The sequence below is a fragment of the Pelodiscus sinensis genome, chromosome Z, assembly GCF_052426305.1.
Source record: "Pelodiscus sinensis isolate ZL-2025 chromosome Z, ASM5242630v1, whole genome shotgun sequence".
NCBI lineage: Eukaryota > Metazoa > Chordata > Testudines > Trionychidae > Pelodiscus > Pelodiscus sinensis.
The window spans coordinates 15772171-16865486 of record NC_143085.1 but is presented as its reverse complement, the minus strand read 5'-3'; the positions used below and the strand labels follow the sequence as shown (position 1 = coordinate 16865486).

At 43.9% G+C, this 1093316-nt stretch overlaps 7 protein-coding genes, 1 long non-coding RNA gene and 1 pseudogene across 48 annotated transcripts; 4 read left to right on the top strand and 5 right to left on the bottom strand.

Annotated features, from left to right (window-relative positions):
* Window positions 1-11903: 11903 nt before the first annotated feature.
* On the bottom strand, window positions 11904-67762 carry DGCR8 (DGCR8 microprocessor complex subunit). 6 transcript variants are annotated; one of them, XM_075898346.2, is made up of 15 exons: window positions 67609-67754; window positions 58088-58159; window positions 55887-56895; window positions 55195-55354; window positions 49658-49800; window positions 44586-44868; window positions 39982-40179; window positions 30152-30253; window positions 28837-28935; window positions 26589-26671; window positions 22749-22849; window positions 22258-22364; window positions 21885-22012; window positions 21064-21177; window positions 11904-15842 (listed from the first exon to the last, which is right to left on the bottom strand). In XM_075898346.2, exons 3-15 carry the CDS (start codon window positions 56607-56609, stop codon window positions 15759-15761), a joined length of 2325 nt encoding a protein of 774 aa, XP_075754461.1. In that variant the 5' UTR covers window positions 56610-56895; window positions 58088-58159; window positions 67609-67754; the 3' UTR covers window positions 11904-15758. The 6 variants fall into 6 exon arrangements, with proteins under 6 accessions (XP_075754461.1, XP_006134677.2, XP_075754458.1 ...); XM_006134615.5 differs by having other exon boundaries at window positions 65237-67747; XM_075898343.2 differs by adding an exon at window positions 65237-65311 and having other exon boundaries at window positions 55887-58159; window positions 67609-67747.
* Window positions 67763-107351: 39589 nt separating this feature from the next.
* TANGO2 (transport and golgi organization 2 homolog) lies at window positions 107352-189425 on the bottom strand. Of its 8 annotated transcripts, XM_075898339.2 has the most exons (11): window positions 189131-189230; window positions 176089-176240; window positions 173488-173607; window positions 159634-159722; window positions 156619-156738; window positions 151239-151353; window positions 123873-123943; window positions 119307-119460; window positions 116970-117074; window positions 111046-111111; window positions 107352-110898 (listed from the first exon to the last, which is right to left on the bottom strand). In XM_075898339.2, the coding sequence occupies exons 3-10, from the start codon at window positions 173541-173543 to the stop codon at window positions 111069-111071; spliced, it is 753 nt and encodes a 250-aa protein (XP_075754454.1). In that variant the 5' UTR covers window positions 173544-173607; window positions 176089-176240; window positions 189131-189230; the 3' UTR covers window positions 107352-110898; window positions 111046-111068. The 8 variants fall into 8 exon arrangements, with proteins under 8 accessions (XP_075754454.1, XP_075754451.1, XP_075754450.1 ...); XM_075898336.2 differs by lacking the exons at window positions 111046-111111; window positions 189131-189230 and adding an exon at window positions 189278-189425; XM_075898335.2 differs by lacking the exon at window positions 111046-111111.
* Window positions 189426-201101: 11676 nt separating this feature from the next.
* ARVCF (ARVCF delta catenin family member) lies at window positions 201102-804676 on the top strand. 11 transcript variants are annotated; one of them, XM_089775246.1, is made up of 23 exons: window positions 201102-201188; window positions 201597-201761; window positions 249925-249996; window positions 315694-315746; window positions 438234-438321; window positions 519916-520016; window positions 520650-520795; window positions 633263-633421; window positions 655189-655793; window positions 670522-671021; window positions 695831-696014; window positions 724113-724230; window positions 726491-726662; window positions 734591-734662; window positions 773595-773722; window positions 776477-776627; window positions 777872-778064; window positions 780257-780368; window positions 782143-782233; window positions 783199-783252; window positions 791572-791663; window positions 794524-794637; window positions 798754-804676. In XM_089775246.1, the coding sequence occupies exons 7-22, from the start codon at window positions 520793-520795 to the stop codon at window positions 794623-794625; spliced, it is 2736 nt and encodes a 911-aa protein (XP_089631372.1). In that variant the 5' UTR covers window positions 201102-201188; window positions 201597-201761; window positions 249925-249996; window positions 315694-315746; window positions 438234-438321; window positions 519916-520016; window positions 520650-520792; the 3' UTR covers window positions 794626-794637; window positions 798754-804676. The 11 variants fall into 11 exon arrangements, with proteins under 11 accessions (XP_089631372.1, XP_089631371.1, XP_089631373.1 ...); XM_089775245.1 differs by adding an exon at window positions 202205-202254 and having other exon boundaries at window positions 201117-201761; XM_089775247.1 differs by lacking the exon at window positions 315694-315746 and adding an exon at window positions 202205-202254 and having other exon boundaries at window positions 201117-201761.
* Window positions 394112-395444, top strand: LOC149520692 (18S ribosomal RNA; annotated as a pseudogene).
* LOC142818491 (uncharacterized) lies at window positions 743342-776661 on the bottom strand. The gene is made up of 3 exons (XR_012895981.2): window positions 776523-776661; window positions 753276-753381; window positions 743342-743878 (listed from the first exon to the last, which is right to left on the bottom strand). It is a non-coding gene; the product is annotated as an uncharacterized LOC142818491 (long non-coding RNA).
* Window positions 804677-805566: 890 nt separating the features above from the next.
* On the bottom strand, window positions 805567-853154 carry COMT (catechol-O-methyltransferase). Of its 4 annotated transcripts, XM_075898331.2 has the most exons (6): window positions 853019-853154; window positions 851869-851970; window positions 826427-826709; window positions 821701-821894; window positions 819162-819293; window positions 805567-816250 (listed from the first exon to the last, which is right to left on the bottom strand). In XM_075898331.2, exons 2-6 carry the CDS (start codon window positions 851869-851871, stop codon window positions 816071-816073), a joined length of 792 nt encoding a protein of 263 aa, XP_075754446.2. In that variant the 5' UTR covers window positions 851872-851970; window positions 853019-853154; the 3' UTR covers window positions 805567-816070. The 4 variants fall into 4 exon arrangements, with proteins under 4 accessions (XP_075754446.2, XP_075754449.2, XP_075754448.2 ...); XM_075898334.2 differs by lacking the exons at window positions 851869-851970; window positions 853019-853154 and adding an exon at window positions 826973-826993; XM_075898333.2 differs by lacking the exons at window positions 851869-851970; window positions 853019-853154 and adding an exon at window positions 843066-843224 and having other exon boundaries at window positions 805568-816250.
* TXNRD2 (thioredoxin reductase 2) lies at window positions 853145-928982 on the top strand. Of its 2 annotated transcripts, none has more exons than XM_075898330.2 (17): window positions 853145-853284; window positions 854568-854633; window positions 855163-855219; window positions 856031-856175; window positions 856892-856966; window positions 858135-858213; window positions 859639-859701; window positions 863436-863506; window positions 879684-879703; window positions 880091-880182; window positions 884447-884621; window positions 904308-904444; window positions 913491-913586; window positions 913800-913892; window positions 917652-917723; window positions 920709-920806; window positions 925118-928982. In XM_075898330.2, the coding sequence occupies exons 1-17, from the start codon at window positions 853209-853211 to the stop codon at window positions 925239-925241; spliced, it is 1539 nt and encodes a 512-aa protein (XP_075754445.2). In that variant the 5' UTR covers window positions 853145-853208; the 3' UTR covers window positions 925242-928982. The 2 variants fall into 2 exon arrangements, with proteins under 2 accessions (XP_075754445.2, XP_075754444.2); XM_075898329.2 differs by lacking the exon at window positions 853145-853284 and adding an exon at window positions 853306-853456.
* Window positions 928983-981780: 52798 nt separating this feature from the next.
* GNB1L (G protein subunit beta 1 like) lies at window positions 981781-1050502 on the top strand. Of its 6 annotated transcripts, none has more exons than XM_075898306.2 (9): window positions 981804-981907; window positions 1011887-1012001; window positions 1023522-1023659; window positions 1023918-1024043; window positions 1027238-1027400; window positions 1029569-1029643; window positions 1034927-1035025; window positions 1039438-1039653; window positions 1049777-1050502. In XM_075898306.2, exons 3-9 carry the CDS (start codon window positions 1023544-1023546, stop codon window positions 1050041-1050043), a joined length of 1062 nt encoding a protein of 353 aa, XP_075754421.1. In that variant the 5' UTR covers window positions 981804-981907; window positions 1011887-1012001; window positions 1023522-1023543; the 3' UTR covers window positions 1050044-1050502. The 6 variants fall into 6 exon arrangements, with proteins under 6 accessions (XP_075754420.1, XP_075754419.1, XP_075754425.1 ...); XM_075898307.2 differs by having other exon boundaries at window positions 981823-981955; XM_075898305.2 differs by lacking the exon at window positions 1011887-1012001 and having other exon boundaries at window positions 981781-981907.
* Window positions 1050503-1064895: 14393 nt separating this feature from the next.
* Window positions 1064896-1090536, bottom strand: TBX1 (T-box transcription factor 1). Of its 10 annotated transcripts, none has more exons than XM_075898298.2 (9): window positions 1090092-1090536; window positions 1084289-1084411; window positions 1082295-1082655; window positions 1076901-1077002; window positions 1074098-1074269; window positions 1072922-1073077; window positions 1070060-1070127; window positions 1069707-1069807; window positions 1064896-1067198 (listed from the first exon to the last, which is right to left on the bottom strand). In XM_075898298.2, exons 1-9 carry the CDS (start codon window positions 1090114-1090116, stop codon window positions 1066789-1066791), a joined length of 1518 nt encoding a protein of 505 aa, XP_075754413.1. In that variant the 5' UTR covers window positions 1090117-1090536; the 3' UTR covers window positions 1064896-1066788. The 10 variants fall into 10 exon arrangements, with proteins under 10 accessions (XP_075754413.1, XP_075754411.1, XP_075754416.1 ...); XM_075898296.2 differs by having other exon boundaries at window positions 1082295-1082706; window positions 1090092-1090532; XM_075898301.2 differs by lacking the exon at window positions 1090092-1090536 and adding an exon at window positions 1089156-1089394.
* Between the last annotated feature and the right edge of the window lie 2780 nt (window positions 1090537-1093316).

Genomic DNA, 1093316 nt, shown 5'->3' with positions numbered 1-1093316 from the left:
TTCTGTACCTAATGGCTGGAAAATAGCTAATGTGACACCAATATTTAAAAAAGGCTCTAGAGGTGATCCTGGCAATTATAGACCAGTAAGTCTGACCAGGCAAATTAGTTGAAACTCTAGTAAAGAATAGAATTGTCAGACACAGAAATGAACAAAATTTTTTGGGGAAGAGTCAACATGGTTTCTGTAAAAGGAAAGTATGCCTTAATAATCTATTAGGCTATGTCTAGACTTTAGGCGTCTTTCAGAAGAACCTTTTTTCAGAAGAAATCTTCTAAAAAAACTACTTCTGAAAGAGAGCATCCACACACAAAGGTGCATTGAAAAAGCAATCTGCTTTTTCAAAAAATAGTGTCCACACTGATCAGAGGGGTTAGCTGGTTAGTCTGGATCTGCAAAAGTGACAAGGAGTCCTGTGGCATCTTATAGATTGACATATATGCTCCAATACATCTGTTAGTCTATAAGGTGCCACAGGAGTCGTTGTTGCTTGTCCACACTGAATGGATGCTATCTCGCATTTAAGCTGTGATTACTATGGACTACCAGGGCACCTGTGCTTTTTCATCTTCTTTCAAAACTTTCCTGTCCACACACGCCTTTTGCCAAGAAAGCTCTTTCAGAAAAAGGCTTCTCCCTCGTAGAAAGAGGATTACCAACCTCTGAAAAAGTCCCTCTGTTCTTTCAATTTACTTTCGGAAGAACATGATTGCAGTGTGGACATAACTTAGGTTTTGTTGGCAAAATGGCCATTTTTTCCAACAAAATTCTGTAGCAGAGACATACCCTTATAATTCTTTGAGGGAGTCAACAAGAATGTGGACAAGGTGGATTGAGTGGATGTAGTCTTAGATTTTCAGAAAGCCTTTGACAAAGTTGAGTAAGTTGTCATGGGATAAGAGGAAAGGCCTGTTCATGGATTGATAACTGGTTAAAAGACAGGAAACAGAGGGTAGGAGAACTAATCAGAATTCAGAGTGGAGAGAAGTAACTAGTGGGGGTCCCCCAAGGGTCTGTATTGGGACTAATCCTATACAACTTATTTATAAATGCTCTGGAGAAAAGGGTAAGCAGTGAGGTGGCAAAATTTGCAGATGATACCAAAATGGTCAAGAGAGTTAAGAACAAAGCGGACTCCAAAGAGCTTCAAAAGGATCTCATAAAACTAGGTGATTGGACAACAAAATGGCAAATGAATTTGTGTTGATAAATGCAAAGTACCGTAATGCACATTGTTGAAAAATAATCTCAATCAGTGTTCCCTCTTAGTTGTGCACCTGTGCGGCCGTGAACTAAAAAATGTTGTGTAGCAGCACTCCTCACTTATCTTCCTGGTGGAACAGAAGGTGGGTGGTGGCAGAGGCCTGATGGGTTCCTGGCAGTAGGTGGCTGCGCTTTTTCTTTGCCTGGAGCCGAGGGCATTTGAGGAGAGGCTGTTCCGGTGCAACTGCCGCTTTACTCCAGCTGGATTGGGGGGTCACCCGCAGTGTTATTTTTTGTATGGGACCGCAGTACTAAAAATAGTACTGTAAGTGACCTCTGTTCCAATCCTGGCAGGCAGTCACACATGACTGGGGCCAGGGATGCAGTGGAGGCCAGGGCTGCAGGAGCTTCTGCGGTCAAGACTGCAGTATTAAAAATAGCATTGCAGTCCCTGCTTCAGCCCCCACAAAATGCCTTCCACATTGAAGGTGGAAAGTTAGGGAAGGGGTAGGGAGGAGAACTGAGGGGGAAGGTGGACGAGGAGAGGAAGGGGTTTGTGCTGAGGGACGTGGGGGCCTGGGCAGGAGAGGAAAGGGGCAGGCACCATGGGGCAGGGTGGAGCAGACACAAATGCTCGGGGGGGGGGGCAAAAGGAGACAATGAGGAGGAGGGTGGAGGGGAGGGAAGGTGTCAGGGAAAGGGGAAGGGACGGGACAGGGTGATGCTAGGAGAGAAAAGGGGAGGGACAATGGGGGCAAGAGGGAAGAAGAGAAGAGGGGAGGAGTGAGTGCCAGGGGAAGAGGGATGGACATGAGGAAGTTAGGGGCATGAGGGGAACAGGAACAAAGGCAGTGAGGGGGTGGGCACCAGGTGGAAGGAGGGCAGGGGAAGACACCAGGAAGTGGAAGGTGCAGGTGCCAAAGGATTGTGGGGGAGGGACAGGCACCAGAGGAGAGAGGCAGGGCAGGTGGGTAGAGAGACGTGTTAAGAGAGAGGCACAACAAGATTATTAGAATGGGACTAGAGGGGTGGGCACAGAGAGAAGAGAAGGGTGGGTGCAGGGGTCAAGGAGGATGGGGAGGCGGCGGGGCTGATGGGAGTGAAAAGGGCAGGAGCCAGGTCAGCAAAGTAGGGTGAGGGATGGAGGGAAGCAGCAAGCATCAGGGGAGCAAATAAGAGTGAGGGCAGGGTGGGAGACATGGCAGCAGAGGGGAAAGGGAGAGGTGTATAAAGGTATTTATTAATAACACAGTGGCACGCATCTGAACAAGTGCACATGAACTCAATACGGTGCACAAAATAAAACGTACTCCACTCACAAGTGAAAAATCTTAGAGGGAACACCGATCCCAACTACACATACAATCTGATGGGGACTAAATTTAGCTACAACTACTCAAGAGTGCGATCTTGGAGTTTTTGTGGATAGTTCTCTGAAAACATCCACTCAAGCTATGTCTGTCTATACTCGCGGCTTCTTGCGCAAGTAATATGCAAATGAGGCTAAGCGTGGAATAGTGCTGAGCCTCATTTGCATACCTAATGAGTCACCATTTTTTTTCAGAAGAGGCTCTTCCTGAAAAGTAATAGGTGTAATGGCATTGCACAAGAGGGTTTTTCTTGCGCAAGAAGGGGCAGTGTAGACGCTCCTTGCTCAAGAGCCTCTTCTGAAAAAAATGGTGGCTCATTAGGTATGCAAATGAGGCTCAGCGATATTCCATGCTTAGCTTCATTTGCATATTACTTGCGCAAGAAGCTGCGTGTGTAGACATAGCCTCAGTGTGCAATGGCAGTCAAAAAAGCAAATAGAGCATTAGGAATCATTAAAAAGGTGATAGAGAATAAGACAGAAAATATCTTATAGCCTCTCTATAAAACCATGATACACCCAGTTCTTGAATATTGCGTACAGAAGTGGTTACCTCAGCTCAAAAAAGATATATTGGGTTTGGAAAAGGTTCAGAAAAGGTCAACAAAAATAATTAGAGGTTTGGAATGGGTGCCATCTGAAGGTAAAAGGTACTTCAAGTGCTTGCTCGTGTCCATTGCAATCAGGTATGCACACTGTGCATGGAGTCTAGAGCTTTTTTCCTTAGCAGTTGGGCCAGCCAGGAAGCCCGCTGGAGTGGTGCTGCTCTATTGGCACATATATACCCCTGCTGGCCCCTCACCCCTCAGTTCCTTCTTACTACCCATGACAGTAGCTGGAGTGCTGACTATGCTGGTAGTCCTTACCCTAGTCCAGTATATAGTTCTTGTCTCTTGAGTGATTCAATATTTAGTTTTACTGGTTAGCCTAGGTAATGTTATTAGTTCTGTAGATAAGGGAGGCTTCTCCCTTCTGGCCTCTCCCCAGCTGGGGAGGAGATACCAAGGCCACAGGGGTTCAAGCTCTGTGTGAAGTGCTTGAAACCTATGCCCTTCGATGATCCGCATGACTCTTGCTTGAAGTGTCTGGAAGAGGCCCATCGTACAGACAACTGTAACATCTGCAAGAATTTCAAGCTGAGGACTAAGTGTGAGAGACTCTAGATTCAAGCTTATCCTCATGGAGTCCGCCTTGCAGCCACTGGCACCGGAGCAGGCACCATCAGTGTACCGTACACCGATCTGGGTGCAGGAAGCCTCGGCGGCACCTGTCAGGCACCTGACCACCTCCTTGAAGTCTTTGAGACACAGATTGCAGACCCCAGCACTGAGGGAGAGCAAAGGACCCCAGAGGCAGGTCCCCAGAAAGGCAGGGCCACAAAGGTGCGCCCTAAGGACAGGCACTCTGCCTCGAAGGCGCTCCGGGATGTCCCGGTACCACCAAGGTGACAGCAGCCCTACCCAAATCTAAGAAGGCCAAGAAGCTCAATCTCCTGGGGCAAAAGACCTATGCCACCGGAGGTCTACAACTCTGCATCGCCAATCAGCAGGTGATGCTGGGCAGATATGCCTATGGTACCTGCGTGACCATAGACAGATTTAGAGACTCTCTCTCCCAGGACTCACAGCAAGAGTTTGGTGCCAAAACAGAGGAGGGAAGAACAGTGGCACAAACAGCGCTGCAGGCAGCCCTGGATGCTGTGGACTCAGTGGCCCAAACAATGGTCACAGCCATAGTGATGAGAAGGAGCAAGTGGCTGCAAGTGTTGGGCATCCCTCCTGAAGTCCAGTACACGTTACAGGACCTTCGCTTTGAAGAATCGGGCCTATTTTCAGACCAAACCGACTCTGAGCTGCACAGTCTTAAGGAGTCTAGGGCTACTTTAAAGTCTGTGGGGATCCATTACCCTGGCTCCACAGACCAGGCCTCTCAACCCCAGGCCGATTGCTAGTGTGTGTGTTTGGCGTGGACCAGGGAAGGAGAAGAGACCATAACAAAACCTGGAATTACTCCAATAGGAGGAGGCAGAGCGGTTCAAGATTGGACTCAGACAAAGGCTCTGTCCACTACTTAGCAAGCAGCCTAAACCCTCGTTTTGAGGGTACACTCAAGGATAGCTTTGCAGTCTCCTCCATCACCCCCTTTTGGTTGCCATCTGTCCCTTTTCTACTGCTCCTGGTCCCAGATAACATCTGACCAACGGGTTCTAGACCTAGTAGGGAAGAGTTGTGTCATTCCCTTCCTTTCCATCCCTTCTTCCCACCCCTCCTCTCCGTCCCTCTTCAGAGACCTCTCTCATGAGAGTCTGCTAAGACAGGAAGTGTCTGCACTCTTGCAGCTGGGGACAGTCAAGCACATTCCCAAAGGGTTGAAAGGCAGGGATTTCCTATTCCCGATACTTCCTTATCCCCAAGGAAAAGGGGGACTACATCCTATTTTAGACCTAAGGGAACTGAACTCATTTGTAAAGAAAAAAAAGTTCAGGCTGGTCACCCTAGCAGAGTGTGTCTTAAACTGTGTTCTGCAGCACACCAGTATGCTGTGAGGCAGTTGGAGGTGTGCCACAAAGAACAACAGGTTTCAAAATGACCACCCTTAAAGGAACAGGCAACTTTTTTTTTGTTCAATAACTTTTCCCGAACATTTTTTTTCCCCCCCTCAACAAAAAAATCCTTGGTGTCCCTTATAAAAAAAATTGTCTGGTGTTCCTCAGTCTTAAACAGTTTAAGACTTAAGAAACACTGCCCTAGTGTCTATTATCCCTTCCCTGTAGAAAGAAGACTGGTATGTTGCCCTTGACCTGAAAAATGCGTATTTCCACATTTCAGTGATCCCCGCCCACAAAAGCTCTGTCAAGTTTACAGTAGGTCGGGATCACTTCCAGTTTGTAGTCCTACCATTTGGCCTCTCTGCAGTCCCAACGGTTTTTATTAAATGCATGGCTGCAGTGGTGGCTTTCTTGAGAAGGCACAGGATGCAGGTCTTTCCTTACCTGGACGATTGGCTGATAAGAGGGTCATCCCAAGAACAAGTGATAGACCACTGTGCAGTGACAAGGAGGCTGTTTTCCAATCTAGAACTCCTCATACACAAGAAGTCCACATGCAACCCCACACTGATAATAGAGTTTGTGGGGTCTTACCTGAACTCTGTTGTCAAAACCAGGCTCCTGACCATGAATGCGATGATCACGGACCTCCAGAGATCCCCTATAACTATAGCATGGACACATTTGAAGCTGCTGGGCTACATGGCAGCTTGCACCTACATGGTGAGGTACACCAGACTGAAGCTCCCACCCCTGTAGAGGTGGTTGTTGAGTGTCCACAAGCCAACATGAGTACCCCGGTGGTCACATTACCAGAGCTGGCGCTTCACGCCCTGGACAGGTGATGGCAGGAAGATAGTCTGTGTGGGGTTCCCATTTACCAAACAGAGCTCATCGGTGCAGCTGTTCACAGATGCATGAGACACAGGATTGGGAGGGGGGGCCTCATACAGGGGACCCTCACGACTCAAGGTATGTAGTCCCCCTGGCAGAGTTCCCTTCACATAAGTGTCAAAGAGCTTAGGGCGGTCAGGTTGGTGTGCCAGGTCTTCCTTCCCCAAATGCATCCTACAGATTAGTTTTGGTGCTGACAGACAACACGACTACCACCATGTAAATCAACAAACAGGGTGCAGGTCTTTCCTCTCCCCTCTGCAAGGAAGCCCCAAGCTGTGGGAGTTGTGCATCACCTGGAACATCCACCTACAGGTGACCTACCATCCAGGGACCAGCAATGTTCTGGCGGACAAACTCAGTCAGTCCTTTCAGGCCCAGGAGTGGTCCATCAGAATAGATGTCATAATGGAAGTCTTCCAGAAGTGATGTTATCCCCCATCTGGACCTATTCACCACAAGAAGGAATGCCCAATGCCAAAGCTATTGCTCATTCATGGGCCAGGGTCTCAGGGAGATGTGCTAAATATTCAGTGGCCTCAGAGCTACTGTATGCATTTCTCCCATTTTTGCTGATTTAGGAGGTCCTCATCTGAATCAGGAGATTTGGGACCGCAACAATCTTGGTGGTGCCAACATGGCCCCACCAACACTGGTTCACTACCATTAGACCTGGCAATGAAAGACCCAGTGACACTTGATCACCCAGGATTTGGGGGAAGGGAGGCTATACCACCCAAATCTGGCAGCCCTCCACCTAACAGCATGGAACCTGTGTGATTGATGGGCGTAGAACAACTTTGCTTAGAAATACAGAAGGTGCTGCTGGAGAGTAGAAAATCTACCAGGGCACAGCATGGAGCCACGTGGAGGCGTTTTGCCATATAGACAGAGCAGAGGATAGACCTGACAGGCCCCTTTATTTTGGATTATCTCCTGCACCTCAAACTTCAGTGCCTCCCTACATCTTCCCTGAAGGTGCATTTAGCAGCAATTGCAGCCTTTCACCCTGGGGAGGGTCAAAAGACTGTTCGCCAATACAATGGTGAAGCACTTCATGAATTGTAGGGAAGGGTGAGGAGAAGATTGTTTCCCTATGGATGCCCTCCTGTGCCACCTAGGGATCTCAACTTAGTTTTAACAGGTCTCATGAGGGCCCCTTTTGAATTCTCCATGTATTCTTGATTGTAATCACTGCAGTGAGGAGGGTCTCAGAATGGAGGGCCCTCACTTTGGAACCCCCATACAGTTTTCCTCCCGAAGGTGATCCCATTTTCATGTCCCAAGACATGTACCTGCCAGTTTTCTTCCTAAAACTCCATGCCTCACCTAGGGAGCAGGTCCTACACTGCCTGGACATTAGAAGGGCCCTAGAGTTTTATATGAAAAGGATGAGAGAGTTCCATAAATCCCCACAACTCTTTAATAGCTGAAGGGCTCACCAGTATCAGCCAAACGCCTATCTTCCTGGATCACCTCCTGCATCAATGAGTGCTATGACAGTGCAGGTAGGCACATGCAGCAGCCACGGCATTTGTTGCACAGGTGCCTATACTTGACATCTGTAGGGTGGCAATGTGGTCCTCCATACACACTTTCTAAGAGCACTAGGGCAGTCTTTAGGAGGGCTGTGCTGCAGTCAGTTGTGAACTAAGTCAGTTGTGAACTAAGTAAGCTCCAACCCCACCTCCTAGGGTACTGCTAGGGAGTCACCCAATTGGAATGGACATGAACAAGCACTCGAAGAAAAAAAACAGTTACGTACCTTGTAACTGTTGTTCAAGATGTGTTGCTCATGTGCATTCCAAATCCTGCCCACTACCCTTTGTCAGAGGACTCCGTCAAAAAGGAACTGAGAGGGTGGAGGGCTAGTAGGGGTATATATGTGCCAATATAGCAGCACCCTGGCTGGCCCAACAGATACTGCTAAGGAAAAAAAGCTCTGGAATCCGTGCACGCAGCACATGCACATACCTGACTGGAATGGGTATGAGCAATACCTTGTAATTGTTTTTCTTCAAGATGTAAGTAACTGGGTTACTTACATCTTGAAGGAAACGGGGCTGGGATAGAAAAATCGTAACAGCTATAAAGCTAGTAAATAAGGAAGTTATACCCTTGTTCCCATAAGAACTAGGAATTACCAAATGGAATAGGTAACATATTTAAAACAAACAAAAGGAAATTTTTCTTCAAGCAGCACACCACCTGTGTAACTCCGTGCCAAAGGATGTTATGAAGACCAGGACTTTTACAGGGTTGAAAAAAGAACTAGATAAATTCATGGAGGTTAGGTCCATCAATGCCTATTAGCCAGAATGGGTAGAGGTTATGTCCCTGGTGCCCGGTTTTCAGGGTCTGGAAATGGACGACAGGAGAGTGATCACTTGATTACCTGTTCTGTATACTCCCTCTGGGACATCTGGCATTGGCTATTGTTGGAAGACAGGATACTGGGCTAGATGGACCTTTAGTTTGACCCAGTAGGGCTGTTCTTATGTTCTAAAGTACCCAAACAATGTCCAGTAAATCTTCTGGTAGAATATAAAAGGAGAGGATACGTTTTTAGCTAATATGGAACTTCTCCATTAAAAGTAATGGAGAAAAACAACCTTCCCTGATTTGGGATTGAGAAAATCAGTTACCTACTTTTCATAACTGTTCTCAGAGAGATGTTGCTCACATCCATTCTGATATAGGTATGTGTACATTTCCACAATCGTGCACTTGTATTAGTCTCAACAGGCCCTACACCAGGGATGAAGAAATCTTTTTTAGGTTGAGGGCCACAGAAAAATCATTTGGGGGGCACATACAATTGAGAAGCCAAAAGAACACCCCAAACCATCACTGATATGGGTCCCAACTGAGAAGGAAAGACACTCCCCAATTTGCCCTCTCACACCGGAGCCTAGGGGAACCTGGGCTATTAGATTGTGTGCGCTTCAGCCCCACAGGGAATGGTGGAAGGGCTGGAGCACTAAGGGCTCCTTAAAACTGGGAAGAAGCCCGAAACCTTGTGGGCCAGAGCCAGACAAGCTAAGGGCCATATCCAGTCCCCAGGCCTTTGATTCCTCACCTCTGCCCTATACCCTCTCACTTCCTTCTTTTCAGCAACTCCAACAGGAGGGCAGGTAATGGAATGGACATGAGTAACATCTCTTAGCAGTTACAAAAGATCAATACCATTCTCAATGATGCAAGCTGCATCCCTGGAAGTAGTCTCAGAATTTAGTCGTGCATCTTGCAATTCTGGTCTACTGCTCTCTTACACCTGCAGTGTAAGTGTCACAGCTTGCTGGATAAATGCATAACGAGATGGGCATGGATGGACAGTCAGGTGGCTGTTCAGCAGATATTTAGAACAGGCACTTGAGCCAGGAAAGTCATCACCAAGGCTTGCACCCTGGTCAAGTGGGCAGTTACAACTGATGGCGGAGGCACCTTGCCAGATCATAGCAGAAACCAACACAGTTAGTGATCCCTGATGAAATTCTCTGGGCAGACACTGGAAGATCTTTTAGCCTGTCTCTTACTGTAATGAACAACTGTGTTAACTTATGGCATAAGTTGGTCCTTTCGATGTAAAAGTCTAGAACTTTGAATATTCTGAGACTGCAATTTGTGCTCCTCATTCCAAAACATTGTAAATTGGAAGAAGACATCTAAATATATATCCAGGCTTGTATGAAACTACCTCGGGTAGGAAAGAGATATACAGTTCCACCTTATCCTTTTAGAACACTGTAGCAGGTGACTGTGAGGTGGATGTCAATCTCACAACCTCTATGGGCAAATGTTACTGTCCCCTAGAAAGAAACCTTACAAACGGAAGCCAAAGACTCAAAAGGGGAGACTGGTGAGTCACAATTCAGATCCCGAGGAGAGACAAAGTGTGAATAAAATCACTGTAGACCAGTGGTTCTCAAACTTTTTATCCCATGGCCTACCTGGCTCAAAGCAAATCTTTCTGCAGACCACCAGTTAGTAATGAAAACATGCTATTAATTACATAATTACACCCATATTTTTAGTGCTGCAGTTGGATGGCTTAATTTAACCAGCAAGAAAGGAAATATTTAAATTAAACAGTTTAAGCACTTTAACTTTTTCATTTTAGTTTATCAAACTTTGTTTTAAAATATTAATATATATTCAACACAAAAAAACACCAAACCACACTGATGTCCAGCCCAACCTGGGAGCGTGGAAGACGGGGGGACTGAAGTTCAGGGCTTCCCATAGGCCAGATTTGCTCTTCTGGGGTCCCAGGATTAGTGCATATTGTGGACCCCCCAGACTTTGGGGTTGGGACAAAAATGCAGGTTCAGCGTGCAGGACACTGCTGCCAGCAAGAGTGAGGGGGTCCAGGATCTGGGCTGTAAGTGGGGTGTAGGAGAGTGTGATAGTGTGAGGTCTGGATGGAAGGTAGGGTGTGGGAGCAGGCTGGGAGTGAATGGGCGGGGAGACAAGAGCAAGGGAAGGTTCAGTGTTTGGCCAGGAGGGAGGGTGCAGGAGCAAGATGGAGGTAGGATGTTTGGCCACCGGGGGAAGTTGCAAGAGAGCTGGGGGTAGGGTATCTGCCCGGGGGAGAAGCAGGAACAGGTGGGGGAAAAGGATGCAGGAGTGGGCTGGGGTGCAGGGTCTTGCCAGGGGTGAGAGAGAGGTGGCCGGGAGTGCAAGGTCTGGGCATGAAGGGGTAGAGGAACTTACTTACCTTCATGCACCATGTCGCTCCAGGCACAGTATCCCACTGGCTGAATTTGGGCCAATGAGAGCAGTGGGGAAACCCTTCTGACACTGCACCCATGCACTGCAGTTTCCCCCAGGTGGGGGAGAGAGTGTGCTTCTTCCTTACAAGCCAGAACGTGCAGGGAGGCTCTGCGGCTGTTGCTCCATCCTCATGGTGGAGGGAGAGGCTGGAGCAACAGTGCAGGCTCCCAACTGTGAGGCAAAGAAAAAGGGGCTGAGCTCAAGCCGTGGACCACCTGGAAGGTGACCACAGACCACAGTTTGAGAAACACTGCTGTACTTATAAAAGACTTTCATTTTGTGGACTTGAAACGTAGATGGTAGGCCAAAGCTAAGAAGTGTTAAACTGCTGTCCACTTGCAATGCTACGGGAAGATGCTCCAACCGTCACAAGTGACAAAAGGGACGGGAGAGGATATATATGGCCAGCAGCACCTAACATGCTAATCCAGGAACATGACACTCATAAGAACAGCCATGCTGGGTCAGACCAATGGTCCATCTAGCAGTTTCCCTGTCTGCCAACAATAGCCAATGCTGCGTGGAGCCCAGCTGGTGTTTCAAAGGGATAGTGCTGCACAGCTGAGCCGGGGATCAGCTGTGTGCCATTGCCCCTTTGAACAGCGCAGGATCATCTGTGCAGCACTGATGCTTTGAAGTACCCCCTTTCCCGCCTCTATCTGATGGGGGGAGGGGAGGGAAGTTCAAACTAGTCATTCTCTATCTGATAAGCATTTACTTATCAGATAACTGACTAGTCCTTAACATCCCTAATCTTTACACAGTATTCAAGATATGGGCATACCATGATCAGAGGGCACTACTGCTGATCCTATGGATACTGCTAAGACAAAAATCTCTTCACAACAGTGTGTGGGGCACACACATACCTATAACAGAATTTACATGAAAAAGCACTGGACCATAATGTGCTTAGCTAAAGCATTTTTGTTTTTATAAAGAGAGACTAGTTTGACTATGCAAATTTAACTCAACAAGTTACACCTGCTAAGAAAAATGGTAAGATGTACTGATATTTGCATAGCAAACCTAGACAGTTTTTTTCAAAAGACCAGGTGGAAGACAGCTCAGAGAGTTCCCACTCAAAACAGATAATTGTAATCCAAAAAATAAACATTTTTATAATGTAATATCAAACTTTATTGCTTAAAACTAATTGTCTGAAAAAATACACATGTAGTATTCAAAGACCAAAACACAAAGCCTTATATGATTGTGTAGAGAAAAGAAAAGCAAAGCAGAGGCTCAGTGAAAATGAGGCTTTATAGTTGTAACAATTTATCACTGGCATCAAGCAACTGCACTCAATACAATTCATACAGCAACCATTGTTATCTACTTGGGCACATAAGAATGCATTCATTATTCTCTTCTCAAATATACATCAGAATACTGTTCACTTTTTATTTTGTTGAGAATGGCATTAATTCTTGCACTTTGATATTTAATCTAAAATTCTTCCTACAGGAAGTTTGACAAGGCAATTACTTTCGTGAACTTTGCCCCAGAACCAAAATATAGTGCATGTGTAGGATGTAATCAAGCTTTTAAAAGAATACACAGATGTTACAAGTGTGCATTGTATGTAAAGTCTAACAGTGTTATAGAAAAGTGGGTGTTTACATACAACACCAAGAGGAGTATTTCTTTTTGCATAAAAGCCATTTTAAGCATCTGAGAGAACCCAACTACTTTATCTCTTGTTTAATAAATATTTAAAGCTGAATGACTTGTGTTTAAATAGGTAGCATCTGACTATTTCACTGGAAGTCAGAGTCATTTTTCATTCAGTACCATAAAGATTTGAATGCACGCTAATTTAAGCCTTAAAGTCAATACACCACACTTCTGTCAAGAAGCACATAATATGCAAAGCAATATAGGTCTAAGTCCTCAAGGATGGAACAGTTCTTATTAATACACTGCATCCCCAATAAAAATACCCACCTTTCCTAGGATAAGGGGGAGGATAAGAAACAAAGTGACAAAAGCAGTAGTTTTGCTTTTTGTATTCATACAATCAAGATCTAAACCTTTACAGCTGATTTCCTAAAAAACACACAAGAGTTACAAGACAAATTTAGGATACATCTTGAATCACACCTTAGTGTCCATGCAGAAGCTGAAATTAATGCAATGACCTATCCTCTATCACAGCAGCTCGTGCTTATGTGCAAATGCAAGACTGTTACACTCCAAACAATAGTAAACATTAAAACACAAGAATACTTCACAATGACAATAAACAGCAGTTAAGTTGTTTTTTTCCAGCAGTTATTGCGCTTTATTTTCTGGACAACTCTCCAGTTAAAGGCTGCAGCAAGGTCTAATACCATCCTTTTTTAGAATGCATATGTATGAGGCTTTGGTTCACAATGAAATATCTAGATGTTTTATTTAAGGGCAATGGTCACCTTACAATTCAGATAGTGGCAGACTGAGGTAAGACTAAAGCAAAATGCTGAATACAGCAATCCTCTTAGAACACAATAAAAGCAAATTCCTATAATGAGGCATCTATGGATAATCTGCAGGTGGCCTGCAAAATATTGACATTCTGATTTTGGACAAAGATCCACGGGGTGATTTGTCTTTTACAGTACTGTACAAGGACAGATTTTTCTGCTAGAAAACACAAACAGAAATAACACCTACTTAACACAATAATATATTTAGGCAATGAAGATATAAGACCTGCCTTCATCAAAATCAGAGGGAAGCAACCACTACTGCTTGTAAGTACTGTGCCAATGTTACACATCTTTCAAAAAGAAAGTTAAAACTGTACTAAAAGAAAATAAGGAGAGGCAGTACTTTTTAAGATAGGTCACTTTAAAACAATGGTTTAGGCATCATCCTTCACCTATCCTTATCTTGTACTGAAAAGAGGATTACAATTCACAGAACTGAAAACTAAATATGACGATGAAGATTGGGTAAGTTATGTAAACAAACCTAACCCTAAGACCTCTGAGCGTATCACTTATAACATAATGCAAATACAGGAACAGAAGATGAGACTGATCTAGAAGAAGAACTCAAATTACAGAATCTTAGCTTGGGATAAAAAAAGTTTTCCAATGTCCAAAATAGCAGATCTGATATGAAAAGGTGCACAAATCAGTCATACTGGAGTGTACGATACTCAGATTTCAAGACAGACAACAACTATCCAGACAAGTACCAGACCTGCAGCATTTATAAAGGATTAAGAACTGTATCCCTCTGTCCTTCTATAGCAGTACTAATACCAACTCTTGGATAAGTCACTGGACTCCTATCACCAAACTGATTTCTTCCTAACCTTCCCCCACACCAGTTCTTTTAAGCACAAAATAATTTTCCATTCTAATTTGAAAAATTTATTGCAATAGCCAATAAAGTACAAACCTTAAATACAGGGGGAAAGCAGTGCTTTCACTACAAGCACCAAAATATTTCTTCTGTACATAACCAATTAAAGCCTCAGCAGATACAGTTAAGTACTGCCAGTTTTCTAAGATTGCATTTCAAAAATGTTTGCATATTCAGGTTCTTTTTCATCTTCATCAGTACACTCTATTAAGATCTTATTCTAGCTTTTTTCCTATGTTGTATCCCAAATCTATGTTCTAATTTCTATTGCAGAAGTTATTCTTCGAATGCTAAAAAACTTAAGTAAAAAGCCAGTAACAATTAAAAAAAAAGATAGCTGCAAACAGTTAACTTAGCATTCCAAAGTCCAGGCCATAGGAGAAATTATTTTGCAAAATCTTCTTTAAACAAGTTATCTAAGATTTAACTAAACAAATAAAATGTGGCCTGACACAAAACAAATTAAAATTACTATATTACAGGGAATAAGGGTGGAGCTTCCATAAACAATGCACTGGCAAAATATTTTCAAAATACCCATCAACTGTCTAAAGTTATATTTCTCCTTCAAGCACTTGGGAAGATAGTCTCCTAAGTGGCAACAATTTATATCAAACTGTAGTGGCTCCCAACCTTTTTTTCCTGCCACAGTACATCTTGAGCTCCAGGGACCCTTCACACTGCCCCCAGCCAAGCAGGTGCAGGACAGAAAGGAAAGGGGAGGGAAGGAGACGACTGAACTCTGACTGGTTGCTTCTCTCCAGGAGTGAGGCAGGCTGCCAATCAGAAAGTAGCTTTCCATTCCTTGTTCTCGCATATAATTTTTCAAAAAATTCTGCAGCACACCAGAAAATTCCATGCACTTCAGGCCTCACACCATACTGGTTGGGAAACACTGAAATAGTGGGCCAAATATTCTCCCTTCCAATTAGTTTGTAAACAATCACAACTTTTCCTTTAAAATAAAGCCCAACAATTTGGGATATCCAACTTGTTGTTCTTAACACTACCAGGTATACTTGTTCTTTTCAAGTTAAAAAATAAAAAAAAATAAAACCAACTTAGCCTGGCAGTACAAAAAATAAAAACAGCATTACTGGCCTAATCCTATGGCATCAGGAAAATTGCTCATCACTTTTTCATGTATTTGTCAAAGTGTCTTATCAGTGCATATTATTATGTGCTGAAATGCAACAAAACTTTTCACAAAAATAATTTTAGGCATGTTCATACAAGAGTGTGTATATATAAAAAATTATATATAATATATGAGCTTCAACCTGTACATAGATTTTCTGAATTTGTTCCTTAAACACATCCATTCAAGACAACATGGATGACTTTCAAGGAAAAAGTGCTTGCTTAGATTTATCCTGTGTGAACATGCCTATCTTCTGTGCATTTGCCCAAGTAGAGATCTTTATGATCTTTTAAACATACATATTTCAGGAGGTAAAAAAAAGTAATATTGCCCTGACGATGCAAAAGAACAATGCATAACTGAAGCAGCTGGGATTCTAAAGTTATCTTGCATTCTGCAGCAAACAGATTCTTAAATATTTGTTGAAAATGTATTTTTTCCATTTGTTATTGCTCCCCACTCATTAAGTTTTCTGGTCACACATCAACGGTACACAGAGGTTCACTACCAGGCTGAGCTGATTCTACTATGGTCATCTTCGGTTTCTTTCGAGTTTCCTCCTTTGAAGAAAAATTTTAAAAAATGTAAAGTTAAAACAAGGATTAACCTCCTCCCCTCCCCCAAACAAACACCTGAGCAAAGAACTGGTTCTAGTAACAAAAAAAATATGTTTGACTTACTCAATTATGAAAATGACTATTTTAGCTCATTATGAAAAAAATCTGGTAGTTACAGTAGTGTCTCATTAAAAGGAATAAGTTCTATTCTTGAGGATCTCTGTGCCAAAAAAATAAAAAGTCTGCATACAATATTGCAAAATTCTGTATATTTTATCAATGAAGAAATGGAAGGCTTCAGCATGGCAAGGAGCATGCGCCACTGGATGCACAGAGGTGGACGATCATCCTGCAGGACTCCTCTGGACAGGAACTCAAAAGTGAGCGGCACACATCCCAATAGCCAGATGTGCCCCAGAAGCACCCTAATGCCTTGCCCCACTAGTCACACTAAGATAGCTAACAAGAGGGACATAGTCTTGCATACATGCCCTAGCTCAATCCAGACAGGGGCAGGCAGGCTCAGCCCAGAAGAACCCAAGTGTGGAGGGGCTTAATGTGAGGCAATCTGGGTGCAAAGGAGAGACTGGTTGTGGAGGGTGTAGGTGTAATGGGACTACACAGGGGCGACCAGGTGAAGAGGTTGAGGTTCAGCAGAGGGAAAAGGGCAGGTGTAGCCAACTTGGGTGAGGAGGCAAAGGGGCTTGTCAGGTCAGTGCAGATGTGTGTGTGGGTGGAGCTTATCAGGGTGGGGGTTTCAATACAAAGTGCAGTCTGGCTGCAAGAATAGGGACACAGTGGGGAGGGGGGAGAGATAAAGGCTCCTGGGAGACTGATTCTGGATGTGCAGATGCAGAAGGGATAGGGAAACAGCTCCCATTACAGTGACCCCCATGCTCTCTACAGATGAGGAACAACAGGGGCAGGAAGATGGGTGTGGAGCTTCGTGCAGTCGGGAGATTTCTGGAGGTGGGTTTGACCTGGAAAGTCCCATCCTCCCCACAGCCCAGCTGAGATAAGCAGCTCAGCACAGGGTAATATCACCTACAAGGGCAACCCCAGCCTCCCCTACCTCCATCCCCAAAGTGATTCACCTCCCTGCTCACTGTTCTGGAAGCCCAAAACAATCTGACAGAGGGAAGCAAAGAAATCCACAGGGAATATGAATTTTGCATGTGCACAGTGGTGCAGAATTATCCAAGCAGTAAAATTCCATTTAAGTATCTGGCCTTCACTAAAACAAAAGCAACCAAAAAAACAACAACAAATGATCCTGTAGCACTAACCAAAAAAATATAGACAATATCATGAGCTTTCCTGAGTACAACCCACTTCTTCAGATCACAAATATGGAACAAGGGATTCAGGAGTACAAATATACAGCAGAAAAAAAAAAGAGAGGGAACAACACCTGTCAAAGTGTCCATGCTAAATTAAGCTAATATAGTAGGCTGCAAGTGCCTGATAACTTAGCTTTTGATGTCATTTGGGTGTTGAACGGCCCATCAAAGAAATGTCTTTGTTCAATCCTTGGGTGAATATGTCAAACTTGCCTATGAAGGACAGTACTTTTCTTCTATATATTTGTACCCCTGGATCCCTTGCTCCATTCATCTGAAGAAGTGGGTTGTGCCCATGAAAGCTCATGATACAATCTATATATATTTTGTTTATCTCTAAGCCCTCGTCTACATTAGATAGTTATTTTGACATAACTGTCCTTATTAGACAATCTTTCTATTTAAGCCATCACCGTTCTTGTCGGTCTGTCACGAGATTTTCAACTTCCCTCAACTGCGCATGCGCCAGCTGTCCACCAGCTCCTGCAGGCATGTGCATGCGTGCTCTGCCGCCTGGCTTCCGCGACAAGAAAGGCTGCCTCCGCAGGCTCCGGCACATGCCCCCCTACTGGCCTCCATGCTGGCATCTCTGGGACCCCACCCCCCACCTCTGATACATGGGTCCACCTGCCTCCGTGCCAGCAGCTCCAGGTCCCGGCCGCCCTGAAGCCCACCGACCGGCTCCCCCCCTCCCCCCCTTGGCAGGTCATCCCTATCAGCTCTGGCTCCCAGCCGCCCCCCCCCTCCCCCAACAGGCCGCCACCACCAACTCAGGCTCCCCCCCCCAGCTACATGGCTGCAAACCAGCAGGCCGCCCCTGCCAGCTCAGGCTCCTGCCCCCCTCCCCCCCACAGGCCACCAACCAGCTCCTGTCCCGGGCCACATCTCCTCCCACCCGTCAGGTCGCTGATGCGTTCCTGCCAGCTCCGACTCCCAGCAGCCTACCTCCCCTGTTGCCAGGCCACATCCCAGCCCCCCCCTTGGTTCTCAGCCCCCCAGCAGCCCACCTCCCCCCTTGTTAGCCACGTGCCACACAGCAGCCTTTGTTGAAGCCATAGCCAACCCCAGCACTCCCTCCCACGGCTGCCAGCACTCCTGACTGGGGACAAAAAAAAAGGCACCAGCCTGGACTGGTGCAGAGATCCTGGACCTCATCAAGGTCGTGGGGGTGAGGAGACCAACCTCCAGGATCTTTGCAGCAGAAGGAGGAATGCCAACATCTACAGCCTAATGGCTGTCAGCCTGGTGGCAAAAGGATACATGCGGACCCTCGACGAGGTCCACATGAAAAAACAAAAAACCAAACAACCCCAGCAGGTCTATACTAAGGCCAGGGAGCAAAGTTCATATTCTGGGGTGGCTCCTCACACCTGATGCTTCTATGAGCACCTGGATGCCATCCTGGGAGAGGGGTTGGTCACCTCTGTGCCCCTCCACCATCATCGAACTCTAGCCAGGACACACCTGGCATCAGCCACCACAAGGGCAGGATTGGAGAAGGATAATGATGTGGAAAAGGAGCAGCAGATTCTCATCAGGGAGTTGGTTCCCCCGCACAGGAGGTCTCCCAGGGCTTGAACAATCCCAGGGAAAGCACTTCAGGTGAGTTCCATCACTTTTCCTATTCACTCAGAGGCAAGTGGCAGGCTGCGAGAGGGGCTTGCATGATCCTCACTCAGCCTTTTTGGCCTGAGTGTTGCACAAGAGCCTGTGCACATGGGTGCATATGGAGCACCAGATTGGAGCGCTCAGCTCCATGATGTTCTCTCAGAAACTCCTCACTCCTTCTCACAAGGTTCCTGCACAGGCATGCCTTACTCTGGCCTCCATGGTGGGACATGAGAAGCCACTACTAAGGAGGTTGGGGTCACGGAAACACAGCAGTACCACATATGGCACATGATCATGCCTGCACTCAGGGAGCATCCACTCCCTGTCAAGTGCAGCAATGCAGAGGAAACCAATCCTGTGCATGGGAAGCTGCTAGAGGAAGGAAGAGGAGGGGACCCCAGTAGCACTCCCTGGCAAGCAGCCTCTGCTACTTACACACACCCCTCCCGCCTCCAGCAGGCAGGGTTACAAATCCTTTCCCCGTGCGACATTGCCAGACCTGGCACATGCGTGGCACAGAAAGAGGCTGAGCCGTCCTGTCCCCTCCTCCTGCCTGCAGGCTCCTGGCCTGGCCAGCACAGTCACATAGAATCATAGAACTAGGAAGGACTTCAAGAAATCATCGAGGGCAGTTCCCTGCCCTCACGGCAGGACCAAGCACTGTCTAGACCACCCCGACAAATGTCTGTCTAACCTGCTCTTAAATATCTCCTGTAATAGAGATTCCACAACTCCCCTGGGCATTTTCTCTGTGTTTAACTACCCTGACTGTTAGGAAGTTTTGTTGTGGAGCACACAGGTGGCCACCACCAGGTAAGGGAAAGTTTCGCACAGAGGTCCAGGCGGATGAGGAGACTCTGAAACCTCCACTTTAGACAGCCAAAGGTGCACTCCCACTATGCAGCACCTGCTGAGCCTGGTCCTGAAGCTCTCATTAGCAGAGTCCAGGCTGCCCATGCAGAGTTCCACCAGCCAGGGGACCAAAGGGTAGGCTACACTGCCCAGGATGCACATGGGCCTGTCCACAACTCTGATGGTATGGAAGGGGAAAGAAGAGCCAGACATGCGTCCTATGGAACAGGTCTGAGGTCCAGAAGTTGTGACTGTCATGTGCCTTCCCCAATCAGCTGATGTTAATGTCCATGAACTGTCCCTTGTGATCCACCAGGGCCTGCAGCACCATCGAAAAAAACCCTTCTAGTTTATGTAGTCAGAGGCCCGGTGGTCAGGGTCCAATATGTGGAGGTGTGCCCCATCTCTGCTCCCCTTGCAGTCGGGGAAGCCCATAATGAGGTTAATGTTCCCCAGAATGATTACCCTTCACAGAAAGATGAGGTGACTGCCCACAGGAGCACAACCCTACCCCAAAGAGAGGTAGCTGTCTGGTGTGGCAAGCTTCTACAGTGTGATAGCAATGTGCTTCTGCAGGGGATGGCAGGTTGCAGACAGGTGTCCTGTTGAGCCCCTTGCAGAGCTCCAAGAACGTAGCCTTCCGCATGAGGAAGTTCTGGAGTCACTGCTGGTTATTCCATCACTGCAGGATGATGCAATCTCAGTCGGGACTGGTCTCCCTCTGCCAAAATGGTGTTGAATGGTCTGCAAGGGATTGAGGATCATTTCCTGCAGCAGGAGTGCCAGAGTAAAGAGGTCCTCTGGTCCAGGCTGGCAGTTGTCCTGAAGCAGCACATGGGCAGTGTGGATGAACTGTGCCACCAGGTACAGCATGAGGCCCATGACCCTGGCACTGCTTTGCAGCAGCTCCAGCTCCATTTTGGAAGTGCTATGGTATCCACACGGGCAATCAGAGCACGTGGTGTGAGTTTAGTGTCCCACAAGGGGATAAGCAGTGGAGGGCTTCCAGGGACTTTAAATCTGATGCAGGCTCTTAGCAGATTGGACACACTATTTCAAAATAGTTATTTTGGGAGTTATTTCAAAATAATTCATTTTGAAACACTTACTCTGGTCATCTGAAGTGGGCTGTGCCCACAAAAGCTCATGATACCATCTACATGTTTTGTCAAGCTATAAAGTGCTACCAGATCATTTGATGTTTTTTCCTTGCGTAGGCATGCCCTAAAACATTACAGGACCATTTGTTGTTTTTAGTTTTTTTAGTTACAAATTAATATGGCTACCCTCTGAGATTTTGAAACATGTATTGCCTTCACTAAGGTACTGTAACAAATTCAGAATCCTAAAAATAATGTGTGTGTTTTGGTCCTACAAGACAATTTCAAACATGTATTTTTAAGTCTGGAGTATGCACTCACCCTTTCTTGGGCCAGCTTTTTCATTTCTTCCTGTAACTTGTTCAGGATGTGCAGATTTGGCTTGTTCTTTTTGGCATACTGCTGAAGTTCTATCACACTTTTATCAGAGGTTTCCTGCATAATGTTACCATTAGTAGCAGCAGAAAAAGAGGTTACTCAAAATCACCCTCTTGTATTTTTAAAATAGTCATACCTCACAGGTTTAAACAAAGTTTTCTTTTTTTCCTTTTTGTGAAAAGGAACATGAAACATGTCAACTGTGTATTATATGCTAAAATTTGGTTATATCATTTCAGTCTACAGTAAACAAGTGAGCTTGAGAAAATGTTGCATCTCTAAGGCTATGTCTAGACTGCAGAGCTTTTCTGGGATACCAGAGATCTCAGAAAAGCTCTGCCGCATCCAAGGAACGCATCCCCCTTTCCAAAAAAAAACAAAACAAAACAAAAAAAAAAAAACCACGTGTTGGAAAAGGGGACTCGTTTTTTCGGCATCCCTGTAAACCTCATTCTACGAGGAAGAAGGGATGTTCCAAAAGAGGGTTTTTTCCTGAAATTTTGGAAAAGCCTCTTTTGGAAGTAATGGGAAAAAGATACGCGAGTGCTGATCTTCTGACTATTAATTAAGAAAGCAAAATATCTTTGAGGGTTACTCATCAACACAGGTAAGTAACATGCAGTGAATAAGAGTATTAAGGTTAGAAAATTATGCCAAGAAAAGGAAGAGAATGAGTAGTTTGTGGTTTTTAACTGATCAGTATCACAACAGAAAAAGCAATTTTTATAGGGTGGGTTACAAAGCAATCACAAAACCATGTTTACCTGTTTGACCATCTTGCTATTCTCTCTACCATACATACGCAATAAAGAGCCCCAGTTTTTCACATGTGGGTGCAGAAGCTGTAGGATCTTCTGAGAAGCTAGCTGTTTCCCAACTCTCTTGTTTTTACCTGTACAAATAATAAGAGACAAACACCACACTAAAACATAATATAGATGTTTTAAGTACATGTATACCTAATGGGATCAATGAACTATTATATTCTTAATACTCCCCATGATTCATACAGTAAAAAATAGAATAAGCATGACAAAATACTCGCACAAAACACTAGGTAAGTGTTGAGGAGGGAAGGAAAAAAGGAAAGATGATTTGTAAGCAAGCATAAGAAGTAAAACCAAGAACAGTACTTACACCAGCCTCGCACTGTGTGCTTGCCACAAGTCATGACATATTCACTCTTCTGATTTTTACCAGGAATCACTTCAAACTTGATAGATGTGTCACCCATTCCATGGTTTCTTAAGCACAAAAACTCTTATTGTAAGGTTAATCCAGTAAATTGCATAGAAAGACCAACTGAACTGAACAGTGTAAGGTTAACATAGTTGAACCTGGACTTAGCAAGCTAATAGTCATTTTCTAGTCCAGTAAGAGGATTTTACAGCTTTGGAAAAAAAAAAAATCAACATTACTGCCTCTCAAGTGACAAAGCAGACAGAGTAAGTAGCCGGCCACACTGATTCACAAGTGGTAGAAAGGTGTTTGCTGGTGTCACAATAGGAGCAGATGGGGAAGAAAGGAACAGAGGTGGTACTTATATTCTTCCCAACTTTAGTGCATCTAACAAAATACAGAATGTGCCCTTCAATAATGTTTTTAGCATGATTATGATGAGATCCTACCTTTTAAGGCACTCATGGAGAATCTGATAAGGAGACAACAATCCAGCTTTACTGGTCAGTTCATATACCCGTGAGTCCTCAATACTGATATGGTTAAAATACTACAAAAGAATCGAGAGATGTTTTTCAGCTACCAGTAAAACAAGCACAATAATGGAATTGTCCTATTGCTCAATTTCTTCTATATTTACATTTGAAAACATTACGTTTCATATTTTTTAACACAGAACATCTACACGAGACTGACATCATAATTTTTGTAGAGGCCCTATTTTAGCAAGCAAAACTAGAGACCATTTCCTTTACACTCCAATACAGAACGAGAAATATTTCTTTTTCTTCTATGTATACTGTCCTTATTCTTTTAGTTCTTCTATTTCCAGACAATAAAATGTAATTCCCAGTTCCATTTATTGGAATGTCATACATAATGAAAACATGGTTACCCAATGCAATGAAACTCTCAAACTATGATTTAATGCTTTTATATTACATTTGAAAAAAAATCATTGGACTGTCTCCTATAGTAAAATAAAAACTGGTCTTGTCTCAGTTTCTTTTTCCAGGTAATCTGTTCTGTATGGCTGCGTCTACACTGGCACCTTCTTTGGAAGGGGCATGCTAATTTTGAATTTGGGAATAGGGAAATCCACGGGGGATTTAAATAAACATGACCGCCGCTTTTTCCCGGCTTGGGGAAAAGCCGGAAAAAAGCGTCTAGACTGGCGCGATCCTCCGGAATAAAGCCCTTTTCCGGAGGATCTCTTATTCCTACTTCGAAGTAGGAATAAGAGATCCTCCGGAAAAGGGCTTTATTCCGGAGGATCGCGCCAGTCTACACGCTTTTTTCCGGCTTTTCCCCAAGACGGAAAAAAAGCGGCGGTCATGTTTATTTAAATCCCGCGGGGGATATTTAAATCTCCCGCGGATTTCCCTATTCCCAAGTTCAACATTAGCATGCCCCTTCCGAAGAAGGTAGCCTATGTGTTTTTTAGGACAAAAACAAAGTGGTCAGTGATAACTGTTCTTTAATTTCTTCTCATGATTTACTGTGTAGCTATTGAAAGAACTCAATTAGGCAAAGAGTATTTTCACTATTTTAAAATTCAGATACGTCAATCAAATAGTCCTGATGTTATTCCCCCATGCCATCTAATACTTTCTGAAATTTAGGATTTGTAGTAGAAAGTTTCAGCTTGCGGATTAAGATTTACTAGCCTCTTACAGTGAAGTGCTACTATCCACTTTCTACTGTATGAACAACTCTAGAGAATACAAGCTCAGCGAACTCCAGCAAAGTGTTCCTTCTAGTGTGAATTATGCTCTTTTTATTTAAAGTAAGTAAGTATCTGTCTCTGATTTCAAGACACACATTTTTATGGATATTTTAAAATAATGGGCTCACACCCACAAGGAATGATATAGGAGGGCAGACCACGAGAGTGACGCCCAAACATGTACAAACAAGGCCAAACATGCCTTGTGTACTCTGCATGTTCCTCACTCTGGCGGTCCATGGAGAACAGGATCTTTATGTTTTCAGCTATCTCTATAGAAGTTTGGGGTGTTCTTCGCAATGCAGAGCCTGGAGGCCCTGCATAAACAACTTTAAAACAAAGAAGAGTGAAAATAGGATCAAGCTCAGGGACTGGAACCACCAGCAAGCGAGGAACATGCAGAGTACACAAGGCATGCCAACAGTGTCTAATGAGGTAATGGAGAATGAAGTGGCTAGATAGTTTAATCAAGTGCCAGGAGATCCAGAAAACAGAGGAAAAAAGGTAGGTGAAGTAAAAACAAATATACCAGAGGAAATGAAGAAGATCAAAATTAGACTGTGATCAAAGGTCAATCACATTAGATGATATTAAATATTTAAATATCAATTTGTTGCATGCAATTGTTGTAGTTGCCACAAACACGTTATACAATCATAGCTGAAAATGAGTCACATGACAAACAATAGTCTACACTGAAAGAGTTCGAAAATTTCTGGGCTTATTAACCCACAAGATGATGCTTCCAATGCACACACTGGTTAAAATATCCAAGGTCTGAATAGTGATGTACATCTAAGATTGTATTAAAAAGGTTTTGTGTACATTTTTATTTATGACATGGTTTACACTTCTATGAGCTAAGCTTAAACTACATGCACAGGGCTAATCAGGAGAGTTGAGACAAAACAGGCTTAGCAACTGAAGTTTGGTCTCTTTCTGAAGCCTCTACACATTTCCCCAATGTGCTTTTCAGCAAATCTAGAAACGTGAAAATCAGTAACTATCATTTCACAAATAATCAAGAATACAAGGAAAAAAGACCTCATCCTTATTAAGACACTCACACTCAAAATTAGTCTAATACTGACATGGTAAACAATCTAGAGGTGGTGGGGGGGAACCTAGGACCACATACAGGTACCATCTATTTGATAATATAAGGAAAAGCACAAATACTGACACAGTTTCTTCCTGAAAACATGACAGACTCTGCTTCAGTAATTAGGACAGTCTTTTATAATACTGAAGGAGGAAAAAAACAAGTAGTACAACCAAAACAAAATAACGTTTCATGTTTAGGGCTGGAAAAATCCATTTCTCCATGACAAAATCCCAATTTGAGACTTAGCAGAATGTAAGTTTCCATTGACAGACTCCCAAATGTTAAATGAATTGAAATGGATTCATTGTTGTCTTATGAAGTCAAACTAATGGCTTCAATTTGTCTTTTTGCTATTGCTTCACTTTGCTCAAAGCCACTGAGTGAAATTAACCCACACTCTGATTAAATTTCATGTCTGCCATTCAGAGGCTTGTATATCCAGTAAAACTGTTAAGACTGTTAGCTTTATGAAGTTTCTGAGCAGCATCATAAACAACACTAAAGAAAGCACTATAAGTTACCCATAGGTAAGGAAAGCCCACAACATTGGGTTGAGAGGTAAGGGAGGTGAAACAACAAAAAAAACAGACTAATTTCGCATTAATCAGGAGACTAATCAGAGGAATAAAGCTGTCAACTTTATCCTTTCAGCAACTGAAACAGATTTGGGAGAGGCTTCAAAATTTATGAGAACTGTTATAAAAGATTACAGATCCCTTTTCTCCTCACCAATAGACAATACTATGGTAGAAATCCCAGCAGCCAAGGCTTGGAGCAATCTGCATTTCCCACAAGAGTACTGATACTGGATCTTGCCACAGAATTCTTCATTCTCCTTGGCTACATCTAGACTGGCATGATTTTCCGGAAATGCTTTTAACGGAAAAGTTTTCCGTTAAAAGCATTTGTGGAAAAGAGCATCTAGATTGGCACAGATGCTTTTCCGCAAAAGCACTTTTTGCGGAAAAGCGTCCGTGCCAATCTAGACGCGCTTTTCTGCAAAAAAGTCCCGATTGCCATTTTCGCGAGCGGTGCTTTTTTGTGCAAAACAAATCTGAGCTATCTACACTGGCCCTTTTGCGCAAAAGCTTTGCACAAAAGGACTTTTGCCCGAATGGGAGCAACATAGTATTTCCGCAAGAAGCACTGATTTCTTACGTGAGATCGTCAGTGTTCTTGCGGAAATTCAAGCAGCCAGTGTAGACAGCTGGAAAGTTTTTCCGCAAAAGCAGCTGCTTTTGCGGAAAAACTTGCCAGTCTAGGCACAGCCCTTTAGTATAACTTTTTCATTATAAGATTGTTACTATTAATGTCAACCCTTTAAAAAAAATCTTCCATCTGAATGGGAGACTGGTTACTATCACTATGTAGCTACCATTCACAAACCCTCTGACTTTAGGCATCTAATGCTTTTTAAATTAAGATCATTTTACAACAGTAAATCAAGTTAATTTATACCTCAAGTTCTTCACTGTCTTTGGGCTTTTCCTCAGAGGTCTGTTTAACAAAGTCAGGAATGAGGATTTCCAGTGTAGCTCGAGCTGTGGGAAATGATTTAGTGTCTTGGTTACACTTACTGTATTCAAAGATTATACAAAGGCATGTTTATGAAAAGGAAACATCATTTCTAAAAGAGGGGTAGCTGTGTTAGTCTGAATCTGCAAGAACAACGGGAAGTCCTGTGGCATCTTATAGATTAACAGATTTATTGGAGCATAAGCTTTCGTGGGCAAAGACCCACATCATCATATGCATGTAGTGGAAATTCCAGAGGCAGGAATCAAAGTGGTAGCATGCCCACATTGGGGAGTGTGAAGGACATCAGGACTGGAGTGAGAGAATGTACATCAAGGCCCCGGCCACCTTCCACAGGACTGGGAAAAGGAGCACTACCCAGTCCGTTTTCTTCCCCACTGCTGCATACCCAGCCTCTATGTAGTATACAATTTATTAATTTATAAGTAGTACAGAGTCTAAGCACTGAATGTTATTTAAGAAAATATATTTAAGCTTACTGAGTTAACATTACAAGACTTATCACTATTAAGCTATATCTTAACTAACAAATAATTGTTTTGGGCAAAAACCTGAGTCACAAGAGAGATTAAGTCAAATTTTCAAAAATGCTCAAATTCCATTTTCAAAAGTTACACAGAAGCTCAAGTCACTAGAACTAAGGCCAGGTCTACACTCAGAAGTTGTCTCAACATAGCAATATTGGTTAGAAGTGTGATGCTTTTATGCTTGCTATGCCAGAAAAAGCCTGAGCGCACATGAAATTATACCAGCCAAAAGAAGAAAAAAAAAGTGCTTTTGGCAAGAGTAGTTTATTTCGTTTGCCAAACCAGCTTAAGCTGTCTCAGCAAAAAACATATTTTGCTGGTATACCTGCATATGCATTAAGAAAATTGTGTTGGTATAGCTCTAAAGTTGGCAATGGTTAAAGTGTAGCCAAGCCCTTAGTTTCCTAAATCACTTATTCATTTTTCAAAATATTTATCTTGTTTTTGTTCTGAACCCTGAAGCCAGATTCTGAAAGCAGCAGCAGGCCTCTAAAACATTCAAATATAGCAGGGGTGGGAAATAATTTTTTGCCAGGGACCACTTCAAAAAATGTTTGAAGTGGCGCTGGACCACTCCGGAAGGGGAGAGGCTTCAGACAGAAGAGGCAGGGCCAGGACCAGGATGCTTCTGGGCTTGCCCATCCACAGACCACTAAGCACCCATGCCCCTGGGTGGTGGAAGGAGACTTCCAGTGCTCCCCCACTGCCAGGCCAATCAGGGCCTGGAGGCAGGGGAGCAAGCGAAGCCTCCTCCCAACCTGCCAGGAGCGTACGGCACTTCTAAGTGTCTCACGTTCCTCACAGGGCAGGGGTAGGTAGGAGGAATCTTCGTGAGCTCCTCCTGTCCCCAGGCAAATCAGGGCTTGAGGGCGGGGGAGCGTGCAAAGTCTCCTCCCGCCTTGCCTGGAGTGTGTGGCACTTCAAAGTGCCGCATGCTCCTGGCAGGGTGGGATGAAACTTTGCGCGCTTCTCCTGCCCCCAGACCCAAACTGGCTTGGGGGCAGAGGAGCAGCAGGGCCTGTGCAGACCAGATGCGGCCCACGGAGGCCCTTTTGCCCACCCTTGAAATATAGGGATGAATACAAAATTCTAAAGGTATCTAAGCCCCACTCATGCAGAACTTAGCCCCACTTATTACAGAACAGACTCAACATCTTAAACAACTGAAAGCAACTAAAGAGCAAATGGTAGCCTTTGGAAATTGGAACAGTGAGTTATGCTAGGTTATGCTACCCAAGCAAGAATAAAATGACCAGAGAATTTTACAGAAGACCAAGAATTGGGTAATTATATTTTACCTTTCACCCTCTCTAGTCTAGATATTAAAACTCATGAAAACATATCTTTTCTAGAAAGAGAATTACTTCATATCTGCTAATTAAAGATACAAGATCAGTATTATGTTAAGTGTCTGAAACTTCTCCAGTGTTTCTATATCCTGCAGTACATTGCTTGAGACAGGATTCACAGTAAATTTAAGTCCCTAGATTAACTGTTAACCATTTTCAACAAAAATGTACACGAATACATCTCACTTGAGTATTGAAAAAGAAATTTAATCTTACTCATTGCTACACCAAACATCTCCTAGCCAGAGGTACAAGCAGACAAGCATAGGATTTCAATGGAAGTATATATATTACCAGCTTTATTCTTGGCGAGTTTTTTACTGCTTGCAGTTCCTGCCCCGTAAGTCACTCCATCAATAATCACTGAGGCTCCAAAAGGCTCACTTGGGTTCTCTTAAAATGGTGGACAAAAATGGTTTTCAAAATTCTAATCTTTTTAGCACAAACAAACATGAAAAAAAGACATACCCTAAAATAAAATCATCAAGAATATGAGAATGCTCTATACTTGTAGATTTGTTCTCTCCTTCAAGGTCTTGAAAATAATGGTTCTATAAAAATTACTGCTCACCTGTTTATATATAAACATATGCATCTTTTCTCAGAAAGGAAATCTCAAACACGAAATCATTGTCATCACATGTACTTGTTCAGAATTAAAGTATACTATGACGGTGGTAGTAAATTATGAGCACTTTGTTTAGAATTTGTCAACATTCAGGTTTTAAATTCCATATATTTTGGAGTGACTTTCATAGAGTTTTAACATGAAAAGTAATCATTTTAAAGTGAAACAGTATCATAGTGCTTTCTGAAGAATTAGAACTCTGAAACTATAAATGTAAAGTAACAATTTTTATTTGTTACCTAGAAGCTGAATATCAGATCTTAACATTTTAACATCTGATGTTGAAATACAAAATACAAACCTAATAGGATTAACTCTATGTATGAGAGAAGAAAGGGGTCTTATTTCAACAAACATGATCTAAATGGCTTGTTTATAGGCCCACCATAATGGAAGGGCATGGAATTCTCTCTCCAATAATACATGTGATGAAACGGATTAAAGTAGTGACAAGGAAGCTTTATGCCTTTGGTGAGGCTGACTGGATTGTGGCTGGATGAAGCAAGGAAATCTAGCAACTATCCATAGTGAAAAGGTAGATGGTTCTGGTATAAAAATTGTGAACTGCTAATTATGAATAAATTAATTATCTGACAAGGGCAACTGAAAATTAACTCATTCAATGACAACCCTAAGGATGGATCCTAAGGATATTTCCTCCCCTGGATCTTTGTCCATCTTGGAGACTCTCACATGGTAGATAAACTACATCAGTTTTCATTTCAGAGTATTTTTCCAGCTCAAAGATTTAAATAACACTGCTTCTGTACTGCATGCACACACACCCAGATAAGGGAGCAGTAAAAAAGAAAATTATGCTACTTTTGTTGTAAACACTAGAATTTGGCTTACAGTATAACTCTAAAGATGCTTACCAGGAAAGTCTCCATTTCTTGCTGCTTTTCAAAATCCCCAAGCATTCAAATAATTATCAGTGAACAAAAAGTATTGTGCTCAAGTTAGAATTCATTACAAACTTACCACATTCAAAAAAATTGTAAACAGGGCGGACCTTTAGGACTCGTTGCATATATTCATGCAGTATGCAAACTTCAGACTTCCCATTGGGATTAATAACAAACTCTGGGAAAATAAAGACATTTCATTTAAGTAATTCCTGTCCCTTGAAAAACTGTCTAAAAACCTCAAAATTGCAAACCACTGACATAAAAGTGTCCTGCTCACAATCATTTATTCAAATGCATGAATCTCAATATTATTATAAATGCAGATTACTCAAACATGAATCACTAAAAGTCCAGAGTCCATTTTAAGGGCCTTTAAAACAATTACTATGAAAATAAATTTCTGAATAAATTCAGTCAAGATTGATAAATACATTATTCTAATGAATCTATTAAATATTCACTATGCTGCAGACACTGATGTTTCCTGATATCCAAGCATGGAACCACAGAAATACAGGGCTGGGAGGAACCATGAGAAATCAAGTTCATCCCTCTGTATTGTGGCAGTGTCAAGTAAACTTAGACCACTTTTTAAAGGTATTTGCCCAATTTATTTTTAAAAACTTTCAATGATGGAGACTCCACTACCTCCCTTAGAAACCTATTCCATAACTTAAGGATGTTAAGGACTAGTCAACTATCTGATAAGCAAATGCTGAACTAAACAGTCAGTCAACTAGCTGATCTCCCCCTCCCACCCCCACTGCCTCTATCACAGAGTTGCAAAGGGGCGGAGGGGAGAGAGGTACTTCAAAGCAGCAGCACAGCACAGTTGAGCAAGGGCTCAGCTGTGTGGCATTTCAAAGGGGCAGCCACCACACAGCTGATCCACAGGCTCAAATGTGCAGCGGCTATCCCTTTGAAATGCCATCTCCACGTTTCAAAGGGGCAGCGGTATGGAGCCCGGGGTCAGCTGGGGACTCCCCAACTGACTCAAGATTCTAGGGAAATGCCATGTGGAGCATGCGATCAGCTGGGGACACACCAGCACTGCCCTTTTGAAATGCCGAGTCGGTGATCCCCAGCTCAGCTATGCGGCACTGCCCCTTTAAAACGCAGCGTAGAATGGAGCCCGGGGTCAGCGGGGGATTCTGAGTCCCCCACTGACCGTGGGCTCCATGGCTTTGAAGTGCATAAAAGCCCCCACTGAGGACTCTTGTACATTTCAAAGCAGGCATGCCAAGTGCAGCCCAGAACTTCCTGCTGGCCTCAGGCTGCAGGTGGAGTTCTGCATTTCTCCTTTGAAATGTACAAGACCCCCAGCTCTTGAGTACAATGTTGGAGTAGTCAATGGAAATTCCACTGGCTAGTCAACTAGTCAATTAACTACAATTTAACACCCTTAGCTTAACTAGACTTACAGTTAGGAAAGATCTTCCTAATATCGAACTTAAATCTCCCTTGCTGCAGTCCATTAGATCTTGTCGTGCCCTCAGTGAACCTGGGGAACAACTGATCACTATCCTCTTTATAACAACAGCCCTTAATACACTGGGGGACTTACGTCACCCGTCAGTGTTCTCTTTTTCAAACTAAACATGCATTTTTCAAACCTCTCTTCACAGGTCAGATTTTATAAACTTTTTATCATTTATGTTGCTCTCCTCTGGACTTCTTCCAATTGTGGTGCCCATAACTGGACACAGAACTCGAGCTGAGGCCTGACCAGTGCAGAGTGCAATAGGACAATTACTTCTTGTGTCTTCTATACAAAAGTTCTGTTATTACATCCCAAAATCGTAACATTCTTTTTCATACTTTATCACAGTGACAACTCATTCAGCTTGCAGTCCACTATAACCCTCTGATTCTTTTCAGCAGTTCTATCACCTACAGTTATATACCCCATTTTGTAGTTGTGCATTTGATTTTTCCTTTTTATCAAACTCAAACACCTCAAACCACTAGCAAAAAAGTTACTAACCTATTTTATCTGCTATAGGAAATGTATGTATGAATCCATTCTTTACCCTGCTGAATGTAGGCTTCAAATCCAACTAACAAAAGTGAAAACCATATACCCTATCCCCCAAAGTGTGCCTGCAAGAAGGCTGAACTTCTCATGGGAAGAAGCAAAATATTTCTCCGCAATGGAAACAGCTGTTTGTTGGACATAAAAGAAAAAATACACTATCCATGAACTATCCTAGAAAGGGAGACCACAGTTAAATTTAATTAAAAAGGGACTTTTGTTCCTTATGCATCCCCTGAAACAAAGGACTTCTTCATTTATCCCACTGAAGCAAACAGCTTTAGTGTCACCACCAGGAAAGGACTGTTTGCTTAATCATTCTGGAGTAGAGAAACTGCACTTTACTACAAAACAATGTCAGTATTACATTACATAAAAATGTAGAAGGAATTAAGACAACCATTTACTGAAAAAGTCTGATCAATAAAGAAATTGTTAACATGATAAGCGTGTTGCCTTGATATTTTTGGGGGATGTGAAGCCTGCCAAATGTTGAGATGCTGGATTATTCACCCCCACAATGGCTAAGGATTCTGCAGCCAATCAAATTAGAATTTAGAAGGACTGGCCCCAACTCTTAAAGGGATATGCAAGTTAAACTTTGGGTTTTTTTGTTTTGTTTTTTTAAATCAAGTTTCCCATGTTTTGTAGGGTTTTTTTTAAACAAGTTGTCTGTGCTCCCTTGCTGATGTTTGTAATTTTTTTTCCAGAAAAGTTGAAAATAGGTGGACCCAAAAGCAATATACATATATACTCATTGTAGTCCTCCCACTCTGCTCTCAGGGCAGAGACCTGCCTTATGCCTCTTCAGTTTCAGTTTTGCAGCTGCAATTACTAGTAAACACTGCCTTGGACCAAGGAGGCAAAATGAGTGCTTAGAGAGAATTGGGCAGGGCAGGGGAGATCTTGTGGACTGGCCAACTTCCATATCCAACTACTTCCTTCTGTGGGATCTTTTTAAGCCCCTTTCTTGGGCAGTTCCACAGTCTCGGGGAGACATGGAGAGGAAAGAAAGGCTGCCTAAACACTCACTGTGAATACTGATGCTAACCACTATAATGGTGCCTCCCCAAAGATTATAGGATCTTCCACAACTCCTTGAGGGACAGCAGAGTCTAAAAACAGTGCTTAATATCAAAGGGCAAATCTTCTATGTCCTGCTGCACTTTAGGAGCAATGCCCAAATTCTGCAGCCAGGAAGGTCTTCTCATGGTCCTAGACAAGACCATATCTGTGGCTGAAGTATCTTGGACATCCCACGGACAGCAATGAAGTTTTAGTCACCAAACAGCCTTCAGTGACAAATGCCTGAAATTCTGCTCAAGGCTTCAGATAGCTGGTCTGCAAAAGTAAGACATGGCCATCCCATTCACAAAGCTGTATTTTAACAGCAATGCTTGCTGGTTAGCAATTTGCAAGGAAAAGGAGATGCAAATCTTCCTGTCCATCAATCTATTTGTTTAAGAGTCCTTTTTCTTGGGAGTGGACTTAAGCCAGTCTTGTTCACCAGGGCTTTGACCAGTGACTCTAGGCCCAGAAGGGAGTGAAAAAGCCCAAATTCCTGTATCAGAAAACAGTAATGCTTCTTCATGAGCTTTATCATAGATGATATTGAAGCTAACACATGCTCTAGAACAGTGGTTCTCAAACTTTTTGGGCTCCAGAGCCCTTTACACGCATAAAAATGTATGCGGAGCCCCAGAGGGGTGTGTTAATTGCCTCAGTTCAAGGTGATTCTCAATTGTGCTTTTGAAGGCTTTTCAGTTTGTCAACCTCACGGAGCCCCTGGAGATGTCTCATGGAGCCCTGGGGAAGGCAACTCTCTCAGGGGCAGCCTACCGTCGGATATTGGTTAGCATTTTACTTCCCCTAACCCCTGCCTGGGCCTGAGGTGGACCAACAGTCAATGCCACAGACCTGGTTAGTGCTCTCGCCTTTGAGAGAGATGAGGAGTGGGCCTCCACTACCCATGGTTACCATGGGTGCTACAGCATGGCCAAGGCTCCCATCCCAAAAATGGGAAAAGCATTGATCCTGGTAACCACATGACTTCACAAACAGCCTCTGAATGCCAAAGTCTTAGGTTTCAGGGGGATAAAGATGGGACAAGTCCTGCATATGCAAGCAATTGGTCTGATCAGTCCGTAGCTCAGAATGAGGAGAAAGATGGCACTGATGGTGGAAATGGTACCAAAGGCATCAAACATGCCTCCACTGTTTCCAGCACTGGAAGTGATATTGACTCTGAAGTGGCCATGTCAAAGTAAACCAATAGTGCCAAATTACAGGGCAGTGATAGCTACTAGAGTAACATTGGCAGCACTAGTTATAAGAGACATTAATGATGCCTGGAAGATCATTTGTACCAAGCCCAGCACCAGCCCCACTTCCACTCACCGTAAAAGGGAAACATCAGTGTACAATGTTGACAGACTCAGAGGTTCAGCTGCATGCCCAAGCAACAGGGATATTAAAGCCACAGCCCTGATAAAATTGATGTAGGTTGGAACAAAAGTAGAAAAGATCCTTTGCTGACTGAGACACTACTACAAACAACTAATGCTTGCAACATTACTGGTACCAGATGCAACAGATGCCCTGGGGCTGAAAACTGTCAATGATATGGGGTCTCTGATTTTGTATAATACCAAGGTATGATTGATGAGACCTACTATAATTCATGCAGCATAGCCACCCTGTGCCAATCTGTGCCTCATTTGGAATAAGGAGATGAACTCCAACACATCCTGGAGCTGCCTCAGTCAGTCTTATGCAACCTTGCAACATGGAACGACTTCTCCATCTCTTTATAAAGGCGTCAGCTTCGCCTGGGCATAGCAAGCATTACGTGTAGGAATTGATGTTGGGAGACCACATCCCACACACATGATAAACAACGTTTAACCCCCATTGAAGGCATCACCAGGGAAATATTTAAACTACCATTCATACTAAATCAAACATCATGGTATATTAACTATACGCAATAAGAAAAGTCATTACAACTTAGGGACTGTGAAATGAAGGTCTGGCTCCAGCCATAGATGGTAAGAAGGAACTCTTTCCTCTACAGATATTTACAGGATGAACCTCTGAAATCTGACACTCTGGTCTGACAACCTCTGTGGTCCAGCAGGACCAAGATCTTGCTGGATCAGAGAGCTCAGTTGAGAATAAGGGTCAGGAGCCCTGTGGGGGAAGGTCGCCAGTTTGTCCCCCATTTTGATTTTTCCCTTTAAAGACTGTGGTCAGCCTCCCTGTCACCATGCCCTGCTTGGAAAAGTGTGGTCACCTGACCCTAAGCTGCCTGACAACAAGGGGGCATTATAAAGGGTGTTCACCCACTCCTCAGAGCTCTCTGTATGCACTTGCTCTCTGTGCAACTCTGTGGTGTTGGAGCAACAGCCTATTTGTAGGGTCCTTCAGGCAGCAGCAATAGGCTGTATGGTTTGATAGACCACCAAAGGCAGGAGTCTGGCTGCTGCCATTTCAGAGACTGGAAGTCTCCCAACAGAAAGTGTATCTGGGACAGTCATCTGTGGTGAAGCAATCCTGTGTCCCACACCTGTAGCAGTTGCTGATGCAGAGGTTATTCATTTTCAGTTAGAGTGACAGCAGTAAGGCCAGGTAGCTGGATCTCTCTCCCATCATTCATCTTTCAGTCTGCACACACTACATGCAGGACACGAAAGAAAGAAGAGAAAAGACCCTTTACCCGCCCGATCCTTCACATCCTTTTCTCCATCCCAAGACAGCCATCTACCTTCATCCTCAAACACCAAGTGGTATGTCCTCCTATTATTTGTATTGTGCCCAGGTTTGTTTATTTGCATTGTAGGTTCTGGCTTCATGGCATTGTTTTGTTATGAAACCTGGATTTTGTGTTTATTTTTTTACGTCAGTGTTATTGTTTCAGCCATTTTGTGTCGCACTTGACTAAATCCTGGTGACAGAAATACAGCAAGGGTGGAGCATCTGTGCTCACACTAACAAGATCAAGTCCTTGTCTAACAGCCCCTGCATGGGCTCATAACTGGAGTGCAGCCCAGGCCAGGATCACAGGGAGCATAGCCCCAGCCTGGGCTAATGGCAGTAAGGCCGGCACTCCAGAGCAAGGCTGACTGCCAGGAGTGAAGCCTTGATTTGCCTTGGTCTGGCAAACTCGCTGCTTCAGGACTGCTCAGGTCCCAAGGTTTCTGGACGAGGGAGGTCCAATCTGTTGGGAAAAATCTCTGGCTCCATGTTGCACATGCACATACCTAAGGGAAATACATAGCTGTATCTACTCAAAGAAGAAAAGTGTACACCATATTAAGTAGGGATGTTTGCATTTAATCATGTACACTCCGTGCAGCTTCATCGGGGCTCTGCATCACTCTGCACCAGGCAGTCCAAGCTGGTGCTCCAGTGCTGTGCTGCCAATCCCCCTTTCCCCAACATGGTTGGAGCCCCAGTATCAGCTTTCCATTGTGGGGTGCGCAGATCCAGGTAAGAACCCCTATCCCCCTCATGCCCAGACCACAAAGCCCCATCGCCCTCACACACATTCACCTCCCACCAAGACCCTGTATCTACAGCCTGCTCCTGCACCATCCCTTCCTGCCCAGATCTTGCACCTAACTTTGAGGATATGTGCAAGGCATCCAGAAGAGAATTGACAAGCCTCCCACAGCTTGGAAACAGTGCCAATTAGGGTTACTGAGCACAACAAGAATGGAATCTTCTGCTCTTTCTGGAGCACAATGACTCCTCTTTTGACTATGAGATCTGCAACTATGACGACCACAGAGGATAGGAGCCACTTGTTGCCAATGAATGATACCAACTTGGGGAACAGAGTGCCTCCCCAACATGGGCCACTGGCACCAGGGGTCAAAGTGCTGAAGATGACCATCACTGGCTTGCCCATAGAACATACTGGGCCAAGAACTGGTGCTTGTGACCAGTGTTCCCTCTAAGTTGCACAGCAGCATAGCTTCAGAGGTGATTAATCATCTCCACTCGGTCAAACTCAGACTCCATGAGGCTGTGCTGCCCTGCACCTTAGCAAGAACACCGCTTGTGACCTCTCCTGGCTTGGATAGCCTGATGCTTCAGGCCTAGAGATCAGCTGCAGGCCCTCATGGCAGCAGGTCAGAGACTGGACTGGACCCGTCTTGGGGCAGAAGTCAGCAGAAGCTCCACCAATTGGGTGCCCGATGGGGATCACTGACTACCTCATCTTTAGATCTGGTCAGGGAGCATCTGCTCTTAGCCTTATTTTTTGGAGGTGCACTGAGAGATGTGAGACCATTGCCTCACAGACAGCTGAGACCTGCACACCGAGCCCAGAGGTACCAAGTGTCTCTAAAAGAGTCCTTCCTTAGCACTGGAGCACTGCATACTGAGCAAGGGGATCTTGGAGCCAGGTCTACTGTTCTAGGATCTGTCGGAAGCTGCAGTGCTGCCTCCATACACAAAACTCAGAGGTACTGTTCTCTGTCCTAAGGGTCCTGGGACAAAACTTTATAAAATCTTACAAATACTCCTTACAGTGATCCTCTCTGAGACACTTCAATAAAAAAGTGTGCAAGTCACTTCTGAGAACGAACCTGCTACAGTCCAAATACGGCTTAAAGCCCAGGAACCCAGGCATATCTTGCTGATGTAGAAGCACAGGGGAAAGGGAGAATAGCCCTCCCACAGGAATCTCATGAAAAAAACACTTAGGCTAACCATAAACTACTAGTAAATTTAACTATACACACAAAGTGATACTGAAAAGCACATGCTGGATGAATCAAGTGCACACATAAATTTCAGCTAGCTGTCCCTGGTGATAAAAAGGAACTGGGAGGTGACAGGTTGGCAGGACCATGAAGGTGCAACTCCACAGATACGGCTAAGGGAAAAAATCTTCCAGGTGTCATGCTCCCAAAGTGTGCACACCTGATTGGAATTGACATGAACAAGAACTATTCTTTAGAACTTTCTGCTCAGTGTAACACAAATGTAAACTGCAAAATAAATCAGTACACCATCGTAACATAAGACCATTATAAACCTACAGAAGTGGAAAAAATGAATGATTGAGCAAAAAAGATCAAGATCTTAATGATGAATTACAATTATCCAGGGTTTGACCAATTATAGAAAACCCTACTCGCGAGACAAAAAAGGGACTCGCCACCCCCACCGCATGACCCCCACCACACAGGTGTGCGCCACCCAGAGAATGAGATGACCAAGACAGAACGTTTGCTTCTGTGACAGGGCAGGGCCGCTCCGCAGCAGCGAGGGCAACCCGCCCCGTACTTCACCAGCACCAACCTCCGTGTTGCACGGGGAGTGCAGAGTTTGACAATGGTCTGCGCCGCTTGCTCCTGTGCGGCCACCCAGCTGAGCAGAGTGCAGGGAGGCCGAGTCCTGGAACAGGAGCTGGAAGCAGGGGAGAGGCCACACACGGGCTTAGGGCAGAGCCAGAGTGCGCATGCGTCCCTGATGACAGGGGGAGAGGCACCAGAGCAAGAGAACGCCACATTCAAAAGGGGAACAGAGGAGAGCAGAAGAGAGGAGGGAGGAGAAGGAGGAGAGCAACGGAGGGAGAGGGGAGAACAGAGGAGTGAGCTAGAAGATGGTGGCGGGCAGAGGAGTGAAGGGTGAGAGCAGAGGAGAGTGGAGAGAGACGGGAGTCAGAGGAGGGAGACGAGGAGTGGAGCAGAGAGCAGAGTGTGGGGGCAGAGAACCTGAAAGGAGAAGCGGAGGTAGGAAGCAGCTCAGGACGGGACTCTTTAGTGTCTCCCCTCTGGGCCGCTTCCTACCTCCGCTTCTCCTATCACGTCCTCTGCCCCCATGCTCTACTCCACTCCCCGTCTCCCTCCTGCCTTCTGACCTCCTCTGACTCCCGTCCCCCTCCGCTCTCACCCTTCACTCCTCCGCCCACTGCCATCTTCTAGCTCACTCCTCTGTTCTCCCCTCTCCCTCCTTTACTCTCCTACATCTCCTCTCTCCTCTGCCTTCCTCCACTGCTCTCCTTTTGAACGCGGCACTCTTGCACCGGCGCCTCTCCCCGATGTCAGGGACACACACACACACACACTCACTCACTCTAGCCCTGCCTTATGCCCGAATGCGGCCCCGGCCTCGGTTTCAGCTCACATCTCAGGACTCAGCCCCCCTGCACGCCGTTCAGCTGGGCGGCTGCATGGAAACAATCAGTGCAGACCCGTTAGAACACCGTGCTGCCTGTGCAGCACATGGGTCAGCACCGTTGAAGTGCGGGGCGGCTCCGCCCTGTCACAGCTCGCCAGCTGCCAAAATCTACTCGCCATGGGCGAGTGGATTCGTTGAGCCCTGCATATATCTGTAGCTAGTGATTTTTAAACTTGCTTAAAAAAATCCCTGTCAGTAACTAACACTTTTTTCTTGACCACAGAACCAAGAACCAAGCCTATAAACTTCCAGTGCTTCCTCAAATCATGGGATGATTTAGAAAATCACTTTATATAATTTTTTTAGTCACATTTTAATGCTAAATCCAGGGATGTGAAAATAAATGGTAAACTGATGAGCAGGGCTCGACAAATAATGTAATCTACTGGCCTGTGGCAAGTAGATTACAACCTGGAAGAGCCAGCGCAGAGCGATCTGCCGCTTGGTGAGCCCTGCAGATGAGCCTGGGCTCACTGGCTAATATTCAGTTACATGCAGGCTCCCAGTACACACAGGGAGCTGGCTAAAAAACGTAGGGAGCCACCTGCCACCCCATGCTGCCTGACTGCCACTCCGCGTGTAACCATGTAATAACTGAAGTTCACTTACACACATTTTAACATCCCTAACTGGAACATGACAAATTTCAAAGATTCTAATTCCAACTAGATTAAGCTTACCTTTCTTTGTAGGTGCATCTTGCACAGACAAGGTAATGAGTTTCTGATTGGCTGGCAATATAGGCCGCTCAGACTCTGCCTGCTTCCGCTTCATTTCACGGTTGAACTGTCGTCTCTCAGCCCAGGTTCTGAATTTTTTTACGGTAACTTGTTCAAAATCAAAACGCTTTTCAAGATAGTGCCTAAAATCCTCAAGATCTATGAAAAATAATCAAATTCAGTTATTCCTATACTTCTCCATGTGGATTCTCAAGGGTAAGGTAATTATATGCAGTTTGTACAGTTACTCATTCTTGTAATATTACACATGCAACTGTTGTACCTTTGCCTAAAAGACTGACCTCCCATTTTGCCCAACACTTTTTTTTTTAATATTTTCAATGTCAGTGCAGTTTTGTTGGTTCCCAAGGCATTACAAATATCAAAATAATTTCTGGACTTGTCCCTACTTAAAATCAATTTTAAAATGTAAAAACAATTTTCAGCTCAGTCTTAAGAAAAAAATAAAAAGTTCTACAAAATCCTCACCCTTGAATAGGCAGGAGTGATTACGCAGGCCTTAAATAAAGGAAGGTGTATTTACCTCAGTAGTAAGCAAAGCCCTTCACACAGCAAGAACAAGAGAAGGCAATCTAAACATTGACAAACAGTAGCATGAAACATTAGGCATGTAAGCAACTAGTCGATAAGCAAAAGCTTACTGGATAGTTGACTAGTCCCCTCAACTAGTTGCTTCTCCCACCCTTATTGTCTATCAGAGGCAGCAAGGCGGGGGAGGGGGAGAGCAGAAGCCAGTTCCCCCCCAGCACCATCTCCGCTGTGGGCAGGGAAGTAGCAGGTACCAGGCACGAGCTAGGAATCAGACACACCTCTGATTTTTACGTGGATTAAGAGCCTGTCCACTCTTAATACATTTAAAAACCAGAGTCGCAGTGCGGTTAGTTCCTAGGCCAGGAAAATCAATTGATTAGTTGATAAAACTAAATTTAACATCCGTATGAAACCTCATTCAAGTTAAGACCCCAGTCTCCAATGTCACAGCTGCAAGAAACTTTACTGGGCGGTAACCTCAGGAAAACATGTTTCAAAGTGTGGCAACTATAAAGGAAAGAACAAAAAACCCACAAGTTCTCTCCCCTTATCCATCATTCACTTTTCCACTTACAATGACAAAAGAAACATCCCATAGATTCTGGGAGCAGGTCCTAACCTGAAACTTGGTCATCAGCGTCCCCAGGAGTGGGCATCTGTGTTAAGCATTTTAACTTGAACCCATCTACAGGCTGAGTCTCTTTCTAGTCCAGCACCCTTGGGACTTCACCAATGCTAACCAGAGAATTTGTTGGATAATGGAAGGTCAATATTGTCTAGCAGCATTACCAACACTAACACTGCTTACTGAGCTCTTACTTAGCTCTAACTTACTTCTAAATGTCTTGTAACAGCACAGAACACAGAGCCAGGACTGGTGGCTGTGAACAAACTTTATGGCACCATGGGAAAGTTGGCCACACCCACAACAAGTGAACATCTTACTAAAATCATGCTAGGTCATGAATGTTGCCAGACCACAGGTTCAACCTGTGATTTGTTAAGTTTGGAAATTGTTTTCTCTTTCTCTCTCATAAGGCATTTAAAGTTAGCAATGGATACACCTATATTCACTTAAAATCTCTTAGTAATTAAATAAGCTTGTTTTATTATTTAAATCAAAGCTAATCAAGTATTGTCAACTATGTGAGAAACTATTTACGGTAGCAAATATATTGTACATTGATCCCTTTACAGGGGAAACAAACGTAAAATAACTATCCAGCAGGCAGGTGGATAGTGCAGAACACGTTTTTTAGGGAAACTCCTGGACTGGTTGTATATTAGATTAACCCTGCAACTAGAAACCAAGGCTGCTGGAAGCCAAAGTGTGGCAAGTGATTTTTAACAGGCTGCTGAGGTCAGAATTGCTGGACCAGGACTGAGGCTATATAGAGAAACTCAGAATGTAAACCTGAATGCTACTGACTGTTTGTGACGCACATGGGTTGTGAGCTACAGCAGCAAAGCACTGACACACATCCCAAATTGCAGGGCTTGGATGACAGCCCTTCATAGGTCTGGACTATACTCACAATGTCATAAGATGTAGTTTGGTTTACTGCTCTATTTTCATCTGAACTACATGGATTAGCTCAAAAGGAGACTGGTAGGAAGAACCAGCAGAAAAACAAAATAAGAACAAAAATATAACAATACCTCCAGAGACTATCAATGATCATTAAGGGAAAGGAAGGGGAGTAGATTATTAATTGGGAAATGCTCACTACTCTGAGTCTTGCCAGATTAACAGGATTTATTTTGCCCAGGGCAGAATCTAGGGACACTAAACCCTTTCTTAAAAAGAGGAAGCAGAACTAGAAGAAGGACTGAGAGAAATGCAAAGATGCTGCAATTCATAATACCACTATCACCTACCTCATTCATAGCATTTTTCATCAGTACATAACTTTACAAAAGAAGTCAGTATCATTATCCTCCATTTTACACAGGTGACTTGACTTGCCCAAGGTTACTAATGCCCTGAGCCCCAGTCCAGTGTTTTAACCATTGGGCTGAGTGCACCTTATAACTGTAAAAGCAAGCATTATTTTATTCTCAGATGATGCCCTGGATGTTTTTAAAGAGACAGCCACCACATTCATCCATAATCTCTGTAATACTACAGCACAGAGTTCTCTCTACAGTTCAACTTCTTTTGTCTGTCAGCTGGGCAGTCACTTAATTTAGCACAAACTAGGTTATGTACTTACCAGGAAGCATCAATAAATTGGCAACTCACTCAAAGATCATCAGAATAGTTAACACTGAAAATAAAAACTAAACCACAAGCATCTCTTAAAAGACTTTGCACTATACACATGACTATACCATGCAACAATCTGGAAGCGTAGGCCAGCACAGACTATGGCCGTTTCTTCATTAAACAAGAAATCACACAGAATACTTTTCTCTGGTGCCCCATAATGCGCTCTGGCTGACTAATAGTTTCTGGATATAATTTAAGGTATTCATTTTAATATATAAACATGAAACTGTTTAAGATCTGGTTACTTAGGACATGGGCCCTCTTGCTGCATCTGAAACAGCATCCCAGGCAATTAGTGGAAACAATAGAGCTCCTATTCTCTCAAGATATATTTCCAAAGGGAATAGTTAGAAAGCTCCTAGCAGGGCATTTTCTAATGAAGAATTCCAAATATGCATTTCCTGCTTACTCTGTCAGAACATGAATTATTAGCTTTCTAGTAACACTGAACAATGCATATTTCATTTCTTGCCTTTTAGAGGTGAGGCAAGACTCCTGGATTATATACAAAGGATAATAAAGGTTATTGCAGTTGGAAGTATCTACTATTCTATGATGATTTATATGGTCAATCTATTTAATCTTTACACATAGTAAGTCTTATATGTTAAAATTTTAAAGATGATGTAGATGATCAGTAGCCTATGAACTATAGCAATATTTCTGAGAAACAGAGATATATATTATTAACCAATCACAGTAAGTCACTGACAGGGCTCATAATGAGGCTTAATTAGACGTCTGACCGGGACAGGGTTCATACCTGTCTTCATAGTTTTTGTACAAATTTAGTCTATATCAGTTATGGGTGTAATTTTCTGTTTCATTAAAAACATTGTTAAAGTAATACAAGCACTAGTGGGCTGCAATTACACTCATATAGCTTATTCCCTTCAACATATATATCAGTAGTCCCCAACCTTTTGGGGCTGCCGGGCACCTGGGGGGCGTGGGGAGCCACTCATGCTGGGCCGCACACACACCACACTCCTGGCGCTGCTCCTGTGCCGCACGCCATGGGGCAGGGCCGCCCATACGCCGCGTGCCGAACAGTCAATGCGCTGCATGCCTAGGGCCGGCGTCGCTCCTGTGCAATATACACAGGGGTGGGGATGCGCATACGCTGCGCACCCAGGGGCCAGCACCAACCGCACACCCGGGGGTGGGGCCAGCTCCGATCACTCTGTGGGCGCACAAATGGTCCGGCGGGCACCGTAGCGCCCACAGGCACCGCTTTGAGGACCACTGAATATATAAGCTACGCTAGTTTAACTGCATGCTGTGTCTCAGCTATACTGGTTTGCAACCTTTTTTTACTTAAACCAGCACAGAAAATGTGTGCAAACAATTCCTCGTATGGGCATCATACTTTACAAAAGAAAGACCCAAGTAGCAGTAGTTTTTATTTATTTTGTAAAAAGTCTTTTAGTTGGTCCCTAAATGCACAAAATACAAATTCACAATACTATATCCCGATAATTCTCAAATTTCTATAGCTAAAAGATCCTTGAATGTTGACTTTCCGCAATCCTCAAAAATACTCCACAGTTATATACCTTCACATACCATGGATCAAACTACTTTACAGAAGTGGGGATGTATTCCCCCCTCTCCTATTTTGCAGATAAGGAAGTGAAAGAGAAATGTGAAGACTTTCAAGGTCACGAAATGAATCAAGAGAAAAAAATATAATATTGGAATCTTGACTGTCAATCCCCTCCTCTAACATGCTTTTAGCACTTACCTACAGATTCATCTTTACATACTTCAACTTTGGCCTTAACTTGTCCTAAGGCTCCTGGTGCTGCATCACACCCTGAAGGTTCTCTCTCTTCTAAAGGTCCAGAATCAGCAGCAGTGGAGTCTGGTTCCTCTGTTTGGCATTCCAGATCCAAAGACTTGTCTATGTGTTTTATTGGTGATACTTCCCCATTTGGGGTGATGTCATTGTTTTGTTCCCTTTCCTCATTGTCCTTCATTTTCTTGTAATGCAGACAGGGAATGCTACTCAAAGGAGGATCATGTTTCTGTAAGTACAATTATACAAGCATGTATAAATTCAGAGACAATAAAACTACAAAAAGATTAATCTAGTCAGTTTCAAGATGTATTCGAAATAGTTGTGATACTAGAAATCTACAGGAGCTTTCAGGGGGTAGCCGAGTTTGTTTTTTCCCCCCCTATAAAAGACTAACAAACAAAAAAAAACCAACCAAACCAAACCGGTCTGGTAGCACTTTATAGACTGCTTTTGTGGGCACAGCCCACTTCTTCAGATGACCCAAGTTATGAATTGGGGACATGAAAACTCGAAATACATATCTGAGTTTTCATATCTGTCAAAGTCAGACAGGACTCACAGATTTGGCAGACTGCTCTGTTTATTTCAGCAAAGCTTTGCTAAAATGCATGGAGAAAATGTGAGTGCCATACAAGGTTCAAACCTCTTGATTTATACAGTCAAAAGAAAGCCAAAATTAACAGGATTATAAGGGGAGCAAAACTTCACATAATTAGTGTGAGGCTACTCAAGTACTCTTCATTTCCACATCAAGCACACAGCAATCTCCTGTCCAATTGCTTGGTTAGCTTAATTGTTTCTTCCTAACACCTAATGTTCCTTTTCCTATTAACTCTTGCTAGCACTTTGTAATCTGCATTCCTACAAACAACATTAACATACTTTTCTTCTTCCTGTTCAGAGACAAACAGTATTCCTTCAATTTATTCAATTATTGCAGCATAATTTATCTTTCTCTTATAGTATAATTCTTTCTACTTTCACATATCCCCAACTCATAATTCTGGTCATCTGTAGAGGTGGGCTGTGCCCACGAAAGCTCATGATACCATCTACATGTTTTGTTAGTCTATAAAGTGCTACCAGACCATTTGTTTTTTCCTAGAAATCTACAGTAACCCTCTTCATGAATCCCCCTGACATTTCTAAAGACTCATTTTCTTATTTTTAAGTGCACCTCTCCCCACTGCTGCTCTATACAGAAAGCAAGTCAATAAAAAGAGTAACTAAGGGAAAGGAGAAACAACAATAAAACAGACTAAAAAATGCTATAAATGAACAGTTGCAGGCAGTGTTATGATTGTGTCAGTTCCAGAATATTAGACCAGTGAAGTACCATCTGAAATTCAGTGTTGATAAAAAGCAAAGTAATTTACACTGGAAAACAATCTCAGCTATACATATAAAATTATCGGTCTAAATTAGTTGTTACCACTCAAGAAAAAGATGTTGGAAGTCATTGTGGATATTTCTCTGAAAACATTCAAGGTCCAGTGGCACTCGGGAAAAAAACCAACAATTTTGGGAATTAACAACAAAGAGAGCTATAAGAACACAGAAAATACCATACTGCCTTTATAAAGTCATGGCACATTCCAGATCTTGAGTACTTAGTACAGATATGACCATCCCATCTCAAAAAAAGATATATTGGAGGAGGGAAAGGAACAAAAAAGGGAAACAAAAATGATTAGGGATAAAGAACAGCTTCCATATGGAGGAAAGATAAATAAGACAAGGACTTTTCAGCATGGAAAAGAGACAAGGAGAAATATAATAGAGGTCTATAAAGTTATGACAGGTATGGAGGAGTTAAAGAAGCAAGTGTTAACTACGCCTCCTAGTAACACAAGAACTGGTGTCACCAAATGAAATTAATATAGCAGATTTTAAACAAAGAAGAAGAAATATTTTTCAGAGAAAGCACAGTTAACCTATGCAAACTCTGTCAGAGGATACTGTGAAGGCCAAGATTATAACAGTGTTCAAAAGGAATTGGATAATTTCATGAAGGACAGGTCCATCAATGGCTAATAGACAGGATGGGCAGGGATGCAACACAATGTCCTGAAGTATCCCTAGTCTCTGGTGCCAAAAGCTAGGAATAAGCGATGGAGTATGAATCACTTGTGGATTACCTGCTTTGTTCATTCCCTAAAGTGCCTAGCATTGGCCACTGTCAGAAGACAGATACTAGGCTAGATGGATGATTGGCATGACCCAGTGTGGCTGTTATTATGTTCTTATTGGATAAACTTCTATTGGAGCAAGACTTGTCTCTCTCACCAACGGAAGTTGATCCAATAATACATAGTACTTCATTCAGACTAAAACAGATAAGAAAGTTTCTTATAACTTTCAATACAAGAAAGTAATTCTCTTTAGGCTCCTAAACTTCTCATCCCCACAGCACCTTAGGTGTTAAAAAATAACTAGGGGGCTATGCCCCCTGCTTGCTATGCTCGCCAATCCCACTGTACACAGGGACTAGGCAACCTGGGCTCTCCCCCAGCCACTAAAGAGAGCTGGGTTGCAGCCACACCAACATGGGCCCCTGCTCCCTACCCCATGAGCCAGGACCCCTTCTCCCTCCCCCTACAAACCCTCCCTTCTCCGGGCTGCGGAATGCACTAGGCCCCGGTCGGGGAGATGAAGGGGTGCCTGCCAGCCCCATGTGAGACGAGGTGAGGCCAGGATGGTAAGGAATGGTGTCCCTAGCCTCTGTTTGTCAGAGGGTGGAGATGGATGGCGGGAAAGAGATCGCCTGATCATTACTTGCTCGGTTCACTCCCTCTGGGGCATCTGGCACTGGGCTGGATGGACCTTTGGTCTGACCCAGTATGGCCTCTCTTATATGTAGGTAGTACTGTGTGCATACAGTGCTCTGGGGGATTGCAGACTGCTGAGGTGGGGAAAGCAGCAGCAGAGGCGTTCACTGTCCTGACCTCCCCACCATGTGGTCCTGCATATGCTGCTCACTGTCCAGCCCTGCCTTCAGAGCCCAGAGCCGCCCGCTGGGAGCAGAAGGTAAGGAGCAGACAGGTAGGTGCAGCAACTCCCCCAGGCAGCTCAGGGGTGCTCTGGCAGCCATAAGTGCAGCTGCTGGGAACAGGGTGAGTCTCCATGGAGGCAGCTGGACTGCAGGCAGTCAGGCACCATGCTCTGGCTCCCCAAAACCCTGGCAGCGGGGGAGCCCCCCTCAAGAACCCATATCTGGCATTTAAGCCTAGCTGGGAGCCCCCACTTCTAGCACCTGCCCCTAGGCTGCTGTCCTAAGCACCATACCCTCTCCCCCTGCTCCTGGGCTGTCACAGCTGTGATGTTGAGTCTGCCAGCTACTATTCTATGTTTCTTGACATTGAAAGCCCTATGGGATGGGGTGGAGGAAGGAAAGGGGAGTAGGGACTTGGTTTAAAATAGTAATCCTAAGTGGTGAGGGTGAGCAGTGAGGTCGGGCTCAAGCTGGGAGAGGGAGGAGGCAGGCAGGATGCAGAGTAACATGGTGACATCACTCTGTCGTCTCACAGGAAGTTTTTTGTTTAATATATAGAGATACAACAGGTATAACTATTTTTTCCCCACTATTCCATCTCCAGATGAAAGCTCCAATTTTAAAATAATTTAGGCTGAAAAGTCAAAGTTTTGTTAAATTACAAATATAAATAAAATAAATATAAATAAATATATACACACACATACAAAACTCAACCGATATGCTTTCAGATAATACAGTGAATGTTTAAATTTGAACTCAAAGCAAATTCAAGTTTTGCAGACTCCTATTATAATTAGTGGGAGTTCTGCTGAAGATCATAGATAACACGTCTGCCTGAAATTCCATGAACAAGCCATAATTTAAATCAGCGATGGGTAACCAAAGCTAGCGAATGGGGCACATAAAAGGCCTTCTGTCTCAGTGCACCACAAGATTGTAATCAAAACAGTACCCCAGGATAGGGCAGTTTTGCTAAGTGCACTTGTGTACCTAGAATTTGCGGAGTATGCCAACTGAACCATAGCAGTGCTCTGATTGGATGCAGAGGGAGCACACAATTCTCGGTCAATGTCGTGTGCAATCAGTTTTACGAGCATGTCACTTGAGTAAGACTGTCCTATGCCAACAGAAACCTGGAGAATATGGCCATCATGCACATGAGCAGGGCTCGACAATTAGTGTAATCTACTCACCCATAGTGAGTAGATAAGCTGGCACAGCCATGCAGCGTGGTCTGCACACGTGCAGCATGCCGAACTGGGCAGCTGGCAAGTGGGGCACACCACCGCTTGGCGAGCCCTGCACATGAGCAACAGTAAACAAAATATATCATGGGCCACAAATAGAACATCAGTGAGCCACACGCAGCTTATGCAACAGAGGTTGCCCATCACTGATTTAAACTATAATTAGACCCTCTAAATAGAATGAACACTTAAAATTTAGATTAACCTCTGCAGTGTTATGAAATAATTTTATAGTGTTGTGATAGAATAAGGGAAGCAGAAAATAAGGGAAGCAGAAAATAAGACTGACTATATTTTCATGTGTTAACCAGCAGGCTAGAGCTTGCAAAGCAAGAGTGAGCAGCTTCAAGGACTGTCACCAGTGGCTGGAAGGAATTGGGCAAGTGGGTTGGTAGTGGCATATGACCACCATAGTAGCACTACTCCAGGGGACTCCAAATCTAATTCAACAGGTACTGCTAAGGAAAATTTTCTGATGATCATGAATATGGCCCTCTAACACATCTATCAAGTCAACATGAGCTAGTACTTGAAAAAGAAGAAACTGTTTTTGTAATGTGTTAGAATACAGAAAAGTTTGTTTTTCAAACAGTTGTTCCCATCTGGTCAAATCCCTTTAAATATAATCTGAAAGGTTTGAAAACTTCCCCAATGTATAATTCCAAAACTGTTTTGGCCAATTATTAAAAAAAACCAAACCAAACCAAAAACCACATGAATGATACCTAATAAATGAATTATTTAAAAGTATAATTAGCATCTTAGAGTCCTACCCTTATGCTTCCAGTTCCCAAGAAATAAGGTCTGGACCAGGTAACAACTCTGGATTCTCTGTGCAGATATACAGGAATGCCTGAGTTATGGAATGTCATGATCCATCCATCAGGCAATGGTTCCGTAGGAGGACGGCCACGACCTTTATGAGAGGAAACAAACAAACTCATGCACAATTTTTAAGCTAATTTCTGATTCTATATCCTAAGAACTTTCTTCACCTGAAACTTCATTACAAAAACTAAGAAATGCTATGGGTACCTCCATGGATATTATCCCATTATGTTTACATCTAAAAAATATGAATGGGATATATTTGTACATTGTGTTAGGTAGAAACCACTAATTTGGAAATATCTATGGATTATCTCCCCAGATTTATATAAAAACTGTATTACTATACTTTTTCTAATACAAATTAAATAATTTTAATTCATTAGTTCAGTACTATTTCCCTTTTATTTATAGTGGTAAGCCAGTATGCAGTCTATGAAGCCCTAAAATAAAACCAATATAACTTGTGGAAAACCATGAAATATTCTCTTTTAAGAGTTTTATTAGACAATCTTTCTATAAAGCAGCCACTGTTCTTGTCTGTCTGTCATGGGATTTTCAACTTACTGGTCCTGTGCACGTGCCAACACAGCCTGGCTCAGTGCAGCGCCGCATGGAGAGAGGAGTAGAGACAGTGGGAGGTGAGCCCACAGAACATAGGGAGAGGGGAGGGAAAGGGGAAGGAGGGAACTGAGCCATCAGAGCATGGGGAGAGAAGATGGAGGGGGCTGAGCCCACAGAGCACCAGGGTGGAAGCAGTGCTGCCCCCGAGCCAGGATGGACAGCTTTTTCCCACTGCCCCGACTGCTGGGTGGGCAGTTTTTACCTTGCAGTTTTTACTAGTGAAAACACACTACATTTAAGACCAAAAAGACAAATATTTTATATATATAAAAAATCTTTTAAAAAAGACAATCTGTCCAAAAGCACACCAAAAGACTAAAAATAAAGCTTTCAGCTAGCAATTTAGGAGAAGTACGTGCCTATCCATCTTTCTCCTAAATTGGTAGCTGAAAACTTTATTTTTAGTCTTTTGGAAAGATTGTCTTTTTTTTTAAAGTTTTTAAATATATATATATATATTCCCCCCTCCCCTCACTGAAGAGATCTGCTCATTCACACTCACTCATGTGAAAGGGTAGACTTCAGAAAGCCATTGTCCCAAGCAGCAAGCATATACCAAAGGCACAGCACAAGTCAAGGTTTTCCAGCTCATTCCTACTGCAAGGCATCACATATCTAATACAATATTTACTCAGCTATGAAGTATGGACTTCATATTTCTCTCACACACAGATACATACACCACTGCCTTACCAGTAGGTTCTGGCTTTTTCTCATCCAGCCTCTCTCCTACAACACTGCAATCACTAAGCTGTTTTGCTTCAACCTTCCTGAGCATTATGCTTTACACAGTACTCCCTCACTTAACTTCCCTCCTCTCACACCCTCATGTCTTTCAATCCAACAAAACTATCTCCCGCTTCTCTTCACCCCACCACTTCAACACTGAGTGCCAACTCTACATCCTCACCATCTTGTTTGTTACACTGTTGTTTTCCTGTATCTTGCGTGTTCTTTTATGTTGTAAGCCCATGGTCAACAACCCGTCAATCATGATCGGGAGGGCTCAACCAGTCGATCGTGAGGTTTCGAGGCCCCCATAATTCCCCCTACCCCCAAGAAGCCCCACTACCTACCTCCAAAAATGGAGGTAGTGCCAGCTTCTCGCGGGTGGAGGGAAGTCCGGCAGCTGTGCACCACTTACGGGGTTTCCGGAAGTGCGCTGCCTGCTCCCCTCCTCCAGGTCTATGGTGCGCTGGGAGGAGGTAGGAGTCCCGGAGGAAGATGCGTGCTAGGGCTGGGGGGGGGGGGGAAAGGGAGGCGCACACCGGGCTCCCCTCCTCTGCAGGGGAGGAGGTAGGAGTCCAGGGGGAAGTACGCGCTGGGGGAGGAGGAGTTCTGGGGGGGGGGAAGCGTGTGCCGGGTGTCTCCTCCTCTGTGGGGGAGGAGGAGTTCTGGGGGGAAGCGCGTGCCAGGGCTCCCTTCCTCTGTGGGGGAGGAGGTAGGAGTCCGGGTGGAAGTACGCACTAAGGCTTCCATCCTGAAGTGGGGAGGCATGCACCGGGGCTCCCCTCCTCAGTGGGGGAGGAGATAGGAGTCCCGGGGGAAGCGTGCGCCAAGGTTTTCCTCCTTTGTGGGGGAGGGAGGAGGAGAAGAAAGGTGCATGCCAAGGATTCTCTGCCCCAGCCAACACCCTGCCCCCTGTTCCCACTAGCACTCTGCTCCCACTGGCATCCTGGCCCTGGCCCTGGCCCCTGCCAGCACCCTATCCCCTCCCCGCCACCCTGTCCCTTGCCTCCACTGACACCCTGTCCTCTGGAATGCAGAAAGTTTGTGTGTTTGACATAGTATTTTATTTAAAAATGAAGCCTGGCCAACAAACCCCTAATTGGGGCTAAGCCCTCATCTGCCCACAGCATCATAACACTACTGCACTCCCCCTTCCCACAGACCCTTGATCTGAGCCTATCATACACTGGAACCCCCTGCCCTGAGCCCCTCACATACCTTAACCCAAAGTCCTGCACCCTCATATCCACAAGCCTGTGGTTTGCTTAGTACCCTAACCCTACATCTGACCCCAATACTGCATGGCCTGAAGCTCCCTCCCCGACGCAGCTTCCCCTTCTCCTCCACCTCCTGCATCCAGATTTCCTCTCAGAGCTTGCACACCTCTCACCCCTTCCCACACCCAAATCCCTAATTCCCACCCCAGAGCGTACACATCCAGCCTCAACCCAGGGAGGGTACGGCTAGACTGCAGAAGTTTTTCAGAATTCCAGAGATATCCCAGAAAAACTCTTCTGCATCCAGGGATGCATTTGTTCTTCTGCTTTTTTCAGTGGAAGAGCAGACATGCTCTTTCAGTAACCCCTATATTCCTCATGGAAAGAGGAATAAGGGGGCTTCCAAAAGAAAGGATTTTTCTGACATTTGGTCCAAGACCAAATGTTGGAAAAACTTCTTCCTACAGAAGAATTGGGGGGAAAAAAGCAGCAGTATAAGGGTTGGGGATAGCAAGTGATGGAGAGGAGGAGAATAGAGAGGAAGGGGCGGGGCTGTACATCTTGGCTTGTTCTGTCATTTAAAAAGTGATCTTGGGTGTAAAAAGGTTGCAAAACATTCCTTCTTAATTGTTTATACATCACCCAATATTTCACTAGCATGCTATCACGGTATTGCACCCATCCCGAACTTCCACATCTAGGTGAAAGAAGGCAGGTGGTCATTTTAGCCATGACTGAGCCTAAAATAAGTAGGCAAAAAAACCTGAAATTTTAATACCAATAGATTTTCTGGACAACTATTCCTTTTCTTAAATGGTTATTTCTATAGCTAACCAAACAGTATTAGGAATCTCACCTACAGTCAAGACACAACCCAAACATGATTTCATCCCACAATCTTTCATACTTAGCTACCTATTTATAAAGGTGACAGCTCCAAACAACATTAGGGACAAAATTCTTATGCTCACTTTTAAGGTAGTATGGTCTTACTCCTTCCTACCTGAAAAGCCACAGAATAAACTATGCTAGCTGACGGTTAGAGATACTGCTTTGTGGGATTCTCTTTTTTATAAACAAAGAGAAAAAATGTATTCCTCAATACTAGACTGAGTTTAAATTCAAGTTATGCTATTTTCACTTGGATTCCTCTGTATTAGTTCTGATTTTAATACTTTGCAATGTTTGCATAAGGACTGCTACATAAGTGTAAGCAACTGATTTTTCCAAGAGTTCTTCATACATGAAATATTCCCTGTAAAATAAAACAACTTCAACAACAACAACATTAAAGTGATTGTTGCAAAAGAACATTCCTTTTTGGCCATATCATGATATTAAAGATAGAAGAAAAAGATTAGATTACATAGTTCATCCACTTGCTAATGCAGAAGCATTTCCTGTATTTCTCGTGGCACTCTGTACCTCAGAATACACCCCTGAACTCCCCTATTCATCACTGTCATGACATGTTTTATACAGAAGCGTGCCTCACGAGGTATCATTTTAAAACTCTTGATGGGCTGAATATTAATATCCTGTTGGATTGTATGTGACGTTATGTGACGTTATTGAATTTTGCTATGTGTGTTACCAAAATATGTTGTAAGGTTGGGAATTCCCACAAGCAGCCTTTCAGGTACAACAGTGGAGTTCCCAAATATGCTGAGGGCTCATTAAAGGGAATCCACACTCCCAACAACCATCTCAGATTTCTCAGAGAGCACATAGATAATGAAAAATATTTGACCAACATGTCTGGAAAACAATGTCTTTGAATTGAGGGCAAGAGTCCTGAGCTGGAAGGCAGTTCTAGCCTGTGAACTGAAGATCTGTGATATCTTTGTATTAGGGATGTCAGCGACTAGTTGAGTAGACAAATACAGGAGGCCCCTGATTTGCGACTGCCTGAGTTTCCAACCCCCCGTACTTACAACTATTTTTGTAAATGCAGAAGGGGCCAGAAACACTTGACTTATGTCCTTGGCCCACATTTATGATGGAGCCCAGCACCTTTCGTCAACGAGGGTTCGAGTTACGATGTCCCCGACTCATGACGCTTCCCAATTAGCCTAGGCTTATCAGGTAACTGAGTCACCACTACTTGACTACTCACTTCTGCCCCTTCCTTGCTGCCTTTGTATCCGAGGCAGCAAATGGGGGGGGAGGGGAGAGCAGGAGTCTGTGCCTGAAGATGGCAAGGGAGGCACAGACACAGCAATCTGGGACCCCACATGAGCTGGAACTGCTGAGTCCCAGCTTGTGCCAGGTCTCAGACCTAACACAGCTGCAGCTCTGCCTTTGCACCCAGCTCCTACTGCATTTAAACTGCAAAGCCGCAATGGGGCCTCTTATTGACTAGTCATGTATTCTATACTAATTGTATCAAGTACGTGATTAGTCATTTATCTGGTGCTTAACATCCTTACTTTGTATCATCTATCAGAGTGAGATACTACTTGATTAAAATCCTATTTATAGAACTCTGATTACCTAAGAATTAAAAGAAAATTTACAAACAGCTTTGATCTGTATGATTATTACTTATCACTTTCAATCTCTGTAGTAAATATTTTTAATCTAAAAATAAGCTGAGGTTTGTAGCTTGCCAACAAAATCACAGTGAGGGGGCCCAGGTGAGCGAGACGGAGGGCGCGGCAGTCCAGTCCAGGTTTCACCTATAGAACCATGTCGCATCTCTATAAATCCATAAAATAAAATTTCACATTACAGAGAAGGATTGAACACAAAAATACTATGAAATCTAGAAATGTAGTGGCCATATTCTATGAAGCAAGGCCTTTCAATAGCAAGAACCATATCAGTCTGCCTTTAAGTTCCCACATTGAATTACCTACAATTCTACATAAATGCACTACAGAAAAATAGAGGTTTACTGAAATGTAACTTACTTTTAAGTACAGTTTTTATTTTGGTCATCATTGGCTGCACACTTGTCTCTCCATCAGATGGATGGTCACTCTCTCCTCCATATTTCTCATCTATTCTTCTCTTTTTGGGAGCTCGAAGGCCCTCTTCCAGCAGAGCATCCACATCATTATCAAAATCATCCTGAAAGAGACATGGTCAGATACCATCCTTCTATAGCTACCACTGTCCCTTGCTCTGTCAAGAAAAGTTATACATGATTTATACATAGTTTGACTATGGAATTAGATGAAAGATTCCCCAATGCCATGGAAGAGAGACTGAAAAACAAGGAGGTCAGTTTTTGTAAGTGGTCGCTGGATCAAGAACTGGTATTTCATGATAGTCTGAAAAAAACTGAATGACACCTACATACACAGGCAGCCCATAAAGAGTCTATTAAAATGTAGTACATCATAACAGAGATAAATTCAGCACCTTCTAAAGTCTTCTGTTGTATCATATTTTTATCATAAATAAACATTATTATAATTAATAAAAGAATAATTACATTCAATGTACTAAAGTTGTTTAAAATTGATAGAATTTTCTTCTGTTTAAGAATTTTAATAATTGTGTGTGTTTTGTCTTCAGGACTGCAAGCTCTTAAATGTTGTCTTTGTCACACATCTTTGCACAAAATTGTATAATCTCTTAGTAAAAATTATTTACATACCTCATAAGAGTAATTCAAGGTTTCTTCGTCCACTTTATCTCTTTGAACGATTGCTTTAGACGTGAACCCTCCTCCTTCTTCATCAATTTCCATCAAATTGTCAGTAAAATCTTCTAACTCATCCAGAACAGCATATTCCACTCTCTTTTCCTGATCAATATCATTGTCATCATCCTTCTTGTCATCATTTTCACCCCCTACACCTACAGCTTTACCATTACTACCACCAAAAGGACAAACATACAAATCACCATTGACATTATTAATACTAAAATCTGTATCTGGCTTATAAACTTGCTCAGCTCCAGTGTACAAAACTTTTCTGTCTTTGCTTTTGCAGCTTTCTGTAAAGCTAACACTAATTTTTACATCTTTAAGTAACTTAAGATCAGGGATGAACTTTCGAACTGAAGGTGCATGACGAGCAGTTCTTGGGCTTTGGTCACTATTATTAGGATCTATTATAAGACGAGTTTTGTAGCAAGCAGATCCCTTTGTTAGAAGCTGTGTTCTGCAGACAGCGTGCGTGTCCCCAGCAGGGGTATCTGACTGTCCATCACCACCAGAGCCAACGTCCATTACCTCTGCGTCACTGGACGTTTGCAGGGGAGGTGGTGGAGGCTGTTCATTAGGCGGCAGAGGTGGGGGACAAGTATGGTTCTCCACATTCATTTCTCTTGCAGGTTCTTTGGGAAGGGGAGGTACATTTTCAATTTTCTCCATATTTAAACTGTAAAACTACTGTTTTAAAAAAACAAGGCTTTAAGTAAACTTATATAAGCTATATCCTAACATGCAGAAGTCCATCAAGATAGGTTTATCATGTTCTATTCAATATGCAACACTGATGATTCAGTTAAGCTGACTACATTGTTCTTTTCATTAATGTAGACAGCTTTCAGAATCACTGTCTCAATTATTGGAAATCACAATGCATTCAGCTTAATAGCTGAAGATTAAGTAGAGTGCATCTTCATTGGATAAGCAGGTCTCCTTTTCTTCTTTCAACCTACAAAAAGAAAAAGGTATTTGTCACAGAAGAGCTTGAAAGCCAACTGTCCCATTCATCAGCACTGAAAATGGAATTCCTTCCCAAACTCTTAATTAAAAGGCTATTTACACTTGTATTTAACTTCCAAGTGGTTGTAATGCTCTTTTTACCAGAATTAACTGTTTCCATTGCTTCATTGTTTGTGCACAAAAATCCAATTGGTAACCACTGCTGTGTGACTTGCAGTGCAAAGCACTGATTTTTAAATGGGTAAGATAAAAACAGATGGTTTGACTATTAAGTATCATAGCAGAGTGCTACCTATATAATCAAAAGACAATTAGTTTGCAATACTAAAACAGTCAAATGTTAAGCCTTCATTATTTGACCATATTCTTAAACAGTATACAGGTTGAAACTCTTAATCAGGATTCTCTGGTCTGGTAATATCCTCCAGGATGTTGCAGGACCAGAAAGCCCCAGTAAAAGGCCAGCAGCAAAGATCCCTGCCAAGTTGGCAGGGCAATTGGCTGCCCATAGTGAGCAGGGCCACCCAGCACATGGCAGCAGGCTGCCCAGCAGCATTGGCTGACCTGGCTGCCCAGAAGGTCCCTGAGCTCCAAGGCAGTGCACGGGGCTGTCCTGTGGGTCCCAGAGCTCCAAGGCGGCAATGGCTGCCCACTGGAGTCAGCAAGGCAGAGGCCAGCAGGAGATAGGAAGCCAGGCAGGAGGACAGCAGCCAGGCTGGGGGGCCAGTAGCAGGGGTCCAAAATGACCTTCCCCAGTCCTGCAAAACCTCTCATCTGGGACCAGTCAGGTCCCATGCGTGCCAGACCAGGGAGGTCCAACCTTTAATTGATTATTTTCTTCAGTGTTCAACTATCTGCAATATTTTTAAGACTAGCTTATCAGAAATTAGTATCTCTGGATACTTTAACACAGAAAATTTGATCTACTAAAAGGTCAAGAGTAGAGCTTTCCTATGTAGGGATACAAGCAGCTGTGTGATCTTATATCCGTGACTATTACAAGTCTCTTGAATTCCTCAGGCATGGCAGATATTTAAAACCTAAATCCACGGTACTAAACTGAAGTCTTGTAACCACTGCTATTAATTTTAAACTACTACTAGGCAAAGTTAACTGACAAACATTTAATTACTATGTAACTGAACATTGTTACAGCAAATAGGTTCTTAATACCATCTTACTTGTTTTTGTATATAACGTGGGGAGAGGGGAGATTAATTTTATTTCAGTTGTCTGTGCAGGGCCACAAGTACCTAGGGAAGAAGAGAGGCTCTTTTATGGTCATTTCTTACCTGCTAATCTGGTTTCTCCCAATCCCTTTGTGCCAGCCCTATAGTGCGTGTAATACCGACTACCAGCAGGAAATAAAGTAATGTTACTCTCCCACCCGTGAGAGTCAGCTGGCTGAGTCTGCTCTGTTCAAAATCTTCCCAGGCAGTAGTGAAATTATACCCACATATTTCAGAAACCTTAGTCAAGAGTACCACCACACAACATATGAAAAAACCGAGGCAAGATGTCTGGGTTGCCGGAGGCGGACTTAGAAAAAACAATTATAATTCTCTAATGTATCTCTAAGCCAGATCAGGCTATGTGAATTTCAACTGCATACAAGCTACAAAACAGATAGGGCAGTAATTAAAGCATTCAAAATGTAATGGGTTACAACATGCTAGGCCTAAACACGTAGCGGTAGATAGAACACAAAAAAAAAAAAAAGATTGAAGCTTTTCTTGGTCAAAAAGAACAGTTTTGAATGCAAAGTAACTGTGAAATGCATAGCACAGGGGTGGCCAACCTGCAGCTCGTCTCCCCGAAAAGTGCAGCTCAGGAAGCCGCTCCTGTGTCCCCTCAAAATGACACCTCTCCACACACACACACCCTGTGCTCACCAGGGTGGTGATACAAAATGGTGCACAAAATGGCAGCCATTGACAGGCTCCTGATATGGCCAAAACCACCTAAGCTGTTTCTTAAAGGGGAAGCCTCTTTTTTGGGGGTGGGCTCAACAATTCTGGTGCAGCTCTTTGCATTTTTTCTGCCGCTGTTTTGGCTCTCTTTGTTAAATGGTTTGGCCACCCCGGTATAGCACTAGACAGATGTGCCAAGCAACTAAACAACAAAAAACAAGATTTGAATATTAAAAATCAACTGTTATAACCTAATTAGGAAGGATCAAATAACGGGAGAAGTGAAAGAGTAAAAAAAAAAAAAATTAACCTGTTTCCAAGTCACTGGCAACTTGAAAAAAAGCAACTGAATCTTTATTCAACATCTGAACGCTTAATTACATAATGGGATATTCAATTGAGTTGGCTACTGACTGCCAAATCAAACTAGGAAACAAGAGGTGCCCCACTTTATGATTAAGAAAAAAGCTGTGATCATCACGGACTTCAATCTGAATGACTTACTGAAAGTTTTATGCTTCCAGTACTAAAACATCCACCGCTTCTTGCGGCTTCTTTTACCTGCAAAGGACGAAACGGAGCCAATGGGAGCTGCGAGGCTCTGTGTTCGCGGCACCAGTAAACAAACAAACAGGAGCAGCCAGTTAATGTGTTTCTGAAAGTGATTTTGTGGAACACTTTCAGAAACACTGTTCTAGATGACAACCTCTTAACTCAAGAAACATTGTATCCAAGATACAGGAATTTTATAAAAGATCTCATCTTCACAAAGAGAAGCTGAGAACAAAACTAAAAATTAGTGATCAACTACAGTACAAATGTGATCATGATCACATTTATTATATGTAACCAATGCAAATCCAAACCAGTAATATAGATAGCTGATGCTTTAAAAATATCCAGTTTCACAAAACTGAAAATGAGCCAAAACAATCGGAAGAAAGAATTTAAACAGAAAAGGTTAATTCCGAACTGTTTAAGAACATTTTATTAAATGTCCAAACAGCCATAATCCCACAAGTGAGACAGAAAGCAGCATGGTTAAAAATCCAACTTGGCTACTAAATACATATACATACAAATATGAACAAATAGAAGAAAGGAGAAGCTGAGTGTAATTAACATACATCAGAAGGTAGGGGTTGCAGAAAACTTAACTGAAAGCAAAGAACATAAGCAGAAATCTATGGACATCAGAATTAGAGAGGAGTTATTTGTTTTGTTTAGTCATAAAGAAACAAAAAGAATCCTAACACTGGTACTGGTCCATAACTAGATGGAAATGCAGAGATGGCAAATATGTTCAACAAATATCTGTTACGTTTTGGAAAAGGACAGCTACTGCAGATACAATTTCTTTTTAAAATCAGAGGTAGTTTCCAATAAGAATGTGATAGTATAACTGTTTAAATGGTTACCATAAGGGCTATATGCCAGCAGCTAGCTCTCAGGAGATAAGGGCCAGGAGCTGACAAACTTGACTCCTGGCATACATCAACTCCCAGGGAGCTGGCTGCCACCCCATGCTGCTGCCTCTATCAGCTGGAACTGGGACAGCAGGTGGGAGCTGACTCATGTTGCGAGCTGACTCTTAAGCTGGCTCCTAGCCCTGTTCCTAGAGAGCGGTCTCCCAAAAAGCCAGGCGCCACCTATGCAGGAAAGCTTATATTGCAGAGCTCACAGCATGTAACCACTAAGATTTTGAATGGTTACACAGTTACTTAACTTCTTTTTAACCTCCCTAGTTTTCAGTGGAGTCTTGCAAGAACTGGTTCTTTGCCCAGCAATCAGAAAGATTGGAGAAGTAGTAAATAATGAAGATGATCTAGAGTGCTCTAGATCAGTGTTTCTCAGCCAGTGGTATGAGTATCCTTTGGGGGTACTGGAGAGAAATCTGGGGAGGAGGGGAGTTATGTCAACACTGTTGAAATTTGGGAGAAAATGGAATGTTTAAGTCTTACAGTGTTTTATTATTTTTGTACTTTTTACACCTAAAAATTTCAGCGCCTGCCCAGCTACAATTAAGCTGTTTAAACAAACGAGTTGCAATGACAGAAAAAAAAATTGTGGGCCTGAAAACTGGAGGTACTTTTTATTTATTTAATTTATTTATTTATTTATTTATTTATTTATTTATATATATATATATATATATATATATATATATATATATATATATATATATATATATATATATATATATATATATATATATATATATATATATAAAAAAAAACTTACCTCCAGTTTTTATTTTATTTTATTTACAGTTAGTGGATTTTGTGGACCTCCTTAGGCTCTACAGTAGGGACAAAATGACGGGTTCCATGTGCAGGACAGAACTGCCAGCAAGTGGGATAAGGAGAGAGGTGCACGATCTGGCCAGAAGATGGAGTGCAGGAGGGGGTGAGAAGGGTGCGAGGTCTGGGTGGATTGTGGAGTGCAGAAGCAGGCTGGGAGTACGGTGTCTGGCCAGGAGGCAAGGCATAGGAGCAAGGGAGGGTGTGGGGGTCTTGACAGGAGGTGAGGGAGGGAGGATTGGGGTATAGGGGTCTGGGCATGAAGAGAGGCACTTACCTGGCTTCGCACCCCTGCTGCTCCCACTGGCAGTGCCTTCTCATGCAAGCTGAACGCCCAGCTCTCGGCCAGCTCCCCAGGCTGCAGGCAGGCCAGCCAAGCAGTGGCACTATAGGCCTCCAGGACCTCAGACACGTAGCTGGCACAGGCCAGCGTGTCCCCCTGGTGCAGGCAGAGGCCTTGCTCAGGCTACAGCAGATTCGCCAGTAGCAAGCTGTAGAGCTCATCCACCAGCTTGAAGCTGCCACTTCAAAAGGCCTCCTCAGCCATCTGCAGCATCTCAGTGCAGGGCCCATGTTCACCTCTACACTGCCCACTCCACTCACCAGCAGTTCCTATGCACAGAGATGCAGAAGCAGTTCCACCAGATTTTACCTTAGAGCTGCCTGCCCCCAGCAGCAGTGGCCATTTTACCAACAAGTGGCCTGGAGTAGGAGGCAGCAATGTGACCTGAACAGGGGTGGCAGAAGTCCAATGGGGGCAGGAAAGGGGCCATGCGGCTCACGGTGGTGGGAAAGTCAGTGGCAGAGTGGCCAGAAAATGCACGGCACCAAAAGCTAATCTAGCTCCCCGCCATCAAAACTCCAATGGAGCCACTTACACTATATGTGGGGGAGGAGGCTGTTGAGCCACACATAAAGCAAAGCAGTGCATGGAATCATTTCTTGGTTGCTTCTTCCCCACAAGTAGTGAAATGTCCAGCAGGGCTTTCCATGACATATGGTCGGCGTGGATCTGTCAGTGAGGCTCGCGTGCCAGAACTTGCCAACCCCTACTTTAGATGTATAAACTAGGGATCTAACACAGTAGTCAATTAACCAATAAGCAAAAGTTTGATTGTTATTGACTACATGCATTTAAATACAGAGCTGCAGTGGGGGCTGCAGCTCTGCATTTAAAATGTAGTAGGAGCCATCCCTACAAATTGAGTAGTTGATAAAAATTCTGCTGTCTACTCAATTAATAAATTAACCTCATTTTAACATCTCTAGTATATACATGGTAATATAGAGTAAGAGGTGGGAGGTATTTGGCACTCATTTGACGATGACTGGAATACTATGTTCAGTTCTAGAGATCACAATTTAAGAAGAATGTTGATGAATTGGAAAGGACTTTCAGAAAAGGAACACAAGAACAATTATAGGATTGGAAAACATGACTTAAGAGTTGAGACTACAATTTAGTCATGGGTATGTTTAGTAAGAGTCATGGAGAGATCATGGTAATAAACAAATATTCTTGGCCTGATCTGTCCATAGTTTTTACTTTAAATAACCCTAACTAAATATCAGGGTGGATAATCAATTTAATAAAAAATAAAAATTGGATATTATTTAAATCAATGTTTTATTTAAACTGTTTTTATTTTTAAAATCAATAAAATACTAAATTTCTCATTTAAAAATAGTTGTCAAACATCACAAACGTGCTACACCTATGCTTACAGCTTCATAATAATGAATTAATGGCTTTAGTCTGACTAGGTCTTGCTTCCAGTAAGTTCTGGGCTTTCAATTTCTAAGTCTTGCCCACATGCTCAGGGTTCAGCTGATCGCCATATTTGGGGTCGGGAAGGAATTTTCCTCCAGGGTAGATTGGTAGAGGCCCTGGAGGTTTTTTGCCTTCCTCTGTAGCATAGGGCATGGGTCATTAGCAGGAGGATTCTCTGCATCTTGGGGTCTTTGAACCATCGTTTCAATGACTTCAATATCTGAGATATAGGTGAGAGGATTATTCTAGCAGCAGGTGGGTGAGATTCTGTGGCCTGAATTGTGCAGGGGGTCAGACTAGATGATCAAAACGGTCCATTCTGACCTTAAAGTCTATGAGTCTCTCAGCAGACTACAGTAACATGCAAAGACAGACATAGGATGGACAGAATTATTTTTGTTCTGTGTTTAGGTGGTGTTGGTCCTGGACCAAGCAAAAGCAGAGGAGTTACTAAACAAATTGTCTTAAGACAGAGACACAATACATAGGAAATTATGAAGGCAGTATAAAAAGGAACAGTGGAATGGACTGGTAAGAAAAAGGGAATACATTATTCACCACACAGAGCTTCTATATTTCCCTACACTTTTGCCAAAGAAAAACTGTCATGGGTTCTGGGTATAAGAGACCCTATCTGGGAATATTTTGAAGAAATTCATTCTCTGGATAAAAAGGGAAAACTATTTAATGGAAGAAAATGACATAGATATGCTTGAAAAATTATGCAGATCCAGTGGTTAGTAGCTTACAATAATTCACTTTGCAATACATCATTCTTCAAGACTCTCTGCAGATGGTATTTTGCAGGGGCTGTTCCTACCCGCTTTATGCCCCCTGTGTTCTAAAGGGATGATTTGGAGGGCCCTTTTCTAAAAACAGAAACAAATGGAACTTGAATCAAGAGGGCCAACATGTTAAGCACACTAGATCCACAAATGCTATTATGAAAACCAGACCCTCAAGACATGCCCTCTGTTGTTAAAGCCAAATGCAGCAACTCACCAGTGATTGCAATTTCACTATTAAAATACTCCAAAAAGGAACAGCTTACTAATAATCTAAGTAATTGAATACTTAAGATATTAATTTCTATGTTAGGGAAAGGTTTTCATTTGTCATCAGAGATGAGCATAAATCATCAGGGAATCTAACTCCTAAGCCGTATGACCAACGTGACCATACTAACAAACTGTTTATGTAAATCTGACTAACATTCTCCTTTTGGAAAACTTTAGAATGATGAATACCGTTGAAAAGATGTTAAGTGGGAATTAAGCACACTCAGAACAACAAAATTGAAGGAACTTCTGATAAACTGGAAGGAATACAGACATAGGTCATTGTCTAATTGATCTATAAGACACTTAACTCCATCAAATAGACCATCTGAAAGGAGAGCATGGAAAGGAGTTTACTTTCACCACATTCTAATGCTGGGCTATTAAACTTTGGAAGCCCCAGGGGCCACAATGATACTTCACAGCACATGCCAAGAGCCGCAATTTAAGTGTGGTTGCACATGCATGCAAATATATATGCAAATAGCTTCCTTCACACGGACAGCCATGAATACAAAGATTAAGGCTAAACTATATAACATGCAGGCCCCATTTAAGTCAGTTCTGCTGATATTAATAAAATGCAAAATCTATCCGATTTCCACCCACGACAGCACTTTTAATGAGCAATGACAGTCCAGGAATTTAACTACTAAAATGCATATCAACAGAACACCATTATATTGACTACTTTTTTGTTTTGGCTCAACATGTGGGCCGCATGTTGAGCCCCGTGTAAACCCCAACCACAACACAGGCCACAAACAAACAGACTGCATATGGCCCACGAGCCACTTGTTGAGTACTCCTGTTCTAATGGGAAAAATGTTCTTGGCAACTATAAAGAATACCAAAAAGCAGCACTGAATCACACAACATACCCATTCTAATTTTCTGAGCGTAGTCTTTGAAGGAGACAGGTTTTTACTTCAAGATAAACCTGATGAAGTAGCCATGACATATGAAAATATCTAGTATCCAGCAATGTGACACAGCTAAAAACGTAAAAGTCTTCAAAAAATTAAGTTCCTTAGTAGAAGTTATACATTCCTTCACTAAGGCACTCAGAAGGATGAATGGTTCTGAAGAAATCTGAGCCCTTCCTAAGGCTAGTCATAACCAGGATTTCCCTGCTCATGGCTTTCTGGAGCCAGTGGATATTTTAGAACAGACAAGAAAGGCCACTTGCATAATCAATGCAGTTTACAAGTCCACCCCCTCCCCCCCCCCAACAAACAAACCACCCGAATCGAAACTCTGCAGACTAATCCCTTCAAAAAGAATCTCACACTCAGGCTCATCTATCTTCACGTCATCAGCATCTGCCACGTCCGCATGACAACACTGCCTTCAGGAAAGTTCTTTTCTGCTTACAAAACAAAAAAGATTCAGTTTTGAAGAAAAAGAGCTAAATTAACCATCACCACAAAATCAGAACTGAGCTTCTAAAGAAGGCCCCATAAATCACCACCACACAACAGTTCACCTTCCTCCATGTCACCAGTCTTTGCACAGAGAAACATGTTCTGAAAAGGTAGAAAATCTCGAGGCCATCAAGATGCCCAAATAAAAGAACAAACAGAGATACAACCATGATTATCTCCACATGAGAAAGAAAACATATATGCAATACAGATAAGGCAAAAACAATGCAGATAAATACAAGGAGCGCTGGTGCAGCCAGCTAATAATCACCATTTTGTCCAATAAAGATTGCATCCCTCACCATGGGTATCATGGTAGGTTAGAGTAGAGTACCATAATAGTACTCATTGTTGAGACCATCTGGAAAAATTAGCACCGAACAGCACCTTAATTAAACCCCACTCAAGGAGTGAAATAGCTGCTCCATTTACAGCATGACCAATTTGTTAATGCAATTTCTATGGCTTTGCTCACAGTGGTGAGGAGGGAAGAGGCAGTATGGGACCATTTGCAGTTCCGCAGAGTACAGGGAATAAGGAAGGTTTCCATTCCCCCACAACTAAGTATCAGTTTCCTAAACATAACAAAGGAAGAGGGAACAAGCAAATGGTAAGACAGCTTTAAAGGCAATTCTGGGCCAAGAAAACATCACATTAGAGTGAAATGTCTACCTCTTAATATAGCACTCATGTGAATATAAAGTAGAAACGCTTTTTATGAAAAACAGTGAACAAAAATTCACCAAAGACTAAAAAATAAGTCCTAAGTTCTTTGGCAGGCTAGACATCTCCCACCTGCTGGAGATAGAAAAGAAATTGAAAATGTTCAAGCCAGCCACCCCTTTGTGAGTGGGAAATGACAGCACACAGCATTGCCTGATTCCTGTCTTCATCTGATGGTAGGAGGCCTTGTGCAAAAGGGAATTATTGAAAAAACATTAAATAGATATATTTATATTCGGGCAAGAGGCTGGCTGGAGGAGCTGTTATTACATTAGGAGGTTATTAGGTACAGAATCCTTATTTCCCTGTTAGGAAGGAATGATCAGCTGGGTGAAGGGAAAGCCCATTATTGCTCACATACATGAATCAGGGAGAGAATTTTCACTGTTTAAAGCAGCAAAGAGAAGGATTGGGGGGAAGCTTCTCCATTCCTCTGGTGTTTCCCTGGGATTGTGAGGGGACACGAATCCCTATTACTGCAATTACTTCTAGGGTAGTCAGATAAGGATAATTGCAGAAGAGACAGAGGGAGAATTAGGAGTAAAACACCTCACTGCTCTGGGAACCTAGCAAATGAAAATCCACCTCATTAATTCACATTAGGGAGGGAAGAAATGCAGAGAAGGCCCTTCCTCATTACACTGAAGCAGAAGAGAGAAAAAAAAAGCAAGAGAAAATCATTCCTGTTATCCCAAACTGAAGGAAAGGCTCAGGAGAAGGATATGAAGGACCCCTCACCCCCATTGTGACACAAAAAGGGTGCAGGATACAGGAAAGCAGGATGTGCAGGCTTCTCGTTACCACAACGGGAATGAGGGAAACAAAAGGGAGGAGGGGGAGGAGTTTTCCTTACACGGCAGAGGCTGAGCCTGTGAATTAGGCAAAAAGAATACGAAGAGGGATGCTTCCCTCCTCCATCTCCATGTGAGTGCAATTCCTCTCCGTTCCCATTACACAGAGGAAGGGGACGCGCGCAGACAGGATGTGCAAGGGGAAACAGTCCCCATTATCTCAGTGTAAGCATGCGCTAGGAGGAGGGTTCCTCTGCATTACCGGGAGGGGGGCCAGTGCAATGCCTGGGGCGGGGGACGGACTCTTTCCCAGCAACCCACTAGCGGGGCAGTAGAAGATGCAGGGAGAAATTCTCCATGTTGCCGACGGGCGGGGAAATCTCCCTATTCGGCCGCGCGGGGAGGGAAGGGGGGCAGCAGAGAGAATTCTCCATCTCTGGGGAGGCTCGTCGCCATTACGCTGGGGGAGGCCTGGCGCCTCATTACCTACGCCGAGACTCGGGGGGAGGGGGTGCGGCACGACTCGAGAGGAGCAGGAAGGTGGGGACCTCCCCAGACCCCGGTGGATCGGACACTGACGTGCGGGGGAGGCAGAGCAATGTGCCCCGGAGCTGGGGGGAGGGAAGAAATCCTCCTATTACCCCCCGGGGGCGGCTTCACGCACGCGGCTGGGCCGCAGGCTCCCCCCGCCTTCGTCGCTGGGGGTCAGCGGGTTAAGCACCCACCTGCGCCATTCCGGGTGTGCCCGCCGCTCCTCTCTCCCGGGCCAGGGGAGTGCCTCGGCCGCCGCCGCCTCCTCACAGGAGCCGCCTCCCCCGCCTAACCGCCACCATCTTGAATCGCCTGCTCCAAGTGCCTCCCGTTCGCGTGGGTGGGGCGTTCCGCTCCTTGAACCAATAGTGCTGGCACTTCCATGTGCCAATCACTCCCTGTCTCGCGTTCTATTGGCTATTTCTCGGGCATGTCAGTTCGTTCAACGACTAGAAACCTTCGTAGGCGACGCCCTGCTTCAGTGGCCAATGGCAGAAGGGCGGAGGCGGGAGTTAGGAAGGGCGGAAAAGGGACTCGCTAGTCTAGACCCAAGAATGGCCGGAGGGGGGGGGGGGGAGGGGAGGGGAGGCTTCTTTAATGGCTCGAGGAGAATGAGCGCAGGAGGCCCTAGGCCCCTGGCAGGGGGTGGGGGTGTTTGTCATGTGTGTTGCGAAGGCAACCATCACCATGGTATCCCAGCACCGTCAAGGCCCCAGAGAAATCCGAATGGTCTCACCCACTAGGCAGAGCAACAAGAACTAGCTCAGGCGAATTGGGTGCTTTATTGCCAGCATATGGGGAGCCAGACAATTCACCACAGAGTGGCCTCTGGCTTACGCCTCAAGCCAGCTATGCCCAGACATATGCGTAAGGCTAAGATTATCATTGGTATTTTTAGTAAAATTTCAAGGATGGGTTATGGACAATAACAATTCACAACCTGCAGCCTTTTCATGACTTTGACTATAGAAATGCTCCCAGGGGTGAAAGGAACTTACATTTTGTGACAGGTACTATCCTGTCACAACCTGATTCCCTGCCAGCTCTTTAAATAGCTCTCTTCTGGTTTCGCAGCAGTTCAGCCAGTTCTTTCCCGAACTGTGCTCCAAGCCACAGCCCCTTCCTTTCACCTCTGCTGCTGACAAACTTAGTGGCATGTAAGGCCTTGTGGTGGTGGTGGTGCTGCTGCTGCTTTGGAGAGCATCTCCACACCAAGGTGGTGGGGAGAAAGGGGGGGCAGGAACGGCAGGAACTGACAGCTAGCCCCTGAATTGCGGGGTAGGGAGGGCAGACTACTACAGCCACTTGCTTCTCCAAGGCCCCAAGGACTACTACTTTGAACACCTCCAGCATAGCCCCGGGACTGCTGCTGCTCTGGCAGTCCCAAAGGCAGCAGCCATGGCCACTACTCAGGCAACATTCGGCACATCTGCCGCAGATCTGGCCCAGCCATGTCCACAGCAATAGTCTCTGTGAAGCACTCAGTAATGGGCCCAGGGTGACTGGCTCCAGGATCTGTCCAAATATCTAGCCTCCAGCAGCAGGCCCTGGGGTCTGCCACTCCAGCAGCTGCTCAGCATATGGCCCTGCAGATGCTCACGCAGTAGCAGCCTCAGAGTCAGCCACCCTGCAGTCACCACTTGGGCCAGCTGTCCCAGTACTGCCTGAACAGTGACCAGTGTGGTTGGGCCCAGGGACTGACCACCCAATCAGTCGATGATGCAGCTGGCCCAGGGTGCCATATAAGTGGCTAGCCCCATGGCTGCTGCAGCAGCAGCAAGTGGCCCTGAAGTCAGCCACACCAACCACTACAGCTGCAAAAGCGATGAAGGTTGTGGAAAGTCATGGAATCCATTACTTTGGCAACCTCCATGACAACTGCAGCCTTATGTGAGCTACTATACACTGGATTATTAAATCTTCACAGGTCTGAAATTGATAGTCACCCAAATTACAATGTACTAGACCAGATAGCAGATGCTGGAAGGCTTTATCTTCTTTCAACTGGATACTGTATAGTTGTTTGTACATACAGACCTCTGCCCTGGAAATAGCCTGTGAGCTTAGTAGCCGCATATTCAAAAACTCTCTCTCAGTTAGGGTTACCAGATGGTTTAACCAAAAATACCGAATCCTCCCCCCCCCCCCCACCACTCAAAAAAAAAAAAAAAAAAACACTGGGAAAAAATTCTGTTGAGGAAAATAAATTTAAAAAATCAGCATGGCCCCTTTAAGAAGAGGCTTTTTTGCCGTCAGCCATTTTATATTTCTTTCCAGTCACAAGATAAGCCCCTGCAGAACTAGGTGGGGGGAGGGAGGAGAGTTGCTGAGTATGTCATGGGGTTGCCAGGTGTCCGGTATTTTCGCCTCCTGGCAGGGAAAAAAAATAGAAAATACCAGACATTTTACATGTCTGATATTTTCTGAATTTTTTTTACTGGACAGGAGGCGAAAATACCAGATTGGCAACTCTACTCTCAACCTATGTTAGCTAGCCTCTGTGCTGGTATCCTTCACTAACACTTCCACACCTAAGCAAATAGGTCTACTTTTAAGAGATCATGTGACAGGTCTAAATCACAACTCCAGAGCTCCCTCACACACAAAGAGGATAAAATGCTCCCACAAGAGATTTCTCCTTCTCCTGAAATCAGTCCACTGATTCACTTGCTTGTGTTGATGCAGTATTTACTTGTGTTACCTATTTATACTAGATTATAAAATTCTCTAGTCTGGGACTTTGTCCTACTTTATACTTCTGAGATTTATTTCAATCATCTGCTTTCTATATTTTATAATTAAAAATAGGCTTGACTCAATCGACATACAAACTAGCTTACATGAATGCAAGTTTACCCTCCCCCAGTTCTTCTGTCTATTTTACTTACAACTTTAATTATTAAAATTATAAATTTCCTATGGCAAGGACTCCTTCATGCTGTGTTTGAAAAACACATTGTTCATTGGGGCCTTCAGGTACTATTACAATAACAATAGTAAGATGCCATACACACTCATTTTATGTAAATAACACAATGAACACCCATTTTATGGTTCTTCCTCTATTACTCTAAAATTAGATTTTAAAATCAATATCTCACTGTTGCTCATAACCAGATACCACATTTCAATAATTTTACCTTGATGTGCAATGTAGGGCTCAGTTCTGTGATTTGTTTCCAGGTCAGTAATTTTACATATGCCTGTCATGATGAAACATAATTTCATAATTGTGCATTAGAAAGTCATTGTTCCATAATGCAGCCTTATGATGCAATGACATTTCATACGCCTTACTAGTGATTTTAGGACCCGTGAACATGTCAGGCTATTTTATCAGTCATGGGATAGTCCTGAAGTTCCTAGAAATACTGTTGAGTGATAATCCTCATTAACATTTCCTTTAGTGGGGGTTTCCACAGGACATTATCTGACTGGACTAAATCATGTCTAATCATGTTGTGACATTTATATTAACAGTGTCATAGTGATAATAGTGATACCTTACAATGCAGTATAGCAACATGGTGCAATATCTTCACATGTCAAAATATACACAGCCACACAATTACATTATATGGAGTTCAAAAGTTATTTCAGTATACTTTGTAGTGTTGTATATTTACCCGCGTATGGATGTCAGGATAAAAATCAAGTAAACTGTGGAAATAGTAGGAAGGCAGCATTGCTATAATTTGCCTTCTTTCTGACCCAATGATTACTGGTTCTTGTCCATATACAACAGTTCAATGAATGCTGACTTGTGATATCAGCACTTGAGCAGCATTAGGTAGGTGCATAGAACTGTCCTGAAGGCCCTTTTTTCATTTTTCCATTTCTTTTTCAAAAATAAACCACAAAAATAAAACAAACATAACACATCAAATAAGGAACATACTTAATTCTCTATAGACTGGCTTCTGTGGAGTTTTAGGATAACTGGATAGCCTGTTGTCAATGTCCCTTTACGCAGGAGCAAGGTTAGATTTTAAAGGATCAGAAAGAAGAGGGAGGAGGGAGAGAAAAGAAAGGTTTTAATGTGCTGATTTCCACTCTCAGCCTGGATATTGGGATCAATCCGATATGATAGGGAAGTTACTGAAATTGAGTTCCTTATCTTTGCAGGCCATCTTTAAAACTGAAGGAAATTTCCAGTCTGTTAATTCATCATTTGTTATTTTAGTGTGGCTTATAAATGATGGTTTTATCACAGACTGAAGCAAGTTGAAAATATATATTTAACACCCACATTTAGAGAAATATCTATTGCTTTGTAAGACAGTAGTTCATATTTTGACTATTTCAGCCCCAACAGTCCCCCCACACAAAACAAAACAAAACAAAACAGGTAGTTGCCTATTAATCATAGCGTTTATGCTGACATGAGCATTTGTAATGAATTATCTATACCCTCCTGTTAATAATCCACATCACAGTGCCAATTTATTCACTGTCAGAAGTGAAAGTTCCGGTCTTTTGCTGGGTATATGAGAAAATACAAATGCCATGGTTATTTGTATCAGAATGATTGCATGACATCCCAATTATATTCATCAAGCAACAATGCAGAAGAGTTAAAGTTGCAGAGAAATATCAGTTAAGTCTTTGCAACTTTTGATGAATGGCACTTTCTAGCTACTTAGTAACTATTTTTCTTTTCAAATCTAACAATAAGATAATGCATTTTTATGGGTCTAGACTAGAATTCTGACAAATACTGAATTGTACAGAATAAAGAGAATTCTCACATCATAAATATTGAATTGTACAGAATAAGTTCTTACTACAAGAATTAGCAGTCACCACATTAACTTAACAGGCAGCAACATGAAGACAACAAGATGGTTTATTAGCTAGACCAGACTAACACTGCTGCATCTCTATCACTATTTAACAGGCAGCAGGTTGAAAGTCCACAGAAGGAAGTATTTCTTCATTCAACACACAGTTAACCTGTGGAACTGTTTGCCAGATTAAAAAAAAGGAGCATAAGTTCCTCAATGGCTATTAGCCAGGAAGGGAAGGAATGGTATCCCTAGCCAATTGACAGAACCTGGGAATGGGCAATAGGTGATGGATACCTGATGATTACCTATTTTGTTCATTTCTTCTGGTGAACCTGTTGGAAGTCAGGCCACTGTTGGGAGTCAGGATACTGGGCTTTCGTCTCACTCAGTATGACCATTCTTATGTTCTGACATCTGTACTTGGGAGGCTAGAACTTCCTGAATTCTAATCCCAGATCTGGCTCTTTCCGTTGTCTTAGACAAATAATTTAACTTCTGACTCACAGAAAAGTAACACAGTAATTACCTCACAATGATGTTGTAAAAATTAATATTTGCACAGTGGCCTGAAAATGAAAATCATTTTTTAAATGCTAAGTATTTTATATATGCTAGCATTTGACATTGCTCTTCGGCAGGTTGTAATACCATGCTTTTGTGTAGAAAATTTGCTATGGGCTGATATGTAAGGGAGACTGAGACCGAGGGAAAATATATTGCTAAAATTTTGTAATTTTCAAGTTTTTTCTTTTAAAATGATAAACCATAGAATCATAGAACTGGAAGAGACCTCAGAAGGTCAACAAGTCCAGCCCCCTGCTCTAGGCAGGACCAATTCCAACTAAATCAACCCGGCTAGGGCTTTGTCAAGCCGAGACTTAAACACCTCTAGGGATGGAGACTCCACTACTTCCCTAGGTAACCCATTCCAGTGCTTCACCACCCTCCTAGGCTGTGTCTAGACTCAGGGTTTTTTTCGAAAAAAGTAGCCTTTTTTCGAAAAAACTTCACCTGCATCTAGACTGCAGCTGCGTTCTTTTGAAATTAAATCGAAAGAACGCGGCTTTTCTTTCGACGGCGGTAAACCTAATTTCACGAGGAAGAACACCTTTTTTTGAAAGTGCTCTTTCGAAAAAAGGCATTATTGAATGCAAACAGGGGATTTTCGAAAGAGAGCATCCAGACTGCCTGGGTGCTTTCTTTCGAAAAAGCGGCTTGCTTTTTCGAAAGTTCCGCTTGCAGTCTAGATGCTCTTTTTCGAAAGAGGCTTGCAGTCTAGACATAGCCCTAGTGAAATAGTTTTTCCTAATATCCAATCTGGACCTCTCCCACCACAACTTGAGACCATTGCTCCTTGTTCTACCATCTGTCACTACTGAGAACAGCCTCTCTCCATCTTCTTTGGAACCTCCCTTCAGGAAGTTGAAGGCTGCTATCAAATCCCCCCTTACTCTTCGCTTCGGCAGACTAAACAGACCCAAGTCCCTCAGCCTCTCCTCATAAGTCATATGCTCCAGCCCCCTAATCATTTTGGTTGCCCTCCTTTGGTTTACCATAAGGAAAAACAGCAGATCAAATATGTTTAGTATGTTTGTTGGCACTCCAGTAGTTAAAAAATAACTTAGAAAAAACAAATATGGCAGGTGACTGGTATTATATACTTTATTCATAAGAACTTTGCAATATATAGCATTTTATAGAAGGATCACAATGTCTTTTTCAAACACTAAGCCTCACAAAAGTCTGTGAAGGACATAAGTATCTTCCATATTACAGGAAATAAAAAAAGGAGATATATGTAAATTAAGTGATTTGTGCACGAACACACTGCAAATCACTGTCAGAGCCAAGAAAAGAACTAAGGATTTCTGATTCCAATCCATCTCTCTAATCAACTGATTAATTACCTCTACTCCCTACCACAGAGTCCCATTCCACAGGAAAGGGAGGAGAGAGCAGGGAACATGAATTATATTGAGTTTATTGAACTCTATTATATTGAGTTTAAAGAATTCTTGTTCACTTTACAGTACTCTATTTTGTCCTGTGTTTTCTAAATCTATGTTTATTGAGTTTCTGGAACATTCATCCTGACTAGATTAATGAGGGAAAACTAAGTATTCTATACCATATACAAAAGGCGTAACATCCACCATGACATGTAATGGAACTAAGTGTTGTACAGTAATAAACAAGCACTCAACAGTGGCCACGTGTACAAGGCAAACTAGGCTTGTATATTATGTGGACAACAATCTTTTAAAAAACAGCCTTCATACTATACTCAAAATGGCTATGGCAAAGGAGTAATAAATTAACCTGATTTCAGCAACCTCTTATTCTCTTTGTTAAAGTTCCTGTCCCCATAATAGTGCGAAGATGTGTGGCGGGGCAATAAATCTTGTGCCATCATGCAATGCCCTCGAGCAGTGAACACCCACCTCCATAGGGAATGAGAAGCCTCCTATATTCTTGATTAATATAACTTTTTTCTCTTTCTGACTTTCTATAGATTTTATTTCCACAGTTGTACTTTTAATTACACTAAAATTTTTAAGTCTGTCTTCCTTTAGTAAAAAAAAAATGAATGGTTATTGGACCTTAAAACAAGAAAACACACAGTTTTGATTCTAACTACAGCAAAACAGAAGAAAATGCCCATGTTGTGTTTTCATTTCATTAGGAAACTAGAGGCAAAAAATTGTTCCACTAACCTGGTTCAGAACAGGACCCACATTAGCCTGCAACATGAAAAGTAGAGATGTGAGAGTTTAATTGGTCAACCTAAAATCTTAAATCTGCCCTCAAAATCTAAAATACAATCATAGAACCTTAAAAATATAGGCCTGGAAAAGACCTCAGTAGGTCATCTGTCCAGTGAGTCCTCTGCATTCAGGCAGGAGTAAGTATTTTGTAGACCAGGGCCAGGGATGGGCAAAATAAGGCCTTCAGGCAGGATCCAGCCTACCACTGTCCCATGGCCCTGTGGGAGCCTTACCCAGGCTCCCTGCCTTCCCTGCCTCCACACACTGCTCAAAGCCTAGGGTTGCCAGGTGTCCAGTATTGACCTGGACAGCCTGGTATTTTCACTTCTTGTCCGGTAAGAAATTCAGAGAATACCTAAAATGTCCAGTATTTTCTGAATTTTTCCCTGGCCAGAAGGCGAAAATGCTGGGCACTTGGCAACCCTACAAACACTCAGTGCCCGGCCTCCCCCCGGCTCCCAACACCTCGACCCCAGTCCCCATGCTTACCTACTTCCCTAAGGCTGCCCGCCCAAAATAGCTACTGGCCAAAAGACCTAGGGGAAGCAATGCTTTCCCTGGGTCTTAGTGCTCTCCCCTGTTCCTATCCCCTGCACTCACTCTTAAAGGGGATATGCTGTTTCAATGCTGGGTTGTTGTTGTTTTTTTTGCTTAAGTCCTTGGGGTCCTTCCCCCCCCCCCTCGACAACATTGGTCTCCCTCCCTTTTTTTCCCCCTTCAACAGAATTTTTTCCTGGTTTTTTTTTTGGGGGGGGGGGAAGGGTGTTCGGTATTTTTGATTTAAGCATCTGGCAAGCCTACTCAAAGCACCAGGGACCATGTGCTCTTTGCGTTGCAAGTGTCTAAGGGGCACAGACTTCACACGCTGCTTCAACTCCCAGCCCAATCTTGCAGCTCCCTTTGGCCATAAGTGGAGTCAATGTGTGTAGGGCCCCCCACTAGGGGTGCACAGCATAGATAGAGCAGGTGGCCCCCACAACTGGCCACTTTGAGCAGCATGCACAGCCTGTATCTGGTCCCACCTACCCCTCCTTCATCCGCAATCCTTTGCTTCCTCTCTTGTACCGAAGCATTGTTACAGGCTGGGGACAGACTGGCTAAGTAGCAGTTCTGCAGAAAAGGACCCAGGTATTACAGTAGATGAGAAGCTGGATATGAGTCAACAGTGTGGCCTTGTAACCAAGAAGGCTAATGACATATTAGGGTGCATTAGGCAGAGCATTTCCAGAAGATCTAGAGAAGTGATTATTCCCATTTATTCAGCACTGGTGAGGCCACATTTGGAGAACTGTGTCCAGTTCTGGACCCCCAACTGTAGAAAGGATGTGGACGTCTTGAAGAAGGTCCAGCAGAGGGCAACCAAAATGATAAGGGGATGGAACACATGACCTACAAGGAGAGGCTGAGGGATTTGGGCTTATTTAATCTGCAAAAGAGAAGAGTGAGAGGTGATTCAACTTTCTGAAGGGAGGTTCCAAAGAGGATGGAGAGAGGCTGTTCTCAGTAGTGACAGATGGCAGAACAAGGAGCAATGGTCTCAAGTTGTGGTGGGAGAGGTCCAGGTTGGATATTAGGAAAAACTATTTCATTAGGAGGGTGGTGAAGCTCTGGAATGGGTTACCTATGGAGGTGGTGGAATCTCCATCCCTAGAGATTTTAAGTCCCGGCTTGGCAAAGTCCTAGTTAGGGTTGGTCCTGCTTTGGGGAGGGGGTTGGACTCGATGAGTTCCAGAGGTCTCTTCCAGCCCTAGGAATTTATGATTCTGTCCCTGCCACAGGTCACAACCCAAACATTCTGAACTCCTGCTCCTGCACCCATGCCCCTGGTCACAGCCCTTTCTAAGACTCTGTATTCCCTCCTACACCCATATCTCCTGTTTGTCGGCTCAGCGCAGTAGTCTGGACACACGGGTGTCAACATCAAAGGCATTTATCGACCACCCAGGTATGCCTCATCCCAGGAAGGATACCTGGGTGGTGGACAAATGCCTTTGATGTCGACACCTGCACGTCCAGACTATCGTGCTGAGCTGACAAACAGCTGATTGGCTTAGCGCAGCAGCCATGTAAATTTAAATGAAGCAGCAATTATTTAAATCACTGCTTCATTTTCCTATGCCTGGTGGCCTAATCTACATGCCTCTGATGACAGAGGCATGTAGTCTAGACGTACCCTAAATGATGTTCACTCTTCTTGCAACAGTATTACACTGTTGACCCCTATTTAGGTGGTCCACTTTAACTCCCACACAAGGGTGACACCTGTAGGTACATGCCCTTCCTATACAGCATGGATAAGAGGGGTAAGGAGCTGGTCATCAGCCAGTATAGCCAGAGCCTCTGGGCAGTCTGGGGATATGCAGGCTTGAGGTGGTCTGAGATCTGCAGCAAGAGTTAGGGTTACCAGGTGGCTTAAAAAATAATACCGGACACACTTGATCTCAGATGAGGGGGGAGGGGACCGGCCGGGAGGAGAGCGGGGCTGGCCAGGAGGAGGGGAGTTGGGGAGAAACCAGATGGTGGGAAACAGGGCTTGCCGGGGGGGGGGGGGGAGTGTTGGGGGCAGCAGATCTGGCTGTAGGAGATCGGGGGGACCAGCTGGTGGGAAGCAGGGCTGGCGGGGGGAGGGGTCAGGGGAAGCAGGGCTGGCCGGGGGAGATCAGTGAGGGGGGACTGGACGGCAGGAAGCAGGGCTGGCCAGGGGGGACAGAGAAGGCAGCGGGGCTGGCCAGGGGTGATGTGGGGGAACCTCTGGCAGGAAGCAGGGCTAACCAGCAGAGGGTTGGGGGAGTGGAGCTGGCTGGGGGAAGTTCTGTGGGGGGGGGGGAGAACCAGCCAGCGGGAAGCGGGGCTGGTCGGGGAGATCGGGGCAGGGGGAGAACTGGCTGGCGGGGAGCGGGGTTGGCCAGGAGGGGTTGGGGGAAGCGGGGCTGGCCAGTGGGGAGGGGGAATCGGCCAGCAGGGACTGACCTGGGCACATGCAGATCCCAGGTGCTGCCCATCCCGTTCACAGTCCCGGCAGAGCACATGGGCGAATCCAGCCCCGGGATCCCATCCCACCCGGGCCCCACCTCTCCTCCCCCTTCCCCCGCCCTCGCATAATTGCGTATTGCCTGGCTGGTAGACACACTCGCGCAGTGTGAGTGTGTTTACCAGCCAGGCAGTTCGCAACTACGTATTGACACTCCTAATAATAATAAAACTTACCTAATTAGAAAATACCGGACATTTTATATGTCCGGTATTTTCTCAATTTGTTTCCCAGACAGAACCCTCAAATACCAGACTGTCCAGTTCAAAACCAGACACCTGACAACCCTAGCAAGGGTCCAGCCCTCAACATTCACCAGCAGCAGCAGGAGAAGCAGAACAATATGGCCCCACACTCACTCTGCTTTCCTGACTACACCACCCCTGCACTCGCCAGTAGGAAACAAAGCGACATATCTAGGGGAGCAGAGCTAACTGGATCTTCATTACTCTGCTTCCTCCACGGCTGCTCATGAGTGCGGAGGACCTGGCCCTGCTGCTGGTGCTGGATCCCTGGCCCTCCTAGCTCCCTGGGCCTCATTGATTGTGGGAAGAGGTGGGGAAGAAGGGGAGAAGGTGAAGCAGGGGTAGGGATAGGTGGGCCTGAGGCAGAAGAGGGTTAATCCCAATCCTTCCCCAGGCTAGGGGAAGGGTCACATGACCCTTTGTATAACCCCTGGGTCCTTTTCTGCAGTGTTTCTATCTAGGAAGTCAAATCCCATATTATATATGTGCAACTGATTATTTCTTTCTGACTATAGTATTTTGCTTTTGTCCTTACTGAAATTCATCTTGTTTAATTCAGGCCATTTCTTCAGTTTGTCAAGGTCATTTTCAATTTTAATCCTACCCTCCAAAGCACTTGCAACCCTTCCCTACCTTACTATCACCCACGAACTTTGTGAGTATATTCTCTAGAGCATTAAGCAAGTCATTTATGAAAATACTGAATAGAATTGGACCCAAGACAGACCTTGTGGGAATTCCATGGGTGGTGGGTGAACTGCTAGCTTGAGGATGTCAGCTCCACAACTCCAACACTTCCACCTGAGCCCCTCCTCCTTTGTGGCCACTGGCCCCATCTCAGACTAGCACCACTGCCCCAGAGTGCCAGAAAGCCAGGTAGCATGGCCTCAGCCTTTTCAGCCCCAGAGTGTCAGGCAGCGTTATCCCACCCTTCCTGATACAGGAGTACCAGGGCAGGGGGAGGAAGTGACAGAGGGTCTCCAGTCCCAGAGCTGGAAACTGGGCAGGAACTGGGAATGGAGTGTGGGAGGGCCACATCTGGCTGACTGGGGAGGCTTAACCTCCCCCTGTCTGATACCCACCATCCATGATGACCTTATGCAGTACACCCTTCTAGCCCAATTGTGCAATGTCTTTATACACAGTAAAGCTAAGCAATTATGAAATACAGGCAGTCCCCGACTTACGCGGATCTGACTTATGTTGGATCCGCACTTACGAACGGGGCTTTTCTCGCCCCGGAGGACATGGACTGTGGGACCTCGCGGTCCCACCGCCCATGTACTCCAGGGCAAGAAAAGCTGCTCCGCGTCTCCCTGGTCTGCAGACCAGGAAGACGCGGAGCAAAGCTGCAGAGGGGCTCGGGCAGTGGGGCGCTTCTGCCTGAACAGCTGTCAATGTCCATGACATCATCACAGGCTACCTCGGTTCCCCGTGATGTCATCATTGGGCACCCAGGCCAGTAGCGCCCTTGGCAGCTGCCTAGCTAGCCTAGACTCACGGGTCGCCCCTGATGGCGCCATGTGCTGCCCCTCATCTACAGCATTGAGCCCACCGCTATTAGTGGCCACAGTTTATTGACCAATGGGATCTGCAGGAGTGGTGTCTGCAGGCAAGGTCAGCATGTGGAGATCCCCTGCTCTGTGTCTCTCAGGGGCTGCAGGAACATGCTGGCCACTTCCAGGAGCAGCAGTTACCAGAGGAATAATTACTCCAGCCATCACAATTTAGACTCCCTCCATAACCTTCTCTCTGTGTGTGACAGCATACAGAAATGGGAGAAAGAGGGACACCCAGACGTCAGTCCATCCCCCCCCACACATACATACACACCCTGCACAGCAAGCAGGAGACTCCAAGAGGGGCAGCTCCAAGGCAGCAGGCAGGAGCAACATGACAGTGGGTGGAGGGGCAACTGAAGCAATCAGCACTTGCTGCTTCCTGGCCAAACCAGCCACGATCACCTGTCAGAGACTTCAAGATCTACCATTAGATCCTGATCTACTGGTTGGTGACCACTACCTTAGACAAGTGTTTTCAGTTCTAGGTCACAAGGTCAACTAAGGAGAAAATGCAAGTTGTTGCCATCTCCTTGCTTTACGAGGACCTTCTTGAAATGTGTCAGGTGGGGTCAGTTCACTTTCCAGTGAAAAAGAATCATTTACCATAAAAAAAAAAAAAAACACTAGAGCTGGAAGTCTCAGAAGAGAAGCCAAAGATTAAGTGGGCTGTGGAGAGGGAGCTCTCTTTCTGATCTCTTGAGGTTATAGTTGCCAACCCTCCAGGATTGTCTTGGGGCCTCAAGAAATTAAAGATTAATTTTTAATTAAAGACTGTCATATAATGAAACCTCTAGGAATATAACCAATCAAAAATGGCAACTAATGCTCCAGTTCAGGAGACCCTGGAGTAAAGCTTATACCATTGTACTTGTAATAGACAGTAAATAGAGGACTGCATTCTCCACTACTTACAATCTGTTACCTTTTACAAGCAATAAATTCACATGAAAATTATGTTTATAGACATCCAGAAGCTAAATTCAGAATGTCTCAAAACCCCAGATGCTTAACCACCTATGCCCTGACCCTACCAACTGCTCAGTGCTCATCCATATATACAGAGCAGCTTGCTTTCCAGATCAGGGTTTAAGGATGTAACAGTAGGAAATTTAATTAAGTTAGCACAAGCAAAACTCAGATTCTAAAGCTACAGGGCTCATCATATGCAGGGCACAAGAATGGTGGGTAGAAACAAATCACTTTATAACATCCACCCACAATTCAATATAACACTGAATTTGAAAAAAAATCAAGGCAATAACGACTCCAGATTATTCCATCTTTGAATTTTCTTACCCACAATACATATGACGATTAACCCTAAAAATTCAGGAGTTTCAGGTTTGCTAATAAAGTTGGCAAGACTGCATTTTATCAGACTGAGAATTAGGTGGAGCTGGTGCCTTTTTCATATTTATAGTAGTATACTGTCAGTGTGCAACAGCACAACCCTATCTGAATGTAGTGAGCCCATGTATGGCAAGACTGATTTTGCTCAATCCAGACTGTATAGTGAACATGCAGTATTCTCTATTTATGTAAAATTTCTTGTTTTATTAAACTATAATTATTTTCAACAAATCACTTTGATTTCTTACTTTAACTTTTCAAACCCATTTTAAATACTGAATTGATATGAGATGTATAAAACCATTAAAAAAGGTTTTGTATATGGTGACATGTACTCTGTGTACATTTTACAAAATCATTCTTCTGTGACAAAGGTGGGGAACCTTTTTGGGGTTGGGAGCCATTGACCCACAGAAAAATCAGTTGGGGGGCCGCACACAAGCAGGAAGCACCGTGAGACGTCCCTGACAGAGAAAGAGAAGGACACTCCCCACATTAACCTCACACACCAGAGCCAAGGGGAGCCAGGCTAGTAGATTTTGTGTGCTCCAGTCCTGTGGGTGAGTGGTAGGGGGGCTGGAGCAACCCAATGCTGAGCCTCAGGGGCCTGATCCAGGGAAGCTGGGGGCCACATTGGGCTCCCAGCCCTGCGATTCCCCATCCCTGTTCTCTGAGGTTAAAAGGAACATAGGCCAGCTCTGCCAGTGTTAATGGTGTAGTACTGCCAAAGCCCTTTGAGTTATCTCAATTTACACTAGCAGCAAATCCAGCCTGATATTTAAAAACAAAGACTCAATTGTATTATTGAATTGTAAAGGATTTTTAAATGTCTAGCTTTTTATCATTTTGTACTATGTAATGACTAAGTTACACTTCAGTGAGCTGAAAGAGACAAGTCAGTTCCAAGATATTTTCTAGTTAGATTCTTTTTGTTTGTTTGTTTGTTTGGTTGGTTCTTGTGCCCAGTACAATGCTGCAATAGCAGCAGGGGAATATTCCATCCTCTGCTGCAAGCCTGGCATAGGGTCTGTGTTCCTGAGACCCTAGGTGGCCAGGTCTAGCTGCTCTAATCAAAAATTCATTGACATCATCAAGAGTCTATCTGTTGGCATCAGACCGGGTTTCAGGACAACCTTAACTGGCACCACCATAATAGATAGATTGCTTAGGTGTATTTTGGATAATATTTAAATATAGTGCAAGCCAATAGTATCTGGCTTCCTAAAAGCAGAGAATGGGAATGAGAATAATGTTGGTCCAGTTGTAATCCTTCAGCCAAGTGCAGGGCTCAATTCTCTAGGGGTTCAATATCTAGGGGTTCCTCTCCATCCATCAAACACAGAACTGGCTCAAGTCCTCCACCCAATAACCAGGGAAACTGAATTCATATATCACTCTTGGGCATCTCTGAGAGGCAATGCTTCTCTACTCTCAAGCACAGAGTCTGAGCATATAAAAGAAACTTGTAATAAAAGGGGTTGGGGGAGTAACATGGCATTAATTTGGGAAAACACCACAGAGTTCATAAACAAAACCATGAGTAAGAGTCCCAGTCCAACTAGGTTGGGCAATTCCTTTTTCTCTCAGATTGTTAAATCCAGCAATATAAATGTTCCCTTCACATGTCCAGCCCTTCTCTGCACCCCACTCACAATCGCTGCCCTTGGTCAGGGAAGACCAGGGTTCAGATGTATATCCACAGAGTTCACCTCCCATCCTGAGTGTGGGGAGGTAAAGAAGCATCTTATTCAACCCACTGGTCACTTTCCATCTGCCTGCTTCATCTGCTCGCTGCTCTCTGCTGCTGCCTTGCTGGCCATTCATCTCACCTTTCCATTTCTGCCCAGCTAGCCACTCATTATGCCTCTCCATCACCGCTCTGCTAGCTGCTCATCACGCCACCACCAGTCACCTGGTTGCTCATCACATCTCTTCAACACCGACCTGTTGGCTGTCAGGCAGCATCCATTGCCATCATTTCTTGGCTGAAACTTCTGCCCATAAGTCTCAAATGATTTCAGCTTGCAGTGATTTCAATTCTTACCAAGCAGTGTAGAAAAAAACACAACTCCAATACAATTAACAAAGGAAGAGAGGCATCTAAAGCTGCCTATTTAGCTCTCTTCTTTGAATAGTGGGGTTACCAGGTCAAATTAATCCAAGCAGGGGAAACCATATATAGCCTCCAGACCAGAATAACCTTCCATCACCCTTTTTCCTCTATAGAGCCCTGAAAAGTTAGGCCTTTGCATTTGCAAGATTCTTTCTATTAACTGAGCCATTTCATATGGTATGGCATTACTTTTCTGTGTTCCCACAAAATTACAAATATTGGTAACCATATTTTAGCTATCCTTGCATTTAATATGGACATAGTTGGCACTGGGTCACAAATTAAGTTGATTACTATGAGCAAAATACCATTCTATCTGCTGAATAGCTAATGTATCTAAGCAAAATGGGAATAAAATATATTTATGTAGACACATGCAGGGTTTCTCTCCCATTCCAGCAAGCTGTAATGGAAGCATTCCTTCAGAGCCTGCTGAAACACCTCTAGAAAGCTTTGTGGGAAAATACAAGTTTTTGTCCTGGGTGGTTTTTTTGCTTCATAAGCCAACAAAAGTATGTTTGAGTGGCACTCACAGGTTCTGGGAGAATGGAATAGAATATAGAATCTTACATCATCCAAAAGGCTCCAGAGTGAATCTTGGCCAGTCTTTCTATTGGTACAATTAAGGCTTGAGGGGAGGAAGTGAGAAATCTTCCTACAGGGATGTCAAAGAATCCTATCAAAACTAAATTCTAGCCTTCAGACATCCAGTACTGGTATTATAGGCAAACTACTTATACTGACATGAGACACTATGGGAGCACTCTCTCAAACCAATCACATTTTTTTTAAACTGGAAAACTTAAAAATAAAATCCATGTCCTAGGAGGAAATCATAAACCCATTGAAATAATGACAAAACTCCCACCGAATCTAATAGGGTAGGGACGGGTGGGTGGCGGAGTGGCACTGTATGTGAAAGATAATGTAGAATCAAATTAAATAAAAATATTAAGTGAATCAACATGTTCAATAGAATTGCTATGGATAGTAACTCCATGTTTCAATAATAAGAAATTAGCAGTAGGGATATATTACCGACCACCTGACCAGGACAGCGATACTGACATTGAAATGCTGAGGGAGATTAGAGAGGCTCCCATTTTTTCTCAATGGCTTAAATGAAATTTAAATGACTGCTTCTTGGAGTAGCTGGTGCAGGATCCCACAAGGGGAGAGGCAATTCTCGATTTAGTCCTGAGTGGAGCGCAGGATCAGGTCCAGGAAATAACCGTTACAGGACTGTTTGGGAATAGTGACCATAATATAACAACATTCAACATTCCTGTGGTGAGAAGAACACCTCAGCAGTCCAGCACTCTGGCATTTAATTTCAAAAAGGGGAATTACACAAAAATGAGGAGGTTAGTTAAACAGAAATTAAAAGGCACAGTGACTAGAGCCAAATCCCTGAAAGCTGCATGGAAACTTTTTAAAGACACCATAATAGAGGCCCAACTTAAATGTATACCCCAAATTAAAAAACATAGCAAGAGACCTAAAAAAGAGTCACCGTGGCTTAACCACCATGTAAAAGAAGCAGTGAGGGACAAAAAGGTATCTTTTAAGAAGTGGAAGTCCAATCCTAGTAAGGTAAATAGAAAGGAACATAAACACTTACAAATCAAGTGTAAAAATGTAATAAGCAAAAAAAGATTGTGAGGAACAGCTAGCCAAAAACTCAAAAAGAAGTAAAAAAAATGTTTTTTAAGTACATTAGAAGCAGGAAGCTGGCTAAAAAAATCTGTGGGTCCCCTAGATGATCGAGCTATAAAAGGAGCAATCAAGGACAATAAAGCCATTGCGGAGAAACTAAATGATTTCTTTGCTTCAGTCTTCATGGCTGAGGACGTTGGGGAGATTCCCAAATCTGCACCGTCCTTTGTGGGTGATGAATCTGAGGAACTGTCCCTGATTGAAGTATCATTAGAGGAGGTTTTAGAACAAATAGAAAAACTTAATGTTAACAAATCTCCGGGACCGGATGGCATTCATCTAAGGGTTCTAAAAGAATTCAAATGGGAAATTGCTGAACTATTATCTATGGTTTGTAACCTAACCCTGAAATTGGCTTCCATACCTAATGACTGGAAAGTATTTAAAAAGGGCTCTAGAGGCGATCTGGGCAATTACAGACCAGAAAGTCTAACTTCAGTACAGGGCTAATTTGGCTACGACAAATCAGTAAAGAGATCTTGGAGTTATCGTGGACAGTTCTCTGAAAACTTCCACACAGTGTGCAGCGGCAGTCAAAAAGGCAAATAGGATGCTAGGAATTATTAAGAAAGGGATAGAAAATAAGACACAGAATATCTTACTGCCCCTGTATAAAACTATGGTACGCCCACATCTTGAATACTGTGTATAGATGTGGTCTCCTCACCTCAAAAAAGATATTTTGGCCTTGGAAAGGGTTCAGAAAAGGGCAACTAAAATGATTAGGGGTTTGGAACAGGTCCCATATGAGGAGAGGTTAAAGCGACTGGGACTTTTCAGTTTAGAAAAGAGGAGACTGAGGGGGGATATGATAGAGGTATATAAAATCATGAGTGGTGTGGAGAGGGCCGATAAAGAAAAGTTATTTATTAGTTCCCTAAATAGAGGACACCAAATGAAATTAATGGGGAGCAGGTTTAAAACTAATAAAAGAAAGTTCTTCTTCACACAGCGTGTAGTCAGCCTTTGGAACTCCTTGCCAGAGGAGGCTGTGAAGGCTAGGACTATAATAGAGTTTAAAGAGAAGCTAGATAATTTCATGGAGGTTAAGTCCATAAAAGGCTATTAGCCAGGGGATAAACTGGTGTCCTTAGCCTCTGTTTGTCAGAGGCTGGAGAGGGATGGCAGGAGACAAATCGCTTGATCATTGTCTTCGGTCCACCCTCTCTGGGGCACCTGGTGCTGGCCACTGTCGGCAGACAGGATACTGGGCTAGATGGACCTTTGGTCTGACCCAGTACGGCCGTTCTTATGTTTTTATGACTTCATCCCCAGTGTCCTCGGTGCATAATATCACGTGTCAGAGAAACAAACATTCAATAGCTAGAAACTGCTTGTATATTCTGTAGGAGGGGCACAAGAAGTCAAAGCTGTTAGGGAAGGAGATGGGGAGAGCAAATGTATGTAGCAAATATAGCAAATGATTGTGTTTTATAATTGAAGTCCCAAATACCTTGAAAGGTCAATATTCTTCTGCAAAAATAACGTAAACACGACTGCCATCCTTATCTGGCCTCCACAAATAACCATCTCTGTCAGCCGTGGGACATCCATATCTCATGGCAAGAGATGAGCATGACCATGGAGTCTCCTTGACAAGTCAGTCCTCTCATGTCAAAAGAAGTTGTCTGATTCCTCTGATTATCTTTTCTAGCAGATCCATTCTTAGTCTCTGTGCTACACAGGAATTACTAGTGCTGCATGTGGCACTCCCTCTGATTTCAAAATTTAGGGCTACTAGGGCTGTCTTGCTGTGGAGCTATGCTGTGCACAGAAGCTCTGATGATCTAATCAAAAGTGGACCCTATTTTTTGTTGGGATATTTCAGTGTTTATAAGGGTCCAGGAAGGCTCACAACATTGGCAACGGTCTGGCCAGGCCTGCAAATTTTTCGTAGCTAAATTAAAGGCCTATTTCTCTCTTTGCATGAGGGCTATTTTTTCCCTCCTAGCTGTCCATAGAAGAGATAAGCAAGGCCTGTTTTCTCTTTCCTTGCTGCTGACAAGATAGATAGGGGAAATGTTACACTAAACTGCAACTTGATAAATGCACCCATTGTTAACGGTGTCTCACTGTAGCCACTGCCTGTTCTCACTTGTGGTATTATCAGGGCTACAGCTCATTTCCCCTCCCTCTAAGCTGCTGATTAAGCCTGTATGTAATGCAGAAAAGTGCTGATCTAACTGAAAATCCTGCAAACAGTAAACAGGAGCAGGTATAATAATATTCATCACCTGCCTATTAATATTCATTGTATAGAAGTTAACATTACTAAATAAAGGTTTACAGAACGTAGTGATAGACATGAATTTACATACTAAAATGTATAAAGGAATGTAACTGTTACCAAATCTTGGCCACTCAGAATGTTGTGTTGGGGCTCTGAGGTAAATGTGTGTGGGCAATAAAGAGGCCCATTTACTCCATCCACTCCTGAGTCTTGTGCTCCTCCTTCCAATATTTCTCATTGGAAAACATCCAACCTGTAACATGATGGACTTTAATGCTTATGCAATTTCAGCAAATTGAATTCAAATCCCAACACCTCAGATTACTATGCATTCAAAGATATTTGGAGAAAGAAAGGTAGTTCTGTGGCTACCATACTGGAACACAGTTCTGGAGATGTGATTTCTTGGCTCTGCCATGTACTTCTTCTGGGACCTAAGGCAAGTCATAAAAAACATAAAAGATGGGAAATACAAACTAGATCTTGTCTAACTTGACACAGTTCTTTGACTGATAAAGGTAATAGTGTAGATGCAATGGATCTGTGTAAGGCATTTGACTTGGTACTGCACAACTACATCAACATCACACATATTAAAAAACTGGCTAACTGATAGGGTCTCAAAAAATAAATGGCAGATCATCATTACGTAGCTGTGTTTCTAATGGGGTACCACACAGATCAGTTCTTAGCCCAAAACTATGTGATATTTTTATAAAATGACTTGGGAGAAAACAAAATAATCACTTAATAAAGTTTACAAATGGCAAAAATGAAGAGAGTGCTGTGATGGCGCGTTGGGGGTCCCCCATCTCCTGCACCTCGAAATGGCACAAGAAGACTGCACCAGCTGGTGGAATAGAGGAAGTTTATTGCCTCTCCAGGATACAGCACAGCACAGATGTAATCTGGTCACAGAGCTGGGCTAGGATGCCTCAGGCCCCCTTGAGATGGGGGGGACTGGGCCCCTAAACTCCAGCCCCTTTCCCTAGGATGTCTCCTCCATGCTCCCAGACAGCAACTAACCAACCATCTTCCAACCTTGCCCCCCAGCCAGGGCAGCATTCCACCTTCCTTTGTTCCTCTCCATGGGGGGTGTCTGGCCATACGGGTTGAGAGATCCCTTTGCATAGTGACTCCTCCTGTTTTGCTGGGTCGTGGTACCCCTGGCAGCCAGTGGGGGTTACCCCAGAGCCAGCAGCATAGAAACCAGCCAGGTACCCCCACTACGTCACAAGTGCATAAACAATATAACTTAAAATATGGCAAAATGTAAAGTCAGACATCTAGGGACATAGAATGTAGGCCACATATGTAGGATGGGGAAGCTTATCCTGTGAAGTAGGGACTCTGAAAAGAATTTGGACACCCTAGTGGAGAGGCAACTGAACATGAGCTCCCAGTCTCATCTGCTGGCAAAAAAAAAAAAAAAAACAAAACAAAAACAAAAAAACAACAATCCTTAGATGTATAAATGGGGAATATCAAATAGGAAGGGAGACTGCATTACCTTTGCATTTGCAATTGGTGCAACTCTTACTAGAACACTGGATCCGGTTCTGGTGAAACCGCAATTCAAAAAGGTTAATGAAAAATTGAGGGTTCAGGAAAGAGACATGAGAACAATTAAAGGGTTGAAAAACATGCTGTACAGTGGGAGACCTGAGGAGATCAATCCATTTAGCTTATCAAAGAGAAGGTTATGGGGTGATTTGACCACAGTTTAGAATAGTAAGGAGAAAACATAGGCTAGTGAGTGGGCTGTATGAGTGGCCCTCCATCTGAGGACCACAAAACTGTCATAATCATGATGGTCTCCCAGGATAGGGTAGTTTTGCTAACTATGCTTGCATAATTAGAATTTCCAAGGTGTGCCAATTGAACCATACTGTACTTTGACTGGATGCAGAGGCAGCACATGGCTCTCACAATGTTGTATGCAATTAGCATGCACCTCATTTTACATGCTTTTGCTCTAAGTGTGTGTCATTTCTGTAATACCGCTAGGAAAACTGTGGCTGAACAACAGTAGCATCTGCCAACCCTGTACATGGGCAACAGAAAACTAAATATCTCATGGGCTACACATAGTACCACGATGGGCCACGTGAAGCCCTCAGGCTGCAGGTTTAGAAGGACCTATATGGTAAACAAATATTTGATAGATGGCTTTTTAGTCTGGTGCACAAAAGTATAACAGGAACCAAGCATTAGAAGTTGAAGCCAGAAAAAATTCAGACTAGAAAAAAAAAGTCATTTTTTAACTAAGAGTAATTAGCCACGACTTACTAAGGGTTGTGATAGATTCTCCTTCATTGGAAAGCTATAAATCAAGATTGGATGTTTTTCTATAAGACTCACTGTATTTCAAGCACTGCTATTGGACTTAAAACCGGAATTAATTCAAGAACATCTTATGCCCAAGTATTTTAAGTCAAACTAAATGGTTACCAGTCCCTTTTTGGCCTTAAAAATCTATGAATTATATCTAACAGCTATTCAGTGGCTTTTAAATTGGTCGTCTTGATTCAGTTCCTTAACGATGCCCAAATCATACAAAAGTCCCGTCAATTATTGGAGACTCTACTCAGATCATTAAAGCTGCCAGTCAGAATACACACTGCACTAAAGAGGTGTCAGCCAGAGCGGGGATCCCTGCAAGTTAAGAATAAGCCTATGGTGGTGCTGTTGTATAGCAACTAAGGTTGTCCTTATTTGTACTTGATTTATAGATATAAAAAATAGACTAATTTCCAGTGCTGCAAATCCAGCAACCCTTAAATACACTATATTCACCTATGGGAATAAAAGTGAAGTATTTAAACTATTTCCAAGAGTGAAAGTATACCAGTCTTAATGACACTTTGCGTTATATAGTTCCTTTCATCTCAACAGATCAAAGCATTTTTCAAAAGTGGACAAATATTATCTCCACTTATGCAGATGGATAATTCAAGCAGAAAGGACAATAATTCTTCTCACCCTGTGAGTGGCTGCTCCATTTCTTAACAATCTGACATAAGCAGTTTTTTTCAATGTACAAGACCTAATAATTAAAAACTAAATGTTTCTCAGAAGCTGGAGCTATTCTATTCCATTAATAACCGCATATCAATATCTTATCTCTGGAAATCCACAGCCAAGTCTGCACTACAAACTTTGCCAGCATAGGTAGGCTAGTCAGTGGCATATGGAGGGGTAATTCCCTGATTCATACATATGCCAGCAAAAGCTCTCAGGTACAAATTGCACTGATACTGGTACAGGTGTTTTTTGCTAGTGGGAAGTGGAAAAAGCTATATCAGCAAAAAGGCAATGCAAAAATTGTAGTTGGCAGATGTCCTACTCTGGCAAGAGAAGATTTACAAGCAGGCTGGAGGGAGCCTGTGCAAACCCAGCCAATTAAGGGTAGGCAGCTTGCTGGGGCCATATAAGGAGCAGCTCAGCCAAGCAGAGGGCTAGGACTGGTTTCCAGTGAAGGCACAGCTCCTTGGAGAGACCAATGGTAGGCAGGCTCAGGGAAGCTGGAGAGAAGCTCCAGCCTGATATCTCCCAGGGCAGCTGTGGGCCTTGATACAAGGGCAGAGAAAGTGTAAGAAACAGGAACAGTCAAGGGGAGAGAGAGAGGGCAGGACATGGCTCAGGACTCAGGGTAGTGAGTCCTCATCCCCCATCTTGCACCACACCTAGTCACCATGGAGTGTGGCCTTTACAGAATGCAGTGTGTCCCTAGGACAAGGGGCTAGATTTTGGGGCTACAGCTGGCCACTACAGCTGGCTACTCATTCCTACAGAATAAGGACTAAGTGAGGACTGCTGATATTCCCCCAGAAGGAGGGAGAACAAAGTGATGGGCACTGACGGAGAGCAGGGTCCTAAAGTGGACAATGCAGATCAAGGGAATGATGCAGGTCCAGAGCCAAAGAGTAGAGAGCAGAGCAACAATGGGCAAGACACCAATCAGGAGCACTTTGGCAATATAGCACAGGCACTCCCTAACCTACGAATACCCCATTTATGAACAGCTGCACATACAAACAAAAGCTCGCCTGCAGCTTCAGGAGAGCAAGCAAGAGGAACAAGTGATAGCGAGCAGTGCAAATACGGACCTGAGGACTTCAGAGGAGCAGGGAGTGGTTGTGCAGCCAGCGGCTGGAGAGAAGAGACACTGTGAAGGGGAAGCTGCCTCTTCTCTCCAGCCACCGGTTGCTTGGCCACCTCTCCTCCTCCGGAGTCCTCTGGCCTGTGCTCGTGCTACTCACAACCTCCTAGTGAGTGGGGGCTGGGTGCAGCCTATGAGGAGAGGGGACAGCTGGGGGATGGGGTTGGTCACAGGAACCAGTTCAGAGGCCATGGGGCAGGATGGTGGGTCCCAGGAGATACCCAGAAGTCTTTTTCAGAATCTCCACCTACCTCCTCATTCTCCTCATATTAAACATGTCTTTCCTCAAGCACCAGCATGCAAAGTTAAATTAAAAATTTCTTCTATTTTCATTGAAAATATTGAATATTTTCGCTACACTATGGGTTAAATAGGCTCTTCTGGACTAGTTTGTGAACCTAATTACCATTTATAACATTGTTTCTATGTGAAACTATGTTCCGGGTTCCAAACAACTGACTTACAAACAAACTTTTTTTAACAGACTCCTTTCATAAATTGTGGACTTCCTGTATACTGGTATAGATATAGTAGTAAAGGTGGTAGGAAGGTCTACTAGTGTAAACCTGGTTACCGTTGAATGGTGACCAGAAGAAAAATGTGCAGTTTCTTGGCAAATTTAAAAGTCCATTCTTTTTATTACTGTTACTTTAAACTTTTGTTTTGTGATGGCATGAGTCAGGCTCCAAGTAGGCTGCACCATTAGTTTTTTATGAAAAAAAAATCACTGGATTAACTTTAGAAGTTTGTGTTTTATTTTGTTTTCACTGCCTCTCAAACTCTACATTTTTTCAGAATGACGAAAACCAAAATGATTGACAGCACATTTAGTGAATCAGTGTAGTGGGAAACTACTTAATTTAAATACATATAAAAAAGGAGACACTAATCTTGACCCATGCATTGTTCCAGTTATGCACTGAGCATGGTATCTAGTGACTGCACTTACTCAGTTTGGTTGCCGCATTACAAATATGCCTGGGAAAGAATCCTTTACACAGCAGACACTTAACATACTTGCCTTACATCATTCAGATTCAACCTCTTTTTCTTTTCCTTCGTCTAATAGATGAGATTCTCCGTATCACTATTGGAGGCTAAGGATCCATCTACTTTGTACAGAAACACTTAATTTGCAGACTATCTACAAGATGCAGGCAGCAAAGCCAAAGTGCCGTTCCCAACAGAATATGTGTGTGTAGACACAGTGCTAGGAACATCCATAACCTCAATGCACATGGATATTCATCATCAGTCCCAGCCTCAAACTACAGCATCCCTTTGTGGTCCCTCCTCCTTTCCCTATTCTGATACTGGAAAGGGCAACAAAGAACACCAGCTGTGAGCTTTTCTGGGATCCTAAGTAGTCACTTTTGTTGTGTGTAGCTAAAATCATTTTAATGACCAGGGTTCACATTTGTACAAGTAAAAAGTCTGCTCCATCAGAAGAGAGGGAAAGGGACAAGAGGAAGTGGAGACATTCATGAGCAAGTGCAAAATCATAACTGAATCCTAAAGGGATTTGCAGTAGTGAAGAGAATTTCATCGGATGAATGAGGAAGAGTCTATTAAGGTAGTGCTTTCTTTTGAAAAGGTTTTAAAGAAATCATTAGGCAATGAAGTACAGGAAGGACATGGGCAGCCCTCGGTGGAGAAAGAACAGGTTAAGAACTATTTAGAAAAGCTAGACATACACAAATCCATGGGTTCAGATTTAGTGCATCCGAGGGCATGGAAGGAGTTGGCAAATGTCATTGCAGAGCCTTTGGCCATTATCTTTGAAAACTCATGGAGATAAGGAGAGATCCCGGATGATTGGAAAAAGGCAAATGTAGTGCCCATCTTCAAAAAAGGGAAGAAGGACAATCCAGGAAACTACAGACTAGTCAACCTTACCTCAGTCCCTGGAAAAATCATGGAGGGGAATCCTCAAGGAATTTTGAAGCACTTGGAAGAGGGGAAAGTGATCAGGAATAGTCAACATGGATTCACCAAGGACAAGTCATGCCTAACCAATCTGATTAGCTACTGTGATGAGGTAACTGGCTCTGTCGACATGAGGAAGTCAGTGGATGTGATATACCTTGACTTTAGCAAAGCTTTTGATACAGTCTCCCACAATATTCTTGCCAGCAAGTTAAGGAAAAATGGATTGGATAAATGGACTGTAAGGTGGACAGAAAGCTGGCTAGATTGTTGGGTCAAATAGGGAGTGATCAATGGCTCGATTATCTGGTTGGCAGTCAGTTTCAAGTGGAATGCCCCAAGGATTGATTCTAGGTCCGATTTTGTTCAACATCTTCATTAATTACCTGAATGAGGGGATGGATTGCACCCTTAGCAAGTTTGCAGAAGACTCTAAACTAGGGAGAGACGTAGATATGTTGGAGGGCAGGGATAGGGTCCAGAGTGACCTAGACAGACTAGAGGATTGGATCAAAAGAAATCTGATGAGGTTCAACAAGGACAAGTGCAGAGTCCTGCACTTGGGACAGAAGAATTCCAAGAATTGTTACAGGCTGAGGACCGACTGGCTAGGTAGCAGTTCCACAGAAAAGGACCTGGGGATTACAGTGGATGAGAAACTGGATATGAGTCAACAGTGTGCCCTTTTAGCCAAGAAAGCTAATGGCATATTGGGGTTCATTAGTAGGAGTATTACCAGAAGAACAGGAAAGTGATTATTCCCCTTTATTTGGCACTGGTGAGACCGCAATGGGACTATTGCGTCCAGTTCTGGGACCCCTACTACAGAAAGGATGTGGATGCACTGGAGAGGGTTCAGAGGAGGGCAACCAAAATGATTAGGGGGCTGGCGCACATGACCTATGAGGAGAGGCTGAGGGATTTGGGCTCATTTAGTCTGCAGAAGAGAAGAGTGAGGGGGGATTTGATAGCAGCCTTCAACTTCCTGAAGGGAGGTTCCAAAGAGGATGGAGAGAGGCTGTTCTCAGTAGTGATGGATGGCAGAACAAGGAGCAATGGTCTCAAGTTACTGTGGGGGAGGTCTAGGTTGGACATTAGGAAAAACTATTTCACTAGGAGGGTGGTGAAACACTGGAATGGGTTAGCTAGGGAGGTAGTGGAATCTCCATCTCTAGAGGTTTTAAGTCTCGACTTGACAAAGCCCTGGCTGGGTTGATTTAGTTGGGGTTGGTCCTGCCTTGGGCAGGAGGCTGGACTTGATGACCTTCTGAGGTCCCTTACATCCCTAGGATCTATGATTCTATGATTCAAGGAAGTTTGTACAAGGAATAACAACTTGAAGAATATTAATAGCTTAGGCCTGCCCTTGTCTTCAATAGTGCCTGCCTTTCCTTCCTGCACGTTAAAAAAATATCTTCAGAAGTTAGTGGTCTGAAGTGAGGTCTTCTGGGTCTCAGTCCCATTTCCAATAGACTGTGGTCACATCAAGAACTATCTCTTGCTTGTTCATAGATTTAGCAGGAATTCAGTGGGTCCATGGGCACTAAATGATCCTCTAATTGTTAGAGACATTCCCCAAGGCTGGTATTTGAATCACCAATGGACAAGTGTAGAGAAGCTTCCACTGCTGTGGCTGTCTGTGCTGCACCTGTTTTTGTGGACAGAGGACCTTGATCTCCAAGGGTATGTCTACACTGCAGTGTTATTTCGAAATATTGTGTCTACACACAAAATGCATTTTGAAATAGCGTGTCCATACTGAGTGGTTGCTGAATCGCATTTAAGGCCGGTCAGAACCAGGTCCGGCAGGGCATCAGGTCAAGAGTGTGTTTGTGTGGCTGCTGCCTGAGGCTATCTGAGGCTTGTGCTTAAATGGCCACCCCTCCACACACATCCTTCGGGCAGCAGGTTTTCAGGTTTCCCTGCTTGCTTGCCTACCTCAATGAGGGACAGAAAAGCATTTTGTCTCTGCGTGCTCTGCTTGCTCTCACTCGGGACATCACAGCACTCTCCAACATGGAGACAGAGCTGCCCCCGGGAATTCTGGTGCTTCTTTTGGACGCGTTGCTGCGAGCCTGGCTGCACTTTCTGCAGGCTGCCATCCGGGAGGTCCATCAGGGGGCTGTCAGTATCCAGGAGGCCCTGCAGGAGAACGTCTACCCTGAGGAGCACTAAGAGCCTCCCTGGTCTGCCTCACTTGGGGCTTGTGCCTCATTCCTCCCTCACGTCCTTCCACTAACCCCTCCTTAACCGCCCTTCATGATGTTCAATAAAATACATGTTTTTTCATAAACACGAACTGTTTTTATTTAACAAAACTGGGGGGAGGGGTTAAAACTCTGGTGAGACTGGGAAAGGAGGTGGGAGAAGGGAGGGAGTGGAAAATGGGAAACCTGGGAGGAGGGAGCTGGAAGGGAGAAGCAAGGGGAAGAAGGGAGAGGGGAAGCTCAGGGCTCAGGGGTGGGGATATCGCCGGGCCAGCTGTCTCCCTGCACCACGGATGCAGGGGCTTCGGCGTCCCCGGGGGGATGGGGAGGGGATGGAGGGTGAGAAGGGTGTACAGGGAAAAGCAGGAAGGGGAGAAGGAGTGAGAGGAGGAGCGGTAGCTGGGGAGGCAGCAGGTGCTGGAGCTGCTGGAGGAAGCACGCTCTGCTCCAGGGTCTGCAGGTGTTGGAAGATGGCACGGCCCTGGGTAAGCTGCTCCCACTTGAGCTCCAGGTCTTCTTGCACCCAGTTGTGGAGGGTGCAGTGCAGGGCTCGCAGTGCCCCCAGGTACTGCTATTGGTATGCCTGCACTGCTCAGTTGGTTCTGCGGAGCCCTCGGGTGCAGGAGCATGTCCCGGGCGGGGTGGTGCACTCTGCACGTGCAGCTGGTAAAGCTGTGGAGAAACAAGAGAAGTGGTCAGTTATATCTGGGGACACAGTGGGTGAAGCCCAGCCCCCCTCTGCGAGGTGAGGATGACCATTCCCTGCACCATCAGAGCCGATGTGCTTGCACACAGGCCATGTTCAGAATGTCCTGCTATCCCCAGGTATGGGAGCTGCCCCGAGACAGCACCCATGCCCCTGTGCTGTGTATAGGGTGGGTGAGGTGGGGGGGGGGGAGATGTCCCCTGCCTCTGTGTAGAGGGGGCTTGTGGGGGGAGGGCGTCCTGCTGTGTCTCACCCTGGGATCAGGAGCATGTCATGTCTCTTCACACATGCGTGTAGCTAACAGGCCAAGGCCCCAGTGTGGCAGCCAACTGGGGCCACATGCCCACGGGTGGCATCACACATGCTTGCAGGTGTACAGGTTGCCACGTGATCCATGGTCAGCAAGGCCCACATGCATGGTCCCTGGTCTCCTTCCCGACCCCCCAGTAGGGACAGTGATGGCACTCACATGTTGCTGCCTGCCTGGATGACAATGGTGATGGCTCTGCTGGGACGGCTCAGGGGTCCTGGCTGCTCAGCACGCTCCCTCCAGGCTCCTGTGGCTCCATGCGCTCCTCCTCCATGCCCTGGTCAGGGCCCTCTGCTCCAGGATTGATGAACCCTGTGCTGGCACAGATCTTCCCACCCCCCAGGATGCGGTCTATGGCATCAAAATAGGGGCAGGTGTCTGTCCCTGTTTAGGATCTGCCTTCCTATGGCCCTTGCATAAGCCTGCTGAAGCTCCTTAATTTTCATGCGCACTTGCTCCTGGGTGTGGCCTTTGGTGGCCAGGCTGTCAGCCATCTGTCTGTAGATGGCTGTGTTCCTCCATCTAGTGCAGAGATCATGGACGTTGGAGGCATCTCCCCAAACCTCAATCAGGTCCATTATGTCCGCACTGGACCAGGAAGGTGCCTGCCTTCTCCGGCCCCAGCAGGCTCCTGGGAGCTGGGGGACTGGGTCCGGGGAGCAGTGGAGGGCTGGCTGGCATTGGCTGCCTGGCTCATGGTGGGGCCACTGGGTCAGGTGCAGCAACTGCTGGCTTTGTGCTGGCAGGCATGGAGCTGGCACAGGCACTGTGGAGAGAGTCTACCCCTTTAAGGGCTCCAGGGCTGGAGGAAAGGAGAGGAAGTTTTCCTAGTTGTGCCCAGAGTAGCCAGCAGGGTACTCTGGGAAGGGCTGGAGGCCCCCTATTTCGAAATAAGTATCTACACAGCACTTACTTTGAATTAGCTATTTCGAATTTGGCGTTATTCCTCATAGAATGAGGTTTACCAAATTCGAAATAAGCGCTCCATTATTTCGATTTACTTTCGAAATAGCGGTTTGGCTGTGCAGATGCTAGGAAAGTTATTTTGAAATAACTTTGCTGTGTAGACATACCCCAAGCCTATGAATCCATCACCTTTCACAAGCTTGCTTTTTTTCCCCTCCTTCTGTTATCATAGTAACTTACTGCTTCTGGGTCACTCCAAATCTTGCTTCTCTATGTTTTCCTCTGTATTCCCAGGACAGGCTCTCTCACTATAGCAACTAGAAAAATAATGCTGTGATAGAATCTGTCCATGAACTTGGTACCATATGCAAAAACTTGAAAAAACAGACTGCATAGAAACAAAATTTTAGAAGTGTTTGTTGAAACGGTGTGCAAGCCCTGTGCTGATCAAACATCTGATATGTAGAAGCTGTTACTTGTGGTTCCCAGAGTAAAACTTAATGCACGTAAACTACAAAAAATTACTGGTTAGACAGCAGACTTTGAAATACCCTCCCCATGTATTTCTAATCAATCTTATTGGGCAACATCCAAATCTAGTTAACTGGAGTCTTTACATTGCCTTGATAGCAGTCAGATCAAGTCCTATATTGCTCACCTCTTTTGCATGTGTGACAGGGTCAGATCAGATAGCAATAGAAGAATATTTAAATATATGAACCCTAGATTAAGGAGGTCTTCTGGTCCTTGGGTAGATGGGCAGGGGCTGGGCTAGAACCAGCAGGAGCTTTCCAGAAGCAGTCTGGACTATCAGGCCAGTGAGAATACCTGATGCTACTTAGGAGCCTTCCAGAGCCAAGGGAATCAGGCTAATCAGACCACATGGGGACAATCAAGGACCAGTTGAGACTGGCTTAAAAGGGTTCCTCTTCTGTTAGTTTGGGGGTGTGCAAGGAGAAAGGAAGGAGCTAAAGTGCTGAGAGTTAGAAGAGACTGGGTGAGAGCTGAGACAGTCAGGCAGAGTGCAGTGGAGGAGTAGGATAAGCTGCTCAGGAACCAGAGGAAAGGTAATAGGAGGGATCATTTGGGGAAATGGCCCACGGACTTAGTTGCTAGATGGGAAGTAGAACAAATCCCATCTGTGCCACTGCCTTAGAGTCCCTGGGCCAGAACCTGGAGTAGTGGGAGGGCCAGGTTCCCCCATGCTTCCCCCAAAACTACAGAATCTGCCCCTGGATAGGGAGACTAGTATTATAGAGGGGTTTACCCCCATATTATGCACTAGTCTGTGATGAGTATGGCTCAGAAGGCTGGGTCATCTGATGGGACGCAGTAAGCCTCCAAGGCTGAACACTATCTGCCAGAAGCACAGGACCCATAGGCACAGCCAGAACTCTGCCACACATGGTATAAAAATAATATAGTCTTAAGAGAGTTTACCTCCTGTCACAGCCCATTCCCTATTTAAGTAGTCCACAAAGTATGACAATTACTTTTAGAGTGATTAAATATAGAGTAAGGGAAACAAATCCTGACCCCTCCCACATAGGTACAGAGCAGGATTCCCAGTAAGCTGAGTGCTTGGGCGGCCACCCAGAAGAGATTCAAATGCCACCCTGCTGATTAACAGAGGACCCATGGCTAACATATGTTTCTACTGGTGGTGCACATCTGCACATGCCTTGATGCACATAATTTATTGTGCACATGGATGGAAAAAATTAGAGAACATTGTGCAGAGGAGTTGACCTGCACTGAAGCTGGTGTGGAGCAGAGCAGGAAGATATTAATTCAAATCAACTTATTCAACAAAATGGTCAGAAGTCTCCCAAGAGAAGCTTCTAATGTTACTCCAGCATTTCTGTTGCTGCTGCTGGAAGCTGCTTGCAAATGCACTAAAAAAATGTAAAAAGGAGCAAAATGCCCTATCATTTAGCTGTATAAACCTATTGGGGTTCAACAATGCCAACCGTCTAGGGCAGGGCTATTTGGCATGTGGCCCGCAGCCTGTTTGGGTTTATACGGGGCTCAACAGATGGCCTGCGGGTGGGATCCTTTGAACACAGCCTCCACAGGGAACACGCTCCACAGGAGCAAGACGTCTTCTATGTGGGGTGAGCACTGAAAGATTCAAGCGGACGGACTGGCTGGAACAGATGTGCACAGGGTGTCAGCATTTCTAGCCCTCAGGGAGAAGGTGCTGAGAGCTTTGGGGCATTTGGGAAGTCCTGGCTGCTTAGCCTTGTGGGCAGAGTCTGAGAGATGCTGACAGGCTCACACTGGCCACGTTTGGATCCAGCACTGCGGCTTAAGTCTTAATCTTTGTATTCATGCCCATCAGTGTGAAAATCTATTTGCATATATATGCAACCACACTTAAGTTGCAGCCCTTGGCATGTGTTGTGAGTATCATTGCAGCCCCCAGGGCTTCCAAAGTTGAGTAGCCCTAGTCTAGGATCTGGGTGGCTTGGAAAAGTCTCAGGTATGTGAGGACAAGTTGCAGAAGTAAATATTGGTAATAGTGTGTGAAGTGTAAGTCCTCTGTTTCTTAAATACTTTCATCATGGCTAATTATAGTACATGTTGGGCTTAAGTTTACAAACATAAAGCTAGAATAATGGTTTTAAATAAGACCATGGCAAGTTCAACATACCTCTAGAATTCTTATACCTCATAAAATGTAAAAGTATTGATGAATCATTTTTAAGGGACTATATTTGGCATCAATGAAAAATATTACAACTGTGTTCTAAGCATCCCTTCCATCTCCCTTAAGTGTCAGCTGGCACTAGAGTCATCTCAAGATCAAAAAAAGTTTCTCCAAAGAATGTTGTCTTGCTAAAAAAAGAGACTAGATTGCTGCAATACTTTTGTAATAAAACTAAAACAATATAAAAAACTCCCAAAGCATTCCTAAAATCTTGTTTGATATTCTGAAAGAGCAATGGTCTGCTTCTGGGAAGCATGCACAAAGTCACTTACGGGATAATGTCTTTTCCTGAAGGACACCGTGGAAGGAAGAACTATTAGGATACAGGCAGTCCCCGAGTTACGCGGATCTGACTTATGTCAGATCCGCAGTTACAGACGGGGCCCGTCTCCCTGCTCTCCAGCAGACCAGGGAGAGGAAGCAAAGCCGCGGAACACGCGGGCAGCGGACAGCCCAGACACGTCTGGGCTGTCCGCTGCCCGCGTGTTCCGCGGCTTTGCTCCCTGTCCCCCTGGTCTGCAGACCAGGGAGACGGGGAGCAAAGAAGAGCAAAGCCGCGGAGCCCGAGGGCAGCAGGACAGCCACGGCGCGTCTGGGCTGTCCCGCTGCCCCCGTGCTCTGCGGCTTTGCTCTGGACGCCTGTGGTACAGCAGCTGGGGCGCTGCTGGTTGGTCCCGTTGCGCCGCTCTGGGCGCTACTGGACCAACCCAGCAGCACCCCAGCTGCTCTGCCCCAGGCGTCCTGATTCAGCCTCTGCTGGTCAGTTTCAGCAGCGGCTGAATCAGGACGCCTGGGGCAGAGCAGCTTGGGTGCTGCTGGGTTGGTCCAGTAGCGCCGAGGAGCGGCGGCGCTATTGGGCCAACCCAGCAGCACCCCAGCTGCTCTGCCCCAGGCATCCCCAAGTCAGCCGCTTCTGAAACTGACCAGTGGCTGACTACAGGAAGCCTCTGCCCCAGGCTTCCCGGAATCAGCCTCTGATCAGTTTCAGCAGCAGCAGACTTGGGGATGCCTGGGGTTCTTAAGTTGAATCTGTATGTAAGTCAGAACTGGCGTCCAGATTCAGCCGCTGTTGAAACTGATCAGTTTCAGCAACGGCTGAATCTGGATGCCAGTTCCGACTTACATACAGATTCAACTTAAGAACAAACCTACAGTCCCTATCTTGTACGTAACCCAAGGACTGCCTGTACTGTAAAAAGTTCTATAGTCATTGAAAAGATGCAAGTTTTTCCTAAATGCCAGAGGTAAGATAAAGGGGTCAAGTTTACTTGTGCCTTGACTCTAGGACAACCACCCAATCACTACCCCACTGATGCACAGTTATTAATAATTCCAATTTACAGAGATTTTAAGAAGCACAAATTTCTACATGAGACCCTTTACTGTAGAACAGACAATGCTCTCAATTACTCTACATTATAGCACTGTACCACCAGCAAAGTCACCGTAAGTGTGGATGGTAATACAGATACTCCAGTCTATTATCTAATTTATCTGAATGAACCAAAGCAGAAGCAATCAATGCATGTTTATTATCTGATCAAGTACTAGCCAAGAGTTGGCTCACTGCCTATAAAGACCTTATCAGTTAAAAAGCATTTCCTGTTACAAGAGAATGCTTGTAAGATACATTTTATGCTAAGACATGTTGCCTTTTCACATGTCACAAACAGCAAGCATATATGTTTTTATTGAATACGCTGAGATTCAGGAAAACAGGCCTAATCAGGAAGCAAGTTAACCATATGTTAAACTTTATGTATGTGCTTAAATCCCACTGACTTGAGTGGGAGTTAACAAACCTGAGCATAAGCTTCAAGTTAAATGTGCTTAAATGCTCACTCAGTGTAGTTTAACTATGTGCTTTCTGGAATCACAACTGTATGGAGTAAAAGTTTGTACCATAGCTGGTTCTTTGCAGTAAATAGTTAAGGAGCATTAAATATAATAGTAACTTCCAGAGTATGGCTATTTCAACTCTAAAAAAATGTGAAAATAGTAACAAGTTCAAATCACATACCTGCACAATCATTTTTGCTTAAATAGACAATATATGGTCTTTGGATACCATATTGGTGAACATACTATAAAAGACAAATCAAAGTAGGGACAGATCTTCATATGCATTTTTACAATGCTTAAACCGCAATTAGGCTCTGGACACTGCAGTAATATAAACATTATTTAAAAATTAATAGTGATTTTTGTAGGTACAGAGACATAGGCTATGTCTAGACTACAAGCCTCTTTCGAAAAAGCCTCTTTTGAAAAAGAGCATCTAGACTGCAACCAGGCAGTCTGAATGCTCTCTTTCGAAAAACCACTGTTTGCATTTACATAGCACCTTTTTTTGAAAGAGCACTTTCAAAAAAAAGTGTTATTCCTAGTAAAACAAGGTTTTCCGCAGTCAAAAAAATTGCCACATTCTTTCAATTTACTTTTGAAAGAATACGGCAGCAGTCTTGGTGCAGGGGAAGTTTTTTCGAAAAAACCCTGTAGTCTAGGACTACAACCATGAAGCAAGAAGTAAATAAAAATAAATCAGATTTTGTATTACTGTTATTAGAAAAATAGCTTAATTTTGCTACTGAAGATATTTGAGATGGGAGTAATCTGGTGGAAACCATAGGAGAATGACAACATTAGCAGTAACATTTTGAATATATGAGTTGGGTGAAGGGTTGATATATTCAGAAGGAGGCCAAGGGAGTTATGCACCCAATTCCCTTTGACTTTCAGGCCTCTCTGAAAAATCCATCTGAGATAGAGAGGAAATTCTCTTTCTCATCTACTCCATTAAACTTACTCCCACCTATGATAGCCAAAATCAGTTTCTTTTGATGTAGTAGTTGTGCTTCTTTATTCACCATCATTCCCATACTTTACAGCACATGTTTTTTCTATGCATTACATAAATCTTACCTAGCTCTAGGAATCTTTTTGGCATAACTGCTACAGAGTTCCAACATCATTGAAAATGAAAATGGCATTAATATTATGTCCCATTCTAGATGCAAACTAGTTAATGTTATCATTTCCTGTCAATGACAATAGTCTTGTAAATTTACTGTAAACTAAGCATCATTAGTTAAATCATACTGTGATTAGCAGCTGTTTAAAGATATTACTAAGTGCCAACAAATATCCCTTTTCTAGTGCAGCTACTTTAGAATTACTCTCCATCTGGTTTCTTGTCATGTGATCAATGCATTTACACTTGAACTTCTGCAGCATTCTTAGAATGTTGTTCAACATAATGAACAATGAATCTTCATTATATTTGTTCTTTTTATGCAGAATCAACTGTATTTTCTTCTGGTTCATTCCTCAGGCTTTTGAGCTATTCTTTAGGAGAGCACTCATATTCTGTCCCATTTATCATGCCACTACAGACATGTCAAACCCTTTATGTGAACCACAAAGGGAAATTGGTTTATACTATTTTATATGGTCTCCCATTCTTAAGTTTCAAGTTCTCTTCTACACTGCAACTGTTACTTTTTCTAGTTTGCTGTAAACTGTTTTTCCAGTATTCATACACCATAACTTCATGGCTAGTCCTTTAATCTTCATCTATAAAGAAAGGAGGATATCTTAGCACTCTAATCACGTCTTGCTTTTTTCATTGTTTCTAAAGCTCTTCTCCAGGCAGGAGGCAGGATATACCAGATGGATAGTATCTCTGTGTAACTATATTCAATTTTATCTCTTTGCTCTCCTTGTTAAACTTAAATAATACAGTATGATTTACACAAATGAGCCGTGTAGTTCTCAGTTTGTTCTTCTGCTTCCTCTTCAGTTGATTATAATACAGATAGGGCTCTCACCAAGTCTAGAGCCTTTCATATGCCCTCAAAATTCATCAACAGCATGTCTCTGTGGAAAATGTAGCAGACAAAAAATTACCCAGTGCTCTGTTACTTGAATCTGAATGATGTGGAACTAATTTCGAGGAGTTAATATTCTATATAAATAAGGGTCTTTGTTAAACCAGAGGCACAATATTTATTATTTACATTGCTTGGCTAAATTTCAAGTTTAAAATGCTTAATTAACTTTTTATTCCCTAGATATTTCAAGGACTCGTTTTGAGACATTAGTAAATATTTTGTGCCATTGTAAATGAGAACTTAAGTTTCTTTGAGATATTGTCTCAATATTTGGTTATTGATGCATTTCACTTGCATGATAAATAATTTAAAAAAACCACACACCCTGGATTTTACACTCAGATATCTAGAATACAATCCAGATCTGACCCAGCATTCCTTTATGGTTGGGACTGGGTAGGGAGAGTTAGTGACACCTTAGATCAGTTAATAAGGTGGGTCTCAAAAATGCTTTAGAAGTTACCTGAGTGGCTTGATAATTGGTCAAATAATGCTTCTTGATTGCATATTAATCATGGGTTTATGTGGGAACTCTGTCTCTCCTTTAGCATGCCACCAAATTGAACAAAATTAGGATTCTATTGTAACAGTTGAGAGAAATGTAGCCGTGTTAGTATGGGGTAGCTGAAGCAAAATGCAGGACAATGTAGCACTTTAAAGACTAACAAGATGGTTTATTAGATGATGAGCTTTCGTGGGCCAGACCCACTTCCTCAGATCAAATAGTGGAAGAAAATAGTCACAACCATATATACCAAAGGATACAATTTAAAAAATGAACACATATGAAAAGGACAAATCACATTTCAGAACAGGAGGGGGATGCAAGGGGGGGGGGAAGGAAGGAAGGTAAGTGTCTGTGAATTGATGATATTAGAGGTAGGGAGAGTGGGATGTCTGTGAGCTAATGGAATTAGAGGTGATAATTGGGGAAGCTATCTTGGTAATGGGTAAGATAGTTTGAGTATTTGTTTATTCCTTCTCGGAGAGTGTCGAATTTTAACATGAATGACAGTTCAGAGGATTCCCTTTCAAGCGCAGATGTAAAAGGTTTTTGTAGCAGAATGCAGGTGGTTAAGTCATTGAGACAAGATCACAAAGAAAAAACAGTTTCTTGCCATTTTAACCAGAAAGGACACTCTCTCAATGACTTAACCACCTGCATTCTGCTACAAAGACCTTTTACATCTGCACTAGACGATGGATCGTGTGGTGTGTTCTACAGAACGTGGTGTGCTCTACAGAAAACCCACCGACTCATACAGTTACCTACATTCATCCAGCTCCCATCCAGAACACACCACGCGATCCATCGTCTATAGCCAAGCCCTTCGATACAACCACATGTGCTCTAATCCCACTGACAGAGACCAGAAGCTTCAGGATCTCTACCAAGCATTTATAAATCTCAACTACCCACCCAGAGAAATAAAAAAGCAAATTGAAAGAGCCAGACGAATACCTAGAAACCATCTACTTCAAGACAGACCCAAGAAAACCAACAATAGAACACCACTTGTCATCACCTACAACCCCCAACTTAAACCTGTCCAACACATTATCAATAAACTACAGCCTATATTGGAACAGGATACCATACTCCAAGAGGCTCTGGGAGACAGACCCATAGTCTCCTATAGACAACCACCTAACCTCAAGATGATTCTTACCAACCACCACAGGACATACCACACTAATACCAACCCTGGTACCTTCCCTTGCAACAAACCCCGTTGCCAGCTTTGTCCACATATTCATTCTGCTAATACCATTATTGGACCTAACCAAGTGAGTTATAAGATCAAGAACACATATTCCTGCGCATCCAGAAATATAATCTATGCTATCATGTGCCAAAAGTGTCCGTCTGCTATGTACATTGGACAAACATCTCAGACACTTCGCCAAAGGATTAATGCCCACAAAACAGATATCAGACAAGATCACAAAGAGAAAACAGTTTCTTGCCATTTTAACCAGAAAGGACACTCTCTCAATGACTTGACCACCTGCATTCTGCTACAAAGACCTTTTACATCTGCACTTGAAAGGGAATCCTCTGAACTGTCATTCATGTTAAAATTCGACACTTGCCAACAAGGACTTAACAAACATTTGAACTATCTCACCCATTACCAAGACAGTTTCCCCAATTATCACCTCTAATACCATTAACTCACAAACATCCCACTCTCCCTACCTCTAATATCATCAATTCACAGACACTTACCTTCCTTCCTCCCCCCCCCCCCCGCATCCCCTCCTGTTCTGCAATGTGATTTGTCCTTTTCATATTTGTTCATTTTTTTTAATTGTATCCTTTGGTATATATGGTTGTGACTACTTTCTTCCACTATTTGATCTGAGGAAGTGGGTCTGGCCCACGAAAGCTCATCATCTAATAAACCATCTTGTTAGTCTTTAAAGTGCTACATTGTCCTGCATTTTGCTTCAACTACCCCAGACTAACACGGCTACATTTCTACCACAGGTAGAGAAAAGGAATTGATGAATGCATGGAGTTGTCCTTCCCTTTATGCTCTTAGATGTGAGGCACAAAAGACAGTTAGGGTAAAAGTGGGGATTCTAAGAGACAGTGCTGGACCAAAAAAAAATAAAAAATCCAAACTCAAGTCCATGGGTTGACAGCAAACCAACAGGAAAATACAAAAGCAAGCACTTCTGACTTCCCTACATATCTATACAAGGCATAGTAATTATGTTCCCAATGCCTCCTTAAAGAATTTAAGAAGAACCAGAGGTTGTGACAGGCAGGGAGATAAACATGGGTTGTTAGAGTCTTCACATTTTCCACCTGGTCTTGCTGTGCATAGAGTACCAATAGTTAAAGCTTCTGAGAACAGTCAGCTGCTTAGAAGAAAGATATTGGCAAAAAGTGTGGCACAGGGCTAGTATGAATTCTGAGAAATCCACTCAGTTAATTACTCTTGTAATCTGTTCATTTACTCAAACAATATGCATTTCTGCTCTATTTCCAAGAGAATTTGTGCATTTTGAGTACTTATTCCCACAATCCACAGAGAAATGTATTGAAAAAAGTATGCCTATGCAGTCAAACATCAGCATGTGACCACAACTTTCCCCCTATTCTTTCATGCTAAAGTGAACCTACTAGTCATTCTGTGAGGCCAACGCCAAGCAGTTTTGAAAAAGCCATTCTAAGAAGAAAAAAACCTTGTTGGAAACTGATGTAATTCTACACATATCTTTTATTTCTACTCCCTATAAAATTACTGAGTGTTTCTTTATTCTAACCCATCATGTGCACACAGTACAAAACACACAGTTATTAGGCTGGCAAAGATTTGGTCACCAATTTATTCGGACTTTGCATACAGATATACAAATGACAACATTTAAAAAAAGCTTAAAAAGGGAAAAAATGGACTCAAGAAGCATAAATAGTATTTAAAAATTCTAATCATCACAGTGGAAGAAAACTGGAAGGAGAAAGCTTCGGTAACCCTAAGACTTTAAATAAATACCCCACACAGATTAATTTCACAGCAGGAAACCTAAAAGCATGTCATCCAATAATCTGATTTGTAGTTTTACATTTATAGTCTCTTTAAAATATCTTATAAAATAAAATGTGTTCTCTGTCAATTTGGTCTTGTCATTTGGTTACAGTTGACTTTTCCAGTGATTGAAAACAACTAAAATTAGCACTCCTCAATGAACACAAACTTATGCAGTTAATAATACCTGAACATTTCTGTGCTTGAGCACTGTTGCTGATATTAATGCAGCTCTGTGAATAGGGGGCCTGATCCTGTTTCCACCAAAGCCAAGGGCAAAATTTCCATAAAAATTCAAGAAGAATAAGGAAGGATCACTGTATTAACCTAGCAGAGGAACTCTGAATATCTTGTGGAGTTCTCCTAAAGCAATGTGTGATTTTTTTGGTTTCAACTCTCCCCAATTAGAAGTTGGATAAACTGAATACAAAACCCAGATGTCAAGAGACTGATTTAAATTACAGGTAAGGGAGTTAAGATTTTTGAATCCAATCTCTGACACTAACAATCTGTCTCTGGGTAGGGAGATAATTTCCCTATCAATAAACCTTAAATAAATACATTTATAATTTCCCTATCAATAAACCTCAAAGTGGGCTAATACTTTACTTTAATACTCACCGACCTCAAAGGACTGTTTTGAAGACTGGTATTGGTAAAATATTTTGAGGATGAAAAGCAATTGCAAGTATTTCCACTTTCCATGTAGGTAACAAGTTTAAATGTATATCAAATTTTGGCCATTCATACTTTGGTAGTGTTTCTGACATAGATAAACAGATGGTGAATGATCAGTTACATACATACTTGCCAGTTATCAATCTCATATTTTGAAAATAGTATTTTAGTACTATGTTGAACAAAGCCTAGAGGTTCAAGGCTCAACCAAAATGGAGAGGACTAAATCAGAATTCTTGAACATTAGGAATAAAAACGGACTGTTATTGAATATTCGAACGAGACATTTTTAACTATTAATTTTAAATTATAAAGTAATTGCGTGTATTACTGATTATGGACTTTTTTGCTTGTGTTTATATTCACTATGTTTGCAAGTACAGCAGATTACTTTGTAGTTTATATGTATATTAAAACACATGTCCTCCAAAAGGTTTTAATTTAATTGAGAATAAATAGTTACGTAAAGAAATAGTAAACTCCCCCCATAGCTCAAGAGAAGAAAAATCTATTAGTTTCTCCTCCCACTTACCCCAAAATGAAGTTCACTGCCAACAATCTAAGTGCATGACACACAAACAGGTATAATTGCAGAAACAGTGTGGTACTTAAAATTCATCAGAAGGTGCACTTACTTATTACAGTGTGGCCCTGATCAAGCAAAGCACTGAAACACATGCTCAGCCAAGCACATCAGAGCTGATCTGGCATTGTTAGAAATATTTAAACAGTCAAAACTTATCTAAAATAATTACAAGAGGGATTAATATGATTATTGTTTGTATAGTCTTTATTCTGGAATTAACCATTTGCAGTTCTATTGTAACCCCAGTAAGAATTACGGTTTCCAGTCATACACACACTGCACCCTAAAAGGCCGCCATTTCCGCTAAGCATTTCAATACTAAATATAGGCTCTGAGTAGAGAAAACGGCTGAATCTCTCCATGGACAATTCAGGAAATACTGTTACAGTTGCAATCTTTTCCACAGTTCTCTGAATCTATAGTTCTCTGAACATCACACTCAATTAATAAATGAGTCAAGGTTTGGCATTTGGAGTAAGTTAAATTGCAATTAAAGTGGTAGCAAAAATAATCTAGGATTTTAAAATACTTTGACATTAGCAAGAGATTCTCTCTATCATGCATCATTGATATTGGCTTATGGAAAGAAAACATGGATTTAAATAACCAACTTCATAATTTACAGCTAAAAGGAACATGGAAAGTTTTTTAACACCTGATTTCCCACCACTATCATACTGCAATAATGTCACCATATAACCAATAACTGCTTTCACTCCCAGCTTTTAACACATTATTACCAGTACAGAAATAAAGCTAATACCAAAACTTACAAAAAGTGTAAGTATAAATTCATATAGATCACTTTCTGTTTGCAAACATATCCTACTAGTTATCAATCTAGAAGTAGAAAAGAGGCCTACATTGCTGGTTAGACTGTATGTCAACAAATAATGTGCCACCAAACAGAGCAGCTGATTCCTTCCCATCAGAGGGATCCCATGACACTCTATGATGCTTTAATCTCTCCTGAGCAAGAGATTACAGATCACAGAGCCAAACTTCAGTTTCATTCCCTCATCAGAAGCAGGTACTGGGTACAAATGAGAATGATTTAGCTTGTATCATCTGTTTACTCAACACAGTACTGTTTTAGGGAAAATAGACTTGTGAAGAATAACAGCCCTTTTCCCTATGCAGAACACTGCTCCACTGTATATTTCTGAAAAAAAATATTATAATTACACTGAAACAACCAATGTTGCAAACATAACTTACATCCATCAATGCCCAAAAAACCTTATAAGCATATGTTGAAAAGACAGACATTTTCTAAAACTATTTTGGCCTAAAAATCAATAGATATGTTTTGTTTTATAGAATTGTATTTTTTTTATGATTTACATCACCACCATTCCTGGGGATCATTTCCAGAAGTCATATTACATAGTTGGGCCAATTCACAAAGTGACTAAAAATCAACTATGAACAAATGTATCTGACTAGTTTGTCTTTGTTCAAATTGAGTGAAGTACAAAAAGTTATCATTATTCATTCTAAAGGTTTAAGTTAGATTCTGAAAATCTCTGAACTTTAATAATATAGGACTTTAAGTTCCAAGGTACTGCATGTCTTTAGCTCTGACTGAAATAAAAAGAGAGTTGAGGTATTTAGCACCGTGTAAGAAGCACTCAATACCTTGAATATCTATCCCCTGCATATTAGCAATTTAGTTTAAAAATTGTGTCCAGAAAATAAACTGTGTCCCTTATATTTAAAACAAATATTTGTACAAGAAGCAATGCTTTTTAATCCAACCAAAATGTTACTTTCTTTCCTTAGTTTTGTGCAAAAGGTTTTGGTAGTTGCTGGCGTATGCTATGGATTTAATAAGCTTTTTCTTGCCATTTCTGGGTTTTGGAGGCTGGTACAAAGCCTTCAGTGGAGTTTAATGGCTTGTTCTTGTGTTTTTTTTTTATCACGATCCATTCAAATGGAAAGTTGTTAAGTCTGCAGTTTGAACTGATAGGTGCTTGTTTTCCATTTGTTGATATCTGCATTGAGCATGGTGCGCTCTGTGAAAGTAACACGTCCTTCTGCATCAATGAGAAGGACTGTGTTAGTCCTGAAAGAAAACAAGGGAAGAAGACATTTTAAACTTCATTTTTGCCTAATTATTTGCACAATACTATTTTACTAATTTAGACTAAAGTAGCATCACAGAAAAATAGGTCTAAAAAAACACCAATAAAATCAGATTCGAAGGACTCACTTGAATTCCCCTCCCCCGCTGCATTACACTGAATGAAACTCTGTACTATCTTGCTTCATGGCTGCACTTAAAGGAAAAACCACACAAAGGTTCAGGCTGACGGATAAGAAGAACAATAAATAGCAGAGAAACTAACAATAAGCTTTTTAATTGCTGAATATATTAAAGTCAGTTCTAGCCTGGAAATGAATTTTACCTGACAGCATTTAGTTAGCATGAATATTATCAGACACACATCCTTGTTGATTTATATTAACTCATGTCTGCATTCTTCCCTTTGATACAAAATGCTAATAAAAATCTCCTCAGCTTTGCAGCCCAGAATATACAAATTACCACCTGAGGACACAGATGCAAGGTCATACAAGAACTTCACATTTACTCTCCCTAAGGGTATATTATCTTGAAGAGCAATTTCTAAACACTGAGATGCAAGTCCCCTCACAGATTGATACAAAACTGCTAAAAGTAACTCCACTGACTTTAGTGCAACTACTTCTGATTTACACTGAAAAAAAATAAGGCTTTGTGAGGTGTGAGAACTTGTTGTCCTCTCTAGCTATGGTTTTAGTTCTAATTAGCCCAGCTGTAAATCACAGATGTTCAGAAATATCGATGTACTTGTTATTTGTCCCTTATTTCAAATCCAAATTGACCTCAGTTTTACATTAATTGTATTGTCACACAGCAATTTAGTCTACTGGCTCACTTAAAGGACTGGCAGTCCACAATTCTCAGTTCCATCCCTAATGCTACTACTAATTCTGTCGCATTGGTCAAAGCACTTCTGCTCACCCATCTGCGAAATGGGTACATTTACTTGAGTGGGATGAGGCCAAATATTTATAAAGAGCATAGAAATTACTGGATGAGAAGACATGTGCAGTATTATTTATAACTGAAGTTCTAAACAAAGAAACAGCAAAGGTAAAAACATAGTCTAGACTAGTTCTGCTTAGATGTTTACTATACTCTTCCTACGCTGTCTTATACTGGGGATTTATTCCACTTTGACTCCCAGAATCAGAACCCTTCATAGTGAATGGATGACTCCCTATGTTCTGTCCTAATGCCAGTGATGTGTTGAGATACTGTAATGGTCATGCACTACATCAGCAGCAACTTCTCAACATATGTGAACAATAGTTCCACCAATGATGAAAATGCCTCTCATATATTCATGCCAGATAATCTGAGTGTTTGGGATAAAAGCCAGAAAATGTTATTGGACTTATGTTGTCTTATATTCAGAGTTGGAAATACTAGACCTGGCATGGTGAATCAAGGCTTGGTCTACACTGGGAGTTTATGTTGAACTTAACCATGTTAGGTTGAATTTCTAAACAATGAGTCCACACCACCAACCCCATTCCGTTGACTTTAAGGGCTCTTAAATTTGACCTTGCATGGTCAACGTTACGGTAGTGCCATGAGCTGGCTCTCCTTTCCCAAATCACCAGCCTGGCCATGCCCACACTATAACCCCAGAGTACCTACTATAGGTGTTCTGGGGGGCAGAGTGTTGTTGCTCCCAGTGCTTGCCCTCCCTGAGTTCCTGGCTGGGGAGAAGGGAACCACCTCCTCTCCTCCCCTACTGCTCCGATAGATGTGCTGTGCGCACACTCTCCTTTCCTCTTTTTCCCTTCGTGGTGCTCCAGGGAGGCTGGGACATGCTTGGTGCGCTGCCCCACTTCTCCACCCCTCCCCTGGTGCTCTGGAGAGACTGGGAGCACTTGGCACTCTGCTCTGCCTCCTCCCCTCCCAATGGGGGCAGGGCCTCAGCAAAGGGGGGAGGCTGTAGTTGGGCTGGGAGCCTGCCTTCTTCAGTCTCAGCTGCATCAACCGCCCATGCATAGTGCAGATGCAGTGCTGTGAAAGTAGAGTTGTTGGCCTCCAGGAGGTGTCCCACAGTGCCCTGCTGTGACTACTCCAATAAGGACATTCAACTTTATTGCTCTCCAGGTAAGAGGAAAAGCCCTGGGAAAATCTGAATTTTATTTCCTGTGTGCCCAGTGTGATGAGCAGACCTGAGAGCAGGTGACACATCTCAGCACAATACACCTGAACATGAATGCCCAGGGCCACAGACAAGCACCAGCATGGAGCATGCAGGACAATCTGGTCCTCACTTTTGTGTGGGGAGAAGAATCTGTTCTTTCAGAACTACGAACCAGCAAAAGAAATGCAGATATCTATGCCAAGATCACAAAAGGCATGGAGGAGAAAGGATGCACCAGGGATGTCCAGCAGTGCCATGTGAAATTAAAGGAGCTGAGGAAGTCATACCAGAAGACAAAGGAGGTGAACAGATGCTCGAGATCAGTGCTACTCAATGGTGCATCACACTCAGTCGACAGTAGCTATTTTACTGGGGATGCATAACTTTGAACTTCATCAAATTCTTATGCACAGTGGGGATGTTCCCCTTTGACTTAACAAAATCAGGTGCTAAAAAGTAGACCTTAATAAATTCAACCTTATCTTGTAGTGTAGACTTGGCTTAAAGTGACTAATATATTAAGAATAGCTCAAAACTATGTCTAAATATTTAGTTAACGAATGTACAATGACATTACTTCTTTCCTTAAAATTGGTGAAATACAACCAGTGAAACACAAAACCCAAGTATCTCCCTTCATGTATTTCTTTAGAACTTCAGTACCAGTACATAAATAAATGCTACTTCATGTATTTTATTACATATGAAAGCTATGCTCTGCATTTTGCTACACCTTCTCAGTGAGTTCTCTCCAAATCTCTTTAAAGGTTCCAATGTTATACTTTAAATCCCCTAGCAAAATGAGGACCAACCATTTCATTTATTACTTCTCATTTATTTATCCACTAAGGGTACATCTACACAGCAGGAAATACTGACAGTTATTCCAAAATAACATAGTGCATGTCTGTACTACAAGTCTTTATTTCAAATGTGTCAAGCTGGCGGACTTCTCACTCCAACTCCTTCATTTAATGAGTAGTAAGGAAAGTAAAAGGAAGAGTTCGTCCTTTGACTTTCTGCTATGTAGAGAGCTGAGTTAAGCTATTTAACTTCCGCTACACAATTGACGAAGCTGAAGTTGCGTAGCTTAATTTGACTTTAGCCCTGCTGTGTAGACATACCCTAAGACAGCTATAACTGATGGAGCCAGTGATTGGGTAGCCAGTTTATTTTCCCTGGTAGACCCATAGCTAAGGAATTCTCTGCGGCCAGAAATAAGCTGAGCCATAACCATGCCAGCTTCAGGTTAGAGTGCCAGATACATATTATGCAAGCCTTTTCATTACAATAACTGATTCACAACATTTATTGCTTTCTTTTTGGGAGAGAAAGTGCATATACCTCACTTAGGAAAGTGAGCACAATTAGGAGAAGGATTCCATTGATCATAATAATTCTTAATCTGTGAACACGGCTTCTAGTTATTACAGATATCTCACCACAATAAATCTATAATTTAGAGCATTTGTCTGTGTCTATTCAAGAACTCCTCCTAAAGGGTAAGAACTAGCACCACCAAATTTGGCATACAGCTTCCTCTTATCCTAACTTAGGGAACATCTACACTTGCTCCCTAGTTCGAGCAAGGGATGCAAATGTAGGTGACTGAAATTGCCAATGAAGCGCGGGGGATTTAAATCTCCCGCGCTTCATTAGCATGATCTCACCGGCGCATTACTCCGCTCAACAGCTGATTCGAACCAGGAAGTGTGCGCTGGGACGTGTTAGTTTGAACCAAACCCCTTGATTCAAACTAATATTACTCCTCAAAAATGAGTAATGTTAGTTTGAACCAAGGCGTTTGGTTCGAACTAATGTGTCCCAGTGCACACTTCCTGGTTCGAATCAACTGTTCAGCGGAGTAACGCACCGGCGAGATCATGCTAATGAAGTGCAGGAGATTTAAATCCCTGCTTCATTAGCAATTTCGGTCGCATACATTTGCATTCCTAACTCGAACTAGGGAGCAAGTATAGACGTACCCTTAGAAGAACGTAAGAGTTTGGTTGTGCCAGGAAAATGGGATGTACCTGGAATGGAATGGATTCTCAAAGTGATACATAGAAGTGACAGAATGACGAGGGAGGTGAAAGGGACTAGCTGGGGGGTGCCTCTCCTCTGGGACTGCCCCAACCCCAAACCTCCCATCCTCTGGTGCACTTTGGAGAAATTGGGCAGGGGGAGCTGAAGCTACGCCTCCCAAATTTGTGCAGGGACAGTGCTGGCTGCTCCCCTTAGTCACTGTCAGAGAGCAAGGGAAAGTCCACAGTTTCTTGCATTCCTGGATCTGGCTGGGCAGATAAGAGTTTATAGGAATGAAGAAAAATACACTGAGGAAATTCTCATTTTTTAAAAATTACTGACAAAAATTAAATGGAAACATTTTAACAATCCCTTTTTAAAGAAATCTGAAATAAAAATTACCTTCATAAAAATAAAACTGTATTTTCTCCACTTAAGTAGAAGAGACAAAAAGGTTTGCATCCTTCCATGCAAGGCTGTTTACTTCATGTTTGGAATCAAAACTTGAAGCAGGTCAGTATAATGTACTAATACTTTCTAAGGTGTAATATAACTCATCACTTGCTAGCAGATCTGTCACTTTGCTCATATGCTGGCTCATGGAGGTGAACAGAGGAGCAGCAGACCAAACTGAGATAAACAGAGCTGGGAGAAATCTTTCTGTTCAGTAGTTTATGTGCCCAAAAATACAGTTCTGTGTTTACTGCAATTACTTGCAAAAAAAAAAATGGTAAAAATACCCAAAAACAAAAATGATTTTTTTTGGTTAAATGATTTATTTAAATAATTTCACTATTAGGTCAATCTGAAATGAGTCTCCCCAATATTTCTTGGTATGGCCACAAAGTTGAAAAAAGAAAATCAAATATTCACTCAGATCTAGTGATAAGTCCAGCTGAATGGCTACGAAGCAAAACTGAATGATCATTGTCAGATTCCTTTACAGCTAACTATAAAAATATAAAATGTTTAATGCAGAAGAAAACTGAATAACCCTAAATCAGTTTCCCTTTATAGTCGGTCACATTCAGGTGCCAAAAAGGCAAATTAAAAAGTTAAAATAAAGGTACAATAAGGGAATATGTGAAAATACAAAGGAAAAAGGAAGGATGAAAAAAGTAAGGAAAAACTAAAATTGAGCTCCAAATTTAAAAAAATGTCAGAATGTGGTTACACATGACAGCAACAGGTGTCCTAGATAGCAACAGACTCCCTAGTGATAGAATAGTACCTCCTTCTCCCTGCTATGTTCAACAATAGGATTGGCAAAAATACTCCAGCGTATTCTAGACATGGACCCAAAGACTGGATTTGGTAACCTTTAGGAGATTTTAAGTTTTATCTGGTTTCTCTAAGGACTAATGAGAAGAGGAGGAAAGAGGCAAATGAGATGCTGATGCATGCGAAATTTTGCTGTAGGCTGCAATGTCAAGTATAGAATTTTCATGTACTTAGAAGTAATTGTGGAAGTAAATTGTTTATATGTGCACACTTGTGCCAAGAGGGCCAGTGTGATTTTTTGATCTAATGAACTTTTATGGGGCGAATACAATAAACATTCTGAAACTGGCATTCTGAATAGGAAGAGGTGAATAGTAAGAACAGCATTTCTGAAAGGGTTAAACTACTTAACTTTAAAGAAGTTACAATTATTAGTAAGTGTCTGACAAATTGTAAAACAGGTAATGATGGACAAAGCAAAGTCTAAGATACAAAACTAGAGAATAAAAAAAGATCACAACAGAAGATATTTTACTGAATTACCAGTAACTAATACCAAGGCATGAATTTACTAAACAAACCAGCTTTATGGCCTAGAATGATTTTTGGCAGCATTTGACTTCAGACAGACAACTATTGTATCACGATATGTATTTTACCTTGAAGTATTTATTTTTACCTTGTTCCATAGCCTGGGCAACGAACACAAACAGCAGCATATTTGTTCAGTATAGGCAGTACATACTCCTTTCCTTGATCCTCTATTGCAGGGTCTGGTAGTTGACTGAAAAATAAATACCTCTTTTACTTGCCCAGTATTAATCCAAAACAAACCTACCTACACTTTCTAACTATAATCATCACACAGCTGGTTAATGATAAAGGCAAAATGTCAAAATAAATGTTATTTTTAAAAGAAATATGGAAATAAGGGACCAAAGACAAAAAGGTTTGTCAGTTGTGTCTAAGAGAAAATTTAAGGACTTGCACTTTCATTTTATCAGCTTCTTATTTATTAAATATTTTAATGATGTTTTAACAGTCTTTTTTCCTTTCATTGCTATTACTTTCTTTCTGTATTTATGTAGTGTCTCCTGAAATAAAAGAACACCTTTATTGTCACGTAACTTAAAATACAAAGTATAAGAACAAATATTGTTCAAGATGGACTCATGGGAATAACTTGTTTTAGACAGAATCTTGTCTGCAATCTTCAAGAACCACATGGTTTAGCTGGAAAATTATACTGCACAATGCTTAATAAATGTCCAAAGTAAACAAGTTTGCCATGTATAGCACTGATGTAATTGTTGGCAGCACAAAATGATCTTGTGTTAGGTGGCAAAAAAATTAGAAATTGATGGATACCATCATCATTGAATCTGGAAGGTATTTAGAAGGAGAACTTCACGGTGAAGTGCAATAACTGACTAATCCAACAGAGATCTGGAAAGACAAATTTTAAAAATACTATTTCCTCCCCCCTTTGCCCGTATGTGGTCCTTTGCCTCTTTCATTCCCATTACTATTCAAGTTTCTGCCTCCTACCATAAGCCAACTTGTGCCAGTTTCTATCAAAATAAGACAAAACTCAGCAGCCATTTAGGCACTTGGGGCACCAAAGATGAGGGTAGAAAGATACTAACTCATTTGGTCCTCTTTTCTAGAGTTTTTCCTGCTGCACAAAGAGATGATGCAGTTTGAAGATAAAGTTTAGTTACACCTATTAATTACTGAAGCACATTGTTCCGGATTGTACTATTTTCCCCCCCCAAAAAATGAGCCTAAACAGATTGTGTACACAAGTGGGAAGAAAAAAGGGAGGTGTTTAGAGGACACCATGCCTGCTACAAACAGGGAAATAGATCCTGAATTGGGTTAGTTCTGGGAATTAAATCTCGCCCAAAAAGCCTATTAGTCAGCTCACAGAACTAATGTTTATGAAGTGCCAAATATTTCATATGAAAGATATCTTTAATTCTTAAATCCCATACACTACTTTGAAAAAATCTCAGCCATTTATTTTCAAGTTTTGAACTTTGAAGTTACTTTTAATATCCTCCCCTTTTGCTACCAAAGTTATACTCATAGGTGTCTATTAGCACAATTGCAACATCTTAGATTCACGTGCATTTGAGTTGTGCAGTACCCCATGCCTGGCTGTCTTTCTGCTAAATAAATAGCAAAGCACAGCAACTTTTTTGACGCACAGTGTTTTTTTATTAGTACTGTAACGTCAAATGAATAGTAAAAAGGGAACTTAAAAATAGTGGAACGAGTGCACAAATTAACACTCATAAGTTCCGTTTTTAAAGCCCTAATCGTGTAATGAGAAATTTTTCACTTCTTTTGAAGCTTTAAAAATACCATGTAAATACAACTTATTTTCTTTTTAACCACATTAAGCTGACAAGCGGCAGAGAAATTTAAGTTTGTATTTAACAAAATGCACATGCTAGTCAAGTGGAGGTAAGGAGTTTGTGCAGGATAACTGCAATTGTCCTCTTGAAGAGCTGGGTCTAGTATTTTATGCAAACTCATATACTGTAGGCCAATCAGGTACATTTACCACGTTTGTCATGAGAAGCAACCAAAAAGTGCCACTACTAATTCCTGACCTGAGCCACCCAAATCTATAGTTGAGCTAGGGCACTGTCTGAGGTCAGAAATTATGGAAAGTATGTTTAAGTTTATTGTGACCTAGCCATTTAATATCTTGCATGCTCTGCTCCTATCCTGGCAGGAATAATCTTTAAGGAGTAAGGTACTGGTAAGTCAAACACAGGTTGACAACAATGCCACTTTTGCATTGATAATGTACGTCTGTACCTGCCTTACCCCTCACCCCAAAATTGATTAGGAGAGAATGGAAATATATTATTTTACCTTTACCTTCCAATTTCTTGGCTTTGGTTAATATAAGCTGAAGCTTTATCATTAGCTTAACACAGCTTTTGTAACTGAGTTTTAAAATGTTTGCACTTCATATTAAATAAAGTGTAAGTTACTTTCTTACGGGTCTTGATTATTCAGCACTTTAATGAGCTCCTGCACCAGATCTTCATTGGCAAGGTCCTGACTTTGCTTGATCACTTCTGTGAAAAGCTGCTTTCCATATTGAAGTTTCTTCCATGGGGTATCCAACAGACAATTACTCAATCCGTAGATTCCTGGATGAATGAATGAATGAATAAATACATACATTTAAAAAAATAACATTGGGGCAGGTAAGAAAATGTTTCTATTAAGCATTTCTATTGAGTGAAAAAGTAAACATATATGCAACACAGCCAAAAAATATAAAATTGCCTCATCCTTCATGGTCTGAAGGAGAAAATAAATCAAGCCTTGTCAGCAAAATGCATCATAAATCTTTTGTTATCTTTTCTCAGGAAAATGTGCTTATTTTTAGCATTTATTCCATTCCCTCCTGCCCACATCCCCATGTCTGCCTCCAAAACAGTAAAAGGCATTAACTTGTGGCAAAGGTAGTATTCTAATAAAGAAATCAGTTAGGGTACAGTCTCATTTCCAAACTCTTCATAAAATGCCAATTTCTCTTTGTTTTGGAACAAAAATTTTAGCCTATCAGTTTTACTAAAAATAAGCTATGGATCATCACACTAAGGGGACTCAATATTAACTGAATCACAGGTTTTTGCCACAGCTATTAATAAACTGTAGATTGAGTTGTTAAATCAGGTGTAATTTCAATAAAAGTTTTTTTCAGGGAGAAGACATTGTATTGAAAGTATTAGTACACTACAGTGTTTCCCAATTTTATTTGGCCACTGTGACGTAGTGGGGGTACCTGGCTGGTTTCTATGCTGCTGGCTCTGGGGTAACCCCCACTGGCTGCCAGGGGTACCACGACCCAGCAAAACAGGATGAGTCACTATGCAAACCAGTATGGCCAGACACCCACCCATGGAGAGGAACAAAGGAAGGTGGAATGCTGCCCTGGCTGGGGGGCAGAGCTGGAAGAGAGGTGGTTAGTTGCTGTCTGTGAGCATGGAGGAGACAGCCTAGGGAGAGGGGCTGGAGGTTAGGGGCCCAGTCTCCCCCCAACTCAAGGGGGCCTGAGGCATCCTAGCCCAGCTCTGGGACCAGATTACATCTGTGCTGTATCCTGGAGAGGCAATAAACTTCCTCTATTCCACCGGCTGGTGCGGTCTGTTTGTGCCATTTCGGGGTGCAGGAGACGGGGGACCCCCAACGCGCCGTCACAGCCACGAAACCCTTTTAAACTTGAAAGAATTTTGCAGAACCCCTAATAACAGTCTTATCTATAGAGTTGAAAAAGTAGATCATACCATTGCTCCCACTCTCTGGCTAAGCTGGAGTTACACAGAGACACTTACCATGGCAAACACAAATGAAAATTGTTTTCAATAAAATACATACATGCTTAAATATTAATTATGATTTTTTAAATCATAAAATGTTATTGTAACGGAATTTTCTTGCGGAACCCTTATTTTTACTTTGTGGAACCCCGGGGTTCCGCGGAACATCATTTGGGAAACTCTGGTATACTATATAATCTGAAACTGAAAAAAAACCCTTTTAATTGTGACACTGCAGTTACTTCACAAAAATAAAACCAATAATACTTTCAGTTTGGAACTCGATCAAATAAATGGTACAAGGAATCATTAACTAGAGGTTATATGATAAATGTTTCAGATTTTAAAGTCTCATGCATTCACAGAACAATCCCTATGGATCACTTCCAGCTGCTTTCTCTCTATATAGCTACTAGCATATTTTCAGAACAGAAACTTAGAAAGGATTTTCTGGTGATTTACAATCATCACATACAGATTTCATCAGTTTTTATCTCATTTAAATGATCCCCTAGCTAATCTTTATTATTAGATAAGCTATAAAACATATGTCCTGCTACTATGCAGGAGATTGGAATCCTGCTAGCACACATTAGAGCACAGTTATGTATTCCACATGAAGTGATTTTATTTGTTTCTCAGTTTTATTCTACTCCATATCTGCAATTACTATAAACCTTTGGTTTGGTAATTTATGGAATGGTATCTTTAGAATTACTGAATACATTTTTCAATCTAGTCTCCAGTTAATTCATTTTTCTCTCCCATATGACTTTTGAATAATACCACGCATTGATGACAGCAAGAATGTCTCTCTTCAGTGGAACTCTACATTTCCTGGCAACAATCCAAGAGCATAAGCACTGGCTTAACAACGTAAAGGTCTTCCAAAACTCAGCTTTCTCTTAGGAGGCCAGATCTTCAGGGAATGAACACTTTGTTTATATGTGGAAATCAGGACTCTGCAAACACCTGGGTTTTGTAGTGCAGTTTTGTTAAGAAAATGCTGCATGAATGAAGTTGCTAGTTTTTCAGAAAAATATTAAGGCATACAAAAGACACTATTAAAAATGTGTAGTCCACACTATTGTTACTAGCAGTTTACCCCATATTCGAAAGCTGTTTATCAAAGTAATGGAGGGGATTAAATATACCCACTTTACCCATGCTAACATCCTGGGTTGCTTTTGTTCAGTCCATTAACTTTTCACTTTAAACAGGTGCCACTAACACTCGAACTTTCATTTGGAAGAGCGTGCCAGAGATTGATAAAGAAGAGTTACACAGAATGCAGCAAAAACAGTCACTGGAGACCATGCCTATCACCTCCACATTGCACATAACATTCACATTATTCAGGATTAACAATGCTCTCCACAAAAAGCACCCTACCTGAGAATTTTATTATGATCAGTGATTAAATTTAGTGCTGCTGAAAGGCAGTGGTTTGACGCATAGCAAATGCAGGTGCTGCAGAAGCTTTTCCTAAATCCTAGCCTGCAATTGTTTTGTTAATCAGGTTTTGGGCTCCTCTTGAGCAGAGCATGCCAAACATTCTGAGCTGTATCAAACCAGATTGTGGTCATGCAGTGGGAAAGATTTATGGGGCACCAAATTTATTTGTTCAAATCTTAGTTTAAAATATTTTGGAATTATCAGTCTTTCTGTTGCTGTTCAAGAACATGCAGCAGCTGTTTTGAAGGAGTTATATTATAATTCCCATTTTAAATATTTTCTTATTGGCAATATTTTAATTTTTAACCATTAGCCTCAGGAAAGGCAAAAAAAGATGCCATCAATATTAAACAAAAACAAGAGCAAAGTTCTTACAATCTACATTTGTAATGTTTGCTTGTGCAAGGATGAGTACATGTTCTGTGAGCACACCTAAGAATTCAACTAAAAATGTTATCTATTACATAACTGTTGTGCCATTGCCCAAGATGCAAAAAAGAACAAATGTGAGAATTGGCAATTACATAATTAATTTTGAAGGTGCTAAAATAAGAGTGGAATTTTTTCAAAACTGTTAACTTAGTATTTGAATTAACTGTGTTTTATAGTCCTAGTCATGATCTAGGGCAGTGTTTCTTAAACTTTTTGAGACCACGGAACACCAAACAATAGTATTTTTTTATGTGAACACCTATGAACATTTTCTTAAAAAAAAAAAAAAATAAATAAAATAATCGTCACACAAAAAAAGACAAAGTCAAAAACAAACAAGTAACAAAAACAAAGAAGTAGTCGTGGCACACCTGAGAGTTGTTTTGGAACACCAATGTTCCACGGAACATAGTTTAAGAAACACTGATATAGGGCCACATTGTGCAAGGTGCTGTACAAAAACAACAAAAAATCCCTACCCCAAATAGCTTACAATCTAATTATAAAACAGACAACAAATGGACAAAGACAGGCCAACTGGAAAGTATAAAAAAAACGGAGACAATATTGTTCAGCGTGATATGTGGAGATCTCAGTACACCAGCATCTGAATCATTGCCATTTTTTTGGTAGACATGGCACAGAAGGTATTTAGAGGATAATACTTTAGTGGATATTTATGCAGCACTCGTTCCTCTCAAATATAAGTATCAGCTTGTTAGAAATTTAATAATTGGGCAATGCAGGCTAGCATCATAGGTCAATTGGAGGTGTGAGCCAACATTTTAATAGTGAAACGAGGAGTCCTGTGGCATGTTACAAACTGAAGAAGTGAGTTTTGCCTACTAAAGCTCATGATACCATACATACGTATTTGTTAGTCTCTAAGGAATCACAGACTACTAGTTTTTAAAATTACAAACTACCATGGCCACCCCTCTGTGAATTTTGATAGTGAGTGATGACAGCTGATGTCAGTAAGAGAAACTCTCCTTCCAGAGGGAGTTTTAACATTGATTTCTATAAGAAGTCAATGCAGAGTGCTTTTGAAAAATGTCACCCATGGATACACAGATCCTGGTTCTGCAACAGGGCTCCACCTGCATAGAGATAACTATAGGACTAGGCCACAGCACAAACTTTTTCTTAACTAATGCTCCACTTACAAAATTTCACAAAAAGGATTTAAAATAAAAATTTCAAAAACAGAACGTATCATATAATTCAATTACTTAGATACATATTCACATATTTTCACTCTTGGTAACTAGAAGCTTAAAGTAAACACACAGTTCACTTTTTTAAAAAAAGGCAACAATAATATTTACAACTTTATAAAATAAACCCACCAGCATTTAGGAAGATAGGTTCTGGTTCTCCTTTGTTTCCATAGTAGCAAATTACATCTCCCTTGGTGGTGCTAAAAAAATAAAAATAAAAAAATAAAACTTTTGTCCTTGCAAAATCACAGCTCATCTCTTCGATTAAGTTCTAATTTCCTACAAACTTCAACACAGAAAGACATTTTCCATATTACTACTATGTGGTCTACAGCCCAAAAGTAAGTTGACTAGTTAGTCACCCTCCCTCCCTTTATAGTTACACAAAAAATACGTACACCAATTTCACTTTTAAATGTCACCAATAAGCTAATAAAATTTTCAAAATATTGCACAGGATGCTTAGCAATTTGACTTAATTGAGCAAAGTGTATCTTCTAAATCAATTGTTCTTAACTAGAGATATGTGTTCCCCTGAGGTTTATAGAGCTCTTCCACTAGGTACATCAAATCAGACACTTGTTAGTTTTAAAAAAGGTTACATAAAAACACTAGCAAACAGGGATGTTAAATTTAGATTAATTAGCTAATTGAATAGTTGATGGGGGGCTCTACCTTTGAACTGTAGGAAGAGCCCTACCAGGCTCTTCCTACAGTTTAAAATCAGAAGTCCTGCAGGAAGCACAGAACTTCCTTGAAATGTACAAGAGCCCCAGTGGGGATCTTGTACATTTCAAAAGAAAACCCACAGGGAGCATGGGACCAGCGGGGGACCCTTTGGCCCCATGTTCCCTGTGGCACCTGAGCCTCTGAAATGTACGAGAGCCCTGCAGCTTTTGTACATTTCAAAAGCAGAATCACAGCATAAAGTGTGCAAGCAGACACTGCTTCAGTCCTTGCTTGTGCCATTTCTGCTGCGCCTCTACCTGCCCTGCCCTGCATGAAGCTGGTGCTGGGGGGGGGGAACTGGTTTTTAAGATGACTCCCCCGAACACCGGCTCCTGCTCTGCTCCACTTGCCTCTCTGACAAAGGCAGCAAGGGTGGGGGAACGACTAGTTGCATCACTAGTCGACTATCTGATAAGCTTCTGCTTACTGGACAGCTGACTGACTAATCCCTTACACTCCTACTAGCAAAGTCACCACAAACCAAAATTTCATAGAGACACTGACTTATTTATAAGTACAGGTAGGACCTCCCTGGTCCAGCACGCTCAGGATCTGAGCTGTCTCAAACCAGGGAATTTGCCAGACAAGGGGAGGTCAGTGCTCTCCTGTTGGCTGCTCTGGTCCTGGGTGCCTTTCCCTTGGGCTCCCTGCCCTGCTGTTGGCTGAAGCAGGGCTGACCTGGCATGGGCTCCCCATCCCGCTCCTCCAAAGTCTCCTGGAGTTCCCAGACAGGATAGCCTGGCTGCTGCCAGCTGCACTACCACACAGTATTCCCCAGGGTTCCTGGGCTGGGGCCACCAGTCCCACTGCCGAGATCCCCCAACCACACCACACTGCTGTTAGAGCCAGCCCTGCTGCTGCTGGGTCCTCTCTGGGGGGTTTTCAGCCGGGGACGCGTGCTCCTGCCAGCCCTGCTTCAGCCATGGTTTCCGTGGCTGGGGCGGCCCTATCCAGTCCCATTGCCATCAGGGGTTCCCAGCCGAGGCTGCTGTTGGCTCTCCTGCTGTTGGCGTGGGGCAGGGTATATGTCTCTGGCTGGGGTGCCTGCCATTGGAAGTCCTATTGTAGTTGGGGTTCCCCAGCTGGGGCTGGGATTCCCCAGCCACCTAGCCCAGCTGATGCCAGGGATTCCTTGACCGGGGCAGGAGCTCCGCGGGCTGCTGCCTGGTCCAGCCACTGCAGGCCTAGCCAAGGATACCCAGCCCAACATTCTCTCAGCTGGCTTCCATTCCCACCTCTGGAGCTCTTTGGTTCAGCAACATCTGTGGCCCTGCTGAACCACGGATGTTGCCAGATCAGAGAGTCACAGGTATGGAAAGTTCAACCTGTATAATATTTATATTCCAACTGATTGTTATAATTATACAGTAAAAATGAAACAGTAAGTATGTCAGTGTCTGTATTACATTTTATTAGGAATACTTCTATATTTTTATGTCTGATTTTTTAAGCAACTAATTTTTAATAGAGGTGAAACTTAGGGTAACCAATACAAATCAGATACCTGGAAAGACCAAGAGTCTGGAAAGGTTGAGAACCATTGTTCTATATAAAGAAAGATTCCATTACTTGATAAGTGTTTTATTTTCTGACTGCCAGATTTCGAAAGAATAATCCGTTGAGGCGAACAACAGCATTTTTCTATAATATCATTTAAATCTCAAATTTGTTTTAGAAAACAGTTCAATGTGGGCCATTTGACAAGTTATTTTTATATCCTCATTAGAAATATGATGGGACATAATATTGCCTCAAAAGAGAAATCCAGGTACAGGCTGCTTTCAATGAACTGTAGCTATTGCCTGTGTGAACTCTAAATATTTCTAGTGTCACTGGATGCACAATTGAGTAGACCCACTTTGAAATACTATCCATATTAGAACTCTTTTCCAGAGCAGTCCTACAACATAGCTAACAACTATTTTACTTGGGAGAGGTGAAATCAGCAGATTTATATAGAATTCAGATCTGCCTGAAAAATCTAAGTTTTTAAATAGCCTAGCAGACATTGGCAGCATGTCAAATTCAAGTCAAGTGAAAAAAAAAATCAAGCAAGTTATCAATTCTCAAGATTTTTATCTAAGAAGGAAGGAAAGAAAAAAAGAGCACAAGCTGCTAGTAGATGGCTCACTGTCAGGATCCTCTGTTCCCTTCTACTGACATGTAACGGCAATTCCTCAAACTACTATCAGTTTATTGGCCTGGACACAGCTATGAGATGATATCAAGCTGTACAGTATTTCACTTCAGTGATTTACTTCTTATTAACACAAAAACAGGCTTTACTCTAGTCACCAGAAAATAAATCACAACTGTAGTCGAGGCTTTATTATCTACAAGCCTCAGAAACATTACCCCCCATGACAGATTCTCTTTCTGGATTAAAAACTTTAAGCAAAATTGAATATTGTATATGAGAGATGCAGTATAGTAAGCACAGCAGATAAACTATTGCCAGTTTCTTGATTTTCCATAAGGTGAAAAGAAAGACACCAATAGATACTTGTTTGTATTGAGCAATTGGATAAAATCTCCTGAACAACAAAAAAAGTGTATGGAAAGTTAAACTGCCTGTGCATAATCAGCAGCTGATACAAGAACCCTAACAACAACTGAAATGGTTCTTTTGTATAGCTATTAATATTTTTCTCAAGACTGCTCCATCTAGCTGTTCCAACCCCCTAATAATCTGTTTCTCTTTGCTGAACCCCTCCAAAGCCAAGACATCTTCCTTGATATGAGGCAATCACATCTGCATGCAATATTTAGTATTTCATGGATTTCTATAGAGGCAATAAGATATTCTCTGTCTTACTCTCTTTCCTTTCTCTAATCCTTTCTGAAGGATTCCTAACAGTATTTGCTTTTTTGACTGCATTGAGTGGATGTTTTCAGAGAATTATCCACAATGAAGCTAAGATCTCTCTTGAGTGGTAATAGCTAATTTAGTTGCCATCATTTCATTTTTGATTCTCTTACTGTGTTTAACTTATAGTCTACATTTAAGTTGAGCCTCTATTATGATTTTTTTTAAAGTTTCCACGCAGCTTGCAGGGATTTTACTTTTGGCATTATACCTTTTAATTTCTGTTTAACTAACCTTTTCATTTTTGTGTAGTTTTTCCCATCACAGAGATGTTAAATTTAATAATATGATGGCCATTATTTTCAAGCAGTCGATGTCACCTGGAAAATCCCTCAATGTTGAGTTGCAGGATCTTTATTCCAGAACCTACCTGATGTGTTACTTGGCCCTGAAGAGGAGAGTGACTTGAACTGTTGCTCTGAAGACCCGGAGACCATTGATCAATGTTCGGTCACCAGTTTGATGGCATTAGTCATGATTTCTCACTTAACAGAATAGGTTGTGTGAAAGCTTCAATATTCCTCCTCCAGCCAGCACACCCAAACATGCCAATCTCAGCCCTATATCTTGGACTTTAATAGTCATCAAACTATGTGGGGCTACAAAGTAAATGAAGCCAAATGGTGAAGATCTTATGGACTTGATAGCTGCAGAGGACCTGCAACTGGTTTCCAATGTAAAATAACAAGCAACTTTCCACTCTGTTCACTGGCAAAATAATTGCAACCAGACTCATTGCTTCCAAAAATCAAAGAATGACCATGCTTTGTGCATCCCACAAAACACTTCCCAATTTCTTCAACCACCATCACAACATCTCCTATGTTAGCATCAAAAATCTCCAGGATTCTGTCAAAACAAATCTCAGGATTGAATCTGGCCAAATTGCTATAGAGAAATCATCAAAAAAGTGACCTTCTGCCGTAACACTGTGACATGACCCCACTCTGACCAGTCTCAGAATGAAGATGGGTTGCACACTAACCTTCCACAACTCTCTGAAGAAGGTAGAAGATGAAGACAAGGATCAACCTGGTTCAGGAACTGGCAAGTGCAAGCTAGGTAGTGGCGGTATTACGGATATATGCGATGGTCCTTGTGTACTCTGTAGCCAAGTATTGTGCACTGGCATGGACCAGAAGTAGCCCTATCTGACTCTCTGATGTCCAATTGAACACTGTAATACAGTGTATCATTGGAACCTCAAGCCAATCCCAAAATCATGGCTGCCAGTGCTGTCATACACTGCTCTCCCATCCATTCACTGTAATGCTGCAACCATTCAGAAAATCCACAAGATTATGGAAAATCCACATCTTCCCATCCATTGGGACATTAATAGCATTCCTCACCATCACTTGAAATCACGTAAGCCACTTTTGGACCCATGCATTTAACCGTCAACAAAACAACTATAACCCTGATGAAGCTTGAAAAGTGAAAATTAATTCAGAAGACGTCACAAACTCCTTATGAAAAGACTCACGGAAGATTCCTGGCTTTGATCTCCCTTGAAGTTCATGTGCAATCCTATATCATAAGTCAGTGGTCTCCAACCTTTTTACACCCAAGATCACTTTTTAAATGTCAGGGCAAGCCAAGATCTACTCCATTCCTTCCCTGAGTCCCCATCCCTTCCTTGAGGCCCCACCCTCTTCATTCCCCTCCTCACCATCATTTGCTGTCCCTAGCCTTTACTCACTGTCATTGGGTTGATACAGGAGATGTGGGCTCTGGGGTGGGAATGAGGGATTTGGGTGTGGGAAGAGGTGAGAGGTGCAAGCTCTGGGAGGGAATCTAGGTGCAGAAGGAAATGGAGACGGGGATGCTGCTCAGAGAGGAGGCTCCAGGCTGGAGCGTGTTGGGGTCAGGTGGACGGTTGGTGTGCTGAGCAAGCTGCAGACTTGTGGATATCAGGGGGCAGGAATTTGAGTTGGTGGTATACGAGGAGCTCAGGGCAGGGGGTGCAGGTATATGATGGGCTCAGGGTTGGGAAGTGGGGGGTTGTAGGAGTATTCTGATACTGCAGCCAGATGGGGGATTGGCTCCAACAGAGGTTTGTTGACCTGGCTTCATTTTTAAATAAAATATTAATGTTCAACGCAAAACGTTTCAACATTATCTTTAAATATGGGAGCCTGTTTTAGGTGAGAAGCCATGGACTCACAGAAAAATCAGGGACCATACAAGTGAGATGCAAAAAACAACCCCTACAAAAAAACCTCACTCCCCTCACTGCTGTGGCCCCAACTGAGACACCTCACTCCCCTGGCACTCCAGCCCCATGGTGGGGAGGGGTAGGTAGGACTGAGGTTCAAGGCCTCAGGCCAGATTAACTCTTCTGGGGTTCCAGGGTTAGTGGATTTTGTGTGTCCCCTGAGGAGTTCAGTTTGTGGACAGAGCTGCCAGTGAGTGGGATAGGGATGGGGGTGATCTGGATGGGAAGTAGGGTACCAGAGCAAGCTGGGGGTAGGTGTCTGGCCAGGAAAGAAGGGGAAAGAGGTAGGGTGCTGGTGGTGGTCTGGCTAGGGGGTTAGGATAGTGTGCTGGTTGCGTCTGTCCAGGGAGCAGAGAGCTGATGGGGGTCTGGCCAGGAGGCAGGGTGCTGGTGGGGGGTTGCCGACAGGGGGCAGAGGCAGGGTGCTGGATGTTGTCTGGACGGGAGGAGGGGGGGCTTGGCCGGTACCTGGGGGTCTCCAGGGATGAGTATCTCTCGGGCAGGATCTACATGCAGTGCTGGAAGAAATGCACACAAAGCTCCTTTAAGAAATTCTAGCCACTCTGGATCCTATGCCACCATCTTAACTCCTCTCATCACCGTGCCTACAGAATTATCTCCCTGCATTTTAGAAACAGAATTGTCTTAAGTAACAGCTTCTTTAAATGTAGCCAACCTCAATATTGTCTCAGCTAGAGATTTTCTTTTTAATATATGGATATCATTAAGTGACAAAGTTCTGGGCATTTAAATTACAATTCTAAAAATAAACATTCAAGTTCTGCTGACAAAACCATAGAGTCAAGAATTCCCTCTCCACTTCTATTTACTGACAGACAAATAACATTTATTTTTCTGACAGCAAAGTGTTATGGGAAATTACTTTCAATATAACAAGGCTTTTCTGGATTTGAACTCTAGGAAAGTTAATTAAAATTGAATTCAATACTGTGTTGAACATTATTGGCATGATAGTACCCAGCACCCTGTAGCTTCTGGGTGCTACTGTTATATAAATATTAAATTCATGTTAATAATTTATTATTAATTTTTCAAGTCCTAACATATTACCTGATAAATTACTTTGTTTTCTGTTACAAATTACTTCAACACTGCCAGCAACTTAGAAACTTCTATACTATCAAGAGTTTCAAAGCATTCATAAATGGTTTTATCCAACTAACACTGACACATGAAAAATGAGAATTCCTTTACTATAGTGATGGTCCCAATATAAAATAGCTACCTGCCTCCCATGACAACCATTGCCAGATCTCATCTGGAACAATTTATATAGCATGACATTGAAGAGTCTAGACCAACAACATTAATTTGGTGTACATAGGGACTGCTTTACAAAGAAAATCTTTAAGAACTAAAGATGTTCAGCCTAAAACCATGCAAGAAAAGAGACTTACGTTTTACAAACACCTGAACGGAATTAGACCCCATAAATGGCCAGTCAGGAATCAGTTCAGAAACAAGAGATGAAATTGTCCTAAAGTGAAATTCAAATTAGATACCAAAAAGGGCTTGTATAACCACAGGAAGACACTAAGTAACGTACACAGTGATATGCAACAGTGGAGGTCAATAGTGTCACATTTCAATCTAGACTATATGCTGCATCTAGTTAATGCTTTTCGGTATTTGTGAAAAGAAGGCATTTTTAAACAGGCAGAGAATGAATTATATTATTAGTCAGCTATGATTCTCCACATGTTTCTCTTTCTCAATTAGCCATTATGCAAGTAGTAAGAAGCTGCACTTAGTATCACTGTGTACCAAAGTGTTTGAAGGATTTTGCAAAAGGAAAACGTCAGTTACATTTTGTGCTGCCTTTGAATCAGTGTTTCTCAAACTTTCTGGCCTGTGGTCCACTACACTCAATGTAGACCAGGCCTACTCAACATGTGGCCCATGGGCCACATGCGGCTCACAGCCTATTTGTTTGCAGCCCATAGTGTAGTTTAGGTTTATGCAGGGCTCAACATGTGGTCCATGGGTGGGATCCTTTGAATGTGGTCTCCACTGGGAACACGCTCCACAACAGCGAGGCATTGTGGGAAGTGTTGGCTACTAGCCTTGTGGACAGAGTCTGAGAGGTGCTGACTGGTTTACACTGGCCATGTTTGGGTCCAGCACTGTGGCTTAATCTTTGTATTCATGCCCTCCAGTGTGAAATAAGCTATTTGCATATATATTTGCATGTATATGCAACCACACTTAAGTTGTGGCTCTTGGCATGTGCTGCAAGTATCATTGTGGCCCCAGGAGCTTCCAAAGTTGAGTAGCACTGATGTAGACCTTTGTGCCCCACCAGCCAACCTTCCATGATGATAAAATGGGTGCAGGAGTGGATGGGAGTGCAGGGTCTGGCTAGGAAGTAGGGTGCAGGCATGGGGTGGGAGTTGGGGGGATATAGGTGGGAGGTAGGGGTGCAGGAGCAGGCTGGGGGTGCATGATAGGGATGGAGTGCAGGATCTGGGCATGAAGGGATGGAGGCACTTATCTGGCTCCATGCCACTTGCTGCTCTCATTGGCCATGAATCCAACCAATAGGAACAACAGAGAAAGTCTTCAGGCAAGCAATTTCTTACGCTGCCATCTCCCAGCCAGAGGAAGGAGGAGCAGCAGCTCATGAAGGAGCTTCCTCTCCCTACAAGCTTGATGCAGCTCATGAAGCTTGCCCCCAACCCTGTAGTGGTAAGCCACAATGGTACTCCAACTTTGCAGAGGGGATGGACACAGAGCTGGAGCACCAGCACAGGGTCCAATTGATATATAGGCCACCTACTTTCCCAACTCAAGCCAATGATGGAATTGAGAATAGAACTCAAGAGTTCCCAAATCCTAGTTTACAGTTCAGGTAAGTCTAAAATGACTTAAAAAGATCAAGTAAACGGACACCTTGCAGATGACCATCTCCCAAAGTGGAACACAGGCAGGAGAAATCACCTGAGTTAACAGCAATTTGGTTTACTTAGGAAGAGGCTAGACAAAGCATTTTCAATTTTAACCTCTGGGACTTGCTCTTATGTTGGTTTGGCAGAGACGGAGTTTTCTGACCTTCAATCATGCTATCAGAGGTGATCTCCCCGACCCAATCTTCTTTTGGAAGTATAATGGGAGCATAGGCACTGACTGTGTGGGTGCTCTGAAGCTAGAGCACCCACAAGGATAATTACTGTTTAGCACTCATTGGAAGCCTTGTGGGTCAGTCCCTTCTTTACCTTCTCCATTGCCTCCAGCCCACTGTCTGCCCTGGCAATGACCCTTCTCCCACCCTCTCAGTTACTCCAACCTACACAATCAACTGTTGTGTGGCATGCAGGAGGTATTGGGGGAGGAGAAGCGGGGGCAGTAACAGGCAGAGTGGGAGCTTGGGGGAAGAGCTGGAGTGGAGATGGGCCTTGCATAGAGTGGGGCAGGTGTCAAAAACTTCCTGGGAATAGAATTAGACAGACCTTACGGATGAGTGTGTCTAATTTGGGCTACCTTGGAAGGATTTCAGACTGGCATTTTAGAAGAAATAAATATGACTTAATATGATCTACAGCCCAATTTTTTGGTTTTATTTCCCCCCAAAAAACAGACTTTTCCCATGCATTAGTGACAATGTACTGTGAGGGGCATACATGATCCATATTGGCTATCTTAACTCATTACAATTATGGCTGCAAATTCAGTCAAGTTATTTAAAAATGTAGTGTCTTCACTGAGGAACATTAAGGAAGTTTACAATTTCCTTTTTCCTTACGTGGAATGCCTGTACTATGACTCTTTGGTTAAACTGTAATAAAGACGATAAAGTAATGAAGGTAGTGAACAACAGACATGATGAAAAAGCCTTCTATTTATATATAAAAAAGCCAATTTTCTACTTACCCTTCAATACCTCCGATACATGTAAATTATATTTCTGGATGCGCAGGAATATGTGTTCTTGATCTTATTGCCAGCTTTGTCCACGTATTCACTTTGCTGATACCATTATTGGACCTAACCAAGTGAGTTATAAGATCAAGAACACATATTCCTGCGCATTCAGAAATATAATTTATTCTATCATGTGCCAAAAGTGTCCGTCTGCTATGTACATTGGACAAACGTCTCAGACACTTCGCCAAAGGATCAATGCCCACAAAACAGATATTAGACAGGATCACAAAGAAAAAACAGTTTCTTGCCATTTCAACCAGAAATGACATTGTGTCAACAACTTAATTACCTGCATCCTGCTTCAAAAACCTTTTAAAACTGCACTTGAAAGGGAATCCTCTGAACTGTTATTCATGCTGAAATTCGACACTTTACGCAGGGGTCTCAACAAAGACTCTAGTTATCTTACCCATTACAAAGATAGCTTCCCCAATTATCACCTCTAATATCATTAGCTCACCGACATTTATTCCCCCTCCCCGCCCGCATCCCCCTTCTGTTCTGAAATTTGATTTGTCCTTTTCATATGTGTTCCTTTTTTTTTTTTAATTGTATCCTTTGGTATATATGGTTGTGACTATTTTCTTCCACTATTTGATCTGAAGAAGTGGGTCTGGCCCACGAAAGCTCATCATCTAATAAACCATCTTGTTAGTCTTTAAAGTGCTACGTAGTCCTGTATTTTGCTCCATTAATGGAGATAATTAAGAGTAGAGGCTAGATCAACATCTATCAGAGATAATATAGACAGCGCTTGGTCCAGTGCATTAGTCCTTTCCAATTCTAGTATTCTGTGATTCTATATTGCTTGGCCTTTTCCAGTGACCAATGTGCCTAGCTGACGTGATGTTGTAGGTGAGCTTCCAATCCTATTTAAGAAGCATCCATGGTGACCGTAACTAACAGCTGCAGTTGTTGAAAAAGGATTCCCTTGCAGATGTTGTGGAGAGTCCACCAAGTTGTAGAGGTCTTTATTTTGGAGGGCATAGCAAGCTGTTTGTTTATATGGTGGATGTGTGGTCTACATACAGTGAGTAACCAGGCCTGCAGTGATCTCATATTGAAGGTGCATGTATGGTACCACAAAGGTGGCTGCTGCTATGTGTCCCAGAAGTTGAAGGCAGTGCTGTGCTGTGATGCACAGGCTGGCCTGAACTAGTGATATGAGGTCCATGATGATGGCAAACCTTTGTTTTGGTAGGGAAGCTATTCTGAAGTCCAAATGTACCCCTATAAACTCTAGGCTCTGAGTAGGAGTAAGTGTGCATTTTTGAAAGCTTATTTGGAGACTCAATTTGTTGAATAAAGCACTGGTGCTCGTGAATACCTGTTCCATGCTGCGCATTGTGAGACCCTTTAATAGACAGTCATCTAGGTATGGAAAGAGGGTAACCCCCATCTTCTGTAGACATGCTGCCACTTAAATGACTACCTTGGAAAAGACCCAGAGGGCTGCTGAGAGTCCAAAAGGCAGCACTCTAATGAAAGTGCAGACATGTAAGGAGGAGCATCCACAGGGACACTTCTCAAAGAAGAAAATCAAGTTACCTGGGCAAGTATCTGAAGCCACAATATTCACTTTTCTAATTCAGAGAACATTTCTGCCAGCACACTTGTTTACAACAATACTTGCAAAAACAAACATACACCCCCAACCTCTAAATAGTCAAAGCAGATGTTGTTTAAAAAAATAGACACAGGAACTTCTGAAGCATTTTTTCAGGATCTAACCAGTGATGAATATCTATTTTCTTCTCCTATTACTAGCTCCTCTGATCAATTGATAGGATAGTTTGTATATAAGCCTGGTAGGCTCTGTGACAGCCTTTCTGGCTTCAAGTAGGAGAGTGATGGGCTCCCAGATGAATTTGTTCTGGTAGAATTCAGTCTGTTTTCTGGGGTGGCTATTGTTTTACGGCTTCTCTGAAGCATTTGATTATATAAAGCGAGTAGCATATCTGATTGCATAAAGCAGGGCTACTCAACATGCAGCCCATGGGCTGCATGTGTCCCACGGCATATTTGTGTGCGGCCTGCAGTGTGCTTTGGGTTTACGCAGGGCTCAACACGTGGCCCATGGGTGGGATCCTTTGAACATTGCCTCTACTGGGAATATGCTCCACAAGATCAAGGCATCTCTCAGGAGGGGTGAGCATTGAAAGATACAAGCGGACAGGCTAACTGGAACAGATGGGTACAGGGTGTGGGTGTTTCTACCCTGAGGTAGGAGGTACTGGGAGTACCAGGATATTGTGAGAAGTACTGGCTGCTAGCCTTGTGGGCAGAGTCTGAGAGGTGCTGACTGGCTTACACTGGCCATGTTTGGATCCGGCACTGTGGCTTTATCTTTGTATTCAAGTCTGTCAGTGTGAAAGAAGCTACTTGCATGTATATAAAACCACACTTAAGTTGCAGCCCTCGGCATATGCTATGAATATCATAGTGGCCTGGGGCGCTTCCAAAGTTAAGTAGCACCAGTGTAAAGTCTTCTGTGCTAAGAAGCTTGGACTGCAGCAGACGGAGGCTGCTTCATGGCAGCACCCTCACCTTCTCCTTCCCCTCAACAGCCTCTGTCAGCAGGGAGCTCGGACCCCCCTATGAACAGGGACAGCTGCCTCTGTATCAGAGGCAGCAGCATGGGGTGGTAGGCAGCAGGTTCATAAGAGGAGCTGGCTCCCATTACGGATCTGCTCCCACCTGACACCCTGCGCTGCTGCTTCTGATAGAGAGGCAGCAGTGTGGGGTGGCAGGGATCTCCGTGGGAGTGGGGACGGATTGTACTGGCTGCTGCTCCCACCCTCTGGGACTATAGAATAGTCAACTAAACACTAAGAATTCATGTGGTTAGTTGATTATTCAATTAACAGATAGCTAACACCCCTACTTACCCACCAGACCTTAGTTTGGCATGCAACTGTAATATAAAGCTGACACGGAAGTGCTGGAAGGTTACTAATCACTACAGGCAGTCCCCGACTTACGCGGATCCGACTTATGTCGGATCCGCACTTACGAACGGAGCTTTCTCGCCCCGGAAGTCGGGGCGAGAAAGCCCCGTTCGTAAGCTGCTCCGGTGCCCCTGGTCTGCTGGAGACCGTCTCCAGCAGACCAGGGGCACCGGGCGGGTTCCCGCACTTCTGAGGCTTTGCCAGAGCAAAGCCTCAGAAGCGCGGGAACCGCTGCTGCTGCCCCTTGAGACCCGGTGCCTGTGGTCTGCTGGGGACGGTCCCCAGCAGACCACAGGCACCCAGACTGGAGCGGCAGCAGCGGCGGTTCCCCGCACCTCTGAGGCTTTGCTCTGGCAAAGCCTCAGAGGCGCAGGAGCCCCCCCCCGCGGCTGCGGCTTCAGTCAGGGTGCCTGTGGTCTGCTGGGGACCGTCCCCAGCAGACCACAGGCACTCAGACTGGAGCGGCAGCAGCGGCGGTTCCCCGCGCCTCTGAGGCTTTGCTCTGGCAAAGCCTCAGAGGCGCAGGACCCCCCCCGCGGCTGCGGCTTCAGTCAGGGTGCCTGTGGTCTGCTGGGGACCGTCCCCAGCAGACCACAGGCACCCAGACTGGAGCGGCAACAGCGGCAGTTCCTCGCGCCTCTGAGGCTTTGCTCTGGCAAAGCCTCAGAGGCGCGGGACCCCCCGCGGCTGCGGCTTCAGTCCGGGTGCCTGTGGTCTGCTGGGGACCGTCCCCAGCAGACCACAGGCACCCAGACTGAAGCCGCAGCCGTGGCGGGGTCCCTCGCCTCTGAGGCTTTGCCAGAGCAAAGCCTCAGAGGCGCGGCACCCCGCTGCCGCTGCGGCTCTGCTCCCCGTGTCCCTGGTCTGCTGGGGGGGGGGGGGGGCACAGCTAGTGTGCTCCCCCCCCCCCCAGCAGACCAGGCTTTTGTTTTGGACTCTGGGGCAGAGCAGCTGGGGCGCTGCAGATTGGTCCTGCAGCGCCGCCCGTGGGCACTACTGGACCAACCCGGCAGCACCCCAGCTGCTCTGCCCCAGGTCCTGATTCAGCCGCTGCTGGTCAGTTTCAGCAGCGGCTGAATCAGGACGTCTGGGGCAGAGCAGATGGGGTGCTGCTGGGTTGGTCCAGTAGCACCCCAGCTGCTCTGCCCCAGGCGTCCCCAAGTCAGCTTCTGCTGAAACTGACCAGCGCTGACTACAGGAAGCCCCAGGCAGAGTTGCTCTGCCCCGGGATTCCTGGAATCAGCTGCTGATCAGTTTCAGCAGCAGCTGACTTGGGGACGCCTGGAGTTCTTAAGTTGATTCTGTATGTAAGTCAGAACTGGCGGTCAGTTTCAGCAGTGTCTGAATCTGGACGCCAGTTCCGACTTACATACAGATTCAACTTAAGAACAAACCTACAGTCCCTATCTTGTACGTAACCCGGGGACTGCCTGTATTTCATGACTCAATACAGTATTTCACTTCTGACTTTGTCCACTGTCTCTAGTTAATAGATATTTCCTCTTAAGTTGTTTAGAAAATGGAATACTATAATACACAGGGCTTCCCCGCTATAAGTTGCCCCTGTATACATCCATTTTGCACTAAAGTTGTTGACACTTGTAGGAACTGATGTGTTATAAGTTCTTCTATTCCCCACTCTTAAGTTGTGCAAAAAAAAAAAATCAATCCTAATTGCACAAATGGAAGTCAGCTGCAGAAAAAAAAATTCCCCACTTTAAGTTATTTCGATACAAGTCCAAGTTTTTTGGAATGTATTTCGGACTTTCAGCGAGGATGGCCTATACCATCTAGTTTAGCTCTCATGCCACTTACTTGATGTTTTATGAAAAAGCTGTTATTACTTAGAGTGTTGGTATTTCATAACTAACTAAAATGTCTGGCAAAAAAAATCAAATACGAATAAAACCACCAAAACCAAACATATAAACATTTCTTACGTACAGAAAAAAGTCATCCAGGATACAGTTAAGAGCAGTGACTCCCCACAAGACAAATCAGAGGACTAGAACTCTAAAGACATCACTCAATTACGAGCAGAACCTCAGTAGTATTCTGATCACAATTATTTTTTCCAAAATGTTCTTTCTGCGATAGTTCATTGCATCACCAAAAAGAATAAATTTCTGCAGCCTGTATTTGTTCCTTCTGAGTTTTCCTACCATCAGCATATGCATGGGCAGTTGTTACATGTCAGTGATGTCAATTTTTGGCAGCAAAAACACATTGTGCATTAACCAATAAGAAACCCAAGCCAAGAATTTTTAACCAAAATTACTATTATAAGCAGAACAAACACAATGTACTGTCACCCTTTCCATGTAGTAGTATTCCTGAACTAGTATTCCCAGCCTCGCACTAGGAGGGTCTGTGCATCAATGGAAGCACAAATTGTTATTGCAGACTGTTAGATGAATTTTTAAAAGATAAGTGATAGGAGTGCCATAGCCTGTATTAATACTAGAATTAAAGAATTTCTCATCTAAAGAAATTGCCATGTAGCCAAGAAAATATGGAAACAAATGTATTTTCTTTTTATTTATTTTGCTATTTTCTATGAAAAGTGACTTTCAAATTTGACAGATGAAGCAATGAAATAAATGAATTTGAGTATGCATATCCCATCATTCATTTTCGTAAGTTTTCTTCTGGCTATTGAGTATATCTGGTTTTTGTATAAGTATCAATTCCTTACAAACTGCTAGACACAGGAGAACATAGTAGTAATTAATTATTAATTATTATTATTATTATTATTATTATTATAAAAACTCCTTCAAGTCAGCTGGAGAAGTGTAGCATTCATGCCTTGAAGGCAACATTAATCAATGTGGTGCTCAATAAAACGACAGAATCACTTGGACTATTTTACAACTCCTCGGAGATTTTCTTTTATTGGCTACTGGATTATTACACTTTTTAGACTGTAAATATTTCACGGGCCAAGAGAATAAGGCAAAATTAATTAGTACAGATTAGTACATTATGATGTGTAGTATCATAGTAAGTAGATAAGAAGTGTAGGTATGCTATCTTTAAAGTCACCAATAATTTGAATGGCTATATTATTATTGTATAAACACAATATATATTTTCAGATTGCCAAATATATAAACTGTAGTAGAAGGGCTTTCAGGAAAAAAAAAGGTTGGAATGATTCATATCCCCAAAGGTCTGAATTTGAAAAGAAACTAAATTTTAAGGGAAGGGGATGAAAATGAGAAAATAATCCTTAAACACAGCATTAAGATAAGCATTATCATAAATGAGACCTCCTGCTAAATAAGAAGTCACTACTCCTTTCCTTTACTGATGGCTTTTTGTGTGAAAAGAATATTAATATCTACCATCTGCTTTGAGATTCTTGTGACTGAGTAATGCAGTAATAAGTTTCCCAGGAGTTTAACAAAAAAAGATGAGGAATTCATACAAACCACAAGGTCACTAATTCAAGACATCTGTGCCTTATTGTTTCTACATTCCACATTTTCCAAGGCATGCATTTTCTATTACACATACCTCATCCATAAAGCTGCTGCTACAGCATTATATGCGGAATTATTTTGTCAAATAAAATAAGATTGAGGTTTTCCAAGAGAGTTCTTAAATGGAGATGCTACAAAAGTTTTAGTTCAACGTGCCAGTCAGCTACTCTTTCTACTCTCATTTGGTTCTGACAGTTCTTTTCCTACTGTTTACAGTGACTCTGTTCTGGAACCCAACGGCAAAAGGCAAGATGAAATATCATTGCAAGACTGATCATGAAAATAGTACAGAAATGCCGGACAGGGCTTCTGCAGAGCAAGATGACTCATACTACCTCCCTTTTCTCTACTAGCTCCACAATATCAGTATCCATTGTGCGAGGTAAGTGATAAGCTGCAATAAAAATTAGGGATGCAATACTGTAGTCAATTAAATGCTTAACCAGTTAGTGGGTGCTTAGCATTTAACGGTATCAGCTACGCGCAACCCCTCCATGGCTCTACAAGTAAATTTTTTGTGGGCAGGGTCCTAACATCAACCACAGCTGCAGCTCTGCATTGGGATGCAATTTAGGAGCTGGTACACAGGAAGGCTTGCACTGGGTCCCAGTATCAACCGCTGCAGCAGCTCTGCAATTTTTGTCAATTACACAATTAACAAATTACACTCTTCTTCACATCCCTAATTAAAATTATTGCAACTTCAAAATGTAAGGCAGCCCCATTTCTTATGACTTTCAGATTTGATGGTAGCAAAAAACAAACAAAAACAGACCACCACAACCTTCCACAAAACATACTCTAGTTTAGATTCCCTTCTTTCTTTCTTAAATGTGAGCAATAACAAATATTCTAGAAATCAAATAATAAAGTGGCATATGGCTGCATAGCAACCCAAAGCTATTATGATGGCAAGGCCGCCATGCCTCCCTCCTGGGGTAGCCAGGGAGAGCATCTGGCCTGCTCGCCTGCTGGGCTCTAACTGAGCTCTCTGTACCTGCTCTTATAGTCCCAGCCCCACCCTTCCACTTCCTGGGGGTGGGCTGGGTGGCTCTGGCCCCGCCCACCAATGGGCCTTATGGAGGGCTTTCTCTTCTGGGTCAGCAGGAGGCCATACTGACTCACCACACTTAGGTTATTCATACATTATTCAAATACTAGTGTGAAACTGGCAGCAGAATCACTGAGTAATGATTTATGCACTCTGAATATATGACCATACTTTCTCTATCATCTTATTTGTTGGTAATGTATGTATTATAGAGTATAAAAATGCTAAGTATTTTTCTAAACAAAAGTTCTGAATTGAAAGGAAGCATTCTGATTACCTCAAGCTTTCTAAAGAAATAGATTAATCTATGTGAACTACACAATTCAGCTGAAATTTCTGTTCATTTTAAACTGCCAAGTTCATCTCTTATCTTTACACAGAAAATATATGTGCATGTCAGCGCTGTTCCCCACTCTGGCACTCTGAGTGCAAAAGGAGGGGCCCACAAATACTTCAAATATACCTCATCATTACAGGCACTGGTTACAAAAACTTCCCCCAGAACTGCAATACACAGATTTTTGGGGGGCAGGGGTCGCTGCCACCATCAAGTGATTTTTATCCCTAAAACTGGGAGCAAATACTTAAACCGACCCCCAGAATACCCCAAGCTCTTCTGCCACAAGAAAGCTTGAAAAAATAAAACAGAAAAACAAGCTGTAGTCTCTAGTGGCTGACCTCTCAGTCTAAGGCACGCAGATGCACACCGACAGACCTTCCAGGACACAAAATCAAATCACCACCTTAAAAAAGTGATACTTGATAAAGCATTAAAATTAAAACACAGAGAAAATCTCTGGGAACAATGCTTAGATGATAAATGGGGAGGGGAGTCAAATCCATACAGAACCAAACCAAACCACAAAATAAAGAAAACTAAACTAAATAAAGAAAAGTGATTATGACTAGATTCACTTTTTTCCCTTTACTACTTCCAAATCTTGGTTCAGTCCACTTCCATGCCCCAAATACCCTGGAGGCATGGTAGTCCTGCTTGGGTTTAAATCATTCTGTCTCTCTCAACTCCTATTTTTTCTCTCCCACACAAAGAAAGCAGGCAAAGAATCTTATACAATTCAAATTTTAGCACTATATGCCCCCTGGTTCTTCTGGCTACCTTTAGTCACCAGGTGCTGGTCAGCATTCCTCCTCCATTACAGATCTGTACACGGTTCTTGACTATCCCTGAAATCCTCGCATGAAGCATATGTTCTTGACAACTATGCTGCAGGCAGCCATGCATTCAAGCAATTGCAGACAGTTGTGAGCTATAACCTGTAGATTGCCCTGCAGTTTTTGTATCATTGAATCTGTCTTGTGGAAGAAACACAGTTGCTGTTGCTGCATCTAACTGAGCTCCTATGAGTGGGAATGAGTGTAGATTTGTTTTTGTTGATTTTCAGGGCAAGGTATTAGAAATGATGGTTATAAAGGTGCTCCATTGGAAGTCCTATAGGGAAAGTCTTTGAGGAGGCAATTGTCCAGGTACAGGCAAAATAATGACTTTCTTTCTGAGATGAGCAGTAACAACTTCCAGAAGCTTGGAAATGACTTTGGAAGCTATAAAGAGGTCAAAAGTTAATACTCTGTACTAGTAGTGATTGTGACCTAGGACAAACCAGAGAAAATGTCTGTGAAATATCTGTCAGTTTTATAATCATGTGAAAAAATGCATCTTGCAAGTTGAGGGATGAAAATCAGTCCCCCTGCTCCAGTATTGGAATAATGGTTGATAGATTCAAAATTGTGACCCTTTAAAAAAAATATTGTTCAGAGCTCTGCGATCAAGAATAAGGCGCCATCCCTCATTTTTCTTCTTTGTGAGAAAATAGTGGGAATATTAGGCAAGTACAGGTTCTATAGTTTAGAGATGGAGGAGATGATGTACCATCTGGAGGAGCAATTGTTCATGAGACTGGTTCCTGAAGAATGATGGGATGGACAGGAGGTGGTTGGATAGAGGATAGTGATATAAAGGAGATGAGGTACCCAAATCTAATAATTTGCAATTTATCTGAAGTGATGGCAGCGGCAGCAGCATCATCAGAGCTCACCGAACCACAGCGAGCCCCACTTGCCAGCCGCGCTGTCCAGCGATCTGCGCATGCACTGATTGTTCTGCACATGCGCAGATCGCCCGAACCCGGCTCTTCCAGGTTGCAATCTACTTGTCACAGGCGAGTAGACTGCATTATTTGTCAAGCCCTGATCATCATCATCATCAATCATGGGCACAACGCCCGTTGGTGTCCGATGCCTCCCTCACTATTTCTTTCCATCTTTCCCTGTCCAGTGTGGAGTAGCTTAGTTTCTGTACACTAGCTCCACATCAATCTACTGTATCATCTACTCATTCTCTGTGGGGTCTGCCTCTCCTATTTGGACCATCCATTATGCCGAATACCAAGGTCTTAACTTTTCGCTTGTTCATTCTTCAAATATGCTCGAATAGCTGTTACTTCCATTGTATAAACTTGTGCAGTAGGTTCTACTTTGGCTGTATCCTCCTATATAATTCCTCGCTGGTAATCTTCTGTATCTATCCTATTCTCAGGATCTTTCTAAAACAACTCTCGAACGCCAATATCCTTCTCTTCGAATCTTTCGTTATCACCCATGTCTCACATCCGTAAAACATGCTGCTAAATACACACGTTTTCAAGACACTCAGCTTCGTTCCTAACCTAATCGCTTATATCCCTAATGGAGATAAGTTCTGTATAAGGCTAAAGCAATGCTTTAAAGTGGCCACTAAACAGCAGGTATACAACATAGTTCTGAAGGGAACATCTGGACTCGCGGTTTGGTGACTGACATGGTAAAGGGCCTACCAGGGTACGATCCTGCAAGTGAAAAGAGTGGGAGGGAAGGGAGAATGAATCCATTCATGCTGGCCAGACAGAGTGGCAGCTCAGTTAACTTCCTTCCTGTGTGTCTGCCACAGCCCACTTCATGGGAGAGTTCTTTCCCATGTGTCAGGAGCTTGTGGGCAGGACAGAAGAAGGAGGGTGTGCCAGAAGCTAAATCCACAGTAGCAGCAGAGGGAGCAACTAATAGCCTCCCTTCCTCCAGGTTGCCATGTGAGATATTAGTCATCTCCGAAACACACAGATTGATAGGGAGCTGATATTGACTGAATGTGGTCAGAAACTGGGGCTTTATGCTGCAATGATTCCAGACCACTTGCTGCTGGCTTGGCATGGGAAGGTGACCTACAATGAAGGACAGAATAAGTCTGGTCTCCTCAGAAAACTTGTAAGAAGGATCAAAGAGCTCCTCTATGAGAGCTTCATGGAGCTATGCAGTGAGAATTCCTTCTCCATCTCCAGACATTTTAAACTGTTTCAGGGCGCCCGCACTGTGTAGGCACAGAGTATGCTACACAACACACCCAACTGCCTTAACACAGCTGTAGCAAGAAAAAAATTGTGAACTCACCAGAATTGTACTCCCTGGCATCACTGCTTGACTGGGAAACATCCTGAGGGAAGGGATTGCCTCCAAAGTGAAGAAAAGTTCTTGGCTCTCACAGATTGCTGGCTGGCCATTCTCCTTGTCTTCCTCCTCCTGCTGCTCTACCACCTCATTATCTTCCACATTCTGCCCTGAGTTTCTTGGGGAGACTCTACAGTCTGGATTGGAAAACTAGTTGGGTACCCCCTAGAATTGCATGCAGCAGGTCGTAGAAGCAGTATGTTTGTAGCAATGCACCAGACTGTCTGTCTGCCTCTTTTGTCTTGCGTTAGGAGTGCCTCAGATCCTTTATTTTAACTCAACAATACTAGACATCCCTTTGGCCATTAGGCAGTTTGTGATCTTTGCGATTGGCACTTCTTTTGCGGTTTCGTAGTTCAGATAGAATGGAATCCTCTCCCCATGCCTCAATGTCCAAGATGTCCTGTATACTCCATGCTGGCGTGCTTTTGGCCCCAGAAACTGGAACTCGTGGCCACATACGCTGCTCAGGTGTTCTGCCTGCTCTGATATGTGCTCACAATGCTGGTCACACAGGAAATGAAATTAAAACTTTCCCAGGACTTTTCTTGTTCACCAGGAGAGCAGAAGAGGCACAAATTCTGGCCAAAGCAGGGCACTGTGGCATGCTTCCCAGAGGCGAAGAATGTCAACTTCTGCAACACAGCATCTACTCTACTGTAAATTCAACCAGGCAAGATTGAAAACTTTGTTACTCTTTGTGAAAAGCAAGAGTACTGAAATCGACCTTAAGGTCCATGGAAAAGTCTTGGTAGTGTGGACACAATGTTTAGAAAAATCGATCTTAAGCAGCTAAATTTGATCTAAACTCCTAGTATAGACCATGCCTCAAAGTGGCACCTGATCCTCTCAGAACAACAAATGTAGACATAACATTACCCTTTCTAAAATCCATAGGTTCTATGCATGCCTATCACCTATCATGTGGTCCACCTCATCCAGTGTACTAAATGCTCCAAGTACAACTATGTAGGTGAAACAAGACAATCATTGTGCTCTTGAAGAAATTTATATTAAAAAAAAAAATCGAAGAGATTACTTTTTATCTGACTGCTCAGTCCTCACCCTCAAAGAAAATCTGTATAACACCTTCAAAAACAAGCCTGGGAGCTTAAATTCATAACTTTGCTAAACAATACAAATCATGGACTGAACAGACACATTGGATTAATGGCTGATTACAACTATTTATAATACAGTAACCCACTACCACTGCCTTTCTTCCCTGCTTTCTCCTATGACTGGAATGGTGCTAACTGGTAATGTCACCTTGAATGGCCCTTGCAGTATGAAAAGTCTATTATTCATTCAGCTCTGTCTGGAAGTACCATTCAGAAGACTGTTATTGAAGTCTGTAATGTGAGAGTCCTTCTATTCTTGGGGTAAACTAGCAACAAATTTACTAATGCCAGCTATTCTGGTTGAAAGCTAGCCAGAGGTGAGGCAGGGTGGAGGAAGAAAGAGGTCAACAACTCTAAATACAATAGGGCTAAATGAAGCAATTCATAGTAAAGAGTGGAGAAATCCCAGTGTGGGATAATAAACTTTGCAAAGTAGAGTGCACTAATGGTAAGAGAAGGAACACCCCCTACAATCATCCAACTTAGTTTCTGTGTTGGGCTGGTTAGTGTGTGTTCAAAGAACAATCTATGCATTATCTCAGCCAAAACAAATCAATTCACTGGTTTCAGCTTCAGTCAATAGCAAACAAAAAGTCTACCTTTGGATTTACAGTTTCCCTAATTTGCTAATTAACAAAGTCCTCCTCTAAACCAATCAACATAGCTGGCACCAAATAATAGTTGGAATGGGGGAATAGTTGGAATGGCTTTATACTTGTCAAAAACTGATGAAGATACTGAGTCTCCCTTTTTTTAATTAATTAAATAAATCAAATAAGATGCTTATTAGAGTTCATCTGAAGACACCAGCAGACCTTAAAAACACTGTTTCCTTTAACTCCATCAGAGCCTTCACCTGTTCCCGGGAGCAACGCTGTGTGAGACTGGGTTAGTGTTTATGCACATCTCAGAAATGATCACTTTCTCTTTCTGCTATTGCAGTTCTTAGAGCCAGGTCATTTATCCCTAAGCAGGAGCAGCAAGTACTGAGAGACTGTTAGTATCTTCACAGCTGGAGTAAGTCTGCCTTGATAAAACATGCTTCTCCTTTTAAAACTTCAATCAGCTAGTTCCATTTTCCCCTCCCCATTGACAGCATTTTCTAAAATGGAAATAAATAGCCTGGCAAGAGGCTATGGTATTGTGCACCTAAGCATCTTTCAAGTGTTTCCTAGGCCTAAAAAAAGGCAGGGTGTAAAAAGTGAGTGAGGGTTACTGGATTATGACCAATAGAGGTCAGTTCATTAGAGGAAACAAATATAGTGATGTCACATTTGTTGACACAATTCTGGAAAGGTATACCAGGAAAGTACAGCTCGCACAGCCCTACTAACCTGTCCCATTCATCACCTACCTAACTGAAATGCATCCCAGGATACTCAAGGAGCTGATAGAGGAGGTATCTGAGCCTTTAGCTATGATTTTTGAAAAATCATGGCAGACAGGGGAGATTCCAGAAGACTGGAAAAGGGCAAATATTGTGCCCATCTATAAAAAGGGGAATAAGAACAACCCAGGAAACTACAGACCGGTCAGTTTAACTGTCCCAGGGAAAATAATGGAGCAGGTAATTAAGGAAATCATATGCAAACACTTGGAAGGTAATAAAGTGATAGGGAATAGCCAGCATGGGTTTGTGAAGAACAAGTCATGCCAAACTAATCTGATAGATTTCTTTGATAGGATAACGAGCCTTGTGGATAAGGGAGAAGCGGTGGATGTCATATACCTAAACTTTAATAATGCATTTGATACGGTCTCGCATGATATTCTTATTGATAAACTAGGCAAATATAACTTAGATAGGGCCACGATAAGGTGGGTGCATAATTGGCTGGATAACCGTAGTCAGAGAGTTGTTGTTAACGGTGCTAAATCCTGCTGGAAAGGGATAACAAGTGGAGTTCCTCAAGGGTCTGTTTTGGGACCCGTACTGTTCAATATCTTCATCAATGATGTAGATATTGGGATAGAGAGTACGCTTATTAAGTTTGCAGATGATACCAAACTGGGTGGGGTTGCACCTTCTTTGGAGGATAGGGACATAATTCAAAATGACCTTAGCAAGTTAGAGAAATGGTCAGAGGTAAACAGGATGAGGTTTAATAAAGAGAAATGCAAAGTGCTCCACTTAGGAAGGAACAATCAGTTCCATACATACAAGATGGGAAGCGACTGTCTAGGAAGGAGCATGGCGGAAAGGGATATAGGGGTCATAGTGGACCACAAGTTGAATATGAGTCAACAGTGTGATGCTGTTGCAAAAAAAGCAAATATGATTTTAGGTTGTATCAACAGGTGTGTTGTAAGCAAAACTCGTGAAGTCATTCTGCCGCTCTACTCTGCACTAGTTAGGCCTCAGCTGGAGTACTGTGTCCAGTTCTGGGCGCCACATTTCAAGAAAGATGTGGAGAAATTGGAAAGGGTACAGAGAAGAGCGACAAGAATGATTAAAGGTTTAGAGAACATGACCTATGAAGCCAGGCTTCATGAACTGGGCTTGTTTAGTTTGGAAAAAAGAAGATTAAGGGGGGACATGATAGCGGTTTTCAAATATCTAAAAGGGTGTCACAAGGAGGAAGGAGAAAATTTGTTCCTCTCGGTTACTGAGGACAGGACAAGGAATAATGGGCTTAAAGTGCAGCAGGGGAGGTTTAGATTGGACATTAGGAAAAAATTCCTAACTGTCAGGGTGGTCAAATATTGGAATAAATTGCCAAGGGAGGTGGTGGAATCTCCCTCTCTGGAGATATTTGAGAACAGGTTAGATAGACATCTGTCAGGGATGGTGTAGACGGAGCTTGGTCCTGCCTTGAGGGCGGGGGGCTAGACTCGATGACCTCTCGAGGTCCCTTCCAGTCCTATTATTCTATGATTCTATAACTGGAGGGCTGAAAGAGTGTGCATGCGTGTCTTGCGACCTCTGCCTTGCATTGGGATAGCGGGATAGGAGCTTCTGCCCAGCAGGGTGGGAGATCTTGGGGCTTCAGTCTTTTTCAAATATGACGACATTAGTGCAAACTAACAATCTTTTAATTCACACCTGCTGCACCACATAGGGGAGATGCAGCATGCAACATGAGTACACACTGCTAATTATTCACCACAGAACTCTGAGCTGCAGGGCAATGTAGACAAAATCTTAGCATCTAATCACTGTCTTTTGCATTTTGTGGTTTTCCCTACTTATCTCATGTACTTGATACTGCCAGATTCCATCAAATATAGACCTTGCTGAGTGAATCAAGTATCCTGGTTCTGAACGCTGTTCCCTAACATTCCAAGTGCTCCTCTCACACTGATTACCTTCTTCTGGGTTCTTATTTGGTTTCAGTGCTAACATTCTTAAATCTGATCTCTGAGCTAAGTTACTGCAGCTCACTAATCAGATCTTTGTATTAAGATCCAGTGCCTGTCGGTATATTGATTACAATTGTGGTGTCAGGACAATGTGTGTATTTTCCTGGGTCTTTTATAGCTTATTTAAAAACTTAACATGATTCTAGAAAGGTACAGTATGAAAGTCAGGAGGCTAGCCGTACTTGTTCATATTAAATTGGCATGGAGAGGCTATTAACGGAATTTTTGTACTCGTCCAGAAGTCTGACAGTCAAAAAAAAAAAAATGTATCACAAAACAAGGATGGAAGAATTTTAGAGATATTTCAATGAAAAGATTTCTTTAAAGAACATTAATAGAAATGTAGCCGTGTTAGTCTGGTGTAGCTGAAGCAAAATGCAGGACTATGTAGCACTTTAAAGACTAACAAGATGGTTTATTAGATGATGAGCTTTCGTGGGCCAGACCCACTTCTTCAGATCAAATAGTGGAAGAAAATAGTCACAACCATATATACCAAAGGATACAATTAAAGAAAATGAACACATATGAAAAAGGACACATTTCAGAACAGAAAGGGGATGCGGAGGGGGAGGAGAGGGGAAGGAAGGAAGGAAGGTAAGTATCTGTGAGTTAATGATATTAGAGGTGGGGAAAGTTAGATGTCTGTGAGCTAATGGTATTAGAGGTGATAATTGGGGAAGCTATCTTGGTAATGGGTAAGATGGGTTTTCTGTAGAGAAAACCTACTGACTCATACAGTTACCTACATGCTTCCAGCTCCCATCCAGAACACACCATACGATCTATCGTCTATAGCCAAACCCTTCGATACAACCGCATCTGCTCTAATCCCACTGACAGAGACCAGAAGCTTCAGGATCTCTACCAAGCATTTATAAATCTCAACTACCCACCCGGAGAAATAAAAAAGCAAATTGAAAGAGCCAGACGAATACCTAGAAACCATCTACTTCAAGACAGTCCCAAGAAAACCAACAATAGAACACCACTTGTCATCACCTACAACCCCCAACTTAAAACTATCCAACACATTATCAATAAACTACAGCCTATACTGGAACAGGATACCATACTCCAAGAGGCTCTGGGAGACAGACCCATTGTCTCCTATAGACAACCACCTAACCTCAAGATGATTCTTACCAACAACCACAGGACATACCATACTAATACCAACACCTGCAACAAACCCCGTTGCCAGCTTTGTCCGCATATTCATTCTGCTGATACCATTATTGGACCTAACCAAGTGAGTTATAAGATCAAGAACACATATTCCTGCGTATCCAGAAATATAATTTATGCTATCATGTGCCGAAAGTGTCTGTCTGTTATGTACACTGGACAAACGTCTCGGACACTTCGCCAAAGGATTAATGCCCACAAAACAGATATCAGACAAGATCACAAAGAAAAAACTATTTCTTGCCATTTCAACCAGAAAGGACACTGTCTCAACGACTTCACCACCTGCGTTCTTCTACAAAGACCTTTTACATCTGCACTTGAAAGGGAATCCTCTGAACTGTCATTCATGTTAAAATTTGACACTCTCCGGGGGGGGAGGATTGAACAAAGACCCCATCTATCTTACCCATTACCAGGATGGCTTCCCCAATTATCACCTCTAATACCATTAGCTTACAGACATCTAACTTTCCCCACCTCTAATATCATTAACTCACAGATACTTACCTTCCTTCCTTCCCCCCCACCTCCCCCGCATCCCCCTTCTGTTCTGAAATGCGATTTGTCCTTTTCATATGTGTTCATTTTCTTTAATTGTATCCTTTGGTATATATGGTGCGACTATTTTCTTTCACTACTTGATCTGAGAAAGTGGGTCTGGCCCACGAAAGCTCATCATCTAATAAACCATCTTGTTAGTCTTTAAAGTGCTACATAGTCCTGCATTTTGCTTTAAAGAACATGTAACTAAAGTTACTCCCTTCCTTCAAACAAGACACCTAATCTTTAAAAAGAAAATGTGGATATTATAGATTTTTCAAGAAAAAGATGTGAGAGATGCACTGCAAAAATCACTTGATAACACAGTCCCCTGGTTTTTGGCAGAAACAAATACAAAATTCTAGAAAGAAATGGAGTAATATTCAGAACTTTGAATATATATGCCTGTTAATAAAAGCACAAGAACTATAGCTTTCACCTGTGGCAACTCACAGTTCTGTGATAGTTTAGTATTAATAATAGTATGAAGTTAACTGCTTTCTTCCCTCCCTCGTCATCTTTTAATCTGTAAAGTGTTATAGGACTCACTTCAAGTCGGCTGCTATTAAATTAAATCCATTGTAAAGGTGTCCTTCTGATGAAACTTTCTTCAAGTAAGAGAAGCTGTCCAGATCTGTTGTCAAGAAATTTGTTACAAGTGCACCTAAAAGGAAGAGAAAGGAATAATAGTTAGAATGACTTGCTTATGGAAAGTAATAGAGAGGTAGCCATGTTAGTCTGATCTTGCTAAAATAAAAGGAAAAACTATGTAGCACTTTAAAGACTAACAAGATGGTTTCATAGGTGACGAGCTTTCGTGAGCCAGACCCACTTCCTCAGATCATACTCTGGAAGAGAATTGGCATGACAATAAATACCAAAAGAAAACAATGAAAAAAGTGAACACATTATAAAACTGACATATCAGATTTAGTGCAGAAGGTAGGGTGAAGGGGAGGGAATAGCTATTTGAGTTAATGAATGGCTAATCAGCAGTGATAAGTGGGAAGCTATCTTTGTAATGGTTAAGATAATTAGCATCTTTGTGAAGGCCCATTTGTAAAGTGTTAAATTTGAGCATGAAAGAAAGTTCTGACATTTCCCTGTGTGATCTGGTGTTAAATTCTCTTTGAAGTAAGATGCATGTAGTAAGGTCATTAAGACTATGTCCAGGTAGGCTGAAATGAAAAGCAACTGGTTTTTCCTTGTGAAGAGGTCTGATGTCTGATTTGTGGGCATGAATTCTTTGGTGAAGTGTCTGAGAAGTCTGTCCAATATTCATAGCAGAAGAATACTGTTGGCACATGATGGCATACATTATATTTCTGGATGAACAGGAATGTGTGTTCTTGATCATATAACTGACACGGTTAGGTCCAGTGATGGTGAGGATAGCTAATCTGGCAACTTCTGTCAAAGGAGGAGATAAAAGGTTTAGGATTCCTATAACTGATGAGAGGCAAAATATGGAAATTAGGGTTTTACACAGTGCACAGATTAAAGCAATATAGCAATGGTGACACTTATTTTCACTCTGAGGAACAACTCCCAATTCTTGCTCAACAACTCTGAATTTATGATAGCACAGCTTCTGTATTAGATCATCTTTCCCTTTATCACTCTACTCAGCCTTTAAATGTAATTTATCTTACATGTTCCTTTATAGTTCTGACTAGGTATACAACTAATGTGGATGGTTAATTTGATCTATTTAATGTCATACTTTTCCACCACACAGCCTTATGACACTGAGTTTGTAAGCAGATGAATTTTTTACTCTAAAAATATGAGAAAAATTCTCCTAAAAGAGAAAAATGCCCAATTTTCCATTTCATGTTATGTTCTGCTCACAAAAGTGTGCTAGGAATGCATCAATCTAAAAAACAGAACTCATCCAGAAGAAGTTTCAAGTAAGAGCTTGTTACATATTCAAAATGCTTCTACATATACTTCTCCATGTAGGAACTAACAATATGGCCAAGAATGACCTTAAGCAGGTCACAGCAGATTATGTAGCACTGGGAAGAAGCATCAAGGAATCTGAACCACAAGTGGTATTCTCGTCTGTCCTTCCGGTTGAAGGAAAAGGTCTGGGTAGGGATCGTCAAATTGAGGAAGTACATGTGTGGTTGTGCAGGTGGTGTCGGAAAGAGGGCTTTTATTTCTTCGATCATGAGACTCTGTTCCAGGCACAAAGATTGCTAGGAAGGGATGGGATCCACCTATCAAGAGAGGAAAGGGCATCTTCACAGGCAAGGTTTGCAAACCTAGTGAGGAGGGCTTTAAACTAGGTTCTTTGGGGGATGGTGACCAAAGCCCTGAGGTAAGTGAGGAAGTCGGATACCAGGAAGAAACACAAGGAGGAACGAGTAACAAAGGAGATCCCCTGACTCAAATGGAGAAGGTAGGGTGATCAACTGGTTATCTAAGGTGTATGTAAAACAAATGCGAGAAGCCTGGGAAACAAACAGGAAGAATTAGAAGGCCTAGCCCAGTCAAAGAACTATGATTTGACAGGAATAACGGAGACTTGGTGGGATGACACGCATGACTGGAGCACTGTCATGGAAGGGTATAAACTGTTCAGGAAGAACAGGCGGGGGAGAAAAGGAGGAGTTGCACTTTGAGTAAGAGCTCCAGTATATAGAGGATGAAAAGCCTGTTGAGAGTCTTTGAGTTAAGTTTAGAGGTGGAAGCAACAGGGGTGATGTTGTGGTTGGTGTCAGCTATAGACCACCGGATCAGGTGGATGAGATAGATGTGGCTTTCTTCAGACAACTGAGAGAAGCTTCCAGATCACAAGCCCTGGTTCTCATGGGGGACTTTAATCACCCTGACATCGGTTGGGAGACCAATACAGCAATACACAGGCAATCCAGGAAGTTTTTGGAGAATGTTGGGGATAGCTTCTTGGTACAAGTGCTGAAGAAACCGACCAGGGGCCATGCGCAGCTTAATCTGCTGCTTACAAACAGGGAGGAACTAGTAGGGGAAGTAGAGGTGGGTGACAACTTGGGAAGCAGTGATCATGAGATGGTAGATTTCAGGATCCTGACCAAAGGAAGAAAGGAGAGTAGCAAAATACAAACCCTGAACTTCCTAGGATGCTTACATTAAGGGGAAAGGAATCCAGGAAAGCTCGCAGTATTTTAAAGAAGCCTTATTAAAGGCACAAGAAGAAACCATCCTGATGCACAGCAAGAAAAGCAAATATGATAGGCGACCAGATTGGCTTACTGTGGAAATCCTTGGTGAGCTTAAACACAAAAAGGAAGCTTACAAGAAGTAGAAACTTGGACAGATGGCTAGGAAGGAGTATAAATATATTGCTCGAGAATGCAGGGGAGTTATCAGGAAGGCGAAAGTGCAATTGGAATTGCAGCTAGCAAGAGATGTGAAGGGTAACAAGAAACATTTCTACAGGCATGTTAGCAATAAGAGGGAGATCAGAGAGGGTTTGGGGCCCTTACTGGATAAGGGAGGTAACCTAGTGACAGATGATGTAGGAAAAGCTGAAGTACTCAATGCTTTCTTTGCCTCTGTCTTCACAAACAAGCTCCCAGACAAATGCACTAGATAAGGCAGTAGGGGAAGGAGGTGGACAGCCTTTGCTGAGGAAAGAACAAGTTAAGAAATATTCAGAAAAGCTAGACATACAAAAATCCATGGGTCCGGATTTAATGCATCTTGAGGGTACTGAAGGAGTTGGCAAAAGCCATTGCTAGTCTTGACTTTGGCCATTATCTTTGAAAACTTGTGGAGAGTGGGAGAGATCCCAGATGATTGGCAAAACTAAAATATAGTGTCCATCTTTAAAAAAGGGAAGAAGGACAATCTAGGGAACTACAGACCAGTTAGCCTTACCTCAGTCCCTGGAGAATCATGGAGGGGAATCCTCAAGGAATACATTTTGAGGCACTTGGAAGAGGGAAAAGTGATCAGGAATAGTCAACACGGATTCACGAAGTGCAAGTCATGCCTGACCAATCTGATTAGCTTCTATGATGAGGTAATTGGCTCTGTGGATATGGGAAATTCAGTGGATGTGATATACCTTGACTTCAGCAAAACTTTTGATATGGTCTCCTACAATATTCTTGCCAGCAAGTTAAGGGAATATGGATTGCATAAAAAGACTGAGATGGACAGAAAGCTGGCTAGACTGTTGGGCCCAACGGGTAGTGATCAATGGCTCAATGTCACGTTGGTGGTTGATTTCAAGTGGAGTACCCCAAAGATCAGTTCTAGGGCCAGTTTTGTTCAACATTTTTATTAATAACCTAGATGAGGGGATGGATTACGCCCTCAGCAAGTTTGCAGATGACACTAAGCTAGGGGGCGAGGTAGACATGCTGGAAGGCAGGGACAGAGTCCAGAGTGACTTAGACTAAAGGATTGGGCCAAAAGAAATCTGATGAAGTTCAACAAGGACAAGTGTAGAATCCTGCACTTGGGACGGAAGAATCCCAAGCATTGTTACAGACAGGGGACCGAATGGCTAAGTAGCAGTTCTGCAGAAAAGCACCTGGGGATTACAGCAGATGAGAAGCTACAGATGAGTGAACAGTGTGCCCTTGTAGCCAAGAAGGTTAATGGCATATTAGGGTGCATTAGGAGGAGCATTGCCAGCAGATCTAGAGAAGTGATTACTCCCCTTTATTCGGCTCTGGTGAGGCTACATCTAGGAGTATTGTGTTCAGTTCTGGGGCCCCCACTATAGAAAGAATATGAATGCATTGGAGAGGGTACAGGAGAGGGCAACCAAAATGATTAGGGGGCTGGAGCGCATAACTTATGAGGGAAGACTGAGAGATTTGGATTTGTTTAGTCTGCAGAAGAGAAAAGTAAGGGGGGATTTGATAGCAGCCTTCAACTTCCTGAAGAGAGGTTCCAAAGAGGATGGAGAAAGGCTGTTCACAGTAGTGGTGGATGGCAGAACAAGGAGCAATGGTCTCAAGTTACAGTGGGAGAGGTCTAGGTTGGACATTAGGAAAAACTATTTCACTAGGAGGGTGGTGAAGCACTGGAATGGGTTACCTAGGGAGGTGGTAGAATCTCCATCCCTGGAGGTTTTTTAGTCTCGGCTTGACAGGGTCCTGGCTGGGTTGATTTTGTTGGGATTGGTCCTGCCTTGGGCAGGGGCCTGGACTTGAGGACCTCCTGAGGTCTTTTCCAGCTCTATGACTCTAAAACTCTTCAGAGGAGGCGGAGGAGGAGGACAGGGTGTAAAAAACAAGTCTCATTAATAGGTGTTAGTACCACTTAATGGGATGAGAAAAGGGGGTTAAGAGACTTAGTTAAGATTGTAACAATCATCTTCTTATATATTTTAGAAATGTGCATCTGTGTATCTGCCCATTCATCTATTTGATCAAGAACTCCTAAAGGGCAAAAGTTAGAACCACCAAATTTGATAGGCAGCTTTCTCTTATCAGAACTTAAAAGCACCATAAATGGAAAGGGAGGGGTTTGGCAGCAGGGAATTATACTACAGAATGACCACAGAAGGATAGCAAGGGGCCAGAGATGGGGACCTGGGCAGCTGTAACCCCACTGAGCTAGCAGGCGACAGGAATAAAGAGAGAGACAATTATCTATTATATATATATTGCAGAGTTTGTCTGCATGTCCGTCTCTGTCTGTCTGTCCCTCAGCTGTCTGAACCCCAGCTCCTGCTGTGCCTGCTGCAGCAGCCATGGAGAGGTGCTTCTTACCTAGACATAAGTGCTGTGGTGAGAGAGGGCTGAGGTTGTCCTCTCCCTGGGGGAGCCTGTATCCTGAACCCCTTACCTGCAACCTCACCTCAGAACAATGATTTAAGTGAGGAAAAACAAAATTTATTTCAGTTAAGACCACAAGCAGTGCCGAGTAAATTGTCTAGTTCCATTGTATAGTCTTCATACTCTATTTGCTCATTGCAACTCCATACCTCTTCCCCTTGCATTTTTATCAGTCTTTGGCTGCATGTAGTTTGTCAAGGCAGCCAGCTTGCCTTTCTTACTGATTCCAAGCCATGTCCCACCTTCTTTTCCTTCCTCCATATCCAAACCTAGAGCAAATAGTGACATAAGCAGAAATGAGACCAATTCAGTACTTCGCTGCAATTTCATCTAATCACAGTTCCTTAATAAAATTGAGTTTAGCTAGGCTGAATAGGTACCTAGGAGTCCCAAGTTTTTTTTTTTTTTTTTTTTTTTTTTGAAAAGTAAAAATGCAATGAGTTAAAATTAAATCAGCATTTTGCAATTGTGCAATATTCACCATTTAATAACTCAAAGTGATTATAGGAAAAGTCACTAAATTAACCTAAACTAAGCTTTAAAATTTTAAATTGTTAAAAAGGAATATAACTGGATTATGAACTAAAATATTTGTTCATTCAAAAGCAAATCTCAGGGAAGGATTAACTGTTTCTGTGTTGAATATTTCTGGACGATACAACAACAACAACATTTCTCAGAGATGTAGTTTACTGAATGCAATATTGATTCTGGTTATTATGACTCTGCTAAATTAAAAATGCCATTCTTTCAGAATATAATAGGAAAGTTCTCTCCTTTACTGTTTCAAGTAAAAAGTCACCAACTTGCACTGAACTCTTTTGCTTTTGACATATTCAAACATTTTGTTTCCACTTTTTTTGCTGTTCCATATTTTCTGTTTCATCATGACACTCATTTGTCATGAGCTTCTAACTTCATCATCTTCACATCAGATATTACTAGTTATTTGGAGCAATAGGGTTTCAATCCTCAGTAAAAAGCTAATTCATTTTTCCGGTATCCAAGTTAATTTCAGTATTTAACGGGGCCATATCTATGAGTGGAAACTCAGGTGGGACATGATGGACACTACTAACTTATAACATGCTAGCTTCAGATAATGTAGTGCGAGGAGTGGCTAACCAGTAAAGTCCACACTGACCTAATCTGCTTGGTTAGAGGTTGGGAAGAAACTGCTCCAACAGCTGTACAGAAAGAAGAGGTCTATGCTGGGAGGACAGCTCTCTATCAGAATGGTCGATCTGACCAGGTTTCCATTTCTGTGTGGAAAGGCTCTCTCTGTGTGCAGATTTCCAACCCCCATGTATGTGCAGTAGACTGCTCTCTGCAGGAGAGGAGTGTCAGGCCACGTGTGTGTGTCTGTCACTGTTCAGTCTCCATCCTGGCTTGGTGTTGAGGGGTGGCCCTGTGGTTCGTATGTGAGCCCATCCCTCATTCACTCTGAAATGGTGATTCCGGTCAGACAAGACTGGGTCTAGCTCCCCACTCTGGCTCCCTCACTCTCAATGTTAGCAGATATGGAGAAGCCTGCCACAGCATCATGTGACAAAAGTACACAGAGAAAGGGCCTTGACAACCTGCCCCCTCCCCTACGTCTTGGGCCCTTATGGGTCTGGATTCAGGTCTCCATCTGCTGAGATGGGAATGCGTATGGGGTGACTCAGAAAATGAGAAGGCAGAGCTGCTAGTATGTAACTTTCTGAAGCACTACAGCAAATTCTGTCTTAGATTTCAGGTGCTGGAGAGACTCACTCGATTGCTACCCCCCAACTCAGGTCCAGGTGAGCCTGGATACTAACTTGGTGGGCTGTACCCCACCCATGGCTATGCCATTGGTATGTAATAGGTCTCGATGTTGAAACTGCACACAAGGTACTACTGCCACTCTCCATTCAAATTGTAAGAGTAAAAAGTGAATATCTGCCATCGCAGCTATGACAGACAATACCTGTAAGCATGGTACAACAGTACAGAATAAGCACAGTTTTAAGTGTCAAGAATGATCATCAATATTAAGTGACAACAGTTAAGAAAGCGTTTCATATATTTACTTTTTTGCCTCTTTTCATCTGAAACTGAATTATTAATTCAAACAGTGTACTCAAAGAGATAAAGATCATTCCTTGCATGGATCTGCCTCATATAAAACCAGGGGAGGAGAAGGTATACATTCAGAGCAAGACCTAAAAATGAATGTTATTGTCTATTCCACTTTGCTCCAGACTAATATTTAGATGTTGAAATCATAACATTAACTGAGTGTTTTGTTCCTCCCCCTGGCCATGGTGTAACAAGGGAGACAGCATCCAAAGTGTCTGGCAGGAATTTTGGAACATCAGCCAGAATTTCTGAAAGCAAGAAAGCTGCAGTGCAGTGGGAGTAATTTATCCTCACAGACCTCCCTGCCAATGACAACACCATATAACATCAATTAAAATTCTTTGCAGAGTCAGACTGTTCTGTTTAAACAATGTTCTGACTATTTGAGTCTCACATTTATTTCAGGAAATACGAAGATGATGTCACATTGCAATTGTATTTAAAGATTGATTTTTTTTTTAAATAGAAAATCTGTCAACTATACTGGGGGTCGGCAGCATAAGATGATTTTCAGAGGCATGTGCAATGAACAGGCTCCCCCTCCCCCACAAGACTGGAGCTAGCGCTGGCTTCCTACGGGAAAGGGGAAGTCCAGAGGCTCTGCGCCAGATCCACTATACATTGCTTGAACTGTGTCTTTTAGAGAACATATGATGAAGAGAAGAACATTCAAGAAATGTTTTTAGTCAACTAAAAGCAACAGCTCAGTGGACTTTTAAATAAAATGTGACTGAGTTTTCACAGCTGTTTTACAAATTGTTATTAAAGTATCCATTGCATAGATTTGCTTTGGCTTTGAATCACTCTATCCCACCTTAAGGTTTACAAACAATCCATTACAGTTTTTAAGAAGTTACAGTACAAATTATACTAGACAGCAACACAACTATGGCCCCTTCCTCTTTAAAGCCCTTAAACTAGTTTTCAATCATTATAAGAGAGAACAGGCTCTCATAACCTTCAAATGTTCTTGTATTTCTAACAATGCTTTTGTAGATTTGCAAACCAAAGTATCTGGGAAGATAAATTCAAGACAAAAACTGCATTAAAATTTTACTTACCACTAAGAATCTCGTTGCTACTATCCCAAAAGTCTGCTGCTTTTGATGGTCTGTGGTAAAATTCATCTCTATTAGCTGCTAGGATAAGCCTGCAGTATAAAAGAAAAACTATGAATTTCAGATCAAGTACATAAGACTTGTAAATTTTGTCAGTCTCAACAAAAAAGGTGTACATTTTACAGCTAGAAGGTAGCATTTAAATATATAACCAAGACACTATCCTATTTTTGCCTGAAGTCTGCTGCTTCATTCACTACACCTTCCAGCTTCTGCAATAAATGAGGAAGAGGTCTCACAGACAACACTTCAATTATGGCACAAATCTAATGAATCCCTAGAGCAAGTCCACCTTGTACACTTAATGAGGCAGGTGGGGAAAAGAATATATGGTTGTGTAATTAACAACTGTACATAATTCACAACGTGCTAAATTAAGGTTATATAGGCAAGCTCTTTACAGAGAGCGCAACTTTAGAGAGAACTTGACTTTGCAACTTTAATCATGTTGTTTTAATGTAATTTGTAATATATTATATATAAAATTCATTTAAAGATAGAATGAAGAAAATCACCTCTGTTATCTATGCATCTTTAAATATCCAGGGCATAGATGGGATTGTTCTATTTTAGACCCACCCCCACAGTGAAAACTGAGCATTAAGATCATTTGTCCAAGTCTTAATTTAGCGGCATGTGCTATCTTTCATAGATAAAGGGAAGCAAAAGAAAGTGCCAGTTAGAAAATGCTGCAAAAGGGCAGAGCTTGAGTTTCCTAGGAATAGCATAAGAAAACATTTTAATCCTTAGTGAGATTTGGCTACTGCAGCAAAAACTCCAGGAAGCCCATGGAGGCTGCATAATCAAAGGCTAGTAGGAGGTTAAGAAATACAATATGTAATTGACAAACACTGACAGATGAAAATCTCTGTTTAAATTTGATAATGAGCTCTTCTCATTCTGCTAGATAACACACTGCTATGTTGTGCTTGCAAAAATGTGTTGCACTTCTAGACATATCGTCTAAACCTAAATTATACAAGTTTAGAGGGTCATACAAATACTGTATTAAACCATGCTGAGTGTTACTAGGGGCTAATAAGAAGTTATAAAGATAAAGTTACATGCATTGTCTTCTGTTTTAGGATTTATGTAATTATAATTAGTCTTTGGAGACTTAACAGGCAAGCTCATGTGCATTTAAAATATGTCTGGTCATACAAGAGACACATGCAGCAGGGTTATTCTTTTTTAATTTAGGCATTGTGGGAACACAAACCAGCTTTTTTAAGATTTAAAACATAACTTCGCAACACAATTAAACCAATGTGCTCACATAGGATATGTCTAAACTACATCCCTTTTTCAACAAAGGGATGTAAATTAGACATATCGAAATTGCAAATGAAGCCAGGATTTGAATTTCCCACCCTTCATTTGCATAAAGATGCTTTTTAAAAAAACCTGCGGTCAAGACGGGGATCTTTTGACAGAAATGCCCCGTTAGAAAGATCCTGTAACCCTCAAAAAATGAGGGTTCTCATACCCACAGGATCATCCCATACTTCCATTTCATTCCTGTACTAATGGTGAAGGTCTGGAAACAAAATAAGAGTTTGGGCTTATGTGTCTGTGCAACCACATCTTTTCTGACAAAAGCCATTAATATTTGTGAATGTTTAAAACCTTTGGCAGTCGGCATAGGAAGCTCAACCTATTGTCTTAATGCAACAACAAGCGTATGTCGTATACAAAAAATAATATAAAAGGACTTCCCATTTACATATATAATGTGTAATAGAAGATACTTAAGAGTCTTTGCTTATTAAAAAAGAAAAGTCCCTTCTTCACTGAAAGCTCTAAGTGTTAAATAATCTCAGGTTTTTTTTAAAAGCAACAAGTGGCCCTGTAACACCTTAGAAACTAACCAAAATATATAGAATCATGAGCTTTTGTGAGTAAAACCCACTTCATCAGATCAACTGGAGTGGAAATAGCAGAAACCAAGATTAATTAGATAGACAGACAGACAGACAGAAAACAGCAGAACAAACACCTAAAATTCGTAGGACTCTGTCACATTATTGGATTCTAAAGATCACTGTTGCACCTATTGGGGGGGGTTGCCCCCAAAAGTCTGTACAAAGGGGGACACGTGAGGTGTCACATGAAAGCTTATGTTCTACTGATTCTACATATGCTATTAATGTACTTGTATAATATCAATGTGGAGTTATAAATATGTACTCTGTGTTGATGCTGGAAAATTCTCTGAGGCAGAACAATGTGCCAGGAATGTTTGTTCAATGGCTATGCTAATTAGCGAGGCTCCAGGGACAATAAATCTCTAGGTGCCAAAGACACACCTAAGGAATGAATCTGGATGCCTGCAGACCAGCCAGAATAATGATTGCTGGCTTGGGACACAAAGTCCCTGGGCCATGTGACCCACTTCAGCTTGGAAGAGACCAGGGATGGATATAAAATGCCATGTGGCAGATTCCATTTTGTCTTGAATTCAGCTTTTGATCCCCAGATGCAGCCTTGCAGGGAGCAATGAGCCAGGAAGAACCGTGTACACATCCTGACATAGAATGTAAACCAGAGACTTTTAAGATAGCAGCTGTAACATCTCTAAGAGCCTGCATTGAGAACTTGGTGATTTGATACATGTAATGTATTCTCCTTAGCAACCTTACTCTCATGCTTTTCTTTCTTTTATTAATAAACCTTTTGATTTTAGATTCTAAGTATTGGCTCAGCGTGATCTTGTGGGTAAGATCCAGAGTGTAAATTGACTGGGACCTGTGGCTGGTTTCTTGGGACCAAAAGAACCCATTCGGGGTAGGTGAGATTGGGTTCTAAAACCTCTCACTTGTGTGTTAGGCCCAGGGCTCACTGGGGCATAGGAAGAGCTTGGGTGTCAGTGGGGTTTTGCTCGAGGCTTCTGACTGGCCAGATTGGTAGCTGAAGCGCTCGGTGTGACTGGTTTGTGGCCTATTTGGGAAGGTCTCTGGTCTGGGGCTGTAAGGAGCCCCGAGTTTGAGCAATTCACCCTGAGTGGATGCCCTGAGCTGTGTACAGACCCAGCCCGGTCCGGTCCGTCAGAGACTCATGTTAACAAGGCTAATTAAGTAGGCTGGATGTGTCCCACACATAGCTTTTGATATGGAAATGCAGATGTTAATGGCAGGAAAAATTATTAAATGTAACTTCACAATGTTTTGACCCACCAACCAAAAAACCCACCAACACAAGCTTCCAACACTAAGCGGACATAAAAAAAAATTGCTTTTTTCATTATTTAAAAAAAAAGAAAAGAAAAGAATGAGCAGGGAGAAGCCCAATAAATTTAATGTGAAAAATTAAACAAAAAGTAGCAAATCTTAAGTATTTTCAGTATGATCTCAGATACAAGTTGCTTTTCAAACCGATTATTTTTCATGTATTTGTTCATTATAAAGTAATTTCAGTGATCCACAAGAGCCCTTTATTTTGAAAGCAATTAATTCAATTGTTTTCAAAATAGGAAACAATGGGAATAGGGAATAATGACTACTAATATTTGTAAAATATTATCTAAGCATTTATCTAAGCCAGTTTTATGGTCAGTATTATAGATTTAATGTCAATTACCATTTGGTTTGCCAACAATATTATCTCATTTCTCACAAACCTAGAAAATGAAAATTATTCCTACTTCTGCTCCTCTCTTTCCAACCAAATCAGAAATAGTCTCTTGGCAGATCATTGGCACCATGAAGGTTAAATGCATTTTCTTTTGGTTAAAAATTTTATTTACTCAACTTATTTTAGCATTGTTTTGGTCTCATAAGCAAAACTACAGGAAAAAATCTTGAAATGAACACACAGCAAAGGAGAGAGGGAGAGAAAGACAGACTCTGTAATTACCATTTTTGGGGAGAGGGGGCCATTATAAAGAGGTGGACACTTTGGAGAAAATCCAGTAGAGGGCGATGAAAATTATTAGGGGGCTGGAGCACATGACTTATGAGGAGAGGCTGAAGGATTTGGGCTTGTTTAGTCTGCGGAAGAGAAGAGTGAAGGGGGATTTGATAGCAGCCTTTAACTAACTGAAAGAGGGTGCCAAAGATGACGGAGAGAAGCTGTTCTCAGTGGTGACAGATGACACAATGAGGAACAAGTTACAGTGGGGGAGGTCTAGATTGGATATTAGGAAAAAACTATTTTAGTAGGAGGATGGTGAAGTACTGGAATGGGTTACCTAGGGAGGAGGCAGAATCTCCATCCCTAGAGATTTTTAAGTCCTGGCTGTAGCCAGACAGGAACCCCCCTGTAACATCCTTTTTTGCTTGCCTGAAGCATACAGGGCACATAGAGCAGAAGGCCCAGGCTGCTGTGACCATGAATGGCTCCAAACAGAGATACGCCAATTGCTGACCAAGAGGCTGACAAGAAGTGCCCTTGATTTAACCCATATTAATACGAACACACAGCCATCCGCGGGGGGAGGAATCTCCCGCCCAGCAAAAAAAAAAAAAATGTCTAGTACTCATAATTTAGTTCTCTCTCTTGCAAGTGTAAATTAACTTGAAACTTGCTTGTAAGAACTGGTGCCACAAAACGGACCAGTAGAATTTGGCCTCTTAGATAAGAAAGAGGATACGGGCCCCTAGGGATATAAAGATGGGTCCAGCAGCACATTTACTCTGAGCGTCAATCTACCATCTATCTGCTGGTCGGGTTTGGTGTTTGATCTCCCGAGGTTCCAAGGGGACGCCCACCTCGTATTCGTCTGTCCTAGAAATTGAGAGACCGGCCCTGGCCTGATACACTGGAGTCGAGAGGCACAGAAAGGAGTAAAAATTGTACCTGGATGTGGTCCTTTGTCTTAAGTGTACACATAGACTTAGAGCTCTTTAAAAATTAAGCTGTCACTTGGTACCATTATTTCTATTTTTTATCTTTATTTTCTTTGTAACTATTTTTTTTAAATCTGTATTTGCTAGCAGTTAAGAAAGAGAGCAATAGCCATTGTAACCATATTCTTTTATAAAGTCTTTTTAATAAACCTGTAACTATTTAAGTTTTTAACCTGACTCCTTCAGTTGCTGTAACAGAACCAAGCACAATTTAAAAGAACTTCAGCCAGTCATAAGGAACAGATATAGGAAGAGCTTGGGCATTTGGATGTGTGTCACCCTCAGGTGACAGATCCGTTGGGGCATCTCTCAGTCTTTCCTAGGCTGCCCGCTGCGAAGGGATTTTGCATCCTATCAGCTAAAATCTGAGGTGTAATACAGCTCTTCCTATAAAGGGGCATCTGTTGGCCTGCTGGCTACCCTCTGCGACGGGACCCTGGTCCTAGCAGTAAATACACGGACGTTAAACCTTTTCTCGAACACACACACACACACACACACACACACACACACTGCCCTGACCGTCGGCTGACACCGGCTTAAGGATGGTTTATTTGGAGTTGGTCCTGCTTTGGGCAGGCGGTTGGACTCAATTACTTCCTGAGGTCTCTTCCGACCCTATAATTCTATGATTCTCTTTCATAAAAAAAGTCAATGGGAAACAAAGTTTCATTTTAATATTAAAATACATTGAGCACTTGCACAACCAACAGGTACCATTCTGAAAAGATCTTTTTTTCTGAAAATGTAGAACAGATTCAGAAATGACTTATAACGAGAAGATGTGTGTAACTAGCAATCAGTAATTCTAAGTAAATGGGATTATACAGAACATGGAATTATGAGTTATTTGCTAGAATCATAGAAGGTTCCCACTGGGGCAATATTAATTACACTTTCTGGTGAAACGGAAGTCTTTGGTAAGAAGATTGTATAGCTCATTCCAGCAAAAACGCAAATGTTGTGCATGGAATGCACAAGAGTGCTCTTACCCACTGTGATGGCTGGGAGGGGTACTTACTACCCTTTTTTAAACATCCCAGCATTCAGAAACCAAACAGTTAAACTTTCAACAGTGGGTAACCAGGAAGTGTTAGCAAGGAGCCAAGAGAACTAATGGGAGGAAAGTGTTGAAATTTGAATTGAAAGGGTCACTGCTGCAGTTCTTTTGTGTGAGTTCAAAGCAGGAGCTGGAGGGAAAAGATTAATTGAACCAGGCAGGACTACCCAGGCCTAGAAAAGCAATACCAATGCCTAGAAATGGACTGGACCTTGAAGCCAGGGGTATGTAAGCAATAGGGAATGTTTAGTCAGACACAATCAGATTATTTTCTTTATTTTATAGTTTTAACTTCCTCTGTGTTAAATCCATGTGCCCCTCCATACAATGTAACCAAAGACGAATCCCAAAGAAGCAACTCTCTGTGCTTTAATCTGTTTTTTCTCTGTACAACACCTAGCAAACAAGTATTCCTTACCAAGTATATCTTTTTGTTTTGTAGAAAAAAAATCACAATTTTTAAGACTATGCTGTAATTCTTGTATCCTGGAAGGTAACGGGAGGTCTGTGTACGCATGCCCAAGAATGAAAGGTCAGCTATCAGAGATTACAGTTTGTTTTTTTTAAGATCTCTTGCATGATTCTTGCATGATTTGTATAGACAAATTGCCCTGGAACTTTTGCTGATGAAGAAGAGAAATCCTAGTAAAACCAGTATAGCTAGGAAGGGCTGCAACACTTGTAACAACACTGCTTCTGTCTCCTCTGCCTGTAACCAGACAGATCACCTAACCACAAATGCCTTTACCCAAATCCTGGTGTCCTGCAGAGACTGTGGCTCACATTTACCACTTACAGAAATCTAGGCAGGGGTGACCATACAATGTGAAAGGTTCCTGCTGGTGGAACTTCTCAAGAAGCAGATGGGACAGCTACAGAAGGTGACTAGGCTGAGGCACATCCATGCCTAGAGATATCGGGTACTCGAAAAATGACTGGACTAGTCACTTCCCCCACATGTTGCTGCCTCTATCAGAGACAGACAGCAAGTGGGGAAGGGGAAGCAGGAGCTGGTGTTAGGGAGAGCTGGACGGTTCCCTCCAGCACTGTCTCCACAGGTGGGGAGGAGAGCAAGAGAGGTAGGGAGGGGGCTGGGGTGCAGGTCAGAAGCTGTAAGGGGGACTGGGCAGGATCTGGGAATTAGCTGTCCTGGCTCACATCCAGTCCCAGATAATACATTTAAAAAGCAGAGGTGCAGTAACAGCCCCAGGGCCAGGACCTAACCCCACTACAGCTCTGCAGTTGTCTCCCTTATTGACTAATCAAGAAATCAATGGAAATTCCATCCACTACTCAATTAGTTGATTAAATGCAGTTTACCATTCCTAGCTGTGCCCATGAGGAATTCCTTGAGAATATTCATTTGGAGGCTTGTAAGGCTGAGGAAACTACCCAGCTTCAAAGAACTGCCAGCACTGGAGGGATACCAGCTAATTCGAGTTGGGGCTTTAAATCGGAATCCCGTTTCACTGCCACGTGTAGACGCGGGCAGTTACTTCGGGCTGGTCAATTTCTAAAGTGGCGACCGGCCGGGAACATTCAAATCAAGCGCAAGATATTTAAATCCCGGGCTTGATTTGCAATTCCTGTCGCCCTCATTCGCCTCCCTAGATCGATCTAGGGGGCTAGTGTAGATGTACCCTGAGAGATCTGTAGCAAATGGACAATTAAATGTAGGGTAGTGGTGGTAGAAGACTCTCTTCTGAGGGGAATGAAAGCACCCATCTGTTGCCCTGACATGACATCCCTGGAGGTATGTTGCCTGCTAGAGGCTTGTATTTTCTTCACTCAGCGTGCAGTCAACCTGTGAAACTCCTTGCCAGAGGATGTGGTAAAGGCTAGGACTTTAAGATGGTTCAAAAGAGAGCTGGATGGATTCATGGAGGTTAGGTCCAGCAATGGCTATTAGCCAGGATAGGTAGGAATGGTATCCGTAGCCTCTGTTACTCCAGGGGCGGGTGACAGGGGAGGGATCACGTGAGGATTACCTGTTGTGTCCCCTCCTTCTGGAGCATCTGGTATTGGCCATGGTCAGCAGACAGGATACTAGGCTGCATGGACCATTGGTCTGACCCAGTATGCATATGTTCTTTCTTCTCTTAATGCCACTGAACTGCCATGGTAATTCTTTGACTTTAGCATTGTATATTTTATCTGCTCTAGATACTTTTTCTCTAAAAACTTAGAATTCTTATAATTTTTCTTAGATGTAAATGAACAATCTTATATACATTCATAAAAATACATTATTTATATATCTAACTTTCAAAACTAAACTGGAAACTGATTTCTTATTGACCAGCTAGCTTCAAAAATTCAAAACATAAAAGCCAGGTTTGCTTGTTGGGTAGAAATGCAATTTAAAATGAAATCTCTTAAGACTTACCAAAACATTATTTTAAATCAACATTTATAATAAAAACTCTTAGTTTAATTGAAACACTACAGGACTATTGCTAAAATTAAAACATGTTCATTTTGGCTTCTGTGACAGTAATTATACAAAAAAGAAGCAATTTAAACGACCCTTATGACAAAGTAAATTATATAATTTCTTAAAATAGGTAAATATTTCAACTGTGTTAAGATTATGTAACATTTCAGCGTGGTGGCAGAGATGAAAATATGACAAATCATTCCATTAAAGCACTTTCCTGTGATATAGTTCGTTTCCATAAAAAAGATTATGTGATTATAGCTTTGAAACCTGAAACCTGTGCTATTTATTAAGACATGCATAGGGTAGTTAGATAAAATGTAATGCCAGCACACCATTTTTTATTATAGTCCAGGTAGCCATTTCCTAGCATATAATGCAGTGCTTTACACGATTACACTAAAAGAACAAAGTAGCTTGGATATAAAAAGATTGCAGACAAAGAAGAGGCATAGAAGAGATCATGTCCTTCATGGCAGATCAGCAAGTTCTGAGCACAAAACAGAGCAGAGATCAAACAGTGTGTGACAAAGATCCACATTAGGCTCTGTGCTTAATGTAGTGCTAAGGAAAGCTGTCAGCAAACAGATCCATAAATGAAGTTATTAGAATGTAAAATTCTCCCAAGAGTAATAGTGAATACATAGGTGATTACTTTTATTTTCCCCCAAGGATATTCTGTTCCCACTCCACTCTTCCTTCAGAGTCCTGCCCACATTCCACCCTCTCTCAAGCTATTGCCCCACCTCTTCCTATCTCTGCTCTGCTCCTTCCCAGAGGCCCCTGCCCAACCCCTCCTCGCTGTTCTCTACCCTCCCCGAGCTCCTCCCTGAGCCATCAAAAAGCTGACTGAGGCACCACCAAACAACTATGGCTGGTGGATGCTGGGCACTCAACATTTTACCCTCATGAGAGCTCCACCAATTCAGCACACACAGCATTAGCACCTATTACTTGAGAATGAGAACTGCATATCATTTCCCCCCATAGCCAGAGTAAGGCTATTAACAGGTCAATCCAACAGGTCTGCTCAGCCTTTTATTTCTATTAAACCAGATGCAGTACATCTTTTAAACTAGAGATAAAAAGTGTCCCCCAAAAGATCAGCATATGGGTCCAAACACAACAACATGGTGGGCCTGGCTGGGTCTGTGACTAATTCACCAAATGTTAGGAAGGAAATCTTGACAGTACACTTTTTCAGAGAACAGAAAAATAGCTTTCTTAAATAATTTTTTTAAACATGGCAAGAACTAATGTGCATTTGAGATAAGTGAAAGTTCTGGTCATTTAACATTCCAGATACTGTAATCTTTTGATATGATCCATTGAGGAGATCCATTTCAAACAGTCCTCCAACAAAGTGCTAAAATTTCCACTGCGAGTATTTTTATAAGTGATCCAAACAGAAACATAGCCATGTGTTCTAGAACAGATAAGATTATTGTTAACTACTGCAGCATGCTAGAGACAAATTAAAATTTCAGTGGGCAGAGATTACAAACCCCAGTTTTCATAGGTTAAGATTTGTCATCTGAAATGCTTAGAACAATCGAAAGATTCATGCATATCATACTTTTTGAATGTATCTACTCATGCGCATCAGTGAAGAAGGAGGAGAGAAAAGGGACAACTGCTACAGTGCCCAGCAATTAAAAATGGCCTACGATTTGCAGCCACTGCCCTGGGTCCTTTAAATTACCACCATGCAGAGTCCCATGCAGCACACGCCCAGCAGCACTGAGGGCTACCTGGGGTAAGCGCATCATGCTCTGGGTAGTGCTGAGGCTGCCTTGGGGAAGTTAGCTCAAGTCCCGCTCCTTCCGCTGGAGGCTCTGCCCCCTGAGGCAGGGGTATGTGCCCTATCCCCAACCATGCCCAAAGGTCTGACAAATCTGCTGGCCTCGCTGTATCTATTATGCAGTTTCCGAAGATGTTGTAATCAAAAGCATCTAAACAAAATATTACATGATCCTCTTGGAAGAATCCTGACAAGTCCTCATAGATCTTTTTCAGCATTTGAATAGTCTAGCAATAAAAGACAGAGGTCAAAAAAAGTGAGGAGATCAAGCATTTACACCAAGCATTTACACTAAATTACTTCAGGATGAGAAAAGTATTTTTACATGTAATGTCTGCACTAGACACAATATGGCAAGTTATGGTCAGAACATAAGCCTGACCTTGGCTGCTTATGCCATTTATTTTGCAATTTGAGTTTAAAAAAAAAGTTTTCTCCTTTAAATTGCTTTTAAAATGTATTTATTGCTTGAAAATGGTGCAAGATCAGCAAGCACACAGAAAGAAGTCCTGTGTTAATACATAAAAACAGGCAACACCATTACAATTTCAATATTATACCCCACCATGCCTGCACATCACTTCTATCACCTGAACAAATATGGACAAACTCCAGAATACCCTCTGGCTAGCTAATGATTTGATCCTGATTATAAGTTGAAAAAGAAAACATATTTTGAGCTACCATCCTCTCTCTGAAACTAAAAAGCCGTGAATCGCAAAAAAAAAAAAAAAAAAAAAAAAAAAAATTGTGCTCCCTTTCTGACTGTACAAATCATTACTGCTATCAATTATATTAATGTACAGAAAAAGTGATTTGGCATAGAAAATAAGTTATAAAAAGTGCATTTTATTTCATTCAGAACACAGAAGAAAAGGAAAATTATTTGTTTGCAAGAGAATGACATTGGCAAGGAGTATTTTGATTTCAGCTTTTAAAAAAGTATTAAGACAATATAAAGAATAAAAAAGACAAGTTAAGCCTTTTAATTGATCTAATGCTGTTGTTTTACCAAAAAAATGTAAACATACAACCACTACAAAAAGGATGTTTTGGAGCTATGGTCATTTTCTTTACAACACAAAAAGGGAAGAGAAATTAATACAAGTCTAAGATTATTTGTCCAGTATTTGACTCTACAGACAGTAAATAGTTCCATATAGGTCAGAGGTGGGCAAAATATGGCACGCAGTCTGGATCCCGGCCGGCCAAGCCACTGGATCCAGCCTGTTGTTGTATTTAAAAGTGCTGCATGGGATCTTTTCAGGGGAAAAAGGCAAAATGCCACATTTATTGGTAATACACACACACAGCAATCACCACTTGCCATATGCATATGATATATCACACACACACACACACACACACACACACACACACACACACACACACACACACACACACACACACACACACACACACACCATCTTGTTGTTACCAATAGTTGCTCTCCCTAACTGCACTGGCCAGGTGAGTTAGGTGGAGGAGGGGTAGAGCCGGGCTTCTGCCCATCTGGATCAGTGCTCCCATGTTGACAAGACGAAAACCCAGTGTCCCTCTGCAAGATGTCTTAGATTTATAGTGTCTTCCCTCTCCTGCAGGCCTCTACCAGTTAGTCATCACATGCATATGCATGGTCTGTGAGAGTCATTATATGCAGTTAAGCATCTGTGGCACCTTCTTTTGGGTGCTGCCACATTCTCCCTCAAAGGGGGTGCTTCCAAAAGCAGGCATTTGCAACTGACTCCCAAGGTGTCCATATGTCTGGTCTTCTTTCAATGAGCCCGCTTCACAGGTTCCATTGTTCTTGGATCTGACTTCCACCCCTCTCCAACCTTTGCAGGTGACCAGAGGTGCTTGTCTTTCATACCTTATCCATTCACACCTCATTCACTCAACGGGACAATCAATTGAGTAAAAGGGGGTACAAAGTCTACAAGGTTTCTATGTAAAAAGACTTAATACAAAGTTTCTATATAAAAGGACTTAATACAAAGCTAAAGACATATTACAATGCTAAAAGGACTTCTTACAAAGTTAAAGTAAAAATTTCAATGAGAAAATGATTAATACAGAGATTAATGAGATGCAGCTACACTTGGGAGCTTCAGCCAGCCTCCTTGCCTGCACCAGCCACACATCATACTCAGAGCAGCCCTCTGAATGCTGTGAGCCCAGAGGGACTGAGGAAAGGCTTTACGTGCTGCCTCTTATCCCCAGCATATTCTCGCAGTTACCATTGGCCAGAACCCTTCCCCGTCCATGGTCACAGTGTTCAGAGCTACACAGGGTGCCTGCAGCCCATGCAGGGTCATAGAAGGCAGGACCCTGGCTGAGAAACCTGCTGGGCTGCTGGCCAGGAGCCAGCCAAGAGCCTCCCAGCCAGAATCTACCTCTGGTACCCCAGGCCCTCTCTTCTCCAACACTCTGCCCCCCTTCCCAGACCCTGCACCCCCCTCCTACACTCTAGGTCACAATCCCATCTCAGGCCCTGCGCTCCCCCTCGCACTCCTCCTCCAAGTCAGAATCCTCTTCTGCACCCATACCTCCTCCTGGAGCCCGCACCCCTCTCCTACACCAGTGATGTAAAATCATGTTTATTGGCTAATCAGTTAAACATATTGTTTAACCAATTAACCAGTTAAAGGGGGGAACCATCGGGGCAACACGCTCACCCACCACTGGGCTGGAGTCACCCCTCTCAGCTGTAGGCAGAAGCTGCACCCACCAGGAAAGAGCAGTCGCTGACTGAAGGCAGAAACTGCTCCAGTGTCCCAGCTGTGTCTGGGATGCCAGAGCAGCCCCTGCTTTCAGCAGGTCTGGCACTCTACAGCCTGATCAGAGCAGTCCCTGTCTGCAACAGGTCTACTGTGGGGTTGCAGCAGCCCCCTGCCCATAGCAACTGGGGAACTGCTTCAGCCCCTACTGGTTAACCTAAACTGATAAGCCTCACTCTCAATGAGTGAGGTTTACCAATTAACCAATTTAACATTAATATCTTTATGTTGCACCCCAGTCTCCTGCCCCCAAGTCACAATTCCCTCCTTCACCCAAACCCCTTCCTATACCCTGAACCATTACCCCAGCTACCTTCTGCACCCAATCTCCATCCCAGACTCCGCACCTCCTCTATTAATATTATGGAAGAGTGCAGCTCTTGACCACTTATGGAGACCTTCCTCCCCCAATCAGAAATTACTGCCCACCTCGATACAGGTTTTTGTGTTCTAAGAACTGATATGCACAATTTAGTGTTCAGTGGAACCAACACAGTATGCATCAATAAAACAGAAATACAGTAGTAGTGAGATGTGGTGGCCATGTGGTTCAGGTATTCAGCTAAAATTCTAGACTTTTAGAGGTTATAGGCTGGAGTCTTACTCAACCGTCTGCAGTTCACTCAACTGCAAATGGATACCTGATCCACTGGGTTATAAATTCAAATGTGGTATTTCTAAATTCCATTGGCTCAGATCAGACTGATGTTTTTCACTTAAGAGAAATATAAACACCAAGGAGTAAAGGCATTATGCCAGCACAAATTGAAGCACTAGTCTCAGATTTGATACTGGGCATTATTCCCCAGGGTTAGAGTAAAAGAAATACACTTTTCTTTACAATCTTAGTTTGATACTTTAACTACAATTATGCTTACCTGTATGCATTTTTTGATACTGGACGAGGATCAAACTTCAAGAAAAGGATGCACATAGGTAATGGTTGATGAAGTCTTTCTTCTTCCAAAAGGGTTAATGCAAGATCATACTGCAACAGCCTGTGAACAAAATAGATGCAATGAAGGATGATATTGCATTGCAATTTCAAGAAGCACAACCTTTCATCCATTCGGGAATTTGTCAGTAACAGAATTCTATGTTGAAATAAAGAGGATTTCAATGGTATGTTTGTCTTAATAGATGGTTTGCCCTCACAACTGTCGTTTCATGTGTTTCTTAAACAGAAGTTCAATTCAAAGCTTTGGCAAAGAAATAAGTGACAGGAGAATATTGATATACTCTAAGAGCTGTACGTAGAGCACTATGTTTCCAGCCAAAGCAGGGAAGACAAAGGATTTATGTCAAAATTTTCTACTCATTTTCAGGACAGTGCAATAATGATGCTCTTTAGACTGCACCAACAAATCTGGCAAGTCATTCTTGTCAAGGTTTTTTCTTTAAAAAGCAAATGTAGAGAAGCATGCCCATGTTGTATATGATAAGGTTTTTGTTCAGAAACTAAAAACTTTCTATTTTTTTTTTTACAGAGCTACCCATTAAAAACTGGGGAGGAAAGAGGTGATCTAAATAAAAAGGAGGGCATATCAGTGGAAACTGAGTATATATTTAATAGAGTAGGAACAGACTGTTTCCAGCATTTCCAGTAACTTTACCATTCTGCCCATGTTTAGAAGCATGACAAATATTCTTTACAGGCCAGAGTCTCATAAGAACTTTCAAATATTTTCTGCATTGCCCCCTTGGAAACCTGTCTGGTAATAAAACTAGACCATGACCATGCATCTGACGAAGTGGGTCTTTGCCCACGAAAGCTTATGCTCCTACACTTCAGTTAGTCTATAAGGTGCCACAGGACTCCTCGTCGCTTTTGCAGATTCAGACTAACACGGCTACCCCTCTGATACTTTCCTGGCATGAAAATTTTCAGATTACAGAGACAGTACTTAAAAAAAAAAATTCAAACTCTGTAACAATTCTGAATGATTAATTTATTTTGCCCCGATAAGCAGCGACTGAAGATTGTTGTACTAAAAATAAAATTTAAAGATTTTACAAATGCAAGAATGTGGTTGAAGAAATAATTACTTTCATTTCCTGATACACATGTCAATTTTAAATTCAGTCTTATTTTATAGCACATTGTTAACATCACTACTGATTTTCCATGTTTTAAATTTCAAAAGAAGCCATATTTTTCCACATCAATTCACACTATTTCATTTTTACCATCAAAAGCAGAGCTATGAGCACACCTTTTACAGATATTTAAATTACAGAGATATATGTGAGTAGAGATATCTACAGGCTTGAATTTGGCTGGTTGAATCTTCTGGAATGTTGATTTTTTTTTAAACTTGATTTCTCAAGGACATGCATTTAACAGGGCTGGGCAAAATATGGCCCGAACCAGATATGGCCTGCACACCCACAGTTTGGCTCCTGGTGCATCTACATTTGTCCTGCTACCACTCTCTTGCTAGATGCTGAACAGGGAGCTTTGTTTTCATGACGTGTGCTCTTCCTGGGAAGAAGCCCTGAGAAGGGAGTCTGCTGTTTCCCTGCAGCAGTGCCTCCAAACAGCGGCCTCCCAGTTCCATTGTGGCAGTGCAGCCAACAGGAGCAGCAAGGCAAGGACCTGTCCACCAGCAATGTAAAGATAACCCAGCAGCAACTGGGATTGCCCTAGGCCATCTTCTACTCCAGAGATGGGGAACCTCTAGGCTCAGGGCTTCCCACCCCCTCCCGCCCCCCGCCAGTAGTGGGGAGCCCGCAATGGCACTCTAGTCGCCCATCCACAAGGATGGAGCACACAAATTCTACTAGTTTGGATCTCACAAGTGAGCAAGGGTAATGTGAGGAGTGTCTTTCCCCTTCTCAGTCAGGAGCCACATCAGCGAGGGTTTGAAGGTTTTGTTTTTTATTTTTTCCTTCTCGTTTGTGTGTGAAGTATATGTGGCTCCACCTAACTTTTCTGTGGGTCAGCAGCCCACAAAAGGTTCCCCACTTCGCTGTACTCTACCACACACATCCCAACCTCCCACCCTGACTCCAGCACCTTACACCCCCCAGCTCCCTGCCCTGAACCTCCCAGACAATTTTTGTTGTACTGTCGAATAGCAACCCTACCCCCTTGTGCCTGAGCACCCTTCCCAAGGGGAGGGGATTGTATAGTTATCAGTATTGTTTTTAAAGCATTTTACTACTCTTTAGTAGCAGTTAATACACATTTTTATGACAATCAAGACGTTACAGCACACAGCTTTTTCTGAAGAGCTGGGGGAAGCGGAGTTAGTGGAAAAGGCTGCCGATTGACTCAAGATTAACCTAGTTCATGAGAGAATTTTTTACAAACATAACTTTCAAAATAAAACTCCGGTCATCTGAAGAAGTGGGCTGTGCTCATGAAAGCTCATGATACCATCTACATGTTTTGTTAATCTGTAAAGTGCTACCAGACCATTTGTTTTTTAAGTTTCTCAAAATACAGTGTCACCTAAACCTAATGGTGCCTTACTTACCAACTTGTGTCCTCACATCACAATCCAGTTTCAGAAGAGTGGAAGCTGCAACTAGTACAGAGGCAGTCAGGCTACAGCAAAGAGGAACTGGTATCTTGTGTCTAAGAATCAAATATTTTATTGGCTGAAGGAAGTGAAAGTCTGGTTGTTTACTGTGGAACAAAAGAGAATGAGGGCAAAAGGTTTAAGCAGAAGTTTTTTTTAAAAAGCTAGATATTTACATGGTCTGATATTGTAAAGAAAATATGGGGGAGAACCCAATTATCCTATTTTGTACGTTTAAATGAATACAAAGAGGTTTATCTATATGTGACAGTTACAGCTTTCTACAAATGTTTTTAAGATTAATAGGAAGAATCTTGTGAACAATAACTATGACATCAAGAGGACTACAGTAATTCCTCATTTAACACGTGCCCGCTTAACACATTTTTGCAATAGCACGATTTTTTTTTAAGGGAACGTTTTTTGAATTACATGACCATCCCCGGAATAACACAATTTCCCAAGCTGGCCTGTTGCTGGCGGCTGTGTGGGGCTTCCCCTGCCGTCCTGCAAAGCAACAGAGGGTTTGCCACTCGCCGCGCTGTTCCCTGCTGACTCCCCCTCACTGGATGCAGTGCGGGTCCCGGCAGACCCGTCACAGGGGCATACTCCCAACCCAATCCCCCTCCCCTCTCCTCCCTTTCCCTTCCCCAGAACCAAACACCTCCCCTCCCTGCTGTAACTCAGTCCCCTTTCTCCCCCAACCTTATGTCCCAGTCCCAGCAGACAGCACTGCTTGAAACGCAACCCCCACCTTTTCCATTATTTTCAATGGGAAAATTGACCCCGCATAACACGTTTTCACTTAACACGATCATTTTCTGAATCATATCTATAGTGTTAAATGAGGAATTACTGTACTTACTTGCTTAAAACATCAAGTTTACTAAAACCCACAAATGTACACACTTTTTTTCAAAGGGCTTTTTAAAAATATATAAACAATACCATAGGGATGTGAATGGTTAACTGCTAAGACTCATCCTTAACAGGTGAAGCTCACCACTTACGGTTAACTGGTGAGGGCTGGAGTAGCTCCCTACCTGCCCCACAGGCAGAGGGCTGCTCCAGTCGACCCACCACGGGCTGGGAGGCACTCCAACGCATCCTGTCAGGAGCGGGTCCCCTCCCACTCCCCTTTTAATCAATTAACTGGTTAAACATAACATTTAATCAATCAACCAATTTAATGAGATTTTTATCACTAATCAAAACAGATAGGAAATTTAAGTTGATTTAAAAAATGAACTTTCCAATGTAACATTCTATCTTACAATGGTCTTCAGTGCAGGTGGCTTATTGCACATATTGCAATATGCATATCATCAAGTACCACTAAAGATCAGTTACTATCTAAGCTGAACATCTGTAATTTCAAAATAGTCTAATATTATGAATAGAACCTAAACATTTTTAGATAGAAAGTTACCCATTTAGACAATTGGATCCCAATGTGATCACAAACAGGGAATGCAATAGCATTGCTTCCTGATGTCACTCACTACACATTTCACTTACTGTAATACTTAAAAATTCATGTTGCTTTAGACAAATATTTTTCATAAATTATTTGGATTCTCATGTATTAAATAATTGTATTTTCCAGTTCATTTTTGTATGATATCTTCTGAAAGCGAAAAGTCAAGCTGTACCTTGGAAATGGGGCACAGAGGGAAGAGAATGCTTCTAGAGAACAAAGATGGATAGTTTTTCTGAGCTCTTGATTGTAGCAGCATGTTTTGAGGACTATTACATTAGGTTGCTTCACTACTCTAGACACTTATTTTAGCAGACTCAATATGAAGGAATATTTTATTTATTTCAGAGAATATTTAGCTATAAACAGAACAGAAAATTCTGCAGATAGAAGAATTTTTCTTAAATGTACAGAAAAAAATCTAAACCAATATGCTCATTAACTTTAATACTAGAAAGCTTCTTCCAAAGCCCCTAAAGGCTCAACATCCTCTCTCAAGTAGCCATACAGAGATACAATGTCAACTGGCCATTCAACTGGTTAAACAGCTTTTAGGGCAAGAATGGGCAATAATTTTTAATAGGGGGCCACTCCAAGAATTTAGTAATTTGTCAAGAGACACACTCTTTGATATTAATGGAGATGGTGTGAGGTCTGGAATGGCCTAAGGATGTAATAGTATAGTTGATTAACAGATAAGCAAAAACTTTATAGGTTAATGCTAGAGAGACTACACGTTCCCCCTTCCCCCACCAGTAAATTTTTTAGCAGGCTGGCCAGCAGCCTGGCTCAGTCTCAGACCTACCCTGGGGTCTCAGACCTACCCCTGCTGTAGCTCTGCATTTAAAATGTATTAGGAGCCAGGCAGGCAGGCAGCCCGGCTTAGTCCTGGTTTCCACAAGGTCTGGGACCTGCCCCCACTTCAGCTCTGCATTTAAAGTGTATTAGGAGCTAGGCAGGCACACACTCCAGATCAGTTCTAGTTTGTGCCAGGTCCAGGAGCACACACACCTCCCCCTACCCACGCTGCTGCCTCTGTATCTGCACGGTTACCCATGGATTAAGGATGTTAAATTGTGTTTAATCAGTTAATCGAGTAGCTGATGGACTTTTCATCGAGTACTCCAGTGTTTCTCAACCAGTGGTACGTGTACCCTTAGGAGTACTTGAGCGAAGTCTGGCGGGGGACGGGGATACCATCAACACAACTGAAATTTGGAGAAAACTGAGTTTCTGTTTTAAGTTTTACAGCGCTTTATTATTTTTATACTTTTTACACCCAGAAATTTCATCACCCAGCTGGCTACAATTAAGTTGTTTAAATAAATGTGTTGCAATGGTAGAAAAAAAGTTTGTGTCTGAAAACTGTTGGTACTGGGGGTACTTACAATTTTTTTTTAGAAAAGGGGTACTTTATACCAAAAAAAAAGGTTGAGAAATACTGGACTACTCAATCAGTTGATAAGAAGGGAAACTGCAGAGCTGCTGCGTGGTTAGCTCCTGGCTCCAAGAATTAATCCTGCTGAGGCTTTGCCTTTTAAATGTAGTAAGAGCCAAGTGGCTCTTACTACATTTAAAAAGCAGATCTGCAGTGGGGACTGGGCGCAAGCCTAGTCTCAACTGTCCTGGCTCGCACCCAGTCCCCCATTGTGCCTTTGCCTTTTAAATGTATTTAGAGCTTGGCAGCTCTTACTACATTTAAAAAGCAGAGGCAGAGCATATGGTACCGTGCACGAGCCAGGATAGCTGAGTCCTGGCACACACCCAGTCCCCCACTGTGCTTCTCCATTCCCTGCCCCTTTCCCCCACAGAGATGGTGCTGGAGGGCACCAGTTTTTAAGCCCCCCCTTGCTGCCTCTGAGGAGAGTAGGAGAAGCAACTAGTCAAATAGTAACTTGACTACTTAGGCTTATCAGGTAGTCAACTACTAGACTCATTTGCTAGAGGAGTTTCTGGAGCAATCAAGAATGGGGGGGGGAGGACTCAGGAAAGAATCCCCCACAAGTTGCAGTAGAGCCATTACTGAAATGCTACCGCCATCATTTGCACTGCAAGAGGCTCTGCTCTTCCCTAATTTAGGTAATGATAAGCAGGTTTGCATGGGCCTGAATCTGCTTGCTAGATCACTATCTAAACATGTGATGAGCCCAGATACACATTTACATTCCTAGTATCTACTAAGACAGGAGATTGCTAATACCCGTTTGGAATGGAGATGAGACACAGATAATACTAATTTCAGCAGATGACACAGGTTGGGCCTCCTCAACTATAAGCATTTTGGGGATGAGTTGTGCTGCTGATTTTCATAGCTTCTAGTAAGTTTTGGATGTTACATATGAAATAAAGGCAGGCTATTAATGAAATTAAGAAACTTGTTCCCTGTAAGTAAGGAGGGGCTTGTCTAAGTTACAGGGCCATTTTTTTTTTTTTTTTAATATCGGGAAAGCAAACCTTCCTTCTGCAAAATGGGAACTGACGAGCTCTTAGAATTAAGCCTAGAATTTTTTTTTTTTATGTAAGAAAGATTTTTTACTGACTGGGTTACTGTTTTGTATTTTTCCTTGCTGTCCATTTCTGTAACTGACTATGCATGGTCAAAGATCTATCAGAGATGGCATTAGAAATCAGCAGCTATCCGCTCTCTGTCTTTATTACTACATTATCATCCTCAGACTGGCCTAATCTTTTCCTCCAGCAATAGGACCAGAACAGGAAAACAGTCAGATCCCAAAGCAAGCACTACAAATCATAAGACCATCAAGAAGCACATCTCAGTTTCATGCAAAACAAACCAACATGAAGCTGATGCCTAACTGCAGCCCAAAATAATTTTCTAGCTTGTGGGGAGACTTAATGGGAAAAGGTTAATCAAAATAAAGACACCACAATGAGGCTAACTTATTCTCTTCTAATAAAAATTCTAAGTATGTGAGCTGTTCAATATGTTTAATATGACAAGGCCCATTATTGCTAGAAAAATGAACGAATGTTAAAAAAACTGAGATGGTTCTTCAAGGTTTTCTGTGTAAAGAAAGAGGGAATGAGTATATTTGGCTCTAATCACACTCTTTAACAAGCAAAATAAAGCTATCGAGGTTAAAGTGACTGCAAAAGCCTTCTATTGCCACAATAGATTTTTTCTTCCATTGAATGTGGTTATTACTAATAAGAAAAAAACTGCTAGCTTGAAACAAGAGTTGCAAATATTCCGCAATTAAATGTTCTGCTTCTAAATACACTGCTGATTCTGAAAGTGCCACTAGAGTGACAACGCAAGTAACTGGCATTCTTATGTTAATCATTATTCTTGGTCTGACATTCAAAAATATGCTATCAGGGGTCTGTTAAAATGCATGATCTGGTGTCTGCTTAGGAAGTACATGTACATGGGGGGGATGACTATTAAGATAATTCATACTTAATATATTCTCTTTTAATTTGGTGGAGAACTGTTTGGCTGATTAGAAACAATTAGCTCATAAATCTGATGTAAACCCATCTTGCTCTGAAGAACTTTCAAAAAACATTTCTGAAATGTGAGTCTGTTATATATTTTGTTTTGGAAATTATCATAAATAACATCTGTCAGTTACCACTGCAGTATCAACCACTTACACAACTGATCTGAAACAGTTATTTATGCTTCCTACTCATGCACAGCTAAAGCTCAGTCACTAGATTCTGATAGCTTTATGTCCCACAACAATCTATTATATATTTGAGAGTTTGTGAGAGTGTCTGCCAGTCCATTTGTTCAAGAACTTCTTCTAAATGTTAAGAGTTCGAACATCAAATTCAATATACAGCATCTTATTATTTAAAGTAACATAATGGTTTGGTTGTGCCAGGAAAATGGGATGTGCCCAGAATGAAACTCTCTCTCATAAAACCATACAGGAAAAAAAAGACAGCATCAGTAGGCAGTGGAAGGGACTGATTGGGGGTGCATTCCTCCCTAAGTGCAGGACTGCCCTAGCCCTGAGCCTCCCACCCCTCTGTCATCGTTTAGAGAGGGAGAAGACTGAAGCTTCTCCCCCACCTGATTCATACAGGAACATTGCTGGCTGTTTCCCTTAGTAAGGGAGTGAGGAGGGGTACTTTTTGACAGTTTGCTGAATTTCTCACTCTGGTTGAGGAGTGCAGGGGGCAGGCAAACCTGGGATTTCCCAAGTCAGGAGATATTCACAGTCCCCTGGCTATGCCTGCTGGAGCTGCAGGGCCCATGGAGAGGTGCATCTCGCCTGGCCCCAAGCTCCTATAGTGAGATTGGGCTAGGGCAGATCTCTCTTAAGTTCCCTCTACTTTTTCCACATATGTGGAATAAATGTTATGTGCACCAACGCACACACAAATGCACTCCACCAATAGAAACACATGCTGCTGGCTATAAGCACTCTACTAATCGGTTTAGCAGCATTTGAACTTCTCCTAAATGGTCACTCAAGTGCTCATCTTACTGAGCAGGGAACACTGCTCCTGCATACTGAACCTCTCATTCCCTACCCCAACCCAGTCCAATGATTTAAATGAAGAAATATAAAAATTGAGATTAAAACCCAAGTAATGCCAAATAGGGATGTAAAAGCCCATTGAACCAGCTAATTGGTTCGATATCATGTTTAACTAGTTAACCACTTAAACAGGGGCAGGTGAGGGGGTTGGTTTCACTTTCACCAGTTAACTGTAGCTGGTAAGCATCACCCAGTAAAGGTGATACTATCGGTATCATTCAAATCTGTCCAAGGGAGGCAGCAGTACCACCAAGAGATCAACCAACAGAGATGGGGCTCTACCATCTTGTCCGCCAGCAAAACAGTAAATAGCCCCCTTGCCTCATATTCATCTCCTGCCCAAACCTTTGGCCACTGCACCAGTCAAGGATGATTCCCCACTCTGGAATGATAAATGCAGAAGTGGGGGCCTGCAAAAGAACCCCAAAACCTTCTCTCTCCAGGCTTTGGTATAAAACTTCCCCCCCAAAATCCTAAAAACCTAGATTTTGGGGCTCGAAACCCACTGCCACCACCCAAGTAATTGTAAGAAAAACCAGGGAAGAGATCACTTGGGAATCCCAGCAATAAATTAAAACCAGGACACAAAAATTAACCAATACCAGTTTAATAAAAAAAGAAAGAATTTTTATTATCACCATAATACTCCTGTTACAAGCATAATAACTAGAAGGAAAAATCACTAATAAATATACTCATGAGGGACTCCCATGGGCCAAAAACTTAGTTACAAAGGAAAGGAAACCCCATTTTTAAATGTACAGACATCAGATTCCCATTCCCAAACCATAAAACAATAAAAGCTAATGGATTTATCTAAACTTTACCCTATTTACAGATGGTGAAGAGTCTTTTCTTGGAGACATGTTGTCTGTCTCCCTCAATATCTGGAGAGTCAACTGGCTAGGGACAAAGAAGGGAAAAACCAAAAATTCCTTTGTCTCAGTTTGAAATCCCTATCTGCATTTCTATTGGCTGACTGCTACCTGGCTAGGTACAGTTAACCCCTTAATCTCCAGGCTGCTGCCCAACCCTCATGGTCATGACAGCACCACTGAGGTGGGGGGAGAGAACAGGTCCCAGGCTCTCTGAGGGGAGAAAGAACCAGCCCTGGACTGGCTGGGGGAGAAAGAATAGGCCCTGGGACTCAGGATCTGAGTGGGAGGTAGGGTGCAGGGTCTGGAAGGTAGTTCAGCAGCAGGAAAGGGTGTGGGGTAGGCGTACGAGAAGGAGTCTGGGGGAGGGAAGGGTTGGGGGAGTAATGCAGAAAATGTCAAAGGGTGAGAATGCAGCCAAAAGCTGGCTGGGGAGGGAGGCAAAGAAGTGCAGCTTCTGCAAAGTAAAATTGTATCCCTCTCACATCTTCCTTCTGCTCCAGCCTCACTCCCTTCAGCCCCATGATCGCCCCAGTCCAATCCCCTATATTGCCCCATGCCCCTCAGTGCAACCCCTACCCCCTCCCATACAGCTCCTTCATCCTCCTTCACGCCCCCCCTCCTGCTCACACATCCCTATGCCCACAGCACACTCACTGGCAGGACAGCAGCACTGGGACTCACAGCTTCTGAGAGCAGCACTGGGGCAAGAAGGGTGAGGGGGCAAAGTCTTGTTGCCTGACCCAGTGCTTTGCCTGCAAGCAGCACCTCTGGGGCGGGGCAGAGAGAGCCAGGCCAGGTGCGATGGAGAGCTGGGGAAGGGGCTCCCTGAACTCTCAGAGCCTGGCCAGGTGCAGCAGGGCATTGGGAAGATGACTCTCCAACCCAGCACACAGCCAGCAGGGAATAGCACAGGGTAGCCCCAGTGCACGATATATGCCAGCTATCCAGTGACCTCCCAGGGCAGGAGGCAAGAGTGAGGATGCACATGTGTATTTGCACACATGCCTCTTCCCTCCTCCCAGCCAATAAGTTAACAAAGAGGGGCAGTTACCCGGATGGCTGCCCCTCTTTGATCCAGCCCAGCTTAGCATGATGCAACCCCATGGGCTGCAGCTTTTGGGATAAACAGGGGGTAGCCACCCGGGCTGAAACAGGAGTAGCCACTCAGGCTGAAAGCCCATCGAGGCTGTGCCACTTTCCAGCAGGGCTGGAACAAAGAGGGGCAGCCACCTGGCTGCCAGCGATTGACCCCTAGGGGATTCGCAATTGACTGGTTGGTGACCACTGTTTTAAAGGCATCAAATAAATGGAAAAGAAAATATTTATTCCCTATTCTTTCATTTATAATTGAGGTTGTTAGAAATTTGATTTTAATTGGACTCTGCATGATCAGCTCCTTTAAGGTAATAATTTGATCCAAAAAGTTATTGACTGATGATGAGGCTCATGGATCACCTCTGAACTATACTTAGTTCGAGTACTAAGCCAAAAAGAGATTGGTCAATCTTCACTGAAATAATGTTGACACCTGTTCAGTAGTTTAAAATGTTAAAGGTAAACAATGTGACTACATCTACACGGCATGGTTTTGCGCAAATACTTTTAACACAAGAGTTCTTGCGTTAAAGTATTTGCACAAGAGAGTATCTACACTGGCATGTGCCTTTGCTCAAGAGATTTGCTTTTGCGCAAAAGCATCCGTGCCAGTGTAGACGCTCTCTTGCGCAAGAAAGCTCCGATGGCCATTTTAGCCATAGGGCTTTCTTGTGCAAGACAGCTTATCCCTGAGCGGGAACGACAAAGTATTTGTGAAAGAAGCACTGATTTCCTACATTAGAACGTCAGTGTTCTTGCACAAGTACTCATGGCTAGTGTAGATAAGTGGCAAGATTTTGAGCAAAAGCAAGTGCTATTGCGCAAAATCTTGCCAATGTAGACACAGCCTGTGAGTCAGTCAATGGATGATGAACCACTTCACACACAATTATGTTTCAACTTGTAGTAAATTGAGGGCCTTTAACATAAAATCAGCAGTTCTGAAATCTAATGAACAAGACTTTGGCTCAGTGAAACTGCAAGCAGAAAAGAAGCTTGGCTAAAGAGAAATAGTATAAGCCAGGTCAAGCATAAAGTATGCCAAGAGATACCAGACACAGGTACCAGACACAGGCTGAAAGCACATTCCAGAGGGTACATTAACAGAACGCCTCACTGAGAAACATCTTGGTACCAATCACCTCCCTGCAAATAACGTACATACCAACCTAGATTTAGGACCAGGTCGAAGTTCACAGCATGATGGATAGTAAGTAACCGCCACTTCTGTGAGGTAAGGGAAAATAAACAGGTAACAGAGGGTGGCAACCTGATATCAGGAGTGATGTGTAACTTGTTTAAACCTGTATGTAAAAGTGCACCCCAAAGGGTGATCATTGGTTGACTGTGGGAGGGGACACTGGAAATCCAGGACCCCTACTGGGTGTCAGTCTATTGCCTTGGCTTACATAAGGTGCAGTGGTGCATCAGCAAGTTTGTTCACTGACAACTATTAAGCTGCATCTAGACTGGCATGATTTTGCGGAAATACTTTTAACGGAAAAATTTTTCCGTTAAAAGTATTTCCGCAAAAGCACGACTAGATTGGCATGGATGCTTTTGCACAAAAGCATCCGTGGCCAGTCTAGACGTGATTTTGCGCAAGAAAGCCCCAATCGCCATTTTAGCCATCGGGGCTTTTTTGCGCAAAATAGTTCTTCCCTGTCTACACTGGCCCTCTTGCACAAGAAGGCTTTTTCCCAAGCAGGAGCGTGAAAGTAGTTGCGCAAGAAGCACTAATTTTGTACATTACAAAGACAGTGCTCTTGTGCAAATTCAAGCAGCCAGTGTAGACAGCTGGCAAGTTTTTGCGCAAAAGCAGCCACTTTTGTGCAAAATCTTGCCAGTCTAGATGCACCCAAGGTGTATGTCACTTGGCAATAAACCTGCCTGAGTGATTTTGATCTTTATATGATTTGTGGTCTCTGGGGGCTCTGTAGGGAGTCTGTCATTTTAACTAATGGGCTGTGTCTAGACTGGCCAGTTTTTCCGGAAAATCAGCTGCTTTTCTGGAAAAACTTGCCAGCTGTCTACACTGGCCACATGAATTTCCGCAAAAGCACTAACTTCCTATTGTAATAAATCAGTGCTTTTTGCAGAAATACTATGCTGCTCCCATTCGGGCAAAAGTCCCAATCGGGGCTTTTTTGCGCAAAAGCACATCTAGATTGGCCACGGACGCTTTTCCGCAAAAAGTGCTTTTGTGGAAAAGCGTCCATTCCAATCTAGACGCTCTTTTCCGAAAATGCTTTTAACAAAAAACTTTTCCGTTAAAAGGATTTCCGAAAAATCACACCAGTCTAGACGTAGCTATGGAGTATGGTTAACGCACTAGATGGGGAGCAAATGCATGCATGCACACAGCCAAAAGTTTATCATCACTGACGGAGTAGAGGACCTATCAGGAACCATCAGGATGACCCTGAATCCTGACTGATGATACAGATCATTATACTATCATTTACTTAGGTATTATTATACTCTTTTACTCTAAGACCACAGAATGGTAGTTCAAAACAATAACAATGCCAATAAAAACCTGCAGGGTGCAATGTTTATAGAATTTACACTTCCTTTCTGTGAAGGCTGCTGCTTCTTTGTACACATACTCAAATATGTCACAAAATATCAAAACGTACCATCACACAGGTTTTATCCATCACCAAAAGTATCAATAAACTTCCACTAAAATATCAGATCAACTCTGAAAAACATAAGTGCAGAAAACAATCCAAAGAACAAATCAACGGTGGAACTTACAAAGATTTCAGTAACTGTGGGTCAGGTGAAAGTAAAATGACTATTCTACACTGTTATTCTTCTGAAGGGCAATGTTTCTTTCTGTAAAGCCTCCTAAACATTAGTTATTTGCTTTCACTTTGCATGATGTGAAACTGAGTGTCACTAAAATACAGCAACAGTGAGACCTTGTGCCACAAGTTAATGAGATACACAAATAATCACCCCCTACCTCCAAGGCACAAAGAGAAAATAAACAACACAATCCCAGAGCAATACCGCCTATGATTGTGTTCAAACATAATTTAAGTAGGTAGTTATATGCCCAGAAAGTGTAAAGCCACATCTATAGTTACACAGACGTTCAAATTAAGATATGCAGCTCCAGCTACGGTAATTGCATAGCTGGAGTCAATGTACCTTAATTCGAACTTTAGCACCAGATAAAGGCATCAGATAGAGGCAGCAAGAGAAGGGTACTTCAAAGAGGCAGTGCTGCACAGCTGATTCCAAGCTCTGTGCAGCACCACCCCTTAAGAGGCCGTGCCACATGCAGCCGTGATCAGCTGTGCGACATTGCCCCTTTGAAATGCCACAGCAGTGTTTCAAAGCAGCAGCATTGATTGGAGTCCGGGGTCAGCTGATCCAGCTGATCCCAGGCTCCAATCAACACTGCTGCTTGGAAATACTGCACAGAGACTGGGGTCAGCAGGAGCTCTTGAGCATTTCAAAGAGGAAGCACAGCATGGAGCCTGCTGGAACTCTTGTACATTTCAAAGGTGAAAAGGACTAGTCGAGTAGTCAACTAGTAAATTATTTGCTAGTTAATATCCCTACTCCACAGCAGGAGGGCAACAGGAGCAAATGCTCCTGTCTACTTCCCTTACTCCTCACAATTTGAGGAGTGCTGACATTTGAGGGGCACCCTCAGGCTACGTCTAGACTGGCATGATTTTACGCAAATGCTTTTAACGGAAAAGTTTTCCGTTAAAAGCATTTGTGGAAAAGAGCATCTAGATTGGCCCATACACTTTTCCACAAAAGCACTTTTTGCGGAAAAGCATCCTGCCAATCTAGACGCGTTTTCCCACAAAAAAGCCCCGATCACCATTTTCACCATCGGGGCTTTTTTGCGCAAAACAAATCTGAACTGTCTACACTGGCCCTTTTGCACAAAAGCTGTGCGCAAAAGGACTTTTGCCCAAATGGGAGCAGTATAGTATTTCCGCAAGAAGCACTAATTTCAGACAGTAGGAAGTCAGTGTTCTTGCGGAAATTCAAGCAGCCAGTGTAGACAGCTGGCAAGTTTTTCCACAAAAGCAGTTGCTTTTGTGGAAAAACTTGCCAGTCTAGACACAGCCTCAGGGTTTGATTTAGCGTGTCTTTACTAGACCCACTAAATCAAACACCAGAATACTGACTGTTGCAGTGCTGATCTCTGCATAAATACATGGCCTAAGATGTTCATTCAATAATCTTAGTAATGTCAACCCTAAGTATTCAAAAGTTATGTCAGCCCCAAAAAGTCACACTAGGTTAAATATGGCGAGGAGTCCTGTGGCACCTTATAGACTAACTGAAGTGTAGAAACATAAGCTTTCATCGGCAAAGACCCACTTCATCGGATGCATGTGACGGTTAAATATGGGATTTAAAAATAGATACTTTTATTTGCTTTCTGGTGCTTAAGTCATTAAAATTCACTGGAGTCCAGCCTTCCCTACACTTACAAGCTTCTTTAAATCTCATGTTTATCTGTATGGGCTCCACATTGTTTTGGCCCTTTGGCACCTTAAATACTAACAGTTTTATTTGGGCATAAGCGTTCATGCTTTCTACCCATGAAAGCTTATGCCCAAATACGCTTGCTAAACTTACTTTTTTTTCCAACAAGAAGCTGATCAGGTGACCACCTGACTCCCGTAGCCAGGGCGTTATGAATCACATAATCAAATGGGGCCACTCTGCAAGGTAGGGAACAGGGTCTCAGCCCCACGTGCGGCCGGGGAAGCGGAACGGAAGCACGGCGCGGACTCACACCTCCGCCCAGGGCAAGACGGCGGTGGAGCCTGGAATGACTCTACCTCGCCCAAGACGCTACCCGCAAACCCAACCGTCTTTTCTGGGCAGGACCCGGCCCAGCGCCCCTCTGGGCACGGAGACACCCGGTATCCCAGCCACGGGGGGCGCTGCGGGGGCTGGGAGCCAGGCTCCTTCCCCTCGACTCCGTAGGCTGACCCGCACGACGGGCCCCTCACAGCCTGACAGCGAGGCGCTGGAGCGCTCACACTCACCCGGCACCAGCGCGCTACGCCGCCGCTTCCTCGGGCTATTACGCTTCCAGGGACAAGCTACGCCTCAACAACAGACACGCCCATTGGCTTCTTAGCCCCCGCCCACTACGCAGGCTATTGGAGCATAAGTAGCTCTGTTTTCCCGACCTCTCATTGGCTGGCTCCGGTGTCGTTCAAGGAGGGTTGCTCCGGCTCTTCTCTTTGATCTTGCCCCTCCCCACGTTTGGTGCGGCTCTTCCGATCTTGGCGCTCTCCTCCCTACACGAATCTCAGCTCCGCTTGCCTCCACTCGCCCCTTCCCCTCCCCCGACGGCTCTCGCCCCTGTAGCAGTTCCCGCCTCTCAGGCCCCCTAGGCCTTTGTGATGGACCCCGCATAGGGGTTACTTAGGGGTGATGCGCGCTGCTGGCCGCCCTAGCGCAACAACCATGGTCATGTGCCCTCCGGTGTGGCGCGCTGTGGGCTATATTGTCCATTGCATGACACCCCCTCTACTCTGCCTCAGCGTCCAGAGATGGCTCTAAAGGCATCCCAGGGCTCTAGGCACCTGCCAAACTGGCTCCTGTGGCTAGAGTTGCCTACTTCCGTTGCATGCATTCCTCGAGATTTCATCCAATGACAATTGTTAATTAAATATCAAGCTTTAGTTATTGGAGAGTCCCTCCTAGGGATGTGAATGACTAGTTGACTATCCAATAAGGAAATGCGTATCGGATAGTAGAGTTGACAAGTTGTTCCGCCCTTCCCCCCCTGCCGCCTCCATCTTGCTGCCTCTTATCAGAAAGAGGCAGCAAGGGAGGGGATAAAGGAGGGGATACTTCAAAGTGGCAGCGCTAGGTGGACCCTGGGGCAAGACCCTGGGCTCCATGCATGCTACCATTTTGAAACACCGGATGCTGCCCAGCACCAGCTGGGGAGTCCCCAGGCTGCATGCGGTGTTTCAAAGTGGCAGTGCTCAGGGTCAGCAAGAGTCCCTGGGCTCCATGTGCTGCCACTACCTCTTTGAAATGCTGTGGGGAGCAAATTGCATTGACTCTTCAATTAGTTAATTACTCAAAATTTAGCATCCCCACCCCTTCCCAAGTCCTACATCTGCTTCTACACACTCCCTGAGGTCAGAATCCTCTCCTGCACTCCTCCCAGATTTTGCAACCCCTCCTGCATCACAATTCTGGAGGGTTGGCAACCATATCAGTGGCATTTGGCCAGGGTGGCAGTGGTCCAGCTAGTGAAGTCTCACCTTCCAGAAAGGCTCCTTGAATCTCCCAGTCACATTTGAGGAGCTTACTGTGAGTTGGGTCCAGAGCAGGACCCTCAGTTTATCCCAGGATAGGGAAAAACAGAGGGGCGCTTTGTTCTCAGTTATTGGATCAAACGCAGCATGGCCAGCACTGACATCAATCCTTTGATGATTCTACCAGGAACTGCCCATTTAAAGATGGGTGGAATTAAATCAACCCTCCTCCTGCCCAGACTAAAATAGTAACTCAAGGAATTTCCCATGCATGTCTTTAAAACAAAACTTTAAACTCTTAGGTTCTATCTGCTTTTCTTGGGAGATAATGGCAGTAGCATGGCTTTAGTGGAGCCTCAGCTGTAAATTCAAACTGCCTTCTGGTAGAACCTCCAGGGAAAAGTAGTAATAGAAATACTTATTGCCCTGTCTAAGGGTGCATCTACAGTGCACCCATAGATCAAAATAAGCTATGCAATTTGAGTTATGCAATTGCATAGCTTATTTCAAGTCCATTTTGAAATAGCTTATTTAGAAATTTGGCGCTGTCTACACAGCACTTATTTAAAAATAAATCACTATTCTGAAATGTGCCTTACTACTCATGGAATGAGGTTTACAGGGATACCTGAATAGTGAGGCTGTCATACTTCGAAATAGCGGGCATGCTCAAAAGATGTGGAATAGCTATTTTGGGATACCTCCAGTATCCTGAAATAACACTGCAGTCCAGACATAGCCTAAGGGTTAACATCCCATGAAGATAAATAAAGCCCAATATATAGAAGATATGAACATAATTCTTTAATATGAAGAACTATGAAAACAAAAAAGTGCTTCCAAAACAGTAAGAGCTATCATGCTAACATACCTAAGAGTTTAAAGCAGGATCCCATTGGAAACTGTGTAAGCTCTCCCACATCTAAAGGACTCTCCCCCAGAGTATGGGGTGGATCTACTGAACCATGGAGACCAATTACATTGGACAAATAAAGAGAACAACATGGGCAAGTGCAAAGATCAAAGGGCTGAAACAAGAAAACCAGAAGGTAACACTGAGGAGAGAGCCCCACACAGTGCCCACTGCTCCCTGACAATTAAAGCAGGATGCTGTGCTGATATCCACAGTAAAACTTAAATGTGCTTAAATGCAGAGAAGAATAGATTCCAGTTTTGACTTTTTGTTTAATGGAAGGCAAACAAAAGTCTATTAATCTGCATGACTCTGCAACTAATTAGTTAATTGTACAGTTTCTGAAATCAAGGAGAAGTGTAGCTATGTAATAGTATAGCTGATTAACCAATTAACCGATAAGCTAAAGCTTATAGACTACATGCATTTCACCACCCCCGCCAAAACATTTTTTAGCTGGCTGTCCAGCAGCCCTACTTAGTCCTGGCTTGTTCGGGTCCAGGACCTACCTGCACTTCAGCTCTGCATTCAAAGTGTATTAGGAGCCAGGAAGCCTGGCTCTGTTCCGACTTGCACAGGAACCAGAAGCTCAGACTCTCCCCAAATAGTGGCTGCTGCCTCTATATCAGAGGTAGCTAGTCTGTGAGGGGAGCTGTACTTTGTGAACCAGCTCCCACCTGACACCCCAAACTGCTGCCTTTGATACAGAGGCAGTAGCGCAGAGTGGCAAGCAGCTCCTCTGGAGTGAGGCCCTATCTCTGGGGATTATAGAATAAACGTCAAGTAACCGATAAGAATTCATGAAGTTAATCAACTATTCAATTAAGCTATATTTAACATCCCTAGAGAGGAGAGAGTACACAGTGACTGATAGCAGTTACACAATAATGTGCTGCATTAAAGCCAAAAATTGTTTAGAAATATCAGTTGCATTCCACTGGGATTTATTTAACACATTTATAGAAGATCTAGCAGATCATTCTGACATTAAGCAGAAGAAATCTCTACTGGGATGAAATAACTTAGAAAATTTTTTAGAATTGTTGATAAGAGTACAGTATCATGAAATTTCATAAGCTATCACTCCAGAGACCAACTATATTGGTTGTTTACCAGAGGTGAATATGTAACAAAGGACAAATAAAATATCCTGAGATACTTTAAGGTGGCCTTTTAAGACACGAGTTTTCTTAATAAGGATAGTATCTTGAATAGGTTTCAATATAATTTGAACAAATTGTTCAATGGAAACTTGATATTTTATCTTTGTGACAGTTTGGTCATATTTTTCTGGTTTAGCATTTTGATGTGGTATCACTTCCCATTATAAGACTGCTTTTGTAAAATGCTCGTAAGGTCTTTTAGTTAAGGAATCTAGGGCAGCTGTTCTTTCTTGCTGAAAGTATTTAGCCAAATTAGAAATGCTTCTTTGCTTGATACCTATTCAAACCCCCAGATGTTAAGGCACTGCATATCTCCAATAAAAGATTCATCCCTGGAGAAGGGGAAAGGGGACACTTTCTATGGGTTTGAGACCATAGATTACTGTGTTGGTTTTCCCTGGTAAAGAAGTGACATATTTGGCAGTTTTCTATACATCTGAGAAATTTCATCAGTTTTACTGTGACATTTGTTTAATTAAGGAAGTTTCCCAAAAGCTGACAATTAAGGGTTAGCTAGATTAAGTGGGCCTATTGCCCATTTAATCCCCTGCTTCTACTTCCTGTGCCTACTGTATTTTTTTTTCCCCCTCAAAAGTTCTAATTGCTGTTATATCCAGGCCCAGCCTTAGGGCAAAGTGAGTAAGATAATTCCTTTGGGCCCTGTACTTGCAGGGCCCCACGCTGCCCAGTGCCCACCCACCAGGCTGCATACGTGCTATCCTGGCTGGGAACTACCCTGCCACATAGTGTAACCACCTACAGCATGCCGGCTTAGGCCACACAAACTCTTTGTCTGAGCCTGATTATGTCCTTTCGTTAATTCCCATGTTTTGAGGAACTGCGTGTAGCTTTTATTACTAACCAAATTACATTAATCCATTTTCAAGTGAACATAGATCACATTGGTTTTGTGTGCATTTAGTGAAAGAAGTGGTTAGAGATTAGTGATGTAAGAGTTTAATTGGTTAACTCATAGACTTTAAGGTCAGAAGGGACCATTATGATCATCTAGTCTGACCCCCTGCACAGTGCAGGCCACAGAATCTCACCCACCCCTCTTAGAATAATCCTCTCACCTATGTCTCAGATATTGAAGCCTTCAAATACTTGGAAGGCCCCAAGAAGCAGAGAATCCTCCAGCTGTGATCTGTGCCGCATGCTACAGAGGAAGGCAAAAAACCTCCAGGGTCTCTGCCAATCTACCCTGGAGGAAAATTCCTTCCTGACCCCAAATATGGCGATCAGCTAAACCCTGAGCATGTGGGCAAGACTCACCAGCCAGACACCCAGAAAGTTCTCTACAGTAACTCCATTGACCTATTTCCCACTGATAATGAATGGTCAATTAGTTACCAAGATCATGTTCTCAAACCATCCCCTTATCATAGAACTGGAAGAGACATCAGAAGGTCATCAAGTCCAGCCCCTGCTCAAGGCAGGACCAATCCAATCTAAATCAACCCGGCCAGGGCTTTGTCAAGCCAGGACTTAAACACCTCTAGGGATGGAGACTCCACTATTTCCCTAGCTAACCCATTCCAGTGCTTCACCACCCTCCTAGTGAAATAGTTTTTCCTAATATCCAACCTGGACCTCTCCCACCATAACTTGAGACCATTGCTTCTTGTTCTGCCATCTGTCACTACTGAGAACAGCCTCTCTCCATCCTCTTTGGAACCTCCCTTCAGGAAGTTGAAGGCTGCTATCATATCCCCCCCTCACTCTTCGCTTCTCCAGACTAAACAGACCCAACTCCAATGCGTCCACATCCTTTTGGTAGTGGGGGGGCCCAGAACTGGACACAATACTCCAGATATGGCCTCACCAATGCCGAATAAAGGGGAATAATGACATCTCTGGATCTGCTGGCAATGCTCCTCTTAATGCAACCTAATATGCCATTAGCCTTCTTAGCTACAAGGGCACACTGTTGACTCATATCCAGCTTCTCATCCACTGTAACCCCCCAGGTCCTTTTCTGCAGAACTACTATTTAACCGGTTGGTCCCCAGCTTGTAACTATGCTTGGGATTCTTCCATCCCAAGTGCAGGACTCTACACGTGTCCTTGTTGAACCTCATCAGATTTCTTGTGGCCCAATCCTCCAATTTGTCTAAGTCACTCTGGACCCTATCTCTGCCCTTAAGCGTATCTACCTCTCCCCCCAGCTTAGTGTCATCCGCAAACTTGCTGAGGGTGCAATCCATCCCCTCATCCAGATCATTAATAAAGATATTGAACAAAACCGGTCCTAGAACCGAACCTTGGGGCACTCCACTAGAAACCGACCGCCATCCTGACATCGAGCCATTGATCACTACCCGCTGGGCCCGGCCTTCTAGCCATCTTTCTATCCATCTTACCGTCCATTTATCCAATCCATATTCCCTTAACTTGCTGGCAAGAATATTGTGTGAGACCTTATCAAAAGCCTTGCTAAAGTCAAGGTATATAACATCCACTGACTTCCCCATGTCCACCAATCCAGTTACCTCATCATAGAAGCTAATCAGATTGGTCAGGCACGACTTGCCCTTTGTGAATCCATGCTGACTATTCCTAATCACTTTCCTCTCATCTAAGTGCCTTAAAATGGATTCCTTAAGGATCCCTTCCATGATTTTTCCAGGAACCGAGGTAAGACTGACCGGCCTATAGTTCCCTGGATCATCTTTCTTCCCTTTTTTAAAGATAGGCACTACATTTGCCTTTTTCCAATCATCTGGGATTTCTCCCAATCTCCACGACTTTTCAAAGATAATAGCCAAAGGCTCCTCAATGACATTTGCCAACTCCCTCAGTACCCTCGGGTGCACTAAGTCTGGACCCATGGATTTATGTACGTTTAGCTTTTCTAAATAGTTCCTAACCTATTCTTTACCCACCACGGGCTGTCCATCTTCATCCCATCTTGCGTCACTTAGCGCAGAAGTCCAGGAGCCGACCTTGTCTGTGAATACAGAGGCAAAGAAAGCATTGAGTACTTCAGCTTTCCCCACATTATCTGTCACTAGGTTACCTCCTTCATCCATTAGGGGCTGCACACCCTCTCTGATCACCTTCTTCTTGTTAACATGCCTGTAGAAACCTTTCTTGTTATCCTTCACATCCTTAGCCAGTCGCAATTCCATTTGCGCTTTCGCCTTCCTGATAAACCCCCAGCATTCTCGAGCTATACCTTTAAACTCCTCCCTGGTCATTTGTCCAAGTTTCCACTTTTTGTAAGCTTCCTTTTTGTGCTTAAGTTCACCAAGGATTTCCCCTGTAAGCCAATCCAGTCTCCTACCATGTTTGCCTCTCTTGCTACGCGTCGGGATGGTTTCTTTCTGTGCCTTCAATAAGGCTTTGTTAAAATACTGCCAGCTGGCCTGGACTCCTTTCCCCTTCATGTTAGCATCCCATGGTATTCTGCCCATCAGATCTGAGGGAGTCAAAATCTGCTTTTCTGAAGTCCAAGGTGTGTATTTTACTACTCTCTTTTCTTCCTTTGGTCAGGATCCTGAAATCTACCATTTCATGATCACTGCTTCCCAGGTTGTCACCCACCTCTGCTTCCCCTATTAGTTCCTCCCTGTTTGTGAGCAGAAGGTCAAGCTGCGCACGGCCCCTGGTCGGATCCTTCAGCACTTATGTCAAGAAGTTATCCCCAACATTCTCCAAAAACTTCCTGGATTGCCTGTGTACTGCCATATTGGTTTCCCAACAGATGTCAGGGTGATTAAAGTCCCCCACGAGAACCAGGGCCTTCGATCTGGCTGCTTCGCTCAGTTGTCCAAAGAAAACCTCATCTACCTCATCCACCTGATTCGGTGGCCTATAGCAGACACCAACCACAACATCACTGCTGTTGTTTGCTCCTTTAAACTTAACCCATAGACTCTCAACAGGTTTTTCTCCCTCTTTATACTGGAGTTCAGAGCAATCATAGTGCTCTCTTACATATAGCGCAACTCCTCCTCCTTTTCTCCCCTGCCTGTTCTTCCTGAACAGTCTATACCCTTCCATGACAGCACTCCCACCAAGTCTCTGTTATCCCAATTAAGTCATATTTCTTGGACTGGGCCAGGGCCTCCAGTTCTTCCTGTTTGTTGCCCAGGCTTCTTGCATTAGTGTACAAACACTTCAGGTAACCAGTTGATTGCCCTATCTTCTCCATTTGAGACAGGGGTCCTCCTTTCTTGCTCCTTCCTCTCTGCATTTCTTCCCGGTATCCGACTTTCCCTCTCCCCTCAGGGTTTTGGTCACCGTCCCCCGACGAACCTAGTTTAAAGCCCTCCTCACTAGGTTTGCAAGCCTACCCGCGATTAACTAGTAAGAATTAGCTTATTGGTTAACCTTACTGGTTAAACTCACAGCCACTGCTGGCAGCCTGTGGGTCTGGCAGCTGCTGGGAAGTCGTGGGGCCAGTGGACACTGGGAACTTACAGGGCTGGCATGCACTGGGAGGCCTTGGTTCCAGCAGCCAATCTTGTGGGTCCAGTGGTGCCAGCAGCTCACAGGTCCAGCAGTGCCAGCAGCCTGCAGGTCCAGTAGCTGCTGGGAGCCTGTAGGGCTGGCAGTCACCAGGAACCTGCAGCACTTGCAGCCCACAGAACATTTAACCATGTAACCAATTTAATTTCAAACAGTTATATGGTAATTTTTTTAAAATTTTTACATCCCTACTAGAGATGTTGCAGCAAGAGTCCATAGGCTACTAGTAGTCTGTGGAGCACTTCCTTATTGTTTTTAGAGAAATGAATGATCATATGGTAGTACTGGGTGGTCCTGCATATTTCCAGATGATGCATTAAATTAAAAGAGCTAAAAGAATACCGTACATTTTCATAATTTTACAGTAACTAGCTATATGAAAAATTATGTCCACAGGGAATGTTATAGAATCATGAATCTGAGGGGAAATGTATTGCACAACTGTGATTTAGAGAAGTGTCCGTTTATGAGGCTTCTGCTGAGTAAGTCACTTGATATTAATGGTTTGGTTAGCTAGATCCTACAAGCATTTGAAACATCAGTCCTAATGAAGCTAAGGGAAACTCTACGCAGATTTCTATCACATTTCTATCACTATTCTACGCAGATGTCTTTCACAGAATGAGGTCCATTATTTATTACAAATTTTATCCATCGGTAAAGTTATAATTACACTGTTGTCTCTCACTGAGGTTTTATCAATAAGTCTGAGATTTTCAGAGCTGATTAGTGATTTGGGGTACCTCCATTTTGGACTGTCCAATTTGACAGGAGGAAAAAGCGTCCAATTTAGAAGGGGTGTCAGTTCGGGCACCCAAAATCTGAAAGCATAAAAAATCATGTCAGTTTGAAATTCTAGGTCTAAGGGATAAATTTGAAGAGATAGGACTAACTTATTTTGAAGCTATAAATTTTGAAGTGTAGGTATATTCCAGGGCTACGTCTACACTGGCCCCTTTTCCGGAAGGGGCATGTTAATTTCAGCTATCGTAGTAGGGAAATCTGCGGGGGATTTAAATATCCCCAGCGGCATTTAAATAAAAATGTCCGCCGCTTTTTTCCGGCGTTTAGAAAAGCCGGAAAAGAGCGTCTAGACTGGCCCCGATCCTCCGGAAAAAGCGCCCTTTTCCGGAGGCTCTTATTCCTACTTCAAAGTAGGAATAAGAGCCTCCGGAAAAGGGCGCTTTTTCCGGAGGATCGGGGCCAGTCTAGATGCTCTTTTCCGGCTTTTTTAAAAGCCGGAAAAAAGCGGCGGACATTTTTATTTAAATGCCGCTGGGGATATTTAAATCCCCCGCGGATTTCCCTATGACGACTCGTGAAATTTACATGCCCCTTCCGGAAAAGGGGCCAGTGTAGACGTAGCCCAGGTGTTTAGAAGCACATGTTCTTGTACTTTCATATATGGATGCAAATTTCCAACAAATGCAAATTAAAAAGCTCTGTTTCAACACTTCTGAAAAATTAGCTTGGGATAGAAACACTTGGGGAGAATAAGGAGATCTGGTTTTGATTTCTGACTGACAGAGATTCCTATTGGATTCGGGAAAGATATTCCACAAAATGCTTTTACTAGTATGTACTGCCTTTCACACAGAGATCACATATTGAAAAAGGCAAAACTCATGGGCTGTGTCTAGACTGGCAAGATTTTCTGGAAAATCAGCCACTTTTCCGGAAAAACTTGCCATCTGTCTACACTGGCCGCTTGATTTTCCGCAAAAGCAATGATGATCTACTGTGCAAAATCAGCCGCTTTTCCGGAAAAGCTTTGCCGCTCCCGTTTGGGCAAAAGTCCTTTTTCCAAAAAAGTGTTGTGCAAAAGGGCCAGTGTAGACAGCTAGCTAAGGCTTTACGGAAAAAGCAGAATAAACGGAAAAAAGCGGTTTGGACACCTGGAGACCCCGTAGGAGCCCCGGTCTTCCTGGTAACCCGAGCTCTTAAAAGAACTTGCAGGCTGCTGATCGCACGTGGCAGGAGTGTGCCTCAGACCTGCGACCTGAGGTCTGTCACGGCGCCCCTGCCCTGCCCAGCAGCCATCTGAGCCAGCCATGGCAGCTCCGGGTGCTGAGCCACCTGCACCCCCAGCGCAAGAGACCCCCAGGGGCCACAAAAGACGGGCTCCCTCCTGGACCCCCAGGGAGCTGGAGACCCTCCTTGACCTCTGGCAGGAGGAGGAGGGCCTCCACAATACCCGGTCCTGGCGCCGCAAAGCCAATATCTTCGGCCGAATGGCCGAGGCGCTGGCCCAGCGTGGACACCCTGCCCGGAACATTGACCAAGTCTGGGCGAAGGTCAAGGAGCTGCGGCTCGAGTACGTGTGGGCCAGCGAGGGTAGGGGGGCAGGACCAGACACCTGCTCCCACTATGACCGGCTGCACTCCATACTGGGCCAGCCAGCCCCGCAAGGCCCACATGTGCAGGTGGACACCTGCCAGCGCCCCCCCGTCATCCGAATCACCGAGGCGGGGGAAGAAGAGGAAAGCAGCGCTTCAGGGGAGGAGACCAGCGTTGCCACCCAGCAGGACCCATCCAGCAGCTCCTCTGAGGCCGGGGAAGGATCCACCGGTGAGTCTTTGCAGTTCGCACTCACAAGGGCGGAGGGCGGGGGGGGGGGGGAGCCAGGCGTCTGGAGGAGGGAGGGGCAGAGCATGTCACTCAGGCCACTTGAGTTGCATGCTGTGTAGCATTAGGCAGCAAGCAGCACGTGCAACCACGTGCAGCCTGGTGACGGAGCGGCACGTGACCGTGGCAGGCAGCTGCAGGACACGCCTGGGACCCTGCTGCTCACACACATTCAGCGGGACCAGGGGGAAGGGTGGATGCCAGCTGGAACTGGCCAGGGCCCCAGGGACTCAACCCAGAGCCCGAACCTCTGCAAGGGTCCAGAACGGAGAACAGCACACTGTCCCATGCCTGGCTGTGAGGCACAGCCAGCTGCTCTTGGGTAAATCGCAGCATCACAGCCCTGTGACTGTGGCCCCCACTGAGCCCCTCACCTGCTCCCGGTGCCTTGGCTGGCTCCCCAAGGTAAATCCCCACTGTGGCCACACATGTCCCTGGGCTACGGGGGTTGTGTGAGGGATAGTGGGAGGGAGAAAGGGGGGAAGCGCTCGGCCACCCTTAGGGCCACCCTGAGTTTTGCTGCAAGGATGGGACACCCCCCCCCCAGTCACTCTTCTGGTTCCGTTCAGGAGATATCCCACACGATGGGGATCTGAGAGTCCAGACCACCTCTGCCAGATGTGCTCCCAGGCATTGTGTGGGGATGCATCTCACTCCCTGTCAAACATCAGTGATTAGCCCAAAGCTTCACAGTCTCCACCGGCAGGGAGTTCCACAGGTTAACACAACACACGCGCCCTTCCGCCCTCCACAGGGCCAGGACACAGACCGGTGGTTACAATATATGGAGGAGGACCCTACTCCAGTGGCAGTCCTCCTTGCAAACATACAACACGGGGGGAAGCGGGTGAACCGCGTGGGCCCAAGCCACACAACTGTGGGATCACCTGGGCTCAGGGGTGGAGGGCATGAGGTGTGGGGACAGTGGCCGGCCTGCCTGCCTGACCCATCCTTTCTTCTCTTCCCTGCAGCGGGACCAAGCACAAGCCGGGGACCCTCCAGTCTGACAGCAGCGGCACCCCCAGCTGCCCACCAGTGCCATGTAAAACCACTTGCCTTGCACAACTAATCCTGTATCTTGGTACTCAAATCTTCCACTGAAATCAGTACAGATTGGAGATATCTGAATGCAAGAGCAGGCTCCCATTTGTTTTGCAGTTTGGACTTCTGGGCTAAAAGTGCTTGCTATCCAGATTTCCTGTTTCTTTCACAGTTTATTATATATGTTTTAGAATGTGCAAAGTGTAAATCTGTGATGCTTCAGAAGGATTATTAATTATATGTTTTGTTTTGATTTTTTGTTAATCATCATAGTATTTCAAGCGATTAAACAAATTAAAAGCATTCAATCATAATGTATTCCCAAACGGAATGGGACTAGGGAACTTTTTTCATTCCTAGAAGGGAGGTTAATTCCACTCTGACGGACACTTATGCTGTCCAATGCCAAACTTCGCTGTCAGCCAGCCGACAGACTTGAGGAACTTCACCAATGAGATGGTCGTTGCTGGGTTTAATAAAACAAAGATGCCCAATAGGAAAAATCATGGCCAGTGAGAAGTGCGTCGTTTTGTTTGCTGACTGCAGACGGACAGCTGCGAACGAGGGGGCACAGAGCAGCAGCAGCAGCAGCAGCAGGACCGTTTTTTAGGTTTGGAGCACAATTCAGCTCTTTTCCACCCTTCCCCCTCCTGCCCCTCTCACAGACACACTAGCCAGCCATGCTGTCCTTAGAGGACGGAGGGGAAACCTGAATTCCTATTTCCATCACTCAGCATTTTTACCGCCCCCTCCCTAATTTTACTGACGGGAAGGGATTAACACCCCCACTCTATAAAACAGTTGGAGGGATGAATACATTGCAGCACACGTTAACTTACAAAACCAACTGAATCTCTGGTGGACATCTTACAGAGAGTCTTTTTGAAAGGGCGTTGAGAAATTAAGCATTATTCAAACTTTATAGGTGACTATTTAAACGTAATTCTTAAGGGGAAGTGTACAAAAACCTCTTTAAAGAGACATTATTTCTTAGTTTCTTTTTTTGGGATGGGGGTAGAGTTTTGAAGAGGACTATTAAGCAAGGTTGTTTCTCTGTGAGATATGAAGAGCGCCAGACCCTGGATGTGGGAGTGGACGACCATATAGGAAGATCACGGCAGCAAGTTTGTTTTTTTTAAAAGAAGGAATCCTAAGTGTTTTTAAAAGAAAAGCAACAAAAAAGGTAAATGTAAAACAAGAGTTAAAGGCTCCTTCCATTCTTCCCCTTTGGATAAAGATGTTTTAGATGCCCTTTGCAAATGAAGAGGGAAGAAGGAAGGGGGTGGATTAAGTCTGAGTGTGATGCATCTACTATGTTGCCTTGGAGGATAAGAAGGGAATTTAATCTGTATCCGACGTACTCATTGTGATCTCTGGAGAGGAATTTTTGAGTTGGGAGGTGGAAAGAAATGCAACCTGAATCGAATGCACCTACACCGTTTTTTCTGGGGTCGGGGAATGAATGGGTAGCAGGCAGTGGGCATCTAGAGGTGTTTTTTGCTTCTGGAAAATGGAAAGGGAGAGAGGAAGAGGTCTGATTGCTCTACTGCCGATCAATTGCTGAGTGTTTTATTTAAGAGGGTTTGTTTGTTTTTTGGTACACCGCTTCCTGGTGATCCCGTGAAGCTAGAAGAGGCAAAGAAAATAAGCTGAGGACAGATATAGAAGACGACATGGTGAGCTGATCATTAGGGGAGAAGGGACTGGACTATTTTGTAAAGCAGATCTTGGAGATTAAGTGAATTTAGAATGACTTTGCATCACGGTTGCAGAGTAGCTTTGTTTGCTTAAGGCTGCAGTTGAGGCTTGAAGTGATATGTATTTTTTTGTCCTGTGATGTGTGGTGGGGGACCTGACCTACGTTAATGGCTAAAATTACAAATAGCCACCACACACACATGCATACCGTAAATAAACCAACACTGCGTGTGTTAATTCTGTAAAACGATGGGCAGTTCTTGTGGAGGGAAGTCGTTGCTCAGGTTATTTGTGGCGTGCATAGAGATGAGACCCCTGCTTTGTAGCAAAGAGCACGCAGAACTAACCTTTGTAGTTTAAATTGTAAAAAGATTAAATCCTCTTTCAATCTTATCATCCCAAGGAAGTACTTTTAGTATGCATTTTTCTCTGCTGCATTACTTTACATGGTTATAAACTAATATTTCCAAAACTTGAGCAACTCTTTAAAATGTTCAGATCAAGCATATAATGGCAGAGCCCCTCTCTTTCTATATAGTAGTAGATGGATTCGTCTAAAATATTTTTCAGTTTTTATAATGTACTCTCTTGTGCCTAGTTTTGGTGAACTCCAGTTTTTGTTCTTAGCAGGTTCAATTTTTTTTTGCAAATCTTGTAATTTCATATTCCAATTATATTAATCTTATTAACATTGACTGTGTGACAGCCTTGAATTGGTGGATAAATATTTTTCCTTAGAGAGGATTTTTATGGTTAAATGTGGCAAAATATGGACAGTGGCTGATTGTATCTTCCTCTGGTTACAATGCTGCAATCTGTACCTATCTCATCTTCTAGATTTAAAGCTGTACCTTACAAACTGCAGAAATTCTGTATTGTCAGGAATGGATCCTGACATTGTACTGTCCCTAAAAATGTTAGAAGAAACTAGAATAAGGAAAAATGCAGTTTCATGTTGAGTCTGCTTTGGAACAAATTAGGATTGTTATATTAAACTAGCACTGCATATGCATGCTGTCTGAAGGAATTGGAATACTAATAATAATTCATAGTTTATACAAGAAAACAACTTGTGAGCTATATTATGATCGCAGTAATGCAAGATATTTAGATGGATGTTTGTTATATTTATTTTAAGCAACATCTCTGTAAATGGTTGTCTGAAATATTTAAATTATATGCCCCATTAGGCAAATGGGTTCTCCCCTCCCTCTCCCCCCAGCCTGGCTAGAGGAATGTGTTTGGTGGGCATGGTTTAGAGGAACAATACAGTTTGACTGTTAGTTATGTCCCCATGTTTTGTCTAATGATGCTTAGGCTTTGCTTTATTAGACATTAGTTGTTATCCATGCAAAGTTGTCTTTGCTGATTTGCTATTATTATTACATGGTTTCTCTGAACATAAATAACTTAAAGCAGTGGATTTAACCATAGATTTTACCTAATATTATTTAGAAATAACTGATGAAAAACTGTTTCCCATTGCTTGTTGTTTTCCTCTGTTCCTTCAAAATCCCTCCAGTGGAATTTGATTTCAGTAATTATTATTGGAAGAACCAATACATTAGCAAAATGCAGTTATTTACAGGATATACAGTTTGTAAGTAGTGCATTGGGAGAGAGTAGAATACTTCCTTTTAGTTGTACTTTATATTTTGTACAGTCTATAATGAAGACTGACATTTTAACCTACAAGTTCATGTGCATAAATATTACGTTGTATAGATTTAAGCATCTATGTCATATTTTATGTAATGCAATAAACACTATTTCTGCATTTCTGGTAGATTTAAATTTGCATCTGAAGCTATATACTATCAGAAAACATGCCAGAACTGTTATAGTACTACATTTATAATTTGCTGCTTTTAATATTTTATTGTGTGGATATAAATCATTGACACAAATGCTGTAAACAAATGCCTTAATTGCTAAGAGTGAGACTACATTTAGCTTACCCCTTTCCAATTTAAGGGAAAAATGATAGCATGTTGTAATGCATGGCATTAGTAATAACTATCAGTGTAATCTCCAAATAGAAGTTCTGATCAGATATTGCTTCCCTGCAACTTAGATCTTCATAGAAGAATAAGGACTATATTCTGTTACATTAGTGTAAGTTGGATTCAGTGATTACTCTGGGTTTACACCAATCTTATTGAAAGTAAAATCTAACTCATCTTTATTCTAAAATCCTTGCAGTTCAGAAGAGTTAGTGATCACAGAATATTTATCTTCCTAATTCAAAACACTTAAGACACATGCAACAAGACAAACATTGCATTTTTTCCAGAATATGAGGTAGAAATATGATATTGCTATAACATTTAAAAACAAGAGAAAAAGACATCCTGAGCTATTCTTCTGTTAAGTGACAGATTAGGTATAGGTTATATATGACATGTAATCAATAAGTAAATCTAAGATTTTGGCATGGGTAATTTTAGTAAAAGTAAGGGAGAGGACATGAACAATAACCAATAAATCAGCTAAGCCATAGCCCTGCTGCATGTGGCTGACAAAGAGAACCCTGCTTCCCAGGACTGAAGTTGCAGAAGCTATGTAAAATCGTGGTCTCTGTGACCAACTCATAGCCTTATCATAGCCAAACATGTATCTTTGGAAAGCAGTGGAACTTGACCTGCTTATTAACATTTTCCTGACCTATCCCCATCAATTTGAAAGAAGCCAAAATAAGTCTGAAAAACAGTGGCATGTGCATTTCATTTTCTATTAGCTCTTTCCACTTCATAAGAACATAAGAGCAGCCATACTGGGTGATACCAAAGGTCCATCTAGCCCAGTATCCTGTCTGCCGTCAGAGGCCCAATACCAGATGCCCCAGAAGGAGGGATCACAACAGGTAATATTTCCTAAAAACCGAAACCAAACAATCCACAAAACCCCTTAGAGTTCCGTTATACCAGGGTTTTGGGACTCCAGTGCCTGTCGCCTAGCTCAGGACGAATGTATGTGAAGTATCTCATGAGATTGAGATATGTTTATTTCTCTGCAATGTTTTAAGACTAGGCAGCAAAATATAGTAAGTTCTAATTTTTTGACGGGGTGGCTGCCAGCCTTTCATAACTCAGATTTTCACAAAGTGGCTTTTTGGTGTCCAACAGACAGTTTATGAACAGAATCTATTGTCCTTCATTGCTTTATAGACATAATAAGTGAAACAAAGTATCTTTCATATAGTTTGGATTACATTTGTTGACTATCATTGTTTCACTAAAGTTTTCTCTTTAACCCACAAATATGCATGTCTCTACCAGTTCTTAAAGGTTAGCCCTAAAGAAAACATGGGGAAAATGGTGGAAGAAGAGACAAGGAAATCCTGGGGAAAATGAATGAGGGCCCTTAAATTATTTTTATCTATTATAAAGGGCCCTTTGGTTTTCTTAATCTAGTTATTGAATTCTTACTCCTGCTAAAAACAGAGTACATCTTCTTGTAAGTTTTGTCATTACTGGGAGTATGACTGTTGATATTATGACTGGTCAGCAGTGCTTTTTTTTTTAACCAAAAAATAAAAAAAGTGCCAGTACTCCAGGGGAAAAGTTGTTAAGCCCTCCCCCCAAAAGCTGGGGTGGAGCTAGCATTGCCCTTTGATGAGATGTGGCCCCTTTAAGAAACACGGTCCAGCCAACTGTGGAACATTTGCGTACGGCGGTGCCTGTACGTTCCGTTCTTTCCAGCTAAGCTCTGACTGGAGATTCCAGAACTGCGTTTGGAGTTCCCAGTACTGCGTACCAGGCAGTACTGTCACAAAAAAAGCGCTGGTGGTCAGTCTATGACAATTAGTCTAACTACTGAAGGCACTGTCACCTCTCTATGTATTAAGGAAAGTTTTTCCTGCGAGATGACAGAGTGATATTATCATGTCACTCTATGTCACCCGCCCCCCAGCTTAAACAAAGTCCCTAGAAGGGGAAGAGGTAGCTATGGCTCAGGGCTCTCCTCCCTCCGTTCCTCTGAAGGAGGACTAGGGGCTGGAGGGAGGGGCCTGTGACCCTGCAGGAGCCAGTGAGGAAATGCTCCCTCTGGCTGCTCGGGCCACCACCTACCTCAAGCTCCAGCCTGGTAGCCTCCTTGATCCCCCCCAAGATTAGCGTGCCAATGCTGGCTTCTTGTGGGGGAGTGGAGAGAGAAGAAAACCCCAACGCTCCACACTGGAGGTGGCTTGCTGAATAGTGTGCACTGTTGGATGGCCTTTGACAAGATCCTCGGGGTTTTCTCATCTTCCTGCTCCCCGACAGGAAACCTGCACTGGCATGCTAATCTTGCGGGAGAGGTGGGGTTCCAGGCTGGAGCTCCAGGCAAGTGGTGGCCCCAGTGTGCCTAGCCTGAGCTACTGGTGGTGGCAGTTCCCTGCTACACCCCAGAATGTTTGGGCTCCCAGCGCAGTGAAGAGCTGCTGCTGCGGTCCCTGCTACTCCTTGGCTCAGACCTGGCCCTCCTACAGTGTCTGGAGAGAGTCTGAGAGGCCAGGGGGCAGGCTAGTGCAACTCCTCTCTGGTGGTCTTGTGAAATGAGAAGTAGGTCCCACCCTATCTGATGGACAAGTGTAGCAGTCTCAGAGATCCATAGCAGGGGCACCATTTCAGATGGGGGGGGAGGGGGCAACCTGTGTATGCAGTGCTGGGGGAGGAGAGAGTGAGAGGATGGGGTGGAGGAGACTGAAGACTGCAACTTCAACAGTATCATTGAGCATGCTCAGTACAAGCCAAGCAGCAAATGGGGGAGAACAACCCCATCTGCTCTTCCGCTCACCCATCTCACATTACCTCTTTCCAAGGGCTATTAAGGCCCTGGAAAACTTTAGGCTTTTTTTTTTTTCCACAGATAATTTAGCATTATCTGACAGGAACACTGTATCTAATTCTTATATACAAGAAAGAAAATTAAATTCAACACTGAATTCCATCTGACATTGTGTTGCCTAATCACCCAGTTTGGAGAGATTCCTTTGTAACTCTTATTGCAGTCAGCTTTGGACTTAACTTTTCAGTAATTTTGTGTCATCTGCAAATTTCGCCACTTCACAGTTTGCCCCTTTTTCAATAATATTTATGAGAAGTTTAAGAGCAGTGGCTCACATGCAGATCTTTTTTCCCTATTTTTGAAATGGACTATCCAGAAATGTTTTCACAATGATCTAACAATACTTTAATTACATGAATAAGAACATAAAAACGGCCATACTGGGTCAGACCAAAGGTCCATCTAGCCCAGGTTCCTGTCTATCAACAGTGGCCAATGCCAGATGCCCCAGAGGAGTGAACACAACAGGTAACAGATAATCATTTTGTTATCTTAATCACTCTACATCCCTCTCCTTATAAACAAACTCCCTTCTCCAAAGAGAAAGCTGAGAGCAGCATGTATCTGTTGCAGTTGAGAACTGCCACTAGAGCTAAGACATGGACTTTAAGCAGACCTTAAGTCTGAAATGGAGGAGTTCAAAATTTAGGCCCGTAGCCCTCCCATAAATGACACTGTTGACATTCCATAGACTGCATTGGCATGCAGAAATTGGGAATCTTTCACTACTGCTGGACTGGTTTTGAGGTTAAATGAATCCAGTCTCCAGTATCTACTCTATATTTCAGAGAGTTTGTGCATCTGTCTGTGTCCATCTGTGAGTCCATTGTCCAAGAACTCCTCAATGGTAAGAACTAGGACCATCACTTCCTCTTATCAAACCTTAAAGCAAGATCAGGGTTTGGTTGTGCCAAGACAATGGCATGTATGTGGAGTGTGATTGTTTTGCATCAAACGGAAAGGGAGGCCTGTGACAGTGGGAGAGTTATATTCACAGGGGAGCAGTAAGCACAGGGGACTGTTATACTCACAGATGACCAAAGGTGCAGTACGCATCCCAGCTATGGGGAGCAGCTGCTGTCTAGCAGCATGGCCCCTGTCACCCTGGGCTACTCCTGGGGAGAAGCCACCTACCATGCTATGCAGTGCCTGCTGCCCTGGGCTAGCCCTGGGGAGAAGCCAGCAGGCAGTCTGTGTACCTCGTGGGCCATGTTGGCTTCGCTGGCTCCCAGCTGCACTAGTCTCCTTCCACTCTGGGTTTCTGGATTCATTGGCTCCCTGCCCCAGGAGACTGCTGGCAGCCCATGGGAGTTCAACTGTTATCTGGAACCAGTAAGTATCAGCTAATCAGTTAACTAGTTAAATGTTTATATCCCTAATAGCTAGTGATGATAATACTTTATCTTGTACAGCATTCAACGTACAGGCTGCCCCCAACTTGCGATGTGATTGGCTCCGGGGATAGCGTCGCAAGTCGGGGGTGTCATAACTCAAGCCCGGATTTACGACAGGTGTCGTAAGCCATCGTACATGCGAGGCCGAGGACATAAGTCAGGGGATTTTGGCCCCTTCCGCACTTATGGAAAAGGTTGTAAGTGTTGGGGGTCGTAAATCAGGCCGTTGTAAAGCGGGGGCCTTCTGTAATCAATAATCCTCAAGATAAAATTGTAGTGGCAAGAAGACCACATCAGTGAGGACTTCTTTTGGTTTAAGTGACTGGTTTGTGTGTTCGGTGTCTTCAATTCAAATCTACTTATCCCTTTGTCTTTTATCTATGAAGCAATGTGGTGGCCATTTTATAAGGTATTAAGATTCATTTAGAACACATGGAGAAGATGACAGTTCTCATTTATTTATCCATTTTATATTGTACTGGAAGACCATTTTGTGATGTTGGAAAATGTGCAGTGTTATGGCTCACATCAAATATGACGGCATCCTTAGACACTTATTATTCCATAAGGTACTTGAAAGTACTGTTTTAAATCTTCTTTGTTGCCATTTTTTCTAAATATTGTTTTCTTGCATCTTGTGTACATGCTTTTTTTATTTCGGAAGCTTCTACAATGTTTCCATGAGCTGTGGTGTGGAATATGCCAATGCACCACTGATCTACTAGGTTCTTATTTGTAGGTCAGTGACAAATTGAGATTTTGCTGTTTAAGCGGTATCATCTCTTTGCTGGTTCAGTGCTTACATGGCATTTCAAGTTGGCTAAGGATTAAAAGAACACTGTTGAAGAATCTTTCACAATTTTACTTGTACACTTTTTGCTGTGCTAAGACCTTGGAAGCTTGAAATCTGAAGCCTTTCCAACCAACTCTTGTCCTCCTCCAGAACAGTAATTTTCTTGCATTTTATTTAAAAATACTGAAGTATTTAGCGGAAGAAAAACTAATAAAGAATTACATTGCAAGAGTGAACATTATAGCCTGGGTTAAGAAGAGAAATCAACTACATCATTTTTGGCTCAGGGGAATTTTGACATTATAATAAAACTCAAGTTCTTTATTTTGTCTCTCTCCTCCTCCTTTTAGAACTGTGCACTTATTCGAGGTGAGAGGGTTTGGGTAGAATTCTCTTTCTCTTCACGGAATCAGATCTGGAATCATAGGCGGCGAGTTATATGGGCTCGTGGTGCCCATGCTCCAGCAATATTCAGAGCCAGGGGCCCTGCTCCACCAATATTTGGAGCTGGGTCTCTTCCCTGGCCCTGCCTGGATCAGCCCCGGCCCCAACCTGCCGGCCCCCCATGCGTGTCCTCCCCCCCCCCCGGCCCTGCTGTGCACAGCTTTCAGTCCGGCTTCCCCTTGCTGGCACGCGCTGCCGGCTGCTGCCATGCGCGGGATTTACAGGTGAGCAGGGAGACGTCCAGGCGTGATGTGATGTCACGGCCCGGGACTTGAAAACTGCTTGGCGTGGCGTTGCACCGCGTGGCCTAGCTCCGGGTTTAGAGTCCGGGGACTTCTGGGGCCCGACTGCAGACTCCAGCCCTGCACAGTAGAAGGCAGAAGGTAAGGTAAGGGGAAAGGTAAGGGGAGAGGGAGGGAGAGGGGGATGAAGGAGCTTGTGCAGAGGGGGAGGGGGAAAATAGGGGAAGGAGTGGGAGTGGAAGGGGCTTGTGTGGAGGGGGAGGGGAAAATAGGGGAAGGGCAGGAAGAGGAAGGGGCTCGTGTGGAGGGGAGGGGGAATGGGGAAGGAGTGGGAGAGGAAGGGGCTTGTGCAGAGGGGGAGGAGGAAGAAAGGGGAAGGCACCAAGGGACAGCGTGGAGGAGAGACAAATGCCAGGGGGCCAAGTGCTGACAATGAAGAAAAGGGCAGGAGGGAAGGTGTCAGTGGGAGGGGGACAGGGTGATGCTGGGAGAGGAGAGGGAAAGGGCACTGGAGGTTAGAGGGGAAGGGGAGGTGCTGGGAGAAGGCTTGAAAGAAGGGGGTGGGCATGAGAAAGGTGGGGATGGAGCAAGTCATGTGTGAGGGCACGGGCATGAGGGGAATGGGGCAGAGAGTGGTGAGGGGGTGGGCATCAGGGAAAAAGAGGGCAAAGGGGGCAGGGGCAGTAAGGGAAGAGGGAGGCACCAGGAGAGTGCAGGGGTAAGGGAAGGTGCAGGTGCCAGAAGATTCTGGGGATGAAGCAGAAGGGCAGACACCTGCAGGGGAGGGACCAGCACCAGAGGACAGAGGGAGGGCTGGTGTGTAGAGGGAGGTGTTAGGAGAGGGGACGAGGAGGGGTAGCTCACATGATCACAGTGGGAGTGGGCATGGGGACAGAGAAGGGCTGGTGGAGGGGGGCAGGTCACAGGAGGGCTGAGGGCAGTGAGAAGGGCAGGAGTCAGGACAGCAGAGGAGAGGGAGAAGTTGGGGGGCAGCAGGCACCAGGAGAGCTGATGGAGCAAGGGGAGGAGACATGGCAACAGAGAGAAAAGGTAAAGGTTTATAAAATATTTATTAATAACTTGGGTACCACAGTGGCACATCCAAACAAGCCACATGAATTCAGTACTGTTGTGCAACACAAAATTCATTCTGCTCATGGGAGGAAACTCTTAGGCTATGTCTACACTGGTGGCATCTTAACGCAAGAATATCTTGCACAAGAACACGTCTACACTGCCATTTGCAAGCTGTGCTGTTGCACAAAAGCAGTGTGGACACTCTCTTGCACAAGAAAACTCCGATGGCCATTTTAGCCATTGGGGTTTCTTGCATAAGAAATCCCTGCTGAGCAGCCACACTGCCCTTTTGCGCAAGAGAGCTTATACCTGTTAGAAAAGAGTGTTGCTCTTGCGTAAGACACCCTCTCTTACCACGCCGTACTGTAAATTTCCTTGTGCAAGAGCAGGTGGGAAGTGTGGATACTCTGTGGGTTCTTGCGCAAGAACGGCTGTACTTGCACAAGAAGCCATGAGTGTAGACATAGCCTTAGAGGGAACACCTCCCCCAGCCTCTCTGCCCCCAAGTTAATGTCACAGACATTGGGTTAATGCAATTGCAGGATAGTTGCATGAGAGGGGTTTGGTGGGGGCCAAACTAATCCCTGTTGGTAGGAGGATGGTAGGAAAAGTCCTTACAGAAGGGTCACATGACACCTTTTACTTCTGATCATGTGTCCATCTTGCCCCGAGCGTGTTACCTCCAGAGGCCTGGTTAATGGGGGCTAGAGGGTGTGGCTAACGGGGGTCAGGGATGTGTCTAATGGGGGTCGGGGCGTGGTTAACAGGGATTAGGGGGTGTGGCTAATGAGGCACCACCAAAAATTATACAAACCTGCTGCCCCTGTCTGGAACATATCTCTAGCAATCGTCTAGTGCAATCCCCTGCACTCATGGCAGGACTAAGTATTTTTTAGACCAGCCTGACAAGTGCTTGTCTAGCCTGCTCTTAAAAATCTCTAGTGATGGAGATTCCACGACCTCATGTATTTACATTCTTTTCAATGGATTTCCAAGATCGTTATTCTCAGCTGGACACTTAATCAAGTGTTACTCAAATCACAGTTCCATTGAATTCATCTGGACTCCACACAGTTGTGGTGTTCTCCTGGGGGAAAACACTTTGCAGGATCAAGGCTTACACTTCATTTTGCACCTTATGGTGATGAGGAACAGATTTTTTTGTAAACTTATTTCTGAGAGCATAGAAAATGAACTTTGGAGCTTACCAAAGAGAAAAGGGAGTACAGTCCATGTCCCAAGGTCGCTTAAAATCTAGAAACAATTGGCACGGAAGGAATGTTATTACATTACATTCTTTATGTTAATATGTAATTTAAATGCTATTTGTAATCTTTTGGCAGTAAGTTTGAGGAATATTTTCAAAGTTCCCCATAATTCTCTTCCCAGAGGAGACTATTCAGTGAAGAAATTCAGTGTGAAGAGAGGTGTCTGAAAGATGAACTCAGGAAGGTTCTTCAAAGCATAGGGTTAGGGTTCTCTGTTGTTCCATGCATAGGATTAGAAATTCTCTGTTAGTACAAATTGAGAGGCCTGTTCTCTTGGAATTAAATTATTTAAATTATTTAAATAAAATTATTTACAGTTGCCATCAAGTTCTGAGTGGCAGCGGTATGCAGCATAATGACAAGGTCCTAGGTGACCATAGACTTGGTGCAGAACTGTAATTTGTTGTCTTTGTGTACTTTCTTAGATCTTGTTTTGGGAATCTAATATAAGTGCACACTTGATTGTTTTGACAGTGTTCAGATCTCTGAATATTTATACTCGAAATGTTTAAAATCTTGACCATGCTTTAAAAATTTTATTTAAGGAGACTTCTCAATTGGAGTCATTTTGAATTGTCTAATTGGAAATGTGTTACGCTCTGGAAATACTGCCAGTTCAGGAAGATACATTTTAAATCAGTCCAGACTGGAGTTAGTTGAATTGGGATTTTTTTAAAATAAATACACAATATAAAAAATTATCCTTGCAAAAAACAGCCCCAGATTAAGTATGGGTAACAGATATAGTGTAGATGTTTCTTAGTTTCTAGAAATTCATCTGATTTGATATATTCAAATATAAATAAGTACTTTGTATTTACTAAATAGCTCCAAAGAAGATATTTCTTTATAGGAAAAATATATCACTTATCACTGTAATGATATCTTTGCTTAATTTATCTATTTTTTCCCCAGTGTTAAACAAGTTAGTGAAACCAAAGCCACTCTAGCCAGGGATTTAATAGTCTGTTAATCAATTGTTATGGCCGCGTAATTTCTGCACATGACTTGGAAGCATATCAGCCTAATTCCTCCAAGGGCTTTTTCCATTCCAATACACAATTTTTCCTTAATGTGTGTTATGCATTGAGAAAGTGTCACCTTTATTTTTTACAATTAAGTCCTTGATCATTGATTTATTTTGATTATAGACAATAATATAAGTGCTCATCTAGGTAGCCATAGCAATCCTGCGAGTAATAGATGTTACTACTGTGTGATTTAATTAAACAACAGAGTCCACCATTATTTTTAAATTCTTAATAAACTACATTTTAGTAGGAAAAGTTGGAGATGCCAAAATATACAAACTCTTGGCGGCCTTACTCTAAAGCTGGCTAATAAAATGTAGGATATCTTGGGGTTTGAGAGTCACAGTATGAAGCTGGCACTTAAGTGCATTTCTGTTTGTACTTGAAAAACGTTCACTTGGATCACTAGTAACTATGGGTAAAGCCCACCTCTAAGACGAACAAAACGAATACTCTAGTAGCATTTTAAAGACGTCATCTGAAGATGTGAGTCGTGCCCACAAAAGCTCATTGTGGCAGGGTTACGGGTGCGAGCGACTCTCCTCTTCTCCTCCGGGAGCAGGGGGCTCCGCGAACCCACCACCTTGAGCTCAGTCAGTAAATCCCTAAGCAGGGTCTATCTGCGGTGGGACCGGTGGGTGCGATCGCCCCTCTGCCCTAGTCGGTAAAGGGGGTTCAGTGGACCCTCCACCACGTCACCCCTAGCGGGAGCTAGAGGCTTAGCCCGTCAGCGGGACTCAGCGTCTTTGCCCCCTTTCCATCTCTTCAATGGGCGGTTGCGTGTCTGTAGGGTTGGGGTGCGACCACCGTCCCCCCCACTGCCCTTGTTGTGGGGGATTAGGTCGATTGGGGTGCTCTCGTGCAGGGGATTTTGGAGGAGTGGTGACCCGGGCCCTCCCTCTTCTCCGGGTCCCAGCCCGGGGCCCTAAGTGGAGTACGGTGCCAGTGGGCCTCCCTCCACGGCAGGCAGGGCTGCAGCCCTAAACTCGCCTGCCCACGGGCACCAGAAGTGCCCTGCCCAGAGCTCCTTCCACTCCTCGCCTTCTGGCTCCCACAGCGGGATGCCCGCTGGGTCACTCACCCCGCCGGAGATGCTGGGTTTGCCCAACCAGGATCCGGGGACTGATGGAGCCGTCCTTCTTCTTCGCCCGGGGGGCGGGAGGCTTGGTACTGCTGGAAGCCAGTGTTGCCACCTCTCCCCTTCCTCCCTTCCGGCGTCCCGCGGCCACTTCTTAAGGCGCCCAGGGAGTGACATCAGGGGGTTTGCTCCACCCCACCAGGCCTTCCCCTCTAATCTCTCCCCAGTGCGCATTCGGGGCTCCGCCCCTGAGTGCATGTTGCCCCATGCCGCCGGGATACTTTCCCGCGCGTCGGGTCAGGCCCCGCCTCTCCCGCTGTGGGCTTTCCCTGGCTCCCCCGCGCCTCTGCTCTGGCCGGTCGGGACCAGCCCCACCGCTTCCTGCTGCGGCACCTGTTACCTCGCCCGGGGGGTTAACCCTCCCGCCAGGGCCAGTGCAGACCCCACTGGGTCCGTCACACTCATGATACCATCTACATGTTTTGTTAGTCTTTAAGTTGCTACTAGAGTACTTTTTGTTTTTTAAGTTTTTCTATTTACAGACTAACTTGGCTATACCTCTGAAGCTCTGAGATTAATTTATTCAATTCTTTTTGGTTATTTTGTGCATTTGACAACACTGTCAGTTTCATTTGAAAATGTAGCTTCTTGTGATGGGCACTAGCATGACAATATCACTCATGTGCTGACCTGGGAGCCTATGTACATGTTTCTGTAGGAGAGCATTTACGAGTACTAGCAAAGCTGAACCAGAATGTTGAGAGGCATTAGGCTGGAGTACGACAAAAGGAAAATAGTCCCAAGCACTTTCAACAGAACCTTGAATATCAGCTGATATACAGAATCCTCCGCCCCTCCCCCAAATGTTTTATTAGGGGGAATTAAAAAATAATGGGTTAAGTGGTGGAAAACTGGAAAATTGAAGTTTAAAAATGTAACTTGACAGTGTCCCTTTAGAACAGGGGTGGGCAAGAGGCTGCCAGTGGGCCAGATACAGCCCACCAAGCCACCAGATCTGGCCCACGGTTGTTTTGCTGGGATCCTTAAGCATAGTGCAGCGGCAGCCACATGAAATGTAACTGCTTTATTCTGGGAGTGAGGAGGGAGGCTTTGTGCTCTATTCTGTCCCTCAGCAAAATCACTCAGCTCCCATTGGTCAGTTTCCAACTTCATTGGCAGTGGAAGCCAATAAAGCCTCCTCCTGCCCTGCTCCCACCCCACTCCTTCACTCTGCGGGAGCAGAGCCACATAAAGCAGCTTGCAACTGCAGTCTTCAGGTTCCTGTAGGTCTGCTGCCTGGCAGCTACCTAGGTAAATGCCTCCCAGCCAGAGACAGATGGGGCTCTTGTACCTTTCAAAAGTGAAATGCAGAAGTTCTTATCGACTAATCGTTGGACTATTAACTAATAGCTTCTAAAACGATTAACCATGTAAGCGATTAAAATTTAAATCAGTTCCATGGTTAAATGAACTATGTGGGACCGTGAAATTTAACATCCCTATTTGGGACCAGAGTGACACTGAATCGTGTCACTACTACACAACAGTTCTCATTTGATACACATAACAGATTCAGGTCAGTTGCAAAATCCCTGGGTGCAGGATGTTTAAGTATACAGGCAGTCCCTGACTTACGCGGATCCGACTTATGTCGGATCCGCACTTACGAACGGGGCTCTCTCGCCCCGGAGCTCGCAGGCAGCGGACCGCCACCTCGACCTCCAGGGCGAGAAAAGCTGCTCCCGGTGCCCCGGGTCTGCTGGGGACCGTCTCCAGCAGACCAGGGGCACCGGGAGCAGAGCCGCAGCCGCGGCGGGTTCCGCGCCAGAACAAAGCCTCAGAGGCGCAGCACCCCACCGCTGCGGCTTTGCTCCCCGTGTCCCTGGTCTGCTGCGGGGGGGGGGGGGGGGCGAAACTAGTGTGCCCCCCCCCCCCAGCAGACCAGGCTTTTGTTGTGGACCCTGGGGCAGAGCAGCTGGGGTGCTGCCAGTTGGTCCCGCAGCGCTGGTCTGGGCACTACTGGACCAACCCAGCAGCACCCAGCTACTCTGCCTCAGGCGTCCCCAAGTCAGCCGCTGCTGAAACTGACCAGCGCTGACTACAGGAAGCCCGAGGCACAGTTGCTCTGCCTGGGGCTTCCTGGAATCAGCCGCTGATCAGTTTCAGCAGCAGCTGACTCGGGGACTTGGGGTTCTTAAGTTGAATCTGTATGTAAGTCAGAACTGGCGGTCAGTTTCAGCAGCAGCTGAATCTGGACGCCAGTTCCGACTTACATACAGATTCAACTTAAGAACAAACGTACAGTCCCTATCTTGTACGTAACCCGGGGACTGCCTGTATGTTTCTTACACTTAAGAACAGATCATTTATCTCTATTAAACTTTTCTGTAGTTCTTATTCTGTCACTTGAATTAGCAAATAGTAATCTGGTACAATATATAGTGTGGATATTTTGATTTAGAAGTAAACCCTATTAAAAAATCCCTAATAAATACCCATCTAGTGTACTTGACAAAGCTGTAAGGCAAAAACATGATGCAAGAAAGTTTTATTCGTGCTAATTTGCAAAACAGCTATAAACCATGATGAACTTGAGGTGCTCCTAAGGTTTCAAAAGCAAAATTATATTGTATGCAGGACCCAAATTTAAAAGTTTCCCAGTAAATTTAAGACATAATCTCTTTTTGTCTATGAATACAAATTATATTTAACTTTATTTGATCTCTATAATGTCATGTACAGTGTCAAACATGAATTCTGACTTAGAGTGGCAATGTTCAGTTTTCTTGTGCTGCAGGCTGGATCATACCATGCTGGTATAACTACTCCACAAATTGTTAGTCTAGCTTTCATTAATTCAGTGTGACAATAAAAGTAGTGAGTTATTGATGGCAGTTGAAGTGACACCATTATGACTGTAATCAATAACCCGCCTGCACAGAATAATAACTACCACCAGGAACATATTTTGTATTGATTCAGAAATCTATACCTCCTTCAGTTCCTCCCACACTTTACTTCCTTCATTTATACAACGAATTCTCTACTTTTGAGAAGCCATTTTATAGTTAAATACTAAGATATGATGGCATATCCAGATGTAAAACAGTCCTAACTAAGCTTGAAACCTTGGTAAAATTTTCTGATCAACAGAAATAATTCACATTCCAGCTTCCACTTCAAATTAAAATTTGCGCACTCTCCCTTCTCTATAACTTCACTGTTCACCTTTTTTCTTCTTCTTTTTCTTCTGAGTTTCTCATTAAATGAGGAAGTTTTCATACGAGGACACTATTTTAAAATATCATTGCTCTCTCAGGGCTTGTCTTCACTACCGGTGGAATCAATGCTGCAGCAATCGATCCACCGGAAGTCGATTTATTGAGTCTAATAAAGAACTACTAAATCAACTGCCAGTTGCTCTCCCATTGACTTCAACACTCCAGTGGAACAAAAAAGAGTAAAGGTAGTTGACAGGTGAAACTCTCCCATTAATCCAGCATGGTATGGACCCCACATAAATAGATTTAAGCTGTGTTGAGTTGAGTTACGCTACTAATGCATTTCAAAGAGGCAGACCGTGGACTCTATGTGGCACTGCCACTTTGAAATGTCATATGCAGCCCCCAGCTGGCCCCAGGCTGCATGCAGCATTTCAAAGCAGCAGCGCCATGTGGAGCACAGCATCTGGCCCCAGGCTCCACACGGAGCTGCTGTTTTGAAGCACCCCCTCTATTGCCCCCCCCTTTGCTGCCTCTTTCTGACTGAAATGTTGGCGTATCCAGATGTAAAACACTCGTAACTAAGCTTGAAACCTTGGTTAGATTTTCTGATCAACAGGAGTAACTCATATTCCAGCTTCCACTTGGAGGCGACTAGTAGATTAGTGTCAACTGTCCAATATGCATTTGGTTATTGGATAGTTGACTAGTCGTTCACATCCCTAATTTACGTATCTGGAGTGATGTAGATTAGATCAACTGTGGGAATTAGTTTAGACAAAGCCTATACAGGTCAGATTAACCTTGTGTGAAGCCTGGTCAGATTGCATCCCCATTCCTCCCTGAGTCCCCACCACCTGCTCTGCCCAGGCCTTGCCACCACTCCATCTCTTCTTGAGGACATGCTTGCCACTTGCAGGGGGCGGAGATGAGCGAGTGGAGGTTCCCGTGGAAAGGAGAAGACTATAGGTGGGGGGGCAGGGCCCTTTCTGATTGTAGTCCCAGAACTATTGCAAGCCAAAAAAAATCTACTTATAGGCTGTGTCTAAACTGGCATGATTTTCCGGAAATGCTTTTAACGGAAAAGTTTTCCGTTAAAAGCATTTTCAGAACAGAGCGACTAGATTGGCATGGACGCTTTTCCGCAAAAGCACTTTTTGCGGAAAAGCGTCCATGGCCAATCTAGACGCACTTTTGCGCAAAAAATCCCCGATCGCCATTTTCGCGATTGGGGCTTTTTTGCGCAAAACAAATCTCAGCAAAAACAAATCTCAGCAAAAGTTTTGTGCAAAAGGGACTTTTGCCCGAACGGGAGCAGCATAGTATTTCCGCAAAAAGCACTGATTTCTTACAGTAGGAAGTCAGTGCTTTTGCGGAAATTCAAGAGGCCAGTGTGGACAGCTGGCAAGTTTTTCCGGAAAAGCAGCTGATTTTCCGGAAAAACTGGGAAGTCTAGACACAGCCATATTGTTAATAAGGACTTTGCACCAGAAACATCTACAGTCTGCTTCAAATGATCACCAATTAAGTTCAAGACCTTCTTGTTTGACTATGTTCTATTCAGAAGTAGTTACTGCAAAGCTATTCCAGTCATCTCAACTGACACAAAAAAGCATTGAGCTGTGTTTTAAGATATCTGGTTGATAAGTCCTTCATAGGTCCTTCCTGTGTAATCACTCTGAGGAATAGCATGTCATGTGAACTAGATTGGACATTTAGACTGGACCTCCCCCCAAGGTCCCTATCTCTTTCTTCTTTCCCATAGAATTATTGAATGTGAAAGGAGAAAGTAAGTAGCTGTTGGACTCAGGGACGGATCCTGACCTAAGAAATTTGGTCTATAAGGTTTCTGAAAGTATGTGATGAGAATTTCAGTTAACTTAGGCATCAGTTGTGTTTTATATATTTTTGTAAACATTACTGACTTTTATGCCTCATTATTTGTGTTCACTGAAAATCTCTCTTTGTAATTAAACTTGTTATTATTTTATCTAATCCATTGTGTTTAAATGTAAGTATTGGGGAAACTACATGTGGGGTAGCAAGTTGAATACATATTATTTCTGTTAAAGAAATAATGGACTTAATACAACCTGTATGTCCAGGAGAGAGCTGGGAAGTAAAAGACATAAATTTTTGAGGTTGTGTTAGTGTAGGAGTGGGCAAGATACCTCTCATGGGCATATCCTCAGCTCTGGAAACAACCAGCCAATAGGAACTGACACCAGCCAATCTCTCAGTTCCTACTGGCTGGAAACAATTTTTCCTATTGTTTTCAGCCAATAGGAGCTGAGAGATTGGCCTTGGCAGTGCAAGCCTCTCCCCACTTCTGGAGCTGAGATCCACATCAAAGAAGCGGCCTGCAGTTTTAAGCTGTCTGGGGCTGCAGCAGGCAGAAAGCCCAGCCTTCGTTGGGGAGGAGGTACTGCAGGGCTCCTGGTCAGCACCTCCCAGCTAGAGCCTGCCTCTGGCACCCCTGCTCCTTCCGCACCCCAGTTTCCTTCCCCAGGTCACCATCCAAACCCTCTGTACCCCTCGCCCCAGGTCACAGCTCCCTCCCAGACCCCCCTCTTATATCCCTCCCCCAGGCCAGAATCCTTTCCTGCACCCATCCCTCCTCCCAGACCCTGCACCCCAATCCCCTGACCCAGGTCACAGCCCCTTTCTTCACCTAAACTCCTTCCCAGAACTCACACCATCTCCTGCATCCCAGTCCCTTACACTGTGCACCCGTCTTCACCATCCTAATCACTGCAACTCCTCAAGGGTATGTCTACACAGCAAAGCTATTTTGAAATAACAGCCCTTATTTCAAAATAACTTTCCTAGCCTCTACACAGCCAAAGCGCTATTTCAAAATAAATTCGAAATAGCAGAGCACTATTTCGAATTTGGTAAACCTCATTCTATGACGAATAGCGCCAAATTCGAAATAGCTATTTTGAAATAAGCGCTGTGTAGACATTTATTTCAAAATAGGGGGCCTCCAGCCTTCCCAGGGTGCCTTGGTGGCCACTCCAGCCTCAACCAAGAACAGTCCACTCCCTCCCCCATCCCTGGAGCCCTTAAAGGAGTTGACTCTGGCCACAGTGCCTGTGCCGGCTCCAAGCGTGCCAGCCCAGAGCCAGCAGTCACTGCCCCTGACCCAGTGGCCCCAAAACGTGAGCCAGCAAGCCACTGGCAGCCAGCCCTCCACCGCTCCCCAGGAGCAGTCTGCCAGCTCCCAGGAGCCTGCCAAGGTCCAGAGAAAGCAGGTGCCTTCCTGCTCCAGGGTGGAGATCATGGATTTCATTCAGGTTTGGGGGGGGGATGCCTCCAACTTCCATAATCTCCACACTAGGTGGAGGAACACGTCTATCGAGGGCAGGATAGCTGCCAGCCTGGCCACCAAAGGCCAAATGTGAACCCAGGAGCAGGTTTGCATGACAATCAAGTTGGTCCAGTGAGACTTCCAATCCTGAGTCCTGAGCTTCTCCTTCCCCTTGCTTCCCCCTTCCAGCTCCCTCCTTCCACATTTTCCCCTCCCTTCTCCCAGCCTCTCTTCTTCCCTCTCCCACCTCCTTTCCCCAGTCTCACAGAGTTTCATTCCCTCCCTTCCAGTTTTGTTAAATAAAGAGAGTTAGTGTTCATGAAAATACGTGTATTTTATTGACATCAGGAAGGGGGTTTAGGGAGGGTTAAGTGGAAAGACGTGAGGGAGGAATGAGGCACAAACCCCCAGTGGGCCAGACCAAGGAGGCTCTTAGTGCTCCTCAGGGTGGAAGCTCTCCCGTAGGGCCTCCTGGATACTGACTGCCCCCCCCAATGGACCTCCCAGATGGCAGCCTGCAGAAAGTGCAGCCAGGCTTGCAGCAATGTGTCCAAGAGAAGCACCAGAGTGCCCAGAGCAGCTCTGGCTCCATGTTGCAGAGTGCTGTGGTGTCCTGAGTGAGGGCAATCAGAGCACGCAGAGACAAAATGCTTTGCTGTCCCTTATCAAGGTAGACAAGCAAGCAGGGAAACCTGAGAACTGGCTGTCCGAGGAGAGTCCCTTTAAGCACAGACATCAGTTAGCCTCTGGCAGCTGCCCCACACAGTAAGTCCTGACTTGGTGCCCTGCCGGAACTGGTTCCGGCCAGCCTTAAATGTGATTCAGAGACCACTCAATGTGGATGCGAAATGCATTTTGTGTGTAGACATGTTATTTCGAAATAGCTATTTAATAGTTATTTGAAATAACTATTTCAAAATAAAAGTGGCAAGGAGTCCTGTGGCACCTTATAGACTAACTGCAGTGTAGGAGCATAAGCTTTCGTAGGCAAAGACGCACTTCGTCAGATGCATGTAGTGGAAATATCCAGAGGCAGGTATAAATATGCAGGCCAGAATCAGGCTGGAGATAACGAGGTGGATCCAATCAAGGAGGATGAGGCCCACTTCTAGTAGCTGATCTGGAGGTGTGAATTCCAAGAGAGTAGAAGCTGCTTTTGTAGTTAGCAAGCCATTCACAGTCTTTGTTTAATCCAGAGTTGATTGTGTCAAACTCGAAGATAAATTGTAGCTCAGCAATTTCTCTTTGAAGTCTAGTGATAGAAATGTAGCCGTGTTAGTCTTGGGTAGTTGAAGCAAAATGCAGGACAATGTAGCACTTTAAAGACTAACAAGATGGTTTATTAGATGATGAGCTTTCGTGGGCCAGACCTACTTCCTCAGATCAAATAGTGGAAGAAAGTAGTCACAACCATATATACCAAAGGATACAATTAAAAAAAATTAACAAATATGAAAAGGACAAATCACATTGCAGAACAGAAAGGGGATGCGGGGGGGGGAGGGGGGAAGGGGGAGGAAGGAAGGTAAGTGTCTGTGAATTGCTGATATTAAAGGTAGGGAGAGTGGGATGTTTGTGAGTTAATGGTATTACAGGTGATAATTGGGGAAACTGTCTTGGTAATGGGTGAGAAAGTTCAAAGTCTTGTTAAGTCCTTGTTGGCAAGTGTCAAATTTTAACATGAATGACAGTTCAGAGGATTCCCTTTCAAGTGTAGATGTAAAAGGTCTTTGTAGCAGAATGCAAGTGGCTAAGTCATTTAGAGAGTGTCCTTTCTGGTTAAAGTGGCAAGAAACTGTTTTCTCTTTGTGATCTTGTCTGATATCTGTTTTGTGGGCATTAATCCTTTGGCGAAGTGTCTGAGATGTTTGTCCAATGTACATAGCAGACGGACACTTTCGGCACATGATAGCATAGATTATATTTCTGGATGCGCAGGAATATGTGTTCTTGATCTTATAACTCACTTGGTTAGGTCCAATAATGGTATCAGCAGAATGAATATGTGGACAAAGCTGGCAACGGGGTTTGTTGCAAGGGAAGGTACCAGGGTTGGTATTAGTGTGGTATGTCCTGTGGTGGTTGGTAAGAATCATCTTGAGGTTAGGTGGTTGTCTATAGGAGACTATGGGTCTGTCTCCCAGAGCCTCTTTGAGTATGGTATCCTGTTCCAATATAGGCTGTAGTTTATTGATAATGTGTTGGACAGGTTTAAGTTGGGGGTTGTAGGTGATGACAAGTGGTGTTCTATTGTTGGTTTTCTTGGGTCTGTCTTGAAGTAGATGGTTTCTAGGTATTCGTCTGGCTCTTTCAATTTGCTTTTTTATTTCTCTGGGTGGGTAGTTGAGATTTATAAATGCTTGGTAGAGATCCTGAAGCTTCTGGTCTCTGTCAGTGGGGTTAGAGCAGATGCGGTTGTATCGAAGGGCTTGGCTATAGACGATGGATCGTGTGGTGTATTCTGGATGGGAGCTGGATGCATGTAGGTAACTGTATGAGTCGGTGGGTTTTCTGTAGAGAGTGGTGTCTAATTTTCCATTGTTGATTTGTACGGTGGTGTCCAGGAAGTCTGGTCCTGAAGTCTTTGAAGTCTGGTCCTGAAGTTTTTTTGCTGCAGGATGGCTACCTTTAGATCTGCAATTGTGTGTCCAGGGAGATTGAAGTGTTCCCCTACAGGTTTTTGTATGTTGCCATTCCTAATATCAGATTTGTGTCCATTGATTCTTTTACGTAGGGACTGTCCAGTTTGGCCGATGTATATAGATATTTCGAAATAACACTGTAGTGTAGACATATCCCAATAGAAAAGTGAGGCCTTTGAGCACTTTCTAAAATCTAGGAGTGGTCTCCCGCCAAAAATTATTGTCCACTTCTGTGTTTGTGTCACCCTGAAGCATAGCCAATGCTAGTGAGAGACAGAGTGTAACTCAAGGGATACCTAGACTTTAGTAAGGCGTTTGATACGGTCTCGCATGATATTCTTATTAATAAACTAGGTAAATACAACTTAGATGGGGCTACTGTAAGATGGGTGCATAACTGGCTGGATAACCATACTCAGAGAGTAGTTATTAATGGTTCACAATCCTGCTGGAAAGGCATAACAAGTGGGGTTCCGCAGGTCTCTGTTTTGGGACCGGCTCTGTTCAATATCTTCATCAATGAGTTAGATATTGGTATAGAAAGTGCGCTTATTAAGTTTGCAGATGATACCAAGCTGGGAGAGGTTGCAACTAATCTGGAGGATAGGGTCATAATTCAAAATGACCTAGACAAATTGGAGAAATGGTCTGAGGTAAATAGGATGAAATTTAATAAAGACAAATGCAAAGTTCTCCACTTAGGAAGTAACAATCATTTTCATACATACAGAATGGGAAGCGACTGTCCGGGAAGGAGTACGGCAGAAAGGGATGTAACGGTTATAGTGGACCACAAGTTGAATATGAGTCAGCAGTGTGATGCTGTTGCAAAGAAAACAAACATGATTCTGGGATGCATTAACAGGTGTGTTGTGAACAAGACACGAGAAGTCATTCTTCCACTCTACTCTATGCTGGTTAGGCCTCAGTTGGAATACTGTGTTCAGTTCTGGGCACCGCATTTCAAGAGAGATGTGGAGAAATTGGAGAGGGTCCAGAGAAGAGCAATGAGAATGATTAAAGGTCTAGAGAACATGACCTATGAGGGAAGGCTGATGGAATTGGGTTTGTTTAGTTTAGAAAAGAGAAGACTGAGGGGGGACATAATAGCCATTTTCAGGTATCTAAAAGGGTGTCATAAGGAAGAGGGAGAAAACTTGTTCATCTTGGCCTCTGGGGATAGAACAAGAAGCAATGGGCTTAAACTGCAGCAAGGGAGGTTTAGGTTGGACATTAGGAAAAAGTTCCTAACTGTCAGGGTAGTCAAGCACTGGAATAAATTGCCCAGGGATGCTGTGGAATCTCCATCTGTGGAGATATTTAAGAGTAGGTTAGATAAATGTCTATCCAGGGGTGGTCTAGACAGTATTTGGTCCTGCTGGGAGGGCAGGGGACTGGACTCGATGACCTCTCGAGGTCCCTTCCAGTTTAGTATTCTATGATTTTAAGTGTGGCTGGCAGGCTGCAGCTGCACATAACCACTCAGGGTGTGTCTTACATGTTAGAAGACTGTTTTTGTGCAGCCCAGGTGGGGACTCCTTTAGCAGGATTCCAGGGCCAGGGTGGCACATCTGCTCATTTGTTTTGATTGTACCCTCGTGTCACACTCACTAGCATGTGGGAATATATTTTCGGTTCTTATCTTGCCCTGTGAGAAAGGAAGATACATTCTTGGAAAAAACCTTTGCCATGTTAGCCTTTCCTACTGATCTTTCACTCTGACATGTTTCATGGGTGATAAATGTACTTTTCAACCTTTACAAAATGCTTGTTGTATTGATGATTATTGCATTCTCTATCCATGCAACTCTGCCTGACCAAAGAAACAACCTGAACATTTAACTTGACACAAGAAGGTGTTCATCAGAGTTTCAGAGAAGAGAGCGATTATATTGGTGCTACTGAATTTCAGAAAGATTGACATTTACATGGCCGTTGATGTCTTATCACAGAATTGTAGTTTGTTACATCATTAAGTATGAAGGATTTATAAGCCTGCTCAAGGACATTGTAATATAGGTGGTGAAAGTAATGTGCCAGAAAGTATTATTATTATGGTTTTTTAAAAAAAGTAATGGTTTTGAAAATTGGAAATCAACATAAACACAAAGTAATATTGACCCTTGTGGTCTAAAAGCATAACCTGTGAATTCATTTATTGCTAAACAAATAGCAGCATTCAGCTGAACAGAAAGAAGCTCAGAATTCTCTTTTCCATGAGATGTTTCCTGATTAGATTGAAAAGATTTACTACCTTCTAAAATGAGAAGGCCTGTTCTCATCTCTATACATCTATTTTCAATTCTACTGAGATTGACTGAGGAGACAGCAAACTGATAAAGGCATTTCCTTAGCGGTTGTACCTTCCAGCTAATGAGATGTTCAATTCTGAGAACTGTTACAAGTTTTACAGCCTATACTTAATGTTGAACAAGCAGAATGTAATCCATTGTGTTCAGACAGTTCAATATTATGTTGAAGGAAGATCTGTGGTGACTGGGCAACAAAATGGCAGATTAAATTCAGCGCTAATAAATGAAAAATAATGCTGTTTGGAAAAATATAATCCCATCTATACACACAAAATGATGGGATATAGGTTAGTTGTTACCACTCAAAAATGATCTTGGAGTCATTGTGGATCCTTCTCTGAAAACATCTATTCAATGTGCAGTACCAGTAAAAGAAGTTAACAGAATGTTAGGAACCATTAGGAAGGGGAAAGATAATAAGACAGAAAATATCTTAATGCCATTATTAAGTCCATGGTACATCCACACCTTGAATACTGTAGGTAGTGATGATTGTGCTCTCTCAAAAGAGATATATTAGAATTGGAAAATATACAGAGAAAGGCAAAAAAAAATTAAGAATATAGAACAGCTGCCATATAAGGAGAGACAAAAAGACTAGGAGTATTCAGCTTGGAAAAGAGACAACTAAGGGGGAATGTGATAGAAGTCTATAATATTGTGACTGGTATAGAGAAAGTAAATAAGGAACTGTTATTTACCCCTTCGCCATAACATAGGGACCAAGAATCATGCAATTATAGGCAGCAGGTTTAAGCCAAATAAAAGGAAGCACCACTTCACTCAACAGACTTTCAACCTGTAGAACTCATTGCCGGAGGATGTTGTGAAGGCCAAAACTATAACTGGATTGAGAAAAGAATTAGATAAATGTATGGAAGGCAGATCCATCAGTGATTATTACCCAAGATGGTCAGGGATGCAATCCCATGCTCTGGGTGTCACTAAACCTCTGACTGCCAGAAGGTGGAGTGGGGTGACAGGATGGATCACTTGATAATTGTCCTGTTTATTTACTCTGTAACATCTATCACTTGCCACTGTCAGAAGATAGGATACTGAGTACATGGACCATTAGTATGACCCAGTATAGTGTAGTCAATTAACTCATTAACTGATAAGCAAAAGCCTATTTGGTAAATGCTATAGACAACACGCATTCCCCTCCTTTCCCCTCCTTTCCCCTCCTCCCCCCACCAGTACATTTTTTAGCAGGCTGGCCAATAGCCCAGCTCAGTGCGGGGACCTATTCCCACTTCAGCTCTGCATTTAAAGTGTATTAGGAGCCAGGCAGATAGGCAGCCTGGCTCAGTTCCAACTCGTGCTGGGTCTAGGAACTCTGATACAGAGGCAGCAGTGTGGAATGGCAGAGGGTTCCTCGAGAATAGGGCTGGAGCGCACTGGCTGCCGGCCCCACCACTGGGGACTATAGAATAGTTGAGTAACCAATAAGAATTCATGAGGTTAATCAACTGTTCAATTAACCAGTATTTAACATCTCTAACCCAGTATGGCTATTTTAATGTTCTAATAGCTTAATTCAGAATAAAAGAAAAAGAGCCTTTTAGTGACTGATCTAAAGAAGATCATTGCTCTGCTAGGACCTAAAAATCTCCAATCAACTTTATTCACAGGCTTTCCAGAAGTTCCAGCATTAGGATATGACCCTTAAAATGGTGAAGTTTTGGTAAATCTTTCTTATTGAGATCTGAGGTATTTTAAAAGAATTAAATTAGTAACAATATTTTTCAGAAAGTCCATTGGTACATTAACTTTATAAATATCTGCCAAATTCCCTCAGAGTTTGGCTAAAAGGAGCATTTTGCAGACTGGCAGACTACATTTACTTTATTTTTTTCTTAGGTCCTCTAGCACTCTAACATGGTAATGTCACATTAGCCATGGAACCTCAAGGGAACTTGAAGGCAATACATTTGGTTTTTTTCCCCCTCTGCATGTTAGTTTTTACTTACATGTGCAGTTTTGCACAGTGAAAAATATAAAGGCATTTTTAAGCTGGTTTATTTTGGGTCACTGAGTATATTTGTAGACATTCCAAAAAATCCATTTGAGAGTTTCTTAAAGCTGTGGAGAGCCTCTAAATACCATTTCCATTTATTCTAAAGAAAGCTGCATGCCTAAATCCAGGCTCCACTTAAGACTGTACCATTTGAAAATTTTGAAATCTGAACCTGTCCAGAACTGTCTAGTTGATTAAATTGCCCATAGTTAAACAGATTAATTTAGAAATAAGGATAAACATAATTTCAAACAGTTCCTTTTCAGATTAAGCAGGCTGCTTTTATTTCCCTCTCTTTAGGAGAGCAGTGTTTCTGCTAAATACAGCAAGCAGTATGTGTGTCAGGTCCCATTCTGCTAGAAGCCTTACCTCATCTTAGTACACTAAGCTTGGTTTCTCTTTTTTCCTGGTTTATTTCTATTTTATTTTATAACCTAAAGTTTTCCTTCCAGTCTTCTTGACTGAAGTTAAAAAGTCAGTTCTTCATGGTTTGGGTCTCTCAAGGGTGATTAAATGTTGTCTGAGCAGCAGTTGAAAGTTTCATGGTTAAAATGTTTTATAGTTTGTGAAGGACACAGCCACGGCAGGAAGCAAAATCAACAAAATCTCCTCTAGGGAACCAAGAATATATATTCCGAGGCTTCCATGTTCTATATATTATCTCATAAGAACATAAGAACAGCCATCCTGAGTCAGACCAAAGATCCATCTAGCCCAGTATTGCCATTGATGGACCTAATCTCCATTAATCACTTTTTTGAACCCTGTTAAAGTTCTAGCCTTCACCACATCCTCTTGCAAGGAGTTCTACAGGTTGACTGTGTGCTGAATGAAGAAAAACTTCCTTTTGTTTGTTTTAAACCTGCTGGCTATTAAATTCATTTGGTGACCCCTAGTTCTTATATTGTGGGAATAAGTAAATAACTTTTCCTTATTCACTTTTTCCACACCAGTCATGATTTTATAGACCTCTATGATATCTCCCCTTAGTCTTCTCTTTTCTAAGATGAAAAGTCCCAGTCTTTTTAATCTCTCTTTATGTGGGACCTGTTCCAAACCCCTAATAATTTTTGTTGCCCTTTTCTGAACATTTTTCAATGCCAATATATCTTTGAGGCAAAGCGACCACATCTGTATGCAGTATTCAAGATATGGTCATACCATGGTTTTATATAGTGGCAATAAGATATTCTCTGTCTTATTCTCTATTGCTTTTTTAATGATTCCTAACATTCTGTTTGCTTTTTTGACTGCCACTACATATTGAGTGGATGTTTTCAGAGAACGATCCGCAATGAATCCAAGATCTCTGTCTTGAGTAGATCTCAACTCATGTGTTAGTCCATGGAAGCTGAGCCTATTACACCTTTTGTTAACTTCAGTGGGGAAGCTTGCTGTGTTATCTGTAGAAAGTACAGAATTCACAGTTGATATAGGTATTCCAATTGAGTCATGCATTTGCTCTTTTCAGATTTTGCTATTACTATAGACTGCAGGATCTTTGAGGCAGATTTGAGAAGTTTATACACTCTCTGGTAGGATTGCATGATCCAGTCCAATTCATACTGTAATCTACAAAGCTTTTCTGCTCTTTGAGGCTATGAGTACACTGCACAGTTATTTTGGAATAAGCTATTCCAGAATAGTAATTCTGAAATAGCTTATTTAGAAATAGCACGTCTACACTGCAGGAAAGCCTCAAAATTAGTCTGAGGTGGGCTTCCCTAATGTAGACGTGCTATCTCAATTTAGAGCTCCAGGAGGAATAACTTAGAATGGCCCTGGTGAGGGGCTATTTCGAAATAGCAGAAGAGGAGCGTCTACACGTGCCTTATTTCAAAATAGCTATTTCGGAATAGGTGTTATTCTTCATAGAATTGGGTTTACAGAAGTCAGATTAAGCTATCCGTTATTTCGAAATTATTGCTAATGGAATTGCTGTGTAGACACTCGCATTATTATTTTGGAACAACGACCATTATTTCAAAATAACTTTGCTGAGTAGACACTACAGGCAGTCCTCGACTTACGCGGATCCGACTTATGTCGGATCCGCACTTACGAACGGGGCTTTTCTCGCCCCGGAGCTTACGGGCGGCGGGTCGCCAGCCCGTGTCCTCCGGGGCGAGAAAAGCTTCTCCGAGTCTCCCTGGTCTGCTGGGGGGGTCCAGCAAAGCCGCTGGAACCCCCAGCAGACCAGGGACACCCGAGCAAAGCCGCCGCCTGGGCGGCTTTGCTCCTGTCCCCCTGGTCTGCTGTGGGGGGTCCAGTGGCTTTGCTGGACCCCCCCCAGCAGACCAGGGGGACAGGAGCAAAGCCACACGGGCAGCGGGGTCCCTCCGCCTGTGCGGCTTTGTTCGGGTCTCCCTGGTGTGCTGGGGGGGGAGGGGCACAGCTAGTGCGCCCCCCGGCCCCAGCAGACCAGGCTTTTGTTGCAGGACGCCTCAGGTAGAGCAGCTGGGGTGCTGCCGGGTTGGTCCTGTGGGAACCTACCTGGCAGCGCCCCAGATGTTCTGTCCCAGGCTCCAGATTCAGCAGCTGTTGAAACTGATCAGGCTGATTCCAGGAAGCTGGGGGCAGAGCAACTCTGCCTCCAGCTTCCTGTAGTCAGCCCCTGGTCAGTTTCAGTGGCAGCAGCTGAATCTGGAGTCAGTTCCGACTTACATACAGATTCAACTTAAGAACAAACCTATAGTCCCTATGGGTACGTCTACACTACAGCGCTAGTTCGAACTAACTTAGTTCGAATTAGTTAATTCGAACTAAGCTAGTTCGAACTAGCGCATCTAGAACTAAAAACTAGTTCGAACTAGCGTTTTGCTAGTTCGAACTAGCGCGTCCACACTGATTGGACGCAGGGGGGCATTTAAGGGCAGCTGAAACCGGTTCTGGCAGGGCATCAGGTCAGCAGTTGCTTTGTGTGGCTGCTGTCTGAGGCTATCTGAGGCTCGTGCTTAAAGGGACCCCCCCTGGACAGCCGGTTCTCAGCTTTTCCTGCTTGCTTGCCAACCTCGCCGAGGGACAGCAAAGCGTTGGTCTCTGTGCCCGTCTGTGTCGGTGCTTCCCTTCGGGGGGGACTGCCGCAGGTGGCAACATGGAGCCACGGCTCGCCCTGCACCTTCTGGTGCACGTTCTGGACTTGCTGCTGCAAGCCTGCCACCAATGGCTCGAGGCTGCCTGGCACCACCTGGGGAATGTCAGCCCCCTGCCTCTCCGCCTGGCCGCCCTGGGGGCCGTGGAGGAGCCCGTCTGGACACCAGCAGCGACTGGTGGGACCGCATCGTCCTGGAGCGCTGGGACGACCGACAGTGGACCCAGAACTTTAGGATGAGGAGGGACACCTTCCTGGAGCTCTGCGAGTGGCTCGCCCCTGCCCTGCAAAGAAGGGACACTCGCATGAGGCCCGCCATCCCCCTCCAGAAGCGGGTGGCCATCGCCCTCTGGAAGCTCTCCACGCCGGACAGCTACCGATCCGTCGGGAACCAGTTCGGCGTGGGGAGATCCACTGTCGGAGCAGTGCTCATGCAGGTACGGCGCTCGTCGGCCACCGAGCCGGGGGGGAGGGAGGCTGCGAGGAGGGGATGGGCCGCCCCAGGGACAAAGGGGGGGGCGGGAGGAGGCGAAGGCGCCCCGCACCGGAGGGGTCGGGCTGTCCCGGCTGTACTACACGCCGCCAGGGGGGTTGCTTCCGGGAGTGGGGCGCGGGGCACTGCCAGGGCACGCACGCTCCCAGCCACCCAGGCGCCCCACTGATTGACGCTTTGCTGTGTCTCTCTCCGCAGGTGGTCAAGGCCATCAACTGGGTGCTGCTCCGCAGGGTGGTCCGCCTCGCCGACCCGGACGCCGTCATCCGGGGATTCGGCGCCCTCGGCTTCCCCAACTGCGGGGGGGCCATCGACGGGACGCACATCCCCATCCGTGCCCCGGAACACCAGGCGTCCCGGTACGTCAACAGAAAAGGGTACTTCTCCGTCATCCTGCAGGCCGTGTGTGACCACCGGGGACAGTTCACGGACATCAATGTGGGCTGGTCCGGCAAAGCACACGACGCACGGGTGTACCGGAACTCCTCCGTGTGCCAGCGGCTGCAGGACGGGACCTTCTTCCCCAACCGCCACATCAGGGTCGGGGACGTGGACATGCCCGTCTGCCTGGTGGGGGATGCCGCCTACCCACTGCAGCCCTGGCTCATGAAGCCCTACACGGGGCACCTCAATCCCTCCCGCCAGGCCTTCAATAACAGGCTGAGCAGGGCCCGCATCGTGGTGGAGGGGGCCTTCGGGCGACTGAAAGCCCGCTTTCGATGCCTCCTCACCCGTCTGGACCTGGCCGAGCACAACATCCCTCCCGTGGTGGCGGCATGTTGTGTGCTCCACAATTTGTGTGAGCGGAAGGGGGAGGCTTTCTTGCCAGCCTGGATGGCTGAGGCTGACCGCATGGCTGGACACTACGGTCAGCCCCGCACCGCCGCCGTCCGGGAAGCCCAGCGGGGGGCCATCCGGATCCGGGAAGCCCTGCGGGAGAGCTTCCAGGTGGAGGAGGAGGAGGACTGACCTCTCCCTGCATGCCCCACCGGGGCCTTCTTCCACCCTACCCCCCCCTTCCCCTTTCCCCTCCCTATCTACTGTACAATAAAGACACCTGTTTTTCAAACAAAAACGTCTGTTTATTTCAGAGAACTGGGGTGGGGGAGGGAGGAATGAAGGTGGGAGAAGGGAGGGGGAAACCTGGGACGAGGGAGCTGGAAGGGGAGGGGAGGGAAGGGAGGAAGGGAAAGGAAAGCTCAGGAGTGGGAATCTGGGTGCCTCTCCCGTCTCGCCACACTGCGGGTCCGGGGGCGTCGGTGGGGAATGGTTGTGGAGGGGGGGGCAGAGAGGACAGGGGGTGTGGAGGAAGCAGGAGTGGAAGCAGGAGCGGAAGCAGGAGGAGCAGGGGGAGCAAGAGGGGGAGCAAGAGGGGGAGCAGGGGGAGCAAGAGGGGGAGCAGGGGGAGCAAGAGGGGGAGCAGGGGGAGGAGGAAATGGAAAGCGGTCTAGCAGGCTCTGGAGGTGGCCTCGCAGGGCACGGCCCTGCTCCTCCAGGGCCTCCAGACTCCTCTGGCGCAGCCTGAGGTCCTCCTGGACCCAGTGGTCCTGGAGACGGAGCTGTCGGTCCAGGAACCGGAGATGCCGCCTCTGGTAGTCCTCCTGGTTCCTGGCTGTCCTGCTTGCCCGGGCGCGGGCGGCTGCTGCAGGCGGTGTGGTGCGCCCTGCAGGCCCCGGTGCTGCAGCTGTGGTGCAAGAAGACCAGCGGTCAATTACCCCAGGGGCCCAGGTGTGTGAAATCCAGCTCCCCTCTGCAAGGCCAGGGCCCCTGCAGGATCCCCAGCTGCTGCTCCGTGGTGGGCAAGGCCCAGGCGCATGGTCCCGGGGCTCCCTCTCGCCCCAGCCCCCCGTACACATAAGGGGAACACGAGGGTACTCACAGGTGGACACCTCCCCGGCCTCTGATGATGCAGGCGAGCGGCTCTGTGGGGTGCCTCGGGGGTCCCGGGTCCTGGGAAGGCTGGCGGCAGGCTCCTGGCTCTCAGAGCCCTCTTCCTCCTCCTCGGTGTCCAGAAGCGGTCCCTCTGCCCCGGGGTCAATCACGTCCCGGGGGGCAGGGACGGCATGAGGCCCCAGGATGCGGTCCAGGGCATGGAAGTGGGGGCAGGCCTCCGGTCAGCCCCTGGCAGGCAGGCCCGGGAGTAGGACTGCCGCAAGTCTTTAATCTTGCAGCGCACCTGCTCCCGGCTGCACTGGTGGCCCCTGGCGGCCAGGCTGGCAGCCATGCGTCCGTAGACGGCCGCGTTCCGGTGGCTAGTGCGGAGATCGTGGACATTTGAGGCTTCCCCCCAAACCTCGATGAGGTCCACGATCTCCGCACTTGACCAGGCGGGCGCCCGCCTTTTGCGCCCCCGGGCAGGCTCCCGGGAGCCGCCAGGCTGGTCGTGGGGAGCAGTGGAGGGCTGGGAGCCCTCGGATGGCTGGCTCATCCTGTGGCAGGTGCAGGCTGTGCAGGCACGGGTGCTTGCAGCCTTGCAACTGGCACAAAGTGAGTAGCCAGCCCGTGGCCCTTTAAGGGCTCCGGGGCCGGGAGGGGGGCAATAGAGTTTCCCTGGTGTTGGCCAGAGTGGCCACCAGTGAAACCTGGGAAGCCTTAGCCTCCCACTAGTTCGAACTAAAGGGCTACACAGCCCTTAGTTCGAACTAGCTAGTTCGAACTAGGCGTTAGTCCTCGTAAAATGAGGTTTACCTAGTTCGAACTAAGCGCTCCGTTAGTTCGAATTAAGTTCGAACTAACGGAGCGCTAGTGTAGTGCCTAGGAAAGTTAGTTCGAACTAACGTCCGTTAGTTCGAACTAACTTTCTAGTGTAGACATACCCTATCTTGTACGTAACCCGGGGACTGCCTGTACTGTGAGTGATGACTGACCTCCTCTGTTTTAACTATTTTAAATGTATTATATCACATCTACCATACAGCAACAAGTGGGTATTCTTATCCATAATTAGTGGGAGAGTTCAGAACTATTAGTTCTGGAATGGTGGTGAAATATGATTATAAAAAATAGTGGTACTTTTCTTAGTGGTACTTTTCCACCCATGAAGTGCAAAAATAAAACTGAGGCAGAGCTGCAGTGGGGTTAACCCTGCTGCGGCTCCCGTGCTTATCACCTAAATTTAACATCCCTAGTTCTCGGTGCAGTTTTTTAGTGAATATACTCATTACTTCCCAATGAATGCAGTTCTAGAAGATTGTAAGAGCTTACACTGCTAGATTAAGTGTTGTTTTCCATCATTTTTCTTTCATTAATGGTGTTAAGCATTGTTACTTATTCAGCAAGTTAAAATTACATTCCTACTTTTATTGCTGCTGTACTTCTAGTTTTGGCCTGGTTCCTAAGAAATCCGTACCTTTTGGGAGCTGCAGTTTGGCAGACTGCACTTTTCTAACAAGGTTATAAATGATTACTAGAAGGCTTGTTTGCCTGTAGTGCTGTTTGACTTGCTTAGTGTCACACATCAGAGCAGAACAATGGATGTCCAACAACATGTTTGAAAAATTCCCCATATAATTTTAACACCAGAGACTTTGTGAACAAAGGGCATGCAGCAGGATGTAGCAGTGTAATTCACATACTGTTTATTTTGTAAAACAGAATCACACTAGACGGTTCCAATAGACGTGGAACGGTGCTTTGATTGTGCCATATCAGGGGTAGGCAATACATGGTCCATGGGCCAGACATGGTTCACTGCAGCTATCCCCTGGCAGGCTGCCGGCACTTTATTTATCTGTGCATCCTCAGGTATGGCTGCTTGCAACTCCTGTTGGCCACAGATCGACATTCCCGGACAACGAGAGCTGCAGGATGTGCAGTGTCAGTCCACACCATTTTCCACAGCTCCCGTTGGCCGAGAATGGTGATCCACAGCCAATGGGTTTTTAAGGGGCTGTACTTGTGGATACACAGGTAAATAAAGTGCCAGCAGCCTGCTAGGGACTAACTGGTGAACTGTGCCAGAACTGGTAGTACCATTTGGCCTGGGCGGCTTTGCTTGTTTGCCCGGGAGCAAACTAAGACAAAAGGGCAGCAGGAGGGAGCAGTGAAAACTCAGTGAAGGAGAGACCTAGCGCACATTTACATTACAGGCTAAGCCTGAATGCAATATGTTCACTTTCTTACCACCTGCTTTTGAGAAGTCAAAGGTCTGTGTCCTCACTACAGGGAAGAATTGAATGTTGTCCAAAATAGCACATCCTCATTAGGGAGCCTGCCGTCGACTCAGAAAGTGATGCACTGTGGGTAGCTTTGCAATCTGGGCTATACTTCTGGTGCCCACTGGGTCCAAAACTCTGCAGTGTGTGGTTAGAGGAGCTCATGTTGACAGCATCCCACAAAGCACTCGTCTAGTCCCTCCTCCGTTGTGTGACATAAAGAGGAAGCGGTGTGCCTGTGTAGATGCCAGAGCACCGCAAGCATGGAGCCCAGTTAGTATGAAAACATAGTCATGCTCATGTGTGTTGTGGTGCATTTCATGGTACTTTGCTTCAAGAGCATACATATGGTGCTCCACCAGGAAGAGAACAAGTACAGAGCTCAGCATGGCAGGGAGGTCCTACTCAGGCAAGATCTGGTGCTCATGCTAGCGCACCCACCCATTCTTCATACTTCTCCTTTCTAAAATTAGCAACCCCTTCAGATAAAAGTAAATCAGGGCCAGCTGCCTTCTGAGCACTCCACTTGTGGTTCAGTACTGCCAATTCTTCCCTTCTTTGAGGCTTTTACTTAGAGTCCACAGGTAAGTTAAACATTCCCTTGTAGTACCATTACTGAGTCCTTGCATATTATACACTCCGGCTTCAACCCAAGTTCCTTAATTTTCTCCCTTTAGGTATGGAGTTCCTAGGCCTTCTTTCAAGAGCTAGTTCTCTCCCAGATCAGAGTGTCTCAAGGCTTCAGCTGACTGGTGCTCAGCCCTCAAGTTTCAAGGCCCTTTAGCCCTTCTCCAATTCATACTCTCTCAGGGTATGTCTACACTAGCCCCCTAGTTTGAACCAGGGTGGCTAATGTAGGCATTCAAACTTGCAAATGAAGCCCGGAATTTAAATATCCCAGGCTTCATTTGCATGTTCCCGGGCGGATACCATTTTTAAATCCCCTTAGTTCGAACTGACTGCCTCATTGCAGGAGGAGTAACAGTTAATCCGAACTAAAGACTTAGTTCGGATTAATTTCTGACTGTTCGAACAAAGGGGATTTAAAAATGGCACCCGCCCAGGAACATGCAAATGAAGCTGTCTTTGCCCCTGACCCAAAAAAGGTTTCCCATCCGTTTTAAAATAATGCCAGAATTCTGCTTTGACCTCCAGATTGAACTGCTCAGCAGGTGAAGCCTGAATTGCTAATAGAAATGATACTTTCGGAGGAAATTGTAGCCCAAGGTTGGGTTTGTACAGATTCAACACATTTTTCTGACTACCAGCCCGCACCAGTGTGACTTCTGGAACACAGTGATCTTATTATACCACTTTCATTTTGTGACAAATATATTTTCTCTGTATATGCTTAGCTTGCCAGTATGTTTCTTCCATTTGTAATGGGATTTTTCCTTTGTTCTCCTTTTGCTAAACATGATGTGGGACTAAATGCCACTTACTTGTCAGAGCTGATATACACAAAGCATCCTGTTTAGTAATTACATCAGATAAACCTGCATTCAATGACTTCCTGCAGTTATTGAATGTTGCTATATTAAGACACAATGTTGCCCTGTAATTAGAAAATTTACAAGGGAAGGTAGATGCACCCTGAGACACTCAAATGCTATATGGTAGCCAAATTCTGATTGGCCTATGAGAAAGGAGAAAACAGATATGTGGCTTCATTATATTCTGTTTTCTAGCAAAGCCAGGATTGGATCTTGTATTGCATTGTGTAAATTGTCTTGTTTGCTATTGCTAGTCCTTTTGAAAGATGTTTATTAGTTGTTCTCTACAACTGTTGATTTTGTGTTTTATTCAGTGTATGTACATCTATAAATCTGAGCTTTGTCATTCACAGCCATATTTTTTTCAATTGATGCCTTGGACCCCATGTTATTTAAGCAATTAGAAATAGCTATATTGGTCTAGATTCTGATACCAGTTACAGAATTAATTTCTGTAATGATACCCTGCTGTAAATCTAAAGTTACTGAGGGAATAATTCAATCTGGTCAATAGTAAATATACCATAGATTAATGTCTCAGTGAGGTAGCTGTGTTAGAATGTATCTGCAAAAACAACAAGGAGTCCTGTGGCACTTGGGGGCATTTCTACACTGGAAGTAACTTCCCTTATTTCAAAACAACAAGCAGAGAATCCCCACACAGTTTAAAATAAACAAAAGGAAGGTTTTCTTTATACAGCACACTATCAGCCTGTGGAACTCCTTGCCAGAGGAAGTTGTGAAGACCAGGACTTTAACAGGATTCAAGAAAGAACTAGATAAATTCATGGGGGTTAGGCCCATCAATAGTTATTAGCCAAAATTGGTAGGAATGGTGTCCCTAGCCTCTCTTTATCAGGGGCTGGAAATGGATGAAAGGAGAGGGATCACTTGATGATTACCTATTGGCTATGTCTACACTGGCAGCTTCTTGCGCAAGAGATGTGCAAAAACTCTTCCAGAAGACAGCGTCAACACTGGCATGTGCTTTGCGCAAGAGATGTGCTTTTGCGCAAGAGCATCCTTGACAGTGTAGATGCTCTCTTGCTCAAGAAAGCTCCGATGGCAACTTTAACCACAGGGCAAGAAATTCATGTTGCCTGTCTACACTGGCCTCTTGCGCAAGAACAGTTGGCTTATTCCTGAGGGCTTATTCCTGAGCAAGAGCATCAGAGTTCTGGTGCAAGAAGCCCTGATTTCATACATTAGAACTTCAGTTTACTTGCGCAAGAACACGCAGCCAGAGTAGACAGGCAGCAAGTTTTTGCGCAAGAGCAGCCGCTTTTGCGCAAGATCGCGCCAGTGTAGACACAGCCATTCTGTTCACTCCCTCTGGGACATCTGGCATTGGCCACTGTTGGAAGACAAACCATTGGGCTCAATGGACCTTTGGTCTGACCCAGTTTGGCTGTTCTTATGTATTACGAAGCCTGGTATTTCGAAATAAGGGCTGGTTATTTTGAAATAATACCTCCTTTTTCCTTGGGAAATAAGTTTATTTCAAAATAGTTATTTCAGGAGTTATTTCAAAATAACTTATTTAAAAATAATCGTGTAGTATACACATAGCCATAGAGACTAATAGATGTATTAGGGAATAAACTTTCATGAATAAAACCCTCTTCATCAAATGAATTAGAGTTAAGTTAAATTACACATACATTCATACATACATACATGTAAGGAGAACAAAAGAAAGAGGGTACTTGTGTAAATGAGACTAATCAAATCTGTGTGGAAGTGGCTCATTCACAGCAATTGATATAGAAATACAGATATCAAGAGAGGGAAAACTGCCTTTGTAATGTATTAACCAGTTAAGATCCTTATTTAATCCTAAATTGATAGTATTGAATTTGCAAATTAATTCCAGTTCATCTGACTCTCTTTGTAATCAGATTTTACATTATTTTGTGAAAGGATTTCTACTTTTAAATCCATTATTGAATGTCCAAGGAGGTTAAAGTGTTCCTCTACACTAGGTTTATGTGTGTTACATTGCTGATGGCTGGTTTGTGCCCATTTATCCTTTGGCATACATAGGGACAGTCTGGTTTGGCCAATATACATGTGTGTCAACATCCTGGCTCAGGCCCCTTTCCCTGGGACACATTCTGGTCCACAAATCAATTGGCGACCTTCTCTGCTGAAGTTACCCATGCCTTTTATTGTCAGCTTCCCACCAGATTCTATTTACAAAGCTTTTTAGATTACAGCCAACTCAGCCAGCCAACCAGCCCCTCCGTCTGCCTGGGGAGCATGCTCAGCCACATCCTGGTTCCTTGTGCCTCTCCTCCTGACTCTTTTCACTTCCTCTCTGGCTGCCTTATATAACTCTCTGGCTAATACGGCCCACAACTGCTTCCATTAGCCCTTCAGGCCTGGTCTTGCTCATCTGGGTCTAATTAACCTTTTCAGCCAGGCTGTAGTGGCAGAGCTCTGGCTTAGCAGCAGTCTGTCACACATGTCAGAGGAGCATTGCTGGCACTTGATGGCACATGGCACATTATGAGACCCTGCTGGTGTGGCTTAGGTGGTTAGGTTGCTTATATAGATATGTGGAGAGAGTTGACAGTGAAGTTTGTTGCAGAGATAGGTTCCTGGGTAAGTGTCCCTGTGATGTGTTGTGTGGCTGCTGGCGAGTATTTATCTCAGGTAGGCGAGGATTGGCTTATCTCCAAGTGTTTGTGAGAGTGAAACATCATTTTCTAGGATCGGTTTTAGATTGTCAGTGATATGGTGGAAGCGTTTTAGCTAGGGACTGTATGTGATAACCAGTGGTGTTCTGTTATTTTCCTTTTTGGGCCTGTCCTGAAGTAGGTGACTTCTGGGTACTTGTTGGGCTCTGTCTGTCTGTTTCTTCACTTCCCCAAGTGGGTATTTAAGTCTTAAGAAAGCTTAATAAATATCTTATAGGTGTTTGTCTCGGTCTATTGGATTGGAACAAATGTGGTTGTATCTTAGGGCTTAGCTGTAGACAATAGATCATGTGATGTGTCCTGGATGGAAGCAAAAGACATGTAGGTAAGAATAGCAATTGGTAGGTTTCCTAGATAGGTTGATACCAGTCTTGTATAAAATAGAGAGAAGGTGGAGGGATTTTTTTTTGTTAGCTGTATAGTGATTCAGAGCGCCAAGACTTTATTTATTTGGTCTGCCATTAGTGTAGGGAACTGGACTAGATGACCTCTTGAATCCCCTTTCAGTTCTAGTCTGTGGTTTGAATTAGGCGTGTTAAAATGTATTTAATCAAGTAAATGTGTAACAGTTGAAAATTTTAGCAGTGACATGGTTACACGGGGAAGGGGGTAGGCTTTTAAGCTGGATCCCTGCATGCATTGGCTCCCACCTGCTCCTCCACCCTGGTGCTGCTGCCTCTGATACAGAGGCCTCAACTTGCCGCACAAAAGCCTGGGAGCTTTTGTGCAACCATGAAGGTTAACTGATAAGCCCAGGCTCATCGGCTAACCATGTACATGGTTAAACATTCACCTCCCTAGCTGGAATGCATAGTGTTGCTTTAAAATTAAGGTTTTTCTATGTGTTCAATGCCAACATATGTAAAAACTACCTAGGTATAACTGTCTCTGCCATCGCACCCCTCTTTCCATTTGATATGAAACATTCGCATTCCATGCACATCCGATTATCCTGGCACAACCAAACTCACTTTGCTTTAAGTTATGATAAGAAGCATCAGCATACCAAATCTACATACCTTACTTTTAGAAGTTCTTGAGCAAAATGAACTCACAGACAGTGGTCAGACAGACAGATACACATTTCTAAAATATATAGAAAGATTATGCTATTCAGGGATGAAGAATGTGTAGATCAATATCTTACAAGGTCGCAGTAAAATCCATCCTCTTTTCTATTTAGCAATAGCCAATTAGCCCGTCATAAGACAGGATTTTCAGGTCTCTCCTCCACATTGGTCTTCTCTTCTGAGCCTCCGGTCTCTCGCTCCATCTCTCTTTCTCTCTCTCCTCCTCCTACTGCCTCTCCCTCTCTCTCTCTCAGCTCTCTTCCGCCCTCTGCCTCTCTCTCCGTCTCTCTCTTTCTCTTCTCCGCCTCCTGCCCCTCAGGTTCTCTCTGCTCTCCTCTGTCTCCATTGGAGATGCATGCTCATCCAGGCCCCGCCCTCTGGGCGTGTATGTCATCACCCTGCTTCCCTTTGCGGCACTCAGCTGACTTCTGCATTACTCAGCCGGGCTGCCATGAAGGAGCAAGCGGCACAAATGGCCTCTCTCTCTCTTCTCCTCCTACTGCCTCGCCCTCTCTCTCTCAGCTCTCGTCCACCTCCTGCCTCTCTCTCCATCTCTCTCTTTTTCTTCTCCCCCTCCCGTCTCTCACTCTATGTTTCTCTTCTCCTACTCCTGCTGTGTCTCTCTCACTCTCTCTCACTGTCCTCCGCCTACTCCGTACTCCTCTCTGTCTCCTCCGTGTCTGCTCTGCTTTCCTCCTTTTGAATCCGGCACCCTTTCCTGACATCAGAGACGCACGTTCGTCCAGGCCCTACCCCCTGGCTGTTTCCTCTGGGTGGCACTGCTTCCTCCCACCATGGCACTCGGCTGACTTCTGCGCCACTCAGCCAGGCTGCCACGGGGGAGCAAGCGGCGCAAGCGGCTGTTTGGGCCCCGCGCTCCCCATAGAATCATAGAATACTAGGACTGGAAGGGACCCCGAGAGGTCATCGAGTCCAGTCCCCTGCCCTCACGGCAGGACCAAACACTGTCTAGACCACCCCTGGATAGACATTTATCTAACCTACTCTTAAATATCTCCAGAGATGGGGATTCCACAATCTCCCTGGGCAATTTATTCCAGTGCTTGACTAGGAAAAAGTTCCTAACTGTCAGGGTAATGTCCAACCTAAACCTCCCTTGCTGCAGTTTAAACCCATTTGCTTCTTGTTCTATCCTCACAGGCCAACATGAACAAGTTTTCTCCCTCCTCATTATGACACCCTTTTAGATTCCTGAAAACAGCTATCATGTCCCCCCTCAATCTTCTCTTTTCTAAACTAAACAAACCCAATTCTTTCAGCCTTCCTCCATAGGTCATGTTCTCTAGACCTTTAATCATTCTTGTTGCTCTTTTCTGGACCTTCTCCAATTTCTCCACATCCTTCTTGAAATGCAGTGCCCAGAACTGAACACAATACCCCAATTGATATCTAACCAGCGCAGAGTGGAGCAGAAGAATGACTTCTTGTGTCTTGTTCACAACACACCTGTTAATGCATCCCAGAATCATGTTTGCTTTTTTTGCAACAGCATCACACAGCTGACTCATAGTCAGCTTGTGGTCCACTATAATCCCTAGATCCTTTTCTGCCGTACTCCTTCCTAGACAGTCGCTTCCCATTCTGTATGTGTGAAACTGATTGTTCCTTCCTAAGTGGAGCACTTTGCATTTGTCTTTATTAAACTTCATCCTGTTTACCTGTGACCATTTCTCCAATTTGTCCAGATCTTTTTGAATTATGACCCTATCCCCCATGAGCAGTCGCAACCCCTCCCAGCTTGCTATCATCTGCAAACTTAATAAGCATAGTTTCTATGCCAATACAGGCAGTCCCCGGGTTACGTACAAGATAGGGACTGTAGGTTTGTTCTTAAGTTGAATCTGTATGTAAGTCGGAACTGGCGTCCAGATTCAGCCGCTGCTGAAACTGACTGCCAGTTCTGACTTACATACAGAATCAACTTAAGAACCCCAGGCGTCCCCAAGTCAGCTGCTGCTGAAACTGATCAGCAGCTGATTCCAGGAAGCCCGGGGCAGAGCAACTCTGCCTGGGGCTTCCTGTAGTCAGCGCTGGTCAGTTTCAGCAGCGGCTAAATCAGGACGCCTGAGGTAGAGCAGCTGGGGTGCTGCTGGGTTGCTCCAGTAGCGCCTGTGCTGCCCCGCTGCCCGAGCCCCTCCGTGGCTTTGCTCCGCGTCTTCCTGGTCTGCAGACCAGGGAGACGCGGAGAAAGCCCCAGAGTACACGGGTGGCAGGACCGCGAGGTCCCGCAGTCCGTGTACTCCCGGGCAGCCCCGTTCGTAACTGCGGATCCGACATAAGTCGGATCCGTGTAAGTCGGGGACTGCCTGTACTGAGTTCCTACTAATTTTGAATAATTATTCAAATCCTGTAGAGAGGCTTTGGATGACTCCCTCCCAATCCTACCCAAACAAATGCATTTCTAATTAAGAATATAAGAACAAGCCATACTGGGTCACACCAAAAGTCTATCTAACCCAGTGTCCTGTCTTCTGACAGTGGCCAATGCCAGGTGCCGTGCCCCAGAGGGAATGAACAGAACAGGTAACCCTGAGGTAGTCCTTCCTTGTCACCCATTCCCAGCCTCTGACAGAGTTAGGGACACCATTCCTACCCACCCTTCCTTACCGCTGCCTTTTCCTCAGTTCCTCTCAAAACAGGTTTAAGTGCTAGGTAATTACTACCTAGCAAGCAAACATCTGCACACATACAACTATTAAGGAAGCGTAGGGGCTCACGGTCAAACTTGCTCTCAATTGCGAGGATTCGTATCCAGGCACTGCTGCAGGACCAAGGACCTCTGCTCCTGGCATTATGCACAGGGGCAGGGAAATTCCCCAGTCAATGGTGCCGCGAGGAGAATGGACAGGGGCAAGGCAGACCTGTGCGGAAGGGTGGAGGGGGAGCGGGCAGACTCAGATGCAGTAAGCGCCGGCGAGAGCTGGAGACGCGGGCAGGGCGGAGAGACAGAGCTGGTGTCCCTGTGCTCAAAGCGCGGGGGAGGAAGCGGAGGGGGGGGGTGTTAAAAACGCTTCTTCGCCAGCAGCAGCAGCTGGTCCCAGCAACTTGGCTCGCGGGGCAGGAGGCTGCTGCCCTTGTCCAGGCTGCCTCGCGCTCTCGGGGCGCTGGTCCCCGGGCCTTACACGTGGCAGACGCGCCCCTCGCTCCGGGCGGGACTCTGCGGGGGGCCGGCCGTGCTGTTGCTCCCGGCGCGCCTCGCACGAGAGGGAGCAGGCGGGCAACTGCTGCCGGCCGGTGGGCTGCCCGCGGCGCGGACCCAGGAGCGGAGGCGGCCGCGGCGGCTCCGCTTGTTGCAGTGCTCTGGGCAGGGCTGCCCCCGGGAAAAGGGCTGGAAGCCCGGCTCTGAGGTCGCTGCTTCAGCTCCCCCCCCACCCCCCCCGGCAGAGGCGCCCCCACCTGGCGGAGCTGGGAGGAGCCCAGAGCCGGGCTGCTGGGTCCTGGTGACAGCCCCGCTGCTGCAGCTTTTCTTGTCGGGGAGTACACGGGCGGCGGGACCGCGCGGTCCCGCAGTCCATGTTCGTAACTGCGGATCCGACGTAAGTCGGATCCGCGTAAGTCGGGGACTGCCTGTATCTAAATCGTTGATGAAGATACTGAACAGAGCTGGTCCCAAAATAGAGACCTGAAGAACCTTACTAGTTATACCTTTCCAGCAGGATTGTGAACCATTACTAACTACTCTCTGAGTACGGTTATCCAGCCAGTTATGCACCCGCCTTATGGTAGCCCCATCTAAGTTGTGTTTGCCTAGTATTGATAAGAATATCATGCGAGACCGTATCAAATGCCTTACTAAAGTCTAGGTATACCACATCCACCACTTCTCTCTTATCCACAAGACTTGTTATCCTATCTATGGGGGGGCTCCCCCCTGACTTGGGGTTGCCACCCCCATCTGGGGCCTAATTCGGCCCGCCTGGGCCTAGCCCTCAAAGTCCGATGCCCCTCTCTCAGGGGAAATACGGCCCACTGACCTAGTTCCAAAGTACAATGCCCCTCTTAGGGGAAATACGGCCTCCTGGCCTAGTCCTCCGGATGCCGGCTCTGCAGCCTAGTCCTCTGGCTGAACTTCCCACTCGCCGGGGTTCTGGGCAGGAGGGGTAGGGGGGCCCGGGCCCACCCTCTCCACCGGGCCCTGACCCAGGGCCCTGTCAGTGGCAGATGGCTCCCACCACTGGCTCGGGGGGGGCTCCTCCCCGCAACGCCCCGAGGCCTCAGGGGCTTCTACAGGTCCCTGCCCTGGGTTGCTTCCTACCCCCTGCCCCCGGCCGGCAGCGGTCCCACCTGTTGGCGTTGGTCGGGTGGCTGTAGCGGCACTTCACCAGTCAGTGTCTGGGTTGGCAGTGTCCGGCTCGGTGCCTGGGTCCCGGGGTGTTGGCCGGCAGCTCCTTTGTTGGGGTCGGGCCCGGCTTGGGCCTGGCAGCGGCGTGTTCAGCCATCCCGTCGACTCCCTCCTCGGCAGTTGGGTGCTCCCTCCCCCTCTAGCCATAGTCTGCCCCTTCTGAGCAGGCCAGCAGCCTTTTATACCTATGCTCCCCTTGGAGCATGCACAATAGGGCTGTGTGGGTGGAGCCCTCTCTGCCCCCGGCACCAGGTGGTTTCCTTGGGCTTGAGTGCGGGGCGTGGCTGCCCCCCCTCCCCCGCCCGTCACACTATCAAAGAAAGCTATCAGATTGGTTTGATATAATTTATTCTTTACAAATCCATGCTGGCTGTTCCCTATCACCTTGCCACCTTCCAAGTGTTTACAGATGATTTCCTTAATTGCTTGCTCCATTATCTTCCCTGGCACAGAAGTTAAACTAACTGGTCTGTAGTTTCCTGGGTTGTTCTTATATCCCTTTTTATGAATGGAAATGGGCACTGCCCTTTTCCAGTCTTATGGAATCTCTCCTGTCTCCCATGATTTTCCAAAGATGATAACTAGAGGCTCAGATATCTCCTCTATCCGTTCTTTGAGTATTCTAGGATGTATTTCATCAGGCCCTGGTGACTTGCAGACATCTAATCTTTCTAGGTGATTTTTAACTTGTACTTTTTTTATTTTATCTTCTAAACCTACCCCCTTCCCACTAACATTCACTATGTTAGGCATTCCTTCAGACTTCTTGGTGAAGACCGAAACAAAGAAGTCATGAAGCATCTCTGCCATTTCCAAGTTTCCTGTTACTGTTTCTCCCTCTTCACTGACCAGTGGGCCTACCCTGTCCTTGGTCTTTCTCTTGCTTCGTATGTATTTATAAAAAGTTTTCTTGTTTCCCTTTATTCCCGTAGCTAGTTTGAGCTCATTTTGTGCCTTTGCCTTTCTAATCTTGCCCCTGCATTCCTGTGTTGTTTGCCTATATTCATCCTTTGTAATTTGTCCTACTTTCCATTTTTTTATATGACTCCTTTTTAATTTTTAGATCATGCAAGATCTCATGGTTAAGCCAAGGTGGTTTTTTTGCCATATTTTCTATCTTTCCGACGCAGCAGAATAGCTTGCATTTGGGCCCTTAACAATGTCCTTTTGAAAAACTGCCAACTCTCCTCAATTGTTTTTCCCCTCAGTCTTGATTCCCATGGGATCTTACCTATTAGCTCGCTGAGCTTACCAAAATCCACCTTCCCAAAATCCATTGTCTCTATTTTGCTGTTCTCCCTTCTACCGTTCCTTAGAATTGTGAACTCTGTGATTTCACGATCACTTTCACCCAAGCTGCCTTCCACTTTAAAATTCTCAACCAGTTCCTCCTTATTTGTTAGGATCAAATCTAGAACAGCTTCCCCCCGGTAGCTTTTTCTACCTTCTGAAATAAAAAGTTGTCTCCAATGCAGTCCAAGAACTTATTGGATAGACTGTGTCCCGCTGTGTTATTTTCCCAACATATATCTGGATAGTTGAAGTCCCCCATCACCACCAAATCTTTGGCTTTGGATGATATTGTTAGTTGTTTAAAAAAAGCCTCATCCACTTCTTCCACCTGGGTTGATGGCCTGTAGTAGACTCCTAGCATGACATCACCCTTGTTTTTAACCCCTTTTAGCCTAACCCAGAGACTCTCAACACTTCCGTCTCCTATGTCCATCTCCACCTCACTCCAAATGTGTTCATTTTTAATATATAAGGCAACACCTCCTCCTTTTTTCCCCGTCTATCCTTCCTGAGCAAGCTGTACTCTTCCATCCAAACATTCCAATCATGTGTATTATCCCACCAAGTTTCTGTGATACCGACAATGTCATAATTGTCCTTATTTATTAGCACTTCCAGTTCTTCCTGCTTATTACCTATACTTCTTGCATTTGTATATAGGCATCTAAGATACTGATTTGACCTTGCCTCCCAGTTTTGCCCTGACCTTCCTTTCTCTCTGCCATTATAGCCCACGCTCCCTCCCATTTGCAACCCATCTCCCAGGTCTCCATGTTCTCCACTTACCTGTGGGCTTTGCTTACCTGTCCCCGTCGAACCTAGTTTAAAGCCCTCCTCACTAGGTTAACCAGTCTGTTTCCAGATAGGGTCTTTCCCCTTCTCGAAAGGTGAACATGGCCATCTCTGCCCAGCAGTCCTTCCTGGAATAGCATCCTGTGGTCGAGGAAGCCAAAGCCCTTCTGGCGACACCATTCTCGCAGCCAGGCATTCACTCTCCAGGATGCACCTGTCTCTGCCCGGGCCCCTACATTCAACAGGAAGGATCGAAGAGAATACCACCTGCGCTCCAAACTCCTTCACCCGTACTCCCAGAACCCTGTAGTCACTCTTGATCCACTCAGTGTCACACCTTGCAGTATCATTTGTGCCCACATGGATGAGTAGCATGGGGTAGTAGTCAGAAGGCCGGATAATCCTCGACAATGCTTCCGTAACATCTTGGATACGGGCCCCCAGCAGACAGCACCTCCCGAGATGAAATGTCAGGGCGACAGATGGGCGCCTCTGTCCCCCTCAGAAGAGAGTCTCCGACCACCACTACCCTACGTTTCCTATTTGCAGTGGTGGCAACAGACCTCTCAGCCTTGGGGGTGTGAGGCTTCTCCTCCTCTGTTGAAGCCGGCTGCTGCAGGGCCATGTGCTTCTGTGAATTCTGAGAGCCCAAGGGAGGAGGCTGAAGGCTTCTCACCCTGCTTCCCCTCCAGAAGCTCCTATTGGCCATTTCTGACCAATAGCAGCTGCTTGTTTGCAGGACAGGCAACATGTGAAGTGCCCATCCCCCAGACTTAAAGCCTCTGTAGCTGCTGTGAGTAGTACAGGAGTGTGGAAGGCAGGGATCCTTGTTAAGTAACCTGCTGGGCTGCTGGCTTGGAGCCATCCAAATAAGGTCTCCCAGCCAGAACTTGCCCCTGGCATTCCAGCCCTTCCCTTCCCCTACATTCTGCCTCCTCCTGCATCCTTACCCCATGTAACCCAACCCCCCGCCTGCACCCCTGTTGCAGCCCCCATACATCTTCCCAGACACTGCACCCACACCTACTCCCCTCCTCAGGTCACAACCCCCTCTCAAGCTCTGCACCCTGATAGTGATCCCTGGTCACAGCCCAAATCCCTGCACCCTTTCCTGCACTCCTGCCCCAGGTCACAACCCCCTCCCAGACTCTGAACCCAAATCTGCTATCCCTGGTCACAGCCCAAATCACTGCACTTCCTCCGGCATTCCTGCCCCAGGTTAGAATCCCCTTTCAGACCATGCATGCCCTTCTGCACTCCTGCTCCAGATTATGACCCCCTTCTAGGCCCTGTACTTCAGGGGTGGGCAAAGCAGCCTTTGCAACCTGGAACTGACCCGCCAAGCCCTTTGATCTGACCCATATCTGCTCTGCCGCTCCCCTCCCCCAGGCCAATCGAGACCTGGGCATAGGGAGTGCACGAAGTCTCCTCCTACTGTCAGGCGTGCATGGCATCATAGGGAATCGTCAGCTGTGCAAAACATCTGTGCAAAACATCTGTGCATGCCTGACAGGGAAGGATTGGAGAGCAAAGACTTCATGCTTCCTACACCAATCAGGACTTCCTGGCTCCACCTCTTCTGCCTGAGACCCTGCCTCTTCTGGAGCAGCCTGCAACCACTTCCAAAATTCATGAAGTGGTCCCCCTTCAAAAATTATTGCCCATCCCTCATGTAAACTACCACTGTGTGTTGTGGTTTTTTTCACCTGGTACATTTTCCAGTCTCACTTGCAGAAAGATTGACTTATCCTCTCTCCTGTGGTAAATTATCCTTAATGGGTTGGTTTAACTAATACAATTAAACAAGATTTTTTCTGAATATTAATTCCAGCAGAACTGAATAATCATAGAAATGTAATACTGGCAGGGACCTTGATAGGTCATTTACTGCAATCCCATGTACTGAGGGCAGGACTAGGTATTCTCTACAATATCTGTGACAGCTGTCCATGCAACCACTAGCACTTATAGGAGAAATGCCAATGTTGTATAATTGTGTATTCAAAGTTATTTATTTGTTTCTAATACATACCAGTTTTAGCATGCGTTGAAAGGAACTGGGTTTTGGTTTTTAAGAAGTCATGATTAGTGTTCCTGTGTCAGTAATAATGACTGAACAGGCCACGATAAGTTGTCACTTATTTCAGTCACAGTCCTACCATTCTCTAATATATAAATAATAAAAGGAATAGGAGGAGTATCTGCTATACTGTATCTTGCTGTCATATTTTTAAGGCATGGTGATTTTTTAAAATTTGTTGTAAAGAGGTTTCAGCAGAAGCCTACTGAGTTGTCTAGCAGCATCTGAACCAAATGGGAAATACCTTCCCATTTGCATCGTCATAAGCATCGTCGTAAGCAGTAACTCTGAAGATCACTGAAAGTTATATCATGGCAACTTTACTCTCTGGGTACAACACTGCATTTTTAAAAACCATTTTAGAGTTAGAAGCTGTATGTTGAAACGCAGCTTCATACAATATTAGTTCCTTTATTGATAGTTTTTGGAACAATGATCTCTCTGCCTCTTGTGTCTTTCAGGGACAGCCACATGCTTATTAAGTTCTGTTTTGTGAACAAGGGAAGAAAGTTGTCAAATTGGCCAAAAGACTGGTAAGAGCTGTCTCAGTTTTCAAAGAATATGAGGATTTTTTCTTTTTTGTTGTTAACACAAATTTTCACAGCTGTGGAACCTAGAATGCAAAACTGCTGCTTCCCTCACTTTCCTACTCCTTATTGTTCCAGCCTGTATGACAGTTGTCATTCTTTGCCTCTCCAGAAAAGCAGCAAAAGCCTAAATTATTTTTTTGGAAATAATCTTTAATGGCCTGTCAGTCAAACAACAAGATCATTGAATTGAGTATATTGGTAAATTTAAGATATGCAAGAGCTTGAATCAATTTACTTGGCACAGCAAAAATACTATGGGAAAACAAATGTCAACCTAATAAAAATATTGGTTAATTAACAGGCTATTGTAACAGTAATAAAAAACCCTTTAAACTTTATAAGTGGATCTTTAAAAATGTTTTTTGCTGGCATCCCACTACTAAATAAGATGAAATGGTTTCCTCCCTATTCAAGACTGTGGGGGTTTGCCCTGTTCCCCCTCCTTTCCATCCCTTCTTGCCCCCAAGACACAGTCCCCCTTTCTCCGTGTCGGTGTGCTTACAGCCACGGAAGTGCGGGGAGGGGGGTCCGGGCCCATCCTCTCTCCCGGACCCCAGCCCAGGGCCCTAAGGACAGAGTCACAAGGACCTGTCCCACCGGAGGGGAAATGACCCACAACCCACCGGTGCGCCGGCTCCTTGCCCTGCCCTGGGATACTTCCACCCCGCCTTCATCAGTCTCGGATACCTACGCTCCCCTCCTCTCCACCCTTGCCCTCTCTCCACTCCTCTCCCCCCTCTGGCTCCTCCGTTCCTCCATTTAAACTCCCCCACGGCCGCTGCGGGGACGCCTGACGTCACCGCTATAGGCCAACGTCAACCCCTGTGGTCCCGCCCCCCCCCCGCCACCCGCTGGCAGTTCCCTTGCGGTTCCCTTTTCTCCGCCGCTCAGCTGCACCGCCGCCGCGCTACACTGCGCGCATTCTACTACCGAGCCCCGCACCGCCCCCATTAGTGACAGAGCGATCGCGGGGTCAGTGCGGGGTGGGCCCGCTTCTCTGGGGTATGCGGGTACCGCCCCGCCACAAAGACTATAATCTTAATTGTCCTCAACAAACTTCAGATCTATTTCCATTCGTAATGTTACTGGCTATGTGTGACTGTGTCCTCACGAGGCCAGCTAGAAGAGATATTTAGCTCTAGTGGTAGAAATTTATGATTTTGAAGTAAAAGGGTCAACCTTTAATAATTGCTGTGCAGGTTTTTGTATTTTCCTACACTACATGGATTTACACAGGCATTATGATGTCAATTATCTACTCAGGTATGGTTTCTTGTTGTACTTAGTCCCCTCACTACTTATCTAGTGTTCAATGTAGAGTTCTCACTAGAATAGTTGAAGGCCAAATATTTCTCCTTGATTACTTTAATTTTGGGGAACCATTCCTGGGGTTGCTAAACCTACCCTGCTTCAAGATGGAAGTTTTCTGACACTAGGTAAAGACATTGACAGCATTTCTTCTAGATGTTTAGTAGTTGTTAAGTGTTGTGGCTCGCATTGTGTCCCTGGCACATCGGGTGGCTCATACCTGGGCCCCAAGGCTTCAAGCCCTGCGAGGAGTGCCAGAGACCAATGCCTGGCAGAGACCCTCACGCAACCTGCCTTAAGTGCCTTGTAGAGGCCCATTTGTCCCAGGCTTGTAAGATCCGCAAGGCCTTCAAGCCTCACAGCAAGTGGGAAAGGGAGTTTTGTTTGAAAATTGTCCTCATGGAGGTGGCTTTATGCCCGGCATCAGCATCCAATTCAGCACTGGCAACCCACGCGCACTGGCTTTGGTGCAGGAGGCTCCCAGCCAATTGCGCACTTCCCTTACCCCCTCCCTCATACCAGCAGTGACACAGGCCTCAGCACCGGAGTCAGCACAGGTCCCTCAGGCAGCACCAACTAGGGCTCTGGGACCTGCAACCACCGACCCTTCTCCATTGGGAGCACCACCACTGCTACCAGCTATGTTCCCACCTCCTCCTCAGCACTGGGGAAAACTGGAGTTGATGGCCCAGTACACTCCAACCAGGTTGACCTCGGAATATTCGATAGATTCCAAGGCTGAAGTGATCTGGTCATCCTGGGGCTCATGGTCTTGATCCAGGCACTGTTCCTATGCCTGCCATCGTTCATGGCACCACAGCACCTCGATGGACCACCAGAGGCAGTAGCAGCAGCCATGGCCTGAGCCTACCTGGTACTGGTGTTACAGCAGCTCTAGCCACTACAGATGCAGGCCCTAACTCAGTGGCCTTTCTGGCAAACCTCTGAGCCTACCACCAGAGTCAGGGTGCAGGCTCCTCTAGACCAGAGTCGATCTTCTCAGAGCCAAAGGCTCCTCCCTCAGCAACCCCACTGATGTGCTCCCCGACATCGGGTCAGTTTCTTCCCTCAGGCCAGGCTTGTCCCGGGCCCCCCATTGCTCAGCCCTCTACCATGGCCTATTCTGTGGCCTCAAAGGCCCCCCTCACAAGCCCATTATCCAGAGGCAGTGGGCATGAAAGGACCCTCGTCCTCACTGGATGAGGTACTGAGTAACCCTTTCCCTTCCATGCCATTCATGGACTTGAGGTCCCATGAGGAACTCTTTCGCTGCCTGGCCCAGAGTCTGGGAGTCTAGGCAGAGAGTGTGTTGGAGGATTTGGACATTACGGTCGACATCTTGCAGCCTGACACCCTTACCAGAGAGGCCTTACCAATCAATAAGACTGTGACCAAAATCACAAAGACACTCTGGCAAACCCCAGCCTTTATCCAGCCAACAGATAAGAAAGTTGAGCGGAGGTATCCCACCCACTTCCGGGGTCCCTAGTTGTTCAGGCAGAGAACCAGAGGGAGTGGCAGGGCCAGCTTGGTGCTACCCTTAAGATCAGGGACACCAAGAAAATGGATACCCGGGCCACCTTAAAATCCCTGAGGATCCATACACCAATTACCCAATAGCATTCCCTGCCCCAATTTCTCCCACCATAGAGGCCAGGCCTATCCCACAAGCCCTCAGGGCCTCGCCAAGGGTTTTGAAGGTACTCCCGAGGACAGCCTACCAGACTCACCTCTCCTGTTCAGGGACTGCCTATTCCCTTTCTGCGGGGCCTGGGAATCCATTACCTCAAGCTGTTGGGTCCTGGAAATGGTAGGAAGTGGGTATGTAATCCCCTTCCTTTCAACCCCTCCCTCCCCTCTGTTGCTCTCTTATAAGCATCTCCTCCAGGAAGAGGTACAGCAGCTCCTGTCCCTAGGGGTGGCCGAAGCAGTTCCCCAGGGGTTCTTAGGTAGGGGGTTCTACTCCTGCTACTTCTGGGTTCTCAAGGCCAAAGGAGGATTCTGACTCATCCTGGCCTTCAGGGAACTCAAAGCCTTCATCGCCAAAGCCAAATTCAAGATGGTGACACTGACTTCTATCATTCCCTCCCTAAGTCCCAGAGGCTGGTACACTGCCCTTGATCTAAAAGATGCCTATTTCCATATTTCTGTTGCACCACATGATAGACCACATGATAGAGCTGGGGCTACTTCTGAATGTGCCACATAGACCCAGGTCCCTGCCTAGGTTATAGAGTTTGTGCGGGCCCACCTGGACTCAATGTCAGCCACAGCCTGCCTCCCTAATGATCAAAGTGGCTGTCTAGGGCATGCAGGCATTCCCAGTGACCACAGCCAGATCCTGCACACACCTCCTGGGATGGACAGCCACATGCACCTAGCTTTGCATATATCCACTACAGATGTAGCTCACATGGGCTCACAACCTGTCCCTCCAGTCTTGGGACAGAGAGGTGATGGTTCCCCCTGACTTCCTGTGCTCTCTGGACTGGTGGACCTAGGAGGAGGTGGTCTGCGCTGGAGCCCCGTTCTCCAGGCCTCTGGAGACTCTCTGGTGAGTGACGGACGTGTCCGACACTGGTTCATGAGCTCACCTCAGAGACATGTGGACCCAAGGTATGTGGTCGAGGGACGAACTCTCCTTGTATATCAATTTCAGGGAGCTGTGGAAATCTGCCTCTCCTGTGTGGCTTTTCTCCCTTATCTCAGGGCCAGAACGGTTCTCATTTTTTCCGACAATACGTTGTTGATCTCTTTCACCAACAGGCCCGCTCCCCTCCCTTGTGTCAGGAAGCCCTTCAGCTCTGGGAGCTATGCATCGGAGCAGATATTCACCCCATTGCCTCTTATCTCCCGGGGTCCCAGAACACTCTGGTGGATCAGCTGAGCAGGTCCTTCTCCAGCCACAACTGGTGTCTCAGAGGGGATGTGGTCCTCCGAGTTGTCTGCAGGAGGGGGTTTCCTCTTCTGGGCCTGTTTGTCACCCAGAAAAACAGGAAGCGCCCAAAGTTCTGCTCCTTCATGGGGCCAGGTTGGGGGTCACTGGAAGATGCGCTCATTGCTCCCTGGGCCAAGCGTCTACGATATGCATTCCCGCCTTTCCGGCTGGTTCACAAGATGCTCCTGTGGGTTCAGAAATTCAGGGTCTCCCTGATCTTCATTGCACTGGCATGGCCCAGGCAGCACTGGTTCACATCCTTCCTGAGCCTGTCCTGCAAGAGACTGATCGTCCTCCCGCTGGACCCGGACCTCATCAAACAGGACTTGGGCAGGCTTCGCCATCTGAACCAGTGATCCCTGCACTTCATGGCATGGAAGCTCCATGGCTGACAGTGGCAGAGCTGCAGTGCTTGGAGCAAGTTTAGGAGGCCCTGCTGGGAAGCAGGAAACCTTCCACTTGGGCCACTTACCTGGCCAAGTGGAAGCGCTTCTCTATCTGGGCTATCCAGAAGGGGTATCTCCCATGGATGCCCAGGTTCTGCTGGTCCTGGACTATCTTCTGGATCTTAAGCTACAGGGGATATCCTCCTCCTCAGTGAGGGTACACCTGGCAGCCATCTCCACTTTCCACCTGGGCTTCTGGGGTAAGGCCCTCTTTGCAGATCCCCAAGTATACAGGTTTCTGAAAGGATTGGACAGACTTTATCCTCATGTCCGTCAGCCCATCCCTCAGTGGGACCTCAACCTGATCCTGTCTAAACTCATGGAGCCTCCCTTCGAGCCCCTGGTGATATGCTCACTGCTGCACCTTTCTTGTAAGGTGTCTTTCTTGGTGGCTGTCATGTCAGCCAGGGGTGTGTCTGAGCTGAGGGCCTTTACCTCCGACCCCATATACGGTTTTCTTCAAGGATAAGGTCAGGTTATGCCCCCGCCCCCAACACCTTTCTTCCGAAGGTGATGTCTCACTTTCCTGTCTCTCAACATATTTTTTTCCCAGTTTTTTATCCCAAGTCCCATGCTTCGGTAAGGAACAGGCATTACACACTTTAGATGTTAGGAGAGCCTTTTATTTGGAAAGAACAAAGGCCTTCGGTAAGTCCCCACAGCTTTTTGTAGCAATTGCAGAGAAGCTGAAGGGGCAGCCAGTCTCTGTGCAGAGGATCTCCTCATGGATTATGTCCTGTATCAGGGAGTGTTAAGTGCTGGCAGGGGTGCCAGCCCCTCCCCTCACGGCCCACTCCACTAGGGCCCAGGGCTCCTCCACGGCCTTTGTGTCTCAGGTCCCTATTTTGGACATCTGCAGGGCTGCCATATGGTCTTTGATCCACACCTTTGCCAAACACTTTAGGCCTTGGGCAGGGCTGTCCTCCATTCAGAGGAAGGTTAGAACTTCAACCCCACCTCCTAGGGTTTCGAGCAGTCACTTGAAGAAAAAATGGTGACTTATCTGTGTAACTTTTGTTCTTCGAGATGTGTTCCTCATGTCCATTCCAAATCCCGTCCATCTCCCCTTCTTCAGAGAAGTCTGGTAAGAAGGAACTGACAGGGTGGAAGCAGCACAAAAGTGTTAGTGTTCCCTCTAAGATTTTCCATCCACGAGCATAGTGAGTTTTGTCTTATGCACCAATATTAAGGTCATGTGCGCTTGTTTGGATGTGTCCACCGTTGCACCTACTAGTTACTACAAATATCAACATTATAGGCAGCACTTTTACCCACGTATCTTTATTATTATGGCTGGCCCTAAGTGCCAATGTACTTGTCTTTGTCCCACAACCTACTTATTGACTATCCCTGGACTATGTGATTTGTTACCACACACACCACCGGAGACCTTACAGTCATTCTGAAGGAAATGGCTGCTTCCTAAGAAATGAGCCTGTAAATAATGAATTGTGATGGTTGCAGCAGATACAAGAACAATCCCATTTAAATGGTTTAACTTTACAAAATGTAATTAAGATCAGATAGCTGAAACATGGAAAGAAAAAATGGAACTAAAATACAGACATTATCACAGCCCAGGCCAAAAGAGATCTCAGCTGGAAAAAAACTAACAACCTTGGTCCAAGCTTAAATATAAAAATGAATAGCAGTTTAGAAATATAAACAACTTAAATGAGTCATTTGTTCATAACGTGCAGTTTACACACATGCCCCCCCTAAAGCTCTTTGAAAGTATAAAATAATTTTAAAAACAAAAAAGTTCAAAACTTTAGCTAGTAATAGGTAAACCAAGAAAGTTTAAAATATTTAGTCTCTCATAATAAATATAGCAAGGGACCTCAAATTTTTTAAAAAATTATATTTATAAAATAAATCAACTTTTTAAAAATTCCACTAAAAATCCATTCAAATATTTTATTCGGGGTTGCAAAACTGACTACTCTTTGTCTTGACAGTGAACATCTACTGACAGCCTTCACTTCGTTAGTTAACCCTTCAAGTGTCCTGATGCTTTCACAAAGTTTGACTTTTTTTTTACATTATGATTAATATTAATCATAAAATAAGTGAAAATAAAAAGAGAAACCCAAAATAAACACTCTGTATCCCTTTGTCAATAATAAACTAAAACAATAAAACAATAAAATTATCAATAGAATAAAAATTTTAAAATAATAGGTAGTCCTATAAAATATAAAAAATAATACTTAAAATTTTTTAAAAGCTGAAAAAAGGCCACCGGTTGGGTGGTCTAAAAATAAAAACCAAACTAGCGCACACAGAGGCACACACAAAATCAATATAAACCAATAAAGCCCAACTATTAAACTCCTATTCAAAATAGGGATGTGAATGGTTAACATCACTCTTACTGGGTAATGCTTACACACTTACAGGCAAACAGCGGGATGCTCCAGCTCTGTGGGGCCTGGCATGCCACAGGCAAGGACACTCCAGCCTGGCGGGATCAGCCCCCATCCCAGCTGGGGTCCCTAAGCAGCCTCTGCCTGCCATGTGACCTCTGGCTCTGGTTGAGGCCACCAGTGAAGAAGCTGCTGCCCACCATGCGGCCCACAGCTCCAGTACTGGGGAAGGACTGAAGCTAGGGCTAGGGCCACATGGTGGCTGCCTTGCTGCTCTTGGGGTGGTGCAGCAACCGGCCATACATCCCCGCCCCAGAACAGTCACTGGGTGGCTCTTCTGAGGAGGTGGATGGGAGGCAAATTTTTGGTGCACACCTGCATAGGCACACACCTTAGACTGAACTCTAGTGGCAATCCCTTGAGCCTCCTACAACAGGTTTGTGATCCCCCCCCCATCTCCTTTTGGGTCGGGACCCCTCAGTTACAACACAATGAAATTTCAGGTTTAAACAGCTGAATATATAACATTTATCAATTTTCAAATCTTATGGCTGTGAAATTAGCCATAATGGACTGTGAATTTGGTAGGGCACTATTCATGGTCCCCTAGAGAGCTAAGAAGCAGTGATAGTAAATCCCACTCCAGTTTATCCTTCTTGGGCATTTCCTCCCTGGCATAGTAGTCCTCCTGGCTCGTGCCCTGTGGTGTCCCAGATCAACCACTCTGTCCCTCCCAAGTCTGAAGCATATTTTGGCTGCTTCAGTCTGCAAGGGCCTGCTTGCTGGAGTCCTCTACTGTGGAGTACCAGACCTTTCCTCCATGCTCCCATTCTCCCCAACATCACTTCCTACTTATGAAACAGTCAGCACCCACCAGTGTTCCCTGTAAGATTTTCCATTGGAGAGTAGAGTAAGTTTTGTCTTGTGCACCAATATTGAGGTCATGTGCACCGTGGTACCTACCAGTTATTAACAAATATCTTTTAGATATTTTTAAATGTTATGGAAGAAAGAATACTAAAACAAAGGATAATTAACAAGATGCATGACTATAAATAATATGAAATCAAATAAATAAAATTAATATTGCAAAATTTGGTGTCTTTATATGCAAAAGTATATATATAGTCTCGTTTGTTGTTGAAACAAAAAATTAAACATTTTGTTTTGACACAAGAAGTTACTTCATTTTCTTTATTTAGGAGACCACTAATCATGGTTACTGGAATAAGACCCATAGTCACTAGCTGACATTTCCAGGCTAGATGATGGGGCAGTTACTTGTAGCTGGTCATCCTAATGTACCTTTTCTCTTCTGCCTTTACAGTTCTTCTAGTGTTCAAAGATAGTATCAAGGTTTGCATCTCCACCACTTGAAATGTGAAATTTGACCCTCATTAGCGTATCCAGGTGATATTTCAATCTATTTCATAATTTAATTTTGATATTATTCATAAAGCTAAAGCCACACTCACAGTCACCATAGGAAGCTTGAAATGTTGCACATCTATTCACCAGTTATGAAACTACATTGTATATCGATCTGCATTCTGTAGAGTGAAAGTCACCATTTCATGGAAATTTGTCATCATCTTTGCTTCATGTTTCTTTGTGTGACGGGGCTAGCCTGCCCCGCACTGAGCAGGAGGGAGGGGAGCCTGCCTATTGGGTAGAATATGCCCCTCCCCCACAGACCTACCGGGCATGCTTGCAGTGCAGCCTCACTATAAAAGGCTGCCGGGCTGTTCAGTTGGGGTGGACTGCCGGGAAGGAAGGAGCTCCAGCCCCAGCTGCAGGGCTGCAGCCGGACCTGCTGCCAGAACCCGAGCCGGAGGGACCGCCCATATTGGCCCCAATGCCAACTCCGGAGGGCCGCCCGCCCCGCTGCAGTGGACATCCCCTGCGCTGCGGCCCAGAGACGGGACCAGCTGCTGTTGCCGCCACCGCCAGCCCAGAATCGCCAGGTGGGACCTCCGTCGGCCACAAGGCTGGGGTAGGAAGCAACCCAGGGCAAGGGGCACGGAAAACCCCAGGGGGCTCAGCGTGTTTCGAGGAGGACCCCCGCTGAGCCGGTGGTGGGAACCACCCACCACTATTAGGGCCCTGGGTTGGGGTCCGGTGGAGGGGGAGGGCCTGGACCCCCCTACCCCAACCCCTCAGGGCGTGGACTAGGCCTCAGGGATGCGGATGCTGGACTAGGCCTCGGCCTGCTGTGACTGCGGACTAGGCCTCAGGGCCTGTTGGGGCTACCAAGCCTCAGGGTCTGCGAGTTGGGTGGGCCTTGCTTTAATCTCAGGGAGGAGAGGACGGGGCGGAGGGGACCCTGCCACACTCTGCAATTATGTATTTGTAGCCATTGTACTGGTTCACAATGAAGTCCTTCTCCTCCTCCTCCATGGTGTTTTGGGCTGATGAATTCAATTGACTAAGGTCCAAAATTTTTCTGTGTTTGTCAACTAACTTGCTGATGTTTTCAGTGCCAAATTCATACCTGATTTGATTTGATGAAAGTGAGGCAAAGTCAAAAGCTGCCCATTCATTCACTCATTCTCTGGAATCCTCCTATTCATATGATCACCCAGTAGAGCAGTAGTTCTGAAAATGCAGTATGTGGACCACTAGTGGTCCGTGGCTGCCTCCCAGGTGGTCCGCAGCTCTAGCTAATCCCCCTGAATCCCGTGCAGAAGGGAGCCCACTATCAATCTAGCCTTGTGTCCGTCAAGCCCTGATCCCACCAGACCAGCTCAAAAGAGATAGAGAGCAGAACTATGCTGCGTTCCTTGCCTCCCTCTTCCACCTCAGCTAGGGGAATGGCAGCATAATCAAGGGCTTTCCCAGTGGTGGGGCAGGAGAGAGTGTGAAGAAAGCTCAGATTGGGGACAGCAGCATAATTAAGGGCTTTCCCTGCAGGGGTTGTCAAGAAAGCCCCAGTCCTGGGACAGCAGTATAATTAAGGGTTTTCCCCATGGGAGGGGGGAGAGAATGTGAAGAAAGCTCAAACCTGGGACAGCAGCATAATCAAGGGCTTTCTCTGCAGGGGGAGGGGAGGGAGTGTGAAGAGAGAGCAGAACAAGGGGCTTTAGGCTGTGTTTCTCACCTCCTTCCCACTCAGATTGCTGTGAGCTTTTCCTGCCACTCCCATTGGCTGGAGTTGCAGCCAGTGAGATCAGTGGGAGACCATACTGGGACCCATGAGGGCGCAGAGCCAAGTAAGTAGCTCCTCCTATGCCCAGACCCTGCACCCCAATTCCCCTCACTCCCAAACCTCCCCCCCCAAGACTCTACACCCAGTTTGCTCCTACAGCAGGGCTGGGCAAAGATAATCTGTGGGCCAGTCCGCCTTGTGAGAGTTGGCCCCCTGCCTGTCCTGGCCTCACTCAGGAAAGCCAGCTGCCCGGCCACATGCGTGTTTATGTTTCTGAACATGGAGAGCCTGGAGGGAGGGGAGACAGGCTTCTCATGCTGCCCCTGCCCTCAATAGCTCCCATTGGCCAGTTTCAGCCAGTAGCAGCTGCCTGTTTGCAGCACAGTCATCATGGAACGCTCCCCTCCTTCCTCATCCCGCTTATCCCTCCCCCCCTACAGCAATCAGTTCAAATAATCAGGTACAGATCCTGGAAGGCAGAGACCCTTGCTAAGGAACCTTTTGGACTGCTGGTTGGGAGCCAGGTAAGGTCTCTCAGCCAGAGTAAACCTCTCCCTCCCCCAAACCTCTGCCCCCCTACCTCATGTAATTCAAACCTTCTGCACCCCCTGCTCCAGCCCCCATAGACATTCCCAGACATTGCATCTCCTCGTATGCCCCACCTCATATCACAACTGCCTCCCAGGCCAGGAGACTCCCCTACACCATGATGAAGGGAGCAAAGCCATGGTGTGGTGAAGAGCTGGCATGGGCCACCAGGCCTCCAGCTGCACAGTGGCCCAGAGAAACAGCAGAGGCCAGAGGACCCCTGTGTACGCCACAGAGCAGAGCAAATGCCTGGGAAGGCGGTGAGCTGGCGTGGATCACCGGGCCCCTGCTACACCGCAATCCGGAGGAACCACAGACTTCCCTGGATGTCTCAAACACCCGGCAAACCACTGAGAAGTGGCCAGTGGACTTAGATCCCCCTGACGCCGTGGGAAACCTACGTGACTGTCAGGGACGCGCCGAGGGGGGGAGAGGGAAGTGGCCCAGGGGACTACATGGATGTAGACATGCCCGGATCAGTGTGTTTCGGGCTGGAGCCCCCATTGATCCAGTAGCAGTAGCCTGCTGCTTCTAGGGCCCTGAGCTGGGGCACAGTGGAGTGGGTGGGCCTGGGCCCCCACTGCCACCCACCATTTCCCCCTCTCCGCCATTGCCTGCGAGCTGCCTGCAACCCTCCTGAGCAAGGAGACTTCATGTATGTATTAGGCCTTGATAAACTGCTGGGCCCTACAAACTGTTGTCCTGGGGCTTGATTAACTTTTGGGGCTTCTAAGCTGTTTGCTGGCTGCCCTGCCCCACCCTGACCAAAGGTTGGGCTTATAAAGTGCTTTGCCTGTCGTCCTGCCTTGACCAAGGGCTGGGCTTATAGATGGTTTTCCAGCGGCCCCTGCCCTGAACTAGGGTCAGGCCTGCCCCACCATAGACTTGGTGGCCCACCCTGAACTAAGGCCGGGCCTCTGCCTCTCATTTGCTGGCCTGCCCCAAGCCCAGGCCACCTTTGTTATGGTACTTTTGTCACCCTGCCCTGAGGGAAGAGTGGGGACCCGGGACTGGTTATTTGCTGTGTTACCCCCCAGAGACTGATCCGGGTGTAGTGGGTTGGAGTGGCCACCCACTGACCCCAAAGGGAAGGCGCCCCTCCCAGAGCTGACCAACTTACACCCTCCCTCCTGGCCAGAAATGCTACCTCCAGTCTTCTCCTGCACCTTCTGTTGCTTTTGCATCCTCTCCCCAGCAAGACACCTACCTGCACCTGTATCCACCATTGCTCTTGCATCCTCCCTCTTGACCACACACTGCACTCTCCCTTGCTCTTGCTCCCTCTTCCATGGCCAGACACCCTACTCTCAGCCTGCTTTTGTACTCTACCTCCCACCCAGACCTCGCACCCTGCACCCCACCTCCTACCCCTGATCCTGCACCCTGATCTCTATCCCACTCACTGGCAGCCTTGTCCTGCACACTGAACCTCTCATTTTTTTCCTCACCCTAGTGCCTAAGGAGTTACATAAAATCTATTAACTCTGGAATCCCAGAGAAATAAATCTGGCCTATGGGAAGCCCTGGACCTTCCTTCACCCTGTGGGGCTAGAGCACCAGAGGAACGAGGTGTCTCAGTTGGGGGCCACATCAATGAGAGTTGGGAGGTTTTTTGCTTCTCATTTGTGTAGTCCCAACTGTTTTTTCTGTGGATCAGTGACCCCTGGCCCAAAAAAAGATTCCCCACCCCTGCCATAAATAAAGAAAATATTGAAACCTTTTGTGTTGGACATAGATTCATATTTTACGTTATTTAAAATGAAGTTCGATAAACTATCACAAGCAAGTTGAAATGCTTAATCTGTTTAATAATTTAAATTAAACCATCCGCCCTATCTGCAGCACTAGCAAAATAGCTTGGGCTTAATTATGTAATTAACAGTGAGTTTCCATTAGCAGCTGGTGAGCCATGGAAAGGTTTGCATTGAGCGAGGCAGTCCACAGGCCAAAAAGTTTGAGAACCACTACAGTAGGGATGTGAAACTTAAAATAGGTTCAGTGATGAATTGTTTGTCTGTTGTGCTTGATGCAATTAGATTTTTCTGACTGTTGCTCCCAGAGACTGTTTCTCCAAAATACTGCCCTCTCATCTTGTGGATCTAGGCCCTTGCTAACTGCAACTTTAGTTGTTGCTAAAGGGCTCTTCAGAAAGTATTTGGTCACTTCTGCTAATTCATGTAATACATCATTTACTACATTAAAGTGATATGTAATTAGTGTTAGAGAGCTTAAACAGGCAGTACTTTGGTATTGGGTTGTTATTATCTGAGACTTCCTGTTCAAAATATTTAAGAAGGGTCTTGTATTGACGCATCAAAGTACTTTCAGCAAAATGTCTAGATAGCCACCTTATTTCACTTAGAGATTTCTCCTGTTTCTTTGTCAGCTTCCCAAAATAAAGAATATAATTAACATAGGCTATGTCTACTCCACAGGGTTTTTGCACAAAACCAGCCATTTTTGCACAAAAACCCACAGAGCGTCCACACCTCAAACACATTTTTGCGCAAGAAAATCTACAGTCAATCAACAGAACAGAGGGCATTTTGTGGTGCAGGCATACCTCCTTCTATGAGGCATAACTCCTTTTTGCACAAGAGTTCTTGTAGCAAAAGGTGTCTGTGGATGCTCAACAGGAGTTTCTTGCGCAATGTAACCGAGTCTCTCTTTGGGGGCCACCGGGCACCCCCCCAGTCCGAGGGTCCTTGCCCTAGTATGCCCGGCGCCTCCCGTTCCCGGTCTCTATCCTGCCGTCTCCCCAGACGCGGGCCCCACTGCCAGTCCTCCCGAGGCCGGCGGCCTCACTGTCCTTGGCTTGGCTCGGGTCCAGGGTCCTTCCCGGTCCGTCCCCCGGCCGTCCCTTCCCCGGTGGGGCTTGGCTCCGTCCTGCTCCTCACCGCTCCGGTCGTCCCCGCTGAGTAGTCGGCCTCCGCTGCTGGGCTCCACGCCGCTCCCGGTGGGGTCCTGCTCGTGCCCTGCGGAGGAGGCTGAGAGCAGAATCCTCCCTGCTCTGCCCAAGCCTCCCCCCCACCTGTTCCTTCCTCCCCCTTTTTGAATTCCCCGCTCGGCGTCTGGCCGGCCCCCGCCCTTCCGAGCACCGTCCCTGCGCTCCTGGGTCCTAGCGCTGGCCGGGTTCCGGCCGTGCCGTCCTGCGCCTGCCCGCCGGTCACGCAGGGTTCCCCTCGCACTGCCGGCTCCGGTGCGCAGCGCTGGGTTCCTGTCCCCAGCTGACCTTCCCCGCGAGGCACGGGGCCACGGTCCCCGTGGCTGGGAGTGGGGGGGTAAGTTCCCCTGTCAACGCAAAAAGAGACTATCACCAAAAGCACAGGTGCTCTGATGGCCATTCTGTGAATGGCCATCAGAACTTTCTTGTGCAAGAGGGTCCATGCAGTATGGATGCTCTCTGACGCAAAAGCACCATGATTTTGTGATGTGCTTTTGAGGTGTGGACACACTTTTGCGCAAGAAATTTTTGAGGAAGATCTCTTCCGGAAAAAGCATCTTGTGCAAAAATCTTGCAGTGTAGACAAAGCTATACAGTTTTACAGTAGTAGCAATATTAACCTAGTTAATGCACACAGCCTCACCCAGAAGCAGCTGGGCAGCCATCATATGGCCTTGGCCCCAGCTCCTGCCCAGGGAACAGCAGAGAACTTCAGTCTCAGTCCTCACTCCCCCACCACCAGCAGTTTACCTTTCACTGGTAGGATGGTGAGTGCAGGGCCAAACCAGATTAAGAGCAAATTTAGGATGAACTTCAACCATTTCTATAAGAGAATTTCAGTAGAAAATCCCATTTTTAAAAACATTCAGTTGCAAATACTGAGGTAGTTTCTTCTATTCGGATATGTGGCAGTTTTAGGGTACACTATATTCTTGAGTTAAAAAAAAAAAATTCTGACAGTTTCATATTGATGATTTGCTTTCCTGGTGAACATGCTGCCTTTAAATGTTGTTCATACTGCTTACGCAAATAGTTAATTATGTTCAGAATTTAACTGAGAGTATTTATCACTTGTATAAACATAAGGCACCATATTTTTCCTTTAATGTTTTATTAGAAGTGGTTACTCATCTGTAATTTCTGGTACGTCCCTAGACAGTATACACATATACTTGCAACATACCAAACCCACTTTCTGATACTATACTTTTCCTGAGCTGACAGTGATCAGTTTACCTACATAAAGTTTCATTGTCAGTTTCTGTTAACATCCAAGAACTCTTTGATATATTGCCTTGAATATACTGACTTAAGTGTGGGAATTTGTTCATAAGGACTGAAGGCTCACATGTCAAGGGAGTAATAGTGGTCCTGTTGTCCTTCTATCTACTCGATATGAATATAAAAAGAAATGGGACATGTTGACAAGTCTTCAGCAATGTGGGCCAGGTTTTTAGCAAGTATAAACCATAGAAATGAGTGGTGGTACACTCATCACTTAAAGACCTGACCTCATGCCTTCTATTATATAGCCTATCAGAATCTCAGCAGGGACAGACTAACTGAATCTATTTTTAAAAATCCCAAACTTTAGCATCATTCCTTTCTTGATGGATATACTGATTGTCAGCCATCTCATTGATTTCAAGCAGTTCCACTGCAGAATGCAAACTGCTCTAAGGGAAAAGGGAGTAAAAAAGTGTCTTGCCAAATTCAATTCAGAAAGTAATTTTTCTGAGCACCTCCTCAGATTTCATTTGGAGATTTAGGGGCTTCTAACCCCAAGGTATAGAATGAAATCTGTCAATAATATCTCAGAGTAAATGGAAGAATGAAAAAAAAGCATTTAAAATTATAATTCCCTCTACAGTCCCTACCCTATGGAATCTGTAGACATAATTGTTCTAGTCTTGTAAAATGTGGAGGATCTATGCCCATAAGTAGACTGGATCACAAGCACACCCAGAAAGTTATAGGGAGTGTTACTGAACTGTGAAAATATAACAAAGTCATCATTACAAATGTCTTATTTCATTGGCTTAAAGGACTCTGCTACAGTCAGGCACATTTCTCATGTCAAGGTAGGTCAACATTTTGCTTGTCTATATGACCAGGGCTCGACAAATCGCTGCTTCTACTCGCCCCTGGTGAGTAGATTTCAGCTGGGCGCCCCGTTCTCCAGCAGCGCGGGCATGCACAGTGCAGGGCTGGCGAGTAGATTTTGCCACTGTTTGTCAAGCCCTGTATATGACCTTATATCAGAAGGTTTCAGCTTCTGAATTTAGTACATTGTATTATTCATATTTTACACTTGGAAAAACTGAGTCTCAAGGAGGCTGAGTGAGTTGTCTAAGGTCACCTTGGCAGCCTATAGAAAACCTAGGAACAGAGGCCAGTTTTCAGGTTCTGTGCTAGTGGGACAGCTACACCCGTGACCTGGCTCCGGCTCCAGCTCCAGCTCCAGCACATAGGGCAGTGGCTCATTGGCACTGGAACTGGAGTGTCCCAGGCATACAGGGCAGCTGCCTGCTATGCAGCCCCACCGGCTGGGCACTGGAGCTGGAACTCAGGCTGCGGTGAAGCTGCCCAGGCACAAAGCTGAGCAACTGCCAGAGCTGGAACTGGGACTGTGGTGAGGCTGCCCCAGTAGGGACAGTGTGAGCCTCACTGGGACCCTGGCTCCAGCTGCGGCATCCAGGGCAGCCGCTTGCCACACAGCCCTGCCGGCTGGGCTATGTGGATGCCTGAGGAGCTGGAACCCACCATGCCACTCACTTTCCAGCAGGCCCAGCATGCAAGTGAGTGTTGCTGTGTGGCTTTGCGACAGAGGTGGGTGGGCATAGAATTTTCTGTGTATGGCTGCGTAGGTGCGCACCTTAGAAGGAACTATGGCACCCACTCTCTTTCCTGCCCGCGGAAAAAGATTTGAAGGGACATGCTCTCTAAACCCCAATAGGGATTACACAGTGAATACTAATGGCTAAATTCTGCAGCCCCAGACATCACTACTCACATCCTCAGGGGTTTAGGAGAGTGCTTCAAGTCCACTTAATATATCTCTGTGCTCAAATTAAAAGGAGGAATTCGACTTTAACCATAGAGCTTGTATTTTCTAAAACTGCATATTATTTCAGTTCTGCAATCTTTCAGTCCAGTATGAAAACAATAATTTCATATGGCCTAACCTCATTCTTGCAGACAGTTATTTTCCAAAAGTGCACTTTTCAGCAGGCAAGAATATATTGACTATATATAATAACTTCCATTAAATATTTAAGACGGAAAGTTGCCATTATAAGTAACAGTTGCATAGCAGTCTCCTGCCAGTGTTCATCCTGGAATGATCTTTGGAAGAATAGTCATTGCTACTTCCTTAGAAGTTGAAAATATATAGATCTGTCAGATGCAATAAAAATTTAAGCTGAACTGGGTAAAGAAGAATTTATTTATTACCTTTCTAAGTCTTTTATGTGTTGCTTAGCTGCTTGTAACCAAAGCTAGTCTTTGCTTTGATGATTCAAAACTATCATCTGAATTATGGTAAATGTGTTTGATATCAAACACTTGACCTTCAATCTGGGAGTTTTAAAGTCCAAATTCTCTTTTCAGATATATGAGTATCACTCCTGTTGATTTCACTGAATGCATGCTATACTCAGTGAAGCAAAATTGGGACCATAACTGTGGTTTCAGTGATCACTTTGTATGGCTCATAAAAGCAACCCTAGACTTTTCTGGTAAATACATAATAGACTGGTTCTCACACCATGTATTCTAATCAGTTGATAATATAAAACATTTTTCCAAAATTTGGAGGAAAAAACTTCTTTCAGATAAACTGGTTTATATGGACAAACATACTTATAAAAATTTACTATGAAAAACTCATGTTCAAAGGATACCAGAATACCTAAAGTCAGTTAATTAGTTCTTTTATCTCCTCTTTCATTAATTTATGGCCATGCATTTTGGCTTTCATCACTGCCACCTTTTTCTGATGACCCAGGAAGTGGGAGTTAGTCTTCCAGAATTGATAGATTCTTCTAGACTATGCAATCTCTAATTAATTTACTAAATAAATTGAGCTGATCATCTCAGTTTCTGAAAATTCTCCTTGATTTATAAGTCTGTTCTGGAAGACTTGGAACAAAACCTTGACATGTCAGATTGGGTTTCAACAACTTAATTTCACAGGTGTAATTTCTAAAGATAGTTTCTTGGTTTATAAATGTTTGCACTACAGTAATTCTTCATGTAAAACGGTAGATACGTTTCAGAAAATGATTGTGCTAAGTGAAAACGTGTTATGTGGGGTCAATTTTCCCATTGAAAATAATGAAAAAGGTGGGGGTTGCGTTTGCACTCATGGCTCCAGCCTGCACTTGTTAGCAGCTGGGACTGGGACATAAGGTTGCGGGAGAAAGAGGACTGAGTTATAGCAGGGAGGGGAGGTGTTTGGCTGTGGGGAAGGACAGGGGAGGGGGCTTGCAGCCAGTGGCTGAGTTTCCCCAGCTGGCTGGTCACTGGCAGCTGCGCAGGGCTTCCCCTGCCTCTTTGCAAAGCGGCCGAGGTTCGCCACTCACCGTGCTGTTCCCCAGCGACCGTCCTTGCCAGACGCAAGGAGGCAGGGGGAAGCCCCGCACAGTTGCCGGCAACCAGTCAGCTGGGAAAACCCAGCCGCCGCTGCAAGCTGGGAGTGAGACATCCGGCCAGAGAGGGTCACTGGGGAATGGCTCAGCGAGCGGCGAACCTCTGCCACTTTGCAGGGAATCAGGGGAAGTCCCGCGCAGCTGCTGGCGACTGGCTGGCTGGTCGTGGAAATCATGTCCTTGCGGGGACGGTCTTGTTGTTCAAAAAATGTTCCCTAAAAAAAAAAACATGCTATAGTGAAAACATGTTTGGCGGGCACATGTTAAGTGAGGAATTACTGTATTCAAGAAATTGGAGCCAGGTACAGGCAGTCCCCGGGTTACGTACAAGATAGGGACTGTAGGTTTGTTCTTAAGTTGAATCTGTATGTAAGTCGGAACTGGCGTCCAGATTCAGCCGCTGCTGAAACTGACCGCCAGTTCTGACTTACATACAGATTCAACTTAAGAACCCCAAGCTTCCCCAAGTCAGCTGCTGCTGAAACTGATGAGCGCTGATTCCAGGAAGCCTGGGGCAGAGCAACTCTGCCTTGGGCTTCCTGTAGTCAGCGCTGGTCAGTTTCAGCAGCAGCTGATTTGGGGACGCCTGGGGCAGAGCAACTGGGGTGCTGCTGGGTTGCTCCAGTAGCACCCCTCGGCGCTACTGGACCAACCCAGCAGTACCCCAGCTGCTCTGCCCCAGGTGTCCTGATTCAGCCACTGCTGAAACTGACCAGCAGCGGCTGAATCAGGACCTGGGGCAGAGCAGCTGGGATGCTGCCGGGTTGGTCCAGTAGTGCCCAGAGCGGGTGCTGCAGGATCAATCCGCAGCGCCCCAGCTGCTCTGCTCCAGGGTCCAAAACAAAAGCCTGGTCTGCTGGGGGGGGGGGGGGGCACACTATCCGCCCCCCCCCCCAGCAGACCAGGGACACGGGGAGCAGAGCAGCAGCGGCAGCGGGGTGCCGCGCCTCTGAGGCTTTGCTCTGGCAAAGTCTCAGAGGCGCGGGACCCCTCCCCCCCGCGGCTGCGGCTTCAGTCCCGGTGCCTGTGATCTGCTGGGGACCATCCCCAGCAGACCACAGGCACCGGGACCCAAGCGGCAGCAGCGGGCAGGTTCCCGCGCTTCTGAGACTTTGCTCTGGCAAAGCCTCAGAAGCGCGGGAACCCGCCCGGTGCCCCTGGTCTGCTGGAGACGGTCTCCAGCAGACCAGGGGCACCGCAGCAGCTTACGAACGGGGCTTTCTCGCCCCGGAGCTCGCAGGTAGCAATCCGCTACCTCGACCTCCGGGGCGAGAAAGCCCCATTCGTAAGTGCGGATCCGACATAAGTCGGATCCGCGTAAGTCGGGGACTGCCTGTATTTTTAAAGGGAACTTCTTTCCTTGAATCTATATCATGAGTATAAATGAGCAGCTGCTTTTCTTGTACACCTGCCGGAAACTTTTAATCAAGTCAGAAGGTAGCTTTTCTACCTACATGATTATATTCTTGCTGTGATTGTACAAGTGTTCAGAATTTCCTTCTCAATCTAGATTCTGCCTCCAGTATCATTTATGCAATTCTCAGGGCTTGACAAATTGCGGCGAGAGCAACTCGCCAGCCCCGCACTGTGCATGTGCCAGACCGGCACTGTGCATGCACGCAGCGCCGGTGAATGGGGCGCTCAGAGTGACTGGCTGAAATCTACTCACCACGGGTGAGTAGAATCAGCGGTTTGTCGAGCCGTTGCAATTCTAGTGCTTTCTGCGAAAGCTGATTGGATATAAATGTGGGCAGAGTTTGGACAATAGTTCTCTTCCTACAATAAGTGATGGTCTCATTTGGGTCAGGCTGTTTATACAAAGGGAGTACCATAAAGTTGAGAGTATAGTGCGCACTTTTTTTCCCTTTTTTTAACATCAAAGTTGGGGTGCGCATTATCCATAAGTTTTTTTTTTTCAAAGTTTTCATTTGGTAGTTGTGTGGCACTTAATGAATCGCTGGATACCAGAGGTTAAGTTGATTTTTATTAGCATCGACAAGCAACTATATACACCGTTTCAAAAAGGTAAGTTAAACAAATGAAATCAACACTGCAGAGCAAACAAGCAAATACCGTATGTTAATTGACCTTCTACTCATCTTCAAAGCCCTTGAATTCACATTTGTTAGAATCTTCCTCGAACAAACGAGCATCTTCATCTAGGTAATACAAATCATTGTCATCTTCACATACCAGTAATTCACCCTTAGATGATTCATCGTCGCTTGGATCCATCCACAGCGCATCCTCCTCGCTGCCATCCATAGCATTAGAGATGCTGCATTTCAGAAACCCCTTCCTTATGATAGCGGGATCAAGTTCAACCCAGACATCTGCTATTCATTGGGTAACATCTTGCAGCGTTGGTGTATGCATACGTTCACCTGCAGTAAATGTATGTTCACCTTCAACAACCAGGTGTTCCATTTCCTGCGTAGTGCATCTTTCATTGGTTTGTTAACTGTCACATCAAGTGGCTGCAGCATTTTGGTCATTCCACCAGGAATAATTGCCAAGTCTGTTTTGTCCTGCTGAAGCCTTTTCTTGATGGATGGCATACAACGACACCAAAATGCATCCATCCAAAACTATTAGAGATCGCTTTCTCATAAGTCCACCAGGCCGCTTCACCCAAACCATCAGTAGCCAATCAAGCATTTAAAGCTTCATCGATCCAGCCTTTAGGGTGAACACGCACATGAACGGTGTTCGGGAATATAACATTCTTTGGCATTGTCTTGCGCTTGAACACAATATAAGGAGGCAGCTTTGTTCCATCAGCCATGCAAGCAAGCATTACAGTAAACCTAGACTTTTCATGGCCTGTGGTAGCAATGGAGACGGTCTTGGCACCTTTCACTTCAAGTGTTCTGTTGTAGGGATTATCGAAATTTTAATGGTGTATGATCTGCATTACCAATTAAAGAAAGGCCGTAGCAGTGCTGCTTGTGTAGTTTTATGATAAACTTTTGGAACTGTAGTAGCTTGGTGTCTGAGTCCATCGGTAGCTTCTGTGCGATAGTTGTTCGTCGTCGGACCGATAGGCTATGGCGATTCATGAACTGATTGCCCCAGCCATGCGAAGCTTTAAACCCAGCTCTGTTAGCGCACGTTTTGGCAATGGTCAAAGCCTTCATTCTAACCTCCATAATGCTAACACCACCGCCTTGCTGTCTACGCTCAGCAATCCATTCAACCAGCTTGGCCTCCAACTCAGGATATGCAGCGCTTTTACCTCACTCAGCCATCTTCATCCGAGGCAGCGCTTGCAGGCGCTCTTTCTGCTGGCTCCAAAGCTGAAAGTTAGACTCTGCTATGCCATCAAATTCTCAGCTGGCAGCTCTGTTGCCATGAGCCTCAGCATAGCTAACAATTTTAAGTTTTTCAGCGACAACTCATGGCATCCCAAAGAGAGCATGGAAACTCTGCACACTGTTTGCTCATGTGCTCACTTGGCAATACAAACAGACAAGACAAGACAAAACAAAATACAGCAAGACAAAATATGGCAAAGTCGGGGTGCGCATTATAGATAGGAGCTCAGGTTATGCCAGAATTCTCATGTTTAAAAGGTAGGTGCACATTATGCATAGGTGCGCATTATAGTTGAGATTTTACGGTAGAATGAAGTCTAAAATGGCCAAGCTCATTGACAAGGTGGTGGAGGAGGGCAAAGGGGGCAGTTGTAGAGGTGGTGGTAGCCAGGAACAGTAGAGGTGGTGGTAGCCAGGAACCTTTCCTCCCAACGCGGGACCTTTTTAAATTGCCTGGAAAGACTGCAGGGCTCCTATGTGAATACTCCTGAGTTCTGGTGCCCTCTGTGAGCTACAGAGTGGCTTTGTTGGGTTAACCTATGAGGCTTCATGCACCCTGCCAGACAGTGTCAAGGCAGGATCGGCTCTGGGTGGCTGGAGGTGAGTCAGATCACCAGCTCCCAGCTACATTGAGGGAACTGGAGGGAGAGCCAGTCCATTGCAACTTTGCATCTAGGAGTGAAACTTCCTGCATCTATGTGAGTTACTGGGGAGGAGAGGGGAGCCAAAATGGGAACAGAGTGGGGACAGGAGATAGTCAGGCTGGGAAGAGAAGGAGAGAGCCGAGCTCCAGGATTAGAGCCAGTCTCCACACATAGAGCCAGTCATGGGACTTCAGTGAGCAGCGGGGCAGAGAATCAGGCTAGGATGGGATGGGCTGGGATGGGAAGAGAAAAGAGGGGAGCAGAGATAGGCAGGGACAGCTGGGGGGAAGGAGCTGAGCGGAGGGGTGACAAAGGAAGAAAGAGAGAAAGAAAGAGGAAGGAAGGAGTAAGACAACAGTGCTAATTAAATCAGAATGGATACAGCTTATCAATTTAGGCATGAATGGCCATATTTTAAAAGGAAATTCAGTTTGGCCTCCATTTCAAATTGTTGCATATACAAGTGATTATATATGCAGAATTTTGTGCCACGAATGTAGTTTGTTGGGGTTCTTTCAGCTGTAGGCTTAAGGAATGGATCAAATAGCTTGACTGCCTTTCAGTGTATTTATTCACGTCTTGGAAATTCATATTTACTCCTGAGAAGAGTTTTTACAGAGAAGTGAAAGATGGTCCTGGGAGTACAGCAGTGTGTGTTGGACCTTCCTACTCCAGCACCCTTTGGTCCTGAGTAGACCAGAACCAGGGAGTTTGCCAGACCAGGAGAGATCAGTTATGCCCTGCTGGCTGCCCCACTACCAGGCTCCTCTCCCTGGGGCTCCCCTGTCTGGGGCTCCCTGCTCTGCTGCCTACCCATTGTCACCAGAGTTCCCTTGGGTTCCTGGACAGAGCTTCTGCCGGCCTTGCTGCTGCCAGGGATTCCCTGGAGTTCCTCTGCTGGGACCACGCAGTTGCTTCCAGCCTCATTCAGCCCTTAATGGCCCCCCCTACCACCAGGAGTTTCCTGGAGTTCCATGGCTGAGGCTCCCCGGTTGTTGCCTCACACCGCTGCTGCCAGGGAGTTCCCTGGGTTCTCCACTAAAGCTCCTCTGACACCAAGCTTATACCAGCCTTAGGTAGTTGGAATATGCAGTTGGATAAACTCCCAAGTGAAAGAGCTGAAAGTTAGGATCCTTGGGGTTGGTAGATGTAAAATGATGCACAGAAACAGACAGTAGGATTCTAGTGAAACTGGGGAAGTGAAGCTTCTCTAGATTCAACTCTAGGGGATGTGGTTGCTACTCCTATTCTTTCTAGGGAACCCATGGACTGTTCTGTCCTGGGGCCCAGAATTGCTGTCAGTGGGCCTGAAAATGGTTGCCTGTTTGAAAGTCCGAGGAATATGCCCTGGCCTGCTTATGATTTAAGGAAGTTTATTCAAGAGACTGGAAATGGGCTACAGAAATAGAATTTCGCTGTAGAGTTACTATTAGTAACTGACTGTGGAATGGGCTGGGTGGTATCAGAAACAAATTCTGAAGCAGATCTGGCTGCTGACTGTGGTGGTAGTGACTAAAAATGAATAACTAGCATCATGTAATACAAATGTATGGCTTTGTTTGTTAGGGTTGCCTGTATCTGATGATATTGTAAAGTTACTGTTACATCCTGCTTCAAAGTTAGAATGCTGCTTTCCACATTTTAGACTAGATTATCTCACTCTGCTGAATGCTATATGGAGTAGCGTGAAATCGCATTAACCCCATTGGCGCTCCAGGGAAATAAAGGGAGCACATCCAGAATATTCTCCGAGAACAAAATGCAGCATTAGTCCCTTCTTCCTGATGTTTCTGTAGAATTTAGTGCCGTTTGTAGTGGTGTTGTTATTTTGTTGGTCCCAGGATATTAGAGACGAGGTAAATGAGGTAATATTTTTTTATTGGTCCAACTTCTCTCAGTATAAGAGACTAGGGTTACCAGGTAGCTTCAGAAAAAATACCGGACACACTTGATCGGGGGATGGGGGAGGAAGGGACAAGCTAGGAGGGGAGCGGGGCTGGCCGGAAGGAGTGTGTATGTGTGTGGGGGGGTGTCGGGAAGCAGGGGTGGCGGGGGGGGGGTGGCCGGAAGGAAGCAGGTTTGGTCGGGGGGAGCGGGGCTGGTCGGGAGGGGTTGGAGGGAGCGGGAGGTGGGGGGAGAGAATTGGCTGGTGGGGAGTGGGACCGACCCGGGCACATGCAGATCCCAAGGCACTGCCTGTCCTGCGCATGGTCCTGGTGAAGCATGAGCGAGTTCAGCTACGGCTCCACAACGCGCTTGAATAGCACTCAGGAGTATGGACAGGGCTTCTCCTCCCCCCTAAGGCGTCACTCCTACATCAGACACAAGCAGAGGCTCCCAGCACCAATTGTGCCCCACCTCCCAGTCACTCCTCCCCAGATGGAAAACCAGAAAATACTGGACATTGCACAAGTCCGTTATTTTCTGAATTTTTTTACCGGACAGAGGGTCCAAAAATTGCGCAGTTCGGTCGAATACCAGACACCTGGCAGCCCTATAAGGATATATTTACACTAGCCCCCTAGTTCGAACTAGGGAGGCTAATGTAGGCATTTGAAGTTGCAAATGAAGCCTGGGATTTAAGTATCCCGGGCTTTATTTGCATCTTCCTGCCTAGGCGCCATTTTTAAATCCCCTTAGTCCGAACTAAGTGCCCATGGCTACACCTCATTCCAGGAGGAGTAACAATTAATTCGAACTAAGGACTTAGTTCAGATTAACTTCTGACTGCTGTGTGCAGTCAGTTCGAACTAAGAGGATTTAAAAATGGCGCCCACCCGGGAACATTCAAATGAAGCCTGGGATATTTAAATCCTGGGCTTCATTTGCAAGTTCGAATGCCTACATTAGCCTCCCTAGTTCAAACTAGGGGGCTAGTGTAGTCATACCCTAAGAGACAAGCTTTTGAGCCACACAGAGCTTTCTTCAGGTCTGGGTTCAATGCTAGGTAGACTTGAACAATCATTGTAATTTTAGGAATATTGTTAGGGTTGCCAGGTGTCCGGCATTGTACTGGTCAGTCCAGTTTTTGGGCCCTCTGTCTGGTAAAAAAAAATCAGAAAATACCGGACATGGGAAATGTCTGGTATTTTCTGATTTTTCCAGCTGCGCACCGGACGGAAGCCTAGCAGGGGTGGAGGGAGCAGCTGGGAGTCTCAGCTGGGAGGTGGGGCCGTGATTGCCACTGGGAGCCCTTGGTCAGTTGAGTGTGAGGAGGAGGGGAAGCCTCCTCCTCGCTTGTGCGTTGCTGGGAGCCTGCGTGGGACAGGCAGCAAGTGCCCAGGTCAGTCCCGCTTCCCGCCGGGCAATTTACTCACCCCCCCCCTTCCCGGCCACCCGGTTCTCCCTCACTTCCCCTCCTGATCTTCCCCAGCCAACACCCCTGCACCGCCTGCCAGCTGTGCTTCCCACCCCCCCCTTCCTCCCGGCCAGCGCCGTGGCCCCTGATCCCTCCAACTCTGCTTCCCGCTGACCCGTTCCTCTTCCTGATCTCCCCCCGCCAGCTCTGCTTTCCACTCCCCCTTCCTCCTGGCCGCCTTCGTGGCTCCCGATCTCCCCCCAGTTGTGCTTCCTGCCCCCTTCCTCCCGGCCACCCTCACAGCCCCTGATTTCCCCCAGCTGTGCTTCCTGCCCTCCCTTACTCCCGGCCAGCCCCGCCCCCTCCCGGCCTGTCCCCCCTCCCCCGATATCCCATGGCCAGCCCCATTCCGTCTGACTCCCACCCCCACGACCAGCCCTGCTTCCTGTTGGCCCTCCCCCTCTCCCCGGCCAGCCCCATTGCCTCCCCCTTAGCTGTTTCCAGGCCCCCCCCCTTCCTGGCCAGCACTGCTCCCTTCCTGGCCAGTCCTTCCTCCCGCTCCTCCTCCCCCCATGAAGCATGTCTGGTTTTTTTGGTAACCCGTAGCAGTAACCCCTTTTTGCTCAAGAACTTTGGCCTTCTCCCTCCTGCTTTTCTTTTCCTTCAACAAAATTTTTTCCCGGTGGTTTTATGTGTGTGTGTGGGGGGGGAGGAGGGGGCGGTATTTTTGTTTCAGCCATCTGGCAACCCTAAGCTTTGTGTGTGTGAGAGAAGATTTCTGCTTTGCCAATCTTCCACACACACATTTTACACTAGCACTAGGCTGGTATTGTTCTCCTACTTATTTGGGGAAACCTTAATTGGCATACTCATTAGGTTAAAATAATCTTCATTCTGTTATTCCTTCAGTATTAACTTAAGAAAATTAAACTGTGGTCTGTGTTTGGTTAGTGGATGTTTATTATTATTATTACTAATTTAAATCTAGTGCTTCCTCTTTTTAAAAGGTAGTTATAAACAAAGGGAATTTATAGTTGTTAGTGGGCTGGGAACCAGAGAACCAGGTCTTTGAGGCCCCCTGCTAGAAGCCATCAAGTCCTATCACACCCTGTCCTAAAAAGGAACAGTGGAAGTGAGTCCTCCAGGCATCCTGGTGAGGCTGCTTGGGATGCAGCCAATCAGAGAAGGGCTGCAGCAGGCAGCTCACCTCGGCTCTCATAAAAGGAGCTGCCTGCAGTGCAGAGCAAAGGTCAGTTGCTGCCTTGAGCCAGAGGAATGAACGTGATGCTCTTGGGCTGAAAGACTTGCAGGACATCAAAATGGAGTAGTTGCTGGCTAGGACAGGGCTGAATGGAGTAGTTGCTGGCTAGGACAGGGCTGAATGGAGTAGTTGCTGGCTAGGACAGGGCTGGGCAAAATACGGCCCAGGGGTTGGATCTGGCCCACCAACCCACCAGATCCGGCCTGCAGACCACCCTGCCAGGACCTTCTGCCATGCAGCTGTGCAGTTTAAAGCTCACTCTGTGCATTTCTCTGCTCTGCAGGGAGGGGGCAGCTTCTTGCGATGTTCCCACCCCCAGCCTAATCCTCAGCTCCTAGTGGCCAGAAACAACTGGCCAATAGGAATTGACCCCAGCCAGTCTCTCAGTTCCTATTGACTGGAAACAACCAGCCAATAAGATCAGAGACATTGGCCTGGAGGATGAGACCAGTCTCTTCCCCATCCTGGAGCTGAAAGCAATGTGGGGTTTGAAGCTTGCAGTTTTAAGTGATTTAGGTCTGCAGCAATTAAAGTGCTACATGCTGTAACTAAGGATGGGGAAATCTCATGGCTAAATTGGTTAGCCCAATAGTTGGGACTTTCCCTAACTCCTTTCCTGCATTCCATTATAACCACTGTTTTAACTATTGTAATTGTTGTAATCATTTTCTGCATAACCTTGTGTATTGTGAAATGCCTAGTTAATGTAGCTATCTCTTCTGTGCACATTCAATATACAGCACTAGGAAAGGATCCCAGCCAATTCCTTGATCCTGAACCCCCTAATCAGACCATTGGGCACTTTTAGATTCCCCCAAGGTGGGCAAAAGGTGCTGGCATCACCACCATCTTGTATCCTGGGACGTGGTGCGTTGTATCAGGGGGTGGAATGTAGCCAGACATGACCCTCCCCCCCGTAACATCCATCTTTGCTTGCTTGGAAGCATGCAGGGCACACAGAGCAACAAAACAGCATGGTCGTTGAAAGCCTTGAACAGGAGGCACAGATATGCTAGCTCACCCAGTGACCCTGGACAACTGTAAGCAGAGATAAGAGGGTGGTCGAACTAATCGCTGACCAAGAGGCTGCCGAGGAGTGCACTTGACTTAACCCATATTGATACGATCACACACTCGTCTGGGGGGGGGGGAGAGGAATCTCCCGCCCAGCAAAGAATGTTCGGTACTCATAATTTAGCTCTCTCGCTCTCTCTCTTACAAGTGTAAATTATTTGAAACTCCCTTGTAAGAACTGGCGCCACAAAACGGACCAGTACAATATGGCATCTTAGATAAGAAAGGGGATACAGGCCCCTAAGGGTATAAAGATGGGTCCAGCAGCACACTCACTCTGAGCGTCAATCTGCCATCTACCTGCTGGCCGGGTTAGGTATTTGACCTCCCGAGGTTCCATGGGGACGCCCACCTCGTATTCGTCTTTCCGAGGAATTGAGGGACCGACCCTGGCCTGACCCGCTGTAGTCGAGAGGCACAGAAGGGGGTAAAAAACCTGTATGTGTCCTTTGTTTAAGTATATACATAGTGTTAGAGCTCTTTAAAGATTAAGCTGTCACTTGGTTCCATTATTTTCTATCCTCCTTTTTTTCCTTTGTAACCATTTTAAGATCTATATTTGCTAGCAGTTAAGAAATAGAGCAATAGCCATTGTAACCACATGCTTTATAAGCCTTTTTAATAAACCTGTAACTGGTTAAGTTTTAACCTGACTCCTTCAGTTGCTGTAACAGAACCAAGCACCAATTTAAAAGAACTTCAGCCGGTCATAAGGGACAGATATAGGAAGAGCTGGGACATTTGGATCGTGTCACTTCCAGAGGACAGATCCATTGGGGCATCTCTCAGTCTTCCCTAGGCTGCCCGCTGTGAAGGGATCTTGTATTTTAGCAGTTAAAATCTGAGATGTAATAAGCTCTTCCTATAAACTCTGGGGCGTCTGTCAGCCTTTTGGCTGCCCGCTGCGACGGGACCCAGGTCCTAGTGGTAAAGACACGGACGTTAAACTTCTCGGGGCGCCCTTCAGCCTCCTAGGCGGCCCACTGCGACGAGACCTTGCATCTCAGCAGTTGAAGACTTGGGTGTGACACACACTGCCCTGACCATCGGCTGACAAGTAGCCAGCCTGGATCCTCCATCTGGCCACAGGCAGAATAGCCAAGGATCTAGGAGGCAACACATTTCATTTGAAGTCTGAGTAGTGGAAAGGAGCTTACAGCCCCAAAGATGGGGCTGATGACCTCAAGGAAGGTCAGGTTTTTGTTGGACTGGATTTCCCCAGAAGTGGTTTGTTTTGTGTTTCATATACAGATTGGATGTGACTCAAGCTCAAGAGCTGAGTCACTGAAAACGCATCTGAAATGAAACCTACCAGCAGAGGGCCCAGCGAAAAAGCAGAGTAAAGGCATGCACTCAGCCAGCGGGAAGTGCTCGTGAGAGGCAAGTGGCCACGCATTTAAGACTTCATCATGTAACAACACAGTTATTCCAATATGTGTAGAATCCTAATGTAACAAGCTTCAGGTTTCAACCAAGTTAGTGAATGGATTTTGGTTTGGCTTTTGTTTTTCATTGACTATATTAGTTACAAAAATAATTGACAAATGTGTCCTGGAAATCATGGACAGGTGCCTTTCAAACTTCTGTCCCAGAGCTCAGTACAACTCAGTCAAGTACAGCTACTTCAGTCTTGGATTTTACTGGGCAGAAATGACCACTTCTGAGATGTGGCAGAGACTTCCCAGGCACTAATTTGATACCTAAAGATGGATTTTGGCTGCATTTCTTGCGCCAGTCCTTGGACCAGAAGGAGTGAAAGGCTGGGAGACTATGGTAGTTTTGTTTCACATAGTGAGCAAGGGTGCCTTTTTCTCAGTGTACACTACAGGCAGTCCCCGAGTTACGCGGATCCGACTTATGTCGGATCCGCAGTTACGAATGGGGCTTTTCTCGCCCCAGAGGACGGGAGTGGCGGGACGCCCAGATGCGCCGTGGTCCGCTGCCCCCGTCCTCCGGAGCGAGAAAAGCAGCTCCCCGTCTCCCTGGTCTGCAGGGAGACGGGGAGCAAAGCCTTGGAGCACACCCGCAGCGGGACAGCCTGGGCGCGCTTGAGCTGTCCTGCTGCGGGTGTGCTCCAAGGCTTTGCTCCCCGTCTCCCGAGCAGCAGACCAGGGAGACGGGGAGCAAAACCGCGGAGCACGCCCGCAGGGGGACAGCCCAAGCATGCCCGGGCTGTCCCACTGCGGGCGTGCTCCAAGGCTTTGCTCTCCGTCTCCCTGCAGACCAGGGAGATGGGGAGCAAAGCCTCGGAGCACGCCCGCAGTGGGACAGCCGTGGTGCGCCTGGACTGTCCTGCTGCCCGCGTGCTCTGCGGCTTTGCTCAGCGTCTCCCAGATCAGCAGACCAGGGAGACAGAGCAAAGCTGTGGAGGACTTGGGCGGTCCCGCCACCCCCGTCTCCCTGGTCTGCTGTGGGGGGGGGTGCAGCTAGTGTGCCCCCCCCAGCAGACCAGGCTTTTCTTGCCTACCCCTGGGGTAGACTCATAGACTCATAGACTTTAAGGTCAGAAGGGACCATTATGATCATCTAGTCTGACCCCCTGCACAGTGCAGGCCACAGAATCTCGCCCACCCCTCTTAGAATAATCCTCTCACCTATGTCTCAGATATTGAAGCCTTCCAATACTTTGAAGGCCCCAACATGCAGAGAGTCCTTCAGCTGTGATCTGTGCCCAATGCTACAGAGGAAGGCGAAAAACCTCCAGGGCCTCTGCCAATCTACCCTGGAGGAAAATTCCTTCCTGACCCCAAATATGGCGATCAGCTAAACCCTGAGCATGGGGGCAAGACTCACCAGCCAGACACCCAGAAAGTTCCCTATAGCAACTCCTATCATCCCTCCATTGACCTATTTCCAACTGGTAATGAATGGTCAATTAGTTACCAAGATCATGTTATTTCATCCAACCATCCCCTTATCATAGAATCAGAACTGGAAGAGACCCCAGAAGGCCGTCAAGTCCAGCCCTCCGCTCCAGGCAGGACCAATCCCATCTAAATCAACCCGGCCAGGGCTTTGTCAAGCCGAGACTTAAACACCTCTAGGCATGGAGACTCCACTACTTCCCTAGGTAACCCATTCCAATGCTTCACTACCCTCCTAGTAAAATAGTTTTTCCTAATATCCAATCTGGACCTCTCCCACCACAACTTGAGACCATTGCTCCTTGTTCTGCCATCTGTCACTACTGAGAACAGCCTCTCTCCATCCTCTTTGGAACCTCCCTTCAGGAAGTTGAAGGCTGCTATCAAGTCCCCCCTCACTCTTCGCTTCTGCAGACTAAACAGACCCAAGTCCCTCAGCCTCTCCTCGTAGGTCATATGCTCCAGCCCCCTAATCATTTTGGTTGCCCTCCGCTGGACCCTCTCCAATGCGTCCGCATCCTTTTTGTAGTGGGGGGCCCAGAACTGGACACAGTACTCCAGATGTGGCCTCACCAAAGCCGAATAAAGGGGAATAATGACATCTCTGGATCTGCTAGCAATGCTCCTCTTAATGCAGCCTAATATGCCATTAGCCTTCTTGGCTACAAGGGCACACTGTTGACTCATATCGAGCTTCTCATCCACTGTAACCCCCAGGTCCTTTTCTGCAGAACTACTACTTAACAGGTTGGTCCCCAGCCTGTAACTATGCTTGGGATTCTTCCGTCCCAAGTGCAGGACTCTACACTTAGTGCAGGACTCTACAGCACCGCTCCGGACCAACCCGGCAGCACCCCAGCTGCTCTGCCCCAGGCGTCCTGATTCAGCCGCTGCTGGTCAGTTTCAGCAGCGGCTGAATCAGGACGCCTGGGGCAGAGAAGCTGGGGTGCTGTTGGGTTGGTCCAGTAGCGCCCAGAGCGGTGCTACTGGAGCAACCCAGCAGCACCCCAACTGCTCTGCCCCAGGCATCCCCAAGTCAGCCGCTGCTGAAACGGACCAGCGGCTGACTACAGGAAGCCCGAGGCAGAGTTGCTCTGCCCCAGGCTTCCTGGAATCAGCCGCTTATCAGTTTCAGCAGCAGCTGACTTGGGGACGCATGGGTTTCTTAAGTTGAATCTGTATGTAAGTCAGAACTGGTGTCCAGATTCAGCCGCGGTTGAAACTGATCAGTTTTAGCAGCGGCTGACGCCAGTTCCGACTGACATACAGATTCAACTTAGGGACTGTAGGTTTGTTCTTATCTTGTACGTAACCCGGGGACTTCCTGTATTTTAAAAAAGCTGAAAAACATTCACTTCTCCCATCCCCCACGCTCTTGCAGAAATAGTTGTCCTTTCTACTGAGAAACTCTTTAAATCTCTTGATATGGAACAGCCTCCTATGTACTTACATTTTTATAACCTAGGCACTTTACACTTTAATTATTTTAAAATAAAAGCTGCCCTTTAGCTCAAGTCTCTGTTTGTCATACACTCTAATAAATCATTGATAATGTCTACTGTCACCCTTCTAATCCATCACCTCCACCCCAGCATATTCTCAAATGCATAGGAAAAAAGTCGGCTTGTATGTAGTCTTGAAATCTGCAGTGCCTCATTATCATCTTAATAATCAATCTAATCTATTTACTGAAAAATTAGCTTGATGAAAAGCAGCTCTCTTGTCATTCTCAAGAGTTTTTAGGTCTTCCTGAGAGCAGGAAGCAACCTTGAATAGCCACAGTCTTCACTAAGGGAAGAATTTATGAACTGATCTAAAAACTCATGTTTATTTAGTGGGTGCATGAAGGGTGGTTCTTTCCTTCTTGGAAGCAGGGATGGGGGAAGGCTGGATTTTAACAATTGCTAAGGTACAGCTTTCATTCTCAAATGACAATTTGTGTCTTGAGAAGCTGGAAAAAATCTATAAAGAATCAGTTTAAGGTATACATTCTCTTACTTTCTGAGATGGGGGTTGTAGAGGAGGGCAGCATGTAGGCTAGAATAGTTTCAACCCCAATTAATGCATGCTTATTTTACAGCAGTATATTTTTCAGAAATCTAATTTTATAGACATTTATCATAGAGGCTAAATATTCACCAATCTACTTGCATAGTATCTGGCTTCTGAAAGTTAAAAGTTGCCCAATATGTGGCTAAAATGCTGGTGCCTCCTATTTAGGTTTCCATAGTAGGGTAGGAGGAATGAAAAAATAATTTCATTTTCTCTTCTGGTTTTCATGAAATTACTGTGATTCATTTTGCTGTTTGAGACTGCAGTGTTAAAAATACATGGAATATATTTGGTGCAAACCGACTGACCATGGTTTATGAATGTGAAGCAGAAAAAACAGGATTAAATGAAAGCTTAGAACACACAGTAATGGAAAAAACAGGGGGAAACCCACAGTGAAGTCTGGAGGATAGCCTCTCTAGCTTTGGAAGTAAGGGTATGTCTACACTACCACCCTAGTTCGAACTAGGGTGGTTAATGTAGTCATACGAACTTGCAAATGAAGCCCAGGATTTGAATTTCCCGGGCTCTATTTGCATGTTGCCGGGCGCCGCCATTTTATGCCCGTGGCTACACAAGGCAAGAACTAGATAGTTCGGACTAGGCTTCCTATTCTGAACTATCTAGTTCGTGCCGCGTGTAGCAGATACCCACAGAAAAAATACAGACTTGGGTGGGAGTTGTACCTGATCAAGACATTCAAGATTTGTTTCTGTTTAGGCATTCAAACTTAGTCAGCCTAGTTTTGGGAAGTTGCAGTTACTTTGGTAGCATGCTAATTAATTTTTCACAAAAACATTAGTCATTAATTGACTAGCACTGAGAATCCAGATCTGGAAGTACATAACCTTTCCATAAGTAGACTTTCTCTGACTGTGTCTGTATGCCAGTTAGTGTAGGACAAATTCTTCTTTGTTTTACTATTTCAGATCAGGAGGAACTTCACAGATTTATTGAATTTGCTCCAGAATTAAACCAGTGTAAATAAGAGCATATTGTTGCCCAGTAAATTCTCTGTTCACATAAACTGCTTCATTGATTTGTCTTTGTCTTTTGCAGGTTGATTTTTCACCCCTCTAATTACAGAGTCTGTAGATTTATGAAATTGCTGCATAAGACCTGCAGCATATAGGCACTTCTTTCACCAGAACTATGTGCAAAGCCTGTTTAGAGGAGGCTAGCTGCTCCGGGGCCTGTGGGATGTTCCTTCTCTTCTACTCAAAGCTATACCGTGGAGACTCTTTTCTGGCAACATAAATGACTGTGCCATACACTTACTGTGTCTAAGAAAATGTTTTTAGTACAGATTGAACCTCTCTAGTCCAGCACCTTTGGGACATGATTGGGGTTGAACCAGAGAATTTGCTGAACTATGGGAGATCAGTGTTGTCTGGTAGCATTGCCAACACTTCTACTGCTTACTTGGCTCTTAGAAGACATTTAGGGGTAAATTAGAGCTAAATAGCAGCACACAACACTGAAAGCTAGGACTGTTAGCTGTAAACAAACTTTATGGCTCTGTGGGAAATTTGGCCACACTCATGATAGATGGACATCCAGCTAACTAAAATCATGCCAGACCACGGATGTTGCGGGACCAGATAGTGCTGGATTAGAGAGGTTTAACATATACAATAAGTAAATGGATTTAAGAAAAGCAGGGTGAATAAAATCCATATTGGAATAAGATAGGAAGAGATTAATAAACTGTCAAGGAGAAAGTGCCTGAAATAGCTTTCCCCTATACCACCTGGCCAGAATATTATGCCTTAAGGGGATGAAATGACTAAATATCTATTGGCTGAGCAGCAGAGGTTAGTAGGAAATAGTTTTCCTGTCTTGTAAAACTTAGATTGTTCAGTTATTTCCCCCACCCTCCTCATTCTGTATGGGGCAAAACAAAGAGTTCTTGACTCATCCATCCTATATTTGTGCCATAATCACTGGGCTTTCAGTTATTCTGGACTGGATCTGTTTCAATTCCTGGCCTGACTTTCTCTGAGATTCTATAAGATGAGAACCACAGGCACAGATATAATGGAGAGAAAGCTTGAACTGTACTTTCTTACCTTACTAGCCAATTAGCCCATCATAAGACGGGATTTTCAGGTCTCTCCTCCATGTTGGTCTTCTCTCCTGAGCCTCTGGTCTCTCTCTCTCTCTCCTTCTCCTCCTCCTATTGCCCCCCCCCTCTTTCTCTCACCTCTCCTCTGCCCCCTGCCTCTCTCTCTCTTTCTCTTCTCCTCCCCCTCTTGCTTCTCACTTGGGGGACCACGGCGGGCTCCTCACTCCCCGTGCTGTATGGGGAGCACAGAGCCCAAACGGTTGCTTGCGCCACTTGCTCCCACGCAGAGGCCTGGCTGAGAAGCACAGAAGTCGGCTGAGCACCACGACGGGAGGCACCAGTGACGTTCACGGCCAGAGGGCGGGGCCTGGAGCCACTATCATGCCGCACATCACCACTCCACCCTACTTCCCCTCCTGCTGTGGCACTCGGCTGACTTCTGCACTGCTCAGCCAGGCTGCCCAGAGGGAACAGCCAGCATTTCAGGCAACAGTGCTGCCAAGAGGGAACAGCCGGCATTTCAGCCTTACAGAGTCACAGACATTGGACTACTATACATATGATGGTGTTGGTGAGTTTGGCCTCCACAAAGCATGAGGACTGTTTTTAAAACAGATGGGAAAAGGAGCCTGCTCTGAGAAAGTCAAAGCTAGATTAATACTCATATGTTTTATTTCTTGTTCTCTCACCGCCTATGACACTAAGCACCCCTAGATTCACACACTGTCTACTGTATTAATCTTTATACTAGGGATATTAGATTTTGTGGGTTTTTTAGTAATCATGTAACCACAACAATTTTTAATAGATACACCATTAGTAAAATGGCCCCCAGGGGCCTGGCAATCAGTGTGCTCCCACGTCCAGGCCCCTTTCCTGGGGAGCCCCTGCCACTCCACACTGCTGCTTCTCTATCAGATGCAGCAGTGCGGGGTGGTAGGCAGAGCCAGTCCACAAGGGGAGCCGGTTTCAGCTCTGCCATCCTATAGAGCAGCCTCTCTTCACATGAGGAGGACCACGGTCTGCAGTAGCCTCCCCTACTCCTCCATGGGTCCAGGAGTGGATATAGGGCAGAGCGAGTGGGGCGGCCACTCAGGGCCCTCTGCTTCAAGAAGCCCCGCACATGCGCGTGGCGCCACCGCACATGCACCATGTCAAAGGGAGGCCCCACAAAAATTTGCTGCCCTGGGCCCCGCAAAATCGTCATCTGCCCCTGCGTGGGTCATTGCCTCTGTTAGAAAGGCAGCAGCGTGAGGGGAAGGAGGTGGCCCCACAGGATCCAGTGCTCATGGGGAGCCGGCTTTTAAGTTGGCTCCCCCTGAACACTGGCTCCTGCCTGTCCCCCATGATGCTGCCTCTGAGAGTTAGCAGAGGAGGGGGAGGCAGCACACACGTGGAGCCAGCATAAGGGCGCCAGCTCCTGCCTACCTCTCTCTTGCTGCCCCTGATACAGAAGCAGCAATGGTGTGTGTCTTACATGTAGTGGTTTGGATTAACCAATAAACTCAGGCTCATTGGTTAATTGTTTACATTTCCTATATGCTAACTTCCCTACTTTGTATACAATATGCCTTGTGAGGTAGCATTTGAAAACTAATAACTCATTGATCATTAATATTCTGCCATAGTGATGGCATACATAGTAATCCATACATGATGGATGTTAAAAGTTACAAATATATGCTGAAATTACCTCCTGAAGTGTATGTAAACTAGCTGTTCTATTGAGAAGGTGGGTGAGGCTATATCTGTTATTGGACCTATGTCTTTTGATAATAGAGACAAATTTTGATCTTACACAGAGCTTTTCATCATGAATGGGAAACATACTGAGTGTCACAACTAAATGAGGTATAAAAGATTGTTTACCCTAATAGTTAACAAATATTTCAAGGGACTGTTCAAGGTGAAGAGGCTGGTTAACATCTATGTGGTTGAAACTAGACAATCACTACACATTCAATGAATTCACATAGAAAAATAAGAAAAGATAAAAACATCATGTTAGTTGTGGGTGAACATTTTCCACAAAGTGATCATTTTAGATGTGATCTGGCAGCTCTCCTCTTCAAAGGAAACCTGCATAACACTTTAAAAAATGTGTCTGGGAGCTTAAATTCATATCTTTATTGGACACTAAAAATCATGGACTGCATAGAGAGTGGATTTATGGCTATTTACAACACTCTATAATCTAATAAACCCTATCACCCCTTCCCCACCATGACTGAAGGGGTGTTAATAGGCCATTTCACCTTGAATGAAAACAAGTTCCAGAGGGGTAACCATGTTTTCTGTTTCACCAAAAAACAAACAAGGAGTCCTGTTTATTTATTCATTTATTTGGGCATACGCTTTTGTGGACTGGAGACCACTTCATCAGATGTGTTTTCATTAATAGAAAATGATATGCACAAATATTCTCTCAAACACTTCAGTCCAAGCATATTACTTTAGATAAAACAATAAAACATGTTTATTAACTATAGAAAATAAATGTTAAGTGATTACAAGTAATGAGATATAAAATTCAGAATTGGTTACAAATAAATAAGGCCTCCCCCTTCCTCTCCACAGTGTTGTTGAGGGGACAACATGCTGCAGCCACCTCAGGGATGTTGTGCTCCCCCATGTCCAGGCAGATCAGCAAGCACTTGAACTGTGCTTTGATGTAGTTGAAGGCACACTCGGCCTGGATCCTGGTCCTGTTCAGGCGGGTATTAAATTCATCCCTGCTGGGGTCCAGGTGTCCAGTATAAGGCTTCATAAGCCACTGCATCAGGGGGGTAAACTGCTTCCCCCACAATGCACAATGGCATCTGCATGTCCCCAACTGCTAGTTCATGGCAGGGAAAGAATGTGCCCACCTCCAGCTTCCAATATAGGCTAGAGTTCCGAAACACACAGGCATCGTGTGCTCTGCCTGACCACCTGACAAAAATGTCTGTGAAGTGTCAACAGTGGTCAACCAGGGCCGGCAGCACCCAGGGAGAGGGACCAGGAAGGCAGCTGGCACGAAGTGCGGCAAAAACTGCAGCATGTACGTGTGGGGCCATCGCATGCCCAGCAGCAGCTCTGGCTTCATGGCACCAAGAGAAAAGTTGTGGCATCCACAAAAGCAGGGCAACCATAGCAGGCACTGTGAGAGCTTTGCTGTCCCTTGAAGAGACAGGCAAGCACGCAGCAGAAGCAGAGAAACGGCTGTCCAGGAGGGTCCCTTGAAGCACATATCTTTGCAAAGCTCCGGCACCAGCACTTGGAAGCAACTGATGATCTAACGACCTGGCTGAAGTGGTTCTGGGTGGCTTTTTATGTGAGAGAGCATTCAATGAGTCTGGACTCTCTCTTTCGCAAAAGCACTTTTGATGCACTTTTATGTGTGGATGCGCTCTTTCAGAAGAAGTTATTTCTGAAGATCTCTTAAAAAAAAAAAACTTCTTTTGAAAGAAGCTTGTAGTCTAGACATAGCCCGAGTAAATAATTTACCTCTCAGTGATGCATACCCACAGTTTCTCAACAGAAGAATGCCTACTATTACTACCTTTCTTGCTGCAAAAGAATGGCCACTTAAGGGATAGTCCAACAGATTTTAGTTGACCCCTTATTGATGTCAAGAATTTATTTGTGCTGACTCCCCAGTTATGGAGTCATATCTTAGGATAAAATGATCTAATATCATAGGATAAAATCTTTTAACTTTACATACAAAGTTGCCGCACATTTTATCAGGACAGTATTGCTCAGGAAATGATGAATTTTCAAATGATGTCTTATAAGGTATGCTTTGTACAAAATTTATCACAGCCTCATAAAAGTGAAAATCATAGAGATAAAGTCTGTCACACTGCCACGCATACTACATTACCAACGAGTTCCCTCTTCAAGTATCTTGTGTTCTCATCTTTCTCTGCTTAAAATTCAAATGCCTATTCTTTCTTTACTCTTTCAAAGATTTGCATAACTGCTGTGCCTATATCTGAGCCTTCTTTTTCCCTTACTTCTCCCTTTGACTCTCCATTTTCATGGCTTGGTTCACAGTTGCAGGCTTCCTACCTTTGATCTTTTGTGCCCTCTATTCTTCCTCTCTTGCATGGCCTTGTACTTAAAACAGATAAATAAATAATCAGATCTTACAAATGTCATTCATAATATAACAACCCAACATATCTTTATATCCTCATTGCTCAAATAATTTTAGTTCTCTTAATTTCTTATGTTTAATTTATGGTTCTAGATTTGGTGCACAGAGGAACAGGAGTATTGCTCTTGTATAAAGGTAGTTAGCCCAGCTTTCCTCTCCTTAACCAGCAAACAGGTCATTTGGGATGGGGAACCGGATATATGCCCCAGTTTTGCTTTCTGCAGTCTTTTTTTATCTGAATTAAGCAAAACAACTCCTCCTCCAACCTTTACATCAACCAGTCATAATCTGGCTCTCAGATCATAAGATGTTTTGGGCAGGATTTTTCATTTTACATTTGTAAAGTTCCATGAATGCATCTGGCACTAAATATTTAAAAATACTGTTATTATTAATCAAAATGGTTGGATTTCCTGGTTATGGAAATTTCTGTTAGTGGTCAAGAATCACATTCATAATATGACTGTTGTGTAGTTCTTTTTATTATAGAGTGAAATGTTAAAAACAACCCAAAATATCTAATAAGCTTCCCTTTTTATCAATTGCAGTGACTGAAAGTGACTTTGTCCCCTTGTGGCTTATTCCCCCTCTCCTCCATTGTGAAGATTAAAGTATTATCCCCCTGCTAGTTGCTCTCTGTATGCTATATAATTTCCTATGTTACTTTTCAGGAAGATCTTTTTAATTTCAAAGCTGGCTTTTGTTCTACAGCAACTGCCTTTTTTTTCTCCTTCAGCAGCAAATAAATGTTTAAATCTCTCCTTTCAGTGACATCTATGGGAAGTATTATGTGGAGAGGATTCACTGGTTGAAGTAATATGTGCAGAAAATCTGTGTTAAGAGTTAATAGTTGCCTCAGATAAAGAAGACGTCTGCTCTGTCTCACAGGCCACATCTATATTTACCATGCTGGAGATTGATCTTCTGGTGTTCGATTTAGCAGGCCTAGTCCCTGGTCAGTGTTGGTACTCCTTAATTCTCGAGGAATAAGGGAATTCAATGGAAGCATTTGCTCCCATTAGCCTCCCATTGTGAAGACAGCACCAAGCTTACCTTAAAGTATGTTGACTTTGTTATATTCCTTAAACTGACCTTCCAGGCCTAGTACAGAGCTGGCCTCATAAAAGAAGGCAAAAGATTCCTTAGCTCCACACTGGGGTGTTGGGTGAGTCCTGACGGGAAGAGCATTGCATGACATCATAATAGTGAATATGAGCATGATGTATTGACATGCTGGTATTATATACTATTTGTACTAATAGCACAGCAACCTAAGCAGTTTAAAAATAAATGTTTACTGTCTCCTGTTAATCTGTCAAGTCTGTATTTTGTGATAGATAAAGGTCTAGTGTAACTTGCATGCTGTAAGTATGGCTTTAGTTGAACTATTGCTTTTCAAAATATTTCCACTTACCTCTGAAGCTATAATGATAGCATTCATTACATTTGAATGTAATTGCCATACTTTGCATTTTATTCAGGTAATGGGATTTAAGCAAAGAATTCATCTTACCTATAGCTTTCCTGCCTGTAGAACGTGCTGTCTTAGGTTCCCCCATTCCCCTTTGTTTATTTGGTAACATTTAATCAGTAGTGTCACTCACTATGAAATCAATCCATTGATGCCACATGGTATACTTAGGAAAGGACTGAATTTTAAAATATTTGTGAATTACTAAATAGAAATATGATGTGTGTGATGGGAAGACCATCTTTTATTCAAAGCTATATAGGTTTCTGGATAATGCAACAGACACAATTTGTAGTTTTTAACATTGTGGTACATTTAATCCTCTTGCATATGTGGGACCTTTGCCAAATCATCATCTCCTTGTTCCATTTCCCAATCTGTAAAGTGAGAAAAATACTTAGGTCCATGTCACAGGTTTTAGAGGATGCATTAAGTGCTAATAACTAACAAGCATTTATTCCACATAACAAAATAGTATGTGTCCTGATAGAATATGTCCTGGTAGAATCCACTGTGTCGGAAAGATAGAAAATATGGCAAAAGACTGCCTTAGCTTAACCACGAGAACTTACAAAATCTAAAAATAAAAAAGGAGTCATATAAAAAATGGAAAGTAGGACAAATTACAAAGGATGAATATAGGCAAACAACACAGGAATGGAGGGGAAAGATTAGAAAGGCAAAGGCACAAAATGAGCTCAAACTAGCTACGGGAATAAAGGAAAACAAAAAGACTTTTTATAAATACTTTAGAAGCAAGAGGAAGACTAAGGACAGTGCAGGCCCACTGGTCAGTGAGGAGGGAGAAACAGTAACAGGAAACTTGGAAATGGCAGAGATGCTTGATGACTTCTTTGTTTCGGTCTTCACTGAGAAGTTTGAAGGAATGCCTAACATAGTGAATGCTAGTGGGAAGGGGGTAGGTTTAGAAGATACAATAAACAAAGAACAAGTTAAAAAGCACCCAGAAAAGTTAGATGCCTGCAAGTCACCAGGGCCTGATGAAACGCATCCTAGAATATTCAAGGAGCTGGTAGAGGAAGTATCTGAGCCTCTAGCTACCATCTTTGGAAAATCATGGGAGACAGGAGAGATTCCAGAAGACTGGAAAAGGGCAAATATAGTGCCCATTTATAAAAAGAGAAATAAGAACAACCCTGGAAACTACAGACCAGTTAATTTAACTTCTGTGCCAGGGAAGATAATGGAGCAAATAATTAAGGAAATCATCTGTAAACACTCGGAAGGTGGCAAGGTGATAGGGAACAGCCAGCATGGATTTGTAAAGTATAAATCATGTCAAACCAATCTGATAGCTTTCTTTGATAGGATAACGAGTCTTGTGGATAAGGGAGAAGCGATGAATGTGGTATACATAGACTTTAGTAAGGCGTTTGATATGGTATTGCATGATATTCTTATCAATAAACTAGGCAAATACAACTTAGATGGGGCTGCTATAAGATGGGTGCATAACTGGCTGGATAACCATACTCAGAGAGTAGTTATTAATGGTTCATAATCCTGCAGGAAAGGTATAACAAGTGGGATTCCGCAGGGGTCGGTTTTGGGACCAGCTCTGTTCAATATCTTCATCAACGATTTAGATATTGGCATAGAAAGTATGCTTATTAAGTTTGCAGATGATACCAAGATAGGAGGAGTTGCGACTAATCTGAAGGATAGGGTCATAATTCAAAGTGATCTGGACAAATTGGAGAAATGGTCACAGGTAAACAGGATGAAGTTTAATAAAGACAAATGCAAAGTGCTCCACTTAGGAAGGAACAATCAGTTTCACACATACAGAATGGGAAGCGACTGTCTAGGAAGGAGTACAGCAGAAAGGGATCTAAGGATTATAGTGGACCACAAGTTGAATATGAATCAGCAGTGTGATGCTGTTGCAAAAAAAGCAAACATGATTCTGGAATGCATTAACAAGTATGTTGTGCGCAAGAATGTGCACATTCTTCCCCTCTACTCTGCGCTAGTTAGGCCTCAGTTGGAGTATTGTGTCCAGTTCTGGGCACTGCATTTCAAGAAAGATGTGGAGAAATTGGAGAGGGTCCAGAGAAGAGCAACAAGAATGATTAAAAGTCTAGAGAACATGACCTATGGAGGAAGGCTGAAAGAATTGGGTTTGTTTAGTTTAGAAAAGAGAAGATTGAGGGGGGACAAGATAGCAGTTTTCAGGCATCTAAAAGGGTGTCATGAGGAGGAGGGAGAAAACTTGTTCATCTTGGCCTCTGAGGATAGAACAGGAAGCAATGGGCTTAAACTGCAGCAAGGGAGGTTTAGGTTGGACATTAGGAAAAAGTTCCTAACTGTCAGGGTAGTCAAGCACTGGAATAAATTGCCCAGGTAGGTTGTGGAATCTCTATCTCTGGAGATATTTAAGAGTAGGTTAGATAAATGTCTATCAGGGATGGTCTAGACAGTATTTGGTCCTGCCATGAGGGCAGGGGACTGGACTTGATGACCTCTCGAGGTCCCTTCTAGTCCTAGTATTCTATGATTCTACAATTCTGTGAATATGCATGAACTACCATTTTGTCTTTCCTAAAGTCATACTTAAAAGACTTGGGAAGAAGTTTCTTAAAAATTTAACAGAAGCAACACACATGTAATTGCAGTGCCAAGAATTACATGTATCAGGTTGATGCACGGTGGGTAACATTTTCAATGTCAGTTTAAGTCCCATTTTCAAAATTGACTTTTGCACTTAGGCTCAAATCAGTTATGCTTCTTTTGCAAATGCTATCCTGTATGTCCCTATTGCTGTGAACACAATGTATTTGTATGCCCTCGGAAGGACAATATCACACTCAGCTTATAGTAGCCTTTGCTCAGTTGTGTAGATTTGGTTCTTGAAGGTGGTAGTAGAATGCCCAAGAGTCTACATAGCCGAACAGAAACACATCTCAGAATCCTAAGTCAAACATATGCCTTTCTGGGATTTCAGATTTTTATTATAGCTTTATTACTGCAAGCAAAATAAAGGAGTCTAGTAAAGTATTTGGCCACATTCATTTCCTTAAGCCCTGCAATGGGCCAGGAGCTGCTCCAGTCCCTACCAGTTCACCTGAACTGGTAAGCAACACAAGAACATAAGAGCAGCCATACTGGGCCTGACCAAAGGCCCATCTAGCTCAGTATCCTGTCTTCTAACTGTGGCAGGTGCCAGATGCCCCAGAGGGAGTGAACAGAACACATAATCATCACATAATCCCTCTGCTGCCATCCATTTCCATCCTCTCACAAACAGAGGCTAGGGACACCATTCCCACCCATCCTGGCTAATAGCCATTGATGGACCTAACCTCCATAAATTTGTCTAGTTCTTTTTTGAAACCCTGTTAAAGTCCTGGTCTTTACAGCCTCTTCTGGAAAGGAGTTCCACAGGTTGACTGTGCGCTGCATGAAGAAAAACTTCTTTTTGTTTGTTTTAAACCTGCTACCAATTAATTTCATTTAGTGACCCCTAGTTCTTATGTTATGGGAATAAGTAATAATTTTTATTATTCACTATTTTCACCCCAGTGATGATTTTATAGACCTTTATCATATCCCCTCTTAGTCTCCTGTTTTCTAAGCTGAAAAGTCCCAGTCTTTTTAATTTCTCTCTATCTGGGACTCATTCCAAAACACTAATAATTTTTTTTGCCATTTTATGGACCTTTTCCAAAGCCAATATATCTTTTTTGAGATGAGGCGACCACATCTGTAAGCAATATTCAAGATGTGGGCATACCATGGTTTTATATAGAGAAAATACGTTATTTTCTGCCTTATTTTCCATCCCTCTTTTAATGATTCCTAACAGTCTGTTTGCTTTTTTTGACTGCCACTGCACGCTGTTTTCAGAGAACTATCCACAGTGACTTCAAGATCTCTCTCGAGTAGTTGTAGCTAAATTAGTCCCAATCATACTGTATAGTTGCAATTATGTTTTCCAATGTGCATTACTTTACATTTATCAACATTAAATTTCATTTGCTATTTTGTTGCCCAATCACTTAGCTTGGTGAGATTTTTTGAAGCTCTTCACAGTCTGCTTTCGTCTTACCTATCTTAAGCAGTTTAGTGTCATCTGCAAATTTTGCCACCTTACTGTTTACCCCTTTCTCCAGATCATTTATAAATAGATTGAATAGGATTGGTCCCAGGACAGACCCTTGGGGGACGTCACTAGGTTACCTCTCTCCATTCTGAAAACTTACCATTTGTTCCTACCCTTTGTTTCCTGTCTTTTAATCAGTTGTCAATCTACGAAAATACCTTTTCTCTTATCCCATGACAGCTAGCTTTACATACAGCTTGCAAGGTTTTTACTTTAGTCACTGTACCTTTTAATTTTTGTTTAACTAACCTCATTTTTGTGTCGTTCCCCTTTCTGAAATTAAATGCCACAGTGTTGGGCTGCTGAATTGTTTTTCCCATCACAAGGATGTTAAATTTTATTACATTATGGTTGCTATTGCCATGCAGTCCAGTTATATTTACCTTTTGGATCAGAGACTAGGACTAAATCAAGAACAGCCTCTCCCCTTGTGGGTTCCAGAACCAGCTGCTCCAAGAAGCAGTCATTTAAGGTATCAAGACATTTTATCTCTGCATCCCATCCTGAGGTGATGTGCTCCCAGTCAATATGGGGACAGTTGAAATTCCCCTACTATTACTGAATTTTTTTGATAGCTTCTTTAATCTCCTTTATCATTTCATAGTCACTATCACTGTCCTGGTCAGGTGGTCAATAATATATCCCTACTGCTATATTTTTATTAGTACAGCATGGAATTTGGTTCATTTAACATTTTTTTCTTCATTCAATTCTACATTTTCTTTCACATACAATGCCACTCTCCCACCAACAGGACCTGTTCTGTTCTTCTGATATATTTTTTCCCTGGTATGACTGTGTCCCATTGATTGTTCTCATTCCACCAAGTTTCTCTGATGGCTATTATATCAATATTCTCCTTAAATATGAGGCATTCTAGTTACCCATCTCATTATTTAGACTTCTAGTGTTTCTGTATAAGCATTTGAAAAATTTGTCTCTATTTATCTGGTTGCCATTTCCTGATGTGTTAGACTCTTTTTCTTTTGATTGTTTCTCATCTGATCTTATCCATACTTTATCATCTTCCATCCATTCCATTAAGGGTCAGGTTTACCCATTAACTACTTAACCACTCACATCCTTAGCCTTGATACCTAGGCTAGCTGCTCTCCCCCACCTCCTGTTTGTCTGGGGGAAGCCGCCTTGGGGTGGACAGGGCCGAACTGCCCAGCCTTGGGGTGGTCAGTGGAACCAGTACGTGGAGGGTGTTGCTCCCTCCCCCATTTAGCATTGTTTGGAGCAATGGGGCCACTTACAGTCTGGTGGCTGGCAGTGTTGAGCCCTGTCTCCATCTGGCCACTCTCTTGCTGGTGTGGCCACTCCTCTGTGGTCACTTTGCAATATAGGTGTCTATGGATCAGCCCCCTCTCTTTCCATGTTATGGAAAACAGTCCCATTCCAGGCACATCCCATTTTCCTGGCACAGCCAAACCCTGACTTTGCTTTAAGTTAGGCTAAGAGAAATCTGCATACCACATTTAATAGTCCTAGCTCTTATAGTTTAAAGCAGTGATCTCCAACGTTTTTAAGATCTTCAATTTAAGTGCAGCATAAGATCTACCTCAAACCCAAACACCCTTGCCCCACTTCCTTCCCCCACTTTTCTAAGGCCCTGTCCCTGCTCCACCCCTTCTCCAAGGCCTCCCCCTGCTCACTCCATCCCCCTTCCTCCCCAAATCTCATTACTTTCACCAGGCTGGGGTAGGAGGTTGGGCCAGTAGAGGCTGTGGGGTAAGTAATAGAACCCTTAAGAAGAAGAATCTAATATTTACTAAGGGTATGTCTAGAGTACATGCCTCTGTCACCAGAGGCATGTATATTAGGCTACCCAGCATAGGAAAATGAAGCGGCGATTTAAATAATCGCCACGACATTTAAATTTAAATGGCTGCCACACTGAGCCGATCAGCTGTTTGTCGGCTCAGTGTGGTAGTCTGGATGCTCTGTGGTCAACATCAAAGGCATTTGTCGACCTCCCCAGTAAATCTCATCCCATGAGGCATACCTCTGCCCACAGTTAGCCTGCCTCCTCCCTTTTACTCCACCCCTTCCCCAGTACTCCAGCAGGGTGGGAGCCACGCGGCTTCCTCCCTCACTGTGCGGGTGGTGGAGGTGCACGCCCTTTCTCCTCATGGGGATGAGGATGGACCCAGGAGGCCTCTTCCCTTGCAGTGGGAGAGCCAGAGCTGCATGCCTGCCCCTCTTGCAACCAGAGGGAGAAAGCCAGGTCTGCTGCGGCCTCTGCCTGACCCAACCCGGCAGTGGCTGGAGGGAGACGAACCAACCCCAACCCCCTGGCAGCTGAGGGGGAGCCGGGACTGGCAGCCAGGGGTAGTGAGCCAGTGCAGGCCAGCGCTGCCACACCTTGGCCTGGCCTCTCCTGTGGCCTGGGGGAGAGACAGGGCTGCCTACCCCCCCCCCAAAGAGGGGTGTTGGTGAGCATAGAGAGCAGGGGGTGCAGCTAGAGTTACTAGGTGTCCAGTATTCAACTGGACAGTCCATTTTTTTGTTCCCTCTGTCCATTAAAAAGATTCAGAAAATATTGGATATGTGCAATGTCCGGTATTTTCTGCTCTTCTGGCTGGGCCCCCGACAGAAGTCTGGTGGGGGCAGGGGTAGTGGCTGAGGAGCTGGGGCCGCGAACGGCGCTGGGAGCCCTCAGCTCAGTTGGTTGTGTGCGGAGCTTATTGGGGGCAGAGGGGAGTGGCTGGGGAGGCATAGTTGTGGTAGGGTTTTGTTTGTTTGTTTTGCTCAACAAATTTTTAGCACGTGTGTTTGGTATTTTTTGGGAAATGATCTGGCAACCCTAGGTGCAGCCCCCTAGACATTTTTTCTTACCTTTTTAATTTTTAGTATGTTTTTATGTATTGAGTTTAAAATTGGCAGATGGAATGTTTAAAACTGTATGGCTGAGCTTTGAAGTGTCTGCTTTCTCCTATGTCTTTGATGTATTCTATATGTCTAAGTAAGACTTACTGCCAAAAGCAATGAAAAGGAAATTAAAAGGATGCTCAAGATAACCATTGAAAAAAATTCCCTTACCTGGCAGAGGTTTTGAAAATGTATCCAGTCAATGGTGATTTTCTGCAAGGATGGCCTCTAGGCTTCATGTTCTTGACAGTTTTTGAATATCTGGCATGTAGGACTTTTCTTCTGTTGTTGGAGAACTGCAGAGCTTCTCTTTCTCTCACATGGAAGGTAACAGGAAAACAGATGTAAACTCGCAAATCCTTCTGCTGTCTTATGTCCTTGGCTGTTGGAAATATTGTTTGTTGATTTATATTTTTATAAATCAGTTTATAAATTGATTGAAGTCCTGCAATTATATTTATTTTTGAGATGGATTGCTTTTGTTTCCTTTAGTAGAAGGTCTTCAGCTATAAATCATGTAAGTATGCCTTTTAAATGTTTCCTGGGCATGAGGTTTGTCCTAGCATTCTATGTGCCTCTGTTTCAAAGTCAGTGCCTGGAGGTAGTGCCTGTGAGGTCAAATTAGCTGCAGAAAGCCTCTTGGCCCTCCTTAATGGGGTAATAGCACAATTGCATGGATTTCCCTAGCTTTTTATTCAGAAATATCCTCCAATGTGTTTCTTAAAAGCCTCAAACTTGATCTACATTCCTTTGGGCTTGGGGGACAAGTTATTTTAGTCATTTTGTTAAGAGGACATCTCTAAATTGTGAAATAAGGGGATTAAGTGTAGGATCATTTCCAATCCTTGCCATGATGCTGTTCACAAGTCATGACAAGCCTTAAAAATGCAGGGGGGAACCCTTCCAAAGAACTCACATCAATACCAGTGTTGCTCCTGTTCCTGGGAGAAAGTGGGGAAGTGAGTTAGGTCCTGCATCTTCCCAGCCTTTCAGAGAAAGGAAATGGTGGCTGGTGGAGTGCTAAGCCCGAAGCTTTGCTTTCTGGATTTTTGCTGACTGTTGCTTCTTTTCTCTGAAGGAAAGGAGCATGTTAGAAGCATGGACCTTTGTTTCCTTTCTGTTAGGCAAAATAAAGTAACAAAAGAAAACTTAGTGGCATTAGAAGACCCAATTCTTTTCTTGTGCTCCATGTATCAATCAAGCCATTATTTTCTAGTCTGTTTATTTCCCAAAGCAAAGGATTGAAAACTAATTATTTCACTAGGCAGAAGCAAGGATAGACAGGTCATGTCATGAAATAATTGTTTCTTTTCCAAGAGCATAAAGAGGATGGAGTTGTACCTGCTTATACTAGCTCTGAATTTTGCCCTCAATGTGTCTAAATTTTCCAGAGGATAAGGTAACCCTACTTGACGTCATTTGGTAACTCAAATTGCTATGTCTTTAGGGCTTCATTTAATCTTTGTTTCTCCTATTCACTAGATTTACAAACTAAGGGTCAAATTCTGTCAGAAGTGCATGTTCAACTCCCAAGGCTTTTGGTGCATCTGAAAGCAGAGTTGGTTTTAAGGTTTAGAAAACAAGATACATGGAAATGAAGGAAAGGACATATCACAAATAAAATTACTTATCTTACAGATGGGTGAACAGAAACACAGAATTATTTGAGGGTGTGTGCAAGATCAGTAGTAGAACAGTGCAGAACTTTTGAGGTTCTGGAATAAACTCCCAGTATGTGTTTATGCTCTTATGTGAAATAATACACATATTAGGGCCCAACTCTGAAAACATGCAAATGAATAATTTTATAGTACATATTTGAATAGTCCTATTGAAAGCATGAAAGTACTCATACGAATAAAGTTATGGGCATCTTTTCACAATCAGGCCTCCCAGTTATAATCTGACCTCTCAGGACAAAAATTAATTAAAAAAGTCATATTTGAAAGAGTCTAGCCTCTGGGATTGTTAAAGAAGCACACTTCACAGGTAATTGAAGATACCTTTCTAGAGTTATATATTTGTCTCTTGTCTCTGGAAGGTAAGTCACTGTCGGCATTCTAATACATTAACCTGGTACGTATTTATATGGAATGCTGAATAATACAGATCAGAAAATTATGGGTCCTATTTCTGCGCTGGGATGCAGTTCTCATTGAAATCAAGGATCCTCCTCAGAAAACTGAACTTTTCCTTTATCACTTTGGGAACTCATGTGTACATTATTATAGGAGGGAATTAATTATTTTCACCCAAATTTACAAAAGGGAACACTGAGGCACAGAATCATTAATAACTTGCTATATAAAATGGAACCTCGCCTCTGATTAGAATTCGGAAGTTCCTGTCTTAGCCCTATGCATAGACCCTAATTCTTTCTTAGAAACAGTTGGAGGACTTCAAAATCAAAGAATTACTTCCAGGAAACTCCCACATCTATTCACAGAGGCCAATATTCACTGGTATTCATTGAAGTAAAGATATTTGTAGAAGCTTCGAGCCTAAATACCTTTTATAGAATTATAGAACTGGAAAAAACCTCGAGCAGTCATCAAGTCTAGTCCCCTGCCCTCATGATAGCAGCAAGCACCACGTAGGTCAGTGGTTCTTAGCCTCTTTGGCTTAACCAATAAACCAAAATTACCCCTCTTAAAATGGCAATAGACAGAAAGAAAATTACCGTTAATCATTTTTATTATATTTTGTTTTCTCATACATTATGTTGAATAAAATTGAACCCCTGTTGTATTTTAAATTTATTGCCCCTGAAATATGCCAAATTACCCCTCGAGGAGTAATTACCCCCAGGTAGGGTTGCCAGGTGTCCGGTATTGTACCGTACAGTCCAGTATTGCACACTCTGTCCAGTAAAAAAATCAGAAAATACCGGACATGTGAAATGTCCGATATTTTCTGATTTTTCCTGCTGAGCACCGGACAGAAACCTGGCGTGGAGTCCCAGCTGGGAGACGGAGCCGCGATTGCTGCCAGGAGCCCTCAGTCGGTTGAGTGTGAGGAGGAGGGGAAGCCTCCTGCGTCACTGGGAGCCTATGCGGGACAGGCAGCAAGTGCCTGCCCAGGTCAGTCCTGCTCCATGCCGGCCAATTTGCTCACCCCCCACCGGCCAGCTGGTTCTCTCCCAGTTCCCCTCCTGATCTTCCCTGGCCAGCCCCCCGGCACCGGCCCCCAGCTCTGCTTCCTGCAGGCCCGTTCCTCTTCCTGATCTCCCCTGGTCAGCGCCACTGCACCCCACTTACCTCCCTGCTCTGCTTCCTGGTGGCCCGTTCCTCTTCCTGATCTCCCCCGGCCAGCGCTGCTGCATGCCCCCCCCGCCAGCTCTGCTTCCTGTCCCCCCTTACTCCCGGCCAGCCCTGCCCCCTCCCGGCCAGTCCCTCCTCCCCTGATATCCTGTGGCCAGCCCCGTTCTGCCCGACACCTCCCCCCCGACCAGCCCTGCTTCCTGTTGGCCCCCCCATCTTCCCCGGCCAGCCCTGTCCCCTCCCCGTTAGCTGTTTCCAGGCCCCCCCTTCCCGGCCAACACTGCTCCCTTCCTGGCTGGTTCTCCCTCCCCCCCTTCTGCCTCCTCCACCCCATGAAGTGTGTCCATTTTTTTTTTAAATAATGACTACCTGGTAACCCCTAGCAGTGATCCAGGTTTTTTGAGTCTTTTTTTTTTCTTCCTCAACAACTTTGGTCCCCCCCCCCCTTTTTTTCCTTCAACAAAATTTTTTCCAGGTGTTTTTTTTGGGGGGGGGGGAGGCAGTGTTTGGTATTTATGTTTCAGCCATCTGGCAATCCTAACCTCAGGTTAAGAACCACTGAGCTAGATCATCCCTGATAGATGTTATCTAACCTGCTGTTAAATGTCTCCAATGATGGAGTTTCCACAACCTCCCTAAGCTTATTCCAATGCTTACATTTTTCCTAATGTCCAACTTAAACTTCCCTTGCTGCAATTTAAGACCATTGTTTCTTGTTTTATCCTCAGATGTTAAGGAGAATATTTTTTCAGCCTTTTCCTTGTGACACCCTTTTGGGTAATGGAAAACTGCTATTATGTCTCTTCTAAGTCTTCTCTTTTCCAAACTAAACTAACCTAATTCTTTCAATCTTCCCACATAGGTCATGTTTTCTAGACTTTTAATTATTCTTGTTGCTCTTCTCTGGACCTTCTCCAGTGTCTCTATGTCTTTCCTGAAATGTGGGGCCCAGACCCAGACACAATATTCCAGATGAGGCCTAATCAGTTCAGGGTAGAGCAGAAGAATTATTTCTCGTTTCCTTCTTACAACACTCTTGCTAATACATCCTAGGATGATGTTTGCTTTTTTTCTACGGTGTCACACTGTTGACTCATAGTTAGCTTGTGGTCCACTATGATCTATAAATCCCTTTTTGCAATACTTCTTCCTAAACAGTCCTTTCCCATTTTTTATGTATGAAACTGATTGTTTCTTCCTTAGTACTTTGCATTTGTCCCTGTTGAATTTCATCCTATTTCCCTCACACCATTTTTCCAAAAGCTTCAAAGTGGTAGCCAAGTTAATCTGTAACTGGAAAACTTGAAAAACAACTAATTGTCTAACAGCACCTTTAAGACTAACAAAACATACCCACGAAAGCTCATGATACTTTCTACATGTTTTGTTAGGCTTGTAGACTATTCGTTGTTTTTCAAGTTTTACCATTTTTCCTGTTTGTCCAGTTTATTTTAAATTATAATCCTATTTCCAAAGTACTTGCAACCTCTCCCAGCTTGGTATCATCAGCAAATTTTATAAATGTACTGTTTATGCCATTATCTAAATTGTTGTTGAAGATATTGAACAGAAACAGTTTCAGAACTGATCCCTTCAAAACCCCATTCATTGCGCCCTTCCAACATTACTGAACTATTAATAACTACTCTCTGGGAATGGTTATCTAACTAGTTATGCACCCATTTTATAGTAGTTCCATCAATTTTGTATTTTGTTTCTCCAGTTTATTAATGAGAAGGTCATGCAAGACTGTATCAGCTGTTTCACTAAAGTCTAGGTATACCACATCTGCTTCCCCCTTATCCACAAGACTTCTTACCCTATCAAAGAAAGCTATCAGATTGTTTTGACACGATTTGTTCTTTACAAATCCATAACTGTTACTTATCATCTTATTATCTTCTACATGATTGAAAATGGATTATTTAATTATTTGCTCCATTATCATTCCTGGCACAAAAATTAATCTGACTGGTGTGTAGTTTCCTGGCTTGACTTTATTTCCCTTTTTCTAGATGTGCACTATATTTATTCTTTTCCTGTCTTCTGAAATCTCTTCTTTTTTTCCATGATTTTCAAAGATAATAGCTAATTACTTTGTGGATCTAAACTTCAGTCCATTCCTCTAAAAATCAGACTTTTATTTTAAATACTTTCTCTTAGCGGGGCTGGTGAAAATAAAATGCTACCTTACCTGCCTACCTCACCAGTTAACGTAAAGTGTTATGTAGACTCTGGCAAATCGAAGAGGGAGGAATGTCCCTTTCATGAGCTCTTTAGAAATTCCGTTCCGAAGGACTCATAAAATTAGCAAAGACAAGAAGGATCTTCCTACATCTTCAGAAGTAGCATAATAAATTATCTTCAGTCCGACCCATTTCTGAAGAATGATGAAGAGATTTGGTATGCGAAGGTAGAGAGAGCAGGACCAGATTTTTATGGACCGAGATAGTTCCATTGCTAAGACTGAAGAGCTTCTACCTGCTATTCTCCCATCACTATATTAAACCAATTTAGTAGGGAAAGGAGGAAATGATCTTGTTACACCACAAGGAGCTTCCTATTCAGAACATGCTCTGATGTTAATAGGTGTAAAAGTAATGATGACCAAAATCAGATGATTGTAAAAATAAGCCTGTTATCAGTACTCCTGTGTGACAGAGTAACCTTTGTTACAATTATCGTCCTTTGTTATTGTATAGTCAACTATACAATATTCTTGCCAGCAAGTTAAGGAAATATGGATTGGATAAATGGACTGTAAGGTGGATAGAAAGCTGGCTAGATTGTTGGGCCCAACGGGTAGTGATCAATGGTTTGATATCTGGTTGGCTGTTAGTTTCAAGTGGAGTGCCCCAAGGATTGGTTCCAGGGCTGGTTTTATTCAACATCTTCATTAATGACCTGTATGAGGGGATGGATTGCATCCATAGCAAGTTTGCGGATGACACTAAGATGGAGGAGAGGTAGATACATTGGAGGGCAGGGATAGGGTCCAGAGTGAGCTGGACAGATTAGAGGATTGGGCCAAAAGAAATCTGATGAGATTCAAAAGGACAAGTGCAGAGTCCTGCACTTGGGACGGAAGAATCCAAAGCATTGTTACAGGCTGTGGACCAACTGGCTAGGTAACAGTTCACAGAAAAGGACTTTGGGATTACAGTAGATGAGAAGCTCTAATTACAAGTGCTTCTAATACAGAGGCAGCAGAGTAGGGGGATGCAAGGCTCCCTAAGAGTGGAGCCAGAAGTGCACTGGCTGCCAGCCCCACCCCTGAGGACTATCAAATAGTTGTGTAACCGACAATACTTTGTGCGGTTACACAACTACTCAATTATCTGATATTTAACAGTAATTCCTAGATACAGTAATTCCTCATTTAACACATGCCCGCTTAACACGTTTTTGTGATAGCACAATTTTTTTTTTTAGGGAATGTTTTTTGAGTTACATGACTGTCCCTGGAATAACACGATTTCCCCAGCCAACCTGTTGCCAACAGTAGCGCGGGGCTTCTCCCACTTCCCTGCAAAGCGGCGGAGGGTTCGCTGCTTGCCGCGCCGTTCCCCGCTGACTCCCCCTTGCTGGACACCTTATCCCCTCTCCTCCACCCCCGCTTGCAGGCCGGCTGCTGGGTTTCCCCAGCCGGCCCGTCGCCGGCAGCTGTGCGAGGCTTCCTCTGCCTCCCTGCAAAGTGGTGGAAGGTTTGCCGCTTGCCGCGCCGTTCCCCGGCAATCCTCCAGCACCCCCACCAGACACAGTGCGGGTCCTGGCAGACCCGTCACAGGGGCATACTCCCAACCCAATCCCCCTCCCCTCTCCTCCTCTTCACTTCCCCAGAACCAAACACCTCCCCTCCCTTCTGTAACTCAGTCCCCTTTCTCCCCCGACCTTATGTCCGACACTACTGCTTGAAACGCAACCCCCACCTTTTCCATTATTTTCAATGGGAAAATTGACCCCGCATAACACGTTTTCACTTAACACGATCATTTTCTGAAACATATCTATAGTGTTAAATGAGGAATTACTGTACAATGGGAGATGAAGGCATGTGGCCTTTTTAGTGTGACAGTATTTATTCTGAACATTTAGAATTCCTTGCAAATGTATATAAGGAGAGGTAATTCTAATTCTTTCTCTGTGATCAGCAAACTCAAATAGCTAAGGAGGTTTGTGTTCAGACTTCTCCACTCACCTAAAAGTATTAATCTTTGGGTTGAGCATTAGACAGATGCAATCTCACCCACCAAACCATTTGCTGAGAGAGCCTGAAAAAAAAGATGAGGGGCTGAATACTGAGGCGAACAGAGTGGAATCAGTGGAGTTAATTTGCATGTGCATTGATATGAAGGATGAGCTTTTGACCCTTAGGCTAGAGTTTTTGCGCAAAACCTCGTGGAGTGTCCACACCTCAAGTGCGTTTTTGCGCAAGTAAAAAAAAAAGAACAGCGGGGTCTTTTTTGGTGTAGGTAATTCTCATGCTACAGGGAATAACTCGTTTTTGCGAAATAGTTCTTTTGCAAAAAGGTGTGTGTGGATGGGCAAGAGGGGTTTTTTGCTCAAGAAAAGGGAAGAGGAAAAAGCACAGGTGCCCTGGTGGCCATTCTGTCCATAGCAATCACAGCATACCTGTGACAGAGCATCCAGACAGTCTTTGCTTTTTCGATGCGCTTTTGCAGTGTGGATGCTTTCTTGTACGAGACATTTTTGCGGAAGATCTCTTCCGCAAAAATCTTCTTGCGCAAGAAGCCTGTAGTCTAGACATAGCCTTACTGTGGAATGCCCTTCTCAGCCTTAACCATAGCAGGACCACAGACATGTTTGGAATGTCAGTCCTTGCTAATAATACCTCTTATAGGTCCTTGGTTGTACAATGATTATGAGGGGAAAAAATCTGGTCTGCATATTTTGGTTTTACCCCACAGGTTGTTCTTTTAAGTTTATTTTTCTTGCTATTAATACTTTAACTACAGAAACCCACAAAAATGTACTATTGCCTTATAAATTAATTCAAACATGCTTATCAATGTTTGTACACTTGTAAGGTACAGTGGCCTTGGACTCTTTTGTTTGGAAGAACAATGAAACTAATGTACTGATTTCACTGAGTGGTAAAAGGCAGATACGTTGTCTCAAGAAGAATGACTTCTGCTAAGATCATTATGATCTTTTGATAACCTATTCAACATAAACCTTTGCTCTCACTGGTCATATAAGTAGAAATAAAATCTCAACATATTAGGCATAGTTTTTGAGTGGTGTATCCCAGCACCAAACATACCCTATGGTCATAATCACTTCACCAGGATAAAAAGAAAATCTATTATAAGTATAGCCTGGTAGTGCAGTTACATATACTCTTCAGAGTTCTTTGTTAGTGATCTTAGGAAGAAATACTGAGCTTTGTATTGCAAACTTGGTATCTGAGTAGTAGGAACTGTGCACAAAGCAAAAATGCTGGCTTTCTTCTGCCTAAGTCTCTAAAGGTATGTCTACACTACAGCACTAATTCGAACTAACTTAATTCGAACTAGTTCGAATTAGCGTTTTGCCAGTTCAAACTAGCATGTCCACATTGAGTGGACCCTGAACCGAGGTTAGGGATGGCCAGAAGCAGTGCCGGCAGGGCATCAGATTAGGACTTAGAGCGTGAAGCTGCTGTCTCACGCTAGCCGAGGGCTGTGGTTAAAGGGACCCGACCCCCACCCCGGACAGACAATTCTCAGGGGTTCCCCGTTCGCTTGTCTAACTCGATGAGGAACAGCAAAGCAGTCCTGGCTTGGAGTGCCCTGAATGCCCACACTCGGCACATCACAGCACTCGGCCATCAGCCCGGCTGCACTTGCCGCAGGCTTCCATCCGGGAGGGGGTCAGTTGGGGGGCTGCAGGAGAGCTTCCACCCCGAGGAGCCCGCAGAGCCACCCCAGTCCTCCCCATCGGGGGCTCGTACCCCATTCCTCCCTCACCTCCTTCCACTTACCCTTCCCTAGCCCCCCTTCCTGATGTACAAAATAAAGGTCACGTGTGTTCATAAATAGAAACTCTCTTTATTGAACAAAACTGGGGAAGACTGGGAAAAAGAGGTAGGAGAGGGGAAGAGAGAGAGTGGGAGAGGGGAGAGCAACTAAAATGATCAGGGGTTTGGAACAGGTCCCATATGAAGAGAGGCTAAAGAGACTGGGACTTTTCAGTTTAGAAAAGAGGAGACTGAGGGGGGATATGATAGAGGTCTATAAAAGCATGAGTGGAGTGGGGAGGGTGCATAAAGAAAAGTTCTTCATTAGTTCCCACAATAGAAGGACTAGAGGACACCAAATGAAACGATGGGTAGCAGGCTTCAAACTAATAACAGAAAGTTCTTCTTCACAAAGAAAATAGTAAACCTGTGGAACTCCTTGCTGCAGGAGGCTGTGAAGGCTAGAACTATAACAAAGCTTAAAGAGAAATTAGGATATGTCTACACTACCCCGCTAGTTCGAACGAGCACGGGTAATGTAGTCATCTGCACTTGCAAATGAAGCCCGGGATTTGAATTTCCTGGGCTTCATTTGCATGAAGCCGGCCGGCGCCATTTTTAAATGCCAGCTAGTTCGGACTCCAGCTACACGCGGCACGGAGTCCGAACTAGCCGGCATTTAAAAATGGCGCCGGACGGCTTCATGCAAATGAAGCCCGGGAAATTCAAATCCTGGGCTTCATTTGCAAGTGCGGATGACTACATTACTCGTGCTAGTTCGAACTAGCGGGGTAGTGTATACATACCCTTAGATAAATTCATGGAGGCTGGGTCCATGGAGTGGTATTAGCCAGGGGATAGAAATGGTGTCCCTGGCCTCTGTTTTGGAAGGCTGGAGATGGATGGCACGAGACAAATATCTTGGTCATTGTCTTCGGTCCATCCCCTCTGGGGTAACTGTTGTTGGCCGCTGTCGGCAGAGAGGCTACTGGGCTAGATGGACCTTTGGTCTGATCCAGTATGGCCGTTCTAAGCTCAGGGTCAGGGGTCTCACTGGACCACCTTGATTTTCATGCACAGCTGCTCCTGGGTGGCCAGGCTGGCAGCTATCCTGCCCTAGATGGCCACTTTCCTGTGCCTAGTGCGGAGGTCGTGGATGAGGTCCACGATCTCCGCACTAGACCAGGCGGGCGCCCGCCTCTTGCAGCCCCGGGCAGGCTCCTGGGAGCCGCCAGCCTGGTCCTGGGAAAAGGCGGAGGGCTGGGTGGCAGCGGGTGGCTGGTTCATGCCGTGCCAGGTGCAGGGTCTGCTGGCTGGGTTCTGGCAGGCTTGCACCTGGCATGGGCACCGTAGCCAGCCCGTGCCCCTTTAAGGGCTCCAGGGCCGGGAGGGGGGCAGAAAAATTTCCCTGGTGGTGCCCAGAGTGGCCACCAGGGAAAGCTGGGAAGGGTAGCCTCTCACTAGTTCGAATTAAGTGGCTACACAGCCCTTAATTCGAACTACTTAATTCGAACTAGGCGTTAGTCCTCGTGGAATGAGGTTTACCTAGTTCGAATTAAGCGCTCCGCTAGTTGGAATTAAGTTTGAACTAGCGGTTTGCCTGTGTAACGCCTACCAAAGTTCATTCGAACAAACGTCTGTTAGTTCGAATTAACTTTGTAGTGTAGACATACCCTAATTGGAGTTGATTGCTGAAGCAGAGAGTTTCTTTCTAGAACTCTGGTATTGGCAAAGGGCTAAGATCCCTAAAAAGAAGGATTGTCTTCTATTTTTGACCACCACTGTTCCAGAACTGGCATAAAGAAAACCAGAGCTCAGCATATATCCAAACTCTTTGTGATTGATTTCTCTTTTACTAGGAAGCCCTCAGATCTTCTATCATTCGTCAGAGGGGCACCCATACTTAATTCTTACAAAGACTGAGTAATTGGGGCTATTGTGGACAAAATGATTAACGCTAGGGAAGAAGGGTGAGATTGAAATGTACTTTCACATCCCAGCCAAGGTGAGAAGCTACAGCACAATGCCTTTGTGGCCGTGAATCTCCATTGAAATAATTTATTTCAGATTCACAATGATGTATTTAAGAACGGGATCTGGTACAAATTCTTTATTCACTTATGCCAGCTATGTGTGAGTCTCCACTGTGTCTTATGGTCACAAAACATATGTAAGTATAAAGGGGATATCAAAGGCCACCAACCTCATTTGGTAGCATTTTATAGCTTCTTTACTTATGTTTAATTAGTTTTGCATTGTGTCCATACTCACTGGTGATACATGTAGTGAACTGCTGAGCAGCAGTTAGTCCTTGTTGCCGAAATTAGCCTATTTAGTTTTATGCAATCTGGAGTTTGATGAGAATCAGTGAGTGAATGAATGTATTTAAATTAACTGCTGACTCTCCGATTTACTGTCAAATTTAGTAGTTTGGCCAACGGGTTATTTCTATCAGTAACATCGGTCTGGGAAATACAGATAATGAGCTCCCAAGGCTTGTGCCTATGATTGTTCCTCTTCTCTGTAGAGCTTCCAGCAATATGTTCTCCTTTCACTGAGGCAGTAGCAGTTTGCAAGTGTTTTTAACTGAATGGGGTAGAGAGACTATTGGTTTTCAATAGGCTAAGTGTTAGAATAGCTCCTTTTAGCTTCTCTGTTTGGCTATTGGCAGACTTCATCATGTGAAAATGGGGGATGTGGGAAAGAGGACTGTAAAGGGTTCTAACTGCTTACTGCTTCTTTACCAAGGATGGTATTCTTCATTTTCTTCACATACTTTGTATTTTGGATATATGTAGCATATTTAACTTGTAAGTTCCTTTTTCTATTTGTGGATTAAATTAACTTTGTCATAAAGATTGTAAGTCATCTTTGTAGGTGGAATACTGGAAGATCAGGCTTTTTTGCTGTAGTGTAGGAAAAAGAGAGGAGAATCTCCCCTTCTTGAAAAAGTGGGATCTTCAGAAGCAAATGATATTTAATCTATTAACTGGCTAGTTAAGTTTGTAAATTCATCACTTTCCTGTGTGCAGAGGTCCTCACATCAAAGCTCCAAAGAGAAAGATGGGCTACAGCAAGGTCAGTGCATAGATGCAGATGGTGCATTGTCTGTGTGTTTGGGTTCTCCTAGGAAAGTTGGTTTTGAAGTTAGAACCTTCTGCAGTACCGTAAATGTAGTCAGACTGTGCACTGAGTAAATTGCAAAGGGTGTTTGTGACGGGATGCAGGAGCCCCCCAGTAGCGGGACAGAGGAGGGACCCCCCTGGGGGGCGGAGACGGTGCGGGGCCGGGCTTCCCCCGAGGGGAAAAGGAAAGCATACCAGGAGTGGAGACTCTGGGCGGGACGGGCTGATGCACGACAGGGAGCGAGGGGAACGGCAGAGGGCGCTCAGTGGACGGGGTCAAAGGGAGGACGCTGGCGCAGGCGCATGGGCAAGGGCCGGCCATACAAGGCCACAGTGACCCACTCAAGGAGGCGGGAGACATCCTGAGGGGGCGGAGCCAGGAGGGGGCGGGCTGGCAAGTCAAAAGGGCACAGCTGGAACAGGGAGGGACGGCGTGCATGGGAGAGGGAGCCGCCGTGATCAAGGTGGGGGCAGGAGTTGCGGCCTGGAAATAAAGATGCCAAGAGGTAAGGACCCTTTTTGGCGGGGGAGCAGTGAAGAAGAAACCCAGGGTGGGCAGACGGACTGCTGCTTGCGGGCTGGCGAGTTTTGGCAGGTAGCCCCGCCTGTAGAACAGAGAGGGAGTCTCTCCGTTCTTAGGGCCCTGGGTTGGGACCTGGAGAGAGGGCGGGCCCAGGTCCCCTCATAAACCCACCCCGAGTTTGGGGAGCAGAGACTGGAGTTGGGCATCTAGGAGTGCCCTTGCATGGCCAATAAAGGAGGAACAGGAGAGTGAAAGGGAGGGGCAAATCCCCATATCCATGGGGGTCGATCTCTTATAATGTGTCTTGGAGTTTTCCTTGTTTGTTGTCCCCTCACAGAGCCTTAATTACTTGGATTTACAGCAAATGAATTTATTATTCATCCAGTTGTAAAATTAACATCTTAAAAAAAGGAGAAGAGACTTTGCTTTTGTTGGGGAAATTTTTTACAGTGGAAACATGGGCTGGCAGAAATTTTCCATCAAAACAATTTTTCTATAGAACTGGGCTTTTGACTAAGGGTACATCTACATTTCATGGCTATTTTGTGATACTGGAGGTGTCCCAAAATAGCTATCCAGTATTTACACAAGTCACCCTTTATTTCAAACTATTTTTTGAAATAATGGGCATGCTATTTTGCCATCCTGGTAAACCTCGTTGCATGAGGAATAAGGGATGGTTTGAAATAGCATGTTATTTCCAAATTTAGCGCTGTGAAGATCCACCAAATTTCATAAGGAGCTATTTCGAAATAGATTTGAGATATTATACACAATTTGTGTAGCGCAAATTGCATATCTTATTTTGAGTTTAGGGTGCTTTGTAGACACACCCAAATTCAAGTTTTTTATTAATCATCTGCTTTACTTGGAGAACGTAGACATTTTAATGAAAAAATTGAACATCAGAAAACTGAAAAGTTTGTGACTGCAAACTTTAAATATTCAGTTAGGCAATGCTGCTGTTGGGCTTTTTGGAACTTGTAGTAATGTTACCTCCTACCCCATTCTCCTCAATTGGCTAGGTTCCTTGGACAGATTGTAAATTGGGTGATGTCACAGGAAGATATAATCAGGACTGTGAGAACTAGCACTTATGATCTGTTCAAATATAACCTCTAGCATGAAAAATCACTCCCAGCTGAATTATATGAGTGTTTTTAACTAGCCACTCCTGAATTATATTGCAGAGGGATACCTCCATCTCAAATGGAGATTTCCAAGCACTCAACGCTGTTTTAAATGGGAGTTAAATGCTGCTATTCTGATTTAATAATGGGTTTGAAACTCAGCTGGGTCTGGTGTACGCCTACAAATTGCAAGGCCATTGAGAATTAAGTCCCTTAGGTGTATTCCCAGCCACATCAGTACTTTAATGATTAAATTAAGTTGGGTGACCCTGCTTTTTTAGTTGAATTGTTACACCTGCTCACAGGTTTGCTCATCTAAAGTACCAGTGCCTTCCTGGGAGGTATTGAACACTCCCTGTTCCGTTGAAAACAGGAAGTGGTTGGGCATGTTGTACAATCAATGTTATATTCCTAAGTCTGCCTTCATTTACACGTATGCAATCCCTTTGAAGATAATTAATTTTGATGGCCTTGGCTACCTGCATGAACACGGCCCCAGCTGTGGAGTTCCCCATGCAGAACTGATTCCCGACGGAGCGGTAGCTGTCCAGCATGATGATCTTCTGCGGGGCGATGGCCATGCACTTCTGCAGGGGGATGAAAGGTCTCATGCGGGTGTCCTGTTGCTTGAGGACAGGGGCGAGCCACTCGCAGAGCTACAGGAATGTGACTTTGTGCATGAGGAGGTTGTGCAGCCACTGCTGATCATTCCATCCCTGCAGGTCACCAGTCTGAGCTCATCTCCTTCTGCCATAAGCAGCATTATATAGCGTCCAGGGGATTGAGGGGCGTGCATATCAGCAGGAGCATGAAGACCTGGATGAGCAGGGCCTGTGGCCCACACTGGCATTTGTCCTTCTCATCCTCGTTCTGCTGGCACAACATGTGGGCAGTCTGGAAGTACTGCACCATGAGGTGCAGCACGGGTCCCATGAGCCTGGCACTGCTTTGCAGCAGCTCTGGCTTCATGGTGTCAGTGCTGTGGCGTCCGCGCGGGCAACCAGAGCACAAGATGGCATATGCCCACAGTGTTGCTTTTCTGTCCCACAGTGGGGGAGGCAGTGGAGGAATGGCTTGCGAGACACAGCCATAGAGGGGAGCCCCTGTAAGCACACTTTGCAGCTTGCCAAACGAAACAGCCACAGGGAGTATCCGCCCTTTTTGTGCCCTCCCCGGAGTATTTCCAACGGCTCTAAGTCCGAGGCAGGCTCCATTCAATGTTCACGTGATATGTCGGACTAATTTGGATTAATTTTGAGGTTTCCCCATAATGAGGACACACTTGTTCAAATTTGTTAAATGGAGAGTTATTAAGTCAAACTTAGTAATTTTGAAATAGTTTTCTAGTGTAGACATGGCCATAAAGAGTTTGTATATGGCTGAGCACATACTTAGTTAAGATTGATCATTCAGCCCTTATTCAGGAGTCTAGTTCCCAGAATGACTGCTGGATCAGTCTATAAAGTAGCTGAAATGAAATGCCCATGCTGCAGTACAGGCAGGCAAAACCCATTCACTAGCAGGAAGAATCATTGTTCTCATATAGGGCCTCCTACTGAATGCCTTTCCTAATGGGAATTCTATACAGAAGACATACAGAATTGAGTGCATAGCTTGGAACGTAAAATAAGAAGTTCACTGCACAATGCCTTCTTCAGGAGCCTGGGGAGCAGATGAATTAGGAAGGTGCTATCTGAAAATGTAAGACTCGCTAGAATGTTATATAAGGTGCTTTTTTTAAACAAAAAGTATTTTAATCCTAAAATCCTTGAAATGAGCACATTAAACATCACTTTTGTACACCACACATAGATTTGTTTTGCTCTTGCACTGGCAAATTAGACTTGTTTTGGTCCAAAGCCAAATAATATATGAGGCAATTTCATGCCTCATGAATTATAGAAGAGAATGTTTGGTATATAAAGCTTGTGTCTTCAACTTGTTGGTTCCCCTCCCATTTCTTTTAATCCCTTTGGGGATTTAGTTTGAACCATCTTCCATAGCCTGAACAGTTTCTAAAAGCTGGGAGATTGCTCCAGTGGAATGAAAGGAATTTCAAATATGATCCCTTTCCTTTGTGATGGAATTTCTTTTTGCTAATTTCAGATGGTGACAAAATATGCTTTGATCTTAGCATAATGGTCATCTCTATCCAAAAAACACTTTCTGAACTTGGGCTCAAAGGACACAAAAGGCAATTAATTTAAAAAATATTTTCTGGGACTTTATATGAACTTTTTGAAAGTTAAGATGTTTCCATACTAAAATACATCTTCCTCCTTCACTTTAGTATGCTGACAAATAGGATAAGGCACAGAAGTGAGTCTGCTAACCTTACATTTTTTAAACAAAATAAACAAATCAGTTTGTGAATGGAGAGGGAGGAACAAGGAATTTCACTTTCCAAACAGCTGTGCTTAAGATGTCTGTATCGTGGGCAAGTTTTGGTTAAATCTGTACCAGTTTGGGGTCTGATCCTATAACTTTGATTTATGCAGGTAAACCCAGTGATTTCAGGGGGATGTTTAGATAAGGGCTACTTAACTAAGGATTGGCACAAACAGTTTTTTGACTGAAGTCCCTTAAGATTCGAAAGGACTTTTAAAAACTGCATTAACATCTCATCTGTGATAAATTTAAAATAATCAGGTGAATGGGGCTGGATGAACATATATCAGAAACGCCATATGCAATGGAGACAGTTATCTGCCCCTACCAGACTTTGGTTTGCCCCTACCATCTTTTCATAATTTCCCTTTCTTTTACTTTTGTGTCCTCTCTGACTTTGAAGGATATAATCACCTCTAATGTTCTGTAGGCTGACACAATTTTGGTCCTTCCTGCTGAAAATTTTTTTCTGAAATGATACTGCAGTGTATGCAAGGGTGAATCCAAACATACAGTATTTCTGTAAAATCTCTGGGACTCTTCAGTTAGATGGTATATAAATGTGCATCATATACATAATTTTTTCAGAAATTTTTTTATACAATTTTTATACAGGGAGAAATACCTAAATTTATCCTCAGTGTCACTCATAGTAAAACTTTGATACACATAATGTAGTTACATGGCATAATGCTTGATCACTTTGCTTAATTTTGTTAAGGAACAGAGGTTCAAATTTTGCTTTCTATATTGGTATGAATAGTCCCATTGAAATTGGTAGGGCTACTATTGGTATGAGCAAAGGGAATAGAATTTGCTCCACACTTTTTTTTTGAAAAACCCTGAATTATATGAAAACGCTTAAGATATAAACATGTTAAAATGTTTATGAGGTTTTTTCCTCTTTCCATTCCTCAATATAGGATGGTAAAGTGTGAAAATGTTGCCTTAGTTATTCATGTACTTACTGTGCAGAGCTTAGCAGTTCAGTTTTATTTCAGTTTGAGCCTTTTACCATGGCAACACATTTCCCATGTTGCAAAAATGGGGCCCAGTCCCGCTTGTCTTGTAGTCTAGGAAAGTACTGCTGTTTGTTTCAATGGGATAAATATCAGGTCTGTGTTCTCTGACAAAATGGTACAAAATTAAATATAAAAGAAAGTAGAGCAATGATCAATGCAAAATAAAACCAGAGGGCAGTCACTCCAGATGTATTAAGCAATCAGGATAAAATTGCCAACATCTAACATACAAGCAGGAGAATCAGAAAGAAAAAAGGCTTCCAAAATACAGTAACAACCTTTAGCACATGTCTACATTGCATCTGGAAGTGAGTTTTTTCTTCTAAAATGGCATGAAATCAGCATTGTTTGTTTAGAGTACTGATAGCATTTTTGCTCACTGTTTTGAGTACTAATAGAATTTTTTTCAGTGTTTAAATTGGTTTTCTTTGCTTCTTGAGTTCTTGGGATTTTTTAAGCTGACGAAGCTAGAAACAGACAAAATGTGCATTTTTCTTTTATGTGCCATTTGAGTAATAGTAACTGAGTAATAGCATGAAGCTCCTCTTCATGCTAGTGAACTACAATATACTTGTGTTTACAATGTGGTGAAATATATCTGAATCTTTGTTAATGATTTTCCAGTGTGGCTCAGTAGATACTGATTATTTTTTGACCTGTCATTACAGAGTTCTCAATCAGATGTCACATGGAACTAGTGTCAATTTAGAAATCTGATAAGGTAAGACCTTATTTACCAAAGCAAATAACTTCATTCTTTGGTATTGGTAAAGTGTAATATAACAGAAAATCCTGACAAGAGGACCTGAAAAAAAAACGCATAATAAATGTTGCAGCATAAGCAGACCTCATTTTGGATCTGTTTATATATAGCAAAGTGTTGGTTCAGGATATATGTTCAATACAGACCACAGGCTAGATGGGATGCCCTCACACTCTCCTTGTGATGTAAATGATTGGCACTGATACAAAGCTTTGTGTCCATTGAGTCATTTCTGCGATAGTTTTCCCATGCTGGATTGTAAAGCTCCAGAGGAAGTACACAGCAGAAAACTTTCAAAGACATAAAAATAGCCATTTTTAAACTCCCTCATGTTTTCAGACAGTTGATATTTGTCAGTTGTGCTAGCAGCTTTCAGCCTTGTATAATTTCAATGAGCCTTTCTTGGACAGAAGCAGGTTCTTGATTGCTTTAGCAAGTGGTTCTTTTTCATTCTTATTATTTTGCAGATTCTGATGTTGATGCTTTAGCAAGTGGCTCTTTTTAATTATTATTATTGTTTCCTCTTTAATAGCTGAATCTTTCATCAGATTAGCAGTTACAAGATGAGCTGTATTTTTTATTTCATCCTTTTCTGGAAAGTACAATGGGATCTGAAAAAGCAAGATTCCAGTATGAAGTGTAAGATTCTTATTATGCTTGCACTTTATTAGGGCTGTCAGTTGATGTGATTAACACCTGTGATTAACGCAGGGCAGGATTTACATGTTAATTTTTAACGCGTTAATCTCAGGTGTTAATGCTGTGCTGCCCCTTTGAAGTACAGGGGCGGCCTTTCCAAGGGGCAGCGTTGCACAGAGCCAGGGTCAACTGGGGACTCCAGCTGATCCTAGAGCGCTGTGGTGCTGCCCGTTTGAAAAGCTGCCACTGTGTTTCAAAGAGGGAGCACACGTGATTAATCATGATTAATGTTTTTAACCGTGTGACAACCCTACTCTTTACAAACTTCATCCATTGGTGAAATGCAGCCACCTCTGGAGTGGAATGCTGCTTAAAGCACAGCCTCTTACCATAGGACAAGTTAGGACATGAAGTAAGGCAGAACTCTTCTTCCCAGGAGTGAAGTTGGATCTCTGACCATGAGTGCTTATGACATATTTGAAAGTGTGTTGTCTCATGCTTGCATGTACTGACTGAAAGGGAAGAGTCACCTCTATTGAATACCTTATACCCAGGGCTGCCAACTAGGTGGGAGAAAGGGGGCAGCTGTCTTCGCGCCTGGCGATTTTTAAAAGAGTCCAGGACTCCCAGCCACTGACACTGCTACCATGATAGTAGTCAGAGTCTCAGGCCCTTTACATTACTGCCGGAGCCCTAGGAGGTGCAGACCAGGCAGCACTGAAGGGAGACTAGCCCCCAGTCCTGCCTCTTCCACCTAAGCTCTGCCCTTTCTGGAGGCTCGGAGCTGCCACCAGGTCCTCCACCTTGCCCAGGTGCCTAGCAGTTCTGTCCACAGTCCTGTCTACACCATTACCTACAGGCTTTTCTTGGAAGGCCTGAGGGAGGCTGACACCTAAAGAAGAGGTCTGTGAAAGCTTGAAAGTGTGTCTCTTTCACCAGCAGAAGCTGGTCTAATTAAAGATATTAACTCACTTATTTGTCTCTCTGGGTATGTCTACACTACCACCCTAGTTCGAACTAGGATGGTAATGTAGGCAACCGGAGTTCCAAATGAAGCCCGGGATTTGAATTTCCTGGGCTTCATTTGCATCTTGTCAGGCGCCGCCATTTTTAAATGTCCGCTAGTGCGGACTCCGTGCCACACGGCTACACAGAAAAGTCTGTGTTGTATGCGGTGTACCGTAGTCAAAAAGTTTGAGAACCACTGCCTTAAGACCAACACAGATACAAAACTACATAACATTATTTAGATTGTGGGATCTGATGAGATCTGTGGTCTAAGGTGCAGTGGCTGCAGGGCATATGTGCATTAGCTGAACATCAAGACAAATTGCTTTTAGTTTATTGATTTTCCATTTCCCTATTTGAAAATAGCTTATTTAATAGCAAGAAATTTCAAAATGTTTTACTTTATATACTCTAACAAACAAGACTCTTACCAAGTCAAATCTGACTTTGATGCACTGCTGTGGGTTTTTTAATGTTTAGCTCCTATCCCTTTATTGCTTTATGAAAATATTCATTATGACTGGATGGCTGATCTTCAGACAGTATTCTCTGTATGCTTTCCAGTTGTATCAAGCAATCCATACATACCCTAAAGGAATATTTAAACTAAGCAGGGAGTAGTACAGCAGCTATTCAGTCTTCTGCAGCATTAGAGGCGGCAAGGATTCTGTTAGCAAGGCTTTGAACAGTTCAATAGATGCAATAGTTCAGTAAGAGATTGAAAAGTGATTGTCTTCATGTCTCCTCATGATGATCCATCTATCTGAAGCATTGAATTATCTTTATTGCTTTTATTGAATTATCCTAGGCTAATGTGAGTCTGGCTCGCTTTTGTTGCCCTTAAGTACTGTGGCTTTTAGGTATTTAGATTAGGATGGCGTCTGCCATTCATAGCTAGACACAGTTGGAGAGCTTCTATAATGGAAGGTAGAAATGGTATTTGAATTATGATTCACTGAGTAGACTGCTATCTTATAGCTCCTAGCTTCTAGCTCTCCTGTTTGGAATATGCATGTTCACAGGCTTTCATTTTCCTGGGGTCACTGCTGTATCCTCACTTATGTTTTTTCCATTCTTTATAACAGTCTTTATTCTGCCCCTTTATCTCCATGTATTTTTCTAATTTCAGGTTTTTATTATTTTTATTCTTTCTCCAGACCTCTCCTCAATTTTCTCACCTCCAGTTTCCTCATCTGTTTTTCCCATTTTGCATAACCTTTTTTTAAAAACTTCCAGTGCATGGGTGGCAGGTATCAGATGCAAGGGGAGGCAAAGCCTCTCCAAACAGCCAGGTGTACCCTCACACACACACACTCTGCTCCCAGTCGCTTTCCTGCTTCCAGTTCTCCCATGGCTGGCTGCCTAGTCTCTGTAGTTCTCTGGGGTTGGAAAGGTGGGGCTGCCACACTGCCCAGCAGGGCTGGGAAGGCAGGGGCCTGTGCTCTGGGGTGTACAGAAAGGGCAGGGCAGGAAATGGGAGCTAGATTTCCCAAGCTAGAGGTTCACCCACTCATGCTCCAATGACTGTTATTCCCCAAAGTCCCTTGGCAGTGTAGTCCGGAGTTTAATTGTCCTTATAGTTAGAGAAAACTTTCCTAGCATCTAACTTAAATCTCCCCTGTTGCAGATTCAGTTCTCAAGGATTTTTTTTTTACGTTTTTTTTTCTCTCTCCACCTCTCTCCCTCTGCAACACCCACCTCCCCCCACTATGGGGAAAGGACTGTGGAGTTTATTTTCTGTTTTACTATATGCTAACCAATGATGAAAAGAGCTCAACAATCATCAAATTAAAGCCCTGGGTATGGACCTAAATCTATGGACTGCTGAGAGCCTTGATAGCAAGCAAATCTGTCAGGAAGCATAGGACCCACTGAGTTTTCATAGGAGCTGTGTCACAACATCTTTGTTAGCCTCTAAGGCCATTGTCACCAACCGGTCGATCGCGATCAACTGGTTGATTGCGAGGGCTCAACCAATTGATCATGAGGCATTCGGGGCCCCCCCATTTTTCCCCACCCCCCGAGAAGCCCCACTATCTACCTCCAGCGAAAATGAAGGTAGTGCCAGCTTCCTGCGGGGTGGACGGAAGTCCTGCAGCTGTGCACCATTTCTGGGGGCTCTGGAAGTGCACTGACTGTTCCCCTCCCTCAGGTCTGCAGCATGCCGGAACTTGCAGGGAGGAGAGGGGGGTCCCCAGAGGAGGTGTGCACCGGGGCTTCCCTCCTCTGTGGGAAGGGGAGTTGGCCCTGAAGGAGGCACACGCGGGGGCTTTCCCGTGTGGGGGAGTCCTGGGGGCTTCCCTGCCCCATGGGAGGGGGAAGTTGGCCCTACAGGAGGTACGCGTGGGGGCTTCCCTGCACCGCAGGAAGGGGAATTGGCCCCGGAGGATGAGTGTTGGGGGCTTCCCTCCTCTGCGGGGGGCAGGGGGAAGTCCTGAGAGGAGGCTGGTGCAGGGGACTCCCTGCCCTCACTGGCACCCTGTCCCCTGTTGCAGAACCTTGTCCCTTCCCCCCAGCACTCTGTCCCCTCTTTCCTGTTCCCCACTGGCACTCTGTCCCCTGCTGCAGAACCCTGCCCCAGCACCCACTAGCACTCTTCTCCAGTACCATGTCTCCTTCTCCCACCAACACAGTTGGGCCACATTACTGAGGCTTGAGGGGGGTTTTAGGAGGATTTTTTTTTAACCTCCCTTGTGTAGCCCCAACTGACTTTTCTGTGGATCAGTGATCCCCTGATTCAAAACAGGTTCCCTGCCCTTCTCAGAAATAAAGACAATGGAGAAACTTTTAGTGTTTGACTTAGTATTTTATTTAAAAATGAGGCCTGGACAACAAACCCCCAATTTGGGCCAAGCCCCCATCTGACTGCAGCATAATAACACTCCTGCACCCCCAGACCCTAGATCTGAGCCTCTCATACACTGGAACCCCCTGCCCAGAGCCCCTCACATACCCCAACCCGAATTCCTGCACCCTCACAGCCACAAGCCTGTGGCTTACTTAGTACCACAACCCTCCATCTGACCCCAACACTCCCCAGCCTGGAGCTCCCTCCCCAAGCCAGCATCCCCTTCTCCACCTCCTCCTGCATCCAAATTTCCTCCCAGAGCTTGCACCTCTTACCCCTTACCACACCCAAATCCCTCATTCCCACCCCAGAGCCCACACATCCTGTCTCAACCAAGTGAGGGTACGGCTAGACTGGAGTTTTTCCAGGATTCCAGAGATATCCTGGAAAAACTCTTCCGCGTCCAGGGATGCATTTGTTCTGCTTTTTTTAATGGAAGAGCAAACATCCTCTTTCAGTAACTCCTATATTCCTCGTTCCACGAGGAATAAGGGGGATTCGAAAAGATGGGGTTTTTCTAACGTTTGGTCCAGTCTAGACAGGCCAAATGTTGGGAAAACCTCTTCCTACATAAGAATTGGGGAAAAAAGTGGCAGTGTAGAGTGTATAAGGGCTGGGGATAGCAAGTAAGGGAGAGGAGAATAGAGAGGGCGGGGCTTCCAGGAAGGGGTGGAGTCTTGGGTGAAGGATTGGGCGGTAGATCTTTGCTTGTTCTGGGATTTAAAAAGTGATCTTAGGTGTAAAAAGGTTGGAGACCACTGCTCTAAGGTGCCACAGGACTATTTGTTCTTTTCAGTGTATTAAGCTACCATGATTGAGCTGACTCAACTGAAACACATCCTATTGGCCATCAGGACAGGGTCCAAGAAAGCTCTCTTACACTTCCAAACTTTTCTGCAACATTCCTGCCTGGCAAGCTGTGAACTAGCTTTGGAATCTACCTGGGAGGAAGTAGATTGCCTGTGCTTTCAGCATGTTAAATTTTACCCTGATAGCTATAAAATCAGCCTTCATTTAAAACTAGTTCTGCTTATGAATTGGTTAGGCAATGTCTGGTGGCTGAAGTATAACATGAAGTGTTAAAAGGTCAGATTCTATTCCTGGCTCTGCCACTGCCTTGTCCTATGACTTTGTACAATTCATTTAATCTCTGTGTGACTGTTTTTTCTCATATATTTAAAAATGGTGGGGGGATGCTTTCTTTAACTACTTTATTAAAAGAAATGTGTGTTAATGTTTGTAGACTGTTTAAGATGTAGGGCCCTCTAGAAATTTTAAATATATAGTTTTCATATTTTAACTTGCTTCATATAAAATATTAAGCTTGTTGAAGTTACTGAATTCAGTCTGAAAATAGTGTATTTTGTCAGCCTAATAGCAAAATATATTCTCCTAGCCTAACCTGTGGTTTTACTTTTCATTGTTGTTGTTTTGTTGCTATTATGCACACCCTGCACCCAGTAATCTTATATATCAAAGGGTATGTCTACACTGCCACCCTAGTGCGGATCAGCCAGTAAACTAAGGATTATTCATGACACCTGGGTTATACAGTGCCTATGCTGTTACCAGAGGCAGGGTTAGGCACCTTGCATTATGTGCTATTAAACCTCCATAATAATGTATTATAATCTTTAACATACTCTCAGTACATCTATATGGAGAGTCTTCACTTGGTCTTAAATTGATACCAAAGTTTCATTTTTAACAAGCAGCATATCCAAGCATGAGATGAGACTGGAGATTGAAACTGTCCTAAACCCACAACGAAACTTCTGGTTGGCATTTAAAAGAAAATCTTCATATCTAACACAAATTACTACAGGTTTTGATAACACAACAGAACCTTGAATAATTCACACTAACAAAGGTGAGAATTAGTAAATGAACTGAGGGCCATTGAGAGTTAATAAGTTAACTGAACTATAAAATAATCAAGGACATTGCATCATAAAATGTACTTCAGTTTCCTTATTTTAACAAATATCGTTTAGTTTTCATTATTTCTTCTTCTACTGGTATAATAGGATATTTAGTACATGTAAAGAAATCTTACTGAAACTGTTCTATTCGATTTTTGCTAAAAATGGGGCAAGTCTGCCAGATGACTGGTGAGAATGATTGGGTTTTGTATATTTAATGAGAACTGCTGAGGTGCTGCTGTAGTGTATTTTGTGTTAGTACTTCAGTCTCAGTGATTCTTCTCTGGATTTGAACAAAATCACCATTAATATTCATGGAAGTTAAAGCATATGTATTTGCCAAAGAAAGTGAGAACTGAAGGGACACAAGACTAGACTCAAGAACAGCAACAGTCAGAGAGAAAGGCCTTTTGTTCCATGTGTGAGGCTCTGCCCAGTCTGGGAATTGTACATGCACATCCAGAGGTAGATTGTGTCTTAAAGGTTCCTTTTTATCAATTGCATCAAGATGAACGTAACTTAGCTTTAAGCATGCCTCCCCCAGGTTTCTTAATGGCTCTTGCCCCAGTTCTGCCCTCAATCACACAGGTAAAGTTCCTTTTGATAATGGTGCCTGTGTAACTGACAGGTAGTAGCTCTAGTGAGAGCTGCCTTTAAGTTAATTTTAAGCAGGCAACTGCAACTAGCTTTCTAATTAAATAACCAACAATCAGTCAGATAAGTGAAGATTACAGAAGAACCTCGAGGGTGCACACCCCTTGAAAATTGGATGCAATGCCTTCTATTGGAGTCAAAACACTATTAAAAAACATAACAACATACCATCTTCCACTCACTCTTGACTGTATCACCTGTATCTTGCACTGTGCTTGTGGAATTGAGGCAGTCTTATACACACTTAATGCTGTAGCATCAATGACAAGGAGACTTACCAACGTAGATGTGGATGGTAATGACAGTTGAGCCAAGTGGGCCAAATTAATTGCTAATGTAAGCTGCAGCCAGAATTAATCACAGCTGTAATACTATTGAATTTAATATATTTAAACCCAGGACAAATTTGCCTCAGTGTTGATAAATGGGAGGCCTGAGTTAAGGACTGACGCCATAGGCAATGGTTGAAGGAGGGTATTTGGTAGGCGCAGGTCTAACAGTATTAAGAAAATTAGATAGAGGCCAAAAGCTTAGTTAATAAGGCAGGTAGGGGTGTGAACCAGAGGTAGTAATTAAAGGTTTTAAGATATGTGCAGTTAAATTTCATAAGTGAACTTAATTGTTTCACTGGCTAATTAAGGAGTTTAGCACATAATGTGGCATACATAACTGAACAGGACAGTTGGTAGCAATGCCATATTTAAAGTTGCTTGATACTTTCCCTTAAGATTTTTGTGGCATTTTTAGAAGAAATGCCAAAACCTCCATTTTTTTCATCAGGCTTTTGAAATGCAGCAGGAACCAAACCTGTGGTGCTAGAGATATGCCTTGTCCCAGGATATTCTCAGCTTTTGCTAGTTATAAACTATAGTTAGGAGTTGGGTGTGAAACCTTATGAAGGGATAGAGATAGATGTGGTCTAGCCCTTCAGTAAACATAACTATAAGCATAACTCCTCACAGAAGACAAAAGGAATGTTAATAGTGGTGTGTAGTGTGTGAATAATGGGTGCATTCAGTCTGTGTGGAAGGCAGAACAAAGAGAAACTGAGAACAGATGGGAGAGGGCAAACACACTTCTACAGGAATAGCTGAAAGCAGGCTGACTAGAAAAAAATTGAGATTTTTGTTTCCGGGATACAGGCTTAAAAAGGGTGCTTTAGTGATGTGAGCAAAAGATGCTGTTTCCTTCTGTTTGATTCTTTCTGTGTTCAGACACAGGACTTTGTACATTCTTCATAAATAAACAAAATTGCATCAAAGAAAATACCAGACTCCATCAATTTCTGTTTACAACTGGAAGGAACATCCCTGGGGGTCTGAACTTTGACTAATCACACATGTCAAAAGAAGAAAACTAATAGTCACAATTTCCTCCATCTTCTAGTTGCAATTTGGCAATATGTCAGAATAACTGAGCTCAGACATTCTAAAGAACCAGGCCACCACAGCAGCACATAGACACTGGGACTCTTGGAACAGCTGGCCTGGACCATACCCTGGTCTCTGTCAGTAGCCTGTAGGAAAGCTTTATCTGGGTCAGGCGGAGGGAGAGGAAAGAGCTCAACCACCTCAACCATCCTTGGGACCATGGTGCCAGCAACCCACCCATACTTTCAGAATACCTGTTCGCTGCTCATGTCTGCTAACATAGTCTTACAGTGCTCAAACAGTGTTGTCGTATGGGTATGTCTAAACTATGGGGTTTTTTTTAAGAGGATATGCAAATTCCACAGGTGTATTTGCATGTCTTCTTCCGATCTCACTTTTGAAAAAACCGCGTAAACCTCACTTTTTAAGGAAGAGTGGCTTTTTTGAAAAAGGGTTTTTTCCCCAAATAAAACGCGTCCAGACTGCTTTCATTTTTGAAAGATCCTCTTTCGAAAGTGAGATGGGAAGAAGATATCCTCTTTGCATAGCCTCTTTCAAAAATAGAACGTAGTCTAGGCATGGCCATTGTAAGTACAGGCTTCTAGCCATGCTGGTAAATCATGATAGTGGTTTGCTTACATTTGTTTTACTCCTCCCCTTTTTTACCTGTTTTCATTGAAAATAAAAATACCTAGGAGATTGCATATCAATAGCTGTTTTCTTTTAATATAGAGTTAGGTTGCAAAGTCATTAACTGGAAGGTTAGGAAATGCACAGGCAGCTGTAAATGTCTGGCAACTTTAACTCTGTCTCCTTGTGCATATGATAATATTTAATTACATTATTTGATAGATTCTATGGTCAGAAGGGATCACTGTGATCATCTAATGCGGTCTCATGCTATTTTCTCCTTTGGCTCCCGCTTCATTCATTTTCTAGACACATAAGGTAACATAGGGTCCATCTACATAGCACCCTAAACTCAAAACTTGTGCTATGCAAATTGCGAATCTTATTTTGAATCTATTTCAGAATAGCTTATTTTTAAATTTGGTGCATCTACACAGTGCCAAATTTGGAAATAACGCGCTATTTCAAACCATTCCTTATTCCTCATGCAACAAGGTTGACTGGGATAGTGCAATAGAGTGCTCGTTATTTTGAAAAATATTTAAAAATAATGGGTGGCTTGTATAGATGTGAGGTAATTATTTCAGGACACCTTCAGTATCCTAAAATAGTTGTACCGTGTAGACGTACCCTTAGAATTAAGAGTAAATGAGTCATAGTAGTTCTGCCATTTCCTAACTTTATAGTGCATAACTTTGCAATGTAAGTGACTTTATCTTGACTGTTTTTGTATGTACTCAGATATATCATTTTAGAACTCTCCCATAATAATTTAAGATTTTTATGGATATATGGTTGGTAATGGTACAGACTGTAATTAGGTACAAACAATTAAGCTAGTTGATGTCTGATATTCAATTAATGATTTTCATTAAGACAGCAGCATGGTTTCATTTTTTTTTTAATTTGGAATTTCACACTATTGTAATTTACCTAACTGACCATTTATTTATGAATTTACCTGTTATGCTCAGGTTTGTATTAATGGTTTTTGCAAATAAGGCAAGCATAAAATATTCAGGCACAGTTTGATTTTTTTTTTAAAGTTGGGTCCATAAATTGTAAGGACTGAATTGACTGCTAGTGTTAGAATAACTAATTTTTTACACCCTGCACTTATGGTCACAAACAAATGTAGACAGGGAGTATTTTTTAAAATTCATATAAGAAGATATAGAAGATTAAATTTAATTTGCAATTTAGTTGGGATTATTTTAACATGCCTAAAGTGCAGAAAGAAATTAAAAGTCATAGTGGTTCAGAAGTCTGTTAAAGATACCATTTGCCTTTTTATTACTAATAAATATCTGATGTCCATTGAAGATATAATCCTTGGTCTACTATTACTGGGCAAGTCCAACCCAAGAATGCCTGTGTAATTCCATATTCTACATTGCCACTTGCCCTATGTGTTTATATTGTCTAAATTATTAAATGATACCATTTGTTATCTCAGGGTGTAAATTAAATTTTTAATCTAATTTATCTTTTATATTTAAAATCTGAGGCTCCAAAAATAAATGAGTTTTAGGTTTCTCAGCATTTCATGAGCAAGGGGATAGCAAAAAGTGTGATCTATGCCCTGTTCAGGAGAGGAATGTCAAAGGCTAATGCAGTTGTACTCACTTGAAGGAAACTGTTCCCATTTTGCTAAGCAGTAGTAATTTGATAAAGTATGAAGAGAAAAGGGGATTTGGTTTTGGGTGGAGCTTAATTGAAAATTATTAAATTCTGTTTGGCATGTTTGAGGCTTTTTGGGGCAGAATGCCCAGTAAACTTGAGGCTGAAAGCATCTTATTTTGATTAAGTGATCTGTGTTTTTGGTTAGCTGGGTAGAATAATTAATTATATCTAGCCAGGCATAAGTATGCTATTGGAAATTCCAATTGAAATCTTTCAGCTGATTTCTGTGGATAAGTAGGTTTTGAGACCATGCAATGAATTTACTGGGCTACTGTTTGGTCGGAAGCCAGGAGAGGTTAGTGGTAATGAGCAGTAACCAGATGAAGGAGTGGATGGAATTTCCAGGAGAGTGTTAGTCACAGCGGCAGATTTAGGGCAGGGTGAGCGGGGCAGCTGCCCTGGGCCCCGTGCATGCGCTGTAGCGCCATGGTGCATGCGCCGTGTCAAAGGGGGGGCCCCACAAAATTTCGCTGCCCTGAGCCCCGCGGCACTCTCATCCGCCCCTGGCTAGTCATGTGCTAGACAAGCCACTTCTATTCCTTTACAGAGGAAGCAACTCCCTGCAAGGACTGGAGCTACTATAAACTCACCCAGTGTTGGGGTAGTTGTATGCCATTATTTGACCATTATTACCTTGCCATAGGCTTATTACCCTCTGGAACCAGTATTTAAACCATGCAAAAATGGTAGCTGCTTACACTGGCTTAGTGTGGATGAGGATATCTTGTTGATACTCATTGTGTATGATTTGCTAAGAGGTCTAGATAAGCACTAGAGCAGTGTTTCCCAATCTATGTGTTGGGACCCAAGTATGGGTCACCATTACATTTCAAAAGGGTCGCCATGTGTCTCTCCAGGTGGCTCTGCCCCCCCCCCCTTCAATTTTTGAATTGCCTTGGGTCACCAGTTCTTCCTGAATTGTCAAAATGGGTCACCATCTGGAAAAGGTTGGGAACTGCTGCACTAGAGGGAAGAAGGTGTTTGGGGTGGAAGTGGTTTTGCTGGAGAAGAGGGAATGGATTAAGACTACACATCGTCCTGAGAATTTTCTTGAAATTTTTGTAGAGCTCATCAAATCTTGAAAGCTAAGCTAAAACTAAAAATTACACGTACTTTTCTGTAGTGTACGTAAAGTGGTATAAGAAATTCTAGTTTGTCAATTAATACAAAGTGTAATAAGGCATTTACACAAATACAAGAAATGACTGTATTGTAAGTAATAGTATGAAGACAGCATAGTTAGAATTGACATTTCAATCTTACCATTGAGGAACAAGTTGATATTACCTCTCCTGTCTTTTCTGTCATTGTATTACCTGATGTTTGAGGCCTTGGTTCAGCAAAGTGTGTATCCAACTTTCAGTACAAGATTTAGTCTCTAAAATTTGAATGATATTTAAGCACATACTTGCATGCTTTGCTGTATCTGGGCCAGAGTATTTCATTTCTCAATCTAAAAGTTAATTTAATACATTGACATTATTCATACATCCATAATTATAGCACAAGATACTCTTAAAATACACGGAAAAGAAGCACGTTGTTTTTGGTTCCAAAGTAAGGACATTAGAATAGATACTAGGAGGTGAAATATCATTATTTCTTCATAAATTCTACTTTAGAGTAGATAATATGGAAACAAAGCAACTATATTTTTGCCAAACCATGTAATCTTTTATGCATGTTTAAAAAGCTACACATTTTGAATAAATATTTTATTTCATAATATAGAGACGAGTATAAATGCCCATAAGTAAGCCCAAATTTTAATATGTTGAGTCAAATATCTTCTGTTGCATCAGTGCAGTTCGAGGTTGCATTTGGAGACAGAAAATAAAATCTTAAAGTCAGTGAAACATCTCCATTTTGCTTTAAAAAGTAAAATGTATAATTATTTGATACCAAATATTACTGAGAGTTGTAACATTCACTACTCCACTGCCAAAAGCACTGAAAGATTCTCACAAAACTCTGCAAGCTGTTATTCTTTGCGGTTGCATACTCTTACTATAAATAATTGCATGTTTGATGCGCACCATGACTAGAAAGAGAACAAAATAGTACCAATAGAACAAAAATGTTTAATATGTTTACAATTTTGGCTTGATAGTTGACAGCCAACATAAATTGGAATTGTTAAACAATGCTTATAAAAAAATATCAGTGCTGTAAAGATAGTTCTTAGTTTTTTTATTTGTACAAAAGAAGATAGTGTCTACACTCCAAACCAGTGTTTCTTAAACTTTTTAAGGAACTTTTGAGGAACACCAAACAATTTTTTTATGGTCGAGCAAGAAAAAACAGCCCCCAGGGAAAATTTGTTGAGCAAAAAACAAAAAATATTACACTTTAGAGCCTACATGTCCATCCAATCCTTCTTGTTTAGGCAATTGTTTAGGCCATGCTTACATTATGAGGAAAAGTTTGATTTTTTTTTAGCACTCAGTTTTGTAAAGTCAAAGATAGATGTCCCCACTATGCACAAGAATTTTACATAGTTTAAAGTAGTGCATCCTCAGTAGGGTGGCTACTGTCAACTCTGAAAGCCATGCATTATGGGTTACTATCCCAAATTGCTGGCATCCCTTTGCATTCTGTGTTATGCCCCCAATGCATGCTGGGATCAAAACTGCAGTGGGTGGTTCTGAATACATGTCATCAGTGTCCCATAATGCACTGATGTCCTCCCTTCTCCTGCTTGAGTGCAACAGCAAACAGTCTTTTTGCACCCTCTTTTCCATTGGTTATCCGAACAGACACCATAGTAGCATAGGCATATATGGATTCCATTGCGTGTCAAAGCATTATCATAATGATATTAACCATTGTGAACCTAATGCTGGAATATGTCCAGAGTATATCCAGGGTACACAGGAATGAGGATGAATCTTGGAAGGCCATGAAGAAACTCTTCTGCAAAGCACTTGAGTTGAGCAAGTGGCAAATACTGCTAGCATTTGATCCTCTGGATACTAGTGAAATTCTCATTCTGGTGCTGTCAGACAAGCACAGACTGATGTAACCACATAATTATGCAGGCCTGGGATGATAAGCAGTGGCTGCAAAACTTCCGTATGTGTACGGCCACTGTCATTGAAGTTTATGAATTGCTTTCCTCTGCCCTGAAGTGTAGGAATACCAAAATGAGACCTGCTCTAACAGTGGAGAAACTCACACTCGGTCTGGACCTGCCCCTATGAGAGACAGGGGCTGGCTTTCAGCACCCCACCGTTAAAAACGTTCCAGTGATACTGGTGTTAAACCAAACTGGGGAATGGGTGGTTCAGACCATGGCCCACCTCAAGCCCATGCATAGCTAAACCCCTGCTCTTCCAGACATTTTTGTCTGCCTAAAAAATCAAGGTCAGTTTTTTTAGCAATAATGACACGATACTACGAGTCTCAGTCAAAAATGCAAAAAAAAAAAAAAAAAAAAAAAAAGGGGTGGGGTGGGGTGGGCGTGGGGAGGAGGCAAAAAGATGAAGCTAAGGAAAATGAAAGTTTGTCATCTTATTTTAAAAATCCTGAAGTATTGAACAGGGGGCATTAATGAAAAAGTCTGGGCAAGAAAACTTCTCAATTATCTGATTACTTGCTGAGTTGTAGGGATACCACAACAACTGCAAAAATTGAGGAAGTGGACACTAAAGTGGCAATGGAACTACAAAACATTGGTAATTTTGTGGAAGGAAGGTAAGAAACCTCTCTGAAAGACATTCTATTATGGCCAAAATCTATTTTACTGGATAGGATAGAATATTTCTTAGTAAATAAATCAAAAAACATAGGTAATATGGAAAATTGAGGAAAAAGAATAAGACTGGAAGACAAAAGCAGTTTAGAGGTCTTCATGAGTTCTGTTTTCTGAGGACGAAGAAAAAATGGGACCACAGAAATGAGAAATTGGTGGATTTTTTTCGAAACCATCAAGGCAGTCTACTGTTAAGTTTGCAAATTATTCCCTGACCATAAGAAAGGAAAACAAATATTTGTCGACTCTAATTGGAAAAATGTAGCAAGAGATATTGCTGATCATGAAACCTCTAAAGCTCATATTAATGCTATGTATAAGTTTATTCAAAGAGGTAGATTATCTAGAAGAATTGATTCTGCATTATCGGCTCAGTTTGAGGAGTGTTCTTGTTGGAGGAAAGTGCTCAGATATGTTGTTGTCACAGTGAAAATGCTGTTTTGTTTGGGACTACCTCTAAGAGGATAGTATGAGTCTTCAGTGTCAAATCAAAGAGGTGATTTTTTAACTTGCCTTTTCAAGTGGTCTGTTAAATAATTAAGACTACAAAAACAATCCAAGGTATCTTGCTTTATTTTAATTTAATTCTTTTTATAATATAGAAGGAGGATGAAGAAACAACAATGAAACCCGGAAGGGACAGGAAGAGTGAATGTTTTTTCTTGGCTGGCTCCCTAGGGGGCTCCGTCAAAAAAAAAAAATGAAGCTGAGCACAGGCCCCACTAACTATAAATCAGACACTATCTGAACACTAAAACCTCTCTATTGTTGCAAGTACATGGGGGGGAAAAAAGGTTACTAGAAATAGAATCTGGTAACTGTAACTCTTCAAATGGTCTGGTAGCACTTTATAGACTAACAAAACATGTAGATGGTATCATGAGCTTTCGTGGGAACAGCCCACTTCTTCAGATGACCTTTTTAACTCCAGTCATCTGAAGAAGTGGGCTGTGCCCACGAAACATATACCATATAATACCATATATATACATCTATATGTTTTGTTAGTCTATAAAGTGCTACCAGGCCATTTGTTGTTTTTTTTCTGTAACCGACTATCTCTACCCCCTGAAGCTCCTGTAGCTCTTCAAGGTTTCTCATAGTTTCTTTATACACAAGTCTTCCCACTAGGGTTGCCAGGTGTCTGGTTTTTGCCTGGATAGTCAGTTATTTCTGGCCCCTCTCCGGTAAAAAAAACCCAGAAAATACTGGACATATAAATGTCGGGTATTTTCTGTTGGACAGAAGGTCAGCGGGGACATTCTTCCCCTGCCATGTCTGACGGAAATGAGGAGCATGGGGATTTGTAAAGGCGCAGCGACCTTTTTTTGTTCTCCCGTGTTTATTTGGGTTTTTTGCTCAACCAAGTTTTCCTGCCATGTTCAGGATTTTTGGCAAGTCTACTCCCCACTTTATGCACTGCAGTGAAGCCTAGTTCTAGCAAATTAACAAAGTTTAATAACTGTGGATAGTTAACCCCCACATACACATTTCCTGGATATTTAGTTGGCAACAAATGCTGAGGGATATGTTAAACTTGCAAGAAAGGATAGAATTGGAAAATAACACCCTATGCCTGTCCAGAGGGGAAGTTTTTCAATGGAACATTGCAAAACTATGCAGTTTCCAGGTGAAGAAATTTTACTTGTGAGAGTGTAACTTCTGGGCCGTCCAATTTAGATTGTTCTTACCTTTTCTGCAACAAGTTCTCCCTCAGGCTACGTCTACACTATGAATTTTCTGGGCAAAAAATATGCAAATGAGGGACTCGTTTGCATGAGTCATGATCTCTGCATATATTCTGCTGACCTATTTTTGCACTGGGGTTTTTGCACAAAAACAAACAGTGTGGACGTTCTCTTTTTGCGCAAAACCCCCTTTTTCCACAAGATCGGTATACAGGCAGTCCCCGGGTTACATGGATCCGACTTACATCGGATCCCTACTTACAAACGGGGTGAGGCAACCCCGCACTAGCTGCTTCCCCCCAGCAGACCAGGGAGATGCGAAGCTAGCGCCCACCCCCAGCAGACCAGGGAGACGCAGAGCGGCTTTTCTCAGCAGACACCTCAGCTTGAGAATAAAGGACTGAGGGAAGTGAGGTGTGGGAGAATAAAACTGAGCTCTGGAGAAATGTTTGGCTAGAGTTTCCCCTACAATATGTACCAGTTCTGACTTACATACAAATTCAACTTAAGAACAAACCTACAGTCCCTATCTTGTACGTAACCCGGGGACTGCCTGTACCTACATTTTGGGGCATAAAGATCTTGCAGAAAAAGGGGGTTTTTCGCAAAAAGAAAATCTCCACACTGCTTGTTTTTGCGCAAAAACCCCAGCGCAAAAATGGATTGGCAGGAAATATGCAAATAAGATCACGACACATGGAAATGGGTCCCTCATTTGCATATTTTTTTTGCTAAGAAAACTTGTAGTGTAGATGTATCCTCAGTGTGCTTTTTCAAGTTTCATACATGCTTTACTGAAATTAAAAGCAGGAAAACCTAAACAAACCCCCAAGGAGGCTGCCTCACAGAATATACTATTTATTGCCAAACAGGAGCTATTTTCTTGTTTGTCTCTTGGAACTTCCTTAATTGATTCAGTCCTAGGAAGTATGAGAATGATGTAGCATAATCCAGGTTACCAAATAGGTAACACATCTATGAAGGCCCATTGTATTTGAAATATAGTGAGGTCAGAAACCATATGAAATAACATAGCAGATGATACCAAACTGCTTAAGATAGTTAAGACCAAAGCAGTCAGTGAAGAGCTTCAAAAAGATCTTGCCAAACTAAGTGATTGGACAACAAAATGGCAAATGAAATTTAATGTTCATGAATGTAAAATAATGCACATTGGAAAACATAATCCCAACTATATATACAAAAATATGATGAGGACTAATTTGGCTACAACTACTCAAGAGAGAGATCTTGGAGTCATTGTGCATAGTTCTCTGAAAACATCCATCCAGTGTGCAGTGGCAGTGAAAAAAGCAAATAGAATGTTAGGAGTCATTAAAAAAGGATAGAGAATAAGACAGAAAATATCTTATTGCCTCTAAATATAAAACCACGGTATGCCCACATCTTGAATGCTGCCTACAGATGTGGGTGCCTCATCTTTTAAAAAAAAAAAAAAAAAAAAAAAAGATATTTTGGCATTGGAAAAGGTTCAGAAAAGGGCAACAAAAATGAAACAGGTCCCATATGAAGAGAGATTAAAAAGACTTGGACTTTTCACCTTAGAAAAGAGGAGACTAAGGGGGGGATACGATAGAGGTCTATAACATCATGACTGATGTGGAAAAAGGGAATAAGGAAAAGTTATTTATTTATTCCCACAATATAAGAACTAGAGGTCACCAAATGAATAGGCAGCAGGTTTCAAACAAACAAAAGGAAGTTTTTGTACACTTAGGGCACAGTCAACCTGTGGAACTCCTTGCCAGAGGATGTGGTGAAGACTAGAACTTTAACAGGGGTCAAAAAAGAGCTAGATAGATTCATGGAGGTTAGGTCCATCAATAGCTATCACCCAGGATGGGTAGGAAAGGTGTCCCTAGCCTCTGTTTCTCTGGAAGTGAGAGACGGGAGGGATCACATGAGGATTACCTGTTGTGATCCCTCCCTCTGGGGCATCTGATATTGGTCAGCAGACAGGATACTGGGCTTAGATGGACATTTGATCTGACCCAGGATGGACATTCTTATGTTCTTAGCCCTTCTAAACTAATTTGAAACCTTGAATTGCGTTCATATTCCATAGTAATATCTATAAAATCCACATTCATTCAGGGTCTTACACAGAAAATCTGTATTATGGAATAATGATGTTGCAGTAGTTTCAGTAAATTTCCAAATCTGGCCGAGCCTAGAGTACATTCAGATCAGAGGGAAAAGACATAGACCGAGGTCTTTAAGATCTGAAAATAGTTACTTTGAGACAGGATGGGTGAGGTAAAACCTTTTATTGGACCAACCTGTATCGGTGAAAAAGTGTTTACTTTGTAAGTTTGAATCATAGTTGAAAGTAGTAAGTGTTCACATATTTAGTATTGAATAGCTTTGTAATTACCATGCAGCTGCTGCTAGTGCATAATACAGTACTTTATCTGGGAAGGAAAACATGGAGTAAGTTTTCAGCTACTATAGGGATGAGAACTATGAGACCTGGGCCACGTCTATACTTTCTGATGGATCAATGCTCCACAGGTCGATTTTCTGGCATTTACTGGTTCTAGTATACACTTACTTGTAAGTTGAATGCTGAGGGCATCTCCAGCCGACACTTGTACTTTTTGTGAAGGGAAGCGAAAGGGAGTGTTTGCTCCTCTCTGCCTCCTGCTGCGTGGATGCCTCCAACCTTGGCTTAAGGTGAGCTGACTCCAGCTACATATTCTACATAGCTGGAGTAGTGTACTTTAAGTTGATCTTTCAGGTCTAGAGTAGACCTGGCTCTGAAGAAGGAAGGAGCAACTTCTAAAGTTCATTAATTCACTGTTTAATTGCATAAAATAGATATACTATAAAACTGTTTTCTGTGGTATTCTGATAGAAAAACCTGAAGAAAAGATCCGTGTAAACTAAAAAGCCGGTCTCTTTTTTACCAATAGAAGTTAGTCTAATAAAAGATATTTCCTTACCACCTTGTCTCTCTGAAATATTGGAACCAACATAGCTACAACAATACTACAAACAAATACCCTGTGGGTTTTTTTCAGTAATGTATTTTGGACAAAATGTTTTACATGACTAAGCAAAACTATTAAGATGATCTATCATAAGGGATAAAGTCAAAGGTCTGAAATGTTACCGACCTTCCTATTCTTAGTCTAACTGCAAGATATACTGTGCAACATAATAAAAATAGAGTTGCCAGATGTCAGGTTTTGAACTGGACAGTCCAGTACTTGAGCTTTCTGTTCGGGAAACAAATTGAGAAAATATAAATGAGAAAATAGAAATGTCTGGTATTTTCTAAATAGGGTGTAATGTAGATTGTGATGTAATTTCATTTTTGTCTGGTATTTTTGTCAAAGCCATCTGGCAACCCTAAAAAAGGAAGTTTGCCTTGCAGTGATTAATATCATAGGGTATGTCTACACTACCCCGCTAGTTCGAACTAGCGGGGTAATGTAGGCATACCGCACTTGCAAATGAAGCCCGGGATTTGAATTTCCCGGGCTTCATTTGCATAAGCGGGGAGCCGCCATTTTTAAATCCCCGCTGCTTCGAACCCCGTGCAGCGTGGCTACACGGGGCTCGAACTAGGTAGTTCGGACTAGGTTCCTATTCCGAACTACCGGTACACCTCATTTCACGAGGAGTAACGGTAGTTCGGAATAGGCACCTAGTCCGAACTACCTAGTTCGAGCCCCGGGTAGCCGCGCTGCACGGGGTTTGAAGCAGCGGGGATTTAAAAATGGCGGCTCCCCGCTTATGCAAATGAAGCCCAGGAAATTCAAATCCCAGGCTTCATTTGCAAGTGCGGTATGCCTACATTACCCTCCTAGTTCGAACTAGGAGGGTAGTGTAGACATACCCATATGGATCTATTTGTATCAGAGCAAGTTCTAATTTGTCTTTGTCTAAGAAATCTATTTGTAAAGATTGCAAAATTATAGTCCACGATTATCTGTCAAATCTCTTGGGAGACAAATCTTAGTGATAATGTTAAGTCTTTCAGAAAGTAGTCTCCTTGTTTAATTGTGAAGATTTGAACTACGTTGTGTATGAAAGATACACAAGAAACATATTTGACAATGTATGGAGCTCTGCACCATATATTTAGAGAAAAGTATATTAATATTTTCCCCAATTTTGTAAAATGTTTCATGTCAAACATACCTAAATATAGACAGCCTGTCATTCTTACATATCTGTGTATTCGTTTCTATGCTTTTTGGTCAAATGCTATGACAAGAACACCAGAATTACAAAGGAAAGTAGGGTTTGGCTCATGTAATTGAGATTTTTATCATAAAAACAATAAAACTGGGGGGGACGACAACTTATTCATAATATTATTAAATTATTTAAACTGTGTGAATGTTCACCCATTAGCTCCCATCACACTCATCGTGCAAACTAAGCCATTAGTTAGAACAGTACGCTTCTCAAATAAAGACCCATTGGTCTCATTTTACAGGTCCATATTTCTTCCTTAACTCCTATTCATTTGTAATTCATTTTGGCCAGGTTCTTTAGTATACCAATCACTTTTCCAAGAATACCAGAGTAGTCTCTTCTTTTTCACAGATTAAAGCTAATCGCTATCTGGGGCTCTGTTTAAACTGTGTTAGAAAAATCTGAATGCATTATCAATTGGAAGACTAAGGATATGTCTGCACTACAGTGTTATTTCGAAATATCTTATTTCGAAATAACGCGTACACACAAAATGCATTTTGAAAATAGCTTTTTGCTATTTCGCAATAGCACTTCCACACTAAGTGGACGCTGAATCGCGTTTAAGGCTGTTTGGAACCAGGTGCGACAGGGCATCAGGTCAGGAGTGTCTTTGTACGGCTGCTGCCTGAGTCTTGTGCTTAAAGGGACACTCCCCTAACCACCGGGCAGCAGGTTCTCTGGTGTCCCTGCTTGCTTGCCTACCTTGATGAGGGACAGAAAAGCATTTTGTCTGTGTGCTCTGGTTGCCCTCACTCGGGACACTACAGCACTCTGCAGCATGGAGCCAGACCTGCCCCTGGGCACTCTGGTGCTTCTCGTGGATGCGTTGCTGCGAGCCTGGCTGCACTTTCTGCAGGCTGCCATCCAGGAAGGCCATTCGGGGGGCTGTCAGTATCCAGGAGGCCCTGCGGGAGAGCTTCCACCTTGACGAGCACTAAGAGCCTCCCTAGTCTGCTTCACTGGGGGCTTGTGCCTCATTCCTCCCTCACATCCTTCCACTAACCCCTCTCTAACCCCCTCTTCCTGATGTAAAATAAAATACATGTATTTTCATGAACACTAACTCTTTATTTAACAAAACTGGGGGGGAGGGGAGAGATGAACCTCTGGTGAGACTGGGGAAAGGAGGTGGGAGAGGGAAGAAGAGAGGGGGAAACCTGGGAGGGGGGAGCTGGAAGGGGGAAGCAAGGGGATGGGAAGCTAAGAGCTCAGGGTTGGGGGTCTTACCGGACCAACTTGATTTTCATGCAAACTTGCTCCTGGGTTCACATGTGGCCTTTGCTGGCCAGGCTGGCAGCTATCCTACCATAGATGGATGCATTCCTCCGTCTAGTGTGGAGATCATGGATCTTATTCAGGTTTGTGGGGGGAGTGATGCCCCCAACGTCCATAATCTACACCTTGGAACAGGAAGGTGCCCGCCTTCTCTGGGCCCTGGCAGGCTCCTGGGAGCTGGCAGACTGCTCCTGGGGAGCGGTGGAGGTCTGGCTGCCAGTGACTTGCTGGCTCATGTTTTGGGACCACTGGGCCAGGGGCCGTGGCCAGGGGCTGTGACTGCTGGCTCTGGGCTGGCAGGCTTGGAGCCGGCACAGGCACTGTGGCCAGAGTCAACCCCTTTAAGGGCTCTGGGGAGGGTGGAGGGAGAGGAGTGTTTTTGGTTGAGACTGGAGTGCCCACCAGGGCACCCTGGGAAGGCTGGAGGCCTCCTATTTTGAAAGTGTCTACACAGCACTTATTTTGAAATAGCTATTTCGGATTTGGCATTATTCCTCGTGGAATGAGGTTTACCAAATTCAAAATAAGTGCGCTCCTATTTCAAATTAATTTCGCAATAGCGGTTTGGCTGTGTAGATGCTAGTAAAGTTATTTCGAAATAACTGCTGTGTAGACATACCCTGAGAGAGTTGGTAGGTGAGATCCCGTAGGAAACTAGTTGAAAGGAAAAAATTGGTGATAAGAGTTGGGGATTTTATAAAGAGACATTAATAGGGTCACAGGAACAATTATCTCAATGAGTTTCTCTGCACCGCCGGGGACGGGGGAAGGAGTCGGGCCCGGAGGAGGCATGCAGTGGCTTCCTTCTCGGGGGAGGGGGGGGAGGAGGATCCTGGAAGAAGGCAGATGCAGGGGACTCTCTGCCTCCACTGGCACTCTGCCCCCTGTCCCCAGACCCCACTCCCCAGCCTCAGAACTTTGTTCCCACTCCCCTGTCCCCAGCCACAGAACTCAGTCCCCACACCCCTGTCCATAGCCACAGAACTCTGTCCCCACTCCTGTTCCCACACTCCGAACTCTGTCCCCACTCCTGTTCCCACACCCCGAACTCTGTCCCCACTCACCGAACTGTCCCCACTCCCCTGTCCCCAGCTACAGAACTCTGTTCCCACTCCCCTGTCCACAGCCACAGAACTCTGTCCCCACTCCTGTTCCCACACCCCGAACTCTGTCTCCACTCACCGAATGCTGTCCCCAGTTCCCTGTCCCCAGCTACAGAACTCTGTCCCTATTCCCGTCCCCACTCCCCAAATTCTGTCCCCACTGGCACCCTGTCCCCTGCTGTAGAACCCTGTCCTCTGCCCTCCCAGTACCCTGTTCCCTCTCCCCTGCCTCCAGCCGCAGAACTCTGTCCCCACAAAATATATAATTATAAATGCTTAATTTTATATTTAAATAGCATGAATAAAAAACAGACCATTTATTTCATAATTATAAACACGTTATTTTAATTTTATATATTGCAGAATTTAAAAATAAACTGTTTATCAGAGTGTGTAAGTAAGGGCTGGGGACAGCAAGTGATGGACAGGAGGAGAATAGAGAGGGCGGGGCTTCAATAAAGAGTGGGGCTTCAATAAAGGGGCGAGGCGGTAGATCTTCACTTGTTCTGAGATTTAAAAAGTAATCTTGGGTGTAAAAAGGTTGGAGACCACTGTCCTAGAATACTTAAGAAACTAGCTGAAGAGATGTCTGAGCCGCTAGTCTTTAGATTATCTTTGAGAACTCAGAATGGATGGGAAAGATCCCAGACATCTAGAAAAGGGCAAATATAGTATCTAGCTATAAAAAGGGGAAGGGGGAGGGAGAGAGGACAACCCAATACATAGATGCTTAAATTCAGTGGATAGAAGCATAATGGAGCAAATAATCAGTTTGTAAATACTTAGGACATAATAAGGTGAGAAGAAATGGTCAACATGGATTTGTGAAGAACAACTCATATCAAACCAATCTAACCTTTTCTGACAGAGTAACAAAACTTATGGATACAATGAAAGCAGCAAGCGTGATATATTTAGACTTTAGTAAGGCATTTCGTACTATTTTAGATCACTTTCTCATAAACAACTGGAAAATGTAGCCTACATGAACCTACTAAAAAGTGTGTGCACAAATGCAAGTTTTATTCAGAGTAGTTATCAATAGTTCACAGTCAAGATGGAAGTATATCCTCAGTGGAGACCTGAAGGGGTCTATCCTCTGTCTGTTGAATAATGGCATAGAGCCGCATTTCTCAAACTTTGGGTCCCGACCTCCTGGTGGGTCGCGAGCAACTTAGAGGGGTGTTGCGGTATTACAAAGTTTGAGAACCCCTGGCATAGAGAGTATACTTAAGATGTTTATGGACAATACCAAGATGGAAAGGGTAGCATGTGCTTAGGAGGACAAGATTAGAATTCGAAATGGTCTTAATCTGGAGAAATGGTCTGAAATGAATAGGATTAAATTCAATAAGGACAAATGCAAAGTACTACGCTTAAGAAGGACTAATCAATTGTATAAAATACAAAGTGGGAAATGACTGCCTAGGAAAGAGTTCTGCAAAAAAAGATCTGAGGGTTTTAGTGAATCATGCACTAAATATGGGCCAACTGTGTAATACTGTTGCTAAAATAAAAGTGAACACAAGACACAGGAAGTAATTCTTCCACTCTACTCAGTAATGATAACTGGAATACTGTGTTCAGTTCTGGGCACCCCACTTAAAGATTTGGACAAATTGGAGAAAGTCCAGAGAAAAGCAACAACAATGATGAAAAGACATAAGATATGAAGAATGATTGAAAAGGGTGGAGGTTGGTTAATCTGGAGAAGAGAAGAGAAGAGAAGAGAAGAGAAGAGAAGAGAAGAGAAGAGAAGAGAAGAGAAGACCTCAGACAGTAGGACTACATCTATACTACAAGGTTTTTGCGCAAAAGCCCTTGGAGCGTCTATACCTGAAGCATACTTTTGCACAAGTAAATCAACAGTAAAATGGCAGAACAGAGGGCTTTTTGTGGTGTAGGTAAACCTCCTTCTATGAGGCATAACTCCTTTTTGCGCTACAGCTATAGCACAAAAGGCATGTATGGATGCTCTGCAGGGGTTTCTTGCACAAATAGAGCTGATCTGAAAAAGCACAGGTGCTCTGATGGTCATTCTGTGAATAGCCATGAAAGCTTTCTTGTGCAAGAGATTCCATGCAGTGTGGACACTCTTGCGCAAAAGCGCATCACAAAAGTGATGCACTTTGAGGTGTGGACACGCTTTTGTGCAAAAAGTTTTTGCGCAAGAACTCTTCCTCAAAAGACTTCTTGCACAAAACTTCAGGGCTGTGTCTACACTGGCATGAATTTCCGGAACTGCTTAAAACGGAATACTATTCCATTTTCAGTTTTTCTGGAAAAGGAGCGTCTACATTGGCAGGCTGCTTTTCCGGAAAAGCCCTTTTTCCGGAAAAGCGTCTGTGGCCAATGTAGACGTGCTTTTCCGGAAAAGAGCCCCGATCGCTATTTTCGCGATCAGGGCTTTTTTCCAGAAAAGACTACTGGGCTGTCTACACTGGCCCTTTTCCGGAACAATGTTCCGGAATAAGGACTTATGCCCGAGCGGGAGCAGAATAGTTTTTCCGGAATAACGGCTGATTTTGTACAGTAGAGCGTCATTGCTTTTCCGGAAATTCAAGGGCCAGTGTAGACAGCTCACAGCTTATTCCGGAAAAGCGGCTGATTTTCCGGAATAAGTGGCCCAGTGTAGACACAGCCCAGCAGTGTAGATGTAGCCTAGGCATGGTAAAGTCTTCAAGTATGTAAAAGATTGTTATAAAGTGAAGGATTATCAAATTATTTTTTTTAACACTGAGGACACTGTCAAGGGGTGCCTTTCCCATCCACCAGGGAGACTGGTAAGAGGCCTTCTGTGGCCCCTCAAACTCAGAGGAGGGTGGCCTAACAATCTGTACACTTCCCCCTGTGTTCAGGGCAATATGGTCTAGTGCAGTGTTTCCCAAATGGGGTTTTGTGGAACCCTGGGGTTCCACAAAGTGAAAATAAGGGTTCTGTGAGAAAACTCATGACAAGAACATTTTATGATTAAAAATAATAATTAAGAATTTATTAATTTTATTGAAAACAATTTTCATTTGTTTGTGCCACGGCAAATGTCCCTGTGCAATGCCATCTAAGCCAAAGAGTGGGGACAATGATGCCACTACTCAGCGCTGTGCACACAGTCAGTCAGTGGTGTAATTGCCTGTTATATATCATAGATAAGACTGTTATTAGGGATTCCGCAAAATTCTTTCGAGTTTAAAAGGGTTCCATGACCAAATAAAATTGGGAAACACTGGCCTAGCAGCCACAGAGTCAACAAACTTCTCTTTGGGGCCCAGGAGCTAAAGGGTGTATATAATTTCCCTTCCTTCAGGGTTAGCATGGCTTAGTGGCCAAAGAGCCAATATACAGAACTGACTCACAGCTAGAGGTTCTATACAATTCCTCTGCAGCCAGGGTAGCACAGCCTAGTGGCCAAAGAGGTAAAACTGTTCTCCTGTGGCCAGGGTAGCATGGCCTAGTGGTCACAGACTCAATACCATTCCCCCGCAGTTAGGGAAGCATGGCTTAGTGGCTGGCCACAGAATCAATACACCGAAGACAAAGCTTCCAGCATGAGATAAGTGAGAAGGGGTAGTGGGATCCAGGCCTTCCCTCTCCACTGGGTCCTAGCTCATGGCCCTGTTGGCAGCGGAGTGGTCTGCTGCTAGTCTGGCAAGGAATCCCACCGCAACACGCTGAAATCTCAGGGAGCAATTCCCCACACTGGGCTACCTCATACCTGTACATTCACTGATCAGAGGGCTTTCCCCACTGTCCTCGCAGCCTGGCTGCTGCTGATTGATCCAGCTATGTTTTCTCCTCTGCAGCTCCTGGTGTAACTCCTTCCCCTGCAGCAATCTGCCCTGGCTGAGCATCTCTGCAGGCCTTTATCACCAGCCTTCAGCTGGAGCATGCCCAGCAGGGCTATGGGGTGTTGCCTCCTCAGTCAGGTGAGCCAGATTAACCCTTTTGGGCCTACTGCAGAGTTGATACACCCTGTCACAGAGGGTGCGTCTAGACTGGCATGATTTTGCACAAAAGCGACCACTTTGGCGCAAAAACATGCCACCTGTCTACACTGGCCGCAAGTATTTGCGCAAGAACACTGACTTTGTAATGTACAAAATCTGTGGTTCTTGCGTAAATACTCTGACGCTCCCACTCAGGGATAAGCCCTCTTGCGAGTATTCTTGCGCAAAAGGGCCAGTGCAGACAGCCACGTTAATTTCTTGCGTAAGAAAGCCCGATGGCTAAAATGGCCATCGGAGCTTTCTTGCACAAGAGAGTGTCTACACTGGCACGGATGCTTTTGCGCAAAAGCAAATCTTTTGCACAAAGGCACATACCAGTGTAGTTGCTCTCTTGTGCAAATACTTTTAACGGAAAAACTTTTCTGTTAAAAGTATTGGTGCAAAATCATGCCAGTCTAGACGTAGCCAGACAGTAAAGGGCGTAAATTGCAACAAGGGAGAGTTGGGTGAAACATTAGAAAAACTTCCTAGGTTTCAGAGTAGTTAAGCACTGGAACAAATTACCTGTGGAGGTTATGGAATCTCTCTTGTTGGATGTTTTTAATAACAGGTTAGACAAACACCTGTCAGGGTTTATGTAATACTGTTTTGCCTCAGACAAGAGGACTAGACAAGATGACTTAATCAGGTCTCTTCCAGGGTCCGACATTTCCATGATTCTATGCATGTGTAAATAGCCTTAAGAGATGGCTTTGTGAAAGAGAAACACCTATGGCAAGGGACATTTTCTTAATTTTTGGACTTTGCTGGAGGAAGCCAAAAAAAGCTGGAGGGTAGTTGGCAAAGCTGAATTCAGGGAAATTATTCTGTATTATACTGAACTCTCGTTGCTGCTGTTAGCTTCTCTCAGAGCTGGAATGTGGCATCCAACCAACATGGTGCTGATGCTAGAATTACAGGGAAAACATCTAGAGTGGCTGTTTACTGCAGTTTCAGCTGTAGCTGTGTTATCAGTGGTAACTACAGTGATTCTAGAATTCTCTTTCACTGACACAGAGCAGTGAAGGCTATGCAGGGTGAGCCAATTGCTTCTGAGCTGTTGACCTGTACTTGCTTGTTTTCTTTTGAATGTTTTGTTTTGGTTGTTTTTCAGCAAAAGAACCACATCCGCCTATTGGCAAGTTCAAGCTGCTCTTTGAAAAGGAGTGTTATAAAATAATCTGCTGTGCTAGGAACACAGCAAAGAGGTTTATGAAATACTAGGATTTAATACCCACTGCTGTTCTTTCAATTCCAGTACTTGGATTTGTTCCCTCTCAAACAGGAGATGGATGTCATGTAGGCCCAACACCCTTAGGAAGCATGAATAAATATTTGGTTAAAAAAAACCCCAAAACCAAACACAATACAAATAATGAATCCTGTAGGGTTTGTATTATATTTATTTTTACAGCACCCACATGTGTGCTAGGCATATTAGGGAAAATAAAATTATTAGCACTAGTTCCTCTTTTTCTTTTTCTTTTTCTTTTTTTTAGCTTCCAGTACAGAGAAATCATTTTATTACTTGCCAGATTATCTTATATGAGGGGGAAAATCTAGGAATAATGCTTGTGTTGTACGATGAAAAGCTAGATCGTTGTTTTGAGATGGGGTGGGGTTTGGAGAGAAGTGTATTGCTTTGAAATTAATACTTTTCACCAGTATCCTTAAGATACTTAGACAATCACGTTCTTTTCAGGAAAGCTTCTTTCAGAAACATTTAGGAGCCAAATCATGGGCCACTAAAGCCAATGAGAATTTTGCCATTGACTTTAAAGAGATTAGGCTATCATGGGGGTTCTCCAGCTGGGAGTCCTGATCCCTCAGGAGGACATGAGGTTACTACATATGAGCTACGTCTACACTGTGGAGTGTCCATACTACAAAATTCACAGAGTGTCCACACTACAAGCACGTTTTTGTGGAAGAAAAAGTACAGTAGATTGTGAGAAGGCAGAGCTTTTTGTGCAAGAGTTATTTCTCTTTCTATGAGGAATAAGCCTTTTTGTGTAAGAGCTTTTGCGCAAAAAGGCATGTGTGGATGGACAATAGGGGTTTCTTGTGCAAGAAACCCCTATCAGAAAAAGCACAGGTGCTCTGATAGCCATTCTGTGAATGGCCATGAGAGTTTTCTTGCCCAAGAGCATCCATGGCAATGCAGATGCTCTCTTGTAGGGTTGCCAGATGGTCTCCCAAAAAATACTGAACACACGGGCTAAAAACTTTTGTCAAACAAAAACAAACAAACAAAAAGATCACACTTGTCGGGCATACAAAAAGAAACCCTGCACCGCCTGGCTTCAGCACGCAACCACAGGAGGCGCCACCAGGCTTCCGTCCAGTATCCAGCCAGAAAAACAGAAAATACCAGACATTACACATGTCCGGTACTTTCTGAATTTTTTTTACCAGACAGAGGGCGCAAAACCGCAAGTGATCCACCCCCTCTTGCCCATTCCCAGCATCTGGCAAACAGAAACCAGGGATGCTTCACTGCTTGACTTTGCAGTATAAAGGGGTGTCTGTCAAAGCACCCTCGGATGAAGTGGAAGATTGAGGAGGACTCACAGGGGGAGGTTGTGAGGAGGCACGTGGGGGAGGGGGTGGAGGGCTCAGAGGAGCAGTTGTGGAGTCTCTGAGGGGGGAGTTATGGGAGGAAGGGGGGCTCGCAGGAGCTGCCTGCCCAGGGCGAGGACCTGGCACCTGTACGTGCCGTGTGTCTCTGACCTCGCATGGTGTTCCGGGCACAGCTGCCGGGTCTGTGCGCAGGACGGGTCCAGCGCCTGGCCAATCCAGAGCTCTTCTGCTTCAGGGACCTGAGCGGCGGGTCCGTTTCTCGCGCTGGAGGCAGGGCCCAGTGATGTCGCAGGGCTGGAGCAGCCACTGGCCGCAGCCGGAGTCCAACAGGCCGAGCCCCCGGCAGGCACTCCCTCTAGTTTCTAGCAGAAGCCGGGAATCCCAGCACTCCCCCTACCCCAGCCTGGCTTTTGCACGCGACCATAGGCTCCCAGCGCCAATTGGGGCCCTGCCTCCCAGTCACTCCCCCACCCCTCCCAGGCTTCTGTCTGGTGTCCAGCTGAAAATTCAGAAAATACGAGACATTGCACATGTCTGGCATTTTCTGAATTTTTTTACCGTGCAGAGAGCTCAAATACCAGACTGTCCAGTAGAAAACCAGACACCCAGCAACCCTGCTCTCTTGCGCAAAAGCACATGGCAGTGTGGACGCACTCTTGCGCAAGAACTTTTTGTGGAAGATCTCTTCCTCAAAAAGTTCTTATGAAAGAAGCCTGCAGTGTAGACGTAGCTATGAAGAGGGACTGTGAGCTGTAAACCTGCATGCCAAGCCCCACATTGCTGCTAACATTTGTAGAAGTGTAAAATACATTGTTTTTAATTTATAAGGCAGGGGGTTGCAATCAGTGGCTTGCTATGTGAAAGGGGTTACCAAGTACAGAAATTTGAGAACCACTGTGCTATGGCATAATTGGCATAATTCCATTGAAAGAAATCTCTTTTTCCAGTATAGTATAAGACATGAAATCGTTTACAAGTTGAACCTCTCTATTCCAACACACTGGAAACTGGAGAATTTTCTGGACCATGGAAGATCAATATTATCTATCAGCATTACCAACACTAATACTGGTTACAGAGCTCATTTAGGGGTAAATTAAAAACTGCATAGAACAGTGAGAGCCAGAACTGGTGGCTAGAAATAAACTCTGTGGGAGTATGGGAAAGTTGGCCACAACCATGTTTACTTTGGGAATAAAGGCAGACAATGTGTGATAGAAGTCTTAAATACAAAGCAGGGCCAGGAAATTGCTTTTCTTTTATGCTTGCCTGCTGCCTACATCAGTGGTTTTCAAATTTTTATTTTGGTGACTGAGTTGCAGAAAACTATTGATGCCTGTGACCCAACAGAGCTGGGGATGAGGGGTTTGAAGTGCGGGAGCAGGGAGTCAGTGGAGGCAGAGGGTTGAGGTTGCAGGGGTTAGGGCTGCGGGATGAGGCTGGGAATGAGGGGCTCAGCATGTGGAAGGGGAGTCTGGGCTGGGAGAAGGGATTTAGGTGATGGAGGGGTTAGAGCTCTGGACTGGGGGGCTCTGGCTCTGGGGTGGGGTCCAGGATGAGGGGCTTGGAGTACAGGATGGGGCTCTGGATTTGGTGGTGCTCAGAGCTAGGGCAGAGGCTTGGGGCATGGGCTTAATTCCAGTGGTTCCCAAATAGCAGCACAAGCAGGGGGGCCAATGCAGGCCTTCAATGCTCTAAAGCCCTATTTCAGGGCATAATGAAGTATGTTGGCATACTGAGTGGCACAGAGTAGAAAGCAGTTTTCTGGCTTTCAACCTTGAGCACAGTTAAAGAAGGTTCCTTCCCAATCAAAAACTTGCTCCCTCCTTCTATCAGTACCATTGTACAAGTGGTTCAGAGTCTGCTGCTTGAGCCTCAGAGGTTCATCTCTTTGGGGAATATCAAACAGTGTATCCAATCTGAATGATTGCAACAATTCTAGGTCCTGTATTATGTAAACTGTAGCTTCATATCAAAGAACTGCCATCTGACTAAACAATTGCACATGGCTAAAATGTGCATGTGGATAGAGGTGGGGAAATACCTCCATCTTGGAGCATTTTTCTATGAGTATAAATTCCGATACACTCAGTTTGGCTACTTATAAGGTCTAGGGATATATTTGTAGTTTAGTATACAGTCATCTGTGCCACTCCTGTGATCTCTGTGCACCATGCTGAAAAGTTATCCCACCAATCCTCTTTTTACAGAAGCTGGAGAAAGTGATAAGAGAAGAGGCTATTCTGGATTTGGCTCTAATAAACAAAAATAAACTAGTAGGTTATCTGAAGATGAAGGGGAGGGGCAGATTGGGAGAAAGTGATCAAGAAATAATAAAAGTTCACTATTCTAAGGAATAGTCAAAGGGGAAAACAGCAGAATGGAAGCTACGTCTACACTGTAGTCTTCTTCTGGAAAAGCTTATGCAAATGAAGCACGGAGTGAAATATCACCGGTCTTCATTTGCATAATTTAATTAGAAGCCGTTTTTGCGCAAGAGGCTTTTGCTCAAAAGCCTCTTGAAAAAAAAGACTGCTAATTAATTATGCAAATGAAGTGTGGCGATATTCCACTCTGCGCTTCATTTGCATAAGCTTTTCCAGAAGAAGGCTACAGTTTAGATGTAGCTACAGACAGTGGAATTCAAGAAGGCAAATTTGAAAACCCATAGGATCGGTAGGTAGGATCCCATGGAAAGTTTAAGGGGCAAAAAAGTTGTGTATATTTTTAGAGAGATATTATTAAGGGCTTAAAAACCAACTGTACCCAAGCCCAGGAAGGATAAGTAATATGCTAAGAGGCCACGCTTACTTAACCAGGAGATCATCAACAACCTGAAACTCTCTCTCACTCAAATAGAAAGGGGGTGGGGACATACAAAAAGTGAAAACTAGGTCAAATTATGAAGGATTAATATTAAAAAACAATATAAATATGTAAAGACAAAATTAGAATGACCAAAGCCCACTTCTTCAGATGATCGGAATGTTGTGGGCTGTGCCCACAAAAGCTCATGATACTATCTACATAGTTCCTTAGTCTTTAAAGTGCTACCAGACTATTTGTTGTTTTTCAAATTTTTCCTGTTTCAGACTAACTCAGCTACCCCTCTGAAGCTTTTGAACATGCAAGATTAAACAAGTTAGGGCCATAAAGGATAATAAGAAAGCATTTTATAAATACAGATTTGAGGCTAAAATAAGAAAAGTTAGAGGTCTTCAAGTTGGTAGGGCCTGATGAAATACCTCCTAGAATATTTAAGGAATGGGCTGAAAAGACCTTTAAGCCATTAGCAAATATGATTGAGAACTTGTGCAGGATGGAAGAGATCCCAGAGGACTAGAAAATGCAAACACAATATCGATCTATAAAAAGGGGGATAAAGACAACCCAGGGAATTATAGACCAGCCAATTTAGCTTCAGTACCCAGAAAAATAATCTAGTACATAATCAAGCAATCAATTTGTAAGCACCTAGAAGAAAATGAAGTGATAAGTAAAAGTCAGGGTGGATTTGCCAAGAATAAACAATGTCCAAACAACCAAATATTCTTCTTTGACATGTTAACAAATTTTGTTGATAAGAGAAAAAGAGTAGATGTCCTACATCTCAACTTTTAGAAAGGCTTTTGATACTGTCTCACATGATCTTCTCTTAAACTAACAAGAAAATATTGCTTGGACAAGCCTATCATAATTTAGGTAAAAAACTGCATGGAAAAGTGTAGTTGGCAGTAGGTATTTATGGTTTACAAGCTGGAAGGACATACCAAGTGGGGCAGACTAGGGCAGAGTAATACCTGTCAGAAATGGTCCAAATAATAATTATTCCTTCTTTCATACAGGGGACTTGATTTGACCTGTGGAGGTCCTTTCTAGTCCTACATTTCCATGATTTCTCTTACTCAGGAGACACTAGTTCTGGACTGCTGTCATGCCTATATAATAAATTAACTTAAAATTCAAATGAGGGAAGCAGTCTGTCGAGAAAAATGTAAGATTTCTTTTGGTACTATTTTAAAATTTAAAATTGAAGGCACATTAAATGTTGGAAAATGACTGGCATTAATGCCAGCATTTTTCCAAAGAAATTACTGTATAAAATTTTTATTTTGAACCTAAACTCATTTACCTGCTGGACCAAAATAAATTTGGCATCTTTCCCAAATCTGATAAATAACAGATTTTTAAAGAGTCATGATTTTTTTTATTTAGACACTTTGTATCCACTTGGCAAACAACACGTTTTATTTAACAGCCAAAAAAAAATCATCCAGGTCTTTACTAGAGTAGAGAGAGCATAATATGAATTAAGTGTTCTTTATTAATGAGCTTGCTCTTAAATAGCATCTCTAATTTAGGGAGGTCAAATTTTTTCAAAAATGGGGAAATCTGATAATTCAGTGCTGGTGATAATTAATGTTCTACGAAGTTGATGGTACTCTACCTATTGAACAACAAAAAAGGAAGCAAAGAAGAGAGGGAATCTTTGGCTATTAAGAACTAGTTGTAACACAAGAGGATAAAAACAGACAACATTGTATAGAGACATTGTGAATGTCCACATCTAGCCAGAAATCTGAATAGGATAACAGTGATATTTAGATGGCAAGATGGACCACTTTCCTATAGTAAAGAGTAGCTACACCTCGGAGCAGGTTTCGTATCTTCAGTGGCTGTGATCATTCTATATACAGGGCTTGATTCCAGACTGTGGTTCCTTGTGGTGAGAAGTAAGCACAAAGCCCGGTTCAGTGAGTTAAGTCAAACAGATATCTCACTCTGTCAGCAGGCCTGCTGGTCAGCTCACAGTGAATTACCAGGCAGCGGGGTAGGTAGTCATCCTATGGTGCTGTAGCCATCTGGGAGAGTGGGGTGTAGAAATGGTACTTCTTATGCTCCCCCTTGAGAAGGAGAATCCTTCCTTGGGTTCCAGTGTTCATGAGTCTGTAAGGCTTTTGGAACCCATTCATGTTGTATAATATGTACATCTCATGTAATATATTGCAGAGTAATATAATATTTTTAGTACTGACAGAATAATCATGAAATGTGCAATTTTTGCAGCATAACTATAGAAAATACCCTAAAGCCAAATTTTATATGAACATTTGTGAGAATGAATCTGTGAGACTTGCATGTCAAGGACTGAACACGTACAAAATTGTTCTGATGAACAGAAATTACCTTCTGAAGTAATGTGAACTTGGGATAACTTTTTACTGTTTTTGGCATGAAGAGGAAATGGTTCATTTCTGCTCTTTTAACAGATGCTGCCTTTGAATTGTAAAAGGAAAGGAACAAAAAAAGACAATGATTTCCAGTAAAGCCCAATTTGTTAAAAGGAACAATTAAGCTTTGAGATAAATGATTTAGCTTTTAAAATAGTGAGAGTAAAAGAATTAAACTCTATTCATAATCACAGCCTGGAGGGTAGCTTTTGGGTTTCCTTAAAATAAAGCATTGTACATTCAAAAAATCTATTTCATGATTGTATTCTGTATCTCTTAAACTGTATATTTGTAGTGACAGCTATTTTGCATCCATTTTAGGGCAGGTTATCCTATTTGAAGCAGTGGGAGAAATTTCTTCTCCTGAGAAGTTAAGCACGTTGCTATAGCTACTGAGCTTGTGGCTCTAGTAGAATTTTTTTACCAATTTCCTAATGTAATTGTTAAATAAGGCTATTATTACCTGTAATCTTCTGATGCTGAGACTGCATGGAATCTATACTTTTTTTCTTCCTGCTAACATAGGAAAATATGCATCTATTCCACCAATATGTGAATATATAGGCATCAAATGTAAAGAGTAGATGCACAGCAAATATTTATTCTTAATCTGTGTTTGAGAGAACTCTTTTGATTTTCTGCTTGTTTTTGTTTAGTGACAAAACTCTATTCTAGGCTTCAAGATAATAAACTAAAATAAATGGTGTTGTAAAATGTGGCATCTATATGCACCTTATGTAGAAATTGGGCACTTGAAAATAACCTGTTCTGTCACATATAAATGTCTGTACTGCAACTAAAATAGATGTACTAGTAAAAGGGTCACTACCAAACATTAATGCATATTTTATGTACACATTTAAAATGGTCCTGTGCATTTTGAAAACAAGTCACTAGTCTACTGATCCTCTCATAATTTAGAAAAATTTCTCACCCTTAATTTTTGCTTTTAGCAATTTCCACATTTTTTCTCGAGTCTCCATCTGCAGTGGTCTCAATGATGTGCCTTCTGCAGTAGACTCCTAGCTATGTTAGCAAATCCCTATTTCCTACAAGACCTTGCTGATGTAGGTTGTGATTGTGAAACCCTTGTTCATTATGGAAAGAACCTTATTCATGCAAATAGTTCTGCTGATTTAGGAAATACTGATTGAACTATGAAGCTGTCATCTAAATGTGTGTTCATGGGAAGGTGGTTTGATTTAAATCCAAGCGATGTAAATCATTTCTTTGAATCATGATTTAAATAACCAAAATAATCATTGATTTAAATCATTACCAAAACAGCTAAGTGCTTAGAGTGCACTTAATTTTGGTAAGTCCCATTGAACTCACCGGCACTTATGTTTTCTGAGAAAACAAGAAGGGTGCCTGTAGACTGGCAAGATTTTGTGCAAAAGCAGGGGCTTTTGCGCAAAAACTTGCCAGCTGTCTACATTGGCCGCTTGAATTTGCGCAAGAGCACTGACGTTCTAATGTAAGAATTCAGTACTTCTTGTGCAAATACTTTGACGTTCCCGCTCAGGGATAAGCCCTCTTGCGCAAGAATACTTGCACAAGAGGGCCAGTGTAGACAGGCACCTTAATTTTTTGCTCAAGAAAGCCCGATGGCTAAAATGGTCATCGGAGCTTTCTTGCGCAAAAGCGTGTCTATACTGGGCACAGATGCTTTTGCGCAAAAGCACTTTTTGCACAAAAGCATCCGTGCCAATCTAGATGCTCTTTTGCGGAAATACTTTTAATGGAAAAACTTTTCCGTTAAAAGTATTTCTGCAAAATCATGCCAGTCTAGACGCAGCCGAATAGAAAAGAGTTCCCTTGGAAAAGCTGAGTTGTGCTGGTATAAAATAGGGAATAGCCTGTAATGGTCTGTGGCCATTATGATCTGTGGCCATGATATTCCAAAATAAGGGCATGTATTATGTACTATAAAATGGGAAAATGACACTCAGTGGCAACTGGCAAGTCTAGATTTCTCTTACTGCAGCTTTCTGTACTGTATACTTGTGTAGAGCCACTGCATAGAGATGAAAATTCCAGAGGGAAAATGCTTCTCACCCTACTTTAACAAGTACCCTGTCATCACTGGAAACAGAAATTTTGACAGGTAGGTCAAGGGGCTCAACTTCTCTCTCAGCTCTTATTTTCAAGCTGAAAACCTTCACCCATCATTCCACTTTTGGAGATTATCTTTACAATTTCCAGTAGGCGTGGTGTGATGTAAACAATAGACAAGTGAATTGTGGAGCTTTGGCCTACACCATCCATTTTATGTCCCTCCCTCCATTCCCCATACCTCTTCAGGCCCATGTATAGCTCTGCATATGTCAAATACTGGAATTTCTGATTAGAGGTTGTGACTGGGTGTACCATCCCCACACAAGCAGGGATTAGCCAGACTTCCCTGGCTGGAGGAGCTATGCCCCTGTAGTCCTGCTAGGCGTACTCAGACTGCAGTCCTGGTACAAAAGCCTGGGGAGATCCTCAGTCTGGGCTGGCGGCTGGAGAGAAGGACCTCTGTTTGGAGCTCCTCAGCAGCAGCAGCAGCAGCAGCAGCAGCAGCAGCCGCCACATGAGCTGAAAGTGGCAGAGGCCCTGTCAACGGCAGGAACGCAACCCCAGCAGATTCCCAGGGATACCTTACCCCCGAAGAGCCAGAGGACCATTCTGCCACTCACAGGGCCCTGGGTCAGGACCTAGTGGAGTAGGGTGGGCCCGGGTCTCCCTACCAGAGTACAGCTTCCCCTGCCCCCCATGAGCATTCAGCTCTTCCTTAAAGGGCCTGCTCTGACTTGAGTTTACTGACTCTGGCCATTGTGCGATCCAGCCCTGCCTTTGATTTTAGTTTATGGGCTCTGGCTGCCAGACTATGCAGCCCCTAACTACAGGTGTTTTACAGATCATGCAGAGTGGGTCACGGACACAGACAGCCCAGGGACACGGGATCCTATCCCCTGGGACAGAGAACAGAGGACTGCCCCGCAACAGAGCTGTAAAAATTGCCTGTGATCTGGCACAGTGTGCTATTGCCGTTTGGGGACAGGTCCTTTGGGGAAGTTAGCACCCACTTGGGAAAGTGGAGCCAGGCTGTGCCTTAGAAGCAGTAATTTATATTCAGGAATCCACCCTGAAGGCTTCTGTGAATCAGGGTGCCAGGGGGAACCCGGAAGCAGCCCGGGCAGCCAACCTAGGGCCGGTTCCAGGTCCTTTAGGGAACAGGTCAGGGGATCCATGTGGCTCCAGCCCAGTCTTCAGGGCCCGGCTGGTGTCCTGGATGATCTTTGGGGCCTAGTAGTGGTCTCAGCGTCCCTGGCCAGTCTTCTAGGCCCAACAGCAGCCCTGGCAGCCCAACCCAGTCCTCCCTTTGAGAGAAGTGCCATGATTTTCCAAAGATGATAGCTAAAGGCTCAGATACCTCTTCTATCAGCTCCTTGAGTGTTCTAGGAGGCATTTCATCAGGCTTGCAGACATCTAACTTTTCTACATGATTTTTAACTTTTTCTTTTTTTATTTTATCTTGTAAACCTACCCCATTCCCACTAGTATTCACTATTAGGCATTCCTTCATCATCAGACTTCTTGGTGAAGACCGAAACAAATAAGTCATTAAGCACTTCACTTTGGGTAAAGCCATAAGAGTCCTTGTTTTAAAAAAGTGGGGGAGGAGCCTAACATCAAGGCCCCAATCTCCCCAACATTACGGGCTGACATAATAGCCACTAGAATGGCTGCCTTTTGTAGGTAAACAAGGCAAGGAGCAGGTAACCATTAGTTTCAACACTACTGTCTGGTGCACACTGTCAGATCTGAGGAGACACTTGGTTCTGTTTATTGTTGTCAGTCTTGGACTTGATTCCAAAGCTCCCTGCTCCATTTGGGGATGCTGCTCATTGTAGGATTGGGGTTCACTCTACCAATGGGTCTAATAAATATTTATAAAACCAAAATGTTTTTTCTTTTGTCACACAAACTTGTCTTCATAACTTTTTGTTGGCTTTTCTTATAAATGGATTAGTGTCTCTTTTCCATGTTAATTCTCCTTCCTCATCCATACAAATTTAGTATTAATTCAGAATGTACTTTTCTAGTTATTTAATTACTATAGCTTTTCTCGGTCTCACAAATATGATTACTCTACAATTTCTTACACATCTGCAACACTAAACACAATTATTTTGCAATTTCTAAAATGTAAACAGTTCTACTTATGTGTATGCCTGCTAAACATTGTTAGAACACACTCTTAAAATCTACAGCTGGCTTCTGTCCGGTCTAAATATGCCTTTGCTTCCAACATATGTGGAAGTAAAGGCATATTTGGGAGTCAACTGAAGTGAAACATCCATAGAAATACTACTTGATGACAAAAAGATGACTCACCTTCTATAGTAACTGTAGGGTTACCAGATGGGTTTCAAAAAAATAGTGGACACACTTAATCAAAGGCTGGGAGGGGGTCAGGAGGAGCAGAGCAGGCCAGGGGAGATCATGGAGGAGGGAAGGAACCGGCCGGCGGGAAGCAGGGCTGGTCGGGTGAAGTGGGGCTAGCCTGGGGAGATCGGGTGGGGTGGGGACAGGCTGGCGGGGAGCAGGACTGGTCGGGGGAAGTAGGGCTAGCCTGGGGAGATTGGGTGGGGTGGGGACAGGCTGGTGGGGAGCAGGGCAGGTCAAGAGGAATGGGACTGGCCAATTGTACCCCGTCTCCCAGCCACTCCCCCCACCCGCACCCCTGCCAGGCTTCCGTCCAGCGCCTAGCTTGAAAAACAGAAAATACTGGACATTGAACATGTCCGGTATTTTCTTGATTTTTTTTTACCGGACAGAAAGTGCAAAAGCCGGACTGTCCGGAAGAATATCAGACACCTGGCAACCTTAGGGGGAGATCGGGGAGGGGGGAAGGAACCGGCCAGTGGGAAGCAGGGCTGGCAGGAAGGGGGTTGGGGGGAACGGAGCTGACCAGGGAAGATTGGAGGAAGGAACCAGCTGGCAGGAAGCAGGGCTGGCTGGGAGGGGATCGTGGGGGAGCAGGACTGGCTAGGGAGGAACTGGCAGGTGGGGAGCAGGGCTGACCTGGGCGCATGCAGATTCCAGGGTGCTACTCGTCCCACTCATGGTCCCAGTGGGGCGCATGAGCGAGTCCGACCCCAGGGATTCCATCCTGCCCCGCCCCCTCCTCTCTACTGCATAGTTGCATACTGCCTGGCTGGTAGACAACCAGCCAGGCAGTATGCAACTACATACTGATACTACTGATAATAATAAAACTTACTTAATTAGAAAATACTGGACATTTATATGTCTGGTATTTTCTTAATTTGTTTCCCAAACAGAAAGCTCAAATACTGGACTGTCCAGTTCAAAATCTGGCAATCCTAAATAACTGTTGTGCTTTGAGTTATGTGTCCCTGTGGGTGCAGCACTACCTGTCCTCCTTGATCTCTGCTTAGGACTGTATTTTGTTGGGCATTGAGATAGAGAAGGAACTGTGTAGCCTTATCTACCCTCAGGGTGTGTCTAGACTACATGCTTCCTTCGACGGAGGCATGTAGATTAGCCAGATCGGAAGAGGGAAATGAAGCCGCGATTAAAATAATCGCGGCTTCATTTAAATTTAAATGGCTGCCCCGATCTGCCGATCAGCTGTTTGTCGGCAGATCGGGGGAGTCTGGACGCGATGCCCCGACAAAGAAGCCTTTCTTCATCGACACAGGTAAGCCTCGTGAAACCAGGTTTACCTGTGTCGATGAAGAAAGGCTTCTTTGTCGGGGCATCGCGTCCAGACTCCCCCGATCTGCTGACAAACAGCTGATCGGCAGATCGGGGCAGCCATTTAAATTTAAATGAAGCCGCGATTATTTTAATCGCGGCTTCATTTCCCTCTTCCGATGTGGCTAATCTACATGCCTCCGTCGAAGGAGGCATGGAGTCTGGACACAGCCTCAGTGTGCAGCAAAAGGTTGCATAGAGCTCATGCATGGGCTAAATGGGTTCTCCTAACAGAAAATCTACACTCAAGGGCTTGAGAGGTGCATATGCAATTAAAATGCAGCACTCTTAGGGACGTGTATCTCAAAGAGTCAATTCTGCAATTCCTTGCATTTTTGTTGCAGCCTTAATAGCTTCTGACTATTAATATGCTTTAACACTATTCTGTTAGAACAAAACTGAGAAATAATGATGCTATAGTGATGTATACAATCTCTGGGATGAACAAATGACTTTATATCCTACTGGTCTGTTAGGTATCTACTGATTTGCAATAGCCAAAATACGTTTCTGCTAAACAGATGTTCTGGTAGAACAATAGCATTCCTGACTTCTGTCTGCAGCATTTGATTTGAAGTCAATAATCATTCAGATTATAAAAGGGTTTGCAAGCTAATCTTGGTGTGCCATAAAATACTAGATTACCAGTTTGGTCACAGATGAATATTGTAATTTAAAATACATGCACAGGTTTCCTCCCTGTACATGTGCAAACATCACATATTTTTACAGCCTATACAGAGGGAAAATAAGTCTACTTATGTGTGGGTTATACTTACATTATATAGAAGTGTTTACACCCATGTTCACTTGAGTCATACAAGCTACTTCCTATTACATTTCTGGTTAGATTAGTATTGAGAGATTCAGTTATGATCATTTTGATAGATTATATTCCCAATACCTTTAAAAATAATTTGGACATTGTCATTTCTGAATAATAATAATTCCTGATAATTTTCTGAATGACTGTGACCCTTAACCTGGAAATTCTTGGCTTTAAGAAATTCTGAGCTTTAATCATTGCTTCTGAATAGTTTTAACTACAGGGTTTAAGTACCATCTAAAACAGAAATGTATTAAATACATTACAGTCATACTTTGTGAGCTCCTGTTACATTGTCTGGAGTAGCTCACAACTGGAAGTGCCTACCCAAGAAAGCAGGGACAACGGGGATAGCTGGAGCACCGCAACTCTGGTGATGACAATGGGAGCCCAGGGTCAAGTTCTCTCTCCTTCTCTCCCCCTTCCCCATTTAACCTCATTTTTTAAGGAGTAAGATTATTGCAAAAGAAGGTGTTTCTTTCAAAATAACCACATCTATACGGCATTTTTTATCTCGAAATAGGGTATTTTGAAATAGCGGCCGGATGCTTGGCTGTATTTGCATTCCTCTCTCAGAAAAGGAATGCAATGTAGACATACCCTCAGGTAGGCCAGGTTCAGGAACTCCTTCCCTCCTCCCAACCAGTCCCTAACTTGGAAGCAGTAGCTATCTAGTTGTCAGCCCCAGGAGAGTAAGCACCATGGTAGTAAGGTTGGCATTAGGGTCCTAAGTCTGCTCTGATAAGCAGGGCTCGACAAATAATGTAATCTACTCGCCTAGGGCGAGTAGATTACACCCCGGAAGAGCCGGTGCAGAGCGATCTGCACATGCACAGAATGATCTGCAGATGCGCAGAGCGCAGAACCGCGCGGCTGGCGGGCAGGGCTCGCTGCCGCTTGGCGAGCCCTGCTGATAAGTGTAATTGACAAATATTGCTTTCTACATTGCCGCCCTTCTGTACTGCTGCTGATGTGCTGCATGTCTTCATGGCACCCTGCCAACAGCCACTGCTCTACTCTCTGTCCTCACACCTGTGTGGCAGTATATGTACTTGGAAGGGAAGCATAAATGACTAAAGATACAAAGAAGGGGACCTGCTCAAATATGAGAACCACTGATCTGTACTAACACACAAGAGATTTGACCTGGTCTGCCAGCTTCATATCCCTTCCTTACCTACTTTAATTTCCTATCATTAGTAAAGAACCTGCATCAAATTGTGGTCGCTGGGTACTGCTAGGTTATAGGTAACTACTACAGTAATACAGAATAAAGCTAATCATTTTATGCTGAATGCAAATTATTCTTGCCAGCAAGTTGAGGATGTATGGATTGGATAAATGGACTGTAAGGTGGATAAAAAGCTGGCTAGATTGGTGGGCTCAATGGGTGGTGATCAACGGCTCGATGTGCAGTTGGTGGTAGGTTTCAAGCGGAGTGACCCAAAATTCAGTTGTAGGACCAGTTTTGTTCAACATCTTTATTAATGACCTGAATGAGGGGATGGATTGCACCCTGAGGAAGTTTGCAGATGACACTTAGCTAGGGGAAGAGGTAGACATGTTGGAGGATAGGGATAGGGTCCAGAGTGACCTACACAAATTGGAGGATTGGGCCAAAGGAAATCTGATGAGGTTCAACAAGGACAAGTGCAGAGTTCTGCACTTGGGACGGAAGAATCCCAAGCACGTTACAGGCTGGGGACTGACTGGCTAAGTAACAGTTCTACAGAAAAGAACTTGGGGATTACAGTTGATGAGAAGCTGGATATGAGTCAACAGTGTGCCCTTGTAGCCAAGAAGGAGGAGCATTTGCAGCAGGTCTAGAGAAGTTGTTATTCCCCTTTATTCGGCACTTGTGAGCCACACCAGGAGTATTGCATCCAGTTCTCCCTCCACCCCACCCCCACTATAAGAAGGATGTGGGCATTGGAGAGGGTCCAGTGGAGCACAACCAAAATGATTAGGGGGCTGCAGCACATGACCTATGTGGAGAGGCTGATGGATTTGGGCATATTTAGTCTGCAGTAGAGAAGAGTGAGGGGGGATTTGATAGCAGCTTTCAGCTTCTTGAAGGGAGGTTCCAAAGAGGATGGAAAGAGGCTGTTCACAGTAGTGATGGATGGCAGAACAAGGAGCAATGGTCTCAAGTTACAGCGGGGGAAGTCTAGGTTGGATATTAGGAAAAACTATTTCCCTAGGAGGGTGGTGAAGCACTCAAATGGGTTATGTAGAGAGGTGGTGGAATCTCCATCCATAGAGGTTTTTAAGACAAAGCCCTAACTGGTGTGAGTTAGTTGGGATTGGTCCTGCTTTGGGCAGGGGGCTGGACTTGATGCCTCCTGAGGTTTCTTCCAGCCCTTTTATTCTGTGAAATTCATAGGCACCACTTTTCTTGTGGCTCTTGATCTTTTTAACATGCAAACAGTATTTGTAATCAATCCTCTATAGTTATAATGTAGCTACCATTGTGTGAAATGTAGAAAAGGATGACTAGTACCATTGCACAGTAGGTTTGGGCAGAATGTGAAGTGTTTTCTAAACCCTATCTAGCATATACAAGAAAATAGATGGATATTAAAGCATGAGATGAAAGGAGGAAATGTTGGTTGTATATTCAAGATCTCTATCTGTAGGCCTGTCCATTTTACTGTTCCTAATCACGTTTATACAAGTACTGCATAGAGAGAGAAATGTGGCCCCAAATGCAGGAAAGTCCCAGGCTAAAACTTTATCCCACAATCAATAAGCAGGTAAACCAAGTCCTAACCAATGATCAGTGGGTTGTAATCTCTTGGAAAAACCCTATTTAACAATACAGTGCCTGCATTTTTTCATGTACTGGCATATGTTATCTATTTACTTTTGGATTATCTGGAATGAAAGTAGTTCTTCTTCGAGTGGCCCCGTGGGTGCTCCACTCCAGGTGTTGGGTCCCGTCCCGGCACCGCGAATCGGAGAGCTATCAGAGCCGTGGTCCGCCGGACCGCGCATGCGTGGCTGCCCGAGGCGGCGTTCGCGCCTTTGAAGTGTTGTGCGCAGTCCAGCTTGCTCAGTTCCTCTCAACCGCCCTCAGTCGTGGATGAGAGCTCCTGCTTGTCAGTTTCATTTCGCAATGGCTTTTTCAAAGAAGCCTTCACATTTGTAAATAGTTCAGAGCCTGATTAGTTATTTAGTTCTTGTTGGTTTCTAGTTAAAAAAAAAGAAAAAAGAAGAGAAAACAGAAGAAGAAAGAAGGAAAGTTTTCCTCAGACTAAAGAGGGGAAACGGACTGGATCTCACAGCCAGTAAGGAGATAAGCGGAGGAGAGACTACTCAAATTCTCCCTCCTCCTTAATCCACTATGATGGGATCCCCCGGTTTTAAAAAATGCTCCGTCTGCCGGGACCCTATGCCGGTATCAGACGCTCATGATTCTTGTGTGAGGTGCTTGGGTGAGATGCATGTCCCCCAGAAATGCACTCACTGCAGCAAGTTAACGGCAAGGGCTCGTAAGGACTGAGATTTGCGCCTCAAGCTCATTCTTTATGGCAAGGCGCTGGAGTCTGATGCTGTACCTGCCTCTGGCATAGCAGCTCAGAAACGGCGGGCGACGTCTCCCGGGATGACTGTTGGTAAAAAATCTAAACCATCCCCAGCGCAATCCCTCCCTGCCACCACCAAAGTGAAATGCCCTGACAAATCATCAGGGGTACCTGCCCCAGGGCACCAACGGGCTCCTAGGGCGAGGAGATCGCCCGAGCCAGGACTGCACGGGACAGCGGCACCGGCTCCGGCAACAGTGCAGAAGCTGGCATCAGCGGGAGCACGCAAGCCGGCACCGCCAACGGCTGCGCTAGCGGCACCGGCAGAGGCGCCTTTGAACCCCCCAGTGCCGAGCCAGCAAACGCCCCAAGCCGCACCGCAGGCATGCTCTGATATGCCGGCACCAGGCTTATCCTCGGTACCGTCAACGCTGCCCCCATGTGGCTCTCCATCGGCACCGCAGCCAGGTTCAGCCCCTAGCTTTCCACCAGCAGTTGAAATTGACAAGGCTTCTTTGCCTTGTCAAGCTGCAGGGAAAGAAATCTACAGGGCTTTGTCACCATTGCCTACCTTCTCCCCGAGACCGTCTCCTTCTCCACCCAGATATTGACGGCACCGGGACTATAGCCTCTCGCCTTCTTACCAGCTACTTAAAAGACCCTCACGGGGGGACACAGTTTATATAGAATCAAGACGCTCCCTATCGTGTTCTCGCTCCCCTAGGAGGTCACCAAGGCGCAGATCACCGAGACGGTCACCATGTCGAGTCTACTACATCCGCAGTTCAAGATCTTCTAGATATTCTTCGCCAGTGCGGTCAGACCACTGCTATGGCTGCTACTGCAGGGATGATTATGACCGCCCCCGCCCTGGCCATGCTACCCTATCCTATAGAGGCTCTTCATGTACTTGTCCATTACCCAATGAGCACTTACCTGACCATCCACAACAATTGTTTTCTTCGCCTCCATCAGAAAACTTAACCATCCATCAAGATCATTCGGAACCAGAAGAGGGCCAATTGTCCGATACAGAAGATCCTCAACCACACGTTCCCCCAGCCGACTGTTCCTCCTCTTCCCCAGATGAGGCAATGATTCCAGAAGATGCCTCTCCCTTGGATGACCTGAAACAGTTCCAGGATCTGTTCAAGAGAGTCGCGAACACACAGGAGATACAATTAATGGATGTACCAGTAAAGAAACATCATCTTTTAAAAAATCTACGGCAACAACAGTGGGCAAAGATCGCCCTCCCTATTGATGAGGCCATTATGGAACTGGCAGACGAAATATGGCAGACCCCTACATCGGCTCCCCCAACTAGTAAGAGAGTTCATAGAAAATACTTTGTACCTGCTAAAGGACTAGATTTCCTTTTCAACCATCCTCAACCCAATTCCCTTGTTGTTGATGCGGTACAACGTAGAGCTAACGCTCCCCAATATAAAAATACATTCCAAGACAAGGATAATAAAAAATTAGACCTTTTTGGAAGAAAGGTTTACTCCTCGGCTACGTTATTGTTATGAATCGCAAACTATATGGCCCACGTCTCTCATCACAATTTTGATAATTACTTGAAATTTACAGAGCTACTACAATATCTCCCTGATGCCAAGAAACCCTTGCTAAAGGCCATTGTCCAAGAGGGATATATAGCCTGTAATACTACTTTACAGATGTCCATGGATGTGGCCGACACGGCTGCATGGGCCACGGCTACGGGGGTCGCAATGAGACGGTCTTCCTAGTTATCATCTGCAGGAGCCCCACAGGAGCTTCAAAATAAAGTTGAAGACCTACCCTTTGATAAGCAAAAGCTCTTCGCTAGTAACACCGATGAGGTTCTCCATTCTGGCAAAGACTCCCGTACCACTCTGCGTACCTTGGGAATGTACACACTTCCCTATAAGCATAAGCGCTACTATCCTTACCAATGAAGGTACGATTATGCGTTCAATAAAAATCAATCACGTACCCAAGACAATCAGCGTTTCCGACAGCGTCCTCAACGTAAGAGATCTCAACCGAACCATTCGTCCAGTCAACCTGTTCAAAAGCAGCAGATTTGACTTTTCTGTCGAGGATGCAAGCACGACTCCCATGTTCAACGTACCACAAAATTCCTTACATCTGTTTCACCATCGCTTAAAACAGTACCATCTTCACTGGTCCAATATCACCACGGACAAGTGGGTACTGGAAGTGGTACAATCTGGTCTCTCCATCCCCTTTCTATCCATTCCCCCTACTACCCCTCCTACCCCGTCACTTTTCAGGGACCCCTCTCACGAGCATTTGCTGAAGCAAGAAGTTCAGCACCTTCTGAATATCGGCGCAATAGAGAGGGTACCAAGTCAGTTTCGGGGGAAAGGATTTTATTCCCGGTACTTCCTTACCCCGAAGAAGACAGGAGGATGGATACCCATTTTGGACCTACGCAGGTTAAACCACTATCTCAGGAAACACCGTTTCAAGATGGTCACCCTAAATGCCATCATCCCATCATTGAACAAGGGGGACTGGTTTGCAGTCCTCGACCTGCAGGACACCTACTTCCACATAGCAATCCCTGTAGCACACAGGCGTTTTCTTCGTTTCCAGCTAGGCCGAGAACATTTCCAATACAGAGTACTACTCTTCAGTTTGGCATGCGCACCCAGAGTTTTCACGAAAACCTTAGCGGTAGTGGCTGCCCACTTGCGCAGACTGGGAGTGACAATTTTCCCATACTTGGACGATTGCCTCATAAGAGGCCTAACGTATTCAGAGGCCGAACACATGGTGACAACAGCCTCTCAGGTCTTTCACTCTCTGGGTCTCCTCATAAATATGCAGAAATCCTCACCAGTACCGACACAAGATCTGATTTTCATAGGGGCAAGGCTCGACTCGAAAACAGCGCGCGCTTACCTGCCGAACGTTTCGCCGCCATTCAAGATCTTGTTCACACATTGACACATGCCCCAACGATTCCAGTCAGAGTGTCGTTACAACTACTAGGACACATGGCTGCCTCGACAACTGTTGTCCAAAACGCAAGGTTACATTTTCGCTGCCTCCAACACTGGCTGGCTACTGTATATACTCCAGTAAGAGACAGCATTCACAGGGTGGTGGTGATACCACCACATGTACGACAATCCCTGCAATGGTGGACCAAGCTGACCAATCTTACGGCAGGCATTCCCTTTCACTGTCCACAACCGTCGAAGCAAATAACAACGGATGTGTCCCTTACTGGCTGGGGAGCGCATATGGACGACATGACGGTTCAAGGTCACTGGTCTACGCAGGAGATGCTCTTACACATCAACATTCTTGAGTTAAGAGCAGTGCGTCACGCATGTCACCATTTTCAGTCCCATATAAGGAATATGACCATCAGAATCCTTACGGACAATATTGCCACCATGTACTACGTGAACAGACAGGGAGGAGCTCGATCCCGATCCCTCTGTATAGAGGCGATGCGCTTGTGGAAATGGTGTATCCGTATCAATACCACCCTGACAGCCACCTTCTTGCCAGGCATCCAGAATACTGTCGCAGACTCACTCAGCAGGCTGTTTCCCCACGACCACGAATGGGAACTTCGCACGGACATTCTGCATTATATTTTCACCCAATGGGGGTTTCCTCAATAGACCTGTTTGCTTCGGCGGTCAATGGCAAGTGCCCCAGTTATTTCTCCACGGCAGGGATCGGACGTCATTCCTTAGGAGATGCTCTTCTTCGCAATTGGGGAACGTCATTGCTATATGCTTTTCCCCCGATTGTACTAGTTCCCAAAATCCTGGAAAAGATCATTATGGAAAGGGCTCAAGTAATCCTCATAGCTCCAGCTTGGCCATGGCAGCCTTGGTATTCAATACTCCAGCGGATGTCCATCAGGACACCGTACACCCTTCCTCTGCTTCCAAACCTCTTGACTCAGGACAACGGCTCCCTTTGTCATCCGAAACCCGAGACCTTACACCTCACAGTGTGGATGCTCGCTGGTTCAACCCGGTCGAACGCTCTTGCTCACAGAGAGTCAAACAAGTATTAGTACACAGCAGAAAAGAGTCTACTCGAAGGACCTACCTCGCCAAGTGGACCAGATTTGAAGCGTGGTGTGGCAGTGATGTCAGGAACGCTCATGTGACAAGAATTTCCCAGATACTTGATTATATTTTGCACCTCCACGACACAGGTCTTGCAATAGCCTCGCTGCGAGTGCATCTAGCAGCAATTAGTGCTTTTCATCAGGGTCAGGATGGGTTTTCTGTATTTGCTCATCCCATCACAAGGAGGTTCCTAAAAGGACTTACAAACCTCAACCCACCACGGCGGCCACCACCACCTTCCTAGGATTTAGACTTTGTTCTGGATTCCCTGACACGCCCCCCCTTTGAAACCTTAGCTACTATACCATTACAGCTTCTTACCACAAAATTGCTTTTTCTGCTTGCCATTACATCAACCCGCAGAGTGAGCGAAATAGCTGCGTTCATGTCACCTCCTTACACAATTTTTACTAAGGAGTCGGTGACTTTGAGATGTCATCCAGCCTTTGTTCCAAAAGTTTGTTCAGATTTCCACATAAACGAGCCGGTTGTTCTTCCCTGTTTCTATCCCAAGCCTCATGCTTCAAGGGAAGACGCAGTGCTGCACACGCTCGATGTGAGGAGGGCATTAGCTTTTTATATCGAAAGAACCCGGCACTTTAGGAAATCGGACCGTCTAATAGTGTCATTAGCTGATTGAACCAAGGGACAACCCATCATATCCCAACGAATTGCGAGATTAATAGTGTCGTGTATTACAACCTGCTACTCCATACGTAACAAACCTGTTGTATGTTCTCCTAAGGCCCATTCTACGAGAGCAGTAGCCACAACTACAGCTTTTCTTAGAGGTGTTCCATTCCGAGATATTTGTCAAGCAGCAACATGGTCCTCTCATTCTACCTTTATGAGGCATTATGCCGTAGTAAACCAATTTGCTGCTGATTCCTCTGTGGCTATGGCAGTTCTTTCGCATAATCAAAAACATTAATTCCGGAACGCTCAAGTGTTCCAGTACTGCTCTGAAGTCACCTGGAGTGGAGCACCCACGGGGCCACTCGAAGAAGAAGAAGAAGTTACTCACCCTGTGAAGTAACGATTGTTCTTCGAGATGTGCCCCGTGGGTGCTCCACGACCCGCCCTTCCTCCCCGCTCCGGAAATTTTTTATTCTTCTCATTTCAGGGAGCGGCTGAGAGGAATTGAGCAAACTGGACCATGCACAGCACTTCAAACGCGCGAACGCCGCCTCAAGCAGCCACGCATGCGCGGTCCGGCGGACCACGGCTCTGATAGCTCTCCGATTCACGGCACCGGGATGGGACCCGACACCTGGAGTGGAGCACCCAGGGGGCACATCTCGAAGAACAATCATTACTTCACAGGGTGAGTAACTTCTTCTTCTGTAAATGTAAGATTAGCATTTTAGATTTATTTATTTTACTTTTCAGTGTTAGCATTTCTCAAACTTTTCCTTCTGTCTTTTTTGGTCTTGGTCTTGCTAACGCAGTCTCCATATTCAGAAACTTACTCCTATGCGGCATCTCCTAAAATTAACATGCATGGGTTCTCTCTTGTTTAGTTTTTCAATTGTTTTGTGATTTTCCTATATTTACAATAGACCTTGAAATGAGTAATGTACTATATGTTCTATCCAAATAAGCATGGAGCTTGATATTAATATGGCTTTTATTTGTTGCCTTTTTCATGCATAATTATAATAATCAGTGATAGTAGTCTTCAGTAGTAACTCTCATAGCCTCAGAAACAAATCAAAACTATTCAGCTTAGTGCAATAATTTTTCACTTTGTCAAAAGAATATATTCTTGCTACAGAGCCAGTCAATAATCCCAGGACAGGCTGGGGAGTGATATCCATTCCTCAAAAGCAGGTTTCCTGCAGGAGTGGGTTAGATGCAGAAGGGAGTATCATTTGGTCAAGGGATGTAGGAGTAGGAAAGGCTTGTGGCACAGGATTCCTGAAAGGGGCAAGAAACAGCCATGATGTTTTTTTCACTTGTCTGAAGAAGGGAAACAAGGGTTGAAAATGAGTCTCTCTCATGGAGTGAGATTTTTGGATGCTGTCATACTGTATATCTCCTTTTTTCATCTCAATATACCCTGGCTCTTGCCTATGAGGATCTCACTAGACTGTCTTCTCTCTGCCATCTATAAATCATTAATGACTTATGATAGAGCATCCTTTTATAGGCACTGGAGGCTTGGTTATAATTTAGATCACAACTGCAATATGCATCATTGGCTGCATTTTCCATTGTCATTTAGATTATATGTCTTCCTTGCATTTCCTCCTGGGGATGAGAACTGTGAGCTGACAGTCTTGAAGTCAAGGTTGTAAATGCTCTTTCATGAATGGTTTAGTTTATAAATACAGCATATTTCTCATTAATTACTCTCCTCCAGAGGCTTCAGAATTTGTAGTTCCAACTGTACTTTCAGATTGTTCAGCTCTCCATGACTCTCTGCTGGTCTTTCTTTGGTAATCTCCTTGTGGCATGGTTTGGGAGGGAATTTCATTGCCCTTTGTGTGGGACCTTGCACACAAACTCTGATCCACTAATTGATTGTGCCTGCCATGAAGGGTAGTTGAAGAGTTGAGATGCATTTCAATGATTGTCCTGGACAAGCAGGAACTGTAACCTGGGTCAGGACCAAAATAAAATCTGATTTGTTTTATTAGGAAATGTTAGAAACAGAAACAAATAAAGACACTGTAGATATAAAGCTCCATTCACATGCACAAATGCAATGAAAACACGGCTAGATTGAATTGTTAACAGAAACATTTATTTATATTATGGTAGCAATTAAAGAGCTGGGCTGACTATCCAGGCGCTTTATAGACCGTGTTGACGATGAAGATGTCAAACAGGATGTGTGGGTGAGAGGGCTACAAGAAACAGTGCACCACAATAAAAGGTAGGCTGAGTACAATACCTGAGTATGTGAGGAAGTAGAGCCATCCCTAGAGGAGGAGCAGAGAGAGGCATTCTACTCTGAAGCTCTGGTGCTCCCTCTAGGATAGGACATATCCCTTTATCCTTTAGTAAAGACTGGCCCACAGATTTGGCCTAGAGAAAGAATGTAAATTAGCTGTGAAGTTTAATAAAGAATAAAGAATGCCTACAGGCTGAGCTATCTGTTGCATAAATACTTACTGCCAAATAAAAACACTGCTGAGGCATATATATTTAGCCTACAGCTACCATGCCGCACCAGCTGAAATCATCATAAAGAACAAATGTTTTTTTTACACAGGGCTGAGTTAATGGTGATGTTTAATTTATGTTCAAATCCTTCAGCCTCTAAATTTCGTTTTTCATTACAGTACTTCTTAAACAGACTTAATAAGAGCCTCAATTCCCATGATTACCTCTTCAGAGATGTCACAGTATATCCCAGCTGCAGAGGAAGTTCTGCACAACATTAATTATGCACTAAAAGCATAATGAAAGCACTTGACATTTTCCCTAGATCCATATCATATTGTTTTACTGTGTTTTGTTTGCATTACCTCTATTGATTGAAGAACTATAGCATGATAACTTGGTTCCAGAGTAAGCTTTAGGTACCACATGGAAGCTTCTTCCTACCACCCATAAGGGCTAAAATTCCTCTGTCATTTAGTAGTCGCTAAGGGTATGTTTACACTACAGCGCTAATTCGAACTAAGCTAATTCGAATTAGCGCATCTAGACTTAAAAACTAGTTCGAATTAGCGTTTTGCTAATTCGAACTAGCATGTCCACACAGAGTGGACCCTGAACAGAGGTTAAGGATAGCCGGAAGCAGTGCTGGCAGGGCATCAGATGAGGACTTAGAGCGTGGAGCTGCTGTCTCAGGCTAGCCGAGGGCTGTTCTTAAAGGGACCCAACCCCCACCCCGGACAGACAGTTCTCAGGGTTCCCCGCTTGCAAAGCAGTCCTGGCTTGGAGTGCCCTGAGTGCCCACACGTGGAACATCATAGCACTCGGCCATCACCCCGGCTGCACTTGCCACAGGCTGCCATCCGGGGGGAGGGGATAATCGGGGGACTGCAGGAGACCTTCCACCCTGAGAAGCCCGCAGAGCCAGCCCAGTACTCCCCATCGGGGGCGCGTACCCCATTCCTCCCTCACCTCCTTCCACTTACCCTTCCCTAGACCCCCTTCCCGATGTACAAAATAAAGAAAACGTGTGTTCAAAAATAGAATCTCTCTTTATTGAACAAAACTGGGGGAGACTGGGAAAAAGAGGTGGGAGAGGGGAAGAGAGAGGCTGGGAGAGGGGAGAGCAACTAAAATGATCAGGGGTTTGGAACAGGTCCCCTATGAAGAGAGGCTAAAGAGACTGGGACTTTTCAGCTTAGAGAAGAGGAGATGGAGGGGGGGATATGATAGAGGTCTATAAAAGCAAGAGTGGTGTGGAAAGGGTGCATAAAGAAAAGTTCTCTATTAGTTCCCATAATAGAAGGACTAGAGGACACCAAAGGAAAGGAATGGGTAGCAGGCTTCAAACTAGAAACAGAAAGTTCTTCTTTACAAAGCAAAGAGTCAACCTGTGGAACTCCTTGCTGCAGGAGGCTGTGCAGGCTAGAACTAGAACAGAGTTTAAAGAGAAGTTAGATGAAGTCATGGGGGTTGGGTCCATGGAGTGGTATTAGCCAGGGGGGAGGAGTGGTGTCCCTGCCCAAAGTTTGTGGAAGGCTGGAGATGGATGGCACGAGACAAATGGCTTGGTCACTGTCTTTGGTCCATCCCCTCCTGGGTATCTAGGGTTGGCTGCTGTCGGCATACAGGCTATTGGACTTGATGGACCTTTGGTCTGACCCAGTACGGCAATTCTAAGCTCAGGGCTCAGGGTCGGGGGGTCTCAGTGGACCACCCTGATTTTCATGCAAACCTGCTCCTGGGTGGCCAGGCTGGAAGCTCTCCTGCCCTAGACGGCCACTTTCCTGTGCCTAGTGCAGAGTTCGTGGACGAGGTCCACGATGTCTGCACTAGACCAGGTGGGTGCCCGCCTCTTGCGGTCCTGGCCAGGCTCCCGAGAGCCACCAGCCTGGTCCCGGGAAGAGGCGGAGGGCTGGGGGGCATCGGGTGGCTGGCTCATGGCGTGCCAGGTGTAGGGTCTGCTGGCTGGGTGCTGGCAGGCTTGCACCTGGCACGGGCACCGTAGCCAGCCCGTGCCCCTTTAAGGGCTCCGGGGCCGGGAGGGGGACATATGAGTTTCCCTGGTGGTGCCCAGAGTGGCTACCAGGGAAAGCTGGGGAGGCCTAGCCTCCCACTAGTTCGAATTAAGGGGCTACACAGCCCTTAATTCGAATTAGTAAGTTCGAACTAGGCTTAGTCCTCGTGGAATGAGGTTTACCTAGTTCGAACTAAGCGCTCCGCTAGTTCGAATTAAGTTTGAACTAGCGGAGCGCTAGTGTAGCACCTATGAAAGTTAATTCGAACTAACGTCTGTTAGTTCGAATTAACTTTGTAGTGTAGACATACCCTAGAACAGTGTTTCTCAAACTTTTGGGCTCATAGCCCACCCTGCTCAATGCAGACCTTTCCACAGCTCTCTAGCCAGCCACCCATTATGATAAAATTGGTGTGGGGTATGGCTGGGAGGTTGAGTGAAGGAGCAGGGTGGGTATCTGCAAAGGAGTGTGCTAGAGTAGGGTGGAGGTATGTGGGGTCTCGGAGGGAGAGAGGGTTCAGGAGCAGGATGCAGGGTCTTGGCAGGAAGGGGGTGTGAGTGTGGGGATTGGCGGTGCGTGGAGCACTTACCTGGCTCTGTGTCTCTGCTGCTCCCACTGGCCATAATTCTGAGCAGTGGGAGCAGTGGGGAAAGCCTCCAGGTGAGCAGTTTCCTGCATTGCCATTCACAGCCTCCTTATCATCCTTATCTACTTCCTTAGCTGGTAGCATAGACGCAATGTATTCCTTATCCTTTGTTAAATTCATTAATCACTGTTTGCATTTTATTATTGAGGGTCCTGTTTATACTACAAATGCAACTAGCTCCCAATATAGTTAAGTAACCGGTTCCATTTTATAGTCTACATAGGAACAAAGCATTAGGATAGTTAATTACTTCACATTTCTTTCACCTTTCTTCAAAGTTCTTCACTACATCAATTACTTCATTTGTGCAGGCTTTTGTAAGATAGATATTATCAACGTTTTGCAAAGAAAAAACTGAAGTACAGAAAAAAAAATCCAAGTCACAAGAGAAACCAAGGCAAAACTGGTAACTACACTTACATATTTTGACACAACTCTCCATCCACCCTCTTCTGTGACTCAAAGGACTTTAGCTGTAGGTAGTGACAAAACATTTTTGAAAAGGATGAAGTGTCTCTATAACCACAACCGCACAGATTTGAACTTGGATCTTTGGAGGCTAGTATAGGAACTGCACCAGCTTGAACTACAAAGCCAGCTGGCTCTTAGCTTAGGCTGTAGAGCCCCCTTGTTCTTATCTCTTGTGGTAAGTGGTCTAAGTGCCACTATGTTGGGCAGTGAACCGTACTAGAGGAGTGTGGGATACATATGCAGTAACAGGAAAAACTTAAAAAACAATGAACGTTAGTAGCACGTTAGACACTAACAAAACAATGGAGATGGTATCATAAATTTTTGTGGGCAAAACCCACTTCTGCAGTAACAGTCATGATTAAACTTTCCAGTCTATTTATACAGTAGTTGCTATTCTAATGTCAAGGCAGATGGAACCATAAATAATGAGGAAAGGAAGCTGGTCTCTACCAACTGCATTGTAACAAATGTTTCTGAGAAAGAAGCATGGAACTGTTGACAACTCCCAGCTCATCTTAAGGGATAAGATCATTGGTGGAATGTTGTTAGTTCTATGCAAGCGTTAAATAAACAAGTCATGGGACGGAGCCAGAAAGATTTTCTAGGTTTCCCTTGGGTAGTTCTGGGAGAAGTGCCTTCTTTCGTGGGAGCAGTTTGGCAAGGAATATGTTGTCTCTCCAGAAATACTTCCAAAGTGCATATTGTACTTTCAGTTTTGTAAACAGATTTCATGTCAAGTTAATTTAAAAAAAAAATCAATATATTAGTTAAAAGGCTGTTGGAGATGTCTTCCTCCTGAATCTGTTATTTAAGTATCGTAAGCTGCTGCTGTAATAAGATAAGTTGCTTTGGAATGAAAAGCTTTATGCAAACCAAGGCTTGGAATTAATAATGCTGAGAGGTTTTATCTCATTATTCCTCTTATGATTTTTTTTAAATGAAAGGTCTCTTGAGTTCAGTTCCTTACTTCCTCTGCTTGGATGAGCACCGGAGTAAAGAGGTTTGTGTTAGTGCCAACATGGAACAAGAGAGTACAAGGATGTATGCAGACTTTCTCACATTGGGGCATACAGTTTCACACATGGCTCTGAAACTCCCTATAAAAGCAAATTCTTGCTTAGGTGGGCAGGCACTCAGAGTGATGGAAGTGTCCCCTTCCTGGTCAGCTGTGGAGACTAAAAGGAGATGTTCTCATTGTGAGGGATCACTGAGGCATAATTTGATCGGCTGGTGAGGTGCAGAGAGTGAGGGGATGTAAAAAGAAGATGTGCAATGAAAAAGAAACTAAGGGTACGTCTAGACTACATGCCTCTGACGACAGAGGCATGTAGATTAGGGTACCGGACATAGTAAAATGAAGCGGCGATTTAAATAATCGCCGCTTCATTTAAATTTACATGGCTGCCGCGCTGAGCCGACAAACAGCTGTTTGTCAGCTCAGCGCGATAGTCTGGACGCTCCCCTGCCGACATCAAAGGTATTTGTCGACCACCCAGGTATGCCTCCTGGGATGAGGCATACCTGGGTGGTCAACAAATACCTTTGATGTCGGCAGGGGAGCATCTAGACTATGGCGCTGAGCCGACAAACAGCTGATCAGCTGTTTGTCGGCTCAGCGCGGCAGCCATGTAAATTTAAATGAAGCGGTGATTATTTAAATCGCTGCTTCATTTTACTATGTCCGGTACCCTAATCTACATGCCTCTGTCGCCAGAGGCATGTAGTCTAGACGTACCCTTGGTCACAGTCTTTCAGCCTTCACACACGTGTACAGTCTCATTAAAGACTGTGTGAAATTCTCTGAAATGCTGAGCAATTAAATGAATTGATTTTAGTAGGAATTGTAGCTGCTCAGTATATGTCAGGATTTCAGAGTTCTTCTTAACCAATGGTTGATCATGAGGATTTGGCCTCAAAACTTTGTACAAGAATAAGAGCTGCAAGTCTGGGCCCCTACTACAAATGATCTGTAGGTTTTGTCCCAGGACCATGTTCCTCTCTGGTCACATAATAGATGCATCTTTGTGTTAGTATTCTGGAAACATCTAGGTCATCCTGGTAAGTTTGTGTTTAGGTGGATGGTTTGATGTTGTGTGTACACAGGCTATTTAGTTCACTGCTAATATAGGACGAATGTGGACTAGAGGAGTTCTGTTCACACATAGGAGAACCCAAGTTCCTCAGAACTGGAAGAGAGGTAAAGAATAAAACCCAGCACAAATATCTTTGCTAAATAGTATTCAGATTTAATTGTGTTCAGCCTCAAACTGTATATATCACTGTTCAGTGCAATGTGGCTGTAAAATGGTATATTTCTGATAACATATTTTTACCACCACTATGTAAGTGACTGTGCAAGTTCAGGGAAACAAAGAATCAGGTTGTGAAACGCTAAGGTCTAAGATCCTGTAAAGAGCTTTAAATCTCTGTACAAAAGCTGGTTAAAAACAATAAGTTAACACACTGCAAATGGATACTAAAAGAATAATGACTATTATTATAGTACTCAGAGAACACTTGTTGAAAATATTTTGAATAGATTTTGGGCTTTTAACTTAAAATCCTAGGTCTCAGGATAGAGTGAAAGAATATATGCAAAATGCTGACAGTCTATTCTCTGTCTGATAAACAACTTGATTTTTTTCAGGGAGTGGGGAAATAAAAAATGGTGGGAGAACCCTATAAAAATAATGTGGAAAACGTATACTAAAAACTATGCTTGAAGACACTACCTAAGTGTAAGGCAGAAGAGTTGAGAACAAATTCCTAATCAATTACTGATCTGACACCCACTGCATGTGTTGCAGGGTTGAATTTGCATACCTTTTTTGGTGTGAAGGAAGTATAGATGCCTAATGCCATATATTTGAGCCACAATTTATAGGAATACGTTCATTGACACATTACAGAATCATAAGAAATATGAAATTGAGCAATAATCCTAATTTATCACTAATAATTTAAGCATGGGCTTCTGTTTGAGCCATTGTTCTGGCCTTGCTTTAATTCTCATATAAAAAATAGATTAAAAAAGAAAATATCCAGAATTTGGAGGATTACTGTTGTCCCAGGCTTTGTGCAGAACATCTGCCTGTACTGGCATTGTAGAGATTGTAAAAATCCAGTTGCTACTTTTACATTCAATCACATCATTAAGAAGTTGTCAGGATCCTGAACCCCATTCTGCTACAGGCTCCTGATTGCCGCCTGTCTAGCCAACATCCTTGGATACCTAATATAAAAAAAAGTCAACCTGCCCCCAGCTGGCAGAGGGTGCTGTTTGAGCAGCAGGTCATTGGCCATTGGTTGCTTCCTCGACAGCCTTTTCTTTCTGCCTTTGCATAACCTTGCCTTTTACTCCCTGTCTGTTTCATTTGGTCTGCTTCATTGTCACCTGACCGTGTTTTGTTCCCACCCAGTCTTGCTTCCTTAGACTAGTGTCCCAGCCCCTTGGTTTGGATTTCCTGGCTACTGATCCCTGGGATAATTCTGATCCTTTCCCCAAACTGTCTCCGATACTGAATGACCTCCTGGCTACCTCACCACCTGCACATATCTGACCACTGTTGTGGACTACCTCTAGTCTTTGGTGGCCATCAGGCATTAACGGAAGGTATTTTCAATAATTATATTCTCATATATAAAAACATGCATGTTTAGAACATAAGGGGGCCAAATTCTGGCTCTCATACTCTGGGTTTAGAACAGCGTAGCTCCTTTGCAAGTAGCTATTTGCAGTTAACACCAGTATATGTGTGGCAGCTACTTGCATTTGGCCCAATGGGTTTTTTTTTTTCTAATACTCAGGCAAAAGCAAAGCAAGTGTAGGAACCAAATCCTTATTCTCTTTTATTTCAATAGAATAACTTAGGTGAATAGAAGGAGCAGGATATATAATTCCCAATTAGAAATATAGTGCTTAAAAATATTCTTCTTATATCAGCTTTATGATGCAGTGAGCATATTGGACCAATTAGTTCCTAATCCGAACTAGCTGTACTCCTCGTGGAATGAGGAGTACAGCTAGTTCGGATTAGGCTTCCTAATCTGAACTAGCTACTCCGTGCCGCGTGTAGCCGCGTGGCACGGGGTTCGAACTGCCGGCATTTAAAAATGGCGCCGGCCGGCTTCATGCAAATGAAGCCCGGGAAATTCAAATCCCGGGCTTCATTTGCAAGTGCTGTATGCCTACATTACCCTCCTAGTTCGAATTAGGAGGGTAGTGTAGACATACCCACTGTCGCTGCTGCGCCTCTGCCTTTTAAATGTAGTAAGAGCCACCCATTACATTTAAAAGGCAGAGGTGTAGCAGAGAAGCCAGACTGAGTGGTGACTCAAGAGGCAGCAAGAGAGGGGGAAGCAACTAGTTGAGCAGTGACTTGATTAGTTGCTTACATCCCTGCTACATAAGGTTTGTGTCCATAATCTGATCTTGGCCAAACACTTGGGATAGCTCTGTGAAGTTCGACATTATGAAGGACAGAATAACTTATCTGCAATAATTTGGTATACTGGTTTGTACACTGCAAAGTGGGGAAATGCAGAAAACAAGAATTAGACCATATTTTACCTTCCATAGAATATTTCAAGGATCAGTTTGGTTTTGCATTCTACAATGTCTGAACTGTCCACTTTTGAACCTCAGGTAACTGAGCCATTTGGTGATCAAAGGAAAAATTGAAAAGGAAGGCTGATACTTATAGTAATAGAAATGTAGGTCTGAGAGGGACATCAAGAGATCTCCAAGTCCAGCATGCTGTGATGAGGCAAACCAAATAAACCCAGACCTTCTCTGAAAGATGGTTTGACAAGGATTCCACAGCCTCTCTTAGGGTATGTCTACACTACCACCCTAGTTCGTCCGGTAAGGTGCAAATGAAGCCCGGGATATTAAATCCCGGGCTTCATTTGCAACTTCAGTTGCCTACATTAACTAGGCAACCGAACTAGGGTGGTAGTGTAGACATACCCTTAGAGACCTGTTCTTAGAGACCAGAACTTAACTACTTTTACAATATAGCGTTTTTCCTAATAACTCTCCCTGGCTGCATATTATGCTCATTACTTCTTGTTCTATCCTTAAAAGACATTGAGACCAATTAATCACTATCATCCCTTTACTAGCCCTTAACATATATGTGAAGACTGCTATCAGGTCCTGCCTTGATTTTCTTTTCTCAAAAATAAACGTGCCCTGATTTTCTAAGCTTATGTCATAAGCCAGGTTTTCTCAACCTCTGCCATTTTTTGCTCTCCTCTGGACTCTCTCCATTTTGTCACACTTGAGGCCTGCCCCAGGATCGATTAGGGGACAGGACGCTGCCTGACTGTGGCCTTCTTCACCCCAGGTCTAGCACATGGAGAAAGCCACCTGCGTATGGTCTGTTCTGGGAGCAGCCAGGCAGCTACCATCAGCTTCCCCAGAACCGGAACTTTGGCCAGGGTGGGGTGAGTTGCTTGCTCTGGAGCTGTCCCATGCAGACCACCATGCAGCCTGCCCTGGCCCAAAACTAGACATGATATTCCAGCTGTGACCTCGTGTCATAAATAGGAGCTGACTTATCTGATGAGTGAGGAAAGGGATAAGCAATTGGAGATGCATCTAGGGAGGAGGTTGGGGCAGTCACCCAATAAAAATGCAGATAGGAATTTCAAACTGGGATAGAGGGTTTTTTTCTCTCTCTTCTTTGTTTGAGATCAGAGCAGTTTTTCCCAGGTATTGAGAGAGATGGGAGACACTTTTTAAGAACGGACTTCTTGAAATGTGTAAGTAGGGAAAAGTTTAGATAGTCTGTCAGGGTTTATTGTTTCCTTTGTTTGGGGGTTTGGAAATCATGTCTGAGCTGGCTAATTGTTTTTCTCTTTTGTATCTAGTCCAGGGACTTTCCCTGATACAGTCCAGGGACTTTACAGTCCAGGATTACAGTCCAGGGACTTTCCCTGAGTCTATGTCACTTCATGGCTATTTACCACCTAGTCAGTTTACAGTGCTTGCAACAGTAGTTTTGTTTTGATAATAAAAGAGTTTTCCTTTTGTTTTGATCAACTGGTATTGGTTGATTGTTGCGTACTTAGGGTTACATACCTAGTTACCCAGGCAGAGTCCATTGTTCTCTGTAGATTCCCTCTGTTTGTTTTCCCAGCTTCAAACAAAAGGGAGGTCGGGACAGGGAGGAGAGCTTTGCCTTAGGGAGGGGATTCCCAAGATATCTCTTCCCTGGAAAAGGGTTTATTTTATATTTTTTTAAGTACACTTGGCTGGTGGCAGTGAATTTTTATTTATCTTTTTTCTTGGATCTCAGGGAGACTGAGACCAGACTAGCTTGTCTCTCTGAGTGTCTGAGACAGAGTTTACTCTGCTAGCCAGCTCCCCATCTCTGTACGCGGAATGTCAGCTTGAGGGATTGAGCCGTGACACCTTATCAAGGCAGAGCAGAGGGGGCAGTTACCTCCCATGCGATACATACAACACTACTGTTAATATGGCTCTGAATTATATTACCCTTTCCCACAGTTGCAGCTTATCGTCAGACTTTTTCACAACTGCACTGTGGAATGAAGAGAAAAGACAGCTAACACCACTTTCAGTTGGCTGGCTGTGTGAAGGAATTACCTGGTTACTTACAGGTGTAGGTCATTTGGTGTTTTGTACCTGATAATTTAGAAGAAAAATGCATCCACTACTTCTAAATCAGCAGGGGAATATGAAGGTCTGTATTGCTGGAGTCAGGAATTTGCATAAGACTCTTGCCAGGGAATTAAACTCCTAGACTCAGTGGGAGGCATACTACAGAAATAGTAGGAAAGGAAACTTGAAAAGATGTGGGATATTTTTTCTTTAATGTTAAGTGTAGGTTCATATAACCTCAATTCTATGATTCATCATTTTTAAGGCAATAGACCAAATTTGTGAGGGTGGAAGTTAATTTGAATGAAGCTAAAGCAGACAACCCGTGGAGAGATTTTATTGAGTGCCTTTGGGTTAAGTCTGAAGACTAACATCTGTACTGTGACTTGTTGGGTGATGCCCAAAGAAGGCTTATTTGATCCAGCCATTCTGCTTTATATAGTTATTGTTTTGCTGTCCCTGAAAGTGTGCAATGATAGGGACCTTAGAGAACAGATAAATTCATAATTCAAGCCCCAAAGAGTTCACAGGCATGACTCAATTAAGGATAGTAACATAAGAATTAGAGAGGGTAAGGACAGTGAAAATAAAATTTAATTCTTTTTAAAAATAAAGATTTATCCATGACTGAACCAGAGCCAACATAGATTTGTTAACAACTAGGGACATGAAAGTTTAATCAGTAACTGATAGATGCCTGAGCAACTCCTTTCTGGTGTGGGCATGGAGTTGCTCCAGCCCCACAGGCGGCCACCAAAGACAGGGGCTACTTTCGTCCAGAGCAGCTTCTGCTTGTGGTGGGCCCAGGTGCCCCACAAGCAGGGGCTGCTCCAGCAGGGATTGGGAGCCGGCAGCAGCCCCAGTGCGGAGTGCGGGGTGGGAGGCTGATTCTACTGGGCTGGAGTGATCCTCAACCTGGATCTGGCTCAGTTGATTAACCAGTTAAACATTAGTTTAACCTAATGTTTAATCAGTTAACTGATTGACTAGGATTTTACATCCCTATTAAGAACAAATCATGCCAACCCAAACTAGCTTTTCTTTTTTTTTTTTGACAGGCCTAGTCTAATCACTCTCAGCCATACCAGATTACAATACCCTCTTCAGTAGTCTGATTTGTCTTGTTGAAACAAAAGGCAGGACTATGTAGCACTTTAAAGACTAACAAGATGGTGTATTATGTGATGAGCTTTCATGGGTCAGACCCACTTCCTCAGATCAATTTATAGAGGCAGCAAAGGGGGTGGGGGAATATCCACTAGTCAACTAATCAAAATACTATCCAATAAGCAAATGCTTATCAGATAGTCGACTAGTCTTTTACATCCTTAATGCATACCTCTGCTGAGAACTGCTATCCTAGTGGATAGGGGGAAGTGGTAGATATGAAACATCTTGATTTGAATAGGGCTTTCAACACAGCCCCACAAGACATTCTCATAAGCAAGCAAGGGAAATATGGTCCAGATGTTACTGCTATATGATCTGGACCACGTTCCCTTAGTGTGCTTATGAGAATGTCAAATGGGGCTGTGTTGAAACTTAAGTGATTGAAAGACTATAATGAAAGAGTAGTTATCAATGGTTTACTATCAGACTTGGAGGATAGTGTCCCACAGGGGTCTTTTCTGGTTCAGTACTAGTCAACATTTTCATTACTGACTTAAATAATGAATTGGAAACTATACTTATAAAAGCTGTAGATGACATCAAGATGGGATATGTTCTGTGCACTTTGGAGGACAGGATTAGAATTCAAAACTGAAAAATTAGGGTGTGAAATCAAACAGATGAAATTCAGTAAAGAAAAGGGGAAAGTCATACATTTGGAAAGGAAAATCAAATGTACAATTACAAAATAAGGAATAACTGTCTACAAAGCAGTACTGTTGAAAAGGATGTGAGGGCTAGAGTGGGTCTCAAATTAAATATGAATCAACAATATCATGCAATTGAGAAAAAGGCTAATTTAATTATGAGGCGGGGCAGTCAAATATGCACATCACAGGCCAAATCTGGATCACCAAAAGCTTTTTATTTATGTATTATTATCGTTGTTGTTTTAAAAATTATTATTATTATTATCAGGGCTCGACAAACTATTCAATTACTTGCCTATGACGAGTGGATTTCAGCCGGTCGCCCCGTTCACCAGCAGCGCGTACATACATGATGCGGGTCTTGTGCATGCGCAGTGCAGGGCTGCTGAACAGATTTCGCCGCTGTTTGTCAAGCCCTGATTATTATCATCATCTTTGGAGTCTGTATCTTGACTATACCTTAACCAAGAAGTTTGGAGCATGACAAAAAATAATAATTACCCCTGTTCTGAGATATATTAACAGCAGTGTTGTTATATGTGTCCCATAGGAGATCTCCATCCTGCTCTTCTCTGCACTGGTGGTGTTACAGCTGGAATATTATGTCCAGCTTTGGTCATTATACTTTAGTAAATTTGTAGACAAATTGGAGAAATAATCCAAAGGAAAGCAATGGATGAATGATATAGAAAACCTGAACCATGAAGAAAAGTTTAGACACTGAGGGTATGTCTACACTACAAAGTTAATTCGAACTAATAGCCGTTAGTTCGAATTAACTTTAATAGCGGCTATACATACAAACCGCTAGTTTGAATTTAAATCGAACTAGCGGAGCGCTTAATTCAAACTAGGTAAACCTTATTCTATGAGGAGTAACGCCTAGTTTGAATTAAGTAGTTTGAATTAAGGGCTGTGCAGCCACTTAATTCGAACTAGTTGGAGGCTAGCCCTTCCCAGGTTGCCCTGATGGCTATTCTGGGCCAAACGAGGGAACTCTTCTGCCCCTCTCCCAGCCCCGGAGCCCTTAAAGGGGCACGGTTTGGCTACAGTGCTTGTGCCAGTTGCAAGCCTGCCAGCACTCAGCCAGCAGACGCTGCACCTGGCACGGGATGAGCCTGCCACCCGCTGCCACCCAGCCCTCTGCCTCTTCCCAGGACCAGGCTGGCAGCTCCCAGGAGCCTGCCCGGGGCCGCAAGAGGCAGGTGCCTGCCTGGTCTAGTGCGGAGATCGTGGACCTCATCGAGGTTTGGGGGGAGGCCTCCAGTGTCCACAATCTCCGCACTAGACACAGAAATGCAGCTATCTAGGTTAGGATAGCTGCCAGCCTGGCCACGAAAGGCCACATGCGAACCCAGGAGCAGGTTTGCATGAAAATCAAGTTGGTCTAGAGAGACCCCTGACTCTGAGCCCTGAGTTTAGAACATAAGAACGGCCGTACTGGGTCAGACCAAAGGTCCATCTAGCCCAGTAGCCTGTCTGCCAACAGCAGCCAGCACCAGGTACCCCGGAGGGGATGGACCGAAGACAATGAGTAAGCGATTTGTCTCGTGCCATCCATCTCCAGTCTTCCACAAAGAGAGGCCAGGGACACCATTCCTACTCCCTGGCGAACAGCACTCCATGGACCCAACCTCCATGAATTTACCTAACTTCTCTTTAAACTCTGTTATAGTTCTAGCCTTCACAGCCTCCTGTGGCAAGGAGTTCCACAGGTTGACTATGAGCTGTGTGAAGAGGAACTTTCTTTTATTAGTTGTAAGCCTGCCACCCATTAATTTCATCTGGTGTCCTCTAGTCCTTCTATTATGGGAACTAACGAAGAACTTTTCTTTATTCACCCTCTCTGCACAACTCATGATTTTATATACCTCTATCATATCCTCTCTCAGTCTCCTCTTTTCTAAGCTGAAAAGTCCCAGTCGCTTTAACCTCTCTTCATATGGGACCTGTTCCAAACCCCTAATCATTTTAGTTGTCCTTTTCTGAACCTTTTCCAAGGCCAAAATATCTTTTTTGAGGTGAGGAGACCACATCTGTACACAGTACTGAAGATATGGTGTACCATAGTTTTATACTTCCCCTCCTCCTTCTTCCTCTGGCTTCCTCCTCCCAGGTTTTCCCCTCCCCTCTTCTCCTCTCCCACCTCCTTTTCCCAGTCTCCCCAGAGGTTAATCCCCCCCTTCCCAGTTTTGTTAAATAAAGAGAGTTTCTATTTTTGAACACACGTGTCCTTTATTTTTTATATCAGGAAGGGGGGCTAGGGAAGGGTAAGTGGAAGAGGTGAGGGAAGAATGGGGCAGACTGGGGTGGCTCCGCAGGCTTCTCTGGTGGAATCTCTCCTGCAGGGCCTCCTGGATCCTGACAGCCCCCTGATTGACCCCCCCCCCCCGCATGGCAGCCTGCAGCAAGTGCAGCTGGGCTGATGGCCGAGTGCTGTGATGGGCCGAGTGTGGGCACTCACGGCACTCCAAGCCAGGACTGCTTTGCTGTCCCTCATCCAGTTAGACAAGCAAGCGGGGAACCCTGAGAACTGTCTGTCCGGGGTGGGGGTCAGGTCCCTTTAAGCACAGCCCTCGGCTAGCCTGAGGCTGCAGCTTCACTCTCTAAGTCCTAACCTGATGCCCTGCCAGCACTGGTTCCAGCCAGCCTTAACTTCGGTTCAGGGTCCACTCAATGTGGACATGCTATTTCGAATTAGCAAAATGCTAATTCGAATTAGTTTTTAGTTCTAGATGCACTAATTCGAATTAGCTTATTTCAAATTAACTAATTCGAATTAAGTTAGTTTGAATTAGTTTGAATTAGTGCTGTAGTGTAGACATACCCTTGGGGATATAACAAAGTGGACAGTAATCAAAATTGTTCTCTATATTCCTTCTAAGAGGGCTAAAAAGTAATGGATTTACTTTGCAGCAAGGTAAACTTAGGCTGAATATAAAGAAAAACTTGGCAACTATAAAGGTGGGTGAGCTCTGGTACAAACTTCCAAGGGAGGTTGTGGAATCCCTATAATTTGAAGTTTTTTTAAGAGCTGGTGAGACAAACACTTATTGTCTAGTATACTAGGTCTTGCCTCTATAGGGTTTGGACAAGATGATCTCTCAAGGTCTCTTCCAGCCAAATATTTCAGAGGTTTAAATTCATGTCAGCATGTTGATCAATGATAGACAGTCCCTTGTTTCCTAAGATTAAAGATTTTTGCAGTGAGCATATTGCCTGGCTTGTTTGTTAATTATTTATGTTTTGATCAGGAACCCACTATGATGGGTAAAATGAAGAGCATTCTCTCCCCACAGAACTCAGTCTAGTAAAGATTAGATGTGATGACAGTTGCTGTTTGTCCTGTGTGTATGCACACCTAAAATGATAAATCAACACTTGTCGTATTGAATACACAGTACAAAATATTAATATTTCTGTTCTGCTGTCTTTGATGAAAGTGTCAATATACAATGGGAAATAGCAGAAGCTAGTCCAAAATACAGGGCATGTTTATTTTACCTGACTTCAGCTTTGAAAATGTCTGGTTTTCTAAAATGTAGCACAGACTTCAGTCAAAACTGCGCTCACTAACCAAATCCCAGTGCACACATTGTGCAGAATATCTAACTTGGAGTAGATAGAAAGGTGGAAATGCTTTGCTCCTTTTTTTCTCATATCTTCAGTATTGTGCAAGGGATGGAAGTGGGGAGGGATTCAGTGGCAGCAGTTGCTGGCTCCAGGACTTCACCGTCATTGCAGATTTTTTTTTTAGTGAGTAATTCCGCTCTACATCCTGCTTTGAAATCCCACTGGTACCAGGTCAGCAGTGTTTTGACTCCTGAATATAGAAACCATCAGGTTTGCTTGGAATTGAATATTTTAAGCCCAACTGGAAAGAAGCATAAGAGAAGCTTGGTGTAGTTTACTATACCCAGTACTGTTTGTGGTGCAAAAGGAAAAAAAATCAGAAGGTCACTTATATTTGTTTATGGAAAGGTAGCTAGGACCCATAGGGCATGCAGTATATAGTGTAGTATATCTGACTGTGATAGAGGTGAGTGGTAACTTTCATAGTTCTATAAAAGGAGAGGAAAAGATACTTTCCTGGACTGGTCATTCAGCTGTTGACTGATCAGTCCAACCCTTTAAAAAATCATGCTTTATGCGGAAATGAGGTGAGTAATTTCTTTTATTAGTTATAGACGCTTATGAGTGAGGAGACTGCAGTACATGTGGGTAGATTACTATGAGAAGTGTTCATCCTTTATATTACAATGTTGGTTGCAGTGTGATTAGATGGTACACTGTGTTCTAGGCTTTTTGGAATCAATTGTGAGCCAGATTAATAGGAACCTTGAGTACTTTTATTGGATTTGGGTGGATAGGGGACTGGGAAAAAAGGCTAGGATACAGCTGCAATTTGAATAGCTTTTTTCTCAGACTCTTTTTGCTATTATTTTTCTGGAAAGTTGGTGCATGTATGTATTTATGTCAGTTTATGAAAGCACAGCGATAATGTTGTTTTGTTGTCCCATTTCTGGGCTACAGTGTGCTGCAAGTGCAATCATGCCAGTATATTTAATGTTGAGGAAAGGAGCTGGAGGGAGGTGCCTCATATCACTGAATCGCCCACATCCTTCCTGCTGAATCAAAGAGCAGCACTGCCAGATTTCACAGGGAGTTCTATCTATTTCTCAACCAAGAGGTGCCCACTGTGATTTGAAACCTCCGAAGCAAATGTTTTAGGATGGAACATGAAAAGGAACAAAGAACAAATTCTTCAGTGGTCTCGATTTCATGGCTCAGTGACAAGTATAACACCCTGCACAATTTTATATTGGAAATTCAAAACTAGTTATTAGTAATATGTATGCTACTCTAAAACACCCTTCTCAGTGATAATAATGGAAAATTCTAAATTTTTGGCAATAAAAAATTTCTGCCTCCTTGCTATACTTCATTTCTTTGTGTATTTCATTCACTCTTCACCGTAAAATATAATTTCACTGCTTGTCCAGATGGTTTCTTGTAGCTTAATTTGTGTTAGGGTTGATTTTGCAGGCTTCCATTCACTTCTTCTTTCAATAGAGGTTTGTGGCTTTGTAATAAAGCCAGTTGTTCCATGCAAAGCTGAGCTCATCAGCAGGATTTAATACTCTAAATGGAGGAGACCTCTAATGAGAGCGGAGAAGCAGTATTGTAATACAGTTGGCCTATATGACTAATCAGTTAGATAAAGAATTCAGACTGCAGAATACCAGAGCCTTCATGCCTGATTGATAACAGCAGCCAAATGACTTACTGCCCTTACGGTTAGCATCCACCACGCTGTTAAAGAGATTTCCTGTACTGTACAATAGATTTGTCCTATTGTGCACAATGCCAGTTCTTGTAGCACATTATATCGACATCAGAAACAAAGGAGGTCAAACTGGATAGTTCCCTTTATTTATTCACAAATGTCATGACTGAGGAATGTGAACCAATGCCTGTTATGTTCCTCTCCTCCCACATCCAGAAGAAGTCAGTCCATGTGTCTGAATTTATCACAGCATGAAAAATTTAATGTCTTATCCCTAAAGACTTGGATCAGGGAGTTTGTTTCATTTTCTTTCAGTAAATCTCCCAGAGCAGAGGTGAGGCTAACTTCTCTAAAATGTGGCTGATACTATAGTGCTGGTGATAAGAATAGAATTGCATTAATTACATAAAATCTCTAATAATGAAACAGTGGGAAAAGAAATAGTTTGCTTGGTTTAAATTGAATTGAATTTATTTTACCTTATGGTTTAAGCGGTAAATGGTTCTTAGAGAATCATATTGATTTTTGTATCTAGTAAATTGAATCTATTGTATCATGCAGAAACACGTAGTTGTGTTGAGGAAAAGGAAGAGCAAGGTGGGGGCAGGGGGGAGAGATAGTGACTTCCGGGCATTTTTTGCTGTGAATGAAAAGATAAAAGTTCTTTCCTTGCAGAATCTGAGAACCAATTGTAAGCATTCTGAAGTTTACTGCACTCACGGTTCTGCAGGAAGTAACAAGAGAGAGGATATGCAGGAATTTTGAAGGACAGGTCTTTACTAGACATGTAAGGAAGGCTTAAGGTACACAACTTCAGCTACATAAATAACGTAGCTGGAGTTGACGTACCTTAAGCCGAGCTTGGTGCCATCTCCACAGTGGGCGATCCATGGGACCAAATGTTCCCATTGACTTCTCTTACTCCTCATGAATTGAAAAGTATCAGTGCCAGCTGGGGATGCTGTGAGTGTTTGATTTAGTGGGTCCTTACTAGAGCTGCTAAATCAAATGCCAGAAGTTCTATCTCTGGTGTTGTAAATATAGACGTGGCCTACCACTGTAGGTGTGGTGTGTGTTATGTGAACTGTGTCATCATATATCTAAGTCATAGGAGGATGTGACAAAATAATGACTTTCTTAATATTTGTAGCACTATTTCCTCCATTTATGAGATTTTACCATTGTTGCTAGTACATTCTCCAAAGCAGGTGGAAGATGGCTTCTGCTGATCGGATGCTTTGTCTACTAACATGAAGCATTCTTGGAACAGAATTCCATTGACAAAGAGAACTTTGTCCCTGCTCACTTCATTTAGTTATGGCACAGTCTAGGCTCATGAAATAGAGCAGCAATTTGAGTATCTGGAACTTGCCATTAGGCTCTTTGGGTTGTGGGAAGGGAATTTGACACTGATGAAGATGAGGAACCAACTGTGTGCAGTGGCTAAAGTCTAGGCACCTTTGGGAAAAGTTGCCTTACCTCTGTTCCCATCAAAGTTATAATAGACAGTCAGTTGTCAATGACAATCAGAGTCCATTTTTTTTATCTCAGTGGCACCCTGAATTTGTTCTTTATCTTCATGTAACAGTAAGCCAAACATAAAAGACCTATTTAATAACTACCATTTGGATAGTGTAGGATACCACTCAAATTGGTATGAGTAATTTAAAATATACCAGACTGCATATTTTAGTTTGTAATATAAATGTTCTGGATTCATATAAATCATAGACTAACAAGACTGGAAGGGACCTCAAGAGGTCATCAAGTCCAGTCCCCTGCACTCACTGCAGGACCAAGCACCATCTGGACCATCCCTGACAGGTATTTGTCTAATATACTCTTAAATATCTCCAATGTTGGAGATTCCACAACCTCCCTAAGCAACTTATTCCACTGTTTAAACACCTTGACAGTTAAGAAGTTTTTCTTAAGCTTCAACCTCTAAACCTCCATGCTGCAATTTAAGCCCATTGCTTCTTCTCCTATTATCAGAGGCTAAGGAGAATAATTTTTCTCCCTCTACCTTGTAACACCTTTCTAAGTACTTGAAAACTGCTGTCAAGTCCCCTGTCAGTCTTGTTTTGTTGCTCTTCTCTGGACCTTCTTCAGTTTGTCCACATCTTTCCTGAAATGCAGAGCCCAGGCCTAGATAAATGATTCTAGTTGAGACTTAGTCAGTGCAGAGTAGAGTGGAAATGTATCAGCATTACTTAAAGTTCCTGAGAGCCCAGATAGTTAAGACTCTTGATTTGCTATTTTGATATTAAGTACTTCTACTGATTCGGTTAAAAAGAAAGACTTGAATTGATGAACCTGCCTTGTGCTGTATCTCCCAACAGATACCAAATAAAGATGTCATGAATCTGGCACAAACCAGGATGCTATAATGTTCCCTAGACTACAGCACTCACTGCTTTGTGGAGATATTTCTTCTTACCTTTGTAAAAGGATCCTAGATTCATAGCTTAGGGGTATGGCTAGACTGGGGGAGGGGTGAGGGGTTTCCAGAGGTATCCCCAAAATCTCTGCTGCATCCAGGGAATGCATTTGCTCTTCCGCTTTTTTTTTGCAAAAGAGCAAACACGCTCTTTTGGAAGCCCCTGTATTACTTGTTCTATAAGGAAGTAGGGGGCTTCCAAAAGAGGGTTTTTTTCCAACATTTGGTCCAATCTAGATGGGCCAAATGTCAGAAAAGCCTCTTCCAAGAAAAGTATTGGAAAAAAGCTGCGCAAAATGCAGAGCGCATTTTACATAGTTTTTTCCGACAAACAGATGTAGTTTAGACGTACCCTGAATGGGCCAAGGGATACACTGGATACATGATAATTATGAAGGTGGAGTTTTGTGCCATTTTGCCCAATCTGTTTCATACTTAATTTCTTACATTTTTTGCAGATCAGGCATGTCTTACAGACAGATCAGAATGGTAAATTAGTTTAGGCCTCTGTGATTGAGTTGTCCCACTGGAACTATGGATCAAAACAATTGATATTTAGCCTCTTTAAAGTTCAGAGATGTCTGAACTGCTGGCTTAGTGACTCTTTTGACTGCAGCATTCTGAACAGATTGAGAGAGAGAAATGCAAATGGCAGCTCAGTTTAGCCTTGGTAGGATGTGACATTCCCCGCTACTTGCACCTCATAGCAACTTTTTATACAGTCTGCACAGATTCATGCTTTTTGTTCAATGGGTGGACTGAAGATGTTATTCTATGAAGATGTAAAATCCTATTTGGAAGGAACCATACAGATAAGTCCCCAGGGAACTCCTGAAATAATGTTATAAAAATAGAAATACCAGAAACAACACTAGGCAATATTGAAGTTGTGAGGAGAAAAAACTGCTGTGGGTAATGTAGTGGGTAGAACTCATACAGATTTACAGTTGTTATAGCAAACTCAGAATCATAACTTTCAAATGCTGGAGCAGTGTCCAACCAACAGAAAAAGAGCTGTGTTCCTATTATGCCTCAATAAATATTGTCTTGGCACTTTGGGTTTCTATAGTGCGTCTCACCACAGGAAATCTTTTTAAAAAGTAAAAAAACAACAAATGGTCTGGTAGCACTTTATAGACTAACAAAACATGTAGATGGTATTGTGGCCACGAAAGCTCACGATACCATCTACATGTTTTGTTAGTCTATAAAGTGCTACCAGACCATTTGTTGTTTTTTAAGTTTATCCTTTACAGACTAACTTGTCTACCCCCTGAAGCTTTTTAAAAAGTGTTAGTTCTGGGGGAAAGAACTTTACATATCTCAAAGTCAGATCCTCCTGGCCAGTGCACACACAGCTTCAGATACACTCAGCTTTTTTATATGAATATAAATAGAAAACATTGGTAGAAGCATTCACCATTCTGTATGGCTACGACTACACTGCAGACTTCTTGCGCAAGAACCATTTTGGAGCGGAAGGGGGAGGCCTTCTTCCCGGTGTGGATGGCAGCTGAGGGCCAGGTGTTTGAGCAGCCCCGCACAGCTGCCAGCCGTCAGGTGCACCACAATAAGGTGCGCATCCGGGAGGCCCTGAAGGACATGTTCTCCCATGCCCCACAATAGAGTCTCTTCTGTCTCCCATTTACATCTCCCTCCCATCCCCAACCTTCCCTCTCCACCTTCCCCTCACTTCCCAATAAACAAAACTGTTTTTTTGTTCCAACAAAAGTAAACTTTTATTTTTATTTACAATAGGGAAAAATGGTGGGCAGTTGCAGGGGGCTCTGAACTGGGAGGGAGAGGAGAAAGAGGCTCTGAACTGGGGCGGGGAGCTATTGCTGGGAAGGGCGGTTCCTGCCAGTGCCTCTGTGGGTGCGGAGGCCTCGGCGTCCTTCAGGCCAGGGTGGGGCAGGCAGCATGTGGATGTCGGCAGGATGGGGTGCAGCAGGTGGGGGCATGGCAACAGCAGCTGGAGGGGAGGCAGGAGGGGCGGCATGGCAGGGAGGGCGGGAGGATGCGGTAAGGCCATGACGTAGTGCATGGCATGACCGATGTGCGTCGTCAGGGTGGTAATTGCGTTGCACCTCTGGAGGAACTGCCCCCACCTCAATGCAGTTATTCCAGGTCAGCCTTGATCTTTCTGCTGACCGCTGCCTCCATCCTTTTGACAGCCTGGATGTACCGCCGGAGGAGCTGGTCCCTCTGCCTGGCCCCCTGGGTGCCTGGATGGTTGGTGGTGCTGCCGCCACAGGGCTGGAGGGTCCCGCGCTCCTGGGTGGTCCTGCTGAAGAGAACACAAAAAATGATAAGGCGGTCAGGCAGCCCTGCCCACACTGTCCCTGAGCTCCAGGCAACACCACATAACTGTGGCTTGGGCCCAATCTGTGTGTGTACTGTGTGTGTATTCGCATAAAGGACTCCCTGGAGTAAAGTGATCCTCCATGTATTGTAACCCTTGGGAGGCATCACTGTGAATGAAGACCCCTTGTCTGTCTCCTGGCCAGTTGGCATGTGGTGTGTCAACCTGTGGAACTCCTTGCCAGGGGAGACTGTGAAGGCTAGAACTATAAAAGAGTAAAAAAAGAGCTCGATACATTAACGGAGGTGAGGTCCATAATAGGCTATTAGCTAGGGCAGTGGTCCCCAATGTAGTGCCCGTGGGCGCCATGGCGCCCGCTGGGGCATTTATATGCACACAGCTAGTGACCAGGGCCGGCCTGAGCCATTCTTGTGCCCTGGCCGCCCGGCGCATGCACAGTGCCACCCCCGGGCACACAGCAGCCCCAAAAGGTTGGGGACCACTGAGCTAGGGGGTAAGGAATGGTGTCCATGGCCTCTGTTTGTCAAAGGCAGGAGATGGATGGCAGGAGACAAATCACTTGATCATTGTCTTCGGCCCTGGCACTTGCCCCTGTTGCCAGACAGGCTATTGGGCTAGATGGACCTTTAGTCTAACCTAGTATGGCTATTCTTATGTTCTTATGTGTGTCTGCATTGCACTGTGCACACTTCCCCCCCGACGTAGAGCACATGGCTTTGACTCTTGTCACTGTCTATGAGCAACACACCATTGATGCTGTAGTCATGTTTGTGTACACATCCCCACATTGCACAGGAGCAAGTGTGGCAGACGAGGTCTGGGTTCTCGGGCCACTGTCAATTGATGTCCTCAGAGACGGAGCCAGGGTGACTGGGGAATGTACCGTCCTTGCATCAAAACTTAAGTGGCCATAGGCCCAGGCTGGCCACTTCCCCGCTCCCCCTCCCTCTAGCCCTCACACAAGAAGCCCAGGGAAGTGTGTGGCTGCAGTGAGGGGCTTCCCTCGGGGGCAGCCTAGGGGCAGGGAGCAGCCAAGAGGCTCCGTGGGGGCGTGCTCACAGGACTGGCTCGCTGCAGTTTTCCCAGGAGCAGCTGCTGTGTGGCACGGCCAGGCATAGCTGTGTGCTGTCTGTGTTCGGCACCCTTCGGGAGGTGTGGGGTCTGGCCTGAGCTCTTGGGGCCTTGGCTGCTTCCAGCCGGCATCTCCTCTCCCCCGCAGGCAGGACATTTGTGAGCAGCAGGGTCCCAGACATGCCCTGGAGCTGCCTGCCGTGTCCATGTGCTGCACAGTCAGGCTGCACAAACTGCCTGAGAGATGCTCCCTCCTCCTCCCCCTGGGCACCTGGCTCCCCCGCCCTTGCAAGTGAGAAGTGCAACACTCACCAGAGGATTCATCGCTGGCATCAGATGAAGCCTGGGAGACATCCTGCCTGCTAAGCACTGGCTCCAGGTGCAGGGTGATGGTGCTGTTGCAGTCGTCACCTTGATCCCCGGACCCAGACCCAGACCCAGTGGGCAGGTCACCCTCCTCCTCTGTGTCAGGTGGCCTGGTTATTGGGGGGTGCAGGCCGGTGTCTACTGCCGGCGAGGTTCCTGGGACTGCTGTCTTGCCGACGATGGCGTGGAGGCAGTTGTAGTGGGGGCAGGTATCGGCTCCTGCGCCCTCGCCCTTAGTGGTCTGGACATTGCCCAGGCGCAGCTCCTTGACCTTGGCCCAGACCAGTTCAAGTGTCTGGGCCGGATGTCCCTGGTCCAAGAGCACCTGGGCCATGCAGCTGAAAATGTCCGCGTTGCGGCGATGGGCAAGGGATCGTGAAGGGCTTCCTCCTCTACCCACAGGTCCAACAGGGCCTCAACCTCAGTCCGGGTCCAGCAAGGGGAACGTCGCTTCGTGCCCCTTGGGCCAGCTGGGAGCCCTGGGGTGGCTGCTGTGAGGAGGGTGCAGGCTCATGGGGTGCCTATGAAGCAGATATCTGGGCTCCTGGGTGCAGCAGGGCAAATCCACATGGTGGAGCTGCTGGCTGTGTTGCTGCCACCGCGCGGTGTCTGCAGCAGGTCCGGATTAAGTGGGGTGCTAGCCAGGCAGCTGCCTGGGGTGCCAACCTCTCGGGGACGCCTGATGGTAGCTGTAAAGGGCACAGTGTGCTGGGGGGTGGACGTGCACATGCGCCGTGCGCCTGGGGTGGAGCTGCGCATGCATTGCGCATCCGCTGCCCAGGGCGCAGGAATGGCTTGAGCCGGCTCTGGTCTGCAGACTGCGTGTGACTTTAAGTGGGGGAGGTCCGGCAACCAGGAAGTAACAAGCTGTGAGTGCAGGTACGGAGTGTCCAAGAGGCCACTTGGGTTTTTTCTTGGGAGGCCAGTTCTTGTGCAAAAACTCTTGGCTGCCTGTCCACACTGCCCTCTTGCGCAAGAACGCTTGCGCAAGAAGGCTTCTTCCTGATACGGAGTGTCAGAGCTCTCGCACAAGAAGCCCGTGTTTTCTGACGCTGAACTGTACATTTACTTGTGCAAGAACACACGTGCAGTGTAGTCGCTCAGCAAGTTTTTGCACAAGAACAGCCATTCTTGCGCAAGAAGCCTGCAATGTAGATGCAGCCTATCTATAATGTTTATAAAGCAGAGTGCGGGTTCTTCTTACACTCTGTTTAATCTCATTGCGCATAAACCTGAAGCAGTTCCACTCAGGTTTATTGGGCTGCTCAGTGGAGCTACTTCAAGGCAGTAGTCGATAAATCTATAAAATGTTTTATAGTGCAGTGACTCTTCTGTCCTAACCTGCTTTTACTGTTCTGCCTGCTCCCACTGCAGTGTGAAAATTATAGAGCAAGCCAGCCATTCAGATTGGCAGGAGCCCTGTGGCTGAGTACAGAATTAGATAATAGAAAATATTGCTTTACTTGTCTAGCAGAGTGAGAAATATGAACCTTAAGGAACAATTCCAATGTTTAATTAAAAATATTAGAAACACAGTCTCTGCCTCTTTCATGCTCATCTAAGGTGCATCTACACTGTTCTCTAGCCTCGAAATAAGCTATGCAATTTGCACTATGCAAATTGTGCTGTTTATTTTGAGGTAATTTCAAAATAACATATTCTACACAGCGCCAAATTTCAAAATAAAGCACTATTCTGAAACCTTTGTGGAACAAGGGTTACAGGGATGCCAGAATAGTGTGGCCGATATTTCAAAATCTATTTCAAAATAATAGGCTACTTTAAAGATGCAGAATAGCTATTTTGTGATACTTCTGGTATTGTAAAATAGCTCTGCAGTGTAGATGTAGACCTAGTGACTACCTTGATAGTCGTATAAGCTAGAAAAAGAATCTTTGGTGGCTGTTTAGGGATACATGTCTCCTGATATTTTCTTATACTCTCACATGGTTTGTCATTTCTGTTGCATATTCTCTTGTGTGCTCCTTAATAATATGGAGATATACCTGTCTTGGGATATGTCTACACTACCCTCCTAATTCGAACTAGGAGGGTAATGTAGGCATACCGCACTTGCAAATGAAGCCCGGGATTTGAATTTCCCAGGCTTCATTTGCATAAGCCGGGTGCCGCCATTTTTAAATTCTGGCTAGTTCGAACCCCGTACTGCGCGGCTACACGCGGCACGGAGTAGCTAGTTCGGATTAGGCTTCCTAATCCGAACTAGCTGTATTCCTCATTCCACGAGGAGTACAGCTAGTTCGGATTAGAAGCCTAATCTGAACTAGCTACTCCGTGCCGCGTGTAGCCGCGCGGCACAGGGTTCGAACTAGCCGGAATTTAAAAATGGCGGCGCCCGGCTTATGCAAATGAAGCCCGGGAAATTCAAATCCCGGGCTTCATTTGCAAGTGCGGTATATCTACATTACCCCACTAGTTCGAACTAGCGGGGTAGTGTAGACATACCCTTGTAGAACAGGTAGGGACCTTCAGAGGTCATTGAGTCCAGTCACCTGCCTTCACACCATCCCTGACAGATTTGCCCCAGATCCCTAAATGGCCCCCTCAAGGGCTGAATTCACAACCGTGGGTTTAGCAGGCCAATGCTCAGGCTAATGCTCAAACCACTGAGCTATCCCTCCCCCCACAAAGATCACACCTTTGTGGGAGTTGAATTGAAATACAACAATACAGGGGCTATGTCTACACTGGCAGCTTCTTGCGCAAGGAAGGCCGTTGTCGTTGCCTGCTTAAAAACTTACTTGCTGTCTACTCTGCACGCGCGTTCTTGCGCAAGTACATTTGCAGTATAGCGTTGTAAAACAGGGCTTCTTCCGGAAGAGTGATAGAAATGTAGCCGTGGTTTTTTTCCCCCCCTTTTCCTTTTCCTTTCAGAAGAGTTATTCCTCTCCCCACGAGGAATAAACCCTCTTGCCAAAGAGCTCTTCCACAAGAGGGCAGTGTAGACAAGCAACATGAATTTCTTGTGGAAGAAGCCCCTATGGTTAAAATGGCCGTCAGAGCTTTCTTGCGCAAGAGAGCATCCACACTGCCATGGATGCTCTTGCGCAAAAGCACATCTCTTGTGCAAAAGCACATGCCAGTGTAGACACGCTCTTGTAGAAGCCTTTTTGCACAAGAACTCTTCCGCAAAACAGTTCTTGTGCAAGAAGATGCCAGTGTAGATGTAGCCTTAGGGTATTTCTGTATAGTTGTTGTAGACTTCAGCCACAACTCACTTTTTGTTAATTCTCCAAAGAAAAGTGTTTAGTGCTAAACATTAGTGTTCTTTTATGAATGTACAAGTTATTACTGGCCGTTTTTGGTGTTTGATCCTGCCATGAGTTCAGGGGACTGGACTTAATGACCTCTTGATGTTCCTTCCAAGTTCCAGGATTCATCTATCTATCTATCTATCTATCTATCTATCTATCTATCTATCTATCTATCTATCTATCTATCTATCTATCTATCTATCTATCTATCTATCTATCTATCTATCTATCTATCTTCCTTCCTTCCTTCCTTCCTTCCTTCCTTCCTTCCTTCCTTCCTTCCTTCCTCCCTCTGCCCCAATAAAGCTCTTCCATGTTCTGTCCTACAGAGGGGCATCCTAAAATATTGCAGAAATCTGCCTGCAGAGGGTGCTTTCAATTCAGTGTGTATGACATGTCTACACAGTCCTTCCCCATGCCATATATTACTGCAGCTCTACAGCTAATGGAAACAACAAATGGTCTGGTAGCACTTTATAGACTAAAAAAACACGGTGGTACCATGAGTTTACATGGGCACAGCCCACTTCTTCAGAGGACCGTGGGCCAAAGCGAAAGCATTTGCCAAGAATGTTTTCATTAATCATGAACAAAAGTCAGAGGTTCGAAGACGATCAGATACCGTCGTAGTTCCAACCATAAACGATGCCGACTCGCGATCCGGCGGCGTTATTCCCATGACCCGCCGGGCAGCTTACAGGAAACCAAAGTCTTTGGGTTCCGGGGGGAGTATGATTGCAAAGCTGAAACTTAAAGGAATTGGCACAAGGGCACCACGAGGAATGGAGCCTATGGCTTAATTTGACTCAGCACGGGAAACCTTACCCAGTCTGGACACGGAAAGGATTGACAGATTGATAGCTCTTTCTCGATTCTGTGGGTGGTGGTGAATGGCTATTCTTAGTTGGTGGAGCGATTTGTCTGGTTAATTCTGATAACGAATGAGACTCCAACTTTTTAGAGGGACAAGTGGCGTTCAGCCACCCGAGATTGAGCAATAACAGGTCTGTGATGTCCTTAGATGTCCGGGGCTGCACGCGCGCTACACTGACTGGCTCAGCGTGTGTCTACCCTACGCCGACAGGTGCGGGTAACCCGTTGAACCCCATTCGTGATAGGGATCGGGGATTGCAATTATTCCCCATGAACGAGGAATTCCCAGTAAGTGCGGGTCATAAGCTCGCGTTGATTAAGTCCCTGCCCTTTGTACACACTGCCCGTCACTACTACCGATTGGATGGTTTAGTGAGGTCCTTGGATCGGCCCTGCCGGGGTCGGTCGCGGCCCTGGTGGAGTGCCAAGAAGACGGTTGAACTTGACTATCTAGCGGAAGTAAGTCGTAACAAGGTTTCCATAGGTGAACCTGCGGAAGGATCATTAACAGGGTTGCACATGGCCGGCTCGGGCCCCCAACGGCGGCGCAACCACTCCACCCCCCTCAGAGGGAGCACCGATGCCTCGGACGTCTCCTGTGCGCAGGATGGGAACCCAGCGGTGGGCTCCCAGGCATGGGAAGGGCTGGGCACCCTCTGCCCCCTCCACGCTCTACTCTGTCCAGCACCCCAGGCGGCCGGGGTCAGGCGGGGCGAGGCCAACAGACAGGAGGCTGGGGTCTCTGCCTATGCTGCTGGTCTGCTGCCGGGCCGCCCGGGTGCCTCCCCCCACCTTTCGCAGGCTCAGGTTCAAGAACCCTGTCCTCGGCTACCCCCTGAAGCAGCTAATGAAACATAAGTCATTAGCTCACAGGAAGGCCTGGAATTTCCCAAGAAATTCCTTGAGATAAAGACTCTAAGACAACTAAATGGGCTATTGTCAAGGGTTGACATACCCAAAAGCTTCTGGATCAGTCACGTTAAATGACTAGTGGTGGTCACCACAAAAATAAATTTAAGATGGATTGAAAGAGCTTTTATTTGTCATATTCCAGTGTTTTCTGTGCTCTTTGCAGATCTAGTTTCATTTGTGTTCTGTAAGATTAATCGTTTCTCAGGTACACTAATATTAATAAGTAATCCTTCATTCATGGTTATATGGAACAGCTGAAGTTGGAGAGAGCTCTCTGCAATGACAGCTGTGCATAAAACAGCTATCCTACCAAACTGTAAGAGATAAAATAATAATCCACACAGTCAGATGTTCTGAAGCTACAGAGAAAGACAACAGGATTTGAATACAGTTGATTCACCTATTAGAGGAACCTGAATATAAATAGCAGATTCAGAAAACCAACCAACTGGTATGTCAATTAAATCTTTGTAGTAAATGAATAATTTAGCTTTAGGCTTTTGATGCTGTTTCTATAGCAGTAGTTTATTCATCAGTAGACAATTCCGATAATTAAATAATATGTGGTACTTTAGTCTTCAAGCACTGTGAAACATTCATGCAGCAGCTCTTGCAAAATAAGTAAATATTCTATTATCCCCATTTTAGAGACAGAGGAAAAGAGACTTGCTCAAGACCACCGAGCAAGCCTTGGTTTATAGCTAGGACTGGCTCCCAACCTATGCTCAGACCACTAGGTAACACTGCCTCTCCCGAACCTCTTAGAAAATGTGACTATTTACCATAGGAATAGGGATGCAATAATGTAGTCGATTAACAAAAATCAAAAGCTTATCGTTGAATGCTCTATTTCCCTCTCCCCCCAGTCGGCCAGTAAATTTTTTAGCAGGCTAGCCAGCAGCCTGGCTCAGTCCGGACTTATGCCAGCCCCCCCGCCCAACAGCAGCTCTGCATTTCAAGTGTTTTAGGAGTCAGGCATGCATGCAGCACAGCTAAGTTCTGGCTCAACCTGGGTCTGGGAGCTCAGCTCTTCCCCCAGTAGGTGCTATGGCCACACTGGGCTGTATCAGAGGCAGCAGCACGGGGCAACAGGCAGATGGTCTGCAAGGGGAGCTGTTTTTTTAACTGGCTCCCCTCACAGACGAGCTCCCTCCTGGCACCCCACGCTGCTGCTTCTGATACAGAGGCTGCAGTGGGATTTGGCAGTGGGCTCCTTGGGAGTGGGGCTGGACCTCTGGGGACTATTGAATATTCAAGTAACTAATAAGAATTCATGATATGTAACATCCCTACATAGGAAGTGGTGCTTTATTTTATGTTTTTTTATTTTGGTCAGCTTACTTTAAAGAAATGGGCATGGAGGCTTGAAATTTTGATTACTTTTAGTAGACAACCCTGGAAAACATTATGTTTATTTGCAGTAGAAGCTTGGAGTCCCAGGTATGGGCAGAACTACACTTACGCTTTTGGAAAGAGATACGGATAGCGCAGGGGTGGGCAAAAGCCTCTCAGTGGACCTAGCACGTTGCCTTTCCCACCCCTCTCCCACTCCAGCTGCTTCTATTTAAAGGGCTCGTGCCTTCCCCGCATCTGTCCAGCATTGGCTGTGGGGAACACAAGGGCCCTTTAAATAGAAACAGCTGGAAGGGATCGCACTTCTCTAGCAACATGCTAGAGAGGAGAGGGAGCTGCAAGCCCTTTCAGCTGTTCCTATTTAAAGGGCTCTCCTGTTCCCTGTGGCTGCTAAGCAACGCTGCCTGGCAGGCTCAGGACAGGCATCAGTCCTTTAAATAGAAGCACTTAGAAGGGCTTGCAGCTCCTTGCTTATGTTTAAAGGGCTCGCATGTTGGGTAGCTGCATAGAAACTGGATTGTCATTTGTGGGTAATTGAAGGAAGCAATTGTCTTGCTCTGTCCAGCACTGGTGAGGCCTGAGGGGGCGTATTGTGTCCAATTCTGGGCACCACACTTGAGGAAAAATTTAGATACATTGGAGAATCCAGAGGAAAGCAACAACATTTACAAAAGGTTTAGAACCCTGACCTTTGAGGAAAGGTTAAAAACCTAGACATGCTCATTCTTGAGAAAAGAAGACTGAGGAAGGACCGATAACTGTCTTCAGATATGTTTAGCACTTATAAAAAGGATGATTATCAGCTGGTCTCCATGTACACTGGTGGTAGAACAAGAAGTATTGAGCTTAAGTTGCAGCAAGGGAGACTGAAGTCAGATATTAGGAAATCCTTTCTAGCTATGAGGGTGGTATTTAAGGCTTTGGAACAAGCTTCAAAGAGAGGTTGTGGAATTCCCATCACTAGAGGTTTTTAAGAATTGGCTGAACACATACATGGCAGAGGTAGTCTATGTTGACTTGGTCTTGCCTCAGTGAAGAAAATTGGACTGGGTGATTTATTGAGGTCCTTTCCAGCCTTACATTTCTGTGATCCACTATGATTCCATGATTCAAAGGAATTTGGGAATATTAATGGGAGCTAGTAGCTCCGCATGGGCCTGTAAGTAGCTGGCCTATAAGGCTGTAAGCAGCCTCTCCTTTCCCACCTGCCTCCGTTTAATCAGTTAACTGGTTAAAGTTAGCATTTAATCAGTTAAGAGATTTTACATCCCTAGCAGAATTACAGCAGGGTTGGATTTATTCTAGGCCATGCAGTTTTAAAATATAATCATGTGGGTACTTCACCACATCCACAAACATTGAGCCTAATGCAGCAGCCTGTATTGACATGAACAGTTCTGCTGATTCTAATGGAATTAGCTGGATGAGTAAGGGTTGCAGGATTACATCCCACATTTTGTCATGATTTGAAGACATATTTGTTTATTCATGTGGTTCATTTTTGTAATCAATATCGACAGAATTTCTTTTTTATTTTTAGCACCTTTCCATTACAAAGGGTTGTGCATCACTCTAGAGAATGAGCATCCCAGCTAGAAGCTATAGACCTGGACAACATATTCACCATTAAATTTTTCTTAGCGAAGCTCAAGAGAGAATAATAAAGGAATATGAATGTCCAAGGGCCAAATATGGTGCATGAGATTTTATAAATGCATGTACTAAATGAATGTGTGTGACTAACATTTAAAATGGTATCTTATTGTTCACATGGCTTTTGCAAAAGAGGAAAAGTTTAGCAAAATGCTCTCTTTCTCCCTCTGACTTTTAAAGTTTGCTTATGCTGAGAAGAGATTATAAACAGGCACATGCTTACCCATCAGAGGAGCTTCTATGCCTACTAACCTGCAGAACCAACACAGCTATGGTGGAAACAGGAGCTAGAGTCTACAGTTATGCCTGGTGAATTTTTGTTACTGATGGGTATTACAAATCAAAGACCACACGGTCTAAAATCCCAAGATTAATTTCTAGGGTTCAAATTAGAACATCAGTTTATTTGTAAAATGAACAAATTTAATCTGGAATCACTGCAGTCTTGTTTAGATAATTGGAAAAAAGCACCTGTTTCACTAGCTTGGTTTGATTTATCTTAACACCACTGAAAACTCCTCTTAACACCATTGTACAACATTTAACATCTTTAGCTTGATTTTCAGTGGTTAAGTTATATCCTAGACATTGATGTTAAGTGAGGTTTTAGTTGGGTTAAGCTAGTTAAGTTGAGTTAACTCTATTTAAAATAAACACATTCCATATTTTTCTATTTTAGACAAATGCAGACAGAACCTCTTGGTGGCATATCTAGAATCCCTTTTTCAAAACAGAACTGTAAGGTTCTGTCTTTGAATGCAAATCATAAAATGATTGTATGGCCTAAGGCATGTTGCATTTCCCTGTTCTCCTTCTCCTTCTGATGCTATAATTGAAAGGGGGAAGTAGTGACCTTTTTTTTCCTCCTCTGCCATTCGTTTTTAGGTACACATATGACATGAAAATACTGTGTAATTGTTTCCTGCTGCCATTATGTCAATCAGATTTTTTGTCTGTATGGTTGACACCATTAAAAATTTAACTTTACTCATGTTAATTTGAAATACCTTGATTATTTCCTGTTCTAAGTAGAAAGAAATACTGTGGTATCTGTGAGACTGTTTTTGACTTCTTAGTTGCAAACATGATCCATGTTACACACAATATCTGACTTCCTTATGTAATTCAAAATAGTGTGCTATTTTTCACTAACCATACATACACTGTGTGGTAATTCCATGGTAACTTGAATTATGGATTCGGCATTCCCTCCAGAGATTAGTGAAATTGTGTGGTCTCCACGTTACACTTTTAGATACAGTAGAGCAAGAAACTATCTGATACTGTACTGGATAATGTTATATTGAGTTATGTTGTTATGTTCCATTGTTCCAATAAACAAGATGTTTATGGCATGCCTCCCACAGCTCTCCAGTTCGTATTGTTTCTGCAGCCTGATTTATTTGTTTATAGACAAGAAATATAATCTTATTTCAGAACAGAATCCAATTATTTGAGAATTGTATAAAATAACATATGAATTAGGGATTATAGTTGAATTTCAAGATATTCAGATATGGGGAGCCTTGATTCTTATTCAGTCTTTAAATTGCACATGATAGCAATATCACTGTAAACTGAAATACACCAGTTAGTGTGTATATATATGCACATATGTTTATCTGATATGGTTACTCCAAAATTATATTGTTTATAACCATTTTATTCAGATTCACTTTCTGATCGTTCAGGCAATGCATGCTGCAAAATTGGCTACCACTTAAAATTGTCTCCATTCATGCACATAGTAAATTGTGCATGAGTGAGAAATCACAATTGCATGGGCTGATCTGTGCCATTAATCAGGAGTTCGAATTTTAATGCAAATTTTGCAGATATCCTTGTATCTGTATTTATCAGTTCCTTTGACATTTTCCCCATGTTTAATAATACTTAGTGCCAAAATGGAGTTTTTTATTAATAAATCTCAAGTGTCCAAAAAGAAGGAAAATAGTTCTCATTTTACATGTGGAATAATTTGCCCATGTCACATAGCAGATCAGAACAGATCCTATATCCTTTGGCCTGCAGCCAGCAGGCCCACTGATGACAGGATAGGGGAGGAGACAAAAGCAGCAGTTATCACATGGCCCTTTAAATCTGAGGCCTGGGGTGCAGCGCAGTATCACAAAGGGCTAGCTGCCTCATCCCTTTTTCTCTGGCCCCACCGCTTCCAAGAACACAGAACCAGGCTGCCTCACTTCACCTACGGCCCATGCAGGATGTTGGTTCCTCTGCCTGTAGCCCAATACTCTATCATCTACTGAACTATATGACCTCCATTATGTTTATAGTCCCTGCCTTAGGAATCCTCTGCATATCAATATGCATTTTCATTACAAAACTTAGGCTACGTCTACACTGTAGCCTTCTTCTGGAAAAGCTTATGCAACTGAAGCACGGAGAGGAATATTGCCGCTCTTCATTTGCATAATTAATTAGCAGACACTTTTGCACAAGAGGCTTTTGCCTCATTTTTTCAGGAAGAACGGCTCTAGCGCAAGGGGGGGGGTTGTGCAAAAAGGAGCCATCTACACAACTCCTTTGTGCACAAAAGCCTCTAGTGCAAAAGTGTCTTCTAATTAATTATGCAAATGAAGTGTGGCGATATTCCTCTTCACGCTTTATTTGCATAAGCTTTTCCAGAAGAAGGCTACAGTGTAGATCTAGCCTTAGGGATCATACTATTAATTGAGACACAATGTGATGCAGGGTTGCAACATGGAAGTGAAGATGATAAAATCATTTTAGTTCCAGCTTTTCTATAGCTATGACCTTGAGGTGCGTCATCTAACCTTTCTCTGTGTCTGCTTCCGTTATAAAATGTGGGTGATAGGTTTTACCTTTGTAAAATATATTGAGATATTTGGATGGAAAATTCTGTGAATGCAAAATGTTTTATTATATATATAATTTTAATTTTCATGTGTGAAGTTCTCCCTCATAGATAGAATGATAAATATCCTTCCACATTGGAGTGTGCCTTATGTGCCATATTGCATGATATTGTGAGTTAAGTATTTTAAACTTGCCTTGTAGCATCTGCTTCTCTGATAACAACCTAAGTGGTGGGGCCGGGAGGGGGAGAGGACTTTAGCAAAGAATTCAGTGAGTTAATTATCCTCTTGAGTTGTCAGTTTGGAAAGCTAGAAAAATGCCAGTTGTCTTTACAAGATATGTTTGCTTTTTTGCCCAGGAGAGAAATGACTGATGATAGACTTATGAAGTGGTGACATACATTATTTTTATCCTACATTTGTATTTCACATTTTCAATTAAATAAAAGTAGAATTGTAAGTGCTCTAAACCATTGTGCTGAAGTCTGCTCTACAAAAACATTTTCTCTGCTCTTGTAATCACTTGCATTTTGTTGGGGGCAGGAGACTCAGGCATTTAATAACTAATGCTACAGGTTGGACCTTCCGGTCAGGCACCCTTGGGACTTGACTGGTCCTGAAGGAGAAAGTTTCCTGGACCAAGGGAGGTCAATTCTGCCCCGCTGCTGATGGACTCTGGGCTCTCTCAGGGTCTGTTAGCAGGCCTGGACCAGCTCCCCCTCTGTCTGCCAGGCTCACCTTGCTCCCAGGAAGCTGTCCTTCTAGCTCTGAGGCCAGACCTGGGGTCAGTGGGGTTCTGCTGCCCCGGACCACAGATATTGGCCAGAGAGTTCTGGACCAAAGTGGTTCAACCGGTACTCTAATTGCAGGCCCATCTGCGGGAATTTTGGTGAGGGGATGCTTTTTTTGTAAATGAGGACCGCAATATTTTTTAATATAAAGGAGTTCAAAATAGTCATGCCAATGAGTGTACATAAGAAAGGTTAATGAAAAATTTGATTGGAAATAGCGATTGGTAAAGTGATTTTTTTAAAACATACTAAAAATTTATACAGCAATAAAGTTTTATAGAAATTACCTTCTAGGATCATGGCAGGCAGCGTGGCTGCCATGCCCACCCCCTCAGCCACCTTTGCCTGCTTGGTGAGGCCAGTGCCAGGACAGTGTGGGCTGGGCTTCCAGCCAGTGGCCAGGCCTGGGCCGCTCCTTCCAGGTGGAGGTGCCTGCCCAGGAGCGGCGCTAGATGAGCTGCTGGCAACTGGTGCCCTAGGCGAAACTCACGATCAGCGCCCCCTCCTCCAAAGCCCTCAGTGGCCATTTATCTTGGCACCCTAGGCGACCACCTAGTTCGCCTGTATTGACAGACTGCCACTGTGCCTGCCCACCCACCCATTCCTCCCTGCCACCAGCCCCGCCCAGCCATCCCTTCAAAACACAGGGCTCTCCCATCCCCCTAACATAGTGGTTCTCAAACTTTTAGACCATGGCTCACCTCAGTGCGAACCTTTCCGTGGACCACCAGTTGCTAATGGAAACCTGCCATTAATTACATGATTATGTAGGGCTGGGGGATCTTTTTGGGGCCACTGACCCACAGAAAAATCAGTTGGGGAACACACAAGTAAGAATTAAAAAAATCCTCCAAAAACCCCCAACCTTCACTGATGTAGCCCCCAGCTGAGACACTTACTCCTCTGGTGCTCCAGCCCAACCAGGGGAAAGGGAGGGACAGGGAGGATTGAGGTTCAGGGCTTCCCCTAGGCCAGACTTATTCTTCTGGGGTTCTAGGGTTAGTGAGTTTTATGGACCCGCCGGGCTCTGGATTTTGGACAGATATGGGGGGGTTCAGTGTGCGGGACAGGGCTGCCAGCGAGAAGTAAGGGTGTGAGGTCTGGATGGGAGAAAGGGTGTAGGAGCAGTCTGGGTGTAGGGTGCCTGGCCAGGGGAAGGGGACAAGAGCAAGGGAAAGTGCAGTATGTGACCAGGAGGTAGGGTGCAGGAGCAATGATAGGTTCAGAAGCAGGCTGGGGGTAAGGTATCTGGCCAGGGGAGAGGGAGCAAGAGCAAGGGAGGGTGCAGTGTGTGGCCAGGAAGGAGGGTGCAGAAGCAAGAGAGGGCTCAGGAGCAGGCTCTTTTGCAAAAAGGTGTGTGTGGAGTGGGAAGAGGGAGTACTTTCAGAAGAAGAGGGAAAGAGGAAAAAGCACAGGTGCCCTGGTGGTCATTCCATCTAGTGCAGTCATAGCTTACATGTGAGAAAGTGTTCAGTCAGTCTGGACAATCTCTTTTGAAAAAGCAGATCACTTTTTCGGTGCACTTTTGCAGTGTGGATGCTCTCTTTCGGAATAAGTTTTTTCTGAAGATCTCTTCTGAAAAAAGCTTCTTTCAAAAGAAGCTTGTAGTCTAGACATAGCCTAATAGGGCTACCCTTCTGACATAGTACATTCAGAAACTGACAAGATATACCTACGGTTGGCAAATGTGGGTTAAGTGTCTTCATGACCATGTAAATGGCTCTTTCACAGGTTTGATGTTCTGCTAATAGCTCTGGCAGGCTTTTTTACTTTTAAGTTCCTCTCCAGAGGAAGCAGAGGACACAGAACAGGGATAGGAAGAGCAGATGGATTTTAAGACCCAGTGGTACTTCAAATTTTTGGGTGCAGAATGCAGCTGCCTATTCTGTGTATGAATAAGGATGGCTCTTGGTGGGGTGCCGGTACATATTCTTAGCCAAAGCCATGAGGTACGAGCACTTAGCCTAGGTCTGGCCCCATCAATAGCCACCAAGAGCTGAAACCTAAAGAAGACATGTAGGACTGGTAAAATCATATAATCCATGATTTCTGTGACTAAATTGTATCCTTACTTTAAGTATGATGTGGATACCAGCTGTAAGGGAATTTGTGTCATAGTTCTCAATTACAGAAAATATAGTGGAAATCCTCATACATGCTCAAAAGACACTACCAAAACTCACAGAATTTTATCCAAATTTTGTTGAATCATCACATCTTTTTATTTATAGAGCCATCTGATAACAACTTGTTTTCAAGGGAGAAAGTCTTTGGCTTGTTTTCCTCATTTCTTCTAGGCACAGTGGAAAGTCCATTTTCCCTCCCATTGGTCCTATGGAGAAGGATGAGAATTGAGGATGAGAGATTATAGCAGTTTACTTTATTCTTATGATGGGTAAATATCAGTACTGTGGTCTTATGTGGGCAGACCAATAAACTGCAGCCTTGCAAAATTCTGTGAGTCCACTTGCTTAAGGTGGTTTAGATTTTTTTTTTGACAGGCAAGTAAAATATCATTAGTTTTTGCATTACCATCAGTCATCATGGGAAAGTGCAGCAGAGGTATAGATTTTGTGCCTCGGGTGGTAAAGTTTCATGTCAGTTTTGCAGGACTGTTATGTCCTCATAGTATACATTTTATTTTCTATATTTTAAACTTGTAAAGGGCCTGGAGCCTGTGACATCATCTTGGCTGTACATCAAAATTAATATTCATTATTTCACTGTTTTCAAAGCTATTTGTGTGAGGATATTTTCCTCATTTTAATCAGCTTTTTTCTGTATGGTTTGAGATTCCAGTCCAATGTCTCTGGACTCATCATTCCTTCATGGCAGATCACTTGTGACGTCACAAAAAACCCGACAGTAACAGGGAGGCAGAGTAAAAAAGAACTTGAACCTGCACATTAATAGTTTGATGGGGTCTTCTAATGATGAAGTTGCTAGAGATATTGTAAACCTGGTTGCACAGTTCCACCATGGTTGTGAAACTATACACTATTACTTTATAATTGCTTAGCTGTTTAGGGTAAATAGGTGTTCATTCAGCTTAGAAGAACAGATGTGCAGCCATATACTGTATCTTAAATCTGAAGGTTATAAATACTTAAGATGCAAATCAGATCTATGCAGCAGAATTATTGCTTCCATACTTTCGACAGTTAGACCTATTCATCACTTTTATTGCACTTGAGGCTTATTAAAAGGACAATGTCAGTGCTGCCAGAACTAAAATTAGATCTGTCACTTCTGTTTCTAGTTTGTGGGCACTCATGTCGCACTGCCATCCACTCTACCTGCTGCATTCTTGTGAGTAAGGAGTGGGTTTGAAATGTGATGAGCAGTGCTCTTGAACAGCCAGGCTCTTGTAAGTCTCAATAGTCTGCTTACCTCTGAGATCAGAGCAGACAGATCTATGGTGCAGAATGATGTGCCCACAATTTCAAACAAATCCCATGCCTTGTTTGTTATTTCTATCTGTGTTTTAAATTTTCATTTTATTAGCGCAACAAAAAGAAAAAGTTATTAGCATGTGTTCATCATAGAAAATATTGAACCAGCAGGTTCATTAATTTAAGTAATTAAGTAAATTACCTCAATATGGATGAATATATACAATCTTCAAGCAGTGCTAATGTGCATTTGATCAGACAATCTTTAGCTCCATGAATATTAATCCTGCAAGCATCATGACCAGAGTCAGGGACTATGGTGACAAATATGGTATAAATGCTTAGATGAAATATAGGCAGTCCCAGACTTACGCGGATCCGACTTATGTCGGATCCGCACTTACGAACGGGGCTCTCGCCCCAGAGCTCACGGGCGGCGGGTCGCCACCCATGTCCTCCGGGGCGAGAAAAGCTTCTCCCGGTCTCCCTGGTCTGCTGGGGGGGTCCAGCAAAGCCGCTGGACCCCCCCCCAGCAGACCAGGGACACCCGAGCAAAGCCGTGCAGGCGGCGGGAGTCCTGCTGCCTGGGCGGCTTTGCTTGTTTGCCCCGGAGCAAAGCCGCCCAGGCGGCAGCTTTGCTCGGGTGTTCCTGGTCTGCTGGGGGGGTCCAGTGGCTTTGCTGGACCCCCAGCAGACCAGGGGGACAGGAGCAAAGCCGCCCAGGCGGCGGGAGTCCCGCTGCCTAGGCGGCTTTGCTCCGGGGCAAACGAGCCTGCAGGGAGACAGGGAGCAAAGCCTTGGAGCATACCCGCAGTGGGACAGCCCAGGTGCGCTTGGGCTGTCCCGCTGCGGGCGTGCTCCGCGGCTTTGCTCCTGTCCCCCTGGTCTGCTGGGGGGGGGGTGCAGCTAGTGCCCCCCCCAGCAGACCAGGCTTTTCTTGCCTACCCCTGGGGTAGAGTAGCTGGGGGCTGCCGGGTTGGTCCCGCAGCGCCACTCTGGACCAACCCGGCAGCACCCCAGCTGCTCTGCCCCAGGCGTCCTGATTCAGCCGCTGCTGGTCAGTTTCAGCAGCGGCTGAATCAGGACGCCTGGGGCAGAGCAGCTGGGGTGCTGCTGGGTTGCTCCAGTAGCGCCGAGGAGCCGCGCTACTGGACCAACCCAGCAGCACCCCAGCTGCTCTGCCCCAGGCGTCCCCAAGTCAGCCGCTGCTGAAACTAACCAGCGGCTGACTACAGGAAGCCCGAGGCAGAGTTGCTCTGCCCCAGGCTTCCTGGAATCAGCCGCTGATCAGTTTCAGCAGCAGCTGACTTGGGGACGCTTGGGGTTCTTAAGTTGAATATGTATGTAAGTCAGAACTGGTGTCCAGATTCAGCCGCGGTTGAAACTGATCAGTTTCAGCAGCGGCTGACGCCAGTTCCGACTTACATACAAATTCAACTTAAGAACAAACCTACAGTCCCTATCTTGTACGTAACCCGGGGACTGCCTGTAGTTAAGACAGACAGCTGGCAGGGACCGTTGCCATCTCTGTATGTGTGCATTAAAATGTGTACTGTTTCCTGACCCTAGGTCAAGAGTGGACAAAAGGGCCTCCGTGGACCAAATCTGGCCCGCCAAGTGGGTTGATCTGGCCCATGGAAGCCCTGCCACGCTCCTGCCCCCAGGCTAATTAGAGCCTGGGGATGGGGAGAAGCACACAAAGTTTCCTCTGCCCTGCCAGGAGTATGTGGCACTTTCAAGTGCCCCACGCTTCTGGCAGGGTGGAAGGAGACTTCATGCGCTTCCCTGCCCCCAAGCCTTGATTGGCTTGGGGGTGGAGGGAGCACACAAAGTTTCCTCCACCCTACCCCCTACCCTGCACAGGGTGGGAGGAGGCTTTGCACGCTCCCTCACCCCCAGGACAATTAAGGCTTCGGGGTGGGAGGAGCGCGCAATGTTTCCTCCGCCCTGGACCCACCCTGCAAGGAGTGCGTGGCACTTAGAAGCGCTGTGTGCTCCTGGCAGGGTGGGAGGAAGTTTTGCGTGCTCCTCTGCCCACAGGCCCTGACTGCAGCAAAGGGGCCCACCACCCCAGACCAATTATGGTCTCTGGGTGGGGAAGCCTGGAAGCATACTGGCCCTGACCCTTTGAGGCCCCGTCCCTTCTGGTGCGGCCAGGGGCCCCCTCAAAAGAATTTTAAATGGCCCCCAGCAAAAAAATATTGCCCACCCTTGCCCTAGGTCCTACTCTAGAATGCTCTTCTATTGCTCTTGTCATGGGTAGAGAGGAGATGATATGGACAGAGAATGTTTTTTGTCAGGGATCATGGGGTCAGATATTTACACCAGTAGTGAATTTAAGCCAGTTAGTCTGTATGGGCATGTCTACACTACAGCGCTAATTCGAACTAACTTAGTTCGAATTAGTTAATTTGAACTAAGCTAATTCGAATTAGTGCAGATAGACTTAAAAACTAGTTTGAATTAGCATTCTGCTAATTCGAACTAGCATATCCACACAGAGTGGACCCTGAACAGAGGTTAAGGATGGCCGGAAGCAGTGCTGGCAGGGCATCAGGTTAGGACTTAGAGCGTGGAGCTGCTGTCTCAGGCTAGCCGAGGGCTGTTCTTAAAGGGACCCAACCCCCACCCCGGACAGATAGTTCTCAGGGTTCCCCGCTTGCAAAGCAGTCCTGGCTTGGAGTGCCCTGAGTGCCCACACTGGGCACATCACAGCACTCGGCCATCACCCCGACTGCACTTGCTGCAGGCTGCCATCCGGGGGGAGGGGATAATCGGGGGGCTGCAGGAGAACTTCCACCCCGAGAAGCCCGCAGAGCCAGCCCAGTCCTCCCCATCGGGGGCGCGTACCCCATTCCTCCCTCACCTCCTTCCACTTACCCTTCCCTAGCCCCCCTTCCTGATGTACAAAATAAAGAAAACATTTGTTCAAAAATAGAATTTCTCTTTATTGAACAAAACTGGGGGAGACTGGGAAAAAGAGGTGGGAGAGAGACGCTGGGAGAGGGGAGGGCAACTAAAATGATCAGGGGGTTGGAACAGGTCCCATATGAAGAGAGGCTAAAGAGAATGGGACTTTTCAGCTTAGAGAAAAGGAGACGGAGGGGGGATATGATAGAGGTCAATAAAAGCAAGAGTGGTGTGGAGAGGGTGCATAAAGAAAAGTTCTCCATTAGTTCCCATAATAGAAGGACTAGAGGACACCAAAGGAAAGGAATGGGTAGCAGGCTTCAAACTAGTAACAGAAAGTTGTTCTTCACAAAGCAAAGAGTCAACCTGTGGAACTCCTTGCTGCAGGAGGCTGTGAAGGCTAGAACTAGAACAGAGTTTAAAGAGAAGTGAGATCAAGTTATGGAGGTTGGGTCCATGGAGTGGTATTAGCCAGGGGGTAGAAATGGTGTCCCTGCCCAAAGTTTGTGGAAGGCTGGAGATGGATGGCACGAGACAAATGGCTTGGTCACTGTCTTTGATCCATCCCCTCCAGGGTACAGACAGACAGGCTACTGGACTAGATGGACCTTTGGTCTGACCCAGTACGGCCATTCTAAGCTCAGGGCTCATGGTCGGGGGTCTCAGTGGACCACCTTAATTTTCATGCACACTTGCTCCTGGGTGGCCAGCCTGGGAGCTATTCTGCCCTAGACGGCCACTTTCCTGTGCCTAGTGCGGAGTTCATGGACGAGGTCCAGGATGTCTGCACTAGACCAGGCGGGTGCCCGCCTCTTGCGGTCCTGGCCAGGCTCCCGAGAGCTGCCAGCCTGGTCCCGGGAAGAGGCGGAGGGCTGGGGGGCATCGGGTGGCTGGCTCATTGCGTGCCAGGTGCAGGGTCTGCTGGCTGGGTGCTGGCAGGCTTATACCTGGCACGGGCACCGTAACCAGCCCATGCCCCTTTAAGGGCTCCGGGGCCGGGAGGGGGGGCATAAGAGTTTCCCTGGTGGTGCCCAAAGTGGCCACCAGGGCAAGCTGGGGAGGGCTAGCCTCCCACTAGTTCGAATTAAGGGGCTACACAGCCCTTAATTCGAACTAGTAAGTTCGAACTAGGCTTAGTCCTCATGCAATGAGGTTTACCTAGTTCGAACTAAGCGCTCCGCTAGTTCGAATTAAGTTCGAACTAGCGAAGCACTAGTGTAGCACCTATTAAAGTTAATTCGAACTAATGTCCGTTAGTTCGAATTAACTTTGTGGTGTTAGACATACCCTATGATATTTGATAAATGTACTTTTGCAAATGATGTAATATTATTTTGTCATTTAAAATTTAGTTTAAAAATGTGTGCTCCAAAATGTATCTTTCTTGGTTGACTTGACAAGTAAACTTAGACTTTGCTTGCTTGCTGGGCCCAAACCATGGTAAGTTAAAGCTCAGAATGAATCTACTAGCATATACATAGGAAAGTTATTGATGTAAATTTACCAATCAGAAGCTTGCTTCCATATAGATTCTGAATTAGTTGGAATTGGTCCTGCGTAGAGCAGGGGGCTGGACTTGATGACCTTCTGAGGTCTCTTCCAGCTCTATGGTTCTATGATTCTATGAATTTTGGTTGTGCTAAATTTACCTTGATTTTCCCCCCTTTCAGCATGCAATGTCTTCCATGAGATGTCATTCCAGTTTCAAGAACACACATATAAGAAGGGGGGTCTGATTTTGAATGTCTAATTGGAGATATCCACATGAACTGATTTTTCAGAAGTGCTGAGCATCCACAAGTGTGACTGAGATCAGTGGTCCTTGCAAGAGCTCAACTCCTCTGAAAATTGGGCTGAATTTTCATTTAAATCTGTGCACCCAAAATAAGAGATTACTTTGAAAAAGTGGTCCTAAATATCTAGCCATTCACATTAATATTTAAGTATTTGTGGCAATCATAGATTAGGGAGAATTGGAAATGGTTAACCTTTAGCCTTCCTAGATTGTAGAATGAGTGCTGCTCACTTCACTTGGGCAAGTATTCATTTTTCAGTCTCTGGTCCTGCTTGTATAATTCAGATAAACAGGATTTTTGTTTGTTTAAGAGCAATTAGCAGGAAATGTACAGAATTCTATGTGATAATTATTATTAACCCATGCAGCTTCTTGAAAACAAACATATACCTATCTGTTTTTTTACATTAAGTTAGCACTGCAGAAACTGGCCCATCATTAGAAATATGATCATTAGATAACTGTAGCAATTACAAGGAAGTATGTGCAACATTAACACTGTCCCTGTTTAGTTCTCTGCCTCCTCAAGTGCCATACATTATCCTTCATCCACAGGCCAAATTCTCATTGATATAATGGAAATGTTCCTAATAAGTATAGGCTGAGATTTTTTTTCAAAACTGTACTTTGAATACCTGATCTATAGTGAAATGAATTATTTTCTTGCCCCCTAGGCATCTTTGAAGAATTCATTTTCTTTAGCTACAAAGGGTGTAGCTTTTTCTAAGAATTATCTTCTAGTTGATCTTTCTTATGCAGTCACCTCTTTCCATTCCCTATCAGAGTTGTTTAGTAAGATGGCATCAGCTGCATCTTGTTATAACCCTTCTCTTTGCTTTCCCTGCTTGGGTATTCTATCCTTGCTATGGTCTCTATAGTAGCTGAATCAGGTACCAAAGTGTTGTCCTCAGAAGATCTCTAGTTTCAATTACTTATTTCAAACCTTGTTATACTCTTTCTAGGCAAGTTCTTGTAATAGCCACATGACAGAAACACATTCAAATGGATAAATACAATGATTCAGGCTCTTACTGACTTTATTTTTATCTTAGTTCCAAGGCATACATTGCCAATTCTCACTTGGCATTGCTGCTTCTGTTGACAGAGTGAAAGCATGAATCCCTTAAGCTTGTTCCTTGCTAGTTTTGCTGTGTTCCACCCACTCATAAGATGAAGTTGTATCAGCAAGTTTCATGTGCTAGGCTTTCTGGCATGTTCTACACTTTTCAGTATTAGCATCTGGATATTTACTTGAATTCTAGATTAGTCTTTCAAATAACTTTTTGATCTCTTGTTCATGCCTCTGGTATTACTAAAATGCAGTGGTAGGGACAGACCTAAAAGTGCTATAATTGCTAATTTTCCTGTGATCTGTGATTTGATAGTTAAATGAGAATTGGCAAGTATTCTAATAACTCTGTATTTTTAGTCTTTTAGTCTGGGTCACATTCTTATCTGATACGTTTTGTCAAGTTAGCTGACAGATTTTCCTTCTAATTTTGTAAAAAAGAAATCAATAAACCTTTGAAATTAACAAGGTTAATTGCTGGCAGCATAGTTCTAAGATTATGTTTTTTTAATTTATTCTCCCATAGCTGGCCCACTTGATGAATACAAAATCTTATGAAAATAGTACAAAAATATCTGTATGAAGACTAATAAATTTCCTATATCTGTAAAGGTAAACTAGATAATGAATATCAGATAACATTTGCCATCAAGAGAAAGGAAGTAATATGGTGCAATAGGGCACTGTACTGGGAATCAGGAGGAATGTTTTTTATTTCAGCTTTACTGTTGACTTGCAGTATTAGCATCAGCCAAACCCTGGGCGATATCTCTTTAACAAATCTTCAGCTTATAAAATTCACTAGATAATAGAGATAGAATAATGACCTGCTTTTCACTCTTTGATTATAGTGTACCCAAAATGTGTGCTTTGCTTATTTCAAGTTACAGGCCAAGTGGATTAGTTGTGTTTCTCTAATTTAATTTTAGTGTGAGTTTCCATTGAGTTTTATTATGGAATGAAATACAATGTGTAGATGAGATAATTTAGCAAATGTCATTGCTTAAGTTTGTTTCAAGGTATTCAGATTCCTATTTCTGTACACATATGGTACAGATAATAATACTGCTTTGACCTTTTAAATAAATGGTTAGCACTCATTTTGTTGTGTAACCCAACAGATGTGCTTAATTCTATAGCTACTGAATTCTGAAACCTGGAAAAAAAAATTTCAGTAGATAATACATTCTCACAGTTCAATCAAAATATTTTCAGTGATCCAGTATTGTATTGTAAAAGTATTTCGAAATAATGGGTGGCTTGTCTAGAGGCAGGATAGCTATTTTGGGATACTGCCAGTATCCTGAAATAGCCATGTAGTGTAGACGTGCCCTTATTCTTTCTATTATATTCCTTTCTGTTATATTCCTTTCTCCTTCCCTTTGTCTCGTCTGTTTAGAAAATAATGGGAAGGTAGGGAATATCTCTGTACTATGTTTTTGTACAATGTACAGCAGTGATGGGCAATGAAGACTAGTGAGTGGGCTGCATGGGCCGTCCTTCTCAGTGGGATGCAAAATAGAAAGTGTAGGGTAGCCTGTGGACCATTGGGGTTACGCCTTCAGCATGTACAACCCCTCTCTGCTCCCTTCTCCCAAGCCTCTTGTGCACTGGGGCACTTGAACCCAGACTTACCCATTCCTGCCCCTCCCTCTCAGCACTTTCAGAGTGCTGTGAATAGCCTGATTCATGTTCCGTCCCCGCTTCTCCACCTCTCTCCTAGAGCTAAAATGCCACAAATCAGCCTATTCGCAGGGCTCCGTAAGTGCTGGGAGGGAAGGAGAGGAGTAGGTAAGAGTGGAGCTACAGTGTCTCAGCACAAGGTGTAGGGGAAAGGGATATATAGAGGGGTGCATGGGCTATAGATGGAACCACAGTGGGCCATATGGGGCTCCAGGTTGCCCATCAGTTATGTTTAGTGTGTGTGGGGGGGAAGGCTAAGTTAATTGGTGCTGTTAGGTACTACTGTAACATTAATTAATACTGTTGTAATATAGCTTATATTGTAGGCTGTATTGTTATTTAGTCTTAATGCAACTTTGAAACAGAATAGAGTTCCTAAGGTAAGGCAGGGTTTTTTAATTTAACTCAGAAAACGCTGTTAATTATCAAATATTTTGTTTCCCCACCCCACAATATGATAGGAATCCTTTTTTCCTTTGATTTTGTAAACAACAACAACAACAACAAAAAAGCTTGATTGATTGATTGATATGCATTTTAAGCAAGAAGTAAAATATCTGGTGGCTGCCTTTTGTTCATAGTTGAGACTTTGCCATCTTAATTGCTAAGCTGGTAGATGTTAGCCACTGGCAGCCAGTATAGCATAATTAAAATTCTAGAAGGATATCAGATAAACACAGAAACATCTGACAGTGTTGACTGGAAAGTGCTTCTGGTTATTGTAATTATTGTAATGAAATTGTTTCTACATTGTATGGTTTTATAGCAGCTGATCTGTGTTGTAGGAATACAATAAGGAATGAATTGGAAATTACAGGGGTTTGTTTTGTTTTTTTTGTAAATTAAAATTGTTGCAAAGATTTCCTTTTTAAACTTTACTACTGAAAAATCCAAATTGCTTAGAGAAGCCTATCTCTAAAAAGAGCTTTCCGAAGCATTCTCCTATTTTTTGTGTTGTATCTATGCATTTCAGAAATGTGCATCTGTCTGTTTGTCCATCTGTGACTCTGTTTTGTTCAAGAATTCCTCCTAAATGGTAAGTGCTAGGACCACCACATTTGTCATGTAGCTTCCTCTTATCCTAACTTAAAACAAGGCCAGGGTTTGGTTGTGCCAAGAAAATGGAAGTTCTGGAAATGGGGCTGTTTTCCATAACATGGAGAGGAGGGATGCAGTACTGAGTGTGGCTACTATGGGCAGTGAGCCTACAGGTGAGAGCTGTACCACAGAGACTACTGGGGCAGCTGTACCACCAAGAAAGTGGCCAGTAGTGCTGAGGTCTGTCATGCCTGCCGCCAGTCTGGTTAAGTAGCCCTGCTGCCCTAAACCCTTTCCCCCCTACCCTCCCCGACCTTGGCCACAGCGCGTCCAGGCTGAGGACTGGGGGGTGACAGAAGATCCCTGGTGGCCAGAAGGGCTGGGGGGGGGGGGGCATGACAGAAGGCTCTAGACAGCTGGGAGGGAGATTGTTGGGTGGGGAAGAAGAAATGGCCCCCCACTATCAAGGTTGAAGGAGAAAGGCTCTGCTGGATGAGACCCCTTGTCCTGAGCCCCTCCTCACCTTCCCAATCCTCATTCTTGCACTCTCCCATGTCCTCAGCCTCTTGCCCTGTCCCTCCCACATCCCCAAGGCCCTGCCCTGACTCCTGCATCCCTCACACTGCGAGACCCTTGCCTTCAATGACTCAGATAAGTCTTCTAGTTACTTATACAGTAAATCTTTCAAAGCAATTATTTGCATACAGGCTGAAGCGGCCCTAGACTAGCTGCCAGAAACTGGCACCCTAGGTGAACCATGCAATCAGTGGCTCTCTCTCTCCCTCCCCTCCTCCCCCCCGGCGCAGCAGGGGAAGCTGGCCAGCGCTTGCCTTCTCCGGGTCCGACCCCTCCTGCGGGGGAGGTGTTGGACCTGGAGAAGGCAAGTGCTGTCCAGCTTCCCCTGCTGCGGTGGACGGGGCGGGGGCGGGAGGGGAATCAGCAGGCTCTCTGGAGAAGGCATACGCCAGCTGGCTTCCCCTGCTGAGGCTGATTGCCCCGCCCCTGGCAAGGGAAGCCGACAGGTGTTTGGCTTCTCTGGCGCCAACTCCCCCTCTGCAGCAGGGGAAGCTGGCGCTCCCCCCCCCCCAGGTGTGGGGAACGCGTGCTCCCGGTCACAGTGTTCCTCACAGGTAAGGCATTTCCAGGAGGGAGAAATGAAAGTGTAGCAGCAGAGTCCAGGAATTTGGCGCCCCATCAACTTGGCGCCCTAGGTGGCTGCCTAGTTCGCCTATAGGCACGGGCCGCCCCTGCATACAGGTTTTATCTCCCTAGTCTGGTGCCCTCAGGGCCTGACCTGTCCCAAAGGAGGGAGTTTGCAGAACCAGGTAGATCAATTCTGCCCCTCTGCTGATGGACTCCAGGCTCTCTTGGGGTCCACTGCAGACCAGGCAAAGCTCCCTTCCCTGCAGCAGGACTCTCCTACCCCCTGCTGCTGGGCTTCCAACTACATGGCCAGCCCCGATATTACCGGAGCTTCTGCTGCCCCAGGGCTGCCTGGGTTGCTGGAGCTGCCTCTGCCCCAGGGCCACTGGGGCTCCTTTGCTCTGGGGCTGCCTAGGAGTTCAGAAAGAGTCCTGAACCAGAGAGCTTCAATCTGTAGTTGTGATACAAATATATTAAAATTCCCTTTTTCTCTATGAAAAAATCTTACTATATCTCATCAAAACATTTTGAAATATCTCCCATGGTTTCATCTGGTTGCCAGCTGCTTTAAATTACAGTGAATTGAAGTGCTAATTGCAAGAAATTCATATACAATGCTGGGCAGAATTCACTTCTGGAATTAGAACCTGGCCTCCAGCAGTGAACGTTGAACATGGCCATCCACTCTAAAACTTAACAACTTATTTCTTCGCTGTTCACTCCCTCCTTTGTCCTCTTCTGACATTTTTATTTGGTTTCTTCCTTTCTAGTTTTCACTCCTCATTCCCTATCTATTCTGCAGTTGGGATGGCTAAAGTGCATATCAGTAACCCAGATTTAGGGAGCCAGGCTCTGAAGCTACTTCCCTCCCCTAAACCTCATTTGACTGAAGAACTGAGTAGGGATGGAATTAGAAGCCTTTTGTTCACCAGGGGATCAACTGGCCAAGCAGAAGAGCAGAATTTTTCTACTGGGAGTGAATGAATATTCCTGGGGTAATTTAGAAGCTGTGCAGTTCTCCCAGTGAATTTAAAACAATGTTTTTAAAGTAGTATTTGATCCTCAGCAGAAGCTTTTCAAATTTAGTTTGATCATATAAAGCAACTCTATTTCTTTCATATATGAGAGAACATTTTGTGTATATATCTTGAAGGTCAAAATATACTGCTCATAAAAGTTACTAAAGTTATTATTCTTTTAATAAAGGATTGGCTGTTTTGCAGAGCACCATGAATCTACTACATCACTTGTTATTTCTGTTGTACTAAGTTAAAATAATTTTTATATTGAAATGTAAATTTATGACCCTACTATTCTATTTGTGTTGAGATCTGAGTAAGCTGTTTTAAACTATGAAGTTTTGTTAAAAAGAGAAAAGAATTAGTAAGCTGTTAAAATAAGAAAAAAATTACAGTACTTATACTCAGCTCTTCACAAGTGGTAAATTCATCTTCTTGATTGATGAACTGTTCATGACAAAACCTTATGTAATGCATTCTGTTAAAGAGGAATGATTTTCAGTGCTGCTTGTTCTTGGCAAGTATAATTTTTAATTTGTTTGGATGTTACTTATTAAAACTTCTACGTGGTACTGTTTCTATAACAACTGTTTGACATATGAGTAGTTAATTTCAGATAAAAAAAATGTGATTAGGAATCGATGTGCTTATACAAGTGTAACCCCCCTTTTCCTCCTCGGGTTACTGGGGAGCAGGTCACACTCACAGGTGAGCCTGGGCGCCTGACGTTTTAACCCAAAAGAGATCCTGATCACCCCAGTGGTGATGGTGGTTAGTTGGGGAAAGCTCTATGCACCCCCTTGCTGCAGTCCCTTGCTTGTAATGAATGTAGAATGGCAGTTCCTCCACCTGGCTGGCCTTGTACACACTCACTGGTGTGCCTTGAGAGCCTCCAGAAACATACTCATTCCAACATAAATCTGGATCTAATTCCAGAACAGCTACAAATCATATACATCTAATAGAATACTTTAAAATAAACAATCTTTACTTAACTTAAATAAACAGGGATTAACAGATTTAGCAATGAACATAAGAACAGCCGTACTGGGTCAGACCAAAGGTCCATCTAGCCCAGTAGCCTGTCTGCCAACAGTGGCCAGCACCAAGGTGCCCCAGAGAGGGTGGACCGAAGACAATGATCAAGCGATTTGTCTCCTGCCATCCTTCTCCAGCCTCTGACAAACAGAGACCAGGGACACCATTTCTATCCCCTGACTAATAGCCTTTTATGGACCTAACCTCCATGAAATTATCTAGCTTCTCTTTAAACTCTGTTATAGTCCTAGCCTTCACAGCCTCCTCTGGCAAGGAGTTCCACAGGTTGACTACATGCTGTGTGAAGAACTTTCTTTTATTAGTTTTAAACCTGCTACCCATTAATTTCATTTGGTGTCCTCTAGTTCTTCTATTATGGAAACTAATAAATAACTTTTCTTTATCCGCCCTCTCCACATCACTCATGATTTTATATACCTCTATCATATCCCCCCTGAGTCTCCTCTTTTCTAAACTGAAAAATCCCACTCGCTTTAACCTCTCTACATATGGGACCCATTCCAAACCCCTGATCATTTTAGTTGCCCTTTTCTGAACCCTTTCCAAGGCCAAAATATCTTTTTTGAGGTGAGGAGACCACATCTGTACACAGTATTCAAGATGTGGGCGTACCATAGTTTTATACAGGGGCAGTAAGATATTCTGTGTCTTATTTTCTATCCCTTTCTTAATAGTTCCTAGTATCCTATTTGCCTTTTTGACCGCCGCTGCACACTGTGTGGAAGTTTTCAGAGAACTGTCCACGATAACTCCAAGATCTCTTTCCTGATTTGTCGTAGCCAAATTAACCCCCTTCATACTGTAAGTATAGTTGGGATTATTTTTCCCGGTGTGCATTACTTTACACTTATCCACATTAAATTTCATTTGCCATTTTGTAAATGAATAGCATTAACAAAACATAACAATAATTGAAGCTCATATAGCTAATATCTGTACAACAGTGACCTCCCCCCAGAGTGTGCACACCCCTGGACTCACAGTCCAGATGTTTGCTTTGGCACACTGATGTTGCAGCTGTAGTGGAGATTCTGTCCAGGCTAGACAGCAGCTCTGTCTCAGGCAGCACTTTCTCAACAAGGCCCAAAACTTACTGCCTCGTGCTGTGCCTATTGGAAGCAGCCTGCTAAATCCCCGTTCCAAGAGGCATCTAGTCCTGATCTGTAGCTGCATCCAACAGCCCCTGGACTGGATCAATCTCCTTGGCAGCAACCTGGCTCCTCTTGGGTTCCAAACTCCAAGGCAGAGTCCCAGACTGCTAGGCCTCTCTTCTCCATGCACATGGAGAGACAGTCATCTCCCCCACAAGAGTCCTGCCTTCCTGTTTTTCCCAAGGGCTCATAGGAATTGTAGTCTGGATTGCAGCACACAGGATCTTTCCAGGGAAAAAAACAGAGGCCCCTTTAGTAAGGGAACTACACAAGCATAGCCTTAATAGTTCCCTGAATGAACCTAAACTTTCCCCATTACAACCTCTCACAAAGGCCTTGATGTCTTCCACATAGTTGTCCATTACACATTAGTTCTTCTTGAGGGCTTGATGTTTGCTGAGCATGGTAGCTATGGTCTAGAACAGGGGTGTCCAAACTTTTTTCAAAGAGGGCCAGATTTTATGAAGTGAACATGCGTGAGGGCCGACCATTTTGCCTGACATTCTTTGAACCATTAAAATTAAACGCAAATTAACTATTTTATGCAAAGTTTATTGCAAACGGCATACTTTTCATTTCATCACATGGATGACAAATCTAAACAGGTGTTAAATCACTCTGCCTTTCATATCTGAAGGCCAGATGAAAAAAAAATCCAGGAAGCTGAAATATATGTCAGGAACATTGTAAAGTACATTACATATTATTGGTAATAAAGGTTGTCTGTCAACTTTTAAGTTCAAAAAATATGAACAGGAACATAACACCAAGTATACATGTTGTGTCCAAATATATTTATAACTGATTTAGACCAACTGACATTAACTGAGATTTTACAATGTATTCATCTCAATACATATGGATTCGTTGGGGGCCATAAAAGATAGATATTGCCAAATTACCTGTGGGGCCATATTAAACCGGAACACGGGCCGCAATTGGCCCGCGGGCCGGACTTTGGACATGCCTGGTCTAGAAGAAAGTCTACTGAGTTCTGCAGTGGACTCTTCAAAGGTAGGATGGGGGTGAGGTACAGATTTATTACCATATGGAGGGGAGGCCTATGGTTATTGGAGTAGAAAAGCTGGTTGAAGGAGGGGATCTTGGCTTGCTGGAGGGAGTTCCTTCAGAGAGGGAGGGAATGTGATGGATCTCCATGTTCTTCCAAACCAAGATACAAACTTTTTAAAGTTATCTCAGAGAACTATGAGTGCCCTACTTGCCTTGGAGCAGTCTCCATGGGAATTTTCATGCTGTGGTGAGAGCTGGGTTTGCGATGGAACAGAGACAGAAACTCACATGTAACAAGGTGGGAGGGTAAAGAGCCATTTTCCCCTTGTCTTTTAAAACAGGGGTATTCCCATAACACAGGGGTGGAAAACCTTTTTTGGGTTGGGGACCACTGTCCCACAGAAAAATCAGTCACAGGCCGCACACAAATGAGAAGCCACCCCTCCCCCCAGCCTAAAACAAGCCCTCACTGATGTGGTCCCCAACTGAGAAGGAGAAAGATGATCCCCACATTCCCATTGCACACCAGAGCCAGAAGGTCCCAGGCTAGTGGATTTATGTGCTTCAGCCCCACAAAGGGTTGCCAGGTGTCCGGTATTTGCACTCTCTGTCCGGTAAAAAAAATCAGAAAATACCGGACATGTGCAATGTCCAGTATTTTCTGATTTTTCCAGCTGCACACCAGACGGTTGCGCACCATGATTGCCGCTGGGCTCCCTCAGTCGGTTGAGTGTGAGGAGGAGGGGAAGCCTCCTCCTTGCTCGTGCGTCGCCGGGAGCCTGCGCGGGACAGGCAGCAAGTGCCCAGGTCAGTCCTGCTCTTTGCCGGCCAATTTGCTGCCCCCCTTCCCAGCCAGCCGGTTCTACCTCACTTCCCCTCCTGATCTTCCTCGGCCAGGCTCCCTGTCCCCCCACCATCTCCGCTTCCCGCTGGCCTGTTCCTCTTCCTGATCTCCCCGGCCAGCGCCTCTGCACCCCCCAGCTCTGCTTCCCGCCCCCCCTTCCCGCCGGCCACCCTTGCGGCCCCCAATTGCCCCCAGCTGTGTTTCCCATCCCCCCCTTACTCCTTTCCAGCCCTACCCCCTCCCAGCCGGTCCCCCCTCCCCGATATCCTGCGGCCAGCCCCTTTCCGCCTGACCCCCATCCCCTCATCATGACCAGACCTGCTTCCCGTTGGCCCCCCCATCTCCTCTGGCCAGCCCCGTTCCCTCCCCTGTTAGCTGTTTCCAGGCCCCCCCCTTCCCAGCCATCATCACTCCCTTCTTGGCCGCTCCATCCCCCAAATGAAGCGTGTCCGTTTTTTGGGGTTTTTTTTTAAATGACTATCTGGTAACCCCTAGCATTGATCCAGGTTCTTGGAGTTGCCCCCCCCCCCTTTTTTTCCTTCACCAACATTTTTTTCCGGTGTTTTTGTGGGGGGGGGAGGGTTTGGTATTTTTGTTTCAGTCATCTGGCAACCCTAGCCCCACAGTGGGACAGCGGGAGAAGTGGGAGGGGCTGGCACCAGGGCAGGCTCCCTAATGCTGGGGGGCCTTGAGCCGCAGGTATCTGATTCAGACAAGTCGGGGCTACGTTTGGCCCCTGGGCTTGAGGTTCTGTGCTCCTGCCACAACACTTCTGCGAATATAAACCTGAAAGGGGCAGAATGAAGTGTGGGGGATGGGGCAGACTCACCTTTGGACATCTGAATTGAGCTGTGTGGCATAACAGTGGAGCCCCTTTAACTGCCTTAATGAGGGATGGGTGAGTGGACCAAATCTGAGCAACAATATGACCCAGGACACTAGGATGCAATACCATTCACTCAGACTTGGATTGGCCACAACTCTGTTATAATAGAGGGATGGCCAGGCTTGATGTGCAAGAGTAGAGTTACTTCCTGGTGCACAGGGTTGCAGTGCCACTCAGATTTAGCCCATTTTGATTGCTTGCCCCCTTGACTTTTGAAGTCCCTCCAGTGCCTTTGGATGCTTAATTACACAGATCTAGTATCCAAAAGCCACACAACAGTGTAAGTTCCCTTTGTGGGCTAAACACTGTTGGCTGACATCCCCTGCTCAAGTTGGCCTACTTCTGAGCTAGGCAGGAATTCAGAATGTTGCTCAGACTGAGAAACTCCTATTTACACATCTTTATTCAAAGAGGAAGAAGAATATATGGAAGCTGCTGATGTTCAGTGTTGTTGGCCTGAATTTGCTAATTAGTTATTAGAGGCCCTATTATACAGTTCTTACTTAAGCAAAACTCTTATTGAAATAGTAACAGGTCCACAAAAATAATTTCTCAGTTAGCTATATAATCAACTAATTGCAGCCAGAACTTTGTTCACTACTTAAGAACTTCATTGACACTAAATTACAGAACTACCAGAGCTGGATCATCACTTTCAGAATTAAAATTTCAATATAATTTAAAAGGGAGTGAAAAGCAATCCTTGCTTAAAACGTAATGCATTTGTGATATTCCTCTACTATTATGTGTGTTTAGAAGGGTCTGTCTGGCTATGCCATGGAGAATTATTCTTCTGGATTAGGGTGTATTTACAGAGCATCACGTAAATTAAATGAAACTTAATATTAGCATATAGTATAATAAAACTTATTTTAAAATTTTGTCTACAAGGTTTCATTTTAATTTAATTGGACCTTGTGCATATTAGGTTGCAAAACTTAAATTACATTTTCTTTAAAATTATATTTAAGTATAGTTTAATTGCTTCCTTCAAGGTTTATTTGACAGTCTTGTTTACATAGTTCTGTTTTTCTATATAATTATTTGAACTTGGTTATTAAAACATTATGTGTGTCCAGTGCACATTATGCACGAAACATCTATTTACTTTTCCATTTCTAGATGTCTTTTGTTTATAATCAGTAACTTTTACAACAATATCAGACTTCAGCTGTTTCTTCATAGAAAGATTATTGTATATTAGCATCAGATAGTTTGAAATGTATAGTTTATGGTTACTCAGGGGATTTTGCAAACCTTACAGTTGTGTAAATTGCTAATCCGTATGGCATATTGGAAAACTAATCTCAGAAATGCTGCCTTTTAAATATATAAATATCCCAAAATTGTCAGTTGCAGAGTAGTTTTCCATTCCATATTCGGAAGAGGTTGCCCTGATCTAACTCACATATAGTTTGATACCTTAATTTACAAATGCACAGAAATTTTGACAGTTTCTTTAATGCCTAAGATTAGTTTAAATTTACTTGCTGGTGTCATATTAAGTTAATGTGAAATGTTGCTTTGTGTTAGCTTTTTGTAGTTACAGATTTTTAAAATTTTCCTTGAGGGTAGAAACATGGTAAATTAAAAATTACTGTTTCAGCAAATTACTGTCTGAATCTACAATGGGAAATAGGTGCATTTAGTTTTCCAACCTTAATTTAGACAGCATTTCCTTAATAAATGACTTACATCACTGCCATCTTGTAATGACTTGGGTGACATTTTATAGGCTGCTGTGCATTTTATGTCTTGACATTTTAGAAAGCCATAGTTCTTGTTTATGGCATATATGCGTACTGATGTGCTTTTGTTCTCTTCTTATGTAATATTTATATACAATTTGCTGGTAATAGCAGCTCTCACCCTTAACATCTATTTTGAAAGATGCAGATATTTATCCAGCAGGCACTTTTAACTGATGAATGAACCATTATTAAGGCTTTCTGTAATTTTCTAGAAATTTTGCTACTGATTTCTTTCTAACCTTTGCTCAGGTTTATATCTGTTATTCATTTGATTTGTGATGGTCTTCTCTGTGGTAACTCACCAATATACATTATAATTAACAGTGAGAAAGAGTTTTCAAGGGAGTTCAAAACCATAATTTGCACAAAATATCTTTTTAAAAATTAATTCTTAATAATTAAACAAGTATTAGCAATTCAGATAGCTAGCTTGGAGTCTGTGTCTTCTGGATGAAAGGCATTATACAAATATATGAAGTTTTACAATTTATAATATGTATAGCATAGTATGTATAGTTTCTATCTGTTGCAACTTGTGTTTAGTATACAGTACTAATTTGAGAGATCTAGCTCACTGCTACCATTTTGTATGTTCCTGCAGCAGAGTCCGCACACCCACATATTTGACTGTATGAGATTCCTTATGGTGTTTGTTCTTGTTTTATTGATACTTTTATATAAAAGCCAGCGTATACTTTTAGTTAAAATGACATGGATTTATGGAATACAATGACAAGAATTCTGCCAACAAGTGTGGGAGTTAAAACAAGAGAAAGCTTAGAAAAATCAGCAAGGGTATGTCTACACTACCCCGCTAGTTCGAACTAGAGGGGTAATGTATGCATACCGAACTTGCTAATGAAGCCCGGGATTTGAATTTCCCGGGCTTCATTAGCATAAAGCCGCCGCCGCCATTTTTAAAAGCCGGCTAGTGCGAACCCCGTGCCGCGCAGCTACACGCGGCACTGGCTAGATAGTTCGAACTAGCTAGCCATTCCGAACTATCTGTACGCCTCGTGGAACGGATGAACGTGGAACAAGGAACGTGAAACGAGGCGTACAGATAGTTCGGAATGGCTAGCTAGTTCGAACTATCTAGCCCGTGCTGCATGTAGCCGCGCGGCACAGGGTTCGCACTAGCCGGCTTTTAAAAATGGCGGCGCCGGCTTTATGCTAACGAAGCCCAGGAAATTCAAATCCCGGGCTTCATTAGCAAGTTCGGTATGCATACATTACCACCCGAGTTCGAACTAGCGGGGTAGTGTAGACATACCCCAAGAGATTCTCTCTGTTTATCCCTTTGGGCATGTCTACACTGCATGCTTATTTCAGAATAAGCTATTTGGGAGGAAATACTCTGAAATAGCTTATTTCAAAATAGAACTTCTACATAGCAAATGCCAATCGAAATGGCACTGACCTATTTCAAAATAGCGTCTCCACACTCATTGGACAATGAATCACATTTATGACCACCCAAAAGCACTTCAGGAAGGACAACAGGACAACTCTCTCTTCTTGGAGCAACTGCCTGGGGCTATCTGAGGCTCATACTTAAAGGGACCCTCCCTCCATACAGCTGTGTCTCAGGCTCTTCTCCTTTGTCTACTTCATTGAGGGACAGCAAAGCCTTTTCTTTGCCTTCTGTGATTGCTCTTGCAGGCACCTCAGCATTCCTGCCATAGAGCCAGAGATGCTTCCCAGCAGTTGATGGCTCTTATACGTTTTTGTGGACCTCCTGCTGCAGTTTCTGAGGGCTGCCTTCTTGGCCCTGCAGGAACAGGACCCCGAGCTCCTTGTGGGGCAATTCCTCACTCCTCTCCTCCTCACCCCTCTCCGGGCGCTGCTTATGCAGCTTGATCCCACCCGCCCTCCCCTGCACATTGTGCACCGCCACTTCTGGACACGAGCCCCAACTGTTGGGACCAGATTGTCCCGGAGTGGTGGGACGACCAGCAGTGGCTCCAGAATTTCCGTATGTGGAAGGACACCTTTCTGGAGCTGTGCAAGTGGCTCGCCCCTGCTCTCAGGCGACAGGACACCCAGATGCGACCCATCATCTCCCTCCAAAAGCGCATTGCCATTGCCATCTGGAAGCTCACCATGCCAGACAGCTACCGATCTGTTGGGGACCAGTTCAGCGTGGGGAGATCGACCGTCAGGGCCATGTCATGCAGGTGTGTTGCTCTCAGCCTATTGTCCCAGGAGGGTGGTGAACTGAACTATTGAATGGAGTTTCCTACACAAGGGGGTGGGGGTACGGTGGAAGCCCCCTCCCCAAGAGATTGTTCAGTCCAATCTTCACAAAGCCCGGGTGATGAATGAGCAAGTTGGTGTTGCTCCTGGTGTGTTTGGTGGGGGGAGGGGAACAGGGAAATTGGCCTCGGGGGACTCTCAAGGGCCCTGGCAACTCTGTGAATCTCTGTTTGTTTGTCTCCTTCTGCAGGTGATGAGGGCCATCAACACCATCCTGCACAGAGTCATCAACCTGGACAATGTGGACATCATAGCCAGATTTGCCGCCCTGGGCTTCCTCAACTGCAGGGGGGCTATTGACAGCACTCATATCCCCATCCAGGCCCTTGACCACCGGGCATCTGAATACATTAACCGGAAGGGGTACTTTTTGTTAGTCCTGTAGGCCCTTGTTGACCGCCAGTGCCGATTCCTGGACATCCGCATCAGATGATCAGGGATGGTGCACAACAGACATGTCTTTTGAAACTCCAGCCTCTTCCAGAAGCCACACGCCGGCACTTTGTTCCCTGACCAGACCATCAGGGTCAGGGACATGCTATGCCTATCTGTATTATAGGGGATGCAGCCTACCCTTTTCTCCCCTGGCTCATGAAGCCCTACATGGGACACCTTGACCCCACTAAGGAATGTTTTAACACCAGGCTCAGCAGGGCCCGTATTGTTGTTGCGGGTGCCTTCAGGCATCCCAAAGGGAGGTTCCATTGCCTCCTCACCCTGCTGGACCTCAGTGAACAGAACGTCCCCCAGGTGGTGGCTGCATGTTGTGTCCTTCACAATATTTGTGAAAGCAACGGGGAAACATTCCTACCAGGGTGGGGAGCAGAGGCTGACCAGCTTGGCAGGGCCTTTGAGCAGCCGCTAAGGGGGCTATCCAGCAAGCCCATGAGGGGGCTATCCTCATATACATGAGGCCTGAGAGTTTCACTCAAGGACCCCAGTGACACTCTCCTGAGCCTCCCCACAAGGGGCTTGTGCATTTCCTCTCTTTGCCTTTCCTCCCACACCCCTGCTTTCCCCTGCCCTCCCTTCCCCCCTCTTCCTTTCCTCCCCTGCTCAGACAATAAGGTACACTTTTGGTTTGGAAACAATAAACTCTGTTTTTTTTTATTGGGGCAGATGTAACTGGGGAGGGACTGGGGAAAGAAGTGGAAAGGGAAAGAGGGGGAGGAGAGGCTCAGGGCAGGATCTGGGAGTGGTGTCTGCATCGAATGGCCCCACCACCTCATGTGCGGAGACCTTGGAGGCCACAGGGGAGGGCTAGGAGGAGAAGCCAGAGGGGCAGGAGCCGTGGTGGGAGCAGGCACCAGGCAATTGAAGACCATGCAGATGGATCAGCCCTGCTGCATCAGCCTCTCCAGGCATCACAGTGCAGCTGGAGGTCCTTGTCCAGTCTCCGGTCCTGCCAGTCCAAGGACTGCTGCAGGGCTTGTAAGCCAGTGATATGCACACTCCGGAGGTCCTCAGCTCCCCGGCACCAGCGGGTCATGCAGGATCGGGAGGATGGCGCAGGAGGTGTCAACCGCTCCCCTCTCGCAGCTGGTTCAGCTGTGGAGAACAAAGAGATGGGCAGTAATTCTGGGAGACATTGTGCATGGAGCCTGGCCCCCATTCCTGAGCTAAGACCAAAAGCCCACAGGTCAGATGAAGGCAATGTGCTTCGAGCAAGGCCATCTGTGGCCAAAACAATGGGTCCCTTTCCTGAAGGGACACAGATGTCTTAGCGGGGAGTCTCACTATCCCCATGTCCCTGGGACAAGCAGGCCTGGGAAGGTGCTGGCCATACCGGGAACCTGCAGGCAGGAGAGGGATCACGGGGCAGATGGGCTTCTCTCTGTACCGTGCATATGCTGGGTCCAGCAGTGATGGTATCCCAGAGTACAAGGACTTGTAACTCTGTCCTCTGGAGGAGAGGGGGGCAAGGAGTGTGTGTGTTGGGTGAGTGGCAGATGCTCCTGTGCCTCGCTGTACTGTCCCTGTGAGCAGATGCTTCCCCAAGTGTGCGGGCATGCCCGTGTGCCGTGTGCTGCACTGCTTTGTGTGTGTGTGTGTCTTCATGTCCCCAGCCTCCTTCTAGTAGTGCCTTGTGGTGGGAGGGTGGAGAGTGTCCCACCCTGGTGTTGGGAGCAAGGCAGGACTCCCCCGACACCCTGTGCGCCAGAGCACAAGGGTCCTCTATTGCTGCTTCCTGGGGCTGTGCTCCCTGGACCAGTGCTCCATGTGCTCCCACATGCACAAGCTGCTGCGTGATCCCCCAGCCAGGAAGGCTGAGTGAGGAGCATATAGCAGCCCCTCGCTGCTCGCCACCTCCACCCGTGTGTGTCTAGGAAAAGTAATGGCACTCACCTGAGGGGCCTTCCCTGGCTTCAGATGATGCCCAGTAGACATCCTGGGATGGGGGTTCTGGCTCCAGGCCAAGCATGACCTCCTGGCTGGCAGGCAGTGAACTGGTGCTGGCCTCATCTAGCTCCTCTTCTTCTTCATTGGGTCTGCCCCTGGAAAGGCGACAACAGGAGTCTCCAGCCCTGTGTCCACAATGAAGGGGCAGAAGGGATATCGTGGAGCTGTGTGTAATATGGGCAATCCTGCGGTGCTGCCCTGAAACAAGAGCTGCGCTCCCTGGCCTTGGCATAGGTTTGCCTAAGTTCTTTAACTTTCTTGCACACCTGCTCCTGTGGCCTTTGGTGACCAGGCTATCGGCCATCTGGCCTTAGACATCCACATTCCTGCATCTGCTGCAAAGATCCTGGAGGTTTGCCTCTTCTCCTCAGACCTCAGTGAGGTCCAGGATCTCTGCACCAGACCAGGAAGGCATATGCCTCTTCTTTCCCCGGGCAGGGTCCTGGGAGTTGGCTGTTGGTTCCCTTGCAGCCGTGGAGGGCTCAGTGGGAGCAATGGGGTCATTCATGGTGACAGAAAGCACTGGTCTGACAGTTTCTGTGTGGCTCGGGGTTGCCAGGGCTTGCTGTGTGCCACATACTGTTTCCCATGAGGCTGCAACTTTAAGGGCTGCTGGGGAGGGGAAGCTATAGAGTACTGATGAGTGTGGACTGAGTGGCCAGCAGGGCACCTGTGGGATTTCCTGGAGGCCACTTATTTTGAAATAACTCCAGCTTCCCTGTCGGCACATGCCCTATTCCGAAATAGCTGTTTCGGAATAGGCGGACTCCTTGTACAATGAGGGTTACAGAATCTGGAGTAAGACGCCCGTTATTTTGAAATTATTTCAAAATAACAGGCTTGCTGTGTAGACTCTCACAACATGATTTTGGACTAACAAGCCGTTATTCCGAAATAACACTGCTGTGTAGATGTGTTCTTTGTGTCCTTGCTAAAAGGAAAGAAAAAGTCACAACAGACACAAAATAATATGTTGTACCGTGGACACTTGAAGTAATTGTCCCCTGTTTAGCTCAGCTCAAAGTCTCTATTCTAGATGCTTTACCATTTGAAGACTAGAGCTGATTACAATTAATACCGAGAGAACAGAAATAAAAGGTTAAATTGGGCTCTGGTGCAAATAGGCTTGGTTCTTTTTCTCATATCAGTTTTATACTAGTGTAAATGACCAAAGAATTGGTCTACTGAGGTTGATTCTAGATTGCCGATGTGATGAGAGGATTGCTGTTCTGTTGGTAATTTTAGTATAACAGCGTAAGTTATATGAACCAAATTCTCTATTCTCATCTTTGCATTACAGGGTAGTATGCCTGTGAGGGACAGGTGTTTGATGCCACTGTATTTTAGGCCTTTCCATCCTGTTTTCATTTGTCAAAATCTATGATGATTCTCATAGGTAAATTGATAGACATTTGGAGATGACCACAGCACCTTAGAATGTTGGACAACTATGTGAGAGAGATACGGCCCATGTGGGTAAAAAACCAATCATGTCATTCAACTTGGATTCATACTGTTTGAATTTTTCAGTCGTTCAAAGATACTTCATGTAGATGGTGTTCAACTTCTTTTCAGTTTTGGTGGGAGACCATATTTTACTCCCACAAGTCAGAAAGCTGACCCTTGGTATATTATCCTCAGCTTTGTCTCAAGGAGGAAGGGAGTACTTAATATATTATATGGACTTGGGAGGCAATTGAATGTGTTCAGGGTGATGCGAAAGAAGACACATCTGGAGAAGGAAACAAGCATGGACAGAGTTGTAGGAGGAGCTGAATGTAGAGGTCTAGGCTTGGACAGAGTTATGCGTTCAAGGTGACAAGAAATTCTTAATGGATACATGTTTATTGTCCCATTCTTTTTTAGCAATTCAAGGCATTATGATCATCTGGTAGTTTCTTCTGTCTGAAAATATTTATTTGCATTTGTTGTCACATGGATGGTTTTAGTGTCACTAATTTCTTTTGATTTTTTAATACTGTAGATATTTGTGGTTGAGAGAATGTAAAAAGCGTAAGGATCTTTTAAGAGTGTGACTGAGATAATTAGTTATGAGTGAGACAGAACAAACAATTAGAAAAGCCATTAAAGGTTTTTTTCCACCTTTCTCATCTGAATGCTGTAAGATATTTAATGTTATCAGAGATTTTAAGTTTAGGGTTAGAATGGAGTAGCATTTTAATAATGAAGTACAGATTGTGTTTTATTAAATGTTATGTTGTGCTCTGAGCTGAGGTATGTGTGTGTGTGTGTGTGTGTGTGTGTCTCTCTCTCTCTCTCTCTCTCTCTCTCTCTCTGCCTTTGTTTGTTTGTGTGCACTCTCCCTAGGCCATGTTATTGAAATGGACCACAGCCAAGAACTGAAAAAGGGACTCAGTGCTATAATAAAGAGCATCAACAAGCTCTAGGCTTGCAGTGACTCTGGACTTGATTTTTCCCTTCTCATTACAGCACTGTAAATCACAAGGAACTCCTCTGCAGCCAGTGGTGTCACCGCTGTGTAAATGCGGGAGAATCAGGTCTTCTGTTGACTCAGACCTTCTGTAGTTCTGTAGTTATAACTAGCTACATTTTAGGTCTAGTGGATGGCAAATGAGGAAATGTCTTCCTCAAAAGAGGCCATTTGCTGATGCATCCAGCATAAAAGAATGAGGGTGTGACTACATTGCACCATTATTTTGAGATAATTAGCGTTATTTTGAAATAATAGTGCAAGGGTCTATACAGCCATTTGGTTATTTTGAAATAATTTTAAATTAACAGATGGTTTATACCAAAATCTGTAAACCTCATTCTACGAGGAATAATACCTATTCCGAAATAGCTATTTCGAAATAAATTATGTGTGGATGCTCCACTGCTGCTCTTTCGAAATAGCCCCTCAGCACAACCCTTCCAAATTATTCCTCCTCCGTGCTTCCTGGGGCTCTAAATCGAGATAGCATGTCTCCATTAGGGAAGCCTAAAAATTAGTCCAAGGCAGGCTTCCCTGCAGTGTAGACGTGCTATTTTGAAATAAGCTTTTTTGCAATAACTATTCCAGAACAGGTTATTTTGAAATAAGTGTGCAGTGTAGACATACCCTGAGGGCCCCTGCAATTAGCCTAAGTATGGTTTGATTTTTAAACTGCCAGACTGGAGTCCTGGCAGCTGATGTTCTCTGTTTGTCCACAGGTTGAGTTCTGCACATACAATGGCAGTATGGCCTTCCCACTGCTTCCTCTGTCCATGTGTCTGATTCTGATCTGTGATAAAGTATACTCCCCATATGGATGTTGTTCTGGAAGACATATGGGGCCATACAAAAATTCCTCAACTATCTGGAGGTTTTGCAGGGCAACTGTGTCTCTTCTCATCATGAACCCAAGCTTTTCTCTGACTTAAGATATTCTTGCTTTTCCTCTTCCTCCTTTAGAGCCTGATCCAGTTCCCACTAAAGTGAATGCCATATTAGGGTGGAGTGAATATTTTATCAGCTAAGTTGTTATTCAGCAGAGGCTCTCTGGAGTAAGGAGAGGGGAAGTAACTAAGTGATGGAGAACAGAACATAAAGTAATGTGAGACTGAAATCTAATCAGGCTTCTCTCAAAATTGATTCCAGCATCAGAGAGCTCAATCTCATTGGAAGTGGAAATTACACTGAGACTTTTGAAAGAGCATTCTAGGAAAGGAGGCAATTGGATTGCTGTTCATCTTATACAACCAGGGAACTGAGATCATTTATTCGTTTAGTTTCCAGTATATGTCATTATATTTTACTTTTCAGTTCTTATAAACCTCCTCTTTTCTGCTTATGTATGGTAACTCTCCCAAAAATAGGATGGGAAGCAGGGAGTTAGCAATATCTGCTTTGGATATCATTACTGTTGCTACATTGCAACCCCATTCCTCATTACTGTCCTAATAATATAATTATTGTTACTTTGGATCTAAAACAATTAAGAGAAGTTGGGCATAAGTGGTTTAGTGGTAAAGGATATTTGGATACTGGCTTTGCCTGTAAAACCTGTCTTTACTATATCAAACTATCAGATTAATAAACCTATATATTTATGCTTAAAGAAACCTTAGCAGACTTAAATGCTTTGTCTTTTAAAAAATTCAAAACATAGCAGACTTTGTAAATTTGATGATGACTAGAAGTTTTTCTTTCTACCTTGGGTACTGTTATGTCCCCTCTTCCCCACGTTGCCATAGCCTCTGAATGTCTCACAGCCTTTAATGTATGTAGTGACTGAACACATCTGTAAAATAGTGACGTGCTGTTATCACTGGGTATCACCAAGGAGTCCTTAGACCAGGGCTACTCAACATGCAGCCCGTGGGCCACATGCGGCCCATTTGTGGTCCATGCTACGGTTTGGGTTTACATGGGAATCAACACGCAGCCCGAGGGTGGGATCCTTTGAACATCACCTCCACTGGGAACGTGTTCCACAACGGCAAGTCAATATAATGGTCTTCTGTTAATATGCATTTTAGTAGTTACATTCCTGGACTGTCATTGCTCATTAAAAGTGCTGTCATGTGGGTGGAAATTAGGTAGATATTGCATTTTATTAATATCAGCAGAATTGACTTAAATGAGGCCTGCCTGTTGGGTAGTCTTACCATAATCTTTGTATTCATGCCCATTAGTGTGAAAGAAGCTATTTGCATATATATGGAAGCACACTTAAGTTGCGGCCCTCAGGATATGCTGTATCATTATGGCTCCTGGGTCTTCCGAAGTTGCGTGGCCCTGGCTTAGACTATAGGCTCAGCAGGTGCAGAACAACAGTTGAATGTGCCTTTGGTTATCGGAAGGATCAGTGACATTGTTTATTTATAAGGCTGGACATATAAGGATAGCAGTAATTATTGCTGTGTGCTGTGTTCTGCATAATATCTCTGAAGCAAAGGAGAAAAAGTTTCTGCAGAGGTGTTTCTGTCTCTGAACTAGAACAACAAGATATTAGAAGAGCTCAGTGAGGAGATATGCTGTTCAGTAAGGCTTCAAAAGACAGTTTTAGTAGTAAGCCAGAGCAGTGTACATTACAGTAGTGTGCTGTACCTGGCCTTGCTCTACTGCAATCTGGTATAAATCTTCTTGTGATTGCTGTGTATGTAGGAATATAACACTGTCAATGCACATATAAATATTGTTTGTGAATGAAGATATGTGTGACTGTAACATGGTGCCACTCATGACCATGGAGCCTCCTGCTGGTCACTCTGGGGAATTAGCTCTGCTCAGGATTGGAGTGGGTTGTTGTTGTTGGATATATATATATATATATATATTGTTAATGGCTTTGCCACCTTTTATTAGTACCTGCATCCTCCTAGACTGCAGTGCCCTTCCCTCCAGGTACTGTCCCACAGGGCCTTCATGCTCTGGGATCCACCCTCTCAGGGAATCCCCAACGCTCTCTGGCCTCAGTGACCCTACTACCAGTCGTCACCTGGCCCCTTACTTCAGGGGCAAACCGGAGTCTGACAGGGCCACTCAACATAGGCAAGGGGGTGTGGACATACTGACTTTGCCTGCCTTGGCTGTCTCCCAGCAACCCTAGTATCCCTCCAGTCCCTGTCACTGGGCCTTAGCCTGGGACTACTTAGGCTGGAGGTCCCCTGGCTTGCGCTGACTTTCCCCAGCACTGCTCTGTCTATGGTACCCTAGCAGGCAACTAGGTCCTTCTTCCTCCAGGGCTAGAGTGAAAGTCTGCTCAGTCTTGCCAGCCATCTCTTTTATACAGCCTTCCTGGCTTCTGATTGGCTCCCACCAGGCCTCTCATGATTGTCCCCTAGCAACAGCCCTTTCCCAGGAATATTTTAACCCTTCTTTATCAAGAGCAGGGTACAGTGACATAGTGCAGTAACAGGTAATCAGTTGTTGTCAGACCTGCTCAGCACCAGTCAGGATATATTGTGAACCAATAAAGATGAATTTTGTTTAAAAAAGTAGAATTTTATTCTATAATATGAAGTAGGCAGTTTAACAAATAATTTTAAAACATAATAAAATGTATTAATTAATTTACGAAGAGGAAAAAACTTAATTGGGGTACACCCACACCAACCTGGCTTTCACAGGTTAATATATGAAGCTGTAATTGTCTTAAATTTCCCCCTGGATGCAGTAGTAATGTTAACGCCCTGACTCCAATGTCATTTGGAGTGTTAAGGAGGATATGGGGAGGTCCCGATATTGAGTCCTCTATAGGCGGAAGATGGAAGCGAGTTTGGGATTGTTTAATCTGCAGGTTTGCCAGAGTCTGCAGCATCTCTGCTGTCTGAAGTGTGAGCATGTCCTGCTCCATATCCCTCTGTTTTTCCTGAGTCTATCCTCTTTCCATTCTGCTCTTCTCCAGGTTATCTGCAAGGGTGATTCCTCAGGCCCTGTGCTCATTCTCAGATGCAGCACTGGCTTACAAGATCTCTTGTAACATTTCATCCCAAGTCATCTTTTTTTCTTCTCCTCATCTGGCTCCGGTATTCAGTGTGTGTGGAGGGCACTGTGAAAGCTGCAAAGGCAGCTACTGCAGATACAGCACACAAAGGTACCTTTGTCAGTGTATTGACAACAAAAATAAAAACTTAAGATGATGAATTCACTCCTCTGGTGCCCCAAAAGTTGTAAACATTACAATCTCACTTCTTGGGATTGATTCAACATGGCGCCCATCACAGGACCTGCCCTTGTGAGTATAGCCCTCCAGGGGGTGGGGAAATGACGTGGCAATAATTCTGTTACATTTTAGTTATATAGGGCAATAGAACTGAGTACTGGCACTATTCTCCACATATGGTGGTGTTTTTATCTGATACCTCAATCCCGAGGGATAAAAGGCAAAAAGAGCATAGCTGCTGCTGGCATTCTGACACTACCCAGCCCATACACTGCTAGCCTGCGTATGGCAGTGGTGCCTGCTTATGGAATTACTGAGTGGTTTGGAAAAGCGGCCTACTGTGGCTGAAGGAAGAAGGTAGCCCTCCCCAGAAACCTTTGGTAGGTTTCAAGTTAGTGGAGGAGGTCTAGGTTCAATATTAGGAACAACTAGTTCCCTAGGAGGGTGGTGAAGTACTGGAATGGGTTACCTAGGGAGGTGGTGGAATCTCCATCCCTAGAGGATTTTAAGTCTCGGCTTCACAAAGCCCTGGCTGGGTTGATTTATTTGGGGTTGATTCTGCTTTGGGCAGAGCGCTGCACTCAGTGACCTCCTGAGGTCTCTTCCCAGCCCGAGGATTCTACGAATGTTTCATTGAGATCTCTATGGAGTATTGATGTGACCTCCCAGAGCGCATAAACAGACTGCTGTGTATGGCTCCTGCTGCCTAACTCCAGAGAGGAATGAAAATCAGATAGCAGCTTTACTTCTCTTGCTTGCTCCACTACCTCTTCTGTCACGAGTAAAAATTAACAAATCAAAACATGTGTCCTGCAGCTTTGTGGTGCCATCCCTGTAATTTCAAAGTAAACTACATACTTAGCAGTGGTTTCTTCCCCTCCATCAGACTCACCAGTGCTAAACAAGTGGGAATGGCTGGACTGTGTTTGGTTAAAAAATAGGTCCTGGCATGCTGCAAGGCTGAAACTCATGTTTGCCTGCCCCTGATACTCCTCCACCTCTTCCTTGTCCACCTCCTCCTTTTTGCAGTTCATAGTAGTGGCCTATGACTTGGACTCCTTTGAAGTATCTATGGTGCTTTGGAGGTGATAATGGGGTCTCTCCTGAGGATGGTTTGCAGTTCTTTGTAAAAGTGGCAAATGTGCACCTTTGCACCGGATCCATTGTTGGCTTCCTGTTATAGCTCCTTTTGCCTGTTTCAGTTCCTTTGCTTTCACACAGCTTTGCTACTGGTTCCTGGTATAGCAATTCTTCATTCCCCAAACAATCTGCTCATAGATGTTCACCAATGGCAGCCTGTCAATACAGGCGAACTAGGCGGTTGTCTAGGGCACCAAGATAAACAGCCGTTGAGGGCTTTGGAGGCGGGGGCACCGATCGCACGTTTCGCCTAGGGTACCAGTTACCGGCAGCTCATCTAGAGACGCTCCTGATGTTCACATTGCTACATCTGGTTCTGAGTTGTGCTTACCCAGCCTCTCCTTGGGTCCAGGACATCCAATATCTCCTGCCTACTTCAGGCAGGCACACATTTGGAACTTGTAGCCAGCATGGTTATATAGATGGCTTTAAGCAACAGTGGAGAGCTGTTATGTGTGCTCACCAAGCAAGGCAATCAAGAAAAAGATTTTCAAAAATGTGTGGGGCCTTCAAGAGGATCTACCTGACTCCTGGGCAGCAGAGTTCACAGCAGTGACCAGAGCAGTCAGAGTGGGGCATTGTGGGACAGTTGCTGGAAGCCAGTAATGGTCGACATAAGTAATCAGTATCAATGCTCTCACTATTGACTAACCAAACTACATTCACTGTGACTATATGCTGCTGCAGGAGATGGTTTTATTAAATCAGCATAGTTGCTTTGCATCAGTCTAACTACACAGTGTAACCAGTCCTTAATCTACGTGACTACCAGTGTTTCCTGCAAACTGAGTGTTTGGGTGGCCAGCCAGGAGAGATTCAGGTGCTTCCCAGCTGATTAGCAGAGTGGCCACAGCTACCCATAGCCAGCAGCATGTGTTTTAGTGGTGGTACACATTTGCACATGAGTTGGTGCATATAACAAAATTTATTCATTCTGCCCATGAATAGAAAAAATTCGAGGGACCACTGGAAACTGAACTGCAACTTCAGATTGCAGCCAGGGTGTAAAGCTAAAAAGGCAGCTATAGAGTGAAACTGTAGGGAGCATGAAGCAAAACTGTAGGGAGCATATATGTGTATCTAGTGGAAAGAACAGGCATTAAAATTAAGGAATGACAGAAGGAGAGTTTAGGACAGGCCTGAGCAAAATATGGCCCAAAGACCAGATCTGACCCCCCACGCTACCAGATCCGACCCATGGACACAGTGAGGAGCCTCAGGCAAGCATCTTGCTTTATCTCCCCACGTGCTGCTGAGGAAAAGCAGCTACTCAGGGTCCTGTTTGAACAACTGAACAGCTGCCTGGGGGAGGAGGGGAGAGGCTTCACTTGCTGCCCCTGCACCCAGCACTATCCCATTAGCCAGAAAAAAAGGGCATGAAGTCTTTCCCCCAACCCCTAAGCCTAGAGAGAAACACCAGCTCCACTGTCCCCAGGTCTCGGTTGGCCTAGGGACAGGGAAGTGGCCAGGCAGCTGAGGGTTGAATCAACTGGCTTGGTGGGCTGGCTCCAGCTCACAGAGGCACTCTTTCCCACCCCTAGGGCAAAGGATTTGGGTGCAGGAGGGCCTGTGAGGTCTGGGAAGGAGTTTGGGTGAAGGAGGCAGTTGTGACCTGGGGCAGTTGTGACTTGGGCTCGCAGGCCAGATCTGGGGCATGGGATTGAGGTGCAAGGGTTTGAGTTGTGATCTAGGGTGGGGGATTGGGATGCAGGGTTTTTGATTGTGACCTAAGGCAGGAGAGGGTGGTGACCTGGGGCATGGGATTGAGGTGCAAGGATTGGGAGGGAGTATTTGCTTGGGAGGGGGTATGTGCTCAGGAGGGGGCAGAGGATGTGGTTTATGTGGGCTAGGGGGGAGAAGTGGGGTGAGGGTAGAGGTCTGGGGGAAGAATAAGCTGGGGTTCCAGAAGCAGGCTCTGGCTGGGAGATTTACCTGTGAGACAAGTGGCTAGCTGCCCAGTTCCTTGCTCAGGCAGGAGCCTGCCCTGCCTCCGCATAGGCTGCAAGGCCATGAGCTCTGTGAATTCGATCCTGAGGGAAGGGGAAGTGGTACTTTGCGTGCTTCCTGTTCTTGAAACAAGCAGCTTCCATTGGCCAGAAACCAGCCAATGGGATTGTGCTGGGGGCAGCCATGAAGCGCCACTCCTCACTCCCCACACCCCTCCGGGCTCACAGTTTGTGGAACACAAACAGCCCCACAGCCGCTTTTCTGAGCAAAGGGTGGGGGTGGGGCAAGCAGGGGAGTCTGCTGAGATTCCCTGCTGTGTCTGCAGGCTGGATCCCGCGGCCTGGTGGGCTGGATCCAGCCTGCGGATGGTGTTTTGCCCAGGCCTGGCTTAAGAGTCTGCAGAGACTCTGATGGATCTCTTGGAGCTTGTTGGGGGAATAGACTTTTGAGGCAGAATTCCCTCCTGTACCTCTCCTGTCCTCCTTCATCATTCAGATGTAAAGATTCACATCTGTGCATGAAAACAAGTGGGAATCAACGAGGCTGAAAATTGAAAGGTTTTTACTACATAAATTTCATTTGTTATGTAAACATAGTTGTTCTCTCTCCTGGCATAGAATAAGAAATCTTTTTTTTCTCTGACAGATACAGTTATCATCAGATATTCCCTGGGCTTAATACCAAGAGAGAATTTTTCTTCTAAAGCAACTAAAAGAAGAGGACAATATAAAAGGTACTGTATTTCTGCAGTTCATTACCCATCTATTCTCCTTGTGTAATTTTCTGCTTTGATACCATATTAGGGTTTTAATTCATTAAGCCTTTTTTTACATTAAAGATTATTTCTCTTTTTCGATCCTTTGTAAAATTCATTCGTTCTTGCTCTACTAAAGATCCAAAACCTGTTACTAGAGAAGCACTGTAAAAGAGGTGAGAAAGAGAGAAGGGGAAGTTGTAGTCAAGGTGAGAATACAAGGTTGTGTAAGACAAACAAAATAGACTGTGATTTTAATATTTGGTCTCTGTAGTAATGGACCCATGGGTAATGATGAAATTCAAGCCCTAGGCAAGACCATTCCTTATCAGCTTGTTCTTCTTTGATACCACCCGATTTAGTTTTTACTGTGTCCATCTCATCTCATTCTCAGTTTCTTAACTCTCTGCACTGAAACTCCCCGTTTACCTTCTGTTTATCCTACTAGTGTCATAATATGTCCTATGTGACCTCCTCCTGCAGTCATGATTCCAGGAGATGGAATACACAGTCTCTTAAGCAAGATAGTCTTTTCACAGAGCCCTGGTCTACATTAGGGAGTTATTTTGAAATAACTTCCCTTATTTTGAAATAACAAGCCGAGCTTCCATACTCCTGCTATCCACAAGGAATACTGCTTATTTTAAAATAATTATTTTGAAATAACAGGAACGTGGACAGTCCATTTCTGCTATTTCAAAATAACTGCTCCCCAGAGACATTCAAAGTTACTCCCCAGTGCTTCCTGGGGCCCTAAGTTGAGGTACCATGTCCACATTAAGGGAGCCTACCTTAGACTAATTTTGAAGCTTCCCATAATGTGGACATGCTATTTCAAATAAGTTATTTTGAAATAATTTCGTAGTATAGACATGCCAGAAATGTCACCCTGTGTCTAAACTTGCATGGGTGAAGCCACCTAAAACTGTGGTCACAGATCTCCAAACTGTTGCTGAGTCAATTCCAAAATGAATGTTTGAAATCAAGTTCCTGCTCTGATTAGTGATAGAATTGATGCAAAATAAAATAAAATAAAAAAAAACACATGCTTTGTTCTACAGACTAATTAGAATAGGAGCACTAACATTCTCAGCTTCCTGTATGTTTTTAATCTGGGTGTTCATGCTTCATAAATTCCATTATTCAGCAACAACAGTACATCAAATATTAAAATAATTTCTGATTGTTTTCCTAAAATATCATTCCATTCTATACACTGCTTTCCCTGTCTCTGTCTAGATGAATTAAAGCCTTAGCCAAGCATTCTTCTAAAAATAACTTGACTGTGAAATAGCTCTCCTAGTTCTCTAAATTACCAAGTTACATATCACTTTCCTGATTTTACTTCTTTACCCTTGAATTTGATGATTATTTTTGTTAAACATTGTCTATGGTTTGTGTGTCAAAGTGGGAGGTGTATGTAATTCATGTTAAAGTTTTTGTAGGAAGGATTCTGAAGAATTTATTTTGCACTTAGTGCTTGAATATTCTTTGCTACTTACCTCTATTACTTATATAAACTGAATAAAAATGAATTATAAGATATGTTTATTACAGCTAAAAACCTATTTAAACAGCTCAGGTTTTTAGTGTAAATAGTGGAGAGAATTATTATTAAACATTTGATGTGGTGAGACAGTAAAAGCAAAATGTAATTATTTTCCTGCTTCTTAGCATAAGCATTAACAGAATAGTTATTAAAAAGGGATGGTTAAATCCAAAGCTAGTTTCTGGGGCAGATCTTACATAATCATCCAGAAGCTAAATATATCTAATGCTATCAGTTAGGCAATAGTTGAAGGAAAATATCTTACTGATGGGGAGCTTCAGCTACGAAAATCATTGGGAGTTAGTCAGAGGGCGCTGAGAATGTGATATACAACTAATGTAGCTCTGGAAGGAAAAAGGTCACTGTATGACAACATTCGCCTTAAAGGAAATAATTGGCATTCTCAAATGGTTAAGTGGAGTAATGCTCTAATCCAACCTGCCTTTGAAAATTTACATTGGGATCTGAACTTTGCATTTCAGCCCAATGTTTAATTAATGTTAGAGGAATCTTCTCTATCCTCATCAGTCAGTCTCTCTTCTGCTTCTCCTTACTGGGGAAACCAGGTAGCCCCTAGATCTGCACTCTGACTTTTGCAGAGTTGGTGATTGCTGTTCTGCAGGAGAAGCAAAGAATCCCACCAGGATAACACTTTGTTTTCAGTAAAAGAAGGGAATCTCTTGTAACTGAAGTAAGAAGTGGGTCAGTGTATAAATCAAAAGGTATAAATAGTTGGGGTCCAATATGTATATTAACATGGCATTTGCAAGGAGTCAGCTGTCTTCTAAACTAGCCAAACAGCAATGCTTCCGACCCCAACCATAACTTTCTGCTGCCAGGGGGGAGGTGTTGAGTATTTTTGGTTAAACCATCTGGCAACCCTACTTGTTAACAGAAGTTTTTGTTGTTATAGTTATACCCTGTTATATTTCTCTTACAGTTGGGAACACAGTTTGCATTCTGCTTGCTTTTCCAACTTTGGTATGAAAATGGATCTGATTGCTATAGGTTGCAAGTTTGCGGTATCACATCAGGGCCAAGCCTGCTTGCTCAACTGATAAGGCAGAGCCATGATTTGTGAATACAGGCAGTCCCCGAGTTACGCGGATCCGACTTATGTCGGATCCGCAGTTACGAACGGGGCACTTCCTCTCTCTGGTCTCGAGCAGACCAGGGAGAGGAAGCAAAGCGGCGGCGGAACGCGCGGCCAGCTGACAGCCCAGACGCGTCTGGGCTGTCAGCTGGCCGCGCACTCCGCTCTGCTCCCCCCCCCCCCGTCTGCAGACCAGGGGGAGGGGGAGCAGAGCAGAGCAGAGCGGCGGAACGCGCAGCCAGCTGACAGCCCAGACGCGTCTGGGCTGTCAGCTGGCCGCGCGTTCTGCCGCTCTGCTCTGCTCCGCTCTGCTCTGCTCCCCCTCCCCCTGGTCTGCAGACCAGGGGGAGGGGGAGCAGAGCGGAGCACGCGGCCAGCTGACAGCCCAGACGCGTCTGGGCTGTCAGCTGGCCGCGAGTTCCGCCGCTCTGCTGTGCTCCGCTCTGCTCCCCCTCCCCCTGATCTGCAGGGGGGGGGCAGAGCGGAGCACGCGGCCAGCTGACAGCCCAGATGCGTCTGGGCTGTCAGCTGGCCGCGCGTTCTGCCGCTCTGCTCTGCTCCGCTCTGCTCCCCCTCCCCCTGGTCTGCAAACCATGGGGGGGGGGGCAGAGCGGAGCGCGCGGCCAGCTGACAGCCCAGACGCGCGTTCTGCCTTTCTGCTCTACTCTGCTCCCCCTCCCCCTGGTCTGCAGACCTGGGGGACGGGGAGCAGAGCAGAGCAAAGCCGCGGAGCCCGAGGGCAGCAGGATAGCCACGCGCGTCTGGGCTGTCCCGCTGCCCGCGTGTTCCGCCGCTTTGCTCCCCGTCCCCCTGGTCTGCAGACCAGGGGGACGGGGAGCAAAGCAGAGCAAAGCCACGGAGCCCGAGGGCAGCAGGATAGCCACGGCGCGTCTGGGCTGTCCCGCTGCCCCCGTGCTCCGCGGCTTTGCTCCGGACGCCTGTGGTACAGCAGCTGGGGCGCTGCCGGATGGTCCCGTAGCGCCGCTCTGGGTGCCACTGGACCAACCCAGCAGCACCCCAGCTGCTCTGCCCCAGGTGTCCCCTAGTCAACAGCTGCTGAAAATGACCAGTGGCTGACTACAGGAAGCCCCTGCCCCGGGCTTCCTGGAATCAGCCGCTGATCAGTTTCAGCAGCAGCTGACTTGGGGATGCCTGGGGTTCTTAAGTTGAATCTGTATGTAAGTCAGAACTGGTGTCCAGATTCAGCCACTGTTGAAACTGATCAGTTTCAGCAGCGGCTGAATCTGGACGCCTGTTCCGACTTACATACAGATTCAACTTAAGAACAAACCTACAGTCCCTATCTTGTACGTAACCCGGGGACTGCCTGTACACACATTTTTCATAGTGCTTGCTAGGTTTAAACACTACAGATGCCTTGGGACCTAATTGTCAGAGCTGCTGAGCACACACTGCTCCATTTGAAGTCATCCCTGAGTCATAGGCCTGGTCTCTGCAACTGCTTTGTATGAAACCGGCTAGGACTCTGATGTAGCATGTCTCCCCTCCAAGTTTTAGGCAGACACTTGTCATGTTAAATTTCAGTCCAAATGCAGAAAGTTTGGCACAGCTAGAAGTTCTTAAAAAAGAATCTGAAAACAAAAGTGTCAAGCAATGCTAACATTAGGAACTGCCTATATAATAAAAAGTATTTCTGGCAAAGTGTCTGACTGTAATATTGTAAGTGTAAGCACTGTCTGCATTAGTGAAAGATGCGTGGAAGTTCAGGGTATTTTTTCAGGGCATTTATTTGGGCCAGTGTCAGCCGAAATGGTCAGGGCAGTGTGTGTGTGTGTGTGTTACACCCAAGTCTTCAACTGCTGAGACGCAAAGTCTCGTTGCAGTGGGCAGCCTAGGAGGCTGGAGGGCGCCCCGAAAAATAGTTTAACATCTGTGACTTTACTGCTAGGACCGGGGTCCCGTCGCAGAGGGCAGCCAACAGGCTCTCAGACGTGTGTGTGTGTGCTATACACCCGAGACTTCAACTGCTGAGACCGGGGTCCCTTGCAGTGGGCAACCTGGTGGAGGTTGACGGGCGCCCCAATAAGTTTATAGGGAGAGCTTATAACACCTCAGATTTTAGCTGCTAGAATCCAAGATTCCTTCGCAGCGGGCAGCCTTAGGGAAAGACTGAGAAGTGCCCCAATGGATCTGCCACCGGAGAGTGACACAATCCAAAATGCCCAAGCTCTCCCTATACCTGTCCCTTTGACCAGCTGAAGTTCTTTTGTTTGTGTTCGGTTCGGGTACAGCAGCACGGGTTCAAGTCAGAAGCTTGACACTCACTGGCTTATTATAGGAGAAAGAAAGAGAAAATAAAATAAAAGAAACTTGATTCAATATATATATATTTTATAAGTGAATGAGGGCATCCCACTTATTCCCAAAGTTTATAGCTAAATCACCTTACCAAAGGCAGTTTACAATAGGAATGAAGCAGTTTGCCTTAAGAAACTATAATAAAGTAACTAAACTTATAACAGAGACACAATTAAAGTGTACACATAAAGAAAACACATTGCAGGTACAATTCTCACCCCTGTGTTCCAGACTTGGCGTGGCCAGCGTCTTTCTCTCAATCCCTCGGGAAGAAGTAGGGCGAGGTTGGGCGTCCCACGGACCTCGGGAGACAATCAATACCTGCCAGCAGGTGTAGGTGATTGGAGCTCAAATGGGGTGGGCAACTAAACCCTCTTTATACCCCATGGGTCACATGGGCTTCTTCCTGATCTCAAGTGGCCAATTAGGAAAAATGGCTTTGAATGCCAAGTTTCCCATGAAGGGTGCAAAGCATAATTCACACCTGGGAAGATGCAGACAATGGGCACCTCTGGTATGTGATGGGCGAAGATTCCTCTCCTGAGACAGTGCAGGCGTGTCAATTACTGATACTAGCCATCACGGCGACGGGAGGCCTCCCAGTCGTCAGCTAGCCCATTTACTGTCTGGTTTCTGTTTATGGTAGAGTCAGGGACAGGCACCACACCTGCGTTCCCAGGGCATGAAAGGATGACTGCCTTTCTCTTGCTCTCTGAGGGGGGAAAAACAAGATGGGGTTCATGGAAAAACAAGATGGGGTTTGTGTCTGGCTACAGCCAGTACCAATCTGTGGAATCACTATGGCTCTTTGACTTGTCCAATTGTATGAACAAAGCATAATATATTATTCTTTGATGGCTAAATTCTGCTGTTGGTGCAACACTAATGTCAGTGCATCAGTACGTAGAGGAGACGTGGTCCTGTGTTTGGAAGACCGAGTACTAAGATCTGTGCTTCCAGAAGTAAAGATGTTAAATTGTAGTTAACTGACTAGTTGAGTAGTCAATGGAATTTTAATAGGCACTTCCGCATTCCTCCTTGGAAATGTACAAAAGCCCCATGCAGAATTCTACATGCAGCCTAGGTCCAGTGGGAAGTTGCACTGACTCTAGGATGCACACAGGTGCCTGCTTTGAAATACACAAAGAGTCACCAGCATGGGGCTTTTGTGCATTTCAAAGCCATGGAACCTGGGGTCATCAGGAGACTCTGAGTCTCCATGCTGCACTACATGCCAAAGTGGTGTTCAAAGGGGCAGCACTGTGGAGCCCTTTCCCATCTGTTCCCGGGCTTTGCGTGGCATTTCAGCAGAACCCAGGATTAGCTGGGGAGTCCCCAGCTGACCCTGGGCTTCACAGCACTTCAGTATTTTAAAGGGGCAGCGCTTCATAGTTGAGCCGTGGATCAGCTATGCTGCAGCTGCCCCTTTGAAATGCTGCCTTGAGGTTTCAAAGCAGCAGCGCGGCAAAGCTGATCCCCAGCTCAGCTGTGTGGCACTGCCACTTTGAATTACCCCTTCTTCCTCCCGCCTTTGCTGCCTCTGGAATCAACTAGTCAACTAACTATCCTATAAGCATTTGCTTATCAGATAGCTGACTAATCCTTAACATCCTTATCCAGAAGCCACCAATACCTTGTTCTACAGAGCACGGGAGTTAATTGTCGGGGTTCACGACACTGTTTCTGCCTCTCAGACAGACAGCTACACTCGGGACCAGGATGTTGTAGTTATCTGTAACAAAGACTATTTTATTGATAGTGTTAATAAGACATTTATGTGTCAGAATCCATCATATAAAACGATGAGTTTCTGAAATTGTGATAAAAATGTATCAGTTTTCCCTGCTTTTGATTGCTTATGCATGAATAGGCTGATTATTTGAGTTGTCTAGTGAGCTGAGTACATTTGCATCTTGCACATATTCATTAGTTTCCAAATATATATTTGCCTTGTGAAACTAAAAAGCTGCAGTATTGTCCCAGAGAGAACTGGATTGTATTTTAAATTTCCATGGCTAAATTGAGATGTGGGCTAAACAGATGCATCTCTATTGACTGAAGCAGAGCTGCCCTCTGCTTTCCCCAACTCTGAATTTGTCCCATAAGATTATAGAAGACAAGTGAAGCACTGATCTGTATGGATATGTCTAGACTACATGCCTCTGCCAACAGAGGCATGTAAATTAGACTACCTGACATAGTCAACGAAGTGGGGATTTAAATATCCCCCACCTAATTACAATAAAAATGGCTGCCGCGCTGTGCCGGCTTAGCTGATCGTCGGCGCAGCGTGGCAGTCAAGATGCAGATTGTTCGACAGGGAACGCCTTCATTGACCGCTCCTGTAAACCTCGTTTCAAGAGGCATAAGGGACAAAGGTGTTCTCTGTCGACCGATCCGCGTCTTGACTGCCGCGCTGTGCCGACGATCAGCTGAACTGGCACAGCACAGTGGCCATTTATATTTTAATGAAGTGGGGGATATTTAAATCCCCGCTTCATTGACTGTGTTGGGTAGTCTAATTTACATGCCTCTGTTGGCAGAGGCATGTAGTCTAGACATACCCTAAGTGTCTACCCAAAGCTGGGAATTACACCTCCAACTCCAGTGCAGATGTATCTTTAGAATGAGACAGACTCTTCCTGGATAGAATTAGGGCTGGTGGGTCTCATTCTGGTTCCACTCTATCTTTATTCTGATGTAACAAACTTCAGTGTCATTTGTCCAGTTTAAAATAACCATGGAGCCGATAGCCTCACTGGGCCAATAGGCAAGGCGGGGAAGGAGGGCGGCTTTGTGCTCCTGGAATGGCTGGGACCTCAGGCAGAAGGGGCAGGATAGGGCTAGGCAGCCCTCAGTGCAACCCTCAGTTCTGCCTCATTGGTGGCGGCGGTGATGGCAAGAGCTCTGAGTCCTTTTGCATCATTGGGCCCCAGGGCAGCTGTCCCCTTTGACTCCCTTGCCAGAAGGCCTGATAACATGAGATCTGAATTTGTCCCTATTTCTCAATGAGTCAGAAGCTGCCATATGGCAGAGTTTTTTCAGATCCCTTGAAGAGGTGGTGAAGAAGCCACACATCCCCTAGGAAAATGGGGAAGAGATTAAAAAACAAGGTAGACATTTAGTGAAACAGAAAAAGGGATATATATTTTCCTCTGTGCACAAAGAGCTGTTAGAGAAGCATGTTTTGAACTCTGCAGGACAATTTTTCTTGCAATACAAATTTGGTCACAAGGGAGAAATACCATGGTGGATATTTATTTGATTCATACTTGTAAAAAAATGTCCACTTTGATGCATATGTTTGCATTACTTCCATAAGCATTAGTGAGAGTTGTCCTCATAAATCCACTGAGAACAGAGCACTAGAACTCCAAAACATTTATTGTTAGTCAAGAATGTATGTACACAGTTTTATTGGAACTAGCCTTTCTTTCGCTGTAATCTACAGATCTCATTTAGCTACATGCAGCTCTGCACTTCTACAACATAATAGAAATAAATCTCTCAATAGCCTGAAATCAAATTAGGTCTGTGTTTATCTACAGGTTAAAATACCCAACCACTCTGCCTCCCTTGAATGTAAATAATTTTACTGATAAACAAATCTAAACTGTGCGCTTTGGATCTGAGATTAAGTAGCTTTGTGTTTTTATCTCGGTGGTACTATTTATAGACTCAATTAACTCCTCATCATTGGGATAAGTCATTTGACACATCTGTTGCTGAGCTCAGACACACACTTCTCTGTAGGGTCACAGTTTGATTTCTTCCTCTCATCTCAAAATAACCACTTTATAACTAATATCTATTACCTTAAGCACTTGCCCATCGACATTATTATTTGTACTCTTCGTATTCTATGAAACTGTCCTTCGTAACTGAATGGATTCCCTGGTTCCTGTCACTTGCCATATTCTTTTTTTTGCCATCTTGACCACATTTTCCATGAAAAGATGAGGCTGCCAGCTTGCCATATTCTGCTGTAATGTTTTTGTAGCAGTATTTTGCTGCAGAAAGGGTCTCCTTTGCGTTTGACTGTTGAGATTACTCCCTATTTGCCTAGTCTCTTGATGTTAAATTTTTTAAAATGGTTATTAACTATAAATGTATGGAGTCTGGCAATTCACAACTTATAGTCAACTGCAGACCATGATGACAGAAATGTTAGTATAGCATTTCTCCTTGGAATTGACAGTCTTGTAATACAACCAAGTCTTAAAGTCAAGACAAATGGATAACGCTGGTTTATGTTTTTAATTGTTTATACAGTCCTATGATTTTATCAGAATATTTATTTCTAAATTTAATCCCATCTTACTCGAATTGTAAAAAGCAATTTGACCACAAGCACACAATATTAATGAATCCATGGTATCAACATTTCTTAAAGTGCATGAAGCGTGACAAACGCAAGTGAGAGAAATGTAACATGAACTAAAGGCTGTGTTACTGCAGACCCCATTATCTTTTCTCAAGTGACTAACCCTTACAGCAAGAGTAAGTCAGCTGATTTTGATGGGATTGCTTCTGTAAAGGTTGCAGAACAAGGTCCCATTCTATCAGAGAAGATCATCTGTGTAAATGGTATATTTGAATTTAATATAACATTTTCCAGAATTAATATTCCTTTCATTGCTTTTGTTTTATATAATTTTTTAAGGAGAATGTTCTAGTGAAACAATAGCGCGGTAGTTTAATTTGTCTCTGTTAGGTGCATATACCATTTTGAGCCATCATGGAAGGTGACACATGATGCCTTGCACTTCTACACAAAAGACCAAAGCGCCATTTTCTGGCCGATCATTGGACCTCAGAAGACTACAGGCTACAACTGACCAATATTCCCTCTAATATTTTCCATCCATGTGCAGATTTTTTCCATCTATAGGTGGAATAAATTTTCTATGTGCACCATGGCATATGTTAATGTGCACGACAAGTAGAAATTAAATAGAGGTAAATCAGCTGGACAGCACTGGGATTTCTCCTGAGCAGCTGCCTTAGTGCACAGCTTACAGGGAACACTGCCACTGACTCCCTTAACACTGATGGGCCTCTCTAGACATTCTTTATCAATACCGATGACCACCATCGTAGTGCAGACATTCCATTTCTCTTAGAAACATTGAAATCTCTACTCCTCGATACCAGCATTGCGGTAATGAACATTTCTTGGTCTCCTGAATTCCCAGTGGTATAGAGATACTCACTATCGGCCCCCTTATCTGCTCCACGTCTATCAGATGAAGAAGAAGAGGGCAATGTTGATCACATATCTTCTCTCCATGCAAAACTCCCTATGGGAATGTTAAGGGATCAGTCATCTAGATATATGTGCAGAACTACACTATTGACATGACAAGCAATGTCCACACACTTGCATAGACAACTTTGAGCACCCCCCGCCCCCCATGGCCTTTGCACCACCTCAGTGAACATATCAGGACTAAGGGGCAGCCTATAGATGCTAGTTCTCTAGGACCTTGAGAATCTCACATATGGATAGAGGAAAACAATATCCCTCAGCTTCCCTCTCTAGCCCCCTTATCCTTCAGAGGAGACTTTTGAGAACAGGAAGCAAGATGGATAAATAAATTACTCCAGCAACAACCTTTCATCATCCTCTCCAGAGTGAATCTGTTATATTTCCTCCACCAACTAAGGTAGATGGAGGAGTCTGGGTGTCTGGCTGATGAGTCTTGCCCACATGCTCAGGGTTTAGCTGATCGCCATATTTGGGGTCGGGAAGGAATTTTCCTCCAGGGTAGATTGGCAGAGGCCCTGGAGGTTTTTCGCCTTCCTCTGTAGCATGGGGTACAGATCACAGCTGGGGGATTCTCTGCATCTTGGGGTTTTCAAAGTATTTGAAGGCTTCAATATCTGAGATATAGATGAGAGGATTATTCTAGGAGGGGTGGGTGAGATTTTGTGGCCTGCACTGTGCAGGGGGTCAGACTAGATGATCATAATGGTCCTTACTGACCTTAAAGTCTTTGAGTCTATGAGATGACTTCAGACAATTTCAAGACCTTACCAAGAGCATGGTAGACTCACTTCAGGTCCCATATGAAGAAGTAAAGCAGTTGCAACACAAGCTGCTAGACATCCCTCCATACATCCTCATGATCTCGTAGTGCACTAGACCCATCCAAAATCATCTCCCAAACACCTGCCATGTTACCACCAACATGCAAAAGGGCAGATAAAAATATTATGTCATCTTTCAAGACATAGACTTTCTTTTTTCCTATCCATTATCAAATTCCCTTGTGGTAGAAGCTATATGTGAATGTGGCAGGTAGTAGCCTGCTAAATAAACACCCTGTTACAAGGATTTGAAAAAAGTGGTTCTGTTCAGGAGGAAGGATAGCTCAGTGGTTTGAGCATTGGCCTGCTAAACCTAGGGTTGTGAGTTCAATCCTTGCAGAGACCATTTGGGGCAAAAATTTGTCAGGGATGTTACTTGGTCCTGCTGTGAAGGCAGGGGACTGGACTCAATGATCTTTCAAGGTCACTTCCAGTTCTAGGAGATAGGCAATCTCCATTAATTTACAGGCAGTCCCTGGGTTACGTACAAGATAGGGACTGTAGGTTTGTTCTTAAGTTGAATCTGCATGTAAGTCGGAACTGGCGTCCAGATTCAGCTGCTGCCAAAACTGACTGCCAGTTCTGACTTACATACAGAATCAACTTAAGAACCCCAAGCGTCCCCAAGTCAGCTGCTGCTGAGGCTTTGCTCTGGCAAAGACGGTCTCCAGCAGACCAGGGGCACTGGAGCAGCTTACGAACGGGGCTTTCTCGCCCCGGAGATCGCAGGTAGCAATCCGCTACCTCGACCTCCGGGGCGAGAAAACCCCGTTTGTAAGTGCGGATCCGACGTTAGTCGGATCCGCGTACGTTAGTCAGATCCGCGTAAGTCGGGGACTGCCTGTATTTAATTTGAAATTGTACATATTGAAATTGTACATATCAGGAATCCTGCAGTTTGTAATTGTGAATTATCATATCTTGATGGCTAAATGTAACTATCTCAATTATGCAAAACACAGTGACTTCATTGTACATATCCCAAATGATCAACAAGAGCCATTTCAAACCATCAGTGCTGAGAGCCAGCTTCTGGCAAGGACAGTGCAGACTTCATTAGATGATGTGGATACAGCTGCCTGCTCCTTATCAACTCTGGCAGTAATGAGAAAAGCTTCAAAGATTCACCTTTTGGGCCTCCAAAGAGAAGTCTAAATGACTGGGGAGGACCTTCCAGTTGAAGGAGCCAAACTCTTTGCAGAGAAAATAGATGGTTCACTGCACCCATTAAAAGATTTGAGTCATGTTGCATTCACTGAGGAGCCACATCACTGCACAGAAAAGAAAATTCAGTGCATTTTAGGCATCCAAAAAAATCCCAATCTGTCCAGTTTCCTTCACCCTAGAGAGGCTACAAAACCCAGCAGAAAAGACAATGGGTATAAAGAAAGGACACTGCCTTGTTCTTTTTTTGACAAAAGGGGGAAAAGATTACATCATAATAACAAAAGAACGGCCATACTAGGTCAGACCAAAGGTCCATCTAGCGCAGTATCCTGTCTGTTGAAAGTGGCCAATACCAGATGCCCCAGAAGGAGGGATCACAACAGGAATCCTCACATGATCCCTCCCCTGTCACCCACTTCCAGAGAAACAAAGGCCAGGAATAGCATTCCTACCCATCCTGGCTAATAGCCATTGATTGACCTAACCTCTATGAATCTATCTAGCTCTTGTTTGAACCCTGTTAAAGATCTAGCCTTCACCGCATCCTCTGGCAAAGAGTTCCAAAGGTTGACTGTACACATTCATACAAATGTGTCCTGGAAATCCTCTTCAATAATTATTCAATCCACTTTACCTCCCTCCAACTTCCCCTTCCCTTTTCAGGGACCCGTCTCACAAGTGCCTGTAACATCAGGAAATAAATCCTCTTCTAAACCGTGATGCTATACTACTAATTCTCACTCAGCAAAGAGGGAAGGGTTTCTGCTCCAAATATTTCCTCATACCAACAATGGAAGATGGAGATCCATTTTGGATTTGGGATCACTAAGCAAATATGAGAAGGCATACAGATTCAAGATACATGAGCAGCAATAATTTCATTGCTGGACCAAGGACACTGATTCTTGGCTCTTGACCTACAAAATGCCTAATTTTATATTGTGATTCAGCCATCCTACAGGAGATTCCTGAGATTCACACTAGGTTAAGACCATTTTCAATACAGAGTGCTTCCATTTGGCCTACTATGTGCTTCCAGCATGTTCTCAAAGGTCCTATCTCTGGTAAAATAGGTCCGATCTTTATAAATTAGTAATCATAATATATACATTTTTAGATGACTTCCTACTCAAGGCATGATCTTTCGATGATGCCCAACAGCCACACAAAAGACACCAACTGGACACTCAAAAATTATCTGACTCCACTGCAACATATGAAATTCTCAAGAGCTTATCTAGATGCAGTGAAGGACAAAGTCTTTTTCCCACCTCGCAGGTCCAGTACCCAACCCATGTCAATCAACACAATCAGATCAGTCCCCAGGTCTCGGGCAGAAATTGTCTGTAACTACTGGGGCACGTGGCAACTCATGCCATTGTAATAAATCACGCATAGCTCCCCATGCGTTACCTTAAGGCATAACTCGAGACACCAGACAAATTGAAGAATCACTGGTAATGTCCTTGACAGTCAAAGACTCCCTCAGATGGTGACAGATCTTCAGAATATCTGTGCAGGAGTCCTCTTTGCTCAGCCATCTCCAGTGTTGATACAGACAACCAGATCCACTGATGGGCTGGGGAAGGGACATTTAGGAGTAAACTAAAGCTAAATAACAGCACAAAACACTGAGATCAGGACTGGTGGCTGTAAATAAACTTTATGGGACCACAGGAAACTTGGCCACACCCATGATAAATGGACATCCAGCTAACTGAAATCATGTCGGACCATGGATGTTGCCAGTCTACAGATGTTCAACCTATGTTAGAGCTGAGCGGATCTAATACTTATTTTTTCTTTTTATATAGGAACTAGATCCAGTGCTCTTGTTAGTTACTTGCTTCGATACCTCCCCAAAACTAGAGTTTTCAAGTGCCTTAGTAGCCCTTGGAAAGAGGTAATGGGGGAGCTATACATGGTCACCTCCTCTCCTCCCCCCATTTACTGGTTGCCTTGTACTGAGAAGAGAGTTGAGTGAAGCATTTTCCAATGGCGCACACTGAAAGGTTTTGTAAACACCAATTACAAAAAAATAATAAAGGAACCTAAAATGGTTAATGTGGAGTATGATGGAAATATCTGTTTTACTATAAATAGTATGTACATCTTTGTTTACCTGTGAGATAGTATCCTGCCTGACTCTATAAATAAATCAAAGGATGCTGGAAAGAGGAAAATAATAGGAGACCAAACAATGGCACAGATAAGGTATTGTCCATAGGTCCATAGGTTTTTGGGAGAAACAATGTCTAATCTGTCAATTGGGGAGTACCCTGACCTGGCTCCATCTTGATAGGAAAAGTGTATTTTTCCCAGGCCAAATGTAGGATAAAAGAAATATTAAAACCTTTGAAGATGCTAGCCCAAGCAGAAAGTGGGGAGGTTTGAGCAGGTGTTTTGCAGAAGCTGGGTAGGAGTGTTTGGCAGAGAAAGACACAAAGTGTAGCAAGATACAGGGATGAATGGGATATTATAAAGGACCAGTGGAACAATACCTACAATATGTCACGTAATCAGTTCTGAGCCTCTAAATGCCAGAAATAATTTATCAAAGTTGAGAAAATTCAGAGACCAGCCTAATTGATTAAAGGTTGACAAGAGATTGGAAAAACATGAATATCAATATATTTTATATCATGAGCAGAAGGAGAAAGTTGGAATGTACTCTAACTATCCATAAGTATATAAATAGAAGGGATCAAATGGGCGAGAGGGGGGAAATGGTGCTATGGTACTCTTCCCAACTCTACTCACAAAATTAATCCCACCTATCTGAATTGCCAGAATGACGGTGTATTCACAGTAGAATGTTCAGATGTTCAGAATATGATGAATACCTATGTTCTCTGTTCCTCCTCAAATATGGCAATGGGGTCTGCTGTTACCTTATGCTTAGCTCCTTAACTGAAAGAAAAAAAAGGTGTTATCTCCTAAATGCCCCCAAAATAAACAAGTTTCAGCAAAGTGGGCAGATCTATTATCCCCTCTCCTCCCTCTTACATGAGGAATGAATTCGTTAATAATTCTGACATTTAAGCTGTCATCACAGAGTATGTGAAACTGCGTTAACACCTCAATGAGATGAATGTGGCAGATCACACCTCTCTGAGCTACTGTTACAGGGTCTTTGCAGATTTTCTCACACAGCTCTGCACTGATGACTCTTCATATTTCTCAAATTTTCTTTGTAAAACTTACAGATGAATATATTGTCTTTATGAGTTTTCATGAAAGTTGAGACTCTGGAAAACACAATCTGATCTTCAACCAGGAGCTGGTAGGATGCATCAGCTCAAGCAGAGTCTTACATAAAATCCTGTGTAAATATTAACAAAATATATAAATTGTCATCCCAAGAATATAAATATGTCATGATCTACACTTTATATTAATCCAGCTATTTTGATTAGGGCTATTTCGTTTCTGTTTAACTGAAATAGTTATGCTGATATAGTTCTTAATGTCACTCAATGGTAAAAAGGTGTCTTATATTCTTACATTAATATATTTTGTTTCCCTGCCTGTATAGGAACAAGCTATACAAGCATAAGGATTTCTGTACTGGTAGAACTAGCGAGATTATGCTGCTACTTGTGTGATTAAACATATGCATCTTTTATGTATAGACATTTATGTATAGACTTGTACTTGTAGCCTTAAAATGGATTAGTTACATTGCATGATAGAAAATTTAGTTTGAAAAACAAGGAAAAGAAATCCTAACTGTGAATGTCATTTGATTGTGGAATAATTTCCCAAGGGAAGTAGTAAAATTTCTGAGGCTAGTGTCTTTTAAAATATATTATGTACAGGACAATCCTGTATTGGCAGGATTGGACTAAGTGATGTTCAATAATTGTTCTTAATTTCCATATTGCAGTTCATCAGAAGATTGATTTACACGGTGCCGTTTTCATCCAGTGACCTCAAATGCTTTTATAAATGTGAATTTCTATATTCTGAAGAAGGTGTCAGTAAGCTAATTACTTTTTGGACAAACTGATAAGCAGGTTGAGTAATTTAGTGAAAAACTTCATAGCCTGTATCTGGGGAGCGCAGTTGGGACACCTGGGGTTTGCTGTGTTCCATCAGGGAGCGGGGTTGGTACATGTGGACTTGCCCTGCACCAGTGCTCCAGCCGCATGGTGGGATCAGTGGCTTGCCCCGCTCCCCCTACCCAGTGGGTGCCCCAGCCAGGAGCAGAGTTGGGATGCAGGAGCTTTGAAGCCTTTGATCCCATGCCCTTGGGCACTAGACATGTGGAGCAGGGCAGGCCCCAACTCTGCTCCCTTGGCCCAGCTGGAGCACCGGGTAGAGAAACACAAGTCCCCGCATGCCAATGGGAGCAGAGCTAGGGCTGGGGTGGAAGGTGGACCTAGATGATAAGTGCAACCCATGGCTATGCCCCTGGGTTGAAGTGGGGATAAAACCCAAGAATTGTGGTTTCCAGATTCCTGCTTTTACCCCTAGACAGGCCCCATTTGTGTAAGTGCAAGCATGTTTGTGTGTTACAGTAATTCTGATTTTCTAGCCATTGCAGCTTTTCATTAGTTAATATGTGATTTTTCTGCCTTTAATTGAGAGGATTATTAGGGAAAATAATTTTAAAATTCACTGGGAAACCAGTTATGTTTCACACATGACTATTAAATTGCCACTGACGGAATTAATGAAAGCTCCTTTGAGCCTTCTGACTGTAGAAATCTCAAGTGTCTTGCATTGAAATGTGTATGTGTGTGTGCGTGCATGCGCGTTTGTGCTGGCAATAATGAAACTGGTGAGCTGCAAGATTTGTTGGCTTATCCATGCAACACAAGCTGTAAAAGTACAGAGTTCCTACCCAAGGAAGTGTCTGCTTAGTCTTCCTGTTTGCACTTCCACTGCCCTTGTTCCTTTCCTGGTTGAAGCCTTATTGCACAGACTGCTTCTATCCCCAGTAACAAAGAATCCTTTTTGTTTCTTTTGACACCAACACAGTATGTCAGACGGTGCCTATGAAAGAGCTATACTGAAATAGCTTTCTTTGTGAATTTCTCATTGCTATTCATGGGTGGGGATCGTTGCTTAAGGGTCAAATTAGAACTCAGTCAACCAGAGTGGCGACAGTGTGTGGAGCCAGCCTCCAGCTAGATTCCCCTTCTTAAGTTCTGAAAAACTGTTTACTTGGAGTTCATCACATACATTATATATTTGTTTTGCAAAATGTTCTTTTCATATGCACAGACTGAATTCTGCTTAGTTTTTTCTTCATGTCATTAACATTGAAAGCTCACCTTTTGCCCCATCTCCTTACTTTCATCTTTGTCTGAATCACAGAACATTTGTGTCCTTTCTGATGAGCTGGTTGATCATTAGTATTGAACCTCCATCATTTTAAGAAAAACTTTGAGTGAGATGGGTTTTTTGTTACTTTCACTGGGATTATATTGTCGTAAACTTGTAACCTTTGACCCAAAGGCGTTCTGGCCGTTAACACACCTATACACAAAATTTTATAAAAGGCAGATTACAGATTCTTTGAACTACATGTAGGTTGTTAACTCTAAAGATCTGCCTTCGTTCAGGTTCCCTGTAGAACTGAGTTCAAGTGGTTATTTTAAACTAATTAAAGTAGTTTGTGGTTGCAAGCTGTAGTACAGTCTGTATCAAAAACCTGACTATCATCAATGGATGTTATGTTGGTCTTACATTTCCAACATGGGTGCCTTAAATAAGTGGCCTGCTGTATTTGATTTTCTGTTGGTGCCGAGAATCCACCACCCTCTGGGAACTGAATTTGGAGGTGGGCTATTCAGCACTTACGAAAATTGGGTAACTTAAGTGCCTAAATGTGACTTTTAGTGCCTGAAATTAGGCCCATGTTTTGAACACTCAGGCCATAATGTCAAGTTGTATATCTGTCTGAATCTGACCTGAGATCCAAAATTTTCAGTCCATGTAGGACATTAGCACTCATTTTCTCCAGTAATAAGTACTTCCATTGGTAACATGTTGGCCAATCTGATTTTTTTAAGTCTCACAGAATTGGCTTCTATAAATGTGGTTTCTCTTTTTCTTCTGAGTTATGTAGAAAATTCTCTCTCTATATATACTTAAATTGTGATGCTCATACCACATGGAAAGGAAGACATATGGAATGACCATATTTAGAAGGAGGCTCTTGAAGCACTACCGACTCAATAACTAACTTTTTATCTCCTTCCTTTCTGTTGTAGCTCATTCTGCTTGAGACTGCTGTCCTGCTTTCTCTACACTTTTCTAGTCTTAGTTGGTGGTGTTACAGCATCTTTAACATTCAGACCCTAATACTCTACTAGGTGTGTATTGCTTGGTTTTCATTGCATGATTTCTAATGTTGCATGAAAGATAGCATTCACTCTGATGCTGCTTGTATACTCTGGCAACTTTTAGTGAGTAGACTGTGAATCAATAGATTTTTGTCATCTCAGTTTTTGTTGTTTTTTCTCCTCTTCAGACGCATGTAGCTACTGTACCCCTACATACCTGTACATCTCACATTCTGTCTTGCTTTCTCTTGTTTGCCACTAGCAGGATGCTTCTTGTTACTCCCCACAGCAGTATTCCCTCTTAATAGGGCTTCTTTGCTTAGATGCAAACTTGGTTGTGAGAGTAGCAGTGAACTATCAGAAGGGATATGGGGCACAGCACATTGTTACTCATGAGATGAGTTGGCTATGCAGGCATCCTTTCCTCAGAAAGATCTGACACATCTCTGCCACCAACTGGCCTCGAGACTGACACTGCTGTTGTGTAATTCAGCTTGCTCAAATAGCCACTGTGTTTCATTCAGTGAAACAGTGCAGGAGGAATAACTGCACATCCGGTAGCTGCATTATTTAAGGCTGAGACCTTGGAAGTAGTGTAAGGGAGTTAGGTGCCTCCTCTGAATTTCAGTTAGATCATGTCTCTATTGTGGCTGGAAGTGAGCCTCTTATGTGGGGTGACAGACTCATGCAAGGAGGGCTCAAGCTAGTGCTAAAACCATCAGTGTGGTCATTGCAGCTTGGGCAGCAGCTGCCTGCCCAACCTCCTGGGTCTGAGTTTGGTTGCTTAGCTCACCTTTTTGCTGGAGTTGCAATGTCTAGGATTGCCAGGTGTCTGGTATTCAACCGGACAGTCTGGTGTTTGGGCCCTCTGTCCGGTAAAAAAAATTAGAAAATACTGGACATGTGCAATGTCCGGTATTTTCTAGTTTTTCGGCTGGCGCTCGATGGAAGCCTGGCCGGGGGTGGGGGGGGGAGTGGCTGGAAGGTGGGGCGCGATTGGCACTGGGAACCTCTGGTTGCATCTGACATAGCAGGAGTGATGCCCTGGGGAGGAGGAGAAGCCCTGCCCGTGCTCCTGAGCATGTGCCCGGGTCAGTCCTGCTCCCCGCTGGCCAATTCTCTCCTCCCCTGCTCTCCACCCCGGCCAGCCCTGCTCCCCGCGGACCCTTCCCAGCCAGCCCTGCTTCCTGTTGGCTGGTTCTCCTCCTCCCAGTCTCCCTCGGCCAGTCCCACTCTCCCCGACCTCCCTCCGATCTCCCCCAGCCAGCTCCACTGCCCCTGACCCCCCCGACCATCCCTACTTCCCGCCAGCTGCCTCCCCGCCCCGATCTCCCCTGGCCAGTCCTGCTGCCCCCGCCCCCACCCCCACTCCTCACCAGCCCTACTTCCCATCCCCCCCTGCTTCCAGCCAGCCCTGTTCTCTTCCGGCTAGTCCCTCCCCGCCCCTTCCATCAAGTGTGTCCGGTACTTTTTCTGAAGCTACCTGGTAACCCCAGCAATGTCCACACTGTTTGTTTTTTGCTTGTTTTGTTTTACTTTGTTTTGTTTTGGATTTTTTTGGCATGCTAATTTGTGATCTGCTAGCACAAAAGTCTACCTAGAGCTGGGGGACTGGCTGGCTCCCATACAGGCCTACTGATCAGGGAATGGCAACAAAAAGGACAGTTTTCCTAGGGCCTGGCAGTTCAAAGGAGCCCAGGATTCTGGCCACTACTGCAGTAATGGCTGGAGCCCTGGGCTCTTTAAATTGCTCTGGCATGCCATGGGCTGGAGTGGGGAGAGTGTACCATGCTCTGGGCAGCTCTGAAGGCCGGCTGCCCTTGGCCCCACCCGTAACCCCATCCTCTGTGCAGAGCCACCACCTCCCCTTGGTCAGGGGCACATGAAGGCTTTTGGTTCCACTGCTGCCAGCTGCACTTTAGATGCACTCTGCTTAGAGATCAGTGCCTAGATCCCTCACCTCTTTTGAAAGCCCCAGACAATATCTTCTCCACCCATACCTATTCTCCCAGTAGTTTAGAGTGCATGGTTCAGTGAACAGTTAGGGCTTAACTCACAATGCAGAGATAGGTACACAAAAGAGAGACAATACGGAAGACTCTCTGAACAAATCCTGAACAAACTGAGGCTATGTCTATGCTGCAGGCTTCTTTCAGAAGAAGCATTTCTCAGAAGAGTTCTTCTGCAAAAACTTATTCCGAGAGAGCGCGTCCACACACACAAACGCGCATAAAAAAAGTGATGTGCTTTTTCGAAAGAGAGCGATCAGACTGATTGGACTCTCTCTCGCATAAAAGGCCACCCGGAACCACTTTAGGCAGGGCTTTAGGTCACCAGTTGCTTCCAAGTGCTGGTGCCGGAGCCTTTCAGAAACTCAAAAACCAGAGAGCTGGAAGAGACCTGAGGAGGTCATCGGTCCAGCCCTCTGCCCAAGGCAGGACCAATCCCAACTAAATCAACCCAGCCAGGGCTTTGTCAAGCCGAGACTTCAACACCTCTAGGGATGGAGATTCCATCACCTCCGTAGGTAACCCATTCCAGTGCTTCACCACCCTCCTAGTGTTTAAAGGGACACCTCTGGACAGCTGTTTCTCTCCTTTGGCTGCGTGCTTGCCTACCATTGGAGGGACAGCAAAGCTCTCGCAGTGCCTGGTGTGGTTGCCCTGCTTTTGTCGGTGCCACAGCTTTTTCCCTTGTACCATGGAGCCAGAGCTGCCCCATGGCATGCAATGTCCCCACATGGCTATGCTACAGTTTCTGCAGCACTTTGTACCAGCTGCCTTCCTGGTCCTGCATGAGCTCGACACCGAACTCATTCTGGGGACCTCTCCCTGGGTGCAGGAGCTACACTCTGGCAACAGCAACCCACTGTGGAGAGGCGTTTTTGGAGGCTCAACATGAGTCCGGACTGGTGGGACCGGCTGGTCACGGAGTGGTGGGACGACCAGCAGTGGCTCCAAAACTTCTGCATGCGGGACGCCACCTTTTTGGAGCTATGTGTCTAGCTCACTCCCGCCCTCCAGGGTATGTCTACACTACCCCGCTAGTTCGAACTAGCGGGGTAATGTAGGCATACCGCACTTGCTAATGAAGCCCGGGATTTGAATTTCCCGGGCTTCATTAGCATAAGCGGGGAGCCGCCATTTTTAAATCCCCGCTGCTTCGAACCCCGTGTAGCGCGGCTACACGGGGCTCGAACTAGGTAGTTCGGACTAGGGTGCCTATTCCGAACTACCGGTACACCTCGGTTCGAAGCAGCGGGAATTTAAAAATGGCGGCTCCCCGCTTATGCTAATGAAGCCCGGGAAATTCAAATCCCGGGCTTCATTAGCAAGTGCGGTATGCCTACATTACCCTCCTAGTTCGAACTAGGAGGGTAGTGTAGACATACCCCCAGAGATGTGACATCCACCTGCAGCCCGCCACCCCCTTGGAGAAGCAGGTCGCAATTGCCTTCTGGAAGCTCACCACCCCCGACAGCTACTGGTCAGTGGGCAACCAGTTCGGCATGGGGAAGTCTACCATCGGGGCCCTCCTCATAGAGGTAAAGCACTCTGGGGCTGCACTCCCTGCACAGGTGTGGGGCGGGGAGTCATGGAAAAGGGAGACCCTAGGGAAATGGGGGTTGGGAGGTGTGGTGGGTGGAGTGGGGGTAAGCCCCATTCCTGGGGGATTGTGCTGTCCTGCCCTCACACAGCTGCTGGGGGGGGTGGCCTATTAGGGGGTGGCTCCTGGGGCGTTTGGGGGAGGAGAGGGGATGAGAAGGGTGTGGGCACCTCCCAAGGGCTCAGGCACTCCTTCTCTCAGTCTCTGTTTTGTGTGTTCGTTCGTCTCCTTCTTCAGGTTGTAAGGGCCATCAACTTGATCCTGCTGCAGAGGGTCGTCCGCCTGGGGGATCTAGATCTGATTGGGGCCAGATTTGCTACCCTGGGTTCCCGAACTCTGCTGGAGCCAGAGATGGGACCCACATCCCAATCCAAACACAAGAACATTGAGCGGCCCTGTATATTAATAGGAAGGACTATTTCTTGATGGTGCTGCAGGCCCTGGCTGACCACTGTGGACACTTCATGGACATTTTTGTTGGGTGGTCGGGGCAGGGCACACAATATCTTTAGAAACTCGAGCCTCTACGGCAAGCTAGAAGTGGGCACATTCTTCCCCCTTTGTGACGTGCAGATGCCATTGGAGATGTGCAGATGCCACTGTGCATCGGGGGGGAGGGCATGACCAACCCCCTCCTGCCATGGCTTATGAAACTCTATACCCGCCACCTGGAGCCCAGCAGGGACCAATTTAATGCCCGCCTGAACTGGGCCCAGATCCAGCGGGAGTGTGCCTTCGGCCGCCTCAAGGCGCGTTTCAGGTGGCTGCCGACCTGCCTCAACGTGGGGGAGCACAACATCCCCAAGGTGGTTGTGGTATGTTGTGTCCTCCTCAACATTGTGGAGATGAAGAGGGAGGCCTTCCTCCGGAGGTGGGGGCAGACATCTGCGTGAGGGGTGAACCTTCCAGCAGCCACGAACAGTTGCTATCCGACAGGCCCATCAGGCCGGGGTGCACATCCAGGAGGCCCTGAGGGAGAGGTTCTCTCAAGGACCTCTCCAGGGCGTCCCCAATAGGCGCCTCTGGCTTGCTGCCCCATCCCTTTCCCAATGCAACCTCTCCCTTTACCCTTTCTCTGATCTCTCAATAAAAACACCTGTTTGGTTTCCAACAAAATGAAATCTGTATTTATCTTTAAATAAAAAAAGGTGGGCAGGGGGAGGGGAGCTTATAACCTGGAGGGTGGGGGCTCATAACCTAGAGGGAGGGCTCAGAGTGGCATGGGGGGGTGGCTAGATGTGCCACTTCGGATGCGGGGACCTCATCGAAGTGGGGGTTGGGTGGGTCTGGGGATCACAGAGATGGGCAGGAGGAGTGTCTGGAGTGGAGTCAGGGATGGCCCAAGAGGCAGGGAGATGGGGCATAGGCATCACGTGGGGAAGGAGCAGCGGCATTGCATGGGGGTGAAGGGGAGGGGGAATGAGCATAGCTGGGGGGGCGGAGGGAGGTCATCAGGTGGGTATGCCATCATTTCTCTCATGACGGCACACATGTTATCACACCGCTGCATGAGCTGATCCAGTGCGTGGTTCCACCACTCAGCGTCCTGGCGGATCTTCTGCACCACGGTCTGCTGCATGTTGTGCAGAACCCTGCCACATGAGGTCTTTTTGAACTATGGGTGGCATGGCTCGCTCCTCAGTCCTGGCTGGTCCGGCTGTGGCGAACACAAAGAGGGAGAAGCAGTCAGTTATCCGTGAGGCCATGTCCTCTTCTGTGAGTAGCGACCAGCAGTCCTCAAGCCAGAGGGGGGGGGAATGTCCTGAGAACAGTGGGCCATGCCTCACAGGGGCCCCTAGGTTCTAGGAAAGTGCTGCTCACTTTCCCCCTCCCACCTGTCCCATGGACAAGCAGGCAAGAGAAGTGTCCGGCCACAGTGGGACCCCATGGGCGGCAGAGGAGCTGGGAGCAGCCTGGCCCTCCCTAGGATCCACACACACAGATGCGCCTCGCACGGGCAGGCATGCCCATGTGCTGTGTGTGGCACTCTGAGCGTGTCTGGGGTCATGACTGTGCCCTTGTGGCGAGTTTCCTTTCAGCTGTGGCAGGTGCTGAGAGAGCCACCCACACCTCCACCCTGGGGCCAGATGTATGTGTAGCCTCCCCTTAGCCTGGCAGCAGGATCCCACCTGTGCTCAGGGGCTGCCTACTGAGTCTGTGTGGCGCACACTATCGCTCCACGTGGTTCCATGTGCACATACTGCAGCATGATGTCCAGCCTGAGCAGCCCGAGCGATGCTTGCCCCCCCCCACCCTCTGCACCTGCCTCCCCCTGCCCTATGTGTGTGATAAACTGAGAGCACTCACCTGCAGATCCCTCCCCGGCATCAGACAAGGCCTGGGAGACGTCCTGGCTGACAGGCCCTGGTCCTCCTCCTCCTCCGCTGTGACCTCCGACTGGGCAACAATGGGGGTCTAGAGGCCAGAGTCCAGCATCACGGGTGGGGAAAATGTTCCCCCCCCCCCCAGGATCTGGTGCAGCTCCTGGTAATAGGGGCAGGTGTGGGATTCTGTCCCTAAGTGTGAGCTGTGCTCTCTGGCCCTGATATATCCCTGGCAGAGCTCCATAACCTTACTCCGGACCTATTGATGTCTTCACTCCGCCAGGGATGTGACCTTGTACTCAAAAATAGCAGTGTTGCGCCGCTTTGAGTGGAGATCCTGCAATGTCTCTTCCTTACCCCACAGCTTGAGAAAGGACAAGATCTCCGCTTTGGACTGTGAGGGTGTCCTCTTCTTGGTCCCCTGGGTGGGTTCTGGGACCCCTAGGGCTGCTCCCTGTGAGGGCCAGGAAGGTTCTGGGGGGCTTGTGGCTCCTCCATGGGTGGCAAGGCCTGTGGGAGGGAGAGCTGCACGATGAGGTGCTGCTCTTAGGCTGGCTTCCTGTCACAAGGCTTATCCAGAGTCCCTGAAGTTTTAAGAGGGGCCTTTTTCGGAAAAAGGCTTCTTCCTCGTAGAAAGAGGATTACCAACGCCGGAAAAACCACTGTGTTCTTTCAATTTACTTTTGAAAGAATGTGATTGCAGTGTGGATGTAACTCAGGTTTTGTTGGAAAAAATGGCCTTTTTCTCGACAAAACTCTATAGTGTAGACATATAGCCATAGAGACCTGCACACTGGCACTATGACTCTTCATACAACAGAATTCTTAGGGATACATCTCCCTTTTACAGAAGACTAGCAAAACTTTTGCATTCCATCAGTTCCAAAAGGCACATTCCTTGAACAGGGCATGAATTGGATATATGTAGTGTATGGCTCTTTTGCTAGTCCTTTTGTACAGGGCGGAATTTTACCCTTAGGGTATGTCTAGACTACACGCTTACGTCGACATAGAGCGTCTAGACTACATCCAGTTCTGTCGACAAAGCAAGCTGCTTTGTCAACATAACAGTGTGGACGCAAAGGACAGTGTAGCTGCAATAATGCCTTCTATCGACAGAACTCTGTCGATAAAAGGCGTTATTCCTCGTAGAATGAGGTTTACATATGTCGACAAAACTGCCGAGTTTTGTCGACGATATGTCGACATAACTCAAAGGCAGTGTGGACGCAGGTATAGTTTTGTCGACAAAAGTCCACTTTTGTCGACAAAACCCTGTAGTCTAGACACAGCCTTAGTGTTCACTTAAACTGGTTTTGCTTACATTGACCCATATGAGGCAGTTTGGTGCATGATTATAAATATGAGCAGTCAGGAAAGACAGATCCGTTTACTGCAGGTCTGTATTCTATCTCTAATACAACATAACAGGATATTTAGAATCACATAGGTAGGGGAAAACAGATTTGCTTTTGTCAGCATAGCCTTTGACACTGTGAAGTTGTTTGCTGTGTTTAGAGTATGTCTCTAGAATTGCAGCATAAAGAATAATCTTTACCTGGCTGGTATAGTTTAAGTGTTTTTCATTTATTTATAGGGTTTGCAGCATACTTGAATTTATTTACAAATGGTAGCAAATTGCAAGTGGCAGGCTGTGTAACTAACTTCATGAGTCAGTACTTTTCCCCACTAGTCTAGACTGCTGATAGTGTAAATTGCTGAAACACTAGGTAAATAATTGGAAATGGAATCAACAGCAAGCAAGTATTTATCTACTAATAAATCATTTGAAATTCATAAGTCTGTCTTTGTCCACCCATTCTTAAAAGGCATTTAGTGGTTCTGCTGCTGCTTCTGTGTAGCAATCAAGATTTTTATGATCACTAATTGTACATTTATTTTCTGCCTGGGTTTTTCTCTGTACACAAAGAAAAGAAACACAGTATTTATTGTTGCAAAGAGGCTAGTGTATTATTTCCTGCATGAAGTCGTAAAAGGTTGTCTAGAGATTGATATTATTTGTATCATATCATTTTTGTAGAGGGAGGGAGGTTCTCAGTTGTGTGGCATCAGCAGCCACCTACATTTATTCAAGGATTTTATGAAGGGGAATCTTTGTCACTTGCATGGCTACATCTATACTGTGATCCTCTTGCGGAAGAGAAAATGCAAATGGAACACTCATTTGCATATGTTGCTCTCGCATTTGCATTTGCTCTTTGGATCCCTTTTGCCCAAGAGGTTTTTGCGTAAAAAGGAGCCAGCTACACAGCTTTTTTTTGCTCAAAAACCTCTTGCGCAAAAGGGATCCGAAAAGGAAATGCAAATGCGAGCATGATATATGCAAATGAGCAGGGCTTGCCAAGTGGTGGTGAGCCCTGCTTGCCAACTGCACGGTTCTGCAAGCTGCGCATGTGCAGATCGCGCTCCACATGCACAGATCGTGCGGCGCTGGCTGTGCCTGCTTGTAATCTACTCACCATGGGCGAGTAGATTACATGATTTGTCGAGCCCTGCAAATGAGCACCACTTGCATTTTCTTTTCCGCAAGAAGATCGCAGTATAGACGTAGCCATGTTCTCGGAGCATGGGTTGAAAAGTATACACAGCTCACAGATAATCCCTGTCTTTTTCCTTTTATATTAATGACACTGCTGCTTAAAGTCATCAGTTGGAGAGAGGAAGGACTATTCTCACCTCTCAGACTTTAACTTTCTAGCTATTCCTTAAAACAGACACTGTGAATTGTTAGCATTTTTTATTTATACTGTTAGGAGAAAGTAGATTTGTAATTTGTTTAAAGTAGTTAATACAGTAAACTTCCGATAATCCAGCACCTTTAGGCCCAGGGGGTGCCGGATTATCAGATATGCCGGACTATCAGAAGGGGGGGCTATAAGGGGTCTGGAGTGCGGTGGGAGGGGTGCCACCCCAGATCCCTCATAGCCCCCCCTTACGATAGTCAGGCTCTGCCCCAGGAGTCCCTGATTCAGCCGCTGCTGGTCAGTTTCAGCAGCAGCTGAATCGGGGATGCCTGCAATAGAGCAGCTGGGGTGCTGCCAGGTTGGTCCCGCAGCGCCGAGGGGCAGCGCTACGGCACCAACCCAGCAGCACTCCAGCTGCTCTTGGGGAACCTGGGACAGAGGAGCTGGGGTACTGCCCGGTTGGTCCCGTAGGGCTGCCCCTCGGGGCTGCGGGACCAACCTGGCAGGACCCCAGCTGCTCTGCCCCAGGAGTCCCCAAGTCTGCCGCTGCTGAAACAGATCAGCGGCTGATTCCAGGAAGCCCGGGGCAGAGCAGCTCTGTTTCAGCAGCGGCTGAATCGGGGATCCCTGGGGCAGAGCAGCTGGGGTCCTGCTGGGTTGGTCCCGCAGCGTTGCCCTTTGGCACTGCGGGACCAACCTGGCAGCACTCCAGTTGCTCTGCCCCAGGCGTCCCCAAGAGCAGCTGGGGTGGTGCCGGGTTGGTCCCGCAGCCCCGAGGGGCGACGTTACCAGACCGACCCAGCAGCACGCCAGCTGCTCTGCTTCCCCGATTCAGCTGCGGGTCAGTTTCAGCAGCAGCTGAATGGGGGAAGCCTGTCCGGCTTCCCCAGCACTTCCAGGTTCCTGATGGTGCCGGACCATCAGGAGTCCCAGAGCATTGGATGCCGAACTAATGGAGTTTTACTGTACATCATTTTGGTATTCTCTCCTTCATACCACTCCCAACTAATTTGACTTTTGTAGGCTATGGAAGCATCTTGTAGGAGTATTTCCAGTGTGCCACAAAGAGAATAGAAACAGATTATGAGTAATACATTCTCTGTGTTGGAAAAAGCTTTCTAAGCTCAGGCCAAGAGAGTTGTTTGCTGATTACTTAAAGCCTAAAATGTAAAATTTTCAGTTATATCTTTCTGATCTGGGACCCAATTATTTTTGTTTTCTGGAAGTTATTACTTTTCTGAATCCCTACATTTTGAATAAGCTTTAATTCACAATAGGTTCATCTGTTAGATCTTGCATTTACCATGCTTCTTCTTAGAGGAGAAACAGTACGTTTTCCCATATTGAGTTTTCCATAGGAACTGAGCTTCAACCTGCTCTCAATCTGAGGCATTCACAGGAACATTTCGAGAGTTGACATTAGGACTTCAACCCACCACATGCATTTTCTTCCTGCTAAATCACATATGGCAGTAGATCTCTATTTATAGTCTGCAGACCATTGTACCAGTCAGTCCAGGAACCACTTCCAAGAGGTCTAAAGAACTGTGTACGTAGGGTGGTAGGTGGCAGTTTTCATGCAGCATTTTTTTTCTTCATACAGATGTTTTAACCAACTTCAGGACTCTTAAGATTTACAGAGGATTTATGGATCAATACATTTTTAAGAAGCCTGTCCACCCCTGTGGTTTCTCTGTCAGGTATAGGGGAAAGGAATAGTTTTCTGCTTTCTGTATATGGCACGCCTTAATGCGCTTCAGTTCATACCCTGCCGTATTAATGCAGACTTTGAATCTTTTTATACTACTTGGTTCCGCCTGGATTTAAATATCCCGCGCTTGATTTGCATGTTCCTGGCCGGTCGCCATTTTAGAAATTGACTAGCCCGAAGTAACTGCCTGCATCTACACGCGGCAGTGAAACGGGATTCCGATTTAAAGCCCTAACTCGAATTAGCTGGTATTCCTCCTGCAATGAGGTTTACCAGCTAATTCGAATTGGGGGCTTTAAAGTGGAATCACGTTTCATTGCCACGTGTAGATGCGGGCAGTTACTTCAGGCTAGTCAATTTCTAAAATGACGACCGGCCAGGAACATGCAAATCAAGCGCGGAATATTTAAATCCAGGGCTTGATTTGCAATTTCGGTCACCCTCATTAGCCTCCCTAGATCGATCTAGGGGGCTAGTGTAGAAGTATCCTAAGAGTTAACGATATGTTGCAGGACCACAAGAGCACATGGTGGGGTTTTTTGTAGATAGAAAACAAAAGGAACTACTGGCCTATAGCTAGAGCGGTTAATTGCACCCACAGAATCACATATAAGTGGGATAACGCCCTTTGAAAGGACATGTTAAGAATTTGTAAGTACTTTAGCTCCTGACAAGACAAAAATTGTCTTGAATTGTGGCTGAATTGTGGAGAAAGCAGAGAATATTCCCTTGTGAGCACTTGAGTTGCAGATTTTGTAAGTGGTTTACTCATTATCGTTTAGTTTCAGGAAAGAGACTGAATTGAAACAATCATGTGTCTTTGCAGAATGGTCAGAATTCTTATGTGAAACCATTTAAACTCTACTTAACCTTAAACATTTGCAATAGGGGAAGGAGGGGGACAGCCCAAAGTGGGGAAAAGAACAAGTTAGGAACTATTTAGAAAAGCTAGACATATACATATCCATAGGTCCGGATTTAATGCATCCGAGGGTACTGAGGGAATTGGCAAATGTAATTGCGGAGTCTTTGGCCATTATCTTTGAAAAGTCATGAGATCGGGAGAGGTCCAGGATGATTGGAGGAAGGCAAATGTAGTGCCCATCTTTAAAAAAGGAAGTACAATCCAGGTAACTACAGACCAGTCAACCTTACCTCAGTCCCTGGAAAAATCATGGAGGAGATCCTCAAGGAATCCATTCTGAGGCACTTGGAAGAGGGGAAAGTGATCAGGAACAGTCAACATGGATTCATGAAGGGCAAGTCATGCCTGACCAATCTGATTAGCTTTTATGATGAGATAACTCTCTGTGGATATGGGAAAGTCAGTGGATCTGATATATCTTGACTTTAGCAACAGTTTTGATACGGTCTCCTAAAATATTCTTGCCAGCAAGTTAAGGGAGTATGGATTGGATAAATGGACTGTAAGATGGACAGAAAGCTGGCTAGACTGTCGGGCCCAACGGGTAGTGATCAATGGCTAGATATCAGGTTGGCAGTCAGTTTCTAGCGGAGTACCCCAAGGATCTGTTCTAGGACTGGTTTTGTTCAACATTTTTATTAATGACCTGGAAGAGGGGATGGATTGCACCCTCAACAAGTTTGCAGATGACACTAAGCTAGGGGGAGAGGTAAATATACTGGAGGGCAGGGATAGGGTCCAGAGTGACCTAGATAGATTAAAGGACTGGGCCAAAAGAAATCTGTTGAGGTTCAACAAGGACAAGTGTAAATTTCAAGCATTGTTACAGGCTGGGGACCGACTAGCTAAGTAGCAGTTCTGCAGAAAAAGACCTGGGGATTACAGTGGATGAGAAGATGGATATGAGTCGACAGTGTGATGCATGAAGAGCCATATTCTTGTAGCCAAGAAGCCTAATGCCATATTAAGGTGCATTAGGAGAAGCATTGCCAGCAGATCTAGAGAAGTGATTATTCCCCTTCATTCTGCTCTGGTGAGGCCACACCTAGAGTATTGTGACCAGTTCTGGGCCCCCTACTATAGAAAGGATGTGGATGCAATGGAGAGAGTTCAGCGGAGGGTGACCAAAATGATTAGGGGGCTGGAGCGTATGACCTATGAGGAGAGACTGAGGGATTTGGGTTTGTTTAGTTTGGAGAAGAGAAGAGTGAGGAGGGATTTGGTAGCAGCCTTCAACTTCCTGAAGGGAGATTCCAAAGAGGATGGAGAGAGGTTGTTTAAAGTAGTGAGGGATGGCAGAACAAGATGCAATGGTCTCATGTTACAGTGGGGGAGGTCTAGGTTGGAAATTAGGAAAAACTATTCCACTAGAAGGCTGGTGAAGCTGGAATGGGTTATCTACGGAGATGGTGGAATCTCCATCCCTAGAGGTTTTAAGTCTCAGCTTGACAAAGCCCTGGCTGGGTTGATTTAGTTGGGATTGGTCCTGCCTTGGGCAAAGGGCTGGATTTGATGGCCTCCTGAGGTCTCTTCCAGCTCTAGGATTCTATGATTCTAAGGTCAGTGTGGAAGTTGAGCTTCATGCATCACACACCTGCTGAGAGTGCTTACTATGGAGATCATCTTAAAATGACGTAGTTGATGCAGAGATATCTCAAAAGAAACCTGAATGATTTGCTGGCTCTTCCAACATATAGAGACTTATACCTTTTACATGGAAAATGTCCTTTTGTTTTTCCCCATTTACATTAGTAGGAAGCAGCTGCATGTCTGACTGCTATTTGTGAAAGTTTTCATTGGTTGTCATGCATGCATATACTCTGGTATGGAAATACATTCTAAGAAAATATGCTGAAATCATGGCTTAAAGAAACTTCATCTGTAGTTGTGCAACTTAGATTTAAAAAGCATGTTCTGTATTATAATTTGCTATTCCTTCCTCATATAGCATGTACATATTTTTGTCCAAATTCACAGGGATCCTTCCACTGTTCTTTTTAAAGAATCCTTCAAAACGTGTGCCCAATGAGTGACATTGTTAGGACAAATGCATACAGCCAATAAGAGTGTAGCATTTTTTGTCAAGACGCATGGAGCTTCTCTGTTGAAAGCCTTAATTGTTATCATCCCTGCTATCAGTCAGAGATGGCAGATAAATAGTTACAAAGAATATGTTCTTTCAGCAAATAAAGGAAAGTAACATCATCTTTATATTCTTTTAACAATAACATTATTGTGTGCACAATGAAATTAGTTTTGCAAGAGACACAAAAATCTCTTGTGAGACAGAAATTTTAAGAGAAAGATCAAAGGAATTAAATAATCTATCTAAGGGGACCACTTTTTAAAACAGGGAAGCCTTGGAATAATTATTTTTAATTTAAAATAAAATCAGTGGATGGAGATGAAGTCTTTTCAAAGAGCAATTGAAATTTGCATAGTAGAGTGAATGCTATTTAGTAGAGTAATTAATATGTACTTTTTATTCTTAACCTTTCACCTGTATCTTCCTGCCCCTTTACCTAACCCTTTCCATTTGCCCTGGTCAGTTAACAGGCAGGAACATTTGAGAACAATCATGGATGACTATGATGTCAGGTCTGCTGCCAGCATTTTGGCATCTGTTAAAGAGCAAGAGGCTCGTTTCGAGCGGCTCACCCGTGCACTTGAAGAAGAGCGACGCAATGTCTCCTTGCAGCTTGAACGTGCTAATCAGCCCTCAGAACGAATGAGCATGTGCAACATTGGCAATGGTCAGCCACTAGCAACTGCGTGGCAGCAACTTGTCCTGCAGGTAACAGCCTGCTTATCTCACCTGTCACTACAGTTCACACACCCCAGAATTTCCCATTCCAGAAAGTACAGAGCCTCCTCCCATTTTTGTGTCATCAACATTTCATTCCATAGTATGTATTATGAAACAGAAAATCACTGAACTCAGCATATTTGTTTGATTGACTGAGGTGGGTGTCAAGAATTATAGCATCTAGGATAAAACATTACACTCATCTCTTTTTACCCCAATGATTATTCCTAACACTGTGTCCGTGCTCCAGTGTGGTGCTCATTGTTCTTTTAAAAGCAGGACCAAATGATGATGTCTTAATCAAGTAAAATTTCCTTTTGATGTGAACTAGAGTTTGATAGAACAGGGACTGGGTCAAAATGGTGGATTGCCTCTGTTAAGGACACCAGCCTGTCCTTTAGTAAGAGTTTCATAATATAGCACACAAAATGTTCATTCAAGTGAAGGACTTTGTTCTCAAGTTACAAGCTCTGGTCTGTATGTGTGTCTTTTCATAGTTCCCAGCCATAGTTTTGTCTCCTGCTCTTCCTTAACTCTTTCAATGTGAAATGACAAACTAGTTGTATTTCTGATTCTTTAAACTAGCAAATTAATTGGAAGCCTGAGCGAAATAATGCAGCGGCAACAGTAGTATTGAGAAGGCTCTGGACCACAATGAAACCCTGATCCTCTAGAGACTTCAGCATATACAAGGGATGTTAAAGACTAGTCGACTATCTGATAATCCTTATTGGATAGTCAATCAACTGGTCGATTCCCCTCCCTTTCTGTCTTTATGAAATAGAGGCAGCAAAGGGCAGGGAGAGGAGGTACTTGAAAGTGGCTGCTCTACACAGCTGATCCCCTCATTTCTGCAGAACCCAGGATGAGGTGGGCAGTCCCCAGCTGATCCTGGGTTCTGGGGAAATGGAACCTGGGATCAGCTGGGGAGACCGCAGCTGACCCCAGGCTACATGCGTTCAATGCTGCACATCTGATCCTAGGATCAGCTGTGTGGCTCTGCATATGGAGTCTGGGGTCAGCTGAGAATTCCCCACCTGATCCCAGGTTTTGCGGAAATGCCATGCTGGAGCTCGGAATCAGTTGGGGACTCTTGTGCATTTCAAAGCTGGTACCTGCATGCAACCCAGAGTCAGCAGGACTTCCCGGTGGCCCTGGGCTGCACATGGAGTTCTGCATCCCTCCTTTGAAATATACAAGAGCCCGAGCAGGGGCTCCTGTACATTTCAAAAGATGAATGCGGCAGTGCCTATCGACTAGTCAAGTAGTCAATGGAAATTCCATCGACTAATTGATTAGTCAGTTAACCACTAATTAACATCCTTAGCGTGTACCTCATTCATACCAGACTCTTGCATCAATTGATACATATGGATAATGTTCATGTAATGTCAAAACAGCTTTATGCGAATACATTTTTGGTGGGCAGTATTTCATGGAATCTGTCAGAGTCAGAGAGTTCTATCTGTGTCTTCTGTTGCTTACAAACTCAGTGTGTAGATATGGAGAAATTGTAGTTTGTGAAAGTCAGCTAGACAAAAAATGGCTGTCACATTATTCCATGTAGTCAACTGTTTATTATCCTTGACATCTGTTTTCAATTAGGACATGCAGCTGCAAAGAACTGACTGTTGTCACTTGGGCAAAAGGAGTAACTCCATTAACTGTTAGTAGTTGTAAGTTGTTATCCTGATGATTAGCCACTAGAGGGAGTGCTGCATAAATTTTAAAAGGCTGGTTCACCTGTACCTTTGCTTTTTCTGAGTGACTTTGTGAAAGGCGACAGATTAACAGGTGGAGAATCAAGTTCTTTATTCACGTATCAGGTACAGTATGAGCTTTCCTGCACTGCCTTGCTTTAAAACCCAATCAATGTCTGTTCAAATCAATAGAAGGATTAATGTAACCAGACACTAAATTGTCCTTCTTCTGGAAGGCACTGCGTGCATAAGTGAAACCAGAGTGCAGTCTACATGTGTATTCAGTCCTTCACCTTTTGGGGGGGATAGACATAAAATACTTCACTTGTAAATCACTGGTGTTTAGCTTTTTGAGGTACCTTGTATAGAAAAAATGCTACTGTCTCTGAAATAACTTTAATTAGCTAAATGTGCACAATTAGTAATTCGTAATACTGTGTGGTTAACATTTATGTAAAATACATGAAAACAGTGAAGGGCAAATTAATCCCTGAAACACTGATCTAAATGGAGTTTAAACCAAGAGTGAAATTTGACCCTACCACCACATACAGAATATTTAAAGATTGCAAATGCAGTAGCTTTACATTTATGGTGCTTTCCATCATGAAGGGCACATCCACCATGTACAGACTATATGCTGCTGAATGGCTGTAGTTCATTGGGGGGTGATGAATCTCTGTGCAATACACAATCTAAAAAAAGATGTATTAGAACTGGAAATGGTTGAGAGAAGGGCAACAAAAATGAGTAAGATATGAAACATCTTTCATGTGAGGAAAGGTTAAAAAGACTGGGATTACAGTATTCAGCTTGAAATAAAGACAACTAAGGGGGGCATATTAGAAGTCTGTACAGTCATGAATGGTGTGCAGAAAGTGAATAAGGACATGTTAGTCACCCCTTCTCATAACAGAAGAACCAAGAGTCACCCAAAACACTAAGGGAATGTCTACACTTGCACCCTAGTTTGAACTAGGGATACAAATGTAGGCATCTGAAATAGTCAATGAAGCAGGGATTTAAATATCCTGCGCTTCATTAGCATGATCTCGCAGGCGCGTTACTCCGATCAACAGCTGTTTTGAAAGCGAAAGTGCTCACCGGGACACATTAGTTTGAACCAAACCCCTTGGTTCGAACTAACATTATTCCTTGGCATGCACTTTCACTTTCGAAACAGCTGTTGATCGGAGTAACGCGCCGGCGAGATCATGCTAATGAAGCGTGGGATATTAAAATCCCCACTTCATTGACTATTTCAAATGCCTACATTTGCATCCCTAGTTCGAACTAGGGTGCAAGTGTAGACATACCCTAATAGACTGATGGCTTAAGTAGGATTGTCAACTCTCCTGGACTGGATTGACAAGATGCTATTGCCACAAATAGTGTCTGATTTGTCCAGCTGGAAGAGTTAACAACCCTGGGCATAAAACAATCATAAGAAAATACTTCTCCACTCGACACAGTAGTAAACTTATGGAACTCGCTGCCAGGGAATGTAGTGAAAGCCAAAAAAGTAACTGGGTTCAAAACAGAATTAGATACATTCATGGAGAATAGGTCTATATGCATATTAGACAAAATGGAAATGAACAGCACCCTATGTTGTGGGTGTCCCTAAACCTCTGCCAAAAGCTGCAACTGGATGACAGAGGAGTGATCAATTCATAAATTACTCTGTTCAGTTCATTCCCTCTGAAGTATCTGGAACTAGCCACAGTTGGAAGACTAGATACTGAGCAAGATGGACCTTTGGATTGATCCAGTATGGCCATTCTTATGTTAATATAATATAACTTAACATTGCGGCTAAAACTGATTTTTTCCATTTGAAGCTACAATGGAAATTATATACAAAATCTAATTATTGCAATAAATGAGGATTAACACTCTTGTTCTTATGAAAAATGCCATATACAGCTGCTCCCCGAGTTACGACCACCTCCACTTACGTCCATCCGCATTTACGACCAAAGCAGTCATAAATTCGGATCCGAGTTATGAATGGCAATCCTCGCTTATGAACAGCACCGTCGCCATGTAACTCTATGGGATCCGAGTTATGGACCAAGTATTGGTCCGTAACTTGTTCGTAACTCAGGGAGCGGCTGTAATCTGTAATGACCCTTGTGCCCAGGGCTTCTGTTTTACATCATGTCTGACAGTTGGGATGGAAACTGGCCAAGAAACTTGCAAAGTGAAGTATTTGTAAGCAAAGCTTTTCTGTATGCCTGAGCAGCATCTCTTTCTGTTTTTCCTTGTAGTAATGTACTCCAAAGCTTTTCCCAGATAGCATTCTTAGCTTAATTTTTTTTCTTTTTCTTTTTTTTTTCAAACAAAGATTTTATTAGAAAAGGGAGGAGGACAGAAGCAATGTGCCAGAATTGTAACAGTTTCTTGAAGTCCTTTAAAGACCAAACTCAAGGACTTATGCAAATGTTGTTTCTAATTCATTCTTGATATTTTGTCAGCTGCACTCTTTTTATTTTTACACCAACCTTACACTCCTTCATTACCTCAACAGCATCTCCTTGTTCTAGGCTACAAGCAACTCAGCTAGCCATTTTCACTAAATGGAAAGAAAAATAATCTTATGTCATTCTGTCTGCTCAGTCTGGGCTGGGAGCACACAAATAGCAAAAGCAAATTGTACTCCATTTGTCGGTGTTTGCTGCATATGCTTCAGGCATTATTTAGCAGCGTGCATCATCTCTTAACCAGCACCAGGAAATGTCAAATGGGCATATGATGTCACAGATGCATTCTAATGGCAAAAAGATTTTTACTTGCATGCAGCTATTTCAATGTGGGGTGATTGGGTGGGAGGGGGACTGAAAGCTTTTAAAAATGTTTTGATGTACAGGGAAGTCATTTCACCACCTCTTCCATTATAAACATTGAAGAAACGGTTTGTTCACATAGTAATTGGAAATATCTGGAATGATGCTTGAAGAGTTTTTGTCTGCAGGTCTGAATCCTAACTGCTTAAATATTAACACCATGCTATACCCCTCCCCCCCACATGAGAGCTGATAAACACATGTAACTGTCCATTGACTTCAATGAATTTTACCTGAGAAAAAGCTAAGGGGGGTAATTGTGCTTGGCTTGCACAGTCCTTTATTAGAGGCAGCATGCCTGCCAAAGCTCCTGGGTGTGCAGAGGCTGTTTGCTTGCCTCCACTTTCTTTGGTTGGGGGATAATTGACTTGACTAACTCCGTATGGACAGACAGCTCCAAGAGGTTCCTGGAGACAGGAGTAACAAGTTCCATGTGGTTGTGTGGCATTTTAGAGACTAGCAACAATGTATAGGGTCATGGGTTTTCATGGGGAAAACCCACTTCTTTGTGTGAGTGGAAGTGTCAATAACAGAAACCAAGATATATGTAACTGCAAAAGAAGTACCTATTAACTGTAGGACTCATGGTAATGAGGCTAATAAATTGGGTTGGATGTGTCCCATTTGCAGTTTTTGATGTGAAAATGTGGATGTTAAAGGAAGGGGAAATTGGCTTTGTAATGCACCAACCAATTAATGTCTTTATTCAAGCTGAGGGTAACAATGTCAAACTTGTAGATGAATTCTATGTTCTGCAGTCTCTCTCTGTAATTGGTTAGTGAAATTCCTTTGTAGAAGGACAGCTACTTTTAAACCCATGACTGAGTGACCAGGAAGGTTAAAATGTTTTCCTACAGGTTCGTGTGTATTACCATTTCTGATGTCTGGTTTGTATCCATTTATCCATTGTTATAGAGATTGTTCAGCGTGGTCAGTATACATGGTGGAGGGGCTTTGCTGGGACTTGATGAGCCCCTGATGTCATGGCTTATGTGGTTAGGTCCTGGGATGGTGTTGCTTATATGGATATGTGGACAGAATTAGCAACAGGGTTTGTTGCAGGGGTAGGTTCTTGGGTGAATATATCTGAAGTAGTGTGTGGCTGCTCGGGAGTATTTGCTTCTGGGAGGGGGCTGTCTGTAGGTGAGGACTGGCCTGTCTCCTAGGGCCTGTGAGAGTGAGGGATTGTTTTCAAGGATAGGTTGTGAATTGACAATGATGTACTGGTGGGGTTTCTGCTGGAGGCTGTAAGTGGTGACCAGTGGTGTTTTGTTATTTTCCATGTTTGATGTGTCTTGAAGTAGTTGACTTCTGGGTACTTGTCTGGCTCTGTCAATCTGTGTCCTCATTTCTCCAGGTGGGTGTTTAAGTTTCAAGAATGTCTGATTAAGATCTTGTAGGTATTTGTCAGTGGGATTGGAGCAAATCCAATTGTATCTTAGGGGTTGGTTGTAAATAGTGGATCTTGTGATGTGTCCTGGATGGAAGCTAGAGGCATATAGGTAAGAATCGGGGACACTACATTTCCTGTAAAAGGTGGTGTTTATGCGACCATCATTTATTTGTACCGTAGTGTCAAGGAAGTGGATCTCTTATGTGAACTGTCCAGGTTGAGGTTGAAAGTGGAGTAGAAATTGTTGACTCTTCAAGGGTCTCCTTCCTGTGGGTCCATATGATGATAATGTCATCAATGTAGCGTAAGTAGGGAAAGGATATTAGAGGACAAGAGCTGGGGATATATTTGAGGTCAGCTACAAAAATGTTGCAATATTATGGGACTATGTGGGTATCTATAGCAGTGCCATTGACTTGAAGGTATAAACTGTACCCAAATTAGAAATAGTTTTGTGTGAGGACAAAGTCACATAGCTTAGCCACCTGATGTGCTCTGGCATCATCAGGGATAGTGCTCCTGACAGCTTGTAGTCCTTCCTCGTGTGGAAAGTTGGTGTAAAGAGTTGCAACGTCTGTGGTGGCCAGGATGGTGTTTTCTGGAAGACTACTGATGCTCTGTAGTTTCCTCAAGAAGTCAGAGGTGTTTCAAAGATTGCTAGGAGTGCTGGTAGCATAGGGTCTGAGGAGAGAGTAAACGTAGTTTCAGAGCAAATACTTTCGTAGTCACAGAACAAACACTTAAATAGTACCTTTTGGAGCTGGGATACAGTTTTTGTGAGACTAGCATGCAGCAGTTTATAAGCATTTCATACAATTTAAACACTAAATGTAAATCTAATCCCTATTTTAACAATACTAACACAGAGATCACCAGACTGGTTTCCAGCTATGCTTTTGTCATTGTTCCGTCAGGCTTACAGGGTTTGCTATGAACTGTCACCTGGTCTGCCAGCATCACAGCCACCCTTGAAAATGGCATAGGAAACTTCTCTTGCCCTACAGCATGCTCATAATGTGTAAAGTTTATGTGCACATTAGTCTTATGCCATATCCACACTGTAAGATAAGGTCAAATGTATTAAAGTCAGTTTTTTAGCACTCAGTTTTGTAAAGTTGAAGGTGCATGTCCCCACTGTGTGCAAGAATTCTACATAGTTCAAAGTAGCGCGTCCCCAGCAGGATGACTACTGTAGATGTTGAGAATGATGCGCTGTGGTAGCTATCCCACAGTTCCTGCACCCCTTTGCATTCTGGGGTTCTCTTAGTTCACACTGGGACCAAACAATGCAGTGGGTGGTTCTGAGTATATGCCATCAGCATCCTGTAATGCTCCCTTCCCCGCTATCCCCTTCCAGCAATGGCAAACAGTCTCTTCGCACACATTTCCCCCCCTGGTTATCCACAGAGATGCTATAGCAGCTTAAGCATGGATCCCATTGTAGATCCCATTGAGCATCAAAGCATTATGGCAATCATATTAATGATAGGGAGCCTTATGCTGAAGTATATCCAGAGCATATCCGGGGTCAGCCAGAATGAGGAAGAATCTTGGGAGCCATGAACATATTCTCTTGCAAAACACTTGAGTTGAGCAACTAACAAATGCTGCCAGCATCACAGTGGAACACTGGCCCACACTGACTCTTTAAGGATAAAACCCAGCCCTGGAAGAGGGCTGAGAGCATAGCTCACAACTGAGGCAATACTAGCTAATAGGGCCTAGCTGAGGGAGTATAAATCAAGACTCCTGGAGGGAAGGAGACAGATACAGACTCACTCTTTCTCTGGCTGGGAAGCCGGTGGGACCTACCTGTTAGGGAAGCTAGAGGCTTCCTGACTTAGAACAGGGCTGGGAATAGGCAGACAGGGTGGGGGAAGCTCTGCCAAGGCTGCCTGGCCTGAAGCAAGGCCTGAGGATACTAAGGGACACTACTAGGATGGCAGAAGGCAGCAGTTGGCCATTTCAGTTTGCCACTGAGGTAAAGAGCTAGGTGAAGACTGGCAATGGGTCACTGAGGGAAGGTAGATAAAGGGGTCGGGCACCACCTTGATAGGGCAGTACCCAGAAGTGGAGAAAATAGGTAACTGTGGATGAGATACCAGCCAGAAGGGGCCATTCCAGCACCAAAAAGCTAATTCCCAGAGTGTCCAGCAGGAGAGGCCTGTGGCAGTGGGTCCCACCTGGTTGCAGGGACAATCAGCAGTGGCTGCAAAACTTTCACATATGTAAGGTCATTTTCACAGAAGTTTGTGAATTGCTCTCCCTGACCCTGAAGCACAAAAAAAAGATCCACTTTGACAGTGGAGAAGTGTGTGGCATTTGCCCTGTGGAAGCTTGCAATTCCAGAAAGCTACTGGTCGACTGGGAATCAATTCGGAGTGGGGAAATCTACGGTGGAGGCTGTTGTGTTCCAAGTAGCCAAGGCAAACAATACTCTTCTGCTACAGAGGACAGTGATTCTGGGAAATGTGGAGGACTTTGACCCACTGGGGTTCCCTAACAGCGGCAGGGGAATAGATGGAATGCTGTGGTACCAGATCCCCTTGCCCAAGCATATATAAATCACAAGGGGTACTTCTGAATGGTGCTGCAGGGACTGGTCGATCACAAGGGCCTTTTCACTGCCATCACCATGAGATGATCTGGATAGATGCATGACATGCCCAACTTTAGGAACTCTTGCCTCATCTGCAAGTTGCAAGCTGGAACTTTTTCCTAGATCAGAAAATTATCATCAGAGATATTGAAATGTCAATAGTAATCCTTGGTGACCCAGCTTACCCTTTGCTCCTGTGGCTCATGAAGCTATCCACAAGTAGCCTGGACTGCAGTAAAGAGCAGTTCAACTAGAGGCAGAGCAAGTGCAGAATGGCAATAGAATGTGCTTTTGGGCATTTAAAAGGAAGGTGTCACGTTACTGGATTTTAAGGGGAGCAGCTAAGATCACTGCTGCATCCATGGGGGGGGAGAGGTTTGCCCTAAAAGTGTATACAAAAAGGGCCATATGAGGTGTCAAACGAAAGCTTATGCTCTACTGATTCTGTATATTCTACTCATGTACTTGTATAATGTCTGTATGTGGAGTTACAATTATGTACTCTGTGTTGATGTTGGAAGATTCTCTGTCTGAAGCAGAGCAATGTGCAAGGAAAGCTCAGCCTATGGCTATGCTAATTAGCAAGTAGACAATGAAAATCCAGGTTCCAGTACACATCTCAGGAATGTGACTGACACCTAAGGGCTACCGGCATGGAACACAGGGATAGGCCACTGAGCAGATGACCTGCTGTAGCCAAGAAGATGCCAGGAGAGGTATATAAGTGCCATTTGGCACCCTCCATTTTGGTCTTCAGCTCAACTCTTGATCCCAGAAGCAGCATTGCAGGGAACCACAAGCCAGAAAGAACTGTGGACCCATCCTGACATAGGATGTACACCAGAGACTTTTAAGCTAGCAGTTATAACATCTCTGCTAAGAGCCTGCATCAAGAACTGGGTGATTTGATGTACGTAATGTATTCTCCTTTAACAACCTACTCTCATGCTTTTCTTCCTTTTAGTAATAAACCTTTAGATTGTAGATTCTAAAGGATTGTCTCAGTGTGATCTTGTGGGTGAGATCCAGAGTGTAAATTGACCTGGGAACTGTGGCTGCTTTCTTGGAACCAGAGAACCCGTTCAGGGTAGGTGAGATTGGGTCCTAAAACCCCTCACCTGTGTGTTAGGCCTGGGGCTGTTTGGGGCACGGAGAGAGCTGGGGTGTCAGAGTGCTTTCGCTCGTGAGGTTTCTGGCTGGCCAGGTAGGCAGCTGAAGTGCTCTGTGTGACTGGTTTGTGGCATATTTGGGAAGGGCCTCCAGTCAGGGGCTGTAAGGAGCCGTGAATTTGAGCAATTCACCCTGAGCGGACGCCCTCAGCTGTGCCCAGACCCGGCCCGGACTGTCACAGAAGGTTTTGTAGTTTACTCACTAGGTGAGATCTCAGCAAAAGCAATATTCCCGTTGTGGTGGAAGCATGTTGTGTGCTCCATAACATTTGTGACCATAAAGAGGGAAGTTATATGGCAGGGTGAGGGGCTCAAGTCATAGCACCTCGCCAGTAAGTATCAGCAGCCAGACACCAGGGCAATAAGTAGAGCAGAGTGAGGGGCACTGCAAATCAAGGAGACTTTAAAGAACAGCTTTATGAATGGCCAGACAGCAATTTGAGAGTCATGCATGTTGCTGCTAATGAGGTGCCCCTGCATTAAGTGTGCTTTCCTATAAGTACCCCCACCCATGCAGCACAAGGGACAAAGAGACTGTTGTTTAGAAATCATGTGTTTTTATTTAGCGAACACAGCAGGGATAGAAAAGGAGTTCAAGGTGAGAGCTTTAGTGGGCGGAACACAACTGTGAGAAGGACAGCCTTTTACTTCAGGATGCACCCTAGGGGTTGAGTGTGAGGCTACCCTTGCCCCTCTCTCTTTCCCACCATGGTGCAACAGGAGGCTGTGGTGAGGTCTGCAATAGCTGAAGGGGGTGCCTGTGCAGTGCTTGACCTGGAAGGCCACCATGCAGTTCATCACATCTGCCATGATCTTCAAGATTCTCTCCTGGTTCTTTACTTCCAGCTCCCTGAATGTGCTCCTTTTCTCATGCCTTGCTCGCATCTCCAGCAGCAGCGTATTCCTCCACTCACTTAATCACGCTCTGTCCAAGTGGGCAGATTGCATGTGCTCTTGAACATGTCATCCCTATTATGCTTTTGCCTGCGGATATGTGCCAGCTAGACAACTGGCGGGATTAGTAGAGTGTGCAGTGTGATCACTGCTATACCCACTGTAATGAAAAATGAAGGGCAGACTATACAGAAGATACACTGTTGATTATAAAACCTAATCTTTTAGCATAAAAGGAAGGTCTTTCTAAAGGCAAAAGGGATGTGTAATGTACAAAGCCACAGTTATGCTTTTGAGCGCCCACTATGCAACAGATACATTACAGTGATATTAGAGGGGCAGCTGGGCTCAGTTTGATAGCAGACATGGTAAGGGACAGGCCAGGACTTGAGCCTGTGGGGAGGGACATAGAGGCTCTGGACATGGCAGCAAAGTAGGACAATTCAGGGCAGGAGATCATGCAGTGCTCATATTTTCAGCACCCCGTTTGCTGGGAGAGTGCCAATTTCCCTTCCCATAGCAGCATGTAGGCAAGAGGGGCTAGGAGGTCTGGGCATGGCAGCAGGACAGGGACTTAAGTCATGCTTCACTGGGGGTTGAGCAATCAGAGGTTTATTGCAGAGACATCAGCTAATAGCTTTCACTACTTTGTCCAGATTGCCATGTGCAATATCAATCTTCTCTGAATCTCACAGAGTGACAGAGAGCAGATGCTGACTGAATGTGGCCAGAAATCTGGACCTTATGGTGCAATGACACCAGACCACTTCCTGCTGGCTTGGTGTAGAAAGGTATCCTACTGTGGAGGACAGAATAAGGCAGGCCTCACCTGAAACCTTGTGAGCAGGATTAAAAAGTTGCTCTATGAGAGCTTTATGGAGCTGTGTAGGGGGGAAGGATAGCTCAGTGGTTTGAGCATTGGCCTGCTAAAGCCAGGGTTGTGAGTTCAATCCTTGCAGAAGCTATTTAGGGATTTGGGCCAAAAATTTGTTAGGGATGGTACTTGGTCCTGCTGTGAAGGCAGGGGACTGGACTTGATGACCTTTCAAGGTAGTTCTAGGAGGTAGGCAATCTCCATTCATTTATTATTTATGTATTGCTCTGTCTCCAGGCACATGAACAAGCTGTTCCAGGGATTTCCCTCCCCCCCCACTGTGTATGCATAGTAGCCGCTACAGATCACACCCTTAATCCACTTTTAACAAGATACAAAATGTGAACTCACCAGAAGAGGCCTCCCTGAGATCAGTGCCTGAGTCTGAGATGTCCTGCGAGGTGGGGATCGTCTCCAAAGTTTATAAAAATGTTCTTGGCTCTCTGTGACATCAGTTGCCCCACTTGCCTGCTGGCCATTCTCCTCCTCTATGCTGTCCTCCACACTGCTGCCCAAGGCTGCTAGAAGAGTGTCTTGGGAGGAATTCATGGACTGGTTAGGGAAGCTGGTCATGTCCCCATTTCCCCTCCAGGGTCGCATGCAGCCACTCATAAAAACAGCATGTTTGTGGTGATGCTCCAGATCTTTGTTTGTCTCCTTTGTCTTCTGGAATGAGTGCCTCAGCAACTTTATTTTCACTCAGCACTGCTGGGCATCCTTGGCGTATCCTTTCTCCTCCATGACCGTTGCAATCTTGGCATAGATTGCGTGCAGGAGGGTGGGGGGACCTCAAGCCTGGGGGCTGGATGTGGCCCCTGGCTTGCCTGGATCTGGCCCCACGGAATTCCAGGGGATTCCACGGTATACTTTCAGAAACACTGGTTTAGAGAATCAACCTAATGCTGCTAAATTCTACCTAAACTCCTAGTGTAGACCAGGCCTTATCATATTAATTACTGAAACCACACCACCTCTCGCTACATTCAGGTCAGCGTATTCTTGTATAGATTTGGGAACTAGAAGCTATGTGGCTGTCCCTAGCTATATGTTACTGAAACTGCAATTCTGGTCCACTCAAATGAGCAGAGCCAGCTCTTCAGGCATCCTTCTGTTAGCTTTCTACATGTTGCTTGTGGAAAACAAGAATGTAAAAGGGTAACTCTGAAGTTTGATGTCCCAACCTGTCAGAGTACTGGCAGCACAGATGGATTTGACCATTTTATCCTTTGACAAATGCTGGCACAGTGCAATAACCTTTTAAGTGTGGCATTTGTGAATAGTGCGTATCTTGTTTCTTTCACAAACGTTAAAGACTCTACTGATGTGATTTTTTTATAAACTTGATAAAGCTTAATACCCTTCATGTGTGAGGAATTTTATTTAATCTGCCTGCTTCTATTTCACTTTGCTTCAAATTTAACTTCAACTTAGTTCTTATTGTGAGGAGTTGGATGATGTAAACAAAAGATACAAAAGTGCACATGTAGGGCCTTTACTGTAGCACCCTGAACTACAAAGAGTAGCAATATTGTCATTGAATCTTGGCTAACCATTCAAAACACACACTTTTTAATATTCAAGAACATTACTTTTAATAAAAACAGCTCACACATGTGAAACTTATTACCATAAAAGGCCAGATCCTTCACTTGTGTGAATTGGCATTAACTTCAACGAAACTATGTCATTTCACATCAGCTGAAGACCTGACTAAAAATGTGCACATTCAAAGGCTCCTGCCCCTATCAATAAACTCACGTTCATGTTAATGCTTCATTACAAAAATTAAACAGCACCATTTTCAAAGATTAGCTTTTCCCAGTGAATACATCACAACAATACTTTGATCTTTCCAATATTTTTTCCAGTGATCTTGCAGTGCTTTACTAAGATTTCAAAGTATTTTCCTGCTCATACAAAGCAGGCAAATATCCCTGTTTTACAGATTGGAAAAGAAAGACACAAAAAGTAAGGGTACGTCTAGACTACATGCCTCTGTTGTCAGAGGCATGTAGATTAGGCTACCAGGAATAGGAAAATGAGGTACATCCTGGGATGAGGTATACCTGGGTGGTCGACAAATGCCTTTGATGTCGACACCCGCGCGTCCAGACTACCGCGCTGAGCCGACAAACAGCTGATCAGCTGTTTGTTGGCTCAGCACGGCAGCCATGTAAATTTAAATGAAGCGGCGATTATTTAAATCGCCGCTTCATTTTCCTATGCCTGGTAGCCTAATCTACATGCCTCTGGTGACAGAGGCATGTAGTCTAGACGTACCCTATGTGATTTACCCAAGGTTTTAGAGAGAGTCTGTGGCATAATTTATAGTAGATCCCAGATTTTTTTAATCCTGAGCTTTGCCCACAAGACTGTCCCACTTGCCCTTCAAATTAATAGTTTTAAAATGGAGTCTGAAAAGACTTAAAATTGACAAAATAACCTACTGAATTAAACTGTTCCCTACATTTCATGGCTTTGACTTTGACTTCCCATTCTTTTAACTTTTATTTTATGAATTTTCTACAAATAGATCTTAGAATTTTCTTTAATGGTTGGCTAAAGAGCCACGTAGCTTATGCCCGAAATGGAAGTTTCATATGTGTACATATTCCAAATCTAGATTTACTAAACCTGGTATTAAAAGAAACGTGGGCATCAATTTACCCTGAGGCACATCTTGACTTAGTTTGTTAATGTTGTCACCCGTTTGAATTCTTGCTGTTTAAACTAATAATGTTATTATTGTGGCTCTCTGGATCTCTGCTGTACTTTATGAAGCACTATTTCATGGGAAATAATAGTTCCCTTAGGGAAGGAAAGCTGGATTTAGTGTTGTGTGCAGAACATGGAATTGGCAAACATTGTTAAGGAGTGACAATTGATTGAACAGTGGTTATGAGGGAGCTTGTGGTGATTCTATCCCTATTCCTCCCAGCATGTGTATTGTTGTGAGGAGGAGTCTTAGGAGTCCTAGAATTGGAAACTATAAATACAATTAGTACATTGATTTTGATTTCAATGGCTGTTTTTCCAAAGTGGAGTGGAACAGTAAGTCTAAAACTGCAATTGTTTCTAAATCCAAAATACCTATATTGGTTTTTCACATTTTGATCTGATAAGGTTAAACTGTTTTTTGGCTTATGTATTAGTTCAGAAGCTCCACCACTTCAAAAATGTATTTCATATTGGATTTGCTGTGTGAATCTTTCTATTACTAAGAAAATAATCCTTGTGTACCATTTTGAAAGAGTCTCTCTAATGCTGGGATGCAGTCACATTGTACTTACGTCACTACTTAACTCTCACATCTGATTTTATTCTTGCTTTTGTTCATTTAAGTGCCAGACCCTGCTCTTAGGCCAGTGATGAACATCTATGAGACTGTCTTGCAAAATCAGCACTGCTGAGCAGTTGTGTAAATGCATTAGCCAACATTGAATGCTGAGACATTTGAGGGAAGGATCAAGCCTCTTGTTTGTATCTTTTGTTATACAACACAGAATAAGTTTCTCTCTACACTGCACCGTAGTTCGAAATATGCAATTTGAGCTACACAAATTGCGTATCTTATTTTGAAATAACCTGTTGTTCCAAAACATCCCTTATTCCTCGTGGAATGAGGTTTACAGCAACATTGGAATAGCAACCCCGAATTAATGGGCTTGCTGTTAAGATACGGGATGGCTGTTTTGGGCTACTGTGGTATCCTGAAATAGCGTTGCTGTGTAGATGTAGCCACATCACTTAGTGAATGAAGAATTTTTCTACAGTAGGATTTGTAATTATCTTGTTTGTGAAGGGTTATTAGAGATTCACTGAGGCTGGGTCTGCACAGTTTCCATACAGATTTACCAATTGAATGTAGGACTCCATGAATTGATGGACTCATTGCCAAACATGACATAACGGTGCTCTATCTGCTGAAGGCATGCTGCTCCACCTCTGCAGAGGCACTGACTTTCTGAGTTTCTGGGAGGTGGCATGGTCCACACTGGCTCTGTCATAGCTCCGCTCCCTCTCTACTCGTTTTCTCAACATCCTACTCTGCCTTTTCCCACCCCTGCTTCACCGCATCCCACCCCTTTCTGCCTTTGCTGCTCCTCCTTTCCTCCTCTGGACTCTGTTGAACAGCTGATCACTAGCAGGCATGAAGGCCTGGGCGGAAGGAGGGAGGAACTGATTGATAGAGTTCAGCACCCACAGTTTTTTTCCTGGAGTGTTCTAGCCTTGAAGCACCCAAAAAATTGGCCCCTTTGGTGGTCTGCCTCTTTCTATGATTTGGCCCACCAGCCAAGATCACTTCAAAAGTCTTTCCCTTTTCTGGGGTAGCCCACAAACAAAAAAGCAAAGGGAATTAATGCAAAGAAATGGAATTAATAAGAGATTCAGGTAATGACTTCCTCTCAGGTGTGTTAGGATCTGGCCCTTCCTTCCTTCAGGAAGGCTTCAGACAATGGTTGTCTGGTGGCCCTTTCTCAGATGCGGAGGGGTTGAATGTCTGTTCGCTTCCCTTGCCTGCCCCAGAGTATGTGTGTGCCTTGCAGGTGTAGTGGGATGGAGCTCGCTGAGCCCCGAGCAGCTCCATAACCCCTTGTTGCTCAGTGTGGGGTTTGTATACATTGTCACAGGCTCTGATCTGTTTTTTGTTTTACTGAAATGTTTAATTTAGTACTCACCTGAGTGTGGAAGAAATTTTACTGGTGTAAAAGAGCTTTCAATTGGTATAATTCCATCCACTTTTGGAGAATTGTATTGCTTTAACAATTCCAAACTGGGATAGGTAAAGCAGTACAAAAGCGATGTGCCGTTCAGGTTATTTTTTATAAATAAAATAAAATAAAATAAAATAAAATAAAATAAAATAAATAAGATTTCCACATTTTCAACTGACAATGCCTTTAGTACAAGGATCTTTTGTTATTGCCATTTTTAATAGACTTGTCTTTTTAATTAACATGGTACTACATAGTAGTAAAACAGGTGGCAGACTCTTGCCACCCTAGCATTGTGCCTTAGAACCAGAAAGAACATTTTAAATAAATTTCTCCAGCATAGGCATAACAGCATATCCTGTGTTGTTCTAAAATCAGAAAATAAGCTCTGGTGTTTGCCCTTTTTTTAAAAGAACTTAACCAAGGCATTAGGGAGATGGTGGAGGTGGGGGAGGTTAAGGGGAACATGAGGGAGGAAAGACTTGAGAGATCCCCCAAGCTAGATGCTTTTATCAAGACAACTTGAAAGCCCAGATCAAAATGTTATTAATCAACCTAGTTAAAAGTAACCTCTAATCAGTCTTTTTCCACTGTGCAAACATGGTTCCGGCTGCTCAAGCAAAACCAATCTGCGGAGAAAAGATACAGACTGTTTTATGTTTAAGAGTCTGATCATATATTTTTCTGGAGCCAGCTGAAACAGAAGAGAAATTTTAAGTAAGTAAGTGTGTGTGTGTGTCGGGGGGGGGGGGGGGGGGGGGGGGGGGGGGGGGCGGTGTTTATGTAAGGAACTTTGCTGTCTGTTGTATTTTGTGTCAGTAATCCAGTGCCAGCATTTTTCTGTTCCACATTAATATTACAGTGCCTTTGTGGTGGAGTGTTGGAACAAAAGCTCTTGCCAAAAGAGACATTCCTTTTGGGGAAGTGAGGTTCAAGCACAAGATCAACTCAAAAGTATAGCAGAATACACAGTAAGAATGCAGAGCTACAAATAGAAATTAGTGCAAATCTTTCTGGGGGAAAAAGCTACCACTTAAATCAGTAGTGTTACACCTGTTTAACATCAAGTCCATTGTTTTGCTGACCCAAATAGCATATAGGATACTCAATAGAGTTAGTAAGCCATTGGATCACTTTTTTGCTCTTTGCTTTCAAATTACAGAGATTAATCAGTTTCTCTGATAAAAGCAACAAAACCTATCTCCTAAGATTCTCTGCCCTGAACAACAGGGCTACGTCTACACTGGCATGATTTTCCGAAAATGCTTTTAACAGAAAAGCACTTTTTGCGGAAAAGCATCCGTGGCCAATCTAGACGTGGCCAATCTAGACGTGGTCAATCTAGACGTGCTTTTTTGTGGAAAACACTACCATGCTGTCTACACTGGCCCTTTCAGGCAAAAGTCTTTCGGAAAAAGACTTTTGCCCGAACAGGAGCAGTATAGTATTTCCGGAAAAGCACTGATGATTTTACATTAGATCGTCAGTGTTTTTCCAGAAATTCAAGCGGCCAGTGTAGACAGCTGGCAAGTTTTCCTGGAAAATCAGATGATTTTCCGGAAAAACTTTGCCAGTGTAGACACAGCCCAGTAGTATAGGCTAGTAGAATTGAAGTGCTGAAATTTAGGGGTCAGCTAAATTTGATATTGTAAGTGATAGATGCATTAGAAATGCATATATATTTACAGCTTACCACAGCAGTGGGAAAATATATAGCCTGATATAAAATGAGACTTTGCTTGAGTACTTGGAGTATTGTCTTCTCTTTCCATTTCACTGCTCAGCACCCATGCAGGTCCCCTTTTTGCCAGGTATGTCATTTCATTTTGTTGAGCTACTGTCTACAGAGCCCCTTGGCTCTAGGGAAGTTTATACTTTTCTTTCCGTGGGACTAAAATATTTGTGCTCATATTAAGGGATTCACTCACACACACACACACACACACACACACACACACACACACACACACACACACACACATTGCAATTGATGCTGCAACCTTTTGGTTGTGCCAGGGAGACTGAGCTCCCTCCCCCTTCCTATCCCTTGGGGAGAATGACAGCATGCTGTCTAGAGGCTTTTCCCGCTGCAAGAGGGTGCGAAGCCAGTTAAGCATCCCTTTCATGCCCAGACTCTGCACCCAAATTCCCTATCTCACTCCTTTCCCTTCGCTAAGACCCCACACCTCCAGTTTGCTCGGACACTCTCCCTTGTTCCTGCACCCTCCCTGCTGGCCAGACACCCTCCTTCCTGGCCAGACACTCTCCCTGCACCCTTCCTTCTGCACCCATTCTACACCCTCCCTTCTGGCCAGACACCTTACCTCCTAGCCAGAGACTCTACTCCCAGCCTGCCTCTGTACCCTACATCGCACCCAGATCTCGCAACCTTTCCCCCTTCTGCACCCCATCCCTCTTCCACCCATTGGCAGCCCTGTCCCACACAATGAACCCCTCTTTTCCTCCCCATCCCAGAGCCTAAAGGGGTCCATAAAATCCACTAACTCTGGAACCCCAGAAAAGTAAATCTGTCCTATGGGAAGCCCTGAACTAGGAATGTTAGGGAATAGTCGACTATCCGATAAGCAAAACAGTATTATTTACTTGCTTTCCCCACTCCTTGCTGCCTCTGTGTAGTTAAGGCATTCAGCACCTTGCAGGAGCAACTCATTAGGATCAAGTGCATTACCTACTGAGAATTATGGACATCAGAGTGCAAGCAATTATGGACATTGAGTCAAGTCACTGTATGAACTTTTACTAGTAAGTTTCTTCTGCAGAATGAATTTTAAACTGAAAAGTTAATAACGAAATTGCTGAGAGTTTGGTCGTTGTCTTTTTCGGGAAGGGGAATGATGATTTTTATTCTCCTATGATAATTTAGTTTTGCAACAATTGCGTCTGTGTTTAAGAACATATTCTTATCTTGATTCACCACATTTTAGTCGGGTTCTATTAACAGTGTAAAAAAGTCACCTTCTGTTACACTCCTTTGCTATGGTGAAATAAGTTGGTGTTATCCATAGTCACCAATCAGCATCTACCTCGCATTCACATTTGTGTGGCTTCTTTTTACTCTTCATCCCTTAAGTATGTACTCTGCAACTTTATATGGTAACTATTAAATTCCAAAGTGCTGTTCATTGTTTGTCGGAATGAGAGCAGCTGTCTCTATGTGAACAATTATAGCTCTTCAAAACTATGACCATATTTTCCTTACACTTTTTGAGAATAATTTTGCAGTTTCATTTGGTAGAACTAGGAAAATTTTGAAATTTCTGTTCGTAAATTTCATGTGGGGATTTTGTTGTTGCCGAAACACTTAAAAATGAGCCTAATATTACTCAAATACTCAAATTATTGGCATAGAAAGGGAATGATAGTAGCTGCAAATGCTTAGCTCAAAGTTGCACACAACTTGGAGAACACTTTAAATTTTTGCAAAAAATACCTAAACCTTCATATTTCTAGAATTTCCATTTCTATTGCCAAAATTTTACATAGCTCTGCTAACAATACAATGTTTCTTGGTAGGTCATCTATATTGAGACACTTCAAAGCTGAATTTTATACATAATACCAACCTTGTAGAACCAAGACCCAAGAAAACTGAGGCTGTATCTACACTGGCGCGATCTTGCACAAAAGCGGCCGCTCTTGCGCAAAAACTTGCTGCCTGCCTACAGTGGCTGCGTGTTCTTGCGCAAGTAAACTAATGTTGTAATGTATGAAATCAGGGCTTCTTGCACCAGAACTCTGATACTCCAGCTCAGGAATAAGCCCTTTTGCACAACTGTTCTTGTGCAAGAGGCCAGTGTAGACAGGCAACATGAATTTTTTGCGCAAGAAAGCCCTATGCTTAAAATGGCCACCAGAGCTTTCTTGCGCATGAGAGAGTCTACACTGGTAATGATGCTCTTATGCAAAAGCACATCTCTTGCACAAAAGCACATGCCAGTGTAGACGCCCTCTTGCGCAACTACTTTAACGCAAGAACTCTTGCGCTAAAGAGTTTTTACGCAAGATCATGCCAGTGTAGACAGAAGGCATTTTGCACTTTAAAAATGGATTTTTTTTCACTATTTGTGCTACTAGTTTAGTTTTTCAGTTTAGTTTAATTTTTCAATTTCTTTCAGTGTGGACCATGAAAATAACTAGCCACTTTGGGAGAGGGATATTAGTGTTTGTTATTTTAGTTTTGTTCTTGTTGTGCTTTTTTTGGGGGGGGGGGGTCATTTCCACTTTCTGGTTCTCGTGCGTAGTTCTACAAAGTTCAGGATGGGATGCTGACTGGGAAGGGTTTAAATCCTGACAATAACTTGTTTGCATTGGCTCTAAATGTGTTATTAATTTGTGTTCTGATCATGTAGTTTCAACTGAGCAGGCAGAGGTCCCCATGGGGTGTGTCATTGAAGCTGAGGGGCCAATTCACCTGCAGGATCAAAATTGTGTTTTATAGAGACAATAAACAAACAAACCCTCACATTTAGAATCCAAAAGATCAGTCTTTTTTTTAAATCAACAAGAAGAAGCACCCCCCCCCCCCATGACTGCAAAACCAAACCCTCCTGTCGCAGGTCCTGTTGAGTACCCCCTCTTGGCCACTCACTAGATTGCTGGGGATGGGGCAGGTTCAGCTGTGTTAAGCCCTTAGACTCTGAAGGAAATCCAGGCACTGCTGCTATCTCAGGGCCTTTCCCTGTCCGCAGATCTTCCCTATGGCAGATAGTCCAGCTAGCTGTGACCACATAGCCCCCTGCCCAACCCTTAAAACCAGGACTGACCCTGAGACTTCCTTTGTCGCTTAAATGCTTCCTCTCCTAGAATGCCAGCAGGGGTGTGTGTTGTGGATACACAGGACAGCTCCAGGTGATAAGACACACTGACACTTTGCCCAGGGTTCTAACAGCACAATGAAATATACAGATTTGTATAAAAATTGTCATCTCTGCTGCACTCACTACTCCACACCACTCTTTGTGCTGGGATTAGAATTGTCTGGGCATGAAGTTGACAACTTTCCCAACTAGATACCATTTGTAGCAATAGTGGGGCTATTCCAGAGTGTTCCTATTATAGTACATAGCTGTCCTTGTTTTGTGACAGCTGGACTCCTTCAGGCCGGAGTTTGTCCTTTTAGACCTTGACTCTTTTTTCCCCTTCCTGAATCCTGCCCGAAAACTTCCTTTGTGTCTCTGAATCTTCCTCCTCCCATCTAGGGTTGCCAGATAGTTTCACAAACAATACCGAACATGGTGGGGAAAAAAATTGGTCGAGGAAAAAAAAAAGAGAGAACCCACCAGACACAGCAGGGGGAGGGGGAAAAGTGTCCCCGCCAGCCTTTTGTCCGAGAAACACAGAAAATATCGGTATTTTCTCGGTTTGTTTTTAACCGAACAGAAGATGCAATTGCCGGACTGTCCAGTTGAAAACCTCACACCTGGTAACCTTAACCCCATGCAGGGAAGGGGTGGGGAGGCTTTCCTTTCCTTCCCCTCTTGCAAGGGATTCCCCCCCCCCCCCCCCCCCCGCCTTTCCCTCGGGTCCCGCATACCTCCTTAACTGTTAAGGAGGCATTGCAGCCAGTGTAGGGCTAAATAGGGCTACAAGACACTGCTCCTTGCTGCAGCCAGCCTATTGCAGGGAAGGTGTTCTGGGGCTTGCCCAGATGTGGCCACCCCTTCCTCCCTAATTATACCCCATTCAGGGAAGAGGTTGGTGGTGATTCTCTTCCTTCCCACTCCTGTGAGGTATCCCCCGCCCCCACCTTCCCTCCAGTCCTGCATGCCTCCTTAACTGGTAAGGCTCCAGACTGCCAGAGGCTAGCCGGCCTATTCAGGTAAGGTGTGGGGGCAGGGGAGAGGAAGGGGAGATGCTGTCCCTGCTGTGGCTTCCCCTTCCTTCCAAAAGGTGCCCCTTGCAGAGAAGGGGCTCAGGGGCTTCCCTTCCCTCCCACTCTGGGAATGGATCTCCTCTCCTCTCCTCCCACACACCTGCTCATGGCAAAAGGAGTTTTGCTGGCAGCCTTTGTAGCCGCTTGAGCCTGGGAAGGAACTGCAGCCTCTTTCACTGCCAAGGAGGCTGGGGGAAGTTTTTAAAGTGGTCCCAGGGACACCCCGCCCTCTCTCCTCCCCGCCAGACACAGCAGGAAAAAAATGTCTCCACCGTCTTCCCTTTGAGAAAAACAGAAAATACCAGACATTTTGCATGTCCGATATTTTTTTGTTTGTTTTTTTCCCGGAAAGAAGACTCAATTACCGGACTTTCCGGGCAAAAACCAGCCACCTGGCAACCCTATTCCCGTCCTTTTTAAAGATTAAAATCACCATTTTGGTGTCTTGATTTTGCTGCTAGTGATTTTCCACTCCTTCTCCCTTCAGTATATATGCTGGAATGGGAAAAGTGGAAAAAGTATCTTCTGGCTTCAGCTAACTCATTGTCATTCAAGTGTTTCCACCTAGATAGGCAGCCGTTAAATTCTAACAACTCACTGTTGTCCCTTGTCTGGCAAACGCACAATACAGCCCTGTTAATCAGTGATGATGAATTCCACTTTTATAAAGAGGCATTCAGGGATATAGCAATTTTTATAGTAACTACTTCATAATATTAGCCAGAATACTTAGCTTGTAGAGCAGTCACATCTCCCTTTTTATTATATTCTGCTGTTTTGAAAGCTAAAATTGAGCTATATTGTAGAAGGAGTTTGTAAATTAAATTGACTGTTACAATAGACATTGCTGCATTCCTGAATCTGATACAAGTCTGGGTTATTTTACTAAAAGTGACATCATGGTTATGGATCAGATATCATTCTGTTGGTAGGCCAGGTCTACACTGCAGGCCTATATCAGTTTAACTGTGTTGCTCAGGATGTTTAAAATCTACACTTCTGAGTGACTGACCTAACCCCCAGTGTAGGCAGTGCTGTGTCTACAGAACAACTACTGCATCTCAGAGAGGTGGAATAACTATACCAATAAGAGAAACTCTTCCATCAGAGTGATGGTGTCTTCACTAAAGTACTGCAGCAGCCCAGCTGTACAAGTATAACCGCCCAATTGTAGCACTTTATGTGAAGACAAGCCCTTTCTATCACTGTTGCAAGGCTGGAATAATTCACTGATATCAGCGGACTTACACTACTGGGTTGTGTCTAGACTGGCCAGTTTTTCCGGAAATCAGCCGCTTTTCTGGAAAAACTTGCCAGCTGTCTACACTGGCCGCTTGATTTTCCACAAAAGCACTGACGATCTACTGTGTGAAATCAGCTGCTTTTCTGGAAAAGCTTTGCTGCTCCCATTCAGGCAAAAGTCCTTTTTGCGAAAAACTGTTGCGCAAAAGGGCCAGTGTAGACAGCTAGCTAACGCTTTTGCGCAAAAGCAGGCTAAACGGAAAAAAGTGGTTTGGATGCCAGGAGACCCCGTAAGAGCCCCGGACTTCCTGGTAACCTGAGATCTTAAAGCAGTTGTAAGCTGCTGAGCACACGTGGCAGGAGTGTGCCTCAGACCTCCGACCTGAGGTCTGCCACGGCGCCCCTGCCCTGCCCAGCAGCCATCTGAGCCAGCCATGGCAGCTCCGGGTGCTGAGCCACCTGCACCCCCAGCACAGGAGGCCCCCAGGGACCGGAAACGACGGGGCCCCTTGTGGTCCCCCAGGGAGCTGGAGACCCTCCTGGATCTCTGGCAGGAGGAGGAGGGCCTCCATGACACTAGGTCCTGGCGCCGCAATGCCGACATCTACGACCGCATGGCCCAGGCGCTAGCCCAGCACGGACATCCAGCACCAGAACCTCGAATAGGTCCGGGCTAAGGTCAAGGAGCTGCACCTGGGTTACGTGCGGGCCAGCGAGGGCAGGGGTGCAGGACCAGACACCTGCCCCCACTACGACCGGCTGCATGCCATCCTTGGCCAGCCAGCCCCACAAGCCCTGAACGTGCCTGTAGACACCTGCTTGCGCCCCCCCCATCACCTGGACCACCGAGGCGAGGGAAGGAGACAGCAGTGTGTCGGAGGAGGAGACCAGCATCGCCACCCAGCAGGCCCCCTCCAGCAGCCCCTCTGAGGCTGGGGAAGGATCCACCGGTGAGTCTTGCACTTTGCACTCACAAGGGCGAGAGGCAGGGCGGGGGAGGGAGGTGAGCCAGGCGCCCGGAGGAGGGAGGGGGAAAGCATGTCACGCAGGCCACTTGAGCTGTACGGGCTGTGTAGCATTAGGCAGCAAGCAGCACGTGCAACCACGTGCAGCCTGGTGACGGAGCGGCACGTGGCCACGGCAGGCAGCTCCAGGGCACACCTGGGACCGTGCTGCTCCCACACATGCGGCGGGACCGGGGGGAAGGGTGGATGCCAGCTGGAACCGGCCAGGGCCCCAGGGACTCAGCCCAGAGCCCGCACCTCCGCCAAGGGTGCAGCACGGAGAACGGCACGCTGTCCCATGCCTGGCTGTGAGGCACAGCCAGCTGCTATTGGGTACACCGCAGCGTTACGGTCCTGTGACCGTGGACCCCCACTGAACCCCTCGCCTGCTCCCGGTGCCTTGGCTGGCTCCCCGAGGGAAGTCCCCACTGCGGTCACACATGTCCCTGGGCTACGTGTGTGAGGGATAGTGCGAGAGCGAAGGGGGGGGAAGCGCTCGGGCCACACTTAGGGCCGCCTGAGTTTTGCTGCAAGGATGGGACCCTCCCCCCCCCCACTCTTCTGGTTCTGTCCAGGAGATATCCCACGCGATGGGGATCTGAGAGCCCAGACCACCTCTGCCAGATGTGCTCCCAGGCACTATGTGAGGATTCATCTCGCTCCCTGTCAAACACCAGTGATTATCCCAAAGCCTCACAGTCTCCACCAGCAGGGAGTTCCACAGGGTAACGCAACTCAAGCGCCTTCCTGCCCTCCATGGGGCCAGAACACAGACTGATGGTTACAATACATGGAGGAGGACCCTACTTCAGGGGCGGTTCTCCTTGCAAACATACAACACGGGGGTAGGAGGGGAACCGAGTGGGCCCAAGCCACACAACTGTGGGGTCACCTGGGCTCAGGGGTGGAGGGCATCAGGGGTGGGGACAGTGGCCGGCCTGCCTGACTGACCCATCCTTTCTTCTCTTCCCTGCAGCGGGACCAAGCACAAGCCAGGGACCCTCCAGTCCGGCAGCAGCGGCATCCCCAGCTGCCGAACCACGCAGGCATAGGCTCCGCCACCGGGACCAGCTCCTTCACTGGCATGTGCAGGCCGTTGAGCGAATCGAGGCTTCGATTCGCAAGCGCGTCGAGGGGGACCTGCAGTGGCGCTAGGAGGCCTGGGCTGCCATCCAGGCCCAGTGCACGTGCATGGCTGACTCTGTCGCCACCCTCACTGTGCACATAGCGCATGCCATACATTATGGCATGGCCTTACCCCATTCCTCCGCCATCCCTCCCCTAGCACTGCCCATGCCCCCTCCTAGTCCTGCAATGCCCCCTCCTCCAATGCCCCCTCCTGCCTCTGCAATGCCTCCTCCTGCCGCCCCTGCAATGCCCCCTCCTCCAATGCCCCCTCCTGCCCCTGCAATGCCCCCTTCTCCTGCCGCCCCTGAAATGCCCCCTCCTTCAATGCTCCTCCTGCCCCTGAAATGCCCCCTCCTCCTGTCCACCTCCCCGTGCAGCCTGCCCCAATGCGGCCTGCCTTGCATGTGCAGGTCTGCCCCCGCAGGAGCGCTCGCAGGGGCCACCCCTCCCAGGAGTAGCTCCTCCCCCTCCCCGTCCCAGTTGAAGGTCTCCTCCTCCTCCTCCCCCTCCCCCTTGTAAATAAAAATAGACAATTTTTCAGTTGAAAACAAAACTGTGTTGGTTATTGTGTTACTCGAGGTAACTGTAATAAATGATTTGAGATTGCAATTAGCCAACTAAATTTAAGAGGATTACAAAATGCGGACACCAAATTCTGTATCTATCACCGGTCATCCTTTTAAATGGTCATTAGTTTGTGGTGCATAAATAAATACTGACACTTTTAAGTAAAATTTAAACCACAACTATATTAACATAGATAACAAACAAGCAAGAAAGGTTAAAAGACGCACACAAAAGAATATGTAACATAGTCTAGACGCAGGGATGATTGTAGTGTTGCTGGCAACCTCAATCCTTTGGTCCTTCCGGGCCTTGGGAGAGGAACAGCCAGGAGAGCCCTCAAAGACGACTGGAATCGGATACGCTGACTTGAGCCTTCCGCACGAACCACGAATCCTCTTCCTGTTCTTCGGGACAGATCGGATAGGCGATGGTGGCCTAAACCCTAGCCTAACCTAAAAAGAAAAACCCTAACTACGTCCGACATACCCGACGAACATTCATGATGATGGCCGATGTGCTTGGAACCGACGCTTTACAATTGGGAAGAGGTAAGGGGAGGGGGGAAGGAGAGGGGACGGGAAGGAGTCGTATGGGGAGACCCAGGCGACCCTACTATGGGGCTTGTGCAAATATGTCCATCAGGGCCTCTCTGATACGCACCCCTCCTGGCGCGCCTGGCTGACGGCAGCTATGTGGGGCTGTTCGAACGTCTGTGCCTCGTCTGCCATCCATGCAGGGAGGAAGGCCTCCCCACTCCGCTCCACAAAGTTATGGAGCACGCAGCACGCAGCCAGTACCTCCGTTGCATTCCGCTCACCCATCTCGAGACGGGTGAGCAAACAATGGAAGCGGGCTTTTAAGCGTCCGAAGGCGAGCTCCACCTGATTTCGGGCCTGGTTGAGGAGGTCGTTGAACCGGGCCCGGTTCTGTTCCAGCTGCCCTGTGTAGGGCAACATTAGCCAGGGCAGCAGGGGGTAGGCCACATCCCCGATAACGCAGATGGGCATAGGCACATCCCCGACAGTCAACTCCTGCCGGAGGAAGTAGGTGCCCGCCTCCAGCCTGCGAAACAGTCCGGAGTTGCGGAGGATGCGGGCATCGTGTGCCCTGCCGGACTAGCCCCCGTAGATATCTAGGAAGTGGCCCCGGTGGTCCACGAGGGCCTGGAGAACAATCGAGCAGTACCCCTTCTGTTCATGAAATGGGCTGCTCGATGCTTTGGGGCCCAGACGGGGATGTGGGTTGCGTTCAGGGCTCCCCCGCAGTTGGGGAACCCGAGGGCAGCGAAGCTGGCCAGCGTAGTGTCCACGTCATGCAGGCGGATGACTCTCGGTAGCAGGACATCATTGATGGCGTGGACGACCTGCAGAAGGGTGCAGAGAAACACAAGGGAGCACATCACATAATGCAGGGGTGAGTGTGCGCTCCCTTGGCCCTCCTCCCGTGAGTCCCTCTGTCCTCATGCACACACACACACACCAGGGCCCCCTTGCCCCATGCCTCCCCCCCCTCCCCCCAGCAGGCCTGTGCAAGGAAGGGATGGCCCAAACCCTTGGGTGACCCTGCCTGGAGTCTTGGCTGCCCCTGGGCATGGAGTCAGCACCCTCCCCACACCCTACTACTCCTGGGACTTACCTCCATCATGACGACACTGATGGTGGATCTTCCCACACCGAATTGCTGTGCCACCGAGCGGTAGCTGTCCGGGGTGGCCAGCTTCCATAGTGCGATTGCGACCCTCTTGTCGACAGGCATGGGTGCACGCAGCCGGGTGGTGGCTCTCTGGAGCACAGGGGTGAGCCAGGCGCACAGCTCCAGGAACGTCCGCTTTCGCATGTGGAAATTCCGGAGCCATTGCTGGTCGTCCCATTGCCCGAGGACCAGCCGGTCCCACCAGTCCGTACTGGTGTCCAATCTCCAGAGTGGCTTCTCCACCCTGGGGTGCTGATGCCACAGGGTTGCCATGGCCTCCCTGGTGAGGGAGTTGAAAGCGATCTCTGCCTCCTGGTCCTGAAAGACAAGGGCACCGGCCTGGAGCACCAGCTGCAGGCACTCGAAAATGGCCAACGGGCCAGAGCAGGCACATGGCCACCCATGGCTCCATGGCAGACAGAGCAGGGCACAAAAAAGCATAATCAGGAAAAAGCAGTAGGGGGCAAAAGGGTGGTGTCCCCAAAAGTCAGAGGGCAACCACAAAACCTGCTATGGCTGCCAGTCCCTGCCAGAGGTCCTAACGCACGGAGCAGGAGACAAATGACTGTCCGGTGAGACCCCTTTAAGCACGTGTCTGAACGGAGCTCCTGCCCCCGGAAAGGTCTGGTGGCCTTTTGCCCTCTTCAAAATGGTTCCGGGGTTCTGCTTTTGCGCAAAAGCACGCCACCAATCTAGACGCGCTTTTCCGCAAAAGCGCATCGTTATAACGATAACTCCGGGACCAATCTAGACGCTCTTTTCCAGAAAACCTTTTCCATTAAAAGTATTTCCGGAAAATCATGCCAGTCGTAGACGTAGCCCTGGTGTAACTCAGAGCAGAATGGCCAAAGAGAGCCATCTGCAGCTTGAGGCTGAGTACCAAGTGTAATTACAGCTTTTATTTTAAAATAAATATCTCAGTTTATACATTGTAAAAAGTTTGTCCTTTTTAGACTGCCAAATTGCTGGGTTGAACAAAATATTCTTTTAACTATAGCTGTGGAGATGGAAAATGCTACATAATGTTGCTGAAGTGCTTTTAGGAACAAGATTTAAACAGAGATGTATCTTTAGCCATGACTGACATAATAATGTTTTAGGCCACTATTGTTAAAGGTAGGATTTGAATTTCCATTAATTGTTCTTTTTCTTTGCTAATCTATTTTCATGTGTGAGTATCTCAAGTACATGAAATTTGCCCAGGGCTAAAACTTCAAACACAAGACCTTTACAAGACCCTAACTCTCCTTTGAAAAGAAAATGTAGAAGTTGTTTCAAATGGTTCATTTTTAATTTGCCATTACCGTTCAAAAGCAGGTTTTGTTTTTTCATAAAAAGTAATTAAACTAAATCAGAATCAAGTAACATACTTAACTGCTTTTGGCATTTTGAAAATGAGCAAACCAAACCAACCACCTTCTCCCAATAAAACTAAAAAATTTTGACAAATTAAATGTCTGTAGAAAGACCTGTCCCCTGAATGGTGTCTCACGCAAATATATTCTGCTATATGCTCCCAAAACAACATGCAAGAAAATCATCCAGAAGCTATTTCTGTATGATCAGTTGATTTTGACATGTACTGTACTGCTCTTTGGATGTTTTTGGAGTAATTACTAGGTGTTTAGTAAATAATTTCTTTGTTCTCTTTATACTGAATAAGATTTGAGAGGGTAGAGAACATGTCCCATTACAGTAATATTTGCTACTTGGAGAAGGTGCTTATAACAGTGCATGCAATTTTTCAATAATATTTGGAAATAATGGAAAACATCATGGAGAGCTGGGCCCTGGCACATAATCCTGAACATATTTGAGATGAATGGCACTTTTCTACACCAGGGTGGCTTCCACAGAAGTTGAACTGTTTTATTTAATTAACTAAAAGAGGGGTCTCTTTTGTTCATGCTAGTGAGATGCATTCTTTCTTTTACCAAACTCTAATTTAATATGTTCCATGTTCTGTGGGAGACACTTCTTTCTAATTTTTATATTACAACTGATGTTAGTTAAGAGGCCCTAGTTACTAACCACCTTGCCAATATTTGGCAATCCTAGCTGTTTTCTAATGGATTGGCCAGTTGCCAGAAATATAATTTATCCTTCTGGGGTTTATTTTACATGTGACCAAAGGTTTGCATGATTATCACAATACACTGGGATATTTGATGTTAGACTTTCTATGGCAGTTAAAGATGCATCAGTGTTCCTATTTGTGCAATTTAAGCAATAGCAGATAAAAACCGTTGTAAGTACAGCAGATGTCTGCCCATCAACAGATGTGGAAGAGAGGGTCCCAGAGTAAAGGGATTGTTTACAACAATCTTGTCTATATATGTTCTCTGTCTAGGTCAGGGGGATGGGGAATCTCAGACCCAGGGGCTGGATGCGGCCCCCAGCTTGCCTGGATCCAGCCACCAAGGTTCAGGACCCCCAGCATTGGGCAGCCCACGCTGGTGCTCCAGCACCATCCCCCTCCCTTCCACTGTGGCACAATCTACTATGTTAGACCTTCCTAAGCTCTGGTGTATGAGGAGAATGTGGGAAGTGTCTTTTTCCTTCTCGGTCAGGGACCACATCAGTGAAGGGTTTTTTCTTCTCACTTGTGTGAGGCCCCCAACTGATTTTTCAGTGGGTCACTGGCCCCGGACCCAAAAAAGGTCCTCTACCTCTGGACTACATACACTAAGTGGCTATTGAAGGGGGCATATTGCAAAGTTGCTTTGCAGTTGGGGTGGCCATGTGTTTTCCTTCTGGGGGAGACGATTTTTTGCTGATTTTGGTTTTTTTGCATTTCAAAGGTGATAACCTATTGATAACACTGGCTGAAAGCATTTCCTAGAATTGAAGAACTTAAAAAACAACAAATAGTCTAGTGGCTCCATAAAGACTAACCCTGAAGAAGTGAGTTTTGCCCACAAAAGCTCATGATACCATCTACCTATTTTGGTAGTCTTTAAGGTGCTACTAGACTATTCGTTGTTTTTTAAGTTTTTCCTGTTAACAGACTAAGTTGGCTACCCCTCTGAAGCTCTAGAATTGAAGGTAAGATGTGTGAGAAACTGTGGGGTAAGCAAGTTTGTTGTATGCAACTGTGTGCTCCAATCATGCAAAATATTAATGTGTGACTTTTTTGTTTGATTCTCTGGTACCTGGCTCCAGGGTCTGTTGGTGGCTGTCTGGATTTCCCACAGTCACTCTAATTTGAGGCCTGGTAACCAGCAGCGTAGTTAACAGTTCATCCCTAATTACCATTGTTCAAGCCACTGGCTGCTAGAGTGAATTTATTTATTGCATGGGTTGTTTGCTGCAGGAAGCTTGTATGAAAGAGGAAAAAATAGCCTCAACCCATTGGCTAGTCCCTGAGAGCAATGTTGGTTATTTAGTACTGGAGGCAGGGCTTAGCTGGCTGACTCAAACCCCATTGATTGCTTACATCTGAAGGGCAGGGTTTCAGAATGCCTGTTAAATGTCCTTCTGTTCCCCTGCTGTGGGTCAGCAAGTAATCAAGTGATCACACTGGCTAAGTAGGTTTCCAAAGAAAGAGCCTTTTCCAGAGACGTAATGTGCTTTTGAGATGTATATTTTTCTCTTGCTGTATCTTGCAAGATGCAGAAAGAGGGATTAGATCCTAGTCCTGGGAGGCATGGGAATTACTTTTCCTTTCCCAACATCTCGCTAAACAAGACTTTTTTCAATTGAACATGATAAATATGAACTATAAGCACAGCTAACAGTCATTGCTAAAATAATGTACCACAAAGTGCATATTATTGTATTTTTACAGTCATGTATGTGTATTATGGAAGTGCTTGGTAGCAACGTCCATGTGTGGCTAACATGACAAAAATAGATTTTAATTAATTGTAAATCCCAGTTTTCCTGTGGTGGGAATTTAAGAGGGAAGGAGACTGTGATGAAAAATGAATGATCTTCCTTTTGTGTTACTGCAGGAGTCCTGTCTAGTCTGTTTTCACGGTCCAGGTCCAAAGTGAGGGAATGGCAAACAAGCAGTTTTCCTACTCGGGATTATAAAATGTTGAGATTTCCCCCTCCTCGTTCATAATAAAATCAGGTTAGCTGCTCTTCAGGTTTAGGAGTGTTCTACTGGGAAATTATTTCTGAGGCTATTAGAGAGCCCGTTAACTTTAACAATTGGCGTCCTGTCTGGAAACTTGTATTTATTCTTCTTACAAGGAGCCTTCTGCAATAAGTGGGGGAAGGGTATGGGAAGGGAAAATAGACTTCCCCCAGTTGGTGGGAGTTTTGAATGGGTAACTCTTTCTGTTGTCTCCAGTTAGATTATAACCATTTCTCGGTTTCCTGGGTTTGTGTGAGTCCTTCACACAGCAGCAAAACAACGAGGGAAAAAATTAAAAATAAATAAATAAAAACGTCGGGGAGGGGCGTAGCACCTCACACAACTTGTAACGTTAAAAAAACTGACTGGGAGAAGGAAGTCTGCCTTTTCTGGGAGGCTGTGGCACTTGAAAGAATAGCATGCAGGATCCCAGCATAAAACGGGAATTCTCTTCCTCTTTCCCTTGAGCTGCGGTGTTTTACGCCAGCTCCAGTTTGTGTGTCAGACTGCTGCTTACTGGGTGTGGCTAGTGCTGTTTTATTGGCGCTTCCAGCTGTGACTGTCTGTCAGTTTCCGCCCCCAAAGAGGACCGGGTTTTCAGAGTCCGGGAGCTGCGTTAGGAGGAGTACGAGCAGCAGCAGCAGCAGCACAACCACGCGGAGGTCAGGTTTGCTTTCTCCAGGGGATTGGGAGAAATATAGACCATCTGAAGAAGTCCCTTCTTTACTATTCTCGCTAGTTTTTCTTCAGAGCAACTTTTGATTGTGGTTTCTTTTCTCTGAATCAGTTCTCTGTGTAGGTAATCTGCAGAGAAGCTCTCAAACTGCAGATTACAAAGGGGGTGAGTGTGAGAGGAGAGGAGAGGGTATTCACTCAGAAAATAGGCTCTGAAGGCAAGTGAACCGGATTGCCACGCCAAAGGTCTGGGTGCACAAAGAGCTTGCCATAATCCAGAGTCTTTCCCTGATAGGGACTATAAAACTGCCACCTTTCATGAATGCCCGCAGAATTCAAACAGGTTAGTGCAAAACTTGCATTGCTTGCTTCCTGTTCCCCCGTGTCCTTTATACATGTCTTGCATTTATTTATGCATGTCTTTTTGGTGGCTTTTTAGTGTTAGGCTGGGAGGGACGAAAGGAGACAGAGGTTTTGTTTTTTAAAGCAGTGGGCTAAAGGAGAAATCTAAGCTTTTCAAACAGACTATTCGAGAGAGATTGTACTGTTGTCTCTTGTGTTAACTATTTAATGTCCCCCCCCTCCCAGCAAGCTATTATGTACTTTGACCTTCAATAATGTTCAATAAATCCAAGGCACTCTTTGGCACTGAATAGCTAGATATTGGTTATTTATTTCAAAAATAAAACAACCGTGTGCCACTGTTGAATACTGAGTGGAGAATAAATCTTTTTTTGTGCGGTTTGTCTTTAATTTTGATATTGCGTGTACCAGAAGATAATGTTTAAAACAAGAGTGAAGTTGGTTTAAAGAAATGCTTCTTGCCCATAATGTTACAAAACGTTGTGTTCTGTGGAAAAACCTCAACCTTCTATTTTTCCTTGGTGTGGTGTTGTGTATTACAGAATAAAGCTTTTGAAAGTTAAATATAAATAAACCACATGTAGATTTCTGCCCCTTGGAATAAGGGGAGCAAAGACACTCTTGTGCATTAATACCAGCTAGCATGTTGAAGGTGGTGGTGTTTCAGCTTGCTTTCATTATCTCAGCTGGAAGTTGTCCATGTGTCTTAGTAACACAGTTGAATCAGATTTCTCCCAGAATATTAAAAAAGTCACACGCACACCCCCTCCCCCCTGGCTTTGTGGGAATCCTCGAATGATTACTGATATGCAGATGGTGGTAGCAGCCACCAACCTTTCTGGTAGAGATGGTAGGATTCCTGTCATGTTTAGGTGTTTGCTTGTCCTTGTCTTGTTTGACTGTGGTAGCACCCAGAAGGTGCACTGCTGCCCTGTATCCCTGCCAAAACTGATTGCTCCTTCACACCCCCTCCTTGATCTTCTACATGGCCCTCCCTGCACTTTCTCCTCTCATTGGCACTAATCACCTATGGTTGTATTCCACCTGTGGACTTTTTAAGGAGGCAGGCATAGCACTTTACATTTTTTAATCTGTTTGACTTTGCAACTGTTGTGACAGTTGAATGATGTGATTGGTTGTTGATATACACAACATTAGCAACAGAAACCTGTCTCCTTGGATATTTTTAAATTGGGAGAAAAAGCAGGAGGTCAGGAGTAGAATGCTAATTCCAAAAAAGGCATATCTGAGATGACCAGACTTGTATGCTTCTGGGTAGGCAGAAAGGGAAACTGTACAGAGAACTGAATGGAATATTACCCATAACTGCATCAGTAGTGCATGTCAGTTACGTTCTTCATACAAATCTGTTTTTCACTGTCAAAATAATAATTTAGTATGACGGCCTCAATTTTAGATGAGCTCCTGCATGTTTTTAATAAATCGGTTTTATTTCTGTATGGAACCTGGATGTGGTAGATTGAGGTAACTTATAAGTGATACTGTAGTTGGGTATTAGAGGGCTCTTTATTTTAAGAATAGTGGTGTTACTTGAACTGTGTCAAAGTAACTTATTGTGCAGTTGTAGAGAGCACAAAGTGAAATTGGTTTTCCTTTATTATTCTTAAATAAAACTGGCCTTTTATCACTAAATCTCATCTGCGAAACAAATACAGGTGAACTGTTAAGATGTGCTGTAGAACAATCTAAAATAATTAGAATAGAGAGAAGGTAAGATGAGGCATCTATGAAGTGGCAAGAATAGACTAGCTGTTTCTATGTAAAAATGTACTGAAGTAACATGAGGCATCCTTTTTACTGTAATTGTTATCTAGTAAGTAGATTTCAGAAAGAGCACCAAATCTCAACTAGGGTTCAGGCTGTAGTCTTGTATATTTGAGAGTTATTCATCATATACACTGGTGTAACTAAGATCAGAACTAGGCCCTAATTGCTTGAAGTAAACTAATAGTTTTCTGAAGAAGTGGGCTGTGCCCATGAAAGCTCATGATACCATCTACATGTTTTGTTAGTCTTCAAGGTGCTACTAGGCTATTTGTTGTTTAAGTTTTTCCTGTTACAGACTATCTTGGCTACCCCTCTGAAATAATAGTTTTTGGTTTATTTTGAAACTACATGGTTGCACTTGGCTTGCATTTCCACTGGCTGAATATTAATTCTAACTTTTCACGCAAATATTCACCCAGCAATATGACAAATTTTTAACAGAATGGCTGAAATCCTACCAAAAAAATCATGGTTCTTAAATCCATGGTTAAAGGAATCAGCACTCATCCTCCGTCAGCCTCTTGCTTCAATGAAGTGATATCCGTTGTTTCCAGATTTGGAGCAACAGCAGCCTTAGTCACAGTGGAACAATGTCAGATGAAAAATATATTGGGGGTGGGTTCCTTTTCCAGTCTTGAGTATAGAAAGAAGAAATCCAGAGCTTCCAGGTAAAATACATCACAATTACTAGCACTCCTTTTTTCAGCTTCTGCAGATGTCCATGGAGTTGTCCTCTTGTCACTGTTTACAGTTGACTTGGTCAGTCCTCATCAATATTTGTGTCTTGTAATGAACTCTTTACAAGGAATATGGAGTATGAAATTGGTAAAGTTTAGATCTAGTTTTCAAAGCCTCAAGGTTTTGTGAGTGTTTGAGTGTAGGGCTTAGTTTTCGTCTCTACAATGATATGAATTCAAGCTTGGATTTGAAATCTAGTATGCGTTGTTGCTTTAGGGCTATCATTGATTCCAAATATTGGATCACACACTAACTTTAGGCAAATATCAAAGTCCACAATTCCCTGTAGTATAATTATTCTATCTGCTGTATTTATCCTCAGTAGAGGAAGAGGCAGCAGCAGAGGGCAAGTCTACATTATAGCAAAAAGAGGTCTAGCGGTCATAGTGGAGCTAAATCTGAGTCATGAGTATAAACTATAGACACAAATACAAACATCATTCTGAGATTAGAAGTAATTCTTTTGCTTTATTTAATGCTGACTAGGCCTCAACTGGACCATTGTGACCAGTGCTGAGCACGATATTTCAGGAGAGAGATGGACAAATTACAGAGGGTCCAGAGAAGAGCAATACAAATGAATAAAGGTCTAGAAAACATAACCTATGCAGGAAGACTGAAAGAACTGGGTTTGATTAACCTGCAAAAAAGAAGAGTGAAGAGGACACCATAAGAGTTTTCGAGTACCTAAAAGGTTGTTATAAGGAGAAGGAAGGAAAAATAGTTCTTAATCTCTGATGATAGAACAAGAAGCAATGGGCTTAAATTGCAGCAAGGGAGGTTTAGGTTGGACATTAGGAAAAACATCCTGCCTGTCCGGGTGGTGAAACACTGAAATAAATTGCCTGGGGTGGTAGTGGTGGTGGAATCTACATCATTGGAGATATTTAAGAGCAAGTTAGACAAACACTTGCCAGGGTTGTCTAGAATAGATCAATGTTGGTCAAAGTGTTCTGTGTGGCTTTCGGTGTTTTGTTTACCTTAAGAATCTGTAGCCAAGGAGCTTCATCGCTACAATTGGCTCCAGTTCGCCATTTCCAGCCTAGAGGAGCTGCAGGAAGCAGCAAACCGGAGCCCAGTGTGGGCTGCAAGGCTCTGTGGCTACAGCCCTTTTAGGTAAATTAAGTGGCACAGGCCTGCTAGCAGCTTTCCCAAAGCGGGTCTGTGGGACATTTTGAGAAATATTGGTCTAGATGGAGCTTGTTCCTGCTCTTGAAATAACCTCTTGGGAGTCCTCCCAGTCATATGATTTCTGCACTACATCAGCACAGCTGTAGCACATATGTTGAAGCTGTGTTATGCCAACGGGAGACTAACTCCCACCAGCATAGCACCAATCTGGATATTGGTTAGGTTGATGTAACTTGCTTTGTTCAGAGGGCTTTCTTACTCTGTTTCTGTCTTACTTTCACACTCCTGAGTGCTGTAAGTTACCAGCCCTTAGTTTCTTCTCCCATAATACCATTCAAATCTATGTCTTGCCTTTTCTTCTTACCTTAGCAAATAGGCTTTCTGCTGATTGCTGTTAACACAGGCATTATTCACATCAAACTGTCCAATTTCAGAAGCCAATGACTCTGATGAATTATATTAGAGCAGAATGTTGTTCTGATGATATCTAGTGCCCCTTCTTGGGTAAAGTTCTGAAGTAGATTGAGACCCTTTAGGCCCAGGGTGGGCAATAACTTTTGCCCAGGGGCCACTTAAAAAATGTTTGAAGTAGCCCTGGGCCACCCCAGAAGGGGCGGGGCCTAAACAGGAAGGAGTTTATGTCATGGAAGAGGCTTGGCATGCTCCCTCACTCCCAGGCCAATCAGTGAGGGAGGGCGAGGGAGCGCGGGGCGAGGGAGCACCAGAAGACTCTCCCCTGACCTGCGAGCTGTGAAGTGCTGTGGCCTCCTTGAAAGGCTGAAGCAGGGCGAAGTCTTTTCTTCTAGGCTTACCAGTGTAGCTCTTATGCTGATGGAATGCCACAGCTGGTGGCATTGGTGAGTGAGCTACTTTAAATAGGCCATTGATGTTCACCAACTACAACCACCATGTAACCATAGATATTCTGAGCAGCATCATATAATGCAGTGGTTACTATCTGGTGGCCTGTTGGCATAGTGATGTGGATCTGTACCAGTAGCATGGAGTTTGAAAGAAAATGTTACTGGAGACATGGAATGAGTTATATTATTTTGTTTTTAAACTCACTGTAAATGTCCCTCTGACTAAATTGTGTTATGGTATGAGTTGGCCAGTGTCGGCAAAGCTAGAAAGGGAGATTGAATTTCTAACATAGATCCGTATCTGGGGTAGCGTGCACATATTTTAAAACCTAGTTTGCTCCTGTTTACATTGAATGCTCCCGCTTTTCTGGGTGTAACATCCCAAAGTAGATGGTCACTGAAATTATTTTCAGTATCTGAGGTATTTAGTTATACATGGCTTGCTGAGGTTAATTTTTATTCAGGTAAAACCTTGGGACTTGGGCTATCACAAATGCTGGATCTGCTGCTAGCAGTGAATGTTGGCTTTAAATTGTATTAACTTGTGGAGAAAAGGATAGGAATATACCAACAAGGTCCTGTAAAAAGCTCCTAGGTGCTGCATGGGTTGTTAGAAGAAGGTGCTTTTATAAATAAAATTGTGTGCATTAAGGGTTTTCTACATGCATTCTATCATGTACAGTTGATAGGCATTATGGACTTTGCTATCCAAAAAAAATCGAAGGCATGTCCCTTATATATTAATGCCATTTCATAACAGCAAAAGGTTAAGAAAAAGCATTTCAATGTGATTGCTGCACTTACAGGATGCCACTTAACCCTCTGCCTCACAGCTCACAAGCTTTACTTTTGTTTTAGGACTGTCACGAAAATAAAAATGAAGTTCTTTTTGTGCTGTAAAACTTTTTCTAGTAAAGAAATACGGAATATTGGGATCATTGTAAAAAAAAAAAGTTGCTGGTGTCAACACCATCAGAACTTGAAAGTATATGAAGGTTAGTATTTGAAATAACCTGTGCATTCATATATTTAAGGGCTTCACTTTTATATAATATTTTTGATATTGCTTTCAGTGGAAACAAGGTCAGGTCAACTATGTGAAAATAGTTATGGCACATATGAAATATCTCCACACATAAGTGCTAAATAATTCCTGGGCAGCAAAGGAGGCATTTCTCAGACCACTGAAGATTTTAAGATTAGTTCTCAGTAACTTTTTGTGGCTTGCTATGTCTTTCCTCAGACATGCTAGTTTAATTTCTTCCTTGAACACTTGTAAAATTCTGGAACTGTGTGCAAGGAAAATTATTGTGACTGACCTGCTGCTTCATTTGAAGTATGTTGTAACATTTATTGAGAGCATGTCACAGTGATATATTGCATTTATATTGCTTCTCTTGTTCCAAGATTTATGAAAGTACCTAAACTGAATTATGGGATAGTGGTTGCAACTTTTGCAGTAAAGAGAGAAAGTAACTTCTTATTATAGCTTGACTTTTTAATACCCTCTCCCACTTTGAAATAAACTACACTGGAATTTTGCAGAGCTTGTTTATTTCAGAATAGGTTTTTGAGTGCAGAAGATGGAGGGCCCGCAAGATACCTTAAAAACCTTGCCTCTATAGGCTCTGCTTAAAAAAACTCCCCCAAGTCACAGATACACTGATTTTTGAGGGGCATAGCTGCCACCACCAAGTGAAATAACAGAAAACCCCCTTCTTCCTGAACTTAAGAAAGCACTTCCAGAAGGGTACCCCCAAACTCCTTTACCATAAGAGAGCTTGAAAAACAAACTGCAGTCTCTGGCAGCTGACCTCTTCATCTGAGGCACGCGCACACACACCCATACACACCCCTCCTGTTTCTTTCCAGGACACAAGAATCAAATCATTGCTTAAGAAAAGGTGATTTTATTAACAAAATGATAAAGCATACTTGGTTGCTAGGTGCAACTGAGTAAAATAAATTAAAACACAGAGAACATTTATGAAACAAAAAACAGGACTATGTAACACTTTAAAAACTAACAAGATGGTTTATTATGTGATGAGCTTTCACGGGCCAGATCCACTTCCTCAGATCAAATAGTGGAAGAAAATTGGCATGACCATATATATCAAAGGGATATAATAAATAAAAGTGAACACGTATGTGAAAAGGACAAATCAAATTTCAGAACTGAGGGGGGGAAGGTCTGGGAGCTAATGATATTAGAGGTGATAATTGGGGAGGCTATCTTTGTAATGGGTAAGATAATTAGCATCTTTGAGACCTCAGTGTAAAGTGTCAAATTTAAGTGTGAATGACAGTTCAGAGGATTTCTGGGTATGCAGAGGCCTTGGAAGAAAAGCCTATTCTCACTTACAGACAACTCCCCAACCTGGAACACATTCTTTTCAGTAACCATGCTATACAACCATCTCATAAGCATCCAGGAACCCAGCCCTGCAATCAGCTGCAGTGCCAACTCTTTGTAAGTATTAGTGGGCAAAGTTAAAGTTCTACAAGTGCAATAATAGTGACTAAAAAACATAGCTATGGGAACTGGCTGTGTCCTTTAGCTGTGCATGCCCAGACTTTGTAATTTATAGAATTTTTTTGAAAGTGTAATTTTTGAGGGGTCAAGAAGAGTTAATTGAAACATACTTTCAACCGTAACTTTTTTTTTTTTTAACAGATTTGTGTGTGTGTGTGTATAGGAAAGTTTTATACAGGGATTATTTTACCCACTGATAAAATGCTGTTACCCCTGATATGGAAAGTGGCAGCTATTTAACTGAGTACAGTGGTTCAAGAAAGTTAAGAATGTCTCTTCCCCCCCCCCCCCCCCCCCAGCTCAATAGCAGAGAGATTGGCTGGATTAGTAGCAACAAAGCCAAGCTCCTAAAAAGGCTTGGGCTCATGAGCTCTTATTTGCCCCTAAAGTGCTGGATCTCTTCTATTTACCTCTGAAATGGGTACAAATGTATCAAGGGGAGGGATTTTCTTCTTTCTTTGGCTGGCTGTCTCTCATGCTTCCTCTTTCCCAATGTAAAGTTTTCCTAGAGGCTCTTTTGACTTGTGCCTCAGCTATCCCTCTCAGTATCTTGAACTGTGGCTTTGACTGGTCAGCTGTTTGGGGCGAGGGGTCGAGAGGTTTTGTTTGTTTGTTTGTTTTTTTCCATTTGGGCCAAACTGGCAGAGGTTTAGTGCATTTTTTCCTTCTTTCTCACAGTGTTGAGGAGGTATACTTAGACAATGGAGTAGGAATAGAAAGTCTAACATCAGGAGATAATATAGGAGTATTTAGTTAGTTAGTTAGTTGCAATTTGAGGCCGGTATCGTGCGCAGATAAATGCTAAAAGGGCTAAGTCCCAAGGATAAAGGAGCCCTGGGGTTTCACTACAGGGCCAAGATACACCAACGACAAGTGGGGTCTTGACATTTAGGCAGACCTAGAGTCCCCTAGATACTTCCTTCTCCCCTTGGAGGAAAGCAAGGGGGTTCAGAAGTAAGCTGAGATTAGTCCTATGGGGTATGTCTACACTACAAAGTTAATTCGAACTAACAGATGTTAGTTTGAATTAACTTTGATAGGCGCTACACTAGTGCTCTGCTAGTTCAAACTTAATTCGAACTAGCGGAGCACTTAATTCGAACTAGGTAAACCTCATTCTACGAGGACTAAGCCTAGTTCGAATTAGCTAGTTCGAATTAAGGGCTGTGTAGCCACTTAATTCAAACTAGTGGGAGGCTAGCCCTCCCCAGCTTTCCCTGGTGGCCACTCTGGCCAACACCAGGCAAACTCTACTGCCCCCCTCCCGGCCCCGGAGCCCTTAAAGGGCCACGGGCTGGCTACACTGTTCGTGCCAGTTGCAAGCCTGCCAGCACCCAGCCAGCAGAGCCTGCACCTGCCACGGCATGAGCCAGCCACCCGATGCCACCCAGCCCTCCACTGCTTCCCAGGACCAGCCTGGCAGCTCCCAGGAGCCTGCCCGGGGACGCAAGAGGCAGGCGCCCGCTTGGTCAAGTGCGGAGATCGTGGACCTCATCCAGGTTTGGGGGGGGAAGCCTCCAATGTCTACGATCTCCGCACTAGCCACAGGAACGCGGCCGTCTATGGCCGCATGGCTGCCAGCCGGGAGCACAGCCGGGAGCACAGCCGGGAGCAGGTCTGCTGCAAAATTAAGGACTTGTGGCAGTCCTACTCCCGGGCCTGCTAGCCAGGGGCCGACCTGGAGGCATGCCCCCACTTCGAGGCTCTGGACCGCATCCTCGGGGCTCACACCGTCCATGCCCCCCGGGTGGTGATTGACCCTGGGGCAGAGGGACCACTCCCGGACACGGAGGAGGAGGAGCCAGAGGACGCCAGGAGCCTGCCAGGAGCCTGCCCAGGACCCCCGAGGCACCCCACTGAGCACGTCTCCTGTGTCGTCCGAGGCTGGGGAGGCCTCCACCTGTGAGTACCATCATGCTCCCCTTATGTGTACGGGGGGGGGGGCGGGAGGGGAGAGGGAGCCCAGGGACCGTGCGCCTGGGCCTTGCCCACCACGGAGCAGCAGCTGGGTGTCATGCAGGGGCCCTGGCCTTGCAGAGGGGGGCTGGGTTTCACCCACCTGGGCCCAGGGAGAATTGACCACTGCTCTTGTTTCACCACAGCCCCAGCACCTGGGACTGCAGGGTGCACCACCCCGCCAGCAACAACCGCCTGGGCCAGCAGGAGAGCCAGGAATCAGGAGGACTACCAGCGGTGGCACCTCTGGTTCCTGGAGCTGCTGCTCCGCAATCAGGACCACTGGGTCCAGGAGGACCTTCGGCTGCGTCAGCTGAGTTTGGAAGTGCTGGAGGAGCAGAGCCGTGCCCTCAGAGGCCACCTCCAGACCCTGGTCGACAGGTTCCTGCCTCCTCCTGCTCCAGCTCCTGCAGCTGCCCTAGCTCTCGCTCCTCCTCCCACCCCCCCTGCCCCTGCTCCCCCTGCCCCTGCTCCCCCTCCTGCTCTCCCTCCTGCTTCCTCCCCCCCATCCCTCCTGCCCCACCCTCCACACCCGCTCCCCCCTGAGGTCCCCGCACCCACAGTGTTGCGAGACAGGAGAGCCAGCTGGACCCCCAAGCCTGAGCTTTCCCTTCTCTTCCTCCCCTTCCACCCCTTTCCAGCTCCCCCCTCCCAGGTTTCCCCCTCCCCTCTCCTACTCTCACTCCTCCCACCCCAGTTATGTACAATAAAAAGAGATTTTGTTTGCCAAAACAGGTGACTTTATTTTACATTACTTAGGAGGGGCGGTTAGGAAGGGGAAGGGGGGGAGGGTGGAAGAAGGCCCCAGTGAGGCATGCAGGGAGAGTTCAGTCCTCCTCCTCCACCTGGAAGCTCTCCTGCAGGGCTTCCCGGATCCAGACGGCCCCCCGCTGGGCTTCCTGGACAGCGACGGTGCGGGGCTGAGCGTACTTGCCAGCCATGCGGTCAGCCTCAGCCATCCGGGCTGGCAGGAAAGCTTCCCCCTTTCGCTCACACAAATTGGGTAGCACAGAACATGCTGCCACCACGGGAGGGATGTTGTGCTCGGTGAGGTCGAGGCGGGTGAGGAGGCACCTAAATCGGGCTTTCAGTCGCCCGAAGGCCCCCTCAATCACGATGCGGGCCCTGGTCAGCCTCTCATTGAAGGACTGGAGGGAAGGGTTGAGGTGCCCCGTGTATGGCTTCATGAGCCAGGGCTGTAGGGGGTAGGCCGCATCCCCCACCAGGCAGACGGGCATGTCCACGTCCCCAACCCTGATGTGGTGGTCGGGGAAGAAGGTCCTGGCCTGCAGCCTCTGGCACACGGAGGAGTTCCGGTACACCCGTGCGTCGTGTGTCTTGCTGGACCAGCCCACATTAATGTCCGTGAACTGTCCCCAGTAGTCACACACGGCCTGCAGGATCACGAAGAAGTACCCCTTGCAGTTCACATACTGGGAAGCCTGGTGTTCTGGGGCACGGATGGGGAAGTGCGTCCCGTCGATTGCCCCCCCCCCCCCCCCCCCCCCCCCCCCCCCCCCCCCCCCCCCCCCCCCCCCCCCCCCCCCCCCGCAGTTGGGGAAGCAGAGGGCGCCAAACCCCCGGATGACGGCGTCCGGGTCGGCGAGGTGGACCACCCTGCAGAGCAGCACCCGGTTGATGGCCTTGACCACCTGCGGAGAGACACAGCAAAGCACAAATCAGTGGGGCACCCGGGTGGCTGGGAGTGTTCGTGCCCTGGCAATGCCCCGTGCCCCACTCCCGGAAACAACCCCCCCCCCCCGGGCGGCATGTAGTACGGCCAGGAGAGACCGGCCCCTCTGATGCGGGGCACTTTTGCTTCCTACCCCTGTTTTCCCTGGGGCGGCCCATCCCCTCCTTGCAGCCTCCCGTTGCCCCCGGTCCAGTGGCCGGTGAGTGCCATACCTGCATGAGCTCTGCTCCGACGGTGGATCTCCCCACGCCGAACTGGTTCCCGACGGATCGGTAGCTGTCCGGCGTGGAGAGCTTTAACAGAGCGATGGCCACACGCTTCTGGAGGGGGATGGCGGGCCTCATGCAAGTGTCCCTTCTGCGCAGAGCAGGGGCGAGCCACTCGCAGAGCTCCAGGAAGGTGTCCCTCTTCATTCTGAAGTTCTGGGTCCACTGTTGGTCTCCCCAGCTCTCCAGGATGATGCGGTCCCACCAGTCGCTGCTGGGCACCCGGGCGCCACCGCATCTGCACCATGGCCCCCAGAGTGGCCCGGCGGAGAGGCAGGGAGCTGACGTGCACCAGATGGTGCACGACAGCATCCACCCATAGCTGGCAGGCTTGCAGCAGCAAGACCAGATACTGCACCAGAAAGTGCAGGGGGAGCTCTAGCTCCATGTTGCCACCTGTGGCGGCGTCCCCAAAGGGAAGCACTGACACACATGGGCGCAGAGAAAAATGCTTTGCTGTCCCTCAGCAAGGTAGGCAAGCAAGCGGAAAAGCTGAGAACCGGCTGTCCGGGGGGGTCCCTTTAAGCATGAGCCTCAGGCAGCAGCCACACAAAGCAACTACTGACCTGATGCCCTGCCAGAACCGGTTTCAGCTGCCCTTAAATGCGCCCCTGCATCCAATCAGTGTGGACGCGCTAGTTCGAATTAGCAAAACACTAATTTGAACTAGTTTTTAAGTCTAGTTGCACTAGTTCGAATTAGCTAATTCGAACTAAGTTAGTTCGAATTAGTGCTGTAGTGTAGGCATACCCATGGACCAGCTGAAGGGGCTTTATCCTGAAGTGTTAGCTATATCAGTGATTTGCAACCTTTTTTATACTGTGGACTGGCAAATTCACAGATTTTTGGCGGACTGGTAACATTTTATTTGCATATTCGTTATGCAAACAATGACTAGTCAAATAAAATGTTACTGGTCCAACAAAGTGCAGGCACCTAGAGCTGCCGCAGACAGCTGGCTTCAGCTCTCGCAGTTGCCATATGGTGGGCAGCTGCTGCAGCTGAAGCCAGCTGTTTGCGGCAGCTCTGGAGAAAAAGGCTGCTGTACACCCTGGCCCCCTGAACCACCCTAATGCCAGCCCTAACTCGTAGAGCCTTCCCCTCCACTACCCCTCCAAGTGCCAGCCAATGACTCCAGAGTCCCCTGCACCCAACTGCCCTAGTGCCAGCCTTCTGGTCTCAGAGTCCCCCACTGACAGCCTCCCATCCCCAGTGTCGCAGCGCCAGCCACTCCACCTCTTAGAGTTCCCCATCCCTAGAGTTCTCCAGTATTAGCCCCGTCCCTGAAGCTCCCAGTGCCTGTCTCTCTCCCCTCACCTAGCCCTGCGCTGACTCCCAGCTGGCAAGTGAACAGTGCTGCCTGGGTCATGGCTGCTCTAAGGCTGCTATGCCAGGTTCCACAGAGCCCTCCTGCTGCACAACGAATCGCTGTTCCATGTCTGGGTGGAGATCCCGCCCCTGCTTGATGCTGGTTGGCTGAGAGGCGGGGCAGAACATACCTCTCCCAACAGCTGCAATGAGAGGGTCGGCGGTGGGTGGTTTACCCCAGTCTCGACTCTGAGCCGCCTGGTCCAGCAGCCAGCGGTTCGCAGTCCAGTACTAACTGGTCTGCCGACCGGTGGTTAGGAACCACCAGTCTATATGGTGGGAGTTCTGTCACTCCCATCCTGAACAGACAAATGTCTAATGTGGAAGCGGGTGAACAGCATGTGTGTCCCTTCCAATTGTTAAGATAATAAAGTTGTGACCTGTTGCTCTGCTCTACCCCTGTGTCAGTCTGTCATTTGTCTGTGTGTCCTGATATGTGCCACCAATGGACACTGAAATTGTTACCACAATGTAATTATACCTGCAAGAGTTTAATCAGCACTTGAAGGCTAAACCTTCTGTTCTTATGAAGGCCTTGAAATCTTTCATATCTCTATGTGGCTTTTCTTCCTAATTTCATTCAAAAGAGGTGCCTGCAGCAGCACTGGGTGCTCATAACACCAGATCAAGACAATTGTTAATTATCTTTGGTGATATTTTCTGCCCATTTGATGATGACTGGTCCACCGTTGCCTACAATGGGAAATTGAAACGCCTGAGATTTTTCTTTTGCTAACTCTAAGCATTTTCCCTTCCCTTTGGCATTGGGGAAAATAAATGTAACAAACATTTACAAGTGAACCTGGAGAATATTTGGGCTCCAGAACTGTCCTCTTTGAAGCCTGCCTCCTGAGGCAAAATCACTCAGTTTCCCCTATAATTGTATTCAGTACAGTTTTCAGAGTTGTTTCAGCGGTGGCTTTTGACAGTCCTGAGATGTAGGAGGCATTCCAGAAGACCTCAAAAATCACCCAAAATCCCAAAGTAAAACAGGAATTTCACAGGCTTGTTTTAAATGACTAAGTGTGTGCTGTATGTGTATTTTGAGGAATGTAGACTGACGTACGTGAAAACTCAGATTCTAGGCCACTGTGTGGGGTTCCTCTGGACGTGTAGTAATGTACAAGAGATGAGAATCAGGCATATCCTATAAATGACCCTTGAAATGGGAAACAAGGTTGTAATTCATTGGGGATTTCGTATGAGACAGAACAGCTCAGTTAGTTTATGCAAGGACAGAACCCTGAGATGCAAATAAACTTCTCATGCATACTCAGGATTATTCTGATATTCAAAATACAAACCTTAAAAAAATTAGCAAATTTTGAATTTTTAGCCATTTCAATTTTTTCTTGATGTTACTGCCAAGGGAATGTATAGTTGACAGCATCAAGACCTTGTCACTTTCAGGCACAGTATGTGGGCTTTAGCTGGCTTGTTTTCTGATGCACTTAAAGAAGTAAATCATAAGTACATACAAAGATTAGAGCTTTGCAGACTTGAATGAAACAGAGTTATGCATTTAAAGAGCTTAGTAAAGGCTATTGATAGTATGTTAAATGTTTTTAAGTAGCTGCAGAGAATTTTATAGGGAAGTTGGTATAAAGCTATATGCTGTGGTTCACACTGTATTGAGTTACATCTATTCTGTGTATTAAACAATAGATGGGTGAGGGTGAAACACATTGAATCTATGCAGAAGAAAGTATGTGCATTTGTTTATAAACTGGTTATACAGGTGGATGTTTTTATTACCCCCTTTGTGCACTATTCCCCATTAGCAAAGCCTGTTCTAATTACATATATTTAAATGGTGGCTTAGTTTCAGGGGGTTAGAAGTTCGCCTCTATAAATTGAGTCCTGTATAGGTTCTCCTTTCCTCCCTCCCCTCTCCCTTGGGTAGGGAGAATTTATTCTAAACTTGCAAAATCCTCTTGGGAGATTTCCTACCAACATTCCTAGCAACATTTAGGCTTAGTTTTACTTTCCATGGCTTATCAGAGAGTTTAGATTCCCCAAGAAATGCAGTTTGACTTCTACTTCTACATTATTTTCTTGCCCTCCTGAAAATGCTCCTTTCATATTTAAGAAGATAACTACCAGTTGGACCTCCCTGGTCTAGCATTCTTGGAGTGACTGGTCCCAAACATGGGAAATTGTCTTACTAGGGGAGGTTAATTCTGGCCCTTGTGCTACCAGCCCTTCCAGCCTGACTCTGCTTCTGTCCCAGCTACCAGCCTCCCTGCCAGCTCCTCCCTTGCCACCAGCTCAGCTATGCTCATGGCTACAGCAGGGCTGCTGGCCCCGTTGCTTCCAGACTAGCAGGCAGGGCTGTTGGCTGCTACTGGAGTCTGCGGCCCCGTCGGGCACACACCCCCAGTGGAGCTCGCTGGAGTTTGCTGCTGCACTGGCCCCCCTGCCACTAGCCCAGCCGAACTTCCACTGCAGGGCTCCTAACACTGATACCAACATAGACTTCTACTACTAATGCCTGTGTTAGACACTGAAGGCTGTGTCTACATTGGCAAGATGTGTCTACACTGGCCGCGAGTTTTTTGCGCAAGAACACTGACATTCTACTGTATGAAATCAGTGCTGCTTGCACAAATACTCTGACACTCTCACTCAGGGATAAGCCCTCTTGCGCAAGAGGCCAGTGTAGACAGGTAACATCCATTTCTTGCGCAAGAAAGCCCTATGGCTAAAATGGCCATCGGAGCTTCCTTGTGCAAGAGAGCGTCTAGACTAGCACGGATGCTTTTGCGCAAAAGCAAATCTTTTGTGCAAAGGCACATGCCAGTATAGACGCTCTCTTACTCAAATACTCTAACGCAAAAACTCTTGCGTTTAGAGTATTTGTGCTAAATCTTGCCAGTCTAGACGTAGCCTGATTGAACAAGTTATGTGAATAGTCCCATTGAAGTCAATGGAACTACCTATAAATTTAAGTTAAACTGTGTGGTTTAAAGTACCTTTCTGAATTTTCATGTGTGCTTTTTGTCTTAACCTTTCCTTCTAACAGGGCCATTCCCCCATTACTGTACAAACTTTAATTAGGGGAAGAACACTTTACATAACTTTGTTTAGCTTATGCTATATATTATTGGCCTGAATTCCAGATGTGCTCAGCACTTGTGAAAATCTTGCTATATTTTTTGGGACACCAGTAATGCCCATTTTGGTGATTTCTCCTCTTCCTCCATCCATTCTAAATCTGTTACGAATCATAGATGTAGTTTTCATCAGCCTTTCTTCTGTGCACAGCTTCTTTTACAGATTATATGTTAATATGCTGCTTGCATAAATGATATTTTTAATAACAGCAACAGTAACACTTACTATTTCTTCCTCCTTTTCTAGTATTTTAAATATCGACTCATAACTAAATCTAGTAGAAGTATATGGCAGCTATAAGTAGTACTTCTGGGTTTGCAGAAATAAAAAATGAAAATATTGCTACTGATTATAGAATTTTACTCTAATGTCCATAAATTAATTCACATTCTTGCCTGGTGTCTTTTGGCACCTAAAACTTCTCCTCTCACAACAGTATTTTACAGTGAATTTTTGATAGCTAGCATTAGTGAATTGTATTTCACTGCTTCTCTGTAATAAAGCAAAATTTTGGTTTATACATTATAATTTCAAAAACAATTCAGCTTTATCAGTTCATTTTAGTGTTGATTGTTTTGTGTGCTATTATAGTTTAGCTGTTTCTTTTGAGTTAATAATATTTAAAATTGCTGGAAGACTGCCAAAGAAATTCTTTACCCTGTACTTCCTTATCACCTTTTTCTTTTATTGCTACCAGTTGTTATGAAATACAGTCATAAATCAGTATTGGAGAAGAAAGGGCCTTCGTATCGCATGAGCCCTGAACACTCCTGAAAGAGAGATGATTGGACTTCATGGGTGAGATATTCTGCTCTATTGGGTGTTTCAGTTTTCTCATTCACTGCTCTTCATGTTTTTGTATCTGGTAAAAGAATGTGAACTGCAGATATAAGCTCCTCCAGAAATGATAGTTATTAGATAATATACTGCATCTTATCAGCAGAAATATAGATCATCTCTACATTAATAGATAGCATAATGGCAGTATTTAAAATTATCCTCCCCAAACTTGTAAATGCAGCCAATATGACTATAAATAAAGCCACTATCCTCTTAAGTCTGAAATCCCTCCTTGATATCTTCAGAAGATTTTGCATGATTTATGTGCTGTACAGATCTTTGCAGAATGAGTTTGAAGTGGGGCCAATGATGAGAAATTCTAACGAAAGGTTGGAGATAGGGAAGGTGAAAGATCAATCCTCAAATTATGTAAAGAAGTTGGCATGTTTTTTAATTAAACTGGTTTCAATGCTATTGTCATCTACTAATAACAGTATATTGATTATGAAACTAAGCTCATTAATAGCTTCCTGGATGCATTTCAGAAGAGATCACACTTAAAAGGTTTATGTTAGAAGTCTTTTCCTGTTTTCTAGCTCTGACTGGGTAGTTGGTGGATATTTAATAAAGTAGACTGGCTCTTTCTTACAGATGATTCTTGTTGTTTAAAGCGCTTCAGAAGAAACTTGAGGATCACAATAATGCAAGTGTATAAGAACCTGAAAAGAATTACTACTTAGTGATGGATATTAAAATATCCACAGAAGAACAATAAAATATTTTCTGTCACCAAGATGGTAAGAGACTAGATTGAGAAGAGATTATAAGATTATTATAAATAAAGTTCAGATTAATATTAGTAAATCTATGCAGTAAGAAGAACACAACTTCATTTGATATTTGTCCTTAGTGGTTTCATTTTATCTAGATCATTTGTCCCTTTTTCCTCACCAAATTCTGTTGAATTTCCTGGGGCTAAACTGTGTCTAGGTCAAGGCTACACATTTATCTTGTGTTTTATGATGTGATCATATCACATCCCATTTCTCTGCTCTTTCCTGTTCAACTTTTCATCAGTCAGTGACAGTCCTGACACCAGCTAGTGGCATGAGGATTGCCAGGTGTCTGGTATTGAACCAAACAATCCAGCATTTGAGCTTTCTGTTAGGGGAAACAAACTTAGAAAATATAAATATCTGGTATTTTCTAAATAAGATGTAATGTAGATTGTGTTGTGATGTCAAGCGTGTCCAGTATTTTTGTTGAAACCATCTGGCAACCCTTCGTGGCATAGCAATACCAGCACTTGCCTGCAGCTGGTATTGCTGCATACAGTTGGCAGCTTTTAAGCATGGTACCCTGCTTCTGAGGAACAATATGCTTTTTAGCAGACTATTTCTTGAGGGGAGAAACATTTGTAAATACATAAAGACCAGCCATCAATCACTTTTTGTAACAGGAAATAGCAGAAAGGCTTTCCTTGGCTGGCAGACAAATATGAAGAAAATAAAAATAAAGAGTAGAGTAAGGAGCAAGGAATTTCTAATTCTGTTTCTTAAGAATTATCAGGAGTGACCTTCATATTGCACAGCATTCATTGTTAGTATCATTATCTGAAGAAGTGGGCTGTGCCCACGGAAGCTCATGACCCCATCTACATGTTTTGTTAGTCTTTAAAGTGCTACCAGACAATTTGTTGTTTTTTAATTTTATGTATTTTTTTTACTTGTTGTTTTTTCATCAACTCACTAAAAGCATTAGCATGGTAGAGGGAATAGTATATTTACATATATTCCCTCCTGAAGACATTATGAAGGTTTTAATCTGCTGGAACTGAAGTGGCATTTTTGTTGTGTTTGTAAGAAGAGACTTTCTGGAATGCAGGCAACTAAATAAGGGCCAGGTTTTCAGAAAAGCTTTATTGGCTCCCAATGTGATGCTTAATCAGATTTTTTCAAAAGAAAATCCTGCCATTTATTTTGATGCCAAAATAAGTGAGTTCTTCTGAAAAAGATGGGTCTGAGTTGCTTATAATCTGGTGCAACATGCTTTTGATCTCTACTGTGTAGCTCCCCCCTTCCCCTTTTTAACTGAGGCTCAGCAGCCAATTTTTTTTTTTTTTTTTTTTTTTTGCAGTGGAGGAGGGCTTGAAGGTTATTGCTTGGGATGTAATTCTTCCCTTTATTTTTTTTCTGTAGCAAATGTGACTTTTAAAAAACTCTCTAGATAAATAATGTCAACACAAAATTTAAGACCTTCATAAAATAAAATCTTTCTGCTTTGTTGTATGTAGCAGAGGCATAACACATATTGTATAAAACTTCCAGAATCAGGCTCCAGACCAAATATTTTCTAGAAAAAGAAACACTGATAAAATCAACATTTGCTATGTAATATAGGAAGACTTGAGTCCACAGTGGCTCCAATGTGTATAATAAATATTATATACTTGAATGTGTGGGTGTGTTTCTAAAATTACTGCTTTTCAAGTTTTCTTGTGTCCAAAGACACTTGGCTTAAGAGCATTTGTGGATACTATTTTGGCAGCTGGAACCACAACATTGTTTACAAAAGACTCTGTTTCTTCCACCTCCCTTCCCACCCCTTCCTGTTTTGAAAATAGAATGTTTGAGGGAATTTTATTCCTCCCTGAGATATATTTGAAATCTGAGGGTTATTTTTTTATTTAAAAGAAAAGTAGACATGGACAGGGTTACTTTCGGCCATAAATTATAGATCATTTAAACTTCTGAGAGTCTTACTGATTTCAAGTAGCATTAGGGACTGAGAAGTGACATTAAAATATTATATTCAATGTTTTTTTTGTTCCTCGGTGGCTTCCCAAACTTTTTGTAGAACACCAAATAGAAATATATTTTCTTTGTAACTTGGTACTCTAGTAACCAAAATTAAATTTTCTGATTTTGTATGTGTGGTGGAGGGATGGGGGTATTTTTTTCAGTGTATTGTAAACAGCAGCAACATTTTTTGGAATTAGGTTAGTGGGTCGTTTTGTAGTGCATGTGTGTGGGGGGGAGGAGGTCTCATTTTTGGAAGTTAGGTGTTAATGAATGTAATGCAGCAGGCTCTCTCATATGCTATACGATGATAATAGCGAAAATATAGGCTGTTCTATATCTGTTGTACAATTCCACTAACTGCATTTGAGTTTCCCCCAAGGATTAAAATGGCCCATGAACTTTCAGTACACTGACTGATATGGCTGAGATGCACAGTGGGGTAAGATGCTCTACTGTGTGCAGTATAGTGCAAGCTAACGGAGGCTGACTGTTGCTGGGCAAAGTAATGTTAAACAAGTATTTATTCTAGAAAATGTCAGTCAAACCAATTCTCTCTGTATGGTTTAAGTTCTAGCAGCAACCATACAAAACAGTGGGTTAGTTTCAGAAATTCACTTTTTAGTTGAAGAGGAGCATTCTACAAGGCTCTATACTTTGTTTTGAACATATCAATGCATCTATGCTATAAGAGCATTTGTACTCAGCTTTATTTTTATTGACAGTCACTCATGTCTCAGTGAGTTAGTCTAAAAGTACTGTAGTGGGGCCACATTCAGCTGTGAGAGATGTGCAATTCTATTGAAATTAAAAAGCTTCAGACCAAGCACATGCTGTGTGATAATTGTTATGTTTTGATCAGTATGGTTCTCTGTCAGTTTTCTTAATGGGAAAATAACTCTTATAAAATGTTCCATATGATGTATTTCTGGGACACAGGAGTCCATAATGGGCAGTTTTCATCTACTGAGGAAAGATGATGATGTGGTTAGGAGATTTTTAGGTTAAAACTAGCAATGTGATAATGTAAACTGTTAAACAAAAAACCTGTTTATAAGACAGCTCCCTGCAAGCACCAGCTCTTGCTTGCCCCCTGGCCACCCAGTGATACAGAGGCCTCCAGGCAGCAGTTACACGTTTACATAAATACATGCATTTTAACAACACTTGTTCTTCTACATCTGTCTCTATGCATCTTTTTGCCTCTTGTGTTTATACTTGGATTGGAAGCTCTTGGGGGCAGAGACCATCTTTTGAGTCTGTGTATGTACATCACAAAATGGTACTGCAGTAACTATGAGAGAGTTTGTATGCATCTGTCTCTGTTCAAGAACTTCTCCTAAATGGTAAGACCACCAAATTCAATATACAGCTGCTTCTTATAACTTGAAGCAAGGTAAAGGTTTGGCTGTGCCAAGAAAATGGGATGTGCCTGAAATGAGATTGCGTCTCAGAAAACCATACAGAACAGAGACAATCACCAGGCAGATGAAAGGGGCTGACTGACCTCACCCACCTAGTTCAGAATTGCCTGAGCCTCCCACCCACTACTAGGATTGCCAGATAGTTTCACAAAAAAATACCGAACATAGCAGGAAAAAAATTGGTTGGGGGGGAGAGAGGAAAGAAGAAGAGAACCCACCAGACACAGCAGGGGGAGGGGGGAAAAGTGTCTCCGTCAGCCTTCTGTCCAAGAAAATATCAGTATTTTCTGTTCTGTTTTTGTTTTTTTTAACTGGACAGAAGATGCAATTGCCGGACTGTCCAGGTGAAAACCACACACCTGGCAACATTAACCCTATGCAGGGAAGGGGTGGGGGGCTTCCCTTCTCTCCCCCTCTTGCAAGGGATTCCTCCCCTTCTCCACAGCCTTTCCGTCAGGTCCCGCATATCTCCTTAACTGCTAAGGAGGAATCGCGGCCAGTGTAGGGCTACAAGATACTGCTCTTTGCTGCAGCCAGCGTATTGCAGGGAAGGTGTTCTGGGGCTTGCCCAGATGTGGCCACCCCTTCCTTCCTAAATGCACCCCATGCAGGGAAAGGTCTGTGGGTGATTCTCTTCCTTCCCACTCCTGTGAGGTATCCCCCGCCGCCGCCTTCCCTCCAGTCCTGCATGCCTCCTTAACTTGTAAGTCTCCAGACTGCCAGAGGCTAGCCGGCCTATTCAGGTAAGGTGTGGGGGCAGGGGAGAGGAAGGGGAGATGCTGTCCCTGCTGTGGCTTCCCCTTCCTTCCAAAAGGTGCCCCTTGCAGAGAAGGGGCTCAGGGGTTTCACTTCCCTCCCACTCTGGGAATGGATCTCCTCTCCTCTCCTCCCACACACCTGCTCATGGCAAAAGGAGTTTTGCTGGCAGCCTTTGTAGCTGCTTGAGCCTGGGAAGGAGCTGCAGCCTCTTTCACTGCCACTTGGCTGAAATGCCTCAGGACTGCAGCACGTGGAGCTTCTCCCTCCCACCAGATCTCCTGCACCTCCCCCACGTGTAGAAGAACCAGAAGAATCTGGCCTTGCTGCAGGGGAGGCTGGGGGAAGTTTTTAAAGTGGTCCCAGGGACACCCCGCCCTCCCTCCTCCCCGCCAGATGCAGCAGGAGAAAAATGTCCCCACTGGCCTTCTGTCCGAGAAACAGAATACCGGACATTTTGCATGTCCAGTATTTTCCGTTTTTTTTTACTGGACAGAAGATGCAATTACCGAACTGTCCAGGCAAAAACCGGACACCTGGCAACCCTACCCACTACTTGTAATTTAGGGCATGTCGCAGGTGTAAGCTGAAGTTCCTCCCTCCCCCTCTGCTCTGATTTATATAAGAACATTGCTGGCTGTTCCACTTTCTCAGGGAGCAAGGGAAAAATGCACAGTTGCTGCATTCCTCACTCTAGTTAGGGAGTACTGAGGGCAGATGATGAACCTGGGCCTGCCCATGATGGGGGATATGCACCCCTCTTCCAGCTCTTGTGATATCTGGAGCTGGGGTAGTTCTCTGGCACGCAGTGGGAGCTAGCCTCTCCACCTGGCCAGATACCCCACTCCCAGCTTGCTTCTGCACCTACCTCCCACCCAGACCTTGCAACCTTTCCGCCTTCTGTACCCACCTCCCTCCCAGATCCTGCATCCCTATCCCTATCCCACTCAATGCAGCCCTGCTGCACATTGAACCCCTCATTTTCATCCCTACCCCAGAGCCTTGAGGGGTCCATAAAATTCACTAACTCTGGCACCCCAAAAAATAAATCTGGCCTATGGGAAACCCTGAACCTCAGTTCTCCCCATCCCTTTCCCTCACTCTGTGAGGCTGGAGGGCCAGAGGTATTTTTTTGCTTCTCACGTGCATGGTTCCCCACTGATATTTTTTTTTCCTGTGGGTCAGTGGCCTCCAACCCAAAAAAGGTTCCCCACCTCTACCATAAATAATATACACATTGAAACCTTTTGTATTGGGTATTAATTAATATTTTAAAATGAAGTTTGATAAACTAACGTGAGCAAGTTAAAACATTTAATATGTTAAATTTAAATTAAACTATTCTTCCTAGCAGCAGCTGGTTCAGAAAATATGGTCACTGTACCCAGCCTGCCCCTCCAACGCTCATGCACAAAGATCCGTGAATAAGTTCAATCGTGGCACGCCACTTTTGAAAGGCTACTGACCCCTTATTTTTAAAAGAAGAAAAACATTTTTTTTGAGTTAAGGATTCGAGCAATACTGGGTAAATCTTACAGTAATAAATATTTCTTAAATACCAGCTTAAAGTAGGGATGTAAAATCTCAGTTAATTAGTTAACCTGTTAGGTGTTAGGTCAACGTAATGTTTAACTGGTTAACCAATTTAAGCAGGATTTGGGCAGGAGTTCCCACAGGGTTCCCACTCCCAGGCCTCACAGAACAGCCCCTCTGTAACAGGCTCCTAGATTTGCCACAGACCAGATCTACTCCAGATGAGAGCAGCCTCCGTCAGTGGCAGGTCCCCTACAGACCTGAAGCAGCCCTCTACCCACAATAGGCAGGGAGCTGCTCCAGATCCCATTGGTTACCAGTTACTCTGTTAAATTTTCACATCGCTAGCTCAAAGACCTACCTGGACACTTCTCTTTGTTATAACTAATGCTACATAAATAAGGACCAAACAAATATACTATGCAATTCATAATAGTTAACTTCTAGCCAGAAAGATTTTGGGTCCAATTCTGATGTGATTTTTGTGCTAGTTTACCTTTTCCTTCAGAAAGACATTCTGTTGATTTATGCTCATAGACGTAGATTCTAATTACACGTCTTTGGGCTAACGGATACAAATATCATCGTCACCTGTTCTGGAATGTAGTGGAGGGATGAAACGGGATTACAAGTTTTGCTGATAAATCAATGTGTTGGAAAATGAAGAGTTAAGAATATACATGTGAGATTACAAAGCTGAATTCTCAATTTTGGGTATGTGGTCTCTTGAGAGAGAATGCCATTCAGCATCATTGAACAGAGTTATTTAATTCTTAATTTTAATTGACATATCCCAGAGTGCAGTCTTCCCTTATGAATTCTTGGTGGTCATTTGTACTTACAGTACAAGTTGACAAGTGTTTTTTGTTCTTGTTGTTTAGTTTCAAAACTACTCTCAAACACATGGGTGACTGTGTGATTCAGGCATTTATATTTGCCTACCCACTTGAATTGAAATTCCAGTAATCGTTAATTTCTTTTTGACTTCAAAGTCTTTCTAACAACTTACAAGTATGTAGACTTATTTAAGGAAAGATTTATTTGAATTTCATTGGAAGCTGGTTATCTCTTGGGATTTTCAGCTTGCTTTAGCCTAAATTAATGAAAGCTCTTCGCTGCTGCAGCTGGTGGCTGTGATTCTATCATATGGACTTCTTAGTCTCAAGCTCTAATGGCAAGTGTATAATGTGGGAGATTTAAACAATAGACTATTTAAATAGATTTTTTTTTGGCTGTAAAAGTGGGTTGGGAGCCCAGCACGCTGCAGTGGGGCTGCTTAGCTAAGTTGCTCAGCATGCCCCAGCTGGGCTGCCTGAAGGGGCTGTGGAAGCCCGGTGCATTACAGCAGAGCTGCCTGGAGGAGCCAGGATTGGTGCGCTGCAAAGGGGCTACTCAGCTAAGTTGCCTGGAGTGCCTTGGCTGGGCTGGGCTGGGCTGGTGGGCTGGGAGCGTGACACACTGCGAGCTGGATTGCCCAGCATAGCAGGAAAGAGTGGAGGAGTAGGCAACAGTGGGGCCTGTGGCTGGGCTAGTGCTTGAGAAGTTGGTAGCAGGGAGGCCAGATGTTACCACCTCTGTTCTGGCAAAATCCCTCATCTAGGAGTGGTTAGGCCCCAAGGGTGCCAGACCAGGGAGGTCCAACATGTACTAGATCTGAACTCTAGTTATCCAACTTGGAGTTTGACCAGAATTTTAAATCTGAACACTTTAGACATTTGAGACACTCCAGAACTGAATTCTGTTGACTCAGGCTAGCTTCCAGTTCTATTTTCATAATACCGGAATACTCCAGCATTTAAAATGGTTTCTCAAACTAGCAGCCCCATATTACAGTATTTTATTAATAGGAAAGGGCTACTATGCAGAGCTTTGACTAATAGATTCTTAAAGCGCTCTCAAAGCTTTGCGCACCACTACACTTTGTATAATGGATTTGTGTTGTATCATCAGTGTTTTTGTTTAGACACGTATGCTACTAGGCATGTGGCTTGCTAAGGGAGATATGTAGCTTTAAGAACAGTAATGGGAGAGTTCCTAAGACTGTAACCTCTTCAGTTAAATTCCCTCACCCACTGCTTCCAGAAAGATGGATCAATGGTAACATGAGTAGACTAAATAGGAAATGACAGCTAGAGGTCATGACCTAGTGAACTCCAGTTAGCATTACGTGATTTTTTTTCTCACATGCATGAATAGAAGTGGAATCTGTGGTTTTTAAAATTGGTGAGTGGTTTTAAATAGAGTAGTATTGTGTTACTTGAAAGATTAACAAAGGTATGGCATCGTGAGCTTTCTCGGGTAAAACCCACTTCGGTAGATGAGTTGGAGTGGTTTTAAATAGTTTATTTTGGTGTATTATTTGGTAGAGAAATATTGATCAAGAAACAGAACAAAGTGGCATGCTTCTCGGCTGGCTACCCATTTCATAAAACATGTACTCCTTATGGCTAATCTTAACAGATTCTCTCAGTGAATTTTCTCATGGCAAAAATTGAAGCTGTTTTTCAGACAGGTGTGGTAGCACAATAAGGTGTATTAGTCCCACTGTCAATTGTTCAATGAAAGCAAAAAGAGGAAAGGAAACTCGGGGATAGGGCAGAGGCTATGTATCGGATTACATTATGTATGAATAAGAGCGGTATAAGACAAAACTAATTTCTATTATCCTAGCTGATGGAGCAGCTGAAACAGTGAACCAGTGCCATTAAATGCAGAGTGGCAAGTGATTGATTTTAAAGGTGATTGGTAGTGCAATGTTGAATATGGTCCATTGCCTATTCTTTCTATTGACAACCTAAAGCTTAAATCGCTAGTTGCGTTTATGTATGGGTTGTACCTACAATTTGATGGCCACAAGGGATAAATATAACTTGTCTATTTATTACCTTACTCTCCCTCTTCAGTTTGTAACCTACTTTGGTATCAGATAAATGACTTTATTTTTGAGTCTGAAGGTGGTGTGTTTAAAAACTGGTTTGTTAATTGTTTGGTTAGTTTTTTTTTTAATGTTTATCATGGTACAGAATGCTTAGGAAGGGTGGTGCTTTATAAACAATTAAAGTTCATGCATGCTTGTTTTGCATAGCTTCAAAGCACATTTTCTGTTTCTTAGGTTCTAGAATAAGCAGGTATCACAAATTCTGTTTTTAAGTTTCTATTCTTCATTGATTTCCATCTTACTCATACTGATATGAAACCTTATGGCTTCAGAACCTACATATATTACCTAATAGTAACACACTTTAAGTCACAGAGAGGTAGTTAGTCTGTAACTAAAAAAGTTAGTCTGTAACTCTAAAAAACCTTAAACAGTGGTCCTGTATCACCTTAGGGTACATCTACTCAGCAACATTATTTTAAAATAACTTAGTCTGCATCTACACCAGCAGTCAGTTAGTTATTTAGAAATAATGTTGAAATACTGTCAAGCTGAAGGACTTGTTACTCTGACTCATGTAACCCTCGTACAAGGAGTGAGGGCGGTTGGAGGAAGAGTGCTCTATTTTGAAATAAGTGCTGTGAAGATGCTCGCTATTTCGAAATAAGCTATGCAATTGATGTAACTTGAAATAAGCTACTCAGATTGAGCTAAGCCCTGCTGTGTAGATGCATTCTTAGACTAACCAAAAATATAGACAGTATCATGAGCTTTCGTGGGCAGAGACAAATATGGAGCAAGAGGCACAGCAGTTGAATTACGAAGCAGAAAAAGGGAGGGCGGAGGAGAAAAAAACCTATCCATTTAAATGTCCATGCTTAATGAGGCTGCTAGAGTGGGCTGCAAGTGTCCGATACTTAGCTTTCGATGTCATTTGCGTGTTGACGATAACAGCCCATCCAGTTCGTGTCTCTGCTCAAGCTGTGCGCGAGTATCAAATTTGCATATGAAAGCCAGTTCTGCAGATTCTGTGATTCCTGATGGTAAATGTTGCATCTGAGCCTTAAAGTCATGTATAGTGAAGTCAGAGGATGTATCTCTGTGCATTTTTTTTTTTCTGGGAGAAAAGGGTGTCATTCCCACCTCCGGAGTTATAATAAGCGAATCGCCTGGAAGACCATTGTTATGATATGCAGCTTAGTGTTCAAACAGTATCTATTGTTCACGGTCAACATGGGTTTTAGATCAATGGTGGCTTGCTGGCTAGTTGTGCTGCATTCCTTTGTTTTGTGTGTTTCTGCATTGCCACATGCTCCAATAAATTTTAATGGCTTACACTTATTTTTAGTCTGTTGGTAGAGCGTTTTGGGGTTTGGATATTTTCTGTTGGGAAAGCTACATTTTGTGCTGCCCAGATGACAAAAACCCAGAGTAAAAGAGAAACTGTCCAGCCTCCTATGTTGTACAGTGCAGATACAGCACTTGATCGCTAAAGGGATATCCTGTTGTATGCACTTGTGAATCTAGGAGGAAACCTGTCTGAAGTGTGTGTGTGTGTCATCAAGGTGAAATCCACTACTTGAACTCAAATTAGGACATAAAGGTAGCTGCATTAGGGCATGAAGTGAAATTCCCCCTCAGCGCAGTGTTCAGTGTGCTAGTAAGAATGTATATTCTGTAACCACATTACAAAAGTCAGTCCACACATGGACAGTATATGGCAGTGATGGCAGTCATTGGGTTAGAGTGAGGGCTCTAAATAGGGGTCCGGATGTGTGAGGGGGCTCCAGAGGAAGGGATGTTAAAATGTGGGTAACTGTAACCACTGAGCTTTCCAATGGTTACATGCACCTGTAGCATGGAAGTAGTTGGCTCTCCAGATGCAGCAGGAGCCTGAATATAACCATTAACGGTAATTGATAAACCCAGGCTTATCAGTTAACCATTAAAACAGTCCTACTTTTATATCCCTGCTCCAGGCTGGGGCAGGTGGTTGTGGTGCAGGATGAGGTGAGGGCTTTGGCTGGGGGTGTGGACTCTGGAGTGGGGCTAGAGATAAGGTTTTTGGGGTGCAGGAGGAGCCTGTGGTGTGAGGCTGAGGGATTTGGAATACAGGAGGGGGCTGTGGGTTGAGGCAAGTGTCTGGAGTTGTGGAAAGGAGAGGGCTTGGGTATGCTGAAGGATAAAGGGTTTGGGGTGCAAGGAGAGCTCCAAGGAGGAACTATGAGCTTTGGGGTGGGGCTGGGGGTGAGGGGTTTGGGAGGGCTCAGGCTAGGGTGGGGAGTTGGGGCTTGGGCTTACCTGGGCAGCGGTGCTAAGACAGGCTGCCTGATACCTGCTTGTCCTAGGGCACTGCACCCAGGAAGTGGCTAGCAGCGGGTTTGACTCCGGAGGAGGAGGGGGGGGGGGCGGAGAGGGAATGAAGCTTTGCGGCAAGTCACGTGCTCTGCTATTGCCTGCAAACACCTCTCCCCTAGCTCTAATTGGCCGGAAACTGGCCAATGGGGTATGGAGCTGGTGCTCAAAGTGGGGGCAACATGCAGAGTCCTATGGACTCCTGCCTAGTGGCAGAACTGCTGCTGGCCCTAGCACAAGGTTGCTGTGGTCATGGCAGCTCTGTGCTGGAGCTGGTGGGCAGAGGTGCCTCTCCCTTAGCTGCAGCCTGTTTGTGGGAGAGGCAGCTCTCCCTGCTGCAGCCATAAGGCCTTTATGCAAGCCTTAATAGCTAGTGTGGGGGGGATTAAAAGGAAGCTGTGCCCCTTGGAGGGATCTTAGCTTGTGATGGCTCAAACACTAGCCTGTTATGACACACAAAGTAGAAGAAAAAAACCCAAAATAAAAAAACCCACAAAAACCCAAACGTCACTGATGTGGTCCCCGGCTGAGACACCTCACTCCCTTTGTGGTCCAGCTTCACAGGGGCAGGGAATGAGGGGAGACGGAAGAGAGGACAGAAGTTCAGAGCTTCCCGCAGGCTAGAAACTCTTCTAGGGTCCTAGGGTAATAGATTTTGTGGGTTCCCCACCAGGCTCTGGGTTGGGGCCAAAAAATAGGAGTTAAGTATGTGGGAGGAAGCTGATTGGGAGGCGGGAGGAATTCTAGGTCTTAGTTCGAGACTGTGCATGTGATAGGAGTGGGGATTGGGGCTGGGGGGCTCTTACCTGGTGCTTTGCACCCTGCTGCTCCCATTGACCATGATTCTGGCCAATGGGAGCATCAGGGAAAGCCTCCAGGTCAGCGATTTCCTGCATTTTTGTTCTTTCCTGCCTTTCCCCAGTCAGGAGGGAAGGGCAAGCAGCAATATATGGAGCCACTTGATTCCCCCCCCCATGAGCTGGATCTGATCTATGAGGCTGAGGGCTCCCTTATCCACAGTGGTGAAGCTAGGGCTGGCTCTCCAGCTTTTGCATAGGATGCAGGGCTGTAGCACCAGCACAAGCTTCCCGCTGTAGGGGGACTGAGTCCCAAGCTCGCAGCCAACCTACAAGACTGCCATAGTCTGCAGACTACACTTGGAGAACCACTGTACTGTACTATACAGATACAAATACAAATAACTGGAAGGCAATGCAGAACTGCTCCTCTGCTTAACTGCCATGCATCAAAGGAGAAAGAATTGCATTGGGACCCACCTACGACTGCTTTTGGGAACGGGAGCGTCTTTCAGTTGCGTGCTTTTTGATGATTCTATGGCTACTTCAGAGATGGATTTTAAAGCTTCACAACAATGACAGTTTTTAGCAACATGAGTGTGTCAACAGGGACATATCTCTAATAGGTAGTGTAAACGCTGTTTATCAGCGTTTTTACCAACAAAATACTTCCACCCACATCGAGGGGGCGTGTGTTATTAGCAGGATCACTGTCCTGCTGATGAGATATTTATCCTGCCACGTGCTATGACAAAACTGGTCTTTCGGAGTGACAATATTTGTTGTTCAGTTGGCAGTGTAGACAAAGCTTAAGAGGTGTTGAACACTTGATAACTTCTGCTGTAGTCACAGGAATTTTTGAGTACAGCACTTCCTGGGATCAGGTTCCTCAATCTACCCCCTCCCTCTTTTTTTCTGGGAAGGATAAAATTCCAAGAAACATAGGGAATCACTTGAAAGCAGCCTTTTCCTGAGGCTGGGTGGGGAAAGGTCAGTTCACTTCCGTCTCCCCCACCAAATTACCTTAGCTTTGTTTGTTGTAATATAGCTGCACTTTCTGTTCCTGGGAGGAACCCTTGACCCCAGCTACAGGAGACACTGCGCTTCTGATATTTCTGGTCTGACTTGAAGCAGGAAATACCATAGCTCTTAGCCTTGAGAGTAGACTCTGTTTAGGCCTAATCTCAAGGCCTAAGGTCCCAATCCTGTACCATTATTATTGATGGGAGTTTTACCATTGATTGCAGTTGGAATAGGATTGGATCTTTGTTTTGATGAAATGTGCATGAGTAAACAAACCTTTGGGTGTTAACCTAGGGTGACTGAAATTCACCTTCACTGAACATGATGTATTTATATTAGCTTATTTGCTGGGCCAAGTTTCACTGTTTGGACTGATAAAGAAATGTTGGTCATAGTGTCTGTAAGATCACTACACCGAGGGCACATCTAGACTTGCTTTCACTTTTGAAAGAAGGTATGCAATTTTGTTTTTTGAAAGAACCTCTTTTGAAAAAGCGATCAGAAGACTATATGCAAATTTATGCCAGATTTGCATACCTTCTTTCGAAAGTGAAAACAAGTCTAGACGTGCCCGGAGTTAAAATGGAATTGCTTTTTTGGGGGAAGGAAGAGGTCAAATCCCAGACTTTTTTAAAACTGCAAATTGTTGCCATTGCAAGAATGATTTCTCCCACACCCTCTTTCACACATATGCAATCCAATGGATTTCAGTACTTGTCTGAGAGAGTCTCTAAAAAGACAATATAAATTTACAGCAAAAGTAGATATCTTTGTTATGTATATTGTACAAGAAGCTCTAAATGAGTAATTAATCTGAAGAAAAGAATCAATTGCGGAGGTAAATTATTGCTTAAAAGATGTGATAAGTAGTTACTGGCAATGCTCCCTCATTTTTTCCATCCATCAGCTGAGTGGCATTTAAATCTCTGAGTGGCCACATAAGTACACAGTTTACAGGGAATGCTGGTCACCAGTAACTTTTTATTTTATTCATGTATCGAAATTATTTGGGTACTACAGAAAGGGAAAGTTCATACAGCCATATCCATATATTGGAAGAACAATATTGTGGGTTTTTAAAAATATCTATCTATCTATCTATCTATCTATCTATCTATCTATCTATCTATCTATCTATCTATCTATCTATCTATCTATCTATCTATCTATCTATCTATCTATCTATCTATCACTTTTCTGCCACATCTCAATAAAAGTCCAGTCCACTGTATTTCTTGAGTGGGTGGGATTTTTCAGAAGTGTTTAAAGGAACCGAAAATTAACGGGTGCCTAATCCCCTAAGGTACTTCTGGAAATGTCAGCCTGACTCTGTGTATAACCTTCAAATACTGGCAAGCATCTTCTCCAGCACTAGAGACAGGAGAAGTAGCCGCCTTGCTAAGAGGTTCATCCTCTCTTGAACTCTGTGCTGTTGTAGCAGGTGGAGACACTATGGGTTGCTCCAGGAATATGCGAAGGGAAGATAGGAAGGGTGGCAACCATGTGACTGGCTCTTTTCTCTGGCTCTGTCTTAGTGGTGATGGAATAGCTTTGAGCCTTCCCCTGTGGTGGTTAAAGGCAGGGTGTGCTGAAGCCTTTGGAGAACTGCTCCCTTGTTTGTTTTCTGGCCATTGAAGCAGATAGCTATCTGGTACCACCTTAGAAACAAGTACAGAAAGTGGGTAGGATGGCTATGGTAAATCCTCTCTCCACTTTGGTGTTGCATCTCGCGGTAGCTGCTTTACAGTGTTCTGCGCAGAATGTCGCTGCTTAAATAGCTTGCCTAGGAATAGATGTTACCATTCGCTGGCATGGTAGATCAAGGTTCTATATTTTCTTCTGGCTTCCTTGCTTTTGTGTCTGGTGCAGTCAGCACACAGCTTGGCACAGCTGACTGTGTCTGTAACCAGAAGAGACTAGGATAGCAGGGTTGGGGCAGGTAAGCATTCAGGTACTTTTGAAGAACTATATTAATCCTTCCACAGTACATACATGTATTACGCTGTATCTGCCTTTAACTAGGGAGATTAGTGTTTTATGTTCCTTGAGACCTTAAAATCCATTCATTTAAACCAGGCAACCAACCCTCAGCATGTATTAGTTGGAACATGTTGAATGAAGATTGCATATGAAACCTATTGAATGTTTCCATGGTTGATGATGAGAAGGCCAGTGGCTGGATTGGTGTGAAATATGTTAGAGCACAATAAAACTCTAAAACTTAAATCTAAATGAGGAAACAGGTTTTTCATGAATTGATTGCGGACATTAACTTGTTGTAATCTGATAAGTTATTTGTATGTTGTAGAAATGGATGAAGTTAATTGTGGATGCTCAGAGGTGTGACACAGTTGCGCTCTCTAAATATTTTGCCAAATATTAGTTCTAGAAGCTTATGGTAGCAATGCCCAACTGTGATTCTAGCCCAGGAAGAGGTGGGGACTAAACAGGAATATTGGCCTCCCCTACAATGCATAATAAAAAGAGGAACCTCTTAAGCTGCTTGGGGACCCTAATTTAGTGTGCTGATACCTAGGGAGAGCTCTGTTTGTTACTCTGCAATTGGAATGACACATGTACCAGGGTCTTGCTACATGGACATGATTTTGCAGGTCTGGGGTCATGAATGATGCATAATTTTCTCTCCTCCCTCTTCCCCCCGGAGCATATAAACTTAATTAGACAAGTCACACAGTGCAAAGAGCTGGGAAATATGTAATCATTATTGATGAAGAGAAAGGCCTACGTATAGCTAAGTTTTGAGAGGATATTTGAAAGAAAAGATGTAGCTTTTATGTACTCTGGATCACACATGTACCTACACTAACTTTAAAAAGGCATTAAGATATTTTTGCTTACTTGATAGACCATGAAAGGTACTTGAGAGCTGTGATCTATGGCAACTCTGACAAATTTATTTTGTTCAAAATAAGTAGCAGAATGCTAGATATAATAATGCTATCCTGTGCAAAAAGGAAAAAAGTGAATATGACCTTGACATTATATGGAGGACAACCTCTGTAATTAACAGACACTGGAAGAATGTAATTGTAGGATGACAGTCTGAATATTGGTAGTTTTTTTATTGATATTCTGCCAAAAAGCACATAGAATTTGTTGGAAAGAGGGGGAAATGTTTTAAACATCAAATTTCACATCTCTAAACTCTGAAGCAATCAAAGGTTCCTCAACCAAGTGAAAATCAACTTGATTTTCAACATAGGACTATGTCATTGTTTTCTGCTTCAGAGAGGTGGCTGTGTTAGTCTGTTTCAGCAAGAACAACAAGGAGTCTGGTGGCACATCAGACTAACACACTTATTAGGGTATTAAGGTTAAGAATCTCCTTATTGCCAAAGTTAGCTTTAAGCACTGATCCTCTATCTGAAATGTATTTTTGTGTAAGTGTAAAAATCTTTTCAAGTCTTCGCTACTTGCCTTTAATCATACTTTTTTGTGAGTTGGGTGTCTTGGATTTGGACAGCAGTATTGTGAAATCAGTAGGCATCTAGTAGATGAACTGCACTAAAATGTTCTTTTTATCTGCATCTGCTGGCATCTTGAAAGCAAACAGAAAACTTCTGTCTTTCTGTTTGCTGATTATTTTGTGTCACAATAAGGATGTCATATGGGGAGAAGTCCTAAGTAACAGTCACTGGTATTACTCTTGCATCTATAGTCACTGCAGGTCTGAATGCAGATGGATGCTATTCTAAGAGTCCTTGCTCATGTTTTCTCTCTTGTGTGGCAAGTGGAAAGACTCTAAAGTAAAGAAGATTCTGATTTATATGTCTTAAAAAATGTAAATACTCGGAGCTTTCTCCTGACAACTAGTTGGAGAGGAGGGAGAGACTTCAGGAGCAAACTATATTTACATACAGACACCTACTCTGTCTACGTATCTGTCAGACAGGAGCTGTGTGATTCCAAGTGATTAACTATTTTTGGATTACAAATCACACTTGAACTGAATGTAAGGGTTGTGAAATGTTATCAATGTTGTCGTCTTTGTGTGAATAAAGGGGAGCAGAACTGTGCTTGTCACCCTCAGCTGAAAAGGCCTTGTTAAGCCAACAATTTGAATGCCAGACTTGTGAAAGTAAGAGGAATGGAAGCTGAAATCCCAGCCAGGGGTCAACTCTCCCTAAGGCTACACCTAGACTACACACCTTTTTCAAAAAAGCCTCTTTCGAAAAAGAGCATCTAGATCGCAGTAAGCGGATCGAAAAAGCGATCTGCTTTTTTTTGAAAAAGAGCATCCAGACTGCCTGGATTCTCTGTCAAAAAAAGGGCACCTGGAAGCACTTCTGCCAGGGCACGGGGGCAGCCTTTACTTCCAGGTCCTGCAGCATGTTGTTTGCAGAGACACGTGCTTAAAGGGATCCTCCTGGACAGCCGTTCCTCTGCTCCTGCAGCTGGCTTGCCTACCTCCTAGAGGGACAGCAAAGCTTCTGCAGTGCTTGCTTTGAGTGCCCTGCTTTCTGAGACACCACAGCATTTTTTTTCCTGCTTGGTTTTTGTGCTTTGAATTGTGTTTTTTTTTTTTTTTTTTTTTGCCATGGAGCCGGAGCTGCCCCGGGGCAGGCGATGACCCCACTCTGTAGTGCTTCAAGCTCTTCTGTAACTCCATGAGACCTTCATGGTAGTCATGCCAGGTCTGGATTCAGCCCCTCGTTCGGGCTGCGGCAACGCTGTTCTTACCACCGACAAGTTCAGACTGGTGGGACCGGTTTGTCATGGAGCGGTGGGACGACCAGGCTTGGTTCCAAAACTTCAAGATGCGGAAGGCCACCTTCCAGGAGCTGTGTACCTGGCTTGCTTCTGCCCTGTAACGACAGGACACACATCTGTGCCCTGCCATCCCCCGGAGAAGAGGGTGGCTATTTCCCTCTGGAAACTAGCCACTTCCGACAGCTACCATTCAGTGGGACTCCAGTTTGGTGTGGGGAGATCTACTGTTGGCACCATGTTGATGGAGGTAAGTCCCTCTGGGGGGGACAGGCCATGCGGGGTAGGGGGAGTCTTACAGGAAGGGGGGGCAATGGAGTGGGAGTGGAGGAGGGATCCTGGCTTCACCCTGTCCTACTGCTGGGAGGGGCCACCTGGGGAGGCCCCTGGTGTCTTGGGGGAGGGAAAAGGGGGTACTTTCCAAGGACTCCGGCAACCCCTCTAACTTCCTATTCTGTGTGTCTGTATGTGTCTGTTTCTGCAGGTGGTGAGGGCATCAACTCAGAGCTGTTGAACAGGATTGTCCGCCTGGAGACCTGGACACCATCATGGCTGGCTTTGCTGGGCTGGGATTCCCGAACTGTGGAGGAGCGGTTGATGGAACTCTCATCCCTATCCGTGCACTGCCCCATCGAGCAGCCCAGTACATCAACAGAAAAGGGTACTTCTCCATGGTGCTGCAGGCCCTGGTTGACACTATGGACAATTCACTGACATTTGTGGGGGGTGGTCGGGCTGGGCACATGATACCCAGATCTTCAGAAATTCCTACCTTTACCACAGCCTGGAACATTCTTCCCATGGCGAAACTTTGCTGTTGGGGACATGGAGGTACCAGCCTGCATTGTGGCTGATGCAGCGTCCCCCTCATGCCCTGGCTTATGAAGCTGTACACTGGGCATCTGAACGTGAGCAGGGAACAATTTAATGTGCATCTGACCCAAGTAAGCTGGCAGGTTGAATGCACCTTTGGCTGGCTGAAGGAAAGGTTTAGGTGCCTGCTCACTTACCTCGACACAGGGAATGCAATATCCCTGAGGTGGTGGCTGCATGTTGCGTGCTTCATGACCTGGTGGAGAGCAAAGGGGAGGCCTTCCTCCCAGGGTGGAGGACACGGGCTGATGTCTAGGGGAGGCGATTCGAGCAGCCCCGGACAGCTGCCATCTGCCAAGCCCATCAGGTGGGGTTCGTATCCGGGAGGCCCTGCATGAAAGATTCTCAGCAGGAGCCCAATGACTCTCCCCAGGGCCTCCCTAAAGGGGCCTGTAGCCTGGCCCACTCTCCCCCCCCAAACCTTTCCTCCCTCAACCCATCCCTGCCCCAGTCTCCGGACAGTTACATATATATCAGGTTTATGTCAAAAACATTATTTATAATCAAACAATGTGCAAAGAATTAACTTTTTGTAACAAAATAAAACTGAAAATGTTTTCAAAAATAAACTTTTATGTTAAACTAGCAAAGTCTTTTTAACTGGGGAGGAGGGGGGATGTAAACCTGGAGGAGAGAGAGAAGGAGGGCAGTTTAGGGCTGAGGGTGTTGCCTGGCTGGGTCTGCGGATAGCAGTGGGTTGGGAGGGGGGATTGAGAGGGGGCAGCAGCTGAGGGGGAGGACAAGGAGGCAGGGAGTGTGGGAGAAGAAGGGCGGGGAGCCAGAGCGGGCTGGAGCAGATTGAGCAGGAGGAGTAGCAATGGAGGCAGGACCTGGGACACCCATGGCCTCATGGATACTCCCACACATTGCTGTCTACTTCTGGAGGAACTCCTCCAGCAAGTGGTTGTGCCACCGAGCCTCTTCCTGTGTCCTTTCTGCCATGCTCTTCTCCATCCATTCGAGGGCCTCAACATGCCTCCGCGTGAGGTCATTGTTGACCTGCCAGTGCCTGCAACGTCTGTGGGTCCGAGTGGGTGGTGGCATGGGTATCACATGGTGGTCTGATCCAGCAGGTCTGGCTGTGGAGGAGAAGAGGGAGAAGTAATCAGTTTTATGAATGCACACACTGTCCCTGCTTGTGATCAGTAAGTTATTGGAAAAGGGATGGCAATGTTCTCACTGCAAGCCCACGTCTGGCCTGGCCAGCAGCCCCAGCCTCACAGGTGCCCTAAGGTGGCTAGGGCAACGTTTCCCCCCACATCCACAATGGACATTCAGCCCAGGGAAGTGTCCAGCCACAGTGGGTCACAAGACGTAGGACAGGGGCCTGGAGCAGCTTCGGTCTCCCAGGGCCCACACCCATCGCCTACCTGTGGCAGTGCTGTCTATGGGAGCGATTGTAGTGTCACTTGTGCATACATGCCCGAGTGCTAGGTGACACTTGGGGTGGTTGGTGTGTGTGTGTGTGTGTGTGTGTGTGCTCCCTTGTGACCAGCCTACTTCCTGCAGTTCCTGGCGGGGGGAGGACAGCCCTCACTGGGGTCAGACATGTGTGGGGCCCTCCCCGAGCTGTGAGCATGTGCCCATGTATGCCCTGGGAATTAACATGCTTGCACATGCACAGATAGGTGCAAGCTGTCCCGGAAGAGCATGACATTTGAAGACTGGCCCACATCACTTGTGCTCCCACCTCCCCCATTCTGCGTGTGTGACCCTTACCGCACTCACCTGATGTTCCCTCACCAGCATCAGAGGATGCCTCTGAGGCCTCCTGGATCTGGGGGACCGGCTTCAGGGACAGGGTGACCAGAGTCCGGTTGGGATCGTCCTCCCCCTTTTCATCCTGAAGCTGCTGCTCTGGGTTGTCCTCAGCCACCTCCTGGCATCACTGGATCGGTGTCTGCAACCTGAGCTGCACAGGAATCGGGGCAGAGAGGGGCTCCCCATCACCCAGGATTTTGTCCAGCTCCTGGAAGTATGCACAGTGGTGAGGCACTTCCCCTGAGGTGGAGCTGTGCTCGCAGGCCCTGGCATAGCCCTGCCTCAATTCTTTTACCTTGGCCCGCATCTGGTCCAAGGTTCTGGGGTGGTGTCCTTTTTTGGCCAGCCCCTTGGCTGTGCGGGCATAAATGTCTGTATTCTGGCGACAGCAATGCAGAGCCCGGAGCGATTCCTCCTCTCCCCCTAGTTCCAAAAGGGTCAGGATCTCTGGCCCTGACCAGGGTGGATCTTGCCTCTTCGTGCCCCTGGATTGCTCGTGGGATGGCTCCCTGGAAGGTCCTTGATGGGGACTCAGGTATTGAGCTTGTGCCATGCTGAATTATCAGAGAGGCAGGGAGAGCCGTGTGGTCAGTGGCTTCCTCTGGCTGCCTTCCTGCCACAGTGGCTGCCCAGGGTGCCTGTGCCTTTAAGATATGACTACAGACAGGAACAATAGAGGTTTTCCCTGCAGATGGAGTATCCACCAGGGCTTTTCCCTGGAGGTCTGTTTTTTCAGAACCCGCCATTCCTGCGTCCACACACACCTTTTTTCGACAGATCTCTGTTGAAAAAGGCATTCTTCCTCATAAAACTAGGTTTATCACTATCAACAAAACCGCCGTGTTCTTTTGATTTACTATCAAAAGAATGCGGCAGCAGTCTGGCTGCCAGTGAAGTTGTTTCGAAAAAAAGGCAACTTTTTTTTGAAAAAATGGTAGTCTAGACCCACCCTAAGGGTCCCCAGTCTGGTATAAACCATTTCTCTCACTCTTCAAAGATGGAGCTAAATAGGTTCTGTGATGGGGCAGCTGCACCTCATTGGCATACAAGGAATTAAAGCAATCCTTGGGAAAGTTTGTGGGAGGAAGCCAATAAGGAAATGGTTTATAGATTCAGTCAACTAGGGACAGGTTTATTGGAGGCAGCCAATTAGTGCCAGCTTGAGGCATATCAGAAAGGGGTTGCAGAACAAAGCAGGGGAGTTATTCCCTGAAGTTTAAGGAGGGAGGTTTGGCTGCACTGAAGGAGGAAAAGACAGCACCATGGACAGAGCAATGCAGTGGTGAGCAGAAGCAAGGGACTACTTACAAGGGTCCCTGACAAGAAGACTGAGAAGTTGCTAGGGCTGTGGAGAAATGTCCCAGTAAATCAGACAGTGGGGGTTGAAGATGACACAGCATATGGCTGCTTGCTAGAGGGTTCCCTTGCCCTTCAATCCCAGTTGCCACTGAAAGGAATGGCTAGAGTATAGATTGCAGTTTGTTACTGAGGTAGGTGGGTGGCCTTCTTCCCTGGGTGGGAGGTAGAACTTGATGTGGTTGCACCTTCTAAAGCCTAGATACTCACCGATTAGGGACAACCACTGAGACTGAGCTTTGGTGAGGGTGCAGAGAGGGGCACAGTAAAGGAACATTTGGCTGTAGAATTCTAGGACATGAGGCAGAAGATATTGTTCCACGCACTCTGGGCTTGGCATCCTTCTCACAATTCTATGTTGAGAGAAAATGCCGTAAGTAGGATTCATAATGAATATAAGGTGGCTTCCCTCCTTTTGTTAAAAGTTTATTTTCTGCACTCAGACTCTGTTGCATGCGAGTGGGGAAGCGTTGCCTCTGAGGCGCCCATGGGTGGAATGTAATTTTCTCAGGTTACTGGGTGGAGGCTTGAGCTGGTTTGTATTGTTGAAAAATAATTCCTAGATATTGAACCTGGCCTTGGTTGCTACCAGCTCCACCTGGCTGAGGGGTTACAAAAACAAAGCTTGTGCTGTTTTTAAGGTGACGGCCTACGCCTCCTTTGAACATGCCAACAAAAATGCTCAAGTCTTAAGCATTGCCTGTCCTAGAGAATCCTATATTACTTCCTAAATTTAGGTGGTTTTGAAAACTACCCAGGTTATCTTACTATTCAGTATCTGCTAGAGACTGATACTTGTTTATTATGGGTGATTTGGAACAAAAATACTCTTTGGGGTTTTTCCCAAAAAAAATTTCTCTTCTCTTTTTCATATGGTTCTGTGTCATAGATGTAACCTGGAACTGACCTAAACATAGCTTGCTTCATCACTGGCTCTACTTATCATCTATGTATCTTGGTCTTTCTTATGTTTAGGTGACACATGATTATATCTGTAGACTGACTCAAAAACATCAGAAGAGGATATAGGACAGGAAGAGGGATAGGATACCAGTACAGGAAAGCACTTAAGCATTTGCTTGAGGCTCACTGATTGGGGCCTGATTTATACAGGAAAAACACACAGGAAGTACACTCCCGGGACTTCTCCTGGGGGATGGTTCTTCCTTCTATATGTAACAAAGATGATAGATTCAACAGGCATATAGATTCAATATAAGTATCAGAACAAAAAAAAAAGGATGAAAAAGTTGTACAAGGCAGTCTTACTCTTCTTAAGATTCAGCTTCTTGTCCTTATAAGTTGACATCCCTACTATAATTGAGTACACCATTAATCTTATTGAGCATTTCACCGTGAGCACTGGATCCCCAGAGCCACCTGCTCTCCCCTTCAGCCCTGCTGCCTCTGATGTAGGCAGCAGCATGGGGAGGTGGGCGGGCAGGTGGAAGTCAGTACACACAGGAAGTCAGCTTTCAAGCTAGCTCCCTGCTGTCTGTACTGAGGGGGCAGAGGAGGGTGCCGCGGATAGCCCAGGCTTGCCACAGACAAAGGCTGCTCCGTAGGATGCTGGCACAGCTTCTGTTTGTGGGGAGCTTGAGGCCCCCTTCTCCCCCCAAGACAGAGGCTGATGCTACCCTATGCTGCTATCCCTGTATCAGAGGCAGCACAACAAGGTGGTAGGCGGGATCTGGTTTGCACCAGGAGGCAGTTCAAAAACTGGCTTACCTCGTGCAGTGGCTCCCACCCGTCACCCCTCACTGCTGTCTCTAATACAGAAGCAGCAGTGTAAGGTGGCAGGGGATTCTCTGGCTGTAGGGCTGGGACCACACTGGCTGCTGGTCCCACCCCTGGGGACTGTCTAATAGTCATGTAACTGATTATAATTACATGTGATACAATTATGTGCGAATACAATTAATCTATATAGCCTTATGCAGTGTGCTGTACCAAAGGTTGCTGAGGCAACTGAGGGAAGCTTCCAGATTGCAGGCCCTGGTTCTCGTGGGGGACTTTAATCACCCTGACATCTGTTGGGAAACTAATACAGCAGTACACAGGCAATCCAGGAAGTTTTTGGAGAATGTTGGGGATAACTTCTTGACACAAGTGCTGAAGGATCTGACCAGGGGCCGTGCGCAGCTTGATCTTCTGCTCACAAACAGGGAGGAACTAATAGGGGAAGTAGAGGTGGGTGACAACCTGGGAAGCAGTGATCATGAGATGGTAGATTTCAGGATTCTGACCAAAGGAAGAAAAGAGAGTAGTAAAATACACACCTTGGACTTCAAAAAAGCAGATTTTGACTCCCTCAGAGACCTGATGGGCAGAATCCCCTGGGATTCTAACATGAAGGGGAAAGGAGTCCAGGACAGCTGGCAGTATTTTAAAGAAGCCTTATTGAAGGCACAGAAAGAAACCATCCCGCTGTGTAGCAAGAGAGACAAACATGGTAGGAGACCGGATTGCCTTACAGGGGAAATCCTTGGTGAACTTAAGCACAAAAAGGAAGCTTACAAAAAATGGAAACTTAGACAAATGACCAGGGAGGAGTTTAAATGTATAGCTCGAGAATGCGGGGGGGTTATCAGGAAAGTGAAAGCGCAAATGGGATTGTGACTGGCTAAGGATGTGAAGGATAACAAGAAAGGTTTCTACAGGCATGTTAACAAGAAGAAGGTGATCAAAGAGGGTGTGCGGCCCCTACTGGATGAAGGATGTAACCTAGTGACAGATGATGTGGGGAAAGCTGAAGTACTCAATGCTTTCTTTGCCTCTGTCTTCACGGACAAGGTTGGCTCCTGGACTAATGTGCTAAGTGATGCAAGATGGGATGAAGATGGACAGCCCGTGGTGGGTAAAGAACAGGTTAGGAACTATTTAGAAAAGCTAAACATACACAAATCTGTGGGTCCGGACTTAATGCATCCGAGGGTACTGAGGGAGTTGGCAAATGTCATGGAGGAGCTTTTGGCCATTATCTTTGAAAAGTCATGGAGATCGGGAGAAATCCCAGATGATTGGAAAAAAGCAAATGTAGCGCCCATCTTCAAAAAAGGGAAGAAGGATGATCCAGGGAACTATAGGCCAGTCAGTCTTACCTTGGTTCCTGGAAAAATCATGGAAGGGATCCTTAAGGAATCCATTTTGAGGCACTTGGAAGAGAGGAAAGTGATTAGGAATAGTCAGCATGGATTCACGAAGGGAAAGTTGTGCCTCGCCATTCTGATTAGCTTCTGGCTCTGTGGACGTGGGAAAGTCAGTGCATGTGATATACCTTGACTTTAGCAAGGCTTTTGATACTCATAGACTTTAAGGTCAGAAGGGACCATTATGATCATAAAATCTGACCCCCTGCACAGTGCAGGCCACAGAATCTCACCCACCCTCTCCTAGAATAATCCTCTCACCTATATCTCAGATATTGAAGCCTTCAAATACTTTGAAGACCCCAACATGCAGAGAATCCTCCAGCTGTGATCTGTACCCCATGCTACAGAGGAAGGTGAAAAACCTCCAGGGCCTCTGCCAATCTACCCTGGAGGAAAATTCCTTCCTGACCCCAAATATGGCGATCAGCTAAACCCTGAGCATGTGGGCAAGACTCACCAGCCAGACACTCAGAAAGTTCCCTATAGTAACTCCTATCCTCCCTCCATTGTCTTATTTACCACTGATAATGAATGGTCAATTAGTTACCAAGATCATGTTATCTCATCAAACCATCCCCTTCATAAACCCATCCCTTGAAGTCAGATAGATCATTTGCCCCCACTACTTCCCTTGGAAGGCCGTTCCAGAACCTCACTCCTCTAATGGTTAGAAACCTTCGTCTAATCTCAAGTCTAAACTTCCTACTAGCCAGCTTATATCCATTTGTTATGGAGGAGAGGCTGAGGGACTTGTGTCTGTTTAGTCTGCAGAAGTGAAGAGTGAGGGGGGGATTTGATAGCAGCCTTCTACTTCCTGAAGGGAGGTTCCAAAGAGGATAGAAAGAGGCTGTTCTCAGTAGGGACAGATAGCAGAACAAGGAGCAATGGTCTCAAGTTGTGGTCGGAGAAGACGAGGTTGGATATTAGGAAAAACTATTTCACTAGGAGGGTGGTAAAGCACTGGAATGGGTTACCTAGGGAAGTAGTGGAGTCTCCATCGCTAGTGGTGTTTAAGTCTCGGCTTGACAAAGCCTTGGCCGGATTGATTTAGTTGGGATTGGTCCTGCCTAGAGCAGGGGGCTGGACTTGATGACCTTCTGAGGTCTCTTCCAGCTCTATGGTTCTATGATTCTATGATTATTGAATCTCCTGGAATACTGAACCATGGAGATTTTTTTGAAACGGTAAACTTGCCTTTCCCTTGTGGATAAAGCAGAAGGAAGCTCAATGGATCAGCTTTGAAGAAGAAACATAAGACACATCCTATCCACTTCTAAGGTATTGGTAGCTATCGTAGTTCTAATTAAAAAGACCATAAATAGAGACTATTTACAATTTCTACTGGGTTTTTTTTTTAAATTTTTGATTAGGGAAATCTGATTTGAATTAATTGATGTGAAATTGTGGTTAAGGCATGGTTCTATAATTCTCTTGATCCACTTACAAATTAACTTTGCAGTTTCTCTAGCAGAGTTGAATTGTTTTGCTTTAGCTTCTCTCCCTTGAGAATCTGAAAAAAGGGTTCTATGCTCTAATTTCTTACATAGTTCGAGATAAGGGATTAAATCTACAAATGATCCACTAAGATTATATAAAAGGAAAGTGTGTGTGTCACTCTGTGGAAAATGACAGGGAAATCCATTGCTGAATTGGGGAAAATTCAGGTGGCATATTTTCTGGTTATGATTTTTATGGGCATGTGAAATTATTTTCTAGTTACACAGAGGAAGAAAAGCCACTGTAAACAGCATATTAGACTTTCTGGAAAGAAGTGCAAAATGAAATACGTAGATATCTTTCCCATACCATACCACTTTTTTATTTGTCTATTCAGATAAGACCACATGCTTGATAGGATTTTTGCTTTCCTCCTTATCAGCTAGTTTAATCAGAGAGAGAGACTTTTCCTCCTTTCTTGAATGTGGAAAACTCTATCATTGAATCTCTGGCTCACAGTTTTTTTTTTCCTTTTGTTGACTTGGAAGGGAACATTCTGCCTTTCACAATGGAAAGAACGTATTCATTTTAGAGTTGCTTAAGGTTTTTCTGGTTTAAAATTGAATAATTACTTATTCCTATGGGGAGTGTTGGGGAGATTTTCAGAGCTGAGGCAGTAGATTTGGACTAAGAAGTAATTTTATTTTTGAAGTGACAGTGAAACAAGGAGAGATGAAACTTTGATTTTTCTATTTAGGGGGTCTTTTAGCCTAAATGTAGAAATTCTGGCATTAGGAGTCTAATTTAAACCCACAAAAGCGATGGCAGCACAGCGTTGTGGGGTTTTCTTGTTGTTTTTTTTTAATCTGAATTCCAGTTTGTGTTCTTAGAGCTACAGCCTTTAAAAGCCCCTTCACCCCACACACAATGAAAATCTACTTCTATCATATGTAAGACATTTCAGATCTACAAGATTGCTGAAGGGACCACTTTTTTTGAAAGGGATTATAGTCGATCTGTTCATCAAAATGCAAATATTTTGCATAAGGCCTTAATGGCTCTAGCCATCCATCATGCTGAGCCCATTTTGCCCCTTAAAAGACTCTATTTCATGGACCATCAACCCAATAGACTCTCATGGGCCCCTTTTTTGAGCCATTAGTTTCTATCAGGTCAGTAGGAGGTACCTTTGATATGGGGGTCAATACGAGTTCAGATAAAAAAAACCTTCACAGATCTCTAATCTGTGTGAAATGATATAGCTCAGTCTTTATTCAGTTTTTTTAAAATCACTGAATTGTACTATCCAACACTGAAATTGAGTCAGAATTGTTATGGTGTTACAGAACCCAGATTTTGTTGTGCTTCTAATGTTCTTTTTTTTTAAATTTGTTGGTGTCCCTGTGTTAGACTGGTGTGCTAGATCTTCCTGTCTCCTTTCTGAAGCAATGGAAGGGACATGACTGTAATACATTATGTGGTAATGCAGACAGAGCTATGATGGCAAAATATGGAGGCCTACAATGGAGGAAGAAAAACCCAGGCTATGTCTTTCTGACATAATGAGAACTATCCTTGTCAATTCCTCTAAGTGTAATTTACGACTGGTACTATGTTGGTCTCTGTTTTTCTTAGATCTCCTCAAAGTTTTTCAACCATGTTTTCATTCATTCCTAGAATTAGCATTGAGTATGAAATTTACCAAATGTGGGCACTTGTTGTAAGTCGAGGAGAAGGACATGACATTTATATTTTACCCATTACTGTGTCCTCACTTGTGTGTAACTTCTCATTTCTCTCCTCCCGCAACCACTTAAAACACAATATGAAATGCTGAATTGCAATAAATCTGGCCTGCTGTAAAGGTAACACTAGCCCTTGAGCAACATGTTTTAGCACTGAAAAGTGCCAGTATAAACAATAGTTCAGGGTGAGGCCTTTTATCACTGGGGGAGAGTTCTCCCCAGCAATAAAGCGTGATTACCGTGCCCATGTGACAGTACTGCAGTAGTAGAGGTGCTGCAGCTATGCTGTGATGTGGGCAGTATAAATACATTCTTGTTCATCCCTCTTTGAGTGTTAGAATTGGAGACACGGCAGCGTACTGTACCCCTGTGGTTTGAGCAGGATGGAAGGGAGCTTGAACATCCAAAATGTACTAAGGGAGGTCCTTTACTCTCTCCATGAGCAGGGAGCTACCTCGATTTTATAATGTGCATAAGCAATTTGTGCATGTACTTTTGTTTCACAAAGACAACAAGTGTATTGCACTGCAACTGGTCCCAAAGTTCCAACTCTGCTATTTGGTGAATAGAGTGCTTGAGGGGCATTTGTGTAGAGGAAGTTGTTGTATAGTAATTGCAGAACAAACATAGTTTGATAGTTCAGCAGCAAGGTTGTGCGCTTGCCAGCTTATAATTGTGGTATGTGGATCCTGCTGATGTTTCCAGAGCCATTTGGAATGACAACAAATTATTTAGCCAAGTGTAGGAAAATCATTGTTGGAAAAATGCTCCCCATGAAATTTCTAGCATTTAAAGGGACAGAAAGAACCCTTTGTCCTTTTTTAAAATGTGACAGATGCTGTTCAAGTGAAGAAATGTTCTCGCTTGTTACTGGAACTATGCAAGCTTGCTATTCTTGTGGGTCTGAGTACTCCCAACTTCACTTTGATGTAGGCAGAGGTAGTAAGCCAGCTGTTATAACAAGACCTCTTACCTACACTGAAGTTCTTGGAATATGGCTGCTGGCAATATTGCCATGCACTGTTTTTCTTCTTTCTCTCATTCTTGGAATAGTTACCAACTACACTGAGACCCTTCTGAGCCAAAGAGCTTTTAGTTGGTGTTTTCTAATGGAGGAATCTGACAGTGATGCTCTTGGATAATGGATCTTGTTTTTCTCTATTTAAAACATTATTTTAAAAAATACACACTACACCAGCATTCAAGATCCTCTGTGTACTGAGGATCAGCACATGTTCTGTGCACCAGTTAAAGGACTGAAGTGGGGCTTAGCCTTCATCAGGTTTATGTGCTGCTTATCTGCATGGGGAAGTATTGCTTCAGTTGATTGATTCTGTTGCAGTTATTTATTGATTTGCCCATCAGTTTTGTTTCTCTGTGCCAACTCTGCATGATGTACACCCTCTGACTAACTTCATGAGAAATAAAAATGAGGTAACTTACTGTAGCAGAAAAGGTGTCACCCTAAAGTCTGGAAAATCGACTCAACGTTTACCCTCTCTGCAAAGTTCTAGTTCCCATAACTAAATGATGTTGTTGAATCAAATGACAAGAAGATAGAAATGTAAAACAGAAATCTATATTCAACACTGCTCCTTCCAAGGTACTTGGGAGTTGTGCACTTGTGGGAATTGTTTGCAAGACCAACTGTAACAAGCAGACTCTGCTTTTCTATCTTGCAGGAGAGGCTGCAGGGGTTCCTCCTCCTCTCCGTATTTAAAATGGAACTTTTCTGTCAAGTGAACCAGCAGCAGGAAGGGCCAGGTTCAATATCAAGGGCAGGAGTGTGCAATAATTTTTGCTGGGGGGGGGGGCGGGGGAGGAGGGGAGCCGAATGCTTCTGGGCTTCCCTACCCCCAGCCTAATTAGGGTCTGGGGGTGGGGGAGCCTCTTTGCCTCCCCTTCCCACTAGGCACCCATGCCCTGGCAGGGTCGGAAGAGGCTTCGCACACTCCCCCACCCCTAGGCCCTGATTGGCCTGGGGGTGGGAGAAGCACACAAAGCCTCTTCCTGCCTTACCCCTGCCCTGCGAGGAGCATGCGGCATTTCAAAGTGTCACACACTGCTTGCAGGGCGGGAGGAGATGTCACCTGCTACCCTGCTCTCAAATCCTGATTGGCTTGGAGAGGGGGGAGGAGCTGTGTGACGCTTCCCTTGCCCTGCTCCTGCCCTGTATGCATGTACAGCACTTTGAAGTGCCGTGCGCTCCTTGCAGGGTGGGGGGAGGGCGTAAGAAACTTTGCACAGTTTCCCCATCTCCAGGCCAATCAGGACTTTGGGATGGGGGAGTGCGTGACATCTCCTCACGCCCTATGAGCAGTGCACGGCGCTTCAAAGCTCTGCATGCTGCTCACAGGGCAGGAGGAAGCTTCATGTGCTCTGCCGCCTCCAGGCCCTAATTGCCCTGGGGGGCAGAGGAGTGGTAGGGCCTCCGTGGGCAGGATCAACCTGCTTGGTGGGCCAGATCCAGTTTGCGGAGGTCCTTTTGCCCATCCCTGATCTAGGGGTAACTCTCCATCCATCCAACATAGAATTGGCTTGAGCCCCCACTCAGAAAACTGGGACATTCATACGTTGCCCCAAGGTGCCTCTGAAAAGCAATGCTTCTCCACTCAAACACAGAATCTGACTATAGAAAAGAGACTTTTTTTAAAATAAAAGGTAGGGAAATAACTTGGCGTTTATTTAAGAAAACGACACAGAGTTTATAAACATGAACCATGAGTAAAAGTCCCACACTGATTAGGTTGGACAACATCCTGGTCCTCTCAGGTTCTTCACTCCAGCAATGTAAATGTCTCCTTCATATGCCCAACACTTCTCTGCATGCCACAGAGTTCACCTCCCATTCTGGATCGGGGGTGGTAAAGTGGCATCTTACTCTGCTGGTCACTCGCCATCTGCCTGCTCCCTGCAGGAGCAGCTAATGGGGAGTTCTGAGAGGGAGTTCTCCAGATGAAGGAGGAGTGGAGTAACTGATTGTCTGTAGTGTGTGTGTCTGTGCTTGGGGCATACTTGCTGGTTGCCTGAAAGATACTGTGTGCTGAGCTTGTTTTTGTCTCTTTGTTTGGAGAATCCATGTATTGAGCTGTTTGTTTAAAAGACCTTGTGCTGAGGCCAGCAGTTGGAAACTGTAGACTTGTTAACTAGAATTTGAAATCTAGAACCCTCTGTGAATTGGTCAAACCTAAACCACGGAGCAGGGTTATTAGGAAGGCTAGGACTATATAAATCCTGCTAGTAAGTGACCAGAGAACTTAGCAAACAGAGCAGCTAACAGGGAATTTCGTGAGAGTCTTTAGAGGGGGTAAACAGTGAGGTGGCAAAATTTGCAGACTATACTAAATTGTTCAAGATAGTTAAGAATGAAGCAGACGGCCAAGTGCCTTAACAGGATCTCACAAAACTAGGTGATTGGGCCACAAAATGGCAAATTAAATTTAATACTGATAAATGCAAAGTAACAAAGATTGGAAAAAATAATCCCAACTACACATACAATATGATGGGGACTAATTTAATTATAACCACTCGAGATCTTGAAATCATCGTGGATAGTTCTTTGAAACATCCACTCAGTGTGCAGTGGCAATCAAAAAAGCAAATAGAATGTTGGGAATCATTAAAAAAAGGATAGAGAATAAGACCGATAATATATTATTGCCTCTATATAAATCCACGGTGTGCCCAGATCTTGAATACTGCATACAGATGTGGTTGCCTCATCTTCAAAAAAGATATATTGGCATTGGAAAAGGTTCAGAAAAAGGGAACAAAAATGATTAGGGGTTTTGAACGGGTCCCATAGGAAGAGAGATTAAAAAGACTTGGACTTTTCAGCTTAGAAAAGAGGAGACTTAAGGGGAGATACGACAGAGGTCTATAAAATCATGACAAGTATGGAGAAAGTGAATAAGGAAAAGTTACTTGTTCCCATAAGTTGGGGTCATTTGATGAAATTAATAGGTAGCAGGTTTAAAACAAACAGAAGGAAGTTTTTCTTCATGCAGCGCACCGTCAGCCTGTGGAACTCTTGCCAGAGGATGTTGTGAAGATCAGGACTTTAACAAGGTTCATAAAAGAGCTAGATAAATTCATGGTGGTTAGGTCCATCAATGGCTAATAGCCAGGAGGGGTAGGAATGGTGTCCCTAGCCTCTGTTTGTCAGTGGCTGGAAATGGATGACAAGAGACCTTGATGATTAACTGATTCTGTTCACTCCCTCTGTGGCATCTGGTATTGGACATGGATAGAAGATAGGATACTAGGCTAGATGGATCTTTGATCTCGCCAAGTATGGCTGTTTCTATGTTCTTATGCTGCTACCTGGGTGGCCGTTTGTTTCACCTCTCTACCACTGCCCCATTTGCGGCTCATCACCCTGTTGGCTCCTAGTCATGGACGACTTTCTGACTTCTGACCATCAGTCTGGATGATTTCAGCACCCAATGATTTGAATTCTCAAACACAAGAAAAGAGGCACCTAATGATGCTTATTCAAAGAACAGAGCTAAACAGGTCAAACCAGTTCAGGCAGGGGAGGCCATATAGCCTCCTGACCAAAATAACCTTCCCTCACCCCTCTGTGTCACAGTGCTCTGAAGGTTGAGCCCCTGCATTAGCAAGATTCTTTCTGCTAACTCTAAGCTCTTTCATTTGGAACAATTTAGCACAGTCCTAATTTTCTGTATTCCCACAATTATATACATTGGTAATGATATTTTAGCTATCTCTGCATTTAATACATACATTGTTGGTGTTTGGTCACAAATTAAGTTGATTACAGTGAGCAGTATACCACTTCATATGCTGAATATCTTACAAATCTAAGCAAAGCGGGGGAGAACTGTATTTCCATAGACATTCCCTGGGTTTCTCTTCCATTCTGTTAAGCTACTATAGAAGCATTCCTTCAGATCCTGCTTATAAACAGAATAAAATGAAGGAAAAGGAAGGGGCGATTATTTCTCTCCTTCTTGTGGAGGGAAGTAAATGGATGAGGTTTCAGATTCACTTGTAGATCAAATGCTCTTGGATGTTTTGCAAACCAAACTTAGAGCAGGGTAAGTGCCAGGCAGATTGTCAGTCTATGACAGTAGTTTTCAACCTTTGGTCATGTATGGACCCTAAAAAATGGAGGTTTTGTCTACAAAACTTATGTTGACACTAGAAGTCAACAAAACAGAAATTGCCAGTGGGTGTTCACACTTGCTTCTTCTGTTGACAGATCATGTCTACACTGGGGGCACCATCATCAACAGTGTGAGTAAGGCATAGTGGGTATGTCACATTCTCTCACATTTCTCCCGCAGACTCTCCAGCTGCCATGAGCAGCATCATGAGTAGCTCTGCGAATTCTCTGTGCCAGAGAATGTCAAAAGCAGCACATCAGTTTCTCTCCCCCAACCTTCTTGATTCCCTGCATTCTGCTTGTTGCTGTGTTCTTAGTGCAGGGCAGAACTGGAGCATTCCGATGATTTGCTTTTTGTTCCCCAACGGGAGCAGCACACTCAGCTGTCAGATACTTCCTGGAGCTTTGAAAGGGAGAGGGGTGCATGCCTGCAGGGCAGCAGAGATCAAAACACATAGCAGAGGGATCAGGGTAGGCATTGTGTTATACTAGTAACTAGAGGAAGCCAGACTATTCATTGTTTTTAAAGTTTTTCCAGCTAAAGACTCACTCTGCTACCTCTCTGAAGGTAGAGGAAGCCAGTTCTGTCAACAAAACAGAGTATATTATGGCTCTTTGTGGACAATAAAGGGAGGGGAAAAGGGGAAAAAAAGACTTCCATCACTACAAAACTGGATGTTTTTCCCGACAAAAGTCACATTACAGTGTGTACACTCTGACTGTGTTGTCGCCAAAAGGCAATTTTGAGTGATAACACTTGGTGGTATAGGCAAGGTTGCATGTGCAGACCACTTTGGAAATATTAGACAGTCTGTATGGACTAGGGATGTAAGAGACTAGTCAGCTATCCTATATGCAGAAACTTATTAGATAGTCGACTTGTGATGTGACTAGTTACTTCCTCCCTCCTCCCCCAGCCACCTTGCTGCCTCTGTCAGAGAGAGGCAGCAAGTTGGACGTGGGGGAGCAGGAGCCAGTGTTGGGAGGAGCTGGCTTGAAAGTCAGTTCTCCCCAGCATCATCTCTGCAGGGGCAGGGGAGGTAGAGGCACAGTGTAAATTGCGCGAGCAGGGACTGGAGCAGTCTCCACTTGCGCCCTTCTGCTGAGATTCTGCTTCTGAAATGTACAAGAGCCCCCAACAGGACTCTCGTACATTTCAAACACTGAGGCACTATAAGGAACTCAGGGCCAGCAGGTGAGTCCCCACGGGCCCTGCGCTCATTGTGGGGCTTCCTTTTGAAATGTACAAGAACCCCGCAAGGGATCTGCTTTTGAAAGGTGGAGGCGTCCTTATAAACTAATGGAATAGTCGATGGAATAGTCGATGGAAATCCCATCGACTATTTAATTAGTTAATCTAAATTTAACATCTCTGCTGTGAACCCACAGGACTCTGTGCATGGAATATTGAAAACCACTGGTTTCCATGTTGCCAGCAATGATGACAATGATTCACCAAATGAATACATGAAAGTGGTGATTGATAAATCAAAATGCCTGTGGAAAACTGCAGCAATGCGCATATAGTAGGCACAAAATATTCACAAAACTTTCAGAGTGAGTGCAATTGTCCGTCACATGTCAAATTATGTAAAGTAAACATCTATTAAATCAATCTTGTTCTCAAGCAGCATTTTTTTTTTGCCTATCTCTAAATTTCTGTTGCCAACGAAAATATTTTTTGCCAGTTTGTTTATGGTGAAATTCCCATTTACTGATTTTTTTGTTTAAATATTCTTCCAAACTTGCTTATCAGATAAGTGTGTATTTTGGTCAGACTTCACTCTTGCAACCATCCAAAAGCCAGAGGACTCTGTAGGGAGGTTGGGAGACAGGGGCCATACTTAAAAGTTAGGCATATATGAAAACAGGATTTTACAGACCCTGCTGAGGGTGTGCTGTGAGAAGTAAAATTTGTGTGCGAGGCCTTTGGTATAAGCAGTATGCCTCATGTATGTTGCTGTTTTATTTTTCAAATAGCTGTGCTGTCATGTTGTTGGAAGTTTTGATTTGAAATCTTCCATCTGAATTAGAGTAGGATATTAGAGAGTATTATATGCATTTATTTTTAGATTGTTGACTCAACAAGATCAGAATTGGCTGTTTCTCACATACACTGAATTGCCGATTTTTGTACTTTAGGTGTGTATCACGGTAGATAGGAATGTTTTTCTTCAAAACACAAACTGTGTTGTAGTTGTTAGAGCACCTCAGTGCTGAGTTCCATCAAATCTCTATATTACCTGGCATGTTATACCGGTGTACTACAAATCAGAGGCAGACGCTGAGGGTGCCCCAAAAGCTAGGTCAAGCCATGGTGTATCCTAAAAACAATTTGGACATGTAGATAAATGAAAAGATATTTTACGAGGACTGACAGAAAGGGGAAGGTTATGAATAATCTTGGTGAAGAAGCTTAACTGTTGTAAATCAAGGTAAAACAAGAGTGGTGCCTAGTGGTACCCATAGGGACTCTCTGCAAGCAGTTCTCCAGCAATCTTCCCTGTGTTGATGTTGCTGGGAAATCTCAGGATGGCTTGTTTGTTTTTTGTTTTCCTCCATTATCTCCCTCTCCTCTGAGCAAAGGTTTTTCCTAGGTCAGTCTTTCATAGTGATCTTTGTCTCCGCCCCTATTGGCCAGGGGAAAGGTATATGCTTGTGTGTCCATCCCGCAGGGTCACGAATCAGAGTGGAAGGAGTTAAATGCAGTTACCAATTGACCATAGTAGCATTGAGCTTGGACTTCTGCTCATGCACGGTTCATTAAAATGAGCAGATGCTAAAAATCTAAAGATCATCTTTTAATACAGTAACATGGATAAGTTAAAGCAAAATGCAGGACAATATAGCACTTTAAAGACTAACAAGATGGTTTATTAGATGATGAGCTTTCGTGGGCCAGACCCACTTCCTCAGATCAAATAGTGGAAGAAAGTAGTCACAACCATATATACCAAAGGATAGAATTTAAAAAAATGAACAAATATTGTCCTGCATTTTGCTTCAACTACCCCAGACTAACACGGCTACATTTCTATCACTATGGATAAGTTAGTTGCTTGTACATTGTGTGACTATTTAATGTGATCAGCTTTGGGGGTGCAGGCCTCAAGGGCACCTGAATGAGTTAGTCTCTAAAACAGCCTTACTTGAGAAATGTAGGATTATTTGAATGAAAACTTCTCTAACCTGTAAATCTGTTAACTCTGTAGCAAATGTAGTAAATATATCAAACTCATTGCCTCTCTCGTACATAGACGATAAAAGAGGTGCATACAGGTTTAGGCAATCTTCAGTGTCAGTGTCTCTGCTTGTCAAATTTGTACCACTTTCTATCAATTTCATGCCTAGCACTGGCATGACACATACCCAACAGAGAGGGATTGAATACTTGCCTGAAAATGCCTGGTCCAAGTTGATTTGTTTTCCAGTAAAGATACTGAAAAATATCTGACAGGTGCACTGTGCTTGTTGCAAACTGAGAGCTTACCTTATATGAACTCCTTTTACTATTATGAAATGGATGGCAGATTTTTTAAAAAAACTACTAGTATGGTAGGAAGCTACATTTTCCCCATGTAGTTTCAATCATTTTCTCAGTGTTTGTATGTATTGATTTAGTTTTGAAATGTGGTCTCAATATTAGGTTTTTTTTGAGCCCACATAAACTTCACTGATTGATTGTTTGAAGTTGATTAGCTAGAGTGTTGCTCATGGATAATGGAATGTCAGCTTAATGCATATTGTAATGCTCTTGGCTAGGGTTGAATGGAAGTTACTCAACTGAGAATTTCCCAATAACACAAGAGCCTGAAAGTTTGCATTATGAAGTGTGTGGTTTGGAATAAGGAGGCTTTACTGAAACACAACAAAAAAGACAAAATTGTAAGAAGAAAAAGCTTTGTTTTTACACACATGTAATTTGGAAGCTTGGAGTACTTATCGCCTAATGACTATCAGAGCATCTTTTTGGAATCACTGTGGTAGATAACTTTATTCTTATCTTGCACTAATATTCACACATTCAACACACAAAACTAGCAGTAAAGCAGTGTATTTTTCTGCAGTGGACAAGCTGCCTCCATGCAGAAGTTTCACTGCTGCTCTAGCATACTGCCCCTTGTCCCAAAAAGTGATGTGCTAAATTTCTGTTGAGCAAATGATCAAGAGGCAGGCAGTGGTAGAGATTAAAAAAAATGCCTTCAAAGGAATCTTGTACCTTGTTCCATTGCTAGAAATGTATGGGAAAACGAGCAGCAAACATATCAATTTGGCAAGCCAAAATAATACTTGTTATGGAAGCAGGATGTCAATGCACAACCAGGGAAGAGGGCACTTTCATGAGGAGCAGGAATGGGATTTAAGCACAGTGAGCACACATTGGTATATCTCTTTCTAACCTGAGGGTGGGGGTTGTAAATCAACAATCTGGGAGTCCATAAAATCTCTTGCTAAATCAGTCCTCTTCAGCACGGACAACTGATGACTACTTGAATAAATTCTGATTTAATCATCTTGGTGGAAGGTCATTTCAGCCAAATCTAGGAACTTATTAATTTTTGGAGAGGTTTTCTATTACATGCCACAGTACCTTTACTTCATACATAGCTACTGATGCTTAGATTAATTCCACTTTTTCAGAGCTTTCATTTTTAAGGTAGCTGTAGTTGTGTCCCTTGGGATATTGACAGAGGAAAAAGTATAGTTAGAGCCCTAGTAGATGATTTGGATACTGCTGTGCTCTACTGTACAGCAGTGCTGCTGCCATTACATGTGTTAGAAGTTAAGTAAGGTACTATGGCAACATGAGTATTTAAGCTAGTGCAGGGGTGGCCAACCCATTTAACAAAGAGAGCCGAAACAGCGGCGGAAAAAATGCGAAGAACCGCACCAGTATTGTTGAGCACAATAAAAAACAAGGAAAGCCCCAACCCAGAATTGTTGAGCACAAAAAAAGAAAGAAACTTTAAAAAACTTTCCCTTTAAGAAACAAGCTTAGGCTTTTTGGCCATATCAGGCTCCTGTCGATGGTCGCCATCTTGGGTGCCATTTTGAATTGACGCCCCGGTGAGCACAGGAAAGCCAGGGGTGAGAGGGAGCTATTGGGGAAGGCACAGGAGCGGCTTCACGAGCCGCACCTTTGGGGGAGAAGAGCCACATGCAGCCGCGGGTTGGCCAGCCCTGAGCTGGTGCATGTTCGAGCAGTGTACAGATTAATGGTGATATGTTAGAGCTACAGGCTCCAGAGAGCCAATGGCTCTCGAGTTTCTAGCTGGAACATGTCTGACCTGTCTCCCTAGGGCAGGGGTGGGCAATAATTTTTTCTGGGGAGGTCACTCCAAAAGTTGGTAAGTGGTTGAAGGCCGCACTCTTCTATGATATTGATGGAGGAGATGCGGGGTCTGGGATGGAGGTTGGGTGCAAAAGGGAGCTTGGGGTAAGGGACTGGGGTAGGGTTGCCAGGTGTCTGGTATTGACCCGTATTTTACCTGTCTGGTAAAAAAAAAAAAATCAGAAAATACCAGACACCTGAAATGTCCGGTATTTTCTGATTCTCTCTGCCCCCCCCCCCCCCCCCCCTGCCAGCCAGGAGGCGAAAATCCCGGGTTCCACAGGGGAGTTGTTCAACCTGGAGCAGGAAGACAAGATGGCAGACGGCCGCCGGCAGCCTGTGAGGGCCAAAAAGCCTCAAAGGGATTTCTTAACGGGGCCATGCTGTTTTTTAAAAAATCTTTTATTTTATTTATTCTTATTTGCTTAATTCTCTGGGTCTTTTTTTTTTCTCTGCTCAACCATTTTGGTCCCACCGCCCCTTTTTTCTCAACGGAATTTTTTCCCCGGTGTTTTTTTTTTTTGGAAGGGGGGTGTTTGGTATTTTTGCTTAAACCATCTGACAACCCTAATTGGGGTGCAGGAGGGAGACTGGCGTCTGGGAGGGAGTTTGGGTGAAGGAGGCGATTGTGACCTAGGGCAGGGGACTGGAATGCAGGGGTTTGGGATGTGAACTAGGGTAGGAGGGGATTGGGGTGCCAGATCTAGGAGGAGGTATGGTGTAAGAGGAGGATAGAGGGTATGGGTATATTGAGTGGGGTGGGCAGAGGGTTGGGGTAAAAAGGGCTGTGGGGCTAGAAACAGGCTGTGGACAGGAGACTTACTTGTCTGCTGCCAAACCAGCCTGCCTGCCTGCAGAGCTAAGGCTTGCAGAGGTTAAAAAGTTACCTAGCCAGCCAGCCTGCCTGCCTGCTTGCCTGGCCATGTGCTTCATTGAATAACTGAGCCGAGGACAGGGGGCATGATTCTTCTTGCCTCCTGTTATTCAAACAAGCAGCTCCCACTGCTTGGTTTCTGTCCAGAAACCAGCCAATGGGATTGTGCTGGGAGTGGGGCGTCTCTCTCCCGCCCCCCCCCCCCCCCCAATCAGTTTTAAAATAGAAACAGAGCCTTGCAGCCGAGTTTCTGCACGGGGCTGCAGAATAAAGCAGGTGAGACTGCCTGGGGATCTCTGCTGCCTCCACAGGTCGGATCGAGGAACTTGGGGGCCGGGTTTGGCCCACGGGCTGTATTTTGCCCAAGTGTGTCCTAGGATATTAGTGAAATGACTTAAGCAGGTAGGACTGTCAGACTTTTCATAGGAAGTGAGAGAGAGGCTGTTCATTCATTCTTATTTGCTTATAATTTTGTTACATCACTTAAAATGTTTTCTTCTGTAGCCAAAATATTAACTCCCTTCATTAGACCTTTTTCCATGCCATTCTTTTTGTTACGGGCTATTGATATTTGTAAGACTTGATCCTATGCTCAGGGTAAATGCCCTAAGTAAATGAAGATCTAGGATCATGATTCTCAGGAAGATGGAATAGGCTTTAAAGGGAAATTGAATGAATGACGAAAGACTTTGTTTCTGCCCTGTATGTTTCCATGTGCTTTCATGTGGCCATGATGAAGATTATCTGATGAAAATGTTTTCAGTGCCTAGTTGGTTGGTTTCTTGCTTGCTATGAGCTAGCAGCCTAAAAATGTTTTTCCTGGAGTGGACATTGCTTCTTTGCTAGGCCAAGTAAGAGGAGCTGTTTATTTGCCTCTTCAGGACCACGTTCCTCCACAGCTAAAATCTGGAAACTAGGTACTAATCACAGCAGCAGCATGCAGTTTTTGTTGTGAATTTAAAAAACATGCAGAACTTGCTGTAGAGCTAAAATGCAGCTGAGAGAAGGAACCAGTAGTAGGATTAGGATTAGTGTTCCAAGGGAGCATTGTTTTCACTAACTGATGAATTTATGTCCATTCTGCACAGCAGGGGTACCAAAGATTTCTGTTCAAAACCTGGCTTCAGTCTCTTTGCTCATAGGTTAAGGTCACTGTGAGATTTCAAAGGTTTAGGGTGGCGAAGGAAGGTGGTCAGTAATGAAGTACATACCTATTGTTCTGTGCAATAATGATGATGAGTTGTTGAAAAGAGCATCCAATACAGCCTGAATGTTTGGGTTTTGCACCTATGAAGGGAAAAACTATCCCTGAAACTGTGTGTGTGTATCCCCAAGGACAGGGTTCAACCTTATTATTAGGGGTAGAGGAGGGATTGCTAACATTGTACTTATGTATAAAAGAATCAGTTTCCATTTTACCAGTCCTCTAAGCTCAAAATGCATAGTTGTTGGCTTTGCCTGTGTCCTGGTTTCATAGCTGCACTTGTCAAAGTATGTGAGAAGGAGATGTTTGAATTAAGACATAAAATCAACAGGTTCCAGCCCTGTTAGTTTTTAACTTAAACATTTCTACTATTTTTTTCCCCAAAGGCAGTCAAACTGTGTTAGAAACAACAGAGCCAACTAAAACACAGTGAATAATTCAACCATTGCCTGAAGTAATAGTGGGGAGAAAGGAAAACCCATTTAATAAATCAATGTGAGCAAAAAGTTAAGTGTTTTTTTGTTTTTTAAAGAATGTTCATCTGCCCTCTTTATGAACCAGCTGAATTTCATTTTTGCAGTTTATTGTTCTTTTCTCTAATCTGGGTTCTGCTTATGCTTCTGGCATCTTCCTAGACGCACCTGCTGGCTTCCTATCCTCTGTCTTCAAGACAGAAGATTTGCCCACAAACCAAGCAGATTCTTTAGGGAAACCTCAAGCTATTTGGTTAAAGGAGGTGGGAAGTGGGCTTCATTAAAAGCTGCCCAGGATTCCCTCTTTCCATGCAGTTGTTTTTTGTTAGCAGTGCTTTCATTATCAATTCCAGGATGAACATTCTCATGTCTCTCTTCACATTGTTCATGCTGTTCCCCACTGCCAGGCTGTGAATTGGTGACTGCTGGGCTGCAACATGCTGTTAGGCCATGCCCATGCTGGCTGTTCCGAGACCGGAGTTGGGGTATACCTCAGGCTTGTGGTGGGTGGTTGCGGCAGCTGAAGCCCGCTGTTCTCGGTGGCTCAGAGGCAGGGAAACACCCTGGCTGCCATACACCTATGGCCTCTGTGAGAAGGGGAGGGGAGTACAGGCTAGTGATTAGACCAGGGACAGATAAGAACATAAGAATGGCCATACTGGGTCAGGCCAAAGGTCCATCTAGCCCAGTACCCTGTCTGCTGACAGTGGCCAGCACCAGGTGCCCCAGAGAGGGTGGACCGAAGACAATGATCAAGCAGTTTGTCTCCTGCCATCCCTCTCCAGCCTCTGACAAACAGAGGCCAGGGACACCATTTTATCCCCTGGCTAATAGCCTTTTATGGACCTAACCTCCATGAAATTATCTAGCTTCTCTTTAAACTCTATTATAGTCCTAGCCTTCACAGCCTCCTCTGGCAAGGAGTTCCACAGGTTGACTACACGCTGTGTAATGGGTGCCTGGGTTCTACCTGAGCCTGGCCAGACCCCTGCTGCCTGCTAGCCCTCAGCATGCGGGGTGGCACCAGCAAGGCAGAACCCAGCTCTGAGCAAGTCGGGGTGGGTATGTGTGTGCATGCGCGCGTGTGCATGAAGCAGAATTTGACCAGTTATGATGTAAACATCAAAGAAATGTGTGGAAAAACAATGCAGTAGCAGAAACCCATTATATAAAGTGTGAGTACATTTAATTTATACTTTTATTAATCATCATGTTTATTGTTTATTGTTTGGTTCATACTGATATATAAACCAGGAAGCCACTAGGGAAGTTGTCTCAGCTACAACAGACTGTGCTTACCTCTGTTCCAGGCCTCGTCTTGCTTTGCATTCTCCTAGATTCCAGCTTCTGACCCTGGTTTGTCTCCAGATATCCTATTTGCCTGGTGTCTGATCCAGATTCCCTGAGTCAGCTTAGCTCCAGCTCTGCTACTGATCTCCTGACTGCTATCTGGTAACTATAGGTATGTCTACACTAGCGACCCTAGTTCGAACTAGGGTGGCTAATGTAGTCATTCGAACTTGGAAATGAAGTCCGGGAGTAAAATATCCCGGGCTTTATTTGCATGTTCCTGGGTGCCACCATTTTTAAATGCCTGGTAGTTCAAACCCCCTGCCCGCGGCTACACGAGGCACGGGCTAGGTAGTTCGAATTAAAGCTCTTCATTCAAACTACCGTTACTCCTCAGGATATTTTCATCTTGGGCTTCATTTGCAAGTTCAAATGACTACATTAGCCACCCTAGTTTGAACTAGAGTGGCTAGTGTAGACATACCCTGACTTACTCACAGGCTGCCAGGGGCCTGGCCCTGACAGTGTGACCTGGTTTTGAGATTAGGGTTGCCAGTTTTGGATGGACACATTTCTGAGGTATCATCACATGCTGTAATCTCTGTAAGGTGAATCTTGTTTTCCTGGAGATTGCAGAACAATTGTGGAGATTTGACAACCCTAGCTGAGGTGCTGTCTCCAGCTCTGCTTTCTCTTTCCCTCAAATGCTTGCGAAAGATAGAGGTAATCTTTAGAGACTGATGGCCAGTTGGGTTCTAGGGATACCAGGCAATGCTAGAACAAGGAGGACTCCACACCCTGTTAATAGAGGGCTGAAGAATTTACTCAGACTGAAACCTCTCTCTTTGTTTTTACCAGTACAGTATAGAATGTGGTGGTAGTGTATTGCATTCTCTCAATCACTGAAACATCCTACTTGCTAAGGGTGCTGCAGTCTTCAAAGTGCCTTTGTTGGGCAAATAGGTAGAGCCAGTCCTGGAACCTTTTAGGGCATGATTTTAGTCATACGTTCCGAACAGCAAAAAATAGAATAAACAGAGAGTGAAGGGCTGATGGTAACTACAGCACAAAACTTCTCTCCCTCAGAGATGCTACAGTCTTCCAGAAGTGTATATTGGATCATTGTGTGTCTAATGCACCCATGCTCAGAGGTAAAGAAATGCAATGGGGTTTAACCAAAAGTGTGAGGTGCATACTAAGTCTGAATTTAGAGTATTAGTAGTACTCTTCAGCTTTGTGAAGTAGGCTATCGTTGCTGGAACACAAGCCAGTTCAGGTACATAGCTGGGAGAGAGATGCCTCTTTAGGTGGAATTTCACACGTGTCTCAGATCAAAGATCTGAATGCAAAATATTGTACTTGGGGATGTCCTACCGATATGTGACTCTTAGAAAAGGAGGAGCAGGGCTTTAAGTCCATAAAGTCTTGACAAGATTGTATTCATCCATATGTAGTGTTTTCAGTTGTAACCGTAATAGTCATATTAATTTGTAACACTGGAACAGGGATCTTCTAGCACATCAGTAAATGGCCATGCAATGTGACAGAGCTGCGTAAATAACTTTTTCCCTTCATAGTTTTCTAATGGGTGTTGCAGTCCATAAAATAGTCCTGCTACTCCCATATACTTGGTCAATGAGCTCTGCGTCCTTTTTCAGATGAGATGCAGCGTTTCATGGCATTTTACATCCTACTCACTGACATAAAAAGCATATAATAAACTTGCATATTGGCCAGGGTGAATGGGGAGTGGGGAATAAATGGTGTTTAGTTTGAGAGTCATGTCTCAAATTGTTGCAGTCCCCTCTCAGATGCATGTGTAGTTCTTTTTATTTTCTGAATTTCAGAAAACACAGGCTATTGGGCATAGTGTTAAAACAGAAGAAAGCATAAGTTCTATTGTAGTGGTATATATCCTTTGGTATACAGGCAGTCCCCGGGTTACATGGATCCGACTTACATCGGATCCCTACTTACAAATGGGGTGACGCAACCGCGCACTAGCTGCTTCCCCCAGCAGACCAGGGAGATGCGAAGCTAGCGCCCCCCCCTTCTCCCAGCAGACTAGGGAGACGCGGAGCGGCTTTTCTCAGCAGACACCTCAGCTTGAGAATAAAGGACTGAGGGAAGTGAGGTGTGGGAGAATAAAACTGAGCTCTGGAGAAATGTTTGGCTAGAGTTTCACCTACAATATGTACCAGTTCCGACTTACATACAAATTCAACTTAAGAACAAACCTACAGCCCCTATGTTGTACGTAACCCGGGGGTCTGCCTGTATATGATTGTGACAATTTTCTTCCACTATTTGATCTGAGGAAGTGGGTCTGGCCCACGAAAGCTCATCACATATTAAACCAACTTGTTAGTCTTTAAAGTGCTACACAGTCCTGTTTTTTGTTTAAGTTGTATTGGTAACTATACTAAATTTTACTTGATTTTTTTTTTTTTATTATAGAAGGCCTCATGCTTTAGTGGAACCATAATTTTATTTGAAATAGAGTATAATCCATATAATCAGTTAGAGATGAAACTACTGCATATGGATAAGTGTTTTTAAGATATAAAGTCCATATCCTGTGTATAATCTACTAATTGCTCCTGTCTACTGAGAAAATCAAAGCTAGTATTACTAGCCAAACAAAGGTTCCCCCCCCCCACACACACACATTTATTTCAGATACTCTGATAATCTGTTTTTAATCTTCAAAATTAGTTAGGCATTTTGTATCCAGTTACACAGCAGGGTGAAATGGAAGCCTTGGGAGGCCATATGCGTGAATGAAACAGTGACCATGACATGGACCATGACATGGACCATGACCTCCTTTCTTGTGAGGTGCTGAGCACTTGGCCACTTCCACTGAAAAAAGTGAGCACTTGACACTTTTTCAGAGTCAAGCATAGAAAGTGCATTGTGTATAGAGTTTGTGCACTACATGAATTGCACAGTGAAGCTTCCTTTTTCAGTGTGTTTGCATTTTTAAAGTCAGTCTTGAGTTGAAACCTTAGGAGCTAGAATGCAATTAAACTTTTTATTTAATAATTTTAGGGCCTTTCATTGATTTTTATAATTCATCTTGTTTATATCTTGTAAATGACTTGATTTGTTTTTTTTCCAGTATGAATATGCCTCTGAACATGAACTTTGCCAGAAACTTGCGTTCTGTAAACATTTGACTTAAAAATCATGAGAGTTTTAAAACTTTGGGAAACCACAACTAACTCTGTGGCACTTGAGAGATTAACCCAGGAAAGCTCATGTGAGATATATATTTATAAATTTGTCTTTCAGGTGTCACAGGACTACTCTTTGTTTTTAAAGTTACCAACTAACAAGGCTACCCCTAGGAAACTTAAAAAAAAATTGGGATCTTCTGATTTGCTTTCAGGTTGCTGAATGTTTAGAGTTTATTTCCTAACTTCTTGTTTCCTTTCATCACAAGGACTGCGAACATTTTTTAAAAACGGAAGTTGAATTTCATGTAATCACTTGTCACCAGAGGCTGACGCTTAAAAAAAAAAAAACCCCAAACAAATATTGCATGACTTGTGATAGCATTACCACAGCTTGCAGCTTTGCACCTCTAAGTGGGACTTTCCTTTCAGCTTAGGCAGTTTGACAGGTTAGTGAGATCATCTTTGCTTAGTTATACTGGGAATTTTTGCTTTTTAGTTCCTGACTTCTCACTCACTGTATCAGTTGAAGATAGAAATACAGATCCCTTGAAACAACACTGTCATGCTGTTGCATATAATTGATTAGCAAGGAGTGCAGTGTGGTTACGAAGTCTACACTACTGTTCATGGAGACAAGACCGGGTCTGTCCATCTGCCTTACCTTCCTCTCTTAGGAGCCACTCATGTATAAATGTAGTTCATAGGAAGATGCTTTAAAGTTCATTTCTCCAAGAAAAGTTAGACAGAATTTTAATATATCCTTTTAAAACTCCATCTGTTTTCACTGATCAAGTTAATCTTATTTCCCAAGTTACCGTACCACTGGCAAATGTATTCTCAAATCTGTGACCAGGACAAGCAAATAAATTGTAATATTTTTTTCTGCCTTGTGTATTTAGGAGGCTATGGCAGGGTCACTTAAGAGCTTGGAAAAGCTGGTGAAATGAAGCTGTTTGGTTTTCCCATAATGCCGGTATTCTTTGGTTTGCATTTACAAAATATTTTAAAAATTATTCCAAAATATCCGTCTTCCCTAAATCATCCTCTTCTATAGGGAAAAATTCTCCGGATGGGTAACTGCGCTGAGAAACTCAAATCTCCTAAAAATCCTTAAATATCATCTGTGTCAGGAAGCAGTTCCTATTACACCAAGGGAATGTGCTATGGGCCATCAGATTGCCCTCTATGTGGTATATCTTGATCAAAGGATCTCATCTTGTATATAGGGAAGGAGCCTCATTTATCTCTGCTTACACCATCTCTTGAGCTTCAGGGGATAGCCGAGTTAGATACCATCTACGTGTTTTGTTAGTCTATAAAGTGCTACCAGACCATTTGTTGTTTTTTTACCATCTCTTGGGGAAGAGATACAGATATTCATCTTTATCTCCAGGATAGTCAGACCATAAGTGGAAGGCTAATATGCTGTGGGATAATGAAATGCAAAGTAGCTGCTCCCTGATTCTTTCCACCCCATCCATCTTGCTTCTAGGACTCTTAAAGCTCCAACTATTCACTGATCATGCAGATGGGCTCCTATAGCCTGAGGGGAGTGGGAAATGTTTCTTAAGCTGTTCCCTTCAGTGGGCAGAATTGGTCAGTTTGTGATGCTTCTACTTCTGCACCACCTAGGAAAGATGAGGAAATGTCCCGTTATCTGTAAATGAATCTGACTGAACATCTCATTTGTATTGGAAAGAATGACATTCTTTTTGGCTGTATCTGGTTAGGTAAACAATCTTTATTAGTTGGTAAAGACAATAAGTAAAAATTTTCAAAGCACTTGATTGACACTTGTTGTCTCCTAAGTCAATGTGACTCAAGCATCTAAATCTTTTAGGCACTTCTTGAGTGTTTTATCCAATAAAATTCTGGATGAAATGTTAAACCAAAAAATTGAGTTAGTAAAACTTAAAGTTTAAAGAACAGCTTATATGTAACCAATTAGTACATAAATTAGCATCATTTATTAATACATTAAAATGTTTAAATCCTTCCCTACTGAGCAGCCAGATGGCTCTTTATTATAGACAACTGACTGTAGTAGGGAATTACTATAATTGTGACTGGTGTAAGGCTATTTTGTGTCTAACACTGACGCAACTTCATTGGTTAGAACTGAGCACCATAACATAAGGTTATGTTGAGACAGCTGGTATTCTAGGTGGAACCCCTCATTTCTCCTCTGAAGTCTAAACCATTTTTGTTAAAGTTTCTATGCTTCTGAAAGTATATTTGTGCTAACATAGCTGAGAAAGTGGTCTGAATGCATTTTAGAGAGAGCTTGCTGCATCTCAGGGATAGTCTGTCAACACATGGTGCTTGTAAAGAGAATGGTGACAAGGTACAGTCAAAACCCATTTGGCTGCATGATTCACAGACTGCCCTCACATCCTGTTACACATCCTGTTAAACTTGCCTTCACTAGTGTGCCAGATGGCAAGACCAGTGCTCTGGTGGCCATACAGCTGCAAAGGGTGAACTCTTGGAGCGAACCAAATCTAAGTCCACAAATAGACCATTGGTGAGCTAGGGTTTCTAAAAATGGTAGCAGATACTTAGTAATAGATCAGAGGGATAGCCGTGTTAGTCTGAATCTGCAAAAGCGGGGAGGAGTCCTGTGGCACCTTATAGACTAACTGAAGTGTAGGAGCATAAGCTTTCGTGGGCAAAGACCCACTTCGTCAGATGCATGTAGTGGAAATTTCCAGAGGCAGGTATAAATATGCAGGCCAGAATCAGGCTGGAGATGACGAGTTGGATCCAACCAGGGAGGATGAGGCCCACTTCTAGTAGCTGATCTGGAGGTGTGAATTCCAAGAGAGGAGAAGCTGCTTTTGTAGTTAGCAAGCCATTCACAGTCTTTGTTTAATCCAGAGTTGATTGTGTCAGACTCGAAGATGAACTGTAGCTCAGCAGTTTCTCTGTGAGGTCTGGTCCTGACGTTTTTTTGCTGCAGGATGGCTACCTTTAGATCTGCAATTGTGTGTCCAGGAAGATTGAAGTGTTCCCCCTACAGGTTTTTGTATGTTGCCATTCCTAATAGGCAACATACAAAATTAAGAATGGCAACACTACATGCATCTGACGAAGTGGGTCTTTGCCCACGAAAGCTTATGCTCCAACACTTCAGTTAGTCTATAAGGTGCCACAGGACTCCTCACCGCTTTAGTAATAGATGTGCATATAAAGTACATTATCAGAATTTGAAAGAGGCAAGAAGTGTGCTCAGGGCCGGATTAAGGCATGGGTTAGCCGGGCAGCTGCCTGGGGCGCCAACCTATGGGCGGGGCACCTGATGGCAGCTGGCAGCTATAAGCTTATATCAGGTGCCGCACGCCCAGCACCTGGATCGCGGGCTGCAGCAGCTCCCATCAGTCACCGGGCAGTGGCCGGCCAGGGTGGAGGCCACGTTAACCCCCGCAGTGCCGGCCAGCAGCATCCTTCCCCCAAATGGCCACTGGGCCCTGCACAGCCAGGCTCAGCCCCGGGCGGCCCCGGGCTGTGTGCCAGCGGCGATAGCCGGGCTGGGCTGGGCCGGACATGTGCATCCTGCCGGCGCCAGCTCCGTGCGCCCTCTGTCACAGCCCGGGGGGCGGGGCCGCACATGTGCCCTCCCCCAACCTGGGGCATAATTAACTTGTCTGCCCGGAATGCCGGAATGGCTTGGTCCGGCCCTGAGTGTGCTGTATTTTGTAACTTCACTTCTGTGCGTGAGCTACGCTCGCTTGACTGAGAGCGTTCTTTAATCTGCTGTTCTTCATACGCCAGCTGCATTTCTCTCCTTCATGCCAGAAGTTGAGCTTTAACCTATGGGAGTGGATACAGTAGCTTTACTTTGGAGACCTCAAAAGGGATTTTTATTTCTGAGAGAAAGGATTCTCAAATATATGAATGTACTATTAGAAATTTAAAAAAACCCCACATTTATTCATAACATGACAATTCTATGAACTGCAGGTGTTTTAATCTCATAGAATTGTCTTCTCACTACATAGAAACAAGAATTTTGGGGATGTGAATGTTTTTTTTTAATATTCTGCTCTACCCTTGTGAAGAGCTACTGATGCTTTTGTTCATCGGAAACATTGCTCTTTTCCAAGCAAGCAGAAAACCAGAACTCCGATAAATTGGATGAATCTAGCCTTTATGCCACTGATGGGCAACTTAGACTAGTGGATGTGCTGTGTTAGTAGTCCTCCAGCACAGTGGGCTGCAAGATTGTGGGACAAGGTAGCTTTGCTAACCGCTCTTGCATCTGTAGAATTTGCAGGGCATGACGGTTGAATCATAGAAGCACTTTGGATGCAGAGACAGTGCATGCCTCTCAAGGTCATTGTCATGTGTAATTAGCATGCACCTCACTTCCCGTGCCTTTGCGTTAGCTGCTTATCACTTTAATAATATCAGTAGGGAATAAACCCTATGTGGATGGAAACCAGCGGAATCTGGGAACCCTGCACATGGGCAATAGTAAACAAAATGTATCGATGCCACCAAACCCCTATGGGCTACATCTTGCCCACCACTGCTTTGTGGGCTCGTCTCCTATTATTTTGACGTAACAAAAGAACGCCAGTATTTTAAGAATTGATAAGTGATTTGGCTTTAGTGTGGGGCTTGTGGGAGACGGGGGCCCTGACCCAGAGAAAAATCAGATCGGGGGAGAGGGGGGTAAGAAGCAAAAAAATAAGAACAAAAATAAACCCTTGCTGACGTGGCCTCTACCAAGGAGAAAGACACTGTTCACATTACCCTCGCTCACCAGAACCTGTGGGGCCCAGGTTAGTACAGGCAGTCCCCGGGTTACATGGATCCAACTTACATCGGATCCCTACTTACAAACGGGGTGAGGCAACCCCGCACTAGCTGCTTCCCCTCAGCAGACCAGGGAGACACAAAGCTAGCGCCCCCATTTTTTGTGTCCCTATTTAGTGCCATCCAGTATTCAACACAACTTCCTTTAGAATGAGCAACAAATATGGTAAAGTGAAAAGAAGTCAAATACAGCAATACTATCTATGATGATGGATTGTTTCTACTCCCTCCAGTCTACTGAGTATGTAGCTTGGTCCCATATTTAGATTGAAAGGTGATGGGAATAAAAACTTTAAGGCACGTCTACACTGTCCAGTCTTGCACAAGAACATATGCAAATGAGGTGCAGTGATGAATATTGCCATGCCTCATTTGCATACTTAATGAGATGCCATTTTTGTGTAAAAAACCCCCTCTTGCGCAAGAGCCATTCTGCCTGAAAATAAGTGGCAGAATAGCTCTTGCGCTAGAGGGTTTTTTTGAGCAAGAAGGAGCATTTTAGATGGCTCCCTTCTTGCGCAAAAGCCTGTTGTGCAAAATGGCCTCTCATTTCATATGTTCTTGCGCAAGATTGGGCAGTGTAGACATAGCCAAGCAATAATGTGAATTTTATTGATTAGTTCTAATAGATTTCTGTGAAAAGGGAAGAAGGAACTTTTCATGCTGCCGTACTGGTCAAAGAGCTGGTTTTTCAGAGTTTCTAATAGAGGCTGAACACTTCAGACATGCACTGAAGAGATGGATGCTGGGCAACAAATGCTGAGGTAAGATGGGCAATAAAGAAACAAAGAGAACACTTTTAAGATATCTAAGGAGATAATTACCATTAATAATTACTGCTGAAATGGAAGCTTATGTGTTCTGATTTTAAGAAAATCAACAGACTATCAAGGACAATGGGTCCCTGCAGAGGAAAGAATGCTTATGAACACTACAAATGATAACAGCCTGGGCTGTAGAAAAGCAGCAGAAAGCATATGAAGAGGAAAGGACGAGATACTGCAGGGCTATGTGACCCCGCCCTGAATGGCCCTGTTGTTTCAACCTGTGGCCATTTAAAGACCACAGGATTTCATATTCTCATCACTAATCAATCACAATTCCCTTTGCATGGTGTTAATGGGAGTTTTATTTGTAACTTCCCCACAAACTTAATCTTTCAGATTTGAGACGATCAGAACAATTTTGTGTTTAATGAGAGCATTAACTGATGTGCAACGTGTGTAGGAATTTCTGAAATGTTCTAAATTACCAGTTTCAGAGTTCTACATTTTAATCTCCTTTTTCTGTGTCCCTGTCCAAAACTTGCTTCCTGAAAATAATTTAATTTCCAGAAAGCCTGAAAGATTTTTATGTGATTAAGATGCAGGACTGTGAGTGGGAAGATAAACCCTTTTTTTCTATTCCAGGCTCTGACAGTCTAATTTTTGGTATTTTGAGTAAGTAGTAAGGAGCTGACATTAGACTCTGATGAGTTAGCACATTAGCTACACTCAGCCTAAACTTGTCTAGATTAGGAAAGAGGTTACGTTCTTTGAGACTTGAGTAGATCACTTGGCAATCAGTGCCTGAGTTTAGTCATAGAACATAGATAAAACTACTTAGCAAGAGTGTTGAGGTTTCACTTGTCAGTGTTTTATTATAAGCCCTGATGTCCTAGCAAGGTACGTAGTATAAAATTGTAAAATACTATTATTGAAGAGGACAGAGAAATATTGTCCGTTGCATAGTATGAATGAAAATAGGGCCCTTGTTCGGACTGGGACATATCTTGCAGTGTATTAAAGCTGTTCTCTCCACTTTTTACCAGGGTCGTTCTGTCAATATTCTCCAGATGTGTATCCTTATGGTCTGTCCAAATGTGGTTTTCCTTGTGTGCTGTTAATAGCTTTTTGTGATGGCTTCCAGCAGGATCTCTGCTGAATGTTTTCACCTCCTTGTTTCAAATTTCCTATCTTCCCTCTGCCTTTTCAATTATTTGCTCTCCAGCTCTCCTAAAACATTCCAGTTAGTCATTTGGGGAAGAAATCTCACTCCCACTCCATTTCCAAGAGAAAGGGAAAGGGACAACAAAGCAAATTATAGTAGATGGAGAATAGGAGAAACATGGAAGTTTCATAGCTGTAGCAGTGTCTGAGAAATGTGAATCCTTTAGCAAAGAGTACTGCTCACCACAATTCTCTCTTTCTCATTCCTTAACATTAGGCACACCTATCCACAAAAGGCTAAGTGGGTTAATGTAAACGTCTTAGTTAAGTAAAAAAAAAAAAAAAAAATTAGTGAGACAGAAGTCTTTATGCACATCCCAAATCTGTCATTTGATTTGATGGGAGCAAAGCAGACATATTTGCCCATACTTTGACTGACATGAATCATCTCTGCCATTCCCTCACATTGCTGAGTATCAAATGATGTAAGTTCATAGCACTTTTCGACTTCCTCATAAAAGTGCATGTGCACTTTAGAAGTGAAACCACACACACCTCTGAAACATGCAATACAACAGGGTTATTGCTCAGAATATTTTAGTGTTATAATTCATGTGTAGTAGATAGCAGCATGGAACTAACATGAATGTGATAAAATCAGAACTTCATTTTTCCCCTTATTGTGTGGGCAATACAAGCAGAATGTTACCCAATTCTGTTTTTACGCCTCCAAGATAAACTATATTGTGTTCTTCTGTCTTCTTAAAATATTTGAATTGGAATGTGAGTTCTTACATCAAATATGTGTCTTGTGGACATCCTGAAATATTATTATTATTATTATTATTATTTATTAAGAGGTATAAAAGTTCAGGAAAGAAATTTTTAAAAGCTTTCACCTATGTGAAACAAAAAACAGGACTGTGTAGCACTTTAAAGACTAACAAGATGGTTTAATAGGTGATGAGCTTTCATTGGCCGGAAAGTGGGTCTGGCCCACGAAAGCTCATCACCTACTAAACCATCTTGTTAGTCTTTAAAGTGCTACACAGTCCTGTTTTTTGTTTCAGCTACACCAGACTCACACGGCTGCATTTCTATCACTATTCACCTATGTGGTGTTCTTTTAAAGATGCCTTTGTTTTTCCTTTTTTCCCTGGCAGGCACACTTGGGTCTTCTTTCACTTGTATTGGTGTAATAATGTCTTTGCTTTCAGTGGAGTTAATAATTGAATGACCTTGATTTACATCAGTATAAGGCAAAGCCAAGCAAGGCCTCATCTTGAGTCTTATTCTGCATGGACTATAGCACTATTTATGCTGCTTAGACAAATTAAAATGTTGAATTTTTTTTGTTTTAGGTAACTCATGTAAAGATGGGCCAGAGTCAGAGTAATTTGGAACGAGGTCCAGATTTTCTCATAGTTAAGAGAGCTTTAAAACAGGAATTCGGTAAAATATTCACAGTTGAACATAGATCAGTTCAGGTTCCACAACAGACTTTTTGGGGTCCCCAGAGGGGAGTTGGAAGCATGTTCCAATATCTGTAATACAGGAAATAGGACTTGGGATAGTTGGGTTCTTTTCCATCTCACTCTGGACAAGTTGTCTTTCACATTGCACTCTCTCCATATTCCCATTACAGAATGGAAGGCAATGATGTATTTACACCCACCTGTGAGGTGCTTTTAAGATCTAGAGCTGTAAAGCTCTATATAAAAGATGATCTTGGTAGCTTGGGCTGTCATCCAAGATTGAACATTGTAGTCTAAGATCTTCTACCTCCCAGACCCCTACTCATTTGCCATTTAATCTTTTAATAAACACCAGAAGACAAGTTCAGCCCTTCTGTGAATTTACTTCATTGAAAGCAATCCCAATGGGCAAAATTCATCTCTGCCCGCCAGTGCTAAATCTGAACTATCTGATCAAATAAAAACCAAGATAATTCCTTCACTGCTACTTTAAGCAGACTGAGGTATTTTGATTTAAAATACTAAAACAATATAAAAATAACACAACACACATTAAACAGATTAACTGGCTAACTGTTAGGTTTCAACTGTTTACAATTACATTTTATCAAGTGAGTGTGTTTCCCGTAGAGCCCGGCAAGGATTTGTTCTTGGCTGGATGGTATTTTTTTTTTTAATGAGCTAGAAGAAAACAAAACAATCACTGAATTGGGTTATAAATAAGGGTTGGAAAACCTCAGGCCTGGGGGCTAGAGGTCGCCCTGGCTTGCCTGGGTTTGGTCCCCAAGGCTCACGGGTCCCCCCCCCCAGCATTGGGGAGTCCGGACTGGCATTACAGCCCCCTCACTGCCCTACCACAAGGCTGGAGCATACAGAATCTGCTAGGCTGCTCCCCACTCCTATCCCAAAGCTCTGGCTGGCGAGGGGAATTTGGGGAGTGTCTTTCTTCTTCTTAGTCAGGGGCCACATCTATGAGGGGTGTGTTTTTTGTTGTGTTTTTGCTTTTCACTTGTGTGCAGTCTCCAACTGATTTTTCTGTGGATGACTGGCCCCTGATCCAAAAAGGTTCCCCACCCATGTTGTAAATAATAAAGAGCACAGATCCCTAATAGAGATCTGGGTTGTTTAGTAAACTGAGTACAAGCAATCAACTGTGCAGTTTAATATGGATAAATATAAATGTATCCCTCTTGGAACAAAGACTATAGGTCAGGCGTGGGCAAAATACGGCCTGAATTTAGCCTACGAAGGCAGTGGGGAGCCCCAGGCAAGCCCCTCAGCTTGCCCTGCAGCCCGTGTGCTATGCAGAAACATGGCTGCCGGGCTCCCTTTCTGTTTTAAAACTGGAGGGGAGGAGGGAATTTTTTGGAGCCACCCCAGCATATTCCCATTAGCTGGTTTCTAGGAGAAACCATCCAATGGGAGCTGCTTGATAGATTAACAGGCATCTTTGAAATTTCCCCCCACCTCCGGTCCCCCTCCATTCAATTATTCATGATGCACATGGCTGGGCAGGCAAGCAGGGAAAAATGTTAAGCTCTGCAGGCAGACAGGCTAGTTTGGTAGCTGGCAAGTAAGAATCTTGGCCATAGCCTGCTTCTGGCACTCTTTCCTGCTACAACTCTCTGCCCCTTCACCAACTCAACATTCCCAAACCCTCTGTCCCTCTTCTTACACCCCTATCCCCTCCAAGATCTGGCACCCCAATCTCCTGCCCCAGATCACAATCCCCTCCTACCCTAGGTCACATTCCAAATCTCTGCACTCTAGTCCCCTGCCCTCGGTCACAACCTCCTGCTTCCAACTCCCTCCCAGACTCCAGTTTCCCTCCTGTACCCCTTACCCCAAGCTCCCTTCTTCACTCAACCTCCATTCCAGACCCCGCATCTCCTCCATCAATGTCATGGAACAGTGAGGCCCTTCACCACTTTCCAAAATCTTAGCGTGGCCCTACCCCCCCATCAAAAATTATTGCCCACCCTTGCTGTAGGGTGTAGGCCATACTTGCAGGATGGCATCTCTCCCAGGAAGCAGTGACTGAAAAAGATTCCAAGGTCATGGTGGATAATCAGCTGAATATGAACTCTCCCCCTGTGATTCTATTCCCAAAAGAACTAATGTACTCCTGGGATGCATGAACGGGGGAATCTCAAGTAGGAGATGGTTTTACCTTTGTATTTGACACTGGTGTAACTGCTGCTGGAATACACTGTGTCCAGGTCTGGGGCCCACAATTCAGGAAAGATGTTGGCAAATTGGAAAAGGTTTACAGAAGAGCCATAAGAATGATTAAAGGATTAGAAAACAAGGCTTATAGTGATAGACACAAAGGGTGTGTCTAGACTACAGGGTTTTGTCGACAAAAGTGGACTTTTGTCGACAAAACTATACCTGCGTCCACACTGCCTTTGAGTTATGTTGACATAATGTTGACAAAACTCAGCAGTTTTGTTGACGTATGTAAACCTCACTCTATGAGGAATAACACCTTTTGTTGACAGAGTTCTGTCGATAGAAGGCATTATTGCATCTACACTGTCCTTTGCGTCCACACTGCTATGTTGACAAAGTGGCTTGTTTTGTCAACAGAACTGGATGTAGTCTAGACGCTCTTTGTCGACAGAAGCTTTGTCGACAGTATCTGTCGACAAAACTTCTGTCAACAAAACCCTGTAGTCTAGACATACCCAAAGAGCTCAGTGTAGGTAGCTTAATAAAGAGGAGGTTAAGGGGTGATTTGATTATAATCTACAAGAACCTACACACTGTGTTCCCTCCAACTTTTTTCATCTGTGATTGGAATAAATTTTGTTATACACGGTGAAGCTCATATGGATGCGCACCCCGAGTAGAAAAACATGCTGTTGCTCTGCTAATCAGCTTGGCAGCACTTAAATTTATTTGGGCGGCCACCCAGAAGACATGGCTAACTGGGAAGACTGCCTACATGGGGAACAAACATTTAATAATGTTTTCCTCAATCTAGTAGAGAAGGTACAACATGATTCAAGGCTAGAAATTGAAGCTATTTAGGCTGGAAATGGGGTGTAGATTTGTCAAGTGGAAGTGGTTAAGCACTAGAACAATTTACCAAGGGTCATGGTGGATTTTCCATCATGGACAATTTTGAAACAAGCTTGGATGTTTCTCAGAAGGGTTATTGTCTTTGAATGATCGACTGTGGGGAAGTTATCTGGCTCTGATACAGGAGACTAGATGATCACAATGGTCCCTTCTGACCTTGGAATCTATGGTGTGTGAGGTCTTTTTAGAACACAGCTACCTGAAGTAGTGTGCCAAAACAGCAACTGGATTACAAAATTTATAGGCTCAGAGGATTGGCAGTATTTTTTCATTTATATGTGCTGCATTGTGTAAAATCTCCTTAGAGTCTAACAATATTTTTCTGTGTTTCTTATTTTTTTCTTTCTCCTCCTTCCCACTACTGTCATGTCTTTCCCTGAAATGTATTGTTGTGTATAAAATCCAGAGACATTGCTCAGTTGGGCTGTTGCAGCTCCCTTGTCATAACTTTCTTCCACCTTGTCGATAAATCCTACTGCTAAATAAATGTCCCTGTTGCTCTTTGCAGGTAACGATCCACATTGTCTCAGGTGTTCAATAAAATTTTGAGTAAATTGTTTGGCAGTTTCACATAGTAAACATGGAGAATTAAATAAACTTCATTGCTTTTTGATGTTTTAGTTCATTACTAACTTAGGAAACATTTATTTCTTAAGCGGAAAGAGGAGAAAGTTAAACCATTTTTCTTTGGAATTATTGGTGATAGTCCATGTGTGTGTTACCTGAGTATTGTGCAGGTAGGTGGTTTATTCTTTTATTCAGTACGCTCATCAGATTTTGGATGACCCCATACTTAAGAATTGCTGAGCGAGGAAGGATATTATACAGATGCTTTACAAACAGTATGTAGTGAAGGAGTTGAGGTTTTTTATTTTTCCTTGCAAATATATACCAGATTGCAAGTTCCCAGTAAGTGAGCCATTCTCACTTCTAGGTAGAGCTTCAGCTGTTGTATTGTGACTGGAGATGAGTTTGTTGTACAGTCACTGAAGGCAGCAGTGGTTCTTGCGCTGCTAGTATAGCATCTCAGGCTAGTACAGTGGTCCCAAACCTTTTTAAGCATGAGATCACTTTTTGAATTTAAGTGCAATCCATGATCAACCTCAAACCAAAACAACCTTGCCCCGCCTCCTTCTGGCCTCTTCTCCGAGGCTGTGCCCTTGCTCCCTCCATCCTCCCTCTTCCATCCTCATTCATTTTTAAAAGGCAGGGTTTGGGGGTGCAGGAGGGGTTCAGGACTGGGGCCAGAGTTTGGAATGCTGGCTCCACCTGGGCACCACTTACCACAGGTGGCTTCTGGATGGTGGTGCAGGTGGTTAAGACAGGCTCACCTCTACCCTGGCCCTGCACCACTCCCCAAAGCAGCCGGAAAACGCTCCATTCCTGCCCTTCTCTGCTCTGTGGAGATGGACTACAAGGTGGAGGGAGGGGCACCTTGACATCAGCTCCCCCCCTTCCTTTTCTTCCTGTGTCCTGCACAGCAAGCAGGAGGCTCCCAGGAGTGAGGGGCACCTCCAAGGCAGTGGGAAGGAGCAGTAGGGCAATGCTGAAGGGCAGATGAAGTACTGGCACTTGATAGTCTCCTGGCCAAACCTCTGAGGATCACCTGTAAAAGGTTCCAAGATCTACCAGTAGATCCTGATCTACTGGTTAGTGACCACTGGTCTAGTACATGTGCTAATAGTGAAAGTGCCCAAGTCAGTGGGCATTAAATCATATGTTAAACTTGCCAACAAATCTACAGCTGTCTTCCTAGCTTATATAAATGGAAATGAAGCATAGAAAGGTGAAATGAATTTCATCTTTGTGCTAAGAAATCATGAGGGCTGTAGTCTTCATCGAGTAAGGAAAGCCTAATTGCAGTCCCCAGTGATCTCTTAGTAGTTATTTTGTGCTCATTCCCCAGTGGAGCTTCTTCAGTATTTCTTAGTTACAATAGAAGCCCTAATGCTCAGGGCAGCAGCTGTCAGTGCATCTGTTTTGTTTGGATATTTGTGCAATACGGAGAATTCCAAAACCACCAGAGGTCAAAGTGGAATAAAAAAGTGGAATTCTTCTCATGCACACTTGATTGGTGACTGCTGCTCCCTTTCCTCCTGTTGTAGTCCTGGGATATAAACTAGAAGCCACAGAGAGGGGTACTGCAATGTAGGCACCCACACAGACAACTACAAAAAAAATTAGACTGCAAAGAGAATATGGAACCTCTTCCTAATGGGGAGGTTTGTTAGGCACTTGGTTGCTTGCAGGAGGGTGGTGAAAATCAACTCGCTTGGGACATTTGTAGACAGACTAAAGCCCTGAACAGTATTGCAGGGAACAACCCTGCTATGGCAGGATGATGCATAAGGAAATCTAAAGAGGTTTCTGCAGTTTGTGACTTCCCTCATCTAAACCCATGCTTTATGTGCTTATTAGCTGGTTGTTTCTACTTCTCTTAAGGTGCTCTGCTCACCATTAGAACCATGTCTGGGGATTAGCTCTGCCAGTCGCCTCCCATTCTCTGGTTTCTCTCTCTCAGGACTCAGCTGCTACTACTGCATGGCAAGGACCTCTAGCAAAGTCACTATAGTTCTCCCCTTCTGGAAGGTTCATATGTGTCCTCTCTCTTGGGACTCAGCATCCCAGACAGTTTTCCCTTTCACTGTCCTGTATTGGCACTACTTCCCTAGTGGCAAGTGGTAGAACCCAGATCTGCCCTCTACATTGGATTCCAGCCTTGGAGCCTTACAACAAGCAGTGATAGTCAGCCTAAGTCCTAAGCCTTACTTATATATCCCTAGGCTCCTTCCAACCTTACCTCCTCTCACCCAGAGGGGATCCTCAGCTCCTTCTCTGCTCCCACCTACTATGCTTTATACAAGTCCCTTCTATTCCTGTCCAGCGAAGCTTCATCTCTGATTATCCTTGCTTACTGACTCTCTTTCAGGTGCAGCCTAAACAGTTTACTGGCCTTCCTTAACTCCTCCATGCCTCATGTGGGATGGACAACTTTTCACATTACCGAATTTGATAAGAAGGAAAATTAGTTAGCCAAGATAATCTTAATATTGTGATCATTAGGCTTCAGAGTTATCAAAGGGGGCACCTTAATGAGGCATCACACTGTTAAAAATCTGATTCTTATTAAAAAATCCCTGTCAAACATAGAAAATGCACCATGGTCGCCACCAGTGTTCCCTCTAAGCTGCGCAGTAGCACAGCTTCACAGGTGACAAATCAGCCCCGACAAGTCAGTCAGCTCCATGCACTGAGCCCTGAGCCTCTGACTGGGTGGGGCTGATGTATCACCTGTGAAGGTGTGCTGCCATGCAGCTTAGAGGAAATACTGGTTGTTGTTTAAAAAGCCGCATTCTTATTTTGGAGGAATATTTTCAATAGTACAAATGGATTTTGGGTGCTGAAATCTTAAGTGTGCTTTTTCTTCCTTTTTTTTACGTCAAAGGTGAGAAATTTTGCAGCATATCTGCTGACACAATGTCTGTGGTAAATAGTATTCCACATACAGAAGTAAGCCATGCTAAAAAATGATTAGGAAGATACTCTTAGGTGCACATGTACAGCTAAGAGCTGATTTTTGCCACCCTTTGGCCTGCTGTTAGTGGTATATCATCTGCATCCTGTGTGGTGGTGACTACTTCGAACTCTCGTAGTTGTCACCCTGAACTGCAGTAGGCTTATATAGAATTTCAAAATGTTCAACACTTTTCAGTATTTGTTCCTAAACTAGCTAGGAATTACAGGTTAAATTCCTGTGTTTAAGATCTTTCAGGCTACGTTATCAGCTATTATAGAACATCCAGTCTAATGTGCATAGATTTAGCTAAACCTGTCTAACTGCCAGACTTTCCTTTGTCTGCCACTTTTTTTTTTGATACACACAATAGCATATCTGAAGAAGACTTGAGGAAATAATCCATCACCTCAGCTTCACCCCACATCTGCCTCTCCTCTCACATGTTGCCCTCCCTTTCCTTTTAATTCTGCTTAACGAATCATCTCAGGAAGCCCACCCAACTAACGCAAGATTTACTGGCATGACATTACCAGCTCTGCTTATTTGTGCTTCTGTTTCCCCCACCCTGTGTTTATCTCCCCATCTGTCTCTGTCTTGTCTTGTATTTAGACTGTAAGTTCTTTAGGGACAGGGACCAATTTTTTTGTTTAGTTTGAACAGTATCTAGTGTAGGCAAGGGTAAGACTCCTAGGCATCATGGTAAATTAAATAATGTTGGTCAAAAAGCCCCTTCAAGAACAATAGCCACCAGTAATGAAAATCACTGATGTTGATTCTCCAGACTTTAGTCTTGGAAATATTGTAGACATGATTATATAATGGATGGATGGCACACTTTCTAGAGATGCAAATGGATTCAAGAGACAGCAGAAACTAGCTGCATTTGGAGGGTTTTCTTTTAATAGGTTTAACAAAGGTGAAATATTTGTGACCCTGAATGTGGTACATAACCCATTAATGTGGGCAGTTGCTAATGGATTCATTCTTTGAAGTTAAAAAAGCAGTGTTACCTGAGATGTAAAGTGAAGCTGTCACATGAAGTCCAGTCCAAGAAGTTAAATGTCTAGCCTCTATAAGAGTTTTAAACTGGTGTCTCTGTGTTAAACAGGAGGGAAGGAAAGTTGCCTTGACAAACCTGTGTTGTACACTATATGTACTCACTCACCTGGCTTTCATAATTTAAACAATCATTTGTTCTCCAGCCATTTGATATTATGGATTCCCCAGTCTTCTAATTATTTTTTCTTAGGTTGTTGTATCTTTCTGCTCTCAAAACATGTAGGAAATCCAGAATGCTAATTGGATGATGTGGAATGGTTGTTATTTGTCTTTACTGAGCATTCCACCAGGAGGCAAATTTCAAAACAGGAAAGAGAAACTTTGCTTGCACTTGAAATGCAGCTACTTAATTCACTCACCATCTCTCTTCCCATAACTCCTGCATGTAGAACATTTACTTCAAAAATACTAATCAAATCCTGGTTTACATCGGTTGAAAGGCACCCTTTTGCATCACTCCATTCCCACTTACACCTTTCAAACTTAAAGTTGCACTTCAATGGAGCAACTATGGCACTCTGCTCTGACGTGCCTTCTCTGTGTAAGGGAAATGGATAGCCATAGCTATTCCAGAATACACTGAAGGGTAAGCAAATTAGTTAATCTGGATTAAAATTGTTCTTATTTCACAATATATGTCCATGTGGGGAAAGTAGGGGAGTTTATTGTGAAAAAGCCATTCTGGTATATTTCAGCTGTCACTATTTTCCTATGTAGGTAGCTGGAAATGAGGGACCTGTAAAGGAAACATCTGATAATCCCATACTATAAAAGAAAAAGATCAATTGGGAAGATTTCCCGAGGGATTCTTTTGGTATGTTTGTAACCTGCAAGAAGCAGCTACTATAATATAGTGACTGGTTTTACGTCTAGGGAGAGTTTATTATTTCTACATACTTTTCCAAGTGCCTGGAAGTTAGTAAGTGCAGTAAATCTAAATCAGGCAGTTTGGTTCTGATGACTACATAATCTGCAGATATATAGATTGTAAATTTAACTGCCATTTTCCCTTTCCCCCCAGTTCCTAATTCTTTTCCCCCTTTTCTTCTCTGTACTCTTATTTTGACATCTGAAATACTGTAGTTTCTGGTGGACCACTTCAGCCATTCTATCTGAATTAACTTCAGAGTGACAGGTGCTGAAATAGCTCATATTGAAACGTGTTGTGAATTCTGTCATTAAAGTTGAACTTTGTTGCATCCATGAAATTAACTGATGGGTTTCAATCATTCGAAGTGTAATGTCCTCCAAGGACTGTTTTCTCCTGAATGTGGGTTGCATGCTATGTAAGATATTTATTATAGTTCATGGAACCTCTGTCAGATCAATCATTTCTGAATATGTGGTGTCTTCTGAAGTCAACACATGTAAGGAGAACTGCTGGTAGGATATTTATACTCAAAGGGTAAGCAGATGCAAGGGATTATTTAACACTTCTGACCCAGACTGTTATAAATTTTGGGGTAGGAAAGGGAAGTTGTTCTCTTGCATAATGGTTATGTTGTGTGGCGCACACAGCAATAAAATTTGCTTTTATTATCTGATCTGCCACGTGTTCTCCACTTGAAAATACTTCTCAGAACAAATGGGTTTTTTTTACTATAGCCATTGAGTTCCCAGATACTGTGCTGAATATGAAAAAATGCCACAAGACTGGTCTCTGCCCGCAGTCTCTGCAGCTATATTTTACACCAGTTTTTTTTTTTGTTTTATTAAAAAACAGGGGAATCCTGGGAAAAGAGAGAAGCCCTAACAGCTGTTTATCAGTATATTTGATTTTTTGGGAGACTGACCACTTATGACTTCTGAATTGGCACCAAATATATTCCTAAGCATGCCTCTGTCAACATGCAGGTTAACCCAGAGCCCACTGAAATCAGAAGAAAGAGACCCATTGATTTCAGGTCCCTGAGTAGAAAATAACTGGTACCTTCGCTGACCTTTAGATACATAAGGATTACTAAGGCATATATTGATGAGGCATTGTGGGCATCACGGTTACTGTTCAGCCCTTCATCAAACATTTATAGAGTCTGTGCCTATGGTCAACATACCCAAAAGTCAGACATTCATCAGTCTGTTCCCGAGTCTCTCGTTTTAGCTAGTGTCTGAAAGAAGTATCCTCCTAAATGATACATGAGAGGATTTTAATCATTTGAAAGGGCAGAAAGTCTGACTTGAAGAGCAGCCACTCATAGGTTTGCGAGAGATTTACCAGCTCTCCAAAAGATGAAGTGCCGTACCCAGTTCCAATAGGGCATGCTGCAAGCCTTTCAAAAACTTTCTTCCCAGTGAAAAGAGAGCTTGTCACCTTGTTAGCTGCATTATTAGACACTGCATTGTGATAAAATTCAAAGGTCTCCTTTTCTGTGTGCCCAGCATCAAATGAAAATGTCTGCCATGCAGATAGCATACTCTGTCTCCAGTGTGCAACCCACACGAGGAGCAAACATTGCTTTTGTCACAACTAGCTTGAATATTTTTTACTTTTTTAAAAATCCCAGTTCACATGATGTGTGAGAGGGAACAGCACAATTAGTGAAGAACTTAGATTAAAAATGTGTAATAAGTGTCTCCCTATCTCCCTTCATTTCTTGTAGCACGATCTACTGCAGTTTTCTCAGCAGGAGAGCTAATTTTGGGCACATTACAAACCTTCACAGATTAATAAATAGATTTATTTTTGGAGCACTCTCATCTCATTGACTATAGCAGAAAGCCTTTTTGGAAAATCACAGATCTGCTGTGCTACCAATATGCTCCTCTGGTTTACATTTCTTTCTGTCCAGGTCGTAAAAGGTGGATGGCAGAGCTACTCTCGTGGTATGTGTGGTTGTAATCCTGTGCAAATGTTGGTAAAGAGAAAGTTTTTAACTTTCATGATAAACTGTAGTTTGAGTGTTCAGGGCAGAATGGAGGGATTTACAGTGCAAAGAGTTTGAATCTGTGTGCAGTGGTTTTAAACGGAACTTGTTCTAGGTTTTTGAAGGGCTATATACAGCTTCCCTGTAGACATCTGTAACCAGCATGTGGCTTGAATAAGCCCTTACAGGATGCTTAGGTGACCCAAAATGCCATAAGCCTCTTGGTCTGCAAGCTCTAGGACAAATGAGGTCTTAGCTCCAGGTAATTTTATGTAAACATTGGCAAAAGAGGATGGGGAGGGAAAGGAGTATCAGACTAGATATGCCACACAGGACATGGAATGCCTCAAAACTCCTCAAGATTGGGTTGTAGTCAGAGTGAATGGGACCACTGAACTTGTGATTCATGTGATATCCACTTTCACCAGCGTGTCCATATTTGTTACTAAGCAGCGAACAGAAGCTGATACTTAGTGACCCCATGCTGTTGAAAAGTTATATAGGGTTTTTATTAGGGATGTTAAATCTTGTGTAATCAGCTAATTGAGTAGTTGATGGAATTTTCATCGATAAACTGGAAAACTGCAGAGCCGCAGTGGGCTCCCAGTGTGGCCCTAGGATCTAACCTGGCCGCAGTACTGGCCCCAGGATCTAACCTTGCTGTGGCTCTGCCTTTTAAATGTATTAACAGCCACCTGGCTCTTACTACATTTAAAAGGCAGAGGCACAGCAGGAGACTGGGTACGAGTTGGGAATCAGCTGTCCTTGCTTGCTCCCTGCTTCAGACCCTGTGCCTCTGCCCCTCCTAAAAGACGGTGTGGGGGGAACTAGCTTTTAAGCTAGTTCCCCCCTGCTCTGGCACCTGCTCCCGCCTGCTGCCTCTGATAGAGGTAGTGGGGAAGGGAGAAAGCAACTAGTCGAGTATGCATTTGACTGCCCAATAAGCATATGCATATCAGGTAGTTGACTACTCAACTAGCCAATTACATCCCTAGTTTTTATTAAAAGGATCTGTTTTTCTGACCTAAGCCAATTAACCTGGTTCAATAAATGTCTCTAACAATTACTTACAATACGTATCCTGAGATTAATTTACTATTAGGTATTGTAAAGCTACACTAATGAGCTTCCAGAAGGTGCGGGTGCAGTGGTCTAACATCTGGTCTCTGGGCCTAACCAGCTTGCTTTCAATAGTGTGTTGTTACAGTGGCAATGTGGTCATCAAACCTCAAAATATGGCATGCTTATTTAGCTAGGGTAAAATTTCTATCTCAGAAATACTGACTTAAAAAAATATCTGAAAAGAAGCCAGCTTTCTGTCATGTGTGGCTACTTCTGAGCTCTAGGCACTGCAACTTACGTCTACCACTCAGAGTGGTAATTATAGTTGTCTGCCATGTTTCTGAATTGGGCTAAATGGACCCTGCCCAGGTGAGGAACAGCTGAAATTAGAGATCTAGACTAAATTAACAGCTGTGTGCAGGGGTATAGAACCATTTTTGGGCCACTGACCACAGAAAAATCAGTTGAGGGTCATGCACAAGTGAAGTGCTACCCCTTTCCTGAAAAAACCCTCACTGACCTGGCCTCTGGGTGGGGGTGGAGAGAGACACTCACCACCTCTTTCTTGAGCTCCTACCTCACAGCAGGGTGGGGGTGGGGAGGGGAGAGTGAAGTTCAGTTTACCCCCAGGGTCAGACTAACTCTCCTGGGGACCCAGGGCTAGCAGATTTTGGGGAACCCTCCTAGGCTCTGAGTTGGACCAAAACGAGGGATTCAGTGTGCTGGAGGTGGCTGCCAGGGAGCAGGACGGATGTGCAGAGCCTAGACAGCAGATAGGGAGCAAACTGGGTGATTGGGATGCACACCTGGCACAGATCCCAAGAGGAACACAAGGCTCTATGCCACCCTGCAATTGCAGGCACTGTCCCCCTACTGCTCCCACTGACTGCCATTAGGGAGCCACAGGAGTGGAGCTTACAAGCAAGTGCAGGGACAGCTTCCCTGCCCTGCTGTTTTCTCCAGCTGGTAGAGAGGGGGATGTCAGTCCCAAGGGCCACTACCTCCCCCCTGCCAGGCAGATCCTATAAGCTGGACACAGCCACAGCTTGCCTTGATTCAGCTGGATGAGGTTTGGGGTTCCCCCTCTGCAGTGGGGAGCTGGCACTGGCACTCCAGCCTCACGGGGACGGGCACAGAGATGCTGAGAGTCAAAATTAAACTGTTCTCCCTAGCTGCAACTGGTTCAGAAAGGTTGCCAACTCTTGGTCTAATACATAGTCACATAGAACAGGCTGGGGGATGGGATGGTTCAATATCGAAGCCTCTGATCTAGAAGTTCATTCTAGAAAAGGTCCTATGCACAGGGATGAGAGTATACACTTCCTGTGCTAGCACAGTGTTTCCAAAAGTGAAGAGATTTCTTTGCTCTATGCTCCATGCTCCCACCACACCATGAGCTGATGCATACAGATCAATGAAGGAAAACTCCTATATCAGTAAATGAAAAGTCATAGATCCTGCCAGCTGACATTATTTGTGTGATTGGGAAAAAAAGACTCTGTGAATGAAACCAGTAGCACTGGAAAATGATCTCACTATATATGCTAGTGCCAGGTGCACTGTCAGAATCCAAAAATATTCCTCCTACACTGCAGCCTGATGAAAGGGAGTGGGAGTGAGAGTGAGAGGATACATTGGATTTAAAGCTTAACTGGATAGTGGTAGGAACAGCTACTATAAATAGATTTTTTTATAAGGGATCTAAAGATATGTATTTGGAAAGAAGCTCTCTATTGTGATATAACCTTACCTTCTAGAAAAGGATGGTTCCAACCCAGTCTCTTCCTTGCACCCTTAAAATACTCTGCCTCCTCAACAGAGGTGGTACTTGTATCTGAAGGAAGAGTATAGGTCAATTTTATGTAGTCTGGATTTCTTTCACAGCTTCTTAATTTCTCTTCAGTGTAGAAGAAATGCTTTGTACTTGGCAAAATGGAAAACCAACTGGATAGGTTTCTGGATTGAATTCAGTGCCCTTCACAAGCTTCTTAATTATAAGGGCTAGACCCTGACACATTTCAGTACTGTCTATAGATCCACAGCCTCTGGGAGCATGATAATTAATTCAGTAGATCAATTAACAAATACATTTGCTCTGAGGGAACCCTTTTAGGCCCACCTTTTGCTTGGCTCAGTGGCTCACAAATGCTCTATGTTTCCCTGTATACTAAACACAACATTTTGCTAACATTTGGTATCGATTTTTTTTTCTTGAAAGGAAGACTCCTCTTTCTTGATAGTTTTTGGGGGGCTCTAGGACTCAGTTCAGTTAATGTATTCTGTAATTTGCAGTTGTCAAATTTTGAATCTATTTTGCGTACTTAAAGAAAAGAAAACCCTGTTTTAGAAGAGGATAGCAACATGTCAGCCTCATTACAGAGTGTCAGGCATCTGAGTTGGCAGAATATCTGAGAGTGCATTGATGATGCAAATATTGCAGGCTGGATTGAAAAAATAGTCCACAAAAGTGTAAAAGAGTTATAAAAATGGATTAAAAATAGACATTAAATTACATCATCTCATAGAATGGAAGCAATTATGGCAAATCAATGTATATAGCTCTGATATGGAGAGAATAGTGAAATAACTCTTGAACTCTAGTTCAGTGATTAACAGAAAAGATCTTTAAAATCTTCTCCACCTGTTTCTGACTGTTAATTGGTTCTTTTCAGTAATAACCAGATGCAAATGGCTACAAAAGCTATTTGTGTTTGATCATCTTAATTTACTGAATATCTGAAACTTCAGGTTAATGCTTTAAGAAAAGAAAAAGGTAATTGGTCTGTTATGATTTGGCTGCTGAAATATAGCAGATGTTCTCAGTAATTCTTTCAGCACTTTAACTATAAAATCAAACTACACTAAACTATATGAATGTATATAATCAAACAGCAGTATAAGATATGAATATTAGAATGCAGACGGCCTGTGTTACAGAATCACCTTCATAATATTTGTGTCCTCACTTATGTCTGAATGGGACACTCCAGAATAAGTATTATACAGAAGGATTGTCCCTGTAGTCCTAATCCTGGCAAAGTTCCCATTGAATTTAAATAAAACTACAGAAATCTTACAAAATCAGTGAAGTGACTTTTGGTTGTCTTTAATAATCCAAGATGGACTCTGTCCTTGTCTCACCTGAAGAACACTGGAAATTTTCCTGACTATGGGGTCAACTCAGGAATGTTTAATTTATCCCTCAATGGTTTCTTAAATGTGGCTTGTAATTTAAAATATTCTTCTTTAGCTATGTCAGCTTGGCTCTGCCTGGAGGAGAGAAGTCTTCATGACCCATCTAGAAGGATATCTGGTGTGTAGCTCCCTCTCGTTTTTTTCTCTCTTAAAAAAACAAGCCAACTTGTTTTGCTTTTGGAAGAACATGCTGCATTGTATTTGAGACTAAACCCATTTTCTATAATTACATGTTTATAGAATGGAATCTTGAAATTTTCAGAAATGAAAACAAGCCAAATCTTCCAGAAGATGAAAGTTTGAAATATATATCATTCAATTTCATGATGGGTATGTTGAAAATAATGAAATACATCTTCAGTGTATGTACATATGCTCCTATAGTTTCTGAAAATTCTTGGAGAGAAGCTGATAGCACAAAGATCCCTCAAGTGTGGTTGTTGACCTTTCCTTTAATAATAATAATAATTAATATAACTTTGTTGAACCCAGCCTTTTTTCTTTTTGTAAATAGCGGGCAAACTGAAATGGATTTCTGCAGATGTTAATATTGTTTGTGTAGTAATTTGGATAAACAATTTTTAGTTTATTGGATATGACCAGTACATTTAGAAAATCAGTCTAAAGTGGTTTTGCTCATCTGCGTCAAATGGCATTGCTTTTGGTCCTTGATTGTGTGACTGAGACTTTTTAACTAGAACAGTGAATAATTAATATTATTTATGCATGCATACTTGTGTTACTATGTTAATTAGTATTTGAATAAGACAACAGCTTTCCCAAATAGCTGTGCATAACCTCCTATGCCCTTAGATGTTTGTGAATAGTAAATAATGAGGTGGCGTTAACATGGCTGAATCAGTGATTTCAGAACCTGAATATTCGTGCGCGTGTGTGTGGGTGTGTGTGTGTGTGTGTGTGTGTGTGTGTAATACCTCTATTTCTTTTGCTTAAAGCTCCCCCGTTTTCATTAGTAGAAAAAAGGCCTTTTCAAGTATCTTCAATAGTCAGTGCAATATATTCATGCTATCAAAAGGTCTCCTATCTCTTTTCAGGCAAATACATACTTTTCTACTTTGTATTTTCATCCTAACTCCTTAGCAGTGAAAATTATTAGTCCCTGATGATTGCAACTGAAATGATACATGAAGTCAGCAAAAATCTTTTCACTGAGTGAACAGGCAGGGCAGGCTTCTAAACCAGCAAACTGCCGAGCTTTGCAAGATATTATGAATCCAAAAGCACAATCAATTATGTCTACAAGATTTAAAAAGACAGGATTAAGAACGACTGTAACTTCTACTGCCAGGGTCAAAGAACAGGTTATCTGGTACTCTTCAGTTCCAAAATACTGTTATAAAAGTCTACTGAGCATCTGTTATAATATTGTGGTTTATAATGAGAACTGAATGATCTGATTACCCGGAGGATTTCCTGTAATTTACCAAATGGAGTTCTATGCTTTGTAATGCTCTTTGATCTCGACTAGCAAATCATAGAATCATAGAAGATTAGGGATGGAAGAGACTTCAGCGGGTCATCTAGTCTAACCCCCATACCAGTTGTCTGCAAATTTAACTAGACGACTTAATAAAGTATTTGGATTACTGCTTGTGGGTTATTGATAAACTTTGGTAAACTATAAATAGGGAATTATGTGAATCATTGTTCACACAGAACATTGATTATATTAGAGAGGCTGGTTTTTTTCATGTGAGGAAGGATATTTTGCATGAAAGGGAGTCGAGTGAATCATTAGCCACTTGATCAAATAGGTGTAGTTATGTGCTGTACAGATTGTGCTGCAAGTTCTTTGCTTACATTCATTCCTTTTAACAGGCTTTTATGTTCATTTAAGAAGGCTCTATTCCTTGTTTCTGTTTTAATAAAAAACGCAGTAATAGATGTTTTCCTTTAACATGTTGCCTTTTGATTATATCTTGACTCTGGAAATCTTCATTCGTTGATCTCTGACATCCAAGAACAACAGAGCTGGATCTGTGAAATTCTGTTTTTTGTTAGATCAGGAGACTCAGATGAGAAGTAGCTGTAGCTTTCCGAAATTTAGGATGTGGCTGAAATGCCTTATATTTGCATTGGCAGTCTCTTCTCTGAGCTACTTATAGAAGCTTTGCAATGAGAGAGAACGTTCTTATTGCATGTTTTTTGACTCTATGCTGAAACTTGGATCATTTGGTGATTTAAAAAAAATACTGTACTTATAAAAACAAGTATTTTGAAGGGAGGTTTTTGGTTGTGGATAGTGCTGTCTTTCAGTTTGACGGCAGAACGTGCATCATATTGATTCTAAAACTTCCAGGAACATTCTAGGCAACTCTCTTTGTGGGGACACTGTCTGCAAGAAAAATAAGAGAGCTTTGCAGGGAAGACTTGTGTGGGGTGGGAGCAATAGAGTGGTGGGAGAAATGGGGACCCAGGGAAAGAGTGAGGGAAGAGCAGCAAGGTCCAGATGAATGGAGGAAGAAGAGACCTGGAGGGGATGTGGGAGAAAGTGCTTGGGAGAGGGAGAACAAACCTAGTACCAGCAAAGGAGTGGAGGGTGGGGAATGGTAGTGGGGAGGGAAACCGGAACTCAGAAGGTGGGGTATTGTACATTCTTCTAGGCAGGCAAGGAGGCCGAGTGTGGGAAGTGACTGTACAGATGAAACACACTAGACACTTGTATGGTTGGGGAGTGGACTATGTGCAACGCTGATATGGGGAAGAGGGTAATGCAGGAGAGGAGTACACAAAACTCCTAGCATAGCAGGGGAAAAGTACGCAAGAGGGATAGACAAGAGAAACAGAGCTCCTGGCTGGAAACATGATCCATGCATGGGGAAAAGCCATGAGGGGACTTGCAAAGAGTCTCTGAAATAGAGAGGCATGGGAGGATTGCTCATAGGAAGCTTGTGGTGAGAGGAATGGAGGCGTGAAAGGAGCCACTAATCCATGTAATATCCCTGGCCTACAGATGCTGCAATCTGCATGACCCCTTGTTTTTTATTTCTTTCTTACTCTGGTATCTCTTCTCCTTAAGAGCAATGTGTCCACTAAGAGTGAGTGTTGGTTAAAGCAGGGAGCTCTCAAACCTTGGTGTGCCAGCCTCCTTCCATGGCTGATGATCATCCTGTGTGCTGAGTGGAGGGTCATTGCTGTCTTGTTCCCATTAAGGTTTGAGTGCTTGTGCTGTAGCCTGCCATGGAGTTTTGGGTATTGCAAGCCTAAGTGGGGGGTGCCAGCGGAGGTTGTACTCTGAAAAAGGTCGGAAACGACTGATTAAGGGGCAGTTTTCTTCCTTTCTTTAGAGTTACTTGCCCAGTTGTAGTAGGCATTACACCATCATTCAGCCATTTCCCCCACTAGAAGATCCTGTTAATTGGTTCTTATTAATGTGGATCAAGAGAACATAGTAAATTGAGACAGGGAAAATGAGCAGTCATAAAAAGATGTCATCTGGTTTGGAGGGATCAGATTAGCACAAGGCTAGATAGAAGACTTCCTGAGCCTAGTGAGAAGATGCCCATGACCCCTTTTGAGACACCTTGGCTATCAATGCAGGAGCAGAATCGTTTTCCTTGTTTCTGTTTTCATATCTATGCTTGTGTAGAAGATGGACAAGGGTCACCGTTTGTGTCCATTCTTTGTGCCTGTACACAAGTTAGAATGTATACACAAGGTACTATGCCATTTTAATGCATTTTCAAACAAACACTGGAAACTCTACAAACCTCATTCTCCTAAAATGAACAAGACACATTTGTTTTACGCTTTTAATTTCCTAGCTTTCTACGCTCTGCTTAAGTCTTTGAAATCTTAAATTCCTTATTGACATACCAGTTGTTACCTCTTAGAAAAAAAATCAATATCTGCCTTTGTCAGCACCCAAGGAAAAGCAAATACCCATTTCACTGATTTCTTGTTTGTTTGGGTTTTTTTTTTCCTCCGTGGTGGCATAAAGTTGAAAGCAGGGTTTGTGTTCTGGCTTCTCGAGCTTAATCTTTTTTTCTCTGGGGATACTAATACATAATACTTGTAGTGAATGATTGGAAACATAACAATAATATAGGCAAACCATGTATAAAGCAATGAATAGAACTTGCATTATTTGGAGACGTTAAGGGTGTGGGGAAAGAGATATCGATAATGCAGTCTGACAAATCTTCCACTATATATTTGAGAGATAGAAATGTAGCCGTGTTAGTCTGGTGTAGCTGAAACAAAATACAGGACTGAGGAAGTGGGTCTGGCCCACGAAAGCTCATCATCTAATAAACCATCTTGTTAGTCTTTAAAGTGCTACATAGTCCTGTATTTTGTTTCATATTTGAGAGCGTTTGTCTGGTTTGTCCCCACAGTTAATATGGGGACATTGGCTGTTCCCTCACCCCCTGACGAAGGGGGAAAGTGCACAGCTTGTTGAATTCCTCACTCTAGCTAGGCAGTGCAGGGGGCAGACAAGCTGTGCACTTTGCTCTTGGTCCCTGATCAGGAACAGGAAGGGGAAGAGCAAGCAGCCCTAGTATGAATCTCGGAGTGGGAGGGCTTTGGCTCCCCACACACCCTGTCCTGAGCCCCTCCTCACCCGCAGTCCTGATTCGTGCATCTCCATATACTCCCAGCCCATGGCCCGAGCCCCCCACATCTCTAAGCCCTGACTCCTGAAGCCCCCTGTTCTGAGCCCCCCCCTACATACCAGCCCCCTGTGCTCAGCCCAGCCGCACTCCAACTCTGATTTCTGCACCTCCATGCCTTGAGACCCACCACATCCCAAGCCCAGCCCCCTTCCCTGAGCCCCTTCTCATCCCAGCAACACTGACTTTGGCATCCCCAGTTCGTCACCCCCTGCCTTGAGCTCCCCACACTTAAATTCCCCAGCCTTCTGCCCTGAGGTCCCTCTTCCCCTGAGGGGAGGGAGGATTGCTATCTGTCAGTACCTGTAAGAAATTTAAATTACTTTCACATCTGTACTGAACTGAGATGAACCAAAAGATTAGGGTAAACCTAGAATATGATTGCTTCTCAATATACCTTATAGAAAAGAGATAAAATGGAGAAATTTGGACTAGTGCTCTGTAGCTTTGGCAAAGCTAAATCAATGCATAAAGTTTGAACGCTGGAAGAAAATGTTATTACAAGTCACGTTGACTTTTTGTTAAAGCATAGCAAATGCTAAGAGTTTATAGGGCTGAAAGAAAAAAATACACTTGATGGAATTCATATTTTTAAAAAATTACTAAAAAAAAAAAAAGAAAAATATTAACAGTCTTAAAAATCCCTTAAAAAGAAATCCAAAATGAAAAAAATCCCGTTTTTGAAAAATACAATAATTTAAATAAAACATGTACATTAACCTTTTATTTTAAAAAACTTAATTAAGGACCCAAACAACATCAGGTGAATCTGCTAGAATGGTATGAAGTAAAATAACAAAAGAAAACATTAACAAATAAGGGGGAAAAAAACAAAGAATTTAAAAACTGTATTATTTCCCCATTTTTATCTCCTTCCCTTTTTCTGCCACTTTTCCATTCAGCTTTCTTCTTGCATTCAGCTATCTTATTGTAAAATCTCCTTTCTCATAGACTCATAGATGTTAAGGTCAGAGGGACCATTATGATCATCTAGTCTGACCCCCTGCACAATGCAGGCCACAGAATCTCACCCACCCCTTCCTAGAATAATCCTCTCACCTATATCTCAGATATTGAAGCCTTCAAATACTTTGAAGACCCCAAGATGCAGAGAATCCTCCAGCTGTGATCTGTACCCCATGCTACAGAGGAAGGCGAAAAACCTCCAGGGCCTCTGCCAATCTACCCTGGAGGAAAATTCCTTCCCAACCCCAAATATGGCGATCAGCTAAACCCTGAGCATGTGGGCAAGACTCACCAGCTAGACACCCAGAAAGTTCTCTATAGAAACTCCTATCATCCCTCCATTGACTTATTTCCCACTGATAATGAATGGTCAATTAGTTACCAAGATCATGTTATCTCATCAAACCATCCCCTTCATAAATCCATCTAGTTTAATCTTGAAGCCAGATAGATCTTTTGGCCCCACTACTTCCCTTGGAAGGCCGTTCCAGAACCTCACTCCTCTAATGGATAGAAACTTTCATCTAATCTCAAGTCAAAACTTCCTATTAGGCAGCTTATATCCATTTGTTCTTGTGTCCACATTGGTATTAAGCTTAAATAATTCCTCTCCCTCCCTGGTATTTATCCCTCTAATATATTTAAAGAGTACAGTCATGTCCCCCCTCAGCCTTCTTTTGGTTTAGGTAAACAAGCCAAGCTCCTTGAGTCTCCTTTCATAAGACAGGTTTTCCATTCCTCGGATCATCATCAGCCCTTCTTTGTACCTGTTCCAGTTTGAATTCATCCTTCTTAAACATGGGAGATCAGAACTGCACACAGTATTCCAAATGGGGTCTCACCAATGCCTTGTATAATGGCACTAACACCTCCTTATCCCTACTGGAAATACCTCACATAATACATCCCAAGATCGTATTAGCCTTTTTCACGGCCATGTCACAATGGCGGCTCATAGTCATTCTATAATCAACCAGGACTCCAAGGTCCTTCTCCTCCTCCGTTACTTCCAACTGGTGTGTCCCCAGCTTATAACTAAAATTCTTGTTATTAATTCCTAAATGCATAACCTTACACTTCTCACTATTAAATTTCATCCTATCGCTATCACTCCAATTTACAAGGTCATCCAGATCTTCCTGTATGATATCCCGATCCTTTTCTGAATTGGCAATACCTCCCAACTTTGTGTCATCCGCAAATTTCATCAGGACACACTTGGTGCCAAGGTCAGCGATAAAAAGATTAAATAAAATTGGCCCCAAAACTGATCCCTGAGGAACTCCGCTAGTAACCTTTCTCCAGACAGTTTACCTTTCAGTATGACCCGCTGTAGTCTCCCCTTTAACCAGTTGCTTAGCCACCTCTCAACTATCATATTAATCCCTATCTTTTCCAATTTAACCAATAATTCCCCATGTGGTACTGCATCAAATGCCTTACTAAAGTCGAGGTAGATTAGATCCACTGCATTTCCTTTATCTAAAAAATGTTACTTTCTCAAAAAAGGAGATCAGGTTGGTTTGGCACGATCTACCTTTTGTAAAACCATGTTGTAATTTGTCCCAATTACCATTAGCCTCAATGTCTCTAACTACTTTCTCCTTACATTTTTTCCAAGATCTTGCATACTACAGATGTCAAACTAACAGGCCCATAGTTACCTAGGTTGCTTTTTTTCCCTTTCTTAAAAATAGGAACTATATTAGCAATTCTCCAGTCAAATGGTACAACCCCTGAGTTTAGAGATTTATTAAAAATTTTTGCTAATGGACTTGCAAGTTCATGTGCCAGTTCCTTTAATATTCTTGGATGAAGATTATCTGGGCCCCCCAATTTACTCCCATTAAGGTGTTCAAGTTTGGCTTTTATCTCGGATATGGTAATATCTACCTCCACATCCTTAGTCCCATTTGTTATGTTACCATTATCCCTAAGCTCTTCATTAGCCTCATTAGAGACTGAAGCAAAGTATTTGTTTAGATATTAGGCCATTCCTAGATTATCCTTAACCTCCACTCCATCCTTAGTAATGAATGGTCCTACTTCTTTTTTTGTTTTTTTCCTATTTGTATGGCTATAAAACCTCTTACTATTGGTTTTAATTGCCTTTGCAAGGTCCAACTCTACCTGACTTTTAGCCTCTCTCACTTTGTCCCTACATGCTCTAACCTCAATAAGGTAGCTTTCTTTACTGATCCCTCCCATCTTCCACTCCTTATATGCTTTCTGTTTTTTCTTAATCACCTCTCTGAGATGCTTGCTCATCCATCTTGGTCTAACACACCTGCCTATATTTTTTTTCCCTTTTCTTGGTATACAGGCTTCTGACAGCTTCTGCAACTTGAATTTAAAATAATCCCAGGCCTCCTCCACCTCAAGATCCATAATTTCTTTAGTCCAATCAACTTCCCTAACTAATTTCCTTAATTTATTAAAGTTAGCACTTTTGAAATAAAAAATCCTAGTCTCAGATTTATTTTTGTTTATCCTTCCATTTAATTTGAACTGAATTAGCTCATGATCGCTCGAGCCAAGGTTGTCCCCTACAACCATTTCATCTATGAGGTCCTCGCTACTCACCAAAACCAAATCTAAAATAGCATCCTCCTTTGTTGGTTCAGCAATTACTTGATGAAGGAAATCATCAGCTATCACATCTAGGAAAATCTGAGACCTATTATTATTACTAGCACTTGTTCTCCAGTCTATATCTGGAAAGTTGAAATCTCCCATGATTACGCAGTTTCCATGAGTATTTACTTTATTAAAAACATTAAAGAGGTCTCTATCCATATCCAAATTGGATCCTAGTGGTCTATAACACACCCCAAGCACTATCCCAGGGGAGGATCTGATAGTTTTCTTCCCCGATGTGATTTTTACCCAGACAGACTGTCTTCTCCATTCCATCACTTTTTATTTCTTTACAGTCTACCTCATCTTTGATATAAAATGCGACTCCACCACCTTTACCCTTATTTCTGTCTTTCCTAAACAGCACGTACCCTTCAATACCTGTACTCCAGTCATGCCTAGTATTCCACCAGGTTTGTGTTATTCCTATAATATCTGGTTTCATATCCTGGACCAATAGCTCTAGTTCCTCCATTTTGTTACCTAGGCTCCTCGCATTGGTGTACAAACATCTTAATTTTTGCTGTTTGGCCTCACTCACATTCTTTACCCAATTTGGCATGGACATTGTACCTCCAATATGACCTATTAGACTAGTATCCACCCCGCCCTTCCTCATGTACATTCTCCTACCCTCAACTATAGCCTTTCTTACTTCATTTTCCTCCCTCTCAGTGTTAAAATCCGGCGTAGAGATTACCTGGACATCTCTCAACCGTCTCCCCCAAATTCCTAGTTTAAAGCTCTCTTAATCAGTTGAGCCAGCCTCCATCCTAGAAGTCTATTTCCCTCCCTACTTAGGTGAAGTCCATCCCAAGAGAACAGTCCACTGTCCATAAATGCCTCCCAGTGACCATACATCCCAAAGCCCTCCTTTATAGCACCACTGCCTAAGCCATCTATTGATCATCAAAATCCTGTCACATCTTAGTTGCCCTTCTCTAGGAACAGGCAGAATCCCACTGAAGATCACCTGAGCCTCAATTTTCTTGAACGTCCTCCCCAGCCTAGCATGGTCTCCCTTAATTCGTTCCAGCGAGAATCTAGCCATATCATTTGTTCCTACATGAAGGATGATCAATGAATTCCTTCCTGCTCCCTTAATAATCCTCTTCAACCTCAATTCTACATCCCGTATCTTAGCACCTGGCAGACAGCACACCCTTCTATTCTCTGGATCAGCTCTGGTTACAGGCCTATCTATTCTTCTCAATAAGGAGTCCCCAATCATGTAGACCTGCCTTTTCCTAGTGACAGTGCGATTCTCTGGTCTATCTCTTGCTTCCTCTGGCTGCAAGTCCTTGCCATTCCTGTTTTCCCTTGTAATCCTCTTTAACTCGTCCTGTATCCTCCTAATGCTCATTATTGGTGTTGTCTCCATTAACTCTTCCCCTTTATCTATGGGACTAGCCACTCTTCTCTTCTTCCTTACCCTTCCATCTTCATTATCTACCTGCTGTACCCCTTCTTCATTCTTCAGCTCCACATACCTGTTCTTGAGCTCTGTTTTTCCTTCACTGACCCATCTTTTCCTCTGCCTGGTTCTCTTAGTCACATGCTTCCACTGTCCATTTTCTTCACCCAGCAGTCCCCCCTCTGAGGCCCTTGATCCTGCATATCTAAGCTTTCCCCTTCAGCCACGTCATGCCTTTGCTTCATCATCTGCTCAAACCCCCTTCTAAACTCAACCAGAGTTTCCACCTGCATCTCTAGTCCTTGGATCTTTTCTTCCATCAGCTCTATCAGGCTGCACTTCATGCAAACAAAACTCCTTTCAGGTACCCCTCCAGAATCATGTACATACCACAGCTACCACATCCAATCATCCTCCTTGTGTTCTCTATTACTCGGGTCATGGCCACTACTGCCTCTGTGTTTTATCTACTTTCTCACCAAAATCCTATTAGTCCAGTGAACACAAAAACAAACCAAAACACCCTCTCCACAGCAAAAACAAACCCCAAACAAGTCCCAATATCCAAACTCCCTTTACAAACTCCCACTCAAACTCCCCTGTTTACAGCTCTGTTTGCTGGCTCCTGTGCCACTGCAGCTATCTATTTCTGTTTTTTCATTCTCTCTCTCTCACATGTCTTTCTTTCCCTCTCCCCTCCAATGTTGACTCAGACATTCTTTCAGGCTTCTCATCTGACCTCTCTTCTTTTCTATCCTGTCCTCTCCTCTCTTATTCCTGTAATGACTTTTTTCTTCTCTGCTCTAGTCCAATCCATTGATGGTTTAAATCCCACTGTCTGAATTAACAAGCTGGACTGCAGAATTGTGGTATTGTTCTGCTTTCATTACTTCTTCCATATTAAAAACAAAACAAAAAACAATGGCTTTAGTAAATGTTATAAAGCGGTAATGTTATTACGGTTGCCAGTCATGGACTCAGTGTAAGAAGGTTAGTGAATTAGTGAAAACAAAAACACATGGCAGACGCTCAAGCTTGTTTTGTTTGCTTCTTTTCTGACAAACCAGCTGCCTTATTTAACAGGAATCGAGTGTGAAGTTTTGTTGGGAGCATTGATCTGCCAGTTCTTTCCTATAACTCCATGACCACTTGGCCTTGTTTCACTGAATGCCATTGATGTGTGGGTCAAACAGAACATGTCTAGATCCCTTCTGTGAATAAGAACTGGGAAGCCTTTTGTAGCTGCTGCCAAAAATAACAAGGAATTGACTGCAGATAATAGCATGATTGCTATTTTTGTGCAATTCCTATTGTTGTTTGGATTCCTGATCAGCGTGATAGATGGAATTACTCCCTTTTTATAAAGGAAGGAAGCGCCTACAAAAACCAAACCCAAACCCTAAGAGATAAATATTGTGTTCTTATGCCTTGTTAGTGAAGTCTGTGACCTCATTTTGCATTGGCTTGTCTTCCACTATATCAAGAATATAGTAATTTAGATCTGAATGTTTGTCTTCATTTCACCCCAATTTTTAAAGATGTTTCCAATTGTTGGGCAATTTCATTAAGAAGGAAAGTTTACCTTCATATCAGTGGAATTGAATCATGGTTCAACAACATTTTGACAGAAGTTGTATGCTAGATAGTTAATTTCTTACAGTAACATCTCCCGAGATACTGTATTAAATGTAAGTATAATTGTGGGCAAGAGACTGTATGTAACTGCATGGGGCAGTATAATTATAGCTTCTCCAACAATTAAAACGAGTGTGATTTGGACACAGTAACGATTAAATTTAGTCTTCTAATTAGAATTTTAAAGGATCCGCTCTGACTTTCTGAGATCTAAAATGTCTCAAGTCCCAGAGGAAGGGAACACCTGAAGCTGAGCAGTCTATCACCGGTGGTTTTTCACAGTAAATAAAGCCAGACTCGAAATATGGGGCCAAACCATATATTGTAAATATTTTGAAGTAACAGCCAGCAAGATACCAATTTTGAACAATACAGATCCCTCCCTAACCCAGACATGAAAGAAAACAGTAAATCCCTGATACAGAAGGTATATACTTTACAATAGATTGAATGTAGGCAGCCAGTGCTCACGACTTCAATGCTTCGGCTAGTTGTAAGCCACGGCAGAGGAGCAGTGAGGAGATCCCACGACAGCAGATTACAGGCTCTTCAGCTCTGGTCTGGTCAATGAGGATTCCCGGTGGGCAGTGGCTCCTGGACTCTGAGATGAAGGACCTTCCATTCTCCACTTGTAATCCAGTGTACCCACATCTTCATTGTCTCAGTAGAATCACTGACAACGGACTTCTCTCCACAAGCAGCTAACTCGAAGAGAGCATGTAGCCCACAACGACACCAATCCAATCTCTCACTCACTCATGACAAACAGGGATGACAGACAATCCATTCACATGGACCCAACCCTAAGGACAGATATAGCTCAAGGAACGAACCTGAAGGGCGGAACCCGAACTGGGCTTTTGCAGGGGTTTTTATTAACCTTAAGGCGGGAGAAGATGTATGAGGGCTGAGTTCATAATAGTGCTGGGTGCACAAGGGGGCTGAGTGCAATCCTGAGCAGGGTGCACAGCTCCTAGGGTTGTGTGCAGAGAAGCACCTAAGCACCGAGTGCAAATCCTTGGTGATTGAAAAGTAAGGCAGGAAACCTTTGGCGGGAAACCCTTCCTAACAGGAACCTAAAATGGCATCTCCACAGACTCCATTTTGAAAGAACAATTAAACATTAAAGCCCAATCATACTTACCATACTTTTAGGTGTAACAGTATGCTAGATAGTTAATTTCTTACAGTACTGTCTCCCAAGATACTGTATTAAATTTAAATATCATTGTGGGCAAGAGACTGTATGTAACTGCATGGGGCAGTGTAATTGTAGCTTCTCCAACAATTAAAATGAGTGTGATTTACTAAATAAGGAAAATTCACACAGGTTGACACACCTTGAAGTACCACCACCTGGAAGTGCTTGCATAGATATTTCAAACATGATTCTCTAGAGATAACCTGACAATAAAAGGATAACTAGCCTAAATTTAAAATGTTTCATGGCCTCCTTCCTGATACAGCAAATGAGTAATTCCTCCAATCCAAGGGAGGCCACAACCCTGGCACAAGGATTGGAAAGACTTTCAAATAATAGGAGCCCATAGGACTAACGAGTGACTTCTGGTTAGCTGTTGTAGGTATGTTGTTGTTTACGTTTTCTCCTTGATGTTTTTACCCGAGGAATAAATGTGCTTGCTTACAAAGAACCATGTGGTAATTTATTGCTGCTGGCAATATGCTCTCTGTAGCACTTGGGGAGAAAGCAACACACAGGTGCTGACCTTTTCAGGCTAGTCTTTGTTAAATTATCTATGCAATATCCATGAAATGAGGATTAATGGTAATGGCAGCCAAGCAGTTTACTCTACAACCTACACATGGAGGGATTCTGTGCTATTGCATGCACGCAAAATTCATGTCCGGCACAAATCAATATGTAAATAACATGTTACCAGTCTACCAAGAGCCCAGCCCTCAGAGCCCCCAAGTGCCAGCCCTAAACCCTAGAGCTCCGCACCCATCCACGATCCCTCAGCACCAGCCACTGACCCCAGATTACCCTGCACCCAATTCTCCCAGTGCCAGTCTCTGCCCTCAGAGCTCCCCAGTGCCAGTCCCCCATTCCAAATGCCTCAGTACCAGACCCTGCCCCTTAAAGCCCCCTACCATCAGACGCCTTAGTGCCTGCATCCTGTTTCCAGAGCCCCACTGTTCCCAGTCCCCAGTCTTAGCCCCATCCCCAGAGCTCCCCTCCACCGTGCCAGCTCCCTATTCTGGACACTACAATACCCCCTAGTGTCAGCCCCTGCCTCTTAGAGCCCCCCTAGCCCTGCCCCCGAAGCTCTCAGTGAATGTCTCCCCTCTTCCCACCTACCCCTGTGCTGACTCCCAGCTACCAGCTGAGCTCTGCTGCACAGATCGCAGCTGCTATGTGGCTGCTGTGTCGAGCTCCATGTGGTCCTCCCACTGTGTAGAGAAGTGCTCTTCCATGTCTGGGAAGAGACCTCGCCCCGTCCAGCAATGATTGGCTGAGAGGCAGGGCAGGATGCACTGCTCTTGATAGCTGTGGCAGAAGTATCTTAGCTCTGGCCCCCAGGGGTCTGCACCCCAGGAGTGGGCTGCAGCCCAGCAGTTGGGAACCACTGATGTAGACTACTCAAAACTGAACCACTAGAGACACATCATGACCAATTTTAAGCCCATTCTGTGGGTGGTTCAGATGGTGATAAAGGTATCATTGCAGTCTCCCCTCAACTCATGAGAGCTAGAAACATCTCCACAGCTGTGCTGAAGTGACTGGCTTCATGGCTCCTCTTTCAGGAAGCCTGAAAAATGGTACAGTCCACAGTTGAGGATCTACTTTTTGAGATCACAAATTTCTTTGTTGACAAGACTGATGGCTCAATTTAGCCCTAAAAGCCCCCACTCTCCAGTCACTGGATATCTACATGCTAGGACAAAATAGATAATTTTGTCCCCAATTCCATCATAGACCCCACACATCTTAGTGTAACTATGTGTAGCGCCCCCTCTCCACCTGGTTACCTTCTTTTAGAGCCAATCTCCTTTCAGGTTCGGATGGATAGGTCTGGGTTCTTCTGGATCCCGCCACCTACTCAATTTTATTCTTTCTGATTGATGTACTTGGCGGTGCCTCCACCCCCCTCACTCCTTCCTAGCAGGGTTGCCAGGGCAGCTTGGGAGGAAAATTCTAGCCCAGGATAATCCCCACGTATTCGCCAGATAGTTGGTGACTCCCAGAAAATAACACAAACACATACACTATAATAAACACAATTATATTAAACAGGAGACAATTATAACAGAACAGGGTAAAACATTATTTTTAGGGTCACCGGTGCCCTGCAACTGTGAAGTTAGTGTCCCGTTGGTACGCGTACTTTGTTGGGGCCCTTGATGACTGTTGACCACACAATCCTTCTCTGCAGAGGTTTAGCAGTGGGGCTGACTAGGTCCAGTACAGCCCAAAGGACTCACAAATGGGAGAAGGCAGCAAATCCCTCCACAGTTTAATAGGCTGCAGGTAATAAAATCCCCAAACAAATTCCCTGACTTACTAACTAAAAATTGGTGCACTCACACACTCCATGAATGAGCCTCAGGTTGAGAGATGACTCAGTCTCTGCAAAGGGGCTGCTCTCTTCTCACAGGGGTCCTCTTCAAGCAGGAACCAGGCTGCTTCGGTCCCAGAATTTCCCCTCACCGTGAAGGGGTGCAGGGCTCAAGATGCAGACCACACAACTGCACCAAAATTCAAAACTATAGCCTCCCAGGCCAGCCTCCAGACCCACACAGCAGGCAGCAGCCCTGAACTTGCTGCTAGAGCCCAGCTGACCATGCAGTGACACTCTCACCCAGGGAGCTGGAGAGCCAACTCCGCCTGGCTGGGGAAGCCTCCCAGCAAACTCCACAACTGGGAATCAACAGTGGAGACATAAACCCAGCTGAGGGATCCTGCCTTCAGGTCCCTAGAGGCTAGCTCTCAGGGGGAACCCTGCATGCAGGCCTGGGGCTTACTAGCTCCCACACAGTCCTCCCCTTTTCCTGGCTGGCTCTAGACTCCCCTCAACAATGGTCTCTCCTTCCCCCTGGGAGGGGCATCTCACTCCCTGTGGGTTGCCAGGCAGACTCTGGCCCTGGTAGGGAGGGGGAGCCAAGGCAAACTCAGAGTGCCTCTCCCTGAGCTGCCAGCAGACAAAGCCCCGGGAATCCAAGCAATCTCCTTGGGGGTTACACTCTCCCTGTGCGAAAGTTCTTGCCGTCCTCGGCAAGGGTCATTTAACCACAACACAAACATGCAAGGTCCTTTCCATCAGGTAATAGTATACATTGTTTAGTTGACAATAAATATCATTAGCCAATAAGTAAGTATTGCTGTGTCCACATACAATATTAATTTAAACATTAAATTGTTATTCAATTTACATTAATAACATTCTTACTATATTTAAATAAATGACTTAACCTTGGAGTCTCCATTGTTAACTATCAGACACAAACAATAATAGGCCACCCGCACCCATCTATTTACTAAATGCAGAGGGACAGAGGTGGAGGACCCTGGGACATCATAGGTGAGTTTCTGTACAGGTTTTCGCTCTCGTTCTGAACGTCGAAGTACAGGAGCTTCTTCATTCTCAGGGTTCTCAGCAGTAATGACTGCAGGACAATCAATGATTTCCCTCTCTGCAGGTTGCATGGCTTCTCCCACATCCTCTACAGGTGGAACCATCCTAGCTGGTAAACCACTTGCCTCTTCATGCTGTATTGTTGACTGAGGGGGTACAAAGGGTGCAGCTTCAGGGTTAAGTATTTGAGCTAGAGGAGGCTCAGATTCTCCCTCTCTAACAGTTTCTACCTCACATAGCTGCTCATGAAGCATAGGAGGTATTGGATAATAGGGGAAGAATTCCTCTTCACTGCTACTCTGTGAATGAGGATCATTTTCTCCAGAGGAGGTTAAAGACTCACTGTCTGCCTCCTCAGCAGATTCAAGTTGTGCAGTAAGGGTTCTTTCTGCAGGAACTTTCTTCCTTAGTCTTGAACGAGTAATGGGTCGCCGGGAGGAACCACATTCACTATTTTTCTCTTCACCTATTAACTGCCCCACTGGCAAGAGGTGGTTTCGGTGAATAGTCTTACAAACATTTTTTCCATTTTCCATCCTAAGGCGATATACAGGCAAGTCTGGTAGCTTATCAACCGCTATGTAGGTGTCTGCATTCCACCGGTCAGCTAATTTATGTTTTCCAGTGAGACCTAGATTTCGGATTAACACTCTGTCTCCTACCTGCAGATCCTGTTCACGGACCCGACTATCATATCTCTGCTTGTTAGCAAGGTTGCTTTTTGTGGCTGCTTGGGAGGCCAGTCTGTAAGCTTCCCGCAAGTCACGCCTGAGACTCTGAATGTACTGGAGATAAGTTGTTTCCCTAGCTTCATCAGAGGATATCCCAAAACATAAGTCAATTGGTAGCCTGGCTTCTCTGCCAAACATTAAATAATAAGGCGAAAACCCAGTGGACTCATTTTTAGTGCAGTTATAAGCATGCACAAGGTAACTGACATGCTCACTCCATCTGGTCTTTTGGGATGGATGTAGTGTTCCCAACATGTTTAGCAAAGTCCGGTTGAATCTCTCCGGTTGTGGATCTCCCTGGGGATGGTAAGGAGTGGTTCTGGACTTCCTTATTCCCAGGGTTTTTGTAAGTTCACGAATTAGTCTGCTTTCAAAATCTCTTCCCTGGTCAGAATGGATTCGGGCCGGGAAACCATAATGTACAAAGAATTTGTCCCATAAAATTTTGGCCACTGTACTGGCTTTTTGGTCTTTTGTGGGATATGCTTGGGAATACCTTGTAAAATGGTCAGTAACTACAAGTATACTGGAGTGGTTCTTTCTATCAGGCTCCAATGACAAAAAGTCAATGCACACCAATTGCATGGGTGCATCTGTAGCGATGTTCACCATAGTCGCTGCCTTTTTTGGCAGAGTCTTCCGCTTAACACACCGAGAGCACCATTTGCAGTGGTCTTCCACAGATGCTGTCATTTTGGGCCAATAAAACCGATCTCTGACCAGTTCCAAAGTCTTATCTACCCCCAAGTGACCATGATCATCGTGCAGAGACTTCAACACCATCTCCTGGTATTCTTGGGGTAAGACCAGTTGTTTCCGCACATGGCCCTTTACAGTCTGGGTGGTCCGGAATAACAAACCTTTGTTAATCACTAAACGATCCCACTCTTTTAAGAGAAGATTTGTGCCGGGGGAAAAGTTAGCCTTAGAGATGGGTTTTTCACCCTTTTCTACAGCTTCCAGCACAGGTCCAATATTTGAATCTTTCCACTGAGCTCTTCTCAATTCAGTCGGAGTTAACTGGGGCAATTCAAAAGTCTTTAGCCCAACGAGGTTTGCATAAATGGTAGGTATAGCCTTCTCAGACAACCCCAGTGTGTCAGCATATCTTTCCTCATTTACATAAGGGGACTGCACTTTTCCTATTACAGCCTTGCAGGTGGCACGAATAGCAGGAGATGGTATCTCCATCCACTCAGACTCTTCCTCGAGTGGGTTATGAGGGCGACGGGACAATGCATCTGCGTCTGCATTGGTTTGACCCGAACGGTACTGCAGCTTAAAGTCATAAGCAGCCAAGGCAGCCATCCATCGCTGACCAGTAGCATCTAGTTTAGCCGTGGTCTGCACATAAGTAAGTGGGTTATTATCTGTTTTTACTACAAAGGTCGCTCCGTATAGATAATCATGAAGTTTGTCCACAACAGCCCATTTGAGAGCTAAAAACTCAAGTTTGTGCACGGGATAGTGTCTTTCAGAGGCAGTCAACCCTCGACTGACAAACGCCACAGGTTTCCATTTATTCTCATAATTCTGATAGAGAACTGCTCCTAATCCATCAAGACTGGCATCTACGTGTAGTTCATAGGGCTTGGTAGGGTCTGCAAAGGTTAACACTGGTGCAGTGGTGAGTTTCTCAATAAGGGCATGGAAAGCGCTGTTGCATTCCTCAGTCCAACGGTCTCCAAATGGTTCATTCACCTTGAAATACCTCTCATTAGGACTTGCAAGCTTATGTTGGGGTGATCTCTTCCACGTTGGGGGGTATCCCCTTGTCAAATTGGTGAGCGGTCTCACAATGGAGGAGTAATTTTTTACAAATCGGCGGTAATATCCACAGAAGCCTAGGAAAGATTGTAAAGCTTTCAGGTCTTTGGGTACAGGCCAGGTGGTTAATGCCTCAATCTTCTCGGGATCAGTCGCCACACCTTCTGCTGACACAATATGGCCTACATATTTTACTCGGGTCTGACAAAATTGACATTTATCAAGTGACAGTTTCAACCCACTAGCGTCCAGGCGGTCTAACACTTTCATTAGTCGAGCTTCATGCTCTTCCAGAGTTTTCCCAAAAACAATTAAGTCATCCAAATACACCAGCACTTCTAACAAATTCATATCCCCCACTGTCTTCTCCATCAAACGCTGGAATGTAGCAGGAGCTCCTGAGATACCTTGGGGCATCCTCTCAAACTGGTAGAATCCCAAGGGACAAATGAAAGCTGTTTTCTCTTTGTCTTCAGAGCTCATCGGGATCTGGTAGTAGCCGCTTTGTAAATCTAAGACAGAGAACCATCTGCTTCCTGCTAGGCAAGCTAAGGCATCATCTACCCTAGGTACAGTGTATTGATCTGGGATGGTCCTTTTATTCAGTGTGCGATAGTCCACACACATGCGCACAGTCCCATTTTTCTTCCGCACCACCACAATGGGGGATGCATAGGGGCTACGGGATTCAGAAATTATTCCTGCTTCCAATAGTTCTTGGATATGCTTTCTCACATCCTCAATGTCTGCAGGTGCCAGTCTTCGGGACCTCTCCCTGAAAGGCCTGTCATCTGCCAAACGAATGGTGTGTTCCACGTTAAGGGCACACCCCACATCCCATTCTTCAGTGGAGAACACATTAGGTCTCTCGCTTAACTGCTTTTTTAACCGGTCTTTCCAACTGGGAGATACAGGAGAATCACCAAAATTAAAAAGATCAGGATCCAATGCCTTACAGGGCTTTCTGGCTGCAGCTGCAGGGCTCATAACACTCTCTACTCTATACAATCGTGCCAATACCATTCCTCTCCTGATGGCTATGGGATGGTTGGTTTCATTTCGTATTCTGACCATAATGCCAGCTTCTTCCAGCTGTGGTAAGGACAATAAACCTCTCAGAACCATCAGACCACTAGGGAGGTTATCTCCATCAGAGGACTCCATCATTACTGTATGAGGAAGGCTGCTACTGTGCTTCTCAAGTTTTCCCCTCAAGTCAATCTCACCATGTGGGGGTATGGACAGAACAGCTTTGGATACTCTTACTACTTTCCCTAGAGATTCATCGTCAGAGCTATCATGGTCAGAAGGCATTGTGGATGAGCCCAGGGTCAGTTCTCTCCATGGAGGGCGAACCACATCTGGGGTCTTCTGGCCCAAACGACCACAAAGTGTGGCCAAAGATTGGAACATGTTGCTGTTGGTTCCAATCAATATGGGAATGCCATCAGAATTTTGTGTCTCAGGACAAATCAAAGCCAGAGTATCACAATCCTGGAGACATCCAGCCAGTTCTGCAGGAAAACGTAAAGTCACTAGTACATATCCATCGTATGGGTAACTAGCATTGCTAAGGCCCCATATTGCCAATCCTTCTAGAGGATGGATCTTCACTTGAGGGAGGAATTGCTGATGGAATTCTCTAGTAATGATGGTGACCTGAGATCCACTGTCCAGCAGGGCCCTACAGGGAATCCCTTCTACCATCACATTAACTACCGCTGCTGGGCCTATCAATCCTTCTGGGAATGGGCTCCAGGAAGGCTGTTCATAACACAACTTAGTGGAGCTCTGACTGTAATGGCTCCCAGTATGCTCCATTACTGGGATCCTTGGGAGTTTCCCTGTAGCTTCTTTTTTCGTTGCGCTACCTTCTCTTCATTCCTTGGGTTGTCACACTGGGTGGAAATGTGCCCATCCTCGCCACATCGGTAGCAGAATCTCTTGTTCCTTGGGAGGGTCACCAAGGTTTTCTTTACAGGTTCTCTGTTGGGGTCCCTTCTCCCTGGGTGAAAAGGAGGGTACTTCCTTTCTGTCAAAGTTGGTGGAAGAATATCGCTAGGTGACCCCTGAGGCATCTTACTCATCATAAATTCAGTGAGCTGTGCTGTCAGGGTTTTGAGCTGTTGATGGAGGTCCTCAGTGGTATGCAGACAAAGGTCATCCTTCAGTTTCTGAGGACCAACGGTCTGGCTCACTGAGATCTTATTCCTCTCTCTAACCGTTCTCTTTTCCTCCTCCTCCCGGACTTCTCGCAGCAGTTGGTGGAATTCTGGAGGACTGTTCAATCGGTCTGCAAGTTTCAATTTCATAATTAGAAAATCATCATAAATGGCACCTCGTATGACCTGTTCTAGTCGTACTCGGTGTTCCTTGCTCCTTTCAGTGCCTTTACGGCGGATGCACAGTTGAAGGGATGGTTCCAATCTGTGAAGATAGGAAGATAGTTTTTCACCTGAATGTTGGTAACAGGATCGAAACTGAAAGTAGAGGTCTTCCCCAGTCTCTAGGCTCCCAAAGGCATCCTCCATCGCCGAGAGATAGTCATCAACAGTGGCAGCAGGCTTGCTGGCTTTTAATGCACAGATTACATTCCCTGCAGGTCCTCGCAGACTTTCTGCCACACGTTTCCTCTTTTCAGCCTCACTACATTGCCATTCCTGCATCACCTGATTTAGTTGATGCCTCCAAGTGTCATAGTCATCTTCCCCTACAGGCACAGGTTTAATGCCTGAAAAGAACTTCAGTTTTCTGTAAGGGCCTGATTCATATGCTGTCTTTATGGACTCCCCTATTGCTTTTCCCATAGCAAAAATTATTTGGTCTGTAGAACTGGAAGGAGGCACAGGACTACTTCCCAAAAGAGTCCTTAATTCAGTCATGGTCTTCCCTTCCTGCATAAGGAAGTTCCCCAATTTGGACTGAAAACCATTAGTTTCAGATGGTGGGGCAGATGGGGAGGGAAAACGTGATTGTGTTTGAATGGTCACCTTCCATCCGTCCTTCTCTCCATCTGGCAGAATTACATGGGGAGTCACTACAGTAGACAGTATAATCTTGCTCTCTACAAGAAGAGATAAAGTAGCTTCCCCTTGTGCTTTCATCTGACTCCGAACCACACAGGTTCCCCATTCTCTGACATTAGCAATCTCATCTTCAATTTGTCTAATTTCCCATTCAGTGGGTACATTAGTGAGCAGAAAGTGGCGTTCAGGGTCAGCTCCCTCCAGCTCACACCAAGCTATAAGCCTCTTCTGATAATCCATACTGGGAATTTACTTAATATCCCAGGAAGACAGCAGGAGTGTATATAAGGTATGAGTTTAAAAGACGGGATCCCAGCGGTGCCTCCAATGTAGCGCCCCCTCTCCACCTGGTTACCTTCTTTTAGAGCCAATCTCCTTTCAGGTTCGGATGGATAGGTCTGGGTTCTTCTGGATCCCGCCACCTACTCAATTTTATTCTTTCTGATTGATGTACTTGGCGGTGCCTCCACCCCCCTCACTCCTTCCTAGCAGGGTTGCCAGGGCAGCTTGGGAGGAAAATTCTAGCCCAGGATAATCCCCACGTATTCGCCAGATAGTTGGTGACTCCCAGAAAATAACACAAACACATACACTATAATAAACACAATTATATTAAACAGGAGACAATTATAACAGAACAGGGTAAAACATTATTTTTAGGGTCACCGGTGCCCTGCAACTGTGAAGTTAGTGTCCCGTTGGTACGCGTACTTTGTTGGGGCCCTTGATGACTGTTGACCACACAATCCTTCTCTGCAGAGGTTTAGCAGTGGGGCTGACTAGGTCCAGTACAGCCCAAAGGACTCACAAATGGGAGAAGGCAGCAAATCCCTCCACAGTTTAATAGGCTGCAGGTAATAAAATCCCCAAACAAATTCCCTGACTTACTAACTAAAAATTGGTGCACTCACACACTCCATGAATGAGCCTCAGGTTGAGAGATGACTCAGTCTCTGCAAAGGGGCTGCTCTCTTCTCACAGGGGTCCTCTTCAAGCAGGAACCAGGCTGCTTCGGTCCCAGAATTTCCCCTCACCGTGAAGGGGTGCAGGGCTCAAGATGCAGACCACACAACTGCACCAAAATTCAAAACTATAGCCTCCCAGGCCAGCCTCCAGACCCACACAGCAGGCAGCAGCCCTGAACTTGCTGCTAGAGCCCAGCTGACCATGCAGTGACACTCTCACCCAGGGAGCTGGAGAGCCAACTCCGCCTGGCTGGGGAAGCCTCCCAGCAAACTCCACAACTGGGAATCAACAGTGGAGACATAAACCCAGCTGAGGGATCCTGCCTTCAGGTCCCTAGAGGCTAGCTCTCAGGGGGAACCCTGCATGCAGGCCTGGGGCTTACTAGCTCCCACACAGTCCTCCCCTTTTCCTGGCTGGCTCTAGACTCCCCTCAACAATGGTCTCTCCTTCCCCCTGGGAGGGGCATCTCATTCCCTGTGGGTTGCCAGGCAGACTCTGGCCCTGGTAGGGAGGGGGAGCCAAGGCAAACTCAGAGTGCCTCTCCCTGAGCTGCCAGCAGACAAAGCCCCGGGAATCCAAGCAATCTCCTTGGGGGTTACATATGATTCACAAAAAAAGAAAGGGAATGTCCGGAAGGGCAAGTGACCTAGCTCCTAAGCTCCTTTGTCCCAGCTCTGTGTCGAAACTAGAGATGTTAAATTTAGATTAATTGGCTAATCAAATAGGCGATGCAATTTGCATCGCCTGTTTGATTAGATGATAAGGGTGCCTCTGCCTTTGAAGTGTAGCAACAGCTCCAAGGGTCCCTTGCTGTAACTGTACTTCCTGCAGCATTTTAAAGTGGCAGCACTGCATGAAGCCTGGAGTCAGCGGCAGGGGGGGCCCATGCAGTTTTGCTGCATGGAAGCACACCCTTCCCCCCCATCCTCTTGCTGCCTTTTTTTGATAGAGGCAGCAAGGGTGTGTGTGTGACTAGTCAAGTAATGTGTCAACTATCTGATAAGCATTTGCTTATTGAATAGTCAACTAGTTGTTTACATCCCTAATCCAAAGACAAGTTTTGACTGTTAGATTGCAGTATCATTACACTTACTTCCCCCAAATGACACAGCCAACCAACAGCTGAATAGTTCCTGATCTGTATTAGGTCTCAGACAGAATTCTTACTTGTTAGATGCAACAGTTGTCAGTAAAGAAACTGTCTTCCGTAGTGCTTAGAAATTCCCAAGATGTTTTAGTAATGGCCGCATGAGATGAGCATATGTTGTCACTTAGTTTTAAGTCTCACTTTATAACCATTTTGTTTCCTGTAAAATAGTTGCTGAAGACTTACCTACTGGGACAATCAGCAAAGTAAAGCTGAATCAATGAAAGATATGAAATAGGTGTGTATAAATTAAAGTGCGTTTAAACCTGCTTCCTGCTGATTTGGATGCTTTTATTCATGAGTACAGTGGGTTTAGTTCACTGCAACTTAATTGAGCAACCTGAGGCAGAATGAAAGCATGCATAGATGCAGGGATGGGAAAAAGGAGAGAGCTAGGGTGTTTAATGTACTTTAATTTATGCACATTGACTTGGTTGATTCACTTCAACATTCCTGGAAGGTCCCTGTGTACATAAGCCCTGAAACTCAGTTGTCATCTCGTTCTGTAATGTGAATGATTGAGCTGTAGCTCGTCCATCATCTTGTGCTTTATCTGTTAGAATACTGATCCATAAGCATTCAAGATCCTTTACTTCTGAGTAGTCAGTGACTTGGAAATGGATTAATGCCATTTTTACCTTAATCTCCCTTTTTTTTACCTTTTGCCATATTGATCCTTTCTAAATTTGCCTTCCTGATTACTCCCCTGCATTCTTGAGCAATATATTTATACTTCTCCTTAGTCATCTGTCCAGGCTTACACTTCTTATAAGCTTCCTTTGTGTGTTTAAGCTCACCAAGGATTTCCCTGGTAAGCCAATCTGGTCACCTACTATATTTGTTTTTCTTACTGTGCATTGGGATGGTTTCATCCTGTGCCTTTAATAAGGCTTCTTAAAAATACTGCCAGCTCTCCTGGACTCATTTCCCCTTCATGTTAGCATCCCAGGGAATCCTGCCCATCAGCTCCCTGAGGAAGTCAGTCTGCTTTTCTGAAGTCCAGGGTGTGTATTTTGCTGCTGTCCTTTTGTCCTTTGGTCAGGATCCTGATATTGACCATCTTTGAGCACTGCTGCCCAGGCTGCCACCTGCATCTACTTCCCCTGCTAGTTCTTTCCTGTTGTGAGCAGCAGGTAAAGCTGTGCATGGCCCCTGGTCGGTTTCTTCAGCACTTGGACTAGGAAGTTATCTCCAACATTTTCCAAAAATGTCCTGGATTGTCTGTATACTGCTGTATTGGTCTCCCAACAGATGTCAGTGTGATTAAAGTCCCTCTTGAGAACCAGTGCCTGTGATGTGGAAGCTTCTATTAGTTGTCCAAAGAAAGCCTCATCTACCTCATTCACCTGATCTGGTGGGCTACAGCAGACCCCAACCACAACATCACCTCTGTTGCTCCTGCCTCTAAACTTAACCCAAAGACTCTCAAGCAGCTTTTCTCACTCTATATACTGGAGTTCAGAGCAATCATACTGCTCTCTTACATACAGTGCAACTCCTCCTCCTTTTCTCCCATCTGGTCTTCCTGAACAGTTTATACCCTTCCATAACAGTGCTCCAGGCATGTGAGTCCTCTCACCAAGTATCCATTATTACAATCAAATCAAATCCATAGTTCTTTGAATGTGCCCAAACTTCTAATTCTTCCTATTTGTTTCCCAGACTTCTTGCATCATATACAAACACCTTAAGTAACTAGTTGATCGCCCTATCTTCTCCATTTGAATCAGGGGTCCTCCTTTGTTGCTCATTCCTCCTTGTGTTTCCTCCCGGTATCCCACTTCCCCCCTTACCTCAGGACTTAAGTCACCGTCCCCCAACTAATCTAGTTTAAAGTTCTCCTCACTAGGTCTGCAAGCCTTCCTGCGAAGCTGCTCTTTCCTCTCTTGGTTAGGTGGATCCCATCTCTCCCTAGTAATCCTTGTGACTAGACCAGTGTGCCATTGTATAAGAAACCAAACTCCTCTGTCTGGCACCACCTGTGCAACCATGCATTCATCCTGGGGGGGAAGGATAGTTCAGTGGCCTGCCAAACCCGGGGTTGTGAGTTCAATCCTTGAGGGGGCCATTTAGGGATCTGGGGCAGTATCTGACAGGGATGGTATTGGTCCTGCCATGAGGGATGGAGACTGGACTCAATGATCTCTCACAGTCCCTTCCAGCTCTATGAGATAGGTATAGCTCCATATTTAAAAAAAAAATACTTCTATGATTCAGTGGTCCCTAGCTGGACCTTCTTTCAACAGGGAGGATGGACAAGACACCACTTGCACTTCAAATTCCTTAATCCTTCTTCCCAGCACTGTATAATCTGCAGTGACCCACTCAAGGTCATTCTTGGCTGCATCATTAGTTCCCTCATGGAGAAGCAGGAAGGGGTAGTAATACAAAGGTTTGATCAGTTTTGGAAGACTCTCCGTCAGATCCTGAATTCTGGCTCCTGGAAAGCAGCACACTTCTCAAGATTCCAGGACTGGACAGTAGATGGATGACTCTGTCCCTCTTAGGAGGGAGTCTTTGACCACCACCACCCTCCTTTTTCTCTCTTTTTTTTCCCTTCTCCCCTCCCTCCCTCCTTCCCGTATTTATTTTTGGATCTGGACTTCTAACCCTCCTGTCATCTGAAGAAGTGGGTTGTGCCCACGAAAGCTCATGATACCATCTACATCATGGTGCTTTAAGTCTTTAAGGTGCTACTAGACTATTTGTTGTTTAAGTTTTTCCTGTTACAGACTAACTTGGCTACCTCTCTGAAGCTTTTATATATTTCAAGGTGGATGAAAGTAAGCAGGATAAACTCCCCCTTCCCCTTTTGGAAGTTTTATAGTAAAAGCAACCCCTGACTTTCCTGGCTGATTTGTGTCTCTTAACTTTCAGCTGGACTTGTAGTCATCCAAAGATCTCCCATCAAGTTACTTCCTGCTGTCAATTTTTACGTTCTGAGGATATACACTATTGAGAGCCAGACTAGTGTTTAAAGCTGATCTTTGTATTTCCTGCTATGTCCAGTTTAGAAAATAGCTGTTGTGGTGGTGGGTTTTTTTGTTTTGTTTTTAAGACCCATAACATGATTTAACTCTTCTTCTGTGGAGTTATTTGGACTGATGATGACATCTTAATTCCAAATAAACCTCTCTTGGAGCTTAAGAATGGGAAATTTTGGTTAGTTCCTTCCATATGGGTTAGGGGTCAGTGAGATGTATCACCAATCACATTGTCCTCTCCAGAATAAGAAACAATATATTTCAGAAATTCCACTCTTTGAATTTGGGTTGTCAGTAGCTTTCCATTGATGGTCCAGTTATTCTTATTGTTCTGTTTAGAATTGTGAAGGTTTGGGGGGAGAGTAAGTTGAATTTAATTCTGATTTTTCCTATCGTGACTGTTACATGTAGAAAGACTATGGTCAAGTTTTGGTAGTAACCCATTTCAACGTCCTGTATATTAACTCTGTCTTGAAATTAACTAAGCATTTTGCTCAAGCCCTTGTACCAGTGCAGCTTGCCTGCATAGTTACTTCACTATACTAACTATGTGGTGTGCTAAGTGTGTATATACAATCCTGAAATCAAAGTACATCCAAGTGTAACTGTATGATGCAATTGTGTGCACATACATATTAGCTAGCATATACATGTTCTTTTAAGCGACTACTTCATAAAGAGGAAAAATCTGTCAAGCTGAGTAAAAGTTCTCAGGTGCTCCCATGTATGTGTAAGCCTGTGGATTTTGTGAATATACAGATACATGTGTCATCTTAATTCCTGATCAAAACTTTGAAGAGGGGAGTGGGGGGAGAAGGAGAAATATATTTAAAATATCTGAAAAGGAAAGGACAATGGAATGGGCTCATCGTTCCCACATGCCAGCATTACATGAACAGAAGCTAGAGATGAAGAAAATTCCATTACAAGACTGTAATTGGTGATATAACCTTATCCTCAGGAAAACTTACTCAGTTTCACCTCTGCTAGATCATCTGAAAACCTAGGGCTACGTCTAGACTTCATCCCTTTTTCGTAAAAGGGATGTAAATTAGACGTATCGCAATTGCTAATGAAGCGGGGATTTAAATCTCCCCCGCTTCATTAGCATAAAAGTGGCTGCCGCCTTTTTTTCGGCACGGAGCTTTGCCGGAAAAAAGCGCCAGTCTAGACGCTGATCTTGCGGAAAATAAAGCCTTTTCCGAAAGATCCCTTATCCCTTATTTCGTAGAGGGATAAGGGATCTTTCAGAAAAGGCTTTATTTTCCGCAAGATCAGCATCTAGACTGCCGCTTTTTTCCGGCAAAGCTCCGTGCCGAAAAAAAGCGGCAGCCATTTTTATGCTAATGAAGGGGGAGATTTAAATCCCCGCTTCATTAGCAATTGCGATATGTCTAATTTACATCCCTTTTACGAAAAACGGATGGAGTCTAGACGTAGCCTAGGAGGACAACAAGTAGGAGTTTGTGTTGTGTTGAACTCAATATGCAACTGGTTTATTCAGTCAAATATTAGATGTGGTAGCATGTATGTTTAGTACATCTCTCTGCAGTATTCTTTTAGTATGTGGCTTGCCAGTAGCAGATGGCTAGCAAATTACAGGTCTAAAGTAGTGAAAAGGAAAGAGAGCATTATCTACCCAAACACAGTAATACAGTGTTTTCCTATTTATTCATTACACTATTGTGATGGATAGAGTTCTTTGATTAAATACTAGAAATGCAGCTTATGTTACAATAGCTAGGAGAAGTATGATGTACCCAGAGTGCAACCTGCCTTATGGGATGTCTTTTTTTTTTTTTTAATTTTTTTAAACCAAAAAACCCCACAACACCCTAGTGACTCTATTCCCAAAGTTGGGCTGCTAGATCATTAATGAGAAAAGATGGTCATGTGACTCAGACACTAAGATTTTTGCTAGGATATCTTGTTTCAATTCTTGGGGATCTTTCTCTCAGACTTGTGAACTTGCACATCATGCTGTCTGAACTTGGGCCGTTGTTTCCCTTTCCATATGGTAAGGATAATGGTTGTCTTGCACCTTCCCTTTCAGGAATGTTGTAATGAATTAATTGTCTTAAAATCCCATTGAGTGCCCTAGCTGGAAGGTGATACAGAGTGCCCAATGTGTTGAACAGGTGTTACTCTTTCATGGGCTTTGTCTAAGGGCATGCCTACACAGAAGAAAATGAACCCAATCTCTGCTGCAGCAAATGTCTTAGCCTAATTGACTGGGGCTTTATGCTGCAAAGCTAAAATTAGAAGTGTTGTCTCAATCTCCATCACCAGCTTGAAAACTTGGTGAGTGGGGAGTAGAGATGTGAAAGGTTAACTGGTAAGCATAATCCTTAATGGGGGGATGCTTACCAGTTCTGGTTAACCAGTGGGCACTGGAGCAGCTCCCCGCCAACTGTGGCAGGGGGCTGCTCCGGTCCTGTGGTATCTTCCGCTGGCAGGGGCTGCTCCAGAATCCGGAGCAGCCTCTGTCCATCGTGTGGAGGTGCAGGCAGGGGATACTCAGGCTGGCCTGGAGCTGCCCCCCATCTCTCACTCTTGAATCAGTTAACCGGTTAAACTATGTTTAACCAATTAAATGGGAATTTTACATCCTTAGTGGGAAGAGTCTAAGCATGAGCCCCTACCTAACCCTGAATGAATTTACACTAATGTTATGAGCCCCCAGTGTGAGTCTAGGTCTGTTGATCCAGGATCTGAGACCTGTTTACTGCAGGTTGTTGTGTGGGTTGTGTACATGGTTACCAAAGAGATACCTTTTTCTTTGCACTATTCAGAACACATGCTTAGTGATTCTCCCAGTACTACTTCCCATAGAGGTCAGAAGATTTACATTTCTTTCGCAGTAATTGCACACAGCATCAGAAAAGGAAGTTTCTTTTCTTTTAATTCCACGTATGATCTTCCTGTGTAAGTTCATCAGCATCATTTTCTCTTTGAGCCTTCATGGGACGTGAACCACAATCATACCTACCTAATAGCAGTTTCATTTTGCTCACAATGCAGCTTTCGAGGTCTAAACTGAGTGCTCATCAAAACAGATTTGAGATTATTTAGGTCATTTGCTCCAGTACATGCACTATGTGGCTCTTTCCCAGTGGCTATCAGTAATTACTGTGTTCTGAAGGCCTCCAGGCACACATCATTCTTCGGTTACTGTGTTTAATGTGGTGGGTTATTAACATTATCTATACATCTATGATGTGAAGAGAGCTGGGATTTAAAGCCTCAGAGTATTCAGGTAGATCATTTTGGTGCTGAAAAAATCGTTGCTGTGGCAAGACGAGGCAATAGAGAACGGAGACTTCTTTCTTGTCAAAGTGACAAATTGCTGCTTCTGATCCAGAGGGCCCAGCTTCTGTGTTAGAGCTGGGCTGCACATTAGCCTTCAGCTAATGGAAAAAAGGAGAGGGAACGTGAGGGGGAAATACCCTATTCGTGGCACTCCACCTCCTTATTCTTTTTACTGCCTTGGGTTCAGGTTTTTTGTTTTCTCTCCTCCAAAAACAACTTTGCTGCTGGTCTATAAATACCTGGGTCATTCAGCAAGTTAAGAGGGAGGCAGTGCTTCTGGAATCCCTCTCCTCCCCCACTTCCATTCGTAAAACACTGTTTACAAGCTCTTGCCATTTTCTGGCTTTGTGGCAAAGTTCAGTGGGTCAGTTCCCCTTGAGCTTCATCCATCATTCCAGTCAATTAGAAATAGTTGAGGGCCAATTGGCCAGTCTTCCATTAACTGAAACACTTCAGATTGTTAAAATAGCCTAAAAGCTCTTTGTCCAAGGCTGGGCAGCCACTGTAGATTTCCCTGTTGATGGGCTGTTTACCCATGGCTGAACAGAGCACTAGTGTTCTGCACTTCAGGGATGAATATTACTACTTTTCTTGTTCTGTCTGATTTTTTCCCCCTCTTTCTTACCCAAAAGGTGTAGTAACTTGAGGAGGGCTTGGACCACAAATTTGACTGGACTGTTATGAAGTCCTTCTTTGTGGCTGAAAATGCTTTTCCAAATGACTTTCCAGTTGTTTAAAAAGTTCCCTTTTTACAAATATTTTAAGGGTTCCTGCATCAAATGTTATTTGCCTGTATATTATGTGTTTATACCTGAAGGTCAGGGGTGAAACTCCTCTGAGAACAGCTAATGCACTGTGGTATGCATCTGGGTTCATTATACTATCACTTACCAGGTTAGGAAACATTTTTATTTTATGCAGACTTGACTGACTTCAAGATATGGCTTCTATGAGCGTTCATGTGATTGAGTTGAGGGACAGAAAGGACCATCAGATCACCTAGTCCAGTGGTCTCCAAACTCTCTATGCCCAAGATAACTTTTTAAATTTCAGAGCATCTTAGGATGTACCCCATCCACTCCATCCTCCCCTCTTTTCATCATATGCTCTCCCCCACCAACGCTCACTTCAACTGGGCTAGGTCAGGGAGTGCGGGTTCTGGGTCAGGAACAAGGAGTGCAAGCTTTGGGAGGGTGTTTGGGTGCAGGAGGGAGACTCCAGTTTGGGGCAGAGTGTTGAGGTGCAGGACGGGTGCTGGCTCTGGGAGGAGGCTCCAAGCTGAGACAGGAGGAGTCCAGAATTCTGGCTCAGAAGAGAGATTTGAAGGGCACAGTTTGGGGGTGTGGAGTGCTGACTCTGGGGGAGAGGGTCAAGCATAGGCATGCGCACAGGGTGTGCCGGGTGTGCCCAGGCACACCCTAATGTCTCGGGCTGGCTAGCAGCTGCTGGAGGAGGAGGGGGATTTGAAACGGGGTACCACAGCCCGTCACTTTCCCCGCGGCCATATACTGGGTACTTTGGGGCAGAGAGCGCGCGTGCATGGCAGAAGCAGCTGGAGCTAGACCAAAGACGCCAGCCCGAGCCATTTTTTTGCCCCGATCCTCACCCGGTCTGGCAGCACTGCGCAGTGCCCCTTCTGCACCTGGGGCCCCGGCCCCTCCCATCCCAGCAGCACCACGTGGCACCCCTTCTGCGCTCGGGGCCAGGGTTCCAGCCTCAGCCTCAGCCCTGGCCTGGCAGCACCGCACAGTGCCCCTTCTGCTCCTGGGGCCCTGGCCCCGGCCCCAGCCCCAGCCCCAGCAGCAACATGTGGCACCCTTTCTGCCCCTGGGGCCACGGCCCTGGCCCCGCCCCCACCCATCCCGGCAGCACTGCGCAGTGCCCTTTCTGCGCCTGGGGGTGATCCCGCCCGGCCCAGCCAGGCTGCACCGCGCAGCGCCCCTTCTGCACCTGGGGCCTTGTCCTTGGTCCCGCCTGGCCCAGCAGCACCGCGTGGTGCCCCTTAAAGTGAGGCACCCCAGGCTAGGGCCCAGCTGCCCTGTAGCTTGAGCTGGCTCTGACTCCAGCCTGGCAAGCTGGAAGGCAGAAGCCGGTTTAGCCTAAGGTAAGGGAAAGGGAGAGGGGGAAAATAGGCAGGGGTGGGAGAGGAAGAGGCCTGTGCTGAGGAGAGGGGGGCAAGTCAGGAGAAGAAAGGGGAAAACACCAAGGAACAGGGTGGAGGAGCGAGAAATCCCAGGGGGCCAAGTGGAGACAATGAGGAAAAGAGCAGGAGGGGAGGTGTCAGTGGGAGGGGGGACAGGGTGATGCTGGGAGAGGAGAGGGGAAGGGCATTGGGGATTGGAGGGGGAGGTGCTGGGCGAAGGCTTGAGAGAAGGGGTGGGCGTGTGGAAAGCAGGGATGGAGCAAGATGTGTGAGGGCACAGGGGCATGAGGGGAACGGGGGCAGAGGGTAGTGAGGGGATGGGCGTCAGGGAAAAAGAGGGCAAAGGGGGAAGAGGCAGTGAGGGAAGGGGGAGCATCGGGAGAGTGCAGGGCTAAGGGAAGTAGCAGGTGACAGGGATTCTGGGTGTGAAGCAGAAGGACAGACACCTGTGGGGGAGGGACCAGCACCAGAGAAGAGAGGCAGGGAAGATGTGTAGAGGGAGGTGTTAGGAGAGGGGATGAGGAGGGGTAGCTCACATGATCAGAGTGGGGCTACTGGAGGAGTGGGCACAGGGGGGGAGAAGGGCTGGTGGAGAGGGGCAGGTCTCAGGAAGGCTGAGGACAGTGAGAAGGGCAGGAGTCAGGACAGCAGAGAAGGGTGAGAGGTTGGGGGGCAGCAGGCACAATGGGGAGCTGATGGAGCAAGGGGAGATTTGGCAGCAGAAGGAAAAGGAAGCGGTTTAGAAGATATTTATTAATAACAGTGGCACATCCAAACAAGCCAGATGAACTCAGTACTGGTGCACAACACAAAAATCATTGTGCTCATGGGAGGAAACTCTTAGAGGGAACACTTCCCCAAGCCTCTCTGCCCCTAAGTTAATGTCACACACATTGAGTTAATGCAACTGCAGGATAGTTGCATAAGCGGGGTTTGGTGGGGGCCAAACTAATTCCTATTGGTAGGAGGATGGTGGGAAAAGTCCTTAGAGGGGGTCACATGACACCTTTTACATCTGGTCATGTGTCCATTTTTCCCTGAGAGTGTTACCTCTAGAGGTGTGACCAATGGGCGTCGGGGTGTGGCCAGTGGGGGTCAGGGCCATGGCTAATGGGGGGTCAAAGTACATTTAAAAAAAATTCTTCGGGCACACACCCTAATGAAATGTGCTATGCATGCCTATGGGGTCAAGGCTAGAATGGAAGTACAGGAGGAGGTGCAAGGTAAAGGCTGCAGCTGGGAGATGCTTGCCAAAGGAAGCTACCAGCCCGCACTGCCATGGCTCACACAGGTTGGCTGGCTGTCTGACATGGCCCATGCCGCTCCCAGAAGTGGTCAGCTGAAGCTTGTCTCTGTATTCCCCTTGTGGGGGAATGGGGCAGCGTCTCTCTGCATGCTTACCCTACCTCCAGTACAGTCCTCACAGCTCCCATAGGGCAGGAGCTGGCCAACTGGAGGTGCGGGTAACTTGCAGAGACACAATGTCACCTTACCCCTATGAGGAGCACAGAGATGAACCTGCAGCCATCTGTTTCTGGAAGCAACATAAGCTGCCCTCCTGCCAAAGCCCTGCCTGAGCCTTGCTGTGCTGCTGGACTTTAGTGGCCTGGAGATCATGATCAACTGCTGAGGCTCCAGGATCGACCAGCTGATCCCGATTGACCAGTTGGTGACTGATCTAGTCTGATCTCCTGTATCACACGGTGCCTTAACTGAAACCTAACTTGTCTTGGGCTCCGCATCACGTAACAGTTGCCTTAACAGCAGAACTCCCTAAAATGAGCACTCAAAAGAGTTTCTATTAATTATTAGGAGTAATTCAGTGTGACCTCATGGCCTCAGCCAAGTTTATATTTCTATTGTGCTATAAACTATACAGATACAACAGTAACTGCTTAAAGTGTGAGAGGTTGCCTACATATGGAATTATTCTGCATTAGCTATTTTACGTTGCATTCACACCCTACCTTGATCTGAATGATCTGCTCAAGGGTAGACGAGCCCAAATTCCTGATCCTGCAAACAATGACTTGTGCGCGTCACTTTACACAAGTGAGTAGTCTTATTATATAAAGACATTGCAAGGATCATGGCTTTAGTGGAAAAGTCAGACAAAGGGTAGGAGACAGGACTTAATTTTATTCTATTAGAAATATCGTCTGAATTAAGTATGCTCAGATTTCTAGTAATCAACACATTTTGGCTTTGTCTACTGAATTGCCTCCATTGCAATCCACTAAAACGGGGGTACGGAACCTGTTTCTGGGTTGTGGGTCACTGACCCACAGAAAAATCAGCAGGGAAGCAGCACAAAAATGAGAAGCCTAAACCCCTCCTTCATCTCACAGACATGGCCTCCAACTGAAAAGCAGAAAAACACTTCCCACATTCCCCTCTCACACCAAAGCTGGGGGGAAGAATGGCAAAGATAGTAGATTTTGTGGCCTCCCCAGCTATGGGGTGGAACCCCAAAATGAGGAGTTGAGTGTATGTGGGAGGGGAATGGTGGGAAGAGGAGGTTGGTAGGGTGCAGGAGTAGCCTAGGGTTGGGAAGGCTAGGCGGGTGCAGAAGGGGGGTAGAAGGTTTGGGCCGGAGGGAGGCACTTCCCTGGCACAGCTCCGGGAGGACACTCATGACTCCAGGTCCCCTGCTGCTCCCAGGCACTGCCCCCTGCTGTTCCTTTTGGCTGTGATGACAGCTTATCCAGGCAGTGAGGGGAAAAGCCTCCAACTGTTTCCCCACCAAGGGAGGAGGGAGAGAGGGAGTGCAGCCGTACAGCACGGAACCCCCTGCCAGAAAGTCTGTGGGTCTGATCAAGCCCTGGGCTTGCCTGAGTCCAGTCTGTGAGGCTCGGGGCACGCTCGCTTCCTTTTTCTCCTGCCCTCCCAAGGGAGAGCAAGTGCTGACACTCCAGCAGCCCCATGGGAGAAGGCCACAGGGCTGGAGCACCAGCACTGGCACTCTGCTGCAAGGGAAGGGGATGAGACATGAGTCTTCGGGACCAGATGTGCCCCCTGGGTCTTAGGTTCTCCACCCCTACACTAAACAGAAGGACTCTGCAGGAGTGAAGATGATTAGATGGACATGCTTTGAATGTTTTTGAAGAGTGCTCTGGCGGTGAATAGATAATCTCCTGTAATTTAACTTATTTAATAAAAAGAGAATAGGGATATGAATGGATAACTAATTAACCGATTACCCAGCTTTCTAGGTACCAGATAACTAATATCTGGGAGCAGCCACCTACCTGAGGCCTGCCTCCTGCCTCCCCTACTGGGCTCCTGCTCCTCCCCCTGCCCAGTCACGCACATGTGGGCTGTAGCTCAGCTCACAGTGGGTCGCAGGTAGGTAGGTGGTTGCTCCTTGATACTGGTTAACTGGAGAAGGAAATAGAATGTAACTTTTCTATCTCAATGCAAAGATATGTGAGTCTTCTGGGGGAGCTTATTCTTTTATTAAAACATATAAAATAGTCACACTGATGGAATGATAACTCTAGGAATCAAAATCACGATGGTATTAGGGGCTGTGATAGTCTAACGCTAAATAGGCCCAAGGAGGTATTTTGGAATGGGAAATCACTCAGCTTTTAACAAAACAAGAATTACTATTTTACAGTTTTTGCATGAAACATTGAAGGATATTTCAGCTACACTAAACTTTTAAAGGCTGGGGATAAATTGTTGTTTTTTAAAAATAGGTTGTTCTTACAGGCTGCTGGACATATAAACACAACTAAACAGGGATGTAATTCATCCACAACGCTGACAAAAAGGAAGGGGGAAAACCTTCCGTACTACAGTAATACACATTCCCAATCCGGTTATTGAGAAATACTTTTTAAATCAAGTAGCATTGACTTCAGGGTTTTTTTGTGATAGACCCAAAGATAAGATGGCTTGTAGAGTGTCTCATATGTTATGCTCAGTGATTTCTGGGTGACACCTTGCAGTGTGCTCATTTATCACAAAAGAGCTCCTGCCATAATTTTATGTAAATGCTTTTACATTTCTGTAGTCTGACCATCATGCTTGAAAGGTTAAATGAGATGTGGTCTCTGGAAGGCAAAGCAGGGAGTAATAGCTCTATCCTACTGGAGTTGTCAGAATCCTGAACATCTTTTCTTCCCACTGGCGAGGACTGGATAGGTGCTTTATTTAGTGGCAGTCTTCACTGAAGCTTAATTGTTCAATCTCAGCTTTCCCATACTGGGATCCCTCCTATGAACTAGAATGAGAAGTCTTACTTGAAATCATACCAGGCTTGAACTCCTCTTGCAGGCAGCTCCCGTTTGCTTTGCTAGTACCCTAGCTAAATGAACAAAGGAGTGGGGAGGAGGGTTGAAACTGGAATCTTCAGCTGCATGGAATGGAATGATTTAGTTGGGGTTATTCCTGCTTTGAGCAGAGGGTTGTACTAGATGACCACCTGAACAGGGCCAGTGCATGGGAGGCACGAGCTCTTCTTCCCCCAAACACAGTGGGTGGGAGGGACCGACGAACAGATGGAGCGGGGTCTGGTACCTGCAGCAGAGGTCCGGCTCCCCCACAGTTACTGGCAGCGACAAGGAGAAGAAGAGAAGAAGACAGCTGCTTTGCTGTCACAACCCACTGCACCGGAAGATGTGACAGGCTGTCCCTCCCCCCAAAATTTCCCTTCACCATTTGCCTCTGCTCCTGAAGTCTCTTCCAACCCTAATCTTCTCTGAAACTGCCACTAAGACTACCATTGAGGAATCATATTTGAACCATTAGAAATTGGCACAGACTAGAAAATACCAAAATGTCTGTCAGGTCAAGTTTATATTAAAATTCTTAAATAATTGAGTTGAGCGGGTTATACGTTCAAAACTGTGACTTCATGCAGAAACCTCTTAAACAAAGGAGTGTCCTGGATATTTTTGCAGCTGTGCAGAAGGATTTCTGATACCTTTTAAACTAGTATTGAGTCCCAGTTTCTGTGATTGAGACACAAACATCATGATAACTGAAACTAAACATTTCTTATTTTTTTCACCTGGTTGCTACTTTATCAAAAACATGACAGTTAAGAATTTTAAAAGACTACGGAGATCAAAGAGCAGCCTCCTGGAAGATAGCTTGGGGAACAGAAGACTGAATGACATTCCTTCTTCATTGCATGTCTTTGGATAGTTCGTGCAATAAGAAAGTAGATCTGTGCAGCTGTCTGAATTGGGAAATCTACCTTGAACTAGTCAGGTTTTTAATCTTTCGATGCACAGGACAGTCGTTTCCAACTGATAGCACACTGCATTAGGCATGCAAATCTGTACCGAATCTCTCAGGATAATCATTTTAGAATCTGCCACAGGATAAAAGCAAGAACTAATGTTCATTTAAAGTCAGTGTGCTCTAGTTTGCAGTTTGCTCATGTTTAAGTGCCAAGCTTTAAAGATTTCCTTTGCCTATAGGCAGCCTAAATACAAAGGGAGGAGATTATTTTTGCTGCTGCTGTTTTATCTATTTATTTTAATTAAAGTAAGTCGGCCGAGTTGCCCACTGGAGTGGTGCCAATATGGCACGCAATATGTAGCCTTCCTGACCCGTCAACCCACCAGCTCCTACTTACTGCTTGGTGAGGGCATTTGGAACATCTTGCTTTTTGCAAGTACTCCTAGCAGTAGCTGTGCGTTGATTTAATGTTAGTTGTTAGTACAAATAGGCTTCTGATAATCCGGAACCTTTGGGACCTAGGTGGTACTGGATTATCGGATATGCTGGACTATCAGGAGGTACTATAAGATGGCTTTTTATATATATATAAAGTGTTTTAATCCTTTTTATTGTACATATTGTAACGCATAAATTTAGTCATAGAATGAAAGAATAAATGTACAGTACAGTACTCACCATTATTATTGCGAAGCCTTTGAATACAGAAAGCAGAGGATACTATGTATAGTAGCGTGCAGCACTAGCTAATCACTTACACTATTAATACAGGTATCAGAGGGGTAGCCGTGTTAGTCTGAATCTGCAAAAGCGATGAAGAGTCCTGTGGCACCTTATAGACTAACTGAAGTGTAGGAGCATAAGCTTTCGTGGGCAAAGACCCACTCATGCATCTGACGAAGTGGGTCTTTGCCCACGAAAGCTTATGCTCCTACACTTCAGTTAGTCTATAAGGTGCCACAGGACTCTTCGTCACTATTAATACAGTAACCTCTGCTGCCTTGTGACTCATTTTTTGCCGAAGCACACTTGCTAGGCTCTTGCCATTTTGATGCTGGACTATCGGGAGTGCCGTACAATTGGATGCCGGACTATTGGAGTTTTATTGTATTTTACTGAGGCCATAGGCTCCCCAACCCTGGTTTAAAGCTTACAAGGCTTGTGGCAAGCTTATGTCAAAAAGTGACCTTCATAGACTTAGAATCCTGCTCAAAGAGGTCACACTTAGCCCCCAGTCTGATCTGGTGCCAGCCAGCATTGCTTCCTCTGTGTAAAGCACTCTGGCACCATTGATGTGTGGTGTGGTGCAGAGTAGATACTGGCTTGGCACTGACCACAGGGGGAATAGGCACAAGTCTACTTCCCCACTGCCTCAGAAGAAACAGGCCCGAGAAGAGCTAGTCCTCAGCTTCTCAGTGGAAGCAGTTGTCTGCCCTTAGGTGCCAGCTACAGCAAGCTAAGACTAGGTCACTGGGCATGTAGTTTCCTGCCCTGCAAAGGGTCCAGTTGAATCCAACCCACATTCATTCCCTGGAATGTTATGGTTGGGACATCCAACTCCATCTACCCAGAAACTTTCGAGGTAGCCCAGGATTTGATTCAGATAATGTCCTTCAAGAAACAGGATCCAATGTTACCCAAATCACTAGTGCCATCATGTGGAAAGTCCTTTCCATTGCCACATGTACCACTGTTCCTAGCACAGACATCCCTGGTGTAAATGATTCACGGGGCTACATCTTACAGGTCTCCAGAGTCCTACCACTTGATACACCCAGCACCTTGATATTCAGCTTCAGATACTGAGTCTGATGCAGGCTCCTACTGCTTGAGGAAGTCCACTATCAAAGTCTCCATGTCAACACCAGCCTCCATTAAGACAATGACTACCAGCTTGGAATACACCTCAGTGGTACTTCTGGACCCCGTTGGCCTATCATCAGGTATAAGGTATGGTCTGAGGTCCCAGAGCTAGGTTGACTTCTTCAGTGGGCTAGATGCTGAAGTTCACTCAGACCGCCCAGATGAAGGAACACTACCATTGCTGCTGGCACCTTCTATTTTCATGGCACCGACATCCATCACCACATCTATGGGCTCTTCAGCTCTTTTTTAGTACACCCCAGCATTGATAGGCACTGACCTATTGTCAATGCCGACTCTGTTTTCTGTGCCGATAGCTCCACACTGGGTGTTACAGTACTGTCTGTTCTGGTGCTGGAGGCTGCCCCGCTGCTGCTGACTGCCTTGATATCAAACACTCCTCCGGTACCACCTCAAGTACCGGCTCTGGTGACCTACCCAGCACCATATGTAGTGCTGGGTTTGGTGGTCCCTAGGGCACAAGGACCTGCTCCAACACTGGGATTCCAAATAGCCCAGCTGCCTTAGCCGCAACGAGACCCCCCCCCCACCCAAAGAGAGGAAGTCAATGATTTGGCCCAAACTGTTATCCTCTCCTCTTCATCATCTGATGAAGGGATGAAAAGCATTTCCATTGCACCAGCTCACAATAGAACTCTATAGCAGCTCTTGCACAGAATCACGCAAAATTTGGGCATACAGGAGGATGTTACTTAGGGTACAAATCCAGTTGTAGATACCCTCATTTCCTCAGGACCTTCCTGGATTGCCCTCCCCATTATAAAGATAACTTCTGACACTACCAGCTTTCTCTGGTGGTTCCCTGCCTCTTTGCCATCCACAGCAGATAAATGAGAGTCAATTTTGTGCCATCTAAGGGAAACATTTATATGCCATCCACTCCTGGGCTCATTAGCAGTTATCTTAATAGCACCCACTTTGCTGCAACAACATTGATACGTGTCCTTCCTGGATTTGTCAGTGGATGTATCAATCTTGTTTCCTTGATCTGGATCTTCTGACATAAGACCATCATATCCACCATCTCAACCTCGAGTCCTTGCATCATTTGGAAAATCATGGGAGACAGGAGAGATTCCAGAGGACTGGAAAAGGGCAAATATGGTGCCCATCTATAAAAAGGGAAACAAGAACAATCCAGGAAACTACAGACCAGTTAGTTTAACTTCTGTGCCAGGGAAGATAATGGAGCAAGTAATTAAAGAAATCATCTGTAAACACTTAAAAGTGGCAAGGTGATAGGGAACAGCCAGCATGGATTTGTAAAGAACAAATCGTGTCAAACCAATCTGATAGCTTTCTTTGATAGGATAACAAGTCTTGTGGATAAGGGAGAAGCGGTGGATGTGGTATACCTAGAGTTTAGTAAGGCGTTTGATATGGTCTCGCATGATATTCTTATCAATAAACTAAGTAAATACAACTTAAATGGGGCTACTATAAGGTGGGTGCATAACTGGCTGGATAACTGTACTCAGAGAGTAGTTATTAATAGTTCACAATCCTTCTGGAAAGGCATAACAAGTGGGGTTCCGCAGGACTCTGTTTTGGGACCGGCTCTAGTCAATATCTTCATCAACGATTTAGATATTGGCATAGAAAGTACGCTTAGTAAGTTTGCAGATGATACCAAACTGGGAGGGGTTGCGACTAATCTGGAGGATAGGGTCATAAGTCAAAATGAGCTGAACAAATTGGAGAAATGGTCTGAGGTAAACAGGATGAAGTTTAGTAGAGACAAATGCAAAGTGCTCCACTTAGGAAGGCAAAATGCAGGAGGACAATGTAGCACTTTAAAGACTAACAAGATGGTTTATTAGGTGATGAGCTTTCATGGGCCAGACCCACTTCCTCAGATCAAATAGTGGAAGAAAATAGTCACAACCATATATACCAAAGGATACAATTAAAAAAATGAACACATATGAAAAGGACAAATCACATTTCAGAACAGGAGGGGGATGCGGCGGGGGGGGGGGGGGGGAGGAAGGAAGGTAAGTGTCTGTGAATTGATGATATTAGAGGTGGGGAGAGTGGGATGTCTGTGAGCTAATGGTATTAGAGGTGATAATTGGGGAAGCTATCTTGGTAATGGGTAAGATAGTTTGAGTATTTGTTCATTCCTTCCCGGAGAGGGTCGAATTTTAACATGAATGACAGTTCAGAGGATTCCCTTTCAAGTGCAGATGTAAAAGGTCTTTGTAGCAATGGGCTTAAACTGCAGCAAGGGAGGTTTAGGTTGGACAGTAGGAAAATGTTCCTAACTGTCAGGGTAGTCAAGCACTGGAATAAATTGCCCAGGGAGGTTGTGAAATCTCCATCTGTGGAGATACTTAAGAGTAGGTTAGATAAATGTCTATCAGGGATGGTCTAGTCAGTATTTGGTCCTGCCATGAGGGCAGGGGACTGGACTCGATGATCTCTCGAAGTCCCTTTCAGTCCTAGTATTCTATGATTCTGTGACTTGGCAGCTCCCATGGCTAAATCCCAGATTGCTTCTCTGCCCAGATCAGGTTCTCCTGGTTTGCAGGATACCTTCCACAAGCAAGAGCCACTTACCTGGCCAAGTGAAAGAGGTTCTCAATTCAGGTATCACAACTTGGTTTGTCTCCTATGTGAGCTCTGATCCTAATTATCCTGGATTTCCTCCTCAGCCTGAAGCAGCAGAGCTTTTCGGCTTCATCCATAAAGTTTCACCAGGCTGCTGTCTTGGCTTTCCACCCAGAGGTCTGGGGCTGTACAGTGTTCTCAGACCACCTATAGTGGTTCATTTTCTAACAGGTAAAGAGAAGCTATATTCAAGGGACCACAAACAGTACCTCCATGGGATGTCATTTTAGTCCTATCAAGGTTGACAGGTTCCCCTTTCGAGCTGCTGACCACATGTTCTTTGCTTTATCTCCTTCTTAAGGTGGTCTCTCCATTCTATATCAATCAAGGCACATTCCTACAGGTGCTATACCCTAAACTGCATGTGAGGGCATGGAAAGAGACTCCACATTCTGAGCAGGGCATTGGCTTTTTATATTGAGAGAACTAGACTTTTTAGAAAACAGATCCAGTTATTTGTATCAATTGGAGACAAGATGAAAGGACATCCAGTGTCACCCTAGTGGATTTCCTCCTGGACAGTCTCCTGTATCTGTGAATGCTACAGCCTTGCTCAGATTCCAATGCCAGTATTACAACACATTCTGTCTGGGCCCAGGCTTCATCCATAACTTTTCTCACTCACATCCCAATTCACAAGATATGCAGGGCAGGAACTTGTTCATCCATCTACACATTACAAAATCACCCAGCAGGTCAGAGGCCTTTAGTAGGGCAGTGCTCAAGTTGGCTGATGACTCAGACCACACTTCCTAAAGTTAGGCTTGTGACTCACCTGATTGGAACCCACATGAACAAGCACTTGAAGAAAAAGCAGTTACTTGCCTTTTGTAACTTGTTTGCAATGTGGTGTTCGTGTCCACTCCAACACCCAACAATATTTTCAAATGGACTTCATACAAATGAATAGGAGCAGGGCTTTGAATTCTCTAGATCAGGGTTACTTAACATGCGGCCTATGGCCCATTTGTTTGCAGGTTGCGGTACGGTTTGGAATTATGCGGGACTCGACACACTGCCCATGGGTGGGAATCAAAACAAAAAAGTAGTCAATATAATGGTCTTCTGTTGATAGGGGTTTTAGTAGTTAAATTCCTGAACTGTCATTGCTTATTAAAAGTGCTGTCACATGGTGGAAATCAGGAAAATATTACATGTTATTAATATCAGCAGAACTGACTTAAATGGGGCCTGTATGTTGTGTAGTCTTGCCTTACTCTTTGTATTCATGCCAGTCAGAAGCTATTTGCATATATATTTGCATATATAGTTGCATGTATATGCAACCATACTTAAGTTGCAGCCCTTGGTATGTGCTGTGAGAATTACTGTGGTCCCTGGGGCTTCCAAAGTTGAGTAATCATGCTCTAGACTGACTGTTTTTTCCTGTGGGGTTGAGAAAACTGCTTCACTGTAAGGAATTAGAGCATATGATGTTTTGGGGTTTTTTCCTGGAAAATATGAAACACAGTCTTCCTACATCTAGTAAGATGTAACTTTGTAAGTACTACTTCTGATTTTGCTTTAGGCTTGCACATACCCCACTGGCTTTAGTGTGTACAGTAAAAGAAACAATCTGTTTTAACATTGTCCCTAGTCAAGGATTGCAAATATTTTGGAAAAGACTTAGTTTTCATTCTGTAATCCAGTACTTCATTGCCCATGTATTGGGTTGTGACACTTCTGAAATTCATTAATCAAGAATACTACTTCTGATTTGTTGCTATTTGAGACCCACACAAATTGCACAACATTAAGATGTTTGCTGGAGAGGCAGAAGAATCCTTTTCAGGTAGCATTTCTGAAGAAAATCATCCTTTGTAGAGAAATTTTGTTCTGTTTAGCAGTTGACAATCTTGTTTTTATGCAACAATTTTTAACTGATGTTGTAACCAGTTAGACCTTGTCTATGCAGTAGGATATTTAGCAGAAAAAAATCCTACTGGTGCCACCACCAGTTCAGTTCAGCAATTCTTTGGTTAACTGTATCTTCTGAAATATGAGTTTTGTCCATTTAAGATGTTGTTAGAGTACTACGTAACTAAAAGGCCTTGTTATATCATTTATAGCCTTGTATAAATGACTAGTGAGGTCTGAAGAGTGTATTTTATCAGTTAGAAATAAGTTTTAAATAGTATATAAAATTAACTGCTCTGGAACAATTGGTCCTATTTACTGTGGAACATGGGAAGAGTAGGGGTTATGTGCAAGTACTCCACTCCATCCTATACTAAGTACAGCAGGGAAAGTGTAAATGAAGTGTAAATATGAAGAAATAGTCCATTGTAAATGGACAATAAATGCAGAGTCTGTGATGTCAGTTTCAAATGTTCTCTAATAATTGGAGTTATTCAGTCAGGACAGCATGCCCTCAGCTAGTTATTCTTGGGTCAATAAAACCTTCCCTTCTGAATCTATCTTTCCAGGCATCTGATACCTTGTACATTATTTTAAACCTACAAATAAACCCCTCTAGGTAGTGCTGGTAAAAATAACAAACATGTTCCATTTTTATTTCTTAGGAGCAAAGCCCCAGCAACCAGACATCAATAACAATGATGCAAGAGCCTCAGGAGATGGTAGAGGAGACAGTTACTGTGGAGGAAGACCCTGGTACACCAACTTCCCATGTCTCTATTGTGACTTCAGAAGATGGAACCACAAGGAGAACTGAGACCAAGGTTGGAATTTCTGGACCTTTATGGGGGATGATTTAGAGGTATTAGAAGATTATTTTCGTAAGAAGTCCATTGGGAAGAAATTACAAAATTTCAGCCTAGGCACACAGGAATAAAAAATAGCAGTAGCAAGCAGAATAGAGCAGTAGGGTTATCATGCCTCTGTGTGTGTGTGTCAGACTATTTACAATCCTTACTAATAATGTGAAACTACCTTGCTTTGTTTTTCAGAAAATAATTTTCCAGTTTACACAGATTTTGTTTTCAATATCCCCATATTGGTAGAGCTGGGGCTCCAGATGAGTGATTCTGTGTGGCCTCTGTCAATGCCATGTATGTAGAATACCAGACTGATTATGAGTATAGATCAGTGAGGGGCAACCTAAGCTAGTGAGTGAGCTGCATGAATGGTCTTCCATCTCAGTTCTTGTCATAACCAAGACAGTCTCCTGGGATAGGGTAGTACAGGCAGTCCCCGGGTTACGTACAAGATAGGGACTGTAGGTTTGTTCTTAAGTTGAATCTGTATGTAAGTCGGAACTGGCATCCAGATTCAGCCGCTGCTGAAACTGACCGCCAGTTCTGACTTACATGCAGAATCAACTTAAGAACCCCAGGCGTCCCCAAGTCAGCTGCTGCTGAAACTGATCAGCAGCTGATTCCAGGAAGCCCGGGGCAGAGCAACTCTGCCTCGGGCTTCTTGTAGTCAGCGCTGGTCAGTTTCAGCAGAAGCTGACTTGGGGACATCTGGGGCAGAGCAGCTGGGGTGCTGCTGGGTTGCTCCAGTAGCGCCGCTCCTCGATGCTACTGGACCAACCCAGCAGCACCCCATCTGCTCTGCCCCAGGATCCAAAACAAAAGCCTGGTCTGCTGGGGGGGGGGCACACTAGTTGCGCCCCCCCCCCCAGCAGACCAGGGACATGGGGAGCAGAGCTGCAGCGGCAGCGGGGTGCCGCACCTCTGAGGCTTTGCTCTGGCAAAGTCTCAGAGGCACGGGACCCCGCCACGGCTGCAGCTTCAGTCCCGGTGCCTGTGGTCTGCTGGGGATAGTCCCCAGCAGACCACAGGCACCCGGACTGAAGCCGCAGCCACGGGGGGGTCCCGCGCCTCTGAGGCTTTGCCCCTGGGGATGGTCCCCAGCAGACCACAGGCACCGGGACTGAAGCGGCAGCAGCGGCGGTTCCCCATGCTTCTGAGGCTTTGCTCTGGCAAAGCCTCAGAAGCGCGGGAACCCGCCCGGTGCCCCTGGTCTGCTGGAGACGGTCTCCAGCAGACCAGGGGCACCGGAGCAGCTTACGAACGGGGCTTTCTCGCCCCAGAGCTCGCAGGTAGCAATCTGCTACCTCGACCTCCGGGGCGAGAAAGCCCCGTTCGTAAGTGCGGATCCGACATAAGTCGGATCCGCGTAAGTCGGGGACTGCCTGTATTGAAACTGCACTTGCGTACCTAGACTTTGCTGGGGGTGCTCATTAAACCATAGCAGCACTTTGATTGGATGCAGAGGGTGTGCAGAACTGTTAGTCAATGTTGTGTACAATCAACACATACCCCACTTCATGTGTCCTTGCTTTATGTGTGTGTTGCTTTAGTACTACTGGTAAGAAAGTAACTCCAAGTGAACAAAAACCAGCAGAATCGGGCAACCCCGTGCATGGGCACAGTAAACAAAATGTCAAATGGGTCACACACAAAACCCTGATGGGCCGCACATGGTCCTCAGGCTGGAGCATGCCCCCACTGGTATAGATGTTACCACTGGCCTTCCTTCCCCTTCTCTCATTCTGCTCTTATTTACTCCCCTCATTTTGTATTGCCTCAAATATTTTCCATGGGATAAGTGTGTTGTTGGTTTTTTTTTTTTTGGAGCTGCCTGGCACACTTTGGGAGGCACTTAGAATAGCACTGAACCTAAAGTTCTGGATTTCAGCAGTTAAACTCATACCTCTCCTAGGGTTTGGACCTGTTGGGCCATGGGGTTTTCCATTTTAAAAACTGTTAGACAACATTATTTAAAATGGGATTGTCCAGCTGTTTCCTCCTTAGATAGGAAGTAATTGGACATCCAAAGAAAGGTAAACAGATGTTACTCTGTGGATAGGTGTGTGTGTTTATTGGTATTCCAAAATTGCAATCTCTCTTACGATATCAGCTCAGCATATCAAATCTTATTAAGGTGCACAGTTCCACTCAAGACAACAGCTACATGCACACAATTCCTCAATTAGTGTAAATGTTCTTTTGGTTGTTTTGTCTAGAACAACCTGGCCTTTCCTAGTAAGTTTGTATATAGAATTTAAAAATCACCTTGGTCTCCTCCCATTTTATTTGAGGGATTTACAGTTCAGTATTACAAGGTTTTAAAACAGTGTGTTACATCTTAAAATTATATGGACTAAATATATTATATTTTTTTCTAGCCAAAAATATATGAAGGATGTAACAAATTTAGACACTGATGAAAATGCAGCAACCAACCTTTTATAACTATAATTATAAACTTATGCTTTGCAAAAGGATAAAACAGTAGATGGGACTGAAATGGTAGTGTAGTTTGTAAAAATAGCAGAGGCCTTCTTTCCATACATTGACTGCTAGATAAGAGTACCACATGGATGATGTAGTTTGTTCAAAATAGTCATATCACTGATAAGCAATATGTTCAGTTCTCATGGTGTGAAGAGAGTAATCATCTCTTACATGGAATACTTTGCTATTTCGCCGTCTTCCTCACATACCTTACACAAATGCTGAACCTGTTCTTTCTCACTCACACATACACCTTTTTTCCATACATTGAAGAAAATCCTATCCAGAATAACACTGCAGTTTAATGTGTGGTATCAAAGAATGAACTTTTAATCATTTATAATACAAGTACATCCTAAGCATTATAAAGAGTAGGGTGAATAAATGAAAAAGACTGTCACTGTAATTCTACTTCATTCAGGGTACTATACCCAGGGGAATTATTGAACATAGCAGAATCATTTTACTGAAGTAATAGTTCTGTTATCGTCCATTTGTGATTCATGAAATATATTGAAATATCAAAATTTGAGTTGGCCAAACCACTTGTAATTCTGTCAGAAAAGGCAATGTGGCTTCAAAGGAGATCACTGCTATCTATATGTATTGTTTAATTTGTATATGGTTTTAATGTTTATAACCACTTGAAAGCAAACTGGTCTTCGGCTTTAGTTGATTTGGTAGCAAATGGGAGAATGGAAATAGACTTGCAGCTCATTTGCATCATGCTGGTGCAGTGCTCTGGAAGTTGAGCGCCATTATTCTAGTTAAGTGTTTTTTAGAGCTCCCCTCTTTGCAGTATCTGAGCACAACTCAAAGAAAATTAAGTTTTTGTGGTTACCCCTATGAGGGGAGTACTGTGTCCATTGCACAGGTGATGGTAGAGAGGCACAGTCATGTAGGAAGTGTGTGGCAGACAAAGGGACTGACAAAATAGCGGGCCTCTAGGCAATGTGGAGAGGGGAAGGGACTGACTCCTGTTCTCCTGGAGGGAGTGGGGTCTTAAGCAGAAGGGATGGGGCCAGGAATGGCCAGCCCTCAGCACTTCCCAGACTGCTTCATGTTCCCCTATCCCTGCCATTCTTTAGCACCACCTGGAGTGTGCCGCCTAGAACTCTGGCAGTGATTTGAAGGGCCCCTGCCTCCAGCTGCTGCTACTGTCACAGTAGTGGCAGCCGCTGGGGGCCTCTCTGGCCCTTTTGAATCACTGGACCTTGGGTAGACAGCTCCTGCTGTCTCCCCTGCATCTGCCTCCTACTGGGGAGCCTGGTAGCAGACTCCAGGTCTGCTGACTGCCAGTCTTGTACCATAAGACTGTCCTTGATTCCAGCAGTTTAGGTGCTAGCTTGGGACTCAGAAAACCCTTATTTCAAACCTCTGCTCCAGCACAGGCCACCAGCACAGACATCCCATCACTGGCTGGAATGATTTAGTTCTTCTTCGAGTGCTTGCTTATGTCCATTCCAGTAGGTGTGCGTGTGCCGTGTGCACGGTCGTCGGAACTTTTTTACCCTTAGCAGCACCCGTTGGGCCAGCTGGGGAGCCCCCTAGAGTGGCACCAGCATAGCCGCCCATATATATCCCTGCTGGCCCGCCTCAACCCCGCTCAGTTCCTTCTTACTGCCCGTGACGGTGAACTGGAACGTTGGTCTTGCTCTGGCAGACTGCCCTTAGCGTTAGCTTATCTTCTGTAAATAGTTGTTTTCTTTGGTTAAATGTTCTCTTTCTTATTCATAGTTAGATGTTAGTGTCTTCCCTCCTCCCCCGTACAGGGGAGAAGGGTATGCCAAGGTCTCAGGGCTTCAAACCCTGCAGACACTGCTTTAAACTGATGCCCTGTGGTGACCCATGGTGACCCTGGCTTAAAGTGTTTAGGTGAGGGTCATTTTACTGATTCTTGCAAGATTTGCAAGTCTGTCAAGCCCCAAACTAAGAGGGAGCAGGACTTGAGACTGAAACTGTTGCTCATGGAGTCCGCGCTCCAACCCCAGGCACCGGAGGCTGTGTTGGTGCGCAGTGCACCAGGTTTGGTGCAGGGGTGGGAAGCTGGGCACCCGGGGAAACACGCCTCGGCACATGAGCACCGGTCGGCACCGTGGCACCAGTCCCAGTCCCTGGCTGTATGCGCATAAGAAGGTGCGCAGGGACAGGTCCCCCTTGTGTAAAGGGGAGGTGCGCCAGAGGAGTGGGTGCCTGAGCCTTCCGGCACCAGGGTAGAACCACAGTGGGCCGAGCCCTTGCAGAAGGAGCAGCTCTGAATCCCCAGACCTGTCCGTGGAGGAAGTCGATCCGCCGCTGACACCGGAGACATTCCTGGAGGCTCAAGAGCTTATTCAGCTCACGGCATCTCCGGGACCAGCACCACGTGGTGCACAAGTCCATCCCAGATGAGATGCACAGTCAGCCACAGCCCCTGGCACCGCAATCTGTGGCACCAACCCAGATGATGCCGATATCGACTCAGCCAGCACTGGTGCAACCTGAACCCCTGGCACTGGCACCGCTGGGGTTAGCGTCAACCCTCCCAGCCCCGCCTGCACACATGACCCCAGCACCATTGCTGCATGGGCAAGAGACAGAGGCCATGCCCCCGCTGACACAGCCAGGGTATCGGGGCAAGCCAACGGCTATGGCTCGCCATATGCACCAGGAGGAGCAAGAGCAGTCAGCAGCACCACTCTGGTCGGCCTCTTACTAGTCCGCCAAGTCGGAGGTGGAGTCCTTCTTTTCTCGGGCCTCCTTCAGACGCTCCAGTAGGCCACGGAGGTACAGCCCTCATCACTGATCGAGGTCTCGGACTGCTTGAGCTCCCGGCACGGGTACTGGTCTCATCGCCCTGTGGAGGTTCAAACCTGGCCTCCCCAGTGGCAGCCTCCGCAACAGTGGCCTTTCTGGACTCCCTGGGCATACCACCAGGCCCAGGGGCCAGAGTCGATGAGGTCGGGGTCAGTTATGGCCTCTTTTCGCTCTGGTCGTAGGGCGGCCCCCTCGGCGACCCCACTGGTTAGGGACCCGGGGTCAGAGAGCAGACCTTCCCTTTCTAGTATGGCTGGGGCTGAGACTCCCTCGCAACGGCCACCTACACCAGTCCAGATGGTTACCCATGCAGTGCCGCAACATCCACCTGGCTTAGGGGAGGCGCTTCCCCCAGTACAAATGGAGATGAAGGATTCGTCCTCCTCCCCACCTGACGAGGCCTTGGGGGACCTGGCCCCAGCGATGCTGGCCATAGATGCAAGAGCCCACCAGGACCTCCTGAGACCAATGGCCCAGAATTTGGGGGTCCAGGCAGAGGAGGTCAAGGAGGAGCAGGACCCTGTTGTGGACATTATTGCTGCCTAAGGCCTGATTAAAGTCATCCTCCCCCTGAACAAAATGGTGACCAGAATCACCAAGATGCTCTGGCAAACCCCAGCGTCCATACCGCCTACACAGAAAGGGGTTGAGAGGCGGTACTTTGTGCCTCAGGCTGGCCATGAACATCTGTTTTCCCACCTGCTGCTGGGCTCGGCAGTGGTGCAGGCAGCCTGTAACAAGGAGAGGCAAGGACAGCTGGGCCTCATGCCAAAGAGTAGAGAGCCCAAGAAGCTAGACCTATTGGGTAGGAAGGCATACGCCACTGTGGGCCTGCAATTGAGAATTGCCAATCAACAGGTCATGCTTAGCAGGTATGCCTATAACTCTTGGGTAGCAGCGGATAAGTTTAAGGCGCGCTTGCCTCTGGACGCCCAGCAGGAGTTTGCGGCCCTCACTGAGGAGGGCAGAAGAGTCTCCAGGTCGGCCCTATAAACTGCCCTTGATGCATATCAATGTCTGGGAGTTGTGGGTGGTTCAGCTCGCGTGCATAGCGTTTTCTCCCCCTGCCCCCCCCCACCCCTCTGCAGAAACTGTGTATTGGACCAGATAGACAACACAGTCGCTATGTACTATATCAACAGACAGGGTGGTGCTCGCTGTGCGTGGCGCACAACATATACATGCAGGAGACGTACTTGCGGGGGGTGGACAACACCCTGGTGGACCGGCTCAGCAGAGCTTTTGCGGCCCATGAGTGGTCCCTCAAGGAGGAGGCGGTCAGCTCACTCTTCCTGAGGTGGGGTGCTCCCTTTCTCGATCTGTTTGCATCAAGCAGCAACAAGAAATGCCCCTTGTTCTACTCGTATAAGGGGAGGAGGAGTGGGTCCCTAGGGGATGCTCTGATTGGGCGATGGCCCAGGCGCCTCCTATACGCGTTTCCTCCATTTCCCCTTATTCATGAGGTCCTCTTACGGATCAGAAGGTTCCGGGCAACATTGATCCTCATTGCCCTGGCGTGGCCCCGCCAACACTGGTACATGACCCTACGGGGCCTTGTGATGGAGGACCCCATCCTCTTCCCGCAGGTCCCAGACCTGCTCACTCAGAACATTGGGCAAGGTTTTCTCTGTCACCTGGACCTGCACTCCCTGCACCTCACAGCCTGGAAGATCAGTGGCTGACGGGGGAGGAGCTCCTCTGCTCGGACCCGGTGAAAAGGGTACTGGATGGAAAGTAGGAAGCCTTCTACTAGGGCTACTTACTGGGCTAAGCGGCAGAGGTTCTCCTCTTGGGCCAGGGAGTGGGAGGTGGATCCGTTTGTGGCCCCTACACAGTGTATCTTAGACTATCTGCAGGAGCTCAGGCAGCAGGGGCTGTCTACCTCCAAGGTTAGAGTGCACCTGGCGGCCATTGCGATCGTTAATCAGGGTGAGCGGGGGTGCTCAGTATTCGCCCTACCGATAGTCAAGATATTTTTGAAGGGCCTGGACAGGCTGTACCTGCAGGTCAGGAAGCTCATTCCTCAGTTGGATTTAAACCTAGTGCTTCGCGGTCTGATGGGGGGCCCCCTTTGAGCCACTTGCTACCTGTTCCCTGTCTCACCTATCCTGGAAGGTGACATTCTTGGTGGCTATTACCTCAGCTTGGAGAGTCTCGGAGTTGCAGGCCCTGTCCTTAGAGCCACGTATACGGTGTTTTCCAGGGACAAGGTGACCCTCTGCCCTCACCCAGCTTTCCTACCCAAAATAGTGTCCCCGTTTCATATGTCACAGGAGATTTATCTCCCAGTATTGTATCTTAAATCTCACGCAGACAGGAGGGAGCAGACACTACGCACGTTGAATGTTAGGAGAGCATTGGCATTTTATTTAGTGAGGACAAGAGCATTCCGTAAGTCCACACAGCTCTTTGTCTCAATAGCGGAGAGAATGAGGGGCTCGTCGGTCTCGGCACGATGTCTCTCCTCCTGGATCACCGCTTGTATCAGGGCATGTTACGAGCTGAAAGGGAAACCAGCACTCCAAGTCACTGCCCATTCCACTAGGGCATGGGCGTCGTCCACAGCATTCTTAGCCCTGGTGCCAATCCTTGATACATGCAGGGCGGCCACGTGGTCGTCTGTGCACACATTCACCATGCATTATGCTATCTCACAGCAGGCCCAGCAGGACGCGGCTATGGGGATGGCTGTGCTACAATCTGTCACTATCTAGACTGCCGACCCCACCTCCATAGTTATGGCTTGGAAATCGCCTACTGGAATGGACATAAGCAAGCACTTGAAGAAGAAACAGTTACTTACCTCGTAACTGTTGTTCTTCGAGATGTGTTGCTTATGTCCATTCCAATCCCGCCCGCTTTCCCTTGGTCGGAGTTTCCGGCAAGAAGGAACTGAGCAGGGTTGGGGCTAGCAGGGATATATATGTGTGGCTATGCCGGCGCCACTCTAGGGGGCTCCCCAGCTGGCCCAACGGGTGCTGCTAAGGGTAAAAAAGTTCCAACAACTGTGCACACGGCACGTGCACACCTACTGGAATGGACATAAGCAACACATTTCGAAGAACGACGGTTATGAGATAAGTAACTGTTTTTTCGGCTTGGTGCTGCTTTGGTCAAGGGGCTGGACTCAGTGACCTTCTGAGGTCTCTTCCAGCACTATGATTCTATATGACCTGTGAGAAGTCAGTCTCTGTTTCTATGCCTCAGATGCACATAATGAGGATTCCCCATCTCAAAATAAGGGTAAAGACTGTGAAGGGCTCAAATAAAACAATGGGTGGTATGGTGCTACCACTCATCAGCTGTGACTAGTAGGGTCTATGTTGGCTCCTGTAGTCACTGTATTCACTCTGTTCACTTTGTTGTGTTGTATGTGATTCTACTGTTCTGTGCTGTTCTAAAGTAAGGGTGTGTGTGTGTGTGTGTGTGTGTGTGTGTGTGTGTGTGTGTGTGTGTGCGCGTGCGCCTCAGTTTCCCTGGGCATTGCAGCACTCTCTGGATGAGGCAGGGAAGGCTGGGCATGGCTCACTGTGGAAGTATGTTGGTCTCTCATGTCCTGAGGACCAGGTAACAGCAGATAACATCTTGGGCTTGAAAGTAAGATAAAGCAGGAGGCTTCTTGGAGGGCCGTGAGTGAGAGTTAGTTTTGCTGGGGGAGAAGGGAGTCTAGCTGGCCTGGGGGGCCAGGATACGGGCCCAGAGCCCCAGCTCTGGGTTCCCCTTTCTCCAAGATGGGCTGTACCGAATGTTCCTGGTTCCTGTAACAAGAAGTCTGAGCTATGCTGTGTCCTTGTGAATCAATAAACCTTCTGTTTTACTTGGTGGCTGAGAGTCACGTCTGATTGCGGATGGGGGTGCAGGGCCCGGTGACTTCCCCACACTCCTTGACAAGCTCATGTGTCTTCTGTGGCCACCACAGGACATTCTGTTGCTCTAGAATTAGGATGGTCTTCAGAAACATGTTAAAATCTATTTCAGATAATGGTTAATGCATTACTTTAATAAAAGTGGTATTAAAAATTGACATGGTTCCTGTTCTCTTATACACGCTACATCCCACTCCTCTCTCAGCCAGCAGCTCATTATCTTGCCTTGCAACTGCCCCCGAACGCTATGCAAAATGTGCTTTAGCCCAACTGAAGCCTTCCCTGTGCTGGTACAAATCATGTTCTGCTTCCTACCTAATGCATTACATGTCCACTTTCTTCCCTTGTTCCAACCAGTTTCTCTTCTGGTTTCCAGGCAAATCATCAATCCTCAGTTCTGCCCTGTTTTCTCTCCCAATATGGGTCTCCAGCTGGAGACTGATGCCTTTCTCCCTCAGACAGAAGCTTCAGGATATGTTTACAAGAGGCTTTTTTATGTTGTTAATTGATTGCCAACAAACTATTGGTAGTTGACACTTTGTAGTGGTTTTTCCTGACTACAACCCTTTGTTCTTTGCCTTAGGTTGGGATGAGCCTTCCCTTTCCCTTCACAGCAGAAAATGTTGTTCTAGGAAATGCAAGCAAGGCAAGCTACATTCCCCAACTGGACTGCCTTTCAAGGGAGCAGTAGTGCCAGTAGCAGTAGCTCCTCTGACTGGTGGTTATTCTGATTTAAGTGTCTGAAAGACCAGAGAACCCAAAGATCTGCTCCTTCCACCAGCCAGATGCATTTGAGAAGCTCCCCAAAGTCCCATGTCCTTTGTTGGGATTTCCCTTCGAAGATCACTTTAACTGTGTGCCTGTAACTAGCATGACTTGTTCATTCTGGATTTGATGTGCTGTGTAGAATGCGCTTTGGGGTTCCACAGATCAAGAGAAGATTTTAATGTTTAGATTTTGAGTGCCTTTTCATTCACTTTAATTTTGCATGTGAAACTTCAGAGTTTGAAGTGAAATCCTACATCTGATGTAAATGTCAGTGCTCCTGCACAATGCTGTTCCCAAGTGCTTTCTTTTACACTTGTTTCAGAGCCATACTATGTTACTGTCTTTTTCAAAGTATAATTAATGTAAATAGCCTCAACTCAGAGGCACTGCAATTTGACACTGAGCTTCTCCTTTCTTCTTCTTCTCTTTAAAAACCCTTATTGCACCGAGCTGAGTTAAGAAGAAGGGTTAATAGAACTGAATAATTGCCATCTTTTAACGGGATAAAACCTCCCTTCATACAGCATTTTAAAATGCACTTTGTTTGATTGTTCAGCAAACTATTTCTCTGTTTAGTGCACATACCTTGCTGGATTGGTCTCTGCATATTACGCACTGCACAAAAGATGCATCCGATGTGCACTTCGACTTCACAATCTCTGCTGGAAGGCACATATCTAGAAGATTTAAAACGGTGAAGGTCACCTTGGGGAAGCAGCTAGCACACTTAGTTTTTAGCATAGAAGCATTGCAGCAGATTAAATGAAGCCTGTTTATAAGTGGTTGAAGAGCACTTTATTAAGCCACATTATTTCTGTGGGTGTTTTAAAAATGTTTTTTTCTATTTCTGGCTATTCATTCTTCTCGTTGTTGAAATGCTAAAAGCTTTCCAAGATAGATTTTTAGTCCTTTTTATATTTGCATATAACAATGGATAGATTTTTTTTAAGGTAGGCTTCTTGTTTTTGTATTTACAAATAAAAGGTTTCTAAGAACATGTACACATTCTGCCTTGTGCATTTCTGTGCTTGCCAGGGACCTGATCCTGAAAAGTGCCAAACACCTGCTATTCCCATTATAGGGATGAAAAGTGTTTGTGATTTAAGATCTTGATTCCTGAGGTGCCATTTAGCCCCATAGTGCAGCCATACTCTTGAGCAGAGCTTTTTGAAAGGACTTTAAGGGGAGTGGGGCAGTGCAGCTGGAATGAATTTCAGTGGGAGTTAAGTACTTCACTGGCTTTGAAAATGTCAAGTTTAAGTGGGAGGAGGGAAAATTTGAGCTGTCTTTTTGAAAATTTGTAGGTTTATTTCCAACCCAGCATTTAACAGAAAGGTAAAGGTTTGAACCTATTTGGCCTGATGATTTTACAGTCTACAGTTCAAAAATAAGCATTCAGAAATGTCAAGGTGTTTTTATCCTTGAGTGCTTCCTTCTTTCCTGTTGCTATTTTGTGACATATTTTCAGCAAACTCTCTCTTATTCTGTCAGTTTCTATGAAATATTTAATGCACCGGAGGTATTTAAAAAAAACAAACCACCACACAACATGAAATGTAGCAATAGTAGGTACTATTTAATCGGGTGGTTATGTTTGAACAAAGGCAAACCATGTAAATAAAATCTTGGTACAGTCTTCCTCTGTATTAATGTTTGCACTTCATTCTCTTTAAGGAACTACTGTGCATGGTGAGTTTATCTACCCAATCACCTCTAATTTAGGGTCATGTACAAATGCTGTAGTTTCTCATTTGCTGTTCCTGTGAGTTCAAGGCATTGCCATAAGACAATTTTAGACCTTCCAGGACAAGAGCAGAAAAGTTGGCTGAGCAGTAACAAGGCCAATGCACAGTGTGGTCTCCTGGTTTCTCCATTCTTCTCTATTTGCAAATATGCAGGATACCTATTTTGTTTTTAAGAGGACTGATGTACTTTCAGAATTCCTAATCAACTGATTCTTTACTTCCTGCTCTGAAGTGTTACATAAGTCTACTATGACTTGTTAAGCTATCAGCATTTTCTGTCGCAGAGGCAGTTGTATTGCAGTTGTTGATGAAGTGATCTTGAAGAAACTTAAGTGAATATTTTTAGTCAAATAAAAAACAAAAATCAATTGAAATGGTTCATTTTCACATTTTAGAAGAGTCAATTTGAAATGTTTGATTTAACCCAAATATAGTTTCTTCAGGATCTTTGTTACATCAAGAACAAAACAAAACTCAGTTTGCTTGAAAGAAACCAAATTTATTTTATTCAGTGATCAAACAACAGTTCAGATGAGGAGTCCCGTGAATTTAATTGGACTGTTCGGGCAGTAATCTTGCTCTAAGTTAAACCTGTGGTCTGTGAAGATCTTTTGAATCCTTTTAGGTCTGATCTACACTAGGAGTTTAGGTTGAACTTAGCTTCATTAGGTTGTTTTTTTCTAAACAATGACTCCACACCACCAACCCTATTCCATTAACTTTAAGGGGTGTTAAAATCCATTTTGGTAGTCCTGCTTTTCATGAGGAGTAATGCTAAATTTGACCTTGCACAGTAGACTTTATGGTAGTGCAGACACAGCGCTATAAAAATAGAAATTCTTAGCCTATGGGAGGTGTCCCACTGTGACCACTCTAGCCAGTACTTTCATCTCCATTGCTCTCCAGATGAACAGGAAAAGCCCTGGGAAAATTTGAATTTAATTTCTAGTGTAGGCAGCATGGAGAGCAGTCTTCAGAGGAGGCAGCACACCTGACCATAAGTTCCCAGAGTTACAGACAAGAGGTAGCATCAAGCATGCAGGAGATCCTGGACCTCATTGCTGTGTGAGGAGAGAGATCTGTTCTCGAAGAACTATGATCCAGCAAATGCAGAGATGACAAAGGGCATGGAGGAGAAAGGATTCACCAGAGACACACAGCTGTGTGAAAATAAAGACAAGAAGGCAAACAAATGTTCTATATCATACGATCCTGCTGGTGGGGGGACTTGACAAGCTTCCTAAACCTGTCTGTGGATTTCTCCCAAAATACATCTCAGGCAGCCTTGGACAGCAGTGTGGAGGACAGCATAGAATCATAGAACCATAGAGCTGGAAGAGACCTCAGAAGGTCATCAAGTCCAGCCCCCTACTCTAGGCAGGACCAATCCCAACTAAATAAACCCGGCCAGAGCTTTGACAAGCCAAGACTTAAACACCTCTAGGGATGGAGACTCCACTACCTCCCTAGGTAACCCATTCCAGTGCTTCACTACCCTCCTAGTGAAATAGTTTATCCTAATATCCAACCTGGATCTCTCTCACCTCAACTTGAGACCATTGCTCCTTGTTCTGCCATCTGCTGAGAACAGCCTTTCTCCATCCTCTTTGAACCTCCCTTCAGGAAGTTGAAGGCTGCTATCAAATCCCCCCTCACTCTTTGCTTCTGCAGACTAAACAGACCCAACTCCTTCAGCCTCTCCTCATAGGTCTTATGCTCCAACCCCCTAATCATTTTGGTTGCCCTCCGCTGGACCCTCTACAATGCGTCCACATCCTTTTTGTAGTGGGGGGCCCAGAACTGGACACAATACTCCAGATGTGGCCTCACCAGAGCCAAATAAAGGCGAATAATGACATCACTGGATCTTCTGGCAATGCTTCTCTTAATGCAACCTAATATGCCATTAGCCTTCTTGGCTACAAGGGCACACTGTTGACTCATATCCAGCTTCTCATCCACTGTAACCCCCAGGTCCTTTTCTGCAGAACTAATACTTAGTTGGTTGGTTCCCAGCCTGTAACAATGCTTGGGACGGAAGAATCCCAGGTGCAGGACTCTGCACTGGTCCTTGTTGAACTTTATCAGATTTCTTGTGGCCCAATCCTCCAATTTGTCTAAGTCACTCTGGACCCTATCTCTGCACTCAAGCGTATCTACCTCTCACGCTAGCTTACTGTCATCTGCGAACGTGCTGAGGGTGCAATCCATCCCCTCATCCAGGTCATTAATAAAGATATTGAACAAAACCAGTCCCAGAACCGAACCTTGGGGTACTCCGCTAGAAACCGACTGCCATCCTGACATCATGCCGTTGATCACTACCCGCTGGGCCCGGCCTTCTAGCCATCTTTCTATCCATCTTACTGTCCATTTATTCAATCCACATTCCCTTAACTTGCTGGCAAGAATATTGTGGGAGACCGTATCAAAAGCCTTGCTAAAGTCAAGGTATATAACATCCACTGACTTTCCCATATCCACGGAGCCAGTTACCTCATCATAGAAGCTAATCAGATTGGTGAGGCACAACTTTCCCTTTGTGAATCCATGCTGACTATTCCTAATCACTTTCCCTTCTTCCAAGTGCCTCAAAATGGATTCCTTAAGGATCCCTTCCATGATTTTTTCAGGAACCGAGGTAAGACTGACCGGCCTATAGTTCCCTGAATCATCCTTCTTCTCTTTTTTGAAGATAGGCACGACAGTTGCCTTTTTCCAATCATACGGGATTTCTCCCGACCTCCACAACTTTTCAAAGATAATGGCCAAAGGCTCCTGAATGACATTTGCCAACTCCCTCAGTTCCCTTGGATGCATTAAGTCCGGACTAATGGATTTGTGTACGTTTAGCTTTTCTAAATAGTTCCTAACCTGTTCTTTGCTCTCCAAGAGCTGTCCATCTTCATTCCATCTTGCGTCACTTAGCACATTAGTACGGGAGCCCACCTTGTCCGTGAATACAGAGGCAAAGAAAGCATTGAGTACTTCAGCTTTCCCCACATCATCTGTCACTAGGTGACCTCCTTTATCTGCACACCCTCTGATCACCTTCTTCTTGTTAACATGCCTGTAGAAACCTTTCTTGTTATCCTTCACATCCTTAGCCAGTCACAATTGCATTTGCGCTTTCACCTTCCTGATAATCTCCCGGCATTCTCAAGCTATACATTTAAACCCCTCCCTAGTCATTTCCACTTTTTGTAAGCTCCCTTTTTGTGCTTAAGTTAACCAAGGATTTCCCCTGTAAGCCAATCTGGTCTCCTACCATGTTTGCCTCTCTTACTATACATCGGGATGGTTTCTTTCTGTGCCTTCAGTAAGGCTTCTTTAAAGTACTGCCAGTTGTCCTGGACTCCTTTCCCCTTCATGTTAGCATCCCAGGGGATTCTGCCCGCCAGATCTCTGAGGGAGTCAAAATCTGCTTTTTTGAAGTCCAAGTTGTGTATTTTACTACTCTATTTTCTTCCTTTGGTCAGGATCCCGAAATCTATCTTCCTGTAGTCAGCCGCTGGTCAGTTTCAGCAGCGTCTGACTTGGGGACGCCTGGGGCAGAGCAGCTGGGTGCTGCCGGGTTGGTCCAGTAGCGCCGAGGAGCAATGCTGCTGGATCAACCCGGAAGCACCCCAGCTGCTCTACCCCAGGCATCAGTGAGAAAAGCCTGGTCTGCTGGGGGGGGGGGCACACTAGCTGCGCCCTCCCCCCCCAGCAGACCAGGGACACGCAGAGCAGCTTTTCTCGCCGCGGAGGATGTGGGTGGCGGGAAAAGCCTGGTCTATTGGGGGGGGTGCACTAGCTGCGCCCCCCCCTGCAGACCAGGGAGATGCGGGTGGCGGGACTGCCGAGACGCGCCGCGGTCCTGCCGCCTGCGTTCTCCGCAGCTTTGCTCTGTGTCTCCCTGGTCTGCTGGGGTGCCCCCCAGCAGACCAGGGAGATGCGGAGGATGCGGGCGGCGGGACCGTGGCGCGTCTGGGCGGTCCCGCCACCCGTGTCCTCCGTGGCGAGAAAAGCCCCATTCGTATGTAGGGATCCGACGTAAGTCAGATTCACGTAACTCAGGGACTGCCTGTATTCCATCTCTACTCACAATTGGACACTGATCTCAGGGAGGTCTCCTGGTGAGTTCACATTTTGTATTTTGTTAAAAATGGGTTAAGGGTGTGATCTGTGATGGCTACTATGGGTACACAATGTGGGGGAAAGGTGCAGGAATGGGGAAATCCCTGGAACAGCTTGTTAATGTGCCTAGAGGCAGAGCAGGAATCCTCCCTGCACATTTCCATAAAGCTCTCATAGAGCACAACTCTATAATCCTGCTCACAAGGCTTCTGGAGAGGCCAGCCTTATCCTGTCTTCCACAATAGGACACGTTCCCACTCCAAGCCAGCAGTAAGCAGCAGCACTAAGCATTGCAGCATAAGGCCCAGGTTTCTGCCCACATTCAGGCAGCATTTGGTCCCTATCACTCTGTGTAATTCTGAGAAGACTGATCTCTCTCATGGTGACCTGGATGAAGCAGAGGAAGCTATTAGCGGATACCTCTGCAGTAAACCTCCTTTTTTTCATCCCCAGTGAAGCCAGGCTGCAGCTCATGCCCTGCTGCCACAGCTGGACTCCTTTCCCCTGCTCACTCTGCAAGAAGGGAATGTTGCACTTTCTTGGCAAATGGGTGCTGAACACATGGGCACAGCGTGGAGTAACTGCTGCTTAGTGGGCACTTAAAAGCATAACTGTGGCCTTGTACATAATACATTCCTATTGCATTTAAACAAACCTTCTTTTCAGACAAACAGATTAAATTTTATGTGCCACAGTGTCTCTTGAAAAGTGCCTTGCACTTCCGCCTCCCCCAGATGTCAGCCTGGAACAAATCCCTTGTTGCTTTTTGGCTGCAGACAACATGTTCAAGGAGCAAATGCAGTCTGTCCTTTGGCGGGGGCGAAGGGGGCGCTTACGTGAGTGAACGAATATGCTGCTGGAGGAGATGCATGTGGAGCATGAGCATAGATCATGCAGCAAACTGCAAGTGAGGAACCAGAAGACTCTTGTGCCTGGTAGATGTGATGGATTACGTGGTGGCTGTCCAGAATGCTTATATGCACAGGCACCCACTCCAGCCCTTGTGGACCAACATTCCCTCCCCACAGAGTTCTATAGCCTTCTCTCCCAGGAGCCCTAAAGTGTAGAAGGTGGGGGAGGTCACACTCCTCCCAATTGTGATATATATCACACACACATTCTCTCACTCTCTCTCTCTCTCTCACATGCACACACACCTCCCAATTGTGATCTCTCTCTCTCCCTCCCTCCATCCCTCCTCCCAATTGTGATATCTCTGTCCTCCCCCCCCCCCAAGCTTCCACTCGGGACTCCTTTTCTGACCCTGCCTTGTTCCCTAAATAAAAATACGTGACTTCTGAACAACAGTCTCTTTATTGCTTGTGTTGAAGGAGGGTGGGTTTGCTGGCAATCTCCGAATGCAGAGGCACCTCATTAAGAACAACATGCATGATTCTGAAAGCTTGCCATTCATAACACTGTTTTTTCAAAGCCTCTCTGATTTGCAGTGCTCCTGAAAATGTTCTCTTCTAATGGCCCTGACGCCTGGCTGCTCATTATCTCTGGCTGGGTGTTCCTTTCCCCCCCCTCTCTCCACCCCTCCTACTCCACCATGTAACTTTTTCCCTTCCTCTCTGAATTATGGAGTACACAGCAGGTTGTCAGCACAGTGGGAATATTGCTTTCGCTGAGGTCTAACCTGGTTGGTTAGATTGTGGAACCTTCCCTTTTAAATGTCCAAATGCACATTCGACCACCATTCTGCACTAGAGGAACATGTAGCTAAATTGCTCCTTATTGTGGTCCAGGACGCCTGTGCACAGCTTCATGAGCCACGGGAGCAAGGGATAGGCTGTGTCTCCAAGGATAACTATTGGTATTTACAATGCCTTCAATTGTAATTTTCTAGTCTGGGAAGAAAGTTATTGAAGAGACTGAAGTTCCTAAAGATGCACGTGTCCTGCATTTTTCGTGCAGTAGAGAAGAGTGAGGGGGGATTTGATAGCAGCCTTCAGCTTCCTGGAGGGAAATTCCAAAGAGGATGGAGGGAGGCTGTTCTCAGTGGTGATGGATGGCAGAACAAGGAGCAATGGTCTCAAGTTGCAGAGGGGGAGGTCTAGGTTGGATATTAGGAAAAACTATTTCCCTAAGAGGATGGTGAAGCACTGGAATGGGTTACCTAGGGAGGTGGTGAAAACTCCATCCCTAGAGCTTTTTATGGCTTGGCCAGACAAAGTCCTGGCTGGGATGATTTAGTTGGGATTGGTCCTGCTTTGGACAGGGGACTGGACTTGATGACCTTCTGAGGTCTCTTCCAGTCCTAGCATTTTATGATTCTAAATGAATCTATAAAAAGGGAAATAAGAACAACCCAGGAAACTATAGTCCAGATTGGATAACCTCTCGAGGTCCCTTCCAGTTCTAGTGTTCTGTGATTCTGTGCTAAACTGAAGATTGACTTTAATGCACAAATGGCATGTTGCTTTTAGTTGATCATTAAGAGGGTCTTTCTGGATGTCCCAATTCCTTCATAAGTTAAGGAATCACATGGCTTTTGGCAAACACTAGGATTGAAATTGTGCTAATACCAACTGTTTAATTGCTTACATATGGTTTTTGCCTTTTGGGTTCTAGGATGGTTTACATGAGTAGCTGATGCATTATAAACGGTGCTTTTGGCATTATGTCTATAACACATGAAAGACATACAATAGGTAACATTGTACATTCGCTTATTTCAAAGATCACAGTATCCCTGTGGACACAAGTGTATGTCAAGCACCAGCAGAATATCTACCTCTTTAAAACTACTTGAATGCTCTCTCTCACTGTATCTTTTTCCTGGATTCTTTTCCAAAAGTTCAGTAATGCCAAAAACTGTAATCTCATGTGTTGTCATGTTGCTGCTGTAGAGAATTCCCTGCAAGCACCAACGCTGATAAATTGTTTTCTGACATTTCAGTATAGTTCCAGAGGATGGAACTGATATATAGTACCTACTTATCTGTCCAGATACTTACAGCTATCTAAGTTACTTGTGGTAGATTATTTTAACCCATTCTCTTTCTTGGGGAGCTCCTTTAATTGGATGACTCCGGGGTTAATACATTGTGTTGTGCAAATACAGTAAAACACAAAATGAATTGCCAGATCCTGTTAATTCAGTGAAACTACTATTTTTTCTATATTTTAATTTACCAGAACACAAAAATAGGCTAAGCTGCAGGGAGGATACTAATTACAAAGGAAAACCTTCAGGACATAGACAGAATCTCACTACTTGTCCTAATGACAGAAAAAAATCATGTTCATATCTGGCTGTGCATCATTCGGCTCGTGATGTTTAATTATGCTGTTGGTGGGGAGTCATTCTTGTCATTTTATAAACTTATGGGACTTCATTATTTCATTAGACTGAAGTATCATTTGATTGCAGATGACTCTGGGGAAAAAAATACGGTTTGGGTGAAATTTTCCTGTTTGTGCTTTCCATCTTGCTGGAGGTTATGTTTGGAGCTGCTTTAAAAGATGTGCTCTCATTTTGTTTTAACTGTGGCTTGGATAATCTGGTCAGAGATCGATATTTTTTAATCAAAGGCTGCAGATCAAAATCTCTCAATTTGGGCTTCTGAGTATTGAATGCACTGGAAACAAATTTAATATCTGCCATTTCATTACTTGTACATACAGTATTGTGCAGTTTAGGTTAAAAGTGTGATATACTTAGACTTATCCTTTAAACTCTCTCTAGTTTTTAATACTTTGGTTTAAAAAAAAAACCTCTCATGATTTTGTTTTCCAGTGGTTAATACATGTTGTGTATTCTTCCTCTCATTCCAGTGTTTCTGTTGATAGAAATGAACATTCTGAATATGAGCAACATTATATTGCTACAATGTTTCAGAATATTGTACTATTAGCTAGTATTTGTTACGAATTTACCTTAGTGGTATGCTTAGCTGTAAAAAGTGACTAAAAGAGCACATCTTATTGAAGCAGCTCCAGACACATCCTCCAGTAAGAGGTTTTGACACCAAAAGCATAAACGGGAAAATTTCATCCAGTGTTTCCAACAGGGACAGATTATTGTCACACTCATATGCATCTCTTCTGAAGCTGCTTTTACTGGTCTATTGTGCTGATTGGACCTCAATTTGCCTTATTGGCAAGTTCAACTGTAAGAAGTGAGTACAAATTTGTAAGATGTGACAGTCTGTAATAAATGTTATGAGAAAAGGAACAAACGTAAGACGGACTAAATTTGTCCAAACAGAAAGATCAACTGTTATAATTCAAGTTTTGTGTTAATACTATGGGCGAACAACATGTGGGACCTGAGATTTAGTCAACCCAAATTGATGTATCAGAAATTAGGTGCATTGGAGAACCAAATAAGAGAAGCTGGACTATTCTGCCTAATACCTACTTTTAGGGTTCTTAAAAGGAAAGACTTTGGGAGGAAAATTGCTATTGGTATGAGCTTCAGCATCATTATTTCCACTCTCACTTATTTCCTGGAACTTGCTTTCCATCATTCTGATCCTGAAAAATTTCTGAACAGACTGGTCTAGAGAGAGGGTCTCTCTCTGATAACACAGCCAGCGCCATTTGAAACTCTGGGATGTGAATGATTTTATTTTTATCCTCACTCTATCCCCGCCATGTTTCTTCTTTCCTAGCCCCAATTTTTCCCATCAAATAAGTCTGGTTTAGCTGATTACAGGAAGACTATATTTTGCAATATTGTTTAAGCCTCTGACCCAGAAAAAAGCAGCTGATGCAATGCCCTGAAGAGCCTGAAGCTCATAAAAGTTTGTCAGGTCCGATAGGTTAAGAGAAGATCATGCGATGTGCCTGCTGTTTTCAGCAGTCAAGGTGTAAGTTAGTCAACACCAGATATCAGAAGCTACATTTTCTATCCTTGCTGTTCTTTTCTATCTCCTTTGTGTATGATGGTTTTATTTTGTTTTGTAGGCAGTAAGATTGGACTTTAAGAAAAGCAGCAGTGAGCACTCCAGCCTATCTCAATTAATGTTTTCTTTCTCTCAAAAGTATCCCCTCAAAAGGCATTTGAAATGTGAAGTGTTTTCTGGATCTTTAATGAAGGTTCCAAGTATATTGACCATGGTACTGCATTGGCTGAAATCTCTGTATACCAAATCCTGGACTTTGTTTAATACTGTTTCATGTAGGGCTGTGACTGTGTCATATTTACATCTTTAACTTTTTGGGCTCTGTTATTCCCTCTAAATTAATACAACAGATCATTGTTAATGAAAGACACTGAATTAGATGAATCACAAGTCATGTGCAGAATGACTGTTATCGTATGTCCTCCAGACTCTGTTCTCTTATGGTCATTCGATATTTTTCATGTATTTAGAGGGACCACAGTGTGGTAAATGTCATTTAATCTAGCAGAGGACTCCCTTGGCCAGGGACCCTAAATAGGGTGAGCTCCAGAAATCTTTCCTAGTCTCCTCTTTTAAAGTTGACATTTGTTTTCACATCTTTGCATGATCAGTGTGAAACAGTCTGACCCCACTTGGGATGGAATGAACAAAATCATATGACAAACAAAAGGAATGTTCAGTATAAACATAACTTCCAAACAAGTGTCTGCAACTCTACAAAAGCTCATCTAGATGGGTACAGTTTGGGATAGATGCAATAATGGTAATTTTCCATGGAATTATTTTAGATATCCACCAGTGCAGCGGAAAACAGCCACTTGGTTTTGTAGGGGTTTGAGAGGTAAAGAAGCGGAGCCTTGAAGATGAAAGAGTTGGATTAAACCTTATAGTCTTATTTCTTTCTGCTTTGACTCTTCACCTTCATGTAAAACCAATTTTCTAATGGTTAAAACAGCACCCTAAGGCTAATATGGAATCTTTCAAGTCAGTTAGGTAACTTAATGCCTGCTAGGATTCCATTTCCCTTGCACTCATCCTAAAATTTAGGTCGGGACAGAAGGAAAACGTTAACATCTGTGTTGGTTTCTGCTTCACAGGTCACAAAAATGGTGAAAACAGTCACCACTAGAACCGTACGCCAGGTCCCCCTTGGGCCTGATGGACTGCCGGTAATGGATGGCTCATCTCCTATGGGTAGCTACACAGATTCAATAGACAGAAGATACATGAAGAATGGGGAGCGTTACATCACACCTCAGGCTTCGTCCACATTGACCAGATCTTACAATAGCTATGATTCTTATCCTGACGGTCACGACAGCCAATATCGCCCTTTCATCAGCCATGAAGGCTATGGAGACCTAGCTGACAATTATGGCAGCTTGTCCCGGGGCATCAGTTACCGTCCTCGCTATGCCTACATGCCAGGAAACAGTTATCGGTCGGAGGATGGTAGTTTCACCTTGCCAAGCAGGAGGGATAACTATGGTCCCATTGCCCAGCCCCAAGTGCCAGCAGGCAGCAATGTTGATTTGAATCGCTCCCAGCCAGAACGTTTCCAGCCAGAGCCTTATGGGCTGGAAGATGATAACCGCAGCCTCGGGGTTGACGATGAAGGGTATGAACTGGACCCAGATTACTCCATGGTGAACCGAAGGACATCTGCAGGGGTGCCCGAGAGGGGAAGACCTCTTAAAGGAAGGTAAAAATCTTGTGGCCGAATGTTTGTGATCCTGTCTGCAGCTATTTTAGTGATTTTTAAGCTTAAAACATTAACCTTTAATAGTCTGCATAAGCTTCTGGAGTGCCTGAGAAGCAAAATCAGCCACAGCTGCAGTCACAGCGGTTTTTCTATGAACAACTAATCTTTTATAACAACAAGGAATCAAAATTGCCTAACAAGCCAAAAAACAAAATAAAAAGTGAAAGTCTATCTTGGGTTTCCAAATCAATTCTGATTCAGTGGTAGAGATGGACTTTCCCAAAGCAATTCTGTGTCTCCCAGTCAACATTCTTACAGCCCTTCCCCTGAACTCCAAGCAACAGGGAGTAAAGGTGACTCCTTTGGAGAAAAGTTGGCCCCCAGGAGACAGTGGGCTTTCCTTGGGAAGACTAACTTGCTTACCGTGAAGCAGATAAAGACCCCGGTATACATAAGTTTGTGTGCAAAGATCCTTTCCGCAGCTTATTTTGGGGTTATATTTAGAAATAGAAAATGCTGACTTTCTTAAAGGACTATGTTGCCTTTTTGGTGGTAAAGAAACTGTGTAACTGTATTGTGTTTACTCCTCCCTGTCACTAATAAAGGGGAAATGGACTAGTACATTTGTGAGAATTTTGAAAGAGCCGGAATGCATCTGTCTTCAAAATAGAAATGTTAAAATGAACTGTCTGGTTAGGGCCAGTCATTCCATGTTGCAGAAGGAATACTTCTAATGAGTGCACTCTAGTGAGATACACAGCTCAGTGATACGGGTGCTCAGTGGCTCATGGGAAATGCATGCCAGATTGAGCCATTGTTTAGAATTGTCAAACCACATGAAGGGAAGAAGAAAATGATCTGTATTGTCCATAACACTACTAGAGAGGCCAGTCACAAATTATTCCTGCCGTAACTGCTTTCTTGGGAGATGTTCTGCTTCATGTCACAGCCCATGTTTTGATAGGCATTCTGGAATCATGTCCTCCACCCTGGGCTTACAGAAACTGTCTCTTGTGAGGAAAATCAAGCTTGAGAGCAAGTGATTTCTTTTCAGTTGAACGTCAGTCATTGGCTCTACAAATCTTGACAATTGTAAATGTGTTGTCATTCTAGCTATGATATATACTGATCTTTTTTTCATTTTTTGTCCTCCCCCAACCCCTTGTGGGTTGAGCTAGTTAGAATACAAGCCTGGTCTGTCTCTGATGATGCATGTTTAATTTCCATGATTTCTCATTTAAAATAGTTAAAATGTTGAGTTACATTGCCCTGACAGCATTTTGGAGATTACTTATGTAGATACATAAAAGCAGGGCTGCTAATGGGATGGGTGGGCAGCTTCCCCATGGTCCATCCATTCAAAAGGACCTGGAACTCCCAGCTGCCACTACTTTTGCAGCTACAGCAGCCAGAATCTCCAGGCCCTTTAAATCACTGCATGCCCACCCCTTGTGCACAAGACCCCACCCCTTCAAGTTGGGCACTAGCTTATCCCCCAGGGTTCAACAAAGTCTTTTAAGTCCTACACAAAAGCAAATGCCACCTGGCACCTACAAAAACTGAAAAAGAAGGCAGAGCTGTACCATAGGAGCCTCTGAAAATTCCACCTGATGACACCCTGGAGTTTCACCAACTTGCCCCCTCTCTCACTTACAGATATTGTGGACTGAAATGAGCCTGAGATGCAGTGTTGCAAATAATGGGAAAATTAAAAGCTAAAAGAACGCTGTTATATCAAGGCAAAATTTTATTTTACAGCCCTTGTTAAAAATAGGCAACAAGCAGCATTACTATTTTGCAAATTTCATGCAGGATGAATAGCTAAATACCTTCTTAACATTTATCAGTTTGCATTTTCAAAAGATTTGAAACATCCTTTTTTATTGTTCCACGGCAGTCTTGATAGGGCCAATTTACTGTTTTTGTTTTGCATTTCTTTTGTAGTTTTTTCATATTTAACATGATCAAGGGGGCTTTGACAAGCATTTAATCTGCATTTGGCAGCAAAGTTTAGATTGTGAAAATATAAGAGGAGTGAATGAGGTCTATTTCATAAAACAGTTACTCTTAAACTTTTACAACTACTCAAAGAAATATTTAAATGATTAAACCTACATCTCATGTATGCCCTTTATCTATTACAGGTGTGGGCAATAATTTTTGACGGTGACGGGGAGAGGGGCTACTTCAAGATTTTAGAAAGTGGTCAAGGCACCTGCATTTTTCTGTGGAGGAGGTGCGGGGTCTAGGATGAAGGTTGGACACAGAAGGGTGCACAGAATAAGAGACTGGGGTGCAGGAGATGGTGTTAATTCTGAGAGGAAGCTTGGGCAAAGGAGGAGGTTGTAACCTGGGTCAGGGGATAGGGTGTAGGGTGAGGTAGGCGGTGCAGGAGAGGATTCTGGCTTGGAGGGGGAACAGGGTCTGGGAAGGAGTTGTGACCAGGGGCAGAGTGGGGTGCAGAGGGTTTGGATGGTGACCTGGGGGAAGGAGTTGGGGTGCAGGAGGGGTTTTGGTGCTGGGGTGCAGGAGGGGTTTGGTGCCAGAGGCAGGCTCTGGCTGAGAAGCGCTTTCCTAAGCTAGCAGACCTTCAGCACCCCCAGGGCAGGGTGGGTTCTCTGCCTGCTGCAATCCCAGATCACTTAAGTCTGCAAGCAGCTCCCTCCATTTGGCTCTCAGCTCTGGGAGAGGGAAGAGACTTGCACTGCTCCCATCCTCCAGGCCAGTCTCTCCGCTCCTATTGGCTGGTTGTTTCTGGCTACAAGGAGCTGCAGATTGGGCTGGGGGAAGCAAGGAGATTGTACAAAGCTTCCCCTCCCTGAAGAGCAGACAGCCAGAGGGACTGAGCTTTAAACTGCATAGCTATATGCCTGAGGATCCTGGGAGTGTGGTCTGTGGTCCGGATGTGGCCTCTGCTCTGTATTTTGCCCAGTCCTGATCTATAAGAATGTAATGGCAGCAAATGTTCTTCAGGTTTAATGATGAAGCCCCAAAGCAATTAGTGCATGATTTCAGCTCTTTAGTTCTTAGTCTTTTAATCTTAAAAGTAAGGCTACTGCCTACCAAGCTGTCTGAAATGGCTCAATAGTGATAGAAATGTAGCCGTGTTAGTCTGGGGTAGTTGAAGCAAAATGCAGGACAATGTAGCACTTTAAAGACTAACAAGATGGTTTATTAGATGATGAGCTTTCGTGGGCCAGACCCACTTCCTCAGATCAAATAGTGGAAGAAAGTAGTCACAACCATATATACCAAAGGATACAATTAAAAAAAATGAACAAATATGAAAAGGACAAATCACATTGCAGAACAGAAGGAGGATGCGGAGACCTTTTACATCTGCCCTTGAAAGGGAATCCTCTGAACTGTCATTCATGTTAAAATTCGACACTTGCCAACAGGGACTTAACAAGTCTTTGAACTTTCTCACCCATTACCAAGACAGTTTCCCCAATTATCACCTGTAATACCATTAACTCACATACATCCCACTCTCCCTACCTTTAATATCAGCAATTCACAGACACTTACCTTCCTTCCTCCCCCTTCTCACCCCTCTCCCCCTCCCCCCGCATCCTCCTTCTGTTCTGCAATGTGATTTGTCCTTTTCATATTTGTTCATTTTTTTTAATTGTATCCTTTGGTATATATGGTTGTGACTACTTTCTTCCACTATTTGATCTGAGGAAGTGGGTCTGGCCCACGAAAGCTCATCATCTAATAAACCATCTTGTTAGTCTTTAAAGTGCTACATAGTCCTGCATTTTGCTTGAAATGGCTCAAGTGTTTGATAATGCCAGCTTCAGAGAAGACTGGTCAAAAATAGAGCAGACATCCCAAACTGGTGGTATGTTTTTTATTAACTTCCACCAATACAGTAACAAACGTGAACTCCTAGATCAGTGAAAGAGTCTTACCTGTGAGATCTCCAGTCTATTTTGCCATCCAAGCAAGCTGGACTTAGTGCTAAATAATGACTTACTCCAAAAATCACAAAATATTCAGGCAATTTACAGACCCGAGAGACAAGTTGCTAACCCCAGATACATTTGTACCTTACATTTTACACCAAAGACAACACTGATAGTCAGTTCTGTAATAAACAAACTAAAGGTTTATTAACTAAGAAAAAATAAAAGGTTCAAGCAATTATATACACATATGAGCTTTGGTTTATAATTCAAAAAATCCCTGGGTAACATAGGTGGAGCCTATGCAAATCTATTTGCCTTGCAAATCCGCAAATACCCATTTTATATCTGAAGGTATCCATATTTGTGGATGTGGATGCAGATATCCTCAGCTCATTTTTGAGGCACAGTGTTGTATGAGAGCAAGACACAAAATGATCCTCATCAGTAGCTGCACAGAAAGTCTTGCTCACAGAGGAATGAGAGGGAAGGGGTATTAAATTAGGGATGTGAAAGTGTAACCATGTACACAGTTAACTGATAAACCTCAGCTCATTGGTTAATGTTCATGGTGACACATGCTGGCTCCCGGTATGCACGCTGGCTCCCAGGCAGCCACCTGCTTAGCCTTGTTGCTACCTCTTATACAGAGGCAACAGTGCAAAGGGATAGGTGGGACCCAGTATGTGTGGTGAGCCAGTCCCCTCTCCCGCATCTAATAGTGTAATCGCTAAAATTTTCAGGAGTTAAAGAATGACTTAAGCGCATTTTAACATCTGTATGTTAAATAGGTGAATGACTGCTCCAAAAACAAAGTAAACCTGCAATTCATCAGTTACACAAGAGAAGTTCTAAAAGCTTTTGTATGGAGGGGGAAACTGGAACAAATTTAACGCTTCTGAATTGGCTTCCTGAAGACTGGTAGCTTTTGCCTGAAGCAGGCACAGGACCTTTTACATTTGGCAGTGACCTTAGTATTCTCTGTGAATTGAATTTCTACAGCGTCTACCACGTTCTGTTGTGTAAATACCTCTGGTCTTCCCAGACTTTTCCAACTCTCTTGCTGCTCCAGTTCCAAAATCCAGTATACTAAACATGAATGAATTGCATATGATGATTTTTTTTCTGGCTCAACAAATATTACCTCAAGTTTGGAGAAGACTAAAAGATTGATTTTTGTCCCATGTTTTTTTTCAGTAAAGGTCGATAATTCTAGGAATAAATTGCAAATCACAAACTGTATGCCAGCATATGACAACAGAATGCTTGAACTGTACTTCATTAAACATCAACATCTTCTGCTCCTTTGTTGCATGGAGTTGGAAATGAGCTAGACTCTTGTTTGGATGGTTACGCAGATCATGGCATAAATCCAAGCTTTAGACCTTTTTTAATACACTTCTCAGCTATTACTGCATTAGGATGTTATGAGAGTTTAAAATATACATCTTGATCTGTGACTGTGACATTCCATTCCACAAAATGTAGAAAATACCTAGTCAGGTGTACTACATTTTGTTTTCACCCTGGGTTTCAGTTTGGAAAGAGACAGTGTAAGAGAGATAGTTACACGACCTCAGCACAGAGAAATCCAGCAAACCCAAAAATAAAGAAAATAACCTGATTGTGTCTGATTAATCATCCCTGTTCTACTCACACATTTGTTATTCTGATGTTTATTCCTTGGCTAGGCATGGAAGTTTCTGAATCCTCCAGGTCTAGCTTCCTGGCTTAAGTTATGTCTCACAGGCTCTCCTCTGATTACACAAAGAAACTAACAGGAAGATCTCTACTTCCAATAAAAAAATCCACACTCTGTGTCCATTGGCTATCTTGGCTTTCTGTCAACTCAATTCCTACTTCCCAAGAATTCCTGGAGACTCTATAGGATCCTCTGTCTATGGTTTTAATCCTTACAGGCAACACAATTCGGGTGAGGTTTCAAGAGTTAACCACCATTAAAAGACTTTAGTTAACTGAATAGCTAGAATGTTCAGAAAAGGGTATTACTCCTTCCGTTCATCACAATACTGTTCTCATTCTCCTCCCTTCCCTTGCCTAATTAAGACCAGTTGTATTTGAATATGAATTGGGAAAAAAATACACCAGATCTTCAAGTACAGATGAGTACAAAGGAAATTTTTCCATTTGCATTTCTCTGCGTACACTTACGTTTTGTTTTGTATTTTTAAAGTCAGTCCACCATCCTTGAGATGCGAAAGGTTAACTGTTCCACTAGTAAGCATTACCCTTAACAGGTGATGCTTACCGGTTCCAGTTAGGGATGTAATAGTGTAGTCAGTTAACCGATAAGCAAAGGCTTATCCGTTAATGCTATAGACTATGCACAATTCCCTCCCTCCACCCCAACCTCTCCCCCAAGCTTAGTGTCATCTGCAAATTTGCTAAGGATGCAATCCATCCCCTCATCCAGGTCATTAATAAAGATATTAAACAAAACAGGTCCTAGAATCTATCCTTGGAGCATTCTGCTAGAAACCAACCACCATCCTGACACTGAGCTGTTGATCACTACCTGCTGGGCCCGACCTTCCAGCCATCTTTCTATCCATCTTACCGTCCGTTTATCCAATCCACATTCCCTTAACTTGCTGGCAATAATATTGTGGGAGACCGTATCAAAAGCCTTGCTAAAGTCAAGGTACAGGCAGTCCCCGGGTTACGTACAAGATAGGGACTGTAGGTTTGTTCTTAAGTTGAATCTGTATGTAAGTCGGAACTGGCGTCCAGATTCAGCCGCTGCTGAAACTGACCGCCAGTTCTGACTTCCATACAGAATCAACTTAAGAACCCCAGGAATCCCCAAGTCAGCTGCCGTTGAAACTGATCAGCAGCTGATTCCAGGAAGCCCGGGGCAGAGCAACTCTGCCTCGGGCTTCCTGTAGTCAGCGCTGGTCAGTTTCAGCAGAAGCTGACTTGGGGACGCCTGGGGCAGAGCAGCTGGGGTGCTGCCGGGTTGGTCCAGTAGTGCCCAGAGCGGCGCTGCAGGACCAATCGGCAGCGCCCCAGCTGCTCTGCCCCAGGGTCCAAAACAAAAGCCTGGTCTGCTGGGGGGGGCACAGTAGCTGCGCCACCCCCCCCCAGCAGACCAGGGACACGGGGAGCAGAGCCGCAGCGGCAGCGGGGTGCTGCGCCTCTGAGGCTTTGCTCTGGCAAAGCCTCAGAAGCGCGGGGAACCGCCGCGGCTGCCGCTTCAGTCCCGGTGCCTGTCGTCTGCTGGGGACGGTCCCCAGCAGACCACAGGAACCGCGACTGAAGCGGCAGCCACCGCGGGTTCCCGCACTTCTGAGGCTTTGCTCTAGCAAAGCCTCAGAAGTGCGGGAACCCGCCCGGTGCCCCTGGTCTGCTGGAGACAGTCTCCAGCAGACCAGGGGCACCGGAGCAGCTTACGAACGGGGCTTTCTCGCCCCGGAGCTCGCAGGTAGCAATCCACCACCTCGATCTCTGGGGTGAGAAAGCCCTGTTCGTAAGTGCGGATCCGACATAAGTCGGATCCGCGTAAGTCGGGGACTGCCTGTATATCACATCCACTGACTTTCCCATGTCCACAGAGCCAGTTACCTCATCATAGAAGCTAATCAGATTGGTCAGGCACGACTTGCCTTTTGTGAATCCATGATGACTATTCTTGATCACTTTCCCTTCTTCCAAGTGCCTCAAAATGGATTCCTTAAGGATCCCTTCCATGATTTTTCCAGGGAATGAGGTAAGACTAACTGGCCTATAGTTCCCTGGATCATCCTTCTTCCCTTTTTGAAGATGGGCACTACATTTGCCTTTTTCCAATCATACGGGATTTCTCCCGATCTCCATGACTTTTCAAAGATAATGGCCAAAGCCACCTCAATGACATTTGCCAACTACCTCAGTACTCTCGGATGCATTAAGTCCGGACTAATGGATTTGTGTACGTTTAGCTTTTCTAAGTAGTTCCTAACCTGTTCTTTACCCACCAAGAGCTGTCCATCTTCATGCCATCTTGCGTTACTTAGCGCATTAGTCTGGGAGCTGACCTTGTCTGTGAAGCCAGAGGCAAAGAAAGCATTGAGTACTTCAACTTTCCTCACATCATCTGTCAGTAGGTTACCTCCTTCATCCAGTAGGGGCCGCACACCCTCTCTGATCACCTTCTTCTTGTTAACATGCCTGTATTAACCTTTCTTGTTATCCTTCACATCCTTAGCCAGTTGCAATTCCAATTGAGCTTTCGCGTTCCTGATAACCCCCCTGACATTCTCAAGCTATACATTTATAGCTCTCCCTGGTCATTTGTCCAAGTTTCCACTTTTTGTAAGCTCCCTTTTTGTGCTTAAGTTCACCAAGGATTTCCCCTGTAAACCAATCCGGTCTCCTACCATGTTTGCTTCTCTTGCTATGTGTCGGGATGGTTTGTTTCTGTGCTTTCAGTAAGGCTTCTTTAAAATACTGCCAGCTGTCCTGGACTCCTTTCCCCTTCATGTTAGCATCCCAGGGGATTCTGCCCATCAGGTCTCTGAGGGAGTCAAAATCTGCTTTTTTGAAGTCTAAGGTGTGTATTTTACTAATCTCTTTTCTTCCTTTCGTCAGGATCCTGAAATCTACCATCTCATGATCACTTCTTCCCAGGTTGTTACCCATCTTTACTTCCCCTATTAGTTCCTCCCTGTTTGTGAGCAGAAGGTCAAGCTGCGCACGGTACCTGGTCGGATCCTTCAGCACTTGTACCAAGAAGTTATCCCCAACATTCTCCAAAAACTTCCTGGATTGCCTGTGTACTGCCGTATAGGTTTCCCAGCAAATGTCAGGGTGATTAAAGTCCCGCACGAGAACCAGGGCCTGGGATCTGGAAACTTCTTTCAGTTGTCCGAAGAAAGCTGAGAAGCAAAGAAAAAACAAACAACAACAAAAACCCCTTGCTTATTGAGAAGGAGAAAGACACTCCCCACATTCCTCTCACACAGCAGAGCTTAGGGGGCCCTAGGCTAGTAGATTTTGTGTGCTCCAGCCTTGTGGGGGAATGGTGGGGAGCTGGAGCATCATCCTGGGCTCCCCAATGTTGGAGGGAGCCCTCAGCCTCAGGGGCCAGATGCAGATAAGTGGGGGCTGCATCCACACTCCAGGCCTGAGGTTCCCTAAGTCAGAGTAACATAGAGTATACTAAGTTAGACAGTACCTGAATTTCTAATGCTTATGAAGCCAAGAGATTTGAGGCCTGTCTTTGTATATCTTGAAAGAAGGCACATAAGCTCAGTTAAAATAAAAGAAAACCCTACAGATCACTTGTAAAGTAAAAGATTTTGGAGCATTGCTAATACCTGAGCAAGCCAATTTCTAATCATTATGACAGTATCTCTTCTATAGTTAAACCTAAAGATAGTGGATTTTAAAAAATGTGTATAAAAAGCGTACATGTTGAAAGTTAATTCTTAATTGATTTTGATTTCTTAAAAGTGCCTAGACAAACATTTTCAATGCAGGTTAGCATCCTTTTTTTTAAGGAGTGGGAAAGGCCAGGTAAACACAAACATTACACAGGAATGCAGTTAACTTTGAGACACCATCCTGCTTGGGATACAAGCAATGTTCCCTTTAAACTTTTTCCGTTCATGTCCAGATATTCTACAGATAGGTAGAAAATACCTTATGTGCACCAAGGCATATGCAAATGTGCATCACCAGTAGAACCCCCCGACCCACCAAAAAAACCCACTAGCTGTGGGCACTCCGCTAATCAGCTGGGCAGCATTTGAATCTCTCTTGAGCGGCCACCGAAGGACCTAGCTCAGGGGTTGGAAATAATTTTTGACCGGGGGAGGGTGGGGGGTAATCCAAGATTTTGGAAAGTGGTTAAGGGCTGCACTCTTCCAGGATATTAATGGGGAAGATACAGGATCTGGGATGGAGGTTGGGTACAGAAGGGAGATTGGAGTGCAGGAGGGAGGAGACTGATGTGTAGGGGTTTAGCATGTGACCTATGGTAGGAGGCGATTGTGATTTGGGGCAGGAGATTGTGGTGCCAGATCTGGGAGAGGGTAGCAGTGTAAGAAGGGGGACAGAGGGTTTGGATATGTTGAGTGGGTGGGTGGGTAGGTGGGGGCAGGGGGAGATGAGGCAGGAAAGGGCTGTGGTGCCAGAAGCAGGATGTGGCCAAGGAACTTACTTGCCAGCTGCCAAACTTGCCTGCCTGCCTGCCTGCAGAGGTTAACATTTTTCCCTATCTGCCTGCCCGGCCATGTGCTTCATAAATAACTGAACCCAGGAGAGGGTATATGATTCTTCTTAGATCCCAGTTAGATCCCAGTTACTGCAACGAGCAGCTCGTATTGGCTGGTTTCTGAGGGTGGGGGTGGGGAGGGCTCCTAAAATGTTTCCCCTTCCCCCCAATTTAAAACAGAAATCAAGCCCTGCACCTGCATTTCTACATGGCACGTGGGGCTGTGGGGCAAGCTGGGAGCCTGCCTGGAGCTCCCTACTGCCTCCATGGGCTGCCTCTGGCCCATGGGCCACATTTTGCCCTGTCCTGGACTAGTTTATATATAACATTGGATGGAAGTGTATTGAGACTCCTGACCACAGTCAAGCTGAATGAAGAACACTCTGGCACTGGTCAGAATTTTATGGTTAGTATTTATTTTAATTGTAAGGTTCCACCTCAGCAAAGTAAGCTTTTTTTTTAATTTTTATTAATGAGGCCAACAGGAGGCAAAGTGGTAGTTCCATGCTTATGGATGTCTATGAGCACCTCTGTGCTCTCTGAAGAAGAAAAATGACCTGTGCTGGCTGGCTGTGCTTTACTGCCTTTTGACATTAATTATTAAGGAAAGGCAGAATTTACATTACAAAATTTCCCCCTTAAAACACACACAAACTTTTTTCCATTTTTTGAAATTGCTGATATATTTTTTTAAATTTTCCTGACAATGAGTTTATTACCATTTTGAACTTGGGCTCAAACAGAAACCTATTGGTATTTATTGAGTCATTTTCTATTTCCTTTAGTTCCATTTCAACAGTTCTGAATTCCCAGATATTAATTCATTGCCCTGCATGGCAGACTTCGAGTTGTTACTTGTGCCAGATGGAGAGGCGGCTACTGAATCTGATGGGTTAACCAGGGCACTGAATGAGGAAAAACTCCTCTTTTTCATTTAGTTGAGGTGCATTGGGCCAAAATTTGTGTGCACCTAACACTGGGTACAGCATATTAAGAGTTCCCCAGAAAATGCTTTGAAGTAAATGTTAATCTTGTTTAATCATGCCTTCATGTACTAAGGATGACAAGAGATTTGTAGTCCTGTTTGTTTCACTACAGTAACTGCCCCATTGAAGAAAGCTTTGGTTTATAGGAACAGAGTTTAAAGGAAGCCTGAAAAGCTTGTGCAAGAATCAGACTAAATACAAGGATCAAGAATTAATAGCACTGGGCACCTGCCAACATTTCGTGTAGTTCAGGCTTTTGCTTTTTCATTGTCAGATTGTTCTTCTCCTTTTACTATGGGCTGGCAGCTTCTGTGGCACAGTCGACCAGTCAAGAGCTGATGCTGATGGCTACAAAGTTGTTTGCTTTTTCTTTGTCTGCTTTCCTTGACTTGGATGCACACAGTCTTTTGCTGGCACATACTTTCCCAGGGAAAACAAAGCATTTGGTACCTTCTCATATTGAACGCAAGGTTGTGCTAAAATGATTGGATTTGATCAGGGAGTGATATTTTTACAGAAAGTTTCAGCAAAACCAATAGTTCAGAAAAGTAGCAAAACTGGATTTAAGCCTTTCCTAGAATTGGAAATACATTTTGCTAGCATCTTAATTTATTTTAAATGGTTTACACTTTAATAATAATTGGCAATTTAATATAATAATTTAATATAATGGAATACAAAAGGGCATGATGCTTTTGCTTGAGTCTACACTGTTGCAGTCTTCAATGTGATTCCTGTGGGCAGACTTGATGAAACGCAGGGGGGTAGGTTTGGACTGGCAGAGGACTGCCCATGCAGTTGGAACTGCAAGACTAATTCTGGGCTGAAGAACATTTTCAGTGTCATGAGTCAAACAGGCCTCATCTCTAGACAGTAATTATCTTAATCTTCATGCATGTAAACACTCTGGTTACTGGGAAGAGAATAGTACATACTTAGTTTGACAGTTCCATTACATTGGTAGGTATTGACCTCATGGACAATTGATCTCAGTGACCCTTGGTGATTGGCAAGTTACCTGTCACAACAGCAGTCATGTCAAGGGTGACTATTTTACGTTCATCACAGTCTCCCTCTACTGCTTTACTGCTAGGCACAGTAAAGATACAGCATTAGGAGGGAGTTTGAGGCAAGAAGCTAGCATGTTTTCATTGTATCCTAAGTGCAGGGTGTGCTCAGTTTGTGTATGTAAAAACAAAATCCTGCTCTTTGTGGTAGAGTTCTGTTGTTTTTCTTTTATCCTTTTTGTCTTTTTATAGAGCAATACATCATTTTAATGTTATTACTTCCCCTTATAATGAAGACTGAAAACAGCTTTGTTATATAATGGGTAATGTAATGGCTGTACAGACACTAAATTACAGCCTGAAGAAAGCAATGAATTACTCATACACAAAAAACTACATCACTAAAAGGATTTTCTTCAGTTTCTTTCTGAGTGTTTTGAACACCTGCCCATTTATATCTTCCCTCCTCCTTCACCCACCCCATTTCTGGTTCAAATGAGCAATTAAAGTAACTTAAAGTTAAATAGATGCTTTTCACACACAGACATTAATTGTGTTACTATGAATTCACATCCTGTCCCCAGTTGCTGTCGTCCTCCTCAGGGTTCTAATTTAATTAGCAGTCCCATAGAATAATACTGTTCCTTCCTGCAGAATATTAAGTTTATATTTCTTTCTGCATGACATCAGGGATATTTCAGCACTACACAATTTGTGCTTAAAATCCAAGTTTAAGGACCCTTTTCCTGAAATTACAATTACTTGCCTGAGAGAGCCACAGTTCCAATCTGCCCGAAACAATGGCAGCTAGCAAAGTCTTCCACTGTTTGAATAGAACAAATAAGCTGGACTTGCAATTTTATTATTGTTCGCTCACACATTGTGTGGGATGGACTATGTTCTCTTGGATCCTGCAGGGCTTTTCTAAATAGTAACCTTCATTTCTTTTTATACTCATCCCATCTGTCAGGTTTACTGAGCAATGAAAGAAAGAATATAATTAACTTCTAAGAAGTTGCTTTATTTTAGCCAATGCAAAAAAACCCAAAAATCTATTTGAAAAAGGGCAGAAAAATACCCCTTAGTTCATAGCTGTGTGGCTTAGTAGTCTTAAGTGTCTAAGATCTTAAGCATTTAAAGTCTTAAATGACTGAGATTCTCTTGGAACACAAGTTGAGACCCTTGTAGTACTAACTCTGCTAGACTAGAGATAGATAAACTGAGTGTATTAGGTATGGCTCTTCTGAATGAAACTTTAAAAAACAAGGCCCTGATCCTGAAAATGTTTGTGCACGTTTGAAAGTTGATGCACGATGAGTCATGTAAGCCAATGGATTCACTCGTGTACATAATGTTAACAATGTTCATGGGTTTCCCCATTCAACCCACTGCTATGCAGTATGTTATCTACTTGTGGCGGATTACCTATTTGCCTCACTGATACTGTGTTTTACTTGTTCTATAGATAGTTTGTGAAATGCTGAACCTACAGGATTTAAGAGTCAAGACCCTCTCCCAAATGTCCTTTTGAGGAAAAGCATTAACTATATTTCTCTCTTTTTAACATAGGAATTTGTTATTGAAAATCTTCTAACAAATATATTGAGAAACTTAATAACTGGCTGTCCAAGATGTGATACTTTTTCACAGTAAGAGGATAAAATTACAGCGATTGTCATTAAAAAGTCAATTTCAACTACTACCCCCTTTGGAATAAGAACTTTTCCACATACGGCAAAAATATGTTGGGGTGTTTGTGGCAGGCCTTATTTCACACGTATATGCAGTAAATTACAGCATTGTTAGAGAGGATTGTGAATCAGTTGTTTCTGATTCACAGAATAACTGCATTTATTGTATCTGAGCTTAGCCACTGTCTGGGAGGGAAGTGACAGGGTAGTGAAGTCATTTATTCTAGGTCACATAGACATTCAGTGGCAAGATGGACATCTCCAGTCTATGTTGAGTGCCCGGATCCTGGACCACTCTGCAGAAGATCTATTTGGTATAAGCAGGAATTAAAAAAACTGGGTGATCCTCCAGCTTTGTGAATAATCATTGGTGAGCTGAAGGATCTTGTCTGGGCCCCCACATGTTTTGAATTGGAAGCATAATAGACCTTGTTATACTTGCTAAAAAGTGTGTGTTAATGCAGTGTTTGGGGAGAAACTATAAGTATATAAGGGGTGCTTTCTGTCCATAACTTGGATGCCTCTAATTAGCTTTCTGTCTTGTCATAAGAGGAGCATTATTAATAAGGTTCAGTGTTTCCTACTAAGGATAACCCAGTTCTATCATCGTTGCTTTGCTCAGTGACCTAAATGAAAGCAGCATCTCTGACTTAAAATCTTTGTCGCTGTTTTGCTATTCGCCAAACAAATATTGTGCTATGGTCTTATCATTGCTGAATGATGTTTAATGCTGCTTAATTGTCGTAGGGCCAAGAAAACACTATATTTAAAAAATGCAAATATCCTGCCACTAAAGCATATATGATGTTAAAAGAATTGATCATCACCCAGGTGATGATCCTGGCTCAGCAGTACTGAATGTTAAATAACTCTTTTCAAAAAATTAAAATTAAAAAATGCAATGTTCCTCTCTGTGCAGGAGCTATGATGACCCTGTTGAGACCGAGATGGTTGATGAGACGATCCCTTATCTTCATGGTGGCTATGCTGCACCATTAGCACAGCCAGAAAGGGGGAGCATGGCCAGCATTGACCGCCTGGGGAAGCGTTCCCCCTCCATTGACAGCATCCGCAAAGACCCTAGGTGGCGGGACCCTGACCTCCCTGAAGTGATTGCCATGCTCAGCCACCCCATCGATCCAGTCAAGTCCAACGCAGCCGCATACTTGCAGCATCTGTGCTATGAGAATGATAAAATTAAAAAGGATGTGAGGCACCTCAAAGGGATTCCCATCTTGGTGGGTCTGCTAGATCACCCAAAGCCAGAGGTCCATCGCAAAGCTTGTGGGGCTCTCAGAAACATCTCCTATGGGAAGGATAATGAGAACAAGGTAGCTATAAGGAACTGTGATGGGATCCCGGCATTGATCAGGTTGTTGCGGAAGACAAACGACATGGAAGTCAGAGAGCTAATTACAGGTCAGTGTCGGTATTTTTCAGATGAAGACTTTATCAGGTTCCGGAGGAATAATTTTTGAAGGTGTCAGAATTGTCTTAAAGAATTGTTACTATTTATCTAAGGCAGGCCTGGGCAAAATACCCTCCATGGGCTGGATCTGACCCACCAAGCCGCCAGATGCAACCTAAGGACACAATCTCCCTGCCTGCTCCTCCATATGCTGCTGATAAAAGCAGTCATTGCTGGTTTCTGTCTGAACAGCTGTGAGCCTGGGGGAGGGAGGAAAGGTTTCATGCACTGCTTCCGCCCCCAGCACAATCCCATTGGCCGGTTTCTGGCCAATGGGAGTTGCCTGTTGACAACAGCAAAGCATCCTCCCCCTTTTCTCCCAGGTTCCAAGCTGTTCAAAAACCACATGGCCCCTGCAGCCAGTGTGGAGCGGGTCACACAGAGTTGGCTTGAGAAGGCTGCTTGCTGGGAGCCAAGCAGGTAAATCTCCCAGACAGAGCCTGCCTTTGCCCTCCTACCCCACATAACCCACATGCTCTGCTCCACTCCTGCCTCTGTATCCCTTTCCAGATCCTGCACCCCAATACCAGGTAACAACCTAAACCCTTTGCCCCCACCTCCTGCATCCATATCCCTCCAAGTTTCTACACACCCATAAGGCAGTGGGCAAGCGACCAAGGAGCTTGCGAACAGGTGAGTGCTAACAGGGAGTATAGAAAGGGAGTTCTCCAGGTAAAGGAGAAGCAGATACAGGACTCTTGAAGGAAGTGTGTGTTGTGTTTGGGGCTTTCTTGCTGTGTGCTGAGCTTGTGTTTGTGAGTGAGGGTTGGTGTGTGTTCTTTTTTTGTTTTTGTTTGTTTTTTCCCCATTTTTGAGAGTGAGGCTTTTTATTTTTCCCCACTTCCCCTTTGCCCTCCCCCTCCCCTTCATGGAGTGTGTGCTGTGATTGGCAGGTGAAAACTATTGGTTTCTAATTAAAGTTTGAATTCTAGAAGCCTCTCCTGATTGGATGAGCCTTGGTAGGGGGAGGGATTTTCAGGCACTCCAGGGCATTATAAGTCAGTGGGCAAGCGACCAAGGAGCTTGCGAACAGGTGAGTGCTAACAGGGAGTTTAGAGAGGGAGTTGGGAAGGGGAGAAGGAAAGCCGTGAGGTTCTCTTGCCTTTCTTTTTAAATCGCTTCTCCAGGACAGCAGCGATGGATGGTGATAGGTCTGCTGCTGTTACCTGCACGGAGTGTGCCATGTTTGTCTTCCTCCCGGAAGAAAGAACGGATTTCATCTGCACTAAGTGCAAGCTGGTCACCATTTTGGAAGAAAAAATTAGAGGACTGGAGGCCCAAGTGTCGACCCTACGCTTGATCAGAGAGGATGAAGACTTCCTCGATAGAAGGCAGTGTTTAATTCTTCAAGCACGGCAGGCGAAAGAGCCAGAGAGGGCTGTATGTGACCAGAAAGAGAAATGGCAGCATGTAACTTCTAGAAGGGGAAAAAGGCCAGCATGGGAATCCCCCAATGCAATAGAGATAAGTAATTGCTTTCAGGCTCTCTCCACAGGCTCTGCAGTGCTGAATGCTTTGGAACGGACCTCACAAGGAAGGAACCAGAAAGGAACACCATCTACTGGAAGACATAAGATGCGTAGTCCTAGGGATGGGGTTCCACGGCCACCACCCCCAAAAGAAAACGACTGGTGGTGGTGGTCGGGGACTCCTTCCTAAGATGGACTGAGGCATCCATCTGCGTCGGGACCTGGATTCTCGAGAGCTCACATTCAGGATGTGACTGAGAGGCTTACCAAACTGATCAAACCTTCGGATCGCTACCTCTTCCTGCTTCTCCACGTGGGAACTAACGATACGGCCAAGAATGACCTTGAGCGGATTACTGCGGATTATGTAGCGCTGGGAAGAAAGATCCAAGAATTCGGAGCACAAGTGGTGTTCTCATCCATCCTCCCTGCTGAAGGGAAAGGACTTGGCAGGGATTGTCGAATTCAGGAAATAAATGCATGGTTGCACAGGTGGTGTCGCAGAGAGGGCTTTGGTTTCTTCGGCCATGGGACTCTGTTCCGGGCACAAGGATTGTTAGGAAGAGATGGGATCCACCTAACAAAGAGAGGAAGGAGCATCTTCGCGGGCAGGCTTGCAAACCTAGTGAGGAGGGCTTTAAACTAGGTTTGTCGGGGGATGGTGACCAAAACCCTGAGAGAGTGGGAAAGTCGGATACCAGGAAGAAATGCAGAGAGGAACGAGCAAGGAAGGAGGACCCCTGATTCGAATGGAGAAGATAGGGCAATCACCTGGTTACCTGAGGTGTTTGTACACTAATGCGAGAAGCCTGGGCAACAAACAGGAAGAACTGGAGGCCCTGGCCCAGTCCAAGAAATATGATTTAATTGGGATAATAGAGACTAGGTGGGATGACCTGCATGACTGGAGCGCTGTCATGGAAGGGTATAGACTGTTCAGGAAGAATAGGCAGGGGAGAAAAGGAGGAGGAGTTCTACTATATGTAAGAGAGCACTATGATTGCTCTGAACTCCAGTATAAAGAGGGAGTAAAACCTGTTGAGAGTCTATGGGTTAAGTTTAAAGGAGCAAACAACAGCAGTGATGTTGCGGTTGGTGTCTGCTACAGGCCACTGAATCAGGTGGATGAGGTAGATGAGGCTTTCTTCGGGCAACTGAGGGAAGCTTCCAGATCGCAGGCCCTTGTTCTCGTGGGGGACTTTAATCACCCTGACATCTGTTGGGAAACCAATACGACAGTACACAGGCAATCCAGGAAGTTTTTGGAGAATGCTGGGGATAACTTCTTGACACAAGTGCTGAAGGATCCGACCTTGCGCAGCTTGACCTTCTGCTCACAGACAGGGAGGAACTAATAGGGGAAGCAGAGGTGGGTGACAACCTGGGAAGCAGTGATCATGAGATGGTAGATTTCAGGATCCTGACCAAAGGAAGAAAAGAGAGTAGTAAAATATACACCTTGGACTTCAGAAAAGCAGACTTTGACTCCCTCAGAGACCTGATGGGCAGAATCCCCTGGGATGCTAACATGAAGGGGAAAGGAGTCAAGGTCAGCTGGCAGGATTTTAAAGAAGCCTTTTTGAAGGCACCGAAAGAAACCATCCTGCTGCGTAGCAAGAGAGGAAACATGGTAGGAGACCGGATTGGCTTACAGGGGAAATCCTTGGTGAACTTAAGCACAAAAAGGGAGCTTACAAAAAGTGGAAACTTGGACAAATGACCAGGGAGGGGTTTAAATGTATAGCTCGAGAATGCCGGGGGGTTTTCAAGAAGGCAAAAGCGCAAATGGAATTGCGACTGACTAAGGATGTGAAGGATAACAAGAAAGATTTCTACAGGCATGTTAACAAGAAGAAGGTGATCAGAGAGGGTGTGCGGCCCCTTCTGGATGAAGGAGGTAGCCTAGTGACAGATGATGTGGGGAAAGCTGATGTACTCAATGCTTTCTTTGCCTCTGTATTCACGGACAAGGTGGGCTCCCGGACTAATGTGCTAAGTGATGCAAGATGGGATGAAGATGGAGAGCCCGTGGTGGGTAAAGAACAGGTTAGGAACTATTTAGAAAAGCTAAACGTACACAAATCCATGGGTCCAGATTTAATGCATCCTAGGGTACTGAGGGAGTTGGCAAATGTCATTGAGTAGCCTTTGGCCATTATCTTTGAAAAGTCGTGAAGGTTGGAAGAAATCCTGGAAGATTGGAAAAAGGCAAATGTAATGCCCATCTTCAAAAAAAGGGAAGAAGGACGATCCAGGGAACTACAGTCTTACCTCCGTTCCTGGAAAAATCATGGAAGGGATCCTTAAGGAATCCATTTTGAGGCACTTGGAAGAGAGGAAAGTGATTAGGAATAGTCAGCATGGATTCACAAAGGGAAAGTCGTGCCTGACCAATCTGATCAGCTTCTATGATGAGGTAATTGGCTCTGTGGACATGCGTAAGTCAGTGGATGTGATGTACCTTGACTTTAGCAAGGCTTTTGATATGGTCTCTCACAATATTCTTGCCAGCAAGTTATGGGAATGTGGATTGGATAAATGGACAGTAAGATGGATAGAAAGCTGGCTAGAAGGCCATGCCCAGCGGGCAGTGATCAACGGCTCGATGTCAGGATGGTGGTCTGTTTCTAGCGGAGTGCCCCAAGGTTCGGTTCTAGGACCGGTTTTGTTCAGTATCTTTATTAATGACCTGGATGAGGAGATGGATTTTACCCTCAGCAAGTTTGCGGATGACACTAAGCTAGCGTGAGAGGTAGATACACTTTAGTGCAGAGATAGGGTCCAGAGTGACTTAGACAAATTGGAGGATTGGGCCACAAGAAATCTGATGAAGTTCAACAAGGACAAGTGCAGGGTCTTGCACTTGGTACGGAATAATCCCAAGCATAGTTACAAGCTGGGGACCAGCCAGTTAAGTAGCAGTTCTGTAGAAAAGGACCTAGGGGTTACAGTGGATGAGAAGTTGGATATGAGTCAACAGTGTGCCCTTGTAGCCAAGAAGGCTAATGTCATATTAGGTTACATTAAGAGTAGCATTGCCAGCAGATCCAGAGATGTCATTATTCCCCTTTATTCGGCTCTGGTGAGGCCACGTTTGGAGTATTGTGTCCAGTTCTGTGCTCCCCCACTAAAAAAAGAATGTGGACGCATTGGAGAGGGTCCAGCGGAGGGCAACCAAAATGATTAGGGGGTTGGAGCATAAGACCTATGAGGAGAGGCTGAGGGAGTTGGGTCTGTTTAGTCTGCAGAAGCAAAGAGTGAGGGGGGATTTGATAGCAGCCTTCAACTTCCTGAAGGGAGGTTCCAAAGAGGATGGAGAAAGGCTGTTCTCAGCAGATGGCAGAACAAGGAGCAATGGTCTCAAGTTGTGGTGGGAGAGGTCCAGATTGGATATTAGGATAAACTATTTCACTAGGAGGGTAGTGAAGCACTGGAATGGGTTACCTAGGGAGGTAGTGGAATCTCCATCCCTAGCGGTGTTTAAGTCTTAGCTTGACAAAGCCCTGGCTGAGTTGATTTAGTTGGGATTGGTCCTGCCTAGAGTAGGGGGCTGGACTTGATGACCTTCTGAGGTCCCTTCCAGCTCTATGGTTCTATGATTCTAATGCCCTGCCCTAGGTGACAGTCCAAACCCCTATACCCCAGTCTCCTGTCCCAAGTCACAACCCCCTCCTGCCCTAGGTCACAGCCCAAACTCCTCCAACCCTTCCTGCACCCTAGTCCTCTTCTGCAGGTCACAATCCCCTCTTGCCCAAGGTCGCAACCCAAACCCCCATATCCTAGCCCCCTAATGCAGGTCACAACTACCTTCTTTATTCAAACTCCTTCCAGCCTCTCCTGCACCCTAATTTCTTATTGCAAGCTCCCTTCTGCACCCAACCTCCATGCCAAACCCTGCAGCTCCTCCATTAATATCGAAGGGTGAAGTCCTTGACCACTCTCCAAATTCTTGGAGTGGCCTCTGGCAAAAATTATTTCCCACCCCTAGTCTAAGGGCATGTTTGTGGGATGAGTTAGAGTGCAGCACGCAGGGGTGTAAATCTACAGCGAGCTGTGTCCTGTCCGAGTACACTAGGGAACTCTTTCAGCCATAGAAGTCTGTTGGGTGCCTCTGGCTTTCATGCACTCCACGCTGCTACAGTGAAGACAAGCCGGAACAGTGCCATATCTATGTAGCAGATCAGGTTACTTCATTCCAGCAAGCCCAGCTGGAATGAGAGTAACAACACTTGAGCTACATAGTGTGATTGGATTGGCAGCAGAGTGAGGTGCATCTCAAAAACGTTACTAGTTAGTGCATCAGGAGCCCCAAGAGCACTACTTAACTCAAATGAGAGATTTGTGTGTGTATCTGGTGGTCAAGTATGGGCAAAAATGTGAGTTTTATACTGTGAAGGCATGACCTTAGATGTCAGGTGCATGCAGCTATACTATGAAACACTTAATGCAGCCGATCTCTCCCAACACCAATGTGGGTAAAAAATAAGGTGCTGTGTGCAGGGCTGGACTGAGGCATGGGCGAGCTGGGCAGCTGCCTGGGGCGCCAAACAATGGGGGATGCCTGATGGCAGCTGTAAGGAGCGCGCGGCATCCCTTACAGCTGCCATCAGGCGCTGCGTGCCTGACACCGGCCAGTAGTGCCCTTTCCCCCATGGCCGCGGGGCCCTGTACAGCCCGACGTGCACTCCAGCAGCGCTGGCCTGGCCGGGCTGGGCAGTGCATGCCTCGTGCGCCCCGGGGGCAGGCCCCAGGCTGCGCGCCAGCATCTGTGACCGGCCTGCACGTGCACCATGCGCCCGGGAGCGGCGCCGTGCACCCAGGCCCAGGATGCCAAAAGGGCTCGGGCCGGCCCTGCTGCGTGGTGTGAAATTGTGTGGCTAAAGCTAACGGTTGGAAAACGTCCAGATTGATAGGCTCCGGGGCTGCTGCTCAGATAGATTTGGGAAGGAGAATGTTCATTATGATACCAGGAAAGAGTCTTTTTAAAAAATGCTAGTATATACTTCAGTGATTTTTTTTTCCAATTATTTGTGTCACCATTATTCAACTGGCTCTTATTTGAACTGAGCCTTGAACATGCTTCAAAATGAGTTCTGAATTACATGCCACGTTAAGCCATTGAGTTACGTATGTGGAGGGGGTGGGAAAGCTTGTCAGCAACTCTTTACATTGTTAAAACGACTACTTCTTCAGCCTCCCGTAACTCAAAAGCAGTAATATAGATTTTTCTCGCTCTTTGGAGAGTCAAGGTGGGGGAGAAGGAGAAATGACAATTAGATGAAGACCAGGATGGGGGATTTTATGCCAAAAATACTTTTTCATACCCTTCTAAGCATGTGAAAATAGGCCTGTATGACTGAAATGTTTAGCTACCGCATCTGTATTGGGAACCGCCAAGCAAATTCAATTGTAGATGTGGCATAATACATTGGTGGAAAACATGATGATGGAACAATCACCTCAGAATGCCTTGTGGCAACTCCAAGGTTTTTTTAAATCAGTCATCATCCTTTAAGAAGGATATTGGTACTGAGATGTTTGTTGTTCTTAAAGCTTTGTTTATTCAGAAAGCTGGGCCTAAGCATACAGCTCACAAAGTAGATTCCCTCCTTTCCCCCTAGTCCTTCTCCATGGAGTTAGGAAAGTGTATTTGAATCAGTGTGATGGCTGACTTTGTATTAAAAAAAATGGATAAACAGAATGTGTTTATCTGCATTTTCAGTTTGTTCAAAACTCATTTCCAGAGCACTGCCAAGGAATAAATTTATTTAGTCAGATTAAAAAATGAAAAGCTAGTCTATAATTTATACTATAGGAACATCATTATATTGTTAAGTGATGATCAGTCATCTCAGACATGGTGAAAACAAACTGGAGTTTGCCCCCTTTCCCTCTGAATGGTGTTTGCTTTAATCCAGACTGATGAATTAATTTTACAATGAAAGTATGTTGTATTTGATCCTACCTCAGCAGTAAAATGAGTAATGTTGCTCTGTAGCCTTTGGTAGGTATAGCTTCTACTTGCTATTTTAAGCTGTTTTTCCTATACCAGAAAACCCTATGAATGCTAACGCTGTGAACGTAACAGATGTCCAACACTCAAGTGTGATTCTTTAATTTCCATCTATGCAGGAGTGCATTTAATTCTGCTCTTACAGCAATAGTGTCAGAACAGCGTGTTAAACATTCAGTGCTTAGGGGAACAGTGTTCCAACTGCATTTGTGTGGGCTGAAGCTGGTGGAATCACAGCTGATACTCAAGACTCAGCTGTGAGTGAACTGCCCACACACAAAAAGAATTCCAAAGGACAAGACCAGAGAGAAATAGGAGTCAAGTCTTTATCATAATAAAAGAGGAGAATTCAGCCAATGCTACTGCAGAAGGACTGTAAACTAAGCAATGTTCCATGTACTGTTTACAGTTTTGGTGTTCTCATGATGATAAGCTGACTTTGTATCCGGATACTTTCCCACTGCAGTGGATCAGCGCATCTGTTTGCCATGAATGTGTTTTATTCCACCTGGAGTGAAACCTTTGTGAACTTTTGCCACCGTGCAGAAGTGTGTTCAGATGCAGATGGAGGTAAAGAAGAATGAGCTTGAAAAAGGCTGAAGCTTCAAGCCAGTTGTAACATGTTATGTAGACTGATTTTCTTGAAATATGATTGGTGGTTGCAGTTAATTGCTGAGCTGTGGCCAACCATTAACTGTCCCCGCTGCAGAGTGCCTTCCCACTCCTTTACAGCCTAATACCCACTCCTTTACATCATTAGCTTGGGCTCTCAGAGTCTCCCCACTTGCCAGGTTTCAGAGTCCAGCCTGAATCTGAACAGCTACATTGCTACTGCTATTTTTAGTCCTACAGCACAAGCTGACCTGAGCAATGAGACCGTTCCCAGAGCTGGCATGAGTCAGACACTGAGCAGTCCTGGCTTGAGCCAGCTCTGGGCCTGCTGTGGCTCTACATTTTAAATGCAAGAACTGCCCAACTCTTACTGCTATATTTTAAAGGCAAAGCCACAGCGGGGTAGGCCTGGGACCTGGGTCAAGCCAGAACCAAACAGTCTTAGCTCGTGCTGGGTCTGGAATGCTGTTCCTCTGGCTCTTTAAATATAGTAAGTGCTGCCTGTCTCTTAGTATATTTTAAATTCAGAGCCACAGCTGTCCCAGACTCGGTCCTAGCTCGTGTTGGGCCTAGCAGCCCGTTTGTGGCTGATTTGTGGCAGCCTCCCCTCCACCCAACCCCGGTGGTGATAGTGGCAGCAGCCGCGAGGCAGGCAGCACTGTGGAGATGTTGCTGTGAGAAACCAGCTTTTAAGCTGGCTTCCCCCGGCATCTGCTCCTGTTTCTCCCCTCTTCCTGCCCCCTTCTCCTCTCCCCGCATGCCCTCCACTGCCTCTGATGCAGAGGCACGAAGGAGGGGGAGGAGAAAGGGAGTAGTCAAATCCGAACATTTATCCTGCTATTTTTTGCCCCACAATGCCAGCTCTATGCCACAAGTCAGTTGATCTTGGCAGCGATACTCACTGCCAGGATGAAGGCAGGTTGCTGTGTGAACGTACTCACAGTGTCACCCAGCATTTTACAGACGTGTTTCCATATTCTGATCTCACTACTGCTAGGCTAGATAAGTCTGCGTAACTTTTCCTTTCTAGTGGGATCACCCTCTTCAAAACCAAAAGCCTCTTGTTGCTTGGCATCTTAGCTCTTTTACCAGAAGTTGTGTGTACAGGCAGTCCCCGGGTTACGTACAAGATAGGGACTGTAGGTTTGTTCTTAAGTTGAATTTGTACGTAAGTGGGAACTGGCGTCCAGATTCAGCCGCTGCTGAAACTGACCAGCGGCTGACTACAGGAAGCCCGAGGCAGAGTTTCTCTGCCCCAGGCTTCCTGGAATCAGCCTCTGATCAGTTTCAACAGCGGCTGAATCTGGACGCTTGGGACAGAGCAGCTGGGGTGCTGCCAGGTAGGTCCCCGCAGCGCCGCATCTTGGCGCTGTAGGGACCAACCCGGCAGCACCCCAGCTGTTCTACCCCAGGTGTCCCCAAGTCAGCTGCTGCTGAAACTGATCAGCAGCTGATTCCAGGAAGCCTGGGACAGAGCAACTCTGCCTCGGGCTTCCTGTAGTCAGCCGCTGGTCAGTTTCAGCAGCGGCTGACTTGGGGACGCCTGGGGCAGAGTAGCTGGGGTGCTGCTGGGTTGGTCCAGTGGCACCGAGGAGCGGTGCTGTGGGACCAACCCGGCAGCGCCCCAGCTGCTCTACCACAGGTGTCTGCGAGAAAAGCCTCGTCTGCTTGGGGGGTAGGCGGGGGGCACTAGCTGCGCCGCCCCCCCCCCCCCGCAGCAGACCAGGGAGACGCGGGCGGCGGGACTGCCCAGATGCGCCGCGGTCCCGCCACCCGCATCCTCTGCGGCTTTGCTCCCTGTCTCCCTAGTCTGCTGCCCCTCCCTCCCCCCAGCAGACCAGGGAGACGCGGAGCTAAGCCGCGGAGGATGCGGGCGGCGGGACCGCAGCACGTCTGGACGGTCCTGCCGCCCGTGTCCTCCGGGGCGAGAAAAGCCCCGTTTGTAAGTATGGATCCGACATAAGTCGGATCCGCGTAACTCAGGGACTGCCTGTATATCTGAAAATGACATTGAAACATGATGGCCTTCGGTGCACACCAAACATTTTAAAAGTACCTTTCAGTTCCCAAAGATACAGTCATGGTGTATCTTCTCTCGTCTAGGGTTTCATAAACCACCTGCACTTACTGCATTGTGGAAATCTCAGTTTGTTAAAGCTTTCAAAGCTATGCCATGAATTGGGGTACAATCAGCAATGCTACTCTTGAGGATCTCTTCCTTGAATCAGGCCACTGTTATCCTTTTGGGACTGTGCAGAGCTACCCATTCAATGAATCATTTTCTTACTTCACAAACGAAGAGAACTGAGAGCTGAGCCGAGAACGAGAGAAATCTGTTCTGTTTGGGAAAGCTGCATAGGTTTTTTATCTTGAATGATAAGGTTTGGTGTGGAACAAATGATCCCATCAGATATGCAAGACAGGAATTCTATTACACTCTTTTGACAAGCAATCAGATGTTAGTAGCTTTAATGAATTTTTCATTCTTTGTGTGCTCAATGAAATGTAATTTTGTTGTTTAATGACACTGCATGATATTTTAAGTGATGCAGAACATTATTCTCCTGACACTCTGTATTGGCAAATTGGGTTTAATTGAAAAATGATTGACCTTATATGTTCTAAGAAAAAAATCTTTGATCTAATAATGTTCAATGAAGAAACTTGCAGATCAATGCAGCCAATCAGAATCCATTCTTGAGAGCATTAATGTATGTAAAAAGCCTGGCAGCAAATGATAAAATCATAGGGTTGGAAGAGACCTCAGGAGATCAAGTCCAACCCCCTCCCTATCCAAAGCAGGATCGACCCCAACTAAATCATACTAGCCAAAGCTTTGTCAAGCTGGGACTTTAAAACAATAGTTTTTCCTAATATCCAATCTAGATCTCTTCCACTACAACTTGAGACCATTGCTCTTCCTTCTGTCATCTGTCACCAGTGAGAACAGCTTCTTTCCATCCTCTTTGAAACCTCCCTTCAGGAAGTTGAAGGCTGCTATCAAATCTCCCACTCACTCTTCTCTTCTGTAGACTAAATAAGCACAAATCCCTCAGCCTCTCCTCATAAGTCATGTACTTCAGCCCCTACTTATTTTCGTTGACCTCCACTGGACTTTTCACAGTGCATCCACATCTTTTCTGTAATGGGAGGCCCAGAATCAGACACAATATTCCAGATGTGGCCTCACAGAGCCGAATAAAGGGGAATAATCACTTCTCTAGATCTGCTGGCAATGCTCCTCCTAATGCAAATTAATATGCCATTAGCCTTCTTGGCTACAAGGGCACACTGTTGACTCATATCCAGCTTCTCATTCACTATTATCCCCAGGTCCTTTTCTGCTGAACTGCTGCTTAGCCAGTTGGTCCCCAGGGTATAACAGTGTTTGGGATTCTTCTGTCTCAAGTTCAGGACTCTACTTCTCTGTGTTGAACCTCATTAGATTTCTTTTAGACCAATCCTCCAATTTGTCTGGGTCACTCTGGACCCTATTCCTACCCTCCAGTGTATTGACCTTTTCCCCAGCTTAGTGTCATCTGCAAACTTGCTGAGGATGCAATCCATCCCGTCATCCAAGTCATTAATAAAGATGTTGAACTTATTCAACTTATTCATAAATGATCTGGAGAAAGAGGTAAATAATCAGGTGGCAAAGTTTGCAGATGATACTAATCTGCTCAAGGTAGTTAAGACCAAAGCAGACTGTGAAGAACTTAGAAAAGATCTCACCAAACGAAGTGACTGGGCAACAAAATGGCAATGAAATTTAATGTGGATAAATGTAAAGTAAAGCACACTGGAAAAAATAACGCCAGCTGTACATATAATATGATGGGGGCTAATTTAGCTACAACTCATCAGGAAAGAGATCTTGGAGTCATCGTGGATAGTTGTCTGAAGACGTCCGTGCAGCGGCAGTCAAAAAAACAAACTGGATGTTAGGAATCATTAAAAAAGGGATAGAGAATAAGATGGAGAATATCTTAGTGCCTTTATATAAATCCATGGCACGCCCACATCTTGAATACTGCGTACAGATGGGGTTTCCTCATCTCGAAAAAGATATACTGGCATTAGAAAAGGTTCAGAGAAGGGCAACTAAAATGATTAGGGGTTTGGAACGGGTTCCATATAAGGAAAGATTAAAGAGACTGGGACTTTTCAGCTTGGAAAAGAGGAGACTAAGGGGATATGATAGAGGTCTATAAATTCATGAGTGATGTGAAGAAGTGAATAAGGAAAAGTTATTTACTTGTTCCCATAATATAAGAACTAGGAGCCACCAAATGAAATTAATGGGCAGCAGGTTTAAAACAAAAGGAAGTTCTTCTTCACACAGCGCAGAGTCAGTCTGTAGAACTTCTTGCCTGAGGAGGCTGTGAAGGGCAGGACTATAATAGGATTTAAAAGAGAGTTAGATAAATTCATGGAGGTTAAGTCCATAAATGGCTATTAGCCAGTATGGGTAAGAAATGGTGTTCCTAGCCTCTGTTTGTCAAAGGGTGGAGGTGGATGTCAGGAGACAGATCGCTTGATCATTACCTGTTCGATTCACTCCCTCTGGGACACCTGGCATTGGCCACTGTTGGCAGACAGGGTATTGGGCTGGATGGACCTTTGGTCTGACCCAGTATGGCCTTTCTTATGTTATGTTCTTATGAACAAAACTGGCCCTAGAACTGATCCTTAGGGCACTCTACTTGATACCAAATTGAGCCGTTGATCACCACCCATTGGGCCCGACAATCTAGCCAACTTTGTATCTACCTTACAGTCCATTTATCCAATCCGTACTTCCTTACTTGCTAGCAAGAATACTGTGGGAGACAATATAAAAAGCTTTGCAAAAGTCAAAGTGTATCACATCCACCGCCTTCCCCTTGTCCACAGAGCCAGTTACCTTGTCATAGAGGGAATCCATGTTAACTATTCCTGATCACTTGCCTCTCTTTTCCTAGCACTTCAGAACAGATTCTTTGAGGAACCTCTCCATGATTTTTCTGGAAACTGAGGTGAGGCTGACCTGTCTATAGCTCCCTGGATTGTTCTTTTCCCCCCCTTTTTAAAAGATGGTTAAAGATGAGCACTACATTTGCTTTTTTCCAATCATCTGGGACCTCTCCCAATCACCACAAGTTTTCAGAGATAATGGCCACCTCTCTCAGCACCCTTAGATGCATTTGAGCCAGCCCCATGGATTTGTGTATATCTAATTTTTCTAAATACTACTTAATCTGTGATTTCTCCACTGAAGGCTGCCCATCTCTTTCCCACACTGTTTTCTAGTGCAAGTAGTCTGAGAGCTGACTTTGTGAAGACAGAGGCAAAGAACGCATTGAGTGCTTCAGCATTTCCCACATCATCTGTCACTAGATTACCTCCCTCATCCAGTAAGGGCCCCACACCCTCTCTGATTGTCCACCCTCTTATTGCTACCATGCCTATAGGAAAATTTTCTTGTTTTCCTTCACATCCCTTGCTGGCCGCAATTCCAATTGCGCTTTGGCCTTCCTGATTACACCCTTGTATGCTCAAGCAATATATTTATATTCCTCTCTAGTCATCTGTCCAAGTTTGCACTTCTTGTAAGCTTCCTTTTTGTGTGTAAGCTCACCAGAGATTTCACTGTTAAGCCAAGCTAATCACCTACCTTGTTTGCTTTTCATCAGGGTGGTTGGTTCCTGTGCCTTCAATAAGGTTTCTTTAAATACTGCCAGCTCTCCTAGACTCCTTTCCCCTTCATGTTAGCATCCCAGGGGATCCTGTCCATCAAAGGGATGTCAAAGTTCGCTAAGGGAGTCAAAGTCTGCTTAACTGAAGTGCAGGGTCTGTATTTTGCTGCTGTCCTTTCTTCCTTTGATCAGGATTCTGAAATCGACCATCTCATGATCACTGCTTCCCAGGTATATGCTAATAAAAATTCGTTTCAGTGGCGTTAACTCCTCTTGGAAGTCCACTAATATGATCATCATATCTACTAATTGCAAGTGATTTTATTTCTTTTTTCTGTTGGGGAATCTGTCAAAAGAATATGTATTTCATGGTGCACACTGTAACCTAGTTAATTTAATTTATCTTGGGGTCCTCTGCTTTACCACTTTCACTTGAGATTTTTTATTTTAAAAAGAGGCTGCTTATATAATACATCTCAGAAAGATGACTGCAAAATCAACTTACATCAAGAGTACTCCGTGAATATATGCAGTTTATTTTAGATAATAAATCATTCAGTGTGCTGCATAGATGAAAGAGTAAATAGGTTCTTGGTTTGTTTTAATTTAACAGTAACATTGGATTCTGCAACTAAGCAGAGCATGAAAGCAGATTCTGTTTGGATTTCAAAAGATGTTAACATGTGTCTAGTTGACGCATTTTCTTTAAATCTGCCTATCATAGACAGCCACTGGAAGGTGGCACCCATAGCATTTGGAATATGTCTTGATTGCCTTTATATGCTATAGAATGGGGATTTACAAAAACAAATACCATTTCTGCTTCCTTTTCTACAATCTTTTAACACTCAAACTACTTTCAAAAGAAAATCTTGATGCTCCTGCTAGGTATGATATCTTTGGGAAAAGATTTTCAGTGTAAAACCTAAATACATGTATATTCAAGCTGTCTTCTTCAAATGAAAGAAAAAATGTTTAAGATTATCTTCATCAATGCAATAGAATTTTTTTTTCATTCTAAAATATATGCAAACCACTGATCAATGCTGAAAGGCATTTTTTTTGGTAAATTTTTCCCATGTTTTTATCAATGAATTTGACTTGCTGTTACTGTTTTAATGGGCATGATTTATCTTTAGGGTAATTTTGATTAAAAACGTCTGTCAATTTATCAAACTAACAATGTGTTCAGTTTATTAGATATGTTAATTGTGCAGTGAATAATTTTTAAGGGCAGAGGTCAAATTATGATTGAATTTAATGTTTGTCACACTTTTTTCCCTGGGGTTTATGTACAGCTTAAAAAAATTGTTAAAGATTAAAATCATGTTGCTATGGTGTCACCATAAGAACCTCTTCCTGAGCTTGGTTCCCCCAAGACACTGAGGATGCTGGGATGTTCAGTTGTGAACTCCAGCCAGGCCCTCCACGCTGCAGGCTTATAGTTCATTGATGCAGCATCCTTTGGTGGATCAGAAAAGGGTGCATCTTATGAGAGAAATTGTAATCATAGCTACATTTGTGTGTACAAAAGGGATGGAGGAACTGGCGGGAGAGGGGTAAAGTTACTTTTGCTGTCAAGTTGTGTGTTGCAGCCCTTACAAGGAGCACTTGTTTGGCTGCCCAAGAGGCCATTTATTTTTAACGTCTTGTTAGAGTTTACAGGCAACATTGCTTTAGCAACTTTGGGTGAAGGTGTCATGAGTACTTCCAGTGTGAGTGAAGTTGTTCACATATTATATGTTTGCTGGACTGGACTTTCTTTTTGTGGTCATTTAAGGTGCTCAATGCATATGTGATTCACTTGAATCCGCGTAGGATTTAGTCTGTTCAGAATAGCTACCAGTTGTGGTTCCATCTAAGCAGAACGACTGTGCGGCCGCACACAAAACATTTTAGGCCCGCCCACCTTATTTGCAGACCTGCACATCAGCACTCACCACCACTCACGTTCCTGCTAGAATGGAAGGTGAGGGATGGCTGTGGCGGCCTGGTTGGTTCTGGCTGGGTAGTGTGACAGAGGGCAGCTACCCTGGCCCCCTTTGCTCCTGCTGAAGCCAGGGTGCAGGGCCGTGGCGACTGCTTCCATTGCTTTGAGGACAGCCAAGGCCGCTTAGTGGGGGGTGGCTGCTCCTGCTGCCTTGGGGGTAGGGATGTTAAATATCGGTTAATTGAATAGTCAAGTAACCATGAATTCTTACCGGTTTGTCAGTTAGTCCCTGGGGGTGGGGCCGACAGCGGTATAAAATACCAGATGGGAGCTAATCTGTGAGGGGAGTCAGTTTAAAAACCAGCTCCTCTTGCGGACCAGCTGCTTGTCATCCTGATAAAGAGGCAACAGTGCAGGGTGGCAGCAGCCCCTGTCTGGGAAGCAGGTCCTAAGCTCCCAGACCCTGAGTGAACTGGAACTTAGCTGGGCTGCCTGCCCGCCTAGCTCCCAATACACTTTAAATGCAGAGTCACAGCTGGGGTAAGTCCTGGACCCAGCATGAACCAGAACTGAGCTGAGCTGCTGGCCAGCCTGCTAAAAAATTTACAGGGGGAAGGGAGGAATGCATGTAGTCTATAGCATTAATCTATTTTGCTGATTGGTTAACCGACTACACTATTGCATCCCTACTTTGGGGGCGCCCAAGTCCGCTTGGCAGGGGACAGCTGCTCCTGGTGCTTTGGGAATGGCCGGGGCTGCCTGGGCAAGGGGCGGAGGTGCTCTTGCTGCTTTGGGAACTTCCTTGGCCATCAGCTCATGATCTTCTCCAATGGCATGGACAGCTAATGGAAGCGAAGTTCTGCCCTGACAATGGGATATACAATTTGTAAAAACAATAAGGCTGCCCAAGTACTGATTTTTCACTGTGATGAGGTAACTCGGCTACAGAGATGGTAGAATGATGAGGAAGGATCCATATTAACAACGTTAATGTAATTCTCTGGGGAAATTCTCATTCACTCGCACTCCTCTCTGAAGATCAGTCAGGTGACAGAATAGACTTAGATAATAGGCTGTATTAACCTTCAAAAACCTAACATGTCCTGAGTTTCGGATTTTAATTTCTGACCCTCAGTGCTGAAATGGATGCAAGTGAAATCCAAAGTCTGGGTCCAATTATAACTGGCTGCTGATTGCTCCCTCAGGATACTTGACCATGTCTGTAGTGCAGGGGTGGGCAAAAGGGCCTCCGTGGGCCAGATCTGGTCCTCCAAGCAGGTGGATCCATCCCGCAGAGGCCCTGCCGCTCCCCTACCACCAGGCCAATTAAGGCCTGAGGGTGGGGGAGCACATGAAGCCTTTTCCGCACTGCCCCCTCCCATGCGCTTCCCCACCCTTAATTGGCCTGAGGGCGGGGGAGTGTGCAAAGCCTCCTCCTGCCCTGCCAGGAGCACATGGCGCTGTGAAGGAGAGAGCGGAGGAGGCTTTGTGTGCTCCCCTGTCCTCAGGCCGATCAGGGGTGGGAGAGCTGTGTGAAGTTTCCTTTGCCCTGCTCTGGCCCTGCGAGGAGCTGTGGCACTTCAAAGTGCCATGTGCTCTTTGCAGGGTGGGAGGAGGTTTCCTGCGCTCCCCCACGTCCGGGCCCTGATTGCCTTGGGGGTGGGGAAACACGGGAAGCCTCCTCCTGACCTAAGAGGAGCATGTGGCACTTTGAAGTGCCGCAGGCTTCTCACAGTGCTGGGGCAGGGTAAAGGAATCTTCACGCAGCTCCCCTGCCCCCAGGCCCAAATTTTTGAAGTGGCCCCTGGGAAAAAATTATTGCCCACCCCTGCTATAGCATTTGACCATGAGTTGTCCCAATAATACTAATAGGTTTCACTACTCGTGCTTAACGTTAAACTTTGGGGCTTTTCTGGGTGGAAAATTTAAACGTCAACTATAAGGCAAAGAAATGGAAAGAGTGGCTAGTGGTCTTTCTGGTTTGTATTCTGAATGCAACTTTTACCTTAAGTGAATTGAATTTGGTCTTTGCTTAGACCTTGGCTCCCTAAATATTCTGTTGTTCTTTATAATAAAAAATCTTGCCATGTTATGCACAGTGCTGTGCAATTTAATACTTGTTAGTAACTGGTGCATGTCACTGTGGCACACTTCTGAACAAGCACACTGACCTCACTATTGGTGCACAAGACAAAACTCACTCTGTTCATGGATGGAAAATCTTAGAGAGAACACTGCTACCAGTAACTGGCAGCATAGATCAGATGAAATTTATAGAGTAGATCCTTGTTTTACATATCTAGTGCATATTAAAATCTGTACACTGATGCCTTCAAGATGTTACAGAAGCCCACGAAAATTTTGCTAAATCCTCTAATATTAGGATTGCTGGCTTTCCTTTAGAAGGGGTTAAATTTTTTGATAAGTTTTTTTGTTCTATGTTAAATTGTGTTGCTAAATTGGGACACTCCTGTCATAATTCCAAGCACCCTTGGGACCTAAGCAGTCCCAGATCAGGGATTTTTCCAGACTTAGGGAGGTCATTTCTGGCCCACCTGCCACCAGCCCTACCTCCAGACCTGGCCCAACCATTGGCTGGCACCTGCTTCTGGCCCTACTGCCGGGCAGCCCTGCTGCAGAACACTGGGCTGCTACCCACAGGACTCGCAGACACCAGTCCTCCACCAGGACTGGCTGGTTCTAGAACATCTGTGGTCTGTTGCTGGACCAGAAAGTTCAACCTGTATTAAGAAGAACATTTCTTTTTGGACTTTTAAAATATTTCCCTAGTTGATTCATTACTTGAGATTAGAAATGGAAGTATTTACTCAAGCAGCATTGTAATGTAATGGTCAGTTGTCTGGGGCAGGAGAAGAGAGGAAACATCCTGCTTCAGACGAAGAAAGTTGCACGAATCTCTAACAGTGAAACCACTCAAACATGAAGGGCGCAATATGTGGTTCAGAATGAGACTATGGCCTACCAAGCTTATATATTGGCCCTTTCCAAACTCAGAATGTTCTGCTCATGAGACCAGTGACAGTACCCTGCTGCATTCCAATGTGCCAAGTACCCAGAAAGTTGTTTGGTCTTCTGCATTGCTGGACTTCACCTTGTCTCCTGATTTGTGTTTTTTTTTTTATTATTTAATCTTGACTAAGAACTCTTCTCCTGCCTCCTGGTTCTAGCTTGGCACTTACTGCCTCTGATCTGTGGTCTTTAACCCCAGCTTGACTCTTAGTTACAGGACCTGGCCTTGTGATTTCTGCAGCTCCTTCCTGGTGAATCCCATCCCTGGTGGGCAGCAGCCCTAAACCCATCTGTGACCATTATGTCAAACCTCCTACATTCCAATCCCTTTGTATAGTTTTTTCCTCAACCCCCATCAAGATAAAAGTTGACTTAGACCCTGAAACAAATGAGGGTTTATGTTCCTTATGTATTTTGTTTTGCATACTACAATAGTGAATATTCTTATTTTCACATAGATCATGTAGCACGGATATAGCAAAGCACTTAATTAAGCACATTTGTATTATAAGCACATTGGTAATTCCCTTGAAGTCAATGGGACTGTTCACGTGTTTTGCTGGTTCCTGAGTGAAGAAAGGATAATTTGGTAAATCACAGGTTTAATGTGATTCTGATGACAACTTATTGAACACTTCTGTATTACCTGATTATAAATATTTAAGTAAGTTTAGAAGATAGGATACACAAAGAACAAGTTAAAAATCACTTAGGAAAGTTAGATGACAGCAAGTCACCAGGTCCTGATGAAATGCATCCCAGGATACTCAAGGAGCTGATAGAGGAGGTATCTGAGCGTTTAGCTATGATCTTTGAAAAATCATGGCAGACAGGGGAGATTCCAGAAGACTGGAAAAGGGCAAATATTGTGCCCATCTATAAAAAGGGGACAACCCAGGAAACTACAGACCGGTCAGTTTAACGTCAGTCCCAGGGAAGATAATGGAGCAGGTAATTAAGGAAATCATATGCAAACACTTGGAAGGTAATAAAGTGATAGGGAATAGCCAGCATGGGTTTGTGAAGAACAAGTCATGCCAAACTAATCTGATAGCTTTCTTTGATAAGATAACGAGCCTTGTGGATAAGGGAGAAGCGGTGGATGTCATATACCTAGACTTTAGTAAGGCATTTGATACGGTCTTGCATGATATTCTTATTGATAAACTAGGCAAATATAACTTAGATAGGGCCACGATAAGGTGCGTGCATAATTGGCTGGATAACCGTAGTTAGAGAGTTGCTGTTAACGGTTCTAAATCCTGCTGGAAAGGATAACAAGTGGAGTTCCTCAAGGGTCTGTTTTGGGACCCGTACTGTTCAATATCTTCATCAATGATGTAGATATTGGGATAGAGAGTATGCTTATTAAGTTTGCAGATGATACCAAACTGGGTGGGGTTGCGACTTCTTTGGAGGATAGGGACATAATTCAAAATGACCTTAGCAAGTTAGAGAAATGGTCAGAGGTAAACAGGATGAGGTTTAATAAAGAGAAATGCAAAGTGCTCCACTTAGGAAGGAACAATCAGTTCCATACATACAAGATGGGAAGCGACTGTTTAGGAAGGAGCATGGCGGAAAGGGATCTAGGGGTCATAGTGGACCACAAGTTGAATATGAGTCAACAGTGTGATGCTGTTGCAAAAAAAGCAAATATGATTCTAGGTTGTATCAACAGGTGTGTTGTAAGCAAAACTCGTGAAGTCATTCTGCCGCTCTACTCTGTGTTAGTTAGGCCTCGGCTGGAGTACTGTGTCTAGTTCTGGGCGCCACATTTCAAGAAAGATGTGGAGAAATTGGAAAGGGTACAGAGAAGAGCGACAAGAATGATTAAAGGTTTAGAGAACATGACCTATGAAGCCAGGCTTCATGAACTGGGCTTGTTTAGTTTGGAAAAAAGAAGATTAAGGGGGGACATGATAGCGGTTTTCAAATATCTAAAAGGGTGTCACAAGGAGGAAGGAGAAAATTTGTTCCTCTTGGTTTCTGAGGACAGGACAAGGAGTAATGGGCTTAAAGTGCAGCAGGGGAGGTTTAGATTGGACATTAGGAAAAAATTCCTAACTGTCAGGGTGGTCAAATATTGGAATAAATTGCCAAGGGAGGTGGTGGAATCTCCCTCTCGGAGATATTTAAGAACAGGTTGGATAGACATCTGTCAGGGATGGTGTAGACGGAGCTTGGTCCTGCCTTGAGGGCGGGGGGCTGGACTCGATGACCTCTTGAGGTCCCTTCCAATCCTATTATTTTATGATTATTCTATGATTATGTAGTTGGCTTTGCTTTCTTTATAGTGTGGCTGTGTAAGCTGAAATAAAAGAAAATTAGTAAATGCTTTTTTTTTCAGAACTAAGTGATTTTGAAATTCTATTTTGCTCTCTCACTTTCCTTTTTTTTCTTAACTACTAAGGTGCATAGTAGATTTTGTGATAATGAGGATGTTTAATTTATAAATTGGTAACAATGAAAAGCTAATTTACACTTGTAATTTATCTAAATGCTAAATAAAATAATTTCTAAAAAGTTCACAGATATTATATTGTGCTATCTGTGTGCAGAAAGTGACATGTGCCAAGTAAATAACATTAACATAGAAACCTACAAGGAGATTAAAGTAAAGAATGATGGGTGTTAACATCTGAGGTAAATTCTTTTGTTAACTACTGGATTTGTTTAATTATTAATGTGTTCAATTAGATCTAAACAGATGCCTGGGTTGAATAGGAGGCCTCATAAACTCTGAGTTCAGTTAGTTGTCAGTCTTTTGGATTATAATTGCCACAATCTGATAGCAGAGATAAAATTCCTTTTCCAACCTGGTATCTAATGTGCCCCTATATGGATCACACTCTGTTAAAATAGGATAAATGACATTTGGCATCTGTTACTTGTTGCTGTGAAAACTTGAGCGTTAAGCATTAGTTCCAACCTATATTAGGAAGGATTCAGTATCACAACTTTATTTATCTCTTTATAGACCGTTGTAGAGCCCTTGGTCCTCCTTTCACGTACACCAGTTTTGCATTGGTAGAACTCTGACTTCATTGGTATTATCCTGATTAACACCACTATAACTGGGTGTAATTGGGATCAGTGAGTCAATATCTAGTATATAGTTTTAAAAGGCTTTTGAGAGAATAGGTAAATGGAAGGCATTGTAACCTGGAAACTCGGGGAGATTGGTGTATGACTGAAACAAAAATCCATACGTGACCATGAAGTATTCTTATGTGATTTCTTTTTTTAAACATAGTGCTAAAGACAAATAGTGGAGTGTAGGATGATGGAAGGCAAAAATATGTAGAACTAATGATGCACATTGGACTCATATTAATGGTACATATTATGTAGGAGAAAGTCTCTGGATATTTAGGAAAGTTCCTGTTAGGGATATGAAATGTTAATGGGTAATGCTTAAAAGTTCTGATTAACAGTAACGGGTAGGGTCTGGAGCTGCTCTCTGCTTGCTATGGGCAGGGAACTGTTCCAGCCCCACAGTGGCCTGCTGCTTACAGGGGCTGCTCTCATCCCGAGCAGCCTCTGTACTTGGCGGGCCTGAGTGCCCGCCCCGCAGGTGTGGGCGGGGGTTTGGCGAAGGGCAGGTGCCCCATGTGCTGAGGGCTGCTCCAGCCAGACTGAACGCTCTTCAACCTGGGTCCTGCTTAATCAATGTAATATTCAACCGGTTAACTAATTAACCGTGTTTTTACATCCTCTAAATTCTATCTCTTTTTTCCTTTCAGTTGCTGCAAAAATCTCCTTAATTCTCATAAATTTCAGTGGCGATGAAAGCTGTGTAGCCATTTATTTTATCAGATACACTTATTTATAGTTTTAAAATGTTACCAAGTAGGAATAACAAATTCTGTACCTATGTAATAAAGATTCTATTTTAGTGCCAACTCAATAAAGAAGAGTCTCTGTAAAACTGAAATTTGGAAGTATACATGTACTTCTGCATTAGTTTGCATGGCAACTTCTGAAGTATGGGAAGTTTTAGCAAAATCTTTCTTGTTAGATTTCAGCTTTGTCCTTTGGTTTGGAAACGTGATTCTGTTGAAAGCATGACATGAACAGAAGTAGGAGTTTGTTTGCCATTCTTGAATTCATCAGCTTTGTGAATGCTATATGTCTTCCCTCAACCAGTAGAAAGACTAATGTTTACAAAAATTATACTTCACTCTCTGATTTCAAAGAAAAGTCTAAATTCTTTCTTTTTTTTAAAGTAAATCTAAAATCCATTTCTTAATCACTCTGTTTTAAGTTAAAATAAGTGGTGTCTAAATATTTGTCTTGTACAGTGTTAAATATTTCCATGAGCTGTTTTCAAGAGCTGGTCTACTCGTTGCAGTTCTGCCACTTTCTGCTGGAACTGTGCCAGCATAGATAAACACATCCTCCTTCCCCCACCCTCCGAGTGTAGATGCTGTTATAAAAGTGTCAAAGTGCTTAAACTGATGCAGTTTATTCTAGTTTAGGGGCTGAAATGAGTACTTACGTCAGTATAGCTCATATATTGGTATACCAGTATTAAAAAGAGTTTTTACCAACATTGTTGTTGGCAAAAAAAATCATGTTCCAGTTGACACAGTTACATTATTAAAAATTCTAAGTGTAGACTAGCCCCAAAATATTTTACATTGTTTACAATGTAACACCTACTTTTGTGACTTCTGCCACTTGAATTTGGTCTCGAGGAAGATCCATGTTAGTCTGTAACTGAAAAAACTTTAAAAATAATGAATGGCTCTGTAGCACCTTAGGGTATGTCTAGACTACATACCTCTGCTGACAGAGGCATGTAAAATAGGCTACCCGACATAGTCAATGAAGCGGGGATTTAAATATCCCTGGCTTCATTAAAATAAATATGGCTGCCGCGCTGTGCCAGCTCAACTGATCATCGGCACAGCATGTGAGTCAAGATGCGGATGGGTCAACAAAGAAAGCCTTTGTCGACCGCTCCGTTATGCCTCTGTCGGCAGAGGCATGTAGTCTAGACATACCCTTAGAGACTAACAAAACATGTACATAGTGTCATGAACTTTTGTGGGCACAACCCACTTCTTCACATGAAACTTTTTCAATTTGGTATTTAGCTTCTTTCAAAAGATATGATTCAAAATCGAGGTGAGATAAACAAAGAGAGTTGTGGGTACTCAGTTGCCTATAGGAACAATGCCTACACTGAACCGCATCGGTAGAGCCTTGCAAACCCACAGAGATCCACTTCATATCCATATCAGCAGATGTTGAACTGAATATCTGCAGCTCATTCTTGTGGCTACAGATGCAAATATAAATTTCGTATCTACCGAGGGGTCTACTTAGTTGTCTGTGACATAGTGAATAATATCACAGTAAATAAGGAATGTAAAAAGTATGGAGTGGGATTTAGCCCTATGTAGAGAGTTAACACAAGGGCTCTGTGTCCCTTAGATCAGTGTTTCTCAGTGAGCTGTGGGCCCACTTTGGGAATACCGCTAATGGGCCACTTAGCTTTATCTGGGCTCCATAGCCAAGGATCCTCCTAGCTCCTATTGGGTCTGGCTCCTCTTGGCTGGAAATGGCAAACCAGAGCCAATGGAAGCTGAGAGTCTCCATGGCTACGGAGTCTTTAGGTAAACAAAGGGAGAGCCCACTTCAAGGAACTCTGCCTTAGATCCAATTTAAGCCCTATTTTGAGATTTTATGTGATGCATTAGCCTTTCATGGATTATCTTTTACATAGAGTACATGTAGATGATTAATGGACATATATCATATGCCTCCCATATATTATATGGATCAACAGTTTCACCAACTTCACCAGTTCTAAATATAATTGCATGTAGAAAGGTGTTGCTGCTTTCTGTTTGGACAGCTGTTGTTGAGAGTTTGAACTATGTGGTTATATTGGATTTTCAGACACTGTTGTCAGGCGAGTAATTTCCTCTGTCCGTGTTGTTTTATGATTTTAATCTTTTGTAAATACTATTCCACATGAGCAGTACCTTAATTTAGCTAATAATCATTGTTTTTCTCTAAGGCACGCTTTGGAATTTGTCATCCTATGAGCCCTTAAAGATGGTGATCATTAATCATGGTCTCCAGACACTGACAAACGAGGTGATTATCCCTCATTCTGGATGGGAAAGTGAGCCAAATGAGGACTCTAAGCCTCGGGATGCTGAGTGGACCACAGTCTTCAAGAACACCTCTGGCTGCTTGAGGTAAGACAGGAGCATGCCTTGTACTTCTGTTGTTCATAGCATCTTAATGTACGCTTAAGAAAGTAATTGATTTACCCTGAATTTGAAATCAAATATCCTGCATTTTTTTTGAATAGGTGCAATTAGGAACTTAATGTGGCCGTATGGGAGGTTCTGTTTTGCCACAGATTTTCTTGTATTAGAGCCTTGTAAATGCTGATATTCCAGTTGCATTTGTGGGAATTGTTGGTCATTTCTGTCAAGTGGAACATTATGTACAGTAATTCCTCATTTAACACTATAGATATGTTTCAGAAAATGATTGTGTTAAGTGAAAATGTGTTATGCAGTGTCAATTTTCTCATTGAAAATAATGAAAAAGGTGGGGGTTGTCTTTCAAGCGGTGGTGTCTGTTGGGACCGGGACGTAAGGTTGGTGGAAAAAGGGGACTGGGTTACAGCAAAGAGGGGGGTGTCTGGCTCTGGGGAAAAGAAGGGGAGGAGAGAGGAGGGGGATTGGGTTGGGAGTATGCCCCTGTGACAGGTCTGCTGGGACCCGCACTGTGTCCGGCAAGGGGGGTTGCTGGGGAACAGCATGTTGAGCGGCGAACCCTCCGCCGCTTGGCAGAGAGGTGGGGGAAGCCCCGTGCAGCTGCCGGTGATGGGCCAGCTGGGGAAATTGTGTTATTACGGGGACGGTCATGTAATTCGAAAAACGTTCCCTAAAAAAATTGTGCTATCGCAAAAACGTGTTAAGTGGCCACGTGTTAAATGAGGAATTACTATATATAAAATGTAACTTTGCCCCTATTGGGGGCAATGGTTGGTAGAATGTTTATTGTCTAGTTCAGTGGTTTTCCAACTTTCTTTCTTGTGACCCATTTGGGAAAAATAATTTATACCCGTGACTCAATAATTGTATCTTTATAGAGTCCGCCTCCCCCTTCCCTGCTGGACTCTTGCCTCCCTCCCTGCCTTTTTTCTCATGCCAAGATGCTCTGGCTGTCGACTTAGTGCCCCATGTCCTGTGACCCAGTACTGGGTTGCAATCCTAATGGAACTACACTGGTCTAGTTCTATCCAGAGCAAAAAACAACATGCCATTGCAAGCATAGCCAGAAGTGCTGGGATGCTTAGGCTGACTCTGGTTGCTTATTGAATCCTTTCCCTAGCTGCCCGTTTGAGGGCTTCTTTTTAATGATCAGTTTTCTAAATGATATTTAGTTCTTTGAAGCTCATCCTTCACAAGTGGAGTCTGCATAATATCTGTGTTAACTTCACAAGTGAGGGAATGCATAATATCAGTGTTAACTCTTTTAAGATAGATCTAGAAGACTTCTGATTCAGATTTATCTGCAAACAGCCCAGGTGAAGATATTGATTAACTTGATTTCCAATTACAGCTGAGGGAGGAGCTATAGGATATTATGAACCTGTCAGAAATCCATATTCAACGTAATTCGTAGGTGTTCGCTTTAGATTCAATTTGCTTGCTGAGCATTTAAAAACCAGTTTCCAGCAAGAGACCTTTTGGTTGGATATTACTTATATTTCTGAAATTTCCCACAACTGGACAGTACGTGTTAGAATACAGGGTCTGAAAAAACCCTCAGCACAGTCCATGAAGATACTAGCATGCACGAGTGACTGAGTTTGTTTTCAATATGTTTTTCCTTGAGATTTTTGTAAATAGTCTCTAAAAGATTAAACAGTGCATATGCACTGTTAAAATCTTCATTGTTATGAGATCTAATATTCAAACAAAACTAGTAAAGATTCCATATTGCACTTTCTGATATGCTGAAGTGTATTCTGACTGATTTCTACTGCTTAATATATCTTCAGAAAGTTGGTTCTTTTCCATTCCTTGGGTATTTGGTCTCTAAATTGAATCACCGTTTATCTACAAGTAACTTCATGAATGCAGAAAATAATGAAAAGTGTTCTGAAAGGGCCCATTACTGAAATTATTTGTAGTCGCATTGGAGGTGGAGGTCCTTTGAGTAGGATCCTAGACATCTTAATTTTTCCTTAGCAGTTCCTTACTTTCTAATGGCTCTGCAAGAGGAAATTACTTAGTGAGAATAAAAGGGTTATCTGAATGAATATGAGTTTCTCTAATAATTGAAGACAAAAAATTGTTGTTTAATAGATTAAGGTGATCCATCTCATACATTTTCTATTAGCACCTGCAGTGCTCTGATCTCCTTGAACTTCTGCATTTCGAAGTTTTTTTTTTTTTTTTTTAATTAAGGTGCTGGTTTTGAAGGAAAAAGAACAAGAATTTTATTTACAGGACTCGGCTTTCTTCAGCATAATGAATGTGAGCATACAGAGTTAATGTAAAGATCTTCTAGCTGCAGAATTCCCCCTTACTTTATAGATAATTAGAGTGGTCCTGTTTTAAGAACCCACTTGAATTACATTGTGATGGTGCACAATAATAAATATATGTAGTGCCTGGTGCTAGAGCTGAGTAGGAAAGTCTGTTGCAGTTGTCATAGCTGTCATCTTTCGCCTGTTGCTGTTGGGGAGGAGTCTGTCTGTCTGTGTCTGTGTCTGTGTCTCTCCCTCTCTCTCTAGCTCTCGCTGAACTTATTTTTTTTTTTTTAAGTCAGCTAATGATAGGAGAGGGCTAAGTTTGTTACCCAGAGAAATTGTTCAGGTAAATGGGGAAAAATCTGGAAGAGTTAAAGGCACTTTATCAAACTTCTGTTTTTAAAAATGATTTTGGAATGAATAGCCATTGTGTGGAGGATGGGGAATTGCTGTGGTGATAGAACCGTTTTTATCCCTTTCCTAAGAGGAGGTATTAAAGAAGAATAAAGAGGAACCATATGTAGAGCAGAGGATTGGGAGTAAGGAGATGTGGACTCTCTCCAGGCTGTGTGGGTTCCCCTTCAATATTAAGGGGGTAATCATAGCAATCTTCTGTAAAATACTTTGTGATATATGAGTGAAGGGGCGGTATAAAAACAAAGCGTTGTAACAGTTGTTGGAAATCTGTTGGCATCTATAATAAAACTTCTCATTTAATCTGCCACCAACATAAGATGATTAATGCTATCAATAAATTGTGGTGTTTTAGCTGGCTTACACTGTATCCATCTGTTTGACCGAGATCAGTGCTTGAAGCCCCTTTGTTGATGCAACAGTTGGTCATAGAAATTCAATTTTTGGTGAATGGCGCTAATTACATACTGTAAGGCATATTTACCATTTGCAAAAATGCATGATCTGATTTGTACTTTGGAAGCTATTCTTTTTGGTGGGTTGCCAAGCCTACCTTGTCTTCTCTGTAGGTGATTCTGAAGGGAAGGCCACACTGCTATCTGAAAAAAGAAACTGAGAAAAGAGCAATTATTTTGACTGCATTTTTAGAAGTAATTAAGATCTCTTGGACTCAGCAATACACAGCATGCATATTAGTCATGAACAGCTGCTTTCATTGCAGTGTTTTTTTGGGGAATTGTAATGAAATGTACCAACAAGTGTGAATGGGTTGGCATCAAAGTCCTTGCTTCACTATGGGAATTGCTGCTATGTTAGTCCCACTTTGTGCAGGGGTGTATCCTGATATTGTTTACGATGCACTGATTCATAGGTGGAGAGACTGGGGTATTGGTGATATTAGCCCTGATCACAGCCATTGACTCTGTGGGTGCTCTGGGGCTCAGTACCCACAAGCAGCCATGCTTCCCCTCCCCACAGTGCCTCTTGACCTCTAGTAGCCCTGCTTTCCAACATCTCTCCCCCTTCCCAGCACCTGCTACCCACTACGGAATAGTTCAAGAAGCTCTGGAAGAGAGGGGAAGGAACGCGGATGTGGCGTGCCCCGGGCAGAAAGCCAGGAAGAAATGGGGTGGGTCTTGTGGGAAGGTATGGAATAGGGCCGGGCATGGGCATGGCTTTGGGGCAGAAAGGGTGGAAGGAAGACAGGGCTGAGAGTGGAGGGTGGGGTCAAGCAGCCACAACTAGAGAGGAAGTTGGAACCTCTGGCACTGACACTGTTTGAGTGTGTGTGGCTAGTATTCAACTGAGATCTCTACACTGTCACTGTGATTCTAGTGCTGGTGCTGCTTTTTTATTTAGGCTACTCACTACTACTAACACTGTGAGATTTAAAACAACCAAACAAATAAAGATAAGATTCTCATGATTTAGTGCTAGACCTCCCATTCTCCAAGGTGGCAGGAATGCTTGAATTGAACTTTATGTTGGTATTTGCCATGATGGCTAAAAGGGACTGTTTTCAACAATACTTTCCATAGTTGCTAAATATAGGTAAGAGTTTAAGAAAACCCAAATCTGTGATACTAAGAAACACAAGATATAACTAGCAGCTAGAGATCATGGAGAACTAGAACAGCCTTCTGTCCAGAAGCCTAAATTAAGAATTTGCTTGCTATTTGTTTCAAGCAAGTTCTTTCTCTTCTCTGCCTATAAGTCACATAATACAAGACAGCCAATAACCAGATGAAACACTGCCTTGAACTACCAGAAAATACTTAAGATCTTGAAATGCCAAGAGGAAGACAAGGGCTTCCTCTCAACCCTTTCATTGATTTTTGGAAACTGGCATTGATGGTTTTACATTCCTGGGGTATATACAACCAATACATTCCTATTGGTTGTGTCCCTGTATTAGACAGAAATACGAAAAGCAGCTTCCATCTATTATTCTAATCCTAACCCCACTCCACCTGCACTGTATATGCAACTTACCAATGGTTATGTCTTTAAATGTGCAGTATCATGGGGGAAGGAGGACAGTGGCCTATTCCAGATGCCCCAGAGGGAGTGAACAGGGAATCATCTAGTAATCTCTCTCCTGTCACATTCACAGCCTCTGACAGAGCCTTGGGATACCATTCTTATCCATCCTAGCTAATAGCCATTGAGAGACCTATTGTATCTAGTTCTTTCTTGAACCCTGTTGAAGTCCTGTTCTTCACAGCCTCCTCTGGCAAGAGTTCCATAGGCTGACCATTGGCTGTGTGAAAAAAAACCTTCCTTTTGTTTGTTTTAAACCTGCTACCTATTAATTTCACTTGGTGACCCCGAGTTCTTGTTATGGGAACAAGTAAATAACTTTTTCTTATTCACTTTTTCCATACCAGTCATGATGTTATAGATCTCTATCATATCCCCCCATTAGTCTCCTCTTTTCTAAGATAAAACCTCAGTCTATCTCTCTTCACATGGAACCCATTCAAAACCTCTAATAATTTTTGTTGCTCTTTTCTGAACCTTTTCCAATGCCATTATATTTTGGGGGGAGGGGATGAGGTGACCACATCTGCATGCAGTATTCAAGATGTGGAGAGAGAGTCTTATTCTCTATCTCTTTTTAATGATTCCTAACACTCTGTTGGCTTTTTTGACTGCTGCTGCACGTTGAGTGGATGTTTTCAGAGAACTACAGGCAATCCCCGGGTTACGTACAAGATAGGGACTGTAGGTTTGTTCTTAAGTTGAATCTGTATGTAAGTCGGAACTGGCGTCAGCCGCTGCTGAAACTGATCAGTTTCAACCGCGGCTGAATCTGGAAGCCAGTTCCTACTTACATACAGATTCAACTTAAGAAACCCAGGCGTCCCCAAGTCAGCTGCTGCTGAAACTGATCAGTGGCTGATTCCAGGAAGCCTGGGGCAGAGCAACTCTGCCTCGGGCTTCCTGTAGTCAGCTTCAGCAGCGGCTGACTTGGGGACGCCTGGGGCAGAGCAGCTGGGGTGCTGCTGGGTTGCTCCAGTAGCGCCGAGGAGCCGCGCTACTGGAGCAACCCAGCAGCACCCCAGCTGCTCTGCCCCAGGCATCCTGATTCAGCCGCTGCTGAAACTGACCAGCAGCGGCTGAATCAGGACGCCTGGGGCAGAGCAGCTGGGGTGCTGCCGGGTTGGTCCAGAGCGGCGCTGCGGGACCAACCTTGCAGCCCCCAGTTGCTCTACCCCAGGGGTAGACAAGAAAAGCCTGGTCTGCTGGGGGGGCTGGGGTGCAGGCCCCTCTAGGCTGGAGTCGGTCTACTCAGGGCCCGGGGCTCCCCCTTCGGCTATCCTATTGACTTGTTCACTGATATCGGGGCAGTCTCTTCCTCCAGGGCAAGCCTTGCCTGGACCCACTGCATTGAGAGGGCTATCCACTGCTTGGCCCTCTATGGTGGCCTCCCCTTGCAGGTCTGCGACTGGAGGTGGCAGAGACAAAAGGATCATCCTCCTCCTCACCCAGCGAGGCCTTTGGTGGGGCCCTCCGCTCTGCTCTCTCAATGGAATTGAGGTCCCATCCGGATCTCCTCTATTGCCTGGCCCAGAGTCTGGGGGTACAGAGAGAATGTTGGAGAACTAGGACCCCAGGGTTGACATCCTACAGTCCAACACCTGCACCTGAGTGGCCTTGCCTATTAACAAGGCTGTGACTGTCATCACGAAGGTCCTCTGGCAAACCCCAGTTTCCATCCTGCCGACTGATAAAAAGGGTGAGAGGAGGTACTTGGTATTGCAGGAGGGGAATGAGCACCTCTTCTCCCACCTGCCTCTAAGATCCCTGATAGTCCATGCAGTGAGCCAGAGGGAGAGGCAAGATCAACTAGGGGCCACACCAAAGAGCAAGGAAGCCAAAAAAATGGACCTCCTAGGCAGGAAGGCCTACGCCTCTGGGGGGTCTACCACTCTGCATAGTGAACCAGCAGGTTCTGCTGCATACAGCACGTGGGCTGCTATGGACAAATTTACCAAGCTGGTTCCCAGGGAGTCTCAGTCCCTTTCAGAGGAGGGCAGGGTGGTTTCTTGAGTTACCCTCCAGGCTTCCTTAGATGCTGCTGATACTTAAGTTGCAGCCCTCAGTATGTGCTGTGGGTATCATTGTGGCCCCTGGGGCTTCCAAAATTGAATAGCCCTGCTGTAGGTTTTTATGCTTGTCTGTGAGATGGGAACAAATCCAGTTGTAACTTAGAGCTTGGCTGAGAAGTGTGTCTTGGATGGAAGCCGGAGGCATGAAGGTAAGTGTAGTGGATGGTAGGTTTCCAGTATAAGGTGGTGGAAATGTGTCTGTCATGAAATTGTACTTGGGGCGGCTCGTGAGCATAGGCAGATTCGGTGGTCGCCTAGGGCACCACCGGCCCCTGGTGCCCGATGATGACATCACGGGGTGACCGGGTGCCCAATGATTACCTCATGGCCGTTGACGGCTGTGCGGGGGGCGCTGATGGCGCCTTCTACCTGGGGCGCCAGCTGCGGCAGCTGGTCTCAGGCCACTCCTGATTGTACTGTAGTATCAAAGAAGTAGATCTCTCATTTGGACTGATCCAGGCTGAGGTTGATGGTGGAGTGGAAGTTGTTGAAATCTCGGAGAAATCCTTCAAGGGTTTCTTTCCCATAGGTCCATATGATGAAGATGTCATCAATAAAGTATAAATAGAAAAAGGGTGCTTGAGGGCAAGATTTGATCCAGGAATATTGGCTTTTAATCCAGTTTAAATAATGTACCGACTTGTTGTATCTTTAAAAGACCATTTAGCAATCCTTCCTTCAACTTTGACTAAGACATTAAGGCTTATTAGTGAAAGGGTACACTTAATGCAATCATTCAGTGATAGAGATGGAATTTAGGTTACCTTGAACTCATTAACTCAGTACTAGAGACGGTCAGTGTTTCTCTGTTTATGCTGAATTGTTTTCTATTTGGCTCGTTCAGGATAATCCACTGCTGATGGTCAGGATGTGAGACCTTTTGGTGAGAAACTGCTGTTACAATCAGACTTACTTTTCATTTCCTATACAGTTATATATCATGACTCTGAGTCCTATAGAAGCGTCAAAGCTTTTAACTGCTTAAAAAATAAATTAATACTGTGCTTAATTACCATTTCCCTCCATTAAATTACCATTCAGTCTCTCTTGCCCTATGAGGATTATTTTCAGTTTTGAAGGGGAAGAGAGTAAAATGTAGTTCCTAAATTGCTAATATTATAGCCTGGAACTTGTGCTAAAATGACCTACTGTTAACCAATATTTCAAGTAGTTCGCTTTCATAATAAACAGATGAAAATGCTACTTTTCCAGGTTACCATCTGCAGCTTTTCCTGTCAGTTCTTCTACTACACAGGGACTTCTACTCACAAACAGCCCAAAGGTTCAAAACTGTCCATAGAAGTACAAGTACATGGACACCGACTCAGACTACTTGACTTGAACCAATAAATTAATTCTCTACAAAACAGTCTTGCACAGAATGACTGTTGACTGTGAAGTTATGAAGGAAGGACAATCCAGTGGTAAAAGCACTAACCTGGGCTGTGGAAGATCCAGGCTCAATTATACTCCACAAAAAACATTGTATCTGAGCCAGGGCAAACCATATAATGTCTCTACCTCAGTTCGTCTGTAAAATGGGGAGAAATTGGGAAGTACTAGTTCACATTAAAGACTGAGGCATTAGGATACTATGGTGATGGTGGCTTCATAAGCACCCAAGTAGGTAAATATTAATAGCCCTATCCTTTGGAATCAAAATACACAAGAGAATATGAGTGTGTGTGGAGGTGTGTACACTGTTTCAGATGGTGCTGGGAAAGAGTGGGCTCTTTAGAACATCCTAAGTCACTATGTTGTGGACATATTTTGTTCCATATATATATTTAATATGTGGTAGTTAATATGCTTTTCTTGAAGCGGGAACTTGTTCTGGTACACGCAAATTTCCCAGCAGAATTAATTCAATACTGTTTGGCCCAATGAGTGTATCAGAAGTGGTAATACAGAATACAGTCTGTGAACCCAATATGATTGCTTTAATTTTTTCCTTTACTACTTTGTTTTGGTGTGGAAACTATATAGAGCAGGGGTCGGCAACCTTTCAGAAGTGGCATGCCAAGATTTAACTTACTCACTTCCATTTCCATCTGTGTGCCAGAAGGAGGAGGGGGCAGGGGCAAGCTGGCTATGGTGACCGTATTTCCTGAAGTGGTAGCAGCTAGGGATAACAGTTTCATTTTGAATTGTTAAACAGATTAAGCGTTTTAACTCTCTCATGTTAGTTTATCAAATTTCATCTTATAAATATTTCCAAGAGTTTGTTTGTTTGTCCTGAAAGAACTCCAAAATGGTATGTACTAGAAACACTAAATTTTGCACGGATACTACTGCTTTCCTAACTTAAATATCTTGATTGTTTATATATTGAAATTGGTTCCCCCAGAACCTCAGTTGGGCCCACTGATAAATTAGCTTTTAGTAGCGCCTGATCATAGGCATTTGCTGGACTCTTCTGTTAAGCATGTCACATAAACTGTGACTACGAGATCCTAGAGGATAAAGCATGTGGGCACCTGCAGCACCATCAAGGAAAAGTCCATAGGGGAGAGGCTGCAGTGGGGCAGAGAATCAGCAACTTCCCCTAGACTAGGGTACCAGTAAGTATCCAGGACAGACCCAAATGTGGCTGATGCTGGCTGGGATCTAGCCTTGTTAATTGTGGCTGGGAGAAGCCTCCAGCTATCACAGCCTCTCAACATCTTCATACAGCCGGGCTCTAACTGACCCCTTCTGGATATTAAAGTTGCTTCCCTCCCCCCACACCCAAACGAGCCATCCCACCACTCGCCCTCCTTTGGGCTGCCTGCGATCTCCTGGCAGGGCTGTGTGCATTATCAGCAAGTGCCACGGGCATTATGCACTTTGCAGGATTCAACTCGATGTCATGATGGCGGTCGGTTTCTAGCGGAGTGCCCGAAGGATTGGTTCTGGGAACGGTTTTGTTCAACATCTTTATTAATGACCTGGATGAGGGGATGGATTGCACCATCAGCAAGTTTGCTGATGACACTAAGCTAGGGGGAGAGGTAGACACTCTGGAGGGAAGGGATAGAGGGAGCAGGAGCAGTGGAGGATGTCGGAACAAGCTGGGAGTGTAGGGTCTTGCTGGGGGGAGGGGAGTGAGTAAGGGGGATTGGGGTACAGGGGTCTGGGCATGAGTGGGGACACTTGCTTGGCTTCGCACCCCCTTTCATCAGCAGGGAAAAGCTTCCAGACAACGTGCTGCCATTCCCCCAGTGGGATGGGGAGGAGGAGAGAGCTCAGCATCCCCCTCCTCCACGAAGCGGGGAGCCCACACAGCTATAAGGCTAAAGCTCTAGCTTGCTGCTTGCAGGGCATGTGGGGGTATGTGAAGTAAGCCCTGACCTTCCCTGCCAGACCTGGCTCGCAGCAGAGTGAGCAGCTCCATATGCTGCTGCTCCCCCAGCAGGGTGGGGAGGGACAGGTGGAGAGAAAGTGGCAGTACATGGAGCGCAGTTGCCAAGCCTGAGTGCACTCCACCTTGCAGCGCCCCAGCCGGACTCCACGCAGCCCCTCCTGGGGCTGAAGCAGCAGCTCTAAGAGTTCTGAGGTCTGGGAGTGGCTCTGCTGGGATTTTGGTTGGATCCACTGTAACAACAAGCAGCCATCTTGAGATGGAGGAGGAGGAGGCAGTGTGACCAGACCAGGGCCTTGTGTAGCAGAGGCAGTCTCGCAGGGGGAGGGAGGAGGCTGTGAGGCACACGGTGGTGGGGCAGCTGCAGTGAATGGCAGAGACTCGAAAAGTGCTCCCGAAACCGTGCACCACCATGTTTCTGGCAGATGCGCAGAGCGCCTGTGTTCTCGAGTTGGGTAGGGAGACCGTTGCTGCTGTGCTGTGCTAGCGTGAGCCTGTCCCAGCCAGGGGAAGGGAAATGGCAACACGAGGAGCCAGGGGTCTGGTATTCCTGGACCGCCGGATCTGGCAGGAGGGCTCACATGCCACTTATGGCATGCATGCTGTAGGTTGCTGACCCCTGGTATAGAGCTACTAAGCTCTGTGGTGTTCTCTAGGCTTCTGTGGATGGGAATGGGTCCAGCTTGACATTTTATAATGTGACCCTATAGAAAAGCTCTGTTCAGAGATCACTAGTTACCAAGTCATAGTGGCACTAATGAACAAGAAAAAGTTAGTTCTTCTTTTTCCATCTGTGCAAACAGAAGGCCTTGTGCAAATTTCTCTGTTGGAGGAGTAACAAGACCATTCCCACTAGTGGAAAAGCCTGATCTATACAGGTATCATAGTGTAATGAGGAATTGGGATCAAGTGCTCAACTTAAGGTTTCCAGTATGGGAATACTCATATGTAGCCATTTTGGAAAGTAGGCTGTAGTGCGGGTTCTCCTGTTCCTTTGAGACCCATTGAATAACTTGGCCTTTTGCTGCCTACTGAAGGTATGTGTTTACTAGGGGCCAGATCTGTAATGTGGCTATCCTAACCACATCCTAATGACTTAACCAACCAACCAATCAATCAAGGTGCTAATAGTTCTTAGCCTCTTGTAACTACCGGTATATGAACCATCTATTCACTGTCAAGTATCAGAGAGGTAGCCGTGTTAGTCTGAATCTGCAAAAGCAGCGAGGAGTCCTGTGGCACCTTATAGACTAAGGGTATGTCTACACTACAGTGCTAATTCGAACTAACTAAGCTAATTCGAACTAACGCATCCAGACTAAAAAACTAGTTCGAATTAGCGTTTTGCTAATTCGAACTAGCATGTCCACACAGAGTGGACCCTGAACTGGGGTTAAGGATGGCTGGAAGCAGTGCCGGCAGAGCATCAGATGAGGACTTAGAGCGTAGAGCTGCTGTCTCAGGCTAGCGGAGGGCTGAGCTTAAAGGGACCCGACCCCCACCCCGGACAGACAGTCCTCAGGGCTGCCCCACTTGCAAAGCAGTCTTGGCTTGGATTGCCCGGAGTACCCACACTGGGCACATCACAGCACTCAGCCATCAGACCGGCTGCACTTGCCACAGGCTGCCATCTGGGGAGAGGGGGTAATTGGGGGGCTGCAGGAGAGGTTCCACCCCCAGAAGCCCGCAGAGCCAGCCCAGTCCTCCCCATCGGGGGCGCGTACCCCATTCCTCCCTCACCTCCTTCCACTTACCCCTCCCTAGCCCCTTTCCTGATGTACAAAATAAAGGACAATTGTGTTCAAAAATAGAATCTCTCTTTATTGAACAAAACTGAGGGAGACTGGGAAAAGGAGGTGGGAGAGGGGAAGAGAGAGGCTGGGAGAGGGGAGGGCAACTACAATGATGAGGGGTTTGGAACAGGTCCCATATGAAGAGAGGCTAAAGAGACTGGGACTTTTCAGCTTAGAAAAGAGGAAATGGAGGGGGGATATGATAGAGGTCTATAAAAGCACGAGTGGGGTGGAGAGGGTGCATGCAGAAAAGTTCTTCATTAGTTCCCGTAATAGAAGGACTAGAGGACACCAAATGAAATGAATGGGTAGCAGGCTTCAAACTAATAACAGAAAGTTCTTCCTCACAAAGCAAATAGTCAACCTGTGGAACTCCTTGCTGCAGGAGGCTGTGAAGGCTAGAACTAGAACAGAGTTTAAAGAGAAGTGAGATCAATTCATGGAGGTTGGGTCCATGGAGTGGTATTAGCCAGGGGGTAGGAGTGGTGTCCCTGCGCGAAGTTTGTGGAAGGCTGGAGAGGGATGGCACGAGACAAATGGCTTGGTCACTGTCTTTGGTCCATCCCCTCCAGGGTCCCTAGGGTTGGCCGCTGTCGGCAGACAGGCTACTGGGCTAGATGGACCTTTGGTCTGACCCAGTACAGCCATTGTAAGCTCAGGGCTCAGGTTCGGGGGTCTCAATGGACCACCTTGATTTTCATGCAAACCTGCTCCTGGGTGGCCAGCCTAGCAGCTCTCCTGCCCTAGACGGCCACTTTCCTGTGCCTAGTGCGGAGGTCGTGGATGAGGTCCACGATGTCTGCACTGGACCAGGCAGGTGCCCGCCTCTTGCGGTCCTGGGCAAGCTCCCGGAGCCGCCAGCCTGGTCCCGGGAAGAGGGGGTGGGCTGGGGGGCATCGGGTGGCTGGCTCGAGCTGTATCAGGTGCAGGGTCTGCTGGCTGGGTGCTGGCAGGCTTGCACCTGGCACGGGCACCGTAGCCAGCCCGTGCCCCTTTAAGGGCTCCGGGGCCGGAAGGGGGGCAATAGAGTTTCCCTGGTGTTGGCCAGAGTGGCCACCAGGGAAAGCTGGGGAGGGCTAGCCTCCCACTAGTTCGAATTAAGGAGCTACACACCCCTTAATTCAAACTAGTAAGTTCAAACTAGGCTTAGTCCTCGTAGAATGAAGTTTACCTAGTTCGAACTAAGCGCTCCGCTAGTTCGAATTAAGTTCGAACTTGCGGAGCGCTAGTGTAGCGCCTATCAAAGTTAATTCGAACTAACATCCGTTAGTTCGAATTAACTTTGTAGTGTAGACATACCCTAACTGAAGTGTAGGAGCATAAGCTTTCATGGGCAAAGACCCACTTCGTCAGATGCATGTTACGAAGTGGGTCTTTGCCCACGAAAGCTTATGCTCCTACACTTGAGTTAGTCTATAAGGTGCCACAGGACTCTTCGCCACTTTTGCATCTATTCACTGTCTCTCTTTTTTCCTCTCCTCTCCTTTCTTTCTTTTTTTCCTCCTTTCCCCCTGCCCCCTTTCCTTATTTATTTCCTGGTTCTGGACTTCTAATACTCCTGTCATCTGAAGAAGTGGGTTGTGCCCACAAAAACTCACGATACCATCTATATGTTTTGTTAGCCTTTAAGGTGTACCAGACTATTTGTTATTTAAGTTTTTCCTAACTAGTTCAGTCATCTTATTTTTGTGGAGGGAGGGAAGGATTCTTCCAGGATCACATCATTTCTCATATGCAAACATACACACATACATCTCCAGTATTGCCTCACTGTGATTTCAAATCAAGGAAAACTGGAAGCTGCTCTCTGGAGTTTGGCAATTTTGCTGCATTTGCCAGCTATGAGGCACGGTGATAGAATGTCACAGGAAGTTCATCTTGCCAGAGGCTGAGCATGTAACGCTCCCATTTCTGGCGATCGGGGACTATCCTCAGTCACCCAGATGATCCCATTTTGTTATTTTTGCCTGATCCTGATGTCTGCAAATGTTGAAATCAAAGGAAGGAGGAACAAAAATGCATCTCTTCTACCCTACTTGCCTGTTAATAAGGATTAGTGTGCAATGATTTTTCTCCAAAGAAAAGTAGAATTAGTGTTAAGGCTTGGGTCTCCCAGTCCTGCAAGCATGCTAACAGTAACATTATATTTCTTCTATCTGCCTTCTAACCTTCCTAAGGCAGCATTCAACTCAGACTGACAGAAGTGGAAAAGCAACAAAGCATAAACCTTAGATTGGAGAGAGCTGGCTATGTGTGCTTCGAAACAGGGTAAAAGTAAATGATCTGTTTTCTACAGAGAAACATCGTTCTCTAACTGCCCTGTAAGGGGTTGGAAAGGGTCCAAGATGCCCCTTGATCCTGACAGAAGATGCTCTCCGTTTATCACCCCAGGCCTGTTGAGGGAGAGCAAAGGGAGCAGTTGCACCATGGCTCCTGGCCACCATTGCTACTGTGGCAGCGACTGGATCTTCAGGCCCTTTAAATCATCGCTGGAACCTTGGGAGGTACAAAGGGCTGGCTGGAGAGGGTGAGGCCCTGAGGGCTGGCTGCCCCAGCACAACTCCTTCTGCCCAAGGGCCTGCTTCTTTTGGGAGCACAGAATGGGCTCAGTCCACGTTGCTAGGCATCCACCAATACTTCTGGCTCCTATTTATCGCCCCGTTCCTCTGCAGCACTATGATGTCATATTTCATCTGGAATCCTTTTAGTTCAGGAAGACTGCACAGGGCCTCTTTCAAAGCATATCAATGCAGTCATATATACGAGTGAACGACAGACACATAGTGCTTCTGAATTATTGTTGTCCCATCACCACCTCTAGAGGCCACATTTCAATATCTTCACACATGCTGCTGGCTCTGGGGCACTGGCTGGTTGCCTGACCTTGTGTCTCTGTCAGTGTAGTAGAAAATGGAGTTTAAAATCTGTGTGTCAGACTTTGCTGAGAAGCAGGTGCATTTTGAGCTGAACTTTCCTCGGGGAAATAACTTCAAAAAGTGAGGAAAATTGAATTGACGACATTGAGACAACTTTTCCAGGCAACTTTCTCTTTAGGGACAATGAACACTGAACAAACTGGAAAGGGGATGAGGTTTATCTTTAGAGCTCAGATTCAAACAACATTTAGGATCCTAAGAAAGCATAATAAAGAGGAAAGTGAAGGCAGCTTACTGGTGCCATACAGTATCATAGCATATGGCTGGGGCCCATATGATGAGTAGAGTGTTTAATTCCTGCTAGTGAAGGGCTGTTAAGATTTCTGTCTGACAGTTCCTGATGTTTAGCTTGTAATATAAATAAATTATGCTTAGATTTTAGCAGCAGAGACATAGCCTAGTTACATGCAACTATAGTGCTTTACAACCAAGTAAAAGCTATAAATTAAAGTTGTACACTTGCTTATTGCCTTTTGTCATTTCCTTAGTAAGGAATATGGGTCCCTTGTCTCTTGGCACTAAATGAAGGGAATTAGAAAATGTATCTCACTGTGGTCTGATGGAAAGTGAGTTCACAAGAAAATTCGCCAATGCTAATACCTTTTGGAATGGGGTTGATGTAGAAAGTAGCTTATGTTGTTCTGTAAACCTAATGAATAAAGAAGCTTGCTATTTTTACACAAAGTAATTCAGAGATTCTTTACACATTTTAATAGCTGCACATAGTAGAAAAAGCTGAGTCTCTTCACCTTCTCTCCGAGAAAAAAATGGAATAATAATTTTGAGGATCAGCAGCTGGCAGCCATTCAAGCATTCTCTTGTAGCATGTTTTGGAGCAACTCAGTGTTTCAGAAGTGCAAAATGAGGTTTCCACAAATAGGTCATATTAAAGGTAATCAGCAAGTATTTTACAAAAATAGTACATGGAGTTTTATGTGCTGAATGCCCCAAATAGCAAAGGGCAAACCTCACAGCTGCAATTGAACTTTGTCCAGCTGTGCTGGAAGGACAGGAGGTAATGGATGTGATTTAAATTAAGATGCAGCTTTATTATTTTCAAAACTATGCGGGAGTATCTAGCAAATAAATTGTACTCTTCAGGTTGTCTTACTTCCAGAATTCTTTCCATGTGTGTGGGGGGCTGCTGCCAGAATTCCCTCTTTCAAGTCTGATCCTAGTCATCCTGGTGCTGGAACCCTACCACTTTCTCATTATATACAGGCAGTCCCCGGGTTACGTACAAGATAGGGACTGTAGGTTTGTTCTTAAGTTGAATTTGTATGTAAGTCGGAACTGGCTCCAGATTCAGCCGCTGCTGAAACTGATCAGCGGCTGACTACAGGAAGCCCGAGGCAGAGTTGCTCTGCCCCCGGCTTCCAGGAATCAGCCGCTGATCAGTTTCAACAGCGGCTGAATCTGGACTCCTGGGACAGAACATTTGGGGCACTGCTGGGTAGGTCCCCGCAGGACCAACCCGGCAGCACCCCAGCTGCTCTACCCCAGGCGTCCCGCAACAAAAGCCTGGTCTGCTGGGGGGGGGAGTGCACTAGCTGTGCCCCCTCCCCCTCCAGCAGACCAGGGAGACCCTAGCAAAGCCGCGGAGGAGCAGAGGTCCCGCTGCCTCTGCGGCTTTGCTCCTGTCTCCCTGGTGTGCTGGGGGGGAGTGCCCCCCAGCACAGCAGGGAGACCCGAGCAAAGCCACACAGGCGGCGGGGTCCCCCGCCACCTCTGCAGCTTTGCTCCGGGGCAAAGGAGCAAAGCCGCACGGGCAGCGGGGTCCCGCCGCCTGTGCGGCTTTGCTCGGGTCTCCCTGCTGTGCTGGGGAGTCCCCCCCCAGCACACCAGGGAGACCCGGAGCAGCTTTTCTCGCCCCGGAGGACGCGCTGGCGGGACTGCTGCGCTCTGGGCGGTCCCGCCGCCTGCGAGCTCTGGGGCGAGAAAAGCCCCGTTCGTAAGTGCGGATCCGACATAAGTCGGATCCGCGTAAGTCGGGGACTGCCTGTAAAAGCTAAGGGAGCTAGAAAGGAGGGAAGTTGACTTTCTGCCATACCAATTGTAGGCTCCTTGAACCCCCTTCTGCAGCACATTAACAGATGCTTCCTTTACACCTTTGCCAATAAATTTGACCAGATCTCCTTATCCATTCCATAATAAGTACCTGCCCTGTGCATCTTCCACAAGCTGTACATAAGTTGTCAATGACATTCATAGCCTAACTCACTCGCTCCATCCCACCAGTGCCCCAGCCCATTTTTTGGGGGGTCTAGCAAGAAATTTGTCCCTCACCATCAGGTTGGCCGAGGCATAAAGCAACTAGCATCATGCCCATATGTGGTCATGATGTAACTAAGTCCTTTACCCGCTTCTAAGGTTGGAAAGGTGGGTGCTGCCAGCCAGTCAAGGTGAAAGAGGGTGTTGCAGGAACTACACAGGGCATAAATATCCCACTGTCTCCTGCTCAGCTGAGAGGGTGTCCACCCAGCCCAACTGTGCATCTTCCTGTTCCTCCCTTGCTGTGACTCGGATAAGGTTGCCTTAAAGGGGTAGTGACTCTTTTCTTTCAAGCCTTTTGTAAGAGGACCCCATCAAATATCTTAATGGGGCAAACATTCCTTCTCTTTCATCCATCTGGCCTCTGTACCCACCACATAAGATGTGGTGACAACATTTCTAAACCATGTTGCCAACTATTTTATCCTTAGGAATGGTGTCCCTAGCTTCTGTTTGTCAGTAGCTGGAAACTGATGGCAGGGATCATGTGATGATTATCTGTTCTGTTCATTCCTTCTGGGGCATCTGGCACTGGCCACTGTTGGCAGACAGGACACTGGGCGAGATGGACCTTTGGTCTGACCAGTATGGCCGTTCTTATGTATGTTCATTAGGAGCTCCTTATATCAAAGAATTGCACTTGAAAGTAAGGAAGACAACTGCAAGCTTTCTTGACTTTCTCTACATTATGCTGGTTTCTCCAGAGCACAAACTAAACTCCCTGTTATAGCACTTGGCTGTTGTACAGTCATTTGCTGGCAACTGATTGATTAAAAACAGTACAGATTTTGAATAGCTAGAGGGTCTTTGCCTCACTCGTAGACACTGCTGCTGAAGCTGTCTTTGGTTAGGGCAACCCCAGTATTTATGTGCTATAGTGCAGCTGAAATGGTACTCTTCCATTCCTGCCCTGATCAATTGTCCGTGGCTGTCCCCTGTCAAGTGTTCTCTTTAAAAGAAATCTCCTGCTCCTACCTTTAGGCTTTGGCTTTCTCTCAGGTTTCTGATTATCACCTGACTTCAGGCTGCTCAGATCCTGACCTTACTACCCTTCTGCTACTGTTGAGCAGCCTTTTTTAATGTCTGTGACTTTTCTACTATATGTCACCTCCTATTGACTGATTCTGTCCTGCTCACCCTATCGGATACCAGGTCCTCTTTTACCTCACAGATTGCTTTTCATTTTATTTGGGTTTTTAGGATCCATGTTCTCTGAATCTCAGTCAAATTGCTTGGGATTCAATGGGGAGTGAAATTTGGAATCCATCACATCTGCCTGAAATGAAAAATCAACTTTGGCTTGAAATGAGTTGTGTACTGAAGGTAACACTTGCCATTTGGGACATTCTGTCATAAAAGTATACGAAAAAAATCAGTGTGATTTACTACATGTGTTCTTAATAATTACAGGTCATCTTTGGCAAACATCTGATGGAACCGTCGGCTGGGATTGCACCTCAGAGCTGAGGGGTAGGGCAGGCAATACATTAAACACAGCCTTGCAAAACAGTCATGGCAACTTTCCCATTTGAGTCTGAACCTTAGCCACCTACGTTGTGCTGGTGGAAGTAATAAAGCTAACAATTGTTTCCTCAGTTGTCAAGCAGGAAGAATTTTGCAGGACTAATTTAAACGAAAATAATTAAGAGAAGCAGAGAGAGTAGCCTAAATTGGGTGTAGTGTTGGCAGAACCTATACACTGTCCCTGCTCTTGTTCAGGTCTGGGTAGTTCTAAAGAAAGCACAACAAATGAATGACCCATATGCCATACCAATGCCAAACATCAAAGCATTCCTTGAAGTGTATCAAAAAAGAAAAACCAATTTAACTTTTCGCTTCACAAAAAATATCCTCTCCACGCAGAGAGGTACGGTAGGCACTCTAAGCGCAGTATTTTTCATAATTGCTTGAACCAGTACTGAAATAGGGTGGTGAGGTATGTTACTCCTTAACATTTAGCTCCCATGAATCTTGGCCAGTTCTCTATGGCAGTGTTTCCCAAATGGTGTTCCAGGGAACCCTGGAGTTCCGCGAAGTGAAAATAAGGGTTCTGCGAGAAAATTCCATTACAATAACATGTTGTTATTAAAGTAATAATAATAATAAATATTAAGCATTTATGAATTTTATTGAAACCAGTTTTCATTTGTGTTGATCTCATGCCCTTGTTTGGCATTTGTTTATTATTATCCTTACTTACTTGTGGTCTACTTTTTCAGCTCCATATATAAGACTGCTATTAGGGGTTCTACAATATTCTTTTGAGTTTAAAAGGGTTCCGTGGCCAAATACAATTGGGAAACACTGCTCCATGGTAACAAATGATAGTACTTTTTAGGAATATTTTGGAAATAGGAGCTTTAGCTAAATCTGATTACCCAAAGAAGAGCTCTGTGAAGCTCAAATGCTTGTCCTCTTCACCCACAGAAGTTCAGCCAATAAAAGATATCTCATCTGCATTGTGTATCACTACAAATAAGTGTTTCTGTGACCCTTTTTTCCCAACTTCTTCACATGTTCCTGTTTAAACACCCTAAAATATGCTGCTTACCCTGTGAATTTTCAGGTTGCTGGGAGAGAATAAAATGTGTGTGTATGGGGGGGAGAGGGTGCCGTTCTTCAAAATATCATTGCATTTATTTATTTATTTTATTGCATTGAAAGAATACATATTAAATGCCATGCATATAATGGCTTTAAAAATGATGTTGTTGAGGATGATTTCTGTGTCGCTTTGACAGCAGAGGCTGCACACCTAGCCCAGAGGTAGTGAAAATCAACCCTGTTAGGGCAAATTTAAATGTTACAGGGAGACTTAGATATAATTTAGAAGCCTGTGCAATTCTTATTACTAGATTCCTCACATCCTCCTCACTTTTCCATAGTCTTTCATGGCAGCAAACCAGATTACTAATAAACCGTAATTTAGCGAATATAACCTGCGGGTTATATTAGTTTTTACATACCCTGCATCCCTTCTCCCCCCCCCCCCCCCCACAGGGTATACTCGGGTGCAGGGTATACAGAATTTTTTTTACTCACCAAGTGGTGAGCTCTCCATCTCCTGTGGCTGCGCAGCTGCCAGCATCCAGCCTCTGGGCGGGGGAGTGCTCACCCCCTGGTTCCTGCGCAGCCACAGGAAGGAGCGGGGGAGTGCACATCCCTTTCCCTATTCCTGCAGCTGGGCAGGAACTGGGCGGTGAGCACTTCCCCGCCTGGAGGAGGCTGGTGGTTCCTCCTCCCCCACCTGGAGGCTGGCGGCTGCGCTGGAACCTGGGGCGGTGAGTGACTAATCCCCTCTCCCCCCCACCCCCCGTCCTCCTCCCGCACCATACATATACCCATAGCAAATATACCCCCGGCACAGAAAAGTCTTGTATACCCCGTGGATTATATTCGTGTGCAGGGTATACAAGATTTTTTTTTACTCAAATAGAAAAAACCGCAGGGCATATTCAGGTGTGGGGTATATTCACTAAATTACAGTAATTAGTTTCTACACTGGGAGATATTTACTTTTTTTAACATTTACTCAGAGTTCCTTTGTTTGGCTTTCCTAGGGAAAGCAGATATTTAAATGACTATATAAATCCTCTTCCATTAGTCCTGCCTACAGATCACTGTACAAGACTTTAGAGATGCGTGAGAGAATATTCAGGTCACTTTCTCCTTGAGCTGAAAGGGAGGACAACGGGAAATGTCAGATCCAGGTGTGAGTTTCTGCATACTACTGTTCCTGCGCTTTGTTGCTTTTACATGAAATTGGTCATGCGTTTATACTAATACTAGCAGAATCATTAATTAGGGTGTATTCCTGGCTATGATTATCCTAGGAGCATCTTCATCTGTTAAAACAACAAGGAGTTCAATTGCACATTAAAGACTAACCATATTGTTATGGAATAAGCTTAATCTGTAAGGAGCCACTAGCCTCCTTGTTGTTTCAGTGAAACAGACTAACGAGGCTACCACTGAAATCTTTATTTGTTAAGATTAACATTGGCCTTTTCCAATATGGCTTAAAGAGATGCTATCAATATTTAAAAAGTCTAATGTTGTTTGAAGCTCTCTATTATTTTTATTATTGTGGCCTTCTATTGGGAAGACCAGAAGAACGGGAATTGACAAGAAGACAGAGTTCCTTGGGCAGGATGAGACATGAGCAAAGTATTGAGGGCAAACTGTCTGTTCAGTATCTCTGTGCAGAACTCTGAAGTTGAAACTCTGTGATCAAAGGGTTAAGGAGATTCATAGCTTAGGGCCAGAAAGGACCATCAGATCATGTAGTCTGAGCTCCGGTATGGCACAGCCCATAGGATTTCTTCCAGTAACATCTTACATCATGGCCAATGAGACTTCTTGCCAGATTTCAGTAACTGGAGTTTTCCCCCAAATATTTTTTAAATCAATTTTCATGCTGGTGAAAAGGTGCTGTGCTAACAGCACAAGAGACCGAAATCTCCTCTTGACAGCTAGAGATGCCAGGAGCAAGGATGCAGCCAGTCAGATATGTAGTAGCTGGATTGTCTTCACTGGCATATAGAAAAGGCTAAAGCATTTTTTTTGGTACCCATTCACTTGGACAGTCAGGCAGATTTATTTTATCTGTAACAATATGTTCCCCTTCATGAATGTTTGAAAAGGCACATTAGGCACAGAGCTCTATGGCTCTAAGTTCCACAAAAGAAAACTATCCCAGACTTTACTGAAACCTCTGCTGAGCCCAGATGCCATGCTCAGCTTGTGTATCATACTAGCTCTATCAAACTTTAGATGTATGCAGATATGCCCCAGTCAAAATTCTGGCCCCATATTTTATTGTGTTGCCTCTCTCATACCCCATGAACACAGACTGCAGTTCTCTGTTGGTTAGATGTATAAAGGTGTGTTTGTGTCTAGAAGTGTTAGCTGTCATCGGTGAAAAGCATAACTCTGTACCTGATACAAATCTGTTTGCCACATATTTCACATAGTTCAGATATGTCTGGATCTGTAATCACTAAGCCCTTGGGAAGCTTACTCCTCTTCCTTTGTCCAAGAAGTCTACAAATGCTTCTTTATGTCTGTTGGATGCATTCATTTTTATCACACTTGTGAAAGGAGTTAATTTTAGAAGCTCTGTTTAGAAGCTTTCCTTCTGAACAGAAAATGACTACCCTTTGACTTTTATCCACATGGTATAAATCGTTAGATATGTCAGCATACAGTTGCAGTATAGGTGGGTTGTTGCACAACTTGTTTGAGCAAAGAGCTGTGGTTCTAAATGTGGTGAGCGGCACAGGGCCATAGCAAACAGGGAATTTGCCTTAGCCCCACTGGACTGGTAATACTAAGGACCGGATTGAAAAACCCTCACAACTGGATGCAGTCTACTCCCATGTTATATTGAGATTACCAGAGCACATGTTTAGGCCAAGGCCATCCAAGTATTCCTCTTGAAAGGGGAACCCCAAGCTCATTTTTGTTTGCACTGCCTGAGCTACCCAAACAGCACTCGGGGTAGGAAGGGATCTGGGCTATGTGGATTTAGTCAGCCTGTGAGGCTGTTGGTGCACTGTCCCCTGAGAAAACAGGGTTGTCTGCTCAGAGCTGAAATAAAACTCTCTTTAATGCCTACAACTGTATTGTGCTTGGCTGTCTAACTGCCATAATGGGCAGAAACTCAGTGACCCAACTGGGCATAATCCCAAACATCAGGAGCCTACAAAAGCAGCTGTAACTCCATGAGTGAGTTTTAGAGAGAGGATGGTCCTCTCAGTAGTGCTCCAGAAAGGAAGGTGGAATATAGCCAGTTGTAGCAGCCTTGCTATGTGCTAGTGCTGACATTCAAACTCTGACATCTGGTGATGCTCAATCCATTTTCTTTACATCATCAATAATCTACTAATCTGAGTCTCTTCATTTTATTTTTATTCTAGGATATGAGAGAGAAGGTGTGTGGAGGGGGGCGGGGAGGGACAGGTAATATAGCGTATTGGACCAACTGTTGAGATGAGATGACCAAACATTCAAGCTACACTCTGAAGTAGAGCTCTGTGTAACTCAGAAGTTTGTTTCTCACCAACAGATGCTGGCCTAGTAAGACATTTACCTCACCCATCTTATCAGTGTTTTTATTTTAGTTCTTCGCATGCTAATGTACAGATCTGATATATATGAAAATTTACTTTTAATGCAATTGTGGCTTAAATTTCAGTACTTTAGCTCCTTAACTCAAGATACACAAAGTACCTCTGATATGGACAGTGAGTTTTTCTTTATTGGTATATTTTCAAAATGTATGCCTGTGCATGTGTATACATTTACATTAATCCTAAAATGGAAAAATAAAAATGAAAGGAAAATACAAAATCCCTAAAATTGTTAAGAGCTAAATCCACAAAATATGTGAACATTATTGAAAGTATGTTCTCATAAATGACCTATTTAAATTCTCTTCTGAATGGATAATGAGAAGATGAGGGAGGCAAGAAATTCTGTATGGAATAATCTGATCATTTCTTCATTACAATTCTGTCAGTTTTTCTTAAGTTTAGAAATAAAAAGAATCAAAATATATAATAGGGGAATCGAAGTAGGACATGCAACTCCAGGTGGTCCATTCTCATTGTATATCTGTCACCCTTCTGCTTAACAAGTAGTGCTCCATTTTAATGTACTGGAAGGCAGAACATCTATCATCGTCATACTTATAACTGCTGTAAGGTACCATAAAGAACTTGAATCCTAATTTCAGTTTTAAAAGTTAGAGTTCACAGTTGGGCTTTAAGTTGTATTGGATGAGTACAAGAGAAGAAAAAAAATACCACATAGAATTCTACTTTCCATACATCCCATTAAAAATCATCCTTGCCACACATTTTTCCTTCCCTTTATTGGCAGTTGCCTGCTGAAATGTGTATTATGGTTTGAGAACAGGATTTATTTGTCCCTACATTACTTGCATTCTAACTATAAAGAGTTAATGTGCTATATAACATGCAATTTACAATTGAATGTGTATTCATATTTTGAAAGGTCTCTGAGCAAATGTTTCCTTTCAGTTATCTAATTAATATCACAACGTGCCCATAAAGATGTGGGAAATGATTAATTTGTTAATTACATTGAATAATGTTGGCAGTACTCATACTTGAAGAAAAATTGGCTGTGTGGTTCAAATAGAAAAGGGCAGTGATTCCGTAACTTGGACTTTTGAGAGCTAATGTTTTTAATATGGAGTTATGAAATTCAAAGACCCTGAAGCTGTCACATTGGCTATGTTTCTTTTCATATTAGTACATGTCTGTCTTCAGTGACAATCACATGGAGCAAGGTTTCTAAAAAATGTACTCACGCATGGTGCAGAATCATTTTGCAATTTCATTCCCTTTAATTTTAGTGGATATGGGGAAGCTAAATTCTCTTGAACTGCTTGGAATATATAGTTGTAATATAAAATTGGCAGAGACATGCAATTAGTTGAAAGAGTGTGAGAGACCCAGAAGAGAAACAATCTGTGTTTGAAGGTGCTGACAGTGTTTGCCCAGCAATTAATTACAGCACACCATTTCCATCAGTGGTGTTTATCTGCACAGTGGAAAGGCCAGTTCTAAAGAATGAACTTTGCAAACTGCTGTTCTTCATAGATCTGTTGTTTTGGGGACACAAGCACCTTAATGGGTTCAAAATGCAGTGAAGTGGCCTTTCAGTTGCGGTTTGTCATCCTGAGAAGGTGGTGATGCGCTTTCCAAAGAAGAGCGCACAAGCTGCTTGTAGATGATGGTGGAATGGAAAAGCATAGTGTAGATGTTCAGAACTGTGCAGTGTCCCTGTGCAGACTTCTAGCTCTGGTCTAGGATCACAAGCACTGAGTGAATTGTCTCGTAGGCTGTGCAGTAGACAGTGTTTTTAAAAGGTTTAAATTTAGGATTGTCAACAAGTAGTTGACTAGAAATCAGTGTTTCTCAACCAGTGGTACGGGTACGCTTAGGGGTACTCAAGAGAAGTCTGGGGGGGTACATCAACACAACTGAAATTTGGAGAAAACTGAATTTTTGTTTTACATTTTACAGCGCTTTATTATTTTTGTACTTTTTACACCCAAAAATTTTGTCTGCCTGGCTACAATTAAATTGTTTAAACAAATGTGTTGCAGTGTTAGAAAAAAAATTGTGTGCATCTGAAAACTGTAGGCACTGGGGGTACCTTTTTTTTCTTTTTGAAAAAGGGGGTACTTTATAAAAAAGATTGAGAAAAACTGGACTAGATAATTAACCCATAAGTTCACTGCAGACAGATGCTGCTCTGGGAGATGCAGACCAGCCTCTATCCCTGGGCAGCTTGGACCCCCCCTCACCTCCCCATGGACAGGGGCTGCTGTCACCCTGCACTGCTGCCTCAGATACAGCTACAGAGGCAGCAGCGTGGAGTGTCTGGGGGCTCCCCAGAAGAAGGGCCAGGAGTTCACTGGCTGCTGGCCCCACCTCTGGGGGCTATTGAATAGTTGTGTATCTGAAAAGATTTCATGCAGTCACATGACTGTTCAATTACCCAATATCTAACATCCCTAGTTAGGCTGCCTTTGTATGTGTTTACATATTAGTGACCCATGTGAGGAAAGCACATTATTCTAATCTATGCACCTCACAGTAGCTTGTTCCACCTCAATCCTGCATTCGCTGGTGCTTGTAAGCTTCTATTAATAATACCTGCTTTGTGTACACAGAGCCGTGACCTACATTGGTCAGTGTTGCATGTTAAAAAACTTTTCCCTGCTCTTGGAATCCATCTTGGACTCCGTATGGGTGCTGAGGGGAGGAGAGGAATGGTGGTTGCAATGTGCAGAAGCAGTTGGGCAAGCAGCATTAATTAAAGTCTGTCTTCCAGATGAGTGGGTGGGTGTGTGGGTGTGTGCACGCGAGTGAAAGGGAATGGCAGATCTACTGCCCTTCCTCCAAGGAATTTGTATACACCATTACTTAAAAGCCAACCTCTAGCATATGACAGACATTTCTGTAGAGCCCAGAATGGGTCGCTTACACCATGTCTCCTAACAATAACAACTGTGGTGACTTGTAGTCACCCCTGCTGTAGTAATGCTGTTTTGTCTACCACTTCTCTGTATCCTCCCTCTCTCCCTCCACTTCCTCCCAAAAGTCCCAGGCAAGGGCTGTAGTCACTCAGTGAGAACTGTTGGTGCTGCTTCATCTAGACCGCTATGGTGGTTACCAGATGTGGGTCATCGCTGGGGTCCCCCACACTAAGTCACTCGTTAGCTTCTTCCAGGGTGCTTGAGTTGTCCGGGGCAGGACAGGCTTTGTGTTAAGGGAGCTCCCAGCTGAACAGCTTTTAGTACAGGACACATTAAAACACCATTTAATGTGAGCTAGAACCATTTTTGTTGGCTGATGGAAGTTATGTTAGGAGCAACACTTATGCTATAACTCAAGCTGCTAATGCAATGAAGACAAGTGCTAATTCAATCCATACATATTATGGGTCTGAGTCTCCCTTTTAAATAAGGTGCTGGTTGTTCCAGTAGAAGAATAAAAAAGAGGCGAAAGGACTTCAGTGTTGAAGTTGTATTCAAAGGCAGCAAAGGCCAGTGCTCTGCAGACAGTGCAGCCTATTGCTTTCCTTAGTACAAAGTTTCTGCATGCTAATTTCACCTGGTTTTGGAAGCAAATTCTTATTCATATGCAATATGCATAAGAAACCACAATCTTGATTTTTGCAATTGTGCAATTTTATCATATGTGTTTTTGACTAGGGCTGTCAAGCGATTAAAAAAATTAATCATGCGATTAATCGCGCTGTTAAATAACAAGACGACTCCAGGTGACCCTGGGCTCTGTGTTGCGCTGCCCCTTTGAAATGCTGTGACAGTGTTTCTAAGAGGCAGCACTTGGGAGCCCAGCATCAGCTGAGCGGCTCTGCCCCTTTGAAACACCATCGTGGCAGTGCCATGGGAGTCCAGGATCAGCTGGAGTCCTCAGCTGACCCCAGGCTCTGTGCAGCGCTGCCTCTTTGAAATTCTGTGGCAGCATTTCAAAGGGGTTGCGCTGCACAGCTGATCCCAAGTTTTGATAGTGCTGCCCCGTTGAAACACAGCAGTTGCATTTCAAAGGGGCAACACAGCAAGGAGCCCAGGATCAGCTGGGGACTCAAAGGGGCAGTGCAGCAGAAATACCTGCAATTAACCCATGTTAAAAACATTTTAATATGTTAATTCTGCCCTGCATTAATCACAGGAGCGATAATGTGTGTTAATTGACAGCCCTACTTTTGACTAATGAGATCATGTAATGGAAAATACCCTTTTTTAGTCTTACAGGTAATCTCTGGCTTATGTTGGTGGAAATTATTGCCAGTAAAAGTGAAAATATACTCCATGTTTAGGTTCAGATTAAATAAACCTTAGCCCTTTGCATTAGTGGTAAACTTAATTTGTTGTCTCAAACTAAAAACAGGATATACATGAAGAGGTTTGTCTGTTTTTATTTTTAAATTCCTGTGGATTCATTGGAAATATGCTGCTACTCTGGAGTCTTTGGTTTGGGGATGACTGTAACTTTGAAAAATCCTTAGGCATATCATTTGCAAATGATCTTTCTGATTTAAGATTATAAAATTCATGCAAGAAACCCTTCTGCTTCATAGGCTGAGATAGTGCTCTTACTTCAGATGAATTTGGTTGAGAAGGAATACCATGAGGTTTCAGCTGCAATAGAAATCAGAAGAATGAACTGATCAAACTTTCTGTAACATCTATAAAATCCAGTTTTCATTCACAGTTAATAATTTGCAGGTTATGGTTTGTTGGACTTTCTCAACAAGACTCCCAGAGTCAATCCAATGGGTTCTTCATGAATATAAAAAAAAAGTGGTGTTGTTTTGGTTTTTATTGTAAAGGTTACAGTGCTAAATGTTTCTTCTGCATTTCTTCTTTGTCAGGAATGTAAGTTCAGATGGAGCAGAAGCTCGCAGAAGACTAAGAGAGTGTGATGGCTTAGTGGACGCTCTCCTTCATGCTCTACAATCAGCAATAGGCAAGAAGGATACAGATAACAAGGTGATCTTGTGTGCACAGTTTGAATGAGAATGAGTGTTTGAATTCACTAAAAGTGAGTTTTGTTTTCTCATGCAAAAGAGGTCTTTTGGCTAAGGTCATTCTAGAAAGATAATCTAGTTTTTTAAGTTAGGGTATCAGTGTGATGCCTTTGTTAGCTTGACGAATGCAGGTAAGGAATATTGGGGGGGGGCACAAAGGGAAATATAATGCCACAGTAAATGCAATTGTATTTTATTCTAATTATTCGTTGGTTAGTTTATGTTTGTGCTGTAAGACATAATTGGTACCCTATTATGTTGGGCTTTGTATAAAATATAGCTAAGGAAACAGTCCCACCCAAGAGAACTTAGTCTTGTCAAGACAATATCATATGTATTGTTCCAAGCCCAAATTCTGTTCTTACGCTACCCCCACAGAAATCAGCAAGTTTTGAATGCTGTCTGAGGGTACAGCTTGGCCCATATGGTTTTACCGTATCCCATGGCATGTAAGCAACTTAAGAGGCAGAAGGCCGATTGTCTTTATCAAAAAACAGGACTGTGTAGCACTTTAAAGACTAACAAGATGGTTTATTAGGTGATGAGCTTTCGTGGGCCAGAAAGCTCATCACCTAATAAACCATCTTGTTAGTCTTTAAAGTGCTACATAGTCCTGTTTTTTGTTTCAGCTACACCAGACTAACACAGCTACATTTCTATCACATTTGTCTTTATGTTCTTGTGAAATCAGGAAATGGGGTAGAACTTCATTACTCTGAATACTTTGCTGGTTGTATAAAATATCTTAGCTTGATATTTTTTTCGAAGTAATGAGTCTCAGTCTATATGGCTAGGTCTACACTGCAATGGTAAGTCAGAAAAAGAAACGTATCTTTTTCCACTTTACTGTTGAAAAAGGCTTTTCTGAAATTTGGTGCATCTACATGGCATCAAATTTGAGAAAAAAAGTGCTCTTTTGACACATCCCTTATTCCTTGTAAAATGAGGTTTACAGGGATGGCGAAAGAGTGCGTCCGCTTTTTCGAAAATTATTCCAAAAAGCAGACATGTTCCTTGGACATGGTATTGCTTTTCTGGGATACCACCGCGAGGGAAGCTGATTTTTAAATGGTCTCCCCTTGTGGCCGAGCTCCCATCTAGCACCTCACACTGCTGCCTCTGATGACAGGGGGCCCCTCAGGAGTGATACCAGAGCACACTGGCTGCCAGACTCACCCCGGGGAATACAGAATAGTTGACTAACCAATAAGAATTCATGAGGTTAAATGTCTTTTCAGTTAACCCATATTTTACATACATTCATACTCCCACACTATGAATCGGAAAAAGAAAATGTTTGATATATAGTAACTGCCTTGTGCTTCTTTTATAGTCCATTTGAACTTCTAGTAAATCTTTACAGGCACTCCCCAAGTTACGAACATCCGACTTACGAACATCCGCATATACAAACAAAAGTTCGCCTCGGGGGAGCAGGCCAGAGGCCTAGGTGGTGGCAAGCTGTACAATTGCTGGCCAGAGGATTCAAGAAGAACAGGAGGTGGTCATGAAGCCAGTGGCTGGAGAGAAGTGACACTTTGAAGGGGAAGCTGCCACTTCTCTCCTGCCACTGGCTGCATGGCCACCTCTCCTCCTCCGGAGTCCTCTGGCATGTGCTGGCACGGCTTGTGGCCTCCTGCTGAGTAGAGGCTGGGTGCAGCCCATGGGGGAGGAGCAGCGGCAGGCAGGGGAAACCCAGAAGTCCCCTTCAGAATTTCCACCTACCTCCTCATCCTCCTTGAATTAAACCTGTCTTTCATCAAGCTCCAGCATTCAAAGCCAAATAAAGAGCTATTTCTACTATTTTTCATTACGAATATACAGTATTATCAGCTACAATTATAGGTTAAATAGATGTTTGTGGGCCAGCCTGGAAACTTAACTACCATTTTTGTTTCTATGGGAAAATGCATTCCCGGTTCCAAACAGCCAACTTACCAATGAACTTTTGGAACACAACCCGTTGGGTACTTTCCTGTATGCTTTGAATAAGATCAGGTAATGTCTTTGATCCAAGAACTTGCATAGGTGCTCATTTATGAAGGGAGTTAAATTTAGAGCATTGATTTAATGGAACTTTAAAGTAATATTATTTGATCAAATCCACTTTGAAAACTTTCTTCCCTCCAGTAGAATTTTTATTTCCTTCCCCTCAGTAATGTTAAAGTTTGCAATATGAGGGTATGTTTGTTTTTTTCCCCAATTTAAATCTCTTCTAACAGTCTGTGGAGAACTGTGTGTGCATTATGCGAAACCTTTCCTATCACGTCCACAAAGAGGTCCCAGGAGCTGACAAGTACCAAGAGCTAGATGCAAATCCGCCTACGAGCACAGGAGGCTCTCAGAAAAAGAAGAAAGATGATGCTGGCTGCTTTGGAGGGAAGAAAGCTAAAGGTGTGTGCAATAGCTGTCTCATAAACAAGAGTGGTTCTTAGTGACATTGCAGTATTTCTATGTATTACCCTGATCCTGCAAGCAAGCTTGTGTAATTTTACTCACATAAGTAATTTCATTGGAGCCAATGGAACTGCTCACATGTGTAGTTAAACAAATGCATGTTTTCTAACCCTTTGATTTTATGTTCATAGTACTTGGGGCATGTGTTAATTTTCCCTGTTCATTCTTGCTAAATATTTTAGGAACTATTCTCTCATTGATACATGTATGTAACATCCATTTAACAAAAGTGGTTTGTGCACTGAAGTATGACCAGACCCATTCATGTCCACTGCTGACAAAGACTGGTGTGTTCTGTGTCTCATCATGTGCCCCTGTTGCCATCCCTGGAAAGTTTCACGTTATTTCCATCTATCTTATTCCATAGCATTTTCTGACTTACCTGGAAACAAGCCAAGTACACTCTGATTTCCATGCATGGTTGCCCTGTCTCTGCCAGTTTCATATTTTTTAATCTATCACATATTTTAAAAAAGCACAATGCCTTCACTCTTACATTCATTTAAATTGCAAATGTGATTCCGGTAGCTTTTAATTGTCAATCACTTTAGACCTGTTCTCTCCCAGTTGGGCACGGGTGTCACAAATACGTTGCATCTCAAGAGGGAATTAATAAAGTCTCAGTAAACTTTCTTTTCAAATACTGACATTCAACTTACACATTTCCTCATTAGTTTAGGAACTGCAACTTCCAGAATGAATTAAGAGAGAATTGCTAAAGTTTCCAAGTTGGGGGCACAGTTCCTTTTGTCGGTGTGCTCAAAACTACTCAGGCTGAACCTCTCTACTCTGGCAACATCCATAGTCCAGCATGATTTTAATTAGCTGAATGTCCACTTATCGTGGGTGTGGCCAAGTTTCCCCCTGTCTAAAAGTTTGTTTACAGCCACCAGTCCTGGCTTTCAGTGTTCTCTGCTGTTAATTAGCTCTAATTTATCCCTAAAAGTCTTCTAAGAGCCCAGTAAGCAGTGGAAGTGTTGGTAATGTTGCTAAACAATATTGACCTCTCATGATTTGGCAAATTCTTTGGTTCAGCACTGGTCAGGTCCTGAAGGTGCTGGATGAGAGAGATTCATCCTGTATAGATAATAGTAGCTAAATATTGTTTAGTTTTTTATATTGATAATTGGCCAAGTATTGAATTGCTTTAACTTACATGCACAAATTTGAAGGCCCTAATCTATATTCCTAGGTTTAAAAATGTAGTCCCTGTACTATACTAAACTTAAATATCTGGCATTAAGTTGTTCTACTTCAGTGTACTACCATAGTTACTGTAGTATGTATCATAGTAACTACATCTGTTTTCAGTTTGACCTAATGCAATTTTAAATAAAAAAATAGGTCTTTATTAATTGGAAAAACTCTTTGAGGAGGCAGAAAACATTACTTGCTTGGCCAGGATTTATATATTGTATATATGAAAATGTAATATGATTTTCTTTACAAACAATTAACTCACAGGGGCTGTTTTTTCTCTTTCTATTTGTGAGGTCATATAATCCTGCTACTTGAGAGCAAAAATACTAGGGTAGAAGCAGGTGAAAAAAAAATCTGATATGTGAAATATATTCACTGTGTAGAGAGTGAGCATGCTCATGGTTTTCATCTTGATGAGTGAAGAGACTGATGATGTTTAGAGAACTTCTCCACTCTTGCATGTCAGGTGTCTGTCCATGTCCCATAGGATCCAATCCAGCCCTATATATGTGCTCTGTCTGTATAGGGTTTTTCAATTTATCAGCCAAAAAGTTTGAGAAAAGGGTGCCAAAATTGAGGGACATTGAGGACAAACTGCCATTGACTTGAGTGAGAGATGCGGATATTTGGTGGTCTCTCAGTTTTAGCTCACAATGTTCAGCAGAAAATCTCAATTATTTTTTCCAAGCACGTTTTAGCACTTTTCCCATTCAGCGCTCAGCCGTAAAAATTCATGCTGTTCTCTCAGATGGAATTGACTAGTAGCTATGCAAAGCTCCCAGCTGGTGATGTGCAGATCAGAAGGGTTGAGAGGAACAGGCAGGCTTAGTATTAAAAAAGAAGAAAACACCCCCATCACCACTATTTGAAAGTCTGCTTTTAAAAACACAAATACAATAACAATTCTCTTACTAATAAAAGTCTGTGAAAATCTAGACTATCAATCCTTCTTGCCGAGTCTAGCACTGGAAAATAGATCATTTCAGTTTTTCCTTAAAAATATCTTGTGATGTTTTCTTATTTTATTTCATGATCATTGATCATAGCATTTCAAACATCTCTGCCTCCTTTCCCCCACTACCTTCAGCATATTTTGAGATAACTAAAAAGAAAAAAGAACCTTCAGAGGGAAAAATAATTTCAAGCAGGAACAAGAGGGAAGGGGGAGTGTTTTGATTAGTGAGAGTTAGTGCAGCCCTGTACATTTCAGGTTGAATTTGTGCTATGAAATTCTGCTTCTTTGTGATTGCTCCTTTTTATCTTCTTCCTTCCTGTAAACTTTTCTTTTTCCTTTTCTGCTTTTCTGGTTATTAGAGGAGTGGTTCAATCAAGGTGAGTCCTTCCAGTGCTCTGTCCAACATTGCTATAATCTACTTTGTTCACCTTTTCCATGCAAGGATTAGAGTTTACATAGTGGCCTCACTGACCTAATGCCTACAATAAAAGGTTAGCTCTGTTTTCCTAGTGTTCATTTCTGCTGCTGTCACTTGGAGATCTCTAGCCTATCTGATGAAGGGGCTTTTTTCAGTCTTGTTGGTGCTATTTAGAAGGGGAGTGCTCTTAGTAATGAATACAGGGCCATGTTCATCCAAGTACATGGGATTGCACTTGGGAATTTGGTCCTATAGTGATGTTCTAAGCCTGGGGTCAAGATAACTTATATGGGCAACTTCGTTTCACTAAGTGTAATGGAAGACATAGTCTAATCCATGATCTGAATATGGGAATGGGTGCCAGTAATCCCTGTTCTGTTCCCAGCTCTTTACTAACTCCATTTGTCATCCTACACAAATCACTTACCCTACCTGAGCATCTGTTTCCCATTCTGCAGAATGGGGATAATTCTTACCTGACAGTTTTGATGATTCATTAGTTCGCATTCTGGCTTGAAGTGATGGTGTTTTTGTTGCTATTGGTTTGGTGGTAGCTGCTGGAATGGGATGGGCTTAAGGGGATGGCCGGTGATAGTTGCTGCGGGTACGATGGACAGAAGAGCACGAAAGTGAAGAGCCAGTGCTGGTTTGCAATGTCATTAGGAAGGCCCAGCTTTCTAACTTCCCATTTATCAGGCTGAGGAGCAGGAGTGTTACTAAGGTGGAACTCAGCCCCAGGAAGCAGTAAGTTCACTTAACTGGGCATTTTTCTACTTCATGTTTAACTGGGTGTTATTGACTGGCCTCTATAGGGCTCTCTCCCTTTCAGTTCTTTTTACCCAAAAAGATGATGGGTGAGATTTTGTTCTTGAGAGAAGTGTGGTATAAAATGGAAAGGGGACAAGGGGATAGCCTTAGGGCTTTGTAGGGAAGCATACGACCATTGTGGGAAGAACACTGAAATATTAGTTGCAGGTAGCACGGAGTTACATCCTGAATTCCTTACCAACTTTTTAGAAAACATTTGACCTGGTAAGGATGACAGTACATGAACAAGAGTAATATTTTTATAATGCCTTATATAAAGGAAGAAGCTTTAATTTTGCGGATTAAAAGATTGTAAATCATGTATTACACAAGCAAGTATTTCCCACACCAGAATATTGTGCCAGCTCCTATAGTCCGGTCCCAAAAAGCAGGCTTATCAGCAATCATATTAAAATCTACCTGTCTTTTGCTGAGGTTCTGAGCTGTGCTTCAGATGGGCCTAGATCTTCTTTCCTCTTCTGTTGTTGGAGGCAGGAAGGAGGAAAAAAATTCCAAAAACACAAGATTTGTTCTTTAAAACGTTTTGTTGTCACTTGCCAGTGGAATTCTTAAGCATGGAGGTGCTCTGTGACTGTCACTGTGGGAATGTCTGCATTTCTCAGGGGCTCAAGGCTGAACTTTTGTAGGACAGGACTAATCTTATGTTGTAAGAAGTTGTATGAGACATCAGATGGGGAAGAGACTCATGCCACCCAATTTTGTGATATGATAAAATTATAATTAGATTTTAAAATGGGATTAAATTTAATCAAGTTTTACAAGTGCTCATTCTCTCATGTGGGTGCTGTAGAAAACATTTTAAATCAATACAGCTTAATGGTTTAAAAAGGCTGTAATTGTATTAGCCTCCCCGTCCCCACATAGACATCTCTTGATTCTTCCCTCTACATCACACACTTGTCCTTCCTAATCTGCTCCTCCTTTCAGGAAGAACCCTGGAAATGTAGATACCTTAGCATGTGATCTTCAGTTTCCCAGCCCTGGCAGTTTGTGAATCAGCAGGCAGAGGTGAGAGTAAGGAGATGGGCCCTGGTGTGCCGCGCCGGTAAGAAGGAGCTGGCCAGCGCTGCGGTGCACCACTGCAGTTGGAGGAGGAGTGGCACACTCTCAAGGAGGATCTGGGGGCTCTCGTGCAGGCTGGCACTGTCACCAATCCCATGCTAAGCAACTGGAAGTCAGGCAGATGTAAATGACGAGATGGAGGTTGTAGGAGGCATGTTCCTACCCAGGCTCCTGGTGGGACATTGGCATCCCAGCTTGGAATGCCCCTCTCTCGCCATGCTTGCTGGCCCCCAGGCAACACAGGAACAGGAGCAGCATGGGGCAGGGACCTATCCATAGCTAGGGTTGTCAGATGGTTTAACCAAAAATACCGAACACCCCTCCCCCCAAAAAAAAATTCTGTTGAGGGGGCAAAAAAAAGGGGAGACCAAAGTTATTAAGCAAATAAATAATAAATTAATAAATTAAATAAACAGAATTAAAACAGCATGGCCCCTTTCAGAGTGCCTGCAGAGTCAGAATAGGGATAGAAACGGGAGTAGTTGAGCACTAAGACCTAGGGAAGGCATTGCTTCCTCTTGATTTTTAGGCTTTTTGCCGATGGCCATTTTGTTTTCTTGATCAAGCCAAAACTGCAGCTTCCCTGTGGAACCAGGTAAGCAGGTGGTCATGGGGCGGGGAGCTAGGGGTGTCGGGAGGCTGGGCCCAGTTGCTGAGAGTGTCGTAGGGTTGCCTGGTGTCCAGTATTTTTGCCTCCTAGCTGGGAAAAAAAAAATCAGAAGACACCAGACATTTTAGGTGTCCGGTATTTTCTGAATTTTTTTTTCCGGACAGGAGGCGAAAATACCGGACTGTCCGGGTCAATACCGGACACCTAGCAACCTATCCACAGCTAGGTAATCCACTCACAACAGTAACTGTCCCAAGCCAGCCTCAAATCCCCCTGCCTAAGTCCCACCCCTGCTTCTCAAAGGTGTCATTTCCAGAATTCATGATTCTCATCCCTGGAAATGTAATGCTTTCCCTTTAAACTGTCAGCTGATTACAGCCGCTGTCATATCACATGAAAAGTGAAGCTGTTTCTCATGTGGCCAGGTGGCAAACCACTGAGGACTGCATATAGGTGAAAGCCAGCACCTATTCCTTGCCTAGAAACTGAATGGCTGTCATTAAGAATTACAGAGCATAGGTGGAATGCTTTGTCTTTGTGAAAGAAATATTGTTTAATAAACAAGCAGTTGCACTCTGCATCCTCTGCGTGACAAGTTGTTCAGCCTAAAATAGGCTCTGTGTCATCTGCGTGAACTGTGTCTTCAGAGATCATGCACAGAATGACTCTTGTTTGCATGCAATTAGTGATTCAATTGATGATGCACCAGGCGGTGTGGAATCGAGTCCATTTCCTTATCATACTAAATCGACAGGATTAACAGGAAAAAAATCAACAAAGATGTATGTTAAAACATATAGGGCTTTGAACCATTCTGTTCAGTAAGGTGCTTTTTACAGCTTTATTTCCAGAGTAGTGTCCTGAGTGTGAAACTTGCAAGTGCTAGCAACACACAACTGAATAGAACTGCAGTAAAATTATTACCCAAACTAAAATTTGCAGGTAAAATGGAGGCAAGTTCTTTTGTCTTTATTTAAAGCTCCCTCCACACGTTAATTTTAAACCACCTTCCCTTCACTGTTCCTCTTTCCCTCTGTTGTGGGATTTTTCATATCTCTGAGCAGCGACCAACAGAGCAGTCTTCAGCTGTCACCATAAAAAGTAGCATCCCATCATAATGCCTGGCATATTGTCTTCCTCTGTGTGTCACCACTTCCCTCAGCAGCATATTACTGCATTTTTCCATGGCCCAAGAATTGGTGTGAGGGTTTAGGGCTACCACTAATTCCCATCCCTCATTTTAGCAAAGACATTTTTCAAAAGGAATGGAACAAAATGTGATAGTATGAACTTTTGGCAGATAAGACGACTGGGCTCTATAATCTGGTACAACCTAAGAAAACATACTTTTCAAACAAGCAAACTTCAGATGCATGGGATAAGCTATTATGGGGAAGGTCATTTTCTCTTGGACCTGTAATTGGTTAAAAGACAGGAAAGAAAAGAATTGGCTAGTTTTCAGAAAGGTAAATAGCTGTGTCCATCAGGGATCTATACCAGGACCAGTGCAGTTGAACATACTCATACATCATCTGGTAGAAGGGGTAAACAGTGAGGTGGCAAAATCTGCAGATGATACAGAAGTATTCAAGATAGGTCACCCCAAAGCAAATTATGAATTGTTGCAAAGAAAGCTAACAAAACTGGGTGACAGAGCAACAATGGTAGATTTAATTGATTTCTGATAAATGCAAAGTAATGCACAGTGGAAAACATCCTATACATTCAGAACAACAAGGTCTAAATTAGCTTAGGTCAGTTATACAGATTCTGGGTGTCTAAAGCCTCTGATTGCCAGATGTTGGGATTGGATAATGAGAGATGGATCACTCAATAATTGCCCTTTCTGTTTAATTTTTTCTGAAGCTTTTATCATTGGACACTGCTGCAAGATGGGCTACTGGGCTAGATGGATCTTTGGCCTGACCCAGTGTGGCCGTTCTTATGTTCTGTTTTCAGAGCCCTGAATTCAGAGCCCAGCTTCAGTTCAGGCATGCACAAGAAAGTCCATTTTTGCACATATTTTATCAAAATGTCTAGAGTAATCCCTTCAGCTACATTAAACTTTCTTTAAATTAAAGTTAATATAATGGTATGACTCTGTCCCTGTCCCTTAGCGCAGTGTTTAAAGCACAAAATAATTTTCCTTTGTTTCTAATAAGCAGTTAGAATTAGGCTGTGTTGATTGAAGGACAATCTAAGATTATTTGCCATCTTCTTTGCCATATATTAAACACAGGCCTTTCTGCGAGACCAGTTCAGTGAAAAGAATTAAAAGGGGGCCATCCATTTCTCTCTCCGCCTCATCCTTGTTCCAAAATATAGCTTGTCAGTGAATCTGGTAGTCAAGATGTGTCTTCTACTAAAAACAAGACCAAAAAGCTTCATTTGTACATCTAGAAAACTTGAGGCAAAAATGTTTGTCTATGTTGTTGATAAAGGTGCAATCAACTGAATTTATGAATGAGGCAAATAATTTGTCAGTGAAACTAAATGACCTGGATTTCAGTGTTGCTGAGCAACCCATGAGACTCCCTGAATTGGAGGGAACTGCAGATAGTCAGAGCCTTTGAAAATCAAGCCAGAAGGTGTGCAGTTTTGGACTTGTATTCCTCATACAGACACAAAGGTTACGTGTGCAGCTTGAAGGCCGAATATATACCAAGAAAGCAGAATTGTACTGTGTAAATTTTGATACTGTTACCATCTTTCTTACTATAGGTGCACAGTATAATAACTCTTCTATCATGCATTGAAACCCTTTGTCATTTACTGTCCTATTTTATGTTCAGGAAAGAAAAATGGAGATCCGGACAGGAACTTTGATACACTTGATTTGCCCAAGCGGTCTGAAGCAGCAAAAGGTAATACACTAATCTGTATTTATGATCTTGAAAATAAGGAAAATGGGAGGTGGGGATCCTTAGAGGGATTTGCAAAATGAATAATATACAGTTCATATACCTTTTATACTCAGTGAAATATAGATGTGTGTCATTGTGCTGCTTCTCTTCCCATGTATAGCACTCAATGTGGGTTTCTGTTGCTTAAACTGGTCAGAGGAGATAATGCAGGCAGATTAGGCCTAGGGTCTAAGTTCCCTCTAAGATGTATGGCCGCGCAGCTGCTACTCAAGCCCGACATGGGCTCGGTACTGTGATGGAGAGACACCTCTCCCTCAGCGCAGACCTTCCATTGTAGAGAGTGTTGCCTCTCTCAACCAGTCCCAGACCAGATCTGCTGCCCCGGACTTGCCACGGACAGGACACAGGCACCCTTCCAGCCCTGCTGGTGCTGTCATGACTACCTGGTTCCAAGCTGCTGCCGTGAGAGAAACTTGGAGGGGGAAGTCTTCTCTCTTCCTGGGGCAGTCTTCACCTCAGTCTTCTCATCTAGCTCTATCCTGTAGCCCACCCCCTTTCTTACTAGAGCCCTCACCCCCCACATCACAACCCTCTGCCTGAGCCCTGAGCCCCTCCCCCTCCATACTCTGTTCCCTTTTGTCCCACCTCTGCTACACACCGTCCATGTGTGAAATGAATTTTATTATGTGCACTAATATAGACGTGATGTATGTGCACATAACAAAATTCACTCCACACATGAACATAAAAAATTAGAGGGATAACTGTTGGGGGATGGGGGGGGGAGGGAAATGCATCCTTTCAAAGAAAAAACATGGGATTCACTCATAGAACACAATTTTGCACTTTCTCCACAATGGGTACAAGCATGGGGTGTTGTGTAGAGTGTGAAATTTAGGAGATTTACAAGTGCTGTCTTCTTCCTTTCTATACTTTCCTCACAATCTGCCATTGACTGGCAGCTTTACAACTCCCCAGTAGTTTGCATTAGTTTATGGTCTTTGGGGGGTTTTATGTCATCCACTGCTGGCTGACCTTCCCTGATAATGGTAATTTGGCCTGCTGCAGTCAGCAGCTATGATAGCTTTCCAGGGCTTCCAGAGGCTGACAGTCATAGGCAGATTTTGATGGATGACACTCCGGTTTTCTTTGTCATTGAGCGTGTATTTTAGCTGTGGGCAGAAGAGAAATCTCCTAACCAACATTTGGTGCATAGCACTCTTTCCAGTGGTGATGTAGGGGATAATTTGGGGATCTCTTGTGATTTTTGCTGCATACTGCAATTTTCTGCAAATCTCAAGCTTTTGGTTAAAATAAAACTGTCTTTCCATTGCACAGATACAACCTTTGTCCTGCACACTTATATAATGTTGCCTTATTAACTTTGCCCTGCAGAAAACTGTCTTCTGTAAGCACCATTCACTTAGATGAGATATAACTGCCAATATTTAAGTGCGTCTAAATGAAAAATTAATGCACACAAGCTTTTTTCTCATTTTCTTCCTTTTTTTAAAAAAAGGAAAAGAAAAAAGGCAAGGAAAATGAATGAAAGAAAATGTTAGCTCACCCTCGTTGCATGTATAAGTTATATTGTGTATAGGGAGGCAATGTGGGACTTATGGTGCCAGAATTCTATTTCCAGTTCTACCACTGACTTGCTAGGTGTCCTTAGGCAAGCTATGTTATCCTTCTGTATCCCAGTTTCCCTATCTATAAAATGTGGCTATTGCTCCTGACCTTCTTTATGAAATACTTTGAGCTCTATTGAAACACCATAGACTACAGAGGTGGTGTGTTATAAAAGTTACACACTTAATTTTTAAAATAGGAATCAAATATTTTATGGACGATGAGATTGAGTTATTTATGAACTGATATATTTGCCTCAATCTAAGCCAGGGCTGGCCCACAACATTTTGGCACCTGAGGCGAGGAGCTCAAATGACGCCCCCATGCTCCCTCAGTTGGGCCAAAACTTTGAAAGGTCTCAATTCTGCCTTCTTCCTGTTCTACTCCTCTCATGGTACTGCAGAGAGAATACATATGCACCAGCCGCAGACACAATTTTCTACTCTCTGGATCCTAGTGGCGCCCCACGCCCAGTCTGGCACCTGAGGTGGCCGCCTCAGTTCACCTCATGGTAAGGCCAGCCCTGATCAAAGCACTGGTTTATACCAGTGGCACAGCTTGGCACTTCTTGCTAAGGAAATTTTGTCTTTCTTTTGCTAGACTTGTCCTTTTATATTAATTTTTTATCCGGGGCCTAATTGTGCAAGAAACTTAGCACTCTTGGAAAATGAAAAGAGCCTTCATGCACCTACTGATTCAGAGCTGGGCCCATGGTTTGATTGCAGAGCAAAGAGACCGTTTAAGGATTAAAAATTTAGGCTAGGCTTGAAATCTGTTCTAGGAATTGAGCTTTTTTTTTTTTTAATTGTGTGAGTTTTTTTAAGTGCTTAAATGAGCACTTTACATTTTGGACGAATGGGCTTGATAATTAGTTGTTAGAATTGAGCAATCCAGAATAAAAAAGGAAAGAAAAACAGACTTTACATGTATGGCATAAGGCAAGCCTCAGCCCTTTAATTTACTGCTAAGTGTGGTTGTAATGTAGATGCCAGGCAGAGAAAAATGTACACGCAAGATTTTTACGGCGACATGTATCTTGTGCAAACTTGTACTTTCTTAAAAACAAACAAAAAAAAATGCTGGGGAAGGATTTTGCTGACAGTGTTTTGTGGCTGTGTCTTTTGTGTCTCGTGGCCTGTGCAGTGGTGCCGTACATGTGTTCAGTACCAGGACATTGGAGAAACAAGATGGGTGAGGAAATACCTTTTATTTGGACCAACGTTTTTCCAAAAAAGATACTATTTCACCCACATTGTCTTCCTAATCTTGTTGCTCCGCTGCTTGTTACTATATTGGATTGTTTCTGCTAAGATTACATGCTCTTTAAAATGTTTTCTTTGATAATTTTGAGGAACCCAAACGTAAACTATATGGAGATGTCAGTCTGGCTACATATAACATACTAGATTAGGTCAAAAGTTTAATCCCATCATCATTTTGATGGATGATTCCTCTTGGGAAATGAGGGACATGAAAAACCATTTACTGAAGTGTACTTGTGGGGAAAAAAAACAAATTAACTTTTATTACTTTTTTTCTACAAGAATTTTCCTGCAAAACAGCCAGTTTAAGCAATAATTCTTGGGCCTAGAAGGTTCTAACAAGATTGCTGCTATTTTGATTTGTTTAGAAATGTAAACAAAATAAAATTGCAGTTTGAAGACAGTTAACAGCTAAGGTCAGTTCTGGGCCATGGAGCCTAATTGATGAAATCAGCTTTCAAATGAGGCAGAATCTCATTTTGAAGATTGAAAAATCACGCAAATTTTAATGATCAAATGCATTTGGTTTCGGTGACACAATGAAGTACTTGTTCAAAAACCAACAATTAGAGATTAGCTGTTTCATGTATTATTAAAGCCATATTAAAGGGAGTTTTCTGCTGCAATCTTCATGCAAGCAAATAAAACTACAGTAGCTAACAAGAGCTGTTCATGCACAGCAGCAAATGAACATTGTAGTAATTAACAGACTGTTAGGAGATAGAGCTGTTAGGGTTCCTGAATTTTAAAGTCCATTTCCCTAGGATTCATTGGGCCAGCTAAGGAGCAACCTTAAGAACTCCTGGCCACAATTCCCTTATAGGAGGGACGGGCAACCTTTTATGGGTTGGGCGCAGCTGACCCACAGAAAAATCAGTTGGAGGCCGCACAAAAGGTGAGAAGCAAAGTGAGACACCCTTGACTGAGAAGGAAAAAAACACTCCTTACATTTCCCTCACACACCAGAGCCTAGGTGGTCCCAGGTTGGTAGATTTTGTGTGCTGCAGCTCTGTGGAGGAGTGGATGAGAGCTGGAGCACCAGTGTGGGCTAAGGATGTTAAGGACTAGTTGATAAGCAAATGCTTATCGGATAGTCAGTCGACTAGTCCATTCCCCTCACTTCCCCGCTGCCTCCATCAGATAGAGGTAGGAAAGGGGGTACTTCAAAGCAGCAGTGCTGCATGGCTGATCATGGGATCAGCTGTGTGGCACTGCCACTTTGAAACGCCAAGGCAGCACCACGTGGAGTCCGGGGTCAGCTGGGGAGTCCCCCGCTGACCTCTGGCTCCATGTGGCATTTCAAATGCAGCACAGCATGGAACCTGGAGTCAGCAGGGGACTCAGTTCCCCACTGAACCCAGGCTCCATCCTGCACTTCTGCTTTGAAATGCACAAGAGTCCCCACTAGGGACTGCTGTACATTTCAAAGCTGGCATGCCGCCTGCAGCCCACAGTCAGTGGGACTTCCGGCAGGGGCTTTTGCACATTTCAAAGGAGGAATGTGGAAGAGCTTATTGAGCAGTCGATGGAAATTCCATCAACTACTTGACTAGTAAAATAACAAATAGTTAACTTCCCTACTGTGGGCTCCCCAGTGTGGGTGAGTGGGTGAGGGGATACTTAAGCCTTGGGTGGCCAGATCCAGGCAAGCCAGGGCCCACATCCAGCCCTTGTGCCTGAAGTTCCCCACCCCTGCCTTATAGAAATGTGTCATAAATGTATCAGTGAGTTCAGTTGATCTAGTATGAATGTTGGCTTTAAGAAACTGAGAACTAAAAAAGGAGCAGTCCTGTTTCCCATTATCTCTAGAAAGTTAGATTGATTTCCACAGGAACTTAATCATAAATCTTTGTGTAATAAACAGCTACTTGTGTTCAAGTAGCAACACCCATCAGTGTTGGCACCTTTTCTTCAGTGTCTAGTCAAAACAAGTTAGTGCATTAAAAACAGAGAAGTGAGTTTGGGATGAATGTCTGGCTCAGGAATGGGCAATAAGCAACACGTGAATTAACCCTGGTGGGGTTATCTGCGCACAGCAGGTATTGCCACTCACAGCTCCCTTTGGCTAGGAAGGTGATGCATGGCCAACAGGCTAACCCTAGCAAACCGCATCAGGCCTGTGATCCACTTGTGGTCCACCCCTGGCCTTGCTTTATGTTAGTGTATTTTGCTCCAGGATAACTTACTTGGTTGACATGTGGAATGGAACTGGTGATGCAATTTTTCAAGCAAGGTTTTAGTGTTTTAAAAATGTGAGCTGCTTTCCACCATTGGCTGTTCATTTTTAAAAGTATGTCAGAGTAGCCTGTAAGGGCATAGTTTGCCTAGCGTTGGATCTCATTGAAAACCAATAGCCTTTTTCTGCCATGCTCCCAGGCTGGGCAACACTTGCAACTTAAGGCTGCTTATTTGTGGATAAATCTTTTAACATGGGATGGAATGGTGATGGAGTGGTCCCATCTAATAGAAAAAGTTTTGAATGGCATCATTCAGGATGCTGTGTTCACAGTGGGGAAGGAAGTTTAAAGAGCTGCTTTTCCCTTTTTTCCCCTACATGAAGAACATGGCACATTTTTGGGACAGGTTGTGGCAAGGAGGACACTTCTGATGGTTGGAACTGAGCAGAGTCCTTGAGAATCAGAAGGGAATGAGAGGGAGAGCTAATGGGAAAACATGATTGTTAAATTGGAGCAGGTCCTGAGGAAAAAGCCAATTTCTAGGCCAATGTCAGAAAAACTATGTTGCTAGAATCATTATAAAGTAGGTTGATAAAACTTCTATTGGCTGATTGTCTCCTCTAGAGAGTGTCCTTTTTGTCAGTGAATATCACAAATCGTGCAAATATTGATTTCTCTTGTGCAAAACAAAAAAAAATACAATACAGCATGGTGCCTTTGCTTTGCTTTTAGAACCATTCCACAGGTGTTAAGGTGAAAATAAACTGAGCAGATGATGAAGGAGAAAACACAGGACATGGAAGGCAGGAATTGGGAGTCTTCTGTCAGTAGAGGATGCGGCTATAGTTGGAAGCAGGGTTTCAAATAACAGATTGATGAGCAAACCAAATCTATTAAAGAAATCCCTTGATGGAAAAAAGATCTCTGAATTGGTCATTTTTATTTTGTGACACTTACTGTCTTGAAGTGGCTAGTCTGTAGATTGGCCCTTCTGTTGGCAAGGAGAGGGAAATCCTGTCCGTTAGTTAAATTTTTCTGACTTGTTTGTTTTATACAGTCAAACCTGGTTAATATTAGAGATGTGAATGGGTTAACCACTACCCAGTAAGCATCACCCATTAAAGTCAACAAGTTACCTGGGAGCAGCCTTCTGTCTGTGGAACCCTGCAGGAAAGGACTGGTGTACTCCCCAACCCCCACTGCTGCTTCTGCCCAGTGTGTGCCTGCAACTTCCAGCCTGTGAGCCTGCACGGGCTGGGAATCAGCAGCCCCTCTCCCCTTGCAGTCCCCTCACCTTCATGAGGCTGCCGATTTCTCAGCCCTCCCCCGTTTAACCAGTTAACTAATTAAACAGGATTTTACATCTTTATTCTATTTAAATTGAAAATTTCAATTTTATTTGGATTGTACAAACCATCAGTTTTTAGTACATGTGTATAATAGCATAATATTGGCTGTGATGAATACTCAGGAATTGGAGATGGACCCAGATCTGGTGTCTAGTTCATCCCATTATGGAGACTAGGGATTCTGTACCAACTACATGAATTCATGAGTAAAATTGTTGTTTGCTTACATCTACCATTCAAGAACAAATCATGCCAAACAAACCTAATTTCCTCCTTTGACTGGTTACAGGTTTCGTTGGTAGACATGATATATCTTGATTTTGACATATTTCCACATAAGTCTTATAATCAAACTAGGGAAATGTGATCTAAATTAAAATTCTATAAGATGAATACATAACTAGTTGAAAGACCATATTCAGAATAATTGTCAATGGTTCGCTGTCTTACTGGGAAGATGTATCTAATGGGATCTCACAAGGATTTGTCCGGGGTCTGGCACAACTAAAAATGTTAGTTAATCACTTAGAAAATGGAGTTAAGAGTGTGTTTAAACAATCTGTGGATGACATCAAGATGGGAGTAGCAAACATTTTGGCAGAAAGGATTGGAATTTAAAATTGTTTGTGACAAATTGGAGAACTGGTCTGATATCAACAGGGTGAAATTCAGCACAAGTTAGTGCAAAATACGACACTAAAAAAGGAAAAATCAAACTCTCAAGTATAAAATGGGAAATAAATGGCTAGGCAGCAGTATTGCTGAACAGGATTTGGTGGTTATAGTGGATGACAAATTGAATGAGTCAACAATGTGGGTACGTCTAGACTACATGGCTCCGTCGACGGAGCCATGTAAAATAGTTTACTCGGCATAGTCAAAGAAGTAAGGATTTAAATAATCCCCGCTTCATTAAAATAAAAAAGGCTGCCGCACTGTGCTGACGATCAGCTGATCTAGCACAGTGCGGCAGTCTAGATTCAGCGTGGTCGACAAGGGAAGCCTTTGTCGACCGCTCTGGTATGCTTCGTGAAACGCTTCCCTTGTTGACCAAAAGGCTTCCCTTATCGACCACGCCACGTCTAGACTGCCACGCTGTGTGGGATCAGCTGATCGTCAGCACAGTACGGCGGCCATTTTTATTTTAACAAGCGGGGATTATTTAAATCCCTGCTTCTTTGACTATGCCGAGTAAACTATTTTATATGGGTTCATCGACAGAGCCATGTATTCTAGACGTACCCCATGATGCAGCTGCAGAGAAGGCTAATATCACTCTGCATGTATTAAGAGAAGAGTTATATATCAAGCAGAGGACAGAATTGTCCTGCTCTACTTAGCCCTGGTCTGAGTCTTGCTCTGGAGTTCTTCATTAAGTTCTAGGCACTACACTTCAAGAAAGATGTAGAGAAAGTGGAGAGAGCCCACAGGAGAGCAATAATAATGATAAAAGGTTTAGAAAACCTGACCTGTGAGAGAGGTATTTTTTTTTAACTAAGTATGTTTAATTTTGAGGAAAGACAACTGAGGGGAGGACCGATTAGACTACTAATATGTTAAGGTCTGTTTCTAAAGAGGAGGGTGATCAGTTGTTCTCTTGTCCACTAGAGCTAGGACAAAAAGTAATGGGCTGAATCTTGAAGCAAGATTAAGGTTAAGATATTTTTAAAACTTTCCAGTGATGAGTAGTTAAACTCTGGAATAAGCTTCCAAGGTTGTGTCTGTTAGAACTTTTAAGAAGCTGGTTAGACAAATACCTGGCAGGTGTTTGATTAGAGATACTTAATCCTGCTCAGCATAGGATTAAGTGGCCAATATTGCCACCCAAGGGCTAGTCTGTCCTTTTGATTGTGTTCTTAACTGCAATGTAATTGCAACATTTTACTGGTTTGTGGGATGGAGGTATGTAACTTACGTCCTGAAACTAACTCTGTTTAGGAATGGAATAAGCCTGCAATGTCCTGGTAACAAATCTGCTGCTCCAAAAAACTATTTGTGAAAATGCTATATGTATTTGAAAACTCTAGTTTGGGTGTATGCATGTGCATTTACCCTAAAAGCTTATGGATATTGGTGGATGAGATTTTGGATGAACTTGCTAGCAGATGAATTTCTCATCTATATATATCACAGTGATCAGTTACTTTCATTTAATCTGATACTATAAACATATTTTCTATTGCAAAAGATGAGTAATGAAACTGGCTAATAAATCTTTTGTGTTGCTGCCCGTAAGCAAATGAACTTAGACTTCCTGGCAGTGTTAAGGTAATGATTCTAAGTTAGCAGATCAAAAATGCTAATAATTTCTCTTTGACTAAAGGAGTCTCTCTCTCCATCTCTCTGTAATGAATTAGAAACTTCATTAACAGTTTTATCTTGATCAGGGCCAGATGACCATTTCGCGGGGCCCAGGGCAGCACAATTTTGCGGGACCCCCTTTTGCCACGGTGCATGCGCGGTGGCACCACGCGCATACCCGATGGCGCATGCACAGGGCTTCTTGAAGCATGGGGCCCGGGGCGGTCACCCCACTTGCCTTGCCCTATATCCACCCCTGATCTTGATTATGGATTTGTGAATAAGATTAGCTGCTGTTCTAGCACTTAACTCTCACTTTCATTTGATTTCTTTAAAACCTTACAAGTTGACTAAAGTGTTAACGTGCCATTTTCTGACTCCTTTCAATCATTAGTTTTGGATGCAGTGTTGTGAAGAAATGATGACTGATTGATAATGGTATGATCCCCATTTCTCCTCCACCTGCCAATGGAAGTTGTAAGGCGAGTTCTCAATCCCCTAGAAAGAGAACATGTAACGTGTTATTCCATTAACATCTTTTCAGTATTAGGCACATGAAATTGAGAATTCCCATCAGAATTATTAAGTATCTCATATTTCTGTTGCTGTGCTAAGTACAATGTTCATTTTAGTCCCCTGTGTTGTTCATAATTTACAAAGTAGTGAGAGATGGCTCATCTGTCTTCCTGTATCTTGAATCAGAGAAACTTATTATCTTGGATAGGAGAATCCCCTGTGTGGCCTTCCCTTGATAAACTTTTTTCCAGTCTGATACACTTACATTCTCATTTCTCCTCATGTGCCTAGAATTTAGAATGTGGGAAGCAGTTAATTTCTGCTTCATTACTCAAGATTCATTCAGTTAACCCATTGCTTATAATTTAAAAGTTGAATAATTTATTCTGGATTTTTGTTTTTGTTTTTTACTCTTTTACCCCTATTTGGATTTCTTCCATTGATGCCTAGTTTCTTCACCACTGGTTTGAAATGTGATAGTGGATTGCTGCATGGCCCTTTGAACACAAGTTATGGAGTGCCAGTCATTTGGAAACTTTAATTATTTTGCAGTTCTTAAATAATCTCTAAAAATAATTATACCTGTTATGAATATATGAGTGAAATTGTTCTGAAGAGTCTGGAGGACCATAGATTAGTGTGTGGGTTTCCAACTTAATTAGCTGCATTTCAAACAAATTGTGGATTAGGGATGTTGAATATCGGTTAATTGAATAGTCGATTAACCTCATGAATTCTTATCAGTTACTCAACTATTCTCTATTCCCTGGGGGTGGGGCCAGCAGCGAGTGCATTCCGGCCCCACTCCCGAGGTGCCCCTTGCCACTCTGTGCTGCTGCCTCTGTATCAGAGGGAGCAGTATGGGCTGCCTGGCAGGCGCTGGTCCACAAGGGGAGATAGTTTAAAAACCAGCTCCCCTCGCACATTGGCTGCCTGTCGCCCATGCTGTTGCCTGTCTGGGGGGAGATAGGTCTGCGCTCCCAGACCAGATACGAGCCGGAACTGAGCTTGACTTCTAATACCCTTTAAATGCATCCCCGCAGCATGGATAGGTCCCAGACCAGCAAGCCAGGACTGAGCTGGGCTGCTGGCCAGCCTGCTATACAATTTACTGGGTGAGAGAGAGAGAGAGTGTGTGAATGCGTGTGAATGCATGTAGTCTGTAGCATTAACCTATAAGCTTTTGCTTATCAGTTAATCGACGACACTATTACATCCCTAATGTGGATCTGAGCTAAACCCCATTAAATTAAATGGGCTTTCTACCAGGCCCTGTATTAGTTTGAAGATTATATCTAAGTTATTTGTTTGGCGCTACTGCTTGTGTGCACCCCTTCTGTTTGCATAGGTGGCAGCAGACACACTGTACTCATTGGCAATAAAGGCTGCACAACATTTTTTATCACTTTTTTGCAGATTGATTTTGTATGATTTCCTGTCCTCAGATTTCCACCTCTTCGCCATGGCACAACAACAACATGTAAAATGACACTTCCTGAAGCGTAGTCAAATTACATACAGCTAGTGATGCACTAACAAAAAAGGGTGCTGAGTTTGGACATGAAACTATAATATTTCCATTGACAGATGACCTTGTTAAGCCAGACATTTGTACAGAGCTCCTCTGGGGCTGGCAAGCAACTCATCTTCCCTTTCAGTTTAGTGTGTGGATCATCATCCCTCCCAGTGTCTTTTGGAGGCCACTGAACACTTATAACTCCACCTCAAATGATGGGACTCTTTCTCCAACAGAGCATCAGAGAAGAACATGCACAATACAGGTGCTCTAACTGAATGAATCTTTCATTGCTTCTATTCTCCCTGAGTATCAAAGGGGTAGCCGTGTTAGTCTGAATCTGCAAAAGCGGTGAGGAGTCCTGTGGCACCTTATAGACTAACTGAAGTGTTGGAGCATAAGCTTTCGTGGGCAAAGACCCACTTCGTCAGATGCACGTCATCTGACGAAGTGGGTCTTTGCCCACGAAAGCTTATGCTCCAACACTTCAGTTAGTCTATAAGGTGCCACAGGACTCCTCACTGCTTTTGCATATTCTCCCTGAGGCAGTCAAGGAACCTGTGACTTTTGAAACTCACTGCAAACTGCCCAGCTAAAAATTCAAAAAGGTGCAACAAACATTTCTTGTAACCCAGTTTTGCATGTTTTCCCTTTTCCCTCACTTAGTAGCAAATGACTTGGATACCCTTTTCCTCAGGCAAGTACCAGCCACTCTGTTAGCATGGGTTACATTGGTCACAAAATGTTCAGTCACCTTGAACACTGTTCATGTTATGAACAAAATGTCCTAAATAAATCAGTTGAATAGTTATTCCACTGGCGCAAACTTTTAATGAACTCAGAGCCAGATAAATTTCTTCTGTTACCAATATTTTATTGAGCTCTATTAGTAGTCCCCAAAAATGTGTCTACTGCGTGCTGAAAAAATGCTTGTCTATTCTCTGCCTTGCCTAATGCTCCTAGTTGTCTCCTAATCCAGTGGTTCCCAACCTTTTTTATGCTGCCAGCAAACCCATTCACAAACTTTTGGCGGACTGGCAACATTTTATTAGCATATTCATCTGTATAATGAATATGCAGATATACAAATGTTGCCTGTCCGCCTAGCCCAAACCCAGCCCCTTGCTCACCAGTGCCTTTCACCCATACCCCCCCTTTGATTCTTTAACCTCTGACCCGTATAGCCCATGCCAATTTCGTTTTTCCCCATCACCCCACCATGCCCTCACCCAACACTCCTTTGCTCTTTGACCCCACCTCACCCCCGACTTCCCAGAGTGAGTCTGTCCCCTCTAGGGAGTGTGGCTGTTACTGCCACGTGGGTAGGGTGAGTGACCATTGGTGGTGCACGCTCCCCCTCCTTCCCAAACACATCTTGCACCCCAAGGCAGAGCCCCAGCTAGGCACCGACTTTCCTGGGTGGGAGGCGGATCAGGGAGGGAGGCACCTCCTGCTCCGCCACCTCTTGTTGCTGCCTCAGCCCCAGGCCCAGCAGCAGGCAAAATCAACCACCACGACTGCTAGAGCTGGGCTGCCATGAATAACCAGCTTCAGCTCTGGCAGCCGCTGTAGCCTGGCAGCCAGCGGTTCTCAGACCGCGGCACCAGTGCACGGACCAGCAGTTGGTAATCGCCGTCCTAAGCCACTTACCTGGAAAAATAATGCTACATTATCTGAGTTGAATGTTTTGTGATCCTTGCTCGGGTGATGATAAGGGGAGCAAAATCACAGCAGAAAAAGTTGCCTAAGTATGTGGAAGGATCAGCTGTTTGGTAGGAATCTTTTGAAACAAGACGTGAAATTTAAATCTGCCATTACCATGTAATAGGGTAACTCTGTTGGAAATAGCTGTCTTCTGAACTATTATTTTCCATTCCATTCTAGGTGTTTTCTGACACACATGGATTTTAAAATCACAAGTACAACCCTAGCTTTTATTAAGCTAGTTTGTTAGAATTATCTTCCCCTCTGCACTGATATCATTATTTGAGATGGAAAAATGTGATTATTTTGTCATGATATTCCTTGTCACATTCATTATTCTAAATGCTTTATTGTCTTATAGTACAGTGTCCGTATTAGCCAGTAGGATTTTTGGTAGATTTCTGACTGCATCTGAATCATACAGGGCTGTTGAGTTTTTATCATTAAAACAATTTTACTGGGTACTAATTCAGTCTTGCCTTGCAACAAGCTCCCATTGCTACACAGATGTTGTATAAAATAAATCATTAGCACAGCTCTTAAAAAAAATGCTCCGTGCTTGTTTGCTCTTATGCAGGTAGTAGGCACTGAACAAAGTGTCCTTTGAAGTTTAGTGTCCCTGAAATCACCTCCAATTTCCACGCAGACCAGCTTGGTAGCAAGGGTTTAAAAAAACAACAAAATGTTTTAAACAGATATTTGACTAGCTGGAAAGAGCTGGTTGTCCCCAAGTGGCTTGTTTCACTGTAACAATAGTATTTCCCATATATTTGTAGAAACTAATAATATGTGCTGGGGGAACTTGGAGAGGCAGCAAGAAGAGACTTCTGGAGCAAGAGCACAAGTATTTTGGAAAGGTGATTGTTTCCATGGTAGCAGCAGTGCTATAAGAATCTTGCTGCTTTTCTAGACTGATTCTCCAGTTGTAGAGTTTCTGCTGCTGAATCCTCTCTCCCCGCACAAAGGGTGCCATTGGGTTTTCAGCTCTGCTGAATGCAGCAAGAAAGCATACTATCCTGATCTCTCTGTTTATATAGCCTAACACACTGCTGTGTCTGTTCCTGAGCAGGGGGTGGGGAGATTTCAGGGGTTTGCTAGCCCTTTGCTGGGCATCAGAGTTCTTGGCCATTCCTGCCATTGCAAACTGCTTTTCAAAACAATGTTTTTTATCTTTAACCTCCAGATTACAAGGAAAGCCCACCATAACCACAGAGTGGCATCTAAACCTAATCTCATTTCAAAATACAATGCAGACTTAAACCACCCCAGAAACTACACATCTCCTAAGTGGTAGTGGTGGGTTTTTTTTTTCTTTGCTTGAAGTTTTTTTTTTTTTTTCCAATGAGGTTGAAAAGTTTTAAAACTATTAACCACTGAACAGTGAGCATGATCACCAGGTCCTATCCTACAAGGTGCTTCGGTGATTCCAGATGAAGTCAGCAGAAGCTGATGATCTGGTGCATAGCACCTGGAATACACAATCCAAGTGCAGAGGAGTGAACCAGATGACCTCTTAAGGTTCCTTCCAGTCCTATGAGTCTATGAAATGTGTAGCAGCCTATGGATGTCAGAAGAAAACTAAGAAAAAAAACCCAACCCAACTGACACTTTCTTTTAACACTGCTTCAGAGAACTTGGCGAGGTGGGGGTGGGGGTGGGGGTGTATGGCTAGTGCAACTGCATTCTAGAAATGCAGCTTCGATAAATGTTTAATAACAGAGATATAACAGATGACTCTCTTGCAGTTTATTCAGACTTTCATATGTTTGTCTCTTGCAGAGTAGCTCACCACGCTCCCATAGTCACTCACAGTGCTTGCCTCTGCGTTTTTAACAATGCACCTGTTGTTTTCTTTATGTTCAAAAAGCGTGAGCCTTCATTCTTCTCATTCTTATGGAAGCCTGTGGTGTTCATGTAAGAGGATGGGCTTGGAATTCCAACTGAAATTTCCCAGCAGGCCATTGAGAATGGATTCTAGGATTGCTTGCTATTGCATTCTAATTCTTCTTTTTCTTCTTGCAAAATTTTGCTGAATATTTAGATTCAGTTCCTCATTTTACCAATTAGGCAGCATCAGTCTTTCAAAATTACTCACTGTGCACATATATTTAGGAATAGAGATTGTGGGGATGTCTTCTGTTGGCATGTCTAAATAAGCACTTCCTGCCCCGCAAACTAGACTCCAGCAGGCCACTCAGTAAGTGATGTGCATGGCACATTCCTATTGCATTTTGACACACCCTCGTTTCAAATTGCAGTATGTCATCTCACAGTATGGAAAGTTTCATGCACATCAGCTGAATCCACATGGATGCTTGGTGAGTGGCCCATTGGAGTGCTGTAGAACTACTCCATCTCCTCCCTCCCTCCCTCTCCAGCTTGTTGACCAGGAAGTGCTTATATTGACATTCCCTTAGAATCTAGCCTTTTAAGGAATATTGTAACCTTTTAAGAAATATGAATTTAATCACTTGTAAAGGAAATACTAAGCAAGACTGTTTCAGATGCATGCATGAAATAAGGCTGATGGGTTGGAAAGATGCAAGTTGCAGCACTCTCACAACAAGAACTTTAGAACAACCAGTGATAGTTAAAGTACAGCCACATTCACTTTATTCTTCTCCCACGTTTTTCAATGTTAACGTTTCTTTAGTGGAAAAAGAATGGATACCCTGAAACTAGAAAGTCCCTCAGCCTCTTCACATTCTGTGATCTGTGGCTGCATGGGGGCTATATAATAACCTACTTTATTTCACAAGTCAGTTCCCAGATCTCTAGTGCCTGAGGCTGACACCCAAGAATATAGCTTTAATATAATAACTAGCAGTATTTTTGAAAAGCAAGGGTTCCTTTTGGTAAATTTCCTCTTTCTAGCAGGATGTGAATTTGTGGCCATTATAAATTCATGGAAAATGAAATTTATAACGCGTGTGCTTATAACATCCTAAACTAGCATGGCACAAATAAATGCTCATGGAATAAAACAGCCTGAATAACAAAATAGCAGATGCTGTTGTAGTAAAGGTAGTCATACGGGAGGAAGCTCGATAGTGTTCAGCAAAGAAAGGCACTAGAATCAAGAAACTTGTGAGTGCTGATATCAGCTCAGCTACTGACTTATTGAATGGCCTTGGGCATGTCTGCTGACCTCAGAGGCTATGTCTGTATCAAGCATATTCTCAACCTTTTACACCATTACACTCCACTATGTTGCCTCATCTTGTCAGAATAAGTAGATGACATGATAGTAAAAACAGCAGCAGCTGCCAGTGCTTTATCTATAGTAGAACTCCTACTATTGCTAGCACTGCTGGTACATGTGGAAAATCTTAATAGAAAGCACAATATAGACCTATTCTCTCTGTCCTGGATGATGTTATTTACCATGCAGAGGTGTTAAGTAATTTATTACATGAAGTGTTTGGAAAATGTTAGCTTGTATAAAGTGCTTAATATTTTTATTGTTCAGCCTTTTAATGGTTTTCCTTTCTATTTTTATGGATAGCTAGTGTCACCAATGATCTGCTGAGAGAGAATCTATAAATAAAATTAGCTCTTTAGAAGAATTACTGCCCAGGTAACATATTTAATTTTGCTATGGCAACAGATGTTACCTTAGAATGATGAGATAAATGACAGCATTTTAAAACTTGTACCACTAATGTGTATTTACATTTCCTTTTCACTTGGGATTGAGGTAGGTGAAGATAAAATAGATACCACTAGAAAGTGACAGCTATCAGGTTGTAACTGCTGCTCTGTTTTCTCCTCTTTTCAAACTACCCTGTATTATGCATTGCTGCCTTCTTTGGCTGAGAAGAGTTATTACTCTTCTTGGTTTGTGTGTGTTTTTGATTGTCTCATTTGCCACTTCTAGTCTACAAGCAATTATAATAGTTACTCGAAAATAGAATGACTGTTATTACAGAATCCAGCTCATTATGCAGATGCTCTTATAGAATTGTGTATAAACTGAGAATGTGCCAAGCAAGTCTGCCAGAAATGAAAACAGAAGTGTTGGAGGGAGAAGTGCATTTTCCACATCACTGCAGCTGTCTGAGTCTTGAGACTTAGTCACAATGGTGAAAAACTCTACACTTCCATCTGAAACTGTAGTTTTAAATAAGATTCCTGCCATGCCATTTCTTCAGTTTAAATTAAGCAGCAACAACATAAGAGTATTCCATTTAGCATACATGTATTTAAAAAACAAAACAATGGAGTTGATGCTTCTAAGAAGGGTGAATATCAAGAAGTTGTCTGGTTGCTACCTAATATCACAAAGAGCAAAGAATAAGCTCCAAGCTGCTGCTGTCTACACGTGGAGATTAAATTGACTTGTTGAAGTCCTTTACAAAAACCTTGTTGCACAAAATTAAGAGTGTCTCCTGCTGTTTGCCAAAAATACTGCAGCAAAATTCTGGTGACAGAGGAACTTGTTAAATTTCCTCTGATAGACAGTTTCAGAATAGTGGAGGCAGAATGACATTGCTGCCTTGGATGTCCTGCTGGATAATCAGAAATATCACACACACAAGTAAAAGAAATGGTCAGAACTCTGGCTAAGATGGTAAACTGAGTCCTCTTGCTATCCAGGTGGGAATAGAACATCCTGGGTAATGTTTAAAAAAGGTCTAAATTATTCAGGCACTTTTAAAAGTGGGATTAAGTCTCCTAAATTTAAAATATGATCCCATGACATTTCTCTGTAGAGTATAGGACACCCCTGCCCTGCTGAACAATGTTCTCTAGTGCATTGACATGGGTTTTGCATGAAATGTGGCTGAATGCTAAATTATTAATTGTAAAGAAAGGGAATATGGCCTAGTTTATAGGATATGGATGTGAAGAGCTGGGATTCTTTGGTTCTCGTCTCAAAACAGCCACTGAAAGTACTGAACCACTGCAGCTGGAGATGTAACCAGCAGCTCATGTAGATGTATTCAAGTTTAGCTGTAATCTAGCTAGTTCTCTAAAAATAGTATTGGTTGAACCTCTAGTTAAGCACTCTCTGGTCCTGCAACACCCATGGTCTGGCATGATTTTAATTAGTTGGATGTCCACTAATCATGGGTATAGCCAGTTTCCTGGGGTCCCATAAGATTTGTTTACAACCTTAGACCTGGTTCTGTGTTCTGTGCTGTTGTTTAGCTCCAGTTTATCACTAATATCTTCTAAGAGCCCAGTAAACAGTGAAAGTATTGGTAATGCTGCTAGACAATACTGGCCTCCTGTGGTCTGGCAAATTTTCTGGTTCATCACTGGTCATGCTTGAAGAAGCTGAACTAGAGAGCTTCAGCCTGTAGTAAGGATGCTATGGTGTCCTCTCGTCCGTTGTTTTGATGAGCTAGCAAGATTATATCGCTAGCTTGAGTAGGTCTACATGAACTGCCATTTACAGTTCCTTTCTCATCTCCCACCCCAGCTGCGATGTTTCCTCAGCCCTGCAAGGATGCGCAGCATTAGAAGACTTTGTGCGTTCCCATGGTCCCAGAGTTTCATTGGCCTGGGGGGCAGAAGAGGGAGTATGAAAAGTCTCCTCTCACTGCCAGGGTCATGGGCACCTAGGAGGATCCGGGGAGCCCACCCGCAGACCAATCATGGTCTGTTGGTGGGGAAGCAGGGAAGTACCTTGGTCCGGCCACTTCAAAAATTAATGCCCATCCCTGCTCTAAGCCTTGCTGTACACTAGGGAGTTATTTCAAAATAACAGGCTGGTTATTTAGAAATCTGTCCTCCTGGTTTCTTTAGGGAATAACGCTTATTTTGAAATAGTTATTTTGAAATAGCTTTAGTGTGGACACGCCACTGCTGCTATTTTGAAATAACTACTCCCCAGAGTCATTAGAAGTAATTACTCCCCAGTGCTTCATAGGGCTCTTAGTTGAATGGAGCCTCCCTCAAGAAATTTCATGGTTTTCCGGTTGTAGGGGCACACTATTTCAATTTTATTATTTTGGGATTTTTTTTCTAATTTAGTTATTTCAAAATAATTTCCTAGTATAAACATGCCCTAAGTTACAACTGCACGAACACATTGTCAGGTTAATTTAGGGCAAAATTCAAGTCACAGAATTTTTAATACTGAGTTCTAATGTGCAAGACTGCTGACTATGAGATCTTAGCTTGACTTTCAACGGACTGCAATTAATAACTTACATTCACTGTAATCTGAGCACTTTCATCTGGGGCCATCATAATACGTGAAAACATGGAACTCTTGCAGCCCCATTTTTCAATCGCTTTTCAGGAACATGCTTGAAATCTTGAAGAAAAGCAAGAAGAATGAAAAATAAATTAGCTCCATAGTCCTGAATTCATGACAAAAGGAGACAATAGACAACAAAGGCCTCCAAAGAGGTCTTTTCTATAACCGAATAAAGAGAGAAGCAATGCATATACCATGGCCCACTCAATTTCAGTTCAACAAGAACAGTTTTTCAATGCTGAATGTTAACTACAAAATTAAAAGATAACTTGAAGTTAAAAATAACCTTTTACCTCAAGAATTACTTGATGCACAAGGAATGAAATTAAGTTGTATGGACTTTGTAGAAGGGTAAATATCAGAATCAAAATTTAAAACTTCTGTTTCCCTCTATTAGTAATAACTAGTGCATTTAGCTAGACCACCATTGCAGTCCTGTTATGTGACTCAATACTTTGTAAAGTGCTCTGAGATACTTTGTATGAAATGTGCTATATAAAACCAAATTCAGTTGTAAAACTTTTTGAGTACTCTAGATGGGCTTAAAACCTTCTCCCTCCATTCTGGCGGCAGAATGATATGACTTATGGTGCAATATACGCATGTCTATGCATCAAAGAGAAATTACCTTGAACTTCTGAGATAAATTTTATGTAATAAACAGCCCTTCGGTGCTGCCTGTTAACTTAAAAAAACAGTCTGTCCTTTGCATGGTTTGAAATCTATTATCAGTCCTGTCCAGCTCTTGTTTGCTTTCCAGCCAGGGAGGAGATGATCACTAACCATCTTAATGTCAAATCATCAACATGAACAATGATTGCTGCCTGGGGGAAGCAAGCCATTTTTACTTCAGTTTTGGGCCACTGTGCCTAGCTGAATGTCCCATCTCACTCACAGGAGCAGCTAGCAAGTTAAAATAATGGAAATGCTACATGTTCATTAAGGTCTAAACTGTGACCCATCCTTGCTCAGAAGGGCAAAGATGAAATAAGTATCCTCCCCCTGTGCTAGCATTAGCCACAGTTGCAGTCTTTGTGGTGTCTAGGACACATGGAGCTGCATCCTGCTAATTTTCCCAGGTTGGGCCATAGATGAGGCCCTAGCTTTGCTGTCCCTCCACATCAAGCAGCTGGCCAGCTGCAGAAGGGTTCACATTAGATATGCTCTCTAGAACACACCACTTCATTAGGGTGGTTCTGCAGTTATACCAACATTAATAACAGCCTGGTCTGGCAGTAAGCAAGTGTGTGTTCCTAAAAGGACTTCTTTGAATTGTTGACCTCACTGGACACACGAGTCAACAGAGTATATACTTGAATGAAATTTTCTTTAACCATGACTTTTTAACGTCCATCCCATTCCCACAATCCCCCACTCATTCGTTTGAAAAGAATCCATCAGGGTTAGCAAGGAGAATTGTGGATTTCTGGATGGGCCAAGAGTGGCAGTGGGGGAGGGAAGCGTGAGTAGAAACCCAACCAAATAACAATAAGTGTTACAAAAGCATTGCTGATGGTTTTAATGGGTATCAGAAGTTCTAAAAGAAGGGCAGAGAATTTATTATTTTTGCAAGAAAAGGTTATGACAAGTTCAGATTCTCAAACTTCTACTCATGAGTTACATGGAGTGGAAGGGTCTGACATTTCATGACAGCTCCTGCCCTGAACTGCTTGCTAGCTAACTAGACAAGGCGGGTATAGGGTGGCAGGAGAAACAGAAGCATAAAAAGGTGAAGTGATTTGCACAAGGTCATACAGCAAGTCTCTAGAATAGCTAAGATTAGGCCCTTACTGATCTGATTTCTAGACCAGCACCTTCGACCTTGCTGATAAGACTTTCAGATAATCTTCCCCATTCTAGCCTGTCATTTTTTTCATGTTGACACTACATTCATACGCAATATCAGAAAGAATATTTAATGAGTTCTGCTTTGAGATCTTTGAGATCATAATCATCAAAACTATGATCATGATCAAGCGCATAATTACATCATGTCCTGCTGAGAACTTAAAAAATGATGAGGGAAAAGCTTCTCCTAAGACTCTTGTAACAAATGTGCAGGGACAGGAACATGAAAAAGCCCAGATAAAGAGATATGCTTTAACTAGTTTCCCAAATGACTTTTAACCACTTAGCAATGGAGGCTTTTGACTTCTTCTGAAAATGTAGGATTTCCATTCCCCTTTCTCTGTGCATCTTAAATAAGGGTAAGTCATACGGTTACAAGCAGCAGCATTAGCTGTAAGCATGAAAAGGTAGCTAAGAGCCAAATCTGTGACAAAGATGACTATGGTGCTGGATGCATAGTGTGTGCTGGGACTTGTCAAGAAAAAGAAAACATAGAATATTAAGAGCATGAGACCTAATCCCACTTACTCAATGAAATGAGGTCTGCCCCAGGAGAAGAATATTTTCTTTTGAGTTATGGGTAGGTTATAAAATTGAATATGCTCAGGGGAGCACATATGACTCCCAGATTTGTGTAACTTTGTAAGGCTTTCCTTAGTAAATACTGTGTGCATAGGGTTTAATACAACAACCAGCTTCTCTCCTGAGGTCTGCCCACCCACCTATTGAAAACAAAACTCAAGCTGAATCTGGTGGGGAAAAATTTTAAAACATTTTCACGCATGACCCTCCCTAGGCTGCGTGTTGACAACAGTGTGTGCCTGACCTGCCTGAAAGCCAGTGCTTCCAGTTTCTAAATCCAGCTGTTAGCCAGAGAGGACAGCTCAATGAAGAGCTTCCAGAGCCTCCCAGCTGTGTGATTGTAAATGTTTAAAAATTCATGTACCAGCTAATGTGATGGAAAATGCATTGAAACACACATCTGATGATGTTTGTTGCAGAATTCCTGGCACTGTTTTTGTTTTCTAGACTTCATACAGATATGAATAGCTTCTACATGGAATTATCCACTTTCATCTAAAATCTATAAAATGTTATTTTAAAAATGAACATCTCTTCACCCAAATAATCGCTATCTAATTGCGTAATTGTATCTGATTTTTAAAAATGAAAAAAAAATAAAAAATTATATCTCTCCCAATATGACTTACCCCAAGATTGGAGGGGGACTTACTATGTTTTTTAATTGTGAGGAAGTGAAGGGATTTAAGCATTTATCATAACTCCAAATGCTGCTCTGTTTGGATATGTCTGCTCTGCAAAGAAAACCCAAAGCACTTCATCTCAGAGCCTGAGTTGACGGACTCAGACTCATGGCTCTTAAGCTGCAGAGCTAAAAACAGCAGGGTAGATGTACATGCTTCGGCATTAGCTTTTGCGTTTAAAAAACTAGTCATATTTGTGGCAACACTTGTAGCTTTGGGATCTATCTTCTACTTGAAAGAAACCTGCGCCTCTAGGGAGCAGTAGGAGAAAGAGGAAGGTAAGAGAGACTGTGACGTGTCTTAATAAAGCATTTTGAATTTGACACAGCAAAGACAAACCTGGTAAGATGGATTGAATGAGGATATGGTTGAAACCAGTGTAGGGACGGATGGTAACACCAGCAGTGTTAGGTTGTGTGTACAGTGGAGGAGTGGAAGAGGGGATGTTGGAAAGGACAAAGTTACAGTAATCAAAGTACTTGGGCAAGGGTTTCAGAGGTGTACGTATGACTTTGTATTACAGTAGTGTGTAGAGAGGTTCCATTTGTGATTGGGGCCCCAATGAAGCAGTTCCTTCCCCTAAAAAGCTTCATCTAAATAAAGACTGACAATAGGTAGCCGGGGAAACCGAGGCAGAGATCTGCATTAACCTGTCTAAGCTCACAAAGTAGGTCAATGGCAATCCCTAAAATAGAATCAGTCTCCAGAGTCTCCATCTGGTATTCTCTACATTAAACCTCTCTGCCTCCCAGTCACCCAGAGAATGCAGATTTTGATATCAGACAGATGACTTTATTTTTATAGTCATCTGCACTCATTACTGCTTAAATCGCTTTAGCTTCCTTCCTCCTATAAACTTTATTTGTCCCAGATATGCTGTTGTCACTCTTTGATCAGGGTATTTGAGGATGGACCTGAAATGCCCATTCTCTTCAGAGAGCTTAAAGGCTGTTTTGTATTCTCTCTGCCTCCCCACTGACCTGGCAGCAATTTGATGCTGAAAAGCTACTTTGTTCCAGTTCCTGGGAGATGTTCCCATTGTCTGACAGCAGCAGACTGGATGTAATAAAGAGAGGTTTAGAAGCACAGGCCTTCCTTTGGAGACATGTGACAGCTTTCATGAAATTCAGAGAAACTAAAACATACTTTTTGACTTCAGAAGTTGAAGTGAGAACTGATTAGCAGTTTCAGACAGTGAACAGGATTGGAGGATGCATTTGGATCTTCATACTGTAGCTTATTAAACACCCAGCAAGTTAGGAGCTTCCCATAAATGGATCTGCTTATTAAGCGCTTTTTAATATTGTATAGAAGGGCCTTCTCATAGTACTTGTACACATTAATACCAAAACCCTTAATGATATTTTTGTCACTACAAACTTCTTCCCACTGCAAGTCTCCAGCATGGACCAAATACTAGCCCTAATGAGGAAGCAGTACAGTTACGGTTGAAATTCAGGTTGCATGCTTTTTTCCAGCACAAAACAGAACTACCTTTCCCGCAGAAGTTCCATCTTTGAAAAAGTCCTCTTCACAGTCATTTTCTCGAGCTTGCATCAGAATACTGAGAATACTACTTTTGCTGGTATCCAGTCTCAGAGGGGTTAGCTGTGTTAGTCTGTATCTGCAAAAACAAGGAGTTCCGTGGCATCTTAAAGACCTATGCATTTATTTGGGCATAAGCTCTCGTGGGTAAAAACCACTTGAGAGGCATCTGATGAGGTACTTTATCCCACAAAGCTTATGCCCAAATAAATCTGTTAGAATTTAAGGTGTTACAACTCCTGGTATCCAACGTAACATTGGTGACATCACTGTGACTTTGAACTTACTTGTGTGTGAGATAAAGAAGATCAGAATGTGATCCCTTCTTCTTTGCAATGACAATTTAAAATGCAACCCTGAAGGTTGATATCCAAGTTTGTAATCCAATGACATAGAAAGAAATGAGGCTTTCCCTTCAGAGAATGATTTTAGTTGAGGATTTTAGGATTAGGTGTACCATGGTTTGTATATCTTCTCAGTGTTTGCGTATCAGGCTATCCTTCATTTTCAATTTGTGTGCAGGTTGAAACTCTCCAGTTCAATTCACATGTGATGTGATTCAGAGGAAGCCAAAGGATGCAGAATTCTATTCTCTCTTGTTTCCTGATGCAAATTTGAAGAAATCAGGAACAACTGAATTAATACTTGTTTTGAAATGAGAGCGTCAAAGTCAACTCCCTGAAGTATGAGTATCCTAGAAAGAAGCTTTTCAAACCATAAAGTTAGCTGCCAAGTGTGGCATTATATGTACATTTTGAAAGATCTGTTTTGTTTTCTAACTTGTCTTTCCCCAGGCACTGAACATGAAACTTAGACAACCAGCCTTTCAGAGTGAGAACCTGACAGGTGCCAGGCCTACATAAAATATTGTCTGTCTATCCACATCTGTTGAGGCTTTTACACAGTGCCCATCACTGTGGAATCTGAGTACTATGTTATGAGTGTACATGCTTTTTAAACAGGAGTAGAAAGTTTCTGATGAGCTTGTGAGTGTTTGACATGTGACGAGCAGAAGTCCCATAGTCCTGTTCCACACAGTATACAATCTTCACACTGGAGATTATCAAGTCTGTTCCCCGCTCTGGCACTCCGAATGCAGAAAGTGGGGACCTGCTAGAGACCTTAAATACCTTGCCTCTAAAAGCTTTTGCTTAAAAAAACTCCCTAAGGTCACAGATTTCCTGGCCTGGGGAGGTAACTGTCCAGCGTCAAGTGATTTTTTTGTTTGTTTTTGTTTGTTTAAAAAAACCTCCTTAAACCCAGGAAGAAGTACTTGAACTTCTTCCACACCGTTATCCCTACACTCTTTTACAATAAGAGAGCTTGAAATAAAAAAAGATAAAACAAACTGCAGTCTCTGTTAACTGACTTCTCAGTCTAAACAGACACACACAGACCTCCTGCTACCTTCCAGGACATAACAATCATATCATTCTCTTAAAAAAAGGTGGCTTTATTAACAAACAAAAAAAGATATGTTTGGTAAAGCATACTTGGTTGCTTAAGTGTTACAGAGCAACTGAGAAAAGAACAAATTAAAACACAGAGAAAATGGTATCTCTGGGTACAACTTTGATATGGTGACTCAAGGAAGGGCACATAAACTTAGCACGCAGAAGTTTAACCAAACAACAAAACAAAGTACATACCTTGATCCTGACTAAATATACATTTTCCCTATCTATTCACAATCCATATTTTAAGGTCCAGTCCATTTTCAAGCCCAGTATTTCTTGCAGGCATGGTAGTTCTGCCTGGTTCAATTAATTTTGTGTCCCCCAGCTCCTCACTTAAAACTCACACAGAGAACAGCAGGCAGATAGGGTATGTCTACACTACCCCACTAGTTCGAACTAGCGGGGTAATGTATGCATACTGAACTTGCTAATGAAGCCCGGGATTTGAATTTCCCGGGCTTCATTAGCATAAAGCCGGCGCCACGTTCCACGAGGAGTACAGATAGTTCGGAATGGCTACGTAGTTCGAACTATCTAGCCCGTGCCGCGTGTAGCCGCGCGGCACGGGGTTCGCACTAGCCGGCTTTTAAAAATGGCGGCGCCGGCTTTATGCTAATGAAGCCCGGGAAATTCAAATCCCGGGCTTCATTAGCAAGTTCGGTATGCATACATTACCCCGCTAGTTCGAACTAGCGGGGTAGTGTAGACATACCCATATATATTGTCAGTTCAGATTTCAACACCCTTTGCCATTGGCTCTCCTAGCTATCCAAGTTTAATCTTTTAGTCACTGAATGCTGGCCAGAACTCCTACTCATCATATGCCCCCCAAATCATTGTATGCCCCCCAAGTCACAGACTGTGCTGAACAGGCTGTCCCACGCTGGCTGTGATTTCTTTCTGGAGGTTTAGGATAAAACATAGTTAATAATTTACATGCACACACTAAGTTCACTACTGAATATATAAAAAAACTAAATAAGATCCCCCTCATGCATGGAATACAATGACTTAGATACAGGGAGAGTTTTAACTGGCTTAGCCTGGGAAACTTTCATGGGAAACTGCATCCTCCTGAGATGTATTGTATGTCAAAGTCTTAGCCAGACTCCACCAAAGGAATTTCTTGTTAGTTTCTTTGACTGTGTGAAGCCACTGCAGAGCAGAATGGTCAGTCTGCAGATGAAAGGGTCGTCCCCAAATGTATGGTCATAGCTTCTCTAGAGTGTATACAATGGCGTAGCATTCCTCCTCAGAGATAGAGCAATGGCGTTCCCTCTGTTTTTTACTGCGGAACACAACAGGGTGGAATTGTTGACTTGGCCCGGTTTGCATCAAAACTGCCCCCACACCACACTCTGATGCGTCTGTGGTGATGAAGAAAGGTTTGCCATACTCTGGGGCCCTTAGGACAGAGTCAAACATAAGAGCAGCCTTAAGCTGCTTAAAAGCTTCCTGACACTGCTCAGTCCACTTACATGCGTTTGGCTGCTTTTTTCTAGTCAGGTCTATCAGTGGTGCAGCGATCTGACTATAGTGCAGTACAAATAGTCTGTAATATCCTGCCAAGCCTAAGAAGGATTGGACCTGGGTTTTGTTTTTTGTTTTGTTTTGTTTTTAATGTAAGGACAGGCCAGTTTTGGATAGCCTTGACTTTAGCTGGTAGAGGGTTGATAGTCCCTTGATCCACCTGATATCCAGGTAAGATACCATGTTGAGGCCTATTTGACACTTCCGAGCCTGAACAGTTTGCCCTGCCTCCCTTATACTCTGGAAGACACAAAAACTTGGAGGTGGTCTAAGTGTTCCGCCCATGAAGATTATCTGCAACTCTCTGGAAGGTTGCGGGTATATTGCACATGAAAGGGAGAACATTAAATTCATAAAGCCTCACATTTATGATAAAGTCTGACCTTTCCTTAGCTGACTTGTCCAGAGGTACTTGCCAGTATCCCTTGGTTAAGACCAGGGAGGAGATGAACTGGACATGTCCCAATTTCTCCAATAGCTCATCTGTGTGGGGCATTGGATAGTTGTCTGGGTGAGTTACAGCATTTAATTTATGATAGTGAGACATCAGTCAACATGATGCATAATCTATTTGGGACACCAAGGAGATCCCACAGGACTGGAAATATGGCTACCTTAGCAAGCTTCCTAAGAAAGGCAACGTGAAGGAATGGTCATCATGTTACTGTCTATTCTGGGAAAATTGTTCAATAGGATTCTCTTAGAGAAAGTGAAGACAGAAATTGATAGACAGCTCAGAGAAGAGCAAACTGGCTTCTGTGAGGGGGGTCACTCACCACCCTAGCGGGGGTCCGTCGTCTGTCCCCGGAATCAGTCCATTCTGCCCGCACGGGGCCTCCACTCACGTGGGGTTTCCCCTCTGGAATCCTCCGGTCACGTCGTTCTCTTCGCCACACTGCCCTCCGGCAGTGCCCAAGTCACTCAATCTGAGCCCCCCTTCCGGGGGAGTTGGTGTCTTACTTCAGGCCTAGCAGGCTGGCAGTTTGTCTGTCCGAGTGCGCCTGGCCCAGCCTTGACTCTCTAGCCCTGCCCTAGCTCCAGGGAGCGTCCTGCTCCCCCGGCAGCCAGGCCCACACACCCTTCTCTGAAGCAGCCCTCCTCTTTTATGCTCCCAGCTGGGCCTTAATTGGCCAATGCCGCCCAGCTGGGCTGAACTCCTCGGGCCTGCTCCAGGCTGGGGTTTGACTCTTAAAGGGCCAGTACAGGGCAGCTGCCCTGTTACACTTCCAAAGCAAGAGATCTTGTACTGACCAAATAGCAACTCTCAGAGTGATCATAGAACAGTCGCTTGAGTGGAACTCCCTCCCGTACATAATCTTCGGAGACTTCGAAAAAGCCTTCGACAGCGTTGATAGAGATGCTTTGTGGAAACTGCTGCAACACTGAGGCATCCCATCCAAAATTATTAACCTGATCCATCCAACGTACGAACCCTTGACATGCCTAGTTGTTCATAATGGTATCTTGCCAGAATCCTTCAGCATACTTTCAGTAGTGCGACAAGAGTGCCTATTGTCACCTTTCCTGTTCTTGATAACAATGGACTGAATTATGAGCAGGACAACAGATGGCCATCAAGGAGAATTCAGTGGATACTTTTCAAACAGCTAGAGGACATTGTTTTTGCTGACGATGTCGCCCTCCTTTCACACCAACAAGAAAACATGGAAGAAAAGTTCTCAACACTAGAAAAAACTGCCTCAGTGATTAGACTGAGCATTAACAAGGGAAAGACAAAGACAATGAGGATCAACCAGTCCAACAAAACACCGTCACGCTGGGAGGGGATGACCTGGAAGATGTGGAGCAGTTCATCTACTTGGGGAGTATTATGGGCAGAGATGGAGGAACAGGCAAGGATATCAGTGCTAGGATAGGGAAAGCAACATCTGCATTCTCGACTCTTCGTCCCATACGGAGTTCACAAATAGTATCTGTGAAGATGAAACTGTGAATCTTCAACACAGATGTGAAGAGTGTGCTCTTATATGGATGCAAGACCTGGCATACTAAAAAGTCTTCAAATCACAAGCTACAGACATTCAAAAACAGATGCCTGAGGTAAATCCTTTACGTCAAATGGCAAGACTTTGTCACAAATGAGGAGCTTTGGAACAGAGCAGGACAAGAACCACTTGATGTTCAAATCAAGAGAAGAAAGTTGGGATGGCTAGGCCACACACTCAGAAAACCATCATCCAGAATAGTCTCACATTGGAACCTGCAAAGAAAACGCAGAAGAGGAAGACCTCAGACAATGTGGAGATCCACTGAGATTGAAGGACAACAACTGGGGTACTCCTGGAGTCAAGTAGAAGTTTTGTCTCAAGACAGAATGAAGTGGAGGAGACTTGTAGATGACCTATGTTCCACTTGGAGTACAAGGGTTTAAGAAGAAGAAGTTGACCTTGCAAAAGCAGATTTCTCCATCTGGTTTGGGAACTAGGACCACCAGAGAGGCCCATGAACTTTTAGAGGGGTAAATTACACCCATCCCTAATATGTCCTTGATCTCCTCTATAGCAGCTTTGGCTTAAGGAGCCGTCTGGTAGGGTTGGGCTCTGATTCCGAGAGCTTCACCTGTGTTAATGGAGTGGTAAGCCCGTTCAGTCCATCCTAGGATTGCTGAAAACATTGGTGCGAAGCTGGTGCACAGTTTCTGGATCTGCTGTTGCTGCTTATGGCACAGGCTCATGGTGAGGGTTACCTCTTTGATGCCACCCTTGCCTTTCCCATTATAGTAGGGTCCTGCAGGCCACTCAGCGTCAACTCTCTCAGGGGCTGTGAACTGAAGAACCTTTAGTCCTTGTGAATAAAGGGGCTTTAGAGAATTAGACTTAAGGTTAGGGTCTGGGAATACTATGAGGTAATTAACTGCTCCTATGTACTCAGACCGTGAATGGTCCATCCCTGGATGCTTCCATCTTATTGCCTGGAGTGCCTTTGGTACCATGATTTGCTCACCTACATTGAAGGAATGCTTTCTGGCATGTTTAACATACCAGGCCTTCTGCTCTTGCTGAGCATTCTGCAAGTTTTGTTGAACAAGGGCTAAAGAGTCTGCTGGTGTTTTGCAGTTTGCTTACAAAATCCAAATTGTTAGTTCATGGAGAAGGGTAAACCAAGAAATGCAGTCGATAGGACCTTAAATTAGGTTCAACAAGGAGGCATTGCTGTGAGAATTCAGTTTGAATTACTGATTTACCGAAAGGTAGTTGTGATCAAAAGAGTGATGATCAGAACTCTTTACTCAGTTCTGTGTGAAATCTGAGACATCTGGTGGGTTTTTTGAGGAAAATAAGTCTGTTCCCATTTGTTTTAGGGGAAAAGGAATCATGATTTCTAGACACAAATACAGACCACTCTCAAATCACGTTAACTGACACAATATCAACTATTACTATTATAGAATTCCTCAACCATGCTGTCTACCACACTGCTCCTCCCCCCTATCTTACCCATCCTTGGAAAGCCTGAAGAAATAGATAAGACTTGCAGGGTGTTCTACACGTCATGGAACTAAGGCTCTGTCAAAACACAGGGGCAGAAGCAAAAAAAAAGTGCTGTTGGTTTGCACTAAAGGGTGGTGGGCAGACGTCTGTCAGGGCTCCCAGTTTTTCTGCTTGTGTAGCTGGCCCAAACTCCAGCAAGGCAGATGGGCTGGACAGTGTTCTTGCTCCTGATTTGTTTTTCACAGTCGCTGCATTTGCTGTGTCTGACTGAACAGGAGGGGTGACAAAATTGATCTGTGTGGAAAACTGCACATGAGGCGTGAACCTTCAGGGCAAATAAGCAATCACCAAACATTACCATCTGGGTCCTTTCAGAGAGGAAAAAAACAGAGCCATTCAAGTGTGACTCTGCCTCTTCCTGCCAAGGTCCACGAATATGTCAAAAACATCTTTAGGTCAACAGTAGCAAAGATAGATTATAGATATAATATGTATTTTATAATAAGCATGGACACTTATCTTTCTTTGCCAACAGGAGATCATCAGCTCATGAGACCATTCTAATCTTCCAGACTGAAAAAGAGTCAGGAAAGGATCATGATCCTGATTGAAAACCATCAGAAAAGGAGTGAGGGAAAGGGGTGATTCCTGGCAAAATTGACCAGTCAAGAAACATTGAACATGAGCCAAATTGCCACTCCCTGGCTCATCTTGCCCTTCTGAAAAGATGCACTAACAATTTACATCACTAATGGATCTGGTTTCCTCACTAGAATTTATCCGCTGTCAGGTTGATCATGGGTCCAAATTCAAAGTTTCAGAAAGCTGTTCCAAAGAGCTTGGGAGGGAGACCAGCTGGAGCGTAGAATATTTTGCCATTGTCCGTACTCCCACACATTCATCTGCAGTCCTTGAGGGCATCAGACTGATCAATTTTTATTCTTAAAAAATAGTAAGCTACTTCCAATAGCAGAAATATTTGCCTCTGTGTGTGTGAAAAACTCATATTCACTAGGTTGCTTAGCTCTGCGATACTAAGAGTTTCTTGCAGTGAAATTGTGTGGACAATACAGCTATGGGAGATGGAGATGGATTCTACTCTGGCTTAGGTATCATTGGTAGAAGTTTTAAGTTACAGTTGCAGTATCTTTTTGTCTTTATTGGTGACACAGGGACTAGAAAGAATCCTAGCTTGACTTTCAAACTCTGGGGTGGATTTGCAGCCTTGTCAGTAAGAAAGAAAAGTTGCAAATGGATCATATTTGATCTGATGTTAACTGAGAGAAACCCCAGAATGTCTTAAAGTAAAGAGTCCCTTTTGAAATAATAACCACACTTTAAAACAGTTTTATAGGTAGCACGTTTCCCCTCCCTCACTCCTTAAAATGAAATACACTTTGCTACCGCTGAGAATTAAAAATCCACAACTTTGGCAAGAGAGAAAGCCTTGCTATTTGATGTACTGTACTTAAAGAATCCAAGGTCAGACGTGAGTCTTCAGGGACTGTTCGGGGAACAAAGCGATTTACATAAACTGTGCATTTTAGTCATTCAGTAAAAAGACTCAGTACTCACTTTGAAACTGATGCAGGTTCAGTTGTTTGATGGAGGGGCATGTTTAAAAAGGAGATCTACAGATGCTAACTATGCATTTCACCAACACTCCTCCTAACCAGAGTGAAGGGAACCTTTGCCACTCACCCCTCCGCACACCAGACACACTGGGAATCTCTTCTCTTCCATTCTTTGCTAACTAGGCTGTGGAGGACACCATCCTCCCATACTGATTCCCATGCTGGTGTCACTCCGTGCTTCCCTGAATTTTGAGTTTCATTTTCTCCCTGCTGAATATGTTGATGGGATTCACAAGCCCCTAAAACTTCCTTGTCCTGGTTAATGGGCAAGGAGAGAGTTGTTGCTGAAATCCCCTTTAAGACAGGAGGCCGCCCAATATACCTTGAGCACTAGTAGGCAGTCTCAGTATTGTTGAAATAAACAGCACTTAAAATGTTGCTTTGCAGATTACTTGGAAAGGGAGAGCAGAGCAGCATTAGCCCAAAGATGGGACCTCATGGAAAACGTTGAATGTAGTGTTGAGTTTCATCACTACATTTCCTATATAAATAATACATATGCTCCATATTTTATCTAACTAAAACAATAACTCTGTGACCTTGCCTGTGCAATCTTTCTGCTACAAGAGTCTCTCACCCAGCAAATGATCCCCATCTATTTCCTGGGTGCCTCTCCATCTGCTTTATATTCAGACTGGCTTGTTCTGTTGTCCTTGTGTATTCCACTTAAAGCATCTCTGATAACTTATTCCATGCAAAAGCGATGAGGAGTCCTGTGGCACCTTATAGACTAACTGAAGTGTAGGAGCATAAGCTTTTGCTCCTACACTTCAGTTAGTCTATAAGGTGCCACAGGACTCCTCGTCGCTTTTGCAGATTCAGACTAACACGGCTACCCCTCTGATACTTATTCCATGCAGTCCTACAGCATTCTTTGTGTGTCTGTGGCTTTCATGTCAACATCTCTTTCCACTGTGGAGATGGAGGGTAAATAGTATGAGAGTTTGCTTAGTGTAAGAAATGTTGTATGTAACTTACTAAAACATTCAGTAAAGCCGTAACTCTGGTCTTTTGTTTTCTTTATAGATAAGTCCTTCATTGACTTTCCTTTATGATTTGAGACTCCTTTATAATTTTTGGTAGCTCGTTTCTTCAAAGACTGTTCTTGCCTTTTTTCTTCTGGAATCACAACCAGCACTTTATCCAGCATAGCTGATCAGATCTAACCAGTTCATTACCTTCTATTGTAAGAATAATGCCTATCCTGGTATCTATTGCACCTTGAAGTGAAGGCTATATGGATTATTCAAGACTTTCCTTTTCTCATTTCTCCTTCATGTGCTGCAGCATTTTTCTTATCTAAAAGGTATCTCTTCTCCCATCCATCTACAGTTTGACATTCTGTATTCTACATTGATTTACACTGAACTGCATTTTCCATCTATCATTCCAAGCACTTGGCTGTTAGAACTGACTGCATCTGTGCTACCTTAAACCATTTCAATTCAAAGAACTCTGCAAATTTATCTTTATATTCAGATTGCTTTGTGCTCCATGTATTGAAGCACAGAATACAAATGGAATGGCACTGACATTAATTTTATAAAACCGCTAATCATGTTTTCACTCCTTTTTAAAAGTATACATTCAAGGAGATTTTTCTCAAATGATATAGTATAGAGCAAAGACTCTCGTTGAACCACTCAAATGTACATCTTTTGAAAATGTCCCATTTTCTATTGAAAATGACCATGAACTCTAGTTTTACAACTGTTTAATTCACAAACCGTGAGTTACATAGTTTGTAATGAAGTTACCAGCCTATTGCTGAAATAGCAAATCTTGGATTTCTGCCCTGAGTTTTTCTTTCTTATAGAATAAAAAAACCTTGGTTTCTGTTACTGACATGATTGTTTCCTTTTGGCTCATTTTCCTGGTTGCTTAGGGAACCATGCGCTTTCTCTACAAAGTGTACTTTTCTGTGACCTTGCAGAGGAACAAGCAGTTCCTGTTTGGGATTCCTCTTGCACCATCTGCTGGCAGCTATCACGTTAAGCACTTTTGTAGTTGGCTAATATAGGCCCCCTCAGAAACAGATAATCATCAGTCTAAAGTGCTACCAGACCAGTTTTTGTTTTTTTAGGTTTATCCTATGCTACCCCCTTATGCATCAGTCTACAGATAGGTGTTGTTCTAAGATTGATGGGCTCACTATATAGCTTTGCCAGGGTCCCCTACACCATCTTTGTGCTTCTCTTTGAAACTAAGCTGAATTTATGCGGCAATAGAAAAAAAAGCTTCAAAGCTTTTTTTCTGCTCCAATAACTATTCTTAGGGGTGCAGTCTGTCATCTCAGCACAGCACATATGTGCATAATTTTCCATGTCTACAGGGGTAACTGAACTCCTGAATAAATGAGGGAGGAAGGAGTATACGGTAACCTTTCTCTGAAAATAATCATCTTGGTATGGGATTGTATCAGCATGCCAGGGTATTATACTCATGACAGTCATTTCCATTATTGCCAGAATGTTGTTTGATACAGGTGCAATTTGCACAAAGTCATACATTTCATGGAGGGAGTGATCCAGGATTCAGCAGCAGTGCTATGCACAAGATCAGAATGTGACCCCCCCAATCTTGTTTTCATGTGATGATAGTTCTGCAGAACTGACACCCTTTGCTATCTATCATGAGTAGAAAAAGGTGCTTTGTGGTGGCCAGGAGTGTCCCTACACAGAGGGGACTGGATAGTTCAGAACTTGGTAGTTGGATTATAGCACCTTCCCCCTTAAGGTTCACTTTGTGACCAAACATTCATCTAAATTGATGGCTGTTCAGGGACCATGCATGATGGTGAAATGCCTTTGTCCACCTCATAGGAATCAGCACTCAGAGTGAGGATTGAAAGGGACTACAAAGACGGAATGCCCCTTGTCTCTTGAGGTCATCGAAGTCAGGGTTGAGGCACAGTGGTGAGGCAGTGTGGGGGGGCATGCCTGTCCTGCTACTCTTCTGTAGCTAAGGAGAGGCCTGTCAGCCTGGTATTTCAGGAGAGTGCTAGATTCACACAAAATAAACATCTCTGCCATCTCTGGAACAATGTTAACAGAAAGAAGAGAAGCTCATCTGGTTCCCCTAAATTAGGAAGATGGGACTGCAACAATTGTAAAGGAGCTGGCAGAAGAGAACGACTCCCCCCAAAAAAGGGAGATGCAAGCCTGGAGAATAGAAATGTTTTAAGGCAGGAAAGGAAGATAATTTTTGAGTAGCTGTTCCCATATAATTCCTGTAAATGCCTGGGGATGCCTCTATGTTCAGTATGAATGCCTGAGTTCCACAGTGGCCAGGTCACCTAATACTACTTTTTAATAAGAATAACAGAACAAAACAAAAAACCCAGCTCCCAGCCAGTTAACTAACTTCTGTGCCATGTCTTTTTGCAATGAAAAGGGTATAGATAAATTTAACCCGTGCTTTTCCAGGAGAAAACTGTGTAAGTTCTGATTCAGCACAGCTCTTAAGTACATGTGTAAGTCCGTTTTCTTCAGTGGGATTTAAGTATGTGCTTCAGTGCTCTCTGAATTGAGGCCACAATTCAGACAACCTCCTAAAGAAGCAAAAGGAAAAAGCAATTGACATGTTTTCCTAATGGACTCATTACGAATCTTTAGTGATCCTCCTCTTTTCAAAATTCCATTTTAAAAAATAGATCTAGGTCATTATCTATACATATTACACAAGTGTGATATAGTTGGGGGGCTGTCTACTCTTATGGCCCTGGGCCCAGTCTGGTTGGGCATTTGCTGATTGCTGTGTGAGCTGTGGATGACCCCTACTGGCCTCCGTCTGTAAGCACTGCGCAGTGGAGGGGGGGGTCGCCCCTGAGCACCAGCACATGGACAATGACCAGCGGCTTCTCACCTGACCAGGGCAAGGGGTTTAAACAAAGGAAGGGGTGTTGCTACCTGGGGGGATGTGTGTTGTGTAGTTATTGAGAAGGGGCAGTCTTGGCTGGGCAAACATGAAGAGAACGGATTAAGCCGAGTGCTGGGAGGTTCAGGGGCCTGTGTACCCGTGCCCCAAGGGATCTAAGGCTGCCTGCCCCGATTCCTATGTCCACATTGCGCCTATGCTGTGCTGTATCTCCGAGAAGCAATAAATCTTCCATATTCTACTGGCTGGCGGAGTCACCTCTTGCTGCGGACAGGGGTGCAGGGTCGGGGGGCCCCCCGATGCGCCGTCACAACAAGTACCTTGAAAAATAATTAAAATCTTGAAATTCAGGAAATAGGTTTAGAAGAGAAGTAGGTGTTTAATGGAGGTGAGGCCAACTGAGCGTCCCAGGAGTATGCAAAGTACTCCAGGGAAAAAATATGAGGCCTCTGTAAATCACTGGAAAGAAACTACAATAATTCAGACAAAATGGGCTTCATTAAGACCGGTAGAGAAAATACAAACTCTTTTTAAAAGTGAATTTAATGTTTAGGAAAAGTGTAGGTTTGAAACCAGTGAGGAAAATCCCTCAGAGAGGGCGCTAATATTATCAACACGAGGTCCTCACCTTTGCTTAAGTGCATCAGCTTATTAGGGTCACTCATAGAAGTCCTGTTCCAGCAAGCCCTCTCATCCTATATGGTTAGCAAGGCTGGAGTAAGTTGACTTTAGAATAAGCACTAATGGGGCAGGAAGATGATAAAAACTGAAGAGAGTTTATTTTGGGGACAGGGTCATTTACCAACTTGTCTCTTTAAGGGATAGCTCCTAGGACAGAAATGAACTGGTAACTAATAAAGGGAATACTGATCGTAACTTACACAAAAGTGATGAGGGGGAAAGTTCCTACACTCATGCTGGAAAGCTAGGGAAACAACTGGGAAAAACAGGAGGATCTCAGAAATGAAGAAAAGAAGTAGCATAGGCACTGCAGGAGACCCGGGACTAGGATGTCAGTATCTAAAGGCAACTTCTGTCTGCAGTAGGTGGCATGTGGTGGGAGGCAATGAGGTATATTAGTAAATATGCACTAATGTGCAGAGTTGCGGAAGATGAAAGTGCCAGGGTTCAGCTAAAGGATGCAAAGCCTGGCACTGGTCATGACGATAAATAAGTGATCTAACTAGGGAGCAGGGGAAGATGAACTTCTCCTGGAGCTGTTTTCAAGAAGGTCAAAGTTACGGCTGCCCATGTGAAACTGTGCTCTTTAAGTGGGCACTGACTGAAGAACTGCCAGCTGTTTAACCACAGACAACTATGAACTCATATACAGACCTGGTATCCTCCTTACAATAATGTTTAGTGTGTTTTAACACTGTCTTATCCTTCTGGTTTTATGCATGTTCAGAGCTTTAAAAAGTGAGTAAAAAGATTATACAAGTCACAAAAATAGTGAAGCTAGTTTCCCTGCTGTAAAAGATTGTAACCACACAGTAATGTGTTAACCTCACAACACTCCTGTGTGAGCTGAGTGTTGTGCTCCTTTTACAATTGGGGAAACGAAGGCACAGAGTTGTTGAGTGACTTGCTTGAGGTCATTCATTCCATGTTAGTGATTCTGTTTTCGACAAACCCTGGTTTTCCCAACCTCCTGCTCTAGCTATTTCGTCATACTGCATTTTGTTGAAAAATTACCTGTCCATAAGGATTGAAATGGTGTTTAGTGAACCATGTAAAATCAGCTCTGGTACTAACTACAATGGATAGAGAAAAATGAGGTAAGAATTTATGCAGTGTAATAGATGAAAGACCAACAATACCAACAGAATTTAAAAATACAAGGAACATTTTTTTTTAAAAAAGAGGTGGTTGAAAAGAATGTAGTAAAAGACCTGAAATTTTCAAAAAAGATGATCTTCTGTGGTAAGTGAGTAATTGTAGTGATTGGAGAAAATAGTTATAAGGCGTGCAAGAATAAAATAAAAGAGGATAAAAAGCAAAAGGAAATATTCCTGTCAAGGGCAGTCAGAGGAGAGAAGAAAGAGGTATAGAAATACACTGAGAGAGATGATAAGGGAAAATATAAAAAGACGTTAGCAGCAAGAGCAGTTGAAAGAATTCCAAAATACCTAATATTGTAAACAGCGCTGTGCGCGCTTTTTTTTTTCATACTCTTCGATGAAAAGGGAAATGAACATTGTACCAGAAATCAAGGAACTTATCTGAGGTAACCAATGCCAGAATCAGGGCTTGCTGCTCCTCTGGGTACATGCTTGTCCATTGAATAAAAAATGGTCACTGTTTGCTTCAAATTTTGTTTCAGACAAAGAAGAGGTGAATCTTTCAGTGGTTTAAAACTATGTCAGAGTGGTCTGGATGTAAGTGAAATGCTCAAAAATATATTACAGAAATTAAAAGCACATCAAAGCTTTTTACTAAAGCATGAAGCCTAATGGTTAGACCTCGTTATCAGTATGGGGCAAAGATGGTCTCTTTGACTGCCATCACATATGGTCCATTGAAGGAAATGTTTAAAAACTGCTGAAATTTAGCTCCTCCTTGCTGATTAAGATACACACACAATCCAATCCGCTGTTAATCAGAGTATATTCACTAGAAGCAAACAATAAAACTGAAGACAATTTACGGGGAAGATAATAGAGGTATAAGAAAGCACCATCCTGTGTAAACTCAAGAACAACCAAACAGTTCTTCCCCTCTTCCCTCTGCTCCATCCTTGTCAGCTATTGGGGCCCAAGGAGCTTTGGGATCTGCTTTCCCTCATTGGTCTGCAGGGGTCAAAATCTCATGCTGCTTTCCTTGCGCTTTTGTGGATTAGGTGAGGAAGAAGCAGTCAAATTTAAGATTAGGAAATTATTTCCTGGATTACAGGTGGAGCATTGTGCTCCTAGTACATGGAAACAGTGCCCTTTCTAGCATTTGTACAATCTAAATAGTTCAACCTGCCTATGCTCAGAATTATATTGTCCCTTTGTCTTACACATGCTGCCTTTCATGTCACGGCCTCTAGAGTTAATGCAGTGTTTGTATATTTCTTCATAGATTATCTGAACTGCAATTAGTCAGTTGTATTTGTCCCCCTCTCTCTAGCTGATGATTCTGATCAATCCCAACTTTTCATGGCCTCCTTTCAGCTGGCAAGAGTGGGAGGGGGCATAGGGTATGACCATTCTGTACACTCCCACTTCGGAGATTTTTAATCATGCCTAGAAAGTGACTGAAACTGAGTGTACAAAACAACGCAAACTGAATTCACACCCAGCTTAGCAATACTGGTATGAATTTGTGCAAACAGACCCAACTCATGTCAGCCAGCACACACATACTCAGTGTTTTAATTAAATATATGGAATCAGAGTAACACAAAGGCTTCTCTAAATGTTCAGCCGTGAGATGGACTCTCTTTCCTGAAAATGAGCAGAGTGAATTTGTTTGCAGGGGTTCTCAAAACTGTAGAGCTGAAGACAAGTTCCAGTATATGCTACTTTCTGCAGGTCAGAAGAAAATAAATTGGGTTTAACAGAAATCTTTATCCTTAGTCTGGCAGTGTATAGTGTGTTCTGATATGTCCCTCAAACATAGTAAAATAAAGATGTCAAATACTGATCCATATGTTGTGTCTCCTGTTTTTCCCTCCATTAGGTTTTGAATTGCTCTACCAACCAGAGGTGGTCCGGCTATACCTCTCTATCCTCACTGAAAGCCAGAACTTCAACACTTTGGAAGCTGCAGCAGGGGCTTTGCAGAATCTCAGTGCTGGAAACTGGACGGTGAGGGCAGGCTTTTCCTTTCCTTAATCCAAGCCTGGGCAAAATACGGCCTGCAGGCTGAATCTGGCCTTTGAAGCCACCAGATCCAGTGTGCAGATGCAGTGAAGAGCCCCAGGCAGGGTCCCTGCTTGCCTTGCTCTGCCCACATGCCACTCAGAAAAATAGCTGCTGGGCCATTTGTGTTTCTCAGCTGTGAGCTAGGCTGGGGTTAGGGTTAGGCTGGTTTATTCAAACATGAAATGCCACTCCCCACCCCAGCTCATAGTTATTCACAAACGCACATGGCCACTGCAGTCTGTGCAGGAGCAGGGCAGGAAGGGATACTGCCCCAGAAATCGCTGGACTGCTGGCCAGGAGTCACCCAGGTAAGTCTCCTGGCCAGAGCCTGTATCTGGCACTCCAGCCCCTCCCTCCCCCGACCCTCTGCTCCCCACTCCTGCACCCTACCCTACATAATCCAAAACCTCTGCCCTCCTCCTGGATCAATACCCCCTCCCAGAATCTGCACCCCAAGTCTTTACCCCAGGTCACCATCCTCTCCTGACTTAGGTCCCAACCCAAACCCCTGCACCTCAGTCCCCTGCCCTACATCACAACCCAAACCCCTGCATCCTAGGTCACAACCCCCTCCTGCTCTAGGACACATCCCAAATCCTGCACGCCAGTCCAGTGCCCCAGTCACAATCACCTCCTTCACTCAAACTCCCTCCCTTACACCACTCTCTGTCCTGCAAGCTCCCTTCTGCACCCAACCTCCATCCCAGCCTCCGCACCTCTCTATTAAGTGTGGCCCTTGACCGCTTTCCAAAATCTTGGAGTGATCCCCATAAAAAATTACTATCCACCCTTGGCTTAATCCCAGTTAGAAATGGGCACGATGGAAATTCCCTTTAAGACCTGTAGGACTGATGTCACTGGATAGCTTGCAAATTGCACTCTGTTACTTTCATTTGTGACTCTCTTTTGGCAGATTTTTAGCTTTTGGTTAAGACTGTCTAAAAGGTTTTAGAAAAGGTTTCAATGTGACATAGAAGTATTTTAAAAATAAAATAGTTTTCATGTATACTTCTGTTGAAATATTCATCAGAGACATGACTCTGCTGTTAACAAGCATGGCTTAATCCGGGGTGGCAGTCCCTGGCTTACCTGGACTCTGCCCCCAAGGCTTGCCTTCCGTCCTCGCTGGCCAGGGGAGCCCCTGCTGGCTCTCCTGCCACCCTCCACCACCCCATTTCGGAGCTGGAGCACACAGAATCTACTAGCTTGGGCCCCCCTAGGCTCTGGTGTGCAAGAGGAATGTGGGGAGTGTCTTTCTGCTTCTCAGTTGGGGGCCACATCAGTGAGGCTTGCTTGTTTGTTTTTTGCTTCTCCTTTGTGTGTGGCCCCCGACTGATTTTTCTGTGGGTCAGCGGTTCTCGACCCAAAAAAAGGTTCCCCACGCCTGGCTTACCCTTAAATTAGAGAACAAACTCTTCTGACAGACTAGTTCTCCCTTTGTGGTTTCTGGGTACAGTTGTCAAGTGCCTAATAATTTTAAATTTCAGGAGACTTAGGTAATAACTCAGGCATTTCTGGAAAAAATTACCTTCTGTTTTTACCTATAAACTGGAAGGAGTGAGCTTCCCACAAAAAAAGTCAAACTAAGTAGTCTTCTGTCACTCAAGCAACACTGGAGCTAAGACCAACACTGTTACAAAACAGAAGTAGAATTGCTTAATTCTTTTGATTCTCCAGTTGTTCTGACGTGTCATCTTTACTGTTGTCAGATAAACTAGAAGCATGGAAGTTCTATTTGGACTATGCAAAGGATATTTGTGAATATTGTCAACTTGGAAAATTGTCATGAGAATTTACCAGCCCAGGCACAGAATCTACTCACTCTTTACCATGATGACTGATAACTGGAAAAAAAAACCAATGCTGTTTTACTTGCCTGTGGGGAAACCAAGAACAATTCACCTGCCCTAGGCAGTAGAATTTTGTATAGCTGGGGTATTGTCACTGAGATTAAAGGGAATACAAATCTTAAAATGACCAAGTGCTAGTTTTTAGATCATTTATCTGCTCCTCTTGTTCATGGGTTTCTTCAGCATTGCTTGTTTTTAGAATTGGGTACACATGCTTACCCAAGATTGGATATTGTCCTGAGCCATCAGATAACACTGAGAGTTGCATCTCAAAATTGCTGCCACATCTTTCTCATAAAAACGTCCCTGCAGTAATCAGTCTACTCTTGGCAAAGAATACTGGAATATCTCTGGACTTGACAAAGAGAGGTCATCCACAGCAGCTTCAAGTCTGTGGAGCAGCAAAATAACAGGAGTTGTACATGTATTGCTGTTCCCTCTAAGTGGCCTTTTTTTCTGACGGAAAGGAACACATTTTCCATTAAGGCATTTACAGTAGCCTTATACCCTTCCTCTGCTGCTCTTAAACTTTTATTTTAGAGATGACATTTCTACCCCACTCCCTGTCTTCTCATCTCTTCTTCCCTCACTCCCTACCACCAGCTATAAGATGAAATACCAACATCTACCTCCTTTTCATGCTTGGTGCACAATGGACTTGGATGGTGGGATAAGTCACAGACATGTTGCTACACAGAGAATGAGGAGGAACTATTTGCATAAGGAGAACTTCTTTAATTTCATGCTGGAAAAAATCAGACCCCCAACACTGAAAGAAATGCAGGAAAATGGGTCTCTAAATTCACAATATTTTGCATTGCTTTTCTTTTTGTATGCTCACAATTAGTGGTCCACATACATCCGTGCAACAGTACGAAAGGAGAGAGGCTTACCAGTCCTCGTTGAGCTTCTCCAGTCTGACTCTGACAAGGTTGTGAGAGCTGTTTCAATTGCACTGAGGAATCTCTCGATGGATCGTCGCAATAAGGATCTCATAGGTACCTTCTGACATTCTCTTACAGGAAACACGTGGGCAGTGTACAATTGCTTAGGCTTTTGTCAAGTATTGAAGCTGAGGTTTATTCTGCGTACAAATCCCATTCACATTGTTTAGGAGTCTTGTGCATGCCCCAAGTGAAGAATTGCCATCTAAAAATTCCGCTTCAGCCTATCCAGTTGCTATACTAGCACACGGTGAAATTTTAATGGAAATTAATCTTGACTTGACAGCAGATCTCAAAATAATTTGCAAAAGTATAATGGCTTTTTGATTTGCTATGATTCCCCCGTTGCTCTATCAGTGAACCCTGCCTCACCTCTCCGACTCTTAGCCTTTTGCCTTCTCCAGTGCTATTGCCTGTATCTGGAAGCCGGGTACCTAAATACCTTCCATGTAGATCGTCTCCCTTGAAATTCAGCTCCCCACTCCAATTCACCTTAGCAAAAATGCCGTCACCTACTCATTAAATAAAAATGAAAAGTTAAGTCCTTCGTGTAGATCTCCCAGTACATGTGGATTTCCTCCTGGGCAATTTGCCCAATCTGTTTAAACTGTAACCTCACCAGGAAAGGAAATGTTTGTGCTGCATACTGAACTCAGATGCTGATGCTTAATCAATATAAATCTCCAATTCTACTTTAATACACCTACAGTCCATAAAAACCACAACCATTGTAGAGCTGTAGCTACCAAATGCTGCAGACACACACCTGAGAGTCCTGGGCCCAAGATTCATAGGCTTTTCTTCAGTGCCGCCTAGCGTGAAGGCCAAATACACTTTAGAGGGGGGACATTCTTGCCATTCAGAGGAAGGTTAATAGATGCGTGGTTGCATACCTTGCCCCTGCAGACTTATTACAAGGCTATGGTAAGTAAACAGTATGTGCATGTATTAGCATTAATGTGTGGCTATTAGCTGCAGTTTCTGAATGCTTGTTCGCTTCCAGCACAGTGAAGTATGATGTGTTGGCTGTAAAACTCTCAATATACATTTCAAACTTTTTTGCCCCTGATACTTTGTTGTATTGATTATGCAGAGTGAGTATGTTTTGGATATCAGTTCTCCAACACCTTGAGAAAAATTGATAAATGCAGTATGAAAATGGTCTTGATATTCAAGGAAATTACATTAGAAAATCTTTAGATTTGGGGAACTTCCTTCTATTTTAGCCTTCAGGACAGGAAGCTGTTTCTTGACATGATTATCAGATTTTACTAATGGTAGCTCTTCCCCTTATCTAGGTAGTTATGCCATGGGTGAACTGGTAAGAAATTTGCCTAGCAGACAGCAGAGATCTGCTAAAAACCTGGAAGAGGATACAGTGGTTGCAGTTTTGAATACCATCCATGAAATCATTACTGACAGTTCAGAAAACGCAAGGTCCCTGATCCAGACACAGGGCATTCAGAAGCTGGTCACCATTAGCAAGTCAAGGTAGGTTTCTAACTACAGTAGAAAACAGAAAAGAGGATACTACCCCACTGTCATGCTTGGTGCTGGTGCCCAGACACCTTGACCTTTCAGACATGTAACTGAAGCACTTAAAACATGCAATAAAAACAAATCCTTAATCAGCACCTTTCAGTGGGCTTAGTTAAGAGCCAAAATCAATGGGAAAAAAACAAACCCTCACTGATGTAGCCCCCGACTGAGAAAAGGGAGATACTGCCCACATTCCCCTCGTACACCAGAGTATAGGGGAGCCCAGGCTAGTAGATTTTGGCATGCCTAATGCTGGGGGAGGGGGCCATGAGCCTTAGGGGCTGATCCAGGCAGGCTAGGGGTTGCATCTGGTTCCCATGACTTAGGTTTCTCACCCCTGGCTTACCATATATGTGAGCATTGGGCAGACATCCTTTGTTTGCAGAGTGGGAGATCTTTATCACATTCACATTTCTGAAATGCCAGCGATGCCGCTTTATCTCTGTTAAATGAAATGGTTAATGATTTGCAGTGATTATTCTGTCTGAAGAACAACAGTGAGAATTGAAATGATGCTTTTGTACCATGTAGCCAATAGGGCTGGCAACTGACTTTGCTGGCCCTGGGCAAGGTGTGTGTGTGGGGAGAGGCTTGGCTCCTGGAGCCTGGAAGGGGCAGAGCATTGAGCACAAGGGAGGGACTGGGGGCTAGACTCCCCTATTCAGTTCTCGGTGCTGCCAAGACCACACCGCATAGAGCTTCAATGGCAATTTAAAGGGCCTCAGGCTCCAGCCTCTGCAGCACTGATGGCCAGGAGCCTTGGGAACTTTTAAATCACCAGGCCCTGAGGCAACTGCCCCTCCGCTCCCTTGTCTACAGCCCTGTTGAAAAGCTGTTTCCTGATTGGAGAAACCCCAATTGGCAAAAGCACAGGTGCTCTGATGGCCATTCTGTGACTGGCCATCAGAGCTTTCTTGCGCAAGAGTGTTCATGCAGTCTGGATGCTCTCTTGCACAATAGCACATCGCTTTTGCGATGTGCTTTGAGGTGTGGACACGCTTTTGCGCAAGAAGTTTTTGCGCAAGAACTCTTCTACAAAAGGCTTCTTCCGCAAAAACTCTGCAGTGTAGATGAAGCCTAAGAGTTTGTCTGTATAGTGTTATATTTCACACCAGGGGGTATAAATTTTAGTTTGTGCGAGTGTCACTCACTAGCTGGTCCATATGGACTCCATTGGCATATAATAAAAGTTCTCTGTTGCATCAGTCAGCAGATTCATGGTGCTCTGAAAGTGCTGGAATGGAGGGCAGGGCTCCAGTGGCCCAATGAGAGGCATATGGGGAAGGGAGACAGACAGGGGATGTGTGTGCTTCAGGTGGAACTTTGGGGGGGGAGGGGGGGTGAAGGCTGCAGGTTGCCTACCATTGGTCATGCATCCTACTGAGATGGAGGCCACTCAAGCAGCCCCCTTACTATTCTTAGTTGCCCAATGCTGACTTAATGGCTGAAGTTGGGATGTCAAAACAAATCTAGAGACCACTGATTCACACTCCATCCCCACTTCTCCCTCTACATTTCAGGGCCTAAATGCTGTGATTCAGCTGTTCGTGGCTGTCCAAGTTCTGGGGAGGAAAGGGGGGGGGCAGAGTGTGAATCAGTGGATTCGTTGTACCCAAAGTGCTGGGAGAGAGGAGGAGGAAATGTGGGGCTCCAGTGCATGACAGGCCTGTAGGGGATGTGGGGCAGACAGAGGTCAGAGGTTGCCCACCTCTGCATTAAGTTCTTGTGTTCCAGACGTGATTAAGTATTGGTTTCTTCTGAAATTTTGGGTACTCAGCATGGTTACTTTGACCTGCCTAATGCCTGTTGAAATCCACTAGCGCAAAGGACAGTGTTATCCATCTGACTTCTTTACTCACATGCTATGAATATGAAAATTTGGCGTATTTAACTACTTGTTGCTTATGCAGATTTCTCCTGTCTGAGCAAATGTGCATTTACACATGTAGGTAGATGGACCTGCATTAACAGATGGTGCTAAAGAATTTGGCTCAAAGAATATATTTTTGAGCTGTTAAACAGTTTAATCTTATTGCATCTCTTCTTACCTCCTAGCAAAATGTGGGTTATGGTATAAAGGGGTCGTCATATAAATGAGTTTGAATTCTTAATGTTTGAGGCTCTAATTTTGTCTCTCCAACTAGCCAGTCCCCCAGGGAAACAAAGGCAGCATCTCATGTTCTTCAGATGGTGTGGAGCTACAAGGAGCTGCGAAATGTCCTACAGAAGGATGGGTGGAATAAATCCCATTTCCAGGTAAAGTTGCAGAGTCCTAATCCACATCAGTGGGAACAGAAAGCCCCATGAAGTCCGTCCCTTCACTCCCTTTGGTGACCATGTCAAACAGCTCAACTCTGTAGTTTTAAACAGTAATAGTAAAATTAGATCATAAATGTGCTCTTGGGTATATAGGATCTGTGGCATGTGGCTTTTACATTTTAAGAGTTACTTCATCTTAAATATATCAAATCTAATTTCTTCAAATATATATTGTCAAGGAAAGATATGGTCCATTTTTACCTGTTGTGACTCCCTAAGAACATAGTCCATGTAGCACGTTGGGCATATAACTTTTTATGTGAAGATGCTGCTCCTTTTTCTATCTGAAAAGTAACTGGCTTTCACCATGGCCTGAAAAGCAGCTATGCACTTGCCCAGTGATGGGGGAAGGAAGAATTGTCAGCAAAATTGCAGTGAAATGAAAAAGATCCAGAATTCCAAATTAGAGTCCATCTGAGGACCAATTTATCAAGAGGGACGGAGTGTGAACAGGTTTCCAGGCCTTTTTTCAAATTATTACTTTTTTTTAAAATTTGGTTTTACTTCTTGCTCTGTTGCCACATGGGGTCAAATCAGTGGTCTGTCTAGCCCGGTTTCCTGTCTTCTGACACTGGCCAGTGTGAGGTGCTTCAGAATAAATTAACAAAATAGAGCAATTATCAAGTGATCCATTCCCATGACATCCAATTTTTGCATCTGCCATAGAGACACAGGTGACTATATTGACTAACAGCCCTTGATGGATCTGTCCTCAATGAACATATCTAATCCTTTTTTAATCCAGTTATAATCTTGATCTTCACAACATTGACCACTCATCTATGGATCAACTGTGCATTAGGGATGTTAAAAAGCAGGGGGGTTTGTAAATGTGTAACTGCTAGAAAGCTGGTTCCCTGCGAGTTCTGGCTTCTGTGGCACCACCTCCTACTTCCCCTTTCTCCCGGGCTGCTGCCTCTGTAGCATAAGCAGCAGTGCAGGGGTAGGGAGAGCAGACAGTAGCTGATGCTCGCGAGGAACCAGCTTTTAACCGTATATACTGCCACATCCCTACTGTCCATGGTGTGAAAAAGTACTTCCTTTTGTTTGTATTTAAACCTGCTGCTTATTAATTTAATTGTGTGACCCCTGGTTCTTGTGTTGTATGAAGGGTAAATAAAACTTTCTCCACACCATTCATGATTTTGTAGATCTCTGTCATCTTCCCCCTTAGTCGTTTCTTTTTCAAACTGAATAGTCTCTGTCTTTTTAATCTTTCTCTTCAAATGGAAGGTGTTTCATACCCCTGATCATTTTTGGTGCCCTTCTCTGTACTTTTTCCATTTCTTTTGCATCTTTTTTCAGATGGAAGAATCAGAGTTGTGCACCATATTCAAGATGTGGGAATACTGTATATTTATATAGTAATATTATGATAGCTCATGTCTAATTATCTATCCCTTTCTTAATGGTTCCTTGCATTGTTAGCTTTTTTGACTGCTGCTGAACATTAAGCAGGTATTTTCAGAGGACTACCCATAATGACTACAAGATCTTTCTTGAGTGGTAACTACTAATGTAGAGCCCCATCTTTTTGTATGTATTGTTGGAATTATGTTTTCCCGTGTGCATTGCTTTGCATTTGTCAAAACTGAATTTCATCTGTCATTTCATTGCCCCATCACTCAGTTTTGAGATGACTCTAACTCTTTGCAGTCTGCTTAGGATTTAGCTGCCTTGAGTAGTCTTATGCTTCCATTTTGTCTTTTAGACTGTCCCTGCAGCACCAAAGGGATCCAAAGGTACTTCTGGCAAGTCTGGCTATGACGACAGTACTCTGCCACTGGTGGATAAAAGCCAAGGTCAGTTCTGCTCCTTGGTGTGGACCACAATGATTTTCCCTGTGTTACTCACCAAGTCTCTAAAGTGTGTTTCTCTAATTGGATAAATATCCATTATTTTTATGGCGTCTTTTCCAAAGATCCTGAAGCAATTGACTCTACTGACTGTATAGACTATGCATGCTAGCCTGTTCCGGACAAAAAGTCCAGTTGAAGTCTAGGGAGAAATTTAGATAGGCACGAAGTAACTAACCAGTAGGAATTTAGCCAAGGAGCAGGCTAACTATTGTAGTAAGTGGATGGTGTTTTTACTAGCCACAAGTCAACGGGTCTTGGTGTTATATCTCATGCAAAGAGCATTACCTACAGCAGTGCCCTGGGAGATTTGTTCAGTGCTGATTTCTTTTTGATGTACCCTTCTGTTTTCTGTGTCACTTAGCTTTGCAGTGGATTTATCCTATCCAAATATTGACCCAAATCCAGTTGTGCTTAGTTTGCCACGTTTGACAGTAACACCATCGGTGCCCTGCTTGCAGGCCATGTTGATTTTCTTAGTCTTCCAATTTTGATCATGATGGCAATAAAACCCAATATTAAAATTACCCTCTTGAGCCCTACTGATTGCTCTTCTCTCTGGGTAAAGAAGAGAACCTCCTCCCATCTTTGATGGGTCTAGAGATAAATTATAGAAAGTATGAGTGGTTCAGAGCAGGCAGAGTTGGTGGCATCTTTTGGATAGGAGAATGTATCTGATGGAGAGCCATGGCACGAGGGATGTCAGTTTAGCATGGTCTGTGGCACCTAACTCCAAATTTTCCATTGTGAAGTATCAGAACCTTAATATTGTTTCATTATAGTCGCTTGAGTCCTCATTGTGGCCTTCTGAGTGCAATAAATCATTCTCCTTTACTTCTTCCAGCCCTGTGATTAATCCCATTAGTATCAGTAAACATGATACAACCAGTTCCAATGCTTCTGTTTTGTAGATAATGAGAAGGTTGGAAGTCGGGATATGATTCCTCTGGATGAACTTGGCCCAGGTAAATGCAGTCCTGGATCGACCCACTGTCTATTTCAATAAAGCACACTGTCATTCATGAGAAGGTTCAGCAATTTCTCTGGGAGGTACCCTTTCATGTGTATAAAGCTGACATTTAAAAACAGAACTTTTTCTTCCAAAAGATCAGTCGTCTGGGGTGGTTTTTTTAAATGTGTATACTGCATACGTACCAGTGTACCAATTATTTTAACCATATAATATAAATATACTAAGCGCTTTCTGCCTTTTCATCTCTGCTTTTAAGTGGTTGCATCCTGGATCCAATAAGAGATCCAATACCCATCAGTTTTTAGCTATTACTTTAAAAAAAAGGATGCTAATTTTGTGAGCTTTTAATCTACTTAAATATCCTATTCTGTCTAAAAATGCTTTGCCTGCTGTTTTTACAGATTAGCAGTAAATCTGATTCTACCTGAAAGAGGTTAGAGGAAGGAAGCACTTTATTTTACAGTCTCTAAATCAGCGTTTCCCAAACTATGGGCCATGGTCCGGTACCGGGCCACGGGAAAAAAATACCGGGCCTCAGTGTGCCTGGTGGCTGCCGGTCAAATCGGGCCTCGCGCCCTGAACCCGGAAGTGCTGGCAAGTTACAGAGCCGGGGGCCCTGCTCCACCAATATGTAGAGCTGGGTCTCTCCCCCGGCTCTGCCCGGAGCGGGCCCCGGCCCCTCCCCCTGCGTGTCTGCCCACCCTGCCCCCAGAGCATCCCCCTCGGCTCTGGACCGTCCCTGCCATGCGCGGCTCCACCTTGCTGCCTGCTGCTGCCCATGTGCAGCATTGCACGTGGGTGGGGAGGACGCCCAGGCGAGACGTGATGTCATGGCCTGGGATTTTAAAACTCTTCGGAGGCATGTGGCGGGGCCACGCTGGCTCCAGGTTTGGCTTCCGGGGCCTCAGCACGGCCTCCAGCCCCGCAACATGGAAGGCAGAAGATAGGGAACGGGTTTGTGCGGCAGAAAGGGGAGGAGAGGCAGTGGAGGCGGGGGGCTTGGGCTTGGGTGGAACCGGGGGGAGGAGAGGAGGTGGCAGCGGCGGGGGGGCTTGGGCAGAGGAGGGGGAGGGGTAGAAGGAGAAAGGGCTTGGGCAGGGGGAGGGGAAGGCACCAAGGGACAGGGTGCAGGAGAGAGACAAATGCCAGGGGGCCAAGTGCAGACAATGGAAAGGGCAGGAAGGGAGGTGTCAGTGGGAGGAGGGACAGGGCGATGCTGGGAGAGAAGAGGAGAGGGGAAGGGCATTGGGGGCTGAAGGAGGAGGTGCTGGGAGAAGGCTTGAAAGAAGGGGTGGGCACGAGGAAGGCCAGGATGGAGCAAGTCATGTGTGAGGAGCAGGAGGGGAATGGGGCAGAGGGTGGTGAGGGGGTGGGTATCAGGGAAAAAGAGGGCAAAGGGGGCAGGGGCAGTGAGGAAAGGGGGAGGCACCAGGAGGATGCAGGGCTAAGGGAAGGTGCAGGTGCCAGGGGATTCTGGGGTGAAGCAGAAGGGCAGACACCTGCAGGGGAGGGACCAGCACCAGAGGAGAGAGGCAGGGCAGGTGTGTAGAGGCAGGTGTTAGAAGAGGGGTAGCTCACATGATCAGAGTGGGGCTACTGGAGGAGTGGGCACAGAGGGGAGAGAAGGGCTGGTGGAGGGGGAAGGTCACAGGAGGGCTGAGGGCAGTGAGAAGGGCAGGAATCAGGACAGCAGAGGAGGGTGAAGGGTTGGGGGGCAGCAGGCACCAGGGGAGCTGATGGAGCAAGGAGAGGAGACATGGCAGCAGAGAGAAAAGTTAAAGATTTATAAAATATTTATTAATAACTTGGTTGCTGCCCACAGCCAGTTTGTTTGTGCCCCACGGTGCAGTTTGGGTTTATGTGGGGATCAAACACGTGGCTGGCGAGTGGGAGCCGAAACAAAAAAGTAGTCAGTGCAATGATTTTCTGTTGATATGTGTTTTAATAGCTACATTCTTGGACTGTCATTGCTCATGAAAAGTGCTGTCACATGGGTAGAAATCGGGTAAATATTGCATTTTATTAATATCAGCAGAACTGACTTAAATGGGGCCTGTGTGTTGTGTAGTCTTGCCTTAATCTTTGTATTCGTGCCTGTCAGTGTGAGAGAAGCTATTTGTATATATTTGCTTGCATATGCAACCACACTTAAGTTGAGGCCCTCAGCATGTTCTGTAAGTATCAGTGTGGTCCCTGGGGCTTCCAAAGTTGAGTTGCCCTAGCTCATCCCTGACAGGTGTCTGTCTAACCTGGTCTTAAATATCTCCAGTGATGGAGATTCCACAATCTCACTAGGTCAGCGTTTCCCAAACCGGGGAAAACGCAGGAAAAAACTACCGGGCCTCAGAGTGGTTGCCAGGATGTTCTGTGCTCCCGGAGTGCCCGTGTGGTTCCGAGTCCTCCAAGCCCTCTGCCGGCCTGGGCGGAGTCTGCAGCCGGATGTTCCGGCTCCTGGCAGAGTCCTAGTTGGGGGGGGGGGGGGCGGGGGCGGGAGCAGGAGGGGAGAGCTGGCCACTGGAAGCAGCACTGGACTGGGGAATCGGGGCGGGCTGGGGAGATTGGGGGGCTGGTGGAAGCAGGGCTGCTTGGGGGGGGGCATGAGGTTGGGGATAGGGAGCTGGCCAGGGAAGATGTGGGGTGGGGGGGAGAAGCGGCTGCCGAAAGAAGGGCTGGTCAGGGGCAGTGGGGCTGGCCAAGGGAGATTGGGAGGAGAAGCGGGGTAGAACTGGCTGCCTGGGAGGGGGTTGGGGAAAGTGGGGCTGGCCAGTGGCACAGCGGGGGGAGCAGGAGGGAGGAATGAATCGGCCTACGAGGAGTGGGACTGCCCCGGCCATATGTAGATCTCGGGGCGCTGCCCCTCTACCCCCCACAAAGCATGAGTTAGTCAGGCCCGGGGATTCTATTGTTCCCCCCCACCACCACACACAAACACCCCTCGAATGGTTGCGAACTGTCTGGCTGGCAGACACACTCATGCAGCCTGAGCACATTTATCAGCCAAGCAGTTCGAAACTACAAACTAATTCATCTAGTAATAATACAACTTACCTAATGAGAAAATACCAGACATGTTATATGTCATTTTTTCAGCTTGTTTTTTATGTGTTTATATTTTTGGGCTGCAAAAAATAGTACTGAAAAAATAGGGTTTCAACTAAAGTAAATAGTTTGGGAAACTCTGGTCTAACCAGTTTTCTGTCTGTCTTACAGCCCATTTAGCCAATCCATATTTCATAACTTGCTGGCAAGAATATTGTGGGTGACCATATCAAAAGCTTTGCTAAAGCTGGCGCTGGGGGTTTGGGGAGGACCAGAAAGAATTCATTTGAATAATTCATTTGTTTGATTAATGAATATGCAAATATGCAAATGAATGTTACCAGTCCTCCAAAAGTTCGTGAATGGATTTACTGGTCCCCGTGTCAAAAAGTTCGGGAACCTCTGCTCTAAATTATTTTCACTGTTTCCCTGAATTCGGTCAGTCACTGAGTCATGTGCCTGTGCACAGGGTAGAACTTTCACACAAGAGGGGAACAGAAACATTTTTCAAAAATAGGAATATATGGTTGTAAAAATCTCCGAAGTGTGATAGGAGTCATCCCAAGGTCTTCCGAATGCAGAGTAGAGTTGAACAGCAGATGGGTATGATTAATCCCACAGCTTTAAACTGTTCCTCATTGACTCAATTGTAGTTCTGTCTGGGTCAAGACAGAACAAAATCTGAGCAGGGAATTACAGAATTGTGTGTTTGAGAGACAAATGTGATGAAGAAATAACCCTCCTTCATATACAAAATGCAGGCTGTGAGAAAGTAATTGCTTTACCTTATCTGCTCATCTCCACCACTCCATCAAGGCATCTCTCAAAAGTCAAGCAAAATGGCTTCATTTTCCCAATACAAGGTATGGGAATGGTTCCCTTTCAGCAGACTTTTCTGGAGTTTCTATTGGCTATGAGAATTACAAGGGTCAATGAGATGCTGGAGGCCACAGCCTAGTGCATTCTGTCTCGGTAACATGAGCATCACCGTGTAGTGTGCAGTCCACTGAAACATTGGTCATCCAGTTGCCTTGCTCACAGCAATCAGTTTTGGACAGAGGGAGGGGGCTTCACCAGTACTTCTCCATGCTGGGTACTGGTGCACCTAATATGGCAAATGCAACCTGTTGTCTGGGAACTGCCGAGAGAGATTTTCCCAAAGCTCTGTGCAGTACTCAGCCATTCTGCATAAGGAATAAGGACCAAGGAGTAAGAAACTACATATAATTGGACGTTCTGAAGACTATTGATCTTGAGACGTAGAATAGCAGCAGCAGGAGGGAACTCCTGATTCTAAAGAGAAAAGCAGTGCTGCGTCTATGTGAGAGAGGTGCGAACAGCTTAATTAGGGGCTCGGGCCCCGATGGAGGCAAAGGATAATTAAAAGTCTGAGTTGCTGCTTTGTGGGCAACCACTGGAAAAAAAAGAGGGATTAAGCCCTCTGATTACAGATTGTCCTTTGGCACGGAAAAAAAGGGTTTTCCTATTCACTAGCCCATTGTGAAGAAAGGATTCTCTGGATGAAGGCTTCAGAGCTGCCTGGAAGGCAGTGATGTATCAGGGGAAGAGTAAGACAGGATATGGGGGTTGTGTTCCTGACTGTTATTGACTCACTGTGACTAGTTTTGCCTCAATTTCTCTATAAAATAGGAATGAGATTTTCACAGCATGCTTCAGTATTTGAAAGACTCCACAATTTGCAACAGACCCAACTGTTTCTTTTTACTAAAGCAGCATAAATGCGCTTAGTGTTACAGAGGAGTTGCCTCAATTTTTCCATCTCCAAATATTCATATTTAACTGCTAGTGTATTGGTTCTGCAAAACAGATCTCACAATTCATGTCTGAACCTGCACACGTGGCAGTTGTATTGAAACACTGCTCACAATCAAACCCAGTATTTCCAGGAAATCAGGATAATAGAAAACATTACCTTTCATAACCTCAGTGGAAAGCACCCCCAGCATGAGTACACTGTCCATATTCAGTTTGTAGAAAGAAAGGCAGAAATATTTCTGCTTGCAATGGAAGATGATAACTTAAGATCACAGGATGGGGTAGCCATGTACTAGCTAGTTCAGCAGCCAGATCATAGGATCACATGTTCTATGCCCAGATGTCTGTAGTTCAGTATTTGGAGAAAAATATCAACGTTGTGCATCATTTGTTCCTCAGATTAATAATGATGTGGCTGTAGTAGGCAAAATAAAACTTGATCTTAGTTATGCTGTTTGATAGAATCTCTCACCTAGGAGACCTCACTTGGATCAGTTCATCACCTCTAGAAAACAAGGTTAATGTCAAATTCTCTAGATCCTTATTCTTGGATATTTTTAAATCAGCTGTAGCATGTCACTGGTACTTCTGTATACTTATCACCAATTCCTTCAAAGGCCAACTCACAGGGAATGCACTCTAGGGAATTGGTTTGCTCCACTAAACTCCAAAAAAATGGGTAATAGTATTTGACTCTTCCATCCAAAGTCCATATTGCTTGTATCTGCCTCAGGCACACTCCAGACTGCTTGTCAATTCCATATTGACTAAATTAAATGTGATCTTTAGAATTAGAAACACTGAATGGATTGAACTTGTTAACTCCACCACAGAGCCAGTGCCCTCAGAGCCCTGAGTTATTACTACACTGGTATGGCCTTCTTCAGGATAGTTTTCATTTTAATAAGTCCAACCAACAAAACTTCTGATCTCAGATGCTATCTGGACGTAGTCCCAACTCAGTGTATTGTTTTTAGCTCCGGACAATCCATTGAAAGTGAAATGCATGACACTATCCATTTGGGCTTGAATAAAGATATTGACTGGCACACATATTACTAAGGCAATTTCTCTCCCTTTGATATTTGCATTTATACATCAAAAGCATGGGTGGCCGGTATGCTAAGTGGGGGAAGGCAGCTTTCCCAGACTGCCAACCTGGCCCCACCAACACTTCACCCCAGAACATCTACTGTAGACATTGTGGGGATGGAGTGTTGCTGCCCCTCAATGCCCACCCTCCCTGTGCTCCTGGCCATGGAAGCTGGAGCCATGCACCGTCCTATGTCCCCAATGCCGTGGGCCCAGGACACTGGAGCCGCCCACTGCCTGCCCTCCTTGTACTTTGGGGCTGGGTGGCTGGGGCCACCTTCCTTCCCTATTTTCCTGGTTGGGGAGACTGAAGCCACATGTCCTCCACCCTCCCCGTGCTCTGGGGCCAAGGAAGCTGGGGCTGCGCACCCGCCCTCTCCTCTTCCTGTGAGGAGGCAGGTTGGCTCCTGTGGGGGGCAGAGCCATAGCAGAAGGGGTGGGGTTGGGGCTGGGGACTTGCTTTCCACAACTCTTACTTTCACCGACTGAGCATGCCTTATAGCTCATATGTACAGATGCCTTGTGCCTCACATAAATCCTGACCATTTTTATCACTTTGCTTAAGATTAGGACTCTGAAGGCTGTTGTATTGAGTAAACACTAGTTTTTTGCCTACTTAAAAATAACCACCTTTCCCCCCATTTGTATATCGTGGTATTCTTTACCTTCTGTACTAAACTGTTGTGAAATGTTACACACTAAACACGTATCATCTCCAATGCTGTTGCATTTCGGTGGTGGGTGAACAGTTCTCTTTGTAGTATTACCTGCTAATAAAATGCTTAGAGATCCTTCTTGATGAAAGGTGCTACACTCTGTCAATGCTGTGTTATTTGTAAGTAAATATAATTAAGTACATTTTCAAATCTGAAGGGCTGTATCTGAGTTGACAGCCAGGTTTGGTAGGGTGGACTTTCGTGTGTGTGTGTGTGTGTGTGTGTAATTGTACATTACCCCCGTAATGTTGGTTGGATGGACAGTTGGGCCTTTTTTTTGTGTAACTGGTATAAGCAGGGATGCTAGGTATCTTAACTGTCAGTAGAGAACTGAAAGTAAAGAAGAAAAACTCTATAGCATTAGATCTCAAGGTTTAACTTAAGAAACAACTGAAATGCACTCGAAACGCTGCTTTGGTCATTTTAATACGTGTAATTACGGATTTTCTTTTTATATGATATTGATCTTAATTGAACATATGGACCATATCGAATGCCTGGTCATTCTGCAAGGCTTGTGCTTATGTTGATTTACTGAACCAAGTATAAAGACTAACTGGATTGCAGCCTGCGAACCCCATTTTGAGAACTGCTGCTCTATAAACTGTATTTGCCAGAAGTCACTCCATTTATAAAGCTTTTCATTCTGCAGCTTAAAATGGCTCACTTTTTAAATTTCAGCAGTAGCCCAGAGAACCGACATCTGGAGAGACTGACTGATTGATTGATTTTAGCAGGCCTAATGAATGCAAGCAATAAATCAAGACATGAAGCATTCTGATGTTTTATGTAAAATCTTTTTGGAGAATACAGTTTGACAGGGAGTAGAACCTGTAATGATTCTTTAATTACATGGAGAGATGCAAATCTTACTAAGAACCATAAATTTGCCTGTCACTTAGTCCAGATTACAAAGCTGTCAAAGCAGGCAGGAAAATCTGTTTGTCCCTGATAATGAAGGAAACTTGATGCACCAAAAAAATAAATTAATATTTGTAACCACTGACAATGAATCCAAGCACTTTGTGAATTATAGCATTTCTTCATAAAGCCCCCTCCACCTCTTTCTTTTTTGTTGATCATATATTCACATTGATTTTCAACTGTCAAGGGGAAAAAATCACCACCAGATGCCACTTCAAAATCAGAGGCAGGTTCAGTCCAGCAGAGTTGGCATCAAGATCTCATAAAAGGCTACAGGCTGCTTTTCTTCCTATGACAGAGGGGATGTCCCCAAATTATTGTCATGTGCTGCTTGTAGTCAAGTTCAGAAGGAATGAAAACATGCTGCATACTACTCAGAGAAGGAACACGGCCAATTAATCAGGCTGTTAAGATCAGAACACAAGATTTCAGCTGGATTTGGAGTTCATCAGTCAGAGGGTGTGAAGTAACAGCTTGCTGCTTTCCTTGGACAGCCTACCACTATACTGCAGCAGGCCAGAATGGAAACTGCTGTTTGCTAATGAGATACCATCATTTGACAATGAGGCGGTGATATAATAGGAGGTTTTTTTAAAAGAAAGGTGGCTAAAAAATAAAATTTCTGAGCAACAGCCCATGAAGAAGGCACATTTCTGTGTATTTGGTTTAATGTGATCTCTCTCATTCTCCTTCTTTGAAAATATAAAACAGCCAGATCTATTCTAGTTTTTCTGCTGCCTGATTATCATGTCATTCCTCCACAGATGGGTACTCCACCATTGATCACCGGGACAAGGAACGCAAATACAAGACCGGTGACAATATAGGGGATGCATCGGAGAAAGAGCCTTTAAAAGTAAGCTTCCAGCTGTTCCACAGGCTGCTTAATGCAATTATAGACTAGGCCATCCAGTGTCAGGCAGCAAGGAACTTGTGTGTCAAAAGAACTCAGTGGGGGCTTATAAATGATTTTATAAGCTATACCGGCATTTCATAAGTGATCGCTGGTTAGGCTTCAATGGAAGCAAATGCTGCTTTCTAATAAGGGAGCAACTGCAGGAGATGGGTTTTATAAGCTGATAGGTACTCAGCTTCCTGTAGGTAAATAACAGTTTTACAAAAAATGTGTTTGCTTTATCACTTTCAGCTCCTCCATCTAGGTACATTCCCCAGCCCTAAAGTGTATAGCTGTGCAGGAGACTTTGTTCTGAGAATAGCCACATCAAGCAGTTGCTTCCCACCATGAAAAGCATAAAGCAGAGTAGGTGAAACCACGTGTGTCTTTGTAAAGCAGTGTGGTGTATATAGCTCCCAGCCCTCGCTCATATTTTCCTGCACATGGATTCTGTATATGGGTCAGTCTGTTTCACTCTCTTACTCAGAGCCTTTAAAATGAAATTTTAAAACTCTCTTCTGTGCAGTTTTCTTACTGAAAAATCATACTTGAGTTTTCCACTTCCATAGTGGGCTATTGAGTTTGCCAAAACAGATTGCATGCAAGTAATTGACTCTGTAATTTTTCTTATATTCACGCACAATTTTAATTAAGCTTATATAAGCAGTTACTTTATACTTCCAGCAAAGCATTGGTGCATAAGACTCCTTCCTATCTTGCAAAAACCCATGTGCTCCCTCCTGTGTCTTTTAGCCATGGGAAAAAAACAGACAACGAAACCAGAGTTTGACACAGAAAACATTGCTGCCTGCCTGGGTGCTGGCGTTGGGACCCTCAGTGTTAGGGAGCGCTGAGCATCCATTGTGAAACCTCCTCAGTGTGTTATGAAAATATCAGAAGATCCAGATGCTCCAGGTTAAACAGCCAAGCAGTTGGAAGAACTTTCCATGTCGAGAAAGGCAGTGAACAAAGGGTTGAAGATATGGGCCTGCAGAAATAAGATAAAGAAAAATCTTTCCACAGACTGATCCAGTAGGACACCTGCCTGGAAATGGCCTGTCTACATTAACGTGGACACAAATACTCACCATGGGAATAGAGCATGGTGACTGTTTGTGTCCACATGTTAATGTAGACAGGCCATTGCCCTGCTCTCTACTAAAGGTAGAGGCTAACTGCAGTCCACACTTTAAACACAAATAGTTTTTTCCTCTTTAGTACAAAAGCTATACCTTTAAAACCTTCACATTTGTCAGAAGCTTCTCACCTAGCAACAGTAATATAAACCATTGACTGGTGATAGCCTTCCAGACCTTGCAAGCTGGCTATTCCAATAGCCAGCCTGAATGAGTAGAAATCTTACTTCATGTGGCTGCAATGTGACTGAAACACTGACCTCTTTCCCCTCTGGGCTAGCCCAGCCTCCTGTCTTACTATAATATGACCTTCCATTATCCAGTACTATAAGTGGGTGAAGATTATGGCTGTGCATGGATTAGGAAACCTCACTGACTCTTAAAGCTGTACTGCAAGGGAGCTGGCACAGTCGTTTAAAGCTAGCTTCCCTAATTAGTCTGTGCACAATCCATTTCCTAAGCCCGCGCCCCTAGTGCTATATATAATGGAATTTGGTAACAATTACCTTTTGGTCAAAACATATAGAGTATTAATTGCATTTATGCTTTGCAGTCACTAGTAAAGAATGAAGTAAAATCATTGGTTGCTCTCACCTTTGCTTTAGAAAGTGATCGGTGTTCCCTTCAGTTGCTTCTGTCCTTTCCTGTGTCACTGTGCAGTATCCCTGATCAAACTGGGAAATTCCTATCTTAAATGCTTAGGAGCAATTCACTTTGTATTATATATGGTTATGTTTCAGGGTAAATTTCCAAAATGCTACACAAAGATTGAGCCACTACCGGGAATCCGGTGTCTAAATCCTGGTGACCCGCTTTGGAAATACCATTTGATTGACACAGATGTTGTTCTGCTATGGAAACAGATGGCCCAGCCTAAACCTGAGGTTAATGGCATAAGCTTTGAAATCCACCCTTCCACAGTCATAGCATATACTGCAGGACGCTAAAGAACAGCTAGGGGAGACGGCTGTAAAAATTAGGGTGCAGGAATGACAGAAAATGCTTTTTCTGGAGGAAATGAGGAATAGGGTAGGAGGAGAGAGAATTAGCAAGTGCGTATTACTTTACTGTATGACAAGCACGGCTAGCCAAATACAGCCCACTGAGCTGTACAGTACAACCCAAGGTCACCTTCATCTTTCCTAAGGTTGAGATGCAACCCACTGAGGCAAGTGGTGGTTCCTTGTTCAATGCTTTGGCTTGACCATAGCAGAAGATACTTGCAGCAAGACAGAGCATTGGGACCCATCTCTTCCTCAGTCTGTGCTACCTCGCTGGTAAAGGTGGAGGGCAGCCCAAATACAGTCTGTTTTATGTCACTGAAGTGCTGCTCTCAGGTTCCAGTAATGTTGAAGCAGCCCTTACTTGGGCAAAGTCTAGGTGTCCTCTGCATTACCCCAGACAACAGAAATATGTGCTGATTTCTGGATGGCAAACACTCTTAACACCTGTGGCTCAGAGATAGTATGATGGGCTAAAACTTGTGAATAACCATTGCAATGAAGTGGAGTCCTGCCTTGGAGCCCACGAATGCTTTTGTCAGTACCTATGGAATAGCTATGCCTTTGCCAGTGTTTTTCTCTCTCCACTAATTCTCCCTTGCAATCCTTTGAGCTTACCGATTTTGTGTGTGTTTGATTAATCCGCTCTGTTTTGCCTTTAACTCCTCACCCTGTTTGCTGCAGAATGACACAAATAGGAAAAACATTAACAGGAGTAACAGGGCTTCGGTGAATCTGGTGGATGCTCGTGAAATTAAACCCCAGCCTGTTGACTCCTGGGTCTAATTTGCATGCATGGTAGGTCCTTTTAATGGTAATTGGTGCTAGTGATTACTATGTCTCATTGTGCATGATCTGTCTCACTGCAAAATCTCTGAGGCAGCCTGCTAACCTGTTCTTTTTAGGCAAAGGAAAATGCACTAAAAAGGGGGTGTTTATATTGTACTCTGTATCTTTAATGAAACACTATAAACCACTGCTGTTTGATTAAAAAATAACCTGTCAAATAACCAGACAGTGAATTCATGTCCTGATCAATGTGCTATCCACAGAAATATGAACGATTTCTGCTGTTAGGCCACGGGAATTAAATTGAATAGAATTGTCCTGACTGAGCTAAAATGTTTTCAGCTATTTTTCCCCTCTACCCCTCAGCTCATTATCAGATTTAGTCTGAGCCCTCAGAAAAAAAATACATTCATGAATCTCCCCTGAGGCTCCTAAGAATTCCACAGTCCTGTCCCAAAGGGAAGCCACGCACACAATTAATTTCCAGGGGGTGCAGAATGTCAGTCATACGATAAACAGGGAGCCACAAGTCCCAACTCCTGCTGCCTCTACAAAGTTCAAGGCTTTTTTTTTCACCCTTCTTGTTCTCTATCTTCCGTATGTGCCAAGCTCCTTAAAACTGTGCCAGCTTTTACCACTCCTGCTGCCACTAATCTTCCTTCTGCTACCAAGTCTGTTATCCATGGTGGGCAATAATTTTTGAAGGGGAGCCACTTCACAAATTTCAGAAGCGGTCTCAGGCTGACCAGAAAGGGGTGGGGTTTCAGGTAGAAGGGGCGGGTTGAGAGCTACCCTCCTGGGAGCTTTGTTTGGCCTGGAGTCCCTGACTTCCAGCCAATGGAAGAGACCTGCAGCAAAGGAGAAGGTGCTGGGGCTAGCCTACTCCCAGAACGTTCTGGGGTGGAGGCTTAGAATTTACATAACATGGCTCGCAGCTCCTGGCCCTGCTGCTAACCTGTTGCCTGGCAGCCACTCAGCAGGTACAAGCTCTTTGAATAGAAGCAGTTGAAAGGACTCCCACTTCCGGGGTGGCTCCCAGGCAACGTGCTAGAAGTGGGGTCGGACTTGAGCCCTATCAGCTGCTTCTATTTAAGGGCTGACACCTTCCTTGTTGCCTGGCAGGTGCAGGGAAGGCAGGAAACCTTTAAATAGGAGCAGCTGAAAGGACTGGCGTATCTCCAGCCCCCAGACAACACACAAGAACTGCCTTGTGGGTGACATCAAAGGCTGGATTCAGCCCTCTGAGAGGCTTTTGCCCACAACTGCTGTTATCCATGTTACACCTCCTGGCAGCTGGTCAGATTCTGCATTATTTGTAGTACTACAGACTGAGTGGCTGGCTGTTGACTAAATCCCTAGTACCGGCACTTTTTTTTAATACAAAAAAAAGCACTGATCTTTAGTAACCATGAGGATTACACTCTGCAACTTCTTCTTACCAATATCTTATAGGCCCTGAAAGCCTGACTTCCCGAGGTGGTGAGCACCCATTGCTCAGTGCTGAAGCAAAGCAGTCCTTTACTTGGAAATCACATTTATCAGTAAGAAGCAAACCAGTCATGAGAGGAGTGCAGTACAATAGGAAGGATCAGAGTTTATGACTCATTTTTGTTTCCCTTAGTGGGATGGGCTAGAAATCTCTGGCCTCTGCAGCCTGTAATAGACCCATATAAGGCCTTTGTCAGACCACATCTCCACTTATTGGAATATGGGTGCTCTGGCGATCAATCTTCCACAGTTCAGTTTAGCGGGTGTAGTAAAGACCCACTAAATCAAACGCTGAGGGGCCCCCACCCTTTCAGCACTGGTACTCTTCACTTGCAAGGAGTAAGGGAAGTCAATGGGAGTTTCTTACGTCAACCTCCTGCTGTAGAGACAGAGCCAAACTTGGCGTTATTTACGTATCTGGAGTTGCATACCTTAAGTTGATCTCTCCTACCCCCACCCCAGTGTAGATCTGGCCTTAGCTAGGTGGACAGTGCTTTCAAACTTGAAGAACTGAGTGTGGCTAGAAAACTTGACTCTTTCCAGCGGAGGTTGGTGCAATAAAAGATATTACCTCGCCCATGTTGTCTCTCTGGCTCTCCTACTGCATAAATAGTCCTTTTGGCTCCTAACTGTCCCTCTTCTGGTCTTAAATTGCTGACCAGCTGTGGGATCCAGCACTGCCACTGTCTATCCTCTGCCAGTATTGGGTCTGTGGAGTTCAGTTCTTAGGGCTGTTAGTTTGGCACTTTTTGCTGGCTTTATGCTGGCCTGCAGAAGAAGCACTTGCTTAAAAAATTAAAACTTCTAATAGGCTGCTTTGCTTGACCCCCTCTGGATGCTGGTTTCAAAGAGCAATTTTTCCATCTCTGAAGACCTGCTCTGTCTTGGCATAAATTACTCATGGTAACAGATGAAATAAGCATTGGGGAATGAGAAAAGGTTTATGTAGATGAATTTGCAGGGCTTTGTAAAACAGCAGGAGAATGGTTTTTAAAAAGCAGACATGAACTTTGCAATGTAACCAGCCCGTGGTGATGCTGCACTTCTCTACTCTTTGCATTCTCCTGGTGACTTTACATCTAAAACCTTGCATAGTCTCAAATTTTAGATTCACTTTGTTTCTTTTCTCAGACCTTAAAGTGACGGGGAAGGCAAAACTCCTATTTCTATTTAAAAGTGTGCAGGGGCATTACACACATAAGAAGGTGTGAGGCGTAGTAGCATGAGTAGACTGTTTGTCATCGCACCTCACTCTTTCTCTGCAGTGCTCTTACTGTGTAAGTCCAGAGTCATGCTTGACAAGAGAACAGCAAACTGTGTGCTAACTTAGTGATGCAGACCTACAGGCAGGCCCACTGATTGGGGATGAAGGGGCAAGAAAGCAGTTGCCCTGGGGTCCAGCAGTCCAAAGGGGCCGAGGGTTTCCAGCTGCTGCTATGATAATGGTGGTAGCCAGAGCCTCAGGCCCTTTGAATCACAGCCAGAATGCCATGTGGTGCGCTCTGGGCAGCTCTGAGGGCTAGGCGGGGAGGAGGAGCACCACATTCCGGACGGTGTGGAGTACTGGTGCGGGGGGGCAGAGGGGGAAGGAAGCAGCGAGGAATGTAGTCCTGTCCCTTCTGCCTGAGGCCTTGTCCCTTCTAGGCGTGTGGCATCAAACCCCCGCCCACACCTTACACAGGAGCCTGCATAGGCTGTCGGCACCCCTGCCTGTAGGGGACTGGGATATGGGCAGCAGATTCCTGCTCATTTGATTAAAGATTTGAGCCCAGCTCTCTATCGATACGTCTAAACTACATCACTCTTTCAAAAGAGGGATGTAAATTAGACATATTGAAATTGCAAATGAAGCCGGGATTTCACTTTCGAAATAGCGTTTTTTTAAAAAACGCCATGATGCGATTATGCAAATGAAGCATGGGAATTTCAAATCCTGGCTTCATTTACAATTTTGATCTGTCTAATTTACATCCCTCTTTCGAAAGAGGGATGTAGTCTAGACATAGCCTAAGAGTGAAAAGCCACGTCCTGGTGTCCTTTAGGACAGTACTTCCAGTCTGGTGTATTATCAATGGGTAGCGGGGAAGGGTGGGGGAGATGCCCTGACCATGAAATCCTTACTTAAGAAAAATTCTCATTGAAAGGAGATGGAAGTCTCTGTGGTAAGGAGAACAAGATGAGTTCTCACATCTGATTCCTCTGGGCTCTGCCCTGGTAATTCACCCCCATCTAGCTACTACATATGTGAAATCCTCGGGGCTCTGTGGTTACCATAGATTGATGATTTGTATTATTGTGGTACTCAGACCCCGGGATCAGCACCCCACAGGGCCAAGTGCAGTAAGAAGTCATGGATCCTGCTCCAAAGATTGACATTTAAAGCTTTGACAGGACACAATTGTCCCACGTTTGAGGGTTGTTCCTTCAGAGTGAAGAAAGGACTGAGGGTGGGTGAGGATTCCTTTTTAAACTTATGGATTTGGACTTTTCTTTCCTGCTAATTTCTGCTTTTAAAGGAATTGTGATACTGGGGTTCATATGGGGAGTGTCATGCTACCTGAGCTCATACTGTGAGTGCTTGAGGTCATCAAAGGTGCATTATTTCATATATTAATCAGTGATGGCTTTATTTTCCAGGGCTAAAGTCCAACTACTTTTTTCTTTTTTTAAACTGCGGGGAAAAAAACAATTTGAACCAACAAACAGGATCTCATCATTAATCACCACTGCCATTCAGATTCGGAGGGCGCTGCATCCGTGAACAGTCTGCAGATTCTGGGAGGGTGTGGGGAGAAAACGGACAACTGCCATCAGCCAATCCTGGAACACCATGCCTTACAGCAAGACAGTTTGCTTTTTAAACCTCTATTACATTCCCACCAGAAGCAGCCACCTCCCTGTGCTTCCCACTCCCTCAACGAAGAAAAAATCCAAGCTTACATCTAACTGGTTAGGTTCTTAGATGACTCTTAAATGAGGATGGTGTCAAGTATGAGAAGAGACGGTCACGTGGTTGGAAAGAGGACAGATTTGCAAGTGAAAGAAGAACTGCAAAATATTTGAAATATATCTTAAGTATAGTCTAAAGGAAATTAGCACTTTTCATTTGTGTTTGATTTTTGGGGGGGAGGTTATTTTTGAACTGTGAATTTAATTTTTAAAAGAATTTTATTTTAGGGAGTTTGGGGTTTTTTGGTTTTGAGGTTTTACTCTTTTTTCACAAGAAAAGCAGGAATGTTGAGTGAGTTTGTTGGATTTTAATGAAAGGAGAAAAAAATATTTATGCTGGTTGAACGAACTGGAACGTAGACAGTGAAGTTGATGCAAGCTGTATAATCTGCTATTAGAATAAGCGATATCACACTGTGCTGTATTATCATTCTAATCTGGTGTAAAATACTTCTGCATTTTGACTTCTGTAATGGTTCTGTTTTTACTTCCACATATGTAAACAGTGTGTTGAAGGTTTGTTTCACTGTCCCAATTCAGAACTCTGTGCTGAGAAATGGAGTTAGTTGAAATTTCATTTTTGTTGCTCATGATGACTGCAGGAAAGGAGTTGCTTTTTTCCCCCCTGTAAGTATTGATGATGGGTGGATGGTGATTTAATATTTAACATATTTTTCCCTGTAGCTGTTAACAGATGGGGAGGAATGGAAGCTTCCTCATTAGAGAGTTCCCATTAGAACACACTGTAATCTTCAGATGGGTTGGCCCCTTGTATTTTTGATGATAGACTCAGTTGTTGTTGGATCCATGCATGTCTTGGGCTGTAGAGGTTGATGAAAAGTGCTACAAAGGGGACTGATATATATATATATATATTTTAAAGAAGTCATCATCCTGGCTTTGTTGTGTTGTTTTTTTGGTTTTCATTTTCAGGTTTCACACTTAGGGTAAAATTCAGCCACTTGCAGAGGGTCTACTCAAAGCCGCCTGATAGGACATAAGTAGACTCTCAGCATAAGGGTGAATTTTTTCCCCACATGGTCACATTTTACACAGTGCTATCTGGTGATGATCTGTATTAAATGCAAATCATTGATTTCTTTTGGGTTTTGGTCCGGTGAGAGAGAAGGATGATAACAAGAATCAAATCTCTCTCTCTCACCATTGGATGGATGCCTTTTACTTACTTTGTTTAGTTACATTGTCATTTGGTTGCCATGTTTACATCTACAAGTTCTTAAATGCAGTCTGACTAGAAAGCATATTTTTGAATCAAGCAAACTTAATTTTGAGTTTTCAGTGCCTGCCGTTTCATTTGTAATTTAAAATGAAAAAAATCCACAACAAAAAAAGAAAAATATTACTGTAATAGTAAACGTCTAATTTTTTGCACAAAATTAAAAAACGAAAAAAGCAAGCATAAAGAGCTTTGTATCTTCTTGAGTGTAATACAATTTGACAAATACATATAAATAAATATATATACATACATATATATGCATATAATTGGGCAGACGATAGATTGCCAAAACCGCATGAAGTGGTATGCAGGAGGGCTATTGATTCAGGGAAAGACTGATGCCTGAAGTTGCTGACAGTTTGGGTGATACATGCACTAATTTGCTTCCCTTTCCCATCCCACTCACGCATAAAGCTGTTATGTCTGGGTTCTAAGAAAGGTAAAGTTGTTTAGAGCAAAATAAGATTACAGTCATTGGTTCTTTACTTTTATGTGGGGGTCTTAGATGCTTCGGTGGTCAAGAGATCCATCTGTGAATATGGGTTCTTTCTTCATGTAGATATAAAAGCATAAAGACTAAAACCAGATACATAGTTTTACTGTATATTCTAACAATGGTGCTCTTTTCATATGTATTCTACCAAGCAGTAGAGACACTTTTAACTAGGCTGTTAACACAGAAGAGTTTTATATTGCTTGGGTTTTGACCTTGTGTATTCTTTTTTGTATATGAAAAGATTCTTTTAAAAAAATCAGCATCATTTAGCAATGAAATTATCTTTGTAGCCTATTTGAAATGTGTAAAGAAAGATCCCAGGTCACTTTGGTGTCAATCTGTCCCTGGTTATTTTTATCAAAGTATTGTATTTTCCAAAGGAGTCTCATCAAAAGATTACTGCAAATAACTAGCCAAATGTTGCAAGGCTTTTCTGAGAAGACTGTTCCAAAGCAGGGAGAGATTAGGTGGGAGAATGGCAAAAAGGGAAGGCTATAGGAAACACCCAGGGAGAAGAGACAGGGCCAATAAACTTAAATGATCTACCCAGGGAAAAGTCCAAAAACAGAACACTAGATCTCAACATCCATGCTTTGAGGATGTTCAAATATCTGGATCAGAATCCAGGTTGGGCAAATGACCTCCCTTTATAATAGGCCAAACCAAAAATTAGAGGGGTGTTTTGAGAAGCAGATTGTGTGTTGTATTCTAAGCAGAATCCATCCTCTCAGATTGGAAGGAATGGAACTGGATGCTTGGAATTACTGCAGCTAATTATTCTTTTTCCTTGTTTCCTGCTTAGTATTTTTGACTACTTTGTAGGGCTTCTTGCTATTGAGAAGTAGAAGACCACCTCCTCTCTTTTCTCTCCTCCCCCCTCCCAGTTCGTAGTATGTGGTGTTTATACTAAGAGGCAAAATATCAGGCCTGTTAACGGGAGCAACTGACCACCTCACCCCAGCCAAGATTTACACAGAGTATATAGCAATAAAATAATTTAATCCTGTACATTTCATTACTATTGTTCTGCTCCTTTCTCCCAAGCCTTTCCCTGACACTGAGAGAGAGAGGGATTCACAAAGCTGTCTTATACATCAGAATGGCCTCCAGCATGAGCAGCTCTTCCAACCAGCCCTAGACCAAACCAGGAAGCCCTCTGCTTTAAAATGGTGCTGCTGATCAATCCTAGCATCAGTCAAGCTACAGTTAAAGAATGTTGCAGGCGGTGGTCTCACCTGCAAGAAGTGCCCTCTTACAGAAATATATTGGGGCGGGGCCCATGTATGGTAACTATAGCTAGCCACTACCATACTGGGACCTTTCAGGATGTGTGTCCTTACCTGTCCCTTCCAATTCCTCCCCCTACAACCTACCTGTTGTTTACCCAACTAGGTATGGGCTTCATTTCAGACCTGGGATGTGAATGAAGGGAGCACAAGGCATTCTAGTAGGGTTTGAATGCAGAGGCAGGAAAGCAGCAGTTTGAGAGAGAAATCAGTAAATCAAGCCACTCCAGAGACCCCTGCCAAGATATTCAGTCTGGCCCCGAGATTAAATATGTAAACTCCTCCCTGCCATTTGCTCCAGGCTCCTGCACCATGACAACTGGAGATCAGGTTTACAAAGGGGCGAGGGCTGGAAAAAAGAGTTTCTAGTGTGTTTTTGTGGAGGAAGCGAGCACAACAGTGGATACAAGCTTAATGTTGACCAGGAGGGAATCTCTGTTACCACACAGCGTGTAGTCAACCTGTGGAACTCCTTGCCAGAGGAGGCTGTGAATGCTAGGACTATGATAGAGTTTAAAGAGAAGCTAGATAATTTCATGGAGGTTAGGTCCATAAAAGGCTATTAGCCAGGGGATAAAATGGTGTCTTTGGCCTCTGTTTGTCAGAGGCTGGAGAGGGATGGCAGGAGACAAATTGCTTGATCATTGTCTTCGGTCCACCCTCTCTGGGGCACCTGGTGCTGGCCACTGTCGGTAGACAGGATACTGGGCTAGATGGACCTTTGATCTGACCCAGTACGGCCGTTCTTATGTTCTTAGCTAGGGCTGTGATGAAGTGAGGAATAATTTTTCCTTAAGGGAATCAAGTCATCCCACAGAGCTCTGTCTCCAGGAAACAGTCCCAGTATAGCCCAACAGTGTCCCCTGTGAGTTAAATTCCCAGTGGCTGGCCAGAAGAGATTCAAATGCTGCCTAACTGATTAGTAAAGTGCTCACAACTGGCAGCATATTTTTCTATTGGTGGTGTACACATGCCTGGTGCACATAAAATTTATTCCACATACTGATGGGGGGAAACTAGGGAGAAAATTGCAGCCTAGGACACTACGCTGTGGTCACTGAAAAAACCAAGTGCTAACTTTGGTGGGGCTGCCAAGATTCAGGAGCCCCCTACAGCTGTAAGTTTGGCTGCTGTCTATTGAAGAAATAGCTGTACCAAGTCAAGTTCCTACTTCTACAGAGTCAGATACCATGTTAGGCCAAGCTGCTTAGTGCAAGATCCTGGGAGGGGTGGGAAAATAGGGGGCCCTAAGCCACCCTCTCCTGCTTCTGGAGCTAGCCAAGTGCCAGTTCACCCATCGGCATAACTTGAAAGGTCCCATAGAGGAGTTCCCTAGCTATGTTCTCAGGAATGTCCCTGACAGAGAGTAGAGTAAATGGCACAGAGTCAGCAGCACCTTTCTCTGCCACCAACGGGTTCCCCACACAGCTCTTGGAGCAGTGCTGTGTATCCAGCACATCATATAAGGGCCTGATTTGGAACTGACCCATAATAATGAAGACCTACACAGGAAGCAGTGGTTAGCAAGTGTGGGCCCACAAATCCAGTAAGCTTTTGCCAATCCTGATGAGAAGTGGTGACACATGGCCTGCTCAACACAAGGCTTGTGCTGTGGAAAGCACTTTCTCCTGGATGAAACTCCTAGAGCACTAGGATGAAGAGTCTCCCACTTTTATTACTTACCTATAGCTTATTGGGTGGTTTAGGCTTCATTACCAAGGGGGGGGGGGAATGCATTATAAATCACTACATAGCAGGGGCCATGGTAATGAGATTGGTTTTATTACTTCCTATTGTGACACTCCTGGCTTCACACCATAATGTGCTAATAGCTTATGCCCATGCTTTTGTGCTCTTGGTTGGGTATTAGTGTGTCTCCTACTCCCCCTCCCCCCCCCCCCAGCCACACACACACTTACAAAGGTGTTAACAGATGATGTATAATTTCTGGCAAAATCTTTTCACTGTTCTGCTCCTAAAAAGCTGATGTCCCCGTACCTTTCACAGGGAGGTTTTTACTGATTATCAGTAACTAGTCTAGCACATTCAGGAACAGTGGTATCAACTTTTTTTTTTTCCAGTCTTAAATTTATGTTTGGGTGGAATGTTCAGAAACACGATTGTGAGATGAGTGAGGATGAAAGAGCATATGCTGCAAAGCCTGCCAATCCAGTTGAGGATATAACTGTTCAGCAAACAAAAACATAACTAGACTAAGAAGCATACTGGTAACTAGTAGCTAATGTGTTTGTAACTATCGTGCCTTAAAATTTTCATGGTAGGAAAATAAAAAAAATTACAATGTGTTTTCTGTAATACTAGTCAGCATTATCATTGTAGTTTAGGCCAGTGGATTTTTGCATTCTAGTTATGCTATACTATAAACTGGACCACTTAGAATGGTTTTATTTTAAGAGTAAGTGAGGGGGGGATAAAAGGTGAATTATGCTATCAAAGAACAAATGTTACCATAACAGAATGTATTATTATAGGAATTTTCCATAATACAGATAAGTAGAATGCTTGTTAGAAATCAGGTGTACAGGATAACAGTTTGGTGTGTTTTCAATAAACCATGCCTGGACAGACTATGTGTGCCACTGGTTATTTGTATTTGTTACGTTGGATGTCCTAAATATTCTTTTTGCCGTATGACAGCATTTAACCAGGGACTGGCATAGTGAGATCGCAGTGCAGGCCAGGGGTGCTGCGAAAAGACCTCCAGTAATGAAAGTGATTTGTGCTTAATTTAATGTATTGCAGCAGGAAATGGTGAGTCTGACTGTACACTAGCTTTTTGACTGTACATATGATGCAGATTGTGGTTTTATTAAGATACAAGCGTGTGTCCATGGTGGGAGATAAGGATGTTAAAGACTAGTCCGATAAGCATTTGCTAGTCTTTTGACTAGTTGACTAGTCAATAGGCACTTCCCTCTGAGGCTCTTGTATGTTTCAAAGGAGGAATGCAGAACTCCATGTACAGCTGACTGGGTGCCGCCTTTGAAATGCACAAGAATCCCCAGCACTGCACGCTGCTAGGAGTCCTGCTGACTCTGGGCTCCAGGCAGTTGCCTCTTTGAATCATGAGGATGTATGGTTTAAAGAGACAGCCACCAAACAGCTGCTCCACGGATCAACTGTGTGGAAGCTATCCCTTTGAGCCATGCATCTGTGCGATTCAAAGGGGCAGCTGTGGGGGCCCAGGGTCAGCTGGGGACTCCCCAGGCGACCCTGGGCTCCCCAGGAAATGCTGCAGGGAACCTGGGATCAGCTGGAGGATTCCATCCCTCACCCCCCACCCCCGCCCTGCTGACTCCAGGCTCCGTGGCTTTGAAATTCACAAGAGCCCCCTTTGGGGACTCTTGTGCATTTCAAAGAAGGCACCTGCGTGCAGCCCAGAGTCAGCGGGACTTCCCGCTGGCCCTGGGCTGTACTCGGAGTTCCGCATTCTTCCTTTGAAATGTACAAAACTCCCAGCGAGGACTCTTGTACATTTCAAAGGCGGAATGGGGAAGTGCCTACCAACTAGTCGATAGAAATTCCATTGACTAGTCAATTAACTGCATTTTAACATCCCTAGAGGGAGACAGAGATCTGCATTGGGCAATTCAAAGGACTGCACATTTGGATTGACAAGCATATTTTATTGATAGGTTTACCATTTGTGAAGTCACTGATCTTTTGCAGCACTTGCTGATAAAAGTCATATATTACAGTATGTGTCAGATCTAACCCAGAAGTTGGGGAGACAACCTCTCAGAACATGACATAGCTAATTGCTGACAGTTCAGCTGTATTAATTTTAATGGAATAGGTGGGCCCAAATAATCAAAGGTGTTAATGTGATGCTATCATTGTAGAACCCTAAAGAGTTAAACATGATTCAAGGTTTTGAGTAGAGACCTGAACCTGCTTAGTATCATGATAATTGTCACCATTCAGCATTGTATATAACCTTGTATTGAAGGTGCAGGAAAAAAGAGAAAGTCAGTTAAAGCATTTCAGATGTGAAATATTAAGGAAGTCTTTCATTTTGCAATATTTCTTATTCCCTTTTCCTTTAACAATAGAAAGATTTTATAGGGAACCCACCAGCCCACCCTATTTACCAGTCTTTTAAATGGTGATAACTTCTTTCTCTAAGAAGGCCACGTCTCCATTTACTGGAGAATCAATGCTCTGGCAATCTTCCTGGGTTCGATTTAGCAAGGGAGGAGTCAGAGAAGTCTGTGGAAGAATTTTTCCCATCAACCTCCTACTGTGGGGCTGCCTCAGAAAAATCAATACAAGGTAGCTGGAGTTGAATATCTTGCATTGATTTTTTTTTCACCAGTGTAGATCTGGCCTTAGTTGAGATGGTCTGGAGCAACTGGTAAGACCATTATCACTATCTTCAAGATCCAACAAGACAAATTAACACAGAAAATGACAGTAAAGCACAATCAAGACAGAAAATGATGCTTCTGTCTCTGGTGCTCACTCGCAGCCTCCTTCTTGGACCAAGTCAGGAATAGCAAGCGCATGGTCTTATCAGCTCACCCCAAGGCCTGGCAAACTTGTATGAGCATTGAGAGGTGTAGGGAATAGTTTTTAGCTGTGTCTAGTCATGAGATTACAGCAGTATTGTAAAAGATGCAGCATTGTCTGGGTAGGCAGGACACTTATTACACAGAAGGAGAAAAAAGAGAGAAGAAATAAGGCGGTGTGAAGTAAAGGGCACATCAAGGAATGACAAGGGGAATCTAAATCGGCCATTGCAGGTACTGTTCAGAACTTAACCAAAGTGGTAGAAGTGATGATGTAATTGGTTCCCCCCTTTCTGGCCTGGAATGGGTCAGGACACCTTTCAGGGTCAGGACAGCGAAGACCTAAATGTTGTAGTGGATCGTTTCATCCCAGGAAATGGTGAAGTGGCAGCCATGATGATAAAGTTTTCTCCTTCTAGTCCATCATTTTCCACTATTTTGATTTTTTTCAAGACTCCCCTAAAGGAGGTGGTGAGTGGCACAGGTCATCCATCCCCTCTGTATTTGGTCCTCCAATTAATTTAGTTAACTTCTGATTCTTCTTTAGTTTAATATAGTCCGTGGGTGGATTTTTTTGTTTGACCTAATCCAATCTCGCTTCTGTTAACTTTTATATAACTGTATGTAGCAGGCTGAGTTGGATATATGTGATCTAGAACAACATAGGGAACAGACCTCTGCACAACAGATCTTCTCTGAGCTACACTCTTGGTTCTCACTGGCAGGTTCCTCAATGCTGATTAGATCAACAGAGAGATGCAGCATCTCATTTTACAAGCGGTGTGGCTCCTGCCCTCAGAATCTGTCTCTTTGTAGGCATTGCCAACATTCCGCTGCAGGAAGGAATCTGACTTTTGTTTTCTCTATGGCTTCACTCAAGTGGCAAATGACTTAGTAGATGCTGTAGGTAAGATACTGAGCTAAAACAAATACGTAATATCTACAGTTGACCTTTTACAGCTGTCAGAGGAATTTCATTTTCAGCTCATCATCTTCTGGCCAAATTGGAGAACAGAGTCCCTGAGGTAAAAGGGTAATGTGGGAACAATTGACATGAAATATCACAGCCTGGGTTCGTTTCTGATTTCAACAAAATCTCCAGTGAGCTTCCTGTCATCACAGTGTTCACAAGTATATTTTTGCTTCCTCCTGAAACAGCTTAATTTGTAACTAATGCACACTGTTGGCAATACCAGGCTGTGGTACAAGCTGGCAACAAGTAAATGAAAAGTTAAAGGGGCAATGGCAAATGTAGTGGACCTTTCCCCTCCCCCAGACTTTTCAGCTGCTGTCTTATCTGTTTAAAATTTCAGTTTAAATTTTTGTGTGTTGGCTCTTAACCATAATGGGGGGAAGGTTGAGAACATGAGGAGATAGTGTTGTAGGAACAGTTGTAGGATACTTGTCTCTCACATAGCACATCTCCTTACCACTGGGCCTTGCCAATATTTTTTATTTGGCTAATTTATCTCATTTAAGATTGGCTCAGAATTGATCACTTGCACAGTGAGTTGGGAGAAGTGGCTGGAGGAATTTATTTAATAGGTAGTTTCCATCAGTGGTGCTTTACAAGCTGACAGTCTTTGGTCAAATGCTTGAGCTGTGATTTACTCTTCCAGGAGAACAGTACTGAATATTTGGATTGTCTTTTACACCCATTGCAATAGGATGATATTGCATTGATTCTCAATCGATTCTGGGATCTTTAGGACACTGAATGGCCTAACTTGTACAGAGATAGATGACAGGCTAGCCTATAGTTTCCACTGCTTCTAAAATGAATGTTTACACTGAGCAGCAGCTCTGTTATCTAGTTCAAACTTAGCTTTTTGTTCTTGGTCACCAGTAATAAATAATGTTACAAAAGTCTGGCCAAGGGCAAAATTGTTGAAGTTTCAAAGTCAAGGACCAATCTGGTAATGCACAAACAGGAATAGAAGTCAGCACCTTCCATAAACATGCTGGCTGTGTAATTCTAATTGAAGAGAAACACTTAATTTTGACATTAAAAAAGTAGCCATGGTTCTGACTGCATACACAGAGCTCATGATAAATAACACTGCCCTGCAACATGAAGGAATCCTCTCTGTGTAATATCTACAACTGAAGAGCTTCTTTGTGCTTTTTTCTGCCACATCCTACTTTCTTGATATTCTGTTTGTATAATCTCTTATTTCACATCAACCTGTTTAAAGGGCTGTAAGCTAAAAAATAAGAACACTTTTCCCGGATTCTGTTTTGCAAACTACACTGGAAGACTGCATTTACAAGCAACAACTAAACCTTCGTCGATACGCAGATGATCTTGTGGCACTTGTTTTGCTTCAGAATTCTTATGTGTAACAAGGTCACAATACAGAGCTTCTGAGCAGACCAAGTGTGCCATCTCCTATGTCTGTCTTTGACATGTTGGGGTTCATCAGTGTCTGTAAGTGACAGGAACCTGCTGTGCTAAAAGGGAGATACTACTGCAACGAAAGGCCTGTAGGCTAGAAGAGGCCAGTCCAAGTTATAAAACAGTGGGCATTGGGCATTCACCCTAAGGTGCAGACTGGCTTGTAAATTTGTTCTCTGCGTGTCTTTTAAACTGTTTAAAATCAGCAGAAGGCCTTTGGTGCCATACCAGTGAATTAGATACCAGTAATGATCATGTGTCTACACACTTGCACATGATGTAACACACCATTATGTAACACACTTGCACATTATGTAACTCTATTATAGGAGCAGGCAACACTTACCTGGGCATTTGATTATGCTGATATTCAAGGAGATCCTGAGTATCCCACTGGTGATGCTGGGTAAGAGGGTATCCTCTATCCAGCCACTTGTTACAGTCCCTTACATCTAAAGGAATTCAAATTTGGGGGTGCCTCTACCTGGCTGGCCTTGTTAGAGTGACCAGATGTTCTGCTATTTATCTCTTTGACCCAACCAGTGTACATTGGGATGCCATTTGTCCCAATATTCAGATGAGAAGGTGAGCAGCAAATCAGTGACAGGTAGGGGGGAAGGTGAGGAGATGAATGGCAAGCTAGCAGCAGGTAGGGGGGAAGGTGAGGCAGCAAAGCCAGTGATGGTCAAGTAGGGAAGGGAAGGTGAGAAGATGAGCAGCAAGGGAGGAGAAGGGCAACAGTGAGGGAATGAGTGGCAAACCATACTCCAGAGTAGTTAGATGTGGGGAAAAGGGGACCCAAACCCATCTTGGGCACTTCTCTGTGATCCTTGTACCTTCTCTGCCTTTACATGAAGGCTGGAGCTTCTCTCCTGCTCCCTAAACCTGCCCAGTACTGCTCTAAGTGCTGTTGGTTCCTTCCCTTACTGAGACCCAGCTCCTTCTCCCTTGCTGGTCAGGAGGAGAGAGAGTTCCCCCTCCACTCTGCAGCCTTTTTTTGGAGACCCAGCCTGGTCCAGATTGGCTGACTGCACCTCACTTTGATAGACCAGTTTTGTGCAGATTTCCTCTGGCCTGTTTTTAACTCCCTTCCTGCTGGAGTGGGCTACAGCACTATCACACCGACAATCCAGAATGGAAAGGGAAAGGAGAACATATATACTGATGTTAGAATCATAGAATACTAGGACTGGAAGGGACCTCGAGAGGTCACCGAGTCCAGTCCCCTGCCCTCATGGCAGGACCAAATACTGACTAGACCATCGCTGATAGAAATTTATCTAACCTACTCTTAAATATCTCCAGAGATGGAGATTCCACAACCTCCCTGGGCAATTTATACTACCCTGATAGATAGGAACTTTTTCCTAATGTCTAACCTAAACCTCCCTTGCTGCAGTTTAAGCCCATTGTTTCTTGTTCTATCCTCAGAGGCCAAGATGAACAAGTTTTCTCCCTCCTCTTTATGACACCCTTTTAGATGCCTGAAAACTGCTATCACGTCGCCCCTCAATGTTCTCTTCCAAACTAAACAAACCCAATTCTTTTACCCTTCCTTCATAGGTCATGTCCTCTAGACCTTTAATCATTCTTGTTGCTCTTCTCTGGACCTTCTCCAATTTCTCTACATCTTTCTTGAAATGTGGTGACCAGAACTGGACACTATATTTCAACTGAGGCCTAACCAGTGCAGAGTAGAGTGGAAGAATGACTTCTCGTGTCTTGCTCACAACACACCTGTTAATGCAACTCAGAATCATGTTTGCTTTTTTGCCATAGCATCACACTGCTGACTCATATTCAGCTTGTGGTCCACTATAACCCCTAGATCCCTTTCTGCCGTACTCCTTCCTAGATAGTCGCTTCCCATTCTGCATGTGTGAAACTGATTGTTCCTTCCTAAGTGGAGCACTTTGCATTTGTCTTTATTAAACTTCATCCTGTTTACCTCAGACCATTCTCCAATTTGTCCAGATCATTTTGAATTATGACCCTGTCCTCCAGAGCAGTCGCAACCCTTCCCAGCTTGGTATCATCTGCAAACTTAAGAGTACTTTCTATGCCAATATCTAAATCGTTGATGAAGATATTGAACAGAGCCGGTCCCAAAACAGACTCCTGCAGAACCCCACTTATTATACCTTTCCAGCAGGATTGTGAACCATTAATAACTACTCTCTGAATACGCTTATCCAGCCAGTTATGCACCCACCTTATAGTAGCTCCATCTAAGTTGTATTTGCCTAGTTTATTGATAAGAATATCATGCAAGACAGTATCAAACGCCTAGGTATACCACATCCACCACTTCTCCTTATCCACAAGACTCATTATCTTATCAAAGAAAGCTATCAGTTTGGTTTGACATGATTTGTTCTTTACAAATCCATACTGGCTGTTCCCTATCACCTTGCCACCTTCCAAGTGTTTACAGATGATTTCCTTAATTACTTGCTCCATTATCTTCCCTGGCACAGAAGTTAAACTAACTGGTCTGTAATTTCCTAGATTGTTCTTATTTCCCTTTTTATAGATGGGCACTAAATTTGCCCTTTTCCAGTCTTCTGGAATCTCTCCTGTCTCCCATGATTTTCCAAAGATGGTAGCTAGAGGCTCAGATACCTCCTCTATCAGCTTCTTGAGTATTCTAGGATTCATTTCATCAGGCCCTGGTGACTTACAGGCATATAACTTTTCTAGGTGATTTTTAACATGTTTTGTTATTTTATCTTCTAAACCTATCCTCTTCCCCACTAGCATTCACTATGTTAGTCATTCCTTCAGACTTCTCGGTGAAGACAGAAACAAAGAAGTCATTAAGCATCTCTGCCATTTCCAAGTTTCCTGTTACTGTTTCTCCCTCCTCACTGACCAGTGGGCCTATCCTGTCCTTGGTCTTCCTCTTGCTTCTAATATATTTATAAAAAGTCATCTTGTTCCCTTTATTCCGGTAGCTAGTTTGAGTTCATTTTGTACCTTTGCCTTTCTAATCTTGCCCCTGCATTCCTGTGTTGTTTGCCTATATTCATCCTTTGTAATTTGTCCTACTTTCCATTTTTTATGACAACTACTTTTTTATGTTTAGATCATGCAAGATCTCATGATTAAGCCAAGGCAGTCTTTTGCCATATTTTCTATCTTTCCAACGCAGCAGAATAGCTTCCTTTTGAGCCCTGAATAATGTTCCTTTGAAAAACTGCCAACTCTCCTCAGTTGTTTTTCCCCTCAGTTTTGATTACCATGGGACCTTACCTATTAGCTCTCTGAGCTTACCAAAATCCGCCTTCCTGAAATCCATTGACTCTACTTTGCTGTTCTCCCTTCTACCCTTCCTTAGAATTGTGAACTCTGTGATTTCATGATCACTTTCACCCAAGCTGCCTTCCACTTTCAAATTCTTAACCAGTTCCTCCCTATTTGTTAGGATCAAATCTAGAACAGCTTCCCCCTGGTAGCTTTTTCAACTTTCTGAAATAAAAAGTTGTCTCCAATGCAGTCCAAGAACTTATTGGATAGTCAGTGTCCCGCTGTGTTATTTTCCCAACATTTATCTGGATAGTTGAAGTCCCCCATCACTACCAAATCTTGGGCTTTGGATTATATTATTAGTTGTTTAAAAAAAGCCTCATCTATTTCTTCCATCTGGGTTGATGGCCTGTAGTAGACTCCTAGCATGACATCACCCTTGTTTTTAACCCCTTTTAGCCTAACCCAGAGACTCGACACTGCCATCGCCTATGTCTATCTCCACCTCACTCCAAATGTGTTCATTTTTAATATATAAGACAACACCTCCTCCATTTTTTCCCTGTTTTTCCTTCCTGAACAAGCTGTACCCTTCCATACAAACATTCTAATCGTGTGTATTTTCCCACCAAGTTTCTGTAATGCCAACAATGTCATAATTGTGCTTATTTATTAGCACTTCGAGTTCTTCCTGTTAATAACCCATACTTCTCGCATTTGTATATAGGCATCTAAGATACTTATTTGACCTTGCCTCCCAGTTTTGCCCTGACCCTCCTTTCTCTTTGCCATTTTAGCCCATGCTCCCTCCCATTTCCAACCCATCTCCCAGGTCTCCATGTTCTCCACTTACCTGTGGGCTTTGCTCACCTGTCCCCGTCGAACCTAGTTTAAAGCCCTCCTCACTAGGTTAACCAGTCTTTGTCCAGATAGGGTCTTTCCCCTCCTCGAAAGGTGAACGCCATCTCTGCCCAGCAGTCCTTCCTGGAATAGCATCCCATGGTCGAGGAAGCCAAAGCCTTTCTGGTGACACCATCTTCATAGCCAGGCATTCACCCTCCAGGATGCACCTGTGTCTGCCAGGGCCCCTACCTTCGACAGGGAGGACTGAAGAGAATACCACCTGCGCTCCAAACTCCTTCACCCGTTCTCCCAGAGCCCTGTAGTCACTCTTGATCCACTCAGTGTCACACCTCGCAGTATCATTAGTGCCCACATGGATGAGTAGCATGGGGTAGTAGTCAGAGGGCCGGATAATCCTCGACAATGCCTCCGTGACATCTCGGATACGGGTCCCCAGCAGACAGCACCTCCCGAGATGAAATGTCAGGGCGACAGATGGGCACCTCCATCCCCCTCAGAAGAGAGTCTCCAACCACCACTACCCTACGTTTCCTATTCGCAGTGGTGGAAGAAGACCTCTCAGCATTGGGGGTACGAGGCTTCTCCTCCTCCGTTGTAGGGGGTGATTCCTTATCTCCTGTATAAAGAAGAGCATAACGGTTTCCTAGTACCACGGTGAGAGGGTTCGGAGCTGGAGTGGAGCAGTGCCTGCTGCCAGAAGTAACCAGCTGCCAGTGTCCACCCTGAGCCGTCTCCTCCTCCACCAGTGGTGTGTCTACAGTCCTGTGTACTGGGACAGCTACCTCAGCTGTCTCCTCATGAACACGGTCCAGGAATTGCTCATGGATGCGGGTGCTCCTCAACCTAGCCACCTCCTCCTGTAGCTCTCCCACCTGCTGCCTGAGATATTCCACCAGCAGGCACCTTTCACATTGGATGATCTCCCCAGCCTGGATATCAGTAAGTGGGAATTGCAAGCCACAGTCCCTGCAAAACATCACCAAGATCTGGGTAGAGGTGTCTGTGCTCAGGCGCTCTGTCTGGCTACAGATGCAGGTGGAGGAGACAGAAGCAGTGCTGGCACAGGTGTTACAGGTCTTCCTGACCATAGTAGGTCTCCCTCTGCCAAACTCCCTCTCAAACTCCCCTGTCTGCTTCCGCTCCTCAGTCGCTCTGCCTCTGGCTTTTAAAGCCTGCTTGCTTAGGCCAGGCCTGCCCCCTCATAAGTCACACAGGGGAAGGCTGACCAGATGCAATCAAGAGAGCAATTAAAGGAACAAAAGGCCCGGCACTCAGTCCCAACTGCCACAGCAGCTGAAACTGAACCCTTAGAATTAAGGATTCTTTTCTGTAACTGCTCCATGGCTTTAAACAGACAGCAGAAGTGCAGTGCAGAGTCCCTGTGGAAGAAAATAGTCATATGCTCAGTAACTGCACGAGTCATTTTTTCCCTTTCATTTTTATTTATAAATTTTGAATTTCACGCAGCTGTGCAATAGCAATGGGACACACTAAGAACTGCCCTGCCAGTGAATTATTGCATCATTCAGGTGAATAAAGTCATTATGGGTATGGCCTTTTACCTTAATAGTAATCCTTAGTATTATATATTGTAATGTGAGAAGTACCTGGAGAGTACAATAAATGCCCTGAAAGGCACAGCCTTGTTGTGTCCTATTATAAATCAGCCAGCACCTTACATTTATGCAGCTCTTGGCCCACAGTAAGAAGCATCTTCTGTCCCCAAAGAGCTTACATTGGTTATGTACAATATAAAGGGTTGGAAAACCACATTTTTATCAAGGTCTTGGTGGTCTGTGCGTTTTGTAGTTTGTTATAAAAAAGCAGCTCTCTTAAAGCTGTTTGTGTGTTAAAAGGACCCTACAAATGTATATCTTCACCCATGTATTTCATATAGCACAATCATTTAATTGTCTGCCTTGCCCACTCTCAAACCATGTTTTATTTTCTCCAAGACACAACACAATTAATTTTTTTACTGGCAGCTACCAAAGAATGGGTGTGATGTAACTGCAGGGCTCTTCACAGTGGTGCATTTAGCTGCGGAAATGTTCCTTCTCTGCAAAATGTGTGGTGTGTCTCTCCTCCTTAAAAGCGATTAGTCTGTTTTGGCTTGAGGACACACACACAGCAGTTGCTATGATTTTCTGCTTCACTCTTGGCTCTAGAGTTTGAATTCAAAGGAAACCAATTGGTTTTGCTGTCTGGCAAGAAGCAGATCACCTAAAAGGAATGTATATCATTTTGGATGAAGATAGCCATCTGAAAAGAAAAAAAACAAACAGGCTGCTCCCTCTAATGTTTGGCTGGCTTCCCTATTTATGCACATGCTCTCCAGACCAGGAATGGGCAAGATCCAGTCAATGGGATGGACCCAGTCTGCCAAGCTAATTTATCTGGCCCACAGCCCACCCTGCCCCACCACTGCCCCAAGGCCAATCAGGGCTTGGAGATGAGAGCGTGCAAAGTCTCCTCCCCACTGCCAGGGGTCCACAGCACCAGAGGGAACCTCCAGCGGTTCAAAACAGTTGGTGATTCTGTCTGGGCGCTGCGCACCCTGGCACAGTAGTGGTGGGGGCTGAGAGATTTTTGCATGATCCCGTACTCCACAGGAAAGTCTCCTTCCCTCCCTACCACCAGAGGCACATGGTGCCTAGCGGGAACCACTCTTCTGCCCTAGGCCCACCCCATTTGACTGAGGCTCTGCCCTTTTCTGGGGGTGTGACTGGCTCGGGGCCATTACCAAAGTTGAAGTAGTCCACTTACAAAAATTATTGCCCCCCCTTGCTCTAGACCTTGGTTTCCCTTTTTTCTAAAGTCATCTTCATTATAACTTGCTTTAATTACAGCTCAAAAATACAGAAAGCTGAACTTGAAGCACAGACAGCGTTAACCTGTGCACTTGCATTTACAACACTTGAAACAACAGTTGACTACCAGTGGCTCCACTTATCCCAAAAACACAGCCTTTTCCATGGCGTCCTTCGCTTTCATGTACTCCAAGTGCGAGGGAAAGTTGGTACATTTGAAATGGTTGTTATTGCGGATGTACTTAATGAACTCTGGGGCCCCAGGACAGATGACATTGTCAGCTAGGAGAACAGAGCCCTTCCTCAGCAAGCCACATTCCTAGAAAGGAAAGATTTTCACTGAGTGAATGTTCATTTTAGAAGGAGTAAACAATTGCTAAGTGCAATGCATGTTCCTGTTAGTGACATATCATGCTATAGTGAATTCCTGTACTAACATAGTAACATGGGTTTTATCAGGAAAAAAATAGTGACTCTCTGTACAAGTTTTGCAAGCAACAGCTGAAAATCTGAATCTTTCTGCTAAATCATCAGCAGTAAAAGAGTTAATGATGCTGATAGGAAATTGATATCATTAGGATTCAGATTCAACAACCCTCAGCAATGAATGGGAACAGATCACTCCTTTTAGTTACTGTTTCTGGCTATGTCTGCAGGATTGATAAAACAATTCTACCTAATTCACATTTGGAAGGATTTCCTCATGCAGGTAGCAATTTGACCATTCCTCTTAATTTCAGATTAATACTGACATTTTTCAGAAGTTGTTGAAGCCACCAGAGAGAGAGGTGCATGGCATTGTGGGCACAAAGTCTCAACTGGGCCTGTAGTCCAATACTGGAAAAACTGGATTGATGTCCTATGGCCATCCAATCTTCAGCCACTTAATTTGGTGACGGGGGTGTAGTATGGTTGGTACTGAAAGAGGACCAGTGTGGCAAGTTATCAAGAATTCAAGAAGTGTAAGTACCTTGCCATACACCCAGGCATCCAAAGTTTAATAAGTAAAGTAAAACTGTCACTATAATATTTGTTTGTATGTGTATCTTCCTTGACAAAGAGTCAGTGCTTATCTGAGCACATCAACAATTTTAAATAAAAGTTGGGATCTTATCAGGTTGGTTTCCATCCTACAGTTGTGGGGAGGGTTGAATGACTTTTGCCCCTCAAATCAGTGTTATAGAGATCCCTGGCACTTGGCTCACCATGCTCACCTCTTGACTTTGTGCCAATCAGAAGAGATGGGCAGTTTGGGAGGTATTTCCTGGCCTGTAATTTCTAGTAATCAGCTCAGAAACTCTAGTGAAAGGGGCATTTCTCCATCTTCATTTCCCAACACTAACTGCTATGTCATTGTGACTCCACAGTTGTTTGCCAGCAGCTCCTTGTACCAAGGACATTTCTAGAACTGTATGAAGGGGGAACTGCTTGGAATTCAAACCACAACCTGTGTCATTTGGAATGCCTGTCAAAAACAATGTTCAAAATGCCCGGTTGAAGAATTGTTCAAAGTGCTTCCTTCAGCCGTTCCATCTAAAATTCCCTGCTGATGCTACACTGCAGTGATTCATGAGAATAGGCAAAACACCACCATGGTTTGCAATTGCATTAAACTGTTGGCTAAGAAGCTGGAGCTAAATGATTCTCAATCCTTTGCTTTAGCTGTTTTGTTTTGTTTTTTTTAAAGGTTCAGAGCTGGAAGTGATGCTTTAGCCCTCCAAAAAGCTGGGAGTTATGGTAACGATTACACAGCAAGTTTTAAAGATTAACATTCCCAGGAGGCAAAGGAATTTCAGGACAAAAAATGTACTGTCTCCCAGTTACTGATATGTAAATTCTTTTAAGAAAAGTCCCAAATAAACCCTCTACTTTTTAAACAGCTGCCAACAGGGAGGAGAGGAAAAGTGACTGCTTATAAACGGGTGGTGAAACATGCTATGCAAGAGAGGGAGAATGTGGCTAGGGCAGAGCAGTCAGGAGAGAGGCTCATAGTTTTAATGTGAGACTCCTAAAATAATGGGTAGGTATTTGTGGAGAATGTAACCACAGATGCAGGAATCTATAGCACGCCCAGGTTTTAGTCGGGGCTCGCTGCTGGTCCCCCATGTTGGAGGTCCTAGCTACCTGCACCCTATACCAGTGTGCATAGGGTCCTGACCCTCCATACCCAGGGGTCAAAGAGAAAGGGGCCTGTTTTCAGTACCCCCACTATTCAAAGTGTTCCCACATCACTGACTGTAACTGGAATATGTCATTTCCATCCAATTAGTCATTTAGTCCTAGAGTCAATCCCAGCTCTAATGGTGCTACTGAGCTGTGATGAAATATGCTGTTTTCATAAATACAGAGGCTGTGATTATCACTGGGTTATTTGCTGACATTTGAAAATACCCTTGGGTCCCCAATTGCTCTAGTTTGCCATTACCCTAGCTGTTTAAAGCCAGCCTATAATTTTCTATTGCTGTTATAGGCTCCTAATTTTATAATGAAGTGCCATTAACTGTTACATTTGTGGCTGACAAAATGTGTTCCACATCAAGATGTGGGTGGAAAGACTGAATACTATTTTCTGGCATGAAAGCCTAGCATGGTCTGAGCAATAGTCTTTCCTCTGTTAAAGGCCACTTTTTAGCCAATCACCCGGTAAGAGTGCCCCAGAGGTTCACAGAAAGAAGGTATAAACATGCTATAAAGATAGAATTCCACCAAGGAGCTCTGGTAGCAGCACAAATGCAGACAGCAGAGTGAGAGGCAGCATTTGCCATCAGGACAGTAGCTGTGAAAGTTGGGTCTGGAATCTGAACTTCTTCAAAATTCAGGGCATGTGGATCAGGTGTCTGCTTAATTTGATAGGAAAAACTTAAATCATGATGTTTGGACCCAAACCTATACTGCCCTAGCATTTGTGGATGGTTCTCACTAAGTATTCAGCTTCTGGCCTTTTCATGCAGGAAGATCCTGGAAGGAGCTGTATAATACCTGGGAAGTTGTGAGTACTTTCCACTCTCATTGATAAAATTAAGGGAATGCAGGGCAATCAGCACTTTTGGGAATCCAACCCCAAAGCTCCAACCCTTTTCACCAGATGGCTGGTTACTTGTTAATAGTTCCCCTGGCGAGCTCCTGCTATAGCTACAGAGAACATGCACTTTCCAAACGTCGTGGGAACATCTTACAGATATCTGGATATGCGGTATGGCGGTCTTAGGGCTGAAATCATTCCAACTTACAAGCAGCAGGACAGTGTCGGGCAGGTATCTATCTTTCCAATGGTCAAGAAAGACAAAATCCAATGTGTCCACTTCATGCTTTTTCTTCAGCTGTGGGATAATTGTCTCCGAAGGACCTTCTAGAATTTTCACCTAAAAAGCAAATTCATCTCATGTTGATCTGTGCAGCTTGTTGTAAGCACATTGCTCCATACCCTTTAAATTGCAGTCAGACTTGTGCAATCATGCTAATAGCCCGAGTGGATAACTTTGGCTTCTGCCTGGCTTTGCATCACATGGGCTTTTTTGATAAATTGACTCAATTATTTTTTTCTCTGTGCAATTATAAGAAGTCTATGACCTTGGCTCTGCTGGGTAAAGTGACACTCTGCTGGTGACAAGGAAAACCCCTGCTGCAAACAGTATGTCACTTGGATTGGAATTGCAGTCACATCTCAATCAAACCTTTGCTCAAGCAAACAATGTACAGAGGAGAGGTTAAAACGACTGGGGTTATTTAGTTTGGAGCAGACCTTGGGGGGGGGGGGGGAGAGAACATGTAAAACAACAAGCCTGTTCTCTTTCTGCACAGTCAGGCCATATCTGCATTAAGGATGCTTTGCAACAGATTTATACTAGCATACTATACCAGGAAAGTGTTCCTACTGTGGATGCATCTTATACTGGTTTAACCTCTGTGTTCTGGACTTCCATAATCCAGCAGCATTTGTGATCAGGCATCCCCATGAATGCTCCTAGACTGGAGCATCCACTGAGAAACGCCAGGTCTTGCACTCAGCAACTCCTCCTCTGCCCTCCCAAAGCACCACAAATAGCTCATTTGCAGCCTTCAAGCTTAGGGAGGGAGAGGAGCAGGGACAAGAGATGCTCAGGGGAAGAGGCAGAAGGGCAGTGAAGTGCACCTAGCAGCACGGCCTGGAACTACATCTTGGCTGCTGGGGGTCTTAGTATGCTCCTGGGGCTCTGCAGCCACCCTCCCTCCCTGAGCACTCCTCCCCAGTCCCTGCTCAGTCAACATCAGCCCCTCTAGTGCTGCTGGAGTGGAGTGAAATAAGCAGTCACAGTAAACACGCAGTCATACCAGTAGAACTGCCAGCAAGCCAGCTCCATCAGTCCTAAACACACCTCACCACATAGCTGCTGGCCATTGCCATGTGGGCAAAATCTTCAGCTTAGACCTGGCCAAAGCAGAAGGTGCAAGCACGGGAGCGGCAGACACATCCTGATGACAGGCTCATCAGCACACACTGTTCAGCTGAGTGGAACTGCGGCACAGGTATTGGTAAATGGGCTCTATATGGTTTGAGCAAAAGGTGAGGGAGTGTGTTTGTTCTGGCAACTGAGCCATTCTTCGCAGCCTTTGCCTTACACTTGCCTATCTAACCACTTGTCAGCAAAGATCCTCTACATGCTTCTCTGACGTGTCAGTAGATATATGACTGTAAGCTAAAAAACCCATCCATTCCCAGTGCAATAAATAGCCATCTGCATCCATCAATAATCACTTACTAGAAAAGAGGCCAAACCTCAACAACTAGACCTGTACACAGTAATCAAGAGGTGGGCTAACCATGAAATTTTGCCAGTTAGCTACATCAGTTGTCATCATACTTCACCACATCACTGATGGTCATACTCACGCATGCAAAACCTGCAGCATAGACCTGGCTGTAGTAGAAAGGAGCAGCAGATGCATCCTGATGACTGGCTATCAGCACAAGCTCTGTTTGACTGATATTTGGTAAGTGGGTACCATATGGTTTGAGCAAAAGATACGAAAGGTGAAGGATTTACATAGTAGCAATTCCTAATAATTCCCAACACTGAAAAAACTTAAAAAACAGTGTATGATGCTATAGCACCCTAAAGACTAACAAAAAATTTAGATAGCATCATGAGATTTCATGGGCACAACCCGCTTCTTCAGGTGATGGAGCAAGGGATACAAATACATAGCAGAAAAAGAGTGGATGGGGAGGAAAGAGAAGTGAAAAAAATCTTGTCAATTAGAGTGTCCATGAATGAGGCTAATAGAATGGGCTGTAAGTGCCTGATACTTAGCTTTTGATGTCAAGAGGGTACTGAAAGTAGTGACCCATCCAGTTCATGTCTTTGTTCAAATTTTGATGAAAAGTGTTGTCTTTGCAAATGAAGGCAAGTTCCGCAGCCTTCTCTCTCCAGCTGGTTTTTGAAATTGCTTTGTAATATATAGTCACTTTTAGATCCATCAATGAGTGCCTGGGCAAGTTCCCAACATTGTTAGTGATCAGTAAAGATGGGAGAAAGCCAAGTTACCTTAAACAGATAGTGTGTGAAAAAGATCTGAGGAGCCTGCCCTGGTCCTTAATGAACATTTCCCAACTTTACCCTTCTACAGCACAGATGAGCCTAACTGGCTTGCTAAGTTCACAGCTAAAATGGCTTGGAATATTTCAATTGCTAAGTTAGCCTAAGTCTAAGAGGTGAAATACCAGTATTTCTTCTGATATAACTTCTAGCTAATCCCTTTATTTACCAGCCCCAGAAGAACAAGATATACCTTATCTTGCACTCCAGCAAACTCAATCATCTGTTTAGCAATAGCAACAAAGTCAGGGTTGAACTCGATGGTCAGTAAGCGAGCACCTGGCTTTAACAGCCCAGCAATCCTCACGGCTGAGTAGCCACAGTATGTTCCCAGCTCCAGCAAGACTGATGGCTTTGTCTCCTCCACTATCTTATCTAGAATCAAACCTGAATCAGAGAGAAATGGGTTAACATTGGATTAAATCAAACTGTGCCAAATAAATAAGGGTGGAAAGTTTGTGGATGGAAGATTGCAAGTTCAAAATGTGGTGATTGGTGATAAATTACATAGGACTTCTTTTGCAGACTGGCTCTCACTTAAATTGAGATTAATTTTGAAATGTCAGGGGATTGGAAAGAAAACCCCTACAAATATCTTTTATGAAACTGCTGCTTATTGTCTCAATGGGGCCCGTTGAAACTGAAAACAGTCTTGTGAATGTTTCCATAATTAATCCTTCCTTCCCTCCGCCTTTCCTTCCTCTACGGCAACTTCAGGTTAGATTATCATACTGTGAAACTTGGTTAGATAATACTGTGAAACTTGGTTAGATGATCATACTGTGAAAATTGATCATCTAACCAAGAATTCAAATTGAAAATATTTAAAAAAAATATTTTGGGTGTTTAAAAATTTAAAATGCCCTCAAATTTTCAACTAAAGATGGGGTTGCATTAAGTAAAATTTAACATAGTTTTGAATGAAAAATGCAACACTTTGCAAAAAAATTTAGTTGTTGCAAAATCTGCCCATGTTCATCAAATATAGAGTTTTTAAACTTTGATAGAGTTAATTTTGTTAATAATATTATGTTCAGTGGTCTTAATTTATGACTTTTTAGTTAAGAAATAGTGATTACAAATAGTGATTACAATAGTGTCTAGCCAGCTGACAAAGGCTCCATCTTTTTCTACTATAAAGTCAATGAACCATTGACCAATTGTTACAATAAATAAAACTGGAAACTTCTCCAATCCTTGCAAAGAAATGGACTCAGAGACAGAAGAGATGTCTCTCACTAACATTTTAAAGCCCTATGTAGTGCAAATACATTGAAACTGAATGAGCATCTGAAGTTATTTAGCCTTCGGCATCATACTTCATGAGCCACTTGAACTGTTCAGTTGTCCATTATTATCATCCACCCTTTCCTGTGCTATTTATGAATCACTTGTTTCATTTTTGTCAAGTCTTCAAATGTTAGTAATTAAAAATAAAGAACGTTGGGATTTGTCCATCTTACTGGAGCAGTGTCCCTTGGCACCCACTGTATTATCCACTATTTTTCCTAGGCGTACCAGTTCAGAAATATTTTATCTTCCCATGGGGGAATTCTGCCCTTCTGTTATGAGGACTGCCATGCTAGTGCCATGCTAGTTCCCATTCTTTACACTTGCCGCATTCAAGGCCCTGTAATGTGACCACCATTTTCGTAGCCAAGGAATGGACAAGGTTGGAGCAGTTCTTAAAGCCCACCTAACTACTAGAGTGTGGAAAAATAATCTATGTGGGTTTCAAACTCCCAGCCAGTAGTCAGATACAGTCTGATCCATGTACACCTCAATTTAAAAATCACATTGCAGTTTAAGTCCACTGCCAATTGCAGCAAGTAGAATCATCCTTACAGGCATTGCTCAGAGCCGGTTGCAAAGAGAGAATGTTTAGAATGGTCTGATTCTAGTTAGTTTCTCATGTCAGCTCGGCTACGTCTAGACTGGCCCCTATTACGAAATAGCCATGCTAATTTCCAACTTTGGAACAGGGAAATCCGCGGGGGATTTAAATATCCCCTGCGGGATTTAAATAAAAACATGTCCGCCGCTTTTTTTCCGGCTTGGGGAAAAGCTGGAAAAAAGCGTCTAGACTGGCGCGATCCTCCGGAATAAAGCCCTTTTCCGGAGGATCTCTTATTCCAACTTTCACCATAGTGACGGATGGCAGAACAAGGAGCAATGGGCTCAAGTTACAGTTGGGGGAGGTCTAGGTTGGATATTAGGAAAAACTATTTCCGTAGGAGGGTGGTGAAGCACTGGAATGGGTTACCTAGGGAGGTGGTGGAATCTCCCTCCCTAGAGGTTTTTAAGTCTCGGCTTGACAAAGCCCTGGCTGGGTTGATTTAGTTGGGATTGATCTTCCCTTGAGCAAGAGGCTGGACTTGATGACCTCCTGAGGTCTCTTCCAGCTCTATGATTCTAGTCGAGATGGGGTAGTTATAGAAACTTTAAAAAAAGATGGGGCTACTATAATGTGGTTACATAACTGGCTGGATAACTGTTCTCAGAGAGTACTTATTAATGGTTCACAGTCATGCTGGAAGGGCATAACAAGCGGGGTTCTGCAGAGGTCTGTTTTGGGACCAGTTCTGTTCAATATCTTCATCAATGATTTAGATGATGGCATAGAGAGTACGATTATTAAATTTGCCAATGATACCAAACTGGGAGGAGCTGCAAGTGCTTTGGAGGATAGGGTCAAAATTCAGAATGACCTGGACAAGCTAGAGAAATGGTCTGAGGTAAACAAGATGTAGCTTAATAAGGACAAATACAAAGTATTCAACTTAGGAAGGAACAATAAGTTTCACACATATTGATACATAAGTGAAAGAGGAAAAGAAAGAGCACTGCTGAAATGGATTTAAGGGTTACAGTGGACCACAAGTTAAACATGAGTCAACAGTGTGACACTTTTGCCAAAAAATAAAAAATGATTCTGGGATGCATTAATAGGAGTGTTCTGAGCAAGACACAAGAAATTATTCTTGTGCTCTAGTCTTACCTGATTAAGCCTCATTTGGAGTACTGTATTCAGTTCTGGGCACCACATTTCAAGAAAGATGTGGAGAAACTGGAGAAGGTCCAGAGAAGAGCAACACAAATGATTAAATATCTAAAACACTTGACCTATGAGAGAAGGCTGAAAGAATTGGGCTTGTTTAGTTAGGAAAAGAGAAGACTGAGGTGGGACATGATAGTAGTTTTTAAGTATCTAAAAGGGTGTTATAAGGAAGAGGGAGAAAAATTGTTCTCTTTGGCCTCTGATGATAGGACAAGAAGCAACGGGCTGAAATTGCAGCAAGGGAGGTTTAGGTTGGACATTAGGAAAAACTTCCTAACGGTCAGGGTGGTGAAATACTGGAATAAATTGCCTAGGGAGGTTGTAGAATCTCCATCAGTGGAAATATTTAAGAGCAGGTTGAATAGGCATCTATCAGGGATGATCTAGATGGTGCCCTGAGGGCAGGGGACTGGACTCGACCTTGAGGTACCTTCCAGTTCTAGGATTCTGATTCTATATAGTATATTTTTCCAATTTATGGTAGATTAGGGATGGCTTGTTGATGTAAATTGGTGTAGTGCTATGTACTTTTTTTGAGATTTCTGGTCAATACTTGTGTGAGAAGCCTCTGAAGAAAACCAAGGCATTTCAGGCATCAAGGCTGGTGATTCAGTAAGTGATTCTGGTCCTTTTCAGCAAGTACTAAATCACAGTCCTACCAACATACCTTGAAGCTGTTGTTTCAAATGAGTTGTAAGGCAAGGTTTAGACCACCTGATGTCACTCAAAGATCCCAAAGTGTTATCCCACCCAATGTCTTAGCCTAATCCCCTAGATTGGGGAGTTGGTAACTGTGTATTTGTGTGCTATTCAAAGCCACAGAAGAGACTGCACTTTACTGAGTACTGATGCCACTCCTGTCAGGTACTTTGGCACCTTTAAGATGAAAAATATTCAAAAAATACAAGACAGTATCATTATATAATTCAGTGACTCGTGGGATAAATCTTAAGATCTTTACTCCGTTTTCACTCAAGCAAATTTCTGCTGAAAATGAAGGGCATTTTGTCCAATCAAAAACCTTAAAATATGACCAAATATTACCAAGGATAGAGCTTTAATAATGTACAGATACTAAGCACCCTAAACTAACTATATCACTGGAACTGTTTTAATAAACTAGGCCTAAAATTTAGGGGCTCCTTTGACTACTGTATAAAAGTACAAGTTTATTAGCTTGGTTATATGTTTAACCTCCAAATTCTCTGCACTGCTTCCAAAACCAAAAAGGGGTATGTTCTAAAAGCTCTCAGGTCTAATTTACAGGAAGGGTATGTTAGAAGTGTATATTTGTATTAGTAGACAATTGAACTTTTTTAGATGCAAAGCATGGAGGCTTTGCATAATCTGTCTTCCCTCAAAAATACCTTGCCTATAACTACTGTTTAATTAGCAAAATTCCTTGTATTTTAAATACTCATGATTTGCAGGGACCTCCCAATGCTTTGTACACACCAGCAAATTAAGGCTCTTGGATACCTTCTCCTGGAAATTGGTTATGATCCATTGCAACTAAGGTACAGAAAGACAGTGACATTTCCAAGGTTACACAGTTAGAAACTGGCAGGAATACAAGACAAGATTTAATTTCTCAGCTCCCCAGGTGCCTATCCTCTCTTCCTCACTCTCTTATGAAAACATCAAACAGCACATAAAAATGACATTTGGCCCAAAACTCTACATTGCACCCTGTTGCATTCTTCCAAAAAGATTTACTCCAACTTGCAGGATTGTTAGCATAACCCTTGTTGCAGTTTGCAAGGTTGTGGTATTTTTACAATGATAGCAGAATAACATGTCTTGTACCATGCCAATTGCATCCTCAAAAATAGCCTTCAAAAGCTAATCTCTATGTGACTACCTTTTTCATCCCCAACATTCATAGCCCACTCCTTCTGGGAGCAGTACGTATCTATGGTGTCCACCACACTCTGGGGATCCCCTCTGACCGCATTCTGCAGCACAAAGTTTAAAATCCTTTTTTCTTTGTTCTCAGCCATGGTAAAGTTGTTTATTCTCTGTAGCACTATTTCATTCCACAGAATGGCGGCAAAGCCGTTATTTCTGATGAGCACTGCAAGCAGCAGTAAAATGAAGAGCAGGCTAGTAACAATGGACAAAAGGATGGAAGAGCTCTCCAGCATCTGGAATGAAAGAGAGAAAACAGGATTTTAGTTAAAGTGGCACAAAAGTAAACCATCTTTTGCATAAGTGTTAAGGTAGGTCTCTCTCTTGAGTGGTAACAGCTAATTTAGTCCCCATCATTTTATAGATATAATTGGGATTATGTTTTCCAATATGTAGTACTTTGCGTTTATCAATGTTAAAATTAATTTGTCATTCTGTTGCCTAGTTACCTAGTTTTGTGGGATCCCTTGAAGATCTTCACAGTCTGCTTTGGACTTACCTATCTTGAACTGTTTAGCATCATCTGCAAATTTTGCCACTTCACATTTGCCTACTCCTTTTTCCAGATCATTTATGAATGTGTTGAATAGTAATTGTCTCAGCACAGACCCCTGCAAGACATCACTAGTTAACTCTCACCATTCTGAAAACTGACCATTTATTCATACCCTTTGTTTCCCATCTTTTAACCAGTAATCAGTCCATAAGAGGACCTTCCTTCTTATCCCATGATAGCTTACTTTGCTTAAGAGCCTTTGTCAAAGGCTTTTTTACCCCTTATATACATGCTTGTTGCCCCCCCGCCTTCAAAGAATTCTACTAGATTAGTGAGGCATGATTTCCTTTTACAGAAACCATGTTGAGTTTCCTTAACAAATTATGTTAATCTATGTGTCTGACAATTCTGCTCTTAACTATAGTTTCAACCAATTTGCCTAGTAATGAAGTTAGACTTACTGACCTGTAATTGCCAGAATCACCTCTACAGTCCTTTTTAAAAATTGGCATCATATTAGCTATTCTCCAGTCATTAAATGCAGGAGATTACCACAGTTAGTAGTTCAGCAATTTCACATTTGACATTTCACCATCTGGTCCTGGAGACTTGGTACTGTTAATTCCAAAACCTCTAATGACATCTCAATCTGAGACAGTTCCTCATATTTGTCATCTAAAAAGAACGGCTCAGGTTTGGGAATCTTCCTCACATCCTCAGCCATGAAGACCGATGCAAAAAATTCATTTAGTTTCTCTACAACGACCTTATTGTCTTTGAGTTTAGCATCTCAATTGTTCAGTGGCTTCACTGGTTGTTTAGCAAGCTTCCTGCTTCTGCTGTAATTAAAAAATGTTGCTATTACCTTTGGCTTTCCTGATTATATTTTTACACTTAATTTGACAGAATTTATGCTCCTTTCTATCTTCTTCACTAGGATTTAATTTCCCCTTTTTAAATGGTGCCTTTTTATCTCTCTCTACTTTTTAAGTTAGTTGTGAATCCCCAGTGGTACTTTTTTTGGTTCTCCTATTCTGTGGTGTATTTTTTTTTAAATTTGGAGTATACATTTAAGTTGAGCCTTAAAAAGTTCCCATGTATCTTTCAGGGATTTTACTTTTGGCACTGTACCTTTTAATTTCTGTTTAACTAACCTCCTCATTCTGTCAGGAATAGTAAACTTGATGATAGCAGAGTACATCCGGTGGCTGAGCTATGTGACTTTGTTCTCACCCACAACCACTTCTAATTTGGGGACAATTTAGAAGTTAGGTTGGCAGCACTGCTATGGAAACCCACATGAACCCACATGATCCCACAGCATACCAACATTTTTATGTCTGACCTAGACGGGGCAGCCCTAGACAAGCTGCCAGCAACTGGCACCCTAGGTGAACCATGCAATCAGCACCCCCACCTCCAAACCTCTCAATGATAGTGCACCATCATTTGGCACCCCATTTAACTTGGCGCCCTAGGCGCCTAACCATTATTCTACATGACTCTAGCTTCCATTCAGGACACATCCGACAATCCATTATCTTAGACAGAGACAAGCACCTATAAAATCTTTATTAAGTATTCTTAAAACTTAAATATCCACCTAGGGAAGTGAAGAAATAGATTGACAGAGCCAGACGAGTACCCAGAAGTCATTTCAGGACAGGTCCAAAAAGGAAAATAACAGAACGCCACTGGTTATCACCAAGGCTACGTCTACACTACGAGCACAAAAACCAGCGGAGCGTCCACACCTCAAGCGTGCTTTTGCGCAAGTAAATCCACAGAAGAGAAGGCTTTTGGTGGTACCGTTATTTCTCTCCCCTCAAGGAATAAGTCCTATTAACACACGAATGTGGACACTCTTGCACAAGAAACCCCTATCTGAAAAAGCTCTTCCACAAAAGGCTTCTTGTGCAAAAACCCTGCAGTGTAGATGAAGCCCTATAGTCCTCAACTCACCGTCTCCCCCCACCTCTGCCCCAGAGCATCATTGACAATCTATAACCTATCTTGGAAAATGATCCCTCAGTCTCACAGATTTGGGAGATAGGCCAATCCTTGCCCAATCTCCCAACCTGAAGCAAATACTCACCAGCAGTCAAACACCGCTTCACAGAAACACTTAACCTGCAACAAACACCACTGCCAACTCTGTCCACATATCCATACAAGCGACACTATCCCAGGATCTAACCACATAAACTACATGCATATCCACTAACATGCAATATGCTGTCAAGTGCCAACAATATGCATATTGGCCAAACAGGACTGAGTATATGCCAAACAATGACTGGAACAAATTGGACAGCAGGAATGATAACACACATAAACCTGTAACGGGAAGAATTTCACCTCCCTGGAAATTCAGTAATATATTTAAAAGTAGCCATTCTTCTACAAAAGAATTTCAAAAACCAATTATAAAGGGACTTAGCTGAGCTGGAATTCATTTGCAAATTCAATGTTATCATCTTAGGACTGATTAAGGATCTTAACTAGTGAACACATTTCAAAGGCAATTTCCCCTCTCTGGATAGTCACATTTCCACATCAACTGCTGTGAACGAGTCATTTCTACCCACACTGATTAGCCTCATTTACACAAGTACCCTCTTTCTTTTGTTGTCCACACACACACACACACACACACCCGATGGCTCTGTAAACTCGATTCCAAATCACTGACAAAGTGGGTTTTACCCACAAAAGCTAATGCCCTAATCAATCTTAGTCTTTAAGGATGCATCTATACAGCACATTTATTTCAAAATAACAGATGATATTTTGAAATAGCAATACAAGTGTCTACACAGCAATTCTGTTATTCTGAAATAAAGTCGAAATAACAGACTGCTTATTCAGACGTCTGTAAATCTCATTCCACAAGGAATAATGCTTATTCCAAAATAGCTATTTCAAAATAGCTGTAGTGTGGATGCTCCACTGCTGCTATTTTGAAATAACTCCTCCCCAGGACCATTCAAATTAATTTTTCTCCAGTGCCTCCTGGGACTCTAAATCAAGGAAGCACAATCCACATTAAGGAAACCTGCCTCAGACTAATTTTGAGGCTTCCCTGTAGTGTAGATGTGCTATTTCAAAATGAGCTATTTCAGAGTATTTCTTCTGGAATACCTTATTTTAAAATAAGTGTTCAATGGAGATGTACCCCAAGTTGCCACAAGACTCCTTGTTGATTCTGTAGATAGTTTAACATGGCTATCTCTTTGAGACTGTAGTTCCCCTTTCTGAAATTAAATGTTATAGTGTTGGGCTACTGTGATGGTTTTCCCACCACAGAGATGTTAAATTTAATTATACTATAGTCTCTATTTCCAAGTGATCCAGCTATATACACCTCGGACCATGTCCTGCAATCCACTTAAGACTAAATCAAGAATTGCCTCTTCTCTTGTGGATTCCAGAACTACTGCTCCAAGACACAGACGTGAAGTACTAAACCTGTCAGAGTCTGAACTATTCTCTCCCACTTCAAGATTAAAGTTAAGCACATGCATAGAGTTAGTCCAAGGACACAGGCAGCACAACCTCTGCTTGTGCCCACAAAGGCTTGGACCATCAATCTGGCATCTTTTACAAACACAAAATGCATTTAACTTTTTGTTTGAAAGCATGGATTCTTTTTTCCTTCTCCTGTTATAAAACACAAAATTGAATTCCATCCCTGTGCCGAGCAGAGGAATCTAAGCCAGTGAAATTCAGGGGATGCAACAATAGGGTACATTGTATTTTTCTAATAGGCTGGGTTTTGCAGACGGTTCTGTAATCACCTCATGAAGCTGTGCCTATTGCTTCCAAGGAACTTGGTTTCTTTGCTGAAGGTGCCTGTTTGTACATTATCTAGACATATGTCTCTCAGAATATAGAGCTTTAGGACTTGAACAGATGGGATGAACATCATCCTGCACAGCTCAAGCGATAAATCCCTTCAAAGTCATTCACCTGCACAGACAACTCTCTACAAAAAGGTAGGGATGTTATGGTAGGGAATGATTCATTGACTTTGAATCACCCATTGCCCAAAAGAGCTGCTATGGAATGTTTCTTTAAGTGAAGAATTAATTGAGTGTTTATGGAAGTGCAGAGCTAAGAACAGTGAGTGACTGCACAAGGCTCTGTAAAAGTTCCCATAAGGCACTGCCAGGGAATCTTACTGCTATTGATGCACCCTGTAACGTCTATTACTCCAATTCTGCACCTCTGCTTGAGATGGGCTCACAATCTCATGGGAGAGCTGGAATACCCCAAGTCAGGGTGAGGCTGAATGAACGGCAGAGTCATTTTCCCTTGCAATTTATTTTGGGATTTGCATATCACTCTGTGGAACTCAGAGCTCCTTTCCCTGCCCACCACATTCCACAGTTCTGCACTGGAAGGTACACCATTTTTAACACAAGGCATTTGCCAACCTCTATTATTTAACCTTGTCTACTCCCTCCTCTCAATCCAAGCTCTATTGGATTTGCTTCCCTTCTTGCACCCCCTCGTGCCCTACCCTGGTGCTTCAGGTAATTAATCCCTGCCTTATTCGCCCTTCTCTCAGGGCAGAAATGGCTCATAACTTCAAAGGGCGCTGATTCCTTCCATCAAACTCCTTCTTGTCCATCCTTCCCAGCCAGACCCAACAGGTATTAGAAGTCCTGCATCTTCTGATGTGCCTCTTAAATAGGGCAGCCATAACCATGGGCCCAGAAGAGCAGTTGTCACATTTACTAGACCCTACAATTGGCTCCTCTAAGGCTTGGTCTAAGTTCACAGATGTGAAGGAGTGGGAATAGCCTGAAAAGCCCTTCCAGTCCCCCACCCCATATGCATTCCCACTCGGGGGTGTTTTCCCAAAATGAACCTTTTGGGATTACGTCTACATTTTAGGGGGGTTAGAATCATAGAATCATAGAGTTGGAAGAGATTTCACAAGGTTATCGAGTCCAACCTCCTGCTAAAAGCAGGACCAATCTGAACTAAATCACCCCTGCCAGGGCTTGGTCAAGTTGGGACTTAAACTCTAGGAATGGAGATTGCACCACCTTCCTAATCTATTCCAGTGCTTCACCACTGCCTAATGAAATAGTTTTTCCTAATATTCAACTCAGCCCTCCCCTATTGCAACTTGAAACCATAGCTCTTCATACTGTGATCTGTCACCACTGAGAACAGCCTCTCTCCTTCCTCTTTGGAACCTCCCTTCAGCTCGTAAAAGACTTCAATCAAATCCCCCCCTTGCTCTTCTCATCTATAAACTAAAAAGAAGCCCAAATCCCTTAGCCTCTCATCATAAATCATGTGCTCCAGCCCTCCAATAATTTTGTTGCCCTCCACTGGACTTTCTCCAAAGTGTCCACATCCTTTCTGTAATGGAAGACCCAGAATTGGACACACCACTCCAGAAGTGGCTCATAAGTGTCAAATAAAGGGAAATAATCACTTCCCTAGATCTGCTGGCAATGCTCCTACTAATGCACCTCAATATGCTGTTAGTCTTCTTGGCTACAAGGGCATACTGTTGACTCATATTCAGCTTCTCCTCCATTGTAGGTCTTTTTCTGCTGAACTGTTGCTTAGCCAGTTGGGTTCCTACATTTTCTTTCTTTAGTCTGCTGTTCATAAGTATGGCTTGTGGAAAAATCGACCTTGTTGCTTTAAAACTTTAAATTACTATGCTGATCACATTTTGAGTTCAGAAGACAATTAGGTTGCCATGGAGATGTGCCCAACTCATGCTATAGTTGATGTTTGTTCACTCATCCACTTATCTCAGTTGCACAGTGCATATAATTTATTTGGAATACTTAAAGTCTATTTCCTTGGCTTCAAATAGTTAGCAACGTTAACGCTCACAATTGTAACATTCTAACACGTCTGTTGCAAAGAACTGACTGGAATTGATGCTTTTTAAGGCATGAGGGCATTATTTGGTGAGGACATCATGTTTCTTAGTCTTTTGATGGCAAGAAGCTTGCTCACACATTCCAGAGGCATGCACAGCAATCTGACCCATCCTTCCCTCTACAGAAGTAGTTCTGTTGAGCATTCTGACCAGTTTCTGGTGTTCTTTATAATAAAGAATGTGCACCTTTGGCTGGTCTTTCCAAACCTAATGAAGAAACTTGGCACTTTCCACTGAAGAAGCTTGAATTGGCCTCTGAGATCATGTCAGTTTACAAAGATCCCTTTTGATTTGACCTCCTGGCTCATTTTCATAAGGGGTGTGGCTGTCATTGGTGGACTTGTATTATCAAGTGTTTGTAGAGATTCTAAACATTCTTAAAAGGGTGTACACGTATGGCCCCTCCTCAAGAAACCATTTATTGATGCCGGATAGACTGATAATTACTACTGAAAAGGTTGTCCAGATTCATATAGACACTAGTGACATTCTGGGTCACATCCAGTTGGAATGAGGCCTCTTTTGAATCAGATAATGTATTTTTCGCCATTATGATCACACTACCAGAGATGGTCATTTTGTTTATACTGGATCTTTCAGCACCTTCCAATAAGATTAACCATAGGTTGTTGCTTTCGCAACACATGGATTTCGCCAGTATGATTTGCCCTGTCCTTTGAAGGATCCAGTGACACTTGGAACTTAGTCAGGATGGATAGTAACTAAAGAGTGGATTAAGTTGCATCTTCTAGAAGTACAGCCATTTTCCTGTGTTGCTCAACAGATGTGAGAGACCTTGTGGTGAGATCATTTCTAACTAGTACAAACTGAATCAGCATTTGTATGCTGATGAGATTGCCCAATGCACTCTGGTAAGTCAGTCTCTGAATCTCTGCCCTAGAAGAATGTTTGGACAATATTACAGCTGGATTCATTTGATTTATGTTATTTACATATTTGGGGGGGAGGAAGGAAAGGCTGCTGCTTCCTCTTTTCTGCCTTCATAAAGGACTTTTTTGGAGGTTAATGAGCCAAGGTTAGAACCCTTGTATGCCTTTCATACCACATTCAGCACAGGCTTTCAATGGGAAAGGTCATGGTAGTAAGTGGTTTTCAGCTGTCCACTTTTCTTATGTCATTATCCTTAATTGTTTCATGACAAGCTTCCCAATTAACGAGTGCTGTCTATTCAAGTAGGTCTTCCTATAGTCCTCCATCATTGTCTGAAGCTTGGGGATTACAGTCACTCAATGATGAAATTACATTCATTGTTTAGAAAATGGTGAATTCATTTTACAATATCTCTGCTGGTTTTTATATAGACCTCATCTACATGTATTTTATAATTATATAGACCTCATCTGCATGTATGCAAATGTATCCTTTGTGGGCTTCCTTTGTATTTGCATTTGGACATTAGCTTCCATTTACACATTCTGCCACTGTTACTTAGATTGGCAGGTGATCATCATTTCACATCATGGGCCCACCAACTACAAAAATTTTCTCACTCCTCCTGCTTCTAAGAGATACTGAGAACTTTTCTTTTCAAAAGGCAAGGCTTTTTTGTTTTGGCTAGGTTTTTTTTTACTTCTGTTGGTCCCATTATTAGAACATGTAGAGCATAAAGATGTGGAGAAATTGGAGAAGGTCCAGAGAAGAGCAATAAAAATGATTAAAGATCTAGAAAACATGACCTATGAGGGACGACTGAAAGAATTGGGCTTGTTTAGATTAGAAAAGAGAAGACCGAGAGGGAACATGATAGCGGTATACAAGTATCTAAAAGGATTTCACAAGAAGGAGGGAGAAAAATTGTTCTCCTTGACCTCTGATGATGGGACAAGAAGCAATATGCTTAAACTGCAGCAAGGGAGATTTAGGTTGGACATTAAGAAAAACTTCCTGTCAGGGTGGTGAAATACTGAAATAAATTGCCTAGGGAGGTTGTAGAATCTCCATTACTGGAGATATTTAAGAACAGGTTAGATAGACATCTATCAGGGATGGTCTAGATCAGTGGTCCCCAAACTTTAGAGGCTCCCGGGCGCCCGGGAGGTGGGGGCCACTCACGCGCCGGGCGCCCAGGGGCGGGGCCGTGCGTCCGGGGGCGTGCCAGGGGACTGGGATGTCCTTGCACCCGGTGCCGGCGTGTGCCCTATGGCCGGGGCTGGGGCCGCCCGAGCACCTTGTGCCGTGGGCCCGGGGCCGACGCTGCCACCCGAGCCACACGCCTGGGGCTGGCACCGGCGCCGCTCCACCACCGCGCGCCCGAGCGCCCGCATGTGCCCCGGACTGGGGCTGCCCGAGCGCCGCGCACCCAGCACTGGTGCATGTCGCGCGCCTGGGGCCGGCGCCTCCCGTGTGCCAGGGGTGGGGCCAGCCCAGGTTGTCGGCGGGCGCACACGAATGCCCCGGCGGGCACCATGACGCCTGCGGGCGCCGCGTTAGGGACCACTGGTCTAGATGGTGCTTGGTCCTGCCGTGAGGGCAGGAGACTAGACTTGATAATCTCTTGAGGTCCAGTTCTAATATTCTGTGATTCTATTATTCTAAAATCAATTTGAAACCTCACATGTTAAAACATGTGTAGTTTGATTAGGATGTAAAATACTGTTTAATTGGTTAACTGATTATACATAACATTTAACCGATTAACTGATTAAAGGAGGGTGGACAGAAGGGGCTGTAGCTGGAACACACAGAGACTACTCCAGCCATGTTGGAGCACCCCTGCCTACATGAGCCCTGCAGTGCTGGAACATCCCCTTGCCAGTGGCAGTTAGGGAGCTGCTCCAACCTCCAGCGGTTACCATTCACATCTCTAGTTCTGACTTTGTCAGGCTAAGGAAAACTCCCCAAACACCACATAACCCAACCTCAGTCCCCCACCAAAGACTGAAAGAACAGACAGGCTTTTCCATTCATCCTGAAGATTTGCCCTGAAGTTGGTTCTTCTGGTATCTCTTTTGAACCAACTGGGAAAGCAAATTCCCAAGTTGAGGGCTATGAGTAATAATTTATTTCAGTGCAGATTTCACCCATGACTCTGGATTTGAAGCTAAAATTATTACTGTCTTATCTTGTGTTACTATTATAGTGCTAGAGTAGAGTAGTTATGCTTTTGACACTGGTTTCTGTTTGTTTCAGCTAACAGAGATTTAGTAGCGAAACCTAATATAATTCAAATGGCCTATAATTTTGGGACAATGTAAAAGGCTGGTCCCACAAACTTTTATCTGCTGAGAAAATATTTATCTTCATTTGCTTCACATGACTAAGAGATATGAAGAATTACAAAATTTTAGTTTGACACCTACACACACAAATTCCTTATCTGAGGATTATAAGTGGCTAAAGACTAAAACTCCTTTCCTCCAAGATTCCTAGAGTTAAAACTTGGGGGATTGCTGGCCAGAATCTATATAAAACGTAAGCCTCTTAGCCTTTTCCCATCTATTACATTTGCTATTTGCTGCTTTGGGATGCTTTTGCTTTGTTTTAGAGGGTTTTTAAATTTCAATTGGGTATTTTTATTCTCGTACAGCACCCAAGCATGTTGGCAATCTCACAATATAAAGTTCCACATTCTAGAGCAGATGAGTATTTAAAAAAAAAACCCACAAATCAGTACTGTCTAGCTTGGTACTTTCTGTAAAGACCTCAATTTCTTCCCATATCTCTTCTAATTTAAATAAACTCACTCCATTTTGCTGGATACATAAGAGAAAAATATCTTTGCAATATCAATTCAGCAATAAAAGGAAACTATTGTCAAGAGTCAAAACCATTAATGTTGTGTATTCCCTGGAACTGAAATGGTACAGTCCCAAACCAAAATAATAGTCAGTTTGTTTTTTTCATTAGCTATGATGTGCAAAATTAAAAATGCAATTCAACCAACTTAAAACCAGCATTGCATAAGGGGACAGATCCTTACTCCTGAGTTAATTATGACATTACTAGAAAATGCAACTATAACAGCAGCTTTAACGTGGATTCATAGAACACATATAACGTACAGAGATACTGAAATAAATTGAGGTCCATCTCCAGGGGCGGCCTGTGAGCATAGGCCGACTCTGCCATCGCCTAGGGCGCCGCCTTCAACGGGGCACTTGGGGCGTTCAATGATGACATCACGTGCAGGCAGAGGCGCCGATTACGTGTTCTGCCTGGGGCACCAGCTGCCACAGCCCGCCTCAGGCTGCCCCTGTCCTCTCACATACGGATATTAGAATAGAGCTACTGTTATCTATCTATTTATATTAGAAACAAAATGTCTGTCTGTATAAGAACTCCTTGTAAATGGTATCGGCTAGGACCACCAAATTAGGTAGGCAGTTTCCTCTTCCCTAACTTAAAGCAGTCAGAGTTTGGTTGTGCTGGGAACACAGGAAGTGGCAGGAATGGGACTGTTTTCCACAAAATGGAAAGGGAGGGGCAGAGAGAGGAGGGATGCAATACTGAGAGTGGTCACTGGGGACAAGGAGCAGGGACAGGATACTGCAGAGTGAACACTGGGTACAGTCACACCAGCATGAGACTGATTGCCTGGGGACAGGGCTCTGCATGTAGCCTGCCAGGATATCTTCTACTAGGGATGTTAAATTTCGATTAATTAACTAATCGAATAGTCAATGGGATTTCCATCGACTATTTGATTAGTCGATAAGGACTAATGTGGCATTTTGCCTTTGAAATGTACAAGAACCTCTTGTGTATTTCAAAAATTGAAACGCTGCATGGAGCCCAGAGCCATGGAGCTGGAGCTGAGGGGAACCAGCTTTTAAGCCGGCTCCCCCCAGCTCTCCCTCCTCTTCCCCACATCTTGCTGTCTCTTTCTGATAGAGGCAGCAAGCAGGAGGAGGGAAGTGACTGGTCGACTAGTGTGTCAACTATCTGATAAGCTTTCGCTTATCGGATAATCATCTAGTCAATTAGTTGCTTACATCCCTATCTTCTATGGGCAAGAGATAAGGTTCCCCTCCCTCTCCGCTGCAGTTACAGAGTCTGGGTATTCCCCATCCACCACAATAGGGCCTGAACACTCCCCTGCCACAGGCGCATGGAGACTCTCTCCCACTCCCCCCAGCGAGGGTCCTACTGGGCCTAGCAATTTCCTCTTCACTTCCTCTCCCCCCGCCAACTCACCCCGAGCATGGGGTTTCTCTTCCTCCACCACCTCCTCATAGAGTCTTGGGATTCCCTTCACTCTCCACCCCTTGCTCCTCTCAGTGCCTATGGATGCTCTTCTTTCTTCCTGTCTTCCCAACCCCAATGCTGCTCCTCTCAGGCCCTTGGGAATTTCCTCAACCCCCTGACACATTACTTTACCTGCATAGTAGAGATTCCCAATTCCTTCTCCCTCATTCCTGGTGCTTCACCCGGGGCCTGCGGATTCCGTCCCCTTCACTCCCACATTCACCTGGCTTAGGCATGCCCTTACATTCCCAAACAGCACCAGGTAAATCTGCTAGTTATTAAATACTTGTATTACACTATGGTTCAACAGCCGCAGTTGATATTAGAGCCTCTGTGTTAGAATCATATTTGGAAGATATGGTAGCTGATTAACAAACTTAAAATCTAAACCAAGACGACAAACAATAACTGACAGCATGTATTATGTTAGCAAGGAAATTAAACAAATAGCCCCCCCTCCCCTCACACACACACAATGGTAGGATAACAGTCTAAAACTGTGGTGTCTAACAAGTTCTGAAGCAATAGCCGCTTTCCACAGCATACTCTTTAACCGCATTTAGTCAGTGCTGGCGTGGATACTAAATCATTTATTATACTTTCTGTAGCCTCAGTTTTCCTTAAGCACCTGATTCTACTTGCTTTGAAAAATATGATGCAATCACATCATGCTTCATAATAACCATATCATGGAAACGTGGAGGGAGATCTGGTGGTAATCATCTATTTTCTGTTTCATCCCCACAAAGAATTTCCATGTGCAGCAAACTGAAATTTGATTATAAGAAAAGTAAACAATTTGTTTTACAAATATTTTTTGAGGGCTCATAGAAGTATGTGCCTTAAAGGCTTTGGTATAAGAAACTCAGCATTTAATTACGCTTAAAATGAAATATTAAAAATTAAATGATTAAATTAGATTAAAACAGGATGATTTGCATCTTAGGAAGGTTGAATTCAGTTGTGATAACACTTTAAATAATTAAGCTTTCATCTCCTCATGCTGCAGAAATGATTTGATAATGAAAAAATACTTGGAAATAAATGGCTGTTCTCCATGAATGTTTATTTAAAAAAAAATCTGAATCCCAGTAAATCCAATTATGGACTATATCATTATCAGTCTGTCCAAGATAAAACTACACAGCTTTGCTTTGTAGTCCCATCTGGAAATAATCACAAAACTCCCTGAGTTGCAAAGACATCACTGCCCTTAGGCTGCAGTTTTCCATGAGAGATGGCCTCATGGTCTTGAGTCTGGAGGACCTTTGGTTTACTTTCATTTTAGCACCAGATTAAGTCATTTAACTGCTGAGGGCCTCTATTATTCTATGAGTAAAATGCCACTTTTCTAACTCCTGGGGTATTATGAAGCTAAATTAATTCAAGTTCAGAAGGTACGTTGATACGTTTTAGATAGATGGCAACTGATAAAGACAGTGTTTTTATCTGTATTTACTAAAAAGATCTAATTTGGGACACCTCGATAGCAAACATCAAGGTGACACATTAATATTCTTGATGTTTTTAATAACTCAGGGCTTCAAATGCTTTGTTGTTCTGAGTTCATTATGAGTCTCTGAGTAGCCAGTTGGTACTGTAGTGCTACAGTACAGACGGTTTATAATCCAATCTAGATTTTATTAGTTCCCATAACCTGGTGTGAATGGAGAATGTTCAGTAAATTTATACCATTCATTCAACCTTCCTTCACAAAAGAATCTCTCCACTGGCCTGACAGTATTGATGCACAGACTACAACAGAAGAGTGCCCAGGGATAATGGGGCCTGAACGTATCGCAGAAAGACTGCTGCTAATAGCCAGCATCCATCAGAGGAGAATGTAATAATACTAAGCAATTACATAGTGTTTTCCTTCAAAAGGTCCTGCACATTAACTGATTAATCCTCCTCTCACCTCTGTGAGGTAGGTAAGTAGTACTATTCCACTCTTACAGGTGGTAAAACTGACACTCTAGAGGTTACTTGAGTTAGAAATTTTTAAAAGATCATGCCCAAGTTGTATATTAAAACACCAGATACACAAGTGAAAGCCAAGGATATGCACGTTTGCAAGCCTGGCTCATATAGCCAGCATTTTATATTTGCATTTTGTTCATTTGCACATGCTTTTGCATGTACTTATAAAATCTGGGTCAGAGGGAATCTGGGTCAAAATCAAAATTATAATTCAAATTCCTAACTCCCTGTCCTATATTAAGATGACTAAAACCATCTCTCTTTCTATGGCATTTTTATTTCTATGGTGCTTATTTTCAATCTTTTCCATGGAGCAAGACCAGAAAAAAAATTGGGCTAAGATGTCCAGGTAAGTCTTTGCCATAGATATGGTAATGCCGCAGCAATCATAAATTGGGGTTTGTTTCTTTAAAAAAAAATTAAACAAACTAAAAACAACCCTCTCTCTGATATTTAAAAATAAGAAGAATATTTTTTACTCTCTTGTTTTCTGACAGCTGTAACAATAAAACAAAGTCAAACAAGGTGTTTTTTAATTCATTTACTGTCAAAAACCCAGAATACTGGTTAAACATGAAGAAATCAGATAGCCAACAAGAAAGCATAATCTGGATTTTGTCTGCTTTTGCTGAGTTCAAAGTAATTAATTTTTTCATCAACATCTTGTTATCAAACTAGAGGCACTTTTCACCTTTTTTCATTGAGTATTTTCTCACTTAAAATCTAAATCTCTGGCTCCTCATGCTCTGGTAGTGCTATAATTCAGCTTCATTATCATGATTACATAAATGTAAATCTTTAATAAATGCAAAATTCTGATGATTCAGGGGTTTTAAACATCTGTTTTTGTCTTTTATTCTGCCTTTTTTCTAGTTGAAGTGAAACAAAGATAGGTTTCTTCTCATTTTTCTGGATGACAAGAAGAGGGCAAAGAGAATAATACATGCCTTTTATGTACTAGAATGCCCATTAATTAGGCTTCAGAGAATGTTTATCTCCATTGCACTGGACAGATTTCAATTAAGATAATTATATTCTGTCCTCCTAAAACTCACTCTGCAGTTCCTATTGACTTTACGATATTCTTCTGAACTCACGCCCCTAAAAGAGCTATGTAGCGGTCATGGATTCTCATTTCTGTGGTTGACCATTTTCTCCCATCCAGCAATCCAATCCCAGTAAGTGTAAGGGTCCACGCACCAAGATCACTCTGCAGGATTAGGGCTAGATTATGTTCTTTAAAAAAAATACTTTTATGTGTAAGAAATATATATTATGTCCCAAATACTAATCGCTTTATTGGGATATCATTTCTCTAATTATTTTAATTATTTCTAAAGTGTCCTCATTTCTGTTTCATAGTGGTTTGCAATTTTGTGTTACTGTTTTGAGCTATAAACAGGCATGGCTGTACGCTGCAGGTCAAACATATGATCTGCTAGGCTGCTGAATGTACCATGTGAACCCTAACATGGACATTGATGGAATGCTGACAGACAACAGCAGCTGGGTGTCGGACTAACAATGAAAAGGAAAAACCAGATCTCTAGCAATAGGTTGCTGAAATAAGATGAAACAGGAAACACTGAATAAACCTGAGTGCCCGAAAACACACTGTTAATGCTCAATATGACTAGCACTGTCTGGAGCTGCAGACAAAAGCCATCAACCAGATGTTTGTGGCAGCATACTATAAATACTGCAGCATTTTACCAGTATATGAAAACCAGAAATTAAAGTTAAGCAATCTATTACCATAGTCCCTGGCTGACCAATGCAAAAAGCAAACCTAAAATACAGAAATGTTGACATAAATTTGATACTAAAAACTTTTATAGCTTTAATATTTGGAGGGGTTGTTACCAACCCAGTTAAGGAAAATAGGTTTTGTGGGTTTTTTTTAAATATCCCATTAAGGGAAGGTAAACACCAAGGGCAACAAGAAGCTGGCCTGTGAGTAGTGGCAGTTCCTTTTCAGAGGGAAGAATGGCATTTTGTGGTAGAGCTCCCTAATCAGAATGCAAATCAGGCTAAAATATAGCTACAGAAACCCATTTATCAAAGCCACTAGTTATCGCAAATAACACTGAACATAAGTTTGTCTTATGTTCAGCTTTTTCTTGAAAAGTAATTCTAATAAGTACTATATGTCAGAATAGTTATCCATCATTTACATTTTCAGCCTAATCAAGATTAGCTTATTTCGCTCCTCCACCTGTGGTGGTTAATACTACAGTATGAAAGCATTGCATACAATATGTCTACTCTTCTCTGAAGACTTGTTGCTGCCCACAAATTAGCTTCAGTAAAGTGTTTCACAGTCTAAAACATGGCAAAAGCTTCTTCCTCCTACCCAGCGCCATCTGAAAAGCAGCATTCTGTAAGAGAGCATCTCCTAAGAAATAGGAAAATATAAGCATGTACCTTCACGGAGAAAACAAACTGTTCCTTCTGATCTTTTCCTGTGCTGTGATGATATGGATTTTACAGGGTACGAACCCATGAGCCTGCAGCACTCTCAGGCACATGTGATCCTATCACTGGCACAGCTTATACATTCTGGTATACAGAGATTCTAAAAGGAGCCGTGTCATTATCCCCCACTCTTCCTTGCACAGAATTCAGCAGCCATTTCTGAAAGGTTCACAGCACCATAGTACCCTCAGAGTACACATTACTGTATATGTTGGCTCTACCTTCTACTGACACTGTTCTTGTTACTTAGTTACAGCACAGAAAATGCTGACACCCAGATGAGCCAAATTCTCTCTCAGTGTAGTCCACTGTGCTCAGTGGAGTTACACCATGGGTTTATTTTTTTCCCCAGTTCAGACTTATTACACTATCAGCAACGTACAAAGAGGAGATACAAGCCCCATGCATATTAATAAACTGTAGCAATGCATAATACATTGTGTTATTCCCATGAAGTAGAAAAGGAGGGAGAAGTGATCAATGCATTACAGAAAATCAAATATAACAACATTAATAGCTTACATTTAGAAATAATTCTGAAAGATACAAATCAGAAGAGGCACGTCCTCATAAACTTCCTCTTTCAGGCTGACTACGAGACAAAGGTCACTCTCTAAAATAAATCCAAAGCATGTGTATGCCTTTAACAGCAGGAATACTAGGATTACTGAAAATAGTTGGAACTGCAACTCAGACAGTGGGAGAAAAAAAACAAAAGCCATGTCAGCAATAAATACAGCTATAAATAGACTTGACCATTGGTCATTTTCTTCCCATTTATACTCTCTGGGAAGCTTAGTAAAAGTAGACGTGAGCAAATTTCTATAATGTCTTTACGCTTTAAAGGGCCACAGAAGAATGATCTTTCCCAACAGCAGAGGGTGTGGAGGGACAAAGAAAGGTGAGTGAAGGTCTATAAGAGAGGCTAAGGCTATTACTCAGTCTGAGAAGAAGAAGAAGAAGAAAAAAAAGCAAATGGATGAAATGAATAAAGGCACTGTAGGAGATCAGGGTAATGTGTGAGGACTAGCATGGTTTTATACCTCTTTAAGCAAAATATAAATGAATACTTCGACATAGAATCAAAGAATACTAGAACTGGAAGGGACCTTGAGAGGTCATTGAGTCCAGTCCTCTCCCTCACAACAGGACCAAGCACCATCTAGATCATCCCTGATAGATGTCTACCTGATCTGCTCTTAAATATCTCCAGAGATGGAGATTCCCCAACCTCTCTAGGTAATTTATTCCAGTGTTTGACCACCCTGACAGTTAGGAAGTTCTTCCTAATGTCCAATCTAAACCTTCATTGCCGCAATTTCAGCCATTGCTCTTTGTCATATCGTCAGAGGCCAAGGAGAACAATTTTTCCTCCATCCTCCTTGTAACACCCTTTTAGATACTTAAAAACTGCTATCATGTCCCCTCTCAGTCTTCTCTTTTCCTAACTAAATAAGCCCAGTTCTTTCAGTCTTCCTTCTTAGGTCAAGTGTTCTAGACCTTTAACCATTTTTGTTGTTCTTTTCTGGTCCTTCTTCAATTTTTCCATATCTTTCTTGAAATATGGTGCCCAGAACTTGACACAATATTCCAAGTGAGGCCTAATCAGTGCAGAGTAGAGTGGAAGAATGACTTCTCATGCATTGCTTACAACACTCCTGTTAATGAGTTCCAGAATAGTTTTTTTGCAGAAAAAGCTTGCTTACAACACTCCTGTTCATGATGTCCCAGAATCGTTTTCTTTTTTTGCAGCAGTGTCACATTGCTGACATATATTTAGCTTGTGGTCTATTATGACCCCTAAATCCTTTTCAGCAGTACTCCTTCCTAGACAATCACTTCCTATTCTGAATGTGTGAAACTGATTGTTCCTTTCTAAAGAGAGTACAGGCAGTCCCTGGGTTACATACAAGATAGGGACTGTAGGTTTGTTCTTAAGTTGAATCTGTATGTAAGTCGGAACTGGCGTCCAGATTCAGCCGCTGCTGAAACTGACCGCCAGTTCTGACTTACATACAGAATCAACTTAAGAACCCCAGGCGTCCCCAAGTCAGCTGCTGCTGAAACTGATCAGCAGCTGATTCCAGAAAGCCCGGGGCAGAGCAACTCTGCCTCCGGCTTCCTGTAGTCAGCGCTGGTCAGTTTCAGCAGCAGCTGACTTGGGGACACCTGGGGCAGAGCAGCTGGGGTGCTGCTGGGTTACTCCAGTAACGCCACTCCTCGGTGCTACTGGACCAACCCAGCAGCACTCCATCTGCTCTGCCCCAGGCGTCCTGATTCAGCCGCTGCTGAAACTGATCAGCAGCGGCTGAATCAGGACCAGAGCAGCTGGAGTGCTGCTGGGTTGGACCAGTAGCGCCCAGAGCGGCGCTGCGGGACCAACCGGCAGCACCCCAGCTGCTCTGCCACAGGCATCTGGAGAAAAGCCTAGTCTGCTGGGGGAGGAGGGGCGTACTAGCTGCGCCCCCACCCACCCCAACAGACCAGGAAGACACGGGCGGCGGACCGAGACGCACTGCGGTCCCGCCGCCTGGGTCCTCCGCGGCTTTGCTCCCAGTCTCCCTGGTCTGCTGGAGACCAGCAGACCAAGGAGACGGGGAGCAAATCCTCTGAGGACGCCGGCAGCGGGACAGCCGCAGGGCGTCTGGGCTGTCCCGCTGCCGGCTTCCCCCGTGGCTTTGCAAAGCCTCAGGAAAGCCGGCAGCGGAGCAGCCCAGGCGCGCCTGGGGTGCCCCGCTGCCCGAGCCCCCCCGCCGCTTTGCAAAGCCTCGGGGAAGCCGGCAGCGGAGCAGCCCAGGCGCACCTGGGGTGCCCCGCTGCCCGAGCCCCCCCCCCCCCCGCGGCTTTGCAAAGACCCGAGCCCCCCGAGACCAGCAGACCCGAGCCCCTCCGCAGCTTTGCTCTGCGTCTTCCTGGTCTGCAGACCAGGGAGATGCAGAGAAAGCCCCAGAGTACACGGGCGGCAGGACCGCGAGGTCCCGCAGTCCGTGTACTCTGGGGCAGCCCTGTTCGTAACTGCGGATCCGACATAAGTCGGATCCGCGTAAGTCGGGGACTGCCTGTACTTTGCATTTGTCCTATTTACCTCAGACCATTTCTCCAGCTTGTCCAGATCATTTTGAATTATGATCTTATCCTCCAACCCCTTCCAATGCCTCCAGTTTATCATCAAAAAACTTAATAATCATACTCTCTATGCCATCATCTAAATCCTTGATGAAGATATTGAACAGAAATGGTCACAAATCAACAGACCCCTGAGAAACACCACTTTTTATGCCCTTCCAACATGACTGTGAACTATTAATAACCATACTCTCTGAGAATGATTATTCAGCCAGTTATGTACCCATCTTAAAGTAGCCCCATCTAGATGGCATTTCCCTAATTTATTGATAAGGTCATACGAGACCATGTCAAATGCTTTACCAAAGGCTAGGTATACCATGTCCACTGCTACTCCCTTATCCACAAGGCTTGTTATCATATCAGAGAAAGCTATCAGATTGGTTTGACATGATTTGTTCTTTACAAGTCCATGCTATTCCCTATCAACTCAGTTATCTTCCAGATGGTGCAGATTAATTCCTTAATTACTTGTTCCATTATCTTCCCTGGCACAGAAGTTAAACTGACTGGTCTGTAGACTTTCGGGTTGTTCTTATTTTCCCTTTTTATAGATGGGCAATATATTTGCCCTTTTCCAGTCTTCTGGAATCTCTCTCAACTTTCATGATTTTTTCAAAGATGATAGCTAAAGGCTCAGGTACTACCTCTATCACCTGGTTGAGTATTTTAGGATGCATTTCATCAGGCCCTGGTGACTTGAAGACATCTAACTTTTCTAACTAATTTTTAACTTGTTCTTTTTTTATTTTAACTTCTAAACCTGCCCCATTTACACTATCATAGAGCATAATAAACTACAATGTTATTTTGGTACATAATTACTTTAAAAAGCCCCCTCCATGTGTCAGGCATCTGCTTAATGAATCTTGTCCTATATTCCAGACACCAAAGAAAACAATGAACTCATTTCACCTACAAACATTTCCCATTAGCATGGCAAAAAAACAAAAGAAAACCCTTGTTTACAAAATTAAAACGATTCCACAATTAAAGGTTTCTTTACTTTGATCCCATTGCTAAATCTACTGAGATGACTCATATAAAAGTGACACAAGCCATTTTGGCTGGTTTTCCATAGCTTTTCTCTATACAATCTCTTCTAAAGGCAATAGGATTAGTGTCTGCAGGAAAATCAACGGTGCCAATTGTAGTAAATCTTAATGAGGAAATTCTTCCCTTTATTTATTGTGAGAAGAGTTTCTAACTGTTCGGACTGCAGGTCTCAGTCACATAAGACCACATACCACACACAGATCTTGGACCACACACTGCACACATTAATAAACTTAAAAAACACTTACAGCCCTTTCTATTGGCCTCATTTAGCATGAACACATTAATTGACAGGTTTTTTCCTTTTTTTGACCTTCCCCATCCCCTCTTTTTTTGCTTTATATTTCAAACTCTGGGCCCCTTACTCTAAATGTGTCATCTGAAGTAGGTTGTGCCCACAAAAGCTCATGATGCTTTTCATATATTTTTGTTAGTCTCTAAGGTGCTACAAGACCATTGCTGTTTTTTTTAAGATTTTTTAGCTACAGACTAACATGGCTCCCCTGCTGAGACTTGTAAGCATTAAATTAGTCTGTGATATCATATGTAATAGGACAACTTGTAACCCTTTCTGTACTTCCCATATGCCACTGTAGGTATAAAAGCATAGAATCTGTAATGCTGGATCAGAGCAGAGATCAACTAGTTTATCAGTCTAGCTTTAACAGTGATCAGTAATTATCTGCTCTTGAGGTGTTGGCTTATGGCCTGAGGGTTAACATTTATTATACACAATCTGTATGGTGTGTTGAGGGATGTTATTGTCCACATGAATGTCTAATCCTTACATTATTAAAATTTGTAGTAAGTTCAAAAACATTTCTTTAGCTTTCAGAAATTTTTACAATGACTCCACAGTCCTTGTGTCATTATATCACTTGGGATTGTATCAATGAAAACATACTGATTAAAAATTGCATCTCTAAATATGGAGGCACATATCAAAAAAAGATGACTTTCACTGATACAGCTTAGTGCACTTTTCTGTAATCAGATATGCCAGTATAAGCAAATTTATATTGCTACTACTCTGGCCAACCAAGGAGTAGCATATAGCTTTAAATACACCATAGTTGGATATACAACTTCTTTATGCAGAGTGCAGACTAAGGATTTTAAATATCGATTAATTTACTAGTTGAGTAGTCAATGGAATTTCTACTCGACTAGTCAATAGACACTTCTGCATTCCTCCTTTGAAATGTACAAGAGCCGCAGTGGGCAGCCCAGGGCTGGCGGGAAGTCCCACTGACTCTGCGCTCCATGTGGGTGCTTCTGCTTTGAAATACACACATTTCAAATCAGAAGAACACATGCGGAGCAGGGACTCTTGTGCATTTCAAAGTGGAAGTGCCCGCATGGAGCCTCAAAGTGCCCCACTGACCCCAGGCTCCATGCGATATCTCAGCAGCATTTCAAAGGGGCAGTGCCACATGGAGCCCGGGATCAGTTGTGCAGTGCTGCCCATTAGAAATGCCACCGCAGCATTTCAAAACAGCAGTGCTGCATGGAGCCCGTACCTGAGCTTTGGGCGGTACTGCGGCTTTAAAGTACAGTAGGCCCTCCAACTTGCGACATGACTGGTTCCTGAGGAAGCATCGCAGCTCTTACCTTACTGTTCAAATCACTACCACAATCCCAATCATTTCACTTACATCACATTCTTTGGTAGGGTTGCCACATGTCCTGTTTTGGCCTCTGTCTGGTAAAAAAAATACCCAGAAAATACCAGACATGACTTTTTTTTTTTGCTCAACAACTTTGGTCCCCTGTTGTTGGGGTTTTTTTGGGGGGAGGGGTAGGATTGCCAGGTGTCTGGTATTCACCTGGACAGTCCAGTATTTTCGGCTCCTGTCTGGTAAAAAAAAAAATCAGAGACTACTGGACACCTAAAATGTCTGGTATTTTCTGAAATTTTCCCCAGACAAGAAGCAAAAGTTCTGGGCACCTGGCAACCCTACAAACACTCAGCATCCGGCCCTCCTTCCTGGCCCCCAAAACCCCGACCCCAGTCCCCATGCTTACCTGGTTCCCCAAGGCTGCCCGCACAAAATGGCTGCAGGCCAAAAGACCTAGGGGAAGCAATGCTTTCCCCTGGGTCTTAGTGCTCAAGTTCTCTGCTGTTCCTATCCCTGCACTCACTCTTAAAGGGGACATGCTATTTTAATGCTGTTTTATTTTAATTTTTGGAGTCTTTTTTTCCCCCCTCAACAACTTTGGTCTCCTCCTCCCTTTTTCCCCCCCCCCTTCAACAGAATTTTTTCCCGTTTGGTTTTTTTTGGGGGAAGGAGGGTGTTCAGTACTTTTATTTCAACCATCTGGTAACCCTAGGGGGGTCCACAACTTTGGTCCATCCCCCCATGTAAAGTCTCCCATGTAACCCATGAAAGTCTCCTTGTCTTACAATTATAGATGTTAAGTTTATGGATTAGTTTCTTGGAGACTATATTTAAAAGCATTTCTGAAACATCATACATTGTCATTCCTTTTTTCCATTTTCATAATACATTGTTTACAAGGCACTGAACAAACATCTCTCCTCAAAATCAACCAAATGCCACTCTAAGTATAAAACTAACTGTAAAACATTCAAACGTCTCACCACAACTGACAAAATTCAGAAACTGAGTCCAATAACATGTATTTTAAGAAATTTGTTTACATCCCAAATTTCCAAGGGAGTGTTCTTTTGTAGCTCTATACCAATGCAGCTTGGGTGTAGAAGATGCATCCATTATCAACACAAAAGACATTTCTGAACATGATTTCAGGTTTGTTTTTCTAATACCTTCTTCAGCAGTCAAAACTATCATACTTGGATCAGTGGGGCAAGTTCTCCACTCTCATCATGACCCACAATTGCAGCTGATAGTGAAAGAAATGCTATTGATAGTCCTAAGAGCACATTTCTCCATCTTCTTTAAAGTCTTTTCCTAATAGTGAAATAATATTATGCTTTAGCAACATTTTCCCATGGAAAACAACCATTAAGATAAATCCACAGCAAGGAAAACTTGCTCCACCTTTTGGACATATTATCTTTAGTTTTGTGCAAATCACCTATCTGGCATACATCAGTATATGAAATATCATGGACTCTTTATCATGATACTAGATAGCTTTTAAATCCTTTTTACAAAATGTTGCAGTTTTCAAACAATTACAATCAACAAAGAAAATTCCTATGTATTGCAGAACATTTCTATTTACCTTAGGTGGCATCTTTAGTCCCTCAAATTTTTCTTTTCACCCTATTTTAATTCCATTCCATCCTACCTCTACCCCCAACCCACAGGGTTGCCAGATGGTTTAACCAAAAATTCTGTTGAGAAAAAAAAAAGGGGGGGAGGAGGGGAGAACAAAGTTGTTGAGCAAAAAAATAAAAATCAAATAAAATAACCAGTGTGGCCAGAAATGATTTTGAGGCTTTTTGGCCCTAACAGGCTGCCAGTGGCTGCCCGCCATCGTGGCTCACTTCACCAGGCCGGACAGCACCCCTGCAGAACCTGGTAAGCATCCAGGATTTTCACCTCCTGCTAGGAAAAAATCAGAAAATACTGGACATTTTAGGTGTCCGGTATTTTCTGAAAATTTTTACTGGACAGGAAGAGAAAATACCGGATGGTCTGGTTCAATACTGGACACCTGGCAACCCTGCCAACCCACTAAGCCCTCAGCCATGCATGGAACTGACCACATTTCAAGCACAAAATGGTTAGATGGAGTTCTCCCATGAGCCAATCAGTGGTGTTGTTGAGCCAACTTAAGGAGGCACTACTAAAGAATGACTAAAGATGGTCCCTTTCTCCGGTTGCTCCTACATAGGGGTAAAGGCTTAAAGTCCCCAGAATAAATCTCTCTACCTTAGTATTTGTAACAAAAAAATCACCAAAGTATCTAGATTCCCCATGTTATAACATGTTTGTCTACAGCAGGCATGTCCAAAGTCCGGCCCGCGGGCCAATTGCGGCCCACGGTCGGATTTAATATGGCCCCCGCTTCTCCCAGCTCCCCGGTGCTCCTTTGAACTGGTGCGCGCAGCGTAGCGCGCCGCTTCGGGCTGCGCTGCCGCCGCGGCCCTATACCCTGCCCTGTAGGGCATGTCTGCAGCCCCGCTCCCCCGCTTCGCTGCGGGTTCGCCCTGCCCCCGGACCGTCGTGAGGCCAGCGTGCCCTGCGCTCTCCGACCCCGCGGGCCCTCCGCTTTGGGGCTGAGAGTGCGGGGACAGCCCCCGCTTCCTCCCCCTCTCCTGGCTCCCTGGTGCTCCTGTGAACTGGCGCGCGCAGCGCGCCGCTTCTGGCCACGCCGCCGCTGTCCATGGCGGCCGCTGCGGTCCTAAAGCCTGCCGTGTAGGGCACATCCGCAGCCCCGCTCCCCCGCTTGGCTGCGGGTTCGCCCTGCCCCCGTGCCGCCGTGAGGCCAGCGTGCCCTGCGCTCTCCTGTGCTGCAGTCCAAATCTCAGTTTCACCCTTCACATTAGTTTAGGCAAGTTTTTTTTTCAATTGAGATGAATACATTGTAAAATCTCAGTTAATGTCAGTTGGTCTATATCAGTTATAAATATATTTGGACACAACATGTATAGTTGGTGTTATGTTCCTGTTCATATTTTTTGAACTTAAAAGTTGATAATATGTAATGTACTTTACAATGTTCCTGACATAAATTTCAGCTTCCTGGATTTTTTTTTTCATCTGGCCTTCAGATATGAAAGGCAGAGTGATTTAACACCTGTTTAGATTTGTCATCCATGTGACAAAATGAAAAGTATGCTGTTTGCAATAAACTTTGCATAAAATAGTTAATTTGCATTTAATTTTAATGGTTTAAAGAATGTCAGGCAAAATGGTCGGTCCTCACGCATGTTCACTTCTTCAAATCTGGCCCTCTTTGAAAAAAGTTTGGACACCCCTGGTCTACAGTTATGCCATAGAGTTGTACAGTAGCCAGAATTTTTTAATGAATAAAACTTCTCTGGTCCTTCTGGCATAATCTTGATTGATGATCAGTTTGTATTTCTATAGCACCTTTTATTGGAGGATTACAAAACACAAACAAAAATTAAGTCACACAATAGAAGTAGGTCAATATCATTATTGTTAATTTACAGATGGGTAAAACAGAAGACACAGAGATAAAGTACCATCCAAGTGAGTGGCAGGATCTGGACTGGATCCTACTCCAACCACTATACTGGTTTCTTGATGGCTCTCCCAACTTCATTTGTGGAGCTGTGGAGGGTCTCCTGGTAACAAAGGTAGAGACAGTGTGCCCATGAGAATGATATGGGAAGAAAGATGGGATGCGTATTGCACAGCTCTTCCTCATCTTTAAGGGATGGAGTGCTCATACTTCAGTTAATATTCCAGTCACTCATTTGCACTAGTGTGGATGGTCTAGTTTTTGCTAAATTCTCAGGGAAGAGGGAGGAATTCTTCACACCTACAGTCACCCCAGAACATCTCCCTACCTTTAATATCAGCAATTCACAGACACTTACCTTCCTTCCCCCCCCCCCCCCCCGCATCCCCCTTCTGTTCTGCAATGTGATTTGTCCTTTTCATATTTGTTCATTTTTTTTAATTGTATCCTTTGGTATATATGGTTGTGACTACTTTCTTCCACTATTTGATCTGAGGAAGTGGGTCTGGCCCACGAAAGCTCATCATCTAATAAACCATCTTGTTAGTCTTTAAAGTGCTACATTGTCCTGCATTTTGTCCCAGAACATCAAATATCAACTGTTGGGGGGAAATGAATTTGGTTCTAAAGAGATTTTCTTTGCTCAAACTATTTGTGATGCTTTTTTTTTTAACATCTCACCCCCTTTTGCAGAATCCTTCCCCCCCAATCTAAGGCTTGCTGAGGCATGTGTCCAATTCCAACAAACCTTGTCAATTGGCAGGGCTGATAAAAAAAACCCACCACCATCCACCAGATGTCTTAAAACTAAGTCGGAATGAGGCATGTGGAAAGATGTGAGCACGACCCTAAGGGGTGGAGGGCAAGAGGATCAGCAACGCAATCTGCTGGTTCACGTTAAAGGCAAGGTAGGCGGAGTTTGAAGGGTGACATTTCATGCAGGCTCTCAGCCTTCCATGCCCCAGAGCGCACAGGGAGGCTAAGTGACTTGACCAAGGGCACAGCGCCTCTGGCAAAGCAGGATCTCGAATCCCAGCCCCAGGCCTTGCTACAGCCACGAAGGGGTCTCCCAAGAACCCTGCACCGGGATGTGCGCCCCCACCACCTAACTCACTGAGCCCCCCCCTCACATTCCCCCCCCCCCCACTAACCTAGTGCAGCCTCACAGAGGAGCTGTTACCGCCTCCCGGAAGGCCCTAGTCGCTTTTCCGCCCCCAGCCATCCCCGAGGCGAGCATGAAAGGGCGGCTTCTCGTGCCTTTCAGTCAGGCGCTGCGAGGACAAGCCGGGGAAATGGGGTCCTGATAGGTGAAGGCCGCCGCGGTACTTTTTGCCGTACAACATGGCAGCGCTGTTGCGGGTGCGGAAGCGCTGTCGATGGGAACCTCTGTTTTGCCGTACGGCTCGGGTTCTGTCAGGTACGGCGGCCCCCCACCCCCGTGCTGGTGACACTCTGCCAGGGTGGCGGCGGCGGCGGGATGGCTTCCCCCTTCCGTCTCCTGGCGAGCTGCTGCGGGGGGGACGCCAGGGGGTCTCCCTGTCGAGGGAGCTGCTGCTGGGAGGAAGGGCAGTCTCCCCAGCCTGCCTCAGGTTGGGGGCCAGCAGCAGTGGCCACTGGGGAGAGTGACTGAGGCATTCTTGGGGCGGGGTGCCGGGTTCTAGGCTTACCTGGGGAACGGCTGGGGTGGGGGAGGGGCAGGTAGGTGGCCATCTTCCCCCCTGCCCTGAAATTGCCTGGGGGCGGGGGGGAGGGGAGGACTCTGACATTCCCCCCACTCCCAGCCCATAGACACCCCAGCTCTTGCATTGCTCGAGGGTAGGGGTGACACCTCCTCCGAAGGCAGTTAACGTGTTTTTAAGCACCACCCTTATATGATATAGGGAGATCACTGGTTCTGTGCTCAACCCCCTTTCTCTCTCTCTCCTGAAATGTGCGTCTCTACCAAGACCACTCTCCCCCGGGCTGAAACGGCTGGGGCAATCTGGGAATATGGTGTGCTCAGAGCCCGCAAGCTGTTGAGTGCTATGGCGTCATATTGATTTGAGTACACATTGGTGGGCTTCAGTAGGCTGAAAAATCAGAAGTTATTTGGTGTTGGTTTTTGTATATTTCTGTAAACTAAAAATGAGTTTGTTAAATTACCCTTCCTTGTTGCAGACCTCTAGTTTGCAAAGTAAATTGCCAATTCTTCTTTCTTGAGAACAAAAATTAAATAGTTTGGTTAGAAAAATGTCAACTCTAACTTAGCAACAACTATTTTTCAACTAAAGTTCCGTAAGATTCTATAATATGTTGCTTTGAAGAGTGTGCACATGGAAACTTAAGCTACAATGTAGGACCTGTTACTTCTTATCAATTAAAATATGCATTAGACTTCTGGTTAGAATCTACTCATTTTATAAGTTGGAGGCATTATGACTTATTGTGTCAACCCACTTTTTGATCAACAGTGTAAATAAAGTATCTATTTTACTTTTCACACTTGTTTTTTGTTTACATTTTGCTTTTCATTTAATTTTTGAAAGTAGACTGGTTAGTCATATCATGAACTAGCACATTGTTATTTTGGAGGGTAGAATGTTTTAGTGGGTCCAGTAGAGTGTTTTGAGAAACTGATAGGACACAATAGTTTAATAAAAATCCTCAGATCCACTTATGCCATCTTTCTTATTTATTTGTTTTAAAATGTTCTTTTCATAGGGAAGAACGAGTATGATCTTCTGGTGATTGGTGGAGGTTCTGGAGGCCTTGCTTGTGCAAAAGAAGGTTTGGAACTGTAAAGAAATAAGAAATTAATAAATTTCACTTTTTTGTTTAAATGATTACAGTACTGGTTATCTCTCTACTGTCTCTGCTAGTCTCTTTAGAGGATTCAGTCCCTACAAAGAAAGTTTTCTTAAAACATTAATTCATATATTTGAGGAGTAATTCAAAGGTAAGAACAGAACTATCTTACATGGTTCTTTTCCCCCTTCTCCCTTATCTTTCTTTAAACTCTAGCTTCATTGTCATCTGGAGTTTTAACACACAAGAGCAATGAAATGTGGGCTTTAGCTAGGCTGACGCTTCAGTAAATGACATCCTTTTTTTCTTTAATCTTTGTTAAACCTTTTCCATCTTTATACAAAAGCCAAACAGCTATTGGAAATGTCAGGGAAATCCTCTGCCAACTAACTATGTTTAATAACTTTTATATCTTTTTCTCCAAAACTGCACTATTATAATGAGGTTATATCCCTCCCCCTTCCCTCCTTCCTTTGCTGATATGTATTTTCTCCCTATTTTTGTTTTGAAGCTGCTCGGTTTGGAAAGAAGGTGGCTGTTATAGATTATGTGGATCCTTCACCTAAAGGTATGAAAGTAAGACACGACCACTTTTTATGTCAAACAAGTTTTTAAATAGGTCAGTTTCTGAGCACATTAGTGCCAGTGTATTGATGGTGGTATTTGGCATTGTAGATGTATACTGCGAGTACCCTTTAACTAGTAGAAGTCTATAGCATAACTCCCTTTGATTTCAGTGGGAGCAGAATTTGCATAAAGTTGAAAATCATCTGAGTAAAACATGATTGTTAGCAAATGTAATTTACAATGTAGCATTGTTCATGATGTATAAATCAAGTAGCTCTTGATTTTTTTTCCCCTACGGCTTACAATGTAAATTAGAAAGTAAGAATACAGACATTTGAATGGGATTGCACATAGCTGGTATTGCTATGCTTTAAATCAGTGGTCCCCAAACTTTTTGGCATCACACCCCCCTTTTTGATTTTTGAAAAACCCTCATGTCCCCCCCTCAAATAGCAGCAAAACTTTTTAAGCAAAGAAAAAAGGAACTGAACAGGGCAGCAAAACTTGATGGGGGGGGGGGGAGGTAAAGGTGCTAGGTCGCCTCATGCCCCCCCTGGAATTTCTTCATGCCTCCCCAGGAAGGCACACACCCCAGTTTGGGAACCCATGTTTTAAATCTTTTGTGCATTGAGCAGTGTAAGACCTAGGGTATTTTCAGTTTTAAACTTTATTTTAAAGGGTTACTTCCATAAATACCACAAGTAGAGTTTGAAATGCATCTGCAGCAGACTGCATAAGTGGCATTTATAATTTTCAAATTCACTGTGTTAGTTTAAAATGATCTGTTTTGGTTTTTTGTATTTTCTTTTTAGGAACCAAATGGGGACTTGGGGGCACTTGTGTGAATGTTGGCTGCATTCCTAAAAAGCTTTTACACCAAGCAGCACTTTTAGGGAGCGCCCTTAAAGATGCCCATTGTTATGGCTGGAATATATCCCATCCTGTTCACCATGACTGGTAAAGAATATTGTTTCTATGCATTTTATGTGATCCTGTACATATTTAATAAAAGTATCAAATTTTTTTCTGTTCCTCTTTACTCTAGGGATGTTAGCGGCTACCTGGCTAACAGTTTAACTGATAAGTGATTGCTTACTGTTTAGCAGTCCCAGTTAAACACAACTCCTCCCCTGCGTGCTCTGTATTTTAAACTCAAACCGGCTGGCTGACTCAGTCCCAGCCTGCTGGTCCGAGTTTTAAATGAAGAGCATGCAGGGGAGCTCCCTGTACTGCTGCCTCTAATATGGGAGCTAGTCTGTGCGGGGAGCCAGTATAGAGCCACCTGTGCAGGGTAGCAAGAGTCTCCTTGGAAATGGGGACAGGAGCAATAAGTGCATTGGATGCTGTCCCTTCCCTCAGAGGGAGCATTTTAATAGCTGTAAAAACTAAAAATTGTTGCAGTTGCGTGATTACTAAAATAAATGATATCTAACATCCCTACTTAGCAAGGGAACTGAATTTCAGTTAGACTGTTCTTTGGTCACTCTTTAAAAATATCAGGCTTGCTAATTTTACAAAGATGATTTTATGTATATGTGTTTTGATTTAGCACTGTATTCTTATGTTATGTTGCAAAATATTCCTAACTTCTATCAATTGTGCATAAGTCTTTGAGTTGCATTTTCAGAATCTGTACAATGATCATTTAACACTTAATATCTTCTTTTTGATAGGTCTACAATGGCAGAAGCTGTTCAAAATTATGTCAAATCCTTGAACTGGGGACACAGGGTGCAGCTACAGGAAAAGTAAATGAAATTCTCAATATCATCTTCCCTCATGTAATCAAGCAGCTTTTCTCAACTTTAGCATTTCTTGCATTTTTGCAAGGATTGAAACTTTCTAGTGAAGACAATTTGTAAACTCCGGTCATCTGAAGAAGTTGGCTGTGCCCACGAAAGCTCATGATACCATCTGCATGTTTTGTTAGTCTATAAAGTGCTACCAGACCATTTGTTGTTTTTTAGTTGAGTGACATTTTTGCCACTTTCCCCTTCATATGTGCAAAGTGATTGGGTGTGTCTGCTAGACAAAGGCTGTCCTGTGAAGTTTTATTATCCCACAAAGTTAGTTTTGGAGTGCCACACAGCTGTAGGATAGATGTGGTTAAAAATCTTTCTGCTACAATAACTCAGGGTAGTATTAATAAGCTTTGGAAGGAACTGTGCCCACCCTCTTCCTGAAAGAGCACTGCAGTAACTTTAAGGGTGAATGTGAGAGAACTGGGATGGTTCTTCAGGAGCAGAAAACCATCTCTCTCATATGCAGGAGGATTTACATTAATATCAAATAGATTAGACCTGAGATTCCTGTGAGAGAAGTTGCACACAACACCAGTGAGGTGGTAAATAAGTTTCCTGAACTAGAAAAAATAAATGCATAGGTAACATTATTTATTCAGCAGGGGAAAAAAACCCATATTGTCCCCAACTTTTAAGCCCTGAGGCCTTTCTCAGGGCTGTCTAGATCATTTGGCAAATTTTCCTTTGTGGTGAAAATGAAATTTATGGCTGATGTAAGATGTGCATAGCTAATTTCAGAGCAAGTCACAGAGCTAATTTTCCAAGTATGTGCTATAGTGAAATAGTAATACTATGCACATATTTGGCACCTGTTCTCAAAGAGGGCAGTGGGAATTTTTAAGCATTAAACCTTGCAACTTCTCTTCCAAAAGACATTATTCCAATTGTATAGATAATTAGGGCACAAACGTTTATTTAAGACACCTGCCTAAGGTCACGTAAGTCTGTGGAGAAGTCACAAATAGATCTATGAAATACTAATGCTCTTCTTTCATTTATTTTTGCTGATATTTACGATCTTTTTCACTTCAAGTATGATCTAAAGAGAGTGGGCTAGCTGATTGTATCACCCTTTGATTTTTGTTCACTAAGTATGTGTAATTTTTTTAAACAGAAAAGTGAAGTATTTCAACCTTAAAGGCAGTTTTGTGGATGCACACACGATCTGTGGTTTGACAAATGCAGGTAAAGAGGTGAGCTAAATGGCTGGTGGTATATCATCATCTGGTTGAACTTCAGAAACTCTAGCCCCGATTCTCTTGTTAGTTTTCAAATATACAAGGATTTAGGTTTTAATTTGCAAATTTAGTTTGCAGTTAACAAACCAGAACCTCCTGCACATGGAAATTAATAGAATTTGGCAACTGAAAAGCGCACTCAATCCTAGGGTTTTGAAGTGCTTAAATAAACATTAATGATAATTGAGCATAAGAAACCCCCGTTCCAATTCTGTGTTAGCTTTTGTTATCAGGAAATGGAAGCACCAGATTGATAATTGTCTTGGCCAAAGTCCTGTAGCATTGGCAGAGCCAAGATCACTGGCAGAGGTTTAAATGAAACCCAGATCTCTTCACTCTGTCATGGTATAACCACTAGACAAAACTGTTTCATCTATATTATCTCCCACATCATCTAAAATGCATTTTAAAACTTTAGGTCATGTTTGTAAGGGTAAGCCACTAGCTGGCTGCAAGGTGCTTTGTTTACCTAAGCATCCGCCGGTGTGGCCACTCACAGTGGCTCTGGTACTCTGTTCTTAGCCAATAAGAGCAATGGGAAGTAGAGCAGGCTGGGCCACCACTTTCTGAAGCTTCCATTGGCCAAGATTGGCGAACCACAGTCCCTAGGACTGGCAAGTGATTTAACCTTACAAGCCATGACCCAAAGTTTGAAAACTCCTTATCTAAGAGCTGCTTTTCTTCCATTTGCAGATTGGAAAAACATTTTTTTTTTTTTTTTTAGTACAAACATATTGCAGTTTAACTTCAAGCACCTAAATGGGAAGTTGTGGTTGGGAGTCACTTCTGCCCCTTTAGTAAAAGATCTGAAAATTTTGGCACTGTTAGATTTTATTCAAGAAGTGACTACTTGAGGTTCTTTAAAGAAACCGAACTTTCAAATAATAGGTGCTCATCAGTTTCTGAAAATCAAACTAATTTTAAAGTGTCTTGATGTTTGGTACTGCAAATCATTTGTCACTTTATATCTTACTTATGGTCACATTCTTATAGCCAGATTAGCAAAGAAAAATAGCAGTTGTTGGTACACAACTACTGCATCAAAAAAGAACCTCTCAGAGTCTTATAAGTATCCTAAGAACAGTTGAAAGCCTTGCCACATTAAAAAGACAAACTGGTGGGAAAAGTATAGGAGAAGCGTTTTTGTGCACATACTTTAGATGAATGCAACCTTTGTTGTTAATTTGCTGATTGGTGCACTAGTTTACACAAATAGCATGTGCCATTGCCAATTTTTCTTCATTCTTATCACCCATATGTGTATAATTAAAAGCTAATGACAGACAATAAGGTTGTTTTAGACTAAAGCTGGCGATTCTTTCAGAGATTGGTAGGACTTTGTTGATCATAATAACACTAACTTTGTGTATTTATTTGCAGACTGTCATTACTGCAGAAAACATCGTCATTGCCACTGGAGGGAGACCAAAATATCCTACAAATGTAAGTCATGTCTGCCATGTGACATCTTCAGTAGCTTTACTTTTTCTGCTGTAGCTCACACTACATGTTTGGAGGACTTAACAAAGGACAGGTGAAATGCACAGGTGAAATTACACATGATTTGCTTCTGTGACTGTGTGAGCTAGAACAGTCTTTAATGTAAGTGAACTTTTCAGAAACAAAGCATAAGATCCCTGAAGTTAAATTGAGATTGTGACATTAACTTAAAGGCATAAATGTTGCTTTTTCTGTAAGGATCTGGTCAGTCTGGCTTTGTGGTATGGGAATACCTCAAGACTGATTTTTTTTTTTATCCCGTTTTAAATCAGACCATCCATAACCTGTTGCCCTGTTTCACTCCTCTGAACATCATTGGCTCCAGTAGCCTCTTGATATGAATTTAGCTTTGCAGACTTAAACCTTTAATCTTCTAAAACATCAGAACAGGTAGAAGTAGGATTTAGCTTGTATAATAGCTTCCAAGGTGCTGCACAAGGGATTCCATGTCACATAATCCAGTTTCATGGGATGTCTCAGGGCCATACATCTGAAGTTGCGGAGCAATAGGCAGTTCTACTTTCTTTTAAAAAAGTGGATTTTTGTGCTGGTGAAAGGTACCAGAATAACAGCTCTTAAAACTGGAGTCCTCTTGTACAACTGACAGTTAAATATAGACACTCACCATGCAAGCTTTCCCACGCTATCTTGACAATGTGTTTTTACCTTAATTGAGAGGGGCCACCTCTGGGAATCAGTGTGATTTTACTTGTTTGGACCTCACCTGAAAATGCCAATTTTAATTGTGATGATGTCTTTGAGAGGTAAATACCTGGAAACTGAACTGAGATATCTGAAGTCATTTCATATAGGCCACTGGTCTGTTCTCAAATTAAGTTGCTATCAATCAGGGATGGTTTCTAACCAATAACCTTGTGGTAAAGGGTCCATAGCATGTTAGTTATCTTAAGCCCCTCTGTGGTATTTACTGAACCTTAAGCCTCTCAGAACTAGCTGAGTTCACATTTGATATAGCTATATCACATTTGATATAAATTCCTTTGACACAGTGTAAAAACCAAAGTTGGACTTTCTGCATGTGTTTTCTGCAGATATAATTCCCTCAATCCTTATCTTTTGTGAAAGAAAGAGAAAGCATAACCTAGTCAAGTCTAAAAATGGTTATAGTCTTTGCAAGGAGAAATGAGTTTCACCATAAGATTTGTGGAGATGGTATTGAACATATTTTTGTGTAAACATTGCTGTTCTTATGATCTATGTTTGTTCAGTAAGCCATGTCAGCTGTCTGTCCATTTCCTTCAATTGTCAGAGAGAGGTACTGGATCTTTGGTGCTCTGATATTATGAACATCATTGGCAAAGCTTTAGTGGCAGCTGCTTCAGTGGCACTAATGAATGATAACCTGTCAATGAATAGAAAAGAGCCATCCTTTTTCATCCTGGTAGATGTCTCTGCTGTATTTAACATTGTTGACCTTGAGAATCTGTCTTGTGTGAGAGGTGGCCAGCTTCTGAGATAACACATGCAAAAATAGTTAGATCTCTTTCTGAAAGGATGATCACAATGAGTACTAATGGGAAACTGCACCTCTACCACTAGAATCAATTCTCCATTCCTTTTCTATATCTAAATATAACCTCTAAGGCTGTGTCCAGACTCAGGGGTTTTTTCGAAAAAAGTAGCCTTTTTTCGAAAAAACTTCACCTGCGTCTAGACTGCAGCCGAGTTCTTTCAAAATTAAATCGAAAGAATGCGGCTTTTCTTTCGACAGTGGTAAACCTAATTCCACGAGGAAGAACGCCTTCTTTCAAAAGTGCTCTTTCGAAAGAAGGCGAACAGGCTTTTTAGAAAGAGAGCATCCAGACTCACTGGGTGCTTTCTTTCGAAAAAGCGGCTTGCTTTTTCGAAATTCCGCGTGCAGTCTAGACGCTCTCTTTCGAAAGAGGCTTGCAGTCTAGACATAGCCTAAGAGAAACATTCAGATGACATGAACTCAAGTCCCAGCAATATGCAGATGATACTCAGATCTACTTGTGCTTGTAGAATATCACAAGACGGTCCAGTACTTGAATGAGATCAGCTCTTGGATGAAGCAAGACAGAGGTGATGCTTTTGGGCAGAGGAAAGTATTCTGAAGGTCTTGCAGATGAGGTACAGTCTCTGTAGATTGATGTCACTCACGCCTTACTGGGCAATTTAGTCCGTAGTCTAGGAATAACTCTTGGATTCCTTGCTTATGTTGAGCTATCACATAGAAGCATCTATAAGCAATGCTTTCTACCATCTCCACTTGGCTAGGAAGTTCAGTCACATTCTGGCCTCAGTTATTCATGCCTTCTGCATCTCTTGTCTGGATAACTTCAAGGTAAGAATACAGGAATATGCAGTCCTTCAGCATTTTGGAAACTCCAACTAGTACAGAACACTCAAGTATGTTTCTTAACATGAGCACTTCATACTTGTCCTTTTCTCTCTTCACTGACTTTCCATGGATTTTTTTAAATCAAGTTTAAAGTCTAAGTCCTTATCTTCAAAGTACCCCATGGCTTGGCTCAAGATATGTAAAAGATCATCTAAAGCTTAAGGATGAAGACTTTGATCAGCAACTCTGCTTTTTTGTCACAATGGAATTCTCCATAATAACAGTAAAGCTTGTCTGTGTGGGAGACAACCCTCTCTAAGGATGGTCTGAGACAGAAATGAAGTCCACCATTTGCTAGAGCCGTCAGACCTCACTAACATTTTCTCCATGTGCAGGTCACATTTCTTCAACCTTGTTTTCTCAACAAAAACACAAAGTAATATTTATGTAAAAAAACCCAAACCCCACTAACAGAACTGGAAACAACAATGTGCATGATTCTTCCTCAAAAACTTGCTGATTGCCTAAGACGTTGTCTACACTTCTGGGGAGATTAGTGCTGAGGGGGTTGATCTCTCGGGAGTCAATTTAGCAAGTCTTTACTAGACCCATTAAATTTACTGTGACCTCATTTAATCAACTCTAGTACTTTACCAGATCAAGAAAAGTAAGGGGAGTTAATGACACACACCCCTCACCTCTGGCAGTGGAGATGCCATGGTATGTTGACTCAGCTGTGTTAGTTTCACATTGCCTCCTAGCATAGACCTAGCCTTAGACAACTTATTTTTAATACTACTCCTTGATGCATTTAAGAGCTTTTTTTGAACGTGTTATAGTAAAGCAGTAACATAGTACAACTCCCACTTCTTTTGATAAGAGAATTTCCTATCTTGTGCTAGGTTTGGGTAAGCAGTGCTTGCTCCACTTTTTGGCTGCTGTGATGAGACTCTTCCCCCTTTTTGTTATGTACTCTTCCTATAGTAAATGTAATCTCTTGTATTTTCCTGCCTTATCTATAGATAACTTTGGCAATTATGTGGGTGACCAATACTTCAGTCAGTCTAAACTTTCTGAGAAGTCACCAAACACAATGAAGAACATAAGGGTGATTCCACACAAAAGCATTGGGAATTTCAATATCTGATGGCTTTTTTTAAAAAACTGTTGGGTACGTAACCAAATATAGTAACATTCTACAATGTATATTAGCACCGCTGTATAACTTTTTAGCTTTGTAGTTTTTATTTTTCAGAAAATCAGAACTGAGCTAATGAAAACAATACAGAGTCTTGTAGTGTTCAAGTTCAGTTGTGTTCTAGCAGTTCCAAAATTATCTCTGTTTTATTCATAGATTGCAGGTGCATTGGAATATGGAATTACAAGTGATGATATATTCTGGTTGAAAGAATCTCCTGGAAAAACGTAAGACATTAATATGTGCTGTAACTTGCAGTCTTACATTGGTACAGAAAGGCATAATAATAGTCTAAATTGCTGCTTTTGAAGTTTAATCTCTGATTTTTTTTTCCCCCTGATTACTACTATGCCTAATTTTGTAAAGGTATTTTGTAGCTTTATTTCAGCAACTATCACAGGAATATTTTTCCATAAGAAACACTCTTGAAAAACACATCATGTATAGGTTGTACCTCCCTTAATAAGGACTCCCTGGGCCGGCAACATCTGTGGTCCGGCATGGACCACAGATATTCCTGGACCCCAGAGTCCAGAAGAAGGGAGGTCGAGGTATGTGTGTGGAATGGGTGGCACAACAGGGATCTCCAGCCCCACCAGCAGCCCTGACTGCGCAACTCCCCAGTCGCAAAGCCAGGCAGCTGCTGAGCTGCTCTGTCCCAGCTGCACAGTTCCAGCCCCCGCTGTGCAGCCCCGATCCCGGCCATGGAATCAGGTGACCATAGAGCTCCTGCCGTGGCACTCCACCCCAGCAGCAGTGGGGCCAACAGTATTTAGAGCTCCACCCTGGCAGCAGCAGGAGCAGTCTGAAGCCCTAATCTGGTGTTGGCAGCACAGGCCGGGAGTGGAAGGTGTCATATCACAGTGCCAAGGCCCAACAGGGTTGTGGATTTGCTTCAAGACAGACTTGATTAGGGATAGTTGCTTTTATTAATCTCACTATGTCACTACTATTACATGCTTAATACTGCCAGATGGTTACACAGCTACTACAAAGTAATATACCACTAAGCACAGGCAATGCAATGCATAAAAGAGTAATAGGCACTTGGACATGCTTAATCCCCTTCAGTCTGCAGGGAGTCCTGTTCAGGTCACCTTGCACCAGACAGCAGTGGAAGTGGCTCCAGCCGGGGCACCCAAGGCACCCTTCAAGGTCTAGGTCCCTGGTGAGACTCAATGGGCCCAGAACTCCCTATACTAGTTATACTACAGTTGTTTACTGGGTGTGAACGTACTTGGTTCAACATCATTCTTATCACTTTCATGAGCTGATACCTAGGTCAAACTTGTTTATTGCTCAGTAGTTTCCCAGCTCAAGGCATGGCTTAAAGCTGATAAAGCCCCACTGCTATTTGGGCTTGCAGGATTCCAGGCTATGCTAAGCTGGGTACAGCAGGGATGGGAACTTCCATCCTAGACCTGCTAAGCTGTAGAACCTACAAATAACTTTTATGTGATACTGGGACCTTCTCTGGTCCTGCAAATCCCCTCGTTTAGGACCAATCGGGTCCTGATTGTGCCGGACCAGTGAGGTCCAACCTGTATAGCTTTTTTATTTTAGCAATTATAAAGAGAAGCCACAAGAGGGCAGCAGGTGCTAAGAATTTAATAGCATATTTTCATTCCTCACTGTAAATTTTATAAACTTCAGTTAGTCTGTTAGCTGAGTTAATCTGTACAGGAAAAAAACCAACAAATGGTCTGATAGCACTTTATAGACTAACAAAACATGTAGATGGTGGTATGAGGTTTCGTGGGCACAGCCCACTGTTTTATGTTTGTTTGAAGTATGTTTTAGATTACCAATTTATAGTGTTTACTATTAACTGATACTGCTACCTTGATGCCAAGTCAAAGAATATAGGGTTATGTTTATCATTCTCTTAATCTCCTTTTTTTTAAATATACTTTAAGTGGAAGTATAGTACTCGTTTGATATATGTAATATAATTAAGTTGGGTGAAACTCTTTCATCTATGCACTGCAGGCTAATTATTGTGGAAATGGCATACCTGTGTTCATAAAGAAACCCCCAAAAATTTCAATACACAACAGTGTGGCAGTTATAGTAAACACTTGATGGTGAAGTTCTGTGTGTAGATAAAATAACTAGAAGCAGAGATTCTGCTCTACTAAATTGTAAGTTCTTTGGGACAAGGATTGTCTTTTTATTCTGTTTGTACAACACATAGCACAGTGAGGTCTTGATTTGTATCTGGGACTCCACAATACAAATAATAAGTGAGCAATTGCCAGTGCTATAGCTGAATAAAGATGTTTATATTGTTAACTTTCTCTAGTAAGCTGATTCTAGGAACTATATATATGTATATTTCCTGAGGAAGATAAGTGCTATTTTGAAACAAAATGTGGGTGCCATTCACAATTCTGAATTCAGAAATATAGTGTGTCTTCAGTTAAACATCAACAGATAAACAGAACCCCTTAGTGCAGTTGAAAAGGAAAGTAATTCTGCAGTTGTTTGCAGTATATCAGTCACCTCTTGAATTTTGAGAGCATGATTTATGTGAGGAAATAGGGTTTTTTTTAACTAAACACAAGATTTATCCTTGTAAGATGTTTCTATGAAAATGTGGCTTTTGTCCAGTCACTGTTAATGCAAGTTGTAACAGTGTAATGTGGGAGTCTAGTGTTTATATGTTGCATTCCTAAGCTTTAGTCAAAATAAGCCTTGAGGGGCTACAGTAGCATTTCTGTACTTTATCAGTCTATGCTGAAGCTGATGAAGGAGGGAGCTGTTCACATTCAAAAGGGTTTTTTCTGTCTAATTTATTTCTCTTAAACTGAACCTTGGGAATATTTATAACACCTTTTGTTTGCATTCTGATCTGGGTTCTATTTATTCTGCTATTTTTGCATATCTCTTGTATTTAGGCAACGTATAAATTACAAGACTGCCAATCTTCAATTATTTTCTTAAAAGAGACTTAAAAACACCGGAGCAAATCAATAACCGTCTTAAAAATCCCCCAATATATACACACAATAAAATGCTTCAAACCAATGGTAAGAACTGAAAAACTCCCATAAAACAATCCAGATGTATGGAGTCTTCCTCCAAATGAAGGAGAGTTGGCAAGTGTAAAGGTACTGTGTTCTGGTTTTTAATCCTGCCTGTTTGACACTGAAAATGCCAAGGAACCAATTGGTTTGTAGGAGGGGCTATAAATCAGATTAACTGCCGGTGGTATATATGACAACTGACTTTCATCTAATGAAAAAGATGAGCAAATTGTATGCCCAAATCATACAAGTCCTTGTTCCTTGCTTCCTGTGAATATTCAGGGAATATTTCTTTATAGACACCATGTTATGTTTTTCAGCAATTGCAATTATGATAGGTATTGTTGGCCTGTTGGGTACCGGAAGAGGAAGGCACATCATCCTTTCCAAGAGAAATCAAGACACCCTAACATTGGGCAAATTTCACTCAGAGTGATTAAATTATTTATTGAACTTTAACATACACCACCTGGGGTTCCCTTTTAACTCTATCTGTATCACCAACCTCTTAATGCTATTTAAATTGTAGCGGGGTTTATATAGATGTTCTTTCAGGACCTTTTGGGAGCTTTGATCTTTCCTGCACACATTGCACTCTAGCCACTCGCCATGTGATGGTTTCCTTTCGTTAGCCTGCAACATGGTTCCTGGGCAGTGTTCCCTCTATTTTTTCCATCCATGTGCAGAATAAATGTTGGTATGTGCACCAAAGCATGTGCAGATGTGTACCACGAGTAGAAACATGTGCTGCTAGCTGAGAGTGCTGTGGGCACTATTCTAATCTTCTGGGAGGCATTTGAATCTCTTCTGGTTGGCTGCTCCGTGCTCAACTTACAGGAAACACTATTCCTGGGTGATGTCAAAGGGGCCAACAGCCACCGTGGGCCCAGGGGCTAGGTGTGGGGGGACCAATACCATGCCCATGGAAGGGGAAGAGCCTCGGGCAAAAGGGGTGGGACTGAGGGCAGTTGGCCTTCAGTGCTGTGCTGGTCCCTCTTCCCCAGCCCTTAGAGCTCTGTGGAGTGAGGAAGCGGTGTTCCTGCAGCAATTCAAAAGGTCCCGGGACTTCAGCCACTAATGCTGCTGCAGTAGCAGTGGTGGTGGCTGGGAGCTCTGGACCACTTTGGAATGCCCGGCCTCTGTGCAATTGTCCCCTTGGTTTACTGCTCTCTTCCCTTTCTGTACCCCATCAGCCAGCCTGGTAACATCAAACATACTCTCCCCTTCCAGTTCTGTATCACCCTTGCTCCTGTCATAATAAACACCTATAGTGGAGAGAGATGCACACATCACACCTGAGTTTCCCTCCTGGCAGCAGAGATTGGGGCTATGACTTGCTTAGGGTAACATAGCAAGTCATTGACAGAGCCCCTGATTCTTTGACCCTCTCCTGCCATCACATTTCAATGCCTGCCCCTCAGAAGCATGCTGTTGCACCAAAGTTTGTTTATATTGGCAATATATATTCCTTTTTTTTAAGGTTTTGTTGTGTTTCTGTAACCAGTATTTTGAAATGTTCAAACCAGTAAGTTTTTATGAGGGCTAATGGCTCGGCCTGTTTGCATATAACAGATACTGTATTTTAAAACCAGTTTCACTTTTTTTCATAAAACGGTATATCTCTATCAAGCATTGTATAATACACATTTTTTATATTAATGTAAGCTGTGATAGCTTATTCCCATGTCTAATGTTTTGTATCCAGCACTGTGCTGGAAAATTCTACTTAAACCAACAGTTAGGCAAAACACTCAAAAAAAAAAAAAAAAAAAAAAAAACAAAAAAAAAAACCCACAGCTCAACGATACAGATGTTGATACTGCATATTTTTCTTGGAAATGTATTGGCCTTCTTAGATCCTGTCTCTTTAAATGTTGCATCTGTATAGTTTACAGTGAGAGCAATGTGTTGGCAATTGAAGTTTTAGAATAACTGATGAAAGCCACTGGTAGATGATGATCTCTATTCAGTGGATTATCTTCAGGCAGCTGTTGCCTCCTTTCACCTTCTCTGTGCTGGCATTACTTCATTGCTCTGAAAGTCTTACCTTTCTAGAAGCAGAAAGAAGAGAAGGTGGGTGGGTGTTTAAAAAAGCCAAAACAGATGTTAGAAATACCTCTGCCTCCTGCTTCAATTTCCATTAAAGTTCTTTTAAAAGCCTGAATATACAGCTAAAGATCAATGTAAAAATGGGGACTACCTTAATGCTTCCATATTGCATACTGTAATGCCCATCTAGGAATTTTCATCCATAATGGGGAATTTCCTTAAATAGCGAGTTTGAATTCTTTAACTATGATTTTAATTTTTTTAAAGGAGTTGATTGAGTTTATTGCCAGCCAATAGAATTTAAGTATAAAAACAGTGCAGTACCAGATTTCATCCTCAAATTTCAAAAAGGATATGCTTTAATAGAAGGCAGAGTTAATAAATCCATGATTATGTAACCTCTTTGTAATAAATTAAAGCAAGAAAACCTTGATATACACAGTTTTTAAGGAACAGGTAGACCATATATTGGAGGATTACCTAAAAATAATGTGGTAGAGGTGTGTTTGTTTAAAAAAAATCCAAAATTTTAACAATAATTAAACAATAAAAAGACCAAATAGCTCCTATAGAATGGAATCCATCTCACCCATAGGGTAAGGAATTTTTTAAAAAGCTAACTTTGATACAGTACATCTATTTTATATTGACTGTTCACTGAATTAGTGATTTTTTTTTTTTTTTTTTTAAGAATGAGTTGCTCAAAGAACTTTTGAACAATATTTTCTATGGTGTCCAACCAGTTCTGAAGCAGTAGTCACTATAGTGGCTACTGCTATAGCAAATTAGCCATACTTAACTGACCAAATAGCCACATGTGGCTAGCATGAGCTATATGCTCAACCAGTGGTACTATGTTGTCCTGTCTGCATTTTGAATGCAAATGAGTTCTTAAAATGTTAATCCATCCTCTCCTCTCACTCTTTGCATGACTTCTGATGTATTACATTTTTTGTTTGTGTTAGAATAATGGCCTGAGTTTCAAATGCCAGATTCTGTAACTAATGCAAATTTTTTCTAGACATTTAAATGTCAGTCATTTTCTCATTGGTTTAATAATCTTGTTGCTAGGTTTCTTGATACAGAAGTGCAGAAATGTTTAATAATGTACTGCATGGGAGACCAAAAGAAGCCTAATACTCTGCAAGACTTCTGGATGGAGTAGTTTATCCTTTTCAGATTTTTTTTAAGTTAATCAAATCTTGGTCTGATCCCCTGAGCCTATCTATTATAAAAATTAAGTAATTCCTTACAGTAACTGGACAGTTGCAAGCTTCAACTGTCTTCACAAGATTTATCAGCATTGATTCAGATAATAACTCTAGGCACTTTCCTGTCACCCAGCTCTCATGATGTTGGTGAAAGTGAGTTGATTTCATCAGGGCACACAGAACAGTATTCTGAGAGAGAACCATTTTTAAAAATGGAATTATATTATTATTACTTGTAAGGATTAGCACTGTCATTTGAATTAGCCATTCTAGCATCACCTTGCCTCTTCCAAAAATACAGACAGCCAGTTTCATAGGCCACCCACAACTGAGTTTGCACTATCTGGCATTTGTCTTTTAATGTTCAATATTTCATTGATCTTGAAGAGAGGCTATTATATTTTGAGAGGATTTATGTAACAGTATAGGGATGTTAATCTAAATTTAAACTGGCTAATTGAATAGTCAGTGCAATTTGCATCAACTGTTAAATTAGCCAATAAGCTTCCGCCTTTGAAGTGCAGGAAGAACCCCAGGACTATTGCTACACTTCAAAGGCAAAAGTGCTGTGTGGGAAGCATGGGACCAGCAGGGAATTCAAGCAGTTCTCCACAGGCCCCATGCTCCCTGCGGCATTTCAAAGTGACAGTGCTGCATGGAGCCCAGAGTCAGAATCCCCAGGTGACCCCGAGCTCCATGCGGTGCTGCTACTTTTAAATGCTGCAGGCAGCCCAGGGCCAGTGGGGGAATCCCTAGCTGACCGCAGGCTTCATGTGGTGCTACTACTTTAAAATGCTGAATGGAGCCTGGGCACTGTTGCTTTGAAGCACTCCTCCCCCCCCCCTTTGCTTCCTCTTTCTGATAGAGGCGGGGGATGGGGGAGCGACTAGTCAAATAACATGTCATCTATCTGATAAGCATTTGCTTCTCAGATAGTTGATTAGTTGACTAGTTGCTCACATCCCTATTACATGTAGATGGTATCTTGAGCTTTTGTGAGCACAGCCCACTTCAAGCTCATGATACCATCTACATGTTTTGTTAGTCTATAAAGTGTTACCAAACTATTCGTTGTTTTTTAAGTTTATCCTCTACAGACTAACTCGGCTACCCCGTAGAGATCCCTATTACAGTACTTTATTTCTTTAATCCAAATGCAGTTACACTATTAGTTTTCTACTATCATAGTAGTTAGCTACTACCACTAGTAGTCAGAGCAGAAGTTGGGTCTAATGGGCCCAACAGCAGTCCAGGCTGTGGAATGAAGGCAGAGGTCAGCACCAGAGTCAATTATCAGTTGTTATAGTCAGGGGTCAATCCAGAGTCAGAATCAGGAAGCAGAGTTGAGGTCAGATGCCAAATGTCAGAGCTAAGGGTCAAGCTGGAATCAGAAAGAGGAGGCCAGGGTCAGAATCAGAACTGCTCACTAACAAATGGAGGGGAGGAAAAAGCAAAGGATCAGGTATTGAGTGGAAGCAAGGTAGAAACAGGAGTGAAGATGGAAATAAGAGAGGAGCCAGGAGAAGAGTCGAGTTCAGCAAAGCCACAACAGGAAACTACCTTGTTTCTCAGCCAAACTTCTTGCCCTTCCTCTTGGCTCAGTGCATTTGCATGAACTGATGGAGCTGATTGGTCTTCCAATCAGAGTTCTTGTGGATGTTGTCATCTCACCCAACTTCAGTAGACTTGGGTGGAAGCAAATATCTGGCAGCTGTCTGGGTATTGCCAGGTAAGGCTTCAAGACTGGGCACATCACAGGTAGCAGAGTGATTTCCCCCCCCCCCCCAGAGGTATGTGTTTGCTATGCAAACAAGGAGGATGAAATATTATGTCAAAGTAAAGGGTTTAGTATGCTTATCAAACTGACAAGTCTTTTTCAAACTGTAGTTGTTGTGAGGCCTGAAATAGCTGTTCTAGGCTATGGACTATTAACCTCTAAATCAGTGGCCAAACAGTTAGAGACTGAGCCAAAATAGTTGTGGATAGAATGCAAAGAGCCGTCTGTCTGTCTGTCTATTAATTACACAAAATGTAGTGATAAAAATAACATTACAGGACATTTTGGACAAAAACCAATAAAGAAGTCTCTTGTCACTTAAAAAATTAACGCCAGGCCATATATCTTCAGAGACGAGGAACAAACATCAAATAAAAAGAAAACCCTTTGAAAATACTGTAATATTCTCACACTGAAAATAAACATCCCCACCGTATTTTAAATTTAATGCTACTGCCCTATTATGTCCTATGAGGGTTTTTTTTTAATTAAACTGAACTGAGAAGTAAATTAGCACAATTTGAAGTGCCTGTTTCACTCCAGCTTGTTTCCTCTTTTTTTTTTTTTAACTTCTGCATGGCTATGTCTACAGTGGCGCATTCTCATGCAAAAACTCTTTTGCAGAAGAGTTCTTCTGCAAAAACTCTTCCAGAAGAGAGTGTCTACACTGGCATGTGCTTTTACGCAAGAGATGTGCTTTTGTGTAAGAGCATCCATGCTGGTGTAGATGCTCTCTTGTGCAAGAAAGCACCAATGGCCATTTTAACCATAGGGCTTTCTTGCGCTAGAAATTCATGGTGCCTGTCTACACTGGCCTCTTGCGCAAGAACAGTTGTGCAAGAGGGCTTATTCCTGAGTGATAGCATCAGACTTCTGGTGCAAGAAGCCCTGATTTCATACATTAGAACATTAGTTTACTTGCGCAAGAACACGCGGCCAGAGTAGACAGGCAGCAAGTTTTTGCGCAAGAGCGGCTGCTTTTGCTCAAGATCGTGCCAGTGTAGACACAGCCATGAAGTTTATGGCTTTTTTACAGTTCTAAAAATTGAGATCTGTCCCAGACTGCAAATGTGAGAGGTTAAAAAACAACAAGGGAGAGACTCAGATTTCAGAATAATTGCTTTAGCCTGGCAAACAGCCTTTGAATTTTCTTTAAAGAAACAAAGTGTAAACCAGGTACATGCTGATTCTTCTCCCCCTTTTTTCCCCTTGAAATTTAAATACAACATCTGTGTCTGCTGCCTTATTCTGCATTCATGAAGACTTTGATTTTAAGGCGCTTCAGCTTCCCCCACCCCCTCACTCTAACCCAATGCACCCACCCTTCTCCCAGAGCCAGGTACCCTCAACTCTCTGCTCTAACCCAATATACGCACCTCTCTCCCAGAGGCAGGCACCTCTAGCCCCCCTGCTCTAACCTAATGCCCTCCCCATCCTGTAGAACCAGGCAGTCCTACCCCCTCTGCTCTAACCCAGTTCACCCACCCCTTAGAGACAGGCATCCCAGCCCCCCTGCTTTAACCCAATGCCCTTCCCCTCCTGCAAAGACAGGCATCCCCAGCCTTACTAGCTCTAACCTAATGCCCTTCCCCTATCCCAGAGCCAGGCACCCCCACTCCCTCTGTTTTAACCAATGCACCCCCAGAGCCAGGGACCCCCAGCACCGCTCTCCCCCTCCCTGCTCTAACTCAATTCCTGGGTCTCACCAGGGCCACCACAGCCATGTGTTTTCCCCTATAGGCGCTGGGGTGCATGTGCAGAGCAGCCATGAGCAGTCGGGGCATACGGCTCCAAACTAGCAAGAGCCGCATTTCTTTGAGCAAAGAGCCGCATGCGGCCACCCCTGCTCTAAATGAATAGCAAGAGTCTTCCTTGAAGGGGAACAGCCTAATGCTCCTGTGCCCGCATTTATGAATTCTGGGTTCAAAGTACCAAATGTTCCCCATTGAACATTGTCAATAGGGCAAGGAATCTTTATTCTTGGCGCTACTGTTGCTATTTCCTCTGTCAGGATTATGACTGCACGGAATAAAGTAGTGTTACAAGCATTTGAAAAACAGCAATACCCAGAGTGTGGCTGCATCCCTGATCATTTTGGCTAATCACCATTGCTGAATCTATCCTCCATTAACTCACCTAATTCTTTTTTGAATCCAGTTATAATTTTGGCCTTCACCACATCACCTGGTAACAAGTTCCTCAAACTGATTAAGTGATTGTTCATTGTGTGAAAAAGTACTTCCTTATGTTTGTATTAAACCTGCCATCTATTAATTTAATTGGGAGATCCCTGGTTCTTGTTGGGGGAAGAGGGTGGTACACAAAACTGCCTTGTCCAGTTTCTCTGCATCACTAATGATTATATAGACCTCTGTCTGTATCAGTGTTTTCCAATTTTATTTGGCCATGGAACCCCTAGAATTGCTTAAAAAAAAAAAGACTCTCAGCACCATGATTCCTGCTGCGACTCTGTCTCTTTAAGAGGAGGCAGGAGAGTGCCTACTTTTCGTGGAACCCTTGCTTTCATTTTGCGGAACCTCAGTGTTCCGCAGAGCACCAATTGGGAAACACTGCTCTATATTATTGACCATCCTTGCAGGTGGTGAGGAATACAGTACCTGAGAAACCTACCACTATAGCATTTAATTTCAAAAAAAGGAACTATACAAAAATGAACAGACTAGGTTAGCAGAAATTAACAGGGACAGTTAAGAGTGAAATGCCTACAAACACCATAGAAACTTTTTTAAAACAATGTAATAGAAGCTCAAACTATGTGTATGACCAAAATTTTTTTTTAAAAAAAAAGCCACCATGGCTAAACAGAATAAAGAGGTAGGTAAGGGCAAAAAGACTTTAAGTTGAAAGTAAAATTTTACTAAGGGAAATAAAAAGAAACAAAATCCCACAACTGATCTATTCTTTTAGGTAACCACTTTGAAGCCAGGTCTGAGCTATGAGAAGAAGTCAGTCTAAGCTATGAGATTTGAGTTACGTCAGTAGTATAAGCCAAGTGGACGTTGCTTAGATCTACTGACTGCAGTATTCATAACACACTGACTTAATGGGTGAAACTCACATAGAAAACAGGTAAATAGAGTCACAGATCCTCTATTTTCATTGCAATCCCATTTTCTGTTAGTTGTGTTGATAGAGCATCTAGATACCCCAATGTGAACCATGAACCCATTGCATAATATGTTGTACAAATACTTAGTAGGTCAGGGCTAGGCAAAAAATGATCTGCAGGCTGGATTTGGCCTGCCACACCTCCAGCTCCCGCACTTGGCACTCAGTGAAGCCAGTTGCTGCAGGGCCATGTGCTTCTGTGAATGCTGAGGCCCTGGGGGAGGAGGCTGAGACTTCTCACCCCGCTCTGGCCCCCAATAAATGTTTAGTCATGATTCATTTTAACCCTTTATTATTCTCACTTGTGTGCTTTTATCTGTTTTGTTCTGCAGAATGTGTTTTAGATGTTTTATTTTACAAAATAACTAGGAGACGGTGTTCTCTGCTCTCTCTGAGGATAGCAACTCACAAACCACTCTCTCTAGGAATAGCAACTCTGGCTCCCCCTAGCCACTGGGGATGGCCAGGTCAAGTCATTAGGGTTGCCAGGTGTCCAATTTTTGTCCAGAAAGTTCAGTATTCAGGTCCCCTGTCTGGTTTAAAAAAAAAAAACTCAGAAGATACCGGACACATGAAATGTCCAGTATTTCCTTTTTCCTGCATACGGAAGCCTGTCAAGGACAATTTTCCCCTGCTGCATCTGTTGGGGGAGTGAGGAGCGTGCCCCCCCTTTTTTTTTATTTTACAACTTTGGTGTCCCCTCCCCCCCCCCCCATTTTTTTCCTCAACAGAATTTTTTCCCAGTGTTTTGTTTTTCGCAGGGGGAGGGTGATGTTTGGTATTTTTTGTTAAAACCATCTGGGAACCCTATGAGGCATGGCAGCCAGGGCCTGCCATGGCTCTCACCACCACCCCCTCAGCTGCCGGGGGATTGGTCCTGGCTGAAGCTGGCCTGGCTCTCGCCCCCTGGCCACTGGGGCATTGGGCCGAGGCCACAGCTGACCTGGGAGAAGCCTACAGGGGGTTGGTTTGGGCCAAAGCTCTTCCCTGTCCCCTGCCTAGGGTTGCCAGGTGTCTGGTATTGACCTGGACAGTCTGGTATTTTTGCCTCCTGTCCAGTAAAAATATCAGAAAATACCGAACACCTGAAATGCCTGGGATTTTCTGAGGTTTTTTTTCCCTGCCAGGAGGCGAAAATACCAGACACCTGGCAACCCTAAGACACGCTTGGCAAATGGGCCCAGCCCCCACTCCCTCTTCGGCCCCCCGCCCTCGAACCCTCTGCTTACCTGGGGTAGGGGCTTGATCAAGAAAACAAAATGGCTGCCTGCCAAAAGACCTGAAGCAAGGGGAAGCAATGCCTTTCCTGGGTCTTAGTGCTCAATCCCTCTCACTTAAAGGGGCCATGCTGTTTTATTCATTTTGCTGAATAACTTTTGGGGTCCTTTTTTTTCTCAACAACTTTGGTCTCCCCCCCCCTTTTTTTCCCCTTAACAGAATTTTTCCCCTGGTAGAGTTTTTTTTTGGGGGGTGGGGGGGGGGAGATGTTTGGTATTTTTGGTTAAACCATCTGGTAACCCTACCCGTGCCACCTTGCTGTCCAGGAGTGTCTGAGGCCACCCCGACTCTTCCCCCACCCCTGGCCACTGAGGAGGGCCCAGAGTGGGCCCGGCTCTGACCCCCATCTCTCTGGTCACTGGGGGGCTGTGCCAGGCCAAAGCAGACCCAGCTCTCTCACTCCAGCCATGAAGGGGGAGGCCTCATGGGCTCCCGGCCCTCCTTCCCCTCCCACGATGTGGGAGGGAGATGTGGCTCCTGGACCCTCTCCCCACACAAGGGAGGAAGGTGCACAGCTTCCAGAACTCTTCTTTCCCCCCCCCCCCATTGGGGGACATTGCTCCTGACTCCTCCCCAGAGGAGCATGGGTTAAACAGTATGGCTGCTGCCTCCCCCCCTCCTCCCAGCACCAGGGAAGTCACGCAGCCCCCACCATGGGGGCGGAAGGGAGGAGTCTGGATGGCTGAGGAGAGGGTGGCTGTGGGGCTCAGAGTGACACAATGATGTCACACTCATCCTGCAGGAAAAGCTTTTTATATATATTTCTAGAAAGAAAAGAAAACAACTCTGTTTTTAACAGAGTAGATTGATTGATTTAAAAAAATTAAAGTGATTTAAATCATTTTAAAAAATTGATTTAAAGCAAATTTCCCATTGATACTACTTCACGTATTCCTCCAAGCAATGATGCAAATCCGATCACTAAACCATGTTAATTTGCACTTCAGTACAGCATTTTACCACATTTAGGAAGGTGCATTTTGTGTAACTTTTTTAGATAACTTTTTTTTTTTAAATTTAGGAAATAGTACATAGTACAGTAAAACTCCAATAGTCCGGCATCCAATAGTCCGGCACTCCTGATAGTCCGGCATCAAAATGGCAAGAGCCTAGTGAGTGAGCTTCTGCAAAAAATGAATAACAAGGTAACAGCAGCAGCAGCTGAACTGAGCAAAAAGGATAAAAAAGGCTTAAAAAAAACTAAAACATTACAGTATACTGTATACAGTATGAACAATAAAAAGGGCTAGGAACACTTTATATACAGTATATATATAACCAGCTTATAGTACCTCCTGATAGTCCAGCATATCTGATAATCCGGCACCACGTAGGTCCCATAGGTTCCGGATTATCGGAAGTCTACTGTACTCGCTACCTGTGTCAAGCTGCAGATGCAGCAGCAGTAAATTGGGAATAGTAAGAACTAAATCACACACACAAATACAATAGCACTTGTATTTTATTAAACTAAATCATAAGTATTGCATAAATGTTTAACATTTTGCAGTTGCAGCAGTTTTCTGAGTTGCTGGCTAAGGGCTGTCCTTAAACTTTTTGTTTTTTCATTTCAAATTTTATTAACTCTAGCAGAAACGTCTTCAGAATACTAAATGAATGGTGTCCATAAAATTTCTACGGCTAGCTCTCATCTTCCCCACTCCCACTGCCGTTTTGATACAGATCTGATTCCAAAACTGACTGTGCTTAGAGTGCACTTAATTTTGGCATAAGCTTCATTGAAAACAAGCATAGGATTGGGTACTTTGGGGGAAACTAAGTTATGCTGAAGTAAAATAGGGAATAGATTTATGTTATCACCATTATAGTATTGACCATGATTGTCCAATATAAGGAGCATGTACAGTATTATATAATATAAAATAAGAAAATGACATTCAATGGCAACTGGCAACTCTAGATTTCTCTTACTGCATCTTTCTTTACTGTATATTTGGGTGATGGAGTCTAAACCTAGTTCATGAAACAAGCCATAATGATTGGCTAAGCTAAACTTTTTTTCTAGCAACATCTAACATAACAAACAGCTTGGGAATTTACTTGTTAAATCACATTTAAGCTAAAAGCCATAGAATATTGAAGAATGATCCACATTGTTCTTCAGACATCTATCCACATCATTTTCTCCCAATAAAAAGCTTTTCTTATGATGTTTCATTTTTGCAACTGGGCCCTATATCATCTCCTTGCACAGCTTACACTTGATACATTTACCCAGGAATGAATTTCTTCAAAATATTTCCAGATAGGGTCTCTTATATACCCAGAAACCATGGACGTTTTTTTATAGCAAAAGTGTCGGTGAATATCACAAGCTCTATCTATGCTTCCTTTTTTTTCAGTCTACTCCACTGTTCCTTTCTATGCTGCCACCATCCTTTCCTATATGTTCTCTGTCTTTAGATACTATTTTAACTAATTATTCCATGCTTGGCTCAGGGCTACCACCACGTAAGCAGAGAACAAAAACAATCCTATCCAGTATGTGTCTCTCTCACATCTTAATCTGCTGAGGAGCAGAAACGGCAGACCCAGATGCAAGAGTTGTTTGTTAGGCTGGATAAACTAGAGTCATTAATTCATTTTTATGACTGTAAGTGTAGGTGTACAATGTTTGTGATAAGATTTGTTTGTAACTTATTTTTAATTGAAAAATTTATTTTAAGGATATTTTTAAAAAATCAAAAAATCCAATTTCATTTGCAGCGTGTCTGGGGGGCAGCCCCTGGCCTGCTGTTGCTTCCCCCTGGCCTGCAGGTACTCAGTGTTGCCTTGCTTAGGGCAGTGTTGTTGGGGGGAGTGGCACGCTGTGGGCTAGCCCCAGCCTCCAGCTGTCCCTCTGTACCCCTACCTGTAGCTGGTTTGAAGGGTGCGGCGCTTCAGGGTCTATCCCCAGTCTCCAGAGGCCCCTTCATTCTGCAGCCTGTTTTGGGAGGGTGCTCCAGGGGGTTGCCAAGGCTCAGCAGGCTGTCCCAATATTCAGGTCCCCCCAAGGTCTACAGGGTCTATGGTGGTAAATGGCCCCTTTACCACCAACAGACTGTCTTGGGGTGAGGTGAGGCTCCAGGGGCTGCCCGTGGCCTCCAGCGGCCCCTCTACAGCCTGCAGCCTGTCTGACAAAGCTCTAGAGGCTACTCCTCCTCCAGCAGGTTCCCCCGTTTCTTTAGGCTGTTTGGGGGAGAGGCCAGGCTCCAGGGGTTGCTCCCATCTCCAGCTGCCCCTTTATAGCCTACAGATTATCTATAGAGGCACCAGTCTCTGGGGGCAGTCTAATGGCCCCTCCCCAGCCTGTAGGCTATCGGGGGGGGGTGGGGGGGGGTTAGGCTCCAGATGCTGCTTCTTCAATAGCAGGTCCCATCCCTTGTCTTGCAGGCTCTCCACAGGGGGGGCAGGTTCCAGGTTTGGGTTGGGGGGAGGGAGGCGAGCTTCTTACTTGGTTTGGTGGCAGGTAAGATAGCAGAGTTCCAGCACTGCTGGCCACTTTTTTTGTGTTGCAGCTGCCCCTAATGTCTTCTCTCAATATCACATCCCTCCTGTCTCTGCCCTTCCCTTTCACATTCCTCTGCTCTCTGACCCTTCCCATTCCATGTTATGGAAAATAGTCCCATTCCCATTTTCTAGGCATAACCAAATCCCAACCCTGGTTTAAGTTAGGGTCAGAGGAATCTGCATACCAAATTTGGTGGTCCTAGCTCTTACAGTTTAGGAGGAGCTCTTAAGCAAATGGACTCACAGAAAGATACACTGAAAATATATGTATATGCAAACCACATACTATTCCTATTTAATAATGTCATATGTGAAGCTCAAACCTGTAATCTTGTAATCATACTACACACAAGAAAATAACTTTGTACCAACTATGTGAAAATGAGCATAAGCTTATTCTGTTACTATATTTTTTCCTTAACAGGTTGGTGGTTGGAGCCAGTTGTATCCTTTGTAAAATGTATAATGATTTATGATTACCATTGGAATATATTCTTTTCTGTGAAGTTTCAGTTTTCTAAATTCCCATGCTCTTAGACTGTTTACCTGCATCAGTAGCTAAACTATATTAATAGCATTTTGAGCAGCATAGTCACGAGAATTCAGAACTGATGATGGTGTATTCTGGGGGTCTTGCAAACATTTATTCATGAAGTTTTCTCTAATATGAACACTAGTTTGCTTTTGTTCTTTTTTTATATGGTAGCAGTGTTCTTAGTATGGATATTTTATTGATTAGAATAATCTAGGTTTCTTTGTGGCAATATCCTTGTTTTGGTTGTTTTTTATCTGAAAACATATCTATATTCCTTTAATTTGATGATTCACAAGATGTTTCCCTTGAGTGTGCTGGTTTTCTCACAGGCATTGGACAGGATACCACAGTTATGATGAGAAGTATCCCACTTCGAGGGTTTGATCAGGTAACAATTGTTACAGTTTAAATCTCTTGAGGTGTATGGGGGGAGGTGGTTTTTTTTCTTCCACTTAATTCAAGAAAAAGGGAAGTGGCCAATTTGATTTGCTCTCATTGTCCCATGGTTTAAAGTAGTGGTTCTTTACCTGGGGTGCATGCACCCCCTAGGGGTGCAAGATGCCCTTTCTGGGGGTTCAAGACATACCAGGTTTTTATGATATATCTTAGGTTTAAAACTGACCTACTTCAACGATTTTTAATAAAGGATGCAAGAACATATTTTGAGAACCAAACGGGTGCAAGCTGCGGTAAGGTTAAGAACCACTGGTTTAAAGAGTCAAAAGCTTTCTCTCCCAAATTAGCCTAGTTTCCACTCTTGTACTGTCTGAATCATTCTTGCTTATTCTTTCCAAATAGTTCTCTCATAGACAGATAACAAGCCTAGACATTTTCAGCTTGAAGGGTGAAGCTTTTGGAAAGATAGTATTCTGAAAACAGAGGCTTAGAATAGTAACCAGTATGCAACATTAGATATAGAAGTCATTCCCACTGTATTTAATTGGATTTTTAAAATAATTGTAAGTGGTAGATGATTATGGTTTGTTTTATAAGTGTAAACTTTTTTAAAATAGTATTTTCCATACTTCTGCACAAATGGGATGGGGCAAATGATAAAATATGGCTAATATCTCACGAATTTGAAACAAGGCACAAGACATAGTTTAACCTGGCTAATATCCTGGGATTCCTCCTCATCTTGCTATGAAGTCTACATCATAAATCCATAAGATCTTAGGTTATTTATTGATGTTGTGAAGTAGACACTCTGCTCTTGTCATAAAAAGCGTTAAAGCAGCCCAGGGAGAGGGCTGTAGCTAGGGGCCAATCATGAGAGACCTTGTGGGAGCCAATCAGAGCCCAGGAGGGCTATATAAAAACGGTGGCTGGCTAGGCTGGAGAAACTCTCATTCCAGTCCTGGAGGGAACAGGATCCAGCTGCCTACTAGCTGAGGTACAATGGACAAAGCAGTTCTGGGGAAAGGCAGGGTGAGCCGGGGAGCTCCAGCCTGAGTAGTACCAGGCTGAGGTCCAGGAACAGAAACCTGAGTTATAGGGAGGCAGCCATGGCAGGAAGAGGCATCAGGTCCTTACCTCCTTGCCTATGGTTAGTAACCATTGTCAGACTGCAGTTTGTCCCTGAAGTAATGGGCTTAGACAATGACTGGCAGTAGGGTCACTGAGGCCAGGTTAGTATAATGGATTGGGGGTTGCCAAAGTGTGGGATGGAGTTCCCGGAGGGAAGGTGCCATGGTCTAGGAGGAACGCAGGTCCTAATATAAGATAACAGAGCCATTAACAGAAAACAGGGAACAGCAGGTGAGACATCAGCTGGAAGTGGATGCTCCAGCATTGAGCAGAGCTAATTCCCAGAATGACCAGCTGGAGGCGCCACAGCAGTGAGTCCCACCCCGTGTTACAGTAGAGTTCCATAAATGTGTGGGCCCTTCCAAAACACTTACAGAATAACCTTTCCCTGGGAAATATTGTCTTATATGGATAGAAGCAATACATGAGATAATAGTTTAAGTGCAAAGAGGGTTGGAGGCAAAAGAAGTCTGGAGATTGTAACAAGGTTGAGATGGATGAGGTAATATTGATATATCAGGTTTCAGAAGAGAAATATCATAGGCCTGTGCTTTACTGTTTTGCCAGCCACAACTTTTAGCTTGAAAATGTGATGTATAAGCCAAGAACCAGCACTTTTTCTGTGTCAGTGGTTTTGTGATAATATCCATTTATATAGATTATAAACACCTCATCATATGATAACGTACAACCTGGCTCACTGTAGTCAAGAGCAATAATGACATTTTTTAATAAACCTGTCAGTGGGACATTTCACGTCTCAACAGTGGTGTGATATTAACTCAAACATATTAATCAAAATTGTCTACTAAAAAACCACCATTTTTCTTTTATACTAAAGCTTTTTTAGGATACCTGATTGATTCACATTTATTGCAGATATGTGTGATAGATATAGTACCAGAAGGAAGCTCTGTGCTAGTTGGGTTATGTAAAGGTTTCCATTTTCAGATTACCAGAAAAATTGAAATTCTGATAATGTAAGTTGAATTAGCTGATCTTTTATAACCTTTGGATATGTATGAAATTATTTGGAAAAAAGCCAACCTAGCAGTCCTTGCTTTACATTTTTAAAAAAAGATCTACAAACTTGAATCCACTCAGTGCTCTGGGAGGTAGTTAAGTATAACTTAGCTTTTTATTCCATTTATAAGAAGAGAATATGTGACTGGTGCAAGGGCATGCAATAGGTCTGTCAGCAGAATAAGGTTGACAATTTAGGACTTGTTGATTCTTTGACCTGTGCTCAATCCAGTAGATCATGTCAGCTGTCTATATCACACTGAACAGTTTTAAAATCCCAGTCTGATTATTTTGAACAGTTGGTTGTAAATAAGGCATCAGGGCAATTGTATACACTTGGTCTATATTTGAACGTAAGCAGCAACATAATTCAGTTCATTCACACATCTGTGGGTCTCGAGTTTGAGACATTTGTTTTTTGTTCACTGCTTGACCTGCGGGGAGTGGTGAGCATAGGACGAAGTTGGTCACCTGCAGAAGCAATGCTATCTAAAAGCTGGTTTGTTAAAGAGAAATAATAGTCAGAGGCGCCCTCTTTTGTAAGACATGATTTACTATGGATGTAAATATACTGATTCTGAAAATTACTGGTAGTCTCTGTAGTTGGTCAGGACCTAAGTTTGTCTGTCATGTGAGAAATCCCTAAGTTCTGTCAAGCTCACTGGATTTTCCTGGCACAGAATGAGAAATCTCAAGGTGTAAATATTAGGTTTTCTGTTAATGCAAAAAAAACCAAACCAAACCAAACCAAAAAAACCCCCACCACCTTATTTGTATTTTTACACAATGATATTTTACTCTTTATTTCCCATGCAGTTTGAATGAGACTAGTGGTGGTATATTATCTAAGCCAATGCTAGTCAAAACAAAGAAGATCTTTAGGACACAGCTGTTTACATTAAAATTATCAAGGGTTTTTTTGTGTGTTTTTTTTAAGGAAACTACTAGGAGGGGCAATGCTCCCTGCTCAGTATGCTTGCCAACCCTCCTATCTGTGGGGGTAGGCAGCCCTGGCCTCTCAGGCCCCCCATCCTGGCCACTGGGGAGTGTTGGGCCCATGCAAGTCCTGGCCAATCAGCCCCCCAGCTCTCTGGCTGCCAAGATCATGCCAGCCCCTGGGGGGTAAGTAAGCCCTGCTCTCCCCCTGGCCACCAGGGTGGGCCAGGGCCACCCCAGACCTAGCCTCTCACCTCCCCCAACCCCCCCACCAGCTGCCAGGGAGGAGGGGGCCAGGGTCATGCCAGACCTGACTGCCAAGGAGCAGAGAGTTGGGGCTGTGCCAGGCTCTTCCCCTTCCCCCAGACACCTGGGGCTATGACAACCCTGGCCTCTCAGCTCTCCCCCACCACACACGCAGCCAGCCCCAGCCTTCTGGACCCCTCACCCCTCTCCCTGGTTGCAGCTAGCCCCACCCTGTCACCCACCTCGCCGATCACAGCTCCAGTCCCTCAGCCCCCCACCCTTCTCCCCAGTTGCAGCCCATGGCTCTTGGCCCCTTGCATTCCTCTCCAGCTTCATCCAGGCCCGACCTCCCTCCCTCAGCCTCTTGGCCCCTCACCTTCCTTCCTGATCACATCTAGCCCTGGCCTCCCTGACTCCCCTCCATGGTTGCAGCCAGCCCTGGCCTTTCACACCCCCTCCAGCCACCAGCGGAGGGCCAAGGCCTGGCCATGGGCAATAGGCGCAAGGACAGCAGCTCCTCACTGCGCTCAGGGCCCCAACACTGTGGGACCCAGCGGGAACCACCACTTCCAGCTGCCTTGGGACAGGGTCCAGAGCGCTTGAGCTGTCACCTGCCCAACGCTCCAGCCTCAATACACCCCGTACCCAGCAAGATTAACGTGCCAGCAATGGTTTCCTGCAAAGGAAGGGGGAAAGTCCATGCCAGGGTCCTACTGGATGCCAGAGTGATGTGATGATGTCAATCTGTCATCCCACAGGAAAAACTTTTTTCTGTGTATAGATAGACAAGGTTGCATAGAAATAACAAAGTATGTTTGACGTGATAGATGTATTTACTAGGTACACAGATGAGTTGTGGATTTTTTAAAAGACTTGACCATTGTTGTTAAATAAAATATTTAAGTTTTTTTACTTCACAGCAAATGTCCTTTTTAGTAACGAATTATATGGAATCCTGTGGTACAAGATTTTTAAAGAAATGCACCCCAAGTAAAGTTGAAAAGCTGGAGAGTGGAAAACTGCAAGTTACTTGGAAATATGCTGACTCTGGCAAAGAAGAAATGGATGATTTTGACACAGTGATGTGGGCAATAGGTAAATTAAATTATTTTAAAATAATTACTTTTAAAAAATGCTTTCCATGAAATGAAATCCCTCACCCTTTGTGTTGTATGTTGTCAGATATCTTGTCCCTCTTCAGGTATTAGCACATGACTACTGGTTCTCACTCTCCTGTGCTTGACCTGTTCATTTACAATCCAAAAATTCTTTTTATCCTGATGTTTGAGAGGGCTGCCATTTCTACTACTCCATGTGCTCCACTGCAGTTCTCATCATCCATTCTGGAGAGAGAGAGAGAGAGAGAGAGAGAGGCAGCTTTCTCTAAGACCCACAGCATGTCACAAGAAATCTGGTAGCTGTAGGTATTTTCCTATCTTACACTTTCTAAGAGCTCAACTCTTTGTCCTCTACACACCTTCGAGATCGCAGGCACTAGTTCTTGTGGGGGACTTTAATCACCCTGACATCTGTTGGGAAACCAATACGGCAATACACAGGCAATCCAGGAAGTTTTTGGAGAACGTTGGGGATAACGTCTTGACACAAGTGCTGAAGGATTCGACCAGGTACCGTGCGCAGCTTAACCTTCTGCTCACAAACAGGGAGGAACTAATAGGGGAAGTAGAGGTGGGTGACAAACTGGGAAGCAGTGATCATGAGCTGGTAGATTTCAGGATCCTGACCAAAGGAAGAAAAGAGAGTAGTAAAATATACACCTTGGACTTCAAAAAAGCAGATTTTGACTCCCTCGGAGACCTGATGGGCAGAATCCCCTGGGATGCTAACATGAAGGGGAAAGGAGTCCAGGACAGCTGGCAGTATTTTAAAGAAGCCTTATTGAAGGCACAGAAAGAAACCATCCCGCTGCGTAGCAAGAGAGGCAAACATGGTAGAAGACCGGATTGGCTTACAGGGGAAATCCTTGGTGAACTTAAGCAAAAAAAGGAAGATTACAAAAAATGGAAACTTGGACAAATTATCAGGGAGGGGTTTAAATGTATAGCTCGAGAATGCCGGAGGTGGGGGGGTTATCAGGAAGGCGAAAGCGCAAATGGAATTGCGACTGGCTAAGGATGTGAAGGATAACAAGAAAGGTTTCTACAGGCATGTTAACAAGAAGAAGGTGATCAGAGAGGGTGTGGGGCCCCTACTGGATGAAGGAGGTAACCTAGTCACAGATGATGTAGGGAAAAGTGAAGTACTCAATGCTTTCTTTGCCTCTGTATTCACGGACAAGGTGGGCTCCCAGACTAATGCACTAAGTGACGCAAGATGGGATGAAGATGGATAGCCCTTTGTGGGGTAAAGAACAGGTTAGGAACTATTTAGAAAAGCTAAATGTACACAAATCCATGGGTCCGGACTTAATGCATCTGAGGGTACTGAGGGAGTTGGCAAATGTCATTGAGGAGCCTTTGGCCATTATCTTTGAAAAGTCGTGGAGATCGGGAGAAATCCTGGATGATTGGAAAAAGGCAAATGTAGTGCCCATCTTCAAAAAAGGGAAGAAGGATGATTCAGGGAACTATAGGCTGGTCAGCCTTACCTCAGTTCCTGGAAAAATCATGGAAGGGATCCTTAAGGAATCCATTTTGAGGCACTTGGAAGAGAGGAAAGTGATTAGGAATAGTCAGTATGGATTCACAAAGGGCAAGTCATGCCTGACCAATCTGATTAGCTTTTATGATGAGATAACTGGCTCTGTGGATGTGGGAAAGTTAGTGGATGTGATATACCTTGACTTTAGCAAGGCTTTTGATACGGTCTCCCACAATATTCTTGCCAGCAAGTTAAGGGAATGTGGATTGCATAAATGGACACTAAGATGGATAGAAAGATGGCTAGAAGGCTGGGCCCAGCAGGTAGTGATCAACGGCTCGATGTCAGGATGGTGGTCGGTTTCTAGCGGAGTGCCCCAAGTTTTGGTTCTAGGACCGGTTTTGTTCAATATCTTTATTAATGACCTGGATGAGGGGATGGATTGCACCCTCAGCAAGTTTGCGGATGACACTAAGCTAGGGGGAGAGGTAGATACGCTTGAGGGCAGAGTTAGGGTCCAGAGTGACTTAGACAAATTGGAGGACTGGGCCACAAGAAATCTGATGAAGTTCAACAAGGAGAAGTGCAGAGTCTTGCAGTTGGGATGGAAGAATCCCAAGCATAGTTACAAGCTGGGGACCAACCAGTTAAGTAGTAGTTCTGCAGAAAAGACCTGGGGGTTACAGTGGATGAGAAGCTGGATATGAGTCAACAGTGTGCCCTTGTAGCCAAGAAGGCTAATGGCATATTAGGTTGCATTAAGAGGAGCATTGCCAGCAGATCCAGGGTTGTCATTATTCCCCTTTATTCGGCTTTGGTGAGGCCACATCTGGAGTATTGTGTCCAGTTCTAAGTCCCCTCTCTCCTCCCAAAAAAGGATGTGGACGCATTGGAGAAGGTCCAGCGGAGGGCAACCAAAATGATTAGGGGGCTGGAGCATATGACTTATGAGGAGAGGCTGAGGGAGTTGGGTCTGTTTAGTCTACAGAAGTGAAGAGTGAGGGGGGATTTGATAGCAGCCTTCAACTTCCTGAAGGGAGGTTCCAAAGAAGATGGAGAGGGGCTGTTCTCAGTAGTGACAGATGACAGAACAAGGAGCAATGATCTCAAGTTGTGGTGGGAGAGGTCCAGGTTGGATATTAGGAAAAACTATTTCACTAGGAGGGTAGTAAAGCACTGGAATGGGTAACCTAGGGAAGTAGAGGAGTCTCCATCCCTAGAGATGTTTAAGTCTCGGCTTGACAAAGCCCTGGCCGGGATGATTTAGTTGGGATTGGTCTTGCCTAGAGCAGGGAGCTGGACTTGATGACCTTCTGAAGTCTCTTCCAGCTCTGTGGTTCTATGATTCTATGAAATTGCTCTCACCTGAAGTGGGAGAGCCAATTCCAGACTCAGTCTTCTGTACAGAAATGAATGATACCCTCTGAGCCATAATCTCCCTCTCTCGCTCGCTTTTTTTTTAAGAAGTGTCCATCTGCAAGTCCATTTGTTACTAAACAGTAACAGCTAGGACCACCAAATTTGTTATGCAGCCTTCTCCTATCCTAACTTAAAGCAAGGTCAGGGTTTGTTTGAGCAAGGATAATGGGATGTTCCTGGAATTCATTTGTTTTCCAAAACATGGAGGGTCTGATTGGAGGGACACAACACTGCACAGTCACCACTGGGAGCAGCGAGCACAGGGGACAGTTGTGCTGCCAAGTGACCACTGGGGGGCAGTCGCACCAGGAGGGAGGGAATAACTGGGCATGGGGCTTGCCATCTTGTCCACTAGCCCGGGTGAGTGCCCCCCCTCTGCCATAGACCCTTCCTCCTTAGCTCCGTTGATGGACCAGGAGCAGAGGGGAACCACTGGTGTCCCCCTGGAGCAATGCAGCTCAAGCCTGCTCCCCTCAACACCACTGGGCTGCCCAACATGGCCGTGCCATCAGGCCTGTGTGGCTCCTTCTTCCCCAGGCAAGCATGGGGAGTGCCACCGGGAGGCTTCTCTCCCTCTCTACACCCTCTCCGCCCTTTCCCCCCCCCCCCCGCCTTTGGGCCACACCCAGGCAATGCCAGATAAGTCACCCAATTAAGATTTTCCACTTCATTTATATCACATGTATAGAAAATGCAAAGCATTAATTCAAATAGAATCCAAAGTGTTGAATAATGTGTAACATAAAGCTTCCAGTACATAGAATGGGGGGAAAAATCTGCCTCACCTTTCACAACTCTGCCATCACCACCATTGTCAATTGGCCTTCATTTTCTGCAAGCCCTTATTTAGATTGTGCTCTCTTTGGGGCATGGGACCTATCGTGTTTGATTTTTGTAAAGCTCCACGCAGGATGCATCAGCTGAATCTGGGAGAAATCTGGCTAACAGATTGCATTTAACAAACCAGATAAGACTTAAACTTGTTACTCAGGAATGTGTATGACTCTCAAAAAAAATCAGTTTTACCATGATTTATTTAAAAATGTAATTATAATACTTCTGTATTATTCTCTCTTCTCAGTTGTGATTGCATTATAATGATGGGTTAAATTACTTGATCCATGAGAACTGAAGAGATTGTGATTTGACGAAGCTCACCAAGTGAGCCAATGACATCTGTGATTGGTAGGAACTTGGATTTTGTAACTTACAGCACTCTGTGGTTTGTCCAATAGACCACAAGTGCCATCCTAGTTGTCGCTTTTTCTGGGCAAAACTAACTTTTTTGTATCCCTGCAACATGAGGTGGGGAGGGGTATGTATGTTATGAATCAACTTTAGTTTGTTAGGGCTACTATTATGGCTCTCTACCTGAAAATAATGGGGTTCTTTAAGGTCCATTTAAAACTATTTTAATAACTGATTCCCCTCCCCTAGACCAGTATTTGACAAGACCAGAAAGCTCATGCTGTTTTAGAGGTGCTACAAGATGGAAACCGTTAGAATTATGTTCAAGAACTGAGGTCATTTCATTTTTCACACTTGCATGTTTCCCAAGCATCTTATCTGATTTGTCCCAGACTTTCCAGTAAAATTCTACCAGGGTCTATAGTCACACCTGTAAACTTCTGGTAGATTAGATTGTTTTTGGCAAAGTTGGAAATGGGTGCTGTTTGAAACCGAGCTGATAAAAGAAACCTGGCTTTAACCTTAACCATAATCTATAAAATGCATTAATATGCTACTGAAAGTCAGTTAAAATGTAAATCCAATTCACTGCTTTGATTCAAAGTAAAACTGAGTATTAGAAAGCAACTTTAGAGTAACTAAATTGGTTTATATTCTGGAAATTTAATAAGTGAAAAATATTTTCCTGTCAGTGTTCACTTTTGCACTCCATCCTTTAAGAATTAAACACATTAACTGATAAAGCTGGTTAATTGATGTGCAGTCGGGATATGAATCATTGTTTTTTCTCTGTGTCAACACACCCATACCAGGTGTCTCAGATAATAGACTGGGAAACTTAGTAGTGTTGAGGATTTCCTGTCTGCAGATGTGCCAGTTACAATGCTGATTGAAAAAAGTCAGCTTGTAGCATTAGGTAGAAATTAGCCTCTACAGTTAACTAGTTGTGGCCTGAATTTCATTGTTTAATGTTTAGATACACAGTGTCACAACAATGCTAGAATGTTATTAATTTAATTGAAACACAGAAGATATCTTCTTGTATAGTTTTAACACTGTGAGAGGAGCCTATTTTGTTAAGTAAAGTTTATTAAAGAAAATGTGATAGTGCTGTTCATGAAATTTACCGTATGCTAAAAATGTACAATCTGTAAATTTTATAGAACAGGATTTCGACTGTCCTAGATATTCATTCACCACTCCTGCTTGAGCTATTTTTAAATTATTCAACTTTTCCATTTGTATGGCTCAAGTCACTAAAACATGATATGTGTTGTGCCCCAAACAATTTTAAATCTAGTTGAACTGAACCAGATTTTTAAACCAGTTAGAATAATTGGGAGATGTGCCCTAATGTAGCCAGCAGGGCTTGTAAGACTCCTATATTTGTATGAAGTGTGACCATAACCATGTTGGTCCCAGGACATTAGAGAGACAAGGTAGGTGAGGTAATACCTTTTTATCTTTGTCATATTGTCTAACTTCTGTTGATGAGAGAGACAAGCTTTCAAAATGCAGAGTTGGTCCAATGAAAGATATTACGTCACTCGCCTTGTCTCACTTCCATAATGTCATTTAAAAGGCTCAAATGCAAGGGTGGGCAACCTGTGATCCGCATGTGGGCCACTAGGGGTCCCACCTGTGACCCACACAGCCCTGTATGTCCCCTCCTCCACACACCTCTTGCACACTGCGGCACTAGAGCCCCATACTGATTTGCTAATTTGTGCTCCATCCCTACTCTTCTCCCTTCCTCCATCCAAGGATTTGAACAACTGCAAATCAGCTGATTCATAGTGTTCTAAATAGGGTTGTCAGGTGTCCGGTATTGGTCTGGACAGTCCAGTATTTGTGACTTCTGTCCGGTTAAAAAAACCCAGAAAATACTGGTCATGTAAAATGTTTCTCTTGAATGTTTCACTTGGGACATTCTTTCCCTGCAGCATCTGGAGGAGGCAGGGGGGAGCGTGGGGATTTAAAGGCACAGTGACTCTTTTTTGTGTGCGTGTGCTGTTGTGGATTTGTTTTTGTTTTTTTGCTCAACCCATTTTTTCCCCACCATTTTTGGTATTTTCTGTGAAATTATCTGGCAACACTAGTTCCAAAAGTGCTGTTAAGGAGGGGGAGGAGTAGGAAATGTGGGGCTCCAGTGTGTGAGAGGTAGAGGAGGATGGGGGCAGAGATGGTGTGCATGGGCAGCAGATGGAACCCCAGTAGGCCACAAGTTGCCCATGACTGGCAATCAAGCAGCTTGCTGAGATAGAGGGCCACTCATGCAGCCCGCTCACTAGTCTTGGTTGTCCATCACTACTCAAATGGGACTATGTTTCATTGCTGAACAGATGCATTAAAGTTTCTCAATGACATGTAAGATAAATCTTCTATCCATGCTGGCAGTTATGTACTGCTCATCATCATATTTGAACATCTATCAGAACACTGTTGTTTCAGAAAAATTCCCACAAGTTCAAGATAATGGGACTCTTTTGTAAAGGCAGTCTTTTGAAATCTGCTATTATGCAGATAACTTTTTAATGTTAATATAGCACCTTTTCTTTCTGTAAGACTTCAAAGCACTTGCAACATGGGGGCCTGGTTCATCACTGCTTTGTGTCTTATAGAGTAATTTATACCTGCACCATCTGAATATAAAATGCACAGCTCTGGAGAATCAGATCCTACATGTTCAGATTACTTCATCAGCCACTAAAATGCTCTACCCTGAGGGATGAACGCAGCAGCTGTTTGGCTGCATACAGCAACACTTCATAATTATTTGTAACAGGAATAGAAGAATAATGTATCTACTTGAAATTACAAGGGGGAATTTAAGAAGGCAAAACATATTACTCAAACTGGAATTTGCCTGCCTCATCAAAGATAACATCCCAAGTACAGTGAAAAGTGTTAGATGATATTTAGTTACTGCAGATCTGGGTGGGAGCTAATAATCATGTAGGGCAGCTACACCAGATGTGTTTATAAAAGATAAAGACACTTTCTTCCAAGTTCATGGTTCCCATTTAGCAAGCTAACTGTGCAGTAGTTGGGCCTCAGATCATACTGGTTAAAGATATGTTTGTATGCCTCCCTCTTGCTTTCCAAAAATAAATCACCATGTGTTCATAAAAGCTTGATATTAAAAACTCTCAATGTAAACAGAATAAAGGAACTATGAATTACAGTTGCTAGTCCATCTTTAACTCACTATTATGCTGGTGATAAGTGATGTATTATCATGATACAGCTCGTAGGTGCAACAGGATAAGTTAAGGAGCCTGGCAATTGTTTATTTGCCTCTGTTAGTTGAAGTCTTAAAAATATTTTGGCTTATATTTTTGTGGTTTAATAGTTGTATGTCAAATTTTGCTTAAATTTTCCCTGTAACTTAAGTTAGAGAAACTAATATTCACTTCCTTTTCTGAAATATTTTTGTTCCTGTATGTTGCTAAAGAGCTTCCCTGAACCATCCCAAAAATGGCTGTAGCATTAGGTCACTCTTTCTAACAGGTGATGTCAACAGAAGAGCCCAATGTGTGCATGTAGGTCATCGAGTCTCTGGTCCTTGTCTAGTCCTATGAGCTTTTGTGGAAGGTGCTCAGATAATAGGGTGATGTGTTCCACTATTAAATCCTAGATGGGCCAGATAGGCTCAGAATGGAGGAGACAAGATCAAAGAAAAGAGGACCAAACAGCTTTAGTTTTAAAGATATGTTAGGTGATAGTGACTTCTTGGCCATTCAATGTAATGTGATGCCTACATCTTAAGAAACTCTCATTAATTAATCATGTCTGAATTAATCAATGGCATGTGGCATTCTATCTCACCACCCCACCACAAAAGCCTCTTCACTTCACAGCATCTTATAGAGGTTCCTCCATCAGGCTCCATTGTCTTGGGATTGCTTCTTGCATGCTCAGTGCTGGTGGGTGATTTTTTTCTAGCTCTGAGCTAGCTATGAATAAGTTGGTAAGTTCAGGTGTGATTTCTTTCTATAGAGGGCTTGGTGGTTGGTATGGGGAAATGGATTCCCTTTGATTTCTGAGGTTCATAATTTTCTTGTGACATCTTTTAGTGGGATTTGGGGAATCTCAAATGTGAGGGTAGTTACTCCTGCCTGATGGAGCACTAGCAGAGTGGGCTTTCCTTGGCTAATAATGTTGCAGGGTTTAGGAAATAGGGCTCCATAGTCTCTCCCAATACTATCTCTTCAAACTCCATCCTGGAGGCACTGGTAAAGTGAGGACCCATGCCTGCAAGACTTACTGCAATAGCACCTTTGTACCACCACCTCCTTTTAATCTTTTCTGTAGGAGTCATTGACAGAATAGAAGCTGTGCTGTTCCGTCCCCATGCATCCACTTTGATGGTTGGGTGAAATTCTCCGTTATGCATCTATTTTCACTTTGGTGAAATGTTAAGGAGCAGATTTTATCTATTTCCTTTGAATCTGTTGAAAAGTATTATGGAGTGGCTCCTGCCAATGCACATATGAAAGTGCATGTCTTGAGTTCCTATCTACTGATAAAAACAAATTTTATGAAATACCCCAAAGTTATTTTCATAGGCAAAATGAGATGGTCTTCTGGTAAACTGCTGATGCAAAATGAGCCGCAAAGATAGAACCACCAAAAGCAATAGACAATTTACAGGTTAGCCTTACAAAGAGAGCATTGGTTTTCAGATGTATGCCTTGGAACAAGCTTTTTTGGTCTCTCTGCTTGCTGTTATGTTTGCACTTACCCACCACTGGGATATGGGCATCATGTCTTTGAAACAAAATAACTTTTTCTATAAAAATAGTGTGTGCCTTAAGTGCTTTCTAAAACTGAAAAGGCATGAAGTTGTCCTCCTTAGACACTCATGCACTGACTCTGCCTTATGACTTTGGATGACCGGTGATTTCTTTCCTAGTGTGTATGACTACATACTGTCTCTCTTGGCCTCACACTGATCAAAAAGACCACAGTGCTCCATCAGTCCTCACTGACAAGATAATCTCAGGTACCATCTATTGAAAGCAGTGGAGAACTGCTAGAAAACATGAAGCATTTCCCATACCTGGAAATCATTTCTCCGCCAAAGTCGACATTGATGCGCAAATCCAGCATCACCTGAGCTGCGCAAGCTCTGCTTTTGTCCGCCTGAGATGAAGGGTCTTTGAGAACCAGGTCATCGGTGCCAAGACAAAACTCCTTGTGTATCATGAAGTAGTTATTCCAAAACTGTTGTATGCATGTGAAACCTGGACAACATATATGCGTCACCTGGAAGCACTTGAACAATATCATCAATGCTGCCTTAGGAGAATCCAAAATATCCCTTGGGAGGACAGGCGCATGAACACTGGTGTCCTCGAAGTGTCCAACATGACCAGCATTGAAGCTATCTTTATCTACCAACAACATCATTGGACTGGTCATGTGATCTGGATGCCTAATGAGTGTCTCCCAAAACAGATTCTGTTTTCCAAGCTGAAGGAAGGATGGAAGAGCGTTGGGAGCCAGAGGAAGTGTTTTAAGAACATGTTGAAGTCAAATATGAAAAAGTATGGTATCGGTGTCAAGACTTGGGAGTACGTTGCCCAGGATCGTTCCCAGTGGAGAGTTGTAGTCCGTGAGGGGATGGTACAGTTTGAGAGGTCCTGCTGCAGTGCAGGCGAAGAGAGGCAGAGAAGGAGAAAAAAGTGGCAAAAAGGCATCTCAGCCACCAGTACCTGCCCCTTCTGTGGCTCAAGCATCGGGTTGATCAGTCTTCAACTGATCCACATTATCAGGGTCACAGGAAGACATCCTACTCATTATCGAGTGACTGCCAAGAAGAGGACTATGTATGGCTGAAGAAAGATCATTGGCTTTCAGTAATAAGAAAGAGTTAAGCCTGCCAGAATTGCTTTATACCAGTTTTCTTCAAAACTTACAACCACATCAGTTTGGATTAGCCAAAAAAAAAAAAACAAACAAATTTTGCTTTGGTACTTTCCTTTGATACTTTCCATATATGGAAGTAATGCCCTGACCTCCTCTAGGTATAACCATGCCAGGCCTCTGAGCAAAAGAGATGATCTTGAAAATCATCTTCAAGGACTAGAGTAGCTGTTGGAATCTTAACCTTTGAAACCTAGTCTATTCACTGATAAATAATGCACCTCTGTTAATCTCAGAAAACCATTACTACCATTTAATCGTGAATATAATGCAGACTTTGTTTCCGAGTTTTTTGGGTTAAAGTCAGGGTGCACATTATATATAGGAGTTATTGTTTAAAGTTTTATTTTGGCATTTCCGTGTCAGAAGATGACGAACCTCTGCTATGCTGATGCCACGCTGAGATAGCAGTAAACATGAAATCAACATCAACTGAAATGGCAGAGATTCCTAGAATGCTTTAAAATATTTAAAAACAATAAATAATATGAAATTTACGTCTTACATGTTGTATGAAATAGTTTATAGTTAATTAATTGCTGACATTTTTGAAAATAAGTTATAAACATGGACACCGGATGTGAAGTTGAATTTAAAGGTAATAGAGCGTTGAAATGCCACGTATTCTATAATCGTATGCTCATGTGCTATCAACCAGCAATACAAAAAGGCAAGCAATACAACGCACCGGTATACCATAGACTTGCAATCGAAGAGACTACATTTAACAACGCCTTCGTATCTGTGATGAAGGGTATCATAAAATACATGTACAGTGGGCAAAATTGGGGTGTGCATTATATATAGGAATATAGATTTTTTCATTATGATCAAATTCAAACGTCAGGGTGCGCATTATATTTGAGATTTTACGGTACTAATGTGTTATAGTTTGCTGAGAGCCTGGCTATTTTGTTCTGAATTCCCATAACATTTTGTTGTCTGTCTTGCTCATTTTCAATCCTAATATTCTCCTGCTGGAAATTTAAGTGCCATTTCCATTAAGTGCTATCCAGGAATTGAGTCCTTCTAGGGTTTACCCAAAGTCCCATTACTGTGGCACATAACAGACATTTTTTTTCTTAAAATGATATTTATTGTTGTCTTTGTCTGATGCTAGATGTGTTGCATGTTGTTTCTTTCCTTTGTTTAATTCACATATATGAGGCATCTCTATTTTGGTGCATTCTAACCTTTGTCGTCATGTGGCTACTGCAATTGCTGTTTAGTGTTTTGTCAAATCTAGGAAACATCAGTGTAATTTACGTTCTGGTCTGTGTGTGCAAGTGCATTTTTGAACAGTTGACAGTTTAGTTGATGAGAGGTATCCGTTTCAATTTCTAGCATTGTAGTATCAGAGAGATAAAGGACTCAAGGGGTCAATATAAGGTAGTCTCCTATGCTGAGACAGAACCAGATAAACCTAGTCCATTCATGATAGGTGTTTGCCAACCAGTTCTTTAAAAAAAAATCTTCAAAGGCAGAGATTCTACAACCTTCCTTGGAAGATTATTCCAGAAATTAACTACCCTTATAGTTAAGAAAATTTTTCCTAACATTTAGCCTAAATCTCCCTTAGAGCAGATTAAGCCCATTGTGTTTTGTCCTATCTTCATAGACTTCTAGAACAATTATCACTGCTCTCTCTACAATCTTCAAATATTTTAAGGACTATTATATCCATTTCTCTTGTCCTACTCCAGTCATCTTTCCTCAAGACTAAACATTCCTAGCTCTTTTAACCTTTTGTCAGGGTCAGGTTTTTTTCTTTGTTGATGTTCCTTGCCTTTAGTATCTCTTAGGCATGTAAAAGTGTTGTCGATTAATGGATTAACCAATAAGCAAAAGCTTACAGGTTAATGCTATAGACTACACACATTCTCCCTCCCCCCCCGCCCGCCCTCCCCCAGTAAATTTTTTAGCAGGCTGGCCAGCAGCCCAGCTCAGTCCCGGCTTGTGCTGGGTCCGGGACCTACCCCTGCTGTGCCTCTGCATTTAAAGTGTATTAGGAACCAGGTGGGCAGGCAGCCCAGCTCAGTTCCGGCTCACACCAGGTCCGGGAGCTCAGACCCGACCCCCCCCAGACAGCGGCTGCTGCCACCCTGTGCTGATGTCTCTATCAGAAGCAGCACGCAGGGAGATAAGCAGCCAGTCCATGAGGGGAGCTGGTTTTTAAACAGAGGCAGTTTTGTGGAGTGGGGCTGGAGCGCACTGGCTGCCGGCCCCACTCCAAGGGACTATAGAATTGAGTAACAGATAAGAATTCATGAGTTTAATTGACTGTTCAGTTAACTGATATTTAACATCCCTAGTATCTCTCCAATTAGTCTATCTTTCCTAAAGTGTGGCATCCTTAACTTCAGGAAGTCTCCTATGCCAACTAGAGTGGGAAATTCCCTCCCATGTCTTTACAAATGACATACATATTACTATCCAGAATATTAGCATTTTCATGACTGCATGATAATGTTGAGTCATATTCAATTTATGATCCACTATAACTACCAGATACTGAACAGCAGTCCTACCACCTTTTCAGGTATTCCCCCTTTTTTAGTTGTGTATTTGGTTTTTGCCTTCCTAATTAAAGTATTTTGCACATGTCTTTAATGAATTTCACCTTGGTGATTTCAGATCAACTCTCCAATTTGTCATGGCCCTCTTGAATTCTGATCCTGTTCTCCAAAGCACTTGTGACCCCTCCCATCTGCACCTGCACATTTTCTAAGCATATCTTACTGTGTTAGCTAGCAGATTATCTAAGAAATCTGTTCATGTTTCAAGTGGCACAGGACTCCTCATTGTTTTTGCAGATACAGATTAAACACGCTACCTATCTGAGACTTGCATGACCAAAGTCATTAATGTCCTTCATACATTTATGACTTGGGTGTCAGTGTGAAAACACTGGTGAAAAACATTTCAGAGTAATCTTGTGCCATCATTATAACTAATGCTACTGTTCCTTAAAGTTCATATAGATAAACAAATGAGTCTACTTTCCTTACCATGGTGGAGAGAGAAATTGGTGACCACTATAAGTGACCAGTCAGAGCATTGCTTTTCATGAATATCAGAGTCAGCCTTAAGGGACTCACAAAGTCCTTGGTCTTTGCCCTTTTAAATTGAGAGACTTAGTAATGTGAAAGCTTTCTTTTTTTTAATACCTTGCAAAAGGCCTTAAATTTCAAATTTATGCAAACTACTCTCTAAGTGTGCTTCTTAGTGTTTTTTCCCCTAAAGATCACAGGTTATCCACCCAGTTATAGAGTTACCCAAAACTCTCATGTCCAGCAGAACCAAAGTTATAGATGTTTTGATTTTTGTCGTTGATTTTAGCAAGACAGTCATTTCACTGCTGTAGTAGATGATGTTGCCCAATCTACTTTTGCTGGGACGAGGACAGTAGCAAGTTCCTGAGCAACTACTGAGCCAATTCTTGTGCTGAACAACTACAGGGAGTCCCCGAGTTACGCGGATCCGACTTATGTCGGATCCGCAGTTACGAACGTGGTTTGCTGCCCGTCTCCCTGGTCTGCTGAAAACAAGCAGACCAGGGAAACGGGAAGCAAAGCCTCTGAGGACGCCGGCAGCGGGACAGCTGTGGCGCATCTGGGCTGTCCGCTGCCCGCGTGCTCCGCGGCTTTACTCCACGTCTCCCCAGACCAGGGAGACGGGGAGCAAAGCCGGGGAGCACGCGAGGAGTGGACAGCCCAGACGCGCCGCGGCTGTCCCGCTGCTGGCGTTCTCAGAGGCTTTGCTCCCCGTCTCCCTGGTCTGCTGGAGACCGACAGACCAGGGAGACGGGGAGCAAAGCAGAGCAATGCCGCGGAGCACGCGGGCAGCGGACAGCCCAGACACGCCGCGGCTGTCCCGCTGCCGGCATGCTCCGCGGCTTTGCTCCACTTTGCTCCCCGTCTCCCTGGTCTGCTGGAGACCAGCAGACCAGGGAGACAGGGAGCAAAGCCGCGGAGCACGCGGGCAGCAGGACAGCCGCGGCGTGTCTGGGCTGTCCCGCTGCCCCCGTGCTCCACGGCTTTGCTCCAGACGCCTGTGGTACAATAGCTGGGGCGCTGCCGGTTGGTCCCATAGCGCTGCTCTGGGCGCTACTGGACCAACCCGGCAGCACCCCAGATGCTCTGCCCCAGGCGTCCTGATTCAGCCACTGCTGGTCAGTTTCAGCAGCGGCTGAATCAGGACGCCTGGGGCAGAGCAGCTTGGGTGCTGCTGGGTTGGTCCAGTAGCGCCGCTCCTCGGCGCTATTGGACCAACCCAGCAGCACCCAAGCTGCTCTGCCCCAGGCGTCCCCAAGTCAGCCGCTTCTGAAACTGACCAGCGCTGACTACAGCGCTGACTACTGACTACAGGCAGCAGCTGACTTGGGGACGCCTGGGGTTCTTAAGTTGAATCTGTATGTAAGAACTGGCATCCAGATTCAGCCTGTTGAAACTGATCAGCGGCTGATTCCAGGAAGCCCAGGGCAGAGCAACTCTGCCTCGGGCTTCCCGTAGTCAGCCGCTGGTCAGTTTCAGCAGCGGCTGAATCTGGATGCCAGTTCCGACTTACATACAGATTCAACTTAAGAACAAACCTACAGTCCCTATCTTGTACATAACCCGGGGACTGCCTGGAATATAATCTTCTTCAGATGGAGGGGCAATTCCATCTCTCAAGAAATTATGCTATAGCAAAATGAGCAAGTGGCTAATAGTAGCTCTGACAAGGACCTTCGGTGGCCTTTGCTGAATCACACACGCAGAGTTTGAGAAACTTACAGAACTCCATGGGGGAGATTTTCAAAAGAGCCTTCCTGACTTTGAAACACAAGTGCTTATAGGATGCTTTCTTAAATCATTTAGTTGCTTTTGAAAATCTTAATCATGATCAGCGATTTTTGCTTTTTCCTCCCCTTTCAAATTTCAGTTATTGGCCCTTTGCATTCCTTGGGCATTATTGGCTACTTTCTTATAAGCTTCTTGGAGAGGTTTGAAAGGGTAGTTGACTTGAAAATCAGTTCAGGAAGAGTGGTTCAGGCATAAAGAGACATTCCGAAAGAAAATGCAAGATGAGGAATCAAGGAAGGCATCAGTGGTTGAGTAGAGGGTTAATACAATAAGAGACCAGAGCAGATGAACGTTGAGGGTCTTGGTTGTGCAGATACCATTACACTTGGTGTATATGCCAGAAAATAATCTTGCTAGCTCTCCTCAAAATCCTCTAGCACTCATATACATAGTGTAGTGTGAGCATGATAGACAAGATTGCTTTTCTGCATAAATGCTTTGGTGGCCTGTGGTGTGAATCTGTCTAAGAAATAAAGCCTACTGAGGTAATATAAACTATGCCCTTTATCACCACTAGGATATTTTCAGTAAATAATTGTTTGCTCTAGGCTTACTGGCAGACTTGTGTTGTTTTTTCCTGCCTGTGCCCATTATTATGGTTGCTTCTGACTGTGATTGGAGGATCTGTCAACATATGATGGTGTCCTAGGCACTGACTCTGTGAGTGCTAAAAAAAATAGTGGGTGCTCTGCACCCACCAATAGCCCCAAATGTCAGTGGCCCCATCTATCTGCTCCTTCTTCTCCCTTTTATCACCTCCCACTTGCCACAAACAGCTATTCAGCAGCATTCAGGAGGTGAGGAAGAGCAGAGGCAGGAAATGGTCAGGGAAAGGTGGAGTGATGTCAGGGCAGCCATGAAGGCTTGAGAGGAAAGCGTCTTGAGGGAAGTGGGAGCAAAGCCTGAGGTGGAGTTGTTGAGTTGTGGAGTTGAGGTAGCTTGGCTTCATGTAGGCTCATTGGTCACAGCAGTGAGGAAAGGTCACTCTATGGCTGCTCACTGGGAGACCCCAGGCATGCCCTGGTGACAACATTTAGTGTAGACTGTCTTAGAGTTTGTCCCACAGGGGAATATGCAGATTACCCATTGATTTCATTAGATCAGTTGACTGACAAGTTCCTTCAGGAAGCCTCTCTGCCAAGGCTTACCTAAAACATTTTGTGTACAAAGAGCAGGGAAATAGGGCCAGGGAATATCTGTTTTTCATGGAGATGTGATTACTATATTTGTTTAAAGTGAGACTGTTAGATTCATTCACAATTATTAAAGGGTTGGTGGGGTCATGATGGGCAAGAATCAATTAACCATTTTAAAAAGTGAAATAGGATTCTGTATGTTTTTCTAGCAGGGTGGCATAATAGGTTGCAGTTCTGAATTTAAAAAAAAACAAAACAAAAAACTACAGCCACCTCTATACCCTACATGCGTTCATAGACTTATTGTTCTTCAGAGTTTTTAAGATGGTGATCATCTTCAGTGTTTGCAAGTGAGATTAAAAGCATGTGTGCTGACTTGTAAGAGAGGCCATTTCTGCTTTGATTGGTGGGGTTTGGAGAAGAAGTTGTAAACTGATACTTTTCTAAAACTGTACTTTTAAAACAAAGTTGAAACAACCTTGAGAATTTAAGAGTAATTTATCAGCAAAAATTAGTTCTAGTACCTAACATTAGGAACACGTTAGCAGTTGCTTTAATATTGTAGATAGATGGGAAAACATTAGGCTTCCTAAATTTGGGATTAGATTTAATCATGCTTCATGTGAGAGAATTTGTGAGCCAAATGCTAATACAGTTGATTTAAAGTAAGATTACTAAATGTAATTCTAGTTTGTGAATTTGAGCTACTAAGGCTGGCAGCCAATAAAAATTCAACCTCGGTTGAAATATTTTATTACTGCTTTCATAACTGCACTTGGGTAGCGTGGTTGGGTGTGGAAGGGAGTTTCAGAATGACTAACAAACCATACTTAGTGCATTTTTTAGCAATTAATACAAATCTATATACATGTTAAGATAGATTGGAATTGAAAGTCTACATTTTATACTGCAGATTTGATAAACTGTTTTTGTCACAGTGTCTCAAACTAATCTATTGATAAGGGAGGGTTTTTGTTTTGTTTTGTTTTGTTTTTAATGCTGTTGCGTGCTAAGCTTTCTCTTGGCTCTGCCTGGGCAGGAAAAAGGGGAAACTAGAAAACCCCATTAGCTGTCCATTTGTAGAATATCCAGGCTTTACTCTCAGTACACAAAGAAATACAACGGTAGGAAGTTGTTTCACATCCGAGCCAAGATAAGGTCCTGGAGGTTTATTATTTTTGTTGCCTGATAGCATCAGGACTGTGGAGCAAGGGGCAGAGAAGAAACAGCAGATCAACATCCCATGGGGACTGCAGAAGGGAAGACAGACAGATAGCCAAGTGCCGACAGCTTCAGTCAGTACTCCCAGAGGAAGTGTTGGTTTCACCAGATGAAATTAATACGCAGAAGTCCTTACTGAGGCATTCAGAAGTGACATTGTTTGGGGGGCCTGGTAATATGGCAGATGTGTAAAGCAGTGAATCATATGTTTACATATAATTAGATCTGCATTGACAAGCCAGGTTTTCCTTTTGTTTAATAATTTCCTACATTAACATCAAAGACCTTGTTTTTTATAATGCAAACACATTTCCCTTTTTGTTTTGCTTTGCTATAGCTCTGTGTTAACATCAAACACAAAACCCTGGATCCCACACAAAGAGTGCATCCTCCTGTTCCCTTCCTTTATAGCCTCTAAAAATAGATTCTGCTTTACCAGAAGGAAATTTTTCCTTATTTGGATTTATTTTGCTAATTTATCCAATGTGATCATATTTGCCTTTGCAAATTCTGTTGATACTAGATAACTTGATTCTGCATGTTATCTTTAAAATTTTATTTGTACAGTGGTTGAGCTTAGAACAGCCATTGAGGATCAGGACCTGTTGTGCTAAGCATTGTACAGACTGCTCAGTGGAATTTTATCAAGCTTTACATAGACAAGTAGCCTGCTTTCTGCAGGTTTTTGCCATTTAGATTCCAGGCCACATGCATTTTTGTATCAGATATATAACTTAGAGACACCATCAACTTAAATTTGTTCCAAGATAAAAACTTTGCTAAAAGACCATGACCAGCAGAAGCATTGCCATAAATACACAAACGTTCCCATATAGCAGTGGTCCCCAACCTTTGAGGTTGTCGGGCGCCAGGGGGCGTGGCCGTTTACCCGCCAGGCGCCAGAGGGCGGGGACACATGCGCGCCGGGGGGCAGGCCCCCCCCTTGCCGCATGCCGGGGGGCGGGCCCCCCCTTGCCGCATGCCGGGGGGCGGGCCCCCCCCTTGCCGCATGCCCGGGGGCGGGCCCCCCCCTTGCCGCATGCCCGGGGGCGGGCCCCCCCCAGCCGCGTGCCCGGGGGCGGGCCCCCCACGCCGCACGCCTGGAGGCGCTCACCCCGCCAAGTGCCGCGCGCCCGGGGCCGCTCCCCCCGCTGAGTGCCGTGCACCTGGGGCCGGCGCTCCCTCCGCCGAGTGCCGCGCGCCCGGGGCCGGCACTCCCCCCCGCCGAGTGCTGCGCGCCTGAGGCCGGCGCTCCCCCCGCCGAGTTCCCGGGGCCAGCGCTCCCCCCCGCCCTTCCCCCCCGCCGAGAGACGTGCGCCCGGGGCCGGTGCTCCCCCCGCCGAGTGCCACGCGCCCGGGGCCGGCGCTCCCCCCCGCCGCGTGCCCGGGGCCGGCGCTCCCCCCGCTGAGTGCCGCGCGCCCGGGGCCAGCCCCTCCCCCTCGCCGCGCGCCTGGGGCCGGGGCCGGCGCTCCCCCCCCGCCGCGTGCCCGGGGCCGGCGCTCCGCCCCGCCCCCTCCGCCGAGTGCCACGCGCCCGGCGCTCCCCCCGCCAAGCGCACTCCCCCCGCAAGCGCCCGTGCGCGATGTGCCTGGGGCCAAGCCAGCCCCGAGCACCTGGCGGGCGCATTGAAATGCCCGCGGGCACCGTGTTGGGGACCACGGCCATATAGTATACGAGACACAAACATTGTATCACAAAGAAATTGAAAGTGAATTGAACTTCACTGATTTTCTTCATTATCCTAGCTGAAAGAAATGAAAAGGTAAAGAAAGATGGTCAAAAAGGTGAGGGAAGGATAGATTTGTTAGAGGTTCTTTCACTTTACCTCAGTGTTTCTTAAACTGTATTCCGTGGCACACCTGTGTGCTGCGAGGCAGTTGGAGGTGTGCCGCAGTGAACAACAGAATTAAAAATAGCCTCCCTTAAAGAGGCAGGCAACCCTTTAACTTTCCCCTGACCCTTTTTCCTCAATAACTTCCCCTCTCTTCCAACCCTTCCTCCCCCTCCCTCCACCTCCCGACCTTTTTTTTTTTTTTTGCTCAACAAAAAATCCTTGGTGTTCCTCATTTAAAAAAAATAATTATTTGGTATTCCTCAGTCTTAAAAATTTTACGAAACACTACTTTAGTTGAATGCTAATTTCTGAGAAGATATGATACTTTGTTTTTAAATAATATATATGTTGATAACTGCATTTAATATGTAACATTAAACCTTCTGGTTCTGATGTTAACACAGAGCTATAGTAAAGCAATGGTCTTATCATTTTGTTGTGGGATAACTTTCTTGAAAATGATCTAAACTAAGGCACTTGTAATGCACTTTTTCCTTCTTGTTTTATTGAAGAGCACCAAGTTCTTGGAAACTTTTGACAGTGAATAATGGTTCTTTTAGATTAAAGTTGATGAAATATATTAACTTAAGTTTTTACATTTCCTTAAAGGCCGAACACCTGACACTAAAACTCTGAATCTGGAGACAGTTGGGGTGAAAATTAACTCTGAAACTGGAAAGATCATTGTTGATCCCAAAGAAGCTACTTCTGTTCCTCACATTTACGCAATTGGAGACATAACAGAGGTACAATGTCTACATAAACTATTTTACAATAACAGGAACTGACTTATAACTAGTAATCAGATGTCATCCTGCTCTAGCATAGTGGTTCTCAAATGTTTTGACCTGCAGCTCACTCCGCTCAATGCAGACCTTTCCATGGACCACCAGCCAACTACCCATGATGACAAAATGGGTGCAGGAGAGTATGAGGTGGGGGTCTGGCCAGAAAGGAAGACGCAGGAACAGGCTTGGGCAGTCTGGCTGGGAGGAAGGATGTAGGGATGGGCTGATGGGGAGGCTGCTTTGGCCAGGAGGGAAGTTGGGTACAGGAGCAGGGTAAGGGCTCTCGGTGGGAAGGACGGTGCAGGAGTGGGCTGAGGATGTGGGGTCTCAGTGGGAAGTTGGTGTATGAAGGGGATGGAGTGTGGGGGTCTGGGCATGAGGGAGATAAGAGGCACTTACTCTGTGCCTCCTGTCATTTCTGGGCACCACCACCACCCCCGGTGCTCCCAATGATTCTAGCCAATGGGAGCAGTGGGGAAAGTCTCCAGAGAAGCAGTTTCCTGTGCTGCCATTTCCCCAAATGGCCCATACCTCAGCCTGCTCCCTTCTTCCAAATAATCAGGACTGACACTCCAACCTTGCAGGAGCAGGGCTGGACTGGCAGCACAGGCTCCCTATTGTGGGAGCGGGGAGCCTCAAGCCCATGGCCCACCTGCATGATGCTTATGGACCACACTTGGAGAACCACTGCTCCAAGCACATATACAGTATTTTGGTCTTTTTTAATTTGTACAATGGTATGTCAGCCACCTGGACCAATAATTTCCCTGACCAAAATCTTGTTAAGTCTTTCTGTATTGGATTAAAGTTGATGATTATCAGGAAATGCATTACCAAGCAGAAGATAGAAAAATATCTTTAATATTGTTTTATCCCTTCAAATCAATCTCTTCATGCAATCCATGAACATTGAATTAAAATATAAATAATTACTAGAGCTGAATGAATAATTCTCAGTATGTCTAAAAAATGTGAAAAGTTCAATGAATATTTAATATTTTTAGAATTTTCTTATTTAATTGTAATTTGGTCACATGACACTTTGTCTTCCCTAGTTTGGAATGCTTCTGGCACAAGAATTGGCATCTTTGAATCCTAAAATTTGATTACCCTGAATATTTGTTCATGTGGTTCTGCTTTTCATTCTGTGAACATTCATGCCAAGTAAAACTCAGTTGCTCAGAAGTTCATGGCAAAGGAACATAAAAGGGGCACAAACATTCTAAAAACTCATTCAGTAATTAGTAAAACAAAATGAGCAAAGCAAATAATCACAGATTATTGCAGCATTAACCCTACTCTAATAATAATCTACAAAATGTGCTCTGACAACAGTTTCTTGCACCTGTTAGAATGTATTTTGAGCCACAAGGCCAGTTTGGTCATGTAAAAACTCAAGAGAATCAATATAAACTGAGCATCTAGAAACAAGTTGTCTTCATAAAATATTTAATTATGTATGTTTGCACTGTCTTACAGTGATAGCAAGTACTCTTGCTTATAAATCAAGTTGCTTCTATTCCCAAAGCACATCTTATAAATATTTGAGATAGACAATACTATGGGCCTGGTCTTGCAAAGTACAGCTTTTCCTCAGCTACCACTGGAGTTATTGGCTGTTGAGTGCATCAGTGCTTTTCAGGTTTGGTCTTTATATACCTGAGATCTTGTTTTTCAAAACAGTTTTAATACCGTGGTGACATCCAAAGGATGTATACAGTATAAATTGAAAGCTCTTTAAACAATTTGTAACTCTGCCACATTTAAACAATATAGTTATTCCAACTCTTCCAAGAGGTGTGGTAGGTTACATAATGTCCTGAGGATAGTTGACCACATTCCTAACTAGACCTCTGGAACCAGACACACATCTCATAAATCTACCTCTCCACCTTTAACCTTTTCCCCTCCATCTAAGCTCGCACCCCTTCCTGTTTATCTGTCTGTCTGTCTCTCTCTCATTCTGATGTCTTCTCTGGGATGATCTGTTACTTCCTTTTAAGCTGTCAAAACTGAACTGCTCCTTTCCTCCTAAACTCTTTCCCTTCCTCCTTTTTCCATCATTGTTGACAACTTCACTATTACTCTACACCACTCAGACTCACAATTTTAAGGGTTATCTTTGACTTCTCACATCCAGACTCTCACCATTTCTTATCAGTTCTACTTCTGTGACATTTCTAGACATTTGCTGCATCCACTCAGTACCTGAACTCTTTCTCCTTCTTGCTCCACCTCCCACTCAAAATTTATTTGGGTTGGGGTTTTTTGGTCTCTTCCTTTTGAACCATCAGAGATGGCCAGAGCTGGGAATGGGACACTGGATGGGGTATGCATGTGCTCTGAAGTGCCACTAGAAGTTCTTTCTCAAATGTCTTGTTCTTGCTCAGATGCGCAGGATAGAGCTGGGAATAAGGATGTTAAATATCCATTAATTTACTAGTCGAGTAGTCGATGGAGTTTCCATTGACTAGTCAATAGGCACTTCCGCATTCCTCCTTTGAAATTTCAAAGGGGGAATGTGGAACTCCACATGCAGCCCAGGGCTAGTAGGAAATCCTGCTGACTCCAGGCTGCATGCGAGCTTTGAAATGTACAAGAATTCCTAGTGGGGACTTTTGTTCATTTCAAAGTGGAATCTCCCTCATGGAGCCCGGGGGTCAGCAGGGAACTCCCCAGCTGATCCTGAGCTCCATGCAGCATTTCAGCAGAACCTGGGATCAGCTGGGGACTCTGCTGACCCCAGGCTCCACGCGGCAGCTGACCCTTTGAATGCCACCTTCGTATTTCAAAGTGGCAGTGCCATACACCTGATCCCAGGCTCAGCTCTTCAATGCTGCCGCTTTGAAGTATTCCCTCTCGCCCCCTTTGCTGCCTCTATCTGATAGAGGCAGCAAGGGGGAGGAGGAGGTGAGTAGTCAACTGAGTATCCAATAAGCATTTGCATTAGCAGTCGACTAGTCAATCCTTAACATCCTTAGCTGGGAAGGGATTTTCTTCTAGGTCAGATTGCCAGTGACCAGGTGTGAGGGGCATTGCCATCCTTTGTTGTATGGTGTGCAAGGTGTGTGCCAGAATCATCCAGTTGTATCTTATTTAATCAATTCCCTACCGTTGATCCCTCCTATTTGCTGCCTTTGGCACACAATAGTTTAATCTTCTGAAGATTGTGTAATACTTTGGTCTACTTGCAGTTGAGTTTTGTGGCTGGGTGGGAATGATGGCCGTTATATACAGGAAGTCAGACTAGATGATGAGGTGATTCTGTCTGTCCTTAAACTCTGTTACTCTGGCCTTTTTTTCTCTTAAATCTCTTTGAAGTTCAGAAGTTAGAGGCAGTGTGAATAGAGTACTGGACTGGAATTCAGAAGACTGGATTCTGTTCACATGATCATCTGATCTGATCATCTGAACTGGGGCTCTCTGTGCTTTGCTCCTCTTCCACACCTTTCTTTCCTGTGTGACTTACCCTCTTGGGCTGAGTACTTGTCTTTCCTCTACCTTAGTCTCACTGTTAAAAATGTCAGCACTTAAAAAGCTCCATTCATGTAACTCATGTTCTCCCTCTTTCTCTTTTCTCTTCTTTTCCTATTCTGGTGTCATTTGTCTCTAAGTCTATTCAATGTAGGGACTCTGTAAAATAATAAGGAAACTCCCATTTTTTACACTGCCAAATCCACTGTGGGACAAGCACTTTAGGAGTTGAATCAGTGCTCAGTGAAGCTCATCTTTATATATCTCTCTATACAGTGTCAGGGCCTTCATTTAAGAAGCTTTTTATAACCCAAGACATAATAGAATCATTACAATTAAAGCCAGAGGGAACCATTATGATCATCTAGTTTGATCTGCATTAACACAGGCCAGAAAATTTCATCTGACGTTGAAGTGCATTTCTGTGGTAAAATTAAGTAATATAATAATTTTATATGAGTACAATTGAAAATGCAATGCTGTTGTTTCTTCAAGTTGTCAGGTTTGAAATCTCCAAGCATTCTAAAACCGTTGGTACACATCATAGCAGGTCTTGTTTGGCCCTTCAGCGTATATGTATTAAGATAGAACCATGTATGTTAGTGTGTCCATATCCTTTGGATAAGACCTTTTAAAAAGAAGAAAAAAGTTCTACTGTCTTCCTTCTTGCTATAGGTCACGCCTGGGCAAAATACAGCCCATAGGCCAAATTGGGCCCATCAAGCCACCTGCTTTTCCCACAGCTCTGCACACTGCTCAGAAAAGTGTCTGTGGGGCTGTTTCTCTTTTTAAAAAAATTGTAAGGTGAGGAAAGGCTTCAGGCGGAACATCCTTCCCCAGCATAATTCCATTGTCTGGCCTCTGGCCAGAAACTGGCAATGGGAGCTGGTTGTTTGGATAACAAGCAGCCACAAAGCACTAGCTCCCTTCCTTCCGGCTCTGTTAATCACACAAGCATATTGCCAGGCAACCTGAGCGGGTGTGCGGTAGGCAGGCTGGTCGAGAAGCTTTTCTAGCTCTTCAAGCTTTTAGCTCTGCAGGCAGGCTGATTGGGCTATTGGCTGGTAAGTCTGGCCAGAGACTGCCTCTGGCACACCAGCCCCTCTCTTCTTCAGCCCTCTGCCCCCTCCTCCCAACATACACAAATCCCCTACTCCCCTCCTGCACCTATACCCAGAGCTGGCATCCAAATTCCCTGCCCAGATCACTGTCCCCTTTTACTCTAGGTTACAAACCAAACTCCTGCATCTTGTCACCTCCCCTAGGTTATAAACCAAATCCTGCAACCCAGTCTCCTGCCCTAGGTCACAATTGCCTCCTTCACCCAAACTCCCTCTCAGACTCCACTTTCTCTCCTGTACCTCAGTCCCTTACCCCAAGCTCCCTTCTACACCCAACCTCCATCCGAGACCTTCATTAATATCTTCATGAATATCAAAGAAGAGTGCGGCCCTTGACCACTTTCCAAAATCTTGGAGTAGCCCCCTGTCAAAAATTATTGCCCATCCCTGCTATAGATGGACATCAGTGACTTTCTCCCCTCCCCATCTTGCCTGTAGAAGTAGGGATTGCCAAAAGGTTCTTGGCCAATACCACTCCTCCATCAGCTTTTGTACAGGATCTTGCATACTGGTTTTCCACTTGTCTGTTCCCCCTACACATAGTAAACAGCTTTTCAGTGCCACTGTAAGTGTATAGTTTGTGACCTGCATTAAGAGTCCTTTGAGATGCATGACTGCTATTACCTCATAAAAATCATTCTCTGCCCCAATTTCCCAAACTCATGTTGCATAGACACTAATTTGCCACTAAATATTAGGAGTTCAGTGGAGTGGTTTACACTCAAGTTTAATCCCACTCACCTATTGAGAAGGACCATTGTTACTTTTAAGATACATACTTGGCTGGTATAAAGGTAGAATTGTGTATGCATGGTTATGATCATTTGCAAAATTAGACCCTAAATTCGCCCAAGTTATTAACTTGTATGAACTTCCCAGGGGTTCATCCAGTACTCTTATAAAGGTCTCAAAATCCTTTCAGTGAATGGTGGTTTTGTTTGTTTGTTTTTTAACTGACAAATGATATCTCATTAGTTTCTTCACTATCAACAATCATGAAAGTGTTGAGGCAGTAGATTTTATGTCTGAGCTTGCAAATATATGTTATGGTTTTGCGTATATATAGATTTGGTATAAATTTTATGTTTGCTAAAATCCTTTCTTCAATATAATTCTTACTGAAGAAGCATGCTACAGCAGGGGTGGACAAGTGAGTCTCCGTGGTCTGCCAAGTCTGCTGATCTGGCCCGCAGCCACCCTGCTGCTCCCCCAGCCCCAGGCCAATGAGACCTGGGAACTGGGGAGCACACGAAGTCTCCTTCTCCTACCAGGTGCTCGCAGCACCAGAGGGAACCTCCAGCTATTCTAAACAGCTGGCAGTTCACTCTAAGTGCCATGTGCCCCTTGCAGATGGTCTGAGGGCAAAGTTACGCATTCTCCTGCTCTCAACCCTGATTGGCCTGGGGAGCATGTGAAGTCTTCTCCCATCACTAGGGTTGTGCAGTGCTTAGAGGGAACCCCTAGCAGTTCAAAACAGCTGGCAATTCTTTCTAAGCCACAACAGGGGGCAGGAAGCTATGACTTAGTGCTCCCCAGACCAATCAGGATCTGTGGGCGGGGAAGATAGGAAGGGTCCTGTCCCCGCCTCTTCCACCCAAGGCGCTGCCCCTTCCAGGGCAGCCCAGAGACACTTCAGAAATTTATGAAGTGGCCACCCTTTAAAAATTATTGCCCACCCCTATGCAACAGATACATGTTTTTTTAATGATGTTTAACATATATAGGAGGAGTCACTGTAAATCCACCTTTTTAAAAGGTGTTATAGCAGTTGAAACAGGGTGAAGGTACAGTATGTTGCTTTGATAGAATGTCCTGAATAGAAATAAGACCCACAAAATGAGTCAAGTTAGAACAAATACACAGCACTTCAAAGCTTTTTAAATGTATAATATACTGCAAGGATTCTTACGAACAACTCAAATCAATGTTAATCAATTTGATAGTTGTACACATGGCTGCAAAATGAGTATTTACTTCAAAAATTTAGCAGGGAAGGTCTTAAAGCTGTTGTTTTATGAGAAATTGTACCTTATCTGCATGGATGTTTTAGTAATTAGTTGGGTTTTGTGGAATGCATGGCAGTGCTTTCACAATTTTATCTCTCGTTCCAATCTTCTATTCATTTCTGGAATGCCAAAACAACATCTGTATTTCCTGCTACAGAAATGATTGGCAGACATTTTTCAGGCAAATGTGTGTAAGAAAAAACAAATGGCAAACTTCATCTGGTAAATGACATTTACAGATCTTGGAAGGGAAAATGCTATGTTTGAAAAGCAATTATTTGATGGATCTTGGAAAAAAGAGCACGGGTTTGCAGTTGCATGATTTGTCATGGTTTGTGGAGAAAAATAGGCCAGTCTTCATTAACGTATAAAGCATGTGCCTCAGGTACACATAAGCACTTACAATACTAAATTGTTTGGATTTAACTTTTGATATGCAAGTCTGTAACTACATTACAACTCAGTGAGTGCACTTGGTTTTGCTATGTTAATAAAGAAGGTACAATGGATGGTATAGGAGACAATAAAAGCCATGAAAAACTACAAAAAGATTTGGAGTTCAGCTGATATGCCCATGTGTACAGAAGTCATTCACAGCTACTGATATATACAGGGGGTACTTACATACCCATTTAAATCTTCCGTATAAGCTGAGAGGAGGGAATTAATCAAAGGTTTTACAGTAGTAAATATAAGTTTGAAAAGCTTGAGCAAGTGGAAAGGGAAATCTTGTTTCTGATATTTATTGAATTCAGTTCCTATGGTGGTGGTTAGTTGTGAATGCCAGGAAACTCTTAGATTGCAAAAGTATTGAGGCAGCCACTTAATGTCTTTGTGAATTTGAGAAATATGACAGAACCTAAATCCACCAAAATGCCAGGGCCCTTTATAAAACATCGTCACAAAATACCTTCCAACTAATGCTGTTGAGTTCCTCGCATCATTTCTTCCCCATTTCCTGATCTCTTTCACACTCGAGGCAAACTTTTCCCTGTCTCTGTTCCTTTCCCTGTGTGGATTCTTTAACCTTGGATGGACTCGTGGGGCTTGTCTTGACAAGAACTTAAATGTGTGTTAGCACTGTTCACCATTAGCTGCGCATTTGTGTGACTACTGTGGAGAAATTCACATACCGTTCAGCTGATAAGCAGAGTGCCCACAGCTAGGTTTTTGTTCCTACTGAGGATCACATACATGCATCAGTGCACATAAAAAATTTATTCCATACATTGATGGAAAAGATTAGAAGGAGCATCGGTTGTTAGGACTTGTTAGCTCACAAGTTCTAACTCAAAAAACAGGACTGTGAAGCACTTTAAAGACTAACAAGATGGTTTAATAGGTGATGAGCTTTCATGGGCCAGACCCACTTCCTCAGATCAAATAGTGGAAGAAAATTGTCACAACCATATATGCCAAAGGATACAAATAAAAAAATGAACACACATGAAAAGGACAAATCAAATTTCAGAACAGAAAGGTGATGGGGGAAAGAGGGGGACGTAAATGTCTGTGAGCTAATGATATTAGAGGTGATAATTGGGGAAGCTATCTTTGTAATGGGTAAGATAATTAGCGCCTTTATTCAAATTTGAGTGTAAAGTGTCGAATTTAAGCATGAATGACAGTTCAGAGGATTCTCTTCAAAGTGATGTCTTAAAAGGTCTTTGAAGCAGGATGCAGGTAATCAAGTCATTGAGACAATGTCCTTTCTGGTTGAAATGGCAAAAAACAGTTTCTTGCAATTTCAACCAGAAAGGACATTGTCTCAATGACTTGATTACCTGCATCCTGCTTCAACGACCTTTTAAGACATCACTTCGAAGAGAATCCTCTGAACTGTCATTCATGCTTAAATTCGACACTTTACACTCAAATTTGAATAAAGACGCTAATTATCTTACCCATTACAAAGATAGCTTCCCCAATTATCATCTCTAATATCATTAGCTCACAGACATTTACCTCCGCCCCTTCCCTCCCCCCCTCCATCCCTCTTCGGTTCTGAAATTTGATTTGTCCTTTTCATGTGTGTTCATTGTTCATATGTGTTCATTGTTTTATTTGTAACCTTTGGTATATTTGGTTGTGACAATTTTCTTCCACTATTTGATCTGAGGAAGTGGGTCTGGCCCATGAAAGCTCATCACCTATTAAGCCATCTTGTTAGTCTTTAAAGTGCTACACAGTCCTGTTTTTTGTTTCAGCTGCACCAGACTAACATGGCTACATTTCTACCACAAGTTCTAACTCGGCTTCTTATCTGAAATGGGACAAATCATTGGGTACTTGCTGTTATGTTTTGCTGTGTTGGGATCCGAAACTCTTGCACCTCTCTGGCTGCCATCACTGGGGAAAATCATATCTTCTGGATGAAGCAAACTTTTTTTAATCCCTTTTCAGGGGCGCCCTGAACTGACACCTACGGCAATTGCTGCAGGAAAGCTGCTGGCTCAACGTCTCTTTGGCCATTCTTCAGAACTGATGGATTATGACAATGTGAGTTGTTAACTTTTTTCTTTAGTATTATTTATAACGGGTGAAAACAAAACCTGACAAGTTACTAAATAGATGAGAAAAATGTTTTTGTAATATGGGGACAGCTTTTCAGAACGGTGCACTGAAACTCTTCACATTACTTCAAAAGTACCCATATCAAACTGTCTATTTTTGTAGACAACAGTAACATTTGGGGTTATTTTATGATGTTAGGTACCCACTACAGTTTTCACTCCTCTGGAATACGGTTGTGTAGGACTGTCAGAAGAAAAGGCAGTGGAACAATATGGACTGGATAACATAGAGGTATGAAAATTTTTAATTGTGCAAGGATGGAGAGATGGGAACTTTACCCCTATGGAAACTATGATAACTTGTAAAAGTGATATTTGTACATCCAGGACTTTTGAGCCCTTAGCCACTACTCCATAATGTTATGATGATTGAATGTAATTGCTCTAGAGAAACCAAGATCCCAATTTCAAAAGCAGTTTGTGTAACAGGTAACTAGGGAAACTTTGTTACTATTTGAATGAGTTACACCGTACAGCCATCATAAATTAAAGTAACGTGCATGTGATGAAAGGGCACATGAATTGATGTGCGTGCTGATTGCACACAACATTGACTGTGGGAGCTGTGTGCTTCCTCAGCATCCAATCAAAGCGCTGCTACAGTTCACTTGGCATTCTCCGCAAATTCTAGGTATGCAAGTACAGTGAGTCAAACAATCTTGCAGCCCACTGAAATGAACAAAGGCCACATATATGGGCCACTCATTAGCTTAGGCTGTCCATCACTGCATTTGAGTCTTCAAAATTATCTGCCTAGCTGCCTTTTCATCTAAAGGTTTCTGATGTCCCCTGGGTGTCTGAAAGAACATAAATGGCAACAAAGTAATTGCTCTTTCCAAGCAGTATGTTTTTGCATACAACATTTAGCTTAAGCATGGCTATAGTTGACCCTGATTACACTATCTATGTGCATACAATAAAGAGATTGATTGGTTTAAACTGAAACTCAGGAAATTAATACCTAAAAAATAACAAAAATTGTTACTAGGCAATCTGGAAAAATTAACCTTTCAGTTTCCCCTGCAGTATATGATTACAGATATGGAGAGCTCACCATTTTTATATGCCTCAAAACCTTAGGAATTCCCTAACCTTTTGATCAAAAGAGGACTGAACCAAATTAAGATCAGATGATAACTGTCAATTCAGCACACTAGAAATGAATATTTTTTTTCAGTATAAATAGCTGAGCTTTTTGTGAGCAAGATGTTTTCCGTTCTTGGTCTTGCTTTCCATGTGTCCTTTTTACCACAGTAACTACATATCTTGTAAGCTTCAAAAAGAAATCTAGTTTATTAGTTAATGCTGTTATAAACATTGGTTCCTGGTTTTTCATGGAATCATAGAATACTAGGACTGGAAGGGACCTCGAGAGGTCATTGAGTCCAGTCCCCTGCCCTCATGGCAGGACCAAATACTGTCTAAACCATCCCTGATAGACATCTAACCTACTCTTAAATATCTCCAGAGATGGAGATTCCACAACCACCCTAGGCAATTTATTCCACTGTTTAACCACCATGACAGTTAGGAACTTTTTCCTAATGTCCAGCCTAAACCTTCCTTGCTGCAGTTTAAGCCCATTGCTTCTTGTTCTATCCTCATAGGCCAAGAAGAACAAGTTTTCTTCCTTCTCCTTGTGACACTCTTTTAGATACCTGAAAACCGCTATCCTGTCCCCCTCTTAATCTTCTCTTTTCCAAACTAAACAAGCCCAGTTCTTTCAGTCTTCCTTCATAGATCATGTTCTCTAGACCTTTAACCATTCTTGTTGCTCTTCTCTGAACCTTCTCCAATTTCTCCACATCTTTTTTGAACTGGACACAGTACTCCAACTGAGGCCTAATCAGCTCAGAGTAGAGTGGAAGAATGATTTCTCGTGTCTTGCTCACAACACACCTGTAAATGCATCCTAGAATCATGTTTGCTTTTTTTGCAACAGCATCACACTGTTGACTCATATTTAGCTTGTAGTCCATTATAACCTCTAGATCCCTTTCTCCTGTACTCCTTTCTAGACAGTCGCTTCCCATTCTCTATGTGTGAAACTGATTGTTCCTTCCTAAGTGGAGCACTTTGCATTTGTCCTTATTAAATTTCATCCTGTTTACCTCAGACCATTTCTGCAATTTGTCCAGATCATTTTGATCCCTATCCTCCAAAGCAGTTGCAACCCCTCCAAGCTTGGTATCATCTGCAAACTTAATAAGAGTACTTTCTATGCCAATATCTAAATAGTTGATGAAGATATTGAACAGAACCAGTCCTAAAACAGACCCCTGCGCAATCCCACTCGTTACTTCTTTCCAGCAGGATTGTGAACTGTTAATAACTATTCTCTGGGAAGGTTATCCAGCCAGCTATGCACCCACCTTATAGTAACCCCATCTAAGTTGTATTTGCCTAGTTTATTGATAAGAATATCATGCGAGACCATATCAAATGCCTTGCTAAAGTCTAGGTGTATCACGTCCACCGCTTCTCCCTTATCCACATGACTTGTTATCCTATCAAAGAAAACTATCAGATTGGTTTGACATGACTTGTTCTTTACAAATCCATGCTGGCTGTTCCCTAATACCTTATTATCTTCCAAGTGTTTGGAGATGATTTCCTTAATTACTTGCTCCATTATCTTTCCTGGCACAGAAGTTAAACTGGTCTGTAGTTTCCTGGGTTGTTTTTATTTCCCTTTTTATAGATAGGCACTATATTTGCCCTTTTCCAATCTTCTGGAATCTCTCCTGTCTTCCATGATTTTCCAAAGATGGTAGCTAAAGACTCAGATACCTCCTCTATCAGCTCCTTGAGTATTCTAGGATGTATTTCATCAGGCCCTGGTGACTTACAGACATTTAACTTTTCTAAGTGATTTTTAACTTGTTCTTTTTTTTTATTTTATCTTCTAAACCTACCCCCTTCACACTAGCATTCACTGTGTCAGGCGTTCCTTCATCAGACTTCTTGGTGAAGACTGAAACAAAGAAGTTGTTAAGCATCTCTGCCATTTCCAGGTTTCCTGTTACTGTTTCCCCCTCCTCACTGAGCAATGGGCTCACCCTGTCCTTGGTCTTCCTCTTGCTTCTAATATATTTATTTATAGAATGTTTTCTTGTTTCCCTTTATGCCTGTAGCTAGTTTGAGCTTGTTTTGTGCCTTTGCCCTTCTAATCTTGCCTCTGCTTTCCTGTATTGTTTGCCTATATTCATCCTTTGTTATTTGTCCTACTTTTCATTTTTTTTGAGACTCCTTTTTTATTTTTATATCATGCCAGATCTCATGGTTGATCCAAAGCTGTCTTTTGCCATATTTTCTATCTTTCCTACATGGCAGAATAGCTTGCTTTTGGGCCCTTAACAATGTCCCTTTGAAAAACTGACAACTCTCTTCAGTTGTTTTTCCCCTCAGTCTTGCTTCCCATGGGACTTTACCTGCCAGCTCTCTGAGCTTACCAAAATCTGCCTTCCTGAAATCCATTGTCTCTAATTTGCTGTTCTCCCTTCTACCATTCCTTAGGATCATGAAGTCTATGACTTCATGATCACTTTCACCCAAGCTGCCTTCCACTTTCAAATTCTCAACCAGTTCCTCCCTATTTGTTAAAATCAAGTCTAGAACAGCTTCCCCCCAGTAGCTTTTTCAACCTTCTGAAATAAAAAGTTGTCTTCAGTGCTGTCCAAGAACTTATTGGATAGTCTGTGCCCCACTGTGTTAGTTTCCCAACATATATCTGGATAGTTGAAGACCCCCCCCATCACCACCAAATCCTGCACTTTGGATGATTTTGTAGTTGTTTAAAAAAAGTCTCGTCCACCTCTTCCGCCTGGGTAGGTGGCCTGTAGTAGACCCCTATCATGTATGCCAATACAGCACTAGTTTATCAGTACCAATTGTGTACAGTAATATTAGTCATGATGTGATGTCAAATGTCTAGTAATTTTAGAATTAAATATTCTAACAAGGAATCCTACTATTAATTTTTCCCAAACAGGTATACCATGCATATTATAAACCTTTGGAATTTACAGTGGCTGAAAGAGATGCTACTCAATGTTACATAAAAGTAAGTGTTCAGGACTTTTAACTTTTATTAAAATGAGATATGGTCTACATTTTGCTTTAGTTAACAAGAAGCATTTGTCAGATTGCAGAAAAACCTTTCAGAATTGATGGGTTCATTTCCCAGTTAGCAGCCTTTTTTTCCTCTAGTTTGTAGTCTCACATTTTTTATATTCCTCACAGAACACATTACATCTTCAAAGCACTTGGTGAATGTTAACAAGTTAGCAGTTCTCACTGTTGAAACTCTGCTGATAGTGGTCAACAAATAACATGTTCAGTTTTTAGGAAATGTTTGAATATTTATTCAGATCAGGATATTATTACGCCTTCTTTTTTTAAAACAAGGCAGACAGTTCTTCATTAGTTAAATATCTTTGAATTGTCACCCCATTTGTGACAATGGGGTGACAATAAAACATAAAAAAAGCCACAAAGGTCTCCCTATTTTAGATCAGAGCTTCAGACCTGAAGCAAATCTCATTTTTTGGAATAGTTCATTTACTCTGATTGTAAGAAGTTTTGCAGACACACCTGACTGTAACAGAGAAGCTTAACTGTGATGAAACATAGTATCACTGAAACATCTGGTATATTTTATAGATTTATTTTGGTTCTGGACATCCAACACTCCAGCCATCTGAAGAAGTGGGCTGTGCCCATGAAAGCTCATGATGCCGTCTACATGTTTTGTTAGTTTTTAAAGTGCTACCAGACTATTTGTTATTTTTAAAGTTTTTCCTGTTTCAGACTAACTTGGCTACCCTTCTGAAGCTTTTGGAATATTTTATGTCAGGCAACTAACTTTTGTGTTTACAGTGGGATGAGTGTATTGACCTAATAGTTCCATATTTCGTTTTGCTCGTAATATCCTATATGCCTAGAATATGCCAGACAATAATAGCTGAGGGGATTGCCAATACAACTGCAAAAATAGCTGGGTTGCTACTGTCAGTTTCCCACCCAGCATAAGAATTGAAGTGTCGTTATTTCTCTACAACCCATTATTTGTAGGACAAAAATGCAATGTTATATAACTAAGTGTCACTGTGCTGATAATGCTCATTAAACTCTCACACAACAAGTGAATATACATTTAACTTGCAGCTGATTTTGAACTCCTCTACAGGGTTCTTTTTGTTTTTTTAAATCTTTTCAGTATTAAGAAATGTCTCATCAGGAATACTGCTGCTATGCAGTAGTGACGAATGAATCCACAGTCCTTTTAAAGCTTTTAACAGTCCAGAGTGACACATGTAGCAGAGCCTTTGGGACCAGTGGAGATTCAGTGCCTGATACAGATGCTCAACTATGTAGGAAAGCTATCACTGTTCTTAGAGTGAAAGTGCTAAAATGTTGTCCTGTATAATACACTTGCCAACATTGTTTTGAAACAGAGGTGAGCATTCAGTGAGTCAGGCCTCCACACTCATAATTGTCCACAGCAGATTCAACACTCTTGGCTCCTTTCTGGGTTTGACTGACTTAAAAAAAAGTCACTTTGTATATATGCTAAATGTATCTAGCAAGATGGTCTGCCATAAATGTTCTTTAACTAAATTATAACACAGGGTGACCTGTGCTCAGTGGTGACTATCTTTGGAAGTTCAGCTAATCAGCTGCTAAGAATTCCCATGTGTCCAGCCCATATTTCAATCAGAGATGTACTGACTTGTCCAATCCGAGTTTAAATGATGTTAGGCGAGGATGGGTATGCGACCACCAAGGACTTTTATAGACTATCATCCAAATAACAAACCACATAGCATGTCACATACATGATTTAAATCACTGTTTAAATGGCTCACTAAAGACTGCAGGAAGTGCCATAGAGAAGCCAAAGTGTTGAGAATGTAGATTAAAGCCTCAATTCAACAAATCATTTAAGCCCATTCATAATCCCACTGAAACACATTAAGCATGTGCTTAAATGCTTTGTTGCATTGAGATAGGCAGCTGAACTGATGCCTTGAGGGAGACTAGTTCCATTTAGCCCAGTTCCATACCCTATCTTTAGTGATAGAAATGTAGCCGTCTTAGTCTGGTGTAGCTGAAACAAAATACAGGACTATGTAGCACTTTAAAGACTAACAAGATGGTTTATTAGATGATGAGCTTTCGTGGGCCAGACCCACTTCTTCAGATCAAATAGTGGAAGAAAATAGTCACAACTGTATATACCAAAGGATACCGTTAACCCTGGTACTTTCCCTTGCAACAAACCCCGTTGCCAGCTTTGTCCACATATTCACTCTGCTGACACCATTATTGGGCCTAACCAAGTGAGTTATAAGATCAAGAATACATATTCCTGCGCATCCAGAAATATAATCTATGCTATCATGTGCCGAAAGTGTCCGTCTGCTATGTACATTGGACAAACATCTCAGACACTTTGCCAAAGAATCAATGCCCACAAAACAGACATTAGACAGGATCACAAAGAAAAAACAGTTTCTTGACATTTCAACCAGAAACGACTCTGTCTCAATGACCTAATCACATGCATCCTACTTCAGAAGACATTCAAAACTGCACTTGAAAGGGAATCCTCTGAACTGGCATTCATGCTAAAATTCGACACTCTCCGCAGGGGGCTGAACAAAGACCCCAACTACCTTACCCATTACAAAGATAGCTTCCCCAATTATCACCTCTAATACCATTAACTCACAGACATCTCCCCTTCCCCACATCTAATATCATTAACTCACAGGCATTTACCTTCCTTCCTCCCCCCCCCATCCCTCCTCTGTTCTGTAATGTGATTTGTCCTTTTCATATGTGTTCATTTTTTTTAATTGTATCCTTTGGCATATATAGTTGTGACTATTTTCTTCCACTATTTGATCTGAGGAAGTGGGTCTGGCCCACGAAAGCTCATCATCTAATAAACCATCTTGTTAGTCTTTAAAGTGCTACATAGTCCTGTATTTTACCCTATCTTTAGACTTTCTAATAAAAGCTCTCTGTGTTGTTTTGCATTCAGATGATATGTTTGCGAGAGAGACAGCAGCGGATCCTTGGTCTTCATTTCATTGGCCCAAATGCAGGTGAAGTGATTCAAGGATTTGCTCTTGGAATAAAGTAAGTATAAAATAATGTTTCTACTTCTAAAGTCTGCTTTTTTAGTTATTGTAAGATTATAAAAAATATCTGCCGAATTTTGGCAATGCTATAAAGAATCTGTATGGAACAACTGAGGCAAAGTATATGGTTGGCCAGACATTGTTATGGCAAACGGTCAACTGGAGCAGCTATCTATTAAGTTTGATTTAATCAAATGATGAAGCCTTTTCCAGCAAGGCAGGAGAAGGTTTTTTGTTGTTGTTGTGTGTTTTTTTAAACCTGCATAACCTCTTCGTCGTCCTCCTCCTCCTCCTTCTTCTAGTTCACTTTGATGTGTTTTCCATGACAGAACTCCTTGTACCAGCCAGGTCTTTCAAAGATCTCTTCATTTCTCTGCCTTTTAAATAAGCCATCTTCCAGATCTTGATCAAAGTTGAGCCACCATCTGATTTAAATGAGACTAGACAACTCCTTCATTGCCTTGAGCCCTATATGAGCTTTTTTGTCTAAGGGCATAAGCCCAACTGCTAAGCAAAAAAGTAAAGAAGAAGCTTCTCCTGTGTTGGGGAGTTATTCCATAATTTCCCATTATATGGAGATTTTACAACTTCTGAAATGTTTGGTACTAGCCATTGAGACAGACAGACTATTGGACTACATTGGTCTGATGTAGTGTGAGAGTTGAATCCACTGCCTGCCTTTCTTACTCCTAGCTTGAAGAAGACTCGTGGGTGCCTCTTTAAGTGTAGAACATCACTACAAGACGCCAGATGTGCCTTAATGATTTTTTCATTCCTCCCTTTGTCACTGAGTTCCCTCTTCAGAAATGTTTATGATAATGATTAAATTTGTAGTTCTTAATGCCACGTTATGTTATGCAGAAGGCAAGCTCTGGTCACTAAGAAACCTTTTTCTAAAGATAATGTTCACTACTTGTTCTAAATGCCATTGCCATATTATTACAGCATTTTAGGCTTTCACTGCTGAGTGACTAAAATAAATGAAAAGTGGAAAAGATTAAGGCAGCAGGACCACAAGAATTACGTGAGGAATATATTGGAAATAAGTGACTGCCATGTACCCCAAGAATGATATTTCCAACATATTTGTAGTTCATTAGTGACCAGTGGTAGAAATTACAGTATTGCCTTTTTTAAGATGACATAATTTTGAAGTTTTATCCAGAAATAACGATGCAAAGGAAGTATATGAAACTGGAGCACTTCTCTGCCTTGCCTCTAGCCACAGTAAAAGGTTTTCAGAAGGTCAAATGTTAGTATTGGTATATTGTATTTTACAAGTTTTAGGTTTGTAATGTACAATACAGGCATAGTATGTGCGAACTGCTATTTCACTTTGTCAAATATTAATTCTTATTTTAGTCCCCCTTTAAAGGATGTTCCCTTGCCAAGATAATCTGTGCTCTTGTAACATTTATAATCTGTTCTGATTTTTATCCTGCAGGGATTCTTGAATACACACCGGAAACTAGTAAAGATTTCTTCCTCTTTTCTCACATATTTAACTTTTCCAGTCTGAAATTATTTTTACGTTTAGACCATTGCTCATTATGTGGCATTCTCAGAAAATGACTCAATGGGAATTGTGGTACAATTTGGGTATGATTACACTGCTTCTGGGAGTGTGGAACATGGAAAGGAACACTGGCACTAGCTTTGATTAAGCTATCATACAAAAAATAGCAGTGTGGACATGGCCGCTCAAGCTAACTTCCAAGCCCACCCAGCCTCCTTGGTCTGAATTCAGGTGGCAATCCTGAGCTGCTGTTTGTTCTGCAGTATCCACACTGTTATTTTAATGTACTAGCTCTCCCAGCGCTAGCCTGAGTCTGGACATCCACTCTCAGAAACACACAAGTGGAAATCATGTACACATGCCATTGAACTTTTTGAAAAAAAATTTCTCATGTTTTCATTATTGGAAATTGCAAACGTAGGGACCTGACCCCCTCTGATGAACTGAGAAAACATTCTAGTATTCAGTTTATTTTTGCCTGCAATCCAAACAATGTTTTTTCCTACATATCTACCAGTAGCAAAACCTGATGTCATGTACAAACGTTGCAATACCTGAAAGGATGGTCTTGCAGTTAAGAAACTGGACTATGACCTGAGAGCTGGGTTTATTTCCTTGCTTTACCACATATATTATGTGTTGTTGGGCACATGAGTTAATCTCTCTGGGTATGTCTACACTACAAAGTTAGTTCGAATTAACGGACGTTAGTTCGAACTAACTTTCATAGGCGCTACACTAGCGCTCCGTTAGTTCGAATTTAATTAGAACTAACGGAGCGCTTAGTTGGAACTAGGTAATCCTCATTCCACGAGGATTAAGCCTAGTTCAAACTAGCTAGTTCGAATTAAGGGCTGTGTAGCCCCTTAATTCGAACTAGTGGGAGGCTAGCCCTCCCCAGGTTTCCCTGGTGGCCACTCTGGCCAACACCAGGGAAACTCTACTGCCCCCCTCCCGGCCCTGGACCCCTTAAAGGGGCACGGGCTGGCTACGGTGCCCGTGCCAGGTGCAAGCCTGCCAGCACCCAGCCAGCAGACCCTGCACCTGGCACGGCTCGAGCCAGCCACCCGACGCCCCCCAGCCCTCCCCTCTTCCCAGGACCAGGCTGGCGGCTCTCGGGAGCTTGCCCGGGACCGCAAGAGGCTGGCACCCGCCTGGTCTAGTGCAGACATCGTGGACCTCATCCACGACCTCCACACTAGGCACAGAAAAGTGGCTGTCTAAGGCAGGAGAGCTGCCAGCCTGGCCACCCAGGAGCAGGTGTGCATGAAAATCAAGGTGATCCTCTGAGACCCCCTACCCTGAGCTTACAATGGTCATACTGGGTCAGACCAAAGGTCCATCTAGCCCAGTTGCCTGTCTGCCAACAGCGGCCAACCCTAGGGACCCTGGAGGGGATGGACCGAAGACAGTGACCAAGCCAATTGTCTCATGCCATCCCTCTCCAGCCTTCCACAAACCTTGGGCAGGGACACCACTCCTACCCCCTGGCTAATACCACTCCATGGACTCAACCTCCATGACTTGATCTCACTTCCCTTTCAACTCTGTTCTAGTTCTAGCCTTCACAGCCTCCTGCAGCAAGGAGTTCCACAGGTTGACTCTTTGCTTTGTGAAGAAAACTTTCTGTTACTAGTTTGAAGCCTGCTACCCATTCCTTTCCTTTGGTGTCCTCTAGTCCTTCTTTATGGGAACTAATGAAGAACTTTTCTGTATGCACCCTCTCCACCCAACTCCTGCTTTTAGAGACCTCTATCCTGTCCCCCCTCCGTCGCTTTTCTAAGCTGAAAAGCCCGGTCTCTTTAGCCTCTCTTCATATGGGACTTATTCCCAACCCCTCATCATTTTAGTTGCCCTCCCCTCTCCCAGCCTCTCTCTTCCCCTCTCCCACCTCCTTTTCCCAGTCTCCCCCAGTTTTGTTCAATAAAGACAGATTCCATTTTTGAACACAATTGTCCTTTATTTTGTACATCAAGAAGAGGGGCTAGGGAAGGGTAAGTGGAAGGAGGTGAGGGAGGAATGGGATATGCGCCCTTGATGGGGAGGACTGGGCTGGCTCTGTGGGCTTTTGGGGTGGAAGCTCTCCTGCAGCCCCCCAATTGCCCCCTCTCCCCAGATGGCAGCCTGCGGCAAGTGCAGCTGGGCTGATGGCCAAGTGCTGTGATGTGCCCAGTGTGGGTACTCCGGGCAATCCAAGCCAGGACTGCTTTGCAAGTGGGGCATCCCTGAGAACTGTCTGTCCGGGGTGGGGGTCGGGACCCTTTAAGCACAGCCCTCGGCTAGCCTGAGACAGCATTTCCACGCTCTAAGTCCTCCTCTGATGCCCTTCCGGCACTGCTTCCGGCCATCCTTAAGCCTGGTTCAGGGTCCACTTAATGTGGACATGCTAGTTTGAATTAGCAAAATGCTAATTCGAACTAGTTTTTTAGTCTGGATCCGTTAGTTCGAATTAGCTTAGTTCTAACTTAGTTCGAATTAATGTTGTAGTGTAGACGTACCCTCTGTATCTTAACTCTTCTTCTATAAAAATGAGAATAAGAATCATTGCCTACCTCACAATGTTGTGAAGGTAAAGCCCTGCATGATTATCATGTAAATACCTTCATAGATTGTAGTTCGTGTTGTTAATTGTGTCTGCTTTGCTTTTTGTACAATAGCTTCAAAAGTAACTCCTTCACTGGCTATTACTTTAGAAAACGAGAATATGCTAAAGCCAGTCTGATGCTTTGTGACATTTTAGGTGTGTTATATGCACAGAGTATGACCTTGTTTTCTTCATTTTCTTTTTGGCAGATGTGGTGCTACCTATGCACAGATAATGAAAACTGTTGGCATTCACCCTACCTGTGCTGAAGAAGTAATCAAGTTACATATCACGAAACGCTCTGGTTTGGAAGCAACGGTCACAAGTTGCTGAGGCTAAATACAATCCCTGGACAGAAGTTCAAAGCACATAGTGGAATTGAGAAGGAAAAAGAACATTTTAAACTGACACAGCTTTGGTAATTGTAGTCCTGCAGCTCAAGGTTTCTTAGGTATCAGTGAACAGCAAAAAGGAAATGTTACAATTCTAGACATACAGAACCTACCAAAAGAATAACTTATACACATCTTTACAAGGAATGCTGCGCTTAACCTTCAGGAAATAAGATTTATGTTAAAAAGTATCACGTTGGAGTTCCTGTGTCCTTCGTCTTGCTGAGAGCTAGAGAAAATCATGTGTCTCCGGCCCTTCACTTGACATCTAATGCCATTTACAACTTAAACAGATGCCACTATGTTACAGGAACTGCGACCATCACACCACCAAACATCCCCACCCACTGCCAAATTAATCCCACTTGGATGCCATCTCTCAGAGAAATGCTTTGTCAAACCGAGGTGTTGCGCAGTATGCTCTCCAAGATGCCAGGCATTTGGAGCTATCTGACAGCATATTGTGTGACTTCCACAGCGAGGGTTTTCCCAAGAGAATGCCTTGCTACTGACTTCTCCCAGGAATTCACTCATGAGGAATGATGTCTGAATCGCACTGAACCGAACTAAGGTCCCTGATAGTGCATAGCAACATGGACAATCTTTCCTTCTCAGCTCTGACAAGACTACTCCGTACTGCTGATAATCACAAGAGTTCTAACTGAAGGCTCATTGACAAGGGACAGATACCAAAACATGTAGCAGTAGGTAAGCAGCCTTCCTTGTTTCAGGGAAATTTACCATATTGAGAAATTAGTAATAGAGGAAAATATAGAGAGTGACCATTAGAACTTTAATGCTATTGAGTGAGTTCACTGTTGGCATAAGACACAGTGTGTCACTGTGGAAGCTCAAAGAATTCATTTAGCAATGAGGAAACTTTGCCATTTAAACACTCACAGAAAGTACTTGGGGTTAGTATTAACTTTCCTGCACATTTTTCAAACTGACAATTTCAGCTCAATCTGAATTGTCAGATCACAATGCTCCAATGCCAAACAGCAAACAGCATTGAACACACTGACATAGAACGCTGTGTGTGCTGACCACATAGCTCATATATTTGATGTTAATTGGAGTGTGGTTTATATGATCTGTTGATTTTTTAAATAGATTTACATTGACACCTGTAACTCTCAAAATTAACTGGGCTCTGAATTGCATTATATTAAAAATAACACCAGAAAGAAAATGTACCTGTTCAGAACTACCATAAGTTGTCTGTCTGCAAATTATTCTCTCAATGTATTGCCCAAACTTCTTGTAGGAAGAAAGCACTCACCCTTCTGGGAGATACTACTTATTCGTATTGGCCAGAAGGGGGAGATCCCATCCAAGATGTGGCTATATAAAAACAAGATATCCAGTAGCAAAGCTGCTTTTGCCCAATAATGTTAAATAGGTAGCCTGACAAAGGCAAAACTAAAAACAACCCCTTAAAAACTCATTTCAAATAGCAATGTATTGTTTATATTGTATTTTGATAAGTGCAATCACATATTTACTCAGGAACCTTTAAAATAGTGCATGTGGGAAGTAGAGGGATTAATTAACATTATTTACAAAGACCAATAAAAATTAGTTTTTCATGCTGTATTTTAAACAGCATTTAACTAATTAGTTTTGATCATTTACTAGCCATCCTAGCCTTGCTAATTGCAACGTTCATAAGAATAGTTTGCTGGCTATTTATATCTTTAAAATGGACAGACTAAGAAAAAAATTAAGTCATTAAGTTACTGTTTCACCATGATTTATACTAAAGACAAGTGGTAGATTTAATTGAAATTTAAAATATATCTTGCCATCAAAATGATACACCACATACCACAGAAGCTAGTGGAAAAACTCTGAAGTTTCAGCAGATGTTATCAAAACAAATGTAATAGTACTTATCAGCATGCCATCAAGATGGTATTAAAATACATTCCGTTCAGGAATCTGACTTGAAAAGACAAAACAAACCCCCACAATCTATACTGGTTCTAACTACCTCATTTCCAAAGTTTGACACTGTAAATCAAATGTTACAAAAGTATTGTCTTGCTTCAGTGGGTAATAAACTCTAGCAGTGCAGAAAAAGTAAATAGATTTCCTTTTGGTATTCAAGAAACATAAGTAAAATCTCTATGTAGTAGGTTATAATATTTCTAAGTTGGTTTCACAAGGCTAGAATTTCAAGATACAGTTCACAACTACTGCTGTTTTCCTAAAAAAACAAAATACACATCAATTATGGATAAGTTGCTTTTGTGGCTCCTACCATTACATATTTTAGAATAGTATGTTCAAGCCAGGATTTGTATTGAGTACTCCATAAAAGAGAGGAGTGGCTCAATCAAATGGGGCTGCTTAATGAATACAGTATTCTGCATTTCTGATCACTTCTGTTGACTTATTTGATTAAGCACTAAGAACAAGTCTATGGACTTGCAGGTGAAAGAAAACATTTTGGGAACGGAAATATATTTGGTGTATTGCGTTTTTGTTGCTATTCCCTTCATAGAAAATGTCTTGAAAGTGTCATGTTGACACATGCATAGTCAAAAACTCCCTATCTCCTTTGGTAAGAAAGGACTTCCTTATGAAACATAATATAGGAGCCAAAACACCTCTGTACATTTTTGACCAATTAAAAAAAGCTTACCATAAAATTGAAATCCTTTCAAAATATTTTAGTTAATTTAAATGTTGAGTGTTTCAGAGCAAAACCTATTTGTTCTTCTTAGCTAGTGGGGTATATTATCGACTTCACCTAAAGCATTTCAGTCTATGGAAATCTGGCTAAGAGAAGCAGCCCTCAGTTGGTTATAAGGTATATGTGTGAGAATTTCTAATGATTCCTGCATTGTACCATGCCATTGCTCAGTTCCTTGGCAGGCATTTTTTAGGCACCCACTGGTTCAGCCATGGGTCATGTTGCTACTTTACTCAATCCTACCTGAGTAGTAATGCGCAATATTTACCTACAGAAAGCGTTCTAGGAGGTGAGATTATTTAATTTCTCTTCTATCATGAGACTTCCAGTGGACAAAAACAACTTGCTGTACTGCATCCAGTAAACAAATCTGGTGGGAAACTATCCAAGATTTTATGTGGGATGTGAAATTAATCAACATCATCACTGTCTAAAGTAGATATCTCATGTAGCCTTTTTTGTTTTCAAGAATTTATTTTCACTAGTTTAGAATCACAATATGGGCTTTTATATATTCCATGAAAATTGATGTTGCATCTTAAATTGCATTCTGGTGCTAGTTCTCATTGACTACATGGTGTTGTCCACTGAAGTAAATATTGGTGTATGTTCATAGCTACAAAATACTTATGTGTCAGAACCAAGAGCGAAGCAGAGTAACTGAAAACTATTTGGATTGGTATTATTTTCTTGGTGGATTCCTTGTGTGCTCTCCAGGGATAGCTTTTTGTAATAGAACCAGCCTGACTAGTGTTGAGGGAAAATTCAGGTAGATGCTGCAAATTATTTTCTGCATGTGTAAATGAAATGTATGTTTAATGAATATACACAGTTAGGCTGTTTTCTCAGGGTGCCAGTTAATGATGGCTTGTGTGTCAAACCACACAGTGGAGTAGACAAGTCTGAGGATTGCTGGGCCCCTATTATATATGATCCTTGTATGGTTACATTATGGACAAATAAATAATTTTCTTTTAAAAAAAATTGCAATGTCTTCACTTAATTCACATGCACAGTCTGTATTTACTAAAAAATCTCATCCTATTGATCATAAGTTAAAAGAAGGGCCTTTTTTGTTCTAATGTTTCTGTTGGTGGGATGCTGATTGGAAGGGAAACTAAAAACAGTTACCTTGTTCAAGGCATTTAATTTTGTTAGATATCACAGGCAAGTCTCTTAGCTGTCTAATTTCTATAGTTTTTCAGCCCTAAAAATTTTATGTATTTCTATCTTTACAGGATGACCACCTTGTTTTTTTTAAATTTAAAACAAAGGAGCTCCTTATGCATTGTAGCTATGATTTAAATGCTTTCATGAGTGGGGATTTAAAATCTGCTTTAATCAGTTAACTAGTTAAATGTTATCTTTAACTCGTTAACAGCTTAAATGAGGGTGGGTGGGGGCCAACAGCCAGTCTGGGCCAACAGTTAACCCTAATTAGTAAGCATCACCTGATGAACATTAACTGGTTAACCACTCATATCCCCATTCCTGGGTTTCCTGGAGCTGTCAGATTAGCTCATAATAGGTGTGTTGTTGTAGATGTGCCTTCAAGAAGCATGCTAAGAGGAAACACCCTTTAAAAACTGGGAAGTCAAAGGATTAAACAAAGCATTTATTTATATTGTTTAAAAGGCAAAAATAAAATGAATTAGAAGGCAGTCCTTAGACTTACTGACGCGATTGGTTCCTGAAAATTGTGTCAAGATAAAATGTCATAACTCGGAATCGCAATATATTCCATTGCAGGACCAAGTGTCATAAAGACAAAACTAAGGTAAGTCAAATAAGTGTATCAATTCAGAAATGTAAGTGCTGTTCATTGTAAGTCAAATCCTGAAGTCGAGGCAAGGATTGCCTGTATAGTCAAACTCCATTACAGCAAAACTAATTATTATATAGTGCTAGGAGAAAACATGTTGCAAAAGAAATTAGGAATTGACATTAGGACAACGTTGTTATAACTCATGAGGTAAATCTCTGTCCATCAGAAGAGAGAGAACAACATAGTCTGGCCTCATTCTGAACTTATTTATTTCTTTAGTCTTGTCGTCTTGATGAGACGTTCCCACTTAAGTATTGCATGACTCTCAGGCTTCTCAGTGATTAGTGTAAAATTTAATTCTCTCTTGGACTTTGCCTTTGGTGTAGCTGGAAAAGGAATATTGTCACTTAGCTACATTAAAGGCCTTTTAACTCACACAAGTTGATCTCCTTGGGTTTCATTGTAGCCTTTAGCTTTGTGATAACTCATAACTCCTTTTGTCACCACTTGAATTCAAGTGGCTTAACTGCAACAAGGCAAGCATTTTAGGCCCATTTGTCATAGTTTCAACATAACATTTTAATCCTATGGCAAATTACAATAGAGAAAAGAATAACAAAACAGACAGCTCTTGATGCACCTAGGCTAGTCTTTAAACCTGTGGATTCAGTATACTGCATTATTTAGGCAGCATCTACACTAAAAGCAATTGCTGTGATTCCCTTGCTTGTGCATGAGTTCTTCTGACAGCTAGCATAAGTATAAATAGCAGTGTAGCCAGGATTCAGCAGTACCAGCAATGGAGGTATGGCTGTTGATCTAGAAATATGTGGGACTTACACACACATTTCAGTCGATTAAGAAATAAACTTAAACCTAAGAGCAGCCTTTAATCAGTGCTCAAAAACATAAGCACCGCAATGGACTGTCAGATGGAATCCATCAGATATTAATCCAGGAAGAATAGTTAGGAAAGATGGGCTGCACCTAATGAAGGGAGTGAAGAGCAACTTTGTACTCAGGCTTGCTAACTTAGGCTATGTCTACACTCGCAGCTTCTTGCGTGAGTAATATGCAAATGAGGCTAAGTGTGGAATATTGCCGAGCCTCATTTGCATACCTAATGAGCCACCATTTTTTTTCAGAAGATGCTCTTGCACAAGAAGGAGCGTCTACACTGCCCCTTCTTGCGCAAGAAAAACCCTCTTGCGCAATGCCATTACACCTATTACTTTTCAGGAAGAACGGCATTGCGCAAAAGGGTTTTTCTTGCGCAAGAAAGGGCAGTGTAGATGCTCTTTCTTGTGCAAGAGCATCTTCTGAAAAAAATGGTGGCTCATTAGGTATGCAAATGAGGCTCGGCGATATTCCACGCTTAGCCTCATTTGCATATTACTCGCACAAGAAGCCGCGAGTGTAGATATAGCCTTAGTGAGGAGGGCTTTAAACTAGGTTCACCAAGGGATGATGACCTAAACCCATAAGTGGGAAAGTAGGGTACTAGAAGGAAATATAAGGAGGAGAGGGGTACTTCCTGAGCCATATAGAGAACATAGGGCAATCAGCTAATTATCTTAAGTGCCTCTATAATCCACACACCTAGTGTGGTTCACTTTCCCATCAGTGGCACTTAAACCACAGCAACAGCTAAGAACAAGAGCTTTCTACAGCATGGGCTGAGATCCAGTTGGCTTTTAGCTCAAAGGGTAGAGGCTCCTATACTAAGCTCCAGAGGTCCCAAGTTTAAATCTGCCCAGTGGCGGTTACATCTCTACATGAGCACAAGAAGACTGAAATAAACAGAAAGAATTACAAGTCTGGCAGAGGCTTGGTGGGGTAATTCATGTGACTAGAGTACTGGATGAGTACAAACTGTTCAGGAAGAACAGGTCGGGGAAAAAAGATGGAGTTGCACTGTGTGTAAGAGGGCAGTATAATTGCTCAGAGCTCCAATATGTAACTTGGAATAAAGCCAGTTGAGAGTCTTTGGGTTAACATTAGAGGTGAGAGCAACAAGGGCGTTGTTGTGATGGACATCTGCTATAGACCTCCAGAGCAGGAGAATGAAACAGAGGAGGCTTTCTTTAGACAACTAATAGAAATTTCCAGATCACAAGCCTTGGCTGTCATGGAGGACTTTCAACATCCTGACATCTGCTAAGAGACCAATACAATGGTGCACGATAATCCAGGAAGTTTTAGAGCGTGACAGAGACAACTTCTTGGTGCAAAAGCTGAAGATGTCATATCTTTTTGTCTTTGCTACACACAAACAGGGAAGAATTGGTGGGGGAAGTAGAAGTAAATAGCATCCTGGGCATCAGTGACCATGAGATAGTTAAATTCAGGATCCTGACAAAAGGAAGAAAGAAGAGTTCCAGAATACAGACACTAGAATTCAGAAAAACAGACTTTGGCTCCCTCGGAGACTTGATGGGCAGCATCTCCTGGGAGGCTAATATGTGGAGGAAAGGAGTCCACGAAAGCTGGTGGTATTTAAAAAAGCCTTTTTGAGGGTGCATGAACAAACCATCAACGTGCAGAAAGAATAGCAAATGTGAGAGACAACCAGCTTGGCTTAGCAGAGAAATTTTCTGTGAGTTTAAATACAAAAAGGATGCTTATAACAAGTGGAAACTTGGACAGATGACTAGGGAGGAGTATAAAAATATTGCTTGAGCATGCAGGGTGTAATCAGGAAGGCCAAAGCACAACTGAGGTTGCAGCTAGCAAGGGTTGAGAGGGTAACAAGAAGGGTTTCTATAGGTATCATAGCAACAAGGTGGTCAGGGAAAGTGTAGGACACATACGAAGTGGGAAAGGCTACCTAACAATGTGGGAAAAGCTGAAGTATTCAATGGGTTATTTTTGTCTTTTTTTGTTTGTTTTTTTGCCTTTGCCTTCACAGACATCAGCTCCTAGACTGCTGCACTAAGCAGTATAATTTGGGAAGGAAGTGAGCAACCTTCAGTGAAAGAACAGGTAAAGGACTATTTACAAAAGCTGAACATGTGCAAGTACATGGGACTGGATCTGATGCATATGAGGGTCATAAGAGAGTTGGCTGATGTGATTGCAGAGCCATTGGCCATTATCTTTGAAAACTTGTGGTGATCAGGGAGGTCCCAGAAGAGTGGAAAAAGGCAAAAGTTAGTGATCATCTTTAAAACAGGGAAGAAGAACAATTCAATGAACCACTGACCTCAGTCCCTAGAAAAACTATGGAGCAGGCCCTCACAGAATCCATTTGAAGAAAGGGAGGTGATCAGGAATAGTTAACATGGATTCACTAAGGCTGTGTCTAGACTTCATCCCTTTTTCGTAAAAGAGATGCAAATTAGACATCACAATTGCAAATGAAGCGGGGATTTAAATCCCCCCCACTTCCTTAGCATAAAAATGGCTGCCGCTTTTTTCCGGCTTGGAGCTTTGCTGGAAAAAAGCGCCAGTCTAGACGCAGATCTTTCAGAAAATAAAGCCTTTACCGAAAGATCCCTTATCTCTCTTAAAATGAGGGATAAGGGATCTTTCAGAAAAGGCTTTATTTTCCAAAAGATCCGCGTCTAGACTGGCGCTTTTTTCCGGCAAAGGTCCGAGCTGGAAAAAAGCAGCAGCCATTTTTATGCTAATGAAGCGGGGGGGGGGGGAGGGGGTAAGGGTAAGTCATGGCCAGTCTATGTAATTGCATTCTATGATGAGATCTGGCTCAGTGGATATGGGGAAAGAGGAGGACATGATATACTTTTGATATGGTCTCCTACAGTAGTCTTGCCAACAAGTTTAAAGAAGTATGGCTTAGAAGAATGGACTATATGGTGGATATAAAGCTGTCTAGATCACTGGCTTCAGAGGGGTAGCCGAGTTAGTCTGTAACTAGAAACATTTTTAAAACTACAAATAATCTAGTAGCACGTTAAAGACTAACAAAACATGTAGATGGTATCATGAGCTTTCATGGGCAAAACTCACTTCTTCAGATGACTGGAAGTATCAAGTGCAGTTCCTCAGAGGTCAGTCCTAGAGCTAGTTTTCTTCAGCATCTTCATTAATGGCCTAGATGATGGGATGGATTACATCCTCAGCAAACTGGTAGATGTCACTAACCGGAGGGAGAGGCAGATATGCTGGAGGGTAAGAAGAGGATACAGACTGACATAGACAAATTGGGCAAAAAGAAATCTGATGAGGTTCAACAACAACAAGTGCAGAGTTCTGCACTTAGGATGGAAGAATCCCATACACTGTTATAGGCTGGGGACTGACTGGCTAAGCAGCAGTTCTGCAAAAAAGGACCTGGGAATTACAGTAGATGAAAAGCTGGGTATGAGTCAACAACATGCCTTCGTTGCCAAGAAAGCTTACAGAATATAGGGCTGCATTAGTAGGAACATTGCCAACAGATTGATGGAAGTGATTGTTCCCCTCTATTTGGTACTGGTGAGGCTACATCTGGAGTATTGCATCCAGTTTGGGGCTCTTCCTACAATACAGATGTGAACAAATTGGAGAGAGTGCAGCAGCAGGCAATGAAAATGATTAGGGGGCTGGGGCATAGAGAGGCTGAGGGAACTGGGCTTATTTAGTCTCCAAAAGACAAGAATAGGGTGGGGCAGGATTTGATAGCAGCCTTCAGAGGAATTTCAAAGTATCCTGAAAGGGGGTTCCAAACAGGATAAAGCCAGGCTATTCTTGGTGGCAGGTGACAGAACAAGAAGTGGTCTCAAGTTGCAGTGGAAAGGTCTAGTTGGGATATTAGGAAACATTATTTCACTAGAGGGTGTTGAACACTGGAATGGGTTACATAGGAAGGTGGTGGAATCTCCATCCTTAGTGGATTTTAAGTCCTGATTTGACACAGCCCTGGCTGGGATGATTTTGTTGGGGTTGATCCTGATTTGAGCAGGGAGTTGAACTAGATGACCTCCTAATGTCTCTTCCAACCCTAATCTATGATTCTATGCCCAACTGAAGGCTGGCAACAAAACATGCCCATGTTGGCTGAATTTGGAGATTTTAGGTGTGTTTGAAATCAAATTCATCTTTTCAAGCTTCCTTCACCCTTAGCCATGCTATTAGTATCAAATATGTTGCCTGCTCTTTCAGACTCAGTGAGTGCTGTGCTCATATAACATTTGTTTTGAGCTTTCCATACAATAATTTTCTAATGGTGCACAAAAAAAAAAAGAAGGCACAACATTCAGTGGGTCTAGTACTAAATTTAATTTATATTGAGAGATTAAAAACCAGAGGGCTTTTTTATTGCAAGGCAATACATACAGGTTCTGGTGTAATTACTTTAATTGGTTAAAAATGTTGAGCATATCTGTCCATTAAATGTCTGCTAGCTAATTATATTTCCATCGTGGCATTCAGTCAATATTATCAGCTCTTCTTAGTTCTAATCCTCTACATTGAAGTTTGATCGGCCAGGTGAAATATTCCTTTCAGCACCTTATTGTTGCCCTTGTCAGTCATCTTGTCACGAAAAACATGCATGTTAAAAAGGCTCCCGCACTGTTGTAGTATTATGCATCTGACTTAACTGTGTTTAATCTTGTGTACACCTTAAGGAAACATTGTTCAGCCCACTGGTGCTCTGTAGAGCTGGATGGGACCCTACTTGTTGGGTTAACAAAGAAAAATGAGCTCATAGTTAATGAGTATAATGAAACCCTTAAGACCTGTCAACATGCAGGCAGGTTAGGATACTTGCCAGTCTAGGGAGGAGGCCACAGTTAGGATAGTAAATCAGTCCTAAAGTTGAGCACAGTATCTCACACTGTCAAATAAAATAATGTGATTTCCTAGCTATTTGTGTAGCATATAGCTGTAAAGCTAGGAATTACTTTGGGGAGGTTTGCTGGATTGTGTTATATAGGAGGTCAGACTAAATCATAATGGTCCCTTCGAGCCTTGGAATCTATGAATCTATAATATACCTGCTAAAATTTCCCATAGAATCATAGAACTACAGAGCTGGAAGAGACCTCAGAAGGCCATCAAGTCCAGCCCCCTGCCCAAGGCAGGATCAATCCCAATTAAATCAACCCAGCCAGGGCTTTGTCAAGCCAAGACTTAAACACCTCTAGGGATGGAAACTCCATTACTTCCCTAGGTAACCCATTCCAGTGCTTCCCCATCCTCCTAGTGAAATAGTTTTAATATCCAACTTAGACCTCCCCCATTGCAACTTGAGACCATTGTTCCTTGTTCTGCTACCAATCACTACTGTGAACATCCTCTCTCTATCCTCTTTGGAACCTCTCTTAAGGAAGTTGAAGGCTGCTATCAAATCCCCCCTCACTCTTCTCTTCTGCAGACTAAATAGACCCAACTCCCTCAGCCTCTTCTCATAGGTCATACGCTCCAGCCCCCTAATCATTCTGGTCGCCCTCCGCTGGACCCTCTGCAATGTGTCCAAATCCTTCCTGTAATTGGGGGCCCAGAACTAGACACAATACTTCAGATGTGGCCTCACTAGAGCTGAATAAAGAGGAATAATCACTTCTCTGGATCTACAGGCAAAGCTCCTCTTAATGCAATCTAATATGCTATTAGCCTTCTTGGCTACAAGGGCACACTGTTGACTTATATCCAGCTTCTCATCCACTGTAATCTCCAGGTCCTTTTCTGCAGAACTGCTATTTAGCCATTCAGTCTCCAGCTGTAACAATGCTTGGGATTCTTCTGTCCCAAGTGCACGACTCTACACTTGTCCTTGTTGAACCTCATCAGATTTATGACCTAATCCCCCAATTTGTCTAAGTCACTCTGGACTCTGTCCCTGCCCTCCCAGCGTATCTACCTCTCCCCCTAGCTTAGTGTCACCACAAACTTGCAGAGGGTGCAATCCATCCCCTCATCCAGGTCATTAATAAAGATGTTGAACAAAACCAGTCCCAGAACCGAACCTTGGGACACTCCACTAGAAACTGACTGCTAGCCTGACATTGAGCTGTTGATCACTACCTGCTGGGCCCGACCTTCCAGCCATCTTTCTATCCATCTTACCGTCCATTTATCCAATCCACATTCCCTTAACTTGCTGGCAAGAATATTGTGGGAGAGCATATCAAAAGCCTTGCTAAAGTCAAGGTATATCACATCCACTGACTTTCCCACGTCCACAGAGCCAGTAACCTCATCATAGAACTAATCAGATTGGTCAGGCATGACTTGTACTTCATGAATCCATGCTGACTATTCCTGATCACCTTCCCCTCTTCCAAATGCTTCAAAATGGATTCCTTGAGGATCCCCTCCATGATTTTTCCAGGGACTGAGGAAAGACTGACCAGCCTATAGTTCCCTGGATCATCCTTCTTCCCTTTCTTAAAGATGGGCACTACATTTGCCTTTTTCCAGTCATCTGGGATCTCTCCTGATCGCCACAACTTTTCAAAGATAATGGCCAAAGGCTCCTCAGTGACATTTGCCAACTACCTCAGTACCCTCAGATGCATTAAGTCCGGACCCATGGATTTATGTACCTTTAGCTTTTTTAAATAGTTCCTAACCTATTCTTTCCCCACCAAAGTCTGTCTTCCTTCATTCCATATTGCATCACTTAGAGCATTAGTCTGGGAGCTGACCTTGTCGATGAAGACAGAGGCAAAGAAAGCATTGAGTACTTCAGCTTTTCCCACACCATCTGTCACTAGGTTACCACCCTCATCCAGTAGGGACCCCACGCCCTCTCTGATCATTTTCTTCTTGCTAACATGCCGGTAGAAACCTTTCTTGTTACCCTTCACATCCTTAGCCAGTCGCAATTCCATTGGCACTTTTACCTTCCTGATAACTCCCCTGCATTCTCGAGCTATACATTTATACCCCTCCCTAGTCATTGAAAGAAATCTCTTTGCATAAAACTAGTTCAGTTTGAGCTTTTACTGAATCTGTAAGCCATAAAGGTGAAGGACTGTGGTCAGGGCCATCCTTTAGTTTACAGAGCCATATGCAGTCCTATTAAACTGGAACCCCCATTCCCCATTTGGAAGGGGAGTGATTTTTTTTAGAAATGTGATTCTATAATAGCACTTTAAGTTATCAAGATCCTCTCCAGAGAAAGCAGAGCCACAGAAAAGGAATAGGGAGAGGTGGTTGGGTAGACATTAAGACCCAGCTGGGGTCCCACATTTTCAGATGACCTACACAGCTGTCTATGCTGCATATGAGTAAGGACAGCCTTGACAGCATGGTTAAGGCACTGGACTGGGAGGCATTGTTATGCTTAAAAGAAGCACACGGGACCTTTTTCAGCGGGATAAGGCAACATGCCACGTTTATTGATAATGTAACAAAGTAACACACACACACCCCTAATATATAAAGGAGAATGTTTGTAAGTTTGTCCGCTAATAACTTGAACACTATAAGACCTACCTCAACCAAACTTTGCATGGGATAACCTTTCCTCCAGGAGAAGATTTTAAGGTACTTTTGGACCCGATGGGAGTCCCTCCCTGCCCCCTGCGGCACCTGTGGCCCAGGGCATGACCTGGGGCGCCCCTTCCACATGTAGCCTCCCAGAACTCGCTCCCTCCTGCTGTGAGGTAACATAACCGACCCTCTCCCCCCACCCACCAGCACACAGTGCACCCAGCCCCATGCACACAATAGTTCAAGCACCTGCTCTGCCCCCTGCAGTACCTGCAACCCCAGGCGCGAGCTGAGGCGCCCCTTCCACGTGTAACCTCGTCTCCACCTGGGGTCGCTCCCCACGTGCTACCCCCCCACTCTGGAAGCCAAAACCAAAGCTGGCCAGCCTTTCTGCTCAGCTCACTGCTCACTTATCCGAGCAGAAGGAATCCGTGTGCCTGCTGCAGCGCAGGGCCGAGGGGCCGGTTAAACCCTCGATGTGTTACACTGCTGTGAAGCCAGCTGGCTGCTGTTCATACTGTGAGTGGGGCTCTTTTGGGTCTGGTTCCAGCCATTGGGGTTAGATGTGAGCTCTGAGCTTTTGCTTGCCAAGGCAGGGCAGGTGGATCCCAAAGACAACCTTGCGAAGAGAAGTCCCCTTGCTACTGGCCGCATGACTGTGTACTGTTCTCCTGGGGCTGGTTGCTCGGTCCTGGGGGGAGGAGGGTCCTGCTGCTCTCAGAGAGTCAGTTGTGGGCCAGGAGCCATCAGCCCCCAGGATCTGTAGCACTGGGGGTCCCCTGGCTCAGGGTCCCCTCCGTTCCTAAATTTCCTACATTTTGTTCCTCCGGTTTCCCGAGCAACACCGGGTAAGTCCAGTTGGTGTATATATATTATATGTCCTGCTGATAGAATAGTTACCAGTCTGTTGCTCAACCCAACTTATGAGCCAGATAAGTTGAGTACGAGGGAGGAGCCGGGTTCTTGTCAGTATAGACTGATGCTCCATGGTCTTAGCAGGACACAATCCAAAGAACCATACGTGACCCCCCTTCCTTTATAGGATTTTCCTTCCATGCAAGTCTATGCATTTTGCCTGGTCAGGCCTTAATCAGTCATTCAGTATCACAATCAGTTTTTCTGCAACATGTTTATCTGGAGGTTGTTCTCGCAGCCATCTGATATCAGTATGCTGATGACCTCTCCTGGGTGTTGTCTTCTGGTGCAACTTGTTATCGGTTCCCTATCCAGGGGTGCTTGCCACTAACTTGAGGGTTCATCAGTCTGCCCTAGTAGTCTGTATCTTCAGTGTGCTTTCACTTAGTTGATTGTTATTTGGTACTTCTGAGTCTCTAGCCTCTCCTCTGACCATTTGAGTATGCAGTGGCCTTTACACTTACCTCTCTTAAAACATTCTCTCTCTCATTCACACAAACAATACATTTATACAATTGCAGCTTGGACAAAAGAGTACATCTACTCACTTTAACAAAGTTACAAAGTAATTCAACATTAAACTTCTTTCTGTCTGCTACAAGACTTTATCTAATGCTGACATCACTATGCGTTACAATAGTCCATCCCTTCACTTTAACATCAGAGCATACTAACATCAAACAGAGCTGGAGCTAAGTTAACAAAGCTGCCTAGCCTGTCTGAGGCCTACATCTTGGATATGTCTACACTGCCCCCTCTTGCACAAAAAAATGCAAATGAGGCGAAGTGTGGAATATTGCAGTGCCTCATTTGCATAATTAATTAGGCTCCATTTTTTCACAAGATGGAAAAATGTCTGCATGGCTCTATTTTTGCGCAAAACCCTCCTTTTGCACAAGAGCCGTTCTTCCTGAAAAAAAGAGGAAGAACGGCTCTTGCACAAGAGGGGGGTTTTGCACAAAAACGGAGCCTAATTAATTATGCAAATGAGAGCAGTGATATCCCACACTTTGCATATTTTTTGCACAAGGGAGGCAGTATAGACATAGCCATAGTATTTAAGTTTAATTCAAACCTTTTGCTATAACATACATTCATTATAACTAACTGACTCATTACTTACACAATTACAAGGCTACAGCATCAGACCTGGATTCATTCCATGGCTGTACCACAGCCTTTTCTGTGTGATGTTGGGCAAGTCACCTAATGATTCTCTGGCTCAGAACCTCATCTGTAAAATGGGGATAAATATTTTTCCGCCCCAGTTCTTGTGTATTTACATTCTAAAAGATTTGGGGAAAAGACTGTGTCATTTGATGTAGGGGATTCTCCTCACACCAGCCTGGAGAGAGTTAATAAGGCTGAGGAAGGAGCCAATTAACTGGATAGACCACACTTGAGAGGAATCAAGTAGCCTAAGTATCTCCTGGTTGATGACTTATCCTATTTGAGAGAGAACAGGTGAGGTAAGTATAAAAACAAAAATCTGTTAGTGGGAAAAGAGGGCTGTGTTAAAAATTCCTGCAGTGACTCTGAGAATTGGAAATGCAAAGAAGGAAACCCTATGAATCCAGGCACTGAGGGAAGGATTTCCCAAGAAGGATGGTGGAGTGACTAAAGCTAGGGAAAGGCAGATGGGAAAAGGATCAGAGAAACTACAGCAAGGTAGGATGTTATAGACCTGGGTTTCTTATTAGAGGGTTCTTGAGCTGGAACCTTGAGTAAAGGGAGGACCTGGGCTTTCCCTAGGGAAGTGGTGTATTTGGCAGTAGATCTGTATATTTTCAGGGATAGTTTGTCTTGTGGGATTTGGATAACCCTGAAAAGGGAAGAGATACACAAGAACTTGGCCAGAGGCCCCAGCCACCAAGAGGGAGCAGCCTGAAGTGTAGAGAAAGCATGGCAGTGGGGCACACACACGTGATGCAAGGGGCATCAGAGCTGGAAGGAGCTAATCTCCAGAGCAGCAAGGAGGAAGTGCCTCCACAATGAGTGAATCTTGGTAGAGAATGCAGGCTTCCTCACTATATAGCCTGCCTTTTGCTGCCAGTTTCCTCTCCTGCCTGTTCCTCCATTCTCAGTCATTGGAGAGGATTTAACTGTCTTATCAGGTGAATTGGGCCCATGTCAACCTCATTAATCCTCTCCAGACTAGCATGAGGTGAACACACCATTTTGGGAGCACTTTCTATATGTCCACCACCTACTTGACAAGCTTAGGCTTATGTAATAATAAAGCCAAGGTCCTACGCATTTCATAGTTTCATAGTGGGCTTTTAAAGGAATTTCAGACATTTCTATATGAAACAAATGGTACTCAGACAGCAGCCTAAGACAATTTTGTAAAGTGGATAGAGAACTGTGAATCAGGACTCGGTTTCTGGTTCAAACTCTAAATTATGATGTTGGCATTTCAGTAACATGTCTGTTATCTGTGCTCCATTGTAACTGGTTGCATAATGGGTATAATAGTATCTACCTCATCCAGGCTTAATGTGTGTAAAGTTACATGTGACTCTTAACCAAACTGCACAAAAATAGGACTATGCCATTGTTCCTGTATGAGTTGGACAAATATTCTATAATTTGTCACTCCTTGCTATTGTGGATTTTTATAATGATTTAATGGCATTTAAAGGATGCCAAGAAAGCACCACTGGATATACTGCTCATGTGTCCATTCTCTTGGGTACTTAGTACAATCATTATGATAAATTATTGCTCCTGAGGAGGCTTGTGAGTCTCTAAATTTATACATCTATAGGTTGAACCTCTCTGGTCTGGCAACATCCATAGTTTGGCATGATTTTAGTTTACCAAAATTTTGTGGGGCCAAAATTGCAGTGGTCCCATAAAGTTTTTTTAAAGCTACCAGTCTTGTCTCTCCATGTTCTGTGCTGTTGTTTAGCTCTAAATTACCCCTAGATGTCTTCTAAGAGCCCAGACAGCAGTGGAAGTGTTGGTAATGCTGCTAGACAATACTGACCTCTTGTGGTCTAGCAAATTTTCTGGTTTGGCCCTGGTCAAGTCCCAAGGGTGCTGGACTAGAGAAGTTCGACCTATACTACATGTATGAGAGTTTGTTTGTTCAAAAACTCCTCCTAAACAGTAAGAACTAAGACCACCAAATTTGGTATACAACTTCCTCTTATAACTTAAGTAAGGAAATGGTTTAATTGTGCCAGGAAAATGGGATGTGCCTGGAATGGGATTGCTTTTCATAAAACCATAGAGAAGAGGCAATCACCAGGCAGATGAAAGGGAGTGGCTGGGGGTGTGCCACCTGGGACTTACCAGCCCCAAACCTCCCAGGCCCCAGGCATCTTTTTGGAAAGGGAGGCTAAAGCTCCCCTCCCTGATTCATACGGAGACATTGCTGGCTGTTCTCCCTCATCAGAGAGCAAGGGGAAAATTTACAATTTGCTACATTTCTTCAGTCTGACTGGGTAGTGTTGGGGGCAGATGGGCCAGAACCTGCCCCAGCTGGGGGACATGCACCCCTCCCCTGGTTGTTCCCATCGGAGCTACAGTGGTCATTAGAGAGGTGCTTCTCTCTTGGGCCCACCCTGACTGTGGTGAGAGAGAGCTGGCGTTGCTCTCTCTCCCTGAGGAAGCCTGCATACTGAACCCCTCATCCCCAGAATTATGATTTCAATGAAGCATATACATTTTAATTTTATTTTCTAAAAAACAAAAATTAATTGACTTAAGGACCCAAGCAATGCTGGGTACATCTTCCAGTTTACTACAATAATTATCCAGCATCGAAGCACTGATGAAAGCCTTTCTTTAAAAAACCCACCTTTTGAGTATTTTATAATCCTATTTTAGAATCATGGAAATACCTTTTTTTAGATTATATAATCTACCCTACAGCTCTGTTCACTAGCATGCATTTCTAAACACAGCATGTAAGTAGTATAGGTGCCATCTTATTTTAATTCCTATGGGCAGGATCTAACACATTCAAAACTACTCCTAAGTGGAAAATTAACATCATCCCTGGAATACAAGCTAGCAAGGCAGGTTTTCAAAGACTGACTGCATCAGACAAAGTTACAGGGTGATGAGAAGACAGAACATTCCCTGGAGCAAGAGTGAAAATGGAGACTGGTCTTGTTTGAACAAGGTTCTCTGTATTAACTAGATAGTGGTATTGGAAGTGTGCAGCCTGTCACACCCAGCATCTCCAAGGAAAACTTTGTTACAAGACACTGTCTCTTTGCAATTCTTTGGGGTGCGGGTGGGGGGTTAGATCACCCAATGTATTAATGCTCAAATACAAGGCAACTGTTTGACATTCTATCTACTAACTTCAAAACCGATTGAAACATGTCAGTGCTCCCTCTCCCCCCCATTTTTTTCTGTATTGTGTATGAAGGCCTGAGAGATTTGTTTCACTTTCTGCTTGTTTTTCTACCTTCAAAACAACAGGGGAGTCTAGTCTGGCTTTCCCTGTGTGGGCTGAAAGAGAAGAGAAATGGTGTGTTGGGAGTTTGCTCAGCCCTCAGGCGTTATCGTTTACAGGCAGCACTTTTCTCCCAAGTCTTGGTTAGGAGTCTGAGTTAAATGAGTGTTAACAAAAAACAACCCACCCCAAACAATAAGATTGGGATTAGACCACAGAGCTCTTCGCCACACAGCTGTTCCTGTCTGCAGCTCATGGGGTGTTAAAACCCCGAGTTCTACAGCAAACCCACAGAAATAAAGATGCACTGCTTCTAATGTAAGAAAAATAAATGTGGGGAAGGGGCGCAGATTTTCAGGCATCAAAACAAAGGGGGGGAACCAAAGATCCAAACATTTGTCCCTTTTGCAGACCAACTAGGAGACAAAGTCCACACTAAGGGTATGTCTAGTTCACATGTCTCTGCCGACAGAGGCATGTAAAATAGGTTTCCTGACATAGTCAATGAAGCCTGGATTTAAATATCCCCGGCTTCATTAAAATAAAAATGGCTGTGGCGCTTGCCGACTCAGCTGATCGTCAGCACAGCGTGGTAGTCAAGATGTGGATTGGTCGACAGGGAACGCCTTTGTCAATCGCTCCCATATGCCTCGTGAAACAGGAGGAGACAGGAGCGGTCAACAAAGGCGTTCCCTGTCAACCGATCCATGTATTGACTCGCGCGGTATGCTGACGATCAGCTGGGTCGGCACAGCGTGGCGGCCATTTTTATTTTAATTAAGCCGGGGATATTTAAATCCTGGCTTCATTGACTATGTTGGGGAGCCTATTTTACATGCCTCTGTCGGCAGAGACATGTGATCTAGACATACCCTTATTGACTATAATTTCTACCACATGCTGCTGCCTAATGGCCACAGGCTATTTATTAAAAATAGGTTATTTTATTGTGGTTTTTTTATTAAAGTGAAAACTGACCTAAGTGAAATAAGGTGAGCTTCCGTTCAAGTTTATATAACTAGTTCCGTAGCTGTTTGGGGTTTATTCAAGAGGCTGAATAGTCTTATGTGGGTTTGGAAACTTTAGAGAAATTCAGAATACAAGGGAATCTGGAATATTTAGTTAAATGTTTTTGCTGAATAGAAGCTAAGCAATTGCGAGTCAGCATTTTTAATCACTCTTGATCATATGGCATTGTCCCTTTCTTACAAAGGATGAAGAGGAAATACATTAGTGCTCACCTTCACACAAAGGCAAGTTGTGCAAACACAGCTAAAAACATCAGGAAACCCAGATTTTTTCCTTGGAGAAATGTAGCTAATGAATGTTCTGTTGGCAGGAGACTTAAATAACCCAGAAGACATTGTTCTTAAATGCCGTGGTTTGGAAATCTTACAATTCCTAGTCTTTATATTGCTGTTCGCTTTGCTGAGTCCTGATGAATGGTTTTAGTAATGTATGAAGCCGCAATTATAAAGTATATAACAGGAAGCAATTTAAAGAGCACAAGACACTTTGGAGACGAGAAATTGCTATTTAGATTGCCAAAGTCCATCTCTTTATTTGTTTAAGTACTTATTTTGCACTCGGCTTGGATCTAACTAGAAAGACCTTTTGATTTTTGCCTCTGCAAAATCTCACCATCTAGTTCATGCCACACACTTAGCTCCTACAGATGAAAATGAGCAAGATTTTCTGCAGTCGTTGGACTGTACTTTCTTTTATTTAGTCTTGTTCATTTGTAAGTATGGGTGGGTTGATTGTAAGTATTAGCTTAATAGTTTCAGTCCTACTCTATTAGAGTTTTATTTGTGCTTACCCTTTAGAAGTAATGGACAAACAAGCTTTTCCTATTCTGTATCTTTCTTCTGTTGTACATTAGTTCTCTGATTCATGGACCAGAGAACTAGATTGCCATGGTGTCACTCAGGCTAATGACAGTCAGCTTATTTCCCCGTTCAGTGAATGCTTTCTGTGGCTGGGAGATCCTCCTTATTCCTCCCTCCCTGAGCACTAAGGGAATCCTTTATTGTTCCTTCCTCCTCAGACCTTTATCTCTGTGGCTGCACATTTCTAATTACATGCTGAAATGGACACACCTGTTCCCACAGCCCAGCCACCCAACAACTTCAGAGAGGGCAGTTTTAAAATCAGATAGGGCATTTCCTCTCCAACTTGCGCTGCAAGGACCAGTACGCTTAGCCTCTTGCCTGCCTGAAGTGTAAGGGACTAAGCACTGAAACCTAGGCCTCTGAATCTCTTAAAGCCAAAATGTGTCTAGTCCTAACCAAAGCTCCTGATGATGCTTGTGGCAGAACGCAACCTCAGCTCAACCCAGCTTGCTCTGTTCCACTGAAGCATAAGTCCTCTTCGTCTGCCATTCTTGGAAATTGTGACTTCTTAGCTTCAGAATCTTGTGCTAAGGAGCAGTAAACAAGCTTACAAGCTTGCGACTCCCATAGACTTCAATGGGACTGCATATGTGTGAGGCAAAAATGCTTCCCTTGTGCTGGCCTGTCACCTTGCTTTGTGGTTTTTGAAACATTAGTAGTATTGTTTGTTTTGCCGAAGCAGGTGAATGTTCATCTCAAGCTATTGGCTTGAATGCCAGCTAGCAAGAGATCACTTGAGTCTGAATTACTGACCCTACTGCTGTACTTCAGTGTAGCGTAGCCAAGAAAATATGATAAAAGTTAATATAAATGATGATGGAGTTTCTCAGTCTGTGCTGTGACAGTGTTAGCCTGGCTGGAGAGAGAAGCTGATACTTGAGTCTTCGAGCTGCAAAGGGCCAGGCCATTGCTTGAAGGGGGAAGCACATGAATGGCCCACTTGTCATCATGTTTTATTTTTCCTCCAAGTTTGACTAATGGTGCATTTCCTCTGACCTCCCATGGGCTGTCCGTGGCTGACTTGCTTTGTCACTCTTCACGTCTGGTTGCTGCCTTCCTTGTCCACCCTGTTCCCATGGCAGAAAAGCAGTGTCCTCCAAAAAACACCCAGACACAAATCGTCTGTCATTCCCCCCACTTCTCTTCAAATGGCCACTTCCCACATTGTGTGGCCTTGCAGGCTGAAAGCAGTGAAAACACTGTCTGCCTCCCCCGCCCTATCCCTACCCCTCCACCCACCCACATGCCTGGAGTGCATGCCAAATCTCCTGACTTGATAAGGGAGCGCCTTCCATTAGCATGCCTGTGAAAATACTAGCAGGCATCTCCCTGTTGATAACAAGCCCTCTCCCTTTTATTGTATGTGGAGGATGCTTGTTGATCCAGACAACTTATCAAGTGTCCCTTTTACCCTCTTTGAAGCTGCCATTATAAGGGTTTTATTCAAGAAATAAATTATTCCAAGAACAAATAGATTCAGAGTCCTTAGCCACCCTGTAACACAGGTTGTTACAAAACAAAATTTAACACATCCAAAGACAGGAGGAGAAGAGGGCGCAGGAAGACTAAACATCCAGGGGAGCAACAAGCATCTCCCCAATGGTGGAGACAAATGGGTGGGGGAGAGAGTGATGGGAAAACCTGCAGGTGCTCTCCTGAATGCTCAGGAGAACCCTGAAGTCAGCTCTAGGCCATGGCTGGGTATCCTGGTGCTGGGTGCTTGGTATCTTGCAGCCAGGAACTGAGAGGCATCCTAGAGTTAAGCAGTGACTGTATTTTGCTTGGGAATCTGACTTGTCCCCAGAGAGGCTGCATTAGAGAGAGCAGGATATTTAGCTTCTCCTTCCTGTGAGATACTGGATTTCTGAGTTGGATGCTTGAGTTTGCTGTTTCTTTACTTTCAAATCTCTGTCTATGGACCTGGTAGAAACAGGCTATTAGGGATTCTAATATCTTACGCCATTTCTCTCAGGCTCTGATCATTTCACATGAGTTTTCATTATGGTCATTGCTTTATTGCAGCCCACCACGTTATGGCCAACCAGAATGTGGAAAGCAGTTTTCTAGAATTTATTAATGTTAGATGGTTGGAAATATGTTTGGTGTGTGTATTAGTGCCAGGAAACTTTACAGGGACTTATTTCTATTACTCTTACAATTTTTTCATTGTAAATAAAACTGTTTTTAAAGAACATATTTGCAGAGGTCTTAGCGTTTACTGATATTCATTTGTTAGGGCCAGATCTCCAGATGGTGTAAATCCTTTGGTGCCACACTGATTTATGTGAGCTATGTACCTGGCCTTTCATTTCTAGGTAGCCCTTTGAGATATTTTTGCTAGTGTAGCAACAAAAACATTGATTACTCTGACAACACTAAGGCAGAGATTATGGGGGAATATTTTGCCGGCAAAATCGTCAATTAATAGAACTCTAGAACTGTCATGGAATTCATCTTTGTTATGATGCTTGCAGACTATGCAAATACTGACAGATCTTTGCTAAGAGGGATGTGGTTTGGATTATACTACATGCATTTTACACCAGCCAAAGTGGATTTACTCCCTGTTTACACGTGTGATGCTGATGGCAGAAGTGGTTCCTAAGGAACATTTCTAAGACATTGCTCTGGCTTCAAACCATTCTGTAAGGCCAGTCTGCACTACAAATTGGACCCTCCAATAATAGATTTAGGGGACAACTGTGATGTTTCACTAGGTTTCCTGCTATGACTGAGGTTGTGGATCAGTGTCTAAGAATGTAAGCACAGCTGCCTTACTATATTTTTGTAATGTGTATGTTTCTATTGCTTTCTTTTTCCCAGCACCAGTCATCGGGCTACATGGGTGAATGAGGCTGCTGCCCAAGGATCAGATTTAACCCTCAGACACATGAAAGCAAAATCTCCTAAAGTTACTGAGGAGCTGTGTATCATACCTGGGAGCTGTGTATCTGGCTCTAGGGTCTAGAGGCTCCACCACAAGGAGAACTAGGCTGTAGTACCCTGAAGCCCTGCACTTGAGAATGTCTCTTAATTTCCTGAAGTGAAAGCTCTGAACTCTGAGCCTATAAAAAGCAAAAGCTCAAGGTGTGTTGGATTTGCTTGTCATCACTACAAAACTCAATTCATTTTCTGGCAACAATGGGAGATTGGCCTTTTTCCATGGCTACCTTCCACTTCCTTACCCTGCCAACGCAGAGCGATGGGAGAAATTCACTCTTATATTTATCTCATGATACTTTCTGCATCTATCAAGGCAGGACCCATGACTTGGAAGCAGGGCCACCTACATCTGCAGTACTGTTTTCTGCAGAAGGAACTATATTGGGAAGAGCTTTCCTCTTCTCTTACCAAAACTAATTGTTTAACCTCATCTCCTTGTCTCCTGATCTAGCCCCAGTTACAAGGCCTTTGAAGCCGATGAAAGATCTGTTCCTGTGCTATCAGCCATGATTCTTTTGCCATCTCAATTTCATACTGATTGCCTTTGCCTAGGATCCAATACAGCAGCAACAGTTATGCTTGGCCAGAGCAGCCTCTTACAAAGGAAGATGATGGATGGCACTGAAATGATTCCTTCGACACAGCTGGGGCATGGAGGATGTGTGAAACTTTTTTTTTTTTTAATCTTACCACCTTTTTTCCCATGCTGAGACTTTTTTAATGGAATTGCTGCATTGATGAATGAACAATGCATCTCCATTATGTTACAATAACTTAAAAAAAGTTTTATGGCACAACCATGAATCACTCTTGTCTCAAAATCAAATTGCTCTGAAGGAGTTTACTGTTGTAGATGGCACAGTGGGGTTAGTAGATTGGGCTTTCCTCTGTGATGACCAAACTAGGACAGAGTGGAAATGAATGTGATCTCCTGAGCCTTGTGACTTGCAGGCACTTGATCACACTATGAATTCTGTTTTCTTCCTCATCATCATCCTTTGTATAAACAGATGAAATATTTCACATACTGGCAATCTTTGCTTCAAAAGATGTTGAGGGTGTTGTGGATCTGGATTGGAATAGGAAATCCTACCCTGATGACAATATGTGCTTGTCTGTGTTAGGGATTTTTGCATTGAATTAGCTACATTAGTGCATAAACTGAGAGAGACATATTGCACTAGTGCAGAGCAAGTCGTGTATAAGGGGAACATACCCTGGGGTGTAGTTACACTAGTGCAAAAATCACTAATGTAGACAAGCCTCATGATGGCTCCCAGCTGCACTAACAGTCTCTCTCACGTTCATGTGCATTAAAATACACCACAGTGTTTTCCTAAACCCATTTTGGATGCTTGAGGAGCTTTACTAGCCAAGTTCATATCTCTAAGTTGTTGTGTTTGGCTTACTACACTCCTGAACTAATTAATACAGTATGATGGGTTCTTAAGGACACAGAGACTAACTATCTTTCTACCACATGATGCTAGCCGCTGCTAGAAACAGGCTACTGGCCTATACAGACCACATGTTTGATGCAGTGTCACAATTCATTGGTTCCAGTGGAGGAAAAGAGGGGTTGTGCAGAGGAGGCCTTTCTAGAAGCAGAGCCTATTCTGTTGATCATGGAAGAAGCATGGCAAGATGCAGACAGAGTGATGAAGAAGAAGTAAATTCCCTTCAGATGGGCACCTGGAAATCTCTTCCTAGTTGTATTGCACTGTGATGTGATTGCTTGGGAGGTCTCTGCCAGCACTGAGGTAGGTAGAGCTGAAATGTGGGGGCTTTTGTGCTTGGAGGATGCTTAGGTCCAGCTTGGCATGGTCTCTAAGCTGGGCATCAGCAGTCCAGATGTGGAAACTGCACACCCAATCCATATGAACCTAAAGTTTTTTTAAAAAACCCTCAAATAAGCTTATAAATAAAACCAAAATTTTAGATGACTTCTCCAGATTTGTCTATAAGAGTCCTTACTCACTATGTTTGTTTTATTTGGTTAAGTGACTGACACAGGTATTTATATTTCCAATAAAAATTTAAATTAGAATAAAATGTACCAAACAAGCTTAAATTATTTGTGCAGAAGATGATTGCAACCACCTGACACATGTAATTCTTTACATGAAATGTTAGCTCTCTTTGAATAGAGATTTTACAGACTCACCATTTGGTTACTGTCAAATATGACTCTAAAATGTTCAATTTATAAATGGAAAGGAAATTTCAGACACAAAATAAGCCTCCATGATGAATTAGACTGAGATGGATGAGTCTGTGGTTATGACACAGGGCCGGACCTCAGAAGACCTAGGTTCAAGTCCTGACTTAGTTACAGACTTAGGTGTAAACTTGGGCAAGTCACTTAACCCAGAAAAATCATGGAGGGGATCCTCAAGGAATCCATTTTGAAGTACTTGGAAGAGTGAACTAGACAAATGGGAGGATAGGGTCAAAATAAATCTGAGGTCCAACAAGAACAAAGGCAGAGTCTTGTACATGGGACAGTAAAATCCCATGGTTACAGGCTGGGGACCAACTGGTTAAGCAGCAGTTCTGCAGAAAAGAACCTAGGTATTACAGTGGATGAGAAGCTGGATGAGAGTCAACAGGGTGCCCTTGTAGCCAAGAAGGCTAATGGCAAATTAGGGTGCATTAGTAGGAGGAAGTGATTATTCCTCTTTATTTGGCATTAATGAGGCCCATCTGAAGTATTGCGTCCAGTTCTGGGGCCCCCATTACAGAAAGGATGTGGACGCATTAGAAAAAGTCTAGCAGAGGGCAACAAAAATGATTAGGGGGCTGGAGCTCATGACTTATGAGAAGAGGCAGAAGGATTTGGGCTTGCATAGTCTTATAAGAGAAGAGTGAGGGGAGATTTGATAGCAGCCTTCCTACCTGAAGGGAGGTTCCAAAGAGGATGGAGAGAGGCTGTTCAGTGGTGACAGATGACAAAATGAGGAGCAATGGTCACAAGTTGCAGTAGAAGAGATCTAGGTTGGATATTAGGAAAATCTATTACACTTGGAGGGTGATGAAGCACTGGAATGGGTTTCCTAGACATTTTTCGTCCTGGCTTGACGAAGCCCTGCCTGGGATGATTAAGTTGGGATTGGTCCTGCTTTGAGCAGGTTGTTGGACTCAATGGCTCCTGAGGTCTCTTACAACCCTATGATTCTATGAGTAGTACTTATACTGGAGTATGTAGAGGTCCTCCAGGAGGCCCATCAACTAATCTAGATGTTTGCTAGTGCCTTTTTTGTGGCCAGTTGTAATACTAGGCAAAGTCAGTGCAAAGGTATATAGAGCACCATAAACAGTTTCTATATACTATACACTGAAATGCAAGCACAATATTTCTGTTCCAATTTATTTGATTTGATAATTATATGGTGAAAAAGAGAAAGGAAGCAAGTTTTCGGTAAGTGTGCTCTAACACTTTTGTATGCTTACGTCTCAGTTTGTAAGCAGATAGTTAAGTGAGGTGAAACTTGGGGAAGCATGAAACAAATCAGACTCCTGAAAAGGGTCCAGTATTCCATAAAAGTTGAGAACTGTGTCCGTTGTCTCAGATCCCTGCCTGCTACATGGAAATAATAATCCTCCCCTTTACTTGGGGTGTTGCAAGGCTAACGGCTGTGAAGCTCTCAGATACTGCAGTGATAAGAGCTATACAGAAATACTTCTTGTTCATGATCTTTAGCTATTTGTTACTTCCCTGGTAAAATCCACCACCGTGCCAGAAGGACATATCTGAGGATCTCCATTCACTTATTTCCTTGCCTTTCTCTGCCATAGTGACCATCTGGAAAGATTCCCTATATGTGCTGCCAAACAACTTGAAGCAAGGTGGAACATGACATGCTGGGATCTGCTTCTTCAAGGTGCAGAGCTCTGTACTGAACATGAGCGAGGCCACAATCACCTCCATTTAAACACAGATTTGTGTGGGCTTTGAGCTCCCACTGTGCCCTGGGAAGGGAAGCCAATAGCGACACTGGGGCCCTGGCCAAGGTGGAGTTCAGGGGCCGATTAAGCGCTTCCAGAAGGAATGAGGCCTTGGCTGAAAGGAGGGAGACTGGAGTAGCCAGCCCTTAGCACTGCCTGGAGGATGCCATGTTGCTCCTTCCGGGGTCCCCCTCTCTCCCACCCTTAGAGTTGCCAGAGTGCACCAAGTCCAGTGGCAGTTTAAAGGGCCTGGGGCTCCAAGTACTTACCTCTGACACCACAGAAGCAGCTGAAAGCCTCAGTCTCTTTAGAATCACAGGGCCCTTGGGCAGTTGTCCCTCCTTCACTCCTGTAGATGGTCCTGGTCCTGTGGTTGGGCAAAGGTAAGACATTGTGATCTGTTTCCATTTATTTCATCTTACGTTTTGGGTACAGTGAAGGATGGGTCTGAACTGGGTGGAATTTACCCTATGCATAGGGCTTGCCTAAAGCCCTTTGAAGGCTTAAGAGTGACTCTGGCTCTCAAGATTTTAGGCCAGCCCTGTGAATAGGGGTGACTTTCACCCACAGTGCATAAACCTAACCACCTTGTTAGGTACCTAAAGTGACCTTTTGTAGTGGATTGGCTCTAAGACAAAGTATACCAAGAGCTCTCTTCTTCACACTCAGAAAAATAACAAAGGAAAAACCTCTCATGGCCTTTGAGAGGACAGCAACAGCAGAGGAAAGATACCAGAAGTTGTTCCATTCAAATGTTCAGTTTTTCTTTCCAATTGTGTCTCTAAGTTCCTTTTTAATCCCCCCCTCCCGCCCATAACTGTTTGAGCAATGAACTGTGCTTATGAGACAAGTTAAACATCTCTTGAGCCTCACAATGGCCCTGACATCTCATTGTTTGAAAGATGATAGGGTCACTCAAAATAAACTCTCCCCTGCTAGATAATGTTTTTCCACATGGAAATGCTGGAAGGCTATTATGTGCTGCCAGGTTAGAGAGACCAGAAGATGCCTTCCAAATCTCCAGGTGCCTTTGTGTTTATTTTTGAATGTTATATCACATGTAATATAATTAATATTATGTCCAAAGCTTCTCTGTTTAAATATGCTTAACATATCCTGTGCATTACTCAATCTACCATTGGAAAGAATTAAGGGATAAAGTCAGTGTCATAATAGATTAACCCCTTTTGCCTCCCATAAGAGACTCAATATGGCATTTGAGAAGACTAGAAATAAAAGCTAGTGTTATGCCAATATTTCAGAGAGAAAATAAGATCAACTCTGTTATCTTTATCAACCAAACTTGTAATCGAATGCAAAAAAGATATCAAATTTATTTAATAGAATTGTATTTTGCATCTGGATATCTTTTTGGAGGTACGTCACAAGTTTGGTTGACAAAGATAATGAAGTCGACTTAATATGCATTGACTTCTATAGGGTATTTGACTTGGTACCACACAACATTTTGATTAACAAAATGGGATATCACATCACATGAACATGGCTCAAATTACATTGATTAACAGCTGGCAAACTTGGAGGTGTCCAAATGGAATTGTAAACAGGAAATCTATATCAAATTGGTGTGTTTCTAGTGGACTCCTTCAGGGATTGGTTCTTGCTCCTATGCTAGTTAATGTTTTTAATCTATGATCTGGAAGAGAAAATACTACTACTGATAATTATGGCTAAATGAAAATGTATACATCTGAGCAAAAAATGTAGGCCAGTGATGGGCAACATAGGCTAGTGAGTGAGCCATGTGAGTGGCTCTGTTTCATCTCAGTGAGCCACAAGATTCCCAGGATAGGGTAGTTTTGCTAACTGCGCTCGCATACCTAGAATTTTCAGGGTGTGCCGAATGAACCATAGCAATGCTTTGATTAGATGCAGAGGGAACACACAGCTCTCTCAGTCAATATTGGGTATAATCAGCATACACCTATTTTCATTTGCCCTTGCTTTAAGTGACTATCACTTTAGTAATAGCAGTTAGGAGAATATTATGTGGACAGAAACCAGCAGAATCTGGCAGCCCTGTCTATTGGCAACAGTAAACAAAATGTCTCGGACCACACGTTGAACCCTGATGAGCTGCCGATTGCTGACCACTGATGTAGTCCCTGCTTATAGGATAGAGGCCTCTTCCCTGGCAAGGAAAAAGACTTGGGGGTTGAGGTGGCAAGTCAGTTGAATATGAACCTAGGCTATATCTACACTCTGTCTTTTTTGTGGAAGAGGCAATGCAAATGAAGCACTCATTAGCAACATCTCGTGCTTCATTTGCATAATCTGCCTGAGGGTTTTTGCACAAAAACAAGCAGTGTAAATGGATCCATTTTGCGCAAAACCCCCTTTTGCACAAGATCTGTATACCTTGCGCAAAAGGGGGCTTTGCACAAAATGGATCAATCTACACTGCTTGTTTTTGTGCAAAAACCCTCAGGCAGATTATGCAAATGAAGAACAAGATGTTGCTAATGAGTGCTTCATTTGCATTGCCTCTTCACAAAAAAGAGGCAGTGTAGACATAGCCTCAGAGTGCAATGCTGTGCTCAAAAGAGCTAATGTTATCCTTGAATGTATGACCTGAGGAATCTTCCGTAGAAATGGAGGTGTAGGGGTTATTTTACCTTGTGTTTGGCACTGGTGCCACTGTGGCAGGAATAGCATGTGGAGTTTTGGTGTCCACAATTCAAGAAGGATGTTGATAAACTGAAGAAGGAAGAGCCATGAGACGAATCAGAAAATACACCTTATGGCTATACACTCCACGAGCTCAATCTATTTAGCTTAACAAAGAGAACATTGAGTGATGATTTGATTTCAATCTGTAAGTATCTATATGAGGAAATAATACTGCATAATGAGCTCTTCAATTTAGCAGAGAAAATTGTAAAACAATCTAGTGGCTGGAAGTCAAAGCTAGACAAATTCAGAGTGGATGTAAGGTATACATTTTTAACAGTGAGGGTAACTAACCATTGGAGCAGTCTATCAAAAGGGATGGTGGAGTCTCCATCCATGGCAATCTTTAAATCATGTTCTTTTTTTAAAAAAACAGGTAAGTGGGTTGGGATTATTGTGGGGGAAGTCCCCTGGTTTGTGTGATACAGGTGGGCAGATTAGATTATCACAATGATCCCTTCTGACCTTGGTTTCTATTATGTGATAATAGATTCCAGTGGTGAAGCACTGGAATGGGTTACCTGTGGAGGCAGTGGAATCTCCATCTCTACAGGTTTTTATGTCCTGACTTGACAAAGCCCTGGCTGGGATGATTTAGTTGGGGTTGGTCCTGCTTTGGGCAGGGGGCTGGACTCAGTGATCTCCTGAGGTTTCTTCCAAGCCTAGGATTCTATGTTATGATCTGGTAAAACCACAACTTTTGAATTACATATGGCTCCCTGGTGGAGCAGGGAAGATTAATTCTCTCCACTGCAGGAATTACTGGATAATATTCTGTGCCCTGTGTTATGTGGGAGGTCAAAATAAATGATTTAGCCTTGAAGCCTATGAATCTTCAGAGGTTGCTCCCTTCCCTATGGCCCACTCCACCTAAGGGCAGGAAATAAAAAATGTGCCCTAGCCTCTGTAGAGCTGCCAAGAATGGAGTTTGGCAAACAGACACAAATTCAAGTATTTGCAAGACTGCATTGCACAGAGTGTCCGAGTACTGAGTGAGCATCCAATGAGCCGTTACGAAATGCACGACTGAGTCAAAGGAAAATGGAAAATATTTCATAAAATCCATCTTTGCATCCCTTTTCTTTCTTGATATATTGCCCCTTATTCATGGCTGCCCAGGCCTTGGCCCATGTGTAAATATATCAGTGCACCAATGAGATGGAACACTGTCACAGCGAAACAGATGACTGTTACTAGATAACATGCTGAGCTGGAAGTGAGGCATTTACTGTAAATAAAGGTCACGGCAAAGTGGGGAAATTCGGAGTTTTTTCAGGCCCAGGGACTGCTGGTTCAGCTCCTTTCATGACCGCTGCATGTATATGTACAAATGTATTTACTTCCAGAATGCAGCATTCTGATCATGTGACATTGCCCCAAAATATTGTAACAAATCTACTGTCACTGTGGACTTCATGATTCTGTCTATGCCATGACCCTTCAGAAATTCACAGTAGTGGCAGGTGCAGAAGTTGAATTCCTTGTGCTCCATAACCATAGCTCAATTTAAAGGAGAATCTCCATAAACTAGTGGCAGTATAGGGTCTGTGACACAGTGAACAGTCCTTGTTCAGTAAAGAACAGTGGTCAGCATAAATACAGGACAATATGTTTTGGTATTATCAACTGACTGATGTGGTCATTTCTTTGCTCTAGATCTGGGGCAGGCAAGATGTAGCCCATGGGTCAGCTCTGGCCTCTCCAAGCTTTATGATGTGGCCTGCCCTGCCAGGATACTGAGGCAGGCTCTCTGCCTGCTGCAGCCCCAGGCTGCTTAAAGTGGCTAACTGCTCCTCCCCATCCCCCCGCCACCGCCCCATGAGCCTCTCTGCACCGTACATGTGTGCGCGGGACTTTAAGTGCTACCCCCACTCCCAACCCAATCATCAGAGCTCCCACTGGAAACCAGCCAATGGGAGCTGTGATGACTGGCCTGGCGGGGGGAGGGGGGCAGCTTAAAAAATTTGCTGTCCTTCCCCCGCAGCACCTAGAGGGAGTATCCGGCAGATTTGAGCAACCAGGAGCTGGATACTCCCTCTAGGTGCTGCGGGGGAAGGACGGCAAATTTTTTAAGCTGCCCCCACTCCAGGCCAGTCATCACAGCTCCCATTAGCTGGTTTCCAGTGGGAGCTCTGATGATTGGGTTGGGAGTGGGGGTAGCACTTAAAGTCCCGCGCACACATGTACGGTGCAGAGAGGCTCATGGGGCGGCAACGGGGGAGGGGAGAGCAGTTAGCCATTTTAAGCAGCCTGGGGCTGCAACAAGCAGAGAGCCTGCAAGAGGGTCCCACTGAGTTTCTGGCCAGGAGCCCCCTAGTTAATCACCTCCTGACCAAAGCCTGCATCTGTTACCTAACCTCCTCCCACACTACGGATGTTAAATTTAGATTAGTCAAGTAATCTATTAGTCAATTTAATTTGCATCGACTATTCAATTAGTCGATAAGGGCACCTCCATATTTGAAATGTAGTAAGAGCCCTGCTGTATCTTGCTGCATTTCAAAGGTGGAAGTGCGCACAGAGAGCATGGGGCCAGTGGGGGACTCAAACTGCTCACGCTCCCCATGCATGCTTTGCTTTTACGTGTCCTCAGTAATATATAATATTGCTACAAAACACTAACATTCCTCATTCCTCTGTCATAGGGAAATGCTTCACTGCTGATTCCTGGATCTTTCCTTCACTATTCCAGGATCCTTTAAGTCCAAGGTCCTAATGGAGTCTATTAAAAATATAGGTCATGAGGAAGGTAATTGTTTTAGCTTAGTTAGCTCTATTCATATATGTGACCTCATTTCTCTGCAATCAAATTTAATACTAATAAGAGTTGAACCTCTCTAGTCCAGTACTCTCTAGTATGGCAACATCTGTGGTCTGGCATGATTTTAGTTAGAGAGATGCCCATGGGTTTGATGCCCAAATTTGCCATGGTCCTATAAAGTTTGTTTACACTCACCAGTCCTGGCTTTCAGTGTTCTGTGCTGTTATTTAGCTCTAATTTATCCCTAAATGTCTTTTAAAGCCCAGTGAGCAATGGAAGTGTTGGGAATGCTGCTGGACAATATTAGCCTCCTATGGTTTGGCAAATTCTCTAGTTCAGCACCAGTCAGGTCTCAAAGGTACCAGACTAGAGAGATTCAACCTGAAATATATATAAAAACCATCTTCTTAAATCTTCATTTTGTAATCTGCCTTGGCATAGCTTTGAGTGAAGTAACTCATATGCAGATGGTATATAAACAGTGACAGCTGAAATTATTTCTAGGCAAGACTAGGAGGTCACCAACTTATACTCTGTCATGACTGTAACTGCTTCATTTGAGACCCAAAAAAGCTAGGTCACCTACTTACAAGAAAACCACTCTGAAAAAGAAAACTAGTCAGCTCAATAAGAGAAAACAAACCAAAAAGCAGCTCTGCTTTTCCCAAAAGGTAGCTGCTAGATTAATTTAGTCATCAGATGATGAAATCTCGAAAATGTTTAACAGACTGATTTGCTCTGAGAATGACAATTCTTTGGAAAGACAACAGAAGTTGTCAGTGCTTGCCACTGTGAAAAATTAAGCCCACCGGTACTAAAAAGAGCATGTATGCTTTCTCCACATTAGATAGGGTGCTAATTCTGATGAAAGATCATAGCAGACTAGGCTCTAATACATCCTTTCACTGGCCCATAAGAGATCCTGCATGTTCCAAATGGAAACTGATAGAACATTACTAATATGGAACTTACCTCTCTAATAATCATGGTATTTTGGTTCCCTGGCCTGTGCTCAGACCACAGTTCTTTTGCTTGAAAGAATCTGCACTGAGAACTACTGTCATCATCCAGGAAAATGAAGATTACACAAATTCTCTAAATGTTTTGGGGGAGGAAGGGAGAAGGGGAGAGGGTAACCCATGGATTCCTTTGCCAATAGGCTTACTCTTACAGAAGTAGTTATTCATGTTTCTTGCTAGATAGAACAGCCCACATTTTTTGATCCAATTCCCCAGCTGTGGAGGCCTAGCATTCTATCTTTATTTTTCTTATCCATCATTTTCTATTACCAACCAAATGTGCAAGTGAATAGATGATAGATTTGCCCATAAATTGGTTCAATAATAATATTCCCCTCACATTTGGAAGAACAATGTCTTTGTTAATGGCTTTCTGGCAGCTTAATGTGTGCACATGCACTGGATGCTGGTGTTTTTTCCCTAAAACCGTAAGAGTCTGGGGAACAAACATCCTGCCACCCAGCCCCCTCACACCCTTCCCCCAGTTATTTCCTGCTGTTTGCAAGTGGAAAATGGTCCATTTCACCTTGAAAGATGTTCATAAATACTTTGATGTCATTGCTGCCCATGAGATAGAGTTCCCACGATGAGCCTTTTAGTGTTAGCTGCTCCTTATGAACAAAATAAATGTTGACGTTAACCCTCAGAATGCCTAACATCAAACTCCTTAGATTTTGTTCTGCTAGAGACCAGTTCATAAAGTGGTGGTGTTATTAGCTAACATTGGCTGAAATAAAGGCCAAATGTTGATGAATGTCTTATCCAAAATGTAAACAGTTTGATTTTCTTTCTTTGCAGTCTGGGGCCCTTAGGAGTTTTATCAGAGTTTGGCAATCTCATATACATTTTGAGGCCCAAAGCATGTTTTTAATTGTTACATCACGAAACTTGCCAAAATAACAAAGTATAGGGCTTAAGAACTCTCTCTTTATGAAACATCTCCTCAACTTGACTAACACAATAATTACTGGAACCAGATTGTATTGCCTAGTGGCAAATGGAATTTTTTCATAATGAGGCTGTCTGTCATTAACAACAGCATTTGTTCTTTTCTCTGAAAGAGTGGGGCCAAAAATCTACAGTATCCTTTTTATTGCAGCTAACAGTACTAGATAGGTTAATCCATTATAACTGTAGATATACTAAGCATAATTTGTCATGTCCAGAACAAAAATGTGTTTAATTGGGCTGTGAATCATTTTGTAATTCTAATGTTGGAGCTGTATAGATTTATATAATTTTGCTCTGAAACTTCACCAAGATTTCTCTAGTATTTGTCGATTCTATTTTTTCAACACTAGTGTTTAATGGGAAAATAATCCCCAAAATAAAATATGGTTACTCCGTTTGTTAATAGAAGCCTTAAAAGGCTGCAATTTACATACCTTTTAAAATGTATTTGCCTCTGGATTAAGCCAGGGACAATAACACTTTACGCATCCTACCCAGGTATCTCTCATACTATTTTAGCAATGCTAATCTTTTTGACTGATTCAAAGTTTCTTTTTCACTGTTTTAATTCAGTGATGGTGTTATGGAAACTGTGATTTTACCAGGAAATAAATGTTGCCTTGTGATTACAAAAAAAAAAAAAAGACCGAAAGTCAGAAGTTCTGGTTTGTATGCCTACCTCTCCTACTGATTATTTGTGACTCCTTGGGCAAATCACTTAATCTCTGTGCCTCTCTTTCCTTATTTCTAAACTGGGTATTGAGATATCTGCTTCACAGAGATGCTGCAAAACTTCTTAAAGAGCTTTGAGATCCCTGAACAAAGGTGCTATAAAAATGAAAAGCATTATGAGTTAATTACCTCTATTAAAACTCTGTCTGAAAGCCTTTATGATGGAAGAAAGGAGCTTTCATGTTACATGATCCAAGTCAGAAATATGGAGATTACAATAGCAATCAGAACTCCTCCACACACTGCAACTGAAACTGTGCTAGCAACAATGGCATGTTTCCAGATGTAGCTGAGCAGGACAAAAGGATTTATAGCTATAGGGAAGTAGCCTACTAAAAGGGCACTTTGATTTTCCTCTTTATCATTATTTATTGTCACTGTAACATTAAGAATGATTTCTGTGGGATCAGGGTCCCATTTTGTCAGATGTTTTTGTGCACATGTCTGGAATGTAAGTTTCACATAAATGAATTCTGGTTATGTTAATATTTGAGAATTGACACTAATATGTTCAGGCTCTCCCTTTATCTGGAAATTGTTGTGGTTATTTGCATGCTGCACAACTACGTTGCGCTGGCACATCCAGGTTGATCCTTCTGATTAGGCTCAGAGGGGTAGCTGTGTTAGTCTGTATCTGCAAACATGAGGAGTCCTGTGGCACCTTAAAGACTAACAGATTTATTTGGGCATAAGCTTCTGTGGGTATTCTACTTTGTCAGATTCATGGAGACCCCTCGTTGTTTCTTCTCACTAGGGAAGGGCCTGACTCATAAAATCCCTACCTACGTTCAACTGAAGTCTCCCTTCTAGAATCTTTATTTTGGACAAAAGTCTATTTTTGTTGTTCAATATTACCAAGTTCCCTTTCAATTATACTTAATTTATTTTCTAACCTTCATTATGCCTTATTTATGACTAAATGTTTTAAAAAAATAAGCACTGCTCCTGCAATTGCATCTGGATGTTGGATTCAGTGGGGTTTTGTGTGGTTCTGATCACAGGATTGAGGCCTACACTAGATCTGGCAACTTGGCTTAAGGTATGCAGCTCCAGCTATGTAGAATATATATATAGCTAGAGTCGGCTTCCCTGAAGCTGAACTTGGTGGCGTCCCCACCGTGAGAGATCAATGGGAGCAAATGCTTCCCTTATTCCTCACTAGGGCAGGAGTACTGGGCATCAGCAGGGGCACCCTCTGAGTTTTAACTAGATTCGCTAAATCAAACTCTGAAAGATCATTCACAGAAGTGGCAATCTTCCATGGCCTTACTATGTACAGGCAGGAGAGGATCTGGAATTAACTCAACTGGGTACATGAACATTCAGAATATTTCCAGCTTGTCCCTTTGCATGACTTTATGATGTCTGCTCCTCTCATTTGGGCACACTTTATGTGACTATTAACTACAGGCAGTCCCCGGGTTACGTACAAGATAGGGACTGTAGGTTTGTTCTTAAGTTGAATCTGTATGTAAGTCGGAACTGACGTCCAGATTCAGCCGCTGCTGAAACTGACCGCCAGTTCTGACTTACATACAGAATCAACTTAAGAACCCCAGGTGTCCCCAAGTCAGCTGCTGCTGAAACTGATCCGCGCTGATTCCAGGAAGCCTGGGGCAGAGCAACTCTGCCTCAGGCTTCCTGTAGTCAGCGCTGGTCAGTTTTAGCAGAAGCTGACTTGGGGACGCCTGGGGCAGAGCAGCTGGGGTGCTGCTGGGTTGCTCCAGTAGCGCCGCTCCTCGGTGCTACTGGACCAACCCAGCAGCACCCCATCTGCTCTGTCCCAGGCGTCCTGATTCAGCCGCGGCTGAAACTGACCAGCAGCGGCTGAATCAGAACCTGGGGCAGAGCAGCTGGCGTGCTGCCGGGTTGGTCCAGTAGTGCCCAGAGCGGCGCTGCAGGACCAATCGGCAGCGCCCCAGCTGCTCTGCCCCAGGGTCCAAAACAAAAGCCTGGTCTTCTGGGGGGGGGCACACTAGCTGCGCCCCCCCCCCCCAGCAGACCAGGGACACGGGGAGCAGAGCCGCAGCGGCAGCAGGGTGCCGCGCCTCTGAGGCTTTGCAAGAGCAAAGCCTCAGAGGCGCAGGGAACCGCCGCTGCTGCCGCTTCAGTCCCGGTTCCTGTGGTCTGCTGGGGACCACAAAGCCTCAGAATTGCGGGAACCCGCCCGGTGCCCCTGGTCTGCTGGAGACGGTCTCCAGCAGACCAGGGGCACCGGAGCAGCTTATGAACGGGGCTTTCTCGCCCCGGAGCTCGCAGGTAGCAATCCGCCACCTCGACCTCCGGGGCGAGAAAGCCCCGTTCGTAAGTGCGGATCCGACATAAGTCGGATCCGCGTAAGTCGGGGACTGCCTGTATTGCATTGAATAAAAATGGGACCTCACTGTAATGACAGTAACAGTCTGTGGTAAAGAAAATATGTTGCTACTTTGATACAAATCCCCTGTTAATGAAGATGCAGTAGACAGTTAGGTGAAAACTACAATTCCTGGTTCACAGACATAGCATATTGACCTCCCAGTTTTAAATGTTGGATCAAATTATTTTATTGTTTTTTGTTGCAGCTTTTTTTGCCCCCTCATTCCCTTGATTTTACCACTTGCCTCTGCCAAAAGAAAAGATTGGAAAAGGGGACTGATGTGGTGTGAATGAAACAGCTGTTATGTGTGAAGTGTCTGCTTTCTAACTGCTGCTGTAGGAATTTGGGGGAGGAGAGAGGGAGGCGGGAAATTGATGGCTACACTTAATTAATAAGTCAGGACTCCGGTAAACCCCAGCTGTGATTATGGGATCAGTCTGTAAAAGATAAACTCAGGAGGTGGGGCTAAGGGCTTGATTTCCTTCTAATGCTAAACCCCAAGACATGCTGCTGGGTACAGAGTGTGTGTCCACTAAGCCTTTCGTCTATTCTGTCTGAATCAGAAATAAAGTATCCAATGCCACCCACATTTCCCTGTTCCAGGGAGAAGAAATAATAATTATATATATAGATATATATATGAAAATCAAAGGTTGTAAAGCTATATTTTAGAGATAGGAAGGTTACCACACTTGGACTCTATCTTGAGCCTCTAAAAAGTATGGGGATTTTTTGATCCAGTTTTTGGTAAAGCCTTTTATATTAAAAGATGCCATTTCCAAAATTTGGATCCAGATAAAGGTTTGGATTCCCATCATTGTATTCACCCAAGGGATTTCAGATCTGGAGCTGTATAAACATCATGTCTCTGGTTGCTGGCTCAGAGGTGCCTCGGTGAGAGAACTCAGTTTGATTGTTCTGCGATGACTGGGAATGCTACAGAGCTTTTGGAGGACGGGTGGTGACCAATGTTCCCTATATACTGAGTGCTTGGGCAGCCACCCAGGAAAAATTCAGATGCTGCCCAGTTGAGTAGCAGAGCATCCACAGCCTTCCACAGCCAGCAGCATGTGTTTTATTGGTGGTGCACATCTGCACTGGTGCGCACAACAAAATTTATTCTGTACATTGGTGGAAAAAATTAGAGGGAACATTGATGGTGAGTGCTCTAACAACATTTAGCAGAGACCCCCCTCCCAATGGAACTACATCGATTTCTTCCAGTATCTGAAAGATGGCATCCATGACCAATACTTAGCTAAGGCTGTGAGGGGACCATCAGGGAGCTGGCAGTAATATGGAGGAGCCCCTAACAATACATTACAATGTTCTGGCAAAAATGTTTTAATGTTGTCTTGCTGTCTTACCCATGGCCACAAAAAGCAGACAGGCATATGATCACCACTAGTACAAGGCCATTCCAAAACCAAAGGAGAGATTAAAATGTGTCATGCTACTGATTTAAATGGCATTTTAAAACTATTTATTCCCATGTCAGTCTCTCACAATGTCATGTTACTGTGTGTTCCTTAGAACTTTTGATTTGGTACACAAGGGAGTTACTTATCACGGGGGGTGTCATTTCTGAACTATTCAGAGAGTGTGGGAGGGGAAAGGGTTAGAGTTCTCAGTATACAGAATGTTACAAGTGATTATATCATGGGAGAGGCAGAAGACATGATGGTGCATATAAATATATGAAAAGTTGGTGGCGGGGACCAACTGTCTCCCTGACTTATAACAAATGATGCAGCTGCTTATCACTTTAATTTAAGCTCACAGAGTCTTCATTTTTGTTGTGATTTTTCTGATTTCCTCCTTTGCCTTTCCCTTTATTTTGAATCTTCACCAAGCTCCAGGGACTAATATAATTTTTATGTCAGTGACACTTAAAATTTCTGAATAGACTTTGTTTGTTTGTTTGAAGTACAGTTGGGGGTAGTTGAAGCCAAAGCCCCTACCAACATCAGTGGCCTTGGCTGCAGCAGCACTAGACAGTGAGACCTTCTGTCATGTAGAAAAAACAATTCTAAATGTTATACCACTTTTCCAACACAGAAAAGGGGGGAGAAGGGGCATTTTCCAAAGCTGCATAAACAGCAGCTCATTCTCTCCAAGATCAAGGGTGTTGCTGTTTTCAAACGTTGATTTCAAAGTGCTGACTCAGAACAACGAAACCCTGTTGTTTTTTTTGACCTGAGATTAGGACTTACAATGTTGTGGTTATAGATTCCAGTGGCACCAGCTATATATTTGATGCAGGACTATTATTCAAGCTCAGATAAACATCTAATTTAAAGTTGAGGTGATTATATACATATATATCTTTTTTTCCCTATTCAAACATGGAACAGTATGTATGAAACCAGGACTCCCACTCAGCCGCATACTTTCGTTTTCATTATTTCAGTATTTTTTATTTTATGATTATGGCCTTGAGGAGGTAGTTGATAATATTTTCCTGTGGCCTTCCATACACATCCGTGAAGGAGAGGGAAACTCCTTTTCTTATTTGAAGAACTTACATCTAAAAGTCAAGCCCAGGGCAGCTCCCATGCCATAAATAATATTTTATGTAGTTATGTTTATTAAATCTTTCAAATTCACCTCCCTCTCATCTTCCTCTGATTTGAAGGAGTATAGTATTTGAAAAATAGTCTTGCTTTTTTCATTTCTCTTTATTTATTTATAAGCTAAATATTAAAAAAGGGATGCAAATGAGAGAATTATTTGTCAAAAACTTACGAATAATAGATGGGTGCGCATTGATAAAAATGGCTAACTATGATAATTTTGAGGTATAGTTGATTTTTGAAATAAGTGAACAATGAAAAATGAGATAACATTTGTACATTCTACTACTGTGTTTCCTTTTTTAACTTGGCATTCATTACTTAAATAGGTACTAGGGGGAGGTGCCTCCGCTGTCTATAGGGATACCAGATGGTTTGAAAAAAATACCGGACACACTTGATCTCAGACTGGGGGCCAAGGGGATCGTCTGGGCAGGGAGCAGGGCTGGCTGGGAGGTGGTTGGGGGGAGCGGGGCTGGCCGGGGGAGATTGGGGGAGGGGGGAATCGGCTGGCAGAAAGCAGGACTGGCCAAGAAGGGGTTGGGGGGAGCGGGGCTGGCTGGTGGGGAAACTGGACGGGAGGAGATTGGGGAGAATGGAGCTGGCCAGGAGTGGAATAGGGGGCGAGAACCGGCTGGAGGGGAGCAGGGCTGGCCTAGGCTCATGCAGATCCCGGGGTGCTGCCCATCCCATGCACAGTCCTGGCGGGGCAAACTGGAGAATCTGGCCCCGGGGATTCCATCCTGCCCCGACCTGCTCCCTCCCCCTCCTCTACTGAGTAGTTGTGGGAGTGTGAGCACATCTACCAGCCAGGCAGTACGCAACTACATTCTGATATTCATGATAATAATAAAACTTACTTAATTAGGAAATACCGGACATTTATATGTCCGGTATTTTCTCAATTTGTTTCCTGGACAGAAAGCTCAAATACTAGATTGTCCGGTTCAAAACCAGACACCTGACAACCCTAGCTGTCTATGCTTGCCAACCCTCCTCTCTGAGGGTAGGCAGCCGTGGCTCCCCACATGACTGCCCAGCTCTCTCCCCCTGGCTGCCTGACTTCCCTACCTGAGGCCAAGCCAGCCCCCTGGTTCCCTCTCTCCGGCCACCAAGGGGTTGGGGTGGGCTGACTCTAGCCTGGCTCCCTCCCTCTAGCTGCCAGGGGGCTTGGCCAAGGCTGAGAAACTCCCCCGCCAGGGACAAAGGGTCTAAGGACCCCATTGCCCCGGCTCTTCCACCCCTGCTTCCAGCCCTGAGGCCACCCCAGATCTTGGCCCTGGTCCCTTCCATCCCCACCCACCAACCCTGGCTCTTTCCTCTCCCTGCTGGCAGGGAGGGGGAGGCTGGGACAAAGGTGTCCTGGTTCTTCCCCCAACCTAGGGGGCATATGAATAGGCTGGGGCGTGGGGAGAGGGCACAGCTCCCTCCCCCCTGGATCATCGGAGAGGGGGAGGTCCCCTGGAGCACAGGGAGAACCGCAGAGGAGAGGCTGCGTGGCTCATGGCTTCTTTCCCCTCACCCCCTCCAAGCACGAGGGTTGGAGGTGAGAGGCCACGTGGCTCCCAGGGCTTCATGGCTTTCGGTTTCTCCCCACACCTATTGGAGCACTGTGTGGGGAGTGGAAAAAGCTATGCAGCTTACAGTTTCGGCCTCCTCTGGTGAGGGGGGCTGCTTTGGAGCCTCCCCAGGCCCTATGTGGCAGCCAAGCACAGGGGAAAGGGGGGGAGGGAGAAGGCAGGTGGGATGCAGAGTGACATGATGACATCACTCTGTCGTCCTGCAGGAAAACCTTTTTTTATATATAGATAGATAAGTATGTAAGCCCTGTATGTAAGTATTCAACAGCCCTTCCCTATTCAGCTAAGCATTTAGCTTGTGTTTATCTTTTTTGCCCTTATTTACTTACCATTGATGCCTTGCGCTTAAATGCTTTGCTGAATTGGGGCCCATTGTAGTCAAAGTAAGACAGCACATGTATGGAACTCTTTCACCCCTTTAACTCTTTTCCTCAAAACCTGTCTATTCATACCACCACAAAGGAAATCTCACATATCACTTGCCTCCCTCTTTCACTTTTGATTTTTATGAAATGCAACACTACTTTAGATCATACTTCTAATTGTGTCATTAGAAATTAACTATTTTTCACCACCAATTTGTCTTGGGAAAATACATTCAAAATTAGGGGGGTATTTTTGGGAGGGAGGACGGAGTGACTGACTTATAAATTGGTAAAAGGATACAGAGCCTGTCATCTTTGGTTTGAGTAGTAATTAAAAGTGGTTATCATATGAGGACAGATGGCTTTTATGAAATGGTATTGAAGTCTCTGTTCACTGCCTATAAATAAACCACTGTCAAGATCATTAAAGTTCTGATACATGATACCCACAGAATCATGTCCCTGAATCTTCAGCTGAACTTCAACTTTGAAATCTGAAGGGAGTATATAAACTGATATAGTATTTTTCTGCCTGAGTTTGGAGACAGCCTGGAACTATAGCTATGAAATAAGTGAGCTGCACTTATTCATCTCAGTGAAACCTTCTCATTGCAGTCACTGACCGATTATTACTTGACGTCCCGTCTTCACAAACCTAACCTGTGGTGGAACTAACAACGGCAATGATGAAAACTATTTCCAGTGTAGATAAGGACAGAGGGCAAATTGCTGATAATCCTCAGTATTATAGACAAGACCAGGGAGTCTAGGTGTATTAACCCCAGTGCTTATATTACTACACGTTTTTCTCCAATTAATCCATTATCATTGATAAACCAAGTGTCTCTTACTTTTGATTCAGGTATTGTGATGGTCTCATAAACTCATAAGCATAAAACTATTGTCCCTCTGCCTATTAACTACCACATGCTGTCAGGGCCATGCATGCTCCAGAGAAAGAGTACAATTTATGTGATATCAGCTGTGTGACAAACTTTAATATACATTTGCTATAAAACAGGCAGCAATTACCAAAATGTGATACCCAAATATAAATTCTTGATCCATTTGCACAATAGATCTACAATTTACTCCCATTCACGCTAGAGACACCCATAAAAATGATATCCAGTCTTAAAATTACTTAGAAGCACATTCTGAAAGACCCCACAGTTGCAAGCGATACTCCAGTAGTAAGCTAATGCTCATGTTTCTATGGCTTTTCCTTCATGATTCTTCCAGTGGTTCCTTTACATTTTCTGGTATTCTGCCAAACACCTGTGAATCAGTGTGCAACAGCTATTCTTACTGTTTAATTTAGCTTTGCACAGAAAGGCTGCATTAGTCTTGATGTAGGCCTAATCCCAAACCTCTAAAGAGGTTTAAGGAACTCTAGTTTCACCTAATCCTGAAACCTAAACCTAGAATCCTTGAAAACCTCCATAACACCACAGGCATGGACAAATAAAGGTTTTCCACTATTAAATTATTAAAAGGACACAGTGTGTCTTTTGGATTTGAAACCTAAAGCTTTACCTAAGAAGCCTGGCCCTATCCACAATAAAAGAGTGTTTATTTTGAAGATAATAGATTGGAGGGTTTATTTGACTAAAATCTTATCACTAAAAAACTAGATGTGATATTTCTGTGTAAAACATGTCTAGGTTTCTGTTTATGGATAATCCAAATTAAAGACTGATATTAGGAACACATAGAATGGGACTCAGACAGGACTGGTGCCTCAAACACTGAACACTGCTCATAATAAACATTTAATATTTGTCAGTGATGTATATATTATTTTTCAAAATTTTGAACCCAGCTAGTTCTGGGGTCTCTTATTGATGATCAGCAACAAGTAAAAACTTGTAGCATGCTGGTATTTAATTTACAAATTGCATCCAACTGCAATCAATTCTTGCTTATGTGATTTCTGGCTTAACTGAATTCTTCCATTCTAGAGCCATACTTTAGTTTATAAAAAAAAACCCAATTTTATAGCAACAACTTGCAGTTTTAAGTTTTACTTTTTTTCCTGAAGTGATATGAAACCTATTTGTGCATTGTACAATGCTGAGGATATTGTCTGTGTTTAATTGTTCATAATGAGAAACATAGTTTGTCACTAGTGTGACTGAGGTCACATAATCATGTAAATATGCTGCAGTAGTTGAACTAAGGGTTCAAGATTCCTGGACCAACTACCACACTGGTAAGTTCTTATATCACACCTGAATGGATGAGAGGTGGCTGGAGAGGGGAAGAGAAAGATTCTCTAGACCAGTGATTAGGGCATTCATGTGAGAGATCTTGGGTCCAGTCCACTTGCTGTAGTCACTCTCTCATTATTTAGCCAGTACAACAATATCAACAGGGAAGACTGTGGGAACCCATATCAAAATATCCATAGCTTATGATTACGATATGCTCCTGAGAAAAGGGAGAGCCTTGTTCAAGTCTTTTCAAGTCTGACGTAGAGATAGCACAATTGAAACAGGGTTTCTCAAATCCTAAGTTACTTCTCCAACCTTTCAGGTAAACGTTATAAACTAGGCACCTTCTTCTCTGGCAGACTCCGAATGGAACCCTATCCAACTGGCATACTCAGACATTGCCTATCAAATTCAGCTCTGCATGTAACTTTGGTGACCAAACACCTGTCTTTCCCTGCTTTATGTATTGCTCTAGGCCAGGATTTAGGTGGGTAACAAGCACCTGGATGTCTAAAGTAAGGCTGCAGTGTGTGTATTCAGAGGCAGAAACTTAGAGGCCAGTGAGAGTTTTGTGGATTACAGTGAAGCCAAACTGACAGTTAGATACCTAAACCTGAGGATTAGATGATTACGTATTTCTGTAGATCCCACACTATTTAGCTTTGTTTACCCCCTCTATAATCAGGGTAGAGTATTGTTTATCTGCCAATACAGTTGTGCTAGCTTTCAAAGCTGAGATCCTTAGATAAGCTGCATTGAAATACAAAGTGTTATTAGAAGAATACAAATGGGGGGTAGATCCTCACCTGAATCTCAATGAAACTATAGCAATTCTCACTAGCTGAGAATCTACCTCTTAAATGCTGCATAAAACAAGGGTGTTGTTTTCATATCTGTAATCAAATATTATAAACTAATGAAGTAAGGTGTTTTTTCCCTTTTTATTTCCTGTTACGGTCCGAGGATCTCTCCCATTTTGTCCTTCACTGGGATTGCATCATAGCAACCGTTCTGGCTGAGAAGGCTAGAAATATGTCCCTTCATTTTTTTTAGTGCTCTTCCTCCCACCTCAAGTGAGCCTAAATGTATTTGGAGAGCGATATGAGACTTTCCCACTTTCCGAGGGTGGGGGAGTAATTTCTGCACAGCTGTCAACTAAGGAGCAATGGACTCAGCTTGGGTTCTGAACTGTCTTCAGTCTGCCAGCACAGCTGCTTTGGGGCTATCGTTCAGAATGTCACCAGAAACCCAGAGTTTCAGTTACAGTCCTGCCTACAGTATTTCTGCTATAATTGTAGAATTTCAATTTACTAATCTAGACATTTAATTATGGCTCAATATGTAATTATGGCTCTTTTACCTGCTCATTAATGACTGTTTTAATAAATTGATGCTAATTGCTCTCTGCCTCAGCAATCAACTTGTCATTTTAAGTAGTTTGCTCTGTCAGACAATTGTGGTAAATACATGTCTAACAGCAATTGTGCTTGGCTGAAATGTTTTGTGATAATTAGCTTAATGGTTCTGCCATTAAAGGCCTACATAAAATTGAAATTATTCCACAAAAATTAGAAGTGGGTGACAATCTCGCGCAGGAAGCAAATTTCCTCTTATTTAGAAAAAATAAAAATTACAAAGGAACCCTGACTGGATCAGTTAGCTAAGAGAGTTCCTGGTAAATTACAGCAGCATGACCATTGAAGAGGTAGGGTTCGTTAAAGCCTGTCCTAACTGAATTTGGTAAGGTATCAGAAAAAAGTTCAGGAATAATTTATATTTAAAAGTCTTCCTAAATGCATGCACTTATGTCTCCATCTAGTTTCTGGCTCCAATGGCTATAAGAGCTTTAAGGACTCAGAGAGGAAGGATTTCTCCATTTGCACAAGCACCAAATCCTTGCTTTTGATGGCAAAGGGTCAATTCAAGAGTGTAGCCATGGATGATTCTGGCTGCACCATGGTCCACTCACTTAGGATCCAGGTCTACCCATCCCCAGTGCTGTCTCTGCTCCTGCTCAAACATGGGGGCTAGCCCCTCTCTGCCTGGTGCTCCAGCCAGACCTGGAGAATGGAGTCAGGGGCTAATCTTGTTCCACTTGTCGCGAGAATCACAGGTCCAATGATGAATACCCAAGGGGGGAAGGACAGAACCAGATGGACAGTTTTATCAAATAAAAATTATTTATTTATGACAGTGGTGAATTTATAGTATTAATTCTAAGATTTTTAATAGACCGTGTTAATAATGAATTTACAGTATTTATTATATTTATTCTATGGTTTCTAGTAAAACGTGTCAGAGATATAGGGACGGGAATGGCAAGGGGAATAATCTGTAATCTTAAAATATCCAGCTACAGTAATAAAATAACAGTGATAACTACAAACTCTTATGTACTACCCACAAACAACTACAACACTAAGCTTATACAAGAAGAAAAAATCAAATCATACATACCAACTTACACAGCACACGGAACATTTCAGAGATATCAGTTCAGTTGTGAAGGTCTTGGTTACTCTCGAGAGTCGGGGGAGGTGGCTGGTCGGTTGATCAGGCTGGCAGCGCTTTGAAGTATACGAGAAGGCACACGCACGGTGGTACGTGTGTTGCGAAGACCTCCTAGAGCGAACTGTGCCATGGGTATTTATCCCGAAATCTGCACATCGCTTTCCTGCGCTTGCATATTACCATATATGGCCCAATGGTCACCAAGTGGGGGGGGGGTCGATGTCCCAGGGGTTGGGCTGAAACTGTGCAGGTTTCATGCGACCAGGTAAGCCCCACAGTTCTCACGCCAAGGTGACGGGTGGGAGAGTCTGAGGCTATTTTCCCCTTTTCACACCTTCCCCTTTTCTAAAGGCAATGGTATGCAGGAAGGGTGTGGCCGGTTTCTCTCAAGGAGTCAAGAGCGGCCTGGCCAAACTTTTTTACTGGGGGGGGCAGTTTCTTTCCTCTAACACCACTCACCCAGCATTCCTGCCAGGGAGTGGATTTTGGGCCTTGTAAGCTCCGATTCTGTTAGGCAGATGGAGCATGGGTGTCCTGACTTGGCTCCTTGCTGGGAGCAATGTACAGCTGGAGTGGGACAAGCATCGACACCCTGACCCCACTCCCTGGTGGGAGCAGAGTGCAGGTGGAGCAGGGCAAGCCTTTATGTCCCAACCTAGTTCCCTGTCGAGAGAAGGGAAAGCAGTGGGTGGCCGGAGTAGGGCAAGTGAAGTCCCATCCTAAACTGATCCCTACTGGGAGCAGTGAGCTGGGCAGGCAAAGCAAGACAAGGCCTGACCCTACTCATCACTGGGAGCACCAGCTGGAATGGGGCAAGCCTTCATGTCCTGACCCTTCTCAAAACACCAAGAGTGGGAGGGTGTAGCAGGGCAAGTCCCCATATTCTGATCTGTTCCCCAGTGGAAGCACTGGGTGCGGTAGCAAGGCAAGCCCTAATTTGCCTCCCCAGCAGGAGCATTCCATGGGAAAGAGCATGGCATGCCCTGACTGCTGGCTGGGACCAATATAGCTATCCCTCCCTTCCTTATAACCAGCTGGAGGGGTGGAGAGGTGGTCCCATCAGTTCCTGCCCACCTGAAGTAAGGGCCCACTCACTCATCCCATCCTGGCTATGCCACTAGTTCCATGTTCCGTCATTGGTTAGGATGATGGTTTCTCAGTGTATCTGGCCACTGTTTGTCATATGAGGGTCAGTCGGAAATATGTAAATTCCTTGGAACAATAAAGTTAAATTCCAACAGCAGCACCTTGGCCCATCATCTTTGTAAAAGAAGGCACATGAATTCCATCCATGTCACTCATGTGGATCTTTTGGACTATACTTCATAACAGGAGTTTGCCCTGTTGTGCTTGGTCAAAATTGACCTTCCCCACACTGCTATTTATTCTCTTAGCTGCTGCCATTCCACCAAGAGATGACTGCATTGCTGCATCTCTGCAGTTTTGTTATATTTTGGAATGAAAATTGCTATAAAAGATTAAAAACTTATTAATTAGTAGGGAGCTGTGCCTCCTGCTCACTACGCTCACCAATGTCCCTCTCTCTGGGGGTAGGTGTCTTGCTGGGTGGAGGGTGCAGGAGCACACTCGAGGTGTGGGGTCTCAGTGGAAGAGGTGAGTGAGGGGGCTGTGGAGGAGGTCTCAGTTTGGAGGGTATGAGAGAGCAGGCTAGGAGTGTGGGGTTTTGGCCAAGGATATGTCTGAGGGGGTTGGTGGTGCAGGGTCTTGGCCGAGGGTGTGTGTGATGGGGCTGGGAAAGTGGGGAGGGTGTGTGGCTTCTGGTCAGGGTACAAGACTCCTCCCCTCCCCAGTGATGTGGGAGAGTATGCAGCTCCTGGCACCCCCTACAAAGGGAGAGGGCATGCAACTCTGATGCCCCTGTAAGGAAGGCTCTTGGCTTCTGTACCCTCCCCACCAGATGGGGGAGGCCATGTAGCTCTGGTTCCACTGGGAGGGAGAGGACCAGTGGAGGGTCCCATGAGGGGGAGGGCGCATGGCTCCTAGCCCCCCCCCCCCCACAGGACAGAGAGGGTGCATGGCTCCCAGCCCCTACTACCTGCAAGGGAGGAGGTTGCATGACTCCCAGCCTCCCTCCCTGCGAGGGAGGACAGTGTATGGCTCCCGGCCCCTGCTCCCCTTTCTACAGTGTCAAAACCATTGAATAAACTGTTAAAGCCCAACTCATATTGGCTGTGGAGACTAATAAAAAATTTGCTTTGAATAGGTAAAAAGAAATTATCTTAATAGCTCCAGTTCTAAGTAGGGGTGTAAGCAGGTAATTGAGTACTCAACTACACAATAAGCCTAAGCTTATCAGGTAGTCGAGTTGAGTACTTGATGACTTGCTTGCTCCCCTACCCCCCCACCCCGCCTTGCTGCCACTGTATCAGAGGCAGCAAGAGGGGGAACAAGAGCTGGTTCTGGGGAAAGTAGGCTTAAAAGCCAGTTCTCCCCAGAACACAACAGGTAGTCCTCATGTGATCCCTCCCGTCACCCACCGCTAGAGAAATCACGTGATCCCTCCCCCGTGATTTCTACTCCTGCTGTGGCTTGCAGCGTTCCTCCCCTTATCAACTAATCGTGTAATCAATACAATTTGTACCAACTATATGATTAGCCAAATACTCATTCCTTATCATACTTAGTTCTAAGTACCGTGACATGACCGAATCCAGTACCGGTGCAAGCAACTATGGCCTGTGTTGTGTATTGTTGCAACAAAACTCTGAGTGGAAACCATCTGCATTTGTTCTCACAAACTCAAAGAAGAAGGAAAATGATATTCGCAGATTGAAAAGAAATGCCAGGCAATTTTATTGGCACGTGAGAATTTTTTCAGATCTTTATGTGAACTGTCTTTATTTATGCTGAAAATAGACCTGAAATGACTTTATCCTCATCAGCAGAGATCTAGATCAAGCACCAATGAAATGCCAAAGCCTATTGCTAAAGTTAATGTTATTTAACTCAATTGCTAAATACGGGTATGTCTACACTACCCCGCTAGTTCGAACTAGCGGGGTAATGTAGGCATACCACACTTGCAAATGAAGCCCGGGATTTGAATTTCCCGGGCTTCATTTGCATAAGCGGGGCGCCCCATTTTTAAATCCCCGCTCGTTCGAACCCCGTGCAGCGAGGCTACACGGGGCACGAACTAGGTAGTTCGAACTAGGCTTCCTAGTTCGAACTACCGTTACTCCTCATTCCACGAGGAGTAATGGTAGTTGGAACTAGGAAGCCTAGTTCGAACTACCTAGTTCGTGCCCCGTGTAGCCGCGCTGCACGGGGTTCGAACGAGCGGGGATTTAAAAATGGCGGCGCCCCGCTTATGCAAAGGAGGGTAGTGTAGACATACCCTACGAGAGACTACACCAGCAACAAAGACAACCTTAACAGACTCTCAGCTTCAGGAAGGTAATTGGCGAATGTATCTAGGGTGCATCTAGACTGTAAACTTCTTTCAAAAGAAGCTTTTTTGGAAGAGATCTTCCAAAAAAACTTCTTCCAAAAGAGAGCGTCCACACTGCCAAAGCGCATCGAAAAAGCGTTCTGCTTTTTAAAAAGATAGCATCCAGTCAGTGTGGATACTATCTTGCATTTAAGCTGTGATTACTATGGACGGAGTGGCCACCAGGGCATCTGTGCTTTTTCCTGGAGGTTTCTTCTTTCAAAAAACACTCCCTCTTTTGTGTCCACACATGCCTTTTTCCGAAAGAGCTCTTTCAGAAAAGGCATTCCACATAGAATGAAATTTATCAATGTGAGAAAAACCCCTACATTCTTTCGATTTTCTTTCAAAAGAACGCAATAGAAGTGTGTACGTAAGTGAAATTTTTTTGGGAAAAACAGCCGTTTTTCAAAAAAACCCAAATCCCTGCAGTCTAGATGCACCCTAAAGGACACTAAGGAAGAGACAAGAAACAATGTTGCGGAGCTTGGACAATTGAGTCAAGTGGACTCATGATTAAATGCAATTTTATTGTAATTCCAAAAGAAATGAGAGAAATCCTAAACCTCATCCATGAAAGACCTCAAGGCTTAATTAAATGCTGTGAACTGGCCAACTAGTTTGGTGGCTAAGAATCAGCAAGGACATAAAGAATAAAGTATCTGCATGTGAACACTGCTGAAAGAGCAGATCAATATAACACAAAGAACCTTCAACAATAATGCCTCTACTGCTAGACCTTTAGAAGAGAACAGTTTCAGATTTATAAAAACAAAAATTTTGAAGATATCTGTTTTGTTAGGTTAATTCTAACAGCTTTGGCAACGTCCCTTTAATAGACTGCACAGTATTGTGAATGCTGTTTACCTCAGGACTTTCTATTATACCCATCATTGTGATATAGGTACTTAAAATGATCTTTCAATCAAGCTTTCTGATACATAAACCTTCTTTGTGATCTAATTATCCTAAGCCTATAAAAAGGAGCCAGCTAATCCTGAGTTCTAATTCCCTCTTTGACAGCAATTCCTTCAGTTGTTTAGGGAAAGCCACTTCACTTCTCTGCTTCAATTCTCCTCTTTGTAAAACTGTGAGTCTAATGTTTACCAGAATGATATATTGGAATGATTGTCAGCAAAATACTATATGAGGGTTAAGTATTATTTTACAACTCTTGACCACGAACTACATAGCTCTAGAAAACTACCCTAGGTATAAAAGTTTCAAAGGGGTAGCTGTGTTAGTCTATAACTGAAAAAACTTTAAAAAATAATGAATAGTCTTGCAGCACCTTAGAGACCAACAAAAAATGTAGATACCGTGTACATTTAGAAAAGAATAGTTATGGGTATAGTGCTGCAAGACTATTTGTTTTGCTCAAAGGTGCTGTAAGACTATTTGCTTTGCTCAAAATACACCTCATTGACTGATTAAAATATAAGTACACAGAGTGACAGATTTTGAAAGCAAAAAATTATGTGCAAGCTCAAATTGGAAAGCTGGTTTGAAAAATCAGACCTGGAAAGATTATAATCGAGATTTTTAAAAGTGATTTACGATGTCCAACTTGAGACCCTTTAAAGAATATTAATTTTCAGAAGGAACGTCCTCTTTCTGAAACACTTGGTTTATCCCTTTTGGATCTCTCAATCTGGGTGTCCAAAATCAATCACTAAATGCTTTTTTAAAAAATTGCCATCTTGCTTTGTGCAGAAACAACAAGCAGCTGCACACCACTCTTATTTTCTTATCTTGGGCTAGGATCATCTTACTGATCTTAAACTGTTATTTTACTTCCTAGATGTTGGAGTGAATTTTAATTTGTAAAAGGAAACAACACAGAGGACCACAAAGCAAAGCTTCTTCCATACAACTACACAATCTACTAATAATATTGGCAGTTAATAATGGATTGATCCATACAACTGCCTGAAACACAGTTTATTTTAGTATCTTTGGCGGGAGCGCGTGTCTTTATTTCTACAAAAAGGGGGGGGGGAAATCAAGCATGGTACACCATGGTAATAGGGTAACTAATGTCATCACTGGATTTTAAACAGTTTTATTTGCCTTCAGTCCTCACCTCCACGTGGAAGAAAGTGCATTTTAAAATAGCACTGCCAGATGTGAGGTGAGGGTCCACACATTGTACTATAAATCATGAAGAAATCGAGCTTAGGATGTCCATTTATTGAAGAGACAAAGCGTCTCTTCCTGTCTTCAGCGTTGCCAACTCATCAGGATGGACCAAATGCCTTTTGTAGAGATGACAGGAGAATTGGCAAACCTAGGATCTCCTTTTGATTGTTGTAAATGTATTTATACTCCAAAACAGGACTAGTCAATAGGCTAGTGACCAGGCTAGTGAGTGTGATGCATGAGTGGACCTCCTTCATCTCAGTGAGCTGCAAGATGGTTGTAATCAGAATATTCTGGGACAGGGTAGTTTTGCTATCTGTGCTTGTGTACCTAGAATTTGTGGGATGTGCCAACTGAACCATAGCAGCTCTTCAATAGGATGCAGAGGAAGTGCACAGCTCTAACAGGTAATGTTGTGTACGCTCAGCGTGCACTTCATTTCATGTGCCCCTGCTTTACATGTGTGTCGCTTCAGTAATACTGGTAGGAAAAAAACTACACAGATATAAACTGGTAGAATCTGGTAATCCTGCGGGTGGGCAGTGGTAAACAAAATGTTTCACCAGCCACCCATAGAACCCCAATGGACTGCAGATTGCCCACTACTGCAGTAAGCAGACCATGAGCCAAATCCAAACTGGCAGATGCTTTGGTACACACCCCAAAATCTTAATTTTTATTATAATTTCTGGGGCTTGGACTTTGGCTGCATCTTGACCAAAACTATTGGTCCTGCTGCAGAATGGGGGAACCCCGAGTCTCATGGGCCAAAGTCAGGCAAGCCAAGGCTAGATCCAACCCACACACAGGCTTTGCCTGTCGGGGGAGAGGGAAGAGGAAGCATTTCCATGGTCTGCCTGGAGGCTTTTCCCCTGCTGCTCTGATTAGCCATAATTGAGGCCAATAGCAGCTGCTGGGGTGGCGTCTGGGAGCAGCAGTGGACACATTTTCATGTATGTCTGTGGGGAGCTGTGACAGGTAAGAGTCCTCCCAATGCCCAGACCCCACATCTCTATCCCATTCCTGTACCCCTACCATCCTCTTAGAGCCTCCAACTCCCAGCCCACTTTTGCACCCCTCGGCCGCCCCACCCATGCACCCTACCCACCCACCCTACTCCTGCACCCTACCTCCCAGACCTCATACCCCAAGTTCGCTTCCCCTAGCCCCCTCCCACACACTGAACCCCTCATTTTTTGCCCCATCCCAGAGCTTGGGGGATCCATAGAATTTACTAGCTTGGGACCCCCTAGCCAGTGGTCACCAACCAGTAGATCGGGATCTACTGGTAGATCATGGAGCCTCTGACAGATGATCCTGACTGATTTGGCCAGGAAGCTATCAAATACTGGCACTTCAGTTGCCCCTCCACCCACTGTCCTGCTATTCCTATCCTCTGCCTTGGAGTTGCCCCCGGGAGCCTCTGGCTTCTTGTGCAAGGTGTGGGAGGGAGAAGAGTGAGCGCTGATGTCAGGGTGTCCCTCCCCCGCCCCCCCATCTGTATCCTATCTCCGCAAAGAGAAGTGGAGGAGGAGGGAGCTTGGCAATGAAAATCTTTGTCATTCTTACACACTGGTCTCTCTGTTACTCTCACAAACACATACTATCCATCACTCTCATCTCTCAACCCAATTCACACGTGGGGAGTTGTTACTACTTGCAAAGTGGATTATTTTTGGTTTTAAACTGGTCTGTGCATTTCATAATTTTCATTTCTCTCTTATGCTTACATTTAATTATTTGAGTAGTGAGTTCTAAAATGTCTAACCTATTGCGGCAATTACCTAACCTATGGTAATTGCTGCTCCTGGAAGTGGCTGGCATGTCCCTGCAGCTCCTGAGAGAGGCAGAGCAGGGATCTCCACATACTGACCTTGCCTGCAGACATGGGCAATGAGTTATATGGGCTCATGGTGCCCAGGCTCCAGCAATATTCAGAGCCAGGAGCCCTACTCCAGCAATATTTGGAGCTGGATCTCTCCCCCGCCAAAGAAGTCTTGCACAAGAACATGTCCACACTGCCATGTGCAAGCTGTGCTTTTGCACAAGAGCATCCATGCAGTGTGGACGCTCTCTTACCCAAGAAAGCTCCAATGGCCATTTTAGCCATAGGGGTTTCTTGCGCTAGAAATCCCTGCTGAGCATCCACACTGCCCTCTTGTGCAAGAGAACTTACACCTGTTAGAAAAGAGTGTAGCTCTTGCACAAGACACCCTCTCTTACCACGCTGTACTGTAAATTTCCTTGCGCAAGAGCAGGCAGGCAGTGTGGATGCTCTGTGGGTTCTTGTACAAGAACAGCAGTACTTATGCAAGAAGCCGTGAGTGTAGACATAGCCTTAGAGGGAACACTTTCCCCAGCCTTTCTGCCTCTCTGCCTCTCTGTCACACACATTGAGTTAATGCAACTGCAGGATAGTTGCATGCGGGGGGTTTGGTGGGGGCCAAACTAATCCCTGTTGTTAGGAGGATGGTGGGAAAAGCCCTTTGAGAGGGCTGACATGACACCTTTTACTTCTGGTCATATGTCCATCTTGCCCCGAGGGCGTTACCTCCAGAGGCATGGCTAACTGGTGTGTGTGTGTGGGGGGGGGGGTATCAGGGGGCGTGGCTAACAGGGGCAGGAGGTGTGGCTAATGGGGCACCACCAAAAATTATACACACCTGCTGCCCATGCTTGCAGACCCCACTCCTACAGCTCCCATTGATCAATAACTGGTAACTATGGCCAGTAGAAGCTGTGGGCTCAGTGCCTGTGGATATGGGGCAGCACAGAGTGCCATGGAGCTACTGCTGTATGTGCCAATTCCTTTCAGGAGTGGTACAGCCTGCCTTAACCCTGCTGCTCCACCACCCGGAAGCTGTCTCAGTTAAAAGGTGTCCAGTCAGAGCCTGCCACTTGAACCCCTGTCCCAGCTCTGAACTTCCTCCTACATCCAGCCACCTGCCCCAGAGTCTACCTGCACTCAAACAACTTCCCAGAGCTTGCACCATGAAATGCCTCCTGGACCCCAATCTCCCTCCCATCCTGGGTTAAGCCCAGAGCCCCTCCCACACTAGAAACCCCGTGGCCCAAGACCAGAGCCTGCACCCCAACCTCCTACCACAGCCTGTTTTAGGGTTAGGGTGAGGATGTGGGAGTAAGAGGGATGGAGTGAGCAGGGTGAGGCCTTGGAGAAAGGGTGGAGCAGGGGTGAGGCCTCAAAGAAGAGGTGGGAAGGAAGTGGGGCAAGGGTATCTAGGTTTAAGGTAGATCTTACATTGCACTTAAATTGAAAAAGTGATCTTGTGGTTAAAAAGGTTGGGGACCACTGCTCTAGACTCTGGTACTCAAGTGGAATCTGGGGAGTGTCTTTTCAGTCAGGGTTATGTCAGTGAAGGTTTTTATTTTGTATTTTGTTTTGCTTTTCACTTTTGTGTGGTTCTAGGGTTGCCGGACAATTTAGTATTTTCGCCTCCTATCTGGTAAAAAAATTCAGAAAATACCAGACACCTAAAATGTCTGATACCTTCTGATTTTTTCCTGGCCAGGAGGTGAAAATCCCAGCCTGTTTGGCTCAATACAGAGGCAGCCTGGCATCCCTAGTGCTTACTAGGTTCTTCAGGGGAGCTGTCCGGCCCAGCACAGGGTAAAATTTTGTGGTTTTGTTGTGGTGGTTGTTTGGTATTTTTTCTGAAACCATCTGGCAACCCTACCTGCTCCTTGACTGAAGTTTCTGTGGGTCAACCACTCCTCTGCCCTCCCCCCATGCACAGGTGATAACCAGTATTCTCTTAATCTGTGAGTTTGTGCGGCTGCTTGGGAAACATTCTAATTTCTACAGCAAAGAGGCGTGGTTTTACTAGTGGTGCACATTCTCACACCTCGCACACAAAAACATTTATTCTGCACATGGATGGAATAGATTAGAGGGAACATTAGCGGCAGCTGCCCTCCCCGCCGGAAGGCACTGCCCAGAGCCATAGGGCTATGGCTGTACAGCACCAAGCCAGTGGGCGGGGTAACCAGGGCTCTCCCATTCCAGGGCTCCCACGAGCTTGTGCGCCTCCTGGCCCTCACAGCGCATGCTCAGCTCTCTCGCCGAGAACAAGGCGATCTCAGTCATGGAGCCGAGGCGTCTAGCGCTCCGAGCGATTGCCTATCCCGGCCGGTATCGCATCGTGGAACTCGACGCTCTGCTGCCTCAGTCTGGTCCCCTTATGGAACTTTAGACGTAGCAAGTAGAGCGCCGAGTGACCGATCTGTTTCGTTCTCTTCTCCGCCCCTCAGTCACCCCAGGCAACAGAGCGGAGAGATGCCCCCGGCAGCCCGGTGAGGCACCACCGCCACCTCAGGGCTCGGGAGCACGCGCGGAGCCGGGTTCGTGCTGCCGCGAGGCGGGGCGGGGAGGATCCGGCACCCACGTGGACGGGGCCGAGGGGTCCGTGTCACTGCGGGTGCCCTGCGGCGGGACTGGGGTCCGTGTCTTTCTGGGTTGGCTCCGCCGGAGCGAGGGGGGGGGGGGGGATTTGTGTCTCCACGGGGGGAGGGGCCCGTGTCGCTGCGGGGAGCACTGTGCAGGCGGGGAAGCGTGTTGCTTGAGGCAGGGGGCCCTGCGAGCCCACGAAGGGCCTATGTCGCTGACAGTGCTAGGGGCGAGGGGATCCATTTGCTGGCGAGGGGCCCTATATGCGATATATGGGGATGCGGGGTTGCCATTTCTTCTGAGGGGAAGCGGGGCTGTGCAGTGCTGCACTGGGGGGGGGGGGGGGACCTCGCCAGGAAGAGGGGTTGAGGGGCCCAGAGTCAGTGTTACTGGAGGAATCATCATATGGGGGGGAGGGGGGGTTGCTTTTCAGGTATGACCTCATTTAATTCCTACAACACACCTGTGAGACTGTCATCTCCATTTACAAATGGGAAGATTGGGTCATTGAGAGGTGAAGTCACTTGCGGAAATTCACATGGGTAGTCAGTGGAGGAGCCCAGAATGAAACCCCTGGGACTTCCTGTTTAGCATCCATACCTCATGGCAACACATTGACTGTACATATGTTTAATATAAGTCTTTTGGAGCAGGGTCAGGTCTTTGCATATTGCCTAATGTTTTGCATAAATGGTCCCTGAAGCAGAGTGGGATCTTTGGACACAAATATTAAATAACAGTAATTTGTTATATAATTATACAATCAGAGCTCAATTAAAAGCTAAATGAAATCAGAACTCATCAGTATTTAAGAACCATGCTTCATACCACTTCCTCAGATAATACTGTGCTCTTTCCCTCCCAGGCCTAGCTCCTCTTTTTCCTAATTTGGAGCCTTTGAGAGCTTCAGGGGGTAGCCAAGTTAGTCTGTTAGTCTGTTGGAGCCTTTGAGCTTCCTCCATAAAGGACAGTAAGCTGGCAGCAGTGATTTGGCACAGGACTGTTATCTGCTACTCCATCTTTGACTCTGTTCATGTGGGATCCTTCTCACCGACTGTCTGGTCTAGACCCTGCTGTAATGTATCCTTAGAGATGGTCACATTTAATTTGTTTCATATGCTCTTTTTAGTTAATAATACTGACAGAGATGCCTAGAATTTTGAAGTACAGGCAGTCCCCAAGTTACGCGGATCCGACTTACATCGGATCCGCAGATACTAACGGGGATTTTCTCGCCCCAGAGGACTGGTCCCACCGCCCGCCTCCTCCGGGGTGAGAAAAGCTGCTCCCCGTCTCCCTGGTCTGCTGGCTCCCTGATCTGGAAGCGCCGCGGGTCCGGCCCCAGGTCCTGCGCCGCTTTGCTCAGCGTCTCCCTGGTCTGCAGACCAGGGAGACGCTGAACAAAGCCGCGCAGGACCCGGAGCTGGACCCACGGCGCTTCCAGTTGATCTGGAAGCGCTGCGGGTCTGGCCCCGGGTCCTGCGCCGCTTTGCTCAGCGTCTCTCTGGTCTGCAGACCAGGGAGACGCTGAGCAAAGCCGCACAGGACCCGGCCGGACCCACGGTGCTTCCAGCTGATCTGGAAGCGGCCGCGGGTCCGGCCCCAGGTCCTCCGCCGCTTTGCTCAGCGTCTCCCTGGTCTGCAGAGCAGGGAGATGCCGAGCAAAGCCGCGGAGGACCCAGCCGGACCCGGCGCTTCCAGCTGATCTGGAAGCGCAGCGGGTCCGGCCCAGGTCCTCCGCTGCTTTGCTCCGCGTCTCTCTGGTCTGCTGGGGGGGACGCAGCTAGTGCCCCCCTCAGCAGACCAGGGAGATGTGGAGCAAAGCCCGGGGCCTGTGGTAGAGCAGGTGGGGCGCTGCCGGTTGGTCCCACAGCACCGCTCCTTGGCGCTACTGGACCAACCCGGCAGCACCCCAGCTACTCTGCCCCAGGAGTCCTGATTCAGCCGCTGCTGATCAGTTTCAGCAGTGGCTGAATCAGGACGCCTGGGGCAGAGCAGTTGGGGTGCTGCTGGGTTGGTCCAGTAGCGCCGAGGAGCGGCCGCGCTACTGGACCAACCCAGCAGCACCCGAGCTACTCTGCCCCAGGCGTCCCCAAGTTAGCCGCTGCTGAAACTGACCCGCGGCTGCCTACAGGAAGCCTGAGGCAGAGTTGCTCTGCCCTGGGCTTCCTGGAATCAGCTGCTGATCAGTTTCAGCAGCAGTTGACTTGGGGATGCCTGGGGTTCTTAAGTTGAATCTGTATGTAAGTCAGAACTGGCAGTCAGTTTCAGCAGCGGCTGAATCTGGACGTCAGTTCCGACTTACATACAGATTCAACTTAAGAACAAACCTACAGTCCCTATCTTGTACGTAACCCGGGGACTGCCTGTAGAGGAAGAGTATGTGGAGATGGGGAAGTGTTTGTGAGGGGAGTAGTATCTTTGTCCTTAGATAGGACAGTACTAGGATAAAATAATACTTTGATTACCATCCTCACGTATGTTATTACTGTTAAATTGGTGCTCTAAAATATTTGAGTTGTTGTAGGTATTTGGAGGAAACAGCATATTTGGAGAGCCTCTGGTATAATGTTTTCTTATAGCAGCTGGCATTTGTGATGCTAATGCCTTGTGCATTGAGTTTAAAATATATATATCACATCAGCTTTTCATTATCGGTAAATACCAAAAAGAAAAGGAATATATCTCATAATTTTAGTGTATATCTCATAATTTTACAAGTTCTCTAGTAATCTCTGTGCATTTATTTTATGATCAACAAAAAAGGAGTATTTTGTCAGATTTTACAGAATAAGTCTGATGACCCAGGTGGATTTTCCTACCTGTAAAGAGGCTTTGCCACTTGAGGGAAAAGTGTAATTGACTGGCTATGGTAAGGTGGGATATGGAATGTCATCTCTGAGCCCTGGTCTGCACTAGGGATTTATTTTGAAATAACCTCTCTTATTTTGAAATAATAAGTTGAGCATCCACACTGCCAAGCCTGGTATTTTGAAATAAGAGGTGGGTTATCTTAAAATCTGTACTCCTGCTTTACAGGGGTAATAAACTTATTTTGAACAGTTATTTTGGGAATTGTTATTTCAAAATAAGTTATTTTGAAATAATTTCCTAGTATAGACGTTCCCTGAGGTTCCTTACCCAACTGTGCTACTAGTTTACTTTGTGACTTTGAGCATGTAATTTACTTTCTGGAAGCCTCAATTTCCCTAGTGGGAAAATTGCAAAATAGTAATACAGTACTAATGTGTAAGTATTTAAAGATCTTCACACGAAACATATTTACATTATGGTTTTATAGTATCAACTTTATTCCAGACATAACTCCACTGAGGTCAGTGGAATAGTCCTGAATTGCACCAGGATTGAATTTAGCTCAGACACTTTTACTATCTGTCACTAATCTTTCTCAAAAGCTGGAAAACACTTTTTTTTGGCTAGATTTCTCATCTTCCATTTGGTAATGAATATTTCCCTTCATCTTCTTCCCCATATGGCTTTGCTTTACTTATACAACCTTCCACATCCTAATCACTTAACCAACCAACCAACCAACCAACCAATGGGTAATTATAGACAGGGCTCGACAAATAGTGTAATCTACTCGCCCGTGGTGAGTAGATTACACCCTGGAAGAGCCGGTATGGAACGATCTGCGCATGCGCAGAACAATCTGTGCATATGCAGAGTGAAGAACCGCGCGGCTGGCAAGTGGGGCTCGCTGCCGCTTGACGAGTCCTGATTATAGAGATGCAAAATGTTCTTATTGACTTCTTGTAACTTGAACAATCTAATTCACTACTTTTTTTCTCTCCTTCCCCTCCACCTTCCCTTATTTATTTTTGGATCTGGTCTTTTAATACTCCAGTTATCTGAAGAAGTGGGGTGTACCCACAAAAGCTCATGGATACCCTCTACATGTTTTCTAGTCTTTAAGCTGCTAGGCTATTCGTTGTTTTTAAAGTTTTCCCAGTTACGGAATAACTCGGCTACCCTCTGAAGCTTTTTTCCTCATTAGGAAATTGTCACAGTTTTGACAATATACTCTATTTACATTTGCTCCCTCTGGTGGTTTTCTGATTCTACAGCAACCAAGTAATAAACATCAGGGTTTCTCAAACTTCTTTGAATTGTGACCCCCTTGTGACAGTAAAAATTAGGAAGCAAGGGCAAAGGGGCAAAACTAGGGACTGAGGGCGTTGTAACTTAAGCCCTGCCATCCAGGACTAAAACCAAAGCCTGTGTTTCAGATAGCTGCATTACTTGCCTGTGTGAAAGCTGTAAAGGAGGTCATCCCAAATTATCTTAAAACATACTATTTCTAGTATCAAAAAACTTCTAAATGTATTATGTTTGAATTATTTATATGAACATAGCAGTTCAAAACCTGAATCTCTTCATCCCCCCATTTAAAACCCCCCATTTTCTATATAAAAAGCTCCAAAAGTCCCTGTTATGATGCATTTTGATTATATTCTTCTTATGATGGCTTTATTCAATATTGCTTAACTGGGTGGTAATCATATATGACTTGCTGTAAAGCATTGATGTATAAAGGAATTCTTCCAAAGAGCTGGATGTTTGACAGCTGTGAAGGGCTATAGGTCGGCCTTCTAATATGACCCATTAAATTTCAGTTGTTAGATGAACCAAGTTGTAAAAAACCAGACATTTAGGTCCTATGTACACTGCAAATTCTACTAACCAGTAACAAAAGGGTAGTTCTTGACTGGATTAAAAAGTATATTGGCCTTGTAGCATAGAAGGGGATTGTTAACTGTGTTCCCACATGAGCATAAGTCCAGGTTGTAGTATGGTTCAGAAACATACTTAAAACACATGATTAATCTTAGCTACACTGCAGGAATGAACTTTTATCATTCTTGTGTGCGCCAACCTGTGTTCTAACCATGTAACTCAGCATGGTAGGTCTTAGAGCAAGGGTGGGCAATAATTTTTTGCCAGGGACCACTTCAAAAACTTTTGAAGTGGCCCTGGGCTGCACTGGAAGGGGCAGGGCCTCAAATGGAAGGGGCAGGGCCAGGATGCTTCCAGGCTTCCCCATCCACAGACCATGAGCCTGTGGTTCGGGGAGCATGTGAACAGGAGCAGCTAACTGGGAGTTTTGAGAGGGAGTTTATAGGGGAAGGTTAGAGGGCGCTAGTTTCTTCTGACCGTCTTTAAACATAACTTTTATAATAATCTCTATTTCAGACATTTAATAAGAAGCCCAGTTTATAATTAAACTTATTCATAAGAAAAATGCAGACTGAATCCCAGCAGCAGAGTGGGGGCTATCCTGTTTATTGTGTCGAGTGTAACATGTATGATTACCTGCCCTGTGGGCGGGTGGTGTATGTGTGCACCCGTTGCATGGTGCTCCTGACCCTCAGAGACTGAGTTCCGGCTTTGGAGGCCAGGGTGGCTGAACTGGAGGAGCTAAGGGAGGCAGAGAGCTATGTTGATGAGACTTTCCGGGACACTGTAGTACTGTCCCACCTCCAGTCTGGGAGTCCCAGTGCTCCTAAGGAGGATGAAAGTCTCAAGGGAACAGAGCAAGAGCATTCAATGGGAGCAGAGGGAAACCATCCCGTACTTGGGACCCTCCTTCCAAGGGATGTTGCGGTATCCTCTTGCACTGAAGATACCTCTGTGGTGGAGGGAACACTAGTTGTTAGGAAGAGGCAGGTGATGGTAGTGGGTGATTCGATCGTTAGAAACATAGATAGTTGGGTTTGTGATGACCGGGAGAACCGTATGGTCACTTGCCTGCCTGGTGCAAAGGTTGCAGATCTCTCAAGGCATCTAGATAGACTTATGTGTAGTGCTGGGGAGGAGCCAATGGCCGTGGTACATGTAGGTACCAATGACGTAGGGAAGGGTAGGAGAGATGTCCTGGAGGCCAAATTTAGGTTGCTAGGAAAGAGACTGAAATCCAGGACCTCTATGGTGGCATTCTTGGAAATGCTTCCAGTTCCACGCACAGGGCCAGGTAAGCAGGCAGAGATTCAAAGTCTCAATGCGTGGATGAGACGATGGTGTAGGGAAGAGGGGTTTAGATTTTTTTAGGAACTGGAGACACTTTTGGGAGACGGGGAGCCTATAGAGGAAGGATGGGCTCCACCTAAACCAGGATGGAACCAGACTGCTGGCACTAAATATTAAAAAGGCCGTAGAGCAGTTATTAAACTAAGAGCTGGGGAAAGCCGATTGGTGCAGAGAAGCACATAAATCGGATGGAGACTTCTCTTAAAGGAGAATCCATTGGTAGAGATTCTCTAAGCCAGTGTTTCCCAATTGGTGCTCCGGGGAACTCTGGGATTCCACGAAGCAAAACAAGGGGTTCCGCGAGGAGCTGGCACTCCCCCACTCCTCCCTGCGTGTCCTCCCACCCAGGCCCCAGAGTGTCTCTCCCTCGGTCCCAGCCCTGTCCCATCCCTGCCATGCGTAACCTTCACTGAGCGCCCTCTTGCTGGCTGCTGCTGCCCTGTGTGGCGTGCTCAAACCGGTGGGCGGGGAGACGCCTGGGTGTGACGTAACGTCATGGCCCGGGATTTTAAAACTGCTGGACGCTGCGTTGCGCCGCGCGGCTGAGTTGCGGGTTCCGATTCCGGGGATGGAGCACAGACTCCAGCCCAGCAAAGTGGAAGGCAGAAGGTAGAGGAAGGGCTGGGAGAGGAAGGGGCTTGTGCGGAGGGGAAGTGGAAGAGGAAGGGCTGGGAGAGGAAGGGGCTTGTGCGGAGGTGGGGGAGAGGGGGAAGAGAGGGGAAGGCACCAAAGGGACAGGGTAGAAGAGAGACAAATGCCAGGGGGCCAAGTGCAGACAATGAGGAAAAAGGCAGGAGGGGAGGTGTCAGTGGGAGGGGGACAGGGTGATGCTGGGAGGGGAGAGGGTAAGGGCATTGTGGGCTGGGGGGGGAGGAGGTGCTGGGAGAAGGCTTGAAAGAAGGGGTGGGCATGAGAAGGGCTGGGCTGGAGCAAGTCATGTGTGAGGGCACAGGGCATGAAGGGAATGGGGGCAGAAGGTGGTGAGGGGGCGGGCATCAGAGAAAAAGAAGGTAAAGCAGGTAGGGGCAGTGAGGGAAAGGGGAGGCAACAGAAGGGTGCAGGAGTAAGAGAAGGTGCAGGTGCCAGGGGATTCTGGGGGTGAAGCAGAAGGGCAGACACCTGCAGGGGAGGGACCAGCACCAGAGGAGAGAGGCAGGCCAGGTGTGTAGAGGGAGGTGTTAGGAGAGGGGATAAGGAGGGGTAGCTCACATGATCAGAGTGGGGATACTGAAGGAGTGGGCACAGGGAGGAGAGAAGGGCTGGTGGAGGGGGCCAGGTCGCAGGAAGGCTGAGGGGAGTGAGAAGAGCAGGAGTCAGGACAGCAGAAGAGGGTGAGGAGTTGGGGGCAGCAGGCACCAGGGGAGCTGATGGAACAAGGGGAGGAGACATGGCAGCAGAGAGAAAAGGTAAAGGTTTAAAAATATTTATTAATAACTTGGGTGCCACAATGGCACATCCAAACAAGCCACATGAACTCAGTGCTGGTGCACAACACAAAATTCATTTTGCTCATGCGAGGAAACTCCTAGGCTATGTCTACACTGGCGGTTTCTTGCGCAAGAATACGTCCACACTGCCATGTGCGAGCTGTGCTTTTGGCAGTGTGAATGCTCTTGCCCAAGAAAGTGCCAATGACAATTTTAGCCATATGGCTTTCTTGTGCAAGAAATTCATGTTGCCTGTCCACACTGGCCTCTTGCGCAAGAACAGTTGCACAAAAGAGCTTATTCCTGAGCAGGAGTATCATAGTTCTTGCACAAGAAGCCCTGATTTCATACATGAGAATGTCAGTGTACTTGCGCAAGAACACATGGCCAGTGTAGACAGGAAGCAAGTTTTTGCGCCAGAGCGGCTGCTTTGGCGCAAGATCTCGCCAGTGTAGACACAGCCAAAGGGAGGGAGTGAGGCAGGGGCAGGGAATCAGCGCTAGCTCAGTATGTCTGTATGGTTTGGGGGAAGGTGCAGGGAAATTGAGCTCAGCTGGGTTGCAGAGTGGGGAGGTCCCGGGAGCTGGGCTGGGCTGCGGGGTATGGGTGCATGTGTGGAACTCACAGCTCAGTTTGGCTGCAGGAGGAGGGAGATGCCGGGAACCGGGGCTAGACTCAAGAGGAGGGAGGGGCAGGGAATAGGCGCTTGGCTCAGCAATTTTGCGGGGTCTTGTGGGAGGGGCAGGGAAACGGGGCTCAGCTGGCCTGAGGTGGATGTGGGAGGGCATACGGAACAGATGGGCAGCTCAGCTGGGCTGTGAGGGGCTGCAGGGAACTGGTGCTGCACTCCCTTGGATTGTGGGGCATGGTTTTGGGAGAGGTGCAGGGAACCAGCAGGGGTGGGCAGCTCAGTTGGGTTGCAGGGGATAGAGGTGCAAAGAAGCCTAGTGGGGAGGGGGGTGGAACCAGGAGCCCTGAAATGACCTCCCCTGGTCTAAAAATCACTCATCTGGGACCAGTCAGGTCCAGAGGGAGCCAGATCAGAGAGGTCCAACTCCTACCCAAGTCCTCTCCTTGCACCCTCCCTCGTAACTTTCTGGGTGTCTGGCAGGTGAGTCTTGCCCACATGCTCAGGGTTTAGCTGATCGCCATATTTGGGGTCGGGAAGGAATTTTCCTCCAGGGTAGATTGGCAGAGACCCTGGAGGTTTTTCGCCTTTCTCTGTAGCATGGGGTACAGATCACAGCTGGAGGATTCTCTGCATCTTGGGGTCTTCAAAGTATTTGAAGGCTTCCATATCTGAGATATAGGTGAGAGGATTATTCTAGGAGGGGTGGGTGAGATTCTGTGGCCTGCACTGTGCAGGGGGTCAGACTAGATGATCATAATGGTCCCTTCTGACCTTAAAGCCTATGAGTCTATGAGTAACCAGACACCCTACCCCCAATCTGCTCCTGCTCCCTCCCCCTGGCCAGACACTCTACATCCAGCCTGCTTCTGCACCCTACCTACCACCCAGACTTTGTCCCCTTCCGCCCACCCACCTCCCTCCCAGATCCTGCACCCCATCCCTATCCCACTCCTTGGCAGCCCTGCCATCCACCCTAGCACCACCCTGTCCCTGGCCCCAGCACCCTGCCATCCACGCTAGCACCCAGCAGCACCCTATTCCTTGTCCCAGCACCCTGCCAGTCACCCTAGTGCCCAGCAGGATCATGTCCCTGACCCCAGCACCCTGCCACCTGCCTGCCCCAGCACCTTGCCCCAGCACCCCGCCACCTGAGCCAGCATCCTTCCACCCAGCAGCACCCTATCTCCAGCCCCAGTACCCACTTTCACTCTGTCTCCTGCCCCCACCAGCACATTTGGGACCACATTAGTGAGGCTTGGGTATTTTTGGAGGGTTGTTGGGGTTTTTTTTGCATCTCACTTGTGTGGCCCCAACTGACTTTTCTGTGGGTCAAAAACCCTTGACTCAAAACAGGTTCCTCCCTCCTCTCATAAATAAAGACAATGCTAAAACCTTTTGAGTTTAACATAGTATTTTATTTAAAAATGAAGCCAGGCCAACAAGCCCCGAATTGGGGCCAAACCCCCATCTCACTGCAGCATCATAACACTCCTGCACCATCCGACCCCAAATCTGAGCCTGTCATACACTGGAACCCCCTGTCCTCAGCCTCTTACATCCCCAAACTCCTGCATCCCCACATCCTCAGTCTTCTGCCACAACACTCCTGCACCATCCACACATCACAAATCTGTGTCCTGAGCCCATCAAACTCACAAACCTCTTGCCCTGAGTCCCTCACATATCCAGCCCAAACTCCTGTAACATCACATCCACAAGCCCATGGCTTGCACAATACCCCAACCTTCCACCTGAGCCCAACACTCCTGAGCCTGGAGCCCCCTCCCTGAGCTAACATCCCCTTCTCCTGCATCCAAATTCCCTCCCAGAGCTTGTACTTCTTACCCCCTTCCCACACCCAAATCCCTCGTTCCCACCCCACACTTCCTATCTCAACCTAGTGAGAGTGTATAAGGGCTAGGGATGGCAAGTGATGGAGAGGAGGGGAACAGAGAAGATGAGGCCTCAAGGAAGGGGTGGGGAGTCTTGGGGAAGGAATGTGATTTTCATGCATTGATGGGGATTTTCATGAATTGGTGGGTCCCTCTTTCCCCCCCCCCCCCTTTTTTTTTTGCTTGACAAACCTAGGGGTTACTTGAAATTCTGAAAAGCTGAAAAGGGTTCCTTGGCCAAATAAAATTGGGAAACACTGCTCTAAGCTGTAGTCAGAAAGAGGAGGAGAGAGGACAAATCAGGGGCCAGAGCAGACAAACAACCGCATATAAAGGAATCCAGTGCATCAGGGAAGGGCAGCCAAATAAACAGTGGCAAATTTTTAAAGTGCTTCTACACAAATGCTAGGAGTCTGACTAATAAGATGGGTGAACTAGAGTACCTCATATTAAAGGAGGAGATTGACATAATAGGCATCATTGAAACCTGGTGGAATGAGGAAAATCTGTGGGACACAATCATACCGGGATATAAAATATATTGGAAGGATAAAGCAGGCCATGTGGGTGGCGGAGTGGAAGATAATGTAGTTCCCCAGGATGTATGATGTAGTGTGAAAGATAATGTAGAATCAAATGAAATAAAAATATTAAATGAATCAACATGTTCAATAGAATCGCTATGGATAGTAATTCCATGCTCCATTAATAAGAAATTAGCAGTAGGGATATATTACCGACCACCTGACCAGGACAGCAATACTGACATTGAAATGTGGAGGGAGATTAGAGAGGCTACCAAAATAAAGAACTCTATAATAATGGGGTTTTTTAATTATCCCCATATTGACTGGATATATATCACCTGAGGAAGAGAAGCAAAGATAAAATTTCTCAATGGCTTAAATGACTGCTTCTTGGAGCAGCTGGTACAGGAACCCACAAGGGGAGAGGAAATTCTTGATTTAGTCTTGAGTGGAGCGCAGGATCAGGTCCAGGAGATAACCATTACAAGACCACTTGGGAATAGTGACCGTAACATAACAACATTTAACATTCCTGTGGTGGGAAGAACACCTCAGCAGTCCAGCACTCTGGCATTTAATTTCAAAAAGGGGAATTACACAAAAATGAGGAGGTTAGTTAAACAGAAATTAAAAGGCACAGTGACTAGAGCCAAATCCCTGCAAGCTGCATGGAAACTTTTTAAAGACACCATAATAGAGGCCCAACTTAAATGTATACCCCAAATTAAAAAAACAGTAAGAGACCTAAAAAAGAGTCACCATGGCTTAACCACCATGTAAAAGAAGCAGTGAGGGACAAAAAGGCTTCGTTCAAGAAGTGGAAGTCCAGTTCTAGAGAGATAAATAGAAAGGAACATAAACACTGTCAAATCAAGTATAAAAATGTAATAAGGAAAGCAAAAAAAGATTTTGAGGAACAGCTAGCCAAAAACATAAAAAGAAATAGCAAAATGTTTTTTACGTACATTAGAAGCAGGAAGCCTGCTAAAAAACCAGTGGGTCTCCTAGACAATCGAGATATAAAAGGAGCAATCAAGGATGATAAAGTCATTGCAGAGAATCATAGAATCATAGGACTTGAAGGGAACTCGAGAGGTCATCGAGTCCAGCCCCCCGTCCTCAAGGCAGGACCAAGCTCCGTCTACACCATCCCTGACAGATGTCTATCTAACCTGTTCTTAAATATCTCCAGAGAGGGAGATTCCACCACCTCCCTTGGCAATTTATTCCAATATTTGACCACCCTGACAGTTAGGAATTTTTTCCTAATGTCCAATCTAAACCTCCCTTGCTGTACTTAAAGCCCATTACTCCTTGTCCTGTCCTCAGAAACCAAGAGGAACAAATTTTCTCCTTCCTCCTTGTGACACCCTTTTAGATATTTGAAAACCTCTATCATGTCCCCCTTTAATCTTCTTTTTTCCAAACTAAACAAGCCCAGTTCATGAAGCCTGGCTTCATAGGTCATGTTCTCTAGACTAAATGATTTCTTTGCTTCAGTCTTCACGGTTGAGGATGTTAGGGAGATTCCCAAATATGCATCATCCTTTGTGGGTGATGCATCTGAGGAGCTGTCCTGGATTGAAGTGTCATTAGAGGAGGTTTTGGAACAAATAGAAAAACTTAACGTTAACAAATCACCGGGACCGGATGGCATTCATCCAAGGATTCTAAAAGAACTCAAATGGGAAATTGCTGAACTATTATCTGTGGTTTTTAACCTATCCTTTAATTAGGCTTCCGTATCTAATGACTGGAAGGTAGCTAACGTAACACCAATATTTAAAAAGGGCTCTAGAGCTGATCCTGGCAATTACAGACTGGAAAGTCTAACTTCAGTACTGGAAAAATTAGTCAAACCAATAGTAAAGATTAAAATTGTCAGGCATGTAGAAGAACATAATTTGTTGGACAAAAGTCAACATGGTTTCTGTAAAGGGAAATCATGTTTTACTAATCTGTTAGAGTACTTTGAAGGGTTAACAAACATGCAGGCAAGGGGGATCCAGTAGATATAGTATACTTAGATTTTCAGAAAGCCTTTGACAAGGTCGTTTACCAAAGGCTCTTGTGTAAATTACATTGTCATGGGATAAGAGGGAAGGTCCTTTAATGGATTGAGAACTGGTTAAAAGACAGGAAACAAAGGGTAGGAATAAATGGTAAATTTTCAGAATTGGAGAGGTGTAACTAGTGGTGTCCCCTAAGGGTCAATACTGGGACCAATCCTGTTCAACTTATTCATAAATGATCTGGAGAAAGGGGTAAGCAGTGAGGTGGTAAAGTTTGCAGATGATACTAAACTGTTTAAGATAGTCAAGACAGAAGCAGACTGTGAAGAACTTCAAAAAGATCTCACCAAACTGAGTGATTGGGCAACAAAATGGCAAATGAAATTTAATGTGGATAAGTGTAAAGTAATGCACATTGGAAAAAATAACCTCAACTATACGTACAATATGATGGGGGCTAATTTGGCTATGACAAATCAGGAAAGAGATTTTGATGTTATCGTGGATACTTCTCTGAAAACTTCCACGCAGTGTGCAGCGGCAGTCAAAAAGGCAAATAGGATGTTAGGAATTATTAAGAAAGGGATAGAAAATAAGACACAGAATATTTTACTGCCCCTGTATAAAACTATGGTATGCCCACATCTTGAATACTGTGTACAGATGTGGTCTCCTCACCTCAAAAAAGATATATTGGCCTTAGAAAGTGTTCAGAAAAGGGCAGCTAAAATGATTAGGGATTTGGAAGGGGTTCCATATGAAGAGAGGTTAAAGCGACTGGGGCTTTTCAGTTTAGAAAAGAGGAGACTTAGGGGGATATGATAGAGGTATATAAAATCATGAGTGGTGTGGAGAGGGTGAATAAAGAAAAGTTATTTATTAATTTCCATAATACAGGCAGTCCCCGGGTTACATACAAAATAGGGACTGTAGGTTTGTTCTTAAGTTGAATCTGTATGTAAGTCGGAACTGGCGTCCAGATTCAGCTGCTGCTGAAACTGACCAGCGGCTGACAACAGGAAGCCCGAGGCAGAGTTGTTCTGCCCCAGGCTTCCTGGAATCAGCCACTGATCAGTTTCAACAGCGGCTGAATCTGGATGCTAGTTCCGACTTACATACAGATTCAACTTAAGAACCCCAGGCGTTCCCAAGTCAGTTGCTGCTGAAACTGATCAGCGGCTGATTCCAGGAAGCCTGGGGCAGAGCAACTCTGCCTCGGGCTTCCTGTAGGCAGCCGCTGGTCAGTTTCAGCAGCGGCTGACTTGGGGACGCCTGGGGCAGAGCAGCTGGGGTGCTGCTGGGTTGCTCCAGTAGCGCCGCTCCTCGGTGCTACTGGATCAACCCAGCAGCACCCCAGCTGCTCTGCCCCAGGCGTCCTGATTCAGCCGCTGCTGAAACTGACCAGCAGCGGCTGAATCAGGATGCCTGGGGCAGAGTAGCTGGGGTGCTGCTGGGTTGGTCCTGTAGTGCCGAGAGCGGCGCTGCGGGACCAACCGGCAGCGCCCCAGCTGCTCTACCACAGGCGTTCCGAGAAAAGCCTGGTCTGCTGGGGGAGGGGGGGCGCACTAGCTAGGGAGACGTGGGCTGCAGGACCAAGACGCGCTGCGGTCCCACCGCCCCGGTCCTCCATGTCTCCCTGGTCTGCTTCCCCGGTCCTCCGTGTCTCCCTGGTCTGCTGGGGGGGAGGGGGGTGCAGCAGACCAGGGAGACGTGGAGCAAAGCCATGGAGGACCCGGGTGGCGGGACCGCCTAGACGCGCAGCAGATCAGCAGACCAGCAGATCAGGGAGAGGCGGTACAGCTTTTCTCGCCCCGGAGAACGCGGGCGGCAGGACTGCAGCGCATTTGGGCGGTCCTGCCGCCCGCTTCCTCCAGGGCGAGAAAAGCCCCATTTGTAAGTGCGGATCCGACATAAGTCGGATCCGCGTAACCCAGGGACTGCCTGTAGAAGAACTAGAGGACACCAAATGGAGTTAATGGGTAGCAGTTTAAAACTAATAAAAGAAAGTTCTTCACACAGTGTGTAGTCAACCTGTGGAACTCCTTGTCAGAGGAGGCTGTGAAGGCTAGGACTATAATAGAGTTTAAAGAGAAGCTAGATAATTTCATGGATGTTGGGTCCATAAAATGCTATTAGCCAGGGGATAGAAATAGTGTCCCTGGCCTCTGTTTGTCAGAGGCTGGAGAAGGATGGCAGGAGACAAATCACTTGATCATTGTCTTTGGTCCACCCCTGCTGGGGCACCTGGTGCTGGCTACTGTCGGCAGACAGGATACTGGGCTAGATGGACCTTTGGTCTGACCCAGTATGGCCGTTCTCATGTTCTTATGCAAAGCCTCCTCCCGCAGGGTGGGGGCAGGGCAGAGGAAACTTCACGTGCTCCTCCCACATCCAGGCCAGTCAGGCCTTGGGGGCAGGGGAGTGCGCGAAGTCTCCTCCTGCTTTGCCAGGAGCACGTGGTACTTTGAAGCACCATGTGCTCCTGGGAGGCTGGAGGAAACTTCGTGCACTTCCCCTGCCCCCAGGCCCTAATTGGCCTGGGGGCGGGAGGAGCATGTGAAGTTTCCTCTGCCCTACCCCCACTCTGCAAGGTGCACGTGGCACTTAGAATTACTATGCACTCTTGGCAGGGCTGGAGGAGGCTTTGCACACCTCACCCCCAGGCTAATCAGCCCTTTTGCTCACCCCGTCTTAGAGTAAAGTGAGAAGCTTTGATATACCCAAATTAGAATGATAATATCAGACAGAGTATAAGTGGAAAGGCTCAGAAGAACAGGAAAAACAGCCACCTCTCTTCCTCGTGGTTTATTCTTAACAGTTAGAAGATGATTTTACAGTCAGAGCAAATATACACAAGAAAAAATTCCCAGCTGGAGTTCAACACATCTCTACAATCCATGAGTGTGCAGCCCAATGTTTTAAAATATTCTTTCCCCTTACCCTAAGAGCGGCTGCTTAGGGCATGGGTATGTCTAGATTGCAACTAAAAATCCACAGCTAGCTCGTGTCAGCCCTCAGTACTGTAGGGCTTGGGCTAAGGGATGTTTACTTGTGGTGTAGATGTATGACACTGTGAAAAAGGAAGGCTACAGCCTGCATGTGCACACTGTAATTAAATAGCCCTGTAGTTCAAGCCCTATTCAGCTGGCATGGGTCAGACAAAGCAGGCATTCCCTTATAAACCTTCTCCTGAACACCTGTGCTGTGGGAGGTGAAGTTGAACCAGAATTAGCTGAAGAGGAATGTAGGCTGGCATTAGTTACTCCACAGTTTTTCAGTAAGAACCAAAGAACTTTAACATTATGGGTGGGAGTGTATGTGTGTTGAATTCTATTCTAAAAATGTACCAGCTAATATTCTCAGGAAAGATTTTCCACATTCAGACAGCTGGAACAGTTGTAGATTTTCCCACTGAAATGTAAAGACAGTGCTGCAAGATTTAAGAAGGTAGAAAGTGTGACTAGTGCAGAATTTCTCAGTTACTGGTCTCTGAGATATCCCTGATACAGCTTAGAAAAGCAAACCTGTCACTGGTATAGTATCAGAGTGGTTGAGAAACCTTAGACTGAAATATTAAATAGGAAAACCTTATGATCTGAATAGGATCCACACGTTGGTTTTGTGCTCATCAAAAAGAAAATCCCAGTTAAAAAAAAATTATTCCACCACTTCCCATACTTTTTCCTCAGGAGAAAACAGATTATAACATAGGTAATAAATCTATTTTATGTTCCACATGAGAAAGGGTGTAGAATCTCCCTTTACTCTATTTTCTTTACCATAAATTGAGATAATATGGGAGATGCTAGGATTTTCATCCAAAAATTCACAGCTGGATTCTGATTTTATTTCTCTAAACTTGATAATTTGTCACTTGATTAACTGCTGGCTGTCAAAACTATCATATGCTTTGTTCGCTGACTAGTTAGTAGGTATACTGCAGAAAAAATATTTATTAATTTATTAAAATGGGAGGGGGGAGAATTGTCCAGAGTGAAGGCAGAATAAAGGTAGGATGACCAAAAGAACTAAATGTTAAGGGGAGGGACTTGAAATGGGAGAGTGTAGTAATATGTTTACAGGGTCAATGAGAGTGTGCTGGGTATAGTGTACAGCATGAAAAAAGGCCTGGATATGCCTTTGAGCAAAGGAGAACGGGGAAGCAACAAGGTGCGCTAAATTGGCTGAGTATGGATAGAGACTAGGTGACAGCTAAAAGTGTGACTTAAGTTTGAACAGAACTATGTAGCAGCTTATAGACAGAGATGAGCTTGAATTTCAAATAGATGGCAGACTTATTCATCACAAAGTTGCCTCTATCCCTAGCTCTTAAATGATTTAATTTATTTATTTTAGAATATATGTGTAACATACTCCTTACTTTTTCTATTGCATATTACACATAGCTTTGTTCCTTGACACTATGTCTCTGCTCTTAACTGCCGCTAGGGATGTGAAAGGTTAAAGGTTAACCCAGGGGTGGGCAATCATTTTCTCAGGGGGGCCTCTTAATGAATTTTGGTACATGGCCAGCTCTACCCTGGAAGGGGCAGTTTCTAAGGCTGAAGGGGCAGGGCTGGGAACTAGTTTCCTCCCAGAGTTGTGTGAGCTAGAGGCTTTGAATTAAAAACACAGCAAAGGGTTTGGAGCTCCTGGCTCTGCTGCTACTGTGTTGATTGGTAGCTGCCTGGGATTGCTGCAGCTATTTAAAACACTCAAAGCTCTGGCCCCTACCAGGGCAGTGCCATAGCCATGAGCCATGTAAATTAGGGATGATAAATATCGGTTAATTGAATAGTCGAGTAATCTCATGAATTCTTATTTTTTAGTTGACTATTCTATAGTCCCTGGGATCGGGGCTGGAAGCAGCGTGGGATGCCAGGTGGGAACTAGTCTGCGAGAGTTGCCAGTTTAAAAAACAGATCCTCTTGCGGATCAGCTGCTTGTTGCCCTGTGCTGCTGCCTCCGATAAAGAGGCTTCAGGGCGGAGTGGCAGCAGTCCCTGTCTGGGGAGCGGGTCCTGAGCTCCTGGATCCAGTGTGAACCAGAACTGAGCTGGGCTGCCTGCCCGTCTGGCTCCTAATACACTTAAATGCAGAGCCGCAGCTGGGGTTGGTCCCAGACCGGGCATGAGCCAGAACTGAGCTGGGCTGCTGGCCAGCCTGCTACAAAATTTACTGCGGGGAGGGAAGGAATCATAGAATCATAGGACTGGAAGGGACCTTGAGAGGTCATTGAGTCCAGCCCCCCGCCCTCAAGCCAGGACCAAGCTCCGTCTACACCATCCCTGACAGATGTCTATCTAACCTGTTCTTAAATATCTCCAGAGAGGGAGATTCCACCATCTCCCTTGGCAATTTATTCCAATATTTGACCACCCTGACAGTTAGGAATTTTTTCCTAATGTCCAATCTAAACCTCCCCTGCTGCACTTTAAGCCCATTACTCCTTGTCCTGTCCTCAGAAACCAAGAGGAACAAATTTTCTCCTTCCTCCTTGTGACACCCTTGTGAAAACCGCTATCATGTCCCCCCTTAATCTTTCTTCCAAACTAAACAAGCCCAGTTCATGAAGCCTGGCTTCATAGGTTATGTTCTCTAGATCTTTAATCATTCTTGTCGCTCTTCTCTGTACTCTTTCCAATTTCTCCACATCTTTCTTGAAATGTGGCGCCCAGAACTGGACACAGTACTCCAGCTGAGGCCTAACTAGTGCAGAGTAGAGCGGCAGAATGACTTCACGAGTTTTGCTTACAACACACCTGTTGATACAACCTAGAATCATATTTGCTTTTTTGCAACAGCATCACAATGTTGACTCATATTCAACTTGTGGTCCACTATGACCCCTAGATCTCTTTCCGCCGTGCTCCTTCTTAGACAGTTGCTTCCCATCTTGTATGTATGGAACTGATTGTTCCTTCCTAAGTGGAGCACTTTGCATTTCTCTTTATTAAACTTCATCCTGTTTACCTCTGACCATTTCTCTAACTTGCTAAGGTCATTTTGAATTATGTCCCTATCCTCCAAAGAAGTTGCAACCCCACCCAGTTTGGTAACATCTGCAAACTTAATAAGCGTACTCTCTATCCCAATAGAGAGGGAGGAGAGGAATGCATGTACTCTATAGCATTAACCTATAAGCTTTTGCTTATCAGTTAATTAACTAAACTATTACATCCTAATTTAAATAGGATCTTGCTGCCTGAGCCACTACCTGGAAATTTGGTGGCATAATTTTGGTGGGTAGTAGGATATAAATAGAAAGCAGCCAAATGCATTCCCCAGGCTGTGTCTTGTCCAGCCATGGGTTAACCATTGGAGATCTGCCATGGACAGGAGCTGCTGCAGCCTTCTGGTGCATCAAAGGCAGGGGCTGTTCCAGCCACCCTGGCTTCCCTGGCCTGCCTCTTCTTTAATTGATTAAACATCATGTTTAACAGGTTAATCAATTAAATGGGATTTTGCATCCCTAACTGCCGCCACAGCCATCTGAGTGTACAAATGGACAGACTATGTTATAATGAGTCATTGTCCTTGGGAAAGCAAATGCAACTTTTAGGCATGTCTGAGAAGTGGGATGAAGAGTGATGCATCTTTGTCCTAAGTAGGAAGCCTGATGTGGTATAAGCACTTAGCACTTAGTGTGCTTTTAATTATTATTTTAAAAAATTCGAAGCCAGCTTGATACATTTTTGTGTCTATTGGTTCCTTTTTTATGCTGACTGACATTTACTCTGTTTCTTATTGGCCCGGCATTTAGAAGATAGATGCAGAAAGCAAATGAAATTAAAACCCTGTTAAGAAACCATAAAAGTAACACACCTATGGTGCTTCCAATGCATTAGAAATCCTGATTCCTACAGGACTGTCGGTCAGTTTTACAATCTATTACATAAGTGGCTGAATGGGTAGGGAATGATTCTTTAATTGTTTCTTTAATTGATTCTTTAATTTAAAAACATAATGAGCCAAAAAATGCCTGATGCAGGGTAAGTGACATACATAGTTTTCTAGCATCATATTTGCCATACACCTAGCCCAGTATTCTGTCTTCTCATACATACTGGTGCCAGATGCTTCAGAGGGAATGTAGAGAACAGGACAATTACAAATGATCCATACTCTGTCATCTTTTCCCAGCTTCTGTCAATCAGAGGTTTACGGATTCCCAGAGCAAGAGTTTCATCCCTAACCATCTTGGCTAAAAGCCATTGATGGCCGTATCTTCCATGAACTTATCTAATTCTTTTTGACCTCTCCTTTGGATGTGGCTCCATTGGAAATTTTATTTCTTCTAAGACACCTGTGGAAAGGGACTGCTATTTGGTCTTAATGGCTGTGTATGCATATAACTATGTGTGTAAACCATTGCTGTTCCTCAATTAAATCATCTACCATGGAAATTGCAAGAGACCCATGTAATAGTCTCTCCAGAGCTTCCATAATGCTCTCCTACTGCTCCCCTTTGTTTCTTCCTGACATTCATTTATGTACGTTGCCCACTAAAATTTAGTCCATCGTGCTAATAAATTTGTTCTTTTTTCAAGGTTGGACCATTTTAACTTCTTGTACTTGACTTTTAATTTTATTATTTGTGCCAATTTCACCTTGTTGAACTAGAACAAAAAATATGGGGATAATTATGAGCAGGAGGAACATTCAGGAATTATTTTAGATTTGCTTGTTTTTCTAGTTGCATTTACAGATACCCTCTGCCCCCCCCCCCCCCCCCCTTTTCACTGAACAATTGAAGGCATTGGTTACTTCATTCTTTATGTAAAAAAAACCCTTTTTTGGGTCAGTTTTTCCAGTTGACATATGTACTTCCTTGATTGCAGTTTGACACATTATTTCTTCTGGTCCCTCCCTACAGGTAAACATAATGAAAGTCCTTCCTTTATTTTATTATTTGTGGTTGTTGGTGCTAACCGTGGCTGTGGCCCCCAGCTTGGAAGTGCACTGCTTGACTTACTTTGTTTCACTTCCCAGTGGTTGAGAACAAAGAGGGTAGTAGAGCTTAATCAACTATTTACACTTTACTTTGTGCTCAAACAGCTCCATAGACTATTATGCACCCATGCTTGTTTAGGTGAAATGGGAGACCAATCATTTATCAAAGCTTTGGAGTAGGGGTCAGTGAAAATGTTGTTTTTTCCCTTTTTGTTTCATGGAATATTTTAGTTTATTGTCAAATGTAAGATTTTTTCTGAGTGAGATCTAGTTTAGCCTATTCCTTCTGGGATGCACAGGTTGGGATGAGAAGATATAAGAAACTTCCTCACCCACGTATCCTTGTGCACCCACATAGGAACCTAGCTCAATGGCAACACCTGAACTCTGCAGATTGCAAACTACTGCCCTCAGCAATGCTAGCTAACTCATATAGGAAGGGAGATGACAAAGGCCATGCCTTCACTTTAGTAACAGAACTGGCCTGGTCTAGGAGAGTGCTCACTGCACCCTGGCCCTAGGTTTGCCAGATGGTTTAACCAAAAATACCGCCCCCCCTCCCCCCCAAAAAAAACCACCACCAGGAAAAAAATTCTGTTGAGGGAAAAAAAAGGGGGAGAATAAAGCTGTTGAGCAAAAAAAAAAAAAAAAAAAAAGACCCTGACAGTTATTAAGCAAATAAAAAATCAGCATGGCCCCTTTAAAAAGAGTCTTTTTTTGCTGGTGGCCATCTTGTTTTTCTGGTCCCCTGCAGAACCAGGTAAGCGGAGGGGAGGGTGCTGGGCCCAGTTGCTGAGTATGCTGTAGGGTTGCCAGGTGTCTGGTATTTTCATCTCCTCGCAGAGAAAAAAATTCAGAAAATACCAGACATTTTAGGTGTCTAGTATTTTCTAAATTTTTTTACCAGATAGGAGGCGAAAGTACTGGACTGTCCAGGTCAATACCAGACTGTCTGGGTCAATACCGGACACTTGGAAAGCCTACCTGGCCCTGTTTGGTGCAATATCTGACTTCTCTTTAGTTTAGGTAGGCCTTGATGTGCTCCTGCCCATTGTTCATCCTTGCTACCTTCTATCTTGAATTATGATTTAGCACCACCATTGAGCCATTAGAATTAAACTGTTTTTTTGTCTGTCTTTTTTCTGTGACAGATCAGCTATTTAAAATGTTTGCCAAAAAAAGGGTTGTATTCTACATTTTGGATCGTATTCATGAATAAGAGTTAGATATTGTAACTCTTTTTTTCCAATGTAAAAATTCAAGATTTTTAATATAATTGTCAAGGTGATTTACAACATTAATGAGCTGAGCCCTGACCTTCCCATAAGATGCATGGAGGCAAACACCTGTGTCCATGTGGAGCCCATTTATTAGATGAAATTTCATTTAAAGGTGAACTGAAATGCTTCATAACTATTAAATACATTCTTCAGTCTTCAAGATCTTTGATATTTTCCTGCCTCATTGTACCTCAGTTTCTCTGAATGACTAATTATAAGTGAGGGGACACAGTAACTCTGTGGCCATCTTAGTAAAGGAGCTACTCGCCTCCTGACTACCATTTCCCTCTCTAACCACTGCTTTCTCACAATTAAAAAAAAAACTTGTGAGAGACAGGCACAGTGGTCTAATCACAGGAGTGGATGTTAGGAACTCCTGAGTTGTAATCCTATTCTAAAATAGTTATTTTGGTCCCCTTAACAAGACGTTTAACGTCTTTTGGACTGTTCCTCGGTCAGTATACTGGGGTAAAACCTACCTGTATTTTACTGCTGCATATTTAAATAATAAACAAGCAAACTTAATTATGATATCTTTTACACCATAAATTCTACATAACCAGATGGCTCCAAAATGTAATTAAATATTTGAAATGTACCGTATATTTTAAAAGGTAAAGAAAATCTGTCATATCCATGAAATGTGAGTTAGTATACTTAGATACTTGAAATATATCTTCTTAAATAGCATTCTTTTTCTGTGTCAGGCTTATGTAAGCTTTGGACAAGTTTGTCTCTAGCCCTTCCACAGCCATGTAGGGGAGTAGTGGGAAGTAAGTGTGGCCTCCTAAGGTTCCCCACCCCTAAGATAGTGGAAGGGGACAAAGGTCTGGGAGCTTGCCTGGATCTGGCTCCTGAGAGCTCAGGGCTCTCCCTCCCAAAATCTGCCAGCTTGGTCTTCACTAGGTTATGGTGTGCTAGGGGGCCATGCCAGTGAAGATTTTTTTAAAAAAAATTTATTTCTGCTTCTCATTTGTCTGTAGCCCCTGACTGATTTTTCCGCAAATCATTGGCCCCAATCCAAAAAATGTTCCCCACCCCTAACCCCAACCCTTTCTTGACCTCATGCTGCTTTTGATTGTTTTGGAGAGAAAGGGGAAAGGAGGAACCATAAAGGCTGCATGCTAAATGTTTCCACCACCACCACACTGAGGGCATGTCTACACTGGGGAGTTATTTTGAAATAGCTCCCTTATTTCAAAATAACCAGGCAAGCGTCCACACTACCAAGCCTGTTAATTTGAAATAAGGGGCTTGTTATTTCAAAACTCCTGTTTGTGAAGAGGAATAAGCTTATTTTAAAATAGTTATTTTGAGAGATATTATTTTGAAATAACTTATTTCAAAATAACCTGATAATCATTGTTCCCTCTAAGCTGCATACCTGTGGGGCTAAGCACTAAAAATTTTAGGTCTGCCCACATCGTTTTAAGAGCTGCTCAGCAGCACTCACAACTCACCTTCCTGCTGGAATGGAAGGTGAGTGGCGGCAGCAGCCAGTGGTCTGCTGGGTTCCTAGTGCTAGTGGCTGCCCTTTTGCTCCGCCTGGAGCCAGAGTGTGTGAGGTGAGGCTGTTCCAGTCCCCCAGCTGGAATAGACCCTGTGCAGCTGCCGCTTTACTCCAGCTGAAGCCAGGGCCACCCGCAGTGCTATTTTTAGTAACACAGTCCTGATCCCTGCAGGACCGCACTGCTAAAAATAGCACCGTGGGCAGCTTCTGCTCCAGTCCCAGCACGCAGTCCACCCAACAGCTGGGACCAGGGTTGCAAGGAGCTTCTGGGGCCAGAACCGCAGTATTAAAAATAGCACTGTGGTCCCTGCTTAAGGTCCCACAAACTGCTTTCCACATCGAAGGTAGAAAGTTAGGGAAGGGGCATGGGGAGAACTAAGGGGAAGGTGGGTGAGGAGAGGAAGGGGCTTGTGCTGAATGGTGTGGAGAGCCTGGGCAGGAAAAGAAAGGGGCAGGCACCAACGGGCAGGATGGAGGACAGACAAATGCCAGGGGGCCAAGAGTAAACAATGAGGAAAAGGGCAGGAGGGGGGAAGGGAGAGAAGGTGTTAGTGGGGGTGGGACAAGGGAGGGGACGGGGTGATGCTAGGAGAGGAAAGGGGAGGGACAATGGGGGCAAAAGAGAGGAAGAGGAGAGGGGAGGAATGAGTGGTAGGAGAAGAAGGTTTGAAAGGAGGGGGTGCATGAGGAAGGCAGGAGATGAAGCAAATTGTGTTTGAGGGCACAGAGGTGCATGAGAGGAACTGGGGCAGAGAGTGGTAAGCACCAGAGAGAAGGAGGGCATGGGCAGTGAGGGAAGGGGGAGGCATTGGGAAGGTGCAGATACCAGGAGATTGTGAGGGTGAAGCAGAAGGGCAGACACGTGGAGGGGAGGGACGGACATTAGAGGAGAGAGGCAGGGCTTGTGGGTAGAGGGAGGTGTTAGGAGAGGGAATGGGAAGGGGTAGCTACAGATAATCAGTGGTGCTAGAGGGGTAGTGGGCACAGGGGGAAGAGAAGGGCGGGTACAGGAGTCATTGAGGATAGGGATAGCAGAGGTGGTGAGGGGTTGGGGGGCAGCAGCAAACACCAGGGGAGCAGATGGGGTGAGGGGATGGTGGGAGACATGACAGCAGAGGGGAAAAGGGAGAGGTTTATAAACTATTTATTAATCACTTGGGTGCCACAATGGCACACAATGAACTCAATACTGGTGCGCAAAACTCATTCTGCTCTTGGATAGAAAATCTTAGAGGGAACACTGCTGGTAGTGCAGACATAGCCTGAGAAAGGGGATCAGGAAATGGGCTCCCCTCTATGTGTTGGTCTGAGGTGTTGACTAGGAGTAAGGAGGGAACAAACTGCACCCTAACTTTCTCTCCCCTCCAAACAAGAAGGGAACAGGGAAGGAATGGTGTGTCTCCCAGTTAGCTTCTTCTAGTGCCCCTCCTCCAGTGATGTGGCTGGCTGTTGCCATGACACAGGACTGAGTCTCAAGGCACAATGGAATGTTTCTTTTTCTGCCTGATCTTGATGATTTGTATGCTTTGTCTGGTTTGTTCCTTTTTTAATGTTTCTAGCAACAATGAGGGTGCACCTTTGCTACTCAGTGGGCAAGCTGCTGTTGAATACAATGGAGTGTGAATAGGTCCTTTAAGAAAAAAAACCCTGATATTAGACTGGCTCCTGAGAAGTGCTGAAACTTTGAAACCACTGAATTCATTGGGTGCTGTGGGTGCACAGCAGCTTTCAGAATCAGACTCCTGATACTGTAAGGCCATTAACATTCCTATTGATTGCCTGAAATTACAACTCTTGTGGATGCCTGACACTTTGTTTCAGATCCAAGTGCTGAATATAAACTGAATCCAAAATGCCCAATGCTGAATGGGCATATGAGGAATAGCTACAATTGAGGTTCCAGAGGGTCATCAACACTATTTATTAGAGACTGGAAATAATAGTGAACAGATATACTGAATATCAAGATGTACAGGAATTTAAAAATACCGAAAGTCCAGCCAGTGAAATCCAGCCAAGTTTTATAAAGATTATATAGTGGCTTTTATTAAATATAATCTGTGCTCTTAAGTACAAAGTATTCAGTTTACTTAAAGGAGTTATTTTGCCAAACCATAAATATTCCAATAACTAAAGCAAATTTACGGAGCTGAAGAAAAAAGCTTTGACTTTTATATTTAAAAAAACCTCTTTGCTTAAGCATGTTATTTATATTTAATCCTGGTTAAATTGAATTCACATTTGTATATATGTTCATAGTGGAGTATATGCTTCTCATGATATATTGACTTGTCCACATTATCACAGTGCTGACTAGGGTTTGGCTATTTTGAGCTCTTGTTTAGAATACAGCTCTCAATGTTATCTTTTACATAGGTATCTTAAATTTGTCTTGTATTCTGTCCACAAGAAATTCATGAATACACATAATTCATAGCATCTCATAAAACATAAACAAAGATCATTTATGTACAAAAAAGGACCTACCCCCAACCATGAAGAACTTAATTCAATAGCAGGGCTCAGAATTCTTCCATGAACCCAGGATGTTTAATATTTGCAATATGAATAGACTGAAGATCTTGCAGGGTAAATTATAATACAGGTTGGACCTCCCTGATCCTGCACCTTCGGGACTTGACAAGTCCTGGATGAGGGATTTTGCTGGACCAGGGGAGGTCATTTCTGGACCCCTGCCCACTGGTCCTCCTGGCCTGCCCACTGACCCTCCTGGCCAGCTCCCATCTCCTGTCAACCTGTTGAGCAGCCATCACTGCTATGGCTCTTGGACCCACCTGGCAGCACTGTGCTGGACTCCAGGATCTTCAGGGTAGCCGCATGTGCTGCGCTGGGGCTTCCATATCCTCCAAGCATCCATTCACTGCAGCTACCACAGATCCCAGCCCTGCCAGGCAGCCATGCACTGAGAATACCAGCCCTGCTGGTCAGCCCTGCTGTCACATGTTGGGCGACCTCACTATCAGCTTGCTGCAGGCAGCTCTCTGCCCTGCCAGCCCCACAGGGATCCTTATCACTGGCCCTTCACTGTGACTCTCTGGTCCTGCAGCATCTGTGCCGGACCATGGATGTTGCCAGATCAGAGAATCCCAGTTAAAAAAGTTTCAACCTGTAGTGTTGTATATAAAATACATGATTTTGAAAACTTCTATATGTTGAGGGCCTTTAAAAATGATCACCAAGTCAACATTTCAGGGTACTGTGATGCAAACCTGCACAAGCATTATTCAAGTCTGTAAATCTGTCAAGTTGCTTTTGTGTTTTTGGCATTTGGATGGTAAGGCCATTTTACCTCTGAGGAAACTGTAAAAGGGCATTTCCTTTGAATATTCGCATATGCAAATAAATACACAATTTTGTAACTCATGCAAAGATGGATCACCAGCAATTTGACAAAGCTCAGTTTCATTACTCCTTGTAAAAGCTGAGTTGGAAGTACAGGGCTTGATCCTGATGCAGTCTATAGAAGAAAGGGAAGAAGAGGCATTGTAGCCTTACTGCATTCTGGCTGTTTACTATTGCTTCAAGACACAATACATGCTATGAGAGCTGGAAAGGTGAGGGCTTCCCTAGCCTGCACCAGCAGATGAAATGCCCCCACAACTCCAGATCTATCAAGATATGGACACCTTCTCCTCAGTCCCTGGAGCTGAAGTTCGGATACATTTTGTCTTCCATCCTTCCTGGCAGTACCTCTTTTTCTTTTACAGACTACACAGTCTGTGCCTATTTATATAATTATTTCTTCTGATTTTTGATCAAATATTTAATTGTACATTTTTATGGAAATTAAGGGTAGGTTTACACAATGGGGGAAAGTCAGCTTAAGGTATGCAGTTCCAGCTATGTAAATAACATAGCTGGAGTCGATGTACCTTTAAGTAAGCTAGGGGGCGGCATCTTTACTGTGGGAGGTCAATGGAAGAAATGCTCCCATTAACTTCCCTTATTCCTCAGCAGCATCAATGGGAAGGGGAGTGCCTTTAGCATTTGATTTAGCATGTCCCCACTAGACTCACTAAATCAAATGCTGGAAGACTGACCACAGCAGCGTTGATCTTCCCAGTAATGTAGATGTGCCCGAAGATGATGTGAGGTGCATATGACAAAGACTCATTCTTTCCCCAGTTTTCATATAACACCAAGTGACCTGAAAAGGCAGGATCCGCCCATATATAAAATATTCCATTGAAATGCAGCCAACTCTGGGATGGAGCGTGGTAACAAACTGGCATGCTGCACTACTATGTGGAGGAGAGGGATTTTGGCTTAGGACACCAACACAAACTGGTACAAAAAGTACTGAGTGTTCTTTAATGTTGATACATAACCGATAGGACCTTTAAAGTCTACACCCAGGTGGACAATAACATGGTGGCAGTTTGCCAGGGTTAGCCTCTTGCGAGCTGCTGCCAATATATTTACCTACATGGCTGCAAGTATCAGCAACTGCAGCTTCTATTGGCTGCAGATCATCGTTCCCAGCCAATGGAAGAATAAGGGAGAGGTGCAGACTGGGACACCACTTTTCTGCAGCTCTTGTTGGCGAGGAACTATGATTTGTGCCACTGGAACCTGTGGCCATGCAGGTAAATATAGCAGTGGGGGCCTGCCAGGAGCTAACTGTGGTGGACCGGATCTGACCCATTGACCGATATTTATCCACGGCTGCTCTGCGCTGAAAGATAAACACATGGTAGATGGAAGCAGGTTATTTAATGTGAAAGAATGAAGGACTGAGTCAATTCTATTGGGATTTTAACTAGTAGTTCTAGGAAGTCTGAGTGTTTTTAAAAATGTGTTTAAACTGTTAGTTCATTTCTCCGGCATTTGCACATTATCCTCTGCTTGCTCAAATATTCACTTTCAGTATTTACCCTTTTCCCACTTCCTTAGCCCTACTAGTGAAATCTTTAAATACTTAGAACTCAGGAGAGTCTATTGCTGGATAGACTAACTGGAATAATATTTATTTAGTAGAGAAACACCTTTTTCCTTTAAAAGGCACATCTGATTTTGATTTTTAAAAAGTTTTTTTAATGATACATGTGATATTGTAATGGGGAAACTCCACCTTATGCTGGAGCTATTAATCTGACCACTAGAGCTTTATAAAAGGAAATGTAAAAAGAGTACTTCATACTGGTGGTGTTAATATTGATTTTAATGGATGCCATATTAATATGGTATTTGAAATATTTATACACATTTCAAAGTTGGAGCCATTGATAATTCAATGCCTACCAATTGCTAATTATGGTTACAGTGACATTAGTAGCTTTTTGTTGTTGCTGGCAGCAAGGTTGTTACTTATGAAGGAGAAACTGATCCATGTGTGGATGTGCTGCATGCAAGCCCTGTAGAGGAAGATAAATTGAAAATTGGAGTGGAGTAATTACACAAAGTACCTCCACACTTCCTGTGTGCTGCAGAAATGTCTTCATAAAAATTCCAAACAGACCAGTTTAGAGGGATCTGTAATTGGATTGGAGAAGAGGACATGGTTTAATACTTATGTGGCTTCCATGGACCCAGATCCTGATATAGGAGGGCTACCAATCTATGGGCTTCAATCCATGACATCTCTGCAGACTTCTGTGTGTGATTCCCACCTATTCACATTCTCATTTAGTGCCCTGCACAGCTCCTGATCATTCAGCTGTGTGCTGGTTGGGTAGAATTTCACCCTAAATAAATTGAATGGTTATTTCTTGTAAAATAATTAACTTCTGATCATTATAAAAATGTTGGTTGCTTTAAAAAGTGACCTGTGAAGGGGATGCAGATTAGGGAAAAGAGCCTGTGCCTTCATATGTGTCTTTATTATGAATAAATAGCTAATAAAAGGATTCTTTTTAGATGTTTCTGAAGTAAAATACGAGTAGACTGTACATTGGGGACATCATATTTTGTACACTCTTGTCTACACTGAAGCTTTTGTATGTAACTGCACTGCTGTATGTGCATCAGCACAAAACCTTAGGGTGTGTCTACGCAGCACAGTTATTTCAAAATAACAATGAGAGCATCTACACAGCAATTCCGTTATTTTGAAATAATTTTGAAATAATGGATGGCTTATTTAAAAATCTGTAAACCTCATTCCATGAAGAATAACACTTATTCCCAGATAGCTATTTCAGAATAGCAGTAGTGTGGACGCTCCACTGCTGCTATTTTGAAATAGCTCCTCTAAGTCAAGGTAGCATGCTCACATTAGGGAAGCCTGCCTTAGGCTAATTTTGAGGCTTCCCTGTAGTGTAGATGTGCTATTTCAAAATAAGCTATTTCGGAGTATTTTTTCCGGAATAGCTTATTTTGAAATAAGAATGCAGTGTAGACACCCTTAGTGTCACTCTGGTGCAAGTCATAACATGCACCAGTGCCATTTATTCCAATGCACCATGTCTGAGGAAGGGTTGCACTGGTTTCTCAAATCCCAGAGTAAATAAGGCCTCACTAGTGGTCTTAGATGTGTATTGTGACATCATACTTTTTTTAAAGGGTGCTGAATACTTAATACAGACATCTTCTTTCTAGAGTTTCTTTAAGTATATGTTAACAAAAACAAAGACTTTTCTCTTTTAGTTATGTTTCACTTCCTTGGTATCTGTGATGTTGCAACCCTATACATTTTCCAGACACCGACAGCCTTCCAGAGAAGACAAGATCTGAATTTCAAATACAGGGGATAAATAAATAAGTAAGCAAATAAATAAATCCCATCAGGCCTTCTTTGTACAGGCACAAGCCCATGTTGGGAGTGGAAGGGGTTTTGTTTTATTTGTGGAAGTCCTACTTTTAAAAAAGCCCTCTTCCAAATTATAGTAATACCTCATTAATATTCCTTAAATATGTTAAATGGTTATATTTACAGCCAGAATGCCATTAATATTTAGTTCAAAGGAATACTTTTAAGCACAAATAAAGTTCTGTTGTATTAAACTGAATGTGTGTTTGATATCACAGTAGTTTAGGGAACAATGCAAAGGTCAATTATGTTGGTTACTCCCTTGTCACATGCTGTGGGTCTGTATATGAATGCATCCTTGGAATTCCACTGTGGGATCTGCATCTTTGAAGCTGATGATAAAATTACTGCCGAGACTCTTGCAGAGGCGGATACTGATAGAAGATTCAATGAAATCGAAGGTCGTTGGTCTGGTAGGTGTTGAAAGATACCTGGCTATGATACTATTTCTGATTTAATAATGCGAATGGGAGGCTAGTTCTTTGTAATAATTAGGACTAATTACTGAAGAGGTGTTGACAGATGGGCTAAGAGGAAACAAACTGCCTTTATCCAGTGGCTTAGAGTCAGATTACTGGTCTTGTGTTATCTGTTTCTCAGAAAGTAGAAGCTTCAATCATTCACTAAGTCTTCAAAGGGAAAAAGGATCCTAACAATATACAGGATTTGGGATGAAACTATGAAATAAGTCTTTGACTCAAAATGGATAACTTAATCCTTTTTCCGTAAATTATTATAGTTTTAAAATTTGAGTTACAGATGGAGAATCTGATTATACTTTGAAGTAAGTTGCACTGATATTGGTGACTGCTTTTTTTTTGCTGCTGTTCATTGATTAGTCAGAATCTAATTCCTTCCTCTGCTGTTTCCTCCTCAAAGATCTATGGCTGATATCTACTTGGAATGGGAAGGAAAAGGCAATTGCTTAGGACTTTCTCTTCTTAGGATTTATAGCACGTAGACACAGTATCACTGTATGAAAAGTAAAACAAAACAGGTTTACAATGGCACCAGATTTCAGTTATCTAGCTCTTTGTACAGAGACAAGAAGATAGAATTGTTAATAACATTTGGCAAATTTTTGTTTCATTTTGTTAGTCTGGGAATTAATTTTTTTCTCATAGAATATTTAAAAAAAAAAATCTTTTCTCGCTTATTCTTTCTAAGTCACCTTCCATCCCCTCAGTCTGGAGCATCTTGCCCAAGCAGCTGACATTGTCCATCACATTTTTGTCTGCTAAGAAGGGGTTTATTAAAGACACTAAAGAGTTAACAGTCTTTCACTGGAATGAGCATTTGGAGTGGCTTACTTCAGACAAATGATTTAAACCTCTAGCTATCCTCCATGTTCTCAAATGACTCCGTTTTATATGCACTTCTTCCCACCCTCCACCTAATCTTGACCCTGATTTTCTGTGAAACAGTGGATAAATATGGTGGACTTGGATAGTATTATAAAGAGGTAGCTTTCAATTATTTATTTGTTTTTTAACAATGGAGGCACTTTAATTAGTGTTTAAATATTTATATTCAGTTTTATTGTGCTGTAAAATCTATTATACTTTGATCTAGATTTTCTGATTTGAGATAATGATGCCTGTAAAGGTTTTCTTAATGAATTTGATCAGAACTTGACATAATCTATTATCTGATGAAAGACTGACACTTCATTCAGTTCCTGCAAGCATAAAAAAGCAGTACAAAAGGGGGCTCTTCAGAGCCTATTCAAAGGCTGGAAGTTCAAGTTCAGGTACTGCAGGCTAGCTCAAGATTCAGACTTAAGATGGAGAAACAGTTTTATATTTCACTCTTGGATTTGGGGGCTTTTTTGTTTGTTTGTTTTCTTTTTTGTTGGTTGTGGTTCATACTTGACTAGGGGATTGAAGGTTTAAATAAGTAATAACACTTTAGACATAGTGACAGTTTTCGAGAAGTTTTGGTTTAATAAGTAGAGAGAAATAAACAGCAAATGTAAGATATGAACATTAAAAATATTGAAAAGCTAATGTTCCAGGCATCTGCAGTGTTCAGAGCTAGAAGTTCTATTATAAAGGTCATTGAAGATTTATTGAATTGATGTTTCAGTTGTCACTCACTTTTTATTAATGTCCTCACATTTTGACTATTTACCTGTTTGATTTTTATCTCAGGAATGTGGTAAATAAGTATTGCAGTTTTGTAGCTATATTAGTACCAAAATTTGAAAGCGCTCACTTTTGGGCTACACAGAGTTCTTCCAGTATTATCAAGTATATTAAATTCTTCACTCATTTTGTCTCTCTCAAAATGAGTTTACATCCTACATGGTCATGGAAAATTGATCTAGAATTATGTGATCAAATTGACATGGAACAACAATTGTGGTTTTGTATCTAAAATCTAAAATTAGGCTAATCTATTAAAATAAACATTTGTTGTATTCGATGATCAGGTAACATTTACCCTATAAATGTCATTCCTGTTTCCCCCAGAATTATGGTATATTCTTGTCAGATTTTGTAGATGGACTACTTTGCCATCTGATAACTTGTCTTATTCAAATAATACCTACATATATTTTATCTGATGGGAATCAGATGGTTAAGTGGTTATAAAGGAAGTGCTGATGCAAATTAATCTTGAATTTTAGTTAGACATTCAGCACAAAAATGCTTTTTAATCGGCTTCTCTAGATCCTAAATTTAAAATGGTTGATATACATGACATTGGCCTTTTAAAAAATAAAATAAAAAATTGATTATTGAAATAGTAAAATTAGGGACCAAATTCTACAGTCCTTACTGAGGCAAAACTTCCATTCTCGCCAATGATACTGCTACCTGTAAAAGCTGGTAAATTTTCACCTAATAAATTAATGCAGAATAGAGGAATGTTACAAAAGCTTATTATGTAATTTAAATACTTCTGTCTTTCCTTATAAAACTTTTAGTGAGTTCACTTCTGTTGTGCTTACAGAGAGGTTGGAGAACATATGTAAGAGCCCATAAATTCTGTGCTTAATCCTGGTTCTTCCAATGACACTGTTTCTCTGGGCAAATCACTTAATCTCTTTGCCTCAGTTTCTCTATCTATAAAATGATTTATAGTAACACTTGCCTTATAGCAGCACTATGGCTTACTTAACAAGCATAAAGATTCTAAAGAAGAAATGAATTTATAGATATAATTACTGCACCCATTGAGATTAAATAATTACTATTTTTATTTAAAGATCTAATTCTGTAAACCTCAGTATTTCCATAGCATTGCTCAAGTGAGTAAGGATTTGCAGGATGGGTCCAAAATGTGAACTAGGATATTGTTGAATATCACAGGACATCTCTTTTGCTGGAGCTGGCGGTCAATAGAGTTAATTCATTTTACTCTAGCTAAGGACTTGGCCCTGTATATCATTAGTCAATTGAATAGACATTTTGTGATTTATATGTTAGAACTGTAACATCATTTTTAATGGTTGTATTTTTATTGTATAGAATCATATTGCATATGCATTACTATGGAATTAAAACAAGATTTATGTTATATTTCTCATTTTGAAGGAAAAAACTATAGAACACAAAAAGCTGTCCAATGCATATTGTGTTTCATGTTCATATGTCCTGTGGGAGGAAAAGAAAAGTAATATAACAGACAAATAAATAAACGTGGTGTAGAAATTGACATTTCAGATTCTGCTATTGCACAATGGAACCTCAATTTACTGTCTGTATTGGTTGAATGTGAGAAAAATAGTATAATATTGGTTGAATGTTAGATTAATTAAAGAGTAATTAGAAGTGAATAAATCAAGTAATCATAAAAAATTGTCATGGGAAAAATATGTGTCTAGAATTAATTAGATTTCAAATAAAATATATATATTTAATTGCTCAAAAGTACTGAATCGTTAATTGCAGACACGTATGTTTGGCCTAATTAACTCAGTGGCAGTAAGAACCTGATATATTTCTTCTGTCAGCTTTTTTTTAATAGTTTGTTACTAAACAAGAATATTTCAGGAAATGTCTGGAAGATGTTTAATTAAACCAGGACAATATTAGCTAGTTATTGCTGTTGGAAGCAAGAGATTCATGCCTGATGCTGAAGTAGGCAGCACCCCCTAATTAAGGAGGTTGGGTAGAAAGATCTGTGTTGCTGACAGATTGCTATGCATGGCTGAACTGAAAGGCTACTCAAAACAACCTTTTGATGGTCCTTGGCTTATCAATTTTCTGCTAGATTGCAATGATTTATCAAGTGTGCAAACTTGAATTCAGCTTTAAGCCTGAATGTTGTGTTATACAGAGACAGTTATGTGAAGCCTTTTTTAAATATTTTGTGCATTTTCACATTCTTTAATTTTTCAAGGAGCTTTGGCATTAAAGGTCCTATATCTTTTTGCCTTAGCCATATGGAGAGTCTGTTTTGGAGTTGAACTACTGTGTACTTTGTGTCAGATTTCTTTCTCCAAAAACAAGGCTTTCTGTAGTTTTATCATTGCACTTTACTGAGCAATTAATGGCTTCATAAAGCAAAACAGATGGGTTTCTTTTTCCTTAATCTGGACAATGAACCTGTTTATGAAACACTAAAATTTCATCAGTTTCAGCTGTGTTTTCATGCTGTATTTTAGCTTGACATATTAAAAACAAGCACAGTGGCATAAGGATAGCCATCATATTTGGCTTTCTCAAAAATGTTTACTTCAGAGAGATTTGCAATGCCTAAAATGTTTAAATGTGTTCAGAAAGGTCAGCCAGCTGATAGCTAAAGGCGAGCATGTCAGAATGAAAGACTGAAAAAAAATTATCATTCTGACACGCTAGGAGTATTAGAATGATTAATGTTTATGTTAATTTATGGCTTTTACATATTGATTAATAGCTTTTTGTTTCAGGGACTAAAATATATAGGGGCAATGAGATCCATATGCTAACTCAGTGTTCTTAGTTTTGTTCCCATGCTGAATCTGTGTTTTCATATGGAAAATAATTATAGTGAATTTCTTTAATTGTAAAGTATTTGGAAATGATCTTCAAGATACCTGCATAGATAGGAGATATTTATGAGTTGTATTTTGAAATTTAGATGCATTTTCTTTACAAGCTTGATTATTTAAAGACATAAGGGATTGTATTTTGGACTCTGTGAGTTAGATGAGAAATTATGCTAAAACTGTATCTAGTCAATATATGACTGGAAATGACCGAAAAAAATCATATTATATTGTTATTAGTAGCCGTATTTTCCCCTGCTTTTATTGGATTTCTTGTCATATATTTGCAGCCAGGGGCTGATAAAAATCATTTTGCTCCTTTCCCTTTGTTGGATTATACAATGAAAATGTGGAAACGTCCATTGTTCCTTGCATGGGAGCAGAAAAACAGCTAACTGTAGGGCAGATCCTGAAGAAAGTAGAGTCCTAACCTCCTGTTGATTTCAATGGCAGAGGGAGCTGCTTTACAGCTCTCAAGATCAGATTTACAGTTTTTGTTTTGTTTTTTTGTATTCTTCTGATCAGTCAGTTATTACTGGCTATTAACAATTATTTTGTGACCAGCTAAAATAAAAGTTCTTGCAGCACTTACTTCCCAACCTGTAAAAATCCACGCATTTAGTAAATTATAACATAGGATGTGTGGCAACAGGTTAACAATATCAGCTAATTAATATATAAGTCCTGTTTGACATTGTTATGTCTTCATATTTAAAGTTTCAAAAGCAACAAAGTTATGTCAGTATGGAAATCTCTTGGTTATGTTATTTTTGTTCATATTTCAATTCACAGTTCCAGTCCTTTGCAATGATTTTAGTTTAGCTTTGTTTTTAACACGCATCTTTTAAGCTTTAATGTTTTTGTATAATTAATTCCTACTTTTACCCTGATATCTGAGGATAAATGTAGGTAAAGAATAAGTATACAAAGTAATTGGCTATTGTTAATGTAAAACACAGAATCTACACATTGCTAAAAGAAATGAATCTTGTGTGTTTCATGTGTCAGATCATTCTATTTAAACCCCATTATATATACTTAATTAGCTTTTTAAACACAAACACTAAAATACAATATGTAGAATTATTATTACTATTTTATTAGTAGTATAGCAAAAATTATATCAAACAGACCTATAAAGTAAAAAGCGTAGTTTTCATATTCATGTTTTCTGAGCATATTTTTCAGAAGTTAATGTAGTGCTCACATGTCTAAAGCAAGCCACTTGTCACATGCAGGCAAGCTTCCCTCTAACCCAGAGATCTACCAGTGCACCCCAGTTCTTGCCTCAGTATGCAGTGCAGGTTCTCTCTTGTGTTTTACTTGAGGAGAGCTTGGCAGTTATATCAAATTTTATGGTGAAGGTGCAATGTGTATAAATGGAATCCAGGATGAGAATGTCAAGCTCTTGTTCCCTGTAGTCTAAATCTGGATTTGAATTCCAGATTGCTTCATTTAAAAAAAAAAGTCAGGTTACATTTTTAGCTTATTATGGAGCACAAACTGAACATCCATTTACTCATCTACTTCTCCCATTGAAATATTCTTCCCTAATTCTATGTTTAAATGTAAAGATTATAGGATTTGCAGTGTCAAACTCAAAAGCAATGAGCTGAAAAATTACCACAAAAGGCTAGTGAGTATATGTGTGTTGCCAACTATTTAACCTGCTTTTAGAGCACATTTTCTTAGTATGCAATAAACTGCCAGCACTCTTTGAGTTCAAATACTCTGAAATAAGCAGTTCAGTTGCTTTCTTCAGATGTATCTGGAAGCAGCTAAACCATCTGTATTTTAGTTTTGTTTGGATAAAGTGGGTACTTTGTAATTGTGGACTTTGATCCTTAACCTTCTAGAAATGCCATATAGCATTTGCTTAAACTACTGTTGTCTGAAGTATGGGCTAGTTTCATTGTGTTTTGGCATTTCAAGAAGAGTAAATTTAGCAGAAGGTCCATCAGTTGGCTGTTGAGTCTCTGTTGATCCAGCCTGGTTGCTTAAGATTGGGGGAGGCCCACAATTTTTAAATGCATCCATCTACTATAGGTACTGCTGGGGGCAGAGGAAGATATTTCATGAGAGCTCATTTTTTATGATTTATAGACAGAAAATATGGACAAGATTGGCTCAGTGAGCTCTTTAGAAATCTAATACTACAAGGGCTACCTCCATATTTTAAAATGGAAAATGGACTTGTGGGTAATATAAGTTGATTATTAGGTGCTATTAACTTAATATAATTGCCCTTTCCACCAATTTTGTTTGAAATTACATATGGAATATTATTATTGAATGCATATGCTATATAGTCATATCTGGTTAGTTAAATATAAGATGTGGAAGACATGCCTTAAAGATCCTTATGAAAGGACCAAAGTTACCCTTTGAACCAAATGGAAAAGACAGAAGGGCAGTCTGGAGAGGGCTTTCATACATGAGAACAGGGAAGGAAAAAAGGTTATTCATATTTTTTACTAATTCTTTAATCTTATTCTTCTTCGCAAGGCTGGCACCTGGTAGGCTAGGAATTTCCAGAAATAAAAGGGATTTCATATATTTGATGATGAGCACACCTGGATGTGTTGGATATTTTGCAGTAATAATTCTATCTGAACACCTGCTAGTTAAAGTCCCTAGTCAGTTGCCAGACGTGCTAAGAGAGATTTATCTCTGGCATGCCTAAAAAAAATCTCTGGGTAGCACCGGTTTTTTGCTACTCTGTGAATGACTTCAGAATAGGAAGCCTTTTTAAATCTTTGCTCAAGCAACCTGTATCTCAGATTAAACTCTGAGATTGGTACGTTGCTTGAATGATAGTTTACTAGCAGTTTGTTTTTGCATCAGTGTATGATGGGAACAGGAGAGTTGTCGAATTCATCTGGAATATTTTCTGTGGGAATCTGTTAATGTTTTTAATTCTCTGTGAGATTTTTGTAAGATAATATTTCTGACAATTTCATTTTAAATAACAATTATTAATTGAAAGATCAACTGTTTTCGTTTTTATGAAATGCTGGAATAATTCATTTCTAACTGCAGAGAAACTCAAAGTTCCCTTAATTACATGCTAAGCAAGGTAAACTTTTTATAGTTATTGTTACTGGTAGTTTGTTCTCTAAAATTAAGTAACTTTATATTTTTGAGAAGACTAAACAATTTCCAATATCAGTAGAAACATGTTTTGCATAGCAGAGCCCTGTGTGACATGCACAGTAATTTGCTAACTGGAATATCAATCTGGACACCTGGATTTTTCCAGTCAGCATGCAATTGGTGGTGGATCAAGAGTAATCATCATAATATGTCTAGGGTTTGTATTGTACCCTGTCAAAAGAACTTCTGGGGCACAGTTTGGTCCCTGAAGGAGGAGAGTGTTACCAGCGCAGGAAAGGCTAGGGGAAAAAAAAGGATTAATGTCTATTTAAATAACAAGACCAAATTACAGCAAGGTGGTGTGCATCTCTCCAGGCTGGTGTCCTCTTACAAACAAATAATGTTATGAGCAAAACTTAATTCATGTCCTCCAGAGTACTGTTTTTGGAAGCCAGTGATCACTATATCTGGGTGCCTCTGGGTCAAGCTTATAGTCTAGGACAGAGAATTTTTTTTGAAAGCATATTTTATGAATTTCCTTCTCTGAGTCACACTTTGCTGCTTAGAGCTGTGGGTCCTGACTCTGGTCTGATACCAGCATTAGTCACTTTTGAAAGGGGAACTTAGGTTCCTAAATCATTTAGGGGTTTTTGAAAATGTTGAAGGCAGGCACTTAAATGCTTTTGAAAAATCTCACTGGACAGCTGTCTGTATCTTCAGGTACTTACATATCTTTGAAAATCTCCTTAAGTGACTTGACAAAATTTGCAGAGGGAATAAACAAGAGTTGGTGTTAGAATGTAGGAGTTCCCTGATTGTTGCTCAAACTGCTCTGTCACAACTAGGTCACAGATCAGTAGAAAACTTAAAATAGTGATGCTGCCTCATCTCATCAAGCACTGCTGTCTGTCTTGCTGTGCAGAACTCTGATAGTTTAGTAATAGCAATTAATAATAGAAAATAACCTCATCCCCTAGCAAAACAAAATCTGGAGCTATTAATAAAAGCCATATGCTATTAAATCCAGAATTCCAAAGTAATATATATAACTAGCAAAATCCCATTTCCAAAGACGGAAAATTTACTTTGAATCCATAACTAAATGAACTATGTTTACTAATATTTTTCCTATATCCCCCAGTCTGAGGATTTTTCTATATTATTGTCTTTGTAAAGAAATGCAAAGGAGCATCTGTTTCATGCCAGCTAAAATCCTCTTCACTTCCATGCACACACTTCTAGTCTGTCAGCAAAACCTTTGTGCTGATCATTTAAAAAAATACTATTAAATCCTGCCTCATAATTCCAGATAGCCTCTAGGCTGACTCAGTTCCATTTTTGTATCCCTCCCTGTCTCAGAACTATACTTTGGAATTATTCCCTCATAAAAGGGACACCTCCCTAAAACATAATCTGTGTTAGCTATATTAAATGTGCAGATGATTCGAAAGACAAATTGTCACTTTGAGGGTTATTAGAATAGTTTTGGATATAGTTATGGATCTCTGATCAAGTGACCTTCAGTGACAAAGTAATGGACAGCCTCATAATCAGCATGATGTACATTACAGAAAGAGTTGAATGGGTTGACTCTCATCATGGGTAACACCTTGCACAAGCATGTAATCATCTGAAAATTTATTCTAGACTTGTCATGAGTCTGGCTCATCACACATCATAAAATAGGTGAATCAGTGCCTTAAAACATGGAAGTTACACACTGAGCTCATTATTTTTGGAACTTACTTTACAATACTATTGAGGAAGAAAGGTATGTTAGATTGTAAAAGCTTATTCCATTACTATACCTAAAATATTTGTTTAATTTAGAATTCTAGATACCATGGTGATTACTGTTATATAACTAAAAAGGAAGAATTAAATTTCTCTCATCTCAACTGAGGTGCAGTATTCAGCACATCAGTTTATTAAAGGAAGAGTTCAAATCATACAGGAAAGCATCATGAGTGTTTACTTAATAACTGAAATGTTTTAATCTTCCATGTAATACTTAGTTTTACTTTTCTGTGATGCCTCCTTTATGACTCAGTTGGCATAAAAAAACCTGTTGACTTTAACTTATAAAATGAGTCGTTGGGCTGGTGGAACCCATGAGTAAACAGCTTTTTGAAAGAGTCATGATGATTGACATTCCCGATGACAGTGTCCTCTTTCAGTCTACACATTTCTTACTTTATTGCCTGTGTTCACATTAAGAGATAGAAAGTTAGCATATGGAGCATGGCCATTAATTCCACACAGAAAGGATTATTTGTAAAAATTGCTTATAATGTTCACTACTGTGTCCTTAATTTAATAGCTATACCTCAGCATTGTTCTGGAGGATCTTCTCTAGCAAGTTGAAATATTGTTTAGTTTTCATTGCTATCCAGTCTTTGTTGTCTTTGCAGAAATTGTCTACAAAGGCATTCATTTTGATGGGCATTTTTGTGCTGTGAATGTGTTTTGCTAAGACTGGATCCACCCATGCATTTAAGAACATGCCTAACTGGATCGATCATATGACTAGCTCTGTCAAGTTCAACAGGATTATTCGTGTGCTTAAAGTTTTATGCATATGCTTAAGAGTGCTGTTGAATTGCAGCCTTATAGTCTTCCAGCCCAGACATCAAATGGTAATTCTTGATTTTTACTGGTGCTGAGCCATATTTGAATGAATGACCTATAGGCAAAAACATTTATATCCGTTTCCTGATCTTGTGAAGAATACAGACCTTCTGAATGCAGCATTCAGCATAATGGTAGTAAAGTTAAAAAGAAGTGCTGCTTTGATTTTTTGTTTTGTTTTGGTTTTTTATATAATCATGCCTGGAACCAAAAGTTGGAGCACTTGGGAGTGATGAAACTGCGGTAAACATGATTATCGCTCTAATCTTACCTGAAATCCTTCTGAGTGGATATGTATACCAATGCCAGAGAACACAGTGAAGGGATTATTTTGTTAGGAAAGGGAAAAGAATTGCGAAGGACCTAACTGGAATGGTAAATGTGCGTGCTCCATCGAATTTGTGTTTCCAATTCCTTGTGTTTTGTATTTTTCACAAGTTATGAGTCTAGTTTGCAACATGTTGAATAGCTTAACACATTTGTATATTCTAATATATAGTGAGTGCATATCCATGTAGTAAACTCAGCACTTCTCACAATTTAGAATGGATGGATAGAAATGAGAAGCAGATCTGATACATGTATAGATCAAGCATCTATGAGGGAACATTGGCAAATGGCTTCAACATCACATTTTATGTCAGGGAAAAGTGTAGACTTTTGAGGCAAACATTTAAAGCTCAGAACATTTGCAGTTCTGTTATTCGTAATATATGCTTCTTAACACTGTGATTAAGAAAGTCTTGTGCTTTTCTTTTCTTTCTTTTCTTGGAAAGGTGTGTCTAGTTTATTGCTGGTATGGCTCTTCCACCTCCAGATCCACAGTTTGTTCTACGGGGTACTAGTGCTGAAGTCAATACTCTACATTTTTACTGTGGAGGCCAAGAACCCAACTACCCCATTCTCTTCTCTGGGTGAGTAGAGGCCTTCCAGTAAATTTCCTACCAGAAGTTGTTGCAGAGATAAGCTTCCTTCAAACTTTTTTTTTTAAAAGAGCACATATTATAGCTAGGAAAAACAACAAAACGTATTTCCAGTAAGGGGTAGGGGCATTGAATGAAGTCTTCGTACATACATAATACTTCAGAGTCCAAGAAGGAGGAAGAACAGCAAAATTTCATACCCAATTTTACATGATTGTCACAGAAAATGTCATCTGTTCCCTCTATCAGGTCTTCCAATGGGCTGATCCATATCTGGAACCTGAAGACACGCAGGGTGGACACAATTCTAGATGGCCATGAAGGAAAATCTGTGTACTGCGTGAAAGCAATCTATGGCAAAGACAGGCTCCTCAGGTCAGTGAAGTAGTCAAAACGGGCAAGAAATTGTCGTGTTTGTATTAAACTTGTTGCTACACTTAGTTGATAAGAAAGTGTCACTAATTTCTGAAGTCACTGTAAGTCTTGTCTCTAAATATCCAAAACAAAAGTGAGACACTATTTACAATAAAGGGATAAACTTAAAGCCGCACACACACACAAAAAATTGAGAACACCTTAAATAATGTTCGTGATTTTTTTCAAAGTAAATACTACTTCTTGTAACTATAGCATCACAATTCAGTATTTGTTGTGTCTATTAGTATAATAATGAAATATAGGTAACCTAATATTTTCATGTGAAGAAAGTAAATTTGGGTATAAATTGACAAATATTCCACTTGGTATTTAAAAAGAAAAAGAGAAATATAGAATAAGGCCATATTTACACTAGAGGACTATGCCACTATCAGATTGCTTGTGTAGCCATTTAATGCCAATGGAAGTGATCATCTGCTGCTGGTTTTTTTCAACCCCCTGCATGACCTAAGTTATACCAACAAAAAAAAAGTGCTAGTGTAGAGATAGTCAAGTTATAAAGTAATAAATTATAAAGACAAAGATGGTAAGTGAGCTCAAGAGAGAAAAAATAAAGGATTGAGGGATGTGGTAGGAAAGCAGGAATGACAAATTAGTATCCTCCAAATTTTAATAAGAATGCAAGGTTACATATTCACAATCCATTGTAAAATATGTTACATTTCTTGCAAGGAGGGATGTTTAAGAGGTGGCTGTGTACCTTGGAATACACAGGTGATCCATCTTCTCTGCAGCAAGTGCCAAAACATCTGTGTGATTTTTGAGGTGTTCTGACATGTTTATCAGGAAAAGACATCTCTTGTAAAGCTCTCTACTGCTCATTAGCATTTATATTTTTTGTCTGGTTAAATTCAGGTAAGCTCCTGAAGAAATGTTATATTGAACATTGTTCATCTAATTATCTAGTTTTCTCCTTCATCTATTTTCTTCTCTGTATTTACAGTATCAGGATGCTTTAAGTATCTATTATAATTCTAGGGCTATAGTTACCTCTATTTTTACTTATATTTCTGCATCTAAAATTTAACCAGAAGAAACCATTTTCCTCATCTCCTGATAGTCTTGAAATGTAAAGTTCCATAGTCTACAATTCATGTATTCAATACAGTTCCTTTTTTATGAACTAACTGGGATTGAGAAATTCATAAAATCCAAGTTCATAAAACTGAACATTTCAAAATTATAGAATGTAGAACACATAACTTAATTTATTAATTGTTCAGTGATAATGTACTTTAACAAATACATATAGTATGCCTGATTTTTTTTGGAGAGAAAATAGCATCTTTTTTTGCTGCTAAATCTGTCTTTTCAGATCTGTACAGTCACGTATACATTATCTGAAGGATTGATGTCACATTTTATGGCAGAAAGGTCAGCTCAGCAGCAGAAAAATGGTTCATAAGAGTGAAGGTCATAAAATCGGGGTGGTACTGTACATAACTCTGTTTTTGTTTAATACTTCTGTCAAGTGAGATAACTGTTAATAAGAATAAAAAATACTTGAATTTGTACAATTTAATATATGGAAGAAAGGCTTGGAGGAGCTCCTTATCTCAAATCATAACTTGAGGACATATACTTGAATATTTACAGAGTGCATTTCACTAATTCATTGCTTCAGGCTTGTTGACAACAAATATTGGGTATGCACCTGCAGTTGCTTATAATTTGTCCCTGAATTGACTATGTATGTTCAAACTTTAAAAACAATGTAATGATTTGATTTCTGGTGAAGAGCAGGTTTCAGTATATTGATAAGAGAATATTTTCAAACTACTCCACACCACTGGAGACTAATAGTTATTACCATCTGATGCTGGTTTGGAGACCTGTGTTAAATGAGAATGGTCTCAGTCCACTTCCTAGGGTTAAATCTGTTTTATCTGCATAAAGCTTTGAATATTAATGTTCTATACCTATGGGCTGTGTCTACATTGGCATCCCTTTCCGGAAAAGGGATGCTAATGAGACACTTCGGAATAGCAAATCCGTGGGAGATTTAAATATCCCCCACGGCATTTGCATTTACATGGCTGCCGCTTTTTTCCGGCTCGGGGTTTTTGCCGGAGAAAAGCGCCAGTGTAGACGTGATTCTCCGGAAAATAAGCCCTTTTCCGGAAGATCCCTTATTCCTACTTTCAAGTTGCTTGGAAGGGGGAAACATTTAGTGTGCTTGTTTCTTAACTTTCAAGTAGGAATAAGGGTTCTTCCAGAAAAGGGCTTATTTTCCGGAGAATCACGTCTACACTGGCGCTTTTCTCCGGCAAAAACCCCGAGCCGGAAAAAAGCGGCAGCCATGTAAATGCAAATGCCGCGGGGGATATTTAAATCCCCCGCGGATTTGCAATTCCGAAGTGTCTCATTAGCATCCCTTTTCCGGAAAGGGATGCCAATGTAGACACAGCCATGGAGTGCAAAAGGTAAGGGAGGTGAAATCCATCACCTCTATCTAGAGACAAGCTATTGTACTGTTTTAGCTTATGGCGTGGAGTAACAACCATATCTTCTATGCAACAACAGTGTAATGGGGCAACTGGAGTCAAATAACTATGGAATTTTTAATTCCTTCCCCTCAATTGTAACTTTCTCTGTCTGAGTATGTGAGACAGCACAAAGACCCCACCCATGGCAGTAGGAGGTGTGACTCTTGTGCATCCTTTCCATCAGCATTACCAGGATGCAGCCTCATCTTTTGGCCCAACATATCATGGGAAATTTCAGCCAATTTATTAACCCTTATTACTCATCATTTTACTGGTTTGCTCTTCTTCTGTTAACTCTCTGTGGAGATAAAATATTGCTAGAATATTTTGACATAATATTTATCTCTTTGCATGTATTACTTTTGTCTAGAGTGCCTTATCTAGTGGTGGGGGGTTGTTTTACCCTTCTTTTACATGGTTTGTAGTCATTTGCCTAGTTCATTTGGTTACACACATAGAAAGTTTTGCTTTCATTTCTGCAAGAAACTGCTATATCAGCTATGTTTTATGTTTGTGATGTTTTTATGTTTGTGATTCTGACCTTTGTAATTATGTGTAAATTATTATAACATATATTGTTGTTATTGCAAAAACACTCATTTTATAAATGATCACATAGAGTGTATTTATTTTCTATTGTAAAAGCCAGGGTCGTAACCAAAAGATCTGCCTCTGGGATTTGGCAGAAGGAAGGAACACAGTGACAGATTCTATTTTCACTGAAAATGTGGGATTTTGCAAATGTTCTCTGCTGAAGGTAGCACAGCAATGTTGGCTATTGGCCGTGCCAGGAAAAGACCTAGATGAGGTAGGAAATCTGTTCCTTTCTGTTGCTTGGAAGGGGGAAACATTTAGTGTGCTTGTTTCTTAAATTATCTGACATGGATGAGATTTCTCCTTTTCAGACTAATCTGTTAGAGAAGAGATACAACGAGTCCTTTGTGGTGACTAATTGGACCTGCCAAGGATATGATTGAACCACAAATCATATTCTAATAACAAAGTTTCTATCCTGGTTTTATCTGACATTTAAATATTTGTAGCTGATGATCCTATAAATGCAGGAGTTTTAAAAGCCTTCTGTTAGTACGGCTATCTGAATAAGGGGGAACTAGTGATCTGCTGGCTTACTTTAATGATGAAATTGAGGTACCATTCTTTCATCTAAAATTTTAAAGTAACATTATAATGGCTGAGGTGAGTGGTAATGCGATAAATAGTCTTCTACCCTACGTTAATGGTTTTACTAAAACCAAGTTGAAAATAGTCGAAGGTTACCAGCAGATGATGAATGTTTTGTTTGTATTCCATAATTTGATGGTCTCAACTAGTTCCTACTGCACACACATCCATCTTTCAAACTAATTACCACAACTGCCATTATTTGTGAGACTTCTTTGTAGTTTCAAAAGGTAGACCAAGGTCTGAATGGATGTAAAAGCTGAACTCCTCCTTTATGGGGTTTGAGGATGTTGTGCAATAGTTTACCCTGGTAGATGACACCACTGCCCCTAATGCACTTGTTCTGGACAGGGATATGAGCAAGTAATTGAATACTTGACCACTCGATAAGCCTAAGCTCAATAAGTGTTTGACTACTCGCTTCCACCACTTGATGCTTCTGTATCAGAGGCCTACCTACCCTTCCCCCCGCCCCTGCTGCGTCAGTTAGAGGCAGCAATGCGTGCCCACGGCGGGCTTAGGCACAGATTGGGATTGCTGCCAGTGTCAGCCCAGGCCACTGCCAACAAGGGCTGCTGGACCCGGTGGGTATGTCTAGACAACATGGCTCCATCGACGGAGCCATGTAGATTAGGTTTCTAAACATAGGGAAATGAAGCGGTGATTTAAGTAATCGCCACTTCATTTAAATCAAAATGGCTGCAGCGCTGTGCTGATCAGCTGTTTGGCGGCATAGTGCGGTAGTCTGGGAAGCCCTTGTTGACTGCCCCGTTATGCCTCGTGGACCGCGGAGCGTCCAGACTACCATGCTGTGCTGCCAGACAGCTGATCAGTACAGCGCAGCAGCCATTTTGATATAAATGAAGCGGCGATTATTTAAATCGCCGCTTCATTTCCTATGTCTAGAAACCTAATCTACATAACTCCGTCGACGGCGTGAGCCGAACTGAGCAGTCCCAGCAGCAGTCCCAGCAACTGCTACTCTGCCTTTTAAATGTAGTAAGATCCAGCAGCTCTTACTCAGGAGTGACCCGAGGCGGGCTGCAGCAGCTGGTGCCCCAGGCGGAATGCGCGATTGGCGCCCCCACCTGCACAGCCGTCAATGGAGTGACATCGCCATCGGGAGCCCCGTGACAGCATCATCGGGCACCTCGTTGAAGGCGGAGCCCTAGGCGACGGCCAAGTCAGTCTGTAGTCACGGGCCGCCCCTACTCTTAACAGCATTTAAAAGGCAGAGCTGCAGCAGTTCCGGCTCCTGGAGCTACCCCTTCTGCAACTCTGAAAAGCACCTCTCCTTATCAACTAATTGTGTAGTTAATACAAATTGTATAAACTACACCATTAGCCAAATACCCACTCCTTAACACCCTTAGTTCTGGACTTTGGTACTCTCAGTTTTGTTTAATTTTTGGTGAGCACCCAAGCTCTTTTTTAAAGTATCCATAAGTTGGTGTCTATTTTATCAATTGTATATTGTAGAAATCTATTAATTTTATTTTATTTGGCATGCAAAAGTCAGATATCTGTATTTCTGTATTCAAGAGTAGTGAACAGATAAATATCAAAATACATTCTCGTCGAGACGAGACATTAAAATAAAAAAAGAAAATGCAGAGAAAATGACTTGTAATTATATATAGATATAGATAGATAATAAAAAAATTGTTATTAAACATCACAGGCATCAAAGGACAATTGATCTCTTGGCTTTTGAGGAATGTATATATGAAGTAGAAATTAATAAATGATGTTTGGATAACAAGAAAATATGGACATCTTTTAATTCTTTTAAAGAAATGCACACACTATAGTGCTTTGCTGGATCCAGGCCAGAATGCTCAACATCTTGCAGAAGCCAGTCCTAGGCCTGTAAGTAGGTCATTATAAGGTTGTCCCTTTTTATTTGTTTAATAAAAAAAATACTACAGCCATGTTAGAGCAAAAACTTAATCTTAAATCTGAAAGAAACATATTCTGCTTATTAGGACAGGTGAAGGTTCTTACATACATGTATATTTTCTCTCTCTCTCTTGCCTCTTACTGAAGAATGAAGAAATCACCTAATCCAAAAAGAGGAAAGTTGTTTACTCTTTCTTACAATTCATCTGTGTCTTATTTCCATATGTGTTCATGGGCCCTGCAAACTGATAATGATTTGCTGTCCTTCAAGGTAAAAAAAGTTCCACTCTGTGTGTATGAGCCTTTATATTAGACCTGTAAAATTCACACAAGTTCCTATAATGTAGACTACTTCCAAATAGGCAGGACTGTGTGAGACAGACTGAGAATGTTTATGGTTTATGATTAAAATAAAACTTAATAGGTGTTTATGCTTGGCTCTTGCCCAAAAAGAGTAATTTTGTCATAAAGCAGGTTCAGTCCATAAATAATAAGATCTCAACAGGCATTTATTTGTTCATGATTGCATTTAAATCACAAATTATGAGTTACATGCACTTCTCTTGCCAATTTGCCAGAAACATGTTAAAAGCTTTATTAATGTGAAAAAGAAAAAGGGTGTGTTTCTTTGTGGCCGTCTCTAGCCACCCAGGAACAGTATTAACCTCAGGCAAAGTCAAATCTTTCTTCTATTAAGCAAAACTAATATAAACACAAAACTTGAAGTTTTAAGTTACAGTTGTCAAAATATATGAATCAGTATTTATTTCCGACGCTCCATATCCATTTATGCAGTCTCCTCTGGAACAGTCAGTCCAGCAAAGGCAGATGGTGCCTTCTCCAGACAGCTCTTCTAGTCTTCTTGCCGCCCTTTGTCTTTAGAGAGAAATTCAATTCTCTTCTGAAGCATGCTATGGTGGAAGTAAAGGAAACTTTAAAAAAGCAATGTAGTTAACACAATGACATCTCTTCTTTCTCTGAACACTGCAGTTTCAGTCTCTTGCTTCCTTTGCTCTATGAATCAAAGCACTTTCTGATGCAGGAACAAAATATAAGTGCAATTCTTCCTGCTATTTCTTTTCCAGTTATTGCCACATTTTACACAATGGTTACCAGTGATGGCAATGGAGTCTCCAGAAAAAATAACTTTTATTTATAGTCTTAATCCAGTTAACAGAAGTCCTAGCTGGCCAAAACTGAATGTGCTCTCTATAGTTATCCAGTTCTTGTAGATGGCTCCTCATCACTGTTATCTGGAAAATTGTCTCCTTTTCCATTGTTGATAGGACTTAGAAATCTTCCCTATGTTCTTTTAGTACATTCTAGCTTCCCCAAAGCTAGAGAGCAGCTGGCTTTCGGCAAACCAGCTGACAACCTGTAGAACTGAGGAAGATGTCCTGGCAGGCTTTGAAGTAAAGATATGAAAATAAAAGGAGACCACAGCTGTCTCTGGCTTGATTGATGGTTCCCCAAGGAGAGAGAAACTCATATATGGCAAGTATCTCAGATGGATTTGCACAATACACATGGACTAGAGTTGTATACTTGTATCTGAAAGCAAAATTTGGCTCTAAAATATACCAGAATGTCCCACACTGATAACCTTTGAAGACACCAAACATTTGCATTCCTTTTTCATTCAGAAGTAGAGATTCCAGGCAAGTGCTTATTTAAATAAAATGAAATGTAATTAAATGTCTGTGAGTGCATGCTAGGGGGTGAATATGAATAATGTTTCTAGCAATAAATTATTGTTACCTAGGAATCTGATTACTTCAGTGCAAATTGACATATGCAGTTTTGCCCATATTGTCATGCCAAAGGACATGTACAGAAATGAAAATTCCCAGGGCTTATTCCTCAGCCCCTACTCCAGCTGTTATGCATACGCACAAAGGGGCTGGAAAGCTGCACTAGTCTGTCAAGGATTCTCCCTGCTGTTGGAGAATCCTCAGACAATATAGAGATAGCTACGTTAGCTTTATACCAGCATTTCCCAAACTATGAAAAAAATACAGGGCCTCACCGTGGCTGCCGGGAGTGGAGCAGAGCGGGGCGGGCTGGGAGGAGGTGTGTGTGTGGGGTGGGGGGCAGAACCAGACACTGGGAAGCAGGGTTGAGGGTAGTAGGACTGTCCTGCAGAGATGGGGGAAGGCGGGAGGCTGGCGGAAGCAGGGCTGGGAGCAGCGGTGCTGTCCCGCAGAGATCTGTGAGGGCGGCAGAAGCAGGATTGGGGGCAGCAGGGCTGTTCAGTGGAGCTCGGGGAGGGCAGGTGGCGGAACCAGGGCTGGACGGGGGGTGGGAGGGCTGGATGGGGGAGATCAGGAGGAGGAGGATGGGAGAACCAGCTGCCAGAAGTGGGGCTGGTCGGGGGGGTCGTCGTGGGAGCGGGGCTGACTGGGGGAGATTGCGGGGGGGGGGGGGGGGCGGGAACCGGCCGCCGGAAGCAGGGCTGGACAGGGGAGATTGGGAGGAGAAAGGCGGGGGAGCGGGACAGACCCTGGCAGAAGAGTGAGTCTTGCTGGGGATTCCATTTTGCCCCGCCCACACATTCTCTTCCTGGAGTAGTTGCAAACTGCCTATCAGGTAGATACACTCAGGCAGCGTGAGCATATCTACCAGCCAGGCAGTTCACAGCTAAGGACTGATACACCTAATTATAATAAAACTTACCTAATTAGAAAATACCAGACATTTTATATCTCTGGTAATTTCTCAATTTGTTTCCCAGACAAAACCCTGCAATACCGGACTGTTGGGTACAAAATGGGACACCTGGCAACTCTACCCTTTCTTGCACCCTCCCTCCTATCCAGATACCCTTCCACCAAACTGCTCCTGCTCCCGCCTCCTGGAGTGCCCATGGGGCGCCGGGTTCCCTAAGCCCAGGCTGGGCGGAGGATGCAGCTGGGTGAAACACTGAAAATTTATTCATTTTTCATTCTTTTTTTATATGCGTTTATATTTTTGGGCTGCAAAAAACAGTACTGAAAAAAAAACCAGGTTCCAGCTAAAGTAAAAAGTTTGAGAAACCCTGATCTAGCCAGCTTTCTATCCATCTTACAGTCCATTTGTCCAATCCATATTCCCTTAACTTGCTGGCAAGAATATTGTGGGTGACTGTATCAAAAGCTTTGCTAATGCTGACACTGGGGGCTTTGGGTTGACCAGAAACAACTTATTTGGATATTCATCATTTGCTTAATGAATATGCAAATATGCAAATGAATGTTATTGGTCCTCCAAAAGCTCGTGAATGGATTTACTGGTCCCCGTGTCAAAAAATTTGGGAACCCCTGCTTTACACCATCCATTTCCTCCTCTCACTGTTCCCATATAAAGGGTATGGGTGAAGGCAAGCTATGGGTAGGGCCAAAGTACGTATCCCTTGGCCATTACCGCAATCCTTATAAAAGCCACAGCCAGAATAATTCTGAGCAGCATAAAGGGTTCTGTGAAGTTAGTGGGGTCTATTTCAGAGCCTGCTGAACCCAGAATCAGGAACGATAGAAAGATTTCTTTAAAGCCACCATCTTTTTCAACTGTGCTAGTTATGAGCATAAAACTGCTGAGGATACACCCCTAAGTGTGAAAGCTCTTAGGCTGACAGTAGGATCTAGTTTGAGATCTAGAATAGTTCTTATAAAGAGATGATTAATTAAATTTAATCCAGTCACTTGCAGAACTTTACTGAGTTATCTTTCTGTGGTAAATACTATGGCACAAGGATTTGATGTAAATGTCTCCAAAGGTAACAATAAATCAGAGATCTGCTTTTCATTGTTCTGTGCATTTCTTGGGTGTTTGTATTTTTGTTCATTTAGTTCACCCAAAAAAGTGATTTGGCTGCTTTCAACTTTTATGATATCATAGAAGAAGAACATTACTTCTGTAGATTATTAAATATATTGAAATAGGATTGTTAATTTTCTTCTGCTTAAATTCACAACTGTTTAAGGCTTTAGTGTGTGTGTTATAAATTAGATTTGAAATACTGATTGTAAAATAAATTGAAAAGAGTGTTTTGATAAGGTTTTCTTCAAATAGCCCTCTAAAGGCAGATTTAAATCTTTTAATAATTACAGATGTGTTCAAATTTTAAATCCTCTGTTATTAATCCAAACAATATACACAACAATAGTATATAAGAGTCAGATAGTCCCAAATCCTGTCTCCAGTGCACAGCCTGAGCAGTGGTGTTGAAGGAAGGAATCCTCTTGTTCTAAGACTCAGAGCAGCACCATGCTATGCCACTATAGTCTTCCCTTCCAATTCTGGAAGGCTTTGGTTTCCTCCACAGCACTTGTGCTCCTCTATACAAGGGAAATAACTGGCGATACTGTATAATGGCAGTTCTGTTGCTTCAGTATGCATCCCAAGACATAATGCACAGGTAGACTCCCCAGATTTTACAATAGTGCCTTTCCCACAGATTGCAGTGCAACTGCACTTGTTCTGTTGCAAATAGAATCCTCTGTACCCCTGCAGGAAAAGCTAAGATTTGCCCCTTAATAACCTTGGAACATTAGAAAAGTCATATCCCCTAATTCACTACCATCAGCATGAGCAATGATAGATGTGTAAACAAGTGACAAGTATTTAACAAAGTGATGTTTTACCCTATTCAAAATAAGGTTAGGCTATATGGTAATAAAAAAATGCCTGACTGCTCTCAGTACTACTGCTTGCAGTAGTGGAGAATTATGGATATGAATTTATTTGCTAGTATAGACTCAACCAGAAAAAAATATGTGAAATCAGTCTGTACCTCCAAATGCGACCATCACGTAGCCGTAATATAAGGAATGAGGATGAGATAATACAAACATCCACTAATGAATGTAACAGACATGTTTAACAACAAAAATAAGGGACGGAGAGAAAAAGTAAGATTTTTAAAAATAAAATCAGGTAATGTCCAATTGTATTGGAGATGATTGCAAAATAAGGAGGAAATAGCAGAAAGTGGAAGGGGAGTATGTGTTATATCCCAACAGGATTTTGTTTCTTTTTTGTTTGTTTCATTCTTTTATAAAACAATGTTTCTATCTAGATATGGATTCTACTGCTATCAAGCTTCCAAAAGCATCTTAGATCTGCTTAGATTTTAAGTCTCCTTCCCAGTTCCTACTGGATAGCATTCTAAAAAAATAAAGAACTTACACCAGTCATAATCACTTTAAAGGAGTCATGTTTTTACAGTAGTTTTATGACCTGGAGCCTGACCAAATAAACTTGCTTACCTAATGTCAGGTTCAGATTTTGGAGCTGCCAACCAAGACATCAGTCTGTACCTTGAAGCCAGAGGTGGATGCCAAACCGGGCATGCCTATGTGTCTGAAGCTATGGCAGGTAAGGTAATCAGGCCTACTAATTGTGAAACATTTTCCCTGTGCTTCATTTTATATGGAGCACATGAATCATCCTTCACTCAGATTTTGTTTTATCGTAAAACAATTAAATAATTATACTATAAAGGAAGCAGGAGAGTGTAGTATGTGTGAACAGCCTTAGTGTAATTTTCTGAGTTATCCAAGCTTTAATAGACTTGCAAATGTTTACTGGAGGCTTTGCAGCCTTAAAAATAGATGCAATTTATTTGCATCAGCTAAGAAGAAAATGAGAGAAATACAGAACCCAATCTTCTCTTCTGGTCTCATTATAAAATAGGGTAATGAGATGTGTTTGGGATGTTTAAAATGGATATTAATTTTAATGATAGGTTGCACTTATCCACTAAAAAATAAGTTATTGACTTTTTTTTTATTCTAAACATGGTATCTGGACAAAGTATCTAAGCCTTGTATTTATGTGGGATGAAAAATGGAAATAAAATTCTTATTTTTAAAAGTAATAGTAATTTGTACAGCATGAGGTAGGTATAATTTCCCTAGCTGAGGAAAAGTAAGTTTGTCATTTTCCCTAAGTCTCACAGTGTGGTAGGGTAGCGCTGGGAATAGAAATCCTGATTCATAGTTCCCAACTCTGAGCACTTAGATCACATTCCCTCTCTGTGTTTGTTAGTGCTACATCATTGGAAATGATTTACAAATTATCAAATGCTTTCAATGAATCCTGCCACTGATACACATTCGAAATTCCCATTGACTTCTATGGAAGGATACACTATATGAAGCAATTGTAGGAATGGGGTGGCCTTAATGTGCTAGGGCTTTCCTGCTTCCCTTGAAATCATAAAGGAGTTTTGCTATGAACTTCAGACAAAACAGGATGAGCCCATAGATCTAACCAATGGCAACTTAAAGATTCATGTACATCAGAAATAAATTAAAATGGTAGTACTGAATATTTATTAAGCAAAATAAGTTTTGTAAGGGTCTAATAAATTATCAGCATTTGATAAAGGGAGGGTAGGTTTTCAACTCATGAATTACTAGGTTTAATTAATTAATTAATTAATGTATGTAAAACTATTGGAGGATGTGGAATGGGAGACACTTTTATTATAATTATTGTTTACTATAGTGAAAATACTTTCCCTTCAGTTTTGTGCTTTCATTAGAAGCATCCTGGTGGGTTTCCTCATTGTGAGCCTCTGCATTAAAACCATATACTAAATGAACACCATTCCATGTATCCTTTTCTCCTGCCTGTGAGTGAGTTCAAAAATACTCTGTGAATCAGTGAAATAAAGTTCCTACTAGGAATAGTTTCAGTTAGAAACTTAGCTGTAGAGTGGAAGAAAATTGAGGTTAGACTTGTGGTTCAAGAGACATTGATTTCTCCTAACCAGTCAAGCAGGCGTCAGCATATTTTACTATGTTGAGGGCAGAGTAAAAATTACTATATCTGTATTCATAAATATTGATCCATGGGGAAGACCAGTATTTTCCCCTCATAAAGGAGCATATTAATAAATGCAAATGATACATAGTAATTGTCTGATGCACTTCACATCTTCCTGCCATTACTAACTGGGTGTGGTAGGCAAGAATGAGGATGTCTTCCCTTAAATTTATTTTTGCACTCCCTGGGAAAGGAATTGAACAAGAGTAATACATGTAGAAACTGGAAGTGCAGAGTTACTGCTTTATATAAACTATAATAATTATTTCTGCTGAGTTGACAGCAGATCACCTTTCTTTCCTTCCTTGACAATTATTTCAATACAACAAAAACAAAACGTTCTACTTAAGAGAGAAAATAAAACTTATTTTTAAAAAATTCCCCCTGAAACCAGAAGATGAGAGCTGAAGATTTTTCTTTAATGGGGTCCATTACTGAAGCAAATAGGGTGTTGTGATTTACTGCTTTGTGGAAATCAAACCTAGAAATCCAACTGATTTCAATAATCATATAATTTTACACATACATAAGCAAGTGTGCTTGTCCAAATATGAAACTTTCTGTAATTGGTATTATCTGAGCCTGCACAAACATTCTCCTTTTCATCTAAAACTTTATTTTTAAATGAGGCCAGTTTTTGCTATAATCAGTTCACTAGTTATATTCATTAAGAAAACAAAAAACTTAGGGCCGGATGTTCCTAAAATGCTCAGCACACACAAACTGCAGGGTGATGAGGAACTGTACGAGTTTGCCCATTAAATTATGAAAAAGACAAAGAACCTGACAAGTTGGTCCACAGATATCTTGCTTTATTGACTAGCAAAAGTAATCCACATTTTGGAGAGAATTGTTTTTGAAGAGTCATTTCTTGTGCAAGTGTCTCACAATGGATGGTTTCAGCCTGGCCTTTGCAGAAGAAAGAGGACTCTGTCTATTAAAGAATGAGGCATCCACAGAATCTCAGTCTTCATTTGAAGTCAAGATCAGCTAGGGAGAGTTCTCACATGCCTGGACATTCCCCTTTATAAGACAGGTGCGAGGGTTTTTGTTTTGTTTTCCTGTTTTTACAGGCCACTTTCAGTCCAGTGCTATGGTTTTGCCAGCCCTGATACTTACTTCAGGATTCCTTCCCACACTGAGCACTTCCTTAATTTGAAAGACCATATATCTTGGGGCTATGAAGAAAGGATCAGGGCTCTAACTGCAAGCACTCATGAAAGGCTACTTTCTTTTCTTTCCTCTATTGCAGAGAGCTCATATTAGCAGGACCACCCATTATTTGTTAGTTTAGCTACTCCTGAAATGAATGTTTTAATAACTAGTGTGAGAGTAGTCTGGAAAATTAATAGTGACAGTGAAGATTTGGCCAGTCCAGATTTGTTTCATGCTAGTTAGTCTCTGGTGATTTGAAAGAGAGACCATATAGTGACACTGAATGCTAGGTGCTAGTTAATTCTCCGGGAACGTCCTATAATTATTTTAAAGTCAAACACCAAACACAGTAGGTACATAGGATCAACAGAGAGGAGTTTGAAAATAATAAAATAAACTAGTATCTACATTACTGGAAAAGATGTCTCTACGCATGGTGTTAAACCCTGGGCCTGTTCCTGTAGTTATCTCCTATTAAAGCATTTACAAATGCTTGTTTTTCAGTTGCTTTTCATTAGGGATTTGCATCCTAGCTCACATGATCAGTTACCGTTTACAGGGTCATTAGCCTTTTGGCTAGTGCAATGATGAATATTTTCCTGAAGTGTGACATGTAATTCAGTAACATTCCCTTCTCTGAGTTATTTCAGAGGCTTAAATAAATTAGGTGTCTGCCCAGGGTGCCATGCCCTTTGGCCTGGGACATAATTAATCAAAATATCGCTCAATTGGTTACAGTGAGACTCAGACCTCTGTTAACTCCTTGATAACTAACAAAGAGGTTTTCAAATAGCTGTTGGATCTTAAACAGGGCAATGAATTTAGAGAAGTTATCTGCATTCAGCAGTTGTGGGCATTTTCACCTCGGCAAGATGAAGTGGAATCTAATTAGTGGGATAAATGGACAAAAATGATCAGAGAGATTATGTGAGACTAGAAAGTGGTATAAAAACACTCTTATTTGAGAAAATGGAACATGCATTTTGATGACTTCGGAATTCTATCTTTAATATTCTAAAATAACTTTCTGGGTATGTCTACACTGTGGGCCAATCTCAAGTTAAGATATGCAACTTTAGCTATGTTAATTGCAATAACTGAAGTCGAAGTACCTTAACTCGCCTTTTTGCACTGTCTGCACAGCAGGAAGTAAAAGGAAGAACACTCCTCCTTCAACTTCCCTTACTCCTTGTGAAATGAGGGTTACAGAAGTTGGAGTAAAAAGTCTGTTATTTTGAAATTGCTTCAAAATAACAGGCTTGCTGTATAGATATGCACTCTTTTGTTTTGAAATAACATACACTATTTCCAAATAAGCATGTAGTTTAGACATACCCTCAGAGAACAAAAGGAATTGGGTTGTGATAGCCAGGTTATGTCTTGGTTACTATGTCTAAACTATTTACTGAAGGTCTCCCTCAGGCTTAGACCATGAACCATCTTGCTATGATATTCTGACATTTTGAGATTCATAATGTTTGAATCAAGTGCAAAAAGGAAAATTGTTTAGACTTTCAGGAAGAAAAGCAATTTATATGCTACAGTGATGGACACTGAAAAAATGATGTAACAATCATTGTTCTGAATAAACATGTATGGAATTCCAGAGGTTGCCATTAGTGGCAGCATTCTGGGGCTCTCTCTGTTCACTGTTCATTTCAGTGTTAGGGGGTTTTTTTTGGTTTGGTTTGGTTTTTTTGGGGGAGTGGGTTCATTATTTGTTTGGTGCTTGCGCTAAAGGCTGTCTGGAGAATGGGAAGAATAATTGCTCTTATAAAACTTTTTGTTATGTTTCTGAACAGCCTGACTTTGGTTCATGTCCTTTTCTTCTGGCTGGCTACGAGGATGGATCAGTGATTCTGTGGAATTTATCAGGGGGAAAAATGTTAAGCCGACTTGCATGCCACCAAGAGCCAGTCATGAGTCTTGACTTTGACTCTGAAAAGACGAAGGGCATTTCGGGCTCATCTGAGAAGATGCTTAGTGTCTGGAGCCTCGATGAGCAGCAGAACTTAAAGGTCAGGATCATCAGCTCCTCTGTGTCATTTATCCCGCTTTGCACTAACAGTTTGATAGACTAAAAAAATATTTAGTCATGAAGAAGAGTTGTTGCAGATCTCTAACTAATTAATCACAGACTGGTTAGAATGCAGGAGAAGGCTGTCTGTGCAGTTAGGCTATAGTTGAAGAAAGGTGGGGATTTTTTTTCACTATTTGGGTTTTACCAAAGCTGATTTTTTGGCAACTGGCACATGGGCCTAGCATTCCACAAGTCACTATTTTTATACTTTTCTCATTACATTATTATCCAGTGGTCAGAGCACTTAATAAAATTATTTCCAATAGAAATAAAGGGTTATTTTTCTAAGGATTTTGCTTGAGTGCCAAGAGATTTCTCTTTACCTTAGGAAAGAGAAACATGTAACTTACAAACAAAAGATTAAGGCTACAATACATTATTTATGTGCCAACTAATATTGAAAATCAATGGGATTTAAACACTTTTGAAAATTCTGTCATAAGACATGAAAAAAGTTGTTAATATTAATATAGGTAGTAGAACACTCTGATTACCGGGGATGGCTCCTTTAACAAGATATTAGAAAACTTATCCAGTGTTGGTTGGGTCCTTAACTCAAATAAGTTTTATTTTTCTTCACTTAAATAATTGTTCTGGGGTGATGCTAGGAATGAAGGGTTCGGTATCCAGGCTGCCCTAGGGAGAGAGGACAACCCCAGTCCTTTTTCACCATAGCAGCTTGGGACCTGTCCATGGCTGCTGCAGCTGCAGCAGACATAGCTAGGGGAGGGGTACATTTCCCCCGGCTGGGAAACAAACAAACACATAGCCAAACTGACACACAAACAGACAAGCAGAAAAATACAGTAGATAGCTCTCCCTTTCTCCACCCCTGCCCCCTGCTGGCCCAAGGGTGTTAGGCTGTCCTGATCCACATCTTTGGCCTCTTGCTACCCTCTGTGGTCATAACTCTCCCTCCTGCCAGACCCCTTCCTTTCCATTTTATTAGAAACAATAAAATGCCAGGCACATCCCATTATCCTGTCACAACCAAACCATGACCTTACTTTAAGCTATAAGAGGAAGTGACATACTGAATGTGATGGTTCTAGCTCTTACCATTAAGGAGGCAATCATGAACAAGTGGACTCACTGATGACACACAGACAGATGCACATTTCTAAAATATATACTAAGATAGACTAAGAAACCAGTTGAGCCTAATGATGGTAAATAGCACTGAGCATGGGTTACTCTGGACCAAAGAGTTTGTGGGGCCCATGACAGCATGGCTGAACCACACAGCCACGTGGCTTCCAGTCAGAGCAGCGAGTGAGTGGCGGGGTTGGCAGAACCAGGATCTAGGAAGTGCAAGGTCCTGAATGCTCAGGAGCCGAGGCAATTGTCTTGCTTGCCTTGCCCAAAGGCCGGGCCTGATCATAAGTGAAAGTTGGGTCAGTGCCACAGTGTTGAGTAGGTGTGGAAATTCTAGAATCTAATACAGAAGTAGCCAAATGACGATTGTGGATAAAGTGTATGAAAGTGTAAAGTGCTACCTTGCCTGAGTATCTCTTCACAACATACGAATGGAAGGGTATAGAACCATAGAATCCTAGGGCTGGAAGAAGACTCTAGAGATCATTGAGTCCAGCCCCCTGCCCAAAGCAGGACCAACCTCAATTAAATCATCCCAGCCAGGATTATTTATCAAGGATGATTTGTCAAGCTGAGACTTAAAAACCTTTAGGGGGTAGAGATTCTACCACCTCCCTAGGTAACCCATTCCAGTGCGTCACCACCCTCCTAGTGAAATAGATTTTCCTAAAATCCAACCTAGACCTCCCTCCCCCCTTCTCTCCTTCCCCTCCCCCTCACCCACTGCAACTTGAGACTATTGCTCCTTGTTCGGCCATGTGCCACTACAGAGAAAAACCTCTCTCTATCCTCTTTGGAACTCCTCTTCAGGAAGTTAAAGACTGCTATCAAATCCCCCTTCACACATCTCTTCTAGAAGCACAGACCACTAGAACTGGAAGGGATATTGAAAGATCATTAAGACCAGTCTTGGCAGATCAAACCATCTAAATCATCCCTAATAGATGTTTATCCAAACTGCTCTTAAATATCTCCAGTGATGGAGATTCTACAATCTTCCTAGGCAATTTATTTCAGTGTTTTACCACCCTGACAGGAAGCTTTTCCTAATATCCAACCTAAACCTCTCTTTCTGCAATTTAATCTCATTGCTTCTTGTCCTATCATCAGAAGCCAAGGAGAACAATTTTTCTCCCTTGTAACATCCTTTTAGATACTTGAGAACCGCTATCATGTCCCCTCTCAGTCTTCTGTTTTCTAAACTAAGCAAGCCCAGTTCTTTCAGTCTTCCCTCATAGCTCATGTTTTCTAGGCATTTAATCATTTTTGTAGCTCTTTTCTGGACCTTCTCTAATTTTTCCACATCTTTCTTGAAATGTGGTATCCAGAACGGGACACAATACTCCAATTGAGGCCTAATCAGTGCAGAGTAGCGTGGAAGAATGACTTCTCATGTCTTGCTCACAAAACTCCTGTTAATGCATCCCAGAATCATGTTTGCTTTTTTTTGCAACAGTGTCACACAGTTAACTCATATTTAGCTTGTGGTCCACTATGACCCCTAGATCTCTTTCTGCAGTACTCTTTCTAGACTGTCACTTCGCATTCTGTATGTGTGAAACTGATTGTTCCCTCCTCAGTGTAGTACTTTGCATTTGTCCTTATCAAACTTCATCTTCTTTACCTCAGACCATTTCTCCAGTTTGTCCAGATTTTGAATTATGATCCTATCCTCCAAAGCAGTTGCAATCCCTCCCTGCTTGGTATCATCGGCAAACTTAATAATTGTACTCTCTATGCCATCATCTAAATTGTTGATGAAGATATTGAACAGAACCGGTCCCCAGACCCGTGCAGAACCCCACTTGTTATACCCTTCCATCATGATTGTGAACCATTAATCACTACTCTCCAGTAGTGGTTATCAGCCAGTTATATACCTACCTTATAGTAGCTCTATCTAGGTTGTATTTCCCTACTATATTGATAAGAAGCTCATGTAAGACTGTATCAAATGCTTTAACAAAGTGTAGGTATACCATGTCCACCGCTTCTCCCTGATCTATAAAACTGTTATTCTGTCATAGAAAGCTATCAGATTGGTTTGACATGATTTGTTCTTTAGAAATCCATGCTGGCTGTTACCTTATTATCTTCCAGTTGTTTGCAGATGAATTCCTTAATTGCTTGCTCCATTATCTTCCCTGTATAGAGAGGCCTTTAACATAACATAAGAATTGCCCTATGGTGTCAGAAAAAAGGTCCATCTATCTTAGTATTCTGTATTCTGATAGTATTCAGTGCTAGATGCCCCAGAGGAAATAACCTTACAGGTAATCATCAAGTGATCCATCCTTATTGCTCATTCCCAGCTTCTAGCAGAGGCTAGGGACACCAGCCATGCCCATCCTGGCTAATAGTCATCAATGGACCTCTCCTCCGTGAATTTATCTAGTTCTTTTTTGAACCCTGTTAAAGTCTTAGCCCTTACAACTCCTTTGTGCAGCAGACCTGTATGCAGTCTGCAGTGATTGTTTGTTGGAGGGATTACCAGATCTATATTTATACTGCCTCCCAGAAGAGAACCAGTTGCTGTTCAAACTCCTGGGTTACCTATAGTTTTGTGAGTATGCATTGTAGAGGGAGCAGTGAATTTCATCCTAGGAGAAGTAATTTGTTTTTATTCAATACAGCTTTTTTTCACTGGATTTTCTGTATTGACATTAGTCTGTGATAAATCAAGACAGAAAGAAAGGGATGTTTCCCTTACAATGTCCTCTCAGTTATATGTTATGAATTAACCTTAATAGGAGATGACAGGTGTGATTTAAGGGTGAATAAACTCTGAAGTTGTTCACCTGAGGGTATTTCAGGTTTGGGTTTTTAATGGTTTGTATTTCCAAACTTGTATTCCCAGTAGATGCACAGTTGGTTACTGCAGATTTCACTGACAGTACTTTTCCTTGGATGAAGTGCTATTTAAGTGCAAAATATTAAGCCATAAATAACATTTTTCACTGCATGCATAGTGTGAATCCACTAATAAAATAAATAAAATGTGTCTCCACTGCTAGAAATAGCCAATGACACAGATTGTGTTTTTTTCCACTGTTGAATTAATAATACAAACCAGATGGGGATTTTTCCTGACATTCCAGGTACCTGAGGTAATAGTAGTGTTTAGAAAGCCACTCAGTGGCACACTATTTTTACTCTAAAAAGTTCTAATAACTAAACTTGGCACATAGCTATCTGCCTTCAGAGACATAATGATGCAGCAATGGCACTGCAGTGCTGTTTTATGTGGCAGTATTCCAGTATGTCAGTGAAAAGATGATGTAGCTAACTACATGGCTTATCCCATGAGGGAAGCTGGCATATCATCTGGTACCAGTAAATTACTGAAGTCATTAATATTAGTGAATGGCTGAATTGGATATGAGGCTTCTGAATTGAATAAGAGAATATAATTAAGGGATAATCTTTGTGGCAGAGAAATACAGAAGGCAATAAACAGCTTTTGGGGTGATTAAACAGCGAAGCAGAGCTGAGCCATTCAAAAATTACCAAACCTCTTTACTGCTCATAAACTCTATTTTATTATGGATATATAATGAAAAGGAAGGTTTCACCAACCCCAGTGTAAATCTGAATTTTTTTTTATATTTAGGTTTTAAAAACTCAATATTGCTGCGCCTTCTTGGCTAGAACTTGGGCCCAGAACAAGGGCGGGGCTTGTTTCATATACATTGAGGGTTTTAAATCTCCTCGGTAAAAAGGGGGTGGCATGTCAAAGACATTTGGTGTCCTCTAGTTCTTATATTATGGGAACAAATATATAACTTTTCTTTATTCACCCTCTCCACACACTCATGATTTTATATACCTCTATCATATCCCCCCTCAGTCTCTCCTTTTCTAAACTGAAAAGTCCCCGTCTCTTTAGCCTCTCCTCATCCCCTAATCATTTTAGTTACTCTTTTCTGAACCTTTTCTGAATCATTTTAGTTGCTCTTTTCTGAACCTTTTCTAATACCAAAATATCTTTTTTGAGGTGAGGAGACCACATCTGTATGCAATATTCAAGATGTGAGTTTACTATAGTTTTATATAGGGACAGTAAGATATTCTTCGTCTTATTTTCTATCCCCTTTTTAATAATTCCTAGCATCCTATTTCCTTTTTTGACTGCCGCTGCACACTCCGTGGACGTTTTCAGGGAACTATCCATGATGACTCCAAGATCTCTTTCCTGATTAGTTGTAGCTAAGTTAGCCCCATCGTATTGTATGTATAGTTGGGGTTATTTTTTCCAATGTGCATTACTTTACACTTATCCACATTAAATTTCATTTGCCATTTTGTTGCCCAATCACTCAGTTTGGTGAGATCTTTTTGAAGTTCTTCACAGTCTGCTCTGGTCTTGACTATCTTGAACAGTTTAGTATTGTCAGCAAACTTTGCCACCTAACTGTTTACCCCTTTCTCTAGATTGTTTATGAATAAATCGAATAGGACTGGTCCTAAGACTGACCCTTGGGGAATACCACTAGTTACCCCTCTCCATTCTGAAAATTTACCATTTATTCCTACCCTTTGTTTCCTGTCTTTTAATCAGTTTTCAATCCGTGAAAGGATCTTTCCTCTTATACCATGACAACCTAATTTACACAAGAGCCTTTGGTGAGGCACCTTGTCAAAAGCTTCCTGGAAATCTAAGTATACTCTATCTACTGGATCCCCCTTGTCCACATGTTTGTTAACCCCTTCAAAGAACTCTAATAGATTAGTAAGACATGATATCCCTTTACAGAAACCATGTTGACTTTTGCCCAACAAATTATGTTCTTCTGCATGTCTGACAATTTTATTCTTGACTATTGTTTCAACTAAATTGCTTGGTATTGATGTTAGATTTATCGGTCTGTAATTGCCAAGATCACCTCTAGAACCCTTTTTACATATTGGCGTTCTGTTAGCTGTCTTCCAGTCCTTGAATACAGAAGCTGATTTAAAGGATAGTTTACAAACCACAGTTAATAGTTCTATAATTTTACATTGAGCCCTTGAGTGAATGCCATCCGGTCCCGGTCATTTGTTACTGTTAAGTTTTTCTGTTTGTTCCAAAACCTCCTCTAATGACATATCAATCCGGGACAATTCCTCACATTCATCACCCACAAAGGATGATGCAGGTTTGGGAATCTCCCTAACATCCTCAGCCGTGAAGAACGAAGCAAAGAAATCATTTAGTCTCTCTGTAATGGCTTTATCGTCCTTGATTGTTCCTGTTGTATCTTGATCATGTAGGGGCCTCACTGGTTTTTTAGCAGGCTTCCTGCTTCTAATACAAGCAGTCCCCGGGTTACATGGATCCGACTTACATCAGATCCCTACTTACAAACGGGGTGAGGCAACCCCGCACTAGCTGCTTCCCCCCAGCAGACCAGGGAGACGCAAAGCTAGCGCCCCTCCCAGCAGACCAGGGAGACGTGGAACGGCTTTTCTCAGCAGACACCTCAGCTTGAGAATAAAGGACTGAGGGAAGTGAGGTGTGGGAGAATAAAACTGAGCTCTGGAGAAATGTTTGGCTAGAGTTTCCCCTACAATATGTACCAGTTCCGACCTACATACAAATTCAACTTAACAACAAACCTACAGTCCCTATCTTGTACGTAACCCGGGGACTGCCAGTATACTTAAAAAACATTTTGCTATTACTTTTTGAATTTTGGGCTAGCTGTTCCTCAAAATCTTTTTTGGCTTTTCTTATTACATATTTATTCTTAATTTGGCCGTGTATATGTTCCTTTCCATTTACCTCACTAGGATTGGACTTCTGCTTTTTAAAAGATGCCTTTTTATCTTTCGGCCAATGGGAGCAGTGGGGAAAGCCTACAGGCAGTGCCTCCCTGCGCTACTGTTCCCCCAGCTCAGGGGGAGGGGGAACAGAAGTGTGCTGAGCCACTTGCTCCTCTGTGAACCAGATCCAGCCCACAAGGCTCAGGGATCCCCACTCCACAGCAGGAACCTGACACTCCAACCTTGCAGGGGATGGTGGGAGAAGCTGCAGGGCTGGAGTGCAGCGTGAGCTCTGAGCTGCAGGGGGGAGGGGGCTGAACTTTGAGCCCTGGCCCACATACAAGTTGGCTGTGGACCACTAGTGGTCTACAGACCACACTTTGAGAACTGCTGAATTATATCAGTTATCTGAACTAAAAAGCTATGGCTGCAAAAGGCCAACATAACTGCATCTGTACTATGACTTTTGCCGGCAAAGCCGTGTTAATTAGTGATGAAATTTTTTTCCAAACTGCTAACCAGCTGTTGGGGTGTCCATCAGCTTGATTGTGTATATATTTTCATAATTTAAATAAGGGATTGATCTAGATTTGAAGTACATTAGGAGACTTTTAAGGGAATTAATATACTTTTAATTGACCTTATTCTGGATATAATGTACCAATTATGTATCATGGAATGTTTTTTTCTGAGAAAAAGTATAGACATTAAAGAGAACTTTCCCTTTAGAAAAACAGCTGCCACCCAAAGATGTATGTAAACTATCATTTGAATTATGTTGAATTCTATTTTTGTTTTGTTTTGTTTTTTACAAGAGAGATATGTTCCAAAGAATGTGTTCTAACTTCAGTTTATGGAGGAATTTATATGTTATCCCTTAGTATAAATGGGCACAGCGTGTGTGTATACGTGTGTTTGCATATTATATGTATAAAAATTGTAGCACACTGTGTTCAGAGGATGGCTCTAAAGTCTTTTCCTCTTTACAATGTATGTGCTGAAATGTACTAGTTTTCTCCTCTATTGATGCTGCCTAGTAGTTATAGTATCTGAAATAAGTAATAATACAATTATTAGTAACACTTTGGGGTAGGTCCTTCAATGTTGCAAAGTATCTTATGAGGGACACCAAGCACTATCAATTGCTACTGCCAAGTTGTGCACCTCCTCATAGGTGAGTGTCAGATCAAAGCAATAAAATGCTTCCAAGTTTGAAATCAGTAACTAGTTCATAATCCTCATCAGTAATCTCTTGGGTCCATGTGGTAACAATATAAATTTACTGACATTGTGACCTAATTCTTGGAAGCATTCCTTTCTCAGAGCTCTGTGTAGAGTGGCATTACAACCTATTTATATCAGTCAGAACGAGTGGCAGGTAGTGTAATACTAGGTGAAAAGCCCTTCATAGGAATACCCCTGAAGTGTGGAAAAAAGGTGTGGTTTTGAACTTTGCAGCTCAGAACCACCTCTGAGCATGACTACAGTGAGAAGGCATACCTGTTGTCACTTAAACCAATTTTGCAGTGATGGAAGAGTATAAACAATTTTAAATTGCAAAAATGTACAACAGTTACTTTCTTTTTTTAAAGAGATCATGCTGAAGGTTGACTCTTGTGGTTTTTTATCCTTTTCTACTATTATCCAGGGCCGGATTAAAGCATGGGCTAGCAGGGCAGCTGCCTAGGGCACCAACCTATGTGGGGCGTCTGATGGCAGCTGTAAGGGGTGCATAGCGCCCCTTAGAGCTGCCATCAGGCGCTGTGCACCCGGCTCCTGGATCGTGGGCTGCAGCAGCTCACAGTAGCCACCCTGCAGTGGTCTCCCAGGGCAGAGGCCGCGTTAACTCCTGCAGCGCCAGCCAGCAGTGCCCTTCCCCCTGCTGCCGCAGGGCCCTGCATGGCCAGGCTCGGCCTGCCCCGGGTAGCCCCGGGCTGCGCGCCAGTGGCGGTAGCAAGGCTGCGCAGGACACGTGCGTCCTGCTGCTGCCAGCTCCACGCGCCCTCTCCCACATGCCGAGTGGAGGCAGGGCCGCGCATGCGCCCTCCTCCACATGCTGGTGCGGGGGCAGGGCCACGCATGCGCCCTCCCCCAACCCAGGGCACAATTAAACTGTCTGCCTGGGGCGCCGGAATGGCTCGCTCCGGCCCTGCTGTTATCCTATATTACACCACCTCCATATGTGGTTTGAATGCTGGGAAGCCCACTAACACAGAGGTTCCCAACCGCCAGGCTGTGGACCTCTGGCTGCTGGGCCACAGCAGCTCTGGGGGGGTAGGGCTGGAGTACACTGCTTTTGTCACAACTGTTGGGAGAGACGTATCATGCCCAGCCTCTCAAGCAACCAATGCCGGGTAGGAGCAGGGTCTCCTTCCAGCTGTGAAATTGCACTTTCCTGCACAACAGCAGGGCCAAGCAGAGCCCGCTATGCAGGGTAGCACTTTTCCATGGCCAGGAGGAGACACTGCCCCTGCCTGATGCTGGTTGGCTGAAAAGTGGGGTAGGACACACTGAGGTTTATCTCAGTCCCCACCCTCAGAGCTGCCACGACACACGCAGCAGCACAGGGTTATGTGAGAGGAGCTGTGCAGGCACTGGGGGCTTTAGGGATGGGGGATGGGCTAGTGCTGGGAAGCTCTGGAGGCTAAGCTAGTAGTGGGGGGACTATGGAGGCAGGGATGGCACTGGTGGGTGGTTCAGAGGACGGGGCTTATATTGGAGGCTGGCATTGGGGGAGGCTCTGGGGAGATTGAGTGCAGTAGGGCTCTGGAAAGGGCTGGTACGGGGGGGTGGTCTGGTGGTGGGACTGGCATTGAGGCATTTGGGATGGGGGCTGGCACTGGGGGGGGCTCTGAGGGCAGGAGGCTGGCACAGGGGTTTGGATACAGGGAACTCTGGGGTCAGTGGCTAGTGCTGGGGATAATAGGGGGTGGGGAATGCTAGGGGTTAGGGCTGGCACTGTGGACTCTGGGAACTGGGCTTTTGGTGGACTCCTAACATTTTATTTGCATATTCATCCTTTGCATAATGAATATGCAGATATGCAAATAAATGTTACTGGTCTGCCAAAAGTTTGTGAATGGGTTTGCTGGCCCCTGGTATAAAAAAGGTTGGGAACCACTGCACTAACAGACTGATGTCTGAGTGTCTGTTGTGAATTATAATATGACAAAGATATAGCCATTTTGTGCTCACTTTAAATAACTTTTAACTTTATCACTCAGATTCAGAAAATGCATAAACTTGTCAATGCTGGGATTGCTGATGTTACCATCCGCCAAGACAAGAAGATCCTGGCAACAGCAGGGTGGGATCATCGTATCAGGATCTTTGGCTGGAAGAAACTGAAGCCCTTGGCAATGCTGGACTACCACACAGCAACTGTCCACTGTGTGTCCTTCTCAGATCACAGTAGGCCAAGTGAAAGGCTGCTGGCAGCTGGCTCCAAAGACCATCGCATTAGTATCTGGTCAATCTATAATCAAACATGAGGAACTCTGGACTGGAGAACAGAAAGCAAGACTGATAAACCAGGAATTTGTTTATTTATAAACCAGGAATTGTTTTATATTAAAATCTGGGGATGAGGAAGTATTAGTCCATCTGCAGTTTGAGTTGCAAGTTCCCCAGAAGGACCTCTTCTCCATAGAAAATATTTTCCAGTGTAAGGGAAAAGCTAAGGCTAAGAAGGAAAGAATGAATGATCACGTAGTTAAGGCAAAGGCCTACCCAAGTTGGATTCTGCTACATGCTCTGCTGCATGCTTCTTTTGGCAAATTGTTGTCATTGTTTGCACCAGTTTCATCTATAAAATGGAGATGGGTGCTGTCACTCAGGCATATGTGGTTTAGAGAACACTGATTTCTAAATCATATTGAGATCCTAAATGTGCTTAAGTGAAAAGAATCAGTTTTATGTACACTTGAACTCCATTAAACTATCCACAAGTTTCTCATGTCAGTTACTTTTTCTTCCCCATAACTGAAAAGCCAATCTTGATTTGTTCACACTTCTGTCAGTTTCTAGCTTAAGCCAACAGCCAAGAATGTGACTAGGGATGGCCTTTGGCATTTATGAATTTCATTATGTCCCCTGTCACCTCAAGCCTTGCAATTAATCATAGAAAGAAAAAGGAATCTTTCCATGCACAGCATTGTAAAGCTATGTAAAGCCTTTTTCAGACCAGTGTTAAATCCTTTCCATAGACTGACTAGCAGAAGGATTTAAACTGAGCAATCCAATTAGCGCCCTTCTCCTTGGAGATTTGGGGGGGAGGTAAATTTTCAGCATGGTGAGCCAAGGATTTGGCTACACATCTCCCATTAACATTAATGGGAATAGCATGGATAAATCCTTCTGCACTACCCTGAAAATGTACCCTTTAGTTTGTCATCTCCATGGTCATGGAAGCTGAAATCCATGTTAAAAGTAGATTGTTTTTATTTCAATCAAGGCACAGTTGCTAGTATTTTCCTTTTCAAATATATTTGAGCAGTCACAGTCTGTTCATAGCCCAGGAGATCTCACCACTGAATTTAGTTTTGCCAGTAAGATGCACTTATATATACAGCATAAAAGTAATTAACAGTGTGACTTTAAAAAGTAATTTAGAAAATATAGGTGAATATGTATTCTGCAAAGGGGGACTTTCAAATGTCCAGTACTGTTCTGCGGATGCTTTATTGGAAATGCTTGTCCCTGCCCATTTATGGGGCTGGACATCAAAGGGAAACTAGTCAGAAATGAATTGGACAAGCACTGAAAGACTTCAGAACTACATTGCAAAGCCAAACTTGTGAAATGCAGATGCACATGCTAAACATAAAACTGGGCCTGCAATGCACCTGTACCGTACATACAAGAATGATCTTGTTGAGCAAGTGCTTTCTAATGCTATAAAAGAGATTTTTGTTAAGTGCCAAGCCCCAGTATTCTTTCCATTACAAAACATAAAACCTATTGCAACAAGGCTTCTGCTAATAACTTAATGCAGTTTCATACACTGAAATGTGTTGCTGCGTTTCTTTGGTTATTTCTCCCTATATATGCCCTCTATAATAGCCTGATATTTACTAATGAAGCTCTTTGCAAATATTTGTATACATTCTCTCGTGATCACATTATCACTCTTTGTTGAGGTAGATGTTTACAGTATGTTTGTGTGTCTAGGAAATGAAAAAAAAAAATCCTGCACAAGAACAAATTAAAAATAAGTAGATGAACACACATCTTCAGTCCTACCAACATATACACATATCGGGGCATGGAGAGAGGACTGTATGTGTAGATTGGTTTGCAGGAACAGGACTTGTATTTTGAATCTTTTGCTCCTTCCAACTGTACATAGTTGCAAGTATTTCATTGGTGAAAGTGTTAATCAGCACTATACATTTTCAATCATATTTTACTTTTCTCATCCTATTAAATTGTGGGAGGTTAAATGCATTTGCAGTTTCAATCTAAGTTACTGCTTCTAGAGATTTGCTTAGATACATTATCTGACTTAGAGGTGGGCTTAAACTGCACAGTTTTGATCTGGATCACAACTTTCCTGAAATGTATGAATTTTTTTACATGAATTTCAGTCTCAGACCTGAACTGTCCCAAAGGAAAGAAGTGTTCCAATCACAAGTATTGGTATGGGTGCATCTCTATCGATATGCGACCTATAAAATGTAGCTACCTGACAATATCTAAGGAACGATAGGGTAAAATATTCCCAGAAGAATTAAAATAGCTTTTTCAACTGTCATATGCTCATATTTATCCCACTGAAGATTTCAGCTGACTCACTTGCTATCATGAAGGTTTTGAATAAAGAACCACCACAAAGTGATGGAGTTAGCATCTGACTCTCACCTGTCAGAGAGAAACATGACTAGCCTGTACTTGGCCTAAAGGAGTGAAGAGTGAAGGTGTTGACAGCTAAATTATTGCAAAAAGGCTTTCTCCCAAGAAGTGGGAGATATCTGTCATTCTGAGGGAGTCAGCGGGAAGCAACCAACATTCATAAGCTAATTGAAATAAATCCCAAACACTAGCATTTGTACAGCAATTACATGGAATATTTATCACCAGTGGAATTAATGCTGAACTCTGACCCTGAGATGTTCCTTGTAAATGAATCTGTTAGTTCCAAGCTCTTCCTCTGATCTGAATGATGTGCAGGGTTTTCTACTTCTAGGTGGAGATGAGCCAGAGAAGAGGAAGACCAATAGCCATATTTATAGCAAAGAGCTCAAAAGAAGTAAGTGTAAAGGCCTGTGAAAAAAGCAAATTGTAAAAGCTTCCCTCCTGCACTCTGAAACTGGAATTAGTGATCAAATCAGCTCTGGCATGAACTACACACTGTGGAGCTCTACTAGGAGAATTGCAACTTTTTTAAAAAAGAATAGATTTAAAGTCAATAGTGTTATGATTTCTAGTATGTTTAAAATGCTTCTTACAATATTTTGTGCAATGCTAGCAGACAAAACTAGAGATTTGAAAACCTTTTCTTTTGTTCAGTGCAGGGCTGGTCTTAATCAATTGGTAGGCCGGACCACTGGCTCGCCCATAGGGTTGCCAGATGGTTTAAAAAAATACAGGACAAAAATGCAGTTGCGGACCGGCTGTCGGCGGCCCCTTGAAAATGGCAGCCCTGAGAGACCACCAGTAGAAATAAAGAGATGAAGAGACTAACACAGCAAAAAGCTAATTACCTAAGGGAACTGCAAGAATTACTGAGCCAAAGACCATTGCATATCTTTATCTACCATTGTCACTGTGATATGAAAATGTGGCTGTTTACTGCCTGGATTAATAGGATATGATATTTAAAGACAACAGTATGAGTTTCAGACAAGCACTGATATGTGCAAAGCTTTTAAGCATGACTTTACAGTGTGCTATCCCATGAATTATAGAGATGAGCTGGTACAAAATGTAGGGACCTTCTGTTATCCATGCAGTGTTTTGAAATTCTTGTCAGCATCCCAGTCCTGGAGGCACTATTCTAGCTGAGCATGTATATTTCCTTTGCTACATGGCAGCATCAGTTTGGCCATTGAGAGCAATTACATAGTTGTATATAGCCACACAGAAGGACTTACTTCCACATGCAGCTCCCTTCCTCCGTTATTTACTACTGTTAGGCCAAACTCAGTGCTTGTGTACCTTCACTAAAACCACTGCAGTTACGCTAGTGACAATGTTGTCCTGTCATCTAGAACAGGATAACTCCAGCGCTCTTTTGTAGCATTATAGGTACTAAAAACATTATAGAAACATCAGTACAGACATTGTGTAGCTAAAACCCTTGAAGAAGCAGTTGAATGTTAAAAGTCAACATTTAGGCACCATTGACATGCAGAAAACCATTGCTTAGCTACATCAAATGAGTGGACACCCGTTTCTGCCAGAGGGCATATTCACAGCTGCCTAAATCCAAACACTGCTGAACAGCTGGGCACCAAGCTCATACCTAAGGCTCAGTGAGATTCTTGGACCAGATGGTTCCTCACCTGTCTCATCTGTGGGACCCAGTTTAGGTAGTGTGTTCAAAACCACTGCACCCACATAGAAGACTGTGGGGAAGGGGAGGTATTAAATATTCACCAGAGCAAGGATATGACTCCCCCAGATTGCTTTTGCCACCTGGCTCTAAAATCATTTTTGATATCACTTTCTGGGCTGATAGATGTTTACACATTTCATATAAAGTGGAACACATTCAACAGGAGAGAATGAGAACAACCCATCCCAGAACAGCTCAAGCAGCCTGTCTTTTAGGGTTATCAGCTGCATCACCACTATGGTGCTTGTTTTCATTTGGTCCATAAAAATGTTATCGGATACCAGGATTATTTGGGTTGAGGCAGCTGTTTCCTCCTTTTGTTGGTGTGTGTGCTTCTTAGATTCAGCTGCATTTACTCAACCTCGTGAAAGGAAAATCTTAAAATGAGCAGTTTCTACCAGAGCAATGACCCCTCTATATTTAATGCACATGCCTGAGGAGGTTCATTCTAACTTTTAGCTCTTAGTGGTTTATTCCCTCTCAATCCCATCCATCATGCAGCCTTTGGCACTTTAATGTATTATTAAACCACATAGCTGGGATTGTAGCAACATAATCCCTGAATTGTGAATGTTTTGCCCATGTGATTAATGGTGTGAAATATATCTGTACATGTTTTACCAGCATTATGATGTGTGTTGCTTTATTCAGACTTTGCCCCTAAGGAATCTGATGCATAGTTCAGCACTATGGCTAAAAATGTGTCCCTTAGGTGATATAAAGATCCTGGGAAACCTTAAATATTCCCAAAGCAAACTAATTCTATAGTATCAAGAGGTACCAGATTCTGATCACAAGCCTCAGAAGGAGCATGGGGAAAGCAATTAGCTAGAGATTTGGCCTGCAATTTAGCTGTCTTTTTATATCAGTAAACCAACTCATTTGCTGTCTTCTTTATAATGTTTGCAACACATTGGAAATGTGCAAATTGCAATCAGAAAATAGTCTTTTAGAAACCATGCACAAATATCTGACAAATTGTTTTGGCAAAACTGTACCTGCTGGAAGGACTGGGTGGATGACACTGTACTGCGAACAGTGACAAATCCAAATATTACAATAATGTTGGTGATAGAATTCATACCTCCTGCTCTAGAAAGCACAGGTTCAGCCACTTTCACTACAGGAGAATCTCCATTACCTCCTAGGAATATAGAGCTTATGATACACACTTGAGCAGTTTTGGCAGTGTATGATACACACTTGAGCAGTAGACTAGAGTTGTACACATTAGCTAGGCAGTTTTTACCATGTTACAATCTCTAATATGTAATAGATAAGAAAGGCAAATTATGTTTTCACATTATGATTAAGAATGTTTTGTTTAGAAGGTCTAATTTAACAATACTTACTGAAAGCTAGAGACTATGGAACACACAGCCATGACCCTATCCCTCCCAAATGGAACATTTATGCCATCAGGAGAAGTAGTAACCTGTGGACATGTGAGATTCCAATCAGGGCACATGCAATTTATGCCAAAATGCACAGCCAACAAAAATCAGGAAATAAACTTCTCGGCTGTGTCTAGACTGGCCAGTTTTTCCGGAAAATCAGCCGCTTTTCCGGAAAAACTTGCCAGCTGTCTACACTGGCCGCTTGAATTTCCGCAAAAGCACTGACTTCCTACTGTAAGAAATCAGTGCTTTTTGCGGAAATTCTATGCTGCTCCCATTCAGGCAAAAGTCCCTTTTGCGCAAAACTTTTGCGCAAAAGGGCCAGTTTAGACAGCTGAGATTTGTTTTCCGCAAAAAAGCTCCAATTGTGAAAATGGCGAACGGGGCTTTTTTGCGCAAAAGCGCGTCTAGATTGGCCACAGACTCTTTTCCGCAAAAAGTGCTTTTGCAGAAAAGTGTCCGTGCCAATCTAGACGCTCTTTTCCAAAAATGCTTTTAATGGAAAACTTTTCCGTTAAAAGCATTTCTGGAAAATCATGCCAGTCTAGACGTAGCCATGCAGTTACCACCCTACCCTGAGCTTTTCTCTTGGGGCTGCATCTAGACTGGCAAGTTTTGCGGAAAAACTTGCCAACTGTCTACACTGTCCGCTTGAAATTCCGCAAGAATTTCATGTAAGATTGTCAGTGTTCTTGTGGAAATGCTATGCTGCTCCCGTTCGGGCAAAATCCCTCAGGCGCAAATACTTTTGCGCAAGAGGGCCAGTGTAGACAACGCGGTATTGTTTTGCGCAAAAAAGCCCTGATCGTGAAAATGGTGATCGGGGCTTTCTTGCGCAAAACCACGTCTAGATTGGCATGGACAGTTTTCTGCAAAAATGCTTTTGGGGAAAAGCGTCCGTGCCAATCTAGATGCTCTTTTCCGCAAATGCTTTTAACGGAAAAACTTTTCCATTAAAAGCCTTTGCGGAAAATCATGCCAGTCTAAACGTAGCCTTGATGCGTACAGTCCCCAATTGTGTGACAATATCTACTGAAGAAATGTCCAGGAATACATGTCAGAGGCAAGATTAATGGTCAGTTATATATAATAATTTTGATCTTTGTAGAAATTGTAGACATGGCATCTCTCTTGATTGTAATTAAAAAGCTTTTAATTGTTGGTATTAAATCTTAAGTGAACTCCCACCTAGACTGCTTTTAACTTAATGCCTATTGTAACCATTCTTTTTTTTTACTTTTTGCCTGGGGTTCTTGATGGCCAGCAAGTTGGCACCAAACTAGCCAGAGAGCGGGACTCTTTAAAGGGTTAGCACTTGAGCCCATCTGGTTTGAAGTAGCTAACCATAAGCAGCAAAGGGAATTAATTCAAAGACTCCCTTCATGTTTGCTGAAATGTGCAAAGTGGTACTGGAAAAAGAGAGCTTCCCCACTCTACTTTCTCAGTGCTGCTCCTCCCCTTCAAAGGGAGTGAGGCCTTCAGAGGAAAGGGCTTGTTTTGTCTCATTCTGAACCCAAAACATAGGCTGGCTGTGTCTAGACTGGCCAGTTTTTCCGGAAAATCAGCCGCTTTTCCGGAAAAACTTGCCAGCTGTCTACACTGGCCGCTTGAATTTCCGCAAAAGCACTGGCTTCCTACGGTAAGAAATCAGTGCTTTTTGCAGAAATACTATGCTGCTCCCATTTGGGCAAAAGTCCCTTTTGCGCAAAAGGGCCAGTGTAGACAGCTGAGATTTGTTTTCTGCAGAAAGCCCCGATCGCGAAAATGGTGATCGGGGGCATTTTTGCGCAAAAGCGCATCTAGATTGGCCACGGACGCTTTTCCGCAAAAAGTGCTTTTGCGGAAAAGCATCCGTGCCAATCTAGACACTCTATTCCGAAAATGCTTTTAACGGAAAACTTTTCCGTTAAAAGCATTTGCGGAAAATCATGCCAGTCTAGACGTAGTCGGTGAGATTAGAACATGTGTAACATGACTGCTACTGTTACTGAGGTTTGCAATCTATGTAAGATGAATGAGTGGCTGTCCCCAGTATGCGGTAGGGACACATGATGTGTTTCCTCAGCCTCACATGGGTGATGTGAGGCTTAATTCAATATCACTTTGAGATCTTCAGATGGCAGTTGCTATATAAATTCAAGTGCTATGATAATGTGGCATTCAGACTGACAAATGCTTTATAGGTAGAAATATAATTCATGTTAATGGAAATTCTTCAGTCCTTAAATATGAATGTCCTGCCTTTTGTTCTTATTATTAAGATCACTTTTTAAAATCTAGAAACATGTGACTTTGCCTATGGAAAAAACATATATTTTATACAGATTATATTTGGCTAAGCCTCCTGTTTATACAGTATATGCAAAACATATGTAACCTATACAAAGGTATTTGAATTTCATGAAAAAGAAAAGCACATATTTGTATGTCCAATTTACAAACCTACAGTAAATGAATAATAGACTACTTCTGTTATTTGAAAATATGTTTTTGGCACACAAAGTGTTGTTAAACTCCTAACCAGTGAAATCAACAGACGTTAGGAGCTTAATTAAATATGCACTAGCCCCAGATCCTCAATGGCCTTTATTGACAAATGATAGATTTAAACACAAACTAAATTCATCCTAATGATCGCTATTGAAAGGGTAATAACTTTTGTGCTGTTATCAGGCCATTTCAGCAGCTCTGGTAAATTATGCATCTAATTTACAGATGGACTATACTAGAGTAATCAAAAATTGAAGAAAGTTATCTGTGTAGTGCAATTTATCAAGGGATGGGTTCTGAAAGGAAGTATATTGTCAGCCTTTCGATTTTTTTAAATAATATGGATTAGTGTCCAAACACAGCTGATTACTACTGTCTGGCCAGTTATTCTGGAATCCTACAGGATTATAAAGATATTTCCTTACTTTGGCATTGTGAAACTCAGCAGCTCATTTTGTGTCTCATCGTACCACAACATGTTTTTTCCCTTTCAAATTTGTACATCTGCAACTTCAAGCGTTATGCAATGCACAACTTGCTCTGCAGACGGCGTTTGCACTTCAGCCAAAGCTTTGCTAGAATGGTTCACTGGCTGGGATTAACTTTAGAGGCAAATAGTACGAAGACTGGGTGGATGGGGGTATCGGATTGTAAAAGAAAGATCTTGCTTGCAGACAATAGTTTGCCCAGGTAGAAAATAACCTAAATTTCAAAACTGGTCTAGCTACAAAGCCAGTTGTAGCTCTAAAAGTTATGCCATCCACAGCAACCACACAGTTGCTTCTCAAACAAACCAATTTCTGATTTCATCTGCTTATAAAGCCGAACCAGGAGGAAGTACAGGGAGCAAGAATGCGGAGGAACACACAGGTTGACTTTTCAGGCTCAGCAGGTGGTAAAAACAATGCTAAATCAACAGAGACTCTTGGGTGGCTGAGGCTAGAAACGTGCCTTACACGGCTTAACGAATGACCCTTCTTCACTGCGCCAGTGCAGCAAGGGACGCAACGCTGTTGTGACTCGCACAGGGTGGAGTGCGACTGAGCCTCCTGAAGCGTGCGAGGGACATGTCCATTGCCCCTGCGGGCGCTGGCAAGACCCCACTGCCGGTCCTGAGTCCCGGCAGGGGGTCGGATCGTCCCAAGCCACAGCGCTGCTGGCCCCTGAGCTATGGCCTGGCCGCAGCCCAGCTAGAAGTCCCCCCGGGCTTCGCTCACGGCAGCGGGGGCAGCGTCCCCTGGCTGGTGTGTGGCCCCGCGTGGCCTTCTCCGTGGAAGAGGGGGAGGGGCAGCCTCCCCGCGTCTGCTGGGGAGGAGGACACAAAGTAGCCCCACGGGTGGGTCATTGGCACAGCCTGGATCCTCGACTCCATCCCCCGCCGCCGAGCCAGCTGTGTCTGCGCAGCCCGCCCTAGCGCGCTCTCACACCTGTCAGTCAGAGGCTCTGGCGCTGTCGCACTCACTCCTGTGACAGGGGCGCTCTGAGACACCCCCCCGCCGCGCACACCTTCCCTCCCCCCCCCCCCCGCTAGTCCAGTCCCTTGCTCGTCTCACACACCTGTCCGGCGGGTCCTCAGAGCCTCACACCTGTCAGTCAGAGTGTCTGTCTGTCTCGCACCCATCCGGTCAGTCCGTCTCTCTCAGCTCCCCCCATACCTGCCCCTCGCTGTCACTCACACACACGCCTGTCTGCCTGTCTCTCTCACAGCCGCACACACCTGGGCTGGTGTCAGTCTGTCTGTCTGCCTCGCACAACCTGCTCGTCTGTGGGAGTGTCCAGCTGGCTCGCGAGCACGCACAGCCACACCCCTCACCCTTCACCCTGTCTGGCTCACCCCCTCTTCCTCGCCCAGCAGCCAGAGGCGCCCTGCTGCAGCGGGGGCGCGGGGCTCTCACCTGGAGGGGGGCTGGGCTCTAATCTGATGGGGGGAGGCGAAGAGAGCCCAACCGGGCGCCCCCGCCCAGCTCCGTCCAGCAGCGCCCCCAGCCCCTTGTGCCAGTTGCTCCTTGCTCACGCCGCCGCCTGAGCTCTGCTGGGGCCTCAAACAACTTTCGCTGTCAGCGGTCGCAGGACGCGTCCGCCAGCAGGCTGAGGGCAGCCCCGGGGCTCGCTGGCGGCCGGAAAACAGCAACAGATCTCAGCCCATCCCCCCGGAATGCTGTGGGCCAAACGTCTCAGCAGGGGGGCCTAAAGCGAGGCCCTGAATGCCCCTTCTGCACAGGAAAACAAGTTACCTGGGGTGCTGAGCTAAGCGCCACCGAAACCTATGGGTGCCTCTGAAACTGGCACGGCTCCTGGTAGGCAATCCCGCCCAGGCCCTGTCAGGCAGCTTGCAATGGCTCTGCCTTGCGTGCAGGGGGCCTCTTTCCTCATCAGCGCTGAAATAGTGTGATGAAACATTCGGCAGCCACTTTAGGAAACGTCCTCCAGCTCCTGTTGAAATCAGTGAGGGTTTTGCCAGTGACTCCCATGACAGCAATATACAACTGTCTGCATGAGTGACACATACAGTGAGGCCCCTTTGTTTTTTTGGTGCAACAGACTAACACTGCTAACTCTCTGAAACTAGCATGAGTGTGGTTACCCTTGACATAAATTAGCGGTGTCTGTTAAAATTATTAGAGAAAACAACACTGTGTACCTACCTTTTGTTTAAACCACATAGTTTATAGTTAGCTCTTACATGGCTAGCCTGATCTTAAATCGGGGTAGGAAGTAATTTCTAATGGAGGGACCACTCCAAGATTTTTGAAAGTGGTGTCTGGTGTGGGATAGAGGTTGGGTGCAGAAGGGAGCTTGGGTTAAAGGATTGGAGTGCAGGCGAGAGAGTGGGGTTTGGGTGAAGGAGGCAGTTGTGACCTGGGGCACTGGACAGGTCAACTACTCAGGTGATTTAAAGTAACTTTAATTCAAAGAAGTGGCTGAGTGGGCAACTAGGAGGCTGCAAGTTTCTGACCACTGAGATCGCTTGCATATATGGATGCAGGAGGGGTGCAGAGGGTTTGAGGGTGCAGAGGGGTGCATATATGGATGCAGGAGGGGTGCAGAGGGATGCAGGAGGGGTGCAGAGTATGTGGAGGGTTGGGGAAGAGAGGGGCTGTGGTGGCAGAAGTGCCTTGGAGCTGCCCTTCCCCCTGCCCAGCTTCCTGCTCTCTGTGCAAGCTGTGGGAGGGAGAAGGGCGGATGCTGATGTCAGAATATCCCTCCTCCCCCCACTTCTGTACCTTATCTTCACACAAAGAGAATGGGATGGCGGGAACTTGGCATTGCAAATTTCCATCACTGTCACAAACTAAATGTGCCTGTGTCATTCTCACACACACACACACACACATATTGTCCTTCACTCTCATCGCCTGACCCAAAACGTACGTGGGGGGTTGCTGTTACTTCTTGCAAAGTTACTGCTTGCAAAGTGGGTTATTTTGGGTTTTTGACTGGTCTGTGCATTTCATAATTTTCATTTCTCTCGTACACTTAAAGTTAATTGTTTGAGTAGTGAGTTCTAAAATGTCCAACCTGTCATGGCTGGAGTAATTATCCCAGTGGCAATTGCTGCTCCTGGAAGTGGCTGGCATGCCCCTGCAGTCCCTGAGAAAGGCAGAGCAGGGGGGTCTCCATATGCTGTCCTTGCCTGCAGATACCACTCCTGCAGCTCCCATTGATCAATAACGGGGAATTGTAGCCAGTAGACACTGTGGGTTCAGTCCTGTAGATAAAGGGCAGCACATAGCACCATGGAGCCATTGCTGTATATGCCACTTGCTTTCAGGTGTGGTGCAGGGCCAGGGCAGGAGTAAGACTGCTTTAACTGCACTGCTCCACCACATGGAAGCTGCCTCAGTTAAATGGTGCCCAGCCGGAACTTGCTTCCTGAACCCGTCCAGCCCTGAACATCCTCCCACGCCCAACCTCCTTCCCCCGACGTGAATCCCCCTACACCGAAACTCCTTTCCAGAGCTTACACCCTGAATCACCTCCTAGACCACAATCTCCCACCCTGGGCTAAGCCTGGAGCCCCTCTCACACTCCAAACTTCTTGGCCCAAGACCAAAGCCTGCACCTCAACCCTCTACCCCAGTCTCATGAGTGAGCATAGGGGAGGACGGGAGATGGAGTGAGCAGGGTGAGGCCTCGGAGAAGGAGTGGAGCAGGAGCAGTACCTCAAAGAAGGGACAGGAAGGAAGTGGTGCAAGGTTATTTGGGTTTGAGGAAGATTGTACTTAAATTGAAAAAGTCATCTTGTGGTTAAAAAGGTTGGAGACCACTGTCTATGTTATATGATGACCAAAGGGCTTTAATGAGGCCATAATTCAGCAAGGCATTTAAACATTGCCTACTTTTTAAACATGTGAAGTGATGTCAAATTGATTACGCGTATGTTTAAAATAAAGCATGTCCTTAAAGCCCTTGTTGCCTCAGGGCCTAAATCCAGGCAGGACAGTATCATGGAAACACTCTTTAACGGTTCAAATTCTAGTCCTAATTCTGCACTGTCTCACCTACTCTTTCAGATGCAGAACTACCTTAGAAGGTCGCTTTTCTAGCAAAGCTGAGGGGATAGTGATGTAGTGACCTGAATTTCAGGCTCAAATACACTTTCCAGAGTCAAAAGTTCAAGCCTAGACAATGGCTTTCTCTTTATAGAGGCAATAAATAGAATTCCAGACAGGTTGTTCTTCTTCATGGTCATTATAGAAACCAAGCCCATGTTGCAAAAACAGGATCAACTCCAGTGTCCTTACTCAGTTGCATCTCATTCCCCTCCCCAATACAGAGGCAACCCATGCCCATGAGGAAAGAGTGAGGGCAGGTTCAGCAATTAAAATCTAGGGGGAACACATGACCCATCTAGGGGCACATACGATCTCCACTTCCTCCCCACATCACTAATACTGTGAAACCCTGGCTGGGTTGATTTAGTTGGGATTGCTCCTGCCTAGAGCAGGGGGCTGGACTTGATGACCTTCTGAGGTCTCTTCCAGTTTGATGATTCTATGATTCTATGACTCTATAAATGTATTAGGGACAGGTTTATTATTAGTTACTACCCCAGAACTGGCTGGATTTCTCTGCTACAGTAAGAACATCAGAAAAGCCATGTGTTTCATACCACCAGTCCATCTAGCCAAATATCTTGCCCTCTAACAGTGGCCAGTGTTAGATGCTTCAGAGGGTGTGAACAGTAGAGGGCAATGTATCAAATTATTCAATCCCAGCTTCTAGTAGTCAGAAATGTAGGGACAGCTGAAGCATAGGGTTGTGTGACTGACCATCTTAGTTAATAGCCATTGACAGATGTTCCTCTGTGAACCTATCCCAGTTATAATTTTGGTTTTCACAACATCTGCTAGCACTTAGGGCCACAGACAGAGTTGTCCTGTCCATAGGATACTTTGGGGCAGATGCCCCAGACCTCACCTTTGTGGTACCCTGTGGGGAAAGGAGCTGGGCAGCAGTCCTGGACCACCCTCAAATTCTTCAGCAATGGTGGGAGCCATGGGAAGTCGAGAGATCCAGGCCCAGCTTGCTCCGCTCTTACTGCCTGGTCACCCTGCTTCACTGTGGATAGTGGTGAAAAGCAGAGTGACCCAGCCCCAGCCTCAGCCTCAGCCCCAGCCCCAGCCCCAGCCCACTCTACTCCCCCAAGGGATGTGGCTGGGAGCCAGGCTCAGGGGAATGCAGTGGGCGGGGGCCAGCATGCTCCGCTTCCTGATGCCATGATGAATGCAGGGGCAGTCCAACCTTAGCTGCTGGTGCCAGACCCACCATTAATCCCCCAGGTTGTATTGCTGGGATGAAGGGTTCAATCGGATTGAAGGGGGGCAGAATAGAAGTGGAAAGAGGCAGAGGCGAGCCTGGGGCAGAGTGGAGGTTGTCCCAGGCCCCCCACCTTCCTAGGTATGGCACTGTTCACAGATTGACTATAAATTGTGTGAAGTTGTATTTCTTCATATGTGCTACAATCTATTGCCTGTTACTTTCCTGGGGTGACCCCAGCTTTTGTATTATGTGAAGGGTTAAACAACACTTACCCTTTCGCTTTCTTCCCACTCCCCCACCATTCAAGAGTTAGTTGTCTATTTTCCAAGCCAAATAACCCCAGTCTTTTTAAACTCTCCTCATATGGAAAACATTCCATAACCCCAATCATTTGTATTGCTCTTCTCAATACTTTTTCCAATGTTAATATAATTTTGAGATAGAGTGACCAGAACTACACACAGTAGTCAAAGTATGGGTATATCATGGATTTATATAGAGGCATTAAAATATTTTCTGTTTTATTAACTAGCCCTTTCCTAATGGTTCCTAACATTCTGTTTTCTTTTTTGAATGCTGCTGGCCCATCTCCAAGGATTCCAAAATATCTCTTTCCTGCCTAGTAATGTTTCATTTAGACTTGCACGATTTCATATGTAGAACTGGAATTATGTTTTTCAATGTGCATTATGTTACATTTATCAACATTGAATGTAATCTGCCATTTCCTTGCCCATTCATCTAGTTTCATGGGATCCCTTTGTAACTTTGCTGTCTACTTTGGACTTAACTACCATGAATAATTTTGTCTTGTCTGCAAACTTTTTCCAGATCTTTTCCAGATAATTTCTGAGTATGTTCAACAGCATTGGTCTCAGTATGTGTGTATTGGGGAAAAAAGGCACAATATATATGCAAAAGAATTATTGGTGTAGTTTTACTTGCAAATTAAAGTCTAAACCTGCAAATTGTTCCACAGAGGTATATCTATGTGAAGCCTTACAAAATTCAGTTTGGTTATACAGAACAACTTACAGGACCTAATACTGCCTTTCTTTTTCAAAGTTACCTTACTTCGGATGAGAGAGATGTTTTGATTTCAGAATACAAACTGACCAAACACACCCACACACACAAAAAGAAGGAAAACCATTTATAAATGTCACCGTCCAATGGTTTTTTTTCCAATTTAACTATAATAAGATTTATCTACATGTATCCATAAATATCTGCAAGTATCTACACTGTTTGCAGATATGACTCTTTGGTTGTCTTGTCTTTTTCTTACACTGCAACTATTAAGAAAACAAAACCAAAAACGTTTGTATAGTCTCTGAAAGAAAAAAATAAATATAACAACTTCATTAAACAAAAGCTTTGGCACTAATCAATGTCCAGGTAACAAATCATAGTGAAAACTTTGAAATAACAGCGACAAAGCAACAGGCAGTATCTCACATAGCAGTTTCCAGCTGTCTAATAATATGCACAAGTCTATTTCACATCAGCCTTTTTTAGAACAGTTATGATGTTGTAGTGGGACACAAAATTTCACAATTCACTGCAAATGTCAAATAAAAACATGTTTCTTGCCAAATCTTCACAATCGATCCAGATTTTTGTAATGGTAAAAGTTACAGAAACTATTCACATCTGCCCATATCTCTTCTTAATTGAGCCACTTGCTGAAGACTGGATAGACCTTGCATTGATCTTAACACTTGTCACTTTCACAAGGTAAGGAATCCCCTTTCAAAAAGATACCAGAAGAACACTGTGGAATTTGCAAGGTAGAAGAAGCATTGCAAATGCTTCAGGAGGAGGTTGCTGCTTATAAACTCACATGGGCAATTAACTGTTAAATCCGACTCTGAAATACAGAACTGGCCTGACAGTTGGTGAGCACCAAGCAAGAACACACTGTAGTCTGGAGACATATTCCAGAAGCTCAATTTTGGGTTGTGGACCATCACCACGAGAAAAGCAACCTGACGGAATTACATAAAGGCACTTCCCCTATGCAAGAAAGGGCATTCAACAAGAGGCCAGTTGCAAAATGGCCACCGTGAGACTGCAAATTTTAAGGGCCAACCCCTAAAAGGCATGTTGGGGGGGAGGGGGGAAATCCTCTAAAAGGCAAGGGCCAGTAGAGAATATTAAAGAACCAAGAAATCACCAGGCAAGGTATCGAGATAGGGTTGCTTTGGTGGTATTCTCATCATACGCAATCACGATCCCTATGAAAATACGGACCAAACTTTTTTTCTATATATTTTAATGACCTTAATGTCACTTGTTAGGGAAAATAAAAACCTGTGGCACTGTTCTTGACCTTAGGCTAAATTTTAAAGCACAGGGCCCCAAACAGTTGCTTGCCTATAAAGTTGCCCCCTACAGTTTCATCAATCATGAAGAGATGGGCACCGGGAAGAACTTAGCTGAAGGTCACCTGGCAACACAAAATCCTTCCCTTACCTTAAGCCCTCCCTCCATGGCTAATCGCTCAGTGGGGAGAGGAAGAAGGACTAAAGCCGAGGGAGCCCCAGGTTGTTGTTTTTTTCTCCCGTTCAGTAAGTCAGAACACTTAGGTTGATCTCAATAGGAGAAGAATCAGGTCCAGAGGCTGCAGGTGCCAGCTAAGAAGCACACGATACCTTGTGAACATGATCCCCCCCCAGGAAAGGTTTCTTTACAGGGGCCTCGGGTGAGTCATTTTCCCGCTGACATCGGCCCGGAACGGGGACCTTGGGAGGAGAGTGACCGGGCGTGGAAGCCCTTCGTGCGATGGGGCGGGATCGTGGTTGCACATGAGCGGGAAGTGCCCCCTAGGGCTTAGTTGCTGGAGCAAAGCCGAGAGGGCCGGGGCCCCTGCCGGCGTAGCTGCGGCGTGGACCCGGCTGTTCTCTCCAGCAAGCCACAGGGCGGGTGGGAAGAGCGCTCCGGGCGGCGCTAGGGGGCAGCGAGCCGCGGGAGTCCTGTGGGCAGCCGGGCGAAGGGGCGCACGCCGTGCAGGGAGCGGCCAAGGCGGGCGTTACCGCGGCCCGTAGTCGTAGCTGGGTGGCGCGCCCGCCGCGGAGTACAAGTTGGCCGCCGGCGGGCCCATGTGGTGGTGGTGGTGGTAGCCGTGGCCCCGGATGCTGGGCAGGGGGTAGGGCGCGGGCCGGCTCTTCGCTCCCAGGTAGTGGTCGTAGGCCGCCGCCGGGTACTTGTAGGGGTGGTGGTGCAGCGGCTCCGAGGCGGGCGGTTCCAGCCGCAGTTCGTGGTGCGGGGGGCTGGGCCGGCTCCCGGGGGTGCTGCTGAGCGGGACGAGCCCCCCCGCGCCGGGGACTGGCAGGGCCGGGCTCAGCACCCGAGACATGAGCTGCTGGTGCGCGGGGTCGGCGTGGAGAGGGGTCCCGCTGACCGCTTCCCGCTCGTACTCCCGCCGGCTCTCCGCAGCGTCTGCAACACCGAGCGGGCGGGGCAGCCGGTTACCGCCTGGCCATGGGCCCCGGCGCCCGCCCCGAGATGCTCCTCCAGCCACTGACACACTCACACCTAGCCCGCTCCGAGACCCACTGAGCCCCCTCCCCGCCAACCCCCCTCCCTGCCCCAGAGCCACTGAGCCCCCCACCCAGCCAGCCCCCCGCCCTGACCCATAGCCACTGAGGTCTGCTCCCAGCCAGCCCCCGCCCTGACCCATAGCCACTGAGCCCCCCCACCCAGCCAGCCCCCCGCCCGGACCCAGAGCCACTGAGGTCTGCTCCCAGCCAGCCCCCGCCCAGCATCGGAGCTACTGAGCCCCATTCCCAGCCAGCCTCTCTCCCCCCCCCCCCCCCGCCGCTCTCCCCGAGAGCCACTGAGACCCGCTCCTAGTCCATTATCCAATCATGCCCTTCGCTCTCACCCGGAGTGTCTCCCCACATTGACCCTATCCTTTAACCACGGATCCCAGCACCCTCCCTGCACCTCTGTCAGTGCCAGATGGCTTCCCCAGACCCAGCCGAGGACTCTACCACCTTCGCCAAGCCATAGGGAGAGTCCCCTTGACCCTAAACGCACTCCCCCACGCGCACGTCGCCCCAGACCCCACTGCCCGCCATGGAAGCTCCTCCAGACACTCACGCCTCTCTTCCTTCCCCGTAAGTCTATACAATCAGCTCTTACTTCCGGAGTTGTTCTTAGGCACTGAACCGAGCTCTACCCAACACATTCCACGGACACAGAAAATCATGAGTATCTGGGCATTCAGTCACCCTCAAAACACAAGGCTGCTCTTAAATGAGGAATATTGCTCACACACGCTCCTGTCGCATGGAAACGGTCCTTGTAGAAAAGTGTTCATGGTAAAAAGAACTGCCTTGAAATGAATCCCAAGGTTCCCAGAAAGAAAAGAGTCTCCCTTGGAATGAAGGGGAAGTAGAGCAGATTTCAGCCCAAGAGTGTCACAGACTTCCAGGGACTTCAGCAGATGCCCAAATTATGTTGAAATGGCGGGGGGGGGGGGGGAGTGGGAGGGAGCACAGAATGGAAGTTACATTATTTAATTCCCTCAGTTAAAAATGACTGCAGTATTGTGCAGTGCAAGTCCAAACCGTAGCAGTCACAGGAACCTTGCTGCAGCACTGTAGGACTTCTCCGTAGCACTTTCAGCCCTTACAGGGGTCAAATGCTGTCACCCTAACTCATACTGAAAATACTTCTGTCTGTGAGTATTCCCACTGTGGAATCAGTGGGGGGTGAAGTTAGCATAATGGGGTCTGATGAGTGTCTTTTTTAACCTGGATCTCCAACAATCACAAACAGGGAAGCTTGGAAAAATCTTTCTCCTTCTACCCATGTAAGCTTTTCAATTAAACACTATATTCACTTTTAAAAAGGAGAGCCTTCAATTCATTTCACTGCAAAGACAATGTTAAAAAAGGAGGGGGGGGACGAGAAAACACAGGGAAAAGAGCTGAGGGGAGCAATGATTTTTAAATGAAGTGTTTAAACATTGTGTTCAGCAGAAATCTGTGCTCCTGGGACAATACATTCTGACTGTGATAAATAGAGCTAAATTGACTGACAAGTTTGTACACGCTTGAAATTTTTGCAATTGTGTAACACTAAACAAATACAGACTTCTCTTTATTTTAATAGGCCTGGAGTGTGCTGGGAGAAAGGCCCCTGGTTGTCTTTGCAGTTGTTTACTCTGTGTAATGGAGGGGGAAAAATTCAATGAAAAGTTCCCAGTGTGCATGCTTAAGCCATGCAGTAGATTAAATACAGCTTCTGAATATTGTGGGATCTACACAGAAAATAGAACCGAGTTGCTTTTTCAAAAGAGCAATGCATGCAAAGAAGCATCTTTAGGATATATGGGACTATGGGTATGCCTCTGTCTGTAAAGCAAACATTTTGTCAAAATGCAGAGTAGAAGAAAGTTAGAAGTAGAAGCAAATAGGGAGAGGCAGCCCCAGTCTTCTGGGTGAAATATCTAACTTGTAGGGAAAGGCTGGTGTCAGGTAGCTTAAATAGCACACTCAGTTACTACAGTGACTGGTGTTTAAGAAATACTTTTGAAGACTAGATGAGTCCCAAAATGCATGTTTTGTTTTAAAAGAAAAAGATAACACTTTGGGGGAAAATATATAATCCAGTTATTAGTAGCAATGTTTTTATGTGTCAAAATAATTTGAATTTAAGCATTCCTTTTCTGACTTCTGCAAGAAAAAATCAAAATGAAACTGACTGTAAACAACAATACAAATTAACCTGTGCTATTTTAGAGCCCATATTGGTGGAAATAAACAACAGCCAAAACTACCCAAACAACACCCCAGTATAAATGGCAAAAGATAAATGAAATGTTTCAGCCCCTTGATTTTGATTAATTACTGGTAACACCAGTAAGAAAATATTCAGGATGTTTGTGTTTCTATGTAAATGGAAAGTGCAGGTAAGTCTGGAAAGATGAAGGAAGCTCACCTTTTTCTGTTCCGTTCTGATGTGCAGGGGAAGTTACTGGATTCCTGGACCTGGCAAAAGCACTCATGAGAGGAAGGGCCCCTGGTCTGTGATTCCTGGGCCTGGAACAGGAAGAAAAGCATAACACAGCACTCTGATTGTTTCAGTCTAAAGGGCACTGCCTACACGTTAGGGGAATTGCTTTGCTCTGACTAACATGGCCCTATTAATAACTCCAGTATGCAAGTGGGACTTCTTCCCATCCCACTGGAGTCAATTGGGCTACTCAGGTGCTTGGGGCTAAGCAGATGCTTAAGCTACTTGCTGAATGGGGACGGGGTCTCAATGTGGTTAGTAAAGGACATCAGACTTACCAGTCTTCTGGATCACAGTCTCTGAATCCTTTAGCAAAGGGGTTGCTGGCAATCTTGAGTTGTGTGATCTGAAAGGTGGGAAGGTGGAAGGACTTTAGTAGCATTTGCAGATATTTCAGATTAAAGAATGCTTGCCTACTCAGTTAAACTGACTTCTGGGACAGAAATCAACCAAGTTTCAGCCAGAATAATGGGGAATAGGGGCGCAAGGAGTATGTGCAATCCTGGTTCCTCTTGGAGAATTATAGGCACCAGCAGGTTTGAGAGCTCTCTTTGCTTTGGGATACAGACATGTGGTTTCCCTCTGCTTGAAAATGCAGAATTGTATGCCATCTAATACGAGTTCAAGGCGAAGGGAGAGGTAGCCTGAGTCTGCTGCTAAAACTGTGTAAATGCACTTGTAAAAAAAATGCCACATTATATGGGTCACCACCAGAGCAGCTAAGACAAATCACTGGATAAATCATACTTATGTATTTATTTAATTCGCCAGGGAGAAGCCAGGACATTTTCTATATTTAAGCAAATCCACGGATAAAGTATGTGATTGTGAGTTTCCGGAATGGGTTGAAAAACAAACTTTAAGCCCCTCAGTGACAGTTCCAGCCTTAGAGGTCAAACTGATAGAAAGCAGGAGAGAAAGAGCAGCTGTCCTGAGCCATCAGGCAAATGCCAACTTGGGAACGATGGGGGAGCCCCTTAAAGGCACAGCACCCAGCTCCCAGCCCAGACGTCTTTGACTATGTGGAGTTTGGATGTTGTCCAAATAATAATTGTGGATTTTATTTTCATCCGTGTAAATGTGCTTATTTTTAAAGCTTGAGACAATTTCCGAAGATGGGATCTACACCTTTTGCTTCCTGGGAATAACGGTGCTAATAAAAAGATAGAAAGAATCAAATAAAAGACAACAAAATAAGAGGTCATATAAGACCCAAGAGCTAGAGAGAGAACAAGAGGTGTGGAATTCTCAGACTTCGATAATAATATTGGAAAAGACTGAATTTGAAATTCTATTTATAAATATCATTCGCTCCACGTTTTATGTGAAATTAATGTTATTTTTAAAAGCGACTGGAGTTACCGCTACCCAAATACATTCTAGTAGTCATGTGTTCCTAACGAACAGACCAGGATGGCAAATGCAGAGAAGTAAAAATAGCAGATTTGTCCAAACAAATTTTGAGTGACATTTCGCAGCGGGAAGGGTGTAGTTTCCCATCTAGCCCGGGTCTCGGGTTTACATAGGTAATGATGTCCCTCTGGGTTTGAGGAAGTTTTCTATGGAGTTAAAATTGCAACTCTGAGCTCCTGCAGCTTCCTCCGAATGCAGCAATGTAGTTTCAGAGCAGGACTCCTTGAGCTATCAGATTCCGGGAAAAGTCAAGGAATGGGTTTAGCAGATGGATAGGAGGAGCAGGAGAACATCTCTCCAGATGCTTTCCACAACTCGAATGGAGATTCAGAGACCGACTCTTAAAAACCGCAGTTCGGCATCTCAAGGCCCCAGACGTGGAGGAATCTTCAGCGATGCAGAAAAGGACGGCAAACTGCTTCAGGGAAGCACAGTAGCCGCCGCTCAGGAGGTGGCTCTGCTCTACCCCCAAAGCGACCTGAGGCCTATTCCAAAATGCAGCGAAACTGGCTTCAGCGAGTTTTGGATCAAGTTCCAATGGTTTGCACTTCAGACGCTTGTCTCCTTTCTCTCTTAGGTAACCTAGGGTTTTCTCTTCCAAGAGGCTTTGGGGCGACTATAAAATAATTTAATATCTTGACTGCTTGTACACACGAGTACATTAATGATTAAGGTGGAAAGTGTGTTTCTAATACAAACAGCAATTTCGCTTCCCTCCAATTATAAATCACTCAGATGGCCGTTTAAATAATAAAACTGTATATTTAAATGTTATAGATTATAATTCCAGACAAAAGTATGTTTTAGCCTGACATGTCATATATTAAATTGACTCTGGATCCACCTAAAGCAATGGAAAGTAACGTCTATGTTTGCTTTGTTATGATTATATCTTTGTTATTAATGTCTTACTTGTTTTCCCACTAAATGCTTAGTTATTTCAACCGGATCAGGTCATACATACTTACCCCTTCTCCCCTTAACTAAGCCTATAGCATAGTGTTGTATTTTCCCCTGAAACCCTCCTTAATCTTTATTATACATGGTGATATGAGATGTATAACGATTCCCTGGCGAAAATGATAAAGTATATCTTCTAGCAATCCCCGTTCCAAGAGTGGCTGTGACCTCCAAAGGGCTCTTGCTTCACAGTTGCTATAGACTTAACGAACATACTTTTTGTGTTCTTACAGAATCCGAAATGCTCACTGGAACTGTTGCTTGGGGGCGGGGGAGGCGGTGTGGCGTGTTCCTTTTTATAATGCTCTTATTTGTATAATCGTGATAGACAGCCAAGTAAAAAACAAAAGTCCCAATATTACTCTGCCAGTGGCGTTTTAAACAATTTGATGAAAAAGTGCTTAAACCAAGACTGTCAGCTCTCTGATTAGAAACGAAATCTGAGCTTTGCAGATCTGGCATAATTCATTGTTATTTAAGTTTTTTTTGCAGTAAGTTGCTTCAAAACTGTATTTAGTAAAATCACTCGATTTTTAGAGACCAGGCGGAAAGGTGAATAGCCAGTTCCTAGAAGCTAAAGACCTTTCCCTATTCCAGTCTATTTATTTGTATACCAATGAAGTGTCCATTGGCTTTTAAGCATTGACTGCTCCGAATTAATATCCCTTACTCCCTCCCCTTCCCGGCTCTCCATCCATCAAGGGAAAAGTTTTGATAAATGAAGTATTGGAGGGCTTGTGTCTCAGTAATAAACTCCAGATCCTCACCCTGTGATTCTGATAGGCGGTCACTGCGGTGAAGCGGGTCTCCTCGAACACAAAGGTTTTAAAGTTCTCCTCTGCATACTTTTCGCTGTCTTTTCTGGGGTCCACGTAGACCACATGAAAACGAGGTTGGTATCTGTGCATGGAGTTCAAAATGATCTGAATGATAAAACGAGCAAGGAGATAATAGTTGATTCATTCTACTCCAGGCAGAGCGTTGAGAGGCGAGCACCCCGCTACTTGTATTATAGCCCCCCTCCCCTGCGCCAGAAATGGGCTCTTGGGCGGGGGGGGGGGGAGACTGGCAGAGGGGCGCGTGTTTTCCGCAGAGGCGCAATAGGGTCGACGTTCGATGCACCGGATTAATTAGGGTTAATTAAGGAGTGATTACTGCATGAGGATTTGCAGCCAAACGCTCCACACATTGCTCTGCACGGCCTATCGAGGCACATGCGCTCCAAAAAGACACTGCGCGGGGCGGAAGGGACTCCAGTCTGAGAACGGTTCTCCGGTCTTTAAAGGGGGGACCTCATTGCAGGCCAGACAGTTGTGCAGGGAACAGAGAGGAGAGTTGCTGCAAGCCCTTACGATCCACTATTAGTCATAAAGTGGGGTGGGACATGTACCTGGGCTTGTTGGGAACACCGGACTAAAAGGAAATATGCAGAAAACCTTTGGCCATGCCCGAGAGAGGAAAAGAGGGTCATGTGATTATCAAAAGCCACCAATGTTTAGTTAACCCTAGACTCCAGCCTGTTTGCCTTATACACTCATTATTCCCAACTGTAGTCAATTCCCATGACAATTCCTACGCGTTGAAGTCAGTGGAAGTGGTACAAGGTTTGGTGAGGAAAAACAATGCATCTGACCAAGTGGGGTTTTGCCCGCAAAAGCTTAGGCTCCAATAAATGGGTTAGTCCTTCAGGTGCCCCAGAACTCCTCAATTGTGTGGACGTTTGGAGTGGGACCAGTGCGGATGAAATGCTCTTGGAAGGGCCCGATCCAACAGTGCCTGATCTTTTCTCGCTCTATCGCTGTCTTCTTTGACACCAGATCTCATTCCTGTTACATATGTGCCATAGGGGTTCTTCTGATGTGTGCCAGGCAACATTCACGTGATTCATGTGCCATTTTCCTCCCCTTTCAGGGCCCCAGTTGGTTTCCCTCCCTAACACTTACGTGCCCATTGTCATCCAATAAATTGTTGGTCAGCTTCAGTTTATCGAAAGATACTATTTGTTTCATCCATTGGGCCCCTTTAGCTGGAGAGTCTGGGTGATAATGAACTCTGCCTGGGGTAGCAGGGTCAGCTTTGCCGGCCACCAGCCAGGAGGAGCTGTGGAAGGCATATCTGCAAAGGAGAGGCAAAGCCATGTCAGTGACACTCGTGATAGGTTAAACACGAGTCTGAGAAGCCAGAGTTTAATCCGAATTCTGCCCCTGACTAGCTACCAGGCCAAGTCTTTCCCATCTATGCCATGGGAATAAAACACGAGGTCGGATCCTGCTCTTATCCAAGTCTCTATTAAAATGTTCATTGCCTTCAGTGGTAGAGGATCAGGTCGAATGAGAGGTCTAATTAGTTAATGGCAGATGCTAAGACTCCTACTGGTATTGGATAATGACCTATGCAGTGAGTAGTGGAACCACTGGCTACTCAGCCTGCGAAACCGGATCAGAAGTTACATTCTAATATTTGCGCTAAGTGTGTCTTTATCAGTGGATTCCCTATAAAACTTCCGGGCTGCTCTGGGCATGGAAAGTGCAGTTTACACACTTACATCGAGCCGGGAAGCATGCCTAGCAGAAAGAGCGTTTCTCCACTCATAAAGTGGTGTGGCCTCCCATGTCTAGCCAGTGGTAAAGCACCAGATTTGTTAACAAACAAAATGTTTTCTTTGGTTTTCTGGTGGAATTCGCCAAAAGGAAAAATCTGCGTGACAGGAAAATGTATAGCTACCCGCACTTATTTGGGACGGCAGCCAGAAATGCTACCGAACACATACTATAAAAAAGTGTGAGGAAACTCTTTACAAAGTTACCTTCTGGCTTTAAAAGTGGGGATTTATGAGCAGTTTAATAGCAGTAACAGAGTGTAGCAACCTTGCTTCAGTCTTTCAAACTCTATGTTCAACAGTAAAAACAGAGAGATCTCCTATGCATGTGTTTACTTTACAAGCCAGTGTCTGTATAGGAGGGAATTAGACACCATTGGAGTTGAGCAGAAATCTTACATTAAAAAAAGATATTCTCAATTGGATGTTATATATCCCATTTCCCCTGACAAGTAAACATTTCTGTAACGCCCTGAAAATTTGGATATCTGTCTAAATATTTATATATTCGACGCTGAGATTCAAATGCTCACTGGCTTTTAGGCGTCCTGATCTGAAGCGAAATGTATTAATGCGCCTTTCGCTGTCTTCATATTAAAGGTGTTACAAATCAAATCGCATAATTGATTTGTGAGTAGCCTATTTCCTAGGTCCCCCTCCTATGTTCTCACTGAAAACAGAAAGAATTTGGAGAAATATGCAGTTGGTTTTGTTGGTGATTTTCCAAAATGGCCTCAGGCTTGGACAATACAAGCTCTTTTCACTGAATCATAAAGAAAACTAGTCTCGGAGATTAACGTGCACACAAAACAATGACCCTGTCCTTGCTGTATAGTGTCAATCACCTCCCAAAAGCTAGGCTAAGTAGTCTGCTGGGTTCTTTATAGGACGTGAAAATAAGAAATTTGATTCTTAAAAAGTACCTTCTGATTCTACTACGTGGAAACTACAGGTACATTTATATATATAGTAAATTCTACAAACACTTTCCCTCCTAAAATCTCTGGTCTATAATTATTGGGCTGAGAAAACTATGTTACAGTCATCAGTTAGCCTGATCTAGAAGATCGAAATGGCTTCCCGACATAACTGTCATCACTTTTTAAAAATATGAGAATTTCGAGTGTTTTTGCCAGACATAAGTAAAAGTTTCATAATCATGGATTAAAGAGATTTTTCTCTTACCCAGTAGTGTCTATGTTTTGACTGTGTTTGTACCTGAAGAATATGGTGTTAAGATGAGGGAATGTTTTACTTGCTCGGCCAACTGCTGCTCTCAGTTACACCATCAAAAATTCGAAATCGCTCCTAAACTGGAATTTCCAGCCAATCACACAGAATCTGGCTGGCTGATCCCAGAGCTAATTACAAAATGGAGTGACATCTTTTTATTAAAAACCAGGTATAGTACTTTAAAACATAAACACCCAGCACGTGTGGGATTTGGAGGGATCCTTCCTTGAAATAAGGAAGCCATACCTCATTCAAAATAACAAATCGAGCGTTTGAAATACTATCTAGTTCACTAGATTTTAACCTTCTATTCGTGTGGTTTAGTCACGGAACATGGAGGTTTGAAAGATAGATATAAAGGGGAGCTGAAGGGAAGGGGGAAAGTGTGGATCCATTGCTGGACAAGGAAATAGTTTTTTAAATGAAGAAGCCAATCTAGACCCAATCTATTTTTTAAATTAAATATTAAACCTTTTTTCCTGTGGGAATTACTCCCAGGCTGTTGTGCATGAAGTCCAAGCACACATGTAACTGTAACCAAGCTTAATTTATGAGCTGTATGAAATACTAGGAGTAGATTTTAAACCCCCGGTTCAAATACGTTTCAATTAAAAAATTCTCTCACTCAGCATGTTCGCGGAGTGGACAAAAGTCACCGTCATGCGTTTCACAATAGAGCTCCTGGGTTTCAGAATAAGGCCGGGAGAGGAGGGGGAACCATCCTGCTTCTGCTTTCCTTCCTTTTGCCCTTCAAAATCACAGCCTGATCCAAAGCCCGCTGAAATCAGGGGAAAGTCTCCGACTTGCTGCGTTGGGCACTGACTCCGGGAAATAAAATGTCAGTGCGTCTCTCTCCCTCGGCTCCCCATCGCAGTCCTGCCTAGAGGACCCAAAGAAAAGCTTATTCTACTTGCCGGTATCTTTTGTCGTCCACGGGTACAAAATCCATTAACAACATGTAATCAGCCATCGGGTCCATTCCAAATATCTTCACCTGGAAGGTGGGAAACATGCGCCTAGGGCAGGAGAGAAAAACCACAACGCGTGTGTCAGAACAAGCGCCAGCTCTGAGCCTGCGGGACTGGGAGCTTACACTTAGCTGCGTTCTAGCCTCGCCTTTCTGGCGGGAGAGCGGCGGAGCACAACTCCGACTAGGCTGGGGCGTCGTGTGATTTAGGGGCAATATATCCATCCCTGCCCTGGGAGAACTGGAGGACTTTACAGATCCAACTTGTATACTCTTGGGGACTGGAAACACATCGTGGTAACGCGGAAAGTGCAACAGCTCTTTGGGGGGAGGTTCCAGCTCGGTCTTGGAAAAGACATCAGGGTCCGATCCCGAACAGCTTCCCCCAAACTGACCCACCAAGATCAGCCCTTAGGACATGCATGAAGTTAGCCTAGTGATTGTACACTGATGGTATATTGCCTAAGTCGTATAAGAAGTCGCCGAGGGACGTGAGAGAGCCTGGGACGGCCGAGAAGTTAGGTTCAGTCGAAAAACCCTCGACGGGTGAGCACGGCTCGTTGACACTAACACAAAGCTGCTGTGTTTTAATAACGAGATGATGTTATTCTGGAGGGAGAGGGAGAATCAGGGATGCGCCAGGCTGGCGGGCAGACCGAGCGTCTCTCTGGGTGGCGCTGTCGGTATCTCCCCCATTTCCACAGTGCGAGAGCGAGGGGTGACTCGCCCTGCCATTTGGCAGTGTGTTTCCCCGCTCCCCCCAACTAGTGCACTATGCAGGGCGCTCCTTTGTTTTCCTGCAGGGCTGCGCGCAAATGTCCGGTAGTTCTCGGGGCTTGGGTGCGAGGACTTTCTAGCAGCGCTCCCAGGGGAAATCTCTCTGCGAACTTGCACATAAAACTTTGGGTTGAATATAAAAGTTTGTGGGCGACTTTGTGAGCCATTTGTGTGTTTTCAAACTCCCTTCCCGAGTCCTTCGGACAGAACTGCATCTCTCAAGCTTGCGTTGCAGAAAAAAAAGGAACCCCCGAAAGCTACAAAATAAGCCGGCAAACCAAAGCCAGTCCACTTCAAATCCAAGAGAGGAAATCCGTGGAGGTCCATATAAGGGTGTAGACCCCCAACTCATTCTCACACTTCAAAGGTTACCAATGCCCCTCTGCTATTGTTAGGAATCGGGAGACTCCCGGGTTGCCACTTCTCTCTGAAACGCACCAGGCATTTCTACCTTTTCACGCCCACTTTGCTCGGCTCCCAAGTTAAAGCAGGAGCGAAGAGCAAGAGAGTGTGAGCTTGTGTCTGAGCTGAGGGGTCCGCATCCCGGTCTCCTCTCCGTGACTAGCTTGACTGTGGCTTGAACAATGGCAAAGAAAGGCACGTGAAGCCCTCTGGGTTCCTTAATTTTGTACACAAGGCTAGTGGGATGAGAGGTGAGTTGCCCAGGGTCATTTCTGACGTTCCATCCCCGCTGCACCAAAACCTCATGGACCGGGCCAGAGAGAGCGAGCGACTGAACGCGTGGGTGTGTACGCGGGAGCGGGGGGAACAGAGCGTTTGAGGAAATTTGGTCTCAGCCTCTTGACGCTTTCGAGAACAAACGGTGAAATAGACGCAGCTAAGCGGGCGCTCCCTGCCACTGCCGGGCGAACGCGAAGGGGGGAAATTGGAGAGGGGATTCTGTGGTTCTTTCTTCCGCAGTTTCCTCCCTCGAGTGACACCAGGAAGGGACTCGTTCTGCTTGGGCATCTCGACCCACACACACAAAACCAACAATCCACGCTGTTGGAGACCAGATGAGCTAATGAAATGAAATAGCAACTCTCCCCCCACCCCATTCCACGGGAACAAGTACGCACAATAGTCTCTGTTCCATTTAGAGCCAACGCTGAGGGCTGGGGGCCGCTCTGTCGCTGTTTACCCCAAAGCTTCGGTCTGCTTTTGGATCTGCTGAGGTTTGTTTGTTTGATTTTTTTGCAAGGCGAGCAACGAGTGTGGGGGTATGCAGAAAGGGCGTGCAAGGGAACTTTAACCCACCGGCCTTGAAATGCATTCATACTGAAGCTCGAGGGGGAAAATGAAACTATCTACACATAGTAAGGAGATTGTCCAAGAAACTTAGCTCGTTTGCCTTGCCTTCATAGAACAAGCCTTGGAACTCGCTGGCAATACAAGTTATACCTATTTCCATTATAGTACAATACTGTAGTAAATATTAGTCCGTCTCAGAGCCCAAACGCTTTGGTAGCAATTACTGGTGCTCATTCTAAACAACCTGAAATGACATACGCCTCCGTGAAAACACAGAAGCCAACGGGAGGTAGCAAGCCAGTTAAGAAGCCAACTGTGATGATTTTTGTTGTTAAAGTCATACCAGCTCCTACGGAAAGCACAATATTTTCATACATTACTGATTTGTTTTAGCAAATCAGCGCGGACACTGAAACCGCCCTCGATTTAGAAGATTTAAACCCTATTAACCTTAACTCCAGTGTTTCTTTTTTTAAATGAAGCTTTAAACAAACAATTTAGCTTGATAAACCCCAGCTAAAAAAACACTGAAGGCCAACACAGGCAACCGTGAAAATAAATGAGACCATTAATAGAGCGCAGTTGGAATCAGCAGTTGGAGTCTGCCTTTCACATTCGTGTGCATGTTTTATTTTAACACCAGTTTTGTACCTCTTGCTCGTTTAGCTAACCGTATCGCCATTTAAACCTAATCCTTATTTTATTATCATTTCGGCACCTATAAAGTTATTTCACAAGGTGCCCCAGGACCACTGGTTGTTCATAAAGTCAAAATATCTGAGTTATTCATAGTTCCACAATTCAGATTTCTCCCACTCTCACCCCCGTATCCCCACCCCATCCCACCCTCATATGTAAAATCAAAAGGACACCTCAGGTCTGTTTTCCAGGAAGGCTTATCTGATAGCTAAAATGGCCTTGTCCCTTAAAAAAGACTCCGATGTGATTTGTAGTCAGTGGCTGGAGGATAACAGTGACACTAAAGCATTTAGGGAAGTAAAAGGCACAAGCCTTAGTAACAGGTTAGAGGGCGCAACAAGGTGGGAAGAAATCTCCACTAGGAAGGACTAGTTCAATCCAAACCCGAGTCGCTAAGAAGCATAATCCGGATAAGGTCTGACGTTTATGGTACAGGGCGGCGCTGGGAAATGCCTTGTCTAAATGCGAACAAGCATCTAGGCCTCTGATTTTTAAATTCCTCCCACGGTTCTCCGCACTGTAGCCATATCGATGCAGTGAAACAAACCTGAGCTACCCAGCTCTCTTTCTGAGGTACAGAAGTTTAGGAAACACTCCCCTTCATAACTCTTAAAATCAACCAGAGACATCGGGCCCCTCTCGGGCAGGAAGCAAAAGCGAGGCTTACTGGGCGCTAAAAGGATTCTGAAATCGTTTCTCGGGGCATTGTTCATAACACTTCTAAGAACATGGGGAATTATTTGTTGGATTTTGCGGCCTTTTAAAGATGAAGTTATAAGGTGCCATTCGCCAGATATTGCAGAGTGATAGGATCTACAACTTTATTAACTATCGGAGAAGTCAGTCAACACAATACAAATCGCAAGTACAAACTCCGATTGCTCTAAAGTCCCTGTTTGCCCATCAGAGACAATGTAAAAAGGCCGCACGGAGTGTCACTAAAAGGTGTTCGCACACACAGCCCCAGGGTTTTGTCTTACAAGGGACCAGGAGAACACATTGTAATGAACGTGTCGATGTATTGATCCTCTTTATTCGCTTTCAAATGCTCTAAAAAAACCCAAAACGTTGCTTCTCCTGCAGGGGCTCATAGCAGAACCATACTCAGGGTCAGTTTAGCTATTTCACCTGAGATCACAGTTAAATGGCGTCTAATTAACAGGCACAGTCATAATCCTGCTCCCTCCTCCCCAGGTAGCTGTTTAATTAGCTGGAGCATATAGCTTTCCCTTTTAACGCGATATAACGTTCGCTTCCTTTGTTCGTTTCGTCGAAGAAGCTTTATGGTAACTGGTGTACTGCCTTTTTGGGCTTACATTGATGGAGCCGATCCGGCCCTCCTCAATCTGGTAAACTACGCGCTACAAATGCTAGAAGATTTACTGGGACAAGGCACATTGGTTTGGGCCCTTTAATTCATATTCTGAATGTTAGTAATCTGTGGAGTCCATAAGGCAATGCGGAATGAACTGCGAGGTGTAGAAAAGCTGTTATCGATAATCGCTTCGAGAATGCTCTCAAACATCAAATTAGATCCACTTCTGTTCCATGAATATTTTTGACCAGAGGTGGGCATTAAACGGATCCCGTTAAATCTTGTTCGTAAAGAACAGGGTCCTCTAGAAATAAATCTGTTTTTAAATCTGGCGTTTGAGAGTCAACGGCAATTTTAATCGTACTGACTTTGTCACAGGAATCAGCCTTTTAAATTGAAGATTCAACATTTTTTTTCTTAAACCTACACTTTCCTATTCTGGAATCGAATCCGAGGGGTGCTGAGGGAGATGGAGACATTTTAATGCACCACTTTTAATACGGGTTACTGTACGTTCTTTCACACACCATCCAAACCCTGCGCTCCACAAGAAAATTGCCGATTCTGCAGCTAAAGGAGTGCAGGGGTCAAATGCCTTAAATCCTTTTCAGTGGATTTTTAAACACTCTATTTTCTTCTGAAGGAAGCAGATAAATAGCTGCAGCTTTGTCCGCTAAGTTTTCACGAGAATCCCTGAGAAGGCGGCTCTAACTGCTGCCCTCCATTGCTATGAAATGCAGCAGGAAAATGTATGAAGCATGATGAGTGAGGGTTACGGTCCCGCAGCCCGGGCCAGAGAGTGACCTAACAGGAATCCCACAGAACTCCGCGCAGCGCACGAAACGCTACCGATTATGTCGCGGTCACACCTAGAGAGCTCCCGCTGGCAGGCCCGTAAACCTTACGCTACTTTCAGCGCGCCGTAAAAAAAAGTATTTTCCTGCCCTCGTAAAACCGATCATAAAAAGGCAGAGGAAGCCCTAGGGTGGGTGGAAGCAGGGTTCGTTGGGCAGACAACGCTCCCCTCTTCCAGCCGGCTCCAGGGCTGGCTGGGTGCCTCTGGGGCACAGGAGAGGGACTCCGCTGCCACCTGGCCGCCCCCCTCTCCGAATTTGCGGGGATACCCCCTGGGATCCTAGGCCCCAGGGTGCGCGGGTGCGGGGAGAGGCACTGAGACAATGGCCTCACTTCCCCAGACTGAGCTTGTGTTTTCAAAGCAGCTCGCTCTGGCACCGGGGGGGAAACTCCCTCCCCGGCCCGGCCTGCCCCGGCCCCGAGCAGCGGGGAGGCGCCACTGACCTGCCGGCCTTGGTGACGATCATTTCGGTACCCAGCTGGTTGAATTCGTCCCACAACGCCTTCATCTCCAGCTGCACGCTCACGTTGGCCACTTTGGGGTTCTTCTTCACCGGCGCTTTGGTCGCGGAGGAGCAGCCAGCGGCAGCCGAGCTGCCGCTCTCGGGTGGCTCCGGGCCGGGCGGCGGCGGGTTGGGACCCGAGGCCGGGCCGCCCCCGAACGGGTAGCCGTGCTGGTGCGGGTGCTGCTGGGCCGAGCAGGGCTCGTAGTGCGGCTCGGACTGGCCGTAGGGGTCCCCCGGGGAAGGGGAGAGGTGGTAGCCGCCGGAGGCGTTCAGACTGCTCAAGCTGTTGGCCGTGAAAGCTGCAACATCGCAAAAATGGGACAGCTGGGTGAGCCAGGGGCTGGAGATGGCTGAAATCATTCCAAAAACAGGCGGTCAGGGCTCGGCTCCGGCTCCCCGCTTCCCCTGCTCTGCTCTCCGGCTCCCCGCTTCCCCTGCTCTGCGCGTCTTCACTGCGCTCCCCGGGGTGCCCTCCCTCGGCCCAGCCCCGCCTCCCCCCCTTGGGAAGCTGGCTGGCTCGCGGCTCCCCCGGGCAGGCTGCGCCCGCTGGCTGCCAGGAGTCGCTGCGCTGCAGAGCCCGGCTTATCTCTACAGAGGGCCTCCCCTCGCCGCAGAACCGGTTCTCCTCTGTTTAGATAAGGCGCCGCAGGTAATGAGGCTTTCCTCGCCTAGGGACGGGAGCCCCGACGAGCTGATTGACAGAGGAGTGAGCCTTTGGAACAGCCCGCCTGACACCCATTTTTTAGTCCCGAGCCAAAGGAAAAAAAATAGGCATCGTCCACAGGACCCTCCACTAGTAAACAGGCTACAGGCGCCCAGTGCGGCCATCTCCATCCATCCCCCAGCCAACAGACACTGGAATAAAGCAAATCCAGGCCAGTGGAGAGTGTCTGCACAACTGCTAGTCCCGGCTTGGGGAATTGTCCATACAACATTATTTGCTTTGCATAATCTGCAGCTGGGCTGAAATACTTTTTGGGGCACTCTGGTCTCTCTGGATGTGTGTTTCGTTGGTTAATATCCTCCCCTAGACACATTCACAAGGAGGATTTAAAAAAAAAAAGCCCAGTCAACCTATTTACAGTTGAAAAAGCAAGAGGATTTCTAGAGGATGCGTCAGTGGCCTGTCAATCGAGGGTGATTTTTACCCCCTTTTCGTTTGCTGATCTCTGAGCCATTTGGACAAGAGATGCAAACCCCTTTGGAAATCTTAGACCATTGTCTGAGAACCGCCAGGAGTCTGCGGAATAGGAGCTGAAACCCACTGGTCTAAATGGAGCTGGGTAAAACGAAGAGTTTCGCGAGCCATTGGGAGCACAGAACGATCCCACACTGAGAGCGTTGTGTTTTTAAAAAGCAAGCGCGGGAGGAAATATCATTTTAAAAGAGGAGGGTGACACGATCGTTCTGAAGAACTGCTCTATGGGCACAACCTTGTTTTAATTGCGGGTCTGTTGCTTTCACACACCCGCTCTCTGGGTTGTCTGATAAAATCTCTTCGCCTTCAAAACTCCATTAAAACAACCGAGATCTTTGACAAGGCCTCGGAGCTTTTCCCCCTCTGTTTCTCTCGGTATTTTCCTTGTGTTGAGATTATGATTTACTCTGTATAGTGCAGGGCTGGTCCCTGCAGTCACGAGGAATTGCTGCTTACCCCCCAGTTATGCACTTTCCTGTACCGGCTGTAATATTTTGTGAAGGTTTTAACGCAGCCGTGGCAGGGAATTCCTGCACAACCACCTTTCCCCATTGCCATGACAAACAAAAGCCCGGTACAACCGCTGAGAAGCAATTCCTCGAGAATACTGTACCCCCAACATTTGCTCCATCCCGCTCCAGTGGGGCTTTGACTTCTAAGCTCTCGGGCTCTGATACGCACTGCCCCAGGTGCAAGGTGAATTGGTCCTGCCCCGAGGTCCGGGCTGCACTTACCTTCCATGTCTCTGGTGACGGTGCTGAAATGCATCCTCTGGGGGTGGGAGCCGGAGCTGAAGTGCTTGCGAAGGCCACAGCTGGGCTCCTGCAGCGCTGCCTTCCCTGCGTGTTCGGCGGCGACTGAAATCAGAGAGGCGATACTGAAAGCATTTGCCTTGGGAGACAGAGGGCTGTTCTCGTCCATAGGGGAGACCGATGCAGCAGCCTCCCCCACCCTCTGGCCTCGCCAAAGGCTCCCCCCGCTACCACACCATCCAGCCAGGCACCGTGCGCCGCCAAGCTCGCTGCGCCGCCTCCAAGGGGGGGCCAAGGAAGGAAGCCGGAGGAAGTGCTCTGGGCGGCCCCCTTCTGCGCTCCGAGTCCCTGCTGCAGCAGAGGCGGATCGGGCCCCGCCGAGGCGCGGCTCCGGGGCGAAATCTGCTGCGTCCCGCAGCTTCTCCCCGCTTTCCCCTCGGAGATTTATTGATTTATTTCTCGCCTCTCTTCCTCCCCCTCCTGCTCGCGGCAGGGAAAGTGGCTCTCTTAAAGGCGCCCTCCCCCAGGCAGTGGCTGGCTGATGTCACATGAAAGCCTGGTGCACTGGCCTGGAGGAGCGGCGGCGGGGTAGTCTGTCAAAAGGCTTGGGAGGGATCCCCGCCTGCCCGGCACTGGCTGGGAGACAAGGCTGCGCGCACGCGGCGGGGTGGGGTAGGGGCAGGTTGTATTTAAATGGACCCCTGTCAATCACGACGCCCAGTCTGGAGGGAGCAGGGGGAAAGAAGAAAAGCGGAACGTCACTGCGGATGTCCGGTAGAGCGGTCCCCCCTCCGCTCACTAATAGAGCAGCTAATCGGCCCCACCGAGGGGAGGTTTGACACTCTGCTTGCTCCAGCAGGCTCCTCATAACCGGGGCAAGAACAATTCGGAACTTCTTCCTCCCTGTTGTGTTCATTATGATCATCGTCCGCGGGCACACTCCAGCACGGACGGGCAGCCTTTTGCATAACAACAATACTACACGCAGCAACAGTTCATAATGAGCAGCAGCTTTCTTATGGGTTGCAAAAAACAAACAACAGCGAACCCCCCCCACCAAAACCAAAATCGCCTCGCCAACCCGGCGAGTCTTATCAAGCTGTAAGTGTAGTACACACTATATTATCATTATTAATAATGATCAAGACTAATAAATAATCCTCGCCTTTATCTGTGTTTTATTTCATTTCCCCTCCGCCACGCAGAAACAAACGTGCGATTGTGGGTGGTTCTTTAACATATAATGTGTTGATTTAAAAACTTGGTTGAGACATATTTTAACATTTTGAAAAAATGGTTGTGCGATGGACCTGCCTCATGTACCACGGTACCAGCTTGATTTTTTTATAAGGAGAGCCTGTCAGAGGGGAAAGAAGCCGCAGTTAAAACAGGACTTTACAAACAGATAACTCCATAATACAATGATCTTCGAATTTATTCATACTATTGATTTAGATAGCCAGATAGATACATTTGCTTAATTGGCAGTCACGTGCAAAGTTATCCTTGAAAGGGTTTCACCTCTAGCAAATGCAACGTTGTAAGGCCAAGCTGGGAGACAGTGTCGCCTTTCATTGCTATAACAGACACAACATATGTGCAATGTGATCCTCACTCCAACTATATCAGCCCATAGGATAACGCCAGGAAAACAAAACTTACTTAGCTGTCTCCTCCACAAACACACCCCTCATTAGAGAGCATTGGACACGAAAGCGTCAACAGCGCACCTCTGGCTGCAAATTGATGACAGCAACCGAAGTCCTGTCCTGTTGCTTCCAGAGGCGAGCCCCAAATGAGACCCCGGGGCGCAATGCTGAAAGTCACAAAGCCCTCTTTCATAGCCCCCAAAACAACATCCCCCAAATCTTCACGCCTTCTGAATGATCGCCCCAGCAGTGTAACTGGAAGATGCAGAGACTCAGTAGAGAAGGCATAGCCCCACCAATATAGAGGAAGCGCTAGTGGTGGACTGGGTTTACCAATAATCGCCCTGCATATAGCCTGCGGGGCTGGAGTCTCCTATTGGAATATTATATTTGGATGTGGTAGAGTAGGAGCAGAGAGAAGTCTAGAATCCTGGCACACATTTGCCCTCTGGTTTCCCGCTAAAGGCATGAGGCATTATGTTGTATTAAGTATTATTAATGTACTTTTTATTTCAACCCGCAGTTTATCAGTCCCAGGCTAATAACTGAGCCAGGGAGAGAGGAAAGAACACGCGACACTCCTTGTATCTTTTGGAGATTATCTGCACAGATTTTTCTGAAAATTACCTTAAAAACGCCGACAGTAAAATCTTTGGGGGTGACAACGAAAAAAAAAATCTTCCTAGACTGTTTGTTCTAACAGGATTCCAATTAGATGGGGTGGAGGGGAAAACATTGCCTAGAAACCTATTCCGTCCCCGTTAAAGGTCCATTTTAATGGAGCTGAATTTACAGGCATCCCATTTTATGACCCAGACGAAAAATCGCTAAGTGAAAAATATCTCCCAGGTGCGAGGGGGGGAAAAAACCCAAACCCAGAAACAAAAAATCCGCCAAATCCTATTACCCAGCTGTGTTTTTTTTTAAAGAAAAAGCAATTCACAGGGCCGTAATGTTGCCTTTTATCTCTATCTTTTCCTCTCTTATTTGTCTACTTCGATGTCTCTGATATTTGCGCTAACGTAAGGTCTACTTATTAGGATTTCGCCCTCTCGCATTATAAACTTCTCTGAACTTTACAGAAAGGATCCTGACACCACTCTGTTTCCTAGCAATCTTCTCTCTTACTTTGTGTAATCTAATTTCAGAGCGCTCTGTTTTATGCACTCTAAGGACTGGGTCCAACTCCGCTTAGTCGGACGTTTTACTATGCCGGTGGAAGCTTTGCCTAAAGAGGTTTCACTTAGAAACTGGCGGCGTCTTGTAAACCCCCGTCTTGTAAACTATTTCAGTCGCAGGTTTTCTAAGAAACTTTTCGCTTTAAAATAATCAGCCGATGGTCGTGGGGAGAGAGGAATTTTCAGAGAAGATGCCAATTGCTAGTAGGCGATTTACAGAACACAGCTCTTTTCCCCTTCCACTCCACTGAAAATGCCCTAATACGGATGAGCCCTAAAACTCCGTGTGAAATGAACAGCTACTCAACCAGGCACGCCGCGTCTACACACAGGAGCAAGCTACCTCCGTTACTTGCCAGCCGTTTGCACCGGATTACCCTGAAATCCGCACTGCCCCAGGAAGTAATAAAACACCATAAGAAATGGAGGAGAAAGCCTCTGTGTTTAGCAATGCCCTGGAGGTTAAGGAGTCATAAACCTCTCTGCAAGTGGGATACTTTCACTCGGGCCGGCTACTTGCCAACCGCAATGCATGGGCTTGTGGCAAGCGAAACGTTCCCGAGTTCACCCTCCACATGTCCCTACATAAACCCGAGTGTCTAGATCCAAATAACAGAGCTCCCGGGACAATTTCCCAGCGGCCGGGTAAAGAACAGTGACAGAACTGGACAGCGACACGCGCCCCTCAGACTTTCCACTCGGCCTCCTCTGACCTGCCACCGAAAGCCTTCAGGTTCTGTCCGGCGGAAACCGCCGATGAGGCTTAGGGCCGAAGGTGACCCTTAAGGGATTGTCCGCCTTTTACTGGGGAACTAGGGAATTCGCAAGATAAGAGAACCGGCCCTTAGCTATACAGAGCGAGCCCCCCGCATGGCCTGCAGGGCTGAGGTGTGAGATCTCAGGGGAAAATGCCCATGCCCTAATAGCTTATCTCGGCCCCCCAGCTTTTCCGGGGCTGTGGAGGGAAGACGCTGCCAAGAACATTGCAGAGTCCCTGCCATTCTTTTCGGCCTCACTAGGGCCTGCAGACAGCAGGCCTCTGGCCTGGTTGAGAGGGAGCCTTAACTGCAGGTCAGGGGCTGGAGCCTGGACTGAGGAATGACAGGTGATGCGTTCGTGCTTCATGTGTCTCACGGAGCCGCTGCTACAAAGCTCCCAAACCAAGGACTTTCCCGGGGCTTACAGACAAGAGGGGCCTAGCTAGGAGCGGCTGGGGTGGGACGAGGAGAGGCCTTTCCTGCAGGAGCCAAACTGAAGGAAAGATGCAAGGAGCCAGCGTTGGCTCTTTCGTTGGACTTGCAGTTCCGTGAGAAGAGATCCCCACCAGATTTATCCAAAGGATACCTGCGACCCCCCTTCCAGGTGGGTAAGGCAAAAGCCACTGTGTCTCCGCGGGGAGGGAGGGGGTATGTTAAAATCTCGCTTTGGTGATTTCTTCCTGGCCCCGCGGGCTTTGGCTCAGTCCCCCCAGTTCCTTTTAGAGGCGCCCAGCTTTCGGTCGTCGCGTTTGTTGCGGGACTGCAGAATGGAGCTTCCCCCGCTGAGCGACTGAGTTTTGAGGGTCTGCCTTTGTAGGGCGCGGGGAGAAGGGGCGGGAGATTTGACAGGGCCGGGGATCGGACCCTGCGGCAAACCGCGCGATTAGAAGAGGGCAGAGGGTGAGAGGGAAGGATGGAAAGATAAAATCACCCTCGCCCTGTGCCGTTTCCGAGCTCGGCTTGGCCCGCGAGCGTTTGCATTGTACAGAATTCCGCTTCCTCCCCACATGGCTTTCCAGCCCCTAGCTGCTGGGAGCTACCTGCTGCGAGAATACGCTCTGCGACAGATGCACACAACGGCAGAGGGGTTTGTGCAGCGTGAAGCGAACGCAGCTGTCGGCAAACAAGCGAGGGGGAAGCTGGGCAGTGTCCGGCTAGAGCGAGCGTTTCAGTTTTCCAGAGCCCAATATTCCGCACACTGAGAGCGCAAAAGTTGCGTAGAAACTTGAAGGCGGCTAGTTAGTCTAGTCTCAGCTGCACCTACCTGGGCGGCTCGGAGTTACCTGCGCAGCTTTCTCCCCTGGTTGCTGCTGCGGCTGCCTGGAGTTCCTCTGACTGTTGGGAACGCTTTCCTGCCCCTACCACTAGTGCCGACTGTGCAATCCCGCAACCAAGCGTTGGAGCCCAGATTGGCCATTGCAAGGTATTTTCATTTATTTAATTTCAAAGGTAACACCAGAACTGGGGAACGCCTGGCGCCGGGTCTCCTTAGCTAGCTCGGAGAGCGGACAAAAGGCACAAACAATCCGAGTCTCTTAAACAATACTTTGGCTCGCTTTCCCTTTTGCAAAAGTCATGGATTGCCTAATGCATGGGGCGGAGGACGCCGCCAGATCTTATTTTACCTGTTTCTGGCCCCGGAGTGCCAGGCATCTAATGAGCAACAAATGAGTTTGTATCCTGCATAGGATGGTATCAGCCGGTTCACATGGCATACCTCCTCCACCCCACTTGTTTGCCTCTCTTGAACCAGGTAATTGTCCCTGAAATGTCCACTCGCGGTTAACCATTTCCCTGCCAATTCAGATATCACCGTTACAACTCCATCAGCTAACAACTCACAACTTGAGTGTCACCGTGCTCCCGGTCTCCCCTCCGCCCTTTACCGGACGCCCTAAAAAGGATTATTTCGAACAATCTCACGATCCCTAGGCAGGAAAAAGTGTTCGTTATTAACTATACAGCAATCGATATCGCGTCTCAAGGTGTCCCGCTTTACACGCCTGCAAAGGGAGGCGGGAAATAAGTTAAAAGCAGCACCAGTTATTTTCCTTTGCATTTCCGCGCGCTCCTCTCACGTCCCCCCAAGTCTCACCCATGAAAAATACAATGCCCGAGGGTCTTTCTCCCCCTCCCTCTTGCGGAAAGAGTTAATACCGCCTCACGAGGAAGACTTGTGTATAGCGAAAGGACTACTTACAACACTGGTCGCAAAGGGCCAGCATTCGCAGCAGCTGCTTCGGCAACGAGGCGAGTGCAGGGTCGGAGCCCCCGTGATGGGGGGGGGGCTATTGGGACGGTCTCCTCAGACCTTCTGGACGAGGGAGTCGCAGGAGTGTTTTGTGCCCATTGTCCTAAGCCGCAGAGAGAAGTTTCCGTGTGAGCAGCCTCGGCCAAACCCCGCGGTGAGAGGCTGTGAGCTTGCCACACGCCTGCCCCTCGTCCCCCAGGGGAGTGGGGCTATATAGCCCCGCTCCTCTCCAGGCGCTCGCACTTCCCCCCCCTCCCCCTGTCCCTCCCAGGCGCAGAAGGGACAGCGGAGCCGTAGCGAGCAGCACTGGCTGCCCTGCGCAGCTTCACTGGCGTCCCCTGCCCAGAGTCCTGTCAGTGAAGGGAGGCGAGCGAGCGCCTCGGCTGACTGTCCTGAGCACGGTAACCTTTGAAAGGGCCTCTCCCCTCCCCCCAGCCCCTGCGCTTCCTGTTGGCTGCTCCTCTGGCGCCTCTCAGCTCCGCAGCCAGGTGCTCTCCGCCTGCCCCGCTAGCTGCGCTCCCAGTGTCACGCCTGCCTGGCCCGCACGCCTCTGCCTGGGCGATGGGAGCCAAGGCGCGCGACCCCCCCCCCCTCCACACACACACATTTCTGCACAGGGATGGAAGGAGGTGGCTGTAGTTGCTGGGGAGGGAGGCCTACAGGAATTACTCCGCTCCGGGGCCCATTCGGACAGCCTCGCGGGGCTGAGTCAGCCCCAAAGCAGCGCCCGGAGCTCAATACATGGGGCGCGCGGCTCTGCGGGGGAGTCCGGCGGTGCTGACTGAGCAAAGTGCCTAGGTCTCGCAAATCCCATTGTTGTTTACCGAGCACTTCTTAGCCCGCTCCCTACTGTTAATCTCCACTTGTGTCTTTCCCTTCCCTCCTTTGCCCCATCTCCTCTTCCCCCCTCAGCCTCTATTTCCAGACTCCTTTGCTCTTTCCACCCCCTTTTCCTTTTCCTCTTTGCCTCTCACTCATCAGCAAAGAAAGCCGTCGGTGGAACACTAGGCTTGTCTGGGTGTGCGGCCCTTTAAAACTCGTTCTTGGGTCAAGTTCGAGCTGCTCCTTCCTATACATCACCGGCGACGCGCAAAGAGCCATCTCCTAGCCGCTCCAGAGGAAGATGTAGCACCACGTGGGAGCTGCTACAGCTGAGCCAAGGTGCTGGAGGACAGGAGAGACCCCAGACAAGCTGAGGCCGCAGATTGCAGGACTAGTGCCTGAGACATTGGCTTGTAATCTGGACTCAGACCCACCGAACTGCAGAGATCATTCTATTCTGACAGCTGCTGCGCAGAACTGGCGCTGGGCTTCAGCTCCTTCAGAACAGACCGAGAGGTTTTGAAGAATAACGAATAAATACGCGGGGGCCGATGTTTGCAGCAAGCATACAAACGTGCGGTTTGAAAAAGGGCTGACAGTAACAACAGGAGGCTTTATGCGTTCTTAAAAACGGGGTTTTTTTAAAAGAAGAGAGAATCCGACATAACACCCATCCCCCAGAGGACAGGAGGTGTCCTCTGTGTCTTTAAACAATTAGCCCCTGGCCCTCACTTTATTTGTACAACATACAGTTGCTGCGTGAAATCAATCCCCTGCCCGCTGAAATGCCACTTTCCCATTTCAGGAAATCTGCACAGAACCATGTGAGAGGCGTTTGCACGCTCAGGGTTTGACTCACTTGACTGTTGGAGTTGTGCTTGAAGTGTTGACTGTCTGGAAAGGGGAGGGGGAGAGATGGGGAGAGCCACACTGGGTAACCCCAGCTCTGGGAGAGCTGGAGAAAATGGGGCTTAGCTAGATTTGACAGTTTCCAAAGAAAAGGGATTCCTTGTAGCCTTACGCTGCGTACAAGTAGGGGTATTCAAATTACACTCGCAAAATAAAATGTGTATGTTAGTGCCTTCGGCTCTAAAATTGGGTTAGAGATAAATCGTCGCTTGTATGTATATGTAGGCGCATTGCACACAAGCGTCTTCTTTCCTGTCACTTCTGTATTCGGGGTCCGTGACTTTTCTAATCTTCTTCCAAAGCTCGTCTATTGTGCAGACTGGTTTCACTAAGGTCTCCTGACATCCATGAACCTACGTCTTTGGCCTCCCCCTTAGTCATCTTCAGTCCAGGACCATTGCAAAGGGCCCTCCTATCACTTGTCCTCAGTTGGGACAATCCGTATTATTATTCTTTTACATATACATGTACAGGTATGCTATTCATCTCTGTATGTTTTATGTATATATTACATTATATGCAGCACACCACACACTTGTCTGCATATAGCATTATTCTACATATCACGCGTATTTCATAATATAATTCACACACATGAGTTTAAAAATCAATAATAATACTTGAAAACTTTATTAAGTGCCACGAACGATTAACACCGATAATTCTGCTCAGCATATCTACGGTATTTTTGGTTTTGCAAAATTCCAAGCAGTCCGGATCGTGGGTTATTACAAACTAGACACGGCGAGCCCAGCTATTCAAGGCTTGGTTTTCTCTCTCAGTAAAAGATACGAGTTCTTTCTGATAAAGGGGAGAGTTTTATCGGAATTATTTGCCCATCATTTTAAGAAGGGGGCGAGGAGAGACTTTAGTGTCACGTGACCGTGCATGGACCCCCCTCTCCCCCTTTCATCCTGCCCGAGCACACTCAGGAGCAGTGTGTATTTTCTGTGATTCGATATTCCTAGAGTACTGTATGTTCGGCGAGCCTTTGGGAACCAACAGAAAACACCATTCAAAAGCCTTTTTAAACACACAGACGTAAACAGGATCTCGAGTGCACAAGGGCTTTGGAATAAATTGCACTTTGACTAGCCGACTTCTTTGGCTTTCAGAGGTTTCTGTCGGAGCTAGTCATTTAATCGGCGGCCTGTTTAATTTTTCATTGTGTAAGATACCTAATGCATTCCTGTGACACATTAAAAATAAGATGTTTCGTCTACTCAATAATCTTCTCCCAGAAAGGTAGATAAACATCTAGCTGTAGCTCTCTCAGGGTTCCTGATCATAAAGCCCGTCTGAGTGAGAGCTCCTTAGGATATTGACAAATCGCTTCTCACGATAAAACAAACACACTTTCTTTGTCACGTCTTCGATTGGAGATTTCGCTCCCCTGTAACTGACTTTCGAGTCCCACTTGCTCCAACACCCACGCGTGTTGTT

Coding starts and splice junctions, on each gene's coding strand:
- DGCR8 (XM_075898342.2), bottom strand. CDS start 56,609: ATGGAGAAAATTGAAAATGTACCTCCCCTTCCCAAAGAACCTGCAAGA. Junction 44,869..49,657: donor TGGGAACTGGAAGCATAAGG/GTAGGACTCTAA, acceptor TTGTACTTACAG/AAACATGATCCTCCTTTGAG. Junction 22,013..22,257: donor GCACACAGTGCGAGGCTGGT/GTAAGTACTGTT, acceptor TTATTTGTACAG/GTAAAAACAAGAGAGTTGGG.
- TANGO2 (XM_075898336.2), bottom strand. CDS start 173,543: ATGTGCATCCTTTTCTTGAAGTTTGATCCTCGTCCAGTATCAAAAAAT. Junction 159,723..173,487: donor GTATCAAAAAATGCATACAG/GTAAGCATAATT, acceptor TTTATACTGCAG/GCTTATCCTAGCAGCTAATA. Junction 117,075..119,306: donor GTGCTGAATAATCAAGACCC/GTAAGAAAGTAA, acceptor TTTATTTTTCAG/TCAACTACCAGACCCTGCAA.
- ARVCF (XM_075898319.2), top strand. CDS start 503,725: ATGCCCGCAGAATTCAAACAG. Junction 655,794..670,521: donor GGAAGACCTCTTAAAGGAAG/GTAAAAATCTTG, acceptor CTCTCTGTGCAG/GAGCTATGATGACCCTGTTG. Junction 696,015..724,112: donor AACACCTCTGGCTGCTTGAG/GTAAGACAGGAG, acceptor CTTCTTTGTCAG/GAATGTAAGTTCAGATGGAG.
- COMT (XM_075898331.2), bottom strand. Junction 819,294..821,700: donor TTGCTGGAGTGCAAGATAAG/GTATATCTTGTT, acceptor TTTGCTTTTTAG/GTGAAAATTCTAGAAGGTCC. Junction 816,251..819,161: donor CCGACACTGTCCTGCTGCTT/GTAAGTTGGAAT, acceptor TTTCCTTTCTAG/GAATGTGGCTTGCTGAGGAA.
- TXNRD2 (XM_075898329.2), top strand. CDS start 853,345: ATGGCTTCCCCCTTCCGTCTCCTGGCGAGCTGCTGCGGGGGGGACGCC. Junction 856,967..858,134: donor AGGGTGCAGCTACAGGAAAA/GTAAATGAAATT, acceptor TTTTTTAAACAG/AAAAGTGAAGTATTTCAACC. Junction 879,704..880,090: donor GTTGGTGGTTGGAGCCAGTT/GTATCCTTTGTA, acceptor ATGATTCACAAG/ATGTTTCCCTTGAGTGTGCT.
- GNB1L (XM_075898305.2), top strand. CDS start 1,023,544: ATGGCTCTTCCACCTCCAGATCCACAGTTTGTTCTACGGGGTACTAGT. Junction 1,023,660..1,023,917: donor TACCCCATTCTCTTCTCTGG/GTGAGTAGAGGC, acceptor TCCCTCTATCAG/GTCTTCCAATGGGCTGATCC. Junction 1,035,026..1,039,437: donor TGTGTCTGAAGCTATGGCAG/GTAAGGTAATCA, acceptor GTTTCTGAACAG/CCTGACTTTGGTTCATGTCC.
- TBX1 (XM_075898302.2), bottom strand. CDS start 1,084,475: ATGGACGAGAACAGCCCTCTGTCTCCCAAGGCAAATGCTTTCAGTATC. Junction 1,082,707..1,084,288: donor CGTCACCAGAGACATGGAAG/GTAAGTGCAGCC, acceptor GAATGATTTCAG/CCATCTCCAGCCCCTGGCTC. Junction 1,073,078..1,074,097: donor TATTGGATGACAATGGGCAC/GTAAGTGTTAGG, acceptor TTTATCATTCAG/ATCATTTTGAACTCCATGCA.